We start from the raw sequence: 1,153,433 nt of genomic DNA, 5'->3' as shown, positions 1-1,153,433 counted from the left end.
GGTGTCTGCGATTCCACAAGCTTTGAGATTCCACGGCTACAGGTGCTTGCAAATGCCCCTTTGTAATAATGAACGATTTTTCGGGTGGCCTGAAATAGTGCGGAACTCATCAAATGCCTACTTTGCTACAGAGAGAAATACAACTTAATGAAAAGCATTGCTATACAACCCACATGTTCAACATAGGGAAAAAGACTCCTAGGACTCGTCTCATGATTTTGCCACAATAATGACAACTTTCCTCCACAACAACCTCAAGTGCTTAATGAATGCATGTGCACCTAATGTCTTTTAAGCTCAAAGCTTATTACAGAGAAAGCAAATGATGCACACAAAGCCTTAACTTATAAAGATGCTTCTCTCAATGCAGATTAGTTTCTTATCCTTGAAGAAAGTGATTTGAGAGAGGTGTTTTGTTAAGGGATAGATTGCGTCTCCCTCAAAAGATATGTTGGTATTACTCTCAGAACATATGCAGAAAGGCATTGAATGTAAGCCTTGGATTATAACTTTATTTGGAAACAGAGTGTTGGAAGATACCATTAATTAACACGTGGTCTTGCTGGAGTAGGGCAAGTCCTTAACCCTGTAATAACTCCCTGCCTTATAAGAAGAGGAGCAAAGGCAGAGACACATGAGGGAAGCCGGCGTGAAGATGGAAGCAGGCATCAAGTATTGCAGCTGCTGTTCAGGGAGCTTCAGGACTGCTTCAAACCAGCAGAAGCTAGAAACAGACCTGGAAGGGCCCCTCGCAGACATTGGACTTCAGACTTCCAGCCTCCACAACTGGGAAGCCAAAAGCTTCTGTAAGTTTTAAGGAACCCAATTTGTGAGACTCTGTAAGAGCAGCCCAGGAAGGAACTAGAACTAAGAGCCTGCAGCTCAAACACTCGAGGAGTCTAAAAACGTTGACTTATTACTGATTAATTATTGCAGGAGATGTTTTTCACTGTCATGCAAGCCCAACCTGTCTTCATCAAGTTAGAACTGTTATTATCTGCATTAAGTAGTCCTCACTCAGATATTGACGAACATGTTGTAGCCGATGGCTCTGCATGGAGAAAATTATGCATATAGATAAACTCATACTATTCTAAAAACAGGTAAGCAAACATTCAAGCATCAAACATCAGTTTGACTTGGGCATGGGAATGGGAATGAGAAATTAATTGTATTCTTTATGCATTCTGACTTTTAGATGGGATTTAGGGTTTGATTTACAAGTGTTTTCATGAAAGCAATAACATTTGCAATGTGAGGTGCATCATAAATAGTGCAGAAGTGTTATGAACTCTGTGACGCCTGCTCTATTTCATGCAACTCACCTAGCTCTACAGAGTTTGAGAGAATGAGAATTTAATCTAGCAATTAAGATGCCCACGTCCCATGCCAGACTGCTTGGGTTTGACTCAAATGCTCAGGTTCCTGACTCCAGCTTCCCAGCAACGAGGACCCTGGGAGGCAGTGTGATGATCCAAGTAATTGGGTTCCTGCCACTAGTATGGGAGCCCAAGCTGAGTTCCTTTCTCAGCTTTGGTCTGTCCCAACCCTGTCTATTGCTGGCACTTAGAGAAATGAACCAGCTGGTGAGACATATCTGCATGTTTATCTGTATCTCCACCTCTCACATTCAAACATTAAGTAAATATATAATCCAAGTTAGCTCAAAATGTCCCATTAATTAGAAACCTCTGGACTTGGAATTTTCAGAGGCTAAAAACAACACTGAGTTCCGTCTCTGAAAAGAAGACCAATGAACATCACAGATTTAAGAATAGTTTAAAATAAGTGCTCTTTCTTGCACCTGGCATTGGAGGACAGGTGATAAATTGGATCACAATAGATCATCCTTCTAGGTTGGTCAGTCTCACTGCTGAATGCATTGTGGATCTCATAATCCTTTTCTTCATTCTCTTTTCCCTTTTAAACAGTTTAAGATCGAAGTGATTATCACTAGTCAGACCCACCCACTGACTACAAATACGTTATTGATACACAGTTTCCCAGAAAGCTTTACGGATAAAGAATCATGGAGGCTAAGGCACCTCTGCTGGCCTGGGCGCTGCCCTGTGACAATCACATGTGCACAAGGGCACTGATGCACGGCTCTGGGGCCGCTGATGAAATACAGCAGTCGGGGTGAAAAAAACCATTTTTCATTTAATAAACACTTCTGAAAGGCTTGTCGTTGCCAGCATATTCATAGGCACAGCTCAGATAGTTCCATTTCCCTCCAGTTCTGCTCCTATAAAACTTCCTTAATCAGGGGGAATTGGATATGTGACTCTGATGCCATCAATTTCATCAAAGGGTCCGATAACTGAGTCTCATCTCAAGGGCACCTACCCTATGTTTTATACATATTTTAATGAGAGACATCAGAGGGCTTGATTCGCTTTCCAAACTTGGGGTAGGTAGGAAAATACTCGCTAGCTGGGCAAGCTGGGAGCCATGCTTAGAATTTGTACAGATTATGAAGTATAAAACACAGGCTATTTCAGTTCTTTAATGCCCTCACTTGGCATTAAGTACTGAATATTACTTTAAGCCACTTGTTCCCTTGGTAGTTTTTGTTTGTTTGTTTTTTCACTTGTTCCCTTGGTAGTTTTTTTGTTTGTTTGTTTGTTTTAACACACAGTTTCTTTTCCACAGATGCCAAACCTGTGCAAGTTCTCATGGGGGACTCAAAGATATTTCTAAAAGATAGAAACAATTCCAAAGAAACTTAGCTTGCTTTTCTTGTCTCTAATTTCCGTCTTTCAAGAAGTATATCTTGATTCATGTTTAAGAATCATTTGCCTTCAGACCATGAAGATACTTGCTTTCCTGTTTCCCTAGTGAAATGAAGCAGAAAATTCTAATGCATTTCCAAACTTCAAGAATGATTCGTTATATGCAGTTGACTACTTTGTATACACATATGTAGATCTTAAAGGAATTTTTGTGTATAAAAACTCCAAAAGTGCTTAAATTTGCAAACAGAATGACCATATGCATAAGAAACAGATGATTTCCTTTTAATCCCAGACTTTTATGAAGACTCTCCTTGCTCAGACCCTAAAAATTTGTTGTGTATTTCTTGTACTGCAGAAATTTGGCAAGATTTATTTTTATATTAGTTACAATTTTAATTTGCTCCAAAATGTTAATTCATTTCTGTACTTTTCCACCAAGATAACTGTCTTTAGAAATAATATTTTAGAGATTTTTATTTATTTATTTGACAGGTAGAGTTACAGACAGTGAGAGGGAGAGACAGAGAGAAAGGTCTTCCTTCGTTGGTTTACTCCCCAAATGGCCGCAACGGCTGGAGCTACACTGATCCAAAGCCAGGAGCTGGGTGCTTCCTCCCAGTCTCCCATGTGGGTGCAGGCGCCCAAGCACTTGGGCCATCCTCCACTGCCTTCCCAGGCCACAGCAGAAAGCTGGACTGGAAGAGGAGCAACCGGGACTAGAACTGGTGCCCATATGGGATGCCGGCACTGCAGGGGGTGGATGAACCTAGTGCACCACGGGGCCGGCCCCCAGAAATAATTTTGTCAAATTCTTTTAGTAAGACCTGGTATGATCCAACATGAGAATTATACAAATCTAAATAATTTTTTTTCAGGTTTAAATTATTATTTTTTTTTTGACAGGCAGAGTGGACAGTGAGAAAGAGACAGAGAGAAAGGTCTTCCTTTTGCTATTGGTTCACCCTCCAATGGCCGCCGCGGTAGGCGCGCTGCGGCCGGCGCACCGCGCTGATCCGATGGCAGGAGCCAGATGTTTCTCCTGGTCTCCCATGGGGTGCAGGGCCCAAGCTCTTGGGCCATCCTCCACTGCACTCCCTGGCCACAGCAGAGAGCTGGCCTGGAAGAGGGGCAACCGGGACAGGATCGGTGCCCCGACCGGGACTAGAACCTGGTGTGCCGGCGCCGCAAGGCGGAGGATTACCGGCCAGGTTTAAATTATTTTAACAACAGGGTCTTTTATTACCAAGGATAAGCAGAAAACTTTATGCGGGCAATTTTACAAAGGTTTTCATTTGATTCCAAGGCTTGGTGATGCTTGTTCAGCCACATGACAATCATGAAACCCATAGGGAAAAATAGTCACAAATGCCTTTTCTTACAATGAATGGACTATTGCTGTGGGACATCAGTGATCAGCTTGTCATAAGTCTGGACCTAGAGAATATAAGAGGCACTGAATCCAATTGTGCCTGTGTCTGTATGGAAGTCCCATTCACACTTGATCATGGAGAAAAGGGATCTTTTTAAAATTGTAATTTTCGTGAACATTTCTACAGCATATGGTGCAGCACTTCACATTTGTACACAGGATCGCCTATGTGATCAGGCCAGCAGTCCCTCCATGCCCCATCTCTGCTCTGAGTTGGAGTCGGCCAGGTCTTCATACAGTATACAGCACACCATTGTGAACTGCTGTCACCCCACTGTGCTGCAGGGTACATGCGAGAGAGAAAAGGGGTGTGATGGATATTGGCACACAAGGGGCTGGTTTTTGTAACTGAATATTTCCCCACTAACTTTGTAAAGGAAGGCAATATCTCCCAAATCAAGTAAAGTCCACTGACTGTGAAATTCTCTACAACCTTATGTCTGTGTTGGTTTCACAGTGGGCAGAAAATTTCCTTTCTTGTGTTCCCAGCAGAGAGTCGATCTCAGTTCCTTTTAGATGTGACTTGTTCTTAAGGTACTTGCATTTAGACACCACATTTATCTCCGTCATGGTGCAGGAGTTTTCAGTAATTGATTTTTCTCTTGGATGGTTGGCAAACCTTTATTACGGGCACAGAGAATTGTTTCCAATGGAGGCAGGAAATCATGTAGGGGAGCCGATGCACAAGTGGAGACTTGGGTCTGCACTGCTCTTGATTTGACACGACTTTTCTCTTGCCTGTTTTGAGGTGGGGAGAACCCAGCTTTCCCTAGAGTGCATGCTGGGGCGCTCAGAGAGGCCTGAGATGAGAATCAAGAGAGAACCAAAAAGTACAATATGCTGAGGCATTTGGTTCCAAAAGGCAGATGCTGAAGTAGGCGTTCAGCCTACTGGTTAGCATCTGCATCCCATATCTGAGTGCCTAGATTTGATTCCCCGGTCTGGCTCATGACTGCCACTCCCCGCCATCACAGGCCCTGCTACCAATGTGGGACACATGGAAGCAGTTCAGCTCCTGGCTTCGGCCTGGTCCAGCTGCAGGTGTTGTGAGCATTTGGAGAGTGAGCAGCAGATGGGAGGTTTCTCTCTCTCTCTCCTTTGGTTCTCAAGTAAATTAATCAATAAAAAGCAAATCTCTGTCTTGGTTGTGCAGATAGAATTCACCTGGAGAACTGCCAGTTTTTGAACTGCAGTTTTGAAGGATTTTGTTTATATATATTTATGACTTTATCCAAAACAGATGAACAGCTCCCCTGTTGAAAGTCTGGTAGTTCTCATTCTGCCCTTCATTGATCGGTTTTCCAGGAAACAAGAGGTTTCCTAAAATAATTAATTAGAGGGTCTAGCGCTGTGGCATAGTAGGCTAAGCCTCCACCTGCAGCGCCAGTATCCCATGTGTGCGCCAATTCTTGTCCTGGCTGCTCCACTTCTGATCCTTGGGTCTCTGTACCCATGTGGGAGACCTGGGAGAACCTTCTGCATGCTTAGCTGCCTGGAAATTTACTGAAAAACAGATGTACAATGAACAGTGGCCCACAGACTTTTGATAAATGATGTGACTGTTGCTCAGGATGTGGATTTGTTATTCATGTAGCAATTTATAGCTTGAAGAGCAGCAGTGAAGTTTGTCTTTCATGCACTCACAGTTAATATGCTAGGGTAATTGAAATGTGAACCATGTTTTGGGGGACTTCTTTTATTGAATTAAAATGTGTTAATTGGAATTTATGCATATTGGAACTGTGCAAAGCAAGAACTAAGTGTATAAAAGCTAATTTATTGTCTTGGCATCTAGCAAAACTACTGTTACATTTTCTTCCATTATTTTCTGTATTTTTGGTGCCTAATCATTTTTATACATAGATATAAACACTCTACATTTATAACTTTGAGTTTTACTTTTTTTAAAAAAAACATGACACAATATATATGTACTAAGTTTTGTCAATGACACTGATATTGAAGGTCACACATGAAGACTCAATTTTTAAAAATTATCTTCATTAGTGTAAGGTTTTTAACACAGAAGTCTTTCGGTGATGAGAAATCCTCACAAACTCACAATGGAAAGAGAAAACATTCAATAGAAGAGGAAAACAGAGAAGATGACAATTGAGAGAGAAAAAAAGGAGAGACCCTAGGAACTAGACATCTTTGCTTTCCTCCCCTCTGTGGAGAAGAGAGGGGTATTCTCACAGGTAATGTGAACCTTTTAGCACAATCAGCACCCTCAATCAGCATCCTCAAATGTGACCCCCGCACGTCTCCTTCAATGTGGAGTAGCTCTCCTACGGCTCTAGGGAGAAAATGCAGACAGGGAAGAGAGAAATGTTGGTGGCCTCCACAGGAGCAACAGCAGTCCTCCACTTCTAAATCTTCTCTAACCCAGCTGGCAATACTGCCCAATCAGTAGTTGGACAAGGGTGAGACTGGAAGGAGAAACCAGCACATCACCACCAACGTTTGTTCCTGCTGCCATTCCTCGCCTCCATTTTCTCATCACTCTATTGGTTGGAGCACACCACCATGTAGAATTTTAGATGCATATATGCATGACATTCTGGAATCTATGTATGGAGTTTTGTTCTGCTTTATACACGAACATTGACATGCCTGGAAATAGAAATTTTGCATCATATTTTTCCCTAACTACATCTTGTAAGCATTAGTCTCATGTTTTGTGCGGTAACTAAAGTTGCTAAGTAAACATTGGAAACTGGCCTGACTTTATATATGAATTATATGTGGTATCTAAGTATATGAAGACTTTTTTTCTTTAACTTGGTTTCCTGCACTTCACATGGGAGACACAGATTGAGTTGCTAGAATTAACAACTTTACTAATTTATCTATAAATGCTAATTTTCAATGATAGTACAACACATGCCATAAGCTTTTTTATTCCACAGAAGCAAACTCTCAATTTTCATTATATCTTTGAATATAATATCTGATGCATTTTAATATTGCAAAATTTAATTTTAGTTAGGGATTTTATCATTTAATTAGTTGTGATCATTGTTAACCCACAGTGATTTCCAATCCCAAACTGGTAATTTTTCTTATAACTGCTTTCTTCTGTTAAAAAATATTTATTTATTTAAAAGGCAGAGTGACAGTGAGTAGGAGAGAAAAAATCTCTCCATTGATTCACTCCCCAGATGACCGCAACACATAAGCTGGGCTGAAACGAGAGGCCACCACAGAACACACCAAACACCAGAGTAAGGGAAAAGGTTTGTTGTCAGGTAGGGGAGATCCAACAGGCTGCCTTGCCATCAGAGAGGGAGGAGATGTACAATTTGGGACATGCTCAATCGGACTTGCCCCAAATGGTGGAGTTAGAAATGTGCCAGGGGATTCCAATACAATCCCTTCAAGATTGCATGTACCAATGCCATCTCACTAGTCCAAGTGATCAACTTCAGTTCACAATCGATCACACTGATAGGTCTAAGAGTCAAAAGGATCACACAAACAAGACTTGTGTCTGCTAATACTAACCGATAGAATAAAAAAGGGAGAGAACTATCCAACGTGGGAAGTGGGATACACAGCAGACTCACAGAATGGCAGATGTCCTAAATAGTACTCTGGCCTCAGAATCAGCCCTTACGGCATTCAGATCTGGCTGAAGAGCCCATGAGAGTAATTTAGGCATGGAAAGCCAAGACACTCTGGCAAAAACAAAACAAAACAAAACAAAAACCTAAATGAAAGATCTCTGCGAGTGAGATCCCAGTAGAAAGAACGGGCTATCAAAGGAGGAGGTACCTTTCTCTGAAGGGAGGAGAGAACTTCCACTTTGACTATGACCCTGTTGGAATAAGATCGAAGTTGGAAAACCCTAAACGCTTCCATAGCCTTAGCAACTCATGACTAGAGCCTAGGGAGATTTCTGACGCCATAAACAAGAGTGTCAAATTGTTAAGTCAACAACAGGAGTCACTGTGTACTTACTTCTAATGTGGAATCTCTGTCCTTAATGTGTTGTCCAATGTGAATTAATGCTAAACTAGTACTCAAACAGTATTTTACACTTTATGTTCTGTGTGGTGCAAAGTGATGAAATCTTTACTTAATATATACTAAATCGATCTTCTGTATATAAAGATAATTGAAAATGAATCTTGATGTGAATGGAATGGGAGAGGGAGCGGGAGATGGGAGGGTTGTGGGTGGGAGGGAAGTTATGGGGGGGAAAAGCCATCGTAATCCATAAGCTATACTTTGGAAAATTATATTTACTAAATAAAAGTGTTTATAATAAAAAAAAATAAAAGTTTTTTATTTATTTGAAAGGTAGAACTACAGAGAGACAGGGATCTTCCATCTGCTGGTTCACTTTCAAAATGGTGCAATAGCCAGGACTGAGCCAGACTGAAGCCAAGAACCAGGAACTCCACCGAGGTCTCTCACATGGGTGTCAGGGACCTTGCTCCTCTAAGGATGTTCCCCAGAAGGAGCTGGATCAGAAGCAGGGCAGGACTTAAACCCAGACACTCCTGTATGAGATGTGGGCATTTCAAACAACATTTTAACCCTGCTATGCCTCCACACCCACTCCCTGGATGATCTTTCCTACATCGTCATGTTTAACTCTCCTTTCCCTCTTCCTGCATCTGAATCTCTCAGAACTTAAGCTGGTAGGGAAGCAGCAGGTGTACTGCTGTGAATGTTCATTCTTTCAGTCTCTTGAAATTTGGCTGGAATTGGGGAAGGGTCAGGTAATGTTGAAAATAACTTAGAAGACTTTTCATTACATTAAACCATTTTCTCCAGATCATGCCCATATTTACTAAAGACTGTTGGAGGCTCCTCCTTTACAAAGTTAGACTGCAAGCCCTCTGGTTTGAGTTTGAGATTCTACTTTGAGAATCCACAAACTCATTAGAAGTGGAGCTCTCCTCTAAGTTTTATCCAGTCGAGCTGAATGTGTCTTTCCTTCCTCTGGTCACTTTCTATACTGTTTGCCAGATGTCCCTAAATGACTCAAATGACTCCTTGGAGATGATGCTCCAGCACTCTGACACTGGCCATGGCCTCCAGATGGCATTTTTCACTATCTCAGGAAAGAACAAAGTCACCTGAGTATTAATTACCCATGTACATGAAAGAGAGTGGCAGGGCATGACAGCAATGTCTCTATGTGGATCCTGTAGCTATGACTGCTACTGGACAGGTAAATGGGGACCTGTGCTATAGCCACCTGTATCATTCCACTGTCTGCTCATTCTTGTTCCTGAAATGCTAGGAATGCCAGTGAGTGAGCTTTCTATAATGCCCTTTGGCAGTAGTTTAAAATCCCTTATCACACTTCTGGAGAACAGAATTCCATCTCAACATCTAGTATAATTTTTATTTTAATCCTAGTTGTGTTGGTAAGATTTTGAAAAGTTTATGATATGAATTTGAGTTAATTTTCTAATATGTATGTTCCTGATTTTTTTCTCTTATTCATCTTTTCCCCCCCTTTGGATGAATACACATTTATGTCACTAGTTTTAAGTCAGACCAGGAAAAAAGAGGTAGAAGCCAATGAGGCTGATATTCCTGTCCCATATTCAATCATTCTGTGTTCAGAGCCCTGTGTTTCCTAGCAGTAACCTGAGTTCATAATGTGACAAAGGCAGGACCTGCTGATGTCTCCATTCTCATCTCTTACCCTGCACATCTGGGGTTGAGTGTTGCTGCTGTAGGCCCACAGCTGCTTCCTTTAGAGATTATTCTCATCTCTTGCCTTTGACACTAGTCCCATCATCCCTCTTGCTCCTTTGTTTTATGCCTAAAAACTTGTGAAATTAAATTCAGCAGGCATATACCCCAGAGGCTTTATCAAATACCCTCTTTGATACCCTCCACCCATGCATACACACACACACACACACACAAAACACAGAAGCACAAACACACACAGGCACCATGCCACCAGTTTGTACATCTGACATTACATCCCAAGCTCCGTATTGGTCATTATATGCATATTTTCTTGTTTCTACTAATCCATTGCATAGTAATTAGCCTATAATTGAGTTGATTCATTACTTACACATTGATCAGAAACATTCCTACTCCATTGTTTATTTTTAATTCTTCTCAACTAAAACACCTAAAATTAAAACACCTAAAATGACTGCCTATAATATAAAGTAATTTATATAGCTTTTAGTTGATCTGAAACAAGCCTTAAACCATTCTTGTAATACTTTTTATTTCCAGTTCTCTAGAATCTGGAGAACAATGCATGCTCATCTTACTGATATCCTTTTGGATTTTATAATCCTCAGCTGTTCTAAGTCTTTAAACAGAAATGTTCTAATCAGTGTACACTCTTCTGGGTTTCCTCTGCACAGCATTTCTCAGACAAGTCACTTTTTCCTCTTCTTTCTCTCTCTTCAGCAACTTTTTTCTCAAATTAGAGGACTTGCTACAGCTCAGGATATCTCACGAATAAAAAATATGTAGATTTATTGCATTTATTTATAAGACACAAAAATAATGATATCTTATTTTCAACAGTTTTTGCTGACCTGCAGTATTGGGTAGTTTCCAAAAATTATCTTCAATTAGTCTTAAATCTGTTTTCCCTAAGATAAAACCCAATGTTTAGGGCCTGTATTCTTGTAAGCTGGCTTAGGTTATTTATTTATTTTTTTTTTGGAAGTTTCTAATCTACATTGAAATCTCTCTTTCTCTTTCCATACCACAGTCATCATGAAAAGATTTCCCTGGAGTTTATCATTATCAGCTTGGTATTTCACTTGGGAGAACGAATTGGTACTTTAAACTTTGCTATTTCACTGTTTATTGCAGTGTTTCTAAATTAAAATATTTAGGGATTGTCATTGTAGCACAACTGGTTAAGCCAGCATCCCATATGAGCACTGGTTGGAATCCTGGCTGCTGCACTTCTGATCAAGCTCCCTGCTAATGCACTTGGGAAAACAGTGGGAGGTATCCAAAGTGCTTGGGTCTCTGTTAACTGTGTAGGAGACCTGGATGGAGTTCCTGGCACCTGGCTTCAGCCTGGCCCAGTCTCAGCCACTGCAGCCATTGAGTGAATCAGCAGATAGAAGAATTCTCCCTCTCTCTTTCCATGTCTCTCTTATTCAGCTTTTTAATAAATAAATAAATCTTTAAAATAAACAAAAAAGTTAACAAAAATAGGTTGATTCAGCTGTCTATTTAGATTAGAAGAATTCATGGAATACATTGCTAAAAATATAGAAATGAGGGATGGGTAGGTTTTATAGAAAACATTAGTTATCTTGTTAGCAATCAGACACTGAACAATCAAACACAGATACAAGTATCTGATCTACCATGTTAGCAGACAGTTTGTATTCAACCTTATAAATTAGCTTAAATGAACAGTTTTGTGTACAAAGATATCACTGCTAGATTTTTGTCAAGTAAATGGGAATGCTGCTATGCACCAATGGGACTTTCTTTTTTTATAAAGATTTTATTTATTTATTTGAAAGGCAGAGTTACAGAGGCAGAGAGAGAGAGGTCTTCCATCCACTGGTTCACTCCCCAGTTGGCCACCATGGCCAGAGCTGTGCCAATCTGAAGCCAGGAGCTTCTTCTGGGTCTCCTACATGGGTACAGGGGCCCAAGCACTTGGGCCATCTTCTACTGCTTTCCCAGGCCATAGCAGAGAGCTGGATCAGAAGTGGAACAGCTGGAACTTGAACCAGCACCCATATGGGATGCCAGAACTGCAGGCTACGGCCTTATTAACTACGCCACAGCACCAGCCTGACCAATGGGACTTTCTTTTGAGACCATTAAGCGCATAAGGTATGAAGTGTATTTAATTCCAAGTCTTATTATGCCCTTTGTTCCATAAATGTATGAAAGAAAAGCTATTCCAGGGTACTTAAGCAACTGTAGTCAACTTTAAAAGTTCAATGCTATTATTAGAATTTACTTAGTGTGGGTCCCTCACTGTGAAATTCAATAGGAGAGTTGAGTACTATAATGCAGAATTACATAAAATAAAAATTATGATGTTTTAGCAGTTATAGGTAACAGAGACCCCTTTTAATTTGGAAGATATGGGAAAGAGATCAAATAATAGTACCATGTTATTCTCCTTTGTTCTCTTTTTCTTCTAAAAATACACCCACACACATATCACAACTTTTCATAGGGTCTCATGTGCATTTCTTCCTATACCTTATCTTTTACTTCTCAACACTTAATTCTAGGCATTATCTTCCAAACTAATTTTGAGTTTATAAAGTCTGTATTTGTGCTTAATGTGCTGCTAAAGCTATGTGTGACTTTCAGCCATGATGCATGGGATTTTCCATCTTGTTCTTTAATTCCTTGAATATATTAACTATAGTTATACCAAGGCCCATGACTAAGGATTTCATTACTTCTATCTCCTAGGGGTCTCCATTTTTTCCTCCTCTAAGCACATTTTTTTTTTCGCTTGGCTTTTGTTGAACTTTGGCTTCTTACCTGTGTGGTTATTTTGATTAGTGCCAGGTGTTTTTTCTGAAGAAGGCAGTTGTAATGTCACATTCCTGCAGAAAGGCTTTGCACTTGACAGTGTCAGGCAGCTGAGCTAAGTTCTGGGCAGTAAAGATCACCGTATCTGATCAGGGGCTGAAATTCTGTAAATGTGGAATTTGTGAAAGGTAGTTGGCTGCTTATTTTAATGCAAGCACCTTTGGGATGTCAGTGAAATATATGAAGTGTGAATAGTACATATTCAGTTTCTAAAGTCCACGGTGCTATTACTCTGCTGAAACTTTTGCTTAGATTCTTCAACTGTCACTCATAGTTTTCAAGATTAATTTCCAGAAAAAAAATTAGCATTACCAGGATCTGGGAATATACCTGAAGGCCCTTCTTTCTTTGCCTATCTGTTGCATACACTCTCTTTATTGGAAACAACCCATTATCTCCACATAGATGTTCTACAGGTGTTTCCAGAGAAAAGTTTTGAGCCAAAGAATCTTATCTGAATTCATTAATACTGGAAATGGAGCTAGAATTTGAATTTTAAATATCATGATTTTTTGGACTCTATTTACTACTGTTGTTGCTTTTGATAACTTCATTGTTGTTATTATATTTGTTTCCAATAATTTAAGGTAGATATCACATATTAAGCAATTTATCCATGTTGGAAGGCCTTGAACTAAGAGACCCCATGTAGCATTATTTTATTCTGAAATTAAACACATACATGGACACACACACACACACACATACTCATACACATATAAATTTTTCTTCTCTCACTGTGAGTGAAACTCAGTAACAGGTTTACCATAAACAATTGCCTTGCTTTCACTGAGACAAAAACTAAACTCCTTTATTTATAATTTAATGGAAATTGTTTCTCAAACTCAGAGCATGACATATTTCTTTTTAAAAATATTTATTTATTTGAAAGTCAGAGTTACATAGAGGGACAGAGGGAGAGAAAGAGAGAGACCTTCCATCTGCTGGTTCACTCTCCAGATGGCCTCATTGGCCAGGGCTGGACTCATCTGAAGCCAGGAGTCAGGAACGACCTCCAGGTCTCCCATGTGGGTGCAGGGGGCCAGTCACTGGGCTATTTTACCACTGCTTTCCCAAGCGTATTAGCAGGGAGCGGGATTGGAAGAGGAGCAGCCGGGACTGGAATCAGTGCCCATATGGGATGCCAGCACTGTAGCCAGCGACTTGACCAGCTATGTCACTCTGCCATTCTGATATAACGCTTAATTATTTGCCTTTCTATCCACGTTAAATCTTCTCCATGTCTTACAATTAGAAGAAGTCTCTGTTACACCTACTAAAACATCCTAATTTTTATTTTATGTAATTCTGCATTGTAGCACTCAACTTCCTTACTAAATTCCTCAGAATAAGGGAATTTTTTACACTAATTAAATAATAAGTAGGAATTTATTTACAGTAAGTGAATCCTAATTTTCAGCAATAAAATAATGATGCTTGTCATGTAAAGCTAGTGAGTCTAGTCAGGTATAATTAAACTTTAGAGAAAACACAGAAGCTAACACTTGCTGACGTGTTTTCAGACTGTCTCCCTGTGTGATGAGAACGTTATGAGTAACTTGGAACAAAGACATTTTGCCTTATTAGAATTTCGCCTTGGACGGTTGCCCTCCTAATGTTTTCTTTTTTTCCATTTTTTAAATTTATATAAAGTGAACACATTTCGTATATTTCATATATACAGATTTAGGAGCATAGTGGTTCTTCCCTATCTGTCCTTCCTCCCGCCCACGCTCCCACCCTCTCTCCTCCTTCTTTTCTTTCTTATTCTTTATTGTAATTTTCACAATGGCCTACTTCCAGTATATTTTACAATGGCCTACTTTCAGTTTATTTTATAATCATAAGCTTAACCTTAAAGCTTAACTAAATAAAGAATTCAACATAAAAAACAAGAAAAAAAAAAAAACTGTTCCCCGACAGTAGAGACAAGGGCTGTACACAACAATCAAATCTCTGATTTTCATAATTTTTTTGTTAGAATCAACTAACATGAGGGCCAGGGAAATAAATGACTGAGTTTGGGGCAAGACTTTTGTGGGTGAAATGAAAGGAGTGGAAAGCAATCTTCAGTGAATCCAGAGTAGAGTTGTTGACTCAGAGAGACTTTTCATCCTTACTTTCCACTTCAAAACATAAAAAGCATTGACATCACATCTGATCTGCACTAATTTGTCAGCAAAACTTGACCCAGACTGACCCGAGACTAACCTTCTGTATCCTATTCATGCAGTCTTACTGAACTCAAAATAGCTAATGGTCTATTTGGCTAAAGTGCTCTCAGAGAGGTGAGGCGTCATTAACAGCCTGTGTATCATGGCGCCTGTCTACACGCTGCAGAAACTGGAGTTGCACAAAATGTTTGATCACACATATTTTGGATAAGGAGTTGTGAACCCTTAGAAGATAGAAGTGACAATTTAGGATCGAATGATGTAGATTTGATTAATACATATACCGCAAATCAGGGAAAAAAGGATTTTAAAGTAAAAGTAAGACAGGGTTATGACAAATTCTAGACATCCCATAGGCCAGAGATTAAAAAGGCAAGGTCGGCTGACGCCACAGCTCAATAGGCTAATCCTCCACCTGCGGCACCAGCACCCCAGATTCTAGTCCCGGTCGGGGCGCCGGATTCTGTCCCGGTTGCCCCTCTTCCACTCCAGCTCTCTGCTGTGGCCAGGGAGTGCAGTGGAGGATGGCCCAAGTCCTTGGGCCCTTGCACCCTCATGGGAGACCAGGAGAAGCACCTGGCTCCCGGCTTCGGATCAGCACAGTGTGCCAGCCGCAGCGCGCCAGCTGCAGCAGCCATTGGGGCGTGAACCAATGGAAAAGAAAGACCTTTCTCTCTGTCTCTCTCACTGTCCACTCTGCATGTCAAAAAAAAAAAAAAAAAAAGGCAAGGTCATGGGGTGGGTGTTGGTGCTCAGTGGATTACGCTGCCATTTGGGATGCTAGTGTCCCACATTGCAGTGCCAGTTCCAGTTCTAGTTGCTCTCCTTCTAATCCAGCTTCCTTTTCATGCACCTAGGAAGGCAGCAGAAGATGGCCCAAGTACTCGTGGCCCTGCTACCCACATGGGAGATTAGGATGGAGTTTCTGGTTCCTGTAGTTGGCCTGGCCCAGCCCTGGCTGTCTGCTGTTTGGAGAATGAACTAGTGGATGAAAGATAGCTCTTTCTCTTTCTAACCCTCTCTTCTGTGTGTGTGTGCGTGTGTGTGCCCCTGCCTCTCTCTTTTAAATTTGTTTTTCCCTTTTCTTTTTTTTTTTTTTTTTTTTTTGTTTTACAGGCAATATCACTTCACTTGACGAGGCACTTGAAAAGTGCCAAAAATCCAATGGTAGTTTGTTCTGGAAAAATAAAAGAGTTGAATGTTACGCTGAGTCCCTCCAAGAAAACTGACGTGACTGTATTAGACTATGGAGTAGTAATATTCTTAGCATGTCTTCATCATGCCAATGCTACAGCTGCTTTAGTAATTCACTCAACTTGATGTCTAATCTGTTCTCAGAAGTATTCCTTTCAAAATGCATTAATTATCCATTGGTTCATTTGATAAGGCAAATATTAGGTTTAACAAATTGCACTGTGATAATTCTACATTCAAAGAACTAAGTAAAAATTAATATGCTATTTCACTATTCCACTCTGAGCAACCTTTTGAGATTTAATGTACTGGTTATCTAAAATAGTTTTCAGTGACTATTTTAGATATTAAGTCTTAATTTTTATTTTTTTATTCACCTAGAGTGACATTAAAAAAAGTGAAACTCAAAACTGGGATGTTTTTGGTAATTCTGGTTTTCTTTATTGCAGGAGTTTAACCATAAATAAAATCATCTTTAGTTATGCTTTATGAAAGTGCTACTAAATGACTATTTTTTTATTCAAAGAACTTACTGCTTTCAAATCTGCAGTAATTGCAATGTTTGAGGTGTTACTCAATTACTCGTCTTAGGCAATGAATCTTACATGTCTATTGACAGTGAATCTTTTGAAGTACAAGGTGCTATTTAAAACACATTGATTTTATAGGAATCTGGTAAATAGAAAATCAGGCTACAGAGCTGCTGTCTATGCAGAACAGAAATCTTAGAAAACAGCAGTAAAATTCAATCTACATGGCTTGCCTAGGAGAGACAAGTAACTTGTCCAAGCACAGATATGAATATGTACCTGCTCTCTTCCACTAACCCATTAAGCCTCAAGGTTTCAATTCTGTGACTATTTCAATGACAATATTAATTTCAAAGTTATTGTACATGGTATATTTATAGTTCAATTTAAGTTTTTATAGGGTGATGGGACATAATGGGTTAAGGCTGATAATATTTGAATAATCACTGCAATTTTCTTGAGAAAAAGTAATAACTACATGTAAATATCATTTGAGAATGATGAATAAGTGGATGAAATTATATTTATGTCATTTTCCATCTTCATGTAAACTAAGAAAACTTCCAATGATGAATGGTGATGTGATACAAAAGGGTTGGAAGAAATTCTGCCTTTGCTATTTACAAATTCTATGACTTTGAATAAACGTTGGAGGCCCAATTTCTTTAAGAGCAAAAAGTAAATATTTTAAACATCCTTTTTATACACAGCAGCCTAAAAATTAAATGATATAATGTATGTAAAAGACCTTTGAGAAATGGTTCCAATTTTGGACTTCAAAATATTGAATCTAGTAATAAAATGTAAGTAATGTTAAAACAAAACAGAAGATTTTTTTAAAAATTAATTTATTTATTTGAAAGGCGAGTTACAGAGGGGCAGAGGCAGAGAGAGAAAGAGAAAGAGAGAGAGAGGTCTTCCATCCACTGGTTCACTTCCCAAGTGGTCGCAACAGCCAGAGCTAGGCCGATCCAAAGCAGGGAGCCAGGAGCTTCTTATATGTCTCCCATGTGGGTGCAGGGGCCCAAGGACTTGGGCCATCTTCCACTGCTTTCCCAGGCCGTAGCAGAGAGCTGGATTGGAAGTGGAGCAGCCAGGACTGGAACCAGCGCCCATCTGGGATGCCGGCACTGCAGGAGGCAACTTTACCCACTACACCACAGTGCCAGCCCCCAGAAGAGGTTTTTAAATGTTACTTGAGAGTTTATGAAGACCACAAATGCTTTCTCTAACAATTCTAAATTATAGACTAATAGTTCTCTGATTTTACTAGCACTTGAGAAAAATATAAAACAGTGAGCATTCTGATAATAACATTAACAACTTGCTAAAGAATCATTTTCCAAAACCTGGTATGCACTATAGATTAGTTTTCTCTCCTTGGTGTGTTATCAAAACATGTCTTGTGGGTTTACTATGTGTGTGTAATATCCTGGTGATCTTTCCGTACATCATTGATCTTTGTACAAGCAGTCCTTAGCAGTGGAATAGGATGTTTTATAAACAGTTGCTAAATGAATAAGTAATGGGGTAAAGAAGTAAGTCAAGTGATGTAATTATTTGAGATGCACTCATCAAAAGAGAGCACAGAATGTGCTCTCCCTCCCAACAAACACTCATGTTTTTCTCATTCCTGGGGTGAAGGTTCGCAACCGTAGCAACAGGCAACCTCCTCTGGGTGTACCCTAGACTGGAAACAGCCTCCACCTCCCAGGGAGAGCCTGGAGAACAGGGCAGACTTTTCCAAAATGCACTTATTTCCCAGGGAGACTTTCAGCTGTGCTGAGTTGCTATTTATTGTCTTGTGTTTACTTTTTCACATTTAACATGTATGGAACTTTACTATCAATGCCTGCTATAGTTTAATATAACTTTTTTCTTTCATAGTGACTTTAGAATAATGTATGTTTATCTCCTATTTCCTGATGCCAGAGGTGTAAGGAAATCTGTTTTGTTTACTCACTTGTAGTTCATTCAACAAATCAGAACTGAGTACTCAATATTTGGTAGCTACTCAAGGTGCATATAGCAGTCAAGGAAACACCAGCAGTACACGAACTTGCAGGAAATTCTGTGTTCATAGATCTTACTCAACAAAACATTTAAACATGTTAACTCATTAATTAATTAATTTTGCAAGCAGATGGGGGAGAGAGAGAAAGAGAGAGAGAGAGAGAGTGTTTCCATCACTGGCTTACTCCTCAGATGTCTGCATTGGAGCCAGCCAAAGCCAGGAGCCAGAAATGCAATCCAGGTCTGCCATACAGGTGGCAGGAACCCAGTCACTTGAGTCATCACCACTACCTCCCAGGTTCTGCATTAGCAGGCAGCTGGAGCCAAGAGTCACAGCTGAATCCAGACACTGCTATGTGAGCTGCAAGCATTCTGGCTGGTGTATTAACTGTTAGGTCTAATGCCTGCCACTTAGCTAAACTCTACGCAGAAAATATATTTAGCACTTAGCACTGTTTTCAGTGCTTTGTAAACATATCTAGTTAATGCCTCAGAATAAGACAATTTAGGTGTAACTATCAAGCAGAAAGCCAAGACACTGAGAGTTGTGATGTCTTGCCTGAGGTCCCATCACTAAACAAGGAGTGAAACTGAAATTCAAATGTGGAAAATATGGATCCAGGATCTATTCCGCAGAATCGACTCTAAACAGCCTTAGAGATCCAGCTGCAAATTTGGTGAGATGGACTATTCATGGTTTCAAAATTCAGCATGATCTATTAAATCTAAAATCTGACATTCTGTGCTTTCTATTCTTTGTATGGGATTTTACAAATTCACCTTTTGATGATTATAGGGATTTCTTGCTTCAGTAAAGTCTCCTTTCCACTTTCTAGTCAATTGTGCAATTCAGGCAGGTAATAATAGCATCCATAGTCTTTGCATAAAAAGACTTGAGTTCAGACCTGTTGCGAACCCACTGAACATGAGACAGTAGGTTCCTTAGTTCTGCATGTGGTGGACAGTTTATGGGGCATTGGCAGTCCTGGCTGCTCCACTGCTGGTTCAACTCCTTGTTAACATGCCTGAGAAAGCAGCTAAAGATGGCTCAAGGGGCCAGCACTGTAGCACAGCGAGTTAACGCCCTGGCCTGAAGCGCCGGCATCCCATATGGGTGCTGGTTCTAGTCCCGGCTGCTCCATTTCCGATCCAGCTCTCCGCTATGGCCTGGGAAAGCAGTAGAAGATGGCCCAAGTTCTTGGGTCCTTGCACCTGTGTGGGAGACCTGGAAGAGGCTCCTGGCTCCTGGCTTTGGATCGGCGCTGCACCGGCCGTTGTGGCCATCTGGGGAGTGAACCAGTGGATAGAAGACCTACCCCTTTCTCTGTCTCTACCTCTCTCTGTAAGTCTGTCTTTCAAATAAATAAAATAAATCTTTAAAAAAGAAAAAAAAAAGATGGCTCAAGTCCTTTGGGAGATGCAGATAGAGTTCCAGACTCCTGACTTGGGTCTGGCCCAGGCCCAATCATTGCACCCATCTGGGGAGTGAACCATTGGATGGAAGATTTTTCTCACTGTCTTCCATTTCTCTAACTCTGCCTTTCAAATTAATTAATTAATTAAAAACCTAAGCATCTCTTCTGTGTCACCTCCCACTGACTGAAGTCCACTGTGTCATCATTTAAATTTTGTAAAGCACAGGCTATTAGCAACCATTTATGGAGGGTCAGGAGCACTTCAGACCATCCAGAAGTTTGACACAAGCTTAGCACGTCCCTCTTGGCCCCGACTTCAGTATGTATGAAGCCTCACTACTAGGCCCTGGGCGAGCCTGCAAGTTTACTGATTTTCCTCTGTACATTGCAATAAACTCCTAATTTCTTCCACTACCCCTTTGTCCGTATTTGGCTTTCTGCACGCCAAGAGTGTGGGCCCTGTTTGAGGGGTTCTATAGCAACACCTCCATCCACTTGAAAGGTTTGTTGTGTATCAGGACTACTATCGTTCTCTCCATGTTGCTTCACAGAGGAATATCAAACTTCCACTATGTATTAAGTAGTGACTCAAATTTCCAATTTGCTCTTACCTTTAGGCCAGATATGATTATTGTGGAAAATTCTACTTGATGTTCTATCTCCGTCCCAGAGAAGTGTATACAATGGTGTGTGTGTGTGCGTGTGTGTGTGTGTGTGTGTAACCCAGGATGGTCATGGGGGAAGCTGACCACTGGCTTTCAGAAGAATCCTACAGCATTACCTCCTTTCATTCGTTTTTGAATAGCTCTGGGATAAACAGAACAAAAAGCCAGAGAGTGAAAACATGACTACGGAATGGGAGGAAAAGCAAAAAATAGCTGAATTGGTGAAATGTGGAGAGTGTTTACAATGTCCAATCACAGACTATTCATAAATGCCCATTGCCTGCTTTCACCACAGTGGGTCCTTCCTGAAAAAATGTGAATAAGATGTTATACCTACAACTACCCACATGAACTTCCTTTTTTTTTATTTTTTATTTTTTTTATTTTTGACAGGCAGAGTGGACAGTGAGAGAGAGACAGAGAGAAAGGTCTTCCTTTTGCCGTTGGTTCACCCTCCAATGGCCGCTTCCAACCTCACAAAATATACCTCAGTTACTTCAAGTAAGGACATGTCACTGGCATCAGCTAGTGTTGTACACACTTTTCAAATGTTATCATTCACATTACTGCTTGTCCTGAGCAAATGCTATTCTAACTTGGAAATGTCTGCACGGGCACGTTTCGTTTCTTTCTATACCAGGGAGTACACGTCTCAGCCAGAATTTGGGAGGTTTTATTTCATCCTTACCTACATACAACCCATCAGCTCCAGGCTTTCCTTCCTAGAAGTGGGGCGTTCTTCAAATGTGGTCAGTGGAGCATTTATTTGTTTGGATAATGCCCTGATTCTGAACCCTGCTAGCAACACTGCGAACACATCAGCTCTCGGGTGGAATAGCTACTGAAACTGGCTCCTGCCATCCGTAACCTGCTAATGGACCAGGGCTTCTGGTGAGCAGTGGGAGAATTCTTCTGCCTTAGCAGACGTCTGGGGAACCAAATTACTCTCAGCAAGCAGAGGGATGCAACTGCAGCTTTCCACACTCAATGAAATCTCCATGACCGATACTGTAGATGGAAAAGGTGATGCTTGGACGCTTCTTTTTATGTTTGAAAATACAATGTTTCCCCTTGCAGAGACAATCTTAAAGAACCTTTTAGGAGAGGCACTGCAGCACAGCAGGTCAAGCTGCCCCCGCATCATCTGAATCAGAGCATTGGTTCTGGTTCTGACGGCTCCACTTCTCATCCAGTTCCCTGCTACTGCGCCTGGGAAATCAGTTGAAGATGCTTCTGGGCTTGGGCCCCTGTCTCCCAGGCGGGAGACCCAGATGGAGTTCCCAGCTTCCAGCTTTGGCCTGGATCAGCCTGGGACATCGTGGTCATATGGGGACTGAACAAATTGATGAAAGATTTCTCTTTCTTCATCACTTTTCCTTTCAAATAAATAAATAAAATATATCATTTAAAATAGTATTTTCCATTTTTTTTTCTATTTACAAGGCAGAAAGAGAGAAATGGATAAAGAAGGAGGGGTTCCTGACCACAGGCTCACTCCCCAGTTGTGATCAAGAGCTGTGGCTGGGCTGGAAGGCTGGCACTCAATCCGGTTCTCCCACACTCATGGCAGAGACTCAACCATTTGAATCATCTCTGCTGTTTCCCATGCATCACACTGGCAGGAAGCTGGAATCAGAAGCAGAGTAGGGAGGGCAGAAATCTGGGTGTTCTGGAGGTGTGACCTGGGTGTCACCACATAGGCCACATGCTTGCCCCTCAGTCTATAAGGCTTACAGCAGTGGATAGAGGTGGTTTTTTGCCAATTGCTTTTACAGATTTTGGACTTTTCAACACAGTTTCTTTCAGAAATGAGCTGGAGAGTCTTAACTAGTACATTTATTTGAATCCAAGATAGAATTAGCCTTGGAAAAACATGCTGATAGGAAGGGTCTTTATCACTGTGTATGCTGCTTAAATCCTAGGGTTTTTTTTTTTTTTTTTTTTTTTTAGCTTTTCCAGCTGAGGCATGGTAGTATTTTCAACTCTCACATCTTCTTAGATCTTTGTTACATAATACATACTGTGAAAACAGCAGTATTTATGCAAAATCCAACAGATATAAATTGTTTTCATTTTATTTCCGTGTGTATTTACTTTCTCCATTAATTTAGTCATGACCTTAGATGCTGGGAATACAGTGATGGAAGACAGAAGACTTCCCATCCTTCACAGAGTGCGTGTCCTGGTTGAGGGAGAGAGCAAATAAGCGCATTGTGGAGTGGGCGAATGGCACAGCAGTTAAGACCTTGTGCCCCATATCAGAGTGCCTGGAGTGAGTCCCAGGACCTTCACTTCCAATCTCCCTTCCTGCTAATGCACACCCTGGGAGGTAACAGGGTCCTGGGGTCTCTGCCACCTGTGTAGGAGACCGGGTGCAGTTCCTGGTTCACACCTTCACCCTGGCTTGTGAGCACTGGGAAGTGAACCAACCAAGAGATGGAAGATCCTTCTCTTGTCTCTCTGCATTTCAAATAAAAATAAAAATAAAACTTTTTAGAAGGATAATAAACATTAAGTGATAATCAGAAAATTATCAAATGGTAATAAATCACTTGCAGAACAACAAAATTGAATAATGGTTTGATGAGTGACTTCTGGCCACTTTAGATTCAGGAGTCAGGCAGGGTTTGCCCTCTTGTTTTAGCTTAGCATTTAGGTTAAGAGCTAACTGGTAACAAGGGCTCCATGTGCCAAGGAAACAGAACACTCCAGGGAGATGCAACATCAGAGCAAAGGATTTAAGGCAGGTAGAAACAAGGTGCAAGCAGAAAATAAGAAAACCATAGATGAGGAGGGGAGAGGTGGAACATGCGATTGCCGAGGTTAGCATGGATCACTTAGTGCATTGCAATCCTAAGGAGGGCAGTTGTATGCGAGGCTTAGAGGGATAGAAAACCATTGAGACCTTGAAAAAGTGACATTCGAGCTGCTCTCCAGAGAACGGATGGCAGAGACATCAAATCCTTGTGAAACTGTTTTCTGAGCAGAAGTTTCTAACTCTTAGGGTGGTAGTACTGGGGGCAGGAAAAAGGAGACAGTTTGCTGATATAGACAGGCTATATACAATCAATGGGACCTGCCATTGGATGGGATCAACACTAAAATGAGATATTTTGGAATAAGCAACTTTGTGTGGCAGGCAACTCTGTGGCACATGGCAAGGTCTCAGTTGCAGATCAACGGAACCTAACCATGGCATCCAGATTCAACCCCTTAGACTGAGCCTCCAGACTCAAACTTGGATTCCCTTCTACCATTAATGAGACCTTATTTTATCATGAAAATGCCTTTTGAGTAGATTGTTCTATAGTAGGAATTAATCCAGATAGTGCCAAAACAAGGCACACCTATGCTTAATTATTTGTAAGGTATTTAAAACAGGAGTTTTATGGTGCTTGAACTATGCATCAATAATATAGTATATTTTAAAGTCAAAAAATGATTGACTAATTGAGTAAAATACCTTAAAATTATTTCAAATTTCGTTATTTAGAGAAGCAGCCTAAACAATATTTTTCTAAATCTCTCCCAAGATTATGTGCATTTGTACTATTATTATATGTTAATTAAAAGTGAAAGAAGGTGCAGGTATTGGGGTGCAGTAAGAATACTCCCACAAGGGACCTCTGCATCCCATATCAAAGTGCAGGTCGGAGTGCTGGCTGCTCAGTATTTTTGATCCAGTTGTCTGCTAATTAATGCTCCTAGGAGGCAGCAGATGATGACCTAAGTGCTTGGGGTCCTGACACTCATGTGGGAGACCAGGATGGAATTTCTGTTTCCTGCTTTAGCCTGGTCCAACCCTGGCTGTTGTGGGTGTTTGGGGAGTGAACCAGCAAATAGAAGATCTGTCTGTCTCTGTCTCTGACTCTGTCTCTGCCTCTCTCTCTCTCTCTCTCTCCCTCAACCCACCCTGCTATCCTGCTTTTAAAACAAACAAACAACAAAACAACAACAAAAAAATCTTTAAAAGATAAATTAAAACGGGCCGGTGCAGTGGCATAGTAGGCTCTGCCTGCGGTGCGGGTATCCCATATGGGCACCAGTTCGAGTCCCAGCTGCTCCTCTTCATCTCCCTCTTGATGGCCTGGGGAAGCTGTGGAAGATGGCTCAAGTGCTTGGGCCCCTGCACCCGTGTGGGGAACCCAGAGGAAGCTCTTGGCTCCTGGCTTTGTTACGGCCTTTGGGGGAGTATACCAGTGGATGAAAGACCTCTCTCTGTCTCTCCTTTTCTCTGTCTGCAACTCTGCCTTTCAAATAACTAAGTAAATCTTAAAAAAAAAAAAGTTAAATAAAAAGGTTTTACCATCATATGCCTTTGAAATGTTGAAAAGTTTGTGTCAACTCATTTCCTATTTGGACAAAGTACATAGTTCAATTTCTTTTTTTAAAAAGATTTAGTTTACATAATTCAATTTCTAAAGGGAAAATAAGTTAAATTACCTAATAAATACAAAAGCATATTTTATTTAAAGAAAAATGTTTAAAAATTTCATGGTGGGACAAAATTCTCTCAATATCGTGATTTTTGGATTCCTTCACTAGTATATATATTCTCTAAGTTGGCATACAAAAGACATAACCCCAAACCATAATGATAAAAAAATGGAGTTAAAATTTCAAATGTAGATTTCCATAATAGCTTCAAATTTTGATAGGGATTTTACTAACAGAAACTCATAAAATTAAACATTTGAGTTAAGCTCATTTAAATATACAGGGAACGTTTATAAAAACATTTATAAACATGTAAGGATAATTAGATGCAAGAGATATGACTATCTAGCACATGACACTAAATACAAAAAGGAAACTTCTTAGCCTCTGTTTACAAATATGGGGCATCATAAAAACATTTTCTTTAAATGCAATACAACCACTCTGTACTGCCCAGAGTATGTACTAATTTTCTTGGGCTCAGTTCCCCCAGAAATGAACCTTGAGTAAGGATTGGCGCTCGAGGAATGTATGTGGGAGGTAAGATACAGAAGCTAAGAAAATCACTCCAGGCAGTGTCCTCGCACTTAACCCTGTAGAGCACAGTCATGCTTGAACACGTGGGGCACCATGAGAGGCCTGTGTGGCTCAGCTCTGACCAGTGGTGACAGAACTGGGATAGGTGCATCTTCTTACTCCCACTGGGGACTGGCTGACAACCGCTCCTGGAACTTCCTGGCACTTGGTCCCTGCCCCTCAGGTGACCCAGCAAGAAGGCCCTCAGATGGACAGTCATGAATGTGTCAGGAAGTCATCATCTTTACTAAGAAGGAATTCACCCTCTTCCTCTTCTTCATTGTACAGGAAGCAATTTTCCTACCAAATCAGAATGCTGTGGCCTGGATCAGGTCTGGGACATACTGAAATAGACATCAGCAGGCAGACTCAGGTTTTAGTTATTCCTATGTAACAGGATACACCTCCAATGTGGGTTTTCTTAGCACAGCTGATGAGAAGCAATGCTAAGTGCAGATAAATTAACACTTTGATAGTCTGCTGAGAACTGAAACATGCCCTGGCTTTTATGTGGATTAGATGACAAAACTTGATTACTTAGTGAATCACTTTTCCTGTGTCTCAATGACTTGTCATCACTTAATTTGCTGAAGCTACAAATGCAGTTTTTTTTTTTCCCAATACACCAAAGGCAAATTCATGTAATGATAATAGCTACCATTTGTTGAGTATCTTCACTGCGGAAAGCCTTGAAACAAGTTTCACAAATATTACATAACTTGGAAGCAAATGTGAGCTCCATTTATATCATGAAATTAAGAAAACTGGAGGGGTTTAATATATTCCTCATCAGTCTTCAAAATATAATATTCGTTTACAATATTATTCAAATATAACTTTATAATTTAATAAAATTATAATATTCCATTAATATTTTCAATGTAAATCTATTGGATAGAAGGCTTTTTGTTTCTGTTTGTTTTCTTTTGTTGATTTTTTTTTTTACCATGTAGTACAGAACAAGTTCTTCTGAAATGGAAGCCAAATGAACTAAAATAAAGAAATCAGGAATACAGGAATAGCTAAACAGATGAGAATTAAGAAATAATAGAGTCCTGTTATTATTTCCTGGCAGACTGAAGCTTAACAATGGAGAAATATGAAAGGGAAGGACACGGTGCTGAAGTTTGTACAGATCTATAACTTGTCTATTTGTTTGGCATATATATATGTATATATATATATATATATATATATATATATAGTGGTTACCATCCAGTTGCAAATTTAATTTGGCTATGAGAATGGTGAAAATTTGTTTTCATAATTTTATTTATCAATTATGCAAATGTATCAACATTTTCCCAAGAAGTTCAGAGGAAGCTGTGGAACCCCAGATGCCAAGGAAAAGTATTATAGGAGAGAAGTACAGCCCTGGAGACAAAAAAAAAAATTGAAACAGGCTTAAATGAAAATACTTTGTACTTCTTTGTACTTTTTGAATTCGAAAACAAAGGCCATGTACAAAAAAAAAAAAAACACAACAGGCATGGACAGGGTAAACAGTGAGAGGACAGGGAGCCATGCAAATTTAGTATTAATGGAAACACCTCCCAGGGAAATTGGGGATTTTGGCATTTGTGTGTAGGAGCTTGACAAGAGAGTATGAAAAGTTTTCTCAAAGAACATGATTACAAAACATCTATGATCCCAGAAAGCATGATAAAGAAGCTGATAGGTGATTTCTCAAATGCACTGAGGTAAGGGCTAAGTTTACTTGTAGCTGAGATAGTGCAATTGTAAAGAAAATGGAGTGTCCTCTATAAAGTGGTATTCAGTGTCCTGGATTCTCTCCAACGTGAGAATTGATTCATACCTTAAAGTTCACAGAATGGAGTAGGATTTCACCTTGATTTTTGATGTGCAGCAACAGGAACCTAAGAGGTAGGAGAATCTTGAAAGTTATGATTTGTACTTTTAAAGGGAAACTTCAAGTTGGTAAGTTCAATAAAACACTGAAGGCAGCCAGGTCTCATCCAGTGAGCCTCGCTGGGATTCCCCCGTGTACTATTTCCAAAACCAGTTTTATCAGAATGAAGTGGGGTGCTTGGTGAATCTCTATTATCCACAAATGTAACAGGTGAACATTATGACCCAATAAATTGAACAGACTACTTAAATGCCCTCTTTAACTTGAAAACATCTGCTCTTAGATACCTACATTTCTCAGACCAAAACAATAGTTTTACGTATTTCTTTTAAAGGTAGCTCAGCTATATTTCAGCAAAATCATCAACCCACAATAAAAAGTCAAATCTCAAGGACACTTTGGGTTATAATGTGAGCTGAAATTTTCTATTTCTTTATGAATTCAATCTTAAAAGGAGAAATTTCTGAAATCCACAACACTGCTGTCCTTAATGCACTTTTTCTTTTCTTTTTTTTTTTTTCTTGACAGGCAGAGTGGACAGTGAGAGAGAGACAGAGAGAAAGGTCTTCCTTTGCTGTTGGCCAGCACACTGCGCTGATCCGAAGGCAGGAGCCAGGTGCTTCTCCTGGTCTCCCATGGGGTGCAGGGCCCAAGCACTTGGGCCATCCTCCACTGCACTCTCGGGCCACAGCAGAGAGCTGGCCTGGAAGAGGGGCAACCGGGACAAAATCGGCGCCCCGACCGGGACTAGAACCCGGTGTGCTGGAGCCACATGGTAGAGGATTAGCCTAGTGAGCCAAGGCACCAGCCCTTAATGCACTTTTGAGTCTTTCCCCGCAGCTTGGCAGCCACAGGATGCATAACTGCTTTATGTTCATGGTAGGCACAGACAGCTCAGTCATGGAATTTGTCTAAGGCAGCAGGATCCTTAAGTACGTGTCCCCATTAACTTCATGCTTCCTTGCTCAGTGGCCATTTTTAGAGTCAGTGGAATCGCTCCTACCACTCGGGGTGAATACAGAGCTGCAAGCATCCGAGTCCTATTTCAGAATCAGCCATGGCACTGAAGTAGTACAGGCCTTGCATGTGTGTTGTGAGGTGCAGTGGGGGAGGTGCTACCTGGAGCATCTGGGCTGAAAGCTCCCTCAGTTGATGAGAACATGGTTTGGGTCCCTGGTGCTAATTAAACTTACATCCTCTTTGTTGACTGTAATTCATCTTTGACTTACTAAGAGCATTTTCAGAGTCCTATCATGGTTGGGTTTTGCCAGAGCCAGGCATTCCAACCCACTTAGTTGAGTGTATCAATTGTATCCTTAAAGCGGGAATACAGGAAATCTTGCCAGTTATCAGTGGCTGAACTCCTGGAGGAAAATTTCCTAACCTCAGCCTTCAGGAAGAGTCTTTGGTGAACACGTGACAGCAGAATGGCACACGTCCCTGCAGCAACAATGTCCCTGTTAGAATTTGCTGCCTGTGCTCAAGCTAGAACATATGCTTCCCATCAGGTAGCGGGGGGTGGGGGGTTGGGGGGTGGGGAGGGTCTTACACCGTGTTTTTTTAAAAAACTGTGAATCCAACCAGGATCTGTCTTTAGATGCCCTCATTTCCTATACTTTTCCAATGAAAATGAAATAAGGATATTATCACTTTGGTTCAGGGGTCTCGCAAGTTGGTTTTATGTAACACATGGAACCTTCCCCAGAATGATTCCCTGTAACACAAACTAATTAAAATGTTAAGAAAGCCATTCAACGGTAAACTACTTAAAAATTCTTATTTGCAATTATATCTCCAGTGCAAAATCACTGCCTGAAACAAAGGAGATAATACGTGTTTTCTAAATAAGTAAATGAATGATATGTATCAGTAATGTATAAAATAAGTGCAATTGCTTGGATGCTGATGAGTAAGCTCATTAGCATACTTAATAGTCCCAACCCTTGGTACTGGCACAGAAACAGATAGATAGACCAATGGAACAGAACAGAAATGCCAGAAATCAATCCAAACATCTACAAACCAACTTATATTTGATCAAGGAGCTAAAACCAACTCCTGAAGCAAGGACAGTCAATGCAATAAATGGTGCTGGGAAAACTGGATTTCCACATGCAAAAATATGAAGCAAGACTCCTATCTTACAGCTTACACAAAAATCCATTCAATACGGATTAAAGATATAAATCTACTACCTACCACCATCAAATTATTAGAGAACATTGGAGAAACCTTGAAACATATTGGCAAAGACAAAGACTTCTTAGAAAAAGAACCCAGAGGCAACAGCAGCCAAAACCAAAATTAACTACTGGGACTACATCAAATTGAGAAGTTTTTGTACAGAAAAAGAAATATTCGAGAAAGTGAAGAAGCAACTGACAGAATGGGAGAAATTATTTGCAAACTATGCAACTGATAAAGGATTAATAACCAAAATCTATAACTAGATCAAGAAACTCCACAACAACAACCCAGTTAAGAGAAGGACCAAGGACTTAAACATTTTTCAAAAGAGGAAATCCAAATGGCCAACAGACATATGAAAACATGTTTAGGATCACCAGTCACCAGGGAAATGCAAATCAAAACCACAATGAGGTTTAACCTCACCCCGGTTAGAATGACTTTCATACAGAAATCAACAAACAACAAATGCTGTTGAGGATGTGGGGAAAAAGGTTTCCTGATCCACTGTTGGTGGGAATACAAACTGTTAAAGCCACTATGGAATACAGTTTGGAGATACCTCAGAAATCTAAATATAGTCATACCATCTGAACCAGCCATCCCACTCCTCAGAATTTACCCAAGGGAAATGAAATCAGCAAATAAAAAAAGTTATCTTCACCTCCAGGTTTACTGCAGCTCAATTCACAATAGCTAAGACATGGAATCACCCTAAATACCCATCAACAGAAGACTGGATAAAGAAATTATAGGATATATACTCTATGGAATACTACAGAGCAGTAAAAAAAGAAATAGGTTATTTGCAACGAAATGGATGAATCTGGAAAACATCTTACTTAGTGAAATAAGTCAGTCCCAAAGGGACAAATATCATATGTTCTCCCTGATCTATGACAACTGAGTACCTAAAAGGAAACCTGGGGAAGTGAAATTGACACTATGAGAAGCAATGACTTGATCAGCCCTTGTCCAGACTGTCGAGGAATAGCTTATTATTTTTTTTTTACTCTTTTCTTTTTTTTACTTAACACCATTGATTGAATTCTTAACACAGAACTATTCATTGGTGTGTAAATCCAATTGAAAATTGATCCCTATAAATAATAAGAGTGGGAAGGAGGAGATGTACAATTGAACACATGTTCCCATGGACTTACACCAAAGGTAATGCTAAAACTTGTCATGGGGCTCCAAATTCCAATAAGTTGGGTGGTACTAATGCCATCGTACTAGTTAAAGTGGTCATTTTCAGTGCATAACTGATCATATAGATAGGAATAAGTGTCAAAGGGATCACATAAATAAGACTAATATCTGCTAATACTAACTGATAGAATTAAAAAGGAGAGAACAATGGGAAGAAGGCCAAACAGCAGACTCATAGAATGACAAATACCCTAAATAGCACTCTGGCCTCAGAATCAGTCTTTAAGGCATTTGGATCTGGCTAAAAAGCCCCTGAGAGCATTTTAGGCATGGAAAGCCAAGACACTGTGACAAAAAAATGACCTACATGAAAGATCTCTGGAGTGAGATCCCAGTGGAAAGAAGGGGCCATCAAAGAAAGAGGTACCTTTCTCTGAAGGGAGGAGGGAACTTCCACTTTGCTTATGGCCCTAAATACTAATGGAGTTTGTGTACTCAAAAGGCTTCCGTAGCCTTGGGAGCTCATGACCAGAGGCTTGGTGATCATTGATGTCATAAATAAGAGTGTCGATTTTTAAATCAGCAACAGGAGTCACTGTCACTTACTCCCCATGAAGGGCTTCTGTCCTTAATTAGTTGTACTATGAGAATTAATGGTAAAACTAATCTTCAGACAGTACTTTATATTTTGTGTGTCTGTGTGGATGCAAACTATTGAAATCTTTCTTTAGTATAGAGTTAGTCTTCTGTATATAAAGATAATTAAAAACAAATCTTAATGAAGAATGGGATGGGAAAGGGAGTAGGGGTAGGAGGGCAGGTATGGAGGGGAGAACTGCTATATTCCAAAAGCTGTACCTATGAAATTTATATACATTAAATAAAAGCTTTCTTAAAAACAAAACAAAACATTAAAAAAATCAGTCCCAGGCTTATGGAACATAGTTTTAATGGAGGCAAAGACAGTATATTCAATAGTAAAAATGTTTGAGGAAAATTGAATTAATAGATAAGTTTATTTCCATGAAAAAATTTGAAAGTCATGCTTTTTCCATAAAATGCATTTCCATGAAGTTTTTGTGGATACCTTACAGTTAGATTTTAAAATTTTGCACCAAAAGAAATGCTATGTTTTAATTCCATTTTCCATAAATTTTTTGAAGTGTCCTCCTATGTATGTACGTGGAGTGGGTAGGTATGTGGGGAAGTTTGAGAGACGATGAAGCACAGAAATATCCCTAGAGCTCATCAAGAAATGCAAAGCTGTGGTTATAGTAGACAGTGCTCAGAACAAAAGAATATCCCTGGGAAAAAGAATAGTTTGAGAAAGGAAATAGCTAACAAAAGATTTTAAAAATAATTTGAGATACAAAGATATTTTTCAAAGAAGGACATGGAAGTCCTAAAAATATTTATAAAAGATAAAATGATGTGAGGAATGCTTTAACTTAGAAAAGCACAAACCCGACTCTAAGGATTTTTTCTAAAAATGACATGAAATGGCAAGTGATGTTGAGAGAGGCAAAGCTATTCTTGAGAGGATTTGGGAAGCTGTGACCCCAGAATGTCCAAATGCATCTTGCACAGCAGTGTGACTGGTGCTTGTGATCCAGTCCCTGCAGTCACTTTTCTCATACATTAGTCACTTATGTTCTCTTATTTGAAAAATTACCCTGAATAACATGCTCATTAGGACTAATGAATAATGACTTAATTGCATCCTTATTTACATCTCATCATACAAAGGTCTTATGCATATCTAATAGTTTGAGATTAGCATGTTTGGAGGGATTCAAGTTTGCTTTTTTAAGAAGAATTCAATCATAATTATTTATCAGCATTTTTATTTTTATATTGAAAAGAAAAAAAGTATCCCACAGTAATACCTAGTACTAATAACATTTACAGCAATTAATGTTGGGTTCACGCATATATGTGTGTATGTGTGTGTGTGTGTGTATTTATTTATTTATTTATTTTATTTATTTATTTTTTTTGACAGGCAGAGTGGACAGTGAGAGAGAGACAGACAGAAAGGTCTTCCTTTTGCAGTTGGTTCACCCTCCAATGGCCGCCGCTGTAGGCGCGCTGCGGCCGGCGCACCACGCTGTTCCGATGGCAGGAGCCAGGTGCTTCTCCTGGTCTCCCATGGGGTGCAGGGCCCAAGCACTTGGGCCATCCTCCACTGCACTCCTGGGCCACAGCAGAGAGCTGGCCTGGAAGAGGGGCAACCGGGACAGGATCGGTGCCCCGACCGGGACTAGAACCCGGTGTGCCGGCGCCGCAAGGCGGAGGATTAGCCTAGTGAGCCACGGCGCCGGCCATGTGTGTGTATTTAAATATTTATTTCCACCAAGCTTTTTCTTGGATGAGACATGTTAGTCAATAAAACTGTTCTAGGCTGGCGCCGTGGCTCACTAGGCTAATCCTCCACCTGCGGCTCTGGCACCCCGGGTTCTAGTCCAGGCTGGGGCACCAGATTCTGTCCCGGTTGCTCCTCTTCCAGTCCAGCTCTCTGCTGTGGCCCAGGAAGGCAGTGGAAGATGGCCCAAGTGCTTGGGCCTTGCACCTGCATGGGAGACCAGGAGGAAGCACCTGGCTCCTGGCTTCGGATTGGCATAGCTCTACCTGTAGCAGCCATTTGGGGGGTGAACCAATGGAAGGAAGACCTTTCTCTCTGTCTTTCTCTCTCTGTGTCTAATTCTGCCTGTCCAAAAAAAAAAATTGTTCTAGATATCAACAAGTGTAATAAGAACTTTTCTGAATTAATCTTTTTTTTCAGATTATAGAAATTTCAACCACAATTGACCTGAACAAACAAAAAATATAAGGGTAGTTCAAACAGTTTGGAGAAAATGGAATTAAAAGACAAGTTTATTTTGGTATAGAAACTTCGGAAATGCATGCATATTAGGATAATTGAAGAGTACATGAAAATGGATATTATGAAAAAGGATACATGGATTCCAAAACTTAACATGACAAAATAAACTTTTTAATTTCGTTTTCCATCAGGTTATAAATATGTTCATAATTTATGTAAATTAAACCATACATGACATATGTGTATATACACATACACATAGGTACACATATGTACATATAATATACACACATACGTGTATATTATAGAACAAAGCAATTCAGCAGCAAGTCTCAGTTTCAATGCAGTCTGTCAAGAGACTGGCGTTACTTTCTTCTAGGCTCTATCTTACATCAACTTCAGTGTCCTAGTGTTGCAGTGCGCAGCCTTCTCCCTCTGCTCATGTTACACTATTTAGAAAAAGAAAATGTCTGTTCTAGTCCTATTTTAGGAGAGACGGTGTATTCTTTTTTATTTTAGTCTTTAATGTTTATTTATTCTCATCTTCTTTAAAGGGAAGAGGGCAAGGTGAGAGAGTGAGGGAAGAGAGACAGATATAGAGATAGAGACACACACAGAGAGAGAGAGAGAATCTTCCATTTATGGATTCCACTCCCCAAATGCCCATAATAGCCAGGGAAGGGCCAAACTAAAGCCAGGGGCCAGGAACTCCATCCCAAGTACTTTGGCTATCATCCACTGCCTCCCTGGATACATTAGTGGGAACCTGGATCGGAAGTAGGGTAGCTAGGACTCAGGCATTTGGGTATGGAATGAGAGCAACCAAAGTAGATAGCTTAACAGCTGCACCGCAACATCCATCCCAGAAAATACTTTTTTGTAAAAGCTCCTGGCAAGCACAATCTTGTATATCACACGACCATATCATCATCAATTAATTAAGACAGTGGTACTAGGGTGGGGAAGTGAGGAGTGAAAACTGATGATTGATTGGGGCCCTTTAGGGTACACCCCTCAGCTGACTGGATTTCGTTCCACTCCTTGCCTGGGGAAGTAGAGGGATAGAATTCCCAAAGAAACACATTGTTGATGTGAACAGCAAAGAAAAGTGATTGATATCGAAGGGGTAGAAAGTCCACAACAGGACTGCATGAAGAAATTGTTGTTAGTACTTTTAGGGTAAATTCTGTGAGTATCTCTAACAAGTTTTCTCAACACTGATAAAATCAGACCCTTTGATACAAGTTTTAAACCTAAGTGTATTTTCTATTGTGTATGCAGGAAATGCTGTTATTTTAATAACGCTGGGCAACCCAAGAGACTCCAACAGGGAACTTTTACAAATAGATTCTTATATTGACTAAGGAGAAATTTAACCATGAAATCCCAGCGCCAAAAGGTTATGGTTAGGAAGGCTGATGTGCAGCTGTTCTCAGCCTCTATAGAGGATCCAACTAGGGTGCATGTGTTTGGGCTGGATCCAGAAGGGCTCATGTGTAATGTAAGTAAGCCTTGCCTGCAAGTGGGACAGTTACATCTCAAAAATGTGCTGACAACAGAGGCTCTGGAATTCATCTGGAGGTGTATAAAATTAAAACATTTTTCTTACTAATACAACTCAAGGAAAATTTTTTTTTTTTAGAAAATTAACTGGACAACTGCTGAATAAATATTTAAGATTTTTGGTAAGCTTGATATTTTAAATTGGAAAACATCATTTGTAAATAGACTAAAATAAGACAAATTCTTTTCTAAATAGAATTAAATCTCCAATTCCTCATTGGAATGCTAAATCAGCAAAGCTGGAGTCATTTTATTTTACAGATACAGCAAGTATGTTTTAAAATATGAGCTTAAGATCTTATATTTAAATAGTTAACTCTTAAACAAAGTCTATTCAGCATATAAACACCTTAGGTATAGGATTTTTAGTACAAAGGGATAATTCATTCTATTGAATTAAGACCAATCGTTTTTCTAACAACATAAAATCAACCATTTTTCAGTTCTCTGCAATTTAAATCATATTAACATGTGTTATTCATATTAGAAACCAAAATTTCACTCTGGGAGTCAGGGGACTTGTGTCAGGTAATTATTGGATATAATATTACTATTATTGTTCACAGTAATGTGTCTATCCTATTGGGAATGCAGCACTTATTTCCAAAGGAAAATCTGAAGATTATTGCAAGTGGCAATCAAAAGTCCATTAGAGCCAATATGTCCTTTTTCTCTCTAGCTCTGTAAGATTTCCCCATTTAAATCTTAGTACTGTGACTATCCATTGATGGCACCCCACAGCCAGCACTTTTATTTTCACTTTGTGGTAGCAAGGGCTCACAGGGTGGTGAAGTAGACATAGCAGGGGCTCACAGTATGGTGAAGTAAACGGGGCTGGTTTGTCATATTAGAAGTCAGAATACGGAATTGAAGTCACTGGATCTACATGACTTACCAATATCAGAAAAAAAGATTTTTCCAATGTGGAAATTTGGAAATGTGCTTTGAGATCTTCATAGCTACTAAAACATGTTGCTCTTCTTTTATGAATAATTAATTTTCTAGCCATAAAGTTCATCTGTGTGATGAAATTCCCTTTTAAACAAATAAAAATACATGATTTTAAACTTTGAGTCCTATAATTAATGAAAGGTAATAGATTATTATCTTGCTCAAAGAAGTCTGGCAAGAAATAATTTTGATGCAAATACAGGGGCATGCATAAAAATTTGTCATGATTAATTCAGGTAGCCACTGAGATATTTGTTAGATTCCAAATGCGTGATAAAGTGTTTAGGACATGAAAAGACTGTCAGAACATGGAGAATGCTTACCTATTACAGCGGCTGTTTCTACTCTAAGAAGGTGGGACCATCTAGCCATCTAGCTGCTACAAGATGATTAAATTATTCTCATATGTGATTCACAAAGGTGCAGTTTTAAAAGAATTTGATGCAAAAGCCACAATATCTGATTCTGTCTCTGAATGATTTTTAAAAATTCATTTTAGGTAAACAAATTCTGTATCCTTTGTTTTATGATGCTAGCTCAGTTTAAGATTTTTTTAAATTTATTTTTTATTTTTTATTTTTGACAGGCAGAGTGGACAGTGAGAGAGAGAGAGAGAGAGACAGAGAGAAAGGTCTTCCTTTGCCCTTGGTTCACCCTCCAATGGCCGCCATGGCCAGCGCACTGTGGCCAGCGCACTGCGCTGATCTGAAGGCAGGAGCCAGGTGCTTCTCCTGGTCTCCCATGCGGGTGCAGGGCCCAAGCACTCTAGGGCCACAGCAGAGAGCTGGACTGGAAGAGGAGCAACTGGGACAGAATCCAGTTCCCAGACTGGGACTAGAACTATGAATTTAAAAATTCATCTATAAATATTTTGTAGGCTCTTGAAAATATTCCTCGTTGAATTTTAGAATCTCATTGGTTGAAATTTTCTGGTATACTGTTGTCAACTCATTCAAAGTTACTGAGACACACCAGACATTTCTGTATTTCATTGTTGGTGCCTCTTTTTGTTTCTTTCTATTTTATTAAAAAAATTTTCAATGTTGGTGTCTTGTACCACAACTGAGGATATCTGATTTTCAAGCATCAGGCTGCAACTTTCTGGATGAATTTCCAGGTTCTCAAGGAAGCTAATTTAGTGACAGCACACTGGGAGGGGAATGCTCACCAGTGTCATCAGGGAGACATACATTGTGGCACAGAGGGTTAATTAAGCTGGTTAAGCCGGCCCCTGCTGGCCTCCCATATCAGAGAACCAGTTTGAGCCTCAACTGCTGTACTTCCAATCCTGTTTCCTGATATTTCATCTGGTGAGATGGTGGATGATGGCCTAAGTACTTGGGTCCCTGACATCCATGTAGGAGACCAGGATGGAGCTCCTGATCCCTAGCTTTGGCCTGGCTGTTTCAGCCATTTGCAGAGTGAACCAGGAAGATGGCTCTCTCTCTTTCTGTCTCTCCCTCTATTAGTCACATTGCCTTTTATCAGTCAATCACTGGACAATCAATCTTTATTGTAAAGTGTCATGTGGACTAGGGTGTTCCTATGTAGCTCCATAGTGATCTCTGTGCAGGAGTCTTTTCCTTGGTTGTCTTGTTGTGAAATGCCGGGCTGCTACAAGAAGAGCATCATGCTTCACCCCAAGGATGTCTGTAGATATAAGGGGCTTATTTCCTGGTCTGCTAAGAAAACGCTAAATAAGGCAAGAGGGGGATGAATGCTTCTTTTGAGAAATCGCCTAACAGTAAGAGGAAATTTAAGCTGTGGCTTTTTTTTTTTTTGCAACTGTTTTGGGAATATTCCATTTTAGAATAACATATACATAAGAGAAAATTCTCGAAAATGAAGAAATACAAAATATTATTTGCAGAAGTTTCTGTCGTGTTTCTTATATTTAACTTCTGAGTGAGCTTCACTCAATTGTCTTTCTCTGTCAAATGTACGTTGAAAATATGATTCCCAGCTTAGATTTGTGAAGAGTAGCATTAAGAAAAGTCAGAAGAGCAGGTTTCAAGTGACAGGTATTCCCTGGAAAAAGGCAGAATCCTGGTGTTCTAAAAAGACATCATGGGCTCTATGCATTCTCACATTTCTTTGCACATTTAAACAAAGCCTGCTACTCCATTTCTTTAAAAATATGGTTAAAAATAAATTGGCTTTTACCTCTATCATGCTGAGTATTTCATATATCACGCATCTTAAATTGCCAACAAACAACAGAGCTCGCTAACAGTTGAGGAAGGCAAGAAAGGAGATCATCAGGCATTAGCACAGGATGGGCTGCACCTTTCCTGGGAAGCATGAAATGATTGTAGAAAACTTTGTATACCTTGGTAAGTGGCTCACCCTTCACAATGAAGATAGTGGTGAAGAACTGAAAGAAAAAAAAAAAAAACAGGTTTTGACACGATTATGTTTGCATTTACCATGAGTCTTTCTTTTGCTCCTGAAGAAAGGGACTGATGAAGATCAACCCGGCGATAGAGAGGTCAGTTGGAAAATAGTCACGGTGATCAAAGCTACAGCATAATGATGGCAGGGACACAGTGGACGAGAAGCCGAGTCAAAACAGGAAAAGGCAAATCTCTGATCTAAAATGATTCATCTGAAGGCCAGGTTTTTGGCATAGTAATAAAACACTGCTTGGGACATCTGCATTCCGGATCAGACTGAACCTGGGTTCTAGTCCTGGCTTTGTTCCCAATTCTAGCTTCCAGATACTGTACACTCTGAGACACAGCAGATGATGGCTCAGTTCTTGGGCCCCTGCCACCCATGTGAGAGACCCAGGTGGAGTTCTAGTTTTCTGGCTTTGGCCTGGCCCATCCCTGGCTGTTGTGGACATTTGGGTAGTGGACTAGGACATGGAAGATTCTTTCTCTCTCTCCTTCGCTCTCTCTCTCTCTCTCTGTGCTTGTGTGTGTCTAGCTTCCAAATAAATGGGGATAACTAAATTAAAAGGTGACTTTTCTCTTTTCCTTGCTCATTTATTTTTTCTCTTTCTAATTCACCAACGTTTCTGCTTCCCTTTGCATCTTAAATCCATTTGTCCATCATCTCAATGGTTTTCAAAGAAATAATTGAAATTTAGCTTGAACGTTACTTCTCTTACAGATAGCTACAAAAACATTGGTTTTGTTCCCATCCCTCAAAACCAAAATGCACTGAGACTGCAGTCTTCTGGCTAATCACTGTTAGTTCCAAATCATTACTCTTGCTCCCTTTAGGAAAGCCCTTGTAATTTTGAAGCTCCTGCCTCGTTTCATGCTTTATCCCTCCTCATTTTTCACTGTTCACAGCAGCATTTGTCCAAGTATGGACATCAAAGTACAGCTGGTTTCTGGCATCCTAACAAGCGATCCACAAGTTCAAGGCCAAGATGCTGCTACTTTTAAAGCTGGTGAGACAACTAAATTGTGTTGAAAATGGCTTGATTATTCACAGTTTGATTCTTTCAACAATTGATGTCCTTTTTTTAGAAAAAGAAATAGATAGCATGGTATTAGGGATTTAAAAGCCATATGTGAACAGCAACAAACACGGAGATGGACTTTGAAGATCATAACGTAAGCACTCACAGATAAAGGTCCATTTTTTCGCTCTCTGCCAGGTGGGAACATTTTGCTGTCTGCAAGAGACTGAATGGTTGCACCCTCCTAAAATTCATGTGCTGAAATCCTTTCCCTCAGTGTGGTGGACACCAAGGCTCTTATCAGGAAAACAGCTTTCATGCTTGCTGGCAGACCGAGAGAAGAGTTTTGTCCACAAATTCTGGGCCCTGAACAAAGCAGGGTGTTGCCTTACATGCACTGCCATAGACAACTGTAAGTTTTCTGATATATGCTCAGTTACGCAACTTTTGATTGGGCATCTTAGATCTGCAGCAGTACTTACACACCTTCACACACAGTCACACCTGCAGGCACCCGAACCGCTGTGGCTTACCTACCTGCATCACTTCAGTTGACCTAGTTGCAACTGCGGTGTTTCTCAGAAAGCTCCCTCCACCCCACTGTTTCCTAGGAATCCCCTGCTTGAAAGATCCAACTATTTTTGAAGATTTATTTATTTATTTGAAAGGCAGAGAGAGGGAGAGAAAGTCTTCCACATGCTGGTTCACTCCCCTACTGGCCACAATGGCCAGAGCTGGGCTGATACGAAACCAGGAGCCAAGAACTTCTTCCAGGTCTCTTATGTGGGTGCTGGGGCCCCAAGAGTTGGGCCATCTTCCACTGCTTTCTCAGGCAATAACAGGAGCTGGAGTAGAAGTGGAGCAGCCAGGACTCGAACCAGTGCCCATATGGGATGCCGGCATTGCACGAGATGGCTTTACCAGCTATTCCACAGCGTTGGCCCCAACATTTTTTTTTGAGTTAGCCATTGTTTTTTCTTCCTCAAGGGGAGGGGTTACAGCTACAATGGAATTAGGAGGTGGAGCTTCTGAGAGGTAATCATTTGGTCAGGGAGGAGCCTTCAGGGGTGAGACTTTGATCCCAGAGATTTCTCTCACCTTCTTTCTGCTACGTAAGCACACCAAGAAAAATTGGTGGCTTTCAAGCTGGACAAAGAACTCTTCCTGCAACCCAACCACACTGGCATCCTGATCTCAGAATCCTCACCTGCAGGACTGTGAGAAATAAGCATTTCTTGCTATCAGTCACTCTGTGGCAATCCTTTGTAGCACCTGCTGTGACCAGCATTGTGGTCTCTATCATGCCATGGATGTTGAGTGACTTGCAGATGTAGATTTTCCAGAGTTTCTCAGTCTATATAAAACATGAGAGGTGGGCTCTGGAACAGCAGATTAAGCCACCACTTGGGGTGTTCACATCACGTGTCAGAGTGCCAGTGAGCCTTGGCTATTAAGCACTTTTGAACTACCTTCCTGTTAATGCACCTGGGAAGCAGCAGATGATCCAAGTACTTGGGCCCCTGCACCTACTTGAGAAACCCAAAGGGGGTTCCTGGCTCCTTACTTCAGCCTTGTACAGACCTGGCTGTTGTGGGCATTTGGGGAGTGATCCGGTGGATGGAAAAACTCTCTCTCTCTCTCTCTCTCTCTCTCTCTCTCTCCTCCTTCTTCTTCTCCCTCTCCCTCTTCCTCTCTCTCTCTCTCTTCTTCTCCTTCTCCCTCTTTCCTCTCTCTCTCTCCATGTAACTCTTTCAAATAAATCAATAACGATTAAAATAACACATGAATATCCGGCATAAGTTGACTGAAATGTAGGGAGAGAAAAGGCATGAAATAATGCAAACATAGCAAATTTAATAGCAAGGATTATTAGAAGTATAACACAGGAGATTGGCATATGAGAATCCATCTAGTAAGATATAAAGAGAAATTCAACAAATACTGAAGCAGTAAGTATGAAGAACAGTGCCCCCTGCCCATGTCGGGTGGCAGGCGAGAAGGGAAAGCCCACTACTCCCAGGACTGAGGTCTCGAACTTGCTTGGGAGAGAGCAGCCATAGCTCCCTGAATGGAGGGTGTTTCACTGCGGGTAGGCTGGGAGCCGCTGGGTGCTTCTGGCCATGGTGCAGCCTTCTGCATTCAACATGTCCCAATCTCTCCATCAGCAGCTTCACCCAAGTTCAAACACAAGTAAAGTCATGTTACAGCAGATACTGCTTTAAGTCTATTTAAAAAAAAGCTATCTTCATAATAAAATTGATACTCAAAATGCTCATGCTTGTGATTATTCTGGTTTTGTTTTGTTTTGTTTTGTTTTGTTTTTACTGAAAACTTACTCTTCATGGGTTAGACTGACACATGCATTGAGAAGGATATACAAGATGTATGCTCTGAAGGCACCAGACACCCCTGTTTCCTGATTTGCTCATTTGCTAGCAGAAGCCATGCCTTACTGAGTACCATGGTCTGGGCAGCCGGAACAGCAGAACTTCACTTCCTACAGTTCTCGGAAATGGAGACTGAAATCAAGTTTTGTTCCATCAGAGGATGAGATGAGAGTCTATTCCAGGCCTCTCTTCTGACAGTTCCTTCGTTTGTGGCAGCATCATTCCAACGTTAACCAAGTCTTCTCCCCTTGTGTGTCTATCACAAAAACTTCCCTATTTTACAAGTGCACCAGTTTTATTGGGTTAGTACCCATCCTGATAATCTCCCGCTGAACTGATTGCCTCTGGCAGTACCCTATGTCTGAACACTCCCATATGCTAAGGTGCCAGAGGTTACTCCTTCAACATATACATTTCGGGGAGAAACAATTCAACATAATCAATTGTTGGACTTTTGCAGAACTACCATACCACAGAGTTTCATTTCCATTGTTTTCACTTTGTTATTCTCACAGGAAATAGTAGTGAGTCTCTGGATGTTAACAACACATGAATGGAATATGCTGTGAGCTTTGTTTTGTATTTATATTTGTTTATTTCAGAGAGAAAGAGAGGGGAAGGGGCTGTGGCATAGTGGGCTAAGCCTCTGCCTGAGACACCAGTATCCCATATGGCCTCTAGTTCGAGTCCCGGCTGCTCCTTTTACCATCCAGCCCTCTCCTATGGCCTGGGAAAGCAGTACAAGATGGTACAATGCTTTGACCCCTGCACCCACGTGGGAAATCCAGAAGAAGCTCCTGGCTCCTGGCTTCGGATGGGCTCAGCTCCAGCTGCTGTGGCCATTTAGGGAGTGAACCAGCGGGTGTAAGACCTCTCTCTGTCTCTCTGTACCTCTACCTCTCAAATAAATAAATAAAATCTTAAAAACAAAGAAAAGAAAGAAAACAAGAGAGAGGGAGATCTTCCATTCTCTGGCTCACTTGCCAAATGCCCCTGGTGGCCCAGGTTAAAACCAGGAGCCTGGCACTGAATCCAGGCTCTCATGTGTGTGGGTGGAGGGATACAAGTGCTGAGTCATCCAGCCTAGGGTGGTTACTGGCGCCATAAACTAGAGTGTCAATTTGTTGGGTCAACAACAGGAGCCACTGTGCACTTGCTCCTCATGTGGGATCTCTGTCCTTAATGTGCTGTACATTGTGATTTAATGCTATAACTAGTACTCAAACAGTATGTTTCACTTTGTGTTTCTATGTGGGTGCAAACTGTTGAAATCTTTATACTAAATTGATCTTCTGTATATAAAGAGAATTGAAAATGAATCTTGATGTGAATGGAAGGGGAGAGGGAGCGGGAGGGGGGAGGGTTGCGGGTGGGAGGGAAGTTATTGGGGGGGGGGAAGCCATTGTAATCCATAAGCTGTACACTGGAAATTTATATTCATTAAATAAAAGTTAAAAAAAAAAAAAAACAAGTGCTGAGTCATCCCCAGCTGCCTCGCAGGGTGCACATTAGTAGGAAGCTAGGATCAGCTGTAGAACCAATACTGGAACCGAGTCACTCCTATGAGAGAGGTGGACATTCTAAGCAATGTAACAATCATGACTACCACTCCAAACTCCTACTCCTGTAAATTCATTTTAGTGACCAAGTTTCAGAAGTACCGTGGTAGCCGAAATACTGATCAGTTTTTTCAGAAATTTGGATGTGAATATGACCCTAAACAGAAGACAACGACATCCCTTTTTAAACAGGTCGAATCCCAACCTTTTTATGTTATTATTTAGAAAGATATTAATTGTGGCTTGTGAATAAAATTTTACGGACAAGCAATAAGGAAAATATTTTCTCAGTCATATTGAATGTAAAGAAGTGATCTTATGTGTGTGAAAGAATATGAATGTATGCTATATATAACAATGTATATATAAATATATATTATGTTGCTTGTTTTACTTAAAGACAATAATAAGCATTGCTCCTATCTTTGTATATAATCAAAAATCATTATTTTATTTTTCATAGAGAAATCTCTTGCTGGTGTGAACTATAACTTTTGTCCACATACTCTACTTTTCTTAAACATATAGCTTGTTTTGTATTTGGAGCTACTAAAAATATCACTATAATGAAAAATTGTTTCTCTCCCTATCACTGTCATCTATTATCAATTAATCAATTAATGTATCTATCATTTATCTGCTTATCTATTGTTGTCATTTTTTACCTGTTTACCTCTTTATCTTTGTCTGTGTATTCACTTATGTATCTTTTTATCTTTGTATCTATCCTGTATATATATATGCATATATAAATTTATGCCTTTATTTATACACTTTAGTATTGTATTATCAGTGCCAGTGCCTTAAAATGAAGACATACATGTAAAGTTGGAGGTCAAAAAGTATTAACAACAAAGAAAACTTTAAAAATGGAAAAGCATAATACATGAATAGGTAAGTCAAGTCCATATTTAAAGATATCAGTTCTCCCAAAATTAATCTTACAGTTTAAAGTTATACTCAATCCTAAAATGTATGCATGTGAAACTTAACTAGGTCATTAAATTTATTTGGAAAGAAAAAGTTTCATTAAAAGTGAAGAATTTGGCTGGCGCCGCGGCTCACTAGGCTAATCCTCCGCTTTGTGGCGCCAGCACACCGGGTTCTAGTCCCAGTCAGGGCGCCGGATCCTGTCCCGGTTGCCCCTCTTCCAGTCCAGCTCTCTGCTGTGGCCTGGGAATGCAGTGGAGGATGACCCAAGTGCTTGGGCCCTGCACCCCATGGGAGACCAGGAGAAGCACCTGGCTCCTGCCATCGGATCAGCGCAGTGCGCCGGCCGCAGCGCGCCAGCCGCGGCGGCCATTGGAGGGTGAACCAACGGCAAAGGAAGACCTTTTTGTCTCTCTCTCTCACTGTCCACTCTGCCTGTCAAAAAATAAAAAATAAAAAAAAGCGAAGAATTTGAAAAAGCATGAACATATAAGAAATGAGATGATTTCATTTAACAAATATCAAGACTTTTATAAAACAGTTGTATTCAGGATAGGCTGTTATTTATGTGAAACAGACAACTAGAGCAGAGGAACAAATGTGTAGATCTGAAATAGAACCAGGAATGCAAAGAAGACTGCAAACCCTTTCACCACAGACAACTGCACAGAGGAGTGGTGGAATGATCGATGGATGGTTCAGTAAGTTTTGCTGGAGTGATTTGTTACATAAATGAAACAAAGACGAAATTAGATTTTTACATTACATCATGTATCACATACATTACAAAAATCAGAGAGAATCTACATCTATATACAAAAAATCTACATCTATATACACAAATAACAACTAGTTAGGTTCTAGAAAAAATAGAAATAATAGAATAATAGAAAAAATAGAAGAATGTTTTCTTGTCCTTATGTTATATAATATCTTACATACAGAATGATCACCAGCTGAGTCAAAATGATGTCAAAATTTGAGAAATTCTGAACATTGAAAGTACCATAAAGTGCATGGAATAAAACCACAACCAACACCATATCTTTATATTGAATATCCAAAAATTGTGCAGATGTGTTGGGGAATGTGAGTCCAGTGGAAGAGAATTGCAAAAGCCCAGGAGGTTCTTAGGAGACATAAACTCCAAGACACACAGGCAAAGATATGTTCCAGAACATTAGAGAAATCCAAATTTTAATCTAAAGGAGTCAACAGTTATCCTTGTGCACTACATTAAAGTAAATAAATATATGCAAACTCTGAAGATACCAAACAATTGCTGAAAATTAGTATAATCACTTTATGAAACTGTTTGCTATTATCTGGAATCGAAACCATATGTACCCCATACCTTAACAAATTAATGGCTCTCTCCGCACACAGCTATCTAGCATAAGGGAAATATTGCTTATGTGTATAACAGTCAACGTGTAAAATATTATTTTTAATAGCACAAACCTAGAAATGGGCCAAGCATTGATTCACAATACATTGGATAAAGAGTGTAAGATATATTCCTTCTACAGAGAATGCTACCAAGCATTGATAATAAATGAACTATGAGAACATGCATACACACACACACATGCGCACACACATTACATGCATGCCCACTAATGTGCACATAAATCTTAAAACTTCCCAGAGAGAAAAGGCACATTTCACAACACACATTCACTTGATTGCTTCCATTTATAAGTCAGAAATCATTCAAAATTAATGTCTAATCAATAGATGAAAGCAAGTGAATGGTAACATAAAACGAAGACAGAGATAAATATCATGTTTGCAAGGTAAAGACTATCAGGTGGCTATGAAGTTAATAGCACTGTTCTATCTTTACTTTGTATAGTAAGCATTTTAAATATTATTTAAGTTATAACATGATTAATTACACATATATTTTATGACAAAACTTAAAGGTATACATATTTTGGTATCTCGCAGTGAGATTTCCAAATCACTCACCAAGATGTCAGCCCAGTTTTATCCACCCTCCAAAATAATCATCTAGTGCCACAGAGTTATACTTATTTATTTTGTCAGGCTCATTGTCAAAAGAATTTTTATTTTATATCCATAAACTTATACATTTATATAATATACATTTTTCATTTATATGATATACAGTTTTTGCAAATTACTTTTCCCATTGTAATATTTATTTATCACTTTTTTTTTTTTGACAAGCAGAGTGGACAGTGAGAGAGAGAGACAGAGAGAAAGGTCTTCCTTTGCCGTTGGTTCACCCTCCAATGGCCGCCACAGCTGGCGCGCTGCTATCGGCGCATCATGCTTCTCCTGGTCTCCCATGGGGTGCAGGGCCCAAGCACTTGGGTCATCCTCCACTGCACTCCCTGGCTACAGCAGAGAGCTTGCCTGGAAGAGGGGCAACCAGGACAGAATCCGGCGCCCCGACCAGGACTAGAACCCGGTGTGCCGGCGCCGCAAGGCAGAGGATTAGCCTAGTGAGCCACGGCACCGGCCTTTATTTATCACTTTTTAAAAACACATTAAGATGGTTGTGTTATACCAGGCCACGACAGCGGCCTTGGATTTGTAACTCCTGCTGTGATTTGGCTTATTTGAGAGAAGCTGACGTGGGAGGGGCAGTGTTATGGATAAGATAGTGTCTATTTTCATTTGCCTGTAGTATTTTGGTGCAAACCTTCACTGGAATTCATATATCATCCTACAGCCTGTCAAAGAGAAGTCATCCATACATCACAGTCAGTGAACCACCAAGCTGGGGTCAAGCTGATCTAATACCTGTTTGTTAATAGAGGTCACTGGGACTCAGTCACGTGTACTATCTCTGGCTGTTTTTGAACTATAATGACGTAGTAAAATTAATTACATGCAGGGCCGGCTCTGTGGCACAGCTGGTTATAGCCCTGGCCTGAAGCACTGGTATCCCATATGGGTGCTGGTTCAAGTCCCGGCTGCTCCTCTTCTGGTCTGGCTCTCTGCTGTGGCCTGGGAAAGCAGTAGAAGATGGCCCAAGTCCTTGGGCCCCTGCACCAGTGTGGGAGACCCAGAGGAGGCTCCTGGCTCCTGGCTTTGTATCGGCGCAGCTCCGGCTGTGAGAGTGAGCCAGCGGATGGAAGATGTCTGTCTCCACCTCTCTCTGTAACTCTGTCTTTCAAATAAATAAAATAAATCTTTAAAAAAATTACATGCAACAGAGATCATATGGCCACAAAATCTAAAATATTTGCTATCTGCTTCTATAAAGAAATTTTTTGCTCACTTCTGATCTGAATATACAAATTTGAATGAATCGCACTAGGAACACAGGTTTTATGTTTAACTTTACAAAAGGAGAATTTGGCCGGTGCCACGGCTCACTAGGCTAATCCTCCACCTGCAGTGCTGGCACCCTGGGTTCTAGTCCCGGTCGGGGCACCGGATTCAGTCCCGGTCCAGTCCAGCTCTCTTCCAGGCCAGCTCTCTGCTGTGGCCCGGGAGTGCAGTGGAGGATGGCCCAAGTCCTTGGGCCCTGCACCCACATGGGAGACCAGGAAAAGCACCTGGCTCCTGGCTTCAGATCAGTGCGGTGCGCCGGCCGCAGCACGCCGGCCGCAGCGGCCACTGGGAGAGGAACCAACGGAAAAGAAGACCTTTCTCTCTGTCTCTCTCTCTCACTGTCCACTCTGCCTGTCAAAAAAATAAAAATAAAATAAAATTAAAAAGGAGAATTTTCCTTGTTATTAAACTCATTTCAAACGTATTTTGACCTAGTATTTTATTATATAGTTACAAAATTTTTAAAAATGAATTTATTTATTTGAGAGGCTAAGATCCAAAAAGAGAAACAGATACACACACACACACACACAGAGCAGACTAAGAGAGGGGAGGGAGGGAAACTCTTATCCATTAGTTTACTTCCCAAATGTCTGCAACAGCCAGAGCTGAGCAATCACTGAAACTGTGAGCCCAGAACACGGCCCAGATCTTCCATGAGTGACAGGCACCATGTCACGTAAGCCACCACTACTCAGCAGGAAATGAGTCAGGAGCAGAGTCAGTAATTGAACCCGACATTCCCATGTGGAATGGGAGCATCTTCACTAGCATAGTAAATTCCATGCCAAGTGCCCACACCCGACTATGTAATTCTTTGTTTTCCCTTTGTGTCGCACATTTGGACAACAATTATTACAAACACTTCACAAATTTGCCACCAAAAATGTCTCAGTAAACATCTGAGTAAACACATCTTTTATTATTTTTCTTAAAACTATATGAATACTATTGAGGGTTATTTGTTTCTACTTTAAACTACATTTAAAAAAGTTGGGAGTATTCATAAAAAAAAAGAAAATTCTTAGGGGACCGGTGCTGTTGCATAGCGAGTTAAGCCGCCGTCTGTGGCTTTTTCTCTCCCTCTCTCTGTAACTCTCTTTCAAATAAATAAAAAGTGGAACTTTAAAAAAGTAGGTAAATTTAAGGTATAATATTTTCAAATCTTTTGTAAAACATTTTCTCCACTTGAGAAAGGGAGTACTGATGATGAATTCCTTAATTGAATAGCACATTTGACGTTCAAGAATCATGAACAGGAAAATGAACAAACTTGCTTCTTATTTTGCCTGATTTTTTTTAAAAAGTATAATGTCCATTTTCATACAATTGCTGACTTTACTAGCTTTTCATGTTTCAAGGTAGAATAGAAATGAGTCCTTCAGCACTCATTTTAAAATAGGTTAAATTCTAGCTCACTGTCATAGTCTATGCTGGATAAAGAAATCGCTGGGACTGGGCAGTTTATAAAAAACAGAAATTTAGTATCTCACAGTCTCTGAGGCTGGGAAGTCCAAGAACCACATGCTGGCAGGTGTGGCTGTCTTATACAGGTGCATCCTCACATGGCAGAGGGCAGTACAGGAAAAGGGACAAACTCTCAATTTCTATTATCATGGCACTGATCCTGTCCCAGAAACATAATCAAAATATTTCAATACCTGCACTTTGGTCATTACTTTTTAACATCTGAATTCTGGAGGAGATCCAGTCAAACCACTGCAGGCATTCAGTTTCTATTATTTTATTTTCTTAAATGATAACTTTAAAAGGGAGGATAGTCCTCCATTACAATAGGGAACTAAATAAATCTGATAATAAAAGTATTCTGGTGGACTCATGTCAAAAATTACTTGTTCGTTTTTTTTTTTCCCATTGACCCGAAGGAGTTGGAGACCATGTATTTCATGAACTCTCTATCTTATCTCAGAAAAAGAGTAGAAATAATGAATTGCAACTATTCAGTTTTTTCCAAAATGAATGCCACTGGAATCTGTCTATACAGTTGTAAGAGACAAGATTTCCCTTTGCAGCTATAAAGGGAACATGCAGTGCTTGCATCATTTCTGTGAGAAACCTTACACTGTGACTACTGTCCCAGTTTGGTGCTGAAGCTTCAGTCTTGCTACTCAAGAACAATGTTGCACCTGCTCATTGAACAACTTCCAGAGAGGAAATGAACTTGATGGCAGTTTTGTTCAAAGAGAGACTATTAAAAAACACACACCTTCCTCTGTGAAGCAGAATTTCAGTTGTGAAAAATGTATATATTTTGATCGCCCATGGAAAAGCTGCAGTGAGGGTGGAGTCCTCTTAGTTTTGAATGCATAAAGGACTCTCATAAGCCAAGGACAGAAATCAACATTAAAACACAAGATCATCAACACATTTGTGGAAACTGCATATTATGAATAAACTATGCATGGATTTCAAAAAATTTTCTGTACCAAAATAAATGTATCTGTTAAATCCATTTCTCCATGAAGTTTTTGAAGTCCCCTCATATGAATATTTGGTAGTGTTGTCTTGAGAAGGGAATAAACAGGCAGTAATAGAGCTGTTGTTTTTAACCGCTTTTCATGGTTTATATTAAAAGAACAAATATGTGTCTCTTCCAGTTAATTAAATCCATCTGGCTTTTGTCAAGTTTATAATTTAGATGGAAATCACATGACTCTTGTACAATCATGTTAATGGAGGTTTTCCCAGGGCCTTTTGCCTGCTCGTGTGCTTTATAAATCTACAAGGCGTTGATACCATCCAGGGCATCCCAGCGGTTAGTGACTAGGCACCTTCTCACTGCTGAAATCTCAGTTTTATGCTGCCTTGGAGTAGCATTGATAATGCTGAACTTCAACATTTATCTAACAACCAGAGGGAGTTTCTAATTATCTTTACAGGCATCTCACTTCCAACCAATGAAATCCTAAAATCATCTTATTTCTCAAGGTTTTCATTCTCTGGATTGCCGTTGCCACTTCTATTACTTCATTGCCTAAGCAAGAAACTTAGAAGTTACCCAACCCCCCCCCTCCCCCCGGTCTCTCGGCCATCACATACAGTTAACTAGCTCCTCTAGGCTAATTAGAACTCATAGAATCCCAGCACAAAATGTCTACATGGACTTTAGAAGAATACTCTACTGTGGTCTCTGTCCTCCCAACATCTGTGAGTTGAAACCCGGTCACCAGTGTGATGTCTGGGGAGCTGATTTGAGAGTTGATTGGATCCTGAGGGCAGAGCCCACATGAATGGGATCTGTGCCTTTATAATACAGGCTCTGGAGCAGCCAAGCCCATCCCCTGTGCAAAGACGCAGCAAGAAAGCACTAGGAGGAGTCTGGGATCGGAAGCAGGTAAGGAGATAGCAGGTAAGGGCTCAAGTACTTGGGTGCCTGACATCTGCAGATGAGACATCTGGATTCAGTCCTGGCCCCTGGTTTCAGCTTGGTTCAACCCTGGTTACTGGGGGCATTTGAGAAATGAACCAGTAAATGGGAATTCTACCTCCCCCTTCCTCTTTCTCTCTCTCCCCCCACCTCTCTGCCTTTTAAAAAAGTAAAAGCAATTCATCAAACCATAATTCATTCTTTAAGAATAGTATTTTCTAGACAGTAAGTCTTGCCATTTGTAAGCACTCATGAACTTAAAGGAGGTCTCTTTTCCCACCTTGTCTGCTGTCCTATCACCACTCTCTAATCATTTTCCTTAATTTGGATGAAGTCACACAGTTGGCTTCTACTAATGCTGATGTAACTGAGGAGGTCATTGTGAACCATTAGTGCATGAGAGTAATGGGTACAGAATCCATAGAATCAGTAACTAAAGATGGGAAATTATGATAGAAGACTTTTTCTGAATTTAGAAGCTTTAACCTCTAGGAAAGTTTATATGACTACATATTTTAAATCCTTTTGTGTATATTGGCACTTATTTTTTTATACTGTTGAGTAGCAGTTCACTGTATGGATACAATACAAATTTTAAAATCCATTTTCTTTGTTTTTTTTTAACTTTTATTTATTTTTTTTAATTTTTAATTTTTTTGACAGGCAGAGTGGACAGTGAGAGAGAGAGACAAAGAGAAAGGTCTTCCTTTTCTGTTGGTTCACCCCCCAGTGGCTGCTGTGGCCAGTGCGCTGCGGCCAGCGCACCACGCTGATCTGAAGCCAGGAGCCAGGTGCTTCTCCTGGTCTCCCATGTGGGTGCAGGGCCCAAGGACTTGGGCCATCCTCCACTGCACTCCCAGGCCACAGCAGAGAGCTGGACTGGAAGAGGAGCAACCAGGACAGAATCCGGCACCCCAACGGGGACTAGAACCCGGGGTGCTGGTGCCGCAAGCGGAGGATTAGCCTAGTTAGTCGCTGCGCCGGCCTCATTTTCTTTGTTTTATATTTGACTTGCATCGAGTTTGACACAAGTCTGGATAAAGCTGTTGTAAACATTTTTATGTCTTTTTGTGCATGTATGTTTTCATTTCTCTCAGTTAAATATCAGGAATAAACACTCTGGGTCCAAGGTGCTGCTGTGCAAAAGCACTTTAAAACATTCATGGAAAATGGAATTAAAAAGCTAAGCTTATTTGGTGCAAGCACTTTTTGAAATCCATGCATACTTGTCTCATAACACAAATTATTCATGAACTTTCTGCGGATTCCTCATATGCATGGGTTTCAAAATTTTTACACCAAAAATAAACTTATCTTCTAATTCCATTTCACACAAGTATATTCAAGTTTCTGAGAACATGCTCAACTGGTTCCCATAGCAATTTTATCATTTTACACACCTAGAAGTAATATATAAAATTTCATATTGCATTGTTCACCATCAGTGAACAATGGTCAGGATACTGGATTTTTTAAAGATCTATTTATTTATTCATCTTCAAAGTCAGAGTTACAGAGATACAGGGAGAGAAAGAGAGAGAGAGAGAGAGAGAGAGAAAGAGAGAGAGAGAATCTTCCATCCTCTGGTTCATTCTCCAGAAGGCCACAATGGCCAGTGCTGTGTGTGGCTGAAGCCCAGAGCCAGAGCTCTAGTCAGGTCTCCCATGTGAGGCAAGTACCATCTTCTGTGCTTTTCCCAGGCCATTGGCAGGGATCTGGTCAGACATGGAACAGCTGGGCCCTGAACCGGCACCCAAGTGGGAAGCTGATGTTTCATGCAGTGGCTCTACCTGCTGTGCCACAGTGCCAGCCATAGGTGGTTTGAATTATCCTGAGGGCTAACGATGCTGAAGTTTTTCACTGGTGTCTGTTGGCTGTGTGTAAGCCATCTATTCTTTTGAAAAGGATCTCTGCCCCTTTCCCATTTGGATTTCTTGTAATCATTTTTTGTGAATTTTTATGTATTCCAGATAAAGAAAAGTTGCCAGATAAAAGAAAGCATTATAAGAAAACAAATGTTTTCTTTCATTCTGGCTGGCCTTTTCATTTCTTTTAATGCTATCTGTTATACAACCAAAGTTTGTGCTTTCAGGAAAATTCAATTAGTGTTTTATCTTTCATGATTAGTTGTGTTTGTGTTATTGCTAAAATATTCTTGCGTATGAGAACACGTTTGTTGTATTCTGTTATGCTTTATCTAGAAATATAGTTTCAATTTTTGCATTTATGTCTGTTATCTACTGCCAAACAATTTTGGTATCCTGTGAGACAGCAGCTTATATTCTTGTTATTTTTGTGCCTTCAATTATGTCTACAGTTGTCCAAGAAACATGTACTGGAAAACACGTTTATTTTTCTTTGCATTACCCTGGCAGCTTCTTTGAAATTCAGTTGGCCATGGTCAATATGTGTTGCTTTATTTCTTAATTCTTTTCTCTGTTCTATTGATCTGTTTGTCTACTCTCTCTTCAATGCTACACTGTCTTAATTGCTATGGATGTATGGTTAAGCCTTAGATCAGGTGGTAAAGTCTTCCATCACTCTTGTTTCTCAAGATTATATGGCTTTTCTAGGATTTTTGCATTTCTTTGCCAATTGCACCAGTAGTCTCTCTCACTGGGTAAATTTGACAAATTAACAATATTTAGTCATTCAGTCCATAACATCACATATATCTCCATTTATTTAGGTTTTCTTTATTTCTGTCAATAATATGCTGTGGTTTTCCAAGGAGAAATCATGCCCATATTTTGTGAAATGTATCCATTACTATTTTATGTTTTTGATGATATGATAAATGTTTAAAAAAGTTTACAATTTATTTTCATTTAAAAGGCAGAGAGAGAGAGAAAGATGGAGAACGAGCTTCCATCTGCTAATTCAGTCCCCAAATGCTCTCTACAGCCAGGACAGGGCCAACTGGAACCCAGTAGCCTGGAATTCTATCCTGGGCTCCCACATGGCTGGCCAAGGCCAAAACACTTGTCTGTCACCTGCAGTCTCTCATGGTGCACATTAGCAGGAAGTTAGAATCCAGCCACTGTGAGAAGGAATGTGGGCATCTCAAGCAGTATCCGAATGGCTATGCCAAATGTCCACACCTAAATGGTATTCAGTTTTATTTTAGTTTAAAAATTCGGCTAATATTAAATTGAATTATAGCTTACTTTTGTATAACAAGTTCATAGCCAATAGTATAGCTAAAATCACCTATTAGGTCAAAGAGAGGTTTCTAGAGTCTTTGCAATTTTTCCATGTGAACAATTTTGTTCTCTCTGAATAAAAAGAGTCTAATTACCTCTTTTCTAGACTTCAAGATCTTTGCTTGTTTACACAAGTAATTAGGACTTCTCGTGTGCCAAACCCAGCAGCGGCATCCAGAAACCGTGTCCATAGTCTCGGTCCAGTGACCTCCCGGCTTCTGTTAAATGCTGTCTTCCTGAGGTAAGAAAAATCAGACCCGGGAACGAAGTCTTTATCCTGCAGCCGCACAGTTATACCTTACTTCTCTCTTCCCTTCCAAACTGTTGACCTTTGGGATGGAGATTGGTTTAGTCAAACCAATACCTGCATGTTAACACCTTGAAATGAAATACTACATAATCTCTAACAAAACTGCAATCTTCTCTTGATTTTACTTTTCTTGTTGATTCTTGTCTGCCACCCACTTGTTCTACAAACTATTTTATAAATTATTAAATAGATCATAGCTTTGGCTCTGATGCAAATTTTGTTTGGTTTGTTTTTTTTTTTTTCAGCATACTGTTTTTTTCTCTCTCTCTCTCCCCCTAACTTCTTTTTTTAAATTTTTTTTAACTTTTGACAGGCAGAGTAGACAGTGAGAGAGAGAGAGAGACAGAGAGAAAGGTCTTCCTTTTCCATTGGTTCACCCTCCAATGGCCGCCGCGGCCGGCGCACTGCGGCCAGCACACTGTGCTGATCCCAAGGCAGGAGCCAGGTGCTTTTCCTGGTCTCCCATGGGGTGCAGGGCCCAAGCACTTGGGCCATCCTCCACTGCACTCCCGGGCCATAGCAGAGAGCTGGCCTGGAAGAGGGGCAATGGGGACAGAATCCGGCACCCCAACAGGGACTAGAACCCGGTGTGCCGGCGTTGCAAGGCGAAGGATTAGCCTGTTGAGCCACGGTGCCACCCCCCTCCCCCCCGAACTTCTCATCTTATCATATATTTTTTACTTGTCTTCTAATTTCACATTGAAGTATCTGATCCTCTTATCTGTAATCTCTGAAGTTTTCCACTGAACTTTATGGTTTATATTTTTGCTCCTGGTATGAAAACAATCATGTCTCCTGGATTCTAAACATTCAATTCCATTCATTTATGCATTCAAAAAAAAAAACAGCTTAATTATTCATGGCTTGGAGTGGGAAGAAAAAAAAGTTAGTGAAGTACTATTAATGCTCACTTGTTCACTGCTTGGATGCTATATGTGCAGACTGTGGCAATTTGACAGTGAAGTATAGGGTGGACTTTTACTTGACAGTTAAGATAGCTGCAGCCCAGGGCTGGCACTGTGGCATGGCAGGTGAGGCCACTGCTTGCAGTCCCGGCATCCCATGTGGGCGCTATTCAGAGTCCCGGCTGCTCCACTTCCCATCCAGCTCCCTGCTGTGGCCTGGGAAAGCAGTGGAAGATGGCCCAAGTCTTTGGGCCCTGCACCCGCGTGGGAGACCCAGAAGAAGCTCCTGGCTCCTGGCTTTGGATCAGCACAGCTCCTGCTGTTGCAGCCGACTAGGGAGTGCACCAACAGATGGAAGACCTTTCTGTCTGCCTCTGCCTCTGCCTCTCTGTAATTCTGCTTTCAAATAAATAAATCTTTAAAAAAAGATAGCTGCATTCAGATCAGAGTACCTCCAGCTTCTGACCCACTCTCTGCCAATGCAGACTCTGACAGGCAGTTCCAGTAACTGGGACCTGCCATCCTCATGCGAGAACTGGATTGAGGTTCCAGTTCTTGGCTTAGGCCTTGTCCCAACCCTGGTTATCACAGAGTTAAGAGAATTAGCCAATGGCTAGGGGCTCACTCTCGTCTATCTTTTTGACTGTCAAATAAATAAAAAAATCAAAAGTAGTGCATAAGCACATACAACAGTAAGGCAGAAGGAAATGAAACCTGACAGCTCAGTCCCAATGGAGACTTTTAATGAAACCCTTCTTTAAGAAAATGATATTTATGCCTCTATAACTCTATTTCTTGCAAATAATAATGTGAACAAAACATTTCATTTTATAGGATTCCTGATTTTATAGATGATCATTGACTCTTAATTGATGGAAAAATAAAAAGTAGTCATATTTGAAAGCTAGGGATCCAATTTAATACATTGCATACAAAAGTAATCAATTTTTAAAAAAATATCATGTAGGATCTTTGTCTTTAATGTGCTGTACACTGTTATTTAATGCTATAACTAGTACTCCAACAGTATTTTTTCACTTTGTTTTGCTATATGGGGGAAAACTGTTGAAATCTTTACTTAATATAGACTAAACTGATCTTCTGTATATAAAGAGAATTGAAAATGAATCTTGATGTGAATGGAAGGGGAGAGGGAGCAGGAAAGGGGAGGGTTGTGGATGGGAGGGAAGTTTGGTGGCGGGAAGCCATTGTAATCCATAAGCTGTACTTAGGAAATTTATATTCATTAAATGAAAGTTTTAAAAAAAGAGAGAAAGAAAGCTAGGGATCCTACTGTTTAGGAAAAAAATGTACTATTTTCCTTAAAACTTCCAAATAAATTGGACTGAAGTATCTTCTTTGAAAGTCCAAAGAAAATTTGAATAGAGGGAAATAGCAAAATAGAGGGAGGGAAAGAGAGAGAGAGAGAGAGAGAGAGAGAGAGAGAGAGAGAGAGAGAGACTTTACTATTTGTAATTCTTTACCTGTATGAATAAGAATTTTCTCAGCTCTATTCAACTAAAGAAAATTTTAAAAATGATTCCATTTTGAGGCTGATGCCGCACTAAAATAGTAGCCAGGCATCACATTAAGATGGGGAGATTGCTGCCCAAAAATCTAAGTCTCTGGATGTTTTGCTAAAGAGATCTATGCATGTGAGTCATACTTGCTGAATGGGATTCACATAGACAGTGAAACCAGTAAACACTCACCAACTTCAGCGTGTGTCTGAAGACAAGACAAAACTGTAAGTCAAACCTGTAAAGGGTGGCTTCATATCCACAGGCCCCTCATTTCTGGGACAGGCAGTAAATTCAGTTGTCTGCACGCAAAAGGGTGAGAGGTCTAGAGAGTGAAGTGAAGCAGAACTGGAGAGACAGACTGGGAGTTTAAGATCCGTGTCTCATCCCTCCAGTAAAACAGTGTCCCATCAATATCTCGGATTGTGACCAGCCAGTTGTGTACCTTCTTGTTGCCTGGAGCTGGGAAAGAGGGAAAGCAAGCATGAAGCAATGAAGCCAAGGGCAGAAGAAGTGGTCTCTTCCACATCCTGCATGACCGTGCCTTCAAATCCTGGAGTGCCTGTGTAAACCTCACTTTTCTTACCGAGTTTTTAAATTTGATTTGTGAATTATGTGTTCACGGTTTTAAATCCAGACGGTGTTAGAGGGCTGAGAGGAACATAAACAGCATTCGCGTCCTTGCCTCTGACAGCAATCTGCTCTAGCACACTCCAGCCAAGCTCCCTGAGCTTGAATCTGCCTGTCAACTTGGTTTGCACATTTTGAGCACTCACAAACATAGTTTCTGACAACTCGAAACCATACCCAGGGATGACACCAGCCCTGTATAAAGTGTCTTTCCAAAAAATAAAATTTAAAAAAGTCAAGGCTGCAGAAAGACTTTGCTATTGGTTGCGCCCGACACCTGAAGATAGAGACCTTCTCTCTCAGCCTCTGCTTCTCCTGGTTTCCATTCCAGTCCCAGCCCCTCCCCCAGTCAGCAGGTTTTGTACAAATCAAAGCCACGTTGACCCCATGCTGGACTCTTCCCTGTGGCAGTAGTATATTACTGATTAAAACCTGGCTTTATCACTTTGAGTCTGGCTGCGTTTATCTTTGACATTTTTTTTTCCCACCACAAACCCTATTCTCCAGAGAAAGTTATTTGCCCTTCAATTACCCATTTATCATTATACTTACTTCCAGTTAAGAAAACATTTTTATTTGTTTATAGTCTTTATTCGAGAGACAGAGACAGGGCTCCCATCAACTGGCTTATTTCAAAGTGTTGAAGCCAGGAACTCAACTCATGTTTCTAATGTGAGTGGAAAGAACCCAACTAGTTGTGCTCTCACCTTCAAAGCTGCTGTTTAGCATGAAGCTGGAAGCAGGTGCAGAGCAGGACTACAGCCCAGGCACTGTGACATGGGGTGCGGGCATCCCAAGTGGTGAGATGTCATCACACTTCCACTCTTGTAAATATCTGCTTATGCTGATATTTATTAAAACGGAAGTTTTAGATGTTCTGTGTTAACCATGGGAACTTAGCCTATTATACCACAGCTCCTATCTGTTTCTCTTCCTTCTCTTTCTCTCTCTCTTTCCCTTTCTCTTTCTCTTTCTCTTTCACACACACACAAAATCACACACACATGCATATTTCTCTTCACAATTTTTAAAAATGTAGCATTCATACAAGCTTCAGTTCAATTTTTTTTGTTTTGTTTTATTCTCATATCTCAGCCTAGGAAAAGCAGAGGGAGATGGAGCAAGTGTTTGAGTCTCTGCCACCTAGTTAGGAGACCTGGATGAAGTTCTGGGGTGTTGATTTCAGCCTGGTCCAGCCCTGGCAATTGAGACCATCTAGGGAGTGAACCAGTAGATGGATGATCCCCCCTCCCCACCTTGTTTTCTCTTTCTCTGTAATTCTGACATTCAAATAAACATTTTTTAAAAAGTCTTTTCTTATTTTTCTAGTACAAATCATTTATTTCTCCTAATGTCCGCTACCGTAGATCTCCTGTAATTATGAAAATCAGCTCTATCTTGTCCTGGGATCCTGTGTCCTGGGGCTGGGCTGCCCTCCTGCTCTTGTCCATGCCGATAGGTCTTGGCTCTGGTACTCTCTCTCTTTCTCTCCTCATCAGACCTTCTGTTGCCCAAATTCTATTCTCCACACTGTGGTATTGTTTTTTCCTTTTAAACCAAAGACTTCTTCCAGTTGCTTTTTTAAGCTTTTCTATGGTGCCACAGAGATGCACTGCATCACGTCAAAGTAGATCTGCTACATGATTAATTTCAAAAACACTTTGCCTCAATAGTGTGTCTCATGTTGAAAATCATTTATTTTCATAATTTTTAAGGCATTGCTGTATTTCTGATATTTCCGTGAGGATCTGGGCAGAAGATAGTTCTAACAGATAGTTCTAACATCACCTCTTGTGTTTGTCATCCTATGGCCCTCTGCTCACATACCAAGCACCAGTTGGCTACCAGCATTTTACTGTATGCTTTGCTGAATTCCTCCTGTTGTGTGAGGAGTCTTCACAAAGTTCATGGGAGATATAGTTTATGGAAAAACTATGCAGGAGTTTCAAAAATGTTTTACACCAAAATGCACATATTTCTGTTCTATTTTCTGAGAGTATTTTGAAGTATGTGTGACTGTTAACGTATCTAATATGCAAACATATGTTATACCAGATATATGAAGGTAGGATAACATCCATTTGGGGGATTTATTAGAAGTCATTATGACTCGGCCAGCACCGTGGCTCACTAGGCTAATCCTCCACCTGCGGTGCTGGCACCCTGGGTTCTAGTCCCAGTCAGGGCGCCAGATTCTGTCCCGGTTGCCCCTCTTCCGGGCCAGCTCTCTGCTATGGCCCAGGAGTGCAGCAGAGGATGGCCCAAGTGCTTGGGCCCTGCACCCACATAGGAGACCAGGAAAAGCACCTGGCTCCTGGCTTTGGATCAGCGCGGTGCGCTGGCCGCGGCAGCCATTGGAGGGTGAACCAACGGCAAAAAGGAGGACCTTTCTCTCTGTCTCTCTCTCTCTCTCTCACTGTCCATGCTGCCTGTCAAAAAAAAAAAAAAAAAGAAGAAGAAGAAGTCCTTATGACTCAACAAGCCAGCCATGTTTTTTGCTGATGCCCACACTAAGAAATTGTTATCTATTGTTGTACCCAAACATAAAGCAATGATTCTCATAGTGTTTCCTTACTTGGGAGATTCTTATATTAGAAAACAATTATAAGCTTTCTTCTATTCACATCAAGGAGCAATATACAAAAAATGTTTCCATTAATAACATGTAAATGCAAATAACGATTTCTTTTCTTTTTTGCTTGAATTTTGCTTCTAAAGAATAATTTTCCTCTGAATCTGGAACAGATTTTTTTTTCTTATCAGTTGAAAAGCACTACATAATCAGGAAGAACAGTTAGCCAAAAGCCCATTTTTAGGATACTAATGACAGAAATAAACCAAGATAAAAATTGAAATAATTTTAGTGGAAATGATGGATGAGTTACTAAAAATGTGCTTACAATTATGCAAGCCATGTGAACACATAATAGATGACCTGTTGTTGTGCTGTTGTTTTTAATACCTCGTTTCCGTAGCAACCTCTGCATCTTGTTACATATGGTCCTTTAGAGATTTCAAAAACATCCTTTTAGAAAAATGCAAGCCTTCTTAATATTTGCAATCCCAGGGGGTAAAAATGTGTTACAGCAAACTATCACAGTTTAAAATTACATTTAGCTTAATGTTTATAAATATTTTGTGTCTACTCAAATCAATGTTATCCAGGAAAAATACACAGACATTTCCACTTGGCAGCTGCTGTTCATCTTAACATGTTTCTCGATACTGAACTTAGTATAAAATATGACCAATCATACAATAATAGTTACTAAAGAAGTAGCTGCATTTTCCCAGGATTTGTTTGTTCTATAAATGAACTGGTAGGAAAATCACCTGAGACATAGGCTAGCTGTGTTTCCTCTTTGATCTCAGTTTATTTCTGAAATACAGAGAAATCGCAACAACTTATCTTTAATATATTTTACCATTCACCTGTCCTATCAATATAGTAATATAATATGTATAATAAACTACTCCAAGTTGGCTACATTGTCTATAAAATGAAGAAACAGGCAAACACTTTTGATAAATGGGGTTGTTTTCTTTCAGGTTACAGACAACACTTTTACACCTAGATGGCTGTTACTATCAGTGACTCTTCATGTAAATCTCCCCAAAAACACAGAGTCAAAAAATTCTGGTATTAAATAAATGAATCCAAATAAAACAAATGTTTGAATTTATAGAAAGTGCTGAAAATATTTCTGTAGTCATAGTTTAGTCCCTTCCTCACTTTAATTCATTTTGTTGACTGTCTCATTCATCTACTATGCTTCACCTAGTATGCCCCAGGTCTTTTGTTTTAAGATTTATTTGAAAGGTAGAGATACAGACAGGAGAGAGAGGGAGGGAGGGAAGGAGATGGGGGGGAGAGAGAAAGAGAGAATTTTCCATCATCTACTGTTTCACTACCCAGATGGCTGCAGTGGCCAAGGCTGGACCAGGCTGAAGCCAGCAGTAAGAATCTTCCTTCAGGTCTCCCAGGGAGGTGCAGGGGCCAAGGGCTCAGTTCATCTACCTCTGCTTTTCCAGACACATTAGCAGGGAGTTGGATTGGAAGTGGAGCAGCGGGGACTCAAGCTGGTGCCCATATGGGATGTTGGCACTCTAAGTGGAAGGCTTAACCTTCTATGCCACAGCACCTGCCCACATGGCCAAGTTCTAAACCAGGAGTGTTTGCTGCAGAATTGACTATCATACATAAAATAGTGAGTTTATACTATAGAAGGTTTACAAGTTGAAAGTAAGTAGGGCAGAAGCAAAATTTTTAATTTTAATTTTTAATTAGTTTTTAACAGAATCAATGTGATTTGTATAGACAATTCTAGGAACGTAATGATATTCCCTTCCTCCCTTCCTCCTTCTCCTCCTCTCCTCCCACCCTCCTTCCTTCTTCCCCTATTTTATTTTTAGTTTTTGTGATAACATATTTTAAAATTACATCACAGTAGAAAAGGTTTAATATTTCACCAAATAAGAAGTTCAACAAGTTAAAAGCAAAAAGACCCTTGTTGAGTGGGGCTATAGACAAAGGCTATGAACAGTAATTGAAAACAGCTATGGTAGGTGATTTATACCATGGAAACATTTCCTGGAACTTCTACTTTTCCCATAAATACACCATACCATTTGCCTATATGGTACTAGTTACTTGAAATTTGTTAATAATTTCTCTCTGTACCACTACATATCAAACTTTATACATGTTGAACATATGCATTAAAAGGTTTATTCCAAAAAATAATTGAATAGAAAACAATGACCATGTAAAGGTTGTAAAGGCTAGGTAGAACCCTAGTGCCTATCACTTGGTGAATGGTTAAAATACTGCAACAGATCAGGTGACCAAAATGATGCCAGGGAATATGGTGGAGAAGGAATTTCCAGGAATCTGTTTCCCCACCTGGGCTGCAGTGAATGGCAGAAACGGGAGTGGGTGCTTGGGAACTTTGTTCTGTAGTTGAGTCTGTTTACTTCTCTAGTGTACATAAGTGCGTTCCCCATCAGAGACCACATCTTGAACTTAGTAGGACACCCATTCCAGCCACAGTACACCCCTAAGGAAGATGTGAATTGTCACATTAGTAGGTAATTTTTTATAAAAGATGTGAATGCTAAATTAATGATTAATACTGTACCCAAGGTAAATCACTTCAAACTGCTAAGAGATAATTTGGCATCATTTGTGGGCGGGGGCTATGAGCTTTGTTAATCAAATAATAGGTGGTTTGGACATTTTTCATGTATTCACTTAGCATGTTATTATAGGAAGTATCTGACATTGTTTCTGTGGATATTAAAGTATTCAAGCAAATGTAAATGTATCATAACAGACTGCTATGCACTCTAGTGGTTACATTTATTTAAAGGTTAACTGCTCTATAAATCATAGAATCAAAATACTTAGGGAAGGTTACACAAAAAAATTAATCAAGTATAAAAAATTGAAAGATGCATATTGTAGGAGTGCAACCAAAGTAGATCCTGGCATTTTAATGAGACAAATGTTATTCAAAGGCAAGAGGCAACCATAAACTGTGGACAGTGGATCAGAGCTCATAGACAATTCTCTGGATTATATTGAACAGATCGATTACATGGGTCTTCAATGACTCCAAAGAGAAATAATAATACATCAGATAATTATCAAAATTTACATTATATGAATGAAGAACAACCGTGATAACATTACCTTTTAAAAAAACTACCTGAAAAATATTTGAGAAGAATCCAACAACATCTATAAGCAATGCAACTTGGACTTTTGATGTCAAAGGATTTCCATTTTAAATCTTCCCTAGTTAGGTGATTTCATAGAAAGAAACCTCATTCCTACTTCTGAACTAGAGCCCCACATCCTATAGTGGTACAATCTGATGGAGAAATGTAACCTAGAATCTAATACACATGATTTTAAATGGACAAAAAGTTATAAACAACAGAACAACAACCAAAAAAAACTCAAAGTCTTGGTATTCTCATAAATATTGGAAGCCGACAAGCTAATTACAGATTGTAGCAGTAACAAAAATTGAAACAATCAAAACAGCTAATAATTAGCCACTGGGGGAAGGGGGGCACTGTGGTGCAGGTTAATCCTCTGCCTGTGGTGCTGGCATCCCATATGGGCGCTGGTTCTAGTCCTGGCTGCCCCACTTCCAATCCAGCTCTCTACTTTGGCATGGGAAAGCTGTGGAAGACGGCCCAAGTCTTTGGGTCCTGCACCTGTGTGAGAGACCTGAAAGAAGCTCCTGGCATCTATGACATTGACCTAGCAATGATAGTATACAAATAATATAGAAGAGTAGAAAAACATTTGCACCTACTTAGAGAAATAAGAGACACAGTTTGGACTTAACAATAAAACAAATATTCTGAAGATCACATGACCCTCAAAAACATTACTTGGTGGAGCAAATGAAATAAAAGTGTGACCATGGGTTAACATAATAATTAGAAAAAGCTTGGAAGCAACAGATTAATAGAACACAAGACCTTGGTCACCTGACATACACATTTATTCCGTATTTACTAAATAGAACGGCATGTGGGGACTTGAAGGCCAGGGTAATAAGAACATAATATAGAGATGCAGCACATGACTGTGTTACCCTAAGAGCTTAAAACTTTGGTTAATTGTAACAGCATACACTCTTGTATACTGCTGAAGTCCACAGCTCCGTTTGTAATTTATTAACTTAACCATTCCATATTCTTAGATTTTCAGCATTTCCCTCTTTTTTAAAGATGTATTTATTAGTTTGAAAGGCAGAGTGACACAGGGTAGAGGGGAGATCTTTGATCTGCTGGTTCACTCCCCAAATGGCCCCAACAGCTAGGTTGGGTCAGGTCAAAACCAGGAGCCAGGAACTCCATCTAAGTCTCCTTCTCAGATGCATTAGCAGGGAGCTGGATGGGAAGTGGAGCTGCCAGGACTGGAATCAACATTCATATGGAATGCTGGCATAGGAAGTGGCAGCTTAACCCTCTGCACCACAAAGGCAGCCCTATGTTCGTGTCTTAAAAACTGATTGCTATCAGAGAAATAAATTGCGAGTTCTCTCCTTCTCTTTGGGGTGAATGCATCAGTTGGACAGACGCACAATATTCCATGTTCCCTGGTGTGCTCCTGAGCTAAAAGTCTGCAATCCTTCATTGGGAGGAGGCTGAGTTAGGGGTCGGAGGGTACGGCTCCCTGTGCCTGAAAAACCGTAGAATCTCTGCCTTGCTGTCAGTTGCTACTTAGGTTGTGGAAAAAAATAAATGAGTGAAAGCTGCTTTGGTTAAGCGGTCTTTATGTATAATTATATTCTGTGTTTACTGTTCATTTGTTGATATCACAAACCTAAGTCCTTACTTTGACCTTGAGATGTAGGTTTTCAAAATGAAGCCACATTCTGAGCCTAGCAAGAAGCTGCCAATCACCAAGTCAACTGAATACCAGTCTGAAGTACAGGCAAGAGTAACTACCCAGATTTTGCTGTTATATTTTGCATAACCGGTCGGAGCTATCCAGAAAATTGAGGGACAATGTTTTTTGTATTTAATATTCTATCTATGTATGTGTGTGTGTGTGATTTTTCTTATTATCAGTTTAAAGTTTTGCAGTGGAAAGTGATATAATTATTGTTGTTTGTTAGCAAGACCAATTATGCACACATAGTAAGAGTAAATAATGCAAAATAAATAGCTGATTATTTTTAATATAAAGAATAGTTAAATGAATTGTTACATCTTCAACTGTTTTAAAAGATTTATCTTTTAAACATTTTATTAATATAAAGAGAATAGATTTAATATATTTCATAGATAAAATTCTAAATAGATAACCATACTTCCTTTCCTCCCTCTCTCCCTCCCTCAAGTCCCCCTCCTGTCTTCCTTTTTTGCTTTAATTTTAGTAAACACATAATTTCAATATATTTATAATCACAGGGTTAATGTACCACTAACCATAGTAGTCAACAAGTAAAAAGTAGAAAGACCAGTGTTCCACAGGAGTACAGACAAGAGTTAAGAACTGTTTTTATCAAGGTTTCAGTTCCTCAGAACAAAGTTCACTCCATTAGACACAAACTACAGACAATTCGCATATTTATTTCCCTGTCATAGTTCGACACATCTGTATAAAAGAAAATGACATTTGAGTAAATTAAGACTTGGAATTTTGGATTAGGCCAAGGACAATATGACTATACTGTGTTGTTTACACCGCCTACTACCAATATTTTCTACAATCAGATCTTGGCTGGTGTAGTTAAACCCTGTAGGCCACCCATGTGGAAGACCCAGGGGAGTCCCTAGATCCTGGCTATAGCAGTGCAAGCATTTGGGGAGTGAACAAGCAGCTGGAAGATCTCTCACTGTCTCTGTCTCTCTCTCTCTCTCTCTTTCCTTTTTGTCTCTCTCCTTTTCAAATAAAATAAAAATGAGAAAATAAAAAAAAAAGTTAACAGAAAGGACAAATGTAATATACAGTTGTATGCATAGATATTTTGTCCCAATAATTGCACGAAGTGAAAATACCAGTTTATAATGGCATATATTCAAGGATATAATAAATATACAATAAACTCCAACTATAGCAGCCAGAGCTGCGCTGATCCAAAGCCAGGAGCCAGGATTTTTTACTGGGTCTCCCACGTGGGCACAGGGATCCAAGGACTTGGTCCATCTTCTACTGCTTTCTCAGGCTAAAGAAAAGAGCTGGATTGGGAGTGGAGCAGCCAGGACTTGAACTGATGCCCACGTGGGATGCTGCCACTGCAGGCAGTAGCTTTACTTGCTACACCATAGTGCTGGCTACAGCATTTTTGAAATGACAAAACAAATGCATAAAAATTGTGGAGTGTGGTCTCCCTTTTTGAAACAAACAGCAGGCATGGGTGTTGTGGCATGGAAGTGGCTGTTTCCAGTCTCAGAACTTCTGCTTCTGATCCCATTCCCTTCTAATGCATTCTGGGAGGCAGCAGAAGATGATCCAAGTGCATGGAGCTCTTCCAGTCACATGAGAGATCAGGATGGAGATTTGGGCTCCTGAAGTCACTTAGCCCAGCCCTGGATGTTGTGTGCATTTGGAAAATGAACCAGGAGCAGATGGAAGATCCCTCTCTCTCTGCCTTTCAAGTCTGTGAACATAACTAAATAAATAAACATTAAAAACCAGCAATAATAAGAAGAGAATCTATTTATATTAGTATATAATTGTATAACTGTAGAGAATGGTTTGGATTGATCCAGGCCAGGCCCTTGACTATCCTGCAGGAAAATCTTACGGTGAATTGAATAATAATATTAAAAAGAGAAGTAAGAAGTAAAATATGCATGGTATATGCCAACAGAAAATAATTTTAAGTATTTGTGACAACACTATATAGGTAAACACTGAATAAATATAAAGACAAAAAGTATCAGGCAGAAAAGAAAAACGAATATATTAATTTGATTTTGATTTGAGATGGCGACCAAGTTTAACATGGAGTTTTGTTAATTTTAATATAGCTTCTTCAGTAAAGTAATTAGAGGAAAATATCCTGGGGGTTGTATGGTATAAATATCTACTTCTCAGGTTATCCTTCAGTTGTAATTTCTCTGTAAAACTCTTCCTTTACCATTTCAAATGAATGTGTGTGTGTGTGTGAGACTGTGTGTGGCACTGTGGGAATAAGTGTGTGTGACTTTGTGTGTCACTGTATGTGTGACTTTGTGTGTGTTTATGAGTGACTGTGTATGTGATAAGTGTGTGTGACTGCATGTGTCACTATGTGTGTGTGACTGTGTGTATGAATCTATGTTTTTGACTGTGTGTGTGTGACAGTGTATGTGACTATGTATGTGTGAATGTGTTACCATGTTGTGTAACTTTGTGTGTCACTATGTGTATTTGATTCTGTGTAACTATGAATGTGACTGTGTGTGTGTGACTGTGTGTGTGATTATGTGTGTGACTGTGTGGGGGGTGTGCGAGGACCCATACTCCTTTTTAATGATACCATATGGGAGAATGTTCTCCAGTTGACAGTCAGTAAGAAAATGAGTTTGTAACTTGTGTACATACAAGAGAATGGGTTTATTCAGCAACTTCAGCCAACTCAGAAGAGGTTCCTTTCTCAGTAGAATTCAGATGAGACTCCAACTCTGGCTATCACCAGGATTTCAACCTTGCAAAAACCCAGCTGCCAGGCATCTTCACGCCTGATCACAGACTCTGGGTGGTAATAAACACGTGATGTTTTAAGACAATAGTTTTGTAGCAAGTTTGTTTTACAGCAATAGTGAATGCTAACGCAGTGACATACAGTGAGACTGGTCAAATACAGTCAAGACAATGGGATCCAGGTTTCCTTTGTCATGGAAGAGAATTAAAGATACAAAAGAATTAAAGATATAAAAAGCATTTATATGTTTATAAAAATATATATGGACCTAGATTAGAAATGGAAGTATTGTTGTAAGCTAATGGATTTCAATATATAGAGATAGAGCCAAGAAAAAGAAATTAACATAGACACAAAGTATTAACGTATTAATTTCAGGAAAACATTATGCAAATCCAAATGAAAGATATTTTGCAAAATAGATATAATTTTCAAGTGTAAATACTATGTAAGTCAAGGGAAAACTACCAAAGAATCATAATAATTAAATACAACACGTAAGCATGGTTTAGAGCTCTTTGATTGAAAGGGTTCTATTGAGGTAACTGATAAAACTTTTTGACAGTTAGATTGTGATTATGTACAAGAATAGTGTTATAATTGCAGAAAATATAAACTAAGTTGCATGAGGGTGATGAGACAGCACATAGAAAACGCAAATCTTTCAAAACAAAAATAAATTATAGGGGCTGGCATTGTGATTGATTGAATGAAGCCACCACCTATGATGTTGGCATCCCATATAAGCACAAGTTTGAGTTCCAGTTGTTCCACTTCTGATCTAGCTCCCTGCTCATCGCCTGGGAAAAGCAGCCTGGGCCCCTGTCACCCATTGGGAGACCTAGATGAAGCTCCTGGCTCCTGGCTCATCCCTGGACCTTGTGGCCATCTGGGGAATGAACCAGTGGATGGAAAATCTCTCTCTTTGTCTCTCTCTGTCTCCCTCTCTCCCCCTAACTCTCTCTCTGTAACACTGTATTTCTAATATATTTTAAAAACTACACATTATAGTTGTAAAAAAACATGCTTACCACTAGTTCATAAGTTGAAGATTGATTCAATTTTTCAAAAGAATTTAAGAAGTTAATATTCTTTGAGTAACTTACATACGTTTTATACCGTTTATATCTCCTCTCTTTAGTGTCTGTCTCAGTCTGTGTAATCCTTCACAAACAGCTCAAATCATACACAGTTTGGCTTTTGCTTCATTGCAGGAGATAGTTTAACCAGTTTTTTCATGAGTTAGCTTGGGCAACCAACTTTTAGTCTTCAATATCAGTTTCCTTGTCACTTGCCACTCAAACTTGAAGCTGATGGTAGACACTGTAGGTTTTGTGAGAACAACATGATGCTTCTGATATCAGTTTCTGTGTTAGTGTAAGTAGGCTCATTACTGTAACAATTGCTTCCAGGGTCTCATTTTCTCAAGAAAATAGGCAATTATGTTCTCCCTCAGATCATAATGTAATGTTGGTTAGTGCCTATCCTCTAGTATATATCTTAATCCCCAGCAGGTGGGTGTCTGTAGCATATACTTGGCACCTGCACACAAGAGAGTGTATGTGAGGGCCGGCACTGTGGTGTAGTGTGTAAAGCTGCCACCTGCAATGCCAGTATCCCATATGGCTACCAGTTCAAGTTCCAGCTATTCCACTTCCAATCCAGTTTCCTGCTATGGCCTGGGAAAGCAGTAGAAGATGGCCCAACTCTTTGGGACCTTGTACTCACGTAGGGGCACAGAAGAAGCTCCTGGTGCCTGGTTTCAGATTGGCTCAACTCTGACCATTGCAGCCATTTGGGGAGTGAACCAGAGGGTGTAATACCTCTCTCTCTGTCTCCCTCTCTCTCTGCTTCTTCTTCTTTCTAACCCTGCCTTTCAAATAAATAAATCAATATTTAGAGAGAGAGAGAGAGAGAGAACTTTGGGACAAGGACAAATCATGAACTACACGTTCCATTTGCTACTCAGAGTGTGGTGGGCAGACCACCAGGACTCATTGGATATCAGAATCTCAAGGTCCACTTGGGGCCAAATCTACCAGAGCTTGTATTTTCACAAGACCCCACCACGTAATGCAAATGCAAATTAATGTTTAAGAATTAGTAGTGCATAACACTTCTTTGGACATTCTAGTATTTAGCCACAGTTCAGAGGTCAGAGCTTTTTAAAGGGAAGTTATGAAGTGTAGCCCGGTTCTGAGCCCAGAGAAGAGGAAAAGGGCTGTTGTGAACTCATTCCATTGTCTTTACATCATCTGCAGAGACATACATGATATGCAGTGGGAGAGAAAGCTCTGATTTTCAGAAGATACATTAAGAACAGATATAAATTTTCGAATCCTCCAATTCTGGTTGGTTTTCTAAGCCATAGAATCAGTAAAATTACAGAGACATTAAGTAGAAAAATGAAAATATATGAATACCTAAAATACAATTTAAATTGTTTGAATATGCCATCTAATTTAGAAAATAAAATGTAATATTTATGTCTGATACCTATATTGATGAATAATATATTTTATCAAATTTTAACTTCTATCAAATTCTAATATGTGCATTCTTTTATATTTTCACATTTAAACTTCCTTAAATTGGTGTATTTATAATCATTAACATTCTGGATTTATGAAATGTGGTATTCATTTTTCACTATGCAAGATTGATTCAATGAACATAAATGCCAGAGTGGGTTTTTTTGTCTTTGTTTTGCTCTGAGCTTTTGTTACTTCCTTTTTATATTCATTTGCATGCATCTCATAAATACATTAGGAACATAAGGAAGAAACCATGAATGATATATCTTTTGTGAGCATTTAGACTTAATTATCACATATGAGACATAAGAATATTTTCCACATAATACACTAAAATGAAGTTATTCTTTGAGATCAAGTTTTACTATTAAGTCTCATCTTACAACTCTTTGAGGACCAAGGTCTTGTATGGGAAGTTAGTGCACAGTGACTCCTGTCATACATTCTTATGTATGGCATCAATGATCATCCAAGGCTCTTGACATGAGCTGCCTAGACCATGGAAGCCTTTCAAATCCACAAACTCCATCAGTATTTAGACAAGGCCACAAGGAAAGTGGAAGTTCTCCCCTCCTTTCAGAGAAAAGTACATCCATTTTTGGTGGCCGCTTTTGCCACTGGGGTCTCACCCACAGAGGTCCTTAATGTAGGACATTTTTTTGCCACAGTGTCTTGGCTTTCCATGCCTGAAATGCTCTTCTGGGCTTCTCAGCCAGACCAGAATGCCTTAAGAGCTGATTCTGAGGTCAGAGTGCTACTTAAAGCGATTGTCATTCTATGTATGAGTCAGCTGTATGGACTGCTTCCCACATTGGGCATTCACTCCTTTTTAAGTCTATATATTATTATTACCAGACATTTAATCCTATCTGTATGATCACTTTGATACTTAATCTTATCCATATGATCACTTTAACACTTAAAATGCTAATTTTTTACCACCCAGCTTAAAGGAGTTTGGGGTCCCATGGCAAGGTTTTAAACTGTACCCTTAGAAGTAAGTCCATAGGAACGTATGCAGAATTATACAGCTTTATAGTTACTAACTACATATACTTCATAATTATAACTTTAGGAATATGGTGACTCTTCCACCATACCTGCCCTCCCAGCTACACTCCCACCCCCTTATATTCCCACTCTTATTTTTTACTGAGATCTATTTTCAATTAACATCAAACACATATGACTAACTCTATGTTGAGTACAGAGTTCAACAAATAGTATGAAAGAGAAAAAATACCTATTCTTCAACAGTCAAGACAGGGGCTGTTCAAGTCATTGTTTCTCAAAGTGTCAATTTTACTCTTACAGATTGCGTTTTAGGTGCTCTATTGGTTGTCATAGGTGAGGGAGAACATAAGAATACATAAGGGTTTTAGACATAAGTATTGTATCTATAGTTAAATGGTCCTACAGAATGTCTTAGACAATGAATATATTTTCTATGCATTTTACTACTTATTTTGTATTATTTCATCTTCCTCATGCTATACAAAAAACAGAATCATTGAACTAGTCAATAAATTAATAACTCTCAATGAAACATATCTAAATTTTATGCTACATATATATATATATATATAATTATATCTTTAAACCCTTGTGAGTTTGAATTTTCAAGTTGAACACTCTTTCAATCATATTTACCTGTGACAATCTCAACCTTTGGGAAATCTTTATTTTATAGATGTTTCATGATGTAAACTTTAGTATGAAAATTTTTCAGGGAAATTAAAACAGTTCCAATCTGCTCAAAAATAAATCAATAAATGAACTATAAGTTGGGGAAGCCATGCATTTATTTATAAGTAGTGTCTCAAAATATTTTGTGAATTTTAGGACATATTGATGAAATGAATGTTTTTATTATTATTTAGCAAAGGAAATACAGCCACCTCAAATAGGAAGCTTTGTTTTCTTTTTTTTTTTTTACTTTTAAAAGTACACATTCTTTGTATCCCATCTTCTACCTATAACTTCAGCCACTCTGTTTCTCTTCCAGTTTGAATTCTCTTTCATAAGAATATTTTCCACATAATACACTAAATTGAAGTTATTCTTTCAGATCAAGTTTTGACAAGTTTTGATCAAGTATTGACAAGTTAACAGTGTACATGTGTGTGGGGTACAAAGTGATGGTATGTGTCATGAATACAATGTGGACTAACTAAAGATGGATATCATATTCATTACTTCAAATAATTATATTTCTGATAAGAAAATTTGAAATTTACTCCTCTAGCAATTTTCCAACACACAATACAATGTTATTAACCACACTGACTATATGGTAGATCTCAAAAGAAAACAATACAGATTCCTCTTGTCTGAGACTCCGTGCCCTTGACCATCATCTCCTGATTCTCTCACCCCCTGTCCCTGCTAATCACCATTTTACTCACTGGTTCTCTGAATTTGATTGTGTCAGAACCCCATGCATAAGTGGGAATGTGCCTAGATTATTTCACTTAACACAGTGAAATGTAAAATGTACATAGATTGTATGACACCAAGAGTGAACCCTAACGCCAACTACAGATGATGAGGGACAAGGACGTGTCAATGTAGTTTCATGGACTGCAGCAAACTTTCCAACGTGATCTGGAATTCTGATAGAGCAGGAGGTTGTCCATGTGAGGAGAGGGTGTGTATGGGAGTTTTCAGTGCTTTCTGCTCAATTTTGCTATGTATCTAAAACAGCTCTCAAAATCAAGCATATTAATTAAAATAATTAAACCAAAAAACTGTAATATTGAAAAAAGGGCAGAAGTGCCTGCAGTAAATAATGTCCTATTCCATAAATGACAGCTGTGATCCTTTCGTTACCGTGGATAAAAAGCAACAAATACTGTTGGGACTAATCAATATTCTATGAAGAGTAAATGTTCCTGTTGCTGGAACTCACACATGAAACTCTTGTCAGTTCAGGAGCAAACGTACTGGAGCAGACCAACAGACAACAGAGCTTGGCTCTTGCCTTTGCCGCAGTATGAACACTAAGATGGATGTCCAAGGTCACTGAAGACTCCTTGGGACAGGTCTTCTGTTTTTTGAGTCAGCTTATGTGTCTAAATAGATTGTGTATCCTTATACAAATTTCAGAGTTACTTTTAAAACAACCTACAAAGTTAATTGACTTCCCACGTCATAACCCAGAACTTTACTATGCTTATGAATCAGCTGGCGCCACCTAGAGGTGGAGAACATGTATGAACTTGTATAGCAAGAGGCTCAATCAAGTTCAAAGTGCAATCTAAGTATAGCCCACATTAGAATTACCTGTGGTGATCATTAAGACTCCAGAGTTCAAGACTTATGGGACATCAAAGAACCTGCATTTTGAACAAGAGTCCATGTGATTCTCATGGATGATGGTGCATCAAACGTTTGTGCAACATGAAATTTAAAGTATTGGCTTATTTTAGTGCCAACACTTAAAAAAAAATTCGTGCTTATGCTTTTCTCATGTATTTTGAGAAAATTGCAATTTCCACAAACTTTTTGAAATCCCGGTATATCACTCTTCGAGAACCAGAGAATGGCTTTGCACAGCTCTGTAAATTAGTATTCCCACTGTAATAGAGTAAATTTTTCACTTTCCTTTCAAGTTGTATGTTGAACTGCTACTTGGGAGTAACTTAGTAAAATATTATCTATTGCAAAGTCACTTAAGCTTTAAAAGACTTATAAAGTAACAGAGAGTATGGGGTTTAAACCATGTTTATATATATTATTTGATTTATGGTGCTATTTAATTTTTCTGTCATTTCATGAATTTTAAATGGAAAGAAAGGGAATAACTTCGCTGTTGCTGCAGGCAGTGTTTTGATTTGCAAGCTTGATATCTAAACCCTGATGAGAGCTATTGTGCATCTTTATTGCAGTTTGTCTCTTATTTTAGGAAATTACTTGAGAAATAGAATGCGAACTTTTATAACAACATTCCACTTATTAGGAATTGTGCCTTCAGGCAAACTCTACCTTTGAAACCATAACCAAAAATCCTAAAAATCAGCATAAGCAGGATCTCCAAAACAGAAAGAACTACCCAAAGGCACTTGCAGACACATTCACACATAGCAGTACTTACTTAAACACTAGAGTCTAACTCACTAATTCACTCAAATACATATTTCCTTAGCATTTTCAAAGAAGATAAGGGAAGGGGGGCCCATAAAACTTCAGGGGCCATTAGAAATGAGGATAAAGGTAAAGTGAAAATAGAAGCCACGGAATAAGAGCCAACAACTCAAAGTGAAAGAAAGCAAACAATTAAAAATTTGAAGACTTTAATTTAAATTAATTGCCTTAAGAATGAAGGAGTAGGAGATTCCAGGAAGGCTGAAGGCTGAAGGAAGAGAAGTGCTGATTTTGATCAGGGGAAGATGACAGAAGAAAAGTGAGGAGATGCATTCCTAGGAGAGAGTTGGCAAGAAGTTTGCTAATGCAAAGCAAATCCAAGCAGGCATAGCCATTTAATACCACACAAAATAGACTAACACAAAAATTGTTAAATGAGATCAAGGGGGACATTTTTAATGATGAAGGGAACAATTCAACAGGAAGATATGACTATAATAAATGTATATTCACCCAATGCCAGGGCACCTGGCTATTTAAAAGAAATGTTAATAGATCTACATGGAGACATAGACTCCAATACAGTAATAATGGAGGACTTCAAAATCCCACTTTCATAAATGGACATATCAATTAAACAGAAAATCAACAAAGAAGCAACAGAGTTAATCTACACAATGGACCACATGGACCTAACTTATCTATAGAACATTTCATCCTACAGTTGCAGAATATACATTCTTCTCACCAGTGCATGGAACTTTCTCTAGAACAAGCCACATACTAGGCCATGAAGCAAGTCTCAGCCATTAAAAAAATTGAAGTCATGTCATATATTTTTTTTCTGAACATAGTGGAATGAACCTGGAAATTAACCACTTAAGAAACTAGAAAATATAAAAATACATGGAGACTGAACAATACACTCCTGAATGAACAAGTAGTTCATAGAAGAAATCAAAAGGAAAATGAAAAACTTCCATGAAACAAACGAAGATGACAGTATAACATATCAAATTGTATGGGATATAGCAAAAGAGGTGTTAAGAGGGAAGTTTATAGCAATTAGTTCCAACATCAAGGCATTGGAAAGGCATCAGTGCATCTCAAGGTCCTTGAAAAAAAAAACAATAAACCAAAATCCAAAATAAATAAGAAGAAACAAATAATTAAAATTAAAAAGAAATAAAGCAAAGTAAAACCAAATATAATACAAAAGATCAGTGTAATATAGACCAAGTTTTTGAAAAACTAACCAAGATTTATACACATTGGCCCAACTAACCAAAAAAAAGGTGGGGGAGAGAAGACTCAAATCAATAAAATAAAATATTAAAACATAGCTATAACAATAGATACCACAGATAAAGAGTTAGCAGGAATTACTGCAAACAGCTCTGTGTCGACAAATTGGAAAATATAGAAGAAATGGATAGATTCCTGGACAGGTGCAATCGTTCAGAATTGTATCCTGAAGCTATGGAAAACCTAAATAGTTCAATAAACAAGATAGAGATTGAATCAGTTATAAAGACCCTTTTAACAATGAAAAGCCCCGTCCTGGATGGCTCCACTGCTGAATGCTACCAAACTCTTAAAAAAGAACAAATTCCAATTCTTCTCAAACTATTAAAAACAATTGGAACAGAGGGAATCTTCCCAAACTCCTTCTTTGAGGCCCACTATCACCTTAGTTGGAAGACTGGAAGAATAAATATCATCAAAATGTCTATACCACCAAAAACAACTTACAGAGTCAATGTAATGCCAAGCAAAATACCAACAACAATCTCTTCAGAACTAGAAAAAAAAATGCTAAAATTCATATGGAAATACAAGAGACCCCGAATATCTAAAGCAATCTTAAACAAGAGAAACAGTCAGAGGCATCAGATTACCAGACTTTAAGAATACTATAGGGCAGTTATAATCAAAACAGCCTGGTACTGGCAAAAACATATACACATGTAGACCAATGGAACAGAATAGAATCCACAGAAATCAATCCAACACATCTACAACCAACTAATCTTTGACAAACAAGCTGAAATCACTCCATGGAGAAAGGACAGTCTCTTCAGCCAATGTTGTGAAAATTGTATCTCCACATGCAGAAGCACAAAACAAGACCCCTACATTGCACCTTATACAAAGAGCAACTCAAAATGGATCAAAGATTGAAATCTATATACTGATACTGTCGAATTACTGAGGAAAACATCAGGGAAACTCTGTACAAGACATTGCATAGACAAAGACCCCAGAAGCACAGGCAGTAAAGACAAAAACAGACAAAGGGCCTTCTGTCAAGCTAAGAAAACCCTACACTGCAAAAGAAACACTCAAAGCTGACAGAATGGGTTATGCAACTGAGAAAGGATTAATATAAAGGATCTATAAAGATGTCAAGAAACTCAATAGCAACAAAGCAAAACAATCCTGTTAAGGACATACATAGGCAATTTTCAAAGGATGAAATACAAATGGCTGACAGACGCATGAAAAAATACTCGGCATGATTAGACAGAAGGGAAATGGAAATCAAAACCACAATGAGGTGTAATCTCACCCCAGTTAGAATGGCTCTCATTCAGAACTCCACAAACAGTAAATATTGTTGAAGATGTTGGGAAAATGGTACTTTAATCCACTGTTGGTGGGAATGTAAACTAGTACAGCCACTGTGGAAAACAGTATGAAGATACCTCAGAAAGCTGAAAGTAGACCTACCACATGACTCAGCCATCCCACTCCTGGGAGTTTACCCAAAGGAAATGAAATCAGCATATGAAAGAGTTATTGGTACCCCTCATATTTATTGCAGCTCAATTTACAATAGCTAATATATGGAATCAATCTATATGTCCATCAGTTGATGACTGGATAAAGAACATGTGGTATGAATACACCAGTGGAATACTACACAGTTGTAACAAAGAATAAAATCCTCTTTTTTGCATTAAAATTAAACAACTGGATATCATTATGCTTAGTGAAAAAAGCCATTCTCAAAAAGACATAATCATGGGGCCAGCATCGTAGCTCACTTGGCTAATCCTCTGCCTGAGGTGCCGGCATCCCATATGGGTGCCGGTTCTAGTACCGGTTGCTCTTCTTCCACTCCAGCTCTCTGCTGTCTCGGGAGGGCAGTGGAGGATGGCCCAAGTGCTTGGGTCCTGCACCTTCGTCGGAGACCAGGGAGAAGCATCTGGCTCCTGGCTATGGTTCAGCCTAGCTCTTGCCGTGGCAGTCATTTGGGGAGTGAACCAATGGAAGGAAGACCTTTCTCTCTGTCTCTCCTATACTGTCTACAACTCTACCTGTCAAATAAATTAAAAAATAGATTTATTAAAAAAGACATAATCATATATTTTCTCTGGTATGTAATATTTAATAAAATTATCAAGAAATGTTTGGAGTGAAATTGTCATTTTGGGATATGATTGTCATTTTTAGTCCTTGATCAGTTATTTGACAATTTGACACTGCTGTGTGTTCACCCTGTTCTGCTGATATGAATTAAGATACTTGTCTGTAAACCATTTGAAAACAATTATAGTGACTGAACAGCCTTATAGGGATACTTCAAAGATTTGTGGAAACATGAAATTAATAGGTAAGTTATTTTGGTGCAAAAATTGTGAAACCCAGTCCTCAAACTGTTTATTATCAAGCACATTTTACATCACAATTTTCCACACCAAAATAAATTTAGCTGTTAATTTCATTGTGTGTGAATCTTTTTAAGTGCCTCCATAAATATGATTTTCCTAATTAATTCACATTTTACAAAAAGAATCTTCAAATTTTTTTTCATTTTATTTAAAAAGCTGAGAAGTTGATTGGGGGAGGGGAGTTGAGATCAATCTTCAACCTACTGGTTTTCTCCCCAAATGTCCACAACAGCTTAGGTTGAGCCAGGCTAAAGCCCAGAGCCTGGAACTCCACCTTGTTCTCCCAGGTGAGTGGTAGAGATACAACTGCTTGAGCCATCACCTGCTCCCTCCAAGCACCTGAATTAGCAGGAAGATGGAATCAGTAGTGGGACATGGAGTTGAACCCATGCGCTCTGACATGGAATGTGGCCATCTCGAGTGACGATTGAACCACTGTACCAAATGTGTGGCCCTGACTTCCAAAATGTGATCAGAGGAAGACTTCCTCTCACACAATCTGCAGTCCCTCTTTAATCCTGGAGCTGGAGGACGACAGGCAAGCGAGGCTCAGTGCATTGGTCTCCCAGAAACTGCATTTTGCTAAGCAGAGGGGCCCCCATGTAACTCACAAGGTCTCGTTAATCAGGCCTGGCAGGTTGGGAAAGCACAGAATCCCAACACTCAGCAGGGTGAGACAGACCATTTAAAATGGTAATGCTCTCAATTGTCATCTTAGTTCACTCCTGACATCCCCTGGCACTAACTCATGTCAATCGTTTGATACAGTTTGTCAGCTGAATATCAAAACAATCATGACAAGGAAATAAATATGAACGTCTGAGAAAATACACTCTGACAGGAGCCACAGCTGAGCGTGCACAACGGGCTCCTGTAATACCAGTGATTGAGTTCTCCTCCGCACCTAGGGGGCTAAAAGCCTTTCCTCTCAACCTTCTGTGGTCAGTCCTGTTTTGGTTTTCTCATATTAAACACACACATGCACACACACAACATGTAATCAGACAGGAAGCACTTCAAACTAGATTGCTAAACTCATCCATCTTGATTGGACAGATACTCCCCGCAAGCCATGGCGTCTTTGGTGATCAGACACCCAGAAGCAGAAACTCTCATTGTTCATTTATTGCTTAAATAAGTTTCATCAACACACGGGGGACAGGATAATTCCATTCTGTAAAGAGCCAGCCTCACTTGGAAGCCGGGTCACTGGTTTATTCATATTCTATCAAACAAGCCATTTCAAAGATCAATAAAGTCAGGAGCAGAGACATTAACTTTCAAACAAATTGCCATGCATTGTTTTTTTGGAAAAGCATCCATCAACTCGAACAGATGATACTTTGATGTGCAGCACATAAGAATCTCCCTGGTGTCTTTTAAGGCGCCAGTAATGAAAGGCTAATCTATCTAACACTTAAAATGCTGATTGCTCCCACACATTCGGTGCCCGCCGTGTGCAAAATGCAGATGTGAATGTAGCTTTTTCTTCACAGGTCAATAAGAGCAAATACTCAATCACTAAATGGGGGGATAATCTTTCCTGTTTCCCAGTGCTGGAGGATTACGTCTGCCTCGCCAAGCATGCTAGGCAGAATCCTTCCTCCCTTGCAGCTTCTCAACCATGTGGGCTTCCGTGGGGAGCCATGGAGAGTCAGATCCTCCAACCCCACTTTCTTTGATTTGCAACATACCAGGTTTCTGCCCAATTTAAGTAGAAAATTACTCAAAATATCACACAGCAGTCAGGTTTTAAGAAGCTCCAAATTCTCTTAAAGTTTGGAAAAGCAAACTGGAACAGGTACCCACACACAAATCTCTACACCGCTGGCAGACACAAAGTGCTGTGAAAATTCAGGCATATTCTACAATACACATCTTCCTAAATTTTTCTCAGTAGTTAAGAAGTAATGCTTATGTTCCCTGATGAATAAATGTGCAGAAATCATTTCCTAGAATATATATATATATATATATATATATATATATATATATATATCATAGTTTCTTTATCCAGTCAAAGTTTGATGGACATCTGGGTTGATTCCATATCTTAGCTATTGTGAATTGAACTACAATGAACATGAGGGTACAGATAACTCTTCCATATGCTGATTTCATTAAGCTTGGGAGTAAATTCCCAAGAGTGGGATGGCTGGGTCATATGGTAGATATAATTTCAGCTTTCTGAGGTATCTCCATACTGGCTTCACAATGGTTGCACTAGTTTATATTGCTAACAACAGTGGATTAGGGTACCTTTATCCCCATATCCTCACCAGCATTTATAATTTGTTGATTTCTGAATGAGAGCCATTCTAACTGGGATGAGATGATACCTCATTGTGGTTTTGATTTGCATTTCCCTAATGGTTAGTGAACCTTGAGCATTTTTTCATGTGTCTGTTGGCTATTTGAATTTCCTCTTTTGAAAATGCCAGTTCAAATCCCTTGCCCATTTCTTAACTAGATTGTTGTTTTGTTGTTGTTGAGTTTCTTAAACCCTTTATAGTTTCTGGATGTTAACCCTTTATCAGTTTCATGGTTTGCAAATATTTTCTTCTATTCTGTCAGTTGCCTCTTCACTTTGCTGTTTCCTTTGAAGTTCAGAAGCTTCATAGTTTAGTGTAATCCCATTGGTCAATTTTGACTTTGAATGCCTATGTTTCTAGGGTCTTTTTTAAGAAATCTTTTCCTATACCAATGTATTGCAGAATTTTCCCAATGTTCTCTAATAACTTGATGGTATCAGGTTATAGATTTAGATACTTGATCCATTTTGAGTTGATTTCTTGTATAAGGTGTTTGATAGGGATCTTGTTTCAAACTTCTGCATGCAAAGATCAAATTTTCACAGCATTATTTGTTTAAGAGACTTTCCTTTCTCCAGAGACTGATTTTAGCTCCTTTGTCAAAAGCTAGATGGTTGTAGATGTATAGATTGATTTCTGGAGTTTCTATTCTGTTCCATTGGTCTACATATCTATTTTTGTCCCAGAATCAGGCTGTTCTAATTATAAATGCCCTATAGTATGTCTTGAAATCTGGTATTGTGTTGCTGCAGATTTTTTTTGTTTGTTTAAGACTGCTTTAGATATTTGGAGTCTCTTATGTTTACATATGAATTTCAGCATCATTTTTTCTAGTTCTAAGGAGATTGTTGTTGGTATTTTGATTGGGAGCTCATTGAATCTATAAATTGCTTTTGGTGGTATGGGATTTTGATGATATTAATCCTTCCCATTAGTGAACAGGAAAACAAGTACTTGAGCTGTCTTTGCTGTTTTACTGGGTCATCAGCAGGGAGCTGGATTAGAAATGGAGCAGCCAGGACTCGAACCAGCACTGGTATGAGATGGTGGCATAGCTGGTGGCAGCATAACCTGCTGAACAACAACGCTGACATCGACATTAAATTTTTCAACTTTAAGATGAGACCAAAATGGAGTTCTCAAATGCATAGTTGAATATAAAGCTAGAACTTAGAGAAAAATTCAGAACTGAACATAAAGATTTCCATTCAGTGGCAGGTGTTGTGGTGTAGTGGGTCAAGCTGCTGCCTATGACTTCAGCAGATGAAGAGTCCCAACTGTTCCATTTCTGATCCAGCTCCCTGCTAATGCACCTGAGAGAACAGTGGAGGATGATCCAAGTGCTTGGGCTCCTGCCACCCATATGGAAGACCCAGATGAAACTTTTGTGTCCTCGCTTTGGCTTGGCCTAGTCATGGCCATTGTAGCCATCTAGGGAGTAAACCAGCAGATGGAAGACTCTCTCTCTTGTCTGTATTTCCCTCTGTCTCTATAACTCTGCCTTTCAAATAAATAAATAAATGTTTAAAAATATCTTTGACATTCAGAAGAACCTAGTTCTGAAACAGAATAACATCACTGAAAATGAGAGATAGAGGTAGGGAACTTGAAGAATAAGAATTTATGCAAGGAATAAATGGTCCTTGAAGAGATTATGATACAGCATTTAATAAGGCAACTGGACAAGTGTGATGGTCAAAAATAAAAAAGAAAGCATTTCAAAAATGAGGATTTATATTGCACATGCCATGGAAGAGTGGAGTAAGAACCAAGAGATTGACCATTGAGTTTAGCAAGATTGATGTGAGTGTTGACTTTTATCAAATTTATTTTATTGAACTGAGGAAGGGTAAGTCTCATAGAAGTAGACTATGAAGTTATTGGTGTCAAGAAACAGGCAATAAGTATAAAGACTTCCTTTGTGGATGAGGAATAATGTTGAAGAAAAATGATGGGAAAATGGAGGGCATTTTAGATGAGTACTATCATGGTGGGGGATTTATATTATCTCCCAAGGAAGATATAATTATTTGATGATGAAATAAAGGGATACAGACATTTAGTGCAGTGGCTAAGACACCAGTTGGACCACTGACATCCCATACCTGAATTATTGGGTTTGAGTCTCTGCTCCTCTTCAGATTCAGCTTCTGCTAATGCACACTCTGGAAAGTAGCAGGTGATGGATGGCTCAAGCTGGAGTTCCCGCCACCAGTGTGGGGAACATGGATTAAGTTTCTGGCTCTCTACTTCAGCCTCAGCCCAACTCTGGCCATTGCAATCATTTTGGAGTGAACCAGTGGATGGAAATGTGTATGCTCTCTCTCTTTCTCTCTCCCTCTCATCTTCTCAATTGACTAAATATTTATTTTGAATGATGGACAAAGTGGGGGAGAGGTACAGAGGAAGAAAAGTTTGCAGGAGAAATGGGCAAAAGGTGATATGATGTCCAGAGTATTGGTGGAGTTATTGACTGGGGCAGGTTAGCCTCATGCCTGCAAAACCACATCACATATGAGTGCCCAAGTGTGAGTCCTGGCTGCTCTGCTTCTGATCCAGTTCCCTGCTCATGTGCCTGGGGAAGTAGAAGAGGATGACACCAGTCACCAGTGTTTGGGTCCCTGCCACCTGCATGAGGGTGTTGCAGCCATTTGGGGGAGTGAAATAATGGTAGAAAGATATCTCTCTCTCTCTCTCTCTCTCTCTCTCTCTATATATATATATATATATATATATATATACACACATATATATGTATATAAAACTGTCACTCTGCCTTTCAAATGAATAAAATCAATCTTTAAAGATTTTTAATTTAAAATTTATTTCATGTATTTGAAAGGCAGAATGACAGAGAGAGGGAGAGACAGAGATCTTTTATTCAGTGATTCATTTCCCATATGGCCACCACAGCCATGGCTGAGTCAGACTGAAGCCAGGAACCTGGAACTCCATCCAGATCTCCCATGTGGGTACAGGGGTCCAAGTATTTGGGCCATTTTCTGCTGCTTTCCCATGTGCATTACCAGGAAAGTGGATAGGAACTGGAGCAGTCTGGATTCAAGCCAGTGCCCATGGGAGACATCAGTGTTATAGGCAGTGGCTTAAAACCACTGTACACAAGAATGGCCCTAAAGTAAATATTTTTAAGGAACTTAAATATTCCTTTCTAAAATCTCTCTGTGGGTTCTTCCTTGCATTAATACATGTTTTAGCTGCAATCTGTCCTGGTTTTATGTGAGAAGTAAATTAGGAGAAACACAGCAACATAATAGTTACTTCCTACTATTGCCTATTAAGAACATTTGCACAGAGTTCCAATAGCTTCTTCAAATCTAATTAACCAACTGTTAGCAAGCTTTCACACTGTTTCCTGATGACCATCAATCCCAGATTCTAACAATTACTCAGATCTACGATTCTTCATTAGGAACCCTTTTCTGCTAATTCTAAAAGCTGAGAGCCTAAAACTTTCATCAGGTCTCAGCTACAAGAAGATCTACCTTCACCATTGACTGCTGTGTGCTAACTATACCCTGGATAGTGATCTTGATGCCATTGGGATTTACAGTCAGCAAAAGACATGATCCATGCTCTCAATGCTGCCAATATTGAAAATGAGGATTTTTGCCCTAAACTATTTAGGATTTAAGCTTCTTCAGTTGTACACAGATAACTTGAAACAAGACTGTTTGGTACATACATGAACCAATTCTACTTAAGAGGTGGACAGTATGGCCAGCACCATGGCTCAATAGGCTAATCCTCCACCTGTGGCGCCGACACACCAGGTTCTAGTCCCAGTCGGGGTGCCAGATTCTGGCCCAGTCACTCTTCTTTCTCTCCAGCTCTCTGCTGTGGCCCAGGAGTGCAGTGGAGGATGGCCCTAGTGCTTGGGCCCTGCACACGCATGGGAGACCAGGAGAAGCACCTGGCTCCTGGCTTCGGATCAGCGTGGTGCGCTGGCCGCAGTGCACCACCGCAGCGGCCATTGAGGGGGTGGACCAACGGAAAAGGAGGACCTTTCTCTCTGTCTCTCTCTCTCACCGTCCACTCTGCCTGTCAAAAGGAAAAAAAAAGGGGGGGTGGGCAGTAGCTTCTCTGGCAGCAGTTATTGTGAATTTTTGCTTCTAGGACTCAGGGGTCAAAGGGTCCAGTTGACCGAATATGCTTTCCACAAACCAGGTATTGCCCAGTAGTGCAGTTTGTATCCTCAGAAATGTGTGCCATTAGGGCTGAGACTGATGGATTAAATTGGGGGTCACACTATTTCTTCAGCCCATAATGTTCATCACAGAAGCTGTGTTGAATGCTGTTCATAGAACAACGCCCTTTGCCTAAAGTTGGATACTCATTGTTAGGCAAACTTACATCTTATTACTCCCTGTTGTTCATCATTAATCTTTATCGTTCAGTGCAACTGTTAAGAAACATGTGATAAATTAATATGTGTTATTATAAGAGAATTGTATGAAGTTCTTGATGAATAGTCTATAAAATGTGCTAGTGGAAAAGAATTACATAAAATTCCACATAAATAGCCTGTCACAGAAATAGCTGAAAAACAAAACCTAAATTCAAGTTAAGCCAGGGCAGATTTTCTCATTGACATATGTGTCTGTATCTTGTATCTGAAGTTCATTTTTATGTACCTCTTGGATTTCAGTTAGCAGTCAGCTATTTCCAAATATAATGTGTCTACTAGTTTCTGAGAACTAGTAGAGTTTATGTAAGGATTCAGAATTGTCTTAGTAGTGGTGCTATGAGGCACACTTAGGAACTTACTTTCCTCTCTAATCCCAATAAAACTTTCATATATCTGACACTAGAAGCCACACTGCATGAACTGCAGGTCTCGCATTAACTTCTCAGGTGCTCGATATTTGACTGTTGCTGTTTCCTGGAGTGTGCACGGCAGACTGATGAGGACTTCTTTCTTGATTGTGCTGTTTTTCTCCTGCAGGATTCCACTTGAACTTGACAGCTGGACTTCATGTGTCGTTAGAAGGATCTATGTTCAGTCCCCTCTGCAACTGAGAATTTTGGTTGTCTCTATAGGTGTCAGAAAGGAAACTTGGATCATCTGCTTGTGGAAGAAGCATTCCCGTGCAAACGGGAGTTCCACCCCGACTACCTCCATTCCAACAGCTAGCCAGGCCTTTCCTGACGTGGGCAGGCAGCCCAGACTCTGGCCTTGGTGATCCCATGAACCCCCGAATTTTTCCCTCAGCCTGCTGAAAAGGTGCCATTTGGAACTGTGCTGGTTCATGCAGGACTCCCGTTGGACCCCTCACTTCCATATCTGCCCAGCAGAGGGCAGCCTAGACCACTGCCCTGAAGTGGCCTGGTCCAAGTCAGGGTCTTGGAGTCTGAACTTACTCCCCGGAAGGAAATTCAGTCAGTGGTCTCTCTATCCTTAGTGGAATTCCTCAGACAAACAGCATGATGCAGAATAAACGCTTCACACACAAAAAGGACCCCAGCCTGCTGGAACAGGTCACCAGGGCAGGTGAGACACACCCAGGAAAAGACTTAAGGCTTTGCAAACCCATCAGGGTGGATCACAGGTGGGTGGCTCTGAAAATGGAAATGGAATCCAGCAGGATCCCACAGGCTGGAAACGCTAAGGAATCTTCTTGAATGTGAGGCTCACTTTCCCATCACTGTCAGTACTGGCGTTGTAGAAACCACAGTAAAATAATGATCTTGCACAGAACAGTGTCAGAGAGTGACGTCAGCAGAGAGTCACCGAGTGAGGCTCCCTGGGATTTGGGCTTTAAATATCTGCTTTAATATTAGGAAGAATTTTGGAAAGACATTAAAAAGGTGCAACGCTTTTGATGAAGTTTATTCTAGTTGAAAGTTCCTACTCGGATCCGTTTACAGAGTGCACCGGTGTTTGGATGAATGTGTGTGATGTGGATGATTGCATCAAGCTCATCATTATATCCCAGACCTTGCTTGCTTGCAGTGACGTTTGAAATTTATTCTAAAGAGAGAAATCTTACAACTGCGCCACCTACTGGGAAGGTGCGCAACTTGTTACTCCGTACAGGTTACATTAGATGGGACAGATAGGGGGTCCATAACTTGCTTAGAGTATGGACTATGTATCAGATATTATTACATCACTTGCATTGTCATTTAGTTTATTTAATGTTCGCCTCATTCTGGACAAGGCTGAGGCAGAGAGATACTAAGCAATTAGTTCAGTTCCAGCTAATAAGGGAAAAAGAATCTGCAATTCAGATCAAAATCTAATCTTATCCTTGTTCCTAGTGTATTTCCCCCAACTTTCCTTTCTGCATTTTATAGAGGAGTGGGGTTCTGTGTTTGGAAATAGTATATGATATATCTGGAATCAATTCTTGTTGATAACCATCCCAAACATGCTTAATTTCTTTTTTAAATTCATTTCCTGAAATTCCATGTGAGACTTAGATGAGAAAAGATACAAATGCCATCTAGGATTGAGAATGAGGAGAATCATCCTAAGACGGCAGAGAGTGATGCTGACATAGTCGCAAGAGCCATGGATGGAATTTGGGAAAATGTCCTTGAAAGGCAATCTGAGGAGAAAGACACATCATGGGATCTTATGAACATGTGACTATTTGTGTCAGGACAAGTTTTTGTGAGGGCCTGGAATCTAATTAAACTAGACTAAGCTAAATGGTAGAGTTGTTGACGTGGAAGCTCAGAGTAGCGGATGAAACAGAGTGTAGAAATTGAGTCTTAGGGAGACAAAAACACAGAAAATTCTCTCTCTCTCTCTCTCTCTCTCTCTCTCTCTCTCTCTCTCTCCTCACTTCTTTTCCATTGCATATTCTAGTAAATGAAATAATGTAACTCTGGGTACTTCTCTGTCAATTATAGCTTTTCCTTTTCTCCTCTGTACTACAAAGGTTTACAGACACTTTGGTCAATAAAATTGAAATATGCCCTGCTACTGTTTCTCTGTTCTCAGGTGTTGTCTTGTTCAGAAATCATTATTATGGAGTAGTTATAGATGTTTTCTACTCAAACACAGACCCTAGGTGGTATCTTAGCATTCATGTTAAACTATCTGCTATACTTCATGTTGACTTTATCCTATTTTGTTGTCTTGTTAATGATTTTAAAACCAATCACTTACCCTACCCCTCTCTCAACAGAGCATGTGCCTCTCCATGTGTTTCTTAAGTGGATATTTGATTAATTAGAATATTAGAGGTATAGGCATTAGGCACAGCAATTAAGACACCACTTGGGATGTCCATGTCACATGTCAGATTCCCGCTTCCTGCTGCTGTTCACCCTGGGAGGCAGCAGTTGATGGCTCGAATACTTGAGTCAAGCCACCCATGTGGGAGAGCCTAATGGAATTCCTGGTTCCTCACTTCAGCCTGATCCAGCTACAGCTGTTGTAGGCATTTGGGAAGTGAACCTGTGGGTGTGTGGGATATTCTCTCTCTCTCTCTCTCTCTCTCTCTCTGCCTTTCAAAGAATTAAAACTAAAGAAAGAAAAATTTAAAAATTAGAATATTAGAGCTTCTGGGAAAACAATAAACATTTGCCTTACCTACAATAACACAAGATCCCCAAATTAACATCATGCAAACTACGACAAGATTTATTCACATCTGGAGAACAGTGTGGTGTGCATACACTGAAGACCTCGGGAAGTAACTCTGCACGCTAGATTTACTTTCTATGCGAGACACATCACTTTCTCATCATTAAGCACTATTACTTTGGAAAATAAGAGGTTTTATTTCCTTATAACGTTAGACTGTGGAGTGAAGGTTCAAAAAAGACAAACATTTACATGGCTTATTGTTCTTGGCTTTCATATTATGTGCACATCCAATATTTCATCCGTCACCACAGGTTTATCCATGGGATGCATGTGGTTGTGCATGTGGTTTTGATTCCAGGAACTAAAACAAAGCCCCGAGAGCCGTATTTTTTTTTCTCTTTTCTGAATGTCAAATTCACTGAATATCAGGCATTTGTCATTTGTCTGTGAAATCTTGAGCATAAAAGACAGCCTGTTTTGGTCACATGAGAAAAGATTTGAACATGCTGCAACTAACAGCTCCTTGCCTGTATCTGGAGTAACTGAATTTCTCTCCTATTAAATTTAACATGTGCTAGTATATTCCATATACCTTGACCAACCTCTAAGTGAAGGGAAGGCATTCTTTTTTCTTTCTGTGTGCTTTAGTATTGGCTATGAAGTCATCAAAATGTACTGTGTGTGAGTAAATTCAAATATTATCACATTACTCTTGACCTGAAAACAGGGTAAATGTCAGACACAAGTGCAAAGCAGTAGTTTACTGACGTGACAAATCCGTTTAGGAGGGAAATCTAGTCAATTTATATCCACTTTACACAAGAACATGTTGGGGCAACCCTGAGGCATCGACTTTTGAAAGACTTTATTTTAACTTTATGCAGAGCATTTTGTGAAAATCAATGACTTAAATAATGTGAGAAGAGTCAGAGAGTGTTCACACACATAGTCCAAGTAGCTTCTTCTCCAATTTGGAAGGTTTATTGGAAGGCATGAATTAGAATCTTATTTGTAAATATAAGTGTAATTTACTTATTATCTTCATGATGATCAACAAGCAGCTAAAGTCCAAAGATAGTGTTCAAATTTTCTTGTTTATATTCATGTTAGTCTACCCTTCTCCTCACATTTTGAAAATAAAAGCATTAAAGGAAGCCAAATTGACTGATGTCTTCTCTCTTAGTGTTTAATCTGCCAAAGTGATATTAGTTAGGTCAAGGAGCCAAAAAAAAAAAAAAAAGAATAACTAAATTTGCAAACCCGAGCCAAATTTCATTCAACGGTTAGATTCTAAAATCAATTCATAGGCTGAAATTGAAAACACTCAGAATCAATAGTAAGTAATATTAACATTAAAATATAAACAATATAAATTCTGGAAAGGCTACAAAGGAAGGGAAGCTTTCAAGTTTTGCTGTGGAAGTGAAGATGGCTAGTCACATCTTCATTAGCTGAAAGGCACACAGGCAGAGTGACAGACACAGACCCAGAGAGGTCCTCCATCTACCGATTTTCAGTCTGCAAATGCTCTCAACAGCCAGGTTTGGATTAGGCTGAAGCTAACAGCCCTGAGCTCAGTCTAGGTCTCTCATATGGGTGGCAGAAATCCAACTACATGGGTCGTTACCGGTAGCCTCCCAGGCTGCACATGAGGAAGAATCTGGAATCAGGTGCAGAACCAGGACTCGGATCCAGGCACTCTGATATGGGATGCAGGACTACCAAACAGTCTCAGCCACTGTGCCCACCAGCTAGTCAGTTTTCAAATACATTTCCACTACCTAGTAAGGGGAAATATATACCTACTTATATTTGGACACTATTGGTCAAATATGTTTTCACAACACCAACTGTGTATGAACATACATAGAAGCTTTGTTTTCTATTTTTTAAAGATTAATTTATTTGAAAGGCAGAGTCACAGAGAGGCAGATAGAGGGAGAGAGATCTTCCACCCACTGGTTCACTCCCCAAATGGCTACAATTGCCAGAGTTGGATCGATCTGAATCCAGGAGCTATGAGCTTCCTCTGGGTCTCCCATGTGGGTGCAGTGGCCCGAGCACTTGGGCCATCCTTTACTGCTTTCCCAGGCCATAGCAGAGAGCTGGATCAGAGGTGGAGCAGATGAGTCCCAAACTGGCGCCAATGTGGAATACCAGCACTGCAGGTAGTGGATTCACCTGCTAAACCACAACGCTGACCCCAAAATTTTGCTTTCTAATAGCCCCAAATTGGATACTATTCAAAGTCCATCTAATAGAGCACCAAAACATTTAATGTATAGGAGTGAAATTGACATTTTGAGATTTGATGATTGTTTATAGCCTTTGTCTCTACTGTCGAGGAAAAATGTTTTATACTTCATGCTATTTGTTGAACTCATTACTTAGTGAAGGGTTAATCTTATGAATATAAAGTAAACTGAAAATAGATCATTGTGGCCAGTGCCATGGCTCAATTGGCTAATCCACCGCCTGCAGCGCCAACACACCAGGTTCTAGTCCCAGTCGCCCCTCTTCCAGGCCAGCTCTCTGCTGTGGCCAGGGCGTGCAGTGGAGGATGGCCCAAGTGCTTGGGCCCTGCACCCCATGGGAGACCAGGAGAAGCACCTGGCTCCTGGCTTCGGATCAGCGCGATGTGCCGGCTGTGGCAGCCATTGGAGGGTGAACCAACGGCAAAAGGAAGATATTTCTCTCTGTCTCTCTATCTCACTGTCCACTCTGCCTGTCAATAAATAAATAAATAAATAAATAAATATACCATTGTAATAATTAAAAGAGGGAATAGGACAGGAAGGAAGAGGAAGGGTAGGAGTGGGGGCAGGAGGGAGATCAGTGTGGAAAGTATCACTGTGTTCTTAAATTTGTATATATGAAATAAATGACATTTGTATACCTTAAATAAAGTTAAAAGAGTTCATCAACTGTACAATGTATAAATGTATTCTAGAATACTCATTCAGCAGAACTAGTATGTATAAAAAAAAGAATGGACTTCTACTACCTCAAACAACAGGGATAAATTTTACCAACATAGTGTTGAGACAGAGATGCTGGACCCCAGAGAATTAATACTAGGTGTGTGCTTCCTCCTAGGATACAGAAAACTGGAAAACGTTTTACTGCCGATCCAAGAATGCAGAAATTCTGAGTTGGACTGCACTCATTAGAGAGCTAGGTGTGCAGGGCTGCCCTCGTGATCTGAATTCTGAAAAAGGACTGGCGCCTTTGAGAGAGAGATGTCCCATGTAAGTCCACTGGTCTGTGCCGAGCTCAGAGCACGAAGCCCCACACGCTCCCCAATTGGGCAAGAACAAGGGAACTAAAATTGCAAGAATATGCTCAAGGCCAAGTGTGGACTACTGTGACAATACAGGACCCCTGGGAGCCTGCAGAACAATAAAACTTCCCTGATTTCTCTCAGTAGTCCTGGAAACAGACCTCCCCTCTGGAGACAGGGAAATAAATATACACAATGTTAAGATAGGGAATATTTGCTTTCCCTTCCCAGGAGCCTTTTACTCTTTACCTACCATTAGAACTAGATCAGTATCTATTTGTCTAGTTTATTGCTCTGATTCAAAAGATAATAAAACTTCTGTTATTTCTGAAAGTCAGCCAAATGATTACAGCCTGGAATATTTCTGTAGTCAAGCCCAAGGTGCTAGAATGCTTGGAGAGCTCACTCCTTGCTTGTTACATTCCAAATACTATAAGCCCATATGTCGGAGACCTCTCTAGATGGCAAAAGTCAGACATGGGGTGAAGTGGCCCTAGGAATGATGTATTTGCATTGCAAAAAGTAAAGGAAGACTCCCCCCGGAATCTTTTAAAAAAAAACTTTTATTATTTGTTTATTTGAAAGGCAGACTGACAGAGAGAGAGAAAAACACATACACTCACACACACACACACACACACAGAGAGAGAGAGAGAGACAGAGACAGAGACAGAGAGAGACAGAGAGAATCTTTCTTCCACTGGTTTACTCCCACGCTGGTCACCATGGCCAGCACTGGGTGAGTCCAAAGCCAGGAACCAGGAGCTCCATTGGTCTCTCAGATGGGTGCAGGAGCTCAAGCACTTGGGCGATCTTTTATTGCTTTTCCAGGTGCATTATCAGGGAGCTAGATTGGAAATGCAGCAGCTGGGATTCCAACTGGTGCTCTAAAGAGGGATGCTGGTGACACAGGCCATGGCTTAACCTGCTGTGCCACAACGCTGGCACCAGTCCAGAATCTTTCCATTATCTTTAAGGAGCAAACACTTCCATGTTCCTTTTTATACTGTCCTTTGGGGAAAGGAAAGACATTGCTATCTCTCCCTGCTTATAAATGGAGACAGTGTCTTTCCCCACTCCTTGCCTGTACAGTATTTGACCCCTCATGTTGAAGAGCTTCCCTTATGCCTTTCCTCTCCTTAAACCAATGTTCATGACTGTGGAAAGAGATTCTGGCCCACTTATTATTTATTATAAGATAACTGACAAGGGAGCACTGTTGAATGTAGGACACCTTCTATTCCTATTCAGGATAATTCTAATAAAGATGAAAATCAAAAACCCAACAGAACTCCAAACACATGGAGACTTCATGGGTTCTTTTCCTTACAACTTCAAGAGGTGCTCAGGATAAGCAATGTGGCAGTGCAGGAAAACAGAGAGAAACTGTCACCAACCTAGGCACCATCAGGTAGCAAACAATGACTGTACATTGTTTTCAGAGGCACAAGGGCAGCCAGGGAGACTCCCTTTGTATTAAAAAGATGCACTCAGAAGTTAAAGTTGACTGAGAATCCTGGGGAAAATATTCCAGCATCCCAGCCTCCATCCTGAGTTCAAGGTGATGACAGCCGATTACTAGCAGAATTGAAAGCACAGCAGCAACAAAGCACCAAACCCACTAAGATCCAGAGAAGATTCACTCCCACCACCAATGAGCATCCCGCGGAGAAAGGATGTCTGCTTTTTTCAGGTATTCACATGATTTATTTCAGTTTCTACTGCACACATACACACATAATAGTCCTGAAAGCATCAGGAGCAAAAACAAACAATAAAAGACCCACAGTGAACCAGGCACCAAAACTATTAGAACTATTGGACAAACTCCTGAAGTAAAAAAGATTGACGTGTTAAAGTGGAAAATATCCCATGGAGAGGTGGGAGGCAATCAGAAGAGATGCGATTTTTAAGAAAATGTTAGCATTTTGTAAAGCACTAAGCAAAAATTATTTTTGGGATCTCATAAATAGACTCAATATGGCTAAGAAATTAATGAATGAGTTTGAAGGCATGAATAGAGAATGACGGAACTGAAAAAGAATACAACAAAATGAAACCAAACAAAAAATGAGCTGTGGGACAGAGTTAATGGCCAAGAATTTTAGGAAAAATAATAAAAGATATAAAACTCAGGAAACTAAAAACTTGAAAAGAGATACATGTAGCAATAATACAACTTCAGGACTATCATAATGAAACTGCCAAAAATAAAAAACAGACAACGTTGAGGGTTACTACAGGAAAAAGACACAGCTCCTGCAGAGGGGAAAGATAAGAAGTATTGTAACTTTCTCACTGAAGTTAAATAAGTCGGACAAAAGTGGAGTGACATTTAAGTGACACATCAGGATCCTTAAAAAACAATAAAGGCCATTAACAAGAATTATTTTTAATTATTTATTTGAAAGGCATAATGAGAGAGAGAGAGACAGAGAGAATCTTCCATCTAGTAGTTCACGCCCCAGATGGCTGCAATGGCCAGGGCTGGGACAGGCTGAATCCAGGACCCTGGAACCCTATCTGGATCTCTCATATGGATGGCATGGATCCAAACACTTGGACTGTCTTCAGTTGCCTTCCCTGTAACATTAGCAGGAAGCACAATAGGAAGCAGAGCAGGCAGGACTTGAACCAGCACTCTGATCAGTGAGGCCAGCGTAGGAAGAGGCGGCTAACCTATTATGCTATGACACCAGCTCCAGTTTATTCTTTTACAAGAAGCAAAAGGAGTGGGCACACTTTAATATTTTTTTTGTTTTATTTAGGTCAGCAAAATTAAGATTCACAAGTGTCTTTACTGAGGACACTGCCTACATATCATAGACACAGAACATCCGATGCTTATGAAACACCTATTTGTAATAAGTCATTCCTGTGAGTATGCTTGTTTACTATTTGACGCTGCTATTAGAGTATAGATATCTAATTGTTGAACTAGCCAAAAAATGGTAAGACAGGACTGCATTTTACCTGTGGCCTATTTTTTCTCTTTTGGATGGTATATATATAGATAGATAGATAGATAGATAGATAGATCTACATGTATATATATATATATATATATATATATATATATAATCCTGAATGATAACTTTTCCACTTTAAGGCAATAGCTGTGTTCTGCCTAAAAAGTTTATTATACTTGTGGGTAAACTCTACATTTCAGGGAAAATGTCATTGTGCAAGCTGAAGTTAATGGAAGCAATACTGGAATACTCTTTTGTTCATTTATCTATTCAATAAATATCTGCAAAGTGCTTACTATGTTCCCAGTGCTACTGTGAATATTTCATCATTATGGAGCCTACATTTTAGGGACAGGTAATCAAAATTCAGTTAAATAACTTTATCGCAGATAGTGTGAACTGTGATGGTGAAAATTAAGAAAGATAAGAGTATAGAGAGTGAGAGCAATGCATCTCTGAGAAGGAGCACTTGAGCAGAGTTGAGTGATGGGATGAACCAGGCACTGTCTCACTGATATATTTTTAATGAAAGTTTGTTGGCTACATTCAACTAAGCACCACAAAGTTCACAGGGCCAAGGGCAAAGTCTTCATTGTGCCCCCAAAAACCTGCTCCTCCCCAAACCCCACACTCACTGATACCTCCTTTCAAATTATGTACTTTTCATGCTGCTATTCTTATTGTTACAACATTAATGCAACAGCTATTAGATCAGAGCTGTATTGTTGGTACAAAATGGAATGAGATAAGCAGTGATACCTCTTATTATAATTTAAACTCCAAATGCTAAAGGCACTGATAATCATTTAGGATGATCATATATTGATTTTCCTAATATTCTTTTTGAACTTTGTCATTTTATGATTGGTATAGGCACAAATAAGTTAGGAGGAACTTTCAGTTGTTAAGTTCTCTTTGAAACCTTTAGAATTCACATGGGGGCTGGTGCTGCAGCCTCATGGGTAAAGCCACTGCCTGCAGTGCCTGCATCCCACAAGGGTACCAGTTCAAGTCCTGGCTGCTCCATTTCTGATCCAGCTTTCTGCATATGACCTAGAAAAGCAGTAAAAGATGGCTTAGGTCCTTGGGCCCCTGCACCCATGTGGGAGACCCAGAAAAGCTCCTGCCTTCTGGCTCCTGGCTTCAGCCTGGACCATCCCTGGCTGTTGCAGCTATTTGAGGAGTGAAGCAGTGGATGAAAGACCCCTCTCTCCCTGTTTCAACTCTGCCTTTCAAAGAAATAAATATTTAAAATAAAAGAAAAAATAGCATTCACATGGACACTGCTTTCTAAAAATTCCAAAAGCTCAAAATCTCACTGTGGAAATGTAAATTGCATTGTGAAAAGAACATTTTTAAGGCAACTCAGTTCACATTGGAGTTAAAATTCTGATTTTTTAAATATATGTGCCTAGGTTAATGTGCCTAGGTTAGCAATAGCTAACCAATCTAATCTAATAAAATAAATTTTATTCTGATGAAATGTGCTATTTGACAGAAAATATATTGATTTAATGTTTACTTGCTTATGTTTTCATAATTTTGATTTAATCATTTTGACCTTTATCTATTCTGAAACCCGATTGTATGAGTGAGATGTCTTTCACATTCTCATACCTTAGAGCTGGGGGGAAATTGTTTTAGGCTAATCCCCAAGGCTAAATTTCGTAACACACATTATATGTCAGCTAAATGCAAAAGCATTAGCACTTTGGTCCATCTTCTAGATTGCTAACAAATAATTCATTTCTATTTATTTAAGGGTTTACCTTGCTAAGGAACACACACGCGCACGCACACACACAGCTGAACCTTGAATCATATGTAGAAATGTGTCTATAGATAGACTTCAGGACATTTTCATGTTTTCCAATCTGTTACAAGCAAAACATGTTAAATGTTAACATAATTGCTACTACATATTTTGCTGGACTGCCTTAACCAAGAACTCCAAAAGTGGCCCAATTTATATGTATCAGTCCTTTTCTATGGGATCAAAATCAAACCGATGCTATCAAAACCCCATTTCCTGAGGCAGTCTGAGTCAAATTCAACTAATGGCTCATAGTTTCTGCTGCAAATATTTAATAATGTATTCCTTTCTAGCTGGCAGGACATGATGTCCTGTTCAGGCTGTCAGTAAATATAAATTAATCTTAAAAATTAATTCTGCCTACATAGTGGCCCTATTCCTTTAATACTCACATATGCATCTTATCTTTAATGCCCATTGTGGCCCTGCTCACCCTATGGAAAAAGAATTTATTACTGAGAAATCAAGTATTGTCATAACGAAAACATAAAACAGGAGGCATTGATTTGGAGTTGAGATAGTTGGGTGAATAAGTTGCTGGAAAACTGTTACTGCAGTTTTTTTAAAAAAAAAAGTTGATAAGCTAACCATTAATGGAGACTGAAAAAACATCAACTATTAGGTTGGAAGAATGGTGAGCCATGTTTGTAGTAGCAGAGCAATCACAGCTCTAATCTACAGTAACCAAGAAAGAAAATGTCCAATAGACTTAGCCACCTTGGAAATATTATTTCAAAACAGAGTATATGAAGTATCAGTTGGACTATTTTAGCTGTGTCTATGACAAGGTAGCAATAAGTTGATGCCTGAACTACTCAGAGTGCCAACAGAATGTAGTGGGAATAGAGAAGCCCCAGGTTTGAGGTCAGTGTCATGGTGCAAAAGGCTGAGCAGCTGCCTGTGACACTGGCATCACAGATGAGCACCAATTCAAGTCCCAGCTGCTCTGCTTCTGATCCAACTCTCTGCTAATGTGCCTAGGAAGGCAGCACAAGATGGCCAAAGTGCGTGGGTTACTGCCACCTACACAAGAGACCCGGATGGAGTTCCAGGCTCCTGGTTTCAGCCTGGCCCAGACTCTGCCATTTGGGGAATGGACCAGCAGATAGAAGACCCATCTGTCTCTCTCTCCCTCTCTCTATTTCTCCTTGAAACTCTATTTTTCAAATAAATAATCAAAAAATATAAAAAAGGATAGCACAAAGTTTGATAGATGAACTTATGTACTCTCTCTAAACTCTTTAATCAGTAAAAATTTCCCCAAATAAAAAATCAAAGAAGATCTAAGGGTAACAAACACATCCAGGGTTATGGCTGCAAGATCTTTTAAAGACTTTTAAAGACTTCTGCTGGAATTACATTGATATCTTACTCCCTTAAACTAGACAAAGGGCTTCTCAGCATGTTATGTGTGCTGCCCCACTAAAGAATGCCATGTCCCTTGTGGAGAGAGGCCCATCTTCAAAAGAATAGTGGATGTAGCCTGGAGGCCACGAAGTACCCCTGAATCAGCTTCACAGAAAGCTGATAAAAATTTTAAGGGAACTGTGCTCGGTGAAAGTATTACAAGTTTGGTCCATAAGACACTGCAACTCTTCAAAACTAAGTTCTGGGCCTCCCACTTTCTATATCCAGGAAGCAAACTGAGAATGCTATCTGTCTTCTGTTTTGTTTTTGTGCCTCTGTTACCTGTATCTATGTAATGAGTTACTCAAACAAACTATTTTTTTTTAATTCACTCATGATTTGTGAGTCAAGAGTTATGTATCTGGGTGTTTTTCTGCCCTGCACCATTTAGCTGGGACCATTCATTTGCATTCTGTAGATAGTCATGCTGGCCTGGAAGAGCCATAAAAGCTTCACCCACAGGTCTCAGACCATGTTGTTCCTACAGGTGGCTTCTCTATGCAGATAGTTTGCTTGGCCTTCCTCACAGACTTCTTATGCAGCTATTGGTTTCTAAGAGGGATTGGTCCAAGTAAGGGAAAAAACCAGCAGCTGTATATTTGGCCCAGCCCAAGGCTCAAACAACATTTCTTTTTCCAAACTTTTATTCAAATCCAGTCCCCATATCTAGCACAAATTTTAGAAGACAGGAACCAGTTGCTACCTCTCGATGAGAGACTGACAAAGAATTTATAGCCATCTTAAATTGACCCCAGTTGCCAATGCAGTCTTTGTTTTATGCTATGTGAAGGATTTCTCAGACGGCAGATTTTAGAAGGCAAAAGATTGAAGCAGAAGGCACTGTGAACGCTGAACTAGAACTAGACAGTCCTTCCCAGGGAACAGGACAACACAGTGGACTGGGAGGCAATTTTGAGTTCTATAAAGAAATAAATGAAGTAAAGAGCTATTTGTTGGGACTAGATCTCGGCCAAACTCTTGGAACATTTCCTGATGCCAAATACACAGGATGCTGACAAGAACTGCCCAGCAAGGCTGTAGAATCACTATAGCCAGTGACTACATGACTTGTCTTCCTTCTGTCTGAATAGGAATGCCTGTCTCAACATATTCAGTATGTTAGGGACAGGTTACTCGCCGATAGAGCTCCACATCAAGGATGTCCTCACATGCATCCAAATCACAACTCTGATACCAGTTTTGATTTTGATTAAGTGTGGGAGTTCTGTGTTGAGTTATGTTTACAGAAGTACGAACATACTTGCATATGGTCAAAAACTAATCACAAAAGTGACTACAAAGGGGCCAGCCCTGTGGCGGTGAGAGTAAAGTCTCTGCCTGCAACACTGGCATCCCACATTAGCACTGGTTCATGTCCAGGCTGCTCCACTTCCATTCCATCTTCCTGCTAATGCACCTGGGAAAAACACTGGAAAAACACTGGCCCAGGTGTTTTGCCCCTGCCACCCACATGGGAGACCTGGATGAAGCTCCTGGCTTGAGCCTGCCTCAGTCCTGGGCATTGCAGCCATCTGGGGAGTGAACCAGTGGATGGAAGATCTCTCTATCTCTCTCTGTATACCTGATTTTTGAAACTAATAGATCTTTAAAAAAAATTGACCACAAGTTTTCCTCTCCCAGAAAGAGACAGTGATGGATCTGAGAGGCCCTATGACTTGCTTTGGCCAGTGGTACATTACAAGCAGGTCATGAGCAGAGGTTTCGAAGGTATGTAGCTCTTGGAACTTCCTAACTCCATGCACACAGGAAGTCTTGGGCCATCATCTTGTGAAGAAACATGGGCTGACATGAATGATGAGAAGTACGTGACCCAGTTACCTCATAAACCAAGTAGATAGTGAGACATGTACAGCTCATGTGAGTGAGATCATCAAAACACAGATCTCAGCCAACTTCTTATTTGGAACTCAATGATACAAGTACAATTTCTTAAATGTATTATAATTTATTTATTATTTGTTTTTGAAAAGGAAATATAAATTCAACACTCTCATTCAACTAAAAATAATTCTCTAATTCTATCATGTGATTATAATTGTTGAAAACTACATTTCCCATCATGCAAAATTTTACAGCTTACTTATTCTTGTATTCTATGCCTGCTTTTAGCCACTTGTCCTGAAACTAAAAAAAAATAATGTGTATAAAAATAGAACACTTTAAACATATATTTAATTAATTCAGAAGGTTTATTCCATTTTTTTTATTATTCTAAAACCAAAATTATTCTGACAGATACCTCACTGGTGTTTTGAAATTCTGAACTATTAGTCTTATTTAAGAAGAAAGATAGAAGCCAATTTCACTTTGATTTACATTCTTCTGTAGGGTTTTCTTATCTTTATGACTGCCCCATAAAGTTTTTAATATCATATATGCAGAATAAGTTTGCTTCCTTTTAAAAATTACTTCTATGAAAGAACAATGATGTCATTTTAGAATTGAATAAAAGTGCAAATAAGTAAAACAAGGCACCCTGAGTCTTTATCATCCTTAAAATTTCTTCCAGGCTCATATTCTAGCATTGTAGTGTAGTATAGTAGAAGATTCAGACTATTTATCATTCATAGTGTCGTACAATTTATGTTCCACAAGAAAAGTATTAATATATGGAGATAACATTGATTATAATAATAATTGATAATAATAATAATGAGTCAGAATACTTATATCTTTGATGTCTGTATACACTAATTTTATTTAAAATGTTTGGCTTTTAAAAAATGGACTTTGAACAGAGAGACAGAAAGACAGATACAGGGAGAGCTCTGTCAGCTAAATCACTCCCCCAATACCCACACCAACTTGAACTGGCCCAGACCAAAGCCAGGAGTTGGAAACCCAGTCCAGATCTCCCATGTGAGTTGCGGGGAATCAAATCCTAGAGCCATCATCTGCTGCCTTCCAAGGTGCTCATTAGCAAGAATCGAGAATCAATACTGGAGCTGGGACTCGAATGCCAGCACATGGATGTGGGGTGTGGGAATCCCAAGGGCATATTCACCACTGCAGCAGACCTCACCCACCCCTTATACTTACTTCAAAATGGCTTCACCAAGAGTTAATTCCTTTTGACAGATTTTCAAAAGTATACTATCCAATTCCTTTTGCTTCATAATAAAGCACTCAGAATTCCATGGTGTAAAACTATTATTGTCCTCTTTGATTCTATGGTTTAGAAAATTTGGCAAATGATAATGAGTGGATTGTCTCTTCCTGGTACCCATGGTCTCAACTAAAATACAGGATGTTGAGACTAGTGTGTACTTGAGGCTGGTGTTGGATAGCAGCTATGGGCTAAGAGCTTAACCCTGGGTGATTGATCATTGGGCCAGAAGAAAATAGAGATAAATGGGCAATCTCAGGTAAGAAAAACATCGATGATGCTAACCATTTATCAGTAATATTACTTAATATCTATATCTGTATCTGTCTGTCTATCTATCTATCTATCTTGCCTGCATCCCATATTGAGCACCAATTCAAGCCTGACTATCATGAGCTTCTGGTCCAGCTTCCTGCTAATGTGCTTGGGAGTCTTGGATGACAACTCAAGTATTTAGGTTGTTGACACCCATGTGGAAGACATAAATGGAAGTTCTAGCTCCTGGGTTTGGCTTGCTCTAGTCCTGATTGTTGAGGGCGTCTGGGGAGTGAGCCCGCAGACTAAAGAGCTCTCTCTCACTCTCCCTCTCTATCCCTCCCTCTTTCCTTCTCTCTATAACTCTGTATTTCAAATAAAATAAAAAAGAAATAAATATATTTTTCTTATTCCTACCTCCCCCCAATTTTCATTTAAAAAGCATAGAAGTAGAATGACACAGAGATATCTTCCATCCACTGGGTCACTTCCCAAATGCCCACCATTGCCAAGGCTGAGCTAGTCGGATGCCAGGGTTCCAGAAGTCTAACCAGATATCCCATGTGAGTGGCAGGGGTCCAGGTGATGAGTGATCACTTGCTGCCCTCCCAGAACACATACCAGTAGGCACCTTGATCAGAAGCAGAGTAGTTGGGACCTGATCCAGTAACTCTGATACAGGATGCAGGCAAAGCAAACAGCATCTTAACTGCTGCATCGAATGCCTACACTTCATCTGTCCCTTATCTTACAAAATACATTTATTTTATGTCATCAGAATTTCCTCTCAGTTTTCTTCACATTCTCTGGAATTTCCATCATCATAGCTAGAAAGTCTCTCCTATCCCCAGTAAGGGAATTTACTCATGTTTTCATCTTGCTATTTATGTTATGTGACATTTACCAACTAACAAAATATTTAAAACTGGGTGGTTTGATATGGGTTCATAACTTTTGTTTTCTGCAAAGTGCCAGAGTGTAAATACTATAGGTTTTGTGGACTACAGGAGCATTGTCCCTGTCACATTCACTCGGTTCTGTTATCAACCGCTGGTCCCTGGCCAACTCCAGAGCCTTGGTTTTCAGCCAGGGAACCCAGCACTGTCCAGAGCTAATCACACGCCTTTGCTTCTTAGATGAAAGAGTCCAGAAGTCTAAGCCATGAGCCATGGAGAACACTGGGGTACAGGACTATGCTCAGAGAACAGAGAACTCGACAAACTCCCTGGGCGATACAGAGGCCAGTGAACGGGGAAGTCAGTGACTTACAAATAATCTCTTTCTCGATATTTTATGGGAGGAAAAACATTCTCCAACATTGCATAAAGTAGAATAATACAACCAAAAGGATAAATTACAAGATTGTGTAACTTACACTGTTATGTTAAAGGATTTCAAATTTAATAATACATATGTAAGAAAAATATGGGGAAATTTATTTTCATTACTGAGTGCAAATAATTCAGGTATATTGATTTTAAATTAGTTCTAACAAAATTTAAATGATTCTTATGAATCCAATATTAATATACGTTTCACAGAAAACAGTATAACACAGATACACAAGCTAATAAACAAAAGGCAAAGTGAGTGAGTCTTTGAGTGAATTGTAAATAAATTTGAATTTAGAAAAATTTAACATAAAATTTTAAGAAATGAGAAATATATTGTCAATATATTAGGAAAGATATTTTAGAATTAATGCACACATGTGAATTTGGAAAGATATTTTTATGGTACATGTTCTTCAAATTAATCACAATATTTTTGGGAAAATGCTGTACTACGAATCATATTAAAGAGCATAATTCCAGGTCATTAATTTTTATATAGGAAATGACTAAAATTATCTTGGGAGAGATCACAGAAGAATGAGTATTTATCCTGTATCCTTCACTTATACTCCAAAAGCCTAACTAGTTCCTGAATGTCTTCTTGGAATAAAAACAGTTTCTGTGATATAGGGGTCTTGGATTACATTTATCCTTTGGTGATTGTGTGTGCATATTTTTGTGTCTCTGTCTGCGACTACGGCTGTGCCAGAATTGAGAAAGTAGAAGGGAGAGAATGAATGCAGGGTTGTGCATTTCTCCTTAATAAACTGTAATTTCTGCAATATGATTCTCAGTCTAGTAATTGTTTTGTAGATTTCTATGATGGTATCTTTATTTCCTCAACTAGAGATGACATCCAGCTGCTCACTCGAGCTTTGATCTGACCCAGTTAAATTCTGTCGTTAGCAATAACACTTAGCACTGTGATGATTAAACCTTATCATCCATACACAGTCATCAACTTTCAGTTTATAGGATAATCTTGGTGTTAATGGGAGATACTTCAGTTAATTTAATTTTTCTCTTCCAAATTAAGAAAGGTGCTAGCACCAAGTTTTATTCTGATTATTCACCATGACTAAAATTAAAACTAAGTCTGAAAAAAATAGCAAGATTCCTTAGATTCAGAACCCATTGGTTAAGTTTATTACATGGCAGAAAGAAAGGTAAGACCTCAAGTCTAACTTGAGGCAACTCACTTGCTAATGTTATGTTGTTCCTGTGAAGCACATCTGGGACCCAAGACACAGGCATCATTTAGGTATAGCTGTGTGTACTTGCCGATGTGAAGTGGCCTATGACTTTGTCAAAGGATTATTGTTTGATGTGACTGAAATAATACAGATGATTTTAAAACAAAAGTCATAAAAATAAATGATTTACACTAAAATCCAACTATGCTTCAATTCTACTGATACTGCCATTGGTAAAGTACTGTTTTCAGTATTTGCTTTAGGGTTTACCAGTGATGTACTGGACAGAACGGGAGCCAATTATACACGTCTCTTCCCATTATAGCACATACTTTGGGAAGTGCTACAGATCATGTTCTCTCACCTCTGGAGAGCCCTTTGTTAAATATTTTTTGCTATGGCATACCATAATCTGTCAACTAACTCTCCCTCTCTTTTTTTCTTTCTTCAGCCTACCACCTGTTTATTTTTTATTATTTTTTATTTTTTGGACAGGCAGAGTGGACAGTGAGAGAGAGAGAGAGAGAGAGACAGAGAGAAAGGTCTTCCTTTTGCCGTTGGTTCACCCCCCACTAGCCACTGCAGCCAGCACGCTGTGGCCAGCACATTGTGCTGATCCGAAGCCAGGAGCCAGGTGCTTATCCTGGTCTCCCAAGCAGGTGCAGGGCCCAACCACTTAGGCCATCCTCCGCTGCCTTCCTGGGCCACAGCAGAGAGCTGGACTGGAAGGGGAGCAACGGGGACAGAATCCGGCGCCCCAACGGGGAAAAGAACCCAGAACCCAGGGTGCCGGCGCCGCAGGCGAGTACACACATTCCTTTGAATCACAATGGGATTACATTCTGATCATTGTAATGTTATCTTTATAATTACTATATTAATATATAACCATTAATTAATAAATATAAAATTATATATTTATAAAGTTATGACATTAACATTAATCTCTGTTGTTTTAATATTCATACCTATTAATATTTAATTAACATTTTAATATAAATTGAAATCCAAAATCTCATGTAATTGCTGAAACTTCACAACTCTGAGAAAATTAATAGGACCCATAAAGAATAATCCATAATAAGCAAAAACTTTAGTTAAAATTTGATAATTTTATAGCCAATAATCCATATATAAAAGAATATAACACCCCACAATTAAAAAAAACTGCATCTAGGAAAGATTTCAATTTCCAATAATATCAGGCATATAAATTTTCCGATACAAAAATATTACAGATTTTTTTTAATTTGAGTGTCAATCTAATCCAAAACTCTAGTCATCATGATGATACTTTATAGATATCAGCTGTTCTACTGAAAACTTTTCAAAACTCAGTTTAAGAAGAAATTAACACATGGAAAATCTGGTAGAGGAGTCAGAGCATAATTCTGTCATTACTTATTACATTACAGCACGTGAATTTACAAATTTAAATTATTCGAATCTATAAAAGAATGGCAAATTCACATACTGAAGCTAACCAAGGAAAGTCAATGTTCTAAAGAGGTTGAAGAACCCTCCTTTTGGAAGGTGGGGAGAGCTCGGACCCATGAGCCTATTCCCTAAACGCCCAAACCACTGGGACTGCGCAAAGGCCAAAGCCAGGGCATAACGATGCCGGCCCAAGGGTTTGCCCCTAAAGAACACTTTTTAAATTTACTCATTATTTTATACATACTGAAAACAAAGTCCCTTTTTTGCACTGACCTTACATTGCAGACAATAGGTAGACAATAAACTTGACCTATTGGATTTTTAAAATTATTAGAGAGGAAAAGAACAAACTTCCAGGAGTTCCCAGGATTCCTCCAAGAAGCCCTGAGCTTCCTGAGAGAATTGTGTGTGATAGTCAGAGAATTATTGCCTTCACTTGCCTCAGAAACACCTGTCTCTTCACGAACAACCACAGCAAGATGGGCAGCCACATTTCTAGTTATTGCCCTGAGCCAAAATGATAACACGACTTCTGTGACTTTCTAGAAAAAAGCTAAATGTTTACAGCAGGAATAAGTGCTTAGGGTAAACTATAGTGTAACAAGGGGATTGGAATATTCTCATTTCTATTCTTAATATTCACATGTCTAGAGGACTAGAACACGGACATATCTCTAGTTAAGAGAAGCTGAGATACATGAGACTCTTTGGCTTCTGGATAGTTTATGCGGCCAAAGAATGTGTGGCTAGGATTCATATCCTGAACATTTTAAAAAAAGATTTTGTTTATTTATTTGAGACAGACAGAGAGAGAGGGAGAGACGGAGAGAAAGGTCTTCCACCTGCTGGTTCACTCCCCAATTGGCTGCAACAGCTAGAGCTGGGGCAATCCAATGCCAGGAGCCTGGAACTTCTTCTGGGTCTCCCATGCGGGTGCAGGGATCCAAGCCACTACTGCTTTCCCAGGCCATAGCAGAGAGCTGGATCAGAAGAGGAGTAGCTGGGACTAGAACTAGTGCCTGTATGGGATGCAGGCATTTCAGGGGGATGCTTAACCCACTACGCCACAGTGCTGGTCCCCTTATCCTGTACGTTTTGAAAGACATTCTTTCAGGAATGGAGGTGAACAATATTTTCCTTCTGCCTTTTAAATTTAAAAGTGAGACTTTTTAAAAAAGTGTATTTATTTGAAATGAAAAGTGACAGATATATGTATGTATTTGAGTCAATTTGTCCATACTTGATTATTTTAAGTGACATTATTTTAAATCTGCATTTCATTAGACATATATGTATGTGTGCATATAACATATGTACTATAAATATATAGTACATATATATGTATGTGTATATATATATATATATATATATATATAGAGAGAGAGAGAGAGAGAGAGATATCTTCCATTTTCTAGATCATTCCCCCAAATACCTGCAACAGCTGGGCTGGGCCAGGCTGAAGCCAGGAGCAGTAAACCTCTTCCAGATCTCCCATTGGGTGGTAGACACCCCAGTACTTGAGCCATCTTGCGCTGATTCTCAGGGTGCTGTTTAGCAGCCACAGCAGCAGGACGTGGGCATAAGTCACTCTGCAGTAGTGCAGGGTCATGAGGGAGATCTGCTCAGGACTATCAATCTAAGAATCCCCAAGATGATTTTAAAAAATTACATTTTCTATTGTGAAGTAAATGCCCACAAGTGCAATAATTTTACTGTCACATTTTAAACTTAGGTGGTTTATAGAAGACATAAAACTGGCGAAAACTTTCACGATTTCCCCCATGATAGAAAGTGTCCCTCATGTTCACTAATGTTAACATAAAACCTGTGAGCAATATGTGAAGTGATTCTGTTAGAGACAACTTTAAAATTTGTTTTCTGTCTTCTTAAACATATTATATACACTGATCACAGATATGTGGAAGTGGCTGGCCCCATTTAGGTTGGAACTTAAAATTCGAGATAGAATAAACTATGAAAGTCATAAAGTATTGTAGATTTAAAACAGTATCACTTACAATAATCAGTTACTGAGAAATTGATTCAGATACTCTGAAAGGAAGCTAATACTTGTCCAATACAGCTAAAAAAGGAATGAGATGAACACTGATTCGCATCAGATGTTTGCATTTCAGTGCTGTGGCACAACTGGTTAAGCCACTGCTCTGGACACCAGCTTCCCATAGCAGAGTGCTGGCGCCAGTTCTGGCTCCTCTCTGGAAGGCACAGGGAAATGGCCTGGATTCTTGGGCCCCTGCCCACCCACATGGAATATGTGGCTGGAATTCTAGGCTCTTGGTTTTGGTCTGGCCCATCCCCAGTTGCTGTAGCTGTTTGAGAAGCAAACCAGGAGATGGAAAACTCTCTCTCTCTCTCTCTCTCTCTCTCTCCCTCTCTGTCTCTGTTCTCCCTCCTTCCACCATCACTATAATTTTCAAATAAATAAATAAATAAATAAATAAATCTTTAATAAAAGAGAAGCTGACCACCCATGTAAATTGCTCCAGATTTACTTATTATTTTAAAGGAATCAACTCTGTGACTGGGCTTTTGCAGCAGATTAAGTTTGTCACAACTCTGAACGAATGATAACGTACTGCTGTGAAAAACAAAGCTCCATGGTAGAAGCCACTATTGTGGTTTTCTAATGCTCAGAGCATCCATCTCAAGAATTGAAATCCCAAGCGACAGGACCCAGCTCATTCATTTAAGTGAATTGGCTGCCACACTTCATGAACTTTCTAGCAAAAAAACAATCAATTGAGCAAAGCAGGACGGATGCCCTTGGAGGACTACAAAGCAGTTGTTCTGAGCAGCTAATAGTTTTCTCTAATTTTATGTATGAAATGACTCTTCACTGTCATGACTTTAATGTTAATAATAACCTACAAACCAATATTTTTATAGAAAGCACTTATTACTACACTCAGTTATCGTTTTTCAATGTTTCTCTATGCAGTACCAAGATCAAAGTGCCTTAAAAGCCACCCTTGGTTCCAGTCGTCACCTCTTCACCCCTGCCATGTCCCTAGCACATTTCCTATTCTACTAAGTCAGCCACATCCTTTCTAACCTCTTCATCCCTACAGAACCCCCTGCACTCTCCCACACCCAGTCCTTTCTGTAAATACTTCCATCCCTGAATTCTCTACTCTCTCCTCTGTCTCTGATTCCTTTAAGCTCCGTTCACTACCAAGGAAACTTCTGAGGTCACTGTCAGATTGATCCCCCCGCAGCGAGCTCACCCTAGACTTACCTAAGCAGGCAGTGATTAGAAACAGGCAAGTGTCCACTCTGTGGACTGGCCTCTATTTAAGGGTAAGACCCATGAGTGTCAGTCTGACAAGGGAACGCATGACCTTTTGAAGGAGTTCAGGGCTTGTGAAGAGAAGCTGTATCCTCCCCTCCTTCCTCATGGGGCTGAGGGGCAGAGAGTCTTTTGCCTGTCAAGACATTGATGTGTAAAGTTCCACTTCCCTGTGCACATCTGCTCCACTGGAGGCTAACAAGCAGCTCCAGAATCATCAGGCTGCTAGGAAAAGAGAATGGTGCAGGGTGCTGTTTCAAGTTGATGGCCAGGGTCTACAGGGTAGAATCTTCTCCCTTGGATGACCTTAGAGTTCCGGAAGTTGAATTCTGTACCTAGGTGACTGTCCAAGAATCAAGGACCAGAATTTTATGTGTCAGGGAAATCAATGACTGAATTTCATAAGGACTGGCCAGTGCATGTGGAAGCTTTTGAAAGTAAATATTCATCAGAGTTCATTTTGAATATTCAGTTGTTTGTTTGTTTAAAAACAAGTTATGGCTACAACTGAGTGTCTAGGGAAATGTGGGGAATTTAAAAATTCTTGCATTTGAAACATTTATGACTATGGTTCTGATTGAAGGTCATGGGAAAGATTTTTTTTTTTTTATGTGACAGATGGAGTTAGTGAGAGAGAGAGAGAGACAGAGAGAAAGGTCTTCCTTCTGTTGGTTCTCCCCCTAAATGACCACTATGGCCGGCGCTGCACCAATCCGAGGCCAGGAGCCAGGTGCTTTATCCTGGTCTCCTATGTGGGTGCAAGGGCCCAAGCACTTGGGCCATCCTCCACTGCCTTCCCAGGCCACAGCAGAGAGCTAGAGTGGAAGAGGAGCAACTGAGACTAGAACCCAGTGCCCATATGGGATGCCGGCACCACAGGCAGAGGATTAGCCAAGTGAGCCATGGCGCCGGCCCAGGAAAGACTTTTACAATAGTTATTTATGTATTTATTCACTCTGAAAGACAAAGGGGGAGGGAGATAGGGTGGAGGGATAGGAAGAAACACTTATTTCCCACCTCATGGTTCACTTCCCTAGTACCAACAGTCGAGGCTGTAAACAGTTGAGTTCACAGCCAGTTCTCAACCCAGGTCTCTCACAGGAGTGGCAGGGACCCAACTATTTCAGCCCTCACCTGCTGCTCCTAGGGTCTGCATTAACAGGAAACTGGACAGGACTCAAACCCAGCCACCTTGAGGCGGGATGCAGGTGTGGCAAGGAGCATCTTAACTGTCAGACCAAATACCTTCCCCTGAAAAAATTTTGTTGAACTTTGCCAACTTGCAGGTGCATTGAATCAATATTTATGAATTTGTAGTTGATGAGGCAAACAGAAAATCACTTAAATCCCAAACCACAACACATATAGCCTTCTCCCCTCTGATTATTTATCCAAATGTATAAGCATCTAAACATCTCTACTTAATACATTTAGTCACTGATTACTAAACATACTACACCCTATACTCAAATGTTGATGATTTTAAGAATTTTTTTAAACAGAATTGAGATAAGCACAGTATATTTTGATTTCTAAGTTCTGGGTTCAAGGGAATATTATAAGGGCAAAAAGCCCAAAGAGAAATTTAAACTATACTAATAGGATTCATGTTCTGTACTAAAAGCCATTTCAGTTCCATTATTCTGCCTCTTCCTAGAACAGACCATATCAACGCCCTAAAAATGAGAGTTCGGAGAGGGACTAGTTCGCTTGTTCTTCTCAGTAATCCTTGCCAAATCTCATATTTTCTTGAACTATTCTATATCAATTTTTTGCAAAATAAATTACAGACCATAGTGCCTAGGTGTCCTGTCACATAAATTGATGGCACAATAAAATGTAAAGATTCAGAAGGGCTCAAATAGATGAAAAATAAAATTGAATAGTTATAATAATATCTGTTTTCTTTCTATAATTAAACAAGGTGAACTTATAAAAAAATATCATCAACACCCCTCATACGCACCCCCACCCCAGACTGCCAGATTCAGTTCCCTCTGGTTTAAAAATGATTCCACATTTGAATGATTTCTTAACACCGGCACAATCATTATGGTGGCAATAGCCACCATCATCTCTTTCTGGACATTTTGGAAAATCTCAACAACTTATAATATCTCCCCCTCCCACTTGTTGTCACCGTTCCCCTTATCTTTTTTCCTTAACATCTATTCCAATGTAAGATACCATGTTTCTTATATGAATATAAATCTTTCTCCACTGAAGAGTTGCATGAAAAAATATTTTTGCTTTTTAAATTTATTTTTATTTGTAGCTGAATCTTCAACACTTGGAATAGTGTTTGAAACAAAGTAAGCACAAAGACACATTTTTTGAATGCTGGCTGAAAGACTAAAATATACTTATGAATATATCCCTTTAATAATAGAAATCAAACCATAAAATGAGATCAAGTAATCATTTCAGATTCTGAAGATTCTAGATAAAATAATAAACCATGAGAAATACACATTTACAAATGCTTGTCTATGATATCATGGTTTATTTCTTACATTCTCAAATAGCTTGCTTGTTTATAAAATAAAAGATTCTTCAAGACTGTAACTCAAGATACCAGAGCAGCTCAAGACACTTTATAAATTCATCAAATGGTAGTTACCTGAAGAAATGAATGAATGTACAAACCTGTGCTTGACATATGAATGAGTGAACCTGTGTCTTGAGTGCTTCCTTCTTTACAATGATGACAAAATGGCAATAACTTTGAAAGGAAAACAGGTATATGGGGATAAAAAATCACTCTGTGTTGGTGCTCCAAAGAACAATTTTCTAAAACTACAGTGTGAAAACACAGAAAAAGGAACAGCGAATGAAGTTTAGATACCTATATTTAGTCAAACCATCACATTTCTCAATCATCAAAACAGATATACAAAATCAACTGACATATAAAACTCTATAGGATAGAGGATATGGGATGTTTTCTTCTTCAAAGTTGTCGTGCTCTTCATTTTCTGTGATTTAGTTTATTTAGAGCACAAATGTTGTGCTAGACATGAAAGAGAGTAGCACAGGGTCATTTTGCCCAAGATTGGGACCAGTCCTAGGTTTCCCTGGATGGAACTCAGCCCCTAGGGTCAACTAATCATCCTGCTCTTTTCTTCCCATGTCAAACTTTCTTTTCTGTAACATTCTGGATCTATTGTTATTATGTAAAGATTTATTGAAAGAAGATTATACAAAATAAAATTAATTCATAACTCTACTACAGGGAAGTAGTTAGGTATCAAGACACTTAATGCTAGACTTAATTAAGTCAATGAATCTATTTATATAATACATATGCAATAAATTGATTAGTGATGCTTTTTAAATTTTAAAATGCCACATCGATTTAGACTGAAAATGGAGCTCATATTCTTTATTCCAACCAGTTCCTCGGGACTGAAATCACAAGTTTCCATTCATAAAAGACAAGTGGCTATTTGAAAGGCTGGTCTACAATGTCACCACTGCACAAAATTCGCAATCTTTTGATAGACTTATCCATCACTGCCAAGCTCTGGAATAATGTGATTGCAGCAATAGAAAGAAGGAGCTGTGCTCTGGAAGCACCAGGTGGCTTTGCCTAGTGCAGATGAGTTACTGCCAACGAATACATTGGTCATGCACAAAGCAACTATATTGTGCTTCCTCTGATTCAGTTAAATTGCACTATGAATCAGTGGTGCTCAAAATTGGTTGAAAGTCCCATCAAATACAGCAGCAATACCAATATAGGCTCAACTCAGCTTGAAATTTGCAAACTTAAGTTAAATGGCTGCTTTTCAAAATAGGATTATTTTAAGGATCTTTGTGTCCTCATAAAAATTCCAAGATATAGTTTAAATTGTCCAGTGTTTTATTTAATCCCCTAAGAGCAAATTTCCTGCCACTTCATTATTAGTATCCCCATTGAATAATACTCATTCATTATTTTAAAAATACATAGCAAATATATGCCAGGCTAGGTAATCTTATAGTCACTGGTGAGACTTGTGAGCAAGGCTGAGTCCTTGTTTCTCAGCAAGTTATATTTTACTGGGGGAAAATAGATAATCCTAGTATACAAACCACTTATAGAATAATAATTTCCATTGTAATTAAATACCATGGCTAACAAAACAAGACAGATTAAAGGTTAAGAGTGACAGAGGCAGATAAAGACCTTGATAAAATGAAATTCGTGTAGAGAGCTAACCAAATGAGTGGATATGAGTTGATATAGGAGTTGATATGAGGACAGAGAAAAAGCCTGTGTAGCAGGTGCACTGTGCTGTTGAGAAACCAGCTGGGCCCTTGGTGTAGGTGTGTGGGGACAGAGAATGGAAAATGATATTGATGGGAAAGGTCTAGGACTAGCACAGTAGGGCACTGTACTCCATCACAGTCTAGGGAGGGATTTTCTTCAACAGTGGAAAGAACTACTTTGGCTTCAGAGGATAGGGCAGAAAACAAACAAACAAACAAAACCTAGGAGATCCTTTCATCAGCTTAGAAAAGAGACCACAGTCCTGAGAAATGAGTGGGCAGCAGGGGAGGCGGTGAGACATGTTTGGATTTGGGTTTACCTGAAAAGCAGTTCCAACAGATTTTGCTGATGGCAAATATGCAACACAGGAGACAATGAAGGCACTTGGATTTGAGTTCTGGCTATCTGGGTGAAGAACGCTTTAAAAATATTTCAATGTATTTGAGGAGAGAGAGAGAGAGAGAGAGAGAGAGAGAGAGAAAGAGAGAGAGCATGCTTTTCTATCTGCACCACTTAAGCCCTTACCACTCATTCTGAGGGTACATCCTTTTTGCATGAGCAGGAAGCTGCAATCAGGAGGCAAAATCAGGTATTTAACCCGTGTTCTCTGATAGGTGATGTGGGTATCTTAACCAATGTATTAACCAGTGGCATCATGAGAATAGACAAATATAGACTGTGGTGCAGCAAAAGATTTTAGAAAAGATACAAGCAAACTTCTTCATATTTCAAATAACTAACACATTGACTATGCTCTGCTGAAGTATTTAAGTGAGAAATCAAAGAGCAAAAAATAACAAAAGGAAAAAAATACTAGATTATTTCAAAAAGTTCATGGAAAAATAAACTTAAATATGTTTATTATTTGGGGACAAAAAAGTGTGAAATCTATGCAGGTTTTTCATCATACACATTTTCCATGAATTTTTTTAAGATTTATTTATTTTTATTTGAAAGTCAGTTACACAGAGAGAGGAGAGGCACAGGGAGAGAGAGAGAGAGAGAGAGAGAGAGAGAGAATTCTTCTATGCAACGGTTCACTCCCCAGTTGGCCGTAATGGCCTGAGATGCACTGATCTGAAGCCAGGAGCCAGGAGCTTCTTCCGGGTCTCCCACGTGGGTGCAGGGGCCCAAGGACTTGGGCCATCTTCCACTGCTTTCTCAGGCAATAACAGGGAGCTGGATGGGAAGTGGAGCAGCCAGGTCTTGAGCCGGCACCCATAAGGAATGCTGGCGCTTCAGGCCAGGGCATCAACCCACTGCACCATGTCACAGCACCGGCCCCATCCATGAAATTTTGAAAGACCCTTTTTATGCATGGAATTCCTTCACTAAAATAAACATATCTTTTCCATTTTCATGGACTTTTTGAAATCCATTGTAAATCTTAGCATGTAAAAATTCATGCATAAATATCTCATGATAGAATCTCAAATGGAACTTTCAAAATTAGAGGCAAACTGGAGGTTCTCTCCTCCCTTCGGAGAAGGGTATCTCCTTCTTTGATGGCCCCGTTCTTTCCACTGGGATCTCACTCACAGAGATCATTCATTTAGGTCTTTTTTTTTTTTTCCCATGATATCTTGGCTTTCCATGCCTGCTATACTCTCATGGGCTCTTCAGCCAGATCTGAATGCCTTGAGGGCTGATTCTGAGGCCGGAGTGTTGTTTAGGACATCTGCCATCCTATGAGTCTGCTGTGTATCCCACTTCCCATGTTGGATCTTTCTCTCCCTTTTTGATTCTATCAGTTAGTATTAGCAGATACTTGGAAGGGGAGGGGGAGCGGGAGGGGGGAGGGTTGCGGGCGGGAGGGAAGTTGTGGGAGGGGGGAAGCCATTGTAACCCACAAGCTATACTTTGGAAATTTATATTCATTAAATAAAAGTTTAATAAAAAAATAAATAAATAAATAAAAATGTAAAAAAAAATTGGAGGCAAACTATAACATCAATAGTGAAATATCAAGACATGGGCTATCAGAAAAAGTAATATTTGGGGAAAAAACTTAGCTATTAATTTAAATGTAATTAAATAGTGTAAAAATCAAATCAAATCAATGAACTAAGAAACTAAATTAAGAAAGCATTATGCTTATTTACTTACAGAAATATTTGGTTATACACTTTTTTCCAAAAATAGCTGTGTGAAATGGTAATTGGCATTTTAAATTATGTTGCTCTCATTGTTGCTGTGTTTGAAGATCTCTGACATTGCTAGCTGTCTTGGTGTGTACCTCCCAAGAGTTTCGACTGCTGTTGTCTATTATCCTTTTCTCAAACCTAAAAGCTCTCACATACATATTTTAGATACTACTCTCTCATGAGTGACCCCCAAACAAATAACTAATTCCTCTATTTATGCACTGTCTATTCATTCTTTCATGTTGTCTATTGACAGTAAGAATTTTTTAAATGTTTATTTTCAAGGGTAAATCATTTCCCCATTTTAACATGCTGCTTCCCAGGTTTTCATCTAAAGATTTTTTTTTTCATTTTCAATTCTCTTTATATACAGAAGATCAGTTTAGTATATATTAAGTAAAGAGTTCAACAGTTTGCCACCATATAGAAACACAAAGTGAAAAAATACTGTTGGAGTACTAGTTATAGCATTAAATAACAGTGTACAGCACATTAAAGACAGAGATCCTACATAATATTTTAAAAATTAATTAATTTTCTATGCCATTTGCAATTTAACACCAGGTTTTTTTTTTCATTTCCAATTATCTTTATATACAGATCGATTTTGTATATTAGTAAAGATTTCATCAGTTTGCACCCACACAGAAACACAAAGTGTAAAAATACTGTTTCAGTACTAGTTATAGCAACACTGCACATTAGACAACACATTAAGGACAGATCCCACATGGCACGTAAGTACACAGTGACTCCTGTTGCTGACTTAACAATTTGACACTCCTGTTCATGGCGTCAGTAATCTCCCTAGGCTCTAGTCATGAGTTGCCAAGGCTATGGAAGCCTTTAGAGTTCACCGACTTTGATTTTATTCCGGTAGGGTCATAGTCAAAGTGGAAGTTCTCTCCTCCCTTCAGAGAAAGGTACCTCCTTCTTTGATGGCCCCGTTCTTTCCACTGGGATCTCACTCGCAGAGATCTTTCATTTAGGTCTTCTTTTTTTTCTTTTCCATGGTGTCTTGGCTTTCCATGCCTACAATACTCTCATGGGCCCTTCAGCCAGATCCAAATGCCTTAAGGGCTGATTCTGAGTTGTTTAGGGTGTCTGCCATTCTATGAGTCTGCTGTGTATCCCGCTTCCCATGTTGGATCCTTCTCTCCCTTTTTGATTCTATCAGTTAGTATTAGCAGACACTTGTCTTGTTTGTGTGATCCCTTTGATTCTTAGACCTATCAGAGCCATCAAATGTGAACTGAAGATGATCACTTGGACTAGTGAGATGGCATTGGTCCATGCCACCTTGATGGGATTGTATTGGAATCCCCTGGTGCATTTCTAACTCCACCATTTGGGGCAAGTCCGATTGAGCATGTCCCAAATTGTACATCTCCTCCCTCTCTTTTTCCACTCTTATATTTAACAAGGATCACTTTTCAGTTATAATTTAAACACCTAAGAATAATTGTGTGTTAATTACAGAGTTCAACCACTAGTACTAGAACAACAACAACAACAACAAATACTAAAAAGGATGAAGTATTACATTGTACATCAAGAGTCAGGACAAGAGCTGATCAGGTCATTGTTTCTTATAGTGTCCATTTCACTTCAACAGGTTTCCCCTTTGGTGATCAGTTGTCACCAATCAGGGAAAATAAATGATATTTGTCTCTTTGGGACAGGCTTAATTCACTCATCATGATGTTTTCCAGATTGCTCCATCTTATTGCAAATGACCGGGTTTCATTGTTTCTTACTGCTGTATAGTATTCTACTGAGTACATGTCGCATAATTTCTTTATCCAGTCTACTGTTGATGGGCATTTGGGTTGGTTCCAGGTTTTAGCTATTGTGAATTGAGCTGCAATAAACATTAATGTGCAGATGGCTTTTTTGTTTGCCAATTTAATTTCCTTTGGGTAAATTCCAAGGAGTGGGATGGCTGGGTTGTATGGTAGGGTTATGTTCAGGTTTCTGAGGAATCTCCAGACTGACTTCCATAGTGGCTTAACCAGTTTGCATTCCCACCAACAGTGGGTTAGTGTCCCTTTTTCCCCACATCCTCTCCAGCATCTGTTGTTGGTAGGTTTCTGAATGTGAGCCATTCTCACTGGGGTGAGATGAAACCTCATTTTGGTTTTGATTTGCATTTATCTGATTGCTAGTGATCTTGAACATTTTTTCATGTGTCTGTTGGCCATTTGGATTTCCTCTTTCGAAAAATGTCTATTGAGGTCCTTGGCCCATCTCTTAAGTGGGTTGTTTGTTTTGTTGTTGTGGATTTTCTTGATTTCTTTGTAGATTCTGGTTATCAACCCTTTTTCTGTAGTATAGTTTGCAAATACGTTTTCCCATTCTGTCGGTTGCCTCTTCACTTTCCTGACCGTTTCTTTTGAAGTACAGAAACTTCTTAATTTGATGCAATCCCAAATGTTAATTTTGGTTTTGACTGCCTGTGCTCCTGGGGTCTTTTCCAAGAAGTCTTTGCCTTTACGTATATCTTGCAGGGTTTCTCCAATGCTCTCTAATAATTTGATGGTTTCGGGTCATAGATTTAAGTCTTTAATCCATGTTGAGTGAATTTTTGTGTAAGGTGAAAGGTAGGGGTCTTGCTTCAAGCTTCTGCATGTGGAAATCCAATTTTCCCAGCACCATTTATTGAATAGACTGTCCTTACTCCAGGGATTGGTTTTGGATCTTTGATCAAATATAAGTTGGCTATAGATGTTTGGATTGATTTCTGGTGTTTCTCTTCTGTTCCATTGGTCTATCCATCTGTTTCTGTACCAGTACCATGCTGTTTTGATAACAACTGCCCTGTAGTATGTCCTGAAATCTGGTATTGTGATGCCACCGGCTTTGTTTTTGTTGTACAAGATTGCTTTGGCTATTCGAGGTCTTCTGTGTCTCCATATGAATTTCAGCATCATTTTTTCCCGATCTGAGAAGAATGTCTTCAGTATCTTGATTGGTATTGCATTTAATGTATAAATTGCTTTTGGGAGAATAGACATTTTGATGATATTGATTCTTCCAATCCATGAGCATGGAAGATTTCTCCAATTTTTGGTATCCTCTTCTATTTCTTTCTTTAAGGTTTTGTAGTTTTCACCGTAGAGATCTTTAATGTCCTTGGTTAAGTTTATTCCAAGGTATTTGATTGTTTTTGTAGCTATTGAGAATGGGTTTGATCTTAGAAGTTCTTCCTCAGCCGTGGCATTGCCTGTGTATACAAAGGCTGTTGATTTTTGTGCATTGATTTTATATCCTGCTACTTTGCCAAACTCTTTGATGAGTTCCAATAGTCTCTTAGTAGAGTTCTTTGGGTCCTCTAAATAAAGAATCATATCATCTGTGAAGAGGGATAGTTTGAGTTCTTCCTTCCGAATTTGTATCCCTTTAATTTCTTTTTCTTGCCTAATAGCTCTGGCTAAGACTTCCAGAACTATATTGAATAGCAGTGGTGAGAGTGGGCATCCCTGTCTGGTACCCAATCTCAGTGGAAATGCTTCCAACTTTTCCCCATTCAATAGGATGTTGGCCGTGGGTTTTTCATATATTGCTTTGATTGTATTGAGGAATGTTCCTTCCATATCCAGTTTGCTTAGAGTTTTCATCATGAAAGGGTGTTGTATTTTATCAAATGCTTTCTCTGCGTCTATTGAGAGAATCATATGGTTTTTCTTCGGCAGTCTGTTAATGTGGTGTATCATGTTCATTGTTTTGCGAACGTTGAACCATCCCTGCATACCAGGGATAAATCCCACTTGGTCTGGGTGGATGATCTTTCTGATGTGTTGTTGCATTCTATTGGCCAGAATGTTATTGAGTATTTTTGCATCTATGTTCATCAGGGATATTGGTCTGTAATACTCTTTCAATGCTGCATCTTTTTCTGGCTTAGGAATTAAGGTGATGGTGGCTTCATAGAAAGAATTTGGGAGGATTCCTTCTTTTTCGATTGCTCTGAATAGTTTGAGAAGAATTGGTATTAATTCTTCTCTAAATGACTGGTAGAACTCAGCATTGAATCCATCTGGTCCTGGGCTTTTCTTTGTTGGGAGGGCCTTTATTACTGTTTCAATTTCTGTGTCAGTTATGGGTCTGTTTAGGTTTTCTATGTCTTCCTGGCTCAATTTAGGTAGGTTGCATGTGTCCAAGAATCTGTACATTTCTGATAGATTTCCCTGTTTGCTGGCATACAAGTCCTTGTAGTAATTTCTGATGATTCTTTTTATTTCTGTGGTGTCTGTTGTTACATTTCCATTTTCATCTCTGATATTATTGATTTGGGTCTTTTCTTTTGTAATTAGTTGGGCCAATGAGGTGTCAATTTTGTTTATTTTTTCAAAAAACCAGCTCCTCGTTTGGCTGATTTTTTGTAATTTTTTTTATTCAATCCTGTTGATTTCTTCTCTGATTTTAATTATTTCTCTTCTCCTACTGGGTTTGTTTGGTTTGCTGCAGTTTTTCTAGATCCTTGAGATGACTTGAAAGCTCATCTATTTGGTGCCTTTCCAATTTCTTGATGTAGGCACCTATTGATATAAATTTTCCTCTTAACACTGCTTTTGTTGTATCCCATAGGTTTTGGTATGATGTGCTGTTATCCTCATTTATTTCCAGGAAATTTTTTATTTCTGTTTTAATTTCTTCTATGCCCCATTGTTCATTCAGGAGCATGTTGTTCAGTCTCCATGTGTTTGTACATTCTCTGGGGATTCCCGAGTTGCTAATTTCCAACTTCATTCCTTTGTGGTCTGAGAAGCTGCATGGTATGATGCTAATTCTTTTGAATTTGCTGAGACTTGCTTTATGGCCCAGTATGTGGTCAATCCTAGAGAAGGTTCCATGTACTGCTGAGAAGAATGTAAATTCTTTATCTGTAGGATGAAAAGTTCTGTAGATATCTGTTAGATCCATTTGGGCTATAATGTCATTTAAATCTATTGTCTCCTTGTTGGTCTTCTGTCCTGATGATCTGTCTATCTCTGAGAGTGGAGTATTGAAGTCCCCCAGTACCATTGTATTGGTGTCTAAGTCTCCCTTTAAGTCCCTTAACAAGTCTTTTAAATAAACTGGTGCCCTGTAATTAGGTGCATATACATTGATAATTGTTATATCTTCCTGTTGAATGGATCCCTTAATCATTATATAGTGCCCCTCTTTGTCTCTCCTAATAGTTTTTGTTGTAGAATTTATGTTATCTGATATTAAGATGGCTACTCCCACTCTTTTTTCATTTCTGTTAGCATGGAATATATTTTTCCAGCCTTTCACTTTCAGTCTGTATGGATCATTGTTGGAAAGATGAGTTTCTTGTAAGCAGCAAAAGGATGGGTTTTGTTCCTTTACCCAATCAGCCAATCGGTGTCTTTTTACTGGACAGTTCAGGCCATTAACATTCAATGTGACTATTGAGAAGGAGTAACTTTGCCCTGCCATTTGCCAAAGATATTTTCTAATATATGCTTTGAGTTTCCTGTGATCTTTTGCTGTGAGTTTTCCTTCCTTTACCTTCTTTCATATTGGTGACCGTGTTTCTGTGTTTCTGTATGTAACACATCTTTAAGCATCTTTTGCAGGGCTGGACGAGTGGCGACAAATTCTTTCAATTTCTGTTTGTTGTGAAAGGTCTTTCTTTCACCTTCATTCACAAATGAGAGCTTTGCAGGATATAATATTCTGGGCTGGCAGTTTATCTCTCTTAGTACCTGGGCTATATCTCGCCATTCTCTTCTAGCTTGTAAGGTTTCTGATGAGAAGTCAGCTGTAAGTCTAATTGGAGATCCTCTGAGAGTAATCTGGCGTTTCTCTCTTGCATATTTTAGGATCTTTTCTTTATGTTTCACTGTGGTGAGTTTAATTATGACGTGTCGTGGTGAGGATCTCTTTTGTTCATGTTTATTAGGGGTTCTATGAGCTTCCTGTACTAGGATGTCTCTGTCCTTCTCCAAACCTGGGAAATTTTCTGCTAGTATCTCACTAAAAAGGCCTTCTAATCCTTTCTCCCTCTCCATGCCTTCAGGAACTCCTAGAACCTGAATGTTGGGTTTTTTAATAGTATCCTGTAGATTCCTGACAATATTTTCTAGATTTCTGATTTCCTCTTCTTTTCTTTGATTTGACTGTTTCCTTTCCTGTTCTCTGTCTTCTAATTCTGATATTCTCTCTTCTGCTTCACCCATTCTTTTTTTTTTTTTTTTTTTTGACAGGTAGAGTGGATAGTGAGAGAGAGACAGATAGAAAGGTCTTCCTTTTGCCGTTGGTTCACACTCCAATGGCCGCCGCGGTAGCGTGCTGTGGCCGGCGCACCATGCTGATCCGATGGCAGGAGCCAGGTGCTTATCATGGTCTTCTATGGGGTGCAGGGCCCAAGGACTTGGGCCATCCTCCACTGCACTCCCTGGCCACAGCAGAGAGCTGGCCTGAAAGAGGGGCAACCAGGACAGGATCGGTGTCCCGACCAGGACTAGAACCCGGTGTGCCGGCGCCGCAAGGCGGAGGATTAGCCTAGTGAGCCACGGCGCCGGCCCACCCATTCTGTTTTTAAGGCTCTCTAATGTGTTTGTCATTTGATCTATTGAGTTCTTCATTTCATTATGGTTTCTTGTCACTATCTCAGTTTCATGTTCTACTAGTTGTTTCATTTCATTTTGATTCCTCCTTAATGTTTCATTTTCACGAGAGAGATTTTCTATCTTGTTGATTAAGTATTTCTGTAGTTCACGAATTTGTTTTTGAGAACTTCTTCTTATCAAGTTTTTGAGATCTGCTTCTTGCAGTTCTTCTATCTCTTCATCTTCACAATCTTGAATTGGGGTTACTTGTTCATTTGGGGGCATCATAGTGTCTTCCTTGCTCTTGTACTTCGGTTTCTACATTTGTTGTTTGGCATGTGGAAATAATTTATGTTTCTTTTTTTTGCTGTGGTGTTTTTTTCTCGTTATACTATGCCTCTAAGTGGGCTGTCTGCTTTGATGGATCCTTAGAGGCTGTGACGGTGTGACCAGAGAGCTCTGCTTGATTCTTCAGGTTTAAGGCTGTGCAAAAAGTGACTCACCCAGATTGTTCTCTCCCTTGCTCCTTGCTCAAGTGCTCTCTCTCTCTCTCTCTCTCTCTCTCTCTTTTTTTTTTTTTTTTTTTTTGACTCAGTTGGGAAGTAATTCCGCACAGCTGAGTGGGATTGAGGGTAGTTGAAATCTGGCCTCTGTGAGTATTCATTTGATCTACCCATGGGACCACACAAAGAGTTTATGTAGCCCTCAATGTGTTCTCAAGTTTCCCCACAGTCCCAAGGTTACTGAGTTTGTGTACTCGGTGAGTTCACTTGCCGCCCTTGGATTTTCACAGTCGCAGATAGTTAGCTTCACCTGTTTTCACTAGATTCTAACCTCCTGTTATTTCTCCCAACCAGAGTCAAGTTTTTCTGCCTGGCTATTTGCAGTTGCCGCTTTACATATGTAAAATGGCTCCTGCTCTTTGTTTTGCTTGGCTTTGTAAGGTGAGTGGAGAGAGAGGCTAGTGTCCGTGCTGGTTCCCCTGATTTATTCCTGTTTTTTTTTTTTTTTTTTTTTTTTTTTTTTTTTTTTTTTCTCTCTCTCCTCCAGTCAGCCTGGTGATCTTTGCACAGTGGGGCCTCAGGCCTCTGTCTTTCCCCGCCAATGTCTCGGGTTTCTGAGGTTTTTGTCTTACCTCCCATTCCCGCGCTGGCGAGATTCTGCAGCTGGACTCCAGTGGCTGGGCTTTCACGCGTTGGGCTCCCTGTAGGTTCTCTGTGTCACATCCACTAGATCTGGAAGTGTTTCCTCTGCAGGTTTTTTTTTTTTTTCTTGAGACTTTTTCTGAGGCTACAGTAATTCCACTTTTATTAAACTGTATTTTCCGAGGCTATCAGTGCACGCCCTCACTATCTGCCATCTTGGCTCTGCTCCCTCATCTAAAGATTATAAATCTTATTTTGATATTTAGTGAATTTATATCCCTCTGAGTTTTTGATGGTTGGTAACAAGAAAAGTTTGAATTTTTATTGTCTTTTAAAATTAAATTATTTTGAATTTTTAAACAAAAATTTATTTTCAATCTTATTGTTATATTTGTTATTTTTATGGTAACATTTTTAATTTGCATTATAGTCAAAGGCTTAAAATCTACTATTTTGGTTTTCTATTTACATATGATTAGGAAGGACTGCTTATCACATCTGTGCAAAGCTGGTTTGGGATTCTAAATAAAGTTACCTTTAATTTACGAATTAGGTGTGAGGATTTGAAAAGATAGTCCTTCTCACCTGTTGAGAATTTCTACTTATTTTGTGAATCTTTCAAAGTATCCATATGTGCAAATCTGTTTTAGGAGTCTTAATCACCTTCTATTAATATGTTCATTTATGCTTTACTTAATTCCCTACTTTTTACATTATTGTGTCAATTGTTTAGCTTTATGGTGTAGCTGATTATCCTACTGAGTAAATGCTCCAGCATTCTTTTTCTGTAGACTCTCCTTTCTTGGCCCTTTGCACTTTCTAATATAAAGTTAGAAATTAGCTTTTTAACACACATAACATGTGTGTGTATGTGTGCACATGTACAATTTTAATTTGGATTGAATTGAATGTATCAATTCAGAAGGAATTATCACAACAGTACTCAGTTTTCCAATCCCTGAACCTAGATTTACTTAAGCTTTTTGTAAATGTTTCCAATCGTGTTTTACACTTTTCTGTAATTGCATGTGTTAGATCTGTTCCCAAGTTCTATGGACTAAATATCTGTATTTCTCCTAAGATTCATGTATTGAAATCTAACCCCATTGTAATGGTTTTTTGGGAGGATATTCAGTGCAGAGTGTGTAAACCTCATGAATGAGGTCAGTGCCTTATCAAAGACACTCATGGAAAGATCCTTTGCCGTGTCTACTATGTGAGGACCAGGCTCCAAGACAGCTATCTAGGAAGCAGGAAGCTCTTACCAGACCCAAACCTGCAGATGCCTGGATCTTGGGCTTCTCAGCATCTAAGATCTTGAAGAGTGAATTTCTGTTACCATAATGCTGAATTTTTGGTTGTTTGTTAAACATGCCAAACAGACTAACATCAAGCATGCAATAGCTTTTGATGTCATTGTAATTATATTTTATCTTTCCTTTTTAAAAATGTTGCTACTGGTATATAAAAATAATGTTGGTGTAGGTATCTCAACTGCACTGATCTTCATAAGCACACATATTCAGTTTTAAAACTTAAGATTTTTTTCTTGGATTTTCTACTTAAATGATCACATAGGGAACACAAGATTCATATTTGTTTTCTGATTATCATATTTTCCCCCTTTCCTTGATTTATTTCACTGGCTAATATTTCCAGTACAATGATGAATGAGAGTCATAGCAGGTACTTTTCTTATTCTTGATTTCATAGAAAAATATTTAATGTGATAAATTATGATGATTTATTTTCAAATATTAAAGCAATCTTGCATTCTTAAATTATATTCAAGCATGTCATTGTATAATTCCAGTTTGTGAACATTTTAAATAGCCTTATTTATCCTTATGAATAATACAAGTCCACATTTTTATTGCTTGTTCCAGGATCAAGATTTTAGTGTTATATGAAAAGCAATGTTTAACTTTCTATTCATTGCAAGATTTTGTGTAAGACCTGCATTATTCATTTTCCACTATTTATTGTAAATCACTAAAAGAGTCATCTGAATTTGAGGTTTTCTTTATAGAATCAAAATTAATTTAAAAATCAATGTTAATGCTGTTTTATATTATTATAATTTAATTGGCAATAGTTTTGGGGTACGGTGTGATAAATCAATACATACATTCAATACGGGATGATCAAATCAGATGAGTTAGCATTTCCATTTTCTCCAATTTTTAAAAAATATATTCACACTTAATGATTGTACCTATTGATGGGGTATGGTGTAACTTCTCAATAAATGTATTCAATATAAATGGATTAAAACAGGGCAATTCATGTTCCTTGCTGTCATTTCTTTATATTTAGAGTCTTACAACTCCTGTCTTCAAACTTCTCAGTATATATGTGATAGTTATTGAGAACAATAGCCACCCCACTATGCTGTGAACAGGAGAATTCGTTCATTCTGCCTAACTGTGTTCATTCAACCTCCCTCTGTCTTCCCACCCTCTGCTTTCCAGCCTCCTGTATTCACAGCTCTATGCTGTGATTGATGTTTTTCAGATCCCACCTATGAGAGAGAACATGGGACATTTTCTGTGCTGTCTTAAACCTTATACAGTGAGTATGTTTTGTTTAATTTATGTCAGTGTGTTTCTCCTCCCAAGCATTTGGTCATTTCAACAAGTTTTGGGAACACACTGGCCTGAATTTAACCTATTGCTAGTACGGCAACACAGTATGTATGATTTATATAATTTGATATAGGTTGATTTTTTATTTATGTTTCAGTATGTTGCCATTGTTTATAATTATTAATTATGTTATAAGATTTTATATTCAGTCATTGTTGGTTGTAGTTTCTTTGTATGTTAAGTCAGTGTTAATCTTGTGTTTGATTTCCTACAATACTAATTTCTGAATGATTATGGTTAAATCCATGCATTGTATCTTTGTTCTTTTAAATCTAGTTTATTTTTATTTCTTTGAGAGGTACAGTGACACACACAGAGAGAGAGAGAGAGAGAGAGAGAGGGAAAGTCAGAGACTAGACAAAGAGACAGAGGACTTCCATCTACTAATTCATTCCCCAAATTCCCTCAATAGCCAGGCCTAGGCCAGGCAAAAGCTGCAGCCCAGGAATCCATCTGGGTCTTCCAAGTGGGACCCAAGTATGTGAGCCACTACCTGGGTGCTCATTAGTAGGAAGCTGGGTTGGAAATGGAGCCAGGACTCAACCCAGATACTTCAGTATGGGATGTGGGTGTCCCAAGTGATGAATGAACCTCTCACATATCACCTGTCCATGCATTGTATTATTTTTTTAAGATTCATTTTTTTATTTGAAATGCAGAGTTATAGAGAGGGAGAGATAGAGGCAGAGGGAAACAAGTCTTCCAACTGCTGTTTCATTCTCCAAATGGCCACAATGGCTGGGTCTGGGCTGGAGCCAGGAGCAAGGAGCTTTCTCCAGTTCTCCAATGTGGGTGCAGGGACTCAAACATTTGGGCCATCTTGTGCTGCTTTCCCTGGCACATTTGCAGGGAGCTGGATGGGAAAGGGAGCAGCTGGGACTCGAACTGGCATTCATATGGGATGCTGGCTCTGCAAGCAGATGCTTAACCAGCTATACCACCACGCTGGCCCATGCCATGCATTGTATTTTTAAATCTGATGTTTATTCCTCCTAGTTCTACAGATTTCACTTGCATTTTTGTGGAGTGTTTTCTGCTGAAGGTCTCTATATTGTTTTGTATTTCATTGAACTTACTGACTACACTTACTTTAAAATTTATATATGACAAAATTCCATCAGCTATCTTGCAAGGGCTTCCAGTCAAGATTAATTTTATTTTGAGTCCTTTAATCAGTTGCATTAGTCATTTTCTCTTAAACAGTGCTCCCATTGTTCATTCCTAGATTTCCCATTAACCACATATTAGCTTTTCTCAACATTTTCTATTCCACATACTTCAAAGTCTCATATTTAATGTGTTCATCTCATTTTATTATTATTTTATTATGTATATTTCATCAAAACCTTACTTTTCATTCATTGCTTTTCATTAAACTTCTAAAAAATTCATATTACATTAATGCTTCAAATTGACAGAAATGAAAACAATTTCCTTATGATCGCGTTATATCTTCCTCTATTATATATTTTTAAGAAATGCTGTATCCTCCTTCTTAACTAAAGTTTACATAATTATTCATTAGTATAATTCCAACAAATAACAGGAAAGTAGTTTTCTGAAATTAGCCAAATAGTATTAACAGGTTCAATGTAAGTCTTACGTTATTACAGCATAAAATAATATAGGGCAAAATTTTGGCTCAAGATAATTTTAGTTGTTATTTTTTAATTGACTCAGCAATTGCATATGCTATTTCTTTAAGCTTGTTAATATCTTATTTGTAACTAATCCTTTTAAATGATATGGATCTGTCTAATAGTTAATATGAAATGCAAGATAATTTAATATAATTTAGATATATATTCTAATTACTGAACTTCTGATAGCTTATCTTAAAGAATGCACATGGGAGTGCAAAAACCTCTTTCATATGCTGATTTCATTTCATTTGAGTAAATTCCCAGGAATGGGATGGCTAGGTCATATGGTAGCTTTATTTTCAGATTTCTGAGGGCTCTCCATACTATCTTCCACATTGGCTATATTAGTGTATATTCCCACCAACAGTGGATTAAGTTACCTTTTCGACACATCATTGAAAGCATCTATTGTTTTTTAAATTTTGGATGTTAGACAGTCAAACTGGAGTGAGGTGAAACCTCACTGTGGTTTTTATTTACACTTCCCTGATGGCTATTGATCTGGAGCATTTTTCCTTGTGACTGTTTGCCACTTGTATTTCATCCTTTGAAAAATGCCTGTTCATGTTCTTTGCCCATTTCTTAACTAGATTATTTGTTTTGAAGTTGTTGAGTTCCTTGAGCTCTTTTTAGATCCTAGATATTGATCCCTTAAAGTTGCATAGTTTGTAAATATTTTCTTCCATTCTGTCAGTTCACTTCATTAAGTGTTTCTTTTGCAGTTCCGGAGCTCCTTTGTTGGATGTAATCCTATTGTCTATTTTTGCTTTGATTGTCTGTGCTTCTGGGGTCTTTTCCAGAAGTCTTTGCCTATGCCAAAGTCTTGTAGTTTCCCTTATGTTTTCTTCTAGTGCCCCCATGTTTACTGCAACTCAATTCAATACAGCTAAGATATGGAATCAACCCAGATGTCCATCAACTTATGATTTGATAAAGAAATGCGGTATATATATACTGTGGAATACTACTCAGCCACAAAAAAAATAGAATCCTGTCTTTTGCAATAAAATGGAAACCATTATGTTTAGTGAAATAAGCCAGTCTCAAAAAGACTAATACCATGTTTGCTCTATTATGTGGCAATTAATATAGGATACCAAAAAAAGTGTTGAAATGAAATGGATATTTTGGGCCATGATTGTCATTTTTAGCTTTTTTTTTATACTGCAGGGGAACTATGGTCTTCCTATTTTTCTGTTGAATATTATAATTAATGGCAAATTAATCCTGTGCATATAGAATGGATTAAAATTATGTCTTTGCAAAACCTGCTGGATGAAGGGGGGCTTGAGGGGATCAGAGGAGTGAAGATAGTGTGGTTATCTTCTTGAAACTGTACCTATGGAACACATGAAATCTGTTATCTTTATATTACTAAAATAATCTATAAATAATGCACATTTTGGAGGCTGAGTGTGTGCTTTCTTATAAATGAACATGTTTAAAACTAGAGATTTTTAAAAGTAATTTGAGCTTTGACATTTCTAAACCAGGATTTCCCAGTTCAAGTGTTACTGACAATTTAGGACCTGATCATTCTTTGTTCTCAGGTGAGATGTAACGCCATCAATACCACTCCCACCACTAAATGTGCACCATTCAAATATTAACCAAAAATATATGCTGACATCGTTGACTGTGTTCTGGGGGACAGTATCGCCCATGCGTGAAAGAACTGCCCTAGACCAGTGCATTTAGAATTTCACTAAGAAATAGTAAGGGGGAATGTGGTTATAAAATCTGTGCTGTCATTGTTAGGTGTCAACATAGTCATGTCATAGTCTCTGGCTATCTGGTCTAACATTGGCCCAGTTCCTGCTGTGAAGGCATTTTTACAAAAGTGACTGAAGACCAAAATCACTTTACTTAATCATAGAGACTATCTTAGGCAATCTGGGTAGCCTGATCCAATCAGTTAAAATGCCTTGAACAGAGGCTTTCCTGAAGAAGAACAAATTCCACCTGGGAGCTTCAGACCTACCTAGGTTGCCCCCACTGTCATGTAAATCATTTTATTTCCAATATAAATCTCTTACTATATAGAGTCAATTCTTACTGATAATTGCCTTGAATGCTGAACTAGCAATGACTGAGTTATTGTCCCTATGGGAAATACAAGATTAAGTTGCAACAAGGCCAGATTTTCACTAACAACCCAACCCCTAGACTGCTTTCCTGTGTGTTTCCATTTAAAGACTCCCGATTCAATATATATTGTTGATCCGTTAACATGGCCAACAGCACTGTAACTCATGCCTGAATGAAGTTTATCTAACATGGATTTTTCCATCAAGCTCTTCTTGTCCTTATGAACAGTAAACAATTCTTTAACGTTATGTTTGAGGGCCATTTCAAGCAGCAAAATCACCAACAAAAACCCCCAAAATATGAAAAAATGTGCTATTAAATTACGGAGTAAAGGGTGCTTGTTTACAGTTCGAGAAAAGTAAGAAGACAGCAAGGTGTCCCCCACTTTTCAGCCCTCTGTAATGTGTATTTTAGCTTAGGCAAAGCTTTTGCTCCCCTGTGCACGCAGATGTTGGTGAATGATCAGGAAAATATTGTGAATGTTGATGTTTGGGTGACAAATTTTCAGGAAAAATTTACAAATATGGAATCAGAGATTTATAATGAGGGTAGGTATTACAATAATTCTGTTACTCTGGTAGAACTCTGGATGAGAGAGTTCCTTTCCAACATCTGTATCACAAATCATTTCCTGTGAGATGAAAAGGTGAAAAGGTTTTCCAAATGTTATGCTTTGAACATAGTTGGTCCCCTCTGAAACTCATGTTGAGAGATGGTGGGCCTTAAAAGCTGCTGAGTCATTTGGAGGGGTTGAAGCTTTTTTCTGGGAACTGAATTGTAAACTGATTCTGCCCCTGTGTTCTGCCTCTTCTTCCTTATGTCATGAGTTGAAGCGGTACGAGGCCCTCACTGGTGTCATGCTATTAAACTTCCAGCCTACAGAACTGAGAGCCAATATAAACTTTGTAGCTCTCCCAGTATCAGGTATTCTGCTGTAGCAACAGAAAACAGACTGAGAAAAACCAATAAAAATAATTTGTAAGTGCAGTGAGATCAAGAAGCTGAATATCTAGAATTAGACTAAAGTTATTGATGTTTTCCTTTTCAATAATTTTGTGGAGGTGGGCATTTGGTCTAGTGATTGAGATACTGCTTAGGTTGTCTGCACTATATGGAGTGCCTAGCTCCACTCTCCATTCTAGCTTGCTGCTACTGCATACTTGGGAGGCAGTACATGATGGCTCAAGTAGCTGGGTCCCTGCCATCCACAGAGAGATCAGGATTGAGTTCCCAATTCCTGGCTTCAGCTCCACCCACCTGCCCAGGTTGCATGCATTTGAGGAGTGAGTCAGCAGATGGAAGATCTCCATCCGCCTGTGTCTGTCTCCTTTGTCTTTCAAATAAAAGTAAAATAAATAAAAATAAAAATAAAGTTGTTTTAGATATTATCAAATGCAATTTTTTATCAGTTCCTTTCCCAACATTAAAAAAATTCAGTTAAAAAAGAGAAGATATCATTAGATTGATCGGATACATTTAAGTCCCATTTTGTCAGTCTTTTTTTCAAGTGTTAGAAAGTGACTCAATATAGCCAAGGAATACCATAATGAATTTGAAATGGTACAAACAGGCCTATATAAGAATATGGGTTAAATAACAAGAGGACATTAGTCATAATCTATTTGTTTTCAATTGATATCTAATGAAATGATAAAATAATCCATTAACAAAATGGTTAATAAATTAAATTACCTACATCTCGCCTTTTACAAATGTGAAAAATCTTGTTCATCTTATCATCTCTTGGGGGCCAACGTTAAGCTTTGTGATAATCTAGAAACCAATGATTTTGTCTCCATGTATGAAAGATTTTCAGTAGAGAAACAATTTCGCTCGCAGGCAGAGTTTCAATTGTGATTAAGTTTTTCACACTTAATCTTTAAGCCCATTTACCCTAAGGGCAAAGCTCTTACCAGAGAAGAAATTCTGCTATATTTTTAAGAGTCAGAATTTTAAATAATATGTAAAATTAAGGAAAACTGTGTAATACCATTGAGCCTCGCTCCAAGATAATGCTACACACAGGGATCTCTTTTCATCCCCAGAGAGCAATCCTCATAATCAAGATATCCCTTGCCGAGGTCAATCCACATTTTCAAGGTCAAATGAGCACCTGAGCCAGAAGAAGAGAGTGGTGAGGGCAGAAGGCGAGCACTTTCAGTTGGTCTGTTTCAGTCTGTACCTCAGAGAGGATCAAGAGAGCGCTTGTTTAACATATAGTCAAGAGCCACGGAGAATTCAGGGACAAAGTGGTATCGGTATCAGGGCTGTTTCAGCTTTTATATTTGCTAGTGATTAAACCCATGGGGTGGGTACACCACAGACCTCATTCTGTGGATTTTCAAAAACAAAAAACAAACAAAAAAATTTTAAAAATTTGAAATCTGCACACAAAGAAAGGGTCCTCAAAAAGTCCAAAGTGGAAGTGTGCTATGAAAAAACAATTCAAAGATTCCAATAATAATTTACACCATAATAAACTTATGCTTTAATTCCAATTTTTTACTACCCTTTTTTTTTTCTTTTTTTTACAGGCAGAGTGGATAGTGAGAGAGAGAGACAGAGAGAAAGGTCTTCCTTTTGCCGTTGGTTCACCCTCCAATGGCCGCCGCGGTAGCGCGCTGCGGCCGGCGCACCGCGCTGTTCCGATGGCAGGAGCCAGGTGTTTATCCTGGTCTCCCATGCGGGTGCAGGGCCCAAGCACTTGGGCCATCCTCCACTGCACTCCCTAGCCACAGCAGAGAGCTGGCCTGGAAGAGGGGCAACCGGGACAGGATCGGTGCCCCGACCGGGACTAGAGCCCGGTGTGCCGGCGCCGCAAGGCGGAGGATTAGCCTAGTGAGCCGCGGCGCCGGCCTTTACTACCCTTTTTTGATATTTATCAAACATATTTAACAGTAACTGGACTGTCATTTATTTTAGATCTGGTATGTTAATTCAGATTTCTTGCACTAGTTTTGTCAAAAATTGGAGAATGAAATCATTAGGCATCCCTAAAATCAGAGTAAATATTATAGTTGAGATGACAGTCATTTTAGTATTACACACTTTTATATTCAGTAACCTTTCAATATTACACTTAGCTTGCTTTGAGCTTATCCAAATAGCCAAAATACTACAGCATACACTTTTAACATAAAATAAATTCAGAGTGTTTCAGAAATGACATCTAGTTACTCGCCTGTGATTGGCTTAATTGATGGCATTTATCTCCAAATTGAAAACACTGTATACTAAAAATATTAATCTGTCAAGTAGGATAGTTTTACAATTTCAAATAGATCAAAACTGTATACATACAACAATTGGAAATTAAACAAAAGTTGCAATGTTGCTTTTAAATGGGTGAAATATTTGAGTCCTAATTAATGGTAATACACACAGCATAAGGATGAGATCTAAGTACACTCTTTCAAAATTTTATTATTGTGATAATTTGGTTCTTTCAGGCCATTTTCTAACTGGGATTTCTCAGAGTTAATAAAATCACCTTTTCAACATAAGTGTACCTCAAAAATTAGTGGAAAATGAGATTTTAAAAATGAGTTTATTTTGGTGAAAAAAATTGAAATCTATGCAAACTTTTTCATAATTCACATTTTTCACAAATCATTTTTGAATATTTATTTATTTATTTATTAGAATGGCAGAATTACACAGAAAGAGATAGGGAGAAAGAGAGGGAGAGGGACAGGGAGAGGGAGGAGAGAGAGAGAGAGAGAGAGAGAGAGAGAGAAATCTTGCATTTCCTTTTTCACTCCTAAATGGCCATAATGGCTGGGCTGGGCCAGGCAGAAACCAAGAGCCTGGAACTCCATCCAGTTCTCCCACTTGGTTTCAGGGACTTAAGGTCTTGGACCATCTTCCACCTCTTTCCCAGGCACATTAGCAGGAAGCTGCATAGTGCATAGAAAAATCAGGACTCCAGCCAGTGCCATATAGGGATGCTGGTGTTAAAGGTGGCATTTTAATCTGTTGTAGCGCAACCTTGGCCCCTCATCAGTTTTTAAAGACCTGCTGAATATTTGCTTATTGTTAAACTTTTACCAAAAAAAGTAAAATTTTTAAGAGGAAATAACATCTTGAATGTTATTTGATTTTATTAGAATTTTCGCCAAGCCTACCCAAAGTAAACATCTTTCAATCCTCAAGTACCTGTATGTTCTGAATAAAAATGTACAATTGCATAAATTTAAAACCATAATAATGAATGTGCTTTCTGTTGTTTCATATTAAGAATTTTAGAATGTACTGGGAAAGTTCCTGTTGTGAAAGAAACTAAAGTCTATATTCTCTTTGGGCAATCCAATTTAGTGATTCACTTACATTGTTGCTGCATAATTATCAAGTGCTTTCTTTTGGAAAAAAAAAGTATTTATTTTTTGAAAGAGTTTCAGAAAGAGAAGGATAGAGAGTAGAGAGAGAGAGAGAGAGAGGGAGAGAATTGATCTTCTATCCACTGGTTCACTTCCCAACATAACCACAATGGCCGGGGCTGGGGACTAACTGAAGCCAGGAGCCAGGAGATTCATCCAGGTCTCCCACATGAGTGGCAGGGCCCCAAGCGCTTGAGTCTTCTGTTGCTGTTTCTTAAGTGCATTATCAGGGAGCTGGACAGGAAGTGGAGCAACCAGGACTCCAACTGGTACCCACATGGAATACTGTCTGCAGGTGGCAACTTACCCCTCTGTGCCACAACAATGGCCCCTCAAATGCTTCCTTAAAATAAAATGTATGAGCCTTATTTCAGAAAGAATACTTAAAATACTTAATTGGCTTCAAGAATTTGACAAGTATGATGGTACCTCCAAAAATTTGTCAGAAAATAGAAATTAAAATTTATTTTGATGCAAAAAATTTGAAAGCAATGCATGGATTTTCATAATACACACTTACTATTAATGTCTTGAGGACCCCTGATATTTTTTTTTGACAGGCAGAGTTAGACAGTGAGAGAGAGAGACAGAGAGAAAGGTCTTCCTTCTGTTGGTTCACCCCCCAAAATGGCTGCTACAGCCGGTGCACTGCGCTGATCCGAAGCCAGGAGCCAGGTGCTTCTTCCTGGTCTCCCATGTGGGTGCAGGGCCCAAGCACGTGGGCCATCCTCCACTGCCTTCCAGGGCCACAGTATAGAGTTGGACTGGAAGAGGAGCAACCAGGACAGAATCTGGCACCCCAACTGGGACTAGAACACTGGATACTGGTACCAAAGGCAGAGGATTAGCTTAGTGAGTCACGGCGCTGGCCAGGCTAATTTAAACATGCATGAACTTCTTTTAAGACTTTTAATAAATTTTTTTATAGAAATAGAAGCCCTTAGATCAAGCTGTTGGGCAGTGCTGTTAACCTAGTTAAAGTTATTGCAGATGACCAAAGATAATATAAACAAATTCTGTTTAGAATGATGATGTAATGCCATCATTCATTAAGAAACAATTAATGTAAGTCAGTGAGATTAATGTATGATTTGTAATATTATTCAGTTACTCAGGTTACTGTGAATTCCAGAGGAACTCAGCAATATCCATAAGTGAAGTAGCCATTGGTTGTGCAGTCATCACAATAATGCCCCTGGACTTCCAACATCACTTCCATCTGTTGATTTGCAGGGCACAAAGACTGAACAGCCAGATTATAAACTAAATAATAATAATCTAATTGTGCTCAATAGCTAACATTTGCCAATCCCTGGTCCAAGACTTTAAGATACTATCTCAGGGGCCAGCGCAGTGGCTCACTTAGTTAATCCTCTGCCTGTGGCGCCGGCATCCCGTGTGGGCATCAGGTTCTAGTCCAGGTTGCTCCTCTTCCAGTCCAGCTCTCTGCTGTGGCCCTGGAAGGCAGTGGAGGATGGCCCAAGTGCTTGGGCCCTGCACCTGCATAAAAGACCAGGAGGAAGCACCTGGCTTTGGATTGGTGCAGCGCGCCAGCTATAGCAGCCATTTGGGGGGGTGAACCAACGCAAAGAAGACCTTTCTCTCTGTCTCTCTCTCTCACTAACTCTGCCTGTCAAATAAAAAAAAAAAGATACTATCTCATTGAATTCTGATTATATCTCCATAAGTTTTATTTATTGTCTGGTCGATTGATTTACCTGTTTGAAAGGAACATTATCAGAGAGAAGGAGAGACAGAATGGAAGAAAGAGATATTCCATCTGCTGTTTTGTAGGGGACCAAACCCGAGGAACCGCAGCGCTAAGATGGCGCTCATTTCCTGCTTCCGGGTTCTTCTTCCCCGGCAAAGTTTCCCGCGCTACCCCTGAGCTGTCCTATCCTGACACAGCCTTGTAATCATATGATTCGTGACGTGTACTGCGTATATATGCCCCGACCACCGGATGTGCGAGTAGTTCCTGCCCGCCAGAGATCGAGGTCTGATCTCCCGCGCCCTGAGTAATAAAGAGCTCTTCTACGAGACGCCCGGTGTCGGTTTCTTGCTGGACGAGAGCGGCGCCGAGCAGCTGGTGGCCCGTACGGGGAAACGAAAGAGCTTGACTCTCGGCGTGGAAGGTAAGCGAGGTAAGTCTTACCGGCGTGGCCCCGTGAGCGAGGTAGGTCTCACGGGTAAGGGGTGGACGCACCCTATTTTCGAGGAAGTGTTTTCCCTCTTTGTTGAGGAAGTGTTTTCCCTCTTTTATTCATGATGGGCAATGCCCCGAGCCAGTCAAATTTGATTGCCCCGTTAAAGGCGCTACTGCGCAACAAGGGAATTAAAGTCTCTCGATCCACGATTGCTGAATTCCTCGGGAGCATTGACTTCTTTGCTCCGTGGTTCGCTCATACAGGCCAGATCACTCTTAGCTGTTGGGAGAAACTTGGACAGGACCTCCGGCGCACGGCCGAGGACCCTAAAGAACCTGATCTCAATCCCATGGTAATTCCCCTGTGGGACTTGGTTCGAGCATGCCTTCGGGAGGAGGGGTCGACTCGGACGAGCGACCCGGCGCTCGCAGCCGCTCGTGATACCTTTGAGGAAGTCCGTTCTCAGAAGTCCGAGAGCGCTCAGGACCTGATGGAGTTTAAGGAAATTGGGTGTCAGACTTCCCTGGCGGCCCCGGACTCTGAGTCCGGCGCCTCCTCCTCTGACGCGGAGGGGGAGGGCGACAGCCCGCATAAATCACCCCCCCCTTTATATTCGCGGTTGCGTCGAAGGTTGAGAGCCGCTGATGCCGCCCCCGCGGCTCCCCCTGGTGGCTACCCACTTGATTATCAGTCTGAAATCATAGCGCCCCCAGGCGGCAGCACTTTTGATGTTAGGCAGCCAACCCAAGCTCCACCCGCACCGCCGTGGCCGCCTGCCGCCCCGCTTGTCGCTACTGCCCCACCCGTAACAGGGAGGCAATTTCATCGGCAAGCCTGGAAACAACTAAAAGCTGACGCCCCCGGCTCAGCCCATGCTTACCCGGTCTTGGGCCTGGGCACCCGAGAGGTCAGATACGCACCGTTGGACATGGCGGTCCTAAAAAGCCTCAAGCAGGCAGTTTCTGACTACGGTGCCACCGCCCCATTTACTATCTCCCTGCTTGAGTCAGTCGGTCAAGAGGTCTTAACACCCAGTGACTGGACTCAGTTGGCTCGCGCCTGCTTAAGTCCCGGCACATTTCTTCTATGGCAGTCTATGAATGCCGAGTGTTGCCACGATCAGGCGGACGAAAACGCTGAGGACGGCAACCCCGCGTGGAACGCCGACATGCTATTAGGGCGAGGACCCCATCAGGCCGATCAAACACAATACCCAAGACAAGTGTACAGACAAATCTCCGAGTGCGCCCGACGGGCGTGGAGACAGGCGGCCACTTCGGGTGGATCCTCTAGCCACCTTACCAAGATTGTCCAAGGCCTGACCGAACCGTTTGCTGACTTTGTAGCTCGGATACTCGAGGCCGCGTCACGGATATTTCCGTCGGACGCAGACGTAAAACCATTGATCAAACAAATCATATATGAGCAGGCTAATAGTGAGTGTAAAGGCATCCTCCGGCAACATAGAAACAAATCTGTGGATTCTTGGCTGAAGTATTGTAGGGACGCCGGCGGCCCGCTTACTAACGCAGGCCTTGCCGCCATGTTGGCCACCTATAACTCCACACAAAAACAGGGAGGAGGTCAGAGCCAGGGGCGCCCGCGGCCCACGATCTCTTCTGGCCTTTGCTTCCAGTGCCACCAACCTGGTCACAGAAAGCGTGACTGCCCTGCGTTTGCATCTGGGCATTCCCCAGCGCACTCCACAAGTGCAGAGCTCTGCCGCAGGTGCCGCAAGGGCCCTCACAAAGCGGAAGACTGCCGTTCCGCCTTTGATGCCGATGGCAATCCCCTCACCGGTAACAGACAGGGGACAAAAAACGGCCAGAGGGGGCTCCCCGCTCCGGCGAGGGGCCCCCAGGTGAACGCCTACACCTCAGTGCCCCCCCCTTCGCTGTTGCCATACCCTCAACCCCCTCAGGCCGCGCCACCAGTGGCTCCGCAGGCCTGGACCTCTGTGCCGCCTCCCCACTCCTCCTAACACCGGAGATGGGAGTTCAGCTGGTAGAAAGTGATTACTCAGGCCCCTTGCCACCGAATTCGGTTGGGCTTTTGCTAGGCCGATCTTCTGTTGCCCTTCGGGGCCTGACGGTAATTCCCGGTGTGATAGACTCTGATTTTACCGGTAAGATAAAAATCATGGTACAAACATTTCAAGGAACCGTTTTAATTAATACTGGAGATTGCATAGCTCAACTTTTGTTGTTACCCAGTCTTCACTCCCTATTCCCTGCAAGAGGCCCCGCCCGCGGCACGAGTGGTTTCGGGTTCTCCGGAACCAATTTCACTGGCCTGCACATGCTTTTGAACGAACGCCCCATGCTTACCCTGTGGATTAATGGTAAAAGTGTTAAAGGTCTCTTAGATACGGGGGCCGATAAGTCAATTATAGCTGAAAAGGACTGGCCCAAAACATGGCCCACTGACGTCGCTGAACAGACCCTACAGGGGCTTGGCTTCGCCAGCTTTCCAAAGAAAAGCGCGGCCCTTCTACCCTGGCAGGACGACGAGGGTCACTCAGGACATTTTGCCCCTTTCGTTTTGCCCCTTCCGGTTTCACTTTGGGGACGGGACGTGTTAACGGAAATGGACGTTGCCCTAACCACCACTTCCCCCGCGGTGCGTTCCATGCTTCAAAAGATGGGGTATGTCCCGGGAAGAGGCCTCGGCATTCAGTTACAGGGCACGCCCTCTCCTGTCCAGCCCGAACATAAACACAATAGAAATGGTTTGGGTTTTTCTTAGGGGCCACTGCGCTGCCTCCTGCATCTATAAAGCCCCTATCAATATCCTGGTTGGTAGACACACCAGTTTGGATTCCGCAGTGGCCCCTGTCACAGGAAAAATTGGAGGCAGTCAAAAAGCTCGTTCACGAGCAGGCTCAGGCGGGACATCTGATCCCATCTACCTCCCCATGGAACACGCCTATTTTCGCAATTCGAAAAAGAACAGGAAAATGGAGACTTTTACACGATCTTAGAGCAGTCAATGCGCAAATGCAGCCCATGGGCCCGGTGCAGAGAGGCCTTCCGCTACTTTCTGCACTCCCAAAAAATTGGCCCGTGATTGTCATCGACCTCAAGGACTGCTTTTTTTCCATTCCTTTATGTAAAGAGGACACTCCCCGTTTTGCCTTTACTGTCCCTACTACTAACCAACAGGAACCAGATAAACGCTGGGAATGGGTGGTCCTACCTCAAGGAATGACAAACAGTCCTACCATGTGCCAAATCTATGTTGCTCGTGTGCTTGACCCAATTAGAGACCTGTTTCCTGACTGCAAGTGTCTCCATTACATGGACGACCTGTTATGCGCTGCTCCTACAAAGGACAGGCTTCGGGCCCTGTACAGCGGGTTGCAACGAGCGCTGCAAGACTCAGGATTGTCTATCTCCCCTGAAAAGGTGCAGGTGTCCTCCGTGGTCACATACCTTGGAACCACGGTCACACCCACCCACACCAAACCTGTAAAGTTGCATATTAAATATCCGAATGTTTCCACGCTCAACGATTTACAAAAACTTCTGGGGGATATCAATTGGATTAGGCCTTTCCTTCGCATCCCCAACGCCACCCTGCAGCCTCTTTTTGACGTCCTAAAGGGGGATCCTAGTCTCACTTCTCCACGAGAACTTACTTCTGAAGCAAAACAAGCATTGCTGGCCGTTAACGAAGCGCTCAGCGAGGCCGCACTTAAGCGGTGGGACCCGTCTGGAGACCTCACCCTGTGGGTCCTCTCCACGCCCAAACAGCCCACGGGCGTTCTCTGGCAAGACGGCCCCCTTCTTTGGATCCACCCCTCGGTGTCACCCACTAGATCCCTCGCCCATTATCCCTCCATGGTGGCGGACGTTGCGCTTATGGCAAACCAGAAGGCTATCCAGCATTTTGGTCGCGAGCCATCTACTATTGTTGTGCCATATTCTGCAGAGCAGGTGCGTGTTCTCACTGCTTGCACTGATTCTTGGTCAATCCTGGCCTGCTCAGTTTCCGCTACAATTACCAACAGAACCCCTCGCGACCCTCTGTTAACCTTCATACAGTCTCACCCCGTAATTTTCCCCAAAATTACATCCTCCAAACCGCTCCCCGAAGCCGTAGTGGTGTACACCGACGGTTCCAATACCGGAGTCGGTGCTTATGTTGCTACCGGAAGCAAGCCGAAAGCCTTTCAGTTTGCGACTGACTCTCCCCAAATAACTGAGCTCCTCATAGTTAATCAGGTACTTTTAGATTTCCCGGAGCCTGTAAACATTGTTTCCGATTCCCACTATGTGGTGAATGCGGTTTCCATATTAGAAACCGTGGGCAGTGTTAGTACATCATCCCCTGTGAGTAATGTTTTCCTCACCCTCCAGCAAGCCATTTGGAATCGGCCCGCTGCCTTTCACATTACCCACATAAGGGCCCATTCTTCCCTGCCGGGGCCTATGGCATTGGGCAATTCCATGGCAGATCTGGCCACACGCCCGGTGTGGATATTCCACTTAGCCTCCCCTGAACAACAAGCCACCTACTTTCATTCGGAATTTCATGTCAATGCCAAAACACTTGCCGCCAAATTTAACCTCCCCCGTGCAATCGCTCGTGATATTGTTCGTCGTTGCGCAGCTTGTCCTACCTTAACCGCTGTCCCATCTTTAGGAGTTAACCCCCGAGGACTCCTGCCAGGACATGTGTGGCAAATGGACGTCACTCATATTCCAGAGTTTGGAAAGATAAAATATGTCCACGTGTCTGTCGACACGTGCTCCCAAATTATTTATGCCTCTCTGGAGACCGGCGAGCGTGTCTCCCATGTCATCGGCCATTGTCTTGCGGCTTGGGCGGCATGGGGCAAACCCAAAATTATAAAGACCGACAACGGACCTGCCTATACTTCCACTTCATTCCAACAATTTTGCTCACGCATGCAAGTCCAACATAAGACCGGAATCCCCTACAACCCCCAAGGTCAGGGTATTATCGAAAGAGCGCACAGAACGCTCAAGGCTTTCCTTTCTAAGCAGAAGGAGGGAATTGCAGCGGGCAAGACACCCCGCATGCGCCTCTCCCTCGCATTATTTACCTTAAATTTTTTAAATTTGACGGATCAGTCTATGCCCCCCGCTGAAAGACACATGATAAAGGAACCCCCTGCACGAGGATTTGTCCGCTGGAAAGATATCCTTACGGGATTATGGCACGGCCCGGACCCAGTACTATGCTGGAACCGAGGCGCAGTTTGTGTTTTCCCACAGGAGACGGGAAGAGAACCCCTTTGGGTCCCGGAGCGATTGGTGAGGAAAGCGGATCCACCGACAGAAGAACCAACACCCTCGCCACAAGACCGACCGCCGGAGGAGCCACCCTCGTCATCAACGGGTGATACCTCCCCCGAGGCTAATAAACCTCAACCCACCTCCTGAGGATGTTGGGCCGTAAACCGGCCGTCGCCCTTCTCTTTCTGGGTCTTATCCTCCTCCCTAGCTCTCATGCAGGCTTAGATGCCCCTGCCCACCGACAACAGGCCTACTTGCAGTACCGCAATAATCCCTGTAGCTGCCCAGTCTCTGCAGACAGCCTACGAGGCATACACCCCTTGAGCTCGACTGACTGTGGGGACAAAACCGTTTATAAGGTATCCTGGGGTTGCGTGGCCATTCCCAAGCCTCGCCCCCATCCCTCGAGTGGTCCCCCACCGCCATGCCCATGCTCCTCCTCCTTTCTCGCGTCCGTACGTAGTTCTTGTTACAAGTCATTCTCTACATGCACCTATCAAAACCGCACTTATTTTACTGCGTCGCTGTTGCCTTCACCGGCATTGCGGCCTGTCTTTCTCGATTCGGGACCTTTTGTTCAGGCCCCTTGCCCCGCCCACTCCAGCCCTTCTGTCGTCTGTTGGGGAGTGGGGGCACCCATATATGTCTCTGATGGTGGAGGTCCTCAGGACCAAGCTCGCCAGAATGACCTATGACCGTGCCCCCACCGAAGACTAGCCCGCCCCTCCTGACGCATTGTACTCCCGCCTTCCTCGTATTGTTTGGTCCCTAGTCTTCTCCCCAATTGGGCATAACCCCGTCCTCCGACCGGGAGTAAAAGACCGAGGCATGCGAGATCAAGGATACCGCAGCGAGCGTTCACCCGGAGGTTCCGGGGGCCTCGGGAGAGTATATGCATGTGCATACGGGGGTGGTCCCAACCCGTCCCAGAAAAAGGGAAACTAAGGGCAAAAGTGAGGCCAAGGGTTGCGGCCGAACCTTTGGTGTATCACAATATGCCCACCGGCACACTGGGCATGCACCTCTGCTCTCTGTCCGGTCGCTGATATCCCGGCCGCCACGGCCGTCGGAGGCTGATTTGTGGAAAATAAAAAGGAGGGAGATGTAGGGGACCAAACCCGAGGAACCGCAGCGCTAAGATGGTGCTCATTTCCTGCTTCCGGGTTCTTCTTCCCCGGCAAAGTTTCCCGCGCTACCCCTGAGCTGTCCTATCCTGACACAGCCTTGTAATCATATGATTCGTGACGTGTACTGTGTATATATGCCCCGACCACCGGATGTGCGAGTAGTTCCTGCCCGCCAGAGATCGAGGTCTGATCTCCCGCGCCCTGAGTAATAAAGAGCTCTTCTACGAGACGCCCGGTGTCGGTTTCTTGCTGGACGAGAGCGGCGCCGAGCACTGTTTCACTCCCCAAATGGCTTCAAAAGCCAAGTCTGGGCCAGGCCAAATGCAGAATCCAGCAAGTCCATCCTGGTCTCCCTCATGAGTAACAGGGGCCCAAGTACCTGAGCCATCTTCCCAGTCGCATTAGCAGGGAGTTAGCTTGACAGCAGAGTTGCTGGGACACAAACTGGTCCTGAGCTAAGGGACACTGGCATCATAAGCAGTGGCTTAACTTGCTGTGTCACATCACAGGTCTCAGTATATTGAGTTTTATCATATCCCTGAGTACAAATAAAGATATTGAGGTTGAAAATGCCCATGCTTACATAGCCAGCCAGTGTTAACCCTGCAGATATTATATAAATGCTCCACAGTCCAATCATGCCTGATTTCTTAAATGTCTACCTTGGTGTAATTTCCTTCTTGGTGTTAATATAATCACAAAGAATCAATATCAATTATTCCTTAACACATATTATGGAATATTATAGACATTATACCATACAAATTTGAGAAACTATTTTGAGGTAGGCATCATTTTTAATTATACCACAGATGGGAATATTGAGGTTTTGTAAGGTACCTGACTGGTCCAACGCCACTCTGGTATATGATTTGGACTAGATGCAACACCAGGAACTATTGCTTCTCTGTTCTTCCCCAATAGGGAGATCTATCTTCCAAGAACTTAATGGACAGTTCAAATTTTAAATTCTAATTAACTAAAAGCCAATTTATAGCTTTCATTCTTTTAGAAATAAGTCATGCCATTAATAGTATTTTTGAGAAAAAGTTTTCAAGAACTTGGAAAGCAAAGAGATTTTAGTTTACAATAACTGGCATCATAGACTCCATTCTAGTAGATTATTTCCAGTAGAGTGTGGGTGGGTGGGTAGATGCTGCTGGGAGTTGAGTGGAAACCACACTATACATGTAACAGAAAGAAGGCAAACACAAAGTTTCCCATGAATAGCTAGTGTCTTTAAAGTTTTCATTACAATTCTGTATTTTCTTATATTAACCAGCAAATAAAGAAGCTGCAGAGATTTAGAGTCCTAAAAAGAAAAATATAACTTCAACTTTTATACTGTGAGAAAAGAGTGAGGAGAATGTGTGTGTACCATTTGCTGTTCACTAATTTTAAAGAATGAATGACTAAATAGCACTCTGGCCTCAGAATCAGCCCTTAAGGCATTTGGATCTGGCTGAAGAGCCTATGAGAGTATTTTAGGCATTGAAAGCCAAGACACGCTGGGAAAAAAAAGATGATGAAGAAGAAGAAGACCTAAATGAAGGATCTCAGTGAGTGTGATCCCAGTGGAAAGAATGGGGCCATCAAAGTAGGAGGTACCTTTCTCTGAAGGGAGGAGAGAACTTCCACTTTTACTATGGCCCTGTCGGAATAGGATCGAAGTCGGCGAACCCTAAAGGCTTCCATAGCCTCGGCAACTCATGGCTAGAGCCTAGGGAGATTATTGACGCCATAAACAAGAGTGTTAAATTGTTAAATCAACATCAGGAGTCACTGTGTACTTATGTCCCATGTGGGATCTGTCCTTAATAGGTTGTCCAAGGTGAAGTAATAATATAGCTAGTACTGAAACAGTATTTTTACACTTTGTGGTTATGTGTGGGTGCAAACTGATGAAATCTTTACTTAGTATATACTGAAGCGATCTTCTGTATATAAAGATAATTGAAAATGAAAAAAAAAACAAAAAATAAAAAAAACCTTGGTGTTAAATTGGAAATTACATAGAAAAGTAATCAATCTTTTTTAAAAAATATCATGCAGGATCTCTGTCATTAATGTGATGTACACTGTTATTTAATGCTATAACTAGTACTCCAACAGTATTTTTTCACTTTGTGCTGCTATGTGAGGGCAAACTGTTGAAATCTTTATATATACTAAACTGATTTCCTGTATATAAAGAGAATTGAAAATGAATCTTGATGGGAATGGAAGGGGAGAGCCAGTGGGAAAGGGGAGGGTTGCAATTGGGGGGGAAGTTGTGGAGGGGGAGGCCTTTGTAATCCATAAGCTGTACTTTGGAAATTTATATTCATTAAAAAAAAAAAAAACTTAAGTGGCAAACAGCTCCCAATGGAAATTGAGGTGAGAGATGCAGTACATGGCACAGCAGCTAAACCAGTTCACAGATCCTTTCTGGGCACAATGTTAATCTGTTGGAATGACTGCTGGCACATCACATTACTTAGCATAACAAAACTGATAATAAAGTCAATTTTAAATTCGTGACACTAAAAAAAAAGAATGAATGACAAACCACCTAATATTTGATTTGTAGAAATCATTGGCAGATGACATAAAAGAATTAGCATGTTCAAGCCTATTGATTACTTCCTTGGCTAATTTACTGTGGTGATGTAAAGGAGTAACTCAGAAAAAACATGGAAAACTTCATATCCTCTTCTTTCCTCCTCAACTCTTTCTTGATTTGCAAAGTTGACAGTGGTGTCAAGCTTATAAAGCACAGCAAGAAATGTTTACAAAGTGCTTGAAAAGAAACTGAGGCTTGGCCAGCACCGTGGCTCAATAGACTAATCCTTGGCCTGCGGCACTGGCACCCCAGGTTCTAGTCCTGGTTGGGGTGCCAGATTGATTCTGTCCCAGTTGCCCCTCTTCCAGGCCAGCTCTTTGCTGTGGCCCGGGAGGACAGTGGAGGATGGCCCAAGTGCTTGGGCCCTGCACCCCATGGGAGACCAGGAGAACCACCTGGCTCCTGGCTTCGGATCAGTGGGAAGCGCTGGCCGCAGTGCACAAGCCTTGGCGGCCATTGGAGGGTGAACCAACAGCAAAAAGAAGACCTTTCTCTCTGTCTCTCTCTCTCACTGTCCACTCTGCCTGTCAAAAAAAAAGAAAGAAAGAAAGAAAAAAGAAACTGAGGCTCATGAGGCAGGAACAGGGACTCAGCTGATATGGTCCTAAATCGAGCTTTCTGGACATGGGGAAGGAAAGGTATAAAACACGATGGAGCATATGAATGACAGGGAAGCAGCGTTCACACCATTCATCTATAGGCACTGAACTAACTACAGACACAAACACAGATACATGATTTTTCATAGAAAATATCTTTTTTGGTTTAAAATTGCTTGTAGCAATTCAAATATAAAGAGGCACAATGCCTCCAAATTTCATTCAACTTGTCTTTCAAAAAGTATGTATTGACTATATATGTGGACAGTATTCTCTACATGTCTGGAAAGCTAAAAGGTAGCTTAAGGCATAGCAAATACCCATGATATGCATACACACACAGACATCATACATGTGTCCATACGTATGGAGGTACTTATGAAAGTGCATAGAATATGATCCTTTTGACAGGAAAGAAATGAAATCCATCCATAGCTGACATGTTCCAGGAATCTTTTGAAAGTCCTTTTATGTATACAAAATATTTTATATACAAATACTTTGTCTTTAAAATATGTGTTGGATTATATACAAATTTTCTTGGACATTTGGGCCAAGTTTAGACACAGAAAATACTGCCAGTATTAGACTGAAATGGTAGCACTGACTTCTGGAGGACCAAAAGCCAAGAAATAAGCAAAAACAATTCAACATGCATTTACCTTTCCAAAATAACCATGAGAAAGAAGGCTATGCAATTTAAGTAAAATATGTGACACAGTCAATGACTTTTTGAAAAATAAGTGCAAGGCAATTTTTAGCAAGACTGAAATACACAGGCAGCTGTACTACTCACTTTATTTAATTTTACTCATTAAGGAATCCTCTTTGTCTGATTAGGAGTCCATTATATAAAAGCAAGCCTTCCCGAGGTCTGCACGCTGTCACTGTGTTCTTCATTAAGCTCCATTTGGTGTGGCAAAGATGGAGGTAAGAGTTCTGACAGCTGAAAGGAATTATTCTACCAAGGGATGCACTTGCATCCCTCTGGGGACTGAATACAGTCTATGTTAAATTTATTTCAATGAACTCAATGGGGATTTCAGTGAATCAAAACAAATTTCAAGTCAGTGCTCCAACATTGGCAACCAGAATGTATAGTCTTGGTTTGCTTCAGCCGATTGAAGGAAAACATTCCCTGTTTGCTAAAATCTAATATGCTGTATGCACCAACTACAAAAACTATCATGAACCAAAGTGTAAAAGGGAAAAAATTATCTGAATGCAATGGCAAGATGTGCATCGGGCATGAACAGTGAATAAGGATATTATCTCATTAAGGCTTGCCCTAAGAAATAGCTCTCCCCTAACAGCTGCTTATTTCAGTCTTAGGGTGGAAGCAAAGACACTTGAAGCTCTCCAGATAAGCTCTGGTAGAATCAATTCAATTATATTATTTCATAGAGAAGATGGAAACTGAGCAACCTCAATTGCAAAACCCCATCTGGTAATATCAACTCAATTTGCCACTCACTGCATTTACAGCTTAGCATTTAACTCCAAGCCATCAAACAGCCAACCAAGGAGTTGTCTGGCAATCATCCAAGGCACTTAGGAATCAACTTTGTTAAAAATTTCAAGACATTACAAAGAGGAACAGGCTAGTGTACAACGTGTTTTCTAAGGTGATTGAATATTACAGACTGTATGTGCATAAATGTATCTGTATGTCAATGGTGCACCTAAGAGCCTATAACATTTTTATGATAATCCAACCTGAATATGACAAAATAATTTTCAGAGATACTCATGAAATTAAACAAAACAACAAAGAAAAAATGCAGAGAGCAGAACCTCAAAAATGAACCCAACGTGGGAGGCCATCCAGTTTCCTCCTGTTGCTTTCTTTTCAAATGAGACTTCCATTGCACTGGCAACCTCTATATTACAGTGTTTCAGTGTCCTGATGCCACTAGCATCACCAGGCTGAGCCGTGCTGTGTCTTTATATGTAAGTCACATTGCTTACTTAACCACACGCTCTCTTGGTAATCCCCCAATTGATCTGTCTATGTGTACTAAGACTGGGATGATAGAAACTCCCTGGCTTTCCCCAGAGAACCATTTCAACTGTGGAAAAGTCACCATAAACTCAACTAACTTGTCAGGGTCAACTCTGAAATCGCCTACTTTGCTCAGAGTTCCAGTCAGGTATTATGCTGCGCCTGAGATCTCAGGTGTTGTGGTGGAATGACAAGGCCATGTTAAGATGGTTGCTGGCAAGCTAATGTCAGTTCTCAGGAATGGCTTTGAAACCCACCTGGCAATGGAGCCTGCCTGGCAACAGGCTTGAATGGATGGCTTTGGAAACTGCCTGGCAACAGGCTGTGATTGGTTGGGGCATAGACCGCCCCTTGACCGGATTGGCTGGTTTTGGCTATATAAGATGTTGTACCAACTGAAATAAACTGGAGGCAAGCAGTCCGCTTTCACCCAACTCCCGGGGTCTGTGTGGTGACTCCGTGCCTCTTGCTCCCACCACGCTCCTCCTCTCAGGAACAAATACTCTCAGAAAGAAATCAACCTCAACAAGGTGTCTTCGTTTGTTTATTTGCTTGTTTGTTTGTTTTTTGACAGGCAGAGTTAGACACAGAGAGAGAGACAGAGAGAAAGGCCTTCCTTTTCAGTTGGTTCACCCCAAAATTGGCCACTATGGCCAGCACTGTGCCAATCTGAAGCCAAGAGCCAGGTGCTTCCTCCTGGTCTCCCATGCGGGTGCAGGACTTGGGTCATCCTCCACTGCCTTCCCGGGCCACAGCAGAGAACTGGCCTGGAAGAGGAGCAACCGGGACAGAATCTGGCACCCCCAACTGGGACTAGGACCCGGGGTGCCAGCACCGCAGGTGGAGGATTAGCCAAGTGAGTCATGGTGCCAGCCAATGTGTCTTCTGTTTGTCAAAATGTACCTGGCCAATATATCACATGAAAAGGTTTAAGTAGCTCATCAATCACTCTAGATTCCCTGTCTGAATTCCAAATGACTGGACAACATACAGATGAATCAGGCTACTAGGGCGTAAATCACTGCCTTACTATTCATAAAACTAATACCAGGGTAGGTGATTGACCTAATAGTTAAGACACTGGTTGGGATGCCCATGCCTTACATTAGATTCCTGGGGTTTGGGACCCAGATCACTCTCTCATTTGTGAGAGACCTGGATTGAGTTACCAGCTCTCAGCTTTAGCCTAACCAAGGTCCAGCCATTAGAGGGCATTATCAAAGTGAACCCATGGATAGGAACTCTCTTTCTTGGATCTGTGTGTGTGCATGCATGTGTGTGTGTGAGCATATATGTGCCTTAGTCTTCCTGCCTCTCAAAAACAGAAACAAAATTCATGAGCCCATGCTCATTATGGACTTGTTAGCCCTTTGCATGGCTTGGTAAATTTATTGGGTGATAGATATTATCAGTGTAGAGCGACCAGTCTCTGTTCATGTGCAGATTTTTTTTAGTTCCTGTGCATGAGAGATAACATAGGTTATTTGTGTTTCTGTGTCTGATTTCACTTAACATGATGTTCCATCCACTTTTCTGCAATGACAGAATTTCATTCATTTTTATGGCTGGATAATATTCCATTGTGTATAAAAACTACGGTTTCTTAATCCACTCATCTGATGATGGACTCCTTGGTTGATTTCATATCTTGTCTATTGTGATCACGGCTGCAGTAAACAAAGTAATGAACATCCTGGGAGACAAGAGGTGGTAGTTAAAGTACTTGGGTCCCTGACACTCATGTAGAAGACACATCTGAATTTCCAGGCTTCCTGTTCCAACCTGACCCAGCTAGGGGCCACTGTGGGCATTTGCAGAGTGAACCTATGGAAGGAAGATCTCTCTTTCTCTCTCCCTCCCTCCATCTGTCTCTCTGTATCTCTTTTCCCTTCAACCTTTCAAAATAAAATAAAATAAATGAAATGCTTAAAAAATAAAAATAAAATACATCATATATTTTACCTTGTTTTTCATATTCATCTAACTTTTTCATTATGATTTGTATCATGATTTCCTGCAGGCCAAGTCATCTAATCATTGTATAACTAATTTTATTCCTGTCATTTTTGCTTTTGTTTGCTACACTTTTGTCTTTGATGGACAATTTCTTCTCCTGACTATAATTTTTTATGTATTGTCACATGGGCTTTTTGTCGGAAGTCAATCTAGGCACTTCACATTCTGTGCTTGCACTGAATAAGAGATGCACAGGTTCCAGTCACTGAAAGACTAATAGGATAGGTTGATAACTGAATTTGATGAACACTCACTGTTTGCTCAGTGGTTTGTGGACTGAAGAGCTAGCAGTGAAGTTTGTTCTTTATGCAAATACTCATACTTAATACACCATGGGAATGGTAGTAGGAACCATGCTGTTGGCAACTGGTGTTATTTAACTGAATTGTGGTAACAAATATGCACATATTGGACCCATCCAAGAGAGTGCAGCTTGGCCTATATAGCAATGACAACAAACAAACAAGTGAGAAAAAGAGAATTCTAGCCCTAACATATCATTAACTGTCTGACCTGTCTGAAAGTAAGATGCTTTCTGTACTTGAAGACTCTTCCCTTTGGAAGATGGTTTACACAGTATAGTGACTTAGAAATTTGTTTTACTTTACACAGTGGAACAATTAGCATTCTTGGGTGTTTAAAGATAGATAATGCCTTGTTTACTCTCTATTATAAAGGGTGGCTCCCACAATGGACATGAGTAGTGTGAAGTCTTCTAACTCAAATATTAGCAGTATAGCAATATTAAAAAGTGACATCCTGACACTCCTAACATGCTCACCATCCCACAAAGGGTACAAACCAACACGTGTCACATACTTTGCTTTGAAGCCACTTTGATATTTTCTTGTTTTCTAGTAACTGAATTTAAAATGATAATAATATTTTTACAAATGTATGTTAGGATTATGGCAGTTGAAGCTACATGACAGCAACGAATGGACAGGAGAGAATGATGCATTCTAGAAGTCAACATCCAAGATGTTGACACAGTAGCTGTACAAGCATAGTGATGGCTTCCCCTTGATTCCTACTATTTCCACGGAAGAGACAATTTTTCAGTTTCAACCAGGAGCAAACGACATATGAGAACATTCAAGATTCTTTGCTAACTCATTCCCTCCCCACATCTCCAGGGGATGTAATGTATTAGACCAAGGAGTTGGGGCAAAGAAATTGAACTTTATCTTTGGCCCCTTCTGGTTTGCGTTTTAAATATTTTACTTACTTATTTACTTATTTGAGAGCATATGGACATGCAAGACAAAAAAAAAGAACTTCTATCTGCTGGTTCACTGCCCAAATGCCACAACAACCGGAACTAGACCAGGCTAAAGCCAGGACATGACCCTCTGTGTCTCCTACATGGGTGGGAAGGACCCAAGTAATTGAGCCATCCCCTGCTGCTTCCTAGAGTACGTGTAAGTGGAAAACTGCAACAGCAGTCAAAGCAGCGAACTGAATCCAGGCCCTCCAGTGTGAGATGTGAGTATCTTCACAGCTGGATGAATTGCACCACAAAGGGACAAATCTACATTGCAATGCTAGTGTCATTCATTCAAGCTACATTTTGGAAATTGTGATGTCCTTTGTAGTTCCTAAGAAGCCCCCTAAGAAAATACCTTATTTCCTGACATATGTGGCAAGGCAACCTCTACTCTGTAGCCAAAACCCATAGGATTAGTGAGTGCCAGTCCAATGCAGAGATGGGTGTGAGCTCTTCTGTCCATAGATGAGAAGCTGCCTTATCACTTTCGTGTTACTAATAACCAGTGTCTGGGTCTCCATCATTTTCTGAGTCCTATTTCTCAATGGTTTGGAATACAGAAAGAGAAAAAGGATTATTTTTTTGCTACCTAGATCCTCAGCATTAACGAACTTCCTAAAGTATAAAAAGAAGAGTGATGAGTTAGGATAGCAAAAGGGCTTATTTATATTTTTAGGTTGAAAAATCAAGAAAACTGTCCAGGAAGTTAAGTTTTAAATGTGAAATATTTTGGAGGGGAAAACAGTTACTTTGGGGTTCTGATTCTTTTTCAGAAGGGACGTTCTAAGAGCAAAGGGTAAAAACTTACCATTTTGTTAAAAACTTCCAGAAGGGTGCCTTGTCTCTGATAAATGTGCAATTACTATTGTTGAATCAGCCTATCTGATTTAACAGTTTGTCTTCAAGTTTTAAAACTTTTATTATTATTTTGTATATGAATCTGCCTTAAGTGCCTATAGTTTAAACTTTTCCCAAAAAATGTACACCAGGAGGATAGTTTCAAATTTTTCAATAATCAAGAGTAGACGTTATGTCAGTGTCATTCACATTTTACAGGTGTATTTAGATATTGAAACAGATTTGTAATTACAATTATGCATTTCTTCTACTAGTGATAATTATACACAAGGTAATAAGCTATAATAAAAAAAAGTCCATGTACTTTCTAAATCAAATAATTAAACTAAAAGTTAATAGCTCTTAAAAAAAGTGAAATGAGATTAAAAACAGTATTCAAGTACACACTTAAAAATTTAACCTAGGACAGAGCATTGTGGGGAAGCTGGTTAAGCCGCTGTTTGGGATGCCCACATCCCATATCAAAGTGCTGACTGGAGTTCTGATGCTCCACTTCCAATCCAGCTCTCTGCATATGCTCAGGGGAAGCAACAGATGATGGCTCAGGTACTTGGGTCCCTGCTATCCACATGGGAGACTCGGGTAGAATTCCAGGATCCTGTTGTTGGCCTGGTTCAGAGTTGGCTGTAATGGCCATTTGAGGAGTCAACTAGAGGATGGAAGATCTCTCTCTCTCTCTCTCTCTCTCTTCCTCTTTCTCTCTTTCTCTCTCTCTCTCTTTTTCTCTAACCTGTCACTTTGCCTTTCAAATAAATAAGTAAATCTTTTAAAAAGTTTTTAAAACTGGTTATAGAAGGAACACTCCTCAACACAATCAAGGCAATTTATGACAAACCCATGGCCAGAATCCTACTGAATGGGGAAAAGTAGGAAGCATTCCCACTGAGATCCGGTACCAGACAAGGATGCTAATCTCATCATTGCTACCCAATATAGTCCTGGAAGTTTTTGCCAGAGCCATTATGCAAGAAAAAGAGATCAAAGGGATACACATTGGAAAGGAGAAACTCAACTCTCCCTATTTGTAGATGACAGGATTCTATATATAGGGGATCCAAAAGACTCCACCAAAGGACTACAGAACTCATAGAACAGTTTGGTAAAGTAGCAGGATATAAAATTAATACCAAAAATAAAGAGCCTTTGTATACACAGACACTGCCAAGGCTGAGATTGAACTTCTAAGATCAATCCCATTCACAATAGCTACAAGAAAAATCAAATAACTTGGAATAAATTTAACCAAAATTGTCAAAGATCTCTAAGATGAGAATTATAAAACATTAAAGAAAGAAATAGAAGATACAAAAAAAGGAAAAAAAATCTTCCATTTTCATGGACTGGAAGAATCAATATCATCAAAATTTCCATTCTTCTGAAAGCAATTTAAAGATTCAGTGTGATGCAAATCAAAATACCAAAGACATTCTGCTCAGATATAGAAAAAATGATGCTGAAATTCGTATGGAGGCAGGAGACCTTGAGTAGCTAAAGCAATTTTTATACAACAAAAACAAAGCCAGAGGCATCACAATACCATATTTCAAGACACACTACAAGACGGTTATAATCAAAACAGCCAGGTACTGGTACAAAAATAGATGGATAGACCAATTGAACACAATAGAAACACCAGAAATTAATCCAAACATCTACAACCAACTTATATTTGACCAAGGAGCTAAAACCAACCCCTGGATCAAAGACAGTCTATTCAACAAATGGTGCTGGGAAAACTGGATTTCCACATGCAGAAGCCTAATGCAGGACCCCTACCTTACACCTTATACAAAAATCCACTCAACATGGATTAAAGTCCTAAATCTACAGCCTGATACCATGAAATTATTAGAGAACATTGAGAAAATCCTGCAAGACACTGCCACAGGCAAAGAGTTTTTGGAAAAGACCACAGAGGCACAGGCAAGCAGTCAAATCCAATATCAACAAATGGGGTTACATCAAGTTGAGAAGTTTCTGTATGGCAAAGTTCTGTATGGCAAAAGAAACAGTCAGGAAAGTGAAGAGGCAACTGACAGAAAGGGACATATTATTTGCAAACTATGCAACTGATAAACGATTAATAATCAGAATCTACAAAGAGATCAAGAAACTCCAACAACAAAACAAACAACCCAGGTAAGAGATGGGCAAAGGACTTAAACAGACATTTTTCAAAAGAGGAAATCCAAATGGCCAACAGAACATGAAAAAATGCTCAGGCTCAGAATCACTAACCATCAGGGAAATGCAAATCAAAACCACAATGAGGTTTCACTTCACCCCAGTTAGAATGGCTTTCATACAGAAATCAACAAACAACAAATGCTGGGAGGATGTGGTGAAAAAGGCACCATAATCCACTACTGATGGGAATGCAAACTGGTGAAGCCACTGTGGAACATAGTATGAAGATACCTCAAAAATATGAATATACCTACCATATGACCCAGCCACTCTACTCCTGGGAATATTCCTGCACTTCCATGTTTATTGCAGCTCAATTCACAACAGCGAGGACACTGAATCAACCTAAATGCCCATCAACCGAAGACTGGATAAAGAAATTATGAGATACATACACTATGGAATACTACACAGGGGTAAAAATAAATTAAATCTGGTCATTTGCAACAAAATGGATGAACCTGGAAAACATCATATTTAGTGAAATAAGCCATTTTTAAAGGAACAAATACCCTATGTTCTCCCTGATCTGTGATAACTAGCAGAGCACCTAAAACAAAATCTGTAGAAGTGAAAGTGACAGAGAAGGGGATGACTGAAGCTGCTCTTGTCTTGACTGTCAAGGAACAGGGTTTTTTTGTTTGTTTGTTTCTTCTTTTTTTTTTAATTCATACTATTTGTTGACCCCTTTATATAACATATAGTTAATCATATGTGTATAAAGCCCATTGAAAATAGATCTGAGTAAAAAAGAAGAGTCAGAATAAGAGAAGGAGGAGGAAGTTTGTAATTGTGAAGCTGTATATTTCTGCATACATTCCTACAGACTTACTTCTAAGGATACAGTTTAAAAATTTGTTATGGGACCCCAAATCCCATTAAGCTTGGCGGTAAAAATGCCAGCTTAATTGTTAAAGTGATCATATTAAGTGTTAAAGTCAACATACAGACAGGATTCAGTGTTAAAGTGATCATATAAATAGGATCGAGTGTCTGGTAATAATAATAGATATAATTAAAAAGGAGAGAATGTTCAAACATGGGAAGCAGTCCACACAGCAGACTCATAGGATAACAATGACTTTAAGTAACACTCTGACCTCAGAATCAGTCCTTACCTGTTCCTGATCTGACTGAAAACCTCATGAGAGCATTTCAGGCATGGAAAGCCAAGACACTGTGGCAAAAAATGTTCTGCATGAAGGATCTCTGAGTGAAACCCCAGTGGAAAGAAGTGGCTATCAAAGAAGGATGTACTTTTTGGAGAAAACTTCCACTTTGCTTATGGCCTTGTTTTAAATACTAATCCAGTTTGTGCATTCAAAAGGGTTTCATGGTCTAGGCAGCTCATGTTAAGAACCTCAGTGGTCATGGACAACTTATATAAGAATGTTAATTGTTAAATTAACAACAGGAGCCACTGTGCACTAACTCCCCATGCAGTACCTCTGACCTCAATGAGTTGTATTTTGAGAATTAACTATAAAACTAGTTCTCAAACTAGTTTTTTTGTGTGTGTATGTGTGTGTGTGCAGCTGTTGAAATCTTTACTTAGTATAGAGTCGGTCTTCTGTGTACAAAGTTAATTAAAAATAAATCTTAATGGAGAACGGCACTGGGAAAGGGAAAGGGATGAAGCGAAGGTTGAGTGTGGGTGGGAGGGCAGGTATGGTGGAAAGAACAACTATATTCCTAAAGTTGTACTAATGAAATTTGTATTCCTTGGTGGAGACAAGATGGCGGAAGAGTGAGGGCGCACACAACAGTTTGGGAAAAGAAATTTAAACAAGGGTAGAGTTACTGTACCCTGAAGAAGAGTCTCAGAGGAAAAAACTGCAGCGGAAACTCTTCCGGATCTAGTGGATGCGACACTGAGGACCTACTGGGAGAGTAAGGTGGCCCACTGCCGCGCCGCACCGAGCCCTGCCAAGCCGCACCTTGCCGCACTGAGCCGCACCTAGCAGCGCCCAGCCACGCCGCGCCGCACTGACCCGACCCGACCCAACCCGCACGGCGGCGCGCCACAGACACGGCCCACCCACAGAATTTGAGCCCCGGGGCTGGAAGCAAAGGTAACCGGGAGACATTGGCCATGAAGGTTAGACCGTGGTCAGAGCTCATGCGGTGGGGAGGGGGAGCTACACCAGACTGACTGGAAGAAAAAAAAAAAAAAGGAGGAACCAGCTGGGACACTAGCCTCTCTCTGCACTCTCCTTACAAACCCCAGAAAGACAAAGAACAGGGACCACTTATTTACAAAAGTAAAACAAACTCCTTGGCCTAGACAACACTGAAGAATCAGAGCTCTTTGGCAACACCTCCAAGATGCCAAACAAACATAGAAACCAAGGCAACAAGAGCAAGGAAGACACTATGACGCCCCCAAATGAAAAAGACACCCCAATTCAAGATTATGAAGATGATGAGATAGAAGAAATGCAAGAAGTGGATCTCAAAAAATTGTTAAGATCATTAAGAAGTTCTCAAAAACAAATTCTTGAACTACAGAAATCCTTAATGGACAAGATAGAAAATCTCTCTCACGAAAATGAAATATTAAGGAGGAATCAAAATGAAATCAATAACTAGTAGAAAAAGAAACTGTGATAGTGATGAGAAACCATAATGAAATGAAGAATTCAATAGATCAAATAACAAACACATTAGAGACTTAAAAACAGAATGGGGGAAGCAGAAGAGAGAATATCGGAATTAGAAGACAGAGAACAGGAAAGGAAACAGGCAAACCAAAGAAAAGGAGAGGAAATTAGAAACATAAAAAATATTGTCGGGGATCTACAGGATACTATTAAAAAACCGAACATTTGGGTCCTAGGAGTTCCTGAAGGCATGGAGAGGGAGAAAGGATTAGAAGGCCTTTTTAGTGAGATAATAGCAGAAAATTTCCCAGGTTTGGAGAAGGACAGAGACATCTTAGTACAGGAAGCTCATAGAACCCCTAATAAACATGACCAAAAGAGATCCTCACCACGACACATTGTAATTAAACTCACCACAGTGAAACATAAAGAAAAGATCTTAAAATGTGCAAGAGAGAAACATCAGACCACTCTCAGAGGATCCCCAATTAGACTCACAGCTGACTTCTCATCAGAAACCTTACAAGCGAGGAGGGAATGGCAAGATATAGCCCAGGTACTAAGAGAGATAAACTGCCAGCCCAGAATATTATATCCTGCAAAGCTCTCATTTGTGAATGAAAGTGAAAGAAAGACCTTTCAAAGCAAACAGAAATTGAAAGAATTTGTCGCCACTTGTCCAGCCCTGCAAAAGATGCTTAAAGATGTGATACACACAGAAACACAGAAATGCGGTCACCAATATGAAAGAAGGTAAAGGAAGGAAAACTCACAGCAAAAGATCACAGGAAACCCAAAAATGATAGGGCAAATTTACTACTTATCGATAGTCACATTAAACGTTAAAGGCCTGAACAATCCAGTTAAAAGACACCGATTGGCTGATTGGGTTAAGGAACAAAATCCATCTATCTGCTGCTTAAAAGAAACACATCTTTCTTTTTATTTATTTATTTATTTTTTTTTTTACAGGCAGAGTGGACAGTGAGAGAGAGACAGAGAGAAAGGTCTTCCTTTTGCCGTTGGTTCACCCTCCAATGGCCGCCGCGGTAGTGCGCTGCGGCCGGCGCACCACGCTGTTCCGATGGCAGGAGCCAGGTGCTTATCCTGGTCTCCCATGGGGTGCAGGGCCCAAGCACTTGGGCCATCCTCCACTGCACTCCCTGGCCACAGCAGAGAGCTGGCCTGGAAGAGGGGCAACCGGGACAGGATCGGTGCCCCGACCGGGATTAAAACCCGGTGTGCCGGCGCCGCAAGGCGGAGGATTAGCCTGTTGAGCCACGGCGCCGGCAAGAAACACATCTTTCTAACAAAGATGCACACAGACTGAAAGTGAAAGGCTGGAAAAAGATATACCATGCCAACAGAAATGAAAAAAGAGCGGGAGTAGCCATCTTAATATCAGATAACATAAATTTTACCACAAAAACTATTATGAGAGTCAAAGAGGGGCACTATATAATGATTAAGGGATCCACTCAACAGGAAGATATAACGATTATCAATGTATATGCACCTAATTACAGGGCACTGGTTTATTTAAAAGACTTGTTAAGGGAATTAAAGGGAGACTTAGACACCAATACAATGGTACTGGGGGACTTCAATACTCCACTCTCAAAGATAGACAGATCATCAGGACAGAAGACCAACAAGGAGACAGTAGATTTAAATGACACTATAGCTCAAATGGACCTAACAGATATCTACAGAACTTTTTATCCTACAGATAAAGAATTTACATTCTTCTCAGCAGTACATGGAACCTTCTCTAGGATTGACCACATGCTAGGCCATAAAGCAAGTCTCAGCAAATTCAAAAGAATTAGAATCATACCATGCAGCTTCTCAGACCATAAAGGAATGAAGTTGGAAATTAGCAACTCGGGAATCCCCAGAGCATGTACAAACACATGGAGACTGAACAACATGCTCCTGAATGAACAATGGGTCATAGAAGAAATTAAAAGAGAAATCAAAAATTTTCTGGAAGTAAATGAGGATAACAGCACATCATACCAAAACCTATGGGATACAGCAAAAGCAGTGTTAAGAGGAAAATTTATATCAATAGGTGCCTACATCAAGAAATTGGAAAGGCACCAAATAGATGAGCTTTCAAGTCATCTCAAGGATCTAGAAAATCAGCAGCAAACCAGACCCAAAGCTAGTAGGAGAAGAGAAATAATTAAAATCAGAGAAGAAATCAACAGGATTGAATCAAAAAAAAATTACAAAAAAATAAGCCAAACGAGGAGCTGGTTTTTTGAAAAAAGAAACAAAATTGACACCCCACTGGCCCAACTAACTAACAAAAGAAGAGAAAAGACCCAAATCAATAATATCAGAGATGAAAATGGAAATGTAACAACAGACACCACAGAAATAAAAAGAATCATCAGAAATTACTACAAGGACTTGTATGCCAGCAAACAGGGAAATCTATCAGAAATGGATAGATTCCTGGACACATACAACCTACCTAAATTGAAACAGGAAGACATAGAAAACCTAAACAGACCCATAACTGAGACAGAAATTGAAACAGTAATAAAGGCCCTCCCAACAAAGAAAAGCCCAGGACCAGATGGATTCACTGCTGAATTCTACCAGACATTTAAAGATGATCTAACCCCATTCTCCTCAGACTATTCAGGGCAATCGAAAAAGAAGGAATCCTCCCAAACTCTTTCTATGAAGCCAGCATCACCTTAATTCCTAAGCCGGGAAAAGATGCAGCATTGAAAGAGAATTACAGACCAATATCCCTGATGAACACAGATGCAAAAATCCTCAATATAATTCTGGCCAATAGAATGCAACAACACATCAGAAAGATCATCCACCCAGACCAAGTGGGATTTATCCCTGGTATGCAGGCATGGTTCAATGTTCGCAAAACAATCAACGTGATACACCACATTAACAGACTGCCGAAGAAAAACCATATGATTCTCTCAATAGACACAGAGAAAGCATTTGATAAAATACAACAACCTTTCACGATGAAAACCTAAGTAAACTGGGTATAAAAGGAACATTCCTCAATACAATCAAAGCAATATATGAAAAACGTACGGCCAGTATCCTATTGAATGGGGGAAAGTTGGAAGCATTTCCACTGAGATCGGGTACCAGACAGGGATGCCCACTCTCACCACTGCTATTCAATATAGTTCTGGAAGTTTTAGCCAGAGCTATTAGGCAAGAAAAAGAAATTAAAGGGATACAAATTCGGAAGGAAGAACTGAAACTATCCCTCTTTGCAGACGATATGATTCTTTATTTAGGGGACCCAAAGAACTCTACTAAGAGACTATTGGAGAGATCAAAGAGTTTGGCAAAGTAGCAGGATATAAAATCAATGCACAAAAATCAACAGCCTTTGTATACACAGACAATGCCACGGCTGAGGAAGAACTTCTAAGATCAAACCCATTCTCAATAGCTACAAAAACAATCAAATACCTTGGAATAAACTTAACCAAGGACATTAAAGATCTCTACGATGAAAATTACAGAACCTTAAAGAAAGAAATAGAAGAGGATACCAAAAAATGGAGGAATCTTCCATGCTCATGGATTGGAAGAATCAACATCATCAAAATGTCCATTCTCCCAAAAGCAATTTATACATTAAATGCAATACCAATCAAGATACCAAAGACATTCTTCTCAGATCTGGACAAAATGATGCTGAAATTCATACGGAGACACAGAAAACCTCGAATAGCCAAAGCAATCTTGTACAACAAAAACAAAGCTGGAGGCATCACAATACCAGATTTCAGGACATACTACAGGGCAGTTGTTATCAAAACAGCATGGTACTGGTACAGAAACAGATGGATAGACCAATGGAACAGAATAGAAACACCAGAAATCAATCCAAACATCTACAGCCAACTTATATTTGATCAAGGATCCAAAACCAATCCCTGGAGTAAGGACAGTCTATTCAATAAATGGTGCTGGGAAAATTGGATTTCCACGTGCAGAATCATGAAGCAAGATCCCTACCTTTCACCTTACACAAAAATTCACTCAACTTGGATCAAAAACTAAAATCTACGACCAGACACCATCAAATTATTAGAGAGCATTGGAGAAACCTTGCAAGATATAGGCACAGGTAAAGACTTCTTCGATAATACCCCAGGAGCTCAGGCAGTCAAAGCCAAAATTAACTATTGGGATTGCATCAAACTGAGAAGTTTCTGTACTGCAAAAGAAACAGTCAGGAAAGTGAATAGGAAACAGACAGAATGGGAAAAAATATTTGCAAACTATACTACAGATAAAGGGTTGATAACCAGAATCTACAAAGATCAAGAAACTCCACAACATCAAAACAAACAATCCACTTAAGAGATGGGCCAAGGACCTCAACAGACATTTTTCAAAAGAGGAAATCCAAATGGCCAACCAACACATGAAAAAATGTTCAGGATCACTAGCCATCAGGGAAATGCAAATCAAAACCACAATGAGGTTTGACCTCACCCCGGTGAGAATGGCCCACATTCAGAAATCAATCAACAATAGATGCTGGAGAGGATGTGGGGAAAAAGGGACACTAACCCACTGTTGGTGGGACTGCAAACTGGTTAAGCCACTATGGAAGTCTGTCTGGAGATTCCTCAGAAACCTGAATATAACCCTACCATTCTACCCAGCCATCCCACTCCTTGGAATTTACCCAAAAGAAATTAAATTGGCAAACAAAAAAGCCATCTGCACATTAATGTTTATTGCAGCTCAATTCACAATAGCTAAGACCTGGAACCAACCCAATTGCCCATCAACAGTAGACTGGATAAAGAAACTATGGGACATATACTCTATGGAATACTATACAGCAGTCAAAAACAATGAAACCTAGTCATTTGCAACAAAATGGAGCAATCTGGAAAGCATCATGCTAAGTGAATTAAGCCAGTCCCAAAGAAACAAATATCATTTGTTTTCCCTGATTGGTGACAACTAACTGAGCACCAAAGGGTAACCTGTGGAAGTGTAATGGACACTATGAGAAACAGTGACTTGATCAGCTATGGTGCTGACTGTTGATGTACAATGTAACACTTTATCTATTTTAGTATTTTTTTGTAAACTTTGTAATTAACACACAATTATTCTGAGGTGTCTAAATCTTAACTGAAAAGCGATCCCGGTTAAATATAAGAATGAGAAAAGGAGAGGGAGGAGATGTATAATAGGGGACATGCTCAATTGGATTTGCCCCAAATGATGAAATTAGAAAAGTTCCAGGGGATTTCGATACAATCCCATCAAGGTGGCATGTACCAATGCCATCTCACCAGCCCAGGTGTTCAATTTCAGTTCACAACTGATCACACTGGTAGGCCTAAGAGTCAAAGGAATCACACAAACAAGATTAATGTCTGCTAATACTAACTGATAAAAAAAAAGGGGGGGGAGAGAAGGATCCAACATGGGAAGTGGGATACACAGCAGACTCATAGAATGACAGATGTCCTGAATAGCACTCTGGCCTCAGAATCAGCCCTTAAGGCATTCGGATCTGGCTCAAGAGTCTATGAGAGTATTTTAGGCATGGAAAGCCAAGACACGCTGGGGAAAAAAAAATGAAGAAGAAGACCTAAATGAAGGATCTCAGCAAGTGTGATCCCAGTGGAAAGAACGGGGCCATCAAAGTAGGAGGTAACTTTCTCTGAAGGGAGGAGAGAATTTCCACTTTTACTATGGCCCTGCCGGAATAGGATCGAACTTGGCGAACCCTAAAGGCTTCCATAGCCTCGGCAACTCATGGCTAGAGCCTAGGGAGATTACTGATGCCATAAACAAGAGTGTTAAATTGTTAAGTCAACATCAGGAGTCACTGTGTACTTGCGTCCCATGTGGGATCTGTCCTTAATAGGTTGTCAAAGGTGAAGTAATGATATAGCTAGTACTGAAACAGTTTACACTTTGTGGTTATGTGTGGGTGCAAACTGATGAAAGCTTTGCTTAGTATATACTGAAGCGATCTTCTGTATATAAAGATAATTGAAAATGAAAAAAAAAAAAACCTAGGTTTTAAATTGGAAATTACATAGAAAAATAATCAATCTTTTTTAAAAAAAAATATCTTGCAGAATCTCAGTCATTAATGTGATGTACACTGTTATTTAATGCTATAACTAGTACTCCAACAGTATTTTTTCACTTTGTGTTGCTATGGGAGGACAAACTGTTGAAATCTATATATATATTAAACTGATTTTCTATATATAAAGAGAATTGAAAATGAATCTTGATGGGAATGGAAGGCGAGAGCGACTGGGAGAGGGGAGGGTTGTGGGGGGGGGAGTTGTTGGGGGGAAGCCTTTGTAATCCATGAGCTGTACTTTGGAAATTTATATTCACTAAATAAAAAAATAAAATAAAAAAAAGAAATTTGTATTCCTTAAAAAATAAATTTAAATAAAAGTTTTAATCGCTGATTTAAAATCTTTATTTGTGTGAATTTTTCAATATAGCCAAAAATTTTTTCTCTCTGTATAGTCTTATTAAAAATAAGACTTTATGGAGCTGGTCACTAATATACAATCTTAATACTATTAGAAAATTTAAAAATATAAAGCAGAGTTTACTCAGATCTACTTTTAAGTGAACAAGATAAAGTAAGTTGTATTCAACAATCACAAAAGTAAACATGTTGTTTGTGTAAATTCTTTGAACATAACAAAAATTGTCACCTTTTTTTATCATTTGGTTGTGACTCTCTGCAAATAACACAGAAGCTGGGGTGTAGCCCAGGGGATAGCACTGAATGCTGGTTCTTCCAGCCTGGGTGCCAGGACTGCCCAGTGCTAAGTCAGGCTTCTGATTTCCCTGAATCAAACCTAAGGGCAAAATGTTCTGAAAGCAGAGTTTGTTTATTTCACTTCCACAAAGTCTTCTCCAGAATGGTGTTCAGTGCCACATGGAAAAAAGAGCATCCAGTGGTTCACTTTAACATAATTTTTCCTCCCAATACCTTGGGGAAAAAAATGTGATAAAATAAGCATTTATTAAATGCAAGTACTAATTCAATACTCTTCCTGAAAGAGATTCATTTAGGAACTATATTTAAAAGACACACATTTTGTAGAAAGCAGTGAATTCCTATTCATTGCACTCTGCTTCAATTCCTGCTCTGATTAGGATCTTAATGATGTATTATTAGTATGTGTGTGCTCAGTATTATATTTTTCTGATCACATAAATACTTTGTAATTCCTTTATTTTTTGACAGGTGGTGATTGGTAAAGATTATTTGCAAGGATTTTTGGTTAATAATGTTGGTAATATTTGACCATATCATTGATTTAGAGTCTGAACAGACTAGTATAAAATCACAGCACCATGCTGCTTTTCCAATCAATGAAACAGTGATTTTACAAAAATATATACTCTAACTTATTCCTTTTGTGATATAAAATTGCACACTGAGTGAACTGACATAATTAAATTGCCTGTGTATCTAGATGACTTTTTAATAATAAGAAGAAAGCCCTGGAGCAGTTAAATGATTTGGTACATTTGTTCAAACAAGGCATTCAATAGTATCTATTCAAATTCATTCATTCTTCTGGCTTCTGAACAAAGAAAGGTATTATTAGCTGTTTAGAATGATATTTCATGCAATGAATTTGTTATTCTTTCTCATTAAAATGCTACTCACTGGTTGTTGCAAGTATAATTCCAGAGCTACCTGTATGTTAGGAGAGTATTTCTCCTTTACCCTCACCTCACAGGTAATCATGCCTACATCAACTACCTTTGAATAATAGTCATCGTCAGCTTTAGTAACAAATTGGAAACTATTCATTTTATAATTTCCAGCATATGATAAACCTGTAACTCTGCATGCTTCATGCCTGGATCCTTAGAAATCTATTTATTTATTTCATCTAGAAGCATACTGAGTGACTACTTGCAATATCTCAGAAGCAGCAGAATAAAATTCTCCTATTCACTAAATTTTTATTATGATAGTATTGACTTCTATTTCTTTATTAGGCTGCATGCAGAGAAGAAATCTGTTTTTTTTTTCTAGAAAAAATAATATTAATTCAAAAAACTGAAAGATTTCAAGGATGTTGAAAGATACTGCACTTAAATATTTCAAAAAAGATAAAAATTATATTTTTAATGAAACTTACAGACCAGTTATGTGGCCAGAGAGCTGAGCCACTGTCTGCAATGCCAGCATCCCATATCAGAGGATCCTGGCTGCTTTGCTTCCAATCCAGTTTCCTGCTAATGACCCTGAGAAGAATACATCAGATGGTCCTAGTTCTGGAGCTTCTCTCAACCGTGTGCAAGACCAGGATGGAGGGTCTTGTACCTGGTTTTCTGCTGGCCCAGACTTGACAGTTGTGTCCACTTCAGGAGTAAACCAATAAACCAATGGAAGGAACTTCTCTCTCTCTTTCTGTTACTCTACCTTTCAAGTAGATAAATTATTTAGGTTTAAGAAATTTCAAAAATTTTCACTTATGTCAGCTTAAACACAGTATGTTAACAGTTACTATGCCTATTTTTAAAAGTCCACAGATACATTTTTAAAAATAAATAAATAAATAAATAAATAAATAAAAATTGGGGGCCCGCACTGTGGCATAGTGGGTAAAAACTGCTGCTTATAGTGCTGAGATCACATATGGGCACCGGTTCAAGTCCCAGCTGCTCCACTTCCAATCCAGCTCTCTGCTCCGGCCTGGGAAAGCAGTGGAAGATGGCCCAAATCTTTGGGCCCCTGCACCCATGTGAGAAACCTAGAAAAAGCTCCTAGCTTCTGGCTTTGGATTGGCACAGCTCCAGCCATTGTAGCTATTTGGGGAGTGAACCACCGGATAGAAAAATTCTCTCTCTCTTTGCCTCTCCATAACTCTGCCTGTCGAATCAAATAAATAAATCTCAAAAAAAAAAAAAAATCCGCAGACCTCTCAGATAATACAATTTTTAGGAAGACTACAATCATTTCTAAGCTGAATTAAATTATAGCTTTAAAGGTAAGAATTAAAAAACAATATAGTCACCAGGAAAGTGGTGAATAAGGAACTCTGAAGTTGTACCCCTCCAGAAAAAGCGTTGTAGACACTGGGAAAATCTAACATTGTCAATGTGCGGAAATGATGAAATTTTTCCAAAGGCTTACTACAACAATGTGGATGGTGCTTATTCGGGAAACAACTGGCTGTTGGTAAGAACAGTGAGACTGGTAGCACTTTAACTTACCCCATTTCAAACTCCCACTTTCCCACTCAGGGGCAGTGTTGAAAAGTATCAGCTTCCTTTCCAGTGACAGAGGAACAGGTTGGGCATCGCTCATGTAGACGTGTAGCTATTTGTTTTGACCTTAATGGGGGCTCCCTGGAAGATTGGCTCAGTGGGTTTGCCATTCTTTCACCGGACTCAGAACTTGTAGGCAAATGTTTTAGACATGAGAGAACACAGCTAGGGCAAATAATAGAATGGTGTAAAACTTCACAGAAATAATTGGGAAATAAACATGGAGTTTAAAAAATTCTGTACAAAAGGATCGAATTTCCAGAATTGCCAAATTATAATGTAAAAATTGTTCAGTATGTAACTGAAAATGAAAGGGTATACAAAGAAATGAGGGATAATGATCCATTTTCAGAGGAAAGAGAGCAATCAATTGGACAAAAACATTAATATTTTCATGAGTTAAATAACTAAAGAAACACTGTCTAAAGAAGTACAATAATGTATTAGAATAGTATTTCAACAAGGGGGGACTGTTAATATAGAGAGAGAAATATCAAAGATATCAAGCAGGAATTATCAAATCCAGAATATATTAATTGATACGAAAAATTTAATATAGGAATTCAACAGTGAATTCAAGTAGAAATAAAGAATCATTGAAACTGAAGATAGATTTTTTGAGTTTATCCAGTCTGTGGAACAAAAACAAGAACAGAGAAAACTGAAAAAAGTCACAGATTTGGGTGCCAAATTATGTAGTCTGAGAATTTCGAAACAAGAGAAATGGAAAGCAAGAGAAAAAAAAATACACTTGAAAAATATTCTGCTAAAGCCCAAATTCATGGAAAAACATTATTCACATTCAGAAAAGCTTACGAAGCTCAAATCAAAATAAGTTCGAAATATATCTATAACTAAATTCTTCATAATCAAATTGTCAATAGACAAAAACAACAGAAGACTCTTGAAAGCAGCGTCAAATAAGGTAATCATCACATACGTTACCTGAAGCTAATTCTCAGTAGGAGTAACAGCTGATTTCACATCAGAAAACCTACAGGCAGTGGGATGAAAAATTCAAGGCACTGAAAGAAAAAAAAAAAAAACTGTCATACAAGAAATCGGAATTGGGAAAAATGAATTTTCAGACAAAGGAGCAAACAAGATATCCTCATATTAAAACAAAGTTTGTCACTTGTAGATCAACCCTACAATGAAGGCTATAGGGAGCTCTCCAAGATGACATCAACCCAAATCTACATAAGGAAACTAAGAACAACAGTAAAAGGAACTGTATAGGCAAATATCAAAAGACAGAAGAAATATTTTCTTTGTTAGTAAGTCCTTTTTTATATTTTATCTAATTTAAAGGACAGTTGCATAATGCAATAATTATAAATCTATACTATGGCTATACAATGTATGTAAATAAATTTATAATGATAGCAGCACCAAACACGGTCAAATCTATACTGTTGTTTTTTTTTCAATTTACTACTGATATTAATATGCCATTTATTCTATTTGGATTGCTATGAATTATGGTGTCATTTGTAATTCCTAATAACTAAAAAATTATAGCAAAAACAATGACAAAGGATTAAAATATTGGATTGTAAAATATCTACTTAAAACAATATAAGACAGTGAAAAATGAATGAGGAACCAAAATATATAAGGAATAGACAACAAAAAGTGAAACGAAATAAATAATCCTTTCTACATTAATTACATTACATGTAAATAGATTAAATCCTCATATTAAAATACAGTTTGTTGGAATAGATAAAAAAACCTAATACATGTTGTATACAAGAGACTTATTTTAGATCCAAAGACGCACATAGATTGAGATTTTTTTAAAAATTGAAAAAATTTATATTCAAACAAAAAGGATCTGTTATGCTTATGTTTAAGTTGTACATAATAAACTTCAATATGAAAATTGTTACTAGAGAAAAAGAAGGGCATTGTATAATAATACAAAGGTCAATCTATTAAGAAAATACAGCTACTGTAAACATATATGCAAATAAGAATATAATCTCAAAATACATGAAGCACAAAATGATAGAAATGAGACAAAAATAATCTTTGAGGGGCCGATGTGATGCAGCAGATGAAGGCATTATTTGCCACACCAGCATCCATATCAGAATGCCAGTTTGAGTGTTCTGTTTTCAATCCAGCTTCCTGCTACTGCAGGCAGGAAGGCAGTGGATGATGGCTCAACCATGTGGGCACCTGTCACTCACGGGGAAACCTACAAGGAATTCTTGGCTCTTGGCTTCAGTATGAACCAGTCCCAGCTATGTGGGCTTTTTAGGAGTGAACCAGGGGACAAAAGATATCTCTCTCTCTGTTTCTGCCTTTCAGATAAATAATTAAATAAATCTTTAAAACTTAGTAGTTGCTTGAGACTCCAATGACTTTTTTTTTTTTTAAATAGGGAATAGAAAAACCAGTATGAAGAGCAGCAGGAAAATACAAGGGAACTTTAAAAACTTTGTGAGAAATGTGTATTATAGAAAACTATGTGTGAATTTCAAACCTTTTTTGCACCAAAATAAAATTTATTTTGCAGTGTCTGTCTTCATGAACAACTGTACTGTCATAGAAATCACCAATCAACAGAGGCCAGTGCTCTGGCGCAGTGGGTAAAGCCACCGCCTGTTTTGCAGTGGTTTGAGACCCAGCTGTTCTGCTCCTGATCTAGCTCCTTGTAATGTGCCTGGGGAAGCAGCAGAAGTGGCCCAAGTGGGAGACCTGGAAGAAGCGTCTGGCTCCTGGCTTCAGTCTGGGCCAGGCCTGGTTATTGCAGCCATTTGGGGAATAAACCAAGAGATAGAATCTCTCTCTGCCCTTCAAATAAATAAAATCTTTTGAAAAAAAAAAGGCCAATAATCCATAGAAAGTTGTTCTACATCATAAGCCATTGGGGAAACACAAATCAAAACCACAATAAGATGCTATTTCCTATCTTCCAGCATTTATAAGTATACACTTATATGTTATTTATATAGTACATATATGTGTGTGTATTTATTACATATATATATTACATATACATATTGTATATATAATATAGATTTATATATTACATATATGTGTATATGTATATATTATATATATATATATATAAAAGTTGGTGAATGCACAGAGAAATTGGAACTCTTATACCTTGCTGATGGGAAAGAATAATACTGCAGTGGAAAAACAATCAGTGAGTTTTAAAAAGTTAAACATAGAATTACTGTATGTCCAGCAACTCTGTTATTACTAGGTACATTCTTGAGAGAATAGAATTCAGATGTTCACCCAGAAGCTTGTAAATGATTATTCCTAGAGGTATTTTCTACAAAAATCAGAAACTGAAAATAATCCAATTGTCCATGACCTCAGAAATACATATATAAAACTGTAATGTACAGCCTTACAATTGAATATCATTCAGTCCTAAAAAGTAATCATATGGTATGGATAAACCTTTAAAAATTACACTAATTTAAGAACTTAAAAGGTAAAATATTGTGATTCCACTTGTATGAAATGCTGAGAATACACACATTCAGGGGACAAAAAAAATCAGTTGTCTTGGATGAGGGAAGTTACAGGGGCTTCTTTTTAGAATAATGGGAACACTGTGGAATTAGGTGTGGTGATGATCAGTTATCATGGTGAGTATACCAAAAGCATTAAGTGTAGAGCATTGTCCCTTAGGAGCCATGGAGATTTGTTTAATGTACAGCCTGTATGTGCACATTTTACACCTATTTGGGATAATCCATTACATACTCTACTTACAAGTAGAGTACTACTTAGAAGTAACTCACTTAGTACTTACTTAGAAGTACTTACTTGGTAGTAAGTACTACTAAGAAGCAACTTCAGAGATGGTAATTAGTTTATGACTAAGGATAGCCTGTTCCATTTTGTGAAGTTGTATATTTTGCAGTTTTCAATAGTCTTAATCCTTTAGGATCAGTGATTGAATTCATTATGAGTCCATGTGTATTCATATCCAATTCACACTTTTCTACTTTGTGTTCAACATCAACATGAAAGACTATTGATTCTAGAAATACACATATGAGTATTTTATTTGTCTTTTGGTTCACAGATATGTCTATATATTTGTTATGCTACAGCAACTCACATATATTTATATGTTTGAGTATGAACTCAATTTTAAAATTTCAGGGGAAAAGATACAATCAAAATGGAAAGTATATGCGATAAATAATTTTGAGGAAAAGTGTCAAATATGAAAGTTAGATAAGAAATAAAAATATGAATCCTTTGAGGAAGATAATAGATATAAATATTAAGTACTGTAATTAAAATACAATCTTCCCTAAATAAAATTTTTAAATAATTTGGAACTGTACAATGAAAAAGAATCCACTTAGTAAGCATTCTAATCCATAATAACCAATAGCAAAACATATTCAAAAATATTACTGAATGTTAGAAAGGAAAATTGTTCTTTGACAACCAAGCTTATAAGGAAAATTAAAATGAGATTATCTAGCACTTTCAACAGAAATGCTACATCAGCAGAAAAAAAGTAGCATACTTAAGAAACTCAGTGAAAGAAAATGTAACCCAAGCATTTTATATCCAGGAAAAATTAACTTTTAAGTATAAAGAGCACAGGTGAAATGCTGTGGACATGAAAGAACTCTTTTGTTCCTATTAAGTCTCCCGGAGGGGAATACACCAGAGGTATTAGCATAAGGATCAGGGATGAGTGTTAAAGTTACAGTTATTTGAAAACCTAAAACTAAGTTGGGGATAAGACTGAAAGAACATAGTGTGTAGTGCAGTGTGCAGTGTTTGTATAACACTGAAAAACTAGGTAGAGGAAAAAATGTCAAAAGGCAACAAAAGAGTGACTGGAGGCCCACACGTTCTCCCACTCCCCTTAGTCACAGTCTCAGGTATTGGTGCCGGTGTGAGCAGCATGGTGACGTCCAGGTGAACATAAAGTGTGAGAGTTTGAAGTTGATGGCCATTCATTCATTCCCTAAGAGAGTTTTTCAGATTTAGTTCATACTCAATAAACATCTATTTAACATCAGTTGTACAGCTGACAATGCTAATTGCTATATTCACAGAAGAAAATATATCATCAAAAATAAAGCCTCTAATAAAAATAAGTTTAAAGTTTGAGCTTGTCTTACACCTTTACACAGCAGCACAAAAAATACAAATGGCATTTAGGGTATTAACGAGACTGGCTTTCATTCAGTTAGGTACTATTCCCCTTTCCTCATAGCATGGGAGGTATCTGTGAGTACAACACACCTGACTGTTAGATCTGGTATTATTTTTTAATGTTTACTTTTTTATTTTTAATTAAAAGACTAAGATAGACAGACTGAGATTTTGCATCTGTTGTTTCACTTACCAAATGACTGAAACAGGCAAGGTTGGACCGGGCTGAAGCCAGAAGCCAAGACCTCCATCCAGTTTTCCCACATGAATAGCAGGCATCCATTGACCCACCCTCTGCTGCCTCCCAGCGTGCGCACCAGCATGAAGCTGGGTCAGAAGCAGAGTAGCTGAGACTCAAACCAAGCACTCCAAAAAGGGGTGCAGTTGTACCAAGCAGTGACTTAAACCGCTGAACCTAACACCTGACCCATAGAGCCAGCATTATTAATAGTCGTTTGTCTCAAACTAAAACTTCTAGCCATCCAAATAATTTAATTTAACATATCAAACTTATTCTGGAAACATTTTTATCATTAACTTTCTACATTTCTACATCTTCATAAGAGTTCAAAGTAGCAACATAAAATATATCAGAAAGTCATAAGATGATTTGCTTAGTAAAATTATATAAGGATGATAACTGAGTCTTCCTAAGAAAAAAGATAACTGTATTGTTTGGGGAAAGCCCTTGTGAAAGTTGACTTCAATTGGGCCTTAACAGAGAAGCAGTACTTTGAATGGCTAAACACAGAAGTAACACATTATATACAGGGACACACTGCTACTTTTCAAATCAGCTTTAGCACAAAGCAGTACTTCAAAAAGTCTGTGGAGAAATGAAATTTAAAGATAAATTCTTGGGGCTGGTGCTGTGGCTCACTTGGTTAATCCTCCGCCTGCGGTGCCGGCATCCCATATGGGCGCTGGGTTCTAGTCCTGGTTGCTCCTCTTACAGTCCAGCTCTCTGCTGTGGCCCTGAAAGGCAGTGGAGGATGGCCCAAGTGCTTGGGCCCTGCACCCGCAAGGGAGACCAGGAGGAAGCACCTGGCTCCTGGTTTTGGATTGGCGCAGCACGCCGGCCGTAGCAGCCATTTGGGGGGTGAACCAATGGAAGGAAGACCTTTCTGTCTCTTTCACTGTCTAACTCCACCTGTCAAATAAAATCAATCAATCAATAAATAAAGATAAATTCTTATGCTGGAAAATAATTTTGGGGCCAGTGCTGTGGCATAGTAGGCTAAGCCTCTGTATATAGAGCCAGCATCCCATATGGGTATCGGTCCATGTCCAGCTTCTTCTCTTCCAATCTAGCTCTCTGTTCCTATGGCCTGGGAGAGCAGTGGAGGATGGCTCAGGTGCTTAGGCCTCTGCACCCATATGGGATACCCAAAGGAAGCTCCTGGCTCTTGGTTTTTTATCGGCCCAGCTCCAGCTGTTGCAGCTGTTTGGGGAGTGAACCAACGGATGGAAGACCTCTCTCTCTATGTAACTATGCCTCTCAAATAAATATTAAAAAAAGAAAATAATTTTTAAATGCACCCATAATGTTTAATTATGTGCATTCCTCATGAACTTTTTGAAGACCTCTTGCATGTATGAATTTCAAATTTTTTTGCGTCACAATAAACTTGTCTTTTAAATTCATTCTTCTGTAAGTTTTTTGAAGTACACTCATAAAATGAAAGCATTGATTTATTTATCATCCCTTAGACAAATACAATTAGATTCATTACCTTCTAGTTATCACAGTGTTTTTAGATCACAGTTATATGATACAAAGCAAGTATTTTGTGATTTAGACATAAGGGCTAGAATTTAGTTGCATTGTTTGATTTTTTTCCAATATCAGGACAAAAATGAAAAACAAAATGTTTAAAAAAAATCATGGTCCTCTTGGAATTTATTTTCTTATGGAGTGAACAGAAAATCAAATAATGAGTAAATAAGCTAATGAGGTAATTCATAACTTAACTATAAAACTGCAGTATGTTAATTGAGAGAATACGTGCACAACAGGAATATGTGCATAACAGTGAGTCCTGAGGCATAAAGGAAAGATAAAACAGGACGTGGGAGGAGAAGCAGTGATTAGGTCACAAAAGTCAATAGGGTGAACTCCGTGACCCGGTGATACTGGAATAAAGATATGAGACAAGTGAGATAACAGGCCTCAGGAAGACAGAGAATCAAGAGTTAAGTGTTCAGAACCCTGTCTGGCCAGGCTCAAGGAAGAGTGAGGAGGCTGGTGTTAAGGGAGCAGGGTTGATAGGAATCTGGGGTGGAGACAGCAGTCATGGTCACTGTCACTGCAGGCAGCTATTCTCCCCCTCTGGGAACAGACCTTGACTTTGATGCTGAGTGAGATGCTGAACCAGAGTACGATATTGAGTACAGGAGCAGCATGATCCAACTTCAGTGTTAACAGGATCATTTCCTTGCTGCACATGGATGCACTACAGAGTGACAAGGACAAAGACAGGAGGACCAGAAAGTGAGCTCTCACTAGAGGTGACAGTACACACATGGGATGGCCATACCAGGTGAGAGGTGAGTCTGTTTGCATAACACCCAGCTGCAGATTCACGATGGAACTGAGAGATTACCTGGAGGGATGCTCCCTGCACAAGCTTCTTCAGAGGCGGATTGTGTCCGGAAAGGAACTGTTGGTGGGGGCTAGAGGGTAGTGTAAGGTGGAGGACTAAAAAGGAAAGAAGTTTGAGCCAGGAATCAGTCTATGAAAAAAAATTTCCGAAGATGAGGTTCGTAAACTTCTGAGTGTAGAATTTTTGTTCTGATTGATACCGAGTCAGAAAATTCCCTCCTGTCAGAGAAGTGTTTGATAATGCTGCATACAAAACTGTTTCAACTTTGTGAAAAAGATCTTTTGATGGAGACAAGTGCTTGGCACAGCTGTTACAAAACCGCCTGGGGAACACGTGCCCCAGCACCCCATATCTAAGTGCCCACAGTTGGGTCCCTTAGGGTTCCTCCTTCCTGCTAATGAGCACCCTGGGATGGAGCAAGTGATGCTCAAGTACGTGGGTCCCTGCCCTGACATGGGAGACCTGAATTCAATTCCTGGCTCCTGGGTCCAGCCTAGCCCCACCCTGGCTGTTGCATGCATTTGGGGAATGAGCCAGTAGGTGGAAGATCTCTATCCCTCAGCCACTCAGATAAAATGAAAATAAATACATGATAAAATTTGCAAACAAATTCTTTAAAAGGAAGAATATGAAATAGAATTTTATATAATTTTTGTGTTTGTATTCAGAAACCTATAGCATTTTTACAAACAGCCAGCATATAATTGTATTTGATCTCACACATTTTATGTATTCACAGGAAATAGTTCAATGAAAATGACATAATGCACCCCAAAAATAAGGTTACCAGTGATAAATTGGGTAATGAATATTTTCCATTCAAGAAATATCAGAAATTTTCACATGAAAATTCAGATGCCTGTAATTTACAGTGTTTTATATGAAGGAAAATTTATGAATATAATTCTAAATTCCAAAATATTACTCTGGAAAATAAATAATCCAATAAACTTAATATTAAATAGTATTGCCAAGTTTAGATTAGAATCTGGAATTTTAAAAAATTTAATTTTGAAACCAAAGATAATTTTAATATTCAATTATTTTTGAGGAAGAGTGAACTGTGTTTTCTTCTCATTAACATATAGTTAAAATCAACACTGTAAATTATTAATAAGCATGAATCCAAAATTTCTAAGAAAAAATTGCTATCAAGTTGTGTCAGTGGAACCAGTATTGTGGCACAGCAGGTTAAGTAGTGGCTTAGGATGCCAACATCCCCTATCAGAGTGCTGGTTCATGTCCGTTCCATTCCAGTTCCTATCCAGTTTTCTGCTATTGTGCCTTAGAAGGCAGCAGAAGATCACCCCAGTACTTGGGCCCTTGCCACCCAAGTGGGAGACCTGGATGGAATTCCTGGCTCTTGGCTTTGGCCTGGCCCAGAGACCTGGCTGTTGTGGTCATTTGGGGAGTGCATCATCAGATGGAAGATCTCTCTCTCTTTCTCTCTCTCTTATCCTATCAAATAAACAAATTTTTTAAAAAGATATATCAGATAGTTCCTTAATAAAATAATTAACTGTGTTTCTTGTCAGCTTTTAAAATCTTATATCATACTATGATTCCTAATACAAATAAATATTCACATATGTACCTAACCTTATTTTCAAAATTTTGCATGTTGTTTCTTGAAGGGACCCACCCAAACAGAAGAGGTTCAGGTTTTATAATATCCAGATATGCCCCTAGTATTTCACAGCAGAGCTGGTAAGATTTCCTATGACACTGAAACGGAGAAAAAGAAAAGAATTGAGAACATGTCCATCTACAGAGATGCGGGAGAGTGGAAGGGATTACAGGAATAATCAGGAGTCCTGTTTCCCTTGTGTTAATCTTCAGGATAACTCTGAGGTCTGGGGATGTCAGTAGATGGTGTAGAATCCTGGGCAGAGGCACAGGTGCAATGCATGGATTTGAGAATCACCAGCTTACTCGCAGCATTTGAAGCCATGAGACTTGAAGAGATAATATCACAGTGAGGGAGCACAAGCTTCAATCTGTGAATCTGAATATTAACAGAGAGGTATGGGATGGAAATACAAATTTGAAGGTCACAGTATAAATGTTTTTTGTAAGTCTAATTGACACCATGAAGAAAAGAAGAGCAACAGAAAAGATTCACTATCTGAGAAGTGAACCATGCATGAGCAATTCACCTTTCAAAGGTATGGGTGATCATGAGGAGGCACCAGAGAGGGTGAGCCACATACCGCACCAGGGTGCCAAGGTTCAAGTCAGGACTCCAATTCCGAGTCCAGCTTCCTGGTAGTGCAGATCCTTGGAGGTAAGTACCTGGTCGTTCAAGCAGTTGGGTCCTTGCCTTGGCCATGAATGAACCAGGGGTTTCAGCTTGGCCTAATCCTGGTTGTTATGGGCATTTGGGGAGTGAGTAAATAGATGGGCATTCTCCCTCTCTGTTTCTCATAATCAAATAAAAAATTAAAAGACAAGAATTATGCAAGTGAAACACTTGATGCCAGAGATGGAGGACAGAATGGCTGGAGGGGCTGGAAGGGATGAGGTCCAAGTTCCCTGGCAGCTGGGTAGAAGGTAGAGTGGAAGGGCACAGAGCCGGTGGGAAGCTGGATGCACAGTGACAATTGTAGGGCTTGTCTCTGTTTTCTGCTCTCTCTGTGAGATGAGAAATGAGGTCACCAGCTGAAAACAAGGAATGAGGTCATCAGAATTTTAAGGACAAGAGTAAAAATGAGCACTAGTTATCTTCCCTTTGGTGCTAGATGCTTTGGAATTTATCCAGCCAGTGCATAGAACTCTCTAAAAATGTCTTGTTTTTAGAGATTCTAAATCCAGTGATACTAAATCCTCATATATAGGAGAAAAAAAAATTCCTAATACAGTCCTTCCCTATATCAGGTATTATGACTCAGAAGTGCCTGCATTTGTATTTTTTAAATCAAAACTATTCTGGGGCCAGTGTTGTGGTGTAGTGGGTTAAGCTGCTGCCTGCAACACCACCATCCCATATAAGTACCAGTTAGACTCCCAGCTGCTCCACTTCTGATCCAGCTCCCTGCTAATGTGCCTGGGATAGCAGCGGAAGATGGCCCAAGTGTTTGGGCCACTGCACTACACGTGGGAGACCTGAAAGAAGCTCCTGGCTCTTGGCTTTGGACCTGCCCAACTCCAGACATTGTGACCATTTGGGGAGTGAACCAGCAGATGGACGATCTCTCTCTCTCTCTCTCTTCTCTCTCTCTCTCTCTGTAACTCTGACTTTCAAATAAATAAACTTTTATTAAAAGAAAAACTATTTGCCCTTTGAAAATACATGTAAAGAAATACTAGCTGATTTTATATAAGAGTCTACAATTTTTTTCTACATTTATCATCTGGAAGACGATATGAAATATTCAAGATGCTATGTCTTGAAGTCATGACCAATAGAGGTGCTCTGGGCCTCTGTTTGACCTTTTTCATTTGCATGGTTGTTAACCTCCAGACACAAATGATTTTTTTGAAGGAACATCTTCAATTTTATGCAGTTTTTTAAGTTTCTTTCTTTACCTGCAGGACCACCAGCTCTGTGTAATTGTGGTTTACATGCTAAAGGTAATATAAATGAACACACAACTACATGTATACATATTCAAATACATGTAAACAGCCATCATAACCACAGAAAAAAGAAGGTGGTAGGATTTGCCCATTTCAAATGCTAGAAGCTTCCTGTATAGTGCATACTAAGAAGTCATAAATGTATAATATGAAGCCATTGTGGCTTGAGGATAGATATTCAGTACCTGGTATTACCTGATAAAGTCATACATATGTATAGCTCCATTTTATGTGATAATTACTGAATCTAGCTTCAGCATCTGCTTTTACCAGATAAACTGAATTTATTATTTTGAATAAGGCAGTCACAATAATTCATGGCCTTGTGAAGAATTGGCAAACAAAAGGTTCATAAGGGAGAGGAAAGGTGAGTAGGAAATTTCATTAGAAATTCCATATAAAATGACAATGGTCCACTTTATGTAAATTTTTGAAATTGTCAATTGCATGTTCAAATTTTTAACTCTCCAGGATGAAGTTAAAATAACGCTGCATCCAGAGACATCTGGAGGATTGCAGAACTACCCATTTAGCCCTTGAATTTTAAAGTGACTTTTATCGTATTTCAAAATAGCTGTGCATCCTCTCTCCACATTACCAGCAAACAACTGAACATGTTTCTCTATTTTCTGCTCAACTGCTGCCCATCTAAAAGCAAGCAATAAGCAGGAAAATGTATTTTAGTGATGAAAGATAAGCTGGAGAAAGCAGCCAGCCATTCGGACACACAGGTGTAATAAATCTACCTGCTTAGAGCCATCAGTTGTCAGCTGAATCTGTAAGCTGCCTATGTCATAGATACTGTGTTATTTTTCCTTCATATAGCTCAAAAACTCTATCTCAGACATTTTCCTAAAGACTTTGAATAAAAAGAATGGCATCTAACCGGCTGCCCATGCCAACATTCAGATTCATGATTTTAGTAGAATTTGTCATTCCTTTTCAGTGCTGTCGAATAATATATAAAAGTAAAATAACTGCAAAAAAAGGAAAATATTAAAATATTTTAAAAAATAAAGATGAGCATTTAATCTTAAAATAGGGATGCTCATTGCAGTTAATCATAAAGACAGAAAAGGCTACATCTATAAAAAACTGCCTATGTGCTAGCGACAAAGTTTAACAGGAAGCCAAAAAGCAATTGGAAATATTAATGATCAACAAAATATATAAATAATCTTAATACAAATTAAGTATAAAAGAGAATGAAAGAAAAAACTCCTGAGTACCTTTCTCTGAAGGGAGGAGAGAACTTCCACTTTGACTATGGCCTTGTCTAAATAAGATCAGAGCTGGCGAACTCAAGAGGCTTCCATAGTCTTGGCAGCTCATGACAAGAGCCTAGGGAGATTACTGACATCATAAATAAGGGTGTCAATTGTTAAGTCAACAACAGGAGTCACTGTGCACCTACTCCCCATGTAGGATCTCTGTCCTTAATGTGTTGTACTATGAGAATTAATGGTATAACTTATAGTACTGAAATAGTACTTTATAGTTTGTGTTTCTGTGTGGGTGCAAACTGTTGAAATTTTTACTTAGAATATACTAAATTGATCTTATTTATATAAAGATAATTGAAAAATGAATCTTGATGTGAATGGGATAGGAGAGGGAGTGGGAGATGGTATGGTTGCAGGTGGGAGGGTGGTTATGAGGGGAAAAAGCTGCTTTAATCCAAAAGTTGTACTTTGGAAATTTATATTTATTAAATAAAAGTTATAAAAAATAAAAAAGTAAAAAAAAAAAACCTCCTGAAAAGAAGCAAAAATCTCTAATGAATATTTAACTTTTTTCATCAGTTTATTGAAGACATAAAATTTAAAGTAAGAATGCTTTTTTCTTATTCCTTCAACAGCATTCTGCAAATGTGAACATTAAAATACACAGTGTTCATTTGTGGTCCAATGACATATTGGTAACAGTGCATAATGTCAAAACTTTTAGACAAACAATTTTTCAACAAGTCTAGGAATATTGTGATCTTTTGGACTAATAAATATATTTTTTGAAGTTTAGTTTATGGGAAAATAATAGGCACACACAAAAGATTGGTTCTCATGGTAGTTTTTCATCTATATTGGGATATAAGTCACTGTCTCGTCAATTTCCTTTCTCTCTCTAAATATATATAACTGAATTACAGACAAATATAATGCAGGTAAAGAAATTTTATGTTCCTTGCAACAAGAAATTTAAAATTAGACCTTCCACCATTTTGAAATCTCTCTATTTCCTTCAGAAGTTCCAGACAAGGTGTCAACCTTTTGAATACTCTTGGTTTTGCTTGTTCATTTCAGGTAGTCATTTATTTGTGTCACTTACCGTATGCCAAGTACTCTGCTAGGCATTGGCAATAGAGCATCAGGTTGGACAAGCAGGATCCTTTTCCTCCTAGATCAGACATCTCCATCTAGAACAGAGATTGAAAATCATGCCAAGAGAAGGATGACTATGAAGCAAAAGTTCCAAGTGGTAGAGTATCATTAAATAAGCGTAAGTGAGGTAGTGATGGTAGAGGGAACTACAGCATGAAGAAACTGGGCTTTAGATAGGGGCTAGGGACCACAGGTGGCAAAAGCTGGAGAGTGTGATGAGAAAAGAGACATTCCAGACAGAGGGGCTGACTCTAGGCTTCGAGAGTATAAATATGAAGAAATTAACGGAGATCTGTAAGGTTACGTCTTAGGGGGAGAAGGCAGGGGGAAGTAAAACTCCCTCAGCATCCACAGACAATCAAGGCCGTATCATACATGACCTAAACCATGAGGGGTTTGGCTCTTACTAAAATTGTTAGTGAGAATCCACTGGAATACTAATTATAAGCAATTCAAAGTATTTTTAAAACTATACTATAAAATATTTCTTTTTTCAGAATTTAGGAGGCCAACATTAACTTAGCTCAATAGTCCAAAGGCAGAATGATTGTGATTTGGGCCAATGCAATGGAATTGTGAATGATGGAGATAGACTCATATTTATAGGAGTGACGGGGGCTTCCTTTTTGAATAGGTGGAATTTCAGGAGATTGACAAATCAAGCAGGAATGAGAAGGTTCTCTCTGAAACAACTGTGTATCTGTAAATGCTCTTTAATGTGATATGGAAGATTGGGAGGGGTAATAATTATTAAGAGTTCAGTTTCAGTACTAGTTATAGCATCACTGCACATTAGACAACACATTAAGGACAGTTCCCACATGGGATGTAAGTACACAGTGACTTTTGTTGCTGACTTAACAATTTGACACTCCTGTTCATGGCGTCAGTAATCTCCCTAGGCTCTAGTCATGAGTTGCCATGGCTATGGAAGCCTTTAGAGTTCACTGACTTTGATCTTATCCTTACCTAATATATACTAAACTGATCTTTTGTATATAAAGAGAATTGAAAATGAATCATGATGTGATTGGAAGGGGAGAGGGAGCGGGAAAGGGGAGGGTTGTGGGTGGGAGGGAAGTTTTGGGAGGGGGAACCCATTGTAACCCATAAGCTGTACTTTGGATATTTATATTCATTAAATAAAAGTTTAATTAAAAAAAAAGAGTTCAGTTTCAACTATATCTACTCTTAAATGCTTGTAAAACACGAAAGGTTGAATTCCAAGAGTGAAGCCTACATGCAAGGCAAAATAAGCTTGGGTTGGAGGTATGTATTTGTGACTATCAGCATTTTTAGGATCATGAGTCTGAATAGGATCATCTACAGTGAAGATGGAAAAGGAAGTGTTACAACTGATACCACAGAAATAAAAAGAATCATCAGAAATTACTACAAACAGCTATAAACCAATGAATTGGAAAGTCTAGATGAAATGGATAGATTTCTATACACATACAATTTACCAGAATTTATATAGAATATTCAAATAGACCAATACCAATACAGATGCTGAATCCATAATAAGGACCCAGAAAAGTACAGGACCGGAGGGCTTCAGTGCTGAACTACGGAATGAAATCCCTTCATTTGTAGTAAAATGGATGTGAGTGGAGACCACTATGAAATAAGCCAGGCTCCAAAGGACAAATAACACATTTCCTCTGGTTTGTGGTAACTAATACATAGAGTATAAAAATAAACTCAAGTTTTATGAGTGAAATTGACATCTTGGGATGTGACTATTGTTTGACTACACTTCTGCACAATGGTAGTCTTTCTATTTTTTACTTGTTGAATCTTTTTTTTTTAAATAGGACAATTAAGCCTGTGCTTATAACATAAATTTTAAGAGAAAAAAGAACTTTGTTTAAAAATGTACAGTAATTAGATACTAAGTTCTGTAATTCTGGAACCTATAGAAATGCGGATGTATTATCTCAACTCCAAGTTCCCCATGTTGTGGCCTTTGTTGTGGCACAACTTGTTAAGCTGCTGACTGACATGCTGTCATCTCCTGCTGGGGTGCTGGTCCCAACTCCTCTGCTTCCAATCCAGCTCCCTGCTAATGCTCCTGGGGAAGCAGCAGATGGTCCAAATGCCTGGGCCCCTGACACCCAAATAAGAGACCCAGATGAAGCTACTGGTCATTTGGGGAGGGAACCAGCAAATTGGAGCTTTCCCCCTCCTTCCTCTCTCTCTCTCTCTCTCTCTCTCCCCCTCTCTCTCTCTCCCCCTCCCTGTCTCATCCTCTCTGTGTGTCACTCTACCACAAAATAAATACAATAAATACAATAAATCTTTTATTAATAGCCCCTGCCTTCATAGCATGACCCACAAACATGAAATATTTGAAATAGTGAAATATTTTAATACTTCTTACTTTAAACTATAGATAAAACCACTAACACTTAGCTAGGTTGACAAACATACATATTAAGTATCCAAAGCAATCTACAGATTCAATACAATCCCCATCAGAATACCAAGGATATTCTTCTAACATAGAGAAAAAATGATGCTAAAATTCATATGGAAAACCAGAGATCCCAAATGGATAAAACAATCTAAAACAACAAAAATAAAGCCCTAGGAATCACAAAACTAGATTCCAAGGTATCCTACAGCATACTACTGGCCCCAAAATAGGCATGTGGATGAATGGGGCAGAGTGGAAACCCCAGAAATTAATCCATACATCCGCAATCAACTAATCTCTGACAAATGATCTAAAATCATTCCCTGGAGAAAGGACAGTCTCTTCAACAAAATTGTTGCAAAATTTCATCTATGCATGCAAAAGTATGAAACAAGACCCCTACCTGACAGAGAGAGAGAGAGACAGAGAGAGAGAGAGAGAGAGAGAGAGAGAGAGAGAATCTTCCATCCTCTGGTTCACCCCCTACATGGCTTTGATGGCTGGAGCTGGGTCAGTCTGAAGTCAGGAGCCAGGAGCTTCTTCTCGATCTCCCATGTGGGTGCAGCGGTCCAAACACCTGTATCATACAGTGCTGCTCTCCCAGGTGCATTAGCAGGGAGCTGGATCAGAAGTGGCGCAGCCGGAACTCCAACCAGTGCCCTTATAGGATGCCAGCACTGGAGGCAGTGGCTTTACCCGCTATGCCACACATTGACCCCATTATTGTGTTATTTCAAAAGACTTTTCTTTATGTTTGAATAGTCTCTTTTCTGCTTGGTACAGTCTTTTATTGAGGCTTTCAATTCTGTTTTATATTTGACTTACTGATTTCTTCATTTCCAATATTTTTGTCTGGTGCTTTGTAAAGATCCCTATCTCTGTACTGAATTTCTTATTCATAGCATGCATTGTTTTCTTGATTTCATTCAGTGCTCTCTCTGTGTTCTTTCGATTTCTTTTAGCATGCTTATAATCATTCCATTTGATTCTTTATCATGTTTTTCACCAATTTCCTTTTCTTTTGGAGTCTGTTATTAAAGTATTATTCTACACAAAAATTAAAAATAGAAAGTGACACAATTTTCTTTTAGCAGAGATTTTAATCGTTCAAAATAAAACATTTTGAAGGACTATAATTAGTAATTTAGAATGCAGACAAAATAGATGCCTTATTATAAAGGAATTAATGACCAAATATTGAATAGATTAATAATTAATATATGAATTAAAATAATAGTTTAAGATGTTGTCATGAGGTCTAGTTGGTTTTTCATAGTTTTGTTAAAATTACGATTGGCAGTAGGCTCTGTTCTTTATAGATTTTTTTCACATATTGAAAAAAGTGGGACATCCATTCATGCCACTTTAGCAATATGCAAAAACATTAAAATTAACTTTTGACAAGTGCAGTAAAGGAAGATCAGGTTGTGACATTGTGAAAATAGATGAGAAATTCTAAATGAAGTACAAGCATATCTTTTTCTCTTTTTTCAAGGTGCAAAAATCAGTTTTATTATTAATTTCCAATAAATGAATGATCAGAAAAGGAAATCAAGGAAGTAACTGCACTTACAATAGCATCAAACAGAAGCATAATCATTTCTTAAGTAAATAACAGTGATGACCTACCAGCATGAGGAAGATTTCAAACCTGAAGCAGTAGTTTGTAGGTGGTTTTTCCCACTGCACTTAAAAAACTCCAAAGCATACAGGTTATGAGACCCTGTTAGTGACTATAATGCAGTAAATTAAAATCTATCAGGATTTATCAGGGATGTATTTTCAGAATTTAGGAGAGGCACGTTGGCCCTTGATTTATTTTTAAAATATCTATTCATTTATTTGAAAGGTAGAGTTACAGAGAGAGACAAGGAGACACAAACACACAGGCACAGACACAGGGTGGGGATGAGAGAGAGAGAAAGAGAGAGAGAGAGAGAGAGAGAGAGAGAGATCCTCCATCCACTGGTTCACTCCCCAAAGGGCCCCAATGACTGGGGCTGGGCCAGGCTAAATCCAGGAGCGAGAAGATTCCTCCAGGTCTCCCACATGGGTGCAGGGGCCCAAGGGCTTGAAGCATCCTCTGCTGCTTTCCCAGGTGCATTAGCAGGGAACTGAATCAGAAATAGAGCAGCCAGGACTTGAACTGGTGTCTATATAGGGTGTCACAGTGCTGGCATTAACAGCATGATTTTGAGTGGCATGAGCCAGTCTCTAGCCTGACCAAGCCTTGTCCTGCTGGCAAGTTTATACTCACAGCTGTAGGATATGGAGGAAGCTTGGCCTTCACCCCTGTGTCCTTTCTTCAGCAGTCATGGTTGGGATAACACTGGAACCTTTCCTGAGGTGTCCAGGGTCTGTGGCCCAAATCTTACAATTGCAGCTTTGTGATAAAATGCACAAACATCTTTCAGTCCTGCTCTGCCATGTCAGCATTCTACCAGGACTAATTACCTTTCACACTGGATTTTGCCAAGTTTTATGGAAAGAGTTCACAAGTGATCCTCCTCTCCAAGAAACCAAACTTGTTTCAAAGAAGATGGCTTGCAAGGAAATAATTTTGGATAAATTAGTCATTGTCTTTCAATCTACTGCCCTTATTTGAATCAGTGTGTTCTGCATAACCTCAGCGCACTTAATCAGTACCTCCTACCATGTCAATCCATTACATATACAAGCAAATTGCTGACATCCTGAAGAAAATGCAGGAAGATGAACTGATAGGTACGTAGGACAGAAAGTACTGTAATTAAGACCTGGAGCTCTCCCAATCACGTGAGGACCATATGCTGGTATCATAAAGCACTACGACTACTATTCAACACTTAGTAGTTTTGAACATCAGGGCTGAAGGGTGGTCTCGAGAACCTGGAACAGGTCCCCGGATGACTGGGAGTGGCTGAATGATCAAGGTCTGAAATATTCTTTCAAAACTCCTCCAAAACCTAGGGAATTCTTGCCGTTCTATTCAGTGGGGGAACCCTTCTGCCAGGAATGCTTCATTTAAAGATTTGAAGTCTGCTGTTAGTGTTCATTTGATTCACAGGAAAGATGGTAAAATCTGAGAATGCCAGGAGGCTGGTAAGATCTAGAAGAAAGGTCACACTTTGAAATGGTGTTGGCATAGCTACAGCTCCCCATCACCTCACTGAGTATCTAAGGAAATTACAACATCATGATATGCTAGTAGAAAACGTCAGTCTCTAAGAGGGCGCACCAAGATAATTTTGGAAGAATTCAAATGCAACATAGTTAATATGCAGCTACCTCAACAGGTTCATGGAAAATTAAATTAAAAGGTAAGTATTTTGGTACAAAACTATTGAAATCTATGTATAAGAAGGGTTTTTGAAAACTTCATGAACATTCGTATGCTGCAAACTATACATGTGTTTCAAATTGTTGTGCCAAAATAAATTTATCTTTTAATTTCATTTTATCTTTGCCATATATACAACTCTCCTTCCCTTGATCTTATGTTTCTTATAAAAATATTTATTTCGCCAGCGCCGTGGCTCAACAGGCTAATCCTCCACCTTGCGGCACCAGCACACGGGGTTCTAGTCCCAGTTGTGGCGCCGAACTCTATCCCGGTTGCCCCTCTTCCAGGCCAGCTCTCTGCTATGGCCTGGGAAGGCAGTGGAGGATGGCCCAAGTCCTTGGGCCCTGCACCCACATGGGAGACCAGGAGAAGCACCTGGCTCCTGGCTTCGGATCAGTGCAATGAGCCAGCTGCAGCGGCCATTGGAGGGTGAACCAACGGCAAAAGGAAGACCTTTCTCTCTGTTTCTCTCTCTCACTATCCACTCTGCCTGTCAAAAAATTTTAAAAAAAAATTATTTCTAGAAGCATCATAACTTCTGAATAATTGCCTTGGAAGTATCTAGAAATTATAGTCACATTATGCACCCACATGGTCCTATGGTACTTGGAGTCCATTTATTTTGTTCCTACACCAGAGTGATGACACAAAACATAACCACATTGGCTCAGAGCACCTGCAACAAGATAGCTTAAAGGAAAAAGTAGAGCCTTAGACTGGAGCCATGATAAACAGCTAGGAGAAGACAATGACTTACAGTTGATATCACCTATCTCTTGACACCCTATAGAGCTCAATGTTCCCAAATTCCTCAGAAAAGCAAGTTGGAGGGAAACCAGCAAGGACAGACTCACTATATGCACACTAGTCAGGGTTCTGCCATTTCTCTACTTCCCTTCTCCTGGGTCCTTGTGAGATAGTAGAAAGCAGAGTAGCACTTGAGAACAACAGCACCATTCAGAATGCAGTGATAGCCCAATCCTATCAGTGAATGGTTAATGCAGGGGCAGGACAAGTGCTGTTGCCAAGTTCTAAATCGCATATGTTTTGTGGGTGATGTTAAGAGAGTAGACACTTCACTCTGTCTATTTGGATGATGCTTCCTTGCACATTCCAAGAGTAATCAGAGTCTTCCCTTCGAAAGGTTTCAATGAGGGACATAGATGTTGCACTGTAGCTGCTTCCACAACTGTATCTCCACTTCCATATGACTCCTGGAGTCTTGAGGCAGTTGGCTGAACAATCCTGGATACCACAATCTTGAAATATGTACTAGACCTACACTAATGCCAATGATACCAGACATAATGTAGGGATGTTAAAGGATTTTGCAGATGTAATTACAATTTCAAGTCATAAGACCTTGTTAGATATTATCCAAAAGGGATAATCACATGAGCACTTTAAGCATGACTTTAGAGTTAAAGAAGAGCCCCAAATCTGAAGCAAGAGGAGGGCTTACAGGGCTGCTGCTGGCTTTCAGACAGTGGACGCCATGTGGCAAGAAATTACGGCAGTCTCTAGCTGCTGAGAGCAGCCAGCAGCCAATGAGAAAACAGGCACCTCAGTTCCCTGCACGCACTTAATTCTTCCAAATACAAGAACAAAGTTGGAAGCAGATTTTCCCTGGAGATTCCAGATAAGAAATAAGTCCAGGCAACACCTTGACTCCAGCCTTGATGGAGAAACCAGGCATGCTGTGCCAGATTTCTGATCTGTGGAACTGTGAGCTAATAATGGTATTGTTGTAAGCTGATAAGTGAGTGGTAATTTGTTCTGGAACAATAGAGTACCAGCACAATACAATATCATAAGGATGGTATCACTACTCAAACTTCAAAGAAGTTGCAATTCCAATTAAATTCCAAACATATAATTTAATAATGCTTTACAAATTAAACAATAGAATGAAAAGCTAGGAAAAGGCAAGCTAAATTAAAGGAGAAAAAAATCAGTCAGTTATCAAGAACTGTTGTAAAGCTATAATAATTAACTTGTTATATTGGAATAATAGACAAATATCTGTAAGTAGTATTGCAAAGAACCCTCAGGCAGAGAAATATGTATACACGAATTTAGTATACACAGAATTAGCACACATATAAATGAGTTAAGAATAAAACATTTAAAAAATATGGTATTAAGCAAACTGGATTTCAATAGTGAAGAAAAAGTGTGATTCAACCCTCAAACAATATATAATAAGTTCTAGTTATTTTAAATATTTTCATTTAAAAATCAAAGCCTTATACCCCTTACTAAAAATCTAAATACACTTTATGGTCTCCATGGGATGGTAAAATATCCCCTCTCCCAACCCAAGGAAATAAAATATATATATCATGATGTAAACAGCTTCTGAAATATTATTATATTAAAATGATAATTTTACAAGAATGCTATCAATCAAAAGCATGAGTAATCAATATCTAAAATAATAGTTAACTCAAAAAATTACTAAGCAAATGACAAAAAAATGCAGGGAAAGCAGGAATGGTTAAAACACATATACGGAGAAACAATAAATAGCAATTAGAGAACTGAAAAATGAAATAACAAGAATTATTTTTCACAGAGCAGATTGAGAAAAAGAATCTAGAAATGCCAAAGATTTATAACAATGACAGAATATTAAGATTCTGTAAATGCAGGAGAGGTGCACGTTGTTGTACCTTTTTGCAATACAATGAGATACTTTTTAACAAAATTAAAAGTAGTCACGATTTATGATCTGGTAATTTATCTCCTAGATTTAAAACTTTGAGACACTTCTGCATGTACTCTAAAACTCTTCAAGAATGGCCATTGAAGTGTTACTTCTCATAAACATTTATCCACAATCTAAACATTGAAAGAAAAAGCAATACATAAAACATCAACTATTTATTAAATGGGGTACTACATAACAGTAAAACAAATACATAGACACGAATTAATAAACCTTGCATATGTCTTACAAATAAGTTGATGAATGAAAACATCAAAATCAGGGCTTCTTGAAAAAATGGTTGATTCAATGCACAAGAGTTGAGGATACTTCTAAAAGTTTGTGGAAAGGGAAATTAAAAGATAATTTTGTTACAAAAAATTTGACATCCATGCACTTCTTTCATATTACACATTTTTAAAAAGTTATTTTTTTTTTCATTTGAAAGACACAATGAGAGAAAGAGAAAGAGAGAGAGAGAGAGAGAGAGAGAGAGAGAGAGAGAGAGAGAGAGAAAGAAGCTATCTACTGTTCACTCCCCAAATGATTGCAACAGTCTGAGCTGTGCCAGGATAAATCCATGAGCCAGCAGCCCCATCTGTGTCTCTCACATGGGTGCAAGGAACTTAAGTACTTGAGCCCTCCACCACTGCTTCCAACACACATTAGCAGGAAGCTGGGTCAGAACCACAGTAGAATTAAAATTCTTAGAATTAAAATATAGGTCACGTTTGAAGAAAAAGAAGCTCTGCCAGATACCCCATGAATAGGTAAGATTGGCTAATTGTTGCCTGAACCACCACCAAATTGCTGACCTGATTTACTAATACATGTTGTCCAATGATGGCCAGAGCATGCAAAGCCTGAACTGAGATGGAATCTAGAGAACAAAGAATGAGTAAGGACATTCCCTACAAGAACAGGGAGCTCATTTGGGGCAACTTACAGACTACCATACCAAGGCAGGTGGGCAATCTGATCGACAATACTGTAGAAAGGGTTGGGCATTTGCTGCAGTGTTTACAGTGACACTTGGAAAACATATTACAAGTCAGAGTCCATGTTCAAGTCCAAGCTCCACTCATGATTCAGATTCCTGCTGATTCACATCTAGGAGGCAACAGGTGATGACTCAGGGACTTGGTTACCTGACACCCATGTGGGAGACCTGGATTTAGTTCAGGATCCTGGATTTGACCTGACCAAAGCCCCACCTGTTTTGGACATTTCAGGAGTGAACAAGGGGATGGAAGATTTTATGTCCCTATGTATATATATGAATATATGTACATGTGAATATATATGTACATGTATATATTCAAATAAATAAACTTAAATATATCAATAAAATTCTAAACTCTTAAAGAAAAGGAAGCTATGGAGAGATTTTTTCCTCAAGAGGAAGCAGATGGAGCAAATGTCATGCATTCAAATTCCATAGTGAGCTGATGCTATACTCCCTCACATATGCTTTAGGAACTAGCCCCTTAGGCATTCTCTTGGGCTTTCTGACTTTATCAAAAAGAGTTATTACAGCACTTAAGCCTTATGACCGGGGAGCAGTGCCAGCTAGATCAGCAGGTGGTTGGTGTCCTTCTGAGTTAGGGAGAGAGGCCAAAGCCGAGGGAGGAAGATTGCAACACTATGGTTTGCTGTCACACACGAGTGTGTTCTTTTTCTTTCACATCCACTGACATTGTGGCAAGGAATTTAAGTAGCCCTGTTTAATAGTTAGATTTATATCTAATAGTTATGGCAGCTCTGCAAATTTTGACCCACTGCAGCTTCATTGCTTTGAAGAATATTTACAAACCAAGCAACTAAGACATTAGGTTTTGGGGTCTGTATTGTGGAATAGCAGGTTAAGCTGCTGCCTGGGAAAATGGCATCCCATATTGGAATGAGTCCCAGCTGCTGTACTTCAGATCCAGAACTCTGTTAATGCCCCTGAGAAATCAGGAAATGATAACCAGGGTACTTCTATGCCTGCCACCCCTATAAGAGATCTGAATTGATTTCTAGGTTTCTAGCTTCAGCCTGATCCAGCAAAGGCTGTTGTAGCCATTTGGGGAGTAAACCAGCAGATGGAAGATTCCCTCTTCCATTCTCTCTCTCTCTCTCTCTCTCTCTCTCTCTCTCTCTCTCTCTCTCTCCCCATCCCGACCCCCATCACTCTGCCTTTCAAATAAAATAAATACATTTTTTAAAGACTTTCGGTTTACAGATCCTTTTAAAGGGTAATTTTTGTCTATCTATAAAAACACTTCAAGCAGTTGAAATATTACCAGTACATGATCATTTGTAAACACTCTGTTACAGGTAATCTGAATAATTTTCTCCACCTTATCTCTATAGAGTTCAAGACTGTACAACCTGAAGTGTGGAAGAAGTAAACATTTTCTTATATCAGCTACTCAAACTCACTTTCTAACATAGACTGCAGAGAACAGCTCTGTGGTTAATGGGCCATCCATTTAGTTTTCTAAAAGCTTCTGAAAGCCTTTTGAAAAAATAAGATAGTGGCAAGGTGCTTGTATTTTGTCAAGGAAAAAGAAATCTGAGAATCAAGAGAAGGAAGGGAATACAGACTGGGATTACAGACGGCTCTGCAGAATAGACAACCTGTCAATTATTTAAGACTGCTCTAAGTGGACTTGACAGGTCATTACTAATGACTTTCTCGTGGTTAAGTGCCCCTGGGGAATATGGATAAGCTGATGCAAGTCATTTGTCTAAAACATCTGGTTCAAGATCATTGTTATCTGACCCAATTGGAAAATACTATTAATTAAAAGCCAAAGGGATGAACACTTCTGTACATTACCAACGCAATACGATAGCAGGATATTCTAAATGTGGAATTCGCTTCATTGATTTAATCTCATCTTGTTTTGCTCTAGTCTTATTAAGAAATTGCTTTGGGGCTGGCGCCATGGCTCACTTGGTTAATCCTCCGCCCATGGCGCCAGCATCCCATGTGGGTGCCAGGTTCCAGTCTCAGTTGCTCCTCTTCCATTCCAGCTCTCCGCTGTGGCCCGGGAGGGCAGTGGAAGATGGCCCAGGTGCTTGGGCCCCTGCATCCTCATGGGAGACCAGGAAGAGGCACCTGACTTTTGGCTTCAGATGGGCGCAGTGCCAGCCGTGGTGGCCATTTGGGCAGTGAACCAATGGAAGGAAGACCTTTCTCTCTGTCTCTCTCTCTCACTGTCTATAACTCTGTCAAATAAATTTAAAAAAAAAATAGCTTTAAAGCCGGCGCCGCGGCTCACTAGGCTAATCCTCCACCTTGTCGCGCTGGCACACCGGGTTCTAGTCCCGGTCAGGGCACCGATCCTGTCCCGGTTGCCCCTCTTCCAGGCCAGCTCTCTGCTGTGGCCCGGGAGTGCAGTGGAGGATGGCCCAAGTGCTTGGGCCCTGCACCCCATGGGAGACCAGGAGAAGCACCTGGCTGCTGCCATCGGATCAGCGCGGTGCGCCGGCCGCAGCGCGCTAACCGCGGCGGCCATTGGAGGGTGAGCCAACGGCAAAAGGAAGACCTTTCTCTCTGTCTCTCTCTCTCACTGTCCACTCTGCCTGTCAAAAATTAAAAAAAAAAAAATAGCTTTAAGAACATATGGGGGGGAGTCAATTTTCTAAAGCAAAATTTTGTGTATTTATGAAGCCTCAGAGGAAAGTATATCTTTTGTCATGACAATGGTTCTTAACCTTTTGGTAAAAGGTGATAAATCTGTTCAAGAATGTGATAAAAGATATGGTAAATTTCCATGTTGACTATAACATGCAAAGACATGCAGGCAGTGTTTTACAAACAATGTCTTTGTGGCCAGGCGCTCCTGAAGATGAGCAAGGACTCTCAGATTAAGAATGTATTATAGAGGACCTTGTTGTGGTATAGCGGCTTAAGCCACCTTTTGCTATGCCAACCTCCCATATGGGCTCATGTTGGCATCTCAGCTGCTCCACCTCCGATCCGGCTTCCTGCTGATGCACCCAAGAAAGCAATGAAAGATGGCCCAAGTTCTTGTGCCCTTTCATCCATGGGGGAGACCTGGCTGGAGCTCCAGCTCCTGGCTTCAGCCTGCCATAGCCTTGGCTGTTGCAGCCATTTGGGGAGTGAATCAATGGGTGGAAGCCTCTGTCTCTACCTCTCTGTAACTTTGTCTTTAAGTATATTCGATTTAAGTATTAGATTTTAAGTATATTAGACTTTAATATACTTATCTGTCAGAAACAAGATAATAACCTTAATTTTGTTTAAGAGATTTTAAAACACCTTAAGAAGCAAATTTACAAGTAGGAGACTGAAACAAAACAGAAATTAGATGTCAAAATCAATCTTTATGGTTATATATGCCTACACCTAAAATATGAGTATGTCTGTCAAAATGAAATATTTCAATCTAAGTATTGTTCAGTGCCAACAATATTAAAAGCATTTTTTCCTCATTTGACAATGTCCATGGGAAACTTGCAACTTGTCAGACACTGTACTAGGAAAGGGTGATGTGGAATTAACCAAAGCAGGCAAGACTCCTTTCTTCGTGGAACTTGTGTGGAGCTTCCATGTTGGAGGAGGTGGCAGAGCTAAGCTGTGTGTCACCTAAGCTTAACCTATTTGTCTAAACTTTCCTTGAACCCTTTGCCTTAGCCATTGTTCACAATACCAAGCACACACAAGCCTTCTTTACATCTTGCCTTTTTACTTTCTCCTATTTGGTGTTCTAGGTGAACGTCTTTCCACACTAACCTGACACCTACCCATAACCCCAGGTACTTCTAGCTAACTCCAGTTTTTCAGGTCTCATTTTATATTTTGTCCTCAAAATTACTTGAGCTTTTATAGTCTATAAACTTTTAATAGTCTTTATGTTTCAAATTATTTGCCCAAAGTCTGTATTTCATTGAGTTCTTAATCCATAATGACGTGGACCCAAAGGCCTAGAGAAATTTTAGGAAGAGAGTGGTTATTTGGTAAAGGTTTAAAGAATAAAAAAAAATGAGACTCTGGATAAGTGAGTGATTATGTAACTATTAGTGTGGGGTTGTAATCTGTAGGAGCTTTGAGAGCTTTGTGCAAAGGGTGAAACCTCTAACGGGAATTCAGAAATCTTCTGCAGGAGATAGATGGCATTGCTACCATGACTAGCAAAGCTGAATGCAGTGCTGTATATTGGATGTCATAAAAAACACATTTGCTTGATGCTTCCACTCATTCATCCATCCCTCCATCTATCCATCTATAATTTACATTCATTAGAATATATTGAATGCCCAATAAATAAGAGTGCAGTGCTCTTTCTTTTTTGTAACATTTTCTAGGAAACAGCACAGTGGCTGCCCTACAGCAGGGATTTGACAATTTATTTAACTGGATGGATGGATACACTAAGTTAGAACGATAGAAGTGAATAAAAAGAATAAAGTCGAAGATCAGGGTAAAGAGGATTGCAACGCTGTATTTTCTAAAATACAACTGTTTTGACCAAAATAACCCATGTTGAATATTTACACTGTATAAACAGGATAGCATTTTTAGAAGTCAGTCTGTTGTTCCCGTCACTAGATATCTTCACATGATAATGTAGTTCTTAGTTTAAATATGTTGAAAATACATACAAATAAGTAGCAACATAGACTCACACATTTGCAAACATTTAAAATCAAAACAGAAAAACAGTCATCATCTGTTCCTTTCTCATTATACCTTAATTTGGTATGCAAATTGCACGGCTTCTACCCATACCTAAATTTTACATGGCAATTTGCTAATCCAGTTTATGTAATGTAGCACAGACATATACATTTATAGATGAAAGTATAATAAGATCTTATTATGATTCCTGATATTTTATTAGCAGTTAATGAGTGTGATAATTTTACAAGATAAGCAACCATTTATATATACATATATATATATACATATACATATATTATTTGACAGGTAGAATCATAGACAGTGAAAGAGAGAGACAGAGAGAAAGGTCTTCCGTCCATTGGTTCACTCCCCAAATGGCTTCTACGGCCAGCGCTGTGCCGATCTGAGGCCAGGAGCCAGGTGCTTCTTGCTGGTCTCCCATGCTGGTGCAGGAGCCCAAACACTTGGACCATCCTCCACTGCCCTACCGGGCCACAGCAGAGAGCTGGATTGGAAGAGGAGCAGCCGGGACAGAATCTGGTGCCCCAACCAGGACTAGAACCCGGGGTGCCGGCACCGAAGGCAGAGGATTAGCCTAGTGAGCCATGGCGCCGGCCCTTAGGTCTCATTCTTGTGCTGTGTGCATTGACATTCATTAGGACTCAAATATTTCACCCATTTAAAAACAACATTGCAACTTTTGTTTAATTTCCAATTGTACGTATACAATTTTGATCTATTTGAAACTGTAAAGCTATCCTACTTGACAGATTAATATTTTTAGGATACAGTGTTTTCAATTTGGTGATAAATACCATTTGGAGATACCATTTGGAGATAAATACCTGGCACCCACAAGGGATGCTGGCGCCGCAGGCGGAGGATTATCAAAGTGAGCCACAGCGCCGGCCCCTGTGTTCCTTGATATATAGTATATGGAAAGTCTCAGCTCCATCCACCAGGATGTAAGCTGAACAAAACCAAGATTAAGGCAACAGAACTGGTTCAAATCAGTTAAATCCAAACTGGTGTCCAGATTATGCACTACCCTTCCTCCAGTCCCATTATACCCTCATTGTGAAGCATTAACAGAGTAAAAACCTCTCCCCTTCCTGCCATCACAGGTTACAGCTGCCATGACAACCTACAGAAATGGCCACATAAGGGGAGAAAAAGAGGTGGATCCTTAGTTCTGGAAGTTGCCCTCCCCTTTTCCAGAAATACAATGACTACTCAACCCAGATAATAACTTACCTTTCTGGGACCCATAAACTTTCATTTGTAAAGAGATTGCCGCACTAAGAAGAGAGCTACCGCCACAGGTAACTTGCCCCACAAAGCTTCTTGCTTGATTAACGAGACAACTCTACTGAACATTTCCTGCCTTTTCCCATACTTGATTTTCCCACTCAGAAGACCCACACCTTTTCCTTTTCTTAGCCTAAGACCATCTAGAAACCTCAGTCACAAGACCACCACCTTGAAGGACATTCTTTGTGAACTCTCGTGTGTGCATATATACCTAAAACTCATTTTTCTTATTGATCTGTCTCATATTACATGTGATTTATAAGCCATAGCCATTGAAGTAGAGGGAAAAACATTTTTAACCTTCTCTATATGAAATGTAGTCAGAGTCTCAGTTCTTCCTGCTAAATTGATCACAAAGCATGTGAATGTGCCACATGGCTCAACTTGACCAAGGAATTGGCAATGGTAAGGAACTGTCTCGATACGTGCTTGGAGGAGTTGCTGTAGAACCCCCAAAACTGGAAATGTCTGCCCCACTGGCATTGAGATGCTGGGAGAAAGGAGGTACTTATTGCAATGTTCAGAACTAGCAGCTAGGCTGCTGTAGCTCAAGTTGCAGGCTCCTTGGGGGAGAAGGACAAAGCTTCTTATGGATTTAAGTTGGGTCTTGAGAATGGATGTTCAGCTCATATCTAAGTTCCTGGTTGGTCTGCAATGCTTGGGCTTTAGGCATTCTGAGGACAACATGCAGAAGGTAATCACTTCCTGACATGGGCCTAGAATTTCCCTGAGAAGATACCCTTTGAGACCATACCAGCCATCAAGTTGGTAACCATTGGAGAAAAAAGTGACCACATGAGTCCAGTGATGGCTGCAGTACTCCCTCAATTCAGTAAGTTAAATTTAATAAGAGGTCAACTTGCAATGAAAAAAAAGATTAAAACAACAACACACACATACACACACATGCACACAACACAAGACAAAGATACCTTACACTAAGGGAAGGAGGCTGAGAGGCAGGGGCCTGGTGGTATCCAACATTTGCATTCAAGGCCACGTATAGGGGTTCAGTTTCACTAGCAGGTCAATGTAATGTTTGACATAGCTTGACTGCCAGTGAGATAGTAATAGAAAATACGTATATCTTGGTCTCTGGTTCCAGCCCTGAGCACAGATCACCTAACACCTTTGTAGTTTTCTGAGTGATGGGGGTGCTAGAAGAATCTTTGATCCCAATATTTTATTCTGACCCAATCTCCTGAGTCACAATTCCTAATACCCTACTAGATAGGGGCACTAGGAAAATTACTTTGCTGTAATATTTGGCCTTTGACCCCAGTTCTTGACCCAGAGTTCCTAAATCCTTTGGAATTTACTGGACACCTTTTTTTTTTTTTTTTCTAATGAAACAACTTATAGTGGGCTCTTGACTCAGGTCTGGTCACCAGAAGGAGATAACCATGATTATAAGAGTAGGTCATTCAGTTCTCCCTCCCCTATTCTCCAGAGAGGGAAGAGACACTGGAAATAAATAAAACCTCCATAAAGTTCCCCAAATTTAAGGGTTCAGAGAGCTTCCCAATTGTCAAACATATCCTTGTGCTGGGACAGTGGTCATCTCAACTCCACAAGGACAGAAACTTCTGTGCTTTGGACTTTTCTAGACCTCACATTGTGTAGCTTATCTGGCTTTTTTATTCTTTCTTCCCTTCCCTATCATTCAGCTGCTACATGTAAGCAAAGTGTTTCCCTGATCTCTGTGACTGATAGAAAATTAATTGAACCCAAGGGGAAGGCAGAAAGACCCATGATTTGTAGCTGGTTGGTCAGAGAATAACTGATGATCTATTATTTATGATTGGCATCTGAAATGGGGAGGGAGAGGTCTCGTGGAATTGAACCTTCAACCTTTGGGATCTGACTCTGTCTTAAAGTAGACTGTTGGAATTAAGAGGAGTTATAGAGTGGAAAGTATAACTATGTATTTCATATCACTATGAACTACATGAAATTTGTTCAACTTATATAAGTTTTAAAAAGAGGAGTTATAATGTCCAGAATTTAAGAGGTTCATGTTCTTATCTCTGACATATGAAAGAACTCAAGGACAAGACATAGATAAAGCTTAGCAGAGGAATTAGATTTACTAGCAAAGTAAAAGTATGCATTTAGGAGGGAGTAAACCCTTTCAGGAATGGACAAACATTTCTGGAATTTGGTGACTGGACATTTTCTGGCCTTTATAAGAAGTCTTGGAATTTTCATGGCATCAGGAACATAATGGGAGTGGGAGTGTCAGCCATGGTAATTTTATTATAATGGATTATAATAGGCTATAAGTTTTCAGTGAGACACAGTAAATAGCCATGTTGATATTTTTGGCTGGTGCTATTTCTGGGCAGCAGCTTTGCTATAACAGCAATTTCAAGTTGCCATTCATGGGATGAGTTTGAGTGGCAACCCTAGCAGGAATGGTATTTCCTCCACCTCTTTCTTGGATACATATCTGTCTCTATAGCTATAGCAATAGGACTCCCAGCAGGCATTTTCTAGAAAATGATTGGGAATTGGGGAAGTACTTTTCCACATCAGATGTCGGAAGTGTTATTTTAAATGGTGAGTGAGAGTGGAAAAAACACTTTGTTTTTTCTTATATTTCAGAGCCAGAAAAGGCACCTTTTCAACAATAAGAATTTAGTCTGATGTTTAAACTTTGGCTTATGGCTTCTTTTTGCTTCTGTATTTTATTCTGCAAAATGGATATATTAATAGTGTCTTTGTAAAATTAGATAATAATATATTCAATATGGTTAATACTGTTTCCAGTCAATGACAATCACTAATTGATATTTAGTTTATATTAGGAATATAATTAACTTTTGTATTAGGCTTTATGGAGACCTTCCATAGATTTACATAAGCCCCAAGAAAATTAACTTACTTGTCCAATGACTATCGCTTTCTTATCTCAAGGCTTGTTGTTAGAGGAGCTATTCCATGACAAGTTGAATTTATGTGACTCCTCTGCTTCTGCTCCTAGAAAACAAGGAAGCTTAAAGGAATCCCATTTTCTTCTATCCCACCTTGTAGTCCATGGAATAACTTGCAATAAAACCCTCCCTTTTCCTATAGGACATGGACAACATCCATACATTCCCTGCAAGGTCATAACACAGAGACCATTCAAATGCCCACTCTTTGACTCATAAATGACTAATTGCATTGCTTTTTACTGCTTCAGAATATAATCCATGATGTTAAATGAGATAAAGAAGACTGTAATCAAGAGGAGGCCATCACTATAGGTGTGGAGTCCTATGAGGTGTTGCAATGGGAGAGAGAGGTGGAACCCAAGCCTACGCATGTGACCATTTCTAGACAAAGAGCAAGGCAAGAGCAGTAGATGGAGAATTACTCAGAGGGACACCAGGGTCAATGGGGATTCTGGCTGAAGGCAAGCCAGGGAGATGAGACATCATTTGGAAGATGGTGGAGGATGATGAAACTGATCAGACGATGAGGATGATCTGATATTGTTGATGGGGAGTTCTGCTGAAACTGGTATAACAGGAATCTTCTTAAGAGCAGATAGTGCAGAGGTAGACAAGAAGACCAAAATCTGAGGCCTCACTGAACAGTGAATTCAGAAGGAGCCTAGTGCAGGTTGGTCAAGGAGAGAACCTTGATCAAAGAGAGCAAAATGCTTGTGGTTGGCTTCCCTCCTTCCACCAAGCCCTTGAACTCAGGTCAATCTCAATTGGAAACAGCAGATAACTTCCACTATGCCCCCGTTAAGGGTCCCTACCAGAAAATAAACTGGCCACAAGGTAAAACACTCTTTGACCTACCATCCAATCAAGACACTTTTAAAACCTTTCTTCTCCATAAAACAAAGCCTCTCTCTGGCTAATTCTTGAGACCTTTGCAAGTCTGAATTCACAGTGTTTTTCCTGTTGCAATAATCTCTCCTGTATAGGGCCTCCACCATCTGCCTAGCAATGATATTTTAAAATAAAATCTGTCCTTTCTAAGTATGAATTTTTTTTGGTTTCCTGTGATAAGTGTGGGTGAAATCGGACATGACCCCCTAAAATCTACACAAAAATGTGGCCCTTTAAAGTTCCCCAGAAATGCTATCTGGGGTGCCACATATGATACCAGAACTTGGGGTGCCATACAATTTCACCATGAGCTTATTAATAAATCCCCAATATCAATAAGCCCAAAAGGGTTCTTGCCTAATATTTAGAGAAGAATTCTAAATACCAGCACAGATAAATGAGGCAGCATAGTACATTTTAAGCTTTTTATTTAGTGAGAAAGATGTATAGGAGAGTGAGAGCTTTATTTAAGAGAGAGAGGTGAATAGGGGTTCATACCGAGCACCAGGAACCAGCCACGTGGATGAGTATCTAGGCCAGGAAGCCTAGGGCCCGTGGCCCGAAGGCCATGAGCCCTGGAGACACAGGGCTACAGCAAGCCTGCCTCCTGCCAAGAGTCCAGGGAAGAAGAGAAGGCTGGACGCACTGTGCCCCAGGCTTTTAACCTACTTCCAAAGGGGAGTGGTTAATTAACCTGATTGACTGGTTGGCACCCAGGTCTGGCCAGGTAGGGGGATGAGGTCACACAGGGTCGTGGCGAAGGCGTGGTCTTTCAGCTCACAAATCTAATCAATTTTAGCCTGTATGCCTGCCTACTTCATGGGTGATTTTCTAAAAAATAAACTAGAAAATATACATACTTTCTTTTGCTTTCTCTTATAAGAGAAAAATATGTTTTCATGGCCAAGAGAGTATCCACCTTTAAGTTTCGAGTTTGAAAGAAGGAAAATGCAAGATGCCTTCTCCATACAGAGTTGCTGTATTGCTCAGAGGGCTTCTAATGGTCTTTAGTTCTTATCACCTGCTGTTAAAGCATATGTGATGTGACTCTTGGCTCACTGTTGGAGGCTGGTCTCACCCTTCCCTTCTACCGGTGTGATGGGCATAGGTATTTTAATCTTTATTCCAGGTTCTTGTCCCCACAGAGATAAGAATCCAAAGCATAAGCATCCACACAGTGCCCAAGTGAGAGAGAGCAGCATTTATTTAAAATAGAGACACAGTGAACATACATTCACACATGAGTGTGGGCCCCTCCACATGGAAAGATGCCATCATGAGTGGGCCAGGAGTTGCCCACAAGGAGTAAGAGGGGAGAGAGGAGGCCTGAGAAGGATCCCCAAGCATGGCAAGTAGCAAAATAAGGCATCTCGCCTGTTATTAGTCTATTTTATGTGGTGGTGGGGAGTGGCTTATGAGAATTTCTGGGATCTATATAGTCCCTAAACACGGAGTTTAACTTCCATGTGGTCATGAAGGCATCTCTTCCTTGCTGGTCTCCAGTGAGACACAGGTGCATCATGGGAAGGTAGACATATTAGATTGAGAAATGAAGGGATAAAGTTACAGTGGAGGACTGGTAAAAATTCCTGTTGCCTAGTGCAAGGTGTACGGTGCATAACAAATCTTCCCAGGCAGACGAATCAATTAATTCACAGCCTTTTACTGGGATTCCACTCCCGGGCAAGGTTCACTGGTCCCAAAAGAGCAGGGCCTGGGAAGTTGAGAGGGCTCCTTTTATGGATTCAGGGCATGGGGGTTAAAGGTTGAGGCGGGTCTGATTCCCATTGGTTGACCTTTAGGCACCATGGGGACCTTGACAATGGCTTTTCTTTCCCGGAAGTGCGGGTAGGGACTTTCCATTCCCGGAAGTATTATAGGCCTTCCTTCCTTGCAGATCCCAAAGTTACCACCTAGTAGTTCCTAACTCCCTGCCTAATTTCACAAGGACTAAGACAAGAAATACACAGGGTTTTACTTAAAGCAACTGTCAATGAGTCTGCTGTTTAGGACAAACATTAAGAGTGTTAGTTGTCACTGTGCACTAACTCCCTATGCAGGACCTCTGTCCTCAATGAGTTCTTATTATGGAAGTTAACTGTAAAACTAATTGTGTGTGTGTGTATGTGTGCAAATTGTTGAAATGGTTACTTAGTATAGAGTTGGTCTTCTGTGTGCAAAGTTCATTGAAAATGAATCTTTATGGAGAATGGAACTGGGAAGGGGAGAGGAAGGAGGAGGAGGAGTGGGAGTGTGGGTAGGAAGAATAACTATATTCCTAATCTTGTACTTATAAAATTTATATTCCTTAAAAAACAAATTAATTAATTAAAAAAGAAATACATAGGGAGATTCCAGAAAAAAAAAAATCTGCCCAATAGGTAGTGTTACTGCAGATGTTTCCTGAAAATGTGAGGGTATTATAAAGGATTCTAGTGTGGAGGAGTTTAATAAAAAAAAAAGATATCAATTTTTAGAAGATTCTCTCTCCCATCTTGTTCCTCCTCTACATCCCTCTCATTTCTTTGAAGTGCACACTTTTTCTATGCAGAACAATTCAAGAGTTTCTTATCTCTACCACAGACTCAACTCTGGGAACCCATAACCTATGCAACTCATTAATGGTCCTGCTAATCTGAGATCTATTTACAGTAGAGTTCCAACCTTTAGCAACACAAAACACTGGCAAAATGCTTTGAAAGTACAGTCTCCCAAACACATTAAGCAGTAAAGAGGCAGAATCCTTAAATAAGCTAGGGGCCATTGGCCTGAGGCTATCTCCATATTTTCAAGTTTCTACAAACAAGCTGCACCCTCTTTTTAGCACAGAAACTCAAACCTAACTTGGGAGAATGTTATTGTAGCAGAGAGTAGAGGCTCAGTCAGTCATAAGCACCACCATTCAGTCAATGACAGACTGATAAAAGGATGCCAAGTAAGGCACTTGCTCTTTGAGAGAGAAAGCAAACTATTTATGCATTTTTACCTCTACCTTCATACTACAAAAACTCACTGCTTGTGTTCCCTCTGAGCCACTTCTGGATTTGAAAGCTGCCAAATTTATGAATCTTTTCATGCATGTATAAACTCAGCTCAATACATTTTGTCTACAGTTTTTCCTTCAGTGGTTTTTGGAATCAGAATTGATATCCAAAGGAGACTTTCCTCTTTCCCAACAATGAGCAACCAAGAAGCCAATTGTGCTCAATGCAGAAACCAAGCCCTTATGGCTTGGGGGAATAGGCTGCCTCTGGCCTTCTTACCAGGAGTACCTCCTCCTGGGGTTGGCTGCCCTCATTCCTACAAGTATACTCACAATCCCACTTTAAATAAATCCTGCTCTCATTTTTGCACATTATTTATGCCTCTGCTTTGAATTCTTATCTCACATGGGACAAGGAGTTGGAATAAAAACAGGAGACACTTTCCTAAAATACTTACACAGCGCCTTGAATTCAGGTGCTCAATGCTATCAGATTCTACTCTCCCAGTCTCCTTCCTTTAAGTATTCCTTGCCCTGCTTTCATTAAAATTAACTTCTGAGTTGAGGGTGTGGTGCAACCAGCTCTATAGGATCCCTAATTCCCTGTGGATAGCATCTTGATGCTGGGCCTTGTCTTGAGTTTCTTTCCCAGAAATTCTAGGCCTGTAGCAAAAAGTAGCCAACACCTCCACATTGCCCCCACACTGACTGAAGGGCACTTTGCTATTCAAAATTCCTGGGGAATCAAAGCAAGGCATGAGCACAACCTTAATTCCAGCCACACCCTCTCTCCTCCTCTACCTACTCTCAGCCTGCTAACCTTTTAACTCACTTACCTTCCCACTCTCATGATGAAAAGAAAACAATACAGATGCCTTCTAAAAGTAGGCCCTCAGAACAACTAACTCTGCTTCGTTAGCCTTCTTTAGGCCTTGGTCATCATTGAGAGTTCACCGCAACAGCGAACCTTTTCCCTTGCAAGGGAAAGCTTCCTCTGCTACCCCAGAAATTTTCTGAGGCATTTAGTACTTTTGTTGGAGGGCAGGATCTGGGACTTGTGATCTTTGAAGCCAGATTAGACTCCAAAATATGCCTGTCTGCCCTAAGAAATATTTGCAGCTACTTATTTTAAGAAGCTTTGGATAGACTAAATTTACATCTATAAAGGAAATTTCCATTTGTAAGGCTGCTTGCCCCTCTGCACCAGGAAAGCAGGACAAAATTACTACAAATATTCCTAAGGAGCAGATGGGCTAAAATCTGTAGGACATGCCTTCCTTTGTTTAAGGTGTTTTCCCTATGTCTCTAAGCTGAAATTTTACTTGCACATTTATTTCTTTATTTTGGAACGTAATGGTTTTTAAGTCTGAAATCCAAGTTCTGTATATTGGAGATGTGAATTTTCTATGGTCTCCCACCTAAGGCCATCAATTTGAAAATGCAAATTTGAGGGAGATGACTCATCACAAGAAAGGAAGAGAACTATTTGGAAAGCACCAAGCAAAAATCTCAGTATTTCTCAGAAATCTTAGTGTTAGTCATCCTGTTCCTGAAAGCTTGGACCCTATCCCTGCTGCCAAACCAAAATAATGGGAACAAAGTTTAAGGGTAAAGAAAGGACATATGAGGGTTAGCAGACCCTCCATTCTCAAGATCTACCACCATCCTGAATAAGGCTGCTTTGGGATGTTTAGGAGGCCACAGGGAAGCAGAATTCAGGAATAAGGGAACAAAGGAAGAAGCAGCAGCATGTTGGCCTCTTGCCAGGTGATTAGGGCCTGGTTGGAGCTGCAGTGCTTATCCAGTCCAGCTACACAGTCAGCTCAGGTCCAAGTTCTTCAGTGGTCAGCAATACCATACTCTTCAGGGATTTTGATAATGGCAAAGTGGGCCTCAGGGCTTTCTGTCTTGCACCCAGAATTCTGCTATAGGACTGTCGGGGACCGCGCAACGGGACATAGAACAGCCTTCAAGATGATCCTGCCCACAAGTGTCATCTATTATCTCACGAGTCCAGTGATTAGAATACTGTAGAGCCTTCTCCACCACTCTCTCGATTCAGTGAGTTAAGCTAAGAGAGATTGGCTGGGAGACTGGGGCCTGATGATTTTCATTGAAGGCATTGTTTGGGAGCTTGCTTTTAACCTATAAAAGTTATTTTTTTTTCCTTTTGTCCAGAAACACAGTTCAGATCTAGCTATTCTTCAAGAAACTAGCAGGTTTTGTATTATTATACATGGCCCCTGATTAACAATTTAAAGTGGAAGTGATATGATCTTTGCCCCTGTATGTACTTTTATAGATGTCTGTGTATGTTTGTGTATGTCTATATCTGCATGTATGTTATTTATAGTTTGCCTACCATCTGTGTGGGTCCCAGGTCCTTGGATTTAAAGAATTGTGGGTCCAAAATATTTTTTTAAAAAAGATGCATATCTACTGAACATACATACATATATTTTTCCTTTGTCATTATTTCCTAATAAAACACAGTGTAACAAGTATAAGTGTACTTCAAACAGTTTGTGGAAAATAGAATTAAAAGTGATGACAGACTTCTCCATTCAGTTCTGTTTTCTCAGGTAGCTACTGAAAGCATGGCAGTGAGAGCAGGTACACTCAACTGGTCTTCCCATTCATGTTCAGACGATCACTGCTGTGAGAACTCTCCATTCAACTCTGAGAAAGAGAACATTCATTGCTCATTATAGGTCTGTAGGAGAAGTGGCAGATCATGGTGAAGCCCAGAACAATCTCTCCATTTAGAAAGAGATTTGTAAATTTTTGGAGTTAGGCTAATTGTGGACAGAACTGGACAAAGCAGTGACAGAACATGACAGGTACAGAGGAAAGGGATTGGGGATGTTCTTTGAATAGGTATTGGCAAGTGACTATTATGGGCTATTAGTATGTTAGACAGCTCCTGAAGCTTACCATTAAGCAAGGAGAGAGGGGGTCCTCTGTTGTCTCCAGTTTCAACAGCATTAGATTTCAACAGTATTGTGTGAGTGAGAGCAAACTGTCCTTAAATTACCTGTTAAGTATTCAAAAGAAACACCTAGTGAGCATTATCTGAGAAGTGGTGGAACACTTTTATTTATTTATTTTGTTAACTATCAGGTCAGTTTGACACAGGGGACATGCACAAAGTATGTTTTGTCTTAGCCACCTGCAGCAAACTGGATGAATCTTTTGCTCTGTTTTTCTACGTCGTCATGCATCCCTAAAAATGTCCTCCTTAAAGTCAACGAGCACCCTTCTTGTCAGCAGCCTCTTTTCAGAGACAAAACCCTCGTGTCTCTGACAGTGCTTGTAGACAGTCATATCCTAAAGGAAGTAATCTCTAACCATTGAGAAATTTTTCCCTGGTAACCCAAAGCTACTTTTCAAGCCAAACCAAAGTATGCACATTGTGTATTCAAATTTGGATGGGAATTTGACCACTTTGGAATACTTCCAAAGACTCATTGTAAGTTGTTGGGCTTGGGTTTCCCACGAATAGGTCACTCATGTTCTACCCTGAATAAACCTCATATTAAACTTTTTTTTCAGATCCTGTTTGTTTTCATTGACACTGTCCTGATTGATTCTGAGTCCCTCTTATCAGAACTTGATTTGCCAGCATTTTTACATTCAAGCTCCTTCCGACATAATCCATAAAATCTTTCCCCAGGCCCCTTATCAGACTCCTTACCTGACCTCCTTATAATAGCTTTCTCTCTGCAAAATAACCTGGATTTGGTGATTGGCCTTCCAGCCCACAAATACAAATACACCAAAAGACAAAAGACAAATACACCAAAGCCTTTGGTAACACAATGGCACTGTTGGCAGAACAGGAAGTCCTTTCTGAATGTTTGCCAGTGGTACACCAGCCCCAGTCAGAGAGCTGGACACAGCCTGTGAATAAAGCGGCTGCCTGAGCATGTAGCTCAGAGATTCCTCAAGGCTTTCACCTCTGGTACAGTGGTATTTCTCTCTCTGTCTCTGTCTCTGTCCCTCCCCCCACCTCTCTTGTTTGCAGTAGAAAAATGTCTCCAGGTGAGTAATCTCGAAAGGCCGCTTTACCTCCCTCCTTGACTCTGTTTGCCCCAGTGTGGGTCCTGTCTAACCCTCCCTGGGTTCTGTTGGGGTAAATCCCTAATCTCACTATTTGAGGCAGGACTGGGTTCCACGGTGGTGAGAACACTTGCTGAGTCCTTCCAGGACCCTGGTTCTATTGTACTCTGACCTTTGGTGTCTGTTCTTTGTTTAGCATCTGCTATGATTTGTGCTGTGTTAAGTTGTGTACTTTTTATGGAATCATAAAAAGAAAATTCTAAGAGTGACTGACTTCACAGCCCCTCCTCTCTCATCATGGTCTCAGCTGCATGGAAGCTTTAGGTAGCTCCTCTGTTTCACTGTCTGCCACGTGGTAGGGTGGAGCCAATGGTGGAAGCCTGGCTTAGTTTTCCATTAATGGATGATGTAGAACAACAAACTTAGGTAAGTTCTGATGTGTACATGTGTCTGTTATATGTGTTGCATTAGCTGCATATAATATTTACATGATAAAATACCAAGAAGAATTATATTTTGAATTGACTTACAAATCAATGAGTGCTCACATAAATTAAAATTACTGAATTAGTCCAAATGCCTTTTGGTTCATGTGACTTAAGTAAATCTTTGACAAATAAATTTGCAAATTTGTTGGTAAAAAGAAAGTGATTTTTATTTTTTTTTATCATTAGCATCCACTTGTGTCTGGGGTTGATGACCTGACAAAATGATGCTTATCAAAGCTGTTAGATACTTAAAATCATAAAAGCATAATTTTAATCTAAACAAAAATGACAGGGGACGAAAGAGCAATGTGCTGTTCATTGTTTCCTGGGTATCAAGTACAATTCAGCTTTGGGGGTTTTCTTTTGACAGGGAAAGAACCTGGGTTTTGGACCTTAGACAACATTGCTCTTGGCTTGGCCAGCTCAGATAAATTTCTTTATGTCACTACTCAAATCTTTGTCTCCCTGTTTCCATTGGCATGTGTGCTAAACAAGAACTCTTGGATTTTCTGCCTCATTATAAATAAACGATGGATGCTGATGCTGATGGGTGGTACTGCCAAAGTTAATTTGTTAAAATTAAAGCCCTCCATTTAGTTGGCTTCAAAGAAAATATATGCGTATATAAACTAACTATCCTTTAAACTGTTAAAATGATGGAAACTGAACTAAAATATTTCAAGTTTACATGATCTGTGATAATCTTCAGTAAATAAAAACTAGTGAAAATCTGTTTAATCAGAACATTCAGAGTTTTGGACATCAAATATGCACACACATAATTTTTAATTTATATCTGGGTTGATTAGTTATGTAGGCTTATGCCATCTTTATTTGAGGTTTAAAAATACAGAACTATACATTCTACCTAGGAATAAATGTTGTTAGAAGAAATACACTTACTCATGTATGTCAAGCACATTTTAAAATTAAACCAAACAAAAGGTTTCATATAGACGGTTGTATAATAATTGGAAAATATATGTTGTGAAAAACCTACAAATATTTTTTTCAAATTTTTTACACCAAAATAAATTTATCTTTTAATTATGTGTTTTTTTACAAAATCTTTAATTATTTAACATACAAATAAGGTAAAAATGGCTAAAAGATAAATAAATTGATTATTAGCCTTTATTGGTGTGTTAACACGTATACTTTAAAAAAGTACAAAAGCTAAAAATGAGCTACATAATTTTCTGTAGCCTTTGAAGATCTGTCTTTCAATTATCACTTTGGTTAAATCAATAGTGTTATTTAACAGTGATTTGTGATGCCATTTTAATCAAGTGTTTTGAACTTTTGAGATTGATAAACTTCCCCAAATCGAGTCATAAGTTAAATCTTTTTGACCTCAAACTGGCATAGGGAGTTTGCAGATGGATCCCTGATTTATAAAAATAGAGGCAGAAGGAGATTAAAATAATTCAGCATATTTGATATGTTAAAGTGCATGGAAACCATTGTCAAATAACATGTAATACTGAAACTTCTTTAATTCACATTGTATGGATACATTGCTAATGTACTTTATATATTACATGAAATTCCTAGAAATCTGATGGTTCTAATATAACCCATCAGTCATAATTATAGTTGTTATCTTAAATATTGTCTGTCACAGAAATAATGAAATTTCCTTGTCAATTGCCTTATAATGTTCTCTCATCAAACCTTTAATTATGGCCATTTTAAGTCTTGTCATCCATAGACAGTTAATTATTTCACTCTGATACTTGCATGAAAGCTATTGCAAGCAATTATAACCGAAAGTGTTTCATCTTATGAGAGACTCAGAAAGAATTCTCATAAGTATAGGTTTCTGATAACTTTAGATCAAACCATGGCACTAAGGATTCCAAAACTCTAATGACTAAACTGACTGACTTATGAAACCATTATCAAGTAAAACAAGAACTAACTGAGTACCCAGAAAATTCTGTGGTAAATTTTCATGCTTGGTAAAGCTGGTACTGAAATGTAATAACAGGCAATCACAAATGAAATCCATACGTGGTGCCCTCTTGCACCACTGTCATTCAATATAATTTTGGAAGTTTTAGTCAGATCCATTAGTCAAGAAAAATAATCAAAGGCATATAAATTAGAAAAAAAAGATGACAAAAGTATTCCTGTTTTCAGATAACATAATTCTTTATTTGAGGAATCAAAAAACTCCACTGTTAGAATTCATAAACAAAATTCAATAAAATTTTAGGATATAAAATCAACTCACAAAAATCAATAACATTCTTACACACTTTGACAAAGAAGTTATAAGTTCAGTCTCATTCACAGTCATTACAAAGAAATTAAATACCTTGGGATAAATTTAGCAAAGGATGTGAAAGCTCTTCACAACTGAAATTACAAAATGTTAATGAAACTTACAGAAGAGACACAACAAAATAGAAATCCATGATCATGGATTGTAAGAATTAGCTTTATCAAAATGCCTATATTACCCAAAGCAATTTGCACATTCAATGTGGTTCCAATCAAAATACAAAGGACATTCTTCAAATATCTAGCAAAAAATACTAATGTTCATATGGAAACAGAAAATACCCTGGAAAACAAAAGCAATTCTAAAAAATTTAAGCAAAGCCAAAGGCATCACAATACCAGATTTCAAAGCATACTATAGGTCTGTAATAATCAAAACAGCCTGGTACTGGCACAAATTAGACATTTAAACCAATGCAACAGAGTAGAAACCCCAGAAAAATAACCCACTGCCACCAACTAATCTTTAATAAATGAGCTAAAATCATTCTCTGGAGAAAGGACAGTCTCTTCAACAAATGTTATGAAATGATGAATTTCCACACACAAAAGTATGAAACAAGACCCATACTTTATAGCCTATACAAGAATCAATTCACAATGGATCAAGAATCTAAACCTAAGACCTAAAACCACTAAATTACTGGAGGAAAGCATAGGGAAAATGCTCTAAGACATTGGTGTAGGCAAAGAATTCTTGGATAAAACAGCAGAAACGGAGGCAATAAAAGTAACAATAGACAACTGGGATTACATCAAGCTAAGAAGATTCTGCACAGGAAAGGAAACAAGCAACAAAGTAAAGAAGTAACAGATAGATAATATTCACAAACATCCAATAAAGGGTTAATATCCACAATATACAAGAACCTCAAGGAACTCAACAACAACAAAAAGCAATCAAGTCAATAAATGGGAAAAAGACATGAACAGGCATTTTTCAAAGGAGTAAATGCAAATGGCCAACAGACACATGAAAAAATGCCTAGCCACCAAGGAAATGCACATATAAACCGCAAGGAAGTATCACCTCACCTTAGTAAGAAGGGTTGTCATAGAAAAAAATAAGTAACAATTGCTGGCAAGGATGTAGTGAACAAGGTACCCTAATGCACTGCTAGTGGAAAATAGCTAGTACAATGATTATGTAAGAATAGTGTGGTGATTCCTTCTAAAACTAAAAAAAAAACAGATCTACCATATGACCCAGCCAACACACTCTTGGAAATATATCCAAAGGAAATGGAAGCAGCATATTGAAGAGTGACCTGAAATCGCATGTTTATTGCAGCTCAATTCACAATAGCTAAGATATGGAATCAACTTAGATGTCCATCTAACTGGGTAAAGAAAATGTGGTATATATACATGATGGAATGCTACTCAGCTGTAAAAGAATGAAATCCTGACATTTAAAGTCAAATGGATGCAACTGGAGACCATTCTGCTAAGTGAAATAAGTCTTACCCTAAAAGAAAAATACCACACGCATTCTTGTTTATAGTGAATATAGAGAGTAAAAATACTATATGGATGTCGTATAATTTGATATATAGTTATAAATTGTGTTTCACTGAATCATACCACATAAATGATGATACACTTTCACATGTTCAAAAAATAGGAATGGGGCAAATAGAACTCTCAGGGTATCATTAACCCTTTCTTAGTTTGAGTGCTGGATATGAGTGTGATCAGATGGCAGAAACCTCATTCGTTTGTACACTTACATGCATTTCTTGGGATGTATATTGTACTTCGATAAAATGCTTAAAAATTAAAGGGCTTACTTTCCATAATTCATCATGGAGCAAAGTGATACAAATTATTGGTTTAGTGACACTTGTAAAATTGATAAAAATGGTTATAATTAATGTTTCTTTGTCAAACATATAATTCTAGCAAGATAATTGGAACTGCAGATGGTATATTTTTTTCTACCTGATCTATGATTTGAGCATTTACAGATGGCTTTCATTCAATTTTCATCTTCAATGGGATTTAACATGGTCTTTTAATAGTTTGTAGGTTCTCCAGCTGGAAAACTTGGGCTAGGACAATGGTTACCAAATTAATAACAAAGGTATTTCATTTATGGGGCATTGCTGGAGAAATCTTCACTGACAGGCAAGCTATTTTATGGACAAGTTATAAAGCAGTTAGATAAGGTGTTACAAACATAATGACATTATCATTATCCCGGTTACTCTCACTCTTCTGTAAAGGTCAAATGGACAAATGGCATTTAAAAACTAAAATTGAAAAGGTTAATTGAATTGATTGTATTGGTTTGGCCAAAGGTATTCCTATAGGCCCTGATGGAAACTAGATCCACTCCCACTGGGAAATACAGATTTACTCCTTATGAAATAGTTACTGGAAGGCTTATGGACTAAGAACATATTATCATGCTATACAGTTCTTGGCTTCAGCCTGTCCCAGCCCTAGCCATTGCAGCTATTTGGGGAGGGAACCAAGATGATTTCTCTCTCTTTCTTTTATTCTCTTTTTCAAGTAAATAAAACAATTCTTTTTAAAACCATCATTTAATTTGATTTTCCATGAACTTTTTAAGCATTCATGTTTTTCCGTCTTATAAATTCTGATAAAAGGTTTCTTACCAACCCTACCTCATTTAAACTTCAATACTTGGGAACTTGATCACATACATCTCAAGAAAGCAGATCCGGACTCTTGAAAATGTACAGTTGAAGTCATAAGGTGCAGCTGACCAGGTAAGTCTTTCCCAGAAGTAGATGGAATCATGGATGTGTACAACGTTCCAAAGATCAACAACCAAGACTTCCCTTCTCTGCCATCATGAAAACCTTATCATTGTTCTTTTGCTTCCTGCTGTCACAATCCTGACACTTACTTTCTTACACTCACTTAAAGTCATATCCCTACCTTTTAAGCTGATAAGAAAACTCTCACCAAATCCTATCTGGATGATGCTTGTGAAAGGTTTATTATGCTTCCCAGTATCATGAACCCCAAACCTGGGGGCTAACTATGTGGGGTCAAGTAATTGCTTGTATAATATAACTGGGTTAATTCTGCATGGTCCCTTTTCACAAAATGTGGTTATACACCCTTACAGCCTGCCACAGAAAAGTCAATTTCTTTCCAGACCTTGTTTCAAGAAGTGTGCTGAGAAATAGGTTGACAGATTTAACTGATCTAAGCTCAAATGCTATTATGTAGCCCTCTTTTCCATTCCCTGAGGATCTATATTGGATCTGAGGAGAGTTTGCCTGCTTTATTCTGCCTCCCCCCTAGTTTGGATCTTATTTTCTGGCTTGTTTCCCTCTTGCTTTCTGAATCGCTTCTCTTATTGGTCTACACAATACTTGCTATAAATAGAAGCCAAAATGACCATCAATAGAAATTAGCATTAACCCTGAAACAGATAAAAATAAGCTAAAGTCAGCTGGAGAAATACTCCAAATGAAGGCTCACTCTTGGTGGTAGTGAGGTGCCAACTGTGTGGAATTTGAAACTAATGCATAAATTGAGAGAAAGTCAGACTTTTTGACTAACTGGACTTCCTAGGGTTTTGTATAGGTAGAAGTCACCCTCCAGAAGGTGGATGACAGCATATGTGTTCAACAAAAGTAGTTACTGAATATTATCAGGCAGCTTTAGATTTCCTAGGGACTTGTATATGGTACTGAACAAATCTAAATGCGCATTATCTTTCCACTTATTATGCTATTGTTTAAAGTTTAATTCAAAAGGTGGGTAATTCCACTTTTTCTTTAGACATTGCCAACAAATGCATTAAAGAAACTCTTTATGGAGAAGGAGTACATAATGTTTTTGTGATACTAGATGACAGTTTGCAGGCATTCTAAGTGGTGCCTGACTTTCCCCAGGTTTTCTAATCTTAAGGTTTCCTCATGTGGGTCTTTAGGTCACTATGCTTGTGTTACCAAGCTGATGACAAACACGGTTACCTCTTTGGCTGGGCATTTGGTGCAGCTGTTAAGATGCTTCTTGGGTTCTTTGCATTCTATATCACAGTGACTGGGCTGCAATCCTAGCTCTGTTGCTGACCCCAATTTCTGCCTATGCAGACCCTGGAAGGAAGTAGGTGATGACTCAAGTGGTTGAGTCCCTGCCACTGGATAGAGTTCCAGAATTAGCCCTGGCTGTTGTGGAAACTTGGGGAGTAAACCACCAGATGGAAGATTTCTCTCTGTGTGTGTCTTTCTGTCTTTCAAATAAACAATTTAAGAAAAGATTCCTATGCAGATCAGATCATTCTACAGTAGATAATAATCCTTAATCACCACAAATTCCTAAAGATTGTGACCAACCAGACTCAAATACTGTTTAACTACTTACATAGCCGGAGATTTGATTTTTTTCAAATTTGCTCCGTTGAGCTCTGTTGAGTTCTTGTGAAGTATTGCACTGTAATCTCTTGGAATCATCTTCCTGTTAATCATCGCAATCATCTCTCTGGTCAACTCTGTCCCCTCCAGAGTCTTAAATATTTGTGTGCCACCATCCAGTGTACATTAGTCTCACTTTGACTAGAATGGAAAAAACGGGAGTCATGCAACTGACTTAACCTCAGGACTTGTGGCCAAATGAGTTGATGACAGAGAGTGTTACCAAGCTCCAAACTTCTGAATGATGCCATTGGACTGAGTGTCCAATGCTTTGACGTTCTACATATAGGACTGCTACCTAATTTAGGAAGCTAACAAACCAAAGTCTAACTTAGAAGTGCAAAAAAAAAAAAAAAAAAAAAAAAAAAAGAGAGAGAGCAGAGTATTGGACAATCACAGCCTTCACACACAGGCAGCCAATGATCATGCTATTAGTCTAAATAAGACAAATACCTAGTGACAACTAATCAAGATGTTTCTCTATTCTATTTAGACTACCAAAACTTAGTACCCATGATGTGGAGTAGAGCTCCTCATTCCTCTTCAGGTTTTGTATGCTGCATCATTCATTAATCCTTTAACAATCAAACTACTCAATTTGTCTTTTTTTTTTTAATATAGAACTCATTCACTTTCCTTTCATATAGATAAACACAGTTATTGGTGTAATATGCATTATTTCAATGGATTATTTCACATATTTGCAATTTCCTTTTTCTTAATTTTTAATTAAAATCATTCTGCTTATTTGACTGTATATATTTTTACAAATTTATCTCAAATTTGAAATAAATTAATCTAAACTGAAGTAGGGAATAGTAATTTTCCAATGATTAATTACACCTTGTATTTCCTCTTTTTTTGAGTTTGAATATTAATTTTTTTATTTGACAGACAGAGTTAGAATGTGAGAGAGAGAGACAGAGAGAATGGTCTCCCTTCAGTTGGTTCACCCCCGCAAATGGCCACTATGGCCGGTGCTGCGCTGATCCGAAGCCAGGAGCCAGGTGCTTCCTCCTGGTCTCCCATGTGGGTGCAGGGTCCAAGCACTTGGGCCATCCTCCACTGCCTTCCCACGCCACAGCATAGAGCTGAACTGGAAGAGGAGCAACTGGGACAGAATCTGGCACCCCAATTGGGACTAGAACCTGGGACCTATATGGGATGCCGGTGCAGCAGGTGGAGAATTAACCAAGTGAGCCACGGCGCCGGGCCTGACACCTTGTATTTCCAAAGTAGATTTTCCATTTTTTTCTTCACTGAATTTGACTTTTCCAGGGTCTGTTGGAAAAGGGATGCCTCCTGATTCAGGTGAGTTCCTGGGGGTAGTCAGGTTGAAAGGACCATGGGAACATAGAGGAGCTCAAGCATTGCTAAAAGAAGATTCTCGTTTTCTTATCCCACAGATTCCATTCTCAATCAGTGTAAAGTTTTGGCTGTGTTCCTCTTCGACAGCTATCAGATTCTGCTAACAATCACCTGATCTCGAGTCTCACAGATACTTTCTCCCCTGAATTGAACCAGAACATCTTCATGTGCCTTCTCCTTATGCCATTCTTCCTTCCTACAGAGCTTCCTTTAGTTCATTTTCTCTCTAGTTCCAAAACTTACGTTCCATAAATTAATGTGTTTCTAACATTTAAATCCAAATACAAGGATCAAATCATAGTATTTTTTCTTTTAAGTTTTTTTAAACAATTTTCATTTTCCTTTTTGCTCTGCCTGTTTTCTTTGTGGTTATATTATACTGATGTTACATACATACGGCATCTTAGATATACATGGAACATCCCTAAATTATAATTCTCCCTATGCAGAGAAACCTGAACTACAATATAATGTACATGTATAAGGTAGTACTTCTGACTCAGGCTATGGATCACAAAATAGATTTATTACTTCTGGAGTCTTTACATTATATACCCAGATATACTTCTTTGTTTTCTAGTTAGTGAGTTTCAGATAGATTTGTCAGGTATTTGTTAAACCTAACAGAAAGCCCAGACATATGATGTGTGTCATATGACTTATTATCTAACTGTAAAAGTATTTCCTTTTAATTTATAGCAGCATCCCTCCACCTCCCTCCATTCAGATAAATTAGATAATCCTATTGCATTCATCTGCAAAAATTTGCTTAAGAAATTTCTTAGCACTGGTTTTCTCTCTACTCTCCAATAAAATTGTTATATTAATTGTGTTTTTTTAGATAACCAAATGTACGAATTTCTTGTGCCACCTCTATTTTCTTGAACTAGACACTCTCCAACTTTATTATATTATTTTGCAAAAACCAAGTGGAAAATAAATGAATATGGCATTATAATAAAACTGTGCTTGTATTGTTCTTATGGGTAATAATCTTTATTCACAGTTTGGCTGTGAAAACTTATCTTGCCACTCTGCAGAGAAAAATGATAGGAAACAGTAGATAAGATGTATTTCTAGAGATAAATCTTCCTTATTCTCAAGCATTTGCCCCTCTCCAATGTCTGTCTCTGAATTGATCACTTCATAGCTCATCATCACTTCATAACTCATCTGTGAGAGGCATCACAAGAAACTTAATTGCTCAAAATGTGAATGATACTAATGGAAAGGAAAAGAGGAGGCCGTGTTCAAGCCATTAAGTCTTCAAAAAGCAGCAGATGCTGCCAGAAAAAAATACTCTAGAGACACATTTGACAGTCGTGCTCAGATCACAAGGAGGTTCCTCTGAATCAATTTTGCAGAGTCCCCATATAAATCGTAGAGAGATTGCATATTAACAAGTGGGGTTGACATTCGGCAGAACAGGGACAATAATGTTCCGTCTTTACAATCTTAATTTACGGATGTGAGCGGAGCTGATTCCTGTATAAGATGTCCCACCCTTATCAAATCTTCACACTCCACATGAACCCAGTTGCCACGACTTGCACCACTTTCTCTACCCTATCAATCCCTTACATCTCTGGCGATCTTACTACTCCAAGTGCTCAGTGAAGTGAGAACAAAGGGGGAAGACTGTACATGTGACAGTAGTATGTTCCCAGCTAAGTCCAGATCTGTGGCAAAAGATAGAAATGGGAAAGGAATAATGGAACTGAATGCCAGCACAGTCAAGAATCAGGATGCTAATGTGTGTGCTGATGGGGTTCAGGAGTGCTGCCACAAATACTCACACTGACAATTGAGGAACTGCAGAAGCAGGAAGCTCTCTGACCTCCCATCATTCTCCCCAGTAGAAATGAATTTTCAGAAAAGAATTTTCCGATGTTCCTCTACAATGGGTCTTTAATCCCTCATTCCAGAGGGACTTTTCCTATCCCTAGAATAAAGGAACAAAGACACAGAGATGCAAAGAATAATCTGAATAAGCAGGATTTGATAATCCCCCCTTAATTATTTTTTGTTTTTAATTTGTTGTATTTTAAATGTAATTCTTTATTTGAAAGGCAGAGACAGAGAGAGACAGAGATCATTCATTAGCTGGTTTACCCTCCAAATGCCTGTAATGGCTGTGGCAGGGCCAGACCAAAGCCAAGCCACCAGAACTCAATCTGGTTCTCCTTTATGGATGGCAGGAACCCAAGTACTTAAAACATCACCACTGCCTTCCAGTGTCCACATCAGCAGGAAGCTGGGAGCGGAGTCAGAGGCTGCTATGGACCCTAGGCATTTGGATGTGGGATGGGTCATTCTAAACATCTCAACTCCTGGGTCACATGTCTGCCTTCCTCAATTTGTTACCATTAAGTCATACCCTTTTGTCTTCCAATAATATTTCCGCATGACTACCCATAAAAACCAAGAGATTGTAAGTGTCTTTAGGTCTTCATTTATGATGGCTCCATGTCATATCAAACTTAAATAAAGTTAGGTGTTACTCCTTGTTAATCTGACATGTGTTATACTTGGTCATAAATCTTGTGAGAGAAGAGAAAAAGTATACTCCTCTGCATTTCCAACTTATGTATTAGAGAACAACCTGCTTTAGTAGATCTTAGTAGAAGGGACTTCCAATAATGTTTGCTATTTTCTAATTATGAAGGCACTTTAAAAAGTTTAAAGAAAATTAATTTAGAAATAAACTTATTTTTTACAGAAGTATTTGAAAACCACATCTAAGTGCCTCATAACACATATTTGCCATGAATTTTTAAAGCTCCCTTGCATCATCACATTGAAAATGAAGCATGAACTCTACACAAAAGAAGCAAATTATAATTATTTTGTCCTAAAATATTCATTGCAGCCTTTTGTTGAATGCTGTATTAAATGCTGAGGACTCTGTAATGAATAGAATTGCCAAAAATCTCTATTTCTTTGGTGCTTATTTATAGCTGGGTGTGGGTTAGATGCACATAAGTGCATGTCTGTCTATTTATCTGTGCATCTATCATCTATCTACCTATATCTGTGTCTATCTATCAACTCCATCTTTCTCGTATCTACCTATCATCTACTAGATGAGTACTATTCAATAAGTCAACCAAGCATAGAACGAGAAAGTGTGGAAATGTGAAGGATTTTGTCTGGATCTCATTTCTAAATGGGCCTTGAAATTGATCTCACTGAGTTGGTTACATTTCAATGAAGGCAGTGAGGAAGTGAGTCAGAGCCACAGCTGAGGAAAGACCACTCCAACTATAAGAAATAGGAGGTTCAAAGGCCTTGAAGTGTAAGAACAGCTGATATATTCCAAAAGTCACAGAAAAACAGCATAGATGAAACCATGATTTCAGAGAAGGAATTAAGGCCATTGAAAGATTTTGGCTTTTATCCTAACTGAAAAGGACAAAGTTCTTTAAGGTGTTTATTTAAAGTAGTCAACTTGTCACTGAAATTTTAGTAAAAATAACTGATTCCTGTGGAGTTTTTAAAAAAGATTTATTTATTTATTTGAAAGAGTAACACAGAGAGAGAGGAGAAGCAGAGAGCTAGAGAGAGATGTCTTCCATCTACTGGTTCACTTCTCAATTGGCCGCAATGGCAGCAGCTGCGCCGATTCGAAGCCAGGAGCCAGGAGCATCTTCCAGGTCTGCCATGTGGGTGCAGGGGCCCAAGGACTTGGGCCATCTTCTTCTGCTTTCCCAGGCCATAGCAGAGAGCTGGATCAGAAGTGGAGCAGCTGGGTCTCGAACCAGCATCCACGCTTCAGGACAGGGCGTTAACCCGCTGAGCTACAGCGCTGCCCCTGATTCCAGTGTTTTAAAAGGACCAAAACATTGTAGGAGTATAAGGGAATTTCAAAAAGTTTGTGGAAAATGGAATTAAGTAACTATTATTTTTGTTCAAAAATGTTTGGTTTTTTTCATAGTAGTACATTTTCCATGAACTTATTGAAGACTGACCATGCATGTCCATGAGGTGGGGGAGAGAAGTGTTAAAGGATTATGGAAGGATTGTGTTGGAATCCCCTGGCACATTTCTAACTCCACCATTTGCGGCCAGTCCGATTGAGCATGTTCTAAATTGTTCATCTCCTCCCTCTCTTTTTCCACTCTTAGATTTAACAGGGATCACTTTTCAGTTAAAATTTAAACACCTAAGAATAATTGTGTGTTAATTACTGAGTTCAACCAATAGTACTAGAACAACAACAACAACAACAAATACTAAAAAGGATAAAATATTACATTATACATCTAAAGTCAGGACAGGAGCTGATCAGGTCATTGTTGCTTATAGTGTCCATTTCACTTAACAGGTTTCCCCTGTGGCGCTCAGTTGTCACTGATCAGGGAAAACAAATGATATTTTTTTCTTTGGGACTGGCTTAATTCACTCAGCATGATGTTTTCCAGATTGCTCCATCTTGTTGCAAATGACTGGGTTTCATTGTTTCTTACTGCTGTATAGTATTCTATGGAGTACATGTCCCATAATTTCTTTATCCAGTCTACTGTTGATGGGCATTTGGGTTGGTTCCAGGTCTTAGCTATTGTGAATTGAGCTGCAATAAACATTAATGTGCAGATGGCTTTTTTATTTGCCAAATTAATTTCCTTTGGGTAAATTCCAAGGAGTGGGATGGCTGGGTTGTATGGTAGGGTTAAGGAAAAATATTAAACAGAAGGAAAACTAGAGAGGAGCTGGCATCTGGCATAATGATAGGATGCCTGGTGAGACACCTGTATCCCCTACCAGAGTGCCTGAGTTTGAGCCTCAGATCCAGTTCCTGATTCTGGTTCTCTGCTAATGCACACCCCACGAGGTAGCAGGTGATGATTCAAGTCATGGACTCCCTGTCACCCATGTGGGAGACAAAGATTGTGTTTCCGGCTCCTGGCTTCAACCTGGCCCAGCCCTGGCCATCTGCAGGCATTTGAAGAGTGAATCTGGAGATGGAAGCTCTCGCTCTCTCTCCTTGTCTCTCTCTCTCTCTCTCTCTCTCTGCCTTTTTTTCTCTCAAATAAATTGATAAAATTTTGTTAAAAACAGGGAAAAACAGAGAACGAATGAACAAAAAAATATATTGCAGAACTATGTTATGTTGTTTTGAATTAATCATCATATGTTTGAAATGGGATAATTCAGTGTTGTGTTGTTCTCCAGCCATATTAAGCTGATAAGGTGTAGGTGTTTTATAGGAGTAGAGCTGCATTAATCAAGATGAAAATTTTCTCAGATCATTACCAAAAAGGATGAATTGTGATGAAGTCAAAGGTTTATATAGAAGATTATTAATAATAATTTCCTATAGAAGGCAAATAAAGAAAGGGAAGGAAAGTCACAAGGTGTGAGAAACAAAGCGGTAACAAGATTCAAGGACTGTCGACCTGTTAACAGAATCAGCTGAGAGTTGGATTATTGGTAGCAGACACTGTTAACACTAAGACAGAGAAAGCCTTCAGCACATAGGATTGCTTGCAAGTGAGATTGTAGTGTGTGAGGTATAATTACCTGAGAGCTTCCAGTAGCATGGAGGACAGGCTCATTAAAGGAGAGTGGTCCAGGTCATTGGTGGGTTTGGGCTACTTTCTCTGTTGAATGATACCCTGTGTTCTTTTAAGAAACTACACTGCTATGTCTTGATAGCTGTAAGATTCTGGTAGAATCGATTTCTTTCACACATGTAGGGCTGGCCCCTCATGGTCATCAGCCTCCAAGCCATGGTAGTTATTTCCATTTCCAATCAGAAATAATACAAATAAGTGCTTACAAAATGTTGTGGGGAAAGGAAGCTTTAACTCTGTTCCACAGTAACTATAGCAGATGCATTTCTTCCACCTGAACATTGCATGAAAGGAATCTCCCAGGGTGCTGCAGGGAGCTAATGTGAAGACGTTGATATGAAGTTGCCACTGCAGCAGTTAAACCAACAAGAATTAAAGAATCTGAATCCTTGGTATCCCTGGATTGAACCCTTGGATCAAGCCTTGCCTGGAGAACCATCTCGGAATACTTCAGTCATGACAGTCATATATATTGTATATAATCTTTCCAGTATTAAGCAAATTCGTTAGCCTGGTGATGAGAATTTTCTGGAGTGTGTGAAATTTTCATTCTGTAGAAGTTGTATGGTACTAGCTAATGTTACCCTGAGCTAAGAATAGAAGATGGCTTCAAAAATAGTTTTAAAGAATCAAATTATAATGTATGATATTTACTAACAAGTTGAATCAATCACTAGGCATGTCAGAAGATAAAAATTTAGAAACAAAAATTTATACTGCATTGGTAATGATAAAGGAAATAGGAACATTATGCATTTCTTGGCATAATGATTAAAGAAATATTTTCTTCCCGTTTGTCCAGCCAGTTAATTGGAAGTTTGGAGAGCAGTCTGTTGATATAATTATTCCCCTGTGAATGGATATCTTTTTCATCCTTTTAGAAATAACATGGTACACAGTATTATAATATGAAAAGGAGAAATGAGTATAAGACCATCTGAGAACACGAGCATTTATATTTAAACATGAATAAACCCAAGAATAGTGACATACTTATCAAGGAAATGTTAGGAAGTGACCGTGGCTGTAACCTCTAATTTTGTGAATACCACTGCAATTATGCCCATACACGAGCATTGTGCAATTAGCCTCATTGTGAAGTATTCCTTTAGGAGAAAAATTTCAATTCATATCATTTCTTACCTGTTGTTACTTTTACCACCTGAGATTAATGGCAGGCTTTATTTAATATATATGATCAATATTGTTAAATCAACAACAGGAGTCACTGTGCACTTGCTCCACATGTAGGACCTCTGTCCTTAATGAACTGTACTATGAGAATTAATGGCAAAACTTGTCTTCAAACAGTACTTTATACTTTGTGTGTCTGTGTGGGTGCAAACTGTTAATATATTTACTTAGTATAGAGTTGATCTTTTGTATATAAAGATCATTAAAAATTAACCTTAATAAAGAATAGAATGGGAGAGGGAATAGGAGATGGGACAGGAGTGGGAGTGGGAGGGTGAGTATGCTGTATTCCAAAAGCTGTACCTATGAAATTTATATTTATTAAATAAAAGCCTTCTAAATATATATATATATATATATGATAAGATAATCTTTTCATTTTGCTGTAAATAATTCATAAATCCTTAGTAACTATTAGGAAATATTAAATAATTATCTTACCAAAAAAGATGAAAATCTTTACTGGTGAATATATTAAACAGTGTCCTTTATAAAGTATTTTCAGCTTTTGGGTTTGATCAAAGTTTCATATCAGTTGATTATGTTGACACAATGTACTACAGAAAGGACAGTGTTAGCTTGTGAATGAAAAGGTGGTGCTAAGCTTAAATCATAAAGAAATGTCTGAATGACTACATAGATATTTGGAAAATATTTTAATAGATAATTTTTATAAAAATTAAAATTGTTACCTTTCATTTGTTATATTTTTAATTTATACAAGGTGAACAAATGTCATGTATTTCATATATACAGACTAAATGACTCTCAAAGTATTGGCGACTCTCATTTTTCCACAAATGATGTTTGGTAGTAGACGTGTCATTACAGTCTTACCAGATACGGCTCTAGCCATGAAAAAGGAGGTCCTTGGTCGCTGTCCTGCCTTCCCTTTCCAACGAGTCTGTTCCCCCACATGCCTTTGGCCAAGGACAGAAACAGACCCCTGCCCACCCCCACCTCAAGCTGAGCTCCTCCAGGTGTCCTCCATCCACAAGACTGTGCAGAGGAGTGGCTGTTCAGGGGAAGGCCATGTTAGGAGGTTTTATGTGATGAAACCAATCTCATCCTCAAGAGAGCAAAGTCTGAAATGATGGGGAGAAAATTACACAAAGTGTGTAGTTTGAATTCCCTCCAGATGAATCTAATGTTCCTATAGTCTCTCACCTCTCTTCTGTGCACACGCAAGTCCTGGATTGATGAGGCAAGGATTTCAGACGAGATATGATATGATATGGTATGATATGATATGATATATAATATAATATAATACAATGTATATTCTGCTCAGCTAATCTACTCCTGCTTTCCAAAGGTCTGTAGCTAAAATACATCTCTGACATGCTTTCCAGGTACTAATATATATAGTTAGGCTGTTTCCAGGAACATGAAATGGTGTGTAAATAATCCTGACTGGCAGGAGCTCAGGGATCTGAAAAAATTCAACACAGTCCACATGACCATAAAGAAAAAGAAAAAAAAAATGTGAAAATGAAAGAAATAGAAGAATAAGATCAGTTCAAATGAACTGCTCTGAAAAAAAAAATAAGAAAATGCCCACTTGAAAGAGTTGGTGACAAAAATGGCTCAGCGTCGTGTGCCAATCGCCTAACCTACAGTGAATCCTAAGGACAACCACCCAGCCCACCAGCTGCATCAGCCTGATCCATAGGGAGGGACAGTGTGGTGGGTGACATGGAGGGAGGAGTGGGGTAGAATTAACAGCTCTTTCTGCTCCTTGGACCCAGCACTGACATAATTGTCTTGGAAGGTACACGGACTCCAGAGAGTAATTTCATTTTGGAGTAAGCAAGAAGTCTGTCTAGGATGCACTCATAATTTTCCAGGAAACTGATTTTTTTTTTCCCAAGAGGGAGCTCTTTCCAATGAAAATGGCCCAACAGTTCAATCTGCTGGGCCTTTTGGGGATCATTCAATTCTGTACAATTCCTGTTAAACTCATTGTTTGTAATACACGAATCACGCTGCAAAAACACATCTCTCTCTATCTGTCTTCCATGCACTGGTCCATTCTCTAAATAGCCACAACATCCAGGGCTGGGCCAGGTCAAAGCCAGGAGCAGGAACTCCATTCAGGTCTTTCACATTGGCTGCAAAGGATCAAGTTCTGGGGCCATCTCCTGCTGCCTTCCCAGGTGTTAGCAAGAACCTGGATTGGAAGCAGGGCAGCCAGAGTTCTGACTGACACTCTGATACAGAATACAGGAATCATTGGCGGCAGTTTAACCTGCTGCACACCAATGTGCCCCACCTCCTTTTTTCTCTTATATTCCCAGAAATATTCTGTAAATCTGAAAACAATTTTATAAGTCTCTTATATCCATTTTTCTGGTAGATGACACCTGTCCCAACCTGACCTGCTCCACCACCTCTGACTTCACCCACTTTGAAACTGTAATCCCAGCAGCTCAGGGCTTGGGAAGTATGAGCAAATAGGGTTGTGTCCTCAGAAATTCAGTGTGACACCTCACTGGGTTCTGAAATACCTGATGACAAGGGCACAGTCACAGGATGTTTTCCTGCTAAAATTCCAGTAACGATATGTATTTTTATCACCGATAAGGTCCTACTATTTCTTCATGTATCAAATACTGTATTTCCCATGTGCTGAGTGCTAAGGACACGGAGATGGAACAGCCAGCTTCCCCACTCTCGGAGGGCAGCTGACTCTTCAGAGGAGACACAGGCACACAAAAAGATGGCATTGCCGATAAGCTTAAGATATATGGAAAATTATGCTTCATCCAATGGCACAGCAGTTATTGCAGCACTTAAAATCCGGAAAGGGTACAAATTAATCATTTTTACTTCTTTGAAAGGTTCTAAAAATGATGCATTCTTAACAGCAACCACGGATCAGAAGCAGGATTGTCCGATGTGACGTGACTGCTGCGGTGATCAGTGTAGGCAGAGTACGTGCTGCTGAGAATTCAGTGATCTGGGGCCTGGGTATGTGCACACCACCTGTCACTCCCTTAACAGCTCTGATCTCAACCAACTACTTAGAATATTATTGCACCATTTTTCAATCTCTGCTTGTGGAAGCTTAATGCAGTCACTGATGCTTTTTTCCCCCAATCTGAGTTAATATAGACAAGCATTTTTTAAAGCAGCCCTATGGCCAAGGCGAGTATTTATAACCACCACTATTCAGAGAATAAAAGAGCCAATAAAGCACTCGATAGATTTTGCACTTTTCCCATTATGTTTCTGGGCTTCCTGTGGGTATTCTATGAAAGACTGTGGGTGTACTTAATCAAGGAAAACAGCATATTTCTTATACCACTGTGTGCTAGCAATGTTTTCATTTAAACAGATTTCTTGTCAAGTGATATTGAAGTTTCAAAAATATTTTCTTTGTCCACTGGAACATGTACAATGACTCCAATGTATTGGTATTCATTGGCCACATTCAATTAATTTTGATAGACTGGGAAATGCATTGAGGTTTTCAACATAGAGCTTTTCCTCTTTAATATAAGAATACATGAAACATAGGCACGGCCAATACAGTTCAAATGCAAGTGCTAGGAAAGCTCTAAGGGAACATCGGAAAGCAAGTTTCTGTAACTGTGAGAGCCTGGAATGTCCGCTCTGCTGTGCTTCTCATTGGTTACTGATTTCCTCAAGTTCAGTCTGGAGGACTTTTTCCTCCTGAAGCCTCCTGGCATCCTTGATCTTCGTATTTCCAAATCAAGATAGACATATAAATGAAAGACAGATGATACATTAGGTAGATGATAGATCACTATAGATTATGGATTGCTAGATGTGATAGATATGTGGTACATAGAGAGATGATAGCTAGCTAATAGATGGATAGATATGATAGATAGATGATAGATATAAAACAAGAAAAAACTAATGCTGAATGTGTCAACATCTATAGAATCAAAACTACTTACAGAATTTGTTTTTACGCAACCAAAAATATTTAAAGAATTGTTTAGGTAAGGAATTTCTTACAGTCTCACCCAATCACTAGCAGTAATGAAAAGAAAAAAAAATGATATGTAGGGGGAATAAAAGACCAACATGGATTATGCATGGAGAGCATATAACTAGTATATTTCTATGCAAAACATTACAATTCATAAATCTGCTTTGATTTATGTAGGATCAGGGAAACTATTTTCTGCAATACTCATTTCTTCCTCTGCTTTTCATCTCGAATTGATAAGATGAGTCCAAAACAGATAACTCAATAACTTGTAACAAGTATTATTTTTTCAAGATCCAAGAGATATTTATCGACTGTAATTTATTATGTCTTTTTTTTAATTTTCAATTATCTTTATATACAGAAGATCAATTTAGCATATATTAAGTAAAGATTTCAACAGTTTGCACCCACACAGAAACACAAAGTGTAAAATACTATTTGAGTACTAGTTATAGCATTAATTAAACACCTAAGAATAACTGTGTATTAATTACAGAGTTCAACCAATAGTTTTAAGTAGAACATAAAAATACTAAAAGGGTACAGTATTAAGTTCTTTTTTTTCCTTTTTTTGTTTGTTATATATTTTTTTTTAATTTAATAAATGTTAATTTACAAAGTGCAACTTTTGTATTGTTGTGGCTTCCCCCCCCCAACCTCCCTCCCTCCCATGGCCCTCCCCTCTCCCACTCCCTCTCCCATCCTGCCCTTCATCGAGTTTCATTTTCAATTACCTTCATATACTGAAGATCAACTTAGTATATACTAAGCAAGGATTTCAACAGGCTGCCCTCACACAACTGCACAAGGTATAGGGTACTGTTCGACTAGTAGTGTTTTTAAGTTTCATAGTAAAGCACATTAAGGACAGAGATCCTACGTGGGGAGCATGTACCCAGTGACTCCCATTGTTGATTTAACAATTGGCATTCTTATTAATGACGTCAGCAATCACCCGAGACTCTTGCTATGAGCTGTCTAGGCTATGGAAACCCCTTGAGTTCACCGACTCTGAACTTGTTTAGTCAAGGCCGTGTCACAGTGGAGGTTCCTTCCTCCCTTCAGAGAAAGGTGCCTCTCTCCATGATGGCCTGTTCCTTCTGCTGGGGTCTTGTTCACCAGGATCTTTCATTTAGATTGTTTTTTGCCACTGTGTCATGGCTTTTCATGCCTGTGAGACTCTCATGGACCTTTTAGCCAGATCCGAATGCCCTAAGGGCTGATTCTGAGGCTGGAGTGCTATTTTGGACGTTTGGCATTCTATGGGTCTGCTGTGTGTCCTGCTTCCCCTGTAGGATCATTCTCTCCCTTTTAATTCTATCCTTCATTATTTGCTTACACGGGTCTTATTTGTGAGATCTCTTCCTGTAATAAGTATTATTTAACCTTTCTTTTATTCTATTACTATACACCAACTCTTCCATTTAATGTCTAGAAAATTATATTCTCTTACTACCATTTTTTTTTTTTTGGACAGGCAGAGTTTTAGCCAGTGAGAGAGAGAGAGAGAGAGAGAGAGAGAGAGAGACAGAGAAAGGTCTTAATTTTTCTGTTGGTTTACCTCCCTAGTGACTGCTACGGATGGTGTGCTGCGGCCAGTGCACTGCTCCGATCTGAAGCCATGGTCTCCCATGTGGGTGCAGGGCCCAAGTACTTGGGCCATCTTCCACTGCCCTCCTGGACCACAGCAGAGAGCTGGACTGGAAGAGGAGCAACCGGGACAGAATCTGGCACCTCAACCGGGGCTAGAACCTGGGGTGCTGGTGCTGCAGGCAGAGGATTAGCCTAGTGAGCCGCCATTTTTTATACTAAGAATCTTTTTAGAACTTACTTATTTAAAAGGGAGAGAGGGAGAGAGAGGGAGAGAGAGATCTTCCATCGACTAGTTCACTCTACAAATTCTTGCAACATCTGGGCTCACTCAGGCTTATGCAAGGAGCCAAAAACTCCATCCCAGTCTCCCCATTGGTGGCAGGGATTCAAGTACTTGAGCCATCACCTTCTGCTTCCCAGGTGCATTAGCAGGGAGCTGGATGTGAAACAGAGTAACAGAGACTCTCACTAGGCACTCCAACAGAAGATGTGGATGTCCCGAGCAACAGCTTAACCCACTGCACAACACCTGCCTTTAATTTATTCTTTATGTGCAAACCTAATTTAAGACAAAGAGAAAAACAGGTCCTGCTCATTTGACGTAGAAATTTATAATTTTGCTGTTATGGGAAAAAGATGGCACCAAAAAGCCACCCCTTTCATAAAAATGTATACTTTATTTGGATAATATTAATTAGGTTATTCGGTTAAATTTTCTAATATGATAACCTCTTACTCTGAAAATTTTAGCAAACAGAACTTAAATACAAGTCTTCCCAGAGGCTATGTGCCTTCAGTTACAAGTCACAGCAACAGTGACAAAGCTTTCCTACATGAAGTCCCTAACTGATGCTCTTCATGGGTGGTTGGCAGGAAGATAAGAAGAGGGACATTAACAACATCTCCTATATTCCTATATTGGTTTTAGTCACTGATAAACACAGAGGGGATATGACAAGTAATCCTTGCAATTAAATCCATCAGACTGTGGAAAAGTGAAAGCACTCTTCAGAAACAGAACTGAAGTTGGAAAATTTGTTGAGTTTTGCCAAATTCAAATATTCATTTTCCTATCTCAGCCTTTTAAAAACATAATCAAGCATCATGTACTAATCTGGACATGTTAAGTGAAAGAAGACATTACTATGATTTTCAGCTCAAGAAACAGGTTAAATTCTTTATGAAGAATGAAATACCTGCACCAACCTTTGCATTTACAGAATAATGCAAGGCATAAAGTTAGCTTTCTAACACAATGAAAAACATTCAAGTTTATGAGAACAAATAGTTTGTTCTTCTATCACCAACTCTTATTTTACTGTATTTGAAGTATTGTGTTTAATGATCCAATGTGATTAACAGCAGCATAACAAACCTAGTTTCATCAGCAAGTCCAACTTTCATAATGGCTCAAAATTCAAGGGCATCTTCTGTCTAAATAATGGGCACGCATTTAAATTCCATAAATGTTTGGTGTCAAATCCTGATCAAAGAATTATAAAAAAAAACAGTCCCATGGCCTATACCTTAAAATCAGTATGAAAGATGAATTATTTAAAAATAACTATAAGAATCAAAATGAATGTTTGCAAAATACGGATAGCAATAAAATGATAGGATTGCAGAATTGAGATGCTTTAGTAAAACAAAAAGAAGTAAAAAATATAGACATTTAGAACACTCTGTTGGTCTGGTACCAAGGGGAAACAGTATAAGTGGAGAGAAAACAACCTCGTTGTATACAGCAAAGTTTGCTTTTTAAAGATTTATTTATTTATCTGAAAGGCAGAGTGACAAAGTGAGGGAGAGAGAGAAAATCTTCCATCTGCTGGTTTACTGCCCAATTTGGCTGCAACTGGTGAGATAGGGACACACCAAAGCAAGAAGCCAGGACCACCATCCAGGTCTCCTACATGGGTGCTAGGGGCTCATCTTCCATGACATTCCCAGAGCATTAACAGGGAACTGGATTGGAAGTAGAGCATCCGGGACTCAAACCTGCACTTGTTGCAGGTGGCTGCTTCACCCACTGAAGCACAGTCTTGACCCTGAATCATGTGTTAATTATTCTCTCAGTATTTGCAGAAGGCAACTGTACGCATCAATCATGCTTCATTCGATGTCACTGATTCCAAATGTCATCTTCCTGCCCCAAGAATACAGCATGCTTATTCTCTTATGTTTCTTGTGTTTTCCTCTGTTTCTCAGTCCCTCAGCATCTGCCAGATTCCTCATCCTCAGCTGTCTCTTTCTCTCCAGCTGTAGTTTCAACAATGTAGTCAACAGATGGTAATTCAGCATCACCCCAAGCTCCAGTCAGTGAAAATTCAACATCACAAAAAAGTCCTGCAGTCATGGAATTTATATGGAAGTGGCAGAAAAATAAAGATGAACAATAAGCATTTAATTTGAGTTATTGATGGGAAGGAAAATGTGGTGGTTTATGGAAATAAAGAAAGAGTAGTGAAAACATGAGGGCACTATGTTTATGGAAGGTTTATCTAAGAAAAAGAGGAAGAGTGCTCCTGGCACACGGATCAGCAAATACCTGAGCCTGAGGTAGGAATGGAGCTAGTACAACAAAAAAGAACAGGGAAAGCACAGTGCAGGGTCATGGCTGTTGGATCACTGTACCAAATTCAAGTTGTCAGAGACCTTACTATAGTCCTCAAATATGGAAGGGGTCTTGCCATTTCTTTTTGCTCTGAAACTACCATAGAAAATTCTTTCAAATTGGAATCTAAATCTTAAAATAATCCGAAAATGATATTCTAATGATAATAATCAAGAGAACTGAGATTAGTTGTATAATCTTTCCAGGAAGTCATATTTGGAAATGATACATATTCATTGATTAGCTCCATGAACACACAATACATAACATTAACATACAGATACTGGTACTGAAAAAAATATATAGGATAAAGTTCTTGCTCTCAAATGAATTCCACCAAGAAGAACATTACCAGGTAAGCACATTTTCTGAGGGAAAATCAGACAGGCACTGAATCTCCCTTCAGGCATGTAACACAGTCCATTGAAATAGTTGCTGGTAACCCTTTTCCTTTCTGTTATGAGCCTTGTAAGGGAAAAATGTGCCCTGGTTTATGGGTGTGTGCTTGCCTCAGAAGAAGGGAGAGCATTTTAAAATACAGCAAGCATTCAGTAATTACTTGTTGAAAGAATGAACCCATTAGTAAAATAAAGCTACGAAAAATAACAACTATGAATCTGTATTACAAGGATGGTGGAACATTCTGTTGGACCAGGGAGGTGATGCAGAAGAGCTCTGGGGTTGGAGCTGAGCAGCATCTTGAAGGACCCAGAAGAGTTAGTGGGAGAATGGAGAGAATGCATTTCAAAGGGAGGAAATGACTTCTGTAAAGCACATGGTTTCTAGAACATAGGCTACTCCAAGGCATTTAATTCATTCTCTGTTACTTGAGCAAGGGGAATCTATAAAAAAATGATTTGTGATCAAGAATCGGTTTACGTGTCATGACAAGGAGTTTGTATTTCATACAGAATGCGACAAGGATTGATGGAAGGAATAGCACCCTTGTATTGCCAGTTCAGCAAGATCAATCTAGTGGGAATAAAGAAAATATTTTGGAGGAGCCTGAACCTGCTTAGGAAGTGTTGATAGTTACTCCAGATGAAAATCACAATGGGGAGCTTGTGTCTGTCCTAACCATCAGGATGCCATTTAAAACAGCTGAATGCTGGCCAGCACCACGGCTCAATAGGCTAATCCTCCACCTTGCGGCACCGGCACACCGGGTTCTAGTCCCGGTCAGGGCACCGGATTCTGTCCCGGTTGCCCCTCTTCCAGGCCAGCTCTCTGCTGTGGCCAGGGAGTGCAGTGGAGGATGGCCCAAGTGCTTGGGCCCTGCACCCCATGGGAGACCAGGAGAAGCACCTGGCTCCTGCCATTGGATCAGCGCGGTGCGCCGGCCGCAGCGCGCCAACCACGGCGGCCATTGGAGGGTGAACCAACGGCAAAAAGGAAGACCTCTCTCTCTGTCTCTCTCTCTCACTGTCCACTCTGCCTGTCAAAAACTAAAAAAAAAAAAAAAAACAAACAAACAAACAGCTGAATGCCACCTGGATTCTCTCTTTCACTCTCCCTGTGTCCCTCAAATAAACATATTTTTAAATACAATAAAATAAATGAATGGAAATAATAAGGGCGATGACAATGGATGGGATGAGGCAGAAGTAAGTTTAAAGGCCACAATCAGATGTGAAAACTGCATAGTGAGATTACAGGGACAAGGAAAAAAGTTGTCTGAGATGATTAGCAGGTATTTATTCCTAGTTGGCCCTGGACTCATCTCCACGAAATGGAGAGAAAAAGAAATCATTTCTTTCTTGACCTGTAAGTGCCATTTAAAAAACATTTAAAATCTCTATGGTCAAGCACTAGCTCTGTTTGTGATCAAATCTCTTACCTTCATTTTCTTTTGTATCTATTCATTGAATTGGGAAGAAAATCAATGAGATGATGGATGAGAAAGCATGTTAAAAGTCACAAAAGATACAAATTTGAGTGCCTTTATCACTTCATTATTTTTCTTCACTACTTTTATTGTCTGTCCTATCTTGTAAATTTGGTTTTTAGTTAAGCTTTCTCACAGTGGTCTGCCTATATTTTTCTTCCTTTTTCTCTCTTATCCTTTCTCTTGCTTTTAACAAAATTCAGATTAAGCTAACAAAGTTTTGATGGTATTTGGAGTAACTTTTCCTCCCTACCTCATTATTTAGAGAAAGTTGCACTAAGTACATATAGAATATCTTGTGCACCATTATCAAGAACACAAGAATATATGTATACTAACAGTCATATAGAGTGTGTCACACAGCATGGATTTTAGTATTAGTAACAATGATGACAACAATAATAAAGTAATATTTTTGGATTGCAACATTGTAGGTATTTCACATTTTTTCATTAAACTCTCATGGTAATCGATGGACAAGTGATATTGTTTTAGTTTCATTTAGGTAACAAATCTTTTAAAAATGTAGATAGTATACCTAATACATGAAGTGAGGGTTAAATTTATGTATGAATGTCTCCAGACATCCATAATAATAAATGCTACTAGCATATATTTTCAGCCACAGAAATATTCCTACTGAGTCAAAAGGATATTTTTCTTAAGTTATTCTCTTCCTCTTCCTAAACGCATGAATTCTGTCAATATTCATTTGACTTGGGATTCTGAAAGATGCTAGAAGAAAGCAACAACACAAAGATAAGCAATTAAGTAGCAAACAAAGGTATATAAATTCTGTGTAAATAAATGCAAAGTATTTAACGTGAGATGTATTCAAACAGGAGGAATTTCATGCCATTCATGTGAGAGACATGGATTGAGCGAGTTCCCGACTCCCGGCTTCAGCCCAGTTACTCCAGGCATTCAGAGAGTGAACCAGCAGATGGGCTCGCTCTCTCTCTCTTCTCTCTCTCTCTCCCTCTCTCTTTCTCTCCCTCTGTTTATCTTCCCCACCACCACCAAGTAAATAAAAATTTTAAATGAAACCAGAGGCTTTTGCTGGACTAAAACATAAATGCAGTTACATAGTATGTTCAAAACAAACCAAAAAATTCAGGACAATGAGAACACCACTCTCTTCACAGCAGGCAAAGCATATCCTGAAGACTCCTCAAAGGTGACAGGGGCCTGCCCCTTTAAGTCAGGGACTCTATCAGACCCACCTGCAGGGCTTAGACACCCTGTGCCCAGAGTTTCTGACTCAGCAGATTTAGGTGGGAGCTTGAGAGAACTCACATTTCCAGAATGCTCCTGGCCAATGCTGCTTTTTCCTGAACACTCCATGCTAACACCTTTTATGCTAACCAGTTTCTAGAGTCTCACTTTTCATTTACAATAGTTCTCTAGAATCTGCTTGAAAAATTGCCTATGGTGGAAACCTTTAACTTCTCATTTCCTACCTCTGTTCTCATAATTGCCTTTAGTTTACTCATAAAAATGGAAAGTATTCCTGAGTTCTTCCTGTGGTTTGTTGTCCAAGATTTTAAAATTTCTATGGCCCCATATAAAAGAACAGTTGATAGCAATATTGAGAGAGAGAGAGAGAATGTAAATTCATTTGTTCATACCAGGTTTTGCAAGTAAGGTAATTCCAAATGTTATTTTCTATAAAATGAAGGAGAATCTGATGAAAAGTCACCGGATGAATATTTAAAATTAATTTTGGAGGACAAATATGAAGTCAGCAAGAAGGAATTCAAACTTCTTTAGCAACACTGCTATAAGATATTTCTCTTTATCTTGTATCATCAAAATGTGTCAGTCTATTTTTATACAAAGAAAAATAATAATAGAACTAGTGGAGACAGCATTGTGGCACAGCAGGTGAAATTGCTGCTCTTGACACATGCATCCGACATCAAAATGTCCGTTCAAGTCCCATCTGTTCTGCTTCAGATCTAGTTCTCTGCTAATGAGTCTGGGGAAGCAGCAAAAGATGGCCCAACAGCTTGAGCCTCTGCCACTTCTGCGGAAAACCCAGAGGGAGTGCCAGAGCGCTGGCCTTGGCGTGACCCAGCCGGTAACATTCAGAACCTTTGAGGAATGAAGATGGAAGATTCTCTGTGTCTCCTTCAACACCCAACCCACCATGCCACTCTGCCTTTCAAATAATAAATAAAAGTCAAAATTATAAAGAGTGATGGGGACACACACACACACACACACAGAGAGAGAGAGAGAGAGAGAGAGAGAAAGAGAGAGAATCTTCCACCTGCTGCTTCATTCTTCAAATGGCCAGAGATCAGGGCTGGTTCAAGCTGAAGCCAGTAGCTGAGAAAACCATCTGGGTCTCCCACATGGGCAGCATGGGCCCGAGTACTTGAGCCATCTCCACTGCCTCCCCAGGTTCATTGGCAGAGAGATGGATCAGAAATGGCATAATTAGGACCTGAACTGGCACCCATATGGTGTGTTGGAATTACAAGTGGCAGCCTAACCCACTGAGCCACAATGCCAGCCCCATGTCAGGGTCTCTTGAAGCAAAGAATTTAAAAAACAATGCAAGTTCTATTTTCTTCTTCATATCTTCTCCCTTATCCCACTTCCTGCTAACATAGACAAACTCTGCTGCTCAAAGTTCGAAAATGTAGCTTGTGAGAGGATATTAGAGAATGTCTTAATTGTATTACCCAAAAAATCTGATAAAATCCGTTATCATACATCTTGCATTGACCCAGATTTTTCTTGACTTCCATGAAATGAAGGGCACATGAAGCCACTGAAATATGCTAGGCCAGCGCCGCGGCTCACTAGGCTAATCCTCCACCTGCGGCACCGGCACCCCGGGTTCTAGTCCTGGTCAGGGTGCCAGATTCTGTCCCGGTTGCTCCTCTTCCAGTCCAGCTCTCTGCTGTGGCCTGGGAGTGCAGTGAAGGATGGTCCAAGTGCTTGGGCCCTGCACCTGCATGGGAGACCAGGAGAAGCTCCTGGCTCCCGACTTGGGATCAGCCTGGTGCGCCGGCCACAGAAGCCATTAGGGGGTGAACCAATGGCAAAGGAAGACCTTTCTCTCTGTCTCTTTCTCACTGTCCACCCTGCCTGTCAAAAAAAAAAAATACGCTAAACCTCCACTGTAAGTATCCTCTGTCTTACCTTCCACATAACCCTGATTCTAGAGTCAATTCTCACTGTGAAAAGGCCATGTTGATTTGTGATATAGATTATTATCTTTAAATAACAGGAACTCTTTTGAAGACTGCTTTTCAACATTGTACCTTCTCCACCCCCATTAAATTTCCTCCCTATGTATTCATTTTCTATAGCCAAAAGAACAACTGTCTGCAGCCTTTGTGAGTTGAGGCAGCACACATTTAGATTTTGCTGCTCTGTAGATCAGACGTCTACCAAGCTAAAATCAAGGGGTCTCCAGAGCCTAGCCTATTCTGCTTGTTGAGGTTTTGTCTGAATTCACTCCCTTGTGGTCAAGGTCTCTGCTTTCTTGCCGGCTGTGAATAGATATCTACCCCAGCTTCTAGAGGGCACTGTAGTCCTTGGATCATGGCTCCCTTTTTTTTTTTTAACTTTTATTTAATGAATATAAATTTCCAAAGTACAGCTTATGGATTACAATGGCTTCCCCCCACCAAACTTCCCTCCCATCCACAACCCTCCCCTTTCCTGCTCCCTCTCCCCTTCCATTCACATCAAGATTCATTTTCAATTCTCTTTATATACAGAAGATCAGTTTAGTATATATTAAGTAAAGATTTCAACAGTTTGCCCCCACATAGCAACACAAAGTGAAAAATACTGTTGGAGTACTAGTCATAGCATTAAATCACAATGTACAGCACATTAAGGACAGAGATCCTACATGATCGTTTTTTAAGAATTGATTAATTTTCTATGCAATTTCCAATTTAAAACCAATTTTTTTTTCATTTTCAATTATCTTTATATATGGAAGATCGATTCAGTATATACTAAGTAAGGATTTCATCAGTTTGCACCCACACATAACCACAAAATAAAAATACTGTTTCAGTACTAGTTATAGCATTACTTCACATTAGACAACACATTAAGGACAGATCCTACATGAGACGAAAGTACACAGTGACTCCTGTTGTTGATTTAACAATTTGACACTCTTGTTTATGGCGTCAGTAATCTCCCTAGGCTCTAGTCATGAGTTGCCAAGGCTATGGAAGCCTTTAGAGTTCGCTGACTTTGATCTTATTCCAACAGGGTCATAGTCAAAGTGAAAGTTCTCTCCTCCCTTCAGAGAAAGGTACCTCCTTCTTTGATGGCCCCATTCTTTCCACTGGGATCTCACTCGCAGAGATCTTTCTGTTAGGTGTTTTTTTTTTTTCTTTTTTTCTTTCTTTCTTTTTTTTTTTTTTTTTTTTTTGACAGAGTGTCTTGGCTTTCCATGCCTAAAATACTCTCATAGCCTCTTCAGCCAGATCTGAATGCCTTAAGGGCTGATTCTGAGGCCAGAGTGCTATTTAGGACATCTGCTATTCTATGGGACCGCTGTGTCTCCCACTTCCCATGTTGGGTCGTTCTCTCCCTTTTTGATTCTATCAGTTAGTATTAGCAGACACTAGTTTTGTTTGTGTGATCCCTTTGACTCTTAGACCTATCAGTGTGATCAATTGTGAACTGAAGATGATCACTTGGACTAGTGAGATGGCATTGGTCCATGCCACCTTGATGGGATTGTATTGGAATCCCCTGGCACGTTTCTAGCTCCATCATTTGGGGCAGGTCCTTTCTTATCTTCAAAGGATGCAACAGATAGTAAGAGAATCCTATCACACCTCCTTGTCCAGCCCTTCTACCTGTCCTTTCTCCTTTTAGAAGCCAAATGTTTAGACTGGGTTCACTGGGGTATGCAAGAATAGCTCCCCACTCCAAGGCTTATATCCTTAATCCTATTAACAACATAAAATTTCCATTAGGCACATATGTAATTTAATCTCAGACTTTCAGGGTTAGGAAAAGGTGCCATGCTTGGGTTTTCAAGGTTGTACCTTCAACCACAAATCTGAGTTTTCTTACCTTTTTTTTTTTTTTAAGATTTGTCATTTATGTTCTTTTCAGTAACTCTGTATCTTAAGGGTCTCTTCCTGCACAGTGGACAGGTTACTGAGCCAATGGGCAGGAATTCATGTACTTTCTGCCAGGAAGCACCTCCTCTTGTCTCACAAAGGAAATGCATCAACCCCAATTATAGCCAAAGCTTCGATCCCAAGCTACAATGTGAGAAGTGGGCATTGCACAAACCATGGTGAAATCATGCCATCAATATTGCAAGCAGGGGAATCCTTCAATAGCCATTAATCTGTACAATCTACTTCACTATGGGTGAAATCAGGACTATTTAGACTTGATTGCTTTCTGGGACTTAAGTTCCTAAGGTAAGAACTACTCTCTGGAGACAGGCATATGGCATAGCTACTTAAAGTCCCCACTTCAGACACCGCATCCCACATCAGCCTGGTGTGAGTCCAGGCTACTTTGCTTCTGATCAAGCATTCCTGCCAGTGTGTGCCCTGGGAAGCAGCAGATGATGATCCAAGTGCTTCCATTTCTGCCACCATGTGGGAAACCTGAACTGTTGCTACAAACATGGTGGTGCAGGTGTGTATAATGTGTTCATGTCTTTTGGGTATATACCCAGTTGTACGAGTGCTGGACCATATGACAAGTCTAATTCCAGTTTTTTTTTCTTTTTTTTTTTTTAAAGAAATTTCCAAACTGTTTTCCACAATGGCTGAACTAATTTGCATTCTCACCAACAGTGTAAGTCCTCTCTTTCTCTACATCCTCACTGGCATTTGTTACTGGCTTTTGCAGTTTAGCCACTCTGACAAGGGTGAGGTGATATCTCATTGTGGTTTTGATTTGCAATCCCTGATGGCTAGTGATAGTGATAGTGAGCATTTTTTCATATATTTGTTGGCCATTTGTATTTCCTCTTTTGAGAACTGTCTATTGAAGTTCTTTGCCCATTTTTCAACTGGATTGGTCCAGTTTGTTTGACAAAATATGAAACAATGTTTGGTAAAACTATATTTGCAAGAATACTGGTACACACAGACATTTCTTTCTGTTTTTGCTTTTTTGATTTATTTTTTAGGGTTAGTTTGCACATATAATGACAAACTTGCATTATTCATCTTTGCTTCCAGCTTATTTCACTCAACAATATGTCCTCCCATTGCAACCATTTTGATGTAAATGACACAATTTCATTCTTTTTGTAACTGAATAATATTCTATCATTTATGCCACATCTTCTTTATCCATTCATCTGATGATGGACACTTTGATTGATTCCTTATTTTGGCTATAGTGAACAATGCTGCTATAAATATGGTGATGCAAGGTGTTTTTTTTTTTTTTTTTGTATATGCAATGTGTTCATGTCTTCATCTAGTAGTGGTTTTGCTGGTTCATATGGCAATTGTCTTTCTAGTTTTCAAAGAAATTTCCACACTGTTTTCCACAGTGGCTGCTCTAATTTACATTCCCACCCATGGTGTATGAGAGTTCCCCTTTCTCCACATCATTTCCAGAACTTTTTACTTTCTGTCTTTTGAGTAAAAATAATTCTGTCTATGTGTATTTCTTTCATTTCTTCTAATCATTTGTTTGAACATTCTAATTTTCATTTGTTCTGAGGATTCGTAATGGTTGGAGCATTTTTATAATATTTGCTTTAGAATACTTATGAGATAATTCTAACAGGTTATTTTAGTTTGGATGTTTTAAAAATTTTTACTTTCTCATTCAAATTCAGATTTTTTTCCTGGTTCTTACTAGGATGAATTTTAGTGGGTTATATCTTGGGCAGTGTTAGTGTTAAGTAGCGAATTCCAGTTCTTATTTAAACCTCCCTCTTTAGCAACTAGACAGCATGTTAGGGTCAGAATATATACCCTGACTCACTTTGTGGACTGTGGTTTGAATGTCAATTTGGCTTTCAAAATCATTGCATGCAACTCTGGCCTGTTCCATTATGTGCTGTGTAGAGGTCAATCTGTAAGCCTGATGTTAGATAATAAAGTGGTTCAATTTGCAAACTTTTACTCTATTGCATCTGGTAGATTGCATCTGCACAGTTGGCCTACATAGAATTCTTACCAGGACTTCATATCTAAGTTTGAGTCTAGATCCTAAAGACATGTAGGACTTGTGTTCTTTTTTCCAATAAGAAAGTCCATACACTTTTCATGGTTCATTATTTCTTGCAATAATTACTGGGGAGTCTTTATGGATGCTCTTTTTGCTTTTAAAATTTCCATGCTTCAGTCTGCAGCTTAACTCTTAAATCAGATGGATCACTCTTAAGACATCTGATCATAATACTCATTTACTCCAGATCTTTCAATGGTTTCCCACTTCAGTTTGGAGGATCTCAATATAATTAACATGATAGGGACGGGGAACCTTTTTTCTACCAGGGATCATTTGGATATTTATAGCATCATTCTCAGGCCATACAAAAATATCAACTTGAAAAGTAGCCTGCAACAGACGATGTATAAATACATATATTATAAGCAAGAAATGTCATCCAGCTCCTCATTTTCTATTTTCTAGACAATTTGCTAACACTTTATATAAAGCTCCTAGCAAACCACTTCTCAAGGAGGTAATTTGTTTAGGTAATTATATGATTTTGCCATCTCCTTTAGTTTTTCCCATTAAATACAGCTTCCCTCTGAGAAAAAAATAAAAGCTTGCTATAATTTATTCAATTTCAAGCCCTGCCTAGAGTTGCCCTAACAGGGTCAGATCAAATGATTTTGCAGACCTTATAAGGCCCACAGACTGGATGTGCCCCTCCCCTGCATCATTTATCATCTAGGCTTTCTTATTTCTTTCACCCCAGTCCTGTTTTCCCACACTTTATCCCACCATAAGGAGCTACTTTTCTCTTTCTAACATGCCATAGTTTTGCTTCTCTTTGGCACCCACCCATAACTCTCACCTGGATAGACACAACTCATCCTCCAATTAAAGTGGACATTTCCAACTCCAGAAAAACTTATCCCTAGCTAAGTGTTCCTGTTAGTGTTTCTGGATAACATATAACATAGCACTGTAATTTAACTTAAATAATGTTCTTCCTTGATGAATATTGCCTTTCCTAATAGACATAAGCTTTAATGATAAAGTTATAATTTCAGTCTATTTATCAGTATATCCCAAGAATCTGACACATCAGGACTCCAAAAAGAATTGAAGGAATTAATAGGTGAATAAAAAAGGATTCAGCCTGGATGATTGAGCATATAATGTGCCATTGCCTAAGTAAGGTAGCCAAGTAGGGGATGACTTGATGACTTTACTTGGGCAATGGCACTTCCATTTATATATGCATGTATGTGAGTATATGGGTGTGTGGGTGTGTCTGCGTGCTGGTTTCCTGCATGCAACCATTTGAAATAGGCATGAGCACTCTGCACCTAACATAGTCTGCCTTCAAGAGAAACCATTTTCACCAAGGTCTAACTTGGGGATTTTTCAGAGCCTAACTGACCTTAGGAAGGGGAAACACTCAATTCCAGCTGTTCCAGCTCTCCTATACCACCTAAAGATTTGGGGAACTGACCTGTGAAGTCTACATGCAAGAGGCACAGAGGCACTGAAAATGAGATTTAATCATAGACCTGACAATGCAAGCTCTTCCCCGTCTTGCCAACACATAACTGACATCCTATTTATAGCAGATTTTTTTTGTCAATGCATTTTGTCAAGCATTAAGCAAAAAGCTGAAAGTTGTATTAAAACTCAAAAACAGTTTGAAGAGAAATAGCCAGGCTCAGTTATGGCAGGAACTATTTAAACTATGATTAATTTGCCAAGGGCTCTAGTGGATAAATTAGACAGCATGCAAGAACATAGCAACAATGTAAGCAGAGAGATGGAAGACTCAAAAAGGAAGACTAGAGATAGAAAACACTGTAACAGAAATGAAGAGTGCCTCTGGCAAGCTGCCAACTAGATTGCCTATAACTGAAGAAAGAATAGCTGAGCTTAAGGATAGGTCAATAGAAACTTCCAAATTTGAAAAGCAAACAGAAAAACAATCTGGAAAAATACAGAATAAAATATTGATGAGTTGGGAGACAACTACCAAAGGTATAACAATTCATAACATAAGGCCGGTGCTGTGGCTTAACAGGCTAATCCTCCACCTTGTGGCGCTGGCACACCGGGTTCTAGTCCCGGTTTGGGCGCCAGATTCTGTCCCGGTTGCCCCTCTTCCAGGCCAGCTCTCTGCTATGGCCCGGGAAGGCAGTGGAGGATGGCCCAAGTCCTTGGGCCCTGCACCCGCATGGGAGACCAGGAGAACCATCTGGCTCCTGGCTTCGGATTGGCATGATGCGCCGGCCGCAGCGGCCATTGGAGGGTGAACCAATGGCAAAAAGGAAGACCTTTCTCTCTGTCTCTCTCTCTCACTATCCACTCTGCCTGTCCAAAAAAAAAAAAAAAAAAAAAAAAACAACAATTCATAACATAAATTCAAGAAGGAAAACAAAGAAAGGAACAGAGCAATATAAGAAGGAATAATAAAAGAGAATGTCCACAAATTGTCAGACACCAAATCACAGATCCAGGAAATTCAGAGAGTATCAAGGAGAGCAAACATCAAAAATAATACATCTAAGAAAATAATATTTATTTTATAAAGGTAATAACAAAAGTATAATCTTGAAAGAAGCTAGAATGAAAATCAACATACCTATAGTAGGGAAAGGATAAAAATTATATCCACCTTCTCCTAGAAACTGTCAAGTACAATCAGAGGGGAGTGAAATATTTAACATTGAGAGAAGAAAAGACACCCATCTAGAATTTTGTGTCACTCGAAATTATTCTTCAAAAGGGAAAGAGAAATAAAGATTTTCTCAGATAAAAACTGAGGGAGTTTATTGGCCAGGGACCTGTCTTGAAATGAATGTTAAAAGGATGTTTTTAGAGAGAAGGAGAAGGTTGCAAGTCTGAAACTCAGATCTATACAAAGAAAGGAAGAATGTCAGAGAAGGAAAGTGAAATAAAAAAAAATTGTTCTTTGAAAGTAGAGAAATTGGGGGTGGAGAGCGAAAGAGTGAGAGAGAAAGAGACAGAGAGAGATAATGAGAATCCCCCAATCCCTGATTCATTCCCAAAATGCCCACAACAGAAGAGTTGGTTCACTGTGAAGCCAGGAGCACAGAACTCCATCCAGGTCTCCACATGGGTGGCAGGGACCCAAGCACTTGAACCATCACCTGTGGCCTCCTAGAATGCATGAGCAGGAAACGATTGGAAGCGGAAATACCAGGCTTTGATTCGATACTCTGACGTGAGATGCAAGCTCCCAGAGCAGCAGCTGAATCCCTGCTGAAAATGAACAGCAGTATGTGCTGCATGCCCATCCCTGTTTTTCTTATTCATTTAAAAAAACATGTATTCATTAGTTTAGGGGGGAAGAGGGCAGGGAGGGAGGGAGAGAACTCTCTCATCGTTTTTCATTCCTCAGTTGCCTGCAAGGACTGGAACTAGGCTGGTGCTGAAGCCAGCAGCTAAGAACTCTGTCCAGGTCGCCCACGTGGGAGAATGAGCTCAATTATTTGAGCCATCACTGCTGCCTCTCAGGGTGCACATTAGCAGGAAGCTGGAATCAGAACCAGGAGTTAGAGCCAGGAACTGAATCCAGTACTCTGATGTGCAATGTAAGCACCTTAACTGAATAAACAACATAACAACTCATAGATTCATTAATACTTTAATGAGCCCAGCTCAAACTCATCTAATGTTCTCAAGAGACAAATAATTGACTGATGTTTTCCAACCTCCTAATGTTAGAAATTAAAATATGAAAAATGATGTTATAATTGGTTGTGGCCTATAGATAATGATAATCTCAAAACTTTGCCCTTGTTGTTCTATGGAAAATTAACCTGCAGCTGGGGCTGTGGTGTAGCAGATAAAGCAGCTGCCTGCAGTGCCAGCAGTGAGGCCTCTGAACCCACTTGGGAGACCCGGAAGAAGCTGTTGGCTCCTGGCTTTGGATCAGCCCAGCTCCAGCCATTCTGACCATTTGGGGAGTAAATCAGTGGATAGAAGACCTCTCTCTCTGCCTCTGCCTCTCTGTAACTCTGCCTTTCAAATAGATAAGTCTTTTTTAAAATTAACCTTTTAGCTAAATTTGTGTTCTTATTGTTTATTCTTTCTTTTTAAAAAAAAAAAGATTTAATTTATTTATTTGAGAGGTAGAATTATAGCCAGAGAGAGAGAGAGAGACAGAAAGAAAGGTCATCCATCCACTGGTTCACTCACCAAATGACCGCAATGGCATTGTTTCCCAGGCCATAGCACAGAGCTGGATTGGAAGAGGAGAAGTAGGGACATGAACTGGCAGCCACATAGGATGCTGGTATGGCAGACAAAGGCCACTATACCACAGCACCACCCCAACCCTAAAGTTTTTGGCCCCAAACATTATTACCCAAAGTTTTGAGACTGGGTAGCTTGAGCAGCAGGTGCTGAGCAGTGAGGATTCTCTGAGCATGCCTTCCTTAGAGGAAGATTGAGACCATGGATAAAGTTACTGGGGTATAGGCAAGACCTGGTCTGTCTAATACTCGGCTCTTCCAAGGTGTGAGGCAGCTAGTCTGCTAGTGGCTGCTACATTCCTTTCTGTAAGTGCTTTGTTTTCCTTAGGCCCCTCACAAACCAAGTAGTTTCTAACTTCCTACTTAACTAAACTGTCAAATGACTTTGGACATTTTCTTTGTCACAGCCCTGAGTGTAGACCACATAGCCTAGGTGTGTAGGAGGCCATATCACCTGGGTCTGTGGAAGTTTGTAACTGTAAAAAAAAAAAAGAAAAAAGTACAAACTCTGATGTTTGCACAATGATACAATCACCCAGCATTGCATTTCTCAACACATATGTGCAGCATTAGCGGACAATTGGCTAAGTGTAAGGATGCTGGCGTAGTAAGAGCAAAAGAGCTGTTACCTCCCCAAGACCCAGAAGTAATTAAGGGAAGAAGCCGGTACAGAGCATAAAGGAGACACTGCAAGCAGTAACCTTTGGCTCAGAGGTACAGTGAGTCTCAGGTACTTGGGAGGGACAGAGATAAAGCAATAGCAATCTGGCCTCATGTTCTCCCTCCCTCCAATTCCTTCACTGAGGTTTTCCATTGGGAATCAACCAGATGAACTTCTCAGGGAATGGTGAAGAAGGGTGGAAAGAACATCTAGAAGAGAGGTCCGAAGACAGAACACATGGCTGCAACAATCTGGGTGACTTTTCAGTATGCAGGGCCTCCAATCAGCCATTAGGAAAAATAGATCCACAGTGACCTGCAACCAGACTTAGCAAGGAGTGTGGTTGTGTATGTGTGTGTGCATGTGTGTGTGTGTGTGTGAATAGGAGAGAAGGAAGGCACAGCTAGGAGTTCCCTCCCCCTAAAGCCTGTAGGATTGCACGCATATGTTGTCACACACACGGGAAATAAAGAGAAAAAGTATGAGTGGAGTTTAACTCTTTTTTTCCCTAAATATGCAGATGTCTGGTGTGATTTGATCCAGGATCTAAAGCTGCCTTACAAGGTTATTGAATACTTCCAGAAAACAACAAAGATACCAAGACTTCATCCATTTGTTTGCCAAATCATTGTTTGTAAATAATTAAGTGGGGAAAGGTTTGAATGCAGCTGTGACCAAGTTGAAAAAAATGGTATTCAGTTTGGGAGGATATCTTTTGCCCAAAATTATTACTACTATTTTTTATAGCTTAGCATATTTTAGAGAGTAAGGGGAATACACAGGAAGGTGAGGGCTTTATAAAAGGGAAAAGGGGTTTAGAAACGTGAGCTAGGAAGTGCATACCGGGCAGAGAGCAGGTCAGGAGCTACATGCGAGGAATCCACAGGCTGGAAAAGTGGCATGAAATACAAACTATGCAAGTAATATTAATGCCTCTTTTATCTGATTGATTGATTGATTGATTTGAAAGGTAAAGCTTAAAAGACAGAGGGAGACAGAGACAGAGACAGACAGAGAATATCTTCCATTTGCTGATTCATTCCTCTAGATGGCTGCAAATGCCAGAGCTGGGCCAGGTCACAGCCAGGAGCCATCTTCATCTGGGTCTCCCATAGGTGCAGGGGCCCAAGCACTTGGGCCATTTTTGCTCTTTTCCCCAGCGCTTTGCAGGGAGCTGGACTGGAGTTGGAGTAGTCCGGACATGAACCAGTGCCCATATGGGATGCCAGTGTCACAAACAGTGGCTTAACCCACTATGCCACAACACTGGCCCTGTACAATGCCTCTTTTAATTCTTGTATTTCTTTTGCAAATATTTATTAAATGCTTAAAATAGATTAATGACTTTTGCTTGGAAACATAAATGTCACCTAATTATTCTTTTTGCTAACTGTGATATTGCAAGTTGTTTTTGAGTATTATTCTCTCTGTTTATCATAGTCAGGAAAACTTAGGAGAAACTTTGAAATGGGGGAGAAAGATTACTAAGTAGCTGTCTTCTAGCTATTTTTCCTTTCATGTTGTCTGAGATATTTTGTAACTCTGTGACGGTACAAAAACTGAAAATATGGCAAATATTTTGTCCATAGGTATATAAATAAACTCTGTCCAGTGGAAAGCAATTAATCATTTCTCACAGATACTGACCAACTTTGCCCATATGGTATTTGTAAATCCAGTTCAACAATCGTCAATACCTACTACATGTGTACTTCAAAAACTTCCTAGGAAGTTGGATTGGAAACATTTTTAAACAGCTACAAATCTGTTGAGATCCATGCCCAGTTTGTTCAAGGTGCACATTTTTACATGACTTTTAAAATTTTTATTTGTTTATTTGAAAGGCACGGAGAGAATGACCTCCCACCCTCTGGTTCACTCCACAAATGCCCGCAACAAACGGGAATTGGAAGGGGCTGAAGCTGGGAGCCTAGAACTCACTCCAGGTCTCCCTCATGGGTGTCAGGTCCTCACTCAGTCACCTGCGTCTTCACCACTGCCTCCCAGGTCTGCATTTGGAAGCTGAAGTCAAGGAACACAGCCAGGCACTGAACTGGACCCTTAAACACCAGACAACTGCACTCTAATCAGTGTCTCAACTGCGAAGACAAATGTCCGCTCAACTTGAACTTTTTGAAGACCACGTATGGTTTTGTGAATCCTCCTTGAAGCCAATCGCGAAGTCTTGCTGTTAATTGATGTGCTCGATGAAACCTTTGACATGTGTCTAGTTTGTGTGTGCAGGAATGTCATCATTTTGTTGCTTAAAGAAGTATCCTTTACTGATAGCCTGATTAAAGGCCAGGCTCGGGAGCTGAAGTGGAGAAGATACATTGGTTTCTCAAGCAGCTGCAAAGGATGCTGCTGATTCCCTGGAGGGTGAAAGGATTGCTCAGCGGCAGTTCGAGTAAACATCAATTTAAGCACCATAGGCTTTATGTGTCAAGTTGATAAAGGAAACAACTTAAAACGACAAACACACACAATGCTTCTTAACTTGATCTGTGGTTTTTATGATCAACGGCGGTACTTAAAAAGCCTGCTGTGTAGTACTTCGAGAATACCTCCGAGAATGACAGGGTATGATTTCCCTTCTTTTTTTATGATACAGAAAAAAGTAATTTTATTGTTGTTTGAATATTTTTATACACATCCTTCACGCTTGGGCTCCCTTATCATGAAAATTGAGGGTTTCCTACTGTTCCATACTGTTATGAGGTTAAGGAGAAAAGGTTTACATCTCATGCAAGATTAATTAGGTCTTTGCCAAGTTTAAACGTGTCATTATATTGTGTAGGCTTAGACAGTACTTGGCAGCATCGTCAATCACTTTCCTATTTGCCCATGTACAAGAATGTATAAAAAAATCTGAAGGCTAGCTTGCTTTGTGTATAGTTACAGTGAGAAATATTTTCCTTTGAAATTCTTTTGATTTCGTGTAAAATTAATCAACAAGTAACTGTGATAATACTCCAAGGGTTCACTCTATATGGAATGTCAATATTAAAGTAAATAAATAGGTCGCACATTGTGGTCCAGTGAGTTACGCTGCTGCCTGCAACACTGGCATCCCATAAGAGCAGCAGTTCAAGTCCCATCCAGAATCTTAGTGTGTCTGGGAAATCAGCAGGAGATGGCATGGGCATGTGGGCCCCTGCAACCGATGTGTAAAAATCACATGAAGCTCCTGGCTCCAGGTTTTGGTTTGGCCCAACCTCAGCCATTGCAGCCATTTGGGGAGTGAACCACCAGATGAAGTTCCCTCTCCTTCCCTCTCTTTGTCCCTTCCTCTTTCTCTGCCTTTCAAATAAATAAGTAAATCTCCTTTAAAATGAGTTAATATAGTTTAATCTGTGTTCTTTAACCCATGTATTATGTTTAATGACTTAAGTTATACTTAGCTGAGATGAGCAATTACAAATAAAAACTAAGATACATTCAAAGATTGATTAGTAAATGGCACTTGGGTTTAAATAAACAAAAACCCTAATACATGGTTTGGATTGAGATCTGATAACCCATTTGAATAGACATGATATTGAAGGAAATTATATCATTATATGCTTATATATCTTAACAGATCTTGTTAAGAATTCAGTAGGGGGCCAGTGTTGTGGCCTAGCTGGTTGGGATGCCACCTGCAATGTCAGCATCTCATATGGGTACTAGTTGGAGTCTGGCTGCTCCACTTCCACTCCATCTCCCTTAGGATGCACCTGAAAAAGCAGCAGAGATGGCCTAAGTACTTGGGCCCATGTACCTATATGGGAGACTCGGAAGAAGCTCCTGGCTCCTGGTTACAGTCTGGCCCAACCCCAGCTGTTGTGGCCATTTGGGGAATGAACCAGCAGATGGAAGCTCTCTCTGTCTGTCTGTCTGTCTGTCTCTTGCTCGCTCTCTCAAGTAAATAAATAATTCTTTAAAAAAAATTTTAAAGTTTTTTTATTATTATTATTTTTGACAGGCAGAGTGGATAGTGAGAGAGAGAGAGAGAGACAGAGAGAAAGGTCTTCCTTTTTGCCGTTGGTTCACCCTCCAATGGCCACCGTGGCCGGCACGCCGCAGCAGGCGCACCGTGCTGATCCGATGGCAGGAGCCAGGTGCTTCTCCTGGTCTCCCTTCGGGTACAGGGCCCAAGCACTTGGGCCATCCTCCACTGCACTCCCTGGCCACAGCAGAGAGCTGGCCTGGAAGAGGGGCAACGGGGACAGAATCCGGTGCCCCGACCGGGACTAGAACCCGGTGTGCCGGCACCACAAGGCAGAGGATTAGCCTGTTGAGCCACGGCGCCAGCTTAAAAAAAATTTCAATACAACAAAAATAGACTTTCCTCATAGCTTGGCTGCTAAGGAATAGGACAAAAACATCATTTCAGTCTCATTTCCTATAGACTCTGAAATTTTGAACTTATAGGCTGATGAAAATAGGCATAATCCCTACCATCTATCATTTAAATAAATTCTGATTTATTATGATTGACCCAAAGGACACAGTGACCTATCAAAATATTTTCAGCTGTCAGATATGCAAAGCCAAGACACTCTGGCCAAAAAAACCTGTCGTACATAAAGGACCTCTGTGGGGAGACTCCATGGAAAGAGTGGCCACCAAAGAAGGTTGTACTTTTCTGTGAAAGAAGGAGAAAACTTCCACTTGGCTTATGGCCTTGTTGAGCTACTGGATCCAAAAGTTTTCCATAGTCAAGGCAGCTCATGTCAAGAGCCTTGGGTGATCACTGATGTCATACATAATTGTGTTATTTGTTAAATAAACAACAAGAGTCACTGTGTACTAATTTCCCATGCAGGACCTCTGTCCCCAAAGAATTGTATCATGAGACTTAATGGTAAAACTTGTTCTTAAGAATCACTTCCTTTTAGTGTATTCAATGAGAATATTATTATGTCCCATAAGTTATAGTCCTGTCTAAAAGCTCACAAAAGATGTATTATTCTTGGGTCCTTTTTTAAAAGATAATTAAGTTTTAAAAGGAAAAAAAGGGGAGGATGGAAGGTAAAAGAAGGGGAAAAAAGCAAAATCACCTTCGAGAAGCAATAACATTGAACAGCCTTTGTCTAGACGGTTGAGGAACAGTTTTCTCAGTTTTTTTTTAGTTTTCTTTTTTTATATCTTTCTTTTTCCTTTTCTTTCTTGGACTAAACAGGAGAGGGAGAAGGAAGAGGATGGGAGAGTGAGTGGGAGGGTGGGTATGGTGGGGAGAATTACCATGTTTCTAATGTTGCATTTATGAGATACAGACAAAAAGCAAAAACAAAGTGAATGAAAACAAACAAATGAAAAAAGTATTCTCAGCAGCAGAAATTCATTTCAGTTGGTAGTGTCTTAGTGTAAGTGCAGTGAACGGCAGCAACTTTGCTCCATTTCTTGTGTGGATCTCAATGACTCCCAGTCAGTTCTGAATGCAGCCAGGAATGTGGGAGCATTTGAGGCTGATGAACAGGGAATGAAGAACAAATAGCTCTGATCTGTTGACTCTGTTACTCAACCTTTTCTTTGCTTGGGCCACACTAATAGTTACTCTCACACTGGAAGACTATGATTCAGACAAGCCTTATCATAGGGTCATCCAAACACAAAGCATAAAGCATATATGTTTACTGGTAAAGGGGAAATAGTTAGCACGTCAGTCTCCAGCTAGACTTCAGGCCAGAAGGTAAGTCTGGGATTGGCTGTTTCTATTTGTGATAGTCATAGATGGAAAATTGAGCTCAAAACTAAGGTTCTAATTTAGACAAAAACACAATTTTTTAAGAATAATAGGCCACTGATCTCCATTATAAATGGAATATTCCCCCACTATCTCTTTGGACATATGTCCAAGGAAAATGCCTTGGTTTCTGCCTCCAAGGCAAAGTGTATATGTCTTCACAGGCATTTAAAAACTTCAGATTCCATGATTTGGTGTGAATAGTTCAATACAAGGCTAAGTACAAATGACAGATCTAGTTTAAATACCATTTATCTCATACCACACACATTATCTTGTATCTCTCTGATGCACACACAAATATATAAAATAAATATTGTATAGGTTCTGCAATGTTAAAAATAACAAATTTTAAGTTTGAAGTCAGTCTTTAAGAAAAAAAATATGTGAATGTTTTGAGTATTTAAAAAATGTTCTCTATTTCAGAACCTTCTTATTTATTTTCACTTTATTTATTTGAGAGTAAAAGGAAACAGAAAAACACAAAACAAACAGTGACAGAGAGAATCCCCATCCACTCGTTCATTTCCCAATTTCCTGCTGAAGATGGAAGCCAGGGACCTCAGTTCTGATCTCCCATGAGAGTGGCAAGGACCCAACTATTTGAGCCATCACCTGCTGCCCAGGGTGCACGTTAGCAGGAAACTGGAATCAGGAGCAGAGCCGGGCTCAAACCCACTGGACATGTTCTTCCCAACTGGCGTCTTCACTGCTAGGCCACACCCTTGTCTCTTTTAGTGTATTGACACCAAGCTTTTCACACAGAAATTTTATGCACTTGTTTCATCAATAAACAATATTGCATTCAACAAAAATCGTTGCGAGTTCACACTTCCAATAATGTCGAATACACATTATGCCACTTTTTCATTTCCAGGGTCATTGCAGTCTTATCTCACTTCGGGTGGCTACAAGGTTTGCTTTTATTCTGACACATTCCTGCCTTACTGTCCTTAAGAATGAGAGCCCTTGTCTACAAGATAGGCACCCTTCTCCTCTTAACAAAGCATTGTTGGCTGGCACTGCGGCTCACTAGGCTAATCCTCCGCCTGTGGCACTGGCACCCTGGGTTCTAGTCCCGGTCGGGGCGCCGGATTCTGTCCCGGTTGCTCCTCTTCCAGTCCAGCTCTCTGCTGTGGCCCGGGAAAGCAGTAGAAGATGGCCCAAGTGCTTGGGCCCTGCACCCACATGGGAGACCAGGAGGAAGCACCTGGCTCCTGGCTTCGGATTGGCACAGCACGCGGGCTGTAGCAGCCATTTTTGGGGTGAATCAATGGAAAAGGAAGACCTTTCTCTCTGTTTCTCTTGCTCACTAACACTGCCTGTCCAAAAAAAAAAAAAAAAAGCACTGTTGCCCATCTCCCATAAAATGTCCCATGGTCACCTTCCTGAAATTACCAATCCTCCTTTCCTCTTAAGGAAACCCTGGTTTTCTGTAGTGAAACAATGGAATAGTGAAAGGAGAGCCAGGCCATGAGAAGAGTGGATGTGCATCATCCCTGCCGTGGCAGCCCGGGTGACACCAGCAGGTGCAGAGGCCAAATCACAACTTCAACTAAATTTTAGCAAGTGTGAGCTTTTCTCATTTTAATATGTCACCCTTGGGTCAGTTTAACTATATCCAGGGACTTCCAGTACTACTGGCACTGTGCATACATAGGACATTGTTGATCCCTAATGTTTCTGTCCCTTTCCAAAAAACAAACCAAGTAGAAAGTATAGTATTAAGTCCCTGACACTACACCACACTGCTGTATCACACTTTATCCAACTTTTAAAACATGTATGCATTTATTTTAAAAGTAGAGCAACATAGAGTGAGAGAGAGAGAGGAAAAGAAAGAAAGAAAGGGAGGGAGGGAGGGAGAGAGGAAAAGAGAGAAAGAAAGGGAAGGAAGGAGGGAAGGAGGGAGGGAGAGAGAGAGAGAGAGAGAGAGAGAGAGAGATCTTCCATCCATTGGTTCACTCCCGAAGTGACCACAACAGTCAGCGAAGGGCTTTGCAAAGAGCCGGGCACTCCATTTGGGTCTCCAACATGAGGAGCAGAAACCCAAGCATTTAGGCCAATTATCTACTGCCTTCCCAGGAGCATTAGCAGGAAGTAGAATTTGAATCAGAGTAGCAGGCACCTGAACCAGCACTCTGATATGGTTTAAGCAGTGGCTTAATAGGCTGCACCGCAATGCCAGCCCCTTGTTCAATTTTTGTAACATTTTCATGCCATATAGAAGGACTTAACATTGATCCTTTCACATAAGATTGGATTATACCTTATCAATAGGATTTCATTTAAGAACATATAGAATAGATATAAATTAGCTATAAACAAAATGTTTATATATTTACATCAATATGCAAATATATCTAATACACACTAATTGAAAACAGAAAGCAGATCTTAGAATTGGTGTCACAGGATACTCAAATCATTCCAGCTTTGTTTTAAATTGTATTGAAAGAAACGAAACAGTAAGTACAGATTTGTCCACGACATCCCCTGCACCTGTCACACTCATTTGTCCCGTCCCTTCTCGCAGGCTGGTTTTACTCTAAGCATCTTTCAGGTGAGAGGAAGGAATCCCGGCAGCTCTGCAGAGTGATGCTACTTTTTGTTGAATGACAAACTGCTGCACTGCCCTTATGAAGTTGGCAGATAATATATCTTCCACCACAGATGCTGTGATTGAAAGTTGTCTGATGGTCAGACATTTAACCTCAGGCAATAACTTTCTCCCAAAATGTGTTCCCCACCAGCGAGCTACAGATTGATGGAAGCCTAATAATTGCAATCAAATTTTCCCCAGGGCAGGCTGCCAACACCACTCCTATTTATACCCAGATTATTTACTGACACCTGTTATTATGCCCCTCTGAGCTGTTGGGCCTTCTGATTGACTGCGGGCCTGCTTCCCGGCTCAAACTCCATTGAAGGAAAATGACTTTAAAAAATGTCTTTAGAAATGGACCATATTTAAAGCGATGAGTTACATGGCTGAGAGGAGCTAATGATACCAAAACATTTGGTAAACATCCCCTTTATGTATTCTATTTGGCTTCTTGCCTTCTTTTTTAAAAATTAATTAATAAGTTATTTGACATGCAGAAAGCTAGGGCATCTTTCTCCTTTTTTAAAGATTTATTTATTTTGAAGGCAGAGTGTCGGGGTGTGTGTAGGGGGTGAGCTTCAATCTATTCGTTCAATCCCCAAATGGCCCTAAGAGGCAGGGCTGGGCCAGGAGTCAGGAACTCTATCCAGGTCTCCCACATGGATGGCAGGAGCCCAAGCACTTGCATCATCTTCCACTGCTTTCCCAGGATACATCAGCAGGAAGCTGGATGGGAAATGGAGTCACCAGGACACAAACGGGCACTCCACTATGGAATACAGGTGACCAAAGCAACAGCCTAACTTGCTGTGCCACAATCCTGATCCCTGGTAGGGCTTATTCCCCAGTAGCCAGAGGAGTTAGGAATTTATTGGTGCTTTCAGTGAGAATGCCTTCAACGATTCCCTTCAATGGGATGAAAAGTAGCTAACAGATGCTTGTTAGGGAAGAATTAAACTTTGGGCTATCAGGTGACTCACCAAAGCTGGAAGTCCACTTTTTTATTGTGCTTCTCTCTCCTTTGTAATAATTATACGCTTGAAGTGATATATCATCTACATATGTGACAACAGCTCCAAATATTGATGTCCCTGTGAGCAGCATATGACAATATGTGGAGTGTTTCGTAGTTCTACCTATTTGGCCTCTCCTTCTACCATACAAGTGTTTGACTTGTGGTCCTCTGTCTTCAAACCTGCAATACTTTTTCCATGATCCTCACTGTCAGCACAAGACCGTGCTTGCTTATGCACCGAAAAATTAAAGGAAACTGAAGGAAGTTTTCATGAAGTCCTACAATCACATCTTCTCACCTGTGTCCACTGTGAATCTGTTATTTGTAATCCATCCATGGTAACACAGGTGTGTTCCTCTGTAAGGCCAAGATTTCCATCATGCTCTAGCTTTCATTTCTCTTCTTTACTCAAGAATATTCCTCAAAGTGTCATCTGTATATCTTGTGCATCATGGATTTTTTTCTTTTCATAAGATTATTGAAGTCAGCATACAGTCAAGTCTTTCTCTCACATCAGAAAGAAACCAATGACATATGTTCTTTGGATCACACATGTGCCTCAAGTGTCCACACCTTTGACAGATCCTCTTTGATATCTCTCTCTAACCCAGCCCTAATGATGTCTAAAATCCATTTCACCTGAGTTTTTGGGCTTCTTATTCCAATGCAACTGTTTACTTCTGATTCTCAGATTACTTCCAAATTCCTACCTCAAGGGAAAGTTAGAAAAATCTCATCACATTTGGTCTAAGAGCAGCATTTGGCTCAATTAAATGGTCCTTTGGAATTCTTTCTTCAGTGGAATTCCAGGATGCGACCCTCATACAAACAAGGATGGAGCTGCAAGAGCAACACTGTGGGAACATTAGACAGGTAGATGGAAAGGATCTTATATGTTGCATTAAGAAGAGTGGATTTATCTGTAGAGCACCTAGCACAAAGGAGAATTTTAAGCATAAGAGTGACACAGTGGGACTTGTTTGGGAACGTGAATCCTGGAGTGAATAAAAAGAAAGGATGGAAGGGAGGAAGGAAGGAAGAAAGCAAGGAAAAAGAAAATATTAAATTATATGATTGCTCCCAAATACTCACTTCCTCCAGGTAGGAAAACCTTACACAGTTACTCTTTGTCATGAAAAATGGAGAGACACTCTCTGGGTAGATTATACGTTCATGTTTATTGCTAACCTCAGCCATGAGACATACATGGGCCAATGAAACATAATTGGATTTGAGCTCTGTTCTGTTCAATTAAAGGCTTTAAAAGGAATTGCGTGTTGTGTGTTGGCCTATTGCTTCCTTGTCTTCTGAAGTGAGAAAGCTTAATGTCCCCAGATTGGAGGTTTCTTTATCCTGGGAACTAGAAAGGAAAGACATACAGAGTGGAGGTGGGCAGAGTCTAGCAGTCAGAGGTAACCAAAGACCTCTGAGCTGGAAGTGATAGTTGTTTTAAAGTTACTATTCTGGGGCCTGTGCTGTGGCGTAGTGGGGAAGGCTGCCACCTGCACCCCATATGGGTGTTGCGTCAGTTCCCTGCTGTTCCACTTCCTTTACAGCTCCCAGCTGATGTGCCTGGGGAAGTATTGGAAGATGGCCCAAGTCCTGGGGCCTCTGCACCTACGTGGGAGACTGGAAGAAGTTCCATGTTCCTGGCTTCAGATTGGCCCAGCTCTAGCCCTTGCAGCCATTTGGGGAATGAACCAGTGGATGGAAGATGCTGCTCTCTGCCTCTGACTTTCCATAACTCTGCCTTTCAAATAAAGAAATCTTTTTAAAAAATAAAGTTACCATGCTTTGAGATAGAAAACTAGATAAATATATTTCAGTGTAAAGTCAAGAGAATTTGGCCACTGACTATTTGGAATGTAAAATGGGACAGCAAAGGAATGGCATGATTTTAAGTGTAAAAAGAATTTTATTTGAGAAATGCATGTGCTTGATTAGGCATGCAATCAACTTTCTCAGTTTCAACCAATAGATATAAATTAATGTGTTGTGAAGTCAGAAGACTATCAAATGTGTAGATGAGCACAGTCATCTTCAACAGGGCTCAAAACTGGGAGGGAAACAAAGTATAAGAAACCCGTGAAAGATCCATGGAAATACATTTTCAAGTCAATGCACTGCTAATTAGAGTAATAGAACAAGTATTTCAACAATTATGTCTACATTGTTTCCAGATTCAGGCTTAGGAATGGGCATACATTCCTGCTAACATTGTTCAAGAAATAATCACTGATCACCCCACATCATAAGTATAGTGCAAATGATAATTAAATATTTTTTCAAAGTGTCATAGTTAGTAAATGTTGAAATCCACTTTTTTAAAATAATATTTATTTATTTATTTAAAAGGCAGAGTTACAGAATGAGAGATGCAGAGAGACAGAGAAATAATCCATTTGCTGGTTCACCCCTCAAATGACTACAACACTATGGGCTGGGCCAGGACAAAGCCAGGAGTCTGAACCCCATTCAAACTCCTATATGCATAGCAAGGGTCCAAGTACTTGAGCCATCGTGCACTGCCTTCCCAGGCCACATTAGCAGGGAGCTGGATCAGAAGACAAGCATGTGGGCCTGAAACAGCACTTGCAGGGGATACCATTGTCCCAGGCAGCAGCTTAACCTGCTCTGCCACGATACCAACGCCCAAATCTGAAATTTTCACCTAAATATTGCAAGCCCACAGTAATGATTTATTTCCACACACCTGTTTGTATTCTCTGAACTCCGTAGCATACATCCTTTCTGCCAACAGGGTACCCTCACCTTCTCTCAAGGGCCCCAGAGTCTCATCATCCCTCCACAGCATTAGCTCAAAGTCTGGAATCTCATTATCTGATTTAGGGCTTGGTGCAGAGGAGGCTGCTGCCCCGTGGTCCTTACATCTCTATCTTTGGATCTGTGAGACTAGAGAAGACAAGTGATTTGTCTCTCATACACCCAACTAATGTTGGCATAGGCACAGAACGTGGTAGACATTCCCATTCACACAAAGGAATTAGTGATCTGTAGTATTCCTGAAGTCCAGGCTGGCCCAGCCTGGAAACAGTTCCCCTTTTCCTTGGGCTCTGGGCAGTGAGCTCCCCTTTCTGCTCTGTGGCTCCTCCTTCCCCCTCCTGTAAGCCCCCATCCAAAGCCACATGGGCTTGCATCTGGTGATGGTGCCAGCCTGTTTTTTTTTTTAAGTAGAATTTTCCAGACATGATGTCCTCTCTTCTTTTGAATTATCACTGTTACATTCAACCAAATGTGCCATGGTATCTGTGGATTTAGTTCCCTAGAAAATTATTGCACCCTTTCCACGATTCTTTGTGAAAATTATGCATTTAGATTTCCAAACAGCAGCAGATCTTTGTGACAAGCCCTTCTTGACTCTAAGCTCCAGTTCAGACTGTGGAGGGAGGATGACTTAAAGCTTCCCAGATGATCAGTTATTTATTGTTTGTCTTATTGAGAGGATCCCAGGAGCACACCCTTAATTGCCTTAATGGTCCTTTGGATTTGAGGCTGGCACAGTGGCAAAGAAGGTAAAGTCCTCCACTTCTGACCCAACTCTGTTATGCTCTGGGAAAGCAATAGAAGATGGCTCAAGTCCTTGGGCCCCTGCATCCTCATGGGAGACCCAGAGGAAGCTCCTGGATCCCAGCTTCAGATCAGTGCAGCTCCAGCCATTGTGGCCATTTGGGAAGTGAACCAGCGGATGGAGGACTTCTCCCTTATCTCTGCCTCTGCCTCTCTGTAATTCTTGCTTTCAAATAAATAATAAATCTTTTTTTAAAAAATCCTTTGATTTGGCACCACTGTGGGCCTTTCTGATATTTAACAAAAGTGTCTATAAGTCACATTTCCTGGCAATGCCCTAGATTCAATATTGGTTCAGAAGCCAATTCTTAACTTGGATAGCACTTGCCACCTGGAAAGGTAAGAATGTTCAGAAAGACCAAGTCTTGGCTCTCTTCTGTCTAACAGTCCTTCCTCAATTCATCTTCCACTTTCACATTTTACTCTAAGTAGGACAAAGAAATCCCTGGTCATAGTTCACACTTTCCTTGGGAAGTTCCGTGGCTGGCTCACACAGGGGATCAGGCGCATTTCTACTTTGCACTTTAGAGACATCAGTCATGTCGCTCATCTTTTGAGTATCCAGGCTTGCCTCCCTGCAGTTTCCAATAATACATTCCTGGCCTCCTTTTGTGACCTAAGAGAGACACTGTCCTTGGTGTTCAGAATTCTGAGAATTGTCTCATGAGGCCATGCAGATTTTCTAGAACATTCTTCAAACCCCTTCCAGACTCCACACACTGCTTCTTGATGCGAAGGTCACCACCAGACTTAGGTGTTTGCTGGGGAAGCAGTGAATCTGCCAGTGCTAAAATTACAAATCATTATCTATTGTTGGATAACAAAATGTTCCATACCCTACCAACTTAAAACAAACAAGCAAATAAGCCTACCAAAAATGTCTGGGCAGGCATTGGATGTCCCATTAAGATGCCTATTGTGATGCCTGCATTCCACAGAGGAGTGCCTGGGTTTGGTTTTTGCTCCACTTCTGATACTAGATTCCTGTTAATGTGTACCTTGAGATGCAGTGGTAATGGCTCAAGAAGTTGGGTTCCTCAAGAATAAAAATGCTGATATCTGCTTACTACTATTGCTGTAAGTGTTACACCATCCTGCATATCTGACCCAGGAAACTTTTGTCATCATCCAGTATCTAAGAAGCTATAACAGACTTCTAAACTGAGAAGAATCTCAGGCTCTTCATTGTTTTGAGAATAGTTTTTGCAGATTTATTAAATTTTGATAAAGTTCTTTATTGTTGAGCCACTACTTGGATGTTCTATTAAATTTCCCATTCTTCATCTACTTTTGAGGTAAGATGATATCTGATTCGGTTGTTTTAGACTCCAATGACTCATGAAAAACCACTGAAAAGTGTTCCCACTTAATGTGTTTATGCATGTCATTAAATGGAAATAAAAACAAAAACTAAATTGTCATTTGGGAAGTTTATCAGTGTACTTTTTATTCTACTCATGTTCCCCTTCTAGAAAACACCAGGAATTTAGATCATGTGGGAACAACTTACACATAAAAAAATTCTGTGTGTATTCTCTGAAGATTTGGAAAACTGCCATTTACTTGCAAAATATTTCTGTACTGAGGAGCACCTGTGAATCCTGGAGCACAGCCTGAGGGTCCCTACAGGTCCTGTACACCCAAACAGTGAACACCTGTGTGCGCGGCCATGAAGCCAGTGACCTTTTGCCAAAGGATGGTGAACTTGGCAGGAAGATTGCCATTGTATGACAGAAACTTGGTGATGGCTTTGAGAAATGATTACAGAGGTATTCTGTTGGGAAGTTCTTTTGTAGGTGAGCATGATTTTTATCTGCTACATATCCATTCACTTAACAGGGATTATTATTTTATTGGTATGGTTCAGTTAAAAAAAAAAAAGAACCCACTCTAGGCATTCTGAGTGGAAAACAGAGAATTAAACAGGGCTTCCAAAGCCACTGGGAAGGTGGAAGAATGAAGTTGAAGGAAGTTGTTAGGGATTCCCAAATGGTAGTGGTATCAAAGTCACTATCACCAATGAAACTAGCCAACAGCAGAAAAGATGCCCACGCCACAGATAAACATTTATGTCTGCCATCACCCAATGCCGACAGACCTGCCGACAGCAGCGTGATGGCATTGCATTTCTCTTCAGCCTACCAAATTTTGCACAATTACCTCAACAGGATAGATTCTCTGATGTCCAGAGAATCTAAACATTAAAGTTCCCAGACTTTACATTCCTTTACATCCAACTTAAAAGAGTGAGGATAGTAGTATCAACAAATTATATCTAATGGAATCTAATTTTTGTCATTCTTATAACGTCATTCAAAAACTAAGGGTGTGGCCACTGTGGTGCAGTGGGTTAAGTCTCTGCTTGGGATGCTGTCATCCCACATTAGAGTGCTGATTTGAGTCCAGCTACTGTTTCTGACCCAGCTTCTTGCTAAAATGTCTGGGAGCCGAAATGATGGCTCAAGTACTTGGTTCCTTGCCACTCACATGGGAGACCTAAATGGACTTACTGGCTCCTGATTTTGGCCTGGCCTAGCCTCTGCCATGGCAGTAATTTGGGAAGTAAATCTCTCTCTCTTTCTCTCTCTCTCTCTCTCTCTCTCTCTCTCTCTCTCTCTCTGCATTTCAAATAAATCAATGAATCCTTTTAAAAACTATTTAGGGGGAAAATACCTAGTTTTTTTTGTATGGGATCAGTGTTGTGAAATGCTCCACTTCTCATCCAGCTCCTTCTTAATGCACCCAGGACAAAAGAGGAAGATGTCCCAAGTACTTGGGCCTCTGTCACCTGCCCATGTGGGAGACTAGGATTCCTGATCCTGGCTTTTGGCTGGTGCAGCCATTTTGGCGTGTGAACCAGCAGAAGGAAGATTCTCTCTCTCTGTTTATCTCTCTGTCTCTCTCTCTTCCTCTCTGTTTCTCTGCCTTTCAAAAAATAAATAATCTTTACATAATTTTTAAAAGAACAGAAATAAAAAAGTGTTTTGAAAGTAACTGATTGTGCATAGATTTGATATTTAGTAATGACAAAAGACAAATACTAATAAATAGGAGGTATGAATCCTATCTATCATCTATGAAGTTTTGTATAATAAAATTCAAATTATGTATAAATAGAATAAGATTTTATACTGTTTCTTTCTTTTTAAAAATATTTATTTATTAGAAAAGCAGAGTTACAGAGACAGAGGGAGACAGAAAGAGAGACAGAGACATCTTCCACCTGATTCACTCCTTAAATGGCCACAAAAGCCAGAGCTAGGCCAAGCTGAAGCTAGGGCCATTTGGTGAGCATCCCCTTGGGGCACAAATAGCAACTTAGACTGTTCTGAAAACTCAACCCATTACATTTATCCCATATATTTGGTTATCAGTCATCTTATTTGTCCTCCCAGATCCTTGGTTATATGGATAACTACTGGTCCTTTACATCCAGCTATCTCTATTTTGAGGAAAGGGGAGAAATAAACTGTTCTGCAATCCTTCCACATGGAAGTTACATTATCTGTGTCCTTTATGGCTCACACAAATGAGGCTATTATAGAAGTAAACCATTTTCAATTCATTTAAACATACCATACAGAATTTTCTGTAAAAGGCTCCATTTATATCTATCTATCCATCTATCTCTGTATCTATATCAACCTATCTATATATTATGCTATTTATATTTTTAAACTATGTATATATAAATATATATATATATGTCTATTCTTTTAGTTGATGGCAACACCCCCCCAAATACATGTGTATATTGAGACAAGCAATGGACCAGATCTCTATTGAATCACAGAGTATACCAACAAATTTTTTATCCCGAAACACACTTATGCCTTGAGTATCTATTTGAGATAGATTTCTTTGTGCATAGCTACTTAAATTGTAGAATGCTCCCAGGTGTTTCTGGCTCTGTGTGAAGTCGCACAACTTAGCAGTGTCATTTGCTTTGATCTTCTATTCCAGGCTTCTATCATGACTATTCAGCACCTCAATTGCACCAAAGATACTTCAAACACCATACACCTACTGAGGCACATGGGTGAATGGAAAAACAATATAATTTACAGGGTTAATATCAGTTATGTAACCATTTCTTTCTTTGCATCCCTGTGAAAGTTGGCAAATATGGGCCAATAGTATATTAGGTTAAGGAAGAATTCTAAAATGTTACATCTTTATAAGGAAAAGGTGATGCAAATCATTAAAAGGACTATCAGGAACAAGTGCATTGACAAATTAGATTGATAATTACAATGACAGGATTAGAAAGATGAGAAAGGAAATGTTTGGAAAGTCATTTAATTAGGCCAAGTAGGAAATGTTAGGGTTTATAATGAAGGCCATGGAAACAATAGTTGAGAAAATGAGATTCAACTGAGAAGAGTTAAGATGAAGAATAGCTTGACATAGTGACTGATCAATTATGAAAGGAGAGAGATAGGTGTTGAATATGATGTCTAGACCTGACCTCATGTTTTGACAGTTGATTGGCTAATGGTGTCCTTATCAAAAACAGAGAATGTAGTACAAAGAGATTCCAAAGCAAGGCTGAAACTGGGAAGAATTATATTTCTTACAAGACTTTGATGTTTCAGGGGACATTTTCTAGTGATGTGAGGCCAGAGGAGAGAACTGAAGTTTGAACTCTTGACTTAGAAGTCAACAGTATTTGGCTACTGGCTATTAAATCAACAGAAGTTAGCAGTATATCCTTTAAAACTGCAAAGTTGCTGTTGATGCACAATTAATACTAGTGATGTAGATGTTATTGGAAGTTTATTGGCTCTTCCCATTATTACTGATGATTTCATCAATGTCTTAACCTTCATTTTAATATACCAGGAGATTTGTGGGTCAGCGATTTGGAGAGGGCTCAAATGGGCAGTTTTTGTTATCTCATGCAGTTACAGTCCATTGTTAGCTGTCGTTCTAGTTATGTGAAGGCTGTGCTGTGTTGATGTCAAAGTTGGCTCACTCACATGGCTGCTGGCTGGAAGCTCCACTGTGCAGTAGACTTGTGAAATCTTGTTCACAGGGTTGTGGCCTCAGGGTAGTTGGAAATCTTACATGATAACTGAAAACTCTGTGTGTAATGGTACCAGCACAGAGCAGAGTTCCTGCTGGTTACATTCTATGACCTAGAGTGAGACTCCATGTAACTTCACTGTCTTGAATTTATTACTATAAATGAGTCACAAACTTCAGTATAAATACCAGAGATGACATAGGTCCTCTTCACAGTGGAATAAAGGTCAAAGATGTTGGAGATATGAGGGTCTTCAAAACATTCTTGGAAAACATATACTATGAAATAATTCTACATGGATTTCAAAATTTTCAAATACACTTACACTTTAATTCCATTTTGCATAAACTTTTTGAAGTACTTTTGCATGTTTTAAACCTGGCAAATTACCATCCTAAATGGGGCTTCTTCTTAGTCCTCTTACATTAGTTTTGTATTAGGTAATAACAATAGCCCAAATTCAATGGCTTGAAACATAATTATCCCACATTTCTGGAGTCAGGCAGCAACGACCACAGCTTGTGTGCTTTCTTGCTGCCATCACAGAGACCCAGTTCCTTGCTTTCTGCCTTCCAGAGGCCTCCCACGGCTCTTAGCCACATTACCATGACATCTGTGTCCTGTTTCACATGCCCTTCTCTGACTTTGACTCTGATTCTCCTGCCTCCTCTGATAAGAACTCTGGTAGTTATATTAACCTTCTGGTTAATTCAGGGCCATCTCCTATCTCTAAACCTACAATAAAATATGTAAAGCCCTTTTACTCCATAAGTTAACAAATGCACAATTTCTAGGAATTAGGATCTGGACACCTCTGGATAGGATCCTTGTCTGACTCATCACACCCATTGCTGAGGAGATTTGGACTATAGCTCTCCACTCTCTTCTCATCTGTAGGGTTTCTGGTGAGAAATCAGCTGGAGATCCTCTGAGAGTAAGCTGGTGTTTCTCTCATGCATACTTCATAATTTTTTATGCTTTACCATTGAAAGTTTGACTATATATGTGTTATAGGTAAGATCTTTTCCGATCACGTCTATTAGGATTTCTATGTGCTTCCTGTATTTGGATGTCTCTTTCTTTCTTCAAATTAGGGAAGTTTTCTTCCATTGTTTCACTAAATAGTCCTTGTAATCCATTCTCTCTTTCCATGCCTTCAGGAACTCATAAGACCTATATGTTTAGTCATTTGTATAGTATCCTATAGTCTCAAACATTATTTTCAATATTTCTAAATTTTTCTTCATTTTTGTTTTTGTTTGAGATATTTTCAAGTATTTGTCTTCCAGCTCAGATATTTTTCTGCATAACCAAGTCTGTTTTGAGACTCCATTGTATTTTTAGCTTGATATATTGAATTCTTCCTTTCTAATATTTCAGTTTGATCTCTCTTTAATATATCTCTGGGCAAAATTTATCATACATATCATGTATGGGCTTCTTTTTTTAAAAAAAAGATTATTTATTTGAAAGTCAGAGTTACAGAGATGCAGAAGCAGAGAGCAGACAAATCTATCCACTGGTTCACTACTCAAATAGCCACAATGGCTAGGGCCAGGAGCCAGGAGTGTCTTCCAGGTCTCCCACTTGGGTGCAGAGGTCCAAGGAATGGACCACCTTCCACTGCTTTCCTAGAAAGGGAACTGGATCAGAAGTGGAGCAGCTGGGACTTGAACCAGCATCTACATGGCATGCAGGCATGGTAGGCGTTGGTTTTACCAGCTGCGCCATAGCACCAGCCTCATGTATAGATTTCTTTAACTCATGAATTTGTTTCTTTGTGTTTCTGCATAATCTTATGATCAGTGTTTTGAATTCCATTTCAGGCATTGCATCCATCTCTTCACCTTCACATTCTAATATTGAAGTGTTGTTGTGTTCCTTTTTGGTAGTCATACTCTCTTCCTTTGTGTATTTCTCAGTTTATTTCTAGGCATTTGTGGAAACGTTGTTGGTTTTCTCCTCTGATAGTTTTTATCTCTGAACCATGCCCCTGTAGCTTAGCAGAGTATCTGCTCCTTCAGTGGATATCCAGAGGCATGTGCTTGCTCTCAGAAGTTGGCTTCTCCTCCAGTTCCCAGCTGCAATGATCGCAGGTGGTGTCTCCTCTCACTGCTGTGTATTTGTATTGTCCATGCAGCTCCACAGTGTCTCTCAACAGCACACTTCTCTCCAGCTCTCCCTTGGGAATGCAGTTCCTCCATGCTGGTCAAAATCAGCAGGTCTCTTTCTTAATCAACCACCGGTCTATTTTCATTCTTTAACAGCATATCATACACTGTTTCCTATTTGGATTAAATCTGAGTACTTTGGTGCCCAGTATAAATGCATACATCTTTTCATCTGGGTTTATTGCTAAAGGACTAAAACACTTGAAGTGGCTGAAGTTGCAGAATCCAGTTATTTTATATGTCTTTTATTTAGTGTAGTGAGTCTTCAGTCATGATGCAGTTTTATATACTTTTTCTTATTTAAAAGAGATTATTTGATCCATTTGCATTTGCATTCACCCAAAATAATTTTCTCTGTTTATAACAAATGGCTTAGGGACACCTATCATATTTCTGCAATAACAAAAGTGATGGAAGTTGAGTCCAAGTTCCACAACCACAGAGTGAGCTAACGGTACTTCTTTCATCTCATAGTATTGCTGTCAGCATCAACTCATAAGGTTTGAAAAGCCGGTTTGTAAACTGAAAAACGCCATATGAGTAGTAGGCATTATTACTAGTGCCACTTTTCTTTCAGTGCTACTAATTTTCCTGCTAATCAATAAAGTGTCATATTTATCTCTCAGTGTAAACAGCACTCCCAGGGATAACAGCCTATGCTTTCAAGGCACAAGAAAAGCCTAACGTCATGTACACAAAAGAATAGGGCTCAAGGACCGACATTATCCATGTGGGGAGGACGTTCTGAAGGTCATGACAGAGTAGTGATTTATCACACACTCAGCCTGCTTTCTGTCTGCAGGGCACAAGCCATGTTTGCATCTCATTACCTTTAGCTACACTCTCTTGTCTTTGGGTCTTTCATTCAGGGTGACCTTTAGCTGCTTTTACCCTGGGGAAACTGATAAACTTGTTAAAGATACAGATTTCTGTATTCCAGTCTTGGAGACTTGGATGGAGAGGATTGTGAGGAGGGAACAGGAATCTATAATATTGATCTGCACCCAGATGATTCTGACGCTGTCAGTAGAGGCACCGGGAAGCAGGCTCCCATTAGTGCCATCACGGAGTCTCCTCTTAGTGTACTCATAAAAATAGAACTAAAATTTATTTACAACTCAATTTATGGATCTGGGTCAGTTGTCTTCATGCAATTCCTACACCACTTTGTGAAATGTTCTTAAGTATATTCTTTCCCTAAGGGACCTGTCTCTGAAAGCATCATACTGCAACTATTTTTTCTCCAAGTTTCTCTATTTGTGTATCTGTGTGTATTATTTCTTATCTTCATTTCTGTAAATCTATTTTTTTTTAAAGTTCGATAGTTTTTTTGGAATTTTGTGACATGTACTTCATATAGTAGGACATATTGTCATGGTATGATTCAATGAAACAATATTTAAAATTAATGGCATCATCACGATTTTTATACTCTACATATTACCTACCACAAATAAGAGATAACATGGAAATTTGTTTATTTCACTTAGCATAGCTATTATTTACTAAATGTTTCCTTTGTACTACTTTAAATGGTAGGTGGACTTTAAGACAATACTATCTTATCAAAATAGAATTTTTAACATCTCTATAAGGTTTTGCTAGAATTTTCTTAGTTATTCTATGAAATATGTGGTTAGTCTTTAACATTTTTCTCCATGGAAATCTTTAGTAAAAGGTGAAAGATTTTAGCATATTTTCTAATATTTATGTGGAACTTACTTTCAATCTGTATTAGGATCATATATCAGTGTGTGTATATAACCACATCAGTGGTTTTGGGAAAAAGAAGTAGGAATATATTTTCTATGTAATTCTTTAGTTTCTTGCACAGAATCTATGGATTTCACATACCACCACCTTGGCAAGGTATAAGCCAATTATAACTACTTGCAGAGTTTCAAATGTAGAATCTCACAATCTTTTTACAAGGTAAACATTACTGTCAGCCCTATCTTATAGAAGGGAAATTTGGCCCCAAAATGGCTATCTTGACAAAATTCACACAAAATGTTAACCCACTCATTCTCGTGTCAATTTTGCCTATAGCAAGTGTCCTGTAGTGGAGGAATGGTGTTGGAGCAAGGAAGGCTGTGCTGCTTCTTTTTCTTCCTTTTCTTTATTTTTTTTTTTCTGTTTCTCCATCATGATCACTTTTTTTTTTTTATTTTTTAATTTATTTTATTTGACAGGTAGAGCTATAGACAGTGAGAGAAAGAGACAGAGAGAAAGGTCTGCCTTCCGTTGGTTCATTCCCCAAATGGCCACTACGGTCAGCGCTGCACTGATCCGAAGTCAGGAGCCAGGTCCTTCTTCCTGGTATCCCATGTGGGTGGAGGGCAAAGCACTTGGGCCATCCTCCACTGCCCTCCCGGGCCACAGCAGAGAGCTGGACTGGAAGAGGAGCAACTGGGACTAGAACCTGGCACCCATATGGGATGCAGGTGCCACAGGCGAAGGATTAACCAAGTGAGCCATGGTGCCAGCCCCTTATTTTTTTTTTAAGGCATTTGTTACTAGATTAAATTTTCAGGACACAACAAATGCATGATAATTACCACAGCACAATTCTCAATTCTCATGTTAATGTTATATTAAAACTAAGAGAACAGAATCAAAGTAGCCCATAGGTACAAGTCTAAGAATACAATGATAATTCCTTTCCTCCCTCTTTCTTGCTTTCTTTAAATTTTTGTGATAGCGTATTTTTAATTTATATCATAGTCAAAAATTTAATACTCCACTAAATAGTTCAACAGGTAAAACTTCAATAAGGAGCACAACAGGTGAAAACTATAGCTCATTAGGAATATAAGAAAGGGTTATAAACATCATTCAAATGAAACGATGCCCATCTCACTCATATGTAGTCAAATTGAAAATAATCACAGATCATTAAAACTAGTTTAGTATATCACTCTTTTTTTGTTTTTTAATTTTTTTGACATGCAAAGTGGACAGTGAGAGAGAGAGACAGAGAGAAAGGTCTTCCTTTGCCGTTGGTTCATCCCCCAATGGCCGCTGAGGCTGGTGCACCACGCTAATCTGAAGCCAGGAGCCAGGTGCCTCTCCTGGTCTCCCATGCGGGTGCAGGGCCCAAGCACTTGGCCATCCTCCACTGCACTCCCGGGCCAAAGCAGAGAGCTGGACAGGAAGAGCAGCAACCAGGACAGAATCCAGGGCCCCAACTGGGACTAGAACCCGGGATGCCAGCGCTGCAGGCGGAGGATTAGCCCATTGAGCCACAGTGCTGGCCAGTATATCGCTCTTAATCATTGGTTTCACAAACACATAAAACAAAGTTTGACAAAACTATAGTTTCAGCAATATTGATACAGACGGCATTTCTTTCTTTTCGGGGGAATATTATTCAGCTATAAAAGGAATATAATTTTTTCATTTGCAACTGGAGGATCTCATACTGAGTGGACTAAGCCAGACACAGAAAGACAAATATCGCCTGGTCTCCCTTATGTGTGGGAGCCAAAATTTAAAAAAGAAAAGCAAATCTCCTTTTTCTTCCTTTCCTCTCAGCTGGGTAAGCTTGTATGCATATGAATGTACTCACTTCCCCTATCTAGGCAGGAAATGATATTATAAAAGGAATCTTAAGTGCTGAATTAGGGAAGCCCAAGGTCTTCAGCCCTCTGCCTTCTCTTAAATATCCTTCTAGCCACACACAGGACAAGCACATCCTTTCCTCATCTGTATCTCAGTGGCCTGGAAAACAATCACTATAAATAGAGTTTTGCAGTCTCTGAGTACAGAAAACTTTATAAGATGCAACTCTACTATGTTTAGCAAGTTTCTGTCTTGCTTAAACAATAATATTTTTTGCTTTTTGACATATTTATTTATTTGAAAGGCAAAGTGACAGAGATTTTCTATCTGCTGGTTCACTTGCCAAATGGCTGCAACAGCCAGGCTTGGGTGAGGCTGGGATCTGGCTGAACCAAGACTCAAGCAGTCCTTCCAAGTCTCCTACATGGCTAGCAGGACAATGCTGCTACCTTCCCAGGCATATTAGCAGGAAGCTGGATTGGAAGTGGAGCATCCGGGACTTGAACCCACACTCTGAGACTGAATGTGGATCACCAAGCTGCACCTTAACCCTCTGCGCCACAGTGCCCCTCCTTACACAGTAAGATTCTAGGACCAGAAGAATTCATTAAAGGGATAGTTGTAGTAACAAACTGAATCACTGGGTATTAATGTAGGAATGATCAGTGTCTAACAGTCTACAAGATAGTCAAAGCCATGAGCCATAAAATGATAGAAACATGCAATTTGAAATAGGTAGCTGAGTCACAGTTTGAAATCAATTCAGAATAACCATATAATATATGGATTAAGCTGATTCTCTGTGCCCTCAAAAAGCAAAAATGAAAACAAACCCAAAAAATCCAAATTCACATTTTCCTGAATAAGAATTAAACAGTTGGAACAGTCAAGTGATCCATCTACTTAACTCACTCCAAAAAAAAATAGCAGTAACCATAGTCTCCATACCCCAAATATTTAATAATATAGAGCAGAGCTCCTTATCTGAACTAAATTAATGTCTGGTAGATATGATGACCTTTCTATCACATTTTATTATGTGATCGTCCTTAGTGAAATTTTTCTGATGTGCCTATACCTTTCAAACTGCAGAGGAGGAAAAAAAGCCGACAGGAAAAGGTCACAGCATAGCTGGTGTGAGGCTCCAATTTCAAGGCGATGTGAAATTCACACACTGAGTGGCTCTGGATGGCGTCCATGAAACTGTCAGGAGAAAGCAGGGGTCTTTAATGATCACAGGCCTCTGTGTTCAATTGAGTGTGACTAGATGAAGCCAGAATTCAAAGTGAGTCTCCTCGGTGAATCTCTACTGATTGAGATGTAGCTCAGTGAGAGGAAAATCGTCCCAAGGGAGGGTGATTCTGCCGAGAAAGCAAGAGCAAAGCCTGCTGTCAGGCTGGGGAGTGAGCTTGGGCCTGGGAGCAGTGCAGAATCCTAATGCAGTCAGTAAGGAAAGAGAGGAGTGAGACTGCTCAGGTGCTTTCCTCTGTGGGTGTTAGCTGTCCCAAATTCTAGATAGGAAACACCTTCTATTTCCCAAAACGTCAACAAAAAATAATTTTCATTTCGGCAAATCATGGCATTTCTAGAAACTTCTCACCTTTTCATTGGACCTAACATTCCCAATAGAACACATTACATAATTCAGAACAAATCAGTTCTCATTGAACTAGAAAGGGACAGAAAAGGGTAATACTAACTCAACTTGTTTCAGTGCACATGTTATGTGTTCGTAATCAAACTGCATCTCACCATGGAACCTACTGTTTTGATGATAAAGGATGCCAGGAATGCTAGAGCATGATGGTCATCTGATCCCATGCATTCATGTCACACAGGAGGACACTAGGAGCCTAACGTTCATTGTAAGGACCTGGCACATCAGACACACGAACCCATGTGCCTTTCCTGCAAGTCTAAGGGTTTCATTCATCTTTATGCAACCTTGTTGGAAGATTAGAAAGAAGTCCATGTCAGGGCACACAAGTCATTTGCTCCAGAAAGGGTGGTCTCCCTGCCTAGAAATGCAAATTCCTGGGTCCTCTCACAGACTTAATTAATCAGAAACCTTGGTGGTTGATGTCCAGAAGTCTGGGCTTAGCACCTCGCCTCCCCAGGTGATACTAATGCACACCGTTTTAGTGGAAGTGGTTTAAAGAAACTGTGTTTTGAGAACCACTGATGCATGCAAAAAAGCTTGTTACCCTTTAGACTTTTGCTCTTTCCATATAGATTTTACAGTCAACTTGTTAAATTTTCTAAAAAGGAATTACTGTTGTGCGACATTTAAATTGGCATTGCATTGATCTATTGATCAATTAGAAAACTGACCCATTTGATATTTGGCATTTCTATCAAAGAACATGGGATACATCCCATTAATTTAAGTATTGCTTCATGTTTTTAAAAAATAAAGTTTATACAATTTTATCCATAATAGTGTTGCCAAAGTTCTGTCAAATTTGTTGCTATGTACCTTGTTTGTTTGTATTTAACATATTTTCTATCAATTTGTGCTCATTATGTTTTTTTTTAACTTTTATTTAATAAATATAAATTTCCAAAGTAGAGCTTTTGGATTACAGTGGCTCCCCCCCCACACCTCCCCTCCCACCCACAACTCTCCCATCTCCCACTCCCTCTCCTATCCCATTCTTCATCAAAATTTATTTTCAATTATCTTTATATACAGAAGATCAATTTAGTATAAATTAAGTAAAGATTTCAACAGTTTGCACCCACACAGAAACACAAAATGTAAACTACTGTTTGAGGACTAGTTATACTGTTTCTTTTTGACAGGCAGAGTGGACAGTGAGAGAGAGAGAGACAGAGAGAAAGGTCTTCCTTTTTGCCGTTGGTTCACCCTCCAATGGCCACCGCGGCTGGCGTGCTGCGGCCGGCGCACTGCACTGATCCGATGGCAGGAGCCAGGTGCTTATCCTGGTCTCCCATGGGGTGCAGGGCCCAAGCACTTGGACCATCCTCCACTGCACTCCCTGGCCACAGCAGAGAGCTGGCCTGGAAGAGGGGCAACCAGGACAGAATCGATGCCCCAACCGGGACTAGAACCCGGTGTGCCGGTGCCGCAAGGCGGAGGATTAGCCTGTTGAGCCGCGGCGCCGGCCTAGTTATACTGTTAATTCACATAGTACAACACATTAAGGACAGAGGTCCTACATGGGGAGTAAGTGCACAGTGACTCCTGTTGTTGATTTAACAATTGGCACTCTTGTTTATTGTGTCAGTAATCACCCTAGGCTCTTGTCATGAGTTGTCAAGGCTATGGAAGCCTTTTGAGTTCACCAACTTCGATCTTTTTTTGAGACAAGGTCATAGTCAAAGTGGAAGTTCTCTCCTCCTTTCAGAGAAGGGTACCTCTTACTTTGATGGCCTGTTCTTTCTGCTGGGATCTCACTCACAGAGATCTTTCATTTAGGTGTTTTTTTGTTTGTTTGTTTGTTTTTTGCCACAGTGTCTTGGCTTTCCATGCCTGAAATACTCTCATGGGCTCTTCAGCCAGATCCGACTGCCTTAAGGGCTGATTCTGAGGCCAGAGTGCTGTTTAGGACATCTGCCATTCTATGAGTCTGCTGTGTATCCCACTTCTCATGTTGGATCGTTCTCTCATTTTTAATTATATCAGTTAGTATAAGCTGACACTAGTCTTGTTTATGTGATCCCTTTGACTGTTAATCCTATCATTATGTTTTTTATAACCTAACTCAAAACTTGGAACACTTTCTTAAATCTCTAAGACATTCAAACTATTTATTAGCTAACAAATCCAGTGATGTCTTGATTAAAAATGATAATAAAAATCCCCTCTTTTTAATTTTATCCTTTTAACATAATATATTAATTACCTTGAGAGGTAGAGAGATATAGATAGATAGGTGAGAAATAAAGAGAGAGAGCTCTCATTTACTAATTCACTGCTCAAATACACACAATGGTCACGAATAGGCCAGGCCTGAGGCCAAAGCCAGGAGCTTGGAGCTCAATCTAGGTCTCCCATGTGTGTGGTAGGGACCCAACTATTTGAGCCATCATTACTGCTTTCTGGTGTCTGAATTAGCAGGAAGCAGGACTTAGGAATTGAGTTAGGACTCAAACCTAGGCACCCTAGGTTGCAGATGTCTCAATTGGTATCTTAAGTGCTAGGTTAAATGTCACTCCTCCCAATCTTGATTTTTAAAAGAAATGCCTCTAACATTTAACCATTATTAACATTGTTAGTTCTAAGTTGGGAAGGGAATAGTCTTCTCAGATGAAGTTGGCCCCTATTATCATGTAACTTTTTAAAAGATTTTAACATAAACAACTCAATATTCTGTTTTATTTGCCTTAGCCAAATACTCAGCCTATGTGGTTTAACTAACAAAAATGTACTTTCTCACAATTCTGGAGGGAACAAGTCCAAGCTCAAGGGGCCATTGCGGTTGGTGGTGAAACACGTTCTCCTGGCTTGATGAAGACAGCATCTTCTCCTAGTGTCTTCACAGGTGATTCTCCATGTGTGAATGGAGCGACAGAGAGATGCCAGAGATACCCTCTCTGATTTCTCTTCCTGTTCTTAAAGGACCTTAATTCCATTGCATTAGAGCCCCACCTGTATGACCTCATTGAACTTTACCTTTAAAGGCCCAAAACAGTCACATCGGAAATTGGGACTTCAAAACATGTACTTCTTTTTTGTTTGTTTGTTTTCTAAATATTTCTTTAGTTAAAAGATAGTTAGGGAGAGGGAGAATGAGAGAGAGAGAAAGAGAGAGAGAAAGAGAGATAACCCTCCACCTGCTGGCTCACTCCCTAAATGGCCACAACCTCCAGAGCTGGGCCATTCTGAAGCCAATGTCCAGGAGCTTCTTCCAGCAATTTGGGGCTCCAGAGGGAAAAATGCTACAGGTTGAAAGATCTTTCAATGGATCCCATGTGTTCCATTCTCCCATGGAGGTGCAGGGGCACAACTACTATGGTCATCCTCTGCTGATTTCCCAGGTACATTAGTAGGGAACTGGATTGGAAGTGGAGCAACCAGGACTTGAACCCGTGCCCATATGGGATGCCACAGGTGGCAGCTTTACCTGCTACACCACAATGCCTGGCCCAACACATGCATTCCGTTGAAAGATCTTTCAACCCACAGTATTTTTCCCTCTGGTCCCCCCAAATTGCTGACTTTCTCACTTGTAAGTGGCATTGTCCCCCACCCCAAGAGTCTTAACCCATTTGGCATTATTCCAAGTCCAATGTCCTTTCTAAATGGCATCTAATTCCAATGTGCACGAGATTCTGGGTATGACTGATACTTTCTGAGGCAAAATTCCTCTCCAACAGTGAAACTAGACAAAATCTAGATGATAAAGCCATGGGGCAGACATTCCCACTTGATAAGGGAGAAAGAAGAAAGGGGAGATGGGACCCCAGCAACATTAGATTCCATTAGATTTAATCTAATCTCATCTAGTTCCATTAGATCTTAGGCTCCAGAATTACCTTCTTTGGCTGGTTCTCTATTCTCTAGGCCCACAGGAGCAATCTTGTCACCATGAGGGCCCTAGGCAGCAGCTCAGCCTCCTTGGCTCTGAGTGGTGGCCTTACCTCTGGGGTCTGGGTGGGGGGCTACTTGGCCTGCTGAAATTGAAGAGCATGTCCACCCTCTGAAAGTTAGGAGAGAATAGTCTTGCATCCCTGGTCTGAATACTCTGTGCCTCTGGTGGCCATGGCAAATGCTATGATCCCCAAATCACCATCATTGTCATTGTTTCCATTGTAGACAACTCTATTATCCATCCTGTAGAATCTTTGAAGTCCAAATCTTTGTTTCATTCATCCTGTCTCTGTCCCCTTTAGTTCAAACTGGCAGTGCCTCTGCTGACATAAGCCCATCTCTGTTCCGGGCTTCTGCCAAGATGGCTGATTAAAGTCATGGGTAGGGAGTAGGTGTTTGGCCTAGTGGTTAAGATGCCTATCTCCACATCAGAGTACTTGGGTTTGATTCCTGGCCCTGGTTCCTGACTCTAGCTCCCTACCAATGCAGATCCTGAGAGGCAGCAGTGATGGCACGAGTAATTGAGTTCCTTAAATCCATGTGCCAGACCTGGATTGAGTTCATGGCTCTTGACTTTGGGCTTGGACTAGCCCCATTCTTTGTGGGCACTTGAGGAGGGCGAGAGAACCACTGATGGCATCCTCCCCCATTTCAAATATAAAAATTTTAAAGCTTTTTTGAAATCATGGTACTTTTCTATATGGAGTGATTGTCCACTACACCTTGGTGTTCATCCCAGACCACACATCCTCATTTTATAATATGAATAGGCTGAGCTTCTTCATATTCTGGTTCCTTTTTTGCTTAATGCTGTCCTCCATGTATCTCTCACTTCTTATATTTTACTATGAAACATAAGGAGGAGACACGATGCAATTTCTTAAACTTATTGAAGCTAAATATAATTTCATTGCTTTCAATCCTTACCTTCCACAAACACTGATAATAGAACTCAATTCAGCCACAATCTTTGTCTCTTTGTTACAAGGACCACCTTCATTGTGGTTTCTGAAATCCTATCTCTCATTTCCATTTGAGATTTTCACCAGAAGATCCTTTAATGTTCCTATTTCTACCATAATCAGTCCATGATGATGAATGCATTCAAGATGATAGGAAATTTTTAAAAATTCTGCTTCTTTCTCAGATTTCATTAAAGTCATCTTTAATTTTGATGTTTCAAGAAACAACTCCATCAGTGCCAACTAGGCTTTTTCTGCATGACTCTCAAAACTCTCCCACCTACCATGTACCACCTAATTCCAAAATCACTTCCATAGTATTCAGTATTTTTTACAGCAGGATGCCGCTGTCAGTTAGCAAAATGTATATTGTTCAGGAATCTTGGAGAAACAGAACCAATCAGCAAAGAGGTTTATTATAAGAGACAGGCTCACATGATTATGGGGTTTGGCAAGTCCAGGGTCAATGTCCAGTAAGAAGCTGCTGCAGAATCAGGAAGATCTTATGTCCAGCTTGAAGGTCATCAGCCAGGACAATTCTCTCTTGCTTTGTGGAAGGTCAGATTTCACACTGTTTAGGCCTTTGACAGTTTGGATGAGACCCACCCAAATCATAGAAAGTGATCTTGTTAATTCACCCTATCAACTTCAGTGTTAAACCTCTGCAAAGACACCCTTACAGAAATACCCAGAATGATGATTGACAAAATGTCTGGAAGCAGTGCAGTCCAGTAAAGTGGACATATAAAATTAATCACCAAAATGATTTCTTAGTGGGGGCAGGGATTGAGCCACAGCAGGTTAAGCTGTCATATGTGAGACTGGCATCCCAAATGAGTGCCATTTTGAGTCCTGGTTGCTCCATTGCCATCCAGCTCCCTGTTGGTGCACCCAGGCAAGCAGCAGAAAATGGCACAAATCTTTGGTCCGTCCCATTCAGGTGGGAGACCTAGATGGAGTTCTTCTTCTTCTTCTTCTTTTTTTTTTTTTTTTTTTTTTTTGGACAGGCGGAGTGGATAGTGAGAGAGAGAGAGAGACAGAGAGAAAGGTCTTCCTTTCTGCCATTGGTTCTCCCTCCAATGGCCACTGCGGCCGGCGCATCTCGCTGATCCAAAGCCAGGAGCCAGGTGCTTCTCCTGGTCTCCCATGCAGGTGCAGGGCCCAAGGACTTGGGCCATCCTCCACTGCCTTCCTGGGCCATAGCAGAGAGCTGGCCTGGAAGAGGGCCAATCGGGATAGAATCCGGAGCCCCAACCGGGACTAGAACCCGGTGTGCCAGCGCCACAAGGCGGAGGATTAGCCTGCTAAGCCACGGCGCCGGCAAGATGGAGTTCTTGTTTCTTGTCTTCGTCCTGGGCTTGTAAGACCCCTTAAGCAGGCGTCCCACAAACCCACAAACCGGACCCCAGAAACACAGACTCCACTCTAATCGATGCAAAAGGCAAGAGGAAAGTTTATTACATTTGCAAATGGGCCATCTCAGCAGCACCCTCTGGTAGGGTGCAGAGAGAGAGCGGCCCCGAACATCAGCTTTACAGAGTATTTAAAGCTAAAAACCACAACATTAGCATACTTAATTGTGTTACAATTCTATTGGGCAAGCTACAGGTTACTAGCATTTTATTGGGTAAGTTAATGGTTGCTAGGTAAGGGGCTTGGGATGAGGGTCACGGGCAGCTTCTTCTTATCAGCTGAAGCAAGCAAGGACGAGGATGGCAGTACAGAACCTTATTGTAACTCTTTTTCGGACTCCTGCAAGTGTTATCGCGTGAGACCGTTACACAGAGCAGTTTCACAAGGCAGTTTCCCAAGGTTATTCTGCAGGCAGGTGGAGACACAGTTATCTTAAGGAATGGCTACTGTCAGCAGCCAAACTTTTTAACCCTTGCTAGAATTATTTTAATATTTACTTTTAGCAGGGGTCTTATAGGCTAGCCATAGCCATTGCAGCCTCTGGGGGAGTGAACCAGCAAATGGAAGATATCTCCCTCTCTCCCTTTCTCACTGAAACTCTGCCTTTCAAAGAAATACATAAATCTCTTAAAAATGATATCATGGAGCTGGCACTGTGGCTCAGCAGGTTAAAGCCCTGGCCTGAAGTCTGAAGTGCTGGCATTCCATATGGGTGCTGGTTCTAGTCCTGGCTGCTCCTCTTCAGATCCAGCTCTCTGCTATGGACTGGGAATACAGTGGAAGATGGCCCAAGTCCTTGGGCCCCTGCACCTGTGTGAGAGACCCAGAGGAAGCTCCTAGTTCCTGACTTTGGATCAGCTTAACTCTGGCCATTGTAGCCATTTGTGAAGTGAACCAGCAGATGGAAGACTTCTCTCTCTCTCTCCATCTTTACCTGTCTCTGTAATTCTTTCAAATAAATAAAAATAAATCTTTAAAAATATATCATATAATATTCTTTGTAATTATTGAGAAAAATAGTGTTTTTGTATACACTATGGTTAGGAATTATATTGATATTGTTTTTATTATGGAAAAAAACTAAATTATCCATACTATGTTATCTTTTTGAATACTTTTGGATTTATTTTGTCACAGATTTCATATAAGAAAAATTTAGGATGCATTTTCCCTTTTTCTTTTTCCTCCTCTTTAATTTTCTTCTTTTGTTCTTTCTATAAGAGTTTATATTAACATTGGCATTATCTGTGTTTGAATATTTTTGTGTTTTTATTAGAAAAGCAACCTAGAATGTTGGTTTTGCTTTCTGGAACATTTTTAACTTTTGACTCAGTTTACTTAATCATTAGTCAGTTATCTAGGTTTCTGATTTGTCTTTAAGTCAGTTTTGCTGTATTTCCTGTAATATTTTTCTAAATTTTCAAATGTATTGCTGAACCTCTATTTGTAACATTTTCTTAACTTTTTAAACATGGATTTATTTTTATTTATGCTTTATTTAAAATTTTCTTAAAGATTTATTAACCTATTTGAGAGGCAGACTGGCTGAGAGAAAGAGAGCTTCCATCTGCTGATTCATTCCCCAAATGCCAGACACAGCTGGGACTGGGCCAGGCTGAACCCAGGAGCTTGGATCTCCATTAGACCATCCTGTGTGGCTTGCAGAGATCCAAGTGTTTGGGCCACCATCTGCTGCCTCCAAGAGCCATTAGTAGGGAGCTGAATACAAGCACAAGCTAACCTGTACTGGAACCAGCACTCTAAGATGGGATGAGTGTCCCTACAGGCTGCTTAACTCACAACATCACAGTATCCACTCCCATATTTTTACTTGTGTTCTCTGTTTTAACATTCTTTGAATTACACATTTTGCTTTTTGTTAATTATATTTTTACTTTTATCCTTGTTTTCAGTAGAATCTTTGTTTTGTAATTTATTAGCTTTATTTCTTTGCTACTTCTTCCTTCTGTTTTCTTTGTTTACCCTGGAGTTGCATTTTCAAAATTCTTGGGCTGAAGAGTTTTGCCCAATTGTGTTTAGTTGTTTTTTTTTTTCCTAGTATAAACTTTTGAAGTTGTAAATCTCTCTTCCATTACCTTTTATCATATTCTATACTTTTATTATAATATATTTAGTTCAGCTGCTCTAAACTAGTCTTTGTTTTTTAAGATTTACTTATTTATTTGAAAAACAGAGTTACAGAGAGAGGGAGAGAGAGAGATCTTCCATCCACTGGTTCATGCTCCAAATGGCCACAATGGCTCAGGCTGGGCTCGTTCGAAGCTAGAGCCAGAAGCTTCCTCCAGGTTTCTCATATGGGTGCAGGGGTCCAAGTCTTTTGCCATCCTCTACTCCTATCCCAGGCACATGAGCAGGGAGTTGGACTGGAACTGCTAGAACTGCTGCCCATATGGGATGAGGTGTTGCAGGCTATATCCTCAATGCCACAACTCTGGCCCCCTAAACTAGTCTTTCACTAATTTCATATTTGACTATCAGATATTTGCATGGCTAATAGGAGAGTGGTTCATTAATGTTTTTCTGTCATTACAATCACTTATTTACTTGTTAAATTTTTATTTGCTCATTTTAATTTTTTTGAAAGGCAGGCTGACACAGAGAGCTCTCTCTCATCTGCTGATTCCTTCTGGTGCTGGGCCAGGCCAAAGCCAGGATCCAGGAACTATATCCAGGTCTCCTACGTGGGTGGCAGGGGCTCAAGCACATGAGACATCAGCTGCTGCCTCCCAAGACGTACATTACCAGGAAATGGAGACTGGAAGTGGAGGCACAGATGGATTCCCGGTACTCTGTTATGGAAAATGGGCATCACAATGTCTGCTCCCCCTCCTTTTACTTTAATACTAAGTTTTGATCTGTCTATGCAGTCAGGGCAAAGGGAACTATGTTACATGACTTAAGCCTGCTTTTATCAGAGCTTCATATTTGAGTATTGGGCAAGTACTCATCTATCAATGGATTGCTGTTTTTCCTATCTTAAAGCTATCTTGAGATTCCTGAAAGAAGGATGATTAACATGGTTGAATACACAGTGCTACCAAGTCCTAGATCATCACAAAAACAAAGTAACACCAGATATCATTCCAGATGCTAACTGTTTTAAAGAGAAGAAAAATAAAGCAAGCTGCATTACTCAACTTTTGTCTTCCGCACTGGAAAGTGTTATTAAAGTTTCAAAATTTGGAAATAAAGCAGGAGAATGAGTGTGTATCTTTCAGTGTCACCATTTAACGCGTGTCACAGAAAGATTATATGTTTGTCTAGCAGAATGCACCCATGCTTGACTTTAATTACTGTTTTATTGGAACCCATACAGTCTGAAGTTATTTCGTAACTTCAAGTTCTGCCTGTTAGAGAAGATAACCATGAAGGTTCCAGCTTACTGCCTTACAAAACACTAACCAGCCTTGCATCTATTCCAGCAAAATTTTTCTAACATTACTTCTTTAAATTGCCTGAAGTATTCAGGTCTTATCAAAACCAGTTTGAACATTGTAAAACTTCCCTTACTTATAAATGAATTGAACAAAGAGGGTGAGGGGGAGAGGAAAGAAAGAAGGGAATGTTATGTTCTTAGAATTGTATTTACAAATCGCACTGATTTGGTTAAAAATTGAATTAAAGAATAAAATAAACATGTTTAAATATTTGGTGTGTTTTAAGACAGAATATATTTTATATTTTTGGAAACTTACTGTCAAGGATAAACTTATACCCATAATTTAGTCAGTGATGAAAATCATAGGTGACAAAAATTTTGGGAAAGAAAAGTCCCAAAAATATCTTTCCCACATAAGCATTTTTAATGAAAAACTATGAATTTAAATTAGATAGGCTGATAGATAAAAATTAAGAAAATGGAAATTAAAAGTGGAGTTTAGAAGAATGTTGGGTGCATCTGTGGTAAAAATAAGTGCTTAGTTGCCCTGTGAAAGAAAAGTTGCACAACTATGCAGACACCTATGCAGCAAAGCACATTTTCATAAAACTTAAACACAAATAGGCTGTCTTTTCTGGATGTAGGATGCTAATGTCCTTTGAAACCTTTCTTGCTGTTAATTTCCTGAATTAGTTCCTCACAGTTAGGGTCATAAAATCCTATCACATAGATGAAAGCCAATATGTGAAGCAGAGGTGACAAGAGTATCATATTGTTACATATTACTATGAAATTTATTTCTGCTCTTAATGATGAGAACCACAGATTACATCAGTGGCTTTTCTTTCACAATTCCCATCCTTCAGTGTGTACGATCATTCAGGGTTTTCATCTTCACACGACAAAAGTCGCTATATGGGAAAGATCTTTGGTTTTAGTGTAAAATTTATATTAAATACCATTTTAACTTAAAAATATTTTGAATGAGTTGCCCAAAATAAATGGATTGGATAACTTGCAGAACCTCTGTGCTCTCTGGTAAATCTTGGGGGAAGAGGTTTGGTGCAGAGACCATGATGTAGTTGGGATACCCACATCAAAAATCAGAGTGGCTCCAGTCTTTGCTCCTCTGTTTCTGTTTCTGTTCCCAGCTCCTTGCTAATGTGCACCCTGGAAGACAGCAGGTGGATGGTTCAAGTACTTGGGTCCCTCTGCTGACATGGAAGACCCACACTCAGTTCCTGGTTCCTGGCTTTGGCCTGGCCCAGCCCTTGTTGTGGGCATCTAGGGAGTAGGCCAACAGAATGATGATCTCTCTCTGTTCCTCTTTATGACTCTCTCTTTCCCTCTCTGCCTTTGAAATAAATGAAAATGAAAAATAAATAAAAATTTTAAAGTCAATCCTGTGATTAATATCTGATTTTTTAAACTTGCCAAGTCCTGGGCTGGAATTAACTTTACAGGAATTCATCATTTCATCACTTGGATTATCGTTGACATATGTAAAACATTTTCAAGTAAGATGCAAAATTCAAGGAAGTTACATTAGTAAGTAGTCTGATCATTTCAAAGCAAGGGAAAAATAAGCAGTCAAATAAAGAATAGATATTATGGATAGATGTAGTTTAAAAGGCACTAGTAGATATTTAGAGATGCAAAGTTATTTTCAGTGCCCACTACTGTTTTTATAAAGTTTTACTGGAATCCAGCAGAGTCCATTAGTTTACATATTGTTTACAGCTGACTTCATGCTCCTGTGTCAGAACACAGCAGGAATAGAGATGATGGTTTTATTATGTTATATACGGTATCATATTGTCACTTAATGGAGTCACAAGTTCCCTACATCTTTCAAAATCTCACTGTAGGTCTGCCACCCACTAGTTTCCTATGTTTTTAAAAGATTTATTTATTTAATTTGAAAGGAAGAGTTAGAGAGAGGGAGAGAGGGAGAGAGAGATCTTCCATCTGCTGGTTCACTCCTAAAGTGTTCACAATAACTGGGGCTGGGCCAGGACAAACAAGGTGCCTGGGCTCTTGATCAGCTGGGCTACAGTTCTTTCTTCTCACACTAAATGAACCGCTTCTTTTACTCTCTCCACACCTCACTGCCTACTGAGGTATTCTGAGGCAGGAGTGCTCTTTGGTAACCTGGATGTAGTAAATCCTAATATCTGTGATTAATCTTGGGTGGACCACAATAACTTAGGCACATGACCAATCTTGATGTATATGGGCTATATTAGGTGGTAGGAGACTTATGTAGAAAGAATAATTGTAATTGTGTATTTGTTTCATTCCTTGTGAATCTACAGTGTCTTGCACCCTCAATTTTAACTGGGAATAAAAATAATTTAGTCACCACATCAATGTTTGCATTCTCAGTTCTTGGTGTCATAAGATAAAACTGGAGATATTATTGGTTGAACTTGTAGTAGTCTATAGTTATGCTGGCAAGTATCTTTACTATGAAATGTCATCTTGCATTGGAGTCACTCTGTCCTTCACCTGTCATCATTGAAATGGTCCTCATGGGTATCCAGACAATAAAAAATCCAGCTCCAAAATCCCACCTTAAATAAATCGTTGTACCTGGATTTCACAGTAGCAGGTGCTGAGACAAATTTGCTGCACAGTATTGAGGATTAACACCTGCATAAAGAAGTGGAAGTAATCAGGAATAAGTGAGGAACAAGCTGAGCAGGCATGTGATCTGAGAAAGGATTGCTCAACCCAGTGGAGAGCTGTTGAACAAGTATTGCCCATCAGATCATTCCTTGTTAAGACAAAATGGGACTCTGTAACTTCGGCTTTGCTCAGATGCAACATTCAGGCTTCCCTGGAAAGACTGCAGTGTCATTTAGTTCTCTTTAGTTGAGTCAGATTCTGGAGAAACTCTTCACTGCCTGTTCTCCTCACAACTGGCAATGCGTCATCCCTTGAGGAGGGATTGGGGTCATCTCTGTATCTGCCCAAAGTGGTCATGTATGTTCTAATGCTTTCTGAACATCACTCACTTGAAGAATGGTTTCAACAGTTTCTGAAGAGGAGAGAGCCCCACTGGAGCAACTGCATCCATTTCCAGGTGCATATATTTACTGAGATGCTTATCAAATATCTTGTATTATATGAGTAAAGAGTAAAAGATATATTTGCCCAGATCTGTTAACTACTTCCTTATCAATTTTCAAATTTTCATTCACTATCAAAAAATAAATAATGCCTGGAGTGTGTATAAATATACAAATACACACACAACACACCCACATTTATTTATTTCAGGGGATAGGACATCCATTTTCGGGAGTGGAAATGTGCCTGAGTATTTCTTCTCTATAGCTCATCCATGTTACCTCAGCCAAAACTAAGAAAACAGGAAAGGTCTCATTTAACATATTTATGCATGAAGATTAACTATTTCCAGCCATGGAGATGTATCAGGATCCTCACAATGATTCTCTCAAAGAAGAAGAAAGGTAAAGTTAGAGGTAGAAAATGCTTGGATTTCACAAAGAGAAACTGGACAAAGCAGAATTTAATTACAATATAAATTACACATAAGTAATTTAAAAGGTCTATACAACTTTCACTTTGTTTTTTTTTTTAAGAATTATTTTATTTATTTGAAAGATAGAGTTACAGAGAGAGGTAGAGACAGAGAGGTCTTTCATCCGTTGGTTCACTCCCCAGATAGCTGCAACAGCCTGAGCTGCGCTGATCCTATGCCAGGAGCCAGGAATTCCTTCTGGGTCTCCCACGTGGGTGCAGGGGCTCAGGGACTTGGGACATCTTCCACTGCTGACCCAGGCCATAGCAGAGAGCTGGATCGAAAATGGAGCAGCCAGGACTAGAACCAGCGCCTATATGGGATGCCGATGCTTCGGGCCAGGGTGTTAACTCGCCGCGCCACAGTGCCAGCCCCTGCATCTTTCACTTTGAAGACATCACAAGATGATAAATGTACAATACCACTACATAAGTCATGACTTGTCCTATTATCTGATACCACAACATCCATGCAAATGTAGTCCCATAAAGACCTCTGTGTTTTGGATGAGGAAACTAAATTCCCAGATTTGCTCATATTTCCACTACTAGTAATTCACATTCCAAATCCAGGTACACTGGAGTACAGAGTTCAAGCATTTTAAGTATCATTTCCAGCATTTAGGTATGGTCAGCCAGAAGCAGAAATTAAGGGGCCTACTTAACTTGCTTACAATCATTTATAGATCTGGTTTTCCTATTTCTTTAAGCTAACATGCATTATACCTCTCACATTTTATCACCCAGGTATTAGTTTATTTTAAATGATGCACTAGAAAATTGCTATCCGAGATTAAAATTGATAAACTGAAAAAAAAAAACTTTTGGTGATGGCAAAGTTCAATATTAATCATCCCACAACGTAGATGCTACACAATGATTATTATTGATTCTAATTGGTGGTTGAGAAAGGAGACACACACACACACAAAACATACAATAGGCCCTCCTGTTTGAGGTTTCATTTTCTGCAGTTTCAGTTATTTGTGGTCAAATGCAGTTAGAAAAAATAGTGGAAAATCCCAGGATCACACAATTAATAAGTTCTAATTTGCACACCATTACATGATGAAATCTTGTGCCATTGCAACACCCGCTGGATGTGAATCAACCATTTTCCCAGCATATTCACACTGTGTCCACTACCTAACTGATAACCATTTAGTACCCATCTCAGCTATCAGACCAACTACTGTGGTGTCCCTGTATTTCTGACTAACACTCAGCTTATTTAATACCAGCCCCAGGTCCTTAAAGGAGTGATCCCAGTAATTTGGATACACACAGAGGGTGCCATGGAATGCTTCTTGCAAGTCAAAAGGTGATGGCTCTTGACTGAGTAGGAAAAAAAATCATATGCAACGTTGCTAAGATACACAGTAACAATAAATATTCTATCTGTGAAATTAGGAAGAAGGAATCTGTCTTAGCTTTGCTGTCACATCCCTACGTGCTCAAGCCATGGCTACAGTCATGGCTACAGTCTAATTAAGATAGAAAAAACATTAAATTATAAGGTTCACTATTAACTTTAGTTTCAGGCATCGACTGGGAATCTTGGAATGTACCCTCCATGGATAAAGGACTACTGTATGTTATTACATAGTATAGGGGAAATCTATATGTATATATTCATATGTATGCACATATACATATATGTTCAAATATATTAGTGCAAAGAGAAGATGCATTTACATAAGGAACTTGAATAAAAGTGTGAACATAGAGAACATTATTTAGATTGTTAAAATGGAGTATATATGTCCTAGCTATGCAGTAAGCCAATCATAGGAAATATTTTAAGCACGTACTCAAAACAGGTGATTAAAAAACTCACATTTTCTGTCATAACATCTTAACTCGTATCAGAATAAAAAATGAAGAGGATAATAAAACTATGATTGGTATGTGTCAATTCTCACTTCTACTTAACTCACAGCAGTAATCACAAGTAATTATCAACCTCTCTGTTCACTTGCTTTTGTGTTTATAAATATTTAGCCATTTATTCTTCATTGCTTCTTTATCAAGAACCAATTTTAGGCTACAAAGAGAATATTCCTTCAGTAAGCATAAGCAATTCATTACAGTGGATATTTAATGATCAAAACTATGAAATTGATCAAGTTATAACCTAAACACCTGTCTTATCCAAATTAGCTTAGTGGTTTGGACTAGCAAATACGTTTACTTGGCCAAGATCCCTTGGATTGCATCCCATAGTTGCTAGACATATAGTAAAAATCTATTTATCATATGGATGGGGTTGGATCACTTATTAACATTTTCACAATTTCTTATTCAAGAGTTTCCTCTGGGTTGTAATTGAGCATGGGAAGAGGCTGGGTGAGGAAAAGTTGTATTACTTTAAATTGAACCTAAGAAGGACTGAAGCATTTTGTGTTTTGATTATTTAGCAGGCTCAACACAGTAAGACAGCCAGTACATGGCTGCTGCTGCAAACGCTGACACTGATTCTGTGATTCCAGTCAACGAAGCAAAGCCCTGCTGCTGTGCGTTGGTCAGTGTGGTCTCAGAGAGGAACTGGCTTTCCCAGCAACAGCCTGTAGAGGTTTCCATACACAACAAGGAACTGTAGATTTAATGAGAGCCAGTTGGGGACATTAAGCAATGAACTACAGGGAATCTTTGGAAAACTTCTTCTCCATCCCTGGCCCAGAAAGAACCCTTTTAAGGTATATCACTTTACGTGATTTCTTGGAAAGTTTTCAAAGAAACTGAGTAGCTGGCTACTTCTTAGTGGGTATAGAATATTATCAGACACTATTTCTTTAAAATCCCTACTGATCTGATGCAGAGTTACCCATTTGCTTTATTAATAAAAGATACTCTGGCCGGCTCCACAGCTCAATAGGCTAATCCTCCACCTGCAGCGCTGGCACCCCAGGTTCTAGTCCTGGTCGGGGCGCTGGATTCTGTCCAGGTCGCTCCCCTTCCAGGCCAGCTCTCTGCTGTGGCCCAGGAGGGCAGTGGAGGATGGCCCATGTCCTTGGGCCCTGCACCTGCATGGGAGACCAGGAGAAGCTCCTGGCTCCTGGCTTTGGATCAGCGCAGTGGCCATTGAGGGGTGAACCAACGGTAAAGGAAGACCTTTCTCTCTGTCTCTCTCTCTCACTGTCCACTCTGCCTGTCAAAAAACAAAACAAAACAAAACAAAAAATAAATAAGTAAAAGATACTCTGCTATTTTCTCCATTACCAAATCTTCCCTTTCACTATCCATGTTATTTTATTTCAGAAGTGTATATTAATCAACTTCTGTATGTTAGTAAATATTCAGGATACAGCAACAAAAAATGGTGTTTTACTCTCAGAAAACTTACATTCTAACATCAGAACAGAAAATAAACAAATGAGTATGTATTTTTATGTAGTCATAGTGGAGAGCAATAAATTCTGTGTAGAAATTTTTAAGGACGTGACCATGGACCTTTGGTCTAAATGAATCAAGGGAATGGGACGAATGAATATTAGAAGGAAAAGACAACCAAGAGGAAAAAGCTAAGCAAAGGGCCTGTAGCATCTGTATATTTCACATTTTCACAGGAGCTACTGCTACTAATGTTCTTGCTTTAGAAGTGCATATTAGGGGCCAGTGTTGTGGCACAGCAGATTAAGCTGCCGCCTGCAATGCCAGCATCCCATATAGGCTCCTGTTCTAGTCCCAGCTGCTCCACTTCTCATCCAGCTCCCTGTTAATGCTCCTGGGAAAACAGGGAGGATGGCCCATACACCATCTATAGACCTGGTTGAAGCTCCTGACTCTTGGCTGTAGACTGGCCCATTGCAGCCATTTGGGGAGTGAACCAGCAGATTCAGATTCTCTCTCTCCCACCTCTCCCCCTCTGCCCCCCCCCCCCGTAACTCTAACATTCAAATAAATAAAATAAATCTCTATTAAAAAAAGAAGTGCATAATTAATGCCCAAGGACAGAGAAGAGGAAATATAGGCAAAATGATAACCCAATTTTGCCCAAAGGTCCCATTAATCTTTTTCAGAACGAGCTTCTCACATCTCAAATATAGTCAGCACATCACTAAATTGCTGTGAGCACATAGATTTCTGGATAGTTGATTAAGCTACACTCTTCTACAATATTTTATTATATGCACATCTCTTTGTGACTGAGAAAAAGATATGATGATCTATGGTTATCAAAAAGTAAATGTAGCAAGTTTCTATTAAATCTGTGTTACTCTTACAACAGTCTGAAAATATTTGCCATCTGGCACTCCCTGGACATGAATGCCAATGTGGTGTCTGTGGAGCCCTGAGTGGTTTATAGGCTGTAGAGAGGGGGATAATACACGTATCCAGTTTATGTAATTCCTCCTCGACAACAGTGATTAGATGGTTCCCTCTTCGGATGTTCCTCTCTAGCACATCAGATTTTGTGATTCAATACATATTTATTGTGTGCCTGCTGTATGCGATGCACTATCTCAGACCATGGGGACATAGTGGCGAACAACACGAGAACCTCTGCCTCCGGGAGGGAGCTCTGTGAGTTCCATGTTTTGTTCTTGCGAGTCCACACCAGACAGTAGCTGTGATGGGAATCTATTTTGTAAAGTGATAAAAATGTGCAGATTTATTAAATGTCAATTTTAGGCATAGAGATAGGAATTAGGACAGCCACTATGGATTCAAGAATTCAATTTAAAAGATTTATGCTTTTTCTCTTTCCATATGAATAGCAATATAAAATGCCATTTTTCAATAAAATGGCATACCATTTTAATAAGAGAAAATATTTTTATGTAGACTCATTCTAAGTTGTAAAAAAGTGCTTTCACTGTGATGCTCAGCATATCCTAACAAGCTTTAATTTAAGCCTTTTGTTTACAGTTCTATTACTATGCCTACTAAAATATTTTTCATTAGCAAATGTTTCTAATTGGCAATACAGTAACTCTGCATTGCTTTTTCAGAAGTTAAAAACATCTACATTGGTTTGTTTATTTTTTTCATTATTTTTTCAGGCAGCCTTACAAAACAATTTGATGATCAGAGATCATTTATGATCAGAGATCAGAGATTCCCTGTGAATTCTTGGTAAATCCACTGCAGAATCGAAAAACTAATTTCAACCCTTGTCTCTTGTTGAGGAACAGTGTTTTTTCTTCTTCTTACTGTTTGTTGAATTCTTTACTTAGTGGAGGGTTAAGCTTATGATGATAAAATAAACTGAAAGTGTGTCACTGTAAAAATTAAAAGAAAGAACAAGAAAAGAAGGAGGAGAGAGAATGTGGATGTGGGTGGGAGAGAGGGTAGGGTGGGAAGTATCGCTGCTCCTAAGTCTGTATATATGAAATACATGGAATTCGTTCACCTTATATAAGTAAAATATGAAAAAGTAAATAAAAAGAAAAAAGAAACACTAATGTGAGCCAGCTAAACAAGGTAAGCATTAGAGTGAAATTGATGGACATTTTCTCAAAGAGTTAAAAGAACATGTTTTGCATATTCAAAAGGATGATTCTGGGCTACCTTCCTCTTGACTATCAAATTTTGATATTAAGAAATGTTATTTCAGCATTTGTTTTAGAGTTGGTTGTTCTCCAAGAAGTTGCTTCTCTACTTGTTTTTATTCAGCTTATGTTTAAAAGGTACATACTCTGTTTTGGGCACCAGGACTAAAATGAACAAACAGATTAAGTATGGTTCTTATCAAATTTCTTCTGCTGAGACAGATTCATAAACAAATAATTACACTGATAAAGGCAGGTACTACTATAGTCATATACTTTCGTGAATCAAATGCATTTTTATTGGGTTAGATTATGATTCAAGTCCTATGGTCAGAAACATTTTTTAAAACATAAATGATGTTCTTAAGGAATCAAAGAAATAAACAGTTGAAATATCTCAAGAACACTATATGGAGGCATACTCCCAGTGTAGCTTAACAAGAGAGGAGGGAACGGTGTACCGTCCAGTTCTCAGAGGATGCCATTTCTAAGTCAAGTCATCCAGGGCAGAAAGCTTACCAGGTGAAAAAGCAGAAGGAAAGCAATTGAAACAGATGGAGCACTCCTTATAATAGCACAACAGGAAGAGGGATTGCGGCATTCTGGATGCCACAAGTTCATCTATATGGCTGCAGAAAGGGAGTGATTTTTAGCAAGTGAACCTTTTACTCTAAAATAGTTTTTGAGGGAGCTGAACTGAACAGAGAGAGAGAAGGGAAGCAGTTGTGATGATCCAGGAAAGAAATAATGATGTCCTGACTTACTACAGATGTACCAGTACACTGAGAAAAACAAGTTAGGAGATAATACAAAGAGTTCCTCATACTTGGTTAATAGTAAGTAAGAAACAGAGATTATCAGGAAAAATTTTTAGTTTTCAGGAGCTGTTCCTGGAAAAACTGGGAGCACAAAAGTATAATTTACTGAGTCATAAAAATTTCAAATTTCATGCATTTTGAATATTTGATATATTTTAATAGGGAGACTGGAGATAAGCAAACATGAATAGGAAGCAGGAAAGAAGGAAAACATGGCTAACCACACTGAATACAACAGAATAAACAGGTGAGTGGTAAGAAGCTAGAAATTAGGCACTGCATTTCCCAACTAGGACTTTTTTTGGTGAATTGTGAAAAGGAAGTTCAATGGAGTAGTGAATAAAAATTTAAGACTGTACTACAACTTCACAATGTATGCTGTCTTTTTGAAGCCTAGTGGGTTTTATGGAAATCAAGAAGTGTATTCTCTACATATTACATTTTTATTTAAATATATAATTGACATATATTAATCTTAAAAAATATGGCAGAAATTCAATATAAAGATGGGAAAGGCTGTGAAGATAGGGGAAATCATTGAAAGTATAATCAGAGTAGAAAGGAGGGATTCAACTCTGTCTGAGAAAGTTGATAAGTGCTTCAACTATCTAGTCCATGTATCATATTTAAAAATATTTTGTAACTTGTGATATAGTCAGCTTTGTTTGCCTTCTTTTGCTTTTCCTGTTAAAATGTGAGGTATTACCAGGGCAGGGTCTCTCTTGTGTTGTCCTTTGCATAGAGTTTTAATCCTGCTGTGTCTGGCCCAAGTATATCCATTTGTGACACAATGAAAGACTGGAAGACCCAGATAGGACATCAAGCTTCCCAGCTTGCAAGTTAAACCCAATAAATTTTACTTTCTATTCAAAGATCCAAGTGCTAACAGCGCATGAGTTTTCTATCCTCTCAAACTCAATCCTGGTAATTAGCTAACGACAAACAATGAGTGAATACGAAATTAAAGAAGGAGAAAGAAAAGGGCGGATTTTGTGTGTTTACTGAAGGGGTAGAATGTGGGCAGGGTTTTAGAGTGTTGTGTGATTCAGCATTCTCCTAGGAATGCATCCTAAGCTGCTCTCATCCCATTCACTAAACTGCTACTCAAGTAAACTCCTACTGCATGCACTTACAAGGAAATGTTCCTCTAAAGCAGTTTCTCTCTCTGGTTTTTTGGACTGGTATCTTCATCAGGTGGAATTCATGTCAGTCTTCATTAGGTGGTAATTAGTGCTGGATGACAAAAGGCATCATGAGCAAGATGGGACAACACAAAAGAGATTTCATTGTCTTAAAACCTTCAAAGTGTCTGTAATGGCTTTAAAACACATTTGCATCTTCTTTGGTCATCTACAATCAACAGAAGGAAATCAATTATCTTCACCTTGAGTATGAGATGGTCTTAGAAATAATTATAACCAATAGTATGAGGTGGCAGTGATGCTCCATGACTTTTCCTAAGTCATAAAAGGTTATTCTGTTCCCACTGACTTTCTCTTTACTATTGAGCTGGCCCATGAAACATAGTCACCACATTCCACAAGCACAAACCAGCCAAGTGTTGGTGTTCTAGCAATGCCTTAGCTTAGATTTCAGCTGATGAACTGATGAACTACAAGAAAGATGACCCAGTGATGGCAGAGGTGATTCCGGTCCCCAACCCCTGTCTAGCCCCAGCTAATGCTGAGCAAGCTGTCTCTATTAAAGCTTTGTTGCACTGCAAGTTCATAAGCAAAATAAATATCATTGTTTAGGCATTGAATTTTGGAGAGATTTGTTAATGAACAATAGATATTTGCCTTCCATTAGCTAATGATATAATAAGATTTGTAAGAGGAATATTCTGGGGTGGGTGTTTGGTGCAGTGGTTAAAACACAGCTTAGGACATCTGCAGTGTGTATCTGAGAGTCTGGTTCAAGTCCTAGCTTCTCTGTTTCTGATCCAGCTTCCTGCTAATGTGCACCATGGAAATCATAAAGCAATGGCTCAAGTTCTTGAGTCACTCCCACCCACACTGGAGATCTGGAATGAATTCTGGGCTCCTGAACTAAACCTGTCCCAATCCTGGCTGTTGCAGGCATTTCAGGAGTAAACAATCTCTTTTGGTCAGTCTTCTGATCTGTTTTATTTTGCTAAGAGGAGTAAGTTATGCATTATTTTGTAAAGTTATTTTCTTATCCATTCTTTTTCTGTAAGCATCACACAGTAGTAGCATACTGTAGGGCAAAGTGAAAGAACTAAACCTTTTCTTTGTTCTGAAATTTTTGAATTAGTAATTTTTTAAAAACTTTGTTGTGTGTTATTTGGGGTTCTTAACATGTCTACCATTTTCTTCCATGAGTTTCAAGAATTATAACATTAAAATGTTGCATTCATTCAACAGCCCAGTTACTTCCATTGCATTGAATAAACACACACACACACACACACACTTTTCACTTTCTCTTTTGTTAAGTGAGACTTGGGTAGAGAATTTAAGTTACCCCGATGTGATGTTTGGATTTCTTGAGAGAATGTTATGGACAAAATAATCCAAGAATATCATAGGTACTGAATTTTAAACCAACAAATAGTAAATATCTCCATGAATATATTGGGTTCTGCCAAAGCCAACTTTTTTTCACCTATGTAAAAGAGCATAATACAGTCTTTTAATATCATTTGAGTCTTATTCTGCATTGGTTATCAGCAACTTTCCACCCTCACACATACGTTCTTCCATGAAATTATATACATTCAAGATGTTATTCTGCCTTTGCTCTTAAAAAGCATTTTTCTTTTGAATACGGAATGCCCATAGCACAAGGCCATTTTCCAATCTTGATTTCCATTTCACAAAGTCACAGTGATAACAATAAGATTATACTTCCTGTCCTGTTTTAGAGCCTCAATTTAAGTTTACTTATTTCCCATCCTCTGTGTGGTGGCTTAGAGATGTTGAATCCATAAATATACTGAAATGTTAGAACCTTAAGCCATGGTTCTGAAATCCAATTTCAACTCACAGATGGTGTTTTCCAACACAGACAGCTCCTTATAAATTTTATTTTCTTGTCTATAGACTCCAAGCTCTAGGATAGTCTTTTATGAAGTTGAAAATACTATACAACAAGAGTTCATTAGACCTACTGGTATATCCTATGTTTAACTAAGATTACTGAAAGATCACACTATTCATTGTTTTTATTTTTTCCAGGCATTAAAGATTCACTTTCTTAACTTTAGTAAAATGTTGTAGCTTGTATCTGTGCAAGTTATATAATGTTTGTACAGTGTGATATCAACTAAGAAAGAATACTACTTAAGACAAAATAATTTTGTATTAATAAAATGGAATCCTTTTATGTTACTATTATTTATAGAGCACCCATGATTGAAACAGGAAAATGACTTATCATGATGGAACAAAGAATTAATTTTGTTAAAATCTAGGCAGTATATTTTATGAGAAGTCAAAAGATACTTAGCTAAATGGATTGATGAAAGGACAAATATAATTATAGTAATATTACATGGGTAATATTCCAAAATCGCATTCCTACCTTTATCTTTCTATCAGCTCTTAAAGCATCTAAAATATTTTGCAGAAGCTATTTTAAACATTAGAAAATTATTTTATTAGTTGGAGAAATATATGTTGAATATCTCTTGTAACAATTTTTTTCCATAGGAACTAAAGAATAAATAGGAAAATTCCCTGACTCCTTAAAATACATTCCAGTAAAGGATATGGAGAAAATGTATAAATGAGTTAAGAGTGTAATTTCAGGTAACATTAAATTCTGAGACACACACACACACACACAGAGAGACAGAGACAGAGACAGAGACAGAGAGAGTTAGCGAATGAGTAACCGGGACTTAGGTTTGCAGTTGTGCATCATGGGGGAGGGCAGCAGCCACAACCCATCCAGACAATTCATAAAGCCTATGGCAAAAAATGATAGCTGAACACACATTTAAACAATGTGTAAAACTAAGCTTTGCAACAAAAACATTGCCCTTTAAGCAAAGGGAGAAGCTATTGATGTAATAGATGGTCTTGAGTACAGATGAAGCAAAAAAAAAAAAAAAACCAGCCATCAGATTGGCAGCAAAAATGGAAGCTGGGAAAATACCTGGAGCACAGCATGGCATTAAGCACAGGGCCTGGAGCCAGTTTAGTCCCAGCTCCACTATTGTGTAATGTTGAGCAACCAATTTAACCCTTCCAAGTGCTGCTGTTCAGTCTGTCTGTTGGAATCAATGGTACAGCTGCCTCACTGGATCATCATGGCTAGGGTGAGCAATGCATCTAAGGGCCTCCAAAGACAAGGTGCAAGAATGGTCTGTTCTGCATCAATGATGCATGAGGTCATAGAGTTAGGCAAAGACCAGATTATGCAGTTCCTTGTGGGCAATGATAAAAAGTTTGTATTTTTATTCCAGATGTAATAGCATTAGCAATTCCAAGCATGTGACGAATGTGATTTGATTTACATTTTGAAAAGATCCCTTCTCTCTGTGTGTGTGCTGAATAGAGAAGACAATATGAGGTGCGGGGCTGGAACAAGAAGCAAAAACACTGTTTCAGTAATCAAACTAGAAGTGAGGCTAGCTTATGCTCTAGTGGAATTACTCTTCAGGTTTCTATTTTCTTGGCTATAACTTTGATTCTAGGCTTGAAAAATATCTACTGGACACGGAGATCAGTTGTCAAGGAACAATGGAAAAACATGATTCTTTAAAGCATAAGAAATCTATCTTGATTTGGGCCCTACATTTGATATTAGTACTCTGTATTAATTTAATATTTATAACATATAAATATTTATATAAAATTGGTCAGTTACATGAATGCCAATGGAGGTAGTCTCTAGTTCTAAAACTTTATGATAAATTTTATTTGGAGTTTTCAAGTACATCATAATGTAAAGAAAGAGATAAAATGTTATATATTGTTTGTAAAAATAGACTTGTAAAATGGTCAACTTAAATTTAGCTTTAATATCGAAAGATTTTTTATGTTTGAAATTGAAACTTTTCATGTCCAATAATTACTCTTTACAACCAAGTGATTTTTTTCATGTTTAATAAATGTTAGGGTCATGGATTGGATAAGAAACCAAACATTTCCAAAATTTGCATTCAGCAAATTGAATTGTTCAATTGTTTTTAGAATGACATGCTCAGGATGACAGCTTCTCAAGCCTGTCGATGTTGAATATCGATGTGAATTTACTCCTGCAGCCCACAATCCCTCACTGGCGTCTACAGCCCATCGCTCCTTTCCCAGTACAGCTGTCACACTGCTTCCTCCTCCCACTTGGTTCTCCATCTCTATCTGCTTGGCCAAAACCAACAATGCATCCTTTTACATCAATTGCCTCTGGTTTGTTCTTAAAGTCATCTCCTTGTCTGTTGATCATTAGGGCATTTCATGGAAATATATGAGCACTGTAAGCTTACTAATAAAAATAATTTAAGACCCCTTGTATATTAGAGGTGCAATTCCTTCTGAGGCTTTACATTTCCTGGTTTCTCTGATTAAACCTCAGTATCAAAGATATATTTCCCCAAAAATACAGACATTTTTCATTTTATTGCATGTTTCATGCTTTATGCTTTTAGCCAATGATTACATTAAAATTGCAGCTATAAAGCTTTCAGTATTGCACCATAGTTATTTAAAACACTGAATTGTCAAGGGACATTTGAACCAGAAAACCTAGCATTAGGTTACCCTATTCTGAGTAATGAGTTATTGAGTGGTGATCCATGCTCAATTTTACATAAAATATAGAATCTGTTTTCTTCCCATGGTACCAGAGATGTTGATGAGTAGTAGGAAACATACAATTATTAGCTTTACCTGAATAGTATGTACATTGTACTTCTATTATCATTTTCACTACTTTTTTAAGTGGTAAAGTTAACTGTATTCATTGTATAAATCATTTCTAATTATAATCAAATATATTTTTAGGAAAACATTCATGATAATCTTTTTAACCAAAAGTACTCTTGAAGAAAAATAATAGATATTATTAACATTCAAAAATGATTGTGGAATAAAATTTATGAGAAAGCATAGGCATTAGGGTCATTTTAAAAACATATTCCAAAAATTTTCTGAGTGTCATTAGAATAAGTGTGTTAAAAATAAAATGATAGAAAAGAATCTATAATCCTTTTTGTAAGTTAAATTGAAATAAAGTAATACCATTATTATAATACTCCATAGTATGAAGATTTGAATTGTGCGTTTTTTCAAATTGCAATATAGTCAACCTAAAACTATTTCAGTGATATCTATTATCATGTTATCTTGAATACTTTAAGGCAATTTTGGTCCCTACTATGAAGAGAATATTCCTGGGTATATTAGTATTTCTGTCTTATGATACAGGGTGTGATTACTTTCCCAGCTTTATGTACTTTCTCCTCCTTTGTTAAAGTAGACTATAAAATAATTAGGCAAGGGACAGAAGCCTCAGAGGCAATTTTTCTAAGTGTGAAACAATGGCATCCACAAAAGTTAGAAGAAATAGAAGCAGATGTCATTGTGGCACAGAGGGTACAGCTATCAGCTGCAGCACAGACTTCACATATGGTGCTACTTTGTATCCTAGCTGCCTCACTTACTATCCAGCTCCTGGCTAATGTCTTGGGAAAAGCCCTGAAGCTGGACCAAGTGCTTGGACCTCTGCCAAACATGTGGGAAACCTGGAAGAAGCTCTTGGCTCCTGTCTTCTGCCTGGCACATATCTGGCTGCTGTAGCCATCTGGGGAGTGAACCAGCAGATGGAAGATTCTCTCTCTCTCTCTCCTCTCTCTTCTATTCTCTTTCTCTCTCCATAACTGTGACTTTCAAATAAATAAGTTTGCATTTCTAAAAGAGAGAGAGAGAGAAGCTTTATCTACAAAGGTTATAGAAGATTCTCCTCTTGGGGTGGACATTTGGCACAGTGATTAAGATGTCCTCATCCAATATAGGGGTGTCTGGGTTCAAGTCCTGGCTCTGCATTGAATTCCAGCTTCCTGCTAATGCACACCCTGGGAGGCAGAAGGAGATGGCTTAAGTACCTGGGTCTCTTGCAATCCATGTAGGAAACATAAGATTGAGGTCCATGCTCCTGGCTTTGGCCTGGCCCTGTCCTGGCTGTGGCAGGCATTTCAGGGGTGAAAAAAATCTCTCTATAAATAAATAAATAAAATATTCTCATCTTATTTTTTGGAAATTATTCTGCTTTCAAGTTTTAATAAATTTAAACTGGTTAAAGACTATAAGTTAAACTATATATAAAATATTACCTCTCACCTAAACTTATTCTCTGCAGATATCATATTATAAGCATTGGCCGGTGCTGTGGCTCACTTGGTTAATCCTCTGCCTTTAGTGCCAGTACCCTGGGTTCTAGTCCCTGCTGGGGTGCCGGATTCTGTCCCCATTGCTCCTCTTCCAGGCCAGCTCTCTGCTATGGCCCGGGAAGGCAGTGGAGGATGGCCCAAGTGCTTGGGCCCTGCACCCGCCTGGGAGAGCAGGAGGAAGCACCTGGCCCCTAGCTTCAGATCGGCTACCCATTTGGTTGATAGTTTTTAAAATCAGAGCAATTACCTACCAAAACACAGAGATCATATTAAAATGGTGAAACTCCTTAAGCTTGTATTTAAACTTATTTTCATAATAAAATCTCCTGAGCAGAATCTAAATGATGAACAGGTTTGAACATGTGTGCATGTTTGGATAAATAATTCTGAATTCATTTAAGGAAAAGAGCTGTAAAAAATTAACTGTAAATCAATGTTGCATAGGTTGTCTCCCTTACCAAAGTGGAAATTGCTACATTTAAAGCATAAAGTTATACTACGGAATAAGTGTGAGACTATGGACTGAAGTTTTGTGTAGCTCTGCATTAGTGCAAAATTGTCTAGATGTAAATGGGTTTGTGTAGATTAGTGGAGGTGCTAAGCTTGTTTACTGATGATAAGATTTAGAAAAGTGCAAGCATAAAACTCCTTGTTCTACTTATAGCACAGTCAAAGCAAAAGTTGCCCCAAAGTTAACAGTCAGGAAGGACTTTCTTGAAGCTCTTGCAATAGGGCACAGAGGCTACAGCTCAGTCTCAACTCAGCTCAGGCGAGACAAAGGGCAGGAATTTTAAGGAGCTAGCATAGGAGAAGGAGGTAGGATCCTAGGCCATCTGCGTTTGCTAATTGGCTTTACCCAAAGGAAAAGTAAACTTTCTTTTATCTTCATAAGATGCAGTTTTATAACTCGGAGCAAGGTATCCACAGACGTTCAGCTGCTACCCAACCGCAGGACCTGGGAGACAGGTGCACCATCGTCCTTGATGATTACATTTCAAAGCCATGGCTCCCAGGTACTTGGGAAATGCAGTCCTGGATTATAAAATTGATAAGAGCCTTCAAAAAAGATTTACATCTCAAAGTGGCAGGAATGAATTTACAATTACAAGATTTTCTTTAAGGTAAAATCTCCAAGAGAAAAGAGTCCTGGGCCTAGAATGAGAAGAGATTGTGTCTAAAGTTTGTTCAAGCTGAAGGAAATGTTAAGGACTCCAGGGTTAACATGCACACATGTATGTGCACACACACATGCACACATGCACATATCTGTTCTAATGCACTTATAAAATAATAATGATGGTAATAGCAACAGCTAGGTGCTGCACTGCCACTCTGTGATGTAGTAATCTAATCCTCAACTCAACACTAACTCATGTGCATCGTTATTCCCATTCTCAAGGTAAGAAAGCAAATTGCAGAAGCATTGCAGACACGTGGACTTTGACCTCAGACACCAGGCTTGTAAAAATTAGGTATCTGCCGAAGCGCCCTTGACGGAAGGTTTTGTTAGTTACTTTTGTGTATCTCTAGCGGTGACGGAGGCCTTTTCTGTTGGTTGAGAAAGCAACGACAGAAGAGAGGCCTCCTGGAAGCTGGGGTAACTTCTGTGTCTTCCTCTCCAAGCACATCGAGAAGGAAGAGCTGTGTTCTCCTTCCACACCTTTGGAGAAGATGGTGCTGCAGGGCAAGCACAGGTGAAGAGGGAAGGACTCTCTGACATGCACCTCGGTGAGTCCCTAGGCGTAACCAGGAGATCTGGATGAGCCCTGAGGAGGCTCTCACATCAGAGTATTGGACACTCCCATCAGTCCCTTCTCAAGCCTGTTAGGCTAAAGAAGACGTTACTGGTGGCACGCAGGGAAATCCTTGGCTGGCTGTACTCAGATTTCTACAAATAATCATCTGTATCCTTCCTCCCTGTGACGCAAGAGGCTCATCAGCGTTTAGCCAAATGTATTCTTGTTTGAGAGTAAAAGGAGTGCAGCTCTCTAAGGGGGAAATAAGAAATGAGCCAGCTTCAGCTGCAGAACATGTACAGGAGAACCGTAGAGGTCGCTCTGCAGCAGGTCCCGCAGCCTGCTGTGGCCCCGCTGCAGCACAGGGAGTTGCCAAGCTCCAACTTCCCATCAGAGGATTTTCTTCCAGCTGGTTTTACAGGGAGCACTGTGGGAGGATGAGAAGATGGAACAAGATAGCAGCTAGGAGATTTCCTTATGTCTTTTCTCCCCGAAGAAGGGCTGCTAGTGGATGCCTGGGCTCTATGGATTGAAAATAGCAGGTTGGGGAAGAATTCACCCATGTATAATCAGGAGGTAAATATCATAGAACACAAATATAAAACTGAAACAATGAAGATGGAATGGGAGAAACAAATTGTAGAACGTTTGCCAGAAAGTGCTGCTATGCAGCAGGTAAGAATGTTTAAATACAAAACACTATGACTTTGTTTAAATACAAAACACCATGACTTTTTAAAAACAGTGAAGTGAAATGGGCATTTCGCTCAACAAGAAAGACACCAGTGCTCCATACTGGAGTACCTGTCTTGGAATCCTGGCTCCATGCTCCCCAGGTGGGAGACCTGGATTGAGGTTGTTATGGGCCTTTGTAGAGTGAACCAGCAGATGATGGCTCTTTGTTGCTTTGATTCCCAAATAAATTTTGAAAATTAAAAAAAAAAAAAGATAGTGTTGGAGTTACCTTTACTTAAGATTAAAAACAGGTGCAAATCAGTTATATATAGATTCTGAATCCAAGGTAGAGAGGAAGAAACAACAGGAGGAGTAGAAACAACACACCACAGAGCTCAGAAACAAAAGGAAATAAAAATAAAAAGCATGGCGAATTTAAGAACATGCTCCTTTTTAAAATGCTTATTTATTTGAAAAGCAGAGAAACAGAAATGGTGATCTCCCTGAGTGGCCACAACAGCTGGAGTTGGGGCTGGCCCTGGCCAAAACCAGGAGCCAGGAGCACCATTCGTGCCTCTCACACGGGTGCTAGGGACCCTTCAGCCATCTCCACTTCCCCCAAAGCTGTGCATCAACAGAAGGCTGGATTGGAACTGGGGGCAAGAGTTGATCCTAGGCACTCCAAAATGAAATGCAGGCTTCCCTAATGACAGCTTAATTCACTATGCCACAATGTCTGTCCCAAGAGCACATTTTGTGATACTGAAAACTAAAGGGAACACTGCATTAACAGAAAGTGAATGTAATATAAACAAAACACACATCTTCACATTAGATTTCAATAGAAATTTGGATTTGAAGTATGAAAAGTACTTTGGCTAACCAAGTACAGAGAACAAGTTACCAAAAAGGAGAAAAGTTTTCTGCTAGAAATTTCTTTCTCCCCAGTGATTAAATGTTAGAAGGCAGAGTAAGAATCCCATAAATCTTTTAAGAAAAGGAAAAAAGTTTATTACAGCACTATTCACAATAACCAAGAAATGAACACTAACTGTCCATTCACCAGTGAATAAGTAAAGAAATGTATATATACATAGTGGAGTATTACTTGGTTAAAGAAAAGGATGAAATCATGTTATTTGGAACTGCATGGATGGAACTGAAGATTATGGTGTCAAATGAAATAAGTCAAGCACATAAAGACAAATATCACACAATCTCACTCTTATGTGGAGTCTAAAAAAGATGTGATCTTATAGAACTTAAAAATATAATGGTGGTGGGATGGGTGTTGTGGCATAGCAAGTAAGGCAGCTGCCTATGATTCCAGGATCCCACATGGGTACAGGATTGTGTCCCAGCTGCTCCACTTCAGATCCAGTAGACGAAAGATTTCTGTCTCCCTCTCCCTCTCTCTATGTAATTCTGACTTTCAAAATAAATAAATAAATATTTAAAAAATATACATAATAGTGGTTACCAAAGGCTGTGGAGGGAAGTGTGAAGAGGGGGGAAACTGATTGATGACTACTAAGTTATAGCTAAATAAGAGTAAAAAGTTCTGGGGTTCTATTTCACAGTAGGGTAACTGTAGATAACATTAATGCACTTTATATTTCTCTATTAAAAACACAGGATATAGGCTTTTGGATGTTTCCACTATAAAGAAATGTTAAATTCTTTAAAGAATGATAAGAATTTAAAGAACCTTGATTGAATATTACACAATATAGACATGTCATAATCAACATCTAGAACCCCATAAATATGCACAATATTGTCTGGCATTATTTTAGATCCTCTTCTCTAATAAGATAATATTATTTTGAACAAGTTTTAGTAGCATCTCAGAAAAGAAATATCAGAGGTACATTTTATAGTAATATATAAGGGGCATCAGAAAGGTCATAAAAATCCATATTATCTTTCAATTCTACTTTTTTCCATAAACATATTGAAGCCCCTTGAAGAGACTTTAAATAGTAAATATAAGTGATTTTTCAAAAAAAAAAAAAAACATGGAAAATGTGTTTTATGAAAAATCTGCATGGATGTCAAAAATTTTTTACACTAAAATAAGTTTATGTTTAATTCCAAATCTCCAAAAACTTAGTGAAGAACCCTCATATAAAATTTGAGAAATCTGGCTCAAATAGTTTAGAGGAAATGTTTGAATAACAATATCATTGGGAGATAGAATGTGGCTCCCCAAGATGGCAGCACAGCAACAGGATGAACTGAGTCATGTGGGGCAAAATAGTTAAAAAAGAGAGAAGATACACACTGGAGATAGGCCATGGGAAATTCAAGATGGGAAGCCCAGGAGGCCAACACAGACTGGTCAGGTCCACCCTGAAAGAGAAAATAAGAAAGAGAAGCAGAAGAGACACAGTGGAGGCATGGGTGCCAGCCTCCAGCATACCATGTTAGGCAGGAAATTGTGGATCCACAGAGCTGGGAATAGCAGTAGGAGGGGGAGATTGGTGAGCTGCTTTTGAAGTTCCACATGGGAAAAAAAGAGAAGGTATAGAAAAGCAAACAGGGGCTGGCACTGTGGCCCAGTGGGTTAAAGCCCTGGCCAGAAGAACCAGCATCCCATATGGGCACCAGTTCGAGTCCCGGCTGCTCCTCTATTATGGCCTGGGAAAGCAGTAGAGGACCTGGGAAAGCATGGGAGACCTGGAGGAAGCTCCTGGCTCCTGGCTTTGGATCAGCACAGCTCCGGCCTTTGTGGCCATCTGGGTAGTGAACCATCGGATGGAAGACCTCTCTCTCTCTCTTTCTCTCTCTCACTCTCACTCTCTGCCTCTCCTCTCTCTGTGTAACTATGACTTTCAAATAAATAAATAAGTAAATCTTAAAAAAAAAAAAGAAAAGCAAACAGAGAGGTTGTGCACTCGCTGGTCCATCTCCTTCCTCCCCTCCCCAACTCAGACCTGCAGCCTGCCGAGAGAAGCCATCTTGAATGTTTACAATTATGAACATAAGCTTTAGTCTCTTGAACACACACCTATTAATTGCCGGGGCCACCCTACCACACCCCCAACCCAGGAATGAGGTCCACAACATTTCAGAGTAATTTCTTCCCCACCACACAAGCTGTACAACAAGGAAAAGTCTTGAATATTGAAAACTTGAACCCATTCCATGAACTATTAAGAAGTGAGCTGGGGTCTCAGTATTGCACCAAAGTTCATACCTGCCTCTACAATTGACAATTAAGCAGGACTCCTGGATGCCTCTCTGTGCTTCCACTTGAAATGCACAAACACATAGCAGCTTATAACAGAGAGAAACCTCACAAGAGAAATTCCCCAGACAGATACACACACATACACACACACATACAGAAAAACAAAGCAAAAACCCTAAATAAGAATAAGAAAGATACTATGAGCCCCCAAAGGAACACTCTTCAATTATAGAAGGTAAAGATGAAGAGACTGAGGATATGCCAGAAACTGAATTCAGAAAATTAATTGTCAGATTACTTAGAAGAAAATTCAAAATCTAAATGAAAGGTGCTCCCAAGAAATTGAGATATTAAAGAGAAGTCAGAATGAAATACTAGAAATGTAGACTTCAATAAATCAAATAAAAAGTGCTGAATGAAGCCTTAACAACAGAATAGGTGAGAGAGAAGAAAGGATATCAGAACTGGAAGACAAATCTCTGGAACTATTACAGTCAGACAAGAAAAAAAGAATAAATTAGAAAACTAAAAAACAAGGTTGGAAATCTACAAGATACTATCAAGCGACCCAATATACGGCTCCTAGGAGTAACAGAAGGAGTGGAAAGAGAGAAAAGATTAGAAGGCCTTCTTAAGAAAATAATAACAGAAAACTTCCCCAATCTGGAGAAAGAAAGAGACATCCAAGTATAGGAGGTACCTAGCACTCCCAAGACACGACCAGAAAAGATCTTTATCATACACATTGCAGTAAAACCCACAGAGCACCTAAAAGGATACTTGTAAAAGTGAAATTGACACTTAAAACAATGACTTGAACAGCGCTTGTCCTGACTGTTGAGGAAGTTTTCTTTTTCATTTTATTTTCTTCCCTTCATAATACCATTGGCTGAACTCTTTACCTAACATAGAATTAATCATATGTGTATAAATTCCATTGAAAATAGAACCCAGTAAAAAGTAAGAGTGAGAATAAGACAGGGATGAGGAATTTTATAACTGTAAAACTGTATGGTTCTGCATACATCCCTATGGACTTACTTCTAAGGTACAGCTAAAAGCTTCCATGGGACCCCAAATCCCATTAAGCTGGTTGGTAATAATGCCATCTTAAGTGTTAAAGCGATCATATTAAGTGTTAAATTGATCATATAGATAGGATTAAGTGTTAAAGTGATCATGTAAATAGGATCAAGTGTCTGGTAATAACAATAGATAGAATTAAAAAGGAGAGAATGTTCCAACATGGGAAGCAGTCCACACAACAGACTCATAAAATGACAATAGCTCTATATAGCACTCTGACCTCAGAATCAGCCCTAAGACATTCTGATCTGGCTGAAAAGCCCATGAGAGTGTTTCAGACATAAAACACCAAGATACTATAGCAAAAAACAAAAACAAAAAACAAGCAAAAAAAAAAAAAAAACCATGTCCAACATGAAGGGTCTCTGTAAGTGAGACCCCAGTGGAAAGAAGGGGCCATCAAAGAAGGATGTACTTTTCTCTGAAGTGAGGAGAGAACTTCCACTTTGTTTAGGCCTTGTCTAAATACTGACAGAGATTGTGGATTCAAAAGGCTTCCAGAGCCTTGGCACCTCATGTCACAAGCCCTGGGTGATCACTGACATCATACATAAGAGTGTTAATTGTTAAATTAATAGCAGGTGTCACTGTGTAATTACTCCCCATGTAACCTTTGTCCTCAATGAGTTGTGCTATGAGTATAAACTTTAAAACTTATTCTAACAGATTTTATATTTTGTATGTGTGTGCAAATTGTTGAAATATTTGCTTGGTATAGAATTGGTATCCTTGTATAAAGTTAACTGAAAACCAATCTTATTGTAGAGTGGGACTGAGAATGGGAGAGGGAAGAGCAAATGAGGAGGAAGTAGAGTTGGGAGGGCAGGAAGAAACACTATATTCCTTAAGATGTATTTGTGAAGATTATACTCATTAAAATAAAGGTTTCTAAAAATAAATAAATAAATATTGAAAAAATATCATGGGCTTAAGAAAATTTGAGAACGAGAAAAGGTCCTGACTTACATATTGACGAGTTAATAATTTAATCAGATAAAGGTATTGTTTCCCAGATGAGAAAAAACTTATTTCGAATAAGTTGTTTTTAAGGAATTTTTTATATAATTACTTTAATATTCTTATTTTCATATGCAAAAATTATTATAATAAATAACAATACTACCTTGAAATTTTAGTAGCCAATCATTTGAGACCTGGTCAACCCAGATGTATGCTGCCACTTGTGATATTCTCATACATCAAATCACTGGTGTCGGTTGACTCAGCTTCTATACAAATAAAACTTTTATCCCTTATTCACATGACCAGTGTTGGATAATTTGACGGCCTAGCAGATACACAAGAATATTTAGGACCTTGGAGATCAGCTTCTATCAGCACTACAAAACAAATACTAAGGAAAAAATTATCATCAGAGTTGAGAGTCTACTTATAAATCAGGAGGCAAGAATAATTAAATTAAATGCAAAAAATAGATAAATAGTCTCTACAAAACCAGATTTGGATGTAATAGCCAAATTACCTAATTTAATAATTTTATGTTTGTTTCCTGTATCATTTTAGTTATATCAATGCTCCAGGAAATTATTGTATTGCTGTAACTATAATTTTGCTTTCTGTGAATGGCACATGTTTTGCCTAACAGCCCCATATTCTATGCCTGTTTCTAGCTTTGTTTTGACCTGCCGTCAGTCATATGTCACATGAAATTGTTATGTGAAGAAGCATATAGCCTTCATGACTTTGTTAGTATCTCTGAAGGGGAACATTGTGATTTAATTGACTTTGGTGGCCTTTTATAAACTGTGAAAGGATGTAGAATGATAATGAGGAAAGATCCCCAAATATCCCTTGAGTGCTTAATTTTTCATACATTAAAAAAGGGCCCAGTGGAATTAACTTTACTAAATGCTTTATTTTTCCAAGAGGAGGAACTGACAGGCCAACATCAACTGTGAGGGTCTGAGGTACTATCCTGAAGGCAGGCATGAGCTTTTCAAGATAACAAATTGTGTTCCAATTGTCTAGGAAGAACCAATCACTATTTTGTTTTTTCTAGAGATCTATTTAGGATATGGTGGATAGGCCCAAAGGTGAAACCCAAAGAATCTCACCTGCTGATGTTCGCAACTTTGTGTGTAACAGTTGTTGACTTAAAGTCTGTTTTATCTAAGTACAATGTTCCTTGGTGTCTTGGTTTCCATTTTCATAGAATATGTTTTTCCACATATTCTTTTTTAGCCTTTGTGTATCTTTAAAGTGAAAGCTAACATGAGCCTTTTAAAGGCAACATTTTTTGGATGATTTTCTTTTTTTTTTTAATTAAACTTTTATTTAATGAATATAAATTTCCAAAGTACAGCTTATGGGTTACAATGGCTTCCCCCTTCCAAAATTTCCCTCCCACCCACAACCCTCCCCTTTCCCGCTCCCTCTCCCCTTCCAATCACATCATGATTCATTTTCAATTCTCTTTATATACAGAAGATCAGTTTAGTATATATTAGGTAACGATTTCAACAGTTTGCCCCCATATAGTAACACAAAGTGAAAAAAAATACTGTTGGAGTACTAGTTATAGCATTAAATAAGAGTGTACAGTACATTAAAAACAGAGATCTTACATAATATATTTTTTTAAAAAAATTAATTAATTTTCTATGCCATTTCCAATGTAACACCAGGTTTTTCCTTTTTTCATTTCCAATTATCTTTATATACAGAAAATCTATTCAGTATATAATTAGTAAAGATCTCATCAGTTTGTACCCACGCAGAAACACAAAGTGTAAAAATACTGTTTCAGTACTAGTTATAGCATCACTGCACATTAGACAACACATTAGGGACAGATCCCACATGGGATGTAAGTACACAGTGACTTCTGTTGCTGACTTAACAATTTGACACTCCTGTTCATGGCGTCAGTAATCTCCCTAGGCTCTAGTCATGAGTTGCCAGGGCTATGGAAGCCTTTAGAGTTCGCTGACTTTGATCTTATTCCAATAGGGTCATAGTCAAAGTGGAAGTTCTCTCCTCCCTTCAGAGAAAGGTACTTCCTTCTTTGATGGCCCCGTTCTTTCCACTGGGATCTCACTCACAGAGATCTTACATTTAGGTCTTCTTCTTTTTTTCTTTTCCATGGTTTCTTGGCTTTCCATGCCTACAATACTCTCATGGGCTCTTCAGCCAGATCCGAATGCCTTAAGGGCTGATTCTGAGGCCAGAGTGTTGTTTAGGACGTCTGCCATTCTATGAGTCTGCTGTGTATCCCACTTCCCATGTTGGATCTTTCTCTCCCTTTTTGATTCTATCAGTTAGTATTAGCAGACACTTGTCTTGTTTGTGTGATCCCTTTGACTCTTAGACCTATCAGAGCCACCGAATGTGAACTGAAATTGATCACTTGGACTAGTGAGATGGCATTGGTACATGCCACCTTGATGGGATTGTATTGGAATCCCCTGGCATATTTTTAACTCCACCATTTGCGGCAATTCTGATTGTGCATGTCCCAAATTGTACATCTCCTCCCTCTCTTTTTCCACTCTGAAATTTAACAGGGATCACCTTTCAGTTAAAATTTAAACACCTAAGAATAATTGTGTGTTAATTACAGAGTTCAACCACTAGTACTAGAACAACAACAACAAAAACAACAACAAATACTAAAAAGGATAAAGTATTACATTGTACATCTAGAGTCAGGACAAGAGCTGATCAGTTTCTTATAGTGTCCATTTCACTTCAACAGGTTTCCCCTTTGGTGCTCAGTTGTCACCGATCAGGGAAAACAAATGATATTTGTCTCTTTGGGACTGGCTTAATTCACTCAGCATGATGTTTTCCAGATTCCTCCATCTTGTTGCAAATGACTGGGTTTCATTGTTTCTTACTGCTGTATAGTATTCTATGGAGTACATGTCCCATAATTTCTTTATCCAGTTTACTGTTGATGGACATTTGGGTTGGTTCCAGGTCTTAGCTATTGTGAATTGAGCTGCAATAAACATTAATGTGCAGATGGCTTTTTTATTAGCCAAATTAATTTCCTTTGGGTAAATTCCAAGGAGTGGGATGGCTGGGTTGTATGGTAGGGTTATGTTCAGGTTTCTGAGGAATCTCCAGACAGACTTCCATAGTGGCTTAACCAGTTTGCATTCCCACCAACAGTGGGTTAGTGTCCCTTTTTCCCCACATCCTCACCAGCATCTGTTGTTGGTAGATTTCTGAATGTGAGCCATTCTCACCGGGGTGAGGTGAAACCTCATTGTGGTTTTGATTTGCATTTCTCTGATTGCTAGTGATCTTGAACATTTTTTCATGTGTCTGTTGGCCATTTGGATTTCTTCTTTCGAAAAATGTCTATTGAGGTCCTTGGCCCATCTCTTCAGTGGGTTGTTTGTTCTGTTGTTGTGGATTTTCTTGATTCCTTTGTAGATTCTGGTTATCAACCCTTTATCTGTAGTATAGTTTGCAAATATTTTTTCCCATTCTGTCGGTTGCCTCTTCACTTTCCTGACTGCTTCTTTTGAAGTACAGAAACTTCTCAATTTGCCAATTTTGTCACTTTCTGTCTTTGGATGGGAACTTTAGTCTATTTACATTTTTCAAATATTTTTTATTCACTTGAAAGGCAGAGTTTCAGAGAGACAGAGGGAGAGGTCTTCCAAGCACTGGTTCATTCCCCAAATGGTCACAACTGCTAGAGTGGGCCAGTTCTAAGCTAGGAACCAGGAGCTCCATCCAGGTCTCCCAAATGGGTGCAGGGGCCCAAACACTTGGGCCATCTTCCACTGCTTTCCCAGGCCATGGCAGAGAGCTGGATCAGAAGTGGAGCAGCTGAAACTTGAACAGGCACCCGCATGGGATGCTGTCATCACAGGCAGCAGCCTTACCCATTATGCCACAGTGCCTGTATTTATGTTTATATTTAAATTAATTATTGGATGATAAAATTTACTGCTATCATTTTCTTTTTTTTTTCTTTTTATAAAAAGATTTATTTATTTGAAAGGCAGAGTTACAGAGAGGAGTAGAGACAGAGACAGGTCTTCCATCTGCTGGTTCACTCTCCAAGTGGTTGCAATGACTGGGGCTGCATCAAGCTGAAGCCCAGTGCCTGGAACTCCATCTGGGTCTCCCATGTAGGTGATGGGTTTATTCCAGGTTCAGGATATGCATGAGAACTGGATTTATTTAAGGAGATCACAGAAACAGGACTCACTCACAAGTGCATGCAGGCAGCGTCCCTCCATGAGGTGAGAGAGGCATCAGGCCCCACCCCTTTTACCAGGTAGGGGGTGGCGCCCTACAGTGTACAAGCGGGGAGGAGTTTGGGTGGGTGCAGTGCACGTGGGGATCTCTGCTGGCAGTCTCTCAGCTCTGTTCATTAAGTAGCCCCCTGCCTAGCCCGCAGGAGCTGTAAACATTTGTGTGTAAGGTTTGTGGAGCCATTACTTCTTTTCTCAGATGCATGCCCAGTAGTTCAGTGTAATAGTTGCATGTTGAGTTTTTTTTTTTTATTAAACTTTTATTTAATGAATATAAATTTCCAAAGTATAGCTTATGGGTTACAATGGCTTCCCCCCTCCCATAACTTCCCTCCCGCCCGCAACCCTCCCCTTTCCCGCTCCCTTTCCCCTTCCATTCATGTCAAGATTCATTTTCAATTCTCTTTGTATACAGAAGATCAGTTTAGTATATATTAGGTAAAGATTTCAACATTTTGCCCATATAGCAACATAAAGTGAAAAAAACTACCATTGGATTACTAATTATAGCATTAAATAGCAATGTACAGCACATTAAAGACAGAGATCCTACATAATTTTTTTTAAATTAATTTTCTATGCCATTTCCATTTTAACACCAGGTTGTTTTTTTTTTCATTTTTTTTTTTCATTTTTGTTTCCTAATTGTTTTGTGGTTTTCTGTGTTCTATTTTCCTTGGCTACTCGATGATTTTCTATAGTGGTATGTTTTGATTCTTTTTTCTTTATTTTTTTTTCATGTCTTTATATGCTTTTGCTTTGTAGTTACCATGCAGGTTACCTATGGAGGCTTAAAGTCAATCACTCACAAGAACCCTACATTTTTGTGTGTTAACATTCCTAATTTCATTATTGATATCATAATTGACATCTTTTATATTGTCTACCCATTACTTTAGCTCTATAATTAGCTGTCACTACTATAGTGCTTCTGTTTTCTATCATTCACTGTAGTTATTACACAAAATCACTACATTATTAGAGTACTCTGAATCTGACTATTTACCAGTTTTACTCTTCCATAAGTGTTCATGTTATCTGTAAATGCCATCTTGTTTCATATTGAAGAACTCTCTTAGCATTTCCTGTAGGTCTACTGGTGATGAACTCCCTCAGCTTTTGTTTGCCTAGGGAAACCTTTGTTTCTCCTTCATTCCTGAAGGGTAGCTTCAGCAGTAAAGTATTCTTGGTTGGCAAGATTTTCCTTTCAATTTTGATTATATCATCCCACTCTTTCCTGATTTTCAAGGGTTCTGTTAAGAAATGCATTCATAGGTTCTCGCTTCGGCAGCACATATACTAAAAAAAAAGAAATGCATTCATAGTTTAATGTATATCCTGTTGTATGTGTTGAGTCCTCTAGCTGCTTTTAAAATTATCTTTAACTTTTGACAATTTCATTATAATACATCCTGATGTTGTCTTTTTTATTTATCTATTTTTCATTAAAGTGCTTTGTGGACTTTGGGGCCTTGGAAAGTGGATGACCAAATCTTTCCCAAGATTTTAGAAGATTTCTTCCTTTTTTAAAAAATAATATTTCTGCCCTTTCCTCTTTATCCTCTCCTTTTGACACTCCTATAAACTATAATTTGCTTATTCAGTGATATGTCATAAATATTCTAAGTTTTCATCACTCTTTTTTATTGTCTGACTTAATAATTTCAAATGGGTGGTCTTTAAGTTCACAGATTCTTCTGTTTGATCAAATCTGATGTTGAAGTTCTTTGTTTAACGTTTCTCAACACTTGTTTTACTTTTTCAGCTCCGGAATGTCAGCTTTTTATGATTTATTTTATCACAGTCTTCTGTTTATTATTGTTGCCCTAACTTTCTTCTCTAGCTGTGTTATTTTTTAGCTTGATGAGGTTGCTTAAAACAGTCATTTTGAATTCATCAGAAAATTCATAGATCTGCAGCTCCTTGGGTTTTGGTACAGGAAAATTCTCTTTTGGTGGTGTCATGTTCTTGGATTACCTTGCTACTTGATGTCTTGCATTGCAGAATTCTTTTTATTTGAGAAGCACTCACTCATCAGCCTTGGGAAACACTTTAAGCAGTCAGCCCAGACAACAATGCTAAGGTTCTCTTAAACATTTTCTCCACATTTCTTTGGAGGTTGATTCTCAAGACTGTGTGACTTTATTGCATCTTACAAAGCTAGGCTGGGGAATGAGAGTCTCCTATTTGTTTTTCATGGGGTGATTCCTTGAGATGTTTAACACTGTGCACCTTCTCCTTATTCCGCAAAGTTGAGCTGTCCTGCTGCTGCTGCTCCTGAGTCATCTTCAAAAGTTCGCACTTTTTGGGGACTGTAACTGCAGCAGCCAGTACAAGGGGAGATGAGGTGAGGTTTGCAAAGCCTTAGGAGGGGAGGTCTGCAGGAGAATCAGCCCAGTGCGGATCTCCTCATGGAGACTGTAAAGTGATTATTAGGATACACATTCCTCTGCTGATTTTTAAGACTTGAGAACCGAGTCTCTGCCTCTTCCTTGATCACAGCCTCTCCCAGGCACTCAGACTTGAGGATCCCTCTAGTATTCTTGGTGGGGTAAAAGAGAGGTAGCCATGTCTACAAATCAACACAATGTGGATAGGTGATGACAGAAAACTCCTGTTCTGCCCTTGGGCTGACTTCACCTTGAGGGAGGTCCTATTTTGGAAAGATGGTAGGAATAGGAAATATTTTCTGGAGTGTAACAATTATGAATACCCTCTGTCTTCTAATTTCTTGCAACTTTTCATGTGCTTCTTTCTCTTTTCATTTAGTGTTAACCATAAACAAAGATTTAATGAGCTTATGACTTCATTTTCTCAGTTTATACCTACTTCTCTAGACAATCATTAAAATAACTTAAGAAAATTACATTTTAATTCTCCTTGCCCTAGATTCAGTGGGAGGTTTCCAATCAGAAATGAATTTTGTAGGAAGAATTTGTTATTGGTATGATGAAGCTTTAATTAAAGACAGTAAATGAAGGCTGAGGATTCTATTGTTATAGTTCCTTGTAAGTATATTGATAAAATATTATCTCACATGAAAATATATACCCTTTGCTGTAAATAACACTTTATTTTTAATTAGAAAATTTATTTTAATGGTGTTGTGTATATATTATGCATTTACATTTTATGGCATGCTGGTTGTTATAGTTTTATTGCACTTTGTATTGGAACTTTCAGTTTCATTTCTCTATTGTCAAGTAGAATGGCTTACCCAGCATTTTAAATGAAAATATTATAGAATGCTATGAACTATTACTAGAGAGAGCTAATTATCTGAAGTTCATAATCATTTATGTCACAGGTCATCTACAGTAATTTGGAGAGTTAAGAATTAATTATAACTTTCTAACTCTTTTTGCAGATAAATAATGTCACTATTGACCTCTTGGTAGTGTTACAGTGATTTTTTTTGTTTGTTTTTAAGCATGTTACCTGGAATTTCAGCTATAAGCAGGATAAATTTTGTATTCATGAAATCCTAACCATCTGGTGGCTATAGAATTTTCTATAAATAACCTAGTGTTATTTACTCAAAAATATAATGAACATTATTTTGCACTTAAGATTTTGGGCTCTTAGGAAATTTTGATTTGTGACTTTTTTCTCTGATTTTGGAAGAAATGGCAAAAGATGTTTGTGCTGAATTGTGAATTCATGTTTTTTTCTTTTAGCACTTCTATGTGGTTAAGTCATTGGGTTGATAATAAATAATGGTAAAGAATAATAATATTAATTGATTGGTTTTTGGCCTAGCAGTTAACAAAACAGTGAAGGTACCCATGACCCATATGAGAGTTACTGGGCTCAATATCTGGCTGTGGCTCCCAACTGCAACTCCCTGCTAATTCATATTCTGGGAGGTAACCTAATGATGGCTCAAGCATTTGGTTTCCTACCACCAACATTTTAGAAATGGATTGAGTTCTAGTTTCCCAGCTTCAGCCCAGCCTAATCCTGTCATTGCAGGCATTTGGAAGGTGAGCCAGCAGATGGGAGGTCTCTCTGTGTCAACTCCCCCGCTGTCTCTCTGGACCCTAAATAAACAGCATTTTAAAAAAGAATAATAATATTTGGCATCTTGTCTTTTGCCTCTCCCTATTCTTTCTGAACCCTTACAGCTCTGAACTGATTACAGGTCATGAAGCATGAGTCCGTTAATTGACAATTTATGTATAAACCCTGGATGTAGTTTGGTCTCATATCATAACCAGCCCATGATTATAAGACTTTTGTAGTCTAAATAATTTGTCACCTAATAAAAGTTGTTTTTTTAATATTTCAAAGCTCTTAAGTAAATTCATTAAGCTGACAATTGTGACCACTACCAGATCAAGTTTATGCATTCTATTCTTGCTATGGGTTGAAGTAAGCTATTAATCAAGGTTTAAAGTTCAATCATTAGTCAATGTGTTTTTTCTATGTGTTTAGGAATGCCTATAAAATTGTTTCACTTTAAGTTCTTTTCCAATCAACTACATTTCTCTGAATAAAAGCTATGGAGAAAGCACTCTCTAAAGCAATCATTAGATCAAAATGTGTAGCTGTTAAAGAAACTAAAGTTGATCACTCTCAAGGGCACACAGTCCCATTTTCCCACAACTGTGTACTTCCATAATTGGGCAAAATGCTTTGAATTTTTAATGATGACATCTATGGAAGAACTCCCAAAGGTAGCAAGCACATAGTGACACAAGCTGCAGGGTCTCTGTAGACATATGCGGAGACAAGACATCTGTGAAAGATGCTTTTCGCTAATGCCATGGATGTGATGACCTTTAAAATGCCTGCAACGTGAATTTTAAAATATATGCTGAGAAACAGAGAGTGAAAAACAAAGTGTGGACTTACTTTGGTCTCATAAAGTCAAGAAAAGTGATCTCTTACAATCATCTCAACATGTTCTTGTTGACTCTATTTATGGCTTAGATCTGTCCTGCACAGTGATCAATGCAGGAAAAAGTACAGCAGCTCTGTGATAAAGAGGTAGACTAGTAGGGCTGGCATTGTGGCACAGCCAGTGAAGCCACCACCTGCAACTTCAGCATCCAAATAGGTGCGTGTTAGAATCCTGGCTGTTCCACTTTCAATGCAGCACCCTGCCAATGGAAAAGCAGCTGAGGATGGCCCAAGTGCTTGGGTCTCTGCACCCATGTGGGATACTTGGAAGAAGTTCCTGACTCCTGGCTTTGGTCTGGCCCAGCCCTAGCCATTGTGGCCATTTGGGGAGTAAACCAGTGGATGGAAGAGGTCTCTCTCACTTTCTGTCTCTCCCTCTCTCTGTGTAACTTTGACTTTCAAATAAATAAATAAACCTTCAAAAGCAAAAAGAAGTAGACTGGTGTGGATATTGTAGCACAGCTGGTTAGCTTGGAGTGCCAGTGAATGTTCCAGCTGCCAGACTTCCAATAAAGCTCCCTGCTAATGCATCCTGGAAGGCAGCAGATGACGTCTGAAGTGCTTGAGCCCCTGACACCTGTGTAGGGACCAGATTAGTTCCAGGCTCCTGGCTTTCACCTGACCCAGCCCTGGCTATTTCAGGTATTTGGAAAGTGAAGCAGCAGATGGAAAGTCTCTCTCCCTCTCTCTCTCTCTCTCTCTGTCTCTATTGTTTTGCCTTTCAAGTAGATGAGAATAAATAAACCATTTAAAAGAGAAGTAAAGAGTTACTGAAATGGCTTAAAACAATAAATCTCAAGAAATATTGGGTAATTTCAAGAAAAAGTATTTGAATTGCAACATTTAAAAATAAATAAAAAGCCTAGAAGCCATTTTAAGACCTTAAAAGTCAAAAGAAATACATTTTTGAAAGCCTAACTTCTTACTGTATTTAAAATTACAACTGACATCTTAAGAGAACTGTCCCTGACTTTCAAACACTTGACTTTCATATAACCCACGCTTTCATACATTAAACTTTGATGCTTAAAATTTGCATATTCATGAAAAGTGTTGTTTTTCACACATCGTTTGGAAAAAATGACAATTTAAACCCTATCTGCCATCCTCTGCTACTGGAGAAAAGGCTTGTGTCTCATTCAGAAAGAAAAAAGGTATTTCTCTGCTTTTGATATGGCCAAGAGGCTTGAGTGTGGTTTAAGCCCCCCATGCCACTCACCCGTCCTGGGTGTGTGTCCTAATTTTAAATCACACTTTTTGTATGGTTTCAAGTCTGCCATATATAAGTCCTCTCACAGTCTATTTCTAAATAATTCAATAGAGTCAGTCTTTATTTTATAAATGCATTAAATACAAATCAGAAGCAACCCTTACAAATGCAGATCAACCCTGGCTAATTTGACTCACCATATACTTTCATCTAAAAGGTATTTCAGGAAGTTTCTCTCTTTATACACGTCATGAAAATATTTTCCATAGAACACCAATTATAACTATTCCTTATAACAGTAACTACTTGCCCTGACTCCATCACCTACCAAACAATCATGTCATAATAACCATGGGCTGTTTTGTTTTGACACTAGTAAATGGGATATGAAATTTTCACAAATCACAAACATTTTCTTTGCCCAAAGTACTAAGGAAAATGGTCTTGCCTATTATTTTGCAATAACAATATGCTCTGGATTGGTTTCACTTTAAAAGAATCCTAATAGTAACCCCAAACACACATGCAATGCAGCCAAAGGACAATGGATTTGTACAAAATACTTTCTTTATTCTTTTTTTTTTTTTTTTTTTTTTGACAGGCAGAGTGGACAGTGAGAGAGAGACAGGGAGAAAGGTCTTCCTTTTGCCGTTGGTTCACCCTCCAATGGCCGCCGCGGTAGCGCGCTGCGGCCGGCGCACCGCGCTGATCCGATGGCAGGAGCCAGGTGCTTATCCTGGTCTCCCATGGGGTGCAGGGCCCAAGCACTTGGGCCATCCTCCACTGCACTCCCGGGCCACAGCAGAGAGCTGGCCTGGAAGAGGGGCAACCGGGACAGGATCGGTGCCCCGACCGGGACTAGAACCCGGTGTGCCGGCGCCGCAAGGTGGAGGATTAGCCTGTTGAGCCACGGCGCCGGCCTAATACTTTCTTTATTCTTATGCTACACTAATTCTATTGGTTCTGAGTGTAAGAACTTTCATTCTCTTCCTCCAGCACTTAATCCATTGTTTCCCTTATGTTTGTCCATACGTTTTCCTCAAATTCAGAACTGATATTGTTTCTCCAAACCCTTTATAAAATATTGATGGAACTATGCATCTCCACAATGTTTCAGAGAGGTGCAAGTTCCCAGTTAGTTGGTGAATTTAATCTGCACATCTGGTTGCCAGAGGAACCAGTAATGGGAAACATGAAAATCAGCCAGCCAAATGGGACCTAGGCTTCTCACGGGAGCTATGTACTATCTTTACTGGCATGAAAATTGAACAAAAGTCTAATCACCTGATGCGAGAGATAATTTTATACATACATTTTTCTGGAAATCCTAACTGCAGGCAAAGTCCTTACACTCCAGAAAAGTAGCCATGAATTGCCAGCACTGGGAGCCAATCAATGCCCTGCAGATGCCAGAAGTCTACTATCCACCAACATCCCTCCTCATCCCATCTATCAGGGGAGCTGAGATGTGGGAGCTTTCCAGCCTTGTGGACGCAATGTGCTTAACGTTATGTGAAGTTTTTCTCTCTCTTCCACCTGGGGGAGTTAGGGAAGGTGGTTTTTCCTTCCCCAAGTCGAGTGGATGAGAAATTCTGCACAAATCCTTCTCCTCGAGGGTGAGAGTGATACAACATTTTCTTGGTGGATTGTGCTGACATAGGAACTGAAACATCCACCCATGGCCAACAGAGAATGCGGAATATGAAAGAGCTCATGGGAGAGTTGGGGTTTTTTTTTGCACCCAGCCCAGAAGTTAGTAAGAGTGGCATGTTTACCAAGAGTTCTTAAATTTCAGGTGCACAAGTGAAGGTAAAGTCCAATGCCATCTTCCATTCTACAGCTGTCTGAAGGCAAGTGACTCGTCTTCAATGGCCCTGCTAGTCCTCCCTAAGGAGCCATCTGTCATTCATGTCTTAAATGATATGCAAAGAGGGCCTGGCATTCTTGCAGCTTTTCTTTAAGGAGCCTGGAAGATGGTGGTAGGGAGGAAGCCACATGTCTACACAGACAGCTACAAATTCAAGTGACTTTTAGGCCCATTTTGGAGAAGGGATGAGGTCTACATACCTGTGAGAACAAAGGGACCCAGGGAGTAACTCTTTGGGAAATGAGGTTCTCGGGCCATGAAAAGCAAAGCCACACTGGTCTTTGAGCCAAAGAACTCAATTGCATTAATTCATAGAAGCTATAGCATAGTCAAAGCTCTGAACGTTACACAGATGCTGACAGAACCAGAGAAAGACGATGGACCTCTTCCCAACAGCACTTCCAACTCAACATGAGAAAGCATCTCATTTTTTTCATACCTACTCTCAACTTCAGATACGTAAGTCTAGAGAACACAAGAGCAAATATCCTGGAATCTGGCTGTACCCATCTTTCTGCCCTTCAAGCAGCTGAGGACACTTTGTTAGTCTTCCCTGGGGGAAAGGGTGCGGTCAGACGCAAATTGAATATGAGACCAAAGTTAGAAATGAATGAATCTGAGAATAAGCATAGTAATCAGACTAATTTGTCCTAATAAATCTGGAGACAAGATAGCTTAAAAAAAGCCAGGGAATAAAACAAAATAAAAGGGGAGATGGGTGATAAGGACAGGATGAGAGAGAGAAGCAGTGAGGACAAGAAATAAAAAAAAGAGCTAAGACTGGTTACATATGTAATATAAATTTAATACATGGATTTTATCTGTACTTCTCAGAATTTCTGGCCCCTGTTAAAAATTTTGTTCAGATAGTAGCCCTGGAAGGAATATGTATTGGGATTTTTTTAAAATAAATCAAAGAAGTAGTCTAGTAACAGTGTACACACGGTTCTGGAGCACTGGTCTTACAGATTACACAGAACTAGAGAATTTGCACCATAATCAACCGTCTGGGAATTCCCCACCCTGCCAGGTGCTGGATGCATTTGGAAGGAAATGAGAAGACCTTCTGTGCCACTGTGATCATATTAGCTCCCTCTCACCAGGCAGAGAGGTGGGACTATTAGGAAAGAGCCTGTGGAACCCAGGCTGTCATTAGCCAATTCTCCCCCAGAGTCTACTCAGACTTCCTCAGCCAAGTCTTGCCTCAAGTCCTAAAGCAGCAGAAGAAGTAAGTCATGAGGCCATCATCACATTTGCCATGTTTCGTTCCTTTGGACATTTGCATTCTATTTGTATGCTCTGCCTACTTTCTGTGATCTGCTATTCTAGTAACTCTGCCCGAAAAAGAAATGAGATTATTGTGACATGAATTGCACTTCGTGTGCCCATGCTGGGTCCTAATGAATCTGCCTTCCTCTCCTAGGTGCGCACAAATCATCCGTCTAATAATTGGATTTAGAATTGTTTGGGGAATTGATGTCAAGGTCACGGACATGTAGTTTACACAATGCACCTGCCTTCCTCCTCAGAGGATCAGAGCAGCCATATCCAGCGCTGCTGCTCGCTGGGACTCCCACAGAGCCTCTGACAGTGATCTCCTCGCAGAAATGCCCCAGTGCCCCAACAAGCTCTTGTGTGCACCCGGAGAGATGAACTCACTTAAAATTGAAATTCTTCATCCACCTCAAGTTTAAATTCGTTTTCCTCAATGTTCCTTCAAACTTTTTTTATCATTAGACTTCCATTCTATTTAGAGAAGAGGGATGCACAATCAATATATTGATATTCACTTTGTTGAAGGAGAGATTGTAAATCACATAATCTTCCAATTCATCAAGGCTTGGGGATGTATTTAATTATGACTCCCTGCACCTGCTGCCACACGGGACTTTGCTGATAAAGAGTCACTTGTTACTTGGCTTTGTGAGATCCAACTTAACCAGAAGGATCCTGCTGATGCATATATGCAATGCCTATTGATACATATTTTTATAGACAATAAAATGAGTATGCAAAAATTTCAAGTTTAAAAATCCACTTTCATATACTCAAACATTAGTCTTACAACATGTGAAAGAAAGTAAAGTATGATTCAAAGTCGATCTTTTTAATTGTCTAAAAATTTTGTCTAGAGCAGGCATTTAGCTCTGTCCTGGAGCATCCCATATCTGAATGCCTGTTTGAGTCCTGGCTGCTCCGTTTCCAATCCAGCTCCCTGTTAATGTGCCTGGGAAAGCAGTGAAAGATAATCCAAGTGCCTGGGCTCCTGCCACCTATGTGGGAGACACACATGAAGCTCCGGGCTCCTGGCTTCAGCTTGGCCCAACCTTGGCCATGGAGGCCATCTGCAGAGTGAGCCACTGGATGGAAGATCTCTCTCTCTCTCTCTCTCTCTCTCTCTCTCTCTCTCCCTCTCACTATCTCTCTCCATCTCTCTGTCACTCTACCTTTCAAATAAAATAAATTTTTAAAAAGCTCCCTTCACTATTTAACTTTCATTTCTTTACTCTGCTCAGCAGAATTTTTCCTTTTTCTTTTTCTTACACTTCATGCATATCAGTGTTGTCTCTTTTGGTAGGATTTCCTGTAACATCTCAGACTGCACAACATGGTTTGACAAATAGACTGAGCCAGCTTTTTCTTTTTGCTTCATCACATCCAGTGTGAAGTTGTAAAGGGAGACTGTATTTCTATCCATGAAAGCTCCAGATGTTAAAAACATGTCCCAATATTGACTTAATAGAGTGATAGATAGTGACTGCACCAACTCATCCATTCAAACTCCTCCCCTCCCCATCTGGAAACAAGAAGCTGTTGTATAGCACTTTTTAAATAAATTACTTTGCTTTAAAAGCTCATTAATTCCAAAAGAATTGAGAGTTTTAAATTTTATAAAATTAAAAACCCACTGCTCCCTATTTTTATTATATTTTTATGGTGGGAAAAGGAAAAGTCTGATTTTTCATATATTTATTTCATGCTTTGGAAAGTTAAACTCAAATTATCAAGTGAAAAAAAAATCAAGAGTATACTGCCTATACTGAGCTTCTCAATAGTCAGATACAATAAATTCTTTAAAGGTCAGGGGTGAGCATTTGGCTTAACATTTAAAATGGCGATTGGCATAATTCCACCCATATTGGAACATCTGAGTGAAAGTGGCATCTCTAATTCCAATTCCAGCTTCCTGCTAATGTGCAATGGGGGGGGGGGGGGAGGGGGCAGCAGGTAGTGGTTCAAGTAGTTGGGTCCCAGTCACTAATGTGTGAGGCCTAGTTTGAATTCCCACTTCTTGGCTGGGGTCTGAACCAACTGCTCCATTGTGGACTTTTAGGGAGTGGACCAATGGAAAAGAGCTCTCTCTCTCTCTCTCTCTCTCTCTCCCCCTCCCTCCTTCTCTTTCTCTCTCTCTTTTCCTCACTGTCTCTCAAATAAATTTAATTTTTAAAAAATTCTTTAAAAGTCAAGCAAAGAAGATAGATACTAAGCTGATTTATAAATTATAAGCTATAACCTGATAATTATTACAAAGTTGAACATTCTTATCACCTAAAATGCATTTGGAGATATGAAAACTTGACATGGATATAACATATGGCTTGTAAAAATTTGTATGGAGCAATGACATTGAAAGGCTTTTTCTTCATTAATAATTTGCAGTAACATCTGCCTGTCTTTTCTACAGTCTTAAACATGACATACAAAGATCTTAGTTTTCTTCATGATTTATCTAGTGTAACTTCAGGTAATGGATACAAAATACCAACCAAATGAAAGGCAATTTGTCACTGGACTATAAATCCATGTATTTATAACATCCACAAAATGGGAACATTTTAAAATATTGATGACTATTTAAATGCATTTCAACAAGTTCATGGAAAATTCAAGTGAATCATAAATTTATATTGGCACAAAAATTTTTAAATCCATACATAGATTTTCATAATACATCTTCCACAAACTTTATTTTTTTAATTTTATTTAACTTTTATTTAATGAATATAAATTTCCAACGTACAGCTTATGGATTACAATGGCTTCACCCCCCATAACTTCCCTCCCACCTGCAACCTTCCCCTTTCCCGCTCCCTCTCCCTTTCCGTTCACATCAAGATTCATTTTCAATTATCTTTATATACAGGAAATCAATTTAGTATATATTAAGTAAAGATTTCAACAGTTTGCACCCACATAGAAACACAAAGTGAAAAATACTGTTTGAGTACTAGTTATAGCATTAAATAACAATGTAAAGCACATTAAGGACAAAGATCCTACATGAGGAGTAAGTGCACAGTGACTCCTGTTGTTGCCTTAACAAACTGACACTCTTGTTTATGGCATCAGTAATCACCCTAGGCTCTTGTCATGAGTTGCCAAGGCTATGGAAGCCTTTTGAGTTCACCAATTTCAATCTTATTGAGACAAGGTCGTAGTCAAAGTGGAAGTTCTTTCCTCCCTTCAGAGAAAGGTACCTCCTTATTTGATGACCTGTTCTTTCCACTGGGATCTCACTTGCGGAGATCTTTCATTTGGGTCTTTTTTTTTTTTTTTTTGACAGCGTGTCTTGGCTTTCCATGCCTTGAAATATTCTCATGGGCTTTTCAGCCAGATCCGAATGCCTTAAGGGCTGATTCTGAGGCCAGAGTGCTGTTTAGGACATCCGCCATTCTATGAGTCTGCTGTGTATTTCGCTTCCCATGTTGGATTGTTCTCTCCCTTTTTTATTCTATCGGATAGTATTTGCAGACACTGGTCTTTTTATGTGATCCCTTTGACTCTTAGTCCTATCATTATGATCAATTGTGAACAGAAATTGATCACTTGGACTAGTAAGATGGCATTGGTACATGCCACCTTGATGGGACTGAATTGGAATCCCCTGGTATGTTTCTAACTCTACCGTTTGGGGCAAGTCAGCTTGAGCATGTCCCAAATCGTACATCTCTTCCCTCTCTTATTCCCACTCTTATATTTAACAGGGATCACTTTTCAGTTAAGTTTCAACACTTAAGAATAACTGTGTATTAATTATAGAATTCAACCAATAGTATTAAGTAGAACAAACAAAAAAAATACTAAGAGGGATAATGTATTAAGTTGTTCATCAACAATCAGGGCAAGGGCTGATCAAGTCACTGTTTCTCATAGTGTCCATTTCACTTTAACAGGTTTCCTTTTTGGTGCTCAGCTAGTTATCGCTGATCAGGGAGAACATATGATATTTGTCTCTTTGGGACTGGCTTATTTCACTCAGCATGATGCTTTCCAGATTCCTCCATTTTGTTGCAAATGACCAGATTTCATTGGTTTTTTTACTGCTGTATAGTATTCTATGGAGTACATATCCTATAATTTCTTTATCCAGTCTACTGTTGATGGGCATTTAGGTTGATCCCAGGTCTTAGTTATTGTGAATTGAGCTGCAATAAACATTAATGTGCAGATGGCTTTTTTGTTTGCCAATTTAATTTCCTTTGGGTAAATTCCAAGGAGTGGGATGGCTGGGTTGAATGGTAGAGTTCAGGAGAGTGAAGAGGCAACCGACAAATGGGAAAAAATATTCGCAAACTATGCTATAGATAAAGGGTTAATAACCAGAATCTACAAAGAGATCAAGAAACTCCACAACAACAAAACAAACAACCCACTTATGAGATGGGCCAAGGACCTCAATAAACATTTTTCAAAAGAAGAAATCCAAATGGCCAACAGGCACATGAAAAAATGTTCAAGATCACTAGCAATCAGGGAAATGCAAATCAAAACCACAATGAGGTTCCACCTCACCTGGGTGAGAATGGCTTACATTCAGAAATCTACCAACAACAGATGCTGGAGAGGATGTGGGGAAAAAGGGATACTAACCCATTGTTGGTGGGAGTGCAAACTGGTAAAGCCACTATGGAAGTCTATCTGGAGATTCCACAAACTTTAAAAAGAAAGATTTATTTGTTTATTTGAAAGTCAGAGTGACATGGAGAGAGAAGACACAGAGAAAGAGAAAGACAGAGACAGAGAGATAGAGATAGAAAGATCTTTCACCCAGTGGTTCACTCCCGATCTGGCCACTACTGCCAGTTCAGGATTAGGCCCAAGAGCCCAGAACTCCATCCGGTTCTCTCATGTAGGTGGCAGGGTCCAAGTACTTGGGCCATAATGACTGCTTCACATGCATAAATAAAGGAAGCTGTATCAAAAGCAGGATAGGAGGGCCAGCACTGTGACGTAGTAGGCTAAGCCTCTGCCTTGCAGCGCCGGCATCCCATGCAGACATGGGTTCTTGTCCCAGCTCCTCCACTTCTGATCCAGCTCTCTGCTATGGCCTGGGAAAGCAATGAAAGATGGCCCAAGTCCTTGGGCCCCTGCACCCATGTGGGAGACCCAGAAGAATCTCCTGACTCCTGGCTTCGGATCAACTCAGCTCTGGCCACTGCAGCCATTTGGGGAGTGAACCAGCAGGTGGAAGACCCTTCTCTCTGTATCTCTCTCTCTCTCTCTGTAAATAAATAAATAAATAAAATCTTAACCCAACTATACCACGACACTGGCCCTTCCATGAACTTTTTGAAGAAAACTGGTATTTTTATGTATGCTTCCTCGCTATTTAAGGTCTTTGCTGAATCTCATTCTTTCAGAAATATTTCCATCGACAACCCCATTTTTCCTTTATCTTCATTTTTCTTGCTATTCAGTAGTCTATTTAGCAGTTTCATTTTTTTTCTGTTTTAATTTCTTCCCATCAGTCTATAAGACCTGAGAAGAGTGAATTCTTTCCTTGTGAATACAGAATCATTTTTTAAAATGGGTGCCACAGACATACTTGTTGAATGAATGCATAAATGTATATTAGTTGTAAGAATTATCTTAAAACATTTTGTTTTATGTTTTATTCAAAGTCAAATTTCCACCTAAGGCAAAGCCTCTAGCAAACATCTCTAATTATATTATAGAGATCCTTACAAGTGGGTAAGACAAACACTTCTTTGCTATTAAATACAGGATAAGTTTTGTGCTACACATCAGACTCATAGATTGGCAGATGCCCTAAACAGTACTCTGGCCTCAGAGTCAGCCCTTAAGGCATTCGGATCTGGCTAAAAAGCCCATGAGAGTGTCTCGGGCATGGAAAACCAAGACACTGTGGGAAAAAAAAAAATGACCTAAATGAAAGATCTTGGAGGAGAGAACTTCCACTTTGATTATGGCCTTATCTAAATAAGGTTGGAATTCGTGAACTCAAGAGGCTCCCATAGCATTGGCAGCTCATGACAAGAGCCTCGGGTGATTACTGACATCATAAATAAGAATGTCAATTGTTAAATCAACAACAGGAGTCACTGTGCAATTACTCCCCATGTAGGATCTCTGTCCTTAATGTTTTGTACTATGTGAATTAATGGTAAAACTAGTCTTCAAACAGTACTTTATACTTTGTATGTCTGTGTGGGTGCAGTCTGTTGAAATCTTTACTTAGTATATACTAAGTTGATCTTCTGTATATAAAGATAATTAAAAATGCATCTTAATGAAGAATGGATGAGAGAGGGAGTAGGAGATAGGATGGTTTGTGGGTGGGAGGGTGGTTATGGGGGGAAAACTGTTGTAATCTAAAAGTTGTACTTTCAAAATTTGTATTTATTAAATAAAAGTTTAAAAAAAGAAAAAAGTTTTGTGCTAAAAAGTGTATATACATTAATTTATTTAATACAATAGGTGAATTGAGTAGATAATGTTGAGATACCCCTCTTGCCAATAAAAAGAAAGCACTAATGAGGTTAAATAACTTGCTTAGCTAACTGAGCCAAATGGCAGAACCAGAATTAATACTTCATGTCATGAATAAAAATACATAGACACAAACTATGTCTCAATCCACCCTACACTTTTCAACCCAATTCAGATTTCGCAACCTCTCCTTATGGTCCAAAAGCACCATTTGCAGGTACAAAGACAAAACATGATAAAGAAACTTAAAAATCTGACCCACTTAATGCCAGATCAAACAGTTATGTGTATTAGCTAATGAATAACTAAATAAAGTTCTTTAGATCCTCCAAGTAATGTGTTTCAGAGAGAAATTAGTGAAAGCTTTGCCAAGTTGCTGGTTCATTTGTCTGAGCAATCAATTTTTGCTATTAGTAACCTGTATTCCAAGTATTGAAAGCCCTTAAAAATCAATGGATATTGCTTCATTTTAATCGTCAGGCTTCAGACTATCTAGCACAACTTAATAGACTTTCAATAAGGTGATAATTATGGACAAAATTGCAATGGAAATTTACTCAGTGATGATATATTTTCATTATGTCTGTGCTCACTGAGAATTGTTACAAGTTCCATTTTTTTCTTACATATAGGGCTGTAGAAATAGGAGATTATAGGTTGGAGTTAATGAGCTATTAAAGTTTTATGATAATAATAAACCATGTTCCTATTTAAAGGGCAGAGGTTCAATATTCAAAATACCACTGGCCTGGAGAATCTGATTATATTCTTGGTCATGTTTTTTCAAGACTTGAGTAAGGAAGAGTTTATTTCAGGCTTCTATGCATTGAGAAATGCAGTTATCAATATCATCACCAAAATGTAAGTGCCGTGCATATGTTAGGAGACTATGGGACCCACATCTAATTTGTCAATTTAAATTATCACCAGCAGAAAGACAAAAACAAGTCAAAGATTAAAAGAAGGGTGGCTATGGTGAAAAAGAAAAAGAAAAGTCATTATAGTTTTTCCCTTGCTTTGAAAGGATTTGCAGATAGAATTAGTTACCAAATTCTGAGGACAATAATTCATAATCTCTCCCAAAACAAGATGAGATGATTCTGTAAGCCCTGTATACAAGCTCAACCTGGTTGAACTTACAGGTTGGTTGTTTTTAAGATTTGCTTATTTATTTTAAAGGCAGAGTTACAAAGAGGGAGAGACAGAGAAAGGGAGAAATCTTCCATCATTGGTTCATTCCCCAAATGGCCACAGAAATTCTAGGCTGAAGCCTGGAGCCTGGAACTCCATCTGCATTTCCCACATCAGTGACAGGAGCTCAAGCACTTGGGCCATCATCTATTGCCCTTCCAGGTAATTAGTAGGAAGCTGAATTGAAAGTGGAGCAGCCAAGACTAGAACCAGTACTCATGTGGGATGCAGCCATCACAGGCAGTGGATTAATCCTCCGCACAACACCTTCCCAGAGCTCCTTCTGACATTGAAAATGTTGGCTTCTTATTCCTTCTCTAAGCATTTCCTTCTGTTCTCATTTTGGACACAACACCATACTGGTTTTCCTCTTAGCACCTTGTATGATTCTCTTTGTCTTTTGAAGTCTTACCCTTATTAAATGCTGAAATTTCTCAAGCCTGGCTCCTAGGACTTCTTTTCATTCTATTTACTCTTTCTAGACCCACGACATCAACATCTACCAATAAACTCACTATACAGAAATATACATCCACAGTTCACAATTATCATATTTTTAGCATAAGACTCACATCACAACTTCTTACTGGATATCCCTTTTCCGATGACTCACAGGCAATCTAAATTCTATTATTCCAGGAGTGAACCTGTGATCTTACTTCCAAACCTCACCAACCTCCAGTAATATTCCTCTCAGTAAGTAATATCACAATCAATCCTGTCACTTGTAATCCTTTTACTTCTCCCTCTAATTCCTCACATTTGATTTGGCCCCATATTTTACCAACAACCAAGATGTGCTACATCTTGGATTTTTTTCATTGTTTCTATCAATATTGCAGTCATCCTAGTCAACTCTCTTCTGATCTTTTAAAACTGTCTCCCAACTGTTAGCAAACACATCCACAGGGGTTCTTTCATCTAATCTCTCATCCCCAGTGCAAAGAATGGTTATTCCAGAACACAGGTCATATGTCAGCAGCTTGCTTAATACTCTTCAATGGCTTCCCTTAGGATCCACTTAGGAAAACAAAAAACTGTCATAGGCCTTTCAGAAAAGATTTGCTGCAGGAAACTGGTTATGGCAGTATTTGAAGACTAAAAGTGAAAAGAAAATTGAGAAAAATCAGGTTTTGATGACTAAAGGAAGCATCCAATACCTCTAGAACCTAGGAAACAAAAGGAGAGATTTAATTGTGTGAGAATTTGAAGGCTCAGAGTAGTCCTATTGGCCCTTGGTCACACCTCTGGGAGGAAGCTTCACTAAGCTCCTCTAAACAGTAACAGCAGAAACACAGGACGGGGTCCAATGCTACTGCTGCTTCCTAGAGCACAGGAAGAACGCCATATCTTCCCTCTTGCTACCTTCCAATCTACCTCTATCCTGCTTCCTTAATTGCAGAGTCTAGAATCAAAAGGCCTCCTAGCAACACAGAGTAGGCAGTGAGAGGGTATTCCATTTCTTTCCTTTTTTTGAGATTTATTGATTTGTTTGAAAGGCAGAGTTGCAGTGGGAGAGAGGGAGAAAGAGAGAGTAGAGACAGAGAGAGATCTTTCATCCGCTGGCTCATTCCCCAAATGGCCTGGCCAAAGCTATGAGCCTGGAGCTTCTTCCAGATTTCACACATCGGTGCAGGGGCATCTTCCACTGTTTTCCACTGCTTTCCCAGGCCATTTGTAGGGAGCGGGATCAGAATCAGAACAGCCAGGACTCAAACCGACGGCCCATCTGGTATGCTGTTGCCACAGGAGGCAATTTGACCCACTGCGCCACAGTGCCAGCCCTGGGATGTTCCATTTTTAAGATTAAAAACTGCCTAACTGTGATACTGATAAAATATTTTAATTATTTATATTAAAATCTGATACAATTCAGAAAGAAAGAAAAGACACCATGATATTTGTACTCTTGAACAAAACTAGTGAGTGCCCTAACATGATCACCTCTATGACAAATACCTTATTTGAGTCATTCTTTCCTCATGTTAACTAAAGACCATTATTGGAAACAGCAAGTCACATCTCTTGTCTTAATGTATTTTGGGATAATAATATATGATCACCCAGTGTCTTTCAATAAAATAAAATTATACTCAAGGCCTGTATCTATGACTGACTTTATTTGGTCTTGGAACTCTGCTTTTCTTGGCTTGGTTCCCATAGGGCAAAGGCAAAAATCTCTTTATTGAGAGATGACACAATATACAATCACCTTCATTTTCGTGGAGTTGAATCTGAGTCTTAGTGATATATGACAGTTTTCATTCCTGGAAGCAGTGGTTAATAGATATAAAAATTAAATTGTTTCTAGCATTTTACTTGATAGCATGAAAATTTAATTGAAGAAAATTTTACATGGGATAAAAAGCAAAATTATGCTGGAAGGTAAGATTATTAATAACATTTTTCTCATTAGAAAGCCAGAAAAAATGTTATAATTACATAATACAAAAATCAATTTAAAGATTTTCCCTTTGGTTATATCACCAAGGTACAAAAAGAGGTAGACATTAATTGTACTCTCAGCAAAAAGTGTCATTAGAAAGATTTGTCAAAGGGAGGTTTATATCTTTAGTACTCAATCACAATTTTCATGAAGGATTGTAATGATGGCTTATGAAAAATAAACAACTTTATGCGGATTTAGCATGGGTCAAATAGTTTTGACCGAAGCATTGATGATTTAAGGATTTTAGGATTTAAGCTAGTCACTTCCTTGTGTGTATTGAGATTGTTTTGTAAGACCTTCATTAAATTTTACTTGCAGCATTAAGGAATCATTTACCAAAATAATTTTTCCAGTGTCTGCAGCTATGTAGGGATTTTCCCTTTGAATTTGTAGATTAGAAATCTTTTCTCCTCTTGTTATATCTGAGAACAGATTCATCTCAGTTAACACAGCTTTCTTGTTGCACCAAAGCTGTTGAGGCAATGATTACCTTAATGTTTTTTAGGACATAGTTCTTTTTCTCAAGACTCGCAACAATGAGTTTACTTAGGCACTGCCTGTCACAGTTCTCATATTGACAGCATTATATATATGTACACATATATATAATATATGTATTACTATTCTTATTTTTAAGATTTATTTTATTTATTTGAAAGACAGAGTGGGCCGGTGCCGTGGCTCAATAGGCTAATCCTCCACCTGCAGCGCCAGCACACTGGGTTCTAGTCCCAGTGGGGGTGCCGGATTCTGTCCCGGTTGTTCCTCTTCCAGTCCAGCTCTCTGCTGTGGCCCAGGAGTGCAGTGGAGGATGGCCCAAGTGCTTGGGCCCTGCACCCGCATGGGAGACCTGGAGAAGCACCTGGCTCCTGCCTTCAGATCAGCACGCCGGCCGCAGCGGCCGTTGGGGGGTGAAGCAACAGTAAAGGAAGACTTTTCTCTCTCTCTCTCTCTCTCTCTCTCTCTCTGTCAAACTCTGCCTGTCAGGAAAAAAAAGAAAAGAAAAGCAGAGTGACAGCAAGGAGGAACAGATGGAAACAGAAACAGCCCATCCATCTGCTGGTTCAGAGGCCCAATCCCACCTGAATGGCAGGGCCCAAGCACTGAGGCCAGCTTCCACTGCTTTCCATTGCACATCAACAGGGCGCTGGGCTGGAAGAAGAGCAGCCCAGACACAAATCAGGGCTGCATTTGGGATGCTGGCATCACAAGTGGCAGCTTAACCCACTGCACCCCAATACCGCTCCCTAGTATTCTTTTCTTTAGAATTTGGTAAGTCCTCAAAAGCCTTATTATTCACAATTGTTGCTTATGTTTCAAGAGCAATAATTTACTTTATTAATCGAGATTTTTAGAGAAGTTATTGCACATGTTTGCTTGGGTCTGGCATTGTGGCATAGCAGGTTGAGCCACCACCTGCCACGCCAGCATCCCATATGGTCTCTGGTTCAAGTACTGGCTGCTCCACTTCTGACCCAGTTCCTTGTTAATGTGTCTGGGAAAGCAGCAGAAGATGGCCCAAGTCCTTGGGCCCCTGCACCCATGTGGGAGACCAGGATGAAGCTCCTGGCTTCTGGATTCTGCCTGGCCCAGCCCTGGCCATGCAGCCATTTGGGGATTGAACCAACAGATGGAAGATCTCTCTTTCTCTATGTCTCTTCTCTCTGTAACTCTGCCTTTTAAATAAATAGATCTTTTTTTTAAAAAAAAGAAAAGAGTATGTTTTCCTTTATAAATATGGAAGCATGTATCAGATACTAAAGCAAAAGATTAAATAAGATAAAATCCTAAAGTAGATAATGGTTTAGTGACATGTACAACTTTGGGACCCCAGTAATAATGATTGGACTCAGACTGATCAGGTGATTTAACAATGAGTCAGTGTCTTCTTTTCCAAGTAGAAGAATAATTGTAACATATTCTCTCCTTTTAACATATTGTGTGTGTGTTTGTGTGTGTGTATGTGTGTGTACACTGCAAGCCAGGGTGACAGAAAAACATAAAGCTCGATCATCGATTGGTTCATCCCCACAAATGGCTGCAACAGCCAGTCCTGGGCCAGGCCAAAGCTAGGAGCAGGAATTCTGTTTGTGTCTCCCACTTGTGTGGCAGGCCCTGCTGTCTTTCAGGGTTCACATCAGCAGAAAGCTAGAAATCAGTGCCAAGCTGCATTTCAAATGCAGGCACTTTGATATGCTATTCAAGTTCCCAAGTGCCCTCTTAATCATGTGGCCAAATGCCCACCCCAATGATAACGTAATATTTGTGCTATTGAAGTTTCTTTTCTGTAATTGGTCTTGAATGGCAGATGACTCAGTGTGCATTTGTAACCCTGGTTTTCACTAAGTATGAGACATCTGCAAATTGTCTGCTGGGTTGGCGTAGTAATTCCATCAGTCTAGACATATACATCTGCCATCTTTCATCATCTAAACTGCTGGAAGAAGGAACATGCATTTATGTTTCATAATGAAAAGGAAATGTCTGAATGCCAACAAGAACACACAGAAGATTACTATCAGAGATGCCAGGCTTGGATTGTCTGACTTTAAATGTTTTAACAGCTAATTCTTATGAATTATTGATGTTCTCACCACTTAGCAAATGGATCACATCACTATAGTAATTAGCACCCTGCCTCTTCTGCTTATCATAGTTAATGTGTCATGAAAGAGCTCAGAGCAAGACTTTTTTTTTTTAAATACAAGGTGCGATTTGTTTGTGTTCCACTGCTGAACAGAAGATAATAATCTGGGACTTAGGGATAGTATCGAACAGATTTAAGGGCACAACATGGTATACATGAAGCAACTCATTCTCTTTCAGGCATTCTTTATTTTTTTAAAGATTTATTCATTTATTTGAAAGGCAAAATTATAGACAGGAAGGATGGGAGGAACAGAGGCAGGGTTGGGGGAATGAATCAATCTTCTAGCTGCCTGTTCACTCCTAGAATGGCCTCAATGTCCTGGGCTGGGCCAGGCTGAAGCCAGGAATATGGAAGTCCAAACAGTCTCCCACATGGGTAATAGGAGACCTGGTACATGAGTTATCTTCTGCTGTAGCACAGTAGCAAGGAGCTAGCTTGAAAGCGAAGCAACCGAGAGCCAAGACTGTGCTCATGTGGGATACGGGCATCACGGGTGCAGTTTGACCTGTGGAGCCACAATGCAGGCCCCTTGGGCATCCCTCTTAGGCATCCGTTCATTTGGGAAGACTATCTTTTAGAGCACTCCCAAGTTGCCGAAAGTCACATCATGGCTATTAGTGCAATTGGTTGTAATTAAGCAGAGAGAAGTAATTTTTAGAATTTCTACCTCCCTATATCGTTAGCATTTTTATCTATTACTGTTCTATATTGCTGATCATTATGACTAGAAACCTTGTACCCAAAAATACTTTAATCCTTACCCAAACAAATGTTAAATACATAAGAATATTACCGTTTGTGGTGATGTGATACCTTTATTCTCATTTTGAGTTTTAGCCCCGATTGTCAAAGCTTCAAGCATCATTGTCATCCTGATTACACTGGAGATTCTCAAGAAGAGAAAGATAGAACAGTAGTGATTTAATTACCCTTAAACTGTTTTAATATTCAAAGTCCATTTTGTCATAATCATAAAATTTCTTATTGTACTTGATAGTGGAAACAATTCCATTTTTACAAAAGTCTAGCCTCCAAACTGCTCAAGCAATTTTGGCCTCAAACATTCTCTACTAAGAAATTGAGTTATGATTTTGGCTTCAAACATTCTCTACTAAGAAATTGAGTTAATCTGGGAATAAAAAGCATGTTAGCTGCTCTGATTGCCTAATTGAACATCAGAAATGAAGATGTAGAATTTCTCATAAATAGGTCTCCAGCAGTTTGTCCATGGCTACTGGCAATGGAAATGTTTCTGATTGTCAGCCAAGTCATTGTCCAAGGTTCTAGGTGCTGGGGTTCTGGAATTGTGATGAACCAGAAGTCAAAGGGTATATCCAGAAAATATCTTTTACATAGAAGGCCCCTACTGTCTCCTTGCTTCTGATTGGAAATTGTCTTTTCCCTGTAAGGGCTGAAATTTAAGGCAGCCGATGCTGACCCTGGCTATTGAGGAGGACACATATACATCATGAATCCCAGTGTGGAGCAAGGGGGGAAATGCATGTGTTTTTTATGAATTAATAGTAAGTCCCTCTCTGTAAAGCTGAAAGCAGTGACTATGACCTCTGTGATATAGTAGAAGGTTTTCTTTTCCAAGACAATATTCAGTGATACTACTCAGCACTCTAATTTCCCAGGAGATTTCTTTTGCATCAACCCTCGAACATCCTGCAGACCTGGAATCACCAGGTCTCTAACTCTCCATGGAATACAGCTTGTGATTGCATGAAAACAATTCTGCATCACAGTAGGATGTGAAAACTTCAGGCAAGTTAGTCTCTTCCAGAATTTAAATGTGAACAAATCCATCTAAACTCTGTACATTTATACAAACTCATCAAATAACTCACACTATTGATTCAGATAGTAATATTACCCCTGCCATAATCATAACAACACATACAGAAATGCACACACACACACACACATACAACCAAGGAACCACAACTTTTATACTCTTTAATAACAGCTGCTTATCTTACATCCATTGTCAAATCTGTGTAATTTTAAGGACTTATAAACATTAATTCTTCTATTTCACACAACTGTAGATTATAAGATTTAGCACAGAAATAAACATAAAATTCTCTTCAAGGATATAAGCTAGGATCTTTAAAATTGTCAATAAGTGAATCTATCTTTGCTGGAGAGTATTATATGCAGAACTATGTGTTGTAGGCTCAGTGACTTAAGTCATGAGCAAGAGGTGGTATTTGGTGCAGCGATTAAGCTGTGGGTTAGGATACTTGTGCCCCAAGCCAGCTCCATTTTCGATTCTAGCTCTCCACTTATGTACACCCTAGGAGGAAGTGGTGATGGCTCAAGCAATTGGGCTTCTGCTCTCCCTGAGGGAGATCTAGATTGAGTTCCTGGCTCTGAGCCCCCTCCACTTTAGGGATTTGGAGAGTGCACCAGCAGAAAGGAGTACGTGATATTGCTCTTCTTCTTCAATAATCAAATAAATAATTTTAAAAACTTAAATAAAAATAAATAAGTAAAAAAGACACAGAATCTCTGCCCCAAAATGATACTCTGCTTCGTGTCTCTTTAGAGGACTCAGGTAAGAAATGTACACCAAGTGTGTAAATAAAACCATTTGGGTACTACCGTGAAGATATCACAGGATGTGTAATAAAATACTGGGGACGTGGGGGTACACTTTGCCAGTATTTCAAGGGGAGTCATTTGGAGAAGACATCTGAGAAGGACGTAGTCACACAGAGATTTGTGAGGATACCACAGTGAGTAGAAAGGAGAGTGAATGTGAAGAATGTGGCATGTGGATGAGCACGTTGTGTTGAGTGAACAGAAAAGAGCAGATATGGCTCAAGCAGAGGTCAGCAGGGGGTGAGCAGAAGATATACCGTGAGAGGTGGTCAGGGTCCTAACGACACAAGGTGACTTCCGGTCAGGAATTGATGAAAACTTTAGACTGAGTCCTGGGCCTCAATGCTTTGTGCATTTATTCCTTTCCCTTGCATGTTTGAGCAGGCAGGGTTCAGCTCCTCAAATACAGATTCGATTCATTAGAGGAGTGGCTTTACAGAGAGGTCTGTCATGGTTCTGGAAATTTTGGAGCTCACCTCCCTTGGATTTCAATTCTGTTTTTCCCTGAATTACCAAGGGTAAACACTGAGGCTGCCTTTAAAACTTCTCTAACATGAGCTAGCAGACAGAGCAGTCAACAACATCTGGTAACACGAACTCACATGTCAATATAACTAGATGTCTCAGAACAAAGAGCAAACACTGGAGAACATAGATTATGCATAAGAATTAGGGTTACTGGGAGAAGAAAAAAGCATGCAAACAATCCCAAAATATTCCAAAGGATTAAGAAAAATTTTAGCAACATGAAACTACATGAGAAATGATGATAAATATTAGGTCCACAAAGATATAGTAGTTCCATTAAAGTAGAACTGAAACTGGAGAGTTGCAAGAACAGATTAAAGAATTCTTTTAAATATCTTCCAAGTAGAAGTAGAGATGATATACATATTATATATACAGAATACATATATTATTGTGTTATGTATTTTATGTTATATTATTGTATGTTATTTATATATTTCATTATTTATATATATATGTGTGTGTGTATAATAAAAGCCAACAATATATAATATAGAAGCAGCATCGGTAGCATCATGAAAACAGAAGTCTTAGGAAATGGAACCTAAAAACAACTATCTGTACATACTATAAGAAATAATTGAGATATATTTACCAGTTCTACAAGTATTTCTCAGGTGGAAAGGATCCCCAGTGTCCCACACAAAACAAAGAGAAAAACACCTATACCCAGGCTAATAACAAATTTATGAGAGTTAAATACAACTAAATGCTGGAAGCTTAAAAATGAGAATAAGGTTATTCGTGTAACATTTGATTGGCATCAGAATTTCATTAGTAACTTTGGTTGCATAAGTTCTGACTACAGAGCAGTCATTACTGGAGGTATGGAGTGCAGATGGGGAAAGAGGGAGTCTGGATGACAGGGACCAATCAGAATCAGCTAGAAAAGAATGAGCTCCTAGTGTCACATGGCACACCATGGGGACTCCAGGTCATGGTAAACTAATAGATATTTTATGAACAAATAGAAGAAGGGAGCTCCCAGCCTCCAATCATAAAGTAATGTAGAAGAAGGGGAACCACTGCTTACTCTGATTTAATCAGTACCTATTGTTTACATGGATGGAAATGTCACATTACAGCCCATAAATATGTACAACTATTGTTGGTATTTTTTTTACAAGCTGAAGGGGAAAAGTTTGATCCTAGAATTTTATATCCTTCTAAGCTACCATATATATGTGAGAGTATAATAAAAATATCTTCAGGGCGAGCATTTGGCCAAGGGTTTAAGACGCGTGTTAGGACATCCATGTCCCACATCAGGTTGTCTGGGTTCAGTTCCTATTCCAGCTCCCTGTTCATGCAGACCCTGGGAGGGAGCAGTGAGTGCTCCAGTGACTGGGTCCTGCCCCCTTGTGGGAGACCTGGATTGAATTCCTGGCTCACAGCTTTGCCCTGGCCCAGTCCTAGCTCTTGCTGGCATTTGGATGTGAACAACAGATGGGGCACATTCTTTGACTCTCTCTGCCTCTTGAAATCATAAAACTAAAAATTAAAAAAATATTTCAGGTATGACTGGCCTCAGCAAATTGGCACATCAAAACTCAAATTCAAAACTTTTTTTTCTAAATAGTATATAAGCAAGAAAATAAAGAAAGTTCAATATGTTGTTAAAGATAGGAAGTTAAGTATAATCAAATACATTGGTAATATTATTTGTCCTAAAGAAATGTTAGGTCCATCATGCCAAGCAACTTCATTCCACTGTGGCAAGTAAAAGATGCATGGTATGCTTCCATTTTTTTTTAAATTTGCTGATACTTGGTTTATAGGCTGGCATATCAACTATCCTAGAAAGTCTCATGGATAGATGAAAAGAAGGTGTATTCTGAAACTGTGGGGTGAAAGGATCATTAGATATCAGTTAGGTCTATTTGATCCATAGTATAGATTAGCTCTGTTGTTTCCTTCTTGATTTTCTGTCGAGTTGATCTTTCCATTGATGCAACTATTGTGTTGTTGTCTGTTTCACATTAGATCCATTAACAGTCATTTTAACAGTCATTTTAAACAGCCAGACTCACTGGCATTGGATGCATATATACTTATTACAGTCACATCTTCCTTTGGAATTATCCCTTAATCATTACTTGGTGCACTTATTGTCTCTTTTAACAGATTTTGTGTTAATGTCTAGTTTGTCTGATATTAGGATAGCTATACCTGCTCAACTTTGCTTTCTGTTAGCATGGAATTTTTTTCCATCCTTTCACTTTCACTCTGCAGACATCTTAGTTGGTGAGGTGTGCTTCTTGTAGGCAGCACATAGTTGGGTCTTGTTTTTTAATCCATTCAGCCAGTCTGTATCTTTTAATTGGAAAATTTAGGCCATTCACATTAAGGGCTATTATTGATAAGTAACAACTTGGTCTTATCATTTTTCTGTAAATATTCCTATGGCATGCTTTGGATTTCTTTTGTACTTCTACTAAGAGATTTTCTACCTGTGCATTCTTTCACAATAGTGACTATCTTTCTGTGTTTCTGTATGTAGCACATCCTAAAGCATCATTTATAAGTCTAGATGAATATTGACAAATTCTTTCAATTTCTGTTTGTTATGGATTGTCTTTATTTCACCTTCATTCATAAATGAGATCTTTTTATGGTACAGTATTCTGGTTTGATTTTTTTAAGGCTTGGACTATGTCTCTCCATTCTCTCTTAGCCTGTAGAGTTTCTGAGAAATCAGATTTGAGTTTTATAAAGTGATCTGACATTCTCTCATGAACTCTTTAGAATCTTTATGTTTTATTGTTGAAAATTTGACTACAATATGTCATGGTGAAGCTCTTTTCTGGACATGTCTGTTAGGAGTCCATGTGCCTCATGTTCTTGGATGTCTCTTTATTTCTCCAAATTAGGGACATTTTCTATAATTATTTCACTAAAGAGGCCTCCTAATCAATTCTCTGTTTCTACACCTTCAGGAACTCCTAAGACCTATATGTTTGATAGTATCCCATAAATTGCAAACATTGTTTTCAATTTTTCTAATTTCTCTTCTTGTTTCAATCTCACTGACAAATTTTCAAAGATTTTTCTTCCAGCTCAGATATTCTTCTTCTGCATCAACAAATCTGTTGTTAACGCTTTCCTGTATTTTTCATATTGAATACTTCATTTCTAATATTTCATTTTGATTTCTTTTTAAATCTCAATCTCATGGGAAAATTCATCCTCCAAGTCATGTATAGATGTCTTTAGTTAGTGAATTTTCTTCTCACTGCTTCTGAGAAAACCTAAGATTATTCTTTTGAATTCCATTTTAGATATTTCACCAATCTCTTCCTCTTCACATTCTAATATTGATGTGTTGCTTTGCACCTTTGTGGGATTCATATTGTCTTCCTTATTATTCTTGTTTCTTGAATTTCTGTACTTATTTTTAGGCATTTGTGGAAATACATATTGGTTTTCTCCTCTGATGAGTTTTATCTTTGAACTATGCCTCTGTGACTAGTGAACTGTCTGCTCTTTTGGTGAATACTCACAGATGTGTGCTGGCTATGGCCAGGGAGCTTTGTTCAGTGTTCCAGGATGGGGCAAGTATCCAGGTTACCATCCAATTTGGGCATGGTAGATTTCCTCTATTGTCAGCAGAGGGTAGGGTATGATCACTTCTGTTGTTCTAATTACACCCTCATCTCCTCTTTTCCAAGATGATCAATACCCAGTGTTAGCCCACAGTGGGTGTAACATTCACTTTTGCTTTCAAATGAGCCCTACAACCTGTGCAGTCCTCAGTATGAGCACATATCCTTCTGTAATGACCCTGTAACAGGCAATCTGGGAGCTCCAATTCTCTGAACTGGCACAGTGGTTACCCAGAGACCCAGCTACAATCTGGGTCCTATCTTGTCATCACAGAGTTCCTACAGTCTCAGCACATAAGGCTACCACAGTCACAGAGTACAGAGGATCTGCTCTGCTCTGCTATCCTGTCCATTATATGAAGAGAGCAGAGACGTTCCTAGAACCAGCTGCTTGTGGGTGCTCTGCCTTGGCAGTTTGAGCCCCAGAGCCTGTGATATGTTGAGATGCTGGGGCATCTCAATGTCCTACACAGATGCCCAGCCCCATGTCAAACCTTCCAACCAGACTCAAAGTCAATGGGGGGCACAAATGTTTCCCTCTGGTGAAATCCACTGATCACACACATGCACTAGAACCATCTTAGATGCTACTGGTGTCAAAATATCACCTTCTCCTTACCAGTTGCTGGGCACTTTTGTGGGATATGGGGGAAAGAAATGTGCTTTTCTTTTACAGGTGCAAGTTGGAACCCCACCCCTGTTAGGGTTGCAGACTGAACTCAAAGACAGTGTGGTCTGCAATGCTCTTCCTCAGGCAGTAGCACCAGTGGCATGGGCTGCTACAGTCTCTGCACTCACCATGTTCTCCAAAGCTTGCATATCTTCCCACTCTTGGCTGCAGGGATTATGCTTGGTGTCCCCATTCATTGCTGCACACCCTCATCCTAAATGCTGATCCACGTCAGCCCTCTTCCTTCTGTAGAATATCCACTGCCAGTTTCTCTCCAAACTCTCCCCTGGGCATGCACTTCCTATGCTTTGCTCCTGCTATTTCTCCCTAGTTTAAAGCAGTGTATTTTTTCCCTATTAAGCCATCTTGAAATCCCCAGGAAAATCTCTTTTTACCGTCAACATGCTTGCTAGATGACGTCTAATGTAATTAATATAATATTAATTACAGAAATCTCCATAAATACAAATAAAAATTTCAGGGACAGCAGGAAAGAGATTGATGTAAAGGATTACTTAAACTGATGAAGAATCTATAAGTCACCCATAGTTATCCCTAAACTAAAACATATTGTGGGAGCAGGTGCTTGGCCTAACAGGTAAGATGTCAATGTCTCACTTCAGAGTACCTGGGTTTGATACTTCATATTGCTGATAACTCAAAACTTCCTGCTGATGCCAATCCTTGAATGTGGTGGGATGAGAAGGTCATGCCAAGGTGGTTGCTGGCAAGCGAGTACCAGTTACTCAGGAATGGCTTCAGAACACACCTGGCAACAGAGTCTGCCTGGCAACAGGCATAATCCATCCCTTGACTGGATTGGCTGCCTCAGCTATATAAGATGCTGTACCAACTGAAATAAACGAGTCTGTGGGCTGCTCACTTCTGGCCCACTTTCACCTAACTCCTGGTGTCTGTGTGGTGACAATGTGCCTCTTGCCCCCACCGTGCTCCTCCTCTCAAAATGAATCCACAGCAACACTTGAAGGCAGTAGTGCAGGCTAACATAATTTGGTTCCTGCCACCCACACCAGAGACTTGATTTGGTATCATTTTTAAGGTAAGGCAACTGCTGCACAGAGTAAAATAGAATTCACAATAGATTATCAGAAGAAAACAATCATTCTACTGACAAGGGGAAAGTATGACAAGGGGAAAACAAATGAGAGCTGTTAATGGTCAATTAGAACTAGTACACCAAGAATAAGTCTAAGCTATCATAACTAAATTAAGATTAAATTCACCAGCTAAGAGGATGAGTCTCTAAAACTAGGTTAGAAGACAAGATTAAACAACATATTGATTACATGAGATACACAAAGAGACTTACAAATTTTGAAAATGAAAAGAATGAGAAAATATTTAATAATCAAAATCCAAAGGAAGTTGTAGTAATAATATTAATCTCATAGGATATATTTGAGGAAGGAAAGAAGAAAGAAAGAAGAGGACTGATTGACAAAAACGGAATTCATATACCAAAAAAATGTGAAAACAAATATATCCATGACAATTATATATCCAAAAAAATAGAAACTATGCATCAAGAAAAAATAAGTAGAAGTGCATTGAAAACAAAATAAATCAGTTGATGCAGCTGGGAATTTTAATATATCTCTCTCAAATATTAACTGGTTAGACATGTAAGCATAGCCTATATAATAAAATTAGGCAATATAAGTAAAAAAAAAGAACTACAGATGTACATAAAACTCTGCTTACAAAATAAAAAGAGCATACTATTTTCAGGCATAAAATTACTATTTGTAAAAAGTATATCATTAATTACATTATAAATAAATATCAGAGAAGTAATAGTATGCAGACCAAATACAATTATAATCCAATGCAAGTAAAAGCTGATAAATAAAATAGAAGTAAAATCAATGCATTTATAGCTTTAAATAAATTCATCAAAAAGAAAAATGGATCATAAATGATTCAACTCAAGAGACTGGAAAAAGATAAAAAGAAACTAAAGCTTAAATACAGATAACGATGTAAGTGAGGAGTTGAGAAAAGAAACTACAGCAATCAGAATGTAAGTAATATTCAGTTTAACCAACTGAAGAATTAATGAACTGAAAGATAGATCAAAAGGGAAGGGATGTCCAGAGTGATTCCCAGAAAATTAAAAAGTAGAAACTGGCCAAAATAGCAGGAAAGAGTTGGATACAGAGAAATTGCAATTCTGAGAAAAAAAGAGGAAACCAGGTTAGTAAGAATATTCTCCTGCAGGTACAAGAAGCCACAGTACTGGGAGACAATGCCCATACTAAACAGTGCAAATAAAGTAAAAGATAAAACCTTTTAGTGTATCCTGCAAATACTGTTAAAATAAATAAAATAATGAAAAAGCTAGTGAATAAAATAAAAGTTGTCTTTAAAAACATAATAATAAAACAGTCTATTTTCCAACAGAAAGAATGAGAAGAGAAAATGCAGTATCTTTAAAGTGATGAAATAATCAAAAACCTAGTTTTTCTGTTTGTGTGTGTATGTGTGTGTGTGTTTAAAAGCGTTTTAAAATGAAAGTTAAGCTAACGGTTTTTTATGGACCATCAAAACCTAAGAGGCTTACTCACCTGCAGGTCCTCACTAAAGCTTCAATAAAGCAGTATTAAGGGCTACTGAAATGTCCTAGGGTGGGTCTCCCACACTCTGAAAGGCCTACCGCTTCCTGCTCATCTGGACCAAATTGCATAATCTTAGCAAAACCATGGACCAGCAAGGCAATGTAACACAGAAATGAGGGTTGAGAATCTTGAGATAATTCAGAAAGTGTGCTGCCATGCCGGCTGAGTGAGGATGGCACAGGGCAGGTTGTCTTTGATACTGAAGTTACCACACCCAGCAGAGCCCTTGTGATTCTGACTCAGGGCAAGTGTGTTGTCATCACTCTGGAAAACAAAAAAGTTGTCAAGTGGGGATAATTACCCCAGACTTCAATGCTGGCACCAACAGAAATATTTTTGCTTTGCTCTTGTTTCAGGCATTTCCACTTCACCTTTGTTATGATAATAGTCATTTTTCTAGGGATCACAATTCAGCCAATATATATTCATGCCACTCTACTTCCTAGCACTAGAGGGAGAATCACGGGACTTGGATCAGCTCCACCAGATCCACTGTGAGAAGAATTAATGTCCAAATGCCTTGAACCTCCATAAGCCCCCTTTTAAGTCAACTCTTGGGTCATTCTGGATCCTAAATATGACTGTCCATTCAGAGCCAAATTCTAATATCCCAGAAGGCTTGAGTAATTCGTTTTTCCCCATTTACAGTGACTCTACTAAAACCCTGTAGGGTCCTCTGAAGAATTACGATACACATGCGGGTTGTAGGGCTGGTACTTCTTAAAGACACTCACCCTCCTCCCTCCTCTTCTGTCAAGAGGCTCTAGATTTGAGGACTGACTTCTGCTCATTATTTGCATAAACAGGATGTGACTGTTTAGAATACTCAAGAGAGACATCTGCCCACTAGATCTAGAAGTTCTACTTTAACTTAGTATGTTGCCATGCGTTGATTTTAATGGAATCCTAGATAAAATACCTATTTTATCTCTATGGCTCATTATGATTATCACAGCAAATATAGTTACTGTGTATAATCTTTCCTCTAATGTTGAAATATTGTAACTTGACTGCCTAAAATTCCAGTATCACATTTTTTTTCCTAATTGAAATCAATAAACTCATATTTTTGATAGGCTCTCCTACTATAGTCTATAGAGAGCCGTCCAAAGGGGTTTTCAAGAATTACAGAGCTCTTTTCACTGTGGATTTTTTTTTTTTTGACAGGCAGAGTGGACAGTAGAGAGAGAGACACAGAGAGAAAGGTCTTCCTTTTTGCTGTTGGTTCACCCTCCAATGGCCGCCGCGGTAGGCGCGCTGTGGCCGGCGCACCACGCTGATCCAATGACAGGAGTCAGGTGCTTATCCTGGTCTCCCATGGGGTGCAGGGCCCAAGCACTTGGGCCATCCTCCACTGCACTCCCTGGCTACAGCAGAGAGCTGGCGGAAGAGGGGCAACCGGGACAGGATCGGTGCCCCGACCGGGACTAGAACCCGGTGTACTGGCGCCGCAAGGTGGAGGATTAGCCTATTGAGCCGTGGCACCGGCTTTTCACTGTGGATTTCTTAATAGCTCAGTAGAGAGTGCCTTTTGAGTTATGTCAGAGAAACAGGGAATAGCTAAGGGATAGGGGTTAGCAAAAGCTAAGCAAATTACACACAGTAAAATTAGACTAATATTGTCTTTCTAAGCCTTTGTATACTTTCCTCTACATTTTTGCTTTTATATCTCATACTCATACTCATACTCATTTCTTCCTTCTGGTGCAGATTTCAACTGATTAATCCAATGCCTGGTATCTGACAACATAGCAAGTTCTGTATCTGAGAAGATGCAACAATATCAAGGAAATTAGATGTGTTAATTAATTCCATATGCCTGGTTCTAACTGCTGGAGTTTATTCCAGTAGATAGTCGCTCGTCTTTGCTGGATTAATTAGCAGGATTCTGAAATTTTCTACCTTTTATGTTCTCCTACTTACACATGTAGGGTGCTTGGTAATGACAAAATCATTCACATCATAGCACTAAAACTAAGCTGATATCATGCAGTGTCGAGAAGGGGCAGGTAATATCCAGAAGTGTGGGATTTAGAACTGAATGAAATAACATTTTAAATGATGACAGGAGTAAAAATATTATGAGCAAGAGTCACTTTAAAATGAACAGGAGGGGCCGGCGCTGTGGCACAGCAGGTTAAAGTCCTAGCCTGAAGCGCCAGCATCCCAGGTTGGTGCCGGTTCTAGTCCAGGCTGCTCCTCTTCTGATTCAGCTCTCTGCTATGGCCTGGGATAGCAGTAGAAAATGGCTCAAGTCCTTGGACCCCTACACCCGCCTGGGAGACCTGGAAGAAGCTCCTGGCTCCTGGCTTCAGATGGGCTCAGCTCTGGCCGTTGTGGCCATCTGGGGGTGAACCAGCAGATGGAAGACCTCTCTCTCTGTCTCTACCTCTCTCTTTAATTCTGTCTTTCAAATAAATAAAGTAAATATTTTAAAAAATGAACAGGAATAATTTATTTTTAGTAAGTAACTTACATGGGATCAAGGAGTATATATTAATTGTGGGGCATGAGCCTGGCCAGTCCAGGCCCGGCCAGGCCCGGCCCGGCCCGGGTGCCCCCGCCCGAGCTGGAGCCAAGTAAGATGGCGCCCAGAGGAAGTAAGATGGGCGGAATCCAAAGTTGTTTACCACTAAAACTAATTGGCTGCGCAACAACAAGGGAGGTAACAAAACTAGTAACAAGTGTATAGACATAGGGCTAGTCCTATAGAAATCCCCCCATAAGGTGATTTTTTAAGTGATTGGTTGGTCCTTAGCCCTGCCCCAATGACTCTGCAGTTTTGTGTCATAAAAGGTACTATTATGCAGAAGGTGACTGAGTCCTTGCTAGACTTGGCTCCCCGCTGCGTCTGATTGTCTCCGGGACCAGGAGGCTGGGGAACGGGCGAGCGGCGCGCTTACCTTTCCTCGGACCCAGTCCATCCTTGTACGGGTGGACTAAGACCCAACATCTGGCGCCCAATGTGCGGCATGAACAGTTACTTTTCGGCCGAGGCTAAGCGGTCTCTCAGGGTAAGTGAAAACCTTAGTATGGTTTATGCAGTTTCGTCCCAAAAGGACCTGGCCTTAAAGGCCTTACGCTATATGTTAAAAAGTGTCTGGGTAGCTGTCATAACCTTGGCCCTTTGGATTCAGACGGCCAATCTCTTTTCTTGGAACACTTGGTCATGGGTGGAAAAACTCACCCTTAAGAGGGAGAGACACTTTGATATCGCCCTTAAAGCATCCTTCCACCCAGACGCTATAACCCTAGCTTCGGAGGGCGGGAGGGAGAAAGAGGAAGTGCAGGACTTGGGAGAGCCTAAAGCCTCAGAGGAAGATGGCGGGGAGAGAAAATGGGCTAAGTTTGGTCAGGAATGCAGAGAGCCTGTGGAGGCACGAACTGTTGAGATAAAAACGAAAGTAAAAATCGTCCCGTCTAGCCCATCCACCCTAGAAGGGCCGGGACCACCCCCGTACCTCCCCGGGGCAGAGGCGGCCTCCCCCTATGTAGAACCACAGAGGGAGCTTTGTGATCTGGGCACTTATGATTGCCCAGGAAGGGGGAGGAGAAATGAGGTGACCTTTGCGGAAGCTTATCAGGTGGACATAAAGCAGCATAGGGAAGTGAACTCTGGGCCAGGGAACCTGCCGCCTCAGGCCTACCCTGTTAATTTAGCTCCAGGCGGCAACAGAGCTCTGGAGTGGTATCTCTGGGAAGCGAAGGACTTAAAGGAGCTTCTCAAGGCAGTGGTGGAAGATGGGCCAAATTCCCCCTGGGCCCAAACTCTGCTGCAAGATATAGCCTATCACCCATGCGTCCCCAAGGACTGGTTGGACGTGGCCAAGGCAGTCCTCACAAGTTCACAGTTCATAAAGTGGTGCGCCTTCTTTAAGGAGGGTTGCCGGGTGAGAGCCGAAGCTAACGAAACAGCCCAGCCAGCTATCCCTATTACATATGCTATGCTGGCTGGGACGGGGGAAGGATTCTCTACGGGGGTCCAGCAAGCTGCGCTGCCTGCTCCGTACCGTGAACAAGTGAGGCAGGCAGGACTTAATGCCTGGTACAAGCTGGATGAGGGGCCCACTGAATCTCCCATCGCAGGGGTGCGACAAAAGCCAGGAGAGTCATTGCCAGATTTTGTAGCTAGGGTCGAACACAGTCTCCGTCGTAAGTTGCCAGCTGGGGACCTTCGGGATCAGTTTGTTAAAATGCTTGTTTGGGAAGAAATGAATGCTAATCATCTGAAGGCCTGCGCTGGCCTGAGGGAGGCTCATAAATCCCCAGAGGCAGTTAAAACTAAGGTGGAACTTTCAGGTGTGGCGGCAACCCCTCAACGCACTGCGCCTCCAATTCCGCCCATGTGGCCACCCCTTTATGGTTATTCCCCTCCCTTGAATCGCCCGCCGCCATCTTGTAAACAGCGTGCCTACTCAACCCCACAGCCAGTCCTACTAGGCCCCGACGTGCACAGTCTTCCCTGTAAATGGGGGACCACGGCTTTTCTCTGCACTCTCTTCCAGTCAGTGTAGCCTGTTGCACCCGTGCAGGCCACAGCTAGATACTCTAGGGAGACTAGTCCTTGGGCTGCTTTTTTCCTCTCCATTTACAATTCAATGCTGTCCTCACTAGGAGGAAAAATGCCTTTGGCTACCACTGGCCTTACCTAAAGGAACAAAAACTTTCATCCATTAACCCTTTCCAACCTAATGAGTCTTTATTTGCAGTTAATAAAACTTTTTCTCCAGCACTATGGAAGTCTCTCATTCCCTGCCGCTTTGTTTCAGATGTGTTTCCCTGTCCTAAGCAATGGGCTCCTATGCTGATGACCAGCTCTTTTCTGTGCTGCTGTAGTTAACTTATCTGAGAGTTTGCACGTGTCTTGAAGGTTTTGTGTTTTATTGGATTTGTCTGTCTTTAATGTTTGAGTGATTACCTAACTCTGATCAGATCTACCCCACAGCTTTGATTAAAATACTCAGGTTATACGTGCTAGTTTTTGGCTGAGTGGTTTGACTCTCTAACAATTTAAATTCTCAAATGGAGTCTAACAACTTTGGGACTTCCAGTAGGATCCCTGGAACTCTCAAAGGATGGGGCTCTAAATTTGTTAAAGTAACAACTGTTTGAGTCAATTCAAATTACGCAAAGTATATTAAAATGTTGTAAATGGTGTCAGACCTATGCTGTATTCATGTTTTTGCTTTCCAGCTAGAGTGGTCTTATAAAAATAAGAGTAAATTTGTGTGTATAACATTGGTTCAGAGAATTAAGTTAATGCCAAAGCCCTTTGGTTTGCTTGGTAGCTCACTTGCTCGGTTTTACATGTCTTTGATATGCTTTAAACTTGTTTCTCTTAACGATGAAGATCTTTTCAAAGTTGTAAACATGTACTAGTGTCCATGTTTGCTGTCCAGGATGAGTTAATGGTGTGGTATTCATTAATAACTCAGTGTCTTATGTATGGTGTACTTTTCACATCTTAAATTCGATAAGAGAGTTAGCATGTATTCTCATAGATTGTCCATACATGACAATTCAAGACTATGTAAAAGTAACTACAGGTATAAAGTTTCAGAAGGTGTGAGCAAGTCATAAAAGGTTTTAAAAGGTTTACAACTTTAAAATTGTTTACAGAGTTTTCTTTAAGTTGAGTGCTAATGCCAAAATTACATTGACCTAAAGTTGAAGTAAAAAATGTGCACTAATGTTGGCAAATATCTGGAAATGGTCTCAATCGTAAATCTTGGAATCTGTTTTTGCGAAAACTGTAACGTCTATTTTAACAGTGTCTGCTTAATGGGTTACTCTGCCATTTCTAAAGTTAGGTCCTTTTTAGCTCTGTTAAGTAGTTCTAAGTTATGTGAGGATTTTGTGTACTAACTCTTATGTTCAAGGTGTTTATTTCTGGTTTATTCAATAACAAAAAACATAAAATTCATGTTCTGTCAAGGTAATCTATTGTGTACTCTACTGTCTCTGTTAAGTTCAAATTGATAAAAAGCATTGCTAAATACCTTTATGATTAGATTTGGTCTAAAAGTGTTAAGAAAAAATTCTATTCTAACCAGATACTCTAAGTTCTCTTGGCACCTTTAACAAACTTTCTAAAAATCAAAGTTCTAAATTCTCTGAACTTTTGGTATCTTCAAAAGGGCCCCTGGAGATATCAAAAGATATATCTCTCATCTTACAGAGATAATAACCAATTGAAATGTTTAAAAGTGCTGCCAAGACGTAAAATGATTCAACACTCTACTAAAATTCCTTACAACCCACAGGAACAGGCTATGGTAAAAAAAAAAAAAAAAAAAAAACCATCAATGCCTCAAAAAACAGTTATTAAAACAAAAAGGGGGAGTGTCTACCCCCCATCTACAGTTACATAAGGCCTTGTTCACCATCAATATTTTAAATTTTTTGAAAGGGTCAAGGGAGTCAAGGTTCCAAAAACATTGGGGACATTTAACCCCTAAACCTCAGAGAAGGAGATACCCTCTCACCCGACTCTGGAGAGGGCCTGACCTGCTAATTCAGTTGGGAAGAGGATTTGGCTGTGTGTTCCCCATAGGGGAGTTGACTCCAATTTGAATACCGGCCAAAAATATCAGGCCTATGCCTGATGCAAGTAACAACCCACCCAGGGAGCAGTTTGCCCCTGAGGGAGATCCCCTTGTCTTTCCTCTTCCAGAAATGGATGGAGATCGAAATCCAAAGGCAGGCGATGATGTGGACACTACTCTTCCCTGTGATCCTGAAGTGCCCGGCCCAGTGACAGGGGATTCGATGACCCAAACCAGATCATCAAAACACTTCAGGAGGACCTGAAAAAGACGAAGAGAACTCCAAGAAAGCCTCTTTTGGACGAGCCTTAATGGACTCTTTCCCTACCTCTTCTCTCTTCTTGGACTGCTTCTTGCCCTGCTTTTAATCCTTGCTATTGGCCCATGCATAATGAATAGGCTTATACAGTTTATACAACAGCGCATAGAGGCAACAAGGGTAAGACAGGTTGAGGTTCATTACCAGAGGCTGCTAGCCACAGAGGGCTACGATCCCCTGAACTGGGGAAGCACCCCCGGTGCTCTCCACATTGCCAATGACGGGTAAGATTCCGGATGGACCGGAACAACCTAAGACAGGCGGTGGAGAAAGCTCACCACGCCCCCATAATTACAAGTCACGCGACACCCCAAGACGGGTAAAGCACCCAGCGTCCTGCACCAACCTAAGACAGGGCTCATGGCCAAGCTGCCTGGGTTACCAATGACGGGTAAGGGCAAGGACGGCTGGGGGCAACCTAAGACAGGGACCGCGTGCTAAAACAAAAAGGGGGAATCTGTGGGGCATGAGCCTGGCCAGGCCAGGCCCGGCCAGGCCCGGCCCGGCCCGGGTGCCCCCGCCCGAGCTGGAGCCAAGTAAGATGGCGCCCAGAGGAAGTAAGATGGGCGGAATCCAAAGTTGTTTACCACTAAAACTAATTGGCTGCGCAACAACAAGGGAGGTAACAAAACTAGTAACAAGTGTATAGACATAGGGCTAGTCCTATAGAAATCCCCCCATAAGGTGATTTTTAAAGTGATTGGTTGGTCCTTAGCCCTGCCCCAATGACTCTGCAGTTTTGTGTCATAAAAGGTACTATTATGCAGAAGGTGACTGAGTCCTTGCTAGACTTGGCTCCCCGCTGCGTCTGATTGTCTCCGGGACCAGGAGGCTGGGGAACGGGCGAGCGGCGCGCTTACCTTTCCTCGGACCCAGTCCATCCTTGTACGGGTGGACTAAGACCCAACATTAATCTTATAAAAGTGCATATTGGTTACATTTCCTGGATGTGCAGGGCACTCTGGACACACACATTTAAGAGATTAGATGGTGTATTGATCAGGTCTTCCCAAAGTAAAAACCTCAAATCATAGCTTTCCAGTGTCCTCAAGCAGAATGAAGATAGAACTGGCATGCCTGCATGACAACTGAATTGTCTGAAAGTATTTTAAATGTGTGTTTGTGACTGTTCCACTCACTGCTGGCAGCAAACATGCTGTTCTAACTAGTAAGATGCAAGTAGTTACTCATACAAGATAACAGCCAAGGACTGATGCCTTCACTGCTGGAAATGTGGCAAACGGCCAGAAAGAAGGGCAGTGTGGTTGTGAGGGTTCTGATATTTGAAAGATACTGAGGAAGGGAGATGCATATGGTGCTGCAAAGATGGTAGAGTTGACTGGCTATGGCTTAGTTGTACTGAAGTCCTTCAGAGAGATAAGAGGAAATTAAGGAACATGACATCAATTATAATTAAAGTGTGAGAACCCAGACACATCCTTGGCAAGTTACATAGAAACTCGTATCTTCAGCATTGGAAGTGTTAGGCACAGTTAGGCAAAAGAGGGAAACATCAGGATTGTCACAGGGTGCAAGGACTTGTGAATGAATGTTCAGCCAAAACAGAGAAGCCAGGGTCCAGGACTGGAAGTGGTTAGCTTTGTAAGTCTCTGAGATCTCATTAAAAGATGGTGCATGTCCTGTTTTATAACAAGTTTATGACTAGGTTAAATATCACCATTCTACATCATTCTGGGCACATGAGAGGCCCTGAAACAGAACAAAGGATGGTGTACAGAAAAGATTGACCTGAGGAAAAAGTGGAAGTGTACTCTTGGGGCTGGTTGATCAAGAGTTGGGTACAGCAGAAGCCAAGCCATAATTTGTTGACTTGGAACACCTCGTAAGGCCTGTAATTAACAAGGATTGGGAGAGTTCTCAGAGTTGAACAACATTATGAGGACTTGGCCAGCGCCGTGGCTCACTAGGCTAATTATCTGCCTGCGGCGCTGGCATACCGGGTTCTAGTCCCGGTCGGGGCACCGGATTCTGTCCCGGTTGGCCCTCTTCCAGGCCAGCTCTCTGCTGTGGCCCGGGAGTGCAGTGGAGGATGGCCCAAGTGCTTGGACCCTGCACCCGCATGGGAGACCAGGAGAAGCACCTGGCTCCTGGCTTTGGATCAGTGCAGCTCTGGATATTGTGGCCAACTGGGGAGTCAACCAGCAGATGGAAGACCTCTCTCTCTCTCTCTCTCTCTCTCTCTCTCTGCCTCTCCTCTCTCTAACTCTGACTTTCAAATAAATAAATAAATCTTCTAAAAAAAGAGAGAATATTAGGAAGAACCTATAAAGGATTTGAGCTTGTATTGGGTGTTTTTTTAGAGAACATTTAAGTTAGCAAGTCTTTACTATGTTTGTATGCTGTTCAAAGTCTGGGGTAATTTTATGATTGGTGTCCTAATAAATCTTACTATTATCTTGCTACTAAATTTATGAAAAAGGAGGCTAAAACTTTAATTGTAAAAAAAGTAGTCATATTAACTAAGGGAGATGCTTGCCCATTTTTCTTCCTTTTGGACAATATTCATGGTCTGTCTGTGTTAAGGTGTGATTATGGAGTGGCCTTGTCTTTGTCTTGATCCATCACCATCACAGAGAGACCTTGACTAAGGTTGATGTTCTGTGAAATTGTTATGTTCAGCCAAAACCAAGAACATGGCACTAACTGACAGCACCAGGCTCCTCTCAGATGCAGAGATGCATTTTCTTTTTCTAATCACACTTTCACATGAAAACAAGAATTTAAAATAAATACACACACAAAAGTACTTTCAGGCCTGCAGTGGTTAACTCAAAGACAGTTGCAATGGAAAATGTAAGCCAGATAAGAACAATTTTATAACAAATGTCCTCTTGTAGTGCTATCCCTGGAAATCCAATATTTGTTATTTATAAAATATATGGTGGGGCAGGTTACATGGTCCTCTACAGCACCAACATCCAATATGGGCACCAGTTTGAGACCGGCTGCTCCACTTCTGATCCAGTTTCCTGAAAATGGCCTGGGAAAGCAGTGAAAGATGGCCCAAGTGCTTGGGCCCCTGTACCCATGTGGGAGACCCAGCAGAAATTCCAGGCTCCTAGCTTTGGCCTGGACCAGCCTTGGTCATTACAACCATTTGGGAGCATTTGGGGAGTGAACCAGTAGATAGAAAATCTCTCTCGTTTGATTCTCTCTCTCTCTCTCTCTCTCTCTCTCTTTTTCTCTCTCCCACTCTGTCTCCAACTCTGCCTTTCAAATAAATAAATCTGAAAAAAAGAAAAGAAATGGAATATATAGGGGGGGCAACATTGTGGCACAGAGTTAAGCTACCACCTGCAATGCCAGCATCCCAATGTGGGGTCTGGATGTGTCTTACCTGTTCCACTTCCAATCCAGCTCCCTGTTAATGCACCTGGGAAATCAGTGGAGGATGGTCCACTACCAACCACATGGCACCCAAACACCTAAGGCACCCAAGCACCCAAGAAAATCATGTGTCCTTGCCACCCACAAGGGAAACCAGGATGGAGTTCCAGTCTCCTGACTACAGCCTGATCCAGTATTGGCTATCATGTCTCTTTGGGGAGTGAACTAGAAAATGGAAGATCTATCTATCTCTCTGTCTCTCCCTCTCTCTTTAAGTCTGCCTTTCAAATAAATAAGTAAATAACTATTTTTAGAAGAATATGTAGCTGCGCAGATCATTAAATAAGAACACAGATATTAGGGGAAAGAGTGACAGGCCACACTCATGAGAAATGATTAGAAATGATCCTAAGGAAAGATAGTTCTTAAAGGCAACTCCAAGAAATGAGTAGAATTTAAAGGCAACTCCAAGAAATGAGTAGAATTTCAACAAGCAAAAATAACAAAAATACTCATTTAGAGAGATGAGTATGAGCCAGCACAGAAGGCCAAGACAAAGGGGGATAAATCAGTGTCCTGAATATAACGAAATGTTATTTGTAAGGCCTTAATAAAATCTGAGGCATCTGTGCTTAGGAAGAAGGCTGCTACAGGTCTTCGTGGTTGTTTAAGAGAGAGAGAGAGATGTTCGAATTAAAGTAATTTGGACTTACAGGTGAGAGCTAGGGAAGAGACACATGGTTAAGGGCAGCCTTAAGATATTAAAGGTTGTGAACTCATGAAAGGGATGGTAGAGGGTTAAGCTGCTGGAATACCCTACTGGAGTACAGCTTTGGATCTCAGCTGCTCGGTTTCAGATCCAACTTCTTGTTAATATGCCTGGGGAGGCAGCAGATGATGGCACAAGTGCTAGAGCTCATGCCAGCCATGTGTGAGACTAGGATGGAGTTCCTGCCTTCTGGCTTTGGCCTGCTGCCCCCCACCAAGTTTTCCATTTGGGAAGGGGACCGATGAATGTAAAATCACTTTCTCTCCTTCTCTTTCCTCTCTTTCTCTCTGTCACTTGGTTTTCAATTAAATAGTTCTAGTCCCGGTTGGGGTGCCGGATTCTGTCCCGGTTGCTCCTCTTCCAGGCTAGCTTTCTGCTGTGGCCAGGGAGTGCAGTGGAGGATGGCCCAAGTGCTTGGGCCCTGCACCCCATGGGAGACCAGGATAAGCACCTGGCTCCTGCCTTTGGATCAGTGTGGTGCGTCAGCCGCAGCACCCCGGCCACGGCGGCCACTGGAGGGTGAACCAACGGCAAAAGGAAGACCTTTCTCTGTCTCTCTCACTGTCCACTCTGCCTGCCAAAAACAAACAAACAAATAAACAAAAAAAACAATTAAATAGATCATTTTTAAAAAGAGACATTGTATTTAGTGAGGACAGAGAAATTGACAGTAAAAATAGAGAAAAAGTTAGTTTGCCTATGAAATACTGAAACTTGGAACATGGATGAAGTATCCATGGAAATACTCAATATGCATTTACAAATTTGTACATAGATATCCGAGATTGGCTAAAAGTTGGTGTATGGTGATTTAAAATAGAAGAGTGATTCTAAGAATCATTTTGATGAGTATTTTATGTTAAGAAAATAGGAGAGGAATTTGTAGCTTCCAAAGATAGAGAAAGTGTGGTCAACAAACCACACAAAAAACTGATATTGTAACTACCTTGGAAAGAGGAATTTCATGATTACCACAGATCCTATTAAAATAGTATAAAATGTGAACTGAGAAAAAGAGCTTGTAGTACAGATTGTGAAATAATCATTGATTTATTAGAAAGGAGTCACAAAATTTATTAATGGAATAAAAAATGTGTGGTTAAGAAATAGAGATCATTTGGGAAAAAAACTGTGGCTAACTTAAAGAAATTAAGAATAACAGCAAATTTCAGAAAGTGATTTTATTAGTTAAGATAATTTTGTTCATCATAATCAAAATGTAAAGGATAGAATATGTGGGTGAATATTTGATGAGGTAAAGTGTAAGAAGCAAGAACAGGAGTGGTTGGAAAAAGTTCTTTTTCTGAAAAAAATAAGAAGCAAAGGTGGCTAAGCTTTTAATTTGAGGAGGTACATATTGTCTTCCCTCAGTATTTTCATTAGATATTGAAACACAGTATAGCAAAGTTCTAGCTCAGGTTGCATTTACAACATTTAGGGATGCTCTCTGAGGAAGAGAATGTAGAATAAACAGTTGAGTATGCATATTTACAAAGAGCACTGAAGTATCAGCTGAGATTAGAGCATGTGGATTCTGAGCATGTATGATAAAGATGATTTCAACTTTCCAGGAACTCCTGGAGCTTGGAATAGGAATAACGGAATTGGCAACGAGGTGCTATGTGGATCTAACAATTGAAGAGTTATGCATTAGCAAGTCAGTTGATACTATTGTTTAAATATTTGAATTCCTACTACTTTCCTGTTTAAATATTATGCCAGTTACTTAAAAGAAAGCATGAAATCGCCAACTGTAATTGATATTTGTCTGGTTTTTTTTTCATTTCTATTAGGTTTTTTTTGTATATTTTTGAACCATTGTTAAATAAGTATAATAGAGTTACAGTATCTTTGATACATTGAGTTCATTAATATAAAATGTCCTTCTTTATCCCTTACAGTATGTTTTTCAGATATTATCATGGCATTTTACTTTTTATAGTTTTTTAATTTAAAAATATCTTTAGATACTCATATAAAATGCCCGACTTGCAGAACTTAAATTGAAATACATATCTCTTGAATGTTCCCTAGGTACTTGGCATTCAATATTAAAAGAAGTGACTAAAATCACAATGCTTAATATACCACTTACTTCTTACTAATCAAACAATCAAATGAGCCAGATAATACAAAACTAAAAGAACTACATCATTTTTTAAATCTTAAAATATATCTAAGCTAGAATTAACTTCAAAATAAAAATCAAAGGACCCCCACAATAATTTCTTTTTGGGTTTCTCAAATTTGATATGCAAAATTATAAGGGAAAAATAATAAAGCAAATGAAGAAATGGTAACAAACCTACACTGTAAATTATAAAGAATGTCTGGAAATGTGTGAAATTTATGCCACAATAAGGGATGAAGCTCAAACCTAGGAACCTGTGTTTTGCAAACTAAGTAAGACAAGACCTGGGATGTCCACATCCCAGTGCCTGAGTTCCAGTCCCAGCTCTACTCCCAATTCCAGCTTCCTGCTAATAGACATTATGGGAGGGAGTGTAGACAGCTTGAGAAAGGGGTCCCTGCCTTCAGCATGGGAGACCCGCATTGACAGGAATTCCTGACTCCGGGCTTCTGCCTAGCCGAGGCTTGGCCCAGCCCTAGCTGTTCATGGGCCTTTGGAGAGTGAGCCAGGAAAGGCAACTCTCTCCTATCTCCTGTTGTCTCTAAGCACTCTTCTCGCTTCTTTTCCCTCTCCTCTCCTCTCCTCTCCTCTCCTCTCCTCTCTCTCCCTCCCTCTTTTCAAGTAAACAAAATTAATGAATAAGCACAATTTTCACAAGCTAAATAGTCTTTTGTAAATATGCATACTCAACTGTTTATTCTGCATTCTCTACCTCTGAGAACATCCCTAAATGCCTGCAACAACTGGGGTCAGGCAGGCTAAGACAGGAGCTCGGAACTCAATCCAGATTTCCCACCTGAGTAGTAGGGACACAATCGGTTAAGTCATTGCCTCCCAGGGTACGTATTACCAGGAACTGGTCAGAATTAAAGCTGGGATGCAAACTCAGGTACTCCAATGTGAGATGTGGGTGTCCTAACAACCGCTAGGCCAAATGGACAACCTCATATTTGTGTAATAATGATGCTATCTTCTGCTTCCAAAAATAGACCTCTACCTCTAAACACATCCTACTTAATGATGACAGTGCCCATTAACTGACAATTATTTCAACATTTCACTATTGGCTTGAAGGCTCCATTATTTTATTAGTTTTCTTCTATTCTTATTCAGAGATGTTTCTACAAATGATTGTTAAATTTAATTAAGTAGATTTGGGTTATATTTGGATATAGTATATAATTTGTCTCATTTTAATTATTGATGTAAAATTGATGCTAAGTTCAACATTAACCTACAATGAGACACCTGTACTTTCTATCTGAAACGTGTAATTTTTTTCACATTATCCTTGACAGCAATTTTATTAGGACAATTCTATGGTGGTACATGCATTCATTACAAGCCTGGGGCACATTGACCCCATTTAATTTGTAGTTGAGTATTTTACTGAACATAGATACATTTGTTTTGTTGCATTTAATACTTGCTTTCTCTGAATCTAATCTTTTACACCTCTGAATGACCTGTTAGCCTCTATTTGCTCCTTGGGTGCCCCTTTCTAGTATCTGATCTTGGAGAGTGATTATTCGTCTTTTGTTTTTCTTACTCTTTTGGTATATTCTGAGTTATGAAATATATTCATTTGATTTCTTTGATTAGAAGTTCAAATATAAGATGTATATTAATTTACAGTTTTGTAGTTCTTGGAGCAGTTGAATAGTTGTGTCATAGGTGAGTATGTTTTATGTGCATCTCCTTGAGAATTATCATAGCTTTTTTTTTAAAAGGATTTATTGATGCCTGTGAAAGGCAGCATTACAGAGTCAACCTCCAGCCACCAGCTCACTCCCCAAATGGTCACAACAGCAGAGCTGGATGAGACCAAAGCCAGGAGCTTGGAACCCCATCTGGATCCTCCATGCCAGGGGCCGAAGCAATTGGGCCATCTTCCACTGCTTTCTAAGACACATGAGCAAGGAGCTGGATAGGAAGTGGAGCAGCTTACATGGTTTGTGGGTGTCATAGGTGGTGGCTTAACCCACTGCACCATGACATATCTCCTCTTATTAGTTTTTTGATAAAGTTCCATGAGACCTATCCAGAGGGGAACCACAACACATAGGCATTCACTATTAATCTCTTTTCCTCAATTTACTCTTTGAGTACTAATTTTTCTTTGTCAGGTTACAACGTTGCATTCCCCAATAAGCAGAACATTTTTTGGAAAAATTTGGGAAGAATTGGTATTAATTTAAGTGCTTGCTATATTTCAGCAGTGAAGCCGACTGGTACTGAGATTTTCTTTGATGGGATACTTTTTGATTTCTGATTCATTCTTTTTATTCTTTATCAAAATTTCTTTTTTATTATTTATTCTTTATAGATTGTATATTTATAGGAATTTGTCCATTTGTTCTAAGTTTTCCATAGTACTCTCTTATGACCCTTTGTATTCTTAGCTATCAGTTGTAATGTCTCCTCTTTCACTTCTGATTCTATTTCTGCCCCCCTTTTTTTTTTGTTTTTTAGACTCATTAAGTGATAGTCAATTTTATTCATCTTCTAAAAAATTCTAATTTTTGAAAAATATTTCCTACCATTATTTATGTTCTCATTTTTTTTAAATTTCTGCTTTGATCTTTTTAATTTTCTTCCTTCTAATAGCTTTGGGTTTAGCATGTTACTCTATTTTTAGTTCCTTGAAGTATAACTTGAAGTTGTTTACTTGATATTCTTTTTTGATGTAGATGGTTTCTCCTGTAAAGCTCCCTATTAAGCTGTTTTTTGGTGCATCTCATAAACTTTGGTATACTGTGTTACCATTTTTGTTAGTCTCAGGCCAGTTTTATTTCCCTTTTATTTTTTCCTTTAGTCCATTGGCTGTTTAAGAGCACATTTTTTAATGCCCATATAATTCTGATTTTTCCAAAACTCCCCCTATTATTGATTTCTAGTTTTACACTATGATTATCAAGAAAGAAACTTGATATGATTTCAAACACACATTTATTAAGTTATTTTGTAGCCCAGCAGATTCTCTGTTTTGAATAATGCTTGTCACACTTGAGAAGAATGTGTGTTCTGCTTCTGTTAGATGGAAGTTTCTGTGAGTGCTTATTTGATGCCTCTGATCTAAAGTTAGTTCAACTCCAATGTTTCTTTATTGATTTTTTCAGTGATCTGCCTGCAGTTGAAAGAGTGATATTGAAGTCTCCTGCTACTACTGGTTTGCAGTGTCTCCTCAGATCTATTAACATTCACCTTATATATTGGTGCTCTGATGGGCACATGAGTACATATTTATAAGTTTTATATGTTATTGATGAAATTGCTCTTTTATCATCTATAATGAACTCAATGCATATTGTTATGTAAAGGATTTATAGGAAAAGATAGACTGAATGGGTGAGGAGGAGGGAAACCTCAGTAGGAAAATATAAACCATAAAAAAGAAACAAACAGAAATTTCAGAAATGAAATGTACAGTAAAAAGTGGCATGGGGACAATCAGCCAACCCAGATTTACATGGGATAGATACAGCTATCAGTTTAATATAAATAGTGCACATGTGTGTGAGATAACATGATCTATTATTTGTGTACTTGGATTCCCAGAAGTAAAGGAGCAAAAGAAGAAAAAGAAATATTTTGAGAATTAATGACAGAGGCTGGCACTATGGCCCAGTGGGTTAACGCCCTGGCCTGAAGCGCTGGCATTCCATATGGGCGCCGGTTCAAGACTGGGCTGCTTCACTTCCAGTCCAGCTCTCTGCTATGGCCTGGTAAAGAAGCAGAAGATGGCCCAAGTCCTCCCAAGACCCACGTGGGAGACCTGTGGGAAGCTCCTGGCTCCTGGCTTTGGATCTGCACAGCTCTGGCTATTGCAGCCAACTGGGGAGTCAACCAGCAGATGGAAGGCCTCTCTCTCTCTCTCTCTCTCTCTCTCTCTCTCTCCTCTCTCTATTTAACTCTGGCTTTCAAATAAATAAATAAATCTTAAAAAAAAAAGAATTAATGACAAAGAATTTCCGAAATTTTAATGGAAACTTGGATCACGGAAGGAATGAGTATTTATAGAAAATTTCAATAAACCCTGTGTGTATGTGCAGAATATATCTCCTTAGCCTAATTAAAGGTTTTTGACTTTCTAAAAATGTTATTATGTTCTTTTTAAGATATATTTTTAATTATTTGAAAGGCATAGTTACGGAGAGAGAGAGAGAGAGAGAGACAAACAGAGATAGATCTCTGGTTCATTCCCCCAGATGGTCACAACAGCCAGGACTGGGTCAAGCTGAAGCCAGGAACCAGGAGCTTCTTCCAGGTCTCCACGTGTGTGACAGAGGCCCAAACACTTGCTCCATCTTCCACAGCTTTTCTTAAACCATTAACAGGGAATTGGACCAAAAGTGGAGCAGCTGGGACTGGAACCAGTGCCCATATGGGATGGTGGCATTGCATGCAGCAGCTTTACTTGCTACACCACACACTGAGTCTGAAAGAAGTTACTTCTTTAACCATTCTCTTTTTACCATTATCTGCTTGCATAAACATTTTATTAAACTTTTTATTAATTTCCCTAGGTTTTAAAATTTGTATTTATAGAAAATATTTTGATGTGTTTTTTTTTTTTATAAAACTCATGTTATGTCTTTTTTTTTTGGACAGGCAGAGTGGATAGTGAGAGAGAGAGACAGAGAGAAAGGTCTTCCTTTTTGCCATTGGTTCACCCTCCAATGGCCGCTGCGGCTGGCACATCTCGCTGATCCAAAGCCAGGAGCCAGGTGCTTCTCCTGGTCTCCCATGCAGGTGCAGGGCCCAAGGACTTGGGCCATCCTCCACTGCCTTCCCGGGCCATAGCAGAGAGCTGGCCTGGAAGAGGGCCGACTGGGATAGAATCTGGCTCCCCAACCGGGACTAGAACCCGGTGTGCCTGTGCCACAAGGCAGAGGATTAGCCTGTTAAGCCATGGCGCCGGCCTCATGTTATGTCTTAAAGTACAGTTTCGGAACAGTCAAAATGAAAAATAAATCCAGTGAGGGAAGAGAAAATAAAAATACTTATTTCTTATCTTATTTGTGTTTTCTCTGTACTGTTCTTTTTTTTTTTAAAGATATATTCATTTATTCGAAAGTCAGAGTTACACAGAAAGATGAGGCAGAGAGAGAGAGAGGTCTTCCATCCACTGGTTCACTCCCCAATTGGCTATAGCAGAGAGTTAGATCAAAAGTGGAGCAGCCAGGACTCAAACCGGTGCCCATATGGGATGCCGGCACTACAGGCGTTGACTTTACCTGCTATGGCACAGCACCAGTCCCTGTACTTTTCTTAATTACATAAATTAATCAATTTGGTCTATTCATTTTGAAGATTATTGTCTTCAAATCTGAGCAAAACTTACATTAATCATTATTATTATTTAATTTATTAAATGCATAGATTGTCCTCTAAACATTTTTCTACTTCTCTGAAGTGCTTTTCATGTCATTTTGATTTTACTACTACCTTATACCAGGCTTTCTTTTAGTCTTTCAATCATTTAATTGGAATACTGTTGTAGCTCATCTACTATATCTCATTTAATGTGCTCATAATTTTGTTCTTAATTTACCTAAATACTCTTCATATTACCCAATCTATGGATGTAGGTCTGTCTAGAATGTTAATTTTACTTATTTAAGTTACTTTGTTTTGTTTGTGATTTCTCTTTAAACAGTCAAATAATTTTAAAAAATACTTCAATGAACACACTTAGATGTAACAATTTTCAATATTATTCATGTTCACTTCATATGTAAATATTGTACACATAGATATGGATTTTTAAAGCAAGAGTGGATATATCAATATTGGAATACATAGGAGTAATGATTGCCGGTTGAGTCTCTCACATCCATTGCCTAACACTGACTCTTCTACCCTTTCTGACATGTCAGGGTGCTTGTGTTTACACTGGGCTCAGCTGCATTACCCAAGGTATTATTTCATGCTCTGCTGATTACCAGGCTTATGTGAAGGGTGGCTGGATACAGAATAAGAAAGACTAAGTAGACATCAGTGTAGTCTGTATAAATTAAAATACAAAGAAATAACGAACAAAACTCAGAGTACTAGTGGTTCCAGTCCTGACTGCTGCACTTCCGATCCAGCTCTCTACTATGGCCTGGGAAAGCAGTGGAGATGACCCCAGTCATTGGGTCCCTGCACCCCAGTGGGAGACCCAGAAGAAACTCCAGGCTCCTGGCTTCAGATTGGCACAGCTCTGGCTGTTGCAGCCACTTGGGGAATGAACCAGCAGATGAAAGACACTTCTCTCTGTCTCTCTCTACTTTTGCCTCTCTGTAACTTTGCCTTTCAAATACATAAATAAATCTATAAAAAATAATGGAAGAGAAAAGAAATGGAGTCAAAAAAGAAACAGAAATTTGAGGTTAACTAACTTTATAAAGGGAGCTGGCCTTCATTAAGTTTAAATGCATGAAAAAGGCATCTAATAAGGCATAACATATGCAAATATTGAAAGAAAATAGTAACATCACAGGCAATGCTTGCAAAGTACCTAAATTCTATTTTCTAACTGTAGTTTTGATGAAGAGTTCATTACCAATGTTAAGTTATACTGTTAATAATTGTTTTCATTACAGAGAATCCTTTTGTACTATTCTGTACTTCGGAAAACTGCTGTATGAATTAGAGAACAAATAAATTTACAAATTAAATATTTCAGGAACTAAGAACAATGTAAAAGGCTAATGATCATAATACAATTTTGAAAATGCCTACACAGGAATTCCAGCACTCTTTCTCATTCCCTATTTATAAGGTGTTTATACTTAGAGGTTATTACTGATACCAACAGTGAACTAAATGTACAGTTTAAGCAATAGTGCTAAAAGAAGTTCAGTAGCTCAGAGTTCCTTCCTTGCTTTTGTTCACAAATGTCTTCTTGAAAAGAAAATGTTTGAATCACAACTTGAAGAATGTGGTAGATCTAGACAAGTTGAAGTGATCAATGGAACTAATATTCAAACATAACATATGCCTCATATTCAGAAGAACACCATTTAGGTGGAGGGGAACATTCTTTGTTTTCTCCTGCACCCATTCTCTCCTTCTTGTTTAACCCTTGTTTATCCCTTCATCTCTTGTCTTTGAAGGCTATTCCAACACATTCAATGAGCTTTTTATAAACCTCATTGTACCACCATGGCAAACAGAAACTGCCTCTATATTTAGTAAAGATAAAAATAGTTCAGTGGGTGCTATGGTTAAATGTGTCCTTTAGAGAAGTATGTGTAGAGAATCTAACCCATAATTCAACTTTGTTAGTAGGTGAGGCCCATTGGGAGGTGTTTACATCTTGGTCCATTCTTACAAACTAATTAGTGTAATTTATAAAGGGGCTTAGGGTTGCAAGTTCTGTCTCTTGATATCTTTTGGTCTTTGGTCCTTCTGCCATGATTTCTTAGGAAGAAGGCCCATGCCAGATGCTGGCTTCTGTAGACCCATGAGCCAACAGTCGCTGTTCATTACAAACTACCCAATTTGTATATTATTGCAGCAGCAAAAAATGAACTAAGACAATGTAGTTTTGTGGCACCCATCCAAAAACATGTCCATTTCTTGTAGTGTGTGCTGTGGCTCAGTAGATCAAATTGTGTTTGCTGATACTGCAACATATAATTTTTGTTCAATGTCAGTTTGACCAAGTATCATGATGGTGTTTAAAGATACCCTTACTGATTCTGTGACTACTTCTATCAGCTTGAGACAAGATTATTCAAGTATCCAAATATAAACGCATACTGCTCTCCTTTGCGTTTTGAAGCTTTCACAGTAAGTGAACATGCATTTAAAACTGCTGTGTTGGGGCCGGCGTTGTGGCGCAGCAGGTTAAAGCCACCGCCTGCAGTGCCAGCATCCCATATGGGTGCCAGTTCGAGTCCCAGCTGCTTCACTTCCGATCCAACTCTCTGCTATAGCCTGGGAAAGTGGTAGAAGATGACTCAAATTCTTGGGCCCCTGCATCTGCGTGGGAGACCTGGAAGAAGCTCCTGGCTCCTGGTTCCTGGCTCCTGGCTTCGGATCAGCTCAGCTCTGGCCATTGTGGTCATTTGGGGAGTGCACCAGCAGATGGAAGACCTCTCTCTGTCTCTCTATCTCTTTCTTTGGCTCTACCTCTCTTTGTAACTCTTTCAAATAAATAAAATAAATATTTTTTTTAAAAAAAACTGCTGTGTTTTCAGTTGACTTCTTCAATACGTAATGTCCCTCTTTGCAAACACTTGTAATTTTCCTTATTCTGAAATATAGTTTCCAACATTAACCCAGTAGTATGGAATGTAGGCACACCTTCCAGGGTGTGCATTAGCCGGAAGATGGACCAGATGCAGAGGATCTACGACTAAAACCAGGCACCTCAGTCTAGGATTCAGGCATATGAAGTGGCAACTTAACCACTGCTCCAATCATTTGCTCCAAAATAAGCACTTTAAGTAATAATCTACTTACTAGAAGGTGAACTACTTTGATGACAAGTATATTTTTCTCCATTTGTAATTATTATGGAAATTTCAAAAATTGGTTTAGTTCAAATGGCAATCAATAACTTTTAGTATCTCTAGCCACAAACATTCTCCAGCACTATATGTTAAGTGCTATATGGTCTCAACAAACGCAAAGTAACATTTCTCAACACAAATATTTTAAAACTAGGCATAAAGCATATTATCAAAACAGATGGCATAATGTAGGGAGCACCAGAATATTTGTCCCAGACCTTGATTTGAACCTTATTTCTTACAAGATACTGCAAAATTGAGTTGTGTAAATTGATGCTTACAGAAGTTATACTTTATTAAAATATAGTTAGGGAATTTTTTCATTAAGAATTTATATATTACATAGCTACTGTTGATTAAATAATTCCATCAGTGAAACCATTGACTCATTTATTCTATATATACTCTATATATTCTATATATAATCTACACACTTTTTACTATGGTTTTTCTAGAAGCTAGAGGAAAACCAATATAAGAGCATTTTTAAAAGCTTGTGATAAAATGGAATTCAAAGTTAATTTTTGGGGGCAGCCAAAATATTTTTTTGAAATCCATGCATACCTTTTTCATAATTTGCATTTTAATAATACATATTTTCCATGAGCATTTTGAATATCTCTAGTAAGCATGAATTTGCCCCACCAAAAAAAAATTTATACCAAAACAAACTTATTTTTTAATTCAATTTCACACAAACTTTTTGAAGTACCTGCATATAGTCTTGGCTATCATGGAATATATGACTTGGACAGCAGACAAATTGATCAGTGGCTACATGCAGAATATCAAAGGTGATAAATGCTCTGAACAGAAGTTTCTGATGCTATTGTACCTGGGAGGGAGATAGGCCATTTGTGCTGCTATAACAAATATCTTAGACTGGGTAGCGATAGAAAGGGATTTCCCACAGTTCTGGAGGATGGGGAGTCAAAGAGCACAGTCCTGGAAGGTTCAGGAGTCTGTTGAAGGTCCCATCCTTGCTTCCAAGATGGCGCCTTGCAAGTTGTGTTCTTACGAGGGACAGCAGAACAGAGACAGGGCAGAAGGGACACATGGCTCCTTCAACACCTTTTTTTCTATAAAGACATGGCTTATTTTTAGGTTAAAAAACTACACTGATGACCTAATCACCCCTAAAGACTCTCATCTCTGAAACCTATGATATTGGTGATTAAGTTTCAGAAAATGAATTTGGGTGGATACATTTTGACCATTGCAAGGGATTTGACCAGGCCTACTCACATTAACTCCTTGTTATATGGCTTTAAGACAATAAAAAGTTTCAATGGTGTGGCAGATGAGTCTCTGTCTCTCTCTCTCTTTCTCTGCCCTCTGAATCTAAAAGGCAGTATACATCCTGCAATGTATTCTATCTTAAAGAGATTGTTGCTTAAACTGTTATAATATTGGTTATGGCTTTGTTGCACGCTTTATGAATCCCAGTTCAACATCAATTTCCCTGAATTGTCTTGCTTTTGCACTGTCCGTTCTGTTATAGATATTTCTACATTTGATTTGCCTGGTTTTCACAGTAGCATGTGAAATATGTGTGCCTCACTAAACCTAACCATAGTTCTCAGTAGAAAACCATTATGGTTACAAAAATTGTCAGAGAAAATTAAGTCATAGAGAAAGTGATAATCCATTTGGGAAAACATGTTTTACAATTTGTTTCATTGTGTGTGACTTAACATAATTCTAAATAAAATAAATATTTGTTCTCTTTAGAAAAATGTATGAGCACTATAAACAATGACAGTTTTGTAAAAAGCTATCTCTAGCTAAATGATATCTACTTCCATACTTGAAAACAAACAAATGTACAGTGCATTCAAGATTGATATAAAATTTATTATCTTTGACTACTATATAAACATGTGAGTAATGTGATTTCTTTAGAAGGTATGTTTAATCTCATTGCCAAGAATGTTCATGAGAAAATATGGTTAAATATCTGACACTACCTCTCAGTCACAAATTCTGCATTCACATTTATCACTACATAGAAAATAAAGGCAGTGAAAGACAAAAAGAGGACTATTGAGTTTCCATGATTAAATGATTTTTCAACTTCAGTATTCCAGATCGTACATTAAGACCTGAAGGTATCAGTATGGATACCCGACTTAAAACGAAGTAAGAGCTTTTAAGCGTGGATTAAATTATATATTGTCGCAACAATTCTAACAATATGATTATCAACATAAGACCAAAGAGCATTGAAAGCTTTCTTTCAATGGCTCTATCTTTGTGCTGGTGTTCATTGGTTGCAGTGTAAAAAGGAGAGTCAAAAGAGGCAGCCAAGAAGGGTCTAGAGAACACAGATTTGGGGACCAGAAAAAGCAATCTTTGATGTTTTACCATGTTAAGTGACTAAGGCAAGTACAGCTGGTCTACCATACAGCAAGTACACTGAAGCATGCAACTATTCTAACAGTACTAGAGCAACTGTAAGCCTTTTTTGATTCCCCAAACAAAAGTAAGAACAGTGCTTATCTTCCATGGTTGTGATGGGGATCTAAATAAGATGATGCATAGGAAGTCCCTAGAACAGTGTTTGGAACTGAGAAAAAAACAATAAAAGATAGCATTTTATTCATCAACAACATTATTAGCTAAAGGAATCTTGATCAAAGCTTGACAGCATTTAAATCATTGCAAGAAACCGAAATCCAAAATGTATTCATGCGAAGTCTTTAAATATCCATCATATTCAAAGTAGCACCTATTGGGACAAGGGTTCTGACCCAGTGGGTTAAGTTACTGCTTGCAATACCAACATCCTATATCTGAGTGCTGGTTTGAATTCCTGCTATTCCACTTTGATGTAGCTTCCCGATAATGAGTCTGGGCAAACAGGGTGATGGGTCTCCACCATCCACATTGGAGATCCGCATGGAGTTCCTGGCTCCTGGGTTCAGCATTGCCCAGCCCTGCTAGATCAGAAACAGAGTAGCTGGAAATCAAACCTACACTCTAGTAAGTGAGGCAGATGTCCCATGTGGCAGCTTAACTGGCTGGGTCACAATGTCTGATCCCAAGTTTTTGACAGATATGTTCGTTTGTCTATCCCAAACCCTATAAAAACAATGGCATTGCCATCTCATCTGCAAATACAGTATCTCTTCTAATTACAAGGCATTGCAGTTGAGACCATATGGAGGGACCGAACAAGAAGACTGACATTTTTACCCAGAGATGGCAGGAAATCAAGGTGTTATAACAAGACAAAGCCATGTCCAAAGATCAGAGTACAGAACCAAAGCATTCTCACAAGAACCAAAGGGTACTGGCAAACTTATGTAAAAATGGACAATCTCAAGACCAGGAGTCCAAATTCTGAAGAAGCAGGAGAAATATATTACCTGATGGCTCCATTTTCACCTCCCTCCTTCATGTGACCAAATCCGGGACTTTTCGAAACCCAAACTGTGGCTCCAGGAAGCCTCGCCACCTTATCCTGTTTGGCAGTACCTTCAGCAACTGCAATTGTCTTATGCAAAAATGAGGGCCAAATGTTACTTACCTGTTCCTTGTTCCCAACTGTTTTCTCCTCCAAATGCAGTTGTGGTTTTCAGCTTTAAAAGCCCGACCCTTACCTTTGCTCAAGGTCCAGAGATCTTTTGGTGTGAGCCTGCTCTCCATCTGATCAAAGGGCCCCACCCTAAACAACCCAGTCTAATCCAGTTGCTTCCCAATCACTTTCTGCATTATACTTGGATTAAGCCACCACCCTTTTAGTATCATCATTTCATGATTTTGAGACTCCAATATTTGAGGAGAGACGTCTTGTTCAAACTATAGCAGTCTGGCATTGAGAAATTTCATCATTAGCCTACATAATTTCTACAACTTCATGAAACTTCCACTATGAATTAAGGAAACAACTTCCTTTGTCACTCACCAAATCTTAAGAGGCTGAAATTTCCACACCAATGTTAAAAACTTCTAACTAGTGTCTGTAGGAAGAGTCACTTTTCTATAAATTCAGATGATACTTCATAAGCACGTCCACTTATTATCCCCTGAGATCCTCCAAATTAAGTACAAGAACACTATTTTCACACGTCCAGACAGTGCAGACAATGAGGACCTCCCCTGAACCCAGAATTCCAGGGTTCCACTTCCCAGAGGTAAGGAATACTTCCAGCAGTGCTCAACTAGCAAGCATGTTGTGGGTGATCCTGTGCATGGCTGGGAGACTGCCTGCCTAACCCATGCAGGAGGTTAAGAGGGTGTGGCACACCATGCCTTCAGAGAAGGACCCTATGACCTGACTTCTGGCAGGTGGCTGGAGCCCCAGGCTCATTTACCCAACCCCCACTTCCTGTTGAAGGGCCTTGTAATTGTCAATCAGGTAAAGAGCTCCTGGGTGTGGCCAAGACCCTTAAGGACCACCTGGAAGGCTACATAGGCTACATAACCTTCAAACTGATTGGAGAAGCATAGTGGTGCCAATATCAGCTTTATCCTATAGAATCAGTGTTGCCCTGAACTAGCTACGCCCTCTCTGCCTGCCCCAGTTATTGTGAAAATTCGGGAAATGATCCAATCAATGGAATCATACTGGATCTCTCTCTGTCTCTCCTTGACATTCTGTCTTTCAAATAAATAAAAATAAATAAGTAAACTAAAAAGAATTGTTTCTGATGCAGAGTTTTCAAAGTCATGCTACAAATACATTATCCTAACCTTGTCTGTGATATGAAACAGAACATAGAAGAGTGACTCAGCTCAGCCCATTCACTTGAATCTCATTTGTCTTTTCCAATATGAATATAAGAAAATGACTCTGAATCATTTTCCATAGCTACCTTTAGTTTTCTCAAAGGTATTTTGCAAAACCATCCATTCCTGGGGATGATTTTGCAGTGCATCCTCTTAGGGATTTTCTCGACAGAAAAACAACCAGTCAAGTTGATTAAAGATCACTCCAGCAACGAAAAGAGGTGCTGATGGTATGTTTCTTGGTTTTGGCATGATAGACACAGCACTTCACCTCTGTAGTCTTCTTCCTGTACCCTGAATACAGTCTACTCACAGGAACAACACCAGGCAAACCCAAACACAGGGACATTGAAAAACCACCTGAGGGGAACTCCTTAAAACAGTGAATATCACAGCCCAGAAGAACCTAAGGAGCTATGACTAAGAAATGTAATGTGCTCTTTTGATGGGATCCTGAGAAAGAAAATGGACATTAGACAAAACTAAGAAAATCCCAACGTGAGTTAATAATAATGTGACAATCCTGGTTCACTTATTGTAATAAGCTTGCTCATACTAAAGTAAAATGATATTAGAGGAAAATACATTATCCTCACAGTTTCCTACAATTTAAAACTGCACTAAAATAAAACCATTTCTTTCAAAGCAGGAAATACATTGAAAGAGTACAGATACTAATCTAAAAGATCTTCCAGTGTCCTAAACTGGAATATTTTGAGCAACACACAATGCTGTAATGCATCAAAAATGCATAGTTGTAGTAATATAAATGGATAAGTGAAAACAAATATGGGAGAAGAGATAGCTTTCCATTAAAGAATTCAATTTAACAAATGTAAGAACTTAGAAAATTACATTAGAACAGTACAATAATAATTGCAGCATTGTCAAGGTGCTAATATTAATAGGCAACATTATGAGGGGACATAGGGTATCTGCAAAATCTCTTAGTAGCTCCCCAAAGATATATATTGATTGCCAAAGGGAAATTATTATTTTAGGGTAGGTAAATCTAGTAAGCACTGCCTTATACCAATGATGAAGGTTCATATCAATAATGAGACAGAGCAGCACTATTTGCTTGCAGATATGGTAAATTCAAGGAAGACTCATTTTTGTGACTAAGTATAACTTTGATTAAATCTTGAGGGAAAAAATCAAGCAAGATCAAGCTGAGAGACTGCTACAACAGTAACTGATCAGTATTCTTGAAAGCATCAAGACCACCAAAGACAGAAATGTGAATATGCACAACTCCCTACTTGGATCCATAATCCATCAGTTATATTTCACAGACCAACTTCCAACTGATGAGTTGCACCCAGACTATCTGCCAGTGGTTGAATGCAGAGACTATATCCTCAATGTTAGCACACTCCAACAGGGCCTGGTCTCACCATTAGCTCCCTAGCTGTCTTTACTTGGCAGTTCAACCTATTTGGTTGTACCAGAGTCATGAAGTCAAGTAAAATCACAAGAGCATTTCAAAAAATTCCCTTGAACCAGTCAATCCCTTGTGAAATTCTGTGCAGTGTGTCATTCTGTAAGATCCCTTTGACAAACACTGCAGGCATGAAAGGCAGACTCACATCCAGTATAAGTGCCAATTCCTGTGAACACTAATTACCAACACCTTCAAAGTAGAAAAGCCATCTTACCAGCAAGTTGTCTGACTGCTCTTCTCCTTTTTTTTTTTTTAACTTTTATTTAATGAATATAAATTTCCAAAGTACAGCTTATGGATTGCTCTTCTGAAGGGATGGGACCACACCACTGTCTCACGTGCAGTCTCTGTTCTTCATCAACTGCACAAGCAGCAGCAAGAGGATCCATGGGAAAAGGATGGCCTGTTGAGTTCCCTCAGAGCTTCCATCTCTGATTGGTTTGGGGTCTCTTGTAGAAGCACTGGAATGCAAATTTTATGAAAATCAGTTTTGTGGCATATATTTTTACATTTTTTAAATTTTTCATCAAAAACTTTAATAAGGCCGGCGCTGCGGCTCACTAGGCTAATCCTCCGCCTTGTGGCACCGGCACACCGGGTTCTAGTCCCGGTCAGGGCACCGATCCTGTCCCGGTTGCCCCTCTTCCAGGCCAGCTCTCTGCTGTGGCCAGGGAGTGCAGTGGAGGATGGCCCAAGTCCTTGGGCCCTGCACCCCATGGGAGACCAGGAGAAGCACCTGGCTCCTGCCATCGGATTAGCGCGGTGCGCCGGCCGCAGCGCGCTACCGCGGTGGCCATTGGAGGGTGAACCAACGGCAAAAGGAAGACCTTTCTCTCTGTCTCTCTCTCACTACCCACTCTGCCTGTCAAAAAAAAAAAAAAAAACTTTAATATAGCATATTCATTATATTTACATGAAATGTCTAAAAATGAGAAATTATTTCTTGTTTTAACATAAAAATGTATTAACATGAAGAATGTTTCATGATATTTAACAATTGTTCCTTATTCGGTAAGAAAAATGTAATATATCATATTGTACTCATTCTAGAAAGCATAGACCTGAATTCAGTAAATAGATTACTTGAACTTATTTATTTATTTATTTATTCATTTTATTTGAAAGGTAGAAAAACAGAGACAGGCAGGCAGAGACAGAGACAGAATCTTCTATCTGCTGGTTTGCTTCCTAAATACCTGAAACAGCTGAGGTTAGATCAGGCTGATGCCAAGAGTCAGGAAATCAATTTGGATATCCCACATGGATGGCACAGACCCAACTACTTGATCTATCACCTGCTGCTTTCCCAGGGTATGCATTAGCTGGATGCTGGAGTTGGCAACTGATCCCCGTCTCTCCAGTACAGGATACAGTCTTCTCAATGACATCTTAATCACTGTGCCAAATGTCCTCGAGTACCTATGCTTTACTTAGGTTTTCCACAACACCCTCCAATTTATTACATAACTGTGATTGTTCATTAATGTATTTATCTATATACATGGAGAAAGAGTGTGATACAGAATAAGCCAGTGATTGAGTGGGAATACTGGGACATGAGAAAAGCTTTACTGTGTAATCATTTGTCATGAGCTAAGAAAAGATTGTCCTTGTATGGCTTAGAATAATAAGATATTCATGAAACTCTTGCAGAATGAATTGAAGTACTCTGTGTGAAGTACTGCATGAACTAAGAGAAACCATTTAAAATTAGGAGATTTATCTTAAATGTAATAGAAATTTAAAAAAACTACATGCAATTATTTGCCCAATTACATCTAAATTTATAAAAGATATATAATTAATCAAACCTGAAAGCAACTGACTATTTAAATTATCAATAAAATACTTTCATACACCAAATACATATTTCAAAAAGTTAGTTATTAAACATATCATTTATAATATCTGATTTAAACAAGCCATGCACATGAACACATAAAGCACAAGGATCAATTACCTTAAATCCCCAGGTAAAGTACAAATTTTCTTTTACGCAGATAATTATGCTTTTTGAGAATTGGCTATTCTAATTTTTACTCACATTTAAATTTTTTATTTATACTTTAGTCTATTTATAGTGTATCGTAATAGTAACCAAAAACAATTAGAAACCATCATGCTTGTAAATCAATCCATAGGAAAAACAAAACAACAAATCAACATGAATATAGCCTTAAATGTGATTTTTATCAAAGAATATATGTTGAAAATTTAGTAACTTTGAATTTATAAACATATTTTATTTATATAAGGTGAACACATTTCATATATTTCATATATACAGATTTAGGAGCATAGTGATACTTTCCATCATACCCTTCCTCCTGTCAACATCCCTCCCCTCCCTCCTCATTCCTTTCTTATTCTTTCTTTTAATGTTTACAATGATCTATTTTCACTTTATTTTATAATTATGAAAATAACTCTCCACTAAGTAAATAATTCAAAGAGTAATAGGAAAACAACACTGTTCCTCAACAGTAGACATAAGGGCTGTAAACAATAATCAAATATCAAAATCTCAATTTTTCTCATATGTGTTACATTTTTGTGTACTCTTGTTTGTTACCACAGATCAGGAAAAACATATGGTATTTGTCTTTTGAGGACCAGTTTGTTTCACTAAGTATAATGGTTTCCAGTTGCATCCATTTTGTTGAAAAAGACGGGATTTCATTCCTTTTCATGGCTAAATAATATTCCATAATATCCCATAGTATATACCACATTTCCTTAGCCAGTCATTCGATGATAGTCCTCTGGGTTGATTCCATATCTTAGCTATTGTGAATTGAACTGTAATAAACCTGGGAGTGCAGGTAACTCATTCACATGCTGATTTCATTTTCCTTGGGTAAATTCCCAGAAATGGGATGGCTGGTTCATAGTGGGTCTATATTCAGATCTCTGAGGAATCTCCATACTGTCTTCCACAATGGCTGTACTAGTTTACATTTCCACCAACAGTGTATTAGGGTATCTTTTCCCACACATCCCCAGCAACATTTTTTTTTTTTAATTTCTGTATGAGAGACATTTTTCACCTCTAATGAGGGTGAAACCTCATTTCGGTTTTGATTTGGATTTCCTTGATGGCTAGTGATCCTGAGTATTTTTTCATGTGTTTGTTGGCCATTTGAATTTCTTCCTTTGAAAAATTCCTATTCATGTCCTATGCCCATTTCTTGAATGGTTTGTGTCTTTTGAGATCTTTATAGATTTGGGGTATTAATGATTCCTTTGCAGTGCTGCAGTTTCTTGGCTTGATGGAATCCCATTTGTCTATTTTTGCTTTGATTACCTAGGCTTCTGAGGTCTTTTCCAAGAACTCTTTGCCATGCTGATGTCTTACAGAGTTTCCCCAATGTTCTCCTCTAGTAATTTGATGGTGTCAGATTGCAGATTTAAATCCATGATACATTTTGAGTTGATTTTTGTATAAGGTGTAAGGTAGGGGGTCTTGTTTCATATTTCTGTACATGGAAATCCAATTTCCCCAGCACCATTTATTACAATATTTTTAGCAGGGTTGTGGAAGCTTATAGACTAATCTGATAGATAGGAAAGCTCTGTGAATTTGAAAAGTGAATATAAGCTTGAAGTATTTTAGAAGGATTAAACAAAAGTAAAAAAATAAAATAGGAAAGTATTCAACACAGGGCCAATATACACTATTTTCAGTCCCTTCCATGGGAATTTGTAATGAAGTGTGGGACTTAACATGGTGAATATAAATTAAGAAACAACAAAGTCAGGGGACTCTGGGGAGAATTATTGTGCAAAAGCAGTTCACCCCCAGCTTCCAGACACAACACATTGGCATGTTTACAAAAGGACTGCAGTTTGGAAGATACGATAATTAATGAACTGAACTATCAGGTAGAAAATTAAATTACTTCCTCAGAAGAAGTATATTTTAACAAATAGGATATTGGAACCATCAGAGCAATAAATTGCTTTAGATAATTTTAATCAAATTTTAATAACATTTAAATAAAAATCAAATCACTCTGATTATATTTATGTTAAAGGATGCATGACATATGCATGCTTGCATAATTTCCTGATTTTGAAAGCTTTATGTGTTTCAGAAGTGCCTGAGAAAGCAAAGCCTGCACTCAATCACTTGAGAATAGCTCATTCTGCCTGTTCATTCTTAATTACTATATCTCAGTTTCCACAGCACCCGGTTTCCCAAGAAGGGCAAGTGGATTGAAAACTATTAGTGACTAACATATCAATATCTATCACTTATGTCAGATAAATCAACAGGGATGATAAACGATTTATGCTTCAAGGCATTGAGTTATACAAATATTTATTCATGTTCTGTTCTAATGTTCTCACAGTTGATCAGAAACTTTTAGCGGTGAAAAATTTCCCTCTTCATTATGTTTGTCTTGCCTATCCTTTTGAATTCATATATAATATTTAAATTATCTTTTGGGAAAGCCCAGAGAAACAAAATCATTGGAAATGATTCTGTGCAAATTTTTTTTTCTGATGTGTGATTCTAGCATTGTGGTGACTCTATGCCTTTGGGCCTAAATATGAAGTAATGGTTCCAAAAATTTCATTTATTTTGATTATATTATTTCCATATCTACTCAATCTTTGTATTTAGCCAGAACACATACATTATATTTTATATACTCTATATAATTCAAGGGAAATTCAAAAACCTCATGGAAAATGGAGTATAAATCAAATTTAATGTACTGAAGAAAACATTTGGAAATCCATACATAGTATTTTCCATAATACCCACTTTTCATACCCTTTTTGAAGATGTGCATAAAAGCATGGGTTTCAAAATATTTTGCTAAGCTTGTGTATATTCTAATCCCTAGGAAAAGTGCCTGGAGGGAATTAAGTTAACATCCTCAGAAGACATTCAGTTTTCAGGCCATACTTTGCTTTTCCAATTCCTGGTGTCCCAAAAGTTTACAACATTTATTCTGGCCTTGTCTCTTTATTCCATAGCAATGACTTTGATCACTGAGCTAAATTTCATGAAACAAAATGCTACAACATAAGGAATATTTATTGTTTATAGCTTCCATTAAAAGTAATTTGGCCAATTAAAAACTTGTAGAGTCTAAATTTTGAATAACCCAATTCTTAATAAAGTATGTGTATATTTGTACGGAGTCATTTTTATAAAGCTGTCTGTTTGCCTCACAGTGGCAGCGACTTTGAATGAACAAAGTGTGATGGGGCAGCTGGACATAAGAGAAAATACAAAATAGTAAAAGAAACCTGCAGTAATTCTGTGATAATTGTTAAGTGCAGAATATAAAAGATCATATTAAGAACTAAGCACATCACTTTTCAGAGTTGTGATGGAAATATGAAAGGAAAATAAGAAATGGATATCTCCCAGATCATAGCTAATATTTTAACAGATGTCAGAGAAGATAGAAAAAATGCACAATATTTAGCATTTTTTTTTCATTTTTTTTTAAAGATTTACTTAATTGTTTGAAAGGCAGGGTTACAGAATGGCTAGGACTGGAACTGGCTGAAGCCAGGAGCCAGGAGCTTAAGCGTGGCCCAAGCACGTGGGCTATCTGCTACTGCTTCCCAGGTGCTTTAGCTGGGAGCTGGATCTGAAGCAGAGCAGACTGAACTAGACCAGCATTCATATCAATGCGGGCATCACAGGCAGAGACTTAACACACTGCACCAAAACACCAGCCCCTAGCATATGTAATTTCCATTTGAGAAGGTGATCGTCAACATGGGAGAACCGAATAATGTAAAAGTAGTTTATTTTGTTGGTTTTTTCATTGTTTTTTGAGAGGGTGGGGTGGGGTGGTATTGTGATACAATGTGCTAAGCAGCCACCCCGTGATGCCAGCATCCCATAAGAGCACCTGTTCTAGTCCTGGCTGACCCACTTCCTGTCTAGTTCCCTACCTATGTTCTGGGGAAATCAGTGAAAGATGGCCCAAGTATTTGGGCCCCTTCCCCCAAAATGGGAGACCTGGATGGAGTTCCAGGCTTCTGGCTTCAGTGTGGCCCAGTCCCATCTCCTAAGACCATTTTAGGAGTGAACCAGTGAATGGAAGATCCCTTTTGCTTTCTCTGTCTCTCACTCAATCTCTCTCTCTCTCTCTCTCTCTCTCTCTCTCTCAATTTATCTCTCTGTAACTTCCTTTCAAATAAATTAATAAATATTAAAAATTAAATGTAGTATCAAAAATAAAATTCATGGTTGAAGAGGAACTGGTGGTTTTTCACCACATCTTTTTAAAGGAATTTAGGTCTCCTGGCTGAGATACTAGGCCACGGGGCCAAAGGTTTTCAAAAGAGACCTCACATGCCGACACTAATTGTTTATGAAGGTTCATGGGAATGAGGAAGTTGGCAGATTTAACAGGTTAACATCATAATTTTCCAAAGGAAAGGTTTGTAGTGATCAGATATCAAATTTCTAAGGTATATATTTGTCACATACTCATGTTTTCTTTTAACTTATACTAAATTACCTAGATGGATTGTGGGGTAACTTAGGAAACACAATGAGATTCTAAGTAACATTTATTAATACAGTAGTGACAATTGTTACTTTTCCTTTTCCAGGGTGGGTTATATTATGCTAAACTTACTGGCAGCTTTTTGCATAAACAAACAGCTATTATGAGTGTGGAATGCTTTATAATTTATTACAGATCAAATGACAATGAAATTGGGCAGAAGTGAAAAACTTTGTCTTTGACCTTATCTTGCATCATTATATTTAATCCATTATTTAGATCAATATATAAAATGTAAATCTATCACAATGTTATGTTTAGAATAATAGCTTCTGGGGGTTCCAAGATGCAGAACAGTGACAGGATGGTCCGACTTAGGCAGGGCAAAATTAATGTTTAAAAACAGGAGAGAGGCTGTACCGTGGCACATTAGGTTAATCCTCCACCTGCGTCACCAGCATCCCATCTGGGCGCTGGTTCTAGTCCCAGCTGCCCCTCTTCCAATCCAGCTCTCTGCTATGACCTGAGAAAGCAGTAAAAGATGGCCCAAGTCCTTGGGCCCCTGCACCCACGTGGGAGTCCGGGAGGAAGCACCTGCCTCCTTGCTTCGGATTGGCGCAGCTCCAGCTGTTGTGGCCATCTGGGGAGTGAACCAATGGAAGGTTTCTCTCTCTGTCTCTCCCTCTCACTGTCTGTAACTCTACCTCTCAAATAAATAAATAAAATATTTAAAAAAAAAAAACAGAAGAAAATACACTTGGAGGAAAGAGCTCTGGGATAACCCCAGAAAGACACCCAGCATGAGCAATAGAAACACTCCAGACCTGCACCGAGGGAGCAAACAGCAGAAAACAACAGAAGCTTGGAGGAAGACCCTGCCCTGGCAAACCAGGTGAGAGGGGACAACATAGACCCATGGCGCTGCTGATACAGCTGCAGGGAGAGCTTGGTGAACTGCTTTTAAAGTTCCATGCAAACCTCCTAAGACAGCAGAAGTGGGAAGAAAGAAAAAAATAAGATAGAGACTGTGCATGCCTCTCCCACGTCCCTCTGCATCATCCCCTCCCTGCCACAGCAGAGACCTGCAACCATTTTTTTCTCTTTGGACTCAGGCCTTAGGCCACCACCTGTGCACGCCCAACAATAAATAACAGAGGTCACATCCCACCCAACCCATAAGAGCCACCACAATATAGAAGAATTCCTTCCCTCTGCGCCAGTAACACTGGGCCAGTTGTCTGACAACTCTGGAACTCTCCTGAGAGGTGAGTGGGGCTTCAGTGGGCTAGCACTTTACATGCCGGTGAACCACAGACCTAACCAAAAGGAACTCCACCTACCCAGACACTGAAGCTGGTTGGGAGGGCCACACACCGATAATGGCTCTGGGAACACTTGACTTTCCTTATAAACAGGACTGGCTAGCCCTGGGAGCTGAGTCTGAGAAAACAGTGACTGTATAAGATGAGACAGAGTGTGGCTAGGTCCTGGGCAACCACAGAGCACCTCTCCATACTCCCAGAGCTCCTCAGTTACCTATAACAGCTCATACCAGAGGGAACCATGCTCACAGGAAAGACTCCACAGATCAAATGTGCAGTTCCTGAAGCAGAGTGAGCACACTGGGGGGGTCCATCAGCTCAGAGGAGAGCTACCATGCCCAGTGGGGGTCTTTCCTGGATACTTGCCCCACTCTGGAATACTGAACAGAGCACCCTGGCCACGCCCAGCACACACCTCTCAGTATTCACTGAAAGTGTAGTTGTCCCACTAAGTCACAGAGACGCAACCAAAGACAAAAGCCATTGGAAAAAATGCCAAAGAATAAAGGAAAATATTCAAGAAATAAGAATAAGGAAGTCACTATAAGCCCCCCAAAGGAACACTACAACATTTCAATATTAGAAGCTGAAGATGAAGAGATTGGGGAAATGCCAGAAATGGAATTCAGAAAACTAATCATCGGATTACTCAGAAGCAGTCAGAAGCAAATTCACGAATGAAAATTTTTTCCCATGAAATTGAGATCTTAAAGAGAAATCAAAATGAAATACTAGAAATGAACAATTCAATAGATCAAATAAAAAATGCAGTGGAAAGTTTTAACAACAGAGTTGGTGAGGCAGAAGAGAGAATATCTGACCTAGAAGACAAATCTCTGAAGAATTTTATGGTCAGACCAAAACAAGAAGAAATCAGAAAACTAAAAAACAGTGTTGGAGATTTACAGGATACTATCAAATGACCCAACATATGGCTCTTAGGAGGCCCTGAAGGCAAAGAAAGAGAGAAAGGATTATAAGACCTTTTCAGTGAAATAATAACAGAAAACTTCCATAATTTGGAAAAAGAAAAGGACATCCAAGAAGCACATGGAACTCCCAATAGACATGACCAGAAAAGATCTTCACTATGACACACTGCAATAAAACTCTCTACAGTAAAACATAAGTAAAAGATTCTAAAATGTGAATGAAAGAAACATCAAATTACTCTCAGAGTTACTCCAATTAGACCCATAGTGGACTTCTCATGAGAAACCCTACAGGCTAGGAGAGAATGGCGAGATATATTCCAAGTCTTAGGAGAAAAAACTGTCAACCCAGAATATTGTATCCTGCAAAGCTCTCATTTATCAATGAAGGTGAAATAAGGACCTTCCATAACAAACATAAATTGAAATATGCTCATTCTCTCTGTGTGTCTCTCTCTCCCCCTTTCAAATAAATCTTTAAAAAAATTTCCAAAGGATGTATGTATCGTGAAGGCGACTGGGACCTAGAAAGGACCCAAAAACTAGAGAATAATCAGATGAAGGCAAGTTATGTGTGCATGCATTGGACAGAAAGAAGCAAAAAACCCTTGGGACTCGCTAGTTCAGAAAAGAAGAAATAAAGAATGTAATGAGCCACGGATATCTGTTGTAGTTTGAGGTCCAATGGGGTTAATCTAGACTTAAGTTTTGCACATTAAGAGTCCTTCCATATCTTTTAATTAATCCCAGTCTAACGGAGTAGTGCAGATATTGCATAAGTGGCAGACATATGTAGGATGAGTTCTGAGAAATAAAATTGGTGTAAAATTAATGTGAAAATCAAGGAGTTGTAACAGTGATGTGGATGAAATATACAAAGCATTAAGTAACATAAAGTCCATCAAATAGTTATGACTAAATAGTTATGAAAACTGTTGTGACCAAAATATTAAGCATAGCTAGGATTGAGATAGGAAAGTAAGAAGTTTGCTTAGAAAACAGCCAATGGTCCAAATGGATTGGAATTTTTCCTCTAAAGGGAAATAATTTAAAAAGTTTTATTCTTTGTTAGAGGGGAAATATAACCTATGCTTCAGATAACAGTGTTGATTGAGACAAGGAGATGACACTATTACAACAAGTGTGTGACACAACCAATAGTGGTAGGAATTAAGGAGAGTCAGCACTGCAGGGAAAAGTAGAGAGAACTTGGCGACTAACTAAAAATAAAGAGAATCCAGTAATGTACCAGCATAGGTCAAAAAGGGAAAGGAGAGAGTGGATGACGCTGCCTGAAGGGAAAATGGTGTCCTTAATGGACAGGGTGCAGAGAAGACCACACAGGTAAAATGTAATAGAAAACGACAGTTCCACAATGTCAAGTCTGAGACTACTTTCACATGTCAGGGAAGTATCTGGCTGCCCAGAGGGACACATCAATTCAGGTTTGTTTCTCTGTTTAATTTATCTCATGTAACTACAGTTCATTCGCTATAATTTATATTATCCTAAATCAATATGTCCACATTTGTTTACATTTGCATGTTGACATATTCTAAATGCACTTTAGGTAAATTCCCAATCATGTTTAATTGACGTGTAGCATGCATCTATGAAAGCAGCATAAAATCATGCTCAATCTCATGATGAGTTTATGATAAATGCACTCACCTGTGTAACCAGCAGGAAGATCAGGAAATGAAACCCTTCCATCACCACAGAGGTCTCTGTTTAATCATTGTAAGAAGCTGCTCTCCTCAAGATTTCTAAAACCCGATTTTATGTTAATAGAAATGAACCAACACTGTATCTACACTTCATCTATCTTTTGCTCAAAATTATGTTCGTAAGATTCTTCCATGGTGTCATGTATGGTAGAAGTGCTTTCATTATTGTCATTGTGTAATTTACTATGTGACTATACCATAATTTGTTTATCTAGTCTGCTCTTAATGGAAATTTGAGAGGCATATATTAATTTTATAGATTTTGGATATTGCTAACTATGTTGCTATAAAATACTACAGCTGGTATTTGGAGAAAGAATATTTTGTGCATTCCTTTTGGGTGTTTACCATATATCATATATTGTCAGTCATATATTCCATTTTATAAATTATCTGTATAAATTGTGTTTTTCTACAGGTTTTTCTTTTTTTGTATGATTTGTACTTGCACTCCCATGTTTATAGCAGCTAAATTCAGAACAAATATATGAAATCAATCTAGATGTACATGAACTGATGATAGGATAAAGAAAAATTGGAATGAAATCCTGACAGTATGCAGGGACTATTTTTCAAACTTATTTTGTTCCATTCATCTATTTTTTATCATTGTGCCATTTTAATTATTATCAGCTTATATAGCAGTTGATAAATGCTAACATAATACTTCACCTTTAATTTCCATGAGTATCTTTATGTTTCTTGGATATTTTTGAACATCCATATTTTAATACAAATGTTAGAATCAGCTGATCAGTTCACATACATACCTACCCCAGTTGAGATTTTAGATGAAATTACTTTGAATCCTCAGAATTTATATTTTTACATCACTGATTCTTTCTATATACAAACATATCATTCAATAAATAATATTCTTCATCTTTAATAAGCTTTTAAGTATTTTATTTATCTTCATCTACTTGAAAGACAAAGTGACGAGAGAGAGAGAGAGAAAGAGAGAGAGGGTTTGATTTTCAAAAAAAAAAAAAAAAAAAAAAAAAAAAAAAAAACAGTGTACTTCCCAAATGCCTGCAACACCAGGGCTGGGCCAAGCAGAAGCCAGGAGCCTGTAACTCTACACAGGAGCCCCACGTGGGTGGCAGTAGCCCAAGGGCTGGAGCCATCCTCTTCTGCCTCTCAGGATGCATTCCCAGGTAGCTAGATCAGGAGCAGAGGAGCTGGAACTTGAATTGGCACAGGGACACAGCCTATAGGCAGCCCAAACAGGGGCTTACGTCACTGAGCCACATTACCTGCCTGAGAAATGATATTTTTTAATTTCTTCAAATAAAGTATAAATATTTTATCTGTAGAGATATCTGATATACATGTTGTAACATTTTTTCCTGGACATTCCCCTGCCCTTTTTTTTTTTTTTTTGATAATCTGAAAAAAGAATTATAATTCAATTATTTTATAAATTTAGATTTTTGTAGATTGAATTTACTAAAAACGATGCTCTGTGAACTGTTGCTGTAAATTTGCTTCCTTTCCAATTCTTATTTTTATATGGTCTTTTTCTTTGTGGCTATCTTTGATGCCTTGATATTCTTTTTAGGCTGACAAAAGGTGATGAACTGTCGTATTCTCATTATGCAGTTAGGAAGCAGAGTTCCCTAAAACATGTACTTAAAAAAAATCTATTAGGTAAGCATTGTCTGTCACCACAGTCCCCTGCAGGAGTGACAGTGGTGAAGCAAAACCACCTGTATATGCTGTGGCAAGGTCGTAACAGAATTGTATTTTTTCTTCCAATCAGGCCATACCAGCTGTTTACTTAGATTACAGTGACTATCATGTGCTAGCAAATCTCTTTTAAGTACTGATGCCAGAAAGTAATAACTTAATAACATATAAATAAATAATGATGAATACTATGAGAAATGCAAAGTGTTGCAGAGCAGTGAGTGCTATATGTGAGGGACCCATCTCCTCCTGAATCATCCATCCTAATAACAGAAGTATAAATTCAGAGGAAGATAACACAGGACAGTGCAAGAGGGAAAAATCAATGAAAGAATCTCAAACACAGACTCTCCCTCACTTCAGTCCCTTGTGGAAATAAGTCTTAATGAACATATTGATGAGTCAGGCAAACACATTCAATTACTCTCAGGCAGGCAGGCCAGCATAACTTTTGTTTGTTTTTGTTTTCAATATTGATGGGCTCCTATAAATAAAATAATTGTCCAAGGATAACTTATTCATAGTGATTTCTTCATATGCTCATGAAGAATAAGTCAGGTCTTCAAAATGTCCATGGAAAACACGTATTGTGAAATAATTACACCTTGATTTCAAAGTATTTTTGCCCCAGAAATATCCTTTTGATTCCATGGAATGAAGCTGGAAATCAGCAACTGAGGAATCTCTAGAACATATGCAAACTCACAGAGACTGAAAAACATGCTCCTGAATGAACAGTGGGTCATAGAAGAAATCAAAAGAGAAATAAGAAAAAAGTCTGGAAACAAATGAAAACATCAATACAACATATCAGAACTTATGGGATAAAGCAAAACAGTGTTAAGAGGAAAGTTTATAACAATTGGTGCCTACATCAAGAAATTGGAAAGGCACCAAATAAATGAGCTATCATATATCTCAGGAAACTAGAGAAACAAAAACAGCAAACCAAATTCAAAACTAGTAAGAGAAAAGAAATAATTAACACTAGAGAAGAAATCAACAAAATTGAATCAAAAAATACAAATGATCAGGAAAATGAAGAGCTGGTTTCTTGAAAATATAAACAAAATTGACACACCATTGGCCAAACTAACCACAAAAAGAGAGAGAAGAGTCAAATCAATAAAATTAGATGAAAAAGGAAATGTAACAACAGGCACCACAGAAATAAAAAGTCATCAGAAATTACTACAAAGAGCTGTATGCCAACAAACTGGGAGACCTAGAATAAATGTATAGATTCCTGGACACATACAACCTACCTAAATTGAGCCATGAAGACATAGAATACCAAAACAGACACATAACGAAGATAGAAATTGAATCAGTAATGAAGACAACCCCCCCCCCCACAATGCAACAAAGAAAAGCCCAGGACTGGATGGCTTCACAGCTGAATTCTAGCAGACATTTAAAGAAGAACTAACTACAATAGTTCTCAAGTTATTCAAAACAATTCAAAGGTAGGGAATCCTCCCAAATTCTTTCTATGAAGCCAGCATCACCTTAATTCCTAAACCTGAAAAAGATGCAAGAGAGAAAGCTACAGACCACTTGCCTGATGAACATATACACAAAAATCCTCAACAAAATTCTAGCCAATAGAATGCAACAACATGTCAGAAAGAGCATCCACCCAGACCAAGTGGGACTTATCCCTGGAATGCAGGGATGGTTCAACATTCACAAAGCAATCAATGTGGTACACCACATTAACAAACTGAAGAACAAAACCATATGATTATCTCAATAGATGCAGAGAAAGCATTTGATAAAATACAACACTTACATGATGTAAACTCTAGCAATTTGGGTATAGAAGGAACATTCTTCAACTCACTCAAGGCAATTTATGAAAAACCCACGGCCAGCATCCTATGGAATGGGGAAAAGTTGGGAGCATTCCCACTGAGATCCAGTACCAGACAAGGATGCCCACTCTTACCACCACTATTCAATATAGTCCTGGAAGTTTGGCCGGCGCTGTGGCTCAACAGGCTAATCCTCTGCCTAGCGGCGCTGGCACACCGGGTTCTAGTCCCGGTCGGGGCACCAGATTCTGTCCCAGTTGCCCCTCTTCCAGGCCAGCTCTCTGCTATGGCCCGGGAATGCAGTGGAGGATGGCCCAAGTGCTTGGGCCCTGCACCGCATGGGAAACCAGGAGAAGCACCTGGCTCCTGCCTTCGGATCAGCACGGTGCACCGGCCGCGGCGGCCATTGGAGGGTGAGTCAATGGCAAAGGAAGACCTTTCTCTCTGTCTCTCTCTCTCTCACTGTCCACTCTGCCTGTCAAAAAAAAAAAAATAGTCCTGGAAGTTTTAGCCAGAGCCATTAGGCAAAAAAAAAAGAAATCAAAGTGATACAAATTGAAAGGAGGAAGTCAAACAATCTCTGCTTGCACATGACATGATTCTATATATAGGGAAACCAAAAGACTCCACCAAGAGACTATTGGAATTCATAGAAGAGTTTGGTAAAGTAGCAGGATATAAAATCAATACACAAAGATCTACAGCCTTTGTATACACGGACAATGCCAAGGCTTAGAATGAACTTCTAAGATCAATCTCATTCACAATAGCTACAAAAAGATCAAATACTTTGTAATAAATTTAACCAAGGATGTCAAAGATATCTACAATGAGAATTACAAAACATTTAAAAAAAAAGAAATAGAAGAAGATACTAAAAAATGGAAAATCTTCAACGCTCATAGATTGGAAGAATCACTGTCATCAAAATGTCCATTGTTCCAAAGACAAATTACAGATTCATTGTGATACCTGTCAAAATACCAAAGAAATTATTCTCATATCTAGAAAAAATGATGCTGAATTTCATATGGAAACACAGGACTCCTTGAGTAGCTAAAACAATCTTATATAACAAAAACAAAGAGAGAGGCATCAATATACCAGATTTCAAGATATACTATAGGGCAGTTATAATCCAAACAGCCTGGTAATGGTACAAAAACAGAAAGAGAGACCAATGGAACAGAATAGAAACACCAGAAATCAATCCAAGCATCTACAAGCAGCTGATATCTGACCAAAGAGCTAAAACCAGTCTCTGGAGCAAAGACAGTCTCTTCAGCAAAAAGTGCTTGTAAAACTGGATGGAAAATCATTTAAAAATAAAGTTAAAAAAAAAAAAAACCTCTACTTTATAACAAGGCTGGATGGTAATACATATGTCACAGTGAGATTGGCAAAAGTTTGCTGGCTATAGTAAGAGAAATGAGCCCAGTGACAGTTTCACCAACAGGCCTTCACTGGGGTGACACTGACCTGTGTCAATATCCCGTTTTCTTCCATTCCATAAAAACGTGCTTGATTGGGGGATTTTTATCAGGTAGGCCTTAACAGTAACTTCACTAATGATCCCAATTTTAACCAGTGACCCAGAAATGAAAGACTGCACTTCACAAAACTCCTGGAGTGCACTATAAACAAGACTTACAAAATGTCATGCCCTTGAAAACACGAAATGCTACATGCTGGTATATGTCTTTTACTCAAAATTGAGTTCAAAAATAAAATATTGCATGGGCCACAGAAGGAGGCTAGATCTAAGTTTAAAAGAAACACGAGTCTTTTCTCCTCTATAAGCTAAACATCAGAAAATCTGAAATGTGAGTGATGGTGCTACAAGATCAACCACAGAAGTCTTATACACTAGAGGTGCCATTTCAACACTATTTATAACACTGAGGGCACTGCACAAGTCGTTGCACATCTTTAACAAGATCTTCATTTGAAAAGCCCTGGAAATTCCAAGTTTCACACACAAAAATATTAAATTTACTTTGGCATAACAGCCTAGCTGAAATTCTTTAATCCAAATAATAACATGCGGATCTGCCTGTTAAGAAACAATTTGCTTACAGACTATGTTTGAATGAAATGTCAGAGCTGCTGAATTGAATGTCAGAGCTTCTCTACTTTCTCATAATGAAAGACAAGCACATATTTAGATCTAACAAATATTAAACATAAATGTAGTACTAATATACATGGAAATAGAATTTGATACCATCCTAGGTAGACGTTTCTCTCACTACAAGTGTTTATACACTCAACCGTTTTAGTTCATAAGGATGATGTACTTGCTTGCCTAGACATCATATGGGTTAATTTATTGATTACCTATCTTACTGTCTATGTATCATCTATTTTTTCTTTCTAAGCATTTCTCTATATATCTTGATATAATAGTTGTGATGTAAAGGAATTAAGTACATGATTTCTGATCACTTTGCATAAGTTATTTCTATGTAACACATACATATTTTTAGATGGACCATATTTTAAATGGACTATATGTGTGTGTGTGTGTGTATGTATTTCTGACACTAAGGAGTTTATGCTAGAAATACAAAATCAAAAATAATTTTAAATTCTGAATGTTTAAAAATGTAGAAATCAGTTCTTAAGAAAGAACAGGTCATGCTGGTGCCGTGGCTCACTTGCCTAATCCTCTGCCTGCGGCGACGGCATCCCATATCAGCACCGGGTTCTAGTCCCTGCTGCTCCTCTTAAAGTCCAGCTCTCTGCTGTGGCCCAGGAAGGCAGTGGAGGATGGCCCAGGTCCTTGGGCCCTGCACCCACATGGGAGAGCAGGAGGAAGCATATGGCTCCTGGCTTCGAATCAGCTCAGCGCGCCAGCCGTAGCGACCTTTGTATTAATAAATTCCTTTTAAAAAATTCACAGGGAGGGCCAGCGTTGTGGTGCAGTGGGTTATCGCCCTGGCCTGAAGCGATGGAATCACATATGGGCGCCGGTTCGAGTTCCGGCGGCTCCTCTTCCAATATAGCTCTCTGGTATGGCCTGGGAAAGCAGTAGACGATGGTCCAAGTCCTTGAGCACCTGCAGCCACATGGGAGACCTGGAAGAAGCTCCTGGCTCCTGGCTTCGGATTGGCACAGCTCTAGCCATTGCAGCCATCTGGGGAGTGAACCATCGGACAGAAGACCTCTTTCTCTCTCTCTCAATCTCTCTCTCTCTCTCTCTCTCTGCTTCTCCTCTCTCTGTGTAACTCATTCAAGTAAATAAATAAATCTTTAAAAAAATTCACAGAGGAAATTAGAAAATATCTGAACTAAATTATTATATACATGTGTGTATGTAACTGTATTTTATATGTCTGTGTATATGAAAACAACCATGCGCACGCACACACACACATAGTTCCCGAATGAAGTTAAAGCCTGTGTTGAAGGAACTTTGTAGCCTATATGCAATATATATTTATTACTTAGAGTAATAAAAATGAATAATCTTGCCTAACTTCAACACCCTGAGTGACTTTCACAAACATGTGGTTCAATGTATGAAACCAGACATGCAAACACATATACTTGCATGTATCATTCATATGTATACAAATATAGGTAGTTTTTAGTGAAATTAAACTCTAGTGTTAATTCTAGTGCTAAAAATCAGAAACATTTTATGAAAGAGACAGTAATTGTTGGGTGAGAATAGGAAGGAGTCTCCATACGCTAGAAATGAGAAATCTATGATGATATAATTTTTAAAGTTTTAGAATCTCTTTGTATTAGTCAGGGTTTTCAAAAGAATCAGAACCAGCAGGACATAAAAAGAAAAACATAGTTTAAAGGAATTGGCCCACATTACTTTGGAGGCTGGCGAATCCCACATCTGCAGGTGGGCCTGCAGACTGGATATCCAGAGAAAGACTGATGCTACAGCTCCAGTCCCAAAGCCATATGCTGGCAGCATTCTCTCTTGCCAGGGATGGGGTTCTGGGGGATGGTTAGTCTTGTGTCCTATTTAGGCATCCAACTGACTGGATAAGTCTCCTTGGAGTTACAGAGGGCAGTCTGCTTTACCCAGTGTCTGTCAACTTAAATGTCAATCTCATCCAAAACGCCCTCACAGATATATCCAGAATACTCTTTGGCCATGTATCTTGGCATTGTGGCCCATTCAAATTAACACATATAATTAATCACTACCCTGCTTTTTAGAAGCATATTCATGTAAAATTCTTCAAATAGTAAGCAGAATATAGTTCATCAACAAGTACATATTCATGGAACGCAAGCCACAAGCAAGGAGGTGAAAAAAAAAACATAAAAGTTCCCACTTTATTCTTCATATCCCAGGTCCCTACCACCTTTTTCCTTCTTCTTTCTTAAAGAGAAATGGTAGGATTTAGTCAAGTCTTGCAGAGAGCTATGAAGTGAGTGAAGGAAGATTTGGGGAGGCATGTTTAACAGCCATAGTGTTTAAGATCATGTCAACAATTCAATTTGAATCTGAAAAAGTTCCATTTATGGCTAGAAAAATTTATATTTATCCCAATGTAGGATAATTGAACAATGATTTGGTGAGTACATGCCAGAAAATGTGAAAGTCGGATTGTCCATATTCCTGCCTGCAAAGAACGCAGCACTTGTTTGCTGATGACTAGACTCTCTAAGCATACCTAATATAGAAGGCCTTTTTCAATACTTTGCTAGCAAAATGGGTAGGATTAATAGTAGTTTCCCTGCAACTTGATTAGAATTCCAGAGATTTGTCATTGGTTCACTTTAACACATTTGTTAGATTGGATCTTAAATTATATAGTAAGCTGTGAAGGCTAAATTCCCTTGTAATGGCATTGTTTCAAGATTTATTACACTGATTAATCCAAATCTCTAAATGGTTCCTTATTGTTTATCTGTAAATCTTTATTCAACTGAAGAAACCCGCTAGGTCACTTGTTCTCATCAGCGAGGTAGTGACCTTCCCCTCAAATGTGGAACATGTCTCCATTAGTGATTTGCGTTTGTTTTAGAAAATATCTTTTGAAGAGTTTTAAATCGTGTGCTTCTAGCTTGAGTGAAGAAAATTGATATATCATAGGAGTATATTAACGGCCTTTCTAATATGCAGACTTGACTGACACAAAAATGACTGATTCCTCAGAGCTTTGAAAGCAAACTTTATAATTTCATTAGTTACTAGTTCAGTCTAGGGACTAAATGTGTTTGTCTTATTTTGTTTATGCTAGTAAACTTAGAATGTGAAAAATTAATGACCAGTTAAAATATCTCAGAATTCCCTAAGACACTTAAAAGGCAATCAAATTCACTCCTTGGTTTATAATCTCCAAAGATTTGTTGTAATTAGCCACAAATTCTTATAAACATGGCCATGAAAAATACACAACAAAAGTGAATTATTCCATTTGATAACAAGCAAAGAAATACTACTTTTATTTCTAAAAATCTATTTCTGTCTCCCTCCCCTTCTACATTTGTTCCTTTACTAGAGATGAGGCTGATTCTTAGACTTGGCTCTGCCAGGGAAATAAAATGGAAAATAAATTTATGTTGACCCCATAGTTAGCACTTGAATTTGTAAAATAAAATAATAAAATGGCATAAAGATAAAGAAATAGTATGTACCTAACTGATAGACTTCTTTAGAGAAAGCCAGAATAGAAGTTTTCAGAACGCAGATGCCATAAAGGGTCCTGACAGGCTTCTGAGATGGCAGAGTAGGGAGGGAGCTTACTGCTCTGGTCTAGGAGAAGACAGTTTAAAAAAAGTGTAGAGTGCAGACTCAGGGAACTGTTAGGGAGAAAAGGGCAGAGGATACTCTGGGAAAATTAGAGGGACACAGTAGATCTTTGTGGAGGGTGTGGACGCCCACAACTCAGGACCCCAGCAGTTGAGAGCTTATGTACCAGCATTGGAGAGTGAGTTGAGACCAGACCACAGCAGCCCAAGCTACTGGTGATAAAGCTGCAGGAAGAGCCTACAGGGAAGCCGGCTTGGAGCCCTGTCAGGGATAGTGTACTTACCAAACTAGAAGAGAAAAAAAAAAAAAAATGAGGGACACGTTTCTCTTTCCCCAGTCACGTTACAATGGCATCCTGTAACAAGCCAATAGTGTGGGTGCCATTTGGACATACGTAACAGCTGCGCCAGCTCCTGTCCCCATCCAGCAACCAGCTGAGCGGAGACTCCTGACTCTGGTGCAGAGAACTAACAGGGGTCTGGGTGCCTGTGATTGTGGGAGGGTTGTGTGCCAGGACTGTGAAAAAAATGGAGGCTGTGTGGGAGGACTCACGGCATGGCTGGGACTTTGGGCAGTCACTGTGGGAGGCTCCACATGCTCAGAGATCTCAGGTGACGGACATTGCTGGGGAATCTGAGCTTACACTGAGGACTATACAGTTCCTTTGTATGGTCCTTGTAGCAGAGTGGACAAATAATATACCCACTGGGGCTAGAGCCAGGCACTGGTCTTTTTTGAGGCAAGGTGCACAGCTGAGCAGAAAAAAAAAAAAAATACTCCCTATGGGAAAAAAAAAAAGAGGAGATTTACCAAGCTAAACCTGGGTGTGTCACCTTAGACATGCCCTTCACCTTGGAGAACTGAACAGAGCTCCCTGGCCACACCCACCACATGCCTCTAGTTATTCCCTGAAGGCAGACACTCCACTTATCCACAGAAGCATAGTGCAAAGATAAAAGCCACCACAGAGGGGCAAGTGCCACGGCTCAATAGGGTAATCCTCTGCCTTGCAGCGCTGGAACACCGGGTTCTAGTCTGGGTCAGGGCACGGATTCTGTCCCGGTTGCTCCTCTTCCAGTCCAGCTCCCTGCTGTGGCCCAGGAGTGCAGTGGAGGATGGCCCAAGTGCTTGGGCCCTGCACCTGCATGGGAGACCAGGAGAAGCACCTGGCTCCCGGCTTCGGATCAGCACAGTGTGCCTGTCGCAGCTTGCAGGCCACAGCGGCCATTGGAGGGTGAAACAATGGTAAAAGGAAGACCTTTCTCTCTGTCTCTCTCTCATTGTCCACTCTGCCTGTCAAAAAAAAAAAAAAAAAAAAAGCCACCACAGAGAAAAAATAAAGAAACCAAAGAGTATCTCCACATGCGAATAACAAATGCACCAATTCAAAAAACAAGAATAAAGAAGACAACATAATGCCCCCAAAAGAACATAACACTTCAGTACTAGATTGTGAAGATTGAAGAAATGCAGAAATAGAATTCAAAAAGTTGATCATAAGATACACAGAAGTAATCAGGAGCAAGTGCATGAACTACTGAAATCCATATATGACACGCAAGAAAATTTCTCCCACGAAATTGAGAACTTAGTGAGAAATCAAAATGAAATGAAGAATTCAATAGAACAAACAAAAAAAAGTGGAAAGCCTTAAAAATAGAATAAGTGAAACAGAAGAAATAATATCTGACATAGAATACAAAGCACAGAAAATTGTACAGTCAAACCAAAAACGAGAAGAGGAAATTAGAAAACTAAAACACTGTTGGGAATCTACAGGATACTATCAAACAACCCAACATACAGGTTATAGGACTTCCTAAAGGCGTGGGGAAAAAAGATTTTAAGGCCTTTTAGTGAAACAACAGAAAACTCTCCTAACTTGGAGAAAGAAAGGGACATCCAAGTACAGGAAGCACATAGAACTCCTAATAGACGTGACCAGAAAAGATATTCACCACAACATATTGTAACCATTTAACACAGTAAAACATAAAGAGAAGATTCTAAAATGTGCATGGGAGAAATGCCAGATTACTTTCAGAAGATCTCCAATTGGACTCACAGCTTATTTCTCATCAGAAACCCTACAAGCTAAGAGAGAATGGTCAGATATATTCCAACTCTTAAGAGAAAAAAACTGTCAACCCAGAATACTATACCCTGCAAAACACTCATTTATGAATGAAGGTGAAATAAAATTGTTTTTCCATAACAAAAAGAAATTGGAAGAAGAATTTGTCAACATCCATCCAGCCCTACAAAAGATCTTAATGATGGGCTGCAAATAGAAACACAGAAACATGGTCATCATATGAAACCAGGTAAAGGAGAAAATATCCCAGTGAAAGTATAAAGGAAATCCAAAGAAAAAAATTAGGAATATTTGGAAAAATGGAATGGCAAAGTTGTTACTTATTAATAATCACCTTGAATGTAAATGGCCTCTACTTAACAGTTAAAAGACACAGCCTGGCTGAATGGATAAAAAACCAAACCCATCTATTTGCTGCCTACAAAAAACACATCTCACCAACAAGGATGCATGCAGACTGAAAGTGAAAGGATGGAAAACGATATTCCATGCTAACAGAAACCAAAAGAAAGCTGATGTAGCCACCCTAATATCAGAAAAAATACACTTTAACACAAAAACTGTTAAAAGAGACAAAGAAGGGCACTATGTAATGATTAAGTGATCAATTCAACAGGAAGATGTGAGTATTGTAAATGTACACACACCTAAATAAAGGTCACCTGGCTATTTAAAAGAAACGTTAATGGATCTAAAAAAAGATGTAGACTCCAATCAAATGGTAATGGGAGACTTCAATGTTCTACTTTCAACAATGGACAGATCACACAGACAGAAAGTCAACAAAGAAACAACAGAGTTGATCGACATATAGACCAAGCTGACCTAACAGATATCTACAGAACTTTTCATCCTACACTTAAAGAATACACATTCTTTTCAGCAGTACATGGAACTTTCTCTAGGATTGACCATATACTAGGCCATAAAGAAAGTCTCAGCAAATTCTAAAAAATCAAAATCATATCATGCATCTTAGACCACAATGGAATGAAGCTGGAACTCAGCAATTCAGGAATCTCTAGAACATATGTAAATACATGGAGACTGAACAACCTACTCCTGAATGAACAGTGGGTCATAGAAGAAATCAAAACAGAAATCAAAAAAATTTCTGGAAACAAATGAAGATGACAACACAACATACCACAATTTATGGAATACAGCAAAACAATGTTAAGAGGGAAGTTTATAGCAACTGGTGCCTATATCAAGAAATTGGAAAGGCACCAAATAAATGAGCTATCAATGCATCTTGAGGATCTAGAAAAACAACAGCAAACCAAAGCCAAAACTAGAAGGAGAAAAGAAATAATTAAAATTAGAGAAAAATCAAAAAATTTAATCCAAAAAAAATACAAAAATTAGCAAAATGAAGACCTGGGTTTTTTTAAAAAAAATAACCAAAATTAGCACACCATTGGCCCAACTAACCAAAAAAAGAAGAAGAAGAAGAAGAAAAAAGAAAGTCAATAAAAATAGAGATGAAGAACAGATACCACAGAGATACAAAGAAGTCATCAGAAATTACTACAAAGAACTGTATGCCAACAAACTGGGAAACCTGGAAGAAATGGATAGATTCCTGGAGGGGTGGGAGTATGTGTAGGAGGGTGGCTATGGGGGAAGAATAATTATATTCCTAAAGTTGTACTTATGAAATTTGTATTCCTTACAAAAATTAATTAAGTAATGAATTTTTTTAAATGTAGTCACCAAACCCCCATGTGATATATACCTGGTTGACTTACTTATATGTAGATTTCTGGACCTTATCCCAAATATCTGAGCCTAAATGTGGGAGATCACAATGGAGTACCAAAAAGAGTGATATAGCCTAAATCCTACATATTGATTAATAGTTTTCATTACACATATTTTTCAACACAGTTTTAAAATGATCTTATTTAAGAGAGGTAGGGAGACATTGTCAAACAGAGCTCCCATCCATTGGTTCACTCCCCTAAATACCCACAATAGCCAGAATTCAGCTGGGACCAAAGCTAGGGGCCAGGATCTCAATCCAGATCTCCTATGTGGTTGACAGGAGCCCAGTCACTTGATTGGTCACCAGGAACTCCCAGAGTCTGCCTTTGCAGGAAGCTGAAGTCTGGAGCCAGGCCAGAAATCAAATCCAGGTTCTCTGATGTGCTAAATGCCCTCTCTACACATACTCTTTTAAAAGTTGGAGATGGTAATTTTTTCGTTGTTAGCAGCGGATATCAGTATGCAGAAATTGAAGACTTATTTCTGAGCAATATTATTGCATATGACCATTTTTCTGTTCTTGAATAGGAGAATAATGCTCCACAGCTCCAATGACCTACCTTGCTCGTAAATTTGAGAATCAACAGTCATGAGATTAGTTAGTCTGGTAGTTTTGCATAAAAACCCAGTCTTCCAGTAACCTAATATGAACTTGGCTGGGCTTTGGATCTAAGCAAAGTATTCAGTGTCTGTATCACTGGACCTTCCACTAGGAACAATGAGGAACATCCGGCCACCTCCACTGCATCTTTAGGGTCGTAAGAGAAAGCACAAAACAAGCCACTGTGTGCCACACTGTCATGGAAATTCTAATGAGTGTGGGCTTGGCAGCTTTGTTCTCTAGAAAGGATTCTGTCAGTAGAGAGCCACCTACATGGGCATAAAAATGGAAAACAGCAGCAGTGTGTGCATTCCATTAGCTGGAGCCCTGGAATGTTCAGTGGTTTTCTTAAAATTACTTTCTCATAAATCCCCATGAAGCACTTTGTTCTACTTCCAGTAAAATACATTTAAATTTCAAATTAAAGTAGTTTCATGTGCAAAAATAAAGCATTTGATTGTATTTTAAGGATGAGAGGAGATTTTTTTATTATTATTATTATTTAAAAAATTTCCCTGGGATTCGTCAGACCTTGCTGTTTGCTGCACAGGATGTCAGAAATCACAAGGGGGCACTCTTTTACTAAATAGACCAGGAAAAAGGGCAATGATTGCAGCAAACAATTTTTAATTAGTTTGTTCATGCTATAGTAGTTCTACTGATATACATATGATATTGTTTTTAATACTAAATTTAGACTATGCTAAGCACATCCTATCTATAAAAGAAGCTTAATTCACTAACTTAATTATAGCAGAAAAAGTTTGGGGATTTAATGCATTTTAAATTTACAGTACAAAAATGATTTTTTTCTTGAGAATAAGTAAATATTTAGTCTGAGAGCAAAAATTGTAGAATGTTTCCTTTCACTGGGTTTTTAGACATAGATATGTTTTGAAATAACGTTTTTCTGCTTACACTAAGAAATATAAGGGTGAGGCTACCATTTGTAAACACTTCTTTTGTCAGCAAACATTTTCTGTTTCCATGGATTTTATATAATTTAGGCATTTGAGTGGAAATCCAAAATATATCACATTAGAATTAAAATTTACTCTTTGCCCTGTTGTATGCTAATCCTCTTTTGAGTGTTTCAGGGATGCTGATAATTTTTGAGGATGAACCAGGTACATTATTCACTGTTATGTTCAAGCTAGAACTATAAACAGGTCTAAGGAGTGAAGATAAGATCAATGACTCACACGAGTACAAAATTCAAGTCATACCAAGGAGGGGTGGCATTCAGTTGCATGTCATTCAAGTAACTAACCATTGAAACAGTTGGTAGAACACAAAATACCAATGTATGTAGTTATGAAATGTCAAGTTAGTAGGTGACATATGATTCTAACGTTGCAATGACTTGATGTTTAAATTTAAAAATAAAATATAAGCATGGTTTATATTAAGACATATTTAGAAAATTTGCTGAATCTAGACAAAGATCACTATAGAGTTCCCTAAGTTTTGTAAACAAACACGTTAAACCAACACCAGACACAACAGCTCCCAATATGAGTTCTCACACAAGTTTTTCATGGTTTCTTCTCATTATTTAAATTTTTACCTTTTAGAATTTATGATACCTATAATATATATTGAATGTAGTTCTAGGTATAAATTTTATATTATATAGATTTTTAAATGATCTATACAGTTTTAAAGATGTTACTGTTAACTATTATATCAAATACTTATTTTGACATTAGGTTTAATCATCAAATTTCAACAATATTTGGTGAGTTCTGATTCACAGAGGCCCACGATCAGTTTTATTCACACACTTTCATTTGGAACTTAGGCTCTCTCACTCAATTCCCAATGATTTTTTTTTTTCTCCCAATATGTCATAGCCACCAGAACATATATTTTTTATGTAGGTAATCATGGCTCTCAAGCTTTAACATGATCTTAAAATTTAAAATAGGAAGTACTTCAAAAAGCTATATTTGTCATTATTCTAGTAAAATAAAGATTGACTTCAATTGCATAGATTTTTTTTTTAAAGAAAACTGTTTCCACAGAAAAGAAATTGCAAGTTGTCTGTAAACACATTTGACTCAAACAATCTATGAGATACATCTTTGTCATAGTTGAAATATAACTGGATAGGCAGAGTAAGTCCTAGAGCTCATAGAATGGTGGCTACAGTTCACAACAATTTACTCATGAGTTTAAAAAAAAAAAAAATAGAAGAGAAGGGTTCAAAATTCCCATCTCAGAGAAACGATCACTTGTGTAAGGAGACGGAAATATCCTGATTCCAACAGTACACATTGGATGAATTATCACACTGTACCTCATAAAAAATGTATTTATTTTATTTTTTAAAGATTTATTTATTTGAAAGTCAGAGTTACACAGAGAGAGAAGGAGAGGTAGAGGCAGAGAGAGAAAGAGAAAGATCTTCCGTCTGCTGGTTTACTCCCCAATTGGCCGTAATAGCTGGAGCTACACCGATCCGAAGCCAGGAGCCAGGAGCTTCTTCCGGGTCTTCCACATGGGTGCAGGGGTCCAAGGGCTTGGGCCATCTTCTACCTCTTTCCCTGGCCACAGCAGAGAGCTGGATCGGAAGTGGAGCTGCTGGGACTCAAACTGGCGCCCATATGGGATGCCGGCACTGCAGGCAGCAGCTTTACCTGCTACACCACATCGCCAGCCCCAAAAGTATATTTAAAAGAAGCATTTTGCTATTAAGATTCAAAAAAATTGGGGGGGTTTGAAAAAAGAATGATAATAACACTAAACAATGGACAGTAAAAACTGAAATAGATGTGACTGGAAAACTATGTACATGCTAAAGGCATTGGGACGAGATAAAGTATTGGTTTTCAACACAATCCATTGAGTTGTATCTTCCATTCTGAGTAGTCAGTATCTGCCAGGAATGACAAAGAACATTGAGAAGGGACACTGGATATGACCATCAAAATCTGAGCCCAACGCATCTTCTTTCTTTGTTTTCCCCATCCTTTCTTCCCTTTTCCATTCTTCCTGCCTCCTTTAATTCCTCCTTCATATAGGTCTCTTCTCTTCCAAGCCTTCCTTGCTCTTCCTTCTCTCTTGCATTTGTTAGAGGATGATTGTCTCATAATCATTGCACAATATCATATTTAGGAGAGTATATTTTAGACATTCTGGTGGGGAAATTGCTGTGCTTCTATTTCTTCGGCTTGTGTTTTCCTAATGTTTCACTAATAAATTAGTGATGGAAGGAGTTACAATAGATTTTTATGCCAGTGACTTCATCAGCCAGTTGAACACTTGCTTTTCTGACACTTGTGCAACTAGGCAACTCATTGCCTTTCTTAAAATCAAAGAGCTTTGTTATTGCTTCTCCTCTTTTATTGAGCAATATACTCATAAAAAATACCAATTGCACAAACTCTGAATGAAAAAAGCTATCATAGTACCATCATCCTTGTATTTAATATCATCGTTATGGTTTTGGTGGTTCTTATGCTAATTTTGATAAATTTGAAATCACATGATATTTATATGATCATACTGTTGCTATTGTTTACATGTGATTTCCTTTCATCTTTCTACATATAAAGTCCCATTTAATTGTTAAATCTATTGCATTGAGTAGTTATCTGGTATTGTAATAATTCTGTTTTATTTGTTATCATTGTGCAGTAACAAAATATCTCGCCATTTCATCTAAAGACAGGTTACCACTCACATTGTCAATTGTTTACATTTTTTCACCTCGTTTCAGTTCTAGGTGATGCCATAATCTTTTAATTAAGTATTTTATAATTGCTCTTTTTCATTTACTTTTACGATAGATTCCTACAAATGAAATTACTATCACAAACAGGAGTAAAAATTTAAGTTTCCTGGTAATAAATGCCAGTACTTTTCCCATGGTTGTGCTGCTTTATTTTCCTGCTGGTTATAAGTGAAATAACCCATTTACCTGCTCCTCTGTAAAGCTGTCAAGCCCAATCCTATGCTAATTTATCACAAGGAACATATATCAGTCTGCTTTTCATTACTTTAACTAAAATACCTGAGAGGAGCTTCTCTGGAAAATAAGTTTATTTCTGCTTACAGTTTGGAAATTACAGTTCAGGACTGGGTAGCTCCATAGTCTATTTTCTGAGGAGGCTGATCACACAGTGGGTACAGAGGACAAATCACAGGTGAGGAAGGAGGAGAGAGAGAACCTAGGCCAAACTTGAACACACAACCAAACCACCCTCTCAGGTCACATGCCCAAAGAACCAAAACCTCCCATTGGCCCCACCTCTCAGAATCCATCATTGGAGCAAATCTCCACCCTTAATCCATCAACCACAGCATTGAGATTCAGAGTTTAAACAGCTTCATGGGTTTTGGGGAAACAAATCCTATTCAATCCACATCAGAACATAAATTCCAAAATGTTCTCAAGGCTTCGTTTGGCAGTGTTTTCCACACAATGGCAAATGGCACCAAGAGAGCCATCCTTTTTAAAATTAAATTTGACTGTAGAAAAAATCCCTATTCTAGTTAACCAAGAAGCTCTTGCTGATGAACAAAGGAGTCTAATTCTATATATACTTTTTTTAATAGATTTTTTTTTTTGAAAGGCAGAGTTACCGGGGATGGGGGGAGATATTAATTCTCCATCTGCTGGTTCACTCCCCAAATGGCTATGATGAGTGGCTGGGCCACACTGAAGCCAGGAGCCAGGAGCTTTTTCCAGGTCTCCTATGGGGTTGCAGGGGCCCAACCACTTGGGCATCTTGGGCCATCTTCCACTGTTCTTCCAGGTGCATTAGCAGGGAGCTGGATCAGAAGTAGAGCAGCTGAGACTCGAACTGGGGTCTATAGGGGATGATGGCATCACAGGAGGCAGCTTTACCCACTAGGCCACTACACAGGCTCCTACCCATACTTGTGCAGCTACTTTCTGACCATCCTCATAAATTATATGTACTTCGGAAGATTTTCTTTTGATCATATTAATATGTTATGTATTTAATGTCATCATAGGATGATTACAATCACCATTTTCTCCTTAATGTTGCATCTACATATACAAGTTAGAAAAGGCTCAGTTGGTGAGCTCTCTACATTAATATTCTCGAAATATGCTATGTACCATCCTCCAGACACTTTGGGCTTGCATAGTGTCCTATTCAGGTTGACTGTATTGCACACTAACCGGAGTTGCAAAATCACTGATGTCTCAAATGAGACATGTAGAAAATGCCATTAAAAGGCTAATTGATAGGGGCCGGCACTGTGGTGTAGCAAATTAAGCTGCTGCCTGCAGTGCCAGCATCCCATATGGGTGCTGGTTTGAGACCCTGCTACTCCACTTCCCATCCAACTCTCTGCTATGGCCTGGGAAAGCAGTAGAAGATGGCCCTGCACCTACGTGGGAGACCCAGAAGAAGTTCCTGCCTCCTGGCTTCGGATCGGTGCAGCTCTGGCTGTTGCAGCCAATTGGGGAGTGAACCAGCAGATGGAAGACACCTCTCTCTCTCTCTCTCTCTCTCTCTCTCTCTATCTCTATCTGCCTCTTCTTCTTTGTGTAACTTTATTCTTCAAATAAATAAATCTTTAAAAAAAAAAAAAAAGACTAATTGACGGTTTCCATCTCTTTCATCATGCATCATCATGGTTTTTGAAAACTTATTGAAGGCCAGCACCGTGGCTCACTAGGCTAATCCTCTGCCCTGCGGCGCCGGCACACCAGGTTCTAGTCCCGGTCAGGGCGCAGGATTCTGTCCCGGTTGCCCCTCTTCCAAGCCAGCTCTCCTCTATGGCCCGGGAAGGCAGTGAAGGATGGCCCAAGTCCTTGGGCCCTGCACCCACATGGGCGACCAGGAGAAGCACCTGGCTCCTGCCTTCGGATCAGAGAGATGCGCCAGCCGCGGTGGCCATTGGAGGGTGAACCAACGGCAAAAGGAAGACCTTTCTCTCTGTCTCTCTCTCTCTCTCACTGTCCACTCTGCCTGTCAAAAAAAAAAAAAAAAACTTATTGAAAATGTGTATATTCAGTTCTGCCAGTAAGAGCCAAACAACAGTAGGCACCAATTACACACAATGAGTGAAGAATCTCCCTACCTCCCAAGCAGTTTAGATTCCAGGAAGTGAAGACACAGACATGTGATTAATAAGCATCAGGATCATTTCCTACATAATGAGCAATTGGAGCATAAAGAAGGAATAATAAGAATGCCTGGAGGAACCTGGGGACTTCCCAGTCGAGTGGAGATTTGGAAGTAAAGAAATGTTATAGCAATGTCAAGGGAGAGGAAATACTTACTCTGCAGTATGCAAAACTTTCATGTATACTGTGAAAGTCTAAGGGAGACTGGAGGTGGAAATGAAGGTCACTGAACTGTGAGATGTCAGGGATGAAGACCTAACGTTATTTTTGACCTCCAAGGGACAGTGCCAACACAAAAGCCATGTTTCACTGCATGGAGCATTGCATGAAGAGTGGCAGAGACGAGACAACAGAGTGAAATGGAGGCCACACATTCATCTATAGATCTAGCAGGTGGGCAAATACTAAAGGACGACTTTTTTGCCATTGATAATTCACATTATTTGCCACCCAATTATACTCCAAATTGTGGAAATAGAGCAGAGAACAGGAGAGAATCTATGCCTTCAAGTTACTGGCTTTATACAGGAGGTGGGATGTGTGCAATAAAAACAACATAAATGAAATGAAATATTCATTGAAATAAATAAATTCAATAAAGAAGCCAAGCAATGTTCTAATGACACCCAGCTACTGGGCAGAGGGGCTGAAGTGATATTTTAATTGAGAATTAAATGTTGGAAGGAAGGCAGCCATGAAAAAATCTGATGTAACAGGGTCCTAAGAAAGACAAGTAGTTACAAAGGCCTAGAGACTGTTAGGAGCTCACACATTGAAGAGACAGAAATCAGGCTAATATGTAGTAAATGAAGCAGAGATAGGAGACAACAGAGGGGAGGGAATTTGGCAGGCACACCACAGAGGGCCATGAAGGAAGCAATGAGGAATCCAATATCCAATTGGCATTCTAGTTGCAATGTTAAGAATGTTAAGTAAGGAAGCAGTCTAATCCGTCCTTAAGAGAATTGCTTTGCCCACTCGGAGATGTTTAAGGAGGGAAGAGAACGTGGCAATAAAGGGAACCAGTGGGTATTAAACCTGCTACTTTCTAATGTCGCTGCACTGTGGAAAAAATTTGCTTTATTTTGTCACTTTTATTTTCTTTGAAGGAACTCTAAAAATTTGTGGAAAATGAAATTAAAATGTTTATTTTGGTACAAAAATGTTTAAAACCATGCATAGTTTTTCCATAATATGCACTTACTATGAAATTTTAAAGACCTCTGTTATTAAAAGTTGTGAATTTGTGTAAACTAATTTTCATAAGCCTCAGTTTCCTGAGCTATAAAATGGATTGACAAAAATAACCACCTTACTCCTCCCTAGTTTATGGTTGAGACTCAATCGTGTCATCCCTGTGACAATTTGAATAAGCTGTAAAGCATTTGAACCATCCTCTCGTGGTCTGTTCTGATGAACTGTCTTTGGCAAGAACATCTGCTTCTTCAGGATACATTCTGACTTTGAAGAGGCTAAGAAAGAGCCAACCTGTAACAGTGTATACTGCGAAGTTCACCAAAACCACATTCATCTCAGGGAAATACGACTGAATGGGATCGGTTTTCTTATTTAGTGACTTATCCAAATCCCCACAGCTATTTGGTAGCGGGTCTGATAAATACATGCCCTTCTTTCAATATTCAGGGATCAAATATTAGCCAGAAGAATTTAAAAGGAAAAGATTAAATGCTGATGCTTAATCAAGATTAAGAGTATGCTCAATACAGTCAAGAAATAGTGCAGACTATTTATTTATTTATTTATTTAACTTTTGGGGTAGCAGTTACTTTGATTAGTTCCAAAAAGACCCAGAGTAACTAAGGCTCAAATTGCAGACAGATTTGAGGGGAAATGAAGGCTTCTGAATGTTTCCAGGAATGTGCTGTCAATGCTACCTCTAACAAACTTTACTTTAAATTCACATAATGCTCTAAGTTACAGAGCCACAATTGGTTGATCTCCATTTCATTTTTGATGTCTTCTAAGTACAGTCTCCTTTCTACTTACTCATGGGTACAAAGAACAATTTATCATTTGAAAGACATTATGGTGTTTTATTCACTTAGCATCTTCTATTTGTCTTGGCAATATGAATAAATTTGAATATCCCAGTTTGGAATTTAGTTGACTTCTTCAACTGTACACGTGAAATCAGTTCTAAACTTAACAGATTGTTCCATTTCATTTCTGATCAGAATTGTTGTTGAAACTCTAGATTCAAATAGCTATGAATATTTTTTAGAATGTGCACAAAAATTGAAGACTAAATGTATAGACAGACTATATATTGCAGGGAGTAAGTATCTTGTTTTGAAATAAACTGATTTGAAACTAATATTTATTTTTTATGTAGATTACTTACTGAATTTCTGACTGTTAGGCACTCTTCTTAGCACTTGGGAGGTATCAATGAGGAAAAAAATCCTGAAAAGTATATATTTAAGCTTCTAGTTATAGGGCACAAGCAATCGTCAATAGCTATAATGTCTTATATTATTTTAGAGAAAAATCAATACTATGGCAGAATGAGAACAAGGGAAGGATTTGCACACCTGCTTCACTGGTTCTTTTCTCTCTGATGACCCACTTTTACAGAATTGGCATCCTGAACATCAAACGCTGCATTTATAGTCTCCTGTTGGTGCTCATCCCAGAATGGCAGGACTATCTCAGTGTTCTATCCTAATTCCTGGAGGACAGACTCCGAGAGCTCCAGCTCCTGGTAAACTTGGGACTGCAGCCCAAACCTGTCTGAGAAACCTTCAGGTAGAGGTCCCGCCCCCACGTAAAGGAAAGTTCTCACTGACGGGTTCGAGGCTGAGACACAGACCGTGCACTGGAATGTACAGTCTTGCTCCCAACGGGGACAGCCCCTGCCAGACCCCTGCCATGTGGGGCAGGTGGGCCACTCTGAAGAGAGAGTTTTATACACACAGAGCGCTTTCTTTTGTAGAGCAAAGCCCTCCCCAGGTATTTTTCTTCAGCTTCTCAGAAGCATCAAGCATGACTAGTGACATGACTAGTGAACGTTAGTGGCATGCAATGGCACCCATTGTTCGAGAGGAAGATCATTCCTGGAAGGAAGCTGTGCAGAGGCCGGCACTGTGGCATAGCGAGTGAAGCCACTACCTGAAGTGTCAGCATCCCATATGGGCTCCAGTTCAAGTCCCAGCTGTTCCACTTCCAATCCAACTCTTTGCTATGGCCTGGGAAAGCAGTAGAGGATGGCCCAAGTCCTTGGGCCCCTGTACCTGAGTGGGAAACCCAGAAGAAGCTCCTGGCTCCTGGATTTGAATCAGCCCAGCTCTGGATTGTGTGGCCATTTGGGGAATGAACCAGAGGATGGAAGACCACTCTCTCTCTACCACTGTCTCAATGTAACCCCTGCCTTTCAAACAAATAAATAACTCTTGTTTTTTGTTTTTTGTTTGTTTGTTTGTTTTTGGCAGGCAGAGTTAGACAGACAGAAAGGTCTTCCTTCCCATTGGTTCACCCCCCAAATGGCTGCTACAGCCGGCACTGTGCCAATCCGAAGCCAGGAGCCAGGTGGTTCCTCCTGGTCTCCCATGCGGGTGCAGGGCCCAAGGACTTGGGCCATCCTCCACTGCCTTCCTGCGCCACAGCAGAGAGCTGGATGGAAGAGAAGCAACCGGGACAGAACCTGGCAACCCAACCGGGACTAGAACCTGGGGTGCCAAAGCCATAGGCAAGGATTAGCCAAGTGAGCCGCCAGCCATAAATAACTCAAAAAAAAAAAAAAAAAGGAAGCTGTGCAAAGAGGGTGACAGGATCCAAGGAACCCCTCCTGTATCAACTACCAAGTTTCTTGGCACTATCAATACGTTCATTTATCTTAGTTGTATTTTGTTCTTTATCCATTAACACAAGGATAAAAATTGAATTTCTGACACTTTTGATTAGGAAAATGAGTTTGGTTAATATTATCAAGAAACATCAGGAAAATTGTTAACTATTATAAATATCATGAAATCAATGTTTGTATGAATATCCTATTGAATATATATAATGTATAAACAACCTAAGATCTTTTAAAAGTATATGCATTTATTTATTTGAAAGTCAGAGTTACAGAGAGAGAGGGAGAGACAGAGAGAAAGAGAGTGAGAGAAAGAGAGAAAGAGAGAGAGATTGTCCACCTGTGATTCACTCCCCATGTGACCTCAAGGGCCAGCACTGGGCCATGCCCAAACCAGGAGCCTGGAGCTTTATCCTGATCTCCGACATGGGTGCAGAGGCCTAAGCAGTTTGGTCATCTTCCCCTGCTTTCCCAAGCCATTAGCAGGGAACAGATTCCCAGGTTAGCAGGGAGCTGGATAGAAAACAGAGCAGCCCCCAGCTCAACCTGGCATGCATATGGGATGCCAGCTTCATGGGCGGCAGTTTTACCAGCTATGCCACAATGCCAGTCCCACAGCCTAAGATCTTAAAGACAAAATATAACACATTATTTCCTTCCTCTTACTCAGGGTGGCCCAATTAAAGTATCTCATCATGTTTCCATTTATAATGTCCACTTTGAGTGAGCCAGTGTCTGTTTTGAACTAAATTTATGGCAAACACATACACTCATGAAAATTTAGAAAATGTTAGAGAATGGACTTTCTTTTCACATTGAAAATAGAGCAAAAACTCAAAAATCATTCACATAAGGAGAAATGTTTGATTTCTATTCTTGGTGAAGCACAGAACACACTTCTCATGATGAAGATTAAAGAAGATAAGTGTGTTACTCAACTATGTAATACATGGGTTTTTAAATATTTCTTTGTTTATTTGGGAGGTGGACACATACACACACACAGAGAGAGAGAGAGAGTGTGTGTTCCCATCCACTGGTTTACTCTCAGATGCCTACCATGGCCCCTGCCTGGGATAGGAGCTGACAGCCAGGAACTCAACCCAAGTTTCCCACACATGTGGCAGAGACCACTACTTGAGCCATCACTTCTACTTCCCACATTGGCAGGAAGCTGACGTCAGGAGCAGAGTCTGGAATCAAACACAGAGACCTTGATATGAAATGCAGGCCTCTTAACTCCTATGCCTGATGCCTGCCCCTAATAAATCGTTTTTGGCTGACAGTTGCTATTCTGGAGCTTAAGGTGCAATGATAAATCATTCATAACCTTTGGTCTTGGGGACATCGCAGTCATTTGGTAAAGATATTAATATAAAAGTAATTAAACTGTAAAGGCCAAAATAGAATCATGGGCACAGGGTACAACACATCCCAGGAGCACAGAAGTATGCTGTCTAGCATTACATGGGGGGATGGAGGAAGGTTCCAGAGAAAGGGGGTAATTGAGCTGATCAGATAGCTGTTGTTCTCCCAGAAGGAAAGAAAGGAAGGGTCTTTAATGGGAAAGAATTAGCACAAAGCCCAGAGAAAGGAGAGGGCAGTGAGCATTCGGGAAAACATTCATCCGTGGATGGGGACAGACCCACAGCGGGAGTGAGGACAAGAAGGAGGACACTGGGCGTGTGGACTTGGCACAGTCTTCCTGGAGCTCTGAGAGGCCGTGGGACACTGAGCAGTAGGAATCTTCTGCAAAGCAGCAGGAGCTACCAAGTCGCTGGAGGTGTTGAAACAGGAGCTGGTGTGAACTGATTTCATTTTTGATTTATCATTCTGACAACCACAATGAGATACCATTAAACACCCACTAGATGTCAAAAACAGAAAGGGCTAATGACGTGAAAAGGTGGCAAGGATAGGAGAGCAACCGGTACAGATGCTGCTTGTGGGAGCCTGAAATGTTCAATTGCTTTAGAAGAGTGCTCGGCAGCTCCTTAAAATGTTAAATAAATACACCTACCTATGACCCATTAATTATATTCCTAGATATTTACTCAAGAGAGGTGTAAATACATATTTTTTTTAAAAAGAATTACATAGTGTTCACAGCAACATAACTCATAATAAGAGAAACTAGAGCCGGCGCCGCGGCTCAACAGGCTAATCCTCCGCCTTGCGGCACCGGCACACCGGGTTCTAGTCCCGGTCGGGGCACCGATCCTGTCCCGGTTGCCCCTCTTCCAGGCCAGCTCTCTGCTGTGGCCAGGGAGTGCAGTGGAGGATGGCCCAAGTGTTTGGGCTCTGCACCCCATGGGAGACCAGGATAAGCACCTGGCTCCTGCCATCGGATCAGCGCGGTGCGCCGGCCGCAGCGTGCTACCGCAGCGGCCATTGGAGGGTGAACCAACGGCAAAAGGAAGACCTTTCTCTCTGTCTCTCTCTCACTGTCCACTCTGCCTGTCAAAAAAAAAAAAAAAGAAACTAGATATAATTGGAATGTTCATGAATAGCAAAGTGGATACATAAATTGAGATATTTGCACACAGTGGAATATTATTTGGTAAAATTAGTAGCCTATTATTAAATATAACAACATGCATGAATCTGAAAAACATTGTGCTGACCCAATAAAGGCAGATAGGAAAGAGTAGCCACTGTACAAATTCATCCAGGTGAAGGTCAAGAAAAGAAAGCTAACCTATAATTATGTAAACCATAGAAATGGATTGGCATGAGGAATGAGGATGGACTGGAAATGAGATTTGGAGAATTTTTTGAAAAATTAGAAACTCTCATTCTTAGTCGTGCCTACATGGAGTACATGCTTATTATAAAATCATTGGTATTTAATTATTCTGTGAATTTCATTAAATGCTGCTACTTGAAGTAAATATTACTTCATATTTTCAAAAATTACAACTTAAATCTGGAGGTGAACTAGGAAAAGAAGAAACTGTCAATGATGGTCCTACTAAAGAGAAGGAGGCCTTATTACAGGCAAAATGTAAGAGTTTAGATGAAGATGGCAGCAGTGATAATGTATAAGAGAGTGAGTGTCATCAAAATTTCAGAAGAGATGATGGTGTTCATAACAAGGTGAAGACAAAGATGGAGATAAAAGAAGAAAGGGAATCATGGCAGTATTTTGATGTTGTTGATAAAAATTACACTGAAGGAGAAAAGTCAAAAACTGCCAACGATATTGGAGGATAAGAACAAAGTCAGATAACTGACTTTAAGGTTTAATGTAAGGATACAGTTGTAATTATAGCATGGGGTGAGTGAACAAATAAGAAATAAACTAGTGGAAAAGAATGGACAACTCAGAAATACACACATGAAAACAGTCAACTCATTTTTGGCCAAAGAGCAAAGGAATAGAGTGCAGGAAGCATAATATTTTCGATAAATTTGCTGCAACAACTGGAAATCTACATGTGAAAAAGTGAGTGTAGATACAGACCTTATAGCTTCCAAAGAAATGGGTCATAGATTAAAAGGTGAAATGCAAAACCATTAATTTCTTCAGGATAATATGGGAAAAATATATGCAGTCTTGGGTTTGGCAATGACTATGTAGATATGATACCACAAGCATGGCCCATGAGAAAAGAATCCGTAAGTTGAAATTCATTAGTTCTGCTCTGCATAAAGACACATTCGAGAGAAAGAAAAGACAAACTAGCTACTGGAAGAAAATAATTGCAAAATATATATCTGATTAAAAAACTACTATACAAAATACACGAAGAGTTCTTAACACCTAATAATAAAAAAGCAAAAAATATAATTTTAAAAATATAAAGATATGAACAGACAACTCCATATATATATATATATATATATATATAATGCACATAAGCATGTGAAAAGATGTTGAATGTGCTATTTCATTAGGGAATTACAAATTAAGAAACAAAATACCACCACACACCTATTAGAATTACAAAACTAGAAAACAAAGACATCACCCAGTGCTATTAAGTATATGGAGCAATAGTGACTCTCATTCGTTGTTAGTGGGAATGTCAAATGGTTACAGTATGATGATTTCTTACAAAATAAATATACTCATAGTATACTATCCAGCAATCACTGCCATGGTATTACCAAAGTGAGCACCCAAAAACCTGCACACACATGTTTATAGACGTGTTATACATAATTACAAAAACCTGAAACAAGCAAAAAAAGGCATTGAATAGGTGAATGGAAAAATATACTATGAAACATGCAAATGATGGAGTCTTACTGTGCAGTAAAGAGAAATGAGCTATCTACAAAAAAGACATGGATGAGATATTTTTATGTGTGTGTGTGTGTATATCGTAAAATTCTCTCTCTCTCCAAATGAAAGAAACAACGTAAAAAGTCTACAGACTGTATGATTCCAACTATATGACATTCTGAAAAGGCAAAACTATGAAGACGGCAAAAAGATCCGTGATTGCTAGGGATAAATAGAAAGAGCACAGAACATTTTGGGGGTGTGAAATTATTTCATAATTCTCTAATGGTGTATGTGTGCTGCTGTATACTTGTCCAGTCCATAATTCTTTACAACATAAAGAATTCTAATGTAAACCACAGACCCCAGTCAGTAGTATATCAATATTGTCTCATCAGTTTTAACAAATGTAGTACATGAAGGCAAGATGTTAGTTGTAGGGGAAACCAGGGAGAGTTGAGAGGGAATATATAACTTTCTGCTCAACTTTTCTGTAAATGTAAAACTCCTAAAAAATAAAGTCATTAATTTTGGAGAAAAAGTTTCAAGTATAACATAATGATCTTCGTGTGACATACTTTGTGTTGGTACATGTGTTTTACTTGGAGGAAATATAGGATTGGTAGATATGTCTAAGAAACACAAGAAATGGATGTGCCTGTAGAAGAAGCAAAATAACAGTCTTTGTCAGGAATCTAAGAAGCATCAGCAGTTAGGAACAGGTGGAGGAGCAAGCAAAGAAGCAGGGGGTGGGGATGAGGTTTGGTGGAAGTCAAGAAGAAACAGAACAGGTTGGTTTATAAAGCAACTTTCAATTTTGTTCTGTTCAAATGCTGCATAAATATAAATTAGTTTGTGACTATTGGGAAACAATGTGAAACACAGGCTATTTTTAGGAAAGCAGAAAGGATGTAAGCCAATTTTTAATTAGTTGAATAAAGCAAAGGGTTTGAGAAATAAAATTGCAAGTGCAGGATCATAATTTGAAATTATGATAAAGAGACAGAGGAGGGCCAATCACTGTTCTGTTGACTCATTCTGAAAATTGCAAGGCAACTTTTTCCTTGCAGGACCTAAAAGAGGGGATTCAGATTTTGAGATGAGCTTTGTTGTTTTTGTTGCTTTTGTTGACATATCATATATCTAGCTGATGGCATTCTGGGGAGTTTTGAGATGGCCAATATAATACTCCCCTTGCGGTGGGGATTTATCAGTGAGCAAACAGTGACAAAGGATATACCCTTTAAGAGGTAAGTAAGATGATCTGTTTACAATGTTAAAGCAGAATGCTCTAGGAAGGTAATCATATTCTCACAAAATTCCTGTTGACTTCTTTTTTTTTTTTTAAAGGTTTTATTTATTTATTTGACAGGTATAGTTACAGACAGTGAGAGAGAGAGACAGAGAGAAAGGTCTTCCTTTCCTTGGTTCACTCCCCAAATGGCCGAAATGGCCAGAGCTGCACCCATCCGAAGCCAGGAGCCAGGTGCTTCTTCCTGGTATCTCATGCTGGAGCAGGGACCCAAGGACTTGGGCCATCTTTTACTTCTTTCACAGGCCACAGCAGAGAGCTGGATTGGAAGAGGAGCAGCTGGGACTAGAACTGGCACCCATTTGGGATGCTGGCGCTGCTGGTGGAGGATTAACCTACTGCACCACGGCGCCGGCCCCCCTGTTGACTTCTATTCTATGCTTTGTTATTAAATTACATCATAAATTGAATTCTGAAGACTACAGATTTTGGATTGAGATGATGGATTGGTTACCACAAAGGTATGTCTCTTATTAAGAGTTGATTTCCTAAGATATTCAGCTTGAGAATAATTCCTATCAATACTTAGATAATTTGAATGATGAATCATGCTGGCTTTTGACTGGTGTATTTATGTCACTCTCAAAAAATTTTTATAAAAATAATAGGAATAATCATATCATTACAGGGATGATTTAATGAATGAATGAGACACATTCTCTTAGTAACATTTAGAACAAGTGAAATTTTGAAGTATTTATTTTCTGATATGATTTTGGTTATTACAAAGTAGTTTTTGGCGCTGCGCTTACATTCCCAAACAATTTTTATTTTTATTTTTAAAAGCAATAATGTATGTTCATCAAAGTGGTTATTTTATTCACTTTCTTAACTAAAAATATTAAATGTTGAAACATATGAGTTATCATAACAAACATAAGTTCTCCACAACCCATTCTTTTTAGTTGTGACTATAAATAGTGTACTATGTCAAAGGATTACAAAACGTTTTTGCCCATTTGTATTAGTTCTTTGTGTTTTGCAGGTATTAAAGATTAAACAAACGTCATCACATCTCTAGGAGGTAAATGTAAGTTCAGGTTATGACACTGCTTGAATTTTCTACTTGAAACAATTAAAGCAGTCCCATAAGAAAACTTTAGGATTTAGCAAATATTCTATGATAATAAAATCTCTAGCAATGAAGAATTTATCAGATTGCTCTGGTCAATGCAATTAAACAAAAGCCGTGGTTGGCATAAAAATGGATTGTTACAGGATGATGACTCATAATGGTAGAAAATTCTGAGCTTTTTCAACTTCATCTGAGATAAACAATCATGAAAGAAAATAAATGTAGTTAGGTTAATTTAAATTTATAACAATAGACACACGGTTAACTTGACTGCAGTGTAATACTGTGCAGTCATTTTAAATGACATGTTAAAGCCTACAGTGACATAAAATAGATTAATAGTAGATTGGTAGGGTGAAATACCTAGTTCCAGTGCCTTTTGGAGGAAATATTCCTCTCTATTCTAAAGACATATGATGTCCCTCACGCAGTTTCCTGAGACCCTATGACAGCCTTCCAGATAGAGGCAGGTGTCCTGTATTCTCTCCTTTTATGCCTACATTTAATTTCAACTCTGATGGAGAAGAATTATCCACCAATGGGATCTGCTTTTTGATCCTTGGCTGTTTCATATCTCTACTCAGTCTACACAATTACACAGAAAAAAAAATGATTTCGAATAATTGGTTTTCAAAGGTCAAAGGTGCTTTAAAATAAAAGTCACTGCAAATAAAAGTCACAGAATGTTGTATCTACAAATGCCCTTAGAAATGGACTAGTTTCGCCCATTAGTTTAACAGTGAGAAACACTGAGGAACTAAACTGCTGCCTCATTTTGTGTTGCACAGCTAATGACATATTTGGGGACAGAATTCAAAACATGAAGAATGTGTAAAGTGGAAGTACAGCAAAAACTGAAACATCAATGAGAAATTGACAAAGTCACAGTTTCTGTTGTATAACAAATTAATAACTTATAATTGTGTAAATTGATAGAAAAATGGAGTTGTGATTTTTTGAATACACTGTGGATTAATTAAATCGAGCTAGTTAACATACCCTACCCATCCCCTCATATACTTAGATTTTCCTGCGGTGAGAACATTTGAAATTTATCCTTGAAGCAATTTTGAATTTATAATACTGTTATTAGTTCTATTCACCACATTGTACAATAGCCTCAAAATATCTTCCCCTTGTCTAAGCCTTGGTTTTTCAGTCACAGTTGGAGACCTTAGCAATACAAGAAAGCACACAATGTTTGGATTAACAAATATTCAAACACAGACATATAGAATACAACTACATACATTTACATATATCTAGTAATTAATATTAAGGAAATATGTATTATATTCAAATATGTATTGAACACTCCCAAAATTTGATCTTGTAGTAGGCCATAAAAAATCACCCCCAGTCATAATCTATGTAATATGAACCAAAGCTTTTTTAAAAAGGTAAACTAAATATAAAAATAAATTCTCCATTTGCATGTTAAAAAGTAAATATTCAAATAACTCATTAAATTAATAGAGAACTAATACAGAACTTAAAATGACTGAGGGACAGGTAATTGGGGCAGTGGTGAAGATGCTCTGTGGGACACCAGCATCCCATATCTGACTGGCTTCACTTCCAGTTCCAGCTTCCTGAATGCACACTCAGGGGAGCAGGGGGAAACAGCTCTAGTACTTGGGTCCCTGCTACATGAGAGAGCTGTTTGAGTTCTTCGCTGGGCTTTGGCCCAGCCTAGCTTCAGCTGTTGTGGGTATCTGAGGAGTGAACCAGCATACGGGCAATCTCTCTCTGTCTCTCACTCTCACTCCATCTCTTTTACTTTCTCTCTCCCACTTCCTATATTTCAAATGAATAAGAATAAATAAAATATGTGTATATGTATGGAGCACAATGTGATTTTTATATATGTATAAATTAAGAAAAGATTCTTTCAGACTAATTAGCGTATCTATTCATTGCATTTTGTGGTAAGAAAGTTAAAAACCTATTTTAGGAATTTTGGAATCTGCATCAGGTTATTATTAGCAGTGGTCACCAGACAGTGCATTAGATCACTAAAACTTACTCCTCTAGGCTGAGCTTTGATCAGCATCTTCCCTTTTCTCACTCTCATTCCCAACACCAGGAAACCATCAACCTCCTTTCTACTCTCTGCTTCTATAAATTCAGCTTTTCTAGATTCTATGTGTAAGTGAAATCATACAGTAACTTTTCAATTCAGATCATATAAACATTTTATCCTTTTTGGTCCAAATACTTATTTTCATTCCCTATAGTTGAGATAAAGATATTTGTATTATTAACATGGTTCTTTCAAAATATGCAGTTATTTGTCTGATCATGATCAAATTCGGGACATTATTCTTTTTTTTGTTTGTTTTTCTTAATTAGTATACCTTGTAGTTCTTCATTTTATCTAAGCATATGTTAAAGCTACTTATCAGTTCCTTTCTCTCAAAATTAATATTTTTGGATTTTTCTGAATTGTTTCGGTGGGCTTTTGTTTCATTTTATTTTTTAAATAATTTTTTCGAGATAAATCTTCAATAATTATAAACCATATGTTTCACAAAGATATCTATTAAGATCAAGTGCCTCTCTCTTTCTCCTTTCTAAATATGTATTGAACAACTACCTATTCTCTCCTCCCCAGCCCTCTAGAAACCATTAAGAAAGTCGCCACCTGTATGAATGTGACATGATAGATAACTCAGGTATAGTGGAGTCAAAGTAATTTATTCTGTTATTGGCTTATTTTGTTTTTCCTAATATCCTCCAGGTTCATGCACCATGTCATGAATGGTTAGATAACTTTTCTGTTTAAAAGCTGAATACCATTCTACTGTATATACACTATATGCATTTTTCAAAATTCACTTATCTGTCAGTGGACATTTGCTTTTTTCCTTATCTTGGCTCTCATGAATAATGCTATCAGGAGCAGAGGAGTCCAGATCTCTCTTTGAGATCTGATTTCAATTCTTTTGGATGTGTGTCCAGTGAAAATATATTTCAACTTTGAATTTTTTTGAGGTATGTTCCATATCTGAAGAATCATTTTACATCTCTTTTAAGATTTATTTTTTATCTATCTATCTATCTATCTATCTATCTATCTATTAATTTAAAAGGCAGAGTTACAGAGAGAAAGGGAGAGACAGAAATTTTCCATCCACTGGTTCATACCCCAAAGAGCAACAATGGCCGCAGCTGGGTTTGGCCAAAGCCAAGACCCAGGAATGTCATCTGGACCTTTCCTATCGGTGGAAGGGCCTCAAGTACTTTAGCCACAGGTAACTTAGCAGGAAACTGCATTGGAAAGAGGGTAGCCAAGAAATGAATCGGTACAGTGATATGGGATGCCAGCATTGCAAGCTTCAGCTTAATCCACCAAGCCACAAGACTGGCTCCCCTCCACCCCCCACCCATTGTACATCCGCACCAACAATGTATAATGGTAAGGATTCCAATTTCTCCACATCCTTGTTAATACTTACTGTTCTTTTTCTTTTATAGTAGCCATAATAGATAGTGAACTATTATTTCATAGATGTTAAGAGATGTGAAGTACTATCCCACTTTTTTTTTATTTGGATTTCTCTGGTAATTCATAGTGTTGAGCACTTTTTCATGTAACTGTTGGCCATTTATATGTTTTGTTTGGAGAAATGTGTGTTCTAATATTTTGTCCATTGTTAAAAGGTTGAGTTGTTTGGCTATTGAGTTGTGGGAGAAACTTAATATTTTAGAAATTAACTCTTTATCAAATATATGATTTGTGAACACTCCAAGTTTCCTTTTCATTTTGTTGATTGTTTCCTTTGTTGTACAGTTTTGAATATGGGAAAACATAGATAGCCCAGAAATAAGCCTATGCATATACAACCAATTGATCTTTGACAAGACTTCCAAGAATATGCAACAGAGAAAGGATAGTTTCTTCAATAATGGTTTGGGAAAGCTGTTAAACATGTTTTTAAAAAAGTAAATTGGGGCCCCAGCATCACAGCACGCACAGAAATCAACTCAAGATGGATTAAGGACTTAAATAAGAATTTAAAAGCCTGAAACTATAAAACTCTTAAAAGAAAACATTGGGGAAAACTTCCTGACATTGGTCTTGGAAATGATTTCTTGGATATGACATTAAAAGCACAGGTGATAAAAGCAAAAATTGACAAGTGGGACTACCGCAAACTAAAAAGCTTTAGCACGGTGATAGATCTCTTCCTTTGACATACCTTTTTACTTAGCTCTAAACATTTTGTAGATAGTTTAACAGCTTTGCGGACTTTGTTTGACAATCTAATTTTACTTAGATTCTAGTATTACAGGAACCTCACAGATTTAAAAAGCTAGAAATTCTAGTCCACAAAATGAAGTAATTACAAACTGCAATGCAGCTTCAGTCTTAGCAAAACTATGAACCATAACTCCGTCTTTATAAACTCTCTGGTAACAGTTCTCTGTCAATTGTAGGATCAAGCTCTTCTTGGAAGCTGTCATGGCAGATGGTCTCAAGGTGGTGACCAATAGTTGAAATAATAGGTAATAGGATGCAAAAAAAAGTAATAAGAATTTTTAGGTTTCAGAGGAGGGGGATGAATAATAAACTGCTTGGCAGAGGAAAGCAACTTTGAGGATAATAAACATGCCATTTTCTCCCAGGGAGAAGACAGTACTAGTCATCCTGACTAACGCAATCCTTCAGTCCTCTGGGGAAGAACTGGAGTGCTGGAATTCCTGATGGATGGATGCTGTTAAGCAGTAACCACTGTGTTTCCCTTTTACAATTGGGAATTTGTATATATTCTGTTCCTCATTCATGACTGTAGACTGGATGTATTGAGGGCGGGCACAATGTTTGCTAGTTGATAGGCTATGAGCAACTATAATATAAGCTTGATGGAAATGATAGTACATCACCCATAAAATGCAACTTAAAGTTGATGGAGCAAAAGGTGGGCTCATTTTTAAAGGGTTGTGTATTTTCTAAGCATGGAGAAACACAGCCAAGTGGATACCCAGGAAATAATGGGTCATCAATCATACATACTGGTCAATATCCATTCTCACTATCTTCCTTCATCAAAAATTATTAAGGACATGGTTAAAATCAAAGGAACGCAATCCTGAGTTCTCCATACAACTGAATGTGAGCACATGTCTAAGTGTTGCCCAGTGACAGCTAATGAGAAATTTGAAGTGCAACTCCTAGGAAGGTGGGGTTATGTGTTTGTTGTTTTAGAGTGATGGGGTATGCCTGCCTTTGTTCTTTCCTCATTTCTATTGTTTGTCTATGGTGTCTGCAACTCCAACAGTCATCTTAGATATCACAAGAACCACTTCCTTGGAATGACTGAGAAAGCAGAAGGAAATTCAAGTTTCTGATTTATAGGGACTTCCTTAATAGACATGAGCATATCTGATATCTATTATGTACTATTAAACCAGTTAGAAAAAGATGCTGTTACATTGATGTATGTTGCTATATGCTAACACTGATGTATGCTTAGTCAATTGTTTTAACTTTTGTTTTTGAAATGTTTCAGATTCTTGTATTTGACCTCCTTGATTCACCATCGGCCAAGAAATATGAGCTAATATTTGAATATTATTAAAATAGTACTAATTTCTTATATACCAACTTTACTATTTAGTTTACATGCTATTTTAATATTATATGATTTGATAAGATCATGCATATATTTATGGAAATAATTTTGATAATATTAAATATTGTCATCATCTTGATATGTGAACATTTTTAGCTTTATGTAAATTTTAAAAGCAAACACCCCATTGAATTTAATCTTATTTGATATTCATATTTCATGCTTTCTTCTCTTTGGGTTTACCTAGTCTTAGTTCACATTTTAATTTCAACCTTTTTGAATCTCTTTCTTTTTGAAAGAGTTGATAATTTGGCCTAATTTATTGCTCAAATCTGAAGATATATTCAAAGATGAGTTGATTCAATTTACAAGTATTTTATATCCAATTTAATTGACATGTTATATAATTTCAGTAATATATTGTTTTATTTTCAAAACTTATTGGATTCTTCATTCTGTTTCTAAGTAATGATATAAAGAAAATCCCATTTTGAATTTTGCAGTCAGCAGATTCAGTTGTCCTCCTACAGTTCAGATGAAACAGTCCCAGTCTGGACACATGTGTCAGGATCCAGACACACCCTGATGCAACTGATGTCACTACTGAGGTAGGAATGGGGGATAGGGGCTGTGCGTGACTCTCTCAGTCCTGATGTTATGCAAGGAATGACAGGGAGTAAGGGAGTAAGGGAAGGGGAGAGAGAGAGAGGGGGAGAAAGAGAGATAGAGGTCTCCCAAATACTGGTTTGCTCCCCTAAATGCCCACAAAAGCCAGACCTGTGCCAGCCCAAATCCGGGAGCCTGGAATTCAATTCAGGTCTTCCACATGGGTGACAGGGGCCAAGTACTTGAGCATTCACTTGCCACCTTCGAAACAAATTAAATAAATAAAATTCTGAAATGTTTACATATGTGATATGTGGGTTCATCTGGCTCCTGACCCCACAATTAGGGTCAAGTCTAAATTTTAAAAACCACCACAGAGAAATACAATCATGATGAAATATTTGGAGAGATGTTGAGTATGTTCCAAAGCTTCCTCCACTCATAAATATTGAGATTATGTCAGCATATTCACTGTAACTGTGATCACTAATAAAATGTCCATGAAAGTCACATGTTCTCTCTGTATCAGAAGCACAAAATCCCAAACCCCTACCATCATAGAGGCCTTCCATCTGAATCTACTAATTGGTTAAGTAATATTCACTTCACCATTTGAATATGTAAAATATTTTACATTTTCTTCACTTATTATAAATTCTTATGTAACTTGTATGTGTTGTTCTGGCTTTGGAAATATAATTGTGTATATACAGCTGCCAAAGTCACTGCTGATTGATCTTTACTCCTTTTATTCCAAGCAACAAATGCAATTTGCCCTCTTCTTCCATGGGTCCAGCATATGCTGATGCAGCCAATTGCACATAAAAAATATTCTTCTCTAAATTCCAGAAATTTCTGAAAAGCAGCAATTGAATGTGTCTCCCATTGAGTAGTACACAGAATCTACATCAATGAAGTGATGGGTAGGCACACCAGAGTGCAACCGCGCCCCTGTGCAGGCCCTTATTCTGTCTCCAGCACTTGCCACTTCAGCACTGTCTGCTTTGCATCTCATTTGTGTATTCTGGTTATGCTGAGGATGGCTTGGTCTGCACTGAGCAGGTACAGAGTTTGTTTGTTTTTTTTTCTTCACATTATCCTTGAAACAATACCATACAACAAATGTTCACATAGAATTCATATTGTATTAGATTTTGTAAGCGATCTGGAGATGAGTCAAAAAATACAGGAGTATATGCATGAGTTATATGAAAATACTATACTCTTTTATGTAAGCAACCTCAGGGATAAGTATGGTATCCATGGGAGGTCCTAGAACCAACCCTTGGGGATACTGAGACTTTCTTTTGTTTTGTTTTGATGTTTAGGGAAGAGAGGCACAGAGTGAGAGAGACAGAGACAGACAAAATGGATCTTCCGTTTTCTGGTTCACTCTTCAAAAGACCATAACAGCCAGGGCTGGGCAAGACAGAAGCCAGAAGCCAAGAAGTCGATTCAGGTCTGCCATGTTGGTGACAGCGATTCAACTAACTGACCCATAAGTTGCTGCCTCGCAGGGTGCTTGTTAGCAGGAAGTTGGTGTACCCTGTTTGAGACAGGACCCAAGCACTTGGATGTGAGATGTAGGCATTCAAGAGGTGTTTTAATTACTGCCCCAAATGCCCACTCCTTGTTTTAATTTAATGAACTATTTCGTTTTCTTGGCCAACATATGTGAACTCAAAGGACTCCTTGGATTTAATTGCTTTCTAGACCGCTGTAGGAAAGAATCACAATACCAGAATGACAAAGAGCAGAAGAGCTATATGACAAAAATATTACAGAGCTTACCAGACAGTATCAGTAGGAAACAATATCTGCCTCGAAGTCTCACAAAGGAGAACTTTTCTATCTCCTTACCTTATAGTTGTAATGATATTCCATGTTAATTGATCATTCATCTTTTCAACATGTCATAGTAAGGTATAAGAAGTTGTACAACAAATTTCAAAGGATATGATTATCCTTAATAGCAACAGATTTTTCCATTACATGTTTTGGGAAGACTTGTTTTACCACTGAAATAGCAATAAAAAGAGTTTGTATTGCTCATTTGGCCCTGATGGGCTATGGTGGTCTTGCCTGCCTCCCACATTGTGGTGGAAGTGCATTGACCCTATTTTTAAACACAAACTTGAGATTACATTTTCAGTGTTGACAATTTGAAATGCCAATCATATGAGAAGTATTTGTAAAGAATCGATACATCTTCTTCTCATAAGCAAATGAATGTTTGGAAACTAACCTAAAAATAGAGATGAGGTCCAAACCCAAAACTCTCCTACTGATTAATCTTATTAAATAAAGAGAGAATTTTATATTAAGAGAAAATTTCAGAAAAGATTACACATGGGATACACAAATAAACTTTCACCTTATCTTGAAACCACAATAAAGATAAAGGGATTTTTAATGATACATCAACCAGCATGGAAGACCCTGGTGGATGACCTCAGCTACAAATGCTAATGATGACACTGTTAGGGAAAGGAATAATACTCTCAAGAATATAGAAACCAAAGAAGGTAAATAGGAAAGAGAAATTAACCATAATCACATTTTTAAAAGTCCCCAGAAGACTCTAAAATGAGTGGTACCAGTTATGACTTCATGTTTAGGTCAAGAGAAGAAAATTAAAACAGAACTGGCTGAAAATCTACTAAGAATCAGCAAACTGGATACAGTCTTTCCTCTACTCCAATTACTCACCTCTCACTCCTGCAAGAGGCAATGTTCTATTTTCTGGAGAGGATAAAACAGGTGCTCTCTGGAGGAGACATCATCCATCATAGATGAGGACAAGGTTGCCTTGCACATCCATGGTCCCACAGAAATGTGTGCCTACTGAGCTAACACCTTGCCTGCCACCACAGTCCCTCTCTCAGTGCGGCAAATAAGGCTTTCACTTTCCGTGCTTCCTGGGCAAGCATCCTCGTCAGAGTCTGAGCATTTGCAGGAGAAGTCCCAAAGACGATCACACAGTAAATATCCAAGTCAAATGCGATCCCTCTGGACAGAGGCGAGGGATATGTAAGCCCGAGATACATGCTCAGAATGCTTAGCTAGCATGTGAACAAAAAGTGTTACCTGACACATGACAAAAGCATCTAATGTGAAAGGTCGAGAGTAAGAAAAATAGACAGAAGTAAGTTAACAGGGGGCTAACAAAGTCTGTGCAAATACACAAAAAATTCCAAAACTATAATTAGCATCCTTGGAAATATAGGGGAAAATATTGCAACCATCAGTCCAGAACAGGGTATAATACAATTTGGGACTGTAAGAAGAAACAGAGAGTTCTTGAAAACTATGTGGGTATAGCCAAAAGGAAAATGTCAACATAATGCTTGAACATCGACTTCTCAGAAAGAAAAGGAACTGCTTCCTCTGGGAATAGCGTAAAGATGCAGAGACCAATACAAACTGTCCAAAGACTTTAAAAAGGCTCAGGATGTTACAGACACAAATGAACAGTTCTAGAAGACGGAATGAAGGAAGAGTGAGAAATCGCTCAGGAAATACTGAAGATTGTTTACTTCCTTTGCACACTCATCAGGAAAGCTACAGGATGGTGTATTCCACCAAACAAGGTAAGAAAAAGGAAGCCATGAGGTTTGCAACTTCAGCTGCATACTTAAGATACTTAAGCTGGCATAATGGGAGTATGGTAAGAGAAGACAGAGAGTGGAGGCAGGACACACAAAAAAGAGCAGAAAGCAAAGGGAATCTATTAGAAATACCCACTGCTGGGAGATAAAAAGTAGTGACAGACATATAATGTAGAGACATGGAAGTGAGAAGCAAACTTTTAAAAAAGCAGAAAGAGACAAAATGAAAAATAGGTGCATTAGCAGGGAGCTGGATTAGAACTGGAGCAGCCGGGACTTGAATTGGCACCCAAATGGGATGCTGGCATTGCAGGTGGCAGCTTTACCTGCCAAGCCATAGTGCAGGCCCCCTGTGGCATCTTTTGAACAAACTTCTGTTGGAGGGACTTTCTTGGGAGCCCTGTCTATCCAAAACAGAAGCCAGAGGCACAGTTGTCTAGCCTCCTTGAACTTGACTTTCCCTGTCAGACAGATTCTACTTCCACAATGTCATGCACCATGAAAGACTCCGAATATGTTTTTTGGATAAGGAAAATAAATGTGATAAGAGTGATCAGACCTTCACAGGGGCAGTCCTGGGTGGATCTATGTTTTGGGAAGCTGAGCGTTTAAGGTAGATTTTCTGGCTCTTCTGGTATCTGCTCATTCTCTAAAATGTTTAAATAAAGTTCTGTTCTTTTCAATCTCACTTTTATCAGAACCTGATGTTTGCTACTGAGAAAATAGGTGAAAGGTTTTGTTTTCATGTATATTAATACCAGGTAAAGAACTAGGGTATTGTGGCCGGCACCGTGGCTTAACAGGCTAATCCTCCACCTTGCGGCACCGGCACACCGGGTTCTAGTCCCGGTCGGGGCACCGATCCTGTCCCGGTTACCCCTCTTCCAGGCCAGCTCTCTGCTGTGGCCCGGGAGTGCAGTGGAGGATGGCCCAAGTCCTTGGGCCCTGCACCCCATGGGAGACCAGGAGAAGCACCTGGCTCCTGCCATCGGATCAGTGCGGTGCGCTGGCCGCAGCGCGCCAGCTGTGGCGGCCATTGGAGGGTGAACCAACGGCAAAAAGGAAGACCTTTCTCTCTGTCTCCCTGTAGTGTCCACTCTGCCTGTCAAAAATTAAAAAAAAAAAAAAAAAAAAAGAACTAGGGTAGAGGGTAGAGTTTGAAATTCTTACGAAGGAAAATTATATATATGAGGTGTAAACAATAAAGTAAAGTTTTCAAATTTTAATTCTACCTCTTACCTATCTCATCACATACTTTCTTACTCTGTATTTAAGTGATTACTAAGTGTTCAAGGCATACAGACAAGCTCCCCTCGCCCTGGAATGTGCAACATAGTGGGAACTCAACAACAACAACAAAACATATCCTTAGGCTACTGCTTAGTAAGTACCAGGAAATAGAGTCACAGTTACAGAGAGGCCAGAGGGTATGCAGTTAAGGTCCAGGTGACTCATGATAGGCTTACTATAATTAACTCATCTTTTTTTTTTTTTTTTTTTTTTTGACAGGCAGAGTGCACAGTGAGAAAGAGAGAGATAGAGAGAAAGGTCTTCCTATTACCGTTGGTTCACCCTCCAATGGCCACCATGGCCGGTACGCTGCGGCCGGCGCACCACGCTGATCCAATGACAGGAGCCAGGTGCTTCTCCTGGTCTAACCATGGGGTGCAGGGCCCAAGCACTTGGGCCATCCTCCACTGCACTCCCTGGCCACAGCAGAGAGCTGGCCTGGAAGAGGAGCAACCGGGACAGAATCTGGTGCCCCGACTGGGACTAGAACCCGGTGTGCCAGCGCTGCAAGGCGGAGGATTAGCCTATTGAGCCGCGGCGCTGGCCTCATCTTTTTCTCTGACTTATAAATTACCAAATTCTTATTCATCCTAGATTTAGAAAAAAATACACTTTCTTATGCAAAGATGCAGTTCATGGACAAAAATGAAGTAAGAAATCATGTCTTAAGAAAAGCTAAAAGCTGAAGCTGGTGTTAAGCCGCTGTTTGTGATGCCAGCACACTATATAGGAGTACTGGTGTGAGTCCCAGCTACTTTACTTCCTGCTAATGTCCCTGGGAAGGCACAGAAGGCAGCTCAAGTACTTGCACCCCTGCCACCCGTGTTGGAGACCCAGATGGAGTTCCAGACTTTTGGATCCAGCAAGGCCCAGCCTTGGCTGTTGTGGACATTTAGGGAGTGAACCAGTATTTGGAAAATCAATCTCTTTCTCTCTCCCTTTCCACTCCCCCTACTCCACCCCGTTTCTTCCCTTCAAATAAATAAGTCTTGAAAAAAAAAAAAAAAGAAAAAAAAAAACGGGTTAGCACTGTGGCTCAATAGGCTAATCCTCCACCTGAGGCACAAGCACACCAGGTTCTAGTCCCAGTCGGGGCGCCGGATTCTGTCCCGGTTGCCCCTCTTCCAGGCCAGCTCTCTGCTATGGCCTGGGAGTGCAGTGGAGGATGGCCCAAGTGCTTGGGCCCTGCACCCGCATGGGAGACCAGGAGAAGCACCTGGCTCCTGCCTTTGGATCAGTGCAGTGCGCAGTCCACAGTGTGCCAGCCGCAGCGGCTATTGGAGGGTGAACCAACGGTAAAGGAAGATGTTTCTCCCTGTCTCTCCCTCTCACTGTGCACTCTGCCTGTCAAAAAAAAAAAAAAAAAAAAAAAAAGTACTGGGAAAAGAGCCTCTGTAAAGGACAAATGCGGGACTGCTGTTCTTTTCTATGTATGTTTCCCAAGTGTTCTTACAACACCACGACAAGCGGTCTGGAGCAAGACATCTGACAAGAAGGAAAGAAAGTCGACAGGAGCCAGAGCGCCAGGTGGGAGCATTGCTTTTTATTCTCCAGCCTCGGAAGTCACATAGCTTTATTCCCGCCATATTCTATTTATAAGACATGAGTCACTCAATCCAAAGCATTTGCAGGTATATTTTAAAACCATCACTCTTATATAAGTTTATTGCTTTCTAAGGGAAACAAGTCTACAATGTCATCAGGGACTCAGGTTGCTGTCTCGCTGTGCAGATCACAGGAGCTGGTGGAGCTCAAGCCATGGAGGCCTTTATCCCAGCAGCAGGGAGGAAGGTACCTGGCTGAATTGTATGCCCCTTGGCTTTTAAAGAAATTTCAAGGAAGTCTCAGTGAATGTTTCTATTTAAACTTCACTGGTTAGACCCATGTTGTCCCCTTAGCTACACAGGAGGCTGAGAAATAATGTCTTATATTGCTTGTGAAAATATGCCCAGCTTAAGCTTGGTAGTTCTATTTCAGATGGGGAAGGCAAAAGAGGATTCTAGGTTAGGCAATCAGCATCCTCTTCCCAAGACATAATTAGTTAATTCTTAAAATCAGCCAAGGTTCTTTTGGTTTTGGTAAACTTGGAGTAGACCCATTCCTTCTTATTTTTCCCTCTTAAGACTGAAAAAACTCTAAATTTAATTTTAAAAATAAGCATATAAAGACTTAGAAACATAGAGAGAAGGAGCTAAACACTCTTGGACCCTTAATCCTTGAAAATCAATATGAAGGTGAGTTTCCTGGGCTCCTAAGCATTGCTCAGATGTCTCTGAAAAGGCATTGCAGAAGAAGAGTCCAACCAGCAGTGTTAACAGGAACAGGTAAAGTCCTTAAACTACATCTTGTTCTTTCCAATCAGAAGGTCTAGAAAAAAGGTCTAGGAAAAAAAAGTGCCTTAACAACAGAGCATGTTTTGGCCAAAAATACCCTACTCCAGTCAAACAGTGGATAATGTGCAACCAGTTGTCTCTTCCAATGTAAATCTGAACCTCCACTCCACCAGACATCAGGAGACTGAACAAGGTGTGAGTCTGGATGAATCAGCACTCCAGTTTCTCTCCATCCCTGGTAAAAGTGGAATCCAGTGACCCGGCATTAACAAAGATGACTGGGATATTGCGGGGAGAAGCTAGGTACCACTGCTGTCTCCACCTCCTCCCTTGTTTCAGAGATCTTTAGGGTATCTAAACTTTCTCCATAGGATTCAGCAACAAAGGATTGTAATCAGCCTTCCATTTCTGCCTTCCCCTAGATGCCACAGAAAAGCTTAGCTGCTGTGTTTGCAAGATTGTTGTTAGCAGTAGCTGAACATCTCTACAGTCTTCATTAAGGTCGTGCAGATAATTTTCAAATTATGATGCCTTGATTTACTGTGACAGGTTTAGGATGACATAAAAGTCAGAGGCATTCAGTGAAAGCCATAGTTTAAATTTTACTCTTTTCTCAGGCTAGTGATTTGCCATACAATACTCTCCTTTAGTACTGGGCAGCAGCAATGAACTATGGCTCCAGTCAGCCAGGTAAACACACAGATAAGTAACTAATAAATGTTTGGTTGGTTAAGTTATTATTAGGTGAATTTTTGAATTACAATATTCTCAAGTTATTATGATTTACCTAGAAGTAAAACCATCATAAACCAAGGAGCATAAGTATATGCATAAATAAATGCTCCACTTTTGCCAGCAAGGGGTTGGTAATACCAACTTGGGAAGTTGAACTCATACACTTGGCATTATAGATAATTCAGTGAGGGGGCCTACTTAAAAAAGAAGAAAAAGAAGACTAAATAGGAACCAGTCAAATACAGAATGAGAAATGCAATCTACATCAATACCAAGATAAAGTGGTTGTTTTAAGGAGCTGACAGAAATAATTAAAGCATTAAAATATTTCAACAAGCGGTTACAAATTCTCTTGAAATAAATGGAAAAATATAACATCTTAGCAAAGAAATAGGGGTTGTCAAAAGAATCAGATGAAAATGTGAATATTATAAATCTGAAAAACATAAAAACTTAAATAATAATTTTTTAAAATTCACTGGATGGGTCCAGGAGTAAAGTGAAGATGACAGAGGGTAGGTTCAATGAAACTAAGAATTACAGAGAGGAGATAAATTGAAAAGAGTTTATGTTCATATTATTGGAATCAAAAGAAGAACTAAAAAGAACATGCTGACAGCTGAAGAGAATAAGGGATGAAAACTTCCCAAATAAGGTGAAAAAAAAAAAAAAAACCACTCCTCCAGAAGTCAGAGACTGAACTGACATCAGACAGACTGTACCCAAAGAAATCCACCCTATACACATTCTAAACTTCTGAAAAGTACAAAGAACAAAAAAAAAAAAAATCTTCAACTTAACTAGGTAGAAGCCACATCCATGGCAATGGATTTCATATCTGAAGCCATGCAGGACACAAAGAAAGAGTACATCAGTTTTCAGTTACTAAAATGGCTGTCAACAACAAATTATACATCTGCTAAATGGTCCTTTAGAATGAAAAAGAAATAAAGGCATTCTAAGGGAAGCTAAAAAAGCAAAGATCACTGGCCAACTTGCCTTTGAAATCTGACTAAGGGAAGGTTTTCTAAAGATAAAGCAAATGATAGAAAAAGAAATCTTGGAACTTCAGAAATAAAATAAGAACATCAGAATGTGAAAGGAGAAGGATATAAAAAATAGAATAGTCTCATGAATTTCTCAAATCACATTCAACAATTGAAAAAAATATATAACATTTAACTTGGTGCCACATTAGAGGAAATATTTAAGACATTTTTATAATGAACCTAAGTGGAAGTAACATAACCACATGTTGTTCAAAGAGAGAGCTTCAACATTAATAGACTAAGTGTGTTTATTTTGATATAAAGCAACAAAAACAGATCATATCTTTGGTCATAAAATAAAGCTCAAAAAACCAAAAGGATTTGAAATCATCAAGAGTATATGCCCTGGCCATATGGAATAAGATCAAAATTAGTAACAGAAAAATGTAGGAAAACGTCCAAACATTTGGACTGACAAACATGCAGAGAAGATACAAATCAGCAGCATTAGGAATAAAACAGGAGCTGTTACTGTGGATCCTGCAGCCACTCAGAGGATAATAAGGGAGTATAACAATTGACTCCACACTCAGGAATAAAAACTTAGAAATCATGAATCAATTCCTTGAAAACCACCAACTGCCAATACTCAACCAAGATGAAATATACTTCCTGAGTAGTCCTGTATCAAGTAAAGAAATTAAATTTGTTCTTACAAACCTCAACCCTCTCAAAAAAATGTTTAAAAAGAATCTGAATTCAGAGTAGAATCTGAGTTAAAATGAGCTTTCAATGTTGATTGCAACGAGCACTTGATTAGTACAGTAAATCTTTTAAATTACTGTGGCTCATTTAAAAAGAGCAAAAGTAGTCTCTATACCAAAAAAAAAAAAAAAGTTTTCATTATTAATCTGTGTTACCCTTTATGTCTGTATGTTCTAAAAGTTGAGAAAGAGTCTGCTTGATTTACAGGGGAAAGCGAGCCCTGGAAAACATTTTACAGAGAAAAGTGAGGCATGTTAGGTTGAAATATGCTAAAAATAGGTTTTAAGGGGCCAGTGTTTTGCCATAACAGGTTAAGCCCGTGCCTATGATGCTGGCAACTCATATGGGTGCCGGTTGGAATCCCAACTGCTCCACTTCCAATCCAGCTCCTTGCTCAAACACCTGGGAAAGCAGTAGAAGTTGGCCTAATGTGGGAGACCCTGAAGAAGCTCCTGGCTCCTCCCTTTGGATGGGCCCAACTCCTGCCATTATGACCATCTGGGGAGTGAACCAGTGGATGGAAGATCTCTCTGTCTCTCTCTCTCCCCTTTTCTCTCTGTAACTCTACCTTTCAAATAAGTAAAATATTTTTTTTAAAAAAGAAGAGTATGTTTTAAGAGAAATATGTCTTATTTTTCCCCCTGATAGCATCATTCACTTTATTTGTGTCTCCATATTGGTGAAGTCTGGATGACAGAAAATAGTTACATTACGTGTGGGAAGGGCAATGTGGTGTAGTGGTGAAAATATGTTTTGGGATCTCTGCATCCCAGATCAGCTCCCAATCCCTGCTGCCTGCTAATGCATACTCTGGGAGACAGCAGGTGATAGCTCAAAAACTTGGATCCCTGCCAACCGTGTGGGAGACCCAGATAGAATGCTGGGCTCCTGGCTTCAGTCTGACCCAACCTTTGCTATTGTAAGCATTTGGGGAGTAAAACAACAGATGAAAGGTCTATCTGTTGCTCTGCCTTTAACAAATTAATATAATAAAGCCATTTAAAAATATTTGAACAACACTTTATTTCACAGCTTTCACATCACATCTATGTTCTTCCCTCTACAAGACATACTACCCCTCCCACATTCTTTATACTTCCCTGGTTAATAATTCTTCAAGGGCCACAGGCCATGTCTCTTTAATGACCTGTTTCTTTGTTCATACAGATTCTGCTGCCAGTGTTTGGTGGAAATCTCTTTCATTTGCCATGGGTAAAACAAGGCTCTGATCTTCTGTCCTTTGGGAAGCAAGTTTCTCCCTCATAACAAATCCAAAGATTTGATCGGGGCTGCTGTCATCAGAGCTGCAGTGTTGGGTTATCACTGTCTGCTTATTTATGAAAGACTGGGGCTACAACCACATTAAAACCAGTGTGCTTCAACAACAGAACAGCTGGAGCTTCTAGGGCAGAGGAATTCCCCTTTTTCTTGGGGGTGTGTGATAAGAAAAGAATCCCTTTCTGTTCCTGGATGTGAGATCTGTGAGTGCTGGGGCATTGTTTCAGGCACAACAGCTCATGGACTTCCTGGGGTGGAGCTTCATGTTGTAAAACTCTTTGACTTGGGCAAGTGTTTGGCCCAGTGGTTAGGACACAGATGGAGACAGCTGTGTCCCATATAAGAGTTCCTGGGTTCAAAGCCCACCTCTTGTTCCCGATTCCAGCTTCCCCTTGGTGCAGACCATGGAAGGCAATACTGATGATTCAACTAGTTGGGTTGCCACTCCAACATGGGAGACCAGAATTCAGTTCCTGGCTCCTGCCTTGGGACAGGATTCATGGGTATTTGGGGAGTGGGTTGGCACAGGGATTCTCTCTCTGTATCTTAAATGAATTAAAAATACATTTATTTTAATGAAAGAAAAAACTGACTAAATGGGCTCATGATGGAGACACATCCATCAGCTTTGTTTGAAGTTTTTGTCTGAGGTCAACTTTTAATTTACATATGTCAAATTACATTTTAATGTTCTTGCATTGGTTCATGAAGAAACTTGCTCCATATGATTTCATCTTCATTCATTGTATTTTGATTATTGATTTATAGAATTGACAGTGACAAATGTCAGTTACTCTGATTTGATCAGTGCACATTATATACATTTGTATTGAAATGTCACATGGTGCCCCATAATATAATCAATTAAAGGGCATATAAGTAAAATAGTTTAAATGTTTAATATAATAAGAAATGCAAGAATGCTTCTTTCTGACTGCAACTGCCTCATGTGTAAGAAGCTCCGCATTACTCAGGAGTACAGAAGTCAGAGAAAAAAATTTAATGTCACTTGGGATAGTTTTTGCCCACTGAAAAGCAAGATTTCATAATTTCATAGAGAACCTCACATGAAGTCTGGGGACTCAGATAAAAATAACAATTCTCAAAGATAAACAAAAATTTCTCTGTAGATCTTGATTTGGAAACTCTATTGCCACTTTAGAACATAACCATGCCAACCAGCATTCTGAGTAGAAGAATAAACTCACTTCACACACTTTCTTAATAGAAGGAAGAGTGAGGAGTAAACTTTATGAGATTATGGAAAACACCTCTGGTATTTAAAAAAACATTTGATGTGCAGATTTTTACAATAGTTTTTTGATATCAACTCTTCCAATCCATGAACATGGAAGGCGTTTTCATTTTTTGTGTCTTCTCCTCTTTCTTTAATGTTTTATAAATTTCATTGTAGAGATCATTCACCTCTTTCATTAAATTTATTCCAGGGAATTTGAATTTTGTAGCTATTGTGAATAGTATTGATCTTAGAAGTTCTTTCTCCACCATGGTATTGTCTGTCTATACAAAGGCTAGTGATTTTTGTGTGTTAATTTTATATCCTGCCACTTTATCAAACCCTTTTATGAGTTTCAGTAGTCTCTTAGTGGAGTCTTTTGGTTTCCCTAGTTATAGAATCTTGTCACATGCATATAGGGATATTTTGACTTTTTCCTTTCTAATCTGTACCCCTTTGATTTCTTTTTCTTGCCTAATGCTCTGGCTAAAACTTCCAGGTCTATATTAAATAGCAATGGTGAAAGAGGGCATCCTTGTCTAGTTCTGGATACCAGTGGGAATGCTTCCAACTTTTCCCCACTCAATAAAATGTTGGTTGTAGATTTGTCATAAATTGCTTTGATTGTGTTGAGGAATTTTTTTTCTATATTCAATTTGCTTAAAGTTTTCATCATGGAAGGATGCATTTTGTCAAATGCTTTCTATGCATCTATTGAGATAATCATATGATTTTTATTCTTTAGTTTCTTAATGTGATATATCACCTGGACTGACTGGCAAATGTTGAAGCATACCTAAATACCAGGGATAATCTCTACTTTGTTGCAGGTAAATGATCTTTCTAATGTGTTGTTTGATTGAATTAGCTAGTATTTCATTGAGGGTTTTTGCATCTATGTTCATCAAGGATATTGATCTATAGTTGTCTTTCTCTGTTGTATCTTTTTCCTGTTTAGGAATTAAGGTAATGCTGGCCTCATAGAAGGAGTTTGGGAAGATCCCTGCCCTTTCAATTTTCTTTAATAGCTTGAGAAGAACTGGAGTTAGTTCTTTAAACATCTGGTAGAATTCAGCAGTGAAGCCATCTGGTACTGGGCTTGTCTTTGTTGGCAAAGTCTTTATTCCTGATCCAGTCTCCATTTGGTTATTGGTCTGTTTTGGTTTTCTATGTCTTCATGACTCAACTTTGATAGATTTTATGTGTTCAAGAATCTATATATTTCCTCTAGATGTTCCAATTTGTTGGCATACAACTGTTTGTAGTCATTTCTGATGATTCTTTTTCCTATGATATCTTTTGTTACATTTCCTTTTTCTTCTCTAATTTTATCGATTTGGGTCTTCTCCCTCTTTACTTTGGTTAGTTGGGCCAGTGGTGTATCAATTTTTAAAATTTTTTTTCAAAAAACTAGCTCTTCATTTCACTTATCTTTTATATTTTTTAAATTTTGTTTATTTCTTCTTTAATTTTAGTTATTTCTTTCCTCCTACTAATTTTGTGTTTGGTTTGTTGTTGCTTTTCTAGGTCCTTGAGATGAATTAATAGCTCATTAATTGGTACCTTTCCAATTTCTTAATGTAGGCAACAGTTGCTATAAACTTCCTCCTTAATACTGCCTTTGCTGTGTCCCATAAATTTTGATATGTTGTGTTGTCATCCTCATTCATTTCCAGAATTTTTTTTATTTCTCTTTTGGTTTCTTCAATGACCCACTGTTCATTCAGGAGCTTGTTGTTCAGTCTCCATGTGTTTGCATGTGTTCTAGAGATTCTTGACTTGTTGATTTCCAGCTTCATTCCATTGTCATCATAAGAGATGCATAGTATGACTTTGATTTTTTTTAATTTGCTGAGATTTGCTTTATGGCCTAGCATATGGTCTATCCTAGAGAAAGTTCCATGCACTGATGAAAATAATGTGTATTCTGCAACTGTGAGGTGAAAAGTTCTGTAGATATCAGTTAGGTCCATTTGGCCCATTGGGTCGACTAGCTCTGTTGTTTCTTTGCTGATTTTCTGTCCAGTTGATCTGTTCATTGATAAAAGTGGTTGATGAAGTCCCCCATTACTATATTGGAATCCATGTCTTGTTTTAGATCCATTAACATTAGGTGCATATATATTTACTATAGTCACATTTTCCTGTTTAATTGCTCCCTTAATAATTACTTAGTGCCTTCTTTGTCTCTTTTAACATTTTTACATTGAATAACCTTAGTAAAAGATTGTATATCTCTGCATGAAATTATTTTTAAAATATTCTTCAATTTTTTTGCCTTTTTTTAACCAGTACTTTTCACTCCTCAAGAAAATCTGCATAGTTATAGTTGATGCTCATTAAAATATTCAAAAAGATTTTCTTTAAAAAAATCTCAATTTTAAAAATATTAATTTCCTTATTGGCCACTGTCCAGTATTTCTTAGTAACAATTAATTTGCCCTCTGGTTTAAATGTTAAGAATTACAGTAATTAAACTCATTGATGGGATTCTCATATTTCCTACAGCTTTTAGAGTCTGTTTGCCAACTGGATGCTTTTGATGAAGCTAAATCACAGGAGGGCTAAATCAAATTAGGTATTTAACATCTTTTGAGTTTAAGCGGGGTCATTTCTAAAAATCAAAGACACATTAACACCACAAACAAAAGCATGTTAACATCCTATTCCAGTGATTCCTGTACGGTTTTTCATTTGTATGTTTTTAAATTCTCCCAACATAAGTCTTAGTGATTACTGCTGCTTTCTACTAAGTTAAGGACAAATGACTTATAAAACTTAAATGGGGGACAGTGTTGTGACATAGCGTTAAAGCGGCCACCTGCAGTGCCAGCATCCCTTATGCTCTCTCCATATAACCCTACCTTTCAAATAAAAGACTTATTTATTTACTTATTTGAAAGGCAGGGTTATACAGAGAGAGGAGAGGCAGAGAGAGAGAGGGAGGTCTTCCATCTGCTGGTTTACTCCCCAATTGGCTGCAAAGGCCAGAGCTGCGTAGCTGTGGGAGCAGGGGCCCACAAACTTGGGTCATTTTCTGCTGCTTTTCCCAGGCCATAGTAGAGAGGTGGATTAAAGTGGAGCAGCCAGAACTTGAGCCGGTGCCCATATGAGATGCTGGCACTGCAGGTGGCAGCTTTACCTGCTACACCACCGCACCGGCCCTTAAATAAATAAATCTTAAGAAAAAAAAGAAAAACTTAAATGGTTTCAGCAAATTAAATTTCCAAATGAGGACACAGAACGTTCCTTGTTCCTTCTTAATATGTTTTTATGATGGGATAAGCAAATCTTTAATTTGATCCTGGATTTTTAATACTTGGTATTTTGCTTTATTTTTCCCGTTGTTTCATATGCTTAATTTAAGCTCATAGATGGAGTTTGTGTAAGACAACACTCTGGATAATTGACTTTTACAGATCAGATAATGTAAGTCTAGCCTTATAACAAAATGTTTCAAGTAGTGTTTTTAATAAAGCTTATTTATCAAGTAGTGCTGTTAGGACCGCTTAGTTAGCATTAAACCACAGGTTGTGGTGATGTCAGACTCTCTGGAAGCCCCTTGCTGTCCACCTCCCTTTACCTTCCAGGAGCTGGGTGAAATGGGAGGATGGATATTTGCTTAACTAGCAAACATTTTTGCATGAGAATGAGGTAGCTCTATTCAATTCCCTTCTCACAGGGCTCCTGGCTTGCTTTTGCTGATAGGAAAGGGCCTAGGGGACAGGGTCATCAGTTGAGACAGGGATACACTGCTCAGCATGGAAGTGGAGTGACTTCTGTTGTAGCTTAGGAAGCTCCCTGAATTGCCCACTTGCTCTTTTCCTGATTTTAATCATAGAATGGTTCTAGCATTTACTGAAATAAAGACAAACATGCAACAAGTGAAGAAAGAAAGATACAAAAACAGCAGAACTGAAGAATATAAGGGATTGACCCACAGCTTACAGGGTGAGAGAGAGGGAAAATCAAGAAGCAGTGTGGTATGGTCATTCTCAAGAACTCTACAGGGACTAAAAGCCATCCCTTTACTTTTATCAGCCATGGGATCATGGTGGAGACTAAACTATGCCCTGTTTGCAAAGTGCCCAGCTCTGCGCTGGTCCATAGGAGCTGCAGGACAACATGGGTTTTCCTACATATCCTCCTGGGAGTCAGGAAACACAAGACTAGTATGCTTTTACACTGGTGGAGAAGGTAATCTGGGAAAAACAGCTGAGTGTGTGCATGTGTGTGTGCATGTGCACATATGAATTTTAAGAAATGAAATTCTATTAAAGTCTTCATAGATCCAATCTCAAGGGAGTTATAAATGGATCCCATGTCATTATATGCTTAGTATTTCTCTCTTCAGAACTGTGGCAAGTCTGGGCCCAGCGCCGTGGCTCACTTGGTTGATCCTCCGCCTGCGGTGCCGGCATCCCATTTGGGGGCAGGTTCTAGTCCCAGTTGCTCCTCTTCCAGTCGAGCTCTGCTGTGGCCCGGGAAGGCAGTGAAGGATGGCCCAAGTCCTTGGGCCTCTGCACTCACATGAGAGACCAGGAAGAGGCTCCTGGCTCCTGACTTCGGATCAGTGCAACACTGGCCATGGCGGCCATTTGCGGAGTGAACCAATGTAAGGAAGACCTTTCTCTTTGTCTCTGTCACTGTCTATAACTCTACCTGTCAAATAAAAAAAAATTGTGGCAAATCTGAAAATGAAGAGATGAAGAGCAAAAAATCTAGAGAAGAAATGGACTTAATTAAAAAGTTCCTACCAAAAGTGACTTGCACATATTCAATAATAGATAGTTATGCGCTGCCTAAATGCTTACCAGATTAAGAGTTAAAAGGATAAAGAAATAAATACAGAGGTAAAATTCAAGCTCACAGTGGCCCCAGTATCGGCTAGTTCAAGTGTGTACAAACCATGATTTCTGCATAAGATGATAGAAGCGACAGAGAAGGGGCTGGGAACCTGAGGACTTGTGTCCTGCGGTGAGTTCTAATTTTGCTAAGCATGATCAGATACACAAGATCAAGGTCTAAACCTGCCACTTACTTTTATGGTGCCAGGATCTTATTCTACCCCCTTCCCCTGACATATCATATTCTACTTTCTGGGACTTTTTTCTTACTATTTCTTTTCTTTTTACATTTTTTACATCTCCAGTTTCCTATACTGGCTGTAAGTACAACTGGGAATCACCTCCAGAGATAACATTTCTAACCCTGCCAAGTTTTACCTCTCATGTTATTCCTCTCCTCCTACTGTGCCTTGCTGTGTTTTGCTGCTAGTAAGCTTTCAATTGGTTCCCACAGAAGTGGTAACTCATGACCAAGGTGTTAACCATCCCAAGTGTCAATTCTCTGAGCACCATTTAAATGTTCAAGACAGGGTCTTTGAAGACCCATTAGATCACATAGAGAAACATGCAGGAAGATTTCCCTGTGATCAGTAGCACCCCAACACTACATTTAGGACTTTCACTCTCTCTACCCACATTCCCAGTCACTTTGCCTAGACAGTGGCGATGGCTTTGGTAGGAGAGGCCTGAGGATCAGTGGAGGACGACCTGGACCATCCCAGAGCCACAAAACCTCAAAGGAAACAGGCTCAGCCTACCTCTTTTTGCTTCAGAATTTCATATTTGTGATTTGCTTGTAAATCTTATCTACTACCAGATCTGGAGTTTAATGCTCTATGAGATGCTTCCCCACCCCCACAAGATTCATAAACTAATTGTTATTTGTTCTTCAAAAACAAGTTTTTACACTTAGCGGCAGTCCACATGGAGCTGCCTTGTTGGAAGTTGTTAGTGAAAGTCAGATGTGAAAAGATTCTATAAGCAAGTCAGAGAAAGCAATGAAATAAGAAGGGTCTTCTAAAAGCTTATGGAAAATGCATAATGTAAAAAAAAAAAAACAACTATGAATCCTTCCAAAAAATTCTGCCTCCAAATAATTTTCATTTTCCATAAATCTTGGAAGTAAGCGCATCAATGATTTGGTGGAAGAGAATATAAACATAAATATATGTGTTTCCATAATCCTCAAAGTGAATGTTAGTCTTAGATGGCATCATATATTTATGCTAAAACACATAATGGATGCTGAAGAGGGTGTGTGTGAAAGCATTGTTCCTCATCAAATATTTCATGGCAAATAGCATACCTCTTCTGGAAGGTAGGTTACACAAGTTAGAGGCTTATTTTTAATTTAAGAAGTACTGACTTCCTCCATGCATTAGGGTTTCACCTAAGAAACAATGTCTATGCTTTCCATTTTGGCTTTAAATGATAAAATAGTAAGATTTAAGACATGACAAGCTATTCTTATTGAATTGAGAACAAAGGACTTTGTCAAATATTGGGGTAGAGAGGCAAGAGTGGGCCAAACAGGTAGGGCCAGGGCAGCAGTAGCAGTGATGGCTGAGGATGACCTATTATTATCTTAATGAGGCACAAAGCAAGATCTCAAAGATGCTAACATACACAGCACAGCTCTGTGACCAAGCTAATATAAATGTTCTTGGAGAATTTACACATTAGTGTCCTGACAGTTATCTTGTGTATATTTCTGTCAACCAGGGCTTCTGTGGGTTTCTGCTATAGATTGTGTGACTTTTTTTTTCTTTCTATAACTCATCAGAAGAGAAGTAGGAAAGTTGAGGAAAACAGTTTTTTCTGAGTTGAAATAGCCATTTCTTTCCTATCATGTATACTACATTTTTAAACATCCTGGATATAAAACTTGAAATTAATATTACTCATTGTGTTTGCTGTTTTAACATATTTTGACAAATGTGACCTCATAGAAAACGGGAGCAGATGGTATTGGTGCCATCCAAGTAGCTCCCGAAGTTTGGAAGCTACAGGAAACCTGTGAGGTTCTTAGCTTTGGGAGACGTAGTTTTGCCTGAAAAATCTATTAAGTCCACTCGAGATTCATAACAGTATTGCAGTGTTCCAGCTTGCAGAAACCTCTGGGTTTACATGGGATATTCACTTTGCCCTAAAACTCGAAGTACCGGGAGAGTCTTGGCCGCGCTCTCCTCACAGGGAACTGATGACTGGTTTCCTTCTGGCTTACTGGGAGGGTGTAGAGAAGGCAGGGAAAACTAAGTATGGTGTCAAAAATGGGGGGGGGGGGGTCGTGTCGTGTCAAGTTAGCGTTCAGGGGCTGCAAATGGTCTGCTTATCTCTCCCAGGGGAGACACGGAGGCTTGTGCAGCCTTGAGTCAGGTTCTAGAACGTCAGACGCACTCGCCACGGAACAAAAAAACCCAAACCCCAAATCCCTCCAACCCTGTAGGCTCCTGCTCGGCCATCCAGAAGTTCAGGGCCAACTTTGAATTTCCTGAAATTAAGCACGGCTCCCAAGCGCCTACGTGTGGCCTAGCGTTCGGGGCAGAGCTCGGCGCAGGCTGACAGGAGAGCAGGTCGCGGGGATGCCGGCTCGGTGACGCCGAGTTCGCCTCAGCTTGCCCACTTCCTACCTTTCCTCGCTCGCACCTGCACGGTAGGGGCAGCCATCGGGGCGGCGGGGTGCGCTGGGCGCCGCCGTCCCCTCAGCGGGCAGCCCGCGCGGCTCCGCAGGGCGCCCGGAGGACCCGAGCCGGGAGCTCCCGCACCCGCGCGCGCCCGGCGCCGCCCGGAGGCCGGGGCTGCTGCGGGCGGGGAGGCGGGGGCGGGCGCGGGGGAAGCGCGGGGCGTCGGCGCGGGCGCGGCGCGCGGGGGGAGGCGGCTGCGGAGCGCGCGGGGCGCGGGGCGCGGAGTGGCCGGCGGGAGGCGGCTCCGGAGGGCAGCGGCGCCCGCCTGCATTTCCAGCGGGAGGCTGCGAGCGCAGTCCCGGCTCGCCGCAAGGTGAGGTGCGGGGAGGCGGCCGCCTGCCGGCGCGGGGCCGCGTCCCCCCGACCGTGCGTGCTCGCGCGTGGGTGTGCGGTCCGCGGGGAGGGAGGGGGCCCCCCACGACCCCCGGCCACCCCCAGACCCCGCTCGCCTGCTCCCCCGCGGTGCGGGCTGCGTGCTTTCCAGCGGCGCCCGCACCCCTCCTCTGACCCCGGCCCCCCGCGCCCGCTCGTGTCTCCTCTCCCAGATGCTCAAGGTGTCCGCCGTGCTGTGCGTGTGTGCAGCCGCTTGGTGCAGTCAGGCTGCGGCCGGGGGGCGTCCGGACGGCGGGAATTTTCTGGATGATAAACAATGGCTCACCACCATCTCGCAGTATGACAAGGAAGTCGGACAGTGGAACAAATTCCGAGACGTGAGTGCTGCGCGCCCCCTCTCCCCGCCGCCACGACCCCGTCCCCGGGCACGGCTGGGGTGGGGGAGTGCGCTCGGGAGGAGCGGGGCCGGGCTGGCTGGGTGGGTGGGTGGGGGCCCAGGCCCCCGCAGCCGCCGCGCGCCCCTCCGCGGCCCCCCGAGGCGTGCGAAGTGCGGGCTGCACCTTCCCAACTTTTGAGTGCGATTCCTGGGCCCGGTAAACGCCACGGATGCGCCGAAAGTCACCGGGGTCCATCCCCGCCGTGCACTGAGTGGTCCAGTGAGGGACCCGAGCTTGGGCGCTGGGAGCGAGCGAGATGTAGGGGTGACGAACGCCCGTCTCCCCAGGGGTGGGAAGGCGGTCAGTCCGCACCGGTCGGTCGGCAGAAGTTGCACTGCCCCCTCTCGCCGTACAAATCGCCGATCCGGTCCGAGTCATCCAGAACCCGTTCGCCAGGCTCTGGAACCCGGGCTCATTCCTAAGGGGAAGCTGGCAGGTGGGGCGGGGGTCGGCCAGGAAAGGGTTAACCGGGGGGCTTTTCCCGCACACAGCCCCAGCACCGGGGCGCTCCGTCCGGGGGTGTGCGGACCCCGCCGGGGGGCCCGCGACGTCGCAGCCCCTCGGTCCCCCCACAGCCTGCCCCTCAGCTTGGAGCCTGGCGGCCGCTGCGGGCGGCGCGGGCCCCCTGGACGCGCTGGGCTGGAGGTCCCAGCCCCTCCGAGGGACACCCGCAGGCCTGACCGCGGCGCTGGCGGGGGTCTCCCGCGGGGTCCCGCTGCGGGGCCCCGCGCGCCTTAACTTCTCTCCTCCGCCCCGGCTCCCCCGCGCCTGACTTGGGGTCCTTTTCCTCGGGGCTCCCCCGGCCCCCCAGCGCTGCCCTGGGCCAGGAAGTAGCCGAGGAGCCCAGCCTGGGAGAGGGAATCCGCAGAAAATGGTCATTTAGACTTTAAGTGTAGGTGCAGCTGGTTGGTGCGTGGGCACCCAGGATGAACAATGATGAAATACTGAATGAGGGCTCTGTCTTAGAAACAAAGCAGAGCGTAGTTTTATTGCTAAATGGATGCTCTTATAAAGAAAAAACTCTTAGGCGTTTGTTTTGAATGTATATTAATATATATATATATTTACAAAAAAGCTAGAGAGTGAGATATGTATAAACCTGGAGAGAATATGTTCAGCATGCCCTCAGGGGCGGGGGGAACATTGAAAATTTTGTCAGTATTAGAACAATATTTAAAATTTCAAGTTTTTCTTTTTATTTCTTGGCTGTTGAAATTTCTTTTAAAAGGGAACTTTGGGCTTTCTTCTTGAAAACATACTTTAAGATTTTAATGTGCTAGCATTCTCTTACATTGCTTCAGTTACTTTGTTGAATTATTAAGAGTGACCGGTCCACACTTGGGCAGTTTGTGAATTTGTTTGGTTTAAAGTATTGAGAAAACTTGAGTTGTTTACTGCAGAACTTAGTACTCTACAGTTTGTGCAGCCAAACTGTATAGACAGACTAGTGGGTTGTTACAGCACTCATATTTTCAGATATTCTTAAGTGATCTCTGGGGAAAATTGTATGCAAATATAAATAAAGGACTTATGAGACACTTTAAGCAAACACGTTTTGAAATATCTGCAATATATGTGACTATAAAAATGATTTATTTGAAATGCTTATCTCGGTTCTCAGCGTTGCCGTTTCAGTAAGACGATTTCATTTTATGAAGATGACTCTGGAGGTGGTGGAGAAATGCAGTGCTATCATTTCCCCCCTTGAGCCACCTGTTGTTTATTATTAATATGATAGAATGCATGCTGAGAGCCTGGCTTCTCAAATCCCAACACCGAGTAATTGATACAGAATCTATCCCAGAGTCATTAGCTTCATAATTTTTTGTGTACCTTCCAGGATGTTGTTTATCTTTTTGTTCCTTTTTTAGATCAAACCAAATGATTGAAAATAGACTGTATTGCCTGTGAAACTTCCTTGAAATGTTAAACCTGAGCATTTACCTAAAATAATGGATTTATGTACTCCGTCTGTATGAAGGCAAAGAAACAAGGAAATCTGAACCTCTCTGAGAAACAACTTAACTGAAGTACTTTTGCTTGGTCTTGTTCCATTAAAAAAGAATAGCTACTTTCATTTAGAAATCAAAGCTTCGGAAGATGCTTCGGCATAATTAATCCTGAAATTAGTACTTACCTTTTGTTTTTTTGATTACATGCAAGTTTGAATTGTCCCTTCTTTTGAATTCTATTTGAAAAGTCTCTTGAATGTTACTTGTTAATGCAACTCATTCTTATTTTGATAGAATGATTTTTTAAAAATATGGTATATTTTATATGTGATATAGATATATAAATCTGTTTACTTGTAAGAAATCTTTAGGAACAAAACTAGGAAGTGTGAGGTGAGACATGGTGGACTTAGAAATTACCGCTGCTAATGTCTTATTTCTTCAGTTTCTCAGAACAAATCACAGAGAAACAGTAAAATCAAACACGTCTACAATAAGTATTGACACAGAAGAAACTTCGAATAATTTTCACCACTCCATACTAGAACCGTTCATTGAATAAAAAGTTAACTTTAGTTTTTCTTCAAAATGCACAACGTATAACTATATATATTACATAGACATAGTTTTTATCCTTAGGAAAATTACTAATATACTTGGTTATTTGTGTAAAGATTGTAGTAAAGCTTTTCATCTCCCAAATTCTAGTTGAGATTTTAATCTCCATGTTTTAATAGCATTTGACTTAATCTGAAAATATAGAGAAATCAGCACCTTGAAAAAGAAGTCCAGGAGGTAGAGCCAGCATGTTATTTTCAAGCTATAATGATATGATTTTTAAGATAAATCCAAAAAAGCCTTGTCAACAATTGGGATCTGTTGAGCAGATAACACTCGTTGTGTGCTACTTTCTGTGATTCTAGCTCTTGTAAAGTTGTCTTAAAACCAAGAACTTGTGATTCCTCAGTGGGAAAATTATGAGAGTACTACTGCCTTCTCCAAGGATAAGAGTGAAGGACTGTCTCATCTCATTCTTGCATATGTCTTAGAGTTGGAAACCATCATCATTTTGAGGAACCTGAATCATTACCTCAGACGGCTCATATATTACATATTTCCAACATTTATATTTTATAAACTCTATTAAACCATATCCTCTATCATGTAATAAATGAGTAGAGAATTTGGAAGCCGATGAATTAATTGGTACTGCATGATGTAATGCTGTCATCAGTCTTATTCTTATATATTTTTTACTTTCCTGAGGTACAAGTAGTAATTAAGAATAGCAGAATAAGTAGAATAGGGGACACCCTTAAACACTGTGTGTTGGAAGCAATACTCTCACATAAAGTGCTAGCAAAAGGAGCGATGATGGTCAGGCTGATTTTTAATAAATCATGAAATAAAATCAGGATTGTGGCAGTAAGTTGAAATTCAAATAGTTCTGCATTAGATTTCTTTTTTCAATTAAAGTACCTGGGGCTCATTTGAACTTGGTTTTAAAAAATGGTTGCCATTATTGTTGCAAAACCCTCAATCAGCTTCAATTTACATTTATTCCCTAAGCGATTTTTAGTGCTCTTTAGATATATTGAAAGCACTAATAAAGCCCTACAATTTAACTTGCAAAATTTAACCTTAATGTAAGCTAAAGAATGTGTATAACGTAGTAAAACAGAAAGTCAAGTTACTAGAGGCCTTTTCAAAAATGCTTGATTTGAGCAGTAGTGAGTAAACCTGTTTTAAACTGAATTGAATAGAAGTAAACCTTTCTTAACTTCCTTTTTTCTTTCTCTGTGCTGTTTTCATCTGAATTCAGGTTCCTGAGGGTACAGGTCATTTAAGGGATAATAATGGCTGATAGAGAGGGACATTTCCTGTCACTCCACAGAGGACTGAAGGCTGCTGAGAGTCTATTAACTTTTACTGTGGTTGGAAAGTAAATAAAACAATTGGTTTCCATGCCTACTGCAAGGACAGCACTCTATTGCTTTCTAAGACATTAAAATTCAAACCAGGAGAATCTTCAAAGAATGTTCTCAGTATTGTTTAAGGTTGATGATGCAGCCTGATCGTATTTCTTGAGAAGTAGTCATACCCTGAGCACTGTAGAATTCTCCCTTATGCTACCTTAACAGGTGGCAGCATAGTTCACTCTTTTACTCTGCAAAGAATATGTGCCAAACATAAAATTAGAGGATTATTAATAATTTGGATAAGTTTAACAAAGTAACTGCTATTTTCTATAGCAGTTTCTATTTTCTAATCCTAATAATGGATACTCATTCTTAAGAAAATGCACACTATCAGCATTTCTTGTCAAGGAACTTTTCTAACCGTGGTAATTATGTTTTATCATAGTTGAGATTATAGGCTTTTCTTGGAAATTCTTAATATTTAATTCACTGCCTTAACATCAGTGTTTTTCTTTCTTTCTGTTGCTTTATTAATTTGTGAGAGAGGGAGCTCCCATCTGCTGATTCACTTTTCAGATATCCACAAGGGCTGGGGCTGAGCTGAGGTTGAAGGTAGTAGCCACCAACTGAATCCAGGTCTCCTCTGCAGTTGACAGGAAGCCAATCACTTGAGCTATCATCTGCCTGCCAGGAGCCGAAATGACAGGAAGCTGGAGTTGGGAGCCAGAGCCTGGAATTAAACCCAGACACTCTGATGTGGGATGCCTGTGTCTCAGGTGCTAGGGCAAATGCCTATTCCTCTTTTGCTTTGTTGATGATAATACACCAAGTGCCTAGTACTTAACAAGTTGTTGACTATCCCAAGGTGCTTCGAAAAGTTCTTGGAAAAGAGAATTAGAAGATACATTGATTTTTGTGCAAAAATTGAAATCCATGCATACCATTTTCTTAATACTCATTTTACTTGAATAATTTAAAAGTCCCTGATAATGTATGTATTTGCAGGTCACAGCAAGTGAGAATATAGAATGAAATAGCATTTATATGGGACTGCTATTCATGTTGTTTAAATCAGGAAATTTAATCAAGTGAGAGACAGTTGACTTCTGAAGTCAAGTAATAGTCTGACAGTTGTGGCACTAGCGAGTACCCACAGTGCCAAGAGCTAGCCATTTGCAGCAGCCTGAAGCATACCTTGTTGTCTGGGTCCTACTTTAGCTATGATTGCCATATAACCTCTGCTTTCCTATTTCTTTACCCTGCCATTATCACCACTGCCATGCTCGCTTGTCAGATTGAAGATTGGCTTGGTCACGTCAGGTATCCCATCACGAAGGAAGCCAGGTCAGAGGATGTACCCTTATTTGATAGTTTCTGGAGAGAGAAGCTTGGGAGTGGTGGTATCACATTATGAGACTCCACCAGGGTGTTTGAACTGAATACAAAGGGTAGGAAATTTGCTGTGGGCTCAGCATCACTGAAATGATAGGGAAGCAGGCAATCTTTTTAACTCCCCAGCTCTCATAACTTCTAGTGAATTAGTAGAAAAGTGCAGCGAAGTATATTGAGAAATAAATTATTCTCTGCATGTTTATGTCATATATATGTACATTTCTGTATTTGTAGATGTATGCATAAATGTACTTGTATGGTGGTATTTTGAAATTCATGGAAAGATAAGTTTATTTTGGTAGAAAGAAATTGAGATCAACACATAGGTTTTTCATAGTAGGCAATTTCCATGAACTTTTTGAAGTTCCCATAGATGACTGTGTTTTAGAAGTTTTTTCACCCAATAAACTTTTTCAATTCATTTTTCCACGAACATTTTGAAGTACGCTTGTATACATGTGTGTGTCTTCCAATAGTTAACAGGTGAAATAATCTGAATATCAAGACATGCATATGTTATACTACAGACATTATATACCAGGGGCTTCAAAAGGGTTGTGAAAAATCTGACAACAAATTATAAAGATTTTGCATCAACTCTCGAAAATATCACCTTTGTAGTATGCTCGTATGTGTATTATAGTTATTAGACTTAATATACTAAGTATAAAGCAAATGCCACCCCATCACCTAGAACGTTATGATGTGTTAGGGTTCCCTCCCGCATCCCTCGTTGGGTTTTCTGCATCATACTTTCTGTGAGTGTGGCCTGTGTGCTTTCCTGCTTCTTACAGGAAATCACCTTGTCTGGGATTGGATTATATCCTTAAACTTTGCAGTTGGATATTCTAGAGGAACGCTGTGTACTGTGGTAAAGCATTTATGAGCCTACTCTGACTGCTGGGTAAGACTCCTGGGTTGGAAGCTTTTAGATCTCATGGTTCTGACTTGGAGTGACATTTTACCTCTTATTTTTTCATGTTTGCGTACTCTGGGTCAGAACTGTATAGTGTGTACGTGTTTTTATAGGCTCATCATTGAATCTTCAACACATACCATCTGACCCTTCTAAGTTCCTAACTATTTACATGTCTTTTCCTGTTTATGAAATTCCTTTCATCTTTCTGTCTGCCGGTTTATAGAGTTGGAGACACCCATGCAGCTGTGAGCTCCCTATGGCTATAGGTTGTAGTCTCCCTTTGCTCCATACAACAGTTTATCTAGCATTAGCACAATAACTAGCTGGAAACTTGTATTAGAAAATAGGGGCTGCCGCTGTGGCACAGCAGGTTAAAGCACTGACCTGAAGTGCTGGCATCCCATATGGGCGCTGGTTCGAGACCTGGCTGCTCCTCTTCTGATCCAGCCCTCTGCTATGGCCTGGGAAAGCAGTAGAAGATGGCCCAAGTCCTTAGGCCCCTGTACCTGCATGGGAGACCTGGAAGAAGCTTCTGGCTCCTGGCTTTGGATCGATCGGCACAATTCCGGCTGTTGTGGCCATTTGGAGAATGAACCAGCGGATGGAAGACCTCTCTGTCTCTAGCTCTGTCTCTCTTTCAAATAAATAAAATAAATAGTTTTAAAAAATGAGAATATATATATTCAATGAAGGAACGTGGTATTCAGTGCTTTTAGAACTGGGTGGTCATCCATTCACCAATTCTAGTTCTGACCACCTTCAGGTTAGATGTATAATTTAAATAAAAAATCGTTTTTATAACAAACATTTAAGGGCTAAACTACTTTGGCTCTTTAAGTTCCGGAGTGGTTCCAAATGGAACTGCTGTGCCCAGATTGTCCTGTTGCATCTGAGAAGGGCCAGCAGTCAATGGTAATAGGATGCCTTTAGGTGCTCCCTCTGCCAGTGCATGCAAGCCTTCCCCTATTGTTTCTCAGGGGCCGCATACTTTTTGTTGTTCTCACACCTTTCATACCTTTTGCTGCCTGGTAAGTGATATCAGACACCAATATTTCATCTCTCTTCTTCAGCTCCTGCACCTTCATGGTTGTGTGCCTGAATCCAGACATTTCACAGTCAGGTTTCATTCTTTCATTTCTGCCTCACCTGTTGTCAATATATTAGAGATAGAGGAAGATCCTGTAAAAGGGAGGCCTTGAACCAGAGTGCCTTCATTAAGATAGAGGTCTTTTCCCAACCATGCAACCAACAAGAGATGGCTGTCCAGGCCTGGGCTTTGAAAGTCTCCCTCAGCAGGGTTGTGCCTATATGGCCTTTCTATGAACAAGAAACATTTAAGAGAAAGTCCAGGGCAGGCAGCTCACCCTACAAGTGCCCTTGAACTGGTCACACAGAACTTCTACTTGTGTCCCCCAGTCCTCAATTTAGTTCCATGTCTACACTTAACCACAAGGGGAAATAACAAAATTTAATCGCTGGTGGAGAAGGATTAATACCTAAAGAGAGAAGTCAATACCTGGTACTGGGAAAGAAATATAAAGAATATATTATATTGTATATTATATATATGCAGAGAGAATATAGAGAATTATAATGTAGTAAACTACTACTTTACAGGGGAACTTTAAAACATTTGTGGAAAAATGGAATTAAAAGAAAATTTTTGTGCAAATTGTTTTTGACATCCATGAAAATTTTTTTTTGATAATACATATTTCCCAAAGACTTTCTGAAGACCGCCTTGTACACATAGATTTCAAAATTTTGTATCAAAATGAATTTATCCTTTAATTCAATTTTCCACACACATTTTGAAGTTCTGTCATATTTGATCATGCTCCATCAGTCATCTAAATATCTCTTGAAGATGTTCTCAACCTCCATCCTGTGCCTACTGATAACATTTTTTGTAGTCAGCAAATTGCCTTGCCTTCAGTTTTTTCCTCTTAATTTCATGTGAGCCCTCTGTCCTCAGCCACATGAGAGAGGCTGAACAGGCAGGCAGCCTGCATAAAATTGGAGTGCCTGGTACCTAAGGGCGTGAGTCTAGGGGTTCAGTATGGTTGTAAGTGGTGGTGTGCTGGTTTCTAAGAGGAAGTGTTGGTCAGAACCCAGGCGTATCCAACAGGTTATCACAGGAGAGAGCCTGCCTCTGATGACCAGTCCTGTTTCCTCCAGCATATCTTCTGTGAAAGCTTTTTCAGCTTTCAGTGTGGGGGTCAGAGTTTCAGAATGCCCTTGTGTGTCAGTAGTGATGGGTCGGCGGGAGGAACGGGATGCTGTCTTGCTGCCCAGGTTGTACATCCTCTGAGAAAAGGAAAAGGGACAAATGCGCCAATTCCCGTTCACTGAAATATTGCTAGAGATCATGCCATTGCAGGTTCATGCAGCTCCTGGTATGGAAGCAAAGCAAACAGTCTGTTTAGCAATCACATCTCTGGGGCAGTTAGAGATGTCAGATTTGTCAGACTTGCTGTGTGGCCCTCGTGCTTTCTGTTTTGTTTCTTGACATCAGAGACAAATGGCAGCTTGAATGCCGAGTCTCTGGCCTGGATCCCAGGCAGAGCTGGTGGATGACACTGGTTGGCTCTTGTTGTTTTGGAGAGATCCTTGATTCCATCCTCCTTCATACGTGTCAAAACTTTACTGTTGAGCCTAGGCGCCGGCCCATTTGTGTTTTCTTATTCATTAACAGCTGTTAGGTTAGTCATTACTGGCCACTCAGATCCGTTTTCTATTTTTGAAATGTGACATTTGGTCTTTCAAAATCATCATTTCGACTGTCTTTGTTATCTGTGAGACCAAGAAGTGGATAATGCTTTGGGATGTTTATTAGGATTTATTGTCTTTAATACAGAATCCCAGTAATTTGATGAGTTTATCTTGCAGTCAGAATGAAAGGCCTCCACTTGACTGTCCTGGTTGACTGCCTTACTGGCCAGTAGTCACGAGGCAAACTCTGCTCAAAGGGTAATGTTTGTTGCTGTAGGGACACCACTTCTGGTAATAGCATGTTACTGCTATTTATACTAGTGAGCTTTTTGTGACATCTCAGCACAGTGCTAAATATCTTAGTTGGACAGGAATGGCTGTTAAAAGGAATATTAAAATGTCCTTACACTAGCTATTGTTTGGTCAGGTGTCATTGTGCCCCTCTACAGTTGTGGTTGATTTCTTTTGTTTTTTTGCTTGATAGATTAAGCCCCCTCCACCCCCACCCAAACTCACATGTGCACACATATTTTCAAAGCATGTAAAACCGGGAAATGGAAAAGAAATTATTTGCTTCAAATAAACATTAGGAATTCATAAATTATTATTGTATATAATCACATGCACCTGTAATGTAAGTGAAATCTGTGTGGAATGGGTTCTGAGAGTCTTCCAGTCTGTATATAGCAGATCACTTACTCTTTCATGTTGAATATCAAAGCATGATATAATGCTATTGACTTAGAAAAATGAAGTCCTGTCATATATAAAGTAGGTTGGAATATAGCTAATGTTTTATATTTGGAAGGTCTTTCTATTCAGAATTTCATTTAAGAGATTAAATAGCATAATCATTGAACATGGATTCACTGCTTTGGAGTTTTGTAGCAAAAGAGCAAAACTAATTAGCTGCCAGACTAAGGAAAACATAGAATAAATTAAAATTCAGTGATTTCTATATTTTATTCTTAGTGAAGCTAAGTCATTTTGAACTTTTTAATGCTAAATTTTAAACTAAGTGTGACATGAAATAAGTGGTTATATGAAATATTCTCTGACAAAAATGAAAACCAGCATTTATACTGAGTGTTCCAGATGCATTTTGTGAGTTGATACGGACAAACTCATTTAGCTGGACTGAAAGAAGAGGGACCAAAAATGTAACAACTTAATCTCATTTTCTGCAAATACATAAAACGTTACTGGGCATGTCTCCCTGAATATGGTGATATACTTACTGTAGAGAGCTCCTAAAAATAGTAATTTGATGGTTCCTTAATCATAGCTCACTTTTATTTTCCTATCACCAAGCTACTTTGTGACTTTCAAAATATTTACACAGGGTGCTCTAGGCAGGGTATTCTGAAATATGAGCTTGCTAATTGCCTTGGCACATGGTATTAGCATCTGCTGAAGGATCAGTTTTGGAATATCATGAGAATATTTATAGTCCTTTCATGGCATAGAGTAGAGTAGGGAATTATAGGAAACCTTCTAGTCTTTAGCAAGGCTGTCTGAGGTGCCCTTGGCAACATCTGATATTCTCCTCAAATGTCCCTCAGGCAGCCAGAGTCATATAAAGTGAACATTCCCTGAGGCAAAGCTTTCTAGAACATTGTTTCAACAGCATTAACCTAGTATTACCTGAGAAACCTTTCTTGGACATAAAAATATAGGGCTGGGATTTTATACTCTTTATTGTTTTGAAGAACTATTGTATTTACTGAAATTGTGTGAATTAAAAGCCCACTCCATGCTGGTAACTTGGGAAGGTTCATTCGGAAGATATAAAATTTGAAAGCCATCCTAGGCAAAGGTACACATTTGTTTGTAGATCAATACGTTGGGCATTTTGTCCCCAGAACTCCACGTTGATGAAAATGCTAACCCAGGACTGAAGTTTGGTGTGGCAGTTAAGTCACCTCTTGGGATGCCCACATTCCATTGTAGAGTGGCGGGTTTGTGTCCCAGCTACTCTGCCTCCCTTCCAGTTTCCAGCTAATGTGCGCCCTGGGAGGCAGCAGATGATGTCTCCAAGTATTTGGATCACTGTCATCCACATGTTAGCCCCAGACAGAGGTTCTGGTTCCTGGCTCAGTCCTGGCTCAGCCCAGACTGCTGCAGACATTTTAGGACTGAACCTGGGAAATCTGTTTCTTTGCATTTTTTTAAAAGATTGATTTATTTGAAAGTCAGAATTACACACAGAGAGAAGGAGAGGCAGAGAGAGAAAGAGAGGTCTTCCATCCACTGTTCAATTCACAATTGGCCACAACGGCCAGAGCTGCACCGATCCAAAGCCAGGAGCTTCCTCCAGGTCTCCCACACAGGTGCAGGGGCCCAAGGACTTGGGCCATTTTCCACTGCCTTTCCAGGCACAGCAGAGAGCTGGGTTGGAAGTGGAGCAGCTCGGTCTTCAACTGGTGCCCATATGGGATGCTGACACTACAGGTGGTGGTTTTACCTACTTTGTCACAGTGCCAAGCCCTCTGCATTTCAAATAAGATGAAAATGAATAAGCAAAAATGCTAATCCTACTTGTTAGTGTTATTGTTATTTATAATCAGAAACAAAAGAGTTCTCTTTTTAATCTACGCATTTCCTATGTAAAAGTTTTTAAAACATGGGAAAAATGCCAATAGAGAATGACATATTTAACTTACACAGCATATCAATATTGTAGGAGAAGACATCCCACCTAGTCTTTGGAGATTAAAATATATTTGAGAAAAAAAGTTATTGGATGTATACAGTGCTTCAAATCTTTAAAGAGACTGACAACCACAAGTAGTTTATAGGGCAATGAATGAGCTCTGGAAATCTAATTGAGAACTGTTTTGTTTGCTCTGAGTATCTGAAAGCCGCCTGGCTTTGGCTGCTGGAAATCTTGCATTTGTTCTTGGAAGGAGGCCCGTATATTTACATGCACTGTGTGCACTGATGTTTGGCTCAGGAAAAAGATTTGAATCAGCCTCCGTGGTGACAAAAGCACCCATGGCCCAGGTGTCTTGTGCGGCTACTGCTCTGGTCCTGCAAGGAAAGTAGCATGAAGTGTCAGAACTTCACTGAAGGCTGCGTTTATTTGGCCATGAACACAGGATCATTTTTGAGCTGACAGCGGTTTCCTGATCTCAGCTTCCTCTGCGCTGGGTTCCTGAATGACTTTTAGTGTCCTTTGAACTCTAGTCTTGAATTCTCACAATAGGTTCTTTGTGTACAGTGCTCTTAATACGTGGTAAGTAGCTTATGATTTCTAAATGTGCTTAAAATTGCTTTTAATTATTGGTCTTGGATAAAATCATTTCATTTTAACTTCTGTGCTGCTGAGGTAGACTGTGATGTTTCTTATTTGTATTTGTGTTTGAATAAAACCCTGGTGTATTGAAGTTCGTGGGTTTAACTTTTTATTTTTCTTAAACAAAGTTGTATAAATACCTTTCTCCTAGATAGTACAATAAAAATCTCAGCATTTCAGCTTTCCAGAAATATAGCAATATTTGTATCACATTATAGCTCTGGAGTATGTGAAAATACCTATTTAGGACAGGCTTCTGAACTGGGCTTAAATTATCTCCATTCCCACATCCTTTCTTAAATAAACATTGGCTAAACACTTAGAAGTCAAAATAAACTGTGTAAAGAACATATGCTAATAGAATGTGTGTTATGCAAATTTGAAATAGCATGTTTTCCAAATTTTGTAATATTTTAATATATTATAATTTTTCTGAAATAGCTTTGTAAAGTAAATGAATGGCTAGTTGAGAAGTTTCAAATGATCTCTTTAAAATTTTTATTTTTTTTTTGGAATTCAAATGCATTAATACAGTGTAAGTAAAAACCAACATTAATTTCATCTTACATTGTTTAGTCAAGTTTTAAAAATACCGACCCATTGGAGTAAGGCAATTTGTATGTGTATGTTTAGTTTGACAAGATGTTTATTTCTACTCTCTGATCCTGTTTAAATTTACTTTAGGTTATCCCTAATGTTGTCATTCAATCAGGAGTATTAACTTCTGCAATATAATTAATAAAAAAGTTTCTATATTTATAAAACTGACTCTTTTCCAAAGCTAATCTTCTGAGCCAAAAGTCTTTAACATTGTGGGGTACAGAAACTCAGAACTCAAGGACAGCTATGATCACTTTATCCAGAAAATGTTTAGGTACACAAAACATGTTTTAAAATTCAGGTGACTCAAGGTCGGCACTGTGGCATAGCCAGAAAAACTGTCACCTGCAATGCCTGCATCTCCACTTCCAATCCAGCGTTCTATGGCGTGGGAAAGCAGTGGAAGATGGCCCAGGTTCTTGGGTTCTTGCTCCCTTGTGGGAGACCTGGAGGACGCTCTAGGCTACTGGCAGCCATTTGAGGGAGTGAACTAGTGGAAGAAAGACCTTTCTCTCTCTCTCTCTCTCTCTCTCTCTCTCTCTCTCTGCCTCTGTAACTCTGCCTTTCAAATAAAATAAATAAATCTTAAAAAAAAACCCATTCAGATGACTCATTGCTTTGCTGTGACAATCTGAAACACAGATATAGGTGCCTTGTGCAAGGCAGTGGTCACTGTGGAACAGAGGCTGTAGCTTGGAGCTGTGGTGATTTTTTGATGCTCCTGGGATTTTAGGAAATTTCTAATGGAAGTTGTCTTAGAGCCTTGCCTGCCTCCATTTTCCCAATCCAGGCCCTTGCCAGTCTTGTCAGGATCTTCTCTGCGGTATGTTTCAAATCAAGACCCTTTCCTCTTCCAAGCCCCACTTAGACTGTGAGAAATTACCTTAATGCTCCTGGTGACCTTCATGTTTCTAGACGATCTTCCCATTTTTCCATGAACGTCGTGTTTTCAGACTTTTACCTGCCAATGAGGTCTATAGTGCTTATTGATCGTTCTCCTACAGTGTAGCTCTCCTGTGTTGCTCCTCTGTTCAAGGCTTCCCAGTAACCCTTTAATTTATTATGCAGTAGTACTGATCCCATTGCTACTGTAAGCTGCCTTCCAAAAATTCCAGAGTAGAATTGCCTTACGTCGGATAAATTGTAACCTGCACATAGTGGGGCTATTCTTATATTTTGTATAGGCATATTGAAGGGAGATTATATTCTCCTAAATATGTTAGAGTTAATGTAAGCCCCAAGGATATTGTAACCCCTACTGGGAGGAGGAGTCTGAAATGAGACAGAGAAAATAGTTCTCAGAAAGCTCTGATGGTGCCCAGGAAGGAGAATGGTTCCTTCCAAGTTTGGTCTAGTGCTCTGTAACATGTAGAAGAAAAAAAATCCCTGTCTCTGAGTCTATGTTCCTGCAGCAAACATCTGATTTCCATGTAGCTCAGACTCAGGGAGATCATGCACCAGGCATTCTGACATGTTGTTTCTGCTGTCAGAACCAGGCTTCTTTCTGACGCTTCAGGGCTGGAGGTCCCAGGTGGTGGTAAATTTATCAAGGTACTGCCACAGTGTGAGCTCCTTGGTTGGTAGCCAGGATCTTTCTGGTGACAGACAGAGAGCTCCAGGAGATTTCTGTTCAGATGTCAGCACCAAATAGCATTCAGTTTTCCTGTCCTCAAATCCAAAACTCCTTAACTACCTCCTCCAAACCATATTTACTTCCCTCTGTCATGCATGCTTTACCAATAAAATTGAATTCTTACCTGTATTTTTGCTGCATTTTCTGCTTTCTCTGTGTGGCTTACTCACTATGAGCCCTTCATCCAGAAGGGAAGAGACCACGGCCCTACTATTTATCACTTCCCTAATATTTCTCATTTTTGATGGCCCATTTCATATTCTCTTTTTCCCAAGACTCCTGCCATGATTTCCATGGTCAAATGCAACATCTCTTTTCCTTGAACCCCTGAAGCTTTTTTGAAACATTTGTGTTTGCTCAGAGGATTATGCTCCTTTTTTTCTTTATCTTCTTTTTTTCCCCAAGAAACCTTTTATCTACAGAATGCAAACTTCATGCTTTTCATAATACAACATTAGGAATTGAGTGATTTTCCCCACCATAGCCACCCTTCCACCCATAATCCCATCTCTCTTCCTCGTCCCTCTGCTATTCCCATTCTTATTTTTTAATAAATCCTATTTTCAATTAACTTATACACATATGATTAACTCTATACTAAGTAAAGGTTTCAACAAATTTTATGGAAAAAAAAGCTATTCCTCAACAGTCAAGACAAGGGCTGTCCCAAGTCATTGCATCTTGAAGTGTTAATTTCACTTCTATATATTATCTTTAAGGTGCATTATTAGTTATCACAGATGAGGGAGAGCATATGGTATTTGTGGTGTCTCTTGGATCCCCTATGTATAGAATCATGTCACCAGCAAATAGGGATAGTTTGGCTTCCTCCTTTCCAATTTGTATCCCTTTGATTTCTTTTCTTGCCTAATGGCTCTGGCTAAAATTTCCAGGACTATGTTGAGTAGCAGTGGTAAGAGTGGGCATCTTTGTCTGATTCCAGAACTCAGTGGGAATGCTCCAACTTTTCCCCCATTCAATAGGACTCTGGCTGTGGGTTTGTCATAAATTGCCTTGATTCTGATCAGGATTGTTCCTTCTATACCCAATTTGCTTAGAGTTTTCATCATGAAAGGGTGTTGTATTTTGTCAAACGCTTTCTCTGCATCTATTGGGATGATAATACATTTTGTCATTCCTCAGTTAGTTAATGTGATGTATCATATTGATTGAGTTTTGAATGCTGAACCATCTCTTGCATACCAGGGATAAATCCAACTTGGTCCAGGTAAATGATCATTCTGATATGTTGTTGGATTCGATTGGCTAGTATTTTGTTGAGGATTTTTGCATCTGTGTTCATTAGGAAAATGGGTCTGTAGTTCTCTTTCTCTGTTATATCTTTTTAAGGTTTAGGAATAAGGTGATGCTGGCTTCATAGAAGCAGTTTGAGAGTATTCCCTCCATTTCAATTGTTTTGAATAGCTTGAGAAGAATTGGGGTGGTGAGGCCATCTGGTCCTGGACTTTTCTTTGCTAGGAGGGTCTTTATTACTTATTCAATTTTTGTCTTTGTTATTGATCTGTTTTGGTTTTCTGTGTCTTCATGACTCAATTTAGGTGGGTTGTATGTGTCTGGGAATCTATTTCTTCTAGGTTTTCTGAGCATGCAGCTCTTTGTAGTAATTTCTAATGATTCTTTTTATTTCTGTGGTGTCTGTTGTTACATTTCCTTTTTCATCTCTAATTTTATTGATTTGGGTCCTTACCCTCTTTTTTTGGTTAGTTGGGACAATGGTGTGTCAATTTTGTCTATTTTTTCAAAAAAACAGCTATTCATTTTGCTGATGTTTTATATTTTTTTGTTTCACTTTTGTTTATTTCGTCTCTAATTTAATTATTTCTTTTCTCCTACTAGTTATAGGTTTGGTTTTCTGTTGTTTTTCTAGGTCCTTGAGATGCATTGATAGCTTATTTATTTGGGTATCTTTCCAATTTCTTGATGTAGGCACCAGTTTCTATATACTTCCCTCTTATTACTGTTTTGCTGTATCCTGTAAGTTTTGATATGTCATCCTGTCAAATATGACATATCATATATTGTCATCTTCATTTGTTTCCAGTAATTTTTTTGTTTTCTCTTTTGATTTCTTCAATAATGCACTGTTCATTCAGGAGCATGTAGTTCAGTCTCCATGTGTTTGCATCTGTTCTGGGGATTACTGAGTTGTTTCCAGCGTCTGAGTGCAGCAGGAACACTCACCAAGCAAGTTCATGTACAGATGAGTGAACAGGGATGTGACTGGTTCTTTTCTGATTACATGTGGAGTTGGTATAATTTTGCTGTTTATTTTCATTTTATTTGAATGCTGGAGGGAGGGAGGAAGAGACAGACTGAGACACACACACACACACAAACACATCTATCCACTGTTTGACTCCCCAAATGCCCACAACAGCTGGGGTTGTGTCCGGTGGAAGGCAGGAGCCTAGAACTCAGTCTGGGTTTTCCAGGTGGGTACAGGAATCCCAGTATTTGAGCCATCACCTATTGTCTCCCAGAGTGCACATGAGTAGGGAACTGGAATTGGGAAACAGAGGCCCTCCAGTGTGGGATGAAGGCTACACAAGCAGCATCTAAACTACCGTGCCAAATGTCTATCCCTGGTCTTGACAGAGATATCAAAACTCAGGTTAACACTATTAGCTGATTGCACAACATTTAATCTTATTTTCCCTTAGGGTTTTCATTGAGCATGTCAGTTAAGGAACATATGTTCATTTCCAATTTCAGACCATCTTTCTGAGATATCTGATTTTGCAATTAAATGCTCAGCTAATTTACAAGAACATTATTTCTTTTGCCACCAAGTTTGAACTGTGGTTAATAGAAAAGAAAAAATATTAACAAAAATTTGCCATGTCATATGTGACACATTTTTGCTCTTCCAAGCAGCCAACTCCTGATCTATAATTACTATAAAAATGTCAACGGTAGGCTGCTGGATTTCTGCCACAAGTCATCACAGACATTAGCCACCCCCAGGCAATCTTTCACAGGCAGAGAAAGGGTTGTCACTGCCTATCTTTGTCTACCTTCAAACTTTCTAAAAATGAGAGTCTTAAGTAAGAAGCACCATTGATGACCTTCTATTAAAACTCAAATGATTTATTTATTCTCTGATAATATTAGAGAAAAATGAAATTTATAGACTTTCTGAAAGATGATCTGCTGAAAGGTAACTCTAACTTGATTTCACAATAAAACATACTTATTTAATGTCAAGAATAATCATTTGGGAAACACCTATTAAAAAGACACAGTTTGGGGCCATCATAGGGGCACAGTAGGTTAATCCTCCGTCTGCGGTGCAGGCATCCCATATGGGTGCCGGTTCTAATCCCAGCTGCTCCACTTCAAATCCAGCTCTCTGTTGTGGCCTGGGAAAGCAGCAGAATATGGTCCAAGTCCTTGGGTCCCTGCGCCCATGTGGGAGACCGGAAGAAGCATCTAGCTTCTGGCTTCGGGTTGGCACAGCTCCAGCCATTGCAGCCATTTGGGGAGTGAACCAATGGAAGGAAGACCTTTCTCTCTCTCCTTCCCTCTCACTGTCTGTAACTCTACTCTCAAATAAAATAAATAAAATCTTTCAATAAAGACACAGTTTATCCGAGATATATTACATAGCTTGAAGTTTTACCATATGAATTAAGCAAAATACAGATTTTGATTATTGCAAATGCCATTGAATTCATAATTCATCACAAAACCTTTTTCTTCTTTTATCCTTGTAATCTTATATTGTTATACTCTCAGTTTGGAGAACTTAGAATACTAAAGTCAGACAGATGGAGTTATAATCCATGATATGGATTGAGCTTATTTTTAAAGGGTAATGACAACTACTATTTGTTGATATTTTATTCAACTGTATAATGCAGTAGGAACAACAAATACAATACCAGAAACCTGCTATTTATTGGATGATTTCATCCTGTTATACTTTCTATTTCTTAAAACATTTTCTAAAGTTACTACTTGGAAGGAAGCCTCAGCCAATTTAATGGACAGTACATCTATACTCATAAAATCAAAAGCAGAAATGAGGCCTTTGAGAACATAATTTGAGATCAAATCGTATACTCCAATTGCTTGAATATTACCATAGCATTTTACAAGTATAAGATTAGAGTGTTTCAATTTTCATCATAGTGAAAAATTAAGATATTTAAATCACACCATCTTGTTACAATGCAGAAGATGACCAAATCTACCATGGAATGCTACCTTGAAGTTTACCAATTTTTATGGTGACTGCTTATGAACATTGTCATATGACATTTTATACTTAGTGCTCTTTTGTAGTACTTCAAAGATCCAAAAATTAAATGCATCATTTCTTGTGATTTACGAATCTGACCTTAATAATTTAAGGTAGCTCAATTTAGTCATATGAAAGCAGTTATGTTTTGATTGTTACTGAAATTGATCATGAGGAAAACGAGATTTCTGTTCTTTCATTATGCTTAAATAAATATTTCTGGCAGTAGTTTGCATTTCAATCTACAGCTCCGCTTTTTGTTTAGCACTTAGTATCAACTGATACTATAAAAAAGTCACAATAAAATAGAGATGTTCTGCTTAATATTTAATGTTCCTATGTTTTTGAGAGAGTTATTTAATAATGTAACTTAGAATTTTTTTCACTGCCTACCTTTAGTGAACATGAATGAAACAGAATAAATATTTAATATCCTCATATAAATGGCAGAAATTTTATTAACATAATTATAATGCTTGAATAAATTATGGTAGGTCTTTATGACAGTGACTCCATATAACACAGAATTGCATTTAATTAATTTCACAAATGCAGTAATAATTTTAAGTTGTAAACTGATTTTTTTTAAAAAAGATTTATTATTTATTTGAAAGACAGAATTACAGAGAGAAATGGGAGAGACAGAAAGAGAAATCATCCATCCACTGGTTCACTCCCCAGATGCCCACAATGGCCAGGGTTGAGCCAGGGAAAAGCCAGGGGCCTCGAGTTTCTTCCAGGTAGTCCATGTGGATGGAAGTCCCAAATACCTGGCCCATCTTCTGCTGCTTTTCTCAGGCACATTAGCAGGGAGCTAGATCAGAAGTGGAGCATCTGGACATGAACCAGTGTCCATATGGGATGCCAGAGTCCCAGGTGGCATCTTTACCTACTACTATGCCACAACATTTGCCCCCAAAGAGTGAATTTTATATCAAGGGTAAAACTAAAGTATTGTCATGCTTTAGTGGCTGAGTATATTTTAAACCACTATAGGAGGACAGAGCTATTTCCCGAGCAAGGAGCTGAGACCTATGGGAGCAGCATCACTACTTACTTTGCCATCGGTGAGCACAGACTGACACCAAGCCATCTATGCAGAAACCTGAATGACTGAAGTGCATGCTGCTGAGAGCACTGAAGTGATTGTTCTAGAACAGCTGAAAAATGCTTAGGTATAGATTAGGCTGTGGCATCGTTGTTTGTAGGCAGTGGTGATAGCCAAACCAAGCATTTTAAGATGGTTCTTAAATTTATTTGGGCTAATGCTCTGTGTTTTAATTTGTGTTGCATGTTGTCATGTGTCTTAAAAAATAAATTTCTAGTTTCATTAAATATCTTGAGTTTCTCAAGATTTCTATTACTATTACTCTAAAGATTTCTAATGAGTTTATGTAAACAAATGGGAAAAAAGGTGTTTCAACAGTTTTGAAATGACTCTAGATGGATTTTGACTTGAGAGAGTTTGCTATTTTATACTGTGATCTGTTGAGTGAAGAAAGGAGTCCCTTGGTTGTTGACTGATTTACATCAAATAGTTTTCTAGGTAATGGTTGCTCTTTGTGGAAGCAATTGGGAGAGAAGAACGATTAGTTTAAGTTGAAATGGTTAAAACTGCTTTAATACCGTTATCTATCCATAGATAAGAGGTAGTGGACTGTCTAGCTTTTTTTTTAAGTTAGATAAACAAAATAACAGCTTTAGTAAAAACTCGAAATAAGGATTACTCAGATTATAGTCCCTAGAAAAGGAGCAGAAAGCATACATTGAACTTGCTTTTGTTATGCATCACCAGTTTTTAAAAATGCTGTAATGTAGTATCATTGTTTAACAAAGAAGGCAGAGCAACAGAAAATGGTGGCTGTAGATTACTCTCATACTAGAGTGAGTGTGTTTATATTGGCTATTGTGTGGCAGCTTTAAGAACCTGTAAATAGTAATGAAACTATATGTTGAAGTCCCTGTGTTACAGAATGATCTGCATAGCCTAGCATGAGAAAGTCGTTTAATTAAACCACTGAGTCCAAGTATGCTATTGCCTGTTGTCAAAATGAAAAGGATTATATTTATTACATTTTAATGTGCATATTTCATAATTTTATAAAGGTCATTTTTAAAATGAAATATGTTTTTTAAGTGTTAGATAGACAATATGTTTTTTTGTTTGTTTTGTTTTCTGCAAACTGTCAGTAAATAAGTATAAAGATAAGAACAATCCTAATACGATTTAAAGAAGACAAAGCATTCAATCTATCTTAACTGTATGAAAAGCTGATTTGATTGGCTGTACTAAGTTGCTTGTTAAGACTTAGTGTTAAACCTCTATTCATTAGTGGTCCATTAAAAATCCATTCAAAGCAGTCTCAAAATGCAGAGCATATACTTGGTCTTCGACAAAAATCTAAGACAATATTTGTGGTTGGCTCATTAGATTAGATGAACAAATATTTACATTTATCTAGAGAAACATGATTTAAAATTAATTTAATTAAAAATTAAAGAGAATTGGTCTCATTTCCTAAGATCATTATCCACATCAGATGAAGAGATGCTAAGCACCAAAGTATGGTGTCTTCATTATTGGAGGGGTTATATGTGAGGCCTGGCATGGATCTTTAGCTCCTGAGCTACAAATAATACTTAGGTAAGAAAAACCTTTTTTTCGTAAAGTTTTAGGAAGAGAAACATAATAATTTAAAAGAAGCAGCAGTTTTACAGTGTGTACTATTTTCTGAGATACTGATCAAACATGAATGAATCTGTTTTTTGTTTGTTTGTTTGTTTGTTTTGTTTTTTTGTTTTTTTGAGATTCTTAGATTCTGTTATTCCTGAAGAGATAGGGGCCTGGTTTTAAAAGTTCTTTTTTAAGTTCTGTATTATTAGCATCTTAAGAAAGTCAGAGCTTGAAGTTATTGATCTGATTGACTGCTGCGCTGGATTCAGTCAGCCCAAGTAAAACCAGAAAACGCTTCAATACACAGTAACAGCAAGGAACCCTATTACAGTTCACAAACATAGTGGAAATGTCATTTATTTAGTTCAATACACTGTAATCTTCTGTTGAATATTAGGAGGTTAGATCTAGATGCTATAAAGAATGGCTTTTATGGTGTTATATTATCTTGGTGTAAGACCTCCTGAGTTTGAACACTGAAGAGATACTGCTGAATGAACCTGGGTGAGTTATATTCTGTCCTAATTTTCTGACTTTGTAAAAAGAGAATGATGTTAACACCCCCGTCATAGTATGCAGGAGTGTGATGCCTTAGTACATATGAAGTTCATAGTTCATGTTGTCATATATTAAATGTATAATACATGTTAATCATATTTTGTTCAGATCATTACCCATAACTTATTATTTTGATTTATAATATGTTGACCTTTTACAAAAATAATTGTTTTTTGACAACTAAACCAAACTTAGAATAAGCATGTTGTCTGAAATTTGAAGATCTGGATTTTTTTTTAATACATTAGAAGTATATATTCAATGACTAAGAAGTATGATCAGATGTTACGTTAAAATAAATATATATAAAGAAAGCATTCTTTACTAACCTATTTTCTCAGGAGATAATTACATAACTGTAATACTCAGTTATTTAGCCATTAAAAGAGAACAATATTTGTTATTTCTAAAAATGAGAGGATTGACTGGCGCAGTGGCTCACTAGGCTAATTCTCCACCTGTGGCACCGGTACCCTGGGTTCTAGTACCGGTTGGGGCGCTGGATTCTGTCCCGGTTGCTCCTGTTCCAGTCTAGCTCTCTGCTGTGGCCCGGGAAGGCAGTGGAGGATGGCCCAGGTGCTTGGGCCCTGCACCCGCATGGGAGACCAGGAGGAAGCACCTGGCTCCTGGCTTTGGATCAGAGCAGTGTGCCGGTCATAGTGACCATGTGGGGGGTGAACCAATGGAGGGAAGACCTTTCTCTCTGTCTCTCTCACTGTCTAACTCTGCCTGTCCAAAAACAAAAATAAAAATGAGAGGATTATTATAAACTTCAGATGATTAAATGTACCTGAAAACTGGAAGATAAATTGTTAAAGTATTGTATCTTTTCAAAAACAGATGTTCATTTGTTTATAAATCTGATCTCTTTTGTTAAATACAAACATTTATATTTATAAAATTTATAGTAATCATTGAGACCAAAATATCTATCAAAATGAAGAGGAAAATGCTGCTTTATCTTAATCACATGCACTGTTTATTACCTTTGCCCAAGACATACCATCTTCTCACTGAAGAATCCTTGGAATAGTTGTAAAGGTTGACATGATGACGAATGATGAGAATGCAATGTGACAAGGGAAGCAGATAAGTACATGCAAATTACATCTGCAGGGGGAAGTGATTCAGGGAAGGCCTGGCAGAGTCCATGACACTTAATCTGAGTTTTGATGGATGAGTAGAGTGTGCTGTTTGGACAAGTGGAAGAAAGCATACCTGAGAGGGATTTGCATGTGTGAAGGTAGAGGAGTGCGCAAGGACATGGCGTGTTGAATAGCTGTACAGAAATTAAGTGTGGCATAAATGAAGATTAAATGATAGGGGCTCCTGGGAGATGGGACTGTAAAGTATAAGGTCTGGACTGGGAGGGTATCTTAATGCTCTCATTTGAAGGCAACAACCTGCTAAGCAGATTGTCCTTTGTAAACAGTGGAAGGTTCTTAAGATTACCGCTCATGACAGCTGCCCGAATAATTTTGATGGATGTCCATGAAATCAGAGGAGGCTCTCCCATTCAGAACAGCTTGTGATTCCTCCTCCACTGCTCCATATGCAATATGAAATAAAAATAAGAGTGTGAAACTCCTATGGGGGATTTCAGCGAAGTTCTGTCTCCCTCCACCATGATGTCTGCTTTGCTTTGATTCTTCCAAAGTATAGAAAGTCTAAAAATCTCTATAATTTTTTTTTTGTTTTCATCTTTTAAAAAAAGATCTACTTACTTATTTTGGAAGGCAGTTACAGAGGGAGAAGGATAGGGAGAGGCAGAGAGGTATCTTCCATCCACTGGTTCACTTCCTAGATGGCTGATCAGATCAAAGTCAGCAGCTTCATGCAAGTCTCCCAAATGGGCAGCAGGGGCCCAAGCACTTGGGCCATCTTCCACTGCTCTCCCAGGCCCTTAGCAGGCAGCTGGATCAGAAGAGGAACACCTGGGACATGAACTGGTGCCTGTTTGGGATATTGGTGTCATAGGTGGTGGCTTTTTCCAGTGTGCCACAAAACCACTTCCCTGTTTTCTTTTTAAAAACTGCTTGGGGGTTTTTAGTTTGCTAGACTTCTCAGTTAATGTGCCATCTCAGGCCGTTTGTTCCTAAATGATTGGTTTCCCAAGTAATGACTTGAGAGCACATTCACATTTTGTACTCTGTCTGCTTAAGGGAGAGAATGAGGACTGGAATGAGGTCTTAATCCACATAGCATAACAGGAAATCTGCAAGAACACTGGGGATATTTTGAACATAAGGACTTGTAAAGATGTGAGAGTGTTCCTGCTAGCATCCAAAAAGAGAAAACAAGATTAATTGCTATACTTAAGATTGCAAAACTTTTCAGTGTTTGCACTGTGCAGTATCTTGGAAATATCATTTTTCTTTAAAATTCATAAGCCTTTTGTACAAATGCAAAGTCTACTCATCCATCAGACCCAGATTAAGCATAATGAAACTGTCTTTGCTTCTATGTAAAAGTTATATTTTCAAACAGTACATGGAAAACTGATGAGTTGGGAGTTTAGAAGATAGTGCTACTTTTCCGGGGACATCAAACTGCCCGTGGCTTGTCATCTGATGTGTGTTCCCCAGTCTGAGAAGCACGCTGTCAACACTAGCTGCTTCACCATCCTCTTCGGTTATTGAAACTAAAGGGCTGACCATCTTCTGGCTTCAGCTGTGACTGTGCTGTTTTATAGGAAGTGAGACAGTAATTAGGACACCTGTATAGTGCTTTCATTCATCCAGTTTCATCTGTATATTAAAATGTCAAAGGAGAAATTTAACTTCTAGTAGTCTATATGCAGAATAGAAATAAATAGTTAACTAGTGTATGTAATTTTTGAAAGGAATTATTGCAAACTAATATAATGTGCAGACTATTGTATTTGACAACAAGATTGTGATGTTTTCCTTGCTAGAATACTTTGAATCTTTTTAGTTATAGCCTCTCTGGGAAAGGAAAATTTTCTGTCAATATATAAATAAAAATAATTTTAATAGATAGAAGTGTGTTAAATTTAGAAAAATTTTTCTTGTGTTTTCCGAAAGACCTACTTGTATAAGAAGAATGTTAAATTGGTGGCAGGCAGGCAGGCATTTGGCACAGCAGTTGTTAAGTTGCCGATTTTGCTGCCCACATCCCTTATTGGGGTGCCTGGCTGCAGTCCTGACTGCTCTGCTTCCAATCCAGCTTCCAGCTAATGCACATGCTAGGAGGCATGGGTGATGATTCAAGTAATTGGATCCTTGCCATCCACATGGGAGACCTTGAGTTCCAGGCTCCTTGTTCCAGCCTGGCCAAGCTCTGGCTGTTGTGTGCATTTGGAGAATGAAACAGTGGATGGACGATCTTTCTCCATCTGTTTCTTTGCCTTTCAAATAAAATGAAAATAAATTTTAAAAAATTAAGAAAATATTGAATGTCACTCAGTTACTACTGCTACGTGTAAATACATGCTTGCATTGCCAAAAATGTACTTGATTAAAAAAGTATAAGATTTTAAAAAAAGAAAAAAAATATAAATACCAGTTAAGTTTGAGAATTTATTTGCCCAAGATGACTTAACCAGTAGTTCTGAGAGATGTCCTGCTTCACTCTGAAGCCCTACTTCTTACTCATGTTCTTCACTGATAACTCAAATCAGGATGGATTTTCAAGTCTACAAATCCTAAAAGTAAATGACCAGAGTCTAGTACCATTTAGAGTGAAATGATAGCTCCAAAAGACAACACCTACATTTCTGTTGTACCTCATAGAGACAAAGAACTATAAATAGCAAACTGCAAGAGTTGAAAAAAAAAATGTTCCCTTAGTTTTGGTTTGACATTTTCATTCCACTTATGATGCAACTGATCTCTTTGAAACTGTCCCTTCATTGTTCTCCCTCACTGTGCCAGGCAATGGTTATTCAAAGACAAATACCTCAAGAATCCTACCTTTTTTTTTACCCTGGGTCAGGAAATTTCTCATAGAAGAGGATTCCTTGGAGCGAGTATTGAGGAATAAGTATTTGCCAAAGCTTAGCAACTGGGGAGTAGAGAGTTTTTGAGTCCAAGGGAGCCCTGAATAAGAGCTTGGAAGTAGGAAAGCCTGGGAGGCCATTCACAAATCAGGTTTCCTTCCTGAATGGGTTTACAATTCTTGGTCACACACAGAATGAAAGCAGCATGACCCAATTTTGCTAGAGGCAAGTTGGAATTTAATTTTTGTTGGATAATTAAAATATGAATAATCTAAAATTTACAATTAACTGTAGGAATACATTAACTTTTATGTTAACCATTACTCAGAACATGTGTAATATGCTTCACAACATTTAAAATAACATGTTAAAATAAATATTTTAGACAGTACTCCAGTGTATAGAATAATAGAGTACTCAATAAGGTTTTACATTATGCTCATCATTGATTAAAATATTTAACTTTGATATTTAAAAAATTATGTATAGCTGCAGTGATTTTACATACTATATGGTATAGTAGTTAGAAAATATTATTTTAATGATATTTCCTACGTTAACTTTATAGTTTCTTTATTAGAAGGTTAGAGTTCTGTTAACATACATTTCTACAACCCGTTCACAATGCTATGAATCTGATGGTATCAGTATTTAAATGTTTACAGTTCTTAATTTCTTTTGACAGAGTAGAAGTTTATTGTTTGAAGTTGTAAATAAATTACTATACAAGTATAAATAGTAAATCAACAAATCTGCTGAGCCTTATTACCCATGCATTCTTGTGTAGTTTTATATCAGATAAATAAAACAACCTGAACACGAAATCCATGAAATATTTGCACAATGACAGCTGGCCTCCCAGTTATTTAAATTTGATAATTTTTAGTCATACAGCTTGCTTGTTAGACTAAAAAACCCACCAAGAAATCAAATACAAGGACAAAACAAAAGAAATTGTGACTCAAAAGAGAAAGTTGGTATTTGTTCATAAAATGTTTGAATCTTAAGGTTCTTACTGTGTTCAGTTGATATAATATTTTATGTATTTTATGCTTATTTACTTGAAAGGAAGAGAAAGAGAGTGAGAAAAGGAGAGACAGAATATGAATAAATATGAGATAGAGATCTTCTATCCTCTGGTTTATTCCCCAAATGGCCACAACAGCCAGGACTTGGCTGAAGGCAGAAAGCCATAAACTCCATCCTGGTGTCCCACATAGGTGGCAAGGGCCCTAGTGCTGGGAGGCCCTCTTCTGTTGTTTCCCAGGTGCATAGCAGGGAGCTGTATTGTAAGTAGAGCAGCCAGGACTCAAAGCAACACTCATCCATTGTGTCACTGCCAGCACTCCATACATGTATATTTGTTGAAGAATAGCTACATCTCCTTCTCATTGATGACCGCTTTAAACAACATAATAATTTAATATTTTATGTTATTATGTATTGTGATAAAAATAATACTTTATCTCTTAATGATTTATATATTCAATCTGCATATGTAACACATGTAAACATACTTCTAAAAAATCTTTCCATAATAAGTGTGCTAATTACCCTGGCTTAGTCTAATCCAGATATACATACATGAATCAAAACATCACCTTCTACTTCATGGTATGTACAATTACAGGTTGTCAAAAATATAAATTTCATAAAAAGCTTTCTAGAATCATAGGTAATTAATGTAAATTTTTGATGGGTAATTACCTTGAATAAATTGAAAAATCAAGAAGTTATTCTACAGCATTTAAACTCATTTAAACTGAAATAAATCATTTTCCCTATTGGGGAACATTTTTCTTTCAAAATTTGTTTATTTGAATAGCAGATTCACAGAGAGGGAGAAAGAGAGTCACAGAAAGAGACAGAGAGACCATGGGGAAATTTTTTCATTAGGGTAAAGGCTAAGCTAATATTAAAATAAAAAAAACTCTCAAAAATAACAGTGACAAAATTTTTCAGAGATGAATTCTCTATCATATAACAGCTCAAGCATAGTCAGCCAAGGACAGTTGCAGCACAGAATGCAGGAGTCATGCCTTTCTTTCTTGTTCTATTCTACTTAGTAGCTCCAGATGGTTGCTGTGACTCTGCCAGCACATCTGGATTCCAGCTCCTGGGAAGGGGAGGGAGGGACAGTGGAGGGCAGGATTTCTCTCTAGGCCTGGTTCCGTTGGGGAAATCCTACACACCAAGTTCACTGGTACCTGTTTGGCAAGGATTTCTTGGCATGCATTCCCTCAGAGGGGCAGGGAGATGTATGTGTCTCTACAGCTAAAATCAGAAGTTCTATTGCTAACACAAGGGAAAAATGGATATTAGTTGAAAACAAGTAGTTTCTGCTATAGGAATGTCAGAATGTAGTTTAGAAGTCTTAGACAAAGATGTTTGCCTAAAATGTTAGTGCGTCATTTAGAATAGTTTCTTTAAAAAAAGATTTATTTATTTATTTGAAAGCAGAGTTACAGAGAGAGGAAGGAGAAAAGGAGAGACAGAGATCTTCCATCCAGTAGTTTGTTCTCCAGATGGCTACAACAGCTGGGACTGGGCCAGGCTGAGGCCAGGAGCAAAAACTCCGTCCAGGTCTCCCCTGTAGGTACAGGTGCCAAAGCACTTGGGCCATCTTTGGCTGCTTTCCCAGGTGCGTTTGCAGGTAGCTGGATGGGAAGTAGGAAGCAGAGCAGCTGGAACTCCAAACCATGTGGGATGCCCACAATGCAGATGGCGGCTTTACCCGCTATGCCATAGTGCCAGCCCCAATTTAGAATTTTTTATACTGAAAACACCAAGTGATGTAATTGAAAGTGGTGTATACTATAAGAACATTTTTTAGCTGAAACAAGTAGAGCTATGACATGATCGGTTATTAAAAGTATTTGTGTATTTGATAGACAAAATGACAGAAAGGGAGATGGTAGGAGAAAGAGGGAGAGAGAAGAGAGAGGCAGGCGGTAGGGAGAGAGCCATTTTCTCCATCTTCTATCTGTTGGTTCACTCCCCAAATAGTCACAACAGCCAGGGTTTGTCAAGGCCAAAGCCAGCAGCCAGAACTTCAACCAGGTCCCCCATGTGGGTGGAGGGTCTCAAGCACTTGGGCCACCATCTGCTGCCTTTCCAGGCATAGTAAGAAGTTGGGTGGGAAGTGGAACAAATTGGCTCTCCAATGTGGGATGATGGAGTTGAAAATGGTGGCTTAACCCACTGCACCACTATGTCAGCCCCCAAGATTGGCTACTTTGACTCAGGAATTTTATCAAGGATATGCAGTTTTCCTTGATCTCCACTTGACATCTTCAGCAAGATTGTCACTTATAATTTTGTCTTCATGGTTACAAATGACTACTGTAGCTCCAGGCAACACCTTTTCAGAAAGCCATGCCCAAATGTAGGAAGCCCATTCTTTATTTATTTACCTTTCTTTTCTCCCTTATTTTAAAATCAGATAGAAAAAATTGTTTCTGTTGTCTCCCAGACAGATGCCTTATAGGACTGAATGAAAAACTATGAGTCACACATTTTTGTCTTGGTTGCAGGAAGTGTTAATATATTCTAGAAAAGAAAATATTTAGGAAATTATGCTTGAATAACATTAAAAATCTCAACCACAATTAGGTTATGTAATTCAGAAGCATATATATAGAAATCTATTTGATGTTTACTTACATTTCAAAAACAGTTCTAATGTGCAAGCTGCTATTAAAAAGAGAAATATTTTGCTTCTTTTTTTAAAAGATTTGTTTATTTGAAAGGCAGAATTACAGAGAAAGGAGAGGCAGAGAGAGAGAGAGAGAGAGAGAGAGAGAGAGATCTTCCACCCACTGATTCACTCCCTAAATGATCACAACAGGCAGGGCTGGGCCAAGCTGAAGCCAGGAGCTAGGAGCCAGGAGCTTCATCTGACTCTCCCAGGTGGATGCAAGGGTCCAAACAGCTGGGCCATCTTCTGTTGCTTTTTCCAGACCATTGGCAGAGAGCTTTATTGAAAGTAGAGCAACCAAGAATTGAACTGGCACCTAGATGAGATTTTGATACTGCAGGTTAATGTCTTTAACTCGCTGTGCCACAGCAATGGCTCCTAATTTGCTGCTTTAACATTGAATTCATTTTTTAAAAAACATTTTTACCTTTATTTTTATTTCTATAGGGAACAAATTTCATGTTTTTCATAAAATTTTGAAATTTTCAGTTTTAAGAGCGTAATGACTGTTCCCACCCTACCCTCCCTCTCTCACTCTTTCTTTTCTTGTTTTTCATTTAAGTTTTACAACGACCTACTTTCTTTCTTTCTTTCTTTCTTTCTTTTTTTTTTTTGAATAAAATAATGAATCTTATTTTGGTGCAGAAAAATTTTTGGAATCTATATAGCTTTTTTTTTTAACCTAGAAACCTTTTATTTAAAGTATATAAACTTCATGCATTTCATATATACAAATTTAGGAACATAGTGATTCTTCCCACCCAATCCTCCCTCCCACCCCACTGCCACCCTTCTTCCTCTTCCCTCTCCTATTCCCATTCTTACTATTTGCTAAGATTCACTTTTGATTAACTTTGTTCACTAAGATAAACCCTATACTAAGTAAAGAGTTCAACAAATAGTATGAAAAAAAAAAAAAACAAAAAACTGTTCCTCAATAGGGCTGTTCAGTCATTGCATCTCAACGTGTCAATTTCACTTCTCTAAATTACCTTTTAGGTTGTTTATTAATTACCACAAATCAGGGAGAACATTGAATTTTTGGGACTGGCTTATTTCACTAAGTATAATGTTTTCAGTTGGATCCATGTTGTTGTAAATGACAGGATTTCATTTTTTTAAGCACTGTGTATTATTCTATGGTTTACATATACCATAATTTCTTTATCCAGTCTTAAGTTGACAGGTATCTGGGTTGATTCTGTTTCTTAGCTATTGTGAATTGAGCTGCAGTAAACATGGATGTACAGAGAACTCCTTCATATGCTGATTTCATTTCCTTTGGGCAAATTCCCAGGAGAGGGATGGCTGGGTCATATGGTAGGTCTGTATTCAGATTTCTAAGGTATCTCCATACTGACAATGACTTACTTTCAATTTACTTTATAATTACAAGTTTAATACTCCACTAAATAAAAAACTCAACAAACAGTAAATAGAGAAACCACTGTTATTCAAATAGTATAGGCAGGCACTATAAACAATAATCAAATCTCAAAATGTCACTTTTGCTATATACATCACTTTTTTTTATATTCTGTGTATTAGTAACCATAAGTCAGGGAAAATATATATTTGTCTTTTGGGGCTGGGCTTATTTCACTAAGCATTTGGCTTCCAGTTGCAACCATTTTTTTTTTTTTTGCAAAAGACAGGATTTCATTCTTTTTTATGACTGAGTAGTATTCCATCATGTATATATACCACATTTTTGTTATTCAGTGATCAGCTGCTGCTATAAACATAGGGGTACAGATAACTCTTTCATATGCTGATTTCATTTCCTTTGATTCCCAACAATAGTGTATTAGGGTACCTTTTTTCATATATCCTCACCAGTATTTGTTATTTTTTTGTTTTTTGTATGATAGTCATTCCAGCTGGGGTTAGGTAAAACCTCATTGTGGTTTTGATTTGCATTTCCCTGATGGCTAGTGATCCTGAGCATATTTTCATGTGTTTGTTGGTTATTTGTATTTCATCATTTGAAAAATGTCTGTTCATATTCTTAGCTCATTTCTTAACTGAATTGTTTTGTTATTGTTGATACTGGATATTAGTCCTTTATCGGATGTATAGTTTGCAAATATTTTCTGCCATTCCATCAGTTGCCTCTTCACTGTGTTGAGTGTTTCCTTTGTCATGTAGACGCTTCTTAGCTTGATGCAATCCCATTTGTCTATTTTTGCCTTTATTGCCTGTGAAGCTGGTTTCTTATCCAAGAAGTCTGCCTACGCCGCTGTCTTGAAATGTTTCCTGTCTGTTTGCCTCTAGTAATTTTATGTTTCTAAGGTTTAGATCACTGATCAATTGTCAGTTGATTTTGTGTATCGTGTAAGGTAGGGATTTAGTTTCATACTTTTGTATGCAAAGATCTGATTCTCCCAACACCATATGCTGAAGAGACTGTCCTTTCTTCAGGGAGTGATTTTAGCCCATTTGTCAAAGATTAGTTGGTTGTGTATATGTGGATTAATTTCTGGGGTCTCTAATTTTTTCCATTGTTCCACATGTCAGTACCAGACTGTTTTGAATAACTGATCTGTAGTATGTACTGAAATTCTGAATAATGATGCTTCCACCTTTATTTTTGTTGTCTTAAGATCTTTAATGAATGAAATCTGTTTGTGGCCTTATATTATGGTAGTAATGTTATTTTTAAATTTCAGTATATGTAGTCTCACATATTATTTTCCTGTTATAATAATAGTTACAAAATATGAATTAATCAGTAATTTCTGAAAATTTTCATTTTTGAAATCACTGTTTAATCTGATCTAATATTTTGTAGTTTACTTAGTTTAGGAATAATTGTATTTGTCTTTTAGATATAAATGCATCAGTAACACCAAGGTAAATGAAATTATTATTCCATATTATTTTAAAGAAAAATACAAAGTCTAAATACACTTGATCTTAGCCAAAAGGCTGAGAAGTGATAGAGAAGAGTAAATAAAAGAACTTAAAAATCATGAAAGAATGTGTGTAGGAGAAGAAAAAACTCACACTAATTATACTGTTGAAGTATCTTTACCCATAGGTCAAACGGTTTGCTATTCCTCTTTATCTTTGTCTTAATTTTGCTGACCTCTGGCTTTGAGCTAAAAATGCTGGAATAACAAGAAGGCAGTCTCTTTTGTTTTATTCATTGAACACACTTAAGGCTATTTTGGGAATAGTTCTATCAGAAGTGTAAAGAGATCCTTGTTTCTTGGGGTGGGAGACACATGCGCATCTCTACCATTAACAGTTGAGATTGACAATATGATTTGCAAGGCAAATGTAAATGTATTCAAAGGTGGAGAGTTACAGAATGATAGCACTGCAAATGATGACAGTTGGATTATTTTGTAAAAGGTTTATTTATTTATTTAAAAGGTAGAGTTAGAGGATGAGACATAAGGAGAGATCTTCCATCTGCTGATTCACTTCCCAAAGGCTGCATTGTCCAGGACTGGGCCAGACTAAACCCAGGAGCCTGGAGCTTTTTCTGGGTCTCACATGTGGATGACAGTGGCTCGGTCACCACAGTGTTTTCCCTGATAGTTGGATTATTTGAATTGGTTATGCCTTTAGTACAAGATTTCTTGTGGCGTTTCAAAAAGCTTCAATGCATTGGTTTAAAAACTCTGCTGTACGTCAAATGTATTTTTATGATACTTGCCAACTACTTAAAATGGTGACTTTCATAAATATGACTATTTCTGTGACATTTTACATGTCATATTCACAGTCTCAGGTTTTTCATTATTTCATTACTGCCTAAACATGTATCTTTATCTCTTGGTTAAAATAGTACCTGAACTACAAAATAACTGTGTTTGCATGACTTTAGGCAAATTTGCATTTGATTATAATAATTAATGGATTGTAGTCTCAGCTGTAGAACGGCATTATTGGAACAAAATTTGGTCGAAATTACATTGTCTGAAATCTGCAGACAGGTCGTGGCACTTAAGAGTAGGTAAACTACAGCACACAGCACAGTAATTTGTTTGGATTAGCCCAAGAAGGTAGTCCTAATAATGGTTGTAAAATTATAAAGCGGCATTTAATACTCTGATTTCATGCTGTATATTTAATACTGAAGTCAAAACATATTGAGTTGACCTAAAGATAAGTAAATTCTGTCCTATAGATTAAGTAAGTGCATAAAGCTGAACTAAAGTGAGGAATAGTGTTTACACCCTGGAGATTCCATTCATAATATATGGAACTGTGAAATTGCCCTATAGAAGTCATGCATAAGTCATATCATTATTTGGCCTGATTCTGAGAATGTCCACAGGTACACTTCTAAATTTCTTTAGTCAGATCCTTAGAATTGACACTTGTTTAAATTTAGTTCTCCTACTACTATACTACTAACATTGGGTACAGCATAAAATCACCAGGTGCAGTGCTAGATTTTAATTTCCAAAATGGGAGAAATAGCCCTACAGTAGTATTTATAATAGGAGAAGAAATAATGTGAATTCTTCTATTATAATTGACAAAGTGTGGTTTCAATATGCATGTTTACATGAGAATGCATTTTATATTAAATTCACTACACACTTTTAAAAATACGTCTACTAATAAGTGTTCCTCTTACAAAAGAAAGCATGTATTCATTTTCAGCTGTCTATTTCCTATCCAGAGATTCAACTTAAGGAGTACATTTGATATGTTAAGGAATCTGGGAAGTTCTACATCATAATCTTCATATTTCTTAATACAAGCTGACTTTTAACACTTTTTGAAGAAAGGAAATTAAAATGTATTAAATGCAAAAGCATGTTGAAATCCATGTAAAACATTTTGAAATCCATGTATACTCTTCATAAGTATGTAGTTCCCATGAACTTTTTGAATATTTCTCTTACTTTATATGGACTTTATGGATGACATCATTTATCATACTTTGTTTTATCAAATGACCAAGAAGGATGTCATCATCATCATCATCCTAATTATCATAATGCAAAATAAATTTTAATCCATTAAAATACTTTAACAATGTACAGAAAAAGAACGAATACAATAGTTTTCATTTTCAAAGTTTTTTGTTATCTGAATCTTATAAGAATGCATTTTTATTTTCCCTCTCCTTCCTTTGTTGATTTTTGTTTTTCTTCTAAGAACTTTCATTTTCTCTTCTCTTTTCCTTTCTCTCTCTGCTTCTCCAGTCATTATTCCCCAAGGATAAATTGCCAGTATCTGAAGATATTTTTATTCCGCTCAGTTATTTCAAAGTTTGATCAGAAGCCTTAATAAACTGCAGCAAGAGCTAAAATTAAGCTGTGTGATTATAGCTGGTGAGCCCAGGCACCCCGCAGCGGGTTGGCTTCTGCTGATGGGCTGTGTTTGGGATGAAGGGCCCTTCAGAATGCGATTCCAAGAGGATATGTTTTCTCTTTTGTCAACTGAAAGATCTAGAGACTCTTTTACATAATTTGGTTTTAAATCTATTGTATTTAAAATGAAATGGCTGGCGTATTATTTCAGCAGAATCACCGACTTTCTTCCTTAGCATTGTGATTGTGGGTCCCTGATGATGGTGAAAATCAGCAAGCCAAGGATGCATTTGACCTTCTTTTGCTCTGTAGTACCTGCTAATTCTCTGATGACTTTGCTCTTCATAGCTGTTACCAGTTGTAATATTATATGTGTGCTATGCCAGTAAAAATGCTTACATAACAAATATAGAACAAAGATGTTTGTTGGGAGTGCTCTGTGGTATATCTGGTGACTAATGGAGGCCCTTGCCTTTTCTTTGTAAGCATTTCCAGTTGTTCTTTAGAGTTTTTAATTTTTTAACCTATGGATTGAGTGCCATTGAAATCTAATAGGGCATCCTTGAACAACATAAAGACCTAGATTTATTTTTAGGCAAGGAGTAGGTAACATTGCATTTCTTTGAATATGTAGATATTCAAAGCTGCTCATCTCCTTTAAGCAGGATTTCAATCTATGAAGTAAGAGAATCTCTTTTATACATTCTCCTTTGCATCTTTAATGTTTCAAACAAGCAGTGATTATTTGAATTAGGCTTCCTCATGTTTTAAGTAAAGTCTACTGAGTAAATCCCACATTTTGGAGCTAAGGCTGTCTTCTAGAAAGATCTAGAAATAATATATTTCCTTGTCCATAGGATAATCACATAAATACTTAAAGGCATCTTTTAGCTGGGTTATAAGTCACATATTATGTTAAACATACTATATACTGTATAATTTTCTTGTATTTTTCATGGTTATATAATCATTGTTTCCCTTATTTGTAGGATTTTTCTAAGATCTTTTTCCTTCCAATTATAAGAATGCTCATAGTTTGGAGTAATGTGTACAGTAAGTATAGAAAAGCACAGAAAATAAAATTTTCTATGGTTTTATCCCACAGTGAAAACTGTAGTTACCTAGTGTCGGACCCTCGCCAGCAAGGGCCCAACGCAATCAAGACACGGTCACTGTTTCTCGGTTCTCAAGGAACTTTTACTTGTGGGGGCAGAAGGAAAGGGTGAGGGGGAGAGAAGAAAAGAGAAGGAGGAGCTCCAAGCCCAAGTCCCAATGTCTCTTTATACCCCAAGTCCGTGGAGCATCCGCTCCACAGCCAATAGCGGCTCTCTTCCCGTGCAGCTCACACTGGTATCGTCCAATCAGATGAAAGGACGAGTATAGTCTCAGGTGGAAAGTTCACCTGTTTCACCTGGTTCCTCCTAGTTGTTTATGCAGAGTCCATTCTGTTTCATCTGTTTCACCTGGCTGTTTTCGTGGGCCTTGTGGTCGACCGATTGCTGCAAGCTATGCAGATGAGGAGGTTCTCACAGGTGGCCAGCCTGCGGTGCCCCACACCTAGGTTGGTACTTAAAGTTGTTATTGTTTATTTCATACATGTTGTCATAGGTTGGGTTTCCAGGAAATAGATTTTCAGTGTAGTTTTGCTGGGGGCTACTTTTTGGAATCATATTTGTGAGCCCTGAGGGGCAGTGGGAGAAGCTGACCTGTGGACTCATAGCAAGAGTCTCAGTCACAAGAGGAACTGTGGAGTTAAAATGACTCTAAACAAGGAGGTTAAGAACACCAAATGGATTTCATCAAAGTGCCATTTTGATATTCTGGTTTTCAAGAGTAAAATATACTTTCCTACATTCATGATCCATTTCCGCGGATATTAATGGTAATTAAGAAAAGTCATGCACATAGAATTTTTTTTTTTTTTAATATAGAGAGACAGAGGCAGAGAGAGAAAGAGAGCTCTTCCACTTGCTGGTTCACTCTGCAGATGTCTTCTGTGGCCAGGAGCTTCTTTTGGGCCCTCCATGCGGGTGCAGGAGTCCAAGAACTTGGACCATCCTCTGCTGCTTATAGCAGAGAGCTGGATCGAAGTGGAGCAGCCAGGTCTCCAACCAGCGCCCATATGAGGTGCCCGCATGGCAGGCATCTGCTTTCTGCACTAAGCCGCAGCACCAGCCCTCCTAGAATGTTTTAAAATGTAAAATAAGGGTAAGATATGTTCTTTACTCAGCAACTTAGTAGATTCGTTGTCATTAGGTGAGCTTAGGCATGGAAATAGGTAATTTATTGATAAAATATTATGTTTATCTTATTTAATCACTTTAACTTTATTTAAATTACTTACACAAATTTATTCCACCTGGAGTTTATGTTTCTTTTTTTTTTCTGATGGAAAGCAATTAAAACATTAGAGTACTACCTTCAAGCAATTCTATGGTTATGTAACTTTTGAGTATTTATTCATGAATTTAAAATTAATGAACTGTAGATGTCTCGCACTTAAGTTTCCAGTAGTTGATTGTCACTCTCTTTACAACTTCACTTACCTTATAAGTAGTAGCCCATGTTTTCACACACCATAAGGCATATAAATTAAAATTAAATTATAAATTTTATAGGCAATAACCATGTCTGTCTTTTATTATCATTTTTGATAGCCTTGAGTGTATTCCTAAATCTATGACATTGAACTCAGTGAATTGATCAAGTTGTATACAGTTCTGTAAATTCAGGTAGATTTGGAACTTAAATGTGGGAGTTTCACCTTAAGGTGACCCCGAATGAGTCACACCCTTGTGATATCCTCCCCCTTAGAAGGTTAGAGAAAATCTGTGACGTGCTTCTGATGCTAAAATTTGAAAAAGGTGCTAAGATGCCATTCCCATGATTAGGTTCAGTGGCAGGCTTTGTGGAATGATCACAATTATTTAAGACTCCACTTTGGCAGGCTGCATGGGGAGGGTCTCCCACTGGCCTGGGGAAAGTAAACTCGAGTATGTGAGAGGGCCTTTGAGAGAACCATGTGACAGCTGCCAGATGTTTCTAGGAGTTGAGTGCACCTTAGTGATATTCAGTGAGATAATGAAGATCTCTGTACTACCATGACAAGGAAGTGAATTCTGCCAACAGCTGTGCAACCTTGGAAGAGAACTTGAGTTACAGAGGGGTGCAGCTGGCTGACACCTTGATGTCAGTCTTTTGGAACCCTGACTGTAGAACCTCGCTAAGCTATGCCCATCCTGACACATGAGTACTGTGAGATAAATACCTGGGTATTATTTTAAGCTGTTAAGTTTGTGTTTAATGTATTATATGAGAATAGATAACTGATAAACCGAGGAAATGAACTATAGCAGTTTTATAGAGCTTAAGAAGAAAAAGTAACAAAAGCACAAGCAATTGCTTTGCAAGATAATAGGGGTGTTTTGATATATCCAGATACAAGATTGCTCAGTCATTAAAAATTCTATAATAATTTTTGTTTTTTTTTTAAGGGTTTTTTAATTATTTGAGAGGTAGAGTTACAGATGGAGAGAGGGAGAGACAGACAGAAAGGTCTTCCATCCACTGGGTCACTACCCAAGTGGCTGCAGTGGCTGGAGCAGGCACCGCAGGTGGAGGCTTAGCCTACTAAGCCACAGCACCTACCGCTTTTGGTTTATTTTTATATGACTGAAAAGATGTTACAAACCATGTGCTCCGTGTAAAACCTTTTTTTTTTTTAATAGAAAATTGATAGGATATGCACTAAACATGGAGAATAGGTTAATGGTAATCTAAAATTCCTTTGGGAGGGACCTTAGCAAATCAATGCAATAGGAGGTTCCCTACCAGTCTCCTTTCACAGAAGTGATAATTAGGCAGTCCTCTATGAACAAAAGTGCCTTTATGGGAGCTTTGAGATCCTGTGATCTGGCTCTGGGCTGCTTAGCTGTGGTTCAGTAATAGTCCTGTCCACCCGGGAAGCTAGCAGAAGGCACACTGATCCATTGCCACTTGAAGCAGGCCTTCAGACTTCAGTCTCGGCTCTGGCTGTGAAACAGGCCTGCGACTCAGTTCCACAACATACAAGCTGTGGTCCAGGGTTAATGATACCAAGCTAGGAGTGCGCCCAGTCTCTCCACCTCCCAGAGACCTGTGTGAGTCCTGCTAAGAATCTTGTCTTCTGAAGAACTGGTTTGTGAATCCTGAAGCAGTCACTTTCCTCCAGTGATAGCCTTTTTGATCTGGGTACCTAGGGATTCCAAGTACACCCAGGGACTAGGCAGGAGCCACATCCACTGGAATCCACCGACTATGGAAGTACAGCCAGCTCAGCGGCAGCAGTGTCACCTGGCATTAACACCACTGGATTGCAGTGCTGGAGACCTAGCAGGGGGGTGTTGTCATCTGTTGAAACACTATAGAGACTGAAAGTAGGGTTAGCACCTTGGAATGCACAGACACTGATGCAAGGATATATGAATCATAAAGAGGCAGGCAAACTGGTAGGACAGAAGGAAACTAATGATGCTGTAGTGACCAAACACAGCAAAATGGAAGTCTATGAATTGCTGGACAAATAATTAAAAATACTCCTCTTAAGCTCAATAGCATGCAGGAGAACACAAAGAAAATCAGGACAATACATAAACAAAATAGAAAGTTCAATACAGATAAAAAACACAAATGAGAACCAAACAGAGATCGTGAAATAGGAAAATACATTACAAAAATTAAAACTTTAACAGAGAGCTTTAACTGCAAAAGAATCAGTGAACTTGAAGATGGGCCATTTAAGATGAACCAGTTAGCAGAACAAAAAGACAAGAGAATGAAAAACAATAAAGAAGCCATATTGGACCTATGGGACATCAAAAAGCAAATGAAAATATGCAGTGTGTTTTTTCAGAAAGAAAGGAGAGAGCACCCTCCTGAGATTATCTGTGGATTTCTTAACACAACGGTTACAGTCTGAAGGGATTGGGTCAATATATTAAAACTATTGAAAAAAAGAAAAAAAAAATTCCAGCCAAGAATACCATACCTGATAAAGCTTACTGTATAAAAATCACTGTTAACTCACAGTCAACATCAGAATACAGAGGTGGTGGACCTTTTTGTTCTGCCAAGGACCTTTGTATATTTACAACATCATTTGCAGTTCATCCAAAATTATCCACTTAAAAATAGCTAGAAACCCAGTAGCATGAATTTTAAATAACCTGTCTTTGTTGTTGATGTTAAATAGTAAACACCAGTAGTGACCAAGAACACAGTAATTACACATATTATACTGGAGGGATTTCATTTTTAATTCATTTTTATGAAGATCTAGAATTGATTCTAAATTCTAAATTCTATAATGAATTTTTAATTGAGAAATAAACATTGGTGTACAAAAAAAAAAAATAGCCTGCTATAGATTTCCCAAATCTCTAGTCCTGCTTTTGGTTGCCTCGCAGGGCCAGACCAAATGATTTTGTGGGCTTTCTGATGTGCCTCATGGGCCAGATGTTCCCACCCCGTTCTAATATATTAATGGTGATGTGTAAGTGGTGGTACATGGATCACTGTTAACTCTAATAAGATAGTTAAAAGTAATTATAGCTTCAATAATTGGTTAATGGATACACAATAGAAAAAGATGTAAAGTATGATATCAGTAGCACAAAAGTATGTGGAAGGGAAAAAGTAAAATATAGAAATTTTATATACAGTTGATATTAAGTTGATTAAAGTAGTTATACCAAGTTCTTTTCTGCAAGCTACATGATGTCCACAATGTACAGATCTATAGTAGATGCAGAAAATATAAAGAGGATGGAATTGATCCATGTGAAATTGTAAAGAGGAAAAGAAAGGCCCCAAGGCACACAAAAGAGGCAGAAAGTAGTTAACATGATGCAATAGTAAGTTCTTACCATTGCCAATGATTTTACTTCAAGAGGACCATGTTTGTGTAGAGTATCTGAATGGAAAAAGATCCAATTCTATTCTGCCTCTTGGTCTGTGAGATTTACAGACTGGAAGTGAAGGGATGGAGAAAGATATTCCATACAAATGAAAACTTAAAGATAGCAGGAAAGTGATAATTATATCAGGCAAAATCAACATTAAGTCAAAATCTGTTAAAAGAGAGAAAACCAAAATTATATAAAGGTAATGAGATCCATTTATAAACAGGATATAAAAATCATAAATATATGTGTATATGATATCAGAGCACCTAAACAGAAAGCAGATGTCAACTGAATTGAAGAGAGAAATAATAGCAATGCAATAAAAGTAGGGGACCTCAGTACCCCACTCTAAATAATGGATTATTTAATAGATGGATAGAACATTCAGGCAGAAAATCACTAAGGAAACATTGGACTTGAATAGCAATATAAACTAGATGGACCTAAGGCACACATACAGAATACTATATCCTACAGCAACAGAATACACATTCATTTTATTTGTAGAATCACATACACACACACACACACGGGGTGGGGTGGGGGGAGACAATAGAGAGCTCCTATCCATTGGTTCACTTCTCAAATGCCTGCATATGGCCAGGGCTGGTCTGGCACTGGAGCAAGGAGCTGGAAACACAAACCATCTCTCATATCAGTGGCAGGAACCCAACTACTTGAGCCATCACCACCACTTCTCCTGGCCTGCATCTGGAGGAGGCTGGAGTCAGGAGCTGGTGCCAGATGTGAGTGTCTGATGTGGGACACTTAGGTCTTAATTGTAGGCTAATGCTCACCTCCAGAATATTCATTCTTCTGAAACTCACACCTCACACAGAGTGTTTTCCAGGATAGTTAATAGGAGTATGTTGGGTCACAAAACGAGTGTTAACAAATTTAAGAAGGCTGAGGTCATCTCAAGTATCTTCTCCAACCACAACCTGATGAGACTAGGAATCAAAACTGGATAAAATTGAGAAATTTCCAAATTTGTTGCAATTAAACAACATAATCTTGAGAAACCAGTGGAATAAAAGAGAAATGAAAAAGGAAGTCAAACAGTAGACAACGAAAATATATCAAAACTTAGGAGTGGTAGCAAAAGTGGGTTGAGGGAAATTTATTACATTAAATGTCTCCATTAAGAAAAAGCAAAGAGTTCAAGTGTCTCAATCCCGTTTGTGTTGGTATAACTTAATATCACAGGCTGAGTTATTTACAAAGAGAATAAATGTACATCTTACAGTGTAAGAGACCATATCTATGTGTAGTATTTTGTAATTAATTGTTCCATTTGCTTTTATGTCTCTGAAGGATATGCATCTTAAAGAGACAAGCTAGATACCACGTCTCTATTATTCTTTGTCCTCTTTCCAATGTTAGTATCATCTGTTCTTATGTCTTTCAAACTTCGTTGTAAAAATGAGAAGAGTATGGGGCGTGTGTTGTATTTGAGGATGTGTATGTATAGTCTAGAAACAGCACAAGAGTACCTCCTAGCTGTAATTAATACAGTTTGTTAACCTATGTAGGTATCAAAATCTTGGATGAAGGCCAAAGAAACAAATTAGATAACATATTTGTTTTCATTTAAAAAACAGAGTTGTCATTTAGTTTCGTAGTTAAGACCCCTGTGTTGCATGATGGAATGCCTGTATTCAGTTCTCAGGTCCATCTCCTATTCTCGGCTTCCCTCTATTGCAGATCCTGGGAGGTGGTGATGGCTGCATATGTAACTGGGTCCCTGCTGCCCAAGTAGAAGAGATGAGGATTGAGTTCTGGGCTCTGGCTGTGGCCTGGTCCAACTCTGACTTGCAGCATTTGGGGAGTGAACCAGTGGATGGGAGGTTCCTCTGTCTCCCTTGCTCACTGTCCAATAAAAATTAATGAGAACAAGTCATTGGGGGTAAAAGTGGGTAAAAATGCTGTTTTAAAACCATCCTGAATCGTTTTGTTCCTCACTGAACTCAATGATAGTTAGTTGTATTTAGATTTACTTTCTGCTAGCAGTTACGTTTTTTTTCCTGTTGTTAGGATTTAAATTCCAACGTGTGTGAAGGGGCAGCTGTTGCTTGTGAGGAATGCCCCTCCCACACTGTTGGTTTATGCAGAAATATGGAGAGCTCCAATCTGTCCTGGCTGTTCACGCTTCTTGTCCTCGATATGACTTCACCGACTACTGTATTTTTCTAATGAACTCAATTATTTGTGGGAGAAGAACCCACAGAGCAGATGTTGTTTATACAGGGAATCTTGACTCATGGCCACAACAGAGCTGTGGTTAATTCAGGGTTCGTTTTGGGTGAAGAAAGAGAAAAAGGAGGAGATGAAGAGAAAACAAACTAAGAATGCAGCCCAGAGAGGAGGTGCCATCAATTGGCAAGTGTCTGGGTTCAGGGTGAGCCACCTGTTCTTGGGAGGGTGGGTGTCCTTAGAGGCAGGGATAGGGTGAGAGATTCATCAATGGTGAGTATATTACAGTAAAGGATAAATGAATGAATGATATCAGTAGGGTGTCGCTCTTTGAATATTTATTTAAAAGAAATGCCAGTTCCTCTTCCCATATTCCTCATCCTAATGGACATCTAGGGCCGTAAGTAAGTTCATTTTCTAAGAAAATATTTACTTATTTATTTATTTATTTGAAAGGCAGATTTAGAGACAGGGAACGAGAGAGAGAGAGACAGACAGACAGACAGAGACAGACCTTCCATCCATTGGTTCACCTCCCAAATGTCTGCAAAGCCTGGGGCTGGACTAGGCTGAAGCCAGGAGCCTGGAACTCTGTCTGGATCTCCCACATGTGTGGCAGGGACCCAAGCACTTGTCACGTCTCTTGTTGCCTTCCCAGGTGCATTAGCAGGGAGCTGGATTGGAAGCTGAGAGCCAGTACTGGATACTGGAGTCATATGGGATGCCAGAGTCACAGGTGGCAGCTTAACATGCTGAGCCATAACACAGGTCCCAAGAAAGTTCTGAAGATTCCTGTAGATTCCCATGAACCCAACACTTTAATGATCACTCCCACGTTTTAGGTTCTGCTTTCACTGCATTCATTTAATATATTGACCAAGAAGTAGAACCCAAATTCTTCATTTCTAACCACTACCAACACATAAAACAAACCAAATATGTCTCACACAAGGCTGAGGAATGTAGCCAACGTAGAAGGGTAAATTGAGTATCAAACATCTTTATTTTTAGAAACAATTTCTGTATTCACATTTGCTAGATCACTGTCCAGACTTCTGTCACTCACTGTTCAGCATCAAACTGTCATGAACTTCATGTTTAATATTTGAATGAGATTTCTTCAGTAGAAAGACTACAGATAACTAATTCTCTCAAGGCCTGGACTTTCTAATCAAGCATCTTGCAGGGTGTTTTTCAATTCTGACTGTTCTTTCCTTAAGAGGAAATCTGGTGACACTATTTGGTTTTACCACTTTGTAGACTGGTGATAGGGTGGCAGAGTCAGTTACCAGTCAACAGGGCTTACAATTCAGGTTCTGTCCTGAGTTAGCAAATCTAATCCTCATTTCTCTGTTCTATAAACTGCAGACAATAGTAGAATTTACTTTATGGGGCAGCTCTGGTGCTTAAGGGAGTTAATTATGGGAAATTAATTTTCTGGTTTGTATAAATTCTTAATAAAAGATAGCTGCTACTAAATCCCGTCTGCATGTTGATTTTGCTGGATAGGACAGAGTATGTGTTATTACAGGAAAATTGATACATGGTGAGTTAGGAATATTTGAGACCTAGGTGACAAAATGTGTGTTTCATTGGCCTTCGGTATTCCTATGAATTGAAATATTCCACCTAGTTGATTGTCTCTGAATTGAATCTAGTGATATATTCTCTTGTCAGACTAAAGAGACGTTAATGCCCATATACGTATTTGCGTATTCTTTTGGGGAAGTCGTCATAAGAGGGAAAGGAAATTAATTTCAAAGTCTCTCAAAATTAAAGCCTGTCTTTAGGGTATGTTCAATGTGCACATAAAAAGGAAACTTTCTTTCAGTATATGTACTTTACAAGAACAAGTGGAAAATTCAGCAAGTTATGCTCACAGCCATTTTGATTTATGAGAGTCTTGGTGACTCATGAACCATTTGGGCTTCAAACAAATGATTCTGGCATGATATTCAGGAAGACTTTCCACCAGTGCTTTATGACAGTCTCCTATAAAAGTGTCTGTGTCTAGATGTCTCCTCTGTGTCTTCCTTCAGTGGGCCCTCTGGGTAATGTGAGGTTGAGTCTGTAGCCCTCGTGGCTGAGGACTGTTTGCTGCGATTCTCCTAGGCTTTTGAACAATCTCTTAGTTACAGTCTGATAACTTGTGTGCTGCTTTTCACTCCATTTTTCAAAGGGTAGCTTTTATTATTCTGGGAATTCTTTTCTTTTAAGCAAACTATAGTCTTACATGGCTCTTGCACACTCAGATTCTTTATGGAATATTAAGTTGCTAACATCAATGAGTATCACAAGGCTTTTATTCTCTTTATTCCTATTTTGTTTCATTCAAGCTTCTTTATCATGAAAACTCTCCAGTATCCCATTTTACTAATATTTCTATGAAAATAGGTTATTAGACTATAATTCATTAGAAATTCTTCCTGTGCATTTTGTTTTTATAAGATATCATACTGAATATTTCTACCTAAATTTTGATTGGAAGTCATTTCATGTTTTGTTTTTTTTTTAATTTGGTTGAACTTTTTTTCAGACTTATGAAAACTTTTTTTTAAGGAAGTTTAAAGGAATGTTTTAGAAAGATGATCCTGTTGATTTGCTATTGTGTACAGCAAACTACCTCAAAACTCAGTGTTTAAAACAATAAGTATTTATTCTTCAAATGCCTTTGGCTTGGCTGGGCTGGGCGCAGCTAAGTACTTTCTTCAGGGTATTGTGACTGTGGGGTCTCTTACTTGTTCCTGGAATTCTATGGGCTGATTGGATTTTCTATGCTCCATAAGCTCTCATATAGAACCTGTAGAGCCTACCATAATTAATGTAATGACCACAGAGCAAAGGACAACCAGAAACCTCACAGTCCCTTCACCTCTGTGCTCAGAAAGCAGCCCGCTGTCATGTCTGGCTTCACTCTGTTGGTTCAACTGGGTCACATGGCCAAGACCAAAGTTAAGGTCTAGGTACCAGTTCTTTGTCAATATTGAAACCATGGAAAGGAGGTGGGTACAAGAATATGCAAATGATTGAGGGCATTACCACAATCCGCCAAAGAGTAAGAAAGGATGTTAGAACTTCGCTATGTAATTGTGTAAGTTACACAGTTGTTGAATACATGTACAGTTGTTTTCATAATTGTAGCTTTCTACCATTTGTGATTTCTAAAAATATCTATGAGCATAGGAATTAGGAATAAATTTCTCTGGTTGTTGTCATTCTTTTGGCTCTAGAGAATTCCATCTATCTTTGGCTCATATATAAATCTGAGATCTGATGGGACAGGTAATGTTAGTTCTGGCTTCACATGATTGCACTCAGGTATGCAAAAGTTCCCTTATGATGGAACTGTAGACAGATATAGACTGTTTTGTGTGTTGATGGTGAGAAAAATCTGGGCATGTATTGAAAATTTATAACCAAGGGAAAAAGCTAAGTTTGCCAGAATAGGCACACCATGTTCTCTAATAATTCATTAACCACATGAAATTTGCTAATATTTTATGAATTGTAACTCTGTACAATGAGTCTTTTAGTAAGTCAATGCAGGATAGATTAAAAGAGGATATATTATAAAATCATGAAGTTCTATTTTTTTGCCATTATTGAATGTATTCAATAAACCTTTGTTGAACATCTGATGTGTATGTGCTAGGGAGACCACAGTGGATACATTGGATGGTATTTTGATCCTATGGAACCTACTCTGGCCAAGGAAGACAAGCATAAAAATGAGTATAAATTGGTTGGTTATTAGAGCGGGAGATTTAATGAGAAGGGTAAAGTGTGTCTCATTGTATCTGTTGATCAAAAAGAGCACAAGGCATGTGTACCTTTTGAGTGTATCTTGAAAAAGGGAGCCTGAGAATCATCCATAGATTTAATCGAAGAACTTTCTAGTTAGATGACAGGGCAAATGAAAACATCCTGATTTTGAACAGTGGGAATTTCACTTACAAAATGAGGCCTTTGTAGCTAAAACAAAAATGAAACGACTGAATGGGAAATTGCAGAATATAATGTCAGAACGGTTTTTAAGGAACTAGATCATGTAGACCCAGGCAAATATGAAGGGTCACATCATTGCAGAGAAATGGGAAGCTATTGGAACAATCTGTGACCAAATTTTCTGGAAAGCAAAGAGCAGAAACATGGAGACAAGTTAGAAAATTCTTACAGTAGTATTGCCGATGATGGTTTGACAGTAATAGAAATAGTGTGACATTGTCCACATTGGGATATATGTTGAAGGAGAGCCCACAGGATTTTCTCATGAATTCAATGTAAACCCTGGAAGGACTGGAATCATAGATGAATCTGCCTTCTAAAATTATGTATATAGTTGAAAGGCAAAGTTACAGAGAAGGGAGGAGAAACAGGAAAAGAGATCTCTCATCCTCTGGGTCATTCCCCAAAGGGATGCAATGGCCAAAGCTGGGCCAGGCTGAAACCAGCAGTCAGGAATTGTATCCAGGTATCCCAAGTGGGTGGCAGGGGCCCAAGCACTTGGACCCTTATCTGCTATTTTCCCAGGATATATTAGCAAGAGCTGAATCAGAAACAGAGCAGCCAGGACTTGAACTGGCACTCAGATATGGGATGCTGGAGTTGCCAGCTGTGGCTTCAATCCACTGTACCACACTACTGGCCCTGAATCATTTGAGAGGCAGAAGAAGAGAGAGAAGAGAAAGAGGGAAGGAGGGTGGTGGAGAGAGCTAGAGAGCAAGAGTGCTCCAGTCATTGGGTTAATGCCCCAGATGCTCACATTGGCCCCACGGCAGGGCCTGGAGTCAAGATCTGAGCACTCAATCCAGGACTTCCATGGGAGTGGCAGAAACCCAAGCACTTGAGCCATCACCTCTGCCTCCCAGGATCTGCATTTGCAGGAAGTTGGAGTTAGGAGCTAGGGTTGGGAACTGAACTCAGCCCCACTAACATGGCATGTGGGCATCCAAACTGGTCTCTTGACTGCTAGGCCAAATGCTTGCCTCTGACTCAAAGATTTTGTCCTACACATTTTAAGAATAGAGCTACCCTTTAACAAGATGGGGAAGATTGTTGGAGGCACAGTCTTATGGAGAGATTCAAGAATTTTTCATGGGACATTTTAAGTTTGAAATGTTAAGCTTGAGGCATGTGAGTATGCCAGAAGGCATATAGATGTGAGTTTGGAGTACTAAGGAGTCCATGGAACAAAGAAATAAATTTGAAAATCATTAGCCAATGGCTGGTGTTTAAAACAATGGAACTTATTTAAATCAATTAATGAAATTCTTAAGAATCAGTGCATGATAAATTGGTCTTTTTGGACATGATCCTAAGTTATTGTAAAAGGTTAATTAACACCAAAATAATTTGAATTGAAACTTAAGACTTCCCAATTTTGATGCAATAATAACATATCCATATACTAAATCAAATCCTCTGTGGCCTGAAAATTTATTTGTCACATTTTTTTTTGTGTTTACAACAAAATAGTATCACTTACATGAATGTTATTATGCTAAAAATTTTAGGCCATGTTTTCCCGGTGTCTATCTGGTTGGCTTGCTTGCTTTCATTTATTTATTTAAATTCATTTAAAAGAGATGGGGAGCAAGAAAGAGACAGACAAACAAACAGAGCTCCCATCCAACCTGCTGGTTCACTCCCCAAATATTTGAAATTGCTGAGGCTCAGCGAGGCAGAAGCCAGGAGCCAGAAACTCAATCCAGGTCTCCCACATGGGAGGCAGACAGCCAACCAGTTGAGTTATCACCTGCATCTACCGTAGGTGTATATTAAAAGGAAGCTAGAATTGGGAGCAGAAACGAGACTCAAACCCAAGTGCTGTGATATGGAATGCAAGTGTTCTGAGCAGTGGCTTAACTGCCATGTGAAATGCCCAGTGGTCAATATGTCTTCTTTTTCCAGTTAATTAATTAATTAATTTGAAAGGCAGAATTACAGAGAAGGGAGAGAAAGAGAGCTCTTCCATCTGCTGGTTTACTCCTCAAACGTCTGCAATGGTCAGAGCTTGGCCAGGCCTAAGGCAGCTTACCCTTTTGTGCAACAACACTGGTTCCTCAATCTGGCCTTTAAAAAATACTTGGATTGGCGCCTGCACTGTGGCACAGTGGGTTAAGCTGCCTGCGGCAGTGCTGGCTCCCTATATGGGTTCTGGTTCATGGCCTTCCTTCCCCACTGCCAATCCTGCTCGCTGCTGGTGCCCTGGAAAGAGCAGCTGAAGCTGGCCTGGGAGTTTGCACCCCTGCCACCCACGTGGGATACTCCGATGATGCTCTTGGCTCCTAGCTTCAACCTGGCCCAGCACTAGCCATTGTGGCCATTTGGGGATTGAACCAGCAGATGGAAGATCCCCCCCCAACCCCCCCCCCCCCCCCGCACAACTCTGCCTTTCAAATAAATAAACAAATCTATATATAAAAAGTAAAATACCCGGATTGTTGAATTCAAAGTCAACAATCTTAGTCAATCTTAGTATTTTTCTAGTGGCTAAAAAATAATAGTTGGGTTGTTGATCTTTTAAAAAAATGCTGAAATATCATCGTAATTTGTTATTCTGTACATAAAAATGTGAGCAATGCTTCTTGACCCTCAAGATTTCTTCCTTAGTAGAGCCTACGTACTTATAGGAACACAGCTTCTCTTTCTGGTTTCTCTTTAATATTTTCTCCTCATCGGTAATGAACCTCAAGCTGCTGAGTGTGGCTTGACCTGACTCTAGGCTACAGCTGTTGTGGTATCTCACTGCCCTGGCTTTTCCACCACACACCCTTTTGGTGGGCATTCCTCAATGCCAGCTAATTCCTCTGTCAAGTTCAGCTCTGTGTGAGCTAAAAAATCCCCAATTCTGTTTCTTCATCTCCATGGCAAATGTCCTTCTTTGAATTGTCGCTGCTCAGAAGCCTTCCAGACAGTGTTTTTTTAAGACTTGGAGTCGGGAGAGGGGAGGCGCTGTGGTGTAGCAGGTAAAGCCACTGCCTGCAGTAAAGGCATCCCATATGGGTGCTGGTTCTAGTTCCAGCTGCTCCACTTCCGATCCAGCTCTCTGCTATGGCCTGGGAAAGCAGTAGAAGATGGCCCAAGTCTTTGGGACCCTTCAACCACGTGGGAGACCTGGAGGAGGCTCCTGGCTCTTAACTTTGGATCAGCGTAGCTCTGGCCATTGCGGCCACTTGGGAGTGAACAAGCACATGGAAGTCCTCTCTGTGTCTCTTTCTCTCTCGCTCTCTCTATGCCTCTGCCTCCAAATAAATAAATAAATCTTTAAAATCTTTAAAAAAGAAAAGACTTGGAGTGGTTACTGCTTTTCTGAACTTCTCCCGATTCTTTTCCCATAGTGTCCTCAAGGAGGACTGGATTGTAACAACTTTGCCCAATTTCATGCAAGTTCCAGTTCTCAGGCTCTGCCTGTGGGTCCAGGTTATTAACTAAACTTCTTATGAGTTGCAGTCCCTGCAGGAAAGCCACAATTTCTTTTTGTAATGTACGGTTTTGGGGGAATTAACCTTGTCCATTCTACCTTTCTCCTCCCCACTCATGTGCTAATGCTAGTTTGTTAGCTATTCTGTGAATTATTTAATTCTTGCCATGATATTTTGAGGTTTTATTTTTTTAAAGATTTATTTATTTATTTGAAAGTCAGAGTTAAACAGAGAGCAAAGGAGAGACAGAGAGAAAGAGGTCTTCCATCTGCTAGTTCACTCCCCAATTGGTCACAATGGCCGGAGCTGCACCGATCTGAAGCCAGGAGCTTCTTCCGGGTCTCCCATGAGGGTGCAGGGGCTCAAGGACTTGGGCCATCTTCTACTGCTTTCCCAGGCCACAGCAGAGAGCTGGAATGGAAGAGGAGCAGCTGGGATTAGAACCGGCACCCATATGGGATGCTGGCACTGCAGGCAGCAGCTTTACCCACTACACCACAGAGTCGGCCCCAAGGTTTTATTTTTTTAAAACACAACAAAACACACAAACTTCTAAAGAAATACAAATAAATTTTAAATGCAGGGAAAGATGTTTCCTCATTTCTCTCAATAGACATGTCTAGAATTCAATTCTGGCATAGTTAGGATGCCTGTCTTTTAAATAAATATCATGAACATATCTTTATTAATGTACCATGCTATCATTCTGATCTGAACATAGAAAAATGTTCAGTGTCCACTTCTTTTAAAGTTTAAAATAGGTGAAAATATTAGGTGAAATCAGTGTGGGTTAGGACAGTTCGTTTAATTTTTATATTGAAATTATAAGATATCCACACTTGATAAATTAGGCAAGAATGTAGAACATCCAAGAATGAATAAAAGGTATTTGATTATAAAACAGATTCCCTCTGGGAAATCATTTGAACAACTCCAGGAGGTTTCTGTGGCCAGAATTGCCCAGGGAGATAGTGGAAAGTGGATTCTTACTTCTGTGCCCGCCCCAATGGTTTTCTACTGTTTGTCTGTGGTCCTGTTTGAAAACAGTAACTCACCAGGGCCTTTCATGAGTATAAAGTGTTGCCACCTTCCCCTCCTGGGATTCTTTCCTTTGGAGTGTCTCTGGACATCTTATGAACTGTCTGGGGTAAATTACAACAGTATAAATGATTCATGTTCAAAAAGAGTTTTAGGTTTCATTAAACTTTGTTTTATAACCTTGTCAAACCAGTGTTTAAGAAAGTTATACTACCATAGTTCTGATGATCTGGGGTTACTTTAAAATTTCCTGTACGTGGGTGAAATGGTCAACTTCCTATCTGGTTATTGTATATAGCCCTTGGCTACATTCTCACTAAACTAGGGTCTTTGCACTTTTTACTTGTTGAACTCTTTACTTGGTGGTGCATTAAGCCCTTGATTGCAATGTGAATTAAAATTATGTTACCTTAAAGAAGGAAGGAGGGAGGGAGAGGGGAAGGAGGAAGGGAATAGCATTGTGTTCTTAGATTTTTGTCAGTGAATGACATTGAATCTGTTAAAAACTAAATAACTAGAAATCAGTGAATCAATTAAGGAAAGAAATGTAAACTGTGAAGACAGTAAGTTTATCCTGGATTTACACTGAATCTGTTAAAAATTTAAAAATGAACAATTGATTAATGAATGAATGAATTTAAACATGTTAATTGCTTGAGAGATAGTTAAGTGTATTCTGATGGGCCTTTATGCAATATGACTGGTGCTTTAGTGTAGTAGGCTAAGCTTCCGCCTGCAGTAATGGCATGCCACATGGGCACCAGTCCAAGCCCCGGCTGCTCCTCTTCCCATCCAGCTCTCTGCTGATGGCCTGGGAAAGCAGTAGAAGATGGCCCAAGGACTTGGGCCCCTGCACCCATGTGGGAGACCTGGAAGAAAATCCTTGGCTTCTGGCTTCAGATTGGCCCAGCTCCGGTTGCTGTGGCCATTTGGGGAGTGAACGAGCAGATGGAAGACCTTTCTCTCTGCCTCTCCTTCTCTCTATCTGTAACTCTAGCTCTCAATTAAGTAAATAAAATCTTAAAAAAAAAAAAAGTATAGGGGCCGGCGCCATGGCACAGTAGGTTAATCCTCTGCTTGTGGTGCCAGCATCCCATATGGGTGCCGGTTCTAGTCCCAGCTGCTCATCTTCCGATCCAGCTCTCTGCTATGACCTGGGAAAGCAGTAGAAGATGGCCCAAGTTCTTGGGCCCCTGCACCCATGTGGGAGACTAGAAGAAGCTCCTGGCTCTTGGTTTCAGATCAGCACAGCTCTGGCCGTTGTGGCCACTTAGGGAGTGAACCAGTGGATGGAAGACCTTTCTCTCTGTGTCTCCCTCTCACTGTCTGTAACTCTACCTCTCAAATAAATAAATAAAACTTTAAAAAATAGTATAGAAACATTGCATGATGTCTATATTTATGTACGATTTTATTTGTCAGTTAAAAATAAAATCCTTTAAAAATTTAATAAAAATTTTAGGAAACCCCTAAAATGATTCTGAAAAATAAATAACTAGATAGTTGCAAATCCTTTCAGTTGGCATTTGAATTTCTATTCATTAAGTTTAATTAGCTAGGACATAATCCTTTATTATGAAGATTGGCATTAAAAGAACCTAGTAAGAAATTCTCCTAGAAGCATCTAATAGACGCTTGGAATATTGTGTGTTTTATTTTAAACATGTATTTTACATTTATATTATTCGTGTATGTCTTTGAAATCATGGTTATCACCTACTTTCTTAAGTTGAACTAATTTCCTAAACTATAGTATAATTTTAAAAAGTTTCTTGGAAACTCTTTCTCATTACATTGTCATATATCTTTGAGTAAAAGTAAAAAAGAACTGTATTTTAATTTTTTTCTGACACCTGTCACTAAATGTTAAAAGTTTGGATTGGGTTGCATAACAGTTGATAGTAATACAATGTGTGTTGGTCAGATGAGAAACATGTGTTGCGATACTTACTCACATGCAAAGTGAAAAAGATGTTGGAACTGAGATGGGAATATCTGGTGACTTGGTTAAAAGTAATTCTTAATAACACTATTTAAATTATCCTTTTGGTTTACAGTTAGAAGATTTTTTTCCATCTTAGACAAAGTCCAAGTCCAAGAAGTGAAAAATATATTTAAATAAAAGAATATCGATTTATTATTTAGTTTTAGGATTTATATATTTGTTTATTTGAAAGTATGACAGAGACAGGGAGAGACACAAAGAGGTCTTCTATCTGCTGATTCACTTCCCAAATGTCTGCACTGATTGGTACAGGGCCAGAAGGAAGCCAGGAACCTTGAACTGTCTCTGGGTCTCCAACATGGGTGGCAGGGCCCCAAGTATGGGGCCATTTACTGCTGTCTCCCAGATGTGTTAGCAGGAAACTGGACTAAAATCAGAGGTGGGACATGAGCCCAGGTACTTTCAAATGGAGTGCCAGCCTCCCAAGAGGAGGCTAACCCTGCTGTATCACGATGCCAGTGCCTAACATAACTTAAAGTGCAGAATGGTGAGAAGTGAAACCATCACCACTGGTACTAGCTTGATAGTTATAGAAGTTATAGGGTCTGATGCATAGAGCAGCATGAAGCAAGACCCCTACCTTACACCTTACAGAAAAATCCATTCAACATGGATTAAAGACCTAAATTTACAACCCGACACCATCAAATTATTAGAGAACATGGAGAAGCCCTGCAAGATATTGGCACCGGCAAAGACTTCTAGGAAAAGCCTCCGGAAGCACAGGCAGTCAAAGCCAAAATTAACTATTGGGATTGCATCAAATTGAGAAGTTCCTGTACAGCAAAAGAAACAGACGAGTGAAGAGGCAACCGACAGAATGGGGAAAAATATTTGCAAACTATGCAACTGATAAAGGATTAATAACCAGAATCTACAAAGAGACCAAGAAACTCCACAACAACAAAACAAACAACCCACCTAAGAGATGGGCCAAGGACCTCAATAGACATTTTTCAAAAGAGGAAATCCAAATGGCCAACAGACACATGAAAAAATGTTCAAGATCACTAGCAATCAGAGAAATGCAAATCAAAACCACAATGAGATTTCACCTCACCCGGGTGAGAATGGCTCACATTCAGAAATCTACCAACAACAGATGCTGGAGAGGATGTGGGGAAAAAGGGACACTAACCCACTGTTGGTGGGAATGCACGCTGGTATAAAGCTACTATGGAAGACAGTCTGGAGATTCCTCAGAAACCTGAATATAACCCTACCATTCAACCCAGCCATCCCACTCCTTGGAATTTACCCAAAGGAAATTAAATTGGCAAACAAACAAAAAAAAAAAGGGATCACACAAACAAGACTAAAGCATTTTATTTTTAACTGACAAAACTGCTAATACTAACTGATAGAATTAAAAAGGGAGAGAACGATCCACCATGGGAAGCGGGATACACAGCAGACTCATAGAAGGGCAGATGTCCTAAACAACACTCTGGCCTCAGAATCAGCCCTTAAGCATTTGGATCTGGCTGAAGAGCCCATGAGAGTATTATAGGCATGGAAAGCCAAGACACTTTGGCAAAAAACAAACAAAAAAACAAACAAACAAAAAACCTAAATGAAAGATCTCTCTGAGTGAGATCCCAGTGGAAAAGAAAAACGGGCCATCAAAGAAGGAGGTACCTTTCTCTGAAGGGAGGAGAGAACTTTCACTTTGACTATGACCTTGTCTCAATAAGACTGGATTCGTCTAACTCAAAAGGCTTCCATAGCCTTGGCATCTCATGACAAGAGCCTAGGGTGATTCCTGACACCATAAACAAGAGTGTCAAATTGTTAAGTCAACAACAGGAGTCACTGTGCACTTACTCCTCATGTAGGATCTCTGTCCTTAATGTGTTGTTTAATGTGAATTAATGCTATAACCAGTACTCAAACAGTATTTTACACTTTATGTTTCTGTGTGGGTGCAAACTGTTGAAATCTTTACTTAATATATACTAAATTGATCTCCTGTATATAAAGAGAATTGAAAATGAATCTTGATGTGAATGGAAGAGGAGCAAGAGCGGGAAAGGGGAGGGTTGTGGATGGAAGGGGAGTTATTGGGGGGGGGGCATTGTAATCCAGAAGCTGTACTTTGGAAATTTATATGCATTAAATAAAAGTGAAAAAAAAAAAAAAGAAGTTACAGGGGCTGACGCCGTGGCTCACTTGGTTAACCCTCCACCTGTAGCGCTGGCATCCCATATGGGCACCAGGTTCTAGTCCCGGTTGCACCTCTTCCAGTCCAGCTCTTGCTGTGGCCCAGGAAGGCAGTGGAGGATGGCCCAAGTGCTTGGGCCCTGCACCTGCATGAGAGATCAGGAGGAAGCTGATCACTACGGCACAGTGCCAGCCGTAATGGCCATTTGGGGGGTGAACCAACAGAAGGAAGACTTCTCTCTCTCTCTCTCTCTCTCTCACTGTTTATAACTCTACCTGTCAAATAAATTAAAAAAAAAAAAGTTATAAATACAAGTTACATAAACAAGAATAAAATTGTGTAGACAAAAACATCCTTGACACCATGTCTCCTAGAATTTTATTTGTGGTGTCTCCTGGTCTGGGACAGGTGGCATTAGGCTGTCACCACAGCTACCTCTGGCTCTTGATTATAGCGCAGGGTCAAAGCCTGGAGCGAAATTACTTGGGTTCACAGCTTAGCTTTGCACTCATCTGTGTGACCTTTGGTCAGTAGCTCAAACTTCCTGGGCTTCTGTTTTCTTTTCATTGTTTAAAAAACAATTTATTTGAAAGAATGGCTTAGAGAGGGAGGGACCCACACTGAGAGAGAGAGTGAGAAAGAGAAGGAAAATTTCCATCTGCTGGTTCACACTCAGTGATCCAGGGCAAAACCAGGAGCCAGGAACTCCCTCCAGGCCTCGCACATGGCTTGGTTTGCAGGTACCTGAGTGTTTGGACCATCATCCACTACCTCCCAGGTGCCTTATCACGAAGCCAAATCAGAAGCAGAGTAGCTGCAACTCCGATTGGCATGTTGATATGGGATGCAGGCATCCCAAGTGTGTCTTCATCCACTGCAGCACAGCACCCATTATTTTTATTCATTTTTATGCATTCTTTGAAAGTCACAGGGACAGAGAGAGAGAGAGAGAGAGAGAGAGAGATGTCCCATCTGCTGTTTCACTCTTTGAATACCTGAAATAGCCAGGGTTGGTCCAGGCTACTCCTGGGGGACTAGGAACTGCAGGCCTCCCAGGTGGATGGCAGGGACCCCAGTACTTGAGCCATCACTTGCTGCCTCCCGGGTGTGCATCAGCAGGAAGCTGGAATCAGGGGCGAAGCTGACTTGAACTCAGTCACTCCATCGTGGGAGTGCCTCTGTGCCTAATGCCCACGTCTGTTTCTTTATCAATGGGTAATTTGGGGGAACTGAATTGACACATCTTGGCCTTGGTGTTCTTAGGAGCTGGCCTGGGCCTTGATGTTATCCTGTTAGAAGTAAAAAAAAAAAAAAAAAAAAAAAAAAAAACCATAGAGTGTTAATATCAGACAAGGTCATTCTGTGCTTTTGATAAAGAGACACAAAGATAAGAGCAATTGATAATCTTGTCTAAGGGAAAATAAAGGAAAATCCTGGTGATATGAGTGACTGCTACTTCATTAGCCTTATGTAACCTGTCTTCCTACTAGAACTTGCTGACCACTATACTCAGTTACAGATTCAACTCTGCCTCATGACAGGACCTGATCCAGAATGAAACCTGGCTTTTCGGAGCCTTATCCCAAATCATCTTCGTAAACCCCAAATCCTGTAGATTCTTTGAATCAGGCTACAAAATGCCCCACAACTCTCCTTGCCTCTCCTTTAATGCAGCAAGGATTAAACCTGACTTGTGCAACCATTCAAGCCTCTGTTAGGGACTTTGGGGGGCATGTCAGTGATGACAGTAGTAATACTTCATAAGGTTTTTATGAGGCTAAAATTAATTAGTGTAAAGGACTCAGAATATGCATGATTTGAAGAAAAAAAAGAGAGTGAAGAAATGAAATGGTGGCTGGAATTGTGGCACAGTGGGTTAAGCCATTGCTTGTGATGTAGGCATGCCATATCCAAGTACTGGTTTGTGTCCTAGATGCCCTACTTCCAAACCAGGTCCCTGCTAATGAGCCTGGGAAAGCAGTGAAAGATGGCCCAAGTGCTTGGGTTCCTGTCACTGGTCTGGGATACCTGGACGGAATTCTGGGTGCCTGACTTCAGCCTGGCCCAGCCCTGGTCTTTGAGTCCATTCACGATTGAAGGCTGTGGATGGAAGATCTCTCTCTCCCTCTCTCTCTCTCTCTCTCTCTCTCTCTCTCTCTCTCTCTCTCTCTCTCATACACACACACACACACACACACAATCTTGCTCTCTGTCTCTCCCTATTCTGAAACTGTGTCTTTGAAATAAATAAAATAAATGCTAAAAAATAAACTAAAGGTGTTATTGGCCATCAGTGCTCCTGTCTGATGCTTTTCCTGTAACTTTGACTTGTATCCATCGAGTTTCTTCTCCTAAAGACTTTACATCTCCTGCAGCATCCCTGCCCTCAGTGGTTCAGGCCACAGACTGGTAATTCCTTTGTCTCCTAGTGCCAAGGAAAGCCCATGAAAACTAGTGTCTTGCTAAATAATTGCCCTCTAGTTTCTTGAAAACGGTAAATGCCCTCACCTATTTAGTAGGGGTGAACTGAACACTGCTTTGCTAATGCCAGTTTGGGGATATCGCAAAAAGAATTCCCCTGTTTCTCATCCTCTTTACTGATTTCTTCTGCTGATCATCCACACTGGGAAATAGTGACATGCAGATCTGGTCCCACCACGCACTGCTGCTGTGAAGCTAAGCTGTGCTTTCAGGTGGAGTTGTCAGGATTGCAAGGTTGACAGAGCTCTCTCCCTGGGCTGCTGGTAGGTAGAAGTCTTTTCTACCCTTTTGTAGAGACAGGGTTTCCCTGCCTTGCTGGGGACAGCTTTATTTCTACCACATTCAATGGCAGTATGACTATGTATATCACACTCATTCTTGGTTCTGCTGATGCTCTGTCTTTGGCCCACTTGCCTATCTGTGAACAACTTGATAAACAAGACTTAAAAGACATTCTCAGCCGGCGCCGTGGCTCACTAGGCTAATCCTCCGCCTGTGGCGCCGGCACACTGGATTCTAGTCCCGGTTGGGGCGCCAGATTCTATCCTGGTTGCCCCTCTTCCAGGCCAGCTCTCTGCTGTGGCCCAGGAGTGCAGTGGAGGATGGCCCAAGTGGTTGGGCCCTGCACCCCATGGGAGACCAGGAGAAGCACCTGGCTCCTGGCTTCAGATCAGCGCGGTGCGTCGGCTGCAGTGGCCATTGGAGGGTGAACCAACAGTAAAGGAAGACTTTTCTCTCTGTCTCTCTCACTGTCCACTCTGCCTGTCAAAAAAAAAAAAAAGAAAAAGAAAAAAAGACATGCTCATCCCTTTCTGCCTGATTCTGGTTTTGAATCTTGTCCCTCCTTTTATGAGGATACCAGGGATCCTGGGTAACAGACCATCCTAATAGCCTCACTGTAACCTGATTCTCTCCATAGAGACCCCCTTTTGAAATAAGGTCGCACTGTGTGGTCCTGAAGGTTACCCCTTCAAAAAATGAATTTTGAGAGCAGCAACCCATAATCATTGTTACCTGAGTTTAAAATAAAACTTTAGTGTTTGAAAGCCATGGCTGTCTTCTCAGAAGAAAAAGGTGTCTAAGAATTAGTTAAACCATAATTTTTTTTAAAAGATTTATTTATTTATTTGAAAGTCAGAGCCACACAGAGAGAGGAGAGGCAGAGAGATAGAGAGGTCTTCAATTTGATAGTTCACTCCCCAATTGGCCGCATCGGCCGGAGCTGCACTGACCTGAATCCAGGAGTCAGGAGCTTCTTCCGGGTCTCCCACATGGGTGCAGGGGCCCAAGGACCTGGGCCATCTTCTCACTGCTATCCCAGGCCACAGCAGAGAGCTGGGTTGGAAGAGGAGCAGCTGGGACTCCAACCGGTACCCATATGGGATGCCAGCACTGCAGGCCAGGGCGCTAACCCACTGCAGCACAGCACTGGCCCCATAATTTTGATTTTGCTAAGATGGTTCTTTAAAGGGCAGTGTGGGGCTGGCGCTGTGGCACAGCAGGTTAAAGTCCCAGCCTGCAGTGCCTGCATCCCATATGGGCATTGGTTTGGGTCCTGGCTGCTCCACTTCTGATCCAGCTCTCTGCTATGGCCTGGGAAAGCAGTAGAAGATGGCCCAGGTCCTTGGGCCTCTTGCACCCATGTGGCTCCTGCCTTTGGATCAACTCAGCTCCTGCAGTTGTGGCCATTTGGGAAGTGAACCAGTGAATGGAAGACCTGTCTCTGTGTCTACCTCTCTAACTCTTTCAAATAAATAAAATAGATCTTAAAAAAAGAATTAAAAAAAAAAAGGCAGTGTGATGAGGAATATGCCATGGTGTAGACAGACTGTGGGTTTACTGGTCGAATAAGAAGTGGTATCATTCATGTTACCCCTGGGCTACACCCTCAACCTAAATGACAGTTTCATTCTTGTGAAGACAACTCCCCATTGTAATTATCGAGGATTTCCTTTAGTGGAGTCAGAAGTTCCTTAGGTCACTCATGTTTTCTTGTGAGACCCACAGAGGCGTGCATTTGCTGCATCATTTTAAGAATCCCAGGTAGTTCTGGGGCAGACCAAGAAGCACATCTCATAAAGCAAGTGGCAGCTGTACGCTCCTAGGGAGGAAGCAGACCGTATCATATTCACCACCGAAATCTGACTTTCATTAGATTTGTCTTGGACCAGTGGAGCTTAAAACTTCAAGGACATTTTTTTGAAAATGTGTTTTACAAAAAGCAAAGATTTGATTTAGACCAAGAAAATGTCCATTTGTGTACACGTGTCTCTGTGTGTGTCTATTTGCTTGCATAACTTTTAAACAACTTAAAGGACAGCTTATTTTTGGAGCCCCTTGGGGCCTACTCTATAAGCTTTTCTTTCCTGAAGCAATTTTTTTTTTCTGACAAGCTCTTTGTTTTATCCATTTCTCAATATTTGGCATCTTTATTGGCTTCTAGAATTTCAGTTCCCATCTTAGAGGCACCAGGCCCATCTCTTCCTGGGTTCACATGGGCCCCTGCTACCTAGTGTTAAACCTTATTTGTACCTCATCAAGTGCCCTGCTCCATGTTTCATCCTGGAAAATGGAAACTCGATTATTATGAATTCTTTGTATGAGGGCACCTCAAAAAGTATGTGGGGAAAAGAATGGAAACAAAACATAGGATAATTTTGGTGCAAATGTTTGTGAGACTTTTTTCATAACTTTGAATTTCCGTGCACTTTGTGAAGCCCTCTATTCCTTCTGGTCAGCTCTGTTTGCTTTAGTGAACATACTCTTTTTTTTTTTTAATTTTAGAATACAATGTTAGTGCACTGATAACTGATGATTTTGGTGACATATTTTCTTCTGGAACCACAGGATGTTTAGAATGTCTTTTCTCCTGTGTTTTACCATGGCTTTCAGCCTTACACTTTTTACTATTCTTTCAATATAATATGATTTTAAATAAAATTTGCAATACAATTGCTGTGTTCCATGTGAGTTAAAAGTTTTGGAGCAGTAAGAATATGAATGGAAGTATGCTATACTAGTACAAGATCTTACGACTGCTATTTGAATCAGCCTCATGTAATCATTTGTTTGGCTGTTCCATTCTGTTCTCTCATAAATAAGTCACAAGTAAGTTATTGTTTCCTTTCCAAGGCTCAACAAAATACGGAAAAAATTGTGAAAAGCCTTCAGTCAATACACTTAACTTGATATGACCCGTAATCCTGTGGCCTTTCCTCTTCTTTTGGATGCATCTCCACCCATGAAGTATGTTGTGGATCCACCCATGTGGCTCTGAATTTAGGCGTACCTCTGTCTCAGCAGTGATCATATTAGGTAGTAATCACTAATGTCTGCACCTTTTCCCTCTCTTCTCTTTCCACCTCTTCCTTCCTTCTCATTCTCTTCTTTCCTCCTTTCTCACTCTCCTCTTCCCTTTCTTCCTTCTCCTTCTTCTTCAACAGACATTCTCGCTGTACTCTTAGGTTATTGAAGTCAAAGCTGATGATTGTTTGAAACACCAGAACTAGCACAGTGCCCATTACTTAATACACACTCAAAAAAGTCTGTTGAATTAAGCAAAGAATGTGTAAACCAGTAAAAAAGGAAATATATGGGTACATGAATAGTTGATATGAAAAGTTTTTTTTTTCTTTCTGTTCTTGTCACTATTAAATGCTTTTAGAAGGGCATATGAAGAATTCAGTATCAGTACCAAGCAAGCATCCTTTAGATTTAGAGCAATGACTAGATATGGGTTTCAGGAGGGGGAATAAACACGTTTTTCAGGAGATTGCCAAGTAGTTTGAAATACAGGCTAAAAGTGCCGGCCAGAAAGTTACAAAATGCAAAGGAACATAAAAATCAGTAAAGGCAATATCGTGCAAGCCATTTACATACATATGAGAAGCTGTAATAGCAGTGTTTGGACCTGCAGTAATAGAAAGAGCAGAAAATAATGAAAAGTAGAAATAGAGCCATTTTCGCTTTTGTTGCTCCATCAATGAAGGACCACTTCAGCATAGATAAACAAAGTGCTTGTGGGCATCTGTTCTCTGCCTTTCATCATGGAGAATGAAAGTAGCAGGTGGTCAAAATGTAACTCTAGGCCAGTGAAGCACACCTGGACTGCTCTCCTGGGCTGTAGGTATCGGGTGTGAATGGAGGAAGACAGGGAGATGTCGGTGTGCATGTGACTGTAAATGGCCAGCCGGGTCAATATAAAGAACTAGAAAAGGAAAACAGCAGGCGGGGCTCGTTCCTGTATTTCTTGCATCAGAAGTTTCCTGTTTCATGCATGACGCATGATGGAAAGTTACTCACCCTTGCAAAAGCACGCCCTCTGAAATCTTTCCAGACTTTTTCAAAACTTCGGTGATGCTAATGCCACAGTGGCACGCTGAGTCACACTGCTGCTCGTGATGCCGGCGTCCCTTACCGGAGGCTAGTGCCAGTCCCAGAAGCTTTGCTTCCAATCCATCTCCCTGCTCATGCACCTGTGAAGGCAGCAGATTGTGGCTCAAGTTGTTGGATCCTCGCTATCCACTCTGGAGGCCCAACTGGAGCTCCTGGCTCCTGGCTTGGGCCTGACCCAGCAGCCCTGGCTGTTGTGGACATTTGGAAAGTGAAGCAGTGTATGGAAAATCACCCCTGCCCCGTCACTCTGTCTTTCAAATCAATCAACCAATCAATCAATACCTTTGGTGAACTGTCAACCAGATACATCTGTCCAAAAGGAAATGCCTGCTTGGTTTGGTCAGTCTGTCTTTCAGTCTATCTATCTGAAATATGTATGTGTATTATATACATGTACATATATGCACACACATATGCTTCCCTTTTTAAAACCCCTAAGTTGTAACAAACTTTTACAAAAAAACTTTTAAAAATAGTCTGTAGATATATTTTAAATATAATATAGATGAACTGAACAAATTCATTTAGGTAAACTGGCCAGATCTTGTTTGGAATTTCTTACCCATTTTCGGAAATACACTTTCTTTTCTATCTACGTGTAATAATCTGAAGTACAGAAGGAAGAAAACAGTTATCAGGAATCATCTCTCGGTAAATCCGTGTGTGTGGTTGGTGGTCATCGTATACAAACCTCAAACTGAGTGAGCAGCTCCTGCTGTCACTGGAGGTACAGTTTTATTTATTATTCCTATTTTTAGGTAGTGGGTATCTCCTATGGGGCATGAACAATGATGTTTGATTATTTACTTCCAAACTGTTTAAAGCTCAAATTCAGTGTAGCCCCTTGTTAGAGTAAAGAGAGATTTGAACTCGCCTGCCTGTAAACGTTGCTTATGATTTGGAGTGGAGAGTTCTGGACCTGTGAGCAGCATCCCTGGTGCCCCACCCCGTCCTGTCTCCTGCCCTCAGCGTCAGTCCACTGATCACTGCTCAGAGACCCCAGGCGGGCTGTGAAGATTCCCTCACCTGGGGCCTGGCCACAGGCAGACTGGTGTTGACTGTGCCTCCCATTAATTTTTCTCGTATTTCCTATGACCTGGTTACATTTGGCTTTTTTTTTTTATTATCTTCTTTCCCGGATACAGGGTAAACTTTAATCTCCTGTTTCTCACTCTGTTCAGTTACACTTTTCAGTTATCTGGGGGAAAAAAGAAATTTTCCTTTTTTAAAATTGCTATTTAGTTAGGCAGAGTGAGAGAGAGAGAGAGAGGAGAGAAAGGGAGAGAAAGAGAGATTGACTCCCTAAATGCCCACAACGTCCAGGACGAAGCTGAGCTAAGCCAGGAGGCAGGAACTCAGTCTGAGTCTCCCACACTGGTGGCAGGGACTCAGCCACTTGAGCCATCACTGTTGCCTCCCAGGGTGAGCATCTGCCTGAAGCTGAAGTTAGGAGCCAGGCAGGGAACCCAGGGATAAGATACAGGATAGAGTGTCTTGACTGGTAAGACAAATACTTGCTCTTTAAAATATTTTATAATATTTTATTTGTCCTTTTCTTGTTCCACATACAAGAGAACAAGAACAGATCAGATCATGAGAGGAATATCTAATCAGACAGAGACATCATTGGAAAATTTTAAGGACCCAGGTTCGGAAGCCAGTCTGTTTTCTATTTGTAGGCTTCTGTATTATGTTAAACATTTAATCATGAGCTGGACACTTCATACTGTTTTATAGACATAGTCTTGTACAATTGCAAAATTCCGATTTTATTAAGTTGTGCACATTCTGTACCTTTACTGAATAATTGATTAATTATAACACTGAAAATAAGTCATTTATGGAATAAGTCAGTCCTCTCTCTCCAGCCTCTACATTCGATGTCAGTCTTTGGTTCATATTGAAAGTGTTTTAGCTGAGAAGCTTGGAGAACTAGGTTCCTTGTTGGTTAAGTCATGTCTTCTTGGTGTAATTAAGAAAAAATACTCAGAAGTTACGCTTCCTGTGATATTTTCTGCTTCCTTGTTATCTGTTGCTTGCAAATCTCTCTCTCTCTCTCTCTCTCTCTCTCTCTCTCTCTCTCTCTCTCTCTCTCTCTCTCTCTTCTTTTGTGTTCTTTCTCTCACCCTGTTTTTCTTTGTTTTGAAATCAGGTACTCATTGAGCTGACTTGAGTTTTTGCAGCTGGGAATCAGAGCCCCATCTTCTGGATTTTTTAAACCAATAATAAAATAACCCAGAGCTGCAGCTGGGGGTTGAACAGTGGAGCTTTGGTGCTTCTCCACCTTGCAGAAACAACAGCAGTTCTGAAATGTGACCGTGCTTTCTGTGTTTCCAGGTTTCAGGTGATAGATTATTTCCTTATTCAGGTTTTCTTATAAAAAGGTAAACTTATACAATTGATAGAGACTAATGACTTTAATCTGGAACGTGAAGCTGAGTCCCCAGGTTTCAAAGTTAGACTCTGCCACCTTCCAGCTGTGTGGCTTTGGCAAGGTGTTAGTGCCCTCATAGTATCATGGCCACATCTTCTCATTAGTAAGAGTGGACAGATGAGAGAATTATGGAGGTGATTTAAGGAATTAATAGATCAGTGTCTTCCCCATTGAAATTGATCAATAAATGTTAGCTTGTGTCCTCTGCTTAGGATAGTATGTAATGTTGTTGGCCATACAGCAAAAATTTGTTGAATGAGTGAGTGAATCATGTACCATCAGCACCTGGTGCACTTTTTGAGGTTTTTGTTTGAGTTACTTGTAGAAGTAAGGCATTCGGAATCTGTCTTTGAGCTTGTAACTTTCAGGTCAATTCCATGCTGGACAAATCAATTAGATAATACCCTTAATTTTTATTTGCAATAGTGAAATATAGCTTTTGCAGATGGTTACCCTGGATATAAAAATGAGAAATGATTAATATTTTCTCTACTTGAGTGAACACTGCTGCCTCCCAGGTTCTGCATTAACAAGAAGATAGAGGTAGGTGCTGGAGCAATTTTAACAACTTCAATGCCATTCTACTATGATTAAGTGCACTGTTACTTAACACCATTTGCACATGTATTGAAAGGGATCCATACAGTCCTCTGAATTTCTAATGCTTGGACAGACACACACACACACACACATGCACACATAGAACTAAAGCTATTTATTGACAAATTAAATCTAGTTTTCTCAACAACTTGAAGTTCAAAATGTTCTCTGTCTACATTTGTTCCCTCACTTAATTATTTAAATGAAACCAGATGATCTTTTATTATTAATTGTAATCAAAGTAATCTTACTGTACCTTTCAAATACCAGTCTGCCACAGAAACTGGGATTCCATTTCTTAGCCTGAATTCTTATACAATAAAATACCAACTGTTTTTGTTTCATAGTTTCCTCTTCATAATAGCAAGTGGTACCACACTCTCTAATTGGATAATTCATTATAATTTTCCAAAAGCATTTTTACAGGAAGATGAAGTTTGACTCAATATAATTATATTGAATGCACAACGATTGTATCAAGAAGTCCCTGCTTTCAAATGATATCTGATAATGAACTGGCCAATGCCAGTTGGTGAAAGATGATTGTTATTAAACTCCAATCAGTTTTCACAATGACGAAGGGTTTATACTTCTGAAATCCCCACGCAATTGGAAATCGTTTATGAAATATTGAACTTTCAGTTCTACAAATAATATATTTGTATGCCTGTTTTTTGGGATTATTAATGATCAATTTCTTTTTTGTCCTAACTGTACTTTTATTTTTTTATCAAGGAAGATGCAGAAAGCAGCACTAAATGTCAAGGTATAATTTGTATGGGGAGAGACAGGAATATTACAGCACTGAGGTTGCCACAGTGAAATCTCTCATTCTGTGGGAAAGGAAATAAAAAATAAAATAAAATAAAATGGTATGAGAGCATTTGAGTTGGGAGTGTCCCATAAACTTCTGGAAGTGTACTGGAATTTAATCTTTTTTTGCCTCATAATTTAAACACATTTTGGACATGGGACTGTATCATAAATGTAATTAATTATGAAAACACAAAGATTAATTCTTCTGGTTGAAATATTTGAGAAATATTCAGAATAAACTTCCTGTGTAGTTTTTTCCCCACTATGGAATCATGACACAAAAAGACTCTTGAATATTTTAAAAGCCATTGCCATTTTCAAAATCCCATGCATACATTTTAGCTGTTTTCAAAAAGAAATGTGTAAAAGGCTCTTCTCCCACTGAGGGGTGAAGTTAATGACTTGGTGGGCTACATTTCAATGGATGGTTTACCTTCAACTGTCATAAATATTAGCTGTCTGACAGAACACTATTAACCGGTCCCCAGGAAACTAATTGTTGAAAAGGCTCACAGGTGCTTGTAGAACCAGAGTTATAAAAATGCAGAAAACTGACAGGAAGAGCTCATGAACTACTAAGACATTCAGTGTTTTCCTGCCCTTGAGAGATGGTTCGTAGAACCAGTGTCACTGACATCAGTTTACCTTTTAGCACAGTACAGAGAGAGGGCTGCAGGCTGTCAAACACTCCAGGAAGCAAGAAAATAGGCCATGTCCTTGAGGTACCACTGAAAAGAAGTGTGCCTATTGGACTCTAGAAATCTCAGTTACATTTTAATTTCTTAACCATACTAGTGTCAACTTATTATTTGAAGAAAAAAAGGCATAGCACATGAAAGGGTCCCTTTTTAATTCAAAGAATGTGTTTTTTTTTAGTTTTTATTTAATGAATTTTTTTCATAGATATAACTTTAGGAATATAGTGGTTCTTTCCCCCCCCCTTTTTTTGGTTCTTTCCCCTTTACCCCCCTCCCCGCCAGCTCCCATCCCACCTGCCTCTCCCTCTCCCATCTCCTCCTTCATTATAGTTCATTTTTAGTTTGACTTTATATACGGAGAACCAACTCCATGCTAAGCATAGACTTCAACAATTTGTACACATGCCCACATGCAACATATAGAGTACAGTTTGGGGAGAAAATTTGCAGTCAATTATCATATTACAATTCATTAGGGACGGAGGTCCTCCATGGGGAGCAAGTGCACAGTGACCGCTGTTGTTCCTTTAACAATTAACACTCTTTTTTATGATGTCAGTGATCATCCAAGGCTCTTGCCATGGGCTGCCAAGGCTATGGAAACCTTTTATGACTGTAGATGCCATCTGTCTTTGGACACGGCCGTAAGCCAAGTGGATGTTCTCTCCTCCCTTTAGAGAAGAGTGTATCCTTCTTTGATGACCCTTTCTTTCCTCTGAGGTCTCACAGAGATCCAAGGAATGTTAAAATAGGGCAATACTTTTAGTTCTTTCCAGTATCAAAGCACATGGCAGGGTTGGATTTGCTAAAATACAAGATTTTGTTTTAAATATTTATTTATTTATTCAAAGGCAGAGTTACAGAGACAGAGAGAGAAAGAAACTTCCATCTGCTGGTTCACTCCTCACATGGGGAGCCAGGAACTGCATCCAGGGCTCCCCTGTGGTGGCCAGGAGCCAAGTACTTGGGCCATCTTCCACTGCTTTCCCAAGCACAGCAGCAGGAATCAGAAATTATATAAGAGTAATCTCCCCCTGTTCTTCCTTCTTGGAACCCTAGGGAATGTGGGCTCTGTATTTGCCTTTGTTGTCAGTGGCTGGCTGTGATGAAAAACAGTATGTCTTTGAGAGTTCATTGCCTTCTCTCAGTAAGAAGATGTTTAAGCCGTACAAGATTCTGGAAGTCAGCTTCTGGAATTCATGTCCCTTTTATTGGTTATGCTGATGGTGCCACTTATTAGAGGAAAACAACAGGAAATGGAGTCTCCCTCTGTTCCAGCCAGCATTGGGAGTTTCTGTGAAATAGAATTTTCCTGATCCATTTCAGGTTAAGGCTTCTCCTTTAGCCTGCTTATCTCCTCTTTAGGGCAACATAACCTCTGACCTTTGCGATTTATCTGGAAATTTCTTGAATCTCTGATAACTCTTTCTTATGTGCAGTTTCTGTGTCTGGTAATCTACAGTATTTTACTGTACTCAACAAACTTCCCTCACACTGTTAGAAAATAACTCTTATGTGATGTATATATAATCTTATTATATATTTTAGTTTATATGTATATACATATATATATATATATATTACAGTTCACGTGCATTTTCACTTTCTGTATGTTTTCAATGAATGTTTCTAAATTCTAGAAATTAAAGCAAATTTAACGCAGGAAAATTTTCTTGTTTAGAATTTGTATTCCCAACCTATCCAATTTAATCTCCTTAATTTCTCAAATTCATGTGTTTACATGTTTTTCTTTCCAATATCTATTAACTTATAAAAAATATCCATAGCAAATACTTATACATTTTAGAACTCTCTACATATACTTACAACAAATATGCATGATATTTTTACATTTTGGAGTATTATAATTTTGTTACTCTTAAGACCTACATAGTTGTTGTTTATACGTAAGAATTCTAAAATAGTCTATTGATTAGAGTGTTCTCAGTGATACAAAAATGAATGAATTAGGGCTGACATTTTGGTATAACGGGTTAAACCATGCCTACGATGCTAGCGTCCCATATGTGTGCCAGTTCCAGTCCTGGCTGCTCCACTTCCGATCCAGCTCTCTGGAAATGGCCTCAGAAAAGCAGCAGAGGGTGGCCCAGGGTTTGGGTTCTTGTACACAGATGGGAGACCCAGATGGAGTTCTAGGCTCCTGGCTTTAACCTGGCCCAACCCTGGCCTTTGTAGCCATTTGGGGTCTGAAACAGCATATGGAAGATATATCTCTGTCTGTGCTGCTCTCTCTCTCACTCTCTCTCTTCCCTCCCCCCTCTGCCTTTCAAATAAAAAAATAAATCTCTACAAAACAAAGTAATAATGAATAAGTTGTTTGTTGATAAAAGTAGTTCATTATCAAAATACAGTGTGTTTCTGTTTCCTGTTGCAAACAGGAGTGTTGAGTTGTTCTTGTTTGGTGAGACTGAGTAGAGCTGTTGTCTCTGGGTTTGTTATCTGTGTGTCCCTGTGTCTTTACAGTCAAGGGTGCTGCTTTGCTCTGCATATAGGGAGGCCTCTCTTGGATAAGGACCTCGAGACTTGCTTCAGAGAGGAAGGACAAGGGGAGGTGAGGGTGAGCTTTCTGCTTCTGCTGTTTCCTCCAGTGCCAATGTGCCATATGTTGGGATGGGGTGTCCTGAGCCTCACCAGGAGCTCATATTTATTCTGGATCAACACAGTCCAGACTGTGGTAAGCACAAATTACTATAGCCATTACTTTTTTTTTTTTTTTTGACAGGCAGTTAGACAGTGAGAGAGAGAGAGAGAGAGAGAGAGAGAGAAAGGTCTTCCTTCCTTTGGTTCACCCCACAAATGGCTGCTACGGCTGGCGCGATGCACCGATCCAAAGGCAGGAGCCAGGTGCTTCCTCCTGGTCTCCCATGTGGGCACAGGGCCCAAGCACTTGGGCCATCCTCCACTGCCCTCCCGGGCCACAGCAGAGAGCTGGACTGGAGGAGGAGCAACCGGGACAGAACCGATGCCCCAACCGGGACTAGAACCCGGGGTGCCGGTGTCGCAGGTGGAGGATTAGTCTAGTGAGCTGCGGCGCCAGCTGCCATTACTTTTTAGATGAGGAAAGTCAAAGCTTAGTTAGATTCAACAACTTTCTTAAGGCTATGAAATATTCATACCAAGGGAATTTGGATGCTGTAACTTCTATTTCTGCTGGTTCCCATGGTTTTGACAACATATATCATTTTGGTATCTATCTGATGTTTGAGTTCAGCTGACTTTTTGCTTTTGTGTTTTTTGTTTTGTCTTTTGTACACTGTGACATTTTTCTGGCTAACTAGATCTTTCTTTCAATTTGTATGGGTGGATCTTTCATTCTTGCTGAGATCTTCACAGAGGGAAAACTAAAATAGTAATATTTTTGTATCCTATCACCTCAATTATGTTTTATCTCAATTACATACCTTCAAGCATTCTGGGTGATACCTGCCATAAAGATGTGCAATACAGATTCAAAGATTAGGTAGTATGTGGAGATAGAATTTTACTACCCATTTTGTTTCCCCTGTGCTATTTCAAGGAATGGAGTTTATTCAAATTGAATTATGTGAAAATTGGAATATTGTTAGGCTTTTGTTAATAACAGTTTCAGATCACGACCTGAAGGAAAACCACCTAAGAGCTGGTTCGTATCTGAGGTCGTCTCAGAGGTTATTTACTTGGCTCAAAATAGAATTGTAGTCTGCTCAGGAGAGCCATCCCCTGTATATAAGAGCCAATGCTGAAGAAACTCCCTGGCACGCCAGGGTGAGAACCAGGTTTGCCATGGTTTGTTGCTAGCAAGTCAGTGACGATGTTGACTGATTCCCGACAGATGCATGTGTCCATTATAGGTGCTGGCCATGCTTTGCATTTTAGCATCTTTTTCATTGTTGGAAAACTATTTTTAAATTAGTTTTAAAACCATGACAGAGTTTATTCGAGGGGGATGACATGATGAAGGTCTGTTGTCAAGGATTAATGTAGACCTCACTTCTCTATATATACATATTTTAAAACTGTTTATAATACAGGTACAAATGTCAGTCATGGCTAAGTAAGCTTAATTAATTTTTGTTTCCTCCTGTATTTGTTTTTCTCCACAGCTTCCTTTCCCTGTAATCAATTACTTTTAATGTTAAATAGCTATGATAATATTAGATTGTAAAAGGTTATACAGTTATAGTTTATTCTTAGTTATAGAACTCTCATTACAATTTTAATTATTTTGAAAAAATAAAGCTTATTTAAGAGACAGAGAGAGGAACACAAATGGAACGAGGTGGAGAGAGAGGGAATAAAGAGAGAGAGAGAGAGAGAGAGAGGAGTGTTGCTGTGGATTCGTTCTGAGAGGAGGAGTGTGATGAGGGCAAGAAGAGGAGTCACCACACAGACCCCAGGAGTCTGGTGAAAGTGGGCTGGAGGCGAGCAGCCTGTAGACTTGTTTATTTCAGTTAGTGCAGCAGCTTATGTAGTTGAGGCAGCCAATCCAGTCAAGGGACAGTTTATGCCCTAACCAATTACAGCCCGTTGCCAGGCAGGCTCCGTTTCCAAGTGGTTTCCCAGGGGGTTTCTGAAGCCATTCTTGAGTAACTGATACTCGCTTGCCAACGGCCTTTTCAGTCCTCCACGAAGGAGGGGGGAGCTCCATCCAGTGTTCTGGTTCACTCCCCACATGCCTGCAATAACTGGTCTGAGGCTGAAGCCCAGATTGGAGAACTCAGTCCAGGTCTTGCATTTGGGTGACAGGAACCCAGTCATTTGAGCCATCACAGCTGCTTGTTTTTTAAAAATTATTTTTGTGTTTGAGCGAGAGAGAAAGAGAGAGAGAGCAAAGTCCAAGCCAGTTATTTCAACTATTGTTGCTGCCTCCCAGACTCTGCATTATCAGGAAACTGGTGTTAGGACTCAGAGCCAGGAATCAAACTCTGGTACTTGATGTGGGATGCAGATATCTCAGCGGCATCTTACTTGCTAGATCAAAAGCCTACCCAATTTTTGCCCAATTTAAAACATGAAGGATACATAATATAAAGGATCTATTTGGATTATTAACTATCAAAACAAACTTCATAATGATTTTCACATTGGGTTTACTGAAAACTCGGTTTCTTCCTTGAAAGCTGTTCAGTCAAGTGGAATTGAGATGATGCAAAGAAATGCATGCAAAATGAATTGCAGATTTCCAGGGAATGGGTGAAATAAACTTTTTTTTTTCCTAGTAGTAATAAAAATTTCACTAGGGTGACATTTCCAGAGTTGTGCTTTTCAGAATTCCAGATTTGTAGTATATTTACTAATGTTGCAGGAAAATGACTTAAGAAAAGAGCTGTAAGTACTTGTTGTGGGATTTTAAAGAACTCTCACTATTTTAACATGGTGGGTAACTGTCCAAAAGAAGGGATATAGTATGTGACATTTCCCAGACAGTGCCAGAAACACCCCTGCCCAAAGCAACATTTTTTTCCTGCTAATCAACACATGGGGTTATTTCAAGGTTTAAAATTTTATGTATATTTTTAAGATTTTTTTAATTTTAATTAATTTTTAATAGAGTCAATATGGTTTGTAGAAACGCTTTTTTATTTCACTTTTGCTTATTAAAAGTTAGTTTTGATAAATGTACATTTTTAGGTTAACAGTCACTCTCTCAGTGTTCAAGAAATTATTCCATCACTTTTCAGTCCATAATTGATTTCATAGGTTATTAAAGTGGGACATGGGCAGAACTGTGATCACATTTTTGAGAGAATGGTTCTGAAAATGATATTCTGTATATCCCCACATAGAATAATGCAGTGAGAAATTTATCCTGGAGATCCTGCTCTTCGAATCACAGATTAAATTGCAATATCATGCTATTTGTCAAAAATTACAGAACATTTTCAAAGAGCCTTTAGAGTAGAAAACCAGTGTTTGACACAGTTCCACTTCTAGTAATTATATTCCCTGAAACTTGCTCTGTAATTTTTATTCTTGAATTATGGAATAGTCTTAACAATCTGATCATTTAAGTCCGTGCTTCAATTTCAGGCTCTTTTGATGTTTTTGATGGAAAACTCTAGGAACTATAAATGCTTAAAATGGCATCAGCACAGTTGGTCCTGCGTGAGCACTCATTTCCAAGAGTTCTTTTCAATGGAATCGGACAATCTGCAGACATCAGACATCTTATTTTTCAGATTCTTTCCTTTATGTTTTCAGTTTTAAATAAATCCTGTATTTTACATTCTTTATAATTAAAGACAACTTTTACATCTTAGAGGTTTTTTTATTGGGTTGCCTGATTAGCAGTCCTTCTGTTTAGCAGCTGTTCATTAAGTAGAGTCAGGTTGTAGATACGTGCAAGGAGTCTTCCAAAAGTTTCTGCTGGGCTGAGCTTTTGGCCTAACAGCTAAGATGCAGCTTTGGATGCCAGGATGCCTGAGTTTGAGCAGCAGGTGTGCTCCCATTCATAGCTTCTTGCTAATGTGCACCCTTGGGGAAGGTGGGTGATGGCTTCAGTAGTTGGGTCCTTGCCACCCACATGGGAGACTCAGTTGGAGTTTCTGGTTCCTATCTTCAGCTTGGCCCAACCCCAGCTATTGTGGACATTTGGGGGGTGAACCAGTAGATAGCAGATTTTTCTCCCCTTCTTTCTGTCTCTCTGCCTTTTTAAGTGAAATAAATAAATTACTTATTTATAAGTTCATGGTAAGTTGACGCAAGACATAAGTATGTTTTGGTGCAAAAATTTGAAATCCATGCATATGACAGATCTGAAAACATTCCTAGAAAATCCATATCATCAAAAGACTGCATAGATTTCAAACCTTTTTGCACCAAAACAAACTTTTAATTCCATTTTCCATGAACTTTTTGAAAATGACTCATACATACATGTGTAGATATTTCTCAAGTTATCGTAAAATTAATGAGATATGACTTTGAAGAAAAGAATTCTAAATTACTAACTTGATGATTTGTTATGGGTTGAAGTGGTAAACTGGGAAGTGAATAAATTGTATTGCCCTGTGATTCTCATTAACTACATCTCTCTGCTCTGTTCAATAGTCTGTTACTGAACACTTGGCGTCAGGGTGGTACAGATCAAAATTATGCTGTTAGTGTAAAATAGAACACAACATTTTGAAGGCTTTATGCTTACAATAATATAAAATATTGGGACCGGCGCTGTGGTGTAGTGGGTAAGGCCGCTGCCTGTAGACCAGAATCCCACATGGGCGCCAGTTTGAGTCCCGGCTGCTTCAGTTCCAATCCAGCCCTCTGCTATGGCCTGGGAAAGCAGTAGAAGATGGCCCAAGTCCTAGGGCTCTTACACCTTCATGGGAGACCCAGAGGAAGCTGCTGGCCCCTAGCTTCAGATTGGCGCAGTTCCGGCTGTTGGGGCCAATTGGGAATGAACCATCGGATGGAAGACTTCTCTCTCTCTCTGCCTCTCCTCTCTGTGTAACTCTGGCTTTCAAATAAATAAATAAATCTTTAAAAATTTTATAAAAACATAATATAAAATATTTCAATTAAAAAGATTTATTTATTGAGTTGAAAGGCAGAATGATGGGGGTGGAGGAAAGACACCAAGAGAGAGATCTTCTCCAAATGGTCCTACTGCTGCAGGGCCAGGCTGAAGCCAGGCACCAGGAACTCTGTCTGGGATGCCCATGTGAGTAGTAGTGGCCTGAGAACTTGGTTAATCTACTGCTGTATTCCTCACTGGGTTAGCAGGGAGATGGATTGGAAGCAGAGCAACTGGTACTTGAACTGGTGCATCAATATGGGATGCCAATGCCTCAAACTGTGGTTTAACCCACTGCACCATAATTTCAGCTCCAATATCTTAATTTTTATTAGATATTGCAATACATTTGTTTAGATTTATTTGTTTATTTATTTGAAAATCAGTTACAGAGAGAGAAAGAGAGAGAGATCTTCCATCAACAGGTTCACTCCACTTAATGGCCACAATAGCCGGGTTTGGGCCAGACTGAAGCCAGGCCAAGAGTTTCTTCTGGGTCTCCGACATGGGTGCAGGGGCCCAGGGCCTTCAACCATCCTCCCGTTTTCCCAGGCCATTAGCAGGGAGCTGGATCAGAAGTAGAAACAGGAAACAGCACCCATAATAGATGCTGGTGCCCCAGGCAGCAGCTTTACGAGCTATGCCACACCACTGGCTACAAAATATTTTTAAATATATTAAGTAAGCATATTTTTATGATTTATTTCACTTTTTGGTTTTATTTTTTATATTTGTAGCTACTTGAAATTTAAATGTGCCTATGTGGTTCATAACAATATCTTTATTAGAGCTACATTATATTTTTCAAATATTGTGGTCAATAATTTTCTCCTGTCATTTTAGATTTGATGTTTTTGAGACTTTCTACTTGTGCTGGTTAACAGTGTCTGCATTTAAGGCACCCTGCACAGTCATTTTAAATGTATTCTCTGAAAGTGGTAAGCCTGAAGGAATTAAATGCCTGCGTCAGAGTTTTGGGCTTTAACGACATGAAATATGATATATTTTTGAGTTGTTTTACACACAAATTTTCCTGTTTCATATTTAATGTTTTCTTTGAAGCTTCTGTTATAACTTCAGTTAAACATTTGAAATCTTATGCATTTGAAAATACAAGGCAGTGGCAACGTCTTGGAATACATTATAAAATATTTCCAGACATGCAATATACAGTCTTATTTTAAAGGGGATAGACATACATGTGGATGGATACATTAAAGCAGACGTTAAGGCAAAACATTAGGATAATTGAATACCATTTTTTACTTCCTTCATCATAACTGCCCCTACTAAGAGAGCAAAGTAGATGGGAAAGCACTGTGTTATTGTCTCTACTTTGCTTGCTGTTAATGATTTCATGTGAGGTTCTTGGATCGGATTTGGGAGCTGCTATACGACTACACAGCAGGGTGTATATTTGTCAGTCATGGACTCCAGTAAAAAATGACACTGTGTAATGACATCTTCAAAATCTGCAGCATTTCTCTAGCAGGGAGATTGAGTTATGAAAAAGGTTGCAGAAGTGATAGAAATTTTCATCTTATATTGATTTCCAAATGGTCGTAGGTGAGGAGGGGTTTGGGATAGGTCATGGCAGGATTGTACTAAAAATGAGGGTTGAGTTCAGCTCTCTGCTGTGGCCCGGGAAGGCAGTGGAGGATGGCCCAAGTGCTTGGGTCCCTGCACCCGCATGGGAGACCAGGAGGAACCACCTGGCTCCTGGCTTCGGATTGGCGCAGTGCCGGCCGTAGCAGCCATTTGGGAGTGAACCAACGGAAGGAAGATCTTTCTCTCTGTCTCTCTCTCTCTAACTCTACCTGTCAAATAAATAAAAAGAAAAAAAAAAAGAAAATGAGGGTTGAACAGATTTTTCCCCATAGTTCTGTTGAAACAATTTGTTTCCTCTGCTTAATTGTTTAAATCTTTGACAGCAGCGCAGCAACTGAGAACTCTAAAAATCTTTTAGTATGACACAAGCTGTTGCTTTTCTCTCTCTTAAACTTTTCATTCTGGAAAATTAACCTCTTTTCTTTGTTGTTGTTGTACCATACTCATTGTGGGCACATGATTTCTGCTGGGGCTTCTGAGTGTATGTAGATTTTCTGTAGAATGCATTTTCCAAGAAATTTTTTAAGACTTATTTATTATTTGTTTAAAAGGAAGAGAGGAGGGAGTGGTGAGTGAGCAAGCTTCCATATGCTGGGTCACTCCCTAAATGGCCTCAGTAGTGAAATCTGGGCCAGGCTGAAGCCAGGGGCCCGTGCACTAGGACCGTGATCCACCGCCCTCTGAGGCACATTAGCAGAGACCTGAGTCAGAAGTGGTACAGTTGGAGCTGGATCTGGTGCCCTAATATGGAATGAAAACATCAAAGTGGTGTCTTCCCTGCTGTTCCACAACACTGGCCTCCCACGAAGAAAACTCAGATTCATGATCTGAAGTGACACATGGTTTATAATAGAGGATGACTAGTATCACAGGGCTTGACGTCTAAAATGGAAGGACGCAGGACGCAGGTAAATAAGAAAGAGAGGCCGGCGCCGCGGCTCAACAGGCTAATCCTCCGCCTTGCGGCGCCGGCACACCGGGTTCTAGTCCCGGTCGGGGCACCGATCCTGTCCCGGTTGCCCCTCTTCCAGTCCAGCTCTCTGCTGTGGCCAGGGAGTGCAGTGGAGGATGGCCCAAGTGTTTGGGCTCTGCACCCCATGGGAGACCAGGATAAGCACCTGGCTCCTGCCATCAGAACAGCGCGGTGCGCCGGCCGCAGCACGCTACCGCGGCGGCCATTAGAGGGTGAACCAACGGCAAAGGAAGACCTTTCTCTCTGTCTCTCTCTCTCTCTCACTGTCCACTCTGCCTGTCAAAAATAAAAAAAAAAAAAAAGAAAGAGAAACAGACTGAGTTTTATTTTTTTTTCCTGAAATCAGCCATTGTTACCCCCCCCCCCCAACTCAAATCAATTTGAAGATGTTACTGTCATCTGGGTTCAGAATATTACTATGTTGTATAAATGTATTTGTTAATTGGTGACTTTGAAAACAGCTCCCCTTGGGGTTTTTGGTAGTCATTTGACTACTAATGTTGCACCTTCAAGCTGGAGAATATTGTTAGGATCGGAAGTCACAGAGTCAAACATCATACCATACTTTTTGACTCAGATTTAAAAAAAAATTTGTTGATTTTTTTATCCACTTGAAAAGCGGGGAGAGAGAGAAAGAGGGAGAGAGAAAGTCTTCCATCCAGTTTCACTACCCAAGTGCGTCAAACCATCAAGAGCCAGTCTCCACCCAAGTCTCTCATGTGGTCGGTGGTTGACAGGTGTCCAAGCACTAAAACCATCACCTGTTGCCTCCCAGGGTGTACCTTAGCAGGAGCCTGGATGGGAAGTGGAGGTGTTGGAAGAGAACAGGGTCTCTGATATGGGATGTGAGTGTCCCAAATATCAGCTTGCCCTGTGGTGCCACAGTGCCCGTCCTCGACTCAGATGTTTAAGGTGATGGCATACAGTGCTGTTCCGTAGAACTTTCTGTAATCAAAAAAGGGCTCTGTATCTGCCCTGTCCAGCACAGCAGCCATTTGCAAGGCATCATTCCTAACACTGGAAATATGACTGGTGTGGCCAAATCGTCACAGTGACATGAGAGGGGCTATCAAACAATCCTCTTTGATTTAAAGTCTGTTTCCTGCACAGAAATGTATCAGAGTGATGCCAGTAGTTATCCTGCTCACTGTCCCTGGGGTATTCCATTGATTCCCATGCTATTTTGAGAGTGATTGCTAAGAGCACAGTGAAAAGATAGCCTCACATTGTGCATAGAGCCTTGGCTTACAGTCAGACAGGTGATTTGCAAATCAGGCTAAGCCTGTCATGCATTCTAACTCTACAAAGGGGCTTCCAAAATCCAGGCGGTGTGGGCATGGTGGTACAGACGGTTAAGCCACCACTTGGGACATGTGCAGCCCATCTCAGAGTGCCCGTTTGAGTCCTGTCTCCCCTGCCTCTGTTGCATCTTCCTGCTGAATGCATCGTGGGAAGCAGCAGATGATGATTCAAGTGCTGGTATCCCTGCCACCCACGTGGGAGACCCAGTTGATGTTCCAGGTTTCTGACTTCAGTCTAGCACTGTCCCAGCTAATGTGGGCATTTGGAAAGTGAACCAGCCTATGGAAGATCTCTCTTTCTCTGTCAATATTCCTTTCATGTAAATAAATATTTTAATAAGTCCATGGAAATATATATTATGAGGAAATCGTGTAGGATTTTCAAAAGAATAACACCAAAATAAACTTCTGTCTTTAATTCTGTTTATATTTTCCACAATTTTTTGATGTCCTCTCCTATGTTCAGAATACATTTTGCAGAACTTTCTAGGACATTTTGGTGAATATTTTAGGTAGATGGTAGTGAAGATCACCACACTATTTTAGAAGCATTTGATGCCTCATTTAATTGTTATGCTGCGTTTTTCCTACTTTTAACAGAGAACTTTTCCTCTCAAAGTGGGACATTCTGTTCTTGGCTCTCAACAATTGATCATAATTATATTCTATTTAAATTTAAGAGCATGGTAATTAGCAAAGGAGTTGGAATTTTAGTTTAGTCCAGGTTGGGAAGAATTTACAATGTCCAAGTGATGGTTTTATCATATTGATTTGTCAGATATTGGTTATTGAACTGTCAGGGAAATGAACTTTTGATGATTCCATTCAACTCTCTTGGTCGGTTGTACCCTCCCTTGCTAATAAAGTCAGAAGTAGTCCCTGGGTCATTGTTTTATGTGTAAAATACCAGCATTGTTTGTATTCCCCCATACATGATGTTTCTACCCTCACTCATTTAGCCACAGTCTTCCTTGTGTGGTTGATAAATAACCTGACTCGCACACATGGGAATTTTTGTTCATCTAACAACTGTTCCACAAACAATTTTTCAACCTCTGTATTAACAATCTGCATTTGCTTGTTACCGTAAGTGGCAAAAGGATTTGTAGTTGGTCCCATAACTGATGGATCCTTTGGGACACAGGGTGTTCTATTTTACAATATTGTAAGCTGTCTGCATCCATATCTTAAACTACCTGCTCAAACTTTTTAAACATTGTATTGTACCTCTTTATTAATTTGTACTTGGGACACCAACATTTTTAAATATAAGGATACATTGCAAAGTCTCATTATTGTGCTTTCCATTAAAAACAGCTTACTAAGGGGGCCATTCTCTACCATCTAATACTGATACTGAGAATGAAGTCATTGGCTGATGGGTAGGTTACTTAGCACAGCAAAGCAGTGGGGTCATATGCCTGCTGAATATGATACTTCACAGTTAGAGGAAGTATTTTGAGGGCTTACTTCTCTCTCTTATATTTCTTCCCTTCTTTTCTCCGTACCCTCTTGTGAAAATAAAAATGTGGGAAGGGGATGTTACGAACAGAAACCTGGGCATCCATGGCAGTAGTGGGCTGGCACTGCAAGTGCTTTTGTGTGCTCTGTCTTTCACTCTATCCTGTAGGGTCTATCCAAAGTGAGAAAACTATATAAATCCTTAGTACCCAATGTTCTTAATTTAGTGTATACTTAGTTTCAACCATGGCTACACATTTTATTCACCTGGTAAGCAATAACAATTGTTGATTTTGGAACTCACCGCTGAGATTCCAGTTTAGCTCATCTTGGATATAGCCTGGGCATCATTTTTAAGTGTCACCAGGTGATTCTAATGTACTGCACAGTTTTGGAGCAAGTGTAAGTAAAGCACCCTCATCTATTAGATGGGCTCTTATGCAGTGAGGCCTCTCCCTACCTCAGTTGAAAAGGTAGGGTGAAACCATTTGTTCTCATGCTTTTCCTTTTTTTACTCTAACCATAAATACTTCTGAAATACAGGACACACTTAACACCTGTAGTATTGGGAGTATCCACATGGGGGATTTGCTGGATCACTTGAGGCAATGCAGGTGCCAGTATTGACCACAGTGTGAGAGTACTTCAAAAAGTCTGTGGAAAAATGGAATTGAAAGTACAAATTTACACTGGTGCAAATCATATTTTTCACAACACGTTTAAAATGTCACACTGTGAGCAAATTATGCATGGATTAGCAAAATTTTGGTACCAAAACAAACTCACACTTTTAATTCCACTTTTCCATGAGCTTGTTGAAGGCATCCTTAACACCATACTTGAGAAAAGTCATGTCTGTGAACATCAGTGGCATCTCAATGACACAACCCAATGGCCTCTCTTTTTCTTTCTTTTTATTTTATTTATTTATTTGAAAGTCAGAGTTACACAGAGAAGGAGAGGCAGAGAGGGAGACAGAGAGAGAGGTCTCCCATCTGCTGGTTCACTCCCCAATTGGCTGTAATGGCCAGAGCTGTGCGGATCCGAAGCCAGGAGCCAGGAGCTTCTTCCGGGCCTCCCACGTGGGTGCAGGGGCCCAAGGTCTTGGGCCATCTTCTACTTCTTTCCCAGGCCATGGCAGAGAGCTGGATAGGAAGTGGAGCAGCCGGGACTCGAACCGGCACCCATATGGGATGCTGGCAGTGTAGGCGGCAGCTTTACATGCTCATAGAGCAAACATAAAACCTCAACAGTATTAAATTATTAATTTGATAAAGTATTCTTATTCAATTATTGAGGATTCCTCTTGGTGCACACAAGCTGTGCTGATCTGTCAATACACAAAGTCCATGGTTTCCTACTGCTTCTATGCATTTGTTTTTCAGTATCAACAAACCTGGTTTGCTCCTCTCAGTCAGTTTAACCTTTTGCCCTGTATCCTACATATCCCACCCTCTTCCAAGATGTCTGTTCCTCAAATCATGTCTAATTTCAATCTCTACTTTCTCTGCCCCTTCTGATTGTATATAATGTTGCTTTTGAAATGTTTATCTTTTCCTTCTTTGTCATCTAAATAGCATCTATTCCTTCAGTTATTATTCTGCCAAAATGAAACATTTGAGCTGTTCATTATAAAAAAAAAATTATGGAGGCAGGCATTTGACCTAGTGGTTAAAAAGTCCATTTAGGAAGCCCGCATTCTCTATTGCAGTACATGGGTTAGATTTCCAGTTCTGCTTTCTGACTCAGCTTCCTGCTAAAGCAGATCCTGAGAGGCAGCAGGTGCTGGGGTCTCTACCACCCATGGAGGACTCCTGTGTTGCAGTCCCAGCTGCAATCACAGCTCCTGGCTTGGAGGCAGTTGGGGAGTAAACCAGTGAATACCCCCCTCTCTTAACTGTTTCTCTCCCTTCACCCCCTGCATCTCAAATACATAAATAAATAAACTTAAAACCATTGATCAGTAGACTGATTTTCAAACTAACCACTCTTCTAATACTTCTTTCTAAAACATGCTTGCAGGCTCCTTATTGCCAAATTCAAGGATGTGATTTTATGCCTCAAAATGCTGCATGTAAACAGAACAAACCTATTCCGTTCATATATTACTTGCAACAATTGCAGAATTTCTACAGGATGGTCATATTTTTGAAAAATAAAACTTGTTGCAGGGCCAGCTCTGTGGCATAGTGGGCAAAGCCATCGCTTGTAGTGCTGACATCCCACATGGGCACCAGTTGAACCAGTGGATGGAAGACCTCTTTCTTTGCCTCAGCCTCTCCTTCCCTCTCTTTGTAACTTTGACTTTCAAATAAATAAATTAAATCTTAAAAAAAAAAAACTGGTTGCACATTTAGAAGACAGCTTCAGCTGATGTATATTGAGTGGTTATTGTCAGTCAGATGCTTTGCACCTACCAACCCATTTCATCTTCTTGGCAGCCATTACCCAGGATAGCTGAGGCTTAGAGAAGTTATACTACCAGTCCAGTATCACAAGCAAATAAGTAATTGAACTCAAATTCGAAACCAGGTCTCTGCAGAATTCAGGCTTTTAAAGTGACTGTATATGTGAGTGTATGATGAATATGCAACATTCTCTACTTTGAAGAGGTTGGTATTTTAGTAATAATATTATTGAAAGTTGCTTGACAGTTTCATAGACTTTTAGGATTTCCAAAAAAGGGGAAAGCAGTAAGCTCTGTGTTGGTTGTCATGTGCTAGTAGGTAAACACTAGTAGACCTAGTCAATGTTTATCTTTTGAATTGACATGACAATGTTCCATGTAAATTAACACTGGAAATGACGTATTAATGAGTAGTGCCAATGAATAGAAGCATCTACGGTTTTCTCCAAGCCTGACTGAAGCTCAGTGCACACTATTGTACAACACCCCACGCATTTCCTTCCTACAGATACTCCCTGTAGGAAGGTTTCACAGGGATTTCTAATTGTGTGCAATTGAAGTTTCTAGCTGGAAGCATCCTTCTCTATAGCAAATAGATATTGCCTAAGAAAAACAAGATTTTTTTCCCAAAAGAATGAATAAATTATTCAGTATTAGTGCAGAGATCGTGCCCAACTTACTTTCAGCTACTTTTTCAGTACTCAGGAAATTAATGCATCATAATAGACTATAAAGATTCACTGTCTAAAAGGAAGAGTGAATGGAGAACTACTGTAAGAGCTGAATGAAATTCAATTGTAATTGCTTTCAGATAGACTCTCGACTAAGAGTGGTTGCTGTTGTCATGGTCACATGGCCCAGAGTTCTTTGTGAATTAATTTTCTGTATGCATTTTTAAAGCATGGTGAATTTAGTTAAACAGACATGTCCAAATTTCTTTTTTGTAAGATATTCAAAAGAATTATTCAAACTAAATTAATGCATTCTTCTAAAATATTCATGCAGACTATTATGTAGCACATCTTAATTATTTCTGCATATTCATTGTTTCTTAGAATGATGTTCCAGGATCTTCTTTAGCTTTTCAGAACAGATATATTTACCTTGCTCACTTTGTCTTGCAAATTATTTTTATTATGCATGATCATCTTTATAAAATTAATTTATTCAGTTTTGGTTTCAAGGAAGATACTATATTAAAAGGAAAAGAAAATCTACTGAATGATTTGGTGGTTACTAAAATCTGAAAGAAAAAAATACATATGCTCCTCAGGGCTGTTAGTTTCTGTATACACATCTATCTGTGAAACCATGCAGTGTTCATTTTTTAAGATTTATTTACTTATTTTTTGAAAGGAAGAGTTACACAGAAAAAGGGAGAGAGAGAAAGAGATCTTCCATCTGTTGATTCATTCTTCAAATGACTGAAATGGTCAAGAATGGGCCAGGTGGAAGCCCAGAACCAGAAACACCAGCCTGCCTTCTAAGACACATTGACAGGGAGCTGGATGGGAAGTAGAGCAGTCAGGATTCAGACTGGTGCTCATAAGGGATGCCAGCATTCCAAGTGACAGCTGAACCTACTGTGCTACAATGCCAGCCCCAGACCATAGGCTGCTGTTATCTTCATATGAAGCTTAAGGATGCATCAGTTATAACAGCACTCTCTGGGTAGAGACTCACTTACGTTTATGGAGGTGATTGTCTGATTGGCTGCCCTCATTTTAATAACAAGTGTTAGTCAAGTAGTAGTTTCACTGCAGTGTTTAAAGTCAGTTTTGTGACTTCATACTGCTTACACCACTATTCTGCATCCATGAACTCTGAGGGTTCTCTCTGAAGGATCAGGCACTAATAGATTGCTTTGGAGAGAATTTTCCAATCCCATTGGTATTGACATATTTTACCGAATAATTCTTTGTCCTGAGGGACTGACCTGCTCACTAAATGCTAGTATCAGCCCTTGCCATGACACTTGAAAACTTCTCCAGATATTGACAGATGTCCACGAGAGGGCAAACTCCCTGTTTGGGAAGCACTGTGGAGAGTGATGAAGTAGGATATGGGGTCTTGCTTCCAAGGATCCCGTGCAACTGCTGTTTTCAAAATCAACAGGTGACTTGCTGGTTGCAGTGGTCATTCTTGGATGGCAATTTATTGCTGTGCCTGCAGCATTGGTCAGTTGGTTTTTCTCTCTCTGAAACTGTGCTCTTCATTGGGTTTATGGGAAGCCACACTCTTGATTTTTCTCAGCCCTCACTGGCAGCACTCCCGTTGAGCTTCCTTTCTGGTGCTCTCCCATTTTCTTGGCCTTTCAGTTCCATGATAATGACACACAGCCTCACTGAAAACGTTTCTGTCTTCATACCTTTCCTTCACGGTCTTACCTAGTGCCATGACTTTTAAAAACACCATTTATATGCTTCTTGCATGATGTCTTTGCACCTTACTACTAAGAACAGTCTCCTGGATCTAACAGCTCAATGACACCTCCAACTAATTGTGCAATAAACATTTCAGAATCAAAATGTCCAAAGCAGAATTACTGGTCTTGCCACCTGCCAGTCTCCTTCTTCTCACCATCTTCTCCACATCAGTAAATGGCAGTCCTATTTGGATTCATCCCTTAATCCTCTCTTCTTGTAATGCTGCCCATTCAGTCTGTCAGTCAGCCACACTGATTGCATCTTCAGTTAAAGACATTTGATCATTACACAATGCCTACGTGTATTCAGAAGTCACATTTTACAACATACATTTATACAACTGTGCACAACTATAAATGTGTACAACTATGTACAACTGTAAAACTTAATAAAATAAAGGACAGTCCATCTATTTTCCAAAACTCCGTGAGTGACATCTAAGCAACAATGTTATTTCAATATCTTATTATTCACCATGATGCCATCTTTTCCCGATAACAGTTTGAGTGATCCTTTTAGAAATTAAATGAACTTGTATCAGCACCATGTCCCAGATCCTGTAACGGTTTTGCATCTCACTGAGGGTCTTGACAGTGCTCAAAACTTCATACACTTCTGGGCTCCTGGCTAACTCTGTGACCTCTTTTCACTCTGTTTCAGCTCCTTTTCTCAAGCATGCCAAACATAGCTCCCACATCTTAACAGCCTCCTTGTTATGTCTAGGATTGTCCTATCAAGTAGTGGAAATTTAATAAATATTTACAGAATGAGACAATGAGCATATGGAATATACATAACACTGAACAGCTAATTTTTTGCAGTGAACATTAAACACTTGGAGTTATTTGAAGATATTAATACACAATTTCACAGAGCATGTTTTCTTATGTTTGAATAATGGACTCTAATGTTAACAACATAAAGGCTATTTTTAGTCCAGTTGAGTAGCTGTTTCCATTAAAGGACAAAGATAATGGTTAGGGCTCTCTTAAATAGCTCACTAACAGGAAAAAGTAAAGACTGTCACTGTTCTTCACAGTTCTGCAGGCTTCTAAATTAAGGCAGTTTTAGGTATCAACAAAAAAAGAGCAATTGCTTAGAACATGAAAATGAGAAGAGTAAATGTGGTGGCAAAAAACAACAACAACAACAACAACAACAACAGCACATAAGTAGCAAATAATGTTTTCAGGAGCCGGAACTCTGTTTGACCAGACTTGAATACCTTCTTCCATGCCTGGGACATAACAGGTGCTCACTGGTTTTAGTTAAGTGAATGAATGGGAGGATAAATACCCTCATTGACTTTGAAACATCTACAACTTTCTTCCCAATCTCTGCCCCATATCAGTTCTCACATTTGCTCATATTTCTCATTTCATTGGTTAGATACCATTTTCACTGACAGAAATGAACTATATATGTAAGTAAATGAAAGATTTATTTAGAGGCCGGCGCCGTGGCTCAATAGGCTAATCCTCTGCCTAGCGGCGTCAGAACACCGGGTTCTAGTCCTGGTCGGGGTGCCGGATTCTTTCCCGGTTGCCCCTCTTCCAGGCCAGCTCTCTGCTGTGGACAGGGAGTGCAGTGGAGGATGGCCCAAGTCCTTGGGCCCTGCACCCCATGGGAGACCAGGAGAAGCACCTGGCTCCTGCCATCGGAACAGTGCGGTGCGCCGGCCGCAGCGCGCCTACCGCGGCGGCCATTGGAGGGTGAACCAACGGCAAAAGGAAGACCTTTCTGTGTGTCTCTCTCTCACTGTCCACTCTGCCTGTCCAAAAAAAAATTAAAAAATTAAAAAAAGAAAGATTTATTTAGAGTATTTGTCCTGTTTCACATTGAAGTATTTTGCCATTTGGAACAGTGGAGTGGGCGGTGCCTGAGCCAGTGCAAAAACGGATGCTTTGAGTTCTGCACTTTCCACTACTGTACATGTTTCATTGTCTCTAGGATGCCATTCATTATAAAACAGCCCAATTTCAGAGATATAAAATGTGAAAAATGGCAGCTGGCAGTTGTTAGGCACAATGGATTATATTACACATCTTCAACTCAAAGCAGTGAAAACTCTTTGGATCAATACAATACAGTAACTGTCTTCTTTCCTCCTGCCTGCATTATGTTATCGAGAACGGGAGGGAATTAAAAATAATGACCACTTACTTTTTGCCAGATATGTGTTAAAGGTTCAGCTTTTCTAACACTTTTCTTTCCAACAATATAATCACACAAGAGGTGAAAAATCAGAAATTCAGAAAGTAAATTGCAAATCTGTGCCCGAGTTCATAATCTACAGTCTGTCCACTTTGTAAGTTCTATGTAAATAGTTGAATAATGGAGCTATGTTTGATACCTCTATTATTTTTTCCCATGATTCTGTAGGAATATAGGAGATATGGTTGTTCTCTTGGACATACTGATTGTGTATGTGTGAGCGTGTGTTAACCTGATTTTTTCCAGCAACACCTGCACATAGTTTTAAAGACTCAAATAGTGCTCAGGGTATGTAATAAAATACCACAATCCCTGTCCCTCTCATCTCCCCTGAAGCCTCCATGATATACTTTTCAAACCATTGTTTTGGCTTTTACATATCTCTGTATTCATAACGGAATGTAAAATCTGCTCTCTATTGATTCTTCAGTTTGTGATATTATTTATTATAAATGAGGATGGTTTGCTTCACATAGTTTATATTTTTGTCACTTTGCTCCATGCTCCAATATGTTTTGTCAATTTTTATTATGTCAAAAAAGTGTTTATATTAGTATAACTGTTCCCATATTGTTCATATTTGAGCATTTTTGGTTTTTTTTTGAGCATTTTTCTATTTTTGTTTTTTTCTCTAAAATAAATATGGAGCTATTATTATTCTGTTTTCCTTGGTATCTCTTGCCAGTTTTCCCCACAGCTTCCAATAAAACTTTATAATTTCCATAAAGGTCAGTTGCATATAGTGTGGTACTTTATTCACTTTAGTTTTTTCATGATTTTCTGCAAAATATTCCTCCTAAAGATGATTGTTGCTGTCTGTGTTGCTCCTGCATGATTTTCATTCCAGGAGAGTCTTTGTTAGGGTATTGGAATCCCTTTGCTTCTTTCCATTGATGGGGTTTCTTTTTCTTATGTCTAGCTGCTTCTTGATTCATTCACTTGTTTGGGAAGGGATAGCTTCCAGTAGTTTCATTAGGTTAAAAGCATGGCAGTGACAGGCTTGCTGATTGAGTCTTCTACATCAACTTACTGTGCTGCATGTGTGTTGTCAGTCTGGGGTTTCATTTCACCACGCTTGGGGGGGGGGTTTGACTTCTTTCCTGAGAAATCTCCCATTTCTCTCTTTTGTGGCTGACTCTGATTCTTACTTGCTTGCACTGCTTGGGGATATGTTCCAGTAGCTTCATGGGGAAGAAAGTATTAAAAGCAAAAAGTTTGCTTTTTTTTTCACACCCAATTGTAACGTGTTCATCTCACATAATTGATTGATATGTCAGTTAAGTAGGTGAGAAGGGTAAAAAAAAATCTAGATATTTAGTTGGCCATGAAGTTCTAGATTGGGAATAATTTTCATTCCAAAAATCCCAGGCACTAGCTTACTGACGTCTTCCTTCCAGTGCCACTGTTGAGAAAGCCGAAGGCATTTAGAGTCCTATCATTGCAAATGAACTGTTTTATTCTTTTCTTAGAGATATATCTTTTGCTGTTTTGATTTATGCCATGTTTTGTCTTATTTTAAGTTTTAATCCATAGTGCAGGGGTCCAGTAGACCTTTCAAATTCAGAGACAGACACAGTTCAGTTATGATAATGCAGGTGACCTGTTCCTACCTCGGTTACCTCTGTTGAAGTGTTCTTGAACTATTATTCCGATCTTGCACTTCTGGGCTAGCCCTCTAATTTCGCTATGTGTCCTGTTTTCCATCTCTTGATCTCTTTGCTCTACCTTGTGAGAGATTCAGTAAGACTTCTCTTCCACTTGTATTTAGCAACTGAATAAAGATAGGCAAGAACAGATGCCAAAGACCTGTTAGAGCAGCTGTCCTTGGGGAAAACACCGTGGCAGCATCAGTAGTGGGTTTATTTTATTTTATTTTATTTTTGACAGGTAGAGTGGACAGTGAGAGAGAGAGGCAAACGTCTTCCCTTACCATTGGCTCACCCCCAAAATGGCCGCCATGGCCGGCACACCACGCTGATCCGAAGCCAGGAGCCAGGTGCTTCTCCTGGTCTCCCATGCGGCTGCAGGGCCCAAGGACTTGGGCCATCCTCCACTGTACTCCTGGGACACAGCAGAGAGCTGAATTGGAAGAGGAGCAACTGGGACAGAATCCAGCGCCACGACCAGGACTAGAACCTGTGTGCCGGTGCCGCAGGTGGAGGATTAGCCTATTGAGCCGAGGCACTGGCCAGCAGTGGGTTTAGAGATTCCCATAATTGACAGCATTATACGAGGTGGATATCAGATTCTGGAGCAGGACTCAGATGCTAAGGCCATGGGGCCTTTCAATGGAATGATGATAAGAGTGTTAGCCCCTTTCTCTGCCCCTCCCCCAGCACTGTGATTAGAGGCTTAGGTACGACAACAGTGTGAGGTAATGCAATATTTGCCCTGCTTGTCTCCTGTCAGGTCAGCACATTTGGTGGAAAGCGGCACTAGCACTTCTGGCAGAATTAGGACCTGAAGTTCGCGCTTTCCCGTTGTGACTTACAGCATCTCATAAAAGCTTCAGGATTTGCCACATTGGCGTTTTGTTATGAAAATATATATATATATATATATATATATATATATATATATATATAGAATCCCCCTCCCTCTTCTGATGTGATCAGGGCTGAGATCCAAACCCATTAGCTGAACAGGAGTTACCACCTTAAGCATTGAGCTACAACCAGTTTCCATAGAATTTCTGAGCTGGCCAACCTGCACGGATTTACTCTTAGATTTTCCATGGTTAAACTTCACTGTGCAGTCTATGCCCTGGCTCCGAGGATGCTCTTTGAGTATTCATCTGTGAAGGGCACACCCTACATCATCAGCAACAAATACAAATTTAACCTACAATTGCTATATGGCGGTAGTCGAAAAAAAAAAAAAAACCTGAAAAGATAGGATTTTGCGAACACTCAGAATGTTGATAATGCTCACCTATGGCTGGAGGGGTAAAGAAATTTTTAGAAACCTGGAAGATGCATGTGTTGTCCAATGTGACCTTTGTCAATCAGTGGTTCCTAGACAAGTCACAGCTGTACAGGGGGCGGCTCCTTTACAGAGAGGCCATACTTCAGGGAATCAGATTAGGACAAGGGCACTCTTTCCTCCTAAATACTGGCCCTGACCTTTTTTTATTTTATTTTCTAATGTTTTCCATTTTTAAGGGCTTTATTTTAGTTTTTAAAGAGTGTTTTGAATCATTTATTCATGATGGTACTCTCTTTGTATCTTCTTGAGTGTCAATGATAGGTGTTTTTAAAAACTTTCTTCTGCCTGGAAAGTTTCTGTGTCCTGAGATCCTCTGTTCCTTCCCATGGAGGAGTATGAAAGTGAAGTGGACTCTCTCAGAGTGTGGGAGGACTTATCTCTGACCCTATAGGTAACTCAAGCACTCCTGGCTGGAGATTTTCTGTGGCTTGGCATGGCTATTTGTGTGGGTGTCATTAGGTCTTCCCTCTTGATGTGGTTGCTGTCCCCAGAGAGTGTTACAGCTGTCTCCTGCTGAGTGTCAGGGTCTTGTGACTAGAGTCATGGCAATACCGTGAGGGAAGAGTACAAGGCCTCTCCAACTCAGCATTCGGTACTCACTGCTTGATGTAGCTTTGTTATGTTATCCACTCTCTCACCATACCTAGTGGCTCCCGAAGGTCCCCATTCACAGACCTGTTTAATGCTTTCAGGGAATAAACCTGGCAACTTCTCCAGAGGTGGGGGAGTAGCAGTAGTCTAAAGATCTAGTTGTTCCCAAAAAGATTTAACTGGGGGCTTCTGCTGTGGCATAGCAGGTAAGCCTGCCGCCTGCAGTGCCAGTGTCCCATATGGGTGCCAGTTCGAGTCCTGGCTGCTCCACTTCTCTTCTACCTCTCTGCTATGGCCTGGGAAAGCAGTAGAAGATGGCCCAAGTCCTTGGGCCCCTGCACCAGCATGGGAGACCCGGAGGAAGCTCCTGGACCCTGGCTTCAGATCGGCGCAGCTCCGGCCATTACAGCAATTTAGGGAGTGAAGCAGCAAATAGAAGACCTCTCTCTATCTCTCTAACTCTGCCTTTCAAATAAATAAATAAATATTTTTTTTAAAAAAAGGATTTAACCTCGTCTTCTTCCATCCCATATCACTAGCATGCCTGAGATTGAGATTATTGGTTTGTATGAAACCTTTTCAGCATAAATCAGTTTGACTCTTGGATTTCTTGCTGTGGACTTCAGATCCACTCTCCATCCATCTTCCTCCCAGCTTCTAAGTTTTCCTATTGTCAAGACTTATAATTTGAAAAATCTCTATTTTTGGTAATGTTTATGGGATTTAGGGAGCAAAATTACACATATGACATTTATTATACATGTTTTAATTCACTTTAGCCTCAGAACATCTGTTCAAGGTGAACACTGTTTCCGCTTTGCAAAAGTGGAAACTGAAGCATCAGCATGGTTCTCTAACATGCCCAAGTTTATATACCTGGTACGTGGCAGAACTCAAAATCAACCCCAAGGTCCATATACTTTGCTTTTTACCCTATGTCATACAACCCCATTTCATCCTCATCCTAAATATAGGAGTTGAATCACCTCTTGGAACATTACCTACACTAAACCTTTAGATTCTGTAGTTGCTATGGTAGAAAAAGCAAAGTGATATGGATTCTGGGTGAAGATGGAGGGAACACAATTTATTACTTACTGATGCAGAAGGACAGATTGTTACAAATGAGTGAAATCAGTCTGGGCCCAGCATCATGGTACACCGGCTTAAGCAGCAGCTTGAGATGCTGGCATCCCATGTTGGAGTGCCAGTTCAAGTCCTGGCTGCTCCACTCTGAGACAGCTTCCAGATAATCTGCTCACAAGGTTACAGATGATGGCTCAATTGCATGGACCCCTGTCATCCACATGGGAGACCAGGATGGAGTTTGTGGCTCTTGGCTTCTGCCTGGCCCAATCCTGACTGCTGTAGGCATTTGAGGAGTGAACCAGCAGATAGATTTCTCTCTCTCTCTCTCTCTCGCGCCCAGTCTGCTTTGCAAATAAATAAATAATTTTTTAAAAAAAAAATAGACCTGGCTGGTGCCGTGGCTTAACAGGATAATCCTCCGCCTTGCGGCGCTGGCACACTGGGTTCTAGTCCTGGTTGGGGTGCCGGATTCTATCCCGGTTGCCCCTCTTCCAGGCCAGCTCTCTGCTATGGCCCGGGAAGGCAGTGGAGGATGGCCCAAGTGCTTGGGCCCTGTAGCCGCATGGGAGACCAGGAGAAGCACCTGGCTCCTGGCTTCGGATCAGCATGATGCGCCAGCCACAGCGGCCATTGGAGGGTGAACCAACGGCAAAAAGGAAGATCTTTCTCTCTGTCTCTCTCTCTCACTATCCACTCTGCCTGTCAAAAAAATAAATAAATAAATAAATAGACCTACATTATGTATGTGATTAGTTAATAACTCTTCCTTTTATTTTATGGTTTAGTGTAGAAAACTGTACGTGCATATTAGAAATAAATGGGAGTGTCACAAGTTTTTTTGTCAGTTATGTAGTATGACAGTATATAATTGGGATAAAGGAGATCTATTTGAATGAATAATGATAAATTATTTGCTGTGGATTATTTTACATGCAGTCAAGCTATGAACATCCTAAGATTGATTAGGTGTAAACCGTATGTATTAAGATAAATGTGTATAACAGTTTACAATAAAGTTAATATAAAATATTTACAACTGTCACCAACAATATGTTGCAGAAGATTTCTTGTCTTTGTGTGTTTGCTGGAGTATGTATACGCATTCTCTATTATTTAAGGTGCATTGTTACTGCAAACACTTGACAACAAAACTGAAATATGAGCAGATTGAGCTAAAGTCTCACAGAAAGGAGTCCTAAGTAAAATGGCTTCATCTGGTTAATTCAGCTCCTTGGTTATGTGACCAACTTGTTGTACCTGAGCGAGTGTAAACAAGAGGAGCACCACTCATTGATAATATTTGATGGTCATTTATTGCTGGCGGTGGAGAGCAGGCTCATGCCCTAAAGAATTTTCGACCCCAAAGCCCAAAGCAATAGGGCTTATAAAGGCAAAAACCACAAGGTTGAGAGGAGAAATACATGGTTGCTAGGATTGAGGGATACATGGTTACTGGGGTCAAGCTGACCTAAGGCCTATGTGAAACTAATAGCAATTAAAATCTTGACAGGTGCAGCCTATCTGTTTTAAGCTTCAGTGATCATGCTAGGGAGTTTCTGTGTTTTGCCAAACAGGATGAGGTATACTATTATTGTCTTAGTTTTAGCCCATAGTTAATTTCAGACCAAGATCTCACGGTGGGAGATGCTTTCTCAAGATGGACTGTTGGGTGCTCTAAAATGGAGTCCCTACTATCAAGGTGTAACTTCAAAGGTTAGTGCTACCTCTGTTCATCTGTTCTCTGTGTGGGAGTGTTAGTGGCATACTGGAATACATCACAATTGCAAACAAGTACAGGCATCAACTCCAGATGTGGCGATGTCCAGGGAGGTAGAAGGGACTATCTATTTCTTGTATCTCTTGATAACAGTGAGAAGATATTTCCCAGAAAACCCCAGCACAGCCTTAGTATGGGAACTTCGGAGTTCCATGGCTGTTTGTAAAATAAAAATTGATTAGAGTAACCACCATGATTATCTTAAAGTGATTATCTGAGATAGGAAAGTACAATCCATAAATGCTGTTTGAGTTGTCTCTCTTTTTGATGTTGAATTGAAATAATCTTGCAGAGTGAAATTTGTTGATGTTACTGAAAGTTTTGCAGTAGAGCAAATATGAGCCATTGCTGATCGTGTTAAAAAAGAGAACCTTTAAACTGGTCATTTTGAAAAGCCACGTAGCAATATTCTCCAAATTCACAATCGAAGAGAAATAAAAGCAATTTTGTATATGAGAAACTATTAATGATTACCCAGCGTGTCTGCTCTATGAACTCAGCTGTCTCTATTCCATACCAGATAACCTGCACAATGACAATAATTTTAAGTTTATACTTTTCTAGAATTGCTTTGTTTTCACCAGAAGTATTATTCATCACAGAAACTTGGGCCATGTGTAGCTTTTTTATATCTTTCTTTGTTCAGTGTATTTCTCTAATTCATATCAGCTGAGTGAACAACATTCAGTGATGGACAAATAAACTATTTTTATAGTTCCTTTTTAAACATTGCTTAATGCAATAATGTCTTCAAATTTACACACAGCTTCTTATCTGCTTTCTTGTATGGTTTTAAATGGATCATTGACTAAATGTGCCTATTATATGGTCACACAAATGAAGCATAGATTTAAGATTCAAGGTTTTCTGCTAGAATCCCTTTGTTGAGTAAAGTAACCCAGTAGTAACCAAAGCCCATATGGGATGCCAGCGCCGCAGGAGGCGGCTTAGCCCACAACATCATAGCACTGGCCCCAAGAGAAAATATGTAGAATAAAAATTCCCCCTAGTGTGTTTCTTCTTATCCACTTTTGCATTTGTTCTCTTCTCATCTCTTCTTTTTGTGAAAAAGCAATAGCATTTCTAAAGGTAACTTTCTAAAGCAAATTCCCTTTTTCTTAAGACATCTGCTTTGCTGTTGGCTGGACACAGCAAGAAGCAAGTAGTTGTCGGACCCTCAGCAACAGATATGGCTTAGCATGATGAAGCGGTAGCCAGAGACGGGTAATCACTGGCAAGTGCCCCTAGCAACCTAAGCAGCAAGTGGCGCTTCGCTGGGAACCTAAGACAGGCACAACTCCGCACCATAAATAACAAAAAAGGGGGAGCTGTGGGGAACCACAGGCTGGCCACCTGTGAGAACCTCCTCATCTACATAGTTTGCAGCAATCAGTTGACCACAAGTCAACGAAACAGCCAGGTGAAACAGATGAAACAGAATGGACTCTGCATAACCAACTAGGAAGAACCAGGTGAAACAGATGAACTTTCGACCCGAGGCTATACGCGCCCTTTCATCTAAGAGGGTTGCTATTTCCTCCGAGTCATTACAGAGAGCTTGGTCATCAGTTGCCATAGCCTAAGGACTTCAGGCGCTTTCTCTGCTGCCCTCAATTGTCTTCGGACCCCACGCCATTGTTCCTGTTCTAACCGCTTTACAGCGGCCGCTTTCACGGGCGTCCCCGCTACTTTTTAAAAAACAACTTGGTTGTCGAGGAATTCCTTTTCTCTGCGGTACCAACCCTAGACTTTACCGCCCAGATTCCCGTGTTTTCCACACGTTCTAATTTCTTCTTTCCTGCTCCCAGTGACCGGTCCAACGATCCGAGTCACGGCACCATTTGTCGGACCCTCGCCAGCGAGGTTCCAACGCAGTCACGACACGGTCACTGTTCATCGGTTCTCAAGGAACTTTTACTTGTGGGGAGAGAAGGAAAGTGGGGAGAGGAGAAAAGAAGAGGAGGGGCCCCGGCGGCAGCCACCAGCAGAAAGGGCGCGCATAGCCTCAGTTCGAAAGTTCATCTGTTTCACCTGGTTCTTCCTAGTTGTTTATGCAGAGTCCATTCTGTTTCATCTGTTTCACCTGGCTGTTTTTGTAGGACTTGTGGTCAACTGATTGCTGCAAACTATGTAGATGAGGAGGTTCTCACAGGTGGCCAGCCTGCGGTTCCCCACAGTAGTCACTTCTTTTTTTTTCCTCCAAACCCTATGTTTTCTTGATATTATCCTATTTATGGTTTTACTTGGAAAATGAACAGAGTAATCCCGGGCTATGGCTGTGTCCTTCCTTCTTCCGCCAGAGTGCTGCATAAGCATCTGGTTGGGAGCAAGTGGATCCGCATCCCATATCAGATAGAATTCCTGCCTCCTGGCTTCAGCCTGGCCCTGCACGGGCTGTTGTGAGCATTTGGGGAGTGCACCAGTATACGGAAGACTCTCTCTCTTTCTCTCTCTCACAAATCAATAGAAATGAAACAAAAACTTAAAAAACGATAAAGACTTGCAAATTTAAAATAAATAAGTAAATCAACAAATATGTAGGCATGGGAGAAGAGATGCAGTCTTGGTCTTAACTGTTCCTTCCCACTGTCCTCCAAAAGTCTAAGTGCCTCTCTCAAAGGCAGAATAAATCTTCAATAACAATTTTCTCTGCTTATGAATAATTGCTGAAGTCATAACAATGTTAGGGAAACTAGATCAGTCCCAGAAATCCAATGGTTAGGACTAAGCCTGAAAGGAAAATAAATAATGGAGATACTACGAGTGGTTTGAAGTCGACGCTTGAATTCTCTCCTGGACTTCTTTCTTCCTTACCCCAGAATTTCCTTTTTTTTGTTTCTTTTTTGTTTTGTTTTGTTGTTGTTGTTGTTGTTGTTTTTTAACCATTCTTGTGCTATAGTTTCAACAGGATTTGTCTCCGCAGCCCATGCAAACATTCAAGTCCCACGATGGCAATGATAGGGTGGAGGCTTCGTTCAGTTGTGGTGTCTGAAGGGGGGCCTTTAGGAAGTGATTGTGTTGAATTATGTTGTTAGGATCATGACTTGGTGGCTTTATAAGACAGACGCTTGGGCATAGAGGAGGAGTGCGCCCCATCTCTCTGCTTCCTGGTTCTCTATGCTCTGCCAGTGCATCCACCACCCTCACCTGATCTTGGACCATGAGCCTCCCCAACCATGAGCCAAAATACACCTTCTGCTATTGTAAGGAGAGTCTCTCTGCAATTTCAGTTGTAGGAGTGACTGGTACACCTGTCGAGTGATGAAGAAAAGAGAGGACCTAAAAGAGGCTCACATCTCAGTTATTTAGATCACGAGGAAGAAGTTTATTGCTTATGAAATGGTGCTGTGATAATTGGCCGCCTATGAATAAATTTAGAATACTTTTAGAGTCAAAATTGACACTAAGGTAAATATCAGATTATTTAAGTATTAAAATGTAATATAAATATCTTAGGAAAATATGGGTGTTTAATTTTTGAATCTCTTAACACAGAAGTACCACCTTAGCTTAAAGCTAATAGTAGATTCAAATCAGAACAAATGGATAAGTTTATATACATAAATATGTTTTAACTTTTTATATGAAAACTCATGCATGTATCTACCTTTTTCTAATGACATTCTGAAATTCCCTCATACTGATATCACAAAGAGTAACAGTGTATCAAATGAATGTTTTGAAAATGTTTTAAATCTATGGAATTTTTGACATGATAATAAATTTCACTTTTATTGTTGGCTGCCATATTTGAGTACTTCTATTGTTATATATGTATTTGTTCTTATAGAGGTTTATATCATTGTTGTACACAGTCCACAAAGACATGCAGAAGAAATTTAAAAACATTCATAACCTTACAAGCAGGAAATTACTATTGTTAATTTATATGCACACACACACAACACACACACAGACAGACACACAGAGCCAGTACTATCTTTGCCTGGATGGCTGTAGAACAGTAGTTCTCAAATTGTAGTTTGCATCAGGATCACTGTGGCCTGGGGACCATATTGAGGTCTTGAAAATTCTTGGGTCACACTACTAGAGTCTCCGAACCTCATGGTTTAAGGTGGAACTCTAGAGTTGAATTCCTAACAAGATTTCAGAAATTACTGATGTTACTCAGTCACATGTGAGAATCATTGCCTTAAAGGGAAAGAAAGCATTGTACATAAGAGGTGTGGGGGAATAGTTTAATGCCTTCTCTGTTGCATTGTGAGAATTTTTAAAATCTGCATTTAAAAAAACTGTCTGGCTTCATGGCACATTGAAATAATATAGTTGTCTCTTTAGGTTATGCATAGATCAAATCAGAGTTGTGGTGATACCTAGAACGGCATTATGCACCATGGGAAATGTGTGTTTTTTTTCTTTTTAAATCTAGTCATTCATTTGACAACTATTTATTTAGCAATAAATTATTCACCTTTTTGCTTTCATTTCTGCTGAATTAGAACAAGTTTCCTCAGTTTTGTGTGTGGGCATGCACACACACTTTATATAGGATAATAGATTCACAGATGTTTCTTTATTCAAGGAAATGTTTAAAAATTGCCTATGTGGCAGGCATTTGAATTTTCATTGATTTCCAGTACATTGTCAAATATATGACTCATATGGTCATTTGGTAGTCAGAATGTTCCTAAGTGGCTCAGACAAGTGACCTGTCTCTGGTGAAACTGCTGACCAGTGAGGAAGATTACAATTTTTTATGATTAAAACTGATTGAAATTATTATCTTTCATTGATTAACCTCCTAAATTTTTTTTAAAGATTTATTCATTTATTTCAAAGGCAGAGTTACAGAGAGGCAGAAGCAGAGGCAGAGAGAGAGAGAGAGTCTTCTATCCACTGGTTCACTCCCCAGATGGCTAAATGGCCAGAGCTGTGCCAATCCAAAGCCAGGAGCCAGGAGCTTCTTCCAGGTCTCCCACATGGGTGCAGGGGCCCAAGGACTTGGGCCATCTTCCTCTGCTTTCCCAGGCAGAGAGCTGGATGTGAGGGGAGCAGCCAGGACTAGAAGGTGTCATATGGGATGCCGGTACTGCAGGCTGTGGCTTTGCCTACTATGCCACGGTGCTGGCCCTAGAAGAATTTCTTAATGTGACAATCATACTTATTAAAGCTTCAATGTGAATAACAACTCAGACTTAATTTTTATGCTACTAAAATTTCTTAAGAATCGGAAAATAATGCAAATAGAAAATAAGTTAAGAAATCACTTATCAGTGTTCCTTGACATCTCCTCCCCTAAATACCTTTTTCCAGGAAAACCAAAACACAACATGTACTAGTCATTCAAGTTATAAGGTAAACAGTGATAAATATGGCACCCGAAAACATCTTTATTTTTTAATGTAACAAAGCATTTCTTTTGAAGAAAAAACCGTTGATACTCTTTGAAATTTGTTTTCTACCTATAAGTGTTTTCTACCTATAAGTTTTAAGTAAGTGTATAAATTTACTTTCTAATTTTAGGCAAAGGTAGAAATTAGACACAGCCTTACCAAGAGGCTTACAAGGCTGATGGGGATGGCCCACAAAAATGCTGTGTCTGCCCACCACCTGTGTTGTTCCAGCTAAAGCCAAAGGCATCATTCAGAACACAAAGAAAAGTAAAACAAGCTCCAAATTTCTGATCCTATTAAGTTGAACCCAATTTGGTTAAAATAACTCCTGTGTTTAAAAATAGAACAGATTTTACTTTACGTTTCTCCAATCAAGCAGCTCTGTCTATTAGCTTGAGCATGATGATCCAGGCTCTGTATTAGCAGGCACAGACAACAGTTCATCTACCTTTAAAAAGAAAAATGGTAGACACAGATAGAATTTAGCCTAGCAGTTAAACGGGTGGTGGAGTTGCCTGTATCTCACAAGGGAGTGTCAGGAGTTCAATACCTGGCATTGCAGACCCTGGGAGGGAACAGATGATGGCTCCATTTGGGGTGTTCCTTGTGGGGAACTGCAGGCTGGCCACCTGTGGGAACCTCCTAATTTTTGTATCTACATAGCTTACAGCAATCGGTTGACCACAAGTCCTATGAAAACAGCCAGGTGAAACAGATGAAACAGAATGGACTCTGCATAACCAACTAGGAAGAACCAGGTGAAACAGATGAACTTTCGACCTGAGGCTATATGCGCCCTTTCATCTGATTGAACATCAGCATAAAGGGACATTGGGATCTGGGCGGGCCGGCACGGCCGCTGCTGCCGCGGCCCCTCCTCTTCTTTTCTCCTCTCCCCACTTTCCTTCTGCCTCCACAAGTGAAAGTTCCTTGAGAACCGATGAACAGTGACCGTGTCGTGACTGCGTTGGACCCTCGCTGGCGAGGGTCCGCCAGTTCCTACCACTGTTGTGGAATCCTGGGTGGAGTTCCTGTTTCCCTGGCCTCTGGTTGGCCCAGCTCCAGCTTTTACAAGCATTTGGAGTGAATCAGTGGATGGAAGTGTCTCGCTCGCTGACTCTCACGTAAACAAAGGATTTTAAAAATGGCAATCTCTTAGTTTCCTATTACGAAAAAAGTATATAAGTGAGATTGACATTTTGAGATATTTGATTATTGTTTATACTCCTTTTATATACTTTTGAGGATGAGTGGGTTTTCTACTTACTACTTGTTGGATTCTTTAGTGGAGGGGGAGGTTAAGCTTGTGATTATAAAGAAAATTGAAAATATGTCATTATAAAAATGAAAAATAAGGAAGGGTGGAGGGAGTGTAGGGTGGGAAGTACCATTGTGCTCTTAAAACTGAGTATATGAAATATGAAATTTGTTCTCTTTTTTAGAAAAAAATTTTTAAAAGTTTAGAAAAAAATTTAAGAAGAAATTGTTTCCAACGTAGTAGCTTAAAACAGCACACATGTATTATGTTTCAGTTCTCCAAGTAGAAATCTGACTTTGAATTTATTGGGCTAAAACTGCTGTCTGTGTTTTATCCGGAGCACCTGGGTGAGAGTCTGTTCCTAGCTTCGTCCCGTTTCCAGAATCTGCTCACATTCCTTGGCTCCTATGCCCCTCACTCTGACCACTGCTACCATTTTGACGTCTGCTCTGAGTTTTCCTCCCTTTCACTCTTATTCGCTTGGGCCCACCTGAATAATCTAGTGTCATCTTCCTGTCTACAGGTCCTTAACATAATCACTTCCACAAAACTACTTGCATTGTAATGCTACATGTTCCAGGGGTTAGGATGCATGCCTGTTTGGGTGTGGGTCACCCTTGTGCTTACCAAGAATGGTAGCAAAAAAAAAAAAATTAATTAATTAATGGTGGGCGGGTTCTGTTGTAGTTTGAATGCTTGCCTCCAGAAAATCCTTGTCAAAGCCCTGGAACCTGGAAATTGTACCTTATGTGGAAGGCAGTATTTTCACAGATGTCCCTAAGGAATCTGAGAAGAGGAGGTCCTCTGGGTGTATCAGGTGGACCCTCAATATCATGATATGTGAGTTTTTAAGAGACAGAGTGGAAACAGGCAGAGAGCAGGAGACCAGGTGATGGAGGAGTTAGCATAGGAGTGAGCACCTGCTCCGTGGGATGCCGGGATTTGCCAGTGGCTGCCTGAAGCCCGAGCGAAACAGGGGCCAAATGTCACCCCAGCTCTGTGTGTGCCTTGATGTCTGGCTTCCAGCCACCAGAACCGTGCAAGAACACATTTCCCTTGTCTGGGCCACCGAATTTTTGGTGATTTGTCATAGCAGGCTCAGGAACCTAGTGTAGTCTCTGAATTCAAAAGTGGCTCAGAAATAAGTCAGATACCAGGAAGTTTCAGAAAGATGAAAAGAAGTAACTCTTCACACTTGCACATTCCATCAATACTAGTTATAAAGACACATTTTTAAAGAGCTATAGAGATGTTTCATATGCACAGATAACGATTTATCATTTGTGACTAAGAGATTACTTGAACTCTGATACAAAATTTATTACAGAAATTGACTTTCTTTACTTCCATTCTTTCTTTTCCTTCCTTCCTTCCTCCCTCCTTTCCTTCTCTTTTTTCCTTCCTCCTTCATTTTTTAAAAAATATTTATTTTCTTTATTTGAAAGAGTTAACAGAGAGGTGGAGACAGAGAGAGAGGTCTTCCATCCGCTGGTTCACTCCCCAGATAGCCGCAATGGCTGGAGCTGCGCCTATCTGAAGCCAGGAGCCAGGAGCTTCTTCTGGGTCTCCCATGTGGGTGCCTGGGCCCAAGCACTTGGGCCATCTTCATGCTATCCCAGGGCATAGCAGAGAGCTGGATCAGAAGAGGAGCAACTGGGACTAGAACTGGCATCCATATGGGATGCCAGCGCTTCAGACCAGGGCTTTAACCTGCTGTGCCACAGCACCAGCCCCCTCTTTCTTTTCTTTTAAAAGATTCATTTCTTTTATTTGAAAGGTGGAGTTACAGAGGTGGGGAAAGAGAGAGGGAGAGGGAGAGGGAGAGGGAGAAAGAGAAAGAGAACTTCCATTTGGTGATTCGCTCCCCAAATGTCCACAATGACCAGGCCTGGGCAGGTCCAAAGCCAGAAACCAGGAGCTTTGTCTGGGTCTGTTATGTGGGTTTAGAGGCCCAAGGATTTGGGTCATCCTCCACCGCTTTCCCAGGCCATAGCAGAGAGCTGGAATGGAAGTAGAGCAGCTGGGACTCTTATGGGATGAATACCCAGATGGGATGCTGGCATCCCAGGTAGCAGCTTTACCCAGTATGCCACAATACCAGTTCATGAATGAAGCTAAAGGATTACTTCTGTTGTTGATGGATTCAGCAAACTTACAAATTGTATTAATTGGATGTTCTAATTGAATTAAAATGATTGGTAAGAAAAAACAGACATGTCAGTAAAGAAGAGTATAGGTTGGATATGGTCTCCTGGGTGCCAAGCTTTAAATTTTTATATAATAAAAACACGTATGTTGTGTTTTTAAAAGGATATTTGATAATAGATGGCATTGTTTTATTTTCATTATGTTTCTTTTGTTTTAAAAAATGTACTTGGGGAGATGCTGAAGAAAAATAAGCTTTAAATGTTAGCCAGGCTTCATTAATATAAATTCAAAGTATAAATTCTTTTGTGGTCTGTTGATTTCATTCACTGTAAGTTGTAGAGTCTTGAGTTGTGCCAGGCATTGGTGTACTTGCTCAGTGAAAGCAGATGTTAATGGCATCCATTATTTATTTATTAGTAACATTTCCCCATGGAGTTAAAGCCTCTTTTAAGTAAAAATCAAATTGTATTGTCTTGGATCATAGTGGAATCTAAATATTTCCAGGGACATATTTATAATACAGTATTCTCTAATTCAGTCCATTGCTTCTACGTTTATAGTTTGATTGACTATAAGACAAGATAGATTTTATGTATCTTTTCAGTAGAAGAGTTTCCAATTACATCCTGTAAATATCTAAATGTCTTACCTGGTTTGGATATTTTTCGCTGTTGTTTTACTTTACATAATAATATTAATTTTACATGGATGAGTGTGCTGTCAGGTTTGCAGACTGCTGGTGGGAAGATGTTTAAGTCCAGTGGTCTCTGACTTGAATACCTTTTAGCTAAGGGTTCACAGAAGTCTCATTTGGCCAAAATATTAGCAGTGAGTGTGAGTCATCAGGAGATTTTATGCATTGCCTTCAGTGGTTTTGTGTTTCATATGTTCTTCAGTAGCTCTGTGATATACACTTTCTCCAAGTAAACAAAGTAGTCTCAGATTTTGATATCTGTTTTAAATAGTTAACTTTGATAGTTACAATGAAAATAATCTAATGTTGTTGAAGTGTTTAGCTAACTTTAATTATTTTGAAATCATATTTAGAAATATACTTTACCATTAGTTTGTTAATTCCAGATGTCACTTTAAACAGCTGCTCATGACAAAATGGCTTCCACATTTTTGCCTTGGAAGCCCAGTAGAGATGAGACCAATAGTCTTACAAATTGGGAATAAGAAATCTCAGTGAAACTTTAAATATCATATATCTTACCTTTTTTTTTTTTTTTTTTTTTTTTTTTTGACAGGCAGAGTGGATAGTGAGAGAGAGAGACAGAGAGGAAGGTCTTCCTTTTTGCCGTTGGTTCACCTTCCAATGGCCGCTGCGGCTGGCTCATCTCGCTGATCTGAAGCCAGGAGCCAGGTGCTTCTCCTGGTTTCCCTTGCAGGTGCAGGGCCCAAGCACTTGGGCCATCCTCCACTGCCTTCCTGGGCCATAGCAGAGAGCTGGCCTGGAAGAGGGGCAACAGGGATAGAGTCCGGCACCCGGACCGGGACTAGAACCCGGTGTGCTGGCGCCGCAAGGCGGAGGATTAGCCTCTTAAGCCACGGCGCCGGCCTCATATATCTTACCTTTTAAAAAAAAAATTTATTTATTATTCGAAAGGCAGAGAGAGAGAGAGAGAGGTGTTCCATCATGCTGGTTCACTTCCCAAATGGCTGGTGGGGCAATCTGAAGCCAGGAGTTTCTTCCAGGTCTTCTATGTGGATACAGGGGCCCAAGGACTTGAGCCATCTTCTACTGCTTTCCCAGGCACATTATCAGGGAGCTGGATTAGAAGAGGAGCAGCCAGGACTTAAACCAGCGCCCATATGGGATGCCAGCACTGCAGGCAGTGGCTTTATCCACTACGCCATAGCTCCAGCCCTAAATCCTACCCTTTTATACAGATTTAATGATTGACAGTTTTCATTTTTTTCTATAATAGAAAATTTAAATTGTATTGTTTACTTGAGTTCCTTTTTAGAAAAATATGAGCTTCTGAATTTATGTATTCTCATATCTGTACATTTGTTTGTTGACTATGTTTTATTACTCTACACCACAGACTGTTATTTAACTACAACATTTCAAAAACTATCATTGTACTTGGGATGATAGGAAAGGAAGAAGTATGCCTTTGAAAAAATAACTGGAATGCTGTGATTACAAATGGAAAAGACCAGGGGTATATGAGGAAGAGAGATCACACTAAAGGGAATATGATGAAGAAGAAAACATGAGGTAGAACCTTGACAGGGAAGAACTTCAGGAATTAAGCCATGCCCACCTCACTCATAAATCAGTGACTCTGGAGATGGGGCATCGGTCAAAAGTGTGTTCCAGAAATATCATGTTGGGACGTTTGTCTTTGTTTCCTTGATTCATAATTTGAAAAATAATTCATTTGTTTTATTTGAATGGCAGAGAGATGGAGGGGGAGAAAAAAGATCGATAGATAAATAGATGGGTGATTCATAGCTAGATAGACAAACAGAAAGGCATGAGAGGGGTATTCCATATGTTGATCCATGCCCCAAATGCCTGCAGCAGTCAGAGCTGGGCACAGCTGAGGCTAGGAACTCCATCCAGGACACCCACGTGGGTGGAGGCTCTCAATTAATTACATAATTACCAGCTGCTTGCCAAGGTCTGCATTAGCAGAAAACTGGAATAAGGAGCAGAAGTGGGGCACTCTGATGTAGTATGTGGGGTATCTTAACTGCTATGCCAAATTTCTTCACCTTGGGATGTTTTTTGCGAGAATTCAGTTAGCATGCTGGCACTTGAGCCAGGTATCTGATACTCTCCACCTGCGTTTCTCAGATTGCACCTGTATCAGAGTCCTGTGGTGAGTGGCTAACACAAAGTGTGCTGGGCAGTCCAGTGTTTCTGGGGTGGGACTTGAAAATGCTCACTTCTGACGTCTTCCTGGGTGACATTGCTCATGCTGTTGTGTGTCAGGAAGAAGATGCATTGAGAACCACCACTTCACCTTCTTCACACTTTTGTAGCAGCCCCGTGCTCTGGAGGGTGTTGACAGTGAAACAGCCACCCAGGATGGGTGTAGAGCAGGGATGCTGTAGGCTTTCAGGGTCATTCCTCAAGAAATCATTCAGTCTGGTGAGGGTTAGCATTAACCAGCTTTTCATCACCATGAAAATTCCTGAAAAGAAAAATCCACATTCCACAGCAGAATTCCTGAAACAAGCCACTTCTGAAGGAAAGAGGTTTATTTCAGCTCATGGCTTTGGAGGCTCATAGTCTAGGAGCGGGTGGCCCCAGTGGTTTGGCATCTGGTGATGGTGCTGTGAGCACCTTACATGGATAAGTCTTCACCTGCTTAGTATAGTTAGTAGAAGACATTGAGGACCAACCATTAACAGCAGGTCTTTGGGGGATCCCCAAACTACAACATCTGTCAGCCTTGACTCATGCACCCAGGATCGGTCAGGAAGAAAAGCCATGGGTTGGAGTGCCTGTTTCTGGTAGATTTGCCAGAAAAGACAAAATAAGTAGGCATAGTATATCTTAAATTCATTGAGAGCAGTCACGATTAGGAGGAGGGCAAGTTTTATGTGGAAACAGGTATGGGCACCACGTGTAGGAGCCAGAGAGAGAGAAAAACTGAGAACACATGAATAGCACTACTTTTTTCCATGCAAAGCAGTGAACATGGTGTCCCAAGAGTTCACATGTAGAGGAATTGGAAGAGAGGTTAGCATTCTATAAAATGAGATGTTATGGAGAGGTTCTGTGAGATGCGAAGTGGAAACTCCAGCCTTGGCCATGAAGCAACTGACCTTGAAAAGAGTTTTGATTAAGTGGTCCAGTAGGAGCAATGTGCCTGTCAGCCTAGGGAAGGATGCGAGGAGAGACGGAGAGAGCATTGGAAAAGATGCTGGAGTGTACAGGGGACAAGTCAGAAGTCCAAATAAAGTTTTCAATCTGTGGGATGGAAAAGAAGCCTGAGTATTTTATTTGTGAGAGTAAAGATCTCGGAAAGTAAGAATTTGAGGAAGCAGGAGGAGAGGGGTAATTAATTATAGAAGAGGAAGAGGGTAATTGATTCTGTAAGTCCCTGTAGGATGTTGGAGGGGTTAGTGTCCAGAACACTGAGGAAACTGTTAGATGGCAAATGATCTTTCAAAATTCTTCCTTGGGACTGCTGTCACGGCATGTGGTAATTTATTTTGATGCTTTCCTATGCCTCTGCTGCAATGAGAAATTGAAGTGGGAAGGAGTTTAGGGAGTTTTTTTTTTTTATTTTCTTCTCAACGTATTCAAGGCATTGCTATTTATCATCACTCTCCTTTTGAACATGTCTGTTAGAATAATATACAATCTATGTGCACATGCTGGTGACCCGCATTTCTAGAAACATAAAAGCTGCCATATGCAATGTAAGAAGCACTCTGATTTTAACATGACTATATATTATAGGAAGAATAATTGAATTTTTTTTAAAAGATTACTTTCATTGTATATAAAGTCAGAGAGATGGAGAAAGAGAGAGACAGAAATCCTCCATCCTCGGATTCATCCCCCAGATGCCTGCAGACACCAGGATGGAGTCAGGCTTAAAGCCAGGAGCTGGCACTCAATGCTTGTCTCCCACATGGGTGGCAGGGACCCAAGGACCTTGAGCCATTACCTGCTGCTTTCAGGGTGCACATTCGCTGGAAGGCTGAATCCCAAGTGAAGCTGGGCCAGGAAGCCGAGCACCCCAGTAAGGAATGCTGATCTTCCAACTGTCATAACCACTGCGTTAAATGCTGATCTTCCTACTGTCATAACCACTGCGTTAAAGCCCCCCCCCCCCCGCCTTTCCCTCTCTCCATCTCTTCTCTCCCTCCCCCCTTCCTTCCTTCCTTCCTTCTTTGAGGGTTAGACTTCTTTGTGGCATTTGGCAAAAGGGGGGACAGGTTAGTTCGCAGTAGTGAACATCAGACAAAATCATCATCCACATGCCTTCAGGGCTAGCAAATACATAGGAAATAGGGAATAGTAGACACACTGGTAAATTAGAGACAAGGCATCTCCTATTTAAACACTTTAGATTTGTTGTTTGTATGGTATGCACCTAACAGACAAATCTATGATTGATGTCGGCCTTCACACCTCTGTTTGTGATTTTCTGTTTCTGCTATATAATAATGTAAGAATTCTTCGTGATTCTTTCAGATACTTCAATAGAGAGTGTTTCGGAGATGACTATTTGGATAAATGGTGAAATATAATATCAACCATTGCTATTCTCTCTGAAAAGCTTTGGTAACCTCTTACTCATGAAAGCAACTTCTAGGGGGTCTTAGAGTGAAAACAAATAAATAAACATGTCTTTATGAAGTCCAGGAGTGCCAATACTAAAGCACCTGCTCTGACATGTACTTACCAAGAATTCTTTTGTATTCTTATTCTGTCTTTGCACCAATGTGCCTTTATGTGCCTGATCACTGTCTGAACTCATCATGTATGTGTGTTTATGGAGGTCCCAGTCTCCACCCAATTTGGAGCCATTCATTCCCCCCAAAAGGCAGAAACAGCGTTTTTTTTGTTTGTTTGTTTGTTTGTTTTTTGTTTTTTTTTTTTCAATTTTTATTTGACAGGCAGAGTTACAGGCAGTGAGAGAGAGAGACAGAGAGAGAGGTCTTCCTTCCATTGGTTCACTTCCCAAATGGCCGCAACGGCCAGAGCTGTGCCAATCCAAAGCCAGGAGCCAGGAGCTTCTTCCAGGTCTCCCACATGGGTGCAGGGCCCCAAGGACTTGGGCCATCCTCCACTGCCCTCCCGGGCCATAGCAGAGAGCTGGATTGGAAGAGGAGCAAGCAGGACTAGAACTGGTGCCCATATGGAATGCTGGTGCCAAAGGCAGAGGGTTAACCTAGTATGCCACAGTGCCGACCCTGAAATGGCATTTTAACCCTGGAATTGCCATTACCAATCATTTTTGTAGCTTTGCACAGCCAAAAGAAAATGGTGCTTTTCTTCCCTTCTTCTGGTTAAGAACGTAGAGCTATGGCAAGCTCGGTTTGGGAGTCAGGGTTGTGTGTGCACCTCTTGTCCGAACTCCCCCCTCAGCCCAGACTGCTGTGTGTGTTGATGAAGCGCTGGGCTTAGTTGCCCAGAGAAATGTCAGAGACTGAAATAATCAAAGCACAGGTAAGAAGGGATGGGCCAGAAGGAAATAATGGGAGAAAGAGGTGATAAAAATTTGAAAGTCAGTGTGGATTATATTAAATCCCTTCTCATAGATTTGCCGTTGACATTTGAGTGTTTATGAAGAAAGTATCAGAATCGCCCAGAAAGACCAGCGTGTATGCTTTTTGAGCAACAAATGCCTAGCTGTCTTTTTTACCCACTAGGAAAAGAGCTTACCATACTTGTAAAACAGCATAATGCCACTTTGATGAAGCTTTTCAAGAATAACTGGTACATGGAATATGAGCAATTTGTCTATTTAGGATTTAGCTACGATGGCAGCTGGTATTCAGAAGGATTCATTGACATGAATTTTAAAGTTGAAAATGCTACATAAGCAATCATAAAATATAGACACAGTCAAAATAAATGAGACAATCTCTTAGGCTAGAAACCATTCACAGGGGTATTTCAACTCTAAAACTTTACAGCCATGTAAAATAAGTAATCTGGGTTGTTTTAGGTACCAGTAGGATGGATTTGTTTAATTAAGGGTGAACTTTAAAGAAACATTCTTTGAACTCAAATGGAGCAGCAACTGAAAAAACAAGTAAGGAAATAATTATGTTGGATTTATAAGTGATTATGAAGATCTGGTATGAAAGCTTTTAAGTAAGATGTGTGATGCTCATTATGTTATATAAGCCAGAAAATTCCTTTTAGCTTCTGGGTTTATATTTTAAATTAATTATAATCATATACACATAGGAAAAAAACCACATGTACTGACAAATAGAAGAGGACTGTTCTGGAGAGAATTTCTCAGTAAAGGAAATGAGCCGACATGTTGATCTGAACCCAGGGGCGTTACCATGCAAACCAGATATTTTATGTAAAAGGATAGCAGAAATCGAGGTAGTCACAGTGCCCCCTCTCCCCGTCTTTCTCTGTCGAGGTACCAAGGTGGAGACACAGTCATGTAATTTGCGTGCTGGCTCTCGGCGTTGTAGTGTTGCAAGCAGACCCAGTCCTGCAGTGGTTTCCAGTGCTCACAGGGTGAGACCATGACTTCCCCGCTGGGAAGTTTTGAGTTGGCAGCCCCAGGGATGCCTTCCTGCTTTACCCATTAGTTCTCTGTGTCACTGGGGACAGTGCTTTGTTCTTCACCTCCCTTGGATTTCCATCCTTTGGGGAAGCCCTTCTGACTCTAATTGCAAACTTTTACCAACAACTGCTTTGCACCTGCTGCCCGCCCTGGCAGGACTGTCCTCTTTTCTGCCTTGACCTTGGCTCTGAGCAGTCTGTGGTTCCAAATGCTCCCATGAAGGTCTCATACCAACCAGTGAGGATTCTCATGCTTGTTTGTAGTGCCCGACCCAGCCGGTTGCAGATTTCTGCTTTGCACATTTTGGGGTGAGTCTTTCCTCGCTTCTACCTTGGATTCAGCTTTCTTCACATGGCCAGAGTTCTCAGTGACAGTCCCATGGGAAAGAGTGGCAGGAAGGTGAGGGCGTATATGTGGCTGGGACTCCACCAGTCCCCACATGGCGGCTGTAGTTGCTTTGTGTGTTCTGCTGCTTTCTCCCTTCTTTTCTATGTGGCTGATTTGCCTCCTGCGGTCACCCTGGCTCCAGCCTTCCAGGCAGTCATGGGTCATTTTTGTCCTAGGAAGCATCTGCAACTATCCAAGTGTTAGCCAGACAGATTTCCTTGCATCCTTACTTCTATGGTAGTTTTAAATACATACACTTTTTCAACTGAACTGACTTACTCTCATTTTGAACAAATCTTTTGTAGTTGTCAATATCATAAGGATAACTGGAAGGGCTACCTGTAGCTCCATTTACAGTGTGTCCAGTTCTTAGAAGTTAAAATTCATATTGCAATGAATTGTCTTCTGTATGTTTCTTAATATGTGTGTGTAAATAAACTCATAACTCTTGGGTATGTGAAGGTATTCAAAAAACTTCATTGAGTATGGAATTAGATAAATTTGTTTAGTGTCAAAAATTTTAGAAAGCCAAGCATAGTGTTGACGTAATAAACGCCTGTGAACTTCTTGAAGACCCTTTGCATACATGGTTTCAAAATCACTTGTACTAAAAGGAAAAGAAAACTTATCTTTTAATTCTATGTTTCTGCAGATGTTTCAAGTATGTCTGGAATTTCTGGATCGTAGAGTGTGCATCAGTCATGCATTTTAATTACATGTAGTTTAGACTTCCTGAGATACTCTTGTTATTGTTTCATATAGTTGGTGTTGATTTTTTCTTTTCCATTACTTTTTTTTAATTTTAGTATTTTTCTCTGTTACCATATCCTCCTACCTGAAGAACTATTCATAATTGGGCCTAAATGGAGCCTACAGATAGTGAATTCTCTTAGTGTTAGTTTTGGTGAAGATCTTTATTTTAATTCCCAGATTACAATATAGAATTTGGGGGGCTTGGGTGTGAGTTTCTTCCAGGATTTTAGAGATGTTTAAAGTCATTAGCTTGGGTGGAGATGTTCAGTTCGGCACATGCTCATTTGGACTTACCCCTCATGGTAGAGCTAGAAATATACCAGGGAATTCCAGTTCAGTCCCATCAAGGTGGCATTTACCAATGCCATCTTGCTTGTTAAAGTGATCAGTTTCAGTTCATAATTGATCAAAAAGATAAGATTAAGTGTCAAAGGGATTACATAAATAAGACCAGTGTCTGCAAATAATTGATAGAATTAAAGGGGAGAAAATGATACTACATGAGAAGCAGGATACAGCAGACTCATAGAATGGCAAAAGCCCTAAACAGCACTCTGGCCTCAGAATCAGCCCTTAAGGCATTCAGATCTGGCTAAAAAGCCCCTGAGAGTTTCACAGGCATGGAAAGCCAAGACATTGTTGCAAACAAACAAACAAACAAACAAAACCTAATGAAAGATCTCTGTGAGTGAGATCCCAGTGGAAAGAATGGGCCATCAAACAAGGCAGTACCTTTCTCTGAAGGGAGAAGAGAACTTCCACTTGTCTACATAAGAGGAGTTGGTGAATTCAAGAGGCTTCCATAGCCTTGGCAACTCATGACAAGAGACTTGGGTGATTACTGATGTCATAAATAAGAGTGTCAATTGTTAAATCAACAATGGGAGTCACTGTGTACCTGTTCTCCTTGTATAACCTCTGCCCTTAATGTGTTGTACTATGAGAATTAATGGTAAAACTACTACTCAAACAGTACTCTATACTGTCTGTGTGGTTGCAGTCTGTTGAAATCTTTACTAGTATATACTGAGTTGATCTTCTGTATATAAAAATAATTGAAAATGAATCTTGATGAAGAATGGGATGGGAGAGGGAGTGGGAGATGGGATGGTTGTGGATGGGAGGGAGGTTATGGGGGGAAAAGCTGCTATAATCCAAAAATTGTACTTTGGAAATTTATATTTATTAAATAAAAGTTGAAAAGAAAAAAATAAAGTCATTAGCTTTTGTCATTAGTTTATGCCCAGTGTCTCCTGGCTTTCATTTTGGAGTTCAGAAGAGTTTACTTCATTTTTACTATTGTCCCTGTGAGGGCAACCATCTCCTACTCTCTTACCTCCTACAACCTCATTTGAATTTTTAATGTTTTCTCTTTACCTTATACTTTAATACGCCTTGGTGGATTCTGTTTATGTGTTTATTTGTAATCTGCTCAGCAATTGGAATCATTCTTTTAGGTATAGCATAATATTCCTTACCACTTTAAAACAAACTCATTCATTTTTTTTCAGGTTATTACAGCAATATCACTCTTTCCCTTTGTCTTCAATTATAATTACACATAAATTAGTTTCTATTCTTAGGACCCATTTTTATTTTATTCTATTTAAATTATAAATTGTTTTCCTGCAGTATTCTGGAAATTATCTGCAGAACTGTATCCTAATCAGCAATCTTTTTGTGTAATCCATGAGTCATTCTTTGTATATAAAAGGTCAAGGAGTAAATATCTTGTACTTTGTGGGACATTGAGACTCGTCGCAATTAGAGAACCCTGAAGTTAGCACCAACCTATCCTTAGACAAAACACAACAGGTAGGCAAAACTGTATTGCAATGCAAGATTTATCAAAACCAGGAGCAGGCCAGGTTTGACCTGTGAACTGTAGTTTGCCAGCCTCTGGTGTAATCTAACCAATTGAGTTGTATATAATTTCAATTATTGACTTTTCCTTGTCCATCAAATTTGACTTTGTGTAGACTCATGTTTCCCAGCAAAATTCAATATTTCTCTCACTATTCTGTGAACACATTTGAAATTATTATTGATGGCATCTGATAATTTTATTATCATAATCAACTATCTTTTTTGTTTCCTTCTCAATTTCCTTCTATTGTTTTTCTCATGTTTATCACTAGAGCTTGAAACTTGGTGTTTAGCCTTCCCATGGCTCTTCCCTAATTTTACCCATTAATCTTCTTAAGAGTTCTTTTGTTCATTTTTTTTTTTTTGACAGGCAGAGTTAGAGAGAGAGAGACAGAGAGAAAGGTCTTCCTTCAGTTGGTTCACCCCCCAGATTGCCACCACAGCCGGCACTGCGCCGATCCAAAGCTAGGAGCCAGGTGCTTCCTCCTGGTCTCCCATGCGGGTGCAGGGCCCAAGCACTTGGGCCATCCTCTACTGCCTTCCCGAGCCACAGCAGAGAGCTGGACTGGAAGAGGAACAACTGGGACAGACTCTGGCTCCCCAACCGGGACTAGAACCCAGGGTGCCGGCGCCACAGGCAGAGGATTAGCCAAGTGAGCCGCAGCACTGGCCCTTGTTAATGTTTTAACAGTTAATCTGTTGAGTGTCCTTTTTGCCCAAAATTTCTGATGCGGATTCCTAACCTGATTATTAGAGGGTAAATTGAGACTGGTTACGATGAGTATGTTTTTACCTGAAGTCGGGAGCTTAGTATTTATGCAGCCTTGTGAATATTGGCAGTGAAATCTAAAAGTGAAAATTTTATAAGTAACCCCCAAATGCTGATAGAAATCGTGCAACTGTAAGACACAGAGTTACACTTCCCTCTGTCTCTCCCTCTCCCTCTTTCTGTAACTCTGCCTTTCAAATAAATAAAATAAATTTCAAAAAAGATATAAGATCAAAAAGCAAACTGGTTACTGTGTAGAAAACAGAAATTGTTAGATAAGAATCTTAAGTGACAACATACTACAAAAATCCATCTGTAATGAAAATCATATGACTTGGACTAGAGTGGGAGGGAGAAAGCTCCCTGTGTGTCCGTGACACTGTGTGTTGGTGACATCCACGTGTTGGTGACACTGACTTTGAGTGTTTCCCGTTCCTACAACAATTGGTCTAAGATTTGCAGTTCTTCCCTTGACATGCTGACCTTTTCACATTGATTCTTTCTACCTGCTGCTAAGATACAAAATCAATATAATCAAGCAGGCAAATCACTTGATACTGAAAGTGCCTGATAATAGAGGAGAAAATCTAGTTATCCGTTGTCCTTGGACATGCTTGTACATGGATAAAGACAAGCATGCTGGCTCACTTTCGGGAAGTTCCTGATGAAATCTCACAGGGCTCAGGCGTGACCTTTATTTTTTTAAAAAGAGCCCTCTGAACAGGATCCAGGAAACAGGTATGTCAGGCTCAATTTTTATGATATCTCTCCTTGGTGACTCCACGTGGTGTTTCTTTCTGTGTTCTTCCTAAAGCCGTTTGGGGAGGTTTCCTGCAATGCCCATTTTGCTCCCATTTCTGCTTTTCAGCTGGCATATTGCTATTTGAAGTCAGATCTGTAATGGAACCGCTTTACAGGAGAATCACCAGGGGGTGGTGCAACCTGGACATTTTCCTTCCCAGTGCGTCCTCTCCACGTCTTTTATAGACACGCTAGTCACTTGAAGTATTAACAAGGACCCCTCAGGCCCTGGGCGTTCTTGCCAGAGCTCTGGATCCTACTCAGGAAAAGCCCACCCAGTTGTCTCTTTTAACTTTCCTGGTCGGGAGACCCTGACCGAATCCTGAAAATCACAGCAAGTCAGTAGCCTTTGATTTATGAATTAGCTTTAACATCCAAAGAACTGATAGGAGCGCTTGTAACATTTTAGAAAAGTCATTTGGAGAGCTCTTTGCCCTGTCTCTGAAGTGTTTACCGCCACTGCCTGTGGCACCTCCTAAGAGAAAAGCTCCACTGCAGGATTCGTATCATTTAAAAGCTCACTGCAAATTACATCGCACCCAGGCGTTTTATGTGTTCAAAAATTTTCGGCATGATGAGGCGTATCCACTGACTCAAGATGCTGGCCTGTTTCCATTCCAAACTAAAATATTTTGAAAGTTTGTTCAAAAAGTACATAGTGGCAGTGCAATTTATAATCCCTTGTGATGAATCCAGAAATCAACCCTTACAACAGCATCATATTAAAAATGTACAACTTTGGCAGCAGTCTTCATATGCCCCACCTGTGATGATATTGTATTTTCTCAAATTGTGATGAATTAATGTTAATGGGAGGCGGAGATATGGGTTTTTAGTGTGTGGTTATCAACGAGTGTCAATTTTTAAGTTGCTATCTTGAAAATTAAACAGACTATGCATTTTTATAGTTTATTTGGAGATGATTCTGTGAATACGGTGGATGTGGGCAAGTTGTCATCATCATGTCAGCTCCCACCTGATGATGTGTGGCTGTGACTGGGGTGTCGTGTTGGCAGTGTGAAACCAGATTCTGTCTGAAGACTAGTCATTTAACTTTTCAATGGGAAGAAAAGGGATTGGTGTGGGTGGCTAAATTATGAAAACCTTTTGAGAATTGAGCAATTGGAAAATATGTTCTTGATTCAGCAGACGTTTTTTTCTGTCTTCTCTGTTTTTCTAAAAGAATTTATTTATTTGAAGTGGGGACACACACACACAATGAGATCAAGATATCTTAAAGATGTCTTCCATCCACTGATTTACTCCTCAAATGCCCACAACAGCTAGGGCTGACCCAAGCTGAAGCCAGGAAACCAGGAACTCCATCTGTATTTCCTATGGTTGACATAGATCCAAGTACTTGAACCATCATTTGCTACCTCACAGGGTGTGCATTCACAGGAAGCTGGAATATAAAGCAAGGGTGAGAGGATCCCAAACACTCTGAAATGGAATGATGGTGTCTCAAGGGACTGCTTTAGACACTGTACCACACCAACTACCTCTGTTTTCTATCTTCATGCTTTTATTTCCTTGTTTACCTGCTTTAGGAAGACATTTTCATCATCTTTTACTTTAGAAATGTTTTTCTTCATTCCATTTAGAAAGATATCATTTATATGGGAGAAAAATGAATAGCACTTCTTTTGTTTTTAAGCACATTTTATATTAAATATTTAGTATATTTATCATGAAAGGATGCTGCATTTTATTAAATGCTTTCTCTGTGTCTAATGAGATAATCATACAGTTTTTTTAAAGCAAATTGGATAAAGAAGGAACATTCCTCAACACAATAAAGGCATTATATGACAAACCCACAACCAGCATCATATTGAATGGAGAAAAGTTAGAAGCATTCCCACTAAGATCTGAAACCAGACAAGGATGCCTACTCTTACCATTAACTCTTTAATATGATTCAGGAAGCTTTACCCTGAGCCATGAGGCAAGAATAATAAATCAGAGGGGTGCAACTAGGAAGGGAGAAAGTCAACTTATCCCTGTTTGCAGATGCTATGCTCCTTTATAAAGGGAAGCAAAAAGACTGCTCAGAGACTATTAGAACTCGTAAGACAGTTTGGTGAAAAGTGCAGGATATAAAATCAACACACAAAATCAGTAGCATTTGTATACACAAAAAATGCCATGGCTGAGAAAGAACTTGTAAGATCACTCCCATTCACAGTAGCTACACAAAAAATACTTTGGAATAAATTTAACCAAGAATGTGAATGGTATCTACAATTAAAATTATAAAACATTAGGCAAAGAAGTGGAAAACACAAAAAATTAGAAAAATCTTCCATGTTCTGGATTGAAAGAATGAATATCATTAAAATGTCCATATCACCCAAAGCAATGTGCAGATTCAATGTGTTCTAAATGAAAATGTCAAGTACATTCTTCTCAGATATGGAAAAACAACCTTAAAATTTATATGGAAACACAAGAGACCCCAAATAGCTGAAGCAGTCTTAAACAATAAGAACGAAACTGCAGGCATCACAGTATCAGATTTAAAGACGTATTACAGGGCGGTTATAATCAAAACAGCCTGGTAGTGGCACAAAAATAGATATGTGGAATAATGGCACAGAATAGAAACCTGAGGAATTAATCCACGCAGCTACTACCAACTAATCTTTGACAAATGACCTAAAATCACTCCCTAGGGAAAGGACAATATCTTCAACAAATGGTGTTGGGAAAATTAAATTTCTGCATACAGAAGCAGACCCCTAAGCAAGACCCCTACCTTATGCACTATACAGAAATAAACACACAGTGGATCACGATGTTTAACCTAAGATATGAAACATTTAAATTAGTAGACAAAAACATAGAGGAAACACTGCAAGACATTGGCCTAGGCAAACACTTCTTGGGTAAGGCCGCAGAAGCACTGAAAATAAAAGCTGAGACAAATGGGGTTACATGTAACTAAGAAGCATCTGCACTTCAAGGAAACACTCTACAAAGTGAAATGGTAACTGGCAGAATGGGGGAAAATGTTTGCAAACTATTCATCTGATAAAGGAGTAATATCCAGATTAAAAAAAGAGCTCAAGACACTCACAAGGGCTAGAAATACCTGTGATCCAGAAAGTTCTAAACTGAACACCAGTCTGCTTCCAAATCTCCTCTGCCTTCCACAGTCTAACTCTCCAGTTAACATATGGATCATGTTTTAAAAATAGGACAAATCGTGTGTCCCAAAAAGCAAAATAGAATCCATAAAGGTAGCATATGAGGTCACTGTTGATAATTTCTAAGTGGACATTATAATGTTCATATTTTTATCTCATTTTCTGAATGTTAGAAAATGGGTTAATTTTAATTTGGCTATAATAGAAGAAAAGAATTCATGTTTATACCAGAAGGTGGGATTCTTCTGATATTTAGACTGTTAGGAGTTTCCAAAATTAAACAATTACATATTGTGTTCTTAAAAATATATTCCCAGTATTTTGATATTAAAACTTCTCTGCAAGAGAGAAGAAAAGAAACTCAACAGCAACAAACCATTCAATTATTAAATGGATTAAAGATATAAACAGACATTTTTCAATGGATGAAATATAGATGGCCAGTAGACCCATGCAAATGTGCTCAGGATCAGTAGACATCAGGGAAATGCAAATAAAAACCAGAGTGAGGTTTCACCTTACCGCAGTTAGAATGGCAGGCATTCAAAAATCAATAAAATAACAAATGCTGGTGAGAATGTTGAGAAAAAAGTATCCTAATACAATATTGGTGGCATGTAAACTAGTACAACTATTATAGAAGACAGTATGGAAATTCCTCAGAAATGTGAAAATATATCTATGATATGACCTAGCCATTGCACTCCTGGAAATTTACCCAGATGAAGTGAAATCAGCATGTCAGAGTTAGCTGTATCCTCATGTTTATAGCAGCTCAATTCACAATAGCTAAGATATGGAATCAACCTAGATTTCCATCAAGTGATGACTGGATAAAGAAACTAGTAAATATACATGATGGAATACTACTCAGCCATAAAAGAGAATGAAATCTGTCTTTCATAACAAAATAGATGCAATTGGAGAGCATTACGCTAACTGAAAGAAGCCAGACCCCAGAAGACAGATGTCATATGTCCTCTCTAATTTGTGGTAACTGATATACAGAGTACAAAAGTGTAATGAAGAATAGTGGTTTCTACTTACTACTATGAATTCTTTATTAAGTGGAGGATTAAGCTTGTGATTATAAAGTAAATTAAACGTATGTAATCACAAAAATTAAGAGAAAGATAAAAATGGAAGGATGGAGACTGGGAAGCATCCTTATGTTCTTCATAACTGTATTTGTGAAATATATGAATTCTGTTTCCTTTACATAAATAAAACAAAACTATTATAAAAATTATATTTAGAAATGTTTGGCCCTTCAGTGACCAGCAGCTTCGCAGCAAATAAAATATATTTGTATGTCATTCTGAAATATGATGATTATAACTATATTGTGTAGATCATTTTATTGTTTTTAAATGAAAGAAAATGAAAAAAGTCTCAATTGCTAAAATAAATGGATTTACTGTATCATTGATAGTACTGGCAGGCGTACTACCATTTTGGAGAACATCCATTATTGGTTAATCTCCTGTTAGAAGGAACTTTTTGCCGGTGCCGTGGCTCACTAGGCTAATCCTCCGCCTTGCGGCGCCGGCACACCGGGTTCTAGTCCCGGTCGGGGCACCGATCCTGTCCTGGTTGCCCCTCTTCCAGGCCAGCTCTCTGCTGTGGCCAGGGAGTGCAGTGGAGGATGGCCCAAGTGCTTGGGCCCTGCACCCCATGGGAGACCAGGATAGGCACCTGGCTCCTGCCATCGGAACAGCACGGTGCGCCGGCCGCAGTGCACTACCGCGGCGGCCATTGGAGGGTGAACCAACGGCAAAAGGAAGACCTTTCTCTCTGTCTCTCGCTCACTGTCCACTCTGCCTGTCAAAAAAAAAAAAGGAACTTTTTTCTTCAGGATTATTTAATGATATTGTTAAAGTTTGTGGTGTCCTGCAGAAGTTCCTTTGCATTCCAGCCCTTCGGTGTATTTGTCAGCATATATCTGTCAGCTACTTCTAAATATGCAACAGGCGTTCAATGACCTCTTGCAGTGTGGCTAAATGATGATACTAATTCTCTGATACTGTTTCATTCTTTGGCTTTCTGACCCTGCATTGCTTGAGTCTTTCATTTATCATCCCTGACGTGGATTGCTAACCTGCACGCCCAGTGTCTGGAATCACATAGATGAGAATCTTCTTCATGTACACAGCTTCTTAAATTAAGATTTTAAATATTTCTTTGTACCTGATTTCCTTCAAAGCAAAAAGAGAGTGCAAGTATGGTGGGGTGGCTGTCTAGATTATGTTGTTTCTTCTGGTTTTCTCAGAGAAATGGGGGAATGGCTAGCACTGAGCTCCACTTGGGGCGAGAGAGGACAGATTGGGGCAGTGCACGTGGATCTTGTGTTTTCCTCCAGCAACATGCAGGTTCATGAGATCTGATGCTGAGGAGCAGGATGTTTGTTGCAAAATAGAATTGTGATTTATTCAAACAGATGCCCTGGAGGGAGCAAACTGTCAGGGAGTTGTGGGTCCATGCACGAAAAAATTTAAAATACTTTACCCAGGCATTCAAGCTGCTAAGACGAGAAAGAATCACTGAAAATGCAGCTGGACTGATGTTGTTTCCTGATTGGATGTACTATGCTTTTAATTCTCTCTCTGTGTGTATTTTACTGAATAGAAACTTTTATTGTCTTTGCAAATTGCACATTGAATGTTGTCCCTCTATGTTTCTCTTGTTTACATCTTTATGTCTTGTGTTTTTAATAGACATTTTTCAAAGAGTTTGGCAATAGCATATACTTTTGTATACTTCAAGTGCTTCTTTTTATATGTAGTCAAAATCAGTATTAGAATATTCTAACTTTAGGACTCTTGCTTTCTGAGGGCAAGTCTCTGGGCAAAAATACTGCCGAATATGAGTTGCTGTCTGTCATCCATCTTGTTACCCATGGCATCAATGTTATCTCCTAATAAAACTGCATCCTCTCTCTCCCTACTGGTGCTGGTTTCAGCTTAGATACACAAAATAAATTGAGTATTTCAGTCCAGAAAAGATCCAAGTTATGGGATGCTTGCCTAATTTCAAGTGGGGCCTGAACAACGAGGAGGAGGAGAAAGAGAAACTGGTGGAGCAAAAGGAGAGAAAGAATAAGAGGAAGATGGATACAAGGAAAAGAGGAAGAGGAGTGGAATGGGGAGAGGGAGGAAGAAGATGAATAAGAAGAGGAAGAACAAGGAAAGGAAGGTGTAAGAAAAATAGGAGGTAATCGTGAGCCTGAGGCATATTTGGAATTGCGGACTGAATGGAGCCTATAGTGATGGTGGTAGGTAAGTAGAATGTTTTATTTTTTTTAAAGATTTATTTTATTTATTTGAAAGACTTACAGAGAGAGGTAGTGACAGAGACAGAGGTCTTCCATCTGCTGATTCACTCCCCAGATGGCTGCAACAGCCAGAGCTGCACCAATCCGAAACCAGGAACCAGGAGCTTCTGAGTCTCCCATGTGAGTGCAGGGGCCCAAGGGCTTGGGCCATCTTCTGCTGCTTTCCCAGGCCATAGCAGAGAGTTGAATCGGAAGAGGAGCTGCTGGGACTCAAACCGGCACTCATATGGGATGCCAGCACTTTAGGCCAGGGCTTTAATCTGCTGCGCTACAGCGCTGGCCTCAGTAGAATGTTTTAAATGAGTTTTCAAAGCAATGGATTTGGTCATGTAAGTGGCTGAGGTATATGGAGGGAAAACGCTGGGAAAGGGAGAGTGAAGGAACTGCCAACCAGCACTGAACTATCGTCCCTATGGATAAGGAAATTATAAGAGAATTTTTGAAGAAAATATCATGGAGTTAGTCTTCAAGGAATGAGAAGACAGACAAAGAAGTCAATAGGACGTTATTGTAAGATGCAGACAGAGAGCCAGGTGCGGCATAATAGCCTAAGCCTCTGCCCTCAGCACTGGCATCCCATATGGGGCCGATTCGAGTCCTGACTGCTCCTCTTCTGATGCAACTCTCTATAATGCCCTGGGAAAGCAGTGGAAGATGGTCCAAGTACTTGGACTCAGAAGCTCCTGGCTCCTGGCTGGGGACTGGAACTGCTCTGGCCATTGTGGTCATCTGGAGAGTGAACCAGTGAATGGAAGACCTCTCTCTCTGTCTCTCCCTCTCTGTGTGTCACTTACCTCTCAGATAAATAAATAAATTCTTTTAAAAATATGCAAAGTGAATACAAGAAGGAAGGGCAATGCCTGGATGTGGAATCAAAGCCATGGAACTTTCAGAAAGCGGGACAGGGAGAGAGCATGGTCTCAGATTCAGCAGCAGAGCACTGTGGCCATGTTTGAGAAGCTGGAATGAAACGTACCCCTTGTCTAGTACTTTGTAGAAACCGTAATAGACAAACCAGTCACTGCTAGAGAGGACTTTGGGGAAGGCATCGTCCCCAAAGGAAAACCATTTTCAATTAAAGAAAATACTGATGAGAATGTTGAGGTGAGGCACTAAAGATAAAGGGAAACTGATTGTTGCAGTTGATTTCTTAACAATGTTGCAGTGGATTGTTTCTGAGTAGAGGAGTGTGGTGGGGGCAACAGGCATGGGGTCACCACACAGACCCCAGGAGTTGGGTGAAAGCAGGCTTGAGGCAAGCAACCTGCAGACTCATTTATTTCAGTCAATACAGCAGCTTATATAGCCAAGACCAGCCAATCCGGTCAAGGGGTGGTTTATTTTCCCACCAATCACAGCCTGTTGCCAGGCAGTTTCCAAAGCCATCCAATCACAGCCTGTTGCCAGGCAGGCTCCATTGCCAGATGGGTTTCAAAGCCATTCCTGAGTAACTGATGCTCACTTGCCAGCAGCCATTTGGCATGGCCTTCTCATTTCACCACAACTGATCATGAGTTTTATTTATCTTTTTAAAAGATTTATTTATTTGAAAGTCAGAGTTGCTCAGAGAGAGAAGGAGAGTCAGAGAGAGAGAGAGAGAAAGGTTTTCCATCTGCTGGTTCTCTCTCCAGTTGGTCACAACAGCCAGAGCTGCGCTGATCCAAAGCCAGGAGCCAGGAGCTTCTTGCAGGTCTCCCATGCGGGTTCAGGGGCCCAGGGACTTGGGCCATCTTCTGCTGCTTTCCCAGGCCATATCGCAGAGAGGTGGATAGGAAATGGAGCAGCTGAGACCCGAACCGGTGTCCATATGGGCTGCTGGCACCACAGGCAGTGGCCTTACCCACTATGCCACAGCACCGGCCCCGACTGATTGTGAGTTTTAAACATCACCATGCAAGGGTTTCAAGAGATGTATAGGGCATCACACATTGAAAGAGAACTTGAAAGCAATGGAGATGCATTTAGTGATTAAATCCTAGAAAGCCTTTATGCAAAGGTAAGCTGCAAGAAATATTCATGTATTGTTACATCATACACTGATTCTCTAAAATTTATTTTAGAATGAAATTCTGTTGGTGACTGTTTTGAGAATAACTGGGTTTGGGAATAAACTGATCTGATGGTTGGCATGGTAGTTAACTGAGACCGTGTCTTCACAAAAGAAATGGCATTTAAATAAGTAGCACGCAATAAAGAGGAAACATAAAACTCTTTTGGAAATGTTGTAATCTTGTCACTGTAGATAAGTTAATTGCTTTGGAGTTGATGTTGTATATCCCAGTTATGCCTGCTGTATAGCGATGCTGAATGGATAGCACAGGTCTACACTAACTCTTAAATAAGTCTGAGAAGTAGGCTTTTTGAAAGTGAGCGAGGTAATATGGGGTTATTGGGTTTGTTGGATGGAGAGAAGTGGAGGAGAATCCATCCCTCAGGATTCCATTTTCACGTCCAAATTAAGCAAGCAGTGAGATGACCACTTTCAGCAAGGTCGAACACTCTGGGACAGGAGTGGCTGGTTCGGAGCACTCAATCAGTAAGAGAAGGAGAGAGAGAAACTTCACAGTAAGCTGCCCAAGAAAGGCATTGACCAGTACTGAGATAAGAGACCTTGGCTAAAGCACATTAGGCTACATGACTTATTGAGGGAAATGAAATGCAGGAAGTTGATATGGGAGTTTGGTATTCACTGCCTTTGAAAGGGATAGATGTGTATTTCAGTAGCACAAACATGAATTTATAAAACTGTGAGAATAAATAAATTTCCCACATTATAAGAAAAAAGGTAAGGTCTGGGTTATACCAGGTTATACTTGTATAGGATTCTCTTGTTCTTATTGTGGGAGCTGAGACCAGATTGTCTAGAATTGAGTACCGTGTATCAGTTAATATGTAATAATGTACTTCAGTATTGACGAGACCTTCAACTATTCTCCAAAATGCTCTTTAATATAGTATCTAACATAATTTTGTATTTGAAGTCATAGCTTAATCATTCAAAAAGGTGAAATTTAAACAGAAGGAAGGAAAATCACAGTTACTGACATGATCTGATCAGAGGCCTATTAATTGCCAGTGGTTGGTTTTTGTTTTGTTTTTTAAGGCAGAAAACTACAACTGTTTTTATATGACCCCTCTGCAGACTTGTGGTTTCAGAAAGCAATGAACAGGAGAAATTCTGATGAAGAACAACTTTAAATTCATTAAGTGACTATGCAAATTTTAGCTTCTTGAAAGTTCACAGACAATGGAATTAAAATATAAATGTTTCACCAAAAGGAACTTACACGTTAATTCCACATTCCAGGAGCTTTTTGAGATGCCTTTCTGTGTATCACCAATTCCTGGCCTCATAGAGCTCTGTCTGTGAAATACACTTGCTTTCCATCCCCTTCAACTTGTGCAGCAGTAGGGTCCCAAGTATCTCTGATCTACAAAATTATTCATCACATGTACTTATTTATACTTTGTGGCTATTTTCTGTGTGTTGCATTTATTCTTTTCTTTCCTTTTCTTTAACTTTCTCTTTAAAGATGTATTTTATTTACTTGAATGGCAGAATTACACACAAACAGAGAGATCTCCCATCTACTGTCTCACTCCCCAAATGGCCATAACATCTGGGTAGGGCCAGGCTGAAGCCAGGAGCCAGGAGCCAGGAGCTTCGTGCAGTTCTCCCATATGAGTGCAGGGGCCCAAGGATCTCAGGCATCTTCAATTGCTTTCCCAGGTGCATTAGCAGGATTGGATTGGAAGTAGAGAAGCCAGGACCCACACTTTTGCCCAAATGGGATGCCGGCCTTGCAAGTGAGGGCTTAACCTGCTGTGCCACAGCACCGCAACTCTGGCCCCATTCTTTTCTTTTTTAAAAAAGATTCATTTAATTATTTGAAAAGCAGGGTAAAGGGGGGAAGTCGAGGGACAGAGACACAGAGAGAGACACAGAATATTTTCCATCTGCTGTCTCACTCCCCAAATGGTTGTCAGGGCTGGGGCTGGTCCAAGCCAAAGTCATAATCCAAGAATTCCAACCAGGGCTTCCACGTGGCTGGCAGAGGCTTAAGCATGTGGATACCTTCTTCTGCCTTCCCAGGCACATTAGCAGGGAGCTGAATCAGAAGTGGAGCAGCCTGGACTTGAAATATCACTCTGGTTTGAGATGCCAGCATTGCAAGCAGTGATTCAGCCCACTACTAGAGAGGCAGAGATAGACAGACAAAGAGCTCCCATCAGATGAGTCACTCCCCAAGTGTCTGCACAGCCAGGGCCGGGCCAGATAGACGTTGAGAGAGCTAGGAACCCAATCCAGGTTCCCCACGTGGATGGCAGACGTCTAACTGCTTGGAACACCATTGCAGCCTCCCATGGTGTGCGTTAACAGGATGCTAGGATCAGGAGTGGAGCCAGAACTGGGACCCCTGTGTTCCAGTATGGGTTGTGGGCATCCCAAGTGGCTTCTGAACTCCTTGGCCAAACAACTGCCCTCACTTGTTCTTTCTCCAAACTTCTCTTTTTCTACCTTGTCTAGTTTTATATGAGTATTTTATCTGATTCCATTTTATACCCTCTCTTGATCTGCTAGTAACCCTTCTCTGATACACATGCTTGTGTCTGCCCCTCTTTGCTTCGGACTTCCCTAGATATTCTTTGTCAGACAGAGTCTGTGTCTGGTATTTTTTCCCACTGTAACCTGCTATTTTGGGACTGAATCCCTATCGGTATGTTGGTAAGGTGTTGGGGAGGAGAAACATTCTTTTATTTTATGATGAAAAGTTTAATCTTTCAGAGTGCTGTGTCTCTGGGCTTTGATCTTCACAAATGTTTCTCCTGTGGTGTAGCTTCTTCCCCTCACCTTCTTTTTGTTGTGACAGGAAAGCTGGAGTTTCTGTTAGTGTGAGAGGACTGTCTTTTTCCCAGACGTGTGGACAAGACTCTTGTAAAGTCTTTTCTTCTGGAGGCTGTGTATTTGTTTTGAGGAATGATCTGGGTTTGTTTGGCAGTGATTTTCCCCCCTCCTGTCGTAAGAGCTGAGAACAATTTGTCTCAGATAATCACTGTGAGAACCTCTTGGGGCCCGGGAGCTTACACCATTGGCTTTCCCAAGATTGGTATTCTCAACTTCCATAATCATGAGATTTTCCAATAGAATAAGTCTCTGTGTCTTCTATGTATCATCATGTGAGGGCAGTTTTCTAGAGGCCGTTGGCTTCTACACTGTCATTGTTCATAGGTGACAGTATTGTTGATGTGCAAAACTCCCTATGAATCTAAAAGGGAGGAACAAAGTAACAAAACATACATGGATAATACATCAATGTCAATCAATGTTGTTTTTCTTTGCACATTCAATGAACATTGAGAATACGAGCTTGAAGAAAAAAAGTCATTTATAGTATCACCCTAGATGAAATGCTTCAGTATAAATCTAAGAAAATAGATGTAGTATCTTTATGTGGAAAGCTATAACATTCTGAAGAAAGCAATATATATATATATATATATATATATATACATACATACATACATACATACATAAAGATATTCCACATGCATAGGAAACTCATACTGAGTTAGAGGCCAATTCTTACCAGCTTCTTCTGTAAATCTAGAGCAATTCAAATCAAAATACCAGAAAACTATTTCTCACTACGCTTTATTTTAGAGTAGTTTTAGGTTCATGGCAAAACTGAGCAGAATTTTCAAAGGGTTTCCATAGAATCCTTGTTCCCCACCCCATACTGCAAAGACTTCAATTGATGAGCCATGCTGACACATCATCATTGCCTAAAGCCCATGAGTTCACTCTTTATGTTGTACATTCCATGAATTTGAACAAATATACAACAGTCTACATCCACCAATATATTATGATACAGAATGTTCTCACTGCCCTAGAATCCCTATGCTCTACTTACTCATTGTTCCTCACTCACCGATGCTGGAAACCAAGAATTGTTTCACTGTCTCTAGAGTCTTGCATTTTCCAGAATGTGATTTTACTGATATCCCACAGATTAGCTTCGTTCACTTAATAATGTGCATAGAATCTTTCTCCATGGATTGGGAGGTCTAGTACTTTAACACTGAATGATACTCCATTATCTGGGAGTGTATTTATTCACCCACAAAAAGATCACTGGGAAGTTTCCAAGTTTGCATATTTGTGAGTAAAGTTGCTCTAAACATTCATGTACAAGTTTGTGTCTGTGTCTGTGTGTGTATATGGAAATATACACATCCCATATCAGAGGACTGGTTTGAGCCCTGGTTACTGTGCCTCCCATCCAGCTTCCTGTCCCTGCACCCCGGGAAGCAGCAGGTGATGGCTCAAGTGCTTGTGTCTCTGCCACATACAGGGGAGACCCAGAAGGTGTTCTGTGCTCCTTGCTACGTCCTAAGGCAGTCCAGCTGTTGTGGGCTTCTGAGGGAGTGAATTAGCAGATCACAGATCTCTCCCTCTCTCTGTCTAGTTGTCCCTCTTTTCTGTTCAAGTAGATGAAACTAAATAAATTAATATTAAAGGGATTTTTGGTGACCTGTCTCACCTCAGTAAATTACTTTTTCTGCAAGGGTAAAAATTTATGTCTGTTTTGATTCATGTTATACAGCCACTGACTAGGTGAGTGTCTAGGACACACTAACTGCTTAATATAAATTTGGTAAAATGAAAAGCAACGAACAAGCATGAAATTATTTCTTGCATTTCAAATAATAATGGAGAAAAAGCTTTGGAAACATTAAAATATCAGATATAAGTCACATAGATATTGTTCTCTGTCCTGTACAATTGATGAATTCTATATCATAGGTATGCAAACAAAGCATACCATGTAATCTTGGTATATTGGAATTGATATTCTTTAACTCACATGCCTGAGATAAAATAATATGTGCACAGTATTAAAATAACAGACATTACCAATGTAAACACCACTACATTAAGAAATAAAGTACTGGGGCCGGTGCTGTGGCACAGAGAGTTAGGCCACTGCCTGTGCACCAGCATACTACTCGGGTGCTGGTTCCATTTTCAGGTGCTCCACTTCTGACCCAGCTCCCTGTTAATGCACCTGGGAGTATAGTGGAAGATAGCCCAAGTGCTTAGTCCCCTGCACTCACATGGGAGAACTGGAGGAAGCTCCTGGCTCCTGACTTTGATCTGCCCCAGCCTTAACCATTGCAGCCATTTCGGAAGTGAACCAGTGCATGGAAGAACTCTGTGTCTCTTCCTTTCTCTCTCTCTAACTCTGACATTCAAATAAATAAATAAATGTTTTTTTTTTAAAAAAGAAATAACATACTGTTACTACCTTTAAGATTCCATTTTCATTTGAATTCTCTGAAAAGGATAATACCTATTCTTAATTTTGTCTTTTCATTCTATCCCCCATTTGTATTAATTTATTTTATGTTATATAAATATTAAGTTGTATTCATTGTTTCATGCTTTTATCACTTGCTGCTGTTTATAAATTATTTTTTAAAAGATTTTGAAAAAATTATTTGAAAGAATGAAAGAGAGTAAGAGAGAGATGGGAAGAGAGATCTTCCATCCACTGTTTCACTCCCCAAATAGCCTCATTAACCAGGGTTAGGCCAGGCTGAAACCAAGTACATGGAACTCCATCCTGGTCTTTGATAGGGAAGGCACAGACCCATGCACTGAGGCCATCCTCATGGAAAATGAGTATATATTTTTATTTCATTTTTCTGTATATATGCAAACATACACATGACTACCTGGCAGTATTTCAAAAAGTTCATGGATCTTGAATTAAAAGATAAGCTTATTTTAGATCTTAACATAATGAATGATTCATTTTAAGAAAGAATGCACACACACACACACACACATACACCCACACCGGTACCCACATACACATCTTACTTACATATAAATGGCAGTCAGTCCAGTGGTAGGTGTATGCATTCTCCTGTTGATAAATACATTTGGATTGCTTCTGTTTTCCTATTTGCACAAACAATGCTGTGAGAACCAATTTTATTATGATGTTCCTGTAGTACAAAGCTAGTATTTTATGGAATAGGTATGTGGTCATATTTAGAAGTGTGACAGTGTGCAAAGCCAAGTGTTATGAGAATTCCACATGCACACCAACACTTGATGTTATCAATGTAAAAAAAAAAAAAGCCAGTTTGTTGAACTCAAATAGTATCTCTTGTGATTGAAATTTGTGTTTTTTTATTGAATTCATTTGCATAACATTATCAACATTTGGCCATCTGTTTTATTCTCTGAAATATCTGTTTGTGAAGTCTATTTTATTTTTTTCTAAAGATTTACTTGTTTATTTGAAAGGCAGAGTTACAGAGAGGGAGGGTGAGACAGAGCTGAAATAGAGAGAGAGAGAGAGAGAGAGAGAGAGATGGATATTCCATCTACTAGTTCATTCCCCAAATGGCTATAATGGCAAGGACTGGGGCAAGTTTAAGCTAGGAGCCAGAAACTCCATGAAAGTGTCCCATGGGTGACAGGGGCCCATGTACTTGCGCCATCTTCTACTGCTTTCCCAGATGCATTATCAGGGAGCTGGATCAGAAGTGGAGCAGTCAGGACTAGAACCAGTGCATATATGGGATGCCAGCATCACATGTGGTGATTTAATCTACTGTGCCACAACAGGAACCCCCATAAAGTTTGTTTTCTATTGCATCATATGTTTTTGTTATTGTTTAATATGATTTGCCATGTAAAAAAAAACTCTAGATATAATTTTTGTAGATTTTAAGTGTCTGAAATAACTTTTCTTACTGTGCTGCTTTTTTGAGCTTCTATTAGTGAGTTACTTTTGGTGATATAATTTTGAATTTTAATATATTTAAATTGATAAATATTCCCTATTAGTAGGAACTTCTTATTTCTTATTAAGAAGTATTCCTGATTTTACAAGGTTTTGATAATTTTCTTGTAAATGCACTGTGGCAATTTCAATATTTTGTTTTTAATTTTAAAGTTTAGAAAATGTTTCCTTGTATGCTTCAAGTGTGAGGTCATCATCCGATTTCATTTATTTGTGATATTCTGTTCTCCAAGAACATCCTTGTAATAATGTGCTGGAATGTAGTTTTTTTTTTGACAGTCAGAGTGGACAGTGAGAGAGAGAGAGAGAGAGAGAGAAAGGTCTTCCTTTGCCATTGGTTCACCCTCCAATGGCCGCCGCGGCCGGTGCACTGCGGCCAGCACATCGCGCTGGTCTGAAGGCAGGAGCCAGGTGCTTCTCCTGGTCTCCCGTGGAGTGCAGGGCCCAAGGACTTGGGTCATCCTCCACTGCACTCATGGGCCATAGCAGAGAGCTGGCCTGGAAGAGGGGCAACTGGGACAGAATCCGGCGCCCCGACTGGGACTAGAACCCGGTGTGCCGGCGCCGCAAGGCGGAGGATTAGCCTATTGAGCTGCAACGCCAGCCTGGAATGTAATTTTGAAGAGCATTCTCTTTTCTTCCTCCTCCTCCTCCTCTTCCTTCTTCTTCTTTTAAGATTTATTTATTTCTCTGAAACTCAGAGTTACTGAGAGGGAGAGGCAGAGGCAGAGAGAGAAAAGTCTTCCATCCGCTGGTTCACTCCCCAAATGGCCACAACAGCCAGGGCTGGGCCAAGGCCAAAACCAGGAGCCAGGAGTTTCTTCCAGGTCTCCCACCTGGGTGCAGGAGCCCAAGTACTTGAGCCATCTTCTTCTATTTCTTCTATTCATAGCAGGGAGCTGGATTGGAATTGGAGCAGCCGGGGACTGGAACTGGCACCCGTATGTGCTGCTGACATCTTAGGTGGCAACTTAACCTGCTGTAACACAAAACTGTCCCCAGGGAGCACCCTCTCCTAATTCAAGGTCTCCCTGATTGAGGCATCGGTTTCTTGCTGTTCCAGCTCTCCTACTTGTCCATTTGCACTAACATCCAATGACTTTACTTACTGTGTATTTATGAGTCTATAGAATAAATCTTGACATCCTGTGAGGCATCTTTCCCTCTTTTTTCTTGAATACTCTTTGTTTTTCTATTGCCATAAGAATCTTAATATGAGACTGTTAAATTTCATGAATAAATGTGTTCGGACTTAGACTGGAATTGTCTTAGGCAATAAATTTGGGAAGAAAGGACATTTTTTCAAAGTTACTATGTTTTCTTGTGCATGAGTATAATGTCTTTTATCCATTTATTGAGGTTTTCACCATGACTTCTAGTTTACCATTTCTCTCTAATTGTTTCTAATCTGATATTTAACTTACAAATTCAATTTTAATATCTATAATTATTTTAGTTGTTTCAGTAAATTGTTTTAGAAAAAAATCATTTTTATATTTAAAAGGCAGGGAGACACATAGAGACGCAGACAGGCAGACAGAGATCTGCTAGTTCTGTAAGACCTCTGCTAAAAGTAAATATTAAAATAATATTATAGTAAAGGGTTAAAAAGTTTAGCTGCTGACAATAGACATTCCTTAAAATAACTGTGTCTCCACCTGCCTGCAGAATAACCTTGTGAAACTGCTCTGTGTAACTGTCTCATGCAATAACACTTGCAGGAGTCCGGAAAAGAGTTGCAATAACGTTCTGTGACCATTGTATAAACTTACCCCTTCCCTGGCTAAAATCGCAACAAGAGTTTGCCCTTCAAAATAGCTAATCACCAAACGCCCCACATACATATGTCAATCAGGTGGCTATTGTCTTTAAAAACTGCTGTAACCCCTGCTCGGGGCTCTCTCGATCTCTCCACTGCCTGTGGTGCTGGGGAGCCCGTTTGCGCAAACGCCTAATAAAAATCCTCTTGCTCTTGCATCTACTGGGCTGGCGTTTTGGGTCTTTGGGCGACCACCCGAGCGCGTTGGATTCCCAGATTTGGGGTCCTTCAGTTCACTCCCCAAATGCTTCCAACAGCCAGGGCTGGTCCTGGCCAAAGATAGGGGCCAGGAACTCTGCCCAGCTCTCCCACATGGGTGGTGCAGTCATAACTTACTGCTTTCCCAGAGGAAGCTGGAATCTAGCGTGGAGCAGACTTGCACCCAGGCACTCTGATGGGGCGAAGGGTATTCCAAGTGGCATCTAAACTGCTGCATTGAATGCACATCCCTGTTTTTTTTTATTATTAAAATACATTCTTCTGGTCGCTGCCTTACCATTACAGGAAAATTTACATAATTTCATGTTAGATACAAGTTGTCTTTTGAATTTACAGGATTAAAAAATGTGTGAGGGGAAATGAACAAATAGGAGATTTTCACTTTATTCTTTAGGATTTCATTATTATTTGTCCATAGTACTACACAAATGAGGATTTTATATTATTCACTTTCATTTATGAGAGTGTGGCTTGGTTTGATGGCAACACTGCATATAACACTCCAAAAGTTGTGTCTGCTACACCATTAAACAAAATTATACACAAAGAGGGAGTAATGTTTTTTGTGTTTTAAATAATATATGAATAGATACAGTATTAATATTTAAGCATTAGTATATAGAGAGAGTGATTTTATTTTCAAAACAACTGTGTGATAGATGCTGTCACTATCTGCAAATGAAGAGTGAATATAATCTTGTTACATAATTAATAATTTTAGTGACATAATTCTATGTCAATCTTTGAAATTTGTGATCCTACAAATATTTAATATTTGATGTGAAATAGTAACTCAATATTTGATTAGTGCATGTTATTAGTTTATTGTCAAAATTATGTAATTTTTGATATTAGATAAGTAAACACTCCAAAATCCATTTGTTTGAGATATAATTTTTATTTGCTATATGAGCCGAAAATCTCCCAGAGGTTCTGTTTAGAGGACAGTTGGCAGCATTTTAATGTGCAGTGTTTTAAACTATGCTGCTTTATATGTTATACTAAGTTCTTCTATGGCCAAGCATGCAGAGATCTTTATGCATTTCTATGTGATTATACTTGGGTGATTTTAATTAGTTCTTAAAGGTTAAAGTCATTATTTCCTTTTCTCTGATGTACAGCCTCATTTTGACTTTAGCTCTTTTCACTATTTAAACCTGTATTATTTCTGTGAACAATTTAATGGCAATTAGCAGTGATTATTTCTGGACTTTAAAACATTCCATTATACTTGAAAAATAAAATAATGACCGGTAAAATGTTCTTTACAATATCCATATCTATTTCCAGAGCCTTAGAAATTAAAAGCATTACATGGTAAAGAAAAAAGGTTTCACAAAAAGGAACATTGAACAGCTAATAAGCACATGAAAAGTTGGTTAACACAATTAGTCATTAGTTAAACACAAATGAAAATTGCGAAGAAACACCACTGCATAGTACCGGAAATCCACAGTAGAAAATAGTAAAAAGAAAAAAAAGTGACGACACCAAGAGCGGATGAGTTGTAGAACAACTGTAACTCTTCAGTGTTGCTTTTGGGAATGTCAAATGGTGCATCCAATTTGGAAAACAATTTGATAGTTCTTGCAAAGTTATACCTGTACTTACTCTGTGATCAGCCTTCTTACTCCTAAGTGTTTACCTAAGAATCCTGTTTTACATATGCATAGTACATTTTTCTTGTCTATTTGTTTGAGAAGCAGAGAAATAGAACTGTTTATCAGTTCAGTCCCCACATGCCTGTGGCGGCCCCCTGGCTAAGGACAAAGCTGGGAGCTCAGAACTCCAATGGGTGTTGCTTGTGAGTGGCAGGAAGCTAACTACATGACTCATCACTGTTGCCTCCCAGGGTGTGTGTCAGCAGGAGGCTGGAGGCAGAGCAGAGCTGGGAGTTAAACCTGGGCACTCACATATGGAGTGGGGGCATCTTAGCCAGTATCTTAATCGCTAGGTTAAAAGGCAGCCCTTGGGTAACGCTTTTATTCACAAGTACTCTATTCTCAAAAATACTCCGAATTGTTCTAGAATTGCCAAATTATAAAGAAATCGTAGTGAAAAGACCACTGATACATACAATGATATGGAATAATCTTAAAATTGTTATACTAGGGGAAAAGAAGCCCGAACTGAAATGCTATATGTATTATGATCCATTTGAATTAATTTTTGGAGAAGACAAAACTACGGGGACAGAAACTAGATCAGTGGTTACTGATGCCTGGGGGGGAAGGATTGACTATGAAGGAATGTGAAAGAATTTTCTCAGTGATGGAAGTGAAATATGCCTTGATTTTGGTAATATTTACATGAATATACACAATTGACAAATGTCACTGATCTGTGCACCTAAAAGGGGGAAGATGATATATGTAAGTTAGACCCAATAAAATTGAGTTAAAATCATACAATCTATTTTACAGTCTAATGGGGACATTTCAGAATTCCCAAATACTGGATGTGAGTGCATTTCGGAGTGCAACTATCCAGGGCTTAATGTTAGACTTGGTTGAAAGATGTATAAACTTCCAGAGGTACATGATCATAGAAAAGTTCACAACTTTTGCATTAGCACAAAGGCTAAAGGGATTAGAAAGCAAACAAAAGGAAAACTGATGCATTTCAAACTCAGGGCAGCACATTGTGGAATTAAATGTAAAAAGTGGGATCAAAGTTGTAAGGTCCTAACTTGAGTCCTTGCCTCTGAAAAGCCTTCCCTGGGCATCCCATGTGAAAATGCAGCATTGCCAAGGTTCTTACGGCTTTTGTGTTTTCCTGGATTTAGTTGTTGTTTCTTTGGTTCTCTTTAGCAGGTATGCCATCACATAAAGTTATATATATTGTCAACTTATTTTTCATTCTTTTTTTTAATTAAACTTTTATTTAATGAATATAAATTTCCAAAGTACAGCTTATGGGTTACAATGGCTTCCCCCTCCCAAAACTTCCCTCCCACCCACAACCCTCCCCTTTCCCGCTCCCTCTCCCCTTCCAATCCCATCATGATTCATTTTCAATTCTCTTTATATACAGAAGATCAGTTTAGTATATATTAGGTAACGATTTCAACAGTTTGCCCCCATATAGCAACACAAAGTGAAAAAAAAAATACTGTTGGAGTACTAGTTATAGCATTAAATAAGAGTGTACAGCACATTAAAGACAGAGATCCTACATAATTTTTTTAAAATTAATTAATTTTCTATGCCATTTCCAATTTAACACCAGTTTTTTTTTCATTTCCAATTATCTTTATATACAGAAGATCGATTCAGTATATAATTAGTAAAGATCTCATCAGTTTGTACCCACGCAGAAACACAAAGTGTAAAATTTTGTAAATAAAACATGAAGCTTTGACTATTTTCCCCCCAACTGCATCTCACCAGCATCTCAGAACTGAAGACAAGTTAATTGTGAATAGGTTGAATGAATCAATGGATTGTTAAATGTTCATGGAAGAATGGAGTTGAAAGGTTAATTTACTTGGGTGCAAAAAGTCTTGAAACACATGCGTAACTTTTTTATAATACATGGTTTCCATGGACTTTTGAAGACCGTTTTTTATATAATAACTACAAAGTAGGATGTCTGGTTCTTTAGTGTGTTGCAATATCCATGAGGAATCAAAAATAAACCAAACACTTCTTTTTTTTTAGAAATCTTATTTAATAAGTATAAATTTCAAAAGTACAACTTTTGGATTATAGCGGTCCCCCCATAACCACCCTCCCACCCACAACCATCCCATCTACTACTTCCTCTCCAATCCCATTCTTCATTAAGATTCATTTTTAATTATCTTTACATACAGAAGATCAACTTAGTATATTTTAAAGATTTCAATAGATTGCAGCCACACAGACATACAAAGTATAAAGTACTGTTTGAAGACTAGTTTTACAGTTAAATTAACATAGTAAAACACGTTAAGGATAGAGGTCCTACATGGGGAGTAAGTGCACAGTGTCTCCCGTTGTTGATTGACATTCTTCAACTGACATTTGTCAATTGAATGTCTTCAATTGACATTCTCATTTATGACGTCAGTAATCACCCGAGGCTCTTGTCATGAGTTGCCAAGGCTATGGAAGCCTTTTGAGTTCACAAACTCCAATCTTATTTAGACAAGGCCATAATCAAAGTGGAAGTTCTGTCCTCCCTTCAGAGAAAGATACCTCCTTTTTTGATGGCCCATTCTTTCCACTGGGATCTCACTCACAGAGATCTTTCATTTAGGTCATTTTTTTTTTTTTGCCACAGTGTCTTATTCTCATGGACTTTTTAGCAGATCTGAACTCCTTAAGGGCTGATTCTGAGGCCAGAGTGCTGTTTAGGGCATTTGCCACTCCATGAGTCTGCTGTGTATCCTGCTTCCCATGTTGGGTCGTTCTCTCCTTTTTGATTCTATCAAATATTTTAGCATACACTGGTCTTATTTATGTGATCCCTTTGACACTTAATCCTATCTTTATGATCAATTATGAACTTAAACTGATCACTTTAACTGGTAAGATGGCATTGGTACATGCCAACTTAATGGGATTTGGAGTCCCATGGCACATTTCTAGCTCTACCATTAGGGGTAAGTCCAAGTGAGTATGTGCAAACATTTCTATACTTGGCCCATTTAATACAAATACAGGAGCTGTGAAGGTAGCATTCATCATGAAATGGAGTTGACAGGTGTTATACAAAGGTGCCTTTTTTAAAGTATGAAGTTATAATACATGAGATGACTTTAAAAATGCAAATGATTCCTTCTGATAAAAATTAATTTTTCATGGTTCTTAATTGCATGACAACCTACTTTTTCTTCATGTTTGAGAAGAGAAAGTTATTTGAACCTGGTGATCTCATCTACGAGGGTTCAGAAGATCAAACTTTAAAACTCCAAGGCAAGGATTTGGTGCAATGGTTAAGTCACTGCTTAAGACACTGCCATTCCATGTCTTAGTGCTTTGGTTTGAGTCCTGGTCCTTCTTTTGTTCCAGCTTCCTACTAAAGCATACCCGAGGAGGCAGCCTATGATGGCTCAAGTTAATTGGGTTTCTACCACCACTGTGGGAGACCTGAATGGAGTTTCTGCCTAGTGCTTATGGCTTTGACTTGGACCAATCCTGGCTCTGTTGCAGGCATTTGGGGGAGTGAACCAGCCAATGGGAGCTCTCTCTCTCTCTCTCTCTCTCTCTCTCTCTCTCTCTGTGTGTGTCTCTCTATCTTCCTTTCTCCCTCTCTTCCCCCCCCACTCCCTCTCTCCCCCTCTCCCAACCTCCCACATCTCTGTTTTTCAAATTAAAATTAATAGGTTAATTCATATTTTAAAAACCACTAATGTAAAGATTTGCAGTGTGATCTCATACCCGCAGCGTCTATGTCTCCTGGAAACATGGAAGAAATGTAAAGTTTCATTTCTCAGGTCCAGAAATTTGTGTTATAAAAATTTTATATAACAAGAAATCATGTTATAAGTCCTACAGATGATTTTGTTGTAAGCTAAAATTTGCAGTTGCCTTAAGGCGTCCATCACATGTTAATTTCTCTCCTGTGCATCTAGAATAGTACAACTTGTGTTTCATCCTAAAGGAAGTTAAAGAATGAGTCTTCTTTTGCCTCTAAGATTATTCCTTCTGGATTAACTGTGTTCTTCACAAATGACACTATTCATAAGTTCCCCTACCGTTAGTCTAATGGTGGCAAATGTTCTTGGTTTTGTTTATGTAGTATTCTTTCCGGTTCCACGAGAAGCAACAGCAAAAAGAAATCTATATTTATATCACTGTGAATGGAATTATTAAAATGTTACTGTGATAGCAAAAACTCAGAATGGTTCTTGTTTAGATTGTAAATGTTCTGAAGCAGAATTCTATCGTGATAGTCCATTTCAGCTCCCGGAAGGTAAATGAAGCATGAGAAAATGAGCTACCTCCCCTGTCAATGATGATGTTTACTTTGTGTATGATGACTTGAAATAAAGTCAATAACTGCAGGTGATTTACTGCAAGAGCAATCTCAGAGAGCAGGTGCTCACCACTGAGCACTTCTAGATGATTCTGAATGATTCCCAACACGTATCTTGTGGTGAAACGTTGTAAGATCTGTTGAAGCACCTTAGGAGGGGAGAGGAACATATCAGTCCTTGGAAAAGATTTGTGAAGTATGTTGTGTTGCCTCTGGAACTAAAAAAGGTAAACTTGTTAGCCGTAGTTCTGCCTGTAGTTCTAATGTATTTATTACAAATGCCAGAAGCATCACAATCCATATTAAATGAGGTTAGTGATGACACATGTTTTGAAATATTAGATCGTAATGTTTCATAATATGGTCAGGAAAGCAGAAATGGGATCTTCTCTACTGGGATTTGAATTCTGGCCCCAAAATTTACCAGCTCTGTGATCTCGGGATTTTTCTCAACTGTAAAAAGAAATCACAGTAACATGTATTCCCAGCAGAGATGTTGTGGTTCTTAATTTAGTTAAAATTTAAGTTACTTTAAACCCTACCATAAGTCACAAATAGTATGATGTGCAGAACAATTACCAAGATACTTTTGTCTATGAACTATGTCTCTTGTGTACACCTCTACACTATCATTGGTATCTGGGTAGTTTTCTTTAGTAGCTATTTTTCAGTTATTAGGAATCACCTACTACAGCTACATCTGTTGACTTCTGGAGCTTTTAAGAAGGCACCAGGCCTGGAAAAGCTTCTATTTGTAATATTCTGTTTTAATTCAAGGATCAAATACTTCTTGATCAGCTTTTTGGGTATAACATTGTACTGGGGAATGTGGAGAGCATACAAGGGAAAAAGCATAGAGCTGCTGACCTTAAGGAACAGTTCAGTGAGTCGAGTGAATCGGACATTTATGCAATCCAGAAAGCAGATGAGTAGTTAAGAGGGGAAAGTGAGTATGTCCATCTGAAACAGATGAAAAATACTGACAGAATTTAAAGTCACGCCCTTAGTTCATGAAAGTATAAAAGATAATTGATTCTCACAAAGATAATATGAAATACACAGTATCATTTTTCCCATTTGTCAGTTGTAAGCATCACAAATTCAAAATTTTAGGGAAATTGTTCTTGAGTCACAGTTGGCGGAACCCAGACCATGTTCATACTGATTTGATTCCAAAACCAACTCCTTTTTTTTGTTTCCTTCATTCAAAAAAGTAAGACGGAAGTAAAATCAGTATGAACTACAACCTGATACCTTTTTATTTTAGCTTCTGTTCTGTCTGATCTATTGATCAGTGATTTGAGAGTTTGTAAGTCTTTTTTCTTAATACATTTTTCCTTCTGTAACAGAATAAAATAGACTGGGTAGCTTGTACACAATAGGAATTTATTTGACTCACTGTTCATGAGCCTGGAAAGCCCAAGGTCCTGAGGTTGCCTCTGGTGAGGGCCTCTTAGTAGCATCATAACCTGGAGGAAGGGCAAGAGCACAGACATGCAAGAGAGAGAGACGGAGCAAGAGAACGCTCACTTTCATATGGAGTCACTGCCATGGTAACCAACCTACTCTCCAGAGAAACATGCCAATCCACTTATGAGGATGAATCACCTTTTAAGCTCCCACCCTTTAATATCTTGATTACATTTCAACATGGGTTTTGAATGGGATATTTAAACAATAGCTGTTAAGTCTCATATCAGTAAGTGAATTTGATTATATGAATCTGTGGCATAATTAATGATGAGGTATATTTGGTAATAACAAACAAGAACTGAAGTTAATTTCTTTTAATGAAGTTTATAGGAGAATATATTATTTCCCAAGGACTGTCAGAAAATATTAATACCAGTGAACTAGATATTAATTTTACAACAATGGAATTTTATCATATTTAAAATTAATGTGTTGAAGGATGTAAGATAAAGAAAATAGACACTTCAATACATTAATGAAGTAATGTAAAAAGACATTGCCCAGTGAGAACTTACTTTCTCATACTCATTTAGGGTAAGTGTGCTATTCTGTCCTTTCTACATCGTAACTGTAATTTGGGTAGTTTGTTTTATTAAGCAATTATAGTATGTAACATGCTGCAACTGGTAATTGTATTCTTGGAGCACAATGAAAAAAAAAATCTTAGTTTTCTTTGAGATAGTAAGCACTTAACATCTTGCCAAAAGACTTGCTGTGTGTATGAGGCCTTAAAAATAGATAATATTTCCCACATAGAGATGGTGAGGGAAGACATTACCTACATTCACTATAGCAAAACATGCAAATTCCATCATCTGTTTCTAGAATATGTATATAGAATGGATCTCTCTTTTGTCTACAACAGATCCTCTATCACATGTACTAGATTCACCTTTGCAAATAAGAAATTTCAAAATATATCTCTATTCCATGCAGCATAAAAGTTACACTTTCAGGAGTGCAACCAAGATAATCTGATTGTCTCAGAATGTTTAGAAAATTCTTACATTAAATAAATAATAATTTACCTCAAGTTAACTTCTGAGAGGTCCTATTAAATAATAATTTACCTCAAGTTAACTTCTGAGAGGTCCTAGTTCTGGTCCATTTCTTGATATGGTGAAAAGGATCATCATGATGTCAGCAGCATCATCATAACTAGTCATCACCATCCCCACTGGTAACCACTAAAGACTTGTACTCTGCGGAAGGCAGTGCAATTAAAGCATTACACAAACTAGCCTGTTTACTCTTCATGCTAATCTTCTACATGCCTTTGGATGCATCACTCTAAGACTCACTGCTTCCTGGGAGTGGAAATCTAGGACAATTTCAAGACCAAAGGCGGTACCAGCTACCACTATGACATTTTCAGCTACAAATGTCCACATAGGTAAGTGTGATGGCAGAGCAACTGTCAAGTTAATGTTTCTGGGCCATGCATGTTCTAGCCAGATTTCAGTTGACATCAGTGTGTCCGCCTCAGGGCTGTTCAGTGACATTGAGGACCAGTAGTGGGTTTATTTTCAGAGAAGGATAAAATGAAAAAGAGGAAAATATACAAAAGAGGAGAATATTGCATGGAAACAATAAAAATGAGAAGGGAAGATATCATGCTATTGTTTCTTATGCTTGAACTAATGGCCTTGTGTGTTTTCATTATTTGAAGGCTAATAAAGGTCATACTTTCCAGGATATTTACATAATTATACCTATTTTAATGATTTTTGATACCTAATGAAAAGCTAAGAGTGTTCTTACTGAATGTGATTGCTCATGTGTATTAGCAATGATGTTCACATAAGCCATGGACTTTGAGTCCAGTGAATATTCTGTAATAATCTTCATGAATTCCAAATATAATGCACCAAGGATCCTTTCTTCATGCTTGGCCTGGCCCTGAAAAACAACTAATCTTTCTGTTAAACAGACACCCAAGTTAGCAGCATTTCATAGCAGTAAAAAGCTGTCAGCCTCTCCAGGTGATGTATTATTATTTACTATTTGGTGATCTGAGTTGAAAAATGAAGATACTTGAGTATGTATGGAAACTGTAAGCGAATAGATTATCTGCAGTTAAAGAAACTAATTTCAAAGACCTCTGTGTTGCAACTCACATCATAGAAATATGAAGAGACTTCAAAAAATTCATGTTAATTTCAGTGCACTTTAAGAATTCATTTTATTTATTTGAAAAGCAGAGTTACAGAGAGGAAGAGAGAGGTCTTCATTAAATAGTTTACTCCTCAGATGGCCACAATGGCGGGGACTGGGCCAGGCTGAAGCCAGGAACCAGGAGCTTCATCAGGATCTCCCAGCTGGGTGCAGGGGCCCAAGGACCTAGGCCATCCCTCAGCTGCTTTCCCAGGTGCATTAGCAGGGAGCTTGATCATAAGAGGAGCATCCAGGACTCGAACTGCACCCATATAGGATTCCAGCATTGCACGTTGTGGCTTAACCCTCTATGCCACAACACCAGCCCCTTGGTGCAATTTTTAAATGCTATGCATAATATTTCCACATGCTGCATTTTACATTAACCTTTTGAGGACCTTTCATATGCATGGATTTCAAAATAAATGCTTCATACTAAAATAAACTTACCTTTCAATTCCATTTTCCATATACTTTTTGATGTACTCTCACATAAACAAAGAAAACTAAGGACTTGTATAAATTTCTGTAACCCTTGCTCATTATAAATATAATTTTGAGTTTAATATTGCTATAACTTTTATTAAGAATTTTGAAAAAAGCTTTTATTTATTTAAAAGAGATGGAGAGATGGGCAGAGACAGAGAGCTATCTACTGATTCACTCCCCTAAAGCCCACAGCAGCCATGGTAGGACCAAGATGAAGCAGGTGTTGGCTCAAGTACTTGGGTCCTGCCACCCACATGGGAGACTCAGATGGAGTTTTGAGCTCCTGGACCCAAGTTATTTGAGCCACCACCTGCTCTATCATGGACCTGCCATGACTGTTGTAGGCATTTGGGGAGTGAACCAGTGGATAGGAGATCTCTGTCTCTGCACCCTGCCCCCTTCTCTCTGACTTTCAAGTACATAAAACTTAAAATAAAATAAATAGGCGCCAATGCTATGGTGTAGTGGGAAAAGCCACCGCCTGCAGTATCAGCATCCCGTATGGCACTGATTCAAGGTCTGGGTGCTCCTCTTCCAATCCAGCTCTCTGTTATGGCCTGGGAAAGCAGTGGAAGATGGCCCAAGTCCTTGGGCCCCTGCACCTAATTGGGAGACTGGGAAGAAGCTCCTGGCTCTGGCTTTGGATCAGCCCAGCTCTGGCCTTTGCTGCCAATTGGGGAGTGGCCCAGCAGATGGAAGACCTCTTTCTCTGTCTCTGTCTCTGACTCAGCCTCTCTGTAACTCTGCTTTTTATATAAATAAGATAAATCTTTAAATAAAGTAAAAAAAATGAGAATGAACCTGAACTTAAGGGATATTCTAAACAAAATAGTAATAGAGTTCTGCAGTCTGTGTACAGACACATGGAGGGAACCTGGTTTCCTTGGAGAGGACCATCCTGAGAGGTGAACAGCCAGTGTGCTGCATTGAACCACCAACAGAAACATGGAGTTTAGCAACTGGATTCTGTCACTTGTAGCACCAAGGGAGGTCATATAGCCTTGGCAGGGGCCTCAGGGAGAAGAAGTAATAAGGAACCTGATAGGGGATTTGGGCTTTGATTTGGTAAGTTTAGCACCAGTCTGATGGAATAATGGTTTTCTTTGGGTTGGGTGTTGGCAGAAATTGGGGGGAAGAGTGGTGGAATTCTATGATTGCGTTGGAGAAGTATAAAATACCATTGGGACAGAGTTGTGGAATCAAAACAGTTCTGTATTTGGGGATTTGGGGATTGCCCTTCCTTCTCTTCCCTTCACCCCCATCTCTTTCTGCTTGTGTTTCTCCTCCCACTCCCTCTCCCTTCCTTTCATCTCTCTCCTTTTCCCTTTGCCTCTTTTTGTCTCTTTCTTTCCTTCTCCCTCCATCCCTTTCTTACTTTATTCCTCCCTTCCTTCCTATTTTTTTCTTTCTTTTTGTTTTCCTGGCATAGTTTGCAAATACTTTCTTCTATTCTGTCAGTTACCTCTTCATTTTGTTGAGTGTTTCCTCAGCAATGAAGAAGCTTCTTAGCTTGATGATGTAAACCCATTTGTCTGTTTTTGCTTTGATTGTCTGTATTTCTGGGGTCTTTCCCAAGAAGTCTTCGACTATGTCAATGTTTTTCAGAGTTCCCCAAAGATCTCCCCTAGTAATTTCATGGCACCATGTCAAAAAAAAAAGTATAAAGTAAACTGAAAGTAGATCATTGTGAAAATTAAGAGAGGGAATAAGGGAGGAAGGAGGAGGAAGGGTGGGAGCATGGGTGGGAGAGAGAGATGGTAGGGTGGGAAGTATCACTGTGAATCTAGTCTGTATACACGTTGTTTACATAAAATTTTAAAATGTGAAAAAAGGCCAAAAACTAAAATTATTAGTCAATCAAATGATCACAACTGAAATGAGGACTTTAACATGCATGATGCACTTGGGAAATTTTCTTCTGCTTTCCCAGGTGCATTAGAGGGAGCTGGATAGGAAGTGTAGCCACCAAGAGTGAAACCTGTAACCAAACAGGATGGTGGAACTGCATGTGACAGCTTTACCCACTGTGCCACAGCTCCAGCCCCTGTAGAGTTTCTTAAGTTGCTCATTTCCACTTTCATGCAATTATGGTCAGAAAAGATACATGATATGATTTCCTTTATTTTAATTTGTTGAGACTTGGCTTTATGGCTTAGTACATGGTCTATCCTAGAGAAAGTTGCATGCACTGGTAAAGAGAATGTGTTTTCTTCAATTATGGGATGAAAGGTTCTGTAGATATCAGTTAGGTGCATTTGGTTCATAGTATAGATTAGCTATGTTGTTTGTTGACTTTTTGTCCAGTTGATCTAACACTGCCACTTCTGTAGCAACTGTGCGTAGTACCACAGTTGCACTTCTATGTCAATTTTAATTAATGTTAATTTAAAACAATCCTCTATTATTATCTCAAATGCCTTGCAATAAGCAGAATTTTTGCTTGATTTCTTACTTCCAATATTACTCCTATAACTATCCTCCAAATAACTATATACTATATCTAAACATATCAGCTCCAGCCCTAACTACAGCACACAGATGAGTAAGGGAATGAGAGAAAGAAGTGTTGAATCTTCAAAAGCATTAACAGGAAAGAATTGACAAAAGTTTTTCTTTTGTATTTTATTTACATTATTGAGTAGTAAACAGAAAGCTGGAGGCATAGCTTTATTTACTGAGAGTTCAATGCCAGAGTTTGTTCTTTGTGTATTTACAAGTTCCATGTCTTAAAACTAGGGGACTGCAAAAAGTTCATGGAAAAGAGAACTGAAAGATAAATTTATTTGTTGCTCACAGTTTTAAACCCAGGCATAGATTTTTGGTATTAAGCGTGTCTCATGAACTTCTTGTAAAACATCATCCGGTCTCCCATGTGGGTGGCAGGGACCCAAGCACTCATGCCATCTTCTGTTGCCTTCCCGAGTTCATTAACAGGGAGTTTGACTAGAAGTGGGGCAGCTGAAAACTCCAATCCTTGCTCATGTGAGATGCCAGTGTCACAGGTCGCAGCTTAACTGTGCCACAACACCCACCTCCAGGACTGGAACTTTTGCCTGGGTCCGTATCATTTCTAATGTTTCCGTTACACTATTGCAGCCTCAAAATTCTGGGCTAGCAGGGGCAGCAGGGATTGAAGAAGCATTGCCGTAGGCCCAGGTCCTTGTCATCAAGCCAAGTAGAGAGGACATAGCAAACTCTGGCTCCTTAGCTGTCCCGTGTGCATGTTCCTTTCGTTCCTCCCTGAGATGAGGTCATCCACTGTGCCGGGGGTTTTTGATTTTCTTTCCGTCCTGAACCTGGTGCAAAATTGCTTGGTGGGTGATGTTTTCATCCTTCTACTCACTTTTCTAGGTCTCACCCTTAATCCAGTCCCACAAGCTGCCCCGTGGATTTCCCAATGGGACATTGACATCCCGCAAAGGGCTCTGCTTTCCAAAAATGGCCTGTGGTCTTAAATTCCCCTACTTTATGTTTTGCTCTTGCACAGAGATAGGAGACAGGCTCTTTTCCACTCTCAAGTCTTGTACTACTCAGCGTTGCCGTGTTTGCTCCTTAGGAATGGCTGATTGCATGATCTCAGGGGACACTTGAGATACAAAGAGAATACCGATCAGGCGGGACCACAGGTTTCCAGGTGCATTCCTGCATGCACCTGCACTCTTTGGCCCTGTTACTTCCCCTGCCAAGAGCATAGGTCCCTGGCTGGGGATGACAAGGGAAACACCAGGCAATCGCCCTCTCCCCGTTGGGAATGTGATGACTCCTACAGGGTGAGCAGGTGACTGTCAGGTGCAGATATAGTCCTGTGTAAGCCTGAAAGCTATGGCAGGTGGTCAGGTTTGGAACATGGTAGGAGCGGAGGAGAGTATTTGTGAAAGGCAAATCGCCGTCTCTGTGCTTTGCAAGAGATCGCCTGCTCCCTGCAGAGAGCAGATTCTCTTGCATTCTTCATCATTGGGATTTTTAACTGTACTTGCTGCTCTTTCAACTGTCTGAATCCTTTTATCTTTGTAACACATTTCGCCTCCCACTCTGAAACTGGTAAACATGTCTGATCTAATTTAATACCCACATTAGAGTACATTTTAAATATCATATCACTAAGTCCATAAACAACTATGCTAATGTATGAAGTAGCTCAGCACTGCTTAAAACACATTACAGTTGCCAACACCATAAAATCCCATTTACTTTTGCTTGAAAGTGTTTGATATTGAATTTGCCTTCCCCTGGACTGTAATTAACAACATTCTAAACTGCTTACAAGATTCAATTGACTGGCAATATTAATCACACATTTACAGAAAAATTGGCTATTGCATTTGATATTTTTTCCTTCTTATGTGTTCTTGGCATCTAGTTGCTGATTAAAAGAACTAAAAAAAAAATGGCTCTCTTCATCATGCTTCATGGACATTTATTTTCTTGGTATGTTTAGTCTATCAAGATTATCCCTGTTTCTGTAGGTCTTAGTTCTAAATTTCTGTAGATATGGATTAAAATCAAGAAATACTATTTCTCATCAAAGGAACAGTTTATTCCAGATAATTAAATCCAGGAATGTTCAAAGAAAATACAGCAGGGAGCATAAATTAGGTTCTATCAAGGGATATAGGTCATTCCTCATGAATGGATACTGACAAAACAATTTATGGGAAGCTTTGAGAAGTCATTAATAGTTTTGAAAGTTTTGAAAGCTAGTTTAGTGAATAGGGAAAAGAAACAAAACTTTTATCTGTGTTTTCAGAGTGTCCTTCTGAACACAGATGTTTTCTCTTTATATTTGACAGTATCTTTGAGCCAATGTCTAAGATTTCTGTGCATATACTGTTATTTTTAAAATATTTTATTGCTTCATTTTTATTTGAAAGAGAGTAAGACCGAGAGAGAGGAGAAAGGAAGAGAGAGAGAGAGAGAGAGCGAGCCCAGAGCTTAATCTGGGTTCCCACTGTGAGTGACAAAAAAACCAAGTGCTTGAGCCATCACTACTTCCTCCCAGAGTGTGCATTAGCAGGAAGCTGGATCAGAAGCAGAGGCAGGATGTGAACCCAGGCCCTCCAGTTACTGAGGGCAGGCACCTCAAGAGGCATCGTAACAGCTATGTCAGTCTCCCACCTGGCATACACTGTTATGAGCGCTAGGGATCATCTTTCTTTATTTTTCATTTGCCCAATTGCCATTTGGAGAAGTAAACAATTAAATGGTAATATCAAAAGTCAATAATTCAGAAAAGTAGAAGATTTCCTCCCAAGATTGTGGAACATGTCCTTTATTCATAAACTGTGTACAACTATGTGGTGGATTTAGCACTGGAGTCAGACTCTAAGCTCTTAGAAGGCAAGGGAAGTTTCTGTCTTGTCCACTGATTTTACTTTTTTGGACTACCAGAGACAATAAATTTTTTGCTAAATAAACAAGTGATAAATACTAATTTGGCTTTGATTTCTTAGATTAGTTTGCACAATGGATTTCTACTTGCACTAGAAAATGAACTAACAAAAAAAAAAAAAAGAGAGAGAGAAAAGAAATCAAGAGATTTAAACACATGAGCAGCCTTCAAAAATTTTATGGAATATGTATTATATAAACACCATACATGGATTTCAAAATTATTTGCTCCAGAATAAATGCATCTTTTAATTTCATTTCCATGAATTTTTTGAAGTTCTCCATAATAAAATGGCTGAGAATGGATTATAGAAATAGGTGGTTTGGGTTGGAGTCCAGTCTCTGATGTACCCTGGAAATGAGGACTCATTTAACTTCTCCATATTGGTAAATTGAGATAAATGGGAAATGACAATCAGGGTAATTACAATTTCCAAAGAGTGATTGGTGTGTGGGGCTGAGTATATTAGAGACTGCGTGCTATTATTTTTATTGTTCCCTGATACTTAGTGCCTGGACCCTTACCTAGGTGTAAAGGACTCATGGAAATATACTAATGTGTTGGTTTTTTTCAGAAACCATTTGGCAACGTTATGACACTTCAACTTGCTTTAAATCTGCAAATACAGAAAAACATGTGTCTTACAGGACAGAAACTGATAAAAATGAGTTTTCTTGCCTGTATCTGTGTACCCTGCTGGTAATATAAGACCCTCCCCAACCTTCTTCTTGGCTAGTACCCATGGTCCCCTATGCACATGCACCCACCCATCTACCACCCCCCACACACAGCTATTTAGACACTCACTTACATTATGAGCTGATAATTCTGAGCACTTGTAGTTTCCAGAATTCTCTTTCTGTTTGTGCCTCTCCAGGACTTTTTATTTGCTATTGTTTCTGCACAAACCATCACAGTTTGCCAACTTTCAAGCTACAGCTCTGATGCATGTATTCTGATGCAGCCAAATCAGAGGCAAGCTGACCACACTGTGTCTCGCTTTGTTGTCCAGCCACCGTGATTATCTATGGATGGACCTTAAGCTACGCACAGAGACGGACCATGTCTGCATATTTCCGTTTGGTGGTGGCTGGTGGCTAACACAATGCCTGTTACTAAATGCATGTGTGTTGCGTTGTCTCCCTCCCTTCCTTCTTTCCCTGCCCCCTCCTCCCCTCCCTCTCTTCATCCTTCTTTCCATCTCTCCCTCTTTCCTCCCTATCTTCCTTCCTCTTTCCATCCTTCCTTCTGCATGGTTTCCTCTCTTCTTTCTATACATTGACTCACAGGCAATTTGTAACTGTAACAAATAATGAAACTAAATATAGAAACTGTATATGATGGTTATTAGTATTACTCTTTTCTTCCATGGTATTCAAAAATTACTGAACTTTAGAACTTATTAAAGTGGAAATATGGAGCACAGAACACCACCAGTAAAGCCAAATATAATGCTAAACATTAGTGTGAAATCATACTAGAAAATTATTTGTTTTTATTGCAAAGGAAAAAAGGGTAAGAGTTGTGTATTCTCTGATTTAGGTGTAGGGGACTTGCCTTTTAAAAAATATGTAATATAGATATTGCAGTTCTGAACGCAAGATTGTTCTAAAGGGAATTTTGTTCTCTTAAAAATGTTCTGGTAATTTCAGCTACAAGACACAATTAGGTAAGAACATCTTGTACATTTCCTTTCTAGTTCCATTCATGCACCCTTTATTTGGATTTTTTTCCCTTTCCTTTTAGAATAAGATCAGATAAGTGCAAAAAAGTAGACAATGCAGAATTAGTAAAATCCAAAGAATTGTGAAAAGTTTAGAATGATTATCCTTTCAAATGTGTCTTTTCTGTTGTATTAAGGATGATGAGGGGCAGGCATTTAGTCTAGTGGCTAAGACCCTAGTTAGGATGCCTGCATGCCACTTCACGGTACCTGGGTTTGATTCCCAGCTCTGACCCCTGACTCCAATTTCCTGCTAATGGAGACCCTGGGGGCCACATTAACAGATCAAGTGGTTGGGCTCCTGCTGCCCTCATCAGAACCGTAGATGGAGTTCTTAAGCTCCTGGCCTACCTCTCAGGGCATTTAAGGAGAGAATCAGCAGAAGGTAGCTGTCAGTAGATATCTCTCTACTTCTTAAATTAATTAACTAATTAAAATTACAAAATGAGCTTCCTTTCAAAACTGATATTTCAAAATCATATATGAGGAGGCCAGCATTGTGGTGCAGCAAGTTAAGCTACCACTTTCGATGCTAGCATCCATATCAGTGTGCTGATTTGAGTCCAGGTTGCTCTGGTTCTGATCCAGCTCCCTGGGTTACACATTTGGCTTTTATATTTATTAATATAAAAAACTCAAAGCATATGCCTAATTTATTAGTAGATACCTAAGATAATAAACAGTTTTCACTGCTTATAATTTGTTTATTTTGTAGACCATTTATTATGTTAGATGCTACTGGTAGACATAAAGGGTATAATTTTTATATAGGCTTCTATTGTATGTGGATTAGCTACAAAATATACAACACTACTATTACCTGTGTTATAAAATTTTATTTTGATTCATTTTTAAAAATTGAACGAGACCGTATTCTGTAGAGTAGTTTTCGGATCCCAGCAATACTGAGAGACAAATGTTGAGATTTCCCATGTACCACCAGTTCCCACACGTGCACAACCTCCACCCTTATCCACGTCCAACAGAGCAGCTCATCTGTGATAGCTGGTGACTCTGAGCTCACACAACGCTATCATTTGAAGTCCAAGGTTTACGTTATGGCTCACTCTTGACTCTGTGGTGTCTATGTTTGGCCAAAGACAGAATGGCAGATATCCACCTCGATGGTTTTACACAGGATGGTTTCCCTCCCCCTAAGTCTTCCATGTCCTGCTTATTCATCCCTCCTTCCCCTACATCCTGTCAAGCACTGAATCTCTTGCTGTTGTGAAAGTTTCAGTTTTGCCTTGTCCAGAATGTCACATGCTTAGAGCTATATACTGTCTTGATTGGCGTCTTTCACTTGGTGGCATGCATTTGTTTCCTCCATGTCTTTTCATGGCTTCATGATTTATTTCTTTTTAGATCTTGGGTTCATTTTCATATGTTTTGTTTAGGATTTTTAATTTATTTATTTGAGAGGCAGAGTTACAAAGAGAGGGAGAGACAGAAAGAGAGGTCTTCCATTCATTGGTCACTCCCCAAATGATTGCACCAGCCGGAGCTAAGCCGATCTGAAGCCAGGAGCTTCTTACAGGTATCCTATGTGGGTGCAAGGGCCCAAGCATTTGGGCCATCCTCTACTGCTTTCCCAGGCCATAGTTAAGAGCTGGATCAGAAAAGGAGCAGTTGGGACAAGAACCAGCGCCCATATGGGATGCCGCCACTGCAGGTGGAGGTTTAGCCTACTGCACATCAGCACTGGCACCTGCTTTTTATGTTTTGAAATATGTAAACACATTTTTCTTTTGTGGCTTCATTTATTGATGGTCACTTGGTAACTGTAGATAAGGGAAGAAAGAATGAACTGATATGTGTCCTAAATTATGTGCAAACCAGAAGTAGGATATTGATATTATATCTACTTTCTTTGTCACAAGCCAAATCTCCTGCTTTTACCATAAGCTAAAATATTTCACTTTAATTTTCCAAGCTATCAAATTAGCTACAGTATTCTCAGTTTCTTGGGAGAAAAGATGTTTGACTAATGACTAGATTGATTACATCTCATTAAAATGATGGGGGTATGGTGAGGTGGGTGCTGAAGTGCAGCAGGATAAGCCACTGCTTGGGCTGCTCTCATTCCTTACCAGAGGGCCTGCACTAGAGTCTCACCTCCACTTCCAATCCAGTGTCCTGCTAATGTGCCCAGGAGGCAGCACAAGGTGGCTCAAGTACTTGCATTTCTGCCTTTCACATGTCTTTCAAATAAACAAGTGCACCTTCTTAAAATATGTGGAGAACGAGCTGAATTGGAGCTAATCAAGGAGCTGAATTGGAAGTGGAGCGGCTGAGACTTGCACTGGCCCTTGAGCTGAGACTCTGATAAGGATTCCAGTGTCTCCGTGACTTGACCTGCTGTGCCACATTCAAATTTGGGCTGGATTCCGTAACTTAGCTGCAGCAACACAGTGCAACAACAATGGTATTCCATTCTTACATGATTTAAAAAATGTGTATTCCTCATCCTCTCTCACTTTGCCCACACAAAAGGAAGCTCAGGTGTGAGCTCTATGGAAAGGCTCTTACAGCAAGATGTGGGGCTGCATTGTCAAAAAAATGAAGCCTTCAAACCGACATTTAGCAAGGAACAAAATGTTCCCCAAAACACTTGAAGGAGTGGAGGACAGTCCTCCCTTGATGGAAACTTCAGATGGAAATGCTGTCCTAATGGACACCTTGGTGTCAGCCTTGTGGGAGGCCTGGAAGCAGCAGCACTGAGCTACGCTGCACTTGGACTTCATAACATCAGAAACTGTAAGACAATTATTGCTCTAAGCCAAGAATTTAAGTGCGGCTCATTATGTAACTGTAGACAACTCACTTACCCTTTCTAAAAAAGGGAGGAGGACACAGAGAATCAAGCAGATTGCTGGAGACTGTTTTGAGTTACTATCTTATATACCATCCTTTATAGATACTGGTAACATTCACTTGGCATTTTGGTAAATAGGGCCATTTTAAAAATCTAGGATGTATTACTATTCCAATGTTTTAAAAGTCTGAAGTGGTCTAATAGGCAATCTGGAAACTGAGGGTGGAAAATGTCCCGCCTCCCAAAAGTTATCCTTAGCAAGGTAGGAAGTGCCTGCCTGCCCACTCCTTGGAAGTTTCCAGTCTTATTATGAAAAGAGCAGAGTTGTGGTGACTCCACTCTCCTGAGCTCACAGTTTATTGTAAAACAAGTTAGGTATCACACCTTTGTGATGGCTCTTTTGTTTATCTTGAGCAAGCCAGACAGGATAAAGGATTGCAAAAAGGGTTTTGTCCTCTCCTTGTAACTGAATGTTAATCTGTTGGCTGTTTTGTTTATCAAAATTGTGCTTATCAAGTCATTTTTTCTCATAGTGGCCATTTCACTTCCATGGGTTTCCCCTTTGGTGCTCAGTTAGTTGTCACTGATCAGGGAGAACAAATGATATTTGTCCCTTTGGGACTGGCTTATTTCACTCAGCATCATGTTTCTAAATTCCTCCATTTTGTTGCAAATGAATGGATTTCATTGTTTTTTACTGCTGTATAGTATTCTATAGAGTACATGTCCCATAATTCCTTTATCCAGTCTTCTGTTGATGGGCATTTAGGTTGATTCCAGGTCTTAGCTATTGTGAATTGAGCTGCAATAAACATTAAGGTGCAGACAGCTTTTTTGTTTGCCAATTTAATTTCCTTTGGGTAAATTCCAGGGAGTGGAATGGCTGGGTTGAATGGTAGGGTTATATTCAGGTTTCTGAGGAATCTCCAGACTGACTTCCATAGTGGCTTTATCAGTTTGCATTCCCACCAACAGTGGGTTAGTGTCCCTTTTTCCCCACATCCTCAATAGCACCTGTTGTTGGTAGATTTCTGTATGTGAGCCATTCTAACCAGGGTGAGGTGAAACCTCATTGTGGTTTTGATTTGCATTTCCCTGATTGCTAGTGATCCTGAACATTTTTTCATGTGCCTGTTGGCCATTTGGATTTCCTCTTTTGAAACAATGACTTGATCAGCCCTTGTCCTGACTGTCGAGGAACAACTTACTATTTTATTTCTTTCAGTATTTTTTTGTTCTACTTAATACCATCGGTTGAACTCTTTAATTAACACAAAATTATTCTTAGATGTTTAAATTTAACTAAAAATTGATCCCTGTTAAATACAAGAGTGCTAATAAGAGAGGGAGGAGATGTACAGTTTGGCACATGCTCAATCGGATTTATCCCCAATGGTAGAGTTAGAAGCGTGCCAGGGGATTTCAATTCAATCCCAATGTACCAATGCATCTCATTAGTCAAAATGATCAGTTTAAGTTCATAATTGATCATAAAGATAGGATTAAGTGTCAAAGGGACACATAAACAAGTCTAGTGTCTGCTAATAATAACTGATAGAATTAAAAAGGGAGAGAATGATCCAACATGGGAAGCGGGATACACAGCAGACTCTTAGAATGGCAGATGTCCTAAACAGCACTCTGGCCTCAGAATCAGCCCTTAAGGCATTCAGATCTGGCTAAAAACCCATGAGAGTATTTCAGGCATGGAAAGCCAAGACACTGTGGCAAAAAATGACCTAAATGAAAGATCTCTGTGATTGAGATTGCAGTAGAAAGAACGGGCCATCAAAGAAGGAGGTACCTTTCTCTGAAGGGAGGAGAGAACTTCCACTTTGACTATGGTGTTTTCTAAATAATATCAGAGTTGGCGAACTCAAGAGGCTTCCAAAGCCTTGGCAACTCATGACGAGAGCCTCGGGTGATTACTGACGCCATAAACAAGAGTGTCAATTGTGAAATCAACAATAGGAGTCACTGTGCCACTGTGCACTTACTCCCCATGTAGGATCTCTGTCCTTAATGTGTTGCACTATGTGAATTAATGGTATAACTAGTACTCAAACAGTACTTTATACTTTGTGTTTTGGTGTAGGTGCAAACTGTTGAAATCTTTACTTAGTATATGCTAAGTTTATCTCCTGTATATAAAGATAATTGAAAATTAATCTTGATGAAGAATGGGATGGGAGAGGGAGTAGGAGATGGTATCGTTGTGGGTGGGTAGGAGGTTATGGGGAGAAAAGCTGCTATAATCCAAAAGTTGTACTTTGAAAATTTATAAAAATTAAATTAATTTATAAAAATTAAATTTATAAAAAAATAAAGTTAGATTTCCATGCTATCCAAAATAAAAAATTTGCTTAAAAAATGGCAGGGACCACTTTGGTTTTTTTTTCCTCTTGGAAGCCCCCCTCCATGATGCTCTGGCTGAGGTCTTTGACTCTAGTAAATCTTACTTTTTCAAATCTCAAAAAAAAAAAAAAAATCTGAAACTTAAATATGGGGACAAATCCCAAGACACATAAATTCCATTAATTTTTTTGTTATATGAGGGTGATTCCAGCTGTGGGGCAGAGGGTGAGCTGGATAAAGCTAGGAGCTGCTAATTCAATCCAGATTTCCCCAGGACTTGTAGGAACCCAGCTACCTGAGCCATCACTGCTACCTGCTAAGGTCTATACAGACAGGGAGTTGAAATCAGTCAGTAGCCAGAGCTGGTATCAAACCCAGGCACACTGGTCTGGTACATGGGCATCTCAACCAACTTCTTATATGCTAGACTAAATGTCAGTTCCATTCCACTAAATTTTAGTTGAGCGAGTCATTTTAGAAAGTGTTATATCAAAATAATGCTGAAGAGGAAATAAAAGATAAGAGTAACAAGCATATCTTCTATGATATGCATAAAATGTACTTTGATTAAAAGATTTTAGAGGTCAGTGAACTGAATGTACTATTGCTACATTTAATAGCAGCTACAAATCAAAATCTCAATTTATACATACAAGAAGGAAGTAATAAAATTCATGAAAGTAGATAAAATTTGGCTTAAAAACAAAAAGCAAAGTTCATTGTGAGCAAAAGATCTTCTAGTTTGTTTTTTGAGGTAAGGATGTTGGGGCCCGCATTGTGGAGTAGCAGGTTAAGCTGCTGCCTGCAGTGCCAGCATCCCATATGGGTGCCAGTTTGAGTCCTGGCTGCTCCTTTCCAATCTAGCTCCCTGCTGATCCACCTGGGAAGGAAGCAAAAGATGACACAATTACTTGGACCCCTGCCACCCATGTGGGAGATCTTGATGAAACTCCTGGCTCCTGACTTTGGCCTGGCCTAGCCCTGGCCATTTTGGCCATTTGGGGAGTGAACAAGAGGATGGAAGATTCTCTCTCTCTCTCTCTCTCTCTCTCTGTCTGTTCCCTCCCTCTCTGTAATTCTGGTTTGCAAATAAATAAGTAAATAAATCTTTAAAAAATTAAAGATGAAAATGATGGTAGACATAGATATTAACCATAATAAAAGATACCTAGTTAAATAATTAAGATCATTTATGCATATGAAGGTATGTCAAAAGTTTGTGGAAAATGTAGTTAAAATTAAATTTACTTTGGTGCAAAATTGTTTTTTGAAATCCATTATTATAAGGTCTTCATAAAGTTCATGGTTGCATATTATGAACAAATTGTGCATGAATTTCAAAAATTTTTTGCACCCAAATAAACATGTGTTTAAATTCTGTTGTCCATGTGCTTTGGTCCATTTCCTACTACCCAACCAGCCTAGAATCTGAAAGATTATTTTGCTGCTGAAGAAAAAATAGCACAGAAATATATTCTTGACTCAATAATTAACCACTAAAGCACTTTAATGGTACATTCTTGAATAAATATAAATATTATTTTTCTTTTGTTTGTGATGAGTAAGTTTTATCTAATCTGTAAATATTTACTTTGTGATTCCAACAGCATTTCGTTTTCACTGACAATAGATATCATGCATTAAACATTTATAGATTATATATTTTATTTACATTTCATGATATGATTAAACATTCTCATATTTGATCTATTTTCAATACTTACTTTCATAGAGGCTTTAAAAATTATGAGTTATAAACACTTAAAAATGCTGTAATAAATTCCATAGGAATGTAAAATAAATAAGACATATTGTTATTTTTGTCTAACAGCTAAACAGTAGCTTCATTCATTCATTTATTTATTAACTTATCTAAAAATTAATTCATTAGAAAGCAGAGGGACAGAGAAAGAGAGTGCTCTCCCATCTACTAGTTTACTTCCCAAATGCGAGCAATGGCTAGGTCTGGGCTGGGCCAAAATTGGGAGCCAGGAACTCAGTCTAGGTCTCCCACACGGGTGGTAGGGACCCTGCTGTTTGAGCCATTACCTACTGCCTCCCAGGTGCATGTTAGCAGGAAGCTGTAATGGAAAGCAGAGCTAGAACTCAGACCATGGCACTTGGATACTGTGATGCAGATGCGTCGTGTGATAGGTTAACGCTGTCCCAAAGCCTGCCCCATGGTGCAGTTTTGATTTACTGATCTGAGCAACCTTTGGAGTGCTTAGAGACGCTGAACTTTAATTTAGCTTTTGATTTTCATTTTAAATCAGGGATCATGGAATAGCAACCTGTGTCTACAACATTTTTGTGCATAATACATCATTTTTAGAATCATAATCTTCCCTACTTTCAGATTATATATCATGATGTCTTGTTCTGAAAATATGGTAAACTCATCTGTGGATTATGTGCAAACCTAGATGATATGCTGATAGTCAGAAAGTTGAAATGAAATACTTGGGAAATTTATAGACCTTCCTTAAGATTCTGAAGTTGAATCACACAGATTCAGAACATTAAACACCTCTTTTCCTCTACAAAAGATCTTTTTTCCTTATTTGTTTATTATTTTTAATTTTTGATTACATTTAACATATTCCATAAAATAGTGTTTTCTCACGTCCTATGAGCCTTCTTTTCTGTGGGGAGAGTACCGGTTAGAATAGTGTAAAAGTCTATTTTGGTAAAAGATCAAACTTTCACAGGTTATTTACTCTATCTCTGCTTTATATCAACATCTGTAAAATGAGGATATCATTAGCATCACTTAGATCTTCTGAATGTTGGAATTAGAGTGCTTACAACTGTTCCTGGTATAGGATAAGGGAAAAATATCTGCACGATTTCTTCATGTATATTTGCATCCTCATAGTTCTAGTAAAGATCCCCATTATCCACATTTCCTTATTTTATTTATTGAAGCAATGCATATCTCCTGTCTTTCCATCGTATGGATGGATCCTATGATCTGTATTTCAATGGAAAAGTAACCAAAAGCACATGTTCTCTATGTATTCAGGAAGAGTCGAAGCCCATTCTGTAGATAATTTTAAAGGGAACTGAAAAATTATTCCAATGGTGCTGTCATTTTCACATGCCTCATTTTATTTATATGCTTAATCTCTGGTGAGTCTGGAAATACAAAGTGTTTTCCAAAAAAATGACAACAAACTGTGATAGGAACTTGCTCAGGATTCCAGGATAATGAGTGCTGCCTGGGTAGCAAAGTGGCACGTGGGGATCTGAAACAGACAGTATGTCTCAGAGAGGTGACTCCTTCACCCCAGAGAAACCTGCACTTGCTCTTTCTTCTGATCAAGCTATATGTTAAGTCCTACTACATCAGGAATGTTTCCTTTTTGAGAAATGTGCTGGCTTGATTATTGCCCTCACAATTCTTCCCATACTAGGACCAAACATGTAGAAGAGACTGTTGCAATGTGGAAGTGATTTCAAAAACACAAGCAGATTTGCACTGCTATGTTTTAGCTTTAGAACTAGAAGTGTCTCATGATTTAGCTGAGTTGTTGAAATAGAGTAGAGGATGAGTTAATTTTAGTAAGGAAACTTAGTTTTGTATCAATATTTGCAGGATCACAATCACAAGATACAGGAATCCTGTGAAATTTGCTTCCAAGCCACTCAGTATATTCACGCAATCATCATCAGGCTTTTTAATTTCTGTGTACATAAAAATATTCACGAAATGTTTGTCAATAAGTGGAATAGGGCTTGGCTTTGTGGTACAGTAGGTTAAGCCAAAGACTAGGATATCAGCATCCTGTATTGGAGAGCTGGTTCCAATTCCAGCTGCTCCACTTCTGATCCAGCTCCCTGCTAGTACACCTGGGAAGGTGGTGGAGGTTGATTTAAGTACTTGGGCCTCTGCCGTCCCTGTGGGAGACCAGGATGGAACTCTGGGATCCTGGCTTTGATTTGACTTGGCTCCAACTGTTGTGATATTTGAGTAGTGAGCCAACCAATGGAAGATCTCTCTCCCTGTCGCTCTCACTCTTGCTCTCTCCTCTTCTCAGTCTCTGTCATTCCGCCTTTCAGACAAATAAATAAATCTCTAAAAAAGCAAATCTTAAAAGAAGTAGAATAACAGCTTACCATGCTTTGACCCTGAAGATTTTAAAAACAATATAGAATGGTTCTAGAAAGGTTAATAATCAGTATTTTTTATGAATTTCGCATTTCCCCTAAATATAAACATTTTACTGGTTGACTTAATGCTTGAAAATACATAGAACATATTACCTCCAGACTTCTGATACAATCTTTCCTTCTCGGAAAGAGGATCAGTAGCCCAAAACACTCCACCTAATTGTGTGTGTGTGTGTATTACACTCTACATATGAGATTAGGGCCCTTTTTCTTGTCTTATACAGGGTTGTACAAAAAAGGAATTGGTTATTAGTGATGGTTTCTCAGAAGCAGGAGGTAACCAAATACAGGCCATGTTTGGGAAGTCAGGCAGGTTTGGATTCAGGGAACCTGATGAGTAGGGATGAAACAAAAATCCAGGAGGAGAAACTGACTTGGTTTCTATATATATGTGATCTTCAAAAAATTCCTGGAAAAAATGGAATGGGAATATAAGTTTATTTTGGTGGAAAAACATTTTGAAATTCATGCATAGATTTTTTTTCATAATACCCATTTTCCATGACCCCCCATACAGTAAGGAAAACAACTGGAAGAGAGCCTCTGGAGAATTATCTCCTCTGTGCTATCACAGATTAAAGTCAGGGAAGATCAGATAATATTTTGGAGACCCTGGGAAGTCAGCTTGCTGGGTTTCTGTGTTCTGTACGCACATGTTTGCAAGTCGCCTTCACTGAAAACTTCTCAGGTGCAACATGAGGTTCTTTTCTTGTCTCACCTTTCTTCCATCAGGCTTTGAGCAGGTTTCTCTCCACCTGCCTGGTCCATTCTGAGTACTTCTGGCTCTCACTTTAGAGTGTGTTCTCCTCAAAGTAACACGCCATGCACCACTGAATCACCTTTTCCTTAACATCTATTGGAAGCACAATAAATGTTTGTTGGAAGAGTTGAAATAAAATAACATTATGATATGACCTTGGAACTTTAATTAGATCAGACTGTGTGTTCATTTGGTATCAAGCAGCAGGAGTCACAATAGAATTACCAAAAGAGACTTTCCCACAACTATGTGTTGTCATCTTCTTCCTAACACCATGTCTTTTATTGAAAAATTCCATTTTCTCATATGATATCAGTTTAATCAGTATTTTCTTTTTTTATCTATTTATTTGACAGATAGAGTTAGACAGTGAGAGAGAGAGAGACAGAGAGAAAGGTCTTCCTTCTGTTGGTTCACCCCCCAAATGACCTCTACTGATGGAACTAGGCCAATCCGAAGCCAGGAGCCAGGTGCTTTTCCTGGTCTCCCATGCGGGTGCAGGGGCCCAAGCACCTGGGCCATCCTCCACTGCCTTCCCGGGCCACAGCAGAGAGCTGGACTTGAAGAGCAGCAACCAAGACTAGAACCCGGTGCCCATATGGGATTCCGGTGCTGCAGGCAGAGGATTAACCAAATGAGCCACAGTGCTGGCTATATATATATATATATATATATATATATATATATATATATCACTCTAATTCATTAATTAAAATTGTTAAGCTAGAATTTGGACATTTATATCCAGATCAGATGATCCTTAAACCTTCATATTGCTTTTGATGTTTTCTCAAACTTTCTTTTTTCTTTATTGGAGTGATAGAGAGAGACAGGCAACCTCCTTCTGGTGGCTCACTCCCCAGATGTCCACAATTGCTGGGATTGAAGTCGGGAGCAGACACACTATCCGGGTATCCCATGTGGGCATCCCATGTGGCTATCCCATGTGGGTGAGAGGAATGCAATTGCTCTCCCCTCCCTCCATCCACTGTCTGCAGGGTCTGCATTGTCAGGAAGCTGGAGTCCAGAGTTGGAATTAGGAATCAAACGCAGGCACTCGAATGTGGGACATGGACATTTTAATCCATAGGCTAAGTGCTCATCCCTGGCATTGGCTTAATTTTTTGATGCTAGTTAATTTGCAATTTGAGATAATTGTTATATGACTGAGATCACTGATAAAGCACTATTGCTTTTGGAGGTATCAATTATGTTCCTAGAATTGTATCTACAAATCACATTGAATCTGTTAAAAACAAATTAAAGTTAAAAATTAAAGAATCTTACAGACACTTATGTGAATAAAATGGAATTTTTAGATAACATTTTAAAAAATTCTAGAAAATAATTTTAAAATAAAAATCTGTCAAGGGGAAGTATAAAAATTTTGGGAAAAAAACATAAAATTAGTACATCACATTAAACATGAACTCATATATATTAATATAATAAGATATAATTCTAAATGACTTAAGAGCAAGGAATGTGATATCAGGGGAATCTATGGATTTAAATAAAATCTAAGACAGTACTATTGTAAGAGATTCTCTCCTTTTTGCTTATAGTGTGGAGTTGATGCTATAATGTTGTGTATTACAGCTTTCTAAAAAACATTATCATAGTAAGAAAATTTTCATGTTACTCTATTTCAGTGGTCTAGTTTCTTGTTATGATGATGTATCTTTTTTCTGATTTTAAATAAAATGAGTATCTGGATAGGGAGCACAGTTTCTCAACTTTAGGATATTACAAAGATAATCATTGTAATGATAAACTGTCAATACATATAGTTGGCAGTGTTATAGTTGAATATTTTTTTCTTTCTCTGAGACTAAGGTTTCCAGATTTAGTAATCATATATACAAGTTAGTTCTGAAAATATTTAAGGATATCCCGTCAATCTTTTTTAAAGATTTATTTTTTTGAAAGGCACATTTATGGAGGGATAGAGATCCATCTCCATCTGCTGGTTCACTCCCCCAGTGGCTACCACAGCTGGGGTTGGGCTAGGCAGAAGCCAGGAACCAGGACACTATTTGGGGTCTCCCATGTGGATTGCAGGGGCCCTAGTAATTGGACCATCACCCACTGCTTTCCTATTATAAAGCACTTGTGGAGAAAATCTGTTACTGGGAGCAGTTCCTGTTGCAGGGTATTTGGACTCATTGTGTTTCTGTTTTTCCCAATAACTCTGCACAAATGGTCCTCAAATGGGTGCTGTTCCCCCAGAGGACGTGTGGCAGTATCTGGTGACATTTGTTTGCCATACCTTGGGGAAGGTCCCTGCTGGGATCTCATGGGTGTAGACAAAGCAGGTGCCCCTATGTTCCAGCACAGCAAAGAATTATCCTGCCAAAAATATCAACAATCCTAAAGTTGAGAAACTGTGTTCCCTATCAAATACTTGTTTTATTTAAAATCAGAAAAAAGATACATCATTATAATGAGAAAAAAGACAACATAAATAGTATAACATGCAAATTTTCTTAATAAGATAATGTTTTTTTTGAAAATTAACAACTGATATTTCTTTAAGTAGAAAATGTTCAAAGCTATGCACTATTAAATTCTCATGGTCTTTGTTATTTAGGCTTGGTTGTAGTGGTCTATACTTGAATGTTTCCAGCTGGGGACATTTCTTGCAGTTGTTCCTTGAATCTGGGTTGGCTTATATGAGATCTAAACTGAAGCCCGAAAACACTTAGTAGTTATACAAGTGGTTTGGGAATAGAAGATACTGTGCCTAAGTGAACACATAAGTAAAAACAGTGTTCTATCTCATCCTGAAAAAAATTCCTTAGACTTAGTGAAGCAAAGCAAGAAAACACAAAAAACAAACAACAACAACAAAGACCAAGCCAAACAAAACAAGAAAACCAAGGCCAGTGACTGCAGAACTTAAGAATGTGTCTCTAAAAATAGCCCAGTAGTCAATAGGCAAAGGATTTTGCATTTCCAAACCATTAGATCCCTGCAGTGGCCACACTTTGAGGATGCCCTTGACATAGCCAAAAGAACCAAGTTCATGTTTTAAACTGTGATTATAGATTTTTATATAGGTATATCCCAAACTAACCAAACACAGTCATAATATCCAGAAAAAATTAATTAAATGCAGTCAGATTAGATTTCACTGTGGTATTATGTTAATATATGAGGTTGTTTTCCAAAGTTCATGGCAAATGGAATTAGAATGTAAATTTATCTTGGAACAATGTTTTTGAAATCTATGCACAATTTTTTCTTATTATACCCTTCTGTGAACTTTTTGGAGATCCCTTATATGCATGGATTTCAAAATATTGTGCACCAAGACAAACATACCATTGAATTCCATTTCCTGTTAAATTTTTGATGTATTTTCTTGGGTTTACCTAATCCCTGTTAATCTATACAGATCTTCAGTATTTCAAATGTGGAGTATTGTGTCAAAAGTGTTGCTTTCACATCACCCAACTTCAATGTTAACAATTTTAACTGCATAACTAGTCTGTCTTCTAGGGCTCTTTGATGCTTATATGAGTGGAATCATTACTGTAATGATTACCCCATCTTTTTGGATGATGCAGCTGGCAAGGGTATAATACCAAAAATAGCCCAAGGTGATAGCAGTAGTGCATGACTTCTTGCATTAACCACAGTCCTCAATATAGGCTTTTAGAAAGTTCACTTCAACCTCGAATAGCTAAAGCAATTTTGTCCAACAAAAACAAAGCCGGAGGCATCACAATACCAGATTTCAGGACATACTACAGGGCAGTTGTAATCAAAACAGCATGGTACTGGCACAGAAACAGATGGATAGACCAATGGAACAGAACAGAAACACCAGAATAGAAACACCAGAAATCAACCCAAACATCTACAGCCAACTTATATTTGATCAAGGATCTAAAACCAATTCCTGGAGCAAGGACAGTCTATTCAATAAATGGTGCTGGGAAAATTGGATTTCCATGTGCAGAAGCATGAAGCAAGACCCCTGCCTCACACCTTACACAAAAATCCACTCAGCATGGATTAAAGACCTAAATCTATGACTTGACACCATCAAATTATTAGAGAACATTGCAGAAACCCTGCAAGATATTGGCACCGACAAAGACTTCCTGAAAAAAGACCCTAGAGGCACAGGCAGTCAGCCAAAATTAACTATTGGGATTGCATCAAATTGAGAAGTTTCTGTACTTCAAAAGAAACAGACGAGTGAAGAGGCAACCGACAGAATGGGAAAAAAATATTTGCAAACTATGCAACTGATAAAGGATTGATAACCAGAATCTACAAAGAGATCAAGAAACTCCACAACAACAAAACTAACAACCCACTTAAGAGATGGGCCAAGGACCTCAATAGACATTTTTCAAAAGAGGAAATCCAAGTGGCCGACAAGCACATGAAAAAATGTTCAAGTTCACTAACAATCAGGGAAATGCAAATCAAAACCACAATGAGGTTTCACCTCACCTCGGTGAGAATGGCTCACATTCAGAAATCTACCAACAACAGATGCTATTGAGGATGTGGGGAAAAAGGGACACTAACCCACTGTTGGTGGGAATGCAAACTGGTAAATCCACTATGGAAGTCAGTCTGGAGATTCCTCAGAAACCTGAATATAACCCTACCATTCAACCCAGCCATTCCACTCCCTGGAATTTACCCAAAGGAAATTAAATTGGCAAACAAAAAAGCAGTCTGCACCTTAATGTTTATTGCAGCTCAATTCACAATAGCTAAGACCTGGAATCAACCCAAATGCCCATCAACAGTAGACTGGATAAATAAATTATGGGACATGTACTCTATAGAATACTATACAGCAGTAAAAAACAATGAAATCCGGTCATTTGCAACAAGGTGGAGGAATCTGGAAAACATCATGCTGAGTGAAATAAGCCAGTCCCAAAGAGACAAATATCATTTGTTTTCCCTGATTGGTGACCACTAACTGAGCACCAAAAAGGAAACCTGTTGAAGTGAAATGGACACTATGAGAAACAGTGACTTGATCAGCTCTTGTCCTGACTGTTGATGAACAACTTAATACTTTATCCCTCCTAGTATTTTTTTTGTTTGTTCTACTTAATACTATTGGTTGAATTCTGTAATTAATGCACAGTTATTCTTAAGTGTTGATGCTTAACTGAAAAAATGATCCCTGTTAAATATAAGAATGGGAATAAGAGAGGGAAGAGATGTACAATTTGGGACATGCTCAAGCTGACTTGCCCCAAACGGTAGAGTTAGAAACATACCAGGGGATTCCAATTCAATCCCATCAAGGTGGCATGGACCAGTGCCATCTCACTAGTCCAAGTGATCAATTTCTGTTCACAATTGATCATAATTATAGGACTAGGAGTCAAAGGGATCACATAAACAAGACTAGTGTCTGCAAATACTGATAGAATAAAAAAGGGAGAGAACGATCCAACATGGGAAGCAGGATACACAGCAGACTCTTAGAATGGCAGATGTCCTAAACAGCACTCTGGCCTCAGAATCAGCCCTTAAGGCATTCAGATCTGGCTGAAAAGCTCATTAGAGTATTTCAGGCATGGAAAGCCAAGACACTCTGTCAAAAAAATGAATAAATAAAAAACCTAAATGAAAGATCTCCACGAGTGAGATCCCAGTGGAAAGAATGGGACATCAAAGAAGGAGGTACCTTTCTCTGAAGGGAGGAGAGAACTTCCCCTTCAACTATGACCTTGTAAGAGTCGGTGAACTCAAAAGGCTTCCATAGCTTTGGCAACTCATGACAAGAGCCTAGGGTGATTACTGATGCCATAAACAAGAGTGTCAATTTGTTAAGGCAACAACAGGAGTCACTGTGCACTTATTCCTCATGTAGGATCTCTGTCCTTAATGTGCTGTACATTGTGATTTAATGCTATAACTAGTACTTAACATTTTTCGGTTTGTGTTTCTATGTGGGTGTAAACTGTTGAAATCTTTACTTAATATATACTAAATTGATCTCCTGTATATAAAGAAAATTGAAAATGAATCTTGATATGAATGGAAGGGAAGAGGGAGCAGGAAAGGGGAGGGTTGTGGGTGGGAGGGAAGTTATTGGTGGGAAGCCATTGTAATCCATAAGCTGTACTTTGGAAATTTATATTCATTAAATAAAAGTTAAAAAAAAAGAAAGTTCACTTCATGCAACATTTGCCATATTTTTCTTCCCTTCCCTCCCTTCCCGTCCTCTCCGCTCCCCTCCCCTCCCCTTCCCTTCCTTTCCCTTCCCCTCCTTCCCCTCCCCTCTTTAACTATGGAGATGTCTTTTGATTTTGTGCATGAGAGCTAAATTTCTAAAGAAACTTCCAGACCTGCACTGTTACTTCAAGTTTATTATTCTTCTTATTATTACTAATACAAAGAGAACTCACTTTATGCTTTCCATAGGTACAGTTCCAAGAAGACAACCACATTTTCCTCCCTCCACTCCTCTCTCCCCTCCCTCCATCCACTGTCTTCATCAGTTTTTGCAAGATGCCATTTAAAAAAATTTTATTTTTATTTTTTGACAGGCAGAGTGGACAGTGAGAGAGAGAGAGACAGAGAGAAAGGTCTTCCTTTTGCCGTTGGTTCACCCTGCAATGGCCGCCACGGCTGGCGCACTGTGGCCGGCGCATTGTGCTGATCCAAAGGCAGGAGCCAGGTACTTCTCCTGGTCTCCCATGCGGGTGCAGAGCCCAAGGACTTAGGCCATCCTCCACTGCCTTCCCGGGCCAGAGCAGAGGGCTGGCCTGGAAGAGGGGCAACCAGGACAGAATCCGGTGCCCCGACCGGGACTAGAACCCGGGGTGCCAGCGCCACAGGCAGAGGATTAGCCTATTGAGCCGTGGTGCAGGCCTGCAAGATGCCATTTAGATCCACTCTACAGTCACTAGCTTAATTCAACAATATTTTTAGTATTCATCAAGTAAAATGTATAAGGCCCTCAGTTCCACAGGAGTATAAACAAGTGCTAAAACAGCAATCATATCCCCAAATGACCATTTCATTCCTGTGCATTTTTTGGCATTCTATATTAGCTGCGATGTCATCAGAGAAAGCACATGATAGTTGTCTTCTTTCAACTGGCTGATTTCACTAAGCCTAATGGTTTCCAGTTGCATCCATTTTGTTACAAAAAACAGGATGTCATTCTTTTTTGTGGCTGAATGGTATTCCATAGTGTATAAATACCACATTTTCTTTATCCAGTCATGGACCCAGATAATTTCATGCAGATAATATTAGCATGGATTTCCAGAATTCACCCCCCTCACTTAAGATAACTCTGGGCATAAATGTACAACTGCCAAACATGCCTTCTGTGGCTTTTCTTTCTTTTGAAATTGGCTGGGTCTGCGTGCAGAAGTTGGTAATGAGCAGTTAGTCACAATAGAAAATCCTTTGAAACAAAATTTAGATTTTTCCATAAATAAGTTGAATGATTTCCTTTATTTCCATGAATAAAATATGGGGGCATGTGTTGTGGTGCAGCGCTGACCGGGATCCTCCTTTCCCGTATCAGAGTGTCTGGTTCTCATCTCTGCTCCCCAGCTTCCCATCCAGCCTTCCTGCAAGGGTGCATTCTAGGATATGGTGGATGATGGCCCACATACTGGGGTTCCTACCAATGCTTTGTGAGACACTGATGAAGTTCCCAACTACAAGGTTCCTCCATTCCCAACCCCAGGTGTTGCCGCCATTTGGGCACTTGACCAGAGGATGGTGGAGATTTCTCTATCTTTCACTATGCCTTTCAAATAAATAGATTTTTTAAAAGTGTACACTACACTCCCTGTTTAATACACTAGAGAGTGCTAGCAAAGAAATTCTCAAGAGGATTGGGGGCCAACCTAGTGGTACAACTGAGTAACCACAGATTGCAATGGCGTCCTCCCATATTAGAACTGTGGTTCCTGTTCCTGCTGTTCTGCTTCTGATCCACTTTCCTACCAACGCACCTGGGAAAGAAGTGGAAAATGGTCCAAGTTCTTGGACCCCTGCACCCACATGGGGGAATCAGAATTCTTGGTTCCTGGCTTTGGCCTGGCCCAGCCCTGGGTGTTGCGACTGTTTGTGGAGTGAACTAGTAGATGGCAGGTCTCTCTCCCTTTCTGTATCCACTCTTGTTCTGCCTTTCAAATAAATAATAAATCTATACTCTAGTTTCTCTTCAGATCGTATAAATCTTTTGCCTTTTACAAATAAATAATAAATCTTAAAAAAAAAGAAAGGAAGAGGATTGAAAGAGGTTAGAAGAAAATGCAATGGATGTCTGTATGGCTTTTGTGCATTGTCCAGGTTCCTAGGCCTTTTGCCTGCCAGACTTTGGTGGGTCTAAGAATGTGGCACTGGTAAATGCTATGGTGTCACCATTGTGCCCCTCTTTCTTGTAGCTGATGGCTCTAGTGAAAACAGTTTGTTAGTCTATCTGTGAAACAGTGTTTGCTTACAATAGAGGATGATATGGATGAAGTACTTTTACGAAGCTTTTAGAGTGATATAAACGAGAATAAAATAGATTTAATCTGTTTGGCATTGCTTTTTTTTATTCTTTTCAATATACGTTGCTCCAGTTTTGTGTTATACATTGAGGTTTATGAAAAATACAGTAAATATACTTCACTGGTTCTTTTCTGTATTAAAGATTCACATTTAGGCAGGATTTAATTAGGTGTGCTTTTTTTTTTTCAAGTGCCCAGTTGCATTTTGATGAACTCCTTAGATATTCAATTAACATGTGAATGATTTGCATGAAGCATATTTACACTCTATGGGCTACTGCGGAATCACTTGATATTTTCCTTCTTATATTAATGGTTCCATTTACTATTGTGCTAGTGGAAAATGAAGTTGTATAATTGGAAACTGGTAAGATACTTTATAGCTTGTTAGTTTAAGATAATTATCTGCATGTTATATTACACATTGAATTACAATAGAAAGCCATGGATTATAACATTTAGGAGAGGTGGTGACCAAAAATAGTTAAATTGTTAAGGTAACCATTGTCTTGCAATGAAAATGAATACATTTATTGAAAGATGCTTCTGTAACTTGTAAACAGTGTGTTTCTTTTTGATAACTATTCTTTTTCTCTTGTTCTTTCTCATTTTTTATTTATTTATTTTATAATTTGCTGCTTGCCATTACAGGAAGTAGAGGTTTGTATATTGCTTCTGTGTCATATATTTAATTTTAGATTTTATATGAATCTGTACATTTTAATTACTCATGTATACTCAGTTTACATTATTTCCCCCCATAGGATGATTATTTCCGCACCTGGAGTCCAGGGAAACCCTTTGATCAGGGTAAGAGTCTAATTATTTTAAAATAAAAATCTTACATTTTATAACTGTGGTACTTTGAGGATTATATTTATTGTCTGCTTAATTTTAAATAGGAGAAGTTACATGACTGGAAAAATTGATGCTGCAATTGCTTCCTTACCAGTGTAATGTAATTACCAATAAGCTAATTATGTATCATGATTATGTTGGGATGCCTTTCATTTTTAAATATATGTATCAGGTTCCTTATGTGGCCTTCTGACCCTTCCCATGTTCCTGCTTGCCGGTTCATGCAAGTCACTTCAGCCCAGGTTCAAGTGCGTTCACAGGTAATAGAGATATTTGTGCAAAATTCCCAAACGGATGACTTTTCTGCCTGTTTTCCTATTAATACATGATTGCACTGAGAGTGGGCCAGACCATTCCAATTAGTCTCTGTTAGGCCTTAGCAAAAGGCAAAAGGAAAAGCCTTGTATAAGATGAGGGACCCCACCCCTGAATACACAGCTTGCAGTTTTCCTCACTTACCCTAAGACAGAGAAGCAGGGAAAATGGTTTCCCACGTGTGCACTGGGGATTCAAACATCAAACTCCATGCAGGATTGGTTATATTAATGACTAAAGAGATTTATGTATTAAATTCTACAATATTAGAACCAGGGGGCTTTCTGATTTACATAGGTTATAGTAAGGTGCAAGATGAGATTCCATGAAGTACTAACATTTAGAAATAGGCAATGTTTTCAAGAATATTTGGGTGAACTATTGAATGATGGAGCCATAGGAGATCACTGAAGGGGGTTTTTGGTTTTTGCTGTTTCCCGTCCTTGACTTCCTCTTTGGGATGACCGCACGCCTCCAAGGGTAAGAAGCAGCCTGTGTGGACTTCGCCACAGACTCTCAGCAACACAGACGCTCACCTGAGGTCTAAAAGTCATTCACATTCAATCCCCATGGAAATTATCTGTGTGGTTTCACTATTGTTATCAGTTTTTTAATTTGTGCAATCTGTCTTTTAAAATTCTAAAAAAAAGCCCACAAACTAATTTTGACTTGGTTACCAATAAGTAAAGCCAGTACATTAGATGGCAGGCAATGAAAAAATAATGACATGCATACTGAGATGTATTTGCCAGCTTTCTTGGGAAATGAATTTTTATGACGGAATCATAAACCTTGAAAAATGGGAGTTATCCATGAAACGGATGTTAAGAATTAAATTTGCCATACTTGGTGCATCCAGTTATAATAAGGACACTTTGGTTTTTCCTTTTTGTGTGTGTGACTGTGTTCTGATTTATCTCTCATTTAAAAAGAAATGATTGCTTTAGGGGAGGATTTCAACTGAGATACACCATAATTCTGATTTACTTTAAATTTTAAACAGGCTTTTAACCTCTAGCTTGTTAAAAAAATCATTTTTATCAGGCAAGGAACAATTCATGATAGGATGATAGGTAATATTTATGAGGGATGTCCTATATTCAGTCACAATTGCAAGGATTTGATTTTGTGTGCGCGTGCCTGTATTCATTTAGTCATCTCAGTAATTCCACAAGGCAGACAAGGAAGCTGGGGCTTGAAAGCAGGTTAAGCTCTTCCTGGGTGAGAGTCCTACAGAGTGTTAGGGCCAGGATTGAGGTCACACAGTCTGAGCCCCAAACTCTATCTCCTCACCCTAACCACTGTACCCTGCTGCCACTCATATGATAGAATTAAAATGAAATAATGGCGTAACAATGATACTTGGAAGTCTGTGTTTTAAAAATAGCTTTTACCTTAACAAACATTAAGAACAACTGTTTGCTTTATTCCTGTGTGTTAATATTTTGTAGATTCTCAGATCTTGAGTTTTGAATGAGCATATTATAGTTAACACGCATGAGAATATTTCATTTAAAAAATGAAAATAGAAAAAAAGTAAATTGAGATACACATGTTGTTTTTGCTTTTGAGTCAAATTAACTGAATCAGTTGTGACTCACACTGAGGAGCAAGCCAATTTATCCTGTTCCCACCTGGCTCTGAGTCAGACAGTGCTCATCATCTGGATGGAAGACTTGAGATATGTTAATTTCTAGTTCTTTTCCTGATGACACTCTTCCTTCAAGTATCTACCTGTTTCAAAAGCTGATTGATCTGTTGAGTATGAAATAACTTAGCATATTTTTATGAGAGGTTATTATTTTTAATATATTTTGTTTCTTCATTGTCTAAGGATAATCCTATTATCAATAGAAGTTGATTAGTTGATTTTCTCCTACTTCTTTTTTTTTTTTTTTGAGGGAATGCATGTTGCCTGAAAACATTGAGGAAAATATTTAGAATTACTTATTTTTCTGGTATTTATATCATTTTTACCATATTTATTTAATTTTTTGAAAGATTTATTTATTTATTTGAAAGGCAGAGAGAGGAGAGGATGAGAGAGAGAGAGTCTTCCATCCGATGGTTCACTCCCCAGTTGGCCACAACGGCTGGAGCTATGCTGATCCAAAGCCAGGAGCTTCTTCTGGGTCTCCCACATGGGTGCAGGGGCCTAAGGACTTGGACCATCTTCCTCTGCTATCCCAGGTCATAGCAGAGAACTGGATTAAAAGCGGAGCAGCCAGGTCTTGAACTGGTTCCCATATGGGATGCCGGTGTTTCAGGCCAGAGCGTTAACCCAATGAGCCACAGCCCCGATCCCACCATATATATATTTTAAGTTGCTTTTTCCTTCAGTTTGTATAGAATATTCTATAAAGTATGTGGAAATTAAAGAATCATTAATGAAAATGCTTCATAATAATATTGTCATAACTTTTCTGCATATTTATGTAAACTGCACATAAATTAAGTACATACATGAACATACAGATACATATTTACATCCACAGGCAAGCATTTCTACCTGCAAACTTTCTTCTAGGTAAAAATCCACCAATTGTTTACACATAATTTATCCACATTTCAGTGGAGCTGCGACAATTTTTTAAATATACTGTTAGCTTCTTTTCATCAATCACGTTTCCAGTTTGCTTTTTTTAAAAAAAAACACCAAAACAGTAATAGTTTTGGGGAACTATAATAATTTCAGATCAGACTAAGTGTTACAATTTTTTTAACAAGACTGATTTATTTATTTGAAAAGCAGAGGAAGGGAGGGCTGGAGAGAGTGAGAGAGGAGAGATCCTTCTTCCGTCTGCTGGTTCAGTCCCTAAATGACTGCAGAAGCCAGGTCTGGGCAAATCCAGGAACTAGGAACTGTATCCAACTCTCTCACCTGAGTAACAGGGGTCCAAATATTTGAGCCATCATCTGCTGCCTCCCAGGTTCCTTAACAGTGAATTATATTGGACACAGAGCAGCTAGGACTGGAACCAGCACTCCAAAGTGGGATATGGGCTTCCAAGTGGTGACAGCTTAAACCAGTGCTCCACAACACATGCCCCAACACTATTTTGATGACGGTGTGTCTGCTGCAGAATTTAAGAAAACATATACAAAATTTCTTTGGATTTGTCCACATTGAATTTTCCGTGCCATTACTTCTCTCCATTAGTGTGGTTAATCATGAGTTGATACAACAGAAGCCAACTGAAACCTGATTTTAATGAGGACATGCATCTTGTAGAATAAGGCTTAAAAGGCTGTGTTTACTATGGCAAATAAACAGAAGCAGGAATTCACATAATTATCAATATTTTCTTTTCTAGCTCTTGGAAATAAAATTAAAACTTTGCAGAAACCCATAATGTTTTTGGCACATTAAGCTTTTTTCAAAAGGAAAATTTAAGTTATTGAAAAATAAAGAGAGTTAAAAGAAAGGGAAACTGTGGCATTAATTTTGGACATTAATATCAGCATTAGAATGAGACAGTGAAATCAAAGACTAACAAAAGCAAAAGTCTGACACCTCAGTCTATGCTAAGGAGTTTTAAGTAAGGAAGACACTATTGGGCCTGACGAATTCTAAACAGTCTTGAGAACTGAGACAACAAGTATCCATTGCTATTTTTATGGTAAGGTCAAGCAAATCAAAAATTATTCTATAAGAACCACCAGTTAAAGCAACCAGATGTGGGACAACCACATTCTATGGAAGAACTGTAAGAGACAGTCCATGTGTGTAGTGAAAGTTGTTAACCCTGCAGATGGACAGAAACACAGTAACAGACCTCGAGGCTGAAAGTACTGAGTCAATAAACGTGAGAAAAACAAACAATCCCATTAAAGAATGGCAGCGAGATATTTTGGTATTGTTTGGATAGACTCTAGCAGTAGATTATCTTCAAGAACAAGCAGTTTGTTGAACTTAACAGTTACGTCTGAGCTGTGTGAAGATGCCATTTAAAGTTATCACTGTATCCATCTTTCAGTAGCAGATAAAGAGAGGCAAAAATATAATGGGCTAAGTCTGGAAACACTTTTCCTTCCAACTTTGGATATAGAGAATTCTGGAAAAAGGTAAAGTCAGTGACTTACAGTAATAAAATAGATGGTAATTGTGTGCAACAAAATAAGAAAGGAAAATGAATCTAGAGTGAGCACCATAAATATGCTGTAGTTTTTAAAAATATTTACATTTTTTCTTTCCACTATGTTAGCCTTACTTTGGTTTTGCTCATGGATTAATTTGGGTGTGTATCATAAAGTCACTAAAATTAGAGTGCTTCCTAAAAGTGAATTAGAGAATCAGCTCAGACTAAAGTGCTAAATCTTCAAATACCACATTTTATTCAAAAGTCCTTTTCCAGAGCAGGGATTTGGTGCAAGAGTTGAGAAGCTGCTTGGGACACCCACGTGTTATGTGTGAGTATCGGTTTGAGTCCTGGCGCCTCCACTGCTGATCCAGCTTCCTGCTAATGTGCACACCTGGGATCGCTGGTGATGGCTCTGGTGCTTGGGTCCCCGCCACTCATATGATGGGGCAGACCCAGATTAAGTTCCAGGTACCTGACTTTGGCTTGATCCAGCCCTGGCATTTGTGGGTATTTGAGGAATGAACCACCCTGTGGAGGATCTCCGTTTTTTTCTCTTTCTCTCTTGCTCTCTCTCTCGCTCTCTCTCTCCTCTTCCTGCTCCTTCTCCCTCTCCTTCCCTTTCAAATAAAAATGAATATGTATAAGAACAAAATTAATAAACCATTTCCCCAGAATATGATAGATATTTCAACCTGATATGAAGGAGTTGTAAGTAAAAACATTTTGTTCTTTATTTCTGTGTCTTTACACTCCAGGCCAATTGGGAGTTGTTCCTTCTGGTACCTACTACAATGGCAGTGAATTATACTTAATAAACTGGTAGTCAAGGAGATGCATTTACCTGGATCCAGATATTTCAGAACAATCAGCTTTATGTCACGGGTGTGTTTCCGCTCTCCGGCAGATTCCTGGGTGTATGGGACTAGTTGCACTGCGGGTCAGCATCCACTGATCTTTTTGCAGCAGTATGAGAAGTATGGCAGCTTCTAAACCAGGGCCTATCTGCGAAGGGCGGGGCACTGTGACTCTTGGGGCTCAGTGAGATCCCGTTTAATTTAACAAAACTTCAGAAGAAGAGGAGATACGGGAAGAACCATTCCTAAACTGCAGCTGCTCAAAATGTGCTCTGCAGAATAAATGCAAACCATTGATCTTGCACTTGGCTGAGCCAATTTTGCAAGGACAGAATGAAGGGCAGGCGTACACGCAGCCGTGTACTGTCAACAGTTTTTTGTTTTTATCTTATTAGAATAAGTTCTCAGAGTTTCATCTGATTCCCATCATTTTCCCCATTCATTTGCAGAATGTCTCTCATATAACAACAGCCGTGGCCTGACAAGTCCCTTTACACCCAGTCTCTGGCTACAAGGGAAAAGCGATCCAGGTTTTGTCTGGAGCTTTGTCTCTCCTTCAGTGAACAGAGCTGATCATAGGAGTACGGCTGTAATTATTTCTGAAACTGAAAAAGGCTAGTGTTTGAGAAAATGCAACCCCCAATTTCTGTTTCCCTTTTAATTTGCATTTCCCTACTTAAGACATAAGTTGCACAGATGAGGCAACATAGGCATTGCCTCTCCCCGAGATGCCTTTAATTTTTCCTTGGTTATGCAGGGATTGTTTGTAGTGTGGACATGTGTGTGTGTGTGTGTGTTCCTAGATGGTATTTATTGGAGAATTCTGAAACAATAGATAGGTCTGATTCATGCTTCACAATAGAGGCATAGTGGTATCATAATGCTGCTTTGTTTAAGAGCTCGGGGCCTCTGGCATATTTCTAATGGAGAAATTGGTATTTCCGGAGTTGAAATTCAGTGGGAGCAATATGCAAATATAAATGCCTTTGTGTTTGAAAAGTATAAATTCCGAACTGTTATTTTGATCTGGACTGTTATTTGATCCACTCGGATGAAATGATTTAGGGTTTTTTGGTATCATTTTGCACAAATTACTTGTTAGAGCATTCAAGTGCTAATAACCATCATGTTATGATGTCAGTTTATATCCTCCCTTGGTTATATCCTCCCTGGGAGCATGGAGCCCTCTGAAATGCTAAGATAAACCTGCTACAAAATTGTATTCAACCTAGAAAATCACAGTACAGACTTACTGCAGGGCACATTAAGTCTATAAGAACTGTATAGGGCTTCCTTTTTTTTTTTGGACAGGCAGAGTTAGACAGTGAGAGAGAGACAAAGAGAAAGATCTTTCTTCTGTTGGTTCATTCCCCAAATGGCCACCATGGCCAGCGCTATGCCCATCAAAAGCCAGGAGCCAGGTGCTTTTTCCTGGTCTTCCATGTGGGTGCAGGGGCCCAAGCACTTGGGCCATCCTCCACTGCCCTCGCGGGCCACAGCAGAGAGTGGCCTGGAGGAGGAGCAACTGGGACAGAACCAGCGCCCCAACTGGGACTAGAACCCCGGGGTGCCGGCGCGGGAGGCGGAGGATTAGCCTAGTGAGCCACGGCGCCGGCCAATAGGGCTTCTAAGTGAGGAATTCATTTCCTTTTTCTTATCCAGTTACAACTTCCTTATGTAAAGATGGTATTTAATTTGTTTTGCATTATTGTCTACCCAATGCACTAATAAGGAATCTTAGGTTGTTTTATGCTACTTCAAATAGGCATTCTTTCTTCATGGAATAATAAAAATTATAAAAAGTCTGGATTTAATTCATAAAATTATACTGAGATTAATAATACTTCATTTGGTCATATCACAGTAGCCCACCTACGTGTGCAGGAAGTCAAAGTCTATTGATTTCTTTCCAGTGATGTGTCCTGTTGCCAAATTGTGAATTAAACTTATGGAGCATGGGTTGATCAAGTTCGTTTTGAAGATGTTCAGTGAATTAAGAAATTATATTCCTACCTCAAACCTTGTTAATCTGCACAGTGATTAGTGCTGTGAACACTGAAAAACCGCAGCTATCCAGTCGTAGTGGTAATTTTTTTTGACAGGCGGAGTTAGAGAGAGAGACAGAGAGAAAGGTCTTCCTTCCGTTGGTTCACCCCCAAAATGGTCGCTACGGCCAGCGCGCTGCGCCGATCCAAAGCCAGGAGCCAGGTGCTTCCTCCTGGACTCCCATGCAGATGCAGGGCCCAAGCACTTGGGCCATCCTCCACTGCCTTCCCGGTCCACAGCAGAGAGCTGGACTGGAAGAGGAGCAACCGGGACAGAATTTAATGTTTCTTTTCTTTAGGTTTTCGTGGATAAAAATAGAAACCATATCCATGAAACAATAACTCTGTATTATCCCTTCTTCCTGGCCATTGACAAGTATTCTATATCTTGTTTCTATGGATCATACCTCGCTAGGTTTCTCATTTATGCCTTTTTGTGACTGGCTTATTATGTCCGCGGGTGAATCCACGCTGCAGCCTGTGTCAAAATTTCCCTCCTTGGTAACAGACTGAGCAACACTGCATTGCCCATATCCACCATGTCTTGTTTATCCACTCATCCACTGAGCAACACTGGGTTACTTCCACCTTTTGGCTATTGTGAATAATGTTGCTATGAACATATTATGTTCGTGTAAATGTTTGAGTCTCTATTTTCAGTTCTTTTGAGTATACCCCCAGAGTTGTGACTTATGGAGCATATGGTGATTCTGTTTAATTATCTGAGGCACCACCATATTGTTCATAGCAACCGTACCCTATTACATTCCCACCAGCAATACCCAAATGTTTCAATTTTTTTTACATCCTCACCAATAGTGGCAATTTGCTGGCTTTGAAAAATAATATTCAAGGTCAGCATTGTGGCTCAGTGGGTTATGCCACTGCCAGCATCCCATATCGGAGCATCAGCTCAAGTCCCAGGTGCCCTGCTTCCAATCCATTTCCTTGCTAATGGACCTGGAAAAGCAGTGGAAAGTGGCCCAAGTACTTGGACCACTGCCACACACATGGGAGACCTAGATGGGATGATAGGCTCCTGGCTTAAGCCTGGCCAGGCCTTGCCATTGCAGCAAGTTGGGGAGTCAACCAGCAGATGGAAGATCTCTTTATCTCTTTCTCCGCCTGTCTCTGTCTCTGCCTCTCTCTCTCTGACAGTCTGCCTTTCAAATAAATGTTTTTTTTAAAAAAAATAATATTCTTCAATGGGTATAGATATGTCTGTGTTTTGAATGCTACAATTTAGAATCTCATGATACTAGCCATGCCTTGTCAAAACCATTCCTTTCAGTCATTCTGTTCTGCAGTACCAGCATGTATGTCCCAAAAGAGTAGTTCTTTTGAAGGTTGCCAGAAATGTCAGGGAATTTTAAATAACCTATTCACTCTTCAGATCCAGTGCCAGGAGCAGGTGCCAAAGGGTTTTGAAAATGGATTAGAGAAGCAAGAAAACCCCTAAGATAAAATTATTCATTCCATTGAACATGTGCTTCCTATACATCAGGTGTTGCATATAAAACAATCATTATACTAACCTTGAAATGTAGATATACTTTAATTTACAGGTGAAATTGGAGCTGACAGAGATAAAGGTCCCAAAGCCAGGAAGTGCTGTAGCCAGGGCTGGAAGTCGTCTGATTTGATTGGAAGGCCATTTTCTCTTTCATTTTGAGACTCTGCTTCAGAATCTGCTCATCAGCATGCACACCTTTAGTCTGTTTCCCAACTCAGGCTACACCTTTTTCATGGGAAGACATAGCAGAAACTGCAGTGATTCGCGTAGCTGAAATGTTGATCGCCTCAAATATATTGAGTCATGTTTAAAATTGCTCCACTACAGGGGAAATGAGATATTTAAAATCTGCATTCTAATTTTTGGAACATGGGCATTTAGTTTATAAAATTGATTTCTGTAGTTATTTTCTAATAAATACATGACTAGGTAGATTGGGTGTATTTCCATTGCTTGGGGATAACATAAAAGTATACTTGTAATCCAGAAAGATGTGGTAGTGCAGTGTTAAATCTTGTATAACACATTCTTGGAAGATACTTTTCTTTCAAGTATCCTGAACACGGTTCTGCCCCATTTTCTTCTTTGTAATATAGAAATGCTAGCATTGAAACATATAGCTGTTTGTATCCATTCACTAATCCAATTAAGAACTCCCTGTCTTTATACTTTCTGATCTTTATAAATGATCTTATGGATAAGTTGAGTAGTCATGTGTTGATACATCATTTCAGATCTAGATTTAAGAGGATTGCTTTCTATTTCTAATGAATATGTTACAGTAAATTTGTAATAGGCATTTTAGGTGAAGATTCATCTATTTAAGCTCCTAATCTAAGCAGTTCATTGGCCAATACCTGACAGGAGTGATATAGTCTGGCTTTGCATTCCAGAATCTTCCCTGTATCCTGTTACGTTTGTTATCACTTACCCTAGGGAGAACAGTGTGTGCACACTCTAAAGAAGTCCTCTAAATTTTCACAACCAATCTATGTTTCCAACCTTTAAAATGTTTACCTTATTTTTGGGAGAAACTACTCTTCTAAAGAATCTGGAATCTGCAAATGTTTTTACAAATATTTTATAATTCAGTTTTGGATTTTCCTTTATTCTTTCATTATCTAAATATAATAAAATTTTCCTTGATAGAGCTGTTCGAACATTTAACTTCCACTGAAATATATCTTTCATTTGTATCCTTGCATATGTAATCATTTTCATAAAGTTAGAACATAACTTGCATATGAAAAACATTGGTTAAATGATTATTCTGTTAGCAGTCTTCACTGGACAATTTGAAGAATTGTGTCTTTAAAGTTCAGTCACCAGTAATTTATTAAAAGTAAGCAAATTACCTTTATATAAATACACATATTTCCATCTTTGTGTATATTACCTACCTATATATATTTGTCTATTTTTTATCTGTGATATTTACTGTACAATTAATATTACCCAAATTCCAAAAGGAAGTGACACTGAGTAGATAATAGTGTCTAATTAATTCTTCAATGCCTGTTCTGTCAGAGAGGCATTGAGATTATATCTAGCAAGAATCTTCCACATAGAGATGGAGTAATATGTCTGAGATTTAAAACCTCATAGAAATACCTTCACTGAGACAGGCATCCAAGCATCACACATGTTCCTCAATGGGAATATGCATTTGTAACGTATGTTTTAGCTGAAAATATTTTCCTTAAACAGTATTTTCTATGGGAAAAAAAAGCATGGTCTAAAGTGTGGAAATTTCTGGGTGTATTTAGTTTTACTCAGTTGTCAGGTCTTCTAGTTTTCCTACCAAGCAGATGACAAAACTAGTATGTAATAATATATATTAAATACTTCTAGTTGCTTCTGGCACTTAATTTAAAGTAATATAAAGTCATTTGTACTTTTACCCTGGAAAGATATCCCACACTGTTCTCTTTTGTATAGCTATAAATTGTGTCATAATATGGTATCCAAACTTTTAGAACAATGTGTGTGTAAAAGAACTTAAATGGTTGCAAGGTGAATAATTAAAGCACATTTATTTCTACTAGTGAGTGCTAGACATTTTAAAGCGTTAGAAGTAATATGTATTTCAGGTGATTATGTAATCCTTTAGTTAAGAAACTGTCTAGTATTTCCAGGTGCATTTACAGTCATGAGACGTATTCCTAAGGAAAGTAGAATTTTAATTTGATAGATTAAATATACTCCATAAATTTAACAGTGTGTAATAGCTAAGAAGTATTTTAAAATATGGTAATTATAAAAATAATTTGCGGGATGGGCATGTGGCCTCACCTGGGGGAAGCAGTGAAGACTAAATTGACTGGGTTCCTGCCACCCAGGTGGAAGACTTGTATTGACTTCCTGCCTCCTGGCTTCAACCAGAGACCCAGAAGTAGCCATGTCAGGCATTTAGGAAGTGCATCAGCAGATGGAAACTCTCTCACTCTCACTTTCTATTTCTGTCTCTATGTCTATTTTTAGCTCTTTCTCTATCCCTGCCTCTGAAATAAATGCAATTTAAAAAAAAAAGAAATGATAAATGTTTGAGATAGAAATACTACTTGCCCCAATTCCATTGTTACACATTGTATACATATTCCATATTATCACAATGCAACCCATATATCTGTACAATTATTACATAGTGATTAAAAAAGAAAGGAGTAACTGTATGACATTCAGAAAGAGCAGGCACCAGTTACAAGGGATGATTAGAGGCATTATATAATGATAAAGTGGTCAAGTCTCCAAAAACAGATAACACTCTGGATTGTATATGGAACCAAAAACAGAACTGTAAAAGATAGGAGGCAAGACTCAGAGAACTACAAGGGGAAGTAGATGAATTTGGAAGGTCATTCATTTTTTTTCCACGATGCCAATTTTATGGACTGTTTGAAGATCTGTATGCATGGATTTCAGATTATTTTGGGGCCACTATTAGCTGATTTTTTAATTCCATTTTCCCATAAACTTATTGAAGTGCCTTTATAACATATCTGAAAATAAACTTAGGCAATTATTTCACCTACAAATTGTGTGCATGTTAATAATTATTTTGATAATATAGTAATTCAACTCTTTGAGGAGCATAGAGGAATTTATTCTTTTCTCTTTTGGGTTGAGTGTTTGTAAGTATAAAGCTGTTTTCCATGTGGATACCTTTTCAGGTTTTTTTTTCCTCCCTACATAATAATTTTATTTAAAGTTTATTTATTTAAAGTAAATTTAAATAAACTGAGAGAAAGAGAATGAGAGAGAGAGAATGTAAATCTTCCATATGCTGGTTCACTGCTGAAATGCCTGCAAGAGCTGGGGCTGGGCCAGGCTGCAGCCAGGAGTTCAGAACTCAGTTCCAGTCTCCATTGTGTTTGGCAGGGACCCACGTACTTGAGCTGTCACTTGCATCCTCCCAGGTTACAAATTATCAGGAAAATAGATTGGAAGCAGAGCCGACTGAAATTCAGGCCCTCTGGTATATATGGGGTCTGGGAGTCACAGGTGACCTATGAATTACTGAGTCAAATGGCTGCCCCAATGATTTTAGACGTGTGTGAAAGATGAGGGGTTTTCCAATCGGGTTACTTTTCAAACTCAGCTATGGAGTTTTCAAATGTGACTGTATGAGCCTCTTCCCCTGCTCATTGTGTCACTTGTTCCTGTACATAAAACTGAATTCGATTTTTTCACGTGCTCCAAAACATATGTACTTAGTCCAGATATAGCTCAAATTAAAAAAAAAAACTGTTACACAATCCCTTTTCTTATTTATTTTTTTCTATTCCTTTAATGCAGTGTACTATAAGTAGCAATTACATTTCATTATTTATCGTTTGAGGATATTTATTACTATATGTGACATCTAATTAAAGGACTGAATAACAGTTTAATTGGCAGAAGAATGAAATTTTGAGTATGCCTTTGTCTCATTCAACTGCAAACAGATGAATGTGCGTGTTTCATGCAATGCTCGTTATTGAGGAAGTTATGTTTAATTATATTTATAAACTTTATTTACATGTATACATTTCTTTATTGACAGTGTTTTTTTCTTCTTTTTTAGAGTATATTCATAGTATTTCCACCTACAGATATTTTTCAAATCGCTTAAATTTATAGAGGAAGTAAAATTGTTGCCTATTCTAACATAGAAAGCAACTGGGGAAGAAATCTGGTTTTGATTTGCTGAGGTTATACAAATACTGATCAATTCAGTTGAGATTATCTTTCAGATCTTCTAAATACTAGTCCTGTGGTTTCCCAAGATATCAGGTTACACTTCCTCATTTATCAACAGTTTAATAATAATAGTTTATTGTTGGAGAATAATTTTCATTATCCCAAGTTTACGTAATGGCTATCCTTTGTTGAATATCAACTACATTCCAAGAGCATCCAGCTATTATCTATGTCATGTATCACCCCAACTCAGTTTTTGCTTTAATTTTGCTTCTTTTCTTTTTATTGCTCCCGTTAAAAAGAGAATGGTTATTATTATTCAATAAAGGTAAATAATTTTCCCAGGATCATATAACTAACTATCCAGAATATGTACCAGAATTGATTATTATTTCATTTGGCTACAAATTCTGAGACTTCTCCACTCACATTCACTACCCGAAAACCGTGATTAACACCATTGAGCCTGGCTGTACCCGTGGCCATTCATTGCCGCATCAAACTAGACTTCAAGAGGAATATGATATTGCAAGAGAAAGGATTGAATTCTTGCCATTCAGTGGAACTTTGTATAAATAGTTTAGTCATATCCATGGAGCCTCTAGTTTCTAGTCTCTTTTGAATGGTGTATTCATATTATGTCTTTGAATGTTACCATTGACATGGTATAGTTTTTATTCCGCCATTGAGTCATTCACTTAGAATCATTTATTTATTTGTTTGTTTGGATGCCAGCAGAGTATGGGGAGATGGCTTTCCCTTCCACTGGTTCACTCCTCAAATGCTGTGGCTGGAGCTTGTCTGCAGCCAGAGCCTGGAGGCAGGATGGCAGTCTGGGTCCCTGGTACTGGTGGTGGGAACAAAATTACCAGTGCCATCACTGATGACTCCCTAGGTCTACATTAGCAGGAAGCGGGAGCCAGGAATTGGACCCAGGTGTCTTAACTACTGAGCTGAGCACACCCCACACACACACTAATTTGTTAAAGAGCAGTGATGCATCCTCAAAAGAATAAACTTCTCTTTCAAGACAAATTTCTAACAGAAATATTTTAGAATAATATATTAGAGAAAACTTTGTTAGCAACACATTTTACTAAATGTGACTTAAAACATACACATACACATATATAATTGCATGTATATAATGATACTGTGTGTTTTAAGCCACATTTTAAATATATATTACATATATATATATATATATAGAGAGAGAGAGAGACAGAGAGAGACAGAGACAGAGAGAGGAGAGAGAAAGAGCACAAATGCACCAGGTAAATGTCCATTATTATGTCGATAATGTTTTGCAATTCATAGTAATTCTAATTTAAATCTAATAATATAAATTAATCGAAGAAAGAGGTTATTATCCCTTAACTTCCAGTCTCTTAATCAGAAGAGGAATACACTTGGCCATAGCTGTATTAAATGATTGATATGATAAACACTGACATTAAGTAATACACTGAGAATGAGAGCTTATCTGTCACCCAGTCCTGGGTCTCCCCACTATATTATCCTCTGATGTAATCACCTACTACTTTTTGTCAGGACTAGAGGGCAGGACAGAGCAAGATAGAAATTCAGTTTCAGTGTGGGTTGAAAAGGTTATCCAATCATATCTGTAATGTGCATTCTTGACAGGCATTCAAAAAATCAAAGTTTCAAACAATCTGGTCTCTAAAATTTCCAGTAAATCCTGGACTTTGGTTTTTCCAGTTTGGGCCCAACTGAAAAAATCGAAGGACCTGTGTCTCTCATCTTATAGAGACACCAACTAATCAGGCTATTTGGATCATATTTGAAGTACTGTCAAGATGTGATGTGGTACCAAACTTTAGTTTCTATAATGGAAAATGCTATCAATACAAATGTTTGAGAATTAAAAAGTCTAATGATCTTGTGTTACTAGACATGATAGTTATCTTAATGAGAAAGCCCCAGAGGCCTAAAAGTTTAAATACTTGTAAAATCCTACAGGTGCTTTCAAAAATACTGTGAAGTAAGCAAGTGCCTCTTGTTGGTTGATGAGTTTATAATTTTAAACATGGCGACTTAAAGTCTTTTGTCATCCACAGTTATATATGATCTGCTGCTCATAAAACTAAAGCGTTGTTGGTTCTGTGTTTAGCTGTCCTCCTATAGGTTCCTATGGACTTTTTCCAGCCACTTCCATTGTATTCAGTACTTTGGGATGGCTCTGTAAACAGATGAAGCCAATAATGTATTAACAGTACCAACTGAGAGAAAGTATGGTTAACTGAGGTTACTAAAAACAAAAAGCAATTCAAATCAATTGGCAATTTACAAAAAGAGTTAGATTTTAAAAGCTATTATTAAAATTGCTATATTGGTCTATTATGCTATGTTATATGTGTGTACATATTGTATGTCCACATGGGGAAATTTTATTAAGAGTTTTATTTTAAATGGCTTATAGATAAGATTGTTCATAAATTTAAGCTGCTAAAATCAATCAAAGATACATTTTAATTTGTGTGACCTGAATCTGTGTATCATATGTTTTAAACTTGTTGGTAGAAAGAAACTAAAAACATTTTATATGGTTGTGCTTAAGTTTACTGGCTAAACAAACTACACCATGTTAGATATTTAAGAGGTGTTTTCAAATACATGATTCTTAAAATTTAGAGAAGGCATTGGACCTTCTGGTAAATGTTTTCTTAAGTTGTTATCTAATGGTTGAAACTGTTTGCTAAGTATTCATGTGATATTGCTATTGTCAGCAAGTGATCTAGGACTTGCTCCCTCATTTCTCTATTCTAAGCCCAACTTGTTCTTTCATTTCTCTATTCTCTTCAAGGTAGGAAACTAATTCTATTATGAAGGAATCTGTAGGATGCACAATTTAATCTTTAGACCTTATAAAAGAGATGGCTAACATTTTTCTGCAATAGCATAGCCAAAATAAGAACATAAATAATAATCTCATAGCTAGATTCACTTCGCCATCAGCAAAGTATACAGTAAGTAGAAAAAACCTCCCTTTCAGACCAAAGGGAAAGAAAGTTTTAAAGTGAGAATATAATTTTCCTCATGGGCATTGTCTACCTTAGAAAAACTACTACAGAACATGCTTGTGACTATAGACTTGTAGTTCAGGCCACCGAAGATTAGAGATGGGACACGGGCACTCCCTTGACTTGCATCCTCTGGTCTGCTTTAACACAAACCAGGAGGAAAAGAAAGCTCGGCATCAGAAGCAATGGGTGGCAGGCCTATTAGTGGCTGATCTGTACAGTGATCTGCCCTCAAGGAGACCCAACAGGCCAGTCCACTGCAGTGGCTTTCAATGTGGTAAGCCTGGGCTTCAGCAGAAGTCAGCTTGTGAAGAGCCCTGGCAGCTCTGCCAAGAGTTGGATCCCTGGAAATGGACCTGCCCTGGAGTCGAAGGATGCCCAGGTCAGAGCCACAGATCTTATTGGCTCTAAGCTGAAAAGCCCTTCACTCAGCCCAACTTCCAAAGTGACCACTGCAGCTGAGGGGATGGCCACGTAGGGTCAGCAACATTGCAGGCAGAACTGTAAATTTCTTGTTAGAGATGCCCCCTGCCTTTACCTGGCCAGCTCTCCTCCCAGGCCAGCCAAGTAATGAAAGTCAACAGAGTGCCTTTCCCTAGGAGGTTCACACCTCCCTTAGGATATACCCCATGTGAAGAGATAGGTAGGTCTGGGCCTCTTAACTTACAAGGCCTAAAGCCCAACAGATTATTATCAAGCCCCTTCTATCAGGTTCTATTTGCCTCTCAATCAGAAAACTTAATTGTAGCTTAGACAGCACCTTTCTTAGCTCCTCTAATAATGACTCTGTCCTTTGTTCTAGACCCTGTCTAGCACACTTGGGCCTCATTCCTGTGTAATCATAACCTCTCCTCTACCACCAATGGCTCTACTCCCAACCTGTGTGTACTGATGGTCCTCTTCCCCACTTAATGCTGTATAATTGTTCAAACCTGGTAAATGCCACTCTTAGGATCATTGGTTACTATCCTCACCCTGTCTTTTATGACCTTGTGTAAATATGATCAGAGTCTGCAAACTTGGAAGGCTTCCATAGCCTTGGCAACTCATGATGACAGCCTAGGGTGGTTACTGGCACCATAAACTAGAGTGTCAATTTGTTGGGTCAACAACAGGAGTCCCTGTGCACTTGCTCCTCATGTGGGATCTCTGTCCTTAATGTGCTGTACATTTCGATTTGATGCTATAACTAGTACTCAAACGGTATGTTTCACTTTGTGTGTCTATGTGGGTGCAAACTGTTGAAACCTTTATACTAAATTGATCTTCTGTATATAAAGAGAATTGAAAATGAATCTTGATGCAAATGGAAGGGGAGAGGGAGCGGGAGAGGGGAGGGTTGCGGGTGGGAGGGAAGTTATGGGAGGGGGAAGCCATTGTAATCCATAAGCTGTACACTGGAAATTTATATTCATTAAATAAAAGTTTAAAAAAAAAAGAAAAGGTTATCCAATCATATCTGTAATGTGCATAAAAGGGGCCAGTGTTGTGGTGCAGTTGATTAAACCGCTGCTTGTGACACCATATCTGAATGTGGGTGACAGTCCAGCTTCCTGCTAGAGCAGCTGGAAAGACAGTGGATGGTGGCCCAACTGTTTGGGTCCCTGCCACCTATGGAGGAGACCGAAATGCAGGTCCAGGCTCCTGGCTTTCGTTTGGACCAGCCCCGGCCAATGTGGCCATTTGGGGAGTAAACCAGTGGATGGATATAGTGTTTCTGTACCTCTGTCTTTCCCGCTGCCTCTCTGTTGTTATGCCTTTCAAATAAGTGCATAAATGAATCTTAAAAATAAATAAGGTATGCAGAAGTATTTTATCATAAAGTATTAAAAATCCCTAATTTCTATTTAATGTTGTCAACCTATACTGCATAACTTATGAGCATTTTTTTTAGTAAATGGATTTAAGAACCTGTGTATGAATTTCTGTCCTCTTCTAATATTTAATTGAATTAGGAAGAAAATATAGATTAATGCATATATTAACATTATATACATTTATATAAAGAATTTCAGCTGGCACCGCAGCTCAATAGGCTAAATCCTCCACCTGCGGCGCCAGCACCCTGGGTTCTAGTCCCGGTCGGGGCGCCGGATTCTGTCCCGGTTGCTCCTCTTCCAGGCCAGCTCTCTGCTGTGGCCTGGGAGTGCAGTGGAGGATGGCCCAAGTCCTTGGGCCCTGCACCGGCATGGGAGACCAGGAGAAGCACCTGGCTCCTGGCTTCGGATCAGCATGGTGCGCTGTCCGCAGCGGCCATTGGGGGGTGAACCAACGGCAAAGGAAGACCTTGCTCTCTCTCTCTCTCTCTCTTACTGTCCACTCTGCCTGTCCAAAAAAAAAAAAAAATTTTTTTTTCAAAAAATTTTGTACCAAATAAATCTATCATTTAATTCCATTTTTCTAACTTTTTTTGGAATATCCTCATATATAAAATATACTAGGTGTGCATCCTGGAAATAAAATCTGTCTTAATTAGATTTTAATTACTGCTCTTTTGTAAGAGTCAGTGTTGTGGATTGAATTGTGTCTTCCAAGAATATCAAAGTCCAAACTGACTTTACCTGTGAATTTGACCTTAATTGAAAATAGTTATTTATATATAATCAAGTCAACATGGAGTCATTAGGTGTATACTAATCCAATGCGATTGGCGTTGTTGTACCAAAAGGAGAATGCTGTGTAATGGAGGAGACATTGGTTGGACACCTGCAGATACAAGGCAAGAGCTCCAGATTGTCATATCTACTGCAAACTAGATGAGATGCAAGAAATAGAATGTTCCTCTGAGCTCTGGAGGAACTACTGACCCCTTGATGTCAGGCCACTGTAAACGTGAAACAACTAATTTTGTCGCTTTAAAATACCTAGTTTGTGGCCAGCACCGCGGCTCAGTAGGCTAATCCTCCGCCTGCGGTGCTGGCACCCCGGGTTCTAGTCTCGGATGGGGTGCCGGATTCTGTCCTGGTTGCTCCTCTTCCTGTCCAGCTCTCTGCTGTGGCCTGGGAGTGCAGTGGAGGATGGCCCAAGTGCTTGGGCCCTGCACCCGCATGGGAGACCAGGAGAAACACCTGGCTCCTGGCTTTGGAATGGCGCAGTGTGCAGGTCACAGCGCACCTGCCGTAGCAGCCATTTGGGGGGTGAACCAACGGAAGGAAGACCTTTCTCTCAATCTCTCTCTCTCTCTCGCTCTTTCTCTCTCTCTCTCTCATTATCTAAATCTGCTGGTCCAAAAAAAAAAGATACCTAGTTTCCTAGTTTGTAGTACTTTATTAGGGCAAGCCTAGAAAACTAATGTATTCCAGAAATAAATTTTAAATAATTTTCATAATGTTGAACAATATTACATCACATAAACTCAAGAGCTGATATAAAAATGAAGACTAATGCCTATATATTTTTAGCTAAATTTAGAAAACAGTATATATTCATTATAACGTTAAATACACAAACTATAATTCTTTGATGTTTCAAATAAAAAGCATGTGTGTGTTGGCCGAATACTTTTGCTTAGGCAGCATCTGTTTTTCTGGCTTCAGCACCTTAATTTTCTTTTGGAGAAACAGACATACCACACTCTTCCTTTTGGACCGCAAATCTCAGCAAGTTGATGTCACCACCAAACCTGGGAGGGGTCATGGGACCCAAAACTTATCAGTTAGAGTCTCCCAGCTCCCTGTTCTCATAGGAGGAGAATATGGTCTATATCAACCCACGTAGATTCAAGGATGCACGGGAGAATTATAGAAAAGTGGAGTGGGGCCGGCGCTGTGGTGCAGCGGGTTAACGCCCTGGCCTGAAGCTCCAGCATCCCATATGGGCACCGGCTCTAGTCCCGGCTGCTCCTCTTCGGATCCAGCTTGCTGCTGTGGCCTGGGAAAGCAGTGGAGGATGGCCTAGGTCCTTGGGCCCCTGCACCCGCGGGGAGACCTGGAGGAGGCTCGTGGCTCCTGGCTTCAGTTCAACGCAGCTCTGGCCACTGAGGCCAATTGGGGAGTGAACCATCGGGTGGAAGAACTTTCTCTCTCTCTCTTTGCCTCTCCTCTCTCTGTGTAACTCTGACTTTCAAATAAAAATAAATAAATCTTAAAAAAATAAAGAACCCGGGGTGCTGGTGCCGCAGGCGGAGGATTAGCCTAGTGAGCTGAATTCTGTCCCGGTTGCTCCTCTTCCAGTCCAGCTCTCTGCTGTGGCCCGGGAAGCACCTGGCTCCTGGCTTCGGATCAGGGTGGTGCACAGCTGCAGCACTCTGGCCACAGCAGCCATTGGAGGGTGAACCAACGGCAAAGCAAGACCTTTCTCTCTGTCTCTCTCTCTCATTGTCCACTCTGCCTGTCAAAACAAAAAACAAAAAAAAAAGTGGAGTGTCCATGTTGCAGAGGAGAGCTCACAGCAACCATGGCAAGAACACCAAATCTGGAAGGTTAAGAGATGAGCACAGGTAATTCTGACGTTAGCATTTATGTCCTGCATTGACCACACTGGGAGTGGCTGTAACCATGGATTCCACTAAGCTTTCTTTGGCTAAGCCAATTTTAATCAGTTTCCTTTTTGAGCAAAGAAGAGGATCCTGATTATATAGAAACTTGTACCTGGAATTGAGTTGTAAGTAGTCTTAATATTTGGGATAAGTGTTTGGAGCAGGCAGTCAAGATGCTGCCGGGGACACCCCACATCCCATATCTGAGTGTTTGGATTTGAGTCCTGCTCCTCTCCTGACTCTGATAATGCAACCCTTGGCAAGTAGCAGCTGATGGCTGAAATACTTGGGCTCCTAGACCCCTCAGGGAGACTTGAATAGAATTCTCAGCTTCTACCTTCAGCTTGAACCAGCCTAGGCTGTGGCAGATGTTTGGTGGCTGGAATCAGCAGATGGGAGATCTCTGTCAACCTCTCTGTAAATCAGTCTCTCTCGTGCTCATTGGCTTGCTCTCCCCCCATCCCACTTCTGTCTCTGTCTCTGACCATCAAGTAAAATAAAATACTAATAATAAATTCTAAAATTGTATAGTTGAGTGAACTCAGGAAGGGGGTGGAAGGGATCCCCAATTCTCCTGTAAGAAGCTGGAATTACATCTTTATCATGGGAATTCAGTCCCACTTTATTTAATTGCTAGGCCAAAGAATAGGCTGTTGTCTCTGGAATCCTGTGGCACAGGAATGTTGAAGCTTGTCCTTGAGTAGACCTACTAGGCAACTCTCCTTTGTCCTGAAAAATTTATATATTGATAGCAAATTTACATTTTCCCCAAGACTTTACTTCATAGTTCTCTTAATGATCCTGCCATCATATCAACAACTTAAAAGCAAACATGTAAAAAAGTGTGTGTGGGGAGGGAGACCCTGAAAAGTCAATGGCCTTCCTAGAAACTAAAAATTCACTTTTTTTTTTTTTTTTGACAGGCAGAGTGGATAGTGAGAGAGAGAGACAGAGAGAAAGGTCTTCCTTTTTGCCGTTGGTTCACCCTCCAATGGCCGCTGCGGCCGGCGCATCTCGCTAATCCGAAGCCAGGAGCCAGGTGCTTCTCCTGGTCTCCCATGCGGGTGCAGGGCCCAAGGACTTGGGCCATCCTCCACTGCCTTCCGGGGCCATAGCAGAGAGCTGGCCTGGAAGAGGGGCAACCAGGATAGAATCCGGCGCCCCAACCGGGACTAGAACCCGGTGCTGCAAGGCGGAGGATTAGCCTGTTAAGCCACGGCACCGGCCGAAAATTCACTTTTTTAAATTAGGTCTCAAGACAGGTTCAGGAAGATACTTTTGTGTAACTAAGTTACGCCAAATTAAATAGCTGATATAAACCAAACTGTTGTTAAGGATCAAAGCCACATTCTCTCTTTTTATAAATTCTAATTTTATTTATTTGAGAGAGACAAGAGAGATTTTCCATCCATTTGTTCACTCCATAAATGTTTACAACAGCCAGAGCTGGGTCTGCTTGAGGTTGGAACCTGGAAACTCAAACCTAGTCTCCCATGAGGATGGCATGGACCCAGTGACGTTAGCCATTATCTACTGCTTCCCAGGACATTAGAAGGAAGCCAGAATTGTGAGCAGAGTGGGGAATTGAACCCAGGCACTCTGTTAGGACAGGCATCTCGACTGGCAACTTAAGCACGGCACCAAACACCCACCACCACCTCATTTTAGGTTGTTCTGGGTGACTCCTTGCTCCATAGGGACTTCTTGTTTCTCTTCCATTTGGACCCAGCAATGAAGGAGAGCACAAGTGCCTATGTACATTTGGAACCCAAAACCTGAAAGCAGTTGAGATGGATCTGTGTGGCCACGTTGAAGATGCCTTGAGATATTTCAAAAATCTGTAAAGAAATATGGACAGTTACCATAAAGACTTTGATCTGAATAACTTATGTGAACCATAAGCAAATACCCTGATGCCCCCGAACCCTACTTTGAAAATGACAAACTTGCCTGAGTGAGGAGAGATGAGTAGCAACATTCCAAAATTCCCAGCCCTCCTGTGTCTTTTGTAAGAAATGCAGGATGTATAAACTTAAGTTTTCAAGCTGCGTCATCATTGGTATTGGCTAAGCTCTTTCAGGAAGTATTCATAAAGCTGAGAACCAGATCCAAAATCTTAGCTAGGGAAACACAAATATTCAGTGTGATCTCTGAGACTAAATTTACAAAGTACTTGAGAAATGTGGATCTCCCAGAATGCTCACAAGTTTTTGGTATAACAGGATAACAGCGAATCCATCTCTGATCTATCTAATATGGTTATAAATATGGATATGGACGGTGATGTTTATTTTCATTCAAGTATAGAATTCCAACACTATGTGACTTCGCTTAGCCATTACTGTCTGTTTTCACTGTAATTAGTGGAAAAGGGTAAAAAGCCAAATATGGGAATGGGCATTTGGTACAAATGGTTAATATACTGTGACAAATCTGAGATGTTAATAAAGTAAATGGGAATGTAGGAACTCATTGTGATACTATCTGATGACTTCTGTTTTGTAAATTTAGAATTAATAACAATAGAAGGAAAAAAATTAAAATGCCACTTAGGACAACCTCATTCTGTTTGAAAATGCCAGGGGTCAGGCCCTGACTCCACTTGCATCCTGGGACACTGCTGGTGATGCTTTCAGTCATGGGTCCCTGACATTCACACCAGATACCTAAGTTGAGTTGCAGGCTCCTGACTTCAGCCTGGCGCAGTTTTGGCAGGTGAGAAGTAAAGCAGTGGATGGGAGATCTCTGAGTCTCCCTGTGTTTCTGTCCTTTGCTCTTTCTCTTTCAAATAAATACTAATAAAGAAATAAAACTTAAAATGTAAGCGTACCTCCTTCTGTGTTTCAAAGGACACCACATTTTGCAGGTGTTAGCCACTTTTCCAGAAGCCTTTCATTTGTGAGTCTGCTACATAGCACTCTAAAATGATCCAGAATAACTGTATCAGCAAGGATATTTTAAGGTAGCTTTGTGCATTTTCTTCTGCACCTGGGTTACAATAGGGCTAAATGTGTTTTCAGTTGAAACTGACTCGGCACAAGTGTAAAGTAGCAATATAAATAAAGAAATAAGGTCAAGGAAGACATGAAGGAGAAGAAACCTGCAAACTTTGAGTGTCTTTGTCTAATTTAGAACAAAGAAGAAAAGCAGATTAGGGTACCCATGACAACATATATTCAGGAAAACCAAACTCAAATAGTTGAGCAAACTCAAATAGTTGAGTTGTCTTAAAAATGCCAGCTTCTGTCAAAAGGACCAGTACATCAAGATATGTTAAGTGATCTTTTATAACATTTTAAAATGGGAAAGGGAACAAAGGATTATGTTGTAGGAAGCTGCATTCCATAGAAACTCAAATGCAATCTCTTATCTTTGATGGATTAATTCATGACATGGTGAAGATCCTGATTCTTCTAAGGAAGAGACAAGAGGTGTTTGTTAAGGATGCAGAAGTCTGGGGAAAGCCGTCTTTTTAGAACTCATGGTGTGTTAGGATGGTTTAGCTGGCCATTGCATTGAAAGATAGGCATAGCAGGTAAAGCTGCTGCCTGCAGTGCCGGCATCCCATTTAGGCTCTGGTTTGAGTCCCAGCTGCCCCCCTTCCAATCCAGCTCCTGCTACTGTGCCTGGGAAAGCAGTAGAGGACGGCTCAAGTGCTTGCCCCCCACCCCCCGCACCCACCTGGGAGACCTGGGTGAAGCTCCTGACTCCTGGCTTCATTAAGGCCATTTGGTGAGTGAACCAGTGGATGGAAGACTTCCTCCTCCTCCTCCTCCTCCTCCTCCTCCTCTCTCTCTCTATCTCTATCTCTATCTCTATCTCTATCTCTATCTCTCTTTTTCAAATAAATAAATCTTTAAAAAAAAAGAAAAAGATAAGACATCTAACCTTTGGGATGAGAATTAAACTTTCACTAAATAAGGGACAGTGTATTTGCAGAGCCAGGAAGGTAGGATGAGTCTCATTGAAAGGATTCTGGCAAGGAAAGAGAGGACCCATCTCCTAGGGCTATGGAAATTGCAGACTAGGTTTCAGGGTTAGAGAGCAGAGGGGGGCTTGCAAAAGGTGCTTTTAGGTGAAATTAATTTCATCTGATGATTGTGATACTTAAAGCTGTCACATCTTCAGACATTGCTCTTCTGTCTAAATATGGGGTCACACTTAGATGTCATGAGAACTATTTAGAAATAATGGAAAGCACAAAGCAAAGCAAAGAAACAGAAACAGAAAAATCACCGCTGTGTCCGATCTATGAGGTATTCAGGATCTCTAGAAGAATTAACATCGTTTGTCCTTTACCTCCGTATTTTACTCTGTTTTCATTCTCTTTCTATTTGGAGATAACTTGAGTATTAAAATGGACAGTTACTCACCAGTCTAGTTATATTGTCTCTTTTTATCTTTGTCCATTTTATATTATATATATATATGCATTTATATATATATATATATATATATATATACACATTATTTTGTTTGAAAGGTAGAATGACAGAGGAAGGGGGTGGATATACAGAGAGAGGTATCTTCCACTTGCTGATCCATCCCCAAATGGCCACAGCTGCCGCTGGGCCAGGCTGAAGTCAGGGTCTCCACATGGGTGGCAGGACCCTAGCACTCAGACCATCATCTGCTTTTATCCCAGGTGCTTAGCAGGAAGGTGGATCAGAAGTGGAGCAACTGGGACTCAAACTGGTGGTAATATGGGATGCACCACAATGTCAGCCTCTATTTTTGTCCTTTTTTAAATTGTTATTTTAGTGGCAGAGAAAGAAAGAGACAGACAGACTTAGAGCTCCCATCTGCTGGCCCAATCCCTAAATGCCCGCAGTGGCTCTTACTTGGCTGGCTGAAACTGGGAACTAGGAATTCAATCCAAGTCTCCCATATGGGTCGCAGGAACCAAATTACTTGAACTGTCACCACTGCTTCTACATTAGCTAGAATCTGGAGTCAGTAGCCAGAGCAGGGAATTGGATGTAGTGTGGGCATGGTGTGTTTTTGTTTTTGTTTTTGTTTCTGTTTTTGTTCTTTGTAAACTAGATTTATTTAAGTCAGAGACTTCCAGCCAGAGTGGCCTGGAGGGGGCTCTGTGAGAGACAAAACCCAAAGGTGCTAGTGATAGTGGGGTTTGTAAGCACAATTTGGGGGAAGAAGAAAAAACTTATCAGCTTGCTATTCAGTTACAACGCAAGGACAAAACCATCAAAAGACCTAGTCTGGCTTGCTCATTAGAGTCATCAGAGAGTGTGATACCTAATTTGTTTTACAGTAAACTGGGAGCTCAGAAGGATGGAGTCACCATATCCTTGCTATTCTCACGGTAAAATTGGAAATTCCTCAGGAGTAGAACAGGCAGTTTTGACCTTGCTAAAAGGTCTGCACCCTCAGTTTCCACTAGGACCAAACCTGGCTGCCTATTAACCCTCACATTCCTCCCCCTGAAGAATGGACCCTAACTTCTGTTAGGGGTATGGGATGATGACTGCTCTGGCTTCTTCAAGCTGTGTAGGGGCAAGGTAGGGAACAGCAGTCAAGAGAGGGTTCCAGCAGGAGGTGGCCTCTTGAGGGGGTGCAGTGCCAGCTCGCAGAAACTGCTTCCCTCTGAGGTTTCATGTTCACGGTGTTTTCACTGATGTCTTAACCACTGGGATAAATGCTTGCCCCTAGTTTTTCTTTACAGATCTACACTGAATGTGTTCCTATAAATTTTAAGCTAATTATTAAAACAATTCTCCCTATTTTATAAATGGGAGTAGATGTTAATTTGGGAACAAGCAAATTGCTCAGCATATACTCAAATATAAATATATTTGTTGACAAAATATTTGCTTCATATATGAAGAGTGTTGAAATTTTAAAAATTTATGTGGAGATGAATTACCTTTTTATTCAAGTACCTGACTTTTGGTTCCATCTGGAAAATCAAATAATTGCCAGTTAGGTAAAAATATCCTATTAATTTGCCATGGCTTAAAAGTAGATGTTAAACTGCAAAGATTTTTCTAGCTATGTTATTGTTTACATTAAATAGACATTCTAAGCAGATATACATCTTGGGGGCCATATTTCCTCTTTCTTGAAAAGTTTGGTATTGACAATGCACATGTAAGAGCTATAGTTTTAATCACAGAACATGAGGTGAGCCCTCCTGAGCTGATAAAAGGAATCATCGCCAGGCTGCCAAGTTAGGTTGAATATTGCGTCTCTGCATCCAGTTAGATGGCTAAGCCCCCATCAAACTGCTTTCAAATCTTATCTCCATCTTTCCATTAAGGAGAAGACATTCAGTGTCTCCTGAGCAACGCAGTGCTGACCTCTTATCAGTTATGCCCCTTCCTGGCCTCAGATAGTTTCTTTAGTATCAAGCACTTTCTTTTTTTAAATTAAGCTCTTCTTTATGGACTTACGTTTCATGTTTAATTTCTAAGTAGATTATCTGTTTCAAAAGTGATGTCTTCATACATGAAAATTTTCAAATATTACATATACATAATAAATTAGTTTGCTACTATTCCTAGGTTGGCTACATGTACACAACTTTCTGTAACTCAGGAGAATTCAGAGGGTTTTTGATTGTCTGGAAGTGTTTTGGTTCTACTATTATTCAGACTGTTTTTGGAACTTATCTCTCACTGTAAGTCAGTTCAGAAAGTACATAGTGGCTATTTCCATCAGTATTTTTTTATAGTGCATATAGTTTCTGGTGGATAAAAGGTAACTATAAGGTCTAGAGTATATAATAAATTTAATATTTTGTTGTTTAGTAGGACACATTTAGTTGGATGAAGCAGCTGATTGATTTTTAATTTAATTTAATTTAATTTTTTTGACAGGAAGAGTTAGAGAGAGAAAGAAAGGTCTTCCTTTTCCATTGGTTCACCCCCCAAATGGCTGAGAGAGAGAGAGAGAGAGAGAGAGAGGAAGGTCTTCCTTTTCCATTGGTTCAACCCCAAAATGGCTGCTACGGCCGGCACGCAGTGCTGATCCGAAGCCAGGAGCCAGGCACTTCCTCCTGGTCTCCCATGTGGGTACAGGGCCCAAGCACCTGGGCCATCCTCCACTGCCTTCCCCAGGCCACAGCAGAGAGCTGGACTGGAAGAGGAGCAACTGGGACAGAACCGGGACTAGAACCCAGAGTGATGGCGCTGCAGGCGGAGGATTAGGCTAGTGAGCCGCGGCACCCGCCACTGATTGATTTAACATACAATTATCAGAAGAAAGCCAAGAATTTATTGTAATTTTATGTGGAAGAGTCTTCATCTATGAAATTCAAATGGAAAATTAAGATAGTTTACTGATAATAGCAACTTTCAATTTGCCATACATTTAAATTTTTATGAATTTGTTTAGAAGTCAGAGATATTGAGGGACATGTAGTGAGACACAGATCGAAGGAAAGAGAGGGAGAGAGACAGAGAGAATATGAATGAATCAGACACATCCTCTGGTTCCTTCCTCGAATGCCCACACTTAGGTCTGGGGCTGAGGCCGGGGCCTGAAGCTGAGTTCAGTCCAGGTCTCGAATGTTTGTGGCAGGGGCCCAGCCACCTGAGCAATCACCTGCTACCTCCCAGGATCTGCATTTGCGCAAGCTTGAACTCGGAGCTAAACTGAGACTCAGACCCAAGTCCTCCAATATGAGATATGGGTGTCTTATGTGGCATCCAAATGGCTCAGCCAGACATCTGCCCCCATCACCCTAGATTTATATCCATATTTTTGAACACTAAGCAATACAAAGATGGTTCTTTTAGCATGCTAATGTCTGTGCATGGTGACCATTGGTCTTCTGTGCTGAGAGTCATTCTCAGGCTCACCACGGATGGCGTATGAGGACCTATGTGTGTGTGCTTAGTGATTATTCAGCATAGTTATGATTGTTGTTATTATCAAGGCTTGTTTCTGCACACTCAATTTAACTTGTAGTTTTCTATCTGCAAATGAGGAATAATACTTCACTCATAGGTCTGGTGTGAAGATTAAATAACACATATGAAGGTTTGAGAATAGTGCTTAGTCCATGGAAGACAGTAAGAAGAATGATGACAACTTCCAATAATATGCATCATTAGGGCAGTATAACTCCTTGACTTCAGATTTTGGAAAACAGTATAAATTGTTTTGTGTTTTCACAGGATATTAACTTGAGTGCTTATTTAAGCATATTAGCCTTTCAGAATGCTTAATGTTAATTACTCTAGTTGTAGACAATTCTTTTTCATTTTAAACATCTCTTAATTCATGACACTCTGATTTAAATTCCTGAATTAAGAGTAATGCTTATTTTTTTATTTCCTTTAAAATTTTATTAATTTACCTTTTATTTGAGAAAGAAAAATTGTTAATATTCATTGTATACATCATAGTGTTTTGAGATATGTTTACATTGAGGAATGGATAAATTGAAATAGTTAACACTCCCATTACCTTACGTAACATTTGTGTGTGTGTGTGTGTGTGTGTAAGAACACTTAAAATAGTTTCCCTTTGCATTTTTCAAAAATACAGCATATTTTTATTAACAGCAATCACCATGAAGAGTTATTGAGCTCTTGAACTTCTTCCTCCTGTATAACTGAAATTTTGTATCTTTAGACCAATATGTTCCCCAAATCACAGACATCAGTAGCCATCATTCTGTTCTCTACTTTTATGAGGTCAACTTTGTTAGCTTCCACATGTAAGTAAGGTCATGCGGTATTTGTATTTCTGTGCCTGGCTTATTTCACTTAATTTTATGTCCTTCAGTTTCATACGTGTTGTTGCAACTGACAGTATTGTGTTCTTTGTTAAGGTTTAATGCTGTTTAATATGGGAGTACCTCTTCAGCATACTGATTTCACTTCTTTGGATATACTTGTGTTCCAAGTGATGGGATTTCTAGACAATATGGTAATTCTATTTTCAATTCTTTGAGGAACTTCAATAATGTTTTCCATATGGCTGTTATAATTTACATTACCACAGACATACACAAAAATTTCCATTTCTCCACATCCTCACCAGTGCTTTACATATTTTTAAAATAATAGTAATTCTTTTTTTCTTTTTTTAAACTTTTATTTAATTAATATAAATTTCCAAAGTACAGCTTATGGATTACAATAACTTCCCTCCCACCTGCCACCCTCCCCTTTCCCGCTCCCTCTCCCCTTCCATTCACATCAAGATTCATTTTCAATTCTCTTTATATACAGAAGATCAGTTTAGTATATATTAAGTAAAGATTTCAACAGTTTGCCCCCACATAGCAACACAAAGTGAAAAATACTGATGGAGTACTAGTTATAGCATTAAATCACAATGTACAGCACATTAAGGACAGAGATCCTACATGATATATTTTTTTAAGAATTGATTAATTTTCTATGTAATTTCCAATTTAACCCCAAGGGCTTTTTTTTTTCATATTCAATTATCTTTATATACAGATGATCGATTCAGTATATACTAAGTAAAGATTTCATCAGTTTGCACCCACACAGAAACATAAGGTGTAAAAATACTGTTTCAGTACTAGTTATAGCATTACTTCACATTGGACAACACATTAAGGACAGATCCCACATGAGACGTAAGTACACAGTGACTCCTGTTGTTGATTTAACAATTTGACACTCTTGTTTATGGCGTCAGTAATCTCCCTAGGCTCTAGTCATGAGTTGCCGAGGCTATGGAAGCCTTTTGATGTTGTGGAGTTTCTTGATTTCTTTGTAGATTCTGGTTATCAACCCTTTATCTGTTGCATAGCTTACAAATATTTTTTCCCATTCTGTCGGTTGCCTATTCACTTTCCTGACTGTTTCTTTTGAAGTAGAGAAACTTCCCAATTTGATGCAATCCCAATAGTTAATTTTGGCTTTGATTGCCTGTGCTTCTGGGGTATTTTCCAAGAAGTCTTTGCAAGTACCTATATCTTGCAGGGTTTCTCCAATGCTCTCTACTAATTTGATGGTGTCGGGTCATCGATTTAAGTCTTTAATCCATGTTGAGTGAATTTTTGTGTAAGGTGAAAGGTAGGGATCTTGCTTCATGATTCTGCACGTGGAAATCCAGTTTTTCCAGCACCATTTATTAAATAAACTGTCCTTACTCCAGGGATAAGTTTTGGATCCTTGATCAAATATAAGTTGGCTGTAGATGTTTGGATTGATTTCTGGTGTTTCTATTCTGTTCCATTGGTCTATCCATCTGTTTCTGTACCAGTACCATGCTGTTTTGATAACAACTGCCCTGTAGTATGTCTTCAAATCTGGTATTGTGATGCCTCCGGCTTTGTTTTTGTTGTACAAGATTGCTTTGGCTATTCGAGGTCTTCTGTGTCTCCATATGAATTTCAGCATCATTTTTTCCAGATCTGAGAAGAATGCCTTTGGTATTTTGATTGGTATTGCATTCAATCTGTATATTGCTTTTGGGAGAATGGAAATTTTGATGATATTGATTCTTCCAGTCCATGAGCATGGAAGATTTTTCCATTTTTTGGTATCCTCTTCTATTTCCTCCTTTAAGGTTTTGTAATTTCCATTGTAGAGATCTTTAACATCGTTGGTTAAGTTTATTCCAAGGTATTTGATTGTTTTTGTAGCTATTGTGAATGGGATTGATCTTAGAAGTTCTTCCTCAGCCGTGGCATTGCCTGTGTATACAAAGGCTGTTGATTTTTGTGCATTGATTTTATATCCTGCTACTTTGCCAAACTCTTCGATGAGTTCCAGCAGTCTCTTAGTAGAGTTCTTTGGATCCCCTAAATAATCATATCATCTGCAAAGAGGGATAGTTTGACTTCTTCCTTCCCAATTTGTATCCCTTTAATTTCTTTGTCTTGTCTAATAGCTCTGGCTAAGACTTCCAGAACTATATTGAATAGCAGTGGTGAGAGTGGGCATCCCTGTCTGGTACCAGATCTCAGTGGAAATGCTTCCAACTTTTCCCCATTCAATAGGATACTGGTCGTGGGTTTTTCATAAATTGCTTTGATTGTATTGAGGAATGTTCCTACTATACCCAGTTTGCTTAGGGTTTTCATCATGAAAGGGTGTTGTATTTTATCAAATGCTTTCTCTGCATCTATTGAGATAATCATATGTTTTTTCTTCTGCAGTCTGTTAATGTGGTGTATCACATTGATTGTTTTGTGAACATTGAACCATCCCTGCATACCAGGGATAAATCCTACTTGGTCTGGGTGAATGATCTTTCTGATGTGTTGTTGCATTCTGTTGGCCAGAATTTTATTCAGGATTTTTGCATCTATGTTCATCAGGGATATTGGTCTGTAATTCTTTTTCGATGCTGCATATTTTCCGGCTTAGGAATTAAGGTGATGCTGGCTTCATAGAAAGAATTTGGGAGGATTCCCTCTTTTTCGATTGCCCTGAATAGTTTGAGGAGAATTGGAGTTAGTTCTTCTTTAAATGTCTGGTAGAATTCAGCAGTGAATCCATCTGGTCCTGGGCTTTTCTTTGTTGGGAGGGCCTTTATTACTGTTTCAATTTCTGTCTCAGTTATGGGTCGGTTTAGGTTTTCTATGTCTTCCTGGTTCAATTTAGGTAGGTTGTATGTGTCCAGGAATCTATCCATTTCTGATAGATTTCCCTGTTTGCTGGTATACAAGTCCTTGTAGTAATTTCTGATGATTCTTTTTATTTCTGTGGTGTCTGTTGTTACGTTTCCTTTTTCATCTCTGATCCTATTGATTTGGGTCTTTTCTCTTCTTTTTTTTTTAGTTAGTTGGGCCAATGGGGTGTCAATTTTGTTTATTTTTTCAAAAAACCAGCTCCTTCCTCGCTTGGCTGATTTTTTGTAATGCTTTTTTGGATTCAATCCTGTTGATTTCTTCTCTGATTTTAATTATTTCTATTCTCCTACTAGCTTTGGGTCTGGTTTGCTGCCGATTTTCTAGATCCTTGAGATGAATTGAAAGCTCATCTATTTGGTGCCTTTCCAATTTCTTGATGTAGGCACCTATTGATATAAACTTTCCTCTTAACACTGCTTTTGCTGTATCCCATAGGTTTTGGTATGATGTGCTGTTATCCTCATTTACTTCCAGGAAATTTTTGATTTCTCTTTTAATTTCTTCTATGACCCATTGTTCATTCAGGAGCATGTTGTTCAGTCTCCATGTGTTTGCATATGCTCTAGGGATTCCTGAGTTGCTAATTTCCAACTTCATTCCTTTGTGGTCTGAGAAGCTGCATGGTATGATTCTAATTCTTTTGAATTTGCTGAGACTTGCGTTATGGCCTAGTATGTGGTCAATCCTAGAGAAGGTTCCATGTACTGCTGAGGAGAATGTAAATTCTTTCTGTGTAGGATGAAAAGTTCTGTAGATATCTGTTAGATCCATTTGGGCTACAGTGTCATTTAAATCTACTGTCTCCTTGTTGATCTTCTGTCCTGTTGATCTGTCTATCTCTGAGAGTGGAGTATTGAAGTCCCCCAATACTATTGTGTTGGGGTCTAAGTCTCCCTTTAAGTCCCTTCACAAGTCTTTTAAATAAACCGGTGCCCTGTAATTAGGTGCATATACATTGATAATCATTATATCTTCCTGTTGAATGGATCCCTTAATCATTATATAGTACCCCTCTTTGTCTCTCCTAATAGTTTTTGTGGTAAAATTTATGTTGTCCGATATTAAGATGGCTACACCCGCTCTTTTTTCATTTCTGTTGGCATGGTATATCTTTTTCCAGCCTTTCACTTTCAGTCTGTATGCATCTTTGTTAGAAAGATGTGTTTATTGTAAGCAGCAAATAGATGGGTTTTGTTCCTTAACCCAGTCAGCCAATTGGTGTCTTTTAACTGTACAGTTCAGGCCATTAACGTTCAATGTGACTATTGATAAGTAGTAACTTTGCCCTACGATTTGCCAAAGATATTTTCTAATATATGCTTTGAGTTTCCTGTGATCTTTTGCTGTGAGGTTTCCTTCCTTTACCTTCTTTCATGTTGATGACCGTGTTTCTGTGTTTCTGCATGTAACACATCTTTAAGCATCTTTTGCAGGGCTGGACGAGTGGCGACAAATTCTTTCAATTTCTGTTTGCTGTGAAAGGTCTTTATTTCACTTTCATTCACAAATGAGAGCTTTGCAGGATATAATATTCTGGGCTGGCAGTTTTTCTCTCTTAGTACCTGGGCTATATCTCTCCATTCCCTCCTAGCTTGTAGGGTTTCTGATGAGAATTCTGCTGTGAGTCTAATTGGAGATCCTCTGAGAGTAATCTGACATTTCTGTCTTGCACATTTTAGAATCTTTTCTTTATGTTTCACTGTGGTGAGTTTAATTACAACGTGTCGTGGTGAGGATCTCTTTTGGTCATGTTTACTAGGGGTTCTATGAGCTTCCTGTACTAGGATGTCTCTGTCTTTCTCCAAACCTGGGAAATTTTCTGCTAGTATCTCACTAAAAGGGCATTCTAATCCTTTTTCCCTCTCCATGCCTTCAGGAACTTCTAGAACCCGAATGTTGGGTTTTTTAATAGTATCCTGTAGATTCCCAACAATATTTTTTAGATTTCTAATTTCCTTATTATAATGATGATGTCATGATACTGTGATATCACCAAGAACATAAGCTGCAAGTAGTTCGGAACTAAGCTGAACCCCAGAAACACTAATGGGCTGCCTCACTGAGTATCTCAGCTACGCATGAACAATTAAGAAATGAAATCACTAGCTGTAATTGAAGAAATCATGTTGGATATAGCAGCTTTCCACAGAAAACCCAAGAAGATGAATGCAAGGCAACCCCAAAAAATAAAATAGTGTGCATTATCTCTGTAGCATCTTAAGAGATAATGGCAGTTGAGCTCTAAAGTGTGTTTTCCAGAAACTACATAGAAATACAGCACTATTCTTCAAAATTTCACTTAAGTGAAGCTCTTTTAAGGCTTTTTTATTCTATGGTAATTAATGAAACTTAAATAACCTGTATGCAAATATCTTAGTAGACAATATTTTATTCTTACTGCTATTTTAAGCTTTACTTTATTTATTTGAAAGGCAGAGCAACTGAGAGAGAGAGAGAGAATGAATCCTCCACCCACTAGTTCACTCCCTAGATCCATAATGGTCATGACAACAAGGGCTGAGCCAAGGTGACGTCAGAAACAAGGGAGTCCGTCCAGGTCTCTGATGTGGGCGGCAGGGGCCCTCTGATGTGGGCATAGGGAGTGGAGCAGCCAAGCAGCCAGGACGGAAGCCTGTGGGATGCCAGTGTCACAGGCAGCTGCCTAACCTGATGTGCTACAGCAGGGGCCCCTACATTTTCATTCTTACAAAGCCTGGCTGTATCAGCCATTAGCACATATGCACTCCAGTGATTGTGGTGACGAGGTCTCAGGGTTGACTGAGCGTACTGTATCTATGGGGACGAGAGGATCTTAGGAATTGCTCAAGTCTATCATGTCATCTTCCTGGGGAAGATGTCCAAATTCAGTAGTGTTGTCGTGCATGGGACTGGTTAGCTTCCTGTCCCACACACCATCATCTGCCACAACAAGGCAGCTTCCAAGCTGCAGCCTTCATGTTCTTGTGTTTTTTCTATTATTTGCGCCCAGTTTGCTGCACTCAGCAGGATCACCGCCTCCATTTTATGCCTCTAGAGTCCTGACACTATCCTCATGTTAATGAACAGTGATATAATTACCTGCTAATCTTTATGTTGCTTAATTAAATCATGTGTACAAATTTGAACACTTTAGCTTGACTTCATATGACTGCTTCTCCCCCTATAACCAAAATCTGCTCTGAACTCTTGTCATCATTTAACATGTCCCATTTGGATTTCTTGGACTAGTAAATTTGCAGTGTTCCTCAGCTCCCTCTTTTTCTTTACTGAGACTTTCTGTTCATTTATTGAAATAGTTCAGCAGTTGCTCCTTTTATAGTAAGTGGTCTTTTAGTGCATGCACAGAAAATCCAGCCCTTGGCAGAGTTCAGCAGGAAGGAAATGGCTGTAGATACTTCACAAGGTCAAAGGAATAGCTAACGTTGCTGGTGCTATACGCGGTCCAGCTACAAACTCCTGAGCGGAATCTGACTGGTGGAACTTAGGTCAGCTGCTCACTTTATGTCTAAGGTGGTTTCATCTCTATCACTGGAGTGGAAGCACTGACCCGAGGAGCAATGTCCCGAAGGGGAGGAAAGATGCTACAACAAGTAGGGGGAAAGGCAGCTGGGAGATCGCTCAATCCCTATGGAAAAACGCTCTGCTTCTGGCCCAGTCCTCTTTGTCTCTCTGTTCTCTAACCCACTGGAGGTGAGCGTACATTTTCAGATGGGGGGCAGACATCTAGCCTACTAGTTAGGGTGCTGGTAAAGACCCTGATGTCCCATCTCAGAGCGTGTGGGTCCCAGAACAGGCTCCGGCCCCTGAGCAGCTCCAGCTGATTCAGATCCTGGCAGGCAGTGGTGAAGGCTAGTTGGCTTCCTTAGGGGAGCCTCGTTTGAGTTCTCAACTCCTGGCATTCCCTTGGCTCAGGCCCTGTTACTGTGGGCATTTAGGAAGTGCATCAGCGAATGGGAGCTCTGTCTGTCTGTCTCTCTCTCTCTGCCTGTCAATAAATGAAAATAAATAAATTTTAAAAATCTTCAGACTAACTTTAGTTTTATAAAGTAAATGTTTTTCTTCTTTTCTGCTATTTTCGATTAATGATATGTGTTTCTTTCTTTTTTTTTTTTTTTTTTTTTTTTATAAGCAAGTCATTCACCACTCTTACAGTATTAAAACTGTGTGTTCTTGCTGGCGCTGTGGCTCAACAGGCTAATTCTCCACCTAGTGGCGCCAGCACATCGGGTTCTAGTCCCGGTCGGGGCGCCGGATTCTGTCCCGGTTGCCCCTCTTCCAGGCCAGCTCTCTGCTGTGGCCAGGGAGTGCAGTGGAGGATGGCCCAAGTGCTTGGGTCCTGCACCCACATGGGAGACCAGGAGAAGCACCTGGCTCCTGCCTTTGGAACAGCGTGGTGCGCCGGCCGCAGCATGCCAGCCGCGGCGGCCATTGGAGGGTGAACCAACAGCAAAAGGAAGACCTTTCTCTCTGTCTCTCTCTCTCACTGTCCACTCTGCCTGTCAAAAAACAAAAACAAAAAACAAAAAAACTGTGTGTGTTCTTATACTTTGGTCATAGTCACTGTGATTTTTATGACCTAATAATGTTACTAAGAAATAAAATGTTTTAGTAAAGTAGAGGGATAATTGTGTTTGGGGGAAGATAGATAATATCAAGCAGATTTATTCTTTTTCCTCTCAGAATATGTGCAAATGTCTTTATTAAAATAGCTTGTACAATTAATTCAGAATATTTAGGCCATAATAAATACATTCATTCTATTCATCTCACCTTTTCTTTTTTAAAAGTTTATTTATTTTTATTTGAGTAGAGTACTTCTTCAATAATTAAGTGATGGGGTAAACATATAGCTTAGTGATTTCTCTGCCAGTGAGAAATTCTGTATCCCACATTGGGGTGCCTGGGTTCGATTTCCTGCATATTTTTTCTCTTTCTCTCTTTCTTTCTCTCCTTCTTTCTTCCTCCCTCTTCACTCTGCCTTTCAAATAAATAATCGCATCTTTTAAAAAAAAGAGCTAGCCCCTACCAAAACTACTAAACTATTTAAGCACAAATCATAAATCCAATTATTTCAGTTAAACAAAGCTGATGGGATTCTATAACATACACTACCAAAAACTCACAGAAGCATTTCTAAAGAGCATCATTGTCTCCTTTTTTGTTAATACATTGCATTATGTTGGCCAACAGTCAATACATTGAAATAAACAACCAGTCATAGCAGACCAGTAAGATTAATCTGTGCGTGCAGCCAAGAAACAAAGCCAATTATCCAGAAATAAATTTAACACAGGCCATGTGAACAAAATATGGTTATCTGAACTTAGTAAAAATGTTTATATTGCTCAGAGATTAAGAATAACATGCATTAAAAACAAAAAAGGTGATCAGAATTAAGTAGAAATGAAATGAGATTGGGTGTATATGAAAAAGGATTTAACCAGGAACCAAAAAATTAATCAATGTCTCTGCCTCTCTTTGTCATCCTACCCAGTTTCTTTCTATATACTTAGATAAACAGCATTATTAAATCACACTAAAATAAAAAATAAGAATTTTAATGAATGTGTAAAACAGAATACAAATAAGCAAGCTCTAAGAAATGATGTGATGTTGGAGCACAGAAGGGACAGGCCGAGAGGTCAAGAGGAAACCAGAACAAGGACCTATGTCAAGCTGGGGGGATGAATGACTCAATGAGCGTGTCACATGTGTTCTGCAGGTTGAACCTGAATGGAAACTGCAAAAAAAAGTTGATAATATCTGAATGTTAAAATAGCACATAAAATATATGTACAATGAGTGTAATAGAGGATTAAAAATCCATACTTATATTTATTAAACATAAAATAATGGGGAAATACAGAGGCTAAAATTCACAAGCATGCCAGAGGGAGGGAAAGACAATGTGGCTTGCAGCCTATAACATTCTACATGTCATAAATATAGAAGAAAACAGAGTCTTCTTTTTAAAATTAATGGGAAGCAAATTACTACCCAAAGTTAAACACTCATTTAAATTATAATCTGAGAGCATAGGAAATAATTACAAATACACGAAGAGATTTTTTTCACACACCACCCCCCCCCCGATCTCTTCTGAAACAACTACTAAAAGGTATACTTGGAAAGAAAATAAAATCTAAGGATAGAGTAAAATGCAAATAAAAGTGATGAATTTGGGTAAATTACTGAAATTGGTCAAATATGTTGGGGAATTTATGACTCTTAAAAATATGAAGAGAGAGGCCGGTGCCACGGCTCACTAGGCTAATCCTCCGCCTTGTGGCGCCAGCACACCGGGTTCTAGTCCCGGTTGGGGCACTGGATTCTGACCCGGTTGCCCCTCTTCCAGGCCAGTTCTCTGCTGTGGCCAGGGAGTGCAGTGGAGGATGGCCCAGGTGCTTGAGCCCTGCACCCCATGAGAGACCAGGAGAAGCACCTGGCTCCTGCCATCAGATCTGCGCGGTGCGCCAGCCACAGCGCGCCAGCCGCGGCGGCCATTGGAGGGTGAACCAATGGCAAAGGAAGACCTTTCTCTCTCTGTCTCTCTCACTGTCCACTCTGCCTGTCAAAAAAATAAAAATAAAAAAAAATAATAAAAAAAATAAATAAAAAATATGAAGAGAGAAATGGAATCTATATGCCTAATGTTTTGAACCTAACAAGTCAGAAACACAATGCATTTGCTGTCTGTAGGTAGCAGTTGGTAAGTAATTAAAGACTGCTTGGTGAAATCATACTCTTTTCTTTGTATAAAGAATTAACTCAGTTTGTAAAATGTGACATGTCAGTGATAATGCACTATCTGTGATCTGGCACTTCGTGGCTGCACTCTGCCCAGTTAATTGTTTCTATGCAGTTTTCCCTAGAACCAGAACTTCAGACTGGGTGCATGGCTTCCTAGATGAAAATTTAAATTTCTTACTCTTCTTGGAAGCTAGTGTAGCCATATGACTAAGCTCTGGCCAAATGGAATGATATTGAAATGTCACATTTATCCTTTGGCAATTGTATATAACCAGAATTCAAGAGTTCCTAATGGACCATAAATAGTAAGCCAGTTGCCAAGAATGGCAGAACAAGATAAGGGTGGCCTGAGGCTTCGACACCATATAGCCTCATTCTTTTCCCAGACAGCTTAAATTTGTATTTTATGTAAGGTTACAATAATCTTGTTAAAACCAAATTATTTCTGTTTCTATCATACATAAGTAGACTTATTCTTGAGAGATACAAATCGTTAGTCAATTGAAAAATTTAAAAGGAGTGGGATGAAGAGAACATTACCACTCAATAGCATGTAGCAAAAGAGGAATAAAAGCCTGGTAGATAAAACAGAACATAGGAAGACAAAGAGTTCAAGCATGTGGGGATCAGAAGAAGTATAAACATATTTGTTGAAAACAAATCTAGATAATTGTTTTAAAACCAAAGATCTAAAACAACACATCATTTTGATAATAGATAAATGATATTTACCAGTAACAAGACAACGAAAGAGCAGACATTATCTAATGATGAAAGGAGCTCTTTTCCAAGAAACATCAAGCGTCGTGAGGCTGCGTGCACCGAACTACGTAATCTTTGTTCCAACATGCAAACATAGACAGAGTTCATGAGAAAATGTATAAGAACTGCAAGCATGACATGGAAACAACTCACTGCAATCAGAAACACTGCAGAGCAAGTAGATGATGTTCCAACTTGTGAATAATGGGAAGAAGTTGTTCAGAATGTGGTGGGGTTACGTAAGTAGGAATGCTGGTCTTTTCCAAGGGAGCTGGTGAAGACTTCCTTGATGAATGACATTTCAAAAAATATGTCGAGAATAACTAGGAATTAATCAAGGTGAGGGGGTGGACAAAGCTAAGGCAGAGGGACGTGAATGATTTGATTAGAGACAGAGGAGAAAAATTACATGATTGAAGGCTGGGGAATTCTGCACAAATCATATCATATAAGCTCTTCTCTGATCCTCTCCAGTTTACCTCAAAATGTCATATTTGAGAAAAGAAAATACCTTCAGCTCAAAAATAAAAGCCAGGACATTTGAGAAAGACAGCAAATGCAGGGACTTACTTTTCAATCAATGCTATATACTTTTTTTTTTTTTTTTTGGCAGGCAGAGTTAGAGAGAGAGACAGAGGAAGAGAGAAAGGTCATCCTTCCATTGGTTCACCCCACAATGGCCACTACAGCTGGCGCTGCACCGATCCAAAGCCAGGAGCCAGGTGCTTCCTCCTGGTCTCCCATGCGGGTTCAAGGCCCAGGCACCTGAGCCATCCTCCACTGCACTCCCAGGCCACAGTAGAGAGCTGTACTGGAAGAGGAACAGCCAGGACAGAACCGGCACCCCAACTGGGGCTAGAACCCAGAGTACCAGTGCAGCAGGCGGGGGATTAGCCTAGTGAGCTGCGGCGCCGGCCAATGCTGTATACTTTCAAATAAAACAGGATTAAATTTAACTGCATGATGAATGATATTCAAAATGTATACAATATTTAGATGCAAAATAGTATATTATAATCAGCTATTGCCCTTCACTTTTAGAGAAATTCTTGCATTTTAGTCCTTTCCTTTACCTTTAGTAATAGCAAACAGTAGATTTTGGAATCTCATGATTTGCTACTAATGATACTAAAGTGTGCTTGCATTATTATCAGAATTATTCAGAGACCATGTCTAAAATTTTTTTTAAGATTTATTTTATTTACTTGAAAGGCAGAGTGACAGAGAGTGGGAGACACAGAAAGATAGGGAAAGACAAGAGGGAGAATGATCTTCAATCTACTGGTTCACTCCCCAAATTACTGCATTGGCAGAAGCTGGGCTGGTTGGAAGCCAAGAGCCAGGAGCTTCTTCTGAGTCTCCCATGAGGGTGGCAGGGGCCCAAGTACCCAGGCCTTTTCCCACTGCTTTCCCAGACACATTAGCAGGAAGCTGGAATAGAAATGGAGCAACCAAGACTCAAGCTGGTATTCTGCTATGGGATGCAGGTGTTGCAAACAGCAGCTTAACCCACTGTGCCACAACACAGGTCTCCAAACGTTTGTATGTAACAAAGGAATCACTCCAACATCGTCTTTTGTGTCTCAGAGAGATTCCACTAGGCAGGGACTTTACAGAGATTTTTCCTTATGTTACTATCTTAAAGAATTTTTTTTTTTTTAGAGATTGTATAATATTCTTTAGTAAAGTAGCCTGACCATCTATTTGTTGCTGGGGGTTGGGAAGTGTGGTGTGGTGTGGTTAGTGACCCGACATATACGAAAGTAAGATATTCCAGCATTTTCATTGAATTGCATGAGTTCACATGGGAGGATTATTCTCACTGTCCTTTCCTTCCCCGTGTCCTGTGACTACTTAACCTTAACAAAGCACCACACACCTTCAGCATCAGTTGGTTACGTATGTTGATTATGTATGTATGTTCTTACACTTTGACTATAAGAAAGGATGAAGAGGCTAACTATATTTTAAAAACACGTGCTTGGGGGAGATGTACATTTTGGGTGTACAGCTTTGGAATAATGTACTCTTGGTCAGCAGTTCCTGGTGATATGACTGTTGCGAAAGGCTATACTTCTGCCTTTGGTTGTCACAGTTCTAAGTATCACACGTGCAAGAGGAAACCCTTGCATGATCAAGTACGTAAGTTTCTACCAATGCTAATATTATTTCATTAATTGATTTGTATCTCTGTGGGTATATATATATATATATATATATATATAATGTGAACAGATAAATATCAGTTCTAAAGTAAACCTGTATTATACTGCCATTGCTTTAAGCTTCAAAAAGGCCTTGCCCACATATTAATATATTCAGGGCTACAGATGTAGTGGATTTTCACCTTTTTGACTTGCGCTGCTATCAGTCTTACTCAAATAGCCTTGTGATGTCTGTTGTCATGTACAGTTACGGTAGCTTGGCTCACTGGCTAATGGGGAAATTTGAAGCTTGAAGCCAGGGTGAAACCTTTTGGAAATGGGCAGGGTTATCTAAGGGGGTGAAGAATTTTCCACACTAGTCATAAATGAGAGAGTGATCACTGAACACAAGATGGAAAAATGTGGGCCAATTTAGCCAGAGGATAAAAAGGAATTTTGAAATCTGTTATCTACTCACACCACGTCCACTCCTAGAGGACCGTCCACATAGCTTTCTTCCTACCCCTGCTATCCCGTCATCCAGCCTTGTTCTTTCCTAGGCCCTAATCAGTCCCCAGATAGATTTTTATGACATAGACATCAGTCTAGGAAAGTAAGAATTTGTAATTCTGCCATGAAAGAATAAGCACAAGTTCAAGCATTTAAGAGACAAAAATGATAAAATATAGTTTTATAGATAAAAGTTTTCTTAAAAAAGAATTGCATAATATACTATTTGATGGATTGTTAAGACACAGTTAATTGCATATGTTCAAATCCAACTGAAGAACATTTTCATATCCATCTTTTTATGTCTTGCCTAATGATGATTTCAAAGTTTGTTCCCCAACATGTACTTGTTGTGTTGCAAGGAGCTTCCAGGGCATTCTATACATACTGTAACAAGACTTATTTGAAGAAATTAGTAAAATTTTTAATTCATAACATTACATGTTATTTAACTCTGATCCTTCTACACAATTAAAGCTACTCTTTTTACCTGAAAGTAGAGAATGCCTTTGGAAATAATTTTAACAGTGAATGTTAATGTGATACTTCTGATATCTTATTTTTAACTTTTCTCTCTCTATTTTTTTAAGAAACCTTTCATTTTCATTCGGAATTTTTCAGAAAGCAGCGTACTGGTAGGTATAGGTGCATGGCTCTTTGCTAGGCTTCCATCCTCTTTGTCTCTCGGGACACATTTTCAAGCAAGTGGCTTGTTTGTGCAGGGTCAGGAATAGCATGCCAGCCCCAGAATCTAGCGCCATCTACTTCTTCATCCAGGTGTTTCATTCAACAAGTAGGAGTAGGTAATGAAAGGGATTTTAGTGGGAATTAATTATGCACAAAGGTGTGTACAAGGGGTCCCTCAAGGATAGGTGAGGCACCCACCTGGGGTCTAGCAGCAAAGAAAGTTGTCACACCTTGTGTCTTAAGAGACAGGGGGTACCCAATGTAAATTGTAACCATGGGAGAGTCTCAACCACGTGGCCGTGATTAGAGACTTGCAGAATGGAGTCTCCAGGAGAGAAAAGGTGGACACATGTATGTTGACTTCTTTCTTCCAGTCCCTTTCGAGAGGGGAAGGAATCTAAGATGATAAATTTCAAAAACCTCTGACTGATAGCACAGAGCAAGACAGAGATGGCCTGTGCATGCAGAGAACGTCTAGCCAATCTGCTGCCTTCCCTCTCAATGAAGAGTCTTACCTTTTCTCTTGCTCTTTTCTCCAGATGTGAAAATTACTAAGTCCTGGGGACCCTATCACATCACTGGGAGAGACTGCCAATTTTGTCACCCTCCTTACAGAACTAAACACAGAATATTATCCACCACCAGTTCTCTTCATGTATGGTAGAGGAGGAAAATGGAGAATAGGGAGAGGAGGAGGGGAGAGAAGGAGGAGAAGGGGAGGAAGAGAGGGAGAGGGGAGGGGAGGGAAGAGAGGGAGAGGGAGGACAGGGAGAGAGAGGAGAGGGAACAGAAATGATCATGGAACCATTGCTACCAAAAGGCTCTTCTCTTTCAAGAAGACTGCATAGTTGGCCTTAGCCTCCTATTTCTGCATGCAATCCTGCCCCCTCCACTCTCCTGAGTGCTCGCCCACGACTTCTGGTGTGTCTGATTTCTCCTTTCTTCTTTAACCTCGTGTGATGCTGCAAATACTAATTCCCGAAGGCTCTCCATGATGGCACCACCTTCATTTGGTGGTGGCAGGAGCCAACTGAGCAGCACTGTCAGATAATGCAGCCTGAGAGACCACACAAATGGCTCCTCTGGTTTCCAGCCCCAATCCTCATGGCCGTGACATTGTGAGAGGCCGTCTGGGCAAGACCATCCGGGGCTCCAAGGGGCCAAATAGTTCCCCTGAAGCAGTCTCATGTTGGAAGCCCCACAAGGACCTCTGGTCCTGGCAGTTTGGGCCTCATGAGGTGAAGGGAACACCATTGGTTAGTATGGGCTGAATGGAGAACTGCTTAGCGAGTTTGTCTCTGTACGTGTCACCATGGTTACAGCACATGAGGACTTGCTGAACAAAAACTAGGAAGACAGGAGGGAAATCCATGGAGGACTAGGTAAAGAGCTAACCGACGTCAGGGGACTGAGCACTCTCAGTGATGCTTAGCAGAACAAGATTATCTGCTCACTCTGTGTCACAATATTCCTCCCACTGAACTCCTGTCCAAATCATCCAGTCTTACTCTTTCCAGATCAGCAAGCCAGTATACGCCCACCACCCATAATGTAGCGTCCGTCCGTCACTCAAGACATATCTCCTCTCCCACACAGTGGCTGATGGTGAATAATAATGGAATGAGTCTACGTGTTAGAAACTGCCCCAAGTATAATGAGCCAGCTGTGTCTGGTTGTTATTGATTGTCCCTGATCAGGCCCTGGAGACAAGTGGAAGAATAGACAAGTAGAGAATCATTGACAGCAAAAGACGGTATGGTTTCACGTGAAGACGCTAGGTTTTTGGACTATTATGGATTGGATTGTAAGGTCCAAGTACCAGGCTGTGTGCAGCTCAGCTTAGATCTGTTGTCAGAGCTTTCCTTTGCTCCCTGCCCCACTTAGACATTCAGAGCTGTGAGTTACATAGTATGGGGGTCGGGACAGCCCATCCCAATGAGGTGGGGCTGTCATACTGCTCTTCACACTGACAGGCTCCTGGAAGCTTTACCAGTGTGACAAGTCTGACAGTGTGTGCAATGTTTATCTCCTATTTTTGATAAGTAAATGAATTACTGAGTTGTAGAAGAATATCACAGTAGTCCAGGTATTGTTTTTATTACTGTTTTATTATTAAAGATAAAGCCTCATTATCGGATAAGTCAGGTCCAAGGGACTTAAACAGTTGAAATGACCATTTTAGTGATTGTGAGATTGAGAAAAATCTAGGTATGACCGTGCCTGGTTGTTTGGATGCTCTGTGGGTTCATTTGTGCCAGTCATCTTGTTTGGGTTGCTGTTTGGTGCCCCCTGGTGGTGACAGTGTCAACACTGGGTTGGATCCATCTGGATCATCTGTCACTGCCAGGGCACTGACTGTTCTTGAACTCTCCTCTGGTTAGTTGGTACCAATTTTGACATCCCCATCTGCGAAAACCAAGCTGGGAGAGTGGTGGTTACTTTAGGTAACTTTGCCTAAGTTACCACGTCCTGAGACAAGAACTTTGCACCCACCTTTGAGCACTTGCCTGGGGAGACATAAGAGCTGATCATACCTCCATGCTGAATATTGATGGGTGGGCTGTCTCCAGATTTTACTCAGTTTATTTAATTGACAGTGGTCTCCCATCCAGGTCAGCTGGTAAGAGACCTCAGCAATGAGAGTTGGGTGACTTTCTTTTTATAAGTAAATTATACAAGATGACTTAAACAGAATTCAAGGACTGTGTTTTCATACTTTCCATATTTTTGCTATATAAAATGCTTGCCCTGCAGATACTGTGCTTTATTATTTGAAAAAACCTGATATTTTTGAAAAGCCTAAGCATTTTGTTTCAAGATGCAACGTTCTTCCAATCCATGAAGAATGAAAGATACAGGATGATATTTTATTAATCTAGTTTCAGTCAATAGCCCAATTTAACAAATGCTCCATCAATTATGTTTTCAGGAACTGCTACTTACTTTAATGATTACAGCAATTATGAGATACTTACAGTTAGGTTTTGGAACATGTTGCCCCTCCCCCTTTTTATTTTGAACCTGAGAAATGGATGATTGTAGACTTACTCCACCATTTCTTCCTACTTCATCAGACTGATTTTGGAGCACACTTCCTTCATAGTTGTTTTGCTTGTATTAGTGGACTTTTTTTTTCCTAATGAGGACTGAAGTAATGATTATTTATGGGAAAAATAATGATTACATCTTGTATTTTTAATAAAGATTTATTTATTTGAAAGGCAGAGATACATAGAGGGATATACGGGGGGAGAGAAAAAGAGAGTGTTTCTATCCACTGGTTCACTCCACAAATGGCCACAACAGCCAGAGTTGGACCAGGTCGAAGCCAGGAGTCAGGAGTTTCTTCCTGGTTTCCCATGAGGGTGGCATGGGCACAAGCCATCTCCTGCTGCCTTTCCAGGTACATTAGCAGGGAGGGAGCTGGATAGGATGTGGAGCAGCCAGGACACTATTTGGCACCAACGTGGGATGTTGGTGTAGCAGGTAGTAGCTTAACCTATTGTGCTGTAACACCAGCCCTTCTTCTTTGTATTTTTAAAGATTTATTTATTTGTTTGAAAGGCAGAGTTACAGAGAGGCAGAGGCAGAGGCAGAGACAGAGGCAGGGAGAGAGAGAGAGAGAGAGAGAGAGAGAGAGAGAGAGATGTCTTCCATCAGCTGATTCACTCCTCAGATGGCTGCAATGGCCAGAGCTGTGCCCGTCTGAAGCCAGGAGCCAGGAGCTTCCCAGGTCTCCCACATGGGTGCAGGGGCCCAAGGACTTGGGCCATCTTCCACTGCTTTCCCAGGCCACAGCAGAGAGCTGGATCAGAAGTGGAGCATCTGGGACTTGAACCAGCGCCCATATGGGATGCCATTACTGCAGGTGGTGGCTTTACCTGCTACACCACAGTGCCGGCTCCCCTCTTCTTTCTATCTTAAACTTGCTTTAATGTTCTTGTAGTCTTGGATACTGGGATTTAATAGATTTTTTACAATTACAAAACACCACAGACTGGATCATTTATGAAGAGCAGGAATTATTTTGTCACAATTCTGGAGGATGGGGAGTTGAGCACCAAGGCATCAGCACCTGGTGAGAGCCTTCTTGTTGCTTCCTCAATGGTCTGAAGGCAGAGGGCCAAAGGCAGAGGAAGGACCCTGTGTCCTCACAGAGCAGAGCAGTGAGAGCAAATCCAACTCCTGAAGGCAGAGTCCCCATGAAGTCATCCCTTCTCAGAAAGCCACACTTCCTAGCTCCAACATGGGGAATAAGTTTCAACATGAATTTTGGAGGGAGCACATTTGAAGAGTGGCAATACCTAGAATATGTGTTGTTAATCTCTGTAGAGCTGCAAGCACTTTTCCAAAACTTCCCCTGGAGATCAGGTGAGCATCTTTTGTGCCAGGAAAGCGATAGCAGGTGACAGTTGTACAAAATATTTCACTGCTCTTCCAGACTGCTCTGTTTTCAAACTCCCTGCTGCCTGTGAAATAAGATGATTTCACACATGGTAGATTTCTTTTTCATAGACACTCCACTTCCAGATACCAATATCTGAGTCAGTGTGGTTATCTTAGGCTGCAGTGGCCGAGGGCTTACACTTGAATGTGTCAATTCAGTGCAGGTGTCACAGCGTAATAGCCAAGTGTGTGCAGGGCTGCGAGGAACTTGTGCTCTGGTCACTGGGACAGAGGCCTGGCCACACACAGCTCTGCCCTCTCCACTGTGTGCGTGCTAACGTCTTGGAGGCCCACCATCTCACTGAAATGGAAGTCTTGGAGTGAGTGGCTATTGTAGGCTAAGTCTGAAATTGTTCAACGTTGCATTCTTTATGCTCTACCAATTGGAACTGAGCCACAAGATTACAACTCTTTAGTAAAGGAGGCCAGAGAATGTGACTAGATGATGTCTTCAAGTAAAGAAGAAATGGCATTGGGTAACTTGCCAGTACATCCCTGATGTGTGTATGTCCATAGTGTGCAAATAAATGCTTTTGATGTCTACAGGTACAAAGATTGTAGAAAATATTATTGTGGTTTAATATTTTTCCATTCAAAAGTTTAGAATAAAAAATGCAAATATTTTAAAATAGAAAACAGTATATGGTAATATCGAGGGAACAGCAAATACACAAGCTATTTTGTTTATCATATATTATGTAAATATAATTTTATACATTTAATGCTCTTATAAAGTCATATAATGTGTATATCATGTATATAATAGATATGATATACCTATATATTTATGTGTGTGTTACTAACTACAATAAGTGGAAAAAAACACAGAAACCAGTCAGTTTGCATCATTTTGCCAGAATCCTGAAACTTTTTGTCTAACAGGAGTCAGGTTCATCTCTTCTTTTGGAACAGAGGTCTCAGTAGAGGCCCCCAATGCCAGAAGCAATGAAATGGGTGTCAGAGACCTGGGGATTTGAAAGCCTAAAGCAAAACGCAAGCCTACGTACTTGGACTGTGCAAAGCGAGTGTGAAATTGCCTTTACCAGCCTTCACTCTTAAGGTTTTTTTTAAAGATTTATTTATTTATTTGAAAGAGTTACACAGAGAGAGATGGAGAGGCAGAGAGAGGGAGGACTTCCATCAGCTGGTTCACTCCCCAAATGGCCGCAATGGCCGGAGCTACGCTGATCCAAAGTAAAGAGCCAGGAACTTCCTCTGGGTCTTTCCATGTGGGTGCAGGGGCCCAAGGACTTGGGCCATCTTCTACTGCTTTCCCAGGCCACAGCAGAGAGCTGGATCAGAAGAGGAACACCGGGACTCAAACCGGCACCCATATGGGATGCTGGCACTGCAGGTGGCACCTTTACCAGCTACCCTACAGCGCTGGCCCCCACTCTATGTTTTAAAAGAGAAGTAATCAGTGATGAAGGCTGATTAGGGAGAGTTGGCCTTCCTTGTAGAGGGTCTGTGCAAGCTGTGGTGACCATTCTCTTCTCTCCACACTTGGTGGTGGAAGGAAGGAGAGCTGTTCTCTGTCATTTCGGTGAGTTTCCTGGTGGACCCTTTATCCTCAGCGACACCGGGACTTGCATTGCCTCAGGGCTGCCTATCCTAAGGATAAATTCCCACAGAAATCTCTGCCTCTGGGTCTAGCAAGGTAAAACTGAGGTGTCTCCACTGAGCTGGAACAGACCTTCCATCAAAGTTCAGGCTCATGCCTGCATTGACTGGGCACTCTGCTGGCAGGAGTCAGCATAGACAGCTGGGGAGGAGAGAGAGGATCCTAGATGAGGGGTGGATGATGGGAGGCAGATTCTCAGAGGAGGATGGGCAGCCCAGAGGGACATCCACGGGGAACCCAGCATGTGTGGAGAGGTGCAGATGAGTCTGTTCTGCAGGACAATGTCCACAAGAACCACTGTGGTGTCTGAAGGCCTGGCATCCTGCTCCACTATTTTTTTTTTCTTTTAGACCAATGGCTCTAGAAATGATGAGAAATAATGAGTGAATACAAGGTGAGAGGAAGAAGACACAAACTTTCCTTTTCCTACTCCAGAAATCCAAAATTGAAGCAGGAACCCTGCTGGAGAATGAGTGTAAAATGTGGACTTTTTAAGTTGCAGAATAATTAAACTGCACTGGGTGGATATTTCATGTAAAAATAGTAAAAATTACTCTTTGAATTTTTTACTCGAAAATGGGAAATATTAGCCTCAAGGAGCAAATTTAACATTGCAAAGACCCTGAGAATTAATTGAGTGAAGCATCAAGTTTTTCCTTGCACTCTATCCAAGATCATTCTATGCAAGTTACATATAGGTATTAGCAGAAGAAGGTGAACTGCACTGTGTGGGAAAAGTGCAATCTTGTCAGTTAGTCTGTAGATTTGTTTACTTCTCAAGTCCCTAAAAAATAAAAATCTCCTTATGAGTTCCTTAATGACATAACAATAGCAACTGTACAATCTAGCTTATAGTTTAATTCCATAATCAGATACTAATTGAATAAAATTATTTGATTTAAAATTATTTGGGCCGGGGCCAGCGCCATGGCTCACTTCGTTAATCCTCTGCCTGCAGCGCCGACATCCCATAAGGGCGCTGGTTCTGTCCCGGTTGCTCCTCTTCCAGTCCAGCTCTCTGCTGTGGCCTGGGAGGGCAGTGGAGGATGGCCCAAGTGCTTGGGCCCTGCACCCTCATGGGAGACCAGGAGGAAGCACCTGGCTCCTGGCTTCGGATTGGCGCAGCGCCAGCCGTAGAGGCCATTTGGGGGGTCAACCAACGGAAGGAAGACCTTTCTCTCTCTCTCTCTCTCTCTCTCTCTATCTGTCAAATAAATTAAAAAAAAATTATTTGGGTGTTAAATCTTTCAGCTGCCTCCTCATTCATTTTTTCTGAGATGGTGGTAGATGGGGCATATGGGAAGGAGAAGGATGAACTTAGCTTTGTTGGCTACAGGCTACTAATACCTAACATGGCCCCTGTGTATCCCACCGATCCCACTCTTCAGCTCTGGGGACAGAGTCGCCTCACCATGCAGTTTGGGTCTCATGACAAGTGGGGTGATTCTCAAGCTGGTGGTTGTGCTGCGTAGGAACTAGGAGTGGCCTTCAAGGTCCAAGCAGAGGGTGCCCTCTGACTGGGCAGCTGTCCTACCAACACCGCTTTGGTGTGTCAGCATGGGAGGATGTTATGGGTCAGTCTGTGTGGTGGCATCTTTGTTCCTATCCTAGGGGTGGGGAGGGTGGTCAGATGATCTCCAGTGCCCTCTGTTTTGAAGCCCGAATGAAGAGAAATAAGGACCTGCATTTAATTTCTTTGCTATCTAAAACTTCTTTTTTTCTATAATTCACTTTTTTAAAAAAATATTTATTTGAAAGGGCTACACACAGAGAGAAAGAGAGGCAGAGAGAGAGAGAGAGAGAGGGAGAGAGAGAGAGGTCTTCCATCCACTGGTTCACTCCCCAATTGGCCGCAAGGCCGGAGCTGTGCCATTCAGGAGCCAGGAGCTTCTTCAGGGTCTCCCACGTGGGTGCAGGGGCCCAAGGACTTGGGACGTTCTCCACTGCTTTCCCAGGCCATAGCAGAGAGCTGGATCAGAAGTGGAGCAGCCAGGACTTGAACCGGTGCTTATATGGGATGCTGGCATTACAGGCGGTGGCTTACCCACTACGCCACATTGCCAGACCCCTCCCCTCATTCACTTTCTGGCAGAAAAATGACTATACTTTTGTTCTTCTCTGTTTCATATCTTTTCTTCTACGGTGTGTTAGACTAAAGGAGATGTATTCCATATCATAGTTTATTGCTAGTAACTTAGTCTCAAAGACTCATTGTTGGTGCTTTAAATTAGGTCAGTAATGGAGAAATTTGAATCTGAAAGAGAACTTCTTTCATGTCTTACCTCTCAAAATAGGTGAATTTTGTGATTTCAAAACTGAAAACGTTCTGGTTCCTTCTTGTGCCTAAGTGGCGTATCTTGGTTTTGTTGTGTTTCCCCCCCCCCAGGAAAATTATATACACCATAGTAAAGATTTTGAATTCCAAAAGGCGTAATGCAAATCAACAATTTCCAAGTATTTTGTCTGTTATGTAAGTTTTCAAGTTGCCTGATGATGTACAGCAGTATTGTATTCTTTGTTCTTTAGCCTGATTTCCCCCCTGATAAATCCTGATTTAAGAATTTCATGTTTCAGCTTGGCTGTGACATCGTATCTTTCTAATTATGTTCTTTTTATTCCCTAATATCATAGTCAGAAATTTAAATTTATAATATTTGATATCAAGTGGTGCTTCCACAGTTAGCATCTTAGCCATTTGACCTGCTGCGTCTGTGATTTTGGATATCACCTGAATTGGGCTGTAATGATTTGGTCAGCTCTAATTGGTTCCTATTAACCATCCATTAACTATCCCAAGTGACTACAAATACTTTTTGAATTCTTTGAATCTTTGTTTAACTATCTTAGTCTACAAAATTTCCCAGCATCTTTATCTATCTAAGTTGGCCACTTAGTGATTTTGACTGCCTGATATGGCCAACCATTGGTTTGATAGATCAGTGTGATGGGTTTAGCCCCTCAGTAAGCAGCAATCAGAAAGTGTCTGCGATAGTGTATAGTGCAGATTAAGACTGAGGGTCAAAAAAAATTGAGGTCATTTGATTTGTTCAATGAGAGGCTTTAACATAATCACATCTAAGTAACTGACAGTCGATGAAAGCTTCATTTAACAACAGTCAGATCATTACTTCACAAAGCACTGGTTTTACTAAGCAGTGATATTAGTTGGCATTGACAAGCTGAAGGCTATGAGAGATCCAGAATGCTCACTTCCATGCCAGTGGATTGTGGGTTCTACTTTACTAACCGGTCTGTTAGTAATGCATGTGGAGTTCTGCATAGGCAAGATCTACCTCTTGAAAGAAGAAATATTTGAAAAACATTTAGAAAGCTTTTGTTCATAAAACATTTGCTGCATCCCATAAGGGCGCTGATTCTAGTCCCAGCTGTTCCACTTCCAATCCAGCTCCCCGCTGATGGCCTGGGAAAGCAGTAGATCACCCAAGTGCTTGGGCCCCTGCACCCATGTGGGAGACTCGGAGGAAGCTCCTGGCTCCTGGCTTTGGATCGGCATATCTCCAGCCATAGCGGCCATTTGGGGGGTGAATCAATGGAAGGAAGACCTTTCTCTCTGTCTGCCTCTGCCTCTGCCTCTCTGTATTTCTGCCTTTCAAATAAATAAATAAATCTTTTAAAAAAATATATACTTAGTTATAAATCCTGATACTTTGTATTAGTGTCATTATTCTGAGTCTCTTTTTAGAGACTTGCTTTATGTATTTGAAAGAGAGAGAGAGAGAGAACAAGAGAGAAGGATCTTCCATCTGCTGGTTCACTCCCCAAGTCACGTAATAATTGGGGCTTGACCAGGCTGAAGCCAGGATCAAGGGACTGCACCTGGGTTTCCCACGTAGGTGGCGGCAGCACAGACACTTGGGCCAATCCCTTCCAGCAGCCTTTCCACCATTAGCAGGGAGCTGTGTCAGAAGCAGAGTGGATGGGGCCTGAAACATGCTTGGCTGTGGGATGCTGGTGTTGGAGGTGGCTTTACCTGCTGTGCCCCAGTGCTGGCCTCAAAGGTCTTAGTTTTAAATTCAGGAGTAAGTTTTAAAATCTGAGCATACATTTTCTTTCCACTTTTATAATATTCATATCACAGTTAGAAACTAGTCTTTTGTGGACACTCCCAATATGATTTCAGTTTTGGGAGATGAGATTTAGATCTCTATTCTCTTTAGTATCCTTAATTTTAAAGTAATTTTGTCTATCTGCAATGATCAATGCTTCCCTTTTAGAAGAGCATCCTTCATTGATGGGGAAGAATTGATTTTTGGTATCTAAATTTTAATCATGGGATTTCTCACACTATATTTTGGATTGCATGCTCTGCCACTCTGAGACAGTTGATGGAAAAGACCCTCAATATTGTCATTTTACAAAAGGAGATTTTTTTTTTAAGGACAGTGCTTCAGAAAAAAAAAGAACTTTTTTATTGGAAGTAGGATTTACATAGCATAAAATGGAACTTGTTTAAATGTACAGTTTGATAGATTTTGATGAGAGCAGATACCTACTTTAACACCACCTCCATCAGTGCTCCTCCTGCATTGCCAACCCTGCCCCACACTGTGATTTTCATGTGTGTGTGTGTGTGTAACTATCTTATAGTAGCTTGCAGAGGAAATATATCTGTGCTTAGAATCCCTGTGTAAATCTGTTTGGTGATGAGCTTCATTGTTCTTTTAGAATGATTTAATGTGACAATGATTGTTTTTACTTTTAAATTGGAAAAAAAAAAAACCCTCAAGAAACAGAGTTTATTTAGGAAGTAATGAGTTTAGAGTCAAAGGCTCTCCCTTCTGGGCAGTGATGCTGCATCCAAATGCAGGGCTCGGAATGTGAGTGTTCCTCAGTGTGGACAAGGGATTCCCCCAGCGGGAGGTGGAAGAGCTCAGGGCGGGTCACCTGCGCAGCACATTTTGCAAAGAGTTAATAGCTGTCACTAAAAGTCTAAATGATAATGACCAAATATAATGCATTCTGTGCACCTGGACATAATCTAAGCACTTAACACCATACCTCCCAGGTAAGTTAAACCACAGAGTTATAGTTTGCCATTGTATGTGTTAGAATTAATAGCTAAATTTCTTCAAATTACACCTCCCCCTTCTTTCCTTTTAGAAACTTAATTGTCTTTAAAGAAGAACTCAAGGATGGTACATCTCTTGTGAGCTCTTAGACATAACTAACTTATGAGACATAGTAAATGGAGGTGATTCTTTTTTTTTTTTTTTTTTTTTTTTTTTTGACAGGCAGAGTGGATAGTGAGAGAGAGAGACAGAGAGAAAGGTCTTCCTTTTTGTCGCTGGTTCACCCTCCAATGGCCGCTGCAGCCGGCGCATCGCGCTGATCTGAAGCCAGGAGCCAGGTGCTTTTTCCTGGTCTCCCATGCGGGTGCAGGGCCCAAGCACTTGGGCCATCCTCCACTGCCTTCCCGGGTCATAGCAGAGAGCTGGCCTGGAAGAGGGGCAACCGGGATAGAATCCGGTGCCCCGACGGGGACTAGAACCCGGTGTGCCAGCGCCGCAAGGCGGAGGATTAGCCTGTTAAGCCACGGCGCCGGCCTGGAGGTGATTCTTAAGAACAAATTTTACTATTAAGTCTCACAATACAACTCTTTGGGGACAGAGGTCCTTCATGGGAGGTTAGTGACTCTTGTTGTTTATTTAACAAATAGCACTCTTATGTATGATATCAGTGATCATCTGACATGAGCTGCCTTGGCTATGGAAGCCTTTTGGACCCACTAGCTCAGCAAGGCCATAAGCAAAGTAGTTCTCTTCTCCCTTCAGAGAAAAGTGCCTCCTTCATTGGCAGCCATTTCTTCCCACTGAGGTTTCACCCACAGGGGTCCTTTATGTAGGACCTTTTTTTGCCAGTGTCTTGGCTTTCCATGCCTGAAATGTTCCTGGGCTTTCCAGCCAGACTGGAATGCTTTATGGACTGATTCTGAGGTTGGAGTGCTACTTGAAGCAGTCATCATTCTATGAGTCTGCTATATGGACTACTTCCCATGTTGAATTCACTCCTTTTTAATTCTGTCTATTCTTGTTTCCAAACACTTAGTCCTATTAACATGATCACTTTAACACTTGATATCTGTATGGTCACTTTATCACTTGTTCCTATCCATTTGATCTTTATAACACTTAAGCTGCTATTTTTATCAACCAGCTTAAGGGATTTTGCTTATTGATTCTTTCTGAGTCAAACATCTAGCATTAACCAAATCATAGGAATATTTAACTCTAATACTGGAAAGAAAATTGAAAATATAAATCCTTATGAGGCAAACTCAGTGCCATCATTTTATCTGTCCAATAGTAGAATAGAAAGTGGAAGCAAGGAAAAAAAGTAGGTTTTCACTTGTAATCCATTTTGCTAGAAGGCATCTATCTCATAACAGAAACAATATTAGCACTTATAATTTAAGAATTTTGGGGGACAATACAATGTACTAACAGAGAAAAAAGAATAAGGGGAAACTATTTTAAAACATTCATCAACAGTAGAATAAAACTCTGCCTAGTAAGAGCATTTAGATTTTCCATTAATTTTGATTTGTCAATGCAGTAGTCAATTGAATTTAACAAAATTCTTAGGCTAGAGTATTATTGAATAAAGATGATATTTTAATATTTATTTATTACACATTAAACTGACCAGCAATTGGATCTGAACTTGCTGCTAGTGGAGACCTCCTGTTTAATGCCTGTGATGAGTCAGAGTTGGAGCAGAGGTTTTATACCTCTGAAGTAATACTAAGTGTCGAAACTAAGAAAGTCACTCCAAAGACTTGCAGCTACATTTAATCACATTTAGCACCACAAAATTGGCTGTCAGAAGTCTAATTAACTATCAGGCATTAGCTCTCTTTTCTATGCTGCTCACTCGCACAGCCTTTCGTTATAACATCTGGCAAGTTTAAAAAATTCCCTTGAAAACCACTTCTTCCGGGAGCTTTACAACATAGAGTTATGGTGAAATGAACAGTTGTCAGAACAACAAAAACATATTTAATGCTTCATTGTTGAGCCACTATAGGAGACTGTTGAAATATTGGGGTTCCTGGTTAATTCATTTTATGGGCGATCATGCAATTAAGCTTCAAGAGATATTTTAGCAAGAAATTGGTGGATACATATTTTGATTTTACTATTTAGTCATGTGATTTATTTTTCCAGAATTTTTCTGAATTGCAGTCTCTCAGGCTCAGAGTTTACCTGCTTTTCAATCCTGAAGAATGTTCAAGTTAGTCTTTCTTTTCCTCATTTTTTTTGCAACTGCTAAGAGCACTTTCATCATCTAAATATACTTTGTTATCAATTGCAATTCAAGTGTGTATTTGCTTATATGCTTGCTATAATAGCGGCAGATAAACCTGCCAAAACACACAAAATTTTGATGATAAACTATTGTAATATCCGAGAATAATGCAAACTGAGTTTTATGAATGTATTTTTTTCAACTTACATAAGAAAAGTCACATATTTGTGTATACAAGCCTAATCCAAATAATTTTTAATACCTGGAAACTTCAGTCTAAATAAATTGCATAGCAACTCCTTCCTCTATTCACTAACATTTTTGGTTACATGTACCTCTTCTTTTATATTTTAATCTTTAAATTTAAAGGATAGCTCCAAATAATTGTGAAATTCATTTGAAAATAAATTGCCTTTTTTTCTTTCAATTCCTTAGCTACTCATCTCAAACTTGAAAAGTGCCACTTGACTAAATGTGAAATAAACTAGATTTATAAAAGAATAAATGAGGCCGGCGCCGTGGCTTAACAGGCTAATCCTCCGCCTTGCGGCGCCAGCACACCGATCCTGTCCCGGTTGCCCCTCTTCCAGGCCAGCTCTCTGCTGTGGCCAGGGAGTGCAGTGGAGGATGGCCCAAGTGCTTGGGCCCTGCACTCCATGGGAGACCAGGAGAAGCACCTGGCTCCTGCCATCGGATCAGCGCGGTGCGCCGGCCGCAGTGCGCCTACCGCGGCAGCCATTGGAGGGTGAACCAACGGCAAAAAGGAAGACCTTTCTCTCTGTCTCTCTCTCTCACTATCCACTCTGCCTGTCAAAAAAATAAAAAATAAAAAAAAAAAAAAGAATAAATGAAGACTTGAGTATATGTTTCATTTAAAATCACATCAAGTATAAAATCAGGAAATTATGGTAGGGGTTTAGCCTAGTGGTTAAGTCAGTGGCTGCAACACTGTCCCCCATGTCCAAGTGACAGGGTTCAGTTCCAGGCTGCAGCTCCTGATTCCAGCTTCATACTGATGTGGGACCTGGGAGGCTGCAGAGATGGCTCAAATAGTTGGATTCCTGCCGCACATTGGGGAGACCTGGATTGAGTTCCTAGCTCTTGGCTTCAGTCCTCTCTTGTATGGTTGACACTTGGGGAGTGAAACAGCAGATGAGAGATCGCTAGTAAATAAATAAGAATAAATCAGGAAATTATAGTAAAATATGTATATAAAGTAAAGCAATGTGAATGTCATTCTACGAATGCCCATTTTAAATTGCTGTGTTCAGTGGCTAAAAGCATGCCTCACATTCTGTTGTGAATGTCTTGGGGCCTAAAGGTAAGAGAGAATATAGTTATTTACAACATGCATCAACTGAACTGTCTTTCTTAAATAGAAAGTTCTATTTGCTGACAGGCTGGTGCTAATAATGGTCATTTAGCTTGTTCACTTTTAAATTCAAGACTCAACCTTTTGTAAAATGTATGTGAATCTTTGAGGAAAAGGACATAGCTTTTAAAGTTGTATTTTACTAGCATTGATCTTGAAGGAAGGGTGTATTTTGTTCTGATAATGATTGTTGCTAATATCTGTAAAATTTAAAATTATCTTTTGATGACTCTTTACTGATACGTTTGAAATTGGGTAAGTAACAGTGCTGGCATCCGTACCCAAGGGCCTCTTTGAGTCCCGGCTGCTCCACTTCGAATCAAGCTCCCTGCTAACGTGATTGGGAGTGCAGATAATGGCTCAAATACTTGAGCCCTGACCACCCCCATGGGAGTCCTGGATGCAGTTCCTGGCACTAGCCTGGTCCATCCCTGGGTGTTGTGGCCATTTGAGGAGTGAACCAGGAGATGGAAGCACACTCTGTCTCTTTCCCTTTTACTCTGCCTTTCAAATAAATGAAATAAATATTTTTTTTAAAAGAAAAGCAGCTTTGGGACTAACTAGAAAGAATGATTGTTAGAAATGATTTTGTTTTAGCTTCTTTTAATTAAGAAACATTTAATTGACTCAGAGTGATTGTACGTATTGAGAAGGTACGGGGTGGCATTTCAGCAACATGTACGCTGTGTGCACTGATCAGAGCCATCAGCTCAAATATTTATTATGCTTTTGTGTGGGAACCTGCATCCTACTGTGCTATTCTCCCCACCACTCCCTCCCTTTTAAATGAAATGAAAATAGCAAGTTCTTCTTCCTACCCAACTTCACCCCTGTATCCTGTAAACTTCCTCTCTATCCCCTGACCATTCCCAGGCCCTGGTAATCACTATTCTGGTCTCTATTTCCCTGAGGTCAACATTTTTCCTTCCACCTAGAAACTGCATCATTTGTTTTTCTATATCTGATTTATTTCACTTACCATCGTGTCCTCTAGTTCCATCCATGTAGCTACACTTGATAGAATGTCACTCATTTTTATGGTGGAATGGTTTCCCCCGTGACTATCTGTCCCTTGGAAAGGTGTGCCATAGGCAGCAACTCCCAAGTCAGCTGAATGAACTCCCAGCTTCCACGCGTGGATGTTTCACCGATGTTGACATCACAGTAACTTGCATCTCTCTTAATTAGCATTTGTCTGGAAAACTTTCCCTCCAATCCATTTATTTTTTAACTCAATTTTATTATAGTTTAGGAGTAGCTCCAAAGATCCCTTAGATGCATCTATAAGCCCAATCTAAGATTATTTATTTTTTTCTGTTCCATGCATGGTGATTTATTTTTAATGTAATAACTATCATTTCATTATTAAAATATCTCTATTTTGCTGTGTTATCATTTTTTCTTGGCTTTTCACTTCTTTTCCTGTGTTGTAATGGATTGATTCTGTTTTATTTAGTGCCTATTAAGTTTTGATAGGTTAAAAATTATGAAATATCTTTTAGTAATTTCCTTTGGATGTTTAAGTGGACTGCCAGCCTAACCTGACGAGTAAGTTGCTATATATCATCCTGGGGAACGTGAGACCTGTGAACCCTTTTACTCCACATCTTTGACAACCAAGCCCCCTCACTATTTTACTTTACAAGTATTCAGTGTGTAGTGATAAAATCAGATTAGTTAGTATGTTTATGGAAATCCTCACTTCTCCCTCCTCACCGAAGCTGTCATTATTTCCATCATGATTTTTACTGACACAGCCAAGTTACAGGTCTCAACTCTGCCAATTCCTTGGTTCATCACTGCTTCCTATTGTCTCTCTTTCTCTTGGTTCACATGGGCAACTTCTTTCTATTTGTTGACATATGCAAATGGTGCTATAATTTTGGTGGTAGTTATCTGTATATAATTTTATTTCCCAGTCACTCTTAAATAATAATTTATCTCAGTCTGGAATTGCGATAATTATTTTTCCACCAGAATGAAGATACTATTTCATGCTGTTTTGTCATAGTTGCCACTAAGAAGTCTGTTCTCAGTCTGTAGCTGTTCTCAGTAAGCAATCTGTTTTTTCAATTTATTTCATTTCAATGTGTTCTTTTCTCATTTATTGTTTTGAAGTCTCAACACTTATGCTTTGGTAATGAATTCGTTCTTAATAACTATACTCACTAGTCATGTTAACCACTCTGGAGGAATTTAATAATTACATATCATTCATCCTTACTGAATTTTTATCTTCATGTATTTTAATGCTTAAAATTTTTCTGTAAGTTCTATTTTACTATTTTACATATTTTCTTGTCATTTTTTACTTTTTGTACTTTTCTATATTTAATAAAATATTTTGTACTCTTAATTCATTAGCATACTTAATATTTATATCTGATTTTTAAAGAAATGTTTTGATTTCTTGACATATTCCCTTTTTAAGTTCCTTGATTTGTTGAACTCTCTCATAATTATTTGTTTCCCACTGTGATTTGTAAGTTTTTACCTGTGATCATCTGCAGTTATTTTACTTTGCTTCTCTTCTTGTTATTTTTGTTTTTGTGAGGGTTGTGTCCTGGTTTGTGCAAACTTTTTTTTTGACAGGCAGAGTTAGACAGTGAGAGAGAGAGACAGAGAGAAAGGTCTTCCTTCCGTTAGTTCACCCCCAAAATGGCTGTTACATCCAGGGCTGTGCCTATCCGAAGCCAGGATCCAGGTGCTTCCTCCTGGTCTCCCATGCAGGTGCAGGGCCCAAGCACTTGGGCCATTCTCTACTGCCTTCCCGGGCCACAGCAGAGAGCTGGACTGGAAGAAGAGCAACCAGGACAGAATCTGGCGCCCCAACCAGGACTAGAACCCGGTGTGCCGGCGCCACAGGCAGAGGATTAGCCTAGTGGGCTGCGACGCCGGCCTTTTTTTTTTTTTTTTTTTTTTCTGTGCAAACTTTTGACAATCATATATTCTTATTTTTGCTTTTCTCATAGCCCTAGGATTTCTAAATGACTTTGACCAATTTTCATTAGTTTATTTGCTTGAAATTTTTCCATAATGAAAGTAAATGTGATTTCAAATCTGAACACCAGTGTTTTTCAAATCTCCAGAACTGAGGTGTTACATCATTTTATGATCATTTCTCTCTCTCTCTCTCCCTCTCTCTCTCTCTCTCTTTTTTAAAGATGTATTTATCCATTTGAAAATCAGAGTTACACAGAGAGGGAAAGAGAGTCAGAGAGAAAGAGAGGTCTTTCATCCGCTGGTTCACTCCCCAACTGGCCACAAAGGCCAGAGCTGTGCCAATCCAAAGCCAGGAGCCAGGTGCTTCTTACAGGTCTCTCAAGAGGGTGCAGGGGCCCAAGGACTTGGACCATCTTCCACTGCTTTCCCAGGCCATAGTAGAGAGCTGGATCAGAAGTGGAGTAGCCGGGACTAGAACCGGCACCCATATGGGATGCCGGCATTGCAAGTGGTGGTTTCACCTGCCACTTCACAGCACCGATCCCAGTCATTTTTTCTAACCACAGTATTTGTATGCACTTAAATTTTTCCATTTATTTTTGTCAGTTCTGCATTTAAGAGAGAGGCTCATCAGAAATCCAGGCTTGAAGCAGAATTCTTGCCAGCTCCCATTTTTCCCATCAGCCAAGGGGGCACATAATGCCCTTGGATGCTTACTAAAAAATCTAGATTCTTGACTGTCACATACGATTTTTTTCTTTCTTTAATTCTTTTCCAGTTGTTGGCTGTGTATTAATGGTTTTTGCTTTATTTGATTTATCATTGTTATATATTTGAACAGACAATTGAATGTGGAATAAATTAGTTATATAAAATCAAAAAGGACAAGAGTCATTGTGGACATAAGCACAGTTTACTTGGCTGGAGAGAGAAATGTAACAATTTATCTGAAATAATAACTCATTTTGGGGAGAAATTGCCTAAAGCTTAAGATTGTGCAGCATCTTTTTACAGTCTTAAAACATGTGAGACTTACGTCTTCAAGTCGTCTATCATACTCTTTTATGCTACAATTTTTATGGATTCATGCTAATGTTTCCTCAAAAAGCAATTTAAAATGTTGCTAATAGGAAATATAGATGTCCCAAAATGACTTAATCTTTCTCATGTTTGAGGGAAAAAAAAAAAGGGTATTGAAGAAGTATGTATTTTTATTTACAATAAAATTGAAATATTTTTATTTACAATAAAATTGAAATGCCCCAGTAATTACTTGTAACACATTGCAGTACACAGTGAGATTGCTGAAATTGTCTATGAACTACCACATTTATAACATTAGGAATTGCAACAATGTGTATTTTTAAGCCTACAAATTGTATATATATAAATTACTTTTATTTTGTTTCTATAAATTTTTCCAGTGTTCAAGCCAGATTTTGTTATGCTCATTTCCCTTATTTTTTGAAGATTCATTTATTTATTCGAAAGCTAGAGTTACAGAGAGAGAGATAGAGAGAGAGAGAGTTCTTCCATTCACAGGATCACTCCCCAAATGGCCACAATACCCAGGAATGAGCCACGTTGAAACCAGGAGCTTCATGAGAACCACGTAGGTGCAGTGGCCCAAGCGCTTGGCCATCTTCCGCTGCTTTCCCAAGTGCATTAGCAGGGAGCAGGATCAGAAGTGGAGCAGCTAAAACTCAAACTGTTGCCCATATAGGATGCTAGCATCACAGGTGGTGTCTTAACCATGTATGCATCAAAGCTGGCCACAGTAAATCACTTTAAGATACAAATCAGTCATGTTGCTGGACTATTGCCGGTGCTCAAGCTCAAAAACTAAGTAAGAGGGGTCTTCAGAAACTTCGTGGAAATTGCACATTAGGGATAAGATATGCATGGATTTCAAAATACTTTGCACCAAAATAAACTCACTTTTCATTTAATACTTCCATCAGCTGTTTGGAGTTCTCTCGTCTGTCTGTATTTCAAATGCTTACATTCACTAAGCAGCTTCTCAATTTCACCTCCCCTGTTTGCCTCAGCCTGATACGTGTTAATACTGGTGACTTCTGCTTCAATCACTCAAGGCTTTCTCTTTACTTTGCCCCTTCAGTACTAAGTTTATGTACAAGTAATGTACTTCTTCCACAGACCCTCCTAAAATAAATTAAATTGGTATTTAGATGGTTCAAGGCCTTACGGCTACTGGACCTCCGACAATGCTAATGTTCTATTCCGTATACAGCCCTCTCACCTTCACCCACGAAGTGGGGATATGCTGTTGACTAGAGCGACATCAGTATGCTCTTGACACAGGTGTGCTTCTCGGAAAGTTAAGCATTTCTATTTTAACCTCATGCAGTCTAGTCAAAGTTTTCTATTGGAATTTTGAAAGCAATAATATGGACATTTTAGGTTTCCATAGGACAGTGTCCTGGTTTTATAAACCATGTAATTAACCTCTCGGCAGGCAGTTATTTTAAGCGTTTACCATGATTACCATAGGGACTGAACTGAGGCTCAAGTGACATTATGTGTATTGTATTGGTCACACACAAATAGAGCCCAAAGCAGGCCAAGTCATGTGTCCGTGAACCTTGACTCTATAAACAGTTGAAAATCAAGACCGCATGCAGGAGCGTGTAGACTACTTGGAAGAGAGCTCTGATGATGGAGAACATGTGTATGATTTCTAGCAAAAATAATCTGAAACATCACTTTATGCATGTATCGATGGGGAGGAGTAACACACCCCAAGGATCCAGAGAAATGGGCTGTGAGGGGTTGAAAGAACGCAGTGGTGCATGGGCCTGTTGCATTGTGGGAAACCAGGGAGACAGCCAAGCGAAGAGGCAGACCTAAGACAGCGCAGTGAGCTATGTTTTAAAGGCCTAAACATATATGGACAGAAGGGAATAATTAAAGGGTTTTCCAGAATGTATGTTCTGCATGAAAGTGGTAGTGCTTTAATGTGAAGTTAAGACGTCAGATTAAACAGATGGCGTGGAGGTTCTGTGGAATGGTTTTCTCAACTGAAGAGGTATCAAAATCCTGTTAGGCCCTAACTAACAGTGCAACAACTGAGCTATTCAGAGGAGAGGAAGAAGGCCAGGAGACTATGAGAATGGACACTCGGACTGAAAATCAGACAAAGAGGCCGTGACAGAATTCTTTTTGCTTTATTTGCTTGTTTTATTACATTGAATATATCAATACTATTTCAGCAGTTTTTGGAATCTATGTGTTCTGTGTTTTGGATAATATAAAGGTCAGTTGATCATAGGACATCGTTACAGCTACTCTCAGTTTCACCTAAAGCACAGCAAACAAGGTTCTTCAGTGGCAAATTATATAGACTTTGTAATTCCAAGTTTTGGGGTTTGAGTGCTTACTCCACTAGTCACTATTGGTACATACTAGGACATGGCTCTTGGGCTACAGTTTCCTTGTCTCTAAAACTGATGTAACACCTATTTCAGAGAATGGCTTCAGGAATATTTTACATATAAACAGAAAAGAGCTCTACCAGGACATAGCAAACACTGCATGAATTGCGATTGTCACCTGCTCATATTATATCTCATTCAAATCCTTAGAACAGATATGTTTTAGAACTTTGAAACTTTGTGTTGCCAAAAGGCAATATGATTTATATATATTATAATATAAATGGTTGTCCTCTGAAAATGGCTTGTTACTGTTTTTAACTTAAGATGGTATAAAAGTGATATGCTTTTAACTTAAGATGGTGTAAAGAGTTTCTACTGGCCTGACACCATGAGATATTGATCCTCCCTTGCCATGTAGGGAAGAGGCTGTAGCTCCCACTCTGCAACATGGAGTCATGAGGGAAGTGGCTGATTCCCTGTAGGTACTGTGGTGCTAAGTTGGGATTTTGATAGGCTATGCATATTGAATGCATTTTGGACTTAACAGTTTCAATTTACTGTGAGTTTACCTAGACATACCCCATACTAACTCAAGAAGCAGCTGTGTATGATACCCAAAACATGTACTGTTAAATTCTAATGCTACAGCACATCACCCTGCAATAAGACAGTCATCCTTTGGAAGCAAAACACAAACTATGTTAAGGGTCATATTTTGTATTAACTCAAGGCATTATTTTCTCTACTATAGGAGATTTCCAAAAGTACACATACTTCTCTGCACAAGAAAACAAAAACAGAAACTTTGAATTGCCAGAGCTTTCTCTATTTGTGATTATATTTTAGTATTTTAAGAGATTGAAAACCTGAGGCCTAAGGACTTTGGGACCATCTCCAGTCCAGTGTAGAGGATGCACATACAGTCCGTGAGGAGACTCTACGCTGATCTGAAGCCAGGAGCCAGGTGCTTCTTCCTGGTCTCCCATGCGGGTGTAGGGGCCCGAGAACTTGGGCCATTCTCCACTGCCTTCCCGGGCCACAGCAGAGAGCTGGACTAGAAGAGGAGCAACCAGGACTAGAACCCAGCGCCCATTTGGAATGCCTGCGCCACAGGCGGAGGATTAATCAAGTGAGCCACAGAGCCGGCTCAGGAGTGTAATAGGATTTTGACAACTACCCAATATAGGTTATGTGAACTAGGAGAAATAACCAAGATACTAATAGTCTCCATTCAAGATATCATAGCAAAGTTTAACAATGATATTTCACATGCAATGTTTGTGTTTTAAAATGAAAATATTTCTTTTCATTTTCTAAATAAAATATCCTATCTTAAATATAATCAAAGTGAATATATTCATATATTTGTGTATAGTACAGAGTTTGTCAGCCATTATTTAATTGTTAGAAAAATCCAAGTTTAGTTAATTTTCTGAATCAATCTCAATAATTAGATCTCAAAATGAAGATCAGGAAGTGCCTTAAACATGCTTAATGCCTTCTAAGCTGTTTTGTACTTTTCTGTGTTGTCCATCAGTGAGATTCTATGATTTTTAGTGCAGTGGGTTGATGAGAATTTCTAAATTATTGGTGGTTTAAACTAATATAGGATAATAAAAATGTTCTAGCCGTTTTCATTTGTGTAGTGATCAAAGTATATTCAACATTTTTAGAAAATAACATTTAATATAGCTTATTTTAATTTTTGAAGGTACTTTGAAGCTACAAGAAGCTAATTTATCAGATCATTGTTTATTTTAGCAAATGGCCAAAAATCCAAACCTTTATTTAGTATGGAGGAGACTGAAATGTGTATGCTACAAACGGATACATTTAATGTATTGACCATTTTATTGTGGTAAAATATGATATTGATTAGATAATATTTCATAAACCATCAGTGTTAATATTCCTTTTTAAAAGACTCATTTACTTCAAATGGAAAGTGACAGGGGAAAAGAGAGAGTTAGTTAGTTCTTGAATCTGGTGGTTTACTTCCCAAATGCTTGCAGCAGCCAGGACTGGAACAGGCTGAATTCAGGAGCCTGGAACTCCGTGGAGGCCGCCTATCTGGGTGGCAGCGGCCCAAGCACTTGAGTGATCGATCATCTATGGCCTTTCCAGGTGACTTGGAAGAAGAGCAGCCGGGACTCCCACCGGAACTCTAATACAGCATGCAGCTGTCCCAAGACGTGGCTTAGCCCAATGCGCCGTAACACCTGCTGCACTATTTGTTATTTTAAATCTCATGCTTATTTAAAAGCTTAAACAAGAGTTTTGCATACAATTACTTTGTATCTTTTAAACAAAAATGTGTTAAGTATACATATATTGCCATCCATATTTTATTGAGTTCATCAATAATCAAATTATATTCGCCTTATTTAAGTAAGATTTAACTCATTTAAAGCTAAAATTGGTTTGTGCATAACAGATGTCAGTTTGAGTTTACGCAAGGTTTAATGTCTGAAGGAATTTGGCTCAGATCCACATTTGATGCTCCTGGGACAGCTCAGGGCCCTTCTAAATACCAGTGTTTCTGCATATTCCAAATGCATATTTTTCTGGTCATCCTGGCTCTATTTTTACTCATGCCCTAGAATGTTTTCAGTTTTCCATCTTTCATTTCTTCTCTCAATTTTGGCATGGACCCAACTGTACTCTTAATGCCTTTCCCTTATTTATACTAACTCCCCTTCCAACAGTCCCTTAACAATCTCAACGAAACATCACTGACCATAACCAACATGGATTACCTATAGCAGTATTATTCATAATACCTAGAAAGTTTTAACACTCAAACTTCCCATCTACTAGTCTATATGTAGGTAAAATATAGAATATCCATACAATAACATTATTTAACAAAACCAAGAGGATAGAGTGTGGTTAAATCTCAGAAACACTGTGCGGAGTGAAAGATGATGGACACAACAGACCACTTACTTTATGATTTGATTTATAGGAAATGCCCAGAATAAGCAAATCGATAGAGACACAAATTAGACTGATGTTTGTTTAGTAATAGGAGGGAAGAGAGTGAGAGGTGATAACTAGAAGATACATTTGAGTTTTCTGCTGGTGAAAATATTTTAAATTGATTATAATGTTAGTTTCTTTTTTTAATTTATTTTTAAATGCTTATTTATTTATTTGAAAGGCAGAGAAAGACAGAGAGAAGGAGAGTATGTGTGTCTTCCATCTGTTGGTTCACTCTCCAAATGGCCACAGTGGTTGGAGCTGAGCCAGTCTGAAGCCAGGAGCCAGGAGCTTCTTCCAGGTCACCCACATAGGTGCAGAGACTCAAGCACTTGTGCCATCTTCTACTGCTTTCCCAGACCATTGCAGAGAGCTGGATCGGAAGTGGAACAGCCAGGACTCAAACCCAGCCCATATGGGATGCTGGCACTGCAGGCAGTGGCTTTACCACAGCACTGGCCCCGATGTTAGTTTCACAATTGCAAATATAACTAAAACTATTTATTATAAATGTTATATGAATGGATTATAGAATATGTTAATTTCATTTCTATAAAACTGTGACAAAAATTATCGATGTGTTACATATTATTTGTGTTGGCAGAGACCTAGAAGAGGTTTGCTTGAAGAAATGGAGTTCAATTATTAGGCACAAATAATCTAAAAATGAAGATGCATCATCATCCTGGTTGTTGCTGTGATGCTGTCAGACCCCAAAATTCTGTTCTCCACTTTTCTTGGACATCCAGAGACTCATTAATCCCCAGTGACAGCCGTTTGGGTTTTTATCATTTTTCTCTATCCACTGACATCTAACTATAGGGAGGGGAAAAACAGATTGTAGTTCTTCACTGATATAAAATACTATAGTTGCACATTCACACTTTATATCTCCACTTTAAGTGTTACGATATTAGTAGCAACTACAGAGTTGTGGTCTTAAAGTTTGTTTTGATTATACTTTATTTGATCATAGGACTCCATGCATTTTACCTGCTGCATAGAATGAAGGAGATTAACTGTAAACACTGATTCTGGGGCCTAGAAAAAGCATCTCTTACCAGAGGACGAAGGTGAAGAACAGTTACACGTCAATGTTGTGGAAATTACTTGCGACCAATGTGTTTGATTAGAATAGATACCTCCCCTGAACAGAGATTGGTTTTAACATTTTCTGCGCAATTTCTGTCCTTTTTATCTTCAGCTTTAGATCCAGCTAAAGATCCATGCTTAAAGATGAAATGCAGTCGCCATAAAGTATGCATTGCCCAGGATCCTCAGACGGCACTCTGTGTTAGTCACCGGAGGCTTACACACAGGTAAACATGGCTAAATTAAATGCCACTGACAGAACAGTACTCTTTATCCTTAGCACAAATAAATGCGGAGCATAAATATTTGGTAGTGTCTGCTAATCTTGTGTACAGAGTTTTATTGAAACAGTTTCAGAAGCTTGATTAAGACAATTATGATTCACCTGGATTAAACTCTGCTATAAATCAGAATCACTGTGGATTATAGAATTTAAGGCATGCATTTATTGTTGACTAAAGGAAATTTTTCAAATATTGTATTAAAATATTTTTCTATATATTTGTGCTTTTTAAGGTTTAAAGAATAATTAGTTTTGGGACCCTCTCAATATTTTTTTGTGGCTACACTTTCCCACAGGAAAGGGTTAGAAACAAATTTAAAGGGTAGAAATAAATTGACTGATGTTTGTAAAAGAAATAAGCTAGCAATCACTTTATAGGGATTTGGGTCTGGCACTCTTTGGAATATCTTCCTTAGGAAGCACAAATATTGTTCTTTGGGGGCTGACAAAAAAAGGGAAAGAAAGGATTTCAAATGTGTGTTCTAACAATCAGTAGTGTTCCTGTAAGGTAGGCTGTGTTTTTTAATTCTTTAAAATTTTTTTCTCCCCAAAGAAACCTTTTATTTAAGGAATACAGACTTTATTAATTTATAAGTACAACTTTAGGAATATAGTGATTCTTCCTACCATATCTACCCTCCCACTCACTTTCCCATGCCTCCTTCTCCCTCTCCTGTCCCAGGCCCATTCTCCACTAAGTTCCATTTATGGTTAGCTTTGTACACAGAATATCAGCTCTCTACTAAGTAAAGAGTTCAACAATTTGCATTGTGAAAAAAAAAAAAAGCAAACAAAAAACTGTACTTCAACAATCAAGATAAGGGCTGCTCAAAGTCATTGCATCTTGAAGTTAATTTCACTTCTTTTTTATTATTTATTTAATTAACTTTAACAAAGCACCCAAGAATTATACCTCTTTTGGGAACACTTAGACATGGTTATAATACAACTCTTTGAGCACAGAGGTCCTGCATGGGAAGTAAGTGCACAGTGACTCCTGTTGTAAATTTAATAATTAACACTCTTATGTGTGAGGTCAGTGATCACCTGAGGCTCTTGACATGAGCGGCGTAGGCACTGGAAGCCTTTTGAGTCCATAGACTCCATCAATATTTAGACAGGGCCATAAGCAAAGCGGAAGTTTTCTTCTCCCTTTAGAGAAAAGTACATCCTTCCTTGATGGCCACTTCTTTCCAATGGGTCTCATGCACTGTGATCCTTCATGTAGGACATTTTTTGCCACAGTATCTTGGCTTTCCATTCTCGAAATGCTCTCGTTGGCTTTTCAGCCAAACCAGAATGATTCTGAGATCAGAGTGCTATTTAAAGTAATTGTCATTCTATGAGACTACTGTGTGGACTGCTTCCCATGTTAGACATTTCTTCCTTTTTAATTCTATCTATTATTAATACCAGAACCTTAACACTTAAGATGGTATTTTTACCACCCAGCTTAAGGGGACTTACTTTAAAGTGTTTAAAGCTTAAGGGGCAAGTTTTTAAACTGTATTCTTAGAAGTAGCTCTGTAGGAATTAATGCAGAACTATACAGCTTTACAGTTACAAACTTAATACACTTCATTTTTACAACTTCAGGAACATGGTGATTCTTCCCACCATGCCTACCCTCCCACCCATACTCTCAACCCTGTTTCCTCCTCCCTCTCTTATTTCAACTCTTATATTTTACTGAGATCTATTATCAGTTGACTTTGTACACATATGTTTAACTCTGTTGATTGAAGTGTTCAACAAATAGTATTAAAAAAGGAAAAAAAAAAAAAACTATTCCTCAACAGTCAAGACAAGTCATTGCTTCTCAGAGTGTAAATTTCACTTTTACAGAGTGGGTGGGCTGTGTTTTGAGAAGGATCATAAATTTAAGAAATCACTTGTGTTATTTGGTGCTGAGTTGTAAAGGTTGGAACATACCACAGCCAAGTAACTAAAGGAAACAGGTGTATTTACTGCTTTTAATACTTTTTTAGGAATTCTCTTAGATCTACTATTTCCTATGATGGTCGACTGAATTCATGTATTGCTTTTAAGTCATTGAATCAAGGAATTTTGCTATTTGAATATGGTCAGAAAATAATTGGATTTTTGGATATAGCGTTCTTGCATATAAATTCTATAAAAATGGGAGACTTAAAAACGCTTCTGGAAGAATGGAATTAAATGATGTGTTTCCATTAGAAATCCATGTCCTGTTTTTTTTTTTTTTTTTTTTCATAATACTTATTTTTCATTAATTCCTGGGAGACTTCCCATAGGCATGAATTTAAACTTATATTTTACTTCAATTTTTACTAACTTTTTAAAAGTTTGTTAAGATTTATTCATGGAAAATAAATGAGGGCGATGTCAAAATGAACTTGTGGTTGATCCCTCCCCTAAGTTGGAGGCTTAATCAATTAGTTTCATTTAAAAGCAAAAACTGCCGTATCACAAGTTCAAGAAAATCTAGTGAAAGCTTCCATCTGTACTGATTTAGCAAGTTTTCAATGAATTGACCCAAATCCACGAGCAACTGAGGCTCTCACAGTTAATACCGTTCCTGCCTGGGAGAACACCTGTTGAACAACGGAAGCTGAGAGAGGTTAGAGTCCCTGATTGGAGGTCACAGAGCTCAGGATTTTCCAAGCTTCAATCCATAGCTTTACTGTGCTTACTGAGAGCAGGGTCTGTGCATTTTACAACTGTGCATCCTGCTGTTTCACTAACTATGATTGCACAAAGACTGAACTACTTACAAAGAGAAACTTCTGTCTTGACGTAATAAAGACTCTCGGAAACTGATAGGCACAGTAGTCCTGGCTGGATACAAAACTGTGTGTAGCTTTGCTTTGGTGTAGTAGGAGAGTTGAGGAGTAGGTGAAACCAAGAGGCTAGGGAGTGGATTTCAGTGTGTTGTATACCTACTACTTACTGCTGTCCTGATACTGATAGGGACTATTTAAAAACTCAGTGCACATTGTGTTCTGTAAAAGCTAGTTTGCAAAGAATTGATGTTGAGATGGATGTTTAATATGCTATATTTGCTTTGAGAATGTCAGTACATAGTGAATGTTTATATAATCCTTGGAGAAGAAGAACTTTGCCAGGAAGTTTGATCAATAAAGACAGCTAATATAAATAACCTAGATCATAGATTTGTAGATGTGTGTGTGTATGTGTGTGTTTGTATTTTGGGAGTTGAGTAGAGAAATCAGAGAAAGATGACTTCATTAATCAATTTTGACTATTTACACAGTTCAGATTAGAAATTGCTCCTTTTTTGTTGATGAAAAGAAACAATTTATGTTTTCGTCACTTTATTTCATGAAAGAGAATGGAAATGTAGTCTGTTGCTTGTGTCTGCAGGCAGAGCCCCTGCATTTAGAAAACAGGCCATGCTGAGTCCTTTCCCCTAAACTATATCTCACGCACGTCTACATTACCTTAGAATCCGGATCTTATAGTGCTCACCATATTTGTAATAGCTTAACTAGTATTTTAAAAATATTTATGTGTAACCATATATTTGTAAAATTTATTTATTTGGAAGAGTTAAAGAAAGAGGTAGAGACACAGAAAGAGAGAGAGCTCTTCCATCCACCAATTCATTCCTCAAATGGCTGCAACATCCAGAGCGGGGCTGATCTGAAGCCAGGAGTCAGGAGCTTCTTCTGGATCTCCCACGTGGGTGCAGGGACCCAAAGACTTGGGCCATCTTCCACGGCTTTCCCAGGAGCATTAGCAGGGAGCTGAATCAGAAGTGGAGCAGCTGGAACTCAAACTTACACCCATATGGGATGCTGGCATCTTAGGGGGCAGCTTTACCTGCTACACTATAGTGCTGGCCCCAATTCATTTTCTTGATTAGGTGGCTCATTATGTGTTGTACACTAGCCTTGACCACCTCCACCACTGCCAGTGTAGAAAATGGTGGTGTCAGCTATTCATACATGTCTATGCAGAATTGGCTTCAAGCTTTCATTATAACTGTGTTCTTGTGCCAAATTTCTGCTATCATTATCATTATTAGTGTGAACCAAACCATTTTATAAATATTAAGAAAGAACTGAAACTGCACTGTGTTTTCCCAGTGTGGTAAAATAATGAATTATTTAGATGGTTTAATATAAAGTATAGAATGAGTTTCCAAGCTTTGAGTATGGTGCACTTTTTTTATATTCCCACCATGGGAAAAAGTTCTGCAGATGCTGCTAGCTGAGGGATTTTTTCTCCTCATTGTTTCTTCATGTTGTGAGCAAGAAGCCCAGTGTTTTATGCTCCCTTGCTGGCTGTGCAGCTGCAGATAATTAACACCAGGTCTAGATCAGTGTTTCTGGCACCAATCGATGCTGCTGATATTAAAGAGAAAGATTTGGCATAATACAACAGAGAGGATAAGGCTGAAGAAGTTGTAGGACAAAACTAGCCATGTTAATTTCTGCTTCATTTACACTGAAGAAAAAAATCAATAAGGAAATGCTTTTGGCCTCCTAAGAAGGCATTGCACAACAAGAAATGCTAAAATGTATCTAAAATGCTTCTTATCAATGATAGGTACCAAAAGAAATGAGCTCCAAAATGCCTCATGTACTTTTTGTGATTCATGTTTTGTAATATCCATATTAAAAGAAAATTGAAATGTTTGTGTGGTTATTAACTGTGTAACTGTTATTTGCACTTCTGTTGTTCTAATCTTGGAATATTTGAGATGAAAAGAGTCAAACATGGGGGGGTTTCCAAGATGGCGGAATAGCAACTGGACTGTCTGAATCACAAGGGGCAAAATTAATGTTTAAAAAGGGTTAAGGGGGCAGCACTGTGGCGTAGCAGCTAAAGATGCCATGTGCAGTGCCAGCATCCCATACGAGCTCTCGGATTCAAGTGGCTGCTCCACTTCCAATCCAGCTCTCTGCTCTGGCCTGGGAAAACGGAAGATGGCCCAAGTCCTTGGGCCCCTGTACCCATGTGGGAGACCAAAAGAAGCTCCCGGCTCCTGGCTTCAGATCAGCCCTGCTCTGATCACTGCAGCCATTTTAGGAATGAACTGGCAGAAAATAGAGGTAGATACAAAAAAATGGAAAAATCTTCCATGTTGATGGATTGGAAGAATCAATATCATCAGATGTCCATACGACAGAAAGCAATTTACAGATTCAATGTGATACCAATCAAAATACCAAGGACATTCTTCTCAGATATAGAAAAAACTTTGTTGAAATACATATGAAAACACAGGAGACTCCCAAATAGCTAAAGCAATCTTATACAACAAAAACAAAGCCAGAGACATCACAGTACCAAATTTCAAGACATACTACAGGGCAGTTATAATCAAATTAGCCTGGTACTGGTACAAAAATAGAAGGGTAGAAGAATGGAACAGAATAGAAACACCTGAAATCAATCCAAGCATCTACAAATAACTTATCTTTGGCAAAGGAACTAAAATCAACCCCTGGAGCAAGGACAGACTCTTCAACAAATGGTGCTGGGAAAACTGTATTGCCATATGCAGAAGCATGAAGCAAGACCCCTACCTTAAACCTTTCACCAAAATCCATTCAAAATGGATTAAATACCTAAATCTATGATCTGACACCATCAAATTATTAGAGAACATTGGGGAAACCCTACAAGACATTGGCATAGACAAAGAGTTCCTGTAAAGACCCCAGAGGCACAGGCATCAAAGTTGACAAGTGGGATTCTATCAAACTGGAAAGCTTCTGCACTGCAAACAATCAGCTAGTGAAGAGGCAGCTGACAGAATGGGAGAAAATATTTGCAAACTGTAAAACTGATAAAAGTTTCATAACCAGAATATATAAAGAGATCAAGATACTCAACAACAACTAAACAGACAGCCCAGTTAAGAAATGGGCAAAGGACTTAAACAGACATTTTTCAAAAGAGGAAAACCAAATGGCCAACAGAAACATGAAAAAATGTTAAGGATCATCACTAGCCGTCAGGGAAATGTAAATCAAAAACCACAATGAGGCTTCACCTCATCCTGGCTTTCATACAGAAATGGCTTTCATACAGAAATCAACAAACAACAAATGTTTGTGAGGATGTGGAGGAAAAGGTACCCTAATCCACTGTTGGTGGGAATGTAAACTGGTGAAGCCATTATGGAAGACAGTGTGGAGATATCTCAGAGGTCTGAATATAGACCTTCCACATGACCCAGTCATCCCACTCCTGGGAATCTACCCAAGGGAAATGAAATCAGCATATTAAAGAGCTTTCTGTACCACAGTGTTTATTGCAGTTCAGTTCACAATAGCAAAGACATGGAATCAACCCAAATGCCCATCAACTCAAGAAATTATGGGCTAATATTTACACCATGGAATACTACACAGCAGAAAAAAAAAACCTGAAGTTCAGTCATTTGCAAGAAAATGAATGAAACTGGAAAACATCACACTTAGTGAAATACTTAGTGTTCCCAAATGGACAAATTCTGTATGTTCTCCCTGACATGTGATAACTAATAAAGCACCTAACTGACAACACGTAGAAATGAAATTGACACTTTGAGAAGCAATGATTATGAACAGCATTTCTCTTACTGTTGAGGAACAACTTCATATTCTATATCTTTATTTATCTTTCTTTACATTTATAATATTTCCCTTATCTTTTTCCCTTTTATATGATTCATTGATGCTATATGTAACATAGAGTTAATCATATATGTATAAAGTTAAGTGAAAATAGATCTTTGTAAAGAATAAGAGTGAGAATAAGAAAGGAAGAGAAAGGTGGTTGGGCATGAAGGTGAGAGGGCAGGCACAGTGGGAAGAATCACCAAGATCATAAATTTGTAATTGTGAAATGTATAATGTATGCAACTGCAAAGCAGTATAGCCTTACATACATTCATACGGACATACTTCTAAGCATGAAACCTAACAACTAGCTATAAGACCCCAAAAGCCCTTAAGCTGGCTGATAAAAATAGCACATAAGTGTTAACAAAGATCAAATGGATAGAAACAAGTGGTAAAGTGACCATATAGATATGATCAAGAGTTAACATGATCATATTAATAGGACTAAGTGTTTGGAAACTAGAATAGACAGAATTAAAAGGGAGTGAAGGCTCCGACATGGGAAGTAGTCCATACAGCATTCTCATAGAATCAGCCTTTAAGACAGTCCAGTCTGGCTGGAAAGCCCAGGAGGAGCATTTCAGGCACTGAAAGCCAAGATGTTCTGGTAAAAAAAAATAATTCCTACCTAAAGGACCCCTTTGGGTGAGACCCCAGTGGAAAGAAGTGATCACCAAAGAAGGAGGTACTTTTCTCTGAAGGAAGGAGAGAACTTCCACTTTGCTTATGGCCTTGTCAAGCTACTGGGTCCAAAAGGCTTCCACAGCCGAGGCAGCTCATGTCAAGAGCCTTGGGTGATCACTGATCTCATATATAAGAGTGTTATTCGTTAAATAAACAACAAGAGTCACGATGCGCTAACTTCCCATGCAGGACCTCTGTCCATAAAGAGTTTTATCATGAGACATAATAGTAATACGTGATCTCAAGAATCACTTCCTTTTAGTGTATTGTTATGTCTCATAAGTAATACTCATGTCTAAGAGGACACAGAAGATGTACCATCCTTGGTTCTTCTTTAGGGAAAATTAAGTTTCAAAAAGGAATGAAGGGGCAGAAAGGAAAGGAAAAGACGAAAGGTGTGGGGAAGCAAAAACACCTTTGAGAAACAATAACAAAGAACAACCCTTGCCTGGACTGTTGAGAAACAATTCTGTTAGTTTTTTGCTCTTTTTTGCTGTCTCCTTTTCTTTCTGGGACCAAACAGGAGACGGGGGAGGAAGGGGAGGTGGGAAGAATGACTGTATTCCTAATGTTGCTTTTATGAGATACATACAAATAAATTTTTAAAAAAAGAGTCACTCACAGGACTTCATTTGTAATAGAGTACCAATAATGTATGTTAGACCTTACTGAAATTTTTGTAACTATTTTAAATTAATACTCCTTGTATTTATGTAAGATTTGTCTCTGGAATATGAATATGCTGATGTATCTCCAAGGAGAATGAAATCCAATATTTGTTTTATACTTAATATGTGCAAAGCTCTTTAATAAGTGCCCTAAACTGAATGAGCATCTACAACATCCCTAATGCTTTATGCTAAGCATTATTATGCCCATTTATTGAAATAGAAGCTGAAGTTCAGATATTATGGGTGTTTGGCTTGAGATAAGTTTGATAGAAAGATGAAAGAGATAGATGATAAATAGATAGGAAGGGAAGGTAGACAGATACCAGGGGACAATTTAAGACTTGAAATAATATTCTTTTAATGCATGTATTTCTTATTTTATAATCATAAATTAATTATATATACATGAATAGATATTTATAAAATTTTGTAAAATACTTAACTATCAATAAATATCTTAAACTTACATTTAAAAATGGTCATATTATCTTGGATAGTGAATTTATACAATGTTTGATTCCTCTTCATAAAGCACAGATAACAGGTACACTTCATAGTGGCTGCATGCATCTACCCTCATGCGTGCATATGAATGTATAATTCAGTTAATCTCACTAGTAATGTTGGAGAGTAAACTGGCTCACAGTTATTATAGCCCTTTTACTAATGATAAAAGCTGGGACACAGAGAATCTGCATAATGTGTTAAAGAGATCCACTATGAATTTGATCTTGGTCATTGTCTGGAATTTGCACTTTTTCCATATTGCAGTGTCTTCTAAAGCGTATTGTTTAACTTGTATAAAGAGTCTTAAGTAAACAAAGCATTCCTCTAAGCTTTGCGGAGTGTTCATTCATCTTAGGTTATAAGACTACTTTCCTTTTTAGAAATCTCTAAGTATCTGCTTCTTGATCTACATTTTCTCTGCATATTTTAATCCATATTCTCTTTCTGTTGTGGTTCAAAATACAATTCTTAGTTTCTCCTGTTGTTGTGATAGCACCCTGCAGAGGGTATGAGCTCCAGCTAGTTGAGGATTGCTCATCATAAGAAGAAAATTGAATTAGTTAGATCACACATCTTGTTCAATCAGTACGATTTGATCAAGCCTTACTTAAGGTCGTGTACATTACAGAAACAGAGTTGTTTCTCAGTTGTTTTGTAACTACTTCTCAATTATAAAAAATGAGTCGGCATATTTACCTTTTCTTTCCATTTTTGAGGTACATGACACACCGCCGTGTTACTGTGATATATTCTTCTCCAGTTGAAAATCAGGAATCTGTTGGTTAAAGAACAGATCCTCTGCATGGTGCTTTTATTACCTAGGCCTCATCTCAGGTTTCCCAGACTGGCACATTCAGCTTAACCACAGAAGGAAATGCATTCTCTAAGGTGCAGGGACCACAGCCAGAGGGCCTGGCTTCATTCTTACCTTACCCTTTTTAGCTGTGTGATCATGGACTGATGACTTAAACTCTCTGTGTGTCAGCTTGTCCCACTACAAAGTAGGTATGATGAAGAAGATACCTCCTGATGACATTGTTTTAAGAATTAATCAGTCAATCTGCAAGCACAATTAGAACAGTACCTGATCCATGGCAGGCATTATGATAAGGTTAGCTATTACTATTTTTTCCTGAACATATATATTTTATAATTACAGCCATTGTGTCTGTGTTTTTTTCCAGTGCAGTATTCTGCTCATTTAGTACTTGTTCCTTAGCAGATATTTCGTGTCTGAGAAAGCTTTTAGCACAATGGTTAATGATATGCAATTTGAAGCTAGACCTCCTGGCTTTGTAGTCTGGCTTCATCTCTTGGAAGCAGATGCCTTTCAGCAAATTAAATTCTCCAAGACTCAGTTCTCTTGTTTGTGTGATACAGATAATTATGCAATCTATTTCCCTCTGCTTTTGTGACAATTAAAGACATAATTTGTGAAAAGCACCTTTTACAATGTAAGCACTCAATAAACATTAATTATTGAGAAATCTCTATTCAGTTTCTCTCACACAGCTCACAGCTCAAGGTAGAATTAAATACTTCTATGTCTTTGTGTTGATGGTGCATTAAGGGACACTTTAATCTACAAATATTATCATCATTTGTGTATTTATCAGCTAAAGGTTGGATTGATGAACTGAAGTTGACACAGTATTTGAGAAAATTGGTTGTTCCTGTCATCATTGCAGGAAAAGCAACATAAGATTAATTCTGTGTTTTAGGTGAAGGAGGGATGTGATACTGCCAGTTCAGAATGGAAAGAATGTGGATGGTATGTTATGGCTCTGTTGGGGGATTAGTGAGACAGAGACATAAAGAGAAATGACAGGGAAGATGCGCAGTTTGAACACGTTCCCTGCCCTGGGTGATTTATAGTTCATAGCCTGTACTGAAGGTTTCAGATCAAAAATTCTGACAACAGGATCCACAAGTACTAAATGCCTCGAGGAATGTGGACTTCTGTGACAGGCTGTAGTCAAGTCCTCCAGTGTCCTGATGGACAGCATTTGTGTACTTGGGGCACCTGGAGACTGCTAAGCAGGGCGCCTCCTTGGGTTCTAGGCTGGAACTCTAGGTCTCAGCTGAGAGCTTTTCCAGCGCTGCTTGCCACTATGTCCTGGTGTTGAACTCCGTATACAACACGTTCACTAGTGTATCTCTGCCATTCTTGGATTTCAGCTAAGATAACAGGACTTCCATAAAAGGGCATAAACTCAGCATAGTCACGGATGCTTGTTCTGCAATGGCGTAGGCAATAGATGAACCCCAGGCAATGGCATCCTGTGAACAGTGAGAGTAAGGAGTTCATTCATATGTGACCCATTTCCTGTGCCATCCAGTTGTGTTATGTTCTTGAGGGTCTCTTATAGAGGGGGAAAGTGTATTAATTAGAAAAAAAAATGAGAAAAGAAGGGAGATGTAAAAATTGCTTGATAAAATATGGTCTCCAAAATGTGCAAGAGGCTAGTGGAGGTTTTGGACAAGAGGAAAAGTCACATAGTTAACAAGGCAACTTTTAAAGAAGTGTTTTAGATGCCATTAATACCATGTATCAAATATATTAAGATATGGAAAATAAAATATTCACATGCAAGATCCAACTGTATTGCTTAGCTTTCAAAGTTATAGGAAGAGAGAGGTCATTACAGTTTTGATAGATGCTTTTCATTCCAAAAGAAATAGCACATCCTTCTGTCTGGAAGAAACATAAACCAAACTGCCTAATAAGAAAAATGATTATTCTAGTTCTTTTAGATAGAATTTATTTCTAATTTTAATCATTGTGAAGGAACTGAAAAGAGCTGTGATTATCTACTAGCCAAAAATAAAAGTAGGGAATATTATTCCAGTAGTATAGTGAGATGGTGTAAGTGATATCAATTTTCAATGTTTTCTTTATTTTTAAAATTTAAATGTAAGAAAATAACATCTAGCAGAAGCTCAATGCGACAGAAAAGAGTTTATGCTGCTTACTTCGACCTCACACCTCTCAGTTCTACTCCCACAAGCACACATTCACACATGATTACCTCCAAGTGTGACTATTTTAGACAAATTGTGCTTTGTTTTCTTAATTTAAAATAATTTGAAGATTCACAATATCCCCTGTGTTTAATCTCACTTCACTCGATGCCTGTAAGGACATCCATTACATGACTATGCCATACTTTATTTAACTGATATCACATTGGTGGACATTATGGTTAGTTCAAATTTTTCTTACTATAGTTCCTCAAAAAGCACTCTTTTACATGCGACTTTGCATATTTGTGTGCATATTTTGCCATAAATTCCCAGACACATAATCACTTAGTCTATTCAACTTTAATAGATATTGCCAAATATCTTCCAAAGAAGTTGAAGCGATTTCTCTACTGTAAATAAAGTATGCTGGTGCCTGTTATATCAGACACTTGCCAATGAAGCATGCTGGTTAGACAGTGGTAATTTTGAGTTTTCAATAGCCATGCTTTTTAAATTTCAAGCTGATACCAAAAAAAGATACCTTGTCTCATTTCAGTTTCAAGAATAAATGTGTGTGTATCTTTAACAACAGAGAGGCAGTGTGGCAGTACTAGTGGTTTATAAAGTAAGTCATTATCTCCAAGTTGTGATGTGGTGAGTCATGTAGAAGAATAGTAGTCAGTGAAAGGAAACTGTTCCAGTAACATTTTTTGCAGTTACAATAATTTTTTTTCAGACAGTAGAATATAATTAGCACAAGATAAGAAGATTTGATAAGGAGACACCAACGGTAGAAAGATGACAGATCTTCAAGCTGTAACAAATGGGCATACTTAACTTATTTGCACAATTTTTTAGACTATTATTTGTGAAATAGATGGTGTTATGATGAACCTAATTAGTGTTTCACATATTTCTGTTTTTGGTAATGTCTTCATCAAATGAGTGTTTCTTATAATACTCCAGGTAAGTATATTTCTCAGCATTTTAGACAAATACCTGGTTTTTTAAATATTTGTTTATTTTTATTTGAAATCTGTGGACAGAGAGAGAAAAAGAGAGGGAGAGAGTGTGCACACTATCTTCCAGCTGGCAATTCACTCCCCAAATACCCACAACAGAGAGGAAAAGGGTCGAAGCCAGGAGCCCAGGGTTACATCTGGGTCTCCCACATGGGTGACAGACACCTCAGCCATCACCTGCTGCCTCCCAGGGTGCACAAGCAAGAAGGTGTGTTGAAAACAGAGACAGGACCTGAACCCTGGCACTCTGAGAAAGGATGTGAGCCTCCCAGTGCCTGCCCCACTACTATCATTAAATTTCCAGTGATCGATTGGTATGATTATTGCTCTGAACTGTTTTAATGGATTAATTTTATTTTAATCATGACATTTAAAATATTAAACCCAAACTTTCTGTTACCAAGTTTTTAATTAAAGAATCCAGACTTTTGGATAAATTACAGTTGAATATCCTGTTAGCTCTGTATTGGCAGAAAGACAGTCATTTCCAGGTAATGGACATTAAGGATCAGAACATATTTTTTTTTTTTATTTTTATTATTTGAGAAGTAGAGTTAAAAGTCAGAGAGAGGGGAGACAGAGAGAGGTCTCCCATTCACTGGTTCATGCCCCAGATGTTTGCAGCAGCAAGAGCTGGGCCAATCTGAAGCCAGTAGCCAGGAGCTAGTTCTGGATCTCCCATTTGGGTGTAGGGGTCCAAGCACTTGGGCAACTTCTACTGTTTTCCCAGGCCATAGCAGAGAGCTAATCAGAAAAGGGGTAGCACCCATATGGGATGCCAGCACTGCAGGCAGAGGCTTAGCCTACTTTGCCACAGAGCCAATCTTAGGATGGGAGCATATTAATGGCTAATATTTGTAGAAAGCCTTTTATTCTTATAGCTGAGTAATGTGGATGAATAATTAAGAAATGTAATGTCATGTACTACCATCTTTCAGCTTGAATAATATTTTTCCTGCTTTATCTTACTAATTCCTTTGGAATTGTTTAAAATGCTTTTTTGAAAATCATGGAGACAGTATATTTCCAAAATTTGGAACTCAGCTTACTTCCTGTCTATTTATCTCTACACACCATACTATTGAATATGCATTGTTAACTCACTGGTATTCACCCATGGGAAGATAAGATTAACCATAGGATCAGGGGTCCTATGCCCTTCCACAGGGTAAGCTTGGTGGGAAGCGCCTGCCAGGCCAGATGCTACGGTTTGCAACAGCTCTTCCACTAGTCCTAGATCTCTATGAGGTCATGTGACTGGTTCTTTTTTTTTAAGATTTATTTATTTAATTGAGAGTCGGAGTTACACACAGAGAGAAGGAGAGATGGGGGGGCAGGGGTCTTCCATCTGCTGGTTCACTCCCCAGTTGGCTACAACAGGTGGAAATGCACCCATCTGAAGCTAGGAGCCAGGAGCTTCTTCTGGATCTCCCACATGGGTTCAGGGGCCCAAGGACTTGGGCCATCTTGCCCTGCTTTCCCAGGCCATAGCAGAGAGCTGGATCAGAAGTGGAGCAGCCAGGTCTCAAACTGACACTCATATGGGATGCCGGCACTGCAGGTGGCAGCTTAACCCAGTACGCCAGAGCACCAACCCCGTGACTGGTTTTTGTACATCAAACCAGAACAGAAGTTGCCTTCATCACTCAGTTAAACATCACTTCATCACTGGTTAAATAATGGATGTGTAAGCTTTTCTCCTTTACTTTCTATTCATAATTCCAAGTCCCTAGGTGGTCCAAACACTTCATGGAAGTACATATTATGAAACACGTATATACAGATTTAAAAAAAAAATGTTCCAAAGAAACTTATCTTTTAATTTCATTTTCCATGAATTTTTATAAATACCCTTATATCAGCCATGTGGTTCCCAGAGTCACCATGCTAAGGTCATGCAGGAAACGAGACATCAGCTTACTAAATGAGAGAAAAAGTGAATTTCTCTTATGTTAAGATATTGAAATTTTCTTTTTTTTTTAAGCTAGTGATTTGTCAGATGACAGCTTTCTTTTTTTTTAAATTTATTTGACAGGTAAGTTATAGACAGTGAGAGAGACAGAGAGAAAGGTCTTCCTTTTATGTTGATTCACTCCCCAAATGGCCACTACTGCCGGCGCTGTGGCAATCCGAAGCCAGGAGCCAGCTGATTCTTCCTGGTCTCCCATGTGGGTGCAGGGCCCAAGCACTTGGGCCATCCTAACTCCCCTCCCGGGCCACAGCAAACAGCAGGACTGGAAGAGGAGCAACCCGGACTAGAACCCGGCGCCCATATTGGATGCTGTGCCGCAGGCAGAGGATTAACCAAGTGAGCCATGGCCCTGGCCCCATATTGAAATTTTCATTATCTTAGTTAATAACATGTATTTGAAATTTACTATCAAGAACATTTGAGAATTTCTTTATTGATGGAAAAATGGCGGGATGTGACAGACTTACCAGGTTTTGTGTTGGTTACAGACACAGGGACATGGTTAAGTGACGTAGAGCTTGTTCCCGGGGGATTTGATCTGGACAGGATGGAACCTTTTCTTCCACAGAAAGACCATTGACATTTTAGAACATGATATGTCCTAACAATTTCACATACTTTAAAAAGTTCATGCAGAAAATGGAATCAAAAGGGAAATTTAGAAGCAAGTGTTTATCCGGTGGTTGGGCACCTGCTTCCCATCTCTGAGTACATGGGTTCAAATCGCAGTTCCACTTTCAAATCTATACACCGTTAGTGTGCATCCAGGGAGACTGCAGGCAGTGGCTCAGATGCTTGGTCCCTGCCACACACATGGGACACAGGAACTGAACTCTCACTCCCAGCTTTAGCCTCAGCTGCCATGGGCATCTGGGGAGTGCAGAAGTGGATATGAGCAGGCTCTGTCTCTTTCTCTTGTCTCTTTCTCTTGTCTCTCTCTCTCTCTCTCTCTGTCTTTCAAATAATAAGTTTATTTTAGTTCAAATATTTTGAAATCCATGCATAGTTTTTCATAATCGCATTTTCCATGAGCTTCTTGAAGACTACTGGCATGTATGGATTTCAGAAGTTTTTGTATCAAAGTAACCTTATATTTTAATTCAGTTTGCAAAACTCCCTCACATTTATTTCCAAATAAAAACACTATTTTCTCACAGGTAAACGTGTAGCACATTAAGAAGCAAGAACCACTGAGGGAATTTCCAAATGACTGCAAAAATTTACTTCAAGTCATGGAGGCTCACTAAAGTTAGGGGGGATTCCCTGTGTTGGAAAGTTTGTATTAAAAGCAGTGCATAAGATTTATTGTCTTTAGGCTCATAGGTAGGTTCAAATAATGATTTTAAATAAGGTACTTCAGTGACAACATATAAATAGCCAACACACTTGCAGTACATTTCTTTATCACATCTCTGGGTTCCTTTCCTTCTGTTTCAGCATTAGGTTTACCACCTTTTCTCTAGGGTTTGTGCACGATAAAGTAGTACTGGATCTAGAAATTTCTCCAGAGACAATGTAATTCAATCACATTTTTAAGATCATGAAAATGGGGAGGAGGGCTGGCGCTGTAGTGCAGTAGGTTAATCCTCTGCCTGTGGCGCCCCATCCCATATGGGCACCGGGTTCTAGTCCCAGTTGCTCCTCTTCCAATCCAGCTCTCTGCTGTGGCCTGGCAGAGCAGCAGAAGATGGCCCAAGTGCTTTGGTTCCTGCACTCTCATGGGAAACCGGGAAGAAGCCCCTGGCTCCTGGCTTCAGATCGGCGTAGCTCTGGCCCTTGCAGCCATCTGGGGAGTGAACCAACGGAAGGAAGACCTTTCTCTCTGTCTCTCCCTCTCACTGTCTGTAATTCTACTTCTCAGATAAATAAATAAAATCTTAAAAAAAGAAAATGAGGAGGAAGAAACTTATGTTGATAGTCGTATGAATAACAATACCAAAATACGCTACAAATTCTCCTAGGAAATTTGGAGGCATTTGCATGTCTCACTTTGTTTGGTGGATAACCTCATTCCCCCATTTTACAGGTGAGTACCTTGTACTTCAGTTTATGAGAATTGCATAAAGCACCTAAGCATTAAATGACACAGCCAGGAATAAAACTTGGGTTTAGAGCTCCCCATCGTTGCAGCCACAGTTATTTGCCTGTAAACCTGACTTATGTAGAGTCCTACAGCTCTCTGTCTATTAAAATGTTTGAATATTTTATGTCCTTCTATTTGCCCCAGATATTTTTTATTAAGACCTGTGTGGCTTTAAGCGCTGATGTCACTACTGAAGATTGTTCTGTACTCTAGCCAGACCGTGCTCACTTCCTGGTAACTGCGCTGGATGGCTGGAGTCGGCTGTTACTCCTCTTTCTATAAGCTGCTGTTGTCAAACTCTGTGTTCTTGTCAAGAGTCATATAGTGCCAACCTCCTTTTAGTTCCCATTGGAACAAAATTGGAATTCATTGTGTGTTCACAAAGACAACAGATGCCAACAGGCCCCCTCTGATGCTTTGTTTAGTGATTTACAGAGAAATAAGTCTAATTAATACTCTCAAAGCACTTCAATAGTGTCTTTTATTATTGCTGTTCTTGTTATCAGCAACAGTTTTCACTATCCCCCCCCCCCAATGTGCATTCCAGACGCTAGACCCATCTTTCCCTGTCTCTATAATTGTTATTGTAGTAAGGATTATACTGTATACTATCTACAAACTTTCCGTATCTGCCAGCTTTTTGCTTAGCTTATATAAACAAATTCAATTTTCTAAAATGATTCTTTTTAAAAAAGCAATCATTCAAAAACTCTAAATCCTCCTTTTTCCTTTGATCTGCTTCTAATATACTGTGAGATTCTACTGCTATTTGTAGGCAAATCTCTTAAAAACAATTTCATTTTCATTCCTTTGCCTCTTATTTGGGTCTATGCTTACTGCTTGTTATAAAAAGTTCCAACAAGTTATATAATCTTTCTGTAAATACAGACTTGCCTCACCTGACTTGCAATAAAGGCAACTTATTAGTTTGAAATTTTTATGTGGATTGATAATTTCTGTGTAGCCAAATTCATTGTCTAATCATGAATGACTCTTGTTCTTATCATCCTTGAGGTTTCTACTATATTCATTTGATCCTAATTCATCCATCATCAAACAGACATTTTGAACATCTGCCATAAGCCAGTCACTCACACAAGCAGATGGATAACAGTGCTACAGGGATGAAGAAAGCCCCTCACCTTGTCACTTTCACATTTTGGGAGTAGAAGGCAGACAATAAAGAAAAAATACACAGTAAAATTGAAGATGGTGACAAATGACAAGGGGACATGGAGCTGACTGAGGGGAGAGACAGTGACAGAACAGTGAAGGGATCTTCCTCAGAACAGATAATATCTGAGCAATTACTCAGACGAAATGAAGTGAGTCATTTTCAGATCTCAGGGAATAGTGATCCAGCTCAGGAAACTGAATGGGAAGATCCTGCTGCAGGACCGAAGTTGGCATGTGCCTGGAATCTGCCAAAGTCTGGAAACTGGTCAACACGCAGAGTGCACGGGCTCTGTGAGTTGGGTCAAGGTTGTGGATTTTAGCCTAAGGGTAAGGGTTGAACCATGGGGAGGGCAGGTCAAGAGAAGCATGAGAATTTAGTTTCTGGAGCTGGTGTTTCACCTACTGGTTAAACCACCTGCCTCCTACATTAGAGTACCTGGGTTCAACTTCCAGCTCTAGCTCCTGACTCCGGCTTCCTGCTAATGCAGATCATGGGAGGCAGTGGTGATGGTTTAGAAGCTGGATCTGTCCCATCTGTGTGGAAGGCCCAGAACGAGTTATTGAAGGCGTTTGAAGAGTGAAGCACTGTTTGGGAGCTCGTTCACTCTCTCTGTGTGTCTTCTCCCCTCTGTTTTCTCTCGCTCTCTCAGTCTGTATGTGTTTGCATGTTTGTCTTTCTGCTTCTCAAATAAATGAACGAATTAAAAATGAAAAAAGAAGTGCAGATGCTGTGAGAGGCAGGACAGAAAGTTTAGGTTCTGTTAGAAGTTAGGTTCAGGTGGTGTGGTGGGAATAGGAGAGACAATCATTTATAGAAATGTCTTTGGGAAGTGAAACCAAAGAAATCTGAAGAAGAATTGAGTATCTTGTTTGAGTGTGTGTATGTGTGTGTGAACGTGTGTGTTGGGGGGTAAGAACGTTGTGCATCTGTGAGAAGCAATTACAATTCTCCTGGATGTGTAGGCACTTATATGTCCAAGCATCAGAACAAAGCCTCCCAGCTTTTTATGTCTTCCAGATACATTGTTAGGTCTCTTGTTGGGGATCAGGACCTCTTCCATGGCTGCCCTAGTTTCCCTTCTTCTATTACTAGCAGTGACCATAAAATGTAAACCTTCAATGATGACACACAGCATGTGATCCATGAATTCTTTTTCTATGTGCGGTAAGATTGTAAATGCACAATGGATTGGAGCCGTTAGAACCTAGTTCTCATAGAGCCGTTTTCCTCTTTTTTATTTATATAAGGTGAACAAATTTCAAGCATTTCATATTTACAGATTTAGGATCATAGTGGTTCTTCCCACCCTGTCCTCCCTCCCATCCACATTCCCATCCTCCATCTTCCTTCCTTCCTTATTGTTTTAATTTTTAAAATGACATGCTTTCAGTTTATTTTATAATCATAAGCTTAGCCCTCCACCAAGTAAGGAATTCAACTGATAGTAAGAAGAAAAAACTCCTGTTCCTCAACAGTAGAGACAAAGGCTGTAAACAATAATCAAATCTCAAAATGTTAATTTCACCCTATTTGTATTGCATCTTTTTGTATCCTACTAGTTACTGCAGATTAGGGAAAACATATATTGTCTTTTTTGAGATTGACTTATTTCACTAAGCATGATGGTTTCCAGTTCCATCCATTTTGTAGTGAAAGACAGAATTTCATTCCTTTTTTGACAGCTCAGTAATATCCTATATTGTGTATATATACATTTTATTTATCCAGTCATGGGTTGATGGACATCGGAGTTGATTCCAAATCTTAGCTGTTGTGAATTGAGCTGCAGTAAATGTGAGGGTACAGATAACTCTTTCATATGCTGATTTCATTTCATTTGGGTCAGTTCCCAGGAGTGGGATGGCTAGGTCATATGCTTGATCTGTTTTCAGCTTTCTGAGGTATCTCCATGCTGTCTTCCACAATGGCTGTACTAGTTTACATTTCCACCCAACAGTGGATTAGGGTACCTTTTCCCCACAACATCGCCAGCATTTATTAATTTTTGATTTCTCATAGAGCAGATTTCTAAGCCAGTCACTGTGCAGGGCTGGTGGGTCCCGGTTGCCAGCAGAATCTGTGCCATGTGTGCTGCTCCGTAGCCAGGAGGTTATGTTACGACTGGGAGTTCTGAACATTTACATGGGCTGCGAGGAGGATGGTGCCCCCAGCTCTGGGATCAGTGTTACAGGACATATCGGATGGGCATCTTCACCGTGAGCAATACAAACTGCAGGGCACATGACACACAAGGAAACTCTTAGACATATGAAACCTGGTAAAAGCTTGGAACCAGTGAGAATTAATAAGTGTAATAGTTTTAAAATTTGATATATTTAGAAGAATTAATTTTGAAGTAACAGTACTTAATTTATAAATTCTGTATTCAAAATCTCATATTCTTGGTATATCATTGTTGAAAGTGAAGAAATATAATTTTAGAACTAAGGGAAAGAAAACAAAGTATCAGTTTGACCTTAATCCATTCCTTTTGTATGGGTTTATTAAGCCAAGGTGGAAATTTTGATATTCTAGTATTAGTGAGATGAAAATTTTTGGTTGAGAGATAAGTGATTGCTACCTAGGTACCACATCTGCTTTTCTCATTAGCTTCACAGAATAGAAGATGTTAACTGATCCTTATAATTTTTAAAATGAAAATAAAATTATCTACATTTCCATCTAACTATATAATTCTAGCATTCATCCAAGTGCCTGAAAAGATGGCGTATTATCATTATTTATACTCCCAGCATATAGAAGCATCGTAGCAGTATAGGATGCTTTCCCTGAATTGAGGTCATCGTAGGTGTTTTTTGTTTTCCATTCAGAAAATTCTAATAGTGATCAAAACTGAATCTTTCATGTTTTCTACACAGTGGAAAATTATTACAATTGACGTGTTTTCTACAAGCAGCTTTTCTTTAAAGGGAGAAGTGCTGCATGATGGAACGTGTCATGCCATTTCAGTGAAACGATCTGACACAAAAGCAAGTTTCCATGTAACTTCCATGTGTTCAAGACAATGGAGTCTGGCAGGTGATTTCACTTATCACGTCCGTACCTGGCCAGATCATCCAAATTATAGCAAGCTGATTTTTCTTTCTTGCAAGCATTATTGAAAAGCCTTTCCTACTATGATGTTTGTCCCAGTGTTGAATTCTCATTAGAAGCAATTACTTAATTTCTTGAGTTCAAACAGTCCAAACCTATGCTGTGAGAAAAGTTTTTTGGAATTTATGCCTTTTTTTTCCTCAGCTTCAGAAATGACTCAAAGACCTAAGAAATACAAAGGACAAGAAAATTGTCAATTATAAAAAAAATACGCTGCAGGTTCCTTTTCTGAAGCTAATGTCTGCCTCTCTGGCTGGCTCTCTCTCTCTCTCTCTCTCTCTCTCTCTCTTGCTCTCGCCCTCTCTCCCTCTTGTTCTCTCTCTCTTGCTTTCTAGTATAGCTAGTCCTCAGGCTGAATGCCAAGTGGCTCCTAGATAACAATTCCCTGTGTTTTTCCAAACCAAACTTACTTCAGTTATAAAGACCATGGTTAACTAAAAGCTTGATCATTAAAGACAAAAATATATATAATTCATGTTAAAAAACCAAAACTTTTAGAAAACTTAAATGCTAATTTGATTAATGAAACTTCAAAAAGGTTACTATCATATATGTTTCATGAACTGTAGTCAGTCACATAGGAAAGACAACATTGCTGGTCAGAGGCAAAAAGGAAGAAGCAAATGGTGGACATAGAGCCGAGGAAAACCTTAACTATCATCCAGGCCACCTGTGCACTGCACGAATGAACCCTTTCCCGTGTTTCTGCCTACCCAGTCTGCTGCTATGAAAATCAGCCATCTCCCTCCGCTGAAGCTAAAGCTACCCAGTCTCATCCATTCTGTTCATGCTGGTACCTAGAATATTTTAAAAGGATGATATCAATAAACAACAAATACCCTACCCCTAATATTGCTTAATAAATGCAATATAAAGTGTTATGCTCTTAGAATTTCATTGACCAGTTCTGAAATTGATTAAATTCTTCAGCTGTAAGAACAAAGGGAGACAATTTATATTGGGATCACACCATATGATTAATCTAATTAAAAACTGGACGTGTTCTCACTGAGACATATTTGATACAGTTGGAAAACGGTGTCATCAGAGAGTGCGAAAGTGGCTAATTTTATAAAATAAATGTTGTAGTAATCCATTTATAAGGTGCATTCTGTGGCAATGAATGGAAATACTGCTCTGAACGGTCTTCTTTATCTGCGTACACAGAAAAGGACTGCATGTACCTTGTGTAGCATTCAGGGATTCAGACACCAGTGACCCATCTAGCTCATATCTGGATAGACCACAGAAAGCCATAACACCCTGATTTTTTAATGTAAGAAGTTAGCAAGATGTATATGAATAAATTAAGCAAATATGAATATGGTTGAATAATTGAAAATGAATTTAATTCATATGTGCTATTAGATTAGAAAAGTATCGTCTTCCATGTAGAAATACAGCTGCTTCAGTTATTTGGGATTATTCTTTTTAAACATCATTGTCTGAAAAATTACAGGTGTATTGTTCAAAGAGATAGTATTTCTTACTTTTGCCGCAATTTTCCTAACAGAAACCATAATGGCATTTTAAATATCTCTGTGATGCATCATCTTGTTTTTTTCTGGCTTTATGATATTCAAGAAATGCTGAAAAACAATTTCAGCTCAGTGTACATTTATAAGGACCTACTGTATGGAAAACATGGTGCTGGTCACTGTAGGAAATCCAAATGAATAATAAAATATGCTGTACTCTTGGCTTTTAAGTAGCATTAATTCAGTAAATATGTGACTACCATTGCACATACAGAAAATATACACATTTAAAAGTGAATTGTTTGTAAAAAATAGTATTTTTAACTTCTTAGATGTTCTGTACTATGTTATATATCATAAGGAAAAAGCAGAAACTAGTAGGGACGGAATTAGTGATCGCTACAATTCTTTGTTTTCCAACATGCTTCCGTCAAATGGTACTCTTCTTATAGATACAATTTTATATTGATTAAAGACATCCTGAAAGTTAATGATTGCAGTATTAGAATATAAGTTCATTTTATGCAGTTGTTCAACACTAACCTTACTCACAAGAGCACTGCTTGTACTCATTGTACAATTACCTCAGCAATGAATTTGGAGAAGAGATTACCAAAAAAAAAAAAAAAAAAAAATTGCCAGTTACCTGTGTCTGTCTATAACTGCCTGCTATTATAGATCCTGGGAATAGATTGTATGAACGCAAATATGGTCCTGCTAAATATAGGGCCACTACATTCTTTACAAAATGTTCAAAAACTGAAGCTGACTTGAGTTTTTCATCTTTCGTCTCTATTGGTTTTAACCTTGTCCATTTAGTGAGCTAAATCTGTTATTTCTTCTGGAAGGCAGATTGCAACGTGAGCATGACAAATACAGACAGCATTCTCTACAATTTGTAATATTCAGAACTGACTGACAATTGTTTATGTGGACAATTCTAAAACAGTTATTTTTACCTATGGGTGTTACTGTTTAATGTATTAATTTTTGTGTGAGACTGTAAAAATGTGTTCTGATTTTTCCATGTAAATGACAGAACACAGATATCAGATTACCAAAAGACACTATTATATTGTTAAATATGAGAGGGCTTTACAATTATCATAAGTTTGGTCTAGAAATAGACCTCAGTATAGTGGACGATACTCAAACTCGTTGAAACACATGAGGACACTTCAGGAGAGACGGGAGATAAAGAAGAGCGTAGATCACTGGGAAATTCCGACTCTTTAGAGGTGGGCATTGAGGAAGAACCGATAAAAGAGACTGGAAGGGAACAGGTAACCACAAAGGAAGAAAATCAGGAGATTCCAGTGTACCTGGAGCCAAGGGAACATGGTGATGCAAAGGGGGTTTGGACTGTGTCCGCTCTGCAGAGAACGTGAGGTGACTGCCGTATAAGAACTACCGGATCCAGTGATTTGTGATTTGTCTTCAGTTCAGAACAGATGAAGGGGTGAAGGGAAAATATAAGTTGTGTCCCAGGGAAAAGAAAACAATGGAAATGTCCCAGCCTGTCCAGATGATCCACTTTCCATGCCTGGAAGCAAACGATGTTTTCTCCTCTGAATATTTCCAGAAAGATATTAATCACATACAAAAATATACCTTTTTTTTCCTTTTACCTATAAAGTTCTGTGTTCATCTCTAGTATATGTGTGTGTTGTGTGTCTTGGCTCACTGATGTGTTTTGGAATCATTCTTACTGAATAATACTGTCCTCCTTCCTCCCCACCCTGCTCTTCCATCTTCATAGCTGTGTGGTATCCCTTGTAACTGTTCTAAACAGTTAAGACCTGTGGTCATTGGTACGTTGTGTGTTACTTCAAGCTTAGCACACAGTGGGCACACAGTAAATATTAATCTTCCTATTCTTCCATATTTGGAGGATATGAGGGATACTTGCCCCAAAACAAGGAACACACAATAAATACACCTATGTCATTTATCCAGTTGTGGTCTTAACACTTTGTTCTTTTCCAACTGAGCTCTTGTGTTGTTCCCAACCCAAGTCTTATCCCAGTTCTTTTAATCTTTTTCTCTAAATCAGAAAGCCTGGCTTTGATTGCTGTTCGTCATCCATTTTCCCACTTGACCTTGACCTCCCTCTGCTTGGCTTTTTCCAGTCTGTCTTAGGCAAGGCTCCTGGGCTTAAACAAGTCCCAGCAATCCTTCCAGCTTGTACAAAGTGAAAATGAGAAAGTGGAAAGAGACAGAATTTTAGTAGTGAAAGAGTTCAACTCTCTTAAGTGTGGAAAGATTACTCCCAATATGACTAATAAGCTTCTTGGCCCAGCGTCAGGGAAGACATTCTTGTGAAATCCTTGAAGGGAGACTCAATCGGATACCCTCGATCAATACCTGCTTCCTCGGTAATAGGAGACTCCGCTCTTGTTTCAAAAGTCAATGAAACTTGTATGCAGCTTTGTAGCAATAATTCTGAATCTTGGCTAGACAAGAGTCAAAGCTTGTGTTACTGATAGGAGTCTAAAATCTGTGTGTGTGTGCATTTACAGTTTTGCCAAGAGAGAGAAAATTGATGTAATGCTATATTGATTCAAATCTATTTTACATCCTTCTTAAGAGAGGAGAGTTTTGGCCGACTTCCAAACTAATGGGACATTTCCAGTGGAAAAGTTAGTGACTCTCAGCTTCTGACTTAACTGTCAATGGAACAATCACTTAAGGAGCATTAGGTTTACATGACTACCATCTTCAGACTTATCTGATACTGAAGACCCTCCAAATGTCCTTGAAAATATATATTCTGAAATTGAAAACATGAGGACTTATTATCAAGCTAAATTTCACATGACTATAAAAGCTATCAGCAAAAACTTCTCTGTAATTTCTGTAATTTAAAATGACAGTCATTGTACAAATTGGAAAGGAAAAAAATACAATATTATTAGAGAGGTCTATGATTCTGAGCTTTAATTGGAGTCTTTCTTCCCTACTTAATAACTATGATAATGAATCTTTTAAAGTATTTATCAGATGTTTAACTCTTGATACATTTTTATGTCATTTACTCCATCTAATTTTTCCTACCTGAGATTAAGTGTAACTATGAGTTATTTTAACAGGCTTGATGGAAAATAAAACATTTAAAAATAAGTTAATCAGCCCCTCACTTGCTCACCCCTAGGAAATATAGCATTAATAAAAAGAGATTTAAAACATGGTGGCCAGTGCCGTGGCTCACTAGGCTAATCCTCCACCTGCGGCGCTGGCACCCTGGGTTCTAGTCCCAGTTGGGGCGCTAGATTCTGTTCCGGTTTCTCCTCTTCCAGCCCAGCTCTCTGCTGTGGCCCAGGAAGGCAGTGAAGGATGGCCCAAGTGCCTGGGCTACTGCATGGGAGACCAAGAGGAAGCAACTGGCTCCTGGCTTCAGATAGGCGCAGCGCTCACCATAGCAGCCATTTTGGGGGTGAACCAACGGAAGGAAGACCTTTCTCTCTGTCTCTCTCTCTCACTGTCTAACTCTGCCTGTTAAAAAAAAAGAAAAGAAACCTAATGGTATAAAACAGAAAAAAATACTTAATAGAAGGCGTAATGTTTTGAGTAAAATGTCTGAAAATAACAAAATCTAACCCACATGTAATTGCAGTAAAGATATAGAGAAGAATCACCAGATGCTTTGTTTTATTATGAACATAAAATAAGTTTTTAAATAAGACTTTGGTTTATATTTTTGAGGTATCCCTTATCAATTTTGGGAACCTAGGTTGCTTCATCTCTGTGAATATTATTTTCTTCACCATACATATGGCCTAATTTTTAATAATTGGAGGGTGGTTATGGGAGGGGAAGCCACTATAATCCAAAAGTTGTACTTTGGACATTTATATTTATTAAGTAAAAGTTAAAAAATGAAACAAAACAAAAAAATAACATAATGAAAAAAGAATAATGAGCCAATGTGTGCATAATGTCTGTGAGATTTCTACTCAATATTAGTTTCAAAAAATGTCACATGAAGAGATAGTAAAACTAGTAGTGAAAATTACTGAATGGCTAAATGGAACTCTAGAAGGAGCAGTCCCAGTCAATTCATTTCTTTAGCAAATATTTGTTGAACAATCCTTTGTGCTATGTGTGTTTCTGGACATGAAGGGCACAGGAACTTAGTTTTATAGAAAAAATAAACCAGAAAGGAGAAGAGAGTGTAATGGTGGGGTGAAGGCAGAGGTTGCTGCAGGTTAATTAAGGTAGAGGGGAGGGCTGCGTTGAGAAACTGACAACCTTAAGGCAGTGGAAGACAAGAGTCACGTGGGTATCCAGTCTGAATCAGAACATCAAGTTCTAAGGACGTAGGCAAGAATCAGTGTTCTAGGAACAGTGAAGTTCAAACTCAGATTTAAGCTCGGTGTAAACCCTTACACTTTGCTGAGGCTGTACTGATGAGGAGGGGACCAGGAGCACGGAGAAAAATTGCAGTGTTCCAGGTGGGAGATGATGACAGGTTAGGCAGGGGTGATTGTACTACAGCTAGCAGAAAGAGCTTAATTGCTAGAAGTATTTCTACTGTAAAGCCAGCAGGGTTTGCTGACAGGTTGGACAAGGAAGAGTCAATAATACTTCTAAAAAATTGGCTTGCGTAGCTGGAAGGATGAAACTGTCATTTAAAGAGACAGTAGGAAAGTGATAAGAACAGGTGTATTTTGTGGTTAGTTGTTTAGTTGGTTGATTTTTTTTTTGGAGGGGGAGGCAAGGATGTTGTATGATGGGGGTTGGACAGAAACTTACTTTGAGACAAGTAAGATTATGGTATCTATGCAGCAGGACACATGAGTCTAGAATTTAGGGTACAGGTAATTTACCTTCCAAATTATGTAAATATGTAATTGTTAATTACAATTCAGTGTGTGTAGATGAAAGTTCCAATAATTGTGTGGTAGGACTATTCAATCAGCAGGGACAAAGTAGAATAAATGCAGGATTCTCAGAAGGAGTAGACATTAGGGCAAAATAAAAAGCAGGGACCATAGGTGATGGAAGTGAAGTGACTATTTTAATAAGTGGATAGGATTGAATTGTATCAAAGGTCAAATCAAGGACTGACAATTTATGAGTTGATTTATTTTAAATATGTACTTGAATGGCAGAGTTACATAGAGAAATAGAGGGGGCCAGAGAGAGAGCGAGAGAGAGAGGGAGAGAGAGAGGGAGAGAGAGAGAGAGAAAGAGAGAGAGGTCTTCCATCCTATGGTTCACTCCCCAGAGGGCCGTGATGGCTGGAGCTGGGCCAATCTGAAGCCAGGAGCCAGAAGTTTCTTCTGGGTCTCCAACATGGGTGCAGGAATCCAAGCACTTGGGCTGTCCTCCAGTGCTTATGGGATGCCAGCACTGCAGGCAGAGGCTTTACCCACTATGCTACAACGCAGGACCCATGAGTTGATTTTTAATAACGTAAAATTCATTTTAAATTTGACAATGGTTTTATTGTGATGGCAGTTCAAGAAAGCAATTGGGGAAAGAAATGAAAGACAAACATTATATAGATACTTCAAAAAGTTAATGGAAAATGGAATTAAATGATAGTTTTCATTGGTGCAAATAAATTTTGAAATCCATGAGCACCTTTTTTTAATAATTAGTTTATGTTATTTGAAAGACAGAGTTACAGAGAGAGGTAGAGACAGAGAGACAGGTCTTCCATCCGGTGGTTCACTCCCCAGATGGCCGCAACTGCCGGAGCTGCGCCGATTAGAAGCCAGAGCCAGGGACTTCTTCCAGGTCTCCCACAAGGGTGCAGGAGCCTAAGGATTTGGGCCGTCTTCTTCTGCTATCCCAGGCCATAGCAGAGAGCTGGATTGGAAGAGCAGCTGGAAATATAACTGGAGCCCATATGGGATGCCAACGCTTTAGGCCAGGGCTTTAACCAGCTGTGCCACAGCGCTGGCCCCTTGAGCAACTTTTCGGTAAAACAAAATTTCCACAGCTTTTTGAAAATTTCTTACATTCATGAATTTCAAAATTTCTACAACAAAGTGGTCTTTCAATTCCATTTCCATTAACTTTTTGAAATGTCTTTTTTTTTTTTTTTTGACAGGCAAAGTGGACAGTGAGAGAGAGACAGAGAGAAAGGTCTTCCTTTTGCCGTTGGTTCACCCTCCAATGGCCGCCGCGGTAGGCGCGCTGCGGCCGGCGCACCGCGCTGTTCCGATGGCAGGAGCCAGGTGCTTATCCTGGTCTCCCATGGGGTACAGAGCCCAAGCACTTGGGCCATCCTCCACTGCACTCTCTGGCCACAGCAGAGAGCTGGCCTGGAAGAGGGGCAACCGGGACAGGATCGGTGCCCCGACCGGGACTAGAACCCGGTGTGCCGGCGCCGCAAGGCGGAGGATTAGCCTGTTGAGCCACGGCGCCGGCCTGAAATGTCTTTTTATACACACACATACAGAAACACAAATAATTGTTGAGGAATTTTATTGTAAGGAAAGGGAGATGGTTAACACATATTATGGATTATTATACACATAAGTTATGATTAATTGTAGACATTTTAATTAATCATAAATAATATCAACATAGGTGTAAATTACCTGGTGGTTAATGAATGTTACCTGTTTCTGCAAATTGTATGAGACACTATTTTTGAGTGTTAAAATACAGAAATATAGCCCCAGTGTCTGCTTAAAACTATGTTTGCCACAATCTTAGCAGGCTTCAACGAACTTTAAAACTAAAAAGTATACACTGGTGAATATTTGATTAGCATTGACAATGCATTTTGCATGATCTGTGTGGTAAATACTATTATATTTATTCAAAACAATCTTGCCTGTTTTAATCTTTTATTAATGGACTGCTAGGGCTTTGATGGACTTCTTCAAATGATACTTCAAACTTCCTGAAGAATATAACTAGGTGGTTCTACCACCATTGATATTACTTTTCACTTTACCACTAATCCATGAGTACTTATTAGGCAATAATTTCAAGTATTAGAGAGCTGTCAGATTTTAATGTATAAATAAGTATTATGTGCTTATCAGATGCATTTCTCAACTATAACCAAATTATTCCCATCAGTAGAGCTTTCTTTAAAAATACATATGTGTTATGTATTCTAGGGGCTTGTATCATAATTTTTGTTGGCATAAGTTGTTTTGTTTACCTCCAAATTTGAAAAAGTAATTTGCATTTCTATTAGAATTATTTTCTTTCACTCTTGAAGCCAACTGGTGATCAAACCGCTTACATTCTCTCATGACAGTTTAATCAGAGCAAATTTATTTTAATGAAATTTCATCCAGAATAGTGAAGAAGTATTTTTCCTCATATTGCATACTAATTATGTTTATTTTTATTAAATTACTTGATAATGTTTAAGAATTTAATTAATGCACCACATCTTGTTCTAGTGGTAAAAATCTATAAAGAAGGCAACCATTACCTTCTCCTTAGCTAGGAGGCATCTCTACTTCCCCAATTAAGAATTTTACTGTACACTGTGCCAGTGTTGAGTATATTTTGGTGACACTTATTAATAATTATAGGTATTGATCCTGGAAATAATGACATGTATATCTGAAAATGTCTAAACCATTCCTTGTCTTTTAAAATAAGGAAAGCAAACTCTTTGAAGGAGGATTGTTGAAGCTACTGGATTAACTATTGTTAGTGTGATTACAATCAAATGTAATTTGATACAGTTATTGATATATGTCACTGATTTAGTTTTTAGAGTGTATTGTTAAAACTATTCAGCATATTGAAATAGTTTATATAGTTTATTATATTAATGAAAATGTAACTTAATTGGTTCATTGTTGACCAAAAATATATTTAAAAACTCATATAAACCAACCTGAAAATAAACACGTTCAAAACAACATCAAAAGGCAAACATTCAGCTGAGCACGTGAGACACTGGTTAAAGACTCCTCCATCCCACATGGGGTGCCTGGTTGAATTCCTGGCTGTGTCTCCTGACTCTAGTTTCCTGCTGATGCACACACTGGGTGGCAACAATGTCGACTCAAAGAATTCAGTACCTGCCACGCATGTCACAGACCTGTACTGAGTCTCAGCTTTTACCTGCTCTGACCTTGGCTGCTGTGGGCATTTGGGAATCGAGCCAGCAGGTGGAATCTCTTTCTCATCTATCTACCTGCCTCCCAGATAAAAAGGAAAAGCACCTACACACACAAATGCAATATCGAATTTTATAAAACTGTGTGTTAAGTAGGTTATAAATCTGTGTTCGACACAGGAACACAGAATTCGTTGTTTTAACCATTTTTATTATTTCAAGAGCTACCCAAGTGAACATCATTCTTTTATTGCCCCTGCCCACCCCCGAGCGTGTTTAAAGTGGGTGATGTTCTTTTGATTTGTCAGTTGTTCTCTCTGAAGTGCTTGTCAAAACATGGAGCTAACTTGGGACACAGTATGCTGAAGCTGCCAGCGGTTGTTTGGCATGTCATCATTTTACATTGTAACATCACTGCGATGAAGGCCAGCTGGTGCATTTAAGTTTCTTATTGGAGGTTCTCATCTGATTCATTATTGTGATTTGTGGTTTTATACAGAGACACTTAATCATTCTTATGTAGCAAGCACTTGGGAGCTGCTGAAGGCTCTCTTTTTTTGCTGAGTAGTTTGTGCTGTCAATCTGCTAGTTGGGAAAAAATTTCCAGCTTGTTGGATTATCTATGTTTGTTTGCACAGGAAGTGATAAGACCCAGAGGTTGAATTTGTAGTAATAGTTTGCAATGGGCTAATGAGCAGTGCTGCTACCTTCATGATGTTATTATTATATGACTTGGATTAGCACACAATTATTGTGTACCTGTCCAGCCATAATTCTCTCTTGTGTGATCTCAAGAGCTAGTTGGAATCACTTGTTTTCCTGCAAAGCTGAAGTAAACTGTATGTTGTATTTTGGTTGCATTCTTTTACCCTGAAGATATAGCCCCTTAATATGTGACATGTTTGCTCAGTAGGGGTAACCTGTCAATAGTAGTAATTGCATACAGATTAATTCTGTCTTTGCCATTAGTGAAGCTTTAACATTTGTATTCAGTTGTAAACTGAAGATGCTGCTGTCTAATATGTTTTGGGGAAATACATAAATACAAATTATATTATTTTACTCCATTATTTTTGTATTCACTGAATTTTACAGGAGTTATATTCTTAAAGCATTTTATATTTTTGCTCATATCTTTCTCAGATTAAAATCTAATACTTGCTTTTGGTCAAATAAAAGATATTCACAAATAATCAAAATGAAAATCTATCTTCCTTGACTATTTTAAAATACCTTTCATGATTAACTGATGAATAAAACTTCTGTTCTTGTTAAAAAAGAAGCATGACCCCATGTTTTGTACTGATTACAAACTAGGAAAATAGGAGATATTTAAATGTAAGAATGAGTGTCACTACAGAGCGTCAGCGAATCCCCAAATACCTGTCAAAGGGTTTTTTTCTCTCTTTCTTCACATATGCTTTCTAAAGTAGTCAAGCACTTTAAAAGCAAACCTCTGTTATAAATGAGCTAGACATTACCAAAATGCCTCTGAACCACAAGGGCACAAAGGGCAAAATAAAAGTCCCTGTTAGCAAGGTTCTTGACATGTTGATGAGAAGCCTGGGGACACTGTGTCCACAAATATTTATGTATCAGAAAACTCCTGGGCCAGTTACCCTTCCTCTCCTGGTCAAGTTTGCAGACACCTCCAGAACTTTCTCCTGGATCCTGTAAATTGCACATTGAAATTAGATGACAGCGTGTGGATGCGCCCAGGGTGCATTTCCACTTGTCTTTCCTCATTTAATAAATCACAGATCTGCAGCTGGGATGTACCAAATGACCTTGATGCATGTTATAGATTTAGGACTGCCTAATTTTTGCGACGGACTGCAAGTTCCTGAATCCAGTTTTACTGCATTATTTGAAATCCTGTTTGTGGAATCGACATTGATATCGCGAACAAAAGAAAGCAATATAATGTTACATTGATGATACGGCACCATAGGAGTTCAAAGGAAGTTTGAACACTTAGCAATGAAGTCCCAAGCCTGAATAAGATAGGTTAGGAACTGAAGAGAGTCAGTCTGGTTTGAAGACCTGGTGGTTCACCGGAAAGTAAAATGTCTCCAGAAATAAGATCTGAATCCAGGCAGCTGAGGAAGGAGGGGCCCAAGATGGGGGTCGGGGAGCAGAATCAACATTTTCAGAAGACAGCTACTTATTCTCTAGAAACTGACAATATTTCTAATTGCATTTGAGTAACAAGGAAGGCTCACATGTTCCTAAATCCTGGTGGCATGAATCAATTAATATCATTAACTAAAGAAAAATATTTGCATCTGGTAAATTTAAATCATTCTACATTCATGTAATCAGCTGCCAAGAGAAATGTTTCTGTGTATATTGGCACAGAAAAAAATGAACATAATAGAGCGAACTTTGATTAAGATTAGGCAGAATGCTGTAAGTCTACCCAGGAAACTGCTGTAAAACATGCTAGGCACTGGCTATAGATAATGGACAGTTGTTGGGTTATGTGAAAGCATAAGACTTTGATGAAGGGAGTGCTATTGGGCCAGCCTTCCTACTAATTCCACAGACAAAGTGAAAGTGTTTGGGCTTCGATGTTAAGGCATCAATCGAGACACCCATCTCTTATGCAGGAGTGCCTGGGTTTGATGACTATTGCTGGTTCCTAATTCCAACTTCCTGCAGGTGCAGACCCTGGGAGGCAGTGGTGAAGGCTCAGGCAGTTGGGTCCTTGTTATCCACATGGGAGACCTGGATTGAGTTCCTAGATCCGAGCCTCCGCCTGGCCCAGCCATTGTTTTTGTGAGCATTTTAGGGAGTGAACCAATGGATTGAACTCTCTTTCTCTTTCTGTCTTTATGTCTCTTAAGTAAATTTTTCACAACTAGTCAAAGTCTAGTAAACAACTGTTTCCAGCTATGGGGTCATGAGCTAGAGAGGACTCTGATTCCTGAGAGCTGGAGGATCACCTCAGTAGGAATCAGACAGCCACGCAGACAGGTGGAACCCAGGGCAGAAACCCTGGTTCCACAGCTCAGAACTCACAGTGGCTGGGGTGGCCCACATCTGCAGATCAGCCTCAAAGAGAGAAAGGGGCTGTACAGAGGAGGGGCTTCATGAATTTTTATGGGGTGGACCTACTTCCTGGGCCCAGTGCACAAGAGTAAAGTAGCAGATGGAAGATCTCTGTCTCTGTTTCTCTCTCTGCAATTCTGCCTTTCAAATAAATAAAATATATCTTAAAAAAAACTGTAGCACAGTCACAGTTTCATTTTTTATATCCTTGATAGCCTAGTAAAATGTGTTAATTTTATTAGCTTCAACCCTGGTGTATGATTTGTCATAATCCGTAGGATGACATTGGAAGGATGCATAGCAGAACGCACTGTGTAAAATGAAATGATTGTCACAAGGGAAGGCACTCGTGTGGTTGACGTGTGGACAGAGCTCACCACTTTTTTCACAGAATAGCAGTTTCATAGGAAATTATGAATAACAGAAAATTATACTGTTCAGACTTGGGCATCTGAAAGACATAGACTCGGGAATGAATAGAATCATTCAGATATCACTTCAAAGGAAGCACCTGACAGGATGGATAAATAAAATGGGGAACTGCTGGGCAATGGAGAATTACCACTGCAAATAATAAAAATGAAAAGGAGCACTTATGAAGACACGGAGGAAACTTAAATGCATGATACTAAAGAGAAAGCAGTGAATGTAAAAAGACTATATTCTATGTAATTACAGCAACATGAAGTTCTGAAGGCCAAAACATATAGACAGTAAAAAGATTAGTGATTGCCAGAGGTTATGCGTGGGGAGGGTTGAAGAGGTGGGACACAGAGGCTTTCTAGGGCAGTAAATTGTACTATATAAGGTTATAATGACGGTACATGCACAAGTCATTATACCTTTGTCCAGAACCAAGAGTGAACGTCAAAGGCAACTGTGTCCATGTAGTTTATTTATTGATTTATTTATTTTGAAATGTAAAGTTAGAAGGAGAGAGAGAGAGAGAGAGAGAGAGAGAGAGAGAGAGATGAATGGCAGGTTCCCATCTTCTAACTACAGGTTCACTCCCCAGATGGCGGCAACAGCTAGAGCTGCGCTGATCTAAAGCCAGGAACCAGGAGCTTCCTCCAGGTCTTCCCATGTGGATGCAGGGGCCCAAGGACTTGGGTCATCTTCTAGTGCTTTCTCAGGCCATAGCAGAGAGCTGGATCAGAAGTGGAACAGCTGGGACTTCAACTGGCACCCATATGGGATGCCAGCACTGAAGGAGGAGGCTTTACCCATTACACCACAGCGCCGGCCCCATTTATTTATTTATTTATTTATTTATTTATTTATTTTTCCATGTAGTTTAATCAGTTGTAACAAACATACCATGCTGTTCCAGGTTGTTGATCCCGGGGGACTGTGCATGTGTTGGAGCAGGGAGCCTATGAGAAATTTCTGATCTTTCTGCTCAGTATTGTTGTGAACCTAAAATTGCTTCAAAAGATGAACTTCATTAAATTAAGAAAAAAGAACACAGAGGGCCTGGCCTTCTGGCATAGTGGGTAAAACCCCCACCTGCTCTGCCAGCATCTCATATGGGCTTCTGTTTGAGAACCAGTTGCTCCACTTCTGATCCAGCTCCCTGCTAATGGCCTGGGAAAGCACCAGATGATAGCCCAAGTGCTTGGACCCCTGCCACCCATGTGGGAGACCCAGATGAAGCTCCTGGCTCCTGGCTTCAGCCTAGCCCAGTGCTAGTAGTTGTAGCCATCTGGAGAGTGAAACAGCAGTTCGAAGATTCCCTCTCCCTCTCTCTCTCTCTCTCCCTCTCCCCCCTTCCCCGTTCTCCCTAACTTTTAAATAAACAAATAAATCTGAAAAACATTAAAAAAGAGAAACAACTGGAAGAAAAAAAAAGTTTGAATGAATAATAGCACATTTTCCACAATTGGTGAATTATACCACTTGCAGATCTAAGAAGTCTAGTGAGTGCCCAGAGAAAAATTACACTTTCTACAAAGGGAACCAGTGACATAAATAATGACTGAGTTGTCATCAGGAACAATGGAGGCGTGAAGACAATGGAATGATATCGTTCATGTGCTTGAAAGGAAAAACTTTCAAACCAGAATATTCTACAAAATTAACTTTGAATATTCGGGAAAGAACAGAAACTTCTTTTCCAGCAGAGTTTTCGCTACTAAAAACCCCCAAGGAAGAGAGAGACAAAGAGAAAGATGCGAAAGAAATACTACAGGCTGAGTGTCAGTGGCAACACACTGTTGCACAGCTCTTGACGTTTTGTGTTTATTGGCGCAGTAGAAATTCCTAGATGTCCGTAAAGCTGCGGGTTTCTTAGATGTTTAGTAATAAAAAATGTTCTTTTAATAAATAACTTTTGAATCCTCCTAGGTGTTCTAGAGGAACAAAGAATCTGTTAGTTCACTAAGATGTACTTGGGCTTCTTCATAAAAATGTATGGGTTCTGAACGCCTGCATTCTCAGAAGCCCAGGGTTGGCCTCATGAAGACTGAAGGATCCATCCAGGCCCAGACTGCCATTCATACCTTTACAAGGGTTTGCATTAATGAGCATGAGTTCACAAAGCACTAGTGTGGAAATGATTTTTGTAAATATATGTTGATTATTGATGAGACCTTGAATACATCCTGGTAGATGTGCGACGCCGGCACACTGGGTTCTAGTCCCGGTCGGGGCGCCAGATTCTGTCCCGGTTGCTCCTCTTCCAGGCCAGCTCTTTACTGTGGCCTGGAAGTGCAGTGGAGGATGGCCCAAGTCCTTGGGCCCTGCACCCGCATGGGAGCCCAGGAGAAGCAGTATGGATCGGCGCAGTATGCTGGCCACAGCAGCCATTGGGGGGTGAACCAACGGTAAAGGAAGACCTTTGTCTCTGGCTCTCTTTCTCTCACTGTCCACTCTGCTTGTCAAAAAAAAAAAAGAAAAAGAAAAAGAAAAAAAAATCTGTTGTCCTACTAAAAAGGCCCGATTTATTAGATTTTAATGACTTGAATTTTTTATTATTGGTAAACCTTCAGTAATTTTCACTTTACTTGAAAGACAGACAGTGATCTCCCATTCACTGGTTCACTTCTCAAATGCCTGCCACAACTAGGACTGGGTCAGGCCCAAGTCAGGGGACCAGAACTCAGCCTGGGCCTCCCACGTGAGTGTCAGGGACACAAGTACTTGAGCCACCTCCTGCCCCTTCCCACAGAGTACATTAGCAAGGAGTGGCAGGTAGAGCTGGGACTGGAACCAGACACACTGACTTGATGTGTAGGCATCCTAAGTGATGTCTTGTCTTGCTGTGCTGAACGCCACAACCCTCCCTCCTGCCCTTTGTTTCCAACCTCTTTCTTTTATTTTCCTGTAGTCTTTCCTGTTTTCTTCTGTAAGTGGAATATTTCTGCAAGTAAGTAGATTACAAGACCCCCGGCTCTCTCCTCCATATAAATTTTGTTTGGGGTATCAAAATCTAGCTATTTTATACTAAGGGTGTAAAATAAAAATAGGTGCAGGAGGTATTGGTTGAGATAAGATGTACACTAATTGTTTTAACCTAATAGCATTTTGTATGCCTTTTGAATTGTCAGTTTTGTACAGGCTCAGAGAAGACTTGATCTACAGTGACAAATAGGAGATAGTAGGTCATTATTATGTAAAACTGCGTGCAAGTATTGCAAAAACAGAACAAATGAGTATAATCTTCACATCCTGAGACACATAACAAGACCATTAATTCATAGCTTAAATCATTACTAATCAATGACTCATGATACCTAATATCCCATGTAATTATGCTCTACCCCTCATTAATGGGAAGGAGAAGGTAAAACCTGCCATTGGGATAGACGGCCAGTTGCAACTGCACCCCCGATGAATACCTATCCGTGTACATTCACTGAAGCACAGGAATGTTAGCCAAGGGCTTCACATTAAAAGGCAGTCAGAGTATCCTGTGTGCAGAATATTTAATCACACTTTTTAATTTGTTTTGTTATTGAGCAAAAAAGGAAGCAAAGTGTCAGTTTTACGTGGATCTGGGCTGTTCAGTAAAAATCTCCTGGGGTTTAAGTTAATGAATTTTAATACTGAGCCTTTTGGGTTGCTTGAAGGCCTGGAATAGCATCTCAGTGTTATGGTGCTAACACTAAATCTGTTTAATATATCTCATTACCAACAGTGATGATTCACCAACAAAATTCTAACTGATAGAAAATAATGTTAACTTCTTATTATGAGGAGAAAAAGAAACATCTGTGTCAGTCTGGTAATGTTAACATCTCAATTTCCAAATAAATTACATTAAACAAACAAAATAAGTGTCATTGTTCACTCGCATTTCTGTTTCTTTCTCCAAATCCCAGAGGTTTTTATCCACTTTCACAAACGTTAGCAAGATGGTCCTTCATCATGCTGCAGTACAGAATACGGTATTTACAGTCGGGCACAGGTGCACAAGGTCTGATTTCAGGTGGCCTCGGGGTGCTAGAGTGGAGTCTTGGAAAAATCAAGAATTGAGATTTGATGATGTCACCTCGGACAAGAGGCAAGACCATAAACTTGGAAAACTTTAGAATATAGCAAAGGGCGGGCAAATGGTCGTATGTGGCACAGAGTAAGGATGAGTGTCTGCTTGGCTAAAGGAGTGACACCTACCCAATTAGGGATTTCTGTAGACCAAGGTACATAGAGCACATTTTGAAGTTAGCCATTCTTGGATCCTTGCATGTCGGGATTCTTAGGAGTTGATGAGCCTTTTATTTTAAAATGAAACTGTGGTTTTTGGAGTTGGAAAGAGCTTCCTCTGGTAATTCAACCTGTCGTTTCCATTAGTTGGATTTTGACAATGATGTGTTCTTTGATTGAAAATAGAGTAAGTCATTTTCAGAAGCTACTTGGGGCCCTCTGTTTTTGAGATCTCCCAGGATCTGTGGAAGCTCTGAATATTGTTCCTCAAATAGATTTCGGATGTGGGAACGTTATAATGCATTCCTTCCTACTAGTGAGGTTCAAAGTCAGGGGTGAGCATTTTTTGTAGGGGTTAAGCAGCTTGTCTGGTTCCAGATCTTAGTGGAAATGCTTCCATCTTTTCCCCATTCAAAATGATGCTGACTGTGGATTTGTCATATGTTGCCTTGACTGTATTGAGGAATGTTCCCTCTATACCCAATTTGCATCATGCAGGATGTTGTATTTTGTCAGATGCTTTCTCTGCATCTATTGAGATAATCATATGGATTTTGCTCTTCAGTTTTTTAATGTGATGTATCACATTTATCAATTTGCATGTGTTGAACTATCCCTGCACACCAGGGATAAAATCCCAGTTGGTCCCAGTGAATGATCTTTCTGATGTGTTTTGGATTTGATTAGCTCAAACTTCATTAAGAGTTTTTGTATCTGTGTTCCTCATGAATATTGGTCCAGAGAGTTCTCTTTCTTTGTTGTATCTTTTTTTTTTTTTTTTTTTTTTTTAGTTTTGGAACTAAGATGATGCTGGCCTCATAGAAGGAATTTGGGAAGATTTCGTCTCTTTCAATTGTTTTGAATAGCTTGAGAAGAATTGGAATTTGTTCTTTAAATATCTGGTAGAATTCAGCATTCCATTCTGTAGTTCTTATTTAGTCCAAATCTGCTCCCAGTTTCAGTTTCCTAATGATGCACGTGCACACGCTGGGAGGCAGTAGGTAATGCGTCAAGTAGCTGGTTCCATGCCATCCATGTGAAACAGCCAGATTGTGTTCTGGGCCCCTCATTCCAGCCTGGTTCAACCACTACTTCTGGGTATGTGGAGAGTGAACCAGTGGATGATCGGGTGCTCTCTCTCTCTCTCGCTCTCTCTCTCTCTCTTCCTTTCTTCCATCTTCCCCTTCTCAAAATACATTTTAAAAAGATAAATAGAAAATTGTCTTTCACTGTAACAGCTTTCTTCAATCCTTCGCTTTCCTTCATCAAACCTCCCTAAAATATTTCTAATTGGAAGGAACATTTTTGCTTCCTTTAGAAGATTCTCTGTTACTTTTGAGAATCATGGTATCAGCACTTGGCCTGATGAAAGTTCTAGTCTAACGCTTAGGAGATGCTGGTAAGAACAACAAAATGTCTAAGAATTTTCCCTAGTTGAAAGCTACCAAGTTATCCATCATAGTTTCATGATTCTTGTTGAAGGCACAGGCATCCTGGATTAGAGAAAAAGGATGGTTGATTATACACAGCAATAGCAGTAGTCAGAGTAACATCGCTGGCACAAGTGCCCTGAGCTCCAGTTTCCACAGAGTGACACAACAGGTAGCATGTGATGCCCTTACACAACAGGTACCATGTGATGCCTTTACACAAGTCAGTTTCCATTGTAGTGCAGAAAACCTCAGTATATAATGAAGAGGATGGGAGACAGGACAATGGCTTCATAAATACATCCATACTCTAATCTGTGAGTATGTCACATCACTTGTTAAAGAGGAATTGGGGTGGGGGATTGAGTTAAAGTTGCTAATCAGCTGACCTGATGATGGGGAACATCAGATGGATTGTCCAGATAGGCCCCTCAATGTGGAAGAGGGACACAGAAGTGCCCAAATCACAATGATGCAAGGTCAGAAATACTCTGCCACCTTCTTTAAAGGAGGAAGGGGGAGGGAGCACTAGCCAAGGAATGCACACAGCTCTAGGAGCTGGAAACGTTAGGAACCAAATGCTATCCCAGAATTTCCGGAAAGAAAGCCCTGCTGATAACGCTTATTTCAACTCAGTGAGATCCATTTCAGGTATCTGAGCTCCAATACTGTTACACTGTAAAATTGTGTGGTCACAGATGCTTGTCACAAGAGCAGCAGAAATCCAATACATGGCAGCTGTTAGCAATACTAACAATAGCAATAGCCAAAATTTTACTCTGGATAGAGGTATAAACATCATTCCTGGAAAAGAAACACATCTGCCTTCTGCCTCAGAGGACCACATTGTGTGTTCTCCTTGGAGGTTATTTTCATGCAGTCATCATTGAAAATGCAATCTGGAGCAAAAGCTGTAAATGTCTTTGCTCAGAAATTGTCCAAAGTCTGGACAAACCAGTGCAGAATGATCTTTGAGATCTGTGCCCTTAGGAAAGAAGGTTGATTTTTTTTTTAAAGTCTTACATTCTTCATGTTTAAAACAAGGATATGGGAGTAGTCAATGTCACAATCTTGCATAAAATCTACTTGTAGCTCCCTGTGGAAAAGGGGCATGACTCTTTGGTGCAAGTAGAGGCTGTGTTGCTCCCAGGGACTTTGCTGGCATCAGGTTGCCCAGATTCTCAATGAATCAAATTTTGGAGTTCCAGTGCACACATTGAGAACATATGGTCACTGAGAAGTGCTTTGTTTTTTGTTTTTAATGTGATTTCTGTTCATTTTGGTTTTACTGTAGTACCTGAGTTTAGTTTTATTATTCAGTTAAACAGGGACAGTGTGTCTAAGCATCCTGTTGCTTATAATTTTCTAGGTGGAAAAAAAAAGAAATTTAGAAATATTTTAATTATTTCTTCTGAATTCCATTTCAATCTATGTTTGAGGTAATTTATTTCCTTATTTTCCCTAGGCTGCTAGTTAATGGTTTCCATTCTGCTAGCAGGCTTTGAGGTGCATGCAATGGGTGGCAAATGATTAAGAGGAGGTTAATACTGGGGGCAGGTGTTTGGTTTGTTTAGATGCCCATGTCTCGTTTCAGAGTGCTTAGGTTCCATACTTAGCTCCAGCCCCTGGCTCCAAATTCCTACTCATGCAGACCCAGGGAGGCAGCAGTGATGGCTCAGCAGGTGAGTCCTTGCCACTCAAGCGGAAGACCTGGATTGAGTTCCTGGCTCCTGCCTTCAGCATGGCCCAGCCTGGTCTGTTATGGGCATTGGGGAAAGTAAAGCAGCTGAAGGGAGCTCTCTCTATCTGCCTCTATCTTTCTCTGACTGTTTCTGTCTGTTTCTCTGGCTTCCAAATAGCTAAGTAAATTAAAAAAAGAAAGGAAGGAAGGAAGGAAGGAAGCAAGCAAGCTAATATTGTATATACCAGTGCTAATTTTGTACCTAATGTCCAACAGTGTGACTCCACCGAGGCCTAATTAGAGTTCTCATTCTCCAAGGTCAACATCATTGTGCCCTGCTGTTTTTCATGAAATCTTCTAACAACAGTAGCTCCGACTCTTTGTCTTTTCCTAGCACCTTTTGATCCAGTGTCCTCTCTGTAAGTTTAAAACAGATGATAGAGGTGGGAAATACTGAATGCAACACTCTGGCACATTCATACTCCTGGCAGCAATCTAAAACATCTAACAGAATGTTGGCTCAGAAAGAAAGAGTTCTCTGTCAGGTCAATATGAAGCCATAAGTGATAGCATGCAGCTGAAGATGAATGATATTCCTAAACAAACTGAGAATTCAGAAATATTTAATGCTAGTCATCGTAACACGTCTTAGAAGTATGTACCAGATCATGCAGGAGTCTAATATGATGTAAATTTTGTTGAAATTTGTATTGATCTTGTATAGAAGGCATCCTTGTGTGTGGGTACCTTAAAAACGTTGAGGAAATGCAATTACAAATCAGTTTATTGTGGTACCAAGAAATTTTGAAATCCATCCATGATTTTTTCATGGTAACACTTTAAATAACCTGTTTGGAGACCTTTCATTTTTCCATGTAGTAGTATAGCCAAGAGAGAGCTCGTGAGCTTTGGAATATGCAATAATGTTAACTTGTAAGTACATATTAAATACAGTTTGGGCAAAAATATCATTAAGTAACAATGTAGTTTTGGGGAGCATTATATCATTGAGATAAACATGGATTGGTAGACATTTTACAATGAGAGATACAGATTGCTTAATAACAATCGTTCCATCATAATGATAATGCCACAGCGAAGTGTTCAGTGTTATCACATTTGAGGTCTTGTCATTCTCCAAGCAACTGTGTGGAATAGGAACCCCCCTGACTGCCATTTCCCAGATCCAGGCATATCTGCAGATAATATTGAACAATTTCTCCAGGGTTTCAGATTTTTTTTATGTATTTGAAAGTCAGAGTCACAGACGGGGGAGGGGAGGGGAGAGGTCAATCTTTCATGTGCTGTCACTCTTCAAATGCCTAAGCAGCCAGGGCTGGGCCAAGCCAACTCTAGAAACCAAGAACTCCATCCTAGTCTCCAATATGGATGTTGGGGACCCAAGTACTGCTGCCTCCCAAGGTGTCCATTAGCAGGATACAGGATCAGAAGCAGAGTAGCAGGGATTCAAATCCAGTATGGAATGTGGGCATCTCAAGTAGCAATTTAAGCCACTGTGCCAAACTCCTGTCTCACATATTTTGTTTTCTTAACACCCACTATCTTACCCTCCAAAAGGTTTCCTAAAATAATATTGCAGTCATCCAATTGTAAGAGTGCCCAGTTTGGTGCATTCTATGTTGAAGTTTTCATACATGTCTATGGGATGCAGATGTGATCCATGACCCATGTATAAGAAACTCTTCTGTAAATATGGATATTTTTAGTTTCATAGATGAAACTCACATATTTAGAAGTTGTTTTTAATTTAAAATGCTTATGACCAAAATTTTATGAATTTTATCGATCTGACGATAAGTTTCCTCTTTGCTTCACTGAGGTTGAATTAATTTTATTTTTTCATCTGTTTTTAGCTGTTTCTGTCTTTTTTCTTTTATTGTGTTGTGGTTTCAGTTTCCTTTTTTGTATTTTTCTTCGGTATGGATACAATCATGATTTCAAGAAGTGTGAAAGTCCAGACCTGCAGCTGCCCGGTCATTCATCCTTTGCAATAAGAAGGGTCATTTCTACACCAATTCTACAACTTCTGTTGCGTCTCGTTATCTCCTGTCCCCAGGCCTTGCATCTCTCTAAAATGTCATTTCCAGATTCATTCTAATTATTCTGTCCCTACAAGACTGACCAATCTGGATTCCTTTAGACTGGTCCCTCCAGGGCCTCAAGCACAGCTTGTCAACCGCATTCTACCATCAGACCCCTGCCAATGCAGCTGAGGTTGGTTATTTTATGTTCTGGGATAATGAATAGTCTGAGATAACAGACACATATATCCATCCTTCGGAATAAACTCCAAGTGCTCTCTAGTCAGTGCATTTTTTTAGGATGTTTCTCACCTGCAGTTATTTCTCCCACTTCCAATATCTCATAGAAATTTATGTCCGTCATTGTGGCCTTTCACTGTTATATGAGTGGTACACACCATCTGCTAGGGGCTATAACTCTCCTTGTCTTTTTTTATCTTCGCATTTCCCATATAAACCTCAATGAGCTTTGCTTGGATGTGAAAGTGTGAAACCTTATGAGTTAGTATAAACAATACTGTTAAGAGTAATTCTTGAATTACCAAGGAATTGCACTTTTTAAATCACACATTTCTGCATTGTTTGATAATTTAACATGCTACTTTCACTCTTAGAAAAGTAAAAATGTTAAAGTGGGATATTAGGTTTGTACTCCATGAGTAGTGTTATGAGAGTTCAAAAATTGCTATATCCATTTAGACAAAAAAATCCCAATTAGTAGTCTCATATGCTTTTATTGTGTTTTATTTTGGCAATAATCAAAAAGAGCAAATGGAAAAATTTGATATTTTTGCTTCTACCTTCTTAATTGAATTCTATGTTTGTTTTTTCATCATGACTAGCTCCTTTATTCTGTTGTTACATATCAAGAGTGGTATACATGAAATACACTACGCCTATAATTACAATGACATTACTTGCAAGCATTATATATATATATATATACATGCATACATATATACATATATATATATATTTCAGATGTATCTCTAAAGCTCTAAAAATTGTGGCTATACTTTTAAGTACAAATTGTATTTAATTTTTTTAATTAAACTTTTATTTAATGAATATAAATTTCCAAAGTACAGCTTATGGGTTACAATGGCTTCCCCCTCCCAAAACTTCCCTCCCACCTACAATCCTCCCCTTTCCCACTCCCTCTCCCCTTCCAATCACATCATGATTCATTTTCAATTCTCTTTATATACAAAAGATCAGTTTAGTATATATTAGGTAATGATTTCAACAGTTTGCCCCCCTATAGCAACACAAAGTGAAAAAAAATACTGTTGGAGTACTAGTTATAGCATTAAATAAGAGTGTAAAGCACATTAAAGACAGAGATCTTACATAATATATTTTTTTAAAAAAATTAATTAATTTTCTATGCCATTTCCAATTTAAACACCAGGTTTTTCCTTTTTTCATTTCCAATTATCTTTATATACAGAAGATCGATTCAGTATATAATTAGTAAAGATCTCATCAGTTTGTACCCACGCAGAAACACAAAGTGTAAAAATACTGTTTCAGTACTAGTTATAGCATCACTGCACATTAGACAACACATTAGGGACAGATCCCACATGGGATGTAAGTACACAGTGACTCCTGTTGCTGACTTAACAATTTGACACTCCTGTTCATGGCATCAGTAATCTCCCTAGGCTCTAGTCATGAGTTGCCAGGGCTATGGAAGCCTTTAGAGTTCACTGACTTTGATCTTATTCCGATAGGGTCATAGTCAAAGTGGAAGTTCTCTCCTCCCTTCAGAGAAAGGTACCTCCTTCTTTGATGGCCCTGTTCTTTCCACTGGGATCTCACTAACAGAGATCTTTCATTTAGGTCTTCTTCTTTTTTTCTTTTCCATGGTTTCTTGGATTTCCATGCCTACAATACTCTCATGGGCTCTTCAGCCAGATCTAAATGCCTTAAGGGCTGATTCTGAGGCCAGAGTGTTGTTTAGGACGTCTGCCATTCTATGAGTCTGCTGTGTATCCCACTTCCCATGTTGGATCTTTCTCTCCCTTTTTGATTCTATCAGTTAGTATTAGCAGACACTTGTCTTGTTTGTGTGATCCCTTTGACTCTTAGACCTATCAGAGCCATCGAATGTGAACTGAAATTGATCACTTGGACTAGTGAGATGGCATTGGTACATGCCACCTTGATGGGATTGTATTGGAATCCCCTGGCACATTTTTAACTCCACCATTTGCGGCAAGTCTGATTGTGCATGTCCCAAATTGTACATCTCCTCCCTCTCTTTTTCCACTCTGAAATTTAACAGGGATCACCTTTCAGTTAAAATTTAAACACCTAAGAGTAATTGTGTGTTAATTACAGAGTTCAACCACTAGTACTAGAACAACAACAACAAAAACAACAACAAATACTAAAAAAGATAAAGTATTACATTGTACATCTAGAGTCAGGAGAAGAGCTGATCAGTTCATTGTTTCTTATAGTGTCCATTTCACTTCAACAGGTTTTCCCTTTGGTGCTCAGTTGTCGCCGATCAGGGAAAACAAATGATATTTGTCTCTTTGGGACTGGCTTAATTCACTCAGCATGATGTTTTCCAGATTCCTCCATCTTGTTGCAAATGACTGGGTTTCATTGTTTCTTACTGCTGTATAATATTCTATGGAGTACATATCCCATAATTTCTTTATCCAGTTTACTGTTGATGGGCATTTGGGTTGGTTCCAGGTCTTAGCTATTGTGAATTGAGCTGCAATAAACATTAATGTGCAGATGGCTTTTTTATTAGCCAAATTAATTTCCTTTGGGTAAATTCCAAGGAGTGGGATGGCTGGGTTGTATGGTAGGGTTATGTTCAGATTTCTGAGGAATCTCCAGACAGACTTCCATGGTGGCTTTACCAGTTTGCATTCCCACCAACAGTGGGTTAGTGTCCCTTTTTTCCCACATCCTCTCCAGCATCTGTTGTTTGTAGATTTCTGAATGTGAGCCATTCTCACCGAGGTGAGGTGAAACCTCATTGTGGTTTTGATTTGCATTTCTCTGATTGCTAGTGATCTTGAACATTTTTTCATGTGTCTGTTGGCCATTTGGATTTCTTCTTTCGAAAAATGTCTATTGAGGTCCTTGGCCCATCTCTTCAGTGGGTTGTTTGTTTTGTTGTTGTGGATTTTCTTGATTTCTTTGTAGATTCTGGTTATCAACCCTTTATCTGTAGTATAGTTTGCAAATATTTTTTCCCATTCTGTCGGTTGCCTCTTCACTTTCCTGACTGTTTCTTTTGAAGTACAGAAACTTCTCAATTTGATGCAATCCCAAATGTTAATTTTGTTTTTGACTGCCTGTGCTGCTGGAGTATTTTCCAAGAAGTCTTTGCCTGTGCCTATATCTTGCAGGGTTTCTCCAATGCTCTCTAATAATTTGATGGTTTCAGGTCATAGATTTAAGTCTTTAATCCATGTTGAATGAATTTTTGTGTAAGGTGATAGGTATGGGTCTTGCTTCAAGCTTCTGCACGTGGAAATCCAATTTTCCCAGCACCATTTATTGAATAGACTGTCCTTATTCCAGGGATTGGATTTGGATCTTTGGTCAAATATAAGTTGGCTGTAGATGTTTGGATTGATTTCTGGTGTTTCTATTCTGTTCCATTGGTCTATCCATCTGTTTCTGTACCAGTACCATGCTGTTTTGATAACAACTGCCCTGTAGTATGTCCTGAAATCTGGTATTGTGATGCCTCCGGCTTTGTTTTTGTTGTACAAGATTGCTTTGGCTATTCGAGGTCTTCTGTGTCTCCATATGAATTTCAGCATCATTTTTTCCAGATCTGAGAAGAATGTCTTTGGTATCTTGATTGGTATTGCATTGAATGTATAAATTGCTTTTGGGAGAATGGACATTTTGATGATATTGATTCTTCCAGTCCATGAGCATGGAAGATTTCTCCATTTTTTGGTATCCTCTTCTATTTCTTTCTGTAAGGTTTTGTAGTTTTCATCGTAGAGATCTTTAACATCGTTGGTTAAGTTTATTCCAAGGTATTTGATTGTTTTTGTAGCTATTGTGAATGGGATTGATCTTAGAAGTTCTTCCTCCGCCGTGGCATTGCCTGTGTATACAAAGGCTGTTGATTTTTGTGCATTGATTTTATATCCTGCTACTTTGCCAAACTCTTCGATGAGTTCCAGCAGTCTCTTAGTAGAGTTCTTTGGGTCCCCTAAGTAAAGAATCATATTATCTGCAAAGAGGGATAGTTTGACTTCTTCCTTCCCAATTTGTATCCCTTTAATTTCTTTTTCTTGCCTAATAGCTCTGGCCAAAACTTCCAGAACTATATTGAATAGCAGTGGTGAGAGTGGGCATCCCTGTCTGGTACCAGATCTCAGCAGAAATGCTTCCAACTTTTCCCCATTCAATAGGATGTTGGCCGTGGGTTTTTCATATATTGCTTTGATTGTATTGAGGAATGTTCCTTCCATACCCAGTTTGCTTAGAGTTTTCATCATGAAAGGGTGTTGTATTTTATCAAATGCTTTCTCTGCGTCTATTGAGAGAATCATATGGTTTTTCTTCTGCAGTCTGTTAATGTAGTGTAACTATCCGCCATCTTGGCTCCGCCCCCAAATTGTATTTAATTTTTAAAATTACTTTTCCTTCTCATGTCTCCTTGAGAATTCAGTCTATTTTTCTCACTTTCCTAGTTAGTCTATTTTTCTTCTTTGTTTCACATCTGTTAATTAGTGGAATAAAGTCATGCGTTATATCTTCCAACTTATTTGCATCTTCCTTGATCACTGTATTCTCTTCTCAATTTTTTGCTTCATTTATTCAACAAAAAACAGATAAAAATGTCAAGCAGCAGCCACATTTGCAGTGGTCACCCTTCATACATTCAAAAAATTTAGACATAATTGAAAGCAATCACCACTTCGCTAAAAGCGAAGAATGCATTAGTAACCATTTATGGTTTAGTTTGAGAAGTTACCAAAGATTTACACAATATCTCTCCTTTCCAACAACACATTTAATAACTTTGTATTGAAAGAAAGGAAAAACAATCTACAACACATTAAGGACAGAGATCCTACATGATATTTTTTAAAAACTGATTAATTTTCTATGCAATGTCCAATTTAAAACCAAGTTTTTTTTTTTCCATTTTCAATTATCTTTATATACCAAAGATCGATTCAGTATATACTAAGTAAAGATTTCATCAGTTTGCACCCACGCAGAAACACAAAGTGTAAAATACTGTTTCAGTACTAGTTATAGCATTACTTCACATTGGACAACACATTAAGGACAGATCCCACATGAGACATAAGTACACAGTGACTCCTGTTGTTGACTTAACAATTTGGCACTCTTGTTTATGGCGTCAGTAATCTCCCTAGGCTCTAGTCATGACTAGTACTCCAACAGTATTTTTCACTTTGTGTTGCTATGTGGGGGCAAACTGTTGAAATCTTTACTTAATATATGCTAAACTGATCTTCTGTATATAAAGAGAATTGAAAATGAATCTTGATGTGAATGGAAGGGGAGAGGGAGCGGGAAAGGGGAGGGTTGCAGGTGGGGGGGAAGTTATGGGGGGGGAAGCCATTGTAATCCATAAGTTGCACCTTGGAAAATTTATATTCATTAAATAAAAGTTTAAAAAAATAAAAAATAAAAAAAAGAAAGAAAGGGAAAACAGACCATTTTATCTCGTTCATTTCTTTCCTATGCTTATGAAAGTGTCTTTCATAACATTTTTTGAAGGATACGATTTTTATCTCTGGTAATTCCAAAGTAAACAAAAGAAAGGAAAATCCAAGCCAGCGTGGGACCCTGGCTTCTATTAGAAGGAAAACAAAAATGAGCAAAATACAGAAATCTTCACCTAACTATCACCTACGATGTGCACTTCCAAAGGCACCGTATTTAAACTGCAGCCTTTCCCCCATGCCGTGCTCTACGTTTGCTTTTTGCTTCTCTGTTCTCCATAGCAGTTTACCACCTTCTCAGTATTTTATTATTAATATGTAATTAAAGTAATGGGGGAAACGAATCACTTTAGTAACCTTTTGGAGGAAATACTGCGTGGTCAAGGATAAGAACTGCCTTCAGCAGATTGTTTAAGAAGCTATTACCATAGCTTAGAAGAACCATGGTGAAGGCATTGTCCAGAGGAAGTTATGCCAAGTGGCTAGGCTCAGAGAATATCATGGAGAGAGAACCAACCATTTCTGTTTCTGTGAAAAAAAGCAATAGGTGTCAAAGATGACTTTGTGTGTTTTGCTAGAACTACTGGAACCATGGTGTCACGACCAAGTGGATCAGAGAAGACTGAAAGAGATACATTTAGGGGGTGAATAAATCAGGAGTTCTGGTTGAAAATTCGTTATGAGGGTTATGTCTTGGAGAGGGAGTGAAGAGTGACTGTTTAAGGAAAAAGAATGCATGATCTCAGGGTCCACTGGGATTTTGTGGTCATTTGAAGTTAGAGACCAATATTAAAGTCTCCTGTTTTATTTCAGACTTGTGCAGCTCCACAAGTGTAGGGCAGGAGCTGGGGTTCTGCTAACTATGTATGATGAAGGAAGAGATAGGCAATGAAATGGAGGCTGTTTGAGAGGATTGGTTTTAGTAATAGTTCACCACAAGAGAGACAGAGAATCTGTTAGGAGAGAGGCAAAAGAGTTTGCTGGGATGGAAGAATGGTTGGGATTGGGATACCCAGCGACTGAGCTTAGATTTGAGATCATGGGGCCCCTACAATTATGATAATCGCATGACTAGTGTGTAACCACAGAATGAGTGGCAGAGGCTGGGTGAAGGAAAGGACATTTTTCATTGACTTCACTGAAGGTCTCTTCTGTATAGATACTGAAATCACCAAGAATTACAGCAACATACTAGTCTATCCCTACTCGAAGTTCGTGGCGTGAGTCAGATAAGAGAGGATTTCGTGTTTGTCACGTAGTATTTTGAAGTATTCTTCAGAATGAACCATGGGAATACTAAATTCCTACATAAGCAATTTCACTTGAAGAATTGCCTGGACACAAACCATGTGTCAAGGGCTCATATTAGGAAGTATTTCTGTGAGCACACTCATGGAAAATATAAAATTTTTGCATCAAGAAGTAGTAAAGACAATGATGAACTTCAAAAATTACAATAAGTGAAAGAAGGCAGATCTTTAAAAAGTGCACGTAGTGAATGGCTGTGTGTTGGTGGTGTGCTCAGAAAAGTAAACGCACAGAGGCAGGAAGGAGATTGATTTCCTGGAGCAGGGATGGGGGTTGAGAGGGTCTGTTCACTCCACTCGGGCTGTGGCCAGGTATTCCCCCCACAGAGGGAGTTTATCAAAGGAAAGCTTTATTTACCTGTGAGAAGTAGAGGAGAGAGTTGGAAGGCAGTGTTCCCTAAAGAAACCACCTCTCAGAGAAGCAGGTTGCCAGGGTTTGATAGCAAGGGTTGAGGGAGTGTCTGGGATGTGGGAAAAGGCACAGCCGCAGGCATCTTCACACATTGTCTGTTTAAACTCTGCCTCAGCCTCACGTTGGTGTCCTGCAGCTTATTGTTGGGGTGGTCTGGTCCCCTTCTGAGTGCGATGCTGCAAGATGAGTTTTCTGGAACATACTCTGAAAATCAGGCTCCAGGGAGTCCACTGTTTCAGCTTCTCTGGCCCTGTTCCTATGCCCTCCTGTTGTCGAAATTCTAGAATCTTGGTGACAACATCACCCCCAGGGGAAATGTGATTCTTCATTCTTGAAGGGAAAGGGAGAAAGGTCACTATTGTTTAGTCACTCCCTGCTCCCTCCCCGGCTACAGGAGTAAAATTCTACTACTACAGGCCAGCGCCACGCTCACTAGGCTAATAGGCTAGTCTTCTGCCTGCAGCGCCAGCACCCTGGAGTTCTAGTCCCGGTTGGGGCACTGGATTTTGTCCAGGTTGCTCCTCCTCCAGTCCAGCTCTCTGCTGTGGCCTGGGAGTGCAGTGGAGGATGGCCCAGGTCCTTGGGCCCTGCACTCGCATGGGAGACCAGGAGGAGGCACCTGGCTCCTGGCTTTGGATCCGCGCAGTGTGCCAGCTGTAGAGGCCGCTTGGGGGGTGAATCAACGGAAGGAAGACCTTTCTCTCTGTCTCTCTCTCTCTCTCACTGTCTAACTCTGCCTGTCAAAAAAAAAAAAAATGCTACTACTGCAGAAAACCCTACTTTCTATCTATTTCTAGGGTGACCTGGGATCTCTTGGGGGAAAAATCTGGATTTTATCAGGAGGAATCCATCAGGGGACACTCTGGCTCTGCCAGTCTACTTCCGTCTAAGGGAGAGGAAGGGAATCTGGTTTGCCCGGATTTCCCTCTCGGGACAGTTTGGGAGCTGCAGCCCCAGTCTCTCTCTTGCTTGCAGGGTGCACACTGGTCAGACCCTAATGCCTTTGACTGATCCCGTGTTGGGGTCTGAGTGCTCACCTGTGGCGGCTTCCCTTGTCTTCCCAGGTCATGTGGAGCAGACTGGAGAGCAGTGGCCAAATAAGTCCCCTACCTTGGCATCTCTCTGCCCCCCTTTTCATCTTCCACCCTGCCTGAGTTCTGAACACCTCAAAGTCAATCTCTACAACTAAGAGGGACTGGTCTCAGGACCAAGAGACAACTTCTGAAGCTTTCTCTGGATGTCCAGGGCAGTCTGAGGTAAAAAGCAGGTGTTTAGAATGACCTGACTTCCTGGGCTTCAGGGTCCCAAGGCATTTACTGTCTGAGGCCCTCCATTAGGCCCTCTGTGGAGGCAGAGTCTTTGCTCCTAGTTGCTGTTGTGTGTCTCACCTTATTCCAGATAGCTGGGGGAGAGGGGTTTGCTTATTTCTGCATGCCTTTTAGCAACATATTCCTATGCTGCTCTCATCTCATTAGCCTCTTTGGCATATTTGGGTCCTGATTTCGGGCCATCGTTGAGACCAGTGGCTCAGCTGGTCTGCACACCTGGCCAGCAAGCTGATTGTTGAGCTGTCAGCCCCCTCCCTGGCGTTTGCAAGTGCAGCTGCTGCCAGAAGGGTGGTAGCTAAGGTTTGCATATGTGCCCAGGTGGGATTGAGAGTTGCAGAAACACTCACTTGCAGTGACAGGAGTTCCTCGGGGCTGGCTTTCAGGCCTCAGCATATGCCTTCCAATTATACAAGTCAGAGAGTAGAACAGTGATAGAGGGGAGCCTACCTTTCCCAGGCTCATAGCTGGTACCATGCTAACTAGTGCCAGTCCTGCCATTGGGAGGGGTGGAATTGGAGCTGGCCAAGCTGCTCCCATAGATGGGAGTGGGAGTCATAGCGTCAGGAGAACAGACTAGGGATTTTGTATTCAAACTACTATTTAAATAAAGGACTTTCAGCAAGTTTAGACTTCTCCATCATTCCACTTTGTCTCTTCATCCTGGGGCAAAGAATCAAACAGTGGAGGCACACAAAATCGTGCCTCCCACCGAGAGAAGGCTGCAGAGTAAGTCAGTGGAAGCTCAGCAGTGGTGCTGGTATTGTGGCTCAGGGGAATCAGCCATCACCGATGATGCCGGCATCCCGTATGAGCACTGATTGCAGTCCTGTGTCCCAGCTACTTTGCCTAAGATCCAGCTCCCCACTAGTGCCCCTGTGAAAGCAGCAGAAAATGGCCCAAGAGTCTGGGTCCCTGCCACTTACATGGGAAACTGGAACAGAGTTCCAGGCTTCTGTCTTCATCCTGGCCCAGACCTGGCCATTGCACCCATTTGGAGAGTGAACCAGTGGATAGAAGATGGATCTCATTTGTTGGAATGGCAGAGTTTCAGAGAGAGAGAAAGACGCAGAGAGCTCTTCCTTCCGCTGGTTCACTTACCAAATGGCTGCAACAGCCAGGGCTGGTCCAGGCCAAAGCCAGGAGCAAGGAGCTTCTTCCAGTTCTCCCAAGTGAGTTCCGGGGCCCAAGAACTTGGGCCACCCTCTGCTGATTCCCCACCAGCATCAGCAAGGAGCTGGATTGGAAGTGAAGCAGCTAGGACTGGAACCAATGCCCATATGGGATGATGGTGCTCCACCTGTTGTACCACAGTGTGGGCCCCATGGCTTTCCCTCTTAACGCCTCTTAGATGTTTATGAGAACAGCCAACCCAAATTATGCACTCCTTGATTCTGTGAGGTAGTGGACAGAAAGGGCCCCAGGTGGCCACTTTGCCTCTTGGATCCTACAGTCAGCATCTCGGGACTTCCAGGCACCAAGGTGCTTCTCCTGGTCTCCCATGCGGGTGCAGGGCCCAAGGACTTGGACCATCCTCCACTGCCTTCCCGGGCCATAGCAGAGAGCTGGCCTGGAAGAAGGGCAACCGGGATAGAATCCGGCGCCCCTCCAAAAATGCTTGACTTGCAAAGTTAGAAATAAATTTTGAGATGTATATATTATATCTCAATAAAGCAACTAAAGTAAAATAGTACAGAGAGTGTTTAAAATTATATATTTAAGTCACAAAACTAGAACCAGATACCAAACATAGTGCAGGTGTGTTTTACATAAACAAAAACAAAAGAATTTTTTTTTTTTGCTTTTGCCTTTTATTGTCAGTGGTCTTGTAATTGAATACTTATACATTAAATTCCTTGATCAAATTACTTCATATCAGAGAATGCATTTTAAGAAATAATTCAAAGAAGTCACGTTACATGCACAACTTTGTTACTGTTTGAGAAATGTGCCTTAGTAAGCAGATTTGTGCACATTATTGAAACGGATGAACAGTCAGTAAGTTATACAATATTTGTGCTGCAGAATTTTTATGCAACATGATTACTCTGATAGTTTAGAAAATATGTGGAGTAGTAGGGAGTGTGATACACGCAGTATAAGAAATAGGAAAGTGCATTCATGGGCACAGAAATTCACAAGTTAAGATACCTAGAAAATCATTTGAGAATTTGCTGACTTGTTTGTATAATGGAAATATATTTTATATATAGAAATAAAGCAAAGTAATAGGGGATGGAAATGTTAGCATTATATAAATGATGGTGATTTGTCATTTCAAAAGAACAAGAACAAGAAAGAGGTAAGAGAAAGGGTGCTGATAATTTCTTTAGGAAAAAAGGCTGAGAATGTGTTCCTTTGGGCAAGATACCAGGTATAATATATAGAGATGCTTAAAAATGTATGTTAAGGAACCTTGATATTATATGAACAACCATCACGGATTTAGAAAATTATTTTTGAATATTTTCATAGATGCTATTTGTTGTTTTGCACTAAAGAGCTTCACTTGTGTATTAAATGGCTGTTTGCTATTCATCTGAACTGTAGGAGGTACTCTTGTACTTGCTCGGGGACATCTGTGAACAAAACAGAAACCAGGGGGCCGGCGACACGGCTCAACAGGCTAATCCTCCACCTTGCGGCGCCAGCACACGGGGTTCTAGTCCCGGTCAGGGCGCCGGATTCTGTCCCGGTAGCCCCTCTTCCAGGCCAGCTCTCTGCTGTGGCCCGGGAGTGCAGTGGAGGATGGCCCAAGTGCTTGGACCCTGCACCCCATGGGAGACCAGGATAAGCACCTGGCTCCTGCCATCGGATCAGCGCGGTGCACTGGCCGCAGCACACCAGCCGCGGCAGCCACTGGAGGGTGAACCAACTGCAAAAAGGAAGACCTTTCTCTCTGTCTCTCTCTCACTGTCCACTCTGCCTGTCAAAAAAAAAAAAAAAAAAAAAAAAAAAAAAAAAAACAGAAACCAGACCCCACTCCTTCCCATGTTGCACTTACATTATGGTGCAAAAGGAAAAGCTGGAGGCAATAAAGATAATACATGACATAAATAGAACATACTTAAATGGGCTAAGTAGGATCTGGCACTTGGCCTAATGGTTATGGGATCCCATATCTGAGTGTCCAGTTCAAGTCCTGGCTCTGTGTCTGATTTCAGCTGTAGGCTAGTGCTCATTCTGGTAGGCAGCAGGTGACAACTCAAATAACTAGGTTCCTGCCACCCCACAGGAGACCTGGATTGAGCTCCTGGCTCGCAGCTTCAACCCGGCTGAGCCCTGGTTGTTGTGAGCACTTGGGGAGTGAACAAGTAGATGGAAATTCTGTCTCTTTCTGTCTCTCTGCTTCTCAAATAAGTAAATACATAAATGAGGCCAGTGTTGTGACACAGCAGGTTAGGGTTTGATTCCAAAATGGCTTGAAACTGCAAGTTCAAGTCCTGGCTGCTCCACTTTTGATCTAGCTTAGTGCTAATGTGCCCAAGAAAGCAATGGAAGATGGCCCAAGTGCTTGGGCCCTTCCACCCTCGTGGGAGACCCAGATGGGGTTCCAAGCTCCTGGCTTTGGCCTGGTCCCGCCCTGGCTCTTTCAGTCATTTGGGCAGTGAACCAGCAGATGGAAGATCTCTCTCTCTCTCTGTCTCTCCTGTCTTTCTCTCTTGCTTACTTTCACCCTTGCTCTTGATCTGCCTTTCAAATCAATAAATCTTTAAAAAATAAATACATAAGTATGTGCATTTTTTAATTTTTAAAAATGATTAAGAGTTGTAAGACAGGTAGAATAGAGTAAGTGGGATACGATGTGGCAAGGAGGGGGAAGGGCCACATCTCACCACTGCAGGGTGGCCAGGGCATGCTCAATTGTGAAAGGAGTACGTGCACGAGGATCTGAAGCAGAGAGGAAATTGGTCGCTTGTCTGTCTTGGGAAGTGTTGGGGCAGAGAGAAGGAGTAAGGGACTATGAAAGCACATGGTAGCAGGAACGTAACGTATCGGGGGACATCAGTGAGGCCAGCGTGGCTGGAATAGAGCAACCCTGAGGAACAAAAGGGCTAAGTTCAGAGAAGTGAGAGTCTGCTCTGGCAGTGCTTTGTAAGGAGGTGAGCTCGTGCTCCGGATGAAAAGAGGAGTCCACGCTTGGTTAGAACTTGAGCAGATTACTCTGGCCATAGTGTCAAGACTGTAATGGTGGGGGTGGGGAGAGTGGCAGGTGGCCTGGCGGTAGGAGGCCCCAGTTCACATTTCCATGTCCCACATCAGAATGCTTAGGTTTGACATCCACCTCCAGCTCCTGACTCCGGCTTCCTGCTAATGCATTCCCTGGGAAGCAGTGGTGCGGGCTCAAGTGGTTGAGTTCTTGCCACACATGTGAGAGACCTGGATTGAGTTCTCAGTGACATTTGGGGAATAAGGCAGCAGATGGGAGTTCTGTCTGTCTGTCTTTCTCTTCCACTTCACGCTTTGGCTCTGAGATAAGTAAGTAAATAAGTGAGTAAGTAAGTAAATAGTTGTTTTAAAAAGAATATGCTAGGGACTGGCACTGGGTAGCATGTTAAGCCACCACCTGTGGCACCTGCATCCCATATGGGTGCCAGTTCCTGTCTCAGCTGCTCCACTTTCCATCCAGCTACCTGCTAACACACCTGGGAAAGCAGTGGGAGATGGTCCACATATTTGGGCCCGGCACCCACATAGGAGACCCACCTGAAGCTCCTGGCTTTTGGTTTCGGCCTGGCCCAGCCCTGGCTGTGGGGGCCACCTGGAGAGTGAACCAGAGGATGGAAGAGTAATTTCTGTTCCTCCCGACTCTGTGAGTGTGTGTGTGTGTATGTGTGTGTGTTTCTGTCTGTCTCTACCTCTCTGTCTGTTAAGTATGCCTTTCAAATAAAATAATAAAACTTTGAAAAGAATACACTGAAATTTGTGGGGGTGGTGGTTGAGGGGGAAGGTTAGGAGGCTGAGGGAGGTAGAAGCAGAAGCCTGTCACTTGCTTAGAAATTTTGCAGTAATCCAGACAATTGAGATTCAAATCAGGGTAATGACAATGGATTCAAAAAGAACTAGAAAATTTTGGTGTGTGTTGGTGCAAGGGTAGAAAGATTTGGTAATGAGTAGAATACAGGTGTGAGAAGATGAATCCAATACTTTTGGTTCCAGCATCTTTTTGTTTTTGTTTTTTTAAGGACATATTTTTAAGGGAAAGAGAGAGGCAGACAGACAGAGGGAGAGAGAGAGAGAAAAAAGAAAAAGAGAGGCAGAGAGAGCTTCCATCCGCTGGTCACTCCCCAAATGCCTGCAACAGCCAGGTCTGAGCCAGACTGAAGCCAAGAGTCAGGAAATTCATGCTGGTCTTCCACATAGGTAACAGGAACCCAAGTACTTGTGCAACATCTGCTGCCTCTTAGGTTCATTAACAGGAAGCTGGATCAGAAGGATTCAATCCCAGGAGCTCTGATATGAGATGTGGGCATCCCAAATGGTACCTTAAGCCACTGTGTCACAACATCTGCCCGTGATTTCTTCCTTTTTTTTTTTTTTTTGACAGGCAGAGTGGGTAGTGAGAGAGAGAGACAGAGAGAAAGGTCTTCTTTTTGCCGCTGGTTCACCCTCCAATGGCCGCTATGGCCGGCACATCTCGCTGATCCGAAGCCAGGAGCCAGGTGCTTCTCCTGGTCTCCCATGCGGGTGCAGGGCCCAAGCACTTGGGCCATCCTCCACTGCCTTCCCGGGCCATAGCAGAGAGCTGGCCTGGAAGAGGGGCAACCGGGATAGAATCCGGCGCCCCAACCGGGACTAGAACCCGGTGTGCCGGCGCCACAAGGTGGGGGATTAGCCTGTTAAGCCATGGTGCTGGCCGATTTCTTCCTTTTTTGACAAAGAGGGTAAAAACGGATAAAGAAGGTAAGAAGAATATATGTGTTTATTTCTCCCAACCTAACTGAAATAAACAGCTTTTATGTGTCACAAGTTTTACATAATGATGATTCCAAAATGGCTTGAAACTGCAACAAGTCACTTTCATTAAGCTGTGAATATTGAACAGCAATTATTGTTTAATAGACTTTTTATAAGGCACTATTTACAGTACAGCTGCTAAGTTGCTATAAATTCCGCTTCAATATATCATGCAAATATCAACACCTGCGGTACTAAGAATGAACCAACTGCATAAGGTATTCTTAGTCTAATCTTCTCTGTCCCATAGCTTTTGAACTTTTCACTTATTTACATTTTTTTACATTTTGCCTCAATATAATAAAGTCTATTTATTGCATAAAACTCTACTGTTCTATAAATATTGGTATTTTTTGAGGGAAAGGGTTTCTTAAAATTTCCAATGATTATATCCTCTTTACTTTTTTATTTTAAGATTTATTTTACTTATTTGAAAGGCAGAGTGACAGAGACAGAGAGAGGAAGAGACCTTTTATCAACTAGTTCTCTCTTGAAATGATTGCAATGACCAGAGCTGGATCAGGCCAAAACCATGAGTCCAGAATCCTATCTGGATCTCGCACGTGGGTTGCAGGCATCCAAGTCCCTGGGTCACCTTCTGTTGTCTTTGCAGGTACATAGGAAGGAGCTGGTTTTAGAAGTGGAACAGCCGGGAATCGAACCAGCACTCAGATATGGGAAGGCAGTGTTGGAACTCGGGGCTTAATCCACAGCACCAAGACACTGGTGTCTGTTCTCTTTGCTATACCAGGCCAATTCATTAACACTAGTTTTTCAAGAAATAGGAACCTCAAGTGACCTAAACGCAAACTATGGATCTGTTAACTACATTTGAATATCTGGTTAGTTTGTTAGAAAGTCTAAAGGAGATAAAGTATCATTTAAATGTGTTTACCAAAATACATATTAAAACACTTAATAGTTCTTCCGTGTCTGCATAAGGACTTATAGGAAACCTTGAAGCAGTTTAGCTGAGTGCCAGGCCTCCTCCAAGGACTACTGACAACAGGACAGGTTGCAACACCACATGAATGATCCAAGAGAGAGCAAGAGAAAGTGAGTGACCAGGACAGAAGCCAACTGCACTCCTCCTGTAGCCTTAGCTAGGGGGTGACGCTGTGTCACTCCTGGTTGTATTTGATGTGTTGGAAGCAAGGCGGTGACCTTAGTTCATATTCAACAAGAGACCACACCAAAAGACAAGTATCTCTGAGGATCATTATGGACGCTGACTAGTCACAGCTTTTAAAATGTTAAGAGAATTTCAATAATATGTTCCCATCTTGGGTGACTCTTATGGCTATAATAGATGCTGACTACCCATAGGTGTTAACATGTTAACAGGACGACAGTGAATTTCAAAAATATTTTCCCCTCTTGGTTGATACTGTGTTTTTTTTTTAACTTTTATTTAATAAATATGAATTTCCAAAGTACAGCTTTTGGATTACAGTGCTTTTTCCCCCCCATAACCTCCCTCCCACCCGCAACCATCTCATCTCCCACTCCCTTTCCCATCACATTCACATCAAGATTCATTTTCAATTATCTTTATATACAGAAGATCAATTTAGTATATATTAAGTAAGGATTTCAACAGTTTGCACCCACACAGAAACACAGAGTATAACATACTGTTTGAGTACTAGTTATAGCATTAATTCACATTGAGCAACACATTAAGGACAGAGATCCTACCTGAGGAGTAAGTGCACAGTGACTCCTGTTGTTGAGTTAATAAATTAACACTCTTGTTTATGGCATCAGTAATCTCCCTAGGCTCTAGTCGTGAGTTGCCAAGGCTATGGAAGCCTTTTGAGTTCGCTGACTCTGATCTATTTTAGACAAGGCCATAGTCAAAGTGGAAGTTCTCTCCTCCCTTCAGAGAAAGGTCCCTCCTTCTTTGATGGCCCATTCTTACCACTCGCAGAGATCTTTCATTTAGGTTTTTCTTTTCTTTTCTTTTCTTTTTTTTTTTTTTTTTTTTGCCAGAGTGTCTTGGCTTTCCATGCCTAAAATACTCTCATGGGCTCTTCAGCCAGATCCAAACGCCTTAAGGACTGATTCTGAGGCCAGAGTGTTATTTAGGACATCTGCCATTCTATGAGTCTGCTGTGTATCCTGCTTCCCTTGTTGTATTGTTCTCTCCCTTTTTAATTCTATCAGTTAGTATTAGCAGACACTAGTCTTGTTTATGTGATCCTTTGACTCTTAGACCTATCATTATGATCAATTGTAAACTGAAATTGATCACTTGGACTAGTGAGATGGCATTGGTACATGCCACCTTGATGGGATTGAATTGGAATCCCCTGGCAAATTTCTAACTCTACCATTTGGGGCAAGTCAGCTTGATATTGTGTTTTTCAGACTCTGGCTGGAAGGAGAATGTGATTCTTGAAAAAGAGGAAACAATTACATTATATGTAAAATAATACCTGCCCCCTCAAATGTTTCTTTGCTTTTATCCTGGTGTTAATGTGTTGTCTTTCTTAGCTTCGTTTTCCAATCCCAGGACAAAATAACATCAGAAAAAGATGAGGATATTTCGTTTCTGTTGTTCACAGATTCTGATTCTATGTTCTTGAGGTCCTAACTTACCTTAGAGATTGAAAAGTGATTAACTGTGTCACCCCCAAATTAGCATTTGTAAACATACTGCAAGAGACTAATGAAAAGAAATGGACTTTTCAATGAAAACGAAGACACAGCAGACATAAATGGAGTGCTCAGAGCAATGGAACTAACTGTAGGTGGATAAGAGGAACTGATAATGATCCCTCACTCATGGCTTTTAAATAAATACTTTTAGGCACTTCTGTAATAGGAGGATTTTAGTCATGGGACAAATAGCACTGAAAAATAAATATACACATATATACATATATGTATATATATGTGCATAAATCTCTATTCTTTGAGAATTTATATTCTGGGGAGAGGTAGATAGAAGGATGATAAACAAAAATTGTATCTAGAGGATTCAGTAGTAAATATTGGACAAATTGAGGCATACAAGTTGTTTCTTATGTACACCAGTGAGTTCCTTCCAAACAGTATGCTAAATGCAGGAGTAAAGTCAATTCAAAGGGTCTTTTACCACTCACATGGGTAAGGCAGCAGAGTGCGTATGAGAATGAAGAACGCTTAGTATGGGTCTATAAGGAAGATAAAGTAAGACATTCATGTAATCCCTAGAACAGCTCAGTTACAGTTTCTGGCAAATAGGAAGTTGACATATTTATATTTTAAGAGGTAAATCTAATTACACACTTTTATATTTAAATATTTTTTTAAAATAGATCTTAGCAATTTCATGAGAATTATATTTTAGGAGAAAAATGAAGCCTTCTCATAGAAACATATCTTATAAGAAAATGCATGTTAACTCTCTTGTCTGTGCTTAATCTTATGATTGCTTGACAGGAAATGCAAATATTTTCCATAAGTGCCTTTTATGTTAGTCTAAGTGTCTGACCTTTTCATAATGCAGTGATTTTTGTTTCAGTCATTTCTCTTTATCTTCTTGCATGAAAGGTTGTTATTTTTTTTTTCACTTTTATGGCACCAGTAGAATTATTAAGGGGCTGTCAATTGAAATATGGCTGTCATGGTCCCTTTTTACAAGGAGAGAATATTTAACAGGATCTACTTCAGTTTCATAGTAGTGCCTTTCTACATACAATATACTTGTTACTTTTATTGATAGAGGGACATATTTTAATCACTGATGTCATGAACATCATACACACACATCTTTGGTATCAAGAGTAAAGGAGGCATGTTGACACACCACCTAATATGTGAAAGCATTTATTGCTCTATGTTTATGGGTACACCTGTAGTCTCTTCTCCCTCCCCTCACCCCCACTGCTCTGAGGGGGAAAAAGTAACATATTTTCTTCATAATTTCATTACAATCATTTCCCTTCATTTTGGAAAAGTAATAATAATTCTAGAAAACTATTTTTTCCATTCAGGTCATTCAAATTATCTAGCAGCCAAAGAATTAATTTAAAAGTATTATATAGAATTAAGGAATTAGAAAGTTAATAATTACAGAACAATTACAGCTACATCCTGGTCCATATTCCTTCAGGAAACTTTTGTAAAATGTCCTACCTTAAAATATTATTTAAATGCATACTTCTTGATTGAGTCAAAACCATTATATTCGCCCATGATCATTATTATCACTGAACATGAACTGAATCTTACAAAATGAGATAGTTACAGTAGAATGCTCAATTTTTTTTCTAAATTATTTTCTTACATGTTCTTAGACTAATAATTCAAGCTGGATGTGAAGTTAGGAATAGCTTGGGGGAAATTGTATTTCTAGGGAGTTTTCGAGATGAGCAGGGGAAGAGTAGCACTAAATCTTGCTACTGCGTTTCAACCAATTAGCACATACTAAGAGCACCCAAGAACCGAAGAGATATTTGAGAGGAAGGGGTTCTTGATTTTATGGAAAAAGTGCATAGAAATGGAAGTTTTTGGATGGAAAAAAATATCAGAATTCTCAATATCACGTTAAGGCTGTTTAAACCTCTGAAATATCCTTGTTTCTTGGAGTTGATCTCATTGGATCTTTCACGAAGGCTATCTGATCCTGATTCCAATTCCCTGATGACACAGGGCATGGACTTCTCTCCATTTGCTTATTCATTATCTGTATGTCTTCTCTGGTGAGATGTCTGCTTTGGTTTATCTCTTATCCACACAGGATGCCAGTGTCTCACACCACAACACCAGCCCTTGCAGTACTGTTTGTTGAAAACACTATTTCTTTTTTGTTTTCATTTATTCACTTTGATATTTATTTATTATAAACAAAAACTATACTAAACATGAAGATATAGAGAAGTGTGAGGTAGCAAGTGAAAACTCTTCTGAAGGCTCCGTCACTTTCCCGTTCTCTCCAGCACACCGTGGATTCAGTCTCTGACTTCACGTTACACAGAATATGACCTCCGTTTGGGCTGGGAAGGTGGCATATTGAACTGCATGAATCCCACTGCTTTAGAAGCCAATCTCACCATTCCAGACACTCAGGGTTGTGACATTGGGTAGCAGGTGGTTCTAATGGAAAGTGAATTCCAGTCTTTATGTTGGCTTTGGCTGCCTTGAGGGGCTGTGACAGCCAACAGAAGAGGCTGACCTTGCTACATCCATTCACTTCTTTTTACCCGTCAGTTGACTAGCTATTTGGATCTGCTCTGTTGTCTTTAACCTGTTCTATTGATCCACTTGTCTGTACTTCCCACTTTAAAGCTTTAGAGTAAGTCTTGAAGTCAGAGAGTGTTAGTTTTTGTTCTTCTCATGTGTCCTTGTTGTTATTTTGAGTCCATTCGACTTTAGAATCAGTTTCTCAAGTCTGTTAAACAACTCACGGGCGTTTTGATTGGGATTGCACTGAATCTATGCATTAAATTGGGAACAACCAGCATCATGACAATGTTGAGTTTTCCTGTCCGTATACCCACTATCTCCCCATTTATTTAGTTCTTTTCTGATGCAATCAGCAAAATTTTGTTTTCCTTATGTTTCATCGTGCTGAACTTGTGACAGGAATGACTTTGAAAGTGGCAGCAGGGGAATTCCTACATTGGGGTGCCCTAAACTGTTCCTAGATGGAGCTGGTTGGGTTTGCAGGGAAATAGGCATTAATACTGTGCTAGGTTGAACAGCCCAAAAAATGTTATTAGGGGAGCTTAAGGGTGTTGCATTCTCACAGTGAATGGTAAGACAAAAGGAGTGTTACATTCAGGGGTATTGGAGTTAGGATACGGAGGATTTAAAGAATTTTGGCTTGGAATCAAACAAGGTTCTTCCAGTGCTTTGGACAACTTAAATAAATACCTTTTTATCAGAACCTCAGAATGTTCTAAGCTGCATCTCAGGTTCATGCTGCTGTACAGCTGGCAGCTGGCAGTCTCTTCAATAGTGTGCTCTTTGACCTTCAATAGATCACGGAATCAAAAGGGGAGGAGTGGGGGATCCTACATGTCATATAAGTTATAAATCTGCAGTTTGATTTATACCTAAGTACTTCATTTTAGGGGTGTCAATGTAAAAGGTATTGTTTGAAATTCAAATTCCACTGTTCACTGCAGGTAAACGGGAAAACTATTGGCTTTTGTGTATCAACCCTGTATCTTGAAATCTTTGTGGCAATGCTTACCGGTTTCAGGAAATTATTTTGTTGATTCTTTCAGATTTTCAACGTAGTCATGTCCTTTGGAAACAAAAATAATTTCATTTCTTCCTTACTAATCTTTATACCTTTTATTTCCTTCTCCTGTGTTATTTTAATAGCTACGAATTTGAGTACAATGTTGAAAAATGGTAGAGAGGTGGATAACATCATCTTTTAATATAGTAAAAGGTTGATCAGATTATTAAAAATAATGAACATTATTAGGAAAAGTGAATCCTTAATTTTAAACAGAAGTTTTTAAACCCCATGATGATATAGCATGTTAGCTGTAAATAGAATATAATTTAATTTTTTCTTAACATTTATTCCTTTATATCTGATTTCTTGATTATTTGTATTGATTTTGGAAATATTTTTGAAGCTCTATTTAACAAAAAGATGGTTAACATTTTAATATTAACATAAGCTAATAGTTGAAGAAAAAATTAAAATTATAAAGAAAATATTTAATTATATTGTAATCACAGTGCTGTATTTGTATGATACAATACTATATACTATATTTGATGCTGAATTCAAAAGTGTTATTTTTTAAAAAAAATCTATAATATAATTTACTGTTCAAATGCAGGTGATACTTTTTTTGCACTGCAATGTATATTACTGAAATACATATTGAACATAAATGTGACAATGTTTTTAAAAAGAATTTCAGTTTAGTGCAACAGATTTATCTCATGATATAAAGGATTACTGCCACTAATTTATCTAATGTTACAAGGGTCTCCCCCTTCTCAAATGTGTAACTTCTTTTTAAAAACTTTTATTTAATGAATGCAATTTTCATAGGTACAACTTTAGGAATATAGTGGTTTTTCTCCCATATCTACTCTCCCACCCCCACTCCTTTCCCACCTCACACTCCCTCTCCCATCCCATTCTTGGTTAAGATTAATTGTTAATTAACTTTATATACAGAAGACCAACTCTACACTAAGTAAAGATTTCAACAGTTTATCCCCCCCCCCAACACACAACGAAGAAAGTACTGTTTGAGAACAAGTTTTGCAGTTAATTCTCATAATACAACTCATTAAGGACAGAAGTCCTACATGAGGAGTAAGTGCACAGTGACTTCTGTTGTTAATTTAACAATTAACACTCTTATTTATGAGGTCAGTGATCACCTGAGGCTCTTGCCAAGGCTGTAGCAGCCTTTTGTGACCACAAACTCTGTCAGTATTTAGACAAGGCCATAAGCAAGGTGGAAGTTCTCTCCTCCCTTCAGAGAAAAGTACCTCCTTCTTTGCTGGCCCCTTCTTTCCATCATGGTCTCACTCACAGAGATCCTTCATGTAGGATATTTTTTGCCATGGTGTCTTGGCTTTCCATGCCTGAATTGCTCTCATGGGCTTTTCAGCCAGATTCAAATGCCTGACGGACTAATTCTGAGGTCAGAGTATTACTTGCTCTGTGGACTGTTTCCCATGTTAGACAGTCCCTCCTTTTAAAATCTGTCTATTATTATTACCAGGCACTTGATGCTATTTATAAGGTCTCTTTAACACTTAATCCTATCTATATGTTCACTTTAATACTTAATATGATTACTTTAACAATTAAGATGTCATTTTACAGCTTTACAGTTACAAACTTCCTCCTCCCTCTCATTATTTTTTACTGAGATTGATTTTCAATTGCCTTTAAATACATATGACTAGCTCTATGTTAAGTAAAGGGTTCTCTCTCTCTCTCTCTCTCTATATATATATATATATATATATGAAGAAGAGAAAAAAATACAAAATAAAAATAAAACACTGTTCCTCAGCAGTCAAGATGAGGGCTGTTCAAGTCATTGTTTCTCAAAATGTCAATTTCATTTCTACAGCTTTTGTTCTAGGTGCTCTATTAGTTCTCACAGATCAAGGAGAACATATAGTATTGTCCCTTTGGGATTGGCTTATTTCACTAAGTACAAAGTTTTCCAGATTGATCCATTTTGTTGCTAATGATTGGATTTCTTTTTTTTTTTACTGCTGCATAGTATTCCATAGTGTACATATCCCATAATTTCTTTACCCAGTGTTTGGTTGATGGGCATTTAGGTTGATTCCACATCTTAGCTATTGTGAATTGATCTGCAGTAACCATGGAGGTGCAGATAGCTCTTTTGTTTACTGATTTCATTTCCCTTGGGTAAATTCCCAGGAGTGGGGTGGCTGGGTCATATGGTAGGTCTGTATTCAGATTTTTGAGGTGTCTCCATACTGTCTTCCATTGTGGTTTACCAGTTTACATTCCCAACAGTGGGTTAAGGTAATTTTGTAACTTCTATTATATAAAACATATAGACATTGCATACATAGTACACATTGCATGCATAATATTTTAAACTTTTTTTGAGTATCAAAATAAAAATTGTGGGTTTTTTTGAGATTTATTTACTTTATTTAAATGGCACAGTTACAGAGACACAGAGAGAGAGATTTTCCATCCTCTGGTTTACTTCTCAAATGACTGCAACAACCAGGGATGGGCTAGGCTGAAGCCAGGAGCCAGGAGCTTCATTTGGGTCTCCCACCTGGTTCACAGGCCCAAGCACATGGAACATCTTCTGCTGCTTTGCCCAGGCCAACAGTAGGGAGCTGGATCCAGCAGTGGAGCATCTGGGATTTGGAGCAGTGCCCATATGGAATGTAGGCACTGCAGGTGGCAGCTTTTCTCATTATGCTACAAGGCCAGCCCTCCTCCCAATTTTTCCTTTGCCATTACATAATTGCTTAGTGAGCAAAAGTGAGATTACTGTCCAATGGGAGTTCAGGGAATTTTGTTTTACTTTTTTTTTTAACTTTATGGAATCTTTTCACCTGTTTACGGTTGTAAAGAAATGTTAGAAAAGAAAGTCCTTGGAATCTTCTTGTTCTATATCTACATACTATCAAAAATTCATCATTTCACAGAACTTTTTGTTGAAAGTATTTTCAGCCATGATATATATGCCTGCTGCATTTAAGCCACATTATACTTCCTATTGGGTACTTAAGAACTATAAAGCATGAAAAGGAATCGTTCTAATTCTCCTTTCATAGCTAATCAAAATGTTGAATCCAGAGAGAGTTCTTACCTTGTTTTTGTTTATTGAATGGGGCTGTTGCCCCTCTAAATATAATTCACATGGTCAGTTTGCAGAATTTGATAAACTACTTCACAAGTAAGTAAATTAATAAAATACACCGGGGAATTTTTTTCATCTGAATATAATTAAGAAATAAATACCCAGTACCAGTTTCCCCTCATTGTTACTTGGGGAGCAAGGGCAGTTGTCATAGACTGAAGGCATATGTTAAAGTGTCTGTTACCCTGTGCTGACTTTGTGGTTCTCTGGGGTTGGCTGCTGCCTGTGACACCAGCTTCCCATATGAGCACTGATTGGAGTCCTGGCTGCCCCACTTCCAGTTCAGATTTTTGCTAAATCTCCCTAGTAATGTTCTTGAAAAAGCATCAGAAGAATGGTCCAAATGCTTGGGTCCCTGCCACCCGCGTGGGAGACCCTGATGGAGTTCCTGTTCCTGACCAAGCCCCAGCCACTGCAGTCATTCGCAAAGTGAACCCACAGAGATTCTCTCTGTGCCTGTCTCACTATCTCCCCCAATTTCTCTGTAACTCTGACTTTCAAGTAAATAAATAATTTTTCTTAAATATCTCTTAATGGAAGTTGGGTCACATGGAGATAAAGACAGTAGTTAAAAATTCTTAGCGCCTGGCCAGCGCCACGGCTCAATAGGCTAATCCTCCACCTGCAGCACCAGCACCCCGGGTTCTAGTCCCAGTTGGGGTGCCAAATTCTGTCCCGGTTGCTCCTCTTCCAGGCCAGCTCTCTGCTGTGGCCCGGGAGTGCAGTGGAGGATGGCCCAAGTGCTTGGGCCCTGCACCCGCATGAGAGACCAGGAGAAGCACCTGGCTCCTGGCTTCAGATCAGCGCAGCGCCGGCCGTAGCAGCCATTTGGGGGGAGAACCAACAGAAGGAAGACTTTTCTGTCTGTCTGTCTCCCTCTCACTGTCCTCTCCACCTGTCCAAAAAAAAAAAAAATTCTTAGCGCCTTAGAAGCAAAGTTCAAATAGGTCATCAAAGAAAATGGGACCTCAGGCCCTCCCACCAATTATTTCATGCAAGATATGGAGAGCATAGCCTGGAACAAATGCTAATGGTGGAAATTTTCTGCTAAAAGAGGAGCGATTTTCCTCATATCCTTTGGAAACCTGAGGTTCTAGAGATGTGGCTTGTGGGCCGGGTGGCTCTGAGTAGGCTGACATGCTCCTGAGAATCTAGAGGGTTCTGGTAGTTATTGAATATGAAATTCAATGCATAATTCATAAACTACATTTTCACTTCTGCTCAAATTCTATATTTAGTGAAGCTACACCACTTATTGAACATCTGTGTTTCATTCCAGTCTTTGGGTTTGTCAAATGTAACTTCACCAAGGGGATTATTAAGTTATAACTTATTTTCTCTTGATGACAATGATAGATATGCTATCCAAGCAATAATCTTTTTTATAAAAAGCTCTAAGCTTAAAAAATCTAATCATTTCTTCAAGTGATAGTATAAATTTATACCTGTAATTTCATGATGAAAAAGAACATTGGGTTTCCTGTAGATCAATGTTAGCATGGCTGTTTAAGTAAGGAGTAAAACAAAATAAAAAACAAACAAAAAAAAATTCCCAAAACTTGGAGCATAAATTCAATGCCTTCATATGTTTACCATTACTTATCTTAAAATAGAATGGATTTTGAAACTCTTTCACCTTGAAGATTATGAAATTTGCAAGCACAACCTTTATTCTAATCTATATTTAGTTGAGAATTATATTTTTACTTTATATCTTTACACATTCAAATCTAAGATTGAAGTTCTGTGCTTGGAGAACTTAGAGAAGATTATAACTTAAAAGAATAATGGTTTTATTTCAACTGGTGTAATTGAGGTCTGTGTCTAGCAAATATTTTCTACACTTTCATTTTGTGACAGTTAAAATGAAATATATTTGAAATAGTATGTCTAAATTGCTGCAAATATTTCTATATCAATTTATAGTTGCGCTGTGTTAGAATAAATATACCCTCGAATTCAGTCTTATGACTCAATTAAAATTAATTTCTTATTCATGTGTTAAACCAAGAAGGGGATTTTTTTGAAAGCTTTTATTTAATGAATACAAATTTCTTTAGGAATTTAGTGGTTCTTACCCCCATATCTGCCTTCCTACCCCTCTCCCATCCCATCTCCTACTCCCTCTCCCATCCCATTCTTCATTAAGATCCATTTTAATTATTTTTATACAGAAGACCAACCCTATACTAAGTAAAGATTTCAATAGTTTAAACACACAGACACAGAAAGTATAAAGTATTGTTTGAAGACAAGTTTCACAGTTAATTCTCATAGCACAACTCATTAAGGACAGACGTCCTACATACGGAGTAAGTGCACAGTGACTCATATTATTGATTTAACAATTGACACTCTTATTTGTGACGTCAGTGATCACCCGAGGCTCTTGACATGAGTTGCTGAGGCTGTGGAAGCCTTCTGAGTCCACAGACTCCATCAGTATTTAGACAGGGCCATAAGCAAGGTGGACGTTCTCTCCTCCCTTCAGAGAAAAGTACATCCTTCTTTGATGGCTCAAGAAAAGGATTTTAGGGATGGAGGGAACAGAATGGCCCTATTTCTTGCTGCTTTAGGAAACAAGGCTCTTCCTATTGTTTGTAGCTTTATAATTTCCTAAAGTGAAATCAAAACACTTGGCTTTGGACAAAATCTTGATGACAGTCTGTTTTTGTAGACCCTATGAGAAAAGAACAGTTTTTAAAATTTGAAATGGTAGGAAAGAAATTAAAATGATGAGTAGTATTCAGTGTCATAGAAATTCAGTTTCAGTGTCAGTAAAAATTTTCTTGGAATGCAGTGAAGGTCACTTATGTATTGTTCATAAACATGCTTCCCTTCTCTACACATGCCATAATAATGCATAAACATGGATCTTCCCCTGTACCTACAGCCAGTGAGCTTCATAGGACAGGTTTACCATCAGATTATATTGGGTCTGCTGTTAGGAAATGATTAAAGACATTCACTAATACTCAAACGATGCACCAAATAACACATAAACAAGAGAAAAATGCATCAGTAATACTGGAGAATGTTGAATGTCCCCAACACACACATCAAATGATTTCTGCCTGAGATGATAGCTCTGACAGTTACCCTGATCTGATAATTTTTAATGTGGGTGTGTGTGTGTGTACCCTATAAATAATAATAAGTACCATGGAAAATAAATTTATTTTTTGAAAAAGCAGAATGAGAGAGAGAGAGAGAATCTTCCATCTGCTGGTTCACTTTCTCAAATGGCTACAGCAACTGGGACTGGATTAGGCTGAAGTCAGGAGCTGGGAGCTGCATTTGAGTCTTTTGTGTGGGTGGCACGGGCCTGAGTACTTCGGCCATCATCTGCTTCCCAGGCACATTAGCAGGGAGCTGGATTGGAAGCAGAAGAGTCAGGACTGGAAGCAGCACTCTGAAACGGGATGCAGGAATTCCAGGCAGTGGCTTAACACAAACACACCATGGCCTGATGTCCACCCCATAGAATTTTTTTTTAATTAAAAAATACGTTAATACTAATTCCACACTGGACCTTCAGCATATAATTTCAGTGCATGCTGATCTGCTGTGCTATATCCAAAGGAACAATCCTTTAAGTAAGCAGGGATGAGGAGATTGTATATACTGACAGGACCAAAATAAAATAAGCCACAGGCTTTCTCTGCTTACATAAACCCGAAATTCTAAATAACCCATACATGGATTTACAAACAGACAAAAAAAAAAAAAAAAAAAAAAAAAAAAAAAAAAAAAAAAAACTTCTGACAAGAAACACAAACAAGAAAATATTAAAATGTTATTTGATCTTAAACCTCTTATAGATTCCCGCTGTAGTAAGTTGCTCATTTGAGCTTCCCTTCTACATAGGAAGAGAGAGGCCAGCTCTGGGGAAATCATCTTTCAAGCCAGTCAGTCAGTCTTGGGGATGGGGCATTGGGTAAACCAGGTGGGTGGCCCATCTCTCCTATCACAGTGCCTGGATTTGAGTCCCAGCTCCTCTTCAAATTCCAGAGTCCTGCTAATGCACACGCTGGGAGGCAGTGGTTGAAAGCTCAAGTACCTGGGTCCCTGCCACTTACCTGGGAGACCTGGGTTGAATTCTGGACTCCTGACTTCATCTTGGCCTGAGCTCAGCTGTTGCAGGCATTTGGAGAGTGCATCCATCGAGGGAAGATCTCTCTCTCTATCTTTCAAATATATAGAAATAAATAAATGAAAATTAATTTAGCCTTGGGAGCAACACACTAAGATTCACTAACTTTTATTGAGCCGGAGAATTCTACTTTCGAGCATTGTGGTTGGTAAAATAGGAGAAAATGTCAACAATCAGAAACCATCTCTCCATTCTGCCCATGCATTGTTGGTGTAGCTGCTGAGAAATGGAGAACTCTCTTAGCCTACACCATGTTGCATGATCTCCCTTTGGCCAGAAAGAAGGACAAAAAAAGACTGACATTTTCAAAGGGAAATTAGCAAGAGCTTGTAGATTAAATAGATTGTGTTATTGTAAAAAGTCCTGTGAGAAGGCAAACAATGCAGTAAGTTAGCAACGGTCTTATAGGAATTAAAGTGCTTTTGAAAAGAAGCTCCTAGGCCGGCACTGCGGCTCACTTTGCTAATCCTGTGCCTGTGGTGCCGGCACCCTGGGTTCTAGTCCAGGTTGGGGCGCCGGATTCTATCCTGGTTGCCTCTCTTCCAGACCAGCTCTCTGCTGTGGCCCGGGAAGGCAGTGGAGGATGGCCCAAGTGCTTGGGCCCTGCACCCGCATGAGAGCCCAGGAGAAGCACCTGGCTCCTGGCTTCGGGTCAGTGTGGTGCACCCACCACAGTGCGCCGGCCGCAGCAGCCATTGTGGAGTGAACCAATGGAAAAGGAAGACCTTTCTCTCTGTCTCTCTCTCTCACTGTCCACTCTGCCTGTTAAAAAAAAAAAAAAAAAAAAAAAAAAAAAAAAAGGAAGCTCTTATAAATTACTCTTTCTCTTACATTTGTGAAGAGCCCAATTTTTAAGCTCCTGAATGCTTCTTAAATGAGTAATGGAAATATACAAAAAATTCTGAAACACAAGGCTGAAAAAATCCCTGATAGACTGCGTCGCTTGGAGGAAATTATCTGAAATGCTTCGTCATGTCCCTTTATGCTATGGTATAAAGTAATGGTTAGCAGAAACGAGACTTTTGCTTGAATTCAGAGCCAAGTTTATCATTTATATTCTGTCCTGGCTGGCTCTGTATATGAAAAGCTAATGACATTCTTCACATGGTTTGAAATTAATCAATTGTTTATAAACAGCTTATTCAATAAGAAAAATAATAATACTCAATTTCTACTTCTTAAGTGGACGTTAAGGTAAGGAAAAAGAGATCATAATTAGTGCTTTAACCAGGAGCCCTGGCCTACTCACCTGCCCTTCACCCCCTACCTCCCTTGTTTCCTCTCTTTCTTTCTTCATCCATCTATTCTTCCTTTATTCTCACATTCAATGATGTCTCCCCAGGCTCAGGGAAACAGAGGTGAAGAACAATGACTTGTGATTAAAAAGTGAAAGGATAATATGTAGAGGGGAGAGAGTGTGTGAAATAGTTTTGGGAAATTGTGTTCAGCAAAACTCAAAAAAGAGTAAATTGGTCCTGGAAGCAAGGCCTGAGGACAGTACTTCCTTCAGCAGAGGCCTGGTGTACTGCAGTGACTTCTTTCCTGTCAATCTTAAATGCAAAGAACCTGAATCTCTCCTTGTCTTATGACATTAAGTCTGTGCACTCTTGCCTTGCAGCTCTTCCCCAATTCCCTTTATCACGAGAAGCAAGTGAAGAAAGAGAGAGATAGAAAAAAAAAAAAAAAAACACATTGCTTGCTTTCTCTGTACTTCTCCCAATAAAATGTAGGGTTAGCTGAGGCATGATGACAAAACTGACATTTTTATTTCTTATCCATAAACCTGAGGACTTAATTGTTTTCTTTTTTCCATTCTTCACAGCTATAACACTGACATAGGCTTCCTAAGATTAGTGAAGAGAAAAATAAAAAATGATGCCATAATTCATTGAGAAATGAGATGAATTTTAAAGTCCACCAGTGGTTTCTAGTGACAGAAAAACCAGTTAGACAGGGCCTGAGGTCCATGGTTAAGATGGAACATATATTTGAAAACAACTTTTCTAAGTCTCAAGACATTGTTGCAGTTCCAGGATTCTCCCATTGGATGTAAAGGAGTTGATAAGAATAAAAACATAGAATCAAGACATCGCTCCAATCCAGGAACTCCATTCCCAAAGCCCCGTTCTTGTGAAAAAAGGAAATTCACATTTTTCAAGTATCTTTCCTACAGTCAGCTAAATGATGGCCCCAAAGATAGACCCAGGCTGTGGTTCGTGGATCTGTGAATGTCATCTTATGTGTCATAAGACTTAATATTACCCATGTGGCAAAAGATGTGATTAGGATCTTTGGAAGGAGTAAGTCTGCATTTCTGGGTTGACCTGAAGTACAATCACAAGTACCTGTATGAAAGATGGAGGGGGGTTGACGTAGACCCAGGCAGAGAGGGTCATGGAATTGGAGCAGGAAGAGTCGTGGCCCTGAGACAAGGAATGCTCACCAGATGCAGAGAGAACATGGGTAGATCATCACCTGGAGCCCACAGAGTGTGCAGTAGGATCACGAGTCTGGTTTCAGTCAAGTGCTTGATATTTATGTGGGCTTTGGCTTCCATGACTGTGAGAGGTGAAACTGTTAAGTTCTTTGTCTCACGTGGAAGAAGAATTTCCAAGGCAAAGAGAAAAGCAAGATGTATCTAAAAGCAAGACTTATTTAAGTCAGAGACCTCTAGCAAGAGTGCTCTGGAGCAGGGCTCCAACAGAGGCAAAATCCAAAGGGGCTGGTGGTACTGGGGGTTTTAGGCACATTTTTTTTGGGGGGGGGCAGGGGCAAACCCATCAAAGACCTGATTTGTAATCTCAGTAAATAAGCTTGCTTATGTTGAGACAAAAGAGCCATCGGAGGGGTGGGATACCTAACTTGTTTTACTGCTTACTGGGAACTCAGAAGGGTGGAGTCTCCACTCCCTTGCTATTCTCAAGCCAAGACTGGTAGCTCCCAAGGAGTGGGCAGGCAGGTCTTTTTGCCTTGCTGAAGATAACTTTGGGGTAAAGCAAGCACTTTGCACCCTCAGTTCCCACGGGGAGCAACCTGGCTGCCTATTAACTCATCTGACTCTTCACAAAACTCCAGTTGTTAAAGTCTGCAACTTCCCAGGAACATCCAACAGCAGATGTGCAGACTAATATGTTCCCCAATCACAGATGCTCTATTTCTGTAAGCATGATCTAACAAATGAAAATCAGGAATGGGGCTGGATACATTGCACAGAAGTCAGAATATTTAGTATGGTGACTCTGGAGGACGCAGTGGTTAAATATAACTTATGCACAATCCTAAGCTGTAATTAAAGAGACATCATTTACTGCCCAGCTGGTTTCACTTGCGACTGAAAGGAGAACCCCAACAGAAGCTAGAAATATTTTTAGGCTGCACAATTTGGCCTTTGCCCTAAGTGACTCCATTCTCCTCCAAACTTCAGAAGGAGGAGAAATAGAAGTGAGGAAGGAATGACTGCTAGGCACCTGTGTGTCTCCTACTGGTGCTGCAGATTTTACAAGAGCAAGAAACAGGTTCAGAATTAAGAGAGTGTGAAGAGGACTTGGGTTAAATGGGAAAGGGCAGCATGTGGATGATTTGTATAATGGAATGGACAAGCAATGCAGAAATGTGTAAGTTAAGTCAGGGCTGGGAGGGCACCACACAGGTGGTGAAAATGTGCTTGTGGAATCAGAAAACATTTTCCAAAACAAATAGCATCAGTGGTTGTATCAAAGTTTGTCATGGCTGGTGCCATGGCTCACTAGGCTAATCCTCCGCCTGCGGCGCCAGCACACCGGATTCTAGTCTCGGTTGGGGCTCCAGATTTCTGTCCCAGTTGCTCCTCTTCCAGTCCAGCTCTCTGCTGTGACCCAGGAAGGCAGTGGAGGATGGCCCAGGTCCTTGGGCCCTGCACCCGCATGGGAGACCAGGAGGAAGCACCTGGCTCCTGGCTTCGGATCAGCGCAGAGCACCGGCTGTAGCAGCCACTTGGGGGGTGAACCAATGGAAGGAAGGCCTTTCTCTGTCTCTCTCTCTCTCACTGTCTAACTCTGCTTGTCAAAAAAAAAAAAGTTTGTCAACACAGACTTTGGATTGTCCTTATCACTTCCTGGATCATTGGAAAACCCCATTGCAAACTACACTTACGGGTTTTTTCTCTGCAGGTAACATCTGAACTCCATGCACTTCAATGACTCTTTCCTTCTGATACCTCCAGATTGAAAAATAGTTCTGAACACATTGCATGGTATATTCATGAGGAAATCGATACAAACAGCACCTAGAGGGGTGCATAACCATATCCTCTGTAGCTGAAAAGATAAGACGTCACGGGGCGAACTAGTGATACGATTTCCAATGATTCCTTATTCACTTCCTAGAACATAAGAGGCAGCTGTAACTGTAGGTGACACTATACTAAACATGAAAGCAATACAACTCTTCCTGAAGAGTCTTTCTGATCTTTTAGCTGTGACGCAAGCGATGAGAAAACATTTCTTGAAGAACATTTCTGCCTCTACTCTGTTTAAACTGCAGAAGCATCAAGACTTGCTTGAAAATATGCTCTTTCGAGATGGGAAACAAACAAATCTGGGAGAGACAAAAATACTATGGAGTGAAATCTGCGGCTTTCTTTTCAATTTAGCTAATGAGTTGTTAACTTGAAAAATACAAAAGGACTTCGACAATTAGAAGATAAATTGGGGCAGACCAGCACTTGATGCCAGTGAAGATGGTCATGTCACACATCAGAGTGCCCGAGTTTGACCCTAGGCTCCAGCTCCTGACTCCAAGTTCCTCTCAGCGCAGCTCCTGGGAGCACAGGTGATGCTCCAAGTAACTCAGTCCCTGCCACCCAGTTAGGAAACCCTGGATTGAGATACTGGCTCTTGGCCTTGGCCTCGGCCCAGACCTGGCTGTTGGTGGTCTTTGAGGAATGAACGATATAGGAGTGCACGCTTTGTGTGTGTCTCTCTGAATCTTTGCCTCTCAAATGAATCTTTTATTACCTTTTTTTTTTAAAGAAAGTTTATTTTGGTACAAAAAATTTTGAAATTCCTGCATAGTTTTTTTCATAGTTCACTTTCTCCTTTTAAAGATCTCTTGTACTGTTAGAGCTTTGTACTCTGCTAAGCTCATGGATCATACTGGAGTGAACAAGCAGCTTCTTGCCCCTTTCTTTTTTCGATAACTTCCTTTTCCCACAAAGAAGTTAAGTGAGAAGGAGGCCAATCATGGTGATTTCCATGTAGGAAGGGCTGCCTTCCTTCCCTGAACTTGGCATGGCCTTCAATGACTGCTTTCTAAAACAAAGCACAGCATTTCATTGTTAAATGCTTCTGGTAGGACTGCCAGGCCTATTTTTTTGAGTAGCAGCTAAATTATTTTTTTTAAGTGTAAACATAGAAATTTCATTAGTATTGTTATCTTTTTTGGTTTTTTTATTGTACTAATAATCAACGTTAAATTGCTATCATTTCAAAATAGGTTTTTATGAGAAATAAGCTTTCTGCAAGTGTCATGGTAATCACACAGCACAAACCTATGACAGACTTACCAAAAATAATAAGCAAGGGATCAAAACACATTACTAGAGAAAAATCACTTAACCACACAGGAGGATTGCAGGGAAGTGATTAAAAAAAGAAAGAAACTACAATGAAATTGAAAAACAAGGAGAATGGCAGAAGTAAGCTTTTACCTATCAATAATTACCTAAATGGACAAAAAACAAGATCCAATCATATGCTGTGAAATCATATGACAAGGAAGTCATTTCAGCTCTAAAGATATGCATAGACTAAAAATGAAAGGATGAAATGAGATATTACATGCAAATAGAACCCCAAAGAAAATAGGATTAGCCATTCTTAAAACATATAAAATAAGAATTAAAGCAAAAGCAGTAAAGAGAGGCTTGGAGGGTCTTCATATAATGATAAAAGGTTCAGTTTAACAAGAGGAAATAACAATTTTAAATATATACACACATCCAGTATTATAGCACCAAATACATAAAACAAAAAAAATCCCAAAATGAACCTTTTATTACCAAGATGCATTTTGTCATATAAAATATATTCTAAATATTCAAACAGAATATTTTCTCATCTTTTGAGGAAATGTTGCATTGTGAATAGTTTTCTTTTAGGTAGAATACTTTTCCTTTTAAAGTTACACATCTGTCACTTTTGTTCTAAAAATATGAATATATTTTTCCAAATATAGAGTCTCATTGATCTTTAAGAATCACATACTTTTTGTGAACACGAATCTTAGTTCATACTTTGTGCTGATACTGTAAAGTTACTTGAGGTTAAAGTAGTAACACAATTAACTCTTAGAAGTTTACTTTGCTTAAGAACATTTATCACTGAAGAAAAACTAAGTAATTTTCTAATTATGTTAAATATAGGGAGCTAAGGGATGGGTGTTGTAGCATAATGAGCACCTGCAGAATGACAAAGAAAGAGAGAGGGGCCGGCGCCGCGGCTCACTAGGCTAATCCTCCACCTTGCGGCGCCGGCACACCGGGTTCTAGTCCCGGTCGGGGAGCCGGATTCTGTCCTGGTTGCCCCTCTTCCAGGCCAGCTCTCTGCTGTGGCCAGGGAGTGCAGTGGAGGATGGCCCAAGTGCTTGGGCCCTGCACCCCATGGGAGACCAGGAGAAGCCCCTGGCTCCTGCCATCGGATCAGTGCGGTGCGCCGGCCGCAGCGTGCCAACCGCGGCGGCCATTGGAGGGTGAACCAACGGCAAAGGAAGACCTTTCTCTCTGTCTCTCTCTCTCACTGTCTACTCTGCCTATCAAAAAAAAAAAAAAAAAGAGAGAGAGAGAGAGGAAGGAGGGAGGGAGGGGACGAGAGGGAGAGAGAGAGAGAGAGGGAGAGGGAGAGAGAACCTTCCCTCTGCTAGTTCACTCTCCAAATGGCCACAGTGGCCAGACTGAGCCAGGCTAAAGCCAGGAGCCTGGAACTCCAACCGGGTCTCCCACATGGGTGGCAAAGCCTAAAGCACTTCTGGCCATCTTCGCAGATGCGTTAGCAGAGAGCTGGATCAGGAGTATAGCAGCGAGACTAGAACCCGAGCTCTGGTAAGGGATGACTGCATTGCAAGCAGCAACCAAACCCACCGTGCCACAGCTCTGGCTTCTTGCCTTATGATTTCTTGGCAATGTTCCTTAGCATTGTAGTGCAGTGTTATTTGTTTCTTCAGCACACTTTCACGGAAGTTATGCCTGTTAGAATGTTCTCGTGTTCTGTCTTCCCTCTTTCACTAGTTGTCACATGATGGAACTTTCTTCATGTCTGCTGTGTGTTTCCTGGAGAGAGCAAAGGATTGCAACCTCAGCGTTCCTACTAATCTTTTACCCCATTCAACCTCATCCTACACCTGATATTTTTATGTTAGCTAGCACTAACAAATTCTAAAATTATAACATGTGGCCCATATTACTGTGTGTTTCCAATTTTTTTTTTTTTTACATTTCTCCACATAAGTAATTTTATAGAGATTTGTAGTGTCAGATTGTTCACAATCAAATGATCCATCATGATGAAGTTTTTCGTTGTACAAGTGAAGAAATTAGACCTAGGAAAGTTACTGACTTTCCAATACTGATTAATGACATGGGTACATGTGAAACTTAAATCAAGTTGAATGAGATCTTTTTTCCCTGTTAATCATTTTGGTAACATCATTTATCCTCTTTCCAAAGTCAAATTAAATCCCCAAACATGCAAATTTTGTTCAAATTATATTGTGAAATGTGCAACATCATTAACTGAACAGAAAATTAAGTAGACCTTAATTGAATAAACAGATGTAGCACTAATTAACATCACAGTTACTAGAAAAAGAAGAAAAAGAGGTTGAATTTTCGTATTACCTTGAAGCTGGAGGCATATGCTGAAGTCTCCGGTATGAAGTAGCCGGTGTAGAAGGCAGGTCAGACACACGAGATGTTAGTTCAGGTGAACTCAACTTCCCCAGAAGTTCATGTGAATGAACGTCAGCAGTGTACACATTTCCTTACATCAGCTTAATTTCTCCAACTTCAGAAACGTTTAGATTGCTGTGAAACCAACTTACTTAGTGCCTTGTATGATAGAATCTTTAAATGGAAGATTCTGAGGAAAAAGAATGACTTCATAAAATATTATTATAACACATTTCATTTTTCTGCTTCAAAAATACAATATTTTACCATTTCAAGGAAAGGATATGGCCAAATACAGGATGCCATTTCAAAGTATATAAATTTTTAATTCAAATTTTAAAATTAAAGTTTTTTGAAAAGTGGTTCTGCTAAAGGTGTACATTTATTTCAGCATATTTTCATTGCAAGAATATTTTCTAAATGCATTCAGAGTTTTTAAGTTATCTTGATTTTTGTATTTCATTAATGTGAGCAAATTATATTACCCGATTTGATAATAATTCAAAATAAGTTAACAACATATTAATGTCCTGTGGTATATTAGCATGAGATTTACCCACACAGATAAGAAATAACTTTCACTCCAGGGATATCAGAATAATATGCCCATTAACACTCTTGCCAGATTCAGTTTCTTACCTGTCATTGCTCCAAGGCAGTGGCCAGGCAGCCATTCTGACAGCCTGAGCCAATGTCGTCTTCCCTTGAGAAGATTCTTTGCCCATCTTGGCCTGTGCAGTGACTGCCACAACTTCATCTCCCCCATCAAAATGCATTTCTTTCCAATATGATTGAAAACCAAACAACACAGCATGCATTCCACTGATATGCAATTATATATGATTCCATGTCCCATTCAATACATGCCATTGCATTAAGTCTTAGAAATATTCCATTCTAGCCTCATCTAGTCTACTAAATTTCCCAAGGAAAAAATAAGCTTCTTTAATAGACAAAACTATGAAGAACCCTAATTTTCTGGTGGAGCATTTCTAAATAGCAAATCAAACAAATTCTGAGCCATTTGATACCTTTTGATAAAAGGACCCTGGATATGCAAAGGTGTCACTCACAGTGACCAGAGATACCACACACCATTAGGTAGGTAAAGCTATTTCCAATGTTAGATGCACCAAATATGTGGTCTATAAGTGTGCAGCCTGTACAACTGCACATGGCTGCCTTATTCTCCAAGCTTTACCAAACTACTGTTATTAGAATGGATCAGTTACTCAGAACATGAAAACCCTTGTTAATGATATAGTTGATTTGCCAGATGTTTGGTGGTTTAGTTTGTTTATGCATGTGAAACATTATTTTCTCAGTTATAGCTGTTTTCCTTTTTGAAACAAAGAGACACATATGTCTCATGTGTGTATCTCCATTGATGCTTACCAGTACATTGTGAGATTATTTGTGTTTGTCGTATTTTTAATTTAAACTAAGATTTTTATAATTTATTTTTATTTTTACATATTCTAACATTAATATATACCTGGAAAACTGCATTCTTAAAAGTTTTTGTCTTTATTTTATTTGGAAAGAAGAGAGACAGAAAAGTGAGAAGGAGGCAAGGAGAGATCTCCCATTCACTGGGTAACTCCTCAAATGGGAGGCTGAGCCAGGTGGTAGCTAGGAGCCAGGAATTCAATCTGGGTCATGCACATGGAGGCAGAGAACCAACCAGTTGAGCTTTGTGTGCTGTTCCTAGGGTCTACAATGGCAAGAAACTGTTGTTTAAAGTGGAGCTAGGACTTGAACCCAGGCCCTTGGATATGGGATGTGGTGTCTTAGCCGCTCTGATAAATGTCTACTCCCCAAACTGCATTTTTTAAAAAGATTTATTTATTGATTTGAAAGTCAGAATTATACACAGAGAGGAGAGGCAGAGAGAGAGAGAGAGAGAGGTCTTCCATCCGATGGTTCACTCCCCAATTGACCACAACGGCCGGAGCTGTGCCAATCTGAAGCCAGGAGCCAGGAGCTTCTTCCATGTCTCCCACGTGGGTGCAGGGATCCAAGGACTTGGGTCATCTTCTACTGCTTTCCCAGGCCATAGCAGAGAGCCGGATCAGAAGAGGAGCAGCGGGACTAGAACCGGTGCCCATATGGGATGCCGGCGCTTCAGGCCAGGGCGTTAACCCACTGCACCACAGCACTGGACCCTAAAACTGCATTTTTATGGCCCTGTATATGTCAAAATATAGTTTGACTTTCTAGAAAAGATGAAATAAATGATTAGTTTTTTAATGAATAAATCACATCAATCTGAGATAATTTAAGATACATAAATCTTACAAACTTAGAATTTCAGATTTAAAATTTAGACCCAAACTTTCTCAACCATTTTGAAAATTGTAAAGTCTGTTCTTTAAGATTGTCTTAGAATGACAAAATGTCAAGTGCTTCCTTTTGGATTTTATGGTAAAAAGTGTATGATTCACTATTCTCCATATGTTATGGTATGGATAATATTTAAGCAAGGATTCCTGTTCACTTTTTGTCATCTAAAGTTCTATATTCAATCTGTTTAGGAAATGGTATAGTTTGGCATTAATTCCTAGTGAAAGTGATGAAATAAATATGTAAAATACTGTAAAGTTGATAACAGTATTTCACTTCAACACATCCTGATCAGGATTAAAACTAAACAAAATACATTTTTAGGGATGTATTTTAGGAATCTGAGCGATTTATTTAGTGTTCAACAAGTTAACATTGAAGGTAACAAATAAATTTGTTTTACCTCGAATCCTATCTCATAAGTACCTTTTAATTTCAGTTCCTAAGAGCTAATTTCAAGTTCAGGATTTTCTAATGACACCCTAACATTTTTTTAAATTGCTAACTTGAGAGGTAGAGAGAAAAAGACAGGAAGAGTGGGAGGGGGGCAGAGAGAAAGAAACCCATGCCTTGCCATGCTTTTTAGTCTTTTGAAATCACCCTTTTGTATGTTTGATTTGCTCATGAAAACATATAAAAATTAATAGGAAACATATTATTCTCATTCTGGCATAGATACCAAATTATTTTCTCTATAAACAAGTCTAATGAATGAGTGTTGATTTTCTAGAGGCCTTCCAAATATTAAATGTTTGCGTATGGATACCTTAGTTCTTCCTTCCTTTTTTTTAACCCCTTCCCTACCTAAATTGTTGACACAGATAGGCAAAGGAATGATGCAGTTTGATCAACGTGGGGAAACATATTCTAAGTAGGTAACAGAAACAAGTGGGTTTTCCCAAATCATCTGGATCAAAGCCTGCTGGGTCTATTTTGAGAGACTTCTACACAATAAAGAGGGATTTGCTGTCATGAAATCTTCTAATTTTGTCTCTCTAGATGCTGGTATGTTCTGGAAAATTACAGCCCTTTATTACTGTTTTCTCTCTAAGTTAGTACTTACACTTTTAGGCACAAAGGGAATTTAGGTGTGTTTTTTGTTAATATTGTTTTTAAAGGAACACAAGGTAAACTTTGAAGGAGTTCCAGATGTGTGAATGAGTTCATATCTCAACAGGTGTTGCTTCTGTTTCTGGAGTTGTAAAAACACAGCTCACAGCTATATAATAAAATAATCCACATGGAAAACACAGCTGTAGCTTACATGTGATAGGAGGAATATACTTAAGGTATTGTTCTAGCTTTATTCGAGGAAAACTTTGAGACATGAAACCAATGATCCTAATTGAGAGCACTGGATGGATTAAAATGCTGAAATCGGAATGTGGTTTACTGACGCTATTTTAATCTTCAAGAATTAGAATGACAACAGAGACGATAAATAATGCTAATATAAGTGTGACTTCTAAAAATGAAATGCATTGAACACTCATATTTTATTTTTTAACAGTATGAAAGAAGCGGGAATAGGCCATAAGCAATGGAGAGGCCCTGTATCATCCTCATGCAAGCAGTGCCCAGTGGTTTATACCAACCCTGTTTGCGGCTCAGATGGTCACACCTACTCTTCACAGGTAAAGACAACTACAGTCATTTACTGGGAATCAAGTCAACCCTACATAGTAGTAAGTGGTGAAGACCAGTATCCAATGTGGTCATCTGAAGAATTTATTTAACTTTTAAACTATTACAGATAATCTCCCTGGTTTGGAATATTATTCAATATAAATTTGTTTCTCCAGTATCTGAATTTGAAATTCTAAAGCTATAAGCACTCTGAATTCACAAACAACAAAGCCAACATTTGCTTTGTTGCTATGATGGGAGAGGTCAGAAATGTTATCATGCTGGAAAATGACACCAATAATCATATTAATAATAATATCTATCATGATCTGTCACCTTGATTACTTTTTAAATCTCGTGTTTTATCTCCTGCAGTAACTCATTTAAGTGTCCAAAAAGCCATTTTAGCAGACAAGTAAACAGGACAGGAACACTATGGCAATTTGACAAGTTTCACTTATTTAATTGACCGTGAATCCAGATCTGATATCATCTCGGATTCAATGCACTGATCTCTTGTCTGTGTTATTCTGCCTCCCTATTAGTCACCCTGTGTTAACATATTGGGAAGCTTTGAAAAACGTTTCCTCAATAAGACAAGGAAAAGTGTTCTTTGATTATGTGACAGAAAGGTGTATAGACTCACAGCCTATTAATTCGAAATCAACAAAGCAGGGTACACTCGCACATTTAGATTTTTAAGTATATATTTTAGAAAGGTAATACATCATAGGACACAGTGTCCACAGAGGAGTCTTGTCTTATAATTAAACATGTTAACATTTCTGTAGGAAATATTTGAATATATAAAGTCAATGGTACACTTGATTTCTGGATGTTAACCACACCCCAGTTTGTACCTGATCCTGCATACCATAAATTAATTCCAAAAAGATATGAATTTCATAACATTTTGGTTTTGTGGCTACCTACTTATAAACCATAGGTTGTCCAGATAAATATTTCTCTTTAACTTCACTTTTATTTTATACTTACAAACCTAAGAACAGCTCTGTGATGGTAAAAATAGATCAATTTACTCAATAGAGCTATACATCTGCGTAACACTCAGTACAGCAGTTCTGCATCTTCTGAAGTTTTCAGGTGTGTACAGAAGTGGAATTATGGCCAGGAGAGGAGGAGGAATGTTGGGGTCCCTCAACATGGCCTCTATTTTAGTGAATTTACTGTGGTCAAAGACTTCAGCTTTGCAAGCATAGAAAATTCATGTTGTAAGTATGAATGAGAGTGTAGCTGTCTCTCATAATCAAATCCAATGTCCTAATAAAGTCGAAATCATTTTAAGTGCTAGTGAAAGATACAGATTGCAATATTCAAATGGATAGGTAGAAATAGCCACACTGGAATCAAATTATAACCCTGATTTTACCTAATGAACGTTAATCGTTGAGCAAGTTGAGTCAGTGATGTGTTCGGAATTGTTTCTGGCAACCAGCTGAGATTCACTCACATCTTTACCAACATTAGCAAGGTGCCTGTCAAAAGTACTGGTATGTTTGTGCTCAAACTGTCATTGTCCCCAGAGAGTGACAACACTAATCTATCAAATACTTATTTGGTGTTCTTTGTAGAATGGCCATGGAAAGTAGATGGCTCCTTTTTTTCCAATTTAGTTTCATATCTAAAGAGAAAAATCAAAAGTGATTTCTGTTTGCTCATGACTACATGTAAGGAGGTGTTTCATAGTTCTGAAGTTACTAAGTGATTCGGAAATATAATTAGCCTATTACCAACCTTGACAAAGCACTCTGATCTTAAGAGAGTTAATCCATATGTGGATTTATTTTCAGATTTCTGAAGAATCTCCACACTGCCTTCCATAAAGGTTGGACTAGCTTACATTCCCATCAACAGTGTATTAGGGTATCTTTTTCCCCACCCATTCCACTCTTAGAAATTTACCCCAACAAAATGAAATCAGCATATGAAAGAAGTATCTGTACCCCCATGTTTACTGCAGCTCAATTCACAATAGCAAAGATGTGGAATCAATCCAGATGCCCATCAACTGTGATGACTAGACAAAGAAAATGTGGAATGTATGAACTTTAGAATACTATTCAGCTGTTAAAAAAAGATGAAATCCTGTTTTTAGCAATAAAATGATTGTGGCTGGAAATGGTTATGCTTAGTGAAATAAGCCAGTCCCAAAAAGACAAATACCGGCCGGCGCCGCGGCTCACTAGGCTAATCCTCCGCCTTGCGGTGCCAGCACACCAGGTTCTAGTCCCGGTTGGGGTGCCAGATTCTGTCCTGGTTGCCCCTCTTCCAGGCCAGCTCTCTGCTGTGGCCAGGGAGTGCAGTGGAGGATGGCCCAAGTGCTTGGGTCCTGCACCCCATGGGAGACCAGGAGAAGCACCTGGCTCCTGCCATCAGATCAGCGCGGTGTGCTGGCCGCAGCGCGCCAACCGCGGCGGCCATTGGAGGGTGAACCAACGGCAAAAGGAAGACCTTTCTCTCTGTCTCTCTCTCTCACTGTCCACTCTGCCTGTCAAAAAAAAAAAAAAAAAGACAAATACCATGTTTTCTCTGATATTTGACAGTTAATATAGTATACCAAAAAAATAGGAATGAAACAGATATCTTGTGATATGATTGTTGGTTTTAGCCCTTGTTTATACTCCTGTAGAACTATGGTCTTCTTACTGTTTGCTAGTTGAACATTTTCCTTGGTGGTGAATTGAGCTTGTGATTATAGAGTGGATTGAAAGGATGTCTGCACAAATTAAAGAAATAAAAGGAAGGAAAGAAGGAGGAGGATTGAGGGGAGGAGAGGGGGAGAGGGAAAGTATGGTTATCTTCTTAGAACTGTACTTATGAAACACGTGAAATCTGTTCTTTTTATATTAATAAAAATTAGACACACACATACACACAAAGAAGGGTAATCCATGTGTAGCTCCATTCCCATGGAGTCCTTTTGTCATGGAGTTCTCCTTTTGAAGCATAGCTTACAGATCATATGACATTGTAAACCAATCTTTGAAGTAATCAATATTTAAATTACTTTCCTATTTATATGCACAAGTATCACTTCCAATAGATGCATTATTTATACAGAAAGGCATAAAAAGTTCATAATTCCAGTGGATATGGGACTCTAGCACTCACAGACCACTAATTTCATTTCTTTTGATTCTAATTTAACTTCTTGACTCTCCCACTCTGGACCTCCCATTCAAATTTGAAATGTTTGTACTGACAGCCATGATATTGAACTGTCTCAGGATGCTTCGTACAGCTCATAGCAAAATATGGAATTAAAGGGAAAGTTTATGGGATAAGGGTTAGGACACTCGTGCTCCACATCTGAGTAATTGATTTCAGTTCTCATCTCCAGTTCCTGACTCCAGCTTCCAACTAGGAGGAGACATAGTGATTGCTTAAGTAGTTGGTTTCTTGACACCCATGATGGGAGCCCCAGGTTGAGTTCCTGGCTCCTGTCTTAGGCCATCCAGCCTTTGCAGCCATTTGAATAGTGAATGAGCAGGTGGGAGCTGTCTCTCTTTTGTTGGTTGTCTCTCTGCCTTCTGTCAAACAAATATCTCAAACAAATATGTTGGGGGCCCTTGCTGTGGCATAGTGGACTAAGCCTCCTCCTGCAACACCAACGTCCCATATGGGTGTCAGTTTGTGTCCCAGTGGGTCCAATGCCAATCCAGTTCTCTGCTATGGCCTGGTATAGCAGTGGAAGATGGCCCAAGTGCCTGGGCATCTGCATGCACATGAAAGACCTGGAAGAAACTCCCGGCTCCTGGCTTTGGATTGGCTCAGCTCAGGCATTGTGGCCATTTGGGGAGTGAACCAGCATATGGAAGACCTTTCTCTCTATCTTTCCCTCTCTCTGTAAATCTGCCTCTCAGATAAATAAACAAAATCTTTTAAAAATATTTTCTTCTACAAATATTTTGGTTCAAAAAACTTAAAATATATACAGTCTTTTCATGTTTTGCTCTTGCATATTCTTTTCATAATTCATTTTCCATGAATTTTTATAACCTCTCATAGCAATAAAATTATATAGAGCTCTTTAAAAACTTATGTTAAACTCTACTTACTAATACTTTTTTAAAAAGTTCATTTGGTTTGAAATTCAAATTAGCAATCCCCGTGTGTGTGTGTGTGTGTATGTGTTTATTTATATTTCTTATAGGAAAAGTGAATTTAGGGACTGAATCAAGAACAGAGACCTCAGATACAGTGCCTTCTAGAAAGGTCATTTTAGTCTTTTTCCCAACATGATCACTTATCAGCAGGTGAAAATACAAGTGAATGCAAGGATCACAGAACTGTTTTTCTGGCTCTTGGTTCACTAAGTGTTGTCATTAGACTATGAAAAGAGTGCTATGGTAGTTGGAACAACTTTTTGGGAGATGTTGGGCATTTGAACTTGCTATAATGGTAAGCTCCATGTCAAAGTCAGATTTATTTATGAAGCCCCTTGCCTGAAATTATTTTTTATTTTTATTTATTTTTTAAATTTTTTTTGACAGGTAGAGTTAAGACAGTGAGAGAGAGGGAGAGAGAGACAGAGAGAAAGGTCTTCCTTTTTCCGTTGGTTCACCCCCCAAGTAGCTGCTATGGCTGGCGCACTGCGCAGATCCAAAGCCAGGAGCCAAGTGCTTCCTCCTGGGCTCCCAGGCAGGTGCAGGGCCCAAGGACTTGGGCCATCCTCCACTGCACTCCCGGGCCACAGCAGAGAGCTAGCCTGGAAGAGGGGCAACCGGGACAGAATCTGGCACCCCAACAGGGACTAGAATCTGGTGTGCCGGGGGAGGATTAGCCTAGTGAGCAGCGGTGCCGTCCCACCTGAAATTATTAATCCCTAGGCCAGAACCCAAACACTGATGTGGGATCTTACATGCAGGGTGGAAACCCAATATGTTCTCCAAGCCAATTTTTATTTCAATTTAAGACTGCCCCCAGTGATTTAAAGATTCTTTTGCGATGCTATCAAAATATTCCTTCAGGTTCTAGTTGGGACCCTCAGTGTTCATTCATTACTTTCAGCTCAGTTTATGGAGCTGAAATTCTAAATATTTCCATTACCCAACTCATTTGCAGGCGAGGTCATTACAACTATATCTGGTGTAGGGGCTGGGCAATGGGGTATGAGAGACTTATGAGAAAGTATGCAAGGAAAGGCTTTTGTCAAATGCCAGAACTAGGATATAATTTTGGAAACTATACCTTGTTACACAATATAACTGACTTTGCTTAATTATTTTATTGGTGTTCAGGCTCTGGAGCTGGTCAGCCTCTCAAGAAATCCTCAGTAGAGGATTTAAAAACTGCATATATGAAAAGAGATAAATAGGTAAAGAAAAACACAAGTTTGTTTGAAAAAAGTTGGAACATTTTTGATTTTCGTAAGTCTTTTGTAGTATTGCCTTCTATTTTTCTGTTAAGAAAAATGATTGATTTTTTAGAACCCTAGTTAATCTTTCTTTGTGTCAGAACCAATGTTTTCTGAATTCTTTCAAATTCAGCAGTGCCAGAGAAATCAAAATATAAGTCTGTTCAAGGTTATTTGAGAAGTAATCATTCCTGAAATTGACACAAAAGATGAAGGTCTTTGTTTCTTTACTTCAGGCAAAGATTATTTTGATTGCATTGTCAAGCTTCAGTAGAACTAGGAATTGTTCTCCAGTAGAGCATCTGGGTTAGACTGTGGATATGGTTGTCACTGTCTCATGTAAATTGCATATTACATTGACTGTGAGCATGAGTCAATAAATAATATTAACGTTTACAACTGAGAAGGGGATCCATAATAGAAATTCCCTGAGGACAATAGTGGGTAATTTTGAACTCTTTTCTATCATATTTATGCGTGCAATGCTTGGCAGTTGGGCTAAATAATGGTGAATTCCTAAAAAAAACAGCTTTGTTTGTAAAGTCATGTGTGCGTTGAGGGGAAGCAAATAGAAAGCTGGTTCATAGCTACCAGAGTTTCCAGCTCCAAGTGCACAGCAGCTGCTTCAGCTGGTTTGGAATGGAGCCCCTGCATCTGAATTATAAAAGCTTCCTGAGTGACTGTTATGTGTTATCATGCTTGAGAACTACAATGGCATTCTGTCAAATTGTTGCTTTTGAATTCTGAAGCATGGTGTTTATTTCATATACGTATTTGCATAAACGTATGCATACTGATCCTTTGTGTATACATATGTACATATGCATATATTTGTATACCAAAGGTCTTCAAAAATTTCATGGAAATGCATATAATGAAGAGCTGTGCATAAATTCCAAAACATTTGCACCAAAATGAATTCATTTTTTAACTTCATTTTTGATAAGCTTCTTGAAGAACCGTTATGTATATAAAATAGAACAATAACATTAACATTAAATTGGAAGTATTTATTTTTGTTGCAGCTTGGGAAAGTTACATGTTAAGTTTCAGTACTCTACTGTCATGTCATTTATTTTTTTCCATATTTGAAGTATGTTGTTATTTTCTCATAATGGTTACTAGAAGCATATTATGTAAATTTTGAAAGGTAGATGGTAGAGTTTGATATGTTGTATTTATATGAATTTAGTATTTAGTTGTTCCATCATCCTTCTTCTGAACATTTGAACTAAGATAACTTTATGCTAGAAGGGAAATTGTCAAAAATAGATACACATTGTATTTGAACTGGCTTTTCATTTAGACAGGTTTGACTTGTGGTGTAAATATGCCAACTTGTACAAGATTACAACCCTAGGACATTTTGTGATCATTTACTAGGATAAGCTCTTATTAAAGCACTGAACATGAAAGGAAATAGTGTGAGTTAATTTTATCATAAAAATCTCAGATTTAAAAGGATCTCATCAGGACATCTGGGGTACTAAGTCCCTATCACATCATGTTCTGCATGATTTCCTCTGTATTTCAGAGGAGTTGTATTTGTCAGAAAACCTTTCCTCTCCTACATTGTATTGTTTCCAACACTCCCTATGCTTATTCTCAGAGGCATATTTTGATGCTTAATAATCCAGAATCCATGTCCTCATTTACTAAGGAAAGATGTGACTTCCTCAGTTTTCCATTAAAATCTAACAAAAAGCTAAGAAACATTTGCAAAGCTAGCTTAATGGTTGAATGTTATTTAATTCTTAAAAATCCCCTGATGTTTTAGAATTGTCTCTCAAACATTTAAAATCTGAGACATTTGACTTTGTTCTCAGAAAAATCCGATCCTCTGTTTTGCAGTTATATTTAAGTATACTAAATTGTATTTAATTCAATTATGCGAATATGATAGAATTGACTTGAACATGTTTTAGGAACCAACAAAATGATATGGGAATAAGCATAAAATTATCAGACAGAAATGAAACAGTTTGGAGTCACGCATGGATCAGCTGTTTCTTTGGAGATCCATTGATGGAAAACTTTCTGTATATTTTGTTTTTGTCAATCAAAAATTGTTCATTCAGTAGAAACTAATTAATAGTCTCTTCTTATGTAAATATTACATGTTTAAGTTAAATATCATTATCAAGTAATGGGTGAAATATGATTTTTATCAGTTCAATATGCAGAATTAGAAATAATCAATGAATTATAATGCTTAAATACTTTCTGGAAAATGAATTTTAACATTTTAGTTTATTTTATTTAACTTTAAATTTTTTAGAAAGCTTTTATTTTATAATTATAAATCATTAATACAGCTTTTGGAATATAGCAGTTCTTACACCCATACCCACTCTCCTGCCTCCACTCCCATCGCACCTCCTACTCTCTCTCCCATCCCATTCTTCAATAAGATTCATTTTTAATTATCTTTATATACAGAAGTCCAACTCTATACTAAGTAAAGATTTCAACAGTTTGCACACACACAGACACACAAAGTATAAAGTACTATTTGAAGACAAGTTTTGCAGTTAATTCTCATAGTACAACTCATTAAGGACAGAGGTCCTACATGGGGAGCAAGTGCACAGTAATTCCTGTTGTTGATTGAACAATTGACACTCTTATTTATGACATCAGTGATCAACCAAGGCTCTTGTCATGAGCTGCCAAGGCTATGGAAGCCTTTTGGGTCCACAGACTCCATCATTATTGAGACAAGGCCATAAGCCAAGTGGAAGTTCTGTCCTCCTTTCAGAGAAAGGTACCTCCTTCTTTGATGGCCCATTCTTTCCACTGGGATCTCACTCACAGAGATCTTTCATTTAGGCTCTTTTTTGACACAGTGTCTTGTCTTTCCATTCCTGAAATGCTCTCACGGGCTTTTTAGCCAGATCTGAATGCCTTAAGGGCTGATTCTGAGGCCAGAGTGCTGTTTAGGGCATTTGTTATAGAGTCCGCTGTGTGGCCTGCTTCCCATCTAACATTTATTTTAGATTCTAACTCTTTTTCTCCTCAATTCTAAATTTATTTTCTCCTCATAATAACATTTTATAAGTATTGAAAATTATAATGAGCAGTTTAATGTTTTGCGACATAACGTTTTGTTATCAGTATATTTGAATGTACACATAAAGGTTAGGGAAATAATTATTTATAGCTATGTATGATTTTTGTGTTTCAGAAAGGAAAGAGAGATTTAAGAAAATTAAGTCTGAACATGAAAACAATGTGCAATTTCTGTGACAGAATTGTTACTGAAAATGTATTGCTTCTTGTTAAGTAGGCAATTCTTTCAAAAATTCATGGGAAAATGGAATTAAAAGATAATGTGTGTGGATGGGCATTTGGTGAAACAGTTAAGACACCATTTGGATGCCAGTGTCTCATATCAGAGTACCTGGCTGCATTTCTAGCTCCATTCTCAACTCCAGCTTCCTGCCAGTGCAGACCCTGGAAGGCAGCAGGGGATGCTCGACTGGTTGGGTTCCTGCCACCCACATGGGAAACCTGGATTGGGTTCCTGGCTCCTGGCTGGCCATTGTCAGCAGTTGGGGGATGAACCTGTAGATCGGGGCTTTGGCTGTTGATCTCTCTTCCTCTTTGACTCTCTGCTTCTTTCAGGATTTTCTACTTACACCATCATCCTGGTTGGGGAAAACTATTTCTTTCTTTCTGTGGCTTTACTTTCATTTCATTAACTATTGTTCTGGCTTGACCTTCCAGTTCAATGTTCAGTGTAGTTCCTTGCCTTCATACCAATTTAGGATTAAGTATTCAGCATTTTAACAGGTAGGAAGTTACCTATAGATTTTTGTACAAGAAAATACAAACCCTTAACATAACTTAAAGCAATGTTAATTGGATTTTTTCTGTATTCAACATCATAAAATAGATTATACAATATCAGTGTCAATATTTTCTGTTACTATGTAAGCAAAGGAAGGACATCTCATATGCTTACTTGTGGAATTTGCATCAACTTTATTTCTTAAGCAATATATTTTTCTTCTTTTTAATAAAGATATTTTATAGTCTATAAATTGTCCACAAAGTTTGTATTTAAAGGGGACTGGTTTCTCCAAAATCTTAAAATATATAGAACATGTTTATTGAAGGGAAATGTGAGAATGGTACTAGACACACTAGTTGCAACAGTAGAAATTTTAATATCATTAATAGTAACTGCTAAAGTAATCATCTGATCAAAATCAGATAATATTCACTTATTTAGGAGGTACTAATTTAACCTTAAGTCTTAAAGTCATACCCAGTCTCTAGATAAACAAACCATTCCACTGGTAAGAAGCAACGCTTTAACAAGGAACCATGGTGCTGTGTGGTACAATAAAATCACCAGCAAGCTCTCGATTGATGTATCCATAGGTTACATAGGTTTCACCTTATTTGTATCTTTTGCAGTACCAAATACTCATAACTTGGCCAAGAAAGAGAACCATGGGGGCCACAGGGAAGATTTTTTGGAGTCATTTGTAACTCCTGAAAAACTTAAATTGCAGCAAGGTAAATAAGGCAACAAGTATGAATATAACTGCGTCAGGTACTAGTCTTATAGTGTGGGTAGAAATTATTCCAGCTGAAACATCCTGAACTTTCTAGGTATGCAACATCGATATACCTACGGCATATTTGGAAAAGTTGTGTTTTGTTTAGTCAAAGGCACACAATTCACATCGACAAAGACAATTTTTTTTTAAGATTTATTTATTTATTTATTTGAAAGTCAGAATTACACAAGAGAGGAGAGGCAGAGAGAGAGAGAGAGAAAGTTCTTTCATCCGCCGGTTCACTCCCCAATTGGCCACAATGGCCGGAGCTGTGCCGATCCAAAGCCAGGAGCCAGGAGCTTCTTCCAGGTCTCCCACGTGGGTGCGGGGACCCAAGGACTTGGGCCATCTTCTACTGCTTTCCCAGGCCATAGCAGAGAGCTAGATCAGAAGTGGAGCAACAAGGACACGAACTGGCACCCATAGAGCATGCTGGCACTGCAAGTGGAGTATTTACTCACTACACCACAGCACCAGCCCCCAAAAAGAAATTTTTAAAAACACTGACATTTATTGAACATCTACTATGTGTTCATTACATGTCTAAGTTAATGTATTTACTTAATATTTAATCAAGTTGGTATATTCATTTATAGATACAATAATTTATTTTTTGTAAGAAGATGAGGACATATGTGCTAATGCTACTCCCTTTTTGTGGCATTATAGAATATTGAGTTTCATTTTAATTGTGTGTATATTTATTACTAATTTTTATATACAAAACATTTTTCCCATTTGTTAACTGGATTGGTTGGTTTTTGTTGTTGCTCAAGTTTTTGAGTTGCTGATATATTCTGGATATTAATCTTTTGTTCAATAAGTGGTTTGCAAATATTTTCTCCAATTCTGTCTGATCTTTCTCCACTTTGTTTCCTTCTTGGTGCAGAAGCTTGTGAGTCTGATATAATATAATTGCTTTTTTTGTCAGTGTTTTAGGAGTCTTATCCAAAATATCATTGCTTAAACCAATGTCTTTATTTTTTTAAGATTTTATTTTTATTTGTTTGAAAGTTAGAGTTACAGACAGTGAGGAAGAGAGACAGAGAGAAAGGTCTTCCTTCCGTTGGTTCACTTCCCAAATGGCTGCCGCGGCTGGCGCTGCGCTGATCCGAAGCCAGGAGCCAGGTGCCTCCTCCAGGTCTCTTATGCAGGTGCAGAGCCCAAGCACTTGGGCCATCCTCCACTGCCTTCCTGGGCCACAGCAGAGAGCTGGACTGGAAGAGGGACAACCGGGACTAGAACCCAGTACCCACATGGGATGCTGGTGCTGCAGGCGGAGGATTAACCAAGTGAGCCAAGGTGCTGGCCCCTAAACCAATGTCTTGAAGTGCTTCCCCTAGTATTTTCCCCAATTTCATAGATTTAGGTCTTATATTTATGTCTATGATCCATCTAGATTTGATTTTGCTTGTATATGGTGACAGACACCTAATTTTATATATCCTATTTTGTCAGCATACATTTATCAATGTATGGTCTTCCCATCTTTATTAAAAAATGAGTTGGGTGTGTGTAGATGGGATAATTTCTGGGCTCTCTATTCTCTTTCATTGGTTTTTATGCCAGTATTTAATGACAGTGTCCTGCTGTTTTACTTACTGTAGCTTTGTAATATGCTTTAAATCAGGTATTGTAATACCTCCACCTTCATTTTATTACATTGATTTATTTGCTAAGGATTGCTTTGACTGTCGGGTCTTTTTAGATTCTATATGAATCTTAAAGATTTTTTTTAATTTTGTAAGAATATCATTGGTTTTTGATAGTGATTGCATTCAATCTGTAAATTATTTTAAGTGCAATAGATATTTTAAAGATATTTCATTTTCCAACTCAAGGGCAAAGAATATCCTTCCATTTTTTAAATCCTTGATAACATCATCAATTTTTTTATATTAATTATAAAGATCTTCCAATGTTTTTGCTACATTTATTTATAAATGTTTAATTTTTTGGTAGCTATAATGAATGGAGTTTCTTTCTCCATTCCTTGTTCAGTAAGATCTTTTTCGGTGTATAAAAATGCTATTCTTTGTATGTTGGTATTGTATTCTGTGGATTTGCTGAATTGATTTATCCAGTTGTGACAGCTTTTTGGTGGAGTGTTTAGTTTTTCATTGTACAACTTTATGTCATCTTCAAATATGAATATTTTGACTTCCTCATTTCCTATCTTGTTGCCCTTTGTTTTTGTCCTTAATTGCTCTCGTTAATGTTACCAAAACTATATTGCATCAGAGTGGTGTAAGTGGACATCACTGCCTTGTGATCTGAAGGGACATGTTTTTAGCTTTACCCCATTGAATATTAAATTGGCTGTTTATTTTGTCATATATAGCCTTTATAACTTGTTTGGAAGACTTATTTATTTATTTTAAAGGCAGAGTTACAGAAAGAAAGGAGGAGAGAAAGGAAGAGAAATCTCCCATTGTTGGTTAACTCCCCTAATGACTGCCAACATTGGGGTTATTAGGCCAGTCCAAATCCAAGAGCCAGGAACTGCATCGAGCTCTCCCAAGTGGGTAACAGGGACCCAAGTACTTGGGCCATCCTCTGGTGCTTTCTCGGGCACTTTAGCAGGGAACCAGATCACAAACAGTGTAGCTGCACTTCAACCTGGTGCCCATATGGGATGCTGGGATTGCAGAAGGGGACTTAACCCACTGTGCCACAACTCTGATCCAACTTTCATAATTTTGAAGTATGCTCATTTTACATATAATTTCCTGAAGGGTTTTTGTCATTAAGGAGTTTTTAATCTTATCAAATGCCTTCTCTACATCTAATGAGATGCCGTGTAGTTTTTGGTTTTTATTTTGTTGATGGGATTTATAATATTTATTGATTTTTTTTTAATGATGAACCATCTTCGGAGCTCTAGGATAAATCACACTTAATCATGCTGTGTGACTGTTGATATAGTGTTGGAATTGGTTTGCAAATATTTTGGTTTTTTTTTTTATTAAACTTTTATTTAATGAAAATATTTTGTTGATAATTTTTGCATCTATGTTCATCACGGATATTGGTCTATAGCTTCTTCATGTGCTGTGTCTTTAGTTTGGAATCAGAGTGATGATGACCTCATAAAAAGAGTTTGGCAGAGTTCCATCCTTTTCAAATTTTTGGAATACATTGAAAAATATTGGGCCGGCGCCGTGGCTCAATAGGCTAATCCTCCACCTTGCGGCACCAGCACACCAGATTCTAGTCCCAGTCGGGGTGCCGGATTCTGTCCCGGTTGCTCCTCTTCCAGTCCAGCTCTCTGCTGTGGCCCAGGAAGGCAGTGGAGGATGGCCCAAGTCCTTGGGCCCTGCACCCGCATAGGAGACCAGGAGAAGTACCTGGCTCCTTGCTTTGGATCAGTGCGGTGCACTGGCTGCAGCGGCCATTGGAGGGGAACCAACGATAAAGGAAGACCTTTCTCTCTGTCTCTCTCTCTCTCTCTCACTGTCCACTCTGCCTGTCAAAAAATAAAAAAAAAAATTACAGCTAGTTCCTCTGTAAATATTTTATAGAAATTAGTAGTAAACCTGAGTTTTCCTTTAATGGGAGACTTATTATTACCTCAGTCTCATTGCTTGTTATGGAACTGTTTAGATTTTTCTGTATCTTCTTGATTTAATATTGGTGGGTTATATGTATCCAGGCATGTATTCATTTCTTTGGGGGTGTCATTGGTCTCTTCAGTTGGTGACAAATTTTGTATCACCTTTTCTATTTGGACACCGTCTTTTATATGAAGAGCTTCCTGCAAGATGCTCAGAAATAGGGAATCAGTATTTCTCCGGAGCTGAGTAAACAAGGGTGGGTTCAGTTTGTAGACAGACTGCTGTCATATCTTAGGTTTCCAAATTCGTTTATAATAAATGGCTCCTCTTTGGAGTGACTGCTTGAAGGCAGGGTGTCTGGTCTGTCCTGTTTTTCCCAGCAGCCACACTAAATTCATTCACCTCACAAAATGACTGAAAATGGAAGTGGGAAAGACTTCTCCTGCAGGTGTTGACAGTTCAGGAGCTGTTGCCATCCCTTTCTGTTTCTAGACTTCTTTGTAACGTTAGGAGCAATAGGAAAGAGAATGTCTAGGGAAGGCAGAGGTGAGCCACACATGGCCATTTTGCTCAGGGAGGAAAGATGTGGAGTGTACTGTCTCTTGCTGTCTCCTTCCTCCCATGGCCTACAGTGTTCCATTCCAAGCGGTACTTGATAGTTGTTCTTCCTCTATCACCAAAGTATTAATGGGTCCAGCCGACGCCGTGGCTCACTAGGCTAATCCTCTGCCTGCGGCGCGGGTACCCTGGATTCTTGTCCCTGTCAGGGCACCAATTCTGTCCCGGTTGCTCCTCTTCCAGTCTAGCTCTCTGCTGTGGCCTGGGAGTGCAGTGGAGGATGGCCCAAGTCCTTGGGCCCTGCACCTGCATGGGAGCCCAGGAGAAGCACCTGGCTCCTGGCTTTGGATCAGCGTGGTGCGCTGGGTGCAACGGCCATTGCGGGGTGAACCAACAGAAAAGGAAGACCTTTCTCTCTGTTTCTCTCTCTCACTGTCCACTCTGCCTGTCCCCAAAAAAAAAAAAATATTAATGGGTCTCCTTAGTCGATGTGAAGAACTCCTTTTCTGCCAAGGGCTATTTGGATAACATCATTCCCAGATCATTTACTGGTTTCAGTTCCCACCTGTGGCTTCATCGGTAGGGCCAGAACCAATGATTCTGTGGATTTATGTGGCTTGCTGTTGGGACGTGCCCCACCCCTGTGAGTAACTAAAAATTTCCATCTGTTCTGGTCAATTACTAAACTCCACACCAAAACATTTCCTTGGGGGCAGGGGACCAGGGGAATTTTGCAAAAATAAAAGCCAATTCATGTCCCATTTGCCCTGTATGGACTACAACCAGATGACTAGGTAGGCAGTGTGACACATAATTTAGTATGAATTCCAGGGACCATTTTGGACAGGCTGACATCCAGAGGGTACAACAAAGAGACAGCCTATTGCTGCTCCTACGGGAAATAATGAGAAACCTTGAATATTTGAAATTGGTGTATATAACCTCCCTTCTTTCTGTTCGTTACCTGCGAGACCAGTTGAGGGATATGCTTACTCACTGGAGACAGCATTTCAATGACCAGATTCACTTTTAAGGTGTGTGAACCATGTGGAGGAGAGGGAGGTGAAGTCGGAAAACTTTTTGAGTCTATTTTCAATAGTTCATCCCAGGGCTGGCTCTGTGGGTGGCTGGTAAAGGCACTGCCTACAGTTCCGGCATCCCGTAGGGCACTGGTTCAAGTCCCCAGCTGCTCCCCCTCTGATCCAGTTTACTGCTTATGGCCTGGGAAAGCAGCAACAGATGGTCCAAGTACTTGGGCCGCTGCACCCACGTGGGAGACCTGGAAGAAGCTCCAGGCTCCTGGCTTCGGATCAGCCCAGCTCTGGCCATTGTGGCCATTTGGGGGGTGAACCAGCAGATGGAAGACCTCTCTCTCTCTCTCTCTGCCTCAGCCTCTGTGTAACTCTGCCTTTCAAATAAATAAATCTAAAAAAAAAAAAAAAAAAAACCACCTCATCCAAGGCTTAACAGTATCAGATGCTTGTGGATCATAGGGAAAATGAAAGGTTCATTAAATACTTTGCTGGTCAACCTCTTATTGGGTTGATTTGGTGACAAATGTGCTCTGTTGTCAGGGGACATTTGGACATTTGAGCCAAGTCTACTTCTTGCTGCTCAGGCTTGAAACATTCAGTAACATAGAACAATGTATGAGCATTCCACAACCTTGTTCATGGGGTGCATGAAAGCTTTCACTGTGGCCTCACTGGAACCTTCTCAGATCTTCTAATCTGGTCAATGGAACTCGTGTCCTTTCACTTCCAGAAAGCCAGCATTTCATCATCTGTGCCAAAAACGATCATGAACTGTGAAGGGCGTAAGACTTTAACTTTACTTGCAAGATGCCACGGTTTCATGGTTGCTGACAGAACACAGGAGACCCCCGAGCCAGAGAGAGGAGGATATCCTGATATTTTATAGTGAGCTACAAATGAGCCTGCCCCACCTTTGCCCATTGAGAAACAGTGTCTTTTTTTGATGCAGTTAACTGGGCAGCAAACAAGGCTGCCCTGTCCTTCCAAAGAAAACTCTCTGTCTTGCCAATGTATTTCCTACATACAAAAAATAGAATGGAATAAAAGCTACCTCGATGTATAGAAGCACTAGAGATCTTTAGGGAGCTGTCTCTCAATACTGTAATTTATGATAGAGTAACAATTAATATCAAATGCAATTTTCAAAAATGTCGTAGATGTGGAAGAGGATTACTACATAATGACTAACAATTCATCTTTAAAACCTAATATAATAATTATAATCAAGTATGTAGGGGTACTTCAAAAATTGTGGACAAAAAATTAAAAAATTATTTTAGTGCAATGTTTTAAAAATCTATGCAGTTTTTTCGGAATATGCATTTTATGAACTTATTAAAGTTATTTAATGAGATCACAGAGATTTTGAAAACTTTTTTAAAGATTTATTTTTTTATTTGAAAGTCAGAGTTACACAGAGAGAGGAGAGGCAGAGAGAGAGAGAGGTCTTCCATCCAATGGTTCACTCCCCAACTGGCCACAAAGGGCAGAGCTGGGACGATCCGAAGCCAGGAGCCAGGAGCTTCTTCCAAGTCTCCCACACTGGTGCAGGGGCCCAAGGACTTGGGCCATCTTCTGCTGCTTTCCCAGGCCATGGCAGAGAGCTGCATGGGAATGGAACAGCCAGAACTTGAACCAGTGTCCATAGGGGATTCTGGCGCTTCAGGCCAGGGTGTTAACCCACTGTGCCACAGTGCCAGCCCCATGAAATTTTTGCATCATTTTCCCTACAAACTTTTGGAAGTCATCTGGTATATAATAAAATAATTACTGGACAAATAGTGCAGTTTCTACTGAGAAACACTATCACATATCACCAAGAAACTGAGAGTCTAGTGTCCCTTTCTAGAAGTTGATGTAGCTATAGAAATAAGACTTACGTCTCCTGGCATCTCTGCCTCAGAGGGAGTCAAAGGAGCCCCCTTGTGATGAAGAGTAGGGGAAGGGTGAGCCCTGTGACCTAGCTCTGGCAGGGTGCCCACCTGTATCTAATGACATGGGCTGTTTGGTGAGGGAATTTCTGGAATTTCTATGCTAAACACACAGCCAAGAAGGCCATGAGATTGGTTCTGTTGAGCAAGTAAGAAGACACATTGAGCAAATCTTGATTCCTCATTGTTGGAGAAGGTACTTAGAACCTGGGAAGTGGAGGCTGGAAAGAGTCTCGAGACATTGGAGTGATGTTGGGAAGGCAGTCTTGGGAGCACAGTTCAGCCCTCACTCAGCCACATAAGAGCCCTTACACTTGGACATACCCTAACTAAGAAATGAAGAGCCCACAGGGCCTGCTCTGGGTGAGGATAGAGTGTTCCTGTGGCAGACCCAGTGAGTACTCCCTTATTCTGCTCAGTACCTTTCAGGTGTGTCCCAGCATTTCAGATTCCAAATTCCATGGAGGAGTGGAGGGTCAAGGTCTTTCTACTGCAGCATGGGAGGGGTGCAAACCAGCTATTCGGTGTTCAGCTGCCAGAGAGGACCCATTAGCCATGGGGATCCATGGACTCCACTGGGGCTGGTCTTGCTCTGTCTCTTTTCTCTGTCAGTAAAAGAGTTGATTCACACAGTGTTAGGTTTCCCTTGGTGACTCCAGTACTAAGATGCAATGGGCAGAGATTTGTAGAGTCCTCGTCTGGGGTTGGTAACACACAGGACACAGTGTTTTACCCCAAAACTGGAATTGAAGGCATCAGTATGAGCTCATATTATTTTATGTATGTTTGTAGAATATGAATGTATATATGGAAATGATTCCAGCTATAAGTTTGTGTTTGTGGGTATCATGGAACCACAGTTTATTTACATATTTAACCTCTGAATGGAATATTAATTAGTTTGCTTCCACTATCTGCTTCAATTTACTGTCATCCCTGTTCCATTTTTCACTCACACTTCCTACAGAAACTCACCCTAGTAAGATGCTTTAGTCATTCCGATGAGCCTACATGGCCAGAATCCTTCATTCCCAAGGGTGTGTTATGGGCCAGGTTATCACTTGCACTTGTTTTCCCAAAATTAGTCGATAGTACATACTTCAAGGTTCTGGAGATAATGACTTCCCAAGTCTACTCAAGGGGAAATTTTATACAGTGGGAGAAACTAAGTCTTCCATGTTTATGCCACAATGTCAAAGCTAATCACACTAGATCTTCTCCATGTTTCTCTTTTAGCACATCCCAAAGTGTATCTGCTGCCACTACATCAAAATTGGGTGGAGGCCACTGACACTAAGCAGATAACGTAACTGGAAGAGTATACATTTCAAAATAAATTAATGGTACTTAGGCATAGTACATGAGGAAGGTACCTGTGATGTATGCTTTCTCAAACTATTAATATAAAAATTTAAGTATGTAAGCTTCATGTATGTTGAAATGCATTCTCAAGCTTTCACAGCTTAATAGTTTCATGTTTGTGTAATTGTCATTATTTATCATTTTGTGTCCCCAGTGTCTTCTCTCTTGTTAACTATATTTAACCTGTCCTGCATCTTCCATCTTCTTGTATTCTTCTAAAGTGCATCTCTTATTGCTCACTACAGTTCTTTCTTAAAAAAAATTTTTCCGGCCGGCGCCACGGCTCAATAGGCTAATCCTCCGCCTTGCGGCGCCGGCACACTGGGTTCTAGTCCCGGTCAGGGCACCGATCCTGTCCCGGTTGCCCCTCTTCCAGGCCAGCTCTCTGCTGTGGCCAGGGAGTGCAGTGAGGATGGCCCAAGTGCTTGGGCCCTGCACCCCATGGGAGACCAGGATAAACACCTGGCTCCTGCCATCGGATCAGCGCGGTGCGCCGGCCGCAGCGCGCTACCGCGGCGGCCATTGGAGGGTGAACCAACGGCAAAAGGAAGACCTTTCTCTCTGTCTCTCTCTCACTGTCCACTCTGCCTGTCAAAAATAAAAAAAATAAAAAAAATAAAAAAAAATTTTCCACTTACAGCTGTAAAAATAATTTATTCTAAAATGTTATCCTCATTTTCAGAGTACGTGGAATCATAACCTTCTAGTTTTATCACAGTTTCTTTCCGGAAAACTCTGAGTTATCTGTCAAAGCCCATACCATATACTAAGGAAAATAATGAAAATCTAAATAATTGTAAGATTAAAATAATTTTATTAATGTTATGTATGTATTATATCAATTATTGTAAACTTGTTTTTACATTTTGTTTAATGTGTATGTGTGTGAACATTTCAGTGACAGAGACATACAAAGAGCATCATCAAGGAGTTCACTCCCTATATGTGGCAACCGCCCAGGCGAGGCCTGGTCAAGGCTAGAACCCAATCAGAGTCTTCCCATAGGGGCAGAATGTCAATTACTTGAGCCATCACTTGTTGCCTCAGAGGTTGCACAATAGTAAGAAACTGGAATTGGAAGCAAAGCTGGATCTGAAACCAGGTAGTCTGATAAGGAATGTAGGCATCCCAAGCATTGTCTTAAACCCTGTGCCAAATACCTACTCAATAAGTTTTATTTTAAGGGAAGGTGCCACTCTTAATTGACAACAGTGTTGATCTGAAATAATTTAAATGTCCTCATTCGCCTTTCCCCACTCTGTTTAGGTAGCTTCACTTCAGCTCATCCATCCTAGCCAGCAGGTGCTGACCTGGATGCCTGAAGCTTGAAGTCTGAGGTGTAAGGGAGACATTGACTCATGTACCAATGAGACCTAAAAATGTCATGAATGGACAGCTCTCCCATTCTCAGGACTAAGGTGGCTCTTTTCCCATTGTAGCTTTGCTGTGATCTCTAGTGGGGCTCTTAAAGAGTTCACCTCTCTCTCCTCACATGGAGTGGAGAATGCAGAATAATGATTCTTCCTGCCTCATGCTACATGACTATCCTTGCGGGGAGGGGCTCCAAAATAACACTGTGCGACATACAAGGACGTTTCTGGAAGTGAAGTTTCTGGTGAGGAAAGGAAAAATCCCCTCAAATAAGCAAGGTGTTAATCCTTGATGACACGTGCAGTTTTCACAGAATGAGTGCTGAAGATTTCCGTGTTGTTGCTGCTCTGTCTCCTTGTTTTGTATGAATGCTATGATTTTGTTATGTCTGTACGAATGGTCTATCGTGGTTGAATAAATGACCCAATTTAAGGCTCCATTGAGGTTTGTTTCCTGTTCTAGCTGTCTTTCCATGAGAGATACCAGAGTGGGATCAGGAGGTCCCAGGTGGAAGAGATGTGCTTGGGAAAGCATTAGCCATAGTTGAATGTAAAAAATTCCATCTGTGAGCATTTTGAGATCATGTCTGTGTTATTGGATGGTTGATATTATCATTAAAGATACATACTAACACACCATTTCTATGTAAAATGTTATCAAACATATAAAAATTGCATATGTTTATGGGGCACTGGGTGATTTTTCATTACATGTGTATGCTTTGTAATATCCAATCAGGGTAAATATGCCTATCTTTTCAAGTGTTTAATATTTCTTTATAATGAGAACATCTAAAATCCTATCTTCTAATGTTTTTATAGAGAAATATAGTATATTAACATTGTCTAACTTCACTCTAGTGTACATTAAAATCCCAAGCTAGTACCAGGTAATCAACTTTTCCCAACCTTTCCCTCTCCTTTTCCTCCCTAGCCCCTGGTAACTACCATTATATTTTTAATTTCTATTTTTTTTTAGATTCCACATATGAATAGGATCTTGTGATATTTGTTTTGTTTTTCTGTGCTTGGCTATTTCACATAACATAATGATCTCCAGTTCCACTCTGTTGCAAATGCAAGATTCCATCATTTTTGTGGCTGGGTAATATTCCATTATATGCACATCCCACATTTTCGTTATCTATTCATCATTGGATAGACACTTAGATTGTTTTCATTATCTGGAGATTGTGGCTAGATGCAACTATCTCTTCAACAGAAGGATTTCATTTCCCTTGGATATATATCCTGAAGTGAGATTGCTGAATCATATGGTAGTTCTATTATTTTTTTTGAGGGAGCTCCATCCTGTTTTCCAAAATACCTATAGTAATTTATATTTAGTAATATGCAAGGGTTGCCTTTTCTCCACGCCCTAATCAATGCATGCTATCTTTTGTCTTTTTGGTAATTTCCAGTCTTACAGAAGTGAGATGATATCTCATTGCGGTTTTGGTTTACATTTCCTACTGAATAGTGTTGTTGATATTTTTTTCATGTTTCTGTTGGCTGTTTGTGTCTTTCATTGAGAAATGTCTGTTTACTTCTTTTGTCCATTTTAATTTTTTTTTCCGCCATTGAGTTCTTTGAGTCTTTTATACATTCTGGATATTAACCCTTTACCAAATGTGTAGCTTGTAAAAATATTTTCTCTCATTCTGTAGGTGCCATCCATTCTGTTGATTGTTTCCTTTACTGTACAAAATACTTCTGTTTGATGAAGTCCCAGTTGTCTGCTTTTACATTATTTCCTGTGCTTTTAGTGACTGATCCAGAATTTTTAATGTAATTCATGATATTCCATATTTACCTATTTGTTTTTTTCACTAGGATAAAAATTTTTGTTGCTGCAATAAGAAAAAAAGAACATTATTGATATTTCTTACCTATTGCTAATTGTAAACTTGTCCTGCATTGGAGTTATACAGGACTTGAGTCCCATTTCAGCTTGTATTTTGCAAAACTCTCTAAGCAAGTAAAAAAAGACTAGTAAAAAAAAAAAGACTGCAAAATACTTCTATCATTTTTATGATCAAAAGAGTAATGAATCAAAACTGCAGAACATGGATTTTGGCACACAGTAATACCTCAGTGCATTTTGTTTTAGCTCGTTTGCATTTTGTGTTGTTTTTAGTTTATGTGGTTTGCTTTAGTGACTACTCAAGAATTTCCTAAGGGAATTATGCAGTCAGAATTATGCAGTCAGTCTTTAGAGTTTAGTCAATTCTTCCGTTGTCTTTCAGTATTTCAGTAAACGGATGCCTACTTAGGGTTTCTATGTCTTGGCACTGGTTTTTTGTTGTTGTTGTTGTTGTTGTTGTTGTTAAGATTATTATTATTTTATTTACTTGAAAGGCAGAGTTTACAGAGAGGGAGAGACAAAGAGAGAGACATCTTTCACCCACAGAATCAGCCCCAAAATGGCTGCAATGGCTGGAGTTGGGCAGGTCTGAAGTCAGGAGCCCAGAGCTTCTTCCAGGTCTCCCACAAGACTCAGGCCATTTCTAGTATTTTCCCAAGCACATTAGCAGGAAACTGAATTGGAAGTGGAGCAGCCAGGACTGGAACTGGAGCTCATATGGAATACTCACATTGCAGGCAGCAGCTTTATCCACTAGGCCATAGTGCTGGCCCCTCCATCTTGGCATGGTTGACATTTGGTGCCAGATAATTCTTTCATTGTGCATTGTAAAGTATGCAGTGGCATGTTTGGTTTCTAACTAGTTGATATCAGCAACAACCACTCCACCCCCTAGTTATGACAAACAGAAATGTCTCCAAATGCCCATGGGTAGAGGAGGAAAATTGTCCCAAGCTGAGAGAGCCTTTGATGGAAGCCATCGACCCCAGCCATGGAGACTACATGGCATCATCCTCAAAACTGTGGTCAACAGCCTGTGCCAATGTTTAACTGACCTGGCTCTCTCATAATAATATCACCCTTTTGCTTTTTGATTCTGTTATTAAACAAGTTATTATAAAAGAGGTTTCCATGACTAGTGTCAAAATCATTCTGAAGTTAAATTTTCTCTATATTCAGAGTCTTGGATAATTTTGGATGCATTAATCATGTCTTTCTCTACATCATTTGCATTTTTTGGTGATTATAGACTAATGAGGATGCCCTTTATGTGGTATTTTAGTTCACTTATACCTTTATAAATATTTCAGCTTTGTGATAATTAAGTAAATTGAACATTATTAATTAGAAATGCAATCAATATGTGTAGCTAAAAAAGTTGGAAAGCAGCATTTTAGTATTTTAATAAGTTGTAAGTAAAATTCTTTAAGTTTTTTTTTTCTAAAATCAATTCATAACTAAGTAAAAATAAGTAGTTTTCAGCACAGTAAACTAAGTTCATGTGATTATGCACACAGGGAGTGTTTACTGTTCATTTGATTCTGCTATACCTCAAATAAATGCACAGAGAAATAAGGTCTTTAGTAGACTTATTCTGAAGGAAAAATGTTTCATCTGTAAAGTCACATTTGCAAAGCTATAATTTAATCACATCATGTGAATCTTAAAGACAGCTTTAAACTTTTAAATTATAATTATGCCAAAGAAAGTTAGCCATGGTGAGGTATTTTTTCTGAAAATTCAATGAAATATTCTTAATTACTATGTTCTTTTAATTTCTTAGTGTCCAGCAATAAGAAAAATGATTCATCAGCTTTTGAACTTACAGATACATGGTTCCTCTTTTTAATAAACTAATGGCTCTGGAAGTTTGCTACTCTTTCAACTCTTAGCAAGACTTTTATGTTTTTAAAAATCACTGTACAGTAAACTACATTTAAAATGTAAATAAGTATGTCATAATACATCTTTGAAGGGAGCTAATGCATTTCCAAATGGTAAAATACAACATTAACTCTAATTAATATTGACTGGTTTATTTGTACACCACTTAACAACTGCTCTTGAACTTTCTTAAATTATGTCATGACTCAGAATTTCATATGACTATATATAGCATTCCGAAATATTAAGTTAACAGAAATTACTGTAAGGAATATTGAATTTGCTGTCACAAAGTTTCATATAGCTAACTTGGCTTTCATTAAAGCACTCATAATTGCTGAACCATTTATTTCTTCTTCTGATTAGAATTGGCATGTTTAATTATACTTTAAATTCATTGTGATTTTGAATGACAAAACCTTTTTTCAATTATTGAAATATTCAGTTACATTTAAAAGAGTTTGTTCCTCCAGAAGAGCCACTGCAAGCATATTCAAGGTGCTTTATTTTTAATTATTTCTTACAGTCATAGTTTTGCTTGTTCACTGAAGAGTTATTGGACAAGGCAAGATGAAATGTTGTGGAGACGTGAATAATCTGATTAGTCACTGGGTGCACTTGGTACTTCTTAGTATCAGCTGAAGCTGAATTAAATTAGTCACTGATGCATTTGTCGATTGGAGCCAGGACGTCTGCCCTATTCAATTTTAAAATAATTTGCTCTGAGTAAATTATGGAGGTAGCCACTAAAGAAATCATATTACTTCAGAATTAGCAAGGTCTATTTCTTTTAGAGTAGGAAGATAATTATTGCTTTTTAAAAATGAAGTAGGTTCACATTTTTAAAAATCACGTCAAATGTGCAGTTAGAAAATATTATCTTAACAGTAAATTTAAGATACCCAGGCTTAAACTTTTACAGTCACGTTTATAAGGAAAACCAAGCCAAACCAAAACAAAATTGAACTGAAAAAAAAACAAAAAAAATTTATGGGTATAATTTTTTTTTGCTTTAATTCCATTCACCTTTTACTGACTTCTGTGGAGAACTTGGTTTATGTGATAGCTGTTCCACATGGGGAAAAAACTGCGTGATTTTACTAGAAATTATGTTTTATACACATTATTATATATAAAAACTGAGACAGAGTTTTGGGAAAGTAACCATAAATTTGACATTTAGGAAATGATCATCATAAGATTAAAACTCAGGAGGGACTATTTGTTCTTTACCCATTTTCGTTTTCTGTAATGTGTGTCATAGAATCATAGATGATTCTGAATTCTTTCTATTTCTATGTCCATACAAGCACTGAAGAGAAATATGCTATGCTGTATGTTTGTAATGCAACAAGTCAGGCAACCTCTAAGCCTTATAGAAACAATCTTGTGTTAAACTATTGTATTATGGCTGCATAATTTGTCCCCTTGTGAGAATTATTGGGAGCTCATATTAAAAAGCATTTGTATGTGAGGATTAGAGAGGCAGTAAAAAGATCATCTTAACAAAAATATATATGAAACGTGTACAAGTACAGAGTATAACATAAATCTGAGTTCTTTACTCATAGAAAGGTTTTATGTATTTATTTCATACAGAAGTGTATGGGGGAAAGGGCATTGTGTCTTTGCTGGGAACCACAGGTAAACATAGATGATGTCAATTCATAAGTACATACTTTAGAATCACTTGCCTAGTGTGAGATGATGAACCACTGATGATGTACAAGTCACTGGCCAAACACTAATGCATAGTTTCTGTCTCCAAACCTTAGAGCCCACTGAGAGAGATAAATCTTGCTGCTCAAGCAGCTAAAACCCAAGAATGCACTTAAAGGGGAGCTCAAGAGTGGTACAAGGGTGCTTGCAATTTGTGCATAAAATTGAGTCAAAATATAGGTCTATTGTGGTGCAAAAAATGGAAATCTATCCATAGTTTTGTATAGTATGCATTTTATTTTTTTCTTTTTTTATTTGTTTTATTTGAAAGTCAGAGTTACACAGAGAGAGGAGAAGTAGAGAGAGGGAAAGGTCTTCCATTTGATGGTTCACTCCCCAGTTGGCCACAACGGCCGAAGAAGCTGTGCCTATCCAAAGCCAGGAGCCAGGAGCTTCCTCCGGGTCTCCCACGTGGGTGCAGGGGCCCAAGGACTCGGGCCATCTTCCACTGCTTTCCCAGGCCATAGCAGAGAGCTGGATTAGAAGAGGAGCAGCTGGGACTCAAACTGGTGCCCATATGGGATGCCAGCACCTTAGGCCAGGGGGCTAACCTGCTACGCCACAGCGCCAGCCCCTATAGCATGCATTTTCGATTGGACATTGGAAGATCCTTTGTACTATCCAACTGTGTGTCAACCTTCTGTACGTTTGCTTCTGAAAATTTGTACTCAGTATATAACAGAGCTGACACATTAGAAATAAATTTTGAGACTATTACATTTCTCCATGAACGCTCACCAAAATGACACTGAAGCCAAATGCCTCCTCAATAGAGCACTAGATAGTGAGTGTGTAAAATGACACCTTAGTATTGGGAATATATTATCCAGCAGAAAAAATTTTCAAGCTGTATGCAAAATAACTTCCTGGCATTCTAATGCTATGACTAAGTGTATTTGAATTACAACTTTTTTATTCTCTTTTTCTTTAGTGCAAACTAGAATATCAGGCGTGTGTCTTAGGGAAACAGATCTCAGTCAGATGCGAAGGACATTGCCCATGTCCATCGGGGAAGTCCATGAGTACCAGCAGAAATGTTAAGAGAGGTAAGTGATGACGATTTATTTATAAAATTATTTATAAAATTGTCCCATTCATAAAATGCTTTGCGATAAAGTTTGATATTAAATATGCAATAAGTTTGATTTTATATGTATACTGAATGATAATTATATCGTTCGGGTGATTTTCCCCCTTAGCCTGAATTGTTGCAGCAAATAATTTTTCAGGTAGGTTTTTATGTATTTTGGTTATAACTCATGGGTGCCTCATCCCTATGTTCTTACCACATATAAGAAATCTAAAACAACACCTTTTATTAATGTCTCTGAGTGCATGCTTTAGATCAATTAAGTTTTGAATGATAAAGTAGTTTGATTAGATGTGAAACTGCTCAATTATTACTGACAGTTTTAAATAAAGAGGTATGTACTCCATATAAGTGTGTGTGTGTCATACCCTATGAAATAATCTCTTAAATTAAAATTGCTTCTGTTTTTATTTTATTTGTGTAATATCTGATAAAATAATGAAATAATTTAACATCTAGGTTGTATATAATTTGATTTTGATTAGTTGCTAAAGTTTACATAATATTTCTAGAGTTGAGATGTTGTTTACCCTTATAAAATGTCCCTATGGCTATACTCTCAGTCCTTCACAGCTCTAACAAAGAAAGTGTAGGAAATAGACGCTTCTGTCATTCAAAACCCATTCTCAAAACATTTGCAGCAATTTATCTGGTTTTATGATGTCTGACACTCATTATTATGGAGTGCCCTTATTAATGTGAATAACTGATTTTTGTCTTTGTTTCCCAGACAAATGTGAATAATGAAAATACATAGTTAGCATGAAATTGATTTAATGTGCACTAGGTATTGTTCTGAACGTGGTATACTTACTGGTCCACATTACAGTCCCACAATGACTATTTTAATGTGTATATAAATTCTGAACTTCTATTATGACATCTATATTGGTCTTTACTCAATTAAGTAATATTTCACATGAAAATCTAACATAAAATTATGTTCCAGTGTTGCCTTTAATAAAGCAACTAGCCAGTTTCTTTTTCATACAAAAGTAGGTTTATTGATGTGAAGGTCAGGGTTAGTGCTCAGACGTTAGAACACGTGCAGAATGACACAAAGCGCTGGAAGAGGGGCAACATGCTGCCTTCCAGGAGCTCCGTTCCTGAAGCTCACTTTTGCTGCCTCATGCCTCTGTAGGGTCAGCGTTAGAGCCCTGTGCCTTCTGCATTTCCTATCATTGCCTCCAGAATCTGTTCTCTTCAATACTGTCCATACAGTGATTTCTGGCACCACTTTGGATGTGTTAATCAGCCCTCTTTTTACATGGTGAAGCCAAGTATAGCTTCTTTTCTAAAGGGTTCCTTGATGTTTGTGTCTTCCCCATTCTCTCTCCAGCTGACTGTATTTTCACAATGGAGTTGGAGACATGTTGAATTCATTTTCCTCTGAAAATCACCTTAGATGTGAAATAAATGGTATCACGTCCAATATCATTGGCCCATAATCTTCCTTGGATGCTATTAAGAACAGCATTTGAGAATTAATCATACTGTGTATATATACATCTAATACAGCAGAGTCCTACAGTAAGATTTCCCTTTATAGGATTTCCTGCTTTGAGATTGACTTATCAATGAGATTTGTTTGATATAGTGTCAATTTATATTATCATCAGCAAAAAGCAAAAGGAACTCAATACACATTAAATACCAAAAGTCCGCATCTAAGAAGAGAATTCTTTGTAAATGAATTGCAATTATGCTCCATGTTACTCAAATTCTCTGTATAGTGTTTATATTAAGATGTCAAGAAGGAAATTTTTCTTAAAATCATGTCAAAGGGATAAAGATCATCTGTGTTCAATTGTGTGTAGAAAGAGAGGCAAGAAGAATTTAAACTAGCCCTGCTCTGCCAGATTGTCAGGGCAAAACAAGTACAGGATTTTGCTAACTGCAGTGGAAAAACAATACAGAAAATGTTGAATGTTGTTTCCATACAGTGCCAAAGGACGAGGGACATTGGAAATGTAATACTGAGCTCCATATCAGTTCCAGTCCCTCAGCTGTCATTGACTGGTCTTCAGCACTCTCTGTAGTACAGACAGTTTCTTTTAATATCATCACTGTTCACAAAAAGTGAGGGAGAGACTGCTAAGCATGAAACAGTTCCCAAGTCCTTCTGGCTTCCTATGTTTGATGTCAACTTGACACTATACTACGTTTTCACTCTGGGCAGAGCAGAAGTGAACCCTTTATACTACTTGAAATAAGGCTTATAGAATAGATTTCCATTAAAAAATAAAAAGAAAAAAATTTCCTCTTTTCTCCTATTTTATTCACTTATGGATCTACATAATTGGCCCAAAGATTTACATTCAAGGGTCCAAAATTAAAAAAACCTCTGGTTCTGACTGTACATAAACACACCCATCCTTCATTTGTTAACTTCTGAGTCACTTTAGTGGATTTCCTCTTTCTTTCCTTATTTTCTTCACTTAAAGAAATAGATTGTACAATCACAAACCAATAGGTATCACTTAGAAGGTAGGTCAACTTCATTCAAAGAATGATTTCAGCTGATTTTTAAAGGTCCCTAATATTTCTACAGTGACAAGGAAAATATGAGATTCATAATTGTGAGCCTGGAGTATAAATAGTGTAAACTCATCTGAAATGTAATTCTAAATCTTAGAATGGACTTGTAGAACCAAATATCAACAGAGTTGGAAAAGATTTAGAATGCACTATGTTGCAGTTGGTAAGTTCAAACTAAAGGAGTCTTTCTGAGATATGTCTAAAACTGTCTGTATCACAGTGTTATATAAGCACAGCAGACATTATAGATATCACAAATCAAAAGTATCCCCTTTGGATATTTATTTTATGAGTGTGATACAGAATATTATTTTAGTTGAAATTTTCACTGTTTCATATTTGATTTTCCTTATTACAAAACAGGTCAAATGTCTTGCAAGTCATATGTGCTTATTAAAGTCTTATATATCTAATCTCATCTCTTAAAATTTTATTAATGTTATGGGAATCAGTCCACACAGCAGACTCGTAGAATGACAATTGCTTTAAGTAGCACTCTGACCTCAGTATTAGCCCTTATGGCATTCTTGTCTGTTTGAAAAACCTAAGGGAGCATTTCAGGCATGGAAAACCAAGACACTCTGGCAAAAAAATGTCCTACATAAAGGACCTCTGTGGGTGAGACCTCAGTGGAAAGAAGCAGCCACTAAATAAGGAAGGGTCTACTTTTCTCTGAAGGGAAGAGAGAACTCCCATTTTGCTTATGGCCTTGTCGACTTAGTGGATCTAAAAGGCTTCTGTAGCCTACGCAGTTCATGTCAAGAGCCTTGGGTGATCACTGAGATAATACATAAGAGTGTTAATTGTTAAATAAACAAGAGTCACTGTGTACTAACTTCCCATGCAGGACCTCTGTCCTCAAAGAGTTGTTTCATGAGATTGAATAGTAAAACTTGTTCTCAAGAATCACTTCCTTTCAGTGTATTAAGTGGAGAATATTCTTATGTCATAGTTATGTCTAAGGGCTTGCAAAAGATGTATAATTCTTAGGTTCTTCTTTAAAGATAAGTACCTTTTTTTTTTTCTTTTCTTTTTTTTTTTTTTTTTTTTTTTTTTTGGACAGGCAGAGTGGACAGTGAGAGAGAAAGACAGAAAGGTCTTCCTTTGCCATTGGTTCACCTCCAATGGCCGCCGCGGCCGGCGCACCGCGCTGATCCGAAGGCAGGAGCCAAGTACTTATCCTGGTCTCCCATGGGGTGCAGGGCCCAAGCACTTGGGCCATCCTCCACTGCACTCCCTGGCCACAGCAGAGAGCTGGCCTGGAAGAGGGGCAACCGGGACAGAATCCGGAGCCCCGACCGGGACTAGAACCCGGTGTGCTGGCACCGCTAGGCGGAGGATTAGCCTGTTGAGCCACGGTGCCGGCCATAGATAAGTAATTTTCTAAAATAAAAGAAGGAGGAGGAAGGAAGGGAAAAGAGGAAGGGGGACAAAAAAGCAGAAGAATCACCTTTGAGATGCAGTAACTTTGAACAGCCCTTGTCTGGACTGTTGAGGAACAGTTTTTTGTTGTTGTTGTTGTTGTTGCTGCTGTTTTTCTTTTTTCTTCCTTTCTTTTTTCTTTTTCTTTCTGCTACTAAGCATTGAACTCTTTACCTAGAATGGAATTAATCCTCTGTATATAAACTTAGATGACAATAAAATTAGTGAAAAACAGGATAGGGACCAGGAGAGGGAGGATTCTTAACATCATTCCAACATGCATCTAAATACCACCACCACCACCACCACCACACACACACACACACACACTGATAGTTTGAAATGTTGAATTTGACTGGAGACAGCCATAGAGAAGGAGGATAGCCTAAACTATTTCATCTGATAAATCTGAGTGAGAGAAGACAAGACAGAATAAAGAAAATGAAACCCCAGAGGCATGGGCTTGTTGGAGAACCGTACATATTCCATTTGTGCTGCGATGCAGGGTCCTTTTAAAGATGAGACTATGCAAAGTGTGTAGTCCCAGAGATGAAAGTGCTAGATTGTATTCTTTACAGTTAGACACACCAAGACATTCTTGGGCACAAAGTTAGCATTGACAACAGGATTTCTTAAGTTCTACTTGTGTTACTGTGCCATAATGGTAACTGGTTGTTTGGGGTTAGAGGTGAAGGGGCACATTTAGAAGGTTATTTTCAGTACGTCAGAAAGAAGTCTATCACGTCCTATGAATAAATAAGAGGTGAAAGTGACTCACTTGCTGAGGCAGAATTCACAGAGCTTCAAATGCAACTAGATATGATGTACAAGGCCCAGGAATTCCCCAAAGATAATTTTCAGATTTAGTAAACTGGGTGATTTATAGAATGCTAACAAAAGGATTGACTTACCTGAGCCTTGTGACTCACAGCTTCTACTGTATCCCAGGCTCAGATTTCCTTATATCAGGAGATGAGCACCTCTAACTTAAAATATTTCCCTTCAGGCTTTATTCTCTAAAAGTGTCATAAAATTGATGTTCAATCATGTAACATGGTTAGCCTGCCAGTGAGACTTGCTTGCTCATTATTTTCAATACATGTATGTTGTAACTGTTTTCCAGAGGTTCTTTCCATTTTGCATATTGTTGACCTAAGGGGTAGTATAATTTATTGGTTGCGAATATAGATTTTAGCATCCTGGTTTTGCAGTGCTGAGCTGTGAGATCTTTCTAAGTCTTAGCTTCTTCATCTGTGAAATACAAAATATATGTCATAAGGATTTATGGCTGTATTTCCTCAAATTAAAATATCTTTGCTCTTCTATTTCATTTTAATTGATTATACTTGTAAAGTGCATTGAATTCTAATACATTGTAAATTTTTCATATATCTAGTGTCATTTGCAATTGTATTTTTATGCTTTTTAATATTTATATTGAATCACCAAAAAGTTGGAATATTTTCAACTTTTTATAGTCAATGGCATTTATTTGGAAGAATTATGTATATATTGAAAATTTGAAATAACTCAGCAGTTGCATTCTGTGGCCTAGAAGTTACTATTGCTTACTTTCTTTGTTAAATCTTTCACATTCTGCCATAGCTATTGACTTCGCTATACACAACACACACACACACACACAATTAGTTATCTATATACATTGCTTCTTTATAGAATTATGTTAATTTATGGTTTCTCAAATATATTAATCATTTTTTACAGTTTTAAGTGCACTGGTCTGTGCTGCATGATATTACTTTGTAATTGTAAATAACCTTTCTAGGGTATTCCAGATCTTCAGGAAAGATACAATAGTTTTAACTATAAAACCAAACACATTTGTTAATGCCTGTATCTGTATTCTTTCATTGTTTTGCCAATTATACTTTAGCAGAGTTAGCCTACTTGAATTTTTGTAAGTACTTGGTTTTGCTAATTCATTTACAACAGAATCGTATTCAAATCAAAGTTGGCACTGGAGGTCTAGAAGGAGGGTTAGAAAAATGTGGTTTTGCATGATTTTCAAGTGTTACTGACAGACATTTTCAAACATCACAATTTGGTATCAACCACATTATTCTAATCACAAAGGGTTCAAGAAACACAAAGGTGCTGTACTTTTTTCCCCCAGTCAGCTGCAGGTAGAGAAGGGATCATACTGAGTCTGGATGGTTGTCATTAGTGTCCACGGAATTTTGGTATGAGATCAGAGATCAGAGATCATTCAAGACCAACATAAACAAAAGTCTAGATTTTTTTTTCCCAACAAAATACACTCCCATCTTAGACAGACTGATATATTTGAAAGAGATGTGGGAGCCATGGCTATAGAATTTCAGTCCTCGGTTGTCTTTCCACATGCTAAACTAGAAAGGCTGATAGTTTCAATCTACAATAACCCAAGACATGGACATAGTTCTTTGGTCACCTGCTAGTCATTTTTCTTCTGTTTTTATTGTTCTGAATCCTGTGGAGCCCTATCATGGGACAGAGTTATTTCATTATGTGCTACAAGTGTGCATCTATTTATATAGGGAAATTACATTAAGAATTTAAGCATGCCTTTTTCCAAGTGTCAAAATTATTTTAACATTTAATTTTGCATAATAGACTTTTTATCTGGTCTCCACATGATGGAATGAACTTTCAATAAAAAACTAGCATAAGTGCATTAACATATTTTCACAGCATACACACTTCTCTCAGATAACATATTCATAAATGATTTGTTCTTAATTTTGTTTTACAGATTTATAGAAAAATAAATACACTTGTTGGAAAATAGAACATGATTTATAATAAAAATTAATCTATTGAGATATTTACTCATGAATTAGATTAATATATATTCAAAACCTGACAATAACATGAAAAAAGACAATTTTAAGTGCAGACATTGTTATAGCTCTTCTGTGGAGCAATAATGTGATTTGAATGATCAAATTAAAACTTTACACAAATATTTTATATTGTGCATGGTACGACTAAATGTTTTTCTTTGCTATGAATACAAGTTAGAATTTTTTTTATCTTGAGTCTGTGTTGTAGGATTTCAAGTATGAAAGTGAGCACAACCCTGTATTAGTTCTTATAGCACTGAAGAATTATTTATATTTTCTCTCTTGTTCCAACATAACCTGGCATGTTCTCAGAAAATAATTACTTACAATATGCAATATCAGCACTCTTTTAAAATTAGGGATCATAGCCATGGCATTTAAAACTATCATGGACTGAGGCTGTGACAAACCAGAATGAATGCAAGCCCAGCCAGAAGCAGAGGATGGTGTGATATTGCTCATCCCTTCTTACTAGTTTGCACATTAAGCTTCAATAGAACCAAAAGGTTTCATTCATCCTTAGTACAAAGATAGTTATATAGCTGCGAATAAAAGTACAATATCACATATTATTTCTAGGATAGCACATGACCATTATCCACCTTTCCATCCACTACTTACCTTAAGAATAATCTATCCCATAATAAATGTTACTAGCTTCCAGCAATATTAAATATAATATGACATAATAAGGAGATGTTTGCCATTCCACTTGCAATATAAAATGTATTAGCTTTAAAGTTCATGGGATCTATTGACTTATATTTAGGATATCTGTGAAATTCTTGTGTAAGTAGAAGAATCATGGAGCAGGTTTGAAGTCTGCGCATTTGGAATCATTCTTCTGAATACTATTTGTGTTTGTGTTTTAGCTTCTTTATGTAACTAACTAGGAATGTTCAAAACTTTTCATGAGATTCCAGGATGCAGCTGGTCATTTTAAGCCACACAATGAATGAGGAAAGCAAAGGCAATACATCTTAAACTAGCCTCATAAAGACATTTATTTGATACTTCAGAAATAGGATGAAAACACAGCTAGTCAATTTTAGGTATGGAATAAATATAATCTATATTTTGTGGGGAAAAATGAAAGCATGAAGCCAGAAAAAAATTAAAAACCAAAAGTGAGAACATATTCTCTTTTTATGAAACCCATCATAAGTAAATTAAAGATATTTTATGTACTTTTCTATACTTCTTTATTTTGTGATAATACTTTTAACTCACTTAAGACTTACTATTAATGAATATACTGAGTGAACCGTTTTATCATGGGGATAAAATAGTCAATGTAAATGTATATCATATCATATCATCTGTTATTGTATAGTTGTAGAAGAAAAGGCAAGTAGATGAAACTGCATGAATGCAGTTTTTAGATTTTAGATTTAAGAATATAAAATCACGGCTGGCGCCACAGCTCACTTGGCTAATCCTCCGCCTGCGGTGCCAGCACCCCGGGTTCTAGTCCCAGTTGGGGCGCTGGATTCTGTCCCAGTTGCTCTTCTTCCAGTCCAGCTCTCTGCTGTGGACCGGGAGGGCTGTGGAGGATGGCCCAAGTGCTTAGGGCCCTGCACCCGCCTGGGAGACCAGGAGGAAGCACCTTGGCTCCTGGCTTTGGGTCACTGCAGTGCGCCTGCTGTAGTGGCCATTTTGGGGGTGAACCAACGGAGGGAAGACCTTTCTGTCTCTCTCTCTCTCACTGTCTAACTCTGTCTGTCAAAAAAATATATATATATATAAAACCATGCCAATGCACTTTTTCAATTAGCAAAAGATTACAAAAGTACAATTGTATTTGCATTATATTTTATATAACTCAAAAATTAATTTTAAAAGCATATATTGAAAGTTCTCATGGTTTTCTAAGTTTTTACTACAATTTTACTTTTCATTATTAGTATGATAATTTGTTTGGAAAAGTATAAAAGTATATATAGAATAAACAACATAAAAAAGGAAGAAATGAGTCTGCAAAGATTTTAGGTAAATTCAGCCTTTATGAGAAAAGTTACATATCGACTTTTAAGTATTTTATTTGGGATATGTGACTTATTAAATATAGTGGCTAATATGTCAGCAGGAAGTGGCTCTAAAGACAGTCCCACTACCCCTCCTGGACTTCTGGGACTAATGTAATCCCATACAACTCCTGCTTTATAAAAAAACAAAAAGGGGAAATGTTAGTAAAATGGTGCAGTCTTACCTATGGCACCATCTACACCCTGGACACCATCCTAGCCTCTAGCCCCCACTGCCATTGCTGGAAGCCAGGTGGCCACATGGCCCAACCACCGGTTTCAAGCTCCACCCCCATCCTAACGGGATTTGAGGCTCCTACTTCCCTGCCCGCCCCCCCCCAGCAAAGTTTTAAAAGGACCTGTTCCAGAACACATGTCTCACTTGCCCTCTCTCTTCCTTTTGTCTCCTGACCTTTGTCTCTGTCTCTGTCTCTGTCTCTCTCTTATGCTCTCCTTCTTCCTCTTTTCCTTCTTCGCCCCTTCCCTCCAGTCTGTCAGGTTTCCCCCAATAAACTCTTTCCCTTAAAAAAGAATGAAAGAAAGAAGGAGAGAGAGAGGGAGGGAAGAAGGAGGGAGGGAGAGAAGGAAGGATGGAAAATGGCTAATGAATGGAGACTCATGCTTGTAAGGAGGTTTGTGTTAGTTGAGTTTTGCGATGATGGTAATTAAATTAGTGGTGATAAGAAACGCATGATCCTGATGCATTCGAGAAATGTTTGCGAAGGAAAATAGTCAGGACTCACTGATGGACTGAACTTACGAAAGGGCTGGTAACTGATGCGAACTCCCGAGAAGACTGTGGAGATAAACCTGAGGTGGAAAAATTCTAAGAACCTTGAACTGAGATGAGAAAGTTCAATGTCCATGGTGTTATGGCCCATCCTGCTGAAGGTACATTTGTGCTTACAGATCTTCGAGAGGAGATCAGAGTTGGCATAAATTCTGGAAAATTAAGAGGTAGTAAACTGTGAGAATGAACAAAATCCACTGAAGTGCAAAGAAGCTGAGAAAAGCAGGGGCAAAGTCCATGGAAGGCTAACCCCCAGGAGCTCAGCATAGGAAGAGGATGTGCGGGAGAGCCTATGCAGTTAAGAGGGCTGCCCAGCACTGGGGACTGCATTCTGACTTGAAGGGCAGTGAGCTTGATGTTGAACACAGAGGGGATGTCTGGTGTTAGGAAGCCTGTGAAATGACCTCAGACTTCAGCTGCTGAAATGCCAGTAACCACTGTAGACAGAGCAACTTCAGTCCAGTGGAGTTAAACAGCATAATACAAACAAAACTCTTGGCATAGATAGCAGGAAGCCAATCAGTGTTTGCTCTCTGACCACTTCAAACCTTGCATTCCCACCATCTAACTCATTTCAGCCTATATGCGGGGATTTAGAAAATACAGTACAGACACAGAAATGGGAAAATACTATATATCTGGCATCTACTATTTATCTGATACCTGGCTTTGTTACTTCATGTACTCATCAAAAACTTGTAGTTATTATTGGTGGGCCAGTTGGGCCCATGAGGAAACAGCTCACAGCATTAAAATAGTTCTTTATTTCAGGGCAGTCACGAGGCAGTCTGCCTTCTGAGCCCACGGTTGCCATATTTCTTTTGAAGAATGAGCAAAATGATTTCAGTTAGATTTTCCACTTTTGCAAATATTGATTCCATATTTTAAATTTGTTGGACATAAACTTCTACTGCAAAGTAATTTTGCTCTCACTAGCGTTTGATCAACATACAACTGAGTAGTTTACATCTATTATTTAAGTACATGCTCAGTTGAGACATGATTAACCAGAACCACGGAGCATGTAGGTAACCAGTCAAAAATCACACTGCTAGTAAGTATCAGAAAGGATTTGAAACCATGCCTACTACTCCCAGCCATATCATCGTACCAGATTTTTTGGGACCCTCTTCTACTATGACCACATGTCATGTGCTTTTTCAATTATAACATATGAATTTAGTGATATGTATGAAGTGACATATAGTATGCCTATTATCAAATAGAGATGTATATAAAGAATGACATTACATTTTAAAAAGAAATTTAATACGAGCAGAGTTATGCATACATGTAAAAGACACAATGTTAATCATTTTTTGGGTTGTTTGTTGAAAGTCTAAAAATTTATTGGCTTATGTTAGGTAGAATCTTGGCCAACTTCTGATAGTGTATATTTTCTGGAGCCAAATTTTCATAAAATATTACATAATAAACATCTGAAATGCCAACAAAGAAACATGTATCGTTTAGTTTCCTTTTCTTAAATGTTTTCTTTGTATCTTTTCCTGTAGTGTTTTTCATGATTCCAGGGTGATGCAGGAAAGATAATCATGGTAGCAATAAACTATTTAACACATTAATTAATCTCTCTTGTGTACTTTCTTCTAAAGTATCTATGCCAATTTTCTACTTATTGGCAAAAGGACTGTTGTTACTATTATTTTTATGGAATTGCTACCATCAGGTTAATGCAAAAACATTTATAACGAAAGTGTGATTAGAAACAAGTCTGTTCAATAATTTTGATATGCCAGGATATTTCAAAAACTTCATGGGAAATGCAGTTAAAATGTTTATGATGGGGACCTGCATTGTGGCACAACAGGATAAGCACCCTTTGTGACACTGGCATCCCTCATTGGAACCCCAGTTGGAGTCTTCACTGCTCAGCTTCTGATCCATTTCCTGCCAATTTGTGCCTGGGAAAACAGCAGATGATGGCCCAGGTACCTGGGCTTCTGTCACCCCGGAAGGGGACCTAGATGGAATTCCAGTCTCTAGGCTTTGCCTTGGCCCCGACCCGACATAATGGCCATTTGGGGAGTGGAAACAGCTGATGAGACCTCTCTCTCTCTCCTTCTCTCTCTGTCCCCTTCTCTCTCTCTCTCTCTCACACACACACCCTTTCAAACACAATAAATAAATCTTTTTTAAAAGTTTATTCTAGTGGAACATTTTTCAAAATCCATGCAGTTTTCTCACAACATGCATTTTCCTTGAACTTTTTGAAGTCCTCTCCTATTATGTTTTGTGATTCATCTCTAAAAGTGAAACTACCATACATCTCTGAACAAAAATGACCCAATAGGAGGGGGATTGTTACATTATAATGTGATTTCAAATGCAGTGTGCAAAATTACATCTCTTACTATTTCTGTTTTTCATGTTTTTTTCTTCTTCTTCTGTCCATCCTCACCAGAGACCTAGCATTTGATAGCATTTTTCTGATTTAAAATGTATTGTATTTTGTATAGAACATATCTATTTATTTATTAGCTTAGGTTTCTGAAAGATAACTATTTAAGCCAAAGTCTTAACTGAAGATGTGACAAGATTGATTTCAACTCTAATAATACAATTCACCCAAAACACAATAAATTATCAAATAATGCTTATTAGAACTGCAGCAAATAGCCACAGCAAAATCTACTTTTGAGTCACAACAAGTAAGTTTAAAATGTGTCCAGATGATTTATAATTTCAGCTTCTATATGAAGATTGTTTGTGACCTCAAAATAATGTATTTCCACAGTAAAACACTACTATAATGGAATTAACTATTCCCTGCACCAGCTGTTAACATCCATTTTATTTTTTGAAAGAAGTCATTTTATCCACTATTCATTTATTCTTCTGGTTGTCCTATCCTAACTCTGATGAGTTTGTGCCTTTGGTTGTGATATGTCTGTTTCTGTTATATTACATCTACTTTCTTTTTTGAAAAATAAAAATTTATTTCAGTGTCCCATCTGACACTTTGCAATGATGATAGTTAACTATCATCAGTTATTGTATCAGTATTTTGAATTTTCAATAATAAATGTAAAAAACTTTTTTATTCCATCATCCACAGAAAACTGCCATCAGTTAATTCTACAACACCTCCCACCAATTCACCTTCTTTATATCCACATAAAATATGCATGACATTTGTTATTATTTACGTAAGATAATAATTCTGTATTTTGTCCAAAAGTTGATTCTCAGTCTCTACAAACCACTAAATACTATTCTATTATCATTATAAATATTTACTAAATGCAACATACTATGATCTGGCTACAGGGCTACCATCACTATAACTACATATTCTGATGCAAATAAAATGAGAATGTCCAGATCAAATAAATTAGCTTTTCACCCCTACCAGTTGCTTAAAATTATGTCAAATTTTGCAGATTATTTTTCTGCTTCTACTTTTGTTTACATTTATTTCATACTGAATTTATTTCCTGACATACATTTTTGTTTTTTTCAGTTGAATTTTTAAGTAGCTTTCGTTTTGTGTGTTTTGCTTTGAAAGACAAAATTCCATTGGCATGTTTTCATTCTTAATTGTAGAAAATCACCATTCACATTGTGCAAGGTAGCAATGGGTAGGTTTTCTCACCATTTCCTCATGGTTGGTGTTTTCCTCAACTGTGCAACAGACCTACTGTGTGCTCAGCATTCCCCATGGTCCCACCTCACATCACCTTTAGGAGACTTGAGCACCAGTGGGAACCCCTGTGTGCAAGAGCCTCATGCTACTTGTTGCGTAATAACTTACCCAAATTCTTTCGGAATCCCTATTGTTTACTGACTGAATTTATAACCATGTGGCAAGCAACAGTTCACTTTCCTGCTGGTTAGGAGCCTCTTTTTTAAAAAAAAATATTTATCTATTTATTTATTTGAAATTCAGAGTTACACAGAGGAGAGGAAGAGAGAGAGAGAGAGGTCTTCCATCCGATGGTTCACTCCCCAATTGGCTGCAATGGCCAGAGTGCACCGATCCGAAGCCAGGAGCCAGGAGCTTCTTCCAGGTCTCCCACACAGGTGCAGGGGCCCCAAGGATTTGAACTGTCTTCTACTGCTTTCCCAGACCATAGCAGAGAGCTGGATGGGAAGTGGGGCCGCTGGTTCTCTAACTGGCACCCATGTGGGATGCCGGTGCTTCAGGCCAAGGCGTTAACCTGCTGTGCCACAGAGCAGACCCCTGGTTAGGAGCCTTTTGCCCTTCACTGGGCATCTTGTATGTTCTGCACCTTGCCACTTTTCTGCCCCAGTCCAAACTGGTATGTGAGCCTGCAACAAACCTTCAACTCTAAGTCTTAGCTTCTGCTCCTACTCTACATATTTTTTCTTGTATTGTTTCCCTTGGTTTTCTTAACTTCATACCCTTTAATATTTTCTTGAAATATTTGTGTGGATGTTAGACATGTTGAATACTTCACTATCAGGGAAGTATTTTAATCATTGGATTGGTAAATCATATGACTGACAATCTAATGCTAGATAAAATATCAAGTTTCCTCAGTATTTAAAGACCTTGGCTTTTTATCTTCTAGTGTTATTGATAACAATGATATTCTTTACATTAAATCAAATGCTGTAGGAATAATTTGGAGGGTTACTATTTTTAAACTATTGCACTGGGTCAGGAATTTTTGCTGAGCAGTTAAGATACCACTGGGGCATCTGCATTTCATATCCCAGTGCCTTGTTTCGAATTCCAGCTGCGCTTCTGATTCTAGCTGCCTGCTGATGTGAAAACATTAGGTAGGGAGGTAGCAGGTGATTGCTCAAGTACTTCAATTCCTGCCAGCCATGTGGGAGATTCAAATTGACTTCTAGGCTCCCAGCTTCAGCCTGGCCCATCATCAGCCATTGTAAGCTGTGAACGAGCTGTTGGGAGATATATCAATGTCTCTTCCTTTCAAATTATAACTAAACAATAAAGGATTGCACCAAATCAGTTAGTGATATAAATGTAGACCAAAAAATTGTACGTACCAAAAATCCAAAGTTATATCTTAGACTAAGTAGTGACTTATTTTTTCCCAACTGTAGATATTTTAATCATAGCTTCAGCTGCTTTTTTTTCACATATATAAAGATATCACAGATAAGAGACATTGCTTACCAAAGCAATGACCAATGCTTAAATCCTTGTATGTCATTCGAATTTACATATTGTAAATACGTCAAATATCTCTGTATTTGCCCTTTTAAAAACCTTTGTATATCATCCACTCCTCTTTAAGAGTTTCTAAATAGATTTTAGCCACTTTTCAGAGAGTTGTTAAAGATAAAAACACTTTGCCATTTAGGCGATTTCCACAACCTTCTGATGTTCCAGTCTATTTATATAAAGAGAAGGTATTGATATAATTATCTAATTAGGTCAAGCGAAAAAATTTTCATTAAAATTCTACAACTTTAAGGACTACTTCCTCTAATAAGATACTGAATTTGCATTTGGCCCAATTTTCTGTCATTTTGCATATATCTCATGTAGTGGATCAAGTTCAGGAATTTATGTTTCTAACATTGTGATCACTGTGACTTCTTCAGTTTAAAACCCGAGTATCCAGGGACTCAGCTGATCCCTGTTGGTTAGACCGGTGGATGTGGTAGTCAGTCATATCTGTGCTTACAGTGATAACACTAGCACTGTTTGGAAGTTTGACTTTGAGGTTAGGGAAACACTTATTATCAGTGTCCACTTTTGTATTACAGTCAAAATAAAACCTGCTGGGTGTCCGTGGTGGTGAAATTGAGTTGAGTGGATACGAGGTCTTAACACAGTTACTAAATGATGACCTCTGTTTGTATTTCAGTGGTCCAAGATTTTTTTCCCTACTCAGAAACTTACAAGCTAGGTGGCTGCCATATTTTCACAGACACTGGCGGCAGGAAGGGGACTCCTTTATCAGAGACATGGACCTATATTGACGACTCCATGCTTGCGCCCGCCCCAAGCCCACAAGCCCACAGCTGTGAACCAGCACAGCCCAGAAGCATTCTGTGTACGCGGTGGGGTTGAGTTCCAGCAGAGGATCTGCATTTTAAGGAGGCTCGTGGCACAACTGCCCAATCTCTGCCCCGGAGAAAGACATTGTCTTTATTATTCTAGGAAGCAACACAATTTGTCTTCTTCCCTGGAGGGAGAAACTGTGTCAGTCTCCCCAGAGTGTTTACAAAAACTGGGAAATTGTTTCTTAACAACCTCATTAACACATTCTCCCCTGCTTCTTAATAACATCCACATGCTTTTGAGCTCTGATGCTGCTTTCCATTCCTCTGTTTCCTTCTGAGTCTGCCCCTCCTGCCTCTTTTGAGTGCTACACCCTTCCTCAGTTACTATGCCTTGTCTCTCATATGATCTGCAGTGGCCTGTTTATACAGGATGTTCAGAAAATAACTACTGAGGGGCAGGTGTTTTGTGCAGTGGTTGACATGCCAGTTGGGACAGTCACATCCCACATCAGAGTGCCTGTGTTTACATATCAGCTCTGTTCCCAATTTCAGCTTCCTGTTAACTTGTACTCAAGTAGTTGAATTCTTCCCATGGAGAGACTCAGATTGAGTTCCAAGCGCCTGGTTTTGTCCCCAGCTATTGTGGATGTTGGAAAATGAACCACTGATGAGAGATCTTCCTTTGTCTCTCTAACCCTATCACCCTTACAAATAAGTAATTTTTACAAAAGAAAATGATTATTGTAATCCAATGAATTCAGTTTATGACTTTATTATTCAAGGATCTAAATAAGGTATTAGTTGTGAATTCTAAGGAAGGGAAATTAGAATTTATCACTGTCATGATTCTCAAAACCAGTATTTTTCCCCAGTGGTACTTAAAATGGATGCTATAATTTTTTTCAAAGTAGGCTTTATTTGTGGAGCAATTTAGTTTGAATGAAATACTGAGTGTAAGATACAGAGCTTTCCTACAGACCTCCTGTGCTCACACATGTATATCCTTTCACTGATCAATGTTCCATATGAAAATGGTATATTCATTACAGTTGATGTAACCGCATTGAGATATCATTATCACCTGATGTCCACAATACGTCCATAACTTGCGTTCAGATTCACTCTCAGTAGTGTATCTTCTAGGGATCTGGACAAATTGTTAATGATATATACCAAACAGAGCAGTTCAATTCTGTAAAAAGCCTCTGTGCTCTGTGTCTGCATTTCTCTCTCCCCGCTCACCCCTGGCAGCCACTGGTTGTCTTTTTACTTTTTTTCTTAGTTTTTCCTTTTCCACAATGTCATGTGGTTGAAAGCATACCATGGTATCTTTTCAGGTTGTCTCCTTTCACTTAGTAATAGCCATTTAAGTTGTCTCCACATCTTTTCATGGTCTGATCACACATTTAATTTTGGTGCTTAATAATATTCCTTGTCTGGATATACCCATTTATCCATTGACCTACTGAAGGACATATACGCTGTTTCCAATTTTGGCATTTCTAAATAAAGCTACTGTAACATCCATGTGTATGTTTTAGTGTGTAGATAAATTTTGAATTTATTTTGTTAAATAACCATTGCTCAGTAGTACAGTCAGATATGTAAAACCATCAAATTGTTTTTGCAAAGTGGCTATACCATTTTGCATCCCCATTAGCATTAAATGAAAGTTCCTGTATCTACACAACATTTCCTTATTGTCAGTGTCCTGGAAATTGAAATTCTAACCTAGATAGTACACCATTCTTGGATTGATGTACACTTTTCTGAACACGTATGCTATGTAACATATTTTAATGTTATTTTTTAAATTTCATTTCTACTTGAAAGGCAGAGAAAGACAGACAGGGAGAGGAAATTTTTCACCTGCTGGTTCACTCCTCGTGCACATTCACTCCTCCTTGCACATTCACAGGACTTTGAATGACAAGTGGAGAAGCCTGGGTTAGAACCTGGGACTCTGAGATGAGAGGCAGATGACCCAAGTGACATCACAATGGTTTCCCCAAACACTTGCCCTATAGTTTGCCTTCTTTATATTATATTTGGTAGAGCAGCTGTCCCAGTCTTTGGCCCATTATTATACTGGGTTGTTCATTCATTGTTGAGTTTAATAGTCCTTATATGTTTTAAACAGTAGTCCTTTATGAGATCTTTTCATATATTTTCTTTCAGTCTGTGGTTTATCTTTTCATTCTCTTGCAGTATCTTTCAGAGAGCATACATTTTTATTTTAATGAAGTTTGGCTTATTATTGTTTTCCCTCCTAAATCATGCAGTCAGTCTACATATAAAAAGTTATTTGAAAACCCAGGATTATACAAAATTTCTTCTGTGTTATCTTCCAGAGATTTTAAGTTTGGATGGTATAGTTAGGCCTGTGATCCATTTTGAGTTAATTTCTCTGAAGGGCATAATATCTGTGTCTAGCTTTATTTTTATGCATGGAAATGTCCAGTTGTTCTATCACCATTTATTGGAAAAACTGCCTTTGCTCCATCGTTTTACTTTATTCTTTTATGAAAGGTATTTCACTATAATTATGTGGGATATACATTCAGTTCTCATCACTTATTAATTTTTATTATAAATTTATTATTTTATTTTAAAATATGACAATTTTTAACATTTTGCCACATTAACCCCAAATGTAAGCATTATATATATTTATGCATGTATAGGTATATACACATTTATACACACAATACATCCTATTTTTTCTTGAAAACAGAGATATTAATATCACAAATTGAAGGACTTGGCAATGATAATAACATGAGGAAAGAAGGATATATTTTCATGTTTATGGCATAATTCTGTGAGGTAATATTTATAACTATATATCAAATGGTATGACCCATACACAATTTTTATGCTGTCTCTGTATATTGACTTCTACAAATAAGAGAAAACACGTGGTATTTGTCTTTCTAGGTCAGGTTTATTTTACATAGCATAATGATCTCCAGTTCATCAATGTTGTTGCAAATGTCAGGATTGCATTTTTTTTATGGTTGTACAATGTCTGCTTTGTCTATATATAAAACTGTCTATCCACCCATCAGTCGATGAACATCTAGGTTGATTCTAGATCTTTACTACTGTGAATTAAGCTGCTATAAACATGGGAGTGCAGGTATCTCTTTCATATGCTAATTTCATTTCTTTTGGATATGTCCTTAGGCAGGTGATAACTGGGTCTTATGTTAGATCTGTTTTTTTACTTTTCTGAAAAATCTCCATATGGTTCAACATGATGGTTGTAAAACTTTGCATTCCCACCAGCAGTGTTTTAGCATGTTTTCCTCTACAATCACCAGCATTTGTTATTTTTTTTAAATTTTTGGATATTAGCTATTTTAACTAGAAAGAGGTTTTTATTTGCAGGTACCAGTTGGCTGGTAATACTGAGTGTATTTTCATGTTTTGTTGGCCATTTGCATTTCATCCTTTGAAAAATATCTGTTCTTGTCATTTGCCCAATTCTTTACTGGATTGTTTTTATGTTGCTGAGTTTCTTGAGCTTCCTATGTATTCTGGATATTAATCACTTATGGGATGTACACTTTGAAAATATTTTCTGCCAGCGCCGCGGCTCACTAGGCTAATCCTCCGCCTTGCGGCGCCGGCACACCAGGTTCTAGTCCCGGTCGGGGCACCGATCCTGTCCCGGTTGCCCCTCTTCCAGGCCAGCTCTCTGCTGTGGCCAGGGAGTGCAGTGGAGGATGGCCCAAGTGCTTGGGCCCTGCACCCCATGGGAGACCAGGAGAAGCACCTGGCTCCTGCCATCGGATCAGCGTGGTGCGCCGGCCGCAGCGCGCCTACCACGGCAGCCATTGGATGGTGAACCAATGGCAAAGGAAGACCTTTCTCTCTGTCTCTCTCTCACTGTCTCACTGTCCACTCTGCCTGTCAAAAATTTAAAAAAAAAAAAAATTTTTTCTCCAGTTGTGTCAGTGGCCCCCTTGCTGTGCAGAAGCTTTTTGGCTTGATGTAATCCCATTTGTCTATTTTTTGTTTTTCTTGCCTGTGATTCCCAGTCTTACCCAAGAAATCCTTGCGTTGGCCAATGTTTTCAAGTGTTTGTCCTCTGTTTACACTAGTAGTTTAATGGTTTTGGGTCTTAAGTTCAGATCCTTGGTCCAGCTTGATTTGATTTTTGTATGGGGTATAAGGTAGGGATTTTGTTTCATGCTTCTGCATACGGAGATCCAATTTTTTCAATGCCATTTGTTGTTGAAGAGATTGCGCTTTCCAAAGGGATTGGTTTTAGCTTGTTTCGCAAAGATTGGTTGGTTGTAAATATTGGGTTAATTTCTGGGTTTCCACTCCATGCCTCTACATGTCTTTCCTTATGCCAGTATCAGGCTATTTTGATTGCAATTGCCCTATGTAGTTAAGTTTAAAAATCAGGCATTGTAATGCCTTGAGGGGTTTTGTTTTTTTTTTTTTTTCATTGTTTAAAATTGCTTGGTTGTATGGGGGTCTTCTGTGTTGTCCTATGAGTTGTAGGATTTTTTTTTTTCCAGATTAATGAAGAATGTCATTAGAATTTAGATTTGGATTGCTTTGAATCTGCAAATTGATTTGTAGTGTGGACATTTCGGTGATTGTACTTCTGTTGATGTGAAGTGTCAAGTTTATTGATTTGGAATGTTGAACCATCCCTGCTTCCCTGGCATAAATTCCAATTTGTTAGTGTGGATGATCTCTTTGATGTGTTGTTGGATTCAATTTGATACTTTTTTCTTGGGAATTTTGCATCTTTTCCTCAGGCATACTGGTTCATAGTTCTATTTTTTGTTGTATTTTGTTTGTATTTTTGTTGTATTTTTTTTATTTTGGAAATAAGGTAATGCTGGCCTTGTAGGGTGAGTTTGACGTGTTCTTTCCCTTTTAGTTGTTTTGGATAGTTTTAAGAAAAGTTGACAATAGTTCTTCCTTAAAAGTTTAGTTGAATTCAGCACTAGAGGCCACCTGGTCCTGGGTTTTCCTTTGTTGGCTAGCTCTTTATTATTGATTCAGTGTTAATCCTGGTTATTGGTCAATGCAGTATTTTTATGTCTTCATGCTTCAATTTTGGTAAATTGTGTGTGTCCAGAAATCTATCCATTTCTTCTAGGTTTTACAATTTGTTGGCATATAGCCATTTGTTATGGTTTTTTTTTTTTTTGTATTCCTGTATTATCAGTTATAAAATACTTTTTTCAGCACTGATTTTGTTAATTTGGGTCTTTCTTTTTCCTTGTTTGGTTCTGCAAAATGGTATGTCAATTTTGTTTATTTTTTTCAAAAAATAAACTGTTCATCTCACTTATCTTTTATATAGTTTTTTTTTAATTTTTGATTTTTTAATTTGTAATTTTTATCATTTATTTCCTTCTACTAATTTTCAGTTTGGTTTGTCCTTGTTTTTCTAAGTCCCTGAGATGCATTGTTAGATTACCTATTTTATGTATTTCTGAAGTAGGCAGGCATACAGATTAAAATTGATCAGATTTGTGAGCTGGAAGACCACGCCTTCACCACGCCCCTATGTGACCTCATGCCCCTACCTGATGCCTTTGCCAGCCCCTATGTGTCCTCATTCCCCTACCTGGCCACACCTGGGTACCTACCAGCCAATCAGGTTAATTAACTACTCCCTTTGGGAGTGGGTTAAAAGCCCAGCCACGGTGTGGCCCAGCCGGCTCTTTTTCCCTGGCCTCTTGCTAGGAAGGGGCTGGCTGTAGCCCTGCGCCTCCAGAGCGCATGGCCTTCGGGCCATGTGCCCTAGGTTTCCTGGCCTGGATGCTCCTCCATGTGGCTGGTTCCTGGTGCTCGGTATGAACCCCCATTCACCTCTCTCCCCTAAATAAGCTCTCACTCTCCTATGCATCTTTCTTACTGAATAAAAGCTTAAAACGTACCATGCTGCCTTGTTTATCTGTGCCGGTATTTGGAATTCTTCTCTAAATATTAGGCAAGAACCCTCTCGGGCTTATGCTTATTAATATGGGGGATTTAGTAACAATCCCGTGGTGAAACCGTATAGCACCCCAAATTCCGGTAGCACATGTGGCACCCCGCATAGCATTTCTAGGGAACTTTAAGGGGCCACATTTCAGTGTAAATTTTAGGGGGTCTTGTCCGATTTCATTTCTAATATTTTTATGTAGGCACTTACTGTCATATAGTTTCCCCTTTACACAGTTTTTACTGTATCCCATTTTGATAAATTTTGATATTTTGATATGTTGTATTTTAATTTTCATTCATTTCAAAGAAATTTTATTTCCTTTTGGTTTATTCTATTACTCATTGTTCATTCAAATCATGTTGTTCAGTTTCCATGTGTTCATATATTTTCTGGCATTTCTTTTGTTAATTTATAGTTTCATTCCATTTTAGTCAGAAAGTATACATGATATGATTTGAATTCTTCTAACTGTGCTGAGACTTGTTTATGGCCTAGTATGTGGTCTATTCTAGAGAAATGTTCCATGCACTGATGAAAAGCATGTATGTTCAACTTCGGAATGGAATGTTCTGTGGATTTCTTTTTTTTTTTTTTTTTTAGATTTTTTTTATTTATTTATTTGACAGCTAGAGTTACAGACAGCGAGAGAGTCAGAAAGGTCTTCCTTCCGTTGGTTCACCCCCCAAATGGCCGCTACAGCTGGCGCTGCACCAATCCGAAGCCAGGAGCCAGGTGCTTCCTCCTGGTCTCCCATGCAGGTGCAGGAGCCCAAGCACTTGGGCCGTCCTCCACTGCCTTCCCGGGCCACAGCAGAGAGCTGGCCTGGAAGAGGAGCAACCGGGATAGAACCGGCGCTCCAACCAGGACTAGTACCCGGAGTGTAGGCGCCGCAGGCGGAGGATTAACCAAGTGAGCCTTAGTGCCGGCCCCTGTAGATTTCAATTAGGATCATTTGGCCTGAGATTTATATTAGCTCTGTTGTTTCTTTGTTGACTTTATCTGGTTGGTGTGTTCACTGATAAAATGTGATGTGGAGGTCTCCTGGTATTACTGTATTTGAGCTTATGTCTCCCTTTAGATCCATTAATTTTGTTTTAAAAAACTGGATTCCCTAATACAAAACTGTGTTCTCTGACATTAGTCAAATCTTCTCAAATTGATGTCTTAATCATTATATAATGACCCCCTTTGCCTCTTCCAACAGTTTTTGTCTTAAAGTCTATTTTTTAAACTTTTCTCTTTTTTTCTTTTTTTTTTAATTAAACTTTTATTTAATGAATATAAATTTCCAAAGTACAGCTTATGGGTTACAATGGCTTCCCCCTCCCAAAACTTCCCTCCCACCCACAACCCTCCCCTTTCCTGCTCCCTCTCCCCTTCCAATCACATCATGATTCATTTTCAATTCTCTTTATATACAGAAGATCAGTTTAGTATATATTAGGTAACGATTTCAACAGTTTGCCCCCATATAGCAACACAAAGTGAAAAAAAATACTGTTGGAGTACTAGTTATAGCATTAAATAAGAGTGTACAGCACATTAAAGACAGAGATCCTACATAATATTTTTTTAATTAATTTTCTATGCCATTTCCAATTTAACACCAGGTTTGTTTTTTTTTTTCATTTCCAATTCTCTTTATATACAGAAGATCGATTCAGTATATAATTAGTAAAGATCACATCAGTTTGTACCCACGCAGAAACACAAAGTGTAAAAATACTGTTTCAGTACTAGTTATAGCATCACTGCACATTAGACAACACATTAAGGACAGATCTCACATGGGATGTAGGTGCACAGTGACTTCTGTTGCTGACTTAACAATTTGACACTCCTGTTCATGGCGTCAGTAATCTCCCTAGGCTCTAGTCTTGAGTTGCCAGGGCTATGGAAGCCTTTAGAGTTCGCTGACTTTGATCTTATTCCGATAGGGTCATAGTCAAAGTGGAAGTTCTCTCCTCCCTTCAGAGAAAGGTACCTCCTTCTTTGATGGCCCTGTTCTTTCCACTAGGATCTTACTCCCAGAGATCTTTCATTTAGGTCTTCTTCTTTTTTTCTTTTCCATGGTATCTTGGCTTTCCATGCCTACAATACTCTCATTGGCTCTTTTATTTAATAAATATAAATTTCAGAAGTACAAGTTTTGGATTATAGCGGCTTTTCCTCCCATAACCTCCCTCCCACCCGCAACCAGCCTATCTCCTATTCCCTCTCCCATCCCATTCTTCATCAAGATTCATTTTCAATTATCTTTATATACAGAAGATCAACTTAGTATACTAAGTAAAGATTTCAGCAGTATCCACATAGATAAAAAAGTATAAAGTACTGTTTGAGTACTAGTGTTACCGTTAATTCGCATGGTACAACACATTGAGAGCAGAGGTCCCACACAGGGAGCAGGTGCACAGGGACTCCCGTTGTTGATTTAACAATTGACACTCTTATTTATGATGTCAGTAATCACCCAAGGCTCTTGTCATGAGCTGCCAAGGCTATGGAAGCCTCTTGAGTTTACCACCTCCGATCTTATTTAGATGAGACCGTAGTCAAAGTGAAAGTTCTCTCCTCCCTTCAGAGAAAGGTACCTCCTTCTTTGATGGCCCATTCTTTCCACTGGGATCTCACTCACAGAGATCTTTCATTTTAAAGTCTATTTTTTGTGACATAAGTACAATTATTCCTGCTCAGTTTTTGCTTCCATTTGTATAAAATATTTTTTTTCATTCTTTCACTTTAAATCTATGGGTATCTTTACTGGTGAAACATGTTTCTTATAGACCACATGTATTTGTGTATTTTTTTTTTTTAATTTACTGGGCCTGCCTTTATACTATAATTGGGGAATGCAGTCCATTTTTATTCAGGATTATTATTGATTAGTAATGAGTTGGCCATTTTTCCATAAACATCTCTATAATTTGTTTTGAATCGCCTTTATTCTTTTACTGGAAGCTTTTCTCTTCACATTATTTCACGATGTGGATTATCTTCCCTGTTTCTGCATATAGTAAGCCCTTAAATATCATTTGTAAGTCTGTCTGGGTAGTGACAAATCCTTTCAGTTTTGACTTGTCTTGGAAAGTCTATTTCATCATAATTTATAAATGAGAGCTTTGCTGGGTAAAATATTCTGGGATGGCAATTTTTTTTTCCTTTTTAGAACTTAGACTATGTCTCTCCATGATATCTTGCCCTGTATTGTTTCTTTTGAGAATTCTGCTGTCAATCTGATGAGGTTTACTTTAAAAATGACCTGGCATTGCAATGCTGAAAAATTTGAGATACGCTCTTTAATTTTATTTTTGAGGGTTTGTGTATATTGTGTCATGGTGAGGATCTTTTCTGATACCCCTATTTGTGGTTCTAAGTGCTTCTTATATTTGATGTTGATATCTTTTTCCAAATTGGGGAACTCTGCTGATATTATTTCACTGAATAGGTATTCCAAGCTTTTCTGTTTTTTCATTTCTTCAGGAATTCCTAAGACTCCTAAATTTCACCATTTCATGGTATACCATAAATCCTGAACACTGTATTTGTTTTTTCCAATTTTTTCTTATCTTTTTGTTTTGTTCTGTTTGGTCTGACAGATTTATTTGAAAAAAGTTTTCTAGATTGAATAATCTTTGTTTTTCCTCATCAAGTGTGTGTTTTGGGCTTTCCATTGTTTTTTGTTTTTTGTTTTTTGGGGTTTTTTTTTTTTTTGTATTAATGAGTACTTCATTTCTTTTTTTAAAAAAATATTTATCTATTTATTTGAAAGAGTTACAGAGAGGTACATGCAGAGAGAGAGAGAGAGAATCTTCCATCTGCTCATTCACTCCTCAGATGGCTGCAATGGTGCCAGTCCGAAGCCAGGAGCTTTAAGCTTCCCCCAGGTCTCCCACACAGGTGCAGGGGTCCAAGGACTTGGGCCATCTTCTACTGCTTTCCCAGGCCATAGCAAAGAGCTGTATTGGAAGAGGGATATTTTGTGCATCTGGGTCATCTCTTGCTTTTAGTACTTCTGGGGATGGTTTGTATTAATTGAAGGCTTTATTCCAGGGTGGTGCCGGATTCTGTCCCAGTTGCTCCTCTTCCAGTCCAGCTCTCTGCTGTGGCCTGGGAAGACAGTGGAGGACGGCGCAAGTCCTTGGCCCCTGCACCTGCATGGGAGACTGGGAGAAAGCACCTGGCTCCTGGCTTCAGATCGGCGCAGCGCGCCGGCCGTAGTGGCCATTTTGGGGGTGAACCAAAGGAGGGAAGACCTTTCTGTCTCTCTCTCTCTCTCACTGTCTAACTCTGCCTGTCCAAAAAACAAAAAAAATTGAAGGCTTTATTCCTGTAGCTGTATTCCTGGGTTTTGGTTTGGAAAAGTGCTTTATCTTTACCTCTGGTTAGATGTTGTAGAATTATCTCCCTATGCCTTTATCACTTCAGTGGATGGTAGCCATCATAAGACTCTTGGTTTTCCTGGGGCTCAGTGTGATGACTGAGATTCATGTTACACAGGTCTCCAACTGTTTCTTTAAGGATGGGCTGCCACATGAGATTCTCAGGTGTGAGGATTAGGCCTTGCTGGTATTGTTGGTCTACCTGACACAAAGATTCCCAGGCAGTATCCAAGTCAGGCCCTGGAGATGAAAGGTCAATTCTGGTTCTAGGAGCTGAGTCGATTTTAGAGACTCTTAGTCACTGCCCAGATCCAGACCTCCAGGAGTTGCAATGAAGTTGGGTGGGGAAGGCAAGACCTACAGGTGCATAAATGCTATCTGAGAGTGGCTGAATATGTTAAAATGACTTTCTGTGTAGCAGCGGGGGAAGTTGTATTGGGTCACTCTGTGTTTCCTACAGGTTTGGGCCAAATGCAGGCACCTCAGGCCTGAGCATCAAATGAGCAGAAGTACTCTTCTGCTTCTGTGGCAGGGGCTGGAGACTTAAGCCCTGAGCCACCTGCAAGGCATGGGTCAAGCATGGATTCTACATGCCAAAGATCCCTGCAAGCCGTAATGTTGTTCTATGTGTGCTCAGCACACAGAGCACTGATCGTGAGTCCCAGTGAGCAGGGTGTTGCTGGGCTGGAGGGAGTGCCTATGGCTTTCGCCTGAGCTTCAGCCATGTGCAACACTGTGGGCCCAGGAGCTCTGGCCACCATTCATGGGTGGAGCCGGAGTCCACAGTTTTAACCAGAGAGGGCATGCTGGCATACCTCTGGCTGTAGTCAATAGAAGGAGGGGTTTTTGGAGCCATCTGGTGTGTCTTTCAGAATCTTCCTGGCTATGTTGGCAGTGAGGGCCAAGCCATAGAGTTTGGGTCCATCCTGCATGAGAGAGAGGTGGAGCTTGACCAGAGAGTCATTTCCAGGAGCTGTAGCTGCAGGCTGTGGGAAGGGAAGAACCTAACACTGGTCAGGGTGCCCTTCAGGGATCAGCTCATTTTCCTTCAGTTCTGCAAACATAATGCCCTTTCCCGGGTCAAAGAAGATTTCACTTGTAGCAAAGCAGGCCCAGTTAAAGTCTTTGTTTTTTCTTTTTAAAATATAAGAACCTGTTTTTCAACTTACTATTTTTGAGATAATAAATTTTAATTTGCATTACAGACCAAGGCTTAATGGTCCTTCTAAATAAATAATCCAACAAATACAAAGTAAAAAAGGCCATAGTCCAGCAGGAAAGCAGGCAAGGGCTATAAACAATAATCAAAATGAATAGATGACCAACTTCACTCATTTACAATTTTAAATAATCACAAGATCATTAAAGCTCTGCTAGCATATAATCCTATCAATTTGCTTGATAAAGATTTTCTTTTAAAGATTTATTTATTTATTTGAAAGAGTTACACAGAGAGAGGAGAGGCAAAGAGAGAGAGAGAGAGAGAGAGAGAGAGAGAGAGAGAGGTCTTCCATCTGCTGGTTCACTCCCCAGATGGCCGCAATGGCAGGAGCTGCGCTGATCTGAAGCCAGGAGCCAGGAGCTTCTTCCAGGTCTCCCATGTGGTTGCAGGGGCCCAAGGATTCAGGCCATCTCCTACTGCTTTCCCAGGCCATAGTAGAGAGCTGGATCAGAAGAGGAGCAGCCGGGGCTAGAACTGGCTCCCATATGGGATGCCAGTGCTTCAGTGGGCGTTAACTCTTGCGCCACAGCGCTGGCCCCTTGATAAAGATTTTTAAGCATACTTAGACGAAGCATTGTATTTGTGGAAATAAAAAAAAGTCATCAGATCTAGTAAAAGCAAGAAAGGTTATGATTGATTGACTAAAAATGCTACAAGATAGGGAAAATTTCCAGAGATCCAAAAGAAGAAGGGGAAGCGGTGCTGGCATCCCATATGGATGCTGGTTCAAGTCCTGACTGCTCCACTTTTGATCCAGCTCTCTACTAACGAGCCTGGGAAGGCAGTGGAAGATGGTCCAAGTGTTTGGGGCCCCTGAATCCTTGTGGGAGACCAGGAAGAAGCTCTTGACCCCTCTGACTTCGATCTGGCCCAGCTCTGGCCATTGCAGCCATTTCGGGAGTGAACTAGTGGATGGAAGATCCCTCCCTCCCTCTCTCTGTCTCTCTCTCTTCTCTTTCTCTTCAACTAATAAATATTTTTTAAAAAGAAAAAGAAAGAATTGCTAGATGACTGATAACTCAGGGGCCAGATGGCTACCTTTCATCCTCCTTCACCTGACCTCCCAAGGAGTTTGGAAAGGGCCTCCTCCATGTTCCTGTCCCGAGAGATTCTGGGGGCACTCCTGAGAGGTGACTGTGGGTTGCTGCTGCCAATGCAAGAATCATTTTCAAGACTTCACTCTAGTGCGCTTGCATTATTTCTCACTAGAAATTTGGTTTAATTCTTATCACCGTGTAATTTAATTTTTATTCTGTGTAAGTGATTATTTCACATCCCTTGGTTATCTACAGACTGTGGTATACAATTTTTTTGTTTTTGTCTATTTTCATTTAGGATATTTATATTGCTTGATATTCTCTGAGATTCTTGAATCTATGGTGTGGTATCTGTCATTCATTTTGGGAAAAAGTAATGAGCATTTCTGCAAATATATTTTTACCTTGTTCTCCTGGGGTTTTCTGATGAAGCGGTGATTATATACTTGGATATTATCCAATATCCAGTGGTTCTTGCATGTTATTTTGGTTTTCTTTGTTGTTGTTGTTCTTGTTTCCCATTTATTCTTTTTTGTTCTCTTTGTGTTGCTGTTTGAGAAGTTTCTGCTCAACTCTCTTAAAGCTCATTAATTCTTTCATTGATTGGGTCAACTTTGAAAAGATTATTTTATTGTGATTTTCAAATATTTCCATCATTTCTTTTTGATTCTTCCTTTTATTTTCTATCTCTATGCTTCTATTACTTTCAATAGAACCTTTTTTTTTTTCTTTTTTTGACAGGCAGAGTTAGACAGTGAGAGAGAGAGAGACAGAGAGAAGGTCTTCCTTCCGTTGGTTCACCCCCCAAATGGCCACTATGGCTGGCGCTGCGCCGATCTGAAGCCAGGAGCCAGGTGCTTCCTCTGGGTCTCCCATGCAGGTGCAGGGCCCAAGCACTTGGGCCATCCTCCACTGCCTTCCCGGGCCATAGCAGAGAGCTGGACTGCAAGAGGAGCAACCAGGACAGAATCCGGTGCCCCAACTGGGACTAGAACCCAGGGTGCTGGCGCTGCAGGTGGAGAATTAGCCTAGTGAGCCACAGCGCCGGCCTAGAACCTTTAATATGTCAATCAGAGCTCTCGTAAAGTGCCTATCTGTTAATTTCCAATACCTATGTCAAATTTGCTTAGAGAGCTTTTGTGTAAACTTTGTTGTGATCGCTTAACTTTCTTGAGGAAAGATGGCCAAGATGTGCATAGTAGTAAGGACTCAGGTAAGTGAACCCTCAGGGTAGAATTTTATATTATAGTGATGAGGACATGGACTTGGAATCCTTGTTTATTGTGGCTGCAGACCTCAGAGGCTTCTGGTTCCTCCTGTGTCCTTACTTTGTGCTCCACTTTTGGATTTGGGTCTTCTCTGTGTGTCACTTCTCCCTCAGCGAGAGTCTGTGTCTGCCATTTTGTCCAGTTGCTGTCTCCTGCTGTTACTGGAAGGGTAGGCATGAGAGAAGAGAGCAGATTCTCATTTTTCTGTGAAATCTTTATTGCATAGTGGCCCTGTTGCTTTCCAAAGACCCTACCTCTGTTCCAGACACAGGGTGGTGGTGGTTTTATCCTTTCGTGGCCTATACTTCCATCTCCAACTTGAGGGTTCCCAGGCTATTTCATAAGACTTTATCCCCCATCAAAAACAGAATTTATTTTCTAGTTGGTTGATAGTGTGTTTTCTTAGGTGAAATAGGAATTTTGGAGAGGGCAGAGCATGGAAGAATTTTTTCCCTTTTGCTGGATTAAGGCTCTGAAAATGCATTTCCCCATGGAGAGCTGTTCTCTGTTATGGAAAAGACTCTGGGTTTATTTCATAACAATTACTTTATTCCTCCCCCTTCTGGAGCCATAAAGTCATATTCCCTTGTGAAGCTCCTAAAAGGAAATTCCATGAAAGTGTAGAGATTCCCCAGTCTTCCAGCCCCAGGAGTTTCTCATTCTCAAGCTGGACCACACTCAGCCTTCAGCATTTTGTTGAAATTGCAAATGCCTCTATCAGTTTATTACACCAGTAATTCCTATTCCAAGTAGGGAGATTCCAGCTTTCCATCTCTCTGGATGGAGAAGAGCAGAGCTCCCTAGCAGAGCTGTGGTTCTGCCCTGCAGTAAAGGCCTGTAGGAGGCATTTGCTAGAGAAAGGAGACCTACAAGTTTTTCCCGGGGGTGCTGCTTCCGAAGCTATGTATGGAAACCCTTCTCAGTATCTCAGTGAATAGCTGTGGGATTCCTGGAAGAGAAGCTACAGCAGCATGAGCCTCTCCACTGTTGGCCATAGCTTCCAGGAGCTTCTCATTTTGTATCTAATCCACACTCAGGCTCCAGAACAATAAGATGTTCCTTTCTACTTACTTATGATACTCACCCATTTATGCTTTAATAAGTAAACACCAGGTCAAGTGTCGTATCTCTGTGGATTCCCTGACTACACTTCAGTGTGATGTTTCATTGTCAGTATTTTCAGTTTCTTTAGGTTTTTGTTCCTACAAGGACAGTGACGACTTTGAAGCCATGTATGCACTGCAGCTGAAATTCAGTCTCTGAAAATACTTTCAAAATATAAAACACCACACGAGTGTTAATGCATCGTTAGTTATTACTGTATGATTTATATCAGTCTGATGCTGATCAGTTGCCTTTTGAATAAAAAGCTAGAGATACCACGCGCTATGCTGCAAAACAAAACAAGAAAATACTGACATTTCCTCTCTATAAAAATATTCTAGATGTTTTAATATAGTCAATTTCAGGCCTAGATTTTCTCAAAACCAGTACAATGCACAGAAGAGCTGTAACTGTGGGTTTAGTTTATCCTTCTAAACTCCTACTGTTTAGAAGGCAAAAAGTGAATCTTGCTACCACACTCAGATGCTACTTTCCACTTCCTACTTTAAGACTTTGGATGATGCAATTTGGCCTATGTTTAACTCTGCCTGCTTTGACTCAGAAGACAAAAATATTAGCAATTTGCATTTTGTAAAAAATTAGCAGCACTATCCTTGTAACAGTTCCTGCTGTTTCTGCAACATCAAGCCCCAGAGAGGAGCCTCCCAGGTGTTTGTCAGCAGTCCCTCAGTGGAATCAAATTGAGATCTCTGCTCCATTAGCGTGGGAACAGTTTTGTAATTTTCTAAGTAATGAATGAAAACACCAGCTCACAGTTCTGTCTCACTAAAAACTGTGTGTTAATTTATCTTAGCGTGACATTCCAAAAGACTTTATTTTGAAAATATTAGACTTGAATATCAAACGTATAATTTTTATTAACATCATAGCATAGCAAAGAAGACAGTGGATATTATTTTATATAATTTGGGGCAGAGACAATTTAATTTGCTATAGGAAGTTCCTGACTTCAAATAGTATGGAAAATATACATTTAGAATATAGGCATTGTTTTGCTTTTGCTTTTTGGAATTAAAGGAATAAAATTATATTGATAGAGATTGACTGTTCAGCAAGATTGTCCTTTTTACTTATTTATAAATAGTTAAAAGGATGAATAAGCTAATAAACTGGACTGTTCTTTCCCAGGGGAATTTGAGCTTGCTTAGATTTCATATGGGGATTATACTTGAATATTATGTGTGTTCCCTTGAGAGAATCTGGATTTAGCTTTTAATAAAAATTAAATTTATAACCCCAGCTTATTCCAGATGGTAGTATAAGATTTAACTCAGATATTTTACTTCCAGAATGCATAAGTTCAATGGCATGAAGCAACAGCAACACAAACAGCAGAAAAGTTCAGTTATGTGGTTGTTTGCAGTTATGATATCCTGCTTTATTAATAATTTCAATACTTATTGAAATTTATTGCCGTTTTATTCAGAGAAGAATTCTGAATACTGGCTCAAATAGAGAAGGCAACATGGTCAGGTTTAAGGATTTTATTCAGTGAGAGAAATGTGCAGGAAAGTGAGGGCTTTAATTAGGGGAGAAAGAAGTCTAGAAGCTAAGTTGGGTCCATAGCAGGCAGAGAGCAGGCCAGAGCCACATGGAGAAAGCATGCAGGCAGGAAAGCAGAGGCATGGTGGAGGCCATGAGTGCCCAGAGGCCTGGTGCAACAAGGGCACAAAAAAGGGAGGGGCCCACTGTGCTACAGGCCCTTTATCTACTCCCAAAGGGGAGTGGTCACATAGTCTGGCAGGTGGGTGTCCAGGTGAGATCAGGGAGCATGGTCTCCAGCTTACAACCCTAATCAATTTTATTCTATCTGCCTGCCTATATCATTTAGCTAATTTTTTTTCTTAAAATTACAATTAAGGGGCCAGTGCAGTGGCTCAGTGAGTTAAACCAGTATCCGCAGTACCAGCATCCCATTTGGGTGCCAGTTTGAGTCCTGGCTGCTCCACTTCCAATCCAGTTCCCTGCGAATGTGCCTGGGAAAGCAGTGCAGGATGGCCTGAGTGCTTAGCTCCTGCACCCAAATGGGAGACCCAAATGGAGTTCCAAGCTGTTGGTTCCTGATTTACACCTAGCTCAACCCTGGCTATTGCAGCCACCTGGGCAGTGGACCTCTTTCTCTTTCTCTCTTTCTCAATCTCTCTCTCTAACTTTGGCTTTCAAATAAATAAATCTTTTAAAATTTACAACAAAAATGCAAGTGAACCTGTTTAATTCTTCAAAAATTATTTTAAAACAAAATTAGTTTTTGTTTTTGTTTTTTTTTTCCCTCTCTCAGAAGCACCCCCTCCATGCCACTCTGGCTAGAGGTCTTTGACTCTGTTACCGGAGAAATTGCAGGGTTCTTGTCTTCGCGCAAGAAAGAATTCAGGTGTGAGACAGAGAGTAGTGGGAGGTAAAATAGCAAGGTTTATTAGGAAGGAACATCTGTAAGGACAGATGGGCACCTCTCCAGACAGAGCCTGAGGGACTGGGGGGAGGGGGGAAGGAAGGAGGTTACAGGTTACATGTTGAGTAGAGAGATTACACCTGACCAGGCCAGGCGGGCGGCTCAGCAAAGATGCAGAGAGCTGAGTGCGCAGTCCAGTTGAGGCTGGGGGTTTTTAAGGAGATGGGTCTTGCTTCCCCACCTCTGCTCCTCTTGGAACAAAGGGCTTTTTGGATGTAAATAGAAAAAACTTCTCTTGAAGGTCTGAAACAAAGGACTTTATGGATGCAAATGTTATCAGACCGGAGGAAGGGAGCAAGGTGTTTGAGATGCAGATACTAGGCTGCACCTGGGAGATTGTGGAAGATTGGCAGGCAGAAGGGGGCAGGGCAGGCTGCCCCTGAAACATTATCGGGATGACTTTGAGATGCAGATGCATATGCTGGACATAGATGTCTTCTCTTTAGGCCTGTTACACACACATAAGCTCATAACTGACTTCCTACCTAACAACTCTAATAAGTCTTTTCAAATCTCTCTGCTTGTCCACTTGGAAATTCTTCTTCCATGTGAGACAGAGAACCGAGGTAATAATAATTTATCTGCCTTCATTTCCCTGTAACATTTTGGTGTTGTGACCCGGATTGCAACTCCAGCATGACATGGATCCCACTCAAGTTCAACTCCAGCCAGTGCTGGATCATCCTACCAGACCAGTGAGCATGGGGACCTCTGTTGCTTTTTTTCAGAGTCTTGCTCTCCTTCATAGTAACTTGCATTTTCTCAAAAACACCGGGTCCCTGTCAACCAGTTAAAAGCTATTAGCTCAGCTGCAGGTCTTAAGACTCAGTGGGGAGGCTTGCTGATTAAGGCCAGATCACCCCCCTGGAGCTGAGGCTCTATGCTAACACCTCCCCTCCCTCTGGCAGCCATCTGACCTTTCCTGTGGGACTGGAAGGCGGCCTTGAGACAATTGCTGGATTCTGGGTGGGGCTACCCCCCAGTGTTTCCAGGTCTCCAGACTCCCACTGCCAGAACAGTGCTGGGCTGAGAAACACACTTTCCAGCAGGGAACAAGTCCCCTGCCCTTTTGGGGTCCACCCCCCTCCCCCCACCCCCACCTCAGAACTCTGTCTGCTAACTGGCATCTTGCCTGCATGTGCTCTAATATGCATTAACTTCTTTTCCAGAGTAGCAGAGAGTCCCTGCATCTATTCAGGTGAGCCGCCAGGGTTCTTCTGTTATCACTGTGACCATTGCTGAGGCTTTCATCCCAGTGGAGGAGTCTTTATTTTTATCGGATGACTATTGTCCCCATTGTTTCAATTTTGCCTGGGGGTTTCTAGGCCCAGGAACTTCAGATGCGATTGAATACATATGGGTTAACCCACATGATGACTTCTTGAGATACCTCCCGACCTGACTCCTCATCCCTGAGACTGGTTTGACTGACAGCCCACAATTAGACACTTCCAGTACTGGCTTTTGGATTTGGAGTATAAGGTTATTGTCTCTTTGCAGGAAAAAACCCCCTTAGCCTTCCCCTTCAAGGGGCAGGAGCCTCCTTGTAGTTATTGCCCTCTATTCTGCCACCTATCAAATTCTCCTTAGGAATCCCCAGAGGGGTGCCCACCTGCTCTGTGGATGCCCTCTCCCATGAAGCCCTACATAATGGTAAACATCCTCCAGTGAACTTCTCATCCCTGACATCAGTCCCTGTCCCACAGTCACCCTTGAGACCATCTTGTAGCTCCTGAAGCTTTTGTTTTAGAGGCAGTCCCAAACAGCTGACTGCTAACTAGGCATCGACTGGCCAAGCCCCATTGGTGGCAGCCATTTGGGGAGTGAACCAATAGATGGAATATCTCTCTCTCTCTAACTTTGCCTTTCAAATAAATAAAATCAATCTTTAAAAAAGTATTATGGAAATATTTTCCAAGAACAATAAGCAGCCTTCTTCTGTTTAAAATGATGATCATAAAATTATAAAGTCATTATTGAACACAGCTAAGAATTTAAAAAAAAATGACACAGGAAACCAGAGAAAACTTAATTTCTAGTAACAGTGCAATGGCTAAATAAAGCAATTGCATTGAATGAAACCATTATGCTTTGGAAATATTAGATGCTATGTAAAAAAAACCAAAATATGTAGGACCTCAGTTATTACTTCATCTATATCAATATTTCTTCAGGAAAAATCTAATTTCCCAAATATTACACATATCAATCAACAGACTTCTCTGCCAAACAGAAGACTTTCTTCTTTATTTCTGTATTTACAGTTTTTCCAAATTTTCTGAGTTGCCACATATGTTTCTTTTGAACAAAACAATAAAAAGATTTATTTTTAATAATATGATGCTTTCAGATTAGGCATGCATTTTCTCATCAAATAAAGTGGCATTTATTACAAATATTCCTTATGTTTAAAATAAGAGGAATCAAAACATGAAGAACTTATGTAAGTCATATAATTGTGATTAATGTGTTATTAAATAGTATTAAAAATATAAATATTAGATTAATTACTAAGTTAATACTGTAACTGAATTCTGCACACACAGCTATATTTGAAATCGCTTCTTCAATATATGAATTCCTCTGGAAATTTATCCTACATTTATAATTAGTCTACTTTTTTCTTACCAACATAGCTACAATTATTGACTTGATGGATTCATAAAGAAAAATTGTGACAAGTCATGGTAAAAGCTGAATATATATTATAGTGATGCAGAAATAGCATTTTACTACATTTTGTGATTTAATACTTCTTACAATCTTGTGAGATAGTTGGGAAATAAAAATATTGCATTAATGTCTATTAATTGGAGTATCAGAATCAAAATAATTTAAATAAATTAAAATGCTAGCTGATCGGTAGTTGTAAAATAAATTTCACCTTAGGGTCTAAGGCCTTGCTATGGAACCATTTTAAAGAAAAACTAAAGATTTAGATCAGTCTCATTTTCACTTGCTTTAGTGACCAGAAAAGGGGAAAGTCAGCACTAACATATTCTCAAAATGTAAGATTAATAAAAGCATTTCATAGGGCTGGCGCCGTGGCTCACTTGGTTAATCCTCCGCCTGCGGCTCCAGCATCCCATGAGGGCGCCAGTTCTAGTCCTGGTTGCCCCTCTTCCAGGCCAGCTCTCTGCTGTGGCCCAGGAGGGTAGTGGAGGATGGCCCAAGTGCTTGGGCCCTGCATCCAGGTGAGAGACCAGGAAGAAGCACCTGGCTCCTGGCTTCGGATCAGCACTATGCCAGCTGTACCAGCCAATTTGGGAGTGAACCAATGGAAGGAAGAGCTTTCTCCCAGTCTCTCTCTCTGTTTATAACTCTACCTGGCAAATAAATAAAAAATAAAAATAAAGCATTTCATAGTCTTTTTTAAAAGATTTTAAGAAACACTTTATTTTTTTGAGAGGCAGAATTAGAGAGAAAGACAGAGACAGAGAGGTCCTCCATCCGTTCGTTCACTCCCCAGATGGCCGCAACAGCCAGATCTGGGCCGATCCGAAGCCAGGAGCCACAAGCTTCCTCCAGGGCTCCATGCAGGTGTGGGGGCCCAAGCACGTGTCGCATCTTCTACTGCTTCCCCAGGCCATTAGCAGGGAGCTGGATTGGAAGTGGAACAGTGTGGACATGAACCAGCACCCACATGGAATGCCGGTGCCACAGGCAGAGGATTAACCTACTAGGCCTCAGCACTGGCCCCAACCTTTCACAGCCTTTGTAACAGCTATTGAAGAAGGTTAAGTGATTAGCCTAATTTTTATGTACGTAACAAATGTAACTAGTGAAAATTTTAAGAGAATTTTTAAATGTCTTAACTTCAGGTTATTTTGTAATAAAAGATAAGTAAGTTAATACCCAAACTAAATTATAACTAAATTGACTTTCTTTTTATCTTCTCAAATTCATGCCACTTCCATGTAAGTACATGAACTTGACAAATGCATTCTCCCTGTTATTTTCTTCAAATTGACTATGTTCATGTCTTTCATAGCTTTACTTTCTTCCAGCTTTATTACTAAAAGTTGGGGGGCGGGTGTTATTTGTTTTCTTTTTGATTTTGTCTTTCAAAGATCTTTAACTTGGTTACCTTCTAATATCTCAAGCCTCAAAAGACATATCAATTGCATGGAGTAGGAAGCCTACCTCCCACCTGCTTTTCCTAAATTTAATCACAGTGCTCATTTTATAGGCTTCAATTTCTGTCCTTTGAGGAAACCTGATCCACTTCTACCGTCCATGCTACATAAACTCCTGAATGTATACACATTTACAGGGTTGAAGTTACTGTGCTGAAAACACATGGCTGACAGAACCAAGATTAAAAACTCAGTCTGTCTAAGCAAAATATTGAACAAATGCCATCATTCAAGCTAGCAAGGACAGACAATACACATGTCTATGGGGGCAAAGGGAGCAAAATATTATCAGAGAACTACTGAAGTAGAGCTAATGAGCCCACAGATGTAAAAGCCCACTTTGATCGCATGGGAAGCCAAAAGAAAGAAGGGGAATCTCAAACCAGAGAAGGATTGAGGAGGTTTGCAGCTGATACCAAAACACGCTACTTGTACTTCTTTTCTGAAGTTTTTACTGCAATATTGATGTAGTAAAAATGTACAATCAAAACGGACATTTTGCTTAATGGTCAAGATGCTCCATGGGACACCTGCATCTCTTACGGGGTTGTCTGGGCACAATTTCCCATTCTGCTTCCTGTTCCGGCTCCCTGTTAATGTGCGTCATGGGTGGAAACAGATGATGGGTCAAGTACATTGGTCCCTGCCACTCATGTGGAAAACTTGCATTGAGTTCCAGCGCCCCACTTGGTGGGTACCTGGGGAATGGATCAGCAGGATGGAAGTTCTCTCACTCTTTCTCTGTCTCCTGCCCTTTAAAATAAATTTTTAAATTTTTCAAAAGAAAAGGAGATGTAGAGTGAGGAAAGGAAGTGTACCATCTCCGAGGCTGAATGGCCGGGACACTGCAGAGAGGTCACTTGTGTGGGAGGGTGCTGTGGACGTGTGGGTCTCACTGGAGGGAGCCACAACATAAACACAACAGGTAGTGGCAACCCCACAAAGGAGAATGACGCCAGGAATTTATTTCACTTGGTGTCATCTGAAATTTATTGTTCAAGGTAATCTCGGCACTGTTCCATACACTGATGAAAACAATGTGTATTCTGCAACTGTGAGATGAAAGATCTTGGAGATATCAGTTAGATCCATTTGGCTCATTGTGTCAATTAGCTCTGTTGTTTCTCTGTTGATTTTCTGTCTAGCTAATCTGTCCATTGATAAAAGTTGTGTTGAAGTCCCCTATTACAATAGTATTGGAGTCTATGTCTCCCTTTAGATCCATTAACATTTTTTCTAAATAGCCAGGTGCCCTCTCAGTGGGTGCATATACACTTATTATTGTCACATTTTCCTGTTGAATTGAGCCCTTTATCATTACATAATGCCTATCTTCATCTTTTTAAACATTTTTTGAGTTAGTCCATTTTATCTGATGTTAGGATGGCTGCACCTGCTTGTTTCAGCTTTGCATTTGTAAAGAATATTGTTTTCCATCCTTTCACTTTCAATCTGTATGTATCTTTCTTGGTGTGTTGGGTCTTAGTCCACCCGTACAAGGATGGACTGGGTCCGAGGAAAGGTAAGCGCGCCGCTCGCCCGTTCCCCAGCCTCCTGGTCCCGGAGACAATCAGACGCAGCGGGGAGCCAAGTCTAGCAAGGACTCAGTCACCTTCAGCATAATAGTACCTTTTATAACACAAAACTGCAGAGTCATTGGGGCAGGGCTAAGGACCAACCAATCACTTAAAAAATCACCTTATGGGGGGATTTCTATAGGACTAGCCCTATGTCTATACACTTGTTACTAGTTTTGTTACCTCCCCTGATGTTGCGCAGCCAGTTAGTTTTAGTGGTAAACAACTTTGGATTCCGCCGCCCATCTTACTTCCTCTGGGCGCCATCTTACTTGGCTCCGCGTGGCTTCGTTCCGCGCAGCTCGGGCGGGGGCACCCTGGAGCAGCTGCGTATGCGGAGCCCCTGGGCCGGGCCTGGCCTGGCCTGGCCGCACTCATGCCCCACAGATTCCCCCTTTTTGTTTTAGCACGCGGTCCCTGTCTTAGGTTGCCCCCAGCCGTCCTTGCCCTTACCCGTCATTGGTAACCCAGGCAGCTTGGCCATGAGCCCTGTCTTAGGTTGGTGCAGGACGCTGGGTGCTTTACCCGTCTTGGAGTGTCGCGTGACTTGTAATTATGGGGGCGTGGTGAGCTTTCTCCACAGCCTGTCTTAGGTTGTTCCGGTCCATCCGGAATCTTACCCGTCATTGGCAATGTGGAGAGCACCAGGGGTGCTTCCCCAGTTCAGGGGATCGTAGCCTTCTGTGGCTAGCAGCCTCTGGTAATGAACCTCAACCTGTCTTACCCTTGTTGCCTCTATGCGCTGTTGTATAAACTGTATAAGCCTATTCATTATGCATGGGCCAATAGCAAGGATTAAAAGCAGGGCAAGAAGCAGTCCAAGAAGAGAGAAGAGGTAGGGAAAGAGTCCATTAAGGCTTATCCAAAAGAGGCTTTCTTGGAGTTCTCTTCGTCTTTTTCAGGTCCTCCTGAAGTGTTTTGATGATCTCGTTTGGGTCATCGAATCCCCCGTCACTGGGCCAGGCACTTCAGGATCACAGCGAAGAGTAGTGTCCACATCATCACCTGCCTTTCGATTTCGATCTCCATCCATTTCTGGAAGAGGAAAGACAAGGGGATCTCCCTCAGGGGCAAACTGCTCCCTGGGTGGGTTGTTACTTGCATCAGGCATAGGCCTGATATTTCTGGCCAGTATTCAAATTGGAGTCAACTCCCCTATGGGGAACACACAGCCAAATCCTCTTCCCAACTGAATCAGTGGGTCAGGCCCTCTCCAGAGTCGAGTGAGAGGGTTTCTCCATCTAACAAGCATCTGAGGTTTAGGGGTTAAATGTCCCCAATGTTTTTGGAACCTTGACTCCCTTGACCCTTTTAAAAAATTTAAAATATTGATAGTAAACAAGGCCTTATGTAACTGTAGATGGGGGGTAGCCACTCCCCCCCCCCCTTTTTTTTTTTTTTTTTTGAGGCATTGATGGTTTTTTCCACCATAGCCTGTTCCTGTGGGTTGTGAAGGATTTTTAGTAGAGTGTTGAATCATTTTACATCTTGGCAGCACTTTTAATTTAAACATCCCAATTGGTTATTATTGGTTATTATCTCTATAAGATGAGAGACATATCTTTTGACATCTCCAGGGGCCCTTTTGGAGATACCAAAAGTTTAGAGAATTTAGAACTTTGATTTTTAGAAAGTTTGTTAAAGGTGCCAACAGAACTTAGAGTAGAATTTTTTAACATCCTGAAATGATAACCCTTCATTAGACAGGGTGATCTTAACACTTTTAGACCAGATCTAATCATAAAGGTATTTAGCAATGCTTTTCATCAATTTGAACTTAACAGAGACAGTAGAGTACACAATAGATTACCTTGACAGAACATGAATTTTATGTTTTTTGTTATTGAATAAACCAGAAATAAACACCTTGAACATAAGAGTTAGTACACAAAATCCTCACATAACTTATAACTCATAACTATTTAACAGAGCTAAAAAGGACCTAACTTTAGAAATGGCAGAGTAACCCATTAAGCAGACACTGTTAAAATAGACGTTACAGTTTTTGCAAAAACAGATTCCAAGATTTACGACTTAGACCAGTTCCAGATATTTACTAACATTAGTGCACATTTTTTACTTCAACTTTAGGTCAATGTAATTTTGGCATTAGCACTCAACTTAAAGAAAACTCTGTAAACAATTTTAAAGTTGTAAACCTTTTAAAACCTTTTATGACTTGCTCACACCTTCTGAAACTTTATACCTGTAGTTACTTTTACATAGTCTTGAATTGTCATGTATGGACAATCTATGAGAATACATGCTAACTCTCTTATCGAATTTAAGATGTGAAAAGTACACCATACATAAGACACTGAGTTATTAATGAATACCACACCATTAACTCATCCTGGACAGCAAACATGGACACTTGTACATGTTTACAACTTTGAAAAGATCTTCATCATTAAGAGAAACAAGTTTAAAGCATAAAACCAAGCAAGTGAGCTACCAAGCAAACCGAAGGGCTTTGGCATTAACTTAATTCTCTGAACCAATCTGTATTGGCTTACTTTAGTTAACAATATAAGGGCTTGTATACACAGAATTTACTCTCACTTTTTTAAGACCACTCTAGCTGGAAAGCAAAAACATGAATACAGCACAGGTCTGACATTATTCACAACATTTTAATATACTTTGCATAATTTGAATTGACTCAAACAGTTGTTACTTTAACAAATTTAGAGTCCCATCCTTTGAGAGTTCCAGGGATCCTACTGGAAGTCCCAAAGTTGTTAGACTCCATTTGAGAATTTAAACTGTTAGAGAGTCAACCGCTTAGCCAAAAACTAGTACGTATAACCTGAGTATTTTAACCAAAGCTGTGGAGTAGATCTGATCAGAGTTAGGTAATCACTCAAACATTAAAGACAGACAAATCCAATAAAACACGAAACCTTTAAGACACGTGCAAACTCTCAGATAAGTTAACTACAGCAGCACAGAAAAGAGCTGGTCATCAGTGTAGGAGCCCATTGCTTAGAACAGGGAAACACATCTGAAACAAAGCGGCAGGGAATGAGAGGCTTCATAGTGGAGAAAAAGTTTTATTAACTGCAAATAAAGACTCATTAGGTTGGAAAGGGTTAATGGATGAAGGTTTTTGTTCCTTTAGGTAAGGCCAGTGGTAGCCAAAGGCATTTTTTCTTCCCCCTCCTAGTGTGGACAGCATTGAATTGTAAATGGAGAGGAAAAAAGCAGTCCAAGGACTAGTCTCCCTAGAGTATCTGGCTGTGGCCTGCAAGGGTGCAACAGGCTACACTGACTGGAAGAGAGTGCAGAGAAAGGCCGTGGTCCCCCATTTACAGGGAAGACTGTGCACGCCGGGGCCTAGCAGGACTGGCTGTGGGCTTGAGTAGGCACGCTGTTTACAAGATGGCGGCGGGCGATTCAAGGGAGGTGAATAACCATAAAGGGGTGGCCACATGGGCGGAATTGGAGGCGCAGTGCGTTGAGGCAGTGTTGGGCTTTTAGGGGTTGCCGTCACACCTGAAAGTTCCACCTTAGTTTTAACTGCCTCTGGGGATTTATGAGCCTCCCTCAGGCCAGCGCAGGCCTTCAGATGATTAGCATTCATTCCTTCCCAAACAAGCATCTTAACAAACTGATCCCAAAGGTCCCCAGCCAGCAACTTACAACGGAGACTGTGTTCGACCCTAACTACAAAATTTGGCAGTGACTTTCCTGGCTTTTGTCGCACCCCCGCGATGGGAGATTCGGTGGGCCCCTCATCCAGCTTGTACCAAGCATTAAGTCCTGCCTGCCTCACTTGTTCATGGTACGGAGCAGGTAGCGCAGTTTGCTGGATCCCCATAGAGAATCCTTTCCCTGTCCCAGCCAGCATAGCATATGTAATAGGGATAGCTGGCTGGGCTGCTCTGTTAGCTTCGGCTCTCACCCGACAATCCTCCTTAAAGAAGGCGCACCACTTTATGAACTGTGAACTTGTGAGGACTGCCTTGGCCACGTCCAACCAGTCCTTGGGGACGCATGGTTGATAAGCTATGTGTTGTAGCAGAGTTTGGGCCCAGGGGGAATTTGGCCCATCTTCCGCCACTGCCTTGCGAAGCTCCTTTAAGTCCTTCGCTTCCCAGGGATACCACTCCAGAGCTCTGTTGCGGCCTGGAGCTAAATTAACAGGGTAGGCCTGAGGCAGCAGGTTCCCTGGCCCAGAGTTCACTTCCCTATGCTGCTTTATGTCTACCGGATAAGCTTCCTCAAAGGTCTCTTCATTTCTCCTCTCCCCTCCTGGGCAATCATAAGTGCCCAGATCACAAAGCTCCCTCCGTGGCTCTACATAGGGGGAGGCTGCCTCTGCCCCGGGGAGGTATGGGTGTTGGACCTCTCAGAAGAGATGCCCACTTGCTCGAGAGGACGCCCAAAAATCCAGACTCCAAACCAGCTGATGCAAAAAGCATGAGGTATTTATTGTACGTTTGCGCAAACGGGCCCCCCACCTCAGTGAGGAGCCCTGAGCGGCAGTTTTACACAGGTTATATAGGCAACGAATTAGCATATTCCTAATGCATGCATAGGATTGGTCAGTTCAGAGGGACCGTTAGCATATGGGAGAATGCTGGCGAAGAATGCTGGTGGAGAGTGCTGGTATAAAATGCAGAGGTGGCACGGGATTGGTTGGTTCGGAGGGACAATTAGCATACCGGAGAATGCTGAGGGAGAGTGCTAAGGTGTTACAGGATTGGCCGGTCGCAGTGACATCATAAGTGTGCGCCTAGAGACCCTCCGAAGGGAGGGGCAGCTCTGCTCTGGGGCGCGCCCAGAGGTTTCCTGGAGGGGAGGGGCAGTTCTGCTCTGGGCGTGCCTAGAGGTTCTCTGAAAGGGATTGACTTTTCCTTCCCAGAGAACGTCCTGCCCGCTAGACTCTGGGGAACATCTAACCTCTTAAGAAGCCCCTGATATTTGCCCAGGCCTAGTTTCTTGTCCCTCTCCCCCATAAGGGTCCTTCATGGGGGTGGTCCCGGCCCTTCTAGGGTGGATGGGCTAGGCGGGACGACTTTTACTTTTGTTTTTACCTCAACAGTTCGTGCCTCCACAGGCTCTCGGCATTCCTGATCAAACTTAGCCCATTCTCTCTCCGCGCCATCTTCCTCTGAGGCTTTAGGCTCTCCCAAGTCCTGCACTTCCTCTTTCTCCCTCTCACCCTCTGAAGCTAGGGTTATAGCGTCTGGGTGGAAGGATGCTTTAAGCGCAGTATCAAAGTGTCTCTCCCTCTTAAGGGTGAGTTTTTCCACCCATGACCAAGTGTTCCAAGAAAAGAGATTGGCCATCTGAATCCAAAGGGCCAAGGTTATGACAGCTACCCAGACACTTTTTAACATATAGCGTAAGGCCTTTAAGGCCAGGTCCTTTTGGGACGAAACTGCATAAACCATACTAAGGTTTTCACTTACCCTGAGAGACCGCTTGGCCTCGGCCAAAAAGTAACTGTTCATGCCCCACGTTGGGCGCCAGATGTTGGGTCTTAGTCCACCCGTACAAGGATGGACTGGGTCCGAGGAAAGGTAAGCGCGCCGCTCGCCCGTTCCCCAGCCTCCTGGTCCCGGAGACAATCAGACGCAGCGGGGAGCCAAGTCTAGCAAGGACTCCGTCACCTTCTGCATAATAGTACCTTTTATAACACAAAACTGCAGAGTCATTGGGGCAGGGCTAAGGACCAACCAATCACTTAAAAAATCACCTTACAGGGGGATTTCTATAGGACTAGCCCTATGTCTATACACTTGTTACTAGTTTTGTTACCTCCCCTGATGTTGCGCAGCCAGTTAGTTTTAGTGGTAAACAACTTTGGATTCCACCCATCTTACTTCCTCTGGGCGCCATCTTACTTGGCTCCGCGTGGCTTCGTTCCGCGCAGCTCGGGCGGGGGCACCCTGGAGCAGCTGCGCATGCGGAGCCCCTGGGCCGGGCCTGGCCTGGCCTGGCCGCACTCATGCCCCACATTGGTGAGGTGTATTTCTGTAGGCAGCAATAGATAGGTCTTGTTTTTGTTTGTTTTTGACAAAGTGACAGACAGTTTGACAGACAGTGAGAGAGACAGAGAGAAAGGTCTTCTGTTTCCGTTGGTTCACCCCCACAATGGCCGCTGTGGCCGGAGCACCATGCTGAATCCATATATCCAGAGTTTATCTTTTAATTGGAGAGTTTAGGTCATTTTCACTCAAGGTTACTATTGATAAGTAATGACTTGACCATGCCATTTTCCATAAATATCCCTCTTGTTTGCTTTGGGTTTCCTTTGTACATATACTCAGAGATTGTCTGCCTTCACATTCGCTCATAGTGTTGACTGTCTTTCTGTGTTTCTGTGTCTAACCCATCATTAAACATCTTTTGTAAGGATAAACAAGTAATGACAGATTCTTTCAATTTCTGAAGTGTTGTCTTACTTTTTTTGGGGGGTCATGTTGTCTTATTCTTGTTTCTTGAATTTCTGCATTTATTTTTATACATTTGTGGAAATACTTTTTTTCCTCTGATGGCTTTTGTCTTTAATCTGTGACTCTGTGTTTTAGTGGGGTGTCTGCTTTTTCAATGAGTACTCAGAGGTGTGTGCTGGGTGTGGCCAGGGAGCTCTGGTCAGTGCTCTGCTGTGGGATGAGTTCCAGGATAACACCCAAGTTGTGTGTGATGCATCTCCTCTTGCTGACAGAAAGGAGGGTATGATCACCTCTATTTGTGCAATCACACCCTCACCTCTCTTCCAAGGTGATCAGTGCCCCAGTGTCAGCCCACAGTGGGTGCAATAGTCAACTGTGCTGCTGCCTGAATCGCACAAAGGAACTGTGCAGTCCTCGGTGTGAGCATGGATCCCATTACAATGACCCACCCCAGACGATCAGGGAGCTCTGAGCCTGTGGAGCCACTTTCATTGATTGCCCAGTAACCTAGCTGCACCCTACACCCTCTCGTGCAGTCAGAGTTCCCACAGTCTCAGCACACAAGGCTCCCACAGTCATGGGGTACAGAGGATTCGCTCATCTCTGCTAGCCTGTCCTGTCCACAGTGAGGCAGAGATGTTCCAATAGCCAGCTTTCTGTGGGTGCTCCACTTAAGTGGTTTGAGCCCTAAAGCCCCAGAGCCTATGATGTGTGGAAATGCTGGGGGTACCTCACAGTCCTGCCTGGGTGCCCAGCTGCCTGTCAATCCTCCCAGCCAGACTCAAAGTCATTGGGGATCACATATTTTCCCCTGTGGTAGAATCCCTGGATTGTGCACATGCAAAAGAGCTGCTTATTGCAGAGCCTACTCATTCCACAATGGTGCCTTCTCCCTACAGATTGCCAGGTACACACACCCAAGCTGCTACACTGCAAATGCTGACAAGGTGGCATCTTGTCCCAGCCAGTTGCTGGACACGGTTGCAAGAGCTTCTGCAGCTGCTGCTTATGCCCAAAATGGTGTCCACCCTCTCTCAGCTGGTTGACAGGCACCGTTGTGGGGAGAAGATGAGGAGAGACAAACGTGCCTCTCCCTTTTTTCACTGGGTTAGCAGGTACCCTATCCCTCTTAGGGCCTTAGGCCAAGCTCTCCCTCTAGCTATATAACCAGTGGCATGGGCTACTCCAAACAGGTGCTTTCACGGGCTCTTGGCTGCTGGGATCTTGGACTGTGTCTATCTTCATGCTATTCATCTGCACCTTCCACATCAATCCAGTGTTCCTCGTACTTCTGTAGAATTCTCACTGTGGTTTTCTAACTGTCCCCTGAGAATGTACTACTTCCATCCCCACTTTTATTTACTCCTAGCCTATTCTGTCATCTGGGACTCTCACCTTTTTACTTCTTTGCCATTGTGTTTCACGTTGCCTCCTAGTAGAACTGCAAAAAAAAAAAAAATCTATTGGTATTTTTCAGTAATAGAAAATGTTGCCTGCTACTCACACTTGAAAATGACTCCAGTACAGAGAAGTTGACATTATGACACTTATGAAAGGAAGAGTTTAATGCAAACAACATCTTCCTGGCCAAGTGGGCATCAACGCTGCTGTGAGTTGTTCAAAGCATAGCCTTACCTGGAGAGTCCTAGAGACTCAATGCCAACAGGTTATCATTATTTGACCATTCTTAAGTGATATATCACCTTCCATACCTGATTTATGAAAACAGAGAATCTGTCATTCACTGCTGCATAGTTGAATGGATTGTAGTTTTAGAAGATAAAACAGTCTTTTTTCTTACTGCAAATAGATCATGACAGATACTAGTATATATTTTTATTGCTAATATACTTGTAATTAGCTCTTCTCAGCTTATTTATAAAAATTAATATTTCTGCTGTTGTGCAGTGTGTAGGATTTTGGTAAGTAACTGCTTTTGGAAAGTGATATTTTCAAAGTTGTTGCCATATTTCCTTTTTTATTTTTTTAACTGAAAGGCAGAGTCACACCACACACACACACACACACACACAGTCCTACATGTCTGTGGAGAGAGAGAGATGTATCTTCTATTTGCTGTGTCATTGCACAAATGCCCTTAATAGCCACTGCTGAGCCAGCTGATGCTGGTAATCCAGAGTTCCATTTTTCCATCTGAGTCTCCTGTGGGTGACAGGGACTCAAGTACTTGAGCCATCACTTGCTGTCTCCCCAGAAGCACATTAGCAGGAAGTTGGATAGAAGTTGAGCAAGCACTTGAACTCAGATATTCTCAAGCAGCATCTTCATGGTTGTGTTAAATTCCCACCCCAGGGGTCATATTTCTGAGCAAGTATACTATTTAGAACCAGGACCTCCCTGACTATCAGCTGTACTTAAAGCATCCCTCCTCCAATCTTTCTTTACAAAGAAAAATCGTGGTTTGACTATGTTCCCAAAGTGCAGTGGGTAGCTTATTCAATTCACAGCCAGAATTTAATCTAGTTGGGTCTCAGATGCCTGAATTGTCAAAGAGTCAGCTCATGTTACTGGCATATGGGTGTGATTAATGATATTAAAATGTCATGACTCCAAAAATCCACTGTTTATGGCATTTTGTCTATTGTTTGTCAAATACTAGCTGATATAACCCAGACCAGGCTGTTATAATTGATGCCTAAAGAAGGGTAAATACATTCATGCATTTTTTTTAATTTTTGAAAGCCATTTTTATTTTTTCTCTTTGCAAATTTTTGTATAACAATTTTAATTTACTTCATAGTCAGACTGAATGCTCCACAAAGAGTTCAAGGAAAAAAATGTAGAAAAAAACAGTGTAGCAGGAATATGGGCAAGGACTATAAACAATAACCAAGTAAATATATGACAACATGTGTTCTCCCTTATAAATGGGAGCTAAAATTTTAAAAATAAAACAAATGCCTATATGTTGTCACAAATATACTGTGTTATGAAACTTCGTTTTAAATTTTTTTCAAATTGTTAAGAATTTTATTATAGTTTTAATGATCTGTGACTATCTGACTATTTAAAAATTTACTTTATATAAATTAGATTGAACATTTGTGCAATTTTAAACTCAAGTTGGCTTAGTAGGAAGTAATTATTCTGACAGAATAGATGTGATCAAGATACAAGTCTCTGTTACAAATAGTGTTGCTGTTTATCGTACATGTCTGCAAATCAGTCCAGACTTTCTTTAGGTATATGACTAGGTGTATTTATTTATAGCACACAAAAGGACTTCAGAACGGTCATGGAAAGTGGCGTTGAAAATTAACTTTGTTCTGTTGCAGGAATGTTTTGAAATCCATGTACCATATTTTCATAATACACATTTTCCATTAATTGTTGAAGACCTCTCATACATAAATATATATATATATATATTATATTATATGTATGTTTGTGTTTCATGTGCTTGTGGTAAGAGAGATAGAAAGAGCCAGTAAGTGAGAGAGAGAGAGAGGGAGAGAAACTTATTTATACTCAGAATGTAAAGAGGCCAACAGTGAGTAGGAAGGAATTAATATGTGAATCTATGGTTTGTATATTACTTTGAGTTTCAGCAAAATGCAGATGGGTTAAAGGCTTGGTCCTCAAAACCTTATGATAATACTTATTGGATCATGTTAATACCTAATGGATTCAGGGTATAAGCTTGATCCTATTTTGGGTTTAGGAAGTGGGCCTAGTGGGAGGTCCTGCAGTCATGGAGGCATGCCCTGGGAAAGTAATTCTCATGAGAGCATTGGCTGTGTAAGCCAAGTTGGGCTTAGCCTGTCTAGGCTTCCTGAGTACCATATGATATGTCCTTTTGAAGATACTTTTCTTTTTCTTTCTTTACTTAATTTTAATTAATTTTTAACAGATTCAATATGATTTGTAGACACAAGTCTAAGAAAAAAATGATATTCTCTCCCTCCCTCCCTTACTCATCCCACCTTCCTTCTATGGTTCTTTTGGTCTGTTTGTTTGTTTGTTTGGTAGATAATATATTTAAATTTACTTTGAAAAAGGCTTAATATATCACCAAAAAAGAAGTGTAAAAAGCAAAAAGACTCTAGTTTAGTGGGAATATAAACCATGGCCATTATACCCATATACAGTTTTTTTTTTTTATCAATTATTCATTCATAATTTCTTTTAACGAAATAGAACCAATGACAATATGAAATCTAAATATTTCCTTTGTGGTTACAAGATAATAATTAATGATCATAATGATAGGACTAAGAGTCAAAGGGATCACATAAACAAGAATAGTGTCTGAAAATACTAACCCATAGAATAAAAAAAAGGGAGAGAACAATCCAACATGGGAAGCGGGATACACAGCAGACTCATAGAATGGCAGATGTCCTAAACAGCACTCTGGCCTCAGAATCAGCCCTTAAGGCATTCAGATCTGGCTGAAAAGCCCATGAGAGTATTTCAGGCATGGAAAGCCAAGACACTCTGGCAAAAACAAAACAAAACAAAACAATGACCTAAATGAAAGATCTCTGCGAGTGAGATCCCAGTGGAAAGAATAGGTCATCAAAGAAGGAGGTACCTTTCTATGAAGGGAGGAGAGAACTTCCACTTTGACTATGACCTTGTCTAAATATTCTGAGTCAGGGAACTCAAAAGGCTTCCATAGCCTTGGCAACTCATGACAAGAGCTTAGGGTGATTACTGACGCCATAAACAAGAGTGTCAATTTGTTAAGTCAACAACAGGAGTCACTGTGCACTTGCTCTTCATGTGGGTCTCTGTCCTTAATGTGCTGTACATTGTGATTTAATGCTATAACTAGTATTCAAACAGTATTTTTCACTTTGTGTTTCTATGTGGGTGTAAGCTGTTGAAATCTTTACTTAATATATACTAAATTGATCTTCTGTATATAAAGATAATTGAAAGTGAATCTGGATGTGAGTGGAAGGAGAGAGGGAGCGGGAGAGGGGAGGGTTGTGTGTGAGAGGGAAGTTAATGGGGGGGGGGGGAGCCATTGTAGTCCATAAGCTGTACTTTGGAAATTTATATTCATTAAATTAAAGTTAAAAAAAAACAAGATAATAATTAAGTTCATTTAGATTTTCAGCCATTTTCTCCTAGTTTATGAACAAGAATAATTTTATGTAGATTGCAATGCAAATAACCATACATTGCAATTTTTGTACTCTGTTAGTTTCCACAGATCAGGGGAAACAAGCAAAAAAGTAGTGTTTCTCAACAGTCAAGACAAGGACTGTTCAAATTCATTGCATCATAAGTGTCAATTTCATTCCTATAGATTACATTTTAGGTACTCTGTTAGTTACCACAGATCAAAGAGGACATATGGTGTTTGTCTTTTGGAGACTGGCTCATTTTACCAAGTATAATGGTTTCCAGTTGCATCCATTTTGCAGCAAATGACAGGATTTCATTTTTTTAAAGATTTTTATTTATTCATTTGACAGGTAGAGTTACAGACAGTGAGAGAGCAAGAGACAGAGAGAAAGGTCTTCCTTCCATTGGTTCACTCTCCAAATGGCCCCAACTGCCAGAGCTGCACTCATCTGAAGCTAGGAGCCAGATATTTCTTCCTGGTCTCCCATGCATGTGCAAGGGCCCAAGCACTTGTGCCATCCTCTACTGCTATCCCAGGCCACAGCAGAGAGCTGGGCTGGACAAGGAGCAACGGTACTAGAACCAGTGCCCATATGGGATGCTGACGCCGCAAGCAGAGGATTAACCTAGTGCGCCACTGTACCAGCCCTGGGATTTCATTTTGTTTTAAAACTGCTGTGTAGTATTCCATAGTGTATATATACCATATTTTTTTACCCAGTCTGCAGTAATAGACATCGGGATTGATTTCATATCTTAGCTATTGTAAAAGGTCTTGCAATTCATTCATTCATACGCTGATTTCATTTCCTTTGGGTAAGTTCCCAGGGGTGGGATTGCAGGGTCATAATGTAGGTCTGTATTCCGATGTCTGAGATATCAGCATACTGCTTTCCACAGTGGCTGCAACCAGTTTACATTCACACCAGCAGTGGATTAGGTCACCCTTTTCCCCACATTCTCGCCAACATTTGTTGTTTGTTGATTTCTGTATGAAAGCCATTCTAACAGGAGTGAGGGAAAAATCTCAGTGTGGTTCAGATTTGCATTTCCCTGATGGCTCATGTTCCTGAGCATTTTTTCTTGTGTCTGTTGTCCATTTGAATTGCCTTTCTTGAAATATGTCTGCTCAGATCCTTTGCCCATTGCTTAACTGGATTGATTGTCTTGTTGTTGTTGAGTTTATTGGACTATTTGTAGATTCTGGAAATTAATTCCTTATCTGTTACATAGTTTGCAAATATTTTTCCAGTTCTTTCTGTTGCCTGTATACTATGTTGAATGTTTCTTTTGTAGTGCAGAAGCTTCTAAATTTGATTTAATCCCATTTGTCAATCTTGTCTTCTATTACCTTTGCTTCTGCTCTTTTCCAAGAAGTCTTTCCCTGTGCCAATGTACCTCAGGAGTTCCCCAACGTTCTCTAGTAACTTGATGATATGGGGTTGTATATTTATGTCTTTGATCCCTTTTGAGTGGATTTTTGTGTAAGGTATAACGTAGGGGTCTTTTTCATATTCTACATGCAGAGATCCAGTTTTCCCAGAAACTTTTGTTGAAGAGACTGTGCTCCAGGGATTGATTTCAGATTCTTTGTGAAAGATAAGTTGGTTATAGATGTGTGGATGGATTTCTAGAGTTTCTATTCTGTTCCATTGGTCTACATGTCTGTTTTTTTGCCACTTCTAGGCAGATTATAATTGCCATGTAGTTTGTCTTTATATCTGGTATTGTAATGCCTCCAACTTTGCTTTTGTTATTTAAGATTGCTTTAAAGTTTTGTAATTTTTATCATAGAGATCTTTGATGTCCTTGGTTAAATTTATTAAAGGTATTTAATTTTCTGTAGCTGTTTTGAGTGGGATTGATCTTAGAAGTTCTTTCTCAGCTATGGCATTGTCTATGTATACAAAGGCTATTTATTTTTGTGTGTTTATTTTATATTTTTCTACTTTACCAAAATCTTTTAAGAGTTCCAATAGTCTCTTAGGGGAGTCTTTTGGATCCCCTATTTATCGAATCATGTCATCTGGAAATAGAGATAGTTTGACTTCCTCCTTCTGAATTTGTATCCCTTTGACTTCTTTTTCCCACCTAATAACTCTGGATAATATGTCCATGACTATACTTAATAGTAATGGTGAGAGTGGATATCCTTATCTGGTTTCAGATCTTAGTCAGAATATTTCCAATTTATCACATTCCATGAGATGCTGGCTGTATGTCATAGAATGCCTTAATTATGGTGAGGAATATTCCCTCTATACCCAATTTGCTTAAAGTTTTTATCATTGAAAGGGTGTTGTATTTTATCAAATGCTTTCTCTGCATCTATTGAGATAATCATATGGCCTTTGTTCTTCAGCTATTAATGTGATATATCACATTTATTGATTTGCAGGGATAAATCCCAGGGATCTATCATGGATAAACTGTACTTTGTCCAGGTGAATGATCTTTCTGATGTGTTGTTGGATTCAACTGGCTAGTATTTTGTTGAAGATTTTTGCTTCTATATTCACCAGGGAAATTGTTCTGTTATTCTCTTTCTCTGTTTTTTTTTTTTTTTCATGGCTTCATTGAATGACTTTGGGATGATACTCTCCATTTCAATTGTTTTGAATAGCTTGTGAAGAATTGGAATTAGTTTTTCTTTAAATGTCTGGTAGAATTCAGTAGTGTAGCCATCTGGTCCTGGGCTTTTCTTTGTTGGGAGGGTCTTCTGATTTAGTCTCCATCTTGGTTATTCATCTGTTTAGGATTTCTATGTCTTCATGACTCAATTTTGGTAGATTGTATGCGTTCAGGAATCTATCCATTTTTCCTAGGTTTTCTGATTTGCTGGCATATAGCTCTTTGTAGTAATTCTATTTATTTCTGTGGTATTTGTTGTTATATTTCCTTTTTTCATCTCTGATTTTCATGATTTGGGTTCTTTCTCACTCACTCTCTCTCTCTCTCTCTCTCTCTCTCTCTCTCTTTTGGTTAGTTGGGCCAATGGTGTGTTAATTTTGTTTATATTTTAAAAACCAGCTCTTCATTACACTGATCTTTTGTATCTTTTATATCATTCTTGTTTATTTCTTTGCTAATTTTAATTAATTCTTTCCTCCTACTAATTTGTGATTTGGTTTGTTGTTGCTTTTCCAGGTCCTTAGATGTATTGATAGCTCATTTATTTGGGTCCTTTCCAATTTCTTGATGTAGGCACCAATTGCTATAAACTTACCTCTTAAAACTGCTTTTGCTATATCACATAAATTTTGATGTAATGTATTGTGGTCTTCATTAATTTCCATATTTTTTTCATTTACCCATTGATTTATGACCCACTTTTCACTCAGGATCGTGTTGTTCAGTCTTCATATGTTTGTATATGTTCTCGAGATTCTTGACTTATTGATTTTCAGCTTCAATGTAATCAGAAGTTTATGGTATGATTTTGATTTTTTTTAATTTACTGAGACTTGCCTTATGGCCTACTATATGGTCTATCCTAGTGAAAGTTCTGTGCACTGTTGAGAGGAATGTCTGTTCTACAATTGAGGAGTTAAAAGTTATGTAACTATTGGTTAGAGCATATGGTCTATAGTTTCAATAAGCTCTGTTGTTTCTTTATTGATTTTTCTCTTTGGATGATCTATCCATTGATGAATGTCAATAGTTGAAGTCTCTCATTACTATCTTATTGGAGTTTGTGTCTCTCTTTAGGTTATGTAATATTTCTTTCAAACAGTCAGGTGTCCTATAATAGGGTGCATATAAATTTATTAAAGTCACATCTTCCTGTTAAATTGATCCCTTAATTGTTACATAGTGCCCCTCTCAATTTTTAGCAGTTTCTGTGTTACAGTTTATTTTGTCTGATATTAGGATGTTTTCACCTGCCCTTTTTAGCACATCCTTAAGCATCTTTTGTAAGGCTGGACAAGTGGTGACAAATTTATCCAATTTCTGTTTGTTATGTAAGGTCTATGTTTCACCTTCATTCATAAAAGAGAGCTTTGCAGGGTACAGTATTCTGGGTTGACAGTTTTTTTCTCTTAAGACTTGGACTATATCTTGCCATTCTCTCCTAGGCTGTAGGGTTTCTGTTGAAAAGTCAGCCGTGAGTCTAAATGGAGATCCTCTGAAATAATCTGGTGTTTCTCTCATGCGCATTTTAGAATATTTTCCTTATGTTTGACTGCAGTGTGTCATGGTGAAGACGTTTTCTGGTCGTGTCTGTTAGGAGTTGTGTGTGCTTCATGTACATAAATATTGCTTTCTTTCTCCAAATTAGAGAAGTTTTCTGCAATTATTTCACTGAAGAGGACTTCCAGTCCATTATATCTTTCCACACCTTCAGGAATTCCTAATACCTGTAGGTGGGTCATTGATAGTATCCGATAAATCTCTGACAGTTTTGTTTGTTTGTTTGTTTTGTTTTCCACTTTTTTCTTTTTATTTATTTTTTATTTATTTGGTCTGACTGAAAGATTTCCAAAGATTTGTCTTCTAAGTCAGATATTTTTTATTCTGCTTCGCCAAGTCTGTTGTTAAGGTTTTCCACTGCATTCTTATTGCTATATTGAATTCTTCATTTCTAATATATCATCTTGATTTATCTTATAATCTAAATTTCATGGGAAAAATTTCATTTATTTCATGTGTGGTTTTCTTTAGTTCAGGGATTTGCTTCTGATTGCTTTTGAGTAACCCTGTGATTAATTTTTGAATTTTATTTCTGGCATTTCATCAATCTCTTCCTCTTCACTTTCTAATATTGAAGTGTTGTTGTGTTCCTTTGGAGGGGTCATGGTGTCTTCTTCTTGTTTCTTGAATTTCTGCATTTATTTTTATTTATTTTATTTATTTCTGCATTTTATATTTTTAGAGTTAATTCTTGTTTTCTTTTTCCCTTCTGGTGGCTTTTATCTTTGAGTTATGCCTGTGTGGCTTAGTGGAATGTCTGCACCTTCAGGAAATACCAAGGAAGTATTTGATAGGTGTGGCCTGTGAGCTCTGGTCAGTGCTGTAGTGTGGAGTGAGTATCCAGGGTAACACTCAAATTGGGTCTGATATATGTCCTCTTGTTAACAGAAGTGGGGTTGTACTTTCTCCACTTTTTTCCTACTAATTTTGATGAACCTAGAGCAGACAGTACTGTTGATATTCCATCATCTTGTGTGGTGTTTTCGTTTGTTTGTTTTTTGATACTTGAACTGTGTTTCTGCATTCGCTGTTAGCCTGTAGGATGTCTGATGAGAAATCAGCTATGAGTTTCATTGGAGATATTCTGAAGATAATCTGTATTTCTCTTGGGCACAGTTTAGAATCTGTTCTTCATGTTTTGATGTTGAACGTTTGAATACGATGTGTCTTGGTAAAGATCTTTTCTGGTGGTGTCTATGAAGAGTTCTTTGTGTTTCCTGTACTTGGATGTCCTTCCTTTCTCTGAATTAAGGAAGCTTTCTTTATTATTTCACTGAAAAACCCTTGTAACCCATTCTCTCTTTCCACACCTCTAGGACACCTAAGAGCAGTGTGTTTGGTCATTTGATGGTATCTCATAAGTCTCAAACACTTTTTTTTATGTTTTCTAACTTCTTCTTTTTGTTTGGTCTGACTGAGATATTTCCAAAGATTTGTTTTATAGCTTGGATATTCTTTCTTCTACCTCACCAAGTCTGTTGTTAAGGCCTTCCACTATATTTTTATTTCACATGTTGAATTCTTCATTTCTAACATGTCAGTTTGATTTCTCTTCAACATTTCTATCTTTGGGAAATTTTTCATTCTTGTAATTTATGGATTTCTTTAACTCATAGGTTTTCTTCTCATTGCTTCTGAGTAACCCTAGGATCATTCTTTTGAATTCTTTTTCAGACATGTCATCAATCTGTTCATCTTCACATTCTAATATTGACGTGTTGTTGTATTCCTTTGTGGGAGTCTCATTGTCTTCCTTGTTCTTCTTTCTTGTGTTTCTGCACATATTTTTAGGCATTTGTTGAAACACTTATTGGTTTTTCCCACTGACAGTTTCATTTTTGAATTATGTCTCTGTGGTTTGGTGGAATATCTGCTCTTTCCATGAATACCTACAGGCATGTGCTTGGTGAGGCCAGGGAGCTCTGGTCAGTGCTCAAGGGTAAGACAAGCATCCGGGTGACACCCAAGTTGGGCATGGTGGATCTCCTCTGTTGTCAGCAGGGATGAGTGTATGACCATGCATGTTGGCATAATCACAATCCCACCTCCTCTATTCCAAGGTGGTCAGAGCCCGGGGTTATCCCACAGTGAGTACAATCCTCACCCACACTGGTACTGGCACATGGACCACCCATAGGATCTGTGCAGTCCACAGTGTGAGCGTGGAACTGTCAGCAATGACCCACCCTGGGCAGTCAGGGAGCTCTGAGCCTCTGGCACTTCACAGTCATGTGGAGATGTCCATCCACCTATCAACACCCCCAGCCAGACACAATGTCAGTGGGAAATGTGGATTTTTCCCTCTGGTAAAATCTGAGAGCCTCCACAGCCTCTACTTGGGTCAAGATGGCACCTCTCCACCAGCTGATGGGGACCATTTTCTGGGAATGAGGAGAAAAGAAATGTGCTTTTCCTTCACTGGGTTAGGGGTACCATGCCCCCTGCTAAGGTTCCAGGCTGGACTCAGAGTGTGGTCCACAGTGTTCTCCCTCAGGCAATATCCCCAGTGGCACGGGCTGCCCCAGGCTGCCCTCACCTCTCTCTCCAAAGCTGGTGTCGCCTCCAGTCCCTGGCTGTGGGACTCATGCGTGGTGACCCCACTGGCTGCTGCATGCCTGCACCTTGCACGCTGCTTCGTCGTCCCTCTTCCTTCTGCACATTTTCTACTGTAAACTTCTCTCCAACTCACCCCAGGAGAATCCTTCCTCCCCTTCTCTTCCGCTCTCTTCCCCTCGTCAGAATCAGCATATCTTTCCTATTCAGCCACCTTGAATCTCCTGCCAGGTGGTATTTTCTCTGCATATGCTCTAGCTTTGCCAGCCTCCTGCCTCACAGACAGCCAACATACTTACAGTATCCAGGCACGGACTGTGCACCTCTAAATCATGCGCCGGAGTAAATCTCCTTCCTTTAAAAGTTGCTTAGTAACAAATTTGAACTACTACAAGAAACTGGCGCCTTCAGTATTCCCTTCCTCATGTAAAAAATGTCTTCAACAATATAATTGTGACAACACAGTTTTTAGGAATTAAATTATTAAATGAATCCAAAACAGTATGCATTATTCTGAATGCAATGAACAATCCATCAATATTGACAGAAATCTTAAAATGAATTTAGCTCACAGTGAAGCTGTGCCTTTTGATAAGTTTTCCCCAAAGAATAAAATAATCCAATTTGTTGAAGCTGTGTAGGTATTTCTTAATTATACTGCTCAGTGAACTGAGCTCAGCAAATAGTACCAAATATAATCTGTTATTTAAATCAGGATTTGGACAATGGAAAGTGGATTATTTTTACATTCCAGATCCAATCGCGTGTTTATTCAGAGTCTGCTGTGTACAGATCACTGTGTTAAAGTGTGGTAGAGAAATATAATGAGTCTCAGAACCCTCTTCTGACCTCGAGAGTCTGCACAAACACGAACTTATACATCACAGCTTTCACTACAAAAACCTTTCATCCCATTCTCATCTGTTTATCATTGTTAAAACAGAGCAAATGACCTGACACACATTAGACTGGCTACTTCATAAAAAGGATAGAGAAAGAAAGAAAAAGAATTAAAGAGAGAGAGAGAGAAAAGGAGGGAGGGAGGAAGGGAAGAAGGAAGGAGGGGGAGGAAGGAAGGGAGGGAGGAAGGAAGGAAGGAAGGGAGGAAGGAAGGGAGGAAGGAGGGGGAGGAAGGAAGGGAAGAAGGGAGGGAGGGAGGAAGGAAGGAAAGAAGGAAAAGAAAGGGAGGGAGGGAGAGAGCAAAGGAGGATTGGGAGGGGGGAGGGAGGGAGGAGGGGAAGAAGGAAGGGAGGGAGGGAAAAAGATGGCGAAGGAGGGAGGGAGAAAGAAAAAGAAAAGAACAGCTGACAAGCATGTGGAAAAATTCAAAGTCATTCGTTGTTGGTAAGATTATGAAACGATGAAGCTCAAGGGTATCAGCATGGCAGTTCCACGAGAAATGGAACCAGCAATATGACCCAGCAATTCCACTTCTGGATGTGTACGTAAAAGAACTGAAAGCAGAATTTCAAAGAGACGTTAGTGCGCCCATGCTCATAGGAGTATTATTCCTAGTAGCTGATAGGTAGAAGCAGCTCAAGTGTCCATCAGGGAATGAAAGGCAAGAAATTATGGTGTATATACACTTCGGAGTACTACTCAGCTGTAGAGAAGAAAATGTCTTGTTCAACAAGATGGGTGCAGCTGGAAACCATTATACTTAGTGAAATAAGCCAGTCCCCAAAAGACAGATATCATATGTTTTCCATGATCCAAGGTAACTAATACGAGGTACCTAAAATGGACTGTATTGGAGTGAAATGGGCATTTTGACATTTGATGATTTTTTACAGTCCTTGTCTGTTCTGTTGAGGAACAGTGTTTGTTTTTTTTTTTCCTTTATACTATTTTGAAGTATTTTACTTAACGTAGATTAATCTTATGATAATTAAGTAAACTGAAAGTAGATCTTTGTAAAAATTTAGAGTGGGAATGGGAGAGGAAGGAAAAAGGATTGAGGTGTGGCTGGAAAGGAGGGGATGGTTGGAAGTATCACTATGTTCCTGTATATATCTGTATATATGAAATACATGCAACTTTTACAGCTTAAATAAAACTTAAAAAAGAAAATGTAAGTGACATATATGTCATGTATGTATGTATATGTGTATATATGTATATATGTGTATGAATATATATAAAACATGTGTGAGGGTGCTTAAAAAGGAAGAGAATTCTCACAGATCCTAAAGTGTGAATGAAGTTTGAGGTCACTGTGTTTATTGAAACAAGTCAGTCAGAAAAGGCCAGAAAGTAATCAGTTTCACAGGAGATAACTAAAGTGATAAAATTCATGAACAGAAAGTAGAATTCTGTTTGAGAGGAGCTGGGGAGGTGGAGGAGATGGAAAAAAGTGTTGTCTAATGGGTACAGAGCTTCAGTTTTGCAAAATGAAGAGTTCTGATGATTCCACAGCAGTGCAAGTAGACTGAACTCTGTGCTTAAAGATGGTTAAGGCAGTAAAGTTCATGTAATGCACATCTTGCTATAACGAGAAAAACTTTTAAATAGCAAGGGAGTCATCTTTTTCATCTTTTTAATTTTCTCTCTTTTAATAAATGCTTTTTAAAATTCCTGTTTTTTCCTTAACCTGTCAAAACTGTTATTGGATGATTTTTCTCTACATGTATGTATGTTTAGTGGTGTTTCCACTTGGTTCGTACAGCACAAAGTGCATAAAATAATCTGCTATATTACAGGACGAACATATTTGAATTTTTATTTTTAATAAGCAAATGAATTAATATCTCAAAAGATACAGCATTATGGGGTAGCAGGTAAAGCCTCTGCCTGCAATGCCAGCATCCCATATGGGCACTGGTTCCTTTCCCAGCTGCTCCACTTCCGATCCAGCTCTCTATTAATGGCCTGGGAAAAGCAGCAGAAGATGGCCCAATTGCTTGGGCTCTTGCCACCCATATGGGAGTTCTGGATGAAGATCCTGGCTCCTGGCTTCCACCTGGCCCAGCCCCTGCAGTTGAGGCCATTAGAGGAATGAACCAGGAGATGGAAGATCTCCTATCTCTATCTCTATCTCTATCTCTATCTCTATCTCTATCTCTATCTCTATCTCTCTTATCTCTTTCTGTAACTCTGACTCTCAAATAAATAAATACATATTTAAGATTTATATATAGATTGATGTAAGTATGCCCTCATCAATAATTTATAAATACATGTGAGGTAACTGGAAATGATGAAACATTTTACTGATGGGACACTAGATAGAAAACAGCCCTATGATTTTGATTATTTATGCTATCTTTCTGCCTTATTTTAAAAATATGTGTCTCACTTCTTTGTTTTATTTTTTTAAAAAAGACTTATTTTTTATTTACTTGAAAGGCAGTTACAGAAAGAGGAGGAAAGCCAGAGAGAAACCTTCCGTTCACTGGTTCACTCCCCAGTTGTTTTCAATAGCTAGGACTAGGCCAGGCTGAAGCCAGGAGCCAGGAGCTTAATCAGTGTTTCCCATGTGGGTGCAGGGGCCCAAGCACTTGGACCATCCTCTGCTGCTTTCCCAGGAGCATTAGCAAGGAGCTGGATCAGAAGTGGAGCAGCCAGGTCTGCAACCAGTGCCCATATGAGATGCCAGCATCCCAGGCAGAGCTTAACCCGTGTACCACAACACCAGCCCCTGTGCCTTCTTCTACAAGCCATAGAGCCTCCTCAGTGACAAGACCCCGGATTGAGATACTTGCATATTTCTAAAGTACGTAACTGTGTCCATGTGGACTTAACAATGTTGGCCTCTAAACTTAACATAGTATATTGAGTTCCTCTAAAGAAATAAGATCTAATTATAATGAGCAAGTGATAACATTTTACTTCAGCTATTAGGAACAATGGCTAACAAGAAATTGTAAGGAAAATGATCCATACAGGGGTTTAGAAAGAGTAAGAAGCGAAGAGAGGGGAGGAAGCCAGGAAAGCAGCAGCAAAAAGAGAGAATGCACCATGAACTGTGCACATGACCCCTCTCAGACACCGGTACACGCTGGCTCCCAAAATCCCATCGGTGCTTTCTGGCACCCGCATTTCACATTTAATGCTTTGCACCAAAGAACAGCAAGTCTCGCCATTTTCAATTAGTAAGGACAGGGAGTTCGAATGCTGGGTTACGTTGTGGTCTGGCTGCCTTTGAATTCAAGCACTGGTTACACAAAGCAGCTAGCCTGGAGGATTCAGAGCAGGCAGCTCACCAGAGTTCAGATCCAGAATGCTTTCCTACTACTTGCAGCAAAGTTTTATCGACTGTTTCTGTACCGTATATTTTATGTCTCAGAGAACTTCAAAACGTCACTCTGTAACAGAAAAAGAAAATATATTCTGTTTGCCTCTGGGCCAACTGATTCAGGAAGCTACAAACCCGGCCCGAAAGTAAACGGCATGCCACGGTTTGAGCATTTCTCTCCCCTTTTCCACAGTGTGAGTTTGCTGACTCCTTCCTAGCTTATGCAGGTACTTATATACTGCAGTCATCTGAAGACATAAAGGGTCTAATTCTGCTCCATTCCAACTGTTTGCAAGTAATTTGCAGTGGAAGCAGTCTTGAACTTTAAATGAAATAAAACCTCATATTTATTTAAAATTAAATGCCAGTAATCAAACAGGACTACTGTAATTAGTGTGGTAGTTATAATGGAATGCTAATGTGTTTAAGTTTGGGTTGTTGTCCATAATTTTTTAACAGTTGCATGCAAATACTCCTGATTTAATCTTAAGAATTATTCTGTAGGATCTGTAGGAGACTTGATGGTAATTGATTCTGGGTTACAAGCTTCTTGCTTTAATTTTCACAGTTCAGATGATATAATATTTTCCAAGTTTGGCTATGTATTTAGAAATTATTGAATCATTATGTTATTGATAAGATGTATCATCTAAACTTTATTGATGCTGCTTGTATTTGTTTGTTGTCACAAATATAGAGGAATGTCTGCCTAATCATCTTTCTTAAAGCTGAGCTATTCGGGGGTGGCTGGTATTTGATTATCAGAAATAATCCTGAAAATTACCATTGTAAACTCCCAAAAAGTCACATGATTCCTATTCAGAAAAATCTAGAACGGTCTTCATAAATTATGACTTAACTTCCTCTACAATTGCACTCTCTCTTCTCCGAAATCCAAGATAGCCTGAACTTTCTTGAACTCCCCGTGAGTTGTGAGCAGTTTGGTTTTCCCTGGGTGGTGAGCACCGTCTCGTTTGATGTTAGTTTTCATGCCAGCACCTTGTGCAACCATAAATGTCTGCACATTCGTGAACAGAACAGTAATGCCAATTCCCCTCAGATGTGCAAGTTTTTTTGTTTGTTTTTTGTTTTTTTTTTTTGTTTTGTTTTGTTTTGTTTCTTTTTGACAGGCAGAGTGGACAGTGAGAGAGAGACAGAGAGAAAGGTCTTTTTTGCCATTGGTTCACCCTCCAGTGGCTGCCCCGGCTGGCGTGCTGCGGCCGGTGCACTGCGCTGTTCCGAAGCCAGGAGCCAGTTGCTTATCCTGGTCTCCCATGGGGTGCAGGACCCAAGCACTTGGGCCATCCTCCATTGCACTCCCTGGTCACAGCAGAGAGCTGGCCTGGAAGAGGGGCAACCGGGACAGAATCTGATGCCCCGACCAGGACTAGAACCCGGTGTGCCTGCGCCACTAGGAGGAAGATTAGCCTGTTGAGCCACAGCGCCGGCAAGATGTACAAGTTTAACGTTGTGCGTTATAACATTAGAAGCCGTAAGACCTTGATACATTAAATCTTTGAGAAATGTTGCATGTCAGTTATCTCAAGAAGAAAATTTAGTAGATTTCCAGCATATTTTTATATCCTAGATAGCTAACTGAATAAAAATAAATGATGAGAAGGAATCCAAATACTTATTTCGGCTTTCCCCCGTGGCCCATGGTAAATGAAAAGCACTGAGCTTGAAAAAGAATCTTGTATCTGTCTTTCTTCTTCCATCAGCTGACAGTGAAGTTTGCAATACAAGAAGACACATCCGTCTTTCGTTTTGATGTAATTGAACACTTGACTTGTGTTCTTCTGTCTCCTTTTTAAAACTGTGATCTGTTCATGACCAGCAAGATTACTTTTGCTAAACCACAGGGCAGCCTTTATGTAACAGTAATGAAGGGAACTTTTTGACAAAATAAGGCAAAGACTTTCTTCCTGTGAGATTAACTAAATTGAATATATTCTATGATCTAATCAAATATTACAGCCATTTTCTTAGATTGAAAGTAGCTAATGTACATTTATTGGGAAATTCAGTTTGGAGTCAGTTTTCTCTTTAAATCTTCTGTTGTCACATTTCATAAACATGTCATGTTAAAGTCTACAGAATTCTCTGAGGCAAATGAGGAGTTCTAAAATTGTCTTACAAATTATAATAGACCTAAGAAATCTCAACAAAATGATTAAAATTAGCACTCTATCACATTAAGTTCTTCTAATTTACTTAGGGTGTTACTATATTACAGTGTACCTCTTTTAATTGAAGAAAAGTGATTATCAAAAAAGGCTTTGAATTATTATACTATCTTAAACAATATAATACCAATAATGTTCTCATTTGTACTGACAATATTAGTTGTAAAAACTTCATTTTTTAATGTAGATAGGATAGATTATGTATATTTCCCCAGCCTTGTTTTCTTTTTAATCTGTTCACTGTTAGTATGCTCAATCATATCCATACTTAAAAGAATGATCTGTTATAATAATCCTTAATAATTCAAAATGTATATACTTAGATTAGACCTGTAATACAATGATAGAATTTGCTTTATTTTCCTTCCCTACCATAATCCCTCTCAGACATCCCAAGTCAAAAGAGGAGGATCCTTCAAAATGTCCACGGGAAAAAAATGGAATTAAAAGATAATCTTGGAGAAAAAAAATTTGAAAAATGTGCTTCATTTTTTCATAATGCTCATTTTCAATTAACTTTGTGAAGACCACTTAAATGTATACACTTCAAAATTTTTACACAAAAATAAATTTATATTTCCATTTCCACAAACTTTTTGAAGTATCTTCATGTACAATTATGCAACAATAATTATTATATCTTAAAGCAGTTTTTGACCCCTTGTTTTTGAAATCACCTAGTTAATAAGTTGGTGGGAAATAATCCAGAGCAGAGCATTTTGGAGTGTGAGTGTTCAACCATTGCTTGGTAACTATAAATGAGAATTTCAGCCACTTGAAAACGGGCTGTCAGATCCATTTTCCGTCCTCTGGTAAAGTCAGCTAATGTTTGTTCTCCTAAAATCATTGCTTATAAAATAGAAAACATTTAAAAATTCCTTCCAGGGCTTAAGCAGTACTCAAAGTATTTTTTTTCCAGAAATGAGAAAATACATGCGATTATAAATTTTGTCATGGTGAAAACTGTTTAAAATAAAGTCACAGCTGTATTTTTTTTTTTTTACTGTATAATTCAGAAGTTACCAAGGGGCATATGCTTTTCCTGCTGAAATTCCACATGTCCAGTATCACATTCTCACATTAATAAGCATTTTTCAAAATGAATGATTATTTTGATGCAGAGGTGGGTCATTGCTATCCACTAGGGCTCACTGTCTTGTGACGTCAAAGTATGAAGGTACAGACAGAAGAGAGAGTGACTAGTGAGGCAAAGCTTAATGAAGAGAAGTACTCCTGATGGACTGGGCAGTATCTCAGGAGAGACCAGAGCCCAGTCTGCATTCGGATGGGAGATTTTATGGATGTGGTTGCTGGAGCCCCGTCTCTTCTCCTTCCTCCCTGTCTGGGATGTCTTGTTAGGAGAAGGGTTCCTGGGTATGGAGTTCCAGAAATTCCAGACAGAAATTCCTAATGGACCTCATAGCCCCTTGGTACAGGGAGGGAAATTCCCCAGAAAGGGTTGGGACCCAGTTAACCAGGTTCCTGAAGAAGGACAAGAATTTTGATGTGTAAATGCTGGTCTGCTCCCAAGGCTTGCTTCTACATTTCTTCCCTAACAGACTACACAAAAATGTCTACAAAAAGGAAATTCCCATTTTCTTTGGCCCCTGTTAGACACATAGGCTAAGATCTACCAGCTACCTTAACAATATTAGTACACTGCCTTTTTTGTTCAAACTACTCAGACTTTATATTAGTAATTACTGTACCACTTCAGCATTATTCAACATTTTGCAAATTAAAATATAATTTCTGTGCAGTTAACTTATCCTTGTCTGTGATAATTATTTAATGAAGCTATAATATTACTGAATAAGGTAGATTAGCAAAGGATTTTGTTTATTAAACATGACTCTTTTAGATTATAGCAGATTCAATAACAGTGATTTTATAAATTTTTATACTAGGTTGCTTAGTAAGTGATTATTGGTACAATTCTTTTCCTTAAAATTGTGAGTTTCATGGTAGCTTCTTTCTTCAAGCCTACTCAAAAAAGATTTGCTGGCAAATCTTGTCCCCTATTTCCACACCAATTTCTAAAGAGCCCATCTAATTAGGTCAGGTTCAACTGCAGCAATGGCACTTTTGATTGAGTCAAATGCAACTGGATGAAGGGCTTAAGGACATCTGAAAGACCTCTGGACCTTTGCCTTATAACCCAACTTAATCATGGGCGAGATACCTATTATAATCACTGGCCTTGCCCTTACTCAATGGTGGATAGCATGAGCTATGGTAGCTCAGGGGGTTGGAGGGTGAGGATTACCTTTGAATTTTGCCTACCACAGCAACATGGCAGAATTTGCTTCATTATTGCAATAGCATAGATGCAATGAGGGGACATTTATAGAAAAGTTCACTGTCTCCCATACTAAGAAATTACACAAATGAAGGAAGGGCGTGGTACAAGGCCTATGCATAAGTGGCAAACAAAAGTAAGAGCTAGGTATCACTGGAAAACTGAACGAATTTCCTTCTAGAAGTGGAGTGATTATTCTTTATACTGTCAAATTGTTTTTCTTTTTCTTGGATCGGCATCTATCACCATTCTTTATTCTGTGGCATCCCACTAATGTGGCTAATACGTGACACACCATATCCTACTATTCCAGACATGATTTAAGAAAATAGCAGTTGGCTGGCACCATGGCTCAATAGGTTAATCCTCTGCCTGCGGCGCCGGCACACCAGGTTCTAGTCCCAGTCAGGGCACCGGATTCTGTCCTAGTTACCCCTCTTCCAGTCCAGCTCTCTGCTGTGGCCCAGCAGTGCAGTGGAGGATGGCCCAAGTCCTTGGGCCCTGCACCTGCATGGGAGACTGGGGGAAGCACCTGGCTCCTGCCATTGGATCAGCGCAGTGCGCCAGCCACAGTGCACTGGCCACAGGGGCCATTGGGAGGTGAACCAACGGCAAAGGAAGACCTTTGTCTCTGTCTCTCTCTCTCACTGTCCACTCTACCTGTCAAAAGAAAAAAAAAAAGAAAATAGCAGTTGATAACTTAGACATCCAGAGCTGTGTATTCAAAAGCCTTATTGCATTTTGCATTTGGGTTTCTCACATGGTCACCTTGGTGTATAATAATCAAAGAGGCAAACTCCAAACACATAGTTTTGGCAACACCAACTTTCTTCTTTCCTCTCAGAGAATCACTTTTAAGTTAGTAGAAGGCACCTGCTTCTGGGGAGATAGGTTGGAAATTCTTTTCCCCATTTCTCCTCCTAAGTGTAATTAGAAACCTAGAAACTGTATCCAAGGCAAATGTAAGAGGATTCAGAGATGCAGGTTCCTAACAGCCTTGTTAGGGACCTAAGGAACTGAGTGGTAGGGGAGCCGCCTGGATTTTCATTTTGCAACATATAATACGCTTGGAGCTGAAGAAACTAAAAAACCATGAAACGTCAATCAGTACATACAAAAGGAAAAAATAATAATGAAAAAGCCTTTCTGTCTCTAAAGAATGAGAATAGAGGACATAGACAGAGAAAACCTTTGCAAAAATACTTGTTCTCCTACAGACATGCAATAGAATAAGAAAAGAAAATGCAGCCAATTCCACCCAAACTAGAAAGACTAATGGGAATCGAGTCTTTTGACATCCAAGTGATAATGATGCCACTCACTCACCTACAGGGTAGTGTCAGAAAATGAAGCCTAGGTAGGAATTCCCCCTGGGAGAAAATGAGGGTCCCTTCGCTGAGCTATTGGTGCAGACCATGCAGGGAGCGTGAATTTCACCCCCAGCTGCAAATGAGGCACTGCTCTGCCCGCCTACCATAGATGCAGAAGAAGTCTAATAGAGTCAAGTCTTTGACTGCTGTCCAGTGGTGATGAGCGCCCTCTGTCTGTTGTCAGTGGACACTTGAGCAACAGTAATAAGGCAATGGGGACCAGGAACCCCCACCTCCCACATCAGTAACCAGCAAGTGCCACCTGCGGCTCAAGAGTGAAGCTGGCTGACACCACCTGCAGTAATGTAACAGGGACCCCCTCCCTTTCCCGGCCAGAACAATGTCTTGATGTCTTAGGAAGATGTCAGGATTCCATAAAAGAATAAAAATAAAAATAAATGATTTTTATGACCTCAACCAATACCAAGTCTCAGCAAAGGAATATAAAAACAGGGGCCAGTGCCCTGGCTCACTTGGTTAATCCTCCGCCTGCGGTGCCGGCATCCCATATGGCACCAGTTGCTCTTCTTCCAGTCCAGCTCTCTGCTGTGGCCCGGGAAGGCAGTAGGGGATGGCCTAGGAGCTTGGGCCCCTGCACCCGCATGGGAGACCAGGAAGAAGCACCTGGCTCCTGGCTTCGGATCAGCGCAGTGCCAGCCGTGGTGGCCATTTGGGGAGTGAACCAACAGAAGAAAGACCTTTCTCTCTGTCTCTCTGTCTATAACTCTACCTGTCAAATAAATAAATAAATACCAAATGGAAATTCTAGAGCTAAAAGAAAAGTAATAAGGAAAATAAAAGAAACTCCGTGCATTGATACAAAAACAATGTAGGAACAACGGAAACAGTGAGTGAATGTGATGAAAGAATAATAAGGATCACATCATCACAGCAAGCTTGGGAAATCCATGGGACCCCGGATGAGGGAAAACCAAAACCCACTTCCCATGGAGCCTTTAACCACTCAGGAACAGGCAGCACAAAACAAGCTTCAATGAAGTAAATCTACAGTGAAACAACTATTTCAGATCACAAAAGGGAAAGGTTGTGTCAGCACATTTAAATGCAAAACAATTGTCTTCCCAAGATCTACAAAAACAATACAAGAACATGGAGTGCCTGGATTTGACTCCTTGTTCTGTCTCCTTACTCCCTCTTCCTGCTGATGTGCACATCTTGGGAGGCAGTGGTGATACTCCCTGTACTTGAGTTTTTGCCACCCATGTAGGAGAAGTAGACTAAGTTCCTAACCATGTAGGAAAAGTGGACTAAGTTCCTAGCTCTAAGTTTAGGCCTGGACTATTGCTATTTCAGTCATTTGAACCAGTGGATGAAAGTGTGCCCCCCCCCAATAAATAAGAAAAATTTAAGAAAAGTATACTATACTTAACTTTCAAAAATGCCATTTAGATTTTTCTTTATAAATGAATTTTACTGGGGCTGGAGCTGTGGCATAGTAGGCTAAGACTCCTCCTAGGGCACTGGTTGGTCAACTCCTGGCTACTCCTCTTCTGATCCAGCTCTCTGCTTATGACCTGGGAAGGCATTGGAATGTGGCCCAAATGCTTGGGCCCCTGCACTCTCATGGGAGACCCAAAGGAAACTTCTGGCTTCTGGCTTCAAATTGGCCCAGCTGTGGCCATTGTAGCCATTTGGGGAGTGAACTACTGGATAGAAGAGCTTTCTCTGTCTTCTTCCTCTCTCTGTCTGTAACTCTACCTCTCAAATAAATAAATCACAAAAATAATATTTTTATTTATTCAGAAGGCTGAAAGACAGAAAGAGAGCTGACATCTGCTGATTCTGTTCCCAATGCCCGTAGCAGCTAGGGCTGGACTGAGGCTGAAGCTACAAACGGAAAGCTCAGTCTAGGTCTCCCTCATGCATGGCAGAAAACCATGTACTTAAACCATGGCTGCTGCTGCACCTCAGGAATTGCATTAAAGAGCAGCTAGAGTACTGGGGCCAGCATTGTGGTGCAGCAGGTTAAGCCGCCACCTCCAACAATAGCATCCCATATCAGACACCAGTTGCAGGACAGGCTGCTCCACTTCCAGTCCAGCTGCTGGCTAATATGCCTGAGAAAGCAATGGAAGCTGGCCTAAGTGTGGGCCCCTGCTACCTACATGGGAGGCTCAGGTAAAGCTCCTGGCGTCTGGCTTCAGCTGGCTCAGCCCTGGCCATTGCAACCATTTGGGGACTGAACATGCAAATGGCAGGTCTTTCTCTTTCCTTTCTGCTCTGTCCATAACTCTGTCCTTGAAACAAATAGATCAGTCTTTAGGAAAAAAAAAAAAAAAAAAAGCTGGCGTCAGGAGCCAGACCCAAGTATCAAACCCAGGCACTCCAGCATAGAATGTACATGTCTTAACCACTAGACAAAATGCCTGCCGCAGAAGCTTTAATATGACTCTACTGAAGTCATTTCTTCTGTGAAGTTAGAGAAAAAATGAAATAATATTAAGCAAAATATCCATGTTGTGTTTTAGATTTTTCTATGAAAGTTGAAGAAATTATGACAAAATGCTATGAAAGTTGAGTTTTTAGTTTTTGAATGCTTGTCACATTATTCTTGCGTTTCTTCATGCCTTAAACTTTGAGAAAATAATTTTAAAAAATGATTGGCAGGGGGTCCCTGGATTTAGTTAAACCTGTCTATATGGACTACGGCGGATCTTCACCTTAGCCATTAGTCTGTATTAGATGCCAACAACATGAGTGCAGGACCAACTTAAAATGCTGTAATAAGGCTGATAGAGCTGACACAATACACGTTTTGGAAGGCACCTCATATATTTCAATAATGAAACAGCATTCTTTGCAGATGCATTTATATTGTATCAAGAAATTCCTCTGGTGATAGATAAAAAGAGTCTACAAAGGATAAACAATGCTTAAAATCCACAAAAGTAAAACCCCCTAAAGCTGAAATATAAAACAATTCTGAAGACAGCTAACAAATTATTTAAAAATAATTTGACAGAAAGGGAACAGTGAAAGTTCTATACTGATAAATGAACAGTGAACGCCTAGATCACATTGGATATTCCCATTTGTCCTCCCTGCATAGTTTTAGATGCAACATAAAAATGACTGCAAATGTTTAAAAAAAAATAAATGTTGTGTTTGCTCAGACAGCTTCTATTTAAATACCATTCTTGAAATTTTCCAGTCGTTGGTGGCAAGGCAATCAAATTAACTGAATCCCAAAGAGGGACAAGTCCGTCCAGTGACGACAGGCCACAGGGCGTGTTTCATATTTGGTGGAGTGTCAGAGGAGCAGGTGGCTGCAATCAGAGTCAGGAGACTTAATGAGTTAGCGCAGCAGAAGCAAATGAAAATGGGTCACTTTGAGACACTTGGGAGCCCTGGGCATAAAAGGAGTTTGCGTTCACTGCTAAGTTCTTTTCCATGGGCTTTCATTGGTGCTCAGGACAAAGATGGGACCAAGGAACCGCTGAGTGGTGCTGTGTGCATAATGTGTGGTCACCAGGGGTGGGTCAATGGACTCTGGCTGTCAACGGACAGGGAGGCTCTCTTGCTTCGGGGAAAGGAGTAGACACAGAACTTCATTGTGTGGCAACCAGCTTGCCCTTGTTGACTTGTAGAACTGAGACAAAAGCAGAGTTTCTCTGCATAATGAGAGGGCTATTTCTGAACATAGGAACAAGCAAAATAAGCTACCTGTCAGAGAGGGCAGGTACCCACCGTGTACCCAGTAGCAGCCAGCCATGTCAGATGGAGCTTGGCTAGCACTGGGAGAAGAAACAAGAACACTGAAAAGGCTGCACCATGAATTCCACATGCTCTAGACACACCAAAGAGTAACAAGCCAATACTGGAGCTAAGATGACACCATAATTAGTTCAGTTGTTTCCAAAAGCAAGAAAAAAGGAATGGGGAATAGATGGAGCAAATAAAATACACATAGCAATCTGATGGGTTTAACCTACCATATCAGTAATTACAATTAATATAGATATATTTCTGAATGTGTGTATATCTAACAACAGAAGTTTGATAAAAATAAAGTCTAAAAATTGATAGAACTGAATGGAGAATGACAGATCTGCTATTATAGTCAGAGGTTTTAACATTTGTCTCTCAGTAATCAATAGAGCAAGTAGTGAGAAAATCAGTGTTTATGGAAGGTCTGAATAACACTATCAACCAGCTCCACGTAATTGGCATTTACTGAACGTACCACCTCAGAACAGCACAGAACACATTCTTTTCCAGTGTATATAGAACATTCACCCAATAATCCATACACTAGGCCATTAAACAAATATCAACAGAACTGAAATGATATCATGCCTATTATCAGATCAGAGTAAAATTAAATTAATCAATAGCAGAATGATATAAAAATAAAAATTCAAATTTGTATTTTATCCTTCTAGCTGAAAAGTTTAAAGGAGAATTAAATAAAAAGCAGTGAAAGGGAGAGAATGTTAAAAATAAGAGCAGCAATATGTGAAATTGAAGAGAAAATAGTGAACATTAATAAAACCAAAAGATGTTCTCATGAAAAGGCCAATGGCGTAGAGATCCACCCAGATGGGTCAAGAAAATAGCAAAGAAGGCACAAATCACTGAAATCACTGTAGAGAGCATCTATAAGGACAAAGTGAGAATATCATGGACAAGTCAGGGTGATTAATTTGATAACTTTAATGAAATGGACAAATATTTTCAGAAACAGACTACCAAAGCTTACTCAAGAAGAAATGTACACTCCCTTTTGTCCCTGCACATGTTTAAGGGAATCTAATTTATAATTAAACATTTTCCCACAAAGAGAACTCCAGACCTAGATGACCTCACTGGCAAAGCCTAATAAGCATTTAAGGAAACAGTGATAAGGATCCTACTGTAGCACAAAGTCATTCCCTGAGAAGGTGAGCATTTTAAAATTTGAATGAAAGAGAAGACATTTTTAAAGTTCTCACAAGTGCATATTTCCAAGGGACAGAGGGGGTATCTGCTGAAAAGCCCTGTTTGTTAAGCCATCACTTTGAAGCTGTCACACAGGCTTCCTGTCACACCAGGAGCTGTACAGGAAAAATTTTCACCATCAGTCAGAACTTGCCAAGAAGACATTTCTGCACCAGGAGTGTTCCTCAGTTAGGGGGTCTTTCCAGAGTGCACATGCGGTTTCAAAATTGTTTTATTATTTTTAGCTAATACTCATACTATTGATTCAATGTAAAAGACCGGTAAATTAAAAAAAAAAAAGCCAAAGTTAGACAGTTGGAGGAGTATAAAAGGACACTTAAAATAGTCCATTTTCCCTTAATATTTTTGTATAAGAATTTTAGTCTTATTTACAGAAAGAAATGTGTTGGTGGTAAATAAATACATTTTCTGCTATCTGGCTAGCTAAGGATGTTGTTATGCTTTACAAAGGTGGTTTATAGAATTATCTGTTAACCTCAATAGTATAAACCCCAAAGAAACGATTTTGAGTATGCTAAGCTTTGTGCATTGATATATAATATATACCATCTGATCTGGATCAGCAGCCTATCCTCTACGACATGTTTGTGTGTAGGTGTGTGTATGTGTGTGTGTGTATCACATCATCCCATTAAGGTTCTCAGGAAGCTGATTGCATTACGTAACCAGATAGAGCTGATTATCAGATATTTAAATCATTTAAATTGGCTTACTAAAATCATCATAAATAAACACTTTCACAATATTTTCAATATTTCATATCCAATTATTATTTAATGGAGAAGCAAATGAGGAATATCATCAGGCTTCTTAAGAGAAATATTTCATCTCAAAATGGTTCTCCCCATTAAAAGCAAAAGAAACTGCTCTTGGTGGATTCCACCCATTTAGAAAGAGCTGGGTAAACTGAGGATCAATAGTCAGAAGAGCCGGCGCCGTGGCTCAACAGGCTAATCCTCCGCCTAGCGGCGCCGGCACACCGGGTTCTAGTCCCAGTCGGGGCTCCGGATTCTGTCCCGGTTGCCCCTCTTCCAGGCCAGCTCTCTGCTGTGGCCAGGGAGTGCAGTGGAGGATGGCCCAAGTGCTTGGGGCCTGCACCCCATGGGAGACCAGGAGAAGCATCTGGCTCCTGCCATCGGATCAGCGCGGTGTGCCGGCCGCAGCGCGCCAGCCACGGCGGCCATTGGAGGGTGAACCAACGGCAAAGGAAGACCTTTCTGTTTGTCTCTCGCTCTCTCACTGTCCACTCTGCCTGTCAAAAAAAAAAAAAAATAGTCAGAAGAAATAGAAATATTTGCTTCATTCAAAGGCATCATTTGTACATTCAGCATTAAGAAGAGACATTCTGTCGGCATATTATTCTTTCACTGAATTAAAATGAAAAAAAAAATCTACCAATACAAAAGCTTATTCTGCACTTATGTGATGCAAAATTATCCCTTTCCCACCACCACAATGTCAAGGAGAAGGCTTTTTATCCTGGAAATATGATTAAGCCCTGTGATAAAAATAATCTGTGTGCCTTGGGAGATAAGTAATATGATACTACTACAGAACCCCTGGTGTAAAGCAATAACTGGGAAAATTGTTGTCCACATAATGTGATCAGCTACACAACATTATCTAATTTCTATGTGTTGCAGATAGTAAATATTTTTCTTCTAGAAATACTTGAACAAAATTATACAAAACCAAGCTAAATTATGTTTTAAAAAACATGTTATTTTCTCAATGAATACAAAGGAAGATTTGAAAATCTTGGTATATAAAAATCATTATTTACATATGAAATTATCATTCTAGAAAAATGATATATTATGACATGAAATTTATAAACTGTATTTTAACTCATAAGTTACTATTATATTCACTCATGTCCTACAATATTTAGAATGTATGGAAGGAAAAAAATGTTGGAAATATAACCAATAATTTTTGAAAAACTGAAGATATTGTACCAAAACTAATAAAGCACAGAATTATAAAAAGAAATTTAAAAATAATGTTATTAAGTATTATGCTGCTTATGCATTATTCTAAGATGTAATTTTCTTTTGAATTACAGCAATTCAGATTTTTAAAAAATATTTATTTATTTATTTGAAAGAGTTACACGGAGAGGAGAGGCAAACAGAGAGAGAGAGAGAGAGAGAGAGCTGGTGCTTCAGGCCAGGGCTTTAATCCGCTGCGCCACAGCGCCGGTCCCAACAACAGTTCAGATTAATTTATTTTGGAAGGTTCAAATTTTAAATTAATAACTACTAAAATATTTTTCACCAGACACTAAGATGTGTAATATCTGGGAAGTTTGTGAGTATATACTGTGGTTTTAGAACTATTTACATTCTGTTGCAGAGTTTCTTTTCTGCGGGTAGTAAAGTAGGTATAAGGACCATTATTCTCACCCTCGGATTCTGAGCAAGTGCCAGGCACACAATTCTTTGTGTGGGAAGGTCGTTGATTTCAACACACTCTTCAGATGCAGAGTCAAGCTGGCAGGATGTAAAGTCCTAAGAGATTTTTGTTTTTTATGCTTTAAAAGGGCTCCCTCTTTGCTGTTTTCCCAGTTATTTTCCTTGAATACTGACCTGTGCCTCTATTTCCCCTCTGGGAAAACCAAATGGTAACTGATGGCACTCCTATTTTATATAAAGTAGTTGGAATATATCACTTCTGGTCATAAATACACTATAACTTGCTACTGGAGAAGAGAATCCAAGGATGCAGAATGATAAAGGTACTTATTAAATGTTGTTAAATTGTGTTTAATTCAGTGAAAAGTGATCCCAACTGCCACTCTCTGGGTGCTTGTCCCATGCCTGGTCTTGTCAGCCACTGTACACAACTTTTCAATAAGAAAAGAACAAATCTCTAATTGCCTCTTAGTATCTCCTTTTCAAAACACAGGAGGTCATCTTAGGAAGCAACTATTTATTTAGTAGTTAAATAACTTGTCAAAAATTAAGTATTAAGGGGAACTTTCATTTTTAATTAGTCCTAAAAATTGGACAATATTAGTTCCTTATCAACAGATAAGTTAATTTTAATTTTCAGGCGGTATGCTCCAGAAAATCTCTGATGCTGGCAAAATTAAAACTAAGTAAAAGCACCATCAAAAAGATAAAGTGTGGGTTGATTTAGTGACCACTGACAGTTTTAAGTTTACATTTTCCATTAAGTTTCATTCAACTAGATAAACACAAACAAAACAAAATAAAATATAGTTTTATTTTCTTAAAAGATGCTGCAAAGTTGTTAAGAAGGTCTCCGACGCAATTGGAAGATGCTTTGGCTCCCAAACTCATTTAGGACTTTAAAATTTAAGTTTAATGGTACTAAGTGGTTGGAAACATAAACCAGTTGCTGTATTTAGAAGATGCAGCCTAGTGAGTTCCTTTATACATTGGAGGCATGCCTCTGACGGTGGTTCCTGTGAGAGGATTGGCTATAGAAACCTGAGTTGGCTCAGCCTCTATCTCTGTTTCCTGCATCAGCATCAATACTTCCTCTGCTGGTGTGCCAGGCTTCACTACTGCTGACCTTGTCAGAGGGCAGATTGTTAAGACAGCCCAGTCTTGAACTTGAACATCCAAAACCATGGGCTAACTAACACCTCTCTCTCAGTTCCTGTTTTTTTCTTAAAGATGTATTTTTCCCAGAATCCTTTTATTTAAAGAATACAAACTTCATGCATTTCATAAATACTTTAGGAATATAGTGATTCTTTCCACAGTAAGCACCCTCCCAACCCACACTTCCACCCTACTTCCTCCTTCCTCTCCTATTCTCATTCTTATTTTTTACTAAGCACTATTTTCAATTAATTTTATACACATACAACTAACTCTATACTAAGTAAAGAGTTCAACAAATTGCATGAAAACAAACAAACAAACAAAAAAAACCCTGTTCCTCAACAGTTGAGACAAGGGCTCTACAGTGATTACATCTACAAGTGTCAATTTCACTTCTACAGATTTCCTTTTAGATGCTCCATTAATTATCACAGGTCAAGGAGAACATATGGTATTTGTCCTTTGGGACTGGCTTGTTTCACTAAGTATGATGTTTTCAAGTTTCATACATTTTGTTGCAAATGACAAGATTTCTTTTTTTTTTTTTTAACACTGAGTAGTATTCTGTGATGTACATATCTCATAATTTCCTTATCCAGTCTTCAGTTGATGGGCACTTGGGTTGATTCCATATCTTAGCTATTGAAAATTAAGCTACAGTAAACATGGGGGTACAGATAACTCTTTCATATGCTGATTTTATTTCCCTTGGGTAAATTCCCAGGAGTGGGATGGCTGAGTCATATGGTAGGTCTATATTCAGATTTCTGAGGTATCCCCAATCTGTCTTCCACAATGGTTGTACCAGTTTATTTTCCCACCAGCAGTGGATTAGGGTACCTCTTTTCCCCACATTCTCACCAGCATTTGTTGTTTGTTGATTTCTGTATGAAAGCCATTCTAACTGGGCAAGGTGAAACTTCATTATGGTTTTGATCTGCATTTCACTGACAGTGAGTCATACTGAGCATTTTCCCATGAGACTGTTTGGCCATTGGATTTCCTCTTTTGAAAAATGCCTATTTAAGTCTTTTGCCCATTTTTAACTGGGTTGTTTTGTTGTTGAGTTTCTTGATTTTTTTAATATATCTTGTTATTAGTCTTTTGTCAGTTGCCTAGTTTGCAAATAATTTATCCCATTCTATTAGTTGTCTCTTCACTTTGCTGAGTGCTTCTTTTGCAGTACAGAAACTTCTCAATTTAATGTAATCCTGTTTGTTATTTTGGCTTTGATTGCCTGTGCCCCCGGGGTCTTTTTCAAGAAATCTTTGCCTATGCCAACATCTTGCAAGGTTTTACCAATGTTCTCTAATAATTTGATGGCATCAGGTCATAGGTTTAGGTCTTAGATCCATTTTGAGTGGATTTTTGTGTAAGGTGTGAGGTAGGGATTTTGCTCCATACTTTTGCATGTGGAGATCCAGTTTCTCCAGCATTATTTGTTTAAGAGACTATCCTTGCTCCAGGGATTTATTTTAGCTCCTTTGTCAAAGATAAGTTAGTTGTAGATATGTGTGTTAATTCTGGTGTTTCTATTCTGTTCCATTGGTCTTCACATCTGTTTCTGTACCAGTAGCAGGCTGTGTTGATTAAAACTGCCTTGTAGTATGTCTTGAAATCTGGTATTGTGAGGCCTCCAGCTTTATTTTTGTTGTATAAGATTGCCCTAACTATTCCTAGGTATTTGATTTTTTTTGCAGCTATTATGAATGGGATTGATCTTAGAAGTTCTTTCTCAGCCATGGCATTGTCTTGTGTTTACAAAGCCTGTTTAGTTTTGTGTGTGGATTTCATATCCTGCCACTTTACCAAAATCTTTGATGAGTTTCAATAGTCTCTTAGTGGAGTCTTTTGGATCCCCTATATATAGAACCTTGTCATCTGCAAATAGGGATAGTTTGACTTCCTCCTTCCCAATTTGTATCCCTTTGATCTCCTTTTCTTGCTTAATGGCTCTAAAACTCCCAGGATTATATTGAATAGCAATGGTGAGAGTGGGGATTCTTGTCTGGTTCCAGATCTCTATCAGACTCTTCCAACTTTTCACCATTCAGTAGGCTGCTGCCCATGGGTTTGTCGTAAATTGCCTCGATTGTTTTGAAGAATATTCCTTCTATACCCAAGTTGCTTAAAGTTTTTATCATGAAAGAGTGTTGTATTTTATTGAATACTTTCTCTGCATCTATTGAGGTAATCATATGGTTTTAGTGCTTGAATTTGTTAATGTGTGTATCACATTGATTGATTTGCAAATGCTGAACCACCTTTGCATACCTGTGAGAAATTCTACTTTGGGTGAATATTTTTGATGTGTTGTTGGATTTGATTGCCTAGTATTTTGTTGAGGATTTTGCATGTTATGTTCATCAGAGAAATTGGTCTGTAGTTCTCTTTCTCTGGTGTATCTTTTTCAGGCTTAGGAATTAAGGTGATGATGGCATCATAGTTTTCAAGGACTCCCTCTCAATTGTTTTGAATAGCTTGAGAAGAATTGGAGTTAGTTCTTTAAATGTCTGGTAGAATTCAGCAGAGAAGCCATCTGGTCATGGGCTTTTCCCTACTTGGAGAGTTTTTATTACTGATTGAATTTCTGTCTTGGTTATTGGTCTGTTTGTGTTTTCTGTGTCTTCATGGCTCAATTTAAGTAGGTTGTATGTGTGCAAGAAATTATCCATTTCTTTTAGGTTTCCCAGTTTGTTGGCATACAGCTCTCTGTAGTAATTTCTGTTGATTCTTTTTATTTCTTGGTATATGTTGTTACATTATCTTTTTCATCTCCAAATTTATTAATTTGGGTCTTCTCCTTCTTTTTAATGGTTAGTTGTGTCAGTGGTGTGTCAATTTTGATTCTTTTTTCAAAAAATCAGCTTTTCAGTTTGCTGATACTTTGTTTTATTTTCATTCTGAGCAGTTTACCTTTTATTCTTTATTTTTTTTTTTTAGAAAACTTTTATTTAATACATATAAATTTCAAAAGTACAACTTTTGGATTATAGTGTTTTTTTCCCCCCATAACCACCCTCCCACCCACAAACCATCCCATCTCCTACTCCCTCTGTATTCTTTTTTGTTTCAATTTTGTTTGTTTCCTCTCTAATTTTAATTATTTCTTTTCTCCTACTGGCTTTGGGTCGGCCTGGCCTGCTGTTGTTTTTCTAGGCCCTTCAGATGCATTTATAGCTCATTTATTTAGGTGGCTTTCCAATTTCTTGATGTAGGCACCTATTGCTATAAACTTTCCCCTTAAGACTGTTTTTTGTATCTCATAAGTTATGATGTTGTACTGCCGTCTTCATTGGTTTCCAGAAATTGTTCTATTTCTCTTTTAATTTCTTAATATTACACATCGTTCATTCAGGAGCATGTTGTTCAGTCTTCATGTGTTTGCTTATGTTCTAGAGATTCTTGAGTTGTTGACTTCCAGCTTCATTCCATTGTGGTCCAAGAAGTTGCATGGTATGATTTATATATATATATAAATTTGCTAAGACTTGCTTTATGGCCTAGTATATGGTCAATCCTAGAGAAAGTTCCATGCACTGCTGAAAAGAATGTGTATTCTTTAAGTGTAGGATGAAAAGTTCTGTAGATATCTGCTAGGTCAACTTGGTCTATATGTCGGTTAACTCTGTCGTTTCTTTGTTGATTTTCCATCTGTGTGACCCATCCATTGTTGAAAGTAGAACATTGAAGTCTCCCATTACCATTGTATTGGAGTCTAGGTCTTTTTTTAGATCCATTAACATTTCTTTTAAATAGCCAGGTGACCTTTATTTAGGTGTGTATTCATTTACAATACTCAAATCTTCCTGTTGAATCGATCCCTTAATCATTACATAGTGCCCTTCTTTGTCTCTTTTATTTATTTATTTACTTATTTCTTGACAGGCAGAGTGGACAGTGAGAGAGAGAGACAGAGAGAGAAAGGTCTTCCTTTTCTGTTGGTTCACTCTCCAATGGCCGCTGCTGCCAGCACGCTGTGGCCAGCACACCACACTGATCTGAAGCCAGGAGCCAGGTGTTCCTCCTGGTCTCCCATGTGGGTGCAGGGCCCAAGGACTTGGCCATCCTCCACTGCACTCCCGGGCCACAGGACAGAGCTGGACTGGAAGAGGAGCAGCCAGGACAGAATCTGGTGCACCGACCGGGACTAGAACCCAGGGTGTCGGCGCCGCAGGCAGAGGATTAGCCTATTGAGCCGTGGCACCGGCTCTTTGTCTCTTTTAACAGTTTTTGTGTTAAAGTGTATTTTTTCTGATATTAGGGTGGCTACATCAGCTTTCTTTTCGTTTCTGTTAGCATAGAATATCATTTTCCATCCTTTCACTTTCAGTCTGCATGCATCTTTGTTGTTGAGATGTGTTTCTTGTAAGCAGTAAATAGATGTTTTTCTTTTTATTCATTCAGCCTGTCTGTATCTTTTAACTGGATAGTTGACGCCATTTACATTCAACACGACTATTGATAAGTAACAACTTGGCCCTGCCATTTTGTCATAAGTTTTCTTGTTTACTTGGATTTCCTTTGTATTTTTACTGGGAGATTTTGTGCTTTACCTTCTTTCATAGTGATGACCATGTTTCTGTGTTTCTGTGTGTAGCACATCCGTAAGCATCTTTTGTAAGTCTGAACAAATGGTAACAAATTCTTTCAATTTCTGTTTTTTATGTTTTTCTTTCTTTACCTTCATTAATAAATGAGAGTTTTGCAGGGTACAGTATTCTGGTTGACTTTTTTTTTTTCTCTTAAAACTTGGACTGTATCTCACCATTTTCTCCTAGCCTGTAGGTTTCTGATGAGAAGTCAGCTGTGAGTCTAATTGGAGATCCTCTGAAAATATTCTGGCATTTCCCTCATGCACATTTTACAATCTTTTCTTTATGCTTCACTGTGGAGAGTTTGACTTCATTGTGTTGTGGTGAAGATCTTTTCTGGTCATGTCTATTAGGAGTTCTATGTGCTTACTGTACTTGGACATCCCTTTCTTTCTCCAAATTGGAAAGTTTTCTGTAATTATTTCACTCTTAGAAAGGCCTTCTAATACATTATCTCTTTCCAAATCTTCAGAAACTCCTAAGACCAATATGTTGGGTGGTTTGATAGTATCCCTTAAATCTCCAACACTGTTTTTTAATTTTATAATGTCTTCTTTTTTGGTCTGACTATAAAATTCCAATGATTGGCTTCTAAATTGGATATTCTTTCTTCTAACTCACTGAGTCTGTTCTTAAGGCTTTTCACCATATTTTTTATTTGTTCTATTGAATTCTTCATTTCAGAGTTTTCATTTTGATTTCTCTTAAAATCTCAATTTTTGGGGAAAAATTTTCATCCATGTATGGATTTCTTTAGTTCAAAAATTTGCTTCTGATTACTTCTAAGTCATCCTACTCTCATTTTTTTTTTTTAACTGCATTTCTGGCATTTCATCAATCTCTTAATCTTTACATTTCTAGTATTCAGATGTTGTGTTCTTTTGGAAGTCTTGTTTCTTGAATTGCTGCGTTTATTATTAGGTAATTGTTGAGATACTTGTTATTTTTCTCCCCTGTGAAGGCTTTTATCTTTGAACCATGCCTCTGGGTCTTAGTGGAGTGACCTCTTCAGTGATTACCCAGAGGCGGTACAGGGTGTGGTCAGGGAACTCTATTCAATGCTCCAGTGTGAGGGGAGTGTCCAAAGTCACACCCAAGTTGGGCATGGTAAATCTCTTTTTTGTCTTTAATCAGAGGAGAGGTTTGTTCTTATCTGTTGGTATAGTCTCACACTCAACTCCTCTCAAAGGAGACCAGTCCCTGGGCACTACCCCAGTGGGGACAGCTTTCCTCTGCACTACCACAAGAACCACACCAAGGATCTGTGCAGTCCTCGGTGTGAACAGAGATCCTGCAGCAGTTACTCTCTCCAGGGAGTCAGGGAGCCCCAAGCATGTGGAGCTGTCCATAGTGACTGCCCAAAGTCCCAGCCACACCCTGTGTTCTCCCACACAGCCAGTGTTTTCACAGTCCCAGCACACAAGGCTCCCATAGGCACAAGAACCCAGCCCCCTGTCAATTCTCCCAGCCAGTCTCAAGGGTCTCCCCCTGGCTGGTTGCTGGGCATGCAGACATGAGCTGGCACAGCTGATACGTATGTCCAGAAGAGTGCCTGCCCTCTCTTGGTTAGTTACAGGACGCTGGTGCCAGGTAGTCAGGGAAAGAGAAATGCGGCCCCTCTTTTCTCTCTAGGGTAGCAGGTATACTGTTCCACACAGGGCTCCAAGCAGGGCCCACGCCAGGCGCTTCCCACAGTTTCATCACCAGTGGCTTGGGCTACTGCATTCTGATCTCACCTCACTCCAGAGCCAGTGCTGAGGTTCTTGGCTGCTTGGGTCCTGACCCCTGTCCCTATCCACATCCTTCACATAGGTCCAGAGTGCCCCCCGCCGTGTGCCAATTTGCACTGTTTTCTCTATCATTTTCTCCCAAACCCTTCCCTGAGATTGCACTCTCTCCACTATCCTCCCCTAGACTAGAGCAGTGAGTTCACCCCCTAGTCCGCCATCTCGAAAAAATTCCAAGATTTTTTTTTTTTTTATTTGTTGGAAAGTCCAAAGCCAAGAGCCAGGAGTTTCCTCCAGATCTCCAAGGTGGGTCCAAGGGCCCAGGCATTTGGGCTGTCTTCCATTCCTTTACCAGGCACATTAACAGGGAGCTGGATCAGAAGTGAAATAGCTGGGACTCAAACTGGCACCTGTCTGGAATGCTGGCACTGGAAGCAGCAGTGTAATTCATGGAGCCACAAAGCCAGACCCAATCCCTTCTCTTTTCATAAGTTAACTTTCTCAACTAGTTCATTGTAGTGATGAAAAGCTAACTAATGCTCTCTAATTATTTCAGTTTTTTTTGCCCTTAGGTTGATTCCTTATCCAATCTCTGGAGACTAAATAAAATTAGATATTTTGACTTAACTGTCCAAGCCATTTGCCCAATGTATCAGTAATATAGTATCACAGACTGAGTAAGTTTTAAAATAAATGTATTTTAGTTTACACTTCTGGAGGTCCAAGATTGTATGGTGACAGCCTTCTTGCTAGCAGTTGCAGGCTGGAGCAAGGCATCCCATAGCAAGAGACAGGGAGCCCTTGCATGCCCTGTGATCTCTCTCTCTCCTCATAAAGCCACCAGGCTTCAATCTTGAGATTTCCACCCCAATATTCTTCTCTAATCTTAATGACCTCCCTCTAAACACCACAGTGGGATACGTTTCCACAGTCTGAATATCTTAAACTGGGAATTGAATTTCAAAACACAAAGGGCCAGTTTTGTGACACAGTGAGCTAAGCTTCGACCTGCAATGCCAGCATACAGTATCTGAGTGCCAGTCTGAGTCCCTGCTGCTCCAGTGCGGATCTAGCTCCCTATTACACGTGGGAAAGCAGTGGAAAATATCTCAGTACTTGGGCTCATGCCATCCGTACAGGAGACCGACGTGGAGTTCCAGGCTTTTGGTTTCTGGCTAGTCCAGCACCAGCCATTGTGGCCATTTAGTGAGTAAAGTAGCAGGTGCAAGACCTCTTTCTGCCACTCCTCATCTCTATCTGTAAGTTTGCATTTTAAATAAATAAATAAATAAATAAATCTTAAAAAAGAAATACATGCTGCCGATGCCGTGGCTCACTAGGCTAATCCTCCGCCTGCAGCGCCGGCACCCCGGGTTCTAGTCCCAGTCGGGGTGCCAGATTCTGTCCCAGTTGCCCCTCTTCCAGTCCAGATCTCTGCTATGGCCCAGGAGTGCAGTGGAGGATGGCCCAAGTGCTTGGGTCCTGCAGCTGCATGGGAGACCAGGAGGAGCACCTGGCTCCTGGCTTCGGATCAGTGCGGTGCGCCGGCTACAGCGCGCTGGCCGTGGCGGCCATTGGAGGGTGAACCAATGGTAGACCTTTCTCTCTGTCTCTCTCTCTCACTGTCCACTCTGCCTTTCTAAATAAATAAATAAATAAATAAAATACATGTGAATACGTTAGTCCTTGAGGAACACATTCAAACCACACCCAAGCCACAGCAAGACCCACCCTGGGCAGATGGGAACCCAAACCTAGCTCCACCTGAAACAAATAGATCATTAAGAAGTAGAGGATAAGATAGACTTAGAGAAAAGAAGATTTCGAAAAAGGACAGCATAAAGACAAAAATGTATTTTTATGTTTACAGTGATCCTAGAAATAAGGCCATTCTCCTACATTAAAAAACATTTATTTTATTTAAAATTGGACGTAAGTTTTTACCCAATAAGTCTGTGGTTCGAAAATCAGCCTCAGTCTATATTCAGAGGGGTCTGTGCAAAAAATGGTAGTCAGAGACTGAATGGTGAGAGTACGGAACAACCAGGCTTGACCGTTCACATTCTGAATTAATGAATGTTTATTCAACAGTCAGCTAACCTTATTTCATTTATTCAGAGATGCTGAAGTGATGCACCTTGATTTTGTATGCCACTAACTAGTTGGTCATTTGGTTTTAAAAATACCATTGGTGGCCAAATTTTACAACACTTAATTGAGAAAAAAAATCACATATTAAAATTGATGATTAAAATCAACATAGTACAAAATATAGCTCAGAATATTCTTATGGGAAAACATAACTTTGTGCAAGTTGTGAAAAATTATGTTTGACAAGTCTATTATGTTTCTGATGATAAGACAAACTTTCTAGTAAAACAATTGAACCAAAATAGAGTTCAAATGCTTTTAATTTGTATGTCAGAAATCTTAACAGAAAGACATTGGAATCCACTGTGAAAGATACAGTGAAGTCAAATCTAATGTAAATTGTGTTCTTCATCAAATGGATTCTTTGTTTGGATACTTTTTTTGTTTTTATATCCGTGGGCCATATGTATTCAAAGCCCTTAGCTTTTTTTAAGTATAAAATAAATAGAGTACACAGTACAATGTATGAATAAATGAGAAATTCAAGGCCAAATGATTATTCCATAGTTTCACCTAATTAAATATGATTTCATTCTTACTGAGAGATTGAAAAATTCATATTTTCAGCTTCATAGATTAGGTTTAATTTGTTTTTTATCCCGTTGGCAATGCAACTTTAGTGAAGTGTATCGATTAGGGTAATTTTCCCTTCAAGAATATGAAAAGTCCAACCAAAATACATAAAAATAATAGGATTTATGATTTCTCACAATATTTAGACAGGTGTTCCAGAACTGATGAATTCAGTATACATTGAAGCCAAGGTGTAGATTCTGGCCTTTCCACTCTTGCATATTTAGTCTTCTCAAGCAAATATACAACAAAGCATTGAATGGTCCAGATCCATGAATCATAGGAAGAAACACCAGAGACTAGCAGTGATGAGGAAAATGCTTGTTTCTTCCATGTGTATTTATTTCCTCTTAATGTATTTTTATGACAACCAAAGAAACCCAACTTGGAAGGTTCCCAGTAGACATGAAGTCATGTGTCTCTGGTCAGAACTGTCATACCTTCATTCAGAAATATGTCACTAGCAAATTTCATTAGGTCAGTTACATGTAATTCTGTTTGGAAGAGAAGATAAACTCGGGGATAAGATTCAAACTCTGCAATTGTGGAACAAAGGGGAAGTGCCTTGGGGGTGGTGATCACCACCATGAGTTGAAGCAACTCAGTGTTTGAAGGCTCCACTGTACTGGTGTGAATCTGCTGGATCTGTTTTGGAAGTTTCAGGTGATTTGGATGTGAGCTACAAAAAAGACACAGCTGTGAGAGGCAGTGATAAGCAAGCTTTATTGGGTAACAACTGAATGAGAAGTTCCTGCATCTTGATTATGTCAGGAGACATGGGCCTAGGGTCACTCTCTAGGAGAAGAGCACACAGGAACAGAGAACACAGGCATTAGATAGGCAGCTGACAAGTCTAGGTGGTATTGACCAGCCACCTGGTGGGAGTCTCTGGGATAGAGAACCCCAATGGGCCGTAGTGGCTTGGGACCTTGTGACCTTTTAACTGCAAGGCCCTATTGTAGTCAATTGATAACACCTGTTGAGTGAGGTGTGCTTGAGAATGCAAACCAGGTGGGTGCTACCTGCTAAAATTCTGCTTGTTTGAACTACTTTAAAAATAATTGCATGTGTATAAATTTGGTATCAGTGGCCTTTTGAGATAGTGACATCCTACAGTGAAAAAAATCAAGAATGAAGGGGCCGATAAATAAGAGCTATCATTTGTTCACTGGTACATTGTCCATCTCATGAAGTCATTCTGTGGTGGTCAGATGATAGATGGCATAGATATTCACAATGGAAACACTGGATACCCACATTTTAAAATCAGTAACACTGAGTTTGTCTCCCTGTTGAATTGCTGAGTCAACTGGTCAATCCAATGTTTCCTGGCACATAAATCCCATGTGAAATGAATGAGTCAGAGTTTTGACAGATAATATAAATAATCTTCCTTAGTCTGGGTAAGATAGTTATTGCAATAAGAGACCTCCTAGATCTCAGCAGCTGAACAGCATCAGCATTTACTCAGTGGTTCAACAAATGGGCACAGTCAGCCTTCCACACTGTGATGCAGGCATTGAAAGCATTTTCATCGAGTATCTGATTTTTAGTTCCCCATCAATTCATCTGGATTTGGCCAGGAGATGAGGGAAGCTGGAATGGAAAAGGTAAAATTACTCTTTATTTGTCTCAACTTGGAAGTGATCAAAACTTTAACTCACATTAAGTGGTGAAAATGCAGTATTTTTTAAGACTTATTTTATTTATTTATTTGAAAGACAGAGTTACAGAAAGAGGTAGAGATAGAGAGGTCTTCCACCCGCTGGTTCACCCCCCAAATGGCTACAGCAGCTGCAGCTGAGCTGATCCGAAGCCAGGAGCCAGGAGCTCCCTCCAGATTTCACAGGTAGATGCAGAGGCCAAAGGACTTGGGCCATCCTCTGCTGCTTTCCCAGGTACGTTAGCAGGGAGCTGGATTAAAGTGAAGCAGCCAGGACTCAAATTGGTGCCCAAGTGGGATGCCAGCGCTGTAGGCCAATGCTTTAACCCACTGCATCATAGCACTGACCCCAAATGCAGTATTTTTAAACCAATCGAGTAGTTATATAACTTTTCAAGTTCTTAAACATGTTATAAAATACTCAGCTTTTTCAGAAAGTACAAATAAGGAGGAGAGGTCTAGTTACTCTGTAAAATTTTGAGGAAGTCATTATTTGAGTCCCGAGTATCAATTCCATTAATATTTGCATGTGGCATCATAAATATTCACTTTCATTAGTTGCTAGTCAATAAAAACTTATTTTTATAGTTATTTTTACTGATGTCCTCTCTTTTTTAATCAGTAATGTAACAGAAAGATAAAAAATATGAGTTTCTCAATCAAGATAGTCAACCAAAGAAAAGCTCCTTAATAAAGAGCACAGATGGAAAGTTAGCCAAACAATTTAGAGTAACTTTCTAAGGTTAAAGGCTCGGAACTTGTTCACTTTTTTTTTTTTTTTTTAAGATGCACTGTCCATGAAGTCATATGTGTGCTTAAAGGGAACAATTAGTGTAATTTCAAGAATAAAATATTTTAAGAACAAACTTGTTATCAAGATGTTGCTATCCTGATATTGGGTGCTCATGATAGCGAAATAATGCGCAAGGAGTTCTACCTGGAATAGTTTCTATGATTCCCATAATTGCTCCATGTGACAAATCCTGACCCACATTTTCGGAGGGCATGAGAGACAGAGAGCTAAGGAATTTGTCCAAGGCTATTCCATTGATGAGCTATTCCACTGAAAAGCAAGAGGTCAGATTGTCCAGCTTTCAAATGAATCCTACACATGGTTGTGCCACATAGATAAGGGAAAAAAATAGCTTCCTAATGAAATAATAAGCGATATTATTAGTTTGATTATTTAATTAAAAATCAAAGAGCAATATTGTTTTAGTTGACAGAATAGGTTGATGAACACAAGGGAAAACACTGTCCAGACCATTTAGTTTTGAAAAGGTTTCTAAGAATGCTACTCTGCTTTAATGCCTGCTAGGTCATTTGCATATATTCACAAACATTTTATAGTATCAATTATATTAAACAACATGTGCAGTTTTAATAATTTTATGTAGATGTGATTGAGATACCATAAAATTCATTCATTTTCAGTGTATAATTAAATAATTTTCATAAATTTATAAATGGGTGCAACCTTAAGTGCAGTGTAATTTTAGAATACTACATAATTCTGGATATTTCCTGAATACATCGCTTAAATAAAATCATCTAGCATGCATTCTTTTGCATTTAGATTCTTACTTTTTTGAGATTCTTCTATGTTGTATTGTATTTCATCACTCTGTGCTTTTAATTGCTGAATAATAATGTGTTGTGTGGATGTACTATATGTTGTTTATCCATTACAAGTCAATGATCATTTAGATTATTTCCACTTTTGTAATGCCCATATGACAATTCTTGTACTGACATTTGTGGAATTGTCAGGTCATACGGTTAATATATACTGAGCATTTTAAGGAACTACCAAATTGCTTTCTAAACTGTCTTCATCATTATACATTTCTCATAGTAGTTGATGAGTGTTCTGTTTTGTCAACACTTGCTGTAGTCTGTAAAAATTATAGCTATCTTAGTGGGTGTAAAGCAGTATCTCATTGTGATTTTAATTTGTGTATCCTAATTGCTGATAATGCTGGGAATATTTTCATGTGCTTATTAGCCATTTGTTTATATTCCTTAATGAAATATTCATTTTCAAACCTTTATTTTTGATTGGATTGTGTTTTTATGTAGTTGTATGATTTTATTATGTGTTCTACTAGCCCATTATCAGATACACAGTTTGTAGCAATTTCCTTTCAGTGTGTGCCTTATCTTTTTACATTCTTGATGATGCAGAAACTCTAAACTTTTATGGGATTTAATTTATCAATGATTTCTTTTGGGTTTTGTAGCTAAGAAGTAATCACCTAATAAAAGTCATTTTTTTTCTGAAGAGCCTTACACTTCCAACTCAAATTTGGGTATATGATCCATTTAAACCATTGTTTGTGTTTGGTAACAATATTTTTTGAAAAATCAATTGACCATAATTCTTGGGTGTTTATGATCATAAATATTGGGATTGATATCTAGATCCTTAAATTTGTACCATAGATCAAAATCTCTATCTTTATGGCAGTGCTTCACTGGTTTATTGTATTTTACTTGACAAATAGTAAGCATATATATTTATAGGGCACAATGTGATGTTCGACATATGCATGCATTGTGAAATCATTAACTCCAGCTAATCACTGCCCCCATCATCATTCCACCTACTTATCATGTTTTTTGTGATGAGAACATTTTAAATCTACTCTTTCAGCAACTTTGAGTTATAGAATACATTATTATTAAATATAATATTGTTTTGTTATTAACTCAAGTAATCAAGAAGCTGTGCACTGTTTTAACGACTGCAGTAATGTAGCAAATTTTGAGACTGGAAGACCTCTCATGCAACATTGGATGTAAGTAGTAAGAGCAGACACATTGCAGTGTTCTTAGGATGTTATTGTAGGTTTTCTGTCACTGCTTTTGTTATTTATGTATTTATTTATTTAAGAGATAGAGTTACAGATAAAGAGAGAGAGAGAGAGACAGAAAAAGAGGTTTTCTAAGGTCTTCCATCCACTGGTTAATTCCCCAAGTGACCGCAATGGCCAGAGCTGAGCCAATTCAAAGCCAGGAGCTGGAGCTTCTTCCAGGTCTCCCAGAGGGGAGCAGAAGCCTACGCACTTGGGCCATCTTCTACTGCTTTCACGGGCCATAAGCAGAGAGCTGGACTTGAAGAAGAGCAGCTGCATCTTGAACTGGCACCCGTATGGGATGCCGGTGCTATAGGCAGAGGCTTAGTCTAATATGCCACAGCGCTGGCCCTTTGTAGCTGCTTTTATCAATAAGAAATTCACAATTAAGTACACAATGCTGGGAATAGATTTTTAAGCCTCAAATTGTAATAAAGAAGACAGGTTTTGTTTTTTTTTTTGTTTTGTTTTGTTTTCATTTGACAGGTAGAGTTATAGACAGTGAGAGAGACAGAGAGAAAGGTCTTCCTTCTGTTGGTTCACCCCCCATATGGCCACCACGGCCAGTGTTGCACTGATATAAAGCCAGGAGCCAGTTGCTTCTTCCTGGTCTCCCATGTGGGTTCAGGGCCCAAGCACTCGGGCCATCCTCCACCGCCCTCCCAGGCCATAGCAAAGAGCTGTACTGGAAGAGGAGCAACCGGGAATAGAACCGGCACCTATATGGGGTGCCGGCGCTGCAGGCGGAGGATTAACCAAATGAGCCACAGCGTCGGCCCTGCAGACAGGTTTTGTAAAAGCAGCTCACATCCTGTTAAATTTTTATTTTTCAATCTTTTGGTTTAAAAATAGAAAATCTGTACGTTCATGTGGTAAATTTTTTATTGAAAACCATGTTTGTCTGTAGTTGTAATGAGATTAAAACTAAGATAATGTGTCTTAAGATAGATTTTAGTATAGCATAATGTTATATTTTCACATTCCTAAAAGATTTATTTATCTGTTTGAAAGTCAAAGTTAGAGAGGAAGGGAAGGAGAGAGAGAGAATTTTTCATCTTCTGGTTCACTCCATAGGTTAGCCGCCCTAAACCAAGAGCCAGGAGCTTCATTCAGGTCTCCCACATGGGTAGCAGGAGCCCAAGCACCTGTGACATGTTCCACTGCTTTTCCCAGGCCATGATCAGGGAGCTATTGGAAGTGGAACCTATATGAGATGAGATGCTGGTGTCGCAGGTGACAGCTTTGCCTGCCCCCAACAGAAGAATTTTTAAAAGGATGTCTGAAGGTTGGGTCAATTTCCCAACAGCAATTTTGGCATCAGGTGTGATAAGTGAAGTGTGTGCCTAGTTTATTGGTAGCAAGAGGAAGGGGAAGAGGAACTTAATAGACACGACGTTCTAAGTATACATTATGTAAAAAGCAGCGTAGCCAGTAACTTATGACTCAAATAAAGCTCTCCATCAATAAAAAGTTAGTTTAACCTAATCTTGCCAAGGGAAGAAAAAACAGAACTATTTCTTTTTAAAATAAAATATTGTTTCATAACATTTTCATTACAATGTAAGTTATTATACAAAGACATTGATATTGTACACTAAATATATTACATCCTATAATATGAGGTAAGATATATTAAATATCTTTCCAGGCACTCTATTGAGACATTTAGAAGAATTCGGTACTTTTGCTTTCAAAACAGTTGTTTATTTATTAATTGTATAATCTTGGATAAATCATTTAACTTGATTTGTTTGTGGCTTTTTATTTTTATAGATGAACATAATAATAGTAACCTACTTAATAGAGCTGCTAAAATTATTAAAGCAGCAATTTTATAGAATTTCAAACAATACCAGACATATTATATGCATTAACCAACTAAACTGTCCTTATTTTGTATTTTAGGGCTGACTACTCTGTGGGTAACTGTCAGTTCCTATTATGTTTTCTTGGTCCACTGTTCTTAAATACATTTATTATTCCTCTCTGTCCTTTATACTGTTTTTATTCTGGCGTTCTATTTTGTTATATATTAATATTATTACTCGGTTTCCTTTTATTCGAATTGCCTATTTTTGTTTTCACATCCCATCATTTTTCCATCAATCTCAGAGCTTCCCTCTTTCTTGATTCAGCGACTTCATCCTCAATGTGGATGAGGAGGTGATGGCTAGGGACCATTCAGGCATGGATGTGTTTGTAGTAATTGTAATCTACTTTATGCCCATATTTAATTCTGATGCTGCTTGATGCTACCCTGTGACTCAGGGCAGACTCGGTACGATCAGCTGGGCTACAAAACTCCACAGATCCTTTCTGCTCATGAGCCTGTTGTGGGCAGAAGCACTGACTACCCCTGTGCTGGCCTCCCTCTCCATGCAGCTCTGGAAGAACAGCTTTAGGACAGGAAGGGAATGCATTCTGTCAGAGTAAACCGCAGCTGTGCTTACGGTCTTGAGAGTGAAGGGTTAAAGTGGGTCTCCCTGTGAACGATGCAGGTGTAGCTACAGCCCACTGTGAAAGATACAGGTGTCCTAAAGCTCAAGTGTCTTTTCCCGGGATGCAACCCAGGACACACCATGAGCAGGCATCTTTTGTGCTTCATAGGTGACCTGCTCCTTAGCACTTTGCTTTGTGTGCAGCAGGCCTTGGGAAAATGGAAAAAAAATAGATTATATTCTGGTTGTTCTTAATGCTTTGGATAATCAATTTACCCCTCCTTTTTTTTTCTTTCTGCTGAGTCTGAGTGCCCTGCTGGTCGCCATAACACTGTGGCAGGCCACTGTGTGAACCGTGAACATGCAGCCCTTCCTGTCACTGACCCTGTTCTTTCATGTTGTCAGGCATGACAGGATAGGAAGTGGTGCACCCAGAACAACGTGGAGGTAAAAGGGCCTTGAACGTCCACATTTATTTGAGTTCCAGACAGGAGCTGTCTATTCTGTTGATAGACACACAGAGGCTTCTGTCTTCCAAGGGTACTCTCACAGTGTCCTTAGGTGTTTCCATCCATACCCAGCTCTTACTGCCGCGGTCTCTGTACGGTTTCACTGGAGGAAGGAATAAGGATTAAGTGCTTTTTTTTTTAAACATCCTGTAAGAAAGATCACGTAGAATGTTTGAGCATAAAGTGTGCAATTTTTATGAAACACCCTTTCCAATCCCCTCCTCAACACACAGTAGACCAGAAAACTGCAGACTTAACAAAGCATGTGGGGCATTTTATAAAAGTGCTATTTGATGGTGATGAAGTTCATTAAAAACCTATAAGGCCAAGATGCATACAGACATAAGAACTATTTTTGGCATTCATTAACAGAATGAATAATGAAGTTTAGAGCACCAGTTACTCAGGAAATAGGAGACAGACTAGAAGAATTATGCTTTTTTTTTTTTCCTTTTTACAGGCAGAGTGGATAGTGAGAGAGAGAGAGACAGAGAGAAAGGTCTTCCTTTTTGCCGCTGGTTCACCATCTAATGGCCGCTGCAGCCAGCACATTGTGCTGATCCGAAGCCAGGAGCCAGGTGCTTCTCCTGGTCTCCCATGGGGTGTAGGGCCCAAGCACTTGGGCCATCCTCCACTGCCTTCCCGGGCCATAGCAGAGAGCTGGCTTGGAAGAGGGGCGACCAGGACAGAATCCGGTGCCCCAACCGGGACTAGAACCTGGTGTGCCGGCGCCGCAAGGCGGAGGATTAGCCTGTTAAGCCACGGCGCAGGGCGAATTATGCATATTTTAAAATTCACATTCGCATAGAGCATCTATGCAAGCAACTACCACATTTTTAAGGCTAAAATAGAGATGGACAGATATCTTTAAAAAAGATGGGCTATTTATATGAAAATAACCCTAAATGGATTTGAAATTAGTTAGTTTCATTTCTTAAGAATAGAGAAAAGGGACAAATTTGCTTCAATTAAAGCAGAAATTATTTAAGTTCCTCATTAAATACTTACTTTATGTTATTAGTGGAATTCTTCAATAGTTCCTACCAGATTATGCCATTATTTTTCTAAAGTCTTCTATAGTTGTAAGGATGAAATAATGTAATATTAAGAGTAGTATGAACTGGGGCCAGCACTGTGGCTCAGCGAGTTAAATCCCTGGCCTGAAGCATTGGCATCCCATATGGGCAACAGTTCGAGACCCGGCTGCTCCATTTCCAATCTAGATCTCTGCTATGGCCTGGGAAAGCAGTAGAAGATGGCCCAAATGCTTGGGCCCCTGCACCCGTGTGGGAGACGGGGAAGAAGCTCCTGGCTCCTGGTTTCAGACTGGTGCAGTTCCAGCATTTGCAGCCAACTGGAGAGTGAAGCAACGGAAGGAAGACCTTTCTCTCTATCTCTTTCTCTCACTGTCTGTAACTCTACCTCTCAAATAAATAAATAAAATCCTTTTTAAAAAAAGAGTAATATGAACTGGGAAAGCCTTAAATAGCTGGATCTGTTACATAGTTATGCAATTCAGCAATGTGTTTGGATTTGGGTTAACTATGTAAATATGCTTAGCCTCAGTTTGCTCACCTTTCAAGTGGGGAGAATGCCTCTCAGAGATGATTAAAATGAGATGATCCTGTTAAAGTCCTGTTCTAAGACCTATGATAAAACTTCAAAATATGCACACCTTTTTGGCAGGTCATGTTCAACAGATGCAGGCATTTTATGGAAGGCCAGAGATTTTTTTCCAAAGTTTGTAACCATATCAAATATGAATTTCCCTATTACTGACAAATAGGCTCCAAGTACAGAAAATATTGTCCCCTGAAATCAACTATATTAGCAGTTCTGAAGTGGAAAAAAATCATGTATTTTTAAAAATTAAATGGTTCTACACTCTTGTCAACAGCCACTGTTTATCAATGTATCTAGCTCTAATTATATATATATGTATATATTCTTATTTTCTGAAGTCTAATTTATATAGTCAATATATTATAAAAGTAGTACATATTATATAGTGTATTATATTATATAAGTATATTAAATTACATATATTGCTCTATCCCAATCATACTTTTATTTTGGGGTATGCCTTCTGATATTTCCTTACTGAAATAAATTATTATACTGATGAATGAATTAATATTTGGGTGTAAACTTCTAATTGCTTTGCAACGTGATTTTTAGTTGTCACTTTTTCAATTTGAAGTAAGGGGAGTGTTGATGTATTTTCAGACACATTCCTCAGAGCCCACTGATATCCTTGAGGCCTCCACTAACTGGCTGTCCGATTTCCATCTTCAGAGTAGAATCTCGGGATGTGGCTGTGATATTTTATTTGGGAAGAGATGCAGATCCTGCCTCAGCCTTCCCTGTATATTTGTTGCTTGTTCCTCTACATGGTCATCTAGTTTCTGTCCTGCAAGCTTAGTGTTAGTAGTCTTCCCAGTTGGGTTGAGACAATGATCAGATTTTATTTATACATGTGTAATTTAATTTAAATCATTATAAGGTTTATGATACATTAATCAGGGACAGAAAGTGTATAAGGAACATTAATTTGAAACACAGATAATAAGCAGTTGAGCTTTCCTGATATGAAAAAGATAGTATGATAGTATTTATATTAATTATCTAATGGAATGGAATTATTAGAACAGAAAATTTACTGTGCTTCATTAAAGAGAGATGGAATCAAAACACTTATATTTATCACTTGCAAAAAGTCTCCCTGGACCCATAGGACTTTTAATGGTAAGTTATGTTCAGTGAACTAACAGGAAACATAGCATGCTGTTACTCTGTATGTATTTGTGTACATAGGTGTGTATGGATAAATGTTGAAAAAATATAGATGCTAAGATTTTAAAATAAAATTATTCTGATCAAATTTTTTTCTGAAAGAAATATATTCCAAAATTTAAAAGTCCATTCCAATATATATTATTTATATATTTTGAATATTTTATTACTTTAGTACAAAATAAATAGAATGTAAATATGGACATTATTTATAAGAAGTGAGGAAATGTCACTGGAACCCTTCCAGATCATTCAACTGATGTGTCCTCCTGCATATATGGGAAAATGTTTATTTTAAATTTTCTGAGAGTGATCATTTTTATGAGGTGAAATCTAGTCATTTGCATATTTCTCTGAAAAGAAGATTACATATACTACATTTTGCTTCTGTGAATGAAATTTAATTGCTACTTTTTAATAAGGCTGATTACTTTTCATTTACATTCGATTCATACAGCATTTATTAGCATATTGAAGACCTCACTGAAAGTGAGACGAATCTTAAGTATTACGTGCCATGCTGGTATATTGGGTCATAGAAATCCATTTTGATGGGAGGAATCCTTGATTGACTTTGTTCAGCGTATGAACCGAGTGCAGTGCTGTCCACTCTAGGTGCTAGAGAAACCACAGCTCCACTTCTGTGTTGCAACCATAGCTTGACCCCTGCTGGGATCGAATCTAATCTGGAATTTCTCTGCTGTAGATTTTGGAGATGTCTGAAAGTCTTGCTTCTCCAACTTCTTCATAGTACAAGAAAAACACAAAGGCACAACTTCTCCCTGAGTCACAAATAGTTATTACAACACTGGAGTTCTGTCAAAAATATTATATAGGAGAAACATTTTAAACTGCAAATTTCTACGGAAATACAACTTTGAGGTAGAAGAAGAATATATCTTAAATGCCACCTGGGATCAAGAACTCCAAAGCATATAAAATCTGGGAAGGAATGTAACTAGGAATAAGGGCTTTTTCCATACTGGATAATAGAGGGATTGGGACAGAATATGATTAAATTTTCAGTTTTTTTCATTCTGTGTGTCCTATTCAAACTTTAGTACTGGGAAGAGGAACTAACATTTGAGTTCCATTGGAAAGCATTGGTGAATACATTACTCAGTTCAAGTGGAAGCAGTAGTCTTGAGTTCATAGTTGATGGCCAAAATAATCAGACACAACAGGTTTTAACCAACACATGCTCACTTTGATTTAATAAATGATGTGGGGCATGCAACAGCATGCAAAGCAACACCACGGCTGAGCTCTCAGGAATCCAGGCATGAATTTTGTTAATCAGTCACTCTAGTTGGGACATGCAAGGAACTCAACTGGTGAAGATGAGAGAGGCTGATTCCTGATCTAATCTCAAGACCTGGAGAACATCATGTTGAGCGAAAGAAGCCAGACACAAAGACAAGTATGTCATGTTTTCCTTTAAATACAGGAGCTCAAATTAAAAAAAAAAAGACACTCAATATGAACACAGGTTATTGATTACTAGAGGTTATTGATTACTAGGGGTGGAAGGCATAAAAGGGTTTGGGTGAAAAAATAAGAGAAACTGAGTGAGGTTCTTTAGTGGGACAAATATACTATGATGAAATGTTAATAATGGGGAAATGAGGTGAGTGATATATGAGATCATTTTCCGTTACTAGGTCACAATTTTTGTTCCATAATTTAAAAAAACTATTCTGAAATAAAATATGGAAGAAGAGGAAGCCTCTTAGGTAGTCATACAACCCTTTGGGAATATTGTGCCTAGCTATTAAGAGAAAAGAGAAAGACCAAGCCAGTTGTATGACGTCACATCGCTATAGATCCGTTTCTTATTGGAAAAACTCAACAATTAAGTACAAAGGCTTGGTCTGGCACATGTTGCCTGTCCGAATTCTCATTGGACGTTTACCTGATAGGGATACACTACCCCAACTTCCTAGGGTTAGTGGTGCAAGTACGTTAACTTTAGTCATAGGTATATATACTTTAAGATAAATCAATAGTTAGAAATAATAATCCAAGCAACTGTACTCCTTGAGATCACTAAAATTTCATTGCATATCTTGTATAATATACTCACATATTTGATAAATTTTAGTACATGCAATGTTTAAATTCATTGAAATGACATTTCACTTTGTACAAAATATTTTTTATGAAAACAGACTTTTCAATTTCACCATTGTTTAACTAAACTCATTTATATGCAAAATAGAGGCATATCCCCCATCTGGTGGCAACTCCTCTTAATTAAAAGGTAAATTACCCAATAGATAAACAATCTCCAAGGAGATGACGTGGTTAAATCAAAAACTATTCCTTTATGATATACTATGAAAAGGGAGGTACATGGCATACAAAATTATGCATTGCTCATGATCAAAAGACAATTTAGTATTGAGATCTGGACAAAAATTTGAACCACGTGAAGTCTTTTGAGTACTTTGGTTGTGGATTCAAATTAATAGTGAAATATATTGGACTATTATTTATGTGTATGATATTTAAGTACTATTAAAATGCTAATTCACAGAAATATACTTATTTGTTAGCAATATTGCAGAATTTTAAGAATTATTCAGTGTTACTTTCAACTAACAGTACTTTCCTACAAATCTCAATTGTCTTTGACTCTAGTATAGGAAAGATAAAGTTGTTAACATTTTACTGTTCTGCCCCATAAGCGGTAATTACATTCTATTGCATTGTTTGACAATGTATTTTATAGTATGTGGAAGAAAATTAGTTCAACTATTAAAATAGTATTTATTGTAAAGGGTTTTTTGAAACATACATATGTTCTTTTATGAATTTGAAAATTCATGCACGTTTCAGTTAGACATGTTTCTCTTGCAAAGTTGATCAGCTTTTATTATTTCATGTGATTGCTAAATGGAGCAACCTTTGAGCTGATGTCTTCATTCTTACCCCACCATAATTTTCTTAATGGCTACTGGAATTGATTTTAATAGTAGGCATGCGTTCCATTAATATTATGCAAAAGTAAAAGCAGTTCTTGGCAGGTTCCTGAATGGAATTCATCTGATTAAATATGCATTTTTTGATTAATGTCTAACCTTCTACAACCTTTACTGTCTTTTGCCTTTAAAGATTAATCTGCCCAACCATCAGATGAAATAATAATCTGAATGTATCTGCATTACTTTGTCTTAACTATAAAATCAGTTCAACCTGTTGTTTTTACTCTGTAAATACATATGATCATAAAATTACTACACACTAGGAAAATCCACTAGATTTCAATGCTATGTTTCTTTCTTTTTTTTTTTTTTTTTTGACAGGCAGAGTTAGACAGTGAGAGAGAGACAGAGAGAAAGGTCTTCCTTCCATTGGTTCACTCCCCAAATGGCTGCTCCGGCCGGCGTGCTGCGCTGATCCGAAGCCAGGAGCCAGGTGCTTCCTCCTGGTCTCCCATGAGGGTGCAGAGCCCATGTGGGTGCAGGGCCCAAGCTCTTGGGCCATCCTCCACTGCCTTCCCGGGCCACAGCAGAGAGCTGGACTGGAAGAGGAGCAACTGGGACAGAACCTGCGCCCCAACCAGGACTAGAACCCGGTGTGCCGGCGCCGCAGGGGAGGTTTAGCCAAGTGAGCCATGGTGCTGGCCGATGCTATGTTCCTAAAATATATGAATTATGAAGCATATTTATGGGTATCCAAAATTGCCACAGCTACAGAAAAAGAATTTCAAGAGAAGTAAAAAAAAATTTAACAATGCAGTTTTAATTGATTTATCAATCCATCCATTTATCTATCCATCCAATAATCTTGAGATTCTATTTGTTTGCAGTGTATTTTGACTATTCGTATCAGGCATTAGTGAAAAAGGTACGGAAAGCATAGTTTAATTTATCTTTTTTGAAATATATTTTATATATTTCCATGTAAATGTTATTTAATATATGTAAACCAAACATATATATCCTTATCTATAGAACATTACTATTTAGACGAAAATATTGTTCCATGACAAAAATTTAAAGTCGTGATATTAATAAAAATATCATTTTTGAAAGTTCAAGACAATTAAAACCATATAAGTGTCTTGATGAATTTCCTAAATCATGGATGTTTAATATTTTATTTATTTTTAATTAGTTTTTAGCAGATTCAATGTGATTTGTAGATACAGTTCTTTTTTTTTTGTTTGTTTAAATTTTTTTTTTATTAAACTTTTATTTAATGAATATAAATTTCCAAAGTATAGCTTGTGGGTTACAATGGCTTCCCCCCTCCCATAACTTCCCTCCCGCCCGCAACCCTCCCCTTTCCCGCTCCCTCTCCCCTTCCAATCATGTAAAGATTCATTTTCAATTCTCTTTATATACAGAAGATCAGTTTAGTATATATTAGGTAAAGATTTCAACATTTTGCCCACATAGCAGCATAAAGTGAATAAACTACCATTGGATTACTAATTATAGCATTAAATAGCAATGTACAGCACATTAAAGACAGAGATCCTACATAATTTTTTTTTCGAATTGATTAATTTTCTATGCCATTTCCATTTTAACACCCGGTTGTTTTTTTTTTTTTTTTTCATTTCCAATTATCTTTATATACAGAAGATCGATTCAGTATATAATTAGTAAAGACCTCATCAGTTTGTACCCACACAGAAACACAAAGTGTAAAAATACTGTTTCAGTACTAGTTATAGCATCACTGCACATTAGACAACACATTAAGGACAGATCCCACATGGGATGTAAGTACACAGTGACTCCTGTTGCTGACTTAACAATTTGACACTCCTGTTCATGGCGTCAGTAATCTCCCTAGGCTCTAGTCATGAGTTGCCAGGGCTATGGAAGCCTTTAGGGTTCGCTGACTTTGATCTTATTCCGATAGGGTCATAGTCAAAGTGGAGGTTCCCTCCTCCCTTCGGAGAAGGGTACCTCCTTCTTTGATGGCCCCGTTCTTTCCACTGGGATCTCACTCACAGAGATCTTTCATTTAGGTCTTTTTTTTTTTTTCCGTGATATCTTGGCTTTCCATGCCTGCTATACTCTTATGGGTTCTTCCGCCAGATCCGAATGCCTTGAGGGCTGATTCTGAGGCCAGAGTGTTGTTTAGGACATCTGCCATTCTATGAGTCTGCTGTGTATCCCACTTCCCATGTTGGATCTTTCTCTCCCTTTTTGATTCTATCAGTTAGTATTAGCAGTTACTTGTCTTGTTTGTGTGATCTCTTTGACTCTTAGACTTATCAGAGCTATCAATTGTGAGCTGATATTGATCACTTGGATTAGTGTGATGGCATTGGTATATGCCACCTGGGTGGGATTGTGTGGGAATCCCCTGGCACCTTTCTGACTACACCATTTGTGGCCAGTCCGATTGAGCATGTTCCAAATTGTTCATCTCCTCCCTCTCTTTTTCCACTCTTAGATTTAACAGGGATCACTTTTCTGTTAAAATTTAAACTCCTAAGGATAATTGTGCGTTAATTACTGAGTTCAACCAATAGTACTAGAACAAAAACAACAACAACAAATACTAAAAAGGATAAAGTATTACATTGTACATCTAAAGTCAGGACAGGAGCTGATCAGTTCATTGTTGCTTATAGTGTCCATTTCACTTAACAGGTTTCCCCTTTGGTGCTCAGTTGTCACCGATCAGGGAAAACATATGATATTTGTCTCTTTGGGACTGGCTTAATTCACTCAGCATGATGTCTTCCAGATTGCTCCATCTTGTTGCAAATGACTGGGTTTTGTTGTTTCTTACTGCTGTATAGTATTCTATGGAGTACATGTCCCATAATTTCTTTATCCAGTCTACTGTTGTTGGACATTTAGGTTGATTCCAGGTCTTTGCTATTGTGAATTGAGCTGCAATAAACATTAGTGTGCAGATGGCTTTTTTATTTGCCAAATTAATTTCCTTTGGGTAAATTCCAAGGAGTGGGATGGCTGGGTTGTATGGTAGGGTTATGTTCAGGTTTCTGAGGAATCTCCAGACAGACTTCCATAGTGGCTTAACCAGTTTGCATTCCCACCAACAGTGGGTTAGTGTCCCTTTTTCCCCACATCCTCTCCAGCATCTGTTGTTGGTAGATTTCTGAATGTGAGCCATTCTCGCCGGGGTGAGGTGGAACCTCATTGTGGTTTTGATTTGCATTTCTCTGATTGCTAGTGATCTTGAACATTTTTTCATGTGTCTGTTGGCCATTTGGATTTCCTCTTTTGAAAAATGTCTATTGAGGTCCTTGGCCCATCTCTTAAGTGGGTTGTTTGTTTTGTTGTTGTGGATTTTCTTGATTTCTTTGTAGATTCTGGTTATCAACCCTTTATCTGTAGTATAGTTTGCGAATATTTTTTCCCATTCTGTCGGTTGCCTCTTCACTTTCCTGACTGTTTCTTTTGAAGTGCAGAAACTTCTCAATTTGATGCAATCCCAAATGTTAATTTTGGTTTTGACTGCCTGTGCTGTTGGAGTATTTTCCAGGAAGTCTTTGCCTGTGCCTATATCTTGCAGGGTGTCTCCAATGCTCTCTAATAATTTGATGGTTTCGGGTCGTAGATTTAAGTCTTTAATCCATGTTGAGTGAATTTTTGTGTAAGGTGATAGGTATGGGTCTTGCTTCAAGCTTCTGCACATGGAAATCCAATTTTCCCAGCACCATTTATTGAATAGACTGTCCTTATTCCAGGGATTAGATTTGGATCTTTGGTCAAATATAAGTTGGCTGTAGATGTTTGGATTGATTTCTGGTGTTTCTATTCTGTTCCATTGGTCTATCCATCTGTTTCTGTACCAGTACCATGCTGTTTTGATAACAACTGCCCTGTAGTATGTCCTGAAATCAGGTATTGTGATGCCTCCGGCTTTGTTTTTGTTGTACAGGATTGCTTTGGCTATTCGAGGTCTTCTGTGTCTCCATATGAATTTCAGTATCATTTTTTCCAGATCTGAGAAGAATGTCTTTGGTATCTTGATGGGTATTGCATTGAATGTATAAATTGCTTTTGGGAGAATGGACATTTTGATGATATTGATTCTTCCAGTCCATGAGCATGGAAGATTTCTCCATTTTTTGGTATCCTCTTCTATTTCTTTCTGTAAGGTTTTGTAGTTTTCATCGTAGAGATCTTTAACGTCCTTGGTTAAGTTTATTCCAAGGTATTTGATTGTTTTTGTAGCTATTGTGAATGGGATTGATCTTAGAAGTTCTTCCTCAGCCGTGGCATTGCCTGTGTATACAAAGGCTGTTGATTTTTGTGCATTGATTTTATATCCTGCTACTTGGCCAAACTCTTCGATGAGTTCCAGCAGTCTCTTAGTAGAGTTCTTTGGGTCCCCTAAATAAAGAATCATATCATCTGCAAAGAGGGATAGTTTGAGTTCTTCCTTCCCAATTTGTATCCCTTTAATTTCTTTTTCTTGCCTAATGGCTCTGGCCAAAACTTCCAGAACTATATTGAATAGCAGTGGTGAGAGAGGGCATCCCTGTCTGGTACCAGATTTCAGTGGAAATGCTTCCAACTTTTCCCCATTCAATAGGATGTTGGCCGTGGGTTTTTCATATATTGCTTTGATTGTATTGAGGAATGTTCCTTCCATACCCAGTTTGCTTAGAGTTTTCATCATGAAAGGGTGTTGTATTTTATCAAATGCTTTCTCTGCGTCTATTGAGAGAATCATATGGTTTTTCTTCTGCAGTCTGTTAATGTAGTGTATTACGTTGATTGTTTTGCGAATGTTGAACCATCCCTGCATACCGGGGATGAATCCCACTTGGTCTGGGTGGATGATCTTTCTGATGTGTTGATGCATTCTATTGGCCAGAATTTTATTGAGCATTTTTGCATCTATGTTCATCAGGGATATTGGTCTGTAGGATTGACCACATACTAGGCCATAAAGCAAGTCTCAGCAAATTCAAAAGAATTAGAATCATACCATGCAGCTTCTCAGACCACAAAGGAATGAAATTGGAAATTGGCAACTCAGGAATCCCTAGAGCACGTGCAAACACATGGAGATTGGACAACATGCTCATGAATGAACAATGGGTCATAGAAGAAATTAAAAGAGAAATCAAAAATTTTCTGGAAGTAAATGAGGATAACAGCACAACATACCAAAACCTATGGGATACAACAAAAGCAGTGTTAAGAGGAAAGTTTATATCAATAGGTGCCTACATCAAGAAATTGGAAAGGCACCAAATAGATGAGCTTTCAAGTCATCTCAAGGATCTAGAAAATCTGCAGCAAACCAAACCCAAACCCAGTAGGAGAAAAGAAATAATTAAAATCAGAGAAGAAATAAACAGGATTGAATCCAAAAAAACATTACAAAAAATCAGCCAAACGAGGAGCTGGTTTTTTGAAAAAATAAACAAAATTGACACCCCATTGGCCCAACTAACTAAAAAAAGAAGAGAAAAGACCCAAATCAATAGGATCAGAGATGAAAAGGGAAACGTAACAACAGACGCCGCAGAAATAAAAAGAATCATCAGAAATTACTACAAGGATTTGTATGCCAGCAAACAGGGAAATCTATCAGAAATGGACAGATTCTTGGACACATACAACCTCCCTAAATTGAGCCAGGAAGACATAGAAAACCTAAACAGACCAATAACTGACACAGAAATTGAAACAGTAATAAAGGCCCTTCCAACAAAGAAAAGCCCAGGGCCAGATGGATTCACTGCTGAGTTCTACCAGACATTTAGAGAAGAACTAACTCCAATTCTCCTCAAACTATTCAGAGCAATCGAAAAAGAGGGAATCCTCCCAAATTCTTTCTATGAAGCCACCATCACCTTAATTCCTAAGCCAGAAAGAGACGCAACATTGAAAGAGAATTACAGACCAATATCCCTGATGAACATAGATGCAAAAATCCTCAATAAAATTCTGGCCAATAGAATGCAACATCACATCAGAAAGATACAGTTCTAAGTACAGGATGATATCCCCTCCCTTCTTCCCCCACTTCCAACTCAATCTCCTTCCTTCTCCCTTCCTCTGTACTTTTTTTTTCTTTTTGTGATAATATATTTTAAATTTACATTACAATAAAAAGGCTTAATATCACTGAATAAGAAGTTTAACAAATAAAAAGCAAAAAGACTCTAATTGAATGGGTATATAGACAGCAGCTATAAACAGTGATTGAATAACAAAATGACCACTTAACCCATATGCAGTATTTTTAAGTTAATCACAGATCATTAAAACTATAGTAGTATAGCATTCCTGGCCGGCGCCGTGGCTTAACAGGCTAATCCTCCGCCTTGTGGCACCGGCACCCCGGGTTCTAGTCCCGGTCGGGGCGCCGGATTCTGTCTTGGTTGCCCCTCTTCCAGGCCAGCTCTCTGCTATGGCCCGGGAAGGCAGTGGAGGATGGCCCAAGTGCTTGGGCCCTGCACCCCATGGGAGACCAGGAGAAGCACCTGGCTCCTGCCATCGGAACAGCGCGGTGCGCCGGCTGCAGCGCGCTACCGCAGCGGCCATTGGAGGGTGAACCAACGGCAAAAGGAAGACCTTTCTCTCTGTCTCTCTCTCTCACTATCCACTCTGCCTGGCAAAAAAAAAAAAAAAAAAACAAAAAACTATAGTAGTATAGCAATCTTAACCACTGGTGTGACAAAGGTATAAAACAAAGTTTTACAAAACTATATTGCAGCAATACTGATACACATATACACTTCTTTTTTGTTTGTTTTTTAAAATTTAGCTCCCCCGGCGCCGTGGCTCAACGGGCTAATCCTCCGCCTTGCGGCGCCGGCACACCGGGTTCTAGTCCCGGTCGGGGCACCGATCCTGTCCCGGTTGCCCCTCTTCCAGGCCAGCTCTCTGCTGTGGCCAGGGAGTGCAGTGGAGGATGGCCCAGGTGCTTGGGCCCTGCACCCCATGGGAGACCAGGATAAACACCTGGCTCCTGCCATCGGAACAGCGCGGTGCGCCGGCCGCAGCGCGCTACCGCGGCGGCCATTGGAGGGTGAACCAACGGCAAAAGGAAGACCTTTCTCCCTGTCTCTCTCTCACTGTCCACTCTGCCTGTCAAAAATTTAAAAAAAAAAAAATTTAGCTCCCACATATAAGGAAAAACATGCGATATTTGTCTTCCTATCATGCTTATTTCATTCAACACTATGTCCTCCAGTTGCATTCATTATTTTTTAAAGCTGAATTGTATTTCATTGTGTATATTTTCCAAATTTTCTTTATCCACTCATCTGGTGATGGACACCTTGGTTGATCACAAATGTGACCAGTGCTGCTATAAACATGGTAGTGCAGGTACCTCTTTGTTACACTGTGCTAAAGTCTTTTGTATATATGCACTATATATATATATATATATATATATATATATCCAGTAGTAAGAGTGCTGGGTCATATAGCAAATCTATTTCTAGTTTTTTTAAAAACTTTCATTTAGTAAATATAAATTTCCAAAGTACAGTTTATGGATTACAATGGCTTTTTCCCCCAATAACTTCCCTCCCACCCGCACCCGTACCATCTCCTGCTCCCTCTCCCATTCCATTCATATCAAGATTCACTTTCAATTATCTTTATATACAGAAGATCGATTTAGTATATATTAAGTAAAGAGTGCATCAGTTTGCACCCAGACAGAAACACAAAGTGTAAAATACTGTTTCAGTACTAGTTATAGCATTAATTCACATTGGACAACACATTAAGGACAGATCCCACATGAGGAGTAAGTACACAGTGACTCCTGTTGTTGACTTAACAAATTGACACTCTTGTTTATGGCGTCAATAATCTCCCTAGGCTCTAGTCATGAGTTGCCAAGGCTATGGAAGCCTTTTGAGTTCATCAACTTTGATCTTATTCAGACAGGGTCATAGTCAAAGTGGAAATTTTCTCCTCCCTTCAGAGAAAAGTACCTCCTTCTTTGATGGCCCATTCTTTCTACTGGGATCTCACTCGCAGAGATCTTTCATTTAGTTTTCTTGTTGTTGTTGTTGTTGTTTTTGTGTTTTTTTTTGTGTGTTTTTGTTTTTTTTTTTTTGCCAAAGTGTCTTGGCTTTCCATGCCTAAAATACTCTCATGGGCTCTTCAGCCAGATCCAAATGCCTTAAGGGCTGATTCTAAGGCCAGAGTGCTGTTTAGGACATCTGCCATTCTATGAGTCTGCTGTGTATCCCGCTTCCCTTTTTAATTCTATCAGTTAGTATTAGCAGACACTAGTCTTGTTTGTGTGATCCCTTTGTCTCTTAGACCTATCGGTATGATCAATTGTGAACTGAAATTGATCACTTGGACTAGTGAGATTGCATTGTTAAAGAAATCTTCACACTGTTTTCCACAGTGGTTGCACTAATTTACATTCCCACCAACAATGTATAAGTGTTCACCCTTCTCCACATCCTCGATGGTATTTGTTACTCCCTGTGTTTTGGATTTTGGCCATTCTGACAGGGTGAGGCGATATTTCATTGTGGTTTTGACTTACCTTTCCCTGATGGCTAGTGATGTTGAGCATTTTTTCATGAGCTTGTTGGTGATTTCTATTTCTTCTTTTGAGAACTCCCCATTGAGGTCCTTTGCCTCAATAAAGCACTGGGTTCCTTTATTTTTTTGTTGTTGTTATCGTTGAGGTTTTTTTTTTTAAAGTTGCTGATATATTCAGGAAATCAATCCTTTGCAAATTTTCATCTCTATGTTTGGAACTCTTCGCTGAAATTGGAATTTACTTGGGTGAAACAAAGTGTAGCATTCCAAACACCATAATCCCTGTGGCATTTCTTGGGAAAGACTGTGGTGAACTTGACTGCTTCTTCAGTGTACTTTTCCTGTCCTAGAACTGACCAGAGACCACTGCATTGTCTCTAGATGCAACATCATCAGTTGGAGTTGGGAATAAATAATAAATGTGTATGCTCCTTTTCCCCATTGCTTTCTTCAGTGTACAGTTATGAGTGGTTAGTTTCAAGAAAATACAATGCTTGAAAAAGAGGCAAATAACAAAAATTTAAAACATACCTGGTACAGTCATCCTTCCGTATCCTGTTTGGCTCCAGGATACCCATATTCAAGGATGCTCAAGCCCCTCATATAAAATGGTGTAGCATGTGTATATAATTTACATGCATCCTTCTCATATTTTTAATCATCTGTAGATTATTCATAATCCCTAGAACAATGTGAATGCTATGTAAATAGCTGTTATACTGTGTTGTTTAAGGAATGATGACACAAATATCTGCAGATGTTCAGTGTTGAGGCAGTTTGTTTTACTACAATCCTGCATTGCTCAATGATCAGGATAAATTATGAGAAATGCAGTGATTGTGCAGGTATCACATGGTGTGTCTACACCAGCTTTAGATGGACAATATAATCATCTTGTGGAAACACCATGATATATGTGGTCAGACATTCACTGAAATCTTGCTATACCCACATGACTGCATTTTCAATCCCTGGTAGTCTGAATCCCTGGGAAGTGCAACACATGGATCTGGAGGGCTGTCTGTATTTACGAAGAGTTTGTAGTGTGCACAATATTTGTCCAGGTTGGCTTAGCTTAGATTCTGTGGCACTGAAATGTGCCTCCAGCTCAGCGTATGCCTACTGTTATGGGCTGAATTGTGTCCTTGTCACTCAAAGGCCCTACGTTGAAGTCTTTACCGCAAGGTCAACCCTTTAAAGCAGTAATTAAGATAATATAAGGTTCTGTACTTTCCCAGATAATATGGAGTTGGGATTAAAATTTGTGGAGGGCCGGCGCCGCGGCTCAATAGGCTAATACTCCACCTGTGGCGCCGGCACACCGGGTTCTAGTCCTGGTCGGGGCGCCGGATTCTATCCCGGTTGCCCCTCTTCCAGGCCAGCTCTCTGCTATGGCCCGGGAAGGCAGTGGAGGATGGCCCAAGTGCTTGGGCCCTGCACCCCATGGGAGACCAGGAGAAGTACCTGGCTCCTGGCTTCGGATCAGCGCGGTGCGCCGGCCACAGCGGCCATTGGAGGGTGAACCAACGGCAAAAGGAAGACCTTTCTCTCTGTCTCTCTCTCTCTCTCACTATCCACTCTGCCTGTCAAAAAAAATTGTGGAAGATTTTTCCTCTGATCAACTCCACAATTAATCTGTATTAAGAAGAGAAAGACAATCGTATATGCATTCAGGTGAATTATATAATTATATCTCATTGCTCTTTCACAATGCAAATTATTAACAAGGCTAGGCGTGGAATTTTATCACAAGTATATTTCAGAAAGTTTGAGGAAAATAAAATAAACATCTATTAATTTCATTTTTTCCACCAACTGTTTGAAATACCTTGGTAGCATTTTTTATTATGTTGTAATTAAATATCATGGTTAAGCTAAGCTTCCATGTCATGTTCTGTTAGTTAAAAGATCGGCATATCTGGAGTCATGAATTCAATGATTCACATGCAGTAGTTTACAGAGTACGGACACAGCCTCATGTTCATTCTTTGCCTAGCCTCAGGATAGAAATGGATTTATCTGTGTTTTGCAGGACATTAAGTATTCCAACAGGGTTTGTCATCCTTAAGGCAATTTGCCTGGAATGACACTTCGTCACTTGATCCTGTCCCTGGTTGCTCCTGCTTTTCAGGGAGATCTTTTTAGAACCCCAAATGCCACCAGCTGTCAGAATGTAATGAATCATGTATTGCTGCTGCCCAAGTGCCTGCTTAGAAACTTGTCTATTCAACTTATACTCTCTAATGTCTGAACAAAATGCCATCAGTGCAGAATACCATCCATTGGCTGGTCCTCAAAGAGCACATTATTTATGAATCACAACCTTTCACATACACTTGTGAGCATCAGTGTTCCTTTAATGGCTGTAGACATTATTGTTCATGTGTTTTTAAAAGTGTATGATTTATAGACATATGAAGACTCATGCCTCCACTTACATAATTTATCACTTAACGTGTTAATGTGATTTTAGCATACAGAAAAATTAGATTGAAATAATACTTAGCAAGGAATCATTCTTTAAGATGTACATGTGGATGTGCTTTGACACTGTGTTTTATTTGTCTGAGAGGATTTGGAGAGAACTTAAACTGATCTGACACTTTTGTGCCGCAGAATTATCATCATCGTGTTACAGTAAGATCTACTCCAAGTCCACCTGTCTGTCTACAATAACATCTGCAAGCTTTTTTTATAAAAAAATAATTTTAAGTTGCTTAACTCTACTATGGAATGAGGAATATGCATTTTACCCTGAAACCAGGCATTCCAGTGTGTACACATAGACTTATGTGTGTGGACATATGCCTACCCTAACAAATAATTCTCGCCTTTTAAATTTCCAGTTCCACTTCCTAGCAGAGTGCTCTGGTCTGAATATTTGCATCTTCCCAAAATCCATATGCTGAAATTATAATCCATGATTATAGTAATTGGGAGGTGAGACCTTTGAAATGCTGGCAGAGCCCTCACATGTAGGATTAGGGACTTTTATAAATTAAAAATATAATAAGTAAATCGATTTAAAAAAAGAAAAGGAGCCCAGGGGAGCTCATATTAGCCCTTCTACTAAGTGAGGACCAAGCAAAGGTTTGTCTGGGAAGCAAACCCTCACCAGGTACCAGTTGTGCCAAACCTCCTGAGCCTGGTCTCCACTTCTCAGCCACTAGAACCATGAGAAATAAAGTTCTTGTTTATCAGCCTCTCACTCTAGGGGATTTTGTTACAGTGGCCCAAATGGTGTAAACAAATTTCTATTGATCAAGTGAACAATGTAATCGTCTTCCTTTCTGAGTCCATCCACACTCACTCTGTTTCTAATATCTTGAGCTTCTTCTTAGGACATTTCTCATAAAAACTGTATCTATCAATTTTATTGATGACTGCTCCCTCTTACATACCTGCAATATGTTCATAATTATTTACTTGTTAACTAGGAAATGTTCTCTCATTCTCTGATTATATTTTTCTCTAATTTGTTGCATGGATTTTATGTAACTGTTTTGTGTCTCAAGTTGGCATTGGATCTGCTTATCTGCTTCAAGAACCACTTTCTCACTGGGCTCCATTTTGTAAACACAGCTCACACTTGAACAAAATGCATAAACTGCCATTTATGTTAAAGCTTCATGGTCGTATTGCTGGAGGGAATTCAGGCATTTGTCTTTCCTTGTCTGGTGCTGGTTAGTGTATGGACCACACATGCTACATTCATTTTTATTTAGATTGTTCATCATAAACATGTAATTCACATCATTTATGCTGTTTTCATAATAGAACATTTTTTTAAAAATTTTTTTTGACAGGCAGAGTGGACAGTGAGAGAGAGAGACAGAGAGAAAGGTCTTCCTTTTGCCGTTGGTTCACCCTCCAATGGCCGCCGCGGTAGGCGCGCTGCAGCCGGCGCACCGCGCTGATCCAATGGCAGGAGCCAGGTGCTTCTCCTGGTCTCCCATGGGGTGCAGGGCCCAAGCACTTGGGCCATCCTCCACTGCACTCCCTGGCCACAGCAGAGAGCTGGCCTGGAAGAGGGGCAGCTGGGACAGGATCGGTGCCCCGACCGGGACTAGAACCCGGTGTGCCAGCGCCGCAAGGCAGAGGATTAGCCTAGTGAGCCGCGGCGCCGGCCATAATAGAACATTTTTAAAAACTTAATTGAGTTAGTTTAAACTGTAGTAAGTATGTATTATTTCAATTCTCAACAACTTTAATTATAAAAATAAATGATAACTAAAACACTGCACATCTTAAATATTTTTAAATATTTTCTAGAGTTAACAGTTTGTGTAACATTAAAGCCAGCTGTGTATGTGTACCAAGAACCTTAACCATTCATATTTCATGACCCAGTAATTCCATTTCTAAGATTTTCTAAAGAAAATAAAAAACAATAGTAAATTGTTGAATAAAAATTCACCCTACTTCTTCTCACAGACACACAAACCAGAAGCAACATGCATATAATTGATGCACAATATTCATTGAAGAGTTGTAGAACATGTTATGATATATTAATATAATGAAATTAATTATGGAGCCCAGTACTATGGCATAGCAGGTAAAAGCCACCGCCTGTAGCGCCTGAATCCCATATGGGCACCGGTTCGAGTCCTGGCTGCTCCACTTCCAATTCAGCTCTCTGCTATGGCCTGGGAAAGCAGTTGAAGTTGGCCCAAGTCCTTGGGCCCCTGCACCTGCTTGGGAGATTCAGAAGACACTCCTGGCTCCTGGCTTTGGATCAGTGCAGCTCCAGCCATTGAGGCCAATTGGGGAATGAACCAGTGGATGGAAGATCTCTCTCTCTCTCTCTGCATCTCCTTCTCTCTCTCTCTCTGTCTCTCTCTCTCTCCCTCTCTCTGCTTCTCTCTCTCTCTCTCTCTCTCTCTCTCTGTGTGTGTGTGTGTGTGGGTGTGTAACTCTGACTTTCAAATAAATAAATACATCTTTAAAAAAATACTATGTATTTATTTATTTGAAAGACAGAGCAACATGAGTTGAAATTGAGAAAGAGAAAGAGAGATGGGGAGATGTTCTATTTGCTTGTTCACTCTTCTAAATGCCCACAACTGCTGAGACTGGGTCAGACTACGTACAGGAGACTAGAACCCTGTCTAGGTCTCCCACGTGGGTTCAAGGCCCAAGTACTTGTGCCATCTTCTGCTACCTTCCCAGACACATTAGTAGGAAGTAGGATCAGAAATGGAGCCGCCAGCACTCAAATTAGCATGCTGAGATGCAGGGATGACAAGCAGTGTTTTCAGTTTTTCTTTTATTCCTAAAGATTTATGTGTTTATTTGAAAGGCAAAGTAACACGCAAAGAGAGAAGGGAAAAGAGAAAGAAAGACAGAGAGAGAGAGGGAGGGAGGGAGGGAGGGAGGGAGGGAGGGAGGGAGAGAGAGGGAAAGATCTTCAATCAATTTGTTCACTCCCCAAATGGTTGCAGCAGTGGCCAGGGTTGGGACAGATGGAAGCCAGGTGCCTGAAATCTCACTCAGGGCTCCCACCTGGGTGGCGGGGCTCCAAGGACTTGGGCCATCTGCTGCTGCCTTTCCAGGCACGTTAGCAGGGATCTGGATGGGAAGTGGAGCAGCCGGGACTTGGGAACTGGAACTCCAATAGAGATACCTGGTACACGGGAGAATGAAAGTTGTGTCTGGTTTTATATAAGCTATGTAACAAATGCATAATGGATACTCACAGTAAATATTTTCACAATGCCTACCTATTGGTGGCAGTGTTAAGCAGATTTGTTCTTATTCTTGTAAATATGTATTATAAATATATATATTTACAAAATTGCCATCTTTTACTTTGTTAATCAGAAAAAAAGAATGTTAATACTGCTATAAAATTATGTGAAAATTCACATTATACATAGAATGTGAACTAGAGTTGAAAATTTCTAACAGATAATTCATAAATGGCCCTTCAAATTAAATAATAATATTATCATTATGGAAAGTTGGAGCCTAGGAAAAGGAAATTGAAATTTTTGAATAGAACATAAAGTAAAAGTCACCTAAAATAATATGAAAGAGTTCTTCAGAGTTATATAATTTTATCTTTTTATTTAATTATTTGAAGCCAGGTTTTCTGAATATGGATTGAACAAAAAAAGATAAATTAAGTAAGTACTTAAAAACTTTGTTAAAATCCATTCAGCAAAATAGAAATTTGTGTCATTTCTTCATAAATGCACATTAATCACTTTTTTGTGTGTCTGGCATAGCTAAGATACTTCAGGAGTGTGTAATTACCCTTACTCAAATAGCTCAGAGTAGAGTTCACTAAGTGATAAACTCACTGTCCTCCTCTTCACTCTGAAATAAGCCATGGACTACTCTGAGAAGTGTGTCTTGTGTTGTCTTTTTCTTGTCTCTGGGTCATCATGGCCCTACATAGTGAGAGTATAGGAGTTTGACACAGAGAGACAAATTCCTTAGTCTTTGCTTTTATAATGGGATTGATCTTGCAAGAAGATATTCACATTATGGCAAACTTACGCTGTCTTGCCTTTAGAGTCATTGTATTCTGCAAAATTTCATCATCCCACACTCACATATCTACCTGATTCCATCAATGAGACAACACGGTCTCTATGCTTGAAATGCTTGCAGGAGGAAATTGACAGCAAATGGTTTTATTTGCTCACAATGAGGAGTGGTGATGTTTAATTTCTTCATCTCTTAAAAACTAGAGTCTTAGGGAAATTTTTTTTCAGAGATTATTTATTTATTTGAAAGGCAGAATCACAGAGAGAGACAGAGAAACAGAGAGAAAGATCTTCCATCTGCTGGTTCACTTCCCAGCTGACCATAACAACCAGGGCTGGGCCAGGCAGAAGCCAGGAGCTGGGAGCTTCTTCTCTGTCTCCCTCATGGGTGACAGAGACTCAAATAGTTGGGCCATCTTCCACTGCTTTTCCCAGGCCACTAGCAGAGAGCTGGATGCTGGCATCTTAACCCAGCACTAACTCCAGGGAAATTCCTTTAACAAAAATCATAAGAGAAAGAAAATATCAAATTAAAAGTCTGCTACTTGAGGATTAAGATTCATTGAAGTCGTTTAGCTCACTAGGTGCCAATGCTATTCCATTTTAGCATTTGTTACATAAGGTAATTATTTTCTAACATTCATCAAAAGTGAATGATATTCTGAAAAATGCTTTCAAAAACTTTGTGAATTGGGACCATTGCTTCGGCACGGCAGGATAAACCAACACTTGCCATGCCAGCATCCCATATCACAGTACGTTGGAGTCCTGAGTGCACCGCTTGTGAGCCAGCCTCCTCCTAACGCACTGGGAAAGCTGTGCAAGGACTTGGGCCCCTGCCTCCCATGTGGGAGACCTGCATGAGGTTTCTAGCTCCTGCATTTGGCCTGGCACAGCCCTGGGTTTTCCAGCCATCTGGGGAGTAAACCAGTGAATGGATGATCTCTCTCTTGTTCATTCTCCCTCTCCCACTCTTTGTCAGTCAAATAAATAAATAAATCTTTTAAAAAAATGGTAAAGCAAACCTAATAGAGATAGGAGATGGTTTTTTCAATCTTCTGTTGGAACAAAGTTCATAGAACTCTCTCAAAGATAATGCACCAGGGCATGCAAACTCTGTCTCTGATACAGACATTCTCAGAGCGTCGTCTCTGCCTGGACTCTCTGCTTACACCGAAACTTCCTTTTCATATAATGTAATCTTACCAAGAAACTCAGTCTTATCAGTGTTCATTCTTTAACAAATGAGTTTTCTTAATATTACATTTAAGTGTGCTGCATTGCACCTTAGAACTTGAAATGGCTATAACACAATACATAGAGCAGGTGTCTTATAAACAATGAGAGCTAATGGCATAAAGTTCTGGATACTGGGGCATGTAAGACCTAGTCACCATCAGGTCCATTGTCTGCTCAATGCCAGATTCCTGGTCAGTAGATGGACTTCCTCTTGCTGGGTCCTGGCATGGTGGAAGGAGTGAGGGATCTGCTTGCTTATGAGGGCACAAATCCCAGTGCTGAGGGCTCTCCCCTGACATAACCACCTGCCAAAGCCCCATGTCTTAGTAACACAACGTCAGGAATTAAATTTCAACAAAGGGACTCAGCGGGGAGATAAGCGTTCAGTAAACACAGAAGAGAATTTTTAGTTGTTTTCTGATAGGCAGAGCTTATCTATTAAAATGTAAGAATCTATGTAAATGCTTGAGACCTGAGAAAAAATGCTTGAGACTTGAAAAAATATCCAAAGTGAAAAGGAAAATCAGTACTAACGAATGCTAATTAAATAGTTATAAAATATATCAACTTTGTTAAATTTTACATTTATGAAATTTAATTTTCAGGAAGTGTATGGTTTGAAGTTTCGGACTTGGTAGCAATCTCCACTTTGCCCAGTGATTTCAGATAAATCATTACCAATGCAAAAATTAAATCAGTTAATTGTTGGCACCAAAAAATGGTTTGGTAGACAGTGAAGCATGAACATCATGCCACAAAAATATTGTATTTCAATATTCTATAAACTAAATATTTACTTTCTTTTGTTTGTAACAAGGACAGATTGACTCATAATTTTTAAAAAAATAGCACTATCATGATCTTTCTTAAAAGAAATTAAAAACTTGAAATCTGTGTTATTGTTAACCTGTAGGATGGGACCTTTGTCAGCCGCTGTGGAATAAGTGGTAACAAATACTATAGCTGGTGGCTCAATACCATCTCTCCGATCTGTTTCCGTGGGCAATAATCATCGCCCCTGAAATGTGATTCCTGTCACATCCAGACAATATAATAACACTCTGCAGGTTTCGTGTTGTCTTCTAAAAGTGTGGTTTGCTATCAAACATTTCTTCAGTGATGATCAGTCCCACACCCCTATAATCATGACGTGTTGGCTTTGAACTGCTGTTCACTACAACGTTAATTTTCTTAGAGAGCACAGAGTTGGTTTGCTGTAGTGATTAGGACCTTGGATTTCAAAGTCTAACTTTCTGGATTCAAAATGCGGCTCCGCCAATTGTCTGTCTGCAGCCAACTTCTTTGGTCCTCTGTGCCTCAGTTTCCTAATATTTTTTTGAATGGAAGCTGTGATAGTGTAACTTCTTAGAGTTTTTATGAGGATCGAATGGGTTCACAGGTAAAAGTTCTTCTGACAGTCAGTATGCATCCTTACCTGCTGTTACTACAAGATTCATAGTTCCTAACATACGTGGCAAGCTGTTCAACCAACTTTTATTTCATTCTTTAGCAGGTAGTTTATTAGATAATTTTTTTACTTTGCTGGGTTGGTGTGTGAAAAACAAGATTGTATTAGAGAAATAAAATTCATTTTTAAATGCTTGTTTAAACTAGATAGTGGAGTAGTATGCTTTAACTTTTAAAAGTGGAAGACTTCAATACATTAAGTTTTCTATGTTCTTACAGTCCCATCTCCCAATTCCATTGCAGAGATGAATGTTTCCCTGTCATTCATTTGCAGAGATATTTTAGGCAAATAGAAGCAAGTGCATCTTTCTTCCCCTTTTACACCAATGGAAGTATAATAGACACACTTTTCTGCTTCTTACATTTTTTCACCCTTATTTTAGTTATTGTTCCATTTCAGGGCATAGTAAACTTTTTACTTTGATTAATAACTCAGAGCTTCACTGGATGTACCTAATTAATAATTACCAGACCACTGATCATGGGGAATTTTGTTATAAACAAACTCTCTATCCTAAAAGTACCAAATAAATAATGTTCCACTATTTGAATAAATGTTTTGGATAGGTATTGGGTATCTGCATGATAAAGTTTCATAGAAGAGAATTTCTGAAGTGAAAAGTTAGATTTTCTGAAGTTAAAAATTAGACGCATTCATAATTATTGATTAAGGAAATTGAAAACGCTTATTTTTGAAAATTAATGCATCCATACAGCACATGCTTCAAAATAAAAAAAAAAAACAGAAAAATGGTAAAAACTGAAACTCCCTCACATTTTCTTCCCTCTGTTAATCTGGGTTCCCTCACTGAAGTTAGTTTAATTGGCTTCACATATCCTTCCATGTGTGCAAGGGTACTGCCAGAAGTTCATAGAAAAATAGAATTCAAGAAGGTTTAGCTTGTTGTAAAACAATTTTGAAATCCATGCATAGTTTTTTCCATAATATTCATTTTTGTTGAACTTTTCAAAATTCCTCCATGTGAATGAGTTTAAAAATTCTTTGCATCAATATAACATTACCTTTTAATTCCATTTCCCGAAAACTTTTGAAGCCCCTTGTTTGTAGAAAACTTTCTAATACTGAAACAAAATTTCAGTTTTTTTTTTTCCGTGCATAGTTTTGGATTATTTTTGATTGTTTGTTTGTTTTAATAGGGAGCATATAGCCCCTACCAAGATGCTGCTGTAAGAGATACTGGCTGGAGATACCATGTACTGTCAGCACCATTCTAGGGACATAGCATTCACTACCTTACCTCTCAGCCTCACTAATGTGAATTTTATAAAAGTGATGCTTTCTCTGATTTTCACTATAACGAAGTTTCCCCTAGGTGAAAGGAGTGATAAATTCAGCATATCATTCTGGGCTTGGGCAAGGAGTTTTAGACCTACCACTGCCTACCTTGATACTTGGCACACGACACGAGCTTTGGAACTCGTTTACCATCTTCTCAGAAACTTCCTTCTTTTCTCTCCTCCATCTTTTAACTCCTGTGCCTCCACCATCCACTTCCTTGGTTTTCGCTCTGGACTGTCATGTTTTCCAGTTGCCTCCTAGGTAAAGATTATATAAGTGCTAGTTACTTGGATTTTACATATATAAAAATCATTAACTTACTCTCCTACCTGATGTTTCTGGACACAGTACTCTGATTAGAAGCATAAAGTGATTTTTCATTGTTCAGGTAGCCCTCTGATGCTGCTATTGGAAAAATTGGAGGCATTCTCCCCCTTATGCTTTGTGTATGACAGTTTTTGTTATCGTGCAAGTTTCCAGGATCTTTTCTCTCCTGGGTGTTCTCAATGACTTGCTAATCTGGGTCATTCATTATTCTGTCTCACTGGGAAAGGTCTTTTTAATCCAGGACCTCATTTGCTTTAGTGGTAGGGAAGTGTATAACATTACATTATTCTACATTATATATGATGCATATGTTAATATAATGTGTATGCCATATATTAAATATAATGCAATATGCTATAGTATCTTTGTATAAATTGTTATTTTTAACAAAATGAACAAGAAGAATGTGAGTATAGAGTGCTTGTCAATTGAAATGCATATATTAGAAGCATGCACGAGAGACCTGCAGTAAAAATGACATTAAATAATGCAAAAAATGGGCCACTTAAAATATTTTTATAATATTTTAGTAGCCAATAACTGAATTTGATACCTGTATTTTAGCAATTGTTATTCATACACATATTCTATTATTGCTTGTTTTGTAGGCTATTTTCAGGAATATAATTATAGGTAAATAATACATTTGAAAAGCATACAAAGCCAATTTCACTCCAAGTGTCATTTTTCAATATTTTAAATTCCAAGTGTCATTTTTGCAGTCTTTCCAGGTTTCAATATGTCATTCTTATTATTCTACACTTAACAAACTTAAGAGGCTAGCATTAAACACATGTAAAAAGGTAGTATTCTATATGGATTGAATATGTGAATGAAAAATTCTGAATCACAGCTTGTTTAGTAGGTCTAACCAATAAATATGCATTTTGGATTTTGCAATTTTGCTTTCAGAGATGGCCCACAACCTCTTATCACAAAAAAATCATCACATAAATTTTGTGATTTAATTTGTATTATATTCCCAATTATAATCCTCAACCACATATTTTATGCCTGAGAGAAGTGGAAGTAAAATTCTTTAAATCATATTCCTCTCTGAAATAAGATGTTATCATTGCATTACGACTTACTATGTTTGAAGTACTTATTGATCGTTCATTTTAAAAACATTTCAATACACTTAGGCATTTTATTACTTCTTTCAGTGATTGTTACCTTCTGTATATTGGAATAATTTGAGAAGCAGCATTGGCGTGGTGCTGAGTTAATTCTCAATGTGTGTGTCGCTTCTCTTTGCTTCTAGCATGCAGTGACCTGGAATTCAGGGAGGTGGCGAACAGATTACGGGACTGGTTCAAGGCCCTGCACGAGAGTGGAAGCCAGATCAAGAAGACCAAAGCCTTACTGCGGCCTGAGAGAAGCAGTAAGATTTCTAACTGGGATGAATGCTTTTATCTCCGACAGGAGGTTTTATTTCCACTGAATTCTTCAGAACAAAACAACATCCTTCCATGTTTATTCTTTCCTTAGATGCTGAGCAAAACTCAAAACGTTATCATTACTTCCAGCATATCCATAAGGTTTTGCAAGGATATAAAACATTGGCGACAACTCTTTTATTTGTAGAAAAGGGGGCATCTCCCTAGAAGCCATTTAGCTTCCTGTTGACTAAAAAGAATATTTTTCAGTGTTTTACCAAAAAATTACAGCAACACAGGTAGTAAAAGTAAGAATTTTGGAGTAACTAGATTTTTAGAGAACAAAACTGGACTCTCTCAGATTTTAGCCTTTGGAAGATTGCTTTGCTGATTCGAATCTAACTCTGTGAAATGGGTCGGTAGACAAGACGGGTTATCGACAAATCAAAAAACTTAAATACAGAATACTACACCACAGTAGTGGTGCCTAAAGGTGCTATTTCGATTGTGACTCCAATATCAAATGCTTTAAGAATAAGACTTTCAGCCATGGAAGGTGGGGATTGCAGAAAATTCCTTAATTCAAAGAAAGCAATGGAGGCATTTTAGGAAGCAGATTATTTATTGTGTTATTACTCCAGGATTTTGTTCAAGATTGCACTTCCTCACTGAAGGTGACAGCAGAGGAATCATGTCCCCTAAGCAAGGAAGGTCATAATTTGGTTCTGTCTTAAACCTTTGAATGTGTGATGACTACCCATAAGTGCCTTCTAATGAATTTCACCGAAAGGCCAGCGCTGCGGCTTACTAGGCTAATCCTCCGCCTGCAGCGCTGGCACACCGGGTTCTAGTCCCGGTAGGGGCACCGGATTCTATCCCGGTTGCTCTTCTTCCTGTCCAGCTCTCTGCTGTGGCCCAGGAAGGCAGTGGAGGATGGCCCAGGTCGTCAGGCCCTGCACCCGCATGGGAGACCAGGAGAAGCACCTGGCTCCTGGCTTCGGATCAGCGCGGTGTGCCGGACACATTGCACCGGCCTCAGCGGCCATTGGGGGTGAACCAATGGAAAAAGGAAGACCTTTCTCTCTGTGTCTCAATCTCACTGTCCACTCTGCCTGTCAAAAAAAAAAAATTCACTGAAAAATTACACTATTTCCCCTATCCTAGAGAAGAGTGTCTTAAGTTTGTCCCTGGATTTATTGAGTAAATTTTGGCTAGTTGTAGCATTTTTGGATGCCTTTTAGACTGAGCTTATGTTCTAGAAATCACAGCAGTTAAGATTCACCTCTGTATGACTGGGGTGTGTAAGAGATCTTACATACTGGTCTAAAGAAAGAAGCCCACATCCTCACTTCTGCCGATACCATAGTTGAATATTTTTATTGCTATCAAATTTCTCCTTTGGCCTGGAGTTCAGACTAATGATCCCTTCCAGATTTGTAGAGGGATCTGTCTAGCTCTTTGAGGAAACATCTCAGTCTCAGACTCTTTGGAAAGGGAATCAATCAGAAGCAGCTCCTCTGGAGTTGGGTATCTTGGGACAAGGAGAAAAAAAGTGAACCACAGGATTATTGTCATGATTGAAGGAGTCAGAGACCAGCTAGAAGTAAATTCCCAGAAGTTAGCTCTCCAATGAGCAGAGGGGTAAAATTTTAATTCCCCATGCTGCTCAGATGTGCACGGCACTGGGCGACTTTCTTTGACTCGATCACAGTTAATTTGTGAACCAGTCCTCCAGTACCACCCTGCCCTTATCCTTTCTTTTTCCTACATAGCATTAATTACTATCCAGCACAGTGATAATCTACATGTGCATTTTAATCATCCTTCTCGCCCTATAATCTACTGGAGACTATAAAGATAGTGTTCTTATCCACTACTCAATTGCCAGAGCCTAGCATAGAATTTGACACAATTGGCCAGCGCCACGGCTCACTAGGCTAATCCTCTGCCTGCGGCGCCGGCACACCAGGTTCTAGTCCTGGTCAGGACACTGGATTCTGTCCTGGTTGCCCCTCTTCCAGGCCAGCTCTCTGCTGTGGCCCGGGAGTGCAGTGGAGGATGGCCCAAGTGTTTGGGCCCTGCACCCCATGGGAGACCAGGAGAAGCACCTGGCTCCTGGCTTCAGATCAGTGCGGTGCGCCGGCCACAGCGCGCTGGCCGCAGTGGCCATTGGAGGATGAACCAACGGCAAAGGAAGACCTTTCTCTCTCTCTCTCTGTCTCACTGTCCACTCTGCCTGTCAAAAAATAAAAATAAATAAATAAATAAAAAGAATTTGACACAATGTTCACAATATAAAAATGAATGGAATAAGTGTACACACAATGCAAAAAACCATCTAATATACATTGTGTGGCTATCCTATAATTAAATCAAGAGTAGTCTCCCAGAAATGATTATTTGTTGTGTCATTATTTTCCCCGTGATAATGCTGCAGGCAGGTTATATTTCTTTATTTCTATGAGAAAGATTCTAAGCAGTTAAGGTGATGGGTCAAATGTGCATGCATCTCAAATTACAAATGATAATTCATTCCCCAAACTGCATTGTAAACAGCTTAGGATGCTGCTACTGGGGAAATCCACACCCCACATTGGAGTCTCTGGGATCAAGTCCCACTTCTGCTTCTGATCAGCTTCCTGCCAATGCACTTGGAGGGCCACAGATGATGATCCAATTACCAGAGTCTCTGCCACCCATATGGGAGACCTGGATGGAGTTCCTGGTTCCTGGCTTTAGCCTGGCCCAGCCATGGCTGTTGTGGCATTTGCATTTGGGGAGTAAACCAGTGGATGGAAGATCCTTTCTTTCTCTCTCTCCCCCTCTCTCTCTCCCTCTCCCTCTCTCTCTTTTTTTTCTCTCTCTCTACCTTTCAAATAAGTGAAGAAGAAATAAAACTTAAAATCTCATGGAATTAAAATTTCTGAGAGCAAGGCATGATAGTTAATTTTTACCTGCATCTCCACTAAAAAAAATCATTGCTATTCTTCTTAACCTTGCCGATCTGGTTACTGTGCTATCATATTTCAGCCTTAATTTAATTTGCATTTATTTAATTAGTATTGAATTTGAATATGAATTATATGTCAGAAACCTTTTATATAGCAAACAAAACAAAGCACATCAGAAGTGATATCTACTTATGTGCTCAGTCCTGAGAAAGGTATATTGATGGTTTCCATTATAATTATATTTAAACAGATCCTGCTAGCACTTTTGACAGTTTTTGATTTTTGTGTTATTTCTTCAGTTTTAAAGAACATATGGATTTATTTCTGTTACATCAATAAATTGTGCTTCTTATCACTTTATTTTGTATATTTTGGTAACTCTTATCATATATACTGCTTTCCAGAACGGTTTTCACCTCATCTGATGATAATACTACAATGAATGTATTTCATTTTTTCACATTTGTCTAATATCTTTGCTAACATTTACTGTATTAATTATGTTTAATTGTCTTTTTTAAAAATATAACCCATAGTTGTTTTTTTTGTTTAATGTGACAGTGATCTGATTTTGTTTTGTTTGTTTGTTTTCAAATAATTAATGATATGAAGAAGATAAGGACATGATAAAGTGAACTTGAAGCACATGAAAATATTGTGATAAGATACAAGATGTTTGCCTTTAAAGTATACTACCCAATTCGAAGAAAAACTAACTTTAAAATCTCCTACTAATAGCAGACCAGAAATCCAAGAAAATTTGGTCTAATTCTAATTTTGTACCAGTATAATAGTTGATTCTATTTTTTAAATTCTTATAAATAAATCCTTTAAATAGTAGCTTATATCTACCATAACAAACAATGTTTTTGGTTTAATCTTTTATAATTTTTTATTGGTTTAGGTTTTTGTTCTTCACATTTTTGGAACAATCATTCAATTTATTATAAAACAGAAAAAAATACTCTGTGTATCTTGCATAAAGAGTTGTCTTGTTCATTATTTTTCCTAGGAGAGTATATATATAAATATTCATTGCCTTATTTTTTAGTTTATAGGGAAAATTCTGAGGTAGATAATTTAAACAGTCATGTATCAGGATTGTATTGTAGATTAACACAACCTATAAATACACATTTTATGTTTTTATAGCCTTATGCTTCTTTGTCATATATCTTTTTAATGTGGCAAAAAAGAACATGTGGCAAAAGGACCGTGTTTATTAACATAATTAAGTATATAGAAAACACTTGACATAAAAATAAAAGACACAAAAATAAGAGACAAAATGCTATATAAATTAGAACCATGCTTTATTGTTTTCACTGTTTTTAGAGATAATTTAGATATTAGATATTCATCAGAGAATATTCATCAATTAACTAGCATAAGTCTAAGATTTTAAATTAGCAGAAAGTCTTAGAAATTATTTTTGAGTTGGTCCATTAAAAACATAATTACTGTTGAAATAAAGTTTGAGATCTAAATGACTTAATTTTACTAAAAACAAATTTATGTATTTTTATGATCTTACACATTTAGTAGATATAACATCATCTAATGCAATCAACACATTTATGTAAGCTTAGGGAAATATACCTAATAGAATAGCATATGAATGTGCTATTATAATTAGATGATAATGCTAAAGCTGTGGCTCAATTTAAAAATATATTTATTTTGCTTATTTGAAAGGCAGCGTTATGGAGAGAGAGAGAGAGAGAGAGAGAGAGAGAGAGAGAGAGATGTTCTATATGTTCGTTCACTCTGCAAATGGCAGGTCTGGGTCAGGTGGAATCCAGGATCCTGGAACTCCATCTGAGTCTCCCATATAGGTGGCAGGGGCCCAAGCACTTGGGCCATCTTCTGCTGCCTTTCCAGTCACATTAGCAGAGAGCTGGATGGGAAGTAGAGCATCTGGGACTTGAACAGGTACCCATATGGGATGCCATCATTGTAGGCAGCAGCTTTGCCCATTAATCCACAACATTGGCTCCACCATTTAAAAAAAATTCAGCTAGTCTCTCTTATTTAAATTATGCAAATTCAATTATTACAGCCCTTTTCTAATAAGACAGTTTTTAAAGGGTAGACGCTTGGCACCATGGTTGAGATGCTTCTTGGGACAGTCACATCTCGTGTCAGAGCCCCTGGGCTCAGGTACTGGCTCCTGCCCAGGTACTGGCTCCTGCCCACATTCCAGCTTCTTGCTCTCCTGCACTCTCAGAGGCAGCAGTGATGGCTCAAATCGCTGAGTCCCTGCCACCCCATTGGAAGACCCAGACTGAGTTCTATTCTCCCGGATTCGGCCTGGCTCAGCCCTAGCTGTTATAGGCTGTTGGGGAGTGAACCAATGGATGAGAGGTATTCTCTCTCTTTCCTTCAAATAAATAAAATTAAAAATAAAAATAAAAATTTAAGAAAAATATTTTTGAAAGAATTAGTATCTTTTTAATTTCCAGAAATGTTAAGATATAATTTATATAAGCACTTACCTCTGAGTCAAACAGAATCAAATTTTCATAAGAGATTTTATTATCTAATTTGGTTATGCCATCTGGAGGCCTGCAGAATAACAGATGTAACACACACACACACTAGCCTTTTTGCTTAATAAAACTATATACCAATTTGTACCCATTTCTCTGTGGGTTACAATACCCATTTGACTGAAAAGATAGAGAGATGTAGATTGAAGTTGACATGCATTTTGGGTGGTCAGAATATCTGCTTAATTGCCCAACTTCAAATTTAATGCACAAAAAAGTGATTGTAAATCTGACAAAAATATGCTTGTGTTTGTCATTAAATTCTGTTGATTTACTATGATTTTGTTTTTCATTCATTGACTATTAAATTATAATCCAAGTACTTAAAATGAAGCAGTTCATCTAAATCTTCTAAGTCAATCACAATTTTAAGTCAATAGAATTTGCAAAGTATGTTGTGCTTGTTGTTTTAATTAAGTTTCAGAATAGTGATGGTAGGGGCAAATATACAAGAGAGGGCCAAAATACACATTTAAAAATATTTTAAAGACAGGGAGATGCATAGAGAAAGGGGGAAAGAGGGAGAAGGGGAGAAAGTAAGACAGGAGAGTAAGGCTGAGAGAGCACTCCCATCTGCTGGCTCATTGCTTAAATGCCCACAATGGGGGGCTGGGACAAGGCTGAAGCCAGGAGCTAGAAATGCAACCGTGGTGTCCTTCATGGGTTGCAGGAAGTCGATTACTTGAGCCATCATTATTACCTCCCAGAGTTTGCACTGGCAGGATGCTGGAGTCAGGAGCCAGAACCAAGAACTGAACCCAGACACCATGATATAAAGGATGTAGGCATTTTAATTGCTAGGCTAACTGCCTGTTCTATAACCTGCTTATTTTTATGATTGTGCAAAGATTACCTAAATGTCAATGTCTATTGTTTAATGTGTACACAGTTACCTTTGAAGTAGAGTTGTCTTGATAAATCTGCCTTCCAATGACATTTGAATTACTAATGCCTTTTTCATTAAAGTTGCCAATTTGCGTTATGTGGCAGTATCCTAGATCTTGCTTTGTATGAAATTAAAATAAATGTAAATAGAATATGTAGTTCCTTGCAAAGTAATTTCTTGCAAAATAATTTTTAAAACTTATATGTATTTGATCAGACTATATATATAATGTCATATATTATATATTATATAAATTTAAATATATATATATATATATATATATATATATATATATAAACACATACAGTGAAAAGCTAATGAATGGGATTGAGAAGTCCATATAAGTTAGCCCTGCACAGCTGGGCATGGAGGAGGAGGGTAGAGAAGGGTGGTAATATATGCCTTCTTTGTTAATACTTTATATTCTTTTTTTTTTTTTTTTTTTTTTTTTTTTTTACAGGCAGAGTGGACAGTGAGAGAGAGACAGAGAGAAAGGTCTTCCTTTTGCCGTTGGTTCACCCTCCAATGGCCGCCGCGGTAGGCGCGCTGCGGCCGGCGCACCGCGCTGTTCCGATGGCAGGAGCCAGGTGCTTCTCCTGGTCTCCCATGAGGTGCAGGGCCCAAGGACCTGGGCCATCCTCCACTGCACTCCCGGGCCACAGCAGAGAGCTGGCCTGGAAGAGGGGCAACCGGGACAGGATCGGTGCCCCGACCGGGACTAGAACCCGGTGTGCCGGCACCGCAAGGTGGAGGATTAGCCTAGTGAGCCGCGGCGCCGGCTAATACTTTATATTCTTTAATATTCTGAATAAGTTAGCACTCCACCCCACTGCAAACCCTACCTTTGTTATGTAATATTTCCAACTCTAACACGTACAACTATTAAGGCCCAAATGTGTAGTCCAGAAAAGCTATATGTAAATATTGGCCAAGAGAGAAGAACTAATATTTTTTTTTTGTTGAATATGAATCCATTGTTTAAGTTCTCTTTTGTAAAATTACCCATTTTAAAACTACCGAACAATAGTTTTTTTAAGAATGAATCCAATAAAAGTCATCTAAAAATTCATTGCTTTTTATATATGTTAGTGTGTAGTATTCTCATAGTCTAAATTCCTTTCTCAGGTAATACATACATTTTATCTGCTTGTCTAATTTCCCTGTTTTGTTCTAATGAGTAAAAACATGAGTTAAGCTATACCATCCTTCATTTTCTTTTATGCTAATCTTATAACACAGCATCAAAATAGCAACTTAAGCACTTATACACAAACACACACACACACACACATTCACCTAAGATTTATTTATTTACTTGAGGGGTAGATTTGTGGACAGACAGAGAGAGAGGTCTTCCATCCTCTGGTGCAATCCTCAAATGGCCACAATGGCTGGAGCTGGGCCTATCCAAAGCCAGGAGCCAGGAGCTTCTTCTAGGTCTCCCACATGGGTGCAGGGGCCCAAGCACTTGGGCCATCCTCCACTGTTTTCCAAGGCCATCAACAGGGAGTTGGATGGGAAGTGAGCAGCTGGGACTCCAACCAGCGCCCATAAGGGATGCTGGCGCTGTAGGTTGAGGCTTAACCCACTGTGCCAGAGAGCCAGCCCCAAGCAATTAAGTATAAACTACATGGCTACAAATGATACTTAAGCCGAATACAGAATGGGTACTGTGATCTCTAATTCCACTATTTTTTCCTACTCATAAAGCTGATAGGCAAATGCGATCAGTACATATCAGTAATGGGGACTGACCACTGCCTGCTGACCTTTCTGTGGGCTCTCAGAGGTATTGTAATATCTCTTTTGATGAACATACTTCCTTATGGTAGACACTTGCTACACGGTTGCTGCTCACTTTTCCCAGAACACTCTCCACACAGGCTCACGCATGCGTGGTCGGGCGCCTTTCCTCCACCCCTTATGAAACAGCCACACCACTACACAGCAGTTGCCTCCTCATGCTGCTTTGCTCCTTAGCACACATTGCTCCCCAACATAAGAATATCTAGGGGCTGGAGCTGTGGTGCAGCGGGTTAAAGCCCCAGCCTGCAGTGCCGGCATTCCATCTGGGTGCTGGTTCGAGTCCTGGCTGCTTCACTTCCCATCCAGCTCTCTGCTATGGCCTAGGAAAGCAGTAGAAGCTGGCCCAAGTCCTTGGGCCCCTGCACCTGCGTGGGAGACCTGGAGGAAGCTCCTGGCTCCTGGCTTTGGATCAGCCCAGCTCTGGCTGTTGTGGCCAACTGGGGAGTGAGCCAGAGGATGGAAGACCTCTCTCCGTCTCTCTTTCTCTGGCTCTACCTCTCTCTGTAACTCTTTCAAATAAATAAAATAAATCTTAAAAATAGAAAAGAAAAAGAATGTCTTAAGGAGTTACTTTCTCTGGCTTCCCAATAACATGTAAGCTCTCGGAAGCCCCAACTTTTCTGCTGTGGAATCTTTAGCTACTGGAAAAGAACGTGTCACATCATAGACTCAGTAACAATTTGTTTAATGATTAGGTAACAGATCTAACACATTTTTTTTTTATCTACATATTCCCCTATTTCCAAAGAGTGATAAAGAAATCTGGAGCCGTTGTCTCAAGCCCACTGAATGATAGGAGGGCAAGAGTCTAAAAATAGCATCCAGACTTGATAGAATATAATTGGAAAGATACTTCATTGATTTTTCAAAGTTAATGCACCCTAAATGTAGAATATGGTTTTATAAAGAAAGAAGAGCTGGCTAAACCTTGTACCCTGGCTATCAGATTAACATTACTATGTATGATACATTAAGTAAGCCTGTCTTTACTCTGCTAAAATCCCAGAACATGGTCACAAGAGTACCTTTTCTAGTAATTGTTTTAGTAATTATACGTAACTGTCAAACACGGACACAAAATGTCGATAACGGCATAGCTTTTTTAGACACTCAGCAAGGTGAAGTCTGTGATTATTTTTGATAACTTAAATTTTTCTCATTTTTTAAAAAAGAACTTCTTGAATATATTTTAGAGCTATCAAGCAAGGAAAAATAGAAATATCCAAGACAGAAACTAATAAGATGTAAAAAAATATGTTTTATGCTAATATTTTGAAGAAAATTTAAGTCATTGGGCCTCTGCTAGTATTATTCCCGTGAAAATAATATTTGAGACTTTTTCAATAAGTATACATTGCATCTATTGTAATTTATATCTTTATTTTGTTTTGTTTTTTTAAAACCCAAAATTAAAGAACAGAAAGACTATACCAACATTTTTTTGTAAATATAGTTGCAATCTAGAGTATGTACTGCTTTGAAAGTAATATTGTATTAATTTTCTTTTATCAGTTCAGAAAGCATCAGGAAACCAGTGTCATATACAAAATCCTCCGATTAACAGCCTGACCTAGATTAAGATTATGTCTTATTTTTGCTTTCTTACACACCAAATGTTCTCCTCAGTCAGAGAAAATGAGAGAATTACTTAAACCCCCAGGGTAAATAAATACAGTCTAATTTCTCACCGAGATATTGCTCTCTTTGTGTCATGCTGTCTTCATGTTGTGAGGAAGATTGAATTTGGAATCAGAAGGCTTAAAAACAATGCATCGTTTTAATGCAATTAGGAGCCTCCCAGGAATAGCAGAGAACTTCATCTTCTGAAAACAAAGATTTGCAAAGTCGGGAGATAAATTTTATCTTCTTATTTCAAGTAATACAATGAAAGACCCAGATCATTGCCTATTTTGGTAGTTCTAATTATTGAGACATCTGGCATTTTCTTCTTTTATTAGGTAGACACAGTAACTGTCATAAAATTTGATTATATACTTTAGTATTTCAATTTTGTAGAATTTACATATTTCAAATTTAGCTGAAATTATGTAACCTTTTATGGATTAAAACTTTTACAGTATACTTAGGGAGCTCCGTGAATGACATAATACAGGAGCTCTGTGTTTTGTTATATCATCATGAACTTGGAAATCCTCTGTATAATTTGTTAGCCTGTAGCCTTTAGGACTTTGTTTAACCTGAAGTCTTTAGGAAATATTTTATTTATTTATTTAGCCTATAGTCTTTAGGTAGTATTTTATTAAAAGACAGTGGGGGTTACTTTTAGCATTGGCAATTTTGGAATCACTGATAAGTAGTAATAATATTTTTCCCTCAGTGAGTGAAATATTGTAAAATTTATTATGTTTTCAATAAAATGAATACCTTAATTTCTAAATATAACTCTGTTGGATGTTTAGAACAAGAGTTAAGCAGTGATCTCAATGGTCTAAAATTAACCAATACTCTCCCTACAAAGACAACAAAGAGGGTAAGAAATTATGTTTTTGATGAAAAATAGAACAATACTGCAAATATACCCAGTCCTTTATTACATAAGCATTTTCCTGTCTAATTTGATTCCAATGCAGTTGTGTAATACATAAAAATCATTGAACATTGAATATAAGATGTTTTAGAAAAGTGATCATTAAATCTAAAGGCAAAGGTAGAAATAAAAAGCAAATAAAGTAACTCAGAAGCAGTATCATCTAAGGTTGTTTAATGGGGAAATGAAAGAGCCCACACACCATAACTCTCCTTAAACCATATGTTGGGCAATAAAATAAAAACAATTAAGTTTATCATGATTCCTTTGAGATGCTAATGAATGTTAAATTATTTTCAACATAGCACAATTAGGAAGAAACATGCATGTAACATATTTATTCACTTTATTTTTGTAGTCTATATGTTAATTATATAAATCGTATAGGCTTATTTAATAATACAGTAGGTGAAGGCACATGAATATGGTTTCCTTTTGAAGTAGACCGGCATACAGGTTACAATTGATTAGGTTTGTGAGCTGGAAGACCATGGCTTCAGCATGCCCCTGTGTGACCTCACACCCCTACCTAACCACACCTGAGCACCCACTGGCCAATCAGGTTACTTTAACCACTCCCCTTTGGAAGGTAGATTAAAAACCTAGGACATGATTGTCCAGGCCTTTCCTTCCTTTCCCTGGCCTCTTGCTGGTACGGGGCTGGCTGCAGCCCTGCGCGTCCAGGGCACATGCCCTTCAGGCCAATCCACCTCATGCTTCGTGGCCTGGATGCTCTACCACATGGCTGCTTCCTGGTACTCGGTATGAACCCCCATTTACCTCTCTCCTTTAGACTTGGCCCTCACTCTCCTATGCATCTTTCACACTGAATAAAAGCTTAAAATGTACCATGCTGCCTCGTTCATTTATGCCGGTATTCAGAATTCTTCTGTGAATATTAGGCAAGAACCTACACAGGCTGATTAATATTGGGGATTTATTAATAAGCATAGGGTGATATTGTATGGCACCCAAATTCCAATATCACTCTTACCAACTCCATTCATTCCCCTGGTCACAGGAGAAGAGGCTGTGGAAGCTGTGGGGTCTTGTCTTCAAGCAAGAAAGAATTCAGGTGTGAGACAGAGAGCAGAGCGATAAGGCTTTTTGGGGATAGGGCATCCATCAAAATGGAAGGGGCAGACAGAGTGCCCAGCCACTAGGACTGGGGGAAAACAAGGTTACATGGTTGAATGGAGAGAATACACCTGGGCAGGCCAGGCAGGCAGCTCAGCGGAGAGACAGAGGGGTGAGCCCTGAGCCCACAGTCTGTTTGGACTTCCTAGGTTTACCCACCTCCCCCTCTCCTCACTTTATATCTGATTTAATTACTGATACAGTTTAATTGCAATCTACCTTCTTGCTGTTGTTTTCTATTTTTTCCCAACTCTTCTTTGCCCATTTTTCTCTTCTTACAATGCCTTATTTTGGACCAATTAAGTATTTGTATGATTTTATTTTATTTGTGTTTTGGTTTATTATACTTTTTGCTTTTAAAAATTGCTTTTAAAATCTTTCATCATTGTCCTAGGGTTTACAAGATGCAAATTTAATTTTTCATGATCTTCCTTTATATAACATTTTGCAATTTCAACATTAAAACAGGACTCGAAACTCCCAGTTTTTCCATGTTCTGTGCTATTTTTGATCAACTTTTTACTTTTACATGTTATAATTCAAAATATAAAATCTAATAATTTCAGAAGAGATATGTATTTTTAAATGATTCCAAATGAAAGTTATAAATTTATATCTTCACTTATGCTATACCCAGAATCCGTCAGTTGTCTCTGTTGAGATTCAAGTTTCTGCTTCACGTTGCATTTATTGTATCCGTAAAGCCCGTTTTTTTCTTACGGTTCACTTCTACTTGAAATAAATGCATGTTATTTGCCCGGAAGCCATTCCTCCTTCCTTTTGGAGAGACATTTCTCTGGGTGGAGAGCCGCGTTTTTCTTTCAGCGTGTTACTCTTGTCAGTTCATTTTATTCTGGCTTGCAGAGTTCCAGCAGGAAGTCTGCTGTTGTCTTAGGGTTGCTCCTCTGTGGGAACATATATTTTGCCTCTAGCTGCTTTAAATTTCTTTCTCCTTATCACTGGGATTGAGCAGTTTGACTGTGGTGTGTCTCGGTTTTGTTTGCTTTTATATGTTTGGTTGGTATTCTTCCTGGTTCATGCTCTGGAAGATTCCTATTTCTAGTTAGATGCAAGTCTCTAATTTTGGAGAACTTTCTTTTAACCCCCGAAATGCTTCTTCTACCCCACTTTCTCTCTCCTGCCATTTCATTTGCTTCTCAGTTAAATTGTTGGATAATTACCCAGAGCTCCTTTATTTTCTGTGCTCTTTCTCCTCCCCTCCTTTTCTCCCACTCCCTCTCTTTCCCTGCCTTCACCCTCTTCCTCCCTTCACCATCCTCTCCCTCCTCTTTCTACTTCTTTGTCTTCCTCTACACCCTCTCTTCTCCTTCTCCACCTCCTTCTCCTTTGCCTAACATTTCCATTTGCTTATTGCTCATGTTGCCATTTATTATTTTAATGCAATTTTTTCATCATTTACACTACGTTTTTAACCTATTTAAATCATTGAATTTTTTTTTTTTTGACAGGCACAGTTAGGCAGTGAGAGAGAGACAGAGAGAAAGGTCTTCTTTTCTGTTGGTTCACCCCCAAAATGGCTGCTATGGCCTGCACGCTCTGCTGATCTGAAGCCAGGAGCTAGGTGCTTCTCCTGGTCTCCTATGCGGGTGCAGGGCCCAAGCACTTGGGTCATCCTCCACTGCACTCCCAGGTCACAGCAGAGAGCTGGACTGGAAGAGGAGCAACTGGGACAGAATACGGCGCCCCAACTGGGACTAGAACCTGGGGTGCCAGCGCCACAGGCAGAGGATTATCCTAGTGAGCCGTGGCACCGCCCTAAATCATTGAAATTTTCTCTTTTTCTCTGAACTTGTACATCTGTCCTGAACATAGTTCTATCAGTTGCTTTGTCCTTTGACAGTGAGGTGATTTTTTAATACTTCATTCCTTTTTCTGTGCATCTCCATCTTTTTTATTATTATTCTACATATTGTGCAAGACAGTGGAGACACTGTTAAGTATTGCCTGTCCCTAAAATTGGGGATTTTTTCTTTGCCTGAGTTATTGGTAATTTGGTTGGGCCAATTGAGTGAGATATTTGATCTAGGTTACTTCCAACAACCAGATCATCTCAGATTCCTTCTCGGTTAATTATATAATTTTCTTTGAGAATAAGTTTTAAGTCTCATTTTCCTGGTGCTTAACATGTCTGCATTTACTATTTGCAGACCTTGTGAATAATAATAATAGAGTGCATTATTTTTCTCCGAACACTGATTTATTTAGCATATGGTTAACTCTTTGGGACTCAGAATGCAATCTTACTGTGTTGTGAGTTTGTGAAATGTCTGATTTCAAGTTACTCTTCCAGTCTCTGGTGGAGCTGATTCCAGTCCAGGAAGTGCACACCTGTTTGACAGATTATCAGAGTCTTGGCAGACAGTATTTTATGGTGTCCCTCTCATTTCCTTCTTGGATTTCTCTGCCTCTCTTCAGTGGTTCTGCACAATTGTATGAGTCTCCAGGTTGGAAGTATGCATTTTTTTTTCTGCCAATGTCTTTGCCACCCTCCACCATGAGAACTCTGCCTGCCTCAAATACAACTTTCTGCTTCAAAATGTTAATTCTCGCAAGACTCTTCCTACTTCTATTAACTCTTTATTTCTGCACTGCTTAAAAAATCAAATCTTGAATGTAATGACTTAACTGCACAACCATTACTGGAAACGGAATCTAAAGTAACTATTTAAATGAAAACATAAAGAGAAGAATTTTGCCTTATCAGCCTTTGAAACTTCAAACCTGGGAATATGCATTGAATCTGCCACAGGCTACAGTAGTGCTTATCGCCCCCACACACCACCTATTTCTACTTTCCCCTTCCCAGATCCAACTATTATAAAGCTTTTAAAAATAGCAAACTCACATCAACGAGGACAATCTAGCAATGCTGAATTTGTATTAAAGCATGCATTTACCTTGATTTTGCTTTCATTTAAATGATTTGATTTATATAAATCTCAGTTATGCTAATGGTGCATTTGCTGGCTCAGCAAACGCAATTGATCATATAACCTTGCTATTTCAAAAAGACCAGGAGGTGAACTATCTTCATGCCTACAATCTAGAAGCAAATATCCTCGTCTTATCCAAAAGCATTAACGTTCAGGGACTGTTAGTGTTTTTTTTTGTTTTTGTTTTTGTTTTTGTTTTTTTGGTAAAGATTTTGTATTTGATGTCTTCTTCCTTTCAGAGCTTTTTGGGGTATTTGTAACAGAAAAGTCATTGTTCGACATTTCTTGCAGGAGATTTAGATTTAGTCCCATGAGGATTCTGGTGCCCCTGAAAGATGACAAAGATTAACATGTGGAAGAGGACAAAGGCAGGAGGAGCACAGGGGTTCCTGTCAACAGTAAGAACAATGTGGTTTGAACCTGGAGGTGCTAATTCATCCCCAATCCCTTGGGATTCAGAAACTAAAAGCATTCCCCATGTATCATTTACCTTAAATCATGTAATTTTTATAACAGTCTGTGAAGTAGGTCTTGTTGACCCCATTTTATAGTTATGCCCGTTAGGAGGTAAAACCTAAGGTCACACAATTAGTTAGTGGGAGAGCTGAGATTTGAGTCCAGGTTTTATGGACTTGGAAACCTACACTCTTTGACTAACTATGTGATCTCCCAATAGAGCCCTCGGAATTCAAGTAATTTTGAATCAGTTTCCAGTATGGGATTCATCCAGGTGTCTGTAATCGCCTCTGCTCCACATAGCCACACAGCTAGATGTGCTTGTCTCACAGAGGCTCTCCACCTCTCTCACTTTATCTGAATATCTAAGGAACGTTTTCAGAAAACTTTGAGCCATTTTTATTATTCTGCTTCTGAATGAGTATTTTAATTTATTTTGTGTGACTGTAGATAACTTAGACTGAGATAAGTCAACACATGCACTTAAAACTTAAATTGGATTATATTGATAACCGCTATCAACTTTCACTTGAGTGATTTTTGTTCATGTAAATCTTTTTTAAATTATATTTACTATTGATCTTTTTGGTAACTATTCAGAAATTGAGAATTTTACCCAAGGTTTAGAATCTTAGCATTTAATTATTGTAACCATGTGCATAATATTAACATGCCTTACACCTAAGCAAATAGATATTGTCAATGCCTCGCCACCTTCATCGTTTTGCTAAGGAATTATTTTAAATAATTGCTCTGAAAACAGTAAGACATTTACTTCCTCCATAGTTTTCTACAGAATTAACTGAAGATCTTCCCTGTTAATATCCATTCCATCAAAAACAGCATCTCTAAGGAGCTGAGAAATGCCGGGTGGTGATCCTTTTCTGTCCACAAATGAAGGATCATCTCCGTCATTCGAGCAGTACTCCTGTTGACACGCTGGATATTGGTTTTCTCCTTAAATGAGTCCCCGAGTGAGTGTTGTCTCACTGTTTTTCTCCCACATCACTTCCTTAGCCGCAGTCTGACACTAATCATGAAGAATTTATACTGCTTCGGGTGGCATTCAGCACCTGAAAACTCACTTCACGTCACCACCCAGGATTTTCAGTGTGAACTAAGAAGATGATAAATCTACTGAATATTTTCTTAGAGATCATTTTATAAAACAATTTTTAAAAATTCCATATGAGACACAGCAGAACATTTCTCATGCACTCCGTGCTTACATGCTCTTCTGGTGCCAGGTGTCCTACCTACCATCACCATCACAAAGTACCAGTACTGGGCCAGCTCTTTTCAGGTTTTCAAATTTCACCTCAGTTGTTAGACCATCCAAGGTCTATCAACATAAGGAAAAAGTTTGTGGGCAAGGAGTTTTGCCTGGCAACAGGATGCTTGTGTCACACATCAGAGTACATGGATTCAATTCACAACTCCCCTCTCTTGATTCCAGCTACCAGCTAATGAGGATGCTGGGAAGCAGGGGTGAAGGCTTAAGTAACGGGTTCCTGCCACTCAAGTGGGAGACCTGGATTGAGTTTTCAGCTCCTGGCCTTGGCATAGCCCTGTCCTGGCCTTTGTGGAAGTGAACCAATGGATAGGAACTCTGCTGTATGTCTTTGTCTCTCTGCTCCATGAATAAAGGAATAAATAAATAAATAAGCAAATCAAAGCACATGGAAAGTGAAATTCATAGATTTTTATTTTGGTGCATAAAATTTTGAAATTCATGCATAGATTTTTCATAATACCCACATTCCAAGAACTCTTTTGAAGAACACTCTTATATATGGATTTCAATTTTTTCTTTCAACCAAACAAATGTATCTTGATTTCATTTTCTAAAAACACTTCAATCTACCCACAGGTCATGTGGAAGTTATTGCTTCTTATGTATTGGTTATTTTTTTGTAAAGAATAGTATTTTAATTTCTTAAATGATATGCAATTTAATATGCTTTCACAGAATATTATCAATAATATTAACATATATGACTAATAAGGATTTTATCACAAGTTACTGTTTATATAAAAAGAAACTTGATAATAATGTAAATAATATATCATCACACTGCTAATTGGAACTAAATGAATGGGTGGCTAATAGTAGTAACAGATGCTTTCTGGAAAACTTTTTAAATTAATTGACTTATCTACAAAACAGATTAAAAGACAAATAGCTCCCATCCAGTGATTCACTCACCAAGGACCTGTATGGGTTGTGGGACCAAAGCCAGGAGCTTAGAACGTGATCTAGGTCTATCCCACGGGTGGCAGGAACCCAGTCACATCCACCATCCCCACTGTCTCTTCAAGTTCACATTAGCAGGAAGCTGGAATGCCCAGTCAGAGCTGGGTATCAAACCCAGGCATCCCGATGTGAGACTCAGGCATCCTAACTATTGACTTCACTGTTGGACCAAGTACACATCCTGTGCTTTTTAGCTAAATAAGCCTCACAACTACCCTGAAAGATAAATGCCAGTATATACAATCTACTTAGAAGCATATGGCCCAAGATTAATGTAAAATCCTATTCTCTGGCTCTTCAATAGGTGTCCTGCACTGTTTACGTATTATAGCGGCTTGCTTTGTCTTCCCCTGCTGGCATCTTTTATACTTAGCTAATCATTTTCTGTTTTTCTCTTTAGGATTTGATACCAGTATTTTGCCAATTTGCAAGGATTCACTTGGCTGGATGTTTAACAGACTTGACACAAACTATGACCTGCTGTTGGACCAGTCAGAGCTTGGAAGCATTTACCTTGACAAGAACGAGCAATGTACCAAGGCATTCTTCAATTCTTGTGACACATACAAGGACAGTTTGATATCTAACAATGAATGGTGCTACTGCTTCCAGAGACAGCAAGGTAAATGATGAGAAATGCACAGATGGGAATAGCTGACCTACATGTCAAATATTACCTATTCCTTCACAATTAAAAAGAAAACAGCACATCATGCCCCATTCATGTTATAGTCTTTATCCAAGTGGTGAACAGAAGAGTAGATAGGCAGCTTGTTGAAAAAATTAACTCTGCTAGGGATGCAAACAACTAAAAAGATGAGGATAGTGATTAATATTGTGTGTTAATGCACTTCATTATAGTTTCTATTATGAACCACCAAGAAGCAGAGTTCTCAGAGAGATATGAGAACACAGATATTAAGAGTAGTCATTAAAGGTAGTTTGCTATCTGCTTTGCCCATGGTGTAAAATAAATAACTTTGTTTTGTCACCATACTGTGGAGTTTTAATGTTCTACATTGTGATCTTATTAAATGAACTAGATGAACCACAACATTCACCAGACAACTTTTAAAAATGACTTTAACTTTTCAAAATCATTTAGCTTTTAAAAAATTCACTAGCAATAACAATGTTTTCACACCCTGGAAGAGGTGAGTTTTTGGAATGGTGAGAATCCTTTATGCCTCTTTAGGAAACGTAAATGACAGTAACACTGGAATCATGGGTGTAGAACCAAGTGGATGATGGTTTATATTAACTATACAGGGAAAGTGGCGGTTCCAAGATGGCAGAATAGGGAGGGAGCACACTGATAGTCTGGGAAAAGATATTTTAATAGAAGTGGAGATACTGTAGTTTCAGGGAAGAATTAGGGAAAAAACTGCAGAGGAAACTCTTCCAGAACTAGTGGGACATGGTGGACCTATGTGGAGGGCACGGGTGCCCATGACTTGGGACCCCAGCCACCGAGTCTAGGCAACAGCACTGGAAAGGGAGGTGAGGCAAAACCTCAGTAGCCAGAGACACTGGTGGGGAAGCGGCAGGAAGAGTCTAGAGGGAATGAGGCTTGAAGCCCCATGAGGGAAAGTTCACCAGGCTAACTAGAGGAGAGAAAAAAAATAAAAAATAAAAGGGACCAGTACTCACACGATTCTCTCTCTCCATCCACCTTACAAAGGCGAGCAAGACAAAGAGCAGGCTCCATTTTGGACATACATAACAGCTGTGCCGGCTCAGGGCTAAGCCCACCCTCAGCCAAGCAGAGAAACCTGACTCTGGTGGGAAGAAATAGTAGGAGGTTAAGACCTAGTGAATGTGTGGAGCTTATGAACTGGGACTGTGGAAAAAAAAATGGAGGGTGCGTGGGAGAACTTACGGAGTGCCTGAGAGGTACTCTCTCCGTGGGAGACACCACAAACTCAGTAACCTTGGCAACCCAGTGGGAGATTGCAAGGGAATCTGAGTTTACACTGAGGACTGCACAGATCCTTTGTGTGGTCCTTGGGACAGAGCAGATGAATAATATACCCACAGGGGCTAGCGTTCAGGCACTGATTGCCTTCAAGGAGAACAGCTCAGCTTTGTGGAATCACTTCCCTTCTGCATAAAAAAAAAAAAGAGAGAGAAGATATACCATGCCAAACCTAGGTGTGTCACCGTTGGCACACCATTACCCCTGAAGAACTGAACAGAGCTCTCTGGCCACACCCACCACAAGCTTCTAAAGATTCACCAAAATCAGACAGCCCAGTTAATCTAGAGTCATAGTATAACGGGAAAAGCCACCATAGCAAGGAACAAAAAACCAAGAAGAAACCAAAGAATATCTCCACAATGCCAACCAACAAATGCTGAAACCAAGGAAACAAGAACAAGGAAGACATTATGACGCCCCCAAATGAACATGGCACCCCAATACAACATTATGAAGATGCTGAGATAGAAGAAATGCAAGATATGGATTTCAAAAAATTTATAAGAACATTTAGAACTTCTCAAAAACAAATGCATGAACTACAGAAATCCTTACTGGACAGGATAGAAAATCTCTCTCATGAAAATGAAATCTTAAGGAGGAATCAAAATGAAATGAGGAATCTAGTAGAACATGAAGTTGTGATATTGAAGAGAATCAAAATGAAATGAAGAATTCAATAGATTAAATGACAAATGCATTTGAGAGCCTTAAAAACAGAATCAGTGAGATAGAAGAAAGAATATTTGACTTAGAAGACAGAGCACAGGAAAGTATACAGTCAAACCAAAGAGGAAATTAGAAATCTAAACAATATTGTTGGGAATCTACGGGATACTATTAAAAAAACCCAACATTCAGGTTCTAGGAGTTCCTGAAGGCATGCAGAGAGAGAAAGGATTAGAAGGCCTTTTTAGTGAGATACTAGCAGAAAATTTCCTGGTTTGGATAAGGACAGAGACATCCAAGTACAGGAAGCACATAGAACCTCCAATAAACATGACCAAAAGAGATCCTCACCACGACACGTTGTAATTAAAGTCACCACAGTGAAACATAAAGAAAAGATTCTAAAATGTGCAAGAGAGAAACATCAGATCACTCTCAGAGGATCTCAAATTAGACTCACAGCAGACTTCTCATCAGAAACCCTACAGGCTAGGAGGGAATGGGGAGATATAGCCCAGGTACTAAGAGAGAAAAACTGCCAGCCCAGAATATTATATCCTGCAAAGCTCTCATTTGTGAATAAAGGTGAAATAAAGACCTTTCATAGCAAACAGAAATTGAAAGAATTTTTCGCCACTCATCCAGTCCTGCAAAAGATGCTTAAAAACGTGTTACACACAGAAACAAAGAAACACAGATGTCAATATGAAAGGAGGTAAAGGAAGAAAACCTCCCAGTAAAGTATCACAGGAAGCTCAAAGCATATATTAGAAAATATCTTTGGGAAAATTGCAGGCATAGTTACTACTTACCAATAGTCACATTGAATGTTAATGGCCTCAACTCTCCAGTTAAAAGGCACAGACTGGCTGAATGGGTTAAGGAACAAAACCCATCTATTTGCTGCTTACAAGAAACACATCTTTCCAATAAAGATGCATGCAGACTGAAAGTGAAAGGCTGGAAAAAGATATTCCATGCCAACAGAAACCAAAAAAAAAAAAAAAGCTGGCATACCCATCTTAATATCAGACAAACTAAACTTTAACACAAAAACTGTTAAGAGAGAAAAAGAGGGGCACTATATAATGATTAAGGGATCAATTCAACAGGAAGATGTAACTATTATCAATGTGTATGCACCTAATTACAGGGCACTGGTTTATTTAAAAGATATGCTAAGGGACTTAAAGGGTGACTTAGACTCCAATACAGTAGTACTGGGGGACATTAATACTCCACTTTCAGAAATAGATCAACCGGACAGAAGATCAACAAGGAAACACCTATTTAATTGACACTATAGACCAAATGGATCTAACAGATATCTACAGAACTTTTCATCCTACACTTAAAGAATGTACATTCATCTCAGCAGTACATGGAACCTACTCTAGGATTGACCACATACTAGGCCAAAAAGCAAGTCTCAGCAAATTCAAAAGAATTAGAATCACACCATGCAGCTTCTCAGACCACAGTGGAATGGAATGCTGTCTACACCTTAATGTTTATTGCAGCTCAATTCACAATAGCTAAGATCTGCAATCAACCTAAATGCCCATCAACAGTAGACTGGATAAAGAAATTATGGGACATGTACTCTATAGAATACCATACAGCAGTAAAAAAAAAAATGAAATCTGGAGGAATCTGGAATACATCATGCTGAGTGAATTAAGCCAGTCCCAAAGGGACAAATATCATGTGTTTTCCCTGATCGTTGATATCTGAGCACCAAAAAGGAAACCTGTTGAAGTGAAATGGACACTATGAGTGACTTGATCAGCCCTTGTCCTGACTGTTGATGAACAACTTAATACTTTATCCCTTTTAGTATTTTTTTTTGTTCTACTTAATACTATTGGTTGAACTCTGTAATTAACACGCAATTATTCTTAGGTGTTTCAATTTAACTGAAAAGTGATCCCTGTTAAATATAAGAGTGGTAATAAGAGAGGGAGAAGATGTACAGTTTGGGACATACGATAGAGTTAGAAATGTGCCAGGGATTCCAATTCAATCCCATCAAGGTGGCATGTACCAGTGGCATCTCACCAGTCAAAGTGATCAGTTTCTGTTCACAGTTGATCATAATTATATGATTAAGGTTCAAAGGGATCACATAAACAAGCCTAATGTCTGCTAATACTAACTGATAGAATTAAAAAGTAGAGAATGATCCAACATGGGAAGCATGATACACAGCAAACTCTTACAATGGCACATGTCCTAAACAGCACTCTGGCCTCAGAATCAGCCCTTAAGGCATTCACATCTGGCTGAAGAGCCCATGAGAGTATTTTAGGCATTCAAAGCCAAGGCACTCTGGCAAACAAACAAACAAACAAAAAAACCCAAAAAACAAACAAACAAAAAAACCCTAAATGGAAGATCTCTGCAAGTGAGATCCCAGTGGAAAGAACAGGCCATCAAAGAAGGAGGTACCTTTCTCTGAAGGGAGGAGAGAACTTCCACTTTGACTATGGCCTTGTCTAAATAAGATCAGAGTCTTTGAACTCAAAAGGCTTCTATAGCTTTGGCAACTCATGACAATAGCCTAGGGTGATTACTGACGCCATAAACAAGAGTGTCAATTGTTAAGTCAACAGCAGGAGTCACTGTGCAGTTACTCCCCATGTAGGATCTCTGTCCTTAATGTGTTGTACAGTGTGAATTAATGCTATAACTAGGACTCAAACAGTACTTTATTCTTTGTGTCTCTGTGTGGGTACAAACTGTTGAAATCTTTACTTCATATATACTAAATCGATCTTCTGTGTATAAAGATAATTGAAAATGAATCTTGATGTGAATGGAATGGGAGAGAGAGCGGGAGATGGGAGGAGTGCAGGTGGGAGGGAAATTATGGGGGAGGGGAAGCCACTGTAATCCATAAGCTGTACTTTGGAAATTTATATTTACTAAATAAAAGTTTAAAAAAACTATACAGGGAAATACATCCAAGAACCCCATTATATGATAAATTTTGGAAAACTAAACAATGATATGCAAAATTCTGATGCTAATTTAGGAGGAAAAATATAAAACAACAATCCTGGGATTTGTGGTAAACCTGCTATTATCAATGCTGTTTCAAATTATTAACTAAGAGTGTGAACAAAATATTTTTTATATCAGTCTTTTTTATTATTCTTAATTTATTTATTTGAAAAAACAGAGTGAAACAAAGAGAAGGTGGGGATGTAGGGAGGGAGAGGGGAGGGAGAGAGAGAGAGAGAGAGAGAGAGAGAGAGAGAGAGAATCTTCCATCCCCTGGTTGACTGCCCAAATGGCTGCAATGGGCAGGGCTGGACCCAGCAGATACCATGGGCCTGGCGCTCCATCCTGGTTTCCCATGCTGGTGACAGTTGGGCCATCCTCTGCTGCTTTCCCAGGTGCATTAGCAGGGAGCTGGAATGGAAGTAGAGTAGCTTGAATTAGAATTGGTTCTCTGAGAGCAAACTCTGACATCGCAAGCAGCAACTTGACCCACTGTGTGAAAACACAGGCCCCACTACTATATTTCCTATGGAAATCTAATACATTTCACAGGGCAGTTACTTTCTCATATTTAGTACTAGTTTATTAGTTAGGGATGAAATGATTATCCATGAATTGATTAGTGGGCAGTCAACATCAGGGTTAGCTAAGTATAGTAGCTTAACTATTCAAAAACCAGTTTAAACAAAGTTAAATAGATTTTCTGTATTAAAATATTTTAAGTCACACACATATAAAAACACAAGTACACATTATTGAATTCAAGTAAATTCCCATAGAAAGATTTGTAATCAGGCAATCTCTGATTATGTCACATAATTTTTGTGAATGTTATCATTGCATATTTTCAGTGTTTGTACATGAACAGTTAAGACTATTCTGAAAACTGAACATTTCATCTACGAAACAAATACTTTCATCCTAGAACATTCTTGAATTTTGCAGCTATATTTTTAGAATTAATAAACATTTCCCCAAAGCAAAATTTTTCTACACATACTTGATGTAGGAAGCCACGTTCTTCAGAATTGTTACAATGTTCATGGTCATATGAAGATCTATCTTTGAGATAATTTAATGCATGATAGAACATAAATTTTTATTTATTTATTTTTTTAATTTCTGCCAGGCATCTCCTGGGATTCAGCTGAGGAGTGGGGGTAAGGAGCATGGGTATGAAAAATATTTACAAAATAGAAAACAAATATTTTATAGTCATTTATTTGAAAGGCAGAGAGAGAGAGAGAGGGAGAGAGAGAGAGAGGAAGAGAGAGAGAGAGACACACACACAGATTTTCCACCTACTGATTTGACTCCCAAGAGCCCACAACACTGCAGGAGCTGACACTTGGGCCACCACCTGCTGCCACTAGGGTGTGCACTAGCAGGAAGCTGGAGTCAGAAGGCCTGACTTCTTGAATCCAGAAGCGTTGATATGGGGGTCAGATATCTGAAATGGTGCCTTAACCACCATGCCAAATGCCTGCCTCAGTGAAAGGTAGAAAAAATGCATAAATATTACTAGAGCAGGTAAAAAGTTTACCCAGCTTTATTAGAGCTTAGGAGAGCTTGGCTATACTCTTAATCAAACTTTTTTTTTACTTTTATATCCTGGAGAACGTTGCCAGTGTAACTGAGTGGAGAAGGAATATGACACTACTATGCTTTTATGCATTATCTTAATTCAGTTAGTGATTTCATGAGAAAATAACCATCAATTTGAAAATATTTTAAATGATTTATCTTATAAAAGAAGCTATTTCCCTGCCCTTCTTAACTTCGTTATGATTAGAACCATATACACACTCATGCACATTGACTTAGGACTGCAATCAAGACTATTGGTATACATGGCTGGATTTTTTTTTTTTAATTTCCAAAAATATAAAATCAAGGTTAATCGGGAAAATTGATAAATGATGCTGAAATGGTAACATTTTGAGCAAGTGAAATACTTGTAGTATTCCAAGATAAAAAAATACATTAAAACATGTTTCTGTAACTAGTTTTCTGAAATCATGGCAGTTAAACAGAGACAATGAACACAACAGTAATTGGTACAACTCTTTAGTCTTCATAATCCTGAAAGAATGAGTAGGGCCGACACTGATGTGGGAAGTTTGGTTATCTTCATTGTTAATAACTAAATTCCATATAAAGTATGTCTGAGTCTCTAATAAAAGAGTAAACCAATTATGAGGTCCTATTTCATTTAAATTCTGTTGTGTAAGGTGTCAAAGAAAGAACAAGAAAACTATGATTTATTCAGCTCCAGTATTTATGACTCAGATGGCCCTGTGAAAGCATTGCTGATCCCTTTATATGGCTACAGACGTGCAGGATCAGCTGGGATCTCACTCAAGGGGCCCTGGTGTCTGGTTCAAGGAAATTTTAATTCCACTGCCAGGATTGGTGAGGTAATGATGCGGAAGCCTCACTGTGCAACGTGTGGGGAAGTGCTGTTTACGGGCAGCGTCGACAGTTTGTTCAGAATGTTTCCCAGGAATGCAGTGGAAACGGATGGCATCTTCAGAGTTTACACATTTAGTCTGCAGGAGGAAGTATCAGAGCCTGTGTTCTGAAGAACTAATGTATTACTTATCAACGTGTTTCCTGTCGAATGGAAGATACGTGAGCAGTTGCTATTGTGAATATTTGAAATCCCTATGAACAAAATGAATTCAGTAAAGTTTTGCAAGTAGACCCACTCTGTGACAGGAGCTGCAACTAACAAAACACTGAAAGGAATGGAGCAGAGCAATGACTTATTTAGAAGGAAGTCAGAGGCTGCCCTACTGTAAAACCCAGGACCTTATTCATATTGCAGTCGGATTCTGCTGTCCTTTGGAGTTGCACAGCCTGTGTACTGCCAGTTTCAAGATTCATTCACAAAGCTCCATAACACCCACTTTCTTTTCAGTTTTCATTCTGAATTGTTCATCTACTTTGATACCTGATACAAATAGATCCTTTATAAATTACTACTTGCAAACGTTGGAAAATATTTTTTCCATTCACTTTTATTTGTTAATGATGATGGGATGTTCGGGTCCTGCCCACCCCCTGTCCATCTCCAGGCCCCTTTGTAGGTGACCCCAGCCCTCACCCCCCACCACGTGTCTCCATGGTTTCTGAGGATGTGAACTTAATGTGTTAACTGTAGCTCTGTAAACTCGTGGGGGGTGGGGGGTGGGCAGGGAGGGTCGCAGACAGTGCAGATGGAGGGGTTGGTTTGTTTTGTTTTGTTTTTGTGTTTTTTTTTTTTCAAAAAAAAAAAAGGAAGAAAAAAAAGCAGGGGCGGGTTTGTTTTTTGAAGAACTGTCTTGGATACCTATTTAAAAGGTATATTTTGTATAACTATTTGTATAACTATTGCAAACATGCAGATGCTCCTTGATTTTCCCCTGACACTCTTTTCTGCTGAAAAATCACACATGCAAGTAAAATTGCATTGTTCTTGTTGCATTGAAAATGATTGATTTCTAATATAGATAGTGTGTGGAAGTTCCCAGTGTAGAAATGTGTGCTGATCGATGCAGAACAATGAAAACTATTTCAAAAACAACATCTTGAAGATTAACCCACAAATTTTTACATTTTCCCCTTGATATTATTTTAGGATGATTATGAATTCCAGTGACTAAGCTAAATATCACACCTTACTAATTTATGATATTCATACAAGCATAAGCATATAAATCAAGATTTTCCATAAATTTAAAACACTGTGTGATAGTAAATAGAGTCGGGAATATAAACCTTGCGATATCAGTCTGTTCCTGTTCCATAACCTGGACATCCACAAACCTATTGTGTTAAAACCTTCAAGCAATTTGTTGGGTTACTAACCTTTCATCTAGATTAATGAGCAGAATTACAGTGATGGCCTATAAATAATGAGGATCTAGTTCAAAGTCAAATATTGTATGTGATTGAACAACCTAATTAGCCATGATTTCTCCTGAAATTTTAAAATGTCCCTTAAACCCAGATGGAGGTACTAGACACTATGGTTATTCATTGAAGTTCTAATCAAAAGTTAGAGATAAGTGTACCTGGATGTTCAAGTGGTGAAATAGAAGAAATAATGCTGCCGCTGTGCAGTAACTAGCCCATATCAACTAATACAAAACTGCTTTCAAGCTATTAATTTGACATTTCAGCTCAGATCTTCCCTGTTGGTCACCAAGGTCTTCTAACATTATATGACACTACATTTGCAATAGGATCTCTGACACCATTTGAAAGAAGCATTAAGTTCTGTTTTGTTTTTTTCTTAGAAGCATTACATTTTTTCGTAGATTACTTTTGTAGTGCGGAGCTATTTCTCTGTATCATCAAAGCTGCTTTGAGTGAGGGGGGAAACAGTTTCCTGGACAGCAACTCATTGGGTGGATTCCCATTGCTAAGTTGAATGATATTTTAAAGTGAATAAGTATTTTTCAATCTGTATTATGTATCATTTCTATATTTCACCTAATTCATTCATTCTGAGGGAAACCAAAATAACCTACTACTGATAATACTTAGGAAATTTTCTCTCTAGATAGATAGATGATAAAAGTTTCTCTCTCTATGGACAGATAATGACGACGACAGATGACAGATAGATATGATAGACAATAGACACACAGATTTATCTATCATCTATCTGTTTCTATCTGAATGTGGCTTCATTGATAACCCAACCATTGGGAAATCTGTGTCTTCCACAGGGGTGCAAAGACGCACTGGCGTTTGGTAACCTAGAAATGCCTCTCTCCTTGCTTACCCATAATCCTTGAGGTAACATGTCCATGTCATTGCAGATCCACCCTGCCAGACGGAGCTGAGCAGTATTCAGAAGTGGCAAGGGGTAAAGAAGCTCCTAGGTGAGTAATAGATCACTCTTCTGAAAGGCTTATTGCTTACATAAATAACCCCAGGGAAACAACAACATAAAATCAATATTAATCCAACAAAGATAGACTGCACTAAATTTCAGCAACAAAATTTATGAACTTTCTGCAAGCCATTAAACTTACTTTTATTATCTTACCTATTGAAAGATATTATGTCTGTTTTATTACCCTAATATAATGTTCATTTTGAAAGTTATTAAGTAAAAAAAAAATGATTGGAGCAATGCTAAAGTGAAAACATCAGCAGAAACTTTAATTTTATTTCCATGGCTAACAATTTAAGAATTGATAGCAAAAATGTGCATATATATATATATATATATATATATGATGTTCAAAGCAAGTACTTGTATACATGAGATGAAGCAATTCTCTATGTACTTCAGGAAATTTAAGCAAATTCTAAATGTTTTTATTAGTGTTTTCATCTGCTTTTAGGTATGTAAACAGATGGATAGATAGAGATAATAAGTGAAAGACTGATAATTTCAAATTTCACCCGAAGTCTGGCATGTTTGCGTGTCTGGCTATAAGTAGATTATAAACTATTATCCCTGATAATTGTTTATGCTTGTGCACATGCAACTTTTAAATGAACTCTTCTTCGGAAAAATTTAACTCTTAAAAGGCTGCAATGTTAGTATGTCATTTTCATACATTCTTCACCAAGCTTCCCCTAAAGATAACACTTTGCATGTACCAAAATCATCATGCATTTGTAAACTCCCCTGAGAATTCACCTTACTGTAATCCTATTCACTAAGCCTCAGACTTTATTTGGATTTCACCAGTTTTGCCAGTGGTGTTCTCTTTCTATGGAAGGATCAAAGCAGGACTTCACATGTATGATGTTTCTTTCCATGAATCTTAATGTACTTTTTTAGGGGCACATAACTTTATGGTATTTCTCGATATGATTAATCTGTGTGATATTATATAGTATGTTTTGATTAAAAGATATTTCATATCAATTTAACTCTTAGGTCAATGCACATTGTACAAAATGAAAAAGTTTATTGGATTATAATAAAGAATTTTTATGATAAAAGCTATAATTTACACTTGACTCTGTCATAAGATACATGAGATATTACAGCTCCCAGTGTAAATGTTACACTCTTACATAGGTTTCTTTCTGCAAATCAAAGTTTAGTCATATACAATGGGGAAATTTTTTCAGTTCAACTGAAAATGTGTTATTCTTTTTGTACTAAAATAAAATCTACTTTGGTTATTTAAACCTGCAAATAAAAAGAAAAACTTAGGGCCCAAATGAGATTTAAGTGAAAGTTGTCCTATGTTCCAGTTTACGGCTCAGTGTTGGTTGATGTCTATAGTCCTAGCAACATTCTTTGCAGTGTTCTCTCTCCCTTCCATATTGTACTGCCACTAGGGCTGAATTACATGGACATACTATGTATCATAGCATTTTGGTGTCAAATACACTGTGATAATGTGGTAGGAAGTTGATATCGGAAAGTTTATGCTCTCAGGTTATTTTTGGTGATACTCTGTTTACCAAACAGCATTCAAATGAATTCTAAGTTTTAGATTAAATTGCATCATCTGTGCCAGAATTTTCTTAAGTTTTTTGCTAGAGTAATACTATGATCTCATATGTTTATATTAACAAATGAGCTTCATATTTCATCTATTTATTCAGTTATTTTTTTCTTTCACATTTTTTTAAAAGTTTGATTGATTTGAAAGTCAGAGTTACAGAAAGGGGGAAGAGATGGAGAGAGAGAGAGGAAAGAGGTCTTGCATCTGCTGATTCACTGTGATGGCCAGGGCTGGGTGAAGCTGAAGCCAGGAGCCAGGAGCTTCTCTGGGTTTCGCACCTGAGTGCGGGGGCCCTAACACGTGGGCCATCCTCTGCTGCCTTCCCAGGTGCACTAGCAGGACAGTTGATCAGAAACGGAGCAGTGGGGACCTGAACCAGTATCCATTTGGGATGCTGGCACTGCAGACAGTGGCTTAACCTGCTGTGCCACAGTGCCAGCCCCATCATTCATAAAATAACTATAATATTTCTGGCCACAGATAAAAATGATAAGATAAATACAAGAAAACTTTCCAACCTCTGAGAGCCAATGTTCTAGTGTTAGAGTGTTGGCTGAAGAATATGACTTCACTTCTAAATCACTCATTAAACATTTTTCACCAACAGTATGCCATATAATATGTTAGATACTGTAGTTATGAACATAAATGTCAAGCCGGCGCTGTGGCTCAATAGGCTAATCCTCCGCCTGTGGCGCCGGCACCCCGGGGTTCTAGTCCCTGTCGGGGCACTGGATTCTATCCCAGTTGCCCCTCTTCCAGGCCAGCTCTCTGCTGTGGCCCGGGAGTGCAGTGGAGGATGGCCCAAGTGCTTGGGCCCTGCACCCCATGGGAGACCAGGAGAAGCACCTGGCTCCTGGCTTCTGATCAGCGCGGTGCACTGGCCATAGCGCAATGGCCACAGTGGCCATTGGAGGGTGAACCAATGGCAAAGGAAGACCTTTCTCTCTCTCTCTCTCTCTCTCTCTCTTTCTCACTGTCCACTCTGCCTGTCAAATAAATAAATAAAAATTTTTAAAAAAAGAAAATAAATGTCTATCTTTCCCACCACCCTACTAGACTGTGTTTAAGAACTTTTGTTATAACAATTAAAAGCATGAAGAACCTAAATATATCCAGCAATACAGAGAGAGAGCGAGAGTGAGAGTGAGAATGAGAGAGAGAGAGAGAGAGGAAGCATGATACATCATCATAAATTTTCCAGCTTAAGAAAGGGCTTCCTGGTGTGAACATCATATTACAGTTGTCTTCCCATGGAGAAGGGGACTGAGGAGAGGGGTTCCCAGTGAGATCAACAGCGTAGGAAGAAATGAAGCTGCATGGAAACACAGAAACAAGGATCTTGATGTGGAAAGAGCTTGGGATACGAGTGTGAGATGTGGGGTAATGAAATACAAAGGTGGCAGTGATGAGATGGTGAAGGGCCTGTGTGCTGGCTAAGCAGTGGGGGTGGTATAACATGACCATCACAAGATTTAGTTGTATGTCAGGAAGCACTACCCTTATCACAGTGAGAAATAGGAAGGTAGTGATTTTCTTGACAAAGGAGATGGGTTAATGAAATGTAAGCAGGTTGTGTCAGCAATGCTAGCTCCAGGACAGCAAAGGCCTCCTCTCGTAGGTATTTCTTGTGCAAAGCCTGGAGTATGGTGGGCACTGTATGTCTTGACTATACTATAATGAGACCTTATCAAAAAGCAGCACAAGAGTGGGCATTTGGTCTTGTAGCTAAGATGCCACTTGGCATCCTATTGCAGTACCTAGCTTTGATTCCCAGCTCCACTCCTGATTCCAGCTTCCTGCTAATGGGCATTCTGGGAGGCAGCCGTTGATGGCTTTGGTAGTTGAGTTCCTACCGTGTGGGAGACCTGGCTTACATTCCTGGCTCCCAGCCTTTGCCTGGATCCGTCCCAGCTATTGCAGGTATATGAGCAGTAAACCAAAGAATGGAAGCTCATTCTCTCTCTCTCCTACTCAAAAAAAAAAAAAAAAAAAAAAGAAGAAGAAGAAGAAAAAGAAAAAAAAAACCAGCCAGTGAACCTATCAATCAATCATTCATTTTTAAGAGGCAATATGACTTACTCACAAAAATACATGCATGTGTTTGTGCGTGTGTTGTGTGTTTCACAGGACAGTACATCCCACTGTGTGATGAAGATGGTTACTACAAGCCAACACAGTGCCACGGCAGTGTCGGGCAGTGCTGGTGTGTGGACAGATATGGAAATGAAGTCATGGGATCCAGAACAAATGGTGTTGCAAACTGTGGTAAGGAGAAGAGTTTGCTATTTAATGATTTTCCAAGCACAGGATGAAGTAGAAGAATCTACCATATGCAAAGATCACAGAATATGTAGGGATAGGGGGAGTGATAAAAATACTCCTTGCATGTGAGAAACATGTAGGGGTGATATATAGGATATGTAATTAAGACACAGGAGGATAATTAAAGGTTGGTTCCTTTTCCGACTTTAAATTCAGACAGCTGTTACATAGTTCCTCTTTCCTGCTCAGGTTAGGCAGGTTATTTTCATTCATTCTCCAGGTCAGTGAACTCTAATGTGTGCTGTGACCCCAGATGACTCCCTATTGTCTGTAACTCTCTGAAAGGGGCCAAGAGGGAGTAGATAATTTTTCTAAGTAAAGAGAAGTAGACTTTTTTGAAGTAAAATTTCTTCCATTGCTGCTGTATGAGCCATTTTCCTTTTGTATGAGTGAGGAAAATGTAGCTTGTTTAAAGAGTGATTATAATCAATATTTAAATTATTTTTATGAACATGCGTTGTATGTATACCTAAAATACTGTAATCATTAAGTCAAGCATCATACCCATGCATTTCAATGTTTTAAATGTGTTAACTTTCATGCTTCAGAAAACATTCTTCCAGGATGCAAGTTTCATATCAGTATTTTTGTTTTTATTGTGAAAAAAATTTTACTACCCAAACCAGTTAGTGGTGCAGACATGCTCACACACACGCAAACAGCAGGAGATAATGGATTGTGTTTCAACTAACACAAACAATCATAAATGAAAATAAAGTACTTAGTCTTGCATCTTAGGTGCTTCCTTTATATAATTTTTTAACTGACAGACCAACATTATTTAGGAAAAGACAAATGGTAAATAATAACAAGTGCTCTCATTTACTCCTTCAGTTCCTCTTGTACATTTATTGATTATATAACTTTTTGATAGCTTTATTTTGGTTGTCTGGCATGATCAATGTGATTGGGTTTAAGGAGGAAGAAAATAATATTCAGTGGTTGCTCACGCCACTTTAACATGTAGAGAACATGTCTTTGCAAGATGTTGTTTAAGGCAGTTGTATTGTTGATTACTTCAGTTACCAGTGATACCAGTGATGGGAAAAAAGTTTTGATTTTTTATCTTGATGAAGAAAATTCTATGGAGTGGAGTCAAATAAGTGGACAAGGAAATGGCTTGGGAAACATGGACTTGGCCTTCTGAATTTTCATGTTACCATTAAGAAAACAAAAGTTGGGTAATAAAAAAAAAAACTTGTTCACATAAGATGGAAATTTCAGCGAATTGTTTTATGTGATCAAACACTTTAAAAATATTCAATTATGTTGTTAGAATCTGTTGTAATTAGCTGCCAAATAATAACATTAAAATATTAGAACTACTAGAAAACAAACACAGGAGCACATGAAAAGTAAACACTTGTCAATATTCATGTGCATTATTATGCGCATAAATATTCACAACTAATTTTAATATATTTTAAAACTATTAACTAGTCATTCATTTTCTATTGCTGCAGTAACAAATTCATGCTAACATGGTTGCTTCAGCAACAAAATGTATCATCCCAGCAGTTCTGTATGCCAGAAGTCCCATTCAGATATCCTAAGCTTACCATTAGGATCTCAGAGAGGCACGCTTCTTTTTGTGGGCTCAAGAAGAAAATCTGTCTCCCCACCTTTTCAGCCGTCTAGAGTAGGGGTGTGCGCGTTCAAGGCCCTTTCCTCCAACTTCAAACCAACTTGCACCTCACTGACCATTCGTCTGCTGTCCTATTTCCCTCCGAATCTGTCTACGAGGTGTTGCTTGGTTTTAACAATCCAGTTGAAACTGTAGCCCCACCCAGATAACTAAGGATATTTCCCTGTTTCAAAGTACTTTATTTATTCCCACTTGCAAAGGCCCTTTGAACGTCAGATAGCATACTCATGGAATCCAGGGATAAGAAAGTGAGCTTCTTTTTTTTTTTTTTTTTTTTTTTTTTTTTTTTTTTTTTTTTTTTGGTGGAGGCAAGGGAAGGAGGGTTTGGGTAATGCATCATCCTACCCACCACACTTGTAGGAGAAATGTTAAATGCTTTCTGAGACTAAAAATGAGGCTGAAACCAATATTACTTTGCAGGAAATCTTAAACAGCACAGATTCAGGAATTACTCTGATTTTTAACACCTCATTTTTATCAAACCATAGAGTTTTACTGTTGAGTGTTTTACGGAATGTATCTTTCCTTATCTCCATTAATTAAACTGCAGCACAAATTAAAATTGTACTAATTTCTTCCATTTTCATCAGAATTTTGTATTTCTCAGAAGTTATCCCATAGCTCAGGCAAATAAAAGTAATGTTTACTTTTTTAAAGCTATGGATTTTGAGATCTCCGGAGATTTTGCGAGTGGCGATTTCCATGAGTGGACTGACGATGAGGATGATGAAGATGATATCATGAATGACAAGGATGAAATTGAAGATGATGATGAAGATGAAGGGGATGATGACGATGATGGTGATGACCATGATGGATACATTTGATTGATAACAGTTAAGATTAAAAATTCTACATTTCTAATATTTACAAAACGATAGCCTATTGAGACTTACCCTCTTGTCCCAAAATAAAATGATTCCAAACCTCACATATATTTTGTATAATTGTCTCAAATATTGCAGCTAAAGTCATAGAACTTTATGTTTAAATAAGAATCATTTCCTTTGAGTTTTTATATGCCTTAGGGGAAAAGAAAAGCTTAAGGAGTCCACCCAGACAAAATAAGTCATGAAGAGCTATTACAATACATTTTTCATCAGAGCAAACCTTGTAAATCTCTCTTAACAATAACAGACAATGCGTGCTTGGGATCATATATGTTATTTCTCTGAGATATATTCTAAGCTGATGACTCGTTAGTGACCTGGGCCCCCAAAGATTTAATGAAAATCCTTAATTGCAATTCTAAAGTAGCATCTTGCAAACCACAGAATGAGACAGGGAAAGTGAAGGAGGTAGCACAGGGTGAGAAAAACAAGCTGAGGATTGCAGGACCTTCCGTTGCCTTTGTTTTGTGAGACTTAATTATGAGGCTCTTTTGGTTATGATGGGGTGTTTTGACAAAATGGCAAATAAGGAAAACCATGGAATCTGAAAGTTAAAAACAGTTATCTTTTGTAATTTTTATTTTAATTTGGGTGGCAATGTCATGTAGATTTTTTTTTTTTTCTGTGAATATGCTTAAGCAGCATGATTTCTTTACCTTTCTAGATTTCTGACCAGCAAGGTAGGGTGCAGAAATAGGAAAACAAATGGAAAGATTCATTTAAAACATATTTTCCCAAATAAAGTTTGTCATTTGCCCCAAGGTCAAATTTAAAAATCTTAATTCTCTTTTATTTCCTGCCTTACAAACAAATTTGCATTTAATCTCAGAATTATGCTATAATTTTGTTAGTAGTGCCGAAATGTAGAGAACATATTGTATGGTGCCTTGCAAAAATAGAAATAGAAAGATTTTAGCATGCATACCAATATAGGCTATTAGGCAATATTTAAGCACACCTAATTAACAAGTGAATACCCATACAGGTACTGCTGCTGGAATGAAGAAAATGGAATATGTCTCTTTCCTTTGTTTCTATTGTTACATAATTGCCATGTGGACTTGTTTATGATTCTTGTGTAGAGTAACACTTAAGATTTAACTGTAGCAAAAGTTACTTTTGTTGCTGTATTTAAGTTAGCATGTTAATTACTTGTGTAGACATTTTGGCACACCATCACTTTTAAGTATATCAGACCAATGGTTTTGTGCCCATAATAAAAATGGAAAAACCTGTTGAATGTTACACATTGATAGCATTAATTTCAACAATGGGTCAGCTGGTTTCCCAGTTCATGATTCATTGAAGGCAAAATTGGTGGATTCTTTCCATTTAATTTCTACACAGAATAAAAACTTTAATGTTGACCTTATGTAATATTTAAAGTATAATGCATTTTCTTTTTTACTGTTTATGTATAGTTTACAAAATAAAGACTCTTGTAACCAAACCAAACTGTTCCTTTATGGCTTTTCTGGAGTATAGATAGTGGTACAAAGGATTCCTAATCTACTGCTGGGTTTACTAGCCAAATGACTACAACAGCTTGGGCTGGGATAAACCAAAGTCAGGAGCCCAGAGAACTCAATCCGGGTCTTCCATATGAGTGGCAAGAAACCAAGTACTTGAACCATCACCTTCTGCCTCCCTGGGTACACATTAGCAAGAAGCTATAAAAGAAGCAGAGGTGGACAAGAATTTAGGCATTCTGATAAGACACTCGTATATTGCACCTGGGAGGTGTCTTAGCTACTGCACCAATTACTTATGTATATTCCTTGATTTTTAGAATGAATGTATCAAGAAGCAGCTGAGAAATATTTATGAATTTCAAAACCAGAGCTCTTGACATCTTGAATGTTGTTTTACAAGATACGCTTTGCTTTATTAGCTTTGTGTTAACTTATATTATTTGATAGTATTACAAATAATGTGATTTTCTTTGGTTGGGGGTGCTATTCGTAAATTATTTCTTTTTGGATTGTACTTGACATATTTAGCCACATTTCTTTTCTTTTCTTTTTTATTTGACAGATAGAATTAGACAGTGAGAGAGAGAGAGACAGAGAGAAAGGTCTTCCTTCCGTTGGTTCACCCCACAAATGGCCACTACGGCTGGCGCTGCACCAGTCTGAAGCCAGGAGCCAGGTGCTTTCTGCTGGTCTCCCATGCGGGTGCAGGGCCCAAGCACTTGGGCCATCCTCCACTGCCTTCCCTGGCCACAGCAGAGAGCTGGACTGGAAGAGGAACAACCAGGACAGAATCCGGCGCCTATATGGAATTCCGGTGCCGCAGGCGGAGGATTATCCAAGTGAGCTATGGCGCTGGCCCCCCAGCCACATTTCTTTAACAACAGTATTTTGGACAGTGGTTGGATAGCTTTATTTATTTAACAATTTTATAGAAACCACAAAGTGTGAATTGATTAGGAAAACATAAAACAATGGTATATGGTTTAGCAAATGAAACTAAAGTAACAAATAGAATAGTCTTGAAATTCAATCCTTTTTAAAGTTTCACCTTTCAAAGCTTCAGGAGAGCAAATATTTGAACATCAAATATAAAATTGAAATCATTTGCATTATTAAACTTCATTTAAATGGTTTGTGTATAGGATATATGTGGTAGGCCTTTAATCATCATTTAATTAATTTGAATATCTTGACTCAATGCAACTTTACTTCAACATTGTTTTCAAAAATATGAATAGTGTGCATCTACAGTAAGCCTGTCATTATTCTTGGCACTAGAGATTCATCAGTGAACAAAATGCTCACGAAGCTAATATTCCTGTGGGAAAGATAGGCAATAAACATTTCTAGCGTGTAGCACAATGTAGTTCTACTCTGCAGTGGAATATATCAAACAAGTATTTCCTAGATTTGATTTACATGAAGAACAAGCTGTGTTGATCTCCAGTGAGAGTCCTTAATACAAACCCAAAATCTTGAAAGAGCATTTTTATTAAAAAGAATTCAACCACCCTAACATTTTGTTCTACCTTAAGTGGAATTCTGGTTCACAAACATGAAATCAAACTAACAATTATAAACTTTAAACTTCATTTCTCTATTGTTATTTGGGAAGCACACACGTGAGCCAAAAATGACATGATACAGCCAATTTAACATTAGAGGAAAAAAGTAGAAATATACAAACACAACATTAAATGTCTCTATCACAAATCTGGTTTATACATTTGTGAATGTGTCCCTGTTTTAAATATCTAGCATGGCAGTTTTTAAATGTTGCATAATGCAACTGGGGGAATTAGCTGTTTAAAATACATAAAACATGTCAGTAGTAATCAAAATGATATGGGGTCAGAGGCAAATTAAGTATTTCTACCAATACAGTAAGACTGTCTTAATCAACAGAACTGCTCAGAGCACTTTATTCTCTATGTATACTTTTACAGTATTTTCATTTTCTAGCAAGCTAAAGACATGTAACTCATCATCATGGATCTCTGGCTCACTGATGGTTTGTTAAGAGTGGTTCTAGAACACTGTGAATGGGTCTACAGTATTGTGTCAACCATTGCCTCGTTACTCCCAAATCCAGCTCTTTCTTAGTATATATGGGGGATTTAATTTTAATATTAATATTGTTAATGATGATCCTGAAATGCACACATACCTGTGTGTTAAGTGTGTATATCTTAACCTTTCTCATCTAACTGTGGTTTAATGTACTTATCCTAGAGGAGTTGTGTAATGGCTCCATGCATCGCAGATTTAAAGCACGAGTACTGTGTGCATCATATAGTAAGTGTCCACTAAATGTTAGCTTTTGGCTTTCAAGCCTGAAAAATAGGTTAGCAGCTGCTATCTTACTGAAGTTTTCATAACTTTGTCATAACTTTCTTCTCTTTTCATAGCTTCATTTGCATTCACCCAAACAGATGATCTGGTTTACCCTATACTAAGTGAATATCAAAAAGTGTGGTTCTGTCACAGGGTCAGCACAAGATAGAATGGATTAACACGAGGTGTCTGGAACATAGTAAATACAAGATAAGTAATTATTTTTGTTAGTTGTGGGAGCATGACATAGCAAAATCACTTTACTAAATGAAAAAAAAAATTCTAAATCCAAGTATCTTAGCTGGTTGGTTTTTGAATTGTCAGGTTTCAACAGAAATGAGGCTAGTGTTTGTGCACATGGCCCAGGTATAATAGCATGCTTTAAATGCTATGTAAATTAAATTCATCCACTAGACTAAGAGTCGGGTGTTGATTTTCTTATATTAGGAATGAAAGAGTCATAGAAGTCACTGTTCACCACAGCCAGTCTCTTTCTGTTTCCTGGGCGTATGGGACGTCACTCAATTTTCTTCTCAGGTTAGCGCCCTGTAAACAGTTCTGAGCACCTGACTGAGCTGAAACAATGTGCGGTGCTTGACAGGGCAAGGCAGGGCTCTTGACTATGAGTTCATAGGCTGTTGGATTTAAACAGTGACAATGTGATGGTTTCAACCTGAATACTCCCTCTAGTTCCTCGGGTCCATTCTCCATGTCATCCTAATTCCATGTATAAATTGGCAACGGTTATATACATGAATGCTTTCATATTATATGTTACATATACCTTTTTTATTTCATAAAATCTATTTTATTTGTTGGAGGGAGTGGAGCTTCTCATCTCCTGGCACACTCCACAAATATCGGTAGCGGCCAGGGATGCGCCAGGCTGAAGCAGTGAGCCCAGAACTCAGTTCTGGTCCTTGATGTGGGTGGCAGAAACCCAGCCACCTGTGCTGTCCCTGCTGCCCAGGGGGCACAGTAGCACGAAGCTGGGATTGGGAGTGGAGCCAGGACTTGAACCCAGGCACTTCAGTAAGGGATGTGGGCATCCCAATACTGCCCTTCACAAACATGCTTTGAAGGCTGTTTGAAATCCCACTGAATTGCAGCACCACAGTGTTAATAAATTAATTTAGTTGCTAAGTGAAACATACTTGTATATAGCCATACAGGAAATGCAAATTCTAGAGTCAGATTTCTGAACGTTATCTGGTACAGCTTTATAACACTGGGTAAACCGTTGACTTTGCCTCTGCCACTCAGAAGCTGTGTGACCTTTGGTAAATTAGCGGACATTTCTAACTCAGTTTTCTCATCAAGGAAATAGATATCATATTAATTCTCACCTTATATAGTTGTGTATTTGAATTACAAATTTTACTATGTGTAATTGCACTTAAAAGAATGGCTACTTAATAAGCCCTAAATAATTAACATCAAGAAGGGAAAGAAGAAATGTGAAATCAACATAGTAGCATCTATTTTTGTATCCTTCCTATTTTTGTGTTAACACAGGAACATAGAAACTGTTCTTGTACTAGCAAACCTCTAAGTCCAGAGATGTTAGGTGAGTTTTGAAGGTCACCAGAGACATCAATTTAGAAAGTAATGCACTGAGGGCCCCCACTCAGTATGGCCCAATACTTACTTTTGGTCTCTCAAAAAGGTCCTCTCTTAAAATGTACCTTCTATTTAAGAGCTAACCTTTTCAAAACATTGATTATCCACAGTTTTAAGATGGCTTATCTGAAAGATTGGTTATTCATGGAAATTTCTTAATATAGATTTCCCATAATTGTTACTTTCAATGTGTCTTTTTAATCAGGATATTAAATATTACCAAATTTCATTGTTGTTTTTGGACCCTCTGGGGATAAGATTTCTTAAGTGCTAGAGTTGAAATATAAACAATAATTAAATACTATATAAATCTGTTTTAGTGTTTAACAGAGGTTACATCAAGATGTCACTTTAAATTTATTAGCTTAAATAAGTTTGTGAAGAGCATTACTTAAAATTTTAAAAGAATTTAGCACTTGTGGGGGAGGCAGATGAAAAAGGAGAGGGGCTGATCATTAGAGAGAGGGCAGTTCGACTTTATCCATCAGCCTTAAAAAGAGCATAACCAGGTAATAGGAGTCATTTTGCATTTCTCAAGCATTTGAAACTTCTTACTTTTATCGTAGGAATAGCATTAGTATGAAAATGGGACATGACATGATCAGTGAACTCCTTGTCACTTTTATTGAGCCAGATGCAGTCTTCCTGCTCTGACATGTAAATATTTGACATTTTCCCTTTTAGGATATTTGCTCCATGCTCTTGTCATTTTTATCCAGAACAACAGATCCTTTTTCAGGGCTAACTTGATGACCTGGAAAAGGATCTGATAAAAGATGGTGCAGAATGCCCAATTAGATAGCTTTGTCAGGAAACTACAAGTAGAAATCTCTAATATGGGCATCACTTTCTCCTTGTTAAACAAAGATACAGCAGAATAAGTCATATGCATATTGTATTTGGGCAAAAACATCTTTTTTTAGGAGTGGTCCAGAAAGACCACGGACTTGTCCATTGAAGTGTACATTTGATTTCAACTTCACAATTACAGGAACAGTGCCAGTCCATGTCAATGTAGTTTAGTTTCTAAATTTGTGATTAGTTGAATATGTTTCCTTTGTTCCTGTGTGTGTGAATTTTCTTATTTTTTAATTTTTTAAGATTTATTTATTTATTTGAAAGGCAGAGTTACACAGAGAGAGAAGGAGAGGCCGAGAGAGAGGTCTCCCATCCGCTGGTTCACTCCCCAGTTGGCCAGAACAGCTGGAGCTGCACCAGTTTGAAGCCAGGAGCCAGGAGCATCTTCCAGGTCTCCCACACGGATGCAAGGGCCCAAGCTCTTGGGACATCTTCTACTGCTTTCCTTCTACTGCTTTTCTGATCTAGCAGAGGGCTCGATTAGAAGTGGAGCAGCTGGGACCAGAACCGGCACCCCTATGGGATGCCAGCACTGCAGCCGGCAGCTTTACTCACTAAGCCACAGTGCTGGCCCCTAATTTTTTTTTAATTTATTTAAGAGGCAGATTGAGAGGCAGGGGGAGGGGAAAGGAGAGCCCTCATCCACCAGTTCACTCCCTAAATGCCCACAAGGGCCATGAGGGGTGGGGAGTGGCCAAGCTGGGAGCTAGGAGCTCCATCCAGGTTTCCCAGGTGGGTGGCATCACTGCTGCCTCCCAGAGTCTGCAGTAGCAGGAAGCTGGAAGCAGGATGCAGAGTCAGGAAGAACCCAGGTACTCTGATGTGGATTGCACCAGCCTAACCGATGTGCAGCTGCTAGACCAATTGTCCGCCCCCTCTATCCCAGAAGGACCCCCCTGTTTGAAATAAGACTTCATCCTGGCAATTTAGTGTGTGAAGAAACAAGAGAATTAAACAAGCTAAGTATGTTGTACATTAATTACTATAGATGCTTGAAACTTAACACATTTAAAGTATCCCAGGGTCATACCAGCATTTTTAACTTGAATCATTCTGACTTCCACATAGATGAGAATAAGCAGCTGACAGCTGACATTGTAAGGACAGGAACCTAACAATACACTCACCATCAAAAATACCTTCTTTTTAAAAAAAAAATATTTAAAAGGCAGAGTTACAGAGAGAGTGGGGGTGGGAGAAAGAGAGTGAGATCTTCTACCTGTTGGTTCTCTCCCCAAATGGCTGCAATGGCCAGGGCTGGGCCAGGTGGAAGCCAGGAGCCAGGAGCTTCCTGCAAGTCTCCCACGTGGGTTCAAAGGCCAGCACTTGGGCCGTCCTCCACTGCTTTTCCTGACACATTATCTGGGAGCTGGATCAGAAGTGGAGCAGCTGGGACTCGAACCGACGCCCATATGGGATACTGGCACTGCAGATGGCAGCTTACCCTGCTGCACCACAACGCCGCCCCCGAAATAGCTTTCTCAGAGCTCTCTCCTCTTTCTCTGGTTTGAGAGGAATTCTCACTTGTATTTCTACCCCATTTGGTAAAGACAATTGCAAACTACAGGGTGTCAAGAAAACCTTGGCAAATGTTCAGTGGGTCCCAAAGTATTACCAATGGTGTCTAGTTGTGTTTATAATTATCTCTAATGGGAAGCGACTTCATGACTGGTTTTAGCTCGGTAATAACACATTCTCCACTGCGATTATGGGAACAGCAATGCCAAAATGTGGTCCAAGATCTTGCAAGATGAAGACACACTTGATACAGCAGCTCCACTGAATTCTTCCCAGGGTGGCTGCCACCTGAGTCACTTGAATGCCCATAAAGACAGTGCCATGTCTTGTCAGCCAGAACAACCTCTCTCTGCCCATGAATTGCCTCGGGTAGATTAATATTAGCCCTGGGCTTTGATTGTCCCATTCAAAGAGCTGCGCATTTGAAATGCAGTCCAAAGATATGTTGTAAGGAAGGTCTTCAAACATTTGTACATACTACAGTCTCTATTTTAATTCTTCATGATGAAGGGGAAAGTGACAAATAATGAAGTCAAAAATGAAAATTAAATTTATGTAATAGATATAGCCTGCTCTCACTGTAGTATCCAGTTACAAATATAGTGTCTCTTAATAATTACTTAAAAGGGCATTGCTAGACCATTATCCACACATTATAATTGATGTGGCTACCCTGGTTTGTAATGTACCATGCATTACATTTTGTGTCTTGCATTTGTTATCCTCTTCTTTCCAGAAACAAAAGTGACACACTGTAAGACAGCAAACACAAGCCAGTCCATTTTATAATTGTCAGTGCTGAGATGAGGAAATCGGATTGTTAATAGGTACAATTGATCTGGGGAAACTATGGGGCTGGCGCTGTGGCACAGCAGGTTAACGCCCTGGCCTGAAGTGCCGGCATCCCATATGGGGGCCAGTTCTAGTCCTAGCTGCTCCTCTTCTGATCCAGCTCTCTGCTATAGCCTTGGAAAGCAGTACAAGATGGCTCAAGTCCTTGGGTCCCTGCACCCACGTGGGAGACCCAGAAGAAGCTCCTGGCTCCTGGCTTCGGATCAGCACAGCTCTGGCCATTGCGGCCAAATAGGGAGTGAACCAACGGATGGAAGACCTCTCTCTCTGTCTCCACCTCTCTCTGTAACTCTTCCAAATAAATAAAATAAATCTTTTTTTAAAAAATCGGGGGAAATTATACTAGATTTTCATGATCTTTGTAATCCCTGTATTTTAACAGTATGTGTCTTTGAACAAATGACCCTTTTAAATACAATTCTTAAAGGAGAATACCTCTCAGTAAACAACTGGTCTTGATGGGAAAAGAACTACAGTGAGTTTGGTAAATGGTCATGTCCTTTACAGGGGAAGGGAAAGTAGCCTAGTCCCGGGCACCAGATGAAGACCAGGCTGTGGACCTTCTCTCAACCATCATGGCCTCCTATGGACTGAGCAGAAATGCCTGTGCAGTACTAAACAGCTACGAAAATAAAGATACTAATTCCAAAGCATGTGACTCAATTTCTATTTCCATGGATCTTTTCTTTCTTCTTTTTTTTAGTTCAAATTTAGCAGAAAAAAACACTTCCAGCTATCTCCTAAAGGGAAAAAAAAATCACCTCCTTGCAACATGTCCCTTGGTTATCACACATTACTCATGCTGCTTATTCTGTGCTATCACAATGTAGTGCAGACAAAAGTGGGAAACCTTGCTCTTTGTATAATCTCCACCCATTTCTTGCCAATATTGCGTTACTGTGTGATGGTTACTGCACACTCCAGACATGCTGGCCAGGGGGCCTGATTTCAGAAACTCCAGCAATGCCAGCAACCCCTTTGCCTTTCTTTTCACAAAAAAAAAAAAAAAAAAAAAAATGGACATGGCTAATGGTCATTAATGATCAGCGCACACTGTCAAGGCTTCCACTTGGATATTTATACCTGACTGCGAAGTAATGGATCTATGTCGCTCTCCGCTTGTTTCTGTTCCAGGTGTGGACTCACTCTTTTCCTTCCGGTTCCTGCTCTCTTGGAGATGAAGGGCTGAAGGTGTTCCCCCTCATGTGCATACATTCCCTTTCCTTTGTACTCCTCTCTCCTGAAAAGGCATTAGAACATACAAATCACTTCCAAAGTCTGTATGTGCAGGTGTGTGTGCAAGCACACGCAGTTTCCTGCATCCATACACACTAAAGGCAAAGAAAATACCCAGATGTTGTGTTTGTGTGATCAGAGAATTTACTTTGAAACATTTTTTGACTTTTCATTCTTCTATCTACAGCATACATATGAGCAAATTTATAGACTATAATTACACTTGGACGTTGTTTATTAATTTCAATATGTTAAAATAATTATGCTGAAGGTTCTGTCACAGTTACGCCGCTGTTGATGGAGCTTGTAATGATGACTTCCTTGCGTGAAAAGGCTGTAAACGAATTACTGCTGCCACACAAGCACATTAATTTCTGACTGTAGGAGGAAGTTTCTTTTTTGACAGACTGAGTTTGCAGTCCAAGCATTAGCACCTGTTTCAACATAAAAATGTATGCTGTAATATAATTGAGTTCCAAGTGAACTTCTTTATGAAGTTAATGAGGAAGTAAGTAATTGGGTATTACAGTAAAATACTGAGTGATTATTTTATAATCACATATAAAATCTTAAAAATAAAACTCTTGGCACACAATCTACTAAACCTACATAACAATTGTCCTACTATAATTATGTGCATTGTCTGGTTTCTGTTTTTTTATGAAGAAAAATATCTAATTGGAACCTCTAAGTTCTTAACTAGCAGGCAATAATGATTTTTGAGGCACATTTCCATGGAGAACATTTGGCTCTTTCTCAAGTTGTGAAAATTGTTACTTAATTCATTTTCTTAGGAAAGATGGCGTTCCTATATAGCAGGAAAAGAGAAAAGTTTCAAGCAATAAAAGATCCAGCCTCAGCTTATGCCTCATGTGAGCTACAATGTCTTTCCCAAGAACCACCCTCCCTTGTCAGACACAGTGAGCTTGCTCCTGGCCTGTATTTCCATTGTAACTTCTACCTTCTCTCATGGAACTTACTGTATTGAAGTTGACTGTCATTTGCTATCAATCATTTATTATCAGTCTCTTGGAAATGAAATAGCTTACTTTTCTTTAATTATAGCAACAGACAACCACCTGCCAGAGCTAATGCTGCAAAAGTGTTAGACAATGAGTTTGTTAGGAAGAAAGCGAACATCTCAAACTGCAGAAAAGGCACAGAGGAGAGGGTAGGAGGAGAGGGCACGTGTGATGCAGAGACAGCCTTGTCATTAAAAACCGGTTATAAAAAGGCATGTCTGGTCATTGCTAGGAGCTGCTTTCATGCTTCAGGTTTGGAGATGTTACAAGAAAAGTTTTTTTTTTCCAAAAATGCAAATGGCTTTTAAAAAATAATCAGTACCAAAGGTCACACATATGGCACTAACTACTTATGGATCACAGGGTCTGTGAGGTCTGCTCTGAAGTGTTTTGATAAACTCCAACACATCCCATTGCTATTTCATGGGAACTGTCCATCGTCAACCCCACATGCATGATTGAGCCGCTCTTGACATCTGTGACATGCTTCATTCATTATGCAGTTCATGGAATAGAATCGGCTTAACTGTTACAGGAACATTCCCTTATCCTTTGAAACCTGATGAATGGAAACTGAACTAAATCAAACCATTAGTTCAAGTACATATCAGGTTTTAGCATATATGATTCTCACTTCACTAGAGAGTTGTCCAGTGGCCAAGATAACGTCAGAAAGAATATTAATTTGATTCTTTAGGCCTCAGGTGAAAGAAATGAAACAAACTACAAGAGAAAGGAAAACACTGAGCAAAAAGAAAATTATTACCTTTTCTTTTAAAGATATATTTTATTTATTTGAAAGAGTTACAGAGAGAGGTAGAGGCAGAGAGAGAGGTCTTCCATCTGCTGGTTCACTCCCCAATTGGCCGCAATGACTGGAGCTGTGCTGATCTAAAACCAGGAGCCAGGAGCTTCTTCCAGGTCTCCCACGTGGGTGCAGGGCACAAGGAATTAAGCCATCTTTCCCAGGCCATAGCAAAGAGCTGGATCAGATCTGAAGCAGCCAGGATTCTAACAGGCCCCCATATGCGATGCTGGTGCTTCAGGCCAGGGCTTTAACCTGCTGCGCCACTGTGCCAGCCCCAATTATTGCCTTCTTACAAGTAGAAGTCCAGGGCATGCAGTATAATGGGCCCAGTTTAACCTAAATATTTAGTGTCTTCTAAACCACTATTTCTCTCTCCTTCGTTTTGTTTTTCCTTCTATGTACTTTCTGTTAACTCAAGGCCATTTTGTGTTGTTGCAGGAATGGCATCAGAAGGTCTGGGTAACCCTCGTGTTACCTTAATATCCAATCCAGTAAGAGAGGTCTCCTCCCTGACCCCACACCAAAATTCTAAAACACTGGAATTAATACGGATTGGTTTTACCATGAGATTGCTGAAACTTACGCCAAGGAAATGTGGCTTTCATTGGTTCTGCCTCAACTATGTGTGCAACTATAATACCAGAGTGTGATCGGCTCTTCTATGTGATTGAGATGTAAGAGATTCTCATAAATAAATAAATAAATAACAGTGGGAGATGGGGCAGGTGGCAGCGGATCACGATATCAAACAGATAAAGTTGTGGAGACAAAATTCTGGGTTATCTCTCTCTTTCACTCTCTGCCTTTCAAATAAATAGATAATTTTTTTATGTCAACAAGTTTCAGAACACTTTATTTCTGAAAGCATCAGTGGAGAATTAGAGAAATCGTCATGAACCATAGAAAGGTTATTTACTTCCTTATTTTGGGGAGGGGGGGAAGCTGTGATGACGTCCAGTTGGCCCAGAGTATAACTTCCATCACTACATTTGGAGAATATGCCTATGCAACTGTTTTCTTTTGTTAATTCTTTTTCATTTTAACTTTTAATTAGTTTTTAGCAGATCCAGTGTGCTTTGTACATGCTATTCTAAGAAAGTAATGATATCCCCTTTTCTCCCTCCACTCCCCCCTTCCACCTTTCTTCCTTCGCTTTTCTTTCTTTACTTTTTAACTTTTGAGATAACATATTTTAAATTTACATTACAGTAAAAATGCTTAATACTTCTCTGAATAAGAAGATTAACAAGTAAAAAGCAAAAAAGATTCTGGTTTAGTGGGAATTTAGATAGTAGCAATAAACAATAATTGAATGGAAATAATAAATATTTAAAAATGAATACCCAAAATACAGTTTTACACATATAAAATATATATAAACTATAGAAATAATTTTTATATATGTACACAAATACATATATACACAATTTTTTGTCCATTATATATATATACATACAGAGATATGCATACATGCTTACATATACACATGTGTGAAAATGAATATAAGTATGCACAGCAATAAATATCATGGGGCAGGCATTTGGCCTGGTGGTTGAGATGCTGTTTAAGATGTGTGTGGCCTGGGGCTGGCGCTGTGGTGTAGCAGGTAAGGCCGCTGTCTGCAGTGCAGGCATCCTATATGGGTGCCAGTTCCATTCCTGGCTGATCCACTTCCCGTCCAGCTCTCTGCTATGGCCTGGAAAAGCAGTGGAAGATGGCCCAAGTCCTTGGGCCCTTGCACCCACATGAGAGACCTGGAAGAAGCTCCTGGATCCTGGCTTTGGATTGGCCCAGCTCCGGCCATTGTGGCCATGTGGGGAGTGAACCAGTAGATGGAAGACGTCTCTCTCTCTCTCTGCCTCTCTCTAACTCTACCTTTCAAATAAATAAATAAATCTTCATATATGTATGTATGTATGTATGTGTGTGTATATATATATATATATATAATACCAAACACCTACCCCTGCAACAAGGAAATTTTAAGAATTTTTTTCCTTTTTCATTTTGCACTAATCTCTACTGCCTATAGGATTCTAAAATTGTATTTGATACTTTATAAATTCCAGGTAGTCTTTAAAATTTCAGATGTCGAAAGGACTGAATATGAAGAACTTTAGATTTGTTACTGTTCTGCAGTTGGTTGCTCCCTTCCCCAGCTGTATAAGCGAAACGATTTATTTTTGAAGACTTCTATGGACACACAGCTGGTACTTTTTTTTTTTTTACCCATATTTCCTTTTGAACATTTTAACCTGTGAAGTTTCCACTAACATCAAAGAGGTCGGGCTCATGGTGGGACGGAAGATAAGGTTTTCTTCCACACTCTTCCTGGGGCTCCCCGCTGATTCTGAATTTCTCCTCATGCTGATTCACGCATCTCCAGCCCCACATCATAGGCAGACTCCAATTCCCACAGACTTCACTCAGTTCCTTTTGCTTCCTCTGGGTCTCAGTTTTGCATTTTCCTTTTGTGCTTCTCTCCTTTCCACTCCACTTTAGGGAGTAGCTCTGGTCACCCAGTCCAGGCTGAGCAGATCATTTATAAATCAGAAATATTTTTAAACATCCCCTTCAACAACATAAAAATCATAAGACATTGTTCCCTATTTCTGTTTGGCTGTATCAGCTGTGGTATAATCATATGTATCAGAAACCCTGCAAATGGTTAAAATGACATCCCTGTGTGACTCCTACTCCTTCTGATACCTTTGACTGGTTCCTGTTGCTAATGTTGGAGATTTGATGATATCTGTGAGGATACAGGGAACCTCTTAAATAGATTTTCCATGGGCATTTTTAGAAAAAGGGTTTGGAAGAGAATATATTGGGGAATTATTACCTAACTTTCCCAAAATGTACAGACTCCCAATACAGGAGCTGCATTCCAGCTCTCTGCGATCTCTGGATTAAAGTATGGCCATGAACGTACTATTTCCATGCTTAAGTCTGATCCATTAGCTCCACAAGCTCTGGAGAATATTGCTGGGCCCTCTTGTTTTACTTCCTTTGTGTAAAAATCAGAGCATCTATGTGTGATGAAGACCTAGAATACCAGGAAAAGAATAAGAATAAAAATAACAACTCTCTCTCTCTCTCTCTTTCTTTCTCTCTCCCACTCTCCCTCCATCCCTCCCCCCCTTTCATTTACACACTGATTATGTGTTATGTAAAGTTTGTTGGAGTTTCTTAGAGTAGATTTGTTAGGTAGGAAGTCAGATGTGAGCTCATGTGTGTGTGACAAAGGCCTAAGGAGTTGACATCTAGGTCCAGCATCCGCATCTCAAAGTCATCCCGATAACCTTCCACGTGCAGCCCAGTATCTGCACTTGAAACATCCTGCCCTGCCCCTTCTACCCAATAACCTGCCAGGTGGGGGTCCCGCACCTTCTACCTGATAACCTGCCAGGTGGGGGTCCCACCCCTTCGGCCTGATACCTGCCAGGTGCAGTGCAGTATCTGCACTTGAAACATCGTGCCCTGGATCCTGATCTTCCCGGGGGTCCTGCCCATCCTTCCTCTAACTGGGGCGATGCCAGCCAGGCTTCCTCCTGTCAGATAAGTTCAGGGGAAAACTCAGAAAGGAATTTTTAGTATTTACATCCAAAAAGTCCTTTGTTCCAGGAGGAGAAGATGTGGGAAGGCAGGACCCATCCACTTAAAAAGCTCCGGCCTCAACCAGACTGTGCGCTCAGCCCTCTGCCTCTCTGCTGAGCCGCCCGCCTGGCCTGCCCAGGTGTACTCTCTCCACTCAACCATGTAACCCCGCTCTCCCCCAGTCTGAGCGACTGGGCACTCTCTCTCAGGTTCTGCCCGGAGAGGTGCCCATCCATTCTTACGGATGTCCCTACCCTAATAAACCTTGCTATTTTGCTTTCCACTTACTCTCTGTCTCATGCCTGACTTCTTTGTTGCATGAAGACAAGAACCCTTGAATTCTCCGGTAACAGATTCTCTTTTATGCAGTAGACAGCACCCTCAAACATCCAATGAGGGAGACACTTCCCCAACCTTCCCATTCAAGATCCAGGGGAGGCCAGCGCCGTGGCTTAACAGGCTAATCCTCCGCCTTGCGGCGCCAGCACACCGGGTACTAGTCCCGGTTGGGGCGCCGGATTCTATCCTGGTTACCTCTCTTCCAGGCCAGCTCTCTGCTGTGGCCCGGGAAGGCAGTGGAGGATGCCCAAGTGCTTGGGCCCTGCACCCGCATGGGAGACCAGGAGAAGCACCTGGCTCCTGGCTTCGGATCAGCACAGAGCGCCGGCCGCAGCGGCCATTGGAGGGTGAACCAATGGCAAAAAAGAAGACCTTTCACTCTGTCTCTCTCTATATCCATTCTGTCTCTCAAAAAAATTTAAAAATTTTTTAAAAAATTAAAAAAAAAAAAGATCCAGGGGAAAAATATTAAGTTTCCTTCAGCCTCTCTCTCCTTATCATTTTTCAAGATTGAGAGTCTACCATTTTTTGTTGCACATTAAATTGATATGACGGTTGTATAGCAAAATTAATAATGATAATTTGTCACAGAAATGGCCATGGGAGACATTTTCTCTAAACACAAAAGCTCCAATGGCCTTTTTGCTCGTTTTTAATTTGTCTCGGCTGAGTAATTCCTCCCCTTATGCTAGGACAAGAAACCTGCAGCTGTATGAAAGCAAGGTACTTGGAGTTGCTCAGAAGGTAGTGATTCAAACTGAAGCAGCAGAAGCAAACAAGAGCTCTCTGTGGTCTGCATCTCTGTCTCTTCACATGTTTGGCCAGGATCACTGTAGCTGACTCCTCACAGACAACTGTTCCTCCAGACGCTCTGAATCCAAAATCTACTAAGTAATTCTTCAAATGGTTGCCACTCTTCTGATCATTGCCTCTCAGCTTGGATCATTTAATAATTTCAGCTACTTCCAAACCCTTGGGATGGTCACTGCGATCTACCCTACTCTATGTCTATCCATAAGCTGTGTGTGCTCTGGTAGCCAGAGTTAAATGCCATGCTTTTAGTTGATGAACTTCATGCCTTGACGCTATGTTTGGAATAGTCCCTTGGTTTCTCCGACTATACAATTCCAACTCCTCTGTTGAGCTTCTTTCTTTCGTTCTTTCTTTTAAAGATTTATTTATTTATTTGAAAGGCTTAGTTACACATAGAGAAGGAGAGGCAGAGAGAAAGGTCTTCTATCTGCTGGTTCACTCCCTAATTGGCCAAAATGGCCGGAGCTATGCCGATCTGAAGCCAGGAGCCGGGAGCTTCCTCTAGGTCTCCCACACCCGTGCAGGGGCTCAAGGACTTGGGCCATCCTCCACTGCCCTCCCAGGCCACGGCAAAGAGCTGGATTGGAAGTAGAGCAGCCGGGACTTGAACCAGCGCCCATATGGGATGCCAGCATTGCAGGTGGTGGCTTTACCCACTTGTAGCACAGTGCCAGCCCCTCCTTTGAGTTTCAGTACAAGAGAAGATTCAGTTCACCCATGTTCAATACCCCTTTTCGGGGTGTCTCTCCTTGTAGGAGGATGATGTAAGCCCTATCTGATTGGTTCAAATGAAGTGTAGTGACTTGCTTTAACTAAGGACATTTATTCAGAAGTGGCACACAGAAACCTTAAAAGTCAGCATACACACTCCATGATCCTTAAGTTCAGATGGAAACTGCTCCACTAGTTTGTGTACCTGAGTGAAAATGACGTGGAGCAGGACATTGGACCTATGATGGACAGATGGTGCTACGGCCCCTGTCTTATCACAAGCATAAACTAACCTGCATGACCAATGCACTATTTGTTTCCAAATTACAATGGGTGGTTTTGCTATTGTTTCAATGTCTTTCCCACTAGGCTTTGAAATCTTTGAAGAAAGAAAGTGCAATTTTCAACTTTTTTTACTTTAGCAAATGGCACAATGCATTGAGTATAATAGGAAGAGAGTTAATGTCTGTTGATAGAAGACATGGGAATGAAGCTTTGTTGTGAAGATCAAAGTCGGCTACCCTGCACCAGCTCCAGGATGCAGATAAAACAGGTGCAATTATTCATTTCAGCACTAGATCGCCATTGTGGTTGTTTGAACTAGTTTGTTTAGACTGGACAGAGATGAGGTGGGCAGACTAAGGCACAGATATTTGCTCGTATTTCTTTTTGTGTGTATATCTCATGCCAAGCACATGCTAGGCATTGTATCTCAGATAAAATTCTGCATTTAATGAATTCATGGGCCACTACAGGAGGAGGCCTGCAGTGCCGGTATCCCTTCTGGGCACTGGTTCTAGTCCCGGCTGCTCCACTTCCAATCCAGCTCTCTACTATGGCCTGGGAAAGCAGTGGAGGATGGCCTGTAGTCCTCGGGCCTCTGCACTCACATGGGAGACCTGGAGGAAGTCCTTGGCTTCGGATCGGCACAGCTCTGGCCATCGCAGCCAATTGAGGAGTGAACCACCAGATGACGGAAGATCTCTCTCTCTGCCTCTCCTTCTCTCTCTGTGTAACTCTGACTTTCAAATAAATAAATAAAATAATCTTAAAAAAAAAGTAATATGATCACCACAGTGATATAGAGTCACCAAAAAGGACAGAACAGGTAAAATTAGCCGGGCAGGGGGCAGTGTGGAGCCACAGCAGGTTGGGTCTCCCTTGAGAAGCTGCCATCTCACACCTGAGCTCCAGGCTGAGGACTGGTGACTCCACTTCTGGTCAGCTTCCTGACAATGCTGCATGGAAAGCAGCAGAAGACAGACCTAGGGCTGTGTATTATGCTACCTGTGCATACCAAGATAGAGTTCCTGTCTCCTGGCTTCAGCCTGGCCCAAACCTGGTTATTGCAGCCTTTGGGGAGTGAACCAGTAGATGGAAGATTCTCTCCTCTCTCTCTCTCTCTCTCTCTCTCTCACTTTGCCTTTCAAATAAATAAATCTTAGAATCAAAGGACAAGGTACACATTACGGCTAGAGAAAGCAGTAGGCCTGAAGGCCCAGAATCAAGACAATTGGCAAATGGTGTAGAACCGGGTGGTTGATGAATAGGATGTAAGGTGGTAGGTGGCGAGCAGAGACTAAGTAATACATGGGGCTGGCACAGTAGGTTAATCCTCCGCCTGTGGTGCTGGCATCCCATATGGGCACCAGTTCTAGTCCTAGCTGCTCCTCTTCTGGTCCGGCTCTCTGCTATGGCCTGGGAAAGCAGTAGAAGACGGCCGAGACATTTGGGCCCCTGCACTCACATGAGAGACCTGGAAGAAGCTCCGGGCTCCTGACTTCAGGTTGGCCTTGCTCCAGCCTCTTGCAGTCATTTGGGAAATGAACCAGCAGATTGAAGACTACTCTTTCTCTCTCTGTAACTCTATCTCTCAAATAAATAAAATCCCTAAAAAAAAAAAAAAAAAAAAAAAAGTAATACAGCAAAGTGTGAGGCACTAACATGAGACACCAAGCAGTTTGGAGGTTATCACAAAGCTCTGGGGAAAACATTGACATTTTTTAATTAAAAAGAAAGCAAGACCAAATTTGTGATATAGAAATTGTATTCTATGATATGTGGAGATTAAATGAAGATGATCAGGACAGTGAAACAAAAGACAGAGACCCAAATTTAAAAACAGTGGCCATCTGTGAAAAACATGAATGAGGGTGTGCTTTTTTTCTTTCTTATGCATCCAGGAAAATTTACCAACCACAGTTCACAGCGATGATATGAACCGGTGATGTCAACCAAACTCACCGGAAGAGAGGCTCATTGAAATAAAGACACGTCTCAGTGAGCTAAATACACATCTGTCAGACTGAGGGGAATCTAGCAATGACTCACAAAAGGGAGTGAATCAAGTCAGTAGTGGGGTCCTGTATGGAAATGCGCACCCCCATCACGTAGGCCCTTGACAGCCCATGGTTCCAGATTTTCTTTGACATCAAGGGCCATGCCCATATCCTGTATCACTTTCCATGTGCCTCAAAATTGACCCACTATTCTGGGATTTGGGATAATTTCTGCTCTTTGTAAATGGAAGATCTTAAAACAGGTGACAGAGTGGTAACCAATGTTAACACTAACTGCCATGGACTTCAGATAAGCAATCATTTCATGTGGAAGCAATCACACAGGAGGAAGCATAGACCATAGGAATGCAGCTTGACATGGATGGCGAAGAGACCTTAAAGGAACAGGGATTGTTAAGAAAGGTGAATGTTCTAAAACAAAGATGTTCACCTACCGCTAGGAAGTTAATGACCCTGTTTCTCAGTGTAGGAAAGTAGCTCAAATTGCACATATTGGTGGCCTGTATTGTGGTGAGGCCACTTAAGACACCAATTAAGACACCCACATCCCGGGGCCAGTGCTATGGCACAGTGGGTTAACATCCTGGCCTAAAGTGCAGGCATCCCATATGGGTACCGGTTTGAGACCTGGCCACTCCACTTCCTATCCAGCTCTCTGTTATGGCTTGGGGAAAACAGTGGAAGGTGGCCCAAGTCTCCTTGAGCCCCTGCACCCACATGGGAGACCTGGAAGAAGTTCCTGGCTCCTGGCTTCTGATCGGCACAGCTCGGGCCATCACGGCCAATTGGGCAGTGAGCCAATGGATGGAAGATTTCTCTCTCTCTCTCTCTCTCTCTCTCTCTCTCTTTCTCTGCCTCTCCTCTCTCTGTGTAACTCTGTCTTTCAAATAAATAAATAAATCTTAGGAAAAAAAAAAGACACTCACATCCCACATCAGAGCGCCTGTTTGAGTCTCAGCTGCTCTTCTTCCAATCCAGCTCCCTGCTAACGCCCCTGGGGAGGCAGTGGATGATGTTCTTTCCACCTATGTGGGAGATCTGGGTGGGGTTCCTGGAGATTGGCTTCAGCTTGGACAAGTTCTGGCTGTTTTGATCATTTGGGGAGTGAACAATTAGATGGAAAATCTCTCTCTCTCTCTCTCTTTCTCTCTCCCCTATGCTCTGCATTTCAAAGAAATAATAAATCTTTTTAAAATTGAAAATTTTACCATCATCATGCAAATCTAAACATAAGCCTATCCAGTTACATCCATTTTATTGTGAAAGACAGGATTTTATTCATTTTATTTTTTGGTCCCCAAAAGACAAATACAGTAAGCTTTCCTTATTTTGTGGTAACTAATATGCAGAATACACAAAATACAATATGTATGCGTGAAATCGACATTTTGAGATTTGATTATTGTTTATAGCCCTGTCTATACTCTTGAGGAACACTGGTTTTTCTACTTACTATTTGTTAAATTCTTTATTTAGTGGTGGATTAAGTTTGTGATTTTAAAGAAAATGAAAGTATGTCATTGTAAAAATTAAAAAAGAAAATAAGAAAATAAGGAAGGAGAGCAGGAGGGAAGGAGGGATGGTAGGGTGAGAAGTATCACTTTGATTTTAAAACTATACATAAGAAGTATGTGAAATTTGTTCTCTTATTATAAGTTAAAAATTTGAAAAAAACATTTAAAAAAATCACCTTGGGATATTTCCAGCTGAAATATATCAGCTCAATAGAAAAGGCTGCTTTTACTTAGCAATAATATATATGTTCTTTCAATAAGTTTACCTGCTTCCTGGCAATAGCATTTTTGTACATGTGGGGACATGTTTCATGTGTATCAGGAATCTGGTTCACCATTGTATCTTGAGATCCCTTTGCACACAGTTATTTTGGGCCTGAAGGAAAAGGGATCGTAGGTGACAGAATGGCAAATGGAAATGTTTACCAATCTTCCTGCCGCTGTGGATCCCACCGGGATCCAAAGTGAGTAAAATTGTGATGATCCAATTTATAGCACAGTAAGTACATCTGCAACACTGCCTTAGGTAGCTTGGGACGTGCCAGGACAAATCAGTGAGAGATTAGAGATTTTCAGTCTCTTAATATTTTAATTGTACATATTTGTAGAATGCGGGGTATTAATTTGAGACATGTGTACAATGTGTAATGATCAAATCAGAGTACTTAGCTTTTCCATCTCTCTAGATTTTTTTTCTTTCTTTCTTTTTTTTTTTTTTTTTTTTTTTTAGTTTTTAGTGACATGTACTAATTATCCTTTTTGGAGGGGTCCAGGATGACAAATTTTTTGAAAATTTGCTCTGATGATAAGGGTTGCAGGATTTGTTGAAGGTGTAGCCATGAAACAAGGGGACTCTATTTTTCTGTAAAGCTTTGAGATCTAGATCAGGCCCGGGGCAGCCACGGGGGTTGTTTTGCTGGAAGGACAATGCGGTTAAGAGGTCAAGCGTTAAAATAGAAACAAGAACATCTGCTCACCCAGTTGGTCGCGTTCCCCTTCATTTCTTTATCTTTTACACCTGTCATCATCTTTCTCTTGTATTGCAGAAAGTGTCACCACTATGAGTACAGTGAATGCTTTAAGTCACTACATGGGAAGAAAACTGTAAAAACCTTGCGGAGCCCTGAGTGAGGAAGCCTTCCTCTTGCTTGATTAGCTAGGATGCACCAGACACAGGTCATGAAATAACGCATTTTAAGTAATGGCTGTCGCATCACCTGATCACTTGTCAACAGCATGATTCCAAATACAAATAACATAGACATTGGAGCTGTGTGGAATATATTAATGATTCGTATATTGTAAAGAGGACTATAAATACATTCAGATTACCATAGGAGTGATGAACAGGGCTTTTTAATTAGTATGATATTTTTGTTTATTTATTTGTTAAATTTATTTGCATTTATTGGCAGACAGAGAGAGAGAGAGAGTGACAAATCTTTTATCTGCTAGTGCACTCCCCAAATGCCTGCAACACCCAGGACAGACAGAAGCCATGGCATGTGTGGCAGGAATCCAAATATTTGAGTCATCACCTGGCGGCGCTTCCCAGGGTGTACATTAGCAGGAAGCTGGAATCAGAAGTGAATCCAGAACTCAAACACAGACATTCTCCTCTGGGGTTCAGACATCCCAAGTCAGGGCTCAACTATTGTGTCATGATACCTGTCCGTATGGCCTTTATTTGGCACAGCCTTTGGAATAATAATTCCTTCAATATGTTGTACAAAAAAAATTGTGAACATCCTTTCCATGTCATGGAGGTGATACAATGATTCTCTCCAAAAAGAGGATACAGAAAATCTAAGTGCTATTGTCTTACACCCTCAAGTAAGATAGTATTAAAAAAATCTAAGAACAATCTCTGTATATTTAAAACTTTGGAGGCGGGGGTGTGGTGCAGCGTGTTAAGCCTATGCCTGTGGCACCAGAATCCCATATGGGTGCCAGTTCAAGTCTTGGCTACTCCTCTTCCAATCCACTTCTCTGCTATAGCCAGGGAAAGGAGCTGAAGATAACCCTAGTGTTTGGACCCCTGCACCAGGAGGAGGCTCCTGGCTCCTGGCTTCAGATTGGCTCAGCTCTGACTAATCTGGCCACCTGGGGAGTGAGCTAGCAGATTCTCTGTCTCTCCCTCTCTCTGTAACTCTACCTTTCAAATAAATAACTAAAATCTTTTTAAAAATTGCATTAAAATCAATACCAAGTGTGTTTTACAGCAAATTCCAGCATCTGCTCTGTCATTCATGTGTGCTTGTCATAGAAGTCGTCCAGTGTCCCTAGCCATGTGGTGACTGAATTCTTAAAATGAGGCACTATATCAGAGGAACAACCGACTTTTAACATACGTAAAAGATTCAAAGAATTATGTTGTGGGCTTGATCATTTACCCCACACTATGTTTCTTTGCAAATTCAGAAGCCCTTGGAGATAAAACTTCCCAATACATTAATATTTGTTTGACTTATCTAAAGTTATACACCTTCATATTTTTATATTTTTTGAATCAATTAATCTTTGATATTGCTAGAGAAGATTTGAAAATCTTTTATGGTTCTATTGAAGATGTTTCAATTTTTAAGATATCTTTTTAGTTTTTAAAGGGAGCTCAACTACAGCTAGATTAGCAAATCAAGAATACTCAAAAGAGAAAGGACTCCCTGCTTGGAGGATCTTTCTGTTGGGGTCGAAGAGAGAGAAGTGGAATTCAAGAAGATGGGCGTTGACTTGGAAGGGTAGGATAAGGAGTGCTGTCAACAAACTTTTCACCCTAGATCTGGCCACTTGTCTCTCAAGGCTATCCACTGCCAATGGGCTCAGGAGGATGCTCACCGCACACCAACTTCATTCGCTGAAAGTTTTCCTCACAGTTGACGTGCACGCCTTTTCTCCTGCATCAGTTGTCCATTCCAACTTCTTCACGGTTTCTACCTCAGCTCAGAGTCCAATGCTGACTGATGGCTTTTCATGGCTTCCACAACATCAACCCAACCTACGTCGTGGAACCGGCTCCCTGGTGGGAAGAATCTGTTTATTTCTCTGCTTTCCTAACAAGACAGTAAGAGCTTGGACAGCCAACCGTGTGTCCTTTCCAATTTTGTATTCCCGTTGACTAACATTGTGTAGCTCAAAGTGAACACCCCATAAATGTTTGTTGAAGTATTAAGCTGCCTAGTGAAGCTTGGATTTTGGATGGTTTGTTTGAATAAGCTCTTCTGCATATTATCTTTAGGATTTTTGTAAATTCTAATGACTGCCTCCATTCCCCAGCTTTGTCTGGAAAAAATCCCTATGGGATTATTCAGCCAGTTTTCATTCAAGTAAATGGCAGAATGCCTAAAGTGACATATTCAGCCACTGGTTGGAAATTTGGTGCTGAATTTAATATTGGTCTATTTCCTTTTAAGAAAAATATGTCTCTAAACATTTGGCTATGAAAATTCAAAAATCCAGTTACAGGATTGGCATATTATAAATTAAAGATGGAAATGTAAACATTCGATCAGTAGTACCTAATATCACCACCACTAGCAGGAAACAAAAATCATTTCAGAATCAACTTCATAAAATAAAAAACATTGAGAATCAGCCCATCCAAGGCATGTATTTGTTCAAATTAAATGTGTACATGCTGCAGAGTTTAACGTTTTCTTGTAATCAGAGCTATCACTGCATCTTAATGTATCTTAAAATGCCATTATTTCTTTTCAGATGATAAGTGAAATTCTATTACATCAATTAGAGAAATCATTTTTTAGTTCCTTGATGACTTTCAGACAAAGATCCTGCTGACTCCTAGGGTTTTTCACCTGCTTTGCAGTGAAAAATGACAAATTAATGGAACTCTTCTTACAAGATATTTCCACAATGTACTCTATAGACTAAGCAAGTTGATTGCTTTTTGTTGCCTTAAGACAGAAGCGAGGGCTATTTCCATACAACACAGAAAAGGCAAGAAGAACCACTTCCAAATATCAGCAAGAAGCAGGCTGTTCCTGCCAGGAGGACCTTGTCCTTGGGGAAGCCTATTTAGGGTTAAGTAGGAGATGGCGAAGTTGTATATTTAGTGCACAATGTTGCTTATCATGCTATATTAAGAATTAAGAGACTCCAAATCTAATTGATGCTTCTCACAAATTTTTCATTTTCAACGGGCAGAGCTATACTGACAATATTATCCAAAATAGAGGTGTGTTTTGGCAGAGAGGTGTTGTAAAAGCATCACATACCTGTTCACATAGTGGAGGCCATCGCTCCAGTAGGCAGATGTGCTGGCCTCAGGGCCCTCCGTGCACAGCCACTTCCCTGTGAGTTCGTTGTAGTCATGGGTAAGTTATTTCTCTCCCTCTTCTTCCTTTCTTACAGAAATGCTCTTTGAGTTCTATTGTGGACCAAGTGGCTCCCTTAATAGAATGAAAAAGTGACTGCAGAAAGTTTTCTCTTTGCCTTCAAGAATCTAGAGTCTTTTTATTTTAAGATTTATTTATTTTTTTGGAAAGGCAGAGTTACAGACAGGCAGAGGCAGAGAGAAAGAAAGAGGTCTTCCATTTTCTGGATTACTCCCCAGATGTCCGCAATGGCTGGAGCTGGGCCAATCCAAAGCCAGGAGCCAGGGGCTTCTTCTGGATCTCCCACGTGGGTGCAGGGGCCCAAGGACTTGGGCCATCTTCCACTGCTTTCTCAGGCCATAGCAGAGAGCTGGATCGGAAGTGGAGCAGCCTGGATTTGATGTGGCGCCCACATGGATGCCGGCACTGCAGGCAGCAGCTTTACCCGCTACGCCATAGTTCCGGCCCCGAGCCTATTGTCTTGTGACTCAAATAGACACTAAGGAGACGATTTACCAAGTAAAGCATAATTATAGAATAGGATAGGAATCATAAAAAGAGAGGTAAGGGTGTTGGGAATGTTTAAAACGTTAACTCTGGGAAACTGTCCTGTTCTAGAGGGTCTAGCAAATGTCTTTCCTAAGAGTTATTTGATCTGAGTAATAAAAAAAAAATGAGTACATCTAATTAAGTAAAGAACAAGAGGGAAACAAAAGAGCTTCCTGGTGAAAAACCAGCGTGTTGAACAACTCTGAAGAAGGAGAAACAGGACATATTCTACTAAATGGAGTCTGATTTACAGAATGACAAGTTAAGGCTGAAGGTAAACAGCTCATCCCTGTCCTTGCACACTGTAGAGATGCACATGGCCTCCTCTCTCTCTCTTACACACACACACACACACACTCCATGTAGCCTGTATTCAAAATGTGCACATTTACTTCATTAGCCATGGGAAGATAATGAAGGTTGCAAGAAGAAGGCTTTATCATGAAGACACATTTACCTTTGTAAAACAGTCCACCATTGGGGCCAGAGCTGTGGCGTAGCGGGTTAAGTCGCTGCCTGCATTGCCAGCATCCCATATGGACACCAGTTGGAGATGTGGCTGCTCCACTTCTGATCCAGCTCTCTGTGATGGCCTGGGAGAGCAATGGAGGATGGCCCAAGTCCTTGGGCCCCTGCACCAGTGTGGGAGACCCAGAAGAAGCTCCTGGCTCCTGGCTTCGGATCCTCAGCTCCCGCCATAGTGGCCATCTGGGGAGTGCACCAGCAGATGGAAGACTCTGCCTCTCCTTCTCTCTGTGTAACTGACTTTCAAATAAATAAATAAATCTTAAAAAAAAAAAAGTTCACCATCATCACTATGGGCTGGACAATAGACTGTAGAAGGGTGGGGTATGCACGTGGAAACCAAAGCATGAATATTTTAATCCCTCGGGTAAGCAGTGATGGTGGCATGAGTTACTGTGATGACAGCTGAAGATGATAATAAATGGAGATACTTGAATTTCATTTAAGAAATAAAATCAAGGGGGCCAGTGCTGTGGTGCAGCAGGTTAAAGCCCTGGCCTGAAGCACCAGCATCCCATATGGGCACCAGCTCTAGTCCCCGCTGCTCTACTTCTGGACTGGCTCTTTGCTGTGGCCTGGGAAAGTTGTGGAGGATGGTCCAAGTCCTTGGGTCCCTGTGCCCGCGTGGGAGACCAGGAGGAAGCTCCTGGCTCCTGGCTCTGGATCAGCACAGCTCCAGCTGTTGCAGCTATCTATCTGGGGAGTGAACCAGCGGATGGAAGACCTCTCTCTCTCTCTTTCTGCCTCTCTCTGTAACACTTTCAAATAAATAAAATCAATCTTAAAAAAAACAAAAAAACAAAAAAAGAAATAAAATCAAGAAGTACATAGTGTGACAGCCCAAAATATGTCAGACTGGCAAAATTTATTCATAGTAATATAGAAATAATAGATTTTGTTATAATGCTAGAGAGGTTTAATAAAGAGGCTGAGGCAGGAATAGTACATTAGTTTAATTAGAATCAAAATCAGTAATATCAGTAAAGTGGCAAGAAACAAGTATTGTATACCACTGTTTAATATATATATTTATAAATACATATATTTATAACATATTAAATTTATAATATATTTACAAAATATATACTTATATATATGAAATATGGAGATAAGGTTTGGGAACATTAATAATCAAATTATATTTAAGCTTGTCTTTTTTTTTTTTTTGACAGGCAGAGTGGACAGAGAGAGAGAGACAGAGAGAGAAAGGTCTTTCTTTACCATTGGTTCACCCTCCAATGGCTGCTGAGGCCGGCGTACTGTGCTGATCCAAAGCCAGGAGCCAGGTGCATATCCTGGTCTCCCATGGGGTGCACGGCCCAAGCACTTGGGCCATCCTCCACTGCCTTTCCAGCCACAGCAGAGAGCTGGACTGGAAGAGGAGCAACCGGGACAGAATCCGGCGCCCCAACCGAGACTAGAACCTGGTGTGCCAGCGCCGCAGGCGGAGGATTAGCCTATTGAGCCACAGTGCTGGCCCTAAGCTTGTCATTTATAAAATAAGTATATGAGTGCTAGATATTTAAGTGGTGAAATTCTCTCTTTTCTTTTTATTGCATTCCAATGAAAAATCCATTCCTAAATATTCTAATGAGCCCTTACTTTGGTTTATACGTGTTTGAAAAACTGTGGTATGTAATATGACTTTGATGATACTCAAGCAAGGCAGTGCTGCGTCTCGAAGGCAGGGATGCTTTCTCTAATTGTGAAATGGTAACCTTGGCATTTATCTCAGCCGCACCGGATGGGCCATAGATTATTATTTTGAGAGACCTTTGTTTAAGGCCACAGGTGAATAGTTTGTAGCAAATAGTCCATTAGACGTCTGTTTCAACACCTACATATAGGCATAGAATTCTTGCCTTGTTTTTCTTTTTAATGTAGCACATAGGTTCATCACAAATGCAGTCATGAAAGAACTGGAACAAAGGCAGAGTGGAAACGTTGTCCTTCTTACCTGGAACCCAAGGAATAAAAAGCGAGAGGAATAAAGAAGGGCGGGAGTCTCTCTGGGTGCTCCGGCTGCTCATTCTCAATCAGAGAAGCAGCAGCAGCCGCCTCAGCAGCGCCCACGCCCAATTCAAGGACACGTCAGGGTGCAGCAAGGACAGCTTGGGTTTTCATTGAGAGGCAAACATTTCCTAAGGGGGCTCATTAAAATCATTTTGAAACCCATTGTAGGTAGGTATTTTCCTGACTTAGAGGCTTTGATAGCCAGAGATAAAGCACAGGTAGCTGTACTTTCACGGAGGCACTAGTCCAAGTGTTGACACCAAGGCTGTCCCATAGGTCCCTCCAACCCCACTTGGACTCTGGGTCTCCTGACAGACCAGGTAGTGATTGTGCAACAGGACAGATAATTCTGCTCAGGGTCTCACTCCAGTCCTCATATGCTGCTTCAGCTGGGGAATCCTGTTGGATAACAGTACTTTTTCTTGTTGGTTTATGAAGATCACCTAAATTGCTAACTTCTCACACAAACGCGCAGTAATGCACAACAGGACGTGTTCGTACTACTAGACATTCTGCTAGTTAGAAGAGGTCCCCAGTGAGTCTATCCCCTGTCACTCAGCACATTACCCCACTCTCCCCGAACATGGTGCCAAAAGAATTAAGTTATGAATAGGATCAATTTCTTTTAACTTTTAGATTGATACCACGTGGAGCACTCGTATTAGCACCTGAAACTGTAGCCTTTTTTGTATGGTGGCACTTACCCAACTTCACATACTTTAAACCATATCAATCTTTTGTGGTTACAACAGCATCACAGGGTGTTACTAGGGCCTGGGGAAGACGGTGACGCTGCCTTTTGAGTAAAAAAATAAGAAAATGCATTTTTTGAGAGCAATTAATGGGTTGCTTGAGTCAGTAACCATTTTCAGAAATAAAATAAATATAGCCTGCACTCACAAAATAATGAATTAATCGCAATTAGGAGAATGTCATATAAGATGATGTCTTGTTACTAACAACAAAACCTGAACACATAGAAGATTAAAAGATTAAAAATATTTATTTGCTTATTTGAAAGTCAGAGTTACAGAGAGAGAAGGAGACATGAAAGAGACAGAGCATGCCCTTATATCCTCTGGTTCACTCCCTCAATGGTTGCAATAGCCAGGGCTAGCCTGGGCAGAAGCCAGGATCCCAGAACGCCATATGAATCTCATAAGTGGGAGGCAGGACCCCAAGTATGTGGCCATCTTCTGCTGCTTTCCCAGGCACATTAGCAGGGAGCTGGATTGGAAGCAGAACATCCAGGACTCAAACCAGTGTTCACACAGAGTGCCAGCCTTGCAGGTAGCAGCTTAACCCACTGTGCCACCAACCTGGGCCCAAGGGTGCTCAACTCTTAAGAATATTTTCAGTTTATAAGTAATAATTAGCATTCTTTAAAAAAATAAAGATATATTTTTATTCTGAAAAGCCACATACGTTTCTATACTCTCAATGAATGGTAAAATATGCCTGTGTAAGTTCAGGGCTATATAATTTCTGTTCCTTTTTGAGCAGAACTAAAATGTGAAAATATTAGTTTCGTTTATCAATGTGGCAACATTTAAGTGCACTTACATTTTTGTAATGTATTTCTGTCATTTTGTACAAGAATATAATCATTCAGTCTAGGGCAACACAAAGCAAACAAACGTAGAGCCTTGAGGTAATAACTTTGAAGAATAGTGCAAATTTAATTTAAAATAATGGAGCTATATTTCTTATTGACATTATTTTGTAAGCATCCAAAGTGAGTGATCCTTCTCCCAAGTCCTCTGCTGGTCACTGACCTTCTGTTTTGTTTATATGTTTATATCGTCTTGCTAAAGAAAATGGCTAAATTTGCCATGAATTCAATGTGAAAAATGGAAAATCAACATTGTAAGTCACCAGTATATTTTGTAAAAAATGAAAAACCACATCAACTCATCAGTGACCTATGCTTTCCAAACCAATATCTCTTTGAAGTATGTAAAATAAGAACATATTGAGTTATTGGAAGATTATGTCCATAAAAGATGCAACTATTTATTGTAGCACTTTAACAACGTTCTGTGGAATTGAAGAATCAGTGATATTTCTGTAAATATGCCTCATCTTAAAAGCAGTAACAAGTCAGACAACATACAGCCAGAAGAGCAGACCAAAGTTCAAACAAACAGAGAGGCAGTGGCAGGACTGAGGCCACCATGTTTGAAGTCAAGTCCACGGAACAAGTTTGACTGATGTTTGAAGTCAAGTCCATGGAACCCAAAAATTGCAAATATGCCAAAAGTTGGAGATGGCATAAGAGTGAGTCAGATGGAGGACGAAATGCCTGGGACAGGCTCTGACAGCAGGGGATTTGGTTTTGTCTTTTTGGATGATGGCCCTTTGGACATGGGGCTAGCATTGTGGTAGCCTAGAAAAGCAACAGAACAAGACAGGAAAGTTTTAGATCAATCATATTTTGCCCAAATATCATTTGATGGATTAAGCACAATACATTTGGATTGCATTAAAAGTGTGCAAGACACACAAATCTGTAGACATAAAAAGGTTTAAGATAACTGGAATAGAAGAAGTGATACTACTACATTGTTATTCTCTCTCTCTCTCTCTCTCTCTCTCTCTCTAATTTAAATTTTTGAGAGGCAGAAAGACACAGAGAGGAAGAGAGAGGGAGAGGATGAAAGAGAGAGAGACAGACAGCGTTTTCCCTCAGTGGCACAAATGTCCTTGATGACCAGGGCTGGGCCAAGGCTGAAGTCAGAAGCTAGAAGCCTCTTTCAAGGTCTTCGACATGTCTGGCAGGAACCCAATCACTGGAGCCATCACGGCTGCCTCCCAGGGTCAGCAACAGCAGGAAGCTGGAGTCGGAAGCCAGAGTGGGTATCAAAGCAGATATTCCCATCTCTGTACCCGTGACTGTTGCATACTGGCTTTAGGCTTTGATTTTGATTTGTTTTTATTTTTTATTTTCAGATTGAGAAAATCACCTGAAAAAATTGCAGTTTACTAGGTAGCCCAGACATGAAGGACTAGATAAGTATGAGTTTTTAAAATTCATTTCATCCCTTCTGCTATACTTATATATACTTATACCTTCTCCCAAAACCAAGATTTGTGATGACCTGGCCATCCCAGCTGATGTGATTTTGAATTAGGAAATGTCTTAAACATTAATATCAAGTCTCTAATTAGAGAGAGGCAGTCTTCCCCAAAATTAAATCAGAATATTAAACACTTTTGTAGAAATAGTTTATTTTTAATTGTAATTTCCAATATCTAGGTATTGCACGCATACCACCTAAATATGCCATCTCTCCTCCCTATGAAGGCTGTGGAATGCTAACAAAAATAGAATATCTTTCTCAAATGTGGTTAAGCTCTTGTATGCTTCCTCATGCAGTCTTGCATGAACTGTTACCTGTGACAGCCATCCAAAAACAACATCTAACATGAAGCTATGTATTTTGATTTCTTCATGTTTTGTTACACTGGATTTCTTCTTTCAATGTGTTGTTCTTACCTTAGAGTGTTTGAACAAGACTTGAGAGGAGTCTGGGACCTTGCTGACATGTTAGTTTGAGGTTGATATAATGACAGGGAATGATTCCACTATACTTGGTTTCAGGTAATGACACTTAGGTAAAAACTACTCCATCAGGCCGGCACCATGGCTCACTTGGCTAACCCTCCGCCTGCAGCACCGGTATCCTGGGTTCTAGTCCAGGTTGGGGTGCCAGATTCTGTCCCAGTTGCTCCTCTTCCAGTCCAGCTCTCTGCTGTGGCCTGGAAAGGCAGTGGAGGATGGCCCAAGTGCTTGGGCCCTGTACCTACATGGGAGACCAGGAGAAGCACCTGGTCCTGGCTTCGGACAAGCGCGGTGCGCTGGCTGTGGCGGCCATTTTGGGGGTGAACCAACGGAAGGAAGACTTTTCTCTCTGTCTCTCTCTCTCTCACTGTCTAACTCTGCCTGTCAAAAAAAGAAAAAAAAAAAAAAACTACTCCATCAAATATGAATTCAGTCCGAACTGCCGCCCAGTTGGTGCAACATTTACTTTCAGTCCCTGGTTGTTTTCTTCATAGTGGTTCATGTGAAACGGCAGAGGACATGAGTATTAGAAAGGGATTGGTTTCAGGATATTAATGGTGAATAAAATACTTGAAAGGACAACTCTACACAAACCAGGAGAAATTCTCAGGTGGATGCTCCTGGTGTGCTCCCACAGCAGCTACTGCCTCTGAGTTGAGAAACTGTCATGCACCTGCTGGCTCTAGAGCCAAACCCTGTTTCCTAGCAGGAATCCTACACATTCCAGAAACTTCTGACACTACTCTGTTCTAGAAAGGTGTTACCCCACACACCTGAAAGAAGCAGAAGGGGCCTATGCTGTGGCCCTGCAGGTTAAACTGCCGCCTGTGATTCCAGCAGTCCATATTGGAATACCAGTGAGGTTACTCTGCTTCTGATGGAAGCTCCTTGCTAATGTGCCTGGGAAGGTAGTAGGAGTTGCCCCAAGTGGCTCCTGCCACTCATGTGGAAGAATAGGGTGGTGTTCCTGTTTCCTGTCTTCAGCCTGGGCAATGTGGACATTTGGGTAGTGAGCTGGTAAATGCAAGATTCTCTCTCTCTCTCTCTCTCTCCCTCTCTCTCTCCCTCTCCCTCCCCCTCTCCCTCTCCCTCTCCCTCTCTCCCTTTCTCCCTCTGCCTTTCAAATAAGTAATCAATAAATCTTCCTCTTCCTCCTCTTCCTCATTTTTTCCTCTTCTTCTTCCTCTTCCTGTTTCCCTTCTCCTCCTCCTTCTTCTTTCTCCTCCTCCTCCTCCTCCATCTTCTTTACAAAGTAACTGTCCCACAAAAGGACTCTACTAACACTTACATAGGAGGATTAAATGCCTGCTGCTCTGGGTTTGTGTAATAGATGCTCCAAATCCTACGTTTACCTAAAGTTTCACCAAATCTTATGTGACAGTATGTGATTGAGCAAGAATGTGAACCTCACTTATAGTTTATCAAAAATTAGGATGGAGCAGATGTTGTGGTGCAGCAGGTTAAGCCTCTCTTGGGAATGCTGGCATCCTACATTGGAGCACCTGGGATGGAGTTTTGCCTCAACTTCTAATCCAGCTTCCTGCCAAGGCACCCTGGAAAGCAGTGGAAGATGGCTGAAGTGATTGGGCTTTTGCCACCCATATGGGATACCTGGATGGAGCTCCTGGTTCCTGCCTTTGGCCTGGTTCATCTCAGACTGTTGCAGCCATTTGGGAAGTGATGGCAGATCTCGCTTTCTCTCATCCTCTCTCTGTCACTCTGCTGTAAAATAAATAAATAGTTTAAAATATATAGACAATGTCATAGAAGGAACACTCAAAGAAACCTAGAACAGATGCTGAACTTCATACCATCATATCCACTGTGTATACTCTCTTGTTCCTGTTGACAGAACTTGTAGGTGATGGTGCTCATGAAAACCATCAAAGATCTCTGGTCAGTTTTTTATAGTCATTGATGAAGTACTTTGAGGGCTTTGTGGGCAGCCCGTGTTTTGCAGCCTCATACTCCCAACTGGCTTTGATTTCTGGCCCCAAGCTCTCTTCAGAAGATTTATCATCTCAAAATGTATTTGCCAGTATACAGAAAGCAATCAGCTGTTTCCCAATTCTCTGCAACCCTAATTCTTTAAATGTAATTTTGATCAAACTTTTCTATTAATTCAAGATACGGAAGCCTCCTTTCCCTCTCTCTCTTCCTCTACGACACCTTAGCCTAGTTTGAAGAAGACTGGACCAGTTGGAAAATCTGACCTCATAAAACAAATTTCCTTCAAGTGAAAGTGAAAATTTGCTATTTAGTTTATACTGTTTCTTTTCTGACAAATGAGGTCAAGTAAAAAATCAAGGCAATGCTTAATTTTGCAAAAATCCATTGTTTTGTCTGTGTGCATTGTTAGTGTGGAGCAGGTGTGGAGGTCCACCGTTTTCTTTGGGTTACTGAGGGGATCTGTGAATGTAGATTTCAGAGCTTCTGCCTTTAGGTGGCCCAGTTCTAAACAGGGAGCACCCTTTTTGGTTCTTTCCCAGGCTTTTTTTTCCTTTATTTTCTTTTTTTTTAAAGATTTTATTTATTTATTTGAGAAGTAGAGTTACAGACCGTGAAAGGGCGAGACAGAGAGAAAGGTCTTCCTTCTGTTGGTTTACTCCCAAAGTGGCCACAACGGCCGGAGCTGTGCCAATCCAAATCCAGGAGCAAGGAGCTTCTTTCTGGTCTCCCATGCGGGTGCAGGGGCCAAGGACTTGGACCATCTTCTACTGCTTTCCCAGGCCACAGCAGAGAGCTGGATCAGAAGAGGAGCATCTGGGACTAGAACCGGCACCCATATGGGATGCCAGAACCACAGGCAAAGGATTAACCTACTGTGCCATGGTGCCAGCCCCATTGATATAATTTTCTAAAAAGGAATCCAGAGGTTTGTAACCTTCAGGCCCTAAATAACGGCTTACAATACTGTTGGCAATGCAAGTAACCAACTGTCATCAATGGATATGGATCTTCTAATACCAGACAGAATGCCTGGTCCTCCCATCAGGACTGGTATATTTTCCCAAGGGAGAAGAGGAGGCTTGGGAGCAATGCTATGGTTGCTGGTTGTTATGTTCTGTTTTGTTTTCTAGAATGCCATGATGTGAACATAGATAAAAACCTTGAACTTACCAGGTCTGGCAATGTATCTCTTTGGGTTATTCTTCCAAGCAACTTCCCCTTCTCTGCCTTCTCTGCCTATTTTCAACTGTCTTCAATAAACCATGTCACTGCCAGCCTCACACTCCTTGTAGACTACTATGTGATGCTAGGAAATGAAGCTTTTGCATCGAGAGTAGACTGAGAGGAAACTGATCCAAGACTGATCTTCCACAGGAAGATTTCCCAGGAAATGCTTCTCAACAGTATTACTAATTTATTATTCATGCTACAGCAGAAATATAAGTCTTTGGGGTTGATAAGCAGGAATCAAAGCTGATGTGTGTTTTCTACTCTACAGAAAACATTTTTTCTTCAAATTCTACTAATTGAATGGGATATGTTTTTATTACTATAGTTGAATCAAAACTATATTTATTTTGGTTCCTTCCCTTTTCTTTGAAATGATATTATTGACTTATTTAAAAACAAGATAATAACTAAAACAAAGCAGAAAATCTCCACAAATACACTTTGACCTTCCTACCTGTTGTTATTATAAATTATGATTATTCTAACTGTTTTACCACCCTAGAGTTCTTTGTCTCTTTGCGTTCACACACTACAGAATTCAAACAGCCATTTTAGTACAATTTTTGTGAATTTCTCATTCACTTTATCAACTGGACATTGTTTAGAGAAAACAGCTGTGTCTCTCATTGTCAAGTGAAAGCAAATGTATAGGTTAGCCTGAAATTTGAAATAAAATCCAATCTCAAGGAAACATTTGACATTGCCACTTGGAGTAAGGATTTGATACTCAGGATAATATTTTACTGAAATTTTCTTATTTTTGAATGACACTAGGCAGATGCTGTTGGGTGATCTGATTTCAAATTGCTAAACACATGGGAGAATTTTATTAAAAGGGATTTTAGTGAGCCAGTTGGAATTATGTATGCATTACTTATTTGTTTCTTCATGTCAGGGCAAGGTCGAATTGAATCAGGACCTGATGATGTTGCTTGTTTACTGTGCTCTCATGGAGAACCTTTGAACGTTTGCCACTTGAAAATAGAAAGCTGTCATTCCATCTTGATTTGTAGGTCTCCTTGGGAAATACACATTTCTTTGTGGTTGAAAGACTCAAAAAACAAACAAGCCAGATAGTTTCTATCTGAAGCACACATCTTTTCTGTCAGGTTATTATATCTAGTAATATTTATTGCAATGACATGTTCTCTCTATGCTGATATTTTATCATTACTGGATAAAACTGATAGAAATCTTGGTCACATCCATTTTCTTTGAACTCTGAAGTACCTTTGTGTGTTACTTCTGGGTCTCTCACATGGATGCGGGGGTCAAGGACTTGGGCTACCATAGACTGCTTTCTCAAGCCATAGCAGAGAGCTGGATCAGAAGTGGAACAATCGAGACTCAAAGCGGCACCCATATGGGATGCTGGCACCACAGCTATAGGCTTTACCCTCTACGCCACAGTGCTGGCCCCATGACTTAAGACTACATTACCCCTGAGTATTCCAAACACCCCAAGACCACCATGCTCCAACAAAAGCTAAATTAGGCCACATAGAAAGATCACATTGTGAGCTACGAATCAAGATGAAGACAAGGAACAAGGTTCAAGAGACATGCATAGGACACAAAGTGAAGAACACACTCATGCTTTGGGTCTTGAAAGTGAAGATTATGCCTGATAAGGCAATGCATCCTTAAATTTGCATTCTAGGTGTCTGACACTTAAAGAGGAACCCACTGTTACAGGTTGAGGGGTGCCAGACTGTCACTTTCCTGATCTTAAGAGTGAGTGCCTCTTGGGTTTCTGCCTTAAGCACCTCTATTTCTCATTCTGAGTCTATATGTAGAGAAAGTTTTCAGCTGCATCAACAGCCCAAATGCATGGAAATCTTATGCCACAACTGTATAGTCAATTCCTGCATGACTGATGATACACAAAAACCTTATGGATAATAATACATTGTCATTTTGAACAACCACGTTTTGAGATTACTTTCATGCACGTGTTGAAAAACAAGAACAGTTTTTTTTTTTTTTTTTTTTTTTTTTTTTTTTTTTTTTTTTTTTTTTACTGTGTGCCTGGCAATTTCTGGTTGAGTATTAGGCATTATGCATGCTATTTTCAGAATTCACATTTTCATCTTCCAAGGAAAATTTAAGTTTTCTGGAAGATAAAATACCTACTTGATCAGAAGCATAATGGGGATAACTTGAGGCTTATTCTACTTTGCAGGTAATCTAAGGTGTATTTTTTTTCCCTGTTGGGGTTTTAAATGTAAATTGGAAGGCTTTCTGCAGACCCTTTTTCTTGCAGTGTCCCACAATTTCTGTGTATGTATGTGTGTTTACATGAGTGTCTACGTATGCATGTGAGTGTGTACGTGTGTATACGGACATGAGTGTGGATGTATGTGAGTGTGTGTGTATATGTGTTTATTGGATTTGTGAAATGAAAAACAGGTCAACTTTCTTCATTAACCTCTTTTGATGTGCTTCTACTATTTCTTTTTGTGACTAGAACAATTTAAGACAATTTATTTGCCTTGAGGACATACAAACCTGAGTGGAATATCTAGTTTACCCCTCCAGTGACCTTTTTTGTCTATTATTTGATCTGAGTCCTGTCCCTTTGGTAGTTCTAAATTGCAGTCTTTTTTTACTCCATGCCAGCAAGGCTGACACAAAGCCTGTGCCGCACTTTGAGCTGAGTGCCTTTGATCTCCAACAATAATGACGAGTGGCCTGGAGGAGAAAAGCAACAACAAATCTGTGACTCACGTAAAGGAGCTTCCGTTTCCTCTTGGATCTTGCTTCCTAATTTAACCTTGGTTGCTTTGCAATGTAAAGAAAAGGATGTTTTAAAATTTCATTCAGTTTTTGTATTGTTTGGTAAGCTGAAAGTAGAAGTCACTTCCAAACTCTTTGCAATTAGACACATGGTATATAGGTTTCTATTTATGAATTTACTGTGAGCTTTTAAAAGATATTTTAATTTGAATAAAATAATAAATATGCATTTGAATACTTATAATATTATCATTTTTATAATATTGGATCAAACATGTTCCCTTTCATCAAGGACTTCTAAGATCATATTTGTGATAGTAGTAAGTGGAATAGTAGCAGGAAATTATTACTAATAGTTTTCACATTCTCAAAGTTATATGACTTTTGGTTTAACCTCATGGTCTAAAGATCAGCTCCCACACATTCTACATATTTAAGTTATATAGACAATTTTTTTTTTGGTAACTTGTATCTGAGTGAGACAGCCATGCTACCATCTGTTATATTTCTGATGACCATGACCCTCATTCCATATTTCTGCATGTCTCCAAGGGCTAGAATCTCTGCCTTTGAGCCATTTTCTAACAAAATAAAAATGGCTTGCATTTCCTCTTGTCTCTGCACAAGCTGTACTGTGAAGATAGCCTCAATTATAGCATCACTTATGTTATCGTAAGGAGAATTGATTTTGTTTTCATGTTGTTGGGATAAAAGTTGGCTCAGTAAAAGCTTTTCTAAGTACAATTGCTGTTCTTTCATATACCAGAATCGTCACATCATTCTGATTTTACATGATGATAATGACATTATTTAGTATGCATTTTGGATTTTTACACAGAAAAACCTTTTGAGATACAGTCTGCCATCTGTTTACTACAGCAAGGAGGCATTCTTTAGAGATCATTATCACAAAATTAAAACAACAGGGTAGTTCTTTCAATTTAGCATTAAGACACAAATGTCAATTATCTCTATTATCCTGGCAAGAATAGCGATTTTTATACAAGAATAGATCTTGTCACTAAGATTTTATGCTTTGATGGATAATGCGAGAGGCGTATTGTCTGCATATAAACATTTTTCAGTTATCTTTCTATTTTTTTTAAAATGGTGCAGCCAAATTATTATTATTGTTATTATAATTATTACTTTTTTATTTGAGAGAGAGGGACAGAGGGAAGACGAAGGAGGAAGAGAAGAGGGAGATGAGAGAGGGAGAAGGAGAGAAGAAAGCAAGATCTCACCTGCCGGTTCGCTCCCCATCCCCACCCCTAGCCAACACTTTCAATGTTAGGGGTTAGGCAAGTGCTGACTTTGGGAACCAGGATCACAAGCTAGGTCCCCCACATGAGTGGCAGGAATCCAATTGCTTGAGTTATTATTGCGGACTCCTAGAATGTACACTGGTGTGAAGCTGGCATCAGGAGCTGAGGCTGGTGATTAAGCTTATACACCCCGACCTGAAATATGAGTGACTTAACTTCTAGGCTGAATGCAAACTCTGGAAATACTTTATTTGCTGAAAACCAAATGCCAAATCCTAAACATCTTTAAAATCCCATTGCACTGTTATGCACATTTATTATAAGCCTCAGCTCTGCATTTCTTTATTCATGTATTTCTGGATTAGCCATCCATTGTGTGGAGACATTTTAAAAATCAATTGTAATAATAATACCATTTTTCTATTAAAATGGGCAAAAACAAAATGTGTAATAGTACAGTGACTAAAGGATAAGACTGAGATCCAAGAGAGATTCTACTCATTGCTACAATTTAATGTGTAATCATGATTTGACATATCTTCATTTATAATGCAGGTGGAATCTAATTATTAGTAAGCTCTAAGATTTCTTTTCACAAGTCATGCAAGACTTTTATAACAGCTATCACAGTTCTAGCCACATTTAAACCATCCCATAAAAGTGTTTTGTTATAAATATTATTATTTTCAGCTTTGGAGGTTATATGTTTTTCTTTTTAAGTGCCTACACATTTAATACAATCATTTTATAGTCAAGCTCTAAATTTTTCTTTTCTTTTACTGCTTTTGCATTAAGATCTATATTCCAAACGTTTTGTAATTTTAGTTACTTTTTTCTCTAAGGTATCCAAAATTAGTGTTCTGAATTCCTAGGTTTAAGTTACTAATGTTCTACTTTCTTTTATTGTTAGAGAACTCAATCTTGTGTCATAGAGAAATCAGTTAGTTATTGAGACAAGTTAACTTCTGGGTAACGCTAAATCAAATTTGATGTTTAGAAAACAACATCCAAGTTTCTAATCAGTCTACCACATGTGTTATAGAAATGTCAGAGAAAAGATAAGTATCTGATGTACTGTTAGAAGAAATACTATGTGGGATGAACATTGTATAATGGCAACAATATTTTGTTATTTGGAAAAGGTTAAGCCTTAGGTTAAATTTTAATTTTAGCAACTAATGTACAGGTGGTGCTGTACATATGTAAATGATGAAATATTGGTCAGAATCACAAATCTACCAAAATATATTGGGCATCTAATGAACAAAATTATGAAAGAATTATATTAATTCTGGGAATTTTAAATTAATTTTTAGAAATATTTAAATAGATTTAGTAAATTTTAGTTTGATAAATTTTAAATATATTGTTAGAGTCATAAGCAGCCACCCAACAACGTCTTTCCTAATTTCCTAAATAATATCATATTCATATATGAATAATCCACCAACTGGTCATATTTTCTAGCTCAAAATATGATTTTCCATGCATAACTCTGCAAGTCATTTTATTTATAAGTATTTTCAGTGTCCTATAATATTTGCACCATTCTTATGGGGTTAGATTGGGGGTACAAGGAGATAACATATACAAACTGCAATTTATAATGTCCTTTCTGTTTTCTCTCTCTTTTTTTTAATATTTGTTTTATTTATTTGAAAGACAGAGTTACAGAGAGAGGTAGAGACAGAAAGAGAGAGAGGTCTTGCATTCTATGGTTCACTCCCCAATTGGCCACGACTGGAGCTGCACTAATCCGAAACCAGGAGCCACGAGCTTCTTCCGGGTCTCCCAAGTGAGTGCAGGGACCCAAGGACTTGGACCATCTTCTACTGCTTTCCCAGGCCATAGCAGAGAACTGGATTGGAATTGGAACAGCCGGGACTAGAACTGGTGCCCATATGGTATGTCGGTGCTTCAGGCCAGGGTTTTAACCCGCAGCGCCACAGCGCTGGCTCCATCTGTTTTCTCTTAAATCAATAAATTCTGTACATAATCATTGGAAGCATCCTCTTTTAATATCTAAGGTGTGGATATAACCTAAGGCAACCAACCAGTTCTAGTTTTGAGATATCGCTTTCTGATAACTTGCTCTTCCAAACAATAATCCATTGACCATCCTTGCATCTCTATATTTCATATTTTAGTATTTAAGCTTTAATAATTCCTTTCAAATGATCCCCCAAAACTATTGTAATAAAAATACTTACCCACTGTACAGACAATTATGTTTGCCAGCATTCAGCATTTCAAATTTATAACATTACCTTCTCATATAACATATAATATATATATATATATATATATATATATAACATATAATATAACATAACTGAAAATGATACAGCATTAGTATTTTGCTTTTCCTTGGCCATCCTAGGAAAATTTTCTGGTAATGTCCACATGCATTTATTAGTTTAATTATTGATCCTTCTGATTCTTATTTTAAAGGAGGTCTTTGAGCTTTAGGGATGTTAGTTTTTGGTCTATGTTGCATGTTATAAATATTTCCCCCATTTTTAAATTTTGAAAATATTTATGGCTTAATTTTGACTACTTAAATTTACTGTTGATGTATCCCAGTCTTGCCTTTGTTGTTGTTGTTTTTGTTCTCTATGGTTTCTGAGTTTCTGATTGTGCTTCCAAAGGCCTCCTCCTGGCGAGGTCGTGGGAATTTTTAGCAGTCCGTTCATGCATTCCATTTTCTGTAACAGCAGAACTGATATTCTCTGCTTTCTAGTAAACTAGTATTGCACTTTCCCCCGCAGACTTCCATTACAACTGTGGAGAGAAATGCATGTTCCTGCAATAGCAATCAACCTCGACAGGGACAAAGTACGGAAGCAGCAGTAATGGCTTTGTAAGAACTGGGAATTTTGTGAAAAACATGATTTAGAAAAACAGAAACAGACATCGAGGGGAAAAGAGAAGTCCATTCCGATGCGTTTTACAAGGATAGTTCTGAAGATATAATCTGCTGAAATCACATAAGGCTGAGAATGTGTCCGTTAATACAATGTAAAGTAATTGGGGCTGGCGCTGTGGCATGGCGGGTATCCCGTATGGGCCCCAGTTCGAGTCCCAGCCACTTCACTTCCAATCCAGCTCCCTTCTGATGCACCTGGGAAAGCAGTGGAAGATGGCCCAAGTGCTTTGGTCCCTGCACCCACATGGGAGAACTGGAAGAAGCTCCTGGCTCCTGGCTTTGGATCGCTCCACTCTGGCCATTGAAGCCACTTGAGGAGTGAACCAGTGGATGGGAGACCTCTCTCTCTCTGTCTCTAGCTCTTTCTGTAACTCTTTCAAGTAAATAAAATAAATCTTAAAAAAAAACTATTTAAAATAATTCACAGACTTCATCTTAACCAATCAGCTCCTCCCCTACTTAACCAGCATGTTCCGTCACATTTTCCCAATGATTTCACTTTTGACTCTCCCTTCCGTAAAGTTATTGGGAAAAAGAGTTCTTGTCCTCACTATATTTTCATACAGATTCTTTATCTAAAAATTCCATTAATTACTTCAAGCATATAAACCACCCATGTGAATCTATGGGTATCAAATTTAAGTTAAAACAATGGGAAACCATTTTAATACATCAGATTGGCAGAATTGATTATTAAATTAATTATTGAATTAAATGTTTGATATTGGGGAACAGGTATTTTTTATTTATTTTACTTATAAATTCAAATAACATAATATTTATAAATTTTTATGTAACCCAGTGCAATATTTTAACACAGGTATATAACATTACCTGATAAAATCAGACAACTAGGTTTTCTAAGTTCTTATTTTTCTTTGTCAGAGCCTACTAGCTCCTGTCTTCAGAAGTTCCCCCCAGGGTTTTTCCTAAGTAGTTTTATGATTCCAGGCCTTACATTTGGATCTTTGGTTCTGTTTGTGCTGGGTTTGGTATAGAAGTATGCAAGGAGAGCTGGATGCAGAGCTGGGACGTTCACCCGATCAATCTGATACGGGAGTCCCGGCCACATCTCAGCTGTTGTGGCAAATGTCTGCCCTCCGAAGTTCTTAGTAATAAAAGACTGAATCATATTACTGAAATTGTGCTAATATGATATTAGAAATGAATAATTTGTCTTATCAATACAATAAAAGCAACTTTTAAAAATTACATATGGTTACTGGGAATCCCTACATGTGAGCAATAAGTCAAAAAGACTACACATTTCCCTGCAAAGCAAATCAATAAAATTGGAAACATCAGACACCGTAACTAAAATTAGCACCTACTTCCATAGGTACGTACTTATTTTAAGAATGTGTTTAGTACTTAGATGAGAAATAAGTATTGTTCCTTCATGTGCTTTTGATTTCATGATTTTATTCTCATTGTCACCCGAGCTAATGAGTTTTAATGCCATCTTTATGCTGGAAATGCATTTAATAACAAATATGGATATTTTAAGATCAGATGTCAGATTCAAAAGAAAGAATTACTAAATTAATTGATGTTATAATACTATCAACTAGGATTTTACAACTTCTAATGCACTTTCATTATTTCAGTAATGATTTTGAGCATCTATTATGTGTCCAGCCCTGTTCCAAACATTGCTGGGATGATTAATGAATCAAACAGAAAAATATGTCTGTGCTTGTGCAATGTCTGCTCCCATTCTAATGAGAGGAGAGACTGACAGGATGGGATTTAACAAGCACAATCCTTTTTATTGTATATACGGATAGTGAAATGAAGAAACTAAGCCAGGGAGGAAGGTAAGAGTGTGGGAACGCGTCCACCAGTACTGTAACTCAGGAGTCTCCTTTTGAGGAAGTAATGGAGAGTTAGGTCTTGAACGAAGAGAAGAAACACTGATCTCTAGTTACATGGTATTTAGGCAATGAGCACAGAAACTTCAAAGAACTTGAAGTGAAAGGAAACCTGGGTACAGTGTACAACAAATCATACAGACCACTACTAGAGTTTTCTCTGTCTGTACACCTGAATGGGAACCCGTGGAGAAGAGAGAGGCTTGAGAAGCTACCTAGTCTGAAGATGAGTGAAAACTTTACTTGGTATTATAAGAAAAAAAGGATGAAGATTCAGATAAAGGTGATCTGGGTAGAGGTAGAGATGTATTTTGAGGGGAAAAAAACGTACCCCACACAAGAGGATTGTCTCTTGAATTGGTTAGGGGTGCGATAGGAAGAGATGAATCAAGAATTATTCTTAGATTTTGGCCAAAACCATTGGAAGATTGAATTTCTTCTTGAATTGTCAAATGGAAAACTGTAGGATGAACAGATTAAAAATTAATTTTTGAATATTTAAGATATCCATTGCACATTCAAGTGGATATTTAAAAACAATATAGACATGCTTGCCTGGAGTTCTGTGAAGATAACTAGGCTGGAAATGTAATTTAACAGGTCATTAATATATAAATGTCATTTAAAACTTGGGAGTAGGATGAGATTAACACAGAAGAGTAAGTAGGAAGAGGAGATTAGATGCAAGAGAATTGAGCCTTGGGGAACGCCAGTGTTTAGCAGATCAGAGGATGAGAAAGACAAGTGCAAAGATCTGAGAAGGAGGTATCAATTTTTTTAAAAGATGTATTTATTTATTTGAAAGTCAGAGTTACACAGAGAGAGGAGAGGCAGGGAGAGAGATAGAAAGGTATTTCATCTGTTAGTCACTCCCCAGTTGGCAGTAATGCTGGAGCCGTGCTGATCCGAAGCCAGAAGCCAGGAGCTTCCGCTGGTTCTCCCACATGGGTACAGGGGCCCAAGCACTTGGGCCATCCTCCTCTGCTTTCCCAGGCCATAGCAGAGAGCTGGATTTGAAGTGGAGAGCAGCCAGGTTCCTACCAGCACTGCAGGTGGAGACTTTACACCACAGTGCTGGCCCCAGGAGGAGGGATCTTCTAACAGCATCATTAAGGAGAGCAGACTTCTTGAAATCAATCTAAAAATTATTTCAAGAAGAGAAAATTCTCAAGCCCAAGAATGTAAATGAAGTGTGGAATACACCGAGAATAAATTATTTCATTTACCAGCTCAGTGGTGATATCTGATAAGAGCAGATTGAAAAATAAATGAGAAGGAGAGGAACTAAAGTTAGTAAGTCATAACAACTTTTGGGGGAACAGAGGAGTAAAGGAACAATTGCTAGGGGTATTGTGGTATTTCAATAGACAGTAACAGAGTATGAGGCATGTGTCACCTGCTCCAGGTTGTAGGTTGTTTTTAGATGTAGTGAAAGGAGACTATGGACAACTCTTCAAATGTCTGTATTTGGAGAATTGTGAATTGGATGCCAGGTCATCGCGTAAGAAGAAAGTTGAGGTTGGAAGTCTTGAGAAATGGGGGAAATCATTAGCCCTGATGGGCAGAGTGAGTGGGCCCACACGGGCTTATGATAATCTTATTAGAGAGCAATAATCATCAATTTGAAGGTGGACACCCTGCATTTCAAAGTGAGATAGCATAGCTGTGTGTTTTTCTCTAATTATGTGTGGTTACACAGGTGTAGGCATGGGCTGGGGAGATGTATTTTATCACGGCTTTGACTGACATGCATGTATTAGCTGGGGAAGCTAAGACTAAAGAGTTGAAGGTATGGGAAGACTTTTGATATTTATCCTGTTTGAAAAGGAGACTGAGACCACAGGAGAGCAGAGCCGGTACGTTGGGATCAATGACTTGCAACCACTGCAAAGTTCAGACCTCATAAACAATAATCCACATGTGAAGCAGTATGTATCATTTCCACTTTTGGTGACAAAAATCAAGACAGAAATGTTAGGTGAGACACATGTTCTGCTTAGTTAATGTCAGGCTGAAAGCAAAGGATGTTGCTGACTTCACAGTCACTGTTGCATTCCTAAGAAAAATAGTACTGACAAGTGCCTTAGTAGGATATACAACTTATAAAAAATAACCACTTTTGTGTTTTCCACAAATTATTAGAACAACTTCCAGAATATAAATATATAACAATATTTCAATAATTTAATAATATTAATATTTATCATTTACTATTTAATAGTAAATATGAATAATTTCCAGAAATTATTTTAGCAGACATTTTTGAGCAGGCATCTCTTGAATGAGCTCAACTGAGTGTCTCTGTGATCTTAAATCTCTCTGGGACTTTTTCCTTTAGCTCCGTAGCATGACTGAAGAAAAACAAAAAAAAAATTATAGAGTTTTTACGACATGCCTGTTGTTTGCCTTCACACTGGGTGTCTGTGTTGTCAATGCCTTATGCCAGCTGAACTTCTTTTATTAACCTGATGTTCTCTGTAACTATCTGTTGATTTAAAACTCAGATTTATCACCAGGAAAGTGTAACGTTGATTTATTGTTATTCATGAGCACTTGTCAGACTTACATTTTACCCAGGCTCACAAACTCAAGCCTGGTTGAGAGTAAGGACTGGGAAATAAGGGTTTGTTAACTAAAATAGAATTAGTTTTTTTTCTGCTATTTCTCGCTCAGTGGCCAGGGACAGATTGGTGTAGAGAGGAAAGGGGCGCGTATCCAGTGAAACTAATTGGAAAATGGGACAGCGGGAAAGGGAAAATGTAATCATTTCAAGTGGTTCTACGTGGTGGTTTTTGTAAAAACCTCTGCTCCCAGAGGCTCTCTGTGAATGAAGCCTGTAGCCTGGCACAATAGTGTGTGTGATCAGCCATGGGGAAACTCACTCCCAGCACGCCTTCAACATAATGATTTCACACAATATTCCTCAACGTATCACCACTGTAAAAGGGAATTGTGCCTTCTAAAGGCATCTTTTCCCATAGGCTTCAGTGAGTAGTGAATAGGCTCTTAGTTTATGTAGCTAAATTTCAATTGTAGTTTTCTGTTGGATAGTTTTGATCATTCAGTTAAGTCAGTTTACTTCTGAGGCTCAATTACATTCATCTGTGCAATAAAACGTTAATGAAAGTAATAGCAGGTCTACTTATATCACGAAACTCTTTTAAGTATCACAGTAAGTAAATTCAACACAGGAGAATTTTATGAAACTCATGTTCAGTAATCATTGTTTCTTATGTTAGTTATGTGACACATACACATCTTAAATACCTCCTTTTCTCTGGGAGTTAAAATGGACCTCACTTGTAATAATCAGGAGATCAAAGTTTGCTTAACACTGACAAGGGATATAGTGTCCATGATCAAAGCCAGTGTCATCTAAGAAGACTAAGGGCATGCTCTGCTGTAGTTTGAAGGCTATGAAAGTAAATTAGTGACTTGGGATGCTTCTCTGGACCACGTCAGCATTCTTTTGGGTGCATCTTTCCTGGGGCGCCTCCCCTGTTTCTTATAGAAATTATATTTTTAGAAGGTATGTGTAGATCAAGAGAAAACCGCTCCAGAGAGCATTGGAAGAACTACTAGTAATGACCAAAGGGACAAGTTTTAAACTTTACATGTAGAACTTGGATTCCTACGGGACAATAAGAAAGTACTTAAGCAATGGATGACCAGCAGAAAGATTAAGGAAAGAAATTGTGTTAAATATAGGAGCATTCACAGTAAGGAAAAGTCCACTCTGAACTCTGGATTAAGGGCTTCCATACAAAAGGTCATCTATAGCTACGAAAATGTGTACATCTCTGTCTTGTACATTAAGTAGAAATAAAGAAAGGGTATTTTGTTGAGTAGTTTCTTGTTTATCTTAATACTGATAAAGACTATATTAAAATCTCAAATGAAAGCAAATATCTTAAAACTTTTTCTAGTTAATAAAATTGTATGAAAAGCTTAAAATGATATATTATTATTCCATATCCAAAATATTTATATCCATTATGCTTCATAATCCTACGTATTAGCTTTTCTATTGTTCCTTTGTAAATTATTTCTCTAATTTTGTAACTACAAAATCATAAGTTTACTTATATCTATGAATCTAAATAATTATGGTTTATGGTATTTTCAGGAAGAAATACTGAGCATTGAATCTTAGATGTACCTTTAAATTTATACATGCATAAAATTTAAGTAGTTTTAAAAATTGTAATAGTATAAACTCCTCCCTGTAAGAATTTGACATAATTGAATACTATAGCAAGACAATGAGTATCTATGCATATGTACACACAAACACAGTTATCTACACACTCATATCAATATGCACAATGATCAAAGATAGTAACAGGGACATATCTCTGGAAAGAGAATCAAAGGAAATTTAATTTTTTTCTGTTTGCTTTGTAGTTTGAAGCTTCTTCCAAGTATACATAACTGTTATCATTTTAAAAAAAAGGTTACTCAGTTTTAAAAATCCCTTATAAAGCAGCACTTACATAATTCTTGCCAGTAGCTTTTTTTTTTTTTTTCATTCTCTAAAATCTCATTATTCAAAGCTTGGAATAGAACATTAAGTACAAGGCCATTTCCTAAAAACTATCAAGAGAAAAGTATGGTTAGCAAAATTACCTCCACTCCAAGTAATCATACAAGCTAAAGAAAGGGAAATTTCTTTGGCTTGCCATCATCACAAGTTTAAATTAAATTCTCTCTTCTTTTTGTTGCTTTGTTTCTCTATCTTTTTGTTTGTTTGTTTCTGTGTGGCTTAGAAAGGGATCATTTTTGTGTGAATGTCTCATCTCTATGGGAACTCTGAGAAAACAGAAAAACAACTGGCAGAGTTGGAACAAACACAAATAAGAAAATTCATTTTTTGGTCTTTTGTTGTCTGTGATTGTCCAGCCCATCTATATTTTCTTCTTGTTCTTATGCTGAAATTCTTCACTCGCCTACTTTTCATTGCCGCCGCCCAGGGACAGATTGTCCTTCGGCATCATCATTGTGAACAGGAAAGGGCTTGCTATCATAGATAATAGCACCAGCAGGAACATTGTTTTCCTCTTTACCAGCGTGTTTGGGAATCTGAAGGAAAGGAAATGAGGGCTCTCTTGTTCTAGGGCTTTGCTTCATTTTTCTTTCTCTTTGATTGAAACTGAGGTTCTATAAATGGCTACTTAGTAAAGCAGTTTTGCAGTTCTTTCCTATTGAAACTAGAGGGAAAGCTGTTAAAAGTGTAACTTCTTCCTGCAGGTACTATATCCCACCACACACACACACACACACACGCAGGCTTCAAAAAGTTGTTAGAAAAAACGTAATTAGAAGACGGCACAGATTGTGAACTTTTTGAAGCCTGTGTGTTTGTTTGTGTGTGTTTGGGAATCAGTGTGTGTGTGTGTGTGTTAGGGGATCTGTGTGTGTGTGTGTATATATATGATTCTCTTCTCCCAGAAGATGGCCTTAGCAAAAATGTCAACATGAGATCATTAAAAGCAAAATTTCCAAATTGCAAGGTGATAAAAATTAAAATCATAGAAAGATAGTACTAGATCTGAGTAAAAAATTGTCATATTTTAATAAAAAAATCTGAAAGTTTCACATACTTCTGTGTATTGTAAGCTTCACAAAGTAGAGATTGTAACCTGTTTTCATCTTACTTGACAAATTATTTTATGATGCAACATTTTTTAACTACTCTTGGGTAAATACCTGTAAAACAATTCTTCTCCAGGACATAAGGTCATATGATAATATTAAATATATTCACTGGAAAAATAATAGATATCATATAAAAGGTCAGCTAGGTGACAAGTTCAATATACAAATGATTCCTGATATGCTATGATTCCACTTAGGAACTTTTATTTTATTTTACTTGTTTGAAAGGCAGAGTGAGAGAGGGAAAGAGAGAAAATGTTCACTTTCCAATGGCCACAACAGCCAGAGCTGCACTAGGCCAAAGCCAGAAGCCCAGAACTCCATCAGGTCTCCCACGTGGACCATGGGGACCCCAAGTACCTGGGCCATCTTCTGCTGCTTCTTACACACATTAGCAGGGAGCTGAATCAGAAGTGCAGCAGCCAGGACTTGAACTTGCTCTTAGACACGGGATGCTGGCATGCAAGGTGGTGGCTTAACCAACTGTGCCACAATGCCTGCCCTAACTTACAATTTTTTTTACTAATTAAGGTGCAAACATGATACACAATCAGAAGTTGTGTTTGCTGTATGCAATGTGGTACACTCATGAGGTACTAGATAGCAGTGAGCTGCAGCTCCCAGTCACCCCCACCATCACAAGAACAATGTCCATGCTATGGTGCTGTATGCTGCTAAGTTGTGACAATCAGAAGATTAAGTGTATTAAATGCATTTTTGATGTGTGATATTTTCAACTTACAATGGGGTTTGTTAGGATGGATTGCCACCATAAACTCAGGAGTATCTTTACATAAAGAAAAGCAGAATGAAATAGTATGACCGTGCTTGTATGTCAAAAAAATCAAACAGAATAGCTGATCTCAAACTAAAAAGGCACTCCCATTTGGAGGAGGTAATATGTGTAATTATGAATAGAATTTGTAAATGACTGTTACCTACATCACTCTTTATACAAATACTAAGCACATTTTTTTTTAAAGATTTATTTATTTATTTATTTGAAAGGCAGAGTTACAGAGAAAGAAGGAGAGAGAGAGAGAGAGGTCTTCCATTCGCTGGCTCACTCTCCAAATGGCCACAATGGCCAGAGCTATGATAAGCTGAAGCCAAGAGACAGGAGCTTCACCTGGGTCTCTCATGTGGGTGCAGGAGCCCAGGGACTTGGGCCATCTTCTAGTGATTTCCCAAGCACATTAGCAAGGAGCTGCATTGGAAGTGGAGCAACTGGGACTTGAACCGGCACCCATACAGGATGCCAGCATAGCATGCCATGACTTAACCCTCTGCAACACAGCACCAGTCCCAAGCAAGATATTGGTAATAAAGTTTAGCAATAGTTTCAATTGTACCAAACAAAAAATGATGCTGAGGAGAGAGTTCCCCATGGGTTTCTCATATTTTTGTATGTTTCTGAGCAAAAACATTAGGGTCCCTTTTTTACACTATTTTTTCAAGAACATTTGTGTAGTTAACAATCTTAGAAGACAGAGATATTACCCACCCAGAACAATGACCAGGCATTACTATCGTCCATGAAAGCATTCAGATTCCCTTTTTCCAATGTCTTCTCCCATAACAGAACTAACTGTAAGGGCAGGAGTCACCTAATTCTTTGAATTACCCTACAATTATTGAGGCTTAAGAAATAGGCACGAGAAAACATGACAGATATTCCAGTTCCTGCTGTTGTTATTAATAATTGCATCATTTGACCCCAAAGTCTATGTCTTCAGCAACTATAAAACTGTAGCAGGCTGACTTGTAAGCTTGCAAATAATGTAAAATCTTAGGCCCTTTATAATTCTTGGCATAGCTTTCATAGAAGAAAACAAAATGAAAATTAGTGTCATGCATATTGATATTATAAAATCTGCAAAAGATAATGTCGAGTGCAATAAATGAATCACATGAATATAATTATTATATAATAGCTTACAAAATTTTTAAATGTGTGGATTTTACTGTGTATGCTTTGTACATATGTACATAATTGCATGAAATTACTCATGCATATGAGAGATACCTGAAATGGACTACATGTTTGTGCCCCCTTTCCCTGCAAATTCATGTGTTGAAATCCTAATCTCCGATGTGATAAAATTAGGAGGCAGGGTCTTTGGGAGGTAATGATATCATGAAGTTAGGGTCTTCATGAATGGATTAATGTCTTTATATAAGGGATCCCAGAGAGCTGTCTCACTCCTTGAAGATACAAGGAGAAGAAAGCTGTCTGAAGCCCAGAAAAGGGCGCTCGCCAGCACCTGGACAGGCTAAGCACCCTGGTCTAGCACTTCTAGCCTCCAGAACTGTGAGAAATAAATTTCTATAGTTTAATCGCTTTAGTCAATAGTAGTTTTAAAATAGCATTTCGCTTAGTAAGACAGGTGTTGGTACCAGAAGTGACCATGATACTATAGCTGCTGTAAATACCTAAAACTATGGCTGCAGCTGTGGAACTGGGTAATGAGTGGAAAGTGGAAGCTTTGTACTTGCATGCTGGAGAAAGCCTAGTTTGCCAAGAACACATTTTGATGTTAATTCTGGTGAGATCTCAGAAGAAAAACCAGGAAAGTTGTAGAGAAAACTCCCACCTTCTTAGAGAATACCTCAGGAATTTTAAAAAATATATTGATAGAAAGATGGATGGTCAAAGTCATTTTGATCAGCTCTCAGATGGAAAGGACTAGCTCGGCAACAATTTGGCTACAGTATTTTTGTGTTCTACTGTTTTGTGGAATTTGTGAGCAATGAAATTGGGTGTTTGGCCAAGGGGATTTCCAAGCAATGTGTGCAAGGCATGGGTTAGTCCTCTTAACTATTTCTAGTAAAATGGAGGGTACATAAATGAATTGTTAATCAAAGGGTAACCAGTGGGTGGACATTTGAAACAGAGATTAGGATGTGGGCTGGTTTCCTGCATCCCATGTCAGAGTGCTTGTGTTGAGTCTCAGCCCTGCTCCCATTTCCAACTTCCTGCTGACGTGCACCCCAGGAGGTAGCAGCGATGACTGTGTTCGGGTCCCTGTTACCCATATGGGAAAGCCTGATTGAGTTCCCAGATCAGAACTTCAGCTGCCCCAACCCTGGCCGAAGCAGGAATTCGAGAGTGAAGCAGAGGATGTGAGTATGGTTTCCCGGCTGGGTTTTGGACATGCTTGGGACCCAGGGCCCCTTTCTTCAGCCCTGTTTTCTCTTTTGGTTGACATTGCAGAGGACACCATGTCTCAAGTTGTATTGTAGATGAGGTATTGGGAAATCCAAAGATAGAAGAGGGGAAAAAATAAGGGCACTAAAGGACGTGATGTTCTCTTTTACATGCGGGGTAGCAAACAGTGAGGACTGGTAGACACATAAAAGCAAAGGCTTGCCCTAAAGCTTTTTTCTCTCAGGTTTTTGAACCTAATACATCATGTCCCTCTATCAAAACAAACAAGTAAACAGAAAAGCAACACAAAAATGGAGAACTGAAAGACAAAACTACAGAAAGAAGGAACAAGTAAATTTCACAAGCAGACAGAGGTATGGTGGACATTTGGAATGACCTGATCAGGAATTTATAATCATTTTGATAAGTACGCCATGGGCTGTAATGGAAAAAGTGCACACCATACAAAAACAGATGGGTAATGTAAGCAGAGATGGGTTCTTTCAGGAACACTCAAAAGGAAATCCTATAACTGAGAAAAAACAGTGCAATATTAAAGAAACTCGTGCTCTATGAATTGATTAGATAGACACAAGTAAAGAATCCATGTGCTTAATGAGAAAACCCCCTAAAATGAATAGGACAGGAAGAAAAATGAAAAAATGGAATAGAATATTCTTTAACTGTAGCACAGTCACAAAATGTACAGCATTCATGCAATGAATGAGAATATTAGAAACAGAAGCAGGAAAGGCACAAAATAAATGTTGAAATCATAACCGCTGAAAATTTTCACCAGGCCACAGACTGGAGACGCTCAGAGAAAACACAACAGCACATACACTAAACAATCACAGTAAACTGCAGAGATTCAAAATTAAAGAGACTTAGAAGAGCAGCTGAAGTATGGGGTGGTGAGTAGGTTTGTACAACCTTACTTGTAGAGGAAAACAGATGACAATTAATTGGGACTTCTGTTAAGAAAAAAATGATGGGTGAAATATACAGAATGTGTTGAGAAAGAAATATACCAATGTAGAATCCTCAACCCAGTTAAATTAGCCTTCAAAACTGAAGGAAAAGTAAAGACTTTTTTGTTTAAAAAGTAAACATGTTTTTGTTTAAAAACCTATTGCCGAGAGACTCTGTTACAAGAATAATTAACAGTATTTCTTTGGAGCTAAGGAAAATGACGTTGCTCAGAAACCCAAATCGACCTAAGGGCCTAAGGGCATGCACATGACTCAGTAGATACTACCTGGAACACTCCTCTCCAATGTCACAGTGCCTGCGGAAGAGTGGCGGCCATGTTCCTGATTCCAGCTTCCTGCTTGTGTGTACCGTGGGAGGCAGCCAGCAATGGCTCAAATAGTCGCACCTCTTGACACCCATGTTGGGGACAAGACTGAGTTTCAGGCTTTGGAAATGTGCCTGGCCTAGTCCCACTGTTGCAGGCATGTGAGGAGTGGGAGGCAGTCTTATGATACCAAACACTAAAGCTATGGGATCTAATGCTACCTCTAGGTGGATACTGTCAGAATCCAGTTTAATCATAAGACAGCGAATTGTAAAGTAAAAGTAAAGACTTACTCGGGCCAGTGCCGCGGCTCACTAGGCTAATCCTCCGCCTGCGGCACCGGCACCCTGGGTTCTAGTCCCGGTCGGGGCGTTGGATTCTATCCCGGTTGCTCCTCTTCCAGTCCAGCTCTCTGCTGTGGCCCGGGAAAGCAGTGGAAGACGGCCCAAGTCCTTGAGCCCTGCACCCCATGGGAGACCCAGAGGAAGCACCTGGCTCCTGGCTTTGGATTGGCGCAGTGCCGGCGTGGTGGCCATTTGGGGGGGTGAACCAACAGCAAAGGAAGACCTTTCTCTCTGTCTCTCTCACTGTCTAACTGCCTGTCAAAAAAAAAAAAAAAAAGACTTACTTGGTGTCTGGGGAAATGCATCTGATGTCAGAAGTGCTGTGTGGAGTTAGTCAATAGTAGCAGAAAAAAATTTTTTTTTTTACATACACTCCAAACACTAACATGCTGTGTTATGTGAAACAAAGAAATTGTTAGGACAAAGAGATCATTCTGTATGCTATACGAACCCAAATTGTAAAACATTTGTTAAAGCCCATAGAACTGTAATAGTGTGTAATACATGTAAATTACATAGTGAAATACCTGTTGTGCTCAATAAACACCTAATGAACAGGCAAAACTACTATGTCACTGTGAAGCACTTCTTAATGTTAATACAAACTGAAGACCCTTTATTAATATAAACTATCTCCTAAAAGCAATGATGGTAACATATTGTAATGGTTGTATGGTGTGCACAACAGATATTTCCTATGTGGTTTGTGTTGAAATCAATATTCAACACGGATATTACAATGATTTTGGTCCCATTAGAGCTTAATTAGGGATAAATAGCTTAACATGAACTAAAATGTTTGTCATATACTAATTACACTTCTGTACTTAATAGTAAGTATTAATAAATACTATTACATATTTTACAATAAAACAATTAACATGATAATTTCTCTAGTGGTTTTGTTCATCATTTTACCATTTTATATTTATGTATTTTAAAGGCAATCATTTTATTTAAAAAGTCACATATTGTTTCTGATCAAATTTTACTTTATCTCTTGGCTTTGTCGCCAAGAAGGACATGTTGACCTTATTGATTTTTTTATTCTTAAAAAGAAAAATGGATGAGACAATATAGTCAGCTTAGTTTGCAAGTCATGAATTTCAGGAATCAAAACTCACCGTGGCAACAAATCCTTACCTCTCTACTGTACTTGATACCTGGCGGGTCCGTCCTCCACTTGTGCTGTGACATAATGTCCTGCTGATTTTGATGCAGCTATTACCGATAAAAAGAGAGCAACTGTGTGCTCAATCTCAGTGTGCTCAATTGTGCTCTTGCTATGCCCTCCATCAGAAATACCTAGAGAAACCCTCTGCAGCCCTGGCTTTGGATATCTGCAAAGCCTTATTTAATAATCTTATGTAGCCCCAGCCAATTTATTCAGCCTTTCTTGATAATGGCCCATGTTTCAAGTGATTCTGTTTAATTTTCCTGCATTCAGTTTATTAGGAACTAATGATAGAGGCAACCAGGGAAAACATATTTCTACTGTCATTTTAGCAAGACTCATGGATGTACTTATAGCGAAGCTGACTCCTTAAGGATAATGAGAATCTAAATTTTAATTATATTTAAATTTTGTGGTTGAAGTGTTTGACATTTAAAAATGGGATTTTATTATTCTAGAAAACATAGAGTGATAGTGGATTTTTCTGTCTTTTTTTTAAGATTTGTTTATTTGAAAGGCAGAGTTACAGAGAGAGAAAGAGGCAGAGAGAAATCTTCCACCTACTGGCTCACTCCCCAAATGGCTACAAAGGCTGGGACTAGGCCAGGCAGAAGCCAGGAACCAGGAGCTTCATCCAGGTCTTCCATGTAGGTGCAGAGGCCCAAGCAATTGGACCATCTTCCACTGCTTTTCCAGGTGCATTAGCAAGGAGCTGGATCAGAAGTGGAGCAGCCGGGACTGAAACTAGTGCCCACTTAGGATGCAGACTCTGCAGGTGACTTAACCCATTATGCCACAATAGTGGCCCCAACAAAGTTTTCTAATGTGATGGGAGACACCATCTATACCATACACATGGGAGATCTTGACTGAGTTCCCTGCTCCTGCCTTTAGTCTGGCTATGGCGATTCTGTTTATAAAGATTTCATGTGACTCTGAGTGTGGACCCATGTGGGAGACCTGAGCTGAGTTACTGGCTCCCAACTTTGTACCCAGTCCAGTGCCAGCAATTGTGGGCATTTAGGATGTGAACAAGCAGGGGAAAACCCCCTCTTCCTTTTTCATGGTTTCTCTCAGCCTCTTGAATAAATAAATATCAAAATTTAAAATCTATATTGAATGAGATCTAAGCATATATAAATATTTTAGTAATGATTGAAATAATTCCTCTTTTTTAACCCAGTTTTCCTGAAACTGCTGAAGATATTAATTGTTTGGTGGGGGTGTGTGTGACAATTTACCTACTAGCTAAATCAAATAAAATTTAATTTTTCTTATTTTAATTAATCCAATTATTTCCATGGAAAAAGATGCAAGTCAGACATCACCACTTTTCTCTCTCTTCATATATTTCACTCATAAAAATTAAGAGTGACAGAAATTGGCAATACATATGACAACCAAATGAGAATTTCAAAGTGTTCATTTAAGATACAACTGAAAGACGAAATTACGAAGAAAAGGAGAGGAAAGACTGATGAAAAATTGTTGAGTGATTTCATCAGTCTGAGCGTGCACTCTATGTTTAATGGCCACATAATGATGATAAGCTTCTAATCAGATTGCACCAGCAGAGTTGATGCCCAGGGAGAAAATGTAATGCTTTAAAAATGTCAAATGTCAGGCCAGCGCCGTGGCTTAACAGGCTAATCCTCCGCCTTGCGGCGCCGGGACACTGGGTTCTAGTCCCGGTCGGGGCGCCGGATTCTGTCCCGGTTGCCCCTCTTCCAGGCCAGCCCTCTGCTATGGCCCGGGAAGGCAGTGGAGGATGGCCCAAGTCCCTGGGCCCTGCACCCGCATGGGAGACCAGGAGAAGCACCTGGCTCCTGGCTTTGGATCAGTGCAATGCGCCGGCCATGGCGGCCATTGGAGGGTGAACCAACGGCAAAAAGGAAGACCTTTCTCTCTGTCTCTTTCTCTCACTATCCACTCTGCTTGTAAAAAAAAAAAAAAAAAAGTCAAATGTCATTTAGGTAGAGCTTATGTAAAATGGTTAGTTAGATACAAATATAGATATCAAATAACACTTGGTCTAGTGTGATCTATGACAAGACCCACTGAATATATGAAAATGCTTTGTGTGAAAACTGAGAGGGACGTGAACCAGTAGACATGGGAATTTTAATTGGAAAATTGCTAATGAAATATAAGTATGCTAATACATTACAATGCGATTTATTTGTGTTTTTCTAGATCAAATGAAAACAGAGGGCAGGGTGTTGACTACTATATACAGAGCCAGCTAAGAACAGACAATTTTAGTAATGGGAGGATATAAAAGAGTACAGACTTTTTCCGATTCTTCCATCTTTTGTGACTGCATCAAAGAGATACTAGGATATTATGAATCTAAGTTGGATAAGACTCTATTGCTATAAAAACAAGCAGTAACATACAATCTTATTCCTCTGTTGACATGAAACTTTACAAGTTCGTATAAACTCAAGTTTAAAACACTGTTGTTTGCAAGGAGTCTCATATATCTGAGATCTTGTGATAACACACAGGAAGTTGGTTAAAGGTGCTCCATTGAGAAAACCATAGTAAATGCTTACAGAGTTTTGTGTAGAAAAAAATAATATTCTTACACTGAAAACACAAACTCTTGACCACTTAATAATACATTTTATCTCTTCTTGGTGATGAACCTCATGTTGATTGAGACAATTATTTTTACTATAACTCTAATGTAATTTCAAATAAATCAGTTGGATTCAGGAAAATCTTGTTTAGGAAGGAATCTGAGAGAGCTCTAGATTATACTAATTGATACATAAATATTTTCTCTCCTAGCTGTGTGACCACAGCTAATTGCATTTTCTTTTCTCTTCATGCATGCATGTATATCTAATCATTCACTTCATTTCTTTGAAAATTTAAATTTTTCTGCTAAGAATAAAACCTATTGCACACTGGACCCTAGAATTGAACTGGATTTCAGTCTATTAAAATGTTCATATCACAGAACTTCACCAGAGTCCTTCATATCCCAGCCTCACCAGCTCATCAACAGCACATATTTTTAATAATGCAAGACCCCAAATAAAACAGAAGCTGGAAACCTGCTGCTGACTTTGATTTGAAGAATTTATTATCAAAACAACATTTTAAATATTTATCAAGGAATTGGGAAATCAGAGAAACCCTCTAACTCTGCTGGGGTATAACTGTCAATTTCTGCTAGTTGGTTTTATCTTTAGCACCAGTTTGCAAACACTGCTTCAGAATAAATAGGTTTGTCTGTCAGAGAACTAATTCTCCGAATGGCATCTGAGATGGGTCCAGAGCACTCTTCTGTAACTGACACCGTTGCAAACAAAATACAAAGCACTCCTTGCATGAGGACTTCTTCTTGGTCTGTGGACTGATCAGATTCATTTTTAGGTGGAAGTTGCTAGGGATGGATGGTTACATAGCAAATGCAGGATATATGATTGTTCTGTAAAGATTCCTAAGGAAAACAGAAACCAAGAGAGGGCTAAGGAATTGCTGATAATCTCCTGGTGAGGTGGGCTTTATCATATGGAAAGAAACTTGGTAGGGTAGCGGTGACCTGGAGCTGGGGGTCACGGCAGGACCCCATGCCACTTTGCCACATTCCTCCATTGCCAACTCAGATAACCAGGAGTCTGAGACCATCAGTGCCTACCTCCACTTCCAACATACGACAGGTGCTCAATTTATGTTGTGAACGAATGAGCAACTATCACTCTCCTGACAAAGAAATCTAAGTGCAGAGCAAGTTTCCAGGGAAAAGGATATTTACTGGTCTGCTAAGCTGCATGTCTATACAGTGTGAAGGAGCCATTGGTCTTCATTTTACAGAAGGAAAAAACAAACAAGAAAAAAAATTTTCTGGAAGTATAGTGAGGGAAGGTGAATATGAAAACCTTTGAGCCATGCCTGTGAGTTGCTCTTCTTGCTGCATTTTTCTGTTTAATAAGATGAATTTAAAAGTTATGCATTTGGGTGCCAGTTTGAGTCCTGGCTGCTCCACTTTTGATCCAGCTCTCTGCTATGGCCTGGGAAAGCAGTGGAAGATGCCCAAGTGCTCAGGCCCCTACACCCGCAAGGAAGACCTGGAAGGCACTCCTGGCTCCTGGCTTCAGATTGGCACAGCTCCTGCTGTTGTGACCATCTGGAGGGTGAACCAGCAGATGGAAGCTCGCTCTCTCTCTCTCTCTCTCTGCCTTTGCTTCTCTGTAACTCTGCCTTTCAAATAAATAAATAAATCTTAAAAAATCATGCATTTGGTAAGTTAGAGTTGTTTTCATTTTTGTGGTTACTGAATTATTTTTAGAGCAGTTTCATGTGTATAGGAAAAGGAGATGGAAGTATTAAAGCATTCTGACATAACTCCCACACCACCGAAACTCTCTCACACTCTCTCTGTCTCTCTCTCTCTATATATATGTATATACATATACATATCTCTATCTCTCTCTCTATATATATAGAGAGAGATCTGTATATATCTATATACAGATATGTATATATCTATACATGTATATACATATATATATAGATATCTCTTTCTCTGTATATACATATATATATATATATAGGTACAGATATAATATACTCACAGATCAACACACACACACACACAGAGTGCTTCCCCCCCACCCCGAGTGTGGCACATGTGCTACAACAGATGAACCAAACATTGATGCATCATTATCAACTAAACTACATAGTTTACCTCAAAAATCTCTCGCTCAGTTTGGGCAGTCAATGCGTTTTGACAAAATGAATAACAGGGTGTCGTCGCCATTATCACACCACAACGCAGAGCTTCACTGCTCCATGAATTATCTGTGTTCTGCCTGCCCCCTGCTTTTTCCCAGATCCTGACAGTCCTTTGCTGCTCTGCTGTTTTGCCATTTCTGGAATGTCACAGAGTTGGAATCTTTCTGCCTGAAGCCTTTTCCAATCGGCTCCTTTCACGTAGCAATGTGCAGTTGAGGTTCTGCAAATCTTTTGGGAGCAAATGAACTTAATTGCTCATTTCTTTGCTTTAGTGAAGTCACCTGTCTGGATACACCACCGCCTACTTATCCATTTGCGTACTAATGGACACCATGATTCCTTCCAAGTTCTGGCATTTGTAAGTAAGACTTCTATTAACACTTGTGTCAGGTTTCTTGCAGACTTACTGAGATGCTCACTTGGGCAGATGCTGGCGAATGTGATTGCTGAATTTTATGGTAAGATGACACTTAATTTTGTGAGAAACTGCCAAGATGTCTTCCAAAGTACATTTTGCATCCTCATAAAAAATGAGAGTTCTTCTTGCCAGAAATTGGTCCTGTCAGTGCTCTGGATTTTATCATTCTAATAGATGTGCAGTGGTATCTAGCCACTTTAATTTCTAGCCCCCAGATCACCTATGGCACTCCACAGTTTTTCATATGCTTATTCATCACCTCTATATCTCCTTTAGTGAGATGTCTCTTCAGTTCTTATTCTTGAATTTTCAGAGCTCTTTACATATTTTGAGTAACAGTTGTATCAGATATATCTTTCATAAATGTGTGTTTCCAGTCTGTGACTTATTTTCTCAATCTCTTGATAATGTCTTTTACAGAGCAGAACTTTTCAATTTTAATGAAACCAAGCTTATCAGTTCTTTCTTTCATGGACTGGATCTTTGGTGTTGTATTTACAAAGTCATCACTAAGGGCTGGCATGCTGATGTAGCAGGTGAAACTACCATCTGCAATGCCATCATCCCTAATGGGCACACGTCAGAGACCCAGCTGCTCCCCGTCTGATCCAGCTCCCTGCTAAAGGCCTGGTAAAAGCAGCAGCGGGGATGGTCCAAGTGCTTGGGCCCCTGCCACCCACGTGGGACACCTGGATGTAGCTGCTGGGTCCTGGTTTGGGCTTGGCCCAGCGCTGGTCACTACTGCCATCTAGGGAGTGACTAGCAGATGGAAAATCTCTCTCTGTGTGTCTCTCTCCTGCCACCCACGTGGGACACCTGGATGTAGCTCCTGGGTCCTGGTTTGGGCTTGGCCCAGCGCTGGTCACTACTGCCATCTAGGGAGTGACTAGCAGATGGAAAATCTCTCTCTGTGTGTCTCTCTCTCCCTCTCTCTCCCCCCACCTTCTGTCTCTCCCTCTCTCTGTAACTCTTTCAAATAAATAAATCTTTAAAACACACCAATTCATCACCAAACAACATGCCATCTATATTTCATTCTATATTATGTTCTAGATGCTGTATCTTCTGTTTTTCATTTAGCGAATGATCCATTTCAATGTCATTTTCTTCATATGTAGATGTCCAGTTGTTCTAGCAGTTCTGTAGAATTTTTGTAATGTTCTTTTTCATGTTTTTAAACATCCTGTTTTGTTTCTAACTTGACAAAGTTTTTTGTATCGTGAAATGATGCTATATTTTGTCTAATAATATTTATGCATTTATTGCACAGGATATTATGATTTTTCCTCTTTGGTCTGATGATATGATGGGTTACATTACTTGATTTTTAACTTTGGAATTGCCCAGCCTAGATGGTGTAAGTCCCATTCTATCATAGTCTAGAATGATTTTATACATTGTTGGATTCAGTTTGCTAATATTTTATGAGGATTTTTACATCTCTGCTTATGAGATGTATTTGCCCATGGTTTTCTTTTCTTATACCTTTGTCTGCTTGTGGTATTGAGGTACTACTATCCCATAAAATGGGATAACAGTGTTTTCTCTCTTTCTTTCTTCTGAAAGAGATTATAGATAACCATAATTTTTAAAAACAAAATATGTGTTTGAATTTACCAGAAAAATATCCCTTTTGAGGATGGTGTTTTCTGTTTTGGAAGATTATTATTGATTCTGTTTTATTAATAGATATAAACCTACTCTAATTGCCTATTTCTCTTTGTCTGAATTTTGGAAGATTGTATCTTTCAAAGAATTGGACCATTTCATCTAGATTGCAAAATGTTTAGATGTAGAGCTTTCATTGTATCCTTTATGATCATTTTAATGTCTGTGGGATGTGTAATGCTATTCTTACTTCTTTTTTGGTATGAATAATTTTGCCCTTCTCTTTTTTTTTCCTAGTTTGCTGTTAGAGACTTATTGATTTTCTTGTTTTTTCCTGAAGAACCAGCTTTTGGTTTCATTGATTTTCTATAGTGATTGTCTATTTTCAGTTTCATTGATGTTTATTCTAAATTTTATTATTTCTCTTAGTATACTTAAATAATAGCCCCTCTCAACATATTTTTAAATACTGAGGTCCAGAAAATTATCCCTGTTTTTCAAAATGGTAAGTAATTGTGACAATATAGGCAGTGTATCTAGTGCACAATGGAGCATGATCATATCATTGTAATGTAATGAAATTCCAAAACAAAAAAAAAAAATCTCAACTACACAACCAAATGGATGAGGGTGTCCACAGATGAATACAGGCAAAGGTAACACTTCTTGGTGCTACCAAAAATTGTCACAGTAGAGTATGATTTGATTAATTTATTGTTTTGCTTATTATATTACCTAATGGGGCAATGTTCTGCCATTTGTGTTAACTTTTTCAATGACAGGTTTCTAATATTTTTTAATGTGATTTTGTTCTAGTTAGATTTCACTTTATCCTGTTTATGCCAGGAAGTTTATATAGCAAGTAAAAGCTGAGTGTAGATCTGTACAAATAATTCAGAGAATCTTGAAAAGAAACATTGGCAAAATGTTATGACCCCCATGGCAGAGGAGTATCTGTGAGTGATTGGTTGCCTTGGAGATGAAGCATTCAAGCCTATATAGGAAAACATGTTGGACTTGCTCCTTACAAGGATTTCCAAACAATATTCTGAAGAGATACAGGCTTATATAACAACATGCAAATGCTAAGAATAGTGAGTATCTCTCTTATTGAATATTGTTTACATAACTTATTTTGGCCCAATATCTTGAACTGCTTTTGAATTTTGATATGTTGCTCTTGTTCAAAGCAGAAATTGAGAAGTGTTACAGTGAATACGCATGGAAAAATGCATGTTAGTGTTCAAAAATGTGTTCAAAGATTGAAAAAACTCTGTCGCCACCTTACTTGTCCTTGTTAGAATAATTGACATTTTCATGGTAGGGTTTGTGTGGTGAACTGAGACAAGAAAGCTTTTAGATATTCTCTTGGCTATTAAAACACTCAAGCACTCACATTGATAATTTATTTTTAAAATAATTCTAAATTTATTTTTTCTTGGGGTAGAGGAAATTAATAAAAATTAAACTATTATTTTATTTCATACTAGTGTATCTTAAGAGGTATACAGAATTCTCTTACCCAAGGCAGTAAGGATAGATAACATTTTAAAATTTCTTCTTCTGTTTGTAATATGTACATAAAATGAAATATGCATAAATCATCCACTTATCTTTCACTGAATTTTCAAAAGATGAACACTCTAACATCCAGCCCAGAAAATATGTCAGCAAAGCTCACGTCTTGTTTCTTGTTAAACGCTCCTTCAGTAAGTTAACCACAGTCCTGACTTGGAATACACTAAGGTAGATATGCCTGTGTGTTCATTGTATATAAATATAATCAGACAGTGCACATGGTTTTGTGTGGCTTCTGTTCAGTATTCATCTGTAACAACACTTGCAGTTCTTACTGCTTTTTACTGTTTTATTGTGTGAACTTTATTTCTTTCTATCTGTTTGTTTATTTTATGCATACTGATTTATTTTCCTATTATTATCCATTCTCTTGCTAGATATGTGGTTCTGCAGGATTTTGGCTATTCGAAATAACACAGCTGTGAAATGTCAAAGACAAAACAAAGTCCAGACAAAACTAACCAAGACTTTTCATACTTTGATGAGTTACTTTCACTGAAGCAGGGTTAAAAGGTATTAAAATACAGTACCTTTTAGACTCAAAATTGTAAACACTGAGAGAGTGATTGCCAAGTGTTCCATTAAGGTGAGGGCTTTGGGAGTGAGGGACTTAATTTGTGTTCAGTCCCATCTACCAGCCCTTGATGGGCTGCAGGCAGCATTTAAAAGGAGTGTACAGTGCCCATTCCAGGAGTACGTGCTGACCCACTAGGGTGGTCTTCTAAAGTCATAATAGTGTTTACGGAACTCAAGTGGGGAGGTCATAGGCCAAAGCAGATAGTATCTCAGAAGATTCTGTTATATTCTTTTTTTTAAATTAAACTTTTATTTAATGAATATAAATTTCCAAAGTACAGCTTATGGGTTACAATGGCTTCCCCCTCCCAAAACTTCCCTCCCACCCACAACCCTCCCCCTTTCCTGCTCCCTCTCCCCTTCCAATCACATCATGATTCATTTTCAATTCTCTTTATATACAGAAGATCAGTTTAGTATATATTAGGTAACGATTTCAACAGTTTGCCCCCATATAGCAACACAAAGTGAAAAAAAATACTGTTGGAGTACTAGTTATAGCATTAAATAACAGTGTACAGCACATTAAAGACAGAGATCCTACATAATATTTTTTTTAAAAATAATTAATTTTCTATGCCATTTCCAATTTAACACCAGGTTTTTTTTTTTCATTTCCAATTATCTTTATATACAGAAGATCGATTCAGTATATAATTAGTAAAGATCTCATCAGTTTGTACCCATGCAGAAACACAAAGTGTAAAAATACTGTTTCAGTACTAGTTATAGCATCACTGCACATTAGACAACACATTAAGGACAGATCCCACATGGGATGTAAGTACACAGTGACTTCTGTTGTTGACTTAAGAATTTGACACTCCTGTTCATGGCGTTGTTGTTGTTCTAGTACTAGTGGTTGAACTCTGTAATTAACACACAATTATTCTTAGGTGTTTAAATTTTAACTGAAAAGTGATCCCTGTTAAATTTAAGAGTGGAAAAAGAGAGGGAGGAGATGTACAATTTGGGACATGCACAATCAGACTTGCCCCAAATGATGGAGTTAGAAATGTGCCAGGGGATTCCAATACAATCCCATCAAGGTGGCATGTACCAATGCCATCTCACTAGTCCAAGTGATCAATTTCAGTTCACATTCGATGGCTCTGATAGGTCTAAGAATCAAAAGGATCACACAAACAAGACAAGTGTCTGCTAATACTAACTGATAGAATCAAAAAGGGAGAGAAAGATCCAACATGGGAAGTGGGATACACAGCAGACTCATAGAATGGCAGATGTCCTAAATAACACTCTGGCCTCAGAATCAGCCCTTAAGGCATTCGGATCTGGCTGAAGAGCCCATGAGAGTATTGTAGGCATGGAAAGCCAAGAAACCATGGAAAAGAAAAAAAGAAGAAGACCTAAATGAAAGATCTCTGTGAGTGAGATCCCAGTGGAAAGAACGGGGCCATCAAAGAAGGAGGTACCTTTCTCTAAAGGGAGGAGAGAACTTCCACTTTGACTATGACCCTATCGGAATAAGATCAAAGTCAGTGAACACTAAAGGCTTCCATAGCCCTGGCAACTCATGACTAGAGCCTAGGGAGATTCTGTTACATTCTTTCTTGGGGAAACCAAAACATCCCCTGAGAGAGTTCTGGCCTGATTTATGGCCATGGGAGGAGACAAAGATTCTCTCCCTGACCTAACTCCAAGCCTGCATCATCCATGCCTTCCAGACCTGGACCTTCAGGGTTAGTACTTACCTGGCCTGCGAGATCTAGCTTTAGAAAGAATTCTGATGAGTCGGTTTAGAAAGCACTTCTACTCTTGGTATCTGATTATGCTTACTCAATCAAACCCTGCCGGCATCTGGCCCACCTTCAGCAAGAATTCTGGTAGGTCCATTTAGCATGAATCTACCCTTATCTGCTGTTTCTTCTTGGTTTTCCCTTTTTTTTTAAAATGTTTTTTAATTAGTCAATTTATTTATTTATTTATTTATTTATTGACAGAGTGGACAGTGAGAGAGAGAGACAGAGAGAAAGGTCTTCCTGTTCCGTTGGTTCACCCTCTAATGGCCGCTGCGGCCGGCGCACCACACTGATCCAAAGGCAGGAGCCAGGTGCTTCTCCCAGTCTCCCATGTGGGTGCAGGGCCCAAGCACTTGGGCCATCCTCTCCTGCACTCCCAGGCCACAGCAGAGAGCTGGCCTGGAAGAGGAGCAACCAGGACAGAATCCGGTGCCCCGACCGGGACTAGAACCTGGGGTGCCGGCGCCGCAGGCAGAGGATTAGCCTACTGAGCCGTGGTGCTGGCCTCTTCTTGGTTTTTCATCCATAGATGCCTCCAACTGCTTCTTTGGCTACAACCTTGGCTTGTTGTATAGAAAATCCACTCCAGTTCTACACTAAGGTCTCTTTTCCCATATTTTTATAGCTCTTAGTTAAAAACAAACAAACAAACAAAAAAACAAACAAACAAAAAACATCTGCTTTTACCACTTTATTACCCAGCTCTGGTTTCCTTTTACAGAGGAAAAGCAAAACAAATAAGAAACACAGGCAGGCAGCCAATGACCTGAGCTCTGAGCTAGTTAGTCTTAAATAAATTCTCTAGTGGACTCTATGTCTGGCTGATTGACACGAAGACAAGCTTTAGGTTCTGTTCACAGTGCTTCTACCATAGTAGTGAGAAAGTTGGCTAGGATGCTCCTCCTGAACCTCTTATGAGAGCTTTGACCAAGCAAGCTGCTTGGTAGACAATATAACCTACCGAGAGCAAGTTCAATTCAGACTACATGGACGAAACTCAATCTCCGCTCATAACAGAAAACTCAGCAGTGCCAACTGAAGTAGGTAGGCTTTCCTTCAGTGAACTGTGCTCTCACACAGAAAAATGTGCAGGTAGGTATTTCACACCAACACAACTCAAAGGCCTACTCAAATGTCACATGGCTCCTTACCTAGGATCTGCATGGTTTTCATAGTGAATTTACTCCTATACTTCTGGAAGACTTGAAACATTCAAATTCCTAATCAATTTAAAAATATCAGTTCCCTAAATTAAAAAAAAAAGTCCAGCAAAAACTTCTAATACTTATTTGCAATGCCACTGTATACCCTTAGAATATTTAAAATTAAGTTCCTTGTACTCAGTCATAGTCAAATGAAAATAAAAAGTACAATCCTAATTGGAATAGAAATATATAACTACAGTACAGATTTGTTTATTTCCCTTAACATAGTGATCAATAGTTAAATCTTTCTTGCTGCAAAATTATAGATTTCATTTACTTGGTGGCTACATAATATTCTGTTGTATATTTTTGCCACCTTCTCTTTGTTCATTGTTCATGGAAATCTAGGTTGTTTCCAAACACTGCTGCAATGAGCAGGGGCCTGAAGCTGTCTGATTGTATGCTGATTTCATTTTCTTCGGATACATATCTCAAAATGGTATAGCTGGGTCACTGGGAAGATCTGTTTTTCTCTTTTTGATGAACTTCCATTCTGTTCTCCATAATGACTGTGCTAATTTTCATTCCCATCAACAGAGTATATAAGTTCTCTTTTCTGCACATTCCTATCAGCATTTGTGTGTGTATGTGTGTGTGTGTGTGCCTTTGTTTAGTAACCATTCTCAATGGAATGGGATCATGTCTTACAGTAGTTTGCATTTGCATTTTCCCAGTGGCTAGTGATACTGAGTACTGGTGAGCATTTGCATTTTTTCTTTTGAGAAATATTTGTTGAGCTCTTTTGCCCACTTTAAATTGTATGATTTGTTGATTTATTTTAGTTCCGTGTACATTTTGGATATTAATATTTTAGATGAATTATTTGCAAATATTTCTTCCACTTCCTTTGATTGTCTCTTCTCTCTGTTGAATGCTTTCTATGCTGATAAATTTCATAGTTGAATATATCCCATTTATCCAATTTGCTTTTTTTAAAGATTTATTTATTTATTTGAAAAATCAGAGTTACACAGAGAAGGAGAGGCAAAGAGAGAGTGAGGTCTTCCATCCGCTGGTTCACTCCCCAATTGGCCACAATAGCTGTGCTGATCCGAAGCCAAGAGCCAGAATCTTCTCCCACATGGGTGCAGGGACCCAAGGACTTGGGTCATCTTCTGCTGCTTTCCCAGGCCATAGCAGAGAGCTGGATCAGAAGTGGAGTAGCCAGGATTCGAACCGGCGCCCAAATGGGATGTCAGCACTGCAGGTGGCAGCCTTATGCGCTAAGCCACAGCACCGACCCCCCTTTTTTAAGATTTATTTATTTATTTGAAAGTCAGAGTTACACAAAGACAGGAGAGGCAGAGAGAGAGAGAGAGAGAGAGAGAGAGAGAGAGAGAGTGTCTTCTATCGGCTGGTTCACTCCCCAATTGGCCACAACAGCTGGAGCTGTGCTGATCCAAAGCCAGGAGATAGAATCATTTTCCAGATCTCTGATGTGAGTACAGGGGCCCAAAGATCTGCACCATTTGCTACTGCTTTCCCTGGCCACAGCAGAGAGCTGGATCAGAAGTGGAGAGGCCGGGACTAGAACCGGCACCTAAATAGGATGCCAGCACTGCAGCCTTATGTGCTATGCCACAGCACCAACCCAACCCCCCCCCCCCACCCTTTTAAAATAAAAAGATTTATTTATTTATTTGGATGTCAGAGTTACACAAAGAGAGAAGGAGATGGAGAGAGAGAGAGAGAGAGAGAGAGAGAGAGAGAGAGAGCGCCAATTTGCTTTTGATGCCAGTGCATTTGGGGTCTTATACAGAAAAAATCACTGCCTTTGCCATTGTCTTGAAGTGTCTCCACTTTTTTTTCCCCCCTAGAATTACACGGTGTATAACTTTTTATTATATTGGTTTAGAGAACTATCTGTTTTTATTCTTCACATTTTTATATTTTGTCAAATATTTTATAAATATGTGTGAATAAAATATGCATTTTTATGAATACATATATTCAACAGAATTTCATAGATGAAAATCCCTTGAAGAGTGCTGCTCTAGTGTACTATTTTTAATGGATGCATGCTATTCTTGGTGTGAATTTGACTTAATTTATTTAGGCATTTCTCATTTACTCATATCCTAAGAGTATAGGTTTTGCAACAATGAGAATTCCTGCAATAAATATCTCTTTGTGGCCATTATGGCTTTATTAATATGAGAAAGATTTCTGGAGTGAGATTACTGATTCAGAGTATACATATTCTTCATTTTAATAGATATTACACAATCACTTTCCAAACAGACTGTAGCAATATATCCACCATTAATATGTGAGATTATTCTTTTTCCCATATTGAACACAGTAGATATGGGATAAATCACAATACCTTCCCATTGGATGCTGACAACTGGTGGGGTACATATAGCTAATAGTTTTGGTGTTTAATATTCTCAACATTAACTTTCCACTAGATATATCAAGTTTAAAAAGATCAAAATTGTTATTATCCTTTAAAATTAAATAATATCCATGATAATTGGAATAAGTTAATATACTTTCTATAGATAATATTTCCATCCAAATATATAGTATGATTTCCCACTTGCTGAAATTTCTTTTATGTCTTTCAATAGGATTTTATAACTATTTTCACGGGTACCCTTTCTGACGTGCAGTATTTCTAATTACTTTATTGTTATGTATCCATCATAGAAGCAGTTTTTTTTTTCCCAATTCTGTTTCCTGGCATGTCTTGTCAATCTAATCTATTGATATGTGGATCTGTATATTTGTCAATTTCACCTTAGCAAAATACTATCAGAAACCACCATTGAACAATCAAAACTTATTTTCTTGGATTTACTAAAATAAAGAAAGTTACTGTGGTTTATTCTCAGCACCTCAGAAAAGGAAAGTAGAAAAGGATGAGACTCTGAGATGTGTTGACTCTATGCCAAATCTATCAAGGTTGGGAACTCCTTGAGATTGGGCAAGTGTGACATGGTAATTTTAAATTCATGAACATAATGAGGTGAAGTCTTAAACCAGGCTTGGCCAAACAGATTGATTGTTCACCTTGAAAAATCAAGTGTCATTCATTGATTTATATTGTATCTTCAGAGCAGAACTATTTTATAGAGCTGGACCCTCAGAAATCTTGTATTTTTCTGTCTTGATACACTGACAAGAAATTATCCTGGTATCTACATGTTCTTATCAACAGGAAAAATTTCCTTGGTTAAGAACTTACTCACTAGTCGGGCCAAGATGTAGATTACTTCATGGTCTCAGAATATAATTAATTTAAATTTTCATTGCTTTTTGCTGTGTTGTGGGTACATGAGATGGCTTTGTGGGTAGTCTTTCCAATATCTATCAATGTCTTTTTTGTTTGTTTGTTTGAAGATCATTTGTTAGATCACTTAATAGAACATTGTCTCTGAAGCATTTTTTTCACACATGGGGATGACATATCCACACACGTTAGCCGAGGAAAGTATTAAGAGATTTAGTTACAAATACTAGCACTTAGGAGAGTTTATTTTATGATGACACTTCTCTGTGTAGGCATGATTTGATAGAGACATATTATATGCTTCTGATAATCTGGCCTATTGCTTTATCATCTAAAAAGTCATTCAGTGGTCAAATCTAATTATGCAGAAAACCATCTTTCTTAATACACCAGACTTACATCAGCGGCAGATGGCTCTCATCCAAAGAAATCTAAGTGTAAACACTGTAATTGTATAGGAAGGGGATTGGAAACATGCAAAGGAAGTGACCATAGGTTCCAATAGCAAAATCAAGGTTAGAAAAAAGTACAGACATCGTTGATAAGAGGTAAAATAATCATTAGTGACAGATTGAATAATGTATAGGTGAAAATGAAATAAAATAACCACGAAAGAGCAGAACAGGTTAACACAAGGTAAAGCAGGCATTAGATGCAGTGGTGAATACGCTATTTGAACACCTGCCTCCCACACTGGAGTACCTTGGTTTGAGTTCCATCTCTGCTTCTAATTCCAGCTTCCTGCTGATTTGCATCCTGGGAGGCAGCACGTGATAGTTCCAGTATTTAGGTCCCTGCTATGCATCCACATTAAGTTCCTAGCTCCTGACCACAGCCTAACGCAGATCTCTTTCTTTCTGTCTTTCTCTGTAACTTTCCACCTCTTTCTCTCTGCCTTTAAAATAAATAAGAAAATAATATATAAAGTCAAACTAAAATAAAATATGGCCATCTGTGTCTCTAATCATTAGAGCTTTTTTCCTGGATGTGGTATAGAAGGAGTTTCCCTTCTGGAGTTGCCATGTTGATTAATGTTCTTGGCAAAATGCTACATCTGTTCCAAAATGGCCCGAAGCGTCTGCAGGGCCCTGGCCTAAGGTCTCCAGCTAAGAGCATTTCTCATGATTTGAAGATGGCTTAAATCTCTTCTGTTGCGAGACAGCAGTCTATGCCTCAACACCTTAAATGTTCATTGTTGCTGTACTTGTGGAAAACTCAAAATCCATGTAATTCTCTGACGCTTCATCCAGAAGATGAAATTTCCTATACCACAGGCAAAACTGGGCGGGGGGGGGGGGGATAATCTCTCGAAGTGTAACACAGACTTTACAATGATCAATTCACTGATACTCTTGGGGTATCAGCTGTGTGAAACATGGAAATGGAAAATAACCAGTTTCTTAGCCATGTCATAAAGTATGTCGTGAGTATCTCAGACTAACAAGGTGAATTGGAATTTAGCAATCTAAGCACAATCTTTCAGTAAAAATATTCTTTAATCTGCGAGTATGAAAACAGGTATTCCTTGGGACATGCACAATCACTGACATATGCTGTGATTTTTAATGTATGTATAATTAACCTAAGACGACTGGATTATTTTTTTCTTTTTTGGGGGGAGAAGGGTTAGGATTTTTATCCTACAGTTGATTAACTACAGAGCTTTCACAGCAGTGTTAATTAAAATTTAAATAATACTAATTATTCTGGTCACTTTCCTCATATACAGAAAATGTAAACTATATGTTACCTGGTGTTTGCTGTGCCAAAAATTTCCCCATCCCTGCTTACAAAATTAAAGTTCGCATTTTTGATTTACTTTGAAATTTGGTACTAGAATTGGGAAAAACCAAATTACTAAGAATAGTGGTTAATGAGATAAATGTTAACAGTCACAGTATCTAAATAAAGAAGTCTTTATAGAAAATATTTTGAACATACCTAATAAATAAGTTAATATAAAGAAAATTATTTCAAATATAAGGAAATTTCACCACATGATTATGACAAAATTTTCAGCTACTTTGGTAAGTATTTTGATAATGCAAAGAAGCTTGGCTGGAAATGTAATAATTTTGTCATTTTACAAGAAAAGAAATGTCAATTTTTTAAAAATACATTCTATATATCCTACTATTGGATAATAGCGTTATAAATTAAAAAAAAAAGTCCATTAACACCTAGTCTACTTTATAAAACTTCAATCCATCCTTTTTTATATTTGAAATTTTTTTTATTTGACAATTCATATATTTTTTAAAGTTAATCTGAGAGGCAACGAAACAGAGAGAGACAAGCAGAGCTCCCATACAGGTTTAATTCTCAAATAACTACAACAGTCAGGGCTGGATCAGGCTGCGACTGGCAGCCAGGAGCTCAATCCAGGTCTCTCAAGTGGGTGGCTGGGATCCAGCTCCCGGAGCGCTCACTCACGTGTTCCCAAGATGTGTTGATACAGCACACTGGGATCAGCAGCAGAGTGAGGACTGGAACCCAGATACTCTGTTCTGGACCTGAGTGTCCTAACTGGTGTCTTAACTCCTAGCCCAATGCCTGCTCCTATTTCTTCCTTCAGACTCACAGTCATGGGCACTGTGAAACCAAGGAATGCAGCTTTGCCTGGCTCAGACCTTTTAGGATCTTAGTGTCATCTCAAATTTGTCTTCTATAGCTTTTAAAACTCTTTATCAATGTTTCAAATCTTTCAACGTACAAAGTGCAAATGTATGATAGAATTAAATCTTTGAATTTTAGCATTAAATCATGCAAATTATAAAATTATACCTATATTTTTATTTTGAAATTGAGTCAGCTATATGCATGTAAAATCTCCTTAGTGAAAAGTATAAACCTTACTTTGCTATGTTGGATATGTATATCCTATTGTCAAAAAGTATTTAAATTAGGCCGGCGCCATGGCTCACTAGACTAATCCTCCGCCTGCGGCGCCAGCACACCAGGTTCTAGTCTTGGTCGGGGTGCCGGATTCTGTCCCAGTTGCTCCTCTTCCAGTCCAGCTCTCTGCTGTGGCCTGGGAAGGCAGTGGAGGATGGCCCAAGTCCTTGGGCCCTGCACCTGCATGGGAGACCAGGAGAAGCACCTGGCTCCTGGCTTCAGATCAGCGCGGTGCACAGGCCACAGCAGCCATTGGGGAGTGAACCAACGGAAAAGGAAGACCTTTCTCTCTGTCTCTCTCTCACTGTCCACTCTGCCTGTCAAAAAAAAAAAAAAAAGTATTTAAATTAGTTGCCTATTGCATAGAATATTGTTATACTTTTTTGTTTACAATATAAAACTGAATAACTAGTTAGTTTGTCATTGTTATACCTGTGATATATACTTTATAACTTCACAAATTTGGGGTTCATAATTCCTATGTGTAGGCACAAAATTCTGTTAATATATAGTCATTTTTCTATAAGTGAAATAATTTAAATTATATTTAGTCAATAATGTGCACGTATTTGTAATTTAGAAATGAGCATCAATTATTAATCATTTTAATGTAACATTAGTCTAACTTCTTAATTGATCAAATCTGGAAATTACAATTTAAATCAAAACATCAGTTACTTAATGATTTGAAGCATTACTAGATGTCATTAGAGCCAATGCTTTAAACTATTTAAATAATGTAAAATATTAAATTTCATTAAATTAAGCATACATTTATGTTTTGTAATTTAAGCAATCTGTGAAAATAATAATTTACCCTAGAGCTATGATTACATATAAATGTCCTGGAAATGCAATTTAAGTTATGAAAATTAAATGCAGATCTTGTGTGAAGTAAACATATTCCAACATTACTTTCCCATTGTGATTATATCAGAGAAAAAAGGGTTATTTTAATCTAAACAAATTTTTCCAATTATGCTTCTGTTTATCATGACTACAAATGAATTATTTTAACATATTTTTATGCACATATAAAATTATATTTTTGTGAAGGTGTAAGTATATAGTTTTAATTGTTAAGATGTTTACTCAAACTTGATTGTTTCACAACTACACAAAATGCTTATTAGTTTTAATGAATTTTAATTATTCCTGAAAGTGGACTTGATTAGATCTTCTAGAGTATAAACAAAAATATCAGAGCTGGGGTAGGTTAATCCATTGTCTGAGATGCCAGCATTCCAGATGGGTGCCAATGGCCCAAGTACTTGGGTCCCTGCCACCAATATAGGAGACCTGGATGGAGTTCCAGGCTCCTGGCTCAGGCCAAGCCCAGCCTTGACTATAGAGGCCATTTGGGGAGTGAACCAGTGGATGGAAGATTCTCTTCCTTCCTTCCTTCCTTCCTTCCTTCCTTCCTTTCTCTCTTTCTCTCTTTCTCTCTTTCTCTCTTTCTCTCTCCCTGTGTGTGTGTGTGTGTATTCCTTTCCCTCTCTTTTTCTCTCTGTTATTTTGCCTTTCAAAATAAATATAAATAATTCTTTTTTTATACTTCCAGGAGCTTGGAACTCTATCCAGGTATCCCACAGGGGTAGCAGGGGCCCAAGCACTTGGGCCACCACCTTTGATTTCCTAAGTGCATTAGGATGGAGATGGAGTAGAAGCAGAGCAGCTGGCATTTGAATCAGCACACTGATACGGTATGCCAGAGTTGCAGGTGGTGGCTTAACCTACTGAACCTCAACATTGGCCCCATAATGGATTAGTTTTGCTTGCTTGTTGAAATTTATGTACATATGTGTGTGTGTGTGTGTGTGAGTACTTTGACAAGTTCACAGAAAATGAAATTAAACTTTTTTGGAAGAAAAATCTTTGAAATTGTGCATTAGGTGCCTTCAATGTGTTCATGGAAAAATAGTATTATGAAAAAAAATTAAGATAAAAAATGCAACTCTTGTCATTGCCAGCACTTGAAGAATAAATCAGTGGGTAGGGGCTCTCTCTCTCTCTCTCTCTCTCTCTGCCTCTCAAATTAAATAAAAAAAATTAAAGACCAGAAAGAAAACCTATAGATGATAAGGAGGTTTTTATACCACTGTGCTCCCATAAGCAAACAAAAAGATGTAAAAGCAATTCTTACAGGAGCATCTATATAAATAATTTATCTTCTTTCTTTAAATCTTCCAGTTTGAGAGGAAAAAAATGAAGTACCAATAAATATGTCAATATCAGTTCATTTTGCAATCAGAAAAAAGTCAAAAAGGCATAAATGGAGGTGAAGAATTTTTGCACTAAGTTCTTAAGTCTCCTGGGAACTGTGTGTGTGTAAACATATTTCGAGTATAGAAGGAGGTTAATGTAAAGCCAGTCACCAGTTAATGAATTCGCTAATCATGTTTTTCCATTATTACATTAGGCTGCTTTTGCTCTTCCTCTGTGGCAATCAGCTCTACATATCCCAGGTGACTGTGTGTGTCAAACACAATGTTTATGATAACTGGTATCTCTGAGAGAGGAAAACAAAATAAAATGCTTCTTGCCTCTGTCATCGTGAAAGTAGACATATTTTATATCTGATCAATCATGCTGATTAGCAGCAATGCGTTTACTAAAGAGTTTTAGAAAAGATATAGATATTACTTATTCAGTCCTAATAAGTGATGCTTGTTTCTCAGCATTCCATTAAAAAGCTGGCAGGGGGCCGGCGCCGTGGCTCACTTGGTTAATCCCCTGCCTGTGGCTCAGGCATCCCATATGGGCGCTGGGTTCTAGTCTTGGCTCCTCCTCTTCCAGTCTAGCTCTCTGCTGTGGCCCGGGAAGCCAATGGAGGATGGACCAAGTGCTTGGGCCCTGCACCCCATGGGAGACCAGGAGGAAGCACCTGGCTCCTGGCTTCAGATCAGCCAGCCAAATGGCTTCAGATCAGCAGCCATTTTGGGGGGTGAACCAACAGAAGGAAGACCTTTCTCTCTGTCTCTCTCTCTCACTGCCTATAACTCTACCTGTCAAATATAAAAACAAATAGTTGGCAGAAGATGTCTCAGCAAAAAAAATCTTTTTTAAGGTCAAAAATTATGATAAAGAATATATTTTCAGCTTGTTTAAAATAAATGGGGTAGTCAAACGATTGTACTATGTCAAAACATAGAAACCATGTGGTAATGGCACATTTTAAAATGTTGGTTTTAGTAAGCAGCCTCCTCCATTTTTATAGAAACTAGTGTCCTCTCCAGACGAGTGTTCTGTAGCTTCAGCTCCGAGTTTCCAACCACATCTCACAGATGCTAACTTTGATTCCCACTGCTCTAATAAGAATCACCAGAAGAGAGTCTTACAAGGTTTGCACACACACATATATTTAGCTCACAATCATGTAATAACAGGGTATGAATCATTCCGATGGCAACTAGATTTTTCTATTTTAAGAGCTTAACAATAACTTTCAACTTTTTCTCCATCATTTCTCCAAAACCTGAATCACAGTAGCTTCTGATGGTGTTAGACCACTAGATCATTAATTTCTTTTTTTTTTTTTTTACTAGATCATTAATTTCTTTGTCTCAGGTCCTTTTACTGAGTCACTTTTTCTGGTTGTTTTGACTGGGCGTACTAACTCTCACACAAACTGAGCATTAATTGAGTGCAAATGCTTGACTAAGGAAGTGAGGGAGAGGGTGAGACACAGCCTGATTTCAGCTTCTAAGCCTGTGTTCCTTGGGTCAGGCTGTCACTAACCCAGATAAAGGGACGTCCAAGGAAAGCTGCTGAATGGACTTGAGGATATTCTCAAGGACTGCCCATTAAATTCCAGAATATGTCTTTGTAATTTCATTAGTGATGCCTGTCAACTACTTTGACAAATACGTGGTTTATGGAAAATGAAAACATATGGCAAGGGCAGACATCGCACCTGTGACTATAAAGGAGTTGACACGCACAGTTATGGAGCAATGACGTCAACATCATTGCAACCTAAGGGGTTGGCGACACTGACGGTCTGGCACATTATTCCCTAGAATTTTTATCCTGTATTATTTTAGGGCAAAAAGCAAATTGTTTATGAAAGTACTTTTTTTTTGTTTCTTTGTTTGACAGGCAGAGTTGTAGACGGAGAGAGAGAGACAGAGAGAAAGGTCTTCCTTCCGTTGGTTCACCCCTCAAATGGCCACTACAACTGGCGCGCGGCGCCGATCCGAAGCCAGGAGCCAGGTGCTTTCTCCTGGTCTCCCATGTGGGTGCAGGGGCCAAGGACCTAGGCCATCCTCCACTGACCTCCCGGGCCACAGCAGAGAGCTGGACTGGAAGAAGACCAACCGGGACTAGAACCCAGAGCCCATATGGGATGCCTGCGCCGCAGGCGGAGGATTAACCAAGTGAACCAGGGCGCCGGCCCATATGAAGGTACTTTTAAAAGCTCATGGGAGGGGCCAGTGCTGTGGCACAGTGGGTTAAAGCCCTGGCCTGCAGTGCTGGCATCCCATATGGGTGCAGGTGCTAGTCCCAGCAGCTCCTCTTCTGATCCAGCTCTCTGCTATTGCCTGGGAAAGCAGTGGAAGATGGCCCAAGTCCTTGGGCCCTTGCACCCATGTGGGAGACCCAGAAGAAGCTGCTGGATCCTGGCTTCAGATCAGCACAGCTCAGGCTGCTGTGGCCATCTGGGGAGTGAACCAGGGGATGGAAGACCTCTCTGTCTCTATCTTTCATTGTAACTCTTTCAAATAAATAAAATAAATCTTTTAAAAAAAAGTTCATGTGAAATGTAGCTAAAAGGTTATTTTGATGCAAAATTTTTTTTTGAAATTCATGCATAGTTTCTTTATAATATGCATTTTTTCCAAACATTTTGAAGACCCTAATATGTAAAAATTTAACGTTTTTTAGCACAAGAAAGGCTTATCTTTAAATTCCATTTTTCGCGAACTTTTGAAGTAGTGTCACATTTATCAAAATGCTCAAGACATATAAAATCATAAATATCGTGTGCCAATTACTGTGAAACACTACAGGAAATTGAGCAGGGCTTTTAAGCTATTAAGAAAAAAAAACTGAAATTATTTGTTTGCTCTTGTTCTTTTAGGATGACAATTCAAAGAAACACAAAGGTCATTTCTTTCCATATTAGATAAGAAAATTGTTGCGGCTCACTAGGCTAATCCTCCGCCTTGCGGCGCCGGCACACCGGGTTCTAGTCCCGGTCGGGGCACCAACCCTGTCCTGGTTGCCCCTCTTCCAGGCCAGCTCTCTGCTGTGGCCAGGGAGTGCAGTGGAGGATGGCCCAGGTCCTTGGGCCCTGCACCCCATGGGAGACCAGGATAAGCCCCTGGCTCCTGCCATCGGATCAGCGCGGTGCGCCGGCCGCAGTGCGCCTACCGCGGCGGCCATTGGAGGGTGAACCAACGGCAAAAGGAAGACCTTTCTCTCTGTCTCTCTCTCACTGTCCACTCTGCCTATCAAAAATAAAAAAATAAAAATTAAAAAAAATAAAAAATAAAAAAAAGAGTTATAAAAAAAAGAAAATTGTTTTGTGAGCAAGCATTGTTATTATTCTATGTGAGTATTTTCTATGGAAGGGAGGTCATAATATTATGTAACTATGATATAATATTATGTAATGCATGAGTGTTAAACATCAGGCTGTTGTAGAATCAAACATTAAAACCCACACTCAAAAATTCCCCCTGGTTTCTGCACTACAAATTATATCCTACAGCAGTAATTCTCTTAATGGTTAGCATGTACATTTCTAAACATTTCTCTATCTATTCACAGACCCTATATACACGTGTGTACTGTTTTCCCCAGAAAAATTGAGTTTTGGTATAAATAGCCTTTATTAATTTCTTTGCTCTTCTTTTAATAATATACTGGGGGCATTTCTCAGTACTGAGTAATTAGGATCTATTTCATTTATTCAAATATTTCCCCTACAGTACGTTGAATGTAAAATATGTAATCTTTCATTAATCAGTATTTCAATTGTTTTCAATGATTAATAAGTAACTATTCAATAAATTCTGATTCATATATTCTCCTGAATAAAGATACTTTTGGGTATTTAATTGGAACACCGTGGAGTATATGGTAGAAACTTGGAGCCAGCACTGTGGCATAGTGGGTAAAACCACCACCTTCAATGCCGCACCCCCTATGGGCACTAGTTCAAGTCCTAGCTGCTCCATTTCCAATTCAGCTTCCTGCTAATGGCCTGCGAAATCAGCTGGTTTGGGCCCAAGTATCTGGTCCCTTGCCTCCAACATGGGAGACCTGGAAGAAGCATGGTGGTCATCTGGAGCGAAAAACAATGGATGGAAGATTCTTTCTGTCTGTCTGTCTCTCTCTCTCATCCCTCTCTCTGTAACTCTGACTTCCAAAATAAATAAATCTTAAAATAAAAAAGTCATGTCTCAACCCCTAGAACCTGTGAATCTTACGTGGCAAAATGGAATGTACAGAGGTGATAAAGTTGAGCATCTTAACCTGGGGAGACTTTGCTGCATCCTCCAGCTAGGCTCTGCATGTAATCACAATGATATTCATAAGAGAGAGATAAGAAGGTGACACTGGAAGAAGGTGATGGGAGGAGGGAAGTAGAAAGTAAACACAGGTAGATAAATGACCTATAGATAGATAATAGAGGATATAGGTGATAGATGATACACAGATTGAGATGGCAAAAGATCAAAGTTAGCATCAGTGATCCACTTATTGTCAGGTACACTTATTCATCTGCATGTTATTCTTCCCCAATCCCATAACAGAGCCAAATCATGAGAAAACATCAGGCAATCTGAAATTAAATGACATTCTACAGAATACCTAACTAATACTCTTCAAAATTGTTCAGGTCCTGAAGTACTAGGAAAGGCAGCTTAACACAGATTTGGAAATGGGTAAGCAGATATGTGACTACTATAATTGACTCAGAATGAAAAAATGAAGAAGAGGAGGAGGCATCAGTGGAAAAACATGATGAAATCTAAAATCTATAGTTCAGTTAATTGTCTCACACCAAGGTCAATTTCTTGTGACCAATATATTATATAAAACAATTATATAAAACTGTCTGAAAAGTACACAGAAACTCTGAATTATCTTTACAACTTATCAGTAATCTAAAATTATTTCAAATGAAAAGTTAAAGGAGAAATAATTCAGTAGTTGAATATTTAACTACAAAATTTCTTCAGATCTCAAAGATATTGTGGGAAAATATTATCACCTTTAATGCTACCAATTATTCTCCTTAATGTGGCAGCCAAATAGTCATGGTACTTTGGTCATTTTTCTGTCATATCTGACTTATTTATTCCTGGTTTCTCCATCATAGGGATATTTCCAAGAGCATGAGATCAAAATCTACAATATTATTGAAATAGGTATAAAAATTTTCTATTTCTTAAATAAAATTTTATTTTCTATTATTGACTAAACCTACTACTTCACATAAAAATACAACATTCATTTACTCTGCAACTGTGTTAAATACTTTCTCTTTATAAACTTTTCCTTTGATGACTTTTAGACTTTGCGAATCCTGCTGAGATTAGTTCAGTGAATATTTAATTTTTCTCTAAGATTGAAAGAACACGCGGTACTTAAGTGTAAGGTACTATTAACTGTTCTATGCTGAGACATACTGATTTCTCCCCCAAAAATATTCAAGCTTAATAACAAAGCAAAAATTGCTCATGTTGTCACAAAACTCGAAAGTGAACCCATGAAAGCAATCAGTTTTCAATCTCTCTGATTCTCCATTCTACCTGAAAGCTAAACACAATACTTTGAAAAGACTGTTAACAGAAATAAGAACTTCCCATGGATTTAAATGTATGACTGGTGTCATTATAACCTGTGTGAGAGAAGAACAAAATCTCAAAATATTGCTCACCCCAGAGGAGACATTTATAACAATGAACTTAGAGATTATGCAGCGCTCCTTAAAAGGTATCATCAAGCTATATGACAGCTTAGTCTTGGAATTTTGCCTTTTCATCTGGCCAAAGAGCTCAACCCAGATTTCAACTTCTCACCCTCACTCCCATCTCTTGCCCTCAGGTTCTCATGATTATCGTCCTCTACTTTTTGTATTATTATTTTTCTCTGGTATTACTAGTATGGTCCTGACCTAAAAGAAAAAAATAAGCCATAATAAATCTTCCTTCTCTGTATCATTTGGGAATTTTTATGAATCAAAATTTTGGCAATTATCTTGAATATCTTACTGATTCTGACAGTTGTATAATTTTTTAAAAAAGATTTATTTATTCAAAAGTCAGAGTTACAGAGACAGAATGAGAGACACACACAGAGAGAAAGAGTTTCCATCTGCTGTTCACTCCCTAAACGGCAGCAAATGTTGGGGCTGTGGCGGACCTAAACCAGGAGCCAGGAGCTTTTTCTGGGTCTCCCACATGAGTGGCAGGGGCCCAAGCATTTGGACCCAGGCCATCAGCAGGGAGCTGGATCAGAACTGGAGCAGTTGGGACATGAACTGGCACTCATTTGGGATGCTAATGTGGCAGGTGGGAACTTTACCCACCCGTGCCACAATATTGACCCCAGACAGTTGTATAGTTGATGGAGCAGTAATCAAAGGTTTAAGATTAAAGGTGAATACAAAATGCCTGATTTTCTGTTTGTTTTTTTTCCATTCAAAGACATAAGCAGTACATTTCCCCCTCTTTTTTAAAGATTCATTTATTTATTTGAAAGTGAGAGTGACAGAGAGGGGAAGAGAGAGAGAGACAGAGAGAGAGAATCTTTGATCTGCTGCTTCACTCACAAAATGGCTTCAATGGTAAGGACTGGGCTAGGAGCCAGGAACTCCATCTGGGTCTCCCATGTGGTTACCAGGGCCCAGACACTTGGGCCATCCTCTGTTGTCTCCCCAGGTGGATGAGCAGGTAGCTGGATAGGCAATGGGGTGGCCAAGATTAGAACCGGTGCTCTTGTGGGTTGTGCCTTAAACTATTGCACCACAATGCTGGCCCAGGGGAGTACATTTCTAATTACATACTTCATCATCCCCTAGTTGCTGCAAATAACACTAAATTTACAAATTCAATCTGTGAATATTGTGTAGTTTCATTATCTTGCATTTTTAAAAAAAATATTATTATTTATTTGACAGAGTTACAGACAGTGAGAGGGAGAGACAGAGAGAAAGGTCTTTCTTCAGTTGGTTCACTCCCCAGGTGGCCACAATGGCTGAAGCTGTGCTGATCCTAAGCCAGGAGCTAGGAGCTTCTTCCCAGTCTCCCATGCGGGTGCCAGGGCCCAAGCACGTGGGCCATCTTTTACTGCTTTCCCAGGCCGTAGCAGAGAGCTGGATTGGAAGAGGGGCAGCTGGGTCTATAACCAGCACCCATATGGGATGCCAGCGCCGCAGGCATTGGATTAACCTACTGCGCCACCAGGCCGGCCCCATCTTTCATACTTTTTGTCACTAAAGATTTATTGAGAATGTTCTAGGAACTTAGCAATTAAAGAAATGGAAAGATGATTACTAGCCACAGGGCGCTTATGGTATCCAGATTTGAGGTGGGGTTGGCATTGGAGGCGATGCCACTGTTTGTGACACCAGCATTCCATATCAGAGTGCCAGTTCAAGTCCCAGCTATTCCTCTTCCCATCCAGCTGTCTGCCAACGTGTCTGGTAGGCAGGAGTTGATAGCCCATGTGCCTCCATTCCTGCCCCTATGTGGGAGACCTGGATGGAGTGCTGGGCCCCCAGCCATTGCAGCAATCTGCGAGTGAATTACTGGATGGAAGATTTCTTTCTCTCTCTCTCTCTTCTCTCTCTCTCATTCTCTGCCTTTTAAATAAATAAAATAAAATCATATTTTTATGATCTGTTATCTTACATACTGTGAATACTAATCACAAAAAAGATTTGTAACTGTATTTTTTTAAGATTTTTTTAACTTTTATTTAATGAATATAAATTTCCAGTGTACAGCTTATGGATTACAATGGCTTCCCCCTCCCATAACTTCCCTCCCACCCGCAACCCTCCCCTCTCCTGCTCCCTCTCCCCTTCCATTCACATCCAGATTCATTTTCAATTCTCTTTATATACAGAAGATCAATTTAGTATAAAGATTTCAACAGTTTGCACCCACATAGAAACACAAAGTGAAACATACTGTTTGAGTACTAGTTATAGCATTAAATCACAATGGACAGCACATTAAGGACAGAGATCCCACATGAGGAGCAAGTGCACAGTGGCTCCTGTTGTTGACCCAACAAATTGACACTCTAGTTTATGGCACCAGTAACCACCCTAGGCTGTCATCATGAGTTGCCAAGGCTATGGAAGCCTTCCAAGTTTGCCGACTCTGATCCTATTAAGACAAGGTCATAAAAGACAGAGTGAGGATAGTAACCAATGATCCTAAGAGTGGCATTTACCAGGTTTGAACAATTATACAGCATTAAGTGGGGAAGAGGACCATCAGTACACACAGGTTGGGAGGAGAGCCATTGGTGGTAGAGTAGAGGTTATGATTACAAAGGAATGAGGCCCAAGTGTGCTAGACAGGGTCTAGAACAAAGGACAGAGTCATTATTAGAGGAGCTAAGAAAGGTGCTGTCTAAGCTACAATTAAGTTTTCTGATTGAGAGGCAAATAGAACCTGACAGAAGGGGCTTGATAATAATCTGGTGGGCTTTAGGCCTTGTAAGTTAAGAGGCCCAGACCTATCTATAGCTCTTCACATGGGGTATATCCTAAGGGAGGTGTGAACCTCCTAGGGGAAGGCACTCTGTTGACTTTCATTACTTGGCTGGCCTGGGAGGAGAGCTGGCCAGGTAAAGGCAGGGGGCATCTCTAACAAGAAATTTACAGTTCTGCCTGCAATGTTGCTGACCCTACTTGACCATCCCCTCAGCTGCAGTGGTCACTTTGGAAGTTGGGCTGAGTGAAGGGCTTTTCAGCTTAGAGCCAATAAGATCTGTGGCTCTGACCTGGGCATCCATCGACTCCAGGGCAGGTCCATTTCCAGTGACCCAACTCTTGGCATAGCTGCCAAGGCTCTTCACAAGTTGACTTCTGCTGAAGCCCAGGCTTACCACATTGAAAGCCACTGCAGTGGACTGGCCTGTTGGGTCTCCTTGAGGGCAGATCACTGTACAGATCAGCCATTAATAGGCCTGCCACTCATTGCTTCTGATGCCTAGCTTTCTTTTCCTCCTGGTTTTTGTTAAAGCAGACCAGAGGATGCAAGTCAAGGGAGTGCCCGTGTCCCATCTCTAATCTTCGGTGGCCTGAACTACAAGTCTATAGTCACAGGCATGTTCTGTAGTAGTTTTTCTAAGGTAGACAATGCCCATGAGGAAAATTATATTCTCACTTAAAAACTTTCTTTCCCTTTGGTCTGAAAGGGAGGTTTTTTCTACTTACTGTTTACTTCGCTATGAGATTATTATTTAAGTTCTTATTTTGGCTATGCTATTACAGAAAAATGTTAGCCATCTCTTTTATAAGGTCTAAAGATTAAATTGTGCGTCCTACAGATTCCTTCATAATAGAATTAGTTTCCTACCTTGAGGAGAATAGAGAAATGAAAGAACAAGTTGGGCTTAGAATAGAGAAATGAGGGAGCAAGTCCTAGATCACTTGCTGACAATAGCAATATTAGATGAATACTTAGCAAACCATTTCAATCATTAGATAACAACTTAAGAAAATGTTTACCAGAAGATCCAATGCCTTCTATAAATTTTAAGAATCATGTATTTGAAAACACCTCTTAAATATCTAAGATGGTGTAGTTTGTTTAACCAGTAAACTTAAGCACAACCATCTAAAATGTTTTTAGTTTCTTTCTACCAACACGTTTAAAACATATGATACACAGATTCAGGTCCCACAAATTAAAATGTATCTTTGATTGATTTTAGCAGCTTAAATTTTTGGACAATCTTTTCTATAAGCCATTTAAAATAAAACTCTTCATAAAATTTCTCCATGTGGACATACAATATGTACACACATATAACATAGCATAGTAGACCAATATAGCAATTTTAATAATAGCTTTTAAAACCTTTAACTCTTTTTGTAGATTGCCAATTGATTTGAATTGCTTTTTGTTTTTAGTAACCTCATTTAACCATACTTTCTCTCAGTTGGTACTGTTAATACATTATTGGCTTCATCTGTTTACAGAGCCATCCCAAAGTACTGAATACAATAATAGTGGCTGGAAAAAGTCCATAGGAACCTATAGGAGGACAGCTAAACACAGAACCAACAACGCTTTAGTTTTATGAGCAGCACATCATATATAACTATGGGTGACAAAAGACTTTAAGTCGCCATGTTTAAAATTATAAACTCATCAACCAACAAGAGGCACTTGCTTACTTCACAGTATTTTTGAAAGCACCCGTAGGATTTTACAAGTATTTAAACCTTTAGCCCTCTTGGGCTTTCTCATTAAGATAACTATCATGTCTAGTAACACAGAATCATTAGACTTTTTAATTCTCAAACATTTGTATTAATAGCATTTTCCATTATAGAAACTTAAAGTTTGGTACCACATCACATCTTGACAGTACTCCTAATATAATCCAAATAGCCTGATTAGTTGGTGTCTCTATAAGATGAGAGACATAGGTCCTTCGATTTTTTTCAGTTGGGCCGAAACTGGAAAAACCAAAGTCCAGGATTTACTGGAAATTTTAGAGTCCAGATTGTTTGAAACTTTGATTTTTTGAATGCCTGTCAAGAATGCCAAGAAGGCTCAAAATCCAAAATATCTGGTTGAAATAAGATTCCTTAAAATCATGACATAACATAGACCAAATCTGATCATTGTTACAAGGTGATTACAAATCTTTAAAATAAGCACATACTTAAATAACCCATAGCTCTTAATAAAAATTCAGCTGTTTTTGAACAATTAGAATTTAACAGACATCAAGAGAACATAATAGATTACTTTAACACATTGCTTTAACAGAGCATCAGAGTTTAATTCTATGTCAAAGAGAAATTGAGCTTCCTGTGATCTTTTGCTGTGAGGTTTCCTTCCTTTACCTTCTTTCATATTGGTGACCATGTTTCTGTGTTTCTGTGTGTAACACATCTTTAAGCATCTTTTGCAGGGCAGGATGAGTGGCAACAAATTCTTTCAGTTTCTGTTTGCTATGAAAAGTCTTAATTTCACCTTCATTCACAAATGAGAGCTTTGCAGGATATAATATTCTGGGCTGGCAGTTTTTCTCTCTTAGTACCTGGGCTATGTCTCGCCATTCCCTTCTAGCTTGTAGGGTTTCTGATGAGAAGTCTGCTGTGAGTCTAATTGGAGATCCTCTGAGAGTAATCTGACGTTTCTCTCTTGCACATTTTAGAATCTTTTCTTTATGTTTCACTGTGGTGAGTTTGATTACAATGTGTCGTGGTGAGGATCTCTTTTGGTCATGTTTATTAGGGGTTCTATGAGCTTCCTGTACTAAGATGCCTCTGTCCTTCTCCAAACCTGGGAAATTTTCTGCTAGTATCTCACTGAAAATGCCTTCTAATCTTTTCTCCCTCTCCATGCCTTCAGGAACTCCTAGAACCCGAATGTTGGGTTTTTTAATAGTATCCTATAGATTCCCGACAATATTTTTTAGATTTCTAATTTCTTCTTTTCTTTGGTTTGCCTGTTTCCTTTCCTGTTCTCTGTCTTCTAAGTGTGATATTCTCTCTTCTGCTTCGCCCATTCTGTTTTTAAGGCTCTCTAATGTGTTTGTCATTTGATCTATTGAATTCTTCATTTCATTATGATTTCTCGTCACTATCACAGTTTCTTGTTCTACTAGTTGTTTCATTTCATTTTGATTCCTCCTTAATATTTCATTTTCATGAGAGAGATTTTCTATCTTGTCCATTAAGGATTTCTGTAGTTCAAGAATTTGTTTTTGAGAACTTCTTAATGTTCTTATCAATTTTTTGAGATCCACTTCTTGCATTTCTTCTATCTCATCATCTTCATAATTTTGAATTGGGGTGTCTTTTTCATTTGGGGGCATCATAGTGTCTTCCTTGTTCTTGTTACTTCGGTTTTTGCGTTTGTTGTTTGGCATGTTGGAGATATTTGGTTTCTTCACTGTGGTGTTTTTTCTTATTACACTATGGCTCTATATTAAGTGGACACTCTTCTTTCGGTGGAGCCTTAGAGGCTTGAGATGAGTGTGGACTGAGAGCTGTGTTTGGTTCCTCAGGGTTGAGGGTGTGTCAAAGATGACACTCCCAGGTTAGGTGTGGTAAATCTCTCTTTCTTTTTTTGATTCAAAATGGAAGTAATTCCACACAGCTGAACGTAATTGGTGGTAGTTAGCAGGCGAATGATATACCCACAGGAGCCAGAGATCGGAAGCTCTTTCCCAAGGACCACACAGGGAATCTGTGCTGTCCTCAGTGTGGGCTCCAATTCTCCTGCAGCCTCCCACTGGGTTGCCAAGTTAGATCCTAATCTCCTGTTATTTCACCCCTCCCCCGAGAGTTAAGTTTTTTCTGCTTCACTCAGGGCTGGTGCAGACCTGGGGTCGCCCTGCTTATGACGTATGTCCAAAATGGTGCCTGCTCATTGTCTTGCTCACCTTTGAGGGGTGAGCGGAGAGAGAGAACCTCGTGTCCATATTGGTCACTTTTTTTTTCCTCTCTCTCTCTTCTTGTTAGCCTGGTGAACTTTTCCCCACGGAGTTTCAAGCCTCGTTCCCTCTAGTCTCCTCTTTCTGCTTGCCCGCTGGTATCTCGGGCTATTGAGGTTCGGCTCATCTCGCGGTCCAGCGCTGGTGTGTTGAGTCTGCCGCTGGTGTCCCGAACTTGGGCTCCCATGCTCTCCACTCAGGTCCACTGTGAATCACTAGTTCTGGAAGAGTTTCCTCTGCTGTTTCTTCCCCTACTCTTCCTTGACCCTGCAGTATCTCCACTTTTATTAACCTGTGTCTTCCCGAACTATCAATGTGCTCCCTTCCTATTCCGCCATCTTGCCGCTCTCAACTATATTAAAAATTAGAAAAATAAATGCATTACAATGTTGATAATTTGTTTACTATAAAGAAATGATAAAATATAAATATTCATGTTTTTGCAAAAGATAATCTCAGTCCATTAGTTCATTTCTTCCGTAAGTAACCAAAAGACACCTGCTTCCTATGTGCTGGCTGCTTATCTCAAGTAGCTTGCTTAACACTCACCATGATGTAGGAGGCAGATTTTTATGCAAATTAGTGTTGAATTGGGCACAACAACCAGAGCCAATGACACAAAACTAGCAAGTGGTAAATTTGAATTTAAACCCAGATCTACCTGGCTTTGAAGTTTATTTTTTTTTTTCAGTAACCCACAGCATGATGCTTCCTTTCAGTCTCAATTTTTAAACATGAAATTATCAACATAAACAGAAGTTAAATATCATTGCAAGTTTCTTGCTGTTTTAAAAATATGAACAGGTGGAGGCTTAGCCTACTATGCCACAGTGCTGACCCCTGAGGATTGTATTATGTTGGGTCACTCTAAAATCACGTATTTTCTCTAAGTCCTAGGATTTCTCAATACTTCAAATCTGGTCAAGATTTCCTGAATTCTTACTGAATCTTTCATTCCTTGAACCTAACGGTGCATATCACATATAAAAGAGATGGTGAAGATTTGTGGAATGAATTTTTGCAAGAACAAAAAATACAGCTCTCTTTTTTCTTCATTTTATATGACATGTTCATGTTACAACAAATTTAAAATGTTCATAAATTACATTCTACATATGTAAAAACCTACCCATTTAACTACAATCAGTAGGATGATTTGTGAGACCCTTTTTTGAGGAGGACTCAGAGAGATGAGCTCCTGAGGAGGATACTGTAAGTGGTGTTGGAGAATTTAATCTAATTACTGAAGCCTTCTGAGAGACTTCTAAAAGTAGTTTAAAGTTAGAGGATTCTAAATGTGTTCCTTCATCACTCAAATTTAATATTTTCAATATTATACCTACTTATGATAAGTTTATTGCCGATACTGCTACATTTCCACTTTGCTACATTTCATAATATCAACATAACACAATTTCAGTAACTTCAGCTTAAATTACCGTGAAAACTTAGCATGAATATATTTTACTTGGTAACAATATTCTTCTTTTATGCAAAATGTTTTATTCCTTACTTTATCCTTTCATAGATGCAGAATCTGGGGTCATTTTCTTTTTTATTTTCAACTTAATGAACTTAAATTGTTAAAAAAAAACACTTCATTCAGTTTGGCACTTGAAACATAGCTCATTATTTTTAGATAAGCAAATGAAATGTTCACATATTCTACGTAAACTGTTTGAACTTCAAGGAAAATTTTGCCTCGAGTCTCTTTAGCAATAACAACCACCAAATGCATCTATCAAAGCAAACTTCACTTAGATGATTTGCTGAAAAAATAAACACACCCTTTCCCTTGCTACATGAATATCTGCCAATCATGAATCTCTCAAGTTCTGGTCTCCAAGCAAACTGGTAAAGTTAAAACCCTCAAATGCTTATAAGGGAACAAGTGACTCTGATATACATATTGCGTTTTTTTTAAGGAAAAGATTTATTTGCTTATTGGAAGGCAGAGAGAGAGAAAGAAAGAGAGGGGCTGGAGCCTTGGCCCACTAAGCTAATCCACAGCCTGCGGCACCGGCATCCCATATGGGCGCCAGTTCTAGTCCTGGTTGTTCCTCTTCCAGTCTGGCTCTGTGTTGTGGCCCAAGAGGGCAGTGGAAGATGGCCCACTGCTATGATCAGGATGAGGCACCTGGCTCCTGGCTTCGGATCGACGCAGCTCCTGCTGTTGTGGTCATTTGGGGAGTGAACCGGTGGAGGGAGGACCTTTCTCTCTCTCTCTCTCTCTCTCTCTCTCTCTCTCTCTAATTCTACCTATCAAATAAATAAAGTAATTAAAGAGAGAGAGAGAGAGGGAGAGAGAGAGAGAGAAAGGGACTCAAGTAGCAGGGACCCAAATCCTTGGGCCTGCCTCTGCTGCCTTCCCAGGCACATTAGCATGAAGCTACATGAGAAGCAGAACAGCCAGGTCTCACACTGGCATTCCATTGCGGGATGCTGCTGTTGCAAGCTGTGGGTTAATCTGCTGCTTCACGCTGGCCCAGCACAACGCGTCTCTAAGGAGTAATAACTGCACAACTCCTACTTGATTGGTAGATCTGACTTTGTTTATTTTCTCAAGACAACGACCCCTGTAACTGCCTTATTTCTCTGGAGGGCCACTGGAAGATAGCGTAGGGGCTATTTCAAGTGGTCACTGTCCCCAGGGCACCGTGGGTCTTCTGAGTCATTGTGGGTTCTACAGTCACCTGTGCAGATCTTAGCTTCTGGAACTCAGCCTGCCATCAGGGTAGAAGTCAATGCCCTCAGATTTGCCTAAAGTGCTGCAGAGTCCCACTGAAAAGAGTCTCCCTGCTGCCCTTCTGGTAAATAGATTTGTGATTTCTTCATATCCGTCAGAGTCTACCCAGCCTGAACCGTGAAGCCTTGAAAACCATGCCGTTCTACAGAACCAAAGAACACTTCCTTTTGGTGGGCAGACCAACGCAATTTGTTCACCTCAGGACAGCAACGCATTAAAAAGTCATACATTACACTTTGTCTAACTGAGTTATGTAGTAAGCCTTTCTCTTCCCAAAAGTTGGGGTGGAAATTTCACAAGCTAAGGCACAGTATGTTAGAGAAAAATAAATGTTTGAGGAGTAGAAAAAACTTAAAAATACTTATCGGTTTGTGCAGATCCAATAGCTAAATAGTTCATGAAGTTTTCACTTTTCTTTTAAAAATATTTTAAGTCTATATATGGGCAAAATGTTGAAATCTTTACCTAATATATACTAAACTGATCTTCTGTATACAAAGAGAATTGAAAATGAATCTTTACATGAATGGAAGGGGAAAGGGAGCGGGAAAGGGGAGGGTTGCGGGCGGGAGGGAAGTTATGGGAGGGGGGAAGCCATTGTAACCCATAAGCTATACTTTGGAAATTTATATTCATTAAATAAAAGTTTAATAAATAAAAAAAATATTTTAAGTCTATATCAGTAGTTTTAAATTCATAAAACAAAAAATTGTGTAGTACAAAGAGTTTCCATAAACCCTACATTTAGTTTCTGCTATTTTATATTTAGCCTAATTTAATCTTTCACTATGGTTATATAGACCAAAATATCACATTCAGACTTACAGCCTATAATATAATTTTAGATTTATAGCCTATATATTAGTATATGGCAATTGAAATGAAGAAAAATAAAATACAAAACCTATAAATTAAAAATAAAATAAAAAAAGAAAATTAGTTGATTAATTTTGTTATTTTAATTAAGCAGGTATAAATAACAGAAAAGTAAATGAAAAAGATGAGACTTTGTTTTTTCCTAATGATTAATGATATTTTTCTGAATAGACTGTTTTTAAAAAGTTTTCCCTTTTTGACCAAAGTGTCTTGGCTTTCCATGCCTAAAATACTCTCATGGGCTCTTCAGCCATATCTGAATGCCTTAAGGGCTGATTCTGAGGCCAGAGTGCTATTTAGGACATCTGCCATTCTATGAGTCTGCTGTGTATCCTGCTTCCCATGTTGGATCATTCTCAAAATCAATAATTTGCAAAACAAAATTGTTAATTAATACTACAACATGTTCTCATATACCCTTGTCCCCATTTCCCATATGAACATCTCCTGTACTAGCATCTTTATTACAATATATGAATCACAACCAGCTTCCCCTACTTCCTTCCTTCCTTCCTTCCTTCCTTCCTCTCTCTCTCCCTTTCTTTTTCTTTCTTTCTTTCTTTCTTTCTTTCTTTCTTTCTTTCTTTCTTTCTTTCTTCCTTCCTTCCTTCCTTCCTTCCTTCCTTCCTTCCTTCCTTTCTTCCTTCCTTCCTTCCTTCCTTCCTTCCTTCCTTCCTTCCTTCCTTCCTTCCTTCCTTCCTTTCTTTCTTTCTTAGTTCAGAGTGACTCAAGAAAATGCTGTTGGTAGCTTTCATAGGTCCAGGATGTTTTTAATTACTGAGTCATAATTCAGAAATGCAAATCAATAGACTCGTGTATGTTGTGTACTCATTAAAATTTCCTTTTAAATTCCTATTCAAATGTTTCAAGGTCAGTATACCAAGTGAACATATTAACTCTTTTCCTCTAAGGAAGATTTTCTTTTCTGTTTTCAGTACAAAATGATCTGCTCATTAAATGTAGAAAAAGTGTCTCACAATATTCCACATCCTTGAATAAAAGCTATTATCAAATTAAGTGGAATAGAAACATATCTCAACACAACAAAGGCCATTTATGAGAGGTACATAGACAAATGTGTACTTAATGGTGAAAAAGTAAGTCTTTTCTCTAAGATCTGGAGCCACACTAGAATGTCAACTCATCATTTTTTTAAAAAAAGATTCATTTATTTGTTTATTTGAAAGGCATAATGAGAGCAAGAGAGACATATGGAGAGACAGAGAGTAAGCATTTCCATTCTTTGGTTCAATCCCCAAATGGCATCAATACCCAGTGCTGGTCCATGCTAAAGTCAGGAGCCTGGAACTCGATCCAGGATTCCTCTGTGCAAGGCGAGGGCCAGGAGTCAGACCACCATCTACTACCTCCCAGACACATTAGTAGGAAGCTGGGTCACAAATGGAGCAGCCAGGACTTGAACTGGTACTCTTTTATGGGATGCAGGAGCTGCAAGCAGTGGCTTACTTCTACTTGCTACAATGCAGACAACCTCACTCTCACTACTTCTATTCAACACCATTTTGGAATTCCTTGCTAGAGAAATTAGGCAAGAGAAAGAAATAAAGGCATCCAAATAAGAATGCAAGCTGCGATGTGCCCCCTGTTTGCTGATGACATGATGTTATATAAGAAAATCTTAGCAAAAATGGAAACCAAAACAAAACTGCTAGACCTAATGAACAAATTGAGCAAAGTTGCAGGATACAAAAATCAAGATACAAGAAGGAGTAATGTTTATTTATTTTAACCATAAACCTCCCCAAAAAAGGAATCAGATAACAAAAAACACTTACAATAGCTACAAAAACAAACAAACAAACAAACAAAACCTTACAAATACATTTAACAAAGGCAATGAAGGACCTGCAGGCTGAAACCATAAAATATGATGAAAGAAATTGAAGAACACATAAATAAACAGAAAAATATACCATGTACATGGATTGGAAGAATTAATTCTGCCAAAATGTCTACTCAACTAATTGATTTTAAACATAACTAAAAAGATATACCAGTTTAGAGAGTGTGGTATTGACAAACAGGGGACACATCAATCAAAGGAACAGAATAGAAAGTTGATAAATGAATCCAGCCATATATAGTTAAGTAATTTTCAACAAAGTGCCAAGAAATCATAATAGAAAAAGGACAGTTTCTTCAGTGAACAATTTTAGGAAAATTTGATTTGATATGCAGACAAGTAAAATTGAACCTTTAAATCACTTTATAAAAAAAAAAATCAACTCCAAATGGATTCAAGATTTAAATGTAAGACCAGAAGCCATTACTTCTAGAAAAATCATTAGGGCAAAATTACCCACTATTGGTAAGAGGCTTTATTTATTTATTTATTTATTTATTGTATTTCATCCCCCAAAAGAAGGCAACAGAAAAAAAATAGATAAATGGTATTATATCAACTTAAAATACTTCTATAAACCACTGTATGCTGATTAGCAGCATACTGAAGTAGCACCTTGACAGTAGGGACTCCATTTTGGAGCACTTAAGACTCCATTCTGGGAAAGCATCCCCCCCGCCCCCACCACGAGACTCTGGTCTGAAACTATGCTCTAAAACAGTAGAACAATAGCAGTCCACTACATCACACTTGGCAGAGCATAGAAACCACCTAGCATAATTGTTCAAGCTTGAAAGTAAAAAGGTTGCACCTGGGTTAATGATAAAAATGCAATTTGTTGTCTATGTCCTACATATAATTAAAACCAATACCTGGATTAATGTCAGGATTATAAGATTGTAACTGGTATTGTCAAGATTATAATTGATACTAGTTTCCCATAGGTTTTAGGTCAGCTTGACCCCGGTAACCATGTATTCCCCCCTGTTCCTAGCAACCATGAATTCCCCTCCTGATTTTGTGGTTTTTGCCTTTATAAACCCTGTTGCTTTAGGCTTCAGGGTCGAGAGTTCTTTAGGGCATGAGCCCACTCTCCACCGCTGGCAAATAAAGGACCATCAAATTTTATTAATGTGTGGAGCTCCTTTGTTCATACTCGCTCAGGTACAACATTTTGGAGGCCCCAGCGAGATATGGAGACCTCCTCCGGGAAGACCTCGCTCCGATCCTTCCAGGTTGGTGCTCTGGCCATAGGGGAGGCGCCCCCTGATGATGTTCCAGGGCCCCGTGTCCCGATTCATTGACCTGGGAGGCTCTGCTCGACCTCTTCACAGACCAATTGGCCTTAGGTCCTCTGGTAAGTCGACTCCTGTTTTCTGGTGGCGCCTTCTGGGTATTGGAGGTCTGACAAGACACCAATACAGTCTCCATTCCGTTTGAGCGCAACGGCGTTAGGACGGGAGACTCTGGTCTGGTTAAAGAAAGGCCTGTCCTGGATGTACTGGTTTCTGTTCCTGTCTCGTGGCCACTTTCTGATGCACCGTCTGCATCCATAATCCTGGGAGGTAAACTCTTCTCCCTGTCCTGCCTGTTTGTCTCCTTTATTCCCTTGTCTCTGGAGTCTCTGTCCCTTCCCTGAGCGTGGGCTCTGCTCAGTCTAAGGGACACCTTTTCAATGTAAATTTTCTCTCTTTTAAATCTAACAAGATTGCTGCCTTAAAAATTGCTGTAACTTGCCAACGTTTTGTGGCTTGGTTTTTACAGATCTGGTTGAAAAATAACAATGGGTGATCAGCCCTCACGTGGATTTTTCAATCTCTGGTTTATGTCATTGATTTCTAGCTAGAGTTTTATAAAAAGAGTAAAATTCCATGTAAATGTAATTTTGACCTTAATTCAGACAAAGGTATAATACAATATCAACATGTTAAGTCATTGAGGTGTAACTGCTAATTGTAAATTGGGTAAATGAGATAAATGTGTCTAACAAAAATGTCTTCATTTGAGTTCATATATAAAAAAAAAATTCAAGACTGCTTAAAAGTAACTAAGGTTAAAATTTAATGTGTTATCTTATTTTAAAAATGTTGTCTTAATTTATAGATTTTTAAAGGATTATTTTGATATACATCTAAAATTCAGCAAATAAAAAGGCCACAAGTATAAAACTATTCTTGGTAAGAAAAAAAAAAACAGGTTTCAATTGTAAAAAGAGGTTGTAAAGTTTAAGTTTAAGCTGTAAAAGGTGTAAAAAGGTCACAAAAGGTAATAAAAATTTTTCTAAATACAAAAACTATTAATTAAAATATGATCTTTTAAAAAAAGTTTTTGTAATACATATATGTTAGTATTTTTAAATAGTCTTTAAAATTGGTTAAACTACAACATATTCTTTTAGTAGTTTTTATTTAATTGGTGACTGCCATTTTCTAGCCGGATGCAGTAAGCTCTCTTCTCTTTCCTGGTTCTGACTCTGTTGCAATTGTTCCAAGTTATGGGATGAGTCCATGGGCTAACTTGTATTTAAGGATTTTATTTCCCATTTTATTAACAAAGAAACATCAATTTTGTATCCTATTGGTGTTCTCTGTCTCTCTTTTAATTCTGATAGTTTAAAAACAGCTGTGTTTTTATTAAAAAATATGGTTTAAATATATACTCATTCTAAAACATTTAAATGTTCACTTTGTAACAAAATCAGGTCTACTCATACAAATGTGCAAAAGTTACAAATGTCTAATAATTTTGCTGTGTTATCAGTCACGATGGCTATCTTAATAAAAGGAGGCCCAAATAACTAAAAAGAAATAAATTATTGATAAAATCTTACAGGTACTTTCTAAAATAGTGTGTAAAGTAAACAAGTGCCTCTTCTTGTTGTCAAGTAAGTTTTATAATTTTAACCATGACCACTTAAAGCCTTTTGTCAGTCACAGTTACTACTCATAAAAATTAAAACATTGTTGGTTGTGTGTTTAAATGTGTTCTCTTTTAGGTTTCAAAGGACTTCTTTTTCCTACCTTTATTATATTCAGTACTTTAGTATGGCTCTACAAATAGATAAAGCCAAAGTTTAACAGGTTCCAACTAAAAAAGTATGGTTAACTCAGGTTACTAAAAACAAAAAGCAATTCTAATTAATTGGTAATAAAAAAAAACAGTTAAAGATCTTAAAAAGCTGTTACTAAGACTGCTTTATTGTTCTATCCTGTAATGTATGCTACATGTTATGTGTGTGTACATATTGTATGTCTACATAAATAATTTATTAATAGCTACGATTGCTCATAAATTTAAACTACTAGGTTAACCCAAAATACATTTTTGGTTCACATTACCTAAATAAATCTCTGTCTCAGGTGTTTTAAACTTGGTGTTTCAGAGAAATTAAAAATTTTTAAAGTCATTGACATATGTTTATGCTTGGGTTGGCTTGTCAAATAAGTTACACTTGTGTTAGATATTCAAAAAATATTTTCAACTGCAGGTACTCTTATAATTTAGAAAAGACTTTAAACTTTTTGGTAAATAATTTCATAAGTTGTTATTTAACAATTAAAATTATTTACTAATATTAAATTATTAACACTAAGAAATCTAAAAGGCCTGTATTCTCTTTGAGGTAAGAAACTGACTCCATTCTAAATTCTCCATCAGGATATACAGTTTGATCTTCAAAACTTATAAAAATAATAGCTAACATTTTTCATTGTGCCTGGACACAAAATAAACAGCTAGATTTATTTTGCCATGGATACAGTAAACAGGCAAAACCTCCCTTTTCAAACCAAACTAATGGAAAAATACTAATTAGTTAAAAATGGTTTGGATGAAGTGGTCTTCCTGTTTGATCTTATACATGCTTGTGACAACACATTTCTAGTCCAGGCCACCAAAGATTAGTAATGGAATTGAGCACCCCCTTGGCTAACATCCTAAAGCCTCTGTGGTCTACTTTAACAAGGACAGGAAAAGGGAGGAGTGAGCTGGACAACAGGAGCAATGTAAGGACAGGTGACAGCCAATTAATAACAGCTGTACACAGCGATCTGCCATCAAGGAGACCCAACAGGCCAGTCCACCCTAAATGGCATTGGTTTTCGATGTGGAAAGCCAGGGCTTTGAACAGACAACAGTCACGACAGAAGCCAGCCTCTAAAGAGCTCCAGCAGCTCTGCCAGCTAAGAGCTGGGTCACTAAAAGCGGAACTGCCCTGGAGTCGAAGGACTCCTAGGTCAGAGCCGCAGACCTTGTTGGCTCTAAGCTGAAAAGCCCTTCACTCTGCTCAGCTTCCAAACTAACCACCGCCATCGGGGGACAGCCTAGGGTCAGTAACATTGTAGACAAAGTTATAGATTTGCTTTCAGAGATTCTGCCTATTCCATACTGACCTCCTATTCAGTCCAGCTCTGCTTGCAGGCCAGCTAGGAACTGGGAGTCAACAGGGTGCCTGCCCTAAGGAGGGTCACACCTCCTTTATGATGTGTCTTCCTGTACCCCATGTAATTAATAATGACCCTGTCCTTTGTCTTAGACCCTGTGTATTTAATCTGCTTGTTAGATCTGTTTTCTCCAGATTTAAAGCAGTACAACTCTTGATGGCCATGCACATAAAATCTTGGATGGAAGCAGTTTCCACAAGCTGCCACTGCAGCCTCCTCAAAGACCACCTCCTGTTGGAACCCTGTTTCGACTGCCACTCCCAACTCCACACCCTAAGGGGCCCCCAGGACAATGACCCCCTGTCAGCAGGAAGTAGCCAAGATGAGATCGATGCCCTGGGTCCCCACAATAGTAGGGTGTGGATTTAAAGCGGGGAAGGACTGAGGCTGTCTGGTTGGGCTAAGTGTCTGTGGGCCTCTCAGGCTTTAACAGAATGTCTTGTACATACAGACTGTAAGCTGTGAACAAAAGATTTACTCTGAGACCTGATCCCAACTCTTCCCACTGTGATATTCTGTACCCAAAACTAGCAATAGGGGGGCTGGGTCCACCAAAGCAAACACTAGCTCTTAGCACCTCCCATTCCAGTTGTCACCAAAGGCCCCAGGTTAGTTCTGGTCCAGGTTGGGTTCAGTGTGGCAGGCACTGCTGCCCTCAGCACAGCATCCTTGGTTCTGGGTGAGCTAAGTACCTCCCATATGCCAATATCAGCCAGTGCCAATCTTCTATTAATCTGTTACCTATTACTCTACTGTGAATATCCTTCCTGATCCATATGATGTGACTAAATCAAGGATTTGATTAGTCTCAAAAGAAAAAGGGGGGAATGAAGTAGCACCTTGACAGTAGGGACTCCATTTTGGAGCACTTAAGACTCCATTCTGGGAAAGCACCCCCCCCCACCATGAGACTCTGGTCTGAAACTATGCTCTAAAACAGTAGAACAATAGCAGTCCACTACATCACACTTGGCAGAGCATAGAAACCACCTAGCATAATTGTTCAAGCTTGAAAGTAAAAAGGTTGCACCTGGGTTAATGATAAAAATGCAATTTGTTGTCTATGTCCTACATATAATTAAAACCAATACCTGGATTAATGTCAGGATTATAAGATTGTAACTGGTATTGTCAAGATTATAATTGATACTAGTTTCCCATAGGTTTTAGGTCAGCTTGACCCCGGTAACCATGTATTCCCCCCTGTTCCTAGCAACCATGAATTCCCCTCCTGATTTTGTGGTTTTTGCCTTTATAAACCCTGTTGCTTTAGGCTTCAGGGTCGAGAGTTCTTTAGGGCATGAGCCCACTCTCCACCGCTGGCAAATAAAGGACCATCAAATTTTATTAATGTGTGGAGCTCCTTTATTCATACTCGCTCAGGTACAACAATACAATGACAATCTATGGATTAGGAAAAAAGTATTTGCAAGGTGTAAATATATGATTAAGGGTTAATCAAAAATGCCAAGGTACCTCAAAGTGTTCATGGAAAATGGAGTTAAAGATAAGTCAGTTGCAGAAAGACAAATACCATATATTTTCACTTACTCATCAAATCTAAAACAGTCAAACCATAAGCATGGCTTGGATAGAAGCTGGGGGTTTGGGGGAATGATTGATGATGATCCCCTTTTGGGTACAAACCTTCAATTATTCAAATAGAAATAAGGTTTTCATTCAAATAGCTTGCAAAGTGTGATGAATAGCATAAATAATAATGTATTGTGCCTTTCAAAATCCCTAAGAGCATATTTCAAATGTTCTCACCACAAAAAAGGATAAGTAATTGAGATAGCTAATATATTAATTATGTTGATTTAATTATCATAATTTGTATTTATAAATCATCATATCACCTTGTACCCCACAAATTAATATAATTATAATTTATCAATGTACAATAAAATTATTAAATGACTATAATTAGTGTGCTTAGTTGAGCTGAATAAAGATATCACGGGTTTAGAAAGTAATTGTATGTGTGTTTTTTTAAACAAGTATTTGCTGTTTATTATAGCAAAAGGCTGTGCAGAGTGTGAGAAAAGGAAGGACTCATCAGGCCGGTGTTGGAGAGTGCAGGGAGAGAGAGGCTCAGGAGGACAAGAAACACCCTTGTTCCCACAGGAAGAATTGTAATTCACGTAGTCTTAAAACTATTTATTTGTTTGAAAGAAAAAGTGACAGAGAGGGAGAGACAGACAACCAGACACACACATAGATAGATAGATAGATAGATAGATAGATAGATAGATAATAGATAGATAGATAATAGATAGATAGATAGATAATACATAGAGAGCAATGGGGAGAGAGAGAGAGAGAGAGAGAGAATCTTCCACATACTAGTTCACTCCTCAAATGGCCACAACAGGCAGCGACAGAGAGAGAGAGAGAGGGAGAGAGAGAATCTTCCATATATTGGTTCACTCCCCAGATGGCCACAGCGGGCAGTAGGGCTTAACAAAAGCCAGAACCCAGGAACTCCATCCGGGGTTCTGTTGCTCTCTAGCCATATTCAAGGGAATTAAATTAAAAGTAAAGTAGCCAGGACTTGAATCAACACGCAAACCAGCACGCCAATGTGGGGATGCAGGCATCCGAGCTGCAGCTCAACCTGCTTAGCCCCAATGACAGTCCCGTAATTTACATGGTCTAACTTCAGTATTCAATGAATGAGACAGTGAAACGATGGCATAAAAATAAAGTTATCTTCAAAACTGTCACAGGAGAAATACCCCATTATTAACTTGATAATGTTAGAAGTAACTGCCTTAAGGGCTGCACTCTGGCGTGGTAGACTACGCCTCCACCTGCAGCACCAGCGTCTCATATGGCACCAGTTTGTATCCTGGCTGCTCCTCCTTTGATCCAGCTCTCTGCTATGGCCTGGGAAAGCAGAGGAAGATGGCCCAAGTCCTTGGGCCCATGCACCCAGATGGGAGACCAGGAAGAATGGCTTCAGATTGGTCCAGCTCCAGCCGTTGTGGCCAGCTGGGGAGTCAACCAATAGATGGAAGACCTTACTCTCTGTCTCTCCCTCTCTTCTCTTTTTATCTCCAACTCTACCTTTCAAAAACAAAAAGAAAAAAGAAGTAACTGCATTAATAATGATTAGACATTAACTGAAGTTATATTACAACTAAAAATATAAACACAAGCCCCTTTATTCAGGAAGAGAGTCAAAGTAATAATAATACAAGTGTTGTTTCCCGTTTTTAAAGTTGACGTGACTTTAAAAAATGCATTTCTGGGGTCAGCGTTGTGGCACAGCAGGTAAAGCTACTGCCTGTAACACCAGTATCCTATATAGGTGCCTGTTGGAGTGCCGGCTGCTCTGCTTCTGATCCAGCTCCTTGTTAATGTGCCTGTGAAAGCAGTAGCAGAGTACCCAAGTGCTTGGGCCCTTGCACCCACATGGAACACCTAGAAGAAGCTCCTGGATGCTGACTTTGGCTTGGCCTAGGCCCAGCCATTACAGCAGTTTGGGGAGTGAGCTAGCAAATGGAAAACCCTTTCTCTCTCTCCCCTGCCAGCCTTCCTCCCTCTCTCACTGTAATTCTGCCTTCCAAGTAAATAAATAAAATTTTCCAAAAATTCCATTTCTGTATCTATCTTGTGGTTAATCGTCAGCTATTATTAAAATAATGGAAAATATATTTTTTTAGATACAGTCATGTTACCCAGTCACATCATTGACTATTTTCAATTACACTGAATAAAACCTTATCATCTTGTCCTAGTATGGACACCCATCCTGGGAAATCACATCCTTTCTGATATTTTCTGAGACAAAGAAGAGCTCAAAACAGAACAGCCAGGTAAATTAGAAATCGCCTTTCTTTCAATGTTGTGTACTTGTGAATTGGCAGTGATTTCTGATTTCTTCCATTACCTGAGTTTGGCTTTCCCTTATTGACTTTTTCCTCACACCTTTAAAATGTGCTAAGTTTTCTGATAGAAAATATTGTTTTTTTAGAAAAGTTTGTCAGGGTGTGAAAAGAACATAAACCATGTGGAACAAATCTGAAACTGTGACATCGGAACTTTGTTACTCCAAAAAGAAAGAAACAAGTGTTTAAGAACAAAGACTAGTAACATAATGAAAATAAGACTGGGGACCACAGAAGGACCAAAAAGGAAAATTAGGAAAAAAAAAAAAAACACAACAAAACAAAAAAAACTGGACCTGGGATTGTGGCTCAATGGTTTAAACTGCCATCTGCAATGACAGCCTTCCATCTCCAAGCACTGGTTTGAGTCCTGTCTGCTCCACTTCTGATGCAGCTTCCTGCCAATGCATCTTCAAAGGCATCAAATGATGGCTGAAGTGTTTGTGCCCTACAGCTATGTGGGAGACTGGGATGGAGTTCCTGATTCCCGGCTTCAGCCCTTCCCAGTCTCTGGTACTGCAGCCATTTGGGGAATGAAACAGTGGATGGAAGATCTTCCTTTCTCTGTCTCTTCCTTTCTGTAACTTTGCCTTACAAATAAATAAAGTAAATCCTTAGAAAAAATCTTTGGCATGGGAAGTACAAGGTTAACAGAATATCCAAAGGTAAAATTAATTTTCCAAAAAGGTCATTAGTGTCCAAGGATTAACAGGAAAATTCTGGTGGATAAATTAGCAAAGATGGGTTATTTTTAATTTTTTTTCAAAGGCAGAGAGTCTTTGAAAAAGAGAAAGGAAGAAAGAGATTTCCCATCCACTGGTTCACTCCCTAAATGTACACAATAGACAGGACTGAGCCAGGCTAAAGACAGGGGCAAGAACTCCATCAGAGTCTCCAATGTGTGCGGCAGGGATCCAAGCGTTCAAGCCATTTTCTGTTGTTTCCCAGGATGCCTGTTAGGAGTAAACAGAGGTGGGACTCAATCCAAAGTACTCTGATATGGCATGCGATCACTCACTGGTCAAGATTCCTCAGAGATTGAACCCAATAAAACAGGTGCACAGCCCTAAATTATATAACAATGTTTCGGTCAATGATGGACTGTTTATATGACAAGGGCGCCACAAAATCATAACGTGTCTGAAAATACCTGTTACCCAGTTATACTGTGGGCATAATGTAGTCAGGGCTCACATGTTAGTGGTGATGTTGGTGGAAAAATCCTACTGTGCTCCCATTCATATAAAACGTATATCACCTGATCATATAATTATATGTTGTACATAGTAATAATGGATAATGACAGTCAATGGCTATATTACAGCATTATGCATTTTCTCTACTAATTTATCACTATTGTATGTGCTTTCTCTAACTGTAACACAGAATGCCTTTTAAATGTGCAGCAAACTCACACCTTGCATGTTTACTGAATATTTTGATTATGCAATTTTTCCTAGTGCTTGATTTAATCTTGCATGGTTTTGCTCATAGTGGACCTACGCACACAAAATCCACTGCTCATGCTTTCAGTAAAGCTCATGTGGACAGATGACCTGGAAATGAGATTTCAAGTGATTAAGGAATGCAAGGGTGAAAACTCAGTGCTGGTTATTGCCTGCCACTCATGCACATCTCATTCTACCACAGCTTTCAACTTGAAGAACAAGAGCCTTTAAAGGATCTGCCTCCATCAAAGAAGGAGGTACCTTTCTCTGAAGGGAGGAGAGAACTTCCACTTTGACTATGACCTTGTCCAAGTAAGGTCAGAGTTTGATGTCCAAGGCAGCAGAAATTCTATCCCAGCTCTTACAGATTTCATTCGCCTTCAGTATTTGCTGTTTCCTGCCCTATCTGATAAGATGGTGCTGCCCAGAAGGAGCCTGGGTTTTCCCATCTATTCTGTGCAGATTCGCACACTCAGCTCCTCTGGAACCACCCTCAGACACATGAAGGCAATGTCCACCCAGACTTGTAGGTTATCCAGGCAAGCTGACACCCAAAAGTAAGCATCACAGTCGTTTAGCAGACATATTTCCCATTTTATCCTTCTCTTTCTGAGTCTGAAACCCATGTTCATGATCATTTTATAATACTAGTTTTTTGTCACAAACAGAAATATAAGGAAAATTACTTTAGTGACTGTTTACCAACACACAGACCTGCACACAAACACGTACTCACACATACATCCCTAAACAAAAAGAGCTTCCTTTAAGAGAGCACTTCGTCTATACTTAGCATTTACAATCAACTTTAAGAATTAAAAAGGTGCGTCCTTTTCCAAAGTCCTTATGGCTTTTAATGGTATCTTTCATCCAATGAGGTATTACTCTATCTCCTGAAACCTTTTACTGCCCTGAGTTTTATTTCATGCCATCTTCTCTCTCCAGGAAATTAAAATAGATTTTTATCCCTGTTGACCATATCTGCTTTGTAAAGACCATAAGACACATTACTGAGATTTAACAAGTGCAGAAAATAGGTCTTCCTCTGCCTTTTCTGTGTTATTCAAGGTTATTTTCTTCTAAATTCAAGTCCGTGTTATTTCCCTCTTGTGTCCTCTGTATGAATATTCTACTCTGGGTTCTTCTCCACACCAAGGTACATTCTGATTTCTTTCTCATTCTACCTTTGCCTTTCATTTGGTGACACCTTTGATGGGCACACTTCCACACTGGCAATACTTAAAAAATATCTTGTGTTGATTTACATTAAATCTCACATTATCTTCCATCGTCATTTGATATTTTGTTGAGTTTGTTAAGCAGAATTATATACACATATACATATACATGTATGTATTTTCCTGCCTAAACATGTGAATGTGTACATATATAAATATAGCATACAATACTTATTCCTGACCATATATGTGTGCATATGTACATGTTTATATATATTCTATATGTTGTATGTGTTCATTATATATAAACATGTATATACATACATATAAACATGCATGTATCACAGGGTATTTCTCAAGAAGACAAAACAAAGAGTAAGCTTAACTCAACATGTTAATATTTAATCAATCAAGAATGTTTACTAAGCATTGATTACACACCAGGTTAACAGGCTGCCGGTTAACATGCTGTGTCCTGTATATCAGAAAACCCAGCGCCAACTCCTAACTGCAGCTTCCTGCTGATGCAGAGCCTGGGAGACCCTGGTACTTACTCCAGTATTTGGTTTCCTGCCACTCACATGAGACACTTAGACGGAAGTACTGGGTTCTGTCTTCAGCCTGGCCCAGCCCTGGCTATGTGGGTATCTGGAGACTGAACCAGCATATGGAGTCTCCCTCTGTCTGTCTCTGCCTCTGTTGCTCTTTTTCTACTTTTCAAATTAAATTGAACAAAAAAAAATGACTCTTACGTAGGAGCAGGCTGCTATGAATTTTTGAAGCATAGCCTTTAGAATGATATTTAGCATGCAATTTGATTACACAAGGATTTTGCTTTTTCAGTTTCTAATAAAATTGTAAAGCCAAGTGTTTAGTATTGCAGAAAAGTGTCATGGTAAATAATAAATACTGTCAATATGTTGAATAAGCTTACTGTAGCTTCTGCTGTTCTTAAGGTGTTTACCCAACACCCAATACTTTTCTCTGGGGTAATGCTATGTTTAAACTATTCGTCCAGGAAGAAGATTAAATATTGTCATCTGTTATTGTATTTCTATACATGGTGTACTTCTTACGTGTGTAAAGCTTTATATATTTTGTTTATAAGCATATTGTTAAGAGCCACTCCACATTACTATAATTCTTGTATAACCAATTCCAAGGAAGTTTTACTCCAATTAATGACATCTAGTTATTCATTAAAATGGAGAAGCTCAAATGAAAGAAAAACTAGAAATGCCCAGAGTGGTTTTGTGGCAACCACAAAATGAGGTGTTATATGTGTCTCATGAACATAAAAACATCTTCAAAAATGATAATCCAACTTGCCATTATTATTCTTTTAAGCCAAAAATCCCTTTTGTAACCACAGTGTTCTCAAAGAATGAGTTTTCTTATTTTACATTTTCATATATTTTTTCTGTTGTGGATTACCAACTTTAGTATTAACTGATTTTGGTGGTTATTACTGGAAAGTATTTTCTTCAATGGAAAGTTATTCCAGAGGAAATTATCAACATTTAAAAAAAAATCTTGTTATACAAGTTTCTTGTGTTTCATATAAAGATTTAGGAATATAGTGATACTTCACAGCTTAACCTTCCTCTCACCCACCCTCCCATCCTTCCTCCTCCCTCTCTTAATTGTTTTTTTTTTTTTTTTGACAGGCAGAGTGAACAGTGAGAAAGAGAGACAGAGAGAAAGGTCTTCCTTCGCCATTGGTTCACCCTCCAATGGCCACCACGGCTGGCGCGCTGCGGCTGGCGCACCGCGCTGATCCAAAGCCAGGAGCCAGGTGCTTCTCCTGGTCTCCCATGCGGGTGTAGGGCCCAAGCACTTGGGCCATCCTCCACTGCACTCCCAGGCCAGAGCAGAGAGCTGGCCTGGAAGAGGGGCAACCGGGACAGAATCCGGTGCCCTGACCGGGACTAGAACCCGGTGTGCCGGTGCCGCAGGCAGAGGATTAGCCTATTGAGCCTCAGCGCAGGCCCTCCCTCTCTTAATTGTTACAAAGATCTACTTTCAGTTAAACTTATGATTGTCAGGTTAACCCTATACTAAGTAAAAAAGTTCAACAAATATTCCAAAGAAAAAAAAGATTAACTAAAGATAATTAAACTCATTCATTTATAAACTTGTCTTTGGAGTGGTTAATTAAACCAATATGTTTACTTGTTTATCCTTTTCACAAGTCACAATTTGTCTATACAATTCTGTATTATTACATGTAGCACTTGCCAGTCTTAATATTTTGACAACATACCCCTAGATTATGACACGCTGATTTTCCATCATAAATGCATCAGTTCCTAGCCTCTGTAAATCTGAAATTTAGGGCTCATAAATTTCGTGTTTTTCCATGGGAAGGAGGGTAGCCTCTACTTGACAATGACCCTCCCCTAAAGGATTGTCATGATGGTGTGATGGATGAAGATTGTCCACTTGGTCACTGAATGAAGCAGAAGATACAGGAATGGGAAGTGGAGAGTTCACAGAGAAAGTTTCTTCAATATTGCCTTAAAAATGTACATGATCCAGGCAATATGGAAACTCTTAATATGATTTTTATAAAAAAGAAGTCAACTTAATTTTCTGAGTGCAGAGCACAAAGGATTATAAGGCACTGAGTTCTTTCTTTCTTCATCTCATAGCCTTGGTCCCAGTGCCAGATAACCACACAGCTTCAACTCTCTCTGAGGGAGTAAGCGATTGGTGATGGATGCATGCCATATCAGTGCCTCCATTTGTTTGTGACCATCTGGCTGCTTGTTCAATTAGAGGAATGCCATGAAGTGAAGTATGTCCATCCAGGCATCTAAACAATGAATGCTGACCCCTTCAGCCCAACACCATTAATGCTTACTTCTTCATCAGAAGGGGTACCCAATGGCCATCGACTCCCCGAATTGTATTATTATTGTATTAGAAATCAGGACTCAATAATTATGAACCTATTTACTTCTGAAAGTCAATCTCTGTAAGTGACCCTCTTAATTGTTATTGATTTTCAAACACATTGTGTTGCTTCTGAATACTGCTGTATGGTGTAACACATCATGTGGACACTGAAATATTTTTGTTAATGGTTAATGAGAGCAAGTTTAATTTGAGGTGGTGTTGTATTGTTAGTCATGAGTACGTAAATCTAATCTTTGTTCTCTATATTCCTGGGCAAATCAGAAGAAAGTATAAATAATGATCTAAAATGTGTTTGACACTGAAATTGTGTTGAAAGCAATAAAAATTAAAATACAGCCATTATTTTTGTTCTAATAAGCCTACAACAATAAGCCCATAATTCTTGACACTGGCATTGTCTTGAGGAGTCACTCCTGACAATAGCTCAACTTTTGATGCTATTATATTGTATTTTAATAGTGGTTTTCCCAACTAGTCTTTGCTTGGGAACCATCATGTATTTCAAAGGACAAATATTCTGCATTTTGTGAATTTATTGTGACAAACAACCAGGATTAGAAGTGAAGGTTATTTTCACTTGACTTAGAAAACCAAGGAGACCCTGGAGGGTTTTTTAAAATAGGGTCAGCTTACTGGAGATCTCTAGAGAACATTTCAATGTAGAACTTTAATTTAAGTTGAATAAGATGACATAAAAAAAGTAAATTACACATTGAAAACATGGTTGATTTTGTCTGCCATGGCACATATAGGATGCTTGCAATGAAAGAATGGTTATTTAGCTTATTTATGTTGAAGTTTTAAATGTTATATTATAATACAATTAGTGCTCTCATTATACTTTGGCAGTATCAACACTATTGCATTGCTTTGCAAGTAAATAGTGACATATGAACGGTACTCAAATTCTTAGTAAAATTAGATGCAATATTTTTCATCCATCCAATGGTTCCTATTCATTTTTTCTCTGTACTTCTTATTTTGTCTTGAGTATTTATTACATGAAGTAAATATATTTCAGACTATGGTTCTAGATTTATATACTTTTGCTGGATTGATACATTTGAGTTTCTGACTACAAGCTTGGGTTTGGAGATGGTAGGTCTTGGGGACAGAATGATAAAATTTTTAGAGAGTGGGGATGGCATTGTGACACAGCAGGTTAAGCCACTAGCTGTGACACTGGCATCCCATATGAGTTCCAGCTCCTCCACAGCCTTTCCATCTTCCTGCTAGTGCTCCTGGGAAGGTAGTGGAAGATAGTCCAAGTACTTGGTCCCTGCCATGTATGTTTGAGATCTGGATGGAATTCCAGGCTCCTGGCTTTGGCTTGGCCCGTTCCAGCCATTGCATCCATTTGGGAAGTAAACCAGCAGCTAGAAGATTCTCTCTCTCTCTCTCTCTTTCATTCTCTCTCTCTCTCTCTCTCTCCCCCCTCCATCTCCTCCTCTACTTCCTCCTCCTCCTTCTCCTCTTCTCTGTAAGCTATATGTTTCAAATAAATAAACATTTTAAAGAAATGTATATAGAGCTGAATTATACCATAAACTCAGTTTTCCAAAATAGAGTGTAGAAATTATTCTTCCTCTTTCACGTTTCATTCAGTCATTGCATCCCTTGGGGGAGACACCAAGCAGAGTTGATTCAATAGAGCCTAACTAGTATTCTTTAGACCGTATTTTGTTGTTATTGGGGCTATTAAGGAAAATCCCAAGAAAAGCCTTTGGCCTTCCATGTGGCCTTCCTCTGAATACCAACCTCCTGCCTCAAAGTTTCAGTGGTATCTCTTCTTCATAATCTCCACCTTGTGAATCTCATTCATTTCATTCTTGAAACTCAAATATTTCTTGGTCTCAGATGTCTAAAACAATGTGTAATTTTTTTCCTTCATATCTTCTCATTTTTGCACTTATGATGTTTTCTTTTGTTTGCCTGGAAACATAGCCATATCCATCAAGAGCCAACTGTTAACTTTTCTGAAAGGCTTTCTTTAATTTCAACATTACAGGAGGATTTTCTTCAACAAACACATTTTGATGACCTGCTTTCCAAGTGTTTAAACTCTAACCTTGAGGAAAATAACAATAAATGAGATAGTTCCTCTTTGAAACTGCACGTATTAGTAACTGAGTTCCCTTCTGTACTGTCCTATGTTATCTTGTATATATCATGAATACAATATCACTAGTATGAAATTATGCAACAATGGTTAACTTATGTATATGTCTCTCCATTTTAAATTTAAATGCCATTGGTTTACTAATTATGTCTTATCCATCAGTATGTTTGTAAACTCTGGGATTGCTTTACTAAATATTAATAAATGGATACAAAATGGAACTGTTTTTACAAAACTCATTTATAGTACTTGATAAGTGGAGATTGACTAATTTCCATAAACCAAAATACCATATTTTCCCAGTTTGTCAACATTATGGTTGTAAGCTGCTTAAATTTTATAGTCATAATTTCTATGTCTTTTTAATCTCCTTAAATTGCCTTTGAGCTCTCTACTTAGTGGATTCTCCACATGTGTTCTTAATGGATTAAAGATGATCATAATTTGAGAACACTGCTGAAAAATCAAAAGCATCCATGTGAACAGATAATTTCTCTGGGCTGCAAATATTTTAACAATTTATTATTGTGTGAGAAATGACATTGTCACTCTGAGGGACACTTGATGTTCATTAAAACAAATACAGCTCAATTGAAAGCTATTTGACTTTATGTAAATCTGAAATAAAAAGAATAACATGTAACAAAAAACAAAATTTCAAATATTAAAAATTAAACCACTAAAGAAGGAAGGAAGGAAGTTGTCGTTTTTATTATTGAAGATTTAATTTTATCCTTGCCCAATGATTATTACTTTTAATATTTCACTCTTTGGTAATATATGACTTGAAAACTCATACAAGACTCATCCACATCAATATTTGATTAAATTTTCTTGACCTGATGCTGCAGATATTCAATTAGGGTAACTTTTTTTAACAGTACTACCTGAAATTTAGTTCATTTTGCTTAAGCATTTAAAGGACCATTTTTCAGATTTACTTTTATTTTAAAGGAAGAGAGGTAGAGAGATTAAGCAAGTTTCCATGCTTTGGTTTACTCCTAAGATGCCCACAATATCCTAGATCTGGCCGAGACCAAGCCAGGAGCCAGGAACTCAATCCAGATCTTCCATGCAGGTGGTGAGCATTCATTCAACTACTTGAGCCAAAACCTGCTGCCTCCTGGGGCCCGCATTAACAGAAAGCTTGGATTAGGAGCAGAGCTAGGACCCAAACCCAAACTTTGATATGGGATGCAGACCTCCCAAGTGGTATATTAACTGCTATGCCAAACATGCAACCCCCCGATATTTCCTTTACAAGCCAATAAAATGGATATTTACTGTAAAATTTCCCGAGACTTCAAGATGTTAAGTGCATAAAAGTAGCTGAAGCCTGAATGGAGGTTTGGATCTCTACTTGCTCTGTCTTTTTTTTTTTTTCTCCTTAGAAAGAAAGGAGAAAGAAAGAAAGAGAGAAATAAATAAATAAGTAAATAAGGCTCAGAAATCTTAAGTTTTATCTGGAAAATATGGTCACATGGTAAACGTGAAGACAAGGGCATAGCTCCCAAATCTTCTATTATCCATGTAGGTTGATGGAAACTGGGATGTTGTAACACTTTTCAATTATACAAAAGATTTTATGAATTTTAAGCACACCAAAGAAAGTCTCTGCAAAAAAAAAAAAACAAAACAAATGAAAAGAGAACAAAACAAAACAGGACTTTTGTTAGTCTTCTGTTTTTCTATAGCAATGTTATTTTTCATTTCTCCTAAAATTTGGAGGGTTAATCAAGCTTACAAATCTTTTTCCCATATGCTCATTTGTTAATTCAATATGCTTTGTAGTTCTCTTTTTCAAATTTGTTACCACATAATTCATCAAATAAAAACTACTCTTATTGAAAGTAAACAGTTTGTGGGGTCGGCACTGTGGCACAGTAGGTTAATCCTCTGCCTGTGGTGCTGGCATCCCATATGGGTGCCAATTCTAGTCCTGGCTGTTCCTCTTCTGATCCAGCTCTCTGTTGTGGCCTGGGAAAGCAGTAGAGGATGGCCCAAGTCCTTGGGCCCCTGCACCCGCATGGGAGACCTGGAGGAAGCTCCTGGCTCCTGGCTTTGGATCGGCACAGCTCCAGCCATTGCAGCCATCTGGGGAGTGAACTAGTACATGGAAGATCTTTCTCTCTGTCTCTCTCACACTGTCTGTAACTCTACCTCTCAAATAAATAAATAAAATCTTAAAAAACAAAAGTAAACAGTTTGTGTACTTTTTTAACACTTATATGCAGCTGTGAACTCATTAATGAATAAAGAAAAAGGAGTATGTCCATGCCTCCATCCCCACCCAACACTGAGTGGTTTGCATTTTTTAGATTATATATTAATATAATCACATAGTAAATATCATTTTGTACATAATTTCTCACTTGAGATAATTACATTGAGTTTCATTTGTTGTATGAGTTGCTATTTCATTACTTTCAACCGCTGAGTAATATTCCATGGTATAAATATGCCTTACTTTCTTTATCTACACACCTTTGTTAGACATGTGGGTTGTTTCTAAATTTTGATGGTTATCAACATAAGTACCATGAACATTTTAATCCAGGTCTCTGGGAAACACAAATGCTTTCATTTCTCTTGGATAAAACCTAGATGTCGAGTATCAGGACATAGCATAGGTAGGTTTATTTTAGATTTTTTAAGAAACTGTCAAGAGACCAGCAGTATAGCAGAGCAAATAAAGCTTCTGCCTGCAATGCCAGCATCCCATATAAGTGCTGGTTCAAGGCCAGTGCCGCGGCTCACTAGGCTAATCCTCCACCTGCGGCTCTGGTACTCCAGGTTCTAGTCCTGGTTGGGGAGCTTGATTCTGTCCCGGTTGCTCCTCTTCCAGTCCAGCTCTCTTCTTTGGCCTGGGAGTGCAGTGGAGGATGGCCCAAGTGCTTGGGCCCTGCACCCGCATGGGAGACCAGGAGGAAGCACCTTGCTCCTGGCTTTGGATCAGCACAGCACACTGGCCGCAGCGCATCGGCCGTAGCAGCCACTTGGGGGATGAACCAATGGAAAAAGGAAGACCTTTCTCTCTATCTCTCTCTCTCACTGTCTAACTCTGCCAGTCCAAAAATAAATAAATAAATAAATAAGTGCTGGTTCAAGTCTTGGATGCTCCACTTTTTTTTTTTTTTTTTTGACAGGCAGAGTGGACAGTGAGAGAGAGAGATGGAGAGAAAGGTCTTCCTTTGCTGTTGGTTCACCCTCCAATGGCCGCCACGGCTGGCGCGCTGCGGCTGGCGCACCGCGCAGATCCGATGGCAGGAGCCAGGTGCTTATCCTGGTCTCCCATGCGGGTGCAGGGTCCAAGCACTTGGACCATCCTCCACTGCACTCCCTGGCCACAGCAGAGAGCTGGCCTGGAAGAGGGGCAACCGGGACAGGATCGGTGCCCCGACCGGGACTAGAACCCGGTGTGCCGGCGCCGCAAGGCGGAGGATTAGCCTAGTGAGCCGCGGCGCCGGCCCTGGATGCTCCACTTTCAATATAGCTCCCTGCTAATGCACCTGGGAAAGCAGCAGAGGATGGCCTAAGTACTTGGACCCACATTGGAAAACTGAATGGAGTTTCAGGCTCTTGACTTTAACCTGACCCACCACTGGGTGCTGAAGCCATTTGGTGGTGAACCAGTGGATGGAAGATCTCTTGTCTTTCCCTCCCTCTCTCTAACTCTGTCTTTCAAAAACTAACATAAATATTAATGAAAAAGAAAAAGAAACTGCCAGACTGTTTCCCACATTGGGACTTCTGATTAATTTTCATTTGTATTAGTACTTGCCATGTTCAGTCTTCAAAAAATTTAACCATTCAAGTGTGCAATGCACATTGGTATCTCAGGGTAATTGGACGTTACTGTAAGTTCTCATTGCAACCTGTGTATCTTCTCTAACACAGTGCCTACTTTTCTCCCAGTAGTCAATCATCTTTTCTCACATCTGTGCCTGTCTAATAATTATAGACTAGTAGGCAGATACTTAGAATTTTGCGTTTTGGGTACCTAGTTTGGTTTTGTTAATTACTATTAGGCTTTTACAAATGAGATCAATTTACTTGGTAACAATTTAATCCCTTGGAGACTTGCTTTTAAGATTTGTAAAGGCAACCCAGAGGAATCCTTAATCCAGTTCTTCATTATAAGGGTGAAATCCTTCTTAGAATACTGTCCTATGTTGGGATCATTACATTTGTTCAGAAGAAATGACAAATAGTCCCAGCCTCACAATACTCTTTTTGAATTGTTTTTTCCCTGTTATTTGGTAGTTTTATTTCACAAAAAGTTTACTAATATTACTAGATAACCCAAAACACAGTTGAGTTTGGGATTTCAGCCAAATGGAGACTCACGTGTACTAAAGAATCAAAGATAAGTATTCCAACACCTTGCTAACAAAGTAACGGAATAGCAAAATAAAATAAAAATTATTGCAGCTTAAGTTTCTTCTCTAGAGTAAGCATTTAGTTGTGTGAAATCAAGTTGAATCAACACCTTCCTTTTTAATTGACAAAGAGAAATTATTTTCTCACAGCTATCATAAAACAACATTGACAGTTATTTTCTATGTAGAATATTTAGGATAAAGGGATTTTCAATTCTTTCTATTTTGCTATAATAATTGGTATGTTGACTGAAAAAATGGAATTTTCTAATGAAATCTTTTTATCATTGAGATTTCTTTACCATAGTAAAGATTTATTTATTTATATTAGTGCTAAAAAAAATAGGTTCAGAGCTTAGGTTTAGCGAGCACCTATTTCTGTGATAGATCCCACACAGATCTAAGCGAGATATGTCCCTGATAATAACTCAGTTAAAGGGCAGAACATGTAGCTTGACACTGAATCAAAATCAGTAGCCAACAACTCCAAAGCAGATGGTCCGTGCTAGCTTTTGGAAGTGCAGCACTTGATTGATTGCATAATGATTGCTTGGCATTATGTCTTTGTCTGACTGTTGTTACTAAAGGTTAGCTAAGTTTTCCTGGGGAAATTAACTTTAGGAGAAGTCCTTTCATTTTAATGGATGTTTCAGACTAGCCACGATGATGTGTAACTGTATGCAGAGTGCTCATTCCCAACACCATGATTACTTTGTTCAGGAGCTAATCAAGCAAGCAAAAGTGTCCAGGAGTGGAAATTAACTGATAATCAAGAAGCAATAATCTAGAGTAGGTGATTAAAGATATTCTTCCTAGATGCCATTTTGTGATCATTTGCTTAAGACACTGCTAAGATTATACTCTCAGATTGTGTGTATGGCCTCTAAGCACTGCACTTTTCAATGTATCTGAGTTACGATCCTCCAGTCTTTATTTCTCTAAGAACAACTGCCCAATGGACAGAACAAACGGACAGAATTTACAAGTCCAGAAAGGCCATCCACCTTAGTATTTAACCATGTTGATATATCTTTTAAACATTTATTTATCTATTTGAGAGGCAGAGCTACAGAAAGGCAGAGAGAGAGAGAGAGAGAGAGAGAGAGAGAGAGAGAGAGAGAGAGGAGAGATATTGATTTGCTGGTTCACTCCCTAAATGGCTGCAACGGCCAGAGCTGGGCTCATCCGAAGCCAGCAGCCAGGACTTTATTCCTGGTCTCCTACATGGGTGCAGGGGCCCAAGCACTTGGATCATTCTCTTCTGCTTTCCAAGGTGCATTAGCAGGGAGTTGGATTGGAAGTAGAGCAGCTGGAACTTAAAGCAGCACCTTAAGGGATGTGGGCACCACAGGAGGAGGCTTAACCAGATGCTATAGAGCCGGCCGCTCAATTCATTTTTTTTTTTTCATTACTCCATATTGGTAACTTGAAATGCAACTTGAAATACTAAGAATGTAGTTTAAGACAACATAATGTTTAATAATGATATTTTATTATGATATACACAATCATCCTCTCTTGCTGCTTAATCTTATATCAAAATATTATTTGCTTCTTCTTGTTCCAAATGTCAGGAAGGCCATAATTTTCCAAGAATAAAGCTTTTTTCTTCTTTTTTTTTGTAGCTGCTGTTTTTTTATGAGTCTATCATATACAAAATTGCACTCAACTGAAAAATAGCATTGAAAATAGTTTTTCTCTCTTTTACTTTAATGGAAAAAAAATTTCCTTAGTATTTGTCTAAGCGAACTTCTTTTTACTCTTCAGGTAATATACAAGAATAGTTTAAAATAGAAAAATACAATGCAATATTATACATTCAAATCTTTTATATTTCTCTCAATTTCAAAATTTTTAGCTCTCATTTTTAATACATGTGCAGTGTATAAAACATTTTTTTAAAAAAAATGACCATTATGCGTTCCATTTCAAAGAATAAGGCATTTTGATGTCATGGTGCTGCCCTTGACTTGTTTAAAATACATAGTTCTGAATAACATTCTTTCACTTCAACAAGAAAGAAAATCAAATTGCTACCAGGTTGAATTAGCAAAGGAAGCTGGGGTGGAGGAGCTGTGAACTAAATTCCTGTAAAATGTAAGCTCACTGCTGCTTTTAGAAATATTAAAATCCATGGTCATGTGTGGAGTTTCACCAACCTGCGAATTGTTGTGTGATATGCACAACTGCCAGAAAATAAATACTTAAAACATAACCCTCATGGTCCTATCCTCTTCGTAAAGAATCTGGCTTAGCCCTAAATTTTATTATGCAACCTGCCTTTTCCTTCACATTAGACAGTTTTCCATTTCCTTCAGCCTTTTCTTCCCTTGATTACACAGAATGGAAAGAATCGTCACGCTTTCTTTTTTTTAAACTCTTTCCAAAAGGGTCAGTTTTAGTCTTCAATCCCTTTCTTGCCCAACTGTACTTGTAACTCATTTTGAAAAATACAAAGTGGTAGAAACGATGATATGTGAGTTTATAGCATTAGTCTCACATAGTATTGCAGTATTAGACATCTGTATTAGACAGATTCTACCATGGAAGCAAATGCAAGCTACCCTGCAGAAGAATGGGAGACCCTCTGGGTAGAAGCCCAGTCACACCAGCCTTTCCAGTAGAGGATCCAAATGGGTAAATGAGCCCAGGCAGTTTGACGTAGAGTACCCAGGCCTCAATGCAGAGCCCAGACAGACTTGTACACTCACGGGACATAGGCAAATGTTTTATTTTCTTTTTATGATAAGTGTTAGAGCAGTTATCTTATCCATCAATAGCTACTGAATAATGTTGTCTTTCAGAACATCCAACTGGGTTTTCCTCATAGCCCTATGGATCCTGCTTCTTAGTCTATTTTATTAATCATTCTTTATTTCTCTTTCTTTTTGACACATGGAATTCTCTTTTGTCAATCACTATGCTGACAACCACGACATTTATATATTTAGGAGACATTTCTCCTAAGCTCTAAGTTCATGTATATGTATTGAAATACGTGTATTTTTCCACTTAGACATGTAATAGGTATCTATCTTGCACATCTCCAACACCATGCCCCTGGATTTCTTCCCCAAGATTGCTCTTCTGAGGGCCTTATCATCTTATTGATTGACAGCTCTATTAGACTAGTTCTTCAGCCCCAAATCCTCCCTGGCTTTTTCCCATCGGTCCCTTAATCTTGCACATCACAACCAATTCAACAGAAAATTCTGTCTCTATCATAAAATCATCACTTCTCATCATCTTCAATGTACTTTGGTTCAAGTTACCATTTCTGGCATCTGGGTTGTTAACACAAGCTTCAAGATGGTCCCCTCATGTGTTTTCTTAATACATAATCCTCTCTCCTGTGTATCCTTCTGTCTGTTCAACAGATGGTGCAATGTCTTTCCATTAAAACACAAACCAGTCTGACTTACTGATCTCCTTAAAATGTTCCACTCTTTTAAACGGCTCTACATCATCTACTCCCCTACGAAATGCTTTAACATAATCTCTTCTTTCTTTTCCATTTTCCTGGCTGCACTCTATCTTCAGAATTCTTCTTCCCTCTCTGAGAAATTTCCAAGAACAACTCCAGTTTGTTTCTCCTGCAGGAAATTTCTTTCCCCTTTTATGTTCATGCATCCTGAGCTTACTCCCAGTCTTTGCATGAATACTCTCCCAGTGAAGTTTTCTCTGATCATTTTATGCAATCATATTGCAGTAGATATTCAACTCTCTGCTATCTTTCTGCTTCACTTATATCTATACCACTTATTGCTATCTAATCTACTGTTATAGATTATATATATATGCATATATATATATATATGGACCATAGATAATATAGCATTTTCTTTTTTTCTTTTTTATTTTTTTGACAGGCAGAGTGGATAGTGAGAGAGAGAGACAGAGAGAAAGGTCTTCCTTTTACCACTGGTTCACCCTCCAATGGCCACCTCGGCCAGCGCACTGCGGCTGGCGCACCATGCTGATCCGAAGCCAGGAGCCAGGTGCTTCTCCTGGTTTCCCATGTGGGTGCAGGGCCCAAGCACTTGGGCCATCCTCCACTGCACTCCTGGGCCACAGCAGCGAGCTGGACTGGAAGAGGGGCAACCGGAACAGAATCCAGCGCCCCGACCGGGACTAGAACCCAGTGTGCCGGCGCCGCCTGTGGAGGATTAGCCTATTGAGCCATGGCGCCAGCCGATAATATAGCATTTTAAAAATTTTCTCAACTAGAATTCAAATTCCATAAAAATAGTAATTTTTATCTCATTCAGTATTCTAGCTCAAGTGCTTAGAATAGTAACTTGGATATAATAGTCACCCAATCTTCTTTAAGCAAATGGATTAACAAAAGAATCTTATATCAAAAATAGGCATGAATATCTGAATGGCTAAGCTCAAGGTGATTTTTAAAATATATGTGGTTATATAAGTAACTGAATTAGAATTTTGATGACTTCATTATGCAATGACTTGTCATTCAGATAATTACAATTTCACTTTCTTTACATTTTTTTGTTTTAACTCTGATTTTATCTTACTTCTATTTAATGTATTTTATTTACATAGTATGTGTATCAGATTTCCTATATCCTTATTCAACACATCATCTATTTTGACCAAAACTATTACACAAAGATTGAAGAGCATAGATTTTCCAACATTGCAAGTAGTAGCTTCGGCCTATAGCATGTGTTACTTTGACTTCAATTGGTATAAATTCTATTTTTTTCTTGCATTGTTAAAAATAAATTCACAGGGTGCTTCATTATTATATAGCAATAAAACTGCCGCCTACAATGCTCCACTTTGGATCTGGGTCTCTGCTAGTGGCCTGTGAAAAACAGCAAAGATGGCTGAAGTGTTCAGGTGCCTATAACCCACATGGAAGACCTGGATTAAGTTCCTGGACTGTGGCTTCTGCTTGGCCCAGATCTAACCATTGCAGCCATTTTGGGAGTGAACTAGTGGATATAAGATTTTCTCTCTCTCTCTTTCTCTCTCTCTCTGCCATTGCAACCATCTAGGGAGTAAAGATTCTCTCTCTCTCTCTAATTCTGACTTTCAAATAAATAAATATTTTAAAAATTAAAAAAACAAAATCATATTGTGACCAGACCAACCATTTTTAATTCTTGGTGTAAAAATAAAACAATGCACTAGTTTGAGTAATTTGTTGAATGGCTCTAAGACTCATTTCTGCATATATAAATCAGGAATAACATACTTACCTCAAAGAAATAATGTGAGATTTTAATAAGATTACAAATATTGTGGGTACTAACATTTATCACACAAAAATAACTTTCTTTCTTTAAAAAAATCATGATACATAATTCACATATAATCCAATTTATCCAGTTAAGTTTACAGCCCAAACTTACATTCTTTTAATGGCTGGATAGTATATTTTTAATGATTGAATAGTAATTTATGTGATACATACATATGTAATACTGCATTTCATTATGTATTTATCTGTTAATTAACACTGAGGTTGATTCTACATCTTAGCTATTGGGAATAGGACTATTATAAACTTGGAAATACTGTTTTTTCAACCAAATAATTTTCTTTGGACATATGCACGATATGAAGATTGTTGGGTCACACGATAGCACTGTTTTTAATATTTGAAGCATCTTTTAAACACAGAGCTTTGAAAATGTGATTAAAGTTACCTGAGGAAAATAACTTGTTGCAACTCTTAATATTGTACAGTAAACAAAAAGCAAAAACCTATAGTGGACAGACTTAAAATAAAAAGGAAGGAATCAAAGCATACTACTACAGAAAATCAGCTAGCCCACTAAAGAAGACAGTAAAAGAAAAAGGACAAATTTATTTAAGACATAACTAGAAGGCCGGTGCCGCGGATCAATAGGCTAATCCTCCGCCTTGCGGCGCAGGCACACCGGGTTCTAGTCCCGGTCGGGGCACCGGATTCTGTCCCGGTTGCCCCTCTTCCAGGCCAGCTCTCTGCTGTGGCCAGGGAGTGCACTGGAGGATGGCCCAAGTCTTTGGGCCCTGCACCCACATGGGAAACCAGGAGAAGCACCTGGCTCCTGGCTTCGGATCAGCATGGTGCGCCGGCCGCAGCGCACCGGCCGCGGCAGCCATTGGAGGGTGAACCAGTGGCAAAAGGAAGACCTTTCTCTCTGTCTCTCTCTCTCACTATCCACTCTGCCTGTCAAAAAAATAAAATAAAATAATAAAAAAAGACATAACTAGAAAACAATAAACAAAATGGAAAGAAAATTCTTCCATATAAAGATTACCTTGAAATGCACATGGATTACATTTTCCAATTTAGAAACGCAGATTGACTGAATAGACAAAAAAAGAAAAAAACATAAAACCAGAAGCAAAAAAAAAAAAAAAAAAAAAAAACCAAAAAACATAACCCAACTCTGCTGCCAGTGAGAATTTCCATTCACCAGGAAGGACCCACAAAGAGTGAAAATGAAAGGGTGGAAAAGATAGTCATTGTAAATGGAAACTGAAAGAGAGTAGGAGTGGCTATACTTATTTCAGGCAAAATAGACTTCTAAGTCAAAAATTGTACAAAGTGACAAAAGAGGTTTAATTGAATGATAGAATGGCCAATTCAGCAAGAGGCTATCACTCTTATAAATATAAACTCACTCAACATCAGAGGACCCAAATATAAAAGTCAATATTTGTAGCCCTAAAAGGTGAGGTAGACTGTAACACAATATTAGTTGCATTACACTTAAAGGAATGGCTTGATTATCCTGCCTGAAAGATCAATAAAGAAACATTGAATTTAAATCGCACTCTAGACCAAATAGACCTAACAGATATTTATAGATGATTTTATCCAATATCTACAGAATGTCCATTCTTCTCAACTGAACATGGAGCATTCTCCAGGATAGATCATACGATAGGTCACAAAAAGAGTGGTGACAAATTCATGAAGATTGACATTATATTGAGCAGGTTTCTATCTGGTCACAATGGTATAAAACTGTAAATTAGTAACAACATGAAGTTTGGAAGCTGCACAAATATGTGGAAATTAAACAACAAGCTCATAAAAGACCAATGGATCAATGATGATTTTAAAAAGGAAATTAAAAATTACTTAAAATTAAAATGGAAACACAACATACTAGAGATACAGAAAAAGCATTTCTTTTTTTTTTTTAAGATTTTATTTATTTATTTGAGAGGTAGAGTTACAGTGAGAGGGAGAAACAGAGAGAAAGGTCTTCCTTCCATTGGTTCACTGCCCAAACGGCCACAACGGCCAGAGCTGTGCCGATCCAAAGCCAGGAGCTAGGTGCTTCTTCCTGGTCTCCCATGTGGGTGCAGGGGCCCAAGGACTTGGGCCATCCTCCACTGCTTTCCCAGGCCATAGCAGAGAGCAGGATTAGAAGAGGAGCAGCTGGGACTAGAACCGGCGCCCAGATGGGATGCTGGCACTGCAGGTGGAGGATTAACCTACTGTGCCAAGGTGCCAACCCCATAAAAAGCATTTCTAAAAGGAAGTTCATAGCAATAGACACCTAAATTAAAAAAGAGAAAAGATCTCACCCTAATGTTGCACTTCAAGGGATTAGAAAAAGTAAAATAGAATTTAACACAAAATGAGTAGAAATACAGAAGCAATGGAAGTCAGAGCAGATGTTACCCAAAGAAGAGTGGGTGTTTGGCATAGCTAAGTAAGATGTTGCTTGAAATACCTGCAACCCATATCAGAGTGACCACATTTGAGTCCTGTCTCTGCTTTCAAATCTAGCTTTGGCTAATCTGTACCTTGGGAGGCAGCAGATGATGGTCCACCCACTTGAGTTCCTGTCACCCAAGTTGGAGGTAGGGATAAAGTTCCTGGCTCCCAGCAATGGCCTGACACAGCCTTAGGAATTGTGGGCATTTGGGTAGTGAGCCAGCAGATGGAAGAATTACCTTTTATCATTTTGTCTCTGTCTGCCTTTCAGATAAAATTGAATTAAACTAATTTTTTTTTTAAAAAAGAAATCAGACTAGAAGAGCAATACATGAGATCATTCAATGTTGGTATTTTGAAAGGATTAAAGATAAACAAAATCGATAGACTGGTAGCTAGACTACAAAAAATTATAGAAGGCTGAGTTAAATAAAATCAGAGATAAAAAAGGAGACACAACCATTATTGTTTTTGTAATCTATAATACAAAATGGGAAATAAAAATATTTTTGTAATAGCAACTACAAATATTGGTTGGACTATAAATGTCAAGAACTCATAAAGAAAGAAGGCACAGGCAAGTGGGTAAAGATTAATTTCACAGCCAAAGAGAGAATCCAGAGAATATTAAGGAACTCAGGGTTGAAGATATTCAGATTTCAAGACCAAGAGAGGGAGCACGTGGTAACAGTTTGCTGTGCCTGTCTAAAACCGTTACAGAATCCTTGCTCTTCCTGGGTAACATCCCGCCACCTGCACCCTCTTCACCCATTAAAATTCTGAGAAAGTTCAGTATACATGGAATGAATATGGTGTGCAAATATTTACACTGAGAATGAGCTGTGTGTGTGCTTATGCCCTTTGAGTCTAGACTGTTTGGCATCAGATTCGGAGGATGGATCTAAGAACGTAAGTGCACTCCTGACTTATACTCAGATTGGTTACATCATGCAACACTCTAGGAGGAAAAATCTTAGCAGCCAAGTTAAAAATGACCTATTAGCTTTATTTTTTCCCAGTTAGAACTGTTATAAATACCACTTCTACTGAAATTCGCATGTAAGTCTTTGTGAGGTCATATGTTTTCATTTCTCTTGGTGGAAATGCCTAGAAGTGGAATTGCTGGGCCATACAACAACCTGCTTTAGGATCTTCATCTGCTAAGTCCCCTTGCTATGTCCCCTTTGAGTCAGGTTAAATTAACTGCCCATTTTCCAGAGGGCCACCAAGACTTTCGTGTGTCTTTCATATATACTTGTTATGAAAAATGGATATTTAGACAGTAATTTAGCAACTGTGGAATAAGTTTTGTTTTCCTTCTCCCTGGACAGCCTAAATTGATGTCTCTACTCAATTTGTTATTCCCATTTGATTTTTCATCCTGGACTCCCAGTGGGCAGCCACTTGTGTGGTTTAGTCATTGGTTACTGCTTAGGACAAAGGTTGTGTTCCCATACCTGTGGCCCGTGAGATTTCCTTCTGCTGCTGACTGCACAGTGTGTGGGCTGGGAACACAGGCAATGTTGCAGTTTGTTCTGATGGCCCCCTAGGATTCTATGGTTTTGGACTCCATTGGGTCTCCAGTGTGAAAGTGAAGTGGAGGCCGGCGTTGCAGCTCAATAGGCTAATCCTCTCCCTGCGGTGCTGACACCCTGGGTTCTAGTCCCGGTCGGGGCGCCGGATTCTATCCTGGTTGATCTTCTTCCAGTCCAGCTCTCTGATGTGGCCCTGGAGTGCAGTGGAGGATGGCCGAAGTGCTTGGGCCCTGCGCTCACATGGCAGACCAGGAGAAGCACCTGGGTCCTGGCTTCAGATCAGCGTGGTGTGCCAGCCACAGCGCGCCGGCCGCAGCGACCATTGAGGGGTGAACCAACGGAAAAAGGAAGACCTTTCTCTCTGTCTCTCTCTCTCACTGTCCACTCTGTCAAAAAAAAAAAACCACAAATGTGATTGTTCTTAACTGTTTCTAAGGAACTCTTCACCTTGAACTCTGTAAAGCCATGTATTTTCACACCTTTGGTTCTGGGCTGAGTTTGCCATCTCTGATACCAAACTGCTGTTATTTTACATCTAACTCCAATCTAGCCAAAGCTACAGTTCATATCTGTGAACCAGATGGGGATATGGGGTGTTGACTAGCCCCCACAAAAAGACCACAGACTCTGGCTTTCTCAATTTCTCCAGAACACATGCCTCTCAATTTGTACGCTGATTTTGGTTAATCTTCATGGTCCTGAAGTGCTTGTGTATATTTGTGTGTGTGTGTGGCAAATTTTCCACAATTTTTGTACTTATTTTCTGTAGAGAGGTATTACTTGAATTGCCATCTCTTCGGCAAGCTGTCTCCAAGACTGCTTCTTAAAGTTTCCTTATGAATAACTCATGTGTGCCACATTTTCAAAAAAATAATCCCCGAATTTTTTCAGAGGTTTTAAGACATATATGATAAATACAGATATAGATAATATCCTGCATTATCAGGTGTGCAGATAACTAGGACAATAAGACCAAGCAAAAATTTTAAAATGGTTGGCAAACTGCGTGGTGTCGTAAAACCTGACTAAGGAATTATAGGAGAATAAATCCATTTTCCTACTGACTTGAATTAGACATGCAGCTCCATGAAGCATATGTCTCCAATCATAACAAAAAATATTTATGGAAAGCAGAGTCTCAAAACTTGAAGTATCAGAGTGTATCCATATGTTACTATCTGAAGCACATGTATATCACACAGATGTCAACTTGTCTATGAAATTGCTTTCTCCTTAGTTGACTGTGCCTCTGGCACTTTGTTCCAATGGCAGACTATGAGATAGAAAAAGTGAAGACTAAAAATCAATGACCTCCTGCTGAGGAAGGAAATAATGTCAAGAATTTAAGTGAAGAAATTTGGAGCACATACACACACACACACACACAGAGAGAGAGAGAGAGAGAGATTTTCACACATTGTTTCACTCGCAAAATGCCTGCAATAGTTGGGGCTGGACAAGGCAGAATCCAAGAACCCAAAACTCAATCCAAGTCTCTCATGTGAGTGGCAGGGTGCTTCCCAATATGCACATTAATAGGAAGCTAGAATTGAGAGTTTTATCAGCCGCAAGTGAGAAAAAAAATCTTAAATCCGCTTTACAAAAATTTCTCTAAGAAGTAACACCTCTCCTTATTCTTCAACCAACCATCTTGTAGGTATTCAACTTAACATGAATGCAGCCATTCTCTATGTAACCCCAATTTCTGGGTGTCACCCTAATCCTATAACAGAGTAAACAAAGCCATGAAGCTGTCCTGCTGGATCTATCTTCCCAGGACAGACCCTGAAATAACTCGTATCTAATGCCGAAAAAGTTAATGCTTCTTTTTCCAATTTAAGCAAATCCCTTACCATGGACTGGGATGTAGGGATCCACTGTCTTGTGGCCATCCAAGACCATGTTTCTGTCTCTAAGTTAAACCAGTAAGTTACATTTTGTGTAATCTTGGACTTGTCCCATTTCTTCCATCTCACTGAATTGTCTACTTTCAATGGCTGGTTCTTATGTATGAGGTTTTCCAACACAACTTTTTTTTTTTTTTAATTCTAAACAGCTGGACATCTTGGTAGGTACTGTTTAACTCAATAAATTTGTGGTAAGTTCATAGAGCTAATTTATAGTTTTCATAAGATTCACCTGATGTCATTTATCAACATGTTAGTTCCTCATAATGAGAGAAAGATTTTTTTCACATTTCTAACATTTGAACAAACCTCAACTAAGATAGGCAACAACCATATTGATCCTAAAAAATTAAACTTGTTTTCCTTTTATTTAAGTAGATGCAAATTGTTCCATAAGAATAGGCCTAAGCATGAATTTGATGTGAGTTTTCATTGGAAATTTAGTTTGCCAGTTATGAACAGCTCTTTAACATACTTATTACTTTATCATCTTGAGAAAATTTGTCTTTCTCTTTCTTCTAAATATTATATGTGGTGATGATTCACATTACAAGATAAATTTCAGTTCTAAGGAAATAATGTACAATAATTACGATGCATCTATAGATTTTGGGGCATAAACCATGAAATGCTGAGAACAAGAAATCATATCATTTATCACTTTCTGATATGAAAGATTTGTTTCTGCCTTTGACTGTTGCTTGTTTACAGATAGTATCAGCAGGTGGTGATGAAGAAGCAACTCTGCCTGCTTTGCCTCAAATTGATTTACACAATTCTCAGCAATACAGACAATCTATGTGATGGATGTGCTGTTTAATTAGACTGTTGTAAAAGCTGTAATTACATCTACAAAGTGCACTTCTGTGTGTGCACACACAAGCAATTTTAAGGAATGCCATTTATATTCCATCAGGCATTGTCTGGACTTCTGAAATTGTTTTTTGGGTATATGTGTGTCCTCTGGATTTTTATTTTATAATCAATAATGACTTTTAAATGAAGGGATCTATTCAGACATATTCTTGGAAAACACATAAGACAAGGGAAATACAAAGAGTCTCTAATATAAACTATGGCTTTTGGGACCCAAACATGAGTTCTATAATTTAAATTAAGCCACTTAAAAGCATCCATTTTGAACATGTTTTTAAAAAGTCTGTTATCTCAATCTGTTGCTTAGCTTATATAGGCATTAAAAGTGAAGTCTAAAGGACTAATGGCATTCATGATACTCAATTTAGATTAGCATTTGTGTCATGTTCTTACCCTCTTTGTGATCCATTAGTAAAATAGCTTTGCCTTATTATATGGAGTAAAAGTGATTTATTTTTAAGATTTCTAAGAGTGTTTGGACTCATGCTGCATCTTCAGCTGTTGGAGAGCTATTGCAGCCAATAGAAACACATTCAGCATCTAAGCAAATGGAAAACATTAGCCAAAAGGCAAAAGAAAATTGACTCAAACAATTCAGATTCTTTGTAAATGAGCTGCTACTCTTTTGATGTTTTTGTTTTCAAATGTTACATTTTACGGCAATCTATCAACAGTTCAGGTAGGATAATTACATGTCTAGTATTATGGAACTTTCCTTTTAAAACTATTTTTAGAAAATTAAAATTTTACTATTTCAACAAAGGCTACATATAAGTAGAATATTATCACTTAATAACATTAGATGGTTTTATTTGAATGGTATAAGCAAACAAAATAATTCACAGAAAGGAAAAACTTCCATCTGGAGACTTAAATTATATTACCCACATTATTGTTTCTATGACGTTTTTAAATGTTGGCCTCTGGCCCCACAAAACAACAACCCCTCCCCAAATCTTGCTCCCTCTGTTCAAAACTAGGCTAAGGCTTATTTTAGGCTTCTAGACACACCCTATAAAGAAGTTTTGTTTTGTTATTCCTTTAAGATTTATTTATTTATTTGAAAGGTACAGCGTCAGAGATAGAAAGAGCAGGAGAGAGAGAGACAGAGACAGCGAGACAGAGAGACAGAGAGAGAATCTTCCATCTGCTGATGCATTCTCCGGCAGATGAGGCTGATCCATGTGGATGTTAGTTAACAGAAACTCCATTTGGGTCTTCCACATGGGTGGCAAGGACACAAGTACTTGGGTCATCATTCATTGTCTTCTTAATTGACTTGTCGGGAAGCTGGATCTGAAATACAGGAGTTGGGACTCAAACCAGCATTCTGATATGTGATGTGGGCATCCAAAGCGGTGGCTTAAAAACCAAAAAAAAAAAAAAAAAAAAAAAAAACCAAGCCAAGTGGTGGCTTAGCTTGCCACACTATAATGCCTACTTAAAGCCTTTTTTGGGCACCCTTTAAGTGATTGAGGCACGCAAGGACAAAGTATTGATTGACAGGAGATCTACCTGATTTATGTGGTTATGCATCATATGAATAAATGTTGAATCTATAAAAATTGACAATAGGTCCTCCTCCCTAATTAGTTATGTTTTCCTGAGTTCATTTTTGTTGATTCACTATCATAATTAGAAGAGTCTAAAAGTAGAACAGAGGCTATAGATGAATGTGACACGCTTCATTCTTCACAGTCCAGTTCTCTGCTGCTGTCATTCCTCTATGGCATACAAGTCCTGTGTGAGAAATGATTAGCTGTATTCATTAAACTTTTGTAAAAAACAATCCCTGTTAAATATAAGAGTGGGAATAAGAGAGGGAGGAGATGTACAGTTCAGCACATGCTCACTCGGACTTACCCCTAATGGTAGAGTTAGAAACGTGCCAGGGGATTCCAATTCAATCCCATCAAGGTGGCGTGTACCAATGCCATCTTACTTGGCAAAGTGATCAGTTTAAGTTCATAATTGATCAAAAAGATAGGGTTAGGTGTCAAAGGGATTACATAAATAAGACCAGTGTCTGCAAATAATAATTGATAGAATTAAAAAGGAGAGAATGATCCTACATGGGAAGCAGGATACGCAGCAGACTCACAGAATGCCAGATGCCCTAAACAGCACTCTGGCCCCAGAATCAGCTCTTGAGGCATTTGGATCTGGCTAACGAGCCCATGAGAGTTTCGCAGGCATGGAAAGCCAAGACACTCTGGCAAAAAAAAAAAAAAAAAAAAAAAATCCTAAATGAAAGATCTCTGTGAGTGAGATCCCAGCAGGAAGAACAGGCCATCAAAGGCAGCAGTACCTTTCTCTGAAGGGAGGAGGGAACTTCCACTTTGAATATGGCCTTGTCTAAATAAGATCGGCGTAGGTGAACTCAAGAGGCTTCCATAGCCTTGGCAGCTCATGACAAGAGCCTCAGGTGATTACTGACGTCATAAATAAGGGTGTCAATTATTAAATCAATAGCGGGAGTCACTGTGCACCTACTCCCCATGTAGGATCTCTGTCCTTAATGTGTTGTACTATGTGAATTAATGATAAAACTACTACTCAAACAGTGCTTTATACTTTGTGTGCCTGTGTGGGTGCAGTCTGTTGAAATCTTTACTTAGTATACACCAAGTTGATCTTATGTATATAAAGATAATTGAAAATGAATCTTGATGAAGAATGGGATGGGAGATGGAGTGGGAAATGGGATGGTTGCGGGTGGGAGGGAGGTTATGTGGGGGGGAAGCCACTATAATTCATAAGTTGTACTTTGGAAATTTGTATTTATTAAATAAAAGTTGAAAAAAATGTAAAAATAACAAGTATCTCTTTTCCATGTTTCAGTTTTAATAAGTGGCACTGTCTCATGCCCAGAAGCTTGAGTTTGGAATAGCCTCATGAAAATTAGAAGCAACACAAATATGTTCTTGAAATGCAATGACTTTTGCAAACTTGAAAGTATCTTGTCACTTTAGACACCTTTTCTTTCTGTTATTTCTCACATATTTCCATCAACATCAAATAATCATAAACTCTTTAAGGTACAACGTTGTGCTAGAGGTAAAGGAACCCACTTTTTGTTCAACTTGTGAAAGACCAGCAAGTGAGAAAGGAATGTGGACCCTCTGCCCCCACCACTTCCTGTAGGAGTAACATGGAGACAGGCGCCTGGCTGCCCTTCAGGAGTGGCTGACTAGGGGGCTGGACACAGGAGAAAAGAGGAGAAGGGCTTGAGGCAGTGGTGACAGGGTGGGGACCAACAGTGGCTTCAGCGGAACTGGAGAGGGCAAAGTTGGAATGAAGATTGGGTTTGCAATAAGGCAAAGGGCATGGAGGGAGGCATAGACATGGGCAGGGACTGATTTTGAAGAAAGGACAAGCAGGGAATTTGAGATGAGGTGGGAGAGGGGTACAGTGAATGCTGGAGTAGAAGCCAACACCACCTCCTGGAAATCCTGGGTAGGAGGGGAGGTGCTGGCTAGATAGTGAGGGCTGGAGCAGGTGGTGGGATTTGATGTTGTCAAGCGGGAGATGATGGTGTGGGGGCCTGAGCCACTGGGGCCCCAGGAAGTGGCTGAGCCAATGCCTGTGCATGGGAGCTGGGAGCAGTAGGGCAGAGGCTTGTCAGTAGGATTTCAGGTAGAAGAAAGGTGTTTTGGCTCAGGCTCTGAACACAAGGTACAGAGAGAAGGTTTATATCAGAGGTAGAAAAAATCTTGACCATATGGGATTCTCTTCCACTTTCGCAAATGCTCACAGAAGTGATAGGGATCTTGCATGATGTCAGGGTCAAAGGCATGTTAAGCTGCCATTTGTACTCATTGTTGAGGTCATACATGGGCCACGCATGATTACAAATAAAGACAAGGGGACAGCATTTGAAGTCTGGGCCAATTTGAGAGGAACTAAATTATTTAGGAGAAAACCACAAAGAGAATCAGATGGAATGCAAGTCAAGGGAGCTCCCACAGTGACCCAAGCAGTTGGACTGGTGGATATCGGGCATCCCTGAGGTCATGGCCATCCGACAGGGGAAGGTACAGGAAAAGAGAGTGGGGCCAATGTCCACACCCACTGGAGCCTGGGGATAGCCCATAGAAGGGAAACAGGGGGTTGAGCTGTCCCCCACCCCCAACACCTGCTGTTGCCCGGGACACAGAGTCCATAGAGGCATGAGGTCGAAGGAGTTGAGGTGTCTGGTACCAGGACTTCGGGGGCAAAGTCACGGAGAAAGTCGTGATGAGAGGATCCTCCACCCACCCCTCTTACCTAAGGGTTTTGAAGGGCTGGTTGTGGAAGGGAACGCCAGACCATTCGTTGGTGAAGAAGGAGGACTAGGGGTGTGCTTTGTGGCTGGCAGGAGTCCGGAACCCTGAAGCAGCTCAAACCCCCAGGGAAAAGCAAGGTCTACTGGAGAGCCTGGATCCGAGTCACAGCACCAGTGAAAGGCCACCGCAAAACATACCAAATGCTGGAGCAAGGGGAGGGGTTTATTGACAGAGGGAAACCCGATAGGCTGGAGAGGGAGCGCAAAAAGAAGGACTGGGTCAGAAAACAGGCCTTGTTATAGACTCGAAAGGGTAAGGGAATGGGGACAGCAAATCCCGTAAGAGTGGGAGTGGGATTGGGTTTATGGTTGGCCTATTTGGTCACCTGACTCCTGGTAAGCCAGGTTGAGTCCTGGAGAGGCCAAGATGCCATCCATGGCTTGTGATGGCTCTTTTAGAGAAGGTGGCACCCTTTCACTAACAAGCTCCAGGTACTCATCCTTTTATTCTATGCTTTCATGAGTTTAACTTGTTTGCACTCCACCTTAAGTGAGAACATGCAACGCCATCCTTCTTGACCTAATTTCACTTAACACAGTGTCCCCTGGGTTCATCTCTCTTGTCACAATGGCAGGGTTTCCTTCTCTTGGGGGCTATCCATCATGTACACTTTTTCTTTGTCCATTCATCTGTTGACTGACACTCAGGCTGTTTTCAAATGTTGACTACTATGAATAATGCTACAGAAAACATAGAGTGCAAATAAGTTTGATGTACTGATTTTATATTCATTGGATATACACCTAGTACTAGGATTACTGCATCATATAATAGATTAAATTCTAAATATTCTGAGTAAACTCTATACTGTCTTTCATAATAGATGTACTAATTTGCAGTGCCATCAATAGCATAACAGGGCTCCTGTCACTTTAGGTGCCCACAAATACTTATCTTTTGTCTCTGATAATATATTTGATGTGTGATTTCATATCCTCTTTTGGACTTTATTGCATTTCCTTGAGGATTTCTGGTGTTGAGCATTTTTTTTTCCTTGTACATGTTGACCATTTGTATGTCTTCTTTTTAAAAATGTCTTTTGCGATCCTTTGTTCATAATTTATAGTTTTAATTCTTTGGGTTCAGTCAGTAAGACAAAAGGGAATTAAAAAAACTTTTTTTGACCAGTGCTGTGGAATGGAAAAACCAGGAGCTGTGACACCAGCATCCCATATGGGTGTAGGTTCAAGTCCTGCCTGCTCTGCTTCAAATCCAGCTCCCTACTAATGTGCCTGGGAAGGCAGCAGAGGATGGCCCACATATTTGGGCCCCTGCAACCAGCATAGGAGGCTGGATGGAGCTCCTGGCTACTGAGCTTAGCCTGGCCCCGCCCTTGGCTATTGAAGCCATTTGGGGAGTGAACCAGCAGACAGATGATCTCTCTCTCTCTCTCTCTCTCTCTCTTTGTGTGTGTGTGTTTCTCCCTTTCTCTGCCTTTCAAATAAGTAAATAAACAAGTTTTTAAAATATTTGCCTTCTTAGGCCGGCGCCGTGGCTCAATAGGCTAATCCTCTGCCTTGCGGCGCCGGCACACCGGGTTCTAGTCCCGCTCAGGGTGCTGATTCTGTCCCGGTTGCCCCTCTTCCAGGCCAGCTCTCTGCTGTGGCCAGGGAGTGCAGTGGAGGATGGCCCAAGTCCTTGGGCCCTGCACCCCATGGGAGACCGGGAGAAGCACCTGGCTCCTGGCTTCGGATCAACACGATGCACCGGCCACAGCGGCCATTGGAGGGTGAACCAACGGCAAAAAGGAAGACCTTTCTCTCTGTCTCTCTCTCACTGATCACTCTGCCTGTCAAAAAAAAAAATTAAAAAAAAAATATTTGCCTTCTTGAAACAATACGGCAAGTGATTTGTCCCATTAGAAACAGTGAGGCTTGGACTTATTACCGCTGGCATATATAATAAAGTTTAAAACCACAAAGTGTTGGTACACGTCATCGAGCCTAATCTTTTACTTACGGAGGGACAAGTGTTTTAGTAATGGTGGTGGGAAACCTCCTCACCTTTTGCCAAATATGAACCCCTGTAACATTCCGAACACTTTATTTAATGAGTTGTTTGTGTCCTTCTCATGCTACCTCTTTGTTGATTGACAGTGATCTATTGCCCACGAAGCTACAGCTCTGATAGAATGATGAAAGGCTGCTCCCTTCCTTCTTCCAACTCAGTGTCGTGTCATCGCTTTCTCTAGTTGCTGCTCATTGTTCATCATGGGCATCATCAGTCACCGTGCAGAACATTGACAAAGATCAGCGTGACAGGGGAGAAAACATGGCTGATGCAGTATCGCGGAGTCTATCACATTCCTGCCAGGCTGCAGCCTGGATGTCCGTTGCAAGTTCCAGGCAAGGGTATAGCAGGCCTCACGTAACTGTTCTTCTTCACAAAGCAAAGGGATTCCCCCCAGTCTCTTAGGGGAGCTGCTCTAAGTGAGATGGCTTATTCAAGGCCCTGGTCTTCCCTAGGTGGATCAAAGCTGATAAAATTCTCTAATGGAAAGAGAGCCAATAACACCTGAGTTTTTCTTTGTTAGAGAAAGCATGCACGTGCCCTATAAGAAAAACCCACATAAGTCTTCGCTTTCAGAAAATTATAATTTAACACCTGCTGCTGTGTTTGAAATGAAAACAGAGTAAACTTGGTGCAGGATATTGTGTTTCTCAAAACTTGAAGATTTTTTACACAGAGCTGGAATAAAGCGCTGCAATGACAATAAACTCCCACTGTTATATGAATGTCTTTCATTGTCATGGCTGATTTCTCTCCTAAAAGAAGGCCAATTTTGATTGAAAGTATGTTGAATTGGGTATTTATTCAGTATTACATGATTTTGCATATTTTATATGGAGATTTTTACTGAAAATAGGCAATATGACTTTAAAAATAGGAAAAATACCTAACATTCTCAGACATGTTGTGGTAAATAAATGAGGTAAACCTACCTAAGATCCAGCATTTAAAATTCTCAATTAATAGTCATTATTACATTATAATTTTATGAGTATGGTCTTCACTATCATTAAAAATTCTGAAACATTAAGAAATTTGCTGAGTAACTAAAATTTGAAAATATAGCACATTGTACTTAGAAAAAAAAAAAGCCCACTTCCTAAAACCTTGAATCTGGACTGTTCTGGCATAGCCCCGTGCACTGTGTAAAAGCCAAGGGGTCTGCCATCCCAGACTGTGTGTTGATCTTAATCTAACCATCTCTGGAATATTGTGTGGTGCTCTACATATAACGTTTTTGAAAGACACACACAGGAAGTTCTTCCACTTAAATATATACAAAGAGATTATCTAGTGTTGGGAGATCTGTAAAGCATACCATGTAAACCATACTGTAGAGAAACATATAAATTGTTGGGTAGAAGAATCTTAGTGAGGAAATCTTGATTTTCTTTAAATGTTTAGCCTATCGTGTGAGCAGTGATTAGGCATAGTATGTGAAGCAGCAAAGAACAAAATCAGAAACCATAGTGGTGATAAGGACTTGGGTTCAATATTAAAGGGGAGCATTTTTTTAAAATTTATTTGACAGACAGAGTTAGATAGTGAGAGAGACATAGAGAGAGGCCTTCCTTCTGTTGGTTCACTCCCAAAATGACTGCCACTGCCTGCATGCTGCGCTGATCCGAAGCCAGGAGCCAGGTGCTTCTCCTGGTCTCCCATGGGGTGCAGGAGCCCAAGCACTTGGACCATCCTCCACTGACATCCTGGGCCACAGCAGAGAGCTGGACTGGAAGAGAAGCAACCGGGACTAGAACCACTGCCCATATGGGATGCTGGTGCCACAGGCAGAGGATTAACCAAATGAGTCGTGGCGCTGGCCCCAAGGGAAGTATTTTAAAGATAGGGGAGAGCTTGCTGCCCACAAAGTGTAAGATTCTGTGTGATCCACCCTCTGGAAGAAGTCAACTATAAATTCTGCATAAAATGTAAAACGAAGAGCAGGTGTTTGGCACAGTGGTGTGATGACACCATTTGCGACACCTACATCCCATATCAGAGTAACTGGTTTTAAGTCTCAGCTCCACCCTTGATTCCACCCTCCTGCAAATGTACACTTTGGGAACTAGTAGATGATAATTCAACTCTTTGGTTCCCTGCCATCTGAGAGATGGGGATTGAATCTTCATACCTTGGCTTCTGCCTGTCCAGGCCCCTAGCTGTTGGGGCAAATGAGAAATGAACCAGCAGAGGGAGTCTCTCTCTGTGTACTTAAAAAAAAAGTAAAACCAACCATCTGGGTGTAAAACCAACCAACAGAATGAACAAAAGACTGAGTCTGTAAGAAATGACACTTGAAAGAAGACAGTAGCTGATTTGCCTCAACAGAACTTGGGCTTCCCAAGCCAGGCTCATCTCAGATGGAAAATCCAAAATCTACTGACTACAATAATTAGGGACCAGGTGTATTAGTTTTCTGTTTGTACTGTGGTAGATTATCAAACAGAATGCAAATTAATTGCCATACAATTCTGTAGGTTAAAAACCAGACATGGATTTCACTGGGCTGAAGTCAAGGTGGTGGCAGGGCTGTTTTCCTGTCTTGAGGTCCTGGGGAGGGTCCATGCCTTGCCTTTTCTCTGTCTAGAGACCATTCTTCTCCTTAGCTCAGGACTCTTTCTCATTCTTCAGAACCAGAAACATAGCATCTCTCTGACCAAAGCAAAATGCTTCTCAATTTCTAAGCATTCATGCAAATAGATTGGGGTTACTCAAAAACCTCATATAATCTCCCCATGTCAAGGTCCCTAACCTTTATCACATCTTTAAAGCCCCCTTTGCCATGGAAGGTAATTTACAGGTTCTAAGGGACTAGGGTACAGGCGTATAGAGTGGAATTGCACATAATTCTGCCTGTCACAGTGGTGGCTGTGGCAACCTCAGCTACCAGTAGAAATCCAGTGTGGAAAGAGACAGAGAAAGGTGTTGTCCAATATTGTGTGTCTGCTTTCTCAGTTCTCTGAAGCATTAGTGTATGGCACAGTTTCCAAGCAGTCTAGCTAGACTAAACTAAAGAACTCTGCCATAATTTAAGCTCCCAACCACTAAACAGGAAGTGTAGCTTTTGGCTAAATTGAATAAGACAACAGCATACTTAAATTAAATTATGATAATGATAATAATTAAAGTTGCCAAATACATTTAAAAAAATGAACAAAACACAATAAAAGATCAATACCTTTGACTGACACACTGTAGAGAGCATATCATCATATAGAAGGTATCCAAAATCCAAAATCTTTCCTTCATGTTTGTCTCATAAGTAAGTTTTCATTATTTATAGTTTATATCCTTAAATTCCTTACGCATTAAGGCTTCAGGCTTTTTGGAGATTCCAGGTTTCCTACAAGATTTTAGAAGAAAAGCACTAGACTATTGAGTTGACGTTATTAAGAAAGCTGTCAAAAGCCCCAAGTTATGTCGTTATGCATGACTGAAGAGGAAAATTATCACCTATTTAAGTCCTACAACCAGGAAATGAACTAGGAGATTTTCGTATAAGAGTATTTATTGTTTAAAAACTTCCTTTTTAATTTCATTATTTTTAATTTTTTAATCGTTATTTATTTGAAAGGCAGAAAGAGAGAGGCAGAAGATAAAAATGAAGATAAAGGAAGTCAAGCATATCCTTGGAAGCCACAGGTCTGGAAAGCAGTAGATACCTAAGACCATTCAAATACAATCTGTTTGGTTTCACCACCTTCTACCAGAGGGGCACTAAATTGGCCAACTGTAGTTGTTACAACGTTGAGAATATGATGATGACAAAACAGCTTAAAACTCTGTGTGTGTGTATGTGTGTGTATGTATATCAGAATAATTTTTGTGTTTTTACCAACATACTTATTTATTTGGAAGATAGAGGGGAGGTGGCTTTCCATCAATTGGTTCACACCTCAAATGACTACAACAGCGAGGGCTGGGTCACAGTGAAGCAGGGAGCAAGGACCTCCATCCCCGTCTCCTGTGTGGACAGTGGAAATCAAACACCTTAGCTATCATCTGCTGTTTCCCATGTGCATTAGCAGGGAGCTAAATCAGAAGCAGAGCAGCTGGGACTCAAATTTATCCAAACTTATCAGTGCTTGGATGTAGCATGTTGAAATCAAATCCCAAATAGCGGTCTAACCTGCTACAGTACAATGTCCACCCCCTGTGTGTTTCTAACAGGAAAGCAATAGCAGACTTTTGCATCTAATTTTCCAGCTTATCCTTAACATTTATTTCTCGTTATATTTCGTGCATATTCTGTTCTTAAAGTTGTCATTTTGAAATATTTTACTTATAATGTTAATATGTCTGTCACATTTTGAAAAAGCTTATTTTGATTATATCTGCTTCTTTGTATCTCTTGCGGCCTTTAAGTAAGATGTCCAAGAACTTCTCTTAACAGACTGTGGAAGGGGGAAAAATGTAACAACTATTCAAAAATGTAACAACTATTCAAATGTAACAACTAGTCAAGTGTGTGTGTGAATAGTTGTTACAAGAAAGATAAAGCTGAGGCCAGTGTTATTGCATAGTCAATAAAGCCTGCAATGCCAGCTTCCCACATAAGTGCTGGTTCATTTCCCCGTTGCTCCACTTCTAGTTCAGCTCCCTGCTAAAGGCCTGGGAGAAAACAGTGGAATATGACTCTGCCACCCACTTGGGAGACATGGATGAAGCTCCTGGCTCCTGGTTTCAGCCTGGCTGAGCCCAGGCCATTACAGCCATCTGGGGAGTGAACCAGCAGATGGAAGATGTCTCTATCTCTCTGTTGTAAGTCTGACTTTTAAATAAATTTTGCCATGTACATGACCTGGCAGAAATTTGATACTGAGATAAAAGGAAAAGACAAAGAGGGCAGTGGTCCAAAAAGAAAGGGCTTTGTATACAGGAGACAATCTGAGTGGGAACAATCTTACTGGGGAGGTGGAAGCAAAAACCCGTCATGAGAGGGAAAGTGAACATAGTCAAGGATACTCCGAAAAGTTCATGGAAATGGAATGAAAAGGTAAATCTCGGGTACTTTCTGAAATACCCTTGTACTTCAGTTCCCTTTAGAAGGAGCAGAAAGCACACATTGCTACGCGAGCAGAAACATATCATTTAAGACCCGAAGGCAGCTTACAATATATACCAACTTTAAACATTTTCCATAGACTAGGGGTTGCATAACTGCAGCACTTAGAAAACTTGAGTGGCAGAATAGGACATGATTCAGGATCTCCAATATAAAGTGGGCCTTAATGCTCACGAACAATCTCTCTCCATTCCCCTGATCTATTTGCTGTCCCAGGGATTATTTCAAATATCTTTTAAGTTTTTCAAACATCCATCTGCCTTCCACAGTGTCTGACTTCCCACGATATAGCTTCATAAATAATATCAGATAGTGTTCCTGTCACCTTTCAATCACAAAATTGGTTAAAAGCAGCATTTTGTAGATAAATTTATCTGAAGCACTCATCAAACATTACTAACTTGCAGCAAAGGAAACAGAAATATAGCCACAATTTTGCCATCAGAAAGAGCAGGAAAAAAGGGAGACATTTCATGAAACATGTCACTCATATTAGCAGCTGGTTTGCTAGGTTTTTTATGTTAGTAAGACTATTTTGTTTTATTTCACACATTTAAAATGTTTGTGTGTGTCTATGAGGTACGCCCAAAGCAGTTGTTAGAAAGGAAGACTGGCAAGATGATTGAAGATTGATCTATATCTTCCATCAGAGGAAAGCAGCACATAGAAAAAGCAGCTGTTCAGGATGCATCTGCATATGAACCTAGAACTACAAGGTCTCATGCCCCGGCATTGGTACATGGGCGAACCAGCACCATGGGAAAGCGTGAAATGGGATCAGACAGAAACCAGAGGCAGGCACCAAGCAGTGTGATCTCCTTTTAAACAAGCCACCACTGGAGACTTGGTGTAGGCTGCAAAGGTGCAGGATTCAGTGTGTACTCATTTGTTATGGTTGGGACCCAAACTTTTCCTTTGACAAACCTGTCAATGTACCAGGTTCAGGTGTTCTTTCTTCCCTGTAACTACCAGCAGTGGAAGTCAGTTTCCCTCCTCCTTTTACAGTCAAGTCCTTCTTCCCTTTCGACTGATTTACTCCAGCCTCCACTTCAGAGCTCTCTTCAACCTTCAGTTGCTTCAGTACTGCATAACATTCAGCATTTTCACAGACTCGACTCTCTTCCGAATCCAATGACACCCACCCTACACTTTGTGATCTTTCTGATTAAAAATTCTTTTCTCCTTTAATTCACAGCCAATTACTAAAGTGAATTTTCCGACTTTATAAACAAATGCACATATTCTTTTCAATATCGCAAATGTTCTTCCTTTTCTTAAATAAATATATGAATAAATCTATATCTGTCTACCCATCCATATATCTATATACAAGTTCAGCCCAATTATCACTTGAGGGCTTGGGAGCATTGCGAATATTCAGTAGTGTAAATCCTTTCTTCCAAAGCTACTAGTGATCCCTCCCACAAATCACAGTAACACCTCCATCTCCCTATGGGATTCAGGCCAATAATATAAACTTGTGTTCATTCCCCACCTCTGCACCTCACAGTCTCCCATCCTGTGCTTTACCTACCAGAAGTCTGCCTCCACATCTCTCCTCTCTTGATGTCCGCCCACCCCCTCCTATGGAGGCTTTCTTCTCTCACACAGCACGAAGGATGAGCCACAGCTGATCCCATGTCTTGCTCCTTTTTCTCCTCAAAGGGGCTTCTCTAGCTTTAGGTCCAGATTGAAGGACCCACGGAGTTTTCTTAGCTTAACCTCTGCAGCTCAGATGCCTGTTCCTGCGACCTACAGAGGGAGGATAAATTGGTGACCGGTATTACTTAGAATCATAAATCGGTCTTTTCCAAATTTTCAGAAGAATAAATGGTATTACCTGAAAGAAACACCTGATTCTGCTGCAAATATCTCGCATGATTTCTGCTCTCCCATTTTAGAGCCACACTAGCTCTAATTTCTCTGCATGTTCCAACCAGACTCACAAGTTTGTTTACCAACCTTTAGCTTTTTGTATTTTCACATTGTCAGTCTTTCCTTTCAGCTACAACTCACATAAAAATGTTCCTAGTCATACCTCAAATACATCACAGCTGTCTAAGACTATGCCCTGCTCACCCTATCACTTCTTCCATGGCGCTTCCAAAGCTGGTGATCTTCTGGGGTTTTCCATCACAGGTAATGACAATCACCACTTAGAAATTGAAATAAGATATGATCCTAGAAGTCATCTGCAGAACTCCTTTTGTCTTCCCACATAACTATTCCATCATAGCATCTTGTCATTCACCTCCTCCACTTTCTTCCATGTTCTACACCTCCACTTTCATCCAAGATGCTTTCACACGATCCTGGGCTATTGTAACAGCTACTTCTCACTATAAACTATCCTCTCTGGCTATACTCTAATCTGCAGTAGATTTTTAAAACATGCCCACAAACTACTTGATACTCCTCTTTTCAGAGGTAGAACCTAATTCTTCTCCTCTTGAATGTTTGTTACACCAATGAATCACATCTAAGAGTAAGATTTTGAGAACATGCAACTTTGGAGAGTGGGTTTACTGAAGCCACCATCTTGAATTATAAGGTCTTGGGAAAAGGGAGCTGCCATTGTGTGCAGCTAATACAGAACCCGTGGGAAAATCCCTGGGGTGGGGTACTGAGACCTCTGGCCAATAGTCATGTATGCAGATGAGTTCCACTGAAGGCAGATCTCCCAGCCCTAGTTCAAACCATCAGTTGCCTGTGACATTGCCCCACATCCTGACTGGAGGTACAAAAAGAGCCCAGACTCAGTAGTACCCAGTGATTCCAAATATGTCATGAACAAACACTGAAAAAATAAATGCTTTATTAAGCCATTAAGTTCGTTATGAAGCAAATGATAGGTGTTACTGCATTCTAATAGTTCAACTCATGTCATCAGCTATTGCCTTCCCACCCTTGCTCACCCTAGCCATAGTCATCTTCTTTTAATTCAAAGTATTTTCTGTCATTCCTCTCACCACAGAACTTTATTCACATGATATTCGTTCACTATTTTTGAAATGTTTTTCTTATTCTTTGATTACCATAGTAACGCCAACTCATCTGTTAAATGCAGCTCAGTAAGCTTTCCTCTAGAGCTTCCCTGGACTGCCCCATGACTCCTCTTACTGTACCTGTATACCTGTACCTGTGTTTCTTTTAGCTCCTTTTCTTTTTTTTTTTCTAATGCTTTATTTATTTATTTGAAATGCAAAGTTAAAGAAAAAGAGGAAAGACACAGGGAGAGAGATCATCCATCTGCTGGTTCACTCCCCCGAGGGTTGCGATGGTCAGGGCTGAGCCAGGTAGAAGCCAGGAGCTTCATCTGTGTCTCCCACATGGATGACAGGGCCCCAGGTACTTGAGACATCCTCCGCTGCCTTCCCAGCCCATTAGCTGGGTGCTGGATCAGAAATAGAGCTGCCAAGATGTGAACTGGTGCCCACATGAGATGTTGGTGTTGCAGGTGGTGACTTTACCTGCTAGGGTACAATGCTGACCCCCGTATACCTGTGCTATTTCATGGTGCTTTTCACATTGTGGCTTTCTGAGGGCTCGTATAATATATTTCATTACTATTACTACTAGTAATAGGAAACTCTGTGAGTTTATTCCTACCATTATTTGCTGTCTAGTGAAGCACTGGTAGCACAAATAAGTCAATGGATGACTAATATCAAAACTCACCACTGTAAAAATAAACATTTGATCCTGTATTTTGGCATATGTCCTGTTATATAGTACAAACAGGTTGGTTCTTTTAGAAGCGTATTCGTTTATACAGACTACAAATATATTCTCATTTCGAAAAATGATGGGAGAAGGAAGGATTAAATGTCCAGTCTTTAAAACTGAAGCAACCAGTTTGATTAAAGTGTGCATCCAAATGTGTTGTTGATTCACTAGATCAATGCTTTTTTCAACACTTTTAGATGCGTTTACAGTTGGAATCATTTCTTCATGAAATCTGTAGATAGCCTGCAAAGAACACTCCTACAGAAACTCACGCATTTCAACGTGAAGGGAGTAAAACTGCCTATAGAATCCCACTAACGTCAATGAGCATCACTCACAGATTCCCAAGCAGTACTTTGAAAGCATCTTCATTGTTGCCTTGGGGCTATTGCTAATGCTGTGCACAAATAAGATTTAGCTCTTAAAGAGACGATTGCTTTTAGACTGCTGAGCCTGTATCTTCATTGATGTTAAACAGAGATGGCAGCACAAGAATGTGTTGTTCCTTTTACTTATCTGAAAGGCTTTATTACACGTTTTCTCCACTGTGTCCTAATTTTAAGCAAGCAAAACAAATCTTTCTCAAAACAAAGCTGCAATATGAGTAAATACAGATGACTTCAATTTTTTTTCTTATTTTCATCCAACAGCATACACATCAAAATACTATTGAACCACTCTATTGATGAACCAGTTGCTGAAATTTCTCCATAGATTCATAAAACAATAATGAAGAGACAAATTTGATTTACCATACTCAAAATTGAAAGCAACACAAAATGTCTTTGATTTTGGTACAAATAATAGATTGCAAGAATTAAAAGATCTAAAAAGAAAGGACATTTTTATGTATTCTCTACCACTCTGCTCTCTGTTGTGAACTTGTAAAGAGGCCCTTTGTACATTAGTCACAACAGGTTTTCAAATACTGGGCTCCAGGTTTTGAGGGCTCCTATTCAAAGCATTTAAATGAGAAGGAAGCAACGGAATACAGATCGCCAGGAAAACTCTAAAGAGCATGAGTGACTGTTGCATTTTGCTGGGCCACATCTTCCATAATTGTTTTCTGAGCTTTCCATTTACCATTGGGAAATGAGGATGCTGAAAATAAGCAAACTTGCTTTTTCTAACGGATTAATTGGAGTGGAAAGAGAAAAGGAAGAAATGCTCATTCATAGAAATCAATGAAAATCCCCAGTGACTACAAAATGATGCTGGCCCTTTTTTATTTGTCAAAAATAATTTTTATATGTGTTAATATTCAAACAATTTTATTTCTATTTCGATGGTGGTCCATAGCATTCGTTGTACTTTACAACAGAATGTACTAAAATGGGTTGTTGACTGACTGAGAGACTACTGAGACAAAACGCTGAGCTGACAGGCCACATCAGCCAACTCACCGACGAAAAGAATGACTTGAGGAACATGGTTATGAAGCTGGAAGAGGAGACCAGGTGGTACCGGCAGACAGGAGCCGGCAGAGACTATTCTTCTAGGTTTGCGTTCAATGGTGGTGCCAGCACTGAAGCCATCACTGCTTCTGAAAAAGAAGTGTGGAGCAGGGAGAAGTCAGCTCTCCAGAAATCCCTGAAGAGGGCGGAAGCTGAAGTGTGCAAACTGGAAGCCGAGCTGAGGAATGACGCTGTGCTGCAGCACCTGAGCCCTGATTCTGAAGACGTCGCCTTACAGAGACTTTATGGCAGATACCTGAGGGCACAGAGTTTCCGAAAAGCACTCATTTATCAGAAGAAATACCTGTTGCTGTTACTGGGCGGGTTCCAGGAGTGTGAAGATGCCACCCTCGCCCTGCTCGCCCGCAGGGGGGTGCAGCCAGCCTTCACGGACCTGGAGGTGATCACCGACCGGCCCAGGGGCTTCACCCGCTTCCGCGCGGCCCTAAGAGTATCCATTGCGATTTCAAGAATGAAATTTTTGATTCGACGATGGCATCGAGTCACAGGTTCCGGTTCCATCAATGTTAACAGGGATGGCTTTGGACTGAATCCAGGTGCTGAAAAGACAGACTCACTTCATCATTCTTCTGGTGGGCTGGAGCTATACGGAGAACCAAGACACACAACCTACCGTTCTAGATCAGATCTGGACTATCCTCGGTCACCTTTGCCATTTCAAAACGGGTATCCAGGCACCCCAGCTGATTTCAACCCAGGTTCCCTAGCATGTTCTCAGCTTCAGAACTATGACCCCGACAGGGCCCTAACAGATTACATCACTGGGCTTGAGGCGCTGCAGAGACGGCTGGGAACCGTACAGTCAGGCTCCACTCCTCAATTTCATGCTGGCATGAGAAGATAATCCTTTGAAACATCATTAACTGAAGTGATTTTAAGCAAGCTCCGTTTTGTAAATCAATGGTTCTTTTGTGCTTTTGTATTGTGAGTATTCACTGGGACCAGTAAGCACACAGCTTATGACTGTATACAAATCCCTTGCCAGCACATGAAAGCAAACTGGAATTTGTATAAATGCGCATTGTGTATGTATCCATGCACAATCATCAAATTGCATGTATATTTGTGGAATGTTCATCTAAATGATTAAATTATGAACCTTGTGTATTTCTGGGGTGGGTGAGATTAAACTTTTGCACATTATGATGCTGCTGAACATGTAGCTTGCAGTGCCCTGCACCTTTCTGCCAAGGCCACTGAAGTTACATGTTTCTGCCTAATATATTTGCTACTGGTGATGAAGACAGATACTGTCACTTGTAGAGCCCTATTTTTGTATAGTGGTAGAAGTTTTGAATTTTATGGGGTATTTTGTCAAGTACTGAAATAAAAATGACTTCACCATTTTCAACAACAACAACAAAATGGGTTGTTGAGTGATTTCCATGAAGAAACATCTGATCATGAATGGATAGGGTGAGTGATGGTGACAGGGACAATTGAACTGAATCACATGGCTTACATCCTGGAGTCCTGGGTGACAGCTGGAGATGACAGCAAGCCTGCTGCAAGTTGCCGTCCCAGGTGCTGCGTAACCTGACAAGCAACCTTAGCCCAACCATAATCCACACTCAAGTTTTCTGGAGCATTGCTACAAAATACAGCCTCCTACCCACATACACACATACCACCACCACCACCACAACCACCGCCGCCGCTGCTGCTGACTTTTTCTTGGACAATATTTTCAAATTCTTGGTAATAGCGTTTTTGAGATACAGCACAGCATAACATCATGCTACTGGTATTCTCTGCTTTCTGTCGTGATATTTAACTTGGCGTTTATTCTCCTCATTTCCAGTAAAACATACAACAGAACCATGTGGATGCTTCTTACGTAAACATTTTAATATCTATCTTAGCTTACCCCCTGTTCATTCCCATTTGTCAATGGTACCATACTCTATAGCGGGCATTGATTCTGGTGGCTTTGCTATGCTAAGGCCAACAAATGAAAGAATAGTATTAGGTTTTTACTATTAAACTATTAGGTTCTATGGAGTTATTAGTCTACATGGCCCTGATTCTTTCTGCCTCCATAAATCCCTTCCCCAAAACAAATTCCAGAACTTCATTTGTGAATCATTTTAAGAGATGTTTTTCTGTATTCTAGTTGTGGTCCTACAACCTTGCTGGGCCTGAAGGAAGCCTCAGGAGTGGATTCAGTGTCATGTCAGTACTGGGGAAGGCGGAAGGACCAGCACTACCACAGGGAGTCCAAGAGGCAGTGAGAAATCGTCTCTGTTCTTCTGTTAAGGGTAGTGGACTGTCAACTCTTCAATGCCAAACATCCACATCAGAAAATGTACTGCAGTCCACTTGCTTGTGTCTGCTTCTATTCTAGAGAGTCAAGGAGCTTCACCTGTGGAGGTTCTAAGAGCACACAGAACCACGAAAGGATAAAAGGGGACATAGTCACTAATGGAACTTCAGGAGGCAGAAGAGAGAACTTTAACCTTATTATATAGCACAGATTGTTCTGAACTGCAAAAACAGAATAAGAAAGAGGGCAACAAATTACACAATTAAGTTATGTCATTTCTGTTTATTGCATGCATTAAGTTTCATAAGCTAGGTACGCTTCTCACTAAAAAAAAAAAAAAAAATGGGAGCAGATATTGTGGGGCAGCAAGTTAAATCCCTGTCTACAATGCTATCATCCTGTATCAGATCTCGTTTGAGTCCTAACTACTCAGCTTCTAGTCCAGTTCCCTGAGAAGGCAGTGGAGGATGGTCCAAGTGCTTAGGCCCCTTGCCACCCGTGTGGAGGACCTGGAAGAAGCTCCTGGTTCCTGGCTTCAGCCTAGCTCAGCCTGGTGATTGCAGTTATTTGGGGAATGGAAGTTCTAACTGTCTCTCCCTCTCTGACTGCCACTCTACTTTTTAAATGAAAAATAAATCTTACTTATATTAACTTATATTTGGTGGAAATTATAGTTGAGATCTCTGTGCAAAAGTGGATAAACCTTCAGTAAAGGATGAACTACAGAAAAAAAAAAAAAAAGCAAGCAAGCAAGCATGCACTGCCTAAAAAGAGGCAGTTGTAGGAGAAGCGTGTCTTCAAATTTCAGAATCACAGCCATGCCCTCAATCGGTTTGTGAGGTGAATGTATGTTACCAAGTTGCTTGGGAAATGCCTTGCAGAATAAATAACACATAAGGCAGGAGTCCTAAGGCAGAAAGAGCCTTAGACACTTGGCAAAAGTAAATGCAAAATTGATTTGGACAGATATACCCTCAATCCAGGTCACATAATGTGCAAAAAGAGGATGATATAAAATCAGAAAACAAACACAATCCCTCGTGAACCATAGGCATCACATAGAGTAAACTATTATGCATTTCAGATAACAGAATAATTAAATGACAATTATAAGTAAGCATATTCATAGTGATAAAGACAACATTGTAAAATGGACGAAATAGGAGAGAATGTTTAAAAGACAAGATTTGCAAAGAAATATGTAACAACTTCATATTAAGGATAGCCACTGAAATGATAAAATAAGTTCATGAGTTTAAACAATAGACTAAATTTGGCTAAGAAGAGAATTAGTGAACCAACCAATTGATTATTTCCTTAGAATGCAACATGGAATGTGATCACAGCAGAAATATATGGGAAAGAGATGTGGAGACGTTGAGAGACCAAGACATCCAGTGAATATCTAATCAAAGTTTTAGATGAGGGGGCAGGTCTTTGGTGCAGTGGGTAACACATCACTTGGGACACCAACATCCCTGATTTGAGTCCTGATGCTCGGTTTCTGATTCTGCAGCCCTGGGAAGCATGAGGTGATGGACAAAGTACTTAGTTCCCTGCCACCCAGGTGGAAGGCTCTAATTTCAAGGGTCCTGATTTCCGCCTGGCCCATCCCTGGTTATTGTAGGCATCTGGGGAGGGGACCAACACATGTTTATCTATACCTCCCACAACACCTCCCACTACAGCCTCTCTGCTTTTCAAATAAAATAGACAAAAAATTAAAAAGAAAGATTGAAAACAAAGGGACCCAAATACAGAGAAGCTTCAAATAAATAGTGATTGAACATTTTCCAGACTCCATAAAGATATTGTTGTTCACACAGGGTCCAGAATGTATAAAAATGATTCCATGCCTGCTCACATTGTAAAACTATAAAACATCTAATAATCAAGCATATTGTCAAAGAAACCTTATACAAATGAAATTTCCTTAAAGAGAAAGGATGGAAATTGACCAACAGAAGACTTCATACAAATACGAATGTGTCTGAAGAAAATAGAGTGCATTCTAAGTGAAGAGGGGAAAAATCACCCACCATGTGGGTTGTGGTGCACCAGTTAAGATGTGGCTTGGCATGCCTGCATCTCGGATCAGAGTGCCTGGGTTCTGGTCCTGCCTCCACTTCCAATCCAGCATTCTGCTAGTGCAAATCCTGGGCATCAACGGGTGATGACCCGAGGATTTGGGTCCTTGCCACCCACACTGGAGACCTGTATGTCATTCCTGCCTCCTTGTTTGGCCTCACCCAGCTCAGGCTATTGTGAACATTGGGGGATTGAACAGCAAATAGAGATCTCTCTCTCTCCCTCTCTCTCTCTCTTTCTCTCTCTCCCTTTCACTCTGTATGTTACTTTGTCTTAAATAAATAATTCCATCTAACACCCATCTATTCCATATGCTACACACATGTGTGAAAACATGTATATATGTATGCATAGTCATATAGTGCATATGTGATATATACTATTTGTATACATCATACATACGTTGGCTCTCTTTAAGTCTTTTAGTCTTGTTTCCCTGTAAGTTCTCCTCCCATCAAGTGATGGGAGCTGAGCACTCTACTTCTCTAGAGCACTTCTTGCCCAAACCGGTCCAAACCACATTCGTTTTCACCTTGACTAATGTAACTTCCTCACAGCATCACTTCTTCAAGAGACTTCCAACATTAAGCACTTGTGGCATCTCCTCTCCCCTGAAATGCCATCCTCTGTTGTTTTCTGTGGGACCACACTATGTTCTCAGCGCCTATACGAGACCCATGACTCATGTGAACTTTCTTTATCTGTGTGCCATAAAAGCTCTTCCATCCATTTGTCTTGGCTCTTTTTTTTTTTTGTCTTTTCCCAGGTTAAATGCAATTTATAAACACTTTCATCTTTTATAAGCAGAGCCTACCCTTTTGTTTCTCTTCTAGCCCCCACACATCCCTATGAGACTCAGTTTATGACTGTGAATTTGTTTCCTGGGTCCTGTACCACCAGGCACCCAGGTGCTTGTATCAACTCGTTGCAAGGCAGCCGCAGCCCATGTCAACTCTTTAAACTTGTTATTATCTAAATGCTGCTAGTTCCTTAATCTTTACCCTCAGTTTAGAGGCCTCTTGAGCCCTTGATCCACATTTTTGACTGATTGTCGTCTAGGCAGACCCTCTTCACAATGCATCAGGTGCTTCATCCACCACTTCTGAAACTGAGCTCTTTTTTGTGTTCAATCTGCTTCTTACTACCTCTTCAGAGTGGATGTTAACATGACCTTATTCCTTAATGTATAACTTTGACAAAATCCTTTATCCTTTATTCTTCTAACATCTCTGTACAAACATTCACCAGGCCCTAACATTTCAACATCTTAATCTCTGTGAAGTGTATCCACCATCCTGCATATCCCTTCTCCTGCCTCAAGAACAAGCATCCATCCATCATATTGTCCTTGCTACTTGACAATGAACTTGATCTCTCCATATCATTCCACTGTGGATGCTGCCTCTGAAGAGATGCTCGCAGCATGCATACCTCACCATGTCTTTCCCTAGCTGAATAGTGCTGAGCTGATTTGCATTGTCTGCAGAATAATAAATACATTAGACTCATTTGCAATACGTAATTCCTTTTTACTTCCTCAGAATTAACTCCAAGAACTGCTTCCACATATCTCTTACATTCAATTATGTAATATATTATAAAGATGTATAATATCTAAAGCAAATTTTCTCTTCTCTCCTTTTCTCTTTTGTCTCCAATTAATTTTGGATAGCCCTGCTTTATTCCTGCTCTGATAATTGAGGGAAAAAAAAACCCTTAAATTAGTTTATCAGGCTCTGAAAATAAAATCATAAAAAGTATTATACTCAGGATTTTGATGTTTTGCTTAAGGACACATTCTGTCACTCCAGATGCACATTTTCCAGGGTCTGTGAGAGAATACTGAAGTTCATAAACCTTACACAGCAAACAAGCAAAAAAAAAAGTGTGTGGCCAAAGATCACCAGGAACATAACTGTAGTGTAACAAGGGAGACTTCTTTGCAATAGTGTTAGATGAGATTCCTTAAAGGATAGTGGTTTGTTCTGGATAATGTTTTTTTCCCTAAGGCTGATGGAAGCAAAGGTCTGCTCTGAACTTGGTGATCTCAAGATGTGGAAATAGTTCTTTCTCTAAGCATCTTAGGTGTTTTTGTTTGTTTTAAATTAGAAGAGGGGAATAATGGTGGTAGTTAAAACCACGATCGGTAAAGAAGCAATAGCATTCAGCAAGGTGAGTTAGAGAGTGGTTGATCACATTTGTGATTTTTCTGTGTTGAGATTTTTTTTTTTCTGAGAAGCAGAAAATGAGAAAGAGATAAATAGAGACATTGTGTGTTTCCACTTGCTGTATGGGCAAGTGCTGGACCAAGATGAAACCAGGAGCCAGGCATCCAATCCAAGTCTTGCACATTGGCAGCAAGGGCTCTTGAGCCATCACCTGCTATTCCCCAGGGTGCAAATTAGCACCAAACTTGAACTGAGAAAAGTGCTGGAACTCAAGCCCAGGCAGTACAGAATGAGATGTGGGCATCTCAATGGGAAGATTAACCAATCAAAATTATCGCCTCTGCACAGGCTTTTGTTTTAGGAAGTTATAAGTAATCTTCACACATCTTGGTCTTTGGGTGACTTCCAGAGATGTGTTTCCTGAAATTATGGCTCAAAGGGACATGCCATGGCCTAGTTTTTAAATGTCATGACGACTCCCAAATAAAAATTTTCAGAACTCTCATTTTCTTTCTCAGAAACAGAATTGTAGTCCACCTTGGACAAGAAAACTAAGAATGTGTGCCTTTCCAGGAGTGCTGACTCCAGCCTCCTTTTCTATGTAAAATGAATGCGAGTGACTGCAAGAGAGGTGGACGAGCAGCAATACTTCTGAAATGTAATTTTAATGCTCACAGAATCTTTGTGGAAGTAGTTCTATGAGTGGTTTCTGATTTGGGGCGGTATTAACTTTCAAGTTGTGTAGGATGCTGAGTGGACAATTATCTCTCCTGGATTCCTGCTGTTTATTTGATCCTGTGACCATAGAAGCCACGGAAACAGGGTGGGAAGGTGTGTTGTGTAGATCTCGGGTGAAAAAAATTTATATCTGCTTGCATAAACATACCAGTCTTAGAAATTGTTCATGTGTCATTTCTCACTTTTGAGCAATTTTCCAACTACTCCCTCTATCAGCTGAAGCCTGCTTATATTTTAGACCCCAGATTAAATTTCTGTTCCTCCCTTTTTTATGAGTACAGATAGGGAATCTCAAATATGTTGTGGAGATTGAGAGCACTGTCTGGGTTGGAGAGATTCCCGGCTAGACTGAATCGGGTTCTTGTCTTCCCACAGGTAAGAATATATTGGGACACATAGGTAGAGGTGGGCATAAGAACTGGATTTATTGAAATGCAAAAAGATAGTAGACATACAGACCTGAGGCATTTCTCTCCTCTAGAGAGAAAATTACTTTATTTTTTTTTTATTTGACAGATAGAGTTATAGACAGTGAGAGAGAGATAGAGAGAAAGGTCTTCCTTTCATTGGTTCACCCCCAAATGGCCGCTATGACCGGAGCTACGCTGATCTGAAGCCAGAAGCCAGGTGCTTCTTCCCAGTCTCCCACATGGGTGCAGGGCCCAAGCACTTGGGCCACCCCCCACTGCCTTCCTGGGCCACAGTAGAGAGCTGGACTGGAAGAGGAGCAACTGGGACTAGAACCCAGTGCCCATATGGGATGCCAGTGCTGCAGGTGGAGGATTAACCAAATGAGTCACAGCACCGGCCCCCAAGAGAAAATTACCTTCATCCATGCTGGGGTTGTCCTATTTATAGTATAAGGCTTTGGACTGTGTTGCGTGTGGTTATCTCAAAGATGGTATTTTGGTGCCTACTGCCTGACACAGGGTGACATGTGGGTGTGCCAAGGATTTAACCCTGTGAAATCCACATGGAATTTGATGGGATTAGAGAGATGCTCTTGCCTGAATGTTGGTGGTCCTTAGTTCTTTGTTCCTCACTGACTCCTATGTATTTCACATCACGTTGGCCATAACAGTTACTTTCTATGCCTTTTTCAGAATCCCAACTTTGCTAATCAAATAGTTGGCATGGTTTAGTCTATTTATTTAACTGTCTGTCTCTCTATGGTGAGAATCTTTGTTCCATGAGGGAAGAAAAGGCATCTGTTATGTTGGGTCTTATGCATTTTGCAATTAGTATGCACCTGTGCCCACAAGTTGAAAATAATTACACAAATTTGCTGAATCAAATTATTAATAAAACATGTGGAATGGAACCTGGCCAATATTTAGTAAATGGAAATGTTTGTTTTTATCTCTTCCTCTTCCATATGTTATTCAGCATGCCAGTAGCATTCATTCATTTTTCTTTCTTTCAATATTCTTTACAAAGCCGTACTACCTGACAAACATTCCGCTTTGCACTTGGATATGACGGTAACCCTGACCCACACAGAGCCTCCTTGCCTCAGAGAGCTTCTGGTAGCCACACAGGAGCAAAAGAGTAATATAAACTATGGAATAAACACTTGGCTGGGAGAAAGTTCAGGTTGTTATGGAAACAAATAAGAAGGTGCTGAGGCGGACTTGTTTGTGAGAAACAAAAGCATGCTTCAACTACCACAAGCAAACAAGTGTTTACTATACAGACGTTCCTGAACGGACAAGATAATCCCTTTGAAATGCAAAAGCAGGAAGGGTAATATTCAACTCAGTATGATGTGAGTTCAAAGTATAGGCTCTCAAAAGAGAAGGGGAGGGTTAGATTCCCGGAGACATAATTTGCTAACACTGTGTCCTTGAGAAGTGTTTAACATTGCTACTATTTAGAATGATAGTAATTGTTGTGTTACCCTCATAGGCTGGTTGGAACAACAAAATGTCTTAATCACAGAAGCATTTAGAATACCACCTGACACAAACTTCACTTTCAGTAAATATTTTTGGTTGATTTTAATAAGATGGTGTTTTATTAGCAATGTAGGTTCATTATAAAAGACACATCTGGGAAACATAAAAAGTCATGAACCCTGACAATCGCTCTCAGCCTACCCTACAGTTGTTGCTAAATCAGAATTGGCTTCTCCAGCTGGTTTTACTTCAACTTTCCAAGGGGGACTCTTTTGTCTGAACACTAAACAAAACCTTAGATCTGTAGCCTCTAACAATCACTACCTAATTTTGTTTGTATTTGTTATCTCCAATGGAGAAAATTGTCTTCTCTGCAACACAGGTCGCAGACATGAGAGGTTCCTGGCTATCCTTCAGTCTGATGCAGGATCTGTGGTCCTACCTTCTTTACTCATGGGGCACTTCTATGACACAAACGAGAAAGTAGTCTATGATGAACAAGGCATACAAATCCTCCAAAATTTAACATGTTTAATATCTCTTTCTGAAAAGAAAAAGGTTGGGTCGGCACTGTGGTGTAGTAGGCTAAGTCTCTGCCTGAGGTACTGGCATCCCATATGGGCTAGTTCATATCCCAGATGCTCCTCTTCTGATCCACCTCTCTGCTATGGCCTGGGAAAGCACTAGAAAAGGGCCCAAGTGCTTTGGGACTGCACCCATACGGGAGACCAGGAAAAAGTTCCTGGCTCCTGGCTTCAGATCTTTCCAGCTCCAGCCATGTGGCCATTTTAGGAGTGAACCAACAAATGGAAGACCTTTCTCTCTCTCTCTCTCTCTCTCTCTCTCTCTCTCTCTCTCTCTCTCTGCAACTCCACCTCCTATCAAACAAATAATCAACTTCTGGAAGAAAAATGTTACAATTATTAGGAGAAGCAATGCCAACAAATTAAAATGAATTATTTGTAAAGCCATTTTAATTCTATATATAATATTAAAAGTATGTATTTTTTACATTCTACAGCCTTATTGAGATATATTTGGAAAACAAAAATTTGTATTTTTGAAATGTGCAACATGATGTTTTGATATATGTATACACTGGGAAATGACTACCACAATCAAGTTAAAATAGCCATCAATCACACTGTTATCATATTTTTTGTGCATGGTGAGAACACTTAAGATCTATTCTAGTAGCAAAATCCAAGTATGCAATATTATACTAGAAACTATAGTCAGTGTACTAATTTTAGACTTCCAGAAATTATTTATCCTACAGAAACAAAATTTGTAAAAATTATATTTTAAATGCATCTCTGAGCTACCAAGAAATTCAGGGAAATCTCTATATGCAAGCAAACAACAAAAACTGAGGAAACCAGGAATTCATAAAGATAAGAAAATGCAGAAGTCTGTGTCTCTCTGAACCCTGCAAATCTGTGGTAACTCAGAACTTCCATTTTGATGTCTGTGAGGTGGTAGTGACAGGGGAAAAATCTCAATATTTGCTTAAAGATGTCACTTCAAACGCTCATCAGAAGGCCCACCCCAGCACTGGGTGGTGGGAAAATTTATCTATCACCTGAGAATTGATATAAACTATATATAGATTTGAAGCCTCACACAAATTTGAGACCTATCAAAATATAAAGTAGACTATTACTGCAGTAGGTCCCATAATATGTAATGACTAACTATTTCAACCCATATAAGACAGCATATCTAGGAGCATTAATCTGTTTAAAATATGATGATTCAGATTCTTCAATCATTACTGAAATTATTTTGCAGATATTTATATTTGCAATCATTTCTGTATTAATATTCATAATTTTTTGCTGTATTTTGGGTTAGTTAATTTCAATATTTTCTGTTCCTACTTCTATAAAAAACATTTCTAATCTTGAATCATTGGATTTCCCTCACATATTCCACTGACTACATTCCATTTTATATATTATCCAAGGTGTCTCAGTTGTCACACAGGGGAGCATGTCTTTCTTTTCCATGAACACAGGGAATGATGGAATATGTTATTCCTGACACACATATTTTCTTAGAAATCTCTGTCACTGCACCACGATTTTAGTACTTAGTCTTTCTCAGTAAAGCGTGACTTCCATTGTATTCTAGATTTCTGCATGTTTCTGGAAATCTTTTACCTCTGAATGAAACATTTTCTCATATTAATTCTAAGATTTTAGATTGTTAATTCAGATTTCAACTTGGACCGATTAATTGAAAGAAATACTCTTTTGTATGTTTTATCAGAAATAGTTTTTACCAGGATAGCTAAAGCATTATTCTGCAGGCAAAAATACTGAATAAAATCCTGCAACTTCATGGAAAATATGTATTATGAAGAAACTAAGTATTATTTCAAAATTTTTTCATCAAAAAATTTACCTTCTAATTCTATTTCCTTCTATTTGCCTATTTACCTATTCTATTTTCCTTCTAATTCTATATATTCTTATTGAATATATTTTTTGGTCAGGCAGATTTAGACAGTGAGAGAGAGAAAGAGACAGAGAGAAAGGTCTTCCTTCCGTTGGTTCACTCCCCAAGTGGCCTCCACGGCCGGCACTGCGCCGATCCGAAGCCACAAGCCAGGTGCTTCTCCTGGTCTCCCATGCGGGTGTAGGGCCCAAGCACTTGGGTCATCCTCCACTGCCTTCCCGGGCCATAGCAGAGAGCTGGCCTGGAAGAGGGGCAACCGGGATAGAATCCAGCGCCCCAACCGGGACTAGAACCCGGTGTGCCGGCACCACAAGGCGGAGGATTAGCCTGTTAAGCCACGGCGCCAGCCAAGTTAAAAGAAATAGAGGTGACCCAAGTGCTTGGGCCCTGCACCTGCATGAGAGACCAGGGAGAAGCACCTGGCTCCTGGCTTTGGATCGGCGCAGCGCCGGCCGTGGCAGACATTGGAGGGTGAACCAACGGAAGGAAGACTTTTCTCTCTGTCTCTCTCTCTCACTGCCTAACTCTGCCTGTCAAAAAAAAAAAAAAAAAAAAAAGAAAGAAAGAAATAGAGGTGAGAGAAAGGAATATACAACTCTATGTGTGTGTTTGTGTGTGTGAGAGAGAGAAGGGAGAAAGACAGATACAAACATACATACAATGAGAGAGAAGAAAGAAAGAGATGGGGTAGGGAAAGAGAGACAGGATTTGGGGACCATTCCAGTAATGAAAATCATCTTATGCATAATTGAGAGCTCTAAGTAGTTCAGCTCTCTAGTGGCTTAAGCGAACTAGAGAGCTGAATGGAATATAGACCATGCCTTCAACAACGGAACAGAGTTTTTGTCTGTACAGAATTTATTTATTATGTACACAAAATTCAAATAAAGTTCTATTTCACAGGAGTAAATGGAGAACTTTAGATATTAATTAAAATCTCTCTCCTTTTATTTTGCCTGAAAATCACTAAATTGAAGGTTGCAAACACTCACCTCTGATAAAAATTATCTTAGGTACAGATATTGCCTGTTATGTGAATTTCCTTTTTACCTCCCTGTTAGACAGTCTAATGCATTACCCCTTCATTTAATCGATATTAGTTATTTTATATACAGTTTATCATGGTAAAGTGATTGAAAAATAAGCTTATTTTCCCCTTATCTTTATTATAAACCATTGCAGCTCAGTGAACCACTAGCTGTCATAGTGAAAAATAGTTTAATGTTTACATCTTTTTGTAATCTCTTAAAACAAGAAAATGAGTTGGCTAACGTCAGTGCTGAGTCAGCCAAGTTTTCAGCTAATGCTGTGCTCAATGCTTAATCTTTTCCTGCATAAATGATTTTACTAAACACACGGGGGCATCTAGTTAGGTCACAGGTACAGAGATCTCTCACTTCTGCAGAGAATCGTTTTAACGCTTCCAAACAATCCTTTGAGAAAAGCATGGACATTTAGTCTTACATTCAAATGAACTCCATAAATCCTTCGTTTCTGGATTGAACTGTCATCTGGCATAACTTAAATCAGTCTATATGATAAGCATTAAAATCTCTTGTGTAGTCAGTGAACTTCATCTGATGGATTTTCCCAAGGATCCACCATAACTTTATATAAATAGTTTGAAAAGGTCTATCTTGTCATATCTTTTACTCTTTATATAGTCTCCCCAGTGGTCAGTATAAAACTTCCAATTCAACATGTATACACAGATGATAACCTGTGACCCTTAATAGAAGAGTGTGTTCATGGGACAAGTTCCAGGTTAATAGAAACGATGGAATCTTTATTTTGTTTCCTTTTTAAAATTAGAAATATTTTATTGACAACAACTATACATATTTATTGGATACAGTATGACTTTTTTATTTTTTGCACCTAGAAACATTTTAAAAATTCATTTTGATGGGGTCAGCCTTGTGGCACAGCAAGTCAAGCCACCACTGCAATACTGGCATCCCACGAGCACCAGTTCCAGTCCCAGCTGCTCCACTTCCTATCCAGCTTCCTGCCAACATGCCTGGGAAAGTGGCAGAGGACAGCCCAAGTGTTTGGGCTGCCATTAGCCACATGGGAGACCTGGATGGAGTTTCAGGATCCTGGCGGTGGCCTGGCCCGGCCCTGGCCTCTGGGACCATTTCAGGCCAGTAAATGGAAGTTACCTCCCTCTCTCTCCCCCATCTCTCCTCCTCTCTCTCACTCTACTTCTCAAATATATAAATCTTAAAAAAAAAAAAAAGTTAAGACAATGACTTGCTTGTAGATGATGGTCTGTGAAAGACACAATCTCTAATGGCTTTTCTAATAATATATTTTCTGCAATTTTGGATAAGAGAAAATGTACTTCCATGTTTTCAAAAATTTTGTCTAATAATTGTGATTATGATGACATAATTATATAGAAGTTTGAAATATTTATTGGTGGAACCATTGTAAAATCCTATAAGATATGATATAATAAGTTAGAAGAGATCCACCTGCTTTATTTCTTAGAGAGAAGTAAAATAAAAGCTATAAATGGCACAGAGTAAGCATACAGGAATTGTATTCATTATTGTAAATTTTGGAAACATACAAAAGAGTTAATCTTATATATATATATATGTATATGCAAAGAAATGTTACTGATGATTGTGTTAATTAACAAAAAAATGAATTTTATTAAATATTGATTCTGCTTACATTATACTTCTACTTATAATTGTTTAATGTTTAATTTAAATGCATTTATTTAAATAAATTTGTTTTAAATTTCTTACCAGTTCAGTTTGTCATCTGTAAATGTCATTTGCTAGTAGTTGCTTTTTGCAAGTTATCATATGTACAGGTAAACCCTATGTGAAATCATGTAAACAGATAAATGGATTTCTATCGGTCAAGCTCAGGGACCAATCTGATTAACTTCTCCTATATTCTCTCCTAAGTCCTTTATGCATAGGTCCATGTTCAACGTGTTATCCCTCTTGTCTTTGTCACCTTATCACACTACACACTTTGAGTGACTTTCCTCAGGGATGCAGGATGCTGCCAGCTCGTCAGTGGAAGTGCTGACTCATAAAACTCCCTGCAGCTAGGGTAGGGGATGGTGTTGGCTAAATCTCCACTCAGTCTCTGCATTCCTGATAATAGATGGTACAGAACATAGTGAAGAAAGGGAAAAACCTCAGATATACATGAGCCGGGGTCACAGGGAAGGATGAAAAATCTGCTTTGATATTATAGGTGGACATGAAGCAGCAAGGAGACCATAGAACTAATAGAACTAATAGAAGGCAAATAATAACTGTAAGTTTTAGATAGAATTCTGTGATCCCTATGTATCTGGAAAATTTCCCCCCAAATCTATGAGATTCATAAATATCCCTTAATGTCCATAGTATAATTAAACTAGTCTCAAGTACTTCATAATCATAAGCACGTTTTGTTGAGGGGTGGGTCGTGAGGAGGAGGGAAGAAGAAATAATCTTGTTGCTGAACTTCATAAATCGATTGTCCTAATCTAAGTTTCTAGTTCAGTTTTACAAGTAGGTTGCTGCTTAATACGAAGCAGGGGTTTCGGAAACCTCATATGCCCCATATTACACTTTCGTCATTTACTTGCTGACCCATGAAATTATCTTTACACAGGTCATTGAAGTTAACCTATAATTAAAATATAAGGAATTACGTGATAGTTGGTGGCAGCCAGATTGCACTGATTATTTAAGTGCCTGCCTTCTTGCTTGAAAACTGATTGATCCTGTCTGAGTGGAGAGTAAAGGAGGCCAAAGAAAGGAGCCAGGAACCGCATCCAGCTCTCCCATGTGGGTGACAAAGAGCCATGCACTAGGGCCATCACCTGCTGCCTCCCAGGCTCATTAGCAGGGACCTGGATCAGAGGTAGAGCAGCTGGACTGCTGGCATTTCAGGCGGGGACTTAGCCTACTGTGTCCCAGTGACACTCCTTCTAGGTCTCTTTTTGAGAAATTCCAGAAGAAATGTTTCTTTCTAGTCTTAGGAAAAAAGATCCAGATTTGAGTACAAGACTGAGCACAAGCCATTTAATGAGCTGGGGTTTTGTTCTGGAAATAGATCAACTGGAAGAATGTTCTCTGGTATATGGAATCTACAAGGCCCTCTGCCTCTGCTTTTCCCATTCTCCAGGTTTGCTGGCCTGTTTAGTGAGTCTCATGTATGTGATAGGGAGTACTCAGCACGCTGTAGCATCCAGGCAGCTCATGAAGGCAGTATTGTAGGTCCCAATACCATGGCCTCAAGTGAAGATGTGGAAACAAATGTGAAGTCTCTGCAGTCTATACTCTGTTAACGACTACTCTAAAGACCCAAGTCACAAAAGATGGCTTGTTTCAGTTGACTAAATCTCATGATTTGTTTATTTCTTCTTCTTTAAAAATATTTCCCATTTGCCCTGATCATAATTTTAGACTTTCAATACACTGCAGCTGTGGGTTTTCCAGCAGATTCGCGGGGGATTTCTGTTTAGGTAAAATCACATGTTTTTGTTTCCTTACTGATGTGCAATACTGGAATGGGCCTCACTTCTTCCTTCACATATTGGGTGTGTTCATGGTTGCACAATGAGCGCTTTAAGGACAGGAAATACAAGAATATCTGATTTATGTTTATATTCCTTTGCATTATACAAAGTCAACAATCAATAGATATTGAATTCTTAAGTAAATGAATTAATAAATTAATGGGGGCAAAATAAACCACATTGGTTCAGAAAAGGTAAATGGTATATATCACAATTAAAGTGAATTTTCCATTACCCATATTGATAAATCAAAAGCGTTAGTTATTTATTTTTGACAGGCAGAGTTAGACAGTGAGAGAGACAGAGAAAAAGGTCTTCCTTCCATTGGTTCACCCCCCAAATGGCGGCTAGGGCCAGCACGCTGGTACCGACGCTCTGCGCCAATCAGAAGCCAGGAGCCAGGTGCTTCCTCCTGGTCTTCCATGTAGGTGCAGGGTCCAAGCACTTGGGCTATCCTCCACTGCCCTCCCGGGCCACAGCAGAGAGCTGGACTGGAAGAGGAGCAACTGGGACAGAATCCGGCGCCCCGACTGGGACTAGAACCTGGGGTGCCTGTGCCACAGGCAGAGGATTAGCCTAGTGAGCCACAGCGCTGGCCAGCATTAGTTAATTTTTAAATTTAAAAATACCAAGCATATGTGTACATTATTTTTATTTGGCTTTTGCTGAATCACTGCCAAAAGAAATTGCAAGTAGACATACGGAAAAGAATGCTAACAGATCACACTGAACTGTGGATATTGACCAAGGTCATTTTCCACCAGGATATGAATTATGCACATAATTGGACAATTTCCTTGTGAAAAAAACTACATAAGTATGTAATCAAAGCTTGAAACAAAATGTTAAGTTTCTATATGGATTAAATACTTTAGTTTTCTATCACAACAATTTTCCCTTTTTTCTAAATTAATTGCAATCTATATTTACATTTTCCAAAACTATCTTGAGTTTATCTCAACTCAAAGACTTGCTGTCGGTATTCTTAGGACTCTGAATTTATTTTTATAATCCTGTCTTTTAAAGAAGTGGGTAGGGAGGGATAGGGAAAGGTAGATTGCTATAAACTAGATTTTTGCTCAATAGTAGTAGGATGTTCTGGTTTCTATGGCAAGGTAGAGTGAAGTTAGATATTATGAGTGTGCTGTATGTTTCTTTATAGAATTTGTGATTTTTCCTTTTTCTCATTTTATTTAAGGTATACAATTTTCATGCATTTCATACAGATACAGAAACATAGTGATTCTTCCCACCCTATCCTCTCTCTCACCGTGCTCCCATCCTCTTCCTCCTAGTTCCACTCTTAATTTTTATAAAGGTCTATTTTGAATTTACTCTAAACTCATAAGATTAGGAGTTCAATAAATAGTATGAAGAAAAAAAAAACCACTGTTCAACAGTAGAGATAAGAACTGCAAACAACCATTGAATCTCAAAATGTCAATTTCACTCCTATAAATTACATTTTGATACTCTTTTTAGTTACACAGATTGGAGAAAACACATGATATTTGTCTTTTGGGGACAGGCTTATTTCACTCAGTATAATGGTTTCCAGTTGCATGCATTTTGTTGTAAATGACAAGATTTTTTTCCCCACTGACTGAGTAGTATCCCACAGTATATATGGCATAATTTTTTTATCCAGTCATCAGTTGAAATGGACATCCTGGTTGATTCTCTATTTTAGCTATTGTGAATTGAGCTGCAATGAACATGGGCGTACAGATAACTCTTTCATATGCTGATTTCATTTCCCTTGGGTAAATTACCAGGAATAGCATTGCTGGGTCATATGGTAGATCTATATTCAAATTTCTGATAAATCTCCACACTGTCTTCCATAATGGCTGTACCAGTTTACATTTCCACAAACAGTGGATTAGGGTATACTTTACCCCACGTTCTAGCCATCATTTATGCTTTGTTATTTTCTGTATGAAAACCAATTATTTCTGTGATATTTGTTGTTACATTGCTTTTTCATATCTAATTCTGGTGACTTGAGTCTGCGCCCTCTCTTTTTGGTTAGTTGGGCCAATAGTGCATCAGTTTTAGTTATTTTTTCAAAAACCAGCTCTTCATTTCACTTATCTTTTGTAATGTCATTTTGAGTTAATTTTATTTATTTCTTCTCTAATTTGATTATTTCTTTCCTCCTATTAAATTCAGGTTGGTTTGTTGTTGTTATTCTAGGTCCTGGAGATGCTTTGATAGCTCATTTATTTGGTACCTTTCCAATTTCTTCATGTAGGCACAAATTGTTATAAACTTCCCTCTTAACACTGCTTTTGTTGTAATCCATAAGTTCTGATATTGTTTACTTAATTTGTTTCCAAAATTTTTTGACTTCTCCTTTGGTTTCTTCTATGACCCCCTGTTCATTCAGCAGTATGTTGTTTAGTCTCCATGTGTTTATCTCTGTCCTAGAGATACTTGAGCTGTTAAATTTCTAGCTTCATTCCATTGTGGCAAGAAAAGATGCATGGTATGATTTCAATTTTTTTGAGTTTGCTGAGAGTTGCTTTAAGGCCTAGCTATGGTCTCTCCTAGAGAATGTTCCATGCACTGATGAGAAGAATGTGTATTCTGAAACCATGTTATGAAAGATTCTGTCAATATCAGTTAGGTCCGTTTGGTCTATTGTGTTGATTAGCTCTCTTGCTATGTCTGGTTGATCTGTCAGTTGATGAAAGTAGGTGTTGAAGTGCCCCATCATTATTGTTTGGAGCCCATGTCTCCCTTTAGGTTCATTAACATTTGTTTACATAACCAGGTACCCTGGCACTGGGTGCATATACATTTACTACAGTCACAACTTCCTAGAATTGATCCCTTAATCATTGCATAGTGCCCTTTTTTTGTCTCTTTCAACAGTTTTTGTGTTAAAGTCTATTTTCTGATATTAGGGTGACTATATATATTCTTTTTTGCTTTCCATTGGCATGGAATATCTTTTGTCATCCTTTTACTTTCAGTCTGCATGTATCTTTATTGATGATATTTTTTGTAGGAAGCAAATTAGATCGGTCTTATTTTTTAACCCATTCAGCCAGTCTGTATCTTTTAATTGGAGGGTTTAGGCCATTTACATTCAAGATCACTATTGATAAGTAACAACTTGGCCCTGCCATTTTTCCATAAATATTCCTATTGTTTGCTTTGAATTTCCTTGTACTTTCACTGGGATATTTTCTGCCTCCACATTCTTTCATGTATTTTTGTATTTCTGTAGGTAGCACATCTTTACACTTTTTTTGTAAGGCTGGGTAAGTGGTGACAAATTCTTTCGATTTCTGTTATGGAAGGTCTTTTTTTCTTTTTTTAACCCTCATTCATAAATGAGAGCTTGGCAGGGTACACTATTCTGGGTCGACATATTTTTTCTCTTTAGACTTGGACTGTGTCTCTTATTCTCTCCTAGCCTGAAAAATTTCTGATGTGAATCCATCTGTAAATCTCTTTGGAGATCCTCTGGTTTTTTTAGTTACTTTCCTATAATAATTCTATACAGTCTGAATTTGTTACATGTAGTTACTAAAGTCTATGTTAGTTTAGTGGCCATCTAGTGATTAGAAAAAAAAATCAGTTTAATGTCTTGAAGCAAGAATTCACAGCCTTTGCTGAAAATATTTGGTAGGTGTTGGAGTTTATTCTATGGTTTACTGCTCAGCCATAGCCTTCTCCTTTTGCCTACTCGGGGTCCCCTTGTCTGCCTGAAGTGAGATATTAGGGTCTTATCTGGTAATTCCTGGTCTAAGAATAGAATTACAATATTTGGGGCACTCTAAGTTTTCAGGATTATGTTAGAGATGTCCAAAAATCCCTTTCAGACATTTCATTCTTTAGCTATTACTTTTCAGTTTTATGGTCACCCTGTTTTTGGCTCCAACTGGTATGACCTAAGGCATCTGCAATGTCAAACAATTTCCACTGATTATTTGTGACAAGTACCCTGCGGATGGAACATTTCACATTGAGTAAGCTTTGGATAGATCTAATAAAGATACATGGTATGACATGGGCTTTCCAGACAGCTGTCAGACAAGCCAGATAAGTGATAGGTTCTGAGGGTGGAGCTTTTGGAGCAAACTTTAAACTTCTGTATGCCCTCCAGTAACTACCAATTTCCTGGTTTTTCACAGCTTCTTTGATTGCAAGGATGCAATTCAAGCAGCTTCTAGGTTATTGGAGATAGGACGATCAGAATAGGGCTGGTGAAAACACAGCTTATTTTGTGTATTTCCTGGACTTTATCCATTTTTTTTAAGATTCATTTATTTTTTTTTTTTGAAAGGCAAGGTTTATAAAGAAGGCAGGCAAGACAGTGAGCACTGTATTGTTTAAAGTTGTATTTTATAATAAATTTAACTATTTTGGTTTTCCTAGCAGATATCACATAATTAGAATATGCCATACAAATCCAGTGTGACAAACCTTCCATACTAATTGCACATTAAATGGAATTATTAGTACAATTGAAACTGTATATATCATTTTGTCATTGCTTTCTATTTGTCTTTTTTGTTTTTCTTCAATTGTCCTTCCTTTATTTTGGATAATTTACTATTTCTTAGAATTTTATTTTTTAAAGATTTATTTATTTGAAAGGCAGAGTTACAGAGGCAGAAGGAGAGACAGAAAGAGATAGATTCTCTATCTACTGCCCAGATGGCCTCAACAATTGGAGCTGGACCAGGCTAAAGTTAGAAGCCTAAAACTTTCATGAAGGTGGTAAAGGTCCAATTATTGGGGCCATCCTCTGCTTTTCCAGGTGTATTAGCAGAGAACTGGGTCGGAAGTGGAGTATCCAGGAGTCAAACTGACACTCATCTGGGATGCCCGTGTTGCAGACAGCAGCTTCGTAAGATGTGCCACAACATCAGCCCCTCTATTTTAATTTTACTTTTCTATGATTTGTGATTGTTCAGGGAACTACAATGTAAATCCTTTACTTCCACATTCAAGCTATTACTATTATTACTACTACTGTTATTACTATCTATACTACTAAAAATAACATATATAAACTGCAGCCACAAGTACCTACCTACCTCTACCTTGTAATTCTATGATAGTTTCCATGTTTTACACTTCCATGTTCTACAATCCCACAGAATAATAGTATAAATTTAGCTTCAAACATATTTCTAAATTGCATAGACGTGAAGAGGAAAACAGCAGAATCGTTCCGATGTATTTATGCAGACAGTTGCAATTCCTTTGCTCTCCCTACTTTTCTGAGTAGCCCCTCCTCCACATGTCACCTCCCTATCACGATTTAACTACTTTTGTTTAACAGCTTTTTGTTCACTCCTCAGTGACTTCAGTAGCTGCTTTTTCGCTATGTCCTGGTTTTATGGCTATTTTCTGCTGACGGAGCTGGGGGTCCTGGAGCAGACTCTTGTACTATTATAGCACAATTTCGGCTCAGTCATATTCAGCTTTCCTTACATTACTAAGGTTTATGGGCCTGGAACTATGGTTTTCTTACCGGGATTTCATGCTTTATAAATAGTGTTGGTTAATGAAGAATAAAAATTCAAATGTACAACATTCAAAACAGTGAGTATGGGTGTCTTAAAAGAAATGAACATTTTCCTTAAACAATGTGCTATTGTCACTGAAAGCTTGGTCCCTGTCCCTAGTGACAAATCAAAATAACAAGTGCAAAGGTTAAGAGTAAAGAAAAAGTTCAGTCTTTCAACAAATGAAGGGGTAACTGACTCCGGAGTCTCAAGGACAACTGCCCTCCTGAATCAGGGTGCAAGGACAGCAGCATGATGGCCTCCAGCCAGGCGGTTAGGGGCTGGTAATGTAAGCTTGTGTCCAAGCTCCCAGCTGTCAGGAAGCCACACTCTTCAAGGAATGTTTACAATGACCACGTGGGCGTCACCATCATCAAGGTGCATCTGATTAGAACATTGTAGGGCTGGCTGCACCACAGCCACCACAGCCGGGGCCTGATTGTATCTGACATTCCCAGCACGTCCTAGGGCTCAGTTTCACTAACAGTGTTATCTGGTTTAAGCCTAACAATGTCAGTCAATCTGTGCATGAACTATTTAGAATTTAGATTTTATTGCCTGGGTAACCTGAAATTTAATAACATGTTGGACTTAACAACCATTTAGCCTCAAAGCCTATGTCTTTTTTCCAGTATATTCTGTTACAGTGATTACGTGATGGGGCTATCTTGATAGAAAAAACATGTTTTCCTAACAGATGTTAGGAAAAACCACACGTGTTCCTGAAAAAGCAGTTCTGATCCAGAAACTTAGAATGCAGAGATTCTTTAGCTCTCTTTTTCATTCTGATCCATGACAACTTCTATCCATTGTCCAAGAGCGACGAAAAGAACATCTTTTGGAAGCAAATACATGGGTTTTTCAGTTGCTTCAAATTAAAATTTACATTTCTTGCTGATACACAGATGTCAATTTTTTTTCTTCTAGGTAAAAGCTCAGATATTAAAATTTGTTTATGGGAAATGAAATAGCATTTTCCAAATACAGATATATGCATTGCTTATAATAGAAAGGCTTGAAACCTTGAAACTTTCTGAAATTGACTGATTTCTGTATTCCAAGCCTCTATAGCCTGAGTGGATCTATAGATTCTGTCAACTTACATTTTTGCATATTTTCCTAAGAGTCCAATGAGCATTGAATCTTGTAAACCATTGGAATGGAAGCTGTAGTGAAGATGGATATTTTAAAAAGTTTGTTCTTATAATAAATAAACATTCATTCCTGCCTACGAAGAGTTGCTTAGAGTTTTACAAATTGAAGAATCTGGTTTCAGAGATGGATGCTCAACTGTGAAATTATGGTAAAGTAGGAAACTGGCAAAAATAATTTTCTACTTGAAACTGATCAAGCAGTTACCTTAGTCTTACCTTGGATCTATTACAGAATCTACTTATGCACATTTAAAAATATCCTAATGTGGTCTTCCACAATTTGGGACCACAGTTTTTTTTTCGTTCAAGTAGGAGGCACAAGACCTCAGATTGTCTCTCACATCCAGGAAGGTGAGGGATTGTACTGTGTCCCAAAGGCTCTTGGGGCTGCAAGTCACAGCTTGACTTAGGAAGATGTTTGGTGCTGCAAATTTCTGCTAGAAAAAAAAAAAATGGCCACTCAAGACAATCAGTCTTTATCCTGTTCCTCCGAACAGCAAACCTAAGTAGGTAGGGTTTCTTCTCCCTTTATGAGCTGTCAGGTAGCTTTTTTAGGTTACTTTTCAGAGCTAAAAAAGAAGCCATTGTTACTTAACTTGATTTATCCTGTGTTAAAATTCTCGAATCAATAGCACTGGGGAAGACTCAATAGTGTTTTCTGGACCTCAATTTATGTAGTTAAGATCTTAAAGTTTACTGTTATATAAAGCAATGTGCTAAAAGTATAGTGTTAGATAGGATTCATAAAAAGAATAAATCTAATACAGAGCACTAAGGTTTGATGATGACCAACCATTCAGTCCACCTGCAACAAACGAGTAAGAATTGAATTGATGCTTCGGTTTAGGCCACAAATCGTATTAGAAGTTAAATAAAAGAAATAAAAATGAAAAGATCAGACATTCGCACTCACTGAGAAGCAGCCTTATGGTTAGAAAACTTGGAGTCGACCATGTGCCAAGCGGCACTGAAGAAACTTGAAGATATAGTTCCTGACTTCACAGATTTGTAATCTAGCTGGGGATTGCCTAGCAAATAAAATTATTGGAAATTCTCATTAAAGAAATTAAAAGATGCGCACAATTCTCTTATGAAAGGAAGCAATAGCATAGTCAAGAGTTGGACTTTTGCATAAGTTATTGATGTCATGCAGTTCATTCAACCACTCTGCATAAAGTTATTCCTCTAGATTCAGGACTACATATAGGTTGTGCAGAAGGCTTAAAATAACCCCCTAGCCAAAACATAACCTGTATTAGACATACTAAGTAAGTGCTGGTTAATTTCCTTTATCATCGCGTAAGGGTGATTACAAGGGGCTGGTGCTGTGACACAGTCAGTTAAGCTTGGGACTGCTGCATGTCATCTTGGAGCTGTGACTCAACTCCTAGTGGCTCTGCTACAGATCCATCTCCCTGCTAGTGCTCGTGGGAAGGAGCAGAAGTTTGCCTGTCTGTCGGAGACCTGGATAGAGGTCCAGGTAGCTGGCTTCAGCCTGGTCCAGCTCCAGCACTGTGCACATTTCGGGAGTGAGCCATTGGATGGAAGATCCTTTTTCTGTTGTCAGTCCCTCTCTCTGTCATTCTGCCTTTCAAACAAAATACAATAAGTCTTCAAAAACATACTGATTAAATTTGAGGGGACAAAACTGAAAGCAATGACATAGAAATGTAGATATCTGACCTGTATTTTTGGTTTGCCTATTTACTGTGTTCTTATGCAGCCTCCAAACGTTCCTTATTCTTCAATTTCCCATCATTAGACTTCATATCCACCCCTAAGTACCATTTACATTACATTTGCTTCTTTTAAAAAAGCCCAAAACTCCATCCAAGAATGCTATAATTATTAAATGGAAAGTTGAAGAGGGAACACAAAGTATTTTGATGTCAAAATGGACCAACACAACCTGTATTTCAGTTTAAATGATCTAGATTCTCTGCCCATGCTGACCACAGTCGCCAGGAGTAAAATGTCCTGTACTGCCACTGTGCATTGCTGCTGTAGGTGCAGCCATTGAGTTCACAGCACAAGGTATGAGACCATGTCAGAATCTGCTGGGGCGTAAAGATACATGTAAGCTCTGAGCTGGAGTTCTATTCCTTCCTGAAGCTGTATTTAACTTGATTTTTATTATTAGCTGAGTTTTAGAATTATAATATGTTTCTTCTCTTTTCTTACATTCAAGATCTCTGAATTATGAATTTCATGTCTACAAACGTTTAGAATACTGAATAAATGCTCATTTAATGTTTAAGTGTTATTATATTTTTAAATAATAATACTCAATAGGAAATTTCTGCCTTATACTCCATCCCTACATAAGTACTATACAAAACATTCAATTTACAATTATATCCGTATTATTCTTAGGAATTGGATACCTTCAACAATATGAACTGTCTGTAGCTAACATCATGAAATATAGAAGAGTAAACTACTAGCCGGCGCCGTGGCTCAACAGGCTAATCCTCTGCCTTGCGGCGCCGGCACACTGGGTTCTAGTCCCGGTCGGGGCGCCGGATTCTATCCCGGTTGCCCCTCTTCCAGGCCAGCTCTCTGCTGTGGCCAGGGAGTGCAGTGGAGGATGGCCCAAGTGCTTGGGCCCTGCACCCCATGCAAGACCAGGATAGGCACCTGGCTCCTGCCATCGGAACAGCGCGGTGCGCAGGTCACAGCGCGCCTACCGCGGCGGCCATTGGAGGGTGAACCAATAGCAAAAAGGAAGACCTTTCTCTCTATCTCCCTCTACTGTCCACTCTGCCTGTCAAAAATTTAAAAAAAAAAAAAAAAAAAAAAAAAGAGTAAACTACTTCCAATCTAAAACCAAGTAGACTGATAGAAATCAACAGTTCGGATTTATTAAAATTCTGTCTATGACTAATCCCTTCCATTGACTCCTTTGTTTAAGATTTTGTTGTAGTTTCAGTAGGGGACACAAAAATGGATGATTAGATATGCTGTATTCCATGAAGAGGTGAGAGTGGAGTAAAACAGAGACAGGTATGAATTCACTTAATAGCAATCTAAAGGAAGACTCAGTGTATGCTGTCAAGGGTGTAATATGACCATGACATTTCCAAAAAGCAGGCAGAGAGTACATTTCTTTTAAATTCTTCTTTGAAGGATTGCTAACAGTGACACACAGAGAAAATGTATTAAACATACGGATCATTATGGAAAACTTACTCTGATGCCTAGGACTCAAAAAACAACCACTTTTAATCATTTTCAAACTGATTTCATAGTCAATTCCGTGCCATGGAGAGGAATCTAATGCAGAGTGAAGTAGACTTACTGGTATTTTTCAAGTTCAAACTGATTATCTCTGAAGATTAAGAACATAAATAAATGAGACAAAAAAAATAAAAAAGTCACAAGGCTGAGTTTTGACAAGCTTGATTCAGGATGAATGCTGAGCTGGTTCCAATGTAGCCAGGGTTGATAAATTTAGATGCTAGAATTTGGGACCCATGTAAGATAAAGTTAGCACAACTTTGATACATTAACCTCTACTAAGAAATAACTGGAGTAACAGTACTTGTGGTGGCACTATGGTGCCGTGGGTTAAGCTGCTGCTGTGACACCAGCACCCCATATCAGAGTGCCATTTCAGTCCTGGCTGCTCAGCCTCCAATCAAGCTTCCTACTCATATGCCTGGTAAGGTAGCAGAGGATGCCCAAGTCCTAGGTCCCTGCCACCACCCATGTAGGAGACCTGGGAGGAGTTCTTGGCTCATGGCTTCAGGCTTGCCCAGCACTATCTCTTGCACGCATCTGGGTGGTGAACCAGTGAATGGAAGTGACTCCCCTCTCTGCTTCTCTCTCTCATTCTCTTGCTCACTCTTTCCCTCCTTCTGTCAGTTTACATTGCAAATAAATAGAGCTTTCAAAAAGAATGGTTATGCTGATTGTGGTTTCCATGTTCAAAATCTGTCTGTTGTTATCCATTGTCTTTACCTACATATCCCACTATATACAACCACAGAATGATACTCATTTCCTTTATCTTGTATCTAAAGGCTAAGAAAAGGGCAAATTACTTGAGCTGATACAGTCATGATTAAGGGAAATAAGTCACAAAGCATGGTAGTAATATGTTTTGAACTTGGACAAGAGGTCAATTTTTGGAGATTAACATATTTACTACTGGAAAACTCACTATTTTATCATTCAATTCTTCTGCTGTTTAGATATAAATAGAGTAACATCCCTAAATGCCCTTTCCCTCCTCAGTACAGCTAAGACATTGGTTGCTGAAATGATTGATTCTGAAATGCTGAAATGATTTCAACCATGAGCAAAATCAATCAAGGATGTTCAATGGAAACCACAAAAAGAGGATTATTTAGAAAAAATAAGCCTTCCTGGGACTGGCACTGTGGTGTAGCGGGTAAAGCCACCACCTGCAGTTCCAGCATCCCATGTGGGATCTGGTTGGAGACCTGGTTGCTCCATTTCCAATGGAGCTCTCTGCTATTGCCTGGGAAAGCAGCAGAAGATGGCCCAAGTCCTTGGGCCCCTGCACATCACGGGAAACTCAGAGAAAGCTGCTGGCTCCCACCTTCGGATTGGCATAGCTCTGGCCATTGTGATCATTTGAGCAGTGAACCAGTGGATGGATCTCTCTCTCTCTCTCTCTATCTCTCTCTCTCTCTCCTTCTCCCTCTCCCGCCTCTGCCTCTTTATAACTCTATGCCCCTCAGATAAACATAAAACTTTTTAAAAAAGAAAGAAAAAATAAGATTTTCTATTTAAAGTTAATATCACAAGTGTATATATAATGAATGGTTTTCTGGATTCTTCCTTTGTTTCATTTATGTTATTCTTCAGGATAGAAATACTGAGTCAGGTCAGTATTTGAGTCTCAACTCATTTTTTGAAAATGCCACAGAGGCAGCTTCTAATTCACATTGATTTTAGCAGAAGAGTATCTGTCCATTCACAGAATTAAAACCAAGTTTAACTGTATTAGCTGCATACAATATGAAAATATGACTTTCATGAGATTTTCTACTTACTACATTCAGGTTTTTGAAAGATTGCTCCATGGTATAGTAACATTTAAGACAATGTAGTGATTATTTACAGATTAATGTAGTTATTCAAAAGGCAGAGGGAGAGAGAGAGAGAAAGAGAGAGAGAGGGAGGAAGAGAGACCCAGACCAGAGAGGGGGAAAGGGGAGGGAGAGATATCTTCCATTTGCTGATTGACTCATCAAATGACCACAACAAACAAGGCTGTGCCAGGCTGAAGCCAAGAGCCAGGAACTCCATCCAGGCCTCCCATTTGGGTAGCTCTACCTTTCCTGGCCCACAAACAGGGAGCTGGATCAGAAGTGGAGCAGCCAGGACTCAAACTCTACTTCTATATGGGATGCTGGTGTTGTTTTGAGTGGCGGCTTAACCTGCTGTGCCACAACGCCAGTCCCCATCTAGTGATTATTTTATCATCATCAAATGGTTTTTAAAATCAAACAGTGTTAAGTTGTCCATTGCTATGTTTACAAAGCATGTGCAACGAACGCTTACCTGGATCATATTAGGGAATCCCAATCAGGATTTGTGTTTTTTACCGACAGCTCAGTTCTTTGTAAAAGACACATACAAAGGAGACTCCAAAATGATTGTGCACTTAGTGTCTTCAAAGTGCTCATAGCAAATGCATCTCATAAAAAATTTGTATACAGAAGTTAAAATTTTGGCGCCAAAGTAAACATCTTTTAATTCTATTTTCCAAAAACTTTCTGATATACTCTTATATGCTAAAAAGCTGCCCTTGCAGATCCTCTAAATTTATGCTGTATTGCAACCCCAATTACAAGCTCAACTGATATAAAAAACTTATATACTTAGATAAGATTATTAAATGCTATGGATAAAGGCAAATGAACATGCATTTCAAAACAGAAATAAAACAAGTTATATTTGAAATTAGAATAGGAGTGGACTTTGCACTTATGCCCATGAATGCTAAAGATCAGCACAAAATATTTATACCAGAGTAGACATCGCAGCACAGTGTGTTACTCTGCTGCGTAGAAAGCCTGAACCTCACATCCAAGTACCTGGGATGGGGTCCCACCTATGGGCCTGATCCGGCTTCCTAACACACAGCCTTGGTGGCAGCAAATGATGGCTTAAGTACTTGGGTCCCTGAGACTCATTTGGAAGACCTAGATAGATTTCCTGGCTCTTTGTGTTTTGATCTGGCTCATACCTGGTTTTTGAGGGCATTTGGGAAGTGATACAGCTGATGGAAAATCTCTCTCTCTCTCTCTCTCTCTCTCTCCTCTCCTCTCCTCTCCTCTCCTCTCCTCTCCTCTTTTTCTTTCTCTTTGCCTCTCTTTCTCTTTCATATAAATAAAATTTAACAAATGTTAGAAAAATTCAGACAAAATGATTAAATTAATAAAAATTATATTCTAGGAATGCTGTTTTCAAAAGTAATGGCAAAATATGTGGGTAAACATACAAACACATAGAGGATACACAATCCTTGTGCACAGCATATAATGAGAATATTGGGGTTCATGGAGGACACTCAATCAGTTAATGATCCAGAAGCATTCTCAGAATGTGGGAGAAAAAGAAGAAAAATGGAAAATACACAATTGTAATAAAAGTACAAAATAAAAATAGTAAGCAGGAAAGAAATAATAGTAATGGTAATAATATTGAAAATGTTAGATAATGACTATGTTAATAAACAAAGATGTTTGTCACAATGAAAAGAAAGAAAGGAGATAATGTTTGGTTAAGGATTTAACCCTTAAGTGGATAAGAAGACGATAAGGAATTATTAATTTTTTTCATACTTATTGTGCAGTATGTAGTAAGAAAAATAGGCATATAAGAGGAGGAAGTACAGACTAACTCCGTAGGTCAAATAATCACCTGTTTCTTCTTAGTGGATTTTCCAAGGATCACTATGTTTTCTAGTTATTCTAGTGTGTCCCGGTGTGGTATATATATCCATAGTATACACTTTTATAATTATTTGAAAACATCACAAATCCTGGGCTAGAGCTCTATCTTTCCACCTACATTGTCTGGTTTTTGTCATTATTTTAAAAAATTACTGAGGCTCTCAAGACACTAACTGATGTTTACAAATAAATATTTCAGGTGAATTAAAGTTTTCTGCAATTTATTTGTTCTCTATTAAACAATATCAATTTTTATCTTTGTTAAGATCTGTTTTTTGTCTTATCGTGATTCTCTATCTAATGACTTTTTTTTAAAAATTTACTTATTTAAGAGACAGAGACAGGAAGAAACAGAGAGAGTGCCCATCTACTGGTTCACTTTCCATATGTACATAATGTCTGGGACTGGGCTGGGCCAGAGCAATGAACTAATAACTCAGTCTCCCAGTGGGTGGCAGGGACCCAGCATGGCTTCTTCCCAAAATCTGCTTTGCCAGGAAGCTGGAGCTGGGAGCTAGAGCTAGGGACTGTATCCCAGCAATCCTTTGTGGCAAGTAAGCATTCTAACTAGCATCTTAGCTGTTGTCAATTGAGCTTCAGTGAACATGGGGGTACAGATAACTCTTTCATATGCTGATTTCTCCTCATTTAGGTGAATTTGTAGGAGTCAGGAGTTTGGGTCATATGGTATACCTATTTCCAGCTTTCTGATGTTTATCCATATTGTCTTCCAATATGGTATACCAGTTTACATTCCCACCAACAGTGGATTAGGGTACCATTTTCCCGACATCCTCACCAGCATTTATTATTTGTTGATTCCTATATAAGTGCCATTTTAACCAGAGTGAGGTGAAACCTCATTTTGGTTTTGATTTGCATTTCAATGATGGCTGGTAATCCTGAGCATTTTTTCATGTGTGCATTGGCCATTTGAATTTCCTCTTTTAAAAAATGCCTGTTCAGATCTTTTGCCCATTCCTTAACTGGATTGTGTATTTTGTTGTTGTTGAGTTTCTTGAGCTCTTTATAGATTCTTGATATTAATCCTATATTAATTGCATAGTTTGCAAATATTTCTCCCATTTGTTGGTTGCCTCTTCACTTTGCTGAGTGTTTCCTTTGCAGTGCAGAAACTTCTCAATTTAATGTTACCCATTGCTCAATTTTGGCTTTGATTACCTTGCTTCTGGGGTCTTTTCTTAGAAGTCTTTGTCTATAAAAATGTCTTACAGAGTTTCTCCATGTTATTCTCTAGTAATTTGATGGTATCAAGTAATAGATTTAATTTCCTGATCCATTTTGATTTTTTTATAAAGTGTAAGTTAAGGAGCTTGTTTCTCAGTTCTGCATGAAACAATTTTCCCACCTCCATTTGTTGAAGAGACTATCTTTTCTCCAGGGATTGATTTTAGCTCCTTTGTCAAAGATAAGTTGATTGTAGATGTGTGGATTGATTTCTGGAGTTTATATTCTATTTCATTGGTCTACATGTCTTATTTTTTGCCAATATCAGGCTGTTTTGACTATAACTCTCATGTAGTGTGTCTAAAAATCTGGTATTGTTTTTGTTATATAAGATTGGTTAGCTACTTGTGGTCTCTGCATTTCTCTACGAATTTTAGAATCATTTTTTTTCCTAAATCTGAGAAGAATCTTCGGAATTTTGATTGGGATTGCTTTTTGATTTTTATAGTATGGAAATTTTAATATTAATTAATCCAATATGTGAATATGGAAGATTTTCCAAGTTTTTGTGTCTTCTATCTCTTTTTTTAATGCTTTGTAATTTTCATCTTAGAGATCTTTAGCCTCCATAGTTAAATGTATTCCAAAGCATTTAATTTATTCTATAGCCATTGTGAATGCGATGGTCTTAGAAGTTCTTTCCAGCCATGATAATGTCAGTGTATATGAAGGCTATTTGGTTTTATGTCTGTTAGTTTTATATCCTGCCATTTTACCAAACTCTCTGTTTTATGAGTCCTAATATCCTCTTAGCGGAGTCATTTGGATCCTCTATATGTATAATCAAGTCATCTGCAATTAGGGATAGTTTTATTCCCTCCTTGCCAAATTATATTTCCTTGATTTCTTTTTCTTATTTAATGCCTCTTGATAAGGATTCCAGGACTATATTGAATAGCAAATCTTAGTGGAAATGCTTCCAACTTTTCCCTATTCAATAAGATGCTGGCTGTGGGTTTGTCTTACATTGCTTGATTATGGTGAGGGATACTCCTACTATACCCAATTTGCTTATGTTTCTAATCATGAAAGGATGTTATATTCTATCAAATGCTTTCTCTGTATCTATTGAAATAATCATATGGTTTTTATTTTTCAGTTTGCTAATGTTATGCATCACATTTATTAATTTGCAAATATTGAACTATCCCTGCATACCAGGATATAGCCCACTTGATCCATGTGAATGATTTTTCTAATGTGTTGTTAGATTCAGTTAGTTAGTATTTTGTTGAGGGTTTTGGCATCTAAGTTCATCAGGCATATCAGTCTATAGTTCTCTTTCTCTGTTTTATCTTTTTTCTGGTTTAGGAAATAAGGTGATGCAGGCTTTATAGAAGGACTTTTGGAGGAGTCCCTCTCTTTCAATTGTTTTGAACAACTAGAGAAGACTTAGAATTAGTTCTTTAAAAGTCTGATGGAATTCAGAAGTGAAGCCATCTGGTCCTGGGCTTCTCTTTTCTGTGAGGATATTTATTACAGATTCAATCTACATCTTAGTTATTGATCTGTTTAGGTTTTCTATGTCTTTGTGAATCAATTTTGGTAGATAGTATGTGTCCAGAAATCTATCCATTTCTTCTAGATTTTCCAATTTGTTGCCATAGAGCTCTTTGTAATAATTCCTGTTGATTCTTTTTCTTTCTGTGCTTTCCATTGTTACATTTATTTTTTTCATCTCTGATTTTATTAATTTGGCTCTTCTCCCTCTTGCAGCTGAAAAATTAAGATTTAGAGCCAAGAAATGGTTAAAACACATGGAATTCTCCTTAGGATAAATTTGGCGGAATGGAGAATATTGACAAAATTACATGTTGACCTATTTTAAAAGTCCTCATTTATAACTACATCACTTTCAAAGGTTTCAGAGGATCTGCCCTATATATTTTCAGGTCAGGACAGCTGTAGAACTAAGAGTTCTCCTGATGGATGAGCTAATTTTTGCATTTCACTAAAGCACAGTTATAAATAGATACTAATGATTTTTAGAAGCCTTGATGGCTTCTAGCACACTATACATATTAATTATCTAATCACTTTGAGCTCTTTGATTTTTCTCAGGAGGAAATTGCTACAGGAAGTCAAAGGATTTACAGCTTGAACCTGAAGGTGCATTAAATAGATGCAAAGCCTGGGTCACATGCATCATCTGTGATGGGCAAAGCTGTCAAGCTAAGTGTAACGTTTTTGCTACTCATTCTAAATTAATCCATGTTCCTTACAAACTAAATACAGATAATATATATTAAAGAACTGTATTGCCATTTTACGAAGATAAAAGTGCTGCTACAAATCCTGGAGGGAGAATATATCCATCAGAATAAACTAGATTATGCTGAGGCAGCAAGTAATCCTCAAATCTCATTGGTTTCAATTAGCAAATATACACTTTTTTTCTCAAGTAATATACCAATACATCTTGTTCAATAACTTGCTATGGACATCATGGTAATTTGAAGCCCTAGATTTCAAATACAGGCCACCATAATGAATATTGCCTGTACTCTCCAAGAAAGAAGAGAACTCTGGAAAGTCTCCCAATGATAGTTAATGCTCTACTTAGATCCACATCATATTCACGTACAACTCTTTCACTAGAACTTCCCATGTGACCCTAACGTCCCAAAAGTGCAATGCGAATTGTAATTCTTTAACTAGGACCACTGAGTGCCTATCAGTGTGGGAGCACAAGATATGTTGCTTTTAAATCTGACCCAGAAGTACACAAGAGTTTCTGATACATGCAATCAGTTCTCATTAAGATTATGTAGCAGGTGCCCCATCAAATTCCATCAATCAATCTTGAGGGGCATATGGAAAGGACCACATGAAATTTCGTTAGACTTCCTGTAGTAAATCACATCTATTGCATTACAACATGACAAAGCATTTGGGGGTTTTATGAGAAATTTTCAAAATTTTTATTAGTAATAATCACATCTAAAGATAGACTACCGTCTGACATTTCAGTACTTGTATAGAATGTGTACTGTTCAAATCAGGCTAATCTATATTTCCAATTTTTGATCCTACTATGATTATAGGTTTACAGTTACTTGCACCTATTTATTAATAAAATAAAAAGGTTATTGTGATATCTAGAAACCCAGTATGGCCTATAACACTAGGAACTTACTCTTTCAGTCTAACTCTGACTTGGCATCCATTTCCCAAACTGCCTCTATATCCAGCTCCCTCCAAGACTCCACTCACAATGATCAACATGTGGAACCGATCAAGATGTACATCATCAGATGGATGGATAAAGAAAATGTGGTAGTTTTCTCTGAAGGGAGGAGAGAACTTCCACTTTGACTATGACCCTGTCGGAATAAGATCAAAGTCGGCGAAACCTAAAGGCTTCCAAAGCCTTGGAAACTCATGACTAGAGCCTAGAGAGATTACTGACACCATAAACAAGAGTGTCAAATTGTTAAGTCAACAACAGGAGTTACAGTGTACTTACGTCTCATGTGGGATCTGTCCTTAATGTGTTGTCCAATGTGAAGTAATGCTATAACTAGTAGTAAAACAGTATTTTTACACTTTGTGTGTCTGTGTGGGTGCAAACTGATGAAATCTTTACTGTATCTTCTGTATATAAAGATAATTGAAAGTGGAAAAAAAAACTTGGTATTAAATTGGAAATTGCTTAGAAAATTAATCAATTCTTAAAAAAATATCATGTAGGATCTCTGTCCTTAATATGCTGTACATTGTGATTTAATGCTATAACTAGTACCCCAACAGTATTTTTCACTTGGTGTTGCTATGTGAGGGCAAACTGTTGAAATCTTTACTTAATATATACTAAACTGATTTTCTGTATATAAAGAGAATTGAAAATGAATCTTGATGTGAATGGAAGGGGAGAGGGAGCAGGAAAGGGGAGGGTTGCAGGTGGGAGAGAAGTTTGGGAGGGGGGGAAAGCTATTGTAATCCATAAGCTGTACATTGGAAATTTATATTAATTAAATAAAAGTTTAAAAAATGTGGTAGATATATTCAGTACAATATATTCATCCACAAACAAGAGGAAATCAATAATAAAAATCTAAAAACAAATAATTGAATGTTAGTCCTAAATACAAACATATCAATAACCCCACATAATGTAACTAGTCTAAATCCATCAATTAAAAGACAGAAATTGATCTGTTTTAAAATAAATGAATTCTTGGGGCCAGCACTGTGGCTTAGAAGCTGCACTGATCTGAAGCCAGGAGGCAGGAGCTTCTTCCAGGTCTCCCACATAGGTGCAGGCCAAGGACTTGGGTCATCTTCTATTGCTTTCCCAGGTCATAGCAGAGAACTGGCTTGGAAGTGGAGCAGGCAGGATTTGAACCAGCGCCCATATGGGATGCTAGCACTGCAGGAAGAGGCTTGATCTGCTAAGATCAAACCCAGCACACCTCAGCTGCTAGCCATGATACAGGCATGCAAATAAACTTCCCCTTTGCTTGTGTTTTCTTTCATTAACTAGTCTACCCCTCCAGGGAAAAGCCTAGGGACCAATAGCCTTGAAGCCCACTTTTCATATTCTCTCTCTCTCTCTCTCTCCCTCCCTCCCTCCCTTCCTTCCTCCTTCCCTCCTTCCCTTTTTCCTCCGTCTCTCCCTCCCCTACCTGCAAGCTGGGTTCCCTTCTGTCTCAGGATTTACCCTTGGCCTCCCATCAGCATTCCTACCTAACCTCTCTGGGTTCTGAGACCTATGACCAACACATTTCTTCAGCCCCATGCACTAGTTTCACTCCTCACTTTGTCCCATCTATCAGACACACCAATACCTAACTTTCCCTGCATTCAGGGCGCTCCTGGGGAGTGGTTTTGCTGGCTGACATGAACACTCTCAACAGAGACTTGTCCAGACCAAATTGCAAAGACATCACACTAGAGGTCACAACAGAAGGATAACAACTTCACTAAAGAGCCAGAACAGCCAGAACACCTGAAAAGTTGAAACTTGCGGCCAGCATTGTGGTATAGCAGGTTTAGCCACTGCCTACATTGCCAGCATCCATGTGGCCTGGGAAAAGCAGCAGAGGATGACCCAAGTGTCTGGATCCCTGACACCCACGTGGAAGACTTCCAAGCATCTACATAATTATTTTGCAAAAACATACATGTAGCCTAAAACCGTCATTGTGGTGTCTCATATGATCTTCCATCTCAAAGTCTTGTTAATTTTCTATGTGATGGGTTAAATGTCCCTTATCTTTATTTTTTAAATAAATGATTGTTTATACTTTTAATATGTTTAATAGAAAATAAGGAAATTTTACAATATAAAGAGTGAATATGCATCTATTAATTACAAAATTTGTTTTCCTGGAACAATTGCAGAGTTCAAATTTTGATCAAGTTCCTGTTGTTATGATGAATTAAGTGCCTTATATTGCACATGTTTTTCAGATAATCTGGTTAAAGTACACAGTATTTACCTTTGTATTTTAATCTACAAACACAGTCACCCCCCAAAAAAATAGAGTCACAGAATCTTCAAGAGGCCAAGATAGTAAGAAGAGTATATGAAGCACAGAGTAGGAAATGAAGATTTTGTATCACATCTGAGCTTGAGCACACAGGGCGTCACCATCCTCTGCTTCTTACACTTCTTACAAAGTGCAGAAAAGTCATTCCGTTCTTCCAAAGCTAAATATGCTCTGTAAGTCTGCAAATCTCCACCCGCCTATAAAATCCCCTGTCCATTTGGACAGTTGTTAATGCATGCTCTTTTCCTCCTTCTAAAATTATTTGTCAATTCGAGTAGTTCTTCGGAGTAGACTGAAATATTTCAGAGGGAATCATTTATGCACTTAGAGAATCTGTCTCAATGTGAATACCTGTGCACAATTTAGTGGGAAACCATTATACTTCTTCAATACATTTATGGTCAGAAAACCTATATGTTAGACATCGTTACAAAGATAAATTACCTCAGTTATAAACTACAGACCATAAAAAATAGCAGCAATCTTGCTTCAGTAGGTAGCGATAAGTTTTCTTGGACTTCACTCTCTTTAAATTTCTGTCACTGTAATTCAACTATGCCAGGCCATTTGTTCATGATGTCTGTAATTCTACTGGGATTTGAGAAGCTCATAATGTGTGGGTTGGGACAGTTCTATCAGAGAGTCTTGCACATGTGGACAATTTAGTCACACTTTGTAGAAAGAACAGTAACTCTCTGTCTCTGTATAAAACATAGCTGAGTCACTCTGTGTTCTGAGAGTGGATGGACCCAGGGTCACACCCAGGAAGCTCTTAAATTTTATTGCTATTGACAGCAATTTTCTCTCTTGATACATAGCTATTATATGCACCTGAATTATACTAGGAGTTATATGATTTTATAATAGGAGTTATGATTTTGTCTACCAGTAGTCTTACATTTAAATAGTAAGCTATCGCTGCAATCAGTATAAACATATGACTCCAGCCTGTAAGAAGATCACCAATTAGTATGAGAAAATGCACAAAAAGACAATGAAGATGACAGTAGATAAACTGTTTAATGAGGAAGGAGGGACAGTGTAATAATAAATCAAATAAATGAGAATAGAAATTGGTCTAGATCTGGCTGGAAACTGATTGTGAAAGGTGGTATTTCACTAAGTCTTAGTGTAGGAGCATGTAAAGAAAATAGTTGATAAAAACATTAAATGTATATTGAAACTGTTGTCGGATAATTAGGACTCCTTGGTCAGTAGTGTTAGAGCATCATGTAACTCTACCTCCCTTAAGGTCTATGTTATCCGGGCTGTTCTCCAGGAAGACAGAACACGCCCTTCCCTGTAGACGAAACAAAATAAATAATTACTTCTCATTGTCATTTTCAGAAAGACAAAGCGGCAGATACTTGGTAATTTTAAATCTTGGTTTAACTGAAAATTTTCCTTCATTCAAATCTGTGCTGGGGCTGGTGTTGTTACACAAACAGGTTAAGCCGCCCCTTTCAACTTTGGCATCCCATATCAGAGGACTGATTCATGTCCCGACTGCTCCACTTCCAATCCAGCTCCCTGCTCAGGCACCTGGGAAGGCAACGAAAGACAGCGCAAGTGCTTGGACTCCTGCCACCCATGTAAGAGACACAGATGGAATTCCAGGCTGAGTTCTCTCTCTCTCTGTAAAACAAATATTTTTTAAAAACAGGAAAAATATTCATTCAAGCTAGTTTTTCTTCTCTCTGCACATTGCTATAAGAAATAAAGTGCCCCTTTCATTATTTTGAGGGTAAATATTTTGAAAAAGCTCAACGGAATGGAGCATGAGATATCCCAGGAGGCAAATTTTCAAGTTGAAGCACCTGTTTCCTAAACTGCATTCCAGACAGTACAGGAGCCAGTGCAACTTGTGGCTCCAGTGTGCTGGGTGGGTGGCTTGTTGAGAGGGGATTATAGCAAGCCAGCTTGCACAGAGATGCTGTAAACACTGAGAACCTTCTGAGGGGAAAGTTTAAATAGCAAAGAAAATGAACCGTTCCTTTGAGAGAGGCATAGAAAGAGATGTCTACAGACACATAGTTAAAATGAAAAGTTTGGTCTATTTTGCAGCTAAATCACCCTTCATTCTATCTTGAAGAATGTTCAGCACTTTTTTTTTTTTTGACAGGCAGAGTGGACAGTGAGAGAGAGACAGAGAGAAAGGTCTTCCTTTGCTGTTGGTTCACCCTCCAATGGCTGCTGCGGCCAGCGCACCGCGCTGATCCGATGGCAGGAGCCAGGTGCTTCTCCTGGTCTCCCATGGGGTGCAGGGCCCAAGCACTTGGGCCATCCTCCACTGCACTCCCGGGTCACAGCAGAGAGCTGGCCGGGACAGAATCCAGCGCCCCTCCCGGGACTAGAACCCGGTGTGCGGGCACTGCAAGGTGGAGGATTAGTCTATTGAGCCGCAGTGCCGGCCCTTCAGCACATTTTTAAAAATGTTTTTGATATAGATTTGTTTCCAAGAATATTGAAAAAAAATTCAGTCCCATTTTGGAGCTAATACATGCAACATCCGTGGCCATTCACAGGAAGCCACACACAGGTGCCACACAAAATGGACACTATCCAGTGAGGGCTAAAGGCCCTCATTGACAGATGAGTTTAGAGACCTAGATAAGTTTTCTCACAGAATTTTGAACAAAATTGAAGTTTGGAAAGGCTAAATTGAAAAGCAATGTTTGTTAATCATATTAGACTAAGCATGACATATACAGCCCACCTAATAAAAATAGATCCTTGTATATGTTAAGAAATAGAAAATTTGAAAAAATATATTTATTTCTCTTAAATTGAGAATTTAACCTTTACCTGATAAGAAAACATGTAATTCTCAAAGCATTGTTAAAATAATCAATTTTCTTCAGGCTAAAAGGTGATAATTGCTAATTTATAGAAGTAGAACTCCTCATTTTCCAGTTAAATCATTGAAGCTCTCCTTACATAGGGCTTATCCTTAAGGCATAATATTTCCACAAACAATATTTTATGAAAACATTACAATTTCATATATATCTATAATAAATATCTAAAATCACCAGCAAAAGTTGTATTGAATAAACAGCCCTCTGAGGCATTTCTAAAAGCAGTCATATTTCATAACTAAATGTATTTTTCTTCCTTTTGTTTTGGGTCAGTTTATGTCAAACTTTAAAGAGCATTATATATGACATTATCTACTCGAAATAATTTCTAAATAGATTATAAAATGTTCATTAATCCTTTGATTTAAACTATCAAAATATAAATGGATTTTTCCATTTAACAAATTGTTTAGAGCTGTAGCTGATATTTTCTATATATGAATTACAATAAATAAAATAATTTATAGCTTTTGTATCCCAATTTCTGTGCAGTGACCTTGCAGAAAAAATACTTTCAAGAACACAGCTTTTCCATTTAAATTATAGCAGTGTTTGCATATACTGTAAATAATTTAAGCAGTTAAATTATTATAAAAATTCAGAATGCAAGCAGTATTTCTGAAAATAATGAAGGAAAAATACTCTGATTTAAGAGTTTTCAAAGTCAAGTCCCCCTGTTTATCACAGCACTATTCACAATCTCCAAGACCCAAATCAACCAAGGTCTATAAGCAGACAAAAGGGTAAAGAAAATGTGGCAAATACATAGGACAGAAGATTACTCGGTATACAAAGGAAACTGTCATTCTCAGCAAAATGGATGAAATGAAAGACACTGTGTAAGAGAAACAAACCAGACACAGACAGACTAGTACAGCACATTCGTATTTGGAAGATAAAAAATCTGAATCTGAAGGTGGACTCATGATTACTAGAAACTGGAGGGTAAAGGCATATTGAACAACAGGCTCCAAAACACAGAAAAATGAGTTCTAGCATTCCATAGCATAGTGGAATGGCCACAGTTCCCATGAGCACATTTAATATTTTAAGAAGGATGACAACAGAGGAGCAAAAGTGTTCCAAAGATGAACAAATAATAAGGGCATGGCATGCAAATTACCCTGATTTGTTCAGTACTTTTTGTATATACCCTATCTCCACAAATATGCAGTCTACAAAATATTGCTGAAAATATACATTCTCCTTTAATTTCATTTTCACGTGTTTTTTGAAGGATCCTTCTATGAACACTTAGTACACACTAGTCAAATGCTTAAAGGTATAAACATGTTTTTAAATCACAAAATAAACATTTTGGTCTGGCTTCATTCCAAGGCATGGAAGTCCCCCCATTTCTCACAATTAGAAACACCATTGAAGGAGACTTCAGAAAATTATGGAAAATGGGGGACTGGCATTGTAGCGTAGTGGGTATAGCCAACACTTGTAGTGCCAGCATCCCATATTGAATCCTAGCTGCTCCACTTCTGATCCAGCTCCCTGCTAATGCGCTTGGGAAAGCAGTGAAGATGGCACAAGTCTTGGGCCCATGTACCATGTGGGAGACCTTGAAGAAGCTCCTGGCTTCTGGCTTCTTCCTGGCCCAGCCCCGGCTGTTGCAGCCATTTGGGAAGTGAACCAGTGGATGAAAGATCTCTCTCTCTCTCTCTCGATAGGTTGATATATATATATATATATATATATATATATTTATATTTATATCCATAGATATATATCTCCATTTATATCTATATAACCATATATATCTCTATATCTATAACTATATCTAGAATACAGATATATATATATATATATATATATATATAGAGAGAGAGAGAGAGAGAGAGAGATGGAGATATATCTAACTCTGCCTTTCAAATAAACAAAAATGAGAAAGTTGTAGAAAATGGAATTAAATATAAGCTGGTTTTGGTGAAAAAAATTTTGAAGTCTTACTCATAATATTAATTTTCCATTAACTATCTGAAGATTCCTTCTCTAATAAAAAAGGGATAAATAAAATAAATAAAAAGAAAACTCCTCACTATGGAAAAGCATCAGAAATAGCATTGCTCTGTTTACAATAAATAGATATTAATTGATTACGGTTAAGTAATAGAAACATAAAATTTAGAGTAAGAAGATTTAGAGTTTGGTTTGAATTTAGAGAATGGCAATAGTAAGACAATACACTGGGGAAAGATTTTGGGGCTACTGAAAATGTTAATTTCCATACTATTATTGGCAATTAATTAATTACACAAAGGTTTAGAATCTATCCTGAGAATAGAATTATTCTTGTCCCAATTATCTTAATAGCACCTATATGTAAACGGAAACAAGAGTCTCAGACTAAACTTTGAAGAATATGGTCTTTCAAGAACTTTCTTTTAAGACATACATTGTATGCACAGGGATTCCAGTTTTAATTGAGATCACTTTTCCTGATGTTTCCACTCTTTTTTTCCTGGAGAGGAGTGTGCACTTGAGTGGAGAGGATGGAACTATGCTGCTCTTCTGCTTTTTCAGGAACACAAAATGCACCATGGGATTTGTAGCAGCTTGCTTACTCATGAGTGAATGGGTTTCTTTCAGTTACTTTTGCCAAATCTAACCACTGTCCATAGAAGTGCTTAGAAGTTTGTAGATGAGGCCGGCGCCATAGCTTAACAGGCTAATCCTCCGCCTTGCGGCGCCAGCACACCGGGTTCTAGTCCTGGTTGGGGCACCGGATCCTGTCCCGGTTGCTCCTCTTCCAGGCCAGCTCTCTGCTGTGGCCAGGGAGTGCAGTGGAGGATGGCCCAAGTCCTTGGGCCCTGCACCCGCATGGGAGACCAGGAAAAGAACCTGGCTCCTGCCATCAGATCAGCGCGGTGCGCCGGCTGCAGCACGCCTACCGCGGCGGCCATTGGAGGGTGAACCAACGGCAAAAGGAAGACCTTTCTCTCTGTCTCTCTCTCTCACTGTCCACTCTGCCTGTCAAAAAAAAAAAAAAAAAGTTTGTAGATGGTGTTGTTGCTCCTGTTATTGTCTCTGGAAAGAACTGAGTTACTCCATGCCTTTGATGGCACGGCTTTCTGGCTTCAGGAAAGCCCTTCACATCCTTCGATGTGATCCAGCTACCATCGCAGCTACCCCAGCTACCACAGCATCCCTGAGACCTGGGGAGTTCACGTTGCCTCCTTAAGCTCATTAGCACAGACTATGTTCACAGGGAGAACAGACCTACGTGTGTTCTAATTGGAGTACATGTTAAAGTTTATTTGGTTGGTTCATTACTACCTGTCCTTTGTACATCTCTTCTCCCTGCTTGCTGGACGAATATACCCACACATCAGATCTCAGCTTCAGTGTTATTTCCTTATCTTGCAGTTTTCCTTAGCTCTGAAATTGGGCCACCTGTCTAACTCGTGTTCCACAGCACCCAATAAATATTACATTCAATTAAACTTTCCTGCTTCTCTGTCTATAACTTCCAGCAAGCCATAACCTTCAGGTGATGCTGGAAATTCAGCACGAAGCACTTGATCCAGTATATGCAGAACCCAGTGTTTATTGAAGGGATCACTGTAGGGACATTTTAATGATTTCTATTGCTTCAAGAAACAGAATAAATGAATTGTGCAGACTTCTAAAGTTTACATCATCCTCATTACATTGGCTTTTTTAATTGTCTGACTTACCCACAATATGTGGTGTCCCCTGCACCTAATATGTGGTTGATGCTTAATATGTACTCTAAGAGTTATTGAATTTATACATTCAGGAACAAATAGATACATGATGCTGGCTAGGCAAGCAAAAGTAACCCGCCTCTGTGATGAAGTGTATTTCCCCAAATTCTTGTTTGAAGAGTAGGAGGAGTCGGGATCTAATGGGAGGTGCTTAGATTCTGTGCACTCTGAATGAATTAATGCTACCATGAAAGGAGCTTGTATGTTACCCGATGAAGATGTAAATGCAAATGTATTACAGGTAAATATTCATTTAATACACTGTTTCTTAAGAATAAACATGAAAATGAAGTTATTTTTTAAGTTTTGTGTGTGTTTGTTTTCTCTTTCACTTGTCTGCTACTGGAGAAGAGCCTTCTACATTCTGATGGAAACATATATTCTTTCTATTGTCTTTGAATCCTTTATTTTTGAGATTTTATTTATTTATTTGAGAAATAGAGTTATAGACAGTGAGAGAGAGAGAGACAGAGAGAGAGATCTTCCTTCCGTTGGTTCACTTCCCAGATGGCTGCAACGGCCGGAGCTGAGTCAATCCAAAGCCAGGAGCCAGGAGCTTCTTCCGGGCTTGCCACGTGGGTGCAGAGGCCCAAGGACCTGGACCATCTTCTGCTGCTTTCCCAGTCCACAGCAGAGAGCTGGATTGGAAGAGGAGAAGCCGGGACTAGAACCTGGTGCCCATATGGGATGCCAGCGCTGCAGGTGGAGGATTAACATACTGTGCCATGGCGCCAGCCCCATCTTTGAATCCTTTTAAGTGAAAGTACCACACTGGACTAAAATCACTCTTTTTCCATTGTATTCTGCATCTCCAAATGTATGTTTCCTCAAGTTTCTAATTCCTCTGTGCTGCCATAAACAGATCCAAATTTAACCCCTCTATTCCTTCAGAGGAGGGCTCAGTGGACTAAGGGTTAAGTCCAATCTGGATGGCAACTAGTCTGTAAATTAAGTTTTTCTGGAGGGAAAAAAAAAAAAAACCTGTTGTGCTCCTTCCTTTAAAAGGTGAAAGATTTATAGGACCTGAAGAGAAACCGGAGTAGTTGCTCCTCCCTTTAAACACTGTTCTGCTTATTCTTTTATTCCTCAGTGGCACTGTGCACCAAAGGCGCAGCTGAGTAGTTGAGATAGAGACAAAACCTCACATATTTCCTATTGTCCCTTATAGAAAAATTCTCAATTGCTGTTCTAGCCTCTTCATCAAGTAAAATTCTGTTGATAAAAGTCAGTGTTGAGGGGCCAGCACTGGGGCGTAGTGGGCTAAGTCTCCACCTTTTGTGCCAGCATCCCATGTAGGCGCTGGTTCGAGACCCAGCTGCTCCCCTTCTGATCCAGGTCTCTGTTATGGTCTGGGAAACCAGTAGAAGATGGTCCAAGTACTTGGACCCCTGTGCTGGCGTGGGAAACATGGAAGAAGCTCCTGGCTCCAGGCTTCTGATTGGCCTCGCTCAGGCGTTTGTGGCCATTTGGGGAGTGAACCAGAGGACAGACGATCTTTCCTTCTGTCTTTCCCTCTGTCTGTTTATAACTCTACCTTATTAATAAATAAATAAAAACCTTTAAAAAAGTCAGTGTTGAATATGACCTTTATACTGATCTTTCATCTGCTAATCTGCAGAGAAGGGTGAATTAAGGGTAAGAATTCAGTAAGTTCAAGGCCGGCACCGTGGCTCAACAGGCTAATCCTCCGCCTTGCGGTGCCGGCACACCGGGTTCTAGTCCCGGTTGGGGCGCCAGATTCTATCCCGGTTGCCCCTCTTCCAGGCCCGCTCTCTGCTATGGCCCGGGAAGGCAGTGGAGGATGGCCCAAGTCCTTGGGCCCTGCACCCGCATGGGAGACCAGGAGAAGCACCTGGCTCCTGGCTTTGGATCAGCGAGATGCGCCGGCCCCAGAGGCCATTGGAGGGTGAACCAACGGCAAAAGGAAGACCTTTCTCTCTGTCTCTCTCTTTCTCACTGTCCACTCTGCCTGTCCAAAAAAAAAAAAAAATTCAGTAAGTTCAGTTGATATGAATGCATCTGCATATGACTATCATGACCTTAACCGGTAGCACGTAAATGAAAATCTTTCATTTTTAGCCTTCCGTTGTGTGATGTCAAGCTCCATCCTATAAACAATGCAAAGTTGTAAGAAGGCTACTTACTACATATATCACAAACAGCTTTCTTAAAGAAATGTTATTTCTATTTGCTTAAGCAATTTATAGTCTATAACTTAATTCTGTAACATAGGATCCATTAATGGTTGTCAGCTGTCAGACAAGGTCACACAAAATGATTAACTCATGTTTAAAAAATGCTTAATAACTTTTAAATTTCTATGGTTAGTTACTGTTTTTCTCTTCTTTAGCCTTATGGGTTCACAGAGTAAGCAAGCATCCTTGTGATATGAATCTAGTCACATTGGAGACATTTTTAAATACCCATACTGGAGAAAATTTTAGCATCTAGAGTAAAAATAAACATAATTTAGATTGATTATATAATTGCATGTGTGGGTGTGAAGGAGCCAATGCTGGAGCAAGTGATTTTGTTAACTTGGAGCTATAGAAGATTGATTGTAACATTTACTTAATTTCTATCATGTTCGGGTAACTACTGCATGAGAATTTAAAAAAATACTTATGGAATAGCTAATTAATTAATTTAAAAGTGAGAAACTTCTAAATAAGAATGACTACCCTGAGATTCTGACATGAAAATAGGTTTCATTATGCAGTGTGTTGTGGTATTTGTCTTCCATCTTGCTCTATCAAGTACCAAGGGATATACATTCATGGCTAAGAAAATCACCTCTAAACCTATCTGGCAAGTGTTTGGTACTTCCCAGCGTACTCCCAATATTATTAATGTACCTTTTTATTATTTCATGCTGTTAACATTTATAGTTTTAGCTTGTACACTCATTCATGGTAGTCTTTGCACATTTCTCAGTTGCTACACTCCCTCTTCATTGGGTAGTGTAAAAAACAGAAAGGTATTTCCTCACAGACCTAGAAAGCAAGTCCAAGATTGAGGTGCCAAGCTGTTCAGTTTTGGGTGAGGACCCCCATCCTGCTTGAGATGCCTGCCTTCTTGCTATGTTCCCACAGGACTTTTCCTCAGTGTGAATGAGTGCGCTGTGTCCTTACGTGTCTATGTGTATGTGCATGGATAAAAGAAGAGAAGAAGCTGACTGGTGTCTCTTTTTATCAGAACCTGTTGGATTTTAAGGGCACTGGACCTTAGATCAGAGCCCCTTGCTTTGATCTGATTTAACCTTAGTTACTGCTCTAGGAACCATCTCTGAGTACAATCACACTTGGAATCAGGGCTTAGACACTGCTGTGCAGTTTATTTTGTGCCATTGTCGCCACGTAATTGGAGTCACCTGCTTCATATGCTAAAGGTCTTCATTGAGATTTTTGCCTCTGTCTCTTCGTGGATGCTCTTATGTCTGGAATCCAAGTTTTGCTGTGTTCTCAGCAAAGGGCTTCTGAAACAACCCTAGGTAAAGATAAGCTTTCTCCTGAAATGCGAGCTGAAAGCAGATCACTGTACCCTTCCTTGGAGTACTATCAGACTTCCTACTGGAATCCATGCCTTCAGAATTTATTCCATAAAACAGATGTTTACCCCAAATTACCCAAGAAGAACTTAGTGTATTCCAAGTTCTAACAAGCAAAAAGACAAAGGTAATACTACACTGTGTTTTAGGAAGGAAATTTACAATGAATCCAAACATCAAAATAATAAATGCTTGTGAAGATGTAGGGAAAAGGGTACCCTAATATACTGCTGGTGGAAATGCAAACTGGTATGATCATGATGGATGACAACATGGGAATTCCTCAGAAAAGTAAAAATAGTTTTACTAGATGACCCAGCTACTATCCTAGTTTGGGAATATATCCACAGGAAATGAAATCAACATATGAAATGGTTACCTTCATTCCCATGTTTAATACAGCTCACTTCACATTAGCTATGATATGGAAACAACTGAAATCTCCATCCGCTGACAACTGGATAAAGAAAATGTGACACACACGCACATGCGCATGCACACACACACATAGAGGAATATTACTCATCCATAAAACGAATAAAATCCTGACTTTGTAACAAAATAAATGTAACTGGAGATCATTATTCTAGTGAAGTAATTCAGCCCCCCCCCAAAAAAAAAAATCACATTTTCTCTTACTTGTGGAGCTTAATACATAATAGTTATGAAAACTGTGTGGATGTCACATCATTGGTATATGGTTATAAATAATGCTTCCCTGAATCATACCATGTAAATGATTGTATAGTCTTGTTTCACACATTAAAACAAAAAGAAATGGAGAGAGAGGAAATAGTGAGGACTCTCATGGTATTAGTAATGCTTTGTTTTTAATTTGAGTTTCAGTCATGAATGAGATCAGATAAAAAAAGAAATATTTATCTGAATATTTACATTTGTTGCCATACATACTGTATTTCAATAAAATGTTTTAAATGAAGTCAAGTTTTTGTGAAATGGATGGAGGTACTGTATCATTAAATGTTTTCAAAATTTTTGAGTGACAATTAAAATTACTCTCATTTTATCTGTGGAATTTGGCATAAAATTTGTAGATCTCTCTGGATTTTCTTGGGGATAAAACAGTTTACTAGTGAAACAATCCGATGAGACAAGTAACTCTGAATGTTCATCTTGGCAGCCAGAAATCAGTGTTGTGTGATTGAGTGGACAGAAGTAGTTTTCTTCACACCTCTAAGTCACAATTGCCTCTTGCTCCATGGGGGACCTTAAGGATCTTCAACTGGACACACAGCACTGTGGTTAAAAAATCGTAGCCAGTTCTATGACAAGAATTTTACAGAAATCACTTGATCTAAGATATATATTGTTACCTGGAAAATTAGGACTAAAAGTATCTATTTTAGGGTGTCACAAAACCCAAGTCTAAGGACATTGTGACTTTTAAAAAAAACTCTAAATAAATAATAAGTACTATTACTATTCCCTCCACCAGAATAAATAACATCTAGGTATTAATGTGTTGGTTATGATTCATATTCAGAGGAAGTGTTATTTTTCCTTCAACCCATCAACCTGTCATCAATGTAAGGAATAACATCTGTCCTGAATAATATTATCCATTTTCTTACTTTACATAACAAAATAAAAAGGACATTTTTAAAATTTAAATTCTCAGCAGCGATAAAGGTAATGACTGCGGTGGCTATACATATTTTAGGTATAAGGATTCTACGGAACCATACATAAAGTCTTAGATTGACTTTTCATATTTTAAACCATTTTTTCCCACCAATAGTAAGAAACTAAGAAAAAAACATAAATGTCCTCAAACATCTGACATTACTTTATAGCGAAAACATTAAAAATCCTCTCTACTGTGTCTTTGAAATAGAAATATACAGCGCATCACCATTATCTGTAGTCAGCCTAATGTACAGTATAACTTGAGAACTTCTTACTCTAACTATCCAACTTAGTACCTGTTTATCAACCTTTGTAGCCATCAATGAATCACAGTTAAAATACACATTTTAAAATCACCCTCTTTACAACAGGCAGGGAATAGAAGGCTACGATTCACATCCATTTGCCTCTGAAGTTTGCTGCATGTTATGTACTGAACATATGTGTGTGAAATGCTCCGGGGTAAATCTGAAAGCAGAAACAAATCATGACATTTATAATCATTTGCCAACACTTGGCTAGATTATCTCAGGCTGTCGTAAATTTGTAGTGGGTCACCATCTGTGTCTCCTTAAAATTTATAGCAGGGGAGAAAGGAGAATATGTCTCAAGACTTCAAGATTTAACTGCCTGGGCATATATGTAAGCCATCTATCTTTTTCCTTAAACCTAAGGAATTGTGCAGTTGTGAGTCTTCCTAGTTGCTCTCAATTGCTACTGAACATTAGTACAGACGTGTTATATACGGCAGAGTCCATTTCTCATAAAATCTGTGTTCAAAAAGTGGAAATTCTCTTACCTCTGGTGTTTTTTATTATCTTTAAAATGAATGTAGCTCTTGCATATCTACTAGACTGTATGATTATTAAAAAATTCATTGCAAGTTAGTTAGAAAAAAGGTATGCAGTGGATGTTTAAAACCCATTTGATGCAACTAATCTACTTTTTTTAGTTATTAATACCTCAAAGAACTTATTCTATCATAAAAGAAATTTTAAGTCATCTAAATTAGAAATGTCAGTGATAATAACTTCAGGACTTTTAATTTAATTTTAACCATACAACCCCAGTGCATAAATTGAAAATAAAGAGACATAGAAGAAAATAAAGGTTTTTTTTTAATTTTCTTTTAAACAATTTAACCCTCTTAGATCATTTCTAATATTCTTATTACTTGTGAAGTACTTGTGAAGTGAAAAATGTCTCATGGGAAGTGGGAAAAGCAATTAGGCACTGATGTTTGTGCTAAAGTAATTATCTTATCAAAGGTTACTGACTTCAGTTTAGTAGTTGGGGATTATCAGAACTCTACTCTTCTGTGTTTTTGCATAATTGTATCACGGGAATGATTTGAGGGGAGTTGCCTTCTATAATGTCTATGAACAAGGCACTCTACGCTCATCCTAGTGATCAGTTGCTTAGCAACTCTGGGGTGGATGAAACCTGTCAGATCTGATGTCTCCTGAAAATGTCAGCAACAAGATGATATGGGTTAGGGATTCCACAATATTTTAGCATTTGCGGTCTCTGAAGGATTATTAATTCTATTTTCCAATAGAATTTATTTTTGCTCTTCAAAGACACATACCCTCTCACATTCATTCTTTCAAAGATGGTCAGACCTCTAATAAGCAAACAACCAAGTTATTTTACTTGAACAGCTGTTGTGCTCAAGATATTATTATACTACGTTATTGATTGGTTGGCATAATCGTATCTCCATTCAAGGGTTTAAAATTTTGAGATCATTCATGTTGATAGCACAGTTAACAGCAGAGGCAGTGTTTTCTATCCAACAGGTATAGAAAATGAAATTGTTACAGGAAAAAAAGAAACATTACTGCAATTAATCTGATTCCAGAAAGAATAATTATGATTTATTTCCTAGATACTATACCAGAATAAGAGAATGGAAACCTTTCCAACAAGGAAAAATATAGCTTTCCTGAATTTCTCTTAAATGTATAGCAATACATAAAAATGATAACACTTGTAAAGGCACTTACATTTTTCTATTAAACTATTTTATTGCACTTAGCATTCAATTTAAAATAGAATTGGTACTTCTTACACCTGCAATACCATTAATGAAATAGCTGTGTATCCAGGGTATCACCCAAGTTCAGCATCATAGATCTCCTCTTGTTAACAGAAGGTGGAGAGGAATGGTCACCTCTGTTGGTGTGATCACACTCTGACCTTCTCTCCTCCAAGGTGACCAACGCCTGGTTGTCAGCCCCTGGGGGTGCAACACTCTTCCACACCCCCATAAGGAAACGCACAAGTGATCTGTGCAGTTCTCACTCCGAGCACAGATCCCACTGCAGTGGCCTGCCCCAGGCAAGCTGGGAGCTCTGAGCGGGTAGACTGCACACAGTGATGGCCCAGAGACCCGGCTGTACCCTGCACCCTCTCATGCAGGCAGAGTCCCCACAATCTCAGCACATAAGGCTCCCACAGTCGCTGGGTGCTGCGGGTCACTGTGCCCCACCAGCCTGTCTGGTCCACAGAGAGGCTGATCTTCCCGGAGCCAGCTCTCCATGTTGCTCCTCTTAGGCAGCTTGAGCCTCAAAGCCTAGGTATGTTGGGATGTGACCAGTGGTCACTGCTGTGGTTCTTTTCTACAGATTCTGCTACTGAATTCTTTGTGGCTTGTGATTATCTGCACGTTTTGAATCATTAATAAAGTCTGGTTATTTGTTTTTTGTATGAGCATACTCTAACAGTTCAACTCTTTTTGCTCACAGAAGGTATAATCCTACTATAAGACGAGATAGAACTCAAGCTAAAGCATCCACAAACACAAAGCAGAGCCTTGTACTTGCCCAATGCCAAAGCCCACAAATTACAGTCAAGAGGCAAGAATTTATATAGATCCATCAAAGAATGCAGAAATCTCCTCCATAAAACAAGAATAACAGAAATTGAGGATAAATTTCAGAAATCCTGCCATCTCCATTCGTATCCTCCTTTCTTCCCGTAAGAGGTTAGGCTTCGTTTGAGGATTACCACCAGTGCATTGTCACTGATGGCTGTGCAACACTGCACAAGGGAGAGATGTTCATGGAGGAGCAACCCTGCTTTATACCCCACCCATGAGACAGCCTGTGGGAATATCCTGTGTTCTACAAAACCACAAAATATAATTTTGTTAACTGTCAAGAAGCCTAGATAGATCATGAACACCCTGTGTAACACTATTACATGTGGATTAAGGTTCTTACTATGCAAATGGTTAAAAAAATGGATGTTGTGTTTGGGAAGGGTGATCATTTTTAGATTGAATAAGTATTTAATAACACCTGAAATTGCTGATCTATCGTGTGATTGATTGATTGACAGTGGAAACTTGTTTGGGTTGTGAAAGTAATGGAATTCAGATATGCTTAAAAATGTGTTGTATTGCTATGTTAAATATAATAATGACTGAAGCCAACTGGAATGTTAGATGTCAAGAAAAATAGAGGATTTTGCTGATATTAAATTTGTAAGACATTATAATTCACATGTTCAGAAGGTGTGACCTCAGACTTTGTTTTTCTTTTTCAAGACTGTTTTGGCTGTTCAGAGTTCCTCCAGATTCCAGATGAATTCAAACATTGTTTGAACGCCTTTGATGATATTATTTTAATATAAAAGTCATTCAAGCAATGCATCATTTCATCTATTCTTAGAAGTTAGATTCAACAGATTTAGAATCAATCTCAGAAAAAAAAATTATTGTAATGATTTATCCCATAAGCCTAGTTCATGAAATGATTATTTGATTGGTCATTTTAAAAATAATTACCCTACTTTTGCTAGCTTATGTGACATGTTGAGTGCTGAGCTTCCATCTCATACACAAACATAAAAACTGAAACACCCATCAATAGTTGGGACTCTGATTACCTGATCTGGACTGTGTTGTCTACTTCATACTTCCAAAAATAGCTGAGCAAGACCATGAGTAAAATGATTTGACAGTGGGTCCCTATGCTTCATGAGGGAATGAAATACCGATTTACTGTCACATCTAAAAATGTACGTTACTTATATTATTAATTTTTGTACTTACTTTACCAAACTACATGTAGTTGGCTATAAGATTTATGACTCTGAGACATGAGAAATATATGTTAAATGGTGAATTTGTAATCGCAGACATTTTTTATATAAAGCCTTTTTAATGTGTGTGAAGAGAGGATACACAGAATAGGCCAATTACATGCATTATTGCCTGCATTCCTGTAAGTTCCCCATTAATTCGACTTTTAAGAATTTTTCCTATAGATGCATTAGCACAAGCACAATATGCCTATATGAGGATACTTCAGAAGGTTCATGAAGAAAATTCAATGGCAAAGTAAATTTATTTTGGCACCTTTTTTAAAACGATATGTGATCCATTAGTAATAATATCCATATTCTGTGAACTTCTTGAAAAATCTTTGTATATAAAGAATATCCCTGCTGCTCTGCTTGTAATACTGAACTTTGAAACAACTCAATAAACACTAAGAACAAACAAATGCACATGCTTTTATAAAATGAAATATTATTTATGTATTCAAAGGAATGTGAGACAGATATTATTATTTTAAATATTTCAGAAAATATACATTGAATTATTTCATTTTCTAAAACTATGTGTGTATTTGTTCATCTAAATGTGACATCATTGTGCATTAATAACCCAGTGATATTGCATTAAGAGACAAAAGCATTGGAGTCATACTAGATCTGTATGTCACTATCTCTTAGGAAGGGTTTTGATGTGGAAATATTTAATACTTGGCAATTTGTAAGTTAAATTATATAAAATTTTAATAATTTAAAGTGTTACTTTTTCATATATTTTCTTCCTGCTGCTGCCACATAAAAGGAAAAGACCTAAAAAAAAATGCAAGCATAAATCTAAGTGGGTTTTCAAAGCACTTATTAGCAATATTTATTATTCAGTACTGGTTAACCGTCTGAATCATCTTTACCTAAGAAATACTTTCTCAAGAAGATAATGCTGGCATTCTTTAAAATAAAATATTACAAAAACAACTACCAGGAGTAAGTTTATAGTGGGTCTCCATGCTACCCTGGATTTAAAATGATCATTAACTTCGTTGCAGAATTTAAGCAAGCCTTGTGTCTAAAAGAGCCCTCTTGTATCACGAATAAATAATTTGAGGCTGGTGTTGTGGAATAGCAGGTTAAGAGGCAGCCTGCATCACCATCATCCCTTACGGGTGATGGTTTGAGTCCCGGTTGCTCCACTTCCAATCTAGCTCCCTGCTATTGCACCTGGAAAGCAACAGATGATAGCACAAGTACTTCAGCCTCTGCCACCTATGTGGGAGACTCAGACGGAAACTCCAAGCTCCTGGATTTGGTCTGGCCCTGTCCCAGCCATTGTGGCTATTGCAGAAGTGAGCCAGAGGCTACTGTAGGAGTGAACCAGAGGATGGCAGATCTCTCTCTCTCTCTCTCTCTCTCTCTCTCTCTCTTTCAAGTAAATAAATGAATCTTTAAAAAATAAATACATAATTTAAAATACATTAGAATATTGAAGGTCCTTGTGTAAACATTATGTTTTAGAGGTTGGAAGAGTAACCACAGTTATTTCATTAGAATTTATGGCTAACCAGGTGGTGCAGTTGACCTTGTACCGAAAGAGAGAGTTTTCTGCTCCCATCTTCTGCATGTTGTCTGAAAGTCAGATTGACAGCCTGATGGATTCCACTTGGGGATCAGCCCTGACAACCTGCAGATTCTCTCAGTTATGGCTTCAAGGAAAATTTTAATGCCTGTACTCTTTTTCAAGGTCAAGTAGGTAGCTGTAGTTTTGCTACAGTATAAGAACTGACCTGGTAAGGAGAGACAATGAGATGTCAAGGAGCCCTGATTTGCAGAGCTGGCTGTTCTGTGACAAAAATGCTCCCATCAGGACTGACTCTTCAGCTAACAATGTAAAGTTCTTGATGAATGTGGAGCTGGAAAATAATGGGAACAAATAACTCTTAAACCACTGCAAGCCAATGTCAGCCCATCTCTGATTTAAAAAATGTTTGGTCTCTGTGGTTCTTTATAGAGAAAGAAACTATCATGCTGTTAGTTTCTTAAAATGGTTTTCTAATTATGCATGCATTCAACACATACACAAATTGATGCATCAGTATATATGTATATGTGTGTACATATGTGCACATGTGTGCATATATATATGTATGAGTGTGTGTGTGTAAAATCCTTTCCTTCTTCCAGGATGATGTAACACCTGCTGCTATTCTAAGAACAGGCTGCTGACAAAGGTTTTGTCCCCAGGAGAAGATGGCACAGACCAGGGCCATTGGTGAGTCCAGTTGGAATGTGTTACGAGCAGGTAATAAGCCTTTGTTACAAGCAAATGTTCTTTGAAGGTCATATCTTACAACTACACAAGTTAACAAACTGTATGTAAGGTGTGATCTCCATGACGTGACAGGCTACCCATGGAAGAGTGATAACCTGGCACAGTCAGAGGTTCAGGCTAATATTTCCTATGAGGACGAAACAATCTTTCTGAAATTGGTTCCCAAGTTGTCTGGCAGTGTGGTCCCTCATATTTTCAACTACACTTATCTCCTTGTTAAATAAGTGAGAATTAGAAATAACACTGACAGCTTACAATATCTTTTTAAGTTGTAAGAAGTTAGTCTCCTAAAAGGCTTTACTTTGCAATCTCAGCTGAAGTAAAATTTTATTAACAAGTAATATTACCCTGGTTTCTTTTCTAAAGCATCTCTGAATAAGGTATGATTTAGGACCTTTATTTAAGCTATCATAATCCCTTTTACAACAAGAAGTCTCCTGTGTAATACAGACTGAAATGCACTGCTGCTCTCTCATCAAGATAAGCCTTAAAAAATTACTCTATCGTCAGCACTCCCTGCCTACTTCCTCCTATAAAAACCTGAGCTCGGTCTTCCATTACCTGCTATTCTTTCTATTAACCTCACTCTTAGCAATGGTGTAATGATTCAGAGTAAGGAAGGTTTGCAAACTTTGCAACATTTCAAAAGCTATCACCAAGGCTTCCTAAAAATACCGCAAAACTCCTTTCATAAATATGACATTATTTGAATAGGCACATTGAACTTGGCTCCTCCTACTATTCCCTCCTTTGATTTCCTTCTTAGAATTTCTCCAAGTTCCCAACGCTATCTTCTCATTTTTGTTTGCCTGCATTATTTTATTTTTAACCTCCATTGGAACTTATTTTTCCAAGTGGTTTTCTCCTTTGTTTTACCAAGTGTTTAATTCAGTGGTGAGAAAAAAAAAAGGAAGGAAAGTAAAATTCACCTGACAATGTTTTTCCAATAATAAAAATATTTTTTTTATTTTGTGTGTGTTTAAGATTTATTTGAAAGGCAGAGTTACAGAAAGAAATAGGGAGAGATACATAGATAGAGAGATCTTCCATCCACTGGTTCACTCTCCCAGGGCCACATGGCTAGGGTTGGGCCAGGTGGAAGTCAGGGGCTAAGAGCCTAATCCATGTCCCCCACGTAGGTGGAGGGGTCCAAGCACTTGGGCCATCCTCAGCTGCTTTCCCAGGTGCACAAACAGGGGCCTGAACAGAACGTGGACCAGCCAGAACTCAAGCTGGCGATCTTATTGGATGCCAGTGTTGTGGGCAGCACCTTAGCCAACTAACACTACAGCAAAGGCCTAATCACATATTTTAAAATCTCAAGTTTCTGAAGTGGTATTACTACACATCACAGAGAGCTTATAAAGTGTAGGTGAAACATCAGATGAAATTTGAACAATAAGAACATCCCTAGGAAATCCTGGTTTGCTCTTTCTTCACACCACTGTCTCCCAAACTGCCAGAGTCTATCCCTTGGCAATTATTGGTGCACTGGTTCAGCACTCCCCCAATTGGGAAGCATCAAAATCACATAAGAGTTGAAGAAACAAAGAGAGGATGTGTTTAGGCTCAGGATGATAGACTAAATGTGGATCTCTTCAGTTGAAGCTGGAAAGTTGGAGTGCCCAAATCTTACAAACCATTCTGCTATGGACTCATTTCTTTAGATTATACTGTGTCCTTGGAAGGCAGCTGCTATAGGTTATAATCTTGTACTCTATCTCCTTTGACTGAACCCTTGTAAGGTCTGCATTTTACTGAATGGGAGTCACTTCAGGTTAGGTCCCTCTACACCTACCCTGAGTCTGCCCCACCTCTTCCCCTTTTAGATACCTAAAACTATACTGAGTTCACGTGGATAATGCAGGATAATATCACAATTTTAAAGTGAGCTAATTATGAAATTTATCCATCTGCAATCTCAATTTTCCTTTCCATGTAATCTAATAATGTTACAAATTCTGGTGGTTAGGACATAGAAATTTGGGGTGGTTATACACACCCCCTATGAAATGGATAAAAATAATTTTGTTTTTTTATGCATGTATATGTGTTCCTGTGTGTGTATATGTGTTTTTGAGTCCTTGTGTAAACATTATTCTTGAGTAACATAAACCAGTAACAAATACAATCTCTATCATCTATCTATATCTATATATATATATCTATATTCTATAGCTGTATCTATCATCTACCTTCCTCCTTTTCTATCTACATGGACAAACAATGGCATAGTGTGCTCACAAGGACCTGGCTGGGCCAGTGCCAAAGCCAGGAGTCATTAACTCAATCCAGTGATGGCAAGAACCCCATTACCTGAGCCATGACTACGACCTCCTGGAACCTGTATTGACAGAAAGCTGCAGTCAGAAACCAGAGCTGAGAATGCTGTACTCCAATATTAGATGTGGTTATCTTAACAGCTAGGTTATACTAGGCTCATACACTTGATTAAAAATGTTGAAATTTGAAGTCAGCGATGTGATATAGCTGGTAAATCCACTACCTATGATGGCAACATCCCATGTGGGCAACGGTTCATGTTTTGGCTGATCCACTTCTGAGCCAGTTCCATGCTAATGACCTGGGAAAAGATGTGGAAGATGGCTCAAGAGCTGGGCCCCCACCACCCACATGGGAGACTCAGATGAAGCTCCTGATTCCTAGCACCATTCCTGGCTATTGTGGCCATCTGGGGAGTGCACAAATGCATTGATGATTTCTCTCTCTCTCTCTCTCTCTCTCTCTCTCGCTTGCTCTCTCTCTCTCTCCCTCCCTCCTTCCCTCCCGCTCTGTCTGTAACTCTGATTTTCAATAAATAAGTAAATCTTCTAAAAATGGAAATTCAATTTCAGAACTAGTTTGAAGCCTTCAAGTATGATAATGTCCATATATAGTAAACCATGCTTATTTATTGCAAAACCTATGCTATCCAATTGATGTGAGGTTATTTGAGAATATTAAAATGAATTTTTAAAAATAAGCCAGAGACATACTAATGTGAAGAAATAAATACATTTAATATCACATAATTTTAGTTTGGATGAGTTGTTCAGTTGCCAAGAAAAAAAATTAAGAACATGATTTTTATTATCTACTACAAGAAAAAACTCAAATTGTCTCTCCTGTATCCCTAGAATCAGAGGGAAGTTATTGTTTGCATGAATACACAAAGAATTTGAGTAACAAAGAATAGTTTTTTTACATTTATCAAATAGTCAAGATTTTCTTTTTTTGAAAGATTTATTTATTTTATTTAAAAGGCAAAATTACAGAGACAGAGAAGAAAGAGAGAGAGAGAGGAGAGAGGAGAGAGATGATTCTGAAATTCATATGGAAACACAGGAGACTCTGAATAGCTAAAACAACTTTATACAGCAAAGCTGAGGTATCACAATACCACATTTCAAGACATGCCACAGAATAGTTATAAACAGGTTAGTACTGGCAAAAACAAAACAACTACAGATGGGTAGATCAGAAGAGAAACTCCAGAAATCAATCCACATATATAAATAACTTGTCTTTGACAAAGGAGCTAAAACCAATTGCTGAAACAATGGCAATCTCTTCAACAAATGGTGCTGGGACAACTAGATCTCCATGTGGAGAAATATGAAACTAGACCCATACCTTACATCTTAACATAAAAGTGCACTCAAAATGGATCGAAGACCTAAATCCATGACCTGATACCGTCAAATTATTAGAGAATATTGGGAAAACTCTTCAAGACATTAGCACAGGCTATCTTATAATTAGCATAGGCGAAATTAGCATAATTTAGCCCAATTAACAAAGGCTAAAGATTTCTTGGGAAAGATTCCAGACATACAGCAATCAAAGCCAAAATTGACAAATGAAATGACATCAAGCTGTGAAGCTTTTGCACTGCAAAGGAAACACTCAGCAAAGTGAAGACACAACTGACAGAATGGGAGATAATATTTGAAAACTATGCTACTGATAGAGAATTAATATCCAGAATCTATAAAGAGCTCAAGAAATTCAAAAACAAGAAAACAAACAATCCAGTTAAGAAATGGGCAAAGAACTCAAAACAGCCATTTTTCAAGAGAGGGAATTCAAATGGCCAACAGACACATGAAAAAATGCTCAGTTTCACTAGCCATCAGGGAAATTCAAATCAAAACCACAGTGAGGTTTTGTTTCACCCAGCTATAATGGCTTTCATACAGAAATCAACAAATAATAAATGCTGGTGAGGATATGGAGAAAATGTACCCTAACTCACTGTTGGTGGGAATGCAAACTGGTGTAGCACCTGTGGAAGGCAGTATGGAGATACCTCAGAAACCTCAATATGACCAAATCTACTAAATGACCCAGCCATCTCACTCCTGGGAATTTACCCAAAGAAAATGAAATCAAAATATGAAAATATTATCTGTACTCACATGTTCATTGCAGCTCAATTCATAGTAGCTACGATATGGAATCAACCCAGTTGTCCATCAACTGAAGACTGGATAAAGAATTTATGGTATATGTACACCATGGGATGTTACACAGTGGTAAAAAAATGAAATCCTGTCTTTTGCACCAAATGGATGCAACTGGAAACCATGATAGTTAGTTATTCTGTAGTAAATGTCATTGAGGATTTCATAGAAAATGTATTAATCTGTAAATCACTTTGGAGAGCATGTACATTCTGACAATATCCCATCTCCCAAGCCATATATATATATATATATATATATATATATATATGTGGAAAATGAGTCCAACTTACTCTTTTTTTTTTTTTTTTTTGACAGGCAGAGTGGACAGTGAGAGAGAGAGACAGAGAGAAAGGTCTTCCTTTTGCCGTTGGTTCACCCTCCAATGGCCACTGCGGCCGGTGCACCACACTGATCTGAAGGCAGGAGCCAGGTGCTTCTCCGGGTCTCCCACGCAGATGCAGGGCCCAAGCACTTGGGCCATCCTCCACTGCACTCCCGGGCTATAGCAGAGAGCTGGCCTGGAAGAGGAGTGACCGGGACAGAATCGGCGCCCCGACTGGGACTAGAACCCGGTGTGCCAGCGCCACAAGGCGGAGGATTAGCCTAGTGAGCCGTGGCACCGGCCTCCAACTTACTCTTACAAAAATAACGCAGGTCAGTCTTTTATCGCTAACCCTCTAAGAATTTTTATTAAATCAAAGTAAAAGAATAAAGCATAACATATTAAAACTCCCAAGTTCTCTTAGTAATTAAAAATGAATTGCAAGAACTGAATATTGCTCTAAAGACTAGCCTCAACTAAAATATTTATTGGTCTTCTGTGGCACTGGTGCAAATAACCAGACATTAATTCTTACCATTGCATGTTACTCAAATGTATTTGATTACATAGAAGAAAAATAAAAACTAATGGTTTGGAAAAACAAAATTAATAAACTTCTATCATCAAATAGTTGTTATAGTAACTAGAACAAAATTACACTGATGCACTTAAGAAGCGATTTAAAGACTCTGACGTGTAGAGTTCACATTTAAGGTTACCTGTAGAAACAGCCCTTTATTTGAATGTCTTTACACACTAGCAGGCCTCAAGGTCCCTGCCTTTGCTCTACAACTCTCCACAGCAATTCTCACTGTGCCAGTTTCACAAGCTTGCTTGGTATCCTAGCTCCATAGGTGCTCCACATTTCCTTTTACTTTACCAAGGCAATGCAAGAAAAACAAAAATCAAAAGGCTTCCCTACAGAAAAGCCAATCTTAAAACTGGTCATTTTAGTTTCACTTGCTGCTTAAAATAAAAAAAAAAATTATGAATTAGAATTAAGTGGGGTACTAGTATAAAACAGATTGCAAGTACCACCATTTATATAAAACAAACAAGAAAGAGTGGGGGGATTTCCATAGCACAGAAAATGCACGGACATGCATCCAGAGTAGAGTGAGAAATTTCCTGAATTAAAAAACTAAAAACTGATAGAGAATTTTACTTACAGGTTTTTACACATGGTGACATATAGAAAGCATTTTAGAGAACCTGTGGTTGAAAATCACTATATTTTCTTCTGCTTTTCATCAGCCAAGACAATGTTGTGCATATTTGTGTTTTGTACTTTAAATATTCATATCATTAAATATATTTTTATTTTTTAAATACATGGTCTGTTAGGCACCATAATAAAACTAAATGATCTTTTATAACCCACACACTTAATTTGTACTCCCAAAATTCAAATACATACTTCAACAAAGGAAGCACCTTGTGGTTAGCAATCACCATCATGTTTACTTTAACGGTATTTTATTCACTCTCTTTCTTCGAACAAGCTGTATTTTGACTATTCATAGATACTTATCACTTCATCTGATCCCTTTCCTGAACTTCATATCAAAATTTCAAGCTTCATTTTAGATATCTCTAATGGAAACACGCCCTCATCAACATCAGTGTATCCAGTCTTAGTAGGCCTCATTAAAAAAAAAAAAAAAAAAAACTACTTGTGTAGCAATCCATATCTTGATTAATGGCATAACTCAAAGAGAGTTTTCAAAGAAAAGTTTTCAAAGAAAACTCTCAACAGTTATCTTTATCTTCCATTTTTGTTCTAACAGATGTTAAATGCCTTATCTTAAAAACGTATTTATTCTGTGTCATATTCTCCATAAGTGTCTCTACCCCAAACTGGAGTGTAACGGTAGCACTTGTGTGATATGATGCTGTTTCCATATTTATTTCACAGCGTTCATTCACTGAGTATAGGAAAAAGTGGGTCCTGAATATTTACATGAATAAACAGGACAATCACTATTCTTATATACATATATGTGAATACATGGATTCGTAGAATCAAGTTGATGGGAACATGAATTTTATCTATTCAGTGGAGGTTGAATGCATTTTTTTCAAAAATGAAACTGAGTAAATGTAGCAGTAAGTAACAAAACAGTTTGTAAGATGACAACATGGAAATTTTCCTGTCTAATGATTTAATCATACAAAAACTAAGTCTATCAGATATTTGTACACAGCACAATTACAGTATTTATGTAGAACTACATTTGGCAATAAGCATTGCTCTCTTGAACAAAAATTTTAGTCATGCTTTACAACACTAGTATGTCAGGAACACATTAAGGATCTATCTATAAAAAAGCAAACTATTCAGAGCCCCCTTGATATATTCATTATGAATTACTTTAAACTGTTGTGAAATAAACTACAATGAGTCTTTAACAGCAACAAAATAAATAGACACACAACATAATGACATGAAAATCAAGTGTGCTGGTGTAGCCAGATGGGGCCTGTGCTAAGTTTCACTCAGAGTGCCGAGAGGAAAAGGTGTTTGGTATCACCGTAGACAACTGCACCCTGTGTACTGCAGAGGAATAGAAAACTAGAAGAGGGCAGGGTACAGCTTCTCCACTCAGTTACAAACATCACACATTTCTTCTGATTTCTGCTAGTCAATATGTAGAGTTTAAGCATTTACCGCATATGAGTTAAATTGACATCTTTAGGCTCAATTATTGTTTATAGCCCTTGTCTGTATTCCTGCAGCACATAGGTGATATTTTTACTTTTTACTAGTTGAGGTATTTTAGTAGTACATTGTCTTTGATTATAAAGTAAATTAAAACCATGTTATCTCAAAAACTAAGGAAGGTAGAGGGAGGGAGGAATGGAAGTATCATATTCTTAGAATTGTATCTATGAATTACATTAAATCTGTTTTAATAAAAATGCAACCACAATAAATCTTTCTAAAAGGTTAAAAATAAATATCCATATAAATGAGAAAAGTTATTATTGAGTAAGTACTTGGTGCTTGGGGAGTAGCCACATGTCAATAAAAAGCAATAAAACAGACAACATTTCCTGTTCATTGCAGTATAAACCCTATTGAGGGACTGATCAACTAGAATCATAATAAATATTAAATATGTAGAGTGATAAAAGATAATATGAGCAACCAAAAATTGGAGAAAAGTATGGCAGATTAGAAGTATTAGTGTGTGTGTGTGTGTGTGTGTCAGAGAGGGAGAGAGAGAGAATGTATGTGTACAAGGATAAAATGTTCAAAATAATTCAGATCTGTCTTCGACTGGAGCTGCACTGATCTGAAGCCAGGAGCCAGGAGCTTCTTCTGGGTCTCCCATGTGGGTGCAGGGGCCTAAGGACTTGAGCCATTTTCTGCTGCTTGCCCAGGCCATAGCAGAGAGCTGGATTGGAAGTGGAGCAGCCGGGACTCAAACCAACACCCATATGGGATGCTGGCACTGCAGGTGGTGGTGTTACCTGCTAAGCCACAGCGCCTATTTCATTTAACATTGAGATCTCCAGTTCCGTCTATTTAGTTGGGAAAAAAAAAAAAAGAATAAAATCGTCACATGGCATTTTTTAATGCAGAAGTTTGTGTGCAAAATAAACAAAAATACTACCCTGATCTGTTCTCTCAGGACTTCTGCAATGTCTGGGAAAGCCCATCTGAGACCTCCTTAGTCAGTTGAAGCCTGTCTGGAGAGAGCTCATCGTGGTGTTGAAACGGCCCTGAGAACATAACCCTGGGAATGACGCAGATACGGGCTGCTCTCACGCTGTTGGAAGTCTCTCACATGGATTTAGAATCCTTCTATGTGGCTCCAAACGGTCACATTGAGTAGTTCAAGATGTATTTGAGCCGAAATGAAAGAAAAACAGAATCTCTCCCAAATCATTTAAAACTGGAACAAATTCTGTAAGGAAGCTAAATGGATAAATTTTGTTTGAGAAAACCTGTAAGATCCTTGCTGTTGGTGAGAGACCATGGCTACTTTGTTAGCGTGTTTTCATTCTGAGGTCAAACTAAGCCTTTCAGAGCTGAAGGCTTTAAACACATGCACCTTAAATTCAAGTCACATCTTCTCAGAATAACAACTATGAACTCGAGTCTCCTGTAAAACATTGACCTATTTGTAGAAACAAGAAATATCTCAAGTGTCTAATTCAAGCTGTAACCCGGCTCTCATTCTTTAAAAAAAGTAAGGTGATTATGTATCTTAAATGGTATTTTTATATATGTATTTTATAAAAACATAAAAAGGAAAGTCTTACATAATATAACTTGACTTCTATAATTCATTAAATTGCATTAATATACTTTTTGGATAAATTCTTCAAAGAAGATATAATACCTAATTTATATTTGATAAAGTGAAATTTTCTTCTTGAAAAGGGGGATTATTAAATTCCCTACAGTGTACTGAAGCATGATTACAAATGTAGAGAACCAGGTATTAGGATCATTGGAGCTTAAATGTATTTTAAGTACATGTAGAATGATGAAAAATGCACACATAGTGAATGGAATTTCACACATTCATAAACACTAATGTTAATATTTAATATTTGCTGCAAAGGTATAAGATCCCAATATGTCAGAAACATATATCACAAGCATCTGGGGTCTCTTTTCCTTCCAGTAACAAATAATGTTAGTTAAAAATTTTGTCTGAAATCTTCCTTGATGAAAATAAATTAATTATGGCCTAAAATATTTGTATTCAGATCCAGTTTGTGTTTCTCAGTTAACCTGTGGTTATATTTCAGCAACATCAACTCAAAGATATTATTTACCTATCCTAACATGTGTAGTAATATTATGTTCAAATGAGTTCTTGGATTTGCTTCATTCTTTCACGTGAGATAACTTCATTCAAAAATTAAGGTAAAATTTTGCAAAGCCTTTTGCAACCTAAATGATCTCTGAAGTATTCCGTCTATTTGTATGCAGTGGAGCCTCATATACTTGCTTTGAGCCTAAGAAATAAGGTCACGAATGAGTATCAGTGGCTCATGGGGGAAAAAAGGGAGAGTTCAGCAAGATTCTAGAAGACTGAGGTGGTGGCAAGGAGGAGGGGGAGGCAGGGGGTGGGGTCCTCAGGGCCTCAACCTAATTTCATCTGACCAGCAGCAATTAGTCTAGGAGATGAAACTGCTCTGACCTCAAGGCTCTTGCCAGCAAAAACATAGCTAAAGCTGCTTTGTGCTTATTTCATTCAGAGTGGAGACTCTGGCAGGAATAACTGCTCTGAAGAGGAAGGAGAAACCATGTTATTCTTTCCCTCCAGATGTTTGCATCGGACATTTTTACTTTACATGATTTGTGTTTGGCAGAATTATGTACATATGCTATTCTGATTCCAATAGTAATGCATTCTCACTACAGAACATGATGAATATGGATTTAATCCATACAACAGATAACTATAGTCTAAATCACTCTCAGACTTGTGAGAGAGATGGAGAGAGAGGGAGAACACTGTTGTAAGAGATGACATCAGAATTCCAGTCATGGTAAATCTCTTTGTTTTGTAATATATCATCATGTGTGACAAAGCATGAGTGGATTGCATAAAAACTACCAAAACAACAATAAATGGTAATATAAATTCAATATTTAATATGCATCAAGCTGTTCTTAGCATAATGAAATAATCTTAAGAGCAGAGGGGAAGAAAGAACCAAGGACAGATTACAGGAATGGATGCTTGGTTAAATTAAGACACCACGTGGGACACCTGTATCCTGTATCAGAGTGCCTGGGCTTGAGTCTTGCCTCCATTTCCAATTCCAACCTCTTGCTAGTGTGTATCTGGAAGGCAGCAAGTGATAGCTCAAGTAGTTGGGTCCTTGTCACTGACACTGGAGACCCAGATTGAATTCTGGGCCTCTGAGCTCAGCCTGGTCCAATCCTGATTGTTGCTGCAATTTAGAGAATGTATCATTGGAAGGAAGCTCTCTGTATGTCTGTGTCTGACTCTGTTTCTCTGTCTTTCAAATAAATAAAATAAATAAGTAAATTTAAAACAGGGTTATAGCTATTTTTTCACAATTTTTCAAATTTACTAAAGAACTATTAAGTATACTTTTACAATGGGTGAATTTATCATCAGATTATACTTTAATACCACTGTTTAAAAATTCTACCAATCCTAAAATATTTTAAGCTTTATTTATTTATTTGAAAGTCAGAGTTACAGAGATAGAGAGGAAAGACAGAGAAAGAGATCGAGATCTTCCATCTGCTGGTTCTCTGCCCGAATAACTGAATGGCCATGCTGGGCCAGTCTGAAACCAGGAGCCAGAAGCTTCCTCTGAGTATCCCACAAGGGTCCAGGGGCCCAAAGCCTTGGGCCATCTGCCGCTGCTTTCCCAGGCACATTAGCAGGGAGCTGGATTGGAAGCGGAGCAGCAGAGACTATTACTGGCACCCATATGAGATGCCAGCATGGCAGACAACAGCTTTCCCTGCTCCTGGAAATATATATATATATATTTTTAAATTTTTTTGACAGGTAGAGTGGACAGTGAGAGAGAGACAGAGAGAAAGGTCTTCCTTTGCCTTTGGTTCACCCTCCAATGGCCAGCGCACTACACTGATCCGAAGGCAGGAGCCAGGTGCTTCTCCTGGTCTCCCATGGGGTGCAGGGTCCCAGCACTTGGGCCATCCTCCACTGCACTCCCGGGCCACAGCAGAGAGCTGGCCTGGAAGAGGGGCAACCGGGACAGAATCCGGTGCCCCGACCAGGACTAGAACCGGTGTGCCGGCACCGCTAGGCGGAGGATTAGCCTGTTGAGCCACAGCGCCGGCAAAATATATTTTTTAAAAAATATTTAACTATTTAAGGTCTCAGCAAGGGTGTCCTTTATGAACATAAGTTTATAGTGAATAATGTAAAAGCTATTTAGAGTATTCCTCAGATCCAGTTAACTCAAGTTAAACTGGTAATATCTATTTCCTATCCTTACCTCCATCATAGAGATGTTTCCTTAAAAGAGATATTTGCATCTAACATGTTATGAAATTATTCCATGCTTATGTCTACTATAACATGACCATTGTTACATCTCATAATATATTCTTTTAAAATGTGATTTTTATTGCCGCAGAGTGTTCAATCAAATTGGCATAATTAATTACTACCTTTTAAAATGTAGGCCATTTATAAAATTTGTAATGCTATGATTTTTTATGATAAAGTACCCTGTGTTAATATTCTGAGAAATGTCTGTGATTATTTTCTTAAGTTGCTTTCCTGAAACAGGCACCACATTTTCAACAAGAAGAAGCAGAATGAACTAAATGTCCACAATATAACCTTGCAGGCCACGTACCTAGAAGACTTAGCTGTGAGCTCTGTAGGAAGAACATGTGACTCACATGTGATAGGCTGTGTTTTGTTCTCCCAATCATTTGTTGGAACTCTAACCCCCAATTTGACTGTGTTGGGAGAGTGGATCTGTAAAACTGCAATTAAGTTAAAATGAGGTGAATGATAGTGGACTAGTGTTCTTGTAAGAGAGACTGACACACACACACACACACACAAAGGAAAGAACACGGAGGGGATATCATGTGTAAGCCACAGCGAGGTTTCTGGAGGAAGCAATCCTGCAGACCCCTGAGTCAGATGTCTAACTCCCTCCCCCCACTGTGACGCATTACACCAGCCTGTCTGTGACACTGATTAGAGCGGCCCCAGCAAATAACATACCCTATAGAATCTAAGTGAGACTAAAATGTATTATTCATCTATTACGCTGCTGAGATACTCATGTTTGTTGTTAACAATTAGCATTGTTTAATACACAAAGTTTTATGATCAGTGAAGCTGAATGTCATTTCATGTTGCACATTTATAATCTTTTTTTCTGAAAACAAAATTTCCTTGGTCATTTGTATTTTATCTTCTAGTTTTATTTGTATATTAGTGGCATTAATATATTATTTATTGTATATTTGATAGTAAGGCATATTTTTCTTAGTGTATTTGAATTGAAATTTTTGTAGCTTACAAACTATTGATTACCATGCAAAGATTTAAGTGGAAAAATTTAACAAATTGAACAACAGCCAATTTTTCAAAATTTTCCTTCATTGCTTCTTTTATGGTTATTGTGATAAAAGTCTTCCATAACCTAAAAGAGGATACTCTTCCTGCCTATATCTTGCCATGTGATGCCTTGTGGCACCTTAGGGCTCTGCCAACAAGAATATGATAGCCAGACATGGCCCCCTGACTTTAGCCTCCTAAATCATGGCTTATATTCTGTATAAAGAAACCAGCCTGTGGCCAGCATTGTGGCACAGCAGGTAAAGCTGCCACCTACAATGCTGGCGTCCCATATGGGCTTGGATTAGCGCCCCAGCTGCTCCACTTCCAGTCCAGCTCCCTGCTGGCCTGGGAAAAGCAGTTGAAGATGTCCCATGTGCTGGACCCTCTGCTATCCGCTTGGGAGATCTGGGAGAATCTCCTGGCTCCTGCTTTTGACCCTGCCAAGCACAAGCTGTTGTGCCCACCTGAGGAGGGAACCAGCCAACGGAAGATCTCTCTCTCTCTCTCCTCTCTCTCTCTCTCTCTCTCTCTGTAACTCGGAGTTTCAAATAAATAAATAAATCTTTTTTTTAAAAGGAAACTAGCCTTACAATATCTCAGCACACAAAACAAAACAAAACAGAAGCAGTCTAATATACTTAGCAAAAAAGGAATGAAGAAAAGACAGAGTCCAAGTAGGTCTTAACAAATAAGGAATTAAAGTCAGGAATCAAAATGCTCCCAATAAAGATAAGTCCAGCCCAGGACGGTTCCCCATGTGAGTCCTACCAAAGGTTTAAGGAATGCTGCCAACTCTTCTTAAACTTTCACAAGAAATAGAAGATGAGAGAACATTTCCAAACAGTTTCTGAGGCTAGTATCACTCTGATACCAAAGACAAAAGCAGCATAAGGATAGACGACTACAAGTCAGTATCCCTGATAGCCAGAGACAAAAAACCTCCTCAACAAAAATACAAGCAAACCAAATGCAGGAACATTCAACCTATTGTACGCTCAGACCAACTGAGATGCACCCTTGGCATGCAAATATGTTTCAGTTATTCAAATTATTCTGTGCGATATAACACATTAAAAAAACTGGGAAATTTTACATGCTCATCCTTATTGACACAGCAAAAGCATCTGACTTGGTTAAATTTTATTTGTACCTAAAATTCTCAACCAAATAGATACATAAAAAATGTGCTTCGATACAATAAAGGTCATCTATGAAAGCCCATAGTTACAATCAGCTAACATAGAGAAACCAAGACCCTCTGTCTGAGATTGGGGATAAAGTAAGGATGCCCACATTCACCACTTATTAAACACAATATTGGCAATCCTAGGCAAAATGATTAGACAGAAAAAGAAGTGAAAGTCATCCAAATTGGAAAAAAGAAGTAAAATTACACCAGCTTGAAAGACAGCAAGATCATATGTAGAAATCCCCATGGATTCAACCAAAAAAATCTCTTAGAACTAGTAAATGAATTCAAGAAAGTTACAGGATATGAAATCAATATACAAAAAACACTTGCATCTCTCTATACACAGTGAACTAGCGGAAAAGGAAATTAAGAAGACAATTCCGTTTACAATAGCAATAATAAAAGAAGTGACTGGCAGGTATAAGACTGCTGAATTGAGATGCTCCGTATCTGTCTGTTCCACAGAAAATAAGCTGGAAAACAAAGGAAGGACAGTGTGTCAATGAGATTGACTGAAGGAGAACTTCAGTAAAGAAATAATGGGGGCCCCAAACAGCACAGAGACTCAGGCAGCCAACACAAAGGAACAAAGCACATCACAGCCCAGACCCTGACTTCCCAGACGGGGGCAATGAGAGGAGAGCCACACTGCCTGGAAAAGGTGAGCAGGAGGCGCCATGACCCTCCTCGTTAACACAGGCCAGGAGAACTCCACAGCTCTCACAGGCTTTCATCTCATTGTCTGGCATCTGAGGGACTGCTTTGCTTCCAAAATAGAAACTGCATTGCACCCTTTTGGTTGGCCATAGAATCCAGGCTGCCATGCCACAGCCATGGCTAGATTCCATTCTGTCTCAGGGGTCCCCAGAAGCTCTGGAGCTAGCATATCTCACAGGCGTAGAGGACAGGCTCCACTGCAGGGTGCATCTGTGGGACTCGTGCTGTACAAGCCCCAGAGTCACCTTTGCTTGTACCACAGGATCTCAGGAAGATCCCACCGCATCTCAGGGACCAAACTTCTTACGCCAGAACACATGCATTGGTATCACTCTAGCCCACCTCCATTGGACATGAGGAAGCTCGCTCTGGATCTTCCAGCTCTAAGACGGCATCTGTTTGTTTTAGAAGCACCAGCATTACCCTCACACACCCTGTGAAGCCACCGTGTCCTACATGGCTGGGACAGTGACTATTGGTGCTACGATTCCCCAAACCACCTACATATGTCCTGTGCACCCTGGAGAAGGCCAAATTTGTTTCTTACATCTCCTGTCTAGTGGTTGACAATGTGCAATTCCCAGAAAAACATGCACTAACTTCGTGGAAGCTGGGTAAGCTACCCTCTGCATCCTTCACACTGGGACTGAGATGGTTGGTTCTACAAGCCTTGGTGATACCTATTCTCATGCTGTGGTACCTGGTACCAGTGGAAAACATTGTCTATATTCCACTGCTCCAGGCCTGCTCCTACCAGTGCACAATGCCCAGCATAACCTATACTTGCCCTAAGAGACCTGGTAAGGTTTCTGCAGCTCTGGGACTGGGATTAATACTTCTATGTTCCCCAGAGTCACTAGAGATTCCCAGTGGGACTTGGGAAGGCCATAACTGCATTACATTACTCTAGGACCACGCTTGTCAGTACACAATCCCCACTGTTACCTGCACACACACAGGGGGACCTTGGAGAAGTCCCTATTATACCCTGCAGATCTGCAGCTATGACTGTTGGTACAATGTTCCCAAAAATCATTTGAGGTAATGCCATGGAACCTGGAAAAAGTCCTGTATGCATGCTGCTCCATACCTTTGGCTGGTATTGCAAAATCCTCTTTCCAAGCTTATGAGCCAGTACGTCCATATTAGGAGACACAAACAAGTAAGGACACAGGCTACTATTCCCTGCCTTCTCCACTGAGTGGCCAGCTAGTAGAGTGGAGGTATCACTCAGAAAGAAACTTGCTCCTCAACCTCCCTTATTGGCTCAGTGACTTGCCAGGCAGGGAGATGAAACAGGACATAAAACATATAGCTCCTGATTTCTTGCCAAAGGAGTCGACCTCATTAGCAAGAGGACAGAGATTTGGAGTCTTACCCTGATATCAAAACCAGACAAAAACATCACAAGGAGAGGAAACTATAGAGCAATGACTCTTATTAATATAAGAATTATATTATAACTCTTATTAGTATAAGAATTTTCAATAAAATACTTTAAAACCAAGTCCTGCAATATAAAAAATGAATATATGGCATGACCAAACCAACAGTATCTCAGAGCCAAAGGTTGGTACAACAGTTTAAAATTAATGTGATACATTATATATCCTATGATATATCCTTTGCAACTGCTCCAGCAATGGCAGAACCTTGCATCTCACCTTTGTTGCTTACTATGACCCCTGCATTATCTTCAAAATATAGAAACATGCCATCTTTTCCCCAGTATGGCTTTTGTTGTCCAGTTACCACTGTACGATGTACCTTGTTTCTGAGCTCTCATTTGCCTTTCTTGACTGTGGCCGTCACCATGTCAACCATACCAGCAATGGGGCATCTGTTCAGCCAGCCCTTGATCCCTTCAAAGAGGTGTGCAGATACTTGGCTCTTATGCTGTCAGCACAGTCGATCCCCATGCCTACTGGTAGACCCAGGAAAATTCGGAATTTCACACCCAAGGACCCATCACTTCCTTGCTTCGGCATCTTGAAAGCCAGAAATGGACAGAAAGCTCTAATTACATTTTGTGATAAGCAGTCAGCAAACCAGGAAGAGAGGGGACCTGACAAAGGGCATCTTCAAAACTAACATCATCCTTAATGGTGAAAGATTGGATGCTTCCCTCTGAAATTAGCAATAAAATATGAATTTCCACTTTCATTACATCTATTGAGTAGTGTACTGGATGTTCCCGTCAGGGCAATCAGGCATGAAAAAGAAGAAAAGGGTTTCTAAATCAAAAATTAAGAAGTGAAACTAATTACTAATGATAAGATCTTGATTTTCAATATATAAAACACTAAGAAATCAACCGAAAACTATTAGTAATAATAAATCACTTGAAGTGGTTGCAATGCATAAGATCAGATATAAAAATAAATTAGTTTTCTATAAACTTGCAAGGAACAACATAAAATGAAATTAAAAAAGCAATTCCATTTGCAATATTATCGAAGGTGCTAACATATTTAGTAATGAACTGCACAAAAGAAATGAACAGCAACCTACAAACTACAAAGCATTTTTATAAAGTATTTGTCCTTTTTTAATCAAATGTTTTTGGTGTACTTGAAAAGTTGAGTGACAGTGAGGAAGGGAATGATGAGAGAGAGAGAGAGAGAGAGAGAGAGAGAGAGAGAGAGAGTTCTTCCCTCTGCTGGTTCACTCCCCATACACTTGCACAACCAGTTCAGAGGCAGACCTAAGCCAGGAAATCAGAACTCCTTCTGGGACTCCTGCATGAGTGGCAGGGGCCCAATCCCTGGAACCACCATTGGCTGCCTCTTAGAATGCATTAGTAGGGAGCTGGATGGCAAGTGAAGTAACTTGTACTCTAACAGGCACTCTGATGTGGAGTGCAGGCATCCCAAGCAGAGGCTTAACACACTGTACCACAAGCCACTTCTGAGAGAAGACACAGAATACCTAAATAAATAAGTAAACATTCACAATGAAATGTTGTAAGATAATAATACTCCTTAAGCTGATCTACAAATTCATTTTAATTCCTGTCAGATATTCAGCTGACTTATTTATTAAAACTGAGAAACTGGTTCTAAAGCTAATAGGCATTGCAAGGGCCCAACGTAATTGAAAATAAAGCTGGAAAATAAGAATAAAATAGAAGATCTAATATTTCACTGTATTACAACTTACTCTAAACAATGGTAATCAAATGGTATAGTAGTGGAACAAATATAAATGTCTACATCAGTGAAACAGAATAGAGAATGGAGAGATACACCCCCATATACATAATCAATTGATTTTCAAAAAGGTGACATTATTTAGTAGGGAAAATACTTGCAAACCATTGATTTTATAAGTGACTGGAATCTAGAAAAAACTGCTTAAAATTAATAACAAAAGACAACCTAATTTAAAAATGGACATGTCTGTGCTAAGACTTGTACTCAAATATTTGTAGCAGTATTATTCATGCTGGCTAAAGGGTAGAAACAAATATCAATCAGCATGAACAAATACTGACCAACAATGATTGGATGAACAATGTATATTCATACATTGGAATATAATACAAGCATAATAATAAATTATCTCAGCATGGATAATTTTTGAGTATATTATGACAACTGAAAGAAGGCAATTAAAAATCATTTGTTATATAATTCTCTTCTCATGTTAAAGTCCAGGATTGGGAAATCCGTAGAGAGTAGATTAGTGGCTGCTTTGGGCTGAGGGATAGTGGATGGCTCTGAGAGATCAGAAAGTGATAGCTAAAAGGTAAAGAATTTCCTTCTGAGATGATAAAACACTGTAAAAATGTAGTGATTGCAAATAATAATGAATCTGCTAAAAACCATTGTCCCTGTAAACTGAAATATTATCTTAATAAAACTTCTTATTTTAAAAAATCTCTGAACCTTGCAATTTATCTCTTATTCAAAGCAAGACAAACAGAGAGCAATCACAGATTCATCACAGTTTAAGGAAGTATGTGTCAGGTGATTGGACATCCAAACTTTAGACAATAATGAAGAGCTGTAGAGTCAGACCGGACTTGGGAATCTCTCCTGAGAATCAGGGATCAAGATCTGCCATGTTAAGATAGGAAGTCATTTTTCCACCAATGATAAGGTAAATTGTTGGCCAAAATTAGAAGTAGAACAATAAACAAAACAAACATGGTAAGCAAAAATTAGAGGGAAAGTGAAGAATAGGAAAAGGAGGTGTGGGATAATTTAAAATTAGATGGTATTAGAATGTTGAATCCTGTGAGAATGACAATATTTCATTTTGGTGTTTTCTCTAAAATTATTAGTAAACATATTTTGAATGACTCAAATGAATTATTTATTTCATTATAATTATCAGCTGCTTGTTTTTATAAACACAAACTAAATAAGTTTGATGACTGATCAAGTCCAGTGATACTGAGAATTTGCCTTAGGTATTGTGACTTCACTTTTTAACCAAGGTAGAAATCCCATTGAAACAGAGTCTAAAACGAAGAAAATATATATAATTTTAATTGATGGAGTCATATCTTCCAGTCTATCCACATGAATTTCAGGGAGAGTGATCTGTGCCTATATTCCCAGAAGCTAAATGTAAAATAGGCATTTGCTCCATTTATATTGGTTTCTATTTTTCACTCTTCTATTTCAGTAAGTCATGGCATTGTATAGTGACAAGACATCTAACTACAAAAAAGTACTATTGTGAATGATATCTAAAAACATAGGAAGGCTAGAGATAACTCATGCTATGTGGGCACTGCAGATTTTAGCATCCTGTTGATTTTTAAGTCTTATACAGGCAACAAATGTATGTATCAAGAGAAAAGAGAGCCAATTATTAGCGTGGAGAGAACTTTCTGGTGTGCTGTTGTTCCCTGTTGTCCACCGTTGTCATGGTGACAACAGCTTCTGTGTAAACTGGAGTTGGGTAGTTGTCACTGCCCACTGCTTTGAAAAAGTACAATGCAGCCGAGTTGGAAGCACCATTGGTGGCTTAAATGTAAGTAATTCAGAGAAAGATCATAATGCTGAATAACAGCAGAGGGGTTTAAAAATGGGGCTAGCATAGGACAAATAGAACTTAAACATGTGATTAATTAGTAAGGCCAGATAGGGAAAGATAAAGGAGAAATTTATAGATCTGACATACCCATTTCTATAACTTTTGATGTCTTATCACTTGAACAGACAATAATGAATTGTTTGACTCTAGAAAGAAAATTGACAAAGGAGTACAATGTGAGTTGACTTTGTAAAATATATTCTACAGATTTACGTTATGGCTCACCATCTGCTTAATAAAATTACAATGCAGCATAATAAACTCTTGAGGGAAATTTCTATTTCCAACACTTTGTTGGAAAAATATATAAAACTAGATGTATACAGCTTTTGGAATACTGTATTATTTTCTCAATTTTCAATAGTAATCCAACTTATGTTACTTTTGGCTCAGTAGAGTTTGAATAACAGAAGGTATGCAGCTTAGCCAGCATAGAAGTATTTTTTATTGCTTCTAAGATATTTGTTTCCTACCATACTGAAGGCACTTGCTAGCCCCAAATATATTTTCATTTGCCTCAGGCTCAAATAAGTGGGCCATAACATTGGGTCATGTGGGGTTGATGCTGAGTTTCCTGTGTTATATATATCATGAGATATCACCACAGAATACACACAACCTTGACTAAAACCGGGTCCTCATCAATTGCCCGGTAGGATGTGACTTCAGAAGAACACAGGTTGATACTGACTGCACCCCACTTTAAATTAGCAACCGTGAATATTGCTGAGCATAATACCATGTGGATGTTGTGCTGTCTTTCCCTCTTAGACAATTATTTCACATCATCCCTTCTTACCTTCTCATCACCTACTACTCCCACCTACTTATTCTGTTCTGGCTACCATGACTGTTCTACATTTCTTCTCTTTTAGGAAGTGAATCAGTGGATGGGAACCCCCCTCCCCTTTGCCTCTGCCTCTCTGTAACTCTACCTTTCAAATAAAATAAATAAATCTTAAAAAAAGAAAGAAAGAAAGAAGCCTGACTCAGAAAAGATAAGCATCACATGTTTTCTGTTATTTGTGGAAGTTAGTATAGAGCATGAAGCTCTGTGGATGTTGTATCATTTGTACTTAGTTATAAATATTGCTTCACTGACTCATACCCTGTTTCACACTCTTCGCTCCCTACATTGCCATTGTCACGAATCCCTCACTTTGTGACATGAATATCACTGTGCTCAAGAAAAATAAAGTGAAATGCATGGAAAAAGTTGAAACACTATGTGATAATTTCATTTTGGTAATGACGTGGAAAAAAAAACTAACTCAATATGAAGAAGCATTGCACAGCCATTTTAAATGTATTTGTAGGTTTGATTTGCTGACCAATGAGTAGCCTCCTTCTCCTCTCCTCCTTCTCTTCCTCCTTCTCCTATTCTCCTTCTCTTATTCTTCTAATTTTTGTTGGAAAGAGAAAGCCCAAAGAAGAAACTAAATAAAATTCCCAGTCTCATTTCTCTTAGAGTCTCATTACTCTTCATCCTAAATTGGAAATTTTTGGGTATTTGCAAATTGTCATATATGTCTATGATGGGACCAAAATCACTCCTCTATATTTTGCTTTAATTGGATTCAAAATAAAGTGGTACATTTAAAAATATTATTCAAGGACAGGAGTTACAAAATTTCAATTTTTCAGTTTTAATTATTTTTTAAACTTTTATTTAATGAATATAAATTTCCAAAGTACAGCTTATGGATTACAATGGCTTCCCACTCCCATAACTTCCCTCCCACCCACAACCCTCCCCTTTCCCGCTCCCTCTCCCCTTCCATTCACATCAAGATTCATTTTCAATTCTCTTTATATACAGAAGATCAGTTTAGTATATATTGAGTAAAGATTTCAACAGTTTGCCCTTACATAGCAACACAAAGTGAAAAATACTGTTAGAGTACTAGTTATAGCATTAAATCACAATGTACAGCACATTAAGGACAGAAATCCTACATGATATTTTTAAAAAATTGATTAATTTTCTATGCAATTTCTAATTTAACACCAGGTGCTTTTTTTTTTTTCATTTTCAATTATCTTTAAAATACAGAAGATCGATTCAGTATATACTAAGATTTCATCTTTGCACCCACATAGAAACACAAAGTGTAAAAATACTGTTTTACTACTAGTTATAGCATTGTTTCACATTGGACAACACATTAAGGATAGATCCCACATGAGACATAAGTACACAGTGACTCCTGTTGTTGACTTAACAATTTGACACTCTTGTTTATGCCGACAGTAATCTCCCTAGGCTCTAGTCATGAGTTGCCAAGGCTATGGAAGCCTTTAGGGTTTGCCAACCTCGATCTTATTCCGACAGGGTCATAGTCAAAGTGGAAGTTCTCTCCTCCCTTCAGAGAAAGGTACCTCCATCTTTTATGGCCCCGTTTTTTCCACTGGGATCTCACTCGCAGAGATCTTTCATTTAGGTTGTTGTTTTTTGTTTTGTTTTTTTGTTTGTTTGTTTGTTTTTGTTTTTGTTTTCCAGAGTGTCTTGGCTTTCCATGCCTAAAATACTCTCATGGGCTCTTGAGCCATATCCGAATGCCTTAAGTGCTGATTCTGAGGCCAGAGTGCTATTTAGGACATCTGACATTCTATGAGTCTACTGTGTCTCCCACTTCCCATGTTGGATCCTTCTCTCCCTTTTTGATTCTATCAGTTAGTATTTTTTTAAAATATTTATTTATTTTTATTTATTTATAGTAAGAGAGAATCTTCCACCTGCTGGCTCACTCCCTAGATGACTACAATGGCCAAGGATAGGCCAGGCCAAAGCCAAGAACCAGGATGTTCATCCAAGTCTCTCACATGGGGGCATTGGTCCAAGCACTTGAGCCATAGTCTGGTGCATTTGTCAGCCATTAGCAAGGAAATGGATCAGAAGCAGAGCTTTTGGGACATGAATCAGCACCCATTGCAGGTGGTGGCTTTACCCGCCATGCCACATTGCTGACCCTTGATATTTTAATTATTAAAAACTATTTTGCCCTTTGGATTTCTATAAAATTGGCCTTTATCCCTATAAAGCACTGAAAAAATATTGAATGCAGCTAAATTTGTGCAAACAAAATTCTTTTTAATATTCTGCAACTGTGCTTTGTACTATTTTGTCTCATAATAATAATCTTTCACTGAGCTAATATTTTTAAATTGTAGATAATATTTTGTACTGGAATAAAATAGTATCAAGGAAACCTAAGACTTCACAAAATTTCAATTTTTTGAAATATATATTTTAATTATAAATAATGACATCATATGTGACAACATTTCTCATAAAAACACTGGTTGAAGCTGGTGTTGTGATGCAGAGGGCTAAGCTGGTTGTAATGCTGACATCATATATCAGAATGTGGTTCAAGTCCTGGCTGCTTCACTTCCAATTCAGACCCTTATATTGTACCTGGGGAAGCAATGGAAGATGGCCCAA

At 39.3% G+C, this 1,153,433-nt stretch overlaps 1 protein-coding gene across 5 annotated transcripts; it reads left to right on the top strand.

Annotated features, from left to right (window-relative positions):
* The first annotated feature begins 433,622 nt into the window (after positions 1–433,622).
* Positions 433,623–932,738, top strand: SPOCK3 (SPARC (osteonectin), cwcv and kazal like domains proteoglycan 3). 5 transcript variants are annotated; one of them, XM_062199004.1, is made up of 11 exons: positions 433,623–433,787; positions 601,578–601,586; positions 601,691–601,736; positions 669,954–670,068; positions 753,266–753,389; positions 779,534–779,648; positions 898,172–898,291; positions 916,228–916,449; positions 926,286–926,348; positions 930,072–930,209; positions 932,569–932,738. In XM_062199004.1, exons 1-11 carry the CDS (start codon positions 433,623–433,625, stop codon positions 932,736–932,738), a joined length of 1,287 nt encoding a protein of 428 aa, XP_062054988.1. The 5 variants fall into 5 exon arrangements, with proteins under 5 accessions (XP_062054988.1, XP_062054987.1, XP_062054985.1 ...); XM_062199003.1 differs by having other exon boundaries at positions 433,623–433,796; XM_062199001.1 differs by lacking the exon at positions 601,578–601,586.
* The last annotated feature ends 220,695 nt before the right edge of the window (positions 932,739–1,153,433 follow it).

This window comes from Lepus europaeus, chromosome 8 (assembly GCF_033115175.1).
Source record: "Lepus europaeus isolate LE1 chromosome 8, mLepTim1.pri, whole genome shotgun sequence".
In the NCBI taxonomy this organism is placed as follows: domain Eukaryota; kingdom Metazoa; phylum Chordata; class Mammalia; order Lagomorpha; family Leporidae; genus Lepus; species Lepus europaeus.
Note: the sequence above shows the minus strand (reverse complement) of the source record. Positions and strands in the feature narration are given on the sequence as shown.

Coding starts and splice junctions, on each gene's coding strand:
- SPOCK3 (XM_062199003.1), top strand. CDS start 433,623: ATGCTCAAGGTGTCCGCCGTGCTGTGCGTGTGTGCAGCCGCTTGGTGC. Junction 753,390..779,533: donor GTCACACCTACTCTTCACAG/GTAAAGACAACT, acceptor CTTTTTCTTTAG/TGCAAACTAGAATATCAGGC. Junction 898,292..916,227: donor ACTGCGGCCTGAGAGAAGCA/GTAAGATTTCTA, acceptor TTTTCTCTTTAG/GATTTGATACCAGTATTTTG.